This window comes from Lagopus muta, chromosome 7, assembly GCF_023343835.1.
Source record: "Lagopus muta isolate bLagMut1 chromosome 7, bLagMut1 primary, whole genome shotgun sequence".
Lineage (NCBI taxonomy): Eukaryota > Metazoa > Chordata > Aves > Galliformes > Phasianidae > Lagopus > Lagopus muta.
The window spans coordinates 23203889-24347315 of NC_064439.1; the positions used below are offsets into that span (position 1 = coordinate 23203889).

General features: G+C 40.9%; 16 protein-coding genes and 8 long non-coding RNA genes across 54 annotated transcripts; 12 read left to right on the plus strand and 12 right to left on the minus strand.

The window, feature by feature from the left end:
* Positions 1-10426: 10426 nt before the first annotated feature.
* Positions 10427-16023, minus strand: TFPI2 (tissue factor pathway inhibitor 2). Of its 2 annotated transcripts, none has more exons than XM_048951800.1 (5): positions 15818-16023; positions 15556-15735; positions 15003-15182; positions 13609-13782; positions 10427-11261 (listed from the first exon to the last, which is right to left on the minus strand). In XM_048951800.1, the coding sequence occupies exons 1-5, from the start codon at positions 15897-15899 to the stop codon at positions 11161-11163; spliced, it is 717 nt and encodes a 238-aa protein (XP_048807757.1). In that variant the 5' UTR covers positions 15900-16023; the 3' UTR covers positions 10427-11160. The 2 variants fall into 2 exon arrangements, with proteins under 2 accessions (XP_048807757.1, XP_048807756.1); XM_048951799.1 differs by having other exon boundaries at positions 10427-11264; positions 15818-16012.
* A 2125-nt stretch (positions 16024-18148) lies between these two features.
* LOC125695895 (guanine nucleotide-binding protein G(I)/G(S)/G(O) subunit gamma-11) lies at positions 18149-21079 on the plus strand. 2 transcript variants are annotated; one of them, XM_048950943.1, is made up of 3 exons: positions 18149-18280; positions 18685-18788; positions 20907-21079. In XM_048950943.1, the coding sequence occupies exons 2-3, from the start codon at positions 18693-18695 to the stop codon at positions 21030-21032; spliced, it is 222 nt and encodes a 73-aa protein (XP_048806900.1). In that variant the 5' UTR covers positions 18149-18280; positions 18685-18692; the 3' UTR covers positions 21033-21079. The 2 variants fall into 2 exon arrangements, with proteins under 2 accessions (XP_048806900.1, XP_048806901.1); XM_048950944.1 differs by lacking the exon at positions 18149-18280 and adding an exon at positions 18321-18539.
* Positions 21080-21244: 165 nt separating this feature from the next.
* LOC125695741 (probable acyl-CoA dehydrogenase 6) lies at positions 21245-100192 on the plus strand. 2 transcript variants are annotated; one of them, XM_048950618.1, is made up of 10 exons: positions 21533-21674; positions 34529-34649; positions 59868-59954; positions 66019-66148; positions 73157-73263; positions 78379-78546; positions 84470-84643; positions 91363-91524; positions 91658-91808; positions 99219-100192. In XM_048950618.1, the coding sequence occupies exons 3-10, from the start codon at positions 59912-59914 to the stop codon at positions 99307-99309; spliced, it is 1026 nt and encodes a 341-aa protein (XP_048806575.1). In that variant the 5' UTR covers positions 21533-21674; positions 34529-34649; positions 59868-59911; the 3' UTR covers positions 99310-100192. The 2 variants fall into 2 exon arrangements, with proteins under 2 accessions (XP_048806574.1, XP_048806575.1); XM_048950617.1 differs by lacking the exons at positions 21533-21674; positions 59868-59954 and adding an exon at positions 21245-21389.
* On the minus strand, positions 84650-106488 carry BET1 (Bet1 golgi vesicular membrane trafficking protein). Of its 3 annotated transcripts, none has more exons than XM_048950622.1 (5): positions 106310-106488; positions 103239-103354; positions 102728-102784; positions 93780-93846; positions 84650-84861 (listed from the first exon to the last, which is right to left on the minus strand). In XM_048950622.1, exons 1-4 carry the CDS (start codon positions 106326-106328, stop codon positions 93814-93816), a joined length of 225 nt encoding a protein of 74 aa, XP_048806579.1. In that variant the 5' UTR covers positions 106329-106488; the 3' UTR covers positions 84650-84861; positions 93780-93813. The 3 variants fall into 3 exon arrangements, with proteins under 3 accessions (XP_048806579.1, XP_048806578.1, XP_048806576.1); XM_048950621.1 differs by lacking the exon at positions 84650-84861 and adding an exon at positions 86646-88268; XM_048950619.1 differs by lacking the exons at positions 84650-84861; positions 93780-93846 and adding an exon at positions 102142-102541.
* A 27041-nt stretch (positions 106489-133529) lies between these two features.
* LOC125696342 (uncharacterized) lies at positions 133530-140489 on the minus strand. Its single transcript, XR_007378293.1, has 2 exons — positions 140433-140489; positions 133530-137167 (listed from the first exon to the last, which is right to left on the minus strand). It is a non-coding gene; the product is annotated as an uncharacterized LOC125696342 (long non-coding RNA).
* A 73352-nt stretch (positions 140490-213841) lies between these two features.
* On the plus strand, positions 213842-218853 carry LOC125696316 (uncharacterized). Its single transcript, XR_007378275.1, has 3 exons — positions 213842-214006; positions 216679-216867; positions 218740-218853. It is a non-coding gene; the product is annotated as an uncharacterized LOC125696316 (long non-coding RNA).
* Positions 218854-259015: 40162 nt separating this feature from the next.
* Positions 259016-297634, plus strand: COL1A2 (collagen type I alpha 2 chain). Its single transcript, XM_048950955.1, has 52 exons — positions 259016-259306; positions 261140-261150; positions 261757-261774; positions 262425-262460; positions 264051-264134; positions 265435-265491; positions 267469-267513; positions 267614-267667; positions 267958-268011; positions 268370-268423; positions 268895-268948; positions 269153-269206; positions 270831-270875; positions 271109-271162; positions 271272-271316; positions 273550-273603; positions 274828-274926; positions 275015-275059; positions 275180-275278; positions 275809-275862; positions 275963-276070; positions 276913-276966; positions 277070-277168; positions 277938-277991; positions 278335-278433; positions 279143-279196; positions 279910-279963; positions 280053-280106; positions 280210-280263; positions 281094-281138; positions 282744-282842; positions 283453-283560; positions 284982-285035; positions 285588-285641; positions 286122-286175; positions 286281-286334; positions 286440-286547; positions 287480-287533; positions 287627-287680; positions 288516-288677; positions 289664-289771; positions 290203-290310; positions 291553-291606; positions 291709-291816; positions 292027-292080; positions 292405-292512; positions 293084-293137; positions 293271-293378; positions 293781-294027; positions 294425-294615; positions 295726-295968; positions 296474-297634. The coding sequence occupies exons 1-52, from the start codon at positions 259237-259239 to the stop codon at positions 296618-296620; spliced, it is 4092 nt and encodes a 1363-aa protein (XP_048806912.1). The 5' UTR covers positions 259016-259236; the 3' UTR covers positions 296621-297634.
* Positions 297635-304727: 7093 nt separating this feature from the next.
* On the plus strand, positions 304728-333229 carry CASD1 (CAS1 domain containing 1). 4 transcript variants are annotated; one of them, XM_048950345.1, is made up of 18 exons: positions 304728-308286; positions 315357-315453; positions 315882-316002; positions 317418-317462; positions 318570-318632; positions 319218-319262; positions 319711-319834; positions 321409-321623; positions 322428-322853; positions 323257-323346; positions 323891-324010; positions 325557-325713; positions 327024-327103; positions 328029-328130; positions 329471-329611; positions 330133-330210; positions 330444-330536; positions 331798-333229. In XM_048950345.1, the coding sequence occupies exons 1-18, from the start codon at positions 308154-308156 to the stop codon at positions 332062-332064; spliced, it is 2397 nt and encodes a 798-aa protein (XP_048806302.1). In that variant the 5' UTR covers positions 304728-308153; the 3' UTR covers positions 332065-333229. The 4 variants fall into 4 exon arrangements, with proteins under 4 accessions (XP_048806302.1, XP_048806303.1, XP_048806304.1 ...); XM_048950346.1 differs by lacking the exon at positions 304728-308286 and adding an exon at positions 308399-308557; XM_048950347.1 differs by lacking the exon at positions 304728-308286 and adding an exon at positions 313762-314048.
* Positions 333230-334684: 1455 nt separating this feature from the next.
* SGCE (sarcoglycan epsilon) lies at positions 334685-364046 on the minus strand. Of its 6 annotated transcripts, XM_048950350.1 has the most exons (13): positions 363885-364046; positions 357135-357239; positions 353048-353170; positions 350149-350306; positions 347872-347944; positions 347030-347228; positions 345756-345918; positions 342263-342474; positions 341538-341564; positions 340596-340784; positions 338822-338865; positions 337713-337747; positions 334685-336760 (listed from the first exon to the last, which is right to left on the minus strand). In XM_048950350.1, exons 1-13 carry the CDS (start codon positions 364003-364005, stop codon positions 336710-336712), a joined length of 1500 nt encoding a protein of 499 aa, XP_048806307.1. In that variant the 5' UTR covers positions 364006-364046; the 3' UTR covers positions 334685-336709. The 6 variants fall into 6 exon arrangements, with proteins under 6 accessions (XP_048806307.1, XP_048806310.1, XP_048806311.1 ...); XM_048950353.1 differs by lacking the exon at positions 357135-357239; XM_048950354.1 differs by lacking the exon at positions 353048-353170.
* Positions 364047-364088: 42 nt separating this feature from the next.
* LOC125695647 (uncharacterized) lies at positions 364089-395388 on the plus strand. Of its 3 annotated transcripts, none has more exons than XR_007378031.1 (4): positions 364089-364212; positions 368275-368396; positions 385990-386114; positions 388557-395388. It is a non-coding gene; the product is annotated as an uncharacterized LOC125695647 (long non-coding RNA). The 3 variants fall into 3 exon arrangements; XR_007378032.1 differs by having other exon boundaries at positions 364105-364212; positions 368278-368396; XR_007378033.1 differs by having other exon boundaries at positions 364131-364233.
* Positions 395389-400898: 5510 nt separating this feature from the next.
* PPP1R9A (protein phosphatase 1 regulatory subunit 9A) lies at positions 400899-534010 on the plus strand. Of its 5 annotated transcripts, none has more exons than XM_048950577.1 (20): positions 400899-401010; positions 402381-404032; positions 470639-470771; positions 471274-471394; positions 476096-476200; positions 489878-490013; positions 497172-497327; positions 502765-502818; positions 505185-505414; positions 506685-506781; positions 506905-507076; positions 512847-513004; positions 513564-513864; positions 518472-518559; positions 518653-518730; positions 521529-521727; positions 524068-524187; positions 526014-526037; positions 527200-527382; positions 528337-534010. In XM_048950577.1, the coding sequence occupies exons 2-20, from the start codon at positions 402572-402574 to the stop codon at positions 528547-528549; spliced, it is 4029 nt and encodes a 1342-aa protein (XP_048806534.1). In that variant the 5' UTR covers positions 400899-401010; positions 402381-402571; the 3' UTR covers positions 528550-534010. The 5 variants fall into 5 exon arrangements, with proteins under 5 accessions (XP_048806534.1, XP_048806533.1, XP_048806535.1 ...); XM_048950576.1 differs by lacking the exon at positions 400899-401010 and adding an exon at positions 401180-401398; XM_048950578.1 differs by lacking the exons at positions 400899-401010; positions 526014-526037 and adding an exon at positions 401180-401398.
* LOC125695723 (serum paraoxonase/arylesterase 2) lies at positions 533796-548952 on the minus strand. Its single transcript, XM_048950583.1, has 10 exons — positions 548819-548952; positions 544474-544544; positions 541205-541260; positions 539893-540058; positions 538743-538869; positions 537749-537949; positions 537039-537120; positions 536363-536491; positions 535330-535496; positions 533796-534174 (listed from the first exon to the last, which is right to left on the minus strand). Exons 1-9 carry the CDS (start codon positions 548890-548892, stop codon positions 535338-535340), a joined length of 1065 nt encoding a protein of 354 aa, XP_048806540.1. The 5' UTR covers positions 548893-548952; the 3' UTR covers positions 533796-534174; positions 535330-535337.
* A 27-nt stretch (positions 548953-548979) lies between these two features.
* On the plus strand, positions 548980-575472 carry ASB4 (ankyrin repeat and SOCS box containing 4). Of its 2 annotated transcripts, none has more exons than XM_048950581.1 (6): positions 548980-549090; positions 564042-564329; positions 567411-567710; positions 570493-570983; positions 572192-572305; positions 572513-575472. In XM_048950581.1, exons 2-6 carry the CDS (start codon positions 564116-564118, stop codon positions 572699-572701), a joined length of 1308 nt encoding a protein of 435 aa, XP_048806538.1. In that variant the 5' UTR covers positions 548980-549090; positions 564042-564115; the 3' UTR covers positions 572702-575472. The 2 variants fall into 2 exon arrangements, with proteins under 2 accessions (XP_048806538.1, XP_048806539.1); XM_048950582.1 differs by having other exon boundaries at positions 549057-549090; positions 564095-564329.
* A 4354-nt stretch (positions 575473-579826) lies between these two features.
* On the plus strand, positions 579827-584321 carry LOC125695930 (uncharacterized). 2 transcript variants are annotated; one of them, XR_007378107.1, is made up of 3 exons: positions 579827-579873; positions 581784-581898; positions 582302-584321. It is a non-coding gene; the product is annotated as an uncharacterized LOC125695930 (long non-coding RNA). The 2 variants fall into 2 exon arrangements; XR_007378108.1 differs by having other exon boundaries at positions 582429-584321.
* A 2861-nt stretch (positions 584322-587182) lies between these two features.
* Positions 587183-596797, minus strand: PDK4 (pyruvate dehydrogenase kinase 4). The gene is made up of 11 exons (XM_048951165.1): positions 596542-596797; positions 595888-596029; positions 594855-594926; positions 594083-594267; positions 593548-593637; positions 592964-593041; positions 592309-592385; positions 591569-591667; positions 591165-591275; positions 590448-590561; positions 587183-589715 (listed from the first exon to the last, which is right to left on the minus strand). The coding sequence occupies exons 1-11, from the start codon at positions 596696-596698 to the stop codon at positions 589584-589586; spliced, it is 1257 nt and encodes a 418-aa protein (XP_048807122.1). The 5' UTR covers positions 596699-596797; the 3' UTR covers positions 587183-589583.
* Positions 596798-616075: 19278 nt separating this feature from the next.
* DYNC1I1 (dynein cytoplasmic 1 intermediate chain 1) lies at positions 616076-804899 on the plus strand. 6 transcript variants are annotated; one of them, XM_048952226.1, is made up of 17 exons: positions 616076-616180; positions 638496-638613; positions 640452-640566; positions 643273-643363; positions 660393-660452; positions 664807-664922; positions 720573-720662; positions 728382-728544; positions 729573-729672; positions 734149-734274; positions 754073-754219; positions 758385-758498; positions 761244-761377; positions 763416-763560; positions 778144-778284; positions 783856-783981; positions 803987-804899. In XM_048952226.1, the coding sequence occupies exons 1-17, from the start codon at positions 616170-616172 to the stop codon at positions 804095-804097; spliced, it is 1908 nt and encodes a 635-aa protein (XP_048808183.1). In that variant the 5' UTR covers positions 616076-616169; the 3' UTR covers positions 804098-804899. The 6 variants fall into 6 exon arrangements, with proteins under 6 accessions (XP_048808183.1, XP_048808184.1, XP_048808185.1 ...); XM_048952227.1 differs by having other exon boundaries at positions 643306-643363; XM_048952223.1 differs by lacking the exon at positions 616076-616180 and adding an exon at positions 623290-623508 and having other exon boundaries at positions 643222-643363.
* A 4682-nt stretch (positions 804900-809581) lies between these two features.
* Positions 809582-902387, minus strand: SLC25A13 (solute carrier family 25 member 13). Of its 3 annotated transcripts, none has more exons than XM_048952221.1 (19): positions 902267-902352; positions 900250-900264; positions 881701-881754; positions 877891-878033; positions 871009-871124; positions 857807-857946; positions 851531-851677; positions 849634-849772; positions 848714-848807; positions 848453-848537; positions 846501-846585; positions 845892-846050; positions 839816-839868; positions 838738-838818; positions 826387-826527; positions 815641-815779; positions 811829-811987; positions 811630-811720; positions 809582-810800 (listed from the first exon to the last, which is right to left on the minus strand). In XM_048952221.1, the coding sequence occupies exons 1-19, from the start codon at positions 902276-902278 to the stop codon at positions 810611-810613; spliced, it is 2043 nt and encodes a 680-aa protein (XP_048808178.1). In that variant the 5' UTR covers positions 902279-902352; the 3' UTR covers positions 809582-810610. The 3 variants fall into 3 exon arrangements, with proteins under 3 accessions (XP_048808178.1, XP_048808177.1, XP_048808179.1); XM_048952220.1 differs by lacking the exons at positions 900250-900264; positions 902267-902352 and adding exons at positions 896642-896656; positions 896812-896871; XM_048952222.1 differs by lacking the exon at positions 900250-900264 and having other exon boundaries at positions 902267-902387.
* A 51392-nt stretch (positions 902388-953779) lies between these two features.
* On the minus strand, positions 953780-959776 carry LOC125696490 (uncharacterized). Its single transcript, XR_007378360.1, has 3 exons — positions 959645-959776; positions 957414-957541; positions 953780-953928 (listed from the first exon to the last, which is right to left on the minus strand). It is a non-coding gene; the product is annotated as an uncharacterized LOC125696490 (long non-coding RNA).
* A 13988-nt stretch (positions 959777-973764) lies between these two features.
* On the minus strand, positions 973765-978848 carry LOC125696489 (uncharacterized). Its single transcript, XR_007378359.1, has 3 exons — positions 978738-978848; positions 977719-977898; positions 973765-973952 (listed from the first exon to the last, which is right to left on the minus strand). It is a non-coding gene; the product is annotated as an uncharacterized LOC125696489 (long non-coding RNA).
* Positions 978849-1002445: 23597 nt separating this feature from the next.
* Positions 1002446-1008174, minus strand: LOC125695908 (uncharacterized). Its single transcript, XR_007378093.1, has 3 exons — positions 1008016-1008174; positions 1004146-1004239; positions 1002446-1002633 (listed from the first exon to the last, which is right to left on the minus strand). It is a non-coding gene; the product is annotated as an uncharacterized LOC125695908 (long non-coding RNA).
* LOC125695909 (uncharacterized) lies at positions 1004246-1052141 on the plus strand. Its single transcript, XR_007378094.1, has 5 exons — positions 1004246-1007874; positions 1025197-1025365; positions 1032974-1033011; positions 1037667-1037914; positions 1051847-1052141. It is a non-coding gene; the product is annotated as an uncharacterized LOC125695909 (long non-coding RNA).
* Positions 1052142-1090102: 37961 nt separating this feature from the next.
* Positions 1090103-1126578, minus strand: LOC125695907 (uncharacterized). Of its 3 annotated transcripts, none has more exons than XR_007378092.1 (2): positions 1126464-1126578; positions 1090103-1090737 (listed from the first exon to the last, which is right to left on the minus strand). XR_007378092.1 is itself a non-coding variant. In XM_048950957.1 (2 exons), exons 1-2 carry the CDS (start codon positions 1119050-1119052, stop codon positions 1090611-1090613), a joined length of 777 nt encoding a protein of 258 aa, XP_048806914.1. In that variant the 5' UTR covers positions 1119053-1119445; the 3' UTR covers positions 1090103-1090610. The 3 variants fall into 3 exon arrangements, 1 of the variants encoding a protein (XP_048806914.1); XR_007378091.1 differs by lacking the exon at positions 1126464-1126578 and adding an exon at positions 1120019-1121198; XM_048950957.1 differs by lacking the exon at positions 1126464-1126578 and adding an exon at positions 1118403-1119445.
* On the plus strand, positions 1121354-1124770 carry DLX6 (distal-less homeobox 6). Its single transcript, XM_048950956.1, has 3 exons — positions 1121354-1121790; positions 1122229-1122422; positions 1123776-1124770. Exons 1-3 carry the CDS (start codon positions 1121433-1121435, stop codon positions 1124025-1124027), a joined length of 804 nt encoding a protein of 267 aa, XP_048806913.1. The 5' UTR covers positions 1121354-1121432; the 3' UTR covers positions 1124028-1124770.
* A 3077-nt stretch (positions 1126579-1129655) lies between the features above and the next one.
* Positions 1129656-1132035, minus strand: DLX5 (distal-less homeobox 5). Its single transcript, XM_048951164.1, is given in 4 exon segments — positions 1129656-1130103; positions 1130105-1130340; positions 1130457-1130641; positions 1131551-1132035. Coding segments are annotated over 4 exon segments (861 nt in total). The 5' UTR covers positions 1131903-1132035; the 3' UTR covers positions 1129656-1130015.
* Between the last annotated feature and the right edge of the window lie 11392 nt (positions 1132036-1143427).

Below are 1143427 nucleotides of genomic sequence, written 5' to 3' on the forward strand. Positions count from 1 at the left end.
TCATTCATAGAGGAGCATAATAAGATTCAAGAACCCTCATCTGGGAGACTGTGCCTTCAAGTTTTGATAAGATTTCTTAGCTCAGTTGCAGTGTCAAGCAAATGCAGCTTTATAGTTGTTTCAAAGTCATTTCAGGCCAGAAGTATCCTTGGTGCATTTGCGCAGAGCTTTTTGGGCTGGTATTTGGTTGTAAGACATTCTTTGTCTGTACTGCTCCATTATTCACTGAATCTCTGCCTCAAAATGGAAAACTCATTTGAAGATTAAGCATCACAAACTACTACACTGAATTTACATCCTGAAAGGACTCCTAGGCTTTGTAGAACTTCAAATGATGTAACATCTGTTTGTGTCTGTATTTTTTCATGGTCTTCTCAGTCAAATACTCATACTGATTTTTCACCTGCCAGGATTCCAGTATTTCTCATTGATGTGATAAGTACAGATGAACAAGATATACATGAAGTGTCTGACTAGGCTTGGCCACACAGTTACAAAAGGAAAAACCTTTCTGTTGGGGAATATCAGTCTGACTGAGGCTGCTTTGTGAGAACATGTTTCTGTCAACAGCATTAGAGGAGAAAAGAGGAAAGCATTTTTCTGACATCCATCATATTTTGTTTTGACTTGAATACTCTTATACTTTTTTTGGTAAAAATGATACATTTGAAATGTAATTAAATCTTACAAAAGTAGTTTTTCATTATAAGTCTGATATTTCTACTTTTTTTTTTTTCCTTTTGCTCCAGACCAACAATGGAGGAAAATATTTGAAATTCAAAAGAACTTCAAACTTTACAGAGGACAGAAATTCTGTTTTTGACAGACAGTGGTGCTTATTAGGCCTACACTTCACATTTTCTGAGTGCACTGGTTGATTTCAGACTGAATTCTTGGAAGTTCTTAAGGGTGGCATTTGTAGGGTGGCATTCGTAGGATGAATTCTGCCAGTCTGTGGTTTACTCTTAGGTTGATCACTGGCAAATGTCAGTGTACCCATTAACCTTCCTGCTCCTTTATTTGCATGACTGCATCCACATGAACCCAAATCTCTGGCCTTTCCCACCATCTGCTACAAAGCCACCCCAAAAAGGCCTTCTGATTCAGCTTATACAAAAGGAACTAGTGCAAGAACCATTACACAACATGTAAGGTATATATGTATTTTCCCATGTCAATCTCCACCCATCTAAGCCACTGACCAAGTATTAGGTGTACCAAAAGACATCTTGTTAGACTCAGGTCAATGTGGTAGTCATTTGCCTTACTTGTCTTCATCTTCACATTTACAACTTCCTCCTTTTCTCGGCAGTTAATTAATTGAGTTCTCAGAAACTGGCTGAGTTCCCTAGAGATTTCCAGGATAAAGATGGTAATGAACAGCATAGCTAGCACTTAATTCTCTTTTGGGTTAAACTTTGAAAGATGATTGAGAAATATTTTCCAGTAATATTATAATTTGTCCCCCAAAAAATGTTTGTAAAAAATCAGGAAGTCAGTAACAGAAAATAAAGTCTTCCTTGTTGGATGACATCAAGGATGAATTAGGTGCTGTATCAACTCCATTAGCAGAAAGGACAGAGACCTTGACAGCTACCGCATCCTCACAGAAATCTCATTTTATGACATGACAATATAGACATAAACATGGAAAAAAAAAAAAAGTAAAAGTACTTAAAAATGAAAGGCTAAAAACCTACAAGCCTGTTTATTGTGGTTGCATTTCCTGAATCATTTAAAGCTAATTGTATCATTAAGAATAGAAGAGCAATATTTTGCTGGGTACTTTTTTCTGGATTGGCTTCTAATTGGATGATAGGTATACATGACTTTCAGCTTCAGTCTGCTGCACATCACCACCCTTTCTTTATACTTTGTGACCTCTTGCCACAGCATAGCATTCATAACAGAGCTAAGAGACTTCTCTTTGCATTCTTCGCTGGTCAGTCTACTTCTTCAGACCTTCTCTTTAGTGTATAAAGATGTATCTATATGCATGAGCTGTTGAAATTTGGTTGACTTTTAGTGCTTATGAAAAGGCCAAAAGATAACTCCCAGGTCTTTAAAAATCTTCCTATTTCCTAAACAGCTTAGGATTGCTGGTTAGAAGCACTTGTAATTTCAGTTTTCTCCAAATGATGAGACCTATTCTGTGTGACCTGGCATTGGAGATGAGTACATTCCATGTCCTGCATCCAGTAATGTTTGAGTGGAGAAGCATTTTGGCCAGGGTCTTACAGGAACTGGAAGCATCAAGTGAAAGGCCGTGTATCTCAGGAATCTGAGCTATTCAGTATGTCAACACCATTTGAAGAGCCACGTGTGCGTCATGTTCTTGTTTGCAAGCTAATTAGATTACTTGTTTTGAAAGATGGATTAATGAATTAATCACAGGGTGCGGTGGATGTTTTTTTCTTAATGTTCTGAAACCAGTTTAATATGAGCACTTTTTTTTTTTTTCCCTATGTATGATTCATCTCTGGACTGGGGAACACAGAAAGTGGAAATGGGAAAATGATAACCATGTTAGAAAATTACAATGGTAACCACAGCCATCTTTGGCAGAGCAAATTTTCTTTCATGTTATCTGGAACTGTAGTTAGTACCAGCAACCATGGAGGGAGGGAATGATATGAGAGCTTTTTAGTCAATAAATCAGAGCCAAATGGAATAGGGTGTGGTTTTGATTGCTCAAAATGTCAGACAGGTTTCTGGTTTGCAAAACTGAGACCACAGGTGGTTCATGTCTTGATATCTACTCATACTGCAGCATTTAAGGAAATTTAAGGATATATTTTTGTCTTTATTTAAATCAGTTATGCTTTGGAGAAAATTTTAATAGCAGAAAATTCACCAACTTCAGTTCATTCATTCAAAGGCAGAAGGAACCAGCAGGGAGTAGGGTCTGGTCCAGGACTCTGCTGGTCACCTAAGCAGCTACACTAAGTCAAGCATTTATATGTCCATGTATATTTTCATCTATTTTCTTGGTTTTCATTTTTCTACTTCCAGGCAGTTGCCCATCAGTGGGTCGAATTGTGCATGTCCTCTAACCCATTCAGCTGAGTGTCGTGGGATCCTGGCAGCTGGCACACAAGTAGGGAAGGAGTATGAATGCTGGGCCACACCAACGTGCGCAGTACGGAGCAGGACAATTGAATGAGCCACAAACAACCTGGTATTCAGAAAATGAAAGGTGTAGCCAGATTTTTGAAGCTATTTGCCTCAATAAATAGAGATAGAAATATATGTCTAGGGGCAGAGATAAGGTGCCCTAGACGTTTTTTGAAGTGTCTGGGAAATTCCCACTCTATCAATTGGAGTTGGGTAGCTACGTACCAATAACCAAACACTTCTGTAAATGTGGTCTTTGTTTCCCAATCCTTTCTAGTTCCAATTTTTCCAACTTCAGCGTGGCCAGCACTCTCTGCAGATACAGCATGCACAGCTGCTTTCCTTGTGACCTTCAGTTGGTTCTCCCTTATCACTAAAACCAAGGAAATGACAGCTTTGCTGGTGAAGGGGACATTGTAGAGACTAAATATGTTCCATTAAGGTCTCTCTGAGACAAAACAGTTTTCAGAGTTGTTGAGTTGCTGGTTATGAAAATAACCTTTTTTATTCCTGCAAATTGAATGACTGCTAAATGGAAACTTAATGACCAAAGCAAACAGAAAAATTGAGTCCAAATCATCTTTTGGAGCATGACTATCCAAGAGTCTGAAAGAAAATATGAACAGGATTTAAAGCAGCAAATGAATGCTAGTCATAATGCATCCTATTCCTGGGTATTTCATGTATTTACTTTTGCATTACAACTTCTCTTTACATGTGCTTAGTTCAAATGCCATAATAGAGGAAGAGCTGTCACAATCATTCAGCAGTAGAGAAAGTATGGAAGTTGCACTTTGCTGTGCTTTATGGGCATTCGCTCCAGTGCTACTGAGACATTTCATCAGCTAGAAAACCAAATATTCTTTATTTTTAATGATTTTGGATTAAATAAAAAAGAGAAAAGTTGGAGAAAAGTGTTACTCTTAGGCTGCTGCTGACAACAGTGATGTTCGAAGGTCTGTTAATAGTATGTGATCCACCTGAGAGGACAGAGAGCTGTTTCCATTTCCTATTTCTTTTTGCTGTCTGTATATGAGCTGATGCATAGTAGTGCTGTAATATTGCTGTGTGGCCAAAAAGGTCATCTTGTAATGCTGAAGGATGTAAGTACATCCTGGTCCTCAGGCTCTCTCTCTGCCCACAGTCATTTCCCTATTCCAGCCTGGAGTGATTACACCAGCACTGTCCCTGCCCAGCTGGGATTTGCTACCCAGCTGTGCCCAGCACTGGCTCCAGCATCCTCCCCAAACCCAGTAAGGTCTGTGACTCATGCTGGGAACAGGGATTTCCCCCAACAGTGGTGATGGGAAGAACCCTGATACCTAGACTCAGCTTGGTCCCTAATTTCTTGGCTGTGCCCTCAGAGAATTGATTTGCATTTCTGTTACTATGTTACTCTTCACTTAAGATAAATTCAAACTCCACATATCATCTGCTCCAACCCAGCTAATTCCCACAGAACAAGATGCCAGGTGCTGCATTCAGGAGCACTGCAGCAGGAACTGCCACTGTACAGCAGGAGAAGCCTGCTGAGCCACTCCAGTCCCTCACTTCTCTTTCCCAGATGAAGATTTACCAGCAAAGGCACCAGCATCAGCACACCACACACCTCTAGACATCTCTTGAGCCTGTAAGAGTCGTGATAGTTTTATATTCTGCTCATTTACCTTTTACAAGTGTTGGAAACATGCCCTGCCTCTCTTTTGGAGCCCTCTGAGCTGCTTTCCATGGGGTTCTGCAATTTGCCATGGATAAAATCTCAATTCTGAATGCTGTTAGGTGCTTGCTATCACATTTAAAGGCACAATTCTGTCTGCTGGCAATGGGACCATTAAGTACAGGTGTCTGCTCGAAACCAAGGCAGTAAGAGTTTGACAATGCTTTGCCAGCTCCATTTCAATAGGTTTACAAAGATCTGCTTTGTTGTATATCTGGAGATGAGAGCAGCTTTCCATCAGCATAACCACAGAGTGCAGTCTGTAATCTTTTTGCCAGTCTCAGTTTGAAAAAGATTCAAAATTCACAAAACAAACAAACAAACAAACAAACAAACAAACAAAAACACCAACAAAAACAAAAACAAAACAAAAAACAAAAAACAAAAACAACAAAAAAAAAACAGGTTTTACTTCACCGCTGCTTTTACATTTTCCAGGTGCTGCAACTTTAAATAGTTCTGTGGAAATTAGAATTTATTCTAATTCACACTGTACAGTTTTCTTTCATCACAGTTTAGTCTAGTTAACAATAAAAGGATGCAAAAATGCCATAAGATCAGTTAAGGAGCACAGTTTAATTGCCAGTATGAAAATGACATGTGGATTAGGTTTACAGTAGCACTTAATACGTCTGAAGGAAGAACATCTAAGCTAACCAATGACTCTAAGTCTAACTAAGAAGATTTTAAAATTTCTTCTTCAAGATAAATCAGTCTCACTTTACCTCATTATCACTTTATATTTTGACAGAAGAGGGTCTTGAAAATGATACTGAAGTCCAGTTCTTTCAAAGTTGCAAAGAACAACTCCTAATAAAACCTAGTCAAATCAATGCCTTTAATATTAGGACAGATATTTTTTAATGTTTTCCTATAATAGGCTTCAGAGAAATTTCAATGCTTATCTTATGTGGAGACACACTGAAGTAAAGCAATGAATTAGTGAGTACTTTCCCAAAGGAGAGAGACCTATTGCTTCACCAGAGCACACAGTCACTGATATCAAGCATCCAACACTAGTGTGGGCACTGAAATAAAAGTAGGGAACATTTTTGCTGGGATTTTTGCTCATTGGCTTGCACCGAGGGATAAGAATTGAAGAAGAACACAGGTAAAGTGCCTCATGATGGTCCCACACCACATCCTTATCTCTAAATAGGAGAGACATGAGTTTGAAGGGTGGACTATTTGGTGGGTAAGGAATTGGTTGGACGGCCACAGCCAGAGTGTTGTTTCCAACAGCTGCATGTCCAGGTGGAGGCTGGTGATGTGTGGTGCACCCCACACCACCTGTCTTGGCACTGTTACTCTTTTACATCTTTATCAGTGACATAGGCAATGGGATCTGGTGCATTCTCAGCAAGTTTGCAGATGACACCAAGCTGAGTTGTGCAGCTGATAAAACTGCTGATAAATCTGATAAAAAGAAGGAAAGGGTGCCATTCACAGGGACCTAGACATGCTTGAAAAATGGGCCCATGTGAATTTAATGAGGTTCAGCAAGGCCAAGTGCGAGGTTTTGCACTTGGGTTAAGGTGATCCCAGATATGTATACATAATGGGAAAAGAACTGAAAGAGAGCAGCCCTGCCAAGAAGGACGTGGGGAAATTTAGGTCAGTTAATAGGAAGAAATTCTTTACTCAGAGAGTGATGAGGCACTGGCACTGCTGCCCAGAGAGACTGTGGATTCCCCATCCCTGGCCGTGCTCAAGAACAGGTTGTATGGGACCCTGGGGAGCCTGATTTTGTGAGCAGCAACACTGCGCACAGCAAGGGGTTGGAACTGGATAATCTAAGTAAGATAATCTTAAAATAATCTTGAGATAAACCCAAGTCTTTCTGTGATTATATGATCCTAAAACAGGTACACCTGCTGCTGCAGTTCAGAGAACACTGCTCAGTGCTAGACCACTGTCCTGAAGCTGAAGGAGGTTGTTGCAATGCTTGGACTCTCCTCAGGTCCTGTTGAAATCATGGGAGTGTCCCTCTGGCTGGCAGAGTGGGAGCTGTGCAGACTCCTTGTACTCCAGCATGGCAGCTCATGTCCCGGGGAGAGCAATAAATACCATTTGTCATCACTGTTTTTCTCATCTGACTTCTTCCTGCTTTCAGAGAGAAAAAAAATGAGAAAATGTCTTGCTAGAAAAAAAGAAAAAACTCAGAAGCTCTTGCTAGTCTTGCTGCTTTCTTCTGGATGCATTTTTATACAGTACGTTTTTTTTTGACACTGCTAAAAAAAATCAAGATTTCTGCTTATTGAAAACTACTACAATAATAGGAAGCTCTATAACGAGGTATATTTTTCACACTTGCTCTCTTGACTATTTAAGTAGCTTTTATTAGTACAATTTATCCTCTTTATCTGGCTTCCCACACTCAGAAAAAAATATCCCAGAGAGAGTAGCACTCATAAGCATTTGTAAGTTGCTATGAGTTTTAGTACTATGCTCCGTATTAAGCTTTAAAAAATCTAAATTGGGCACTGGCCTCATAGAAAAGCTGCTGCACTTCACTAAGTGAGCAATACCTCACCACGCAGAAAGCTCACCAAGCAAAAAAGTTGTAACTCTGCTGCCAGCTCTGTGAGAGAATTTTACCCATAGTTAATGTAGTAAGGCCTTCATTGAGGATTGAGCATGAGAAAAAATAAGGGTTAATATTGCTGTATACTCACAAGCTTGACGACCACAGCTTATGATCACATCAGTTGCCTAACATCACGAGCAACACACTTTCAGACTTCTTGTTTACTTGGATTTTTTAATATCACAGCTGTTCATTAGGCTTTATATATTATGATTAATACATCTCATAATTAAGTAATTTATTAGATGATAGATGTTACTATACAGGACCTCCATAAAAAATGAGGTTTGCTTCAACAGAAGCAAGTATCTCTGAGCTAATTACCAACAGTGATAGTTATGCATAATAATACAAAGCTTTCTAGAAAGATAATGAGGTAGATTTTGCTTTCAGTAACATTAATGTAAATACCCAATAATTCTGGCACACTTGTGTTGTGGTTCTTGCAGTTTTGCACAACAGCTGCAGTACATTTATGTAATGCAACAGATTTCTGGTCACTGCTTGGATAACAGAGAGTTGCTCTCAGCATATGGCTGACCTTAAGCTTAGGGATCAAATCTGTCACCTGTGATTGAGATGCAAGTTCACAGATTTATTTTTTTTGGCCCATTGTGTGTAGTGAACAACTGTTCATTAAAACATTCCACATTTTCCATCTCCTCAGCTGAAGGATCAATAGAGGAATGGAGACATTTCTGGCAGTAGGAAATCCAATTCCAGCAACATGGCAACTGACTGCCATTTTGATCTTGATGTATTTACTGTGATGTATTGTGAGAAAGTCATTTATTAGGGCTGTCACTGTCAAAATGAGACATACTGAAATTTAGGCTGCCATCATTCAGCCTATCAGTAAAAAAAACTATTTCCACATGGATTTTTTTTCTCTTTTTGACATTTAAAGTTCTACTGACATACAAAGATGAAGAGACTCCTCTCCTCCTGGAATACTTTTCAAAGCCATTCCCTGAGTGTTGCCACAGACTAAGGATAAAGAATCAATGCAAATTTTCTTTTTTATGGAATTTTGATGCACTTCTTCACAAGATACCACTAAGAAAAGAACCAGAATTGTGGATTGCAAAGGAAAGTTAAAGATCAGTGATCATATTTGCAATGGCATTTAGTCAAATCAGCTTATTTCAGCAGCTGCTGTTAAGCAGCAGGTATGACTGTCCCAAGTAAATCATTAGTCATGAGCTTCCATGGAAGTCTACCTGCGCAAGACAAGATGAACCCAACTGATTATAATCACTGCTTCCCTCCTCTGCAGCAGAAATTTGCGCTGTGACACACTATAGCAGCTGCTGGACACTGGCTACTATAATAAAAGTTAATTTGCAGGATGGTGTGAGCAGCATTAATTTTCAACGTGGCAAAATGCTAACAGTTGACCCAACCTTGGGCCATTGTTGTTTCATCAGCAAGCTGAAAAAGGAAGTAAATCATGAGTCATATAAAATGCTGCAGATAATAGGGAATTATTTAGGTTAGTCAAAGGCACAGCAGGAGGCTGGAGGGATACCAGAGTAACTTAAGCACATCAAACAAGGCAGCACATTGGCAGCTGAAATTCTTGAAATTCTTAAAAAAAAAAAAAAAAGAGAGAGAGAGAGAGAGAGTTTAAGGCATTTACCTGAAAAGAAAGTACAATTTTTATTAGGTAGAATAGTAGAAGAGAGGCTGAAAGAAATTTACACAGCCGTTATCTTGCGCTATTAGGGAACCTTGCAAGAATAAAAAATGATTTGATTAAAATATTTGGTAGTAGGTAGGTAGGAGATTCAAACCTAAGCCTCTGATATTTCATGGAGTAGCCTAGAAACAGGCCCTTGGACTTTGAATGTTTCCTGCATGAAAAGAAAGAGCACAGGGAGATCTATACTGCAGAGGCAGTTAAACTGAATTACAACTTCTGAAATGAGCTTCTTTTTCCAACTCAGTCTGCAAGCCATAACAAATGCAGCTGGGGCCTGGTACCGGGCATTCAGAGGGACACTGAGCTGCCTGTGCCAGAAGCAGCCAAAATTCACAATCTGAGGAAAGGGATGGGGGCAGTGTCCATTGGACAGTGTGTTTCATCTTGCCTAGGGAGCTGTAATAACTCCCTAGGCCAGAGCAGCTCCAGTTGAAATCCTGGCAGTGCCAGCACACCCCAGATTCACCTCAGCTCAGGTTTGAGTCACAGGAGATGGCTAGGATGAAAGATCCACTGGAATAGGTGGTTTCTTTTGAGACTAAGTAGCAGAAATGGTGTGGTAGGAAGACTACAGCAAGCAGTTTACTGCTTCAGTTGCAAGCACAGGGGTGAGAGAAAAATCAGAATGAAAAAAAATCTTGGCTAGTTTTCCTACCACATTCCTTCACTGAAATGGAGATAAAGCAGGCACCTGAAACCTTCTAGCTGGAACAAAAAGGAATTTTACATGTCAGCCCACCATCCTTACAAACACTAATCGGGCAGCATAGCATCAGACAGGACAGCCAGCAGCAGTCATCTGAGACAGGCAGCCCTTCCTTCCACACCAGCTCCTAATGGAGCCAACTGAGCCATAAAAGCTCACAAATGAATGACATCAGTGCAGTCTGATGGCTTTCTTCACATGAAGACTTCAGCATAAGGAAATAATATAAGAAACAAGTAAACTCTACTAGTCATAATTAGTAGATAATAGGCTCCATAACACATATTGGTGCATGCAAGTCATTCAGGGTAATTAACAGAATCACATGAAAGAAAACAAGCTGTTCTTCAAAAAAATTTATTGATATTGCATATCAATCCATATTAGAAAACGTTGTAGGTGAAATGAATTGAAATTCAGACATGGCTCAAACACAAAACATAAAAGTGCAATAATATTGCCACAGGCATAATCTAAAATAAGAAATACAACAGTGCCTCAGATTATGTGAGATTTGCAGAAGCTTCTGGTTTTTTTTTTAGCACATCCCACAGACATTACTATCAAGACCCTCAACAGATATCTTCAGTGTATTTAATTAAAAAAAAAAAAAAAAAGAAAAATGCTGATTTCTGTCACAAGAGAATCTGGAGCATGACTTTGTCATGGTGTTCGAAATTTCAACTAAGTAACATCTACATTTTTCTTTTAATACTCAAGCAGGTTACTCATTGTTTTTGTCGGAGTATTTGGCATAATATCCCTAATCCCAATTCTCTTTTGTGGGATGAACCAGATTTATGTTTATATTTCTTGTTACAAAGGCTGAAAGGTTTTGACTATCAGTGCGACTGTAAAGGGTAAAGACTGTAAAGACAGTGTCAAAATATGTGAAATGGCAGAGCTATGAACCTCTGAACACACTTCTCTTCACACATCTTCTTTAGCAAGCAGAAGATGTATAAACAGAAAAAGTTCCATTGCAGAGACTTTGCTTTGTATTCTCCTTAGTGTAACTAAGACAACTTTTTTCAAGTCTTAACTGATTTTAACAGCTGAAATATTCTCCCAAGGCAGTAGTAATATTCCCCCATAAAAACATGGAAATCTAAATGTCTGGCAAAGTATTACTGTGAATACAACAGAGTAGAAGAACCATAATTAGGTTCATTCTGCTTCTATTAAACGCAGTCCTTTATAAAAAGTAAGTTGGAAAACAAGCAGTTCTGAAAGACAGAACTATATGTCAACGTATAAATCTGTGGAAACTATAATACAAAAAAAAAAAAAAAAAAAGAGTCAAAGTGTTTCAAACACTCAAAGGCACATTAGATTTAAGACTTCAGGTTATGTGTCTGAGGCTTTTTGATCAGTTTTCTCATCATTTTTCTGCGGAGTAGATTTCTTGGCTTGTTGATAGTTGGTTTCTGACTCCCTGCTAAGAAAGTAAAGGAAGTAGTCAGAAAAGCAGAATGACAAAGTTATTATTACTCTTCACTGTTTGGAATTTTTTTTATTATTTATTATGATGTTAAACCAGTTGAACCCAATAATAACAGCCATGTCAGAAACTGTAAAATGAGTTCTGGACACTCTATTCTCACATACAGTAAGGTTTCTAGTACATCCACTATGGCACTGTTCTCTGTTTTTGCTGTTTGTTCTTTTTCTGAGAAAGAATGCAAGACTATTCTAGCTGCCCCACAGGAGCACCAGAATGGAAGTACACTCTACACTACTTGCAAAAGAAAAAAGAAAACTATTGCTTCATTTCTTTGATCAACAAAAGGGCAAAATCTAATTATAACCAGTGCCTGTGGGAGATGGAAAAAAGGTAAAATTATCTGGGTTCCTGCAGAGAACAGGCTTTCCATAAGATGCTGCAGAATGCTCCAAGGCAGCAGTCAGGGTTATTTCCAGAAGAGCTTACAAAAGCCACACGAAGCATGTGAGTATAGTCCTGAAAGCCAGTACTTGACAATGCCGACTGAGAAATCTTTGCTGCTGCACTGCCTGTTTATCTGCACAGAGTCCTGCATCCAGCTTCCTGTTCATCTGCTTTGACTGCAACTGTTTTCTACTCTAGTTTTTTAAAATGAAATTATTCAGGTACCTTGTCATTTCAAGAGCTACAGATCAAGTTAAATAGCAGTTGCATATATACATACGAGAAGTTAACTGATCACAACTTCAGACTCCAAAAGGTTACAGGAAAGATACTAGGGAGGGGAACTCAGGAAGGGGAGAATAGTAGATTAAGTTGCCTTAAAGATTTACTTAATGTTGCTGTACACTCCCTAGCTATACAAATGTATATGTACGTTAATTAACACTAATTATGCCCTTAACTATGAGCTTCAGTTGACCACACCTTACTGAATTTTGAAATGCACAAGTTATAACCAATCCTTTGAGTTTTCCTATCTGTTGCACTAATAACAAGACATAACTTTTCTTCATGCCTTTCTTCCCTGTGAAGAGGGAGTAGAGGAGAGCCCCCAGAGTGGATGTGGCTGAGTGTATGCAGGGGCAGAAGGCAAGATGCTGAACAGGTGATTTCCTTCCTCCTCTCTTTTTGCATGGTTAGGCTGGAGCCTGTCCCTACCACTTCCAGAGAGTAATAGATGCAAATTAGGTAATCATAGGCATCTCTGATAGACTTAGCACACCATTAGTATCTCCCTTATAATGCCAGAATGGCAGAGACACAGTCAGAGTGGTATGCCACAGAAATAGTACTGCCATGAGTAACTGGCAGGCAATATTTTTACTTCCAAAGACAGTAGTCACACACAGTAGCTCTTCAACTACCAGCTTCAACAGCCATGGACTTCAAGCCCAGAACTGGATAATCCTCTACTGACTTAAGCCTTCCACACACCTTAAATATAGCTGTACTTGGGCACTATAAATGTTTCATGTTTAAAACAGAGATGGGCTTTGGTGTTCTGTTGTTTTGTTGTTGTTTTTGTTTTTTTCGAATGTGAAGTATATGTTAGACAGCCCTAATTTTTCCCCCTTAGGATAACTTTTTTTTTAAATTTTTTTTTTTTTTTAAGTTTTGTGCTATGTCTGCTTCCTGACTGTTCTGGGAATTTACATTAATTATGCTTCTCTCTCTCATAGATTTACATATCAAATCAATCACAGTATTAGATCTGTAATAGTGGGTATGGACATACTACTGCAGCTAACAGCACAACAAGTTTTGAATTACAAGCACAAGAAGCTGGTTCATTATTCATTATATCAAATCATTAAGAAAAAAAACATCCCAACCCTTCCCCCCATGGCCTCAGATTCAACACAAGTGATGAGGCAGAAATCTTTAGCAATGGGAATGGGAAATGGGAACAGGCAGCAGAGAATCAAGAGAGGATGTTAGCTGCTAAAAATGCTAAAGAAAAAAGTAAATTGATTTCACAACTTGCTTTAATCTCACTTTAAAGTATCTGGAAGAAAGTAAAACCTTAATTAGTGTTTAGAACCGTTTAAATACTGATTCCTTGTGGGCCCTACTAAATTAATGTCTTTTCGTGTGCCTTTCTCCACATTTCATTTAAAAATTAAAAATTGTATAACCACCACACATTACTCTTTTCTTGTATGAACAATTTAGCATTGCATCTCAGTTTTCCCTTCCTTTGAGAATACTGAGTCCAAACTGTAGAAAGCATACATTTATACAAAAAATGGTGAGTAAAAGAACACACTGGACACCTAGTACTGGTATATGGATTGGTTTATCTGCTTTTGACTGACAAAATACCAAGGAATCTTACCTTTTCTACAGACATTGTAGCAATCTACTTCAGTAACGAAGTTGTTGGCATTTCCACCACAGCCAGTGTACTTGAACTCCTTGCATGATTTACTTGTGGTGTCATAGTAATAACGGGGCACAGAAGAGGAGCACAATCCTTCATCTTTTGGGCTATAGCATAACAAGGGGCCAGCTTGAAAAAGAAAAAGGAGATGATTTATATAATCTCTATGCCTACCATATTAAAACTCTGCAACCAGTTTGGTTGTTAAACACCTATTACTCCCATTGAACTGACATGAGTGCTACCAATGACTTCAGAGAGTTACTGCATCCTATTCCTATGAGTTATACATTGGAGAAAGCAGCAGGCAGCCCCAGAAAACAAGCTTAGTTCACAAGTGAAATTCATCCTCATTTCCCAAAGGCAGTGCTGTTTTTGGAAGCGCAGAAATGTTCATGGGAGATAGACAGCAGTCTGATTCCATGTTTATAGGAACACAATAGCAATTCCAGTGGAATTACCTCTGTAGGTGAGAAAAGTACCATTTACTCTGTCCTTGCTACAATTTTGCTAATAAATCCTACCCACTTGCTGCAAGAAGTACAAAACCTCACCATATTTCTTACTAGAATGTTTAACAAAATCTTACTTCTGTTGCTATAGACTTTTTACTAACAGAAATTAAAAATAATTTTCTGTTTGCTTAAGGAAATGGTGACAATCTCTCATCAACCAAAAATAACTCTCATTGAGCGCTAATAAAGCACAGGCAGCAACACTATTCTGGTATTTCTCTGTTCTTCAAAGGCACTGTCCTGCAATAGGTATTAACCAGATAGTGTTTATGAAAACATTCGTCTACAGTCACATCCTCATAATTACCCTCTCTCCTCTTAAAAGTTGGTATGGAGAGGCAGGGAAGAGCCACACCAGATGAGGCAAAAAGTCTTCCATCGATAGTTGAATTAGGTGGTGTGGAGCTTTCAGCACTCCCAACAGCATCCCTCAGGCTTGAATTCATAAAAGGACCTCTGCATACATCTGGATATCACCTTCCTGACCATGACAGCCGCAGCACCCTAGACATCTGCCCCAGCACAGGTCTCCCACCTCACTGCCCTTCATTTAACAGGTGCACAGTTCACTAGAAGGCAAGAGTCTGGCTGGGTGTAGCTGTGCTCAAATTTGAAGTCACCATATCAGAGTAATAGTGTGCTCTCGGTAAAAGGCAGGTGAGAGCAGCCACACACCACAACCTGAAGACAATAATAAGCATCTATGCTACAGAAACATACTGTGCTTAAAAAAAAACCACTGTGCAGGTATCTAGAGCAAAATACCAAATAAAGTATCATCTTCATATCGCTTTCAAACCATCTAGTTTATTAAGGATTTGGAACAACCGTTACTTTTCTCTGGAAGACAGTGATCCACACAGGACTGCAGGTCCTTGAAGTTGTTGCCGTTCCCGTAGCAGCCCCCGTAGACGAACTCCTCACACTTCATTGAACTCAAGTTGAAGGCATATCTTCTTATGTGTCCTCGGCAGGGCCCTGTGTCAGCCTCCATCCGGCACAGTTTAGGCACCTCTGCAACAAAAACAGTTCCACAGTCAGTCAAACCACCCCTACATGCCCTCATTCCAACAGCACAGCATTGCATCCTCAGTAAAACCAACCCTTTGTGCCCTTGTCCCCACAGCACAGCGCTGCACACTGAGTGTGGGTGCGCCGGCTGTAGCAAGACCCAGCTTGTCCCAGCACCTGCACTCCACAGAAACGTGGGACAAGCTTTACAGGAGGAATCCGATGCATCAAATAGATGCTTGTTATAATACTAAGATTCTAAGGAAGGTCGTACATCCCGTGCACTCCAATCTGACACAGCTCCCGGCATACAGGCTGGTGCAGCTCCCCAGGCACGCCCCCCACACCCCGGGGGCTCTCGGTGCTCCGGACTCACTCTTGATGGTCCAGCAGCTCTTCTCGCAGTCGTCGTAGCTGAGGAAATTGTTGGCGTTGCCGTGGCAGCCGCCGTAGCTGAACTCCTGGCAGCTCTGCGTGTACCTGTCGTAGTACCAGCGCGGCACCAGGGCGCGGCACGGCCCGTCGTCGGGGGGCAGCAGGCAGGCGCGCTGCTTCTCTGCGGAGACACAAGGCCGGGGCTGAGGGCACCCTCGCGGCGGCGGCCCCGGCCCCGAGCGCCGCCCGCGCCCCGCTCCTACCTGTGAGGCCGCGCGGCGCCAAGGCGGCACAGGCCAGCGGCAGCAGCAGCGCGGGTAGCGGGAGGCGGCGGCCAGCGGCCATGTCGCGGTGGCGGGCGGGAGGGACGGCTGGCAGCAAGGTCCCGGGAACGGTCAGCGCTGCCCGGCCCGACGGCAGCGCTTTATATGCGCCGACACGGCTTCCCCGGGCCGCCTCCCTCCTTGCGCGTGTGGTGGGAGGGGAAGGGGTGATTCACGGGGCAGCAGGTCGGCGGCGGGGCGCGCGCCTGCGTGAGCCCCGGGGTCGGGGGGGGAGGGGGGGGGGGGCTTAGCCGGGGCCGCGGGGGGCTTGGCGGGGCTCCACGGCCGTGTTACGGGACGGTGCCAGAACAGAATTTCCCGTTAATGACGGATCCGGGACGCGTACGGCGGAGCCCGAGACGGGCGCGGGGCGGCAGCAGCCGGCGAGGCTCCGCCATACCGCCTTACAGCCGGCCGCCTTCAGCTGCCCCGGCACCAGGGGCACTAGAGAACGAGCCGGCGTCGGGGCCTGGAAGCGCCGAGAGCTGAAGGGATGAAACCTCTGGATGGGTCTCAGGAGGCATCATGGCTTGGTTTATCCTGAAGATAACCCCAGCAGGCATGCAGGCCCCGAGGGAAACTGTGTTCCACGTACCGTGCATGATTGCTGCCTGCTTCTGACAGGATTTTGCTTTCTACAAAGGCAAGAAAGAGGAGCAAATTCAACCCCCCCAAAACCTTTATGATTTCTCTTGTTTCTCTTCAAAAATCTCCCAGTTGCTCAAGAATAAGAAGCTGCTTTAGTTAAAACACAGAAACATACAAAAACACACGCAAAACTACACCAACAACCGAACAGAATCCTGGTTCAATGTGAGGCATCGCCATGGGACACATCTGCTATATTTCAGGATCTTATTACTGTGGCCGTTAATAGCATGCCCTCATTTTTGGGTAAACTTGTGAAACACAGTGATTGTAATAAAGCTTCGGTTCCTCTAGTAGGAAAAAAACAACCACCAGATTTTCTATTTCCAGGAGAAAAAAAAAAAAAAAAAAAAAGGCCATCTTTCTCACAGATGATTTTTATACAATCGGACTGATGGCCTTTAGCTTTCATTGGATTTTGTTGGAATTGCACAGGAAGCCATTGAAATGCCACTTCAAACAATAGCAGCAAAATGAGTGCTGTCACACTAATACCATTTTCCATTTCCTCTGTGCATGCACACATACAAAACAAAGTTTGGATTAAACCTGTCTATCCATCAACCCTGCAGCACGGTGTGGCATTTACTCAGCTGCTCCTCTGCTGTAACAGCAACAAAGTTCACTTAGATTAGGTGGGTGTTTGTAAAAACATACGAACCTGAGGAGCAACTAACAGCGAGTGGTGAGAGCCTTCATTAGCTACAGTCAGCAGAAGTAGTCATATCTGCAGGTGGCTGCTGCAGGTTTTCCATTGCTGGGCTATGATGCCCTGCTCCCACTGGCAGCCCTCAGCTCTGGCCCCCCTGTGCCCACCATTCTCTATACCCACTCCATGCTTCCAGCAAGGGCTATGCTGCCCAGCCAGCAGCTCCTTGGCACTGCTCTGAGCAGCAGGGGCATGGGGATGACAGCATAGGTTGTAGGGATTAGGAACTGCACATGGATAGTAGCCAAAGGGATGGAGGGGAAGAGGAGCTGATTTTAGTGAACTGAAATAAATCTGATTAGCAAACCCTGTTTGTTAACACAAACAAACCCTGTTTGTTTTAAACCCTGTGAACACTTATTGGAGCAGTGGCAGAGGAAGGAGGTGTAAATCGTGGCATCTTGCTGTACTGCTTACATCCGGTGGGTGGGAGAGGGGCAGGTAGTGTCCTTGTGGCTATAGCCAGAGATGGAAGGAGGAAGGGGGATGACTGCCTACAGGGGCGTTTCAGGTTCTGAAAACCAAATGGGTTCATACACTCCCACTCAAAGGACTGCACATAGGCCTGCAGCTTTTCTTGGTGTGAAGGGCTGCGGCTGTGCTGATCCCATATCTGCTAGCGTCATATGAAAGCAGCTGCCAAGAGCAGAGATGCCAGGGCGCAAACAGGGTGAAGGGACACTTGTTGCAGAGAGTGAGACCTCTGCTCAGGGTCTGGACCTCAGCAGTGTATGTATGCAAGCACACAGGGCTTTCATAAGTCCTTCTTGTGCTTTCTTAACCCACCACTCTGAGTGTACCCCATCCCCAGCACCCAGCACAGCTGCAGGACCCTACATGCTCTGTGCAGTGCTGTGGCATGCAGAGCTATGTGTCCCACTGACAGCCTGACCTGACAGCTGTTCTTTCTCCTCTCTGCCTTTCAGTCTGATCTGCCTGTAGTTTTAACACAGAACTTTTGGGGGGAATGAGCCCAAGAGAAACACCTGCTGCGACCAGCTCACCTCTCTCAGCACGCCAGCGGCACACGACCACGCAGCACTGAGGTACACGAGGAGAGGGCTGAGCACTGGGCAGCCCCGAGCCGCCTCTGCCCCACGGGGCGAGGAGGGGAGCAGGTCCCGGCAGCCGTCCGGGTGCGGGGTGCTGAGGCCCCGCAGTGTGAAGGTCCCGAGCGCGGAGCCGGGAGGGCCGTAATCCGATTAGAGGGGATTATCCCGGAGTTTAAAGGCCGGGCGGCGCGGGGCAGGGTGCCCGGCGTGGTGGGGAGGAAGCGGTCGCCGCGGAGCAGCCCGGCGGCACCGGGTGAGTGAGGCCGGGGGCGGGCCGGGGGCGGCCGCCCCGCCGTCCCACCGCCCTACCGGGGGCTCCGGGCCCGACGGCCTCGCTGCCCAGCGGTAACACTTTGTCCTCTCTCCCTCCTCCCCTCCCTCTCTCCGCGCTCTGGCAGCGCACACCATGCCGGCGATCAACATTGAGGATCTGAGCGAGAAGGACAAACTGAAAATGGAAGTGGAGCAGCTCCGGAAAGAAGTGAAGCTGGAGAGGCAGCCGGTGAGCGAGGGGCCGCCGGAGGGGCCAGGGGCTGGGGCAGGGGCGGGGGGCGGCCGGGCAGCCCCGGCGCGGTGCCGTCGGGCGGCGGCGGGGCCGGGCGGGCAGCCCCGTGCGGAGCCCGGCGGGGCGGAGCGGGAGGGCTCCGTCCCGGAGCAGCGCGGGGGTGCTGGGGGCCCCGCCGCGGGAAGAGGAGCGCTGTGCTCTCCCCGACGGCTCTTGCCCAGATCCCCCTCCGAGCGGCCGTGCCGGGAGAGGCAGAATTCCCCTCCTATGTGAAAGGCACCGGGGCGTGGGGGGGTGCCGTGGCCGGCGGGACACCCCCGGGAGAGGGGTAGAAGCTGAGGGGCCGGTGCCCCAGAGCCCAGCTCCATCCTGCTGCATTCAGTGGGAGCACTATACTTTCTGTCACACTGGTAATTTCTTTCCACAGGTGAATAGTTTCTGGTGGTTTTTATTGCTGTTGTATTATTGCACGTTTTCTGTAAATGGAAGAACACAATTGATCTTGCTCCATTTATATTTCTATTAATTCTATATGCCAGCAGGAAAAAAAAATACATCTAGATAAACTATTTCAGACTAAAAGTGAGTTTATATTAGGGGATCAGTGGAATTGTTTCTGTGTGTTAGATCTAGGTACATAACCAACAAAATAAGAAAGCCACAGTTATAACAGACTCATTGAATGAATGAGGACTTGGCTTGTAAGGGACCTTGAAGTCCACACAGTTATAACCCCCTGCTGAGGGCTCGTGTCCACCCACCACATCAGACTGCCCAGCGTCCCATCCAGATCGGCCTTGCATGCCTCCAGGGATGGCGCACCCGCAGCTTCTCTGAGCAGCAGTGCCAATGCCTCATTGCATTTTATGTGTCAGTTAAATGTCAGTGGTTGTAGATGTTATGGTTGTGGATCCAGAAGTATTAAGGACTGCACATCTGAATACTACAGGCACCTGGATCATTCCTCAGAGTATTCCCAAGCTCCTGAAGTACTCTGTAGAATGCATAGATTTTGATTTTCTTAAAAAGAGTTTGAAACTCTTTATGTAAATAAATATATATTTAAATATTCTGAATAGTCCAAATATTCTAATACTTAGTCAATATATTCTAGTATTCTAATAAACCAAAAGACTGGGGAAATGGGTATTTTGAAACCATCTGCAGAAAAGCACAGTCAACATCCTCAATTTCACCTCTGCACTGTACCAAAGCTTCACAGTGAGAATGGAGTCTGTGTTGTAGGTCATAGCTGTACCACAGCTAGAGGTAGTTAGGCCTTATTCTGCACACCCTGTGGTTGAGGATTAACCCTGAGCTACTTCTGATGGCTCAGAGGCTGTGACACAGCGGGTAAATTCACCATCTCACTTGGCATAACTTTACCTATGGAGTAAGATATAATTATGGAGGAAAGCAGTGAGCCTTAAATTAGAAATAATGGCCCCTGTCGGCCTGGCAGCAGCTGGATTCTGTTGCTGACTGCGCTCTTGTGTCTGTGGGTTGGCAGGCACAGAGCAGGGAGCTGTGCTTAGAGGCGTCCCTTATCCAGGCACCTGAGGACAGCGTCTGTTCCACAGGAAGGGAAGTGAGAGGTGTGTGCGGTCAGGGCACAGAGCAGCCCCGGTCCTCCTCCAGGGCAGGTTCCTGTGGGGGCCCTCTGTGTGGGGCCGTCATGCAAGGAGGCCTGTGGGTTGTGTTCCCGCTTCATGCGGTGTTTTATTAGCTGTTGTTTGGCATAATGCCACGTGCCAGTTAGTAAATGATTTCCTAGGTGACTGTCATTGAAGACGGGTGGCTTCTGCTATAGAACTTGGGATGGGGATTTGTATCATCACTGAAAAACCATTATGGAGTGTTTTGTTTGGGAAAAAAGTGTGAAGTGATGGATGTGTTGTAGACAGATAGCATGTTGTGGAGCTGAAATGTTGATCCTGAGGGTATTGACTATAAGTCACTTCGGGAAAGATGTGCTTAATACAACAGTGTAGCAGCCAATGGGCTGAGTGCTGGCCTGTGGTACCCAATGGGCGGGCAAACAGGGAAAGGTGCGAGCTCAGCACCTCGCTGCTGAGGAATGTGTGAGCTCTGGCAACACGTGTGTCCTCCCCGCAGGTGTCCAAGTGCTCCGAGGAGATCAAGAACTACATCGAGGAGCGCTCAGGAGAGGACCCGCTGGTGAAGGGCGTCCCAGAGGACAAGAACCCCTTCAAGGAGAAGGGCGGCTGTGTCATCGCCTAAAGAAGACCCCAGCCTGCTGGGCCTGCGCCGGCAGTGCAGGAGCAAATTTTGTCTTTTTTTTTTTTTTTTTTTTTTCTTTTTTTTTTTCTTAAATAAATAGATGAATCTGAAAGCAGGGTCTCATCGCTTCGCCGCTCTCCTCACCTGTTCGCCGCTCGCTCCGACCGGTAACCCGAGAGGGCACGGCGGCCCGGGACGGAGGGCGGAGCGGAGCGGCCGACGGCAGCCATGGCGCTGCGGGGCGGAGGGCGCTGGGCGCTGCGGGCCTCGGCACTGCGCGGCGGCGGCGGGCGGCGGGACATAGGGCGCGTAGCCGACGCGCCGCAACACGGCGCATTGCGGGCGGCCCTCAGGAAGGTACCGCGGGGACAGCCCAGCAGCGTGCGCGGCCTGCCCGCTGTGCTGCCCCGGCTGCTGCGTGCGGCGTGTTGGAACTGCGTGGCTCCCCGTTTCGCTTTAAAAGTCGGGTGGTGGGACTGTGGGGATTTCTGCGAGTGGGGCCAAGCTGCCGTGCTGCCTGTGCGTGGAGAGGGAGCACAAGCGGGGTGTTGGTGGAACTTGGGCTGCCCGAGTGCGACGTGAAGGACCGGGGCACAGAGCGGGGGAGCGCTCAGTTCCCTCCCAGCTCCTGCAGAGCGCAGGGTAAGGGTTGGTTTACACCGAGTGTAAGGCAGGCGGAACAGAGTCCATCTGTTACGGTGGTGTTTCTAGAAGGGCCGTAACAGGAGGTTCCTTTAAAACAGAATGATAAACCGAGAGAAAGATACACTTTGGGTAAGGTCAAATGGAAGTTGAATGCCATTCTGTGAATAATGATGGCAGTGGGGAATTATCTGTGTTCCCAGCAGTGAGATCAGTGTCACCTGCAAAAAACTGTGGTATAATTAAGCAACACCTGTCAAAGTTGGATAATTAGTTTTTTTTAAGTTAGAAAACTCTGGTGTGGAACCCACTGGCAGGGATGGTCTGGGGCCAGTGGGTGGAACAGGATGGAGTGGAGTTAATGGGGTGGGATGAGAGGAGAAGGGATGGGATGAAATGATACAGAACAGAACCAGGCGAGCTGGGATAGGATAAGGCAAGGTGAGACAAGCTGCATGTGTGAGAAATCTGTCTCTAAATTGTGATGTGCTCAAGTTCATCTGCGTGCAGGGTGTGCATTCTGAGATGGGCATGATGGAGTGTGAGGTACTGCCCCTGATTTGCCTATAAGTGAATGCTCAGCTCCTGGCTGGTGCTGCACTGTAGTTTTTTTTAAAAGCAGTGCACTCTGGGTGTCCTAGTGTTAGATCATTTATATGACCTTGGAGCTATAATGTCCAGAATTTGATAGAAGCTTTTAAAAATGACTTGAAGAATCTTACACTTTTATGGATAATTACCCTTTTTCCAAATTTCTTCTCTTTCCACACTTAATGTGGAAAGAGGATATTGGGGCTACTTCTGATTTAGACAGTTCTTCAGGTTTTTGGGTTTTTTTGTTTGTTTGTTTGTTTTGGAATTAGCTTTCATACTTCCAGGGTTAAAGCAGGATATTGCAAAGGCCATTTAATTCATCAAGTTCTCTATGGCGAAAGTTAGGCCTCTTATCCTTTAACATTTGCAGTAGTGTATTCATTTTCTTTGTTATACAAAGAAACCTGTGCTTGACCAACTTCCTTATAAGTTAGTTTCATTCATTTAAATTCCTGGACATTCTTCAAAGCAGGAATGAGCTGGCAGGGAAAGGATCAGTAAAAGAGTTGAAGATGATTCCTCTTCTGTCACTCAGGTGAATAATACAGGATTGTTTTGCTTGTATTGCAGTAACAGGCCTGCATGTCTGCAGAATCACCTGCCTTGCTCTGTCCTCTAGACTGTCCTGGGCTGTCCGTTACTCCTAGAATTTAAAAAATACTTATGTAACTATTATTTCAGTTTCTGATCATACAGAAAAAATAATCTTCACCAGTTTACATCAGATCCAGTCTAGTGTTGTTTACTCCAAATCTTCCATCAGTCAGTATTTATTTTGGCCTAAGTTAAACTGACCCCAGTGAATTCAAGACAAACTGAAAAGTAAACACTATGGCAGAGAATGACCACTGAGTATCTGGAATGCATTTTAAATGTAATGATTATTTAATTTGGGGCACTTTTTCACTAGGCTAATCCAGGTGCAGTTGCCAGTGAAATCAGAGAAGAAAATGGTGTAATTCCATTAGTGAGAACTGTTATATTTTTGTCTGCATTCCTTTTATTTTTAATCTGTTAAATTAATATATTTTAAATGATCTGTACTTCTCCAATTGTTCTGAGCAGGATGAGGAAGAGACTCCTGTAATTCCAGGAGCTGTTTTTAGCAAGGCATTGAAATAACCTTATGAGTGGTTTCCTTTACTACTTCATAGGTCACCACCCTTCCTCTTGGAAATCGAAAAACATAACTTTTCTTTACCTTGTTAACAATACTTACAGTGCACTGGTATCCTGCAGTTTGATGCAGTAATTATATTATAGTATAGGCTTGAAGGGAAAGAGGGTTTAAGCTACTTTATGTGCATGTGTAACTATGCATATACATATATGATATGTACTTTAGCATGTCCCTATTTGTATACGTCAGGCAGTAGTAGTAAGAAGCTTTGGGAAATACATTTGAGAAGGATTGGCATATATTTTGATGGAGTTGCATCTAATATAAAAAAGTTTCGTTTTACGCATGGTGATGGCTTGGACTGATTACACAGTGTTACATCTCTGTAGAATAAGGGGGATTCCTGTAAGAATGGACTGTACAAAAGAACACCACTGTTTATTGCCACTCCTGGCTTGTATGTCTGGCTTCAATTATTAACAGTGTCACAAATTTCTGTTCATTAATATATATGTATTCATGGAGGAATTAGAGCCTCTTTGTATTAGAGCATAAAAGAGCTGGATTAAATACTAATTTTCACTATAAATATCCATTAAAATTGTTGTAATCTGTCAAAATAATACAGCTATTTTGGATAGTCTGCTGATTATTACTGAACTATAACTACTGTTACTGCTGGCGCACTGTAGTTGGAGTTGTTTTGTCAATCTTTTATAGCAAATCTCAAAAAAACAGTATTGAAACAGCAAAGTCATTGGCTGTTGGTGCTACAAATAAATAAAATACTTTCTTACTAAATTGAAAGAGAAAATGGGAAAGGAAAGACAACAGAAGTTGCAAAAGATGTGACTTGGATCTCTGAAACAGTATTTGTCATGCATTTGAGGTAGAAGTTTGAGAAGGGAGACAGTTAAAAAATATGACGTTAGTAAACCTCACAGCTTTTGTACAGACAAGTAAGGCAAACAAAATTCCTAGATTCTGGGATATTTGCAGTAGCTTTGTCATCTTGTGTCTAACAGAAACACTGTATAACATTTTGAGGCCAGATCCCTTTCTGGTGTAGACGAATACAGAAATATCCTTTCCTACTGCATAGAATTTTGGGCAGTAATTTAACAGAGGGAAAGTGTTCACAGTTGATTTTTGTTGTTATCAGGGCAGCTGGGATATAGTACTGTAATAAGAAATACCACTTAAGACATTCAGTAGTACTTTATCATTGTCACACCTGATTGGAGTAGGCAGTGCAGCTATGAACTAGATACAATTTAAATTGTATCTACATAAGCGGCTTGTGACAGAGAGAATGCCTGTGATATACACAGGTTGTGCCATGGCCGTTCAGGAAATGTAGCTTTCTCCAAATCGTTTTAGGTCCTAGTAGTGTGAAAATGTGTGAGTAATCTTTACTTCTGCTCCACGGGCACACTGATGAACATGGCAGCTCCCAGCTGGGTGTCGTTGTGCTCTGAAAGCTGTTCTTTCAACTTGTTCTGAATGGTTTTTTTCTTTTTTCTTTTTTTTTTCTTTAGCCTCAAAGGTAACAAGAAAGCCTAGGTCAGGTTTGACAGATGAGCGCTGGTGGGTTGCTGCAAGGAGACTTCTGAGATTCTTGGTGTACTACTTAAAATTATTTTCTGTCCTACAGCCAGACTTGTGTGCCTAGTCAACAACTGTTGTATTATCAACATTGTTTAGGAGCAGAAGGTCCCAGGTCTCTTGCCCTTATAGCACCACCAGAGGTGTGTCCTTCCTCAGGTGGTTCAGTGGTTAGTTTATAGCTTGTCATAAAAAATTAGAGCCTTGGTTTGTCTGTAGCAGTAAGGCAGGCCAAGCTTATCTGCAATCTGCCATTTTATGGGCTTTAGCCTTCAAAATATGCTGAGTTAGCTTGAGACAGGGAAAACTAGTATGGGTGTTATGCTACGCTGTTTGAGAATGAAGCTGCTCCTCAGGCAGACTTGGGAGGGTCACAAGTATTGTAGTTAGAAATTTGCAGTGGGATAAGCAGAAGGATGTGTGTCATAATTGCATTTTCAAAGACAGAAGTGGAGACTAGGAATGTCTCCTTTACCCTGGAAAAGAAACCAGCCCTTTCCCAGGGGAAGCTAATAAAATTCTGTTGATCACCTCATCCAAAGAGAAATGTGGAACATTTTATTTCAGCTTAGCTTTATCCCAGCCACGAAAAAGGAAAACGAAAGAACAGAAAATAGATGGAACAAGAGCATGCTGAATAAAAATGTTTCCCATGATGCGGGAGCAATGTGGTAAGTAGATTCTGTGTAAGCTTCTTGTGGTTGAGATGACAGTCCAAATCTTTAGTTGCTGATTCAGCATTCAGGACTAGCAGTCCTTCAGTGAGGTCAGCTATTTGGATCTGTGAGGATACCCCAGGCTTACTAGGCACTCAGCTGATGTGGAGATGAGCGTAGTTTAAGTGCTAGGACGTACATAAAATGGCATAAGTTGTGAGTCTCTGGTGGGTTCCATCATTTGCCTTTACTGTTTGGCATGTACAGAGCCATTCTTTTAGTAGCTCCAGAGAATTATTTATCCTTTCAGTGACACAAGATAAAGAAAAGGTGAAGGCACCAGTGAGGTTAAAGCCAGTTCTTAGGACTGAATATTTTCCATTTCATCTGAAGGATTCAGTCACGATGTGGGCCACAATGTCTGAAAATGGCCCCCTGGTGCTCTGGGAAGTGCTAGAGTACTACAGGAGATGCTTGTTGCCACTTGTTGACTGTTAAAAAAGCACCATGTATGTCTGGAAGCTCTCCTAATTGAAATCTCTTGAAGAAGGATGTCTGTCAACCTGGACAAACCAGCCCAGGCACCGCTTCATAACGCATTGCTCAAAACAGCCAATATCTCCAACGGTACCCAGATTTCAGGCTGCACTTCAACCTAGTAATAGCATGAAGTGCTGAGCTCTGTCGTGAGTAACAGTGTGTAGGTGGCAAAGATGGGCAAAATCCGGGGGCATTTGCCTTTCATGTTGGATCCCATCATTATTTCATGACATCCTAATGACTTGCAGTGGAAAGGAGGCCTGGAATGGCCACAGTGAGATAAATTGCTTTGTTCGCACAGGGATATAATCCAGAACCAAATATGAATAATCATAGTTCCTAAGAATATAATTTGTGGTCACTGTGGCCAAGTCTGAACTTAGTAAAGTTGTTGGGAGGTGGAAAAGGGAGGTTTTTTTTAATCTAGTTTTTTGCCATAATAATACCATGTGTGCACTAAATGTCCTACTGACTAACAGAGGGAAAGAAAACAAGTTTTGTGCATTAGCAGCTTTGTAAGTCACAGGGATGGCACATTTTTTGAATGAGTAGCTAGATAGATCAAAGTTCTGATATTTTAAGTATTATTCCCAAATCATTTTGTGTTTCCTGACCCATTCTGTTTCCACTAAATGCTGTTTTGTTTCCTAAAGTTAAAGAGATTCAGGGGAGCCTGATGTGTGCAGAGGCATTGGGTAAATACTGTCAGTAATGAGGGAAAAAAACTTATTTTCTGCCCCAATATAAATTGTATTTTTAATATATCTCTCCTTGGATGGTATCCACTGGTTACATTTTTGTTTTTGGGGTATATATATATCCATGAATACCATGGAACCATAAGCGTGAATGTATTTTCTATATCCCCAAGAGATTAGTTCACGGTTTTTGCAAAAATATCATGGTAAAAGGAACAGAATTTCTTGTCCAAGAAGGACATGGAGCCCAGCATGGCTTAAACCCTGTTGTGTTGAGTATCAAGGGTGAGAAATGCTCATCTGATAGCATATTGCTTTGCCCGTTGTGGTGTGGTTGAATGGAGGATGTAGCAGATGCCATCAATGAGACGGAGGAATAAATAAATACAGTGTGTGGTCAAAGGAAAGAAATTGAGAAATTCCCTGGAACCAAACATAAACACTTAAATGATTGCCTGATCCTGGGGGGCTTTGCAAACATATTCCTTTCCTGCTTTTTCTGGAGAAATGGTTTTGGTATGGTATTTGCAACTCTTGGAGTCTTGGAGTGAGAAGCAATTTTGGGACCCTCCCATTTTCAGTTGTGTTCATATATTGGGGCTGTTGAAGGAGTGGCTGGGAGTGAGCAGGGACTACAAAAGCTCCCAAGTGTGCAAGGGGTTTGTGTTTGTATCCCTTTGGGCAGGGAGGAGAATGCCAGAAAGGAGGAGGGTCAGCTGGGATTACGTCTCCCCAGCTAGAGCTGGTCTTTCAGCATCTTCTTCCTCAGGAAAGGTTAAGCTGGGCTCAGCTCCCACATCCTGGTCTGGACCTTTTGTTTTCTTCATCAGGTGATGATACGTGCCAGAGTGACAAATGCCACCTTCTGCTCCACACAGGCAGAGGGACAGCACATGCTTCTGCCCAGCCCTGCACAACCTATAGGACTTGTAGGTTTTTAAGTTCCAGGCAAGCAGTGACAAAAGCTTTGTGGTTGATTCAGATACATATTTTTTTCCTCCAAAGTAAAAATTGTAGCCAGATGTATGGGAATAAAGGATTTGCAATACTTAAATTTCTGAAGCAATAATCAGCTCTGCTTTATGTATTATGTATATGGCAGAGAACTGTGTCTCTGACAGGAAAGAAACACAATGATTTAAACAGAAGCATGTCCAATTATGGCCAAATGTATAGAGCAGAAGAAATGGCATTATACTTGTAATGTGCGTGCTTTTTGGCTGAAAAGAAAATGGATGAGGACAGGTATGTTTTGTTATATATTGAGATGCTGCCAAACCTTACTTATTGGTTTTTTTTCCCTGTGGTTTTTTTTTTTTTTTTTTTTTTTTTTTTTTTTTTTTTTTTCCTTCCCCTTTAGGAAAGGGAAAATTTAATTTAGTAACGATTTGTTCTTGTGTTTGCTGATCTCGCAGTCTTTGGTAGCCAGTGCTGTAGCACACTGCGTGAGTCCTTTGTTGCCTGTGGCACAGCATAATTGAAGGTACAAAAAGGAATTGTGGTGTTATAATTAATACATTTTAAACACATCTTCCCATTTTAGACATTTATTTTTGAGCACTCCGGGAATTTTTCCATTTTCATCTTCTATAAACCTAATGAGTATTGCTTTTAAATCCACTGTCAGCTTCTCTGGAAGCTCAGCTCTGGTCACAGCTGTCTAAAGGCAGTGGAGAAAGGCGGACATGAGCCGGGTCTGTTCACTCTCACTGTGCAGTAATGGACAAAAAAATAGAAGCAGTATCCTAACATCTTGAGGTGCTAGCAATGATGTGTTATCAGTCTCCTTTCAGCCACCTTCACAGCACTAAACTGGATTGGCTTTTTCTCCTGAACTTTTAACGTACTGCCTATTGGGAGAGGGAAAAGGGGAAAGCTGAATGACCTCAAATCTTCATGTTTTATGTCTAAGTTTGCCCACGTGCACAGGAGGGGGTATATGTAGCATACCTGATGAATGTGGTTGATGTGCCACTATTTATTCTGTCAAGCACAGTTCAAACTTGTATTATTGTGGAAAGTATTCTCTCAGTTTGTTCCCAGCAGTCTGATGACCGCTCAGAGCAAAGTTTCCAAATTGTGTACTCAAGTAGGACAAACTCTTCTGCAGGTTCACATGTTACAATGTACGTTTAGCTGCCTTAAGTGAATACAGAGTAAACTCTGTAGATTGAATTTGAATGCCCAATCTTCCACGTGAACACGAGAGAGTCTTGCCTTCCTCATGCAAGGAGACAGAAGTATTAGAGCAACCTCTAGGATATGTCCCACGTTGATAAGACCCTTGTGTAGTGGTGAGTTGTTTTCACATAGGTTTCCTAGGTGAGTCCTGAGATATGCCAATAAAAATGTCTATGTTTTAAAAGATAGTGAGGGAAGGAACCAATAGTTTTGGGTTGCTAGCACCTTTACAGCAATTAGTATTAAAAGAAACAATACTCAGATGAAGGGCATGCAAAACTGCTTGGAAAATCTATGGTGAATCACTCTGTACTGCTTGATTGGTACTGGAAGAGGAAACAGAGGGTTGTAGCCTTGCTGTCAAGATCGCTTCAATGCTGGATTTTGTTTGCCAGAAGGAAGCTCGCTAGGTAACTTGGTGGCATAAGCAAACAAGGTTTACACTCAGGGAATCATTTCTGTGGCTGTGCAGTTAAGTCATCTTTGTGTGATGGGATTATTTGTAGCTCTTGTGGTCCATGATGTCCTACGCTGCCTCCGCTTCTGCTTGTGATCTCATCAGACCCAAGCCATGGCCTCTTCCTTCTGGGTGCCAACCATTGCAGGCCTGGGCTCATCACTGCCATGCTTGTCAGGGCCAGGCTGAGTTGGGTGATGTAGCCCCCAACAGCTCGTGGCTCCTGCTGCATTCAGGAAGAAGGCTAACAGGATATTCAGATGGAAAGCATGTTCTGGTGCTGCTGGTGCATCCCATGGTGATTCCTATGGGCTCGTTTTGGTAGCACATATGGGCAAGGCAATGGATTTGGCCACCTTGACTCTTTCAGTTCTTAGCCTTGGGAAAGCACTGCCTGTCCTTAGCACCAGTGCCTGCACTGTGCAATGTTGTTTGCACTCATTGCTGCCAGAGGTTATGAATTCAATTACAAGGAGAAATGTCGTACTATGAGCTGTTCATTATTCTCTTTAATTATGGCTGGTATCAAAGGCAAAGGGCTCTGTAGTCTGTTGCCTCCTTTCTTTCAAGTCAGCGTTCTGCTAATTGTCATGATATAATCAAGGAAGAAATGTTGTTAGTGGTTTGTTGCTTATTTACTCGTTCCTTATATTACTTTAAAGATTTAATCATTATCTCACCTTGATTTAAAACAAAAATACTCCTCTGACCCTGGTATGATATGGCACCTCTAAATCACAGAATTGCAGGGGTTGGAAGGGACCTCTGGAGAACATCTAGTCCTGCCCTCTGCTAAAGCAATTTCACAACAGTAGTTGCACAGGAAAATGTCCACAGGAAAGTGGGTCTGGAATATCTCCAGAAAAGGAGACTTCACAACCTTTCTGAGCAGCCTGTTCCAGTGCTCTGTCACCCTCGAAGCAAATAAGTTTTTCCTCATTTTTGTATGGAATTTTCTATGTTTCAGTTTGTCCCTTGTTCTGTGGCTGGGCGCCTCTGAAAAGACCATTGCCGTTTTGGACCCTGCTCCCTCAACTCCTTCAGTTTAAAGCCCACCTCAGAAGGTTGGCCAGCCTGCTGCCAAAGATTGCCCTGTCTCTTCTAGACAGGTGAATCTCATCCCTACCTAATGTTATAATCTTCATAGAAAGTCCCATTGTTATAAAAAACAAACTCAAAATCCATATAATTTTCTAAATACAAAGGTATGTTTTTTGTCAGACATTTTCTCTTGCTTTTCTAGTAAGTTAGCCTAATCTCAGGTGTAACTCACAGGACATTTTAGTAAAAGTTTCTTTTTGTAGGAATGCATATTAATGTATTTTTTCTTTTTTGTTGTTGTTTTTTGTAAGACTCAAGGTTATACATCATCCTACTTATTGTGTGCTGAAATATTGTACTACCACTGTACAGTATTGTAGGAGACAGATATGAGATATTGTGTGTTGAATGTTATTTTTAATTTCAGACTTGAATTGTTTGCTAAACGGTAAACTTGATGGTGAATAATGGAAAGAAGTCTTTAGTGGTTGTAAAGAATATCTGTAGACACTCTCAGTACCCAAAATGATTTAATTACAGTTACCACTAGGAATAGGGTATTTGTTTTAGATTACAGTAAGAATTAAATGACAATCTCTAATGCTTCTGCTGGTACAATGTCAGCAGAAAATACTGAGCACCATGCAAAGGAAAATCCTCATGTGTGTGGTTTTGTCTCTTACTCATTTAAACAGTACAATAACTTCCAGGGGAAAATAAGAAAAACATGCAACTATCTGGCAATGTTCTGGGGAGATATTTCTCATTCTCCCTTCTAGATGGAGATTAAAATAATCCATAACAACAACAACAACAAAAAAAGTGTATTTCAGTCTTTCTCCTCCCCTTACTCCCCTGCTCAATTTTCTCTTTCCTGAGCAGAAAGTTACAGGTTCTGTTTTCACAACACTTTGTAAAGACTACTTGAAATATAAAGCACTTTTATTTTTCTTACTACCATTGAACATGAGATGAGTGTGTTGCCTTAATCATTTTCTGACTGGACATGCGCACACAGTGTTTTTAAAAATAATTCATGGCTTATACCAACCGTGACAGTCTGCATCACTGAGATATAGACTGAGCCAAGTCTGTCTCCAGAGTTGAGTCCTTTAGTTTTATGTTTTTATGGGCTGTTGAAGCAGCCTGAAAAACCTCTGTTCCTGCACACAAGACTTAACCATGTCCTCACTGCCAGGACAAGAGCAGAATTCTGCTGTGGCTTACTCTATCAGTAGGCAGAAAAGCTATAGGGCTCCCAAATAGGCATTAGATCCCAAATACCTGCTGAGAGGTGTTTTAGTTCTTACTGTAGTCACTATCCTAGTGGTGTATGTCTGAATGTTACCAGCTACGATTTCCACATTCTTTTCCGTGATAAAGCCTGTAAAAATAAACAAAACTGCTTCTTGGCTACTGCTAAAAGCTTTTTTCTGTGTAATTACCATATGTGGCAGGTATCCCTTATGATTTAGCTCAAGGTGCCTGCAGTGCTTAGTGTTTGCTTCTGAAAGCTGTGTGCACTATGAAAATGTAAGTTAATTCAAAATTAATTACTTACCATATAAATTGATTGAAGCTTGATGTAATTCTCTGGGATCACACATTACATTTTGGCAAAAAACAAAGGAAAGGGCAAATGAAACATACAGCAAACTTGATCTGCTTCCAAATACATCTGTCTTTAGCAATGTTTAAAGTACAAGTTCTGTACGTGTGCAAATTCCTTTGGTAATTGATTATTTTGTTCACAGAGAATGTCTCTTTCTGTCAGCTTTTGCATGAAAGGGTGATAATATCCAATGATCAGTATTAAAGCATCAGCTGGTTGACCAGCACCACAGTTCTCTAGCATGTTTGTATGTGGTAGCAAAAGGAGAGGGGTTCCTCCAGGTGCTCTCTCCAACTGGTGCTGCCTGTAGTCTGATTGACCCATAACTTTTTCCTCCCCCTTTGATTCTGTGCAAATTACCTAAAGTCTTATTTTCATGAATAATACTTCTGAAGGAATTACTTCTCTTGTTTGAAAGTAGGTTAATTTGTTTAGAGTCTTATTTACGATTGCGAATCGTAAACACAGTTTAAAGTGGATGGCCCAGGAGCTAAGAAATAACTGGATATTGATATCTGGACTGTGATGTTCATTTTTTCTTGACTGTGGAAACAAACTCTAGTGCAGTTTTTGCAGCGAGGCTGTCCTTTTTTTTTTTTTTTTTTTTTTTTTTTTTTGTGTGTGTGTGTGTGTGTGTGTGTCATGCCAGGTAGATCTTGCTTTACTGGACATGACAAATTTCACCTGCTAGTTTTTAAACTTTGGTTCTGTCAAGCAGCTTGAGCTCTGCTCAAAAGTGCAGAAGGAAGCAGGTTATAATATGCAGGAATTATGTAAAGAACTTCTTGAATGCCTCCGTCATTCTTCTGACTTTGTTGAACTTCAAAGGTAGTTTCTTATGTGAAACACTTGGCTTGATACCAGCCATAACAAATACAGAATTGTGTTAGTATGTTCACATCAAACTTTTGCCAAGATCTGTCAAAACACCAGGTTGGCCTTCCGTATAGGCTTCATAATCGCTTTCAGGCACTTCCCTGGGTGTTTTCAGATCAGCATTAGCACGTGTTACAAAAAGTACAATCCAGAACATGCTTCACGTCCTGTTACTCAGCATGAAGGGCACACATGCTGCTGTCTGAGCATTGTGGATATGGCAATACAAATAGTTAAATGTAGGCTGTCCTAGTGTCCTGGTGAGTATTTTGTTAGTGTTGGCCATGAGGTCTATGTCAGGTAGTATAAGAGAAGGAGAGAGAGATGGTAATTACTGAGTGAGATGAACATTGAGCTTGTGTATTTCTCAGAATTTAGTAGGAGAATAGAAAAAGTAATTATCTGTAGCCAACAGTGAAGTATCTGTATTTCTGTGACCAGCGGGGAAGCAGAAAGCAACCGTATATGGTCTGAAATTCTCTGAAGAATGTGCAATAAATAGACAGCTGAGAAGAACACTCTACAGGGTCTCATGAGCACGGCACTTCAAGAGGAAAAGAGATCTATTTCCAGCTTAAGGAACAGTTAGCACTACAGGGCTTGTTTATTTAGCGTGGAGAAAAGACTAAGAGAAGTTCTTAAAATAATAAATTCTCTCTGTGTAGAATGGTGTAACAGTAAAATTGTGGTCATGAACTAGGGACATTAGATTGAGAAATGGTACTTGTTCTGGTGTGGTTTGGTGGCTTTTTTGCTTTACTATTGAATGCTCTTGTGTGTGCTGACTCAGTTGCACGAGGCACTTGGAGGCCCAGCAGAAGCATGTGCCAGCACCCAGCTTGGCTTGTGGAGCTAGAAAGAGGTGGACGCCATATCATAGACACTTTTTGAAAGCTATTTGAAACCATCTGCCTCATGAAAGGTCAGTGGGCATGGGAACCAACACCACAGTGCAGGGGACTGAGGCATGGTGCTGGCTCTGTTGAGCAGTTCTTCAGAACTCAGCTGCGGAAATGCGGATTGCCAATCTGCTCCCTTTTCATGGCCATGAAAATCTGAGGCTTTGTAGGATGAGCAAAGAGAAGGGAGATGAAGCCCCTTTTACTTGCTTGTCTTGTGTGCTGTGTGTGGTCATCATGAATAGGCCATCATCCATCCTTGGCTGTGTCCCTCTGAGGACAATTCAGATTTCTCTTTGTGTTGCTTTCTAGAAATAGTACCCAAGAAGATAATAATTGATGATGGGGAATTGCAATTTTCCTGGGCTTAAACCAGTCCTGCTGAATTCCTGTTGCATTAGTTGCAATTGCTAAAAGAATTTACCCCATTGCAGCTGTTGTAGTTGTGAGTGGGTGCTTTCAAAATTTTCCCTGTGTATTTCTTTTCCTTTTTTAATTATTTAGACAAAAATAGTCAGTGTTGTTTCAGTAAGAATGTCTCTGTCAGTAACTTTAAATTTATTTTTCAAATCTAGATCATCGACAAGGAGATTAACCCCTTTGTGGACAAATGGGAAGAAGAAGGACAGTTCCCAGCACATAAAGTGTTTAAAACCCTGGGCCAAGCTGGATTCCTTGGTGTGGATAAGCCAACAGGTAGGAGAGTGTGCAGCTCCTGATTATTGATGGAGACAGTGAACCATACCATTTCATATAGCATTTGCCCCAGATCAAAACCTGCTTCTGAATTCAGTGTGAAGATAACTTTAATTCCTGAGTCATAGGCATGCTGCCTACCAACTGTGCAGATATAGAAGATGATGGTGTTTCTAAGTGATCAAGTTGATATTCTCCTAAATATAAATGTAAAAAAAATTAGTGATTGTCATTTTAAAGCCAGTGAAATAAATGTCACTTCAATTCTCAATGTACAGGCCATCTAGTGACTTTTCTTTCTTCTGGATCTGGTCACCATTAAGGAAATCACAGTTTGAATGCATTGAAAGCACTGTAAGATTTGGCCTATTATATGTATTTAACCTGTACCTCTGCAGCACTGTAATGCACTGTGTCTCATCATTTGGAGGGGATGCCTGTGTGGGCTTTGGGTCACTGTATTCTAGACTGTCCTTGAACTATTCTGACACTATTTGAGCCAGAAAGATGTGCAGAACAAATCATCAACGAAACAATCAGGTACATGTTTTCTTGTATTTGTGAGAAAACATCTAGAAGCCCAGAGGTGTAGGAGGTATTTCAACTCTTCAGCTAAAATGCGTGTTCCAAGTATTTTTCATTTGCATTCAATGTAATAGATACTTCTTTTTAAATACTACTGTTACATATTCCTGTCAGAATTCTGTTTCTTTTCTCCCATTTTCTTATTCGTGGTTTAGAAGTATAAAACAAAAGCAAGTTTGCATAGGCAAACATTGAGCAATCTTATCAAATTCAAAGCAACCTGAAGTGACGTTTGAACAGTTAACTGCAAATAATCATCTATATAGAGCAGCTCGCACAACCTTAGCTATGCCACACCACATCTTTATGTTGCTAAGGGACAGGGTTTGAACTGTATCTTTTTACCAGTTATTTTCAGAGGAAAGTTTTCTTGAAATGAACTTTCGTATTTTTCTACGTTCCCACTTGGAAGATTTTCCTTCAGCTAGGGCTTGCAGAACTGGTTAGCTGTCGTTTTCTGACAAATCCAATTAGATCTGAGCTGGTATTTCTTTACAGAACTGCTGACGGATTGAGATTACACTTAAGATTTGCTTAAAGGACAAAAAGGATTATTGGAGGAATGAGGAAAAAAAAACAACACCTCCACTTTCTGCCATAACTGTTTGATAGGCAGATCTGAAGTATGTCATGGCGTGGTCTACTTCAGACGGCTAACGCTCGTGTTAATTGTAGTAATGGTGCCTTTCACTGCTTCCATATTATAGCTCTGACTTTGTTGTATACATTTTAGGATGTGCAGAGGCCTCCACTGGGGTAAGGAACCTCAGTGCCAAGCATGCCATGCATGAATATTGTGGAGGTGGGAACTTTGTATAATACTCACAAAGTAGTTAGAAAAGGAGATGAATGAACTATAGTGAAGAATGGGCTCGGAGAGGCAAAGATGGGTGCAGAAAGCTGCATGCACTGACTGCATTTGCTGTACTTGTAGTTAAGAGTATTTTATCCTTGGCTTTGACACTTGTATCTATCTAGCTGTTAGTCTAATTTGTTGGAGCTCTGCAGCTGCATTTTACAAAAGCTTTAAAGAACTGGAAAAATTCCTCAGTGCTACTTTGTCACTCTCATCTGATTTTCTGGAGCAAGATGTTAGCTACAGAAAGAGAAACAGCTCCTGCAAGATTTCTTTACCATTGTAATGATACAATAACATCAGGCAAATTCTGAAATTATGGAATGGGATGGGATGATCGGTGAAACAGTCCAATGGGTAATATCATGTTCTCAACAGAACTTATTTTGGCAAAGCATGAAATTCTTCATCTTTTTTTTTTTTTTTTTTTTTTTAATTTTTTTTTTTAATTACCGCTACCATTACACACTGGTTACATAGCAAGCATAAGTACTCTTAAAAAAATAAAAAAAAATTAAAAAAAAAAAAAGTGAAGAAAAAGATGAGAGCTGTACCTTTTATACTCTGCCCAGCCACTTCTATTATTTAACTGCTGTGTACCAAGGAAGAGGTACTTGAAGACCTGAAGAGAAATGAGGAAGTCAAGAGCAGCCAGAAGTTTGGGGGGTGTTGGGAGAGGTCTGGAGAGGAGAGGTTGATTGGTTTGATTGGTTGGAGAGCATTTGAGACGTGGAGCTGTGTGAGTAGGAATCTGCCCTACTTTCCTTTTCCAGAACAGACCAAAATTACAATTTTCCTTTTATTCCTCCAAACCTGGATCATGAAGCATTTGTAAAGAAGACCAATTTTTTTTTTTTCCTCAAAAGAATTGATTCTAGCAGCTGCAGTTTTGAAATAAAAGTTTTTCTGATTTTATTTTCCAAGGTCATTCTGTTGAGTATTTTTTTTTTCCCCTCAGTAGAATTAATTTTGAAGCTTTCTGATTGGGCAAAAGCAATTTGCAAACTTGTTTTAAACTTGTTTTGCTTTGATAGAAGGAAACATCTGCTGGACTTCCCGTTTGCTGAAACTGGACTTCTTCCTGTGTAAACACTGTTCCATTTGTGAACAATGAGCTGCTAGATGGGAGACAGGCCTTTCCCTTTTTTTTTTTTTTTAAGGGAACATGCCCTAAATGTGTCACTTATCACTGGAAACTTTCTCTGTATGAAGAACTGATTTAGGGCACTGTTTGCATTGCAAAGGTTCCACCAATTCCCACCATCTGCAGTTGTGGGCTACAAACTTGTCAATATTTTTCCTGGATGCTTTTTTTGCAGTTGTTTATGCTTGTAGTGATATTTGCTGCAGTACAATAGTTCAAGATGTTAGTTGCAGGGGTTATGTAAACACTGGGCAAGGCCAAGCCATACACATGTATAATTGGAGAATGCTGAGGATGATCAGTGCATTTAACCTACTGCGCTCTCTGGTCAGTCCTCTGCCAGGGAATGATGTTTTTCTTTAAATCATTATTCTGCTCTGCTATTCCTTGAGGGTGGGGGGAAGGGGGGGAGTGTGTGTTATTCTCTTTTATTAGGAAATTCTTTCTACTGGTAAAATAAATGGTGAAAAAGTAAATGTTAATTGTGAATAAAAAGTACCACTTTGCTATGTGCAATATGTGTTTTACAGAATCACTCCATTCAGCCTGAAGTATTTAGTTTGAGGGGAAAAAAGACAGCATCTCCAAATACTTATTACACTTCATTTATGTTTACTGTGTGTTTCTCCTCAAATTATAAAGTTTCTGGGCTTTTGAGGTATTGACAGTCCCAAAACTAAAGACATAAAATATTAGGGTAGGCAGCAAAAATATTTTAAACAGCCTTGATAATTGGCCATTGGAGATTCCATAAGGGAAGTGGGCAAGACATATTTTTTGGAGCATTTTATGTGCAGATTAGATGAGATATTGGAGTAAAAGCTGAAAACATCCATGTGGTCTTTTATAATCTTGTGGTTTGTAAATCAAAGCCTTGGCTGTTAGTAAATTTTAGGATGTGTTGCCAAAGACACAGGCCCCAAATATGCTGTTAGATGCCTGTAAAGCTCTGCATGTCAATGCAGATGACTGAAGCTTGTTTTTATCAGATGATGAAGTACAGGAATCCTACTGTAAAGGCTCAGGGAAAGCAAAGGGGAGGAAAAAAGGCTTGCAGGAGGGCTGCGTCTTCTGTTGTGTGTGTGCATACAGCAGTGCTGTGAGACATGAGCAATGACATTGCCTGTGCTGGGTATTTCTCTAGCAGTTCTCTAGCAGTTTCACTGGCAGTCCTGTAGGAATTCTGAACAGAATGCATTTACATGCACTAATGATTATGATGGTATGTCCAGACAGTAGCTTTAATTTAATCCTGTCAAACAGTTTGCAGTGCTCTTGCAGAAATACGTTCCTAAACACATGAGAAGAATCAGGAGAGTGTGTTGTAAGGCTTCCCATACATGGGAAAGGATAGATTTACATTATCTCCTTCCCATAGCACTGGGATGTATGCCAGATTTCAGACTGGATAAAGTAATAAGCAGTGTGTTCTTGTCACCTGAAATAGATGAGCATCTGATGCAACAAAACAAGCTTCAAATGATGGATTGCAGTGCACTTGGAAAAGCCTGCTTTTTGTATGTGCCTGTGTACTGAATGTGAGAATACAAACCTGCACCATCCTTTGAAGTTAGTTCTGTTGTTTTCTTCACAGGTTATGTTTCTCTTGTTAGAGGAGACCTTGTGAGCGCTTGGTACTGGGAACACACTTTTAAAGTGTGCGTGGGGGGCTGTCTCTTTCTTTCCTTTCTGTAATACTAAGCCTTATTGTTTGGAATTAACAAAAGGACATTGGAGAAGTCTGCCACTACAAAGGGATTTTTTCCATGGTATGGATTAGGTGGAGTTGTGTGGTTTTCAGTGACTAACTGTAACGAACTTTTTAAGGTGTATCTATGGATTGAAACAAAAAGGGATATAGTTGCCAATAGAGAATTCGTTTTCCTCCCATCATTCTGTATGTCAGGAGTGGACCGACTACAGTTCTTTTGAGTTTAAGCATAGCCAGCTGTGCTCCAGATGTTTGGGAGGAGAGCATTGTGCTGTGTATTAAGGTACCAGTGAACAATAAATCAGCAGTTAGGAGGTGCACTTGTTTTACAATCAACAGATAGCCTTGAAATAGCCTTTGAAGAACAATAAGCCCCAACTAGTCATTGCTTTATTTGAAGTGAATTGCTGACAAAATTCGTGATGGATGGCAGTGGTGTGGACATCTCAGTCAAACAAATTAAGAAATTTTAGGTGATTGTCTGACCTTCTTAATGCCAAGGAAAACATTATTGTGTGTGTATATGAAAGTTCTGTGTGGGTGATTCTTTTCTCTCTTGTGGAATGGGAAAGTGCAGGATGAAATTTCTGCTCCTGGTCAGACAAGGAAATGGATGCTTGAGTTTTGAGTTGTTTTTTTTTTTTTTTTTTGATACTCCACATGATTGGGAAGCATGGGTGCTTCATTCTTTATATCTGGTTAGGAACTGCAGTGGAACCTCTGGGAATAGCTTGTTTGGCTATTGAGCAGCAGAGAACAGACTTGCTGAAGGACAGTGAGTCTTTGTGGAAGAGATAATCTTCCTTTAAAGTTGTTGTTGATAGAGGGATCAGATTAGTTCCTGGGATTCCACTTTTGTATTTGAGATGAAGCAAATCCTCACACCTGGGCTTGTAATGGAGGACCAGACAGTAATTTGTTCATTTCAGATATGCATATACCAGTACTTCTGGGGCAGACTAGGAATTTATGAAAGCTGATACCTGTACCCCGTACTGGGGGGAAAAATAAATAATAAAAAAACCCAACAACTTAATTCCTGAAAGAAGTTAGAGGTGTCTGCAATTAAGTACGTGAGCTCTTGGTGCTCCATGACATACCTGCTATGCCGAATTCTCTTCTGCATCTCTCATGCTTCACACAGCTGACAGACCCAAGTGGTGTCTGGAATCCAGCTCACAGCACTTTGCCTTGCCTGTTTCTGAGGGACAGCTGGCAGCACCTGTGCCCACGGTATGGTCCCCCCTTCCCAGCCAGGTGTCTGAGGGCAGCTGTGACATTGTTTGAAGGTTACATGAGATGGAGCACTGGGATGAGATCCTTGATTTCCAGAAGCAGAGCTGTGGTCTTATCTACTGCCTAACTGGTTCTGCCTTTTTTTCTGTGCTGATGCTTCAAGCTTCTGAAGAGAGGAATCCTCTCTAGCCAGAGTTCTGTCTGTTCCCTGGTGCTAAAACTGCAGCAATCATGTTTTTTGTATTCAGTGAAGAGGACCTGCATGTTGCTCTGAGGTCTAGATACTGAGCCATTAGCCCAATATAACCTGTGGGACAGAACCAATTGGGCTAATTGGCACTGAACTGAATAAAAAAACTGGGTGGTATTTCTCACTGTAACATCATGAAAAAAAAACAGTGGAATCAGGATTCCTGGTAGTATCTTGTGACCATTTATATGGAGATGGACCTGTTTCAAAAGCTGTAGTTGAACAATTCTATTAAATTTTGTAGCTTTTAATATTTTATCTGTATGTGAGGTGCTCATTTTTTCATTTTCTCCCTGTTCCCTTACTTTTAAAGATCAATCTATGTACCTATGGTTAGAATTTCTTTCAGTTTCATAGAGAAATGCTGAGTTTGTTTTTGAAGAGGTATATCTGCTAAAATCTGATGTTCTTAGTTTTATGACTGTGAATAGAAAAAGAATGTGCATCAGGGAGAGGAGCTGAATGAATTAAAGAAATAAGAAATATTACAACACCTTCAATATAGGGATCAAGACAGTATCAACTAAGATATTCTTTTTGGAAGATTCAGTTAAAATAATTGAATTTATCTGTGTGCTTCTCTGGATCAAATGGCAAGGCTGTCACTTGGCAAAGATCGGGCCAACGAATGTTTTGTATTGAAAACCCTTGGTATTAGAAGTCTCTTTAGCTTACAGTTAACTGTTAACAGAAACTGTCATAGTTTCCTAAGTGTGACTCTAGATTCTTGACACCTGTCATATACCTAGATGGCATAATGAGAATGCTTTCTGAAAAGTATAAATGCACACTTAATGCACTTAGATGTGTCAATACACTGAGTGTGGGAAAATAAACTTTGTGCAGTATAGCTTTCATTTGCGTTTGCGTTATGCTGGGACTGAAGGTTGATTCCATTCCTGGGACCAGAATAGAGAAAAATATTGTGAAACAGTCATTCTGAGGTTGACACAGAAATTGTTGAGGAGCTATTAACTTGTCAACATTTGCAGATCCTATAGGTCAATAACAAGATCACAAATTTTGAATGACAGCTGGCCTGAGGAGAGTGTGTTGTTCCTAGGTTAGTGCTTCTATGCCCAATACTTGAGCAATACAAGAAGCTGGTGTCCTGCATAAACCAGAACATGTGTAGCTGTATAAGAGGAAATGAGAAAGAGGAAAAAAAAAAAAGAAAAAAAAATGAATCAGTTTATGTTGATCTAGTCTATAATGATCTAATTTTTCTAATTGCTACTGACCCAATTAATGCAAAATCATTATTACATCATTATTAGGTATCATTAATAATCTAATCCATGCTGATATTGCATAAGCCCTTAATCATCCCACTGCTGGTAAGGGAGATCAGAGTTCCCCATACCAGTGAAGTGTCTTTAAATAGAAGTGAAAAATGGATCTTGGCAGTATCTTTCTCCTCTTCTGACAGGTAGCTAACACTGCAGCCACCTTTGTGAATTTTGTCCTTATCCTTGCCAGACAGTGCTAGGACTTCTCCTGCTGTAAACTGGGCTTGTGGAGAAAGTGGTAATCGTTTCTGGAATTATCCCAGAGAGAAGGACAGTCTGAGGCACTGGCCCAGTCTTTATGGTTTTATGTGTGTCTGACAACCTGAGTACAGAAGTATGCACGCAACACTTCATATCATTTGCTACATGGTAAAGAAGAAAAAAAAAGAAAAGAAAAAATAATGCTGATACGAAGAGTGAAGCTCCTTTGTGCTTAATATGTAGATTTATACACTTGCAGCTTTCTAATTTGATGGAGTGCAACAAGTGAATTTTGAATTAATGATGCAGAGAACTGAGATTGCAGTATTTTTAATCATGCTGTGTTGTGTGACATAGATATCACCATTTCACAATAAACCTGGAAGCGAACACATCTTCTGTGATGTTATGTGACGTGGGTCTTATGCTTGTGTTCTGCTTTTAGGTCTATTGTGATTTCATTGTTTACCTTCACGTAGTACTGATAGGCACACCAGAGATTGTGTGATACCCTCTAGCAAATGAAGTAAGAAATGAAAAAAAAAAAAAAAAGTTTTCTTCTTCTGAAATGTTTCTAAAAGCTATTAAAAGGTGTGAGGCATATTGTAACATGCGCTCTGATGAAGTGGTGCAACCATACTGAAAATCTTTCACAGGTTTAGACTAAATACTGCACTGATTTGTACATGTGTGGTCAGTCCAAAGAATCGATCCATTCTCCTTCAGAGTCTTTGTTAATTAATCAAATTTTAAAATCACATGATTTATTTATTTATTTATTTTTAAGTCGGGGTACACTGGAGATAGTAATGAGTGATTCTTTAAAACTTCAAAAGTAGCTCTTTTGAGCAGTCTGACCACTGCAAGACAATGGTTTGGTTCATTTCTGGGGAGGCAAGCAGGGATTTTGTGCCATTACAACTTGTGTAGCATTATCAGCTGTGTGTCTTGCAGTTCTGAGGGTTCTGTGAATTCCTCATTGGGGTGGGTAAGCAACAAGACTCTCAGGCATGTGCAAATGCTCTGTCCAGCTGTAATACGTATCCAATGTGGAGAAGTAATATTCTGTACTGAATAGTACTTTGTAGTGATAAGCATGACTGTATATATATATGTTATACATTTATATGACATACTGCGGTTAAGTTATGTTTCATGTTATACATTGATTTTTATAGGTAGAGAAGGATTTTTAAATTATTTTTGTTGTTTTAAAGTCTCTGTAAAACTTGAGACAATGAAATATCCATTTAGTCAGCTTGGCCAGTTGTTTGGTTTTAAATTATTTCAAAGTCCTGTCTCCATTTGCTATGTAAGGTTCATATTTCAAATCTTACTGTTGAAAATAACAGCACTGTAACATAACATGTAGCTCAATGCTAAGATACCATAATTTGTAGCAGTAGGAAGGCAGTAAGAAATCTTTGTGAAGATTTTTGTTTCTATCACATAACCAAAATTGCTGTGGGGACTCCTGATGGGAAATGCATCTGAATGCACTGAAACCTGCAGCTGGCTTTGGGGTCACTTGGAGGTTAGAGCTGCCCCCACATGGTTACCTTGTGGTCAGCTTCCAATCCAGCTGCAAACTGAGCCAACTGAGCACCATGCCCCAGGTGCACTGTCTTCACCTCAATGGTTGGCAGTCACAGCCTACTTGTCCTGCTCCTTTTTTTGGGCACTTTGGTCTCTTAGCTGATCAGACTGGAGTAGTAACCAGTACTGGCTGATTTTTCTTGTTATTTCCTAGGTTCATTTTTTTTCAACATCTTTTCTCCAGAGAAATAGTGCCACGTTATGCCTCCACTGAATGAAGAGTGAGCTGTGGATGAGTGTTTAGAAGCATGCCTATGTGATTGCTGTCCATACTGCCTGCCTATAGCATCTGAGAGCAGTGCATACGCACAGCAGAGGAGCACTGTGTCCTCTTCTCCTGTGCTGCCCTTACAAGAAATGACATCCCATCGCCCAGCGCCGTGCTGAAATTTGTTATGAGCACCAGAATTCAGCTCAGTAACATTTCCCAGGGACTGAGGGGCCAGCCTCTCTCTAGGCTGGCTGTGTCCCAGGCTGAGCTGTGACCTGCTGTATTCCACATGAGATAGAAGTCATATGTCTGGCTGACCTGCTCTTTCTTCCAGCCCGTGGTCAGGGATCTTGCCTGACATAAATTTATTTAATCTGTCGTCTTCTGTTCACTGCTAAATGAATAATCATTATTCTGGTTTATTTTCACATGAAAGAAAGGATTATTCATGTTTCAGAGTATTTTACAATTAGGTTTGTCACCCATTTCCTAGAAACTTAAAATGATCTGCCAAATAGATGGCTTGAACTGAATAAACACTTAAACTTTATACTTTAAGGACACATGATTTGAGTGTGCTTTGCTAAAACAATTAAATTTAGAATACACAGGTATACAATCTTTTTACGTCTGTCATAAGAGAAATGTATGGACTCTCACATAGGCAACGCTGTCTGGGCAGCTGTCTTACGGGGTTGACTAGAAAACCTGGTGCTCCTCAGCCTGCCAGGTACCCCTCAAACTTTTGATCATGCAACGTGAGATAACCTTTAGCTCTTCTAAGTGTGTGCTTACATACATTGTTCACTCTTATTGCTTTGGTTCCTCAGGTCTTGGCTGCAAACTACTTGATGTGAGGAACTCACACTTTAGCTGTTTTTTTTCCTAATATAATCTATAACATCCAAGGAAAACAAAAACAAATGTTTCCTGCAAGCTGCAAACCCATATAAAGAAGATAGTGATAAGATATGAGGGACTGATAGCTATTCTCTGAATTTTGCGTAATAGCAAGAGGAAATGATTTGATTTGTTGTTGATTCTTTTTTCTTTTTGGATGCACATGACATAAAAAATGAATATAAGGAAATGTGCCATTTTAAAGCTTTTTTGTTGTTGTTTTAAGTCCTACTTAGATAAGATGTTTACTTTAAAGCAGAAGCTTAATGTAGTATGTTGCATTGCCTCCTAAGTAGTAGCATTGATAGGTGATGTTTGTCTGGTTTCATGCTTGCTTTAAAAGAACAATCTATAAAGGGAAGTGCACACAGTTTACTTTCAGGGCAAAATGGATCAAGTGTCTCAGCAACCTGCACAGGGGCTGGTGTACAATGGAATATGAAAACCAAAGATGGAAAAATAACATAACCTCAAGGCTATGCTAAAGAATGTAAGTCTTTAGGGGTGAAAGGAGCACAGAGCAGGACTTATGGGTTAGGTGTGCTGGGCAGGACACTTTATTGCAGTCTTGCTCCTGCCTTGTGGTGTTTCAGGTGTTTTGCAGCTGATGTTGTTGGTAGAGACCTTGGGAGGATATACATCCGAAATTCATTGGGACAGAAGTTGGGAGTAGGCGTTGGATAATGGGTGTGAGAAGGAAACAAAAGGCAGGCGCCACGAGAGTGTGTGATTTGTTTAACGCTTTTTTTTTTTTTTTTTTTTTTTTTTCGGAGGCATTTGGTTTTGTGTTGCCATTACAAAACCGCAGTCATCTGAAGGCTTCAACTTCATACTGTTTGAAGAGCAGAAAACAACAGCAACAAAACTGTTTGGTGATTTAAAAAAAAAAAAAAAGCAGAAAAAGAAAGCTGAATTAAAACCTCTAAAAATATATATAATTATCCATCTATCCATTCAAGAACCCCTTTAGGTGCCTTAATCTTCTATTTTTTGTGGTGTTTTTATTTTTTGTTGTTGTTTGTTTGTTTGTTTTCCAACAACATAAAGAACGCTTTTAGAACGCTTAATTGTTAAGACAGAGCTATTCAGGTGTTTAAGTTGTCCAACTGGGAAGGATAAGGGATAAGGGAAGCATTCTTCTAACCACCAGAATTATTTGCACACCAAAATTAAGTTTAATACCATTTTCTGTTTTACAGATTTGTTTTTGAAATTGGACTTTATGTCATTTTTTAATTTTTTATTTTAATGAAGTACAGTTCCTCTCAGCTGCTAATGCATCCAGAGAAGTGAATGAAGCCAGGGGTTTCTAACCCTGGCTAAAGTGCTGGGTTAGCTCTGTAACAGCAGCTAGAACTGGAGCAAACTAATACTTTGAGCAGTGTGTAGGAAAACTGGTACAGAGCCTGTTTCAGCTGTCTGTCTAGCTTCTTCATGGTGAAATGGCTGAGCTCTGCTATCTGCTGGCTGTATGTCAATATCCATTTCAGTGACAGAAATTTTTTTGGTGATGAGAGACATGTTTTGGTTAGAGTTTTTTTGACATGGGACCTTTAGCATGGTATATACACTTTCTGTTGGCCTGTGAAGCTAGCAGAAAATGTGCACTCCCTTAAAACCTCCTGCATTTACAAATTCTCTTCATTTGCTGAGCAGGTAAGCAAAGGGCAGAATTAATGGAAAGTTTCCTTGAGTGAGTATCACAGGGGCAGCTACTTGAGTTTTTTATAGCATCATTAAATGGTTTAAAAATCTGTGAAGGTGACTTTAGTCAGCGTTTCTTTGGCTCCCTGTTCTATACGTCAGAGGAAATGATTGAGATTGTGACGCTCACCCTCCCTTTATTATTCAATAGTGGGGTCTCTTGGTGGAGTGGAAGTTCAGTGAGTAATAGGGCAACAAAAAGAATTCTTTATTTTTTCTTTTTACGTTATGCATAAGCCATGAAAGTTGTGCCAAAAAATCCTAGGAAGCAAAGTTTAATAGGAATCCAGAAGCTGTTATATACATTTATAGATGGCGGGACCATTCACATCTGCTTTAGGGTGAGCAATTGTATTTCAAATCACCCAAGATCTCTACCAGCAGTCAGCTGCAAAATACCTGAAACACCACAGGGCAGGAGCAAGACTGTAATAAACTGTCCTGCCCTGCACACATAACCCAGAAATCCTGCTCTGTGCTCCCCAACACAGGAGACGAAACACATTATTTTTGCATTTTTCTCCTCCTTTGCATATTGGAATTACTATGATTATAATTCTACAATCATTGCTACCCATATTTGTTTTTTAAATCCTAACAGTTGTTTTCGGCCACCTATGTGATTTCCTACTGAATGTCTTCTCTCTTTTTTGCTGTTTTTCTTTCTTAAGGGAACTCAGGTTGGTTCATGTGTGACCTCTCCAACAACTGCAGTTTGCCACTTCCAATTTCCTTTGAGAGGAGTGTAATGTGTGTATATATTTATGTACGATGAAAAACTGATGAAGTTCTGGGCATAAAAATGTTCTTTTAATATCAGGTACTGTTAGTATTACTGGAAACCTTAAGGTCCTGAAAGCTGAGGAAATTGAAGTTTGTTTTTATGTCATCTACTTGTTACGAATTTACTCTGCAAAGCCCAGTGCCATTTCAGAAAAGTTCAGACAGATGGACTTTGCTTCATTGGGAAAGCTTATTAAGAATTAAATTGCATATTTTTTTCCTTAAGCTAGTTACTCACTGTGCTTCTTTTACCTTTTTTCTTTTTTTTCTTTTGTTTGTTCTTGCTCTGTAACCTTTTCAGGAGTTTCACTCTGGAAGATAAATACAGTATCTCACTTCAGCATTCTAATAGGGATTTGCTTTCTCTAGTCTCTTGTAGCTGAGCAGTTCAGGCTAAGCCCAGCTACCATGGAAGCCCTTGTTTACAACAGATTTTTGGAGTTGTTTTGCTTGTTTATTTGTTTTAGGTAGAACACTGAACTTCTGCCCCTTTTCTTTTAAAGGAATGCAGCTGAACAAGCAGCTCAGTTTGCTCTTCTGTGGCAAACAGAAAAAAGCCATTAACTCGTGGCAAATCAGGAAATTCTTTCCCGTATGTCCAGATGCTTCCTGACACCGCGCTGGTGTCATACTTGGCGCATGATTAAAAACAAATAAAGTCACCCTCTGGCTGCATTTATTTTATGTTAAGCCCAGTCCTCTGGCACCGTGGAGGGGGATAGCCTCACTGCCTGGCCAGTGCTGCTGTGCTTGGGTTGTTTTGAAGAACAAAAAGGGGCTGCAGAAAATGTGATCATTTCTAGCAGCTGAAAGCTTCCCTTGGTTTTCAACCTTCTCCATGCCGCCTGTATGCTGACCTCCTTGAAACAACACACTCCTCTATTTTGCACGTGCCAAGCTCTGTGTTACTGAAAAGCTGAGTTAAGTGCTGAGGTTGGCAGCGGTGCTGTGTTTGGAGGGGGCAGTAGGTGTTGGCATCTTTGTGTTCTGTGCTGGGTTTAAGTTGAACCCAATACATCCTCTGAGCGCTAAAGACTGCATTGCTTGGTTGTGTAAACTGTACGTCTTGGTTTATGCTTGTAAAACCTGTGGGCTCTTAGACCTGTAAAAGAAACCAGGATGTGTGTGTTGCATTTGGGCAGGTTTCTTCTGGCCTCTCCAGTCATCACACTGAGGAGATATTAGGATAAGCCTGATAACACTCCAAAGCAAAAGTGGTTATCTGTGCTCTCTTCTTATCTTCCAAACACAGTTTTGTGAATCCTGTCCTCTGTCTCTGCCCTAGTTGTGGTTGGATTATCATCAAGTCCCATAGTTCCAGGGCAGGATGTGGAGCCAGAAGAATGCAGGATGAAACAAATACCAGGAGGAAAGTGCTTAAAGGAAAAGTCATTTCAAAAGGAAATGTTCTGTTCCATCCAGCAAACTTACTTTGAAACTATACTCCAAATGCTCCTTGCTTTTTTTTCTCTGATTTATTCTTTTCTGCTGAGGATCCAGTTTCTTCTTTCCTAGAATATTGTCTGAGGCGTGTAGGTACTGGTCTTTGAAAACTTTGCAACTGCAAAATGCTTGAAAGGTGTTCTGAGTTCTTCTGGGGGCTTCTTGTGAAACTGAAGAAACACTCCATTTTGGAGATGCCCACTGGACATGCCCATGCACACTCATGTGCAGAGCTGCCCCAACCCGTGGGGTCACTGTTCTGTGTAACCCCTGTGCAACACGATTTCAGGGTTGTGTCTGTCTGTGATAAATCATAATTTGGTCCTCTGTGTGGTTTGTATGGTGCTGCCCTCTGAACTAGGGAAAGGAGTGAGAAATCTTTCCATTTTCTGTTTTGGGAGGGAATTGGGTAGAGTGGAATGACATGCACTAGACTTTCTCCAGAGGTAATTTTCAAGCAGATATCTTTCATGTAATATATATAAATGTACAGAATTCCAGAATCTTCTGGCTCTGATCTTGCTAAAGCTTTAAGAGGTTTTAATTGTTAAAGCAAGCAACTTGAAGAAGTCTAAGATCCCAAACTCAAATCAAATGATTGTTAAACTTGTAAATTTTTACCACTGCACTGAGCATCACCTAGGTCCATTCCATGCACTACTTGTGTTTTGACATGGCTGATGGTTCTGCATTGCCCACTGCCCCTTGCCTGCTACACTATGCGTGTCTACAAGGTGAGATGGAGAAAACCAGAGGTGGAAACTTGCAGTGTCCTGTTCTGTAGGTAAAGCAGTACATGTGGAAGATGGTGGTCTACCTATGGTCATCCCATCTGCTGTCTTTTGAGTGAAAATGCTAGTAGTGTTGAAAGGGGACAATGAGCTGAGATTTAAAATAATTCTCCTTTCAGTATTTTATGGATTCAGTGGATTATAATGAGCTGTGCTCTATAAATGTCTCCACATGCTGAATGATCTCATTTTCCATGTGGGAGTACAGAATAAACTTCAGAACACAAAAGATTACATGAAAAACTGGCATTAATTATACAAAATTACCATCAAAAGGCAGATTCTTATATAGAACATTCTTTTTGACATTGTGAAGCAGCTTTTAATTTAATAATAAGTTTAATCTGCCAGTTCTCAAAATTAACCACAAATCTTTGCTGTTCAATTTCTGACAAGGAAGTATCCTTAAAGTTAGTTATTGAAGCCTACTAATGTTTTTTGAGGGAAAGAAATCAAAATCAGAGATTTGGTGACTAATTATAAAGAAGTGCTTAATAGAAACCAGTTTAGAGCATCTTTAGAGCCACAGAAAAGGGGTGTGGAGAAGAGCTTACATCCAGCATCTGCCCATACCCTGCCCAGCTTCCCCTCTCCCTCCCTGTCTTTGTCTGTGGTATTCTTCAGTCAAGTTTTTTTTTTTGTTGGGAGGGTGGTTAATTTTGGTGAGGGGGGCATGCTTTCAAAACATATTACAGATGTTCTTACTGCTCAGGCATCAGGCTGTGAAATCACTTGGCAGCGCTATCCTTATTTCATTCATTTCTGGCCCTGGGGAATCTGAAGGATACCACAAATGCATCTTTAATGATCGGATGCAATTGCACTCATAAGTAACAAATCACGAGTGATCCGATCATTTAGGGCGAAAAAAAGCTCAATGATAGGAAGTCACTCTGAAGTGCAGGACTTGATGAAAACATCCATGTTTGACATGGGTGATAAAAGCCAAATGAAAGTGCTGGGTTAGGCTGGGTGAGACATGTCACAGCTTGCTGCTTGGGGGACGCAGCCTCCAGTGGTTATTGTTAAGCTTGTTTTGAAGAAGATGTGTCAGCATTGTAGGTTGTTCTTGTGGCAGTGCTTTAAACCCTGAGACTGCAGGCTGAGGCTCTCAGATAGCAGCAGAGGGCTTCCCAGCTTCTCACCTGAGCCTTCCTATCTGCTTATGGGCAAATATCACCTTTATATAAGTAACCTCGGGCAAGATAAACTTCCCTAGGTGCTGGTAACTGTGCTTTTCCCATTGAACGTTCTATGTAATACATCATTATATATGTAATACATATGTATTACATATCTATACATCTATATGTAATACAAATAATAATCTTTTAATATTTTTTGAGAGAGGTGAGGCACATGTATTTGCAGTTTCAATTTTTTGAAAATTGCCCTTGTAGTTCCATAAAGGAAGTGCTGTGATAAACACTGTGGTTCCTCTCTGGTGTCTTCCTTAGCACATCTTTGCTTGCAGGTTCCTACCAAGCCTTTAGCTACTCCATGCAGCCTTAAGCCAAGCAACAAGATCAGTTGGACCCCAAGTGTTTAGATGCTGAAGGTCTGCCCTGTCTCCCAAGACAGTAATGCTTGTGCTGAGCAGAGCAGGAAAGGACAGGATAGGGTGAATCCTGCTCCCAGGGATTTAATGGCAGCATCTTTGTTGACTTTAACAAGCTCTGGACTGACAGGCAGGAAACACGTCTCATATAGCTGCCTTTTGGACAGGATTTCCCTTGGTATGCTGGCAAGAGATACCACAGTGTAATTCTTTTAGATTTGGAATGCAGAATTTAACTATTGCTCATCATTGATGCTATAAATTTTTACAGAAAAGATTTTCACCCCTTTTCCACTTTCAGTGGTGGTTTTATCCTCTGTGTTTCAGTGATCACTGTCAAGTTACCCATCTGATTCATTTTTCATGAAATATGCTTCTCACTTTATATTTCTGGGCTACTGTAATACTGCATATATTGATTATTGGGTGAAGAATAATTGTATTACTCTTTGGAGGAATGCTTTTTTTCTACATATTGCACACGTTGTTCACACAGTGTTTCAGTATTGCTTTCAGATTGTATGCTATTATTGCTGAATGTACTTTTTCTGTGTTAGTTACACCACAGTGAAGCTTTTCTGACATTTTAGAAAAGGTTTAGCTGCAGTTGTGTTTCCTAAGGAAATCTTTATGCGGATATTTTCAGTAGCAGTGCCTTATACATTATTCATGTATTTATACATATTTTACACTGCCCAGATATATTAAAGAAAACTTAAGGGTAAAGGAGGAGCCCACTGAACCAATTAATGCATTCCAGCAAATGCCCTTAAATCCTTTGAGCAATGGGAGTGGGGCATAGAGAAACCTCCCCTTATACTTATTTCCACTTGTTGCTTCAGTATTTAATTAGCATGGCTTCGTTGCTGTAATTCTCCGTGAGTTTTTAAAAGACTTAATTTGAAACTAATTGGACTAATGCTCCGCCTGCTAATTACCCAGAACTGCAGATGGCTGACGGTGGGAAGCCGCTCTCTGTAGAGACCCAGGGTGCGATGCAGGTTGGGGCTGGAGCTGAGGTGTGGGCTGAGGTCAGGCACAGCTCTCACTTTCCTTTAGGTCCCCTAGTTGTCATCTGCAGAGCAGAGAAAGGTGGGTGGCACAGCAGTGTCCTGCCAGGAGCACCAAGGGAGTCTTCAGTGCTGCTGTTCTGTGATGGTGTTTGTAACATGAGTGAGAGAGACTTAGAGATGGGTAATATGTATAGCATGTTTGGGTGGTTCTGTGTGGAGCCAGGAGTTGGAATCAGTGATCCTTGTGGGTCTCTTCCAAGTCGGGATATTCTATGATAAAAATATTGTCTTAAGACACATGTACATATATTGTCCAGGCTTTAACTAAGTACTATTGGACATTTTTGTTTGTGTTTTTTTTTTTTTTAAATGTGAGTTTTAAATGGAAAGGCAATTGCATTGCCTGTCGGGCATCAAATCTTTTTTCTGAGGCCCTTTCCTAGTCAAGTTTCCAGGTGTGAGTGGCCAGTGAGGAAGGCCTATTTGTGACAGGGTTAGGGTGCCTTTTCCTTGGCTGTGAAGGTACTGCTGGTTGGAGAAGCGTTTGCAAGAAGTTTATCAGCTTGTGAAACTTCAGTGAAGAATTACACACTCTTAAAGTCTGCATTCTCACTGCTGGGCAGCTGGAAATTACTGTACATTTGCAATAAGTGTGTCATAGTGAAATTTGGGAACTTGCCAGATTGGTTACAGTGAGGAAACTTACTCATGCTCTGTAGTTGTTGCAGTTCTGTGCAAGCTTTTGCTAAGTAATCTCAGAGAGCATTACATTAAGAACATGCACTGGAGACTCTTGGTGTGCTCAGAAGATGATGAGAAGGGGAGGGCTAAGATCTCTCACATTCAGAAGGAAAAGCAAAATACTGATTTTTTTTCCAAAATAATGCTGTGGGTTTTGTTTGTTTGTTTGTTTGTTTGTTTGTTTGTTTCCTGCTGATTGCTTGGTTCCTGCCTGTGGTGTTAGTCTGAAGACTTCTTTATTGATAAGAGGTCATTTGTTGGTGAAGAGACTGCAGGCACAGGAGGTGTTGCTGCAGCATGCTCGAAGGGTTTGTTCTCGCTCCTAACCTCAGAGCTGGAGCTGTTCCACATTTGTCTCTCAACATCACACTGTAATGCTTTCCCCATGAAGGAAGCAGAACTGTCCCCTGAAACACGTGGGAGACCAAGGGTGGCTGTTGGCATCTTTCTTGGAGGAGCTTTTCCTGGCACACGCTGTGCTTAGTGCAATAAAAGGAACTTAGGTCTGGTTTCATTCATTTAGCTCAGTCAGCTTTATTTCTTATGTTGCTTTCAGTTTGCACAAATAAAAAATACCAAAAATACTGACTTTTTATTTCGCTTTGCTAGAGTTAATTTTTTTTTTAAATAGTGAGCTTGATTTCAATTTTTTTTTAGTAAGCCATCTTTTGATCTGCAGAAGTTATATTTTGGAATGCTGCTTTTGTTTGGCTGTTGGAAAGCTTTGCTGCGATGCAGGAGTGCCTCTGCCATTAGAAGATCTCTGAGCTCAGTAACCAGCACTAATCCGCTCTCTGCTGTCAGAAGTCTATCACTGTCCTTTTATGCAAGCAAGAGCAGAATTTCATTCCCTCTTTATTTTCATTTTTCTCTTTGCTACAAGACTGCTGCCTGCAGCTCTGCGCCGCACTTATTGCAAGAGCCATCACCGTGATCGCTAGTGAATGCCTGAAAAAGAGGAAGCCTATTTTTCCTGTGCTTAAGGGAATTTGCATCTACAAAAGAACTCAAGTTCAAAATTAACAGTTTATTTTACTGACACTGAATGAAACTGGGATAGCACCTCTTGTTTGGGCATGTCTTGGCCTGAAAGTTTCTGGCAAACTGTAATGAGTTCAGGGAAGAAATGCAGAAAGATCAAAGAGCTGATTTGTAGGAGCAATTAGAGAGCTCCATTGCTGAGGTAGGGAGTGATTAAAGGCGTGGGTGATTCCTGTGCATGTCAGGCATAGACGAGAGAAGGACGAACTGCTTATGACAGAGGAAGAAAAACTGCCAGCAGATCGTTTATGCACCCTCCCTGGAGACACTCAGGGCCAGGCTGGATGAGGCTTTGAGCAAGCTGGTCTAGAGGGAAGTGTCCCTGCCTATGGCAAGGGAATTGGAACTAGATGGTCTTAAAGGTCCCTTCCAACTCAAACCATACTATGATTCTATGGTTCTAGGCAAAACTGTGAGATTTTCACATATTCATTAAAAGCTGGAAAACTTACTGCTAGAGACATACCACTTGTATTAAATGCCAGGAGAATATAAGCTCTTCTAGAGGGATTCTTTAATTCCTTTGACTTTTAATTCAGATTCAATGGCAAGCAGGGAGCTGCTTGAATATGTCATTCACCTTCAGTTTTAATGTAGATAATAAAGTTCCATGCAGAAATCAAATAATCAAATCTGGTACTTGTGGATAAATTAGAGAAGCAGGTTTTGGCCTTTGCCCTTTGGATCTCTATGGATCATATCCAAGATGCGTGCAAAAAGTTGGTGAAGAATAACAAACTTCTTGGCTATACATTTGGATAATTACTAGGAAAAAAAAATCAGTGTGTCAGGGTTAAAAAAAACAATGGAAAGCAGTTGAAATGTTGTATATGTCTAAGTGCTTTAAAAGGTACCACACTGGAAGTTATGTAGGGGAATGGCTGGCATGCTAAGGCATGCAATGTGGCAAGATTATTGTAGTGGTTAGCTGTTACCTAGCCTCCCTGTTGAAAATCTGTGTCATATGTCAAGACCTAGTTTTTTTATTTTCATCTTCTGGCTGCTGGGCTATGTATTATCTACCTTCTTCTGAATCATGACTTCAGTCATGGAGTGAAGGTAATAGGAGGAATGACCAAAAGCCACTCTACTAATATCAAAAAGTACCATACCAATACATATATGTTGAGAAGTGTTTGAAGGAGTGCCATCATCAGCAGACTTCGAGCAGCACCATTCACTTTTAGAGCTGGTGCAGAGTGCTAACTTTACAGTGTGGCCTTTCCAAGGTGACAGAAATGTGTTCAGAATCAGCTGCATTTGTGACTTCTTGTCCTTAAGGCTGCAACTGTCAGTGATGCTTTTTATGTTGTAAAACTATCTAATCTGTTATGATTTTTTTCCTTTTTTTTTTTTTTGTTCTGATTTTTAATATTTTTTTTTCCATGAAACTTAGAAATTACTGTAAAGGTTCTGTCTTTAAAATAACAGTGAAATAGCAATGCAATGAGTCATTTCAAATCAAGTTTTCATAACTTAGTTTAGGAAAGGCAGTAAGGATAAAAACATATTGTCAACATTACTACTTGAGAACTATATAGCTACAAATTCAAGAAATTAATATTCTTTAATCTACATGCACTAATTTTGTATTTAACATATCTGTAGAGTTTCTTGGCTTTATTTCTCTTGTTCTCAAGTCTGTCTTCCTGTTTTGTAATCAACAGCAAAAACATTTTCCTTTGTAGTTGGATACAGACACAAATAAAAATCTCTTCTCAGTGGACAGTGTCACTTTTCACAGTGGATAATGAAAAGTGAATGTCAGGTTGTTAATGACAGCAGATAATTTGTCTTCGTTATCTCCATTCTTTGTTTAGAGAAAGTGTTTATTAAACAATTTCACATGTATGTTTAGGAACTTGTTCTCAATTAGCAGGCATGTAGAAAGACAGTCAATTTATGGCTGAATTATTTCCAGTAATTTTTTTATAAATTGAATTATTTGCAATATATTTTAAATAATTTTTAAGTTCTGGAATAAATATTCAGTGAATTCTTTTGTGAATTTCTTTAAAACATTTAGAACTTGACTTTTTAAAAAATATTATTTTAAAAGAAATCTTTCTTGGGGTGTTACTGAAAGTAGTGGAAGATGTGAAGCCATTTATCACAAGAATAATGAGAAGTAATCTCAAGTATAAACAGAAAAAAAGATAAGAGATCAGCCTTATGGTCATTTCCTCATGTGGTTTTTCATGTGTCACCATGTGACAGCTCGTTCAGCCACAATTAAGTTAGACTGTCTATGGGATCAGAAGACTTAAAGTGCACTTTATGGAACAACCACCAACACCCCTAAAAGTGGCTTTTCTCTCAGGAAGGCTCAGGTAGCAGTCTAGAAGACTTCTTAGTAGCAGATATTTCCTAGCTTTTGCAGGCACAATGCAGATATTGTGACTCTGTGCTGTGGGAAGGAGAAGTAACAGGAGGTAAAACATAGAATCATAGAATCATTAATGTTGGAAAAGACCATGAAGATCACCCAGTCCAACCACCAACCCATCCCCACCATGCTCACTGACCATGTCCCTCAGTGCCACATATACATGGTTCTTGAACACTTCCAGGGATGGTGACTCCATCACATCCCTGTGCAGCCTATTCCGGTGCCTCACTGCTCTTTCTGAGAAGTTTTTCCTAATATCCAACCTAAATGATGTTTGAGCAGGAACAGCGGCACTGATGCTGAGAGCAGGATGGAGTGACCATCACCTCTGTGCCAGGAGTAAGAAATTCTTTTCCTGATGACTTCTGCTTTCAGAAGGGGCAGCAGTTCATCTATGCTAAGGGTTTCCTTTACCCAGAGGAATCTCCAGTTACAGCACATACCATATTGCCCAGGAGGATTCGTATTTCCTTCCATTCCTTGATTCTCCTAATTAAGGTTAAAAATAAAATACAACGGCCAGGACACTTCCTTCCTTGTACTTCTCTGTGATGGAGAGCATCACTCCACCCATCTGTCTGCCTTCCTTCCCCGTGTACTTCTCTGAAATTACTCCTCCATTGTTTGCCTTAAATAATTACCTTCTTCCCAGATTCAGGTTTGTTGGGTTTTTTTTTTTAGATCTTGTGTCTTTTTCAAGTTTGTGGCAAAACCTTGTCATTCCTCTATTAAGAGACTTACTTATCACACCTCTGTAAGTCTTGCAGCATCTACCATTCTGTAGAGACCGTAACCTACACAGTAATTTAAATGACAGAAGTAATTTTTTTGAATTACCTTCTCCTTCCATGCCATCCACTTCTATGCCGTTTTGTCAGCTTTATGGATCGTGATGTAATCGCTAAAGGTTGTTTTCTAAGTACTAAGATGTGATGGTATGCTGGCTTCCACAGAATTGCCTCACTGGCCATTTATTGAAAAGATGTGCAAAAGGCCACTCTGCTTATGCAAGGAGATGAAAAATGAAGGTGGATGATCATGTAAACAAGGGTGAGAGGTAGGGGTGTTTTCTCCCTTTTGTTTAAACACAATTTTGTCATCATAAACCATCTGCTGTTAGGCGCACCCTGCATTTGCAAGGTGAGGGCTCCATACTCAGCATTACCCAGTGCTGGGCCCTCCCTTCCTTCCTTCCTCCCTCCCTTCCTTCCTTCCTCCCTCCCACCTCCCCTCCCTCCCTCTTTTCCCTCTTTTACTTTCTTTTTTACTTTCATTTTCTTTCATTTTCTTTCTCTTTCATTCTCTTTTTCTCTCTTTCTTCTCTTATTTTGTTTTCTTTGGTGTTTTTTTTTCTTTCTTTAAGACAATATTCCTAACACATAAGAAGAAATGTCACAATAAGAAAATGGATCTGATTCTTTTACGTAAACCTTAAAATGCTGAAAATAGTGCCTCAGTTTGTTTGAAAGTGTAATTGATAAGGTCGATGTTTTAGCCTACTCTTTAGGTAAGCTTGTATTTGGTGCATTTTTCATGTCATGCTTTAATTAATTAATTCTCAATTTAGTCTATTCTTTATCAATATTACTCTAAAATTCAGAAATAAGCATTAGCTACAGTCAGAACGTGAGAAGGTTTCCAAACAAGAAATAAAAGACTCTTCACCAGTATGCAGTGTAGTAATAAAAACAAGAAGTCTGTAGTTTTGTTATTACAGTTGGCATTACCATGTTGGCATACTTTAAGCAAAAAATAAATACTTAAAAAGAGCCAGTATTTTATTTTGTTTCTTAATTTTCTGAAATAAGAAAATGTGCTTTAATTCCTGTTTGATTTGTTTTATGTCTCCTGACCCGATGTGATCAGACTGTAGCCTAGGAGGGACTGTGATCTTTTTCAGACAGAAAAAAAATTGTCCTACTTTAATTTAAATATACTTTAATTTTCTATTATTTTATTTTATTTTTTTTATAATGGAAAGGGAATTTCAGCTTCACATTAGAGGAATAGTTCTTATAACTCTCCTGCTGTTTCAGTGAAGGATAACATAATCTCAAACCTTACTGATAATTTTAAAGCCTTTCAGCCTTCAAAGAACAGTGGTTTTGTTCTATCCTCAACCACTTGGAATGTACAAGGAGAGCTGAGTGTAAATTAATGGTTTGGGTGTAGAATTTCTCATACTTCATGATTCAGGATAATTACATAGCTGAGAGAAAGGAGGCACAACCACTGCTTCTCTGCTCACTGTTAGTTTTGAGTAAAAACAAGGTGATGGAAAATACTTTTTAAACTGAAATAGTGTCTAGAAGACCATGGGGGAGAAATAAAGGCTGCACAGCAGCCTTAGTGGAGGAGCTGCACGGTGAGCTGTGCAATGACAACGAACTGTACCTGTGTGATGCAGTCCTGCACTGCTCCCATTGCTGCTGCCCTGCTGTGCTCAGTGAGGGCATGGGCTGCAGCAGCCAGTGGTGTCAGAGCTGGCTGGAGGCAGCTGGGAGAGCACAGAAACTCTCCTGTGGCTGTTGGATGTGTTTCCAAAATAATGCCTCTGAAAATGTTGGCGTGGAGAGCTTGTGAGATGGAAAGAGAGATGTAACTCTCAAACACCTGCCAAAAAGCCTTCATGTGCTAATGTTATAATTGTGGGTTCTGTTTCTGGAGATTCCTACACCTACATACCCACAAGTTGACCCTGTCTTTGTGGTTTCAGATGTTTCATTTACTCAGTTACAGACTGCACACATGACAGTGCCATAAACCCTTGCTGCCTGCTGGATGACTGCCAAGCCTGTCGTGTTTTTCATGTTGTTTTGCAATGAGCTAGAGCTAGTGGGAAGTGCATGGTACAACACAAACTTAAAAGCCAGTAGTTTTAGTATGTAGTTTTTACAAGAGCGTTTTCCATCATGAGCAAGCCCTCCTCCGTCATCCCCAGTTTCCATCTACCAGTAGATGTGTGAGAGCGATGTGGGAAGGCTGGTGATGGCTCCAGCCCCACTGGTACTTCTCCTGTGATGTGAAAGGAAGGTGTGTTACCGGTGAGATCATGGAGCCATGAAGGTAACTGCTCAGGTATTTGGCAGCACTTCTAAGACAGGTTTTCCAACACCTCCTCCAATGATTTCCTAGTTTTGGGGAATTTCTTCTATACCTACAAGCTCTTTTTGTTGCTTTTATTTTTGAATGTGAGTGCTTTAAAGCTTGGTTTCAGAATCATCCCATAAGTAGAGATATATGCAGTGCAACGTGTGTTTTGATTTAATATGCTTCACTAGAATTATTCAGCATATGCAATAAAATTTAATTTCTTTGCAAATGTACCATGTGACTACATAGTCACGGCATTGTTTTCCTGAAGAATACATTTATTGCTGTTACTCCAGTGTGATATTTTAACAATGTGAATTTAAGAGAAGATTTATTGTGTAGCTACTTTAAAAAAAAGTAAGATTGAAATTAATAGGTGGTCTCTGATGTTCTTAGAGCTCCTGAGTGGCAGCTGCATGCATGCTGAACATCCCTGCTCAAGTTCCTGTGTAAGTTTTACAGAGTATTCACAATTAGGACAGGTTTGACTTTAGCTGCAAGCATTTAAACATTCAGAACTGCAGATGCAATTTCCTACAGAGTTAAATTTCCTACAGGCTAAATCAATGTTCTTTTTCCATTGTAAAAAATTACATTTAAACTATGTACTAAAAAGGTACTTATACAAGATAGGCTTTTCTGTGGATGTGGCTTTTTTAAAAACTCATCCCATTTTTCTACAGAAAAGAACAGAGAAGTTCCTTCTGTCACAGAGCATTCGGTATATATGTTACAGACCTCATTGTGTCAGTTGGAACATTATCTCTTAGGTATGTAATAGCTTGACATGTCTTTTCTTTAAAAAACCGTGCTACAGCTTTATCTGCTCTGCAGCTGGTGCTGTCATTCCCACTTGGAATGCCTTGCTTTTCCTGGCTGTAACTGCCTTCAATGCTGATTGTCACTGACTTAAGAACCAATTCAAAAAGAATAGACAGATAATCTGAATATTTTTTTTTTATTTTGTAGTATAGCACCAAAGATGATGGACTGCTTGTAGAAATTATGTAATATTTTGAGTAGAAAGTTCTTTTGAAGAAAATAGTATTAGATGGAGGATTTGATTTCTGGCATGCTTTGAGCTGTACTGGAAGTCCTTTCACCTGTGGTAAGTGTCTCCTATAAGACATGCCCTCCAATTTCAAGGTACATAAAAGAAAATAGTGAGATAATATATTTGAGATAATATATTTCCCATTGGAGATTGCAGTTCAGATTAGAATTCTGTTGTGTTAGCTTTTTTACAAATGGAGAAGGATGATCTATTTTACTATATAACAGGGAAAGGATGTACACAACATCAGAGGTAGAAATGAGAACAGGTATTTTGAGTTCTAGATTAGTGCTTAAAGTGTTTGTCCACACTCCTTGAGACAAAGTTTTTAATTAATTTTTTTCCATTAAAATTACTGAGCATAGATCAAGTAGGGAAATGTCACTTATCAAAATGTTGATTTTGTTGGCGAAAAGGAAGAAATGCTCTGTTGCAATGACAGTGCAAAATCTTCCATTTTCATCCCAGATTTTTTTTAAAATTATTATTTCTTTTATATTTTACTTCAGAAAAACAAGCAAACAAATGAACTGAAATGGGAATGGAATTTCATGTCATAAAGAAATCGTTCATTTTTCTTGTGTTTTTTTTTTTTTTTTTACAGTCTTTTTACAGTTTTTTTTTTACAGTTCATACTCATGATGTTTTCTGGAAAACTGAAAATGTGATCAGAAATAGGGATGTTTTTGTGTTGTTTTCCTTTACCTAATGACAGAGGGACATCAGTTCATAGTTGTCTGTGACTATGCTAAGAATGTGTTGATCTACAGTGTGACAGGTGTTCTGGGAAGGCATAGTAGGGTTTGGTATCTGGGCACAGCTCATCATGGACTTTGGGAATCAGCCACTGGAATATCACTTGGTCCTGCACATCCTGCACTAATCGAAGTCCTGTGGAAGCTTCCTGTGGTGGGTTTTTGTTTTGAATCCTGTGCTGCTGAAATAAACCTCATTTGCTGGCTTTGCTGTCTCCAGAAGATATCCGAACTTCATTGTTTTATTCACTACACACATTCCTAAAGCCTTTTTCTGCTGGAGTTTTTTCAAAGCCGGCATTTCTCAAATTTCTCTACACACCCTTTCAGTCTATAGTACCTTGTGGAGATTGAAAGTTTTGGAATGTGATCTAGTAAAAAATTATGTCTTCGTACGCGACCACGCGAACTGACTGGTTAACATTCTCCTTATCAGACAAATATGAGTTCCCAAAAAGCTACTTATCAGCTTGAATTCAAATAAAAGCTTTTGTAGGAAAGAACATTAAATGCAATTTTGAGCTAGTAAATAGTCAGCCTTCATGTTGAGTCTTGGCATAGAAATGTTAATATGTAGTAAATTTAATAAACGTTTAATCCCTGGCTCACATAATATTGCTTCTCAGGTCAATTATTTATGTAGAACACAGCCCAGAATGAGCTCTGGATGCTTTGAATACTGCCTGTGTGTCCTGCAGCCTTGCAGAAATGGAAATAATTAGCCTGCTTTTTGGTCAGAGGGTATGCAACAAAACTGCATGCAATTTCTTCTGCTTTCCGATCTTGACACCATTTCAGAAAGCACCCAAAAAGTCCTCACAAATATATGTGCTTGTAACTGGAGTTCTTTGGGCTCTGTCTGCTATCTGCTGTTTAATCGATTCCTGTTTGCTTTGACCTTTTCACTTATAGCATATTGTGTGTCTGTACTTCACTGTACTTTATTGCAGGTTCCTTAAAATATCTATTTATGTTTTCACACTTCTTCAGATCCTCATGGAGGAAGATGTGCTCCAATGCACAGTAATGTGATAGTGTTATACTTCTTTTTGTGAGAGGAAGAGTCCTGTGTAGCATACCAGCAGTGCATAAAGATGCTGTACCTGCACTACTCTTGTTGAGTGAGATTATTTGTAATGTTAATATTAATCAATTAATGTTCAGTTCAGGATGAATGTAGGCATTTGAAAGAAGGTGGCTGAGACCTGTGCAGTTACTCTCTTGGAAGGGCAAGCACATTGTATGTGGGATAACAGATTACCTGAAAGCAAACCTTAGGACCTGGGAGAACTCATGGTGCTGTGAGGAGGACTGGGTTGGCACGTGCCCTGCTGAAGAATGCTGGTGTGACATGTGCCTGCTTGGCAGGAGGGAGGCAACCTTCAAACTGGAGAAGAGCAAAGGGAATAAAGCTCAAATCCATAACTTATCGATCTGCAAACTTAACCTGATGTTTGATCTCATTTTTGGATGGTCTTGTGTGGAGCCAAGAGTTGGACTGGATGATCCTTTTGGATTCTTTCCAACTTGGGATATTGTATGATTCTATGAACTTAAGCTGGGTGCAAATGCAGCAGATTGAAGTAATGTGTGTGCTCAGTGTGTGAAAGGGCTCTGGCAGCTCATGCTGGTGGACTGGCTGCAAGCAGCAGGGAGGCTGCAGAGTTGATATTCTTGAAACCAAGGCTATGCCTTGTTTATGAGCTCGCTCAAATAGAAATCACATGAGAAGTTGCATGACTTTGCCATCAAAGCTCAGGAGATGTGATATTCAGCCAATATACCTCCTGATTTCATTTTTCCATGTGACTGTTTCCTATTTTCTTCATGCTGTGGTATTCAGTTGGACTGACGTATTTAAAGATATAATAACTGGGATCTGTGCTTTTTAACCTCAAAGAAGAAAAAAAAAAAAGAAAGAAACTGCAGGAGAGTTTAAGTAGGTGTTTGTGAAGTTGGTGTTAGGTTGGTTCTGAAGGGGAAAAATAATCATCTTAAAAGTAGGCAAAAAAGACTGAGGGGTCTTTGAGCAGTGATTGCATGAAGTTACTCTGAGTTGGAGCTGATGCATCAGTTGGTGCTTAGGGCAGCACGCAATCTTGGATTTTCATTTTTCTTTTGCGTCTGCTGCATCTTTTCACACAGTTACTGTTCCCTGTGCTTCTTTCTTTTTTGCTGTCAGTATTTTGCAGCTTAGCCTTCCCTTCCCTGTAATGATGTTTACATACAGTTTAGGTTTTCGTTGTGATTTCTAGAGAGCTCTGCTATCTTGAGTTTGAAGATACATGCAGATGGTACACTGCTAGTTAGTTGTATTACATGTTCATGACTATTTAGAAAATAAGGCTGGCTTACAGGTTTGTGAGGGAGTCTTTGGTCCTCAGAGGGTAACTGGTGCAACTGCTATGAGCCACTGGTTTAAAATACATTGCTCAGGCACTCTAAAGCAGTGTCATAGACCCTCTTTAAACATGTTCATGCCTCTAGCAAGGCCCACACCCATGTGGTGCATTTCGCTGCTGTTCCACTTTTGTTTGTATAGATTTTCCTATTTTCACATGATGAGAAAAATGTCTACTGTATTTACCAGTGTAGCACATTGTTGACATAAAGGCAGAGAGATTGCTCACCAGTTACCATCATTGTTGAAGCAGATTTGGATTAGGAAAAATAAATTTAATTAATTGACAATTAAAATAGATTTGTATAGCGAAGGGGAAAAAAAAAATAGACAAAACAGACAAAACATCACATTCTTTTCCAAAGTTCAAACTTCACTCCTTTGCCAGCTCCTGTATCTCCTCCCCCAGCTCTAAATAGCACAAGGCCAGTGGATGTGGGGGCTGCAGTCAGTCCATAGCAACCCGTCTATCACTCCTACCCTCTTACATGTCTCCTCAGTTCCAGCGCGGGTCCCTCCCATGGACTGCAGTGTAGAACTTCTGTTTATGTGCATGTTCACATGTGCTTAGTTTGAGTTTTATAATTTGATTTCCTTATGTAAGTACCTGAAGTCAAACAGTGGACAAGATAGCGTATGAATCTGTTTAACAGCTGGAAGTTGTGCTATTGTCAGCAAAATAGCAACAATTTGAATATAGCAGAGTTGCATTGTTCTACCTGTTTTGAATTATATATATGTTGGTGCATTAGACTTTCTGCCTGATTTTGCTTCACTTTGTTATTTCAATATTTCTTGCAAATTAAAAATGGAAATATAGCCAAACAGTTCTCTCAACATCAATCAGCTCAATTTAAATGAAATATTTACCCTAGAAATGTTTGACGTGGTCATATTTACATATAGTAAAACCAATCAAAGCTGGAATTGGTTTGATTGCTAAAGCAATCATGGATTTTTCACCAAAAATGATATTGGGCACAATATTTGCTTTTCTGAACAAAAATTATATCAACCTAGTAGCATTGCAGCACTGGATAGATAACTGTAGAAAGTATCATTTTGTATATGGAACTGATGAATATAACCCTCCTGCCCACCAACAGAAAAAATTCTGTTTTCAGAATTAAGCATTTACTTTGTACAGCGTTCACTATTATCTCTTCAGGAGGTGGAAATGAGAAGATCTAGCTGTTCTGTTTGGTGTGAGGTGAGTGCTTGTTCTGAAGGAAGCTGTGGGCTGCCATGGGCTACCTCAGTGATGGTGAATGTGGTGTGGATGTGTGGTGGAGCACCTTGGGTGGTGAGGATGTCTACCTTCCTCCCAAGATACTGTCTTCTCACTGTACTGCAGAAGCTCCTAGTAGGAATTTAAATTTTGCCTATGTTTTTAAGAAACTTGCTTTATTTTCAGATAAAAATTTTGAAAGGTAACTATTATGTAATGCTGATAATCCAGACTATTCAGACTGAAAATTAAACTTCACATTTAGTCTTTTCCACTTACCATTTTCCTTCTCTCTGTAGAAAAGGATACGCAAAGGCACTCTCTGTGAGATTAGGAAATAGATGATAGAATACAAAGTACTGTTTGTGTGCACTGTGATGTTTTTGATTTTAATTAATGGTGTTTTTTGAAAATGTCTAAGATCAGAAGAGAAGTGAGTTCAGATAGTACTGGGGAGGGAAATTGTATATCTGTTTATTTGACGTTTTCTTATCTGGCCTTCAAATGAGTAAAAAAGATTAAAAAGGAGGAAAACTATGCAACCAGAACTACTCAGTCAACTAATGACGTCCAACAGTCAGCTCTTTCACTCAGTATTTCCTCTGGAATAAAAGCTATTTAGTGCAGATAGAAATTACTTCATCCGTCATAGAAGCATAGAACTGTTCTGTTACTCTGTGTGGGGGCTTATCAGTGCTGGGCCGGGGAAGGAGATGAAGAATAATATCCTCTTTAATTGAATTTGCAGAATGGAATGCAGGGAGGAAGAACACCCTGGGCCCTGGGCCATCAACCTTGTATTAATGAAAAATGCTTTAATGACAGCAATGACCAGGTGCCAGGATATGAAGTATGCCTGTTTGGTGTTGTGCTTCTGTTTAACATTGAGTTTTGAGCTACAGAGGCAACTTCACATGTGGACACCATCTGCACACGGTCTTGCATTCTGTTAACTTGGTTGCTCAGTGGGAGAAAGATGGTTCCACTGGAGTGCAATGGGGGATGAGAGCAAATATAATATAAGCACATCTTTGTGGAAATTTCTTCATTAGAAAAAGTGATTTTTCCTATTGATGTCATTTTCAGCAGCAATTACTGTTTTCTGCCCTTTCCAGTAAAAGTATGATATGTAACATATCCAGAGGTGACCGGATACAGAATTTTAAGTTTAGGGTTTATAAAGAAAACTGTGACATCACTTTTCTGAAATGAAGTCTGATAAAATCAAATACTTACAAGTTAGCAGTAAATTGCAGTTGGCAAGTTTTTGCAGTAGCAGTATTTTTTTTCTTGTCATTTATGCCTATGTGGAACATCACTGTGACAGATGTTTTTTTTTTTTTTCCATGGAATATATAACATCAGTGTGATAGATTTTATTTTTTTTTCCCCCCAGAATATGGTGGAATGGGCTTGGACTTCTCCTATAGCATTGCAGTGGCAGAGGAGCTAGGAAGTATCCGGTGTGGAGGTATCCCTATGGCTATTGGGGTGCAAGTTGGCATGGCCACTCCTGCGCTAACAAGGTAATTTTCAAAATGTTTAGTTTAACCTAAAGCTCAAACTGTTGTGTGTTTAAGCTTAAAAAAACATCCAACCACATGTTTTAGAGTAGGAGGAAACATTACTGCCCAGATTATGTTGTAGTTGCTCTTTAGTAAGGCTTCAGAAATGGACATTCTTTCTACCTGTCTTTCACACAGGTTAATTTAGGGGAGAGAATGCACATTTTTAATTTTAGAGTATTATATAATAAAGGTAGGCCTTGTTTAATAGTAAGTTATCTGTTTCCAAACACAGAACCTTGGTGCTAGAATCAGTCATGATTCCAGAATCCATGTTAACGCTTTTTTTTCTTACCTGGATATCCCAGTGCAGTCATACTAAGGTCACATTTAGTAGTAATTATTAGAATGAGTCTAATTGTGTTTTAACATTTATTTGCTTTTTCCCAGTATTTCAAGGTGTTCTTTGCCAGCTCTGACTTTTTGGAAATAATTATCAGGATTGGTGTAAATCCTGCTAAAATGTTAGCACATATTATGCTGCCTGAACACTCCCATTCGAGTCAATTACTCATCATACTTTTTTTCATGAGCTCATGTCAGTGTTCATCTTTTATCACTTTATTTCACTCAAGCTCCTACAGTCTTTTTTTTCCTTCCCCCAGTAAGAAGCAGTTGCCTGCTTCTCCATCTTGACCTTCACAGACATTCTGCCTCAAAACAACAGTCTGCAAAACTAGAGGGAAGTGACACATGACAAACTGCTCCAGCAGTTTGCCCCTGGAATATGAGTTCATCTAAAAGCTCTGGAAGGTGGTGGTGGTGGGAATTAACTTCAAATAATGATTATGAAGCCAGATTTTTTTCATTACTAAACAGATATACAAGAGAGTACTTGCACAGAAAAGCTTTTCAGTGTTGGTTAGTTTTGTTTGTTCATTCTATTAGAGAAAATATTTCTAAATCCAACTGGAATTTGGACTCTCTTCCCAGTCATCCACCCATCCATTCATCCGTCTATTCTTCTACTAGCTATGTGTGACTTTGGAGATCTTAACCATAGAATATCTTTTTAGAAATTCTGTTCTCCTTTGTGTAATGCACCAAAATCTTGCTGAAAGTGTGGAGGTCATTATGTCTGTTGCAACAGACTTATTTATAGTCTAGTGGAGGAAAAAAAATACAACACTAAACCACTGATATTTTAAAAGATCTTGCCTCCTTGATAGCCTTTTATTCTCAAAGTTTTAGGAAAATCTGCAGGTGAAAGAAGATAGAATTTTCTGCCTCTGCAGTTTTTTTGGCTTTATGTTGCTCTGTTCTGGTACAGCAATGAAATTACATACATTTGTGTCAGATCCTAAAGAGGATGTTCACAGAATCACAGAATCACCCGGGTTGGAAGGGACCTCAAGGATCATGTAGTTCTAACCCCCCTGCCTAGCAGGGCCACCAAACATACACATTTAGATCAGGTTGCCCAGGACGCATTGCCCATGTTCACAGAAAGTGAATTTGGAATTTTTGAATTTGAATTTTTTAGCTAAGTTTTGTTATAGATGATGCACCGATGATGCACAAAGTAAGCTAATACAGAAATCAAACATCATACCCTGAAAAATAATTTAAAAGAAGACTGAAAGCCATTTGTTGACTTTCCCAAATTTGGGTTTCGTTAAGCAGGTTTTGAAAATGTTACTCATACCTGCTTGCCTGTTCATGGTCTTTCCACCTTTCACTTCTTTGTTGTTTTTTTTTACTGACAACCTTCAGAAGACTATATGCATGATCGCACTTGGAAGCAACCCTGCAGATTTTGAATTATGTGCACTTCTATTGTGCAGACAATTACTGAAGAAAATAACTGTGCTTTACTGAAAGAAGCCCAGACTGACTGCTCTGTTATTTTCAGATGCCTCTAAGTGAAGCAGTAGCATTTCTAAATTTGAGAACAAAATACATAATGTTCTGTCAACAGTGACCTGGCCTGTGATGTGTCTGGTTCTGAACATAACTCTCTGTCAGATCTTTCAAATTCATTCTGGATAAAGTGCCTCTCTTGCTTTCATGCTTACAAGCAGAGCGGAGGAAGCAGCTTTCAGCTGAAGCAGTGAATGAAATGCTGTTTCCTGGGCTTGTAAAAAAACCTATAATGTGACACATCCATAACCACATCAGCATAAAGCTCTTTTATCTCATCAACAGACACTAAACTTTATAGGAAGACAGTAAGAATAGTGAGGATTTTTCAGTGGGAAGGCTGCTTTTCTATTTCATTGACTTTCTCTGTGCTGAACAGTGGCTGAGAATTAGTGTCAAAAGCACGAAGATGTTACTGTCTCTGTTCCTGTTTGCTGTAAGGGAAATAAGTTACAGCTGACAGTAAGAATAGTGGTTCTGGAATGCTGGATTGTCTGCTGAATCATCTGGAGAAATGGTGAAAATGGGAAGAGGTGATCTGACAGCTGCGTGGCTTGCCCTCAAGCTCAGCTTAGGAGAAACTCGGTTTTGTGCTCCTTCAGCAACCCTGTGTAGTCCATGTCATTTGGCACTGAATTTGTTTGCATGCTGGGCTTGTCCTGAGCCATCACAGAGACTGCTGCAGAGTAAGTGAGGAGAAACAGAAAAGTTATCTGAGAAGCCTGACTTCTGAGATCTAAAATATTTCTACCACCAGTGCTCATTGTCCTATTTTTCCAAGTCTCCTTTGTGCCCTTCTGGGGTGCAGGAGCTGTAAGCCAATTCCTCCCAAGCCTGGAGCTGGCACAGACCAGAAGCAGTGTGCCCACACTGGGTAGAGCAGCCTGTGCTGGTAACTCCTGTGGAAAGTTAGAGGTTGTCCACATCTGGGTGCAGACATGGTAGAAGAGCTTCCACGACCACAGTGATATGGGTACTCTGGGGCAGTGTGAAGCCAAGCAGCTGCTTCCTAACTATCCTCTCTGGAAGCAGTCACACTGCTGTCCTTATCTCTGAGAGTGCTGCAGGCTATGGTGACAGCTGGCCATTCTGCAGCCTATCTGGTGGGGGGGAGCAGCAGGACACCAGTGATGCTAAAAACCGCATTCTCTGAAGAAGGTAATCTTTAATTTGACTCCTCTTTCACAATGTCTGCACTTCAGTGCAAAACTAAATAAGTAGTTCAGTGCATTCCTAAATAAATAGAAGATTGACGGAGTCATTCTTTACCAGAACCCTTGGAATAGTCAGAAGGGGCTCCTGGGTTTCCCATCTGTTTTCTTTTCAGAATCTCTCTGCAGCTCAAGCTGAGCAATTTATTTCATATAGTCTTCAAATAATTCAAGCTTAAAACCTTGATAAAAACTGGGAGCCAGAGTATATTTTTCTTATTTTTTTTTTCCTTATGCTGCCTTTTACGATAAGTAAATAAATGTTGTAAACGTGGGTGTTTTTAAACTTGCATGTCTTCTTATCTCAACTGAAATACAGACTTACAGAAAGAAAGCTGATTGCAGCATGGATTCTTTTAAAGCCTTTGAAAGCCAAATTGCTGATCCTAAGGAGGCTTTCCCACTGCTTGAGGGAGCTTGATGCTGTTCCCCATGCATTTCTTTCCCTGCCTGTAAGGAAAATTTATTGCCTTTCATCTTCTCTTGCTTCTTTCCGTGTACATTGAGGACCCAAGGAATACTGCTGAGCTGGGACTAGACTTAGATGGTAGGAAGCCTGTGCAGGATACACAGAAATCATGCAAAAGCATGGCACGTGGCAAATGTATTCTTAATAGTTTGAGTATGGGAACAGAATAGAGAGGGAACTGGATGAAATTCACCTGTTGCTATTAAGTGATCATAGGTCAGAGTGACCTTCTTTGGGTGAAGGAAATCTTTCTATTCCTGGAAAGTCCACGAGTGAATTCCTGTGTCATCTTTGACATAATATAGAATAATGCATAGATCACCTGAAAGCTTTTTTTGCTTTATTTTGCTTTGATGTTGAATAATTCTTTTGAAGTTGCTGCACCATTAATGCCTACCTTCAGCCCTGTTGAATATGTGAATGTGCATCAGGATCAATGTTGTCTCTCACAACTGTTCTTGAAATGACTGGTTAGAAAATCTCTTGCATTCAGGGGGAGTATTATATTCCCTTTCAAGAGGTCCAGAGGCCCATGTGAGAATTTGGAGTAGGCTATATTTCTCAAATGTTTAAGCTCCAGCAAGAAAGCTTCATTGATCTCAGCAAGAAATGCTGAGAGCTGTGCTAGAGCTGCCTGCAAGTTGTTCATATTCAAAATTTCAGTTTGCACTTAATCATGAATCAAACAGTGTCAGTTCTACTCAAAACCTCCTATGCTTAATTAATTAATTCAATTCAGCTTAGCATTTTTTCTAGGAAGAATAAGAAACAAAAGTGAATGAGATCTGCAGCTCTAACAAGGTGATTATCGACCCAATTAAGTCAGAACAGTGATGTGCAATAGATATATTTTCATTCAATATAGCAATCAAACCTGTCAGAAACAGTATTTTTTATATATTTGAGATTAACAAAACTGGCTTCCATTTTCTAATTTGCAGAGCACGTAAACAAAACTGGGTGGATCAAGAATACATTCTAACATCTGTATTTCATCATAATTCTTTCACCTTTTCCCACCATTTATAAGGTTGTTTATCACTGTCATTTTTGTGTCTATATTCATGACATTCAACTAATATTACTCACAAAGTGTGGACTATTTTCATGTAGTTCTTCATGTATTAGAATTTCACATGTGGAACTTCTGGATTACCCAGTGTCAGTAAGGAGCTCTAATTAATTGCCCATGGACTCTGTGTGTGTATCTATAGGTACATACCTGCATAAAAATGACTTTGAGATGGATGTTAATGCTTCATAGTTAATGATGTGGGACCCTATGCTTGAGGGTATGATCTCAGCCCAGAAGGGAGACATAATCTGGTCTGTCTTGAGTCAGAGCAAGTCTCGTTGCATAGTTTTCTCATGCTGGAGCTGTTAAACTGGAAAGAAGTGAACACTGCATTTATGCAAACCTGATACCTTTCCAGGATGTATTTAAGGTGGGTAGAATTTAACAGAAGCAATATACTTCTAACACAATAGCTGGCCATTTGCTGGGCTGCACATCCTTCCTGCAGAGCATGATCTTCTGAAGGTAACACTGGCAGACTACTTTTTTAATTACAAAATAACTTCTACTCCAGCCTCATTTTCGGGAAGAGCTGAACTTTTTTCTGGAATTTAAAACAAGCAAACAAAGCTGTCAAATCCCAAACATTTTCTTTCTGAGGAAAGTTCTTGCCATGGAAATCCTCTATTCAAATAACTAAAGGTTGGCAAAGTTTTAAGCATCAGTAAGCATTGCCAGAACACCCTAATAGGCAGTGCTGCCAGTTCGTCTTATAATCTAATTTTTTATGTTGTTTTTGGTTTGGTTTTTGTTTTGTTTAAAGAGTGCTCTCAGTTGGCCACACACAATCATGTTCTATGGAAAAAACAACTACACTGCATAACAGACCAGGGGATTGAACACTGCAAGCTTACTTCTTGTATTTATTTGGGACTGCAGCTGTGATTGTTATGGGCCAGGACAGCACTAGGAGCTGAGCTCCTTGCGTGCACAAAGGGAGAGTGTCTGCCAGCTCCCACTCTGGTCTCTGGCTTCCTGTGGTCTCTGACTGCTTTGTGGCAGAAAGCAGAGAGAAAGGGTCAGCCTTGGAAGTATGGTGCCAGTATTGTAGAAGAGCCCAGCTAGCTGCAGCTTGCTTAGGCAGCTGGCAAGCCAAAGATCAGTTGAAACACTGACCTGAGAAGCCTCTTAGCTAGGAGGGCACATTATCACTAATTGTAAAACATCTATTTCCTGGCTGTTACGGATTTCTGCTCACAGAGGAGAGGTCTCACAATCCAAGGACTTCTGTTTTTGGGACAGGAGAGGTTTAAGAACAAGAGTGTGAGCTAACCATTCAGGCTCCAAGGCCAAACTTGAAAGTTGGTTAAGAAAAAAATCAACCATGAAACCACATTTTGAATGGGTAAAAGCAGCTAAATTTAGGGAAAAAAAAAATCTCTTTCAGTGAAGGAGAAGGAGTCACTGTTTCTTGGAGCCTTAATAAAAAAGGCACTGTTACACAAGAGCCCTCAAGCTCCTTTGCCGACATCCTACAGGGGAAGAGGGACATTTCTGGGGAGAGCTGGTTGACCCTCAGCAGCCTTTCTGCCTTTTGAAGGGGAAAGGACAAAGGAGAGACAGGCATTGCTTCACTACTGGATGCAACACAACTGTCCTTCTGCAGACTGTTCATCCTTGTTTTTCCTCCTCCCTGTCCAAGAGTGCTTCTTAATTTCTCCCAGGGACTGGGACTCAGCAGCTCCCTTCTGTCCCCAGGTGTGCCTTTGGTTCTTCTACCATCTTGTTGAAGAAGTAGCAACCCTGCTCTACTAAAGCTCGTGGTGTCACAAAAAGAGGTTTGGTCCTCCTCGTGTGGGTGTACAGGGCAGGCAGCTGGTAGCCCAGAGCACTGAGTTTAGGTGTTTTGTGAGATTAGGTTCCTAGGAAGCTAAGATTAGGTTCCTGAGGGGAAAGGTTTTATCACATGCACATATTGTTTCTTTTTCATCAGCTGGCAGATTTAGCTGCTGTCTTGGTCACTGTTTTGACAAGAAGCATGACTTCTTAGTCACTACTAAAACCTAGCAAAGAGATGGTACAGAAACCAGAAGGTATGCAGAGAGAGGAGCCAACATTTCTTTATGTTTGATAGCTCTCAATGCAGCAGTCATAAAGATAAGATTTGGAGCATTAGAACCACAAATTTCCTTCGAAGTAAGATGTTTGTATAAGCCTTGTTTAAAATGGTTGTGGCTGCGCTTCCAGTGAAGATTGATTCATAGCTTTGCACAAAGTCCCTTCTCTTTTTTACTTCAGGATAGATTTTACCTAGTCACAAATTGATCACTGAGTAAAAGAAAATTTGTGAGTAGCCTGTAAATAAAGTTTACCTTGAAAAGCTTTTAATATCCCGACTTTTTATTATGTTGCAGATTTGGTTCTGATGAGTTGAAAAAACAGTTCCTCGCACCAACTATATCTGGAGATCTTGTGGCATGTTTGGGAATCAGTGAACCTGGAGCTGGATCAGACGTTGCAAGTAAGTTAACCTAGCAAACTACCAATTTCAGACCGCTTGGTATTTCAGGGGAAGGAATCTGGCTTCATTGATGCCTGCTCTTATTGTCAGCATTTATAAGAAATACAAAAGAAAGTTTGAAATAGTGAAAAAAGTTAAAAGTAATATTCTAGGAGCAGTAATACATAGAATCAAAGAACTGTAAAATGGTTTGGGTTTGAAGGGACGTTTAAGATCATCTAATTCCAACCCCCTGCTATAGGCAGGGACACCTCCCTCTAGACCAGGTTGCTCAAAGTCCCATCCAGTCTGGCCCTGAATGCTTCTAGAGAGGGGGCATCCACCACCTTACTGGGCAAGCTGATCCAGTGTCTCACCACCCTCACAGTAAAGAATTTCTTCCTCATATCTAGTCTGAATCTACCCTCTTCCAGTTTAAAGCCATTTCCCCTTGTTCTGTTGCTACATGCCCTTATAAAAAGTCCTTCCCCAGCTTTCCTATGGTCCCCCTTCAGGTACGGGGAGGCTGTTACAAGGTTCCCCTGAAGCCTTCTGTTCTCTAGGCTGATGAACCCTAACTCTCAGTTTGTCCTCGTAGGAGAGGTGCTCCAGCTCTCTGATCATCTTTGTGGCCCTCCTCTGGACCCTCTCCAACAGTTCCATGTCCTTTTTGTGTTGGCATCCCCACAAACATCTGATTCATTCAAAAGCAAATAAATTGAATGTGTTTGTCAGTGAATAAATAGATGTAGGCTGAGCAGAACAGGTCAGTATTCAGCTGTTAGGCTGACCCTGGATTTCTCTAGTGTTTTTGTCCTTCTGCTGTCTGGCCTGTTCTGTCCAAGCTCCCGATTGGTGTACTCCAGTTGCACTGTCACCATTAGTTGTGCAAACCTACAGGAGTATGTGATACAGTTTTGCCCTGTTCAAATGGACAAGGCTTGCACTTCCTTAATACAGACCTCCCCACTGAATGTGGACAGATTGCAGAGCTAGTCCCTTCTGAAACTGATGGCATCACACTTTTGCAATAAGTTCCTCTACCTCATTCTTACCTCACCCCGTCCAGTCATTTCTGTCTCTGAATGGGTAATTATTTTATTTAGGAATAATGAAGAACTTGCCATATCAAATGTATGAGCTTTGTGATTTAGTTACTTTGCATGAAACTGTTTTTCTTGTTTGAGTACGAGAATATGTTTAAAAACATCAACAAGTCAACCTACCATTCTGAAGTGCCTGAGACAGTAGATAATTAAATTACAGCAGATTTTATAGTAGGAGATGTCTCACCTGATTGTGGAATGTGTGCTTAAAGGAAAAGAGAATGACAAGAAACCACTGTATACATCTTGCTATTTTGAATGGCTAAGTTGAACATACTGTGCTCTTACAAATTATAGAGATTACTACTTCTACAAAAATCAACAAATTTAACAGAAGTTTTTGGTCAGCAAAACCAATGCCTATGACCATCTACTCATTCCAGATCACACTGTTTTTTTCAAGACAGATAACTGATTATTAAGTATTACAGCAAAGAGGTGCAACAAGTGCCTTTTCCAAAGGGAGTTAATGGGGCGTAGCAGAAATGCTAAGAAATGCTAAGTCAGGGCTTTAACCAGTGATTGGTGGGAAGGGGCCAGGGGAGCTCAGGTGCAAGCAATGCTTCTGAGTGACAGGAAGGGGTGCAGCCAGGATCCTCCCCTTCTCAGATCTCATTTAAGAGTTGGCAGTGGAGGCAAGGGTATCTTATTGGAGATTCCTGTGTACCTGGGGCCTTCTGAAGGTAAATAAATTTCTTTGTTTCTGTGTCCATGGCTGTCATATTTGAGCATGTTCTTACTTGCTGCAACCTAGGACTTTGCTACTATGGTGTCATTGCTGTGTTTTCTATTGTGTTGCAGCATTACATGGAGGAAGTTAAATGAAGGGGCTATGAATCTCCTTGCATGATCCAGAGCCATCTTCCCTTCTTGCTAATTAACATTGTTAATAAGAAAAATCCTTAAATTTATAGGTTTGTTTTTTGTAAAATAGTTTGAAATTTATATTTCTCTCTTGTAGGAAACATATCACTTAATTTAGCTAATGCTTCTGTAGTTAAATTACCTGATTATCAAGACTTTCCAAATATGGTTGTAATTTCTGGATGTAGTCTTCCAGACAACAAAAAACAAATACTTTTTCAGTTGCGTGTTGCTTATGATTTAAATTGGTACAGTTGGATTAATGAAATTGAAGAAATATTTGAAGTATGCTCAGGCTTATCATATGAAACCAGGTTGTCAGTGTCACAGTTAAAAAGACTGCAGGATGACAAGTGATATTTTTTCACCTGCCACTAAAGATTTTTATCCTTGAAATAAATCTGGAAACTACTCTATGGTGTTCTTAAAGGGTAACTAAATGGGTCACTTAGTCATGAGTACCACTAGTAATTTTTTGGCTTGTGATTTGTGTTAACTGTGGTGATCATTATCTTTACTAATTTTCCACTGAAATATTGGAAGATAACAGCAGTAATTCTTATTAGTTGCACCTACTTGCCATGTTGACTTTGGAAAACTCAGAATCATCCTTTTTTTTTTTTCCTGGGTAACACCTGAGTTATCTGTTAGTGATGTCTCCCAGGTTTGTCCCACCAATACATTTCACAGATGTATTCCTGCTCTTCTTCTGAAGGTCATCACTGGAAACATGCAATCAGTTTCAATCAAAGACTGATGTCCGAAGAGAAGCTCCATAATATCCTCCCTGCATGTCACACTTTATTAATGCAACCTTATGTTATTTCATATTGCCAAGTTCCTTACCCTCATTTCTGCTTTAGTCCTGATTTTTTACTTAAAAAAAAAAAAAAAAAAAAAAAAAAACCACAAACTTTTTCCTGTGCTGATGATGAAAATTCTACATGTGTGCTCTTAATTTATTACATAAATGGTTATCTGTGATCATAAGATTGACTTTCAGAGTTGAAGACAACCTTGCCTTGACTTGAGTCAAGAGCACCCTGGAAAAGAAAGCTTAAGTCTCTTGCTGTGATTTGAACGGTGAAATAAATTGCCCTGGTTATTTATTTGGCACAAGCTGTTCCACATGTTTAAATGTTGTACTGAGGGACATGGTTTAGTGGGAGCTATTGGTAGTAGGTAGGCAATTGGATTGGATGATCTGGTAGGTCTTTTCCAACCTTGATGATTCTCTGATTCTATAGGCTGTTGAAATATAAACACCATAGGGTCAGTGATGTAGACATGCCAAAACTTAGTGACTGAAGTAGCCTTTTCCCGTAGCCATGCTTTATTGGGGAGAATAATTACAGTGAAAAATGCCAAACAGCCATATCTCTCAGATCCTCTTAACTCTAGTAAATTGTTAAGCAGGTTTTCAAATTGTGTTGTAGATTAAGTGTTAAATCTACTTATTGGCTTGATAATATTGTAATGAAAATCTACATTCTTCATAAGTTGATTTTAAACAGTCACTTTTCAAGTACTTGAGACAAACTGTTGGTTGTCACACTTGAGACTACTTGTATGTTCCTATTAGTCAGGCATTTCTTTTTTAATCTGTATTTGGAAAGTCAGTCTTGCAAATACTGTTTATATCTGTGATAGCATTATAGTCCTCAGTGTTCCTTTGCAGACCTTCCAGGCAACTTCAATCTAATCTTCTTAGTAGTTGTTCCATAACAAAGGGTTGTGTGATGTAAATCACTGTGTATTTTCCCATCCTTTTTACGCTACTTGTACCATGTCTCGTCACAGCTGTTTTGCATCCTTCACATGTTGTTCAGTCTCCTTGTATGACTGCCAAATGTCTGTTCACATTATTACTGTAATCAGTGGATTCCTTCACTTTGTTGGCCTTCGTTATTATTCAGAATCTACGATATGTCCTTTGGGCAGATTTGGCATAGATTGCTGCTGTTTTTATCCACAGTAGTACTATCTCTTGCTGTTCAGTGTTACACTTCAGCTAGTTTATTTATCCACAGCTATATCCACAAGTTCCTTGTCTTACGTCATTACACAATTTTCAGCTGCTTTTTTTTCCCTATTTTTACATTAACAAATCTTTTCAGTCATGCAGACTATATCTCCAGGTAGTCATTAGTTTGATCCTGTAAATGAAGAGTAGGTGCCTGTTATCAATTTGTTTTGAGGTTAGGACATTTGGGAAGAAGGTTCACGTGCAGATCAGGGTGGGTGTGCATCAAAGTCACCAACTGACTTAAATGTGGCTGCTCATTATGCTTTTTGCCTGACTCTTACACTCCACATTTACTGCCTACCTCACTATATAGCCTCTTATGCACTTTATAGTCTCATAATACAAGTGCTATTAGGAAAGTACTTGGGTTCTTTTTTTTTACAATCAGCAACTTGCAGCTGGATATCTGTTGCAGAGCCTTCTTTGGTTGGGATTTCAGTGGAAGAAATTTGAGTTCAGGGAAGATAGCTCTTTGGAAATTCTGCTGGAGCATAACCAGTAACTGATGATTCAGTCTTGCTGTTGCATTTGGGGCTGCTTGCAGTGATGTGAGTGCTCATAAGTGAAAATGATGTTTTTTCTGCATCATGGGGTAGCAGGTGTTTAGAACTCCTTGTTGTACAGACGGTCTTAACGTTTCAACTTCACCTTTTAAAGACCTACTAACTTTGAATTTATTACGCCATTCTGACCTAGAACACACAGGAAGTGCGTGTGTGTGTATATATCCTTAGGCATACACAGATATTGAACCTTATGTTTGTTTAAGTTGGGACTCTGAAATTAATGGCCTTCTCAGTGACTAATGTACACAGTGACAGACGTGTAATAGATCATCCCAGCCTAAAATATTTCTGTCCTGAGTTTTCTGTAACTGAATTTAGTTATGGAAAGCTTTCTGCTTTTATCCCCTGGGATGAAGATTCCAACTAACAGAGGGTGAGAGAAGTGGTCTGCTTTCCCTGGGACACCTTCAAGGAGACTCATCCACGTGGGCCTGCCTTTTGCAGCCTAGATGGCAGTGAAGTCAGGAGTGAATATTGGTTGTCTGAGAGCAAGAGAATCACCTGGCCAGTCACACAGAAACCAGCTTATTCTTCTTTCACAAGATTAACTCTTCATTTCCTTTGCTTTGAATAGGTATCAAGACAACAGCCGTGAGAAAAGGTGATGAATATGTCATAAATGGTGGTAAAATGTGGACTACATCTGGGTGCCAAGCAGACTGGATGTGCCTGCTGGCAAATACAAGTGAAGGGCATCCTCATCGAAATAAATCTCTCATATGTCTGCCGATGAATCTACCTGGTAATGACATGCAAATCTTTTCCTTCTGAGCTGATTTTATTGGTGCTTTTGTTTGTGCATGTTACAAGAAGGAAAGGTGTTTCAGATAAGAGACAACACCCATTAATGCTCTTTTAAATTAAGTGTTTCATTGTCATACAAAGACAACTCTGAAATGCGTTTGTACTCGTGCTCCCACAGAAAAGGAAGAGAGTGAACAAATGAGAAGGAAATTGAATATTTTGCAGACTTCAGCTTGGGACTCCCAAACCAAATTATGTGGAAAATTCTTTTTGACCAAAATAAATCTAGAAAAGCTTTTCAGATGCATTAGCAGGGGAGTATTTCATAACATTTTCTGAGAATGGATAGATTAAGTTACTGCCAAGGAGAAAATTAATGCTTTAAAGAAATCATTAAAAATAGAGCCAATCTTTTTTTTTTTTTTTTCTTTGAGAATAACAACATCCACAGAACTTTTATCTTGGTTTTCTGTTCAGAAAAGACTTGGAGATGCAGTCCTTGGAGAAACAGTCCTCAAAATAACGTATTTTCAATTTTCTATCCATTGAAATTTAATTTTGAGCAGTTATTACCTTTCAAAGGTTTCAAATAATTTTTGTTCCTACACATTCCTAAAGAATCCAGAACAAAACTTTCATTGAATTAAACAAATTCTCTCTCTTTTAAAAAAAGACCTGGTGTTTTTTAGGAAGTTCAAATCTTTAAACTGGCATTGCAGGTATGAGGATGGTGGTAAGAAAACATTCAAATGTGTGGCATTTTTGTTCATTCAATTTGCAATATTTTATTGTGAAATGTATCATTATCAGCTTTTAATGTGTAGAAAAAGCACAATGGCAGTGAAACAAATATCCATATGTTTATTTCTGGGTTCAGACTGAGAACGAAATTCTGGGTCTCCAGTGTTACAAAAGACAGTGGTGGGGACATCTTAACATAACTTCTTATAAGTGAATTTAAATATGGAGTAAGTCAGAGTAAGCAAATTGCTTTAGGACTGAAGCTAGTGGGTTGTGACTTTCTAAACCATTTTTCATGCAAAGCTGGCTTGGAATGAGAACAGGAGGTTGACCTGAGCTGATTCACTTGTTGACTTTTTGCCTTATCAATAAGTGATTAATGAATGTGGTAACTCACAGCCAGAATCTCCCTGAATTTCCAGATGACCTTACTTGTCAGCCATCTGCATAAAGTCCTCATGATTTTTCATGAAAGAGTCAGAGTACATACGTGATACTGCTTCTCTGAATTCAATACCAACATACTGTTACAGGTGGATCAAATATTCAGAAATTGTCTTGGTTTTCCGGTACTTTACTTATTCCAGAAAGACGTGAGTTATTGTAGCTTTATGAGGTTGTTTTTAGACACACTACCTATACACAGAGTTGCTTTACCTTGGGTAAACAGATTTTGAGGAGAAAAATTGAAAGTCAGCTGAAAGTGGTGTTCAGAGATATAGAAATCATCAGAAATGAAATATGGGTGGGATATGAAGAGGAAAAGTATGAACAAGGCTGCCAGTTGACACAGATGTGAGGAGGAAGCTCCAGCTGCTTTGATACATCCTAAGGATGTGTATCTGCCAAAGATCATTATCTTTAGAGGGCAACAGACCAAGACTGTACAGGAAGTGTCTGGATGACATCAGAAAGATGCATTATCATGCTTCTGTAGACATATGTATGACAACACTCAAGAGTGACCACAGTGGAGAACAAGCGTATTATGTCTGACTAACTGCTGCAGTCACCAGGATGTGTGGCAGGGGAAAGACAAGGTTCAGGGCACAGAAGTAACTTGTTCCGTGCTTGCTGTTGGTAGGAGATAGGAGTCCCGTGTTTTTCATAAAAAACAAAGTTGTTTCATACATACCGTGATGTAAGGAAAAAAAAATCTGAAATGAATCATTAGCTTCAACAACTGGAAGTTACAGGAGATACGAAATGGGGTTAACTTCTAGTTGTAGGTTTGTGCAGTGTCTGTTGTGCGCTGAAGAAAATCATGGCCTAAATTTGACAAACATTGCTGAAAACCTCTCATAAAGGGAATTTGGGTAACTGGTGTGGATTCACAGTAGGTACTTGCATTAGGCAGGTAAATACTCCTCATACTAGCAAGTATGAATTCTTTTTCATGTGATGGAAAAGAGACTCTACCAAAGTATAAATTGTCCATGTTAGGTATATAGACAAATGGCTAGCAGCCCTCATCTGGGATGTAGTTGTGCACTGGTTTCTCCTGTGGGTCATCAGATAGCACTTTGTAGATTGCACAGAGGATAATAAAGAAGAAAACATCCAGGAAAGGGGGAAAGAGCATGTTTCTCAAGTTGCAATTTAAAATGTCTCTTTCTATTTGTAACAGCACTAAATGTTGGCAGGAGACAATGACTACTTTCTGTTAAGATAGACTAAAAGAAATTTAAAAAAAGATTGTCAGAAGGCTGGAGAAGTGAGAGAATATGAAAAATCAAAGACACTTAGAAAGAACTGTCCCAGGAAGAGAGAGAGCAATCCATCTCAGTCATACTGGTGCAGGAAGCACAAATAGGTTTGTTAGAGTGATTTTTGGGAAGGCAAGCACTTGGCCTTGAAATGTGTGTTTTCAGATAGCCTGTGATTTATTTAATACAGACATGTTCTGGGGATTATTTGGGCAGATGATTGCTGCTGCTGCTGGTAATTTTTATTATATAGTACTTTTGAAGAGAATGAAAATAAATAAAGGAACAAAGTGTCCATTTCATAGGTAGAGAGATGATTATATGTTGGTGTCTTTGAGGAGAAAATGTAAAGCATATGCTAGCAACAGAGAGGGTGCTACATGGGTTTGATGAAGCTTGGCTTCTATCTGAAGGAGATTCATGAAATAATCTAAGAGCAAGTGAAACTGGGAAGGCACAACAAACAAGAAATGCTGCTGGATTCAGGAAGGATGAACACACAATCCAATTGGTAAGAAGTGTGAGTGGAAGTTGTTAATACATCTAACTCCTCTAACCAAACCTGAGTTTTCTTCATGTATGAGTTTCCTTCAATAGCTGTTACCTTATGTGGGCATTGGGCAGCACTGAGTTGGATTCATTTAGCAATACAGAGAACTGCCAGCAGTTGCATTTTTTCCAGCAGAGTCTTTAATAAACATCCCAGTAACAAGAGCACTAAGTGCATCTTCATAGGGGAGGGAGCATATGGCTGGAAGTGGACCAAAACATCTGAGACTCTCAAAGAAAGCAAGTAGTAATGTTCCAGCAGGAAAAGATGTTCCAGAAATCATTTTGGCCTATAGATGGTTTCAGAGTGTGTTTGTGTAGCTCTGATTTTAATACAGGAACAAAGCTGCTTTGAAAACAGATGCTTTTCTGGCATGAGTAGATGCAAATTGCTGGGTAGTTTTCAGTGTGAGAGTCAAGGAGTTTTATAGAGCTGCCCTGATTTTCTTCCTCCATTGAACACCTATCAAAGCAAATATTCCTGACACATAATCTGTTTTTAGATTGGCCAATGGAGTCACCTTGGGCAGAAGGTATGAAGTATATCTGGACATTCTTCTGAGAGCAGGCTTGGCACTTTGAAATAGTGTCAGTATCCCATCTCTGCTTTGCTGAGAGATTAAACTTCCCATAATCTTATTCAGTGCTCCTGGAGAGAATGAATTTGAAATAAATGACTGCCAATTTCTTCTGCCTGGAAGACTAAAGGTCTCCTGTCAGTAGGAGCTGAGAGATCTGTTCTATTTCAGAAAGAGATGCTCAGTAGAAGTCATAGAATCATAGAATGGCTTGGATTGGAAAGGACTCAAGGATCATCAAGCTCCAAACCCCCTGTGGCTCCATGGCTGCCAACCTCCGTGTTTAATTCTAGACCAGGCTGCCCAGGGCTCCATCCAACCTGTCTTTGAACACTTGCAGGGACAGGGCATCCATGACCTGTCTGGGCAGCCTGTTCCAGCACCTCTCTACTCTCATAGTAAAGACCTTTCCCCTGATATCCAACCTAAGTCTTCCCTCCCTCAACTTAAAACCATTTCCCCTTGTCCTGCTGTTATATGCCCTTTCAAAGAATTGATTCACCTTCTGTTTATAGGCTCCCTTTAGGTACTGAAATGCTGCAGTGAGGTTTCCCTGCAGCCTCCTTTTCTCCGGGCTGAACAAGCCCAGCTCTCTCAGCCTGTCTTTGTAGGGGAGGTGCTCCAGCCCTCTGATCATCTTTGCGACCCTTCTCTGGACCCTCTCCAACAGCTCCCTGTCATTCTTGTATTGGGGGCCCCAGACCTGGGCACCCAGGTGGGGCTCATGAGGACAGAGTAGAGAGGGACAATCACCTCCCTGTCCCTGATGGCCACCCCTCTTCTGATGGAGCCTAGGATACCATTTGCTTTCCGAGCTAAGTGAACGCACTGAAGTCATGAAAGATAACAGGGTACGAATATGTACAGAAGGAGACCACAGCAGTTTGTGTGGTGAATAATTCCTACCAAGCCGCTTCAGAGACCAGGAGAGGATTATAAAAAATAATAGGGAAAAAAAAGAAGAAAAAACAAAAAAAAAACAAAAAAAAACAAACCCACAGAATTTCACCTCACTACAAAACTGGTTAGAATACCATGTCTGTGGATAGTTAAATGTTTGCTTTCTTGCAGAAGGCACATATGTTGAAAGAATGTTTTTTTTCTACATATATTGACCTGGCAAATGTAGTTGACGCTCCCTGCAGAAATCCTTATATCTGATTGTTGGCTTCAGTTTACCATGAAGCATTGTTGATCTCTATGCAGAATTTTTGCATGTTAACTCCGGGAACACAAGGAGGTAAAGGTGGAAGATTTCAAGGGCTATAACATAAAAATCCATGGAAGACTGTCTAACTGTCATGGTACAGTGGTAAGCCATGCTTGCATCTGAGCAAAAGCAAGGAAGAACCTGTGGGGGAAAGAAAAATCTTGATGGGGAAAAAAGACAACCAGGGAGGAGTACCTCTTGGTGGGAGTACATAGCTGAAGTCTTATTGGCCAAACCTGAAGCAATTTTGAGATCTGAATGGAGATAACAACAAATTTTCCTACAGGAGTCACGTTCATCTTCAGTAGGCAGCTGTACATTGGGTCAGAGTCTGTGCCGTACAGGGAGGTCAGTGGAGAAGCAAGCCCTCTTCACAAAGGATGTCCATGTGGAAACTCAAACAAGTGAATCATGATCTTTGTAAACCTTCTTTGACTATTTAAATGGACTAGATAGTAATTACAGGCCATCATGAAATATATAGGCTTAACAAAACTTGTAGTTGATACAGAACTGTTGGATGTTTGTGTTTATAAATTGGAGTCTAACCTTCTTATTACTGGGCACAAGTGAGATCATGTGATTATAAACTCTTCTGTAAGTACAAGGGAAGGTCAAAATAGGCTTGAAAGTGAAGGATAAATGTATAAATGTGGTGGAAAGAGAGAGTATAGAAATTCTCTAGTAACAGTTCAACACAATTCTGCTGTCGTTATTAAATATTTTTTTGCGGTTTCACTGTAGTACAGGGACTCAGAAAATACTACTACACTGAATTTGAACACTTTATTGCAGTGCACAAAAAGTCAAACATAACAGATAAATAAAGCACTTCATGCACGATTTGAAGATGTGCCTGAAGTGAGATTATTACTACTGGTAAATGATTATTATTTGGGGATATAATTAAAAGATCCTTAAGGTTGCAATTTCTGATTTTCTAGTCAAAATCGAGAAAACTCTTAGAAATGGGATGTGATCTATTTTATTTTTGCCTCCCAGAATACTATAATGTTTTCCCAGAGATAGGTTTTGCTATATCCTTGCTGAACTTCACTTTTTAAAAACACTATTTTTGTACATCTCGCTTTATCTTTCTTGTAGCCTTTCTAATACTCTTTTATTTTTTTTCTTCAGGCATTCACATTACTAAGAAAATAGACAAACTGGGCATGAGGTCATCGGACACAGCTCAGATCTTTTTTGAAGACGTAAGAGTCCCTAGCAAAAACCTAATTGGTGAGGAAGGAATGGGTTTTACATACCAGATGTTGCAATTCCAAGAAGAGCGGCTGTGGGGAGTAGCCACTGGTAAGTCATCGGTTGTGCTGCAGGGGTCTGGCAGGGACACGTGGGTCACCTTACTGCATGACTAATAGCACTTTCCTTTATTCTAAATTATGACCTCTGTTTCTGAAATGTCACAGCGTGGCTACAATCTTCCCTTTCTACAGGAAAACTTGAAACACAAAGAAAATATTTCCTGAGGCAGAGGCTAGCAGAGATTTTCTTCCTTTTCTCAGTGCATTCTGCTGATAAGAAAAAACAGCATCATGTTATGTCAGCTATAAATATAGTGCAAAGGCTATCAAAATACAAACGTGAAATAAGATTGTGACTTTTCCTCTAGTACAGTAAACTAAGATGTTTACCTTTACCCTAGATTGTAGAAAATGTAGTGCTGTGTAAAGACAGTATTACAACTTTGTTTATGCATGTTTTACCTCAATATACACTGAATGTAACAGTGTAAAACCAAATGCTTTTCCCCAAAGTTCTGCTATCGTAGAATTTCTGTTATTCTAATTATTGGTATGTTATTGGCCATACCCAAATCCATATGTTTGAGATTCAAAGATTTTGGATATTTTAGATAACCGTATCCAAACTTTCCCCCTTGTCCCATGCATCTGCACATTTAACTTAACATAAATACTGTTTCATTTTAAAAAGATTGAAGATGTAAGAAGGTTATGTAAGTAACCTCTGTACCCTGTTAGTGCCTGTGTGTGGCTGAGGAATTGGCAACTGTACAAAGTGATATTTTGATTCAGTGACCAGATTAAAAAAAAATGACTCCCTGTTGTGGACTGATCCCAGACCAAATAATTTGGAGCTCAGATGCTTAAAACATCTTTGGTTTGGGCAAAACCTCTTAGTTCAGCCTGAGACAGATAGTAAATATGAGGGTAGTTCTAGCAAAGAGCGGGAGGTCAGACCTGGACGTGATGATGCTGCAGACACTAGCAAGGAGTCCTGTAGTGGCCCTGCTTTTGCACATTGTTCAGGACATTTATGGGATGGGAGTGAAGCTGTGTTCCAATCCATGCAATAGGAACTCTTTATGCGTATTATTAAAAGCATAAATTGGGGTTTGCTGTAACAAGGACTGTGCTATAACCGAGGGCTCCATGGTGTTTTGAAAGCAGTCAGGCTCTCTTCTTCTACTTGGTTGTAAAAGGTGAATATTCCCTGTTTCACCACTTCTCGATGTTGTTTTTCTGTTGTTACTGTCGTTTTTCCTCCCCGTGTTTAATTTGGGCTGATTCCAGATCTTTAGGCATCACCTGCGAACAGCCACCGCAGGCACACAGATCAGCTCCCTGGTACCGCTGCAATGGCCTCTGCAGGTCGGGCCATCTCAGGTCTGCAGCACTGTGCTGAACGCCTGGCACCTGTGCCAAGGCCACTTGCTCAGAACAGCTGTGGTTCTAGCTTGGATGCTGTATGTCCAGGTGTGTGCTCAGATAGTGATCATGGAGATCTACAGGATTCCAGCTGGAAGGGGCTTCTGGGGGGTTGGACTCGATGATCTTTGGAGGTCCCTTCCAACCCCTACAATTCTGTGATTCTGTGATTCTGGAGGTCCTCTCATCGACAAGGCACTTCAAAGCCACATGAGTTTCTTCAGGGCCTTGAACAGGCAAGTTTTGGTAGTCCCTAGTAAAAGAGTATTCCTGCTGAGGCAGACATGTGACAGATCTGGTACAGAGAGCGGCTTAAGTCAGTTTTCTATCTTTGTAAGCAGATGGTACTGTAATAGCCTTGGTTTAGAGCTGTGCTTATGCCTCATAGGTGGCTATTCTTCATTTCTGGTGGCCGCCATCAAAGTATCTCAATTATCTGACTTCATGTTTCTTTGCTTATCACAGACATGTGTTCTACAAAGTTTGGAATGAATCTGAAAGAATCAGAAGATCAGGCAAAATCAAGCCTTTTGGTAGGAGGCAGTTTTTCTGCAGATGTATTTTCTGTCTCATTTGTCTATAAGCGTCATCCTAAAAAGAAATCTTTCACTATTTAATGACAGTGCTATTAAACAGCAGTTACTGTGCCACCTTAGGAGAACTTAGAACCGTTTTGCACACTGAAATCTTGTCAAGATTTGTTTTGATTTATACAGTTCTGCACCTTGTGCTCTTCTTATCTTTGGTAACTGCATTTGACCACTCCCCATTTGCATGACTGGTCAGCGTAAGCACTGCCTCACCAAAGGAATAAGAAGGAGTTCTCCTCCAAGCAAAAAGAACACTGCCTGAAAGATTGCCTTCTGAAATGTAGCCAAGATATATGTGGACTGTATGGACTTAATTATGCACTTTTATGCTCAGTTTGGAGGTTAAGCTAGAACAATGAGAAGCTCTAGGCTGCAGAGACATTCCCCAGGCAGCAGAGCGGCCAGCAGCATTAGTCATGTTCCAGGCAGAGTGACGAGTAGTGACAGCATCAAAACACAAAGTCCAGCAGGTGAGATCACTCATGTCTGAAACCACCAGCAGCTTGGTACTGTCCAGCTTTGCACAACAGCCTGGCAACCAGCACAGTCTTTCAGGAAGTGGGACAGCAGGTCTCAATTCTCCTTTTTTCCAGAATGATGATGATGAACAATCTGGGAAGGGAATCTTTGGTCCCTGCTGCGACCAAGAGAGATGGAGCTCCATCCCACAGTGTCTTTGCTAGGAGGGAACCAGGACTTACTGTGCCCCAAGTTGATTTTGCATTTATCCACAGACAATCTGATGTAAAATGGGTGAAGAGCTCTGGGAGTGAGGACAAAGCCCACCTCTTGTGTCAAATTGCAAATTTCAGAGATAATCAGTTGTGGTAAATGAGAGAAAAAGTGTTCATCAGAGCCGGTTGCCTGATGAATGTGGTTTGTTACACCACAACTTTACAGGCATTGCAAGCTTTCAGTCCTGCAGATAGTTTTACAACCACAAGCATTTTGCTGAAGGCTCTGATATTTCCAGACTATGTGCATGCCTTCAGTAATTTTGTATTTAGGTCGGCACATGTTCATTCTTTTCTGGCCCTCAGATGGACGTTTCTTCTCATTCTCTATTCATGGCTATTCATATGACAATAAAAAGCATTGGTTGCGTTTAAGCACTTGAGGGACTGATCCTGGCATGCTTGCTTTGACTGCTCCCTAAAATTTGGCAGAGGCAGTTTGCTGCAATTCTTTTTTTTCTTTCTTTGTTGTTACCACTTTAGAGAGTTGTTTTTCTTTTTATAAAATATTTTAGTATAAAATATAGCATGAGATATAATGTGCTTCAATCTTATTAGTTATCTTCCTCATGGCCAAATACTAGAATGTGTGTGGGGTGTTTCCTTCCTTCTCTTTTTTTTTTTTAACCTTTTAAAATAAATTTTCAGGGAAACAAATTTAAAACATAAATGGAAAATGAATTACCTATTTTTTATTTTTCTTTCTGTTTTTATCAAGTTTTTCAAGAATGTTACTTTGCAAAACTGGGTCACAAGTGCGATCTTTTCTTCCAAGTGGCACATTGTCAGAGGCATTGGTAAAAGTCACGATGTTTCCTGCTTCATTGAGGAGGACGAGCTGCCACGTATCTGCCCCATGTTGTGACATTCAGCAAACACCGTCACTTTGAGGACCTGTCACACCGACCACAGGAAGGGAATGTCACTATGGTGAAAAAGCAAACAGTTTTCTTGTGAATTGCTTAACTTGGAGGAAAAGAGGGAGTTCAGTGAGTGTATGAGAGAGCAGAATGGCACTTCTCTAATGAATTCTCTCTGCTCCTATAGCCTCAGTTTTATGAGCACCATTGAGTCACGGCCAGTAAGCAGCATGACAGATCCTTTTGCATGGGCAACCAGCGTCCGTAAGAGACAGATGTTCAGCTTGGAGCTTGCTCTACACCAGAGAGGGATCAGCAGTTGCCTGAGAAAAATGTATTCATTTTGTTGTGCTTTGGGTGGAGACATAACAAATCGAAGTGTGTTTCTAATGACCGAAAGTTTCAAGTAGGGTAACAGAAATTGAATGGAAGTAGGAGGAAAAGATTGACAGCTGCAGAACAACTGTGAGTGCTTTCACAATGCTCCACTGCCTGCTAGACCACACAGTCCCTGTGCTGTCCTGGGATGATGTTCCTTGCATGTGCTGTCAGCACAAACCCTTGGGACCAAGTTTGCCCGAGGATGTGAAGAATACTGTATGACAAAAGAGAAAACAAATGCATGCAAACAGATGAAAGTTCAGAGAGAAAACAGGTTCCACTGTTGACAGTGGCATTTCTTCGTACTTACTGGTAAAGTATTGTGAGCTGTTACATTGTACGGAGTTGCTGTCAGTCCTGATTATTCATTACATGCTGTGTTGCTTTAGTGTTTGCTTCACAGTCGATCTTTGCCATTTTAGAGCTATGGTGATAGCTCTAAATACCTGTCCTGAGGAAATCTCCTCTTTAATTTGTTTGCAGTTTGGTTTACCTCCCAGCAGCTCAGGCTCAGCTGTATGCTGCCCAGCTTGAGGTAAGGAACAAGAGGTGCTAAGACACTTCTTGCTCTTTCTGTAGCATCTCTGCAGCTGGAGACCACAGCAAGCAAAAAAGCTATTAGTGTCTTACATTTTACAGTATTGTTTTATCATCCTTTAAGAAAACAGGGGTGTTCCTTCCATACAAGAAACATACCTGAAAAGAGCAATTAGTTCCTGTCCAGAAAACAAATGTTAGAGCAGCAGCGTAGAATTAGCACAGAAGAAATCAAGATATTTTTAAAAGTATGCTTTGGCAAAGTAAGTATTCAGGCTAGTTTTTTTTAGTAAGGAGGGGAAAATATTAAAGGAATAAGAAAAGCTAATCACCTTATGCAACATGGTGGGGACAGGATGCAAAAAGCAATGCTCTGTGGGGGAGCTGATGAATGATGGCGGTGAGGGGCTGATGGTGGGAGCCCAAGGCTGCATATAAGAACGGTGTAGGGATGTATATGAAAATGTGTGAGAGCAGTATAGGGATGAAGTTTTAGGTAGAAGTGTTTTTGAAATTCATGCAAAATGGAGTACTGAAGCACGCCATGCTCCTGTGAGGAAGTTGTGTGCAGAGCCATGGCAGGTGGGGAAAGGGATTTTATAGTACTACAAGGCTTGGTTAAATTTTATATTGCATTTTGTATTCAGATTTTTGTGTCTCAGGTTTTAAATGAGGGTGAATGTAGATTGACTATTTTCAAAAGAGACAATGCAACACTTCTCATAACAATGTATTTGTGAGCTCATTCCACTCTTACCCTCCCTACTGTTAGTCACAATTACATGGGCCCACATTTTCCAAACCAAATTCCCCACAAACTCAGCAGCTGTTAAGAGCTTATCCGAGCTAAGCTGCAAGAGACTGAGCCTATCCCTTCACTGACTGCTGGTTTGCCTTGTAAAATGTCTCTCTTTTCTTGTTTAAAGCAGGGTTGCACTAAGGTAACTAAAAAAAATTGCAGCAAACTAATTCTCTTACTTCAGAGTAGTTTCTCCCATTTCTGACCTGTCTTCAGGCAGTGTACTCTCTTGATTCTGTTTTCATTAGAAGCACAGCTCAGGATTCACTCAAAGTTGCTATGAAGATTCATACTTTTCCCTCTCATTCTTCGATGAGATTAGATCACAGAATGCAATCGTATTCTGATCATGTTCCGTGATCTCTGAATACATTTCTGCCTACTCCCTGAAAGCTTTCTTGAATTTCCATTTCTACCATTGCTCAAGTGTGCACACTGTCTGCCTTCAGATTTTCTTTTGGGATTGTATCTGCTCTTCAGGACACAGGTAGCATGGAAAGCAGGAGTTGTCACAAGGTTGTGATAAAAGCTCCAAATGACTCATGAAGGATAAGGTTTACATACGTCACACTGTGCTCTCTCTGACTTTGCTGCACTCCTCACACCTCCTTTCACTTTCGTCTGAGTTTGGGGCTCAAGTATAACGAGGATAAGAAATCTGTCATCAAGGTACAAGGGAATGCCAGTTTTAAGAATTGAAACTACACCCCAGATTGAGCATATGGAGTGGTTTACTTTAGAAAAAATAACATTTTGAAAAATGTTTGTATTGAAAGAAAACTAATGTCATTTTCAACAAGAAGAAAATGAAAATGGGTTGCATTAAGAGAAGCGTGACCAGCAGGTCCAGGGAGGTGATTCTGCTGCACTACTTTGCTCTTGTGAGACCTCCACCTGGAGTACTGCATCCAGTCCTGGGGCTCCCAACACAAGAAGGACGTGGAGTTGTTGGAGCAGGTCCAGTGGAGGACCATAAAGATGAACAGAAGGCTGGAGCACCTCCCCTGTAGGGACAGACTAGGAGAGCTGGGGCTTTTCAGCCTGGAGGAGAGAAGGCTCCAGGGGAACTTATAGCTGCTTTCCAGTACCTGAAGGAGGCCTACAGGAAAGCTGGGGAGAGACTTTTTATAAGGGCATGTAACAACAGAACAAGGGGAAATGACTTTAAACTGGAAAAGATTTAGACTAGATACTAGGAAGGAATTATTTACTGCGAGGGTGGTGAGACACTGGAACAGGTTGCCCAGTAAGGTTGTGGATGTCCCCTCCCTGGAAGCATTCAAGGTCAGGCTGGATGGGGCTTTGAACAACCTGGTCTAGAGGGAGGTGTCCCTGCCTATAGCAGGGGGTTGGAATTAGATGATCTTAAACGTCCCTTCCAACCCAAACCACTTTGTGATCTGAAGAAAACAATGTCTTTTTCTGTGTTTTGATTCTTAAAGTCTTGACACCACTGGAAACTATAATACAAGAAACCATTGACTACACTCGCCAGCGGAAAGTTTTTGGTCAGCCCGTGCTGCAGAACCAGGCCGTACATTTCCGCCTGGCAGAGCTGGCAACCGAAGTGGAGCTGCTTCGCTCGCTGCTGTACCGTACCATTGGTGAGTTCCCATGTCTGCCTCCTCAGATGTGCTTTTTGCAATGCCAAAACAGTGTCAGGCTGAAGGAATATGGGCAGATGGTTGCCAGACTGTGGTCAGTGACCGTGTGTATGTAATCTTTTTTCTTTTTTAGCTCTCTACGTGGAAGGCAATGATGTGACCAAATTTGCTTCCATGGCTAAGCTAAAGGCAGGTCGCCTGGCCCGTGAAGTCACTGACAGCTGCCTCCAGTTTTGGGGAGGAATGGGATTCACCAGTGAGGTTCTGGTGAGCAGATTTTACAGGTAAGCAAGTAAATGGTGGAACCAGGATGTTTCTTTACTCAGATTTGTCCTCTTAGATATTCTGCTAAAAGATCACTCAATCAAAGGGCCAGCAGTCCCTGGCTTACATGAATAGTATTGTTCCACAGAACAGCGTGTCACTGATTAATATTAGGGCTCAGACTGCAATCGTTGACCACACCATGCAAGTGCTGACTGTTCTTTTGCCAAATGTTGGCCATATTATAACAATGTGGTTTGAACTACCCACAGGTTAGCTTGAATTTCAGGTAAAGGAAATAAAGTCTGTGTTTTCCCTAGTGAATCTCTGGCACCTGCCAGGCAATTGGACTAGGAAAAAAAGGCAAAGTCTATGAATGAGATTTTTTTTTTCTTTTGCTCTTTTCTTGTAATCTTGATTACAGGAAGAGAGCTAAAATAAAACAGCAGTAGTTTTCCTAACTGTGAGGGACCACTGAAAATCAGTTTCATTTTTTTCTTCACACCTCCACTCCAAATATGTATTTGAAAGTGGAGTTCAGCACTGGGCTCCTGCAGTAAGCTTCACTCCACGAAGAGACGCAACTGGCCCTGCCTACAGGCCTGTGGTAGTCATTCCTGATAGCAGTCTCCATGTAGTTAGTCATACCAGGTACCATGTGAGACATCTGAGAGCTGTGACTGCTTCCAGAAAGTCATTAGATCATTAAAACAGTCTTTTTGCAAAGGCCCATGCTAGGCCTTTGAAATTTTGCAGTGTATCTACTTCTGTGGCAAAATTCCCTCAAAGCAAACTATTTTTCTGGCTGCTGTTAGCAAAATTCTGGCCCCATCCAATATTGCGCCAGGGGACCAAGATGGAACTTAATTTTTCTTCCAAAAGTATATTTCAGTTCAGCCCTTGTAACACAGTACCTCATTAATGGTTGGCAAAGTAGTGGTTCTGTTGGTAAATGCTGTATTTGTGTAAAGTGAGAAAAGATCATGTTAAATAAACCAGTAAAAAGCTTAATTCTTTATAATAGATTGTTTTTTTAATATATATGTATATATATATTTTTTATTATTATTATTATTATTTTTTTTTTTTTTTTTGGAGTAATGAGGGCTATTTGAAAGAAGTAGAAACAGCATGTGAAAAAGAGTGATGTAAACTTATCAGAGACTTCATGTCAAGTCTCTTCTGTTGAAACCAGTACAGAAGAGAGAGAAGAGGCATGCCTTCTGCTGTTTAGCTCCTGTCCTTGGTTGAGGAGATAGAGGTGGGAGAGCTCTACACCAAACACCCAAGTCATGCTTTGATGCCAAGCATATACTACATAGGTAACAGGGTCTAACAGCATAGGTAATACAGACACTTTCTCTTCCAGCAAACGGAGCAGCTAAACTCTCTGTTCTTGAGTGTGCCTTTCTGCAGTGACCACCCTGCCATCAATGGCAGAGTAGCAGAACACAGTAGGAGTTACTCTTTCTGCCTTTAAGAGCATTTTATGAACATGGAATGCCTTTGTGGTAAATCAGAGACTTTTTCAACTTGTGGATTCCTGAAAGGTACAGTCTGCTGTATGGTGGTGATTTCAAGCGAGTTGTCAGTAGGAAGTTTTTTCTTATTTGCCTTTGTCATCACCTCTTTATTAGTAGCAAGTGGTCCTCAGTGAAGCAGATGCTGAAAGCTACTGTGGTAGGCACTTTGAATATAATGAATGCTTGTCTCAAAGCACTTTCTACCAATGTAGTCATGTATAGACACTAAGTCATATACATTTGTATGGCTTTGACTTGTCTTTAGATTTCCTACCCCAGGCAGGTTTTTCCATGTGAATTGCAGAATAGTTTCTAAGCACCTCAGTACAGTCACATTTTCCCTGAGAAGAAATCCAGACTATTTCCTATTAGTATCAACTGTGTCTGCTGGCTAAAGAAATGTATCTTTCTGCTTCTAAAAAAAAACAAAACACTTATAAATAAGGCCAAAAGTAGCGTGATACTTACACCCTAACATTTTCTGTGAATCAGTAAAATTCCCTCATTGAGTAACCAGGGAGAAGTAGAGTATTACCTAAATAAACAATTACAGGTTCAAGTTAGAATCCTGTTAATCTGTAACGATAAGCAAAGCAGCAACTTTCCTAAAGCCGTTGTGTTTTTTGTACAGCAGTCTGAGTAACCACTCACGTCACTGTGATATTTGTAAAGTAGCACGCAGGGCTTACAATAACTGCTCAGCATGACAGCCTGTCATAATGTACAAGGATTTTTCTGCACAATACTAACTAAAGTTCCAAGGAAATGTTAGTCTCTAACACGTCAGGCTGTTAATCTTCAAATAGTGCACAGCATAATGCAGGGTTAGTGCATTAAGTCTTTGAATTTTGGTCAATGGTGTTACTGGGGAGATACTAAACAGACCCAGCACAACAGCCTGCCTAAAGGCTTTATTCACAGCTGTCAGTTTTAGTAGCTAATAGTTTGCAGATCAAGTGTCTTTTCTAAAGTATTGTATTCTCTAAAAGGCGTAGCTGAAGGTACCTCTTTAACCATGTAGGAGCCTATACTGGGCTGATTTAATATACTTAAATGTTTCATTTTCAGTTGTAGGGATTCTGAGGAGAATGACTTGGAAAAGATGGAACTGAGCCCAAAGACCAAAAGTTTAATAGAAACACATAAATTAGAAAATGAAGCCTAGGATCTCCACTCTTCAGCTTACTAGTATGATTCTGGAGAAGGGAGACAGACTGGAGTTGTGTTTGTCTGCTTTTCTCTCTCTGACATCAAATGCCTCAAAGATCCCATGACTTAGGAAAAATCAGTTATTGAACAAAGTTCCCATCTATATGAAAGCCCAGGCTGAGATAGACCAGAGAGAGGGAAAAATTCAGAAGCAAGTCTGTTGCAAGTTCTCAGATTTCATAACTTCTAAAAAAATTCAGTTAGTGAATGTTCCAGTAGTAATTGAATCATAGAACTGTAGAATGGCCTGAGTTGAAAGGGGCCTTAATGATCATCAAGTTTCCACCCCCCTGCTACATGCAGGGTCATCAACCACCAGACCAGGTTGTCCAGAGCCACATCCAGCCTGGCCTTGACTGCCTCCAGGGATGGGGCATCCACAGCCTCCTTGGGCAAGCTGTTCCAGTGCGTCACCACCCTGTATAACTTCAAACACTTCTGTTGAAGTGGGAAAAGCTTGTTGACTTTAAAAAAGTGGGGATTTTTCTTTGTTTGTTTGTTTGTTTTTTCCCCAACCTTAATAAGTCTGTGATTGTATTATAATTTTAAAGTATTAAACAATGTCTGCAGTGGCTGTCAGTTCTTACAGGTTTTACTCTTGTGGGAATGATGGGGAGAATACTGACTTTTTTCCTTGGTGCACTGTGAAAGACTCAAGAAAGCAATACTAAAAATTCTTGATGGATTGTTCAAGTGGAATAGATAAAGCATACATAGCTGCAGAAGAAATGATTTCTTTCTCCATCTGCCATCTAGGTGTTGCAAGTCTTATTTGTAATTAAGGATGGCTAAAATCTAACTGTAGAGTATCTCTGAATAAGGAATGAATGCATTTCCTTCTAAATTATTTTTTTATTTGTATCTTCCCCAAATTAAAAAAAAAAAAAAAAAAAAAACATTTGCAATATTTTAATTAGTTTCATTCATTATTTTATCTTTATCTATTTTTTCATTCTTTATAAAACATGTCTAAACTAGAATGAGCCCAGTTCATTGGTTTATTCTTTAGTCAGTCTGTGCAATTATAACCATTTGTTCGTGTGAAACAAAACAAAGCCCATCCACGTGTGCTGACAAAAAAATCTACTTTGCAGTCAGCAGCTAACTGTTGGGGCAAGAATAATAACTACTGCTCAGTGATCCGTGAAAACAAATACGTGTTTTCAAGCTTTTTCTACACAGCTCTTGTAAGAGTCTGAAGATGGAAGAGATCACACGATATTAAACTTGGGGATACATCTGTAAATTTTGTGGAGAAAAATCTTGGCAGAAGTGCAATTTTAACATAATGGTGATGGGGAAAAAAAAGCTGTTGACCCTTTGAATCAAGTGCAATTTGTGCTGGCAGGAAGCACCATTAAAATAGCCTTCTTGGAATCCGTGATGCTCTGAATCACATAGATCTTAAGGATTTGGCAAGGTGCAGTACCAGTGCTTTCCTAGCAAAGCAGGGAGCAGCATCCCTGAGGGAATCACTGCTATGAAGTCAGGCTGACAGGGAAAACAGAACGAAAGTAACCAAAACCCCTGCTCTCAAGAGTGCTCACTTTTTCACGTAAAAATGGCAGTGATAACTCCCACAGCCTCAGCTAAAAAAGGGAAAGAGAAAGACTTATTTTATTTTCTCAGAGTTTAAGTTATGTGAAGACATCTGCACTGACGATCCTGCAGGTTTGTTCAGGAGTTTTGAACAGTAAGAACTTCTTAGATCCTGTTGTTATATGGCTTTCAAGAGGAAAATGTAATTCAGAGGCCCCCCTCAGTGGGCAAAGCCTCTTAGCTGCAGGCAGTAAATGGTGGTAGGACGCACAACTACAACACACTCTACAGTTTTATTGGCTTGGTGCTAGACATAGATTTTGTGTGCAGTGGTAGTTGCAGCTTTAGTGCCTGTGAAGCATGTTACAAGTGCAAAAGCTGCCCTCGTGTTCACTGTGAGATCAATTGGTACCTGTCCTTCATTTTCCCAGCCTGAAAAACAGCCCTGGTGATGAGCACAGCTTGATTTGTGCAAACACCAGCCAAAAATGAAAATTAAAACTGAACAACTGCACTGAGACTCTGCAACTTAGTAAGACACTCAGGCTGTAAATTAGAGGGTCCCTCACATTTCTGCAGGAGGTTCTATGTTAGCTAACTATGAAAATAGAAAACGTCATTTGGTGATGTGGAGGGTCCTTTCTGTCCTGTTTGCCTACTAACTATAAAGTATTAGTAATGTGGAGTGAGGTTGGTAGGCGGCAAGGGCTCCTCACCCTCCCTCATAAGTTTTTTAAGTCAGCATTGAAGAAATGGTTATTTATTTTTTCATCCATCAAAAAATGGATTTTTTTTTCAGATGCGTGGGATGCCTCGATATGAGAGGAAACTCCCTGTGCAGAGCATTGCGGTTTGGGTTTGTTTGGGTTCTTTTGAGTTGAGGGGCAGTGAATGCAATGGTTATCTTTTCCCCAGGCAAATTGCTTTGGCCTTCTGATCCTTCCAGTCTCCAAGGAAAACAGCATTCAGCATTATCTCTTAAAATTACACCTCTTGTACCTGTTGAGTGCATTTGGGGCTGGTTCCTTACTGTCCTTGATAGGAGTGATGCCACTACATATCAGTGCTCTTCTCCCCAGAGTTCCAGGTAGTTGAGGGGCTGCAGTTCTGCACTGGAGGCCACAGAAAGGCAATGTGGGAATCGGAAAGCAAGGTGTTGCTGTTCAAAAGCATTCCAGGGGCAGCCTGCCTAACACCATAACTGTCTAATATTTATATATATTAAAATATTTATATACTGTGTTAATATATCACTGATATTAACAATCAAACTATTTACTTATAATGGCTTATATGCAAGTTTACTATATAATCTTCCGCAGCATTCTCACAGTGTTCCTGGGAGGACAGTTTGTCCCATGGTTTTGTTTTCTTATATTAAAAGCAAGTCTTATTTTTAGAAGGAGGGCTAGTAGATTAACAGCATTTGAATCCTTTGTCACCTCAGTCCTTCTAAACCAGGTAATATCTTCTGTCCTGTCTCACAGGAGAGGGATCAACATTAGTTGATGCCTACAGTTTGTTTCTGGAGGAAATATTCCTCAAAACAGAGACAAAAATATAATCACCAGCAATTCTGAAGGACAGACTGACAGACACACACACACAGGTGAAATACTCCTCTTTTTAAAAGCATTTGCATAATGGCTATCTAATAATTTGAAATACCTGTTATAACTTTATATAAACAAGCCACAAGTCCTGAGATTTCTGCTGCAAATGGAAGATTTTTATCTGCACCACAGAGTAGTTTTGTGGAGGCATTGTCAGAGGCTTTCTGGCTTCAAAAAGCAGCACCAAAGCACAAAGAAGTAACCTACCGTTGTTCCAATTCTGTTGCCTTCCACAAAACCTGTATGAAGGTGTGAAATTTTCATGCTATTGAATTAAGAAGAGGCAGTTTAGCAGAACTGTTTTTCATTCATTTTTTCCTCTTCCCCAAAGAGGAACAGAAACTTGCTCAGAAAATTGCTTGAAGTGCAGTAGTTAGCATTCTAGCTAGCCAAGGGAATTGAAGCAATACTGTGAAGGATGATTTAGCAATATAAATGGTGGGTTTTAAATAAGTTGAGTTAGAAAGATCATATCAAAAGTAAATAAGCTTGGAGCAGCTGTTCATTTTTAAATCAGAGAAACTAATGCATGTTTAAACTAGAGTTGTGCTAGATATTCATATAGCCATTAGGGAGACCAGGGTGCTTTTTTTGGTTGAAGAACACACTGTATAAAAAAAGTACCTTCTCCATGCAGTTCTGCAGTACCTATGTATTGATTGACTAATACTTCTTTTACCAGAGACAAGCAAACTTAAATGCTTCAGCATGTTTTGCTGTTGCCCCCTAAAATCTTCTTCATCTCCTACAATTCATAGAATCATAGAATTGCTCAGGCTGGAAAAGGCCTTAAAGATAATCGAGTCCAACCACAACCTAACCATAGCACCCTAACTCTAACAGCCCACTGCTAAATCATGTCCCTGAGCACCACATCCAAACAGTTTTTAAACACATCTGGTGATGGCGACTCAGCCACCTCCCTGGGGAGCCTATTGCAGTGCTTAACAACCCTTTCTGTGAAAAAGTTTCTCCTGAAAGTTGTTGAATGATAGCAACATACAGCTTTGGCAGAGGAGCAGTGGCAACACTGCAGGACCTAGCGCAGACTGACTCACGAGGAGGAGGCAGTGGATGTGGCATTCTGCAGCCAGCTGGCAGACATTCGGTGCACAGGTAACTAGGAAGAGCCAGCTGACACTTTTACATGGCAGGCCAGGGATGGGACCTATCCAGCAGTCTCCTCAGAAGCTGCAGGAGCTCTGGCCAGGCTTACATGGGCATTTGTATACTAGGAGAAATTGTAGCTTACTTGAAGAGTAAAAATACAGTGTTCTGCCAAGTTAAGGTTACTTTTGAAAGAATGTAACCACTGGTCAAACTAAATTGTATCTCCTCACCTTCAACCATCAACACCATTGTCAACAGAAGGGTATTCACAGTACTGGCACACAGCTATCCACATCGTGCACACACCAATAAGCTAGGGATTTAAATGCAGTAAAAACAGCTCCATAAAGAATGCATAGAGGAATAAATGAGTATGTGCAATGGTTCTATCAGTACAGTATGCAAATATTTATATCTGCTCTTTGTATTTCTACAGGGATTTGAGACTGGTGTCAATAGGTGGTGGTACAGATGAAATCATGCTTTCTATTATATGCAAACACATGGAAACGCTTCCAAGGAAATAACACATCTGCACTCTTCCTCAGAAACTTAAGCAAGCAAGAGCATGGTTATTACTGCATCCTGAAGGTAACAGGCAACATGATTTGAGCGTGGAAGAAATAGGAATGGTATTTATAAAATATCAGTAAATTTTCCAGGAAAACACTTGTCAGAGTGTTTCACCAATATCATGATGCATATTCTCCAATATCAAATTAATGTTATTGCCTGCAAGATTTTTTCCATTTTTAGTGATTTACAGCTTTGAGGGCTCTGGTGATCCCAGCTAAAGAAATCTTGTCTTCTTCAATCAAGGTACAGCTGCATTTTAGCTCATCTATGCAACCAAATAAGAAACATAACTTCCACATGGGTCTAGGATAATTTCAGTAGTAACATGATCTAATTTCACTTAACTTCACTTTCAAGTCACAAAATATTTATTCCATATCCACTTGATATTCAAGACCCAGCAGTGGCTTTGTTCTCAGTTCCCAGTATCTTCCATATCTCTCACGTTTAGCAAGTAAACATCAAAATTAGTTACTTCAGCAAAACCAAGTCAAAAATCACAATCCCCACAGTCCAGTCACCATCATTACCTTCTCATTCTTGTGCTGCACTCTGACACAGATGTTTGCTGGTAGGACTGGAGGCAGATTTTTAATTTTAGAATACTCCAAACAATACCTTACTTGTACTTTTTTGGAGTACTTGAAATTTTTGGAGGCCTGAATTTCAGCAGTAAGGTTTCACATTTTATGTGCAATTATGAATGAAAAATATTAAAGTGCAAACGTGAACATTGTAATCAGTTAAATGAGACCATAAAATGTGCATGCCACAATCAAGTTGAAACAGAAGTGTACTAAATATTAAAGTAAATAAAACTAAGTATTTTCAATATTTTATTGAGATCTGTTCAATAAAGTCTCACTGAAATACACATCTACTACGAAGCATCAGTTCTCCCTTTGCACTTCCTAAAATCTCATTCTTTACACTTCACTGCTTATCAGCCATACCTTCAGAAACACTGGCAACTCTCCTTAAAAGGCAGAAGAGACAGCATGTCTTATTGAAAAAGAAAAAAGCTTCATTGGAGTTCTTGAAAAACAAAGAAAGGAAGACACAAGCTCATTTTTTTTTCCTCCTATTCCTTCTCCCCCAATCTCACCACATCACTGAAGAAAAGAAAGAAAAGGAGGGAGAGGGATCCTAATCTGTACGATTTACCTTTGATCTGGTCTGACTTTTAAAACAAAATTCCTGTTGGTTTTACACATGAACTGAAGGACAAGTAAGAGGCTTTTTACCCATATGCTGTGGCAAGGGAAAGCACAGCATATTGTTCAGAACAAATATGGGAAATGTCTCAGCTGTGTAACTAGTTGCACCTATTTTCTACTCTATATTATGCTGATAAATACTACTTCCATTTATTGGTAAGTAAGAAAGAAATATCCAGAAATTGCTCAGACACCACGTGAGACAAAGATTGTTTTCTAAACGATGACCAAATATCAAGGGAGTGTGGATGTCAAAGTTACATCAATAATTATTGCCCTGAATGCTAGGCACCCTTACATTCTCTCAGTTGGGATGGCAAATCATAACCTATTGACTACTGACTTGAATACTGTGTTTGTTTAGCAAGCCTAGCAATTCTCATATAAATATCGGGATAATAAATCTTATACATTCTGATATTTGTAGACCTTTTAACAGTCCAGAATTAAATGGGCTAGAAACAATTGCATTTCAGTTACTTTTATAAAAGACATCCTACAGAATGTGCGATTTAGACATAATATTCCTGTTATATATGAAAGTGAACATGAAAAGTGTAAAAGGTATCCATGTATTTGAACAGAGTTCACCATCACACAAGTCTAGTTGCTTAAGTGCAGCACCATTTCAAAAAAACAATGGTATTCTACAGCAGGAAAGTATGCATACAAACAACAAGAATACTCCAGGACATTTTATTTGTCAGCTCATAATTAACTTATTAATGGTATGCTATACAGTATTTCTAAAAAAATTATTTTAAAAATGTAGATACAATTTCAAGGTCTAGAAAACAATATTTTTCTGTCGAACCCAGTGATGTGATACTTTCAACTATTAGAAACTACTTTGTGAGTTAAAGCTAAGTGTTAGAAGTACCAACCTTAATATGCTACCACCTCCAACAGGTGCTTCATAATATTTACAGTTATCAATATAAAATCTAAAATATTCAACCTCATATTCAAACATCATGCAGAGTAGATTCAGGGTTCTCAGAGAATGAAACATAAATGAGCTAATGGTACAAGTTCCAGTGATTCAATGGAATCATTAAGTTTTGAGTACTTTAAATGTAAAGGAAACATTTGCATTGTGTCCAAATTTGTTGAACCAAATGATCAAAGGCATTTGCTTAACAGAACAGACACGCAAGCATCATTTGTCACATTTAAAAGGAAGATCCAGTTTTAAGTAACTTCTCCCCCAAACAAAACGTTTAAGCTACTTAAACATGCAGACCATTAGACCCATCAATCTAGGCATCACAAAAATCACTTTTGGGGGGTACCACCATTACATTTGTTACCCTCAAGCCAGCCTTTCAAAAATCTACAGATAAAACCAATTTTGAAAGACCCAACTGTTGGTCATGCTTCTGAAACCCAGAAGTTCTGAAACCTAGGGAGCTCTAATTTAGAGCATGGCTCAGATTGAAAAGCAAAATGAAAGCGAAGGCCTCGTAGTTCTGCAATTATTTCATATCTGAACAACCTTTGGTTTTGGGGCAGTTCTTTGATTCCTCTTGTATTTTTTTTAACCAGTTCTGTAAACTCTTTTATTCTAAAAAAAGCAACTTAAGAGTGCCAGCAGTTTCTGTGTACTTATAAATAATCCCCCCAAAACAGGGGACAGTGGGAGAAATTCCAATACATCAAGAAAGCTGTATATAACACTGCATTAAGTACTAATGCAATTTACAATACTTTCATTGTGTTTTATCAACAGAATATGGCAGTTTAAATCAACGTTGTCATTAATTAAGACTGATGGTTGAAATTACACAATTTAAACTTAAGACAACATGCATCACCTGAGTTTAATAATCCAGTATGTTACAAAAAAAACAAATAATGCAAAGAGCATCATGTAGCATAATATTTTTGTCTGGCTCCCTCTGGACAGCCTTCTTAGTCTGCCCATAGTCGCACCTAGAAGTCCAGTTGCAGAGTCAAAATCATTATCCTGTGTTTCAATGAAACAGAACAGGAGAGAAGAGAGGGGAAAACAAACAAAAACATTACATATATAGTCAGCAAGAAGCTGTCAACATATTTATACAAACGTTCAAACTACATAGAAGAATGTTCTACATTACTAACTTCACCATCCTGCCCCACATTTAAAGAAAATTAGTGAAAACGCACTTACCATTTCTGATAACAATTTGTTTTGATTTTTAACTTCTGTTCCAATCTCAATAGAAAGCTATTAAAAAAAAAAAAAAAAAGAGGTTTAAATAGGAGTCATCAGCTATACATAAATTAGAAAAGTTGCTCTAAAATATATGATATTACTAGTGCTTTCTTGGGTGAAATGTGAAAGAAATATCTGGCATCTTTGAAAAACAGAAACTTAAGTTATAAAAACAAGTGCAGCATTCTGTCAGCAATCCTCAGGGGAGGAAATAAATACTTATTTCAAAAACTGAAGATCCAGTCAAGTCTGAGTAGCAACTACTCATTTCCTTGAACTGTTAGAACTCCTGACTGTGAAGCAAGGACAAGGCCTCCACAGCCACAGTGCTTTCCATTAGCCACAACCTCTACATTTTTGTGGCACAACCTCACGACTTCTTACTGCTGCTGCTTTTCACCACCATCTATAAACAAGTCACAAGTCCACCTATTTTAATTAAATGTGGCTATAATTAAGTACTTACTGATTTTATTGCACTGACTTTGGTGCGCAGACTTTCTGTTAACCTTTCATTTTCTTCTTCATATACACTGTACCCACTGTTAGTATAGCCATAGTTACCAGCTGGCGCCCCATCACCTGTAAGCAAAAAAGCCAGTAGTTACAGACAGAAAATATAATTGGAGTAAGTGTTCTTCACTCATGGGAAAACACTCTGCATTTAAAAATGCATTTCCTTAACAGAAATCAGGCATCTGAAAAGAGGTGTTGCATGTTGCAAGAGACATAGATTCAACCTTTTTCAAACACTGAAGTAATCTTGCAAATCAAAGTAGGTAAAGATTGAGGAATGTTGGCAATTAAATGCTATATTTTTCCTGAGAGGGTGTTTTCAGATGGTTTTTATGGAAATCAATCTAAATATTGCATGAAGTTGTGAAAGCAGCGCTGAGGTTGCTACACAGAGCAGTAAGCCTGATTCAAATAAGAAAGAAGAGCAACAAGTAACATTTGGCTACACCTGCCTTTGAAGGAGAGAGCATACTCATCCTTACACGTCTCTCTACAAACAGGACCTTAGACCAGAGGCCAAGCCTGCAAGCAGAAGAGCACACTGCTCTTTCTGTCAGCATCCTGCAGTTCTACTCTCCTGCCTTTGCCTTTTGGGTGATGGGCTGCAGGACTGCTTTCCAGAGAACTGATCCTGCAAAGAGAGTAAGCAGAGCAGAAGAGAACTGGAGCTGGTTTCCTCAGCTCCAAATACACACTGTCCCCAGCACCTACTGGATCCCCTACTGACAGCAACTGGGCAGCAGCACTGGGGTAGGAGAAAGAAGGCTGAGTACAGCCTAGACAGAAATCAGCCTAAGACCCCAAATGTAACATTTGAAACCAAAGAAGCAAATCCAAAACAAGAAAAGCAAATAGAAAATATCCTACTAGATTGATTCTACTAACAATCCAGTTGTAACACTAATGAGTATTTACATGGCAAGTTGGAATGCCACACTAGTGTCTCAATGCCACGCTTTACATGCTTTACAAAGTGCAGTGTTTGGGTATTTTCCTTTTTGAGGAAAAAGTGAGAGAATAGACACAATGACATTCATAGATAAATCCATATCTCAGTTTCACTGTGTGCTTTGCATACATACTTGTAAAAGAACTATAGTGCTACTTCGATAATAGATGTCATTTTATCTCAAGCCATAAAGCCATTGCTAAGTGTACATAATGATAATTTTTCAAGGATTCAAAATTTAGAAGTTTGCACTTGTAAAATGGTTTTTAAATTTTATTCTGTAAGTTAAACTAATGACAAATACACACAGTAAGACAGAGTGAAAAGCATCTTTTCACTTCATCAGAGGGAGAGCTCAGGGTTGTTTCCTCTTGAAATCAGAACTACTGATGCCAATGTTAGCTAAAAAATTATGCTATTTAATGGAGTCAGGATTGTTCTTATTGTTTTTCTTTACAAAAACATCTAACTACAGTACCTCCTACTAAGTAACAAGCAATTTTGAATGCTTGTAAGTTAAAACTCATAGCAGGAGACTTGTAACTAAATGGTCTTCAAGGTCCCTCCCAACCCAAGCCATTCTGGGATTCTACGGTTCCAGAGAGGAAATGGGAGGCTCTGTGTAGAGCCTGGCTACTGCCACTTAAAGGAAGGCTAGAAACTCCTACATGGCACGTCTACAGGCTGCCTTGTAACACCACTAATTGCCAGGACACGCCCATAGACATAACCATAATATCATCTCAGGCTAAACAGGAGGTACCAGGTAGCTGGAAACAAAAGCAGACATACTGGTGTGCAGCTTGTACTTCCAGCCCATGGAATAAAAAGGTTGGACTAACAGCTGACATATGAAGATAAACCAGCAAATTTCACTGCAGCTGATAACGGTCCTAAGAGACATCTAAATCATCTGTTCAACTTCTCAGCAGGTGTTTCAAGAAGTACCTTCTGGATGCCCCTTATAGCACTAATTGTAAGAGCCTTGCCAAGAAAAGGCCAGCTCCAGCTTGTTCCTTCCATAGCCACCCATCCCCTCACTCCTTTAAAAGCATCAAAAGAGGGGTAGCCAGCAGGACAAGGGAGATTACTGTTCCTCTCTACTTTGCCCTCATAAGGCCTCATCTGGAGGACTGCATCTGGGCCTAGGCCCTCACCTCAGAGAAGATGTGGAATGCTTTGAGGAGTCTAGAGAAGGGCCACAAGGATTATCAGAGTGCTGGGAGCACCTCTCCTATGAAGACAGGCTGAGGGAGCTGGACTTGTTGAGCCTGGAGAAGAGAAGGCTGTGGGGAGACTTGATAGCGACCTTCCAGTTCTTAAAGGGAGCTTATAAACAGGAGGGAAATCAACTTTTTGCATGAGTAGATAGTGACAGGATAAGAAGGAATGGTTTTATACAAAAAGAGGAGAAGGTCGTATGTCAGGAAGAAATTATTTACTCAGAGATTGATAAGGCACTGGCACTGCTGCCCAGAGAAGCTGTGGGTGCCCTATCCCTTGAGGTATTCAAAGCCAGGTTGGATGGGGCCTTGGGCAGACTGATCTGGCAGCTGGCAACTCTGCCCATAGCAGGGCATTGGAACTAGATAAGTCTTGAGAACCCCTCCAACCCAAGCCCCCAACGATCCACTGGAGATGCCTGCTCTCAGGAATACACACTCAGCCATCCCCTCACCACACCACCTGTGTGTATGGGGACGTGACAGCACTTCGAGGTCCCAGAAAACAACACACGAGGTCAAAGTTTCCTTCCAGTCATCAACATGGCTGCTGGGTGAAGGGGCAGCCCCGGGACTCCAAGCACACCCCGCAGAGACCCCGGCCTTTCCCCCAGACTCTACCAGCGCTAAACTGAAAGTAGATCCGCCTTCTTTTTAACCCAAACGTAGCAGGAAAGCATACAGAACGACTGAAATTAAATAAAACACGAACAAAACTGGCAGGACGCCCTTCCCACCCAAGCCCCGACCCACGGTCGTGCCGTGCCCATCGCATCGCATCTATCTTACAGCACCGATCGGCGCGACGGCCCGCAGGCCCCTCGGGCCCCCACGCAGGACGGCTCTTACCCAGCCCCGCGCGCCGCATGGCTGTGCCCGGAGCCGCCGAAGAGGGTCGGGAGGAGGAGGGTGAGGAGCGGGACGGCCGCACCAAAAGAAGCGGGAGCGGAGCTCGGCCTGGCCGCCGCTGCTCCGCCCGCCTCGTTCACCGGCAGCGCCACGACAGCGCCGCGCCGCACGGCCTGCTGGGAGCCGCGGTGCGCGGGGACCGATGGGAAGTGTAGTCCCGAGCCGCGGGAGGGCGGGAGGCGCTGCGCTGCCGAGGGGAGGGCCAGCCGGTCAGAGAGCACCGCTGCGGTGCCTCGCTGTGCTGAGTGCGAGTGCCGCTCGTAAACAGCAATTCAGCGCTTCGCAGCAAAGCGTGGAAATGGTACTGGCGCTATTAATGTTTCCAATACAGTTTTATTATATTGAATTTCTGCTGGTTTTTTTCTTTTATGCACTGGATCACAGTCACAAGTGGTCACAAGTGCTTTTGAGATGCCCGATCAACATATTTTTTGAATCAAAGGCAACATGTAGGAAGAAAAAGCAAATAAGAAAATTAAGCCTTAAGCAGTCTGCAAACTGATCTGTCCTAACTGTGTTTTTGTGAGCAGCCTGTATAGGTGTATCATAGAATCACAGAATCACCTAGGTTGGAAAAGATCTCTAAGATCATCCAGTCCAACCATCCAGCTATCACCAAATTTCCCACTAAACCACATCCCTCAGTACAACATCTAAATGTTTCTTGAACACCTCCAGGGATGGTGACTCCACCACCTCCCTGGGCAGCCCATACCAGCACATGACCAATCTCTCTCCTTTCCCCAAAATATTGATCAACAATTGCGCTCTTTCCATTTTTTCTTTATAAAAGGGATGTTCTACATATCTTTCCAACAGGAGCCATTTCTTATTGCTCTTATCTGTTGGTTATATTTACTGGCTCCAGTTCGACTAGAAGAATAAATTTACATAGCAAACAGTTTATTAGTAGATTACTCCAGGACTCTATTGCAAAAACAATAGTGAGGGGAAAAAAAAAAAAAAAAAAAAAAAAAAAAAGAGAACAACAACAAAAAGAAGCTGTGTGAACAGATACCATATAATCAAACTTCCAGTATACAAAGTACAGCAAAGGAGTCTTATTAATGCGATAATGATAATGGCAGTATTATCATTGAATTATTTAATGACCAACCAGACTGACATTATTCTTACATGTTTGATAAACAGGTTTTCACAGTCAGCATGATTACCACTACTTTGAGCACTGACAGGCTGTGAAAACAACCCAGCAAGTTACAGTCATCATTTGAGAGCTGAAAAGCTCATAGGGCATTATGTTAGTACCAAATACTTCAACTGCTGTTTTCTGAAGTAATAAGCTGCAATTTTTCAAAATAATAAAACAAAGGTAGTTCAAGTTTGATCCATTGCATAATTAAATAAAAGCTGATGAGACATTTCCGAATAAAATCATTGCACTTACCATGTAGAATCTGGACTAGATCACAAAATAATTAAGATTTGGTGCCTTCAAAAAGGAATAAAGAACATCTTTCAGCATCCTTCATCAGTATCCTTTTTACTTATTATCCTAATTTACTATAATGCCATTTAGCAATTAAGAATCCTCAAAATGCTTCTGTTGAAAGAAGTCAGTCCAGTCGATCGGGTGCCTCCTCCCATAACACTGACAGTGAACTTAGTATATCATCAATGTTATTCTTCCTGGTTGTACTCTCCAAGTACTGCAATCAAGAAGACAAGGTGATGCTATGTAAAACCATGCCTTCTTAAGACAATGAATGTTTGAAGGAGGCTCATCATGGCTGCTGTTGTTAATATTTAGACTGTCAAGCAAGGAATTAATCATGTAGAATCAAGCAGAATAGTTTGTACATTCATTATTGATATTCTTTAATTAGGCGAACATAAGTAAATCACTGCAAGTACAGACAAACCTCTCAGTTTCACCCATCACAGTGATTCAACATTTTATTAAATACTGTCAAAAAGAAACGAGACTGTTTCAGGTCTTAATGTGTTTCCATCAAAGATTACAATTTCTTTCTGGTATAAGCCTCCAGTTTTGTGTGTATTATATACATTCAAAGCTGTAATCCATATCACATTGTTTTCTTGTTACTGAATTCAGTATTTCTCTTTTTTTTCCCAATCCTAGCAGAAGATTATCCTCAGGGAATCCTCAAGAAGATGGCAATTTGGACACTTCAGCAGTGACACAGCTGAGGGAAGGAGAAGCAAGAGGTTAGGCAGCATCAGCAGAAAGCAGCTGTAATTGAAGATTTTTGAAGAAAGAAAATGCAGACTTTCCACTTTCACGACCCATTTCTTTACTCACAATGAAGGCTTCTTTCTCCTCATTTTGAGCTATGTTTGGGAAGTAATGAGCTTTATCTTCCCTTGTGGATAATAACATTTAAATATGTTTATTATTTACTTACTTGTTTCTGCTAAACACTGTGATTCTTCTTATTCTTTCCTTTCATTACTTTTTGGTAGTATAAACTGCTCCAACTCTTGTTTGATTCTGTGGGGAACGCTCCCACACACCTCTGCTGCACTTTTATAGATTTTTTGTCAGTGCTGTTAAATTGCATCAGAGTAGAGAAGGAAGGCTGTGGGCCCAACTAATAGTCTCCCTCCTAAATTTCATTACAGAGGGTTAGAATCAAAATTTACTGAAGTCATGGAGAATTTTTGTATTGACTTTGGATCGAGTTATAAATTTTTATTAAAAAAAAACACAGCTCCACTGATTCTCTATCTCCCAAGCAGTGTGTGCTGTGCAATCTATGAATAATTCCAGTCATGACTTCTTTCTCTCATATTAAGGTACCATTTCTGATGTCAGCATTGACGGGGCAATAATATCAGCTGAATGAGTGATAAGAATTCAAAGCCATTGCAGTAGCTTGAACATTAATAACTGTAATGTCTAAAGAGGAGCACTAATACATTTAAAATAAGAAGTGGAAGTGGAAGTAATATTTTTCATTTCAGTAAAACAAATGTATGGGATGACTGGAGCACACAGTTCCAATGCTTCATAAGATGCAATTAAGCAATAATTTGATTATTTGAGTTCTGTTTGTTTTGACCTTTCAGACACGTAGGAAAGGTTTTTACCAGTCAAAGCAGAGAATTCATTAAAAGCAGAGACTTTAAGCACAGTGAATTTCAGGGAGGGGAGAGCTGCTTTGCAGACATGTATCTGGGCAGAGCATTTTCCTGCAGCACACTTCTGAAGACAAATGAGTCGGCATCCTTTGTTGTCCAGAAAGGAAAAAGTGAGAATGCAAATCAAGATTCCTGATTCTGAGCTAGTTTTGTGCTAGCTTTGTGCTTAGCCACTGCGGAGTCACTTGAAAAATAAAAACATCATGTACTTCCTTAATTCTCATTAGTTTTCTGACAGGTCAACAAATCATGCACAAAACAATTAGTTTGATGACTAATTAGAGAGACTAATGCCTGAACATAAATCTGCAAAAGATCTTGCAAGTCCCTTGTTCTCCAGAAAGACCATGTCAATTAAATTATCCATTCAAAGCACCTTTATAAGGTTTGTTTTCTTGGAATGTTGCAAGGAGCACAGCAGCAGAGCTGGTTGCCCGTAGTGGAGCATGGTGTAAATGGACGCTAAGCCTTCCTGCACTTCTGGTGGCTCTTTTGGAGTTTAGCTATGGATTTCTGCATAGCTTTATGTTAAGCCACAAGAACTAGTACTGGATAATTTCTACAATTGTATTATTTGACAGATGGGAAGAGAATATAACATTGTAATCCATAAAGATGAATCAATGCGTTTCTAAGGAAAAAAAAAACTTAATTTTATTGAAAATTTCAGAACATCATGTGGCTTTTAATGAAGCCAGTGGCAATTTTTTAGAAGTTTTTATGGCATGGAATCAAAACTGAAGTAACTACAGTGCAAAAAGGAACATTAATTACTGTGTAGAAAGGATTGTTTTATTTCAGAATTGAAAGCTATAGGTTCTTTTCATGACTTTCTGTAAATCTAGTTAAAAGCAAACATAGATCATGCTTTGTGGTACACCATGAAGAACTATTTCTGCCTCCACAGCATTTTCACTAACAGAAGTAATTCTATTCACTTGAAAATAACAATAAAATCATTAGCGTAGTTGTACAGGCAAATAAATGCATGATCAGTGAGTTAAAATTCAATAACAATCTACAAATGTGTCCCACCACATACAAACACTCACTGTATAGTTGTTACAAGCTAGACACCTAACATTTTTAATTGGACAATAACAAGAATCTTTTTTTCCCCTTAGGAATCATGTTAGGCAAAAGGTCTGCAAGGCTGCCTACAGGATAAAAAGGTTCACACAGTTCCCTTTACCCACAGTTCAAGCACCATGCCTGCACCTTTTTGTGGATGTCTCGAGGTCCAGCAGTTCATGCCCAAGGGCAAGCTGCTCCCTGGTTCAAGGCCCACCAGCACTGCTGTCATGGACTGTGTCCTGACTAACGGCTCAAAGCCCAGCAGGCTGCCCATACGTTTTTCCTCTCTGTCAGTTGGCCTGCTGTATCCTGCTGTTTGACTTGTGGCAAATTAAGCAGTGATCTTATCCAGCACATTTTCTTTACCTTTTATGTGCTGCTGAGGAGGTTTTTTTCAGCTTATCCACCCTAGCAGTTACCATTTTGTTCCCTGCTACTCCAATAATCGCCATCTCCTTATACAATTGCTGTCTTTGTTTCTGCATAGCCAAGCAAAGATGATTTGGTGTTTTTGAGACCCTTTCCCGAGGAAATCTAATGATTCAACTGAACCCTCTGACCCAAATCTCTTTCTTGAGATGCCAGAAGAGGGGAGAATATCAGGTTGATGCTTTACACAGAGCAACTTTCCTCTGAATTATTTGGAAGTCTGAAGATAACGTTATACACAGACTAGTTCTTCTCACAGTGATGCTCTTGAGTTGAATCCATATGCTACATGATAATTCTTTCAATTGTACCTTTGTTGGAAACTCATAAAGTTAAAATGCAAATGTTCATTTACTACAGGAACACTGAGTTCATATACCCCACTGATGGAAAAGAAAATGTACATGTGCATGTCTGAATTTCATGAATCTTCATTTATAAAGAACATTTTCCTTTAAATAAGATTATTAGGATAATCTCATCTATTAAAAATAAATGCTGCCATTTAAGTGATGCATTGAGTGCATATTTAACGGCTATGCCTTAGTAATCATGTTATCTATCTTCATGATCCTCTGCTGACATTTATGGTATTTCCCTAGAGCACTCTGTTTTAGCATCTCTAATATAACATAATTTCACACCAAAATTTAACCAGTATAGTCTAGCATAGATAAATTTTGTTAGTGCTTAGCCTGACTACCTTAATGTCTTCTTATAGTAAAATATGCTTTGGGGTGGCTGGCATTACCTAGAATGAAATCTTCTAAGATCAGGATATCCTGGCATTTGTCTATGGGAACTTGTCTGTAATCTCAGAAGTTGTACATACACTTTCATTTTGGGGTGCTCCAGAGACTTCCTCAATGGGACACTGCAGCCTGAAGGACTTCATATGCATTTACACAGCAGGTTCTTTAAATAGCCTAACCCAGTAACAACCTCTAGCTCTCGTTCTGCATTGTGCCATCTCCATGACTCACCTCACTGCCCACATGAGAGCATCATTTGCTTTTGACCTCTTGGCTTCTGCAGTCACATGCATATTCACTGAGAAGATTACCTACGTATTCCCAGCCATTTCCAACCACTGTACGGGAGCAGACTGGAAGGTGGAACAGAGGGATCTTGTGCTTGTGCTGGGTCTTCCCAGCATCTCTGTTCAGTATTGTAGGGGTGAATCAGGCTCAGGTGTGTTGCTGGTATACACCTCGGTATGATCCCACTAGCTTTACAGAACAACTTGAAGAAGCAGACCTGCTGCAAGTTTTTTGGCTGTGCATGTGGGACCTGAGCAGTGCCACACGTAAGATGACAGGGAGTTCTCTTTTCCTTAGGGCACTTCTTTGGAAGAGGCACAAAAGCTGTGGCACAAAGCTAACGTTAAGGGGAAACATTACAGGCTTGGTGGTATTCAGAAGGGACACCTCAGAATACAGGTCAGTACGCCCATGACCAGGCATTCTCCCGTCTTCTCCCTTCTGTATAAACAAAGTATTCTCCTAGGGCTCCAGAGCATACTCGTTTTTTGCAGGATTTGTGGTCATGGATCTGGTTTCAGGAGTTCCTCTGAAGGCTCCTTGCTGAGAAGTCTAGACCACTGTCTGCTGTGCAGACCACTCAGTGCTATAAACTGCAGACCACATTCCTCCTTCATGGATCATCGTTGACCACAGTAAGGGTGCAGATGATTCTGGACACAGTTCTGCTTTAGGAGATGAAATTTTCTGTGTCTGGACAAATCGTGACCAACTGCAATGTGAGTGACTCCACATTGCTTCAGGCTCTTTCTACAGATTCCAGTTCTTAATAAATTAATGCTAGAAAGAAGTCTAGAAAGGACAGCAAAAGTAGAGAGCAATGACAGCAGGTCTGAAGCACTTGGTTGTAGTGCCTGCAATGTGCTCAGCACTTGTAGATTAGCTCTTCCAGTGCCAAAGGTTGGAGCACAGAGCACTGGAGCTGCTGTGGGTATGCAGTCCTGATGCAAGTCTGATGTGTCCTGCCTGTGCTGTACATGTTCATGTACAACACACTTGTGTACATGACACACTGAATCTACCACTGTCAGATCTGAGTCATGCTTTATGAATCAAAGGAAACCTGAAAGACAGGAAGGATATCCTGAGCCAAATTTCAGAGAGAAATCTTAGTGACCTGCTAAGTGGGCAGGGCTGGATCTAGTTCTGCCTCTGTGCTCCAGACATGGTCCCAGGGAGCTAGGCATACAGCCTGCTACCTAGGCAGTGTTTTCTTATATCACTTGCAGCACACAGTGCAGATGTCAGCGCAGAAAATGTGGCTGTGAAGTGCAGGATGGAGAGTGGACTTTAAATGTGCAAAACAAATTAATGAAATGGAGCCAAATCTATAACATCTCTGTTCTTCTCTTTTCCCAAATCCACTAAAATGTGGATTTCTTGCCAAAGCCATAAAGAGGCTTATTTAATCATTTTTACTAACATGCTCTTAGATTGTGAAATGCAGAGTGCCTTGGGAAAGTATTATTAAAATTCCATGGAATAACATCTGCTATCTGCATTACAATAGAATCAAATGACCTGATCCATCATGTAAATTATACACTAAGATATGATACCTCCCCCAAAGTCAGTGGAGAGGACTTTGTTTTTTTGCATTACAATTCAGTCATATGATATGGTCTACCTTGAAAATTGCATATAAAGGCAATGATACCTCTCCCTGACATCTTATAACCCTTTTGAGTCCTGTAGCATAAATCATTTTGAGCATTATATTTTCTGCCAAACATTAGCAGTGAATTAAAAATGTTAAAGAAAAAAAAAAAAAGCAAAAACAATAAAAAATATATTAATATTTTAAAATGAATCAATTTATTCATTTTTGTAGAATAAAATGGAAAAACTTTTCCATTAAAAACATTTTGCATCTCGGTAAAAGAAGCTACATGTTATGGTGGACCTGCCTTGGATTTTCTGATTTTATGACTAAGCTTCAGAACGTGGAGACAAGTTTGCAAGTTCACTCATGTCACTGGGAAGCTATATAAAAAGAGCTTTCCTCTCAGTCTCTTCAAGGTTTTGACTTTCTGAGTGCTAAATAAACGTATCATAATCTATCCTAGTCTTATGGAGCAAAGTTCCCTATCAAATAATTCAGACATATTCAATACCCACCAGGCTTTCACAGATTCAGGGTATATATATACTTTTTTTTAATATAAAAAGAAAGACATTTTTCTTTGGAGGAAGTCTGACTGGGATATAGATATCTTCCCCATACAGTGAGGCAAGTCTCATCTGCTGAGGAAACGAGATAGGAAAGGGAAAGAAAGACCTACTTAGGCAGGAAGAAAATATGTGGAGAGGCTGAGATAGCTTAAAGCCTTGTATATGACCCATACAGTTACAAGAGGAAGGATTTGATGCTGTATGAGATTGCAAAGAGAGCTGTGATGCTCAGGTGTTCTGCCTATTGGAATTCTCAAAAAGAATCTGGCAGAATTGTCAGAAGACATTGCATCTTTGCTGGATACTCACAGAGTGCAATGGGTGTGAATATCATAGACAATTTAAAATGAGAATAAGATCCACTCTGATGCACTTTTGCCAACTATAAACTGAGGTGTTCATTATGACTTGGTACAACTTGACTTTGAGTTTCTTCAAAGTTTTCGTATAGAAAGGCACCAACTTTCAAAAGTATCACATGTGAACTGTGATACCAGAAAGTTCTAGCCAGGTTTCTAAAAAGAGTATGACTGTTCATCTTCAGTCTTTTAACAGCTTAAACTCTGGGGAGCACAAACTTAGAGTTAAATCAAATTGTGTATACTGTGAACAAACAGCAAAAGAGTTGAAACTCTGACAGAGAGACCATAACACACTGATGGATAGGGCTGTATTTCATGGAATACTAATGGGGATTTTAAATGACATTTAAGAAGGAAACATGAAACGATTGCTTTCTTCCCAGAGCTGAATTATTAGTAGATCTGTACAGAATTGCAGGATACTATTATTACTTTTACATCAGTAATACTTTTCTAACCTCAATTAGCAGGAGACCAAAAGCCACGCTATGCATCTCTCACTGAAATGCAGTTGTCAGCTATGTAAATGAATTCATAAATGTGTCCTGAAAATGGAATTGATTTATGCAAATTAACCTGAACCACAATTTGCAGGATAAGGAGTGTAAGAAATGATGGAATAATCTCGGTAGTGTTGGGAAGTATCACTGGATTCTAGCTGAAGGGAAGAGCACCACTTGGGGAATGAACTCCAAGTTCCTCCAGTAGAGGAAAGGAGCCCCAGCCGCTGACTTCAGAAGAACAAGAGGAGTGAAGTGTCCAGCTCACTCATTTCATTGATAAAAGCCACTTTTCCTTCTCAGACTGCTTTCTTCCATGTAAAAAGAAGTATAATTTAAATAGAAGCTGACCACCTGGAAAAGCTCTAGTGGAAATGAAAATATGTTTAAAATGAAAAGATCATTGTTTAGCACTCCTTATTGCTAGTTGGCTCTTAAAAATGCTTGAGAAGAAATATAGGAATCAATGAAACCATTCATTTTGAATTATTTGAGCACTGGTCACCTGAAAATAAATACATAAATATCATTCTTTCCTTCACAGGTCTCTAATATTTGCTAATACATTTGGCATTTTCTCCATTATATTAAAGACGCATGTGAGAGGAAGGAACAGGCTTGTTGTTATGCTCTATCAAATATCTCAGTTTCTGCTAGAACCTGTTCTTCCTTTCCAAAATAACTCTTTCTTTCCACTAGAAATCAGGCTGTCTCCGAACTATTGACTTTTAGTTCGAAAAGTCTGGAATAACTTGTCTGCACAGTGCACTGGAATATTAATGATTTTTTGCTTTTTGCAAAATCCTATGTTTAATTTCTGAAGAGCATCCTATTTTATCTTCTAGCAACACACAAAATCAGAAGGCTTTTCTGAGTGGACAAAGACACAGAGGTTTTGTCAAAGATTAATTAGTCCATGAACAGAACTGAGCCAAAAGAAAGCGTAACATTTTAATCCATCTTTCATAATTCATAGCAATGTCTATCCTTTTCCACATTGCTGAAGGGCAGAAACAATTAGTTTGCCAACACAGAACTGGGGTGAAATCATTGCAATGTAGGAAGAGAAGCGTCAGTCACATTTGAGGTTGCATTGGCATGGTCCACTTAGATCTTACGTTTAATATTTGCTTCCTATCGTGTTTCATTTGTGTCACTGGGAGAAATCCATTGGGGACAGTTTCACAGGGAATTACAGCTTTTTTATGAGATTTCAAATTATATTTCCAGTCTGGACACTTTATCAAACATGTAACAGTTTGCTGACAGTGTTCATGGCTTCAGTTCAAACACTCCACTTGTCACCTGGTTTCTGCTAGTGGCTTTCTCTGTCTGTTTCAAAAAGTTTAATCTGAGATACCCAGCAGCTTTCTTAGTAATGATTATATATAAGTCATTGTGCTGACAAATAATAAGCATCCACACTTCACTACATCAGGTAAATTCACAGATGAAAAATTAATTCAGCAGCCAATATTTCTAACATCATGAAGCAACACTGGCTTTAAGACAGCAGATTTCCTCACAGAGAATAAATAAATAATCCATAACACATGACTCTACTGTCAATTCTGGTATATGACTTTACTGAACTATATCTGTTGGGTTTATCACTGAATGGTGGCTCACTGGTGAGTGGGGCAAATCAGACTGCTAAGCTTTTTGTTTGTTATGTAGCACCAAATTAGACCACCTTTACTTTCAATACACAGTCACACTCGGTATGGGCTACATTCGCAGTTGTATGCAGATCTTCAAACTTGCACTAGTGTAGTGCTGTTCTCCCTTGTGTTTCTGTCACCCACAACTAAAAATCATCAGCTAGGTGCTACAGTCTGACTTACAGGGAGCAGAACGCAGAAGAGGGAGTGCAGCAGCAATGTCTCTGTATGGCAAAGGAGGCTCTGGGAGTAAATCCTGAGCACAGCATATTGCATAATAGGACTGCATATATACATGTACCTTGACCTACATGTTCAGCAGTATGTAGGCTGGCATGTGCACAGCTGTCTGTCCAGCAATTCAAAAGTATTTCTGATATTATTGTTCGTGACTCAAAACAAATTTAGTTTTGCAATTTAATTTTAAAAGAGTGCAAAAATTGAGCCTGCAGTTGCATAAGTGATTAGATTCCATTATTAGTTTTTTGCTATGGTTTCGTAAATGGTTAAGAGAGAATTAAAAGTAACTATAAAAATTTTTTTATTTTAGTACTGTGGAAGAGCAAGACAAGAATAATTGTGTTTATGAAGATGAGCACCTCAAGAAAGTACATGTGCTTATGGAAACAAATCCAAACAGTCAAGAGAGTGTGGAACTACCAAAGTACTAAGTGCTGTGAAACTACAGGCAGAGGAAGCAAATGGAAACTTAAATGAAAGAAGTGAGGAACAAGGATTAGTGAGAATGGTGCAGATAGGCTGATGGTTAGACTAGATGATCCCAGAGCTCTTTTTCAATCTTAATGCTTCTATGAGTAGCTAATCTCCCAATCTCTGGTGAATAAAGAAGTTTTTTACCACTACTTGCTGCAAAAGCAATTATTTTGTCTGTGAATATTTAGTACATTGTACATATTGGAGGTATGAACAGATGCATTATTTGAATCATCTAAATATTGGATTTCTGTGATCATTTCCTTTGTCTGGCTTTAAATGGCCATGCACTGACTGTCCAATAGATTCAAGATTCGTGGCTGGTTTATTGCTTGTTTCTGTTTACAGCCAAGGTTGCAAACCTCTCTCCTGTCATTGACAGAACCATTGCACTGTGCTTCTTACATTCAGTCTTCCATGCATAAGGACAAACAATGTTGTCCTTAGATGATCTAGAAAAGAATATGTATTTCATATATACCTGAATACCTAAATAAGTGTTCAGGAATTATTTTGTCAGACTGGCCACTACATTTCTTCAACAAAAAAGAATACCTCCCAGAGCTGGAAGAAGGTGGTGGAGATAAGGGCAGAATTGCCTTCTCCAGTACCATTCCATTTGACTGCAGCCAGCTCACTAGCAGAAGCATCAATGGCACAATTACTTACAAATATCCACCTTGTCATAAGGTTTATAATCAGGTATGAAAATAAGATAGAAAATTCCACCCTTATATATAGACCTCATTTCAATTTGATGTATGTACCAATAACTTCCAGTTCTGGTAGCTGCACAGAAGAGTATGACAAAGACTGGGTTTTCTGACTTGAATGTCTAAAGACTTCAGAGCCCACGTTTTATTCAAATACGTGCTATGTGGTGTACATATAACAATACCAATAAAGTTATATAGAATTGCTAGTCATATGATCAAACCCCAGAGTTTTAATGGGAAAAAAAAAAAAAAGGTGTTCATAATTAGGATCAATGTATCTTCACACAAAGTCAGAAATATTATATTCAGCAGAATTAATACATATTTTTGTCAGTCACTGGAGGATAGTAACTTTTCAATAATTTGGCAGAATTTGCCCATTTTGCTGCTTTTCCCACTTCCTACTAATAAAAAAATATTTCAAATTTGACAGCTTTCTCTATTACAATCTTGTGGCTGTTGATAAATTTGAAGTCAAGTTTGACTTAGACATTTTTTCTACAATAAGAGTATCTCTGGGTAAGAAAAGCTCTAAACGTATGACATTTACAAAGAACAAATAGGGGAAACAAATCCTAAAAAATCATTAATCGTGGCCATTTACAGCAGCTATGCATTCAAAATATCTGCTGTCTAGGCTACCATATGGATAACATTCATACTCAGAGCAAGTGTTAAGTTTCAGCAACAGAGAATAAAAGGTATTGGAAAACCATTTAGCTAGTGCTTTTGTTTTCTGTCAGCATCTAAATTGATGATAGCAGTGTAGAAACATCTTCCTATAGATCTAAGATGTTGTAGAAACACCATGCGGGAATAAGAGCTGATTTTTAATCTTTGAAGGACAAAAAATATGTTCATGTGATTCAAGTGAGAAACCATTTAAAATATATTGTAGCTGTTGGGAGCTTGGGGTGGGTGAGCAACTGTGTTCTATCAGTCTATAGAATAGTCCCTGCTTTTTCTTTGAGCATTATGGCCCACGTTCATGATTACTGAGCTTATTTACTTTCTAATCAATGTGCTAATCACTTCCAGGGTAAGGGCTAATAGCAAGCCATTATAAGCTAACAGCAAGTAAATTAAATAGATGGAAAGAGCCACATGGTTTCTCATTTGCTTGGAACAGGAGCTCTGCAGGGGAAAGGTGCAAGGCTCAAAGCAGCCCTGGTAATAAGTAATTTTGTGTAATGCTGGAGATGCTAAGTTTACTGTGTTGCCAAGCTTCTTTTGGGCTTCCTCAGCAGCTCAGAATAGTGATGTGTCATAGGTAGAAATGTGATTATGTGATGACTGTGCTGTGATCGCATTTCTTTTGCAACAATACTGCATGCAAAGCTAAGTGGTTTGCCTGCTGAATGTTTATGTCTAGGACTGATGCAGCAGCTTGTAGGTAGGGTTATTCAGGGATTGAGGAATTGAGAGAAAAACTACTCACAACTTTTTTTTTTTTTTTTTTTTTTCTCTCTCTCCTGGGAGTACTTCTTCCATCAGTACTAGCAGAAGAAATAAATGACGAATTATTGCCAAACTTCGTACTTCAGTATGGACTATGTTCAACTGTCTACTAGCTGCTCTCAGCTTTGGCTTTAGAGACAATTGCAAGCAAAAATCATACAAAATTAAAATAAGTGTTTTTAGTGCTTACCAATTTTTGTTTTTGTCTGAATAGGGGGCTTGGCTTATGGCTTTACAATATGATTAAGGTCTACTATATGTCTGAGTAGTGTGTTACCGAAATATCGTTGGCATTATCTGGCAGGTGTTCTGTGGATGCAATAAGCTAAGGCATGTAGGCTAGAATTACTTGTTCTGACCCATTTAGAATGTCACAGGGAAAAATAGAATCAAATTCAGAAATACTACATCCATTTTTATATTTATTTTTTTATCAAATAACCTGAATTGTCTGTGGTTAAGGAAGATAGTTGGAACTCTTGAAACAAATATTTCTTCCAGATTGCTTGAGTAGTGTGTGCACTGTCTTTAAACTACAAGAAGCTAATTGTTTGTGCCTCCATATCTGAAGATTTCAGTTAAAAAAAAAAAAAAAAAAAAAAAAAAGTGAAGTTGTTCAAATGAAAGTTTGCTAATAAGACATACTTGGAGTATTTTATTACTGCCTTTTCCCAAAGTCTCACTCTGGTTTTTAAAGGATTTAAATGATAATTGTCCTGTAACTTTCTTGACTGTAATATTATTAATAGTAATAATAAGAGTCAGAAAAGTACATTTTATTAAAACTCAAGTATGCAGAGGTGGACTTGCTCTTCAGCAAGCAAGTTGAAAAGATCCAATTGTCTCTGATCAGCGCTAGTTGTGAACCCACTGCTGGTTGGGGTCTAATTAGGGAACTGTTAATTGCCTCATTTGTTGAGGAGAAGCTAGTGATGTGTAAGAGAATCCTCTGTCAGCCATCTCAGTAAAAACTGTGAGTAATTCTTGACATCAGCAGTGTGGCCACAGCTGACTCAGCCCTATGCAATATCTATAAACCCATTAGCAAAGTGACAAGATGATGAAATAGTCAGGAGTGCTCAAGAGAAAAGCGATTATCATTTGTTGAGGCACAACAATAAGCGTGGTTTTACAACACTGATTTAGTGATCCTGGTAGACTGCAATTTTTCATTGAATACTATTCTCCTCCTCAACTCTTCTTCTGTGTTCAGCCCATAAGCCAGGTGCGTTATGACAGATCCATAGATGCTGACTGAGCACCAAGAGCTTCTTTACTGTCTTGCCAAAACAGGAACAAATTATCAAGTGGATGGGTCAACTGTGTACAAGAAACCAAATGAAAGGAAACTTATAGCTATGGAGAGCCCAGAATGTGTGGTAAAAGCTCACTTAGACTGGAATCTGGGATGGCACATGGGGTGGGTTAGGGGAGCAGAACTACTACCCCAGGTGGAAAATTGTTCATAAAATGTCCTTGAATACAGACCAGCATAGGGTAAAATCTCCCACACTGGTATCTGAGAAAGCAGAAACGACTTCATTATCAGGAGGGACAATTTCAATGACAATACCTTTGTCATTTTGGGGATAGGTTTTCCAGAACTGAGAGAGAGGAAATAAATGAGTTGGTCTCAAACAACAATGACACAATGTGATGCTTGACATTTCTAGCATGTTTCTACACAGACATTAAGTTGTAATTGTAGTATGGCTTATAACCAAATAACTGTTTGAAAAGGAGCTGCATTTTTGGTTTTGGAAATGTCCAAATTCATATGTTTGATCTCAAAAACTTCTGTTTGATTGTTACTTTACTGAAGTCAAGTATTTTCTTCAAAATACATAAGCTTTAATGGATACATTTTTCACTAGAAAAATAATACTTAAAATAAGGAATGATTTGGGATATTTTTATTCTCCAGATATGTCAAGATGCATTTGACTTATGAGGGACCATGCTGCTTTTTTCTATAGAAGTTATAGCGAATGCATGTTTTTCATGAATCAAGATGTGGTATACAGATGCTAATGTTCAAGTTATTGTGCATTTAGATCAGCTGACTTGTGTAATCTGCTGAAAATTAACTGCTCTAGCAACCTCACCATAATTTTTGTAGCTACAAAGCTATTGTATGCACCAGTGTTGGACAATATGGCCTTGGACAGCTGATAATTGGAATGAATTTTTTGACTGAAGGATGGTATGGTTTGTATGAGCTCATAAAAATGAACAAATGTAATGAGTCTTAATAGTCAGTCTTTACTAGTATTACTTTCAATTGTAAAAGAAAAATTTTTGTTTCTTCTGTTGTGATTTCTTCACAGTGAGCAGTGAACCAAAAAATTACAATTTCAGACTTCCTCCTGCAAGGTATTAATTTTCATAATATTTTAGGTTCTTTCAGAAACTGTGAAGTCTCATTATGAAGACTTGTAATTTACAATTCCTTCTAGCCAGAATCAGATAAATAATTACATCTTTAGTTATCAATTTCAGAGGCATACAAATGCATATACAACTTGCTTGTAGTAAAGAAATGTTTTTCTTACAGGTAGAATTAATCTGAAGAGTAACATTTGTGTTTTCAAGGCAAAAGTAGTTGTTGGTTTGTTTGTTTGTTTGTTTGCTGCGATATTCTACTGGAAGCTATATATAATTGCAGGATGGACTATTTATCTATGGCCCTTCTGGGGTGAGCTCTGATATCCACCCACAAGCAAAGCTGTCTCAGCTACTGTGCCAGGGACTGTCTTGCTGACCTAGACTGGTGTAGCTTGTGTAGTGTGCTTCAGCAACACACGTGTTAACTCTTTGACATATTTCAACTGGAGCCCATGTTTTAGAAAAGGAACACATGTATGTTTTGTATCTGTAAGTACTGGAGGGTTCTTGCCTGTAAGTCAGTTCAGTGTACCTCGAATGCTGCTAGTCCCTCTATATTTCCAGTCTAATCTTGCTTGGATTTAGTGTCTGCTCTCTGACTCACTTGTGTCTCCACTGAAGAGACGCATCTACTTCTCTAAATGTGTCCAAGCTACCTTTACTTAAATGAAATTACCTTCTAAGTATAACATATTGCCTTAAACCATCATTACTGTTTGTGTCTCCTCTTTGTTATAGATCAGCCATGGCTGCTACCAGCCTGCTTTTCTTTTTTTCTGTCTTTCTTTCTCTCTTTTCTTTCTGTCTTTTTTTCATTGATACATACCTTCATGTTGGCTATGCAATGAACAAAGCAGACAAATAGATTTAAGTTAAAAAGCTCTTCTTTTTGATATTAGCTATTAGCTTTTAACCAGACTGTAACAGTTCTCTCACTAAATACTCATACTGGACTGGGAGCAGGCAGGAGAACTTCCTTCAGATGCAGTAACAGCACAGAGCAGTGGGGAGATAACAGCACTACTCTGCTGCTAGAAGGTATGCTTTTTTTAGGCATGAAGACAGAGCAAGTTTTTCTGAACAAAATATGAACAGATCAAGGAACAAGAAATCCTAATGCAAGACTTCCCATGAGTTCATGTCAGAGCTAGACTAGCTGCACTTGCCTATTCTTTATTACCTTAAAGTCCGTTAACTCCCTTCTTGGGTCAAATAACTTCTTGCTTGAATGGTTATTGTCATGAGTTGTCATGTAATGGTTTTCCTACACTTTTCTTCTATTCTGAGATACGGATTTTTTTTTTAAGTCATCATCTGTGTTTTCTAGCTTTCTAAAGGTGCACTGATCAAAAGTTAGATCAAGGAAATACTTTTCATTATGCTTACTGTTTGGTAATGCATGTTATCTTTGACCAAATGTGTTGAGATGATTGTGCACTCAGCAGCTGTCTCATTTGAACTGCACTCTCCCAGAGATTATTCTCGAATTGATTCTAGCATCTGTGGGACACGGAAGAGAGTTCACACAATGATGCAGTTTGAATGCCAAAACATATTTCTGAAAGGCAATTAGACTTGATTATTTCCAGAGTTCAAAATTGTGCCACAGCCGGCAGGATGAAAAAGCTACTGAGCTTAATAATTTCCTCCATACTGAGCTGGATAAGCAATTTGAAAGTATCTGGAAAACAGTCCTTTCTGGTTGTCTGCTTTAATGAGCCTTTGAAACAATTACTCAAGTTTCTATTTTATACCACAGAAAGTCTTCAACTTTATTGCCAAGTGGGGAAAATCCAATAGCAGGGTTAAAGCACCCTTACGATTCTGTGCTGGCTTCTTGTTAGTGTCTGTTTAAGAGTAAACACCTAGGCTGTGGGTTTTTCCCCCCTCAAAATAAATAAATAATGAAAATTGCTAAACCCTGAAAGTATAACTAAAAGAGCTGGATGCTCAGAATCTTGGAATCTTGGAATGAATCTTGGAATGCTAAGACCATCAAAAGTGAAATGATTTTTTCAGTAACCACTGAATAGATGTGTTATACTGTGGTTTATAAAGAGAAGGTCTTGGTAGTCACAAAATTTCATCCTTCAAAAAGTTTTGAAGAACTCTGTGTTTAGTAAGTCAATCAAAAGATTAAAAGATGATGGACAGCAGGAAGGATGAGTACAGTTCTTTAGGAATAAGAAACAAGGACCTATACTACAGATCTGTGAGTACAAAAGTGCTCAGTTTCCTCACTGACGTCTCTAATTGTATGTATTCATCACCCAAGAAAGTCTTACTAAAGTGATAACATTTCTTTCTAAATCTACAAACTGCTTTATGTGAATGTTAGAAGGTAAGCTTGGCTAGCAGAGGTAGCCTAAAAAGAGAAATGTTTTCATGTAGCAACATTAGAAATAAATTCAAACTGATTCCCATCGTCATGTAACCACGAGCAGCATCAGCTGTGGCCCTTATTCAAATGTAGTGAGTTCTTTCCTGGGAAGGTTGTCCTTATTAGGGACTAGAATGATATCTGAAGTCACTGCTCTAGTGGCTAGGAGCCACATTTAATTCCCAGCTTGCTTGATTAGATCAATTCTTCCTGGAATCTGAGCAGCTACTTTCTATTTAGCTGTACTACAAAACAACAGATTAGGTATGATGGAAACTTTGAAGATGAACCAAAGCAGATTGTTTATACTGGAGTATTATCATAGTTGTAAACTCATCAGAACTCATTAAACAGGTGGAGTCCAAGATCCCTTAATATTCTGTTTTGATTACATCCTGGAGAAATTTCCTCTTGACTGATAAGAAAAGTCTTAATTATTCTCATTCTCATCTTCATTCATGTGGTACAGGGGTCAGACAGTGGATTATGGTGAACATCCTTGATAGTTTGTGATGGATACCAAATGAGGCATCTTAGAAATAGTAAGCCAGAAAAGAATATTTTATGTCTTCAGGCAAACCATTCATTTATCTAGAAAATCATGCATCCTGCACATCTGAGTGCCTCTTGTGTAGGAATGCGTTTGCATAATATCTGCCTATGGCCTTTTTCTGTCTTCTCAGCACCTGGAAGAAAGTTAATTCAGCTCATTTCTTTAACTGCAGAGTGCACTCTGTAGCTTTTGCCCATTTGACTAAATATGTCTGTTAATAAAAGACTAGATTTTTCAATAGCATTTTATGTATTAGGTAATATAGTTCCAATTTTTAATACTTCCTCTAGCAGTTTTTAAGAAGCTAATTTCCAGTTTAATTAGAAACTTAAACAAACAAACAAAAAAAACAATTAAAAACAACAACAAACAAACAAAAGAATCAGAGATGCAGGTTCTACAACCACTGAGGAGTCTTGGCTCTTTGTGAGGACCTTTTGTCAACCCTCAGAACATCAATACCCTCTGCATCTATGCTGCATTAGCACTTTACTATATGTACTCCCATCTGGCCTACTGAAGTCTGTTGTTTCCAGGCAATGAAAACATCAGCCTACAATTTTCTTGAAGTCCATACAAATGGACTGATGAGTTGATCTGGAAAATAGTAGTCCACACAAAGTATATCTTCCATAAAGTAGAATGCAACTATCAGTTATGAAGAAGATGAAGTTTGGTACTGCATATGTCTTGCTTCAGGAGAAAACTTTAAGAATGTTAATTATAATTTTTCCCAACATGTGCATTTTCAAATGAAATAAAATCAGGTTTCAAGCATTCAAAGAGAAGTCCAACTTCACGCACAGACTGGGAAAGTCCTGAGATTGTTCCGTGGTCTGTCTCATTATTTCTTAGCTGTATAGAGTCCATCTGTATTTTTTTTTCTTCATTTCTTATCTTAGAGGTATTAGCACCTTTTGCAATGTGGTTATTTTCTGGAAATGTCTTTTAAATCCTGTGCTTGTAAGCTTTCTGAGAAATCTCTGAATCAAGGGTCTTCTCATCATATGTCACTGTGTTCTCAAAAGATTCCCATGGTTCAGCATAATCTCTCAGAAGACATCATTATAATGCACATATGTGAGGTATTTTAGTTGGAAATGATAGAGATTATTAATGTTTCCACATCTCCATTAAGCCTCAGTCTCCATAAAACACTGGTTTTATGTAAAGCTGAACTAAAGGAAATGAGTCTACGTAAGGACTCTTTCTCACAGAGAAATTCCCTTTAAGTTCACTGTTGACTGAGGCTTCTTGCCAGCGCATTAAGCTGTGTTGCAATGCAGTGGAATACAAAATACATCTGTGGCTGTATGACGTTGTTCTGGCTTGCTTCTTTCCACAGAATTGTTTTGAGGAAAGGGAATGTAAGAGGAAACTAATTAGCACAAAGAAATGCTAGAGATTGGCTTCCCTGGTCTGTTAAGACACAGTTTTCCAAGTCGTGGAAAGCTGCTCCCACTACAGGAAGCATTTCCATCCAGCAGCTGTTTGCAGAGAAAGGTAACAGATGTCTATGCACCTGGCTCGGTTGCAGTGTTTTATCTTCACAGGTGCTTTACCATACAGGCAGCAGTGAGAAACTAGCTCCCACAAGAGCCAACTGCTTGCTGTCTGTAGTAATGTGCAAAACAGATTTAATTCCATATCTGAAAAGCCTTGCTGATGTGATTCTTTTTTACAGATCTTAGTTAAGGGTTCCAAATTGTGAACTATGTGGGACATACATGGGAAGGTTGTTTTGGAGGCTTGAGGTGGAGGAATATTTGATGCCATGTTATATGAGGCAGAGAAACATATAGGAAAGAGCTGCTTATTGCTCTGAAGCAGAATAACTCAACTTGCAGGTACCCGCCTTCACAGGATAGATTTTTATTTATTTATTTATTTATTTTTGCCTCTTTTGCCAAATGGTTCAAAAATGCTGGGCTCTCCAAAGTGCAATTTTTGTCCTTTTGTGATGATAGGAAACCTACTATGTGATCTTGGTAGCAGTTATTTACATAAAGACTTAGAACAAGTGAAAGGGCAGGATTTCTGACAGCTTACAGTAAATTCAGAGAACTGGATGCTTATGTTCCCCCAGAGGTCTCATACAATTCATCTTAGGAAGCATAAATTTGTTATTTTGAAATGTGTTGCTTCTGTTGTATCCAGCCAGATTTCTGTGTATCACTGGGGAGTACAAAAATGTTGGCATTTTTTTTATACCAAATAAATTCTTGGCACTGTAAAACTGACAAATAGGGAAGATGAAATAACATAGACTTAATGGAGAGTAGAACTTATTTTAGACACTGCACTTAATTTGTTACTGGGTCTTATTTTAAAGTTGCTTCCTGGATGTTTTTTTTTTTTTATATTGCCAGTGAAATTTATTCTGTCTAGAATTTTGGTTTATACCACAAAATTCTAAGAATATTTTTTAACCTTCATGTTAATGCTTCATTGCTGTCAGTTGAAAGCCACCTTCCAGTGGAAAACATTTAGTTGTAACAATTCAAGATCAAATCCTAAATCATTAGAGGAGGCTTAGACAGTGTACACCTGGAATGTGAACATCTCTTCCACGTTCTGAAATTCATGGAGGTGGAATGAGAAGCCAGAAAGCTGTTGCCCACTGCTCATCAGCCGCAGCACCCGGTGGGTCCTAGGCTCATTGGGAACCTTGGGTTTGCTGCCTGAATTATCTGTTGGCAAACAGATGGCACTTCTGGCAAAGTAAGTAATTGGAGACTACAACTGCTCTTCCTACCAGATTTGTACTACTTAAATACTGGAGACTAGTAGTTTTCTTCTGTGCCCTAGTAAAACAAAGTGTTCCTGTGCTTGATTTGGGTATTTCAATTTCTTGCATTCTCTACCACTGAACAACACAATAAAAAGTTAACAATGCTTACCACATAAGGGGAAAAATGGCTTTTATGTGTGTGGAGACAAGTCTTGACACAAGCCACTGTTGCCATTTTTTTAAGTGGGAATCAATAAAACATTTTGATACACCAGCTAAACATTTTTCAGAAAATTAAGTTTTCTAGTTCAAGAAAAAATTCTGAATACTGATTTAAAATAAATTTGTTACAATAATAGTAAAATTTATCTTGAATATTACCATCCTACTTCACTTTGCTGCTTTTTAGTTGAGTTGAACCATCCCAAATAAACAACTACTAATAAAAGGGACTGAAATGTGACCCAAACTACTCCACAGAGCACTACTGGCTTTGCCCTACTGGGAGAGCAGCTTTCATCCATCCACGTATCATGGAGATGAGTCCTATGCCTTCCTGAGTAGCTGGGCCTCACATAGCCTATTGAGATAACGTGTACACATTTCAGGCAGATTATAACATTGTGCCTCTAGAGCTGCTGACTTCAGCCAGTGATAAAACTTTAACTTGAACACAGTTGAAGTTATACATTTGTCTACACTGGATTTAAATTACTTGTTTTCCTTGGCACCTGTAATTGAACTACATGCTAAAATGAAGAGGAAATAATTGTGTTGGCTTTTGTTTTTTCAGTTCTCTTTTTCAGTTCATTTGTTAAATGAAACAAATTACGTCGCAAAAATCTTTCTGCAATGAAAGCTATCATAGCAGCTAGTATTTCAACTATTTATTATCTAATTACTATTAAATGTCAATATGCCATTGTTACACCTGAGCAACACTCCATGTTGATATATTACGATGTTGTACCCACGCCTTATTTATTCTTTTCACCAGCTGGAGTCCAGCTTGGAATGGAAGTTTTAATTTTGTATTCCAGCAAAACAGTCCACATCCCACCATCAACCTGACTTACTCTCATCTTCTCGCAAGTGCTTGAGTAGATGAAGATTTGCCCGCTATTTTCAGTCTGAGTCAGAGAACGCAATTCCTTATTATAATTGCTGACCCAGGAGATTATGACACAAAAATGAAAAAATAGCTAGATCTGATCCAGTCAGCCTTGAACCTGGTCATGCAAAATCAATCAGATTGTCTTTTATATAGCTTAGAAAATGAATGTTTTCAGACTAGCTGCTGAGGTATCCTTGCCAATATTATATTTGTGATTAATTAAACCTTAATTAAATCCCTACTCCTGTCTGATAAACCCTACAACAAGTAGGATGGGGGGAAAAACTGCAATCCACCGCAAAGGTCTCACAGGGAATCTAGTCCACCTCCAAAACAACAGCACTCCTGAAACAGAACAGTTGTAAATCAGCTGCAATTTAAAATCAAGGACAGAAACATGAACTGATTTTGTTCAGTGTGAAGTCCATCAGCAGGATATGTCCATTCCAGCTAAAAGTAGTCAAATAAAGAATCTCAACAACAAACCATTGTGAGTGGGGTAAAATTTTCAAGGCTGTAGGCAGAGAAGCCTTTGAGTCCAGAGCAGATGTAGCCCATGCTAATAGACAGTGGGAGGAGATCTCCCTGCTCCATTTCATCTTTCTCTTATTGGAAAAATGGTTATGTACACTTCCTCCATGTATTCAGACTTCCTTTAAACGCTACTTCTTGGATCTCAACTTATTTTGTCAAAAATTGCCTCGTGATAGTATCAAAGACGAGCCTCCTGTGTATGGAGTTTACAAAGACAACCATTTAGCACGTAACATAGCCTCTCAGGTGGTAGTTTTAGATGTAACGTGGCAAGATGGTGCCTTGAAACTTATTGTATTCTTCATTGGTGCTACACTCTCCCCAAGGCGCAGTTTTCTCTTTCAAGTTTAAAATGCAATAATCAGATTATGAGTATTGTTTCCATCCTTAATTAATTTAATTTAACCAGTTTATCATAGGTCTGGATCAGGAGCTGCAGTGCTTTCTCTGCTGTGCTTCATTTAGCTATATCTAGTGCAATCTCTGTATTTCCTTGGATGCTAAATAAGCCTGCAGCCAAGAAAATCAAAAGCAGTGCAGAGAGTTATCTCAGGCTCTGTGTTTTCAGATGGTTTGAAACATGCTTTACACCTGCTATTTTCTTCTCCATTTCTCCATCATACTGCATGACCCCCTAACCTGGTAGCAGGAAAGCAATGCAATTTAAAATTCAGAAAAGTTTCTTATTCTCTGCACAGTTAATATGCTGGCCTGGTACCTGGTTTTGCTATCTTACCTTTCTATTCACCGCTTCTTCCTGTCTAGACTTTCTACAGCATTCCAAAGTTTATTTTAATTGAAGTCTTTAGTGTTATTTGAGATATCTTTGGAGGCATACACGTAACTGAGCACCTCTGCAGATGTCTCCAAACGGTAGTCTCCAAACAATTCTTCCTAGAAATGTCCAGCTCATCAGTTTTCTTTCAATTCTGCAGGGTAAGTGGAATTCTACTATTGGCAATAAGTTGCTTTATCTATTAACGCTGCTATGACTCAATTTCCCGTGCAAAGAAAGGTAGTTTCCATATGCTGGATTCTATTATACTGTTTCCTAGGATGCTCTTACAGAAATCCAAAGGTCTTTCAGCAAAAGAAGTCCTGCTGATTGCCTACAGGTAGGGACGAAGGGGCAGATAGCTACAAATTTCAGCTGAAAACAGTGACAGGAAAAAAACTGATGTAGAAATTTGCACCCATTTCTTATTCCATATCTATTGTTTGCTCTTATTTGCTTTTTTTTTTTTTTTACTGCATCTCAAGAGACATAGAAGATATGGGTCAATGCCACGCCCTGACACTCTTCTACATGATGCATAGCTGAGCTGGAGATGGTCAGCTTTTTGATGCTTCGTGGTTAAGAGGTAATCCAGAGTGAGCAAGCCCTGAAGGAAATAAGTAAAGGACGATGTTCCTAAAACTTCCTTACTTCACTGGAACAGTAATTCTGCATTAAACAATGTTGTGAAACCTCTTCTTTCCTGCTGTACAGGAGAATTGGCCAGTGAGTGAAGGAAGATTATGCTGACAGACAGTGTCGCCTCATAAACCGCATTGAAGGACTTCTTTGCCTTAACTTCATCAGTAAAGTTGAGATAAATAATGTTGTTGAGAGGAGCTAAGAAACAAGTGCCTACATTCCTCCTAGTTTTTTCCACTAAATCCCTGCAAAGAGATTACCTCCCCATACCACACCCCTGTGACAGAAGTGTCTGAAATGACCAAGAATTACGTCAGGGTTCACTGCTGTACACACTGCAGGGAAAGAGGATCACTGTGAATGAGATGCCTCAGAAGCAAAGAAATTACTGGATGAACAAATTAACATTTCTTCAAAAACATGGAAGTTCATGAGCATGAGTGAGGTCTGAAGGCTAATAGGGAGAGTAACTGGAGGTGAAGAGAGAATATAGATCTTGCTGTGACATACACTTGGAGACCTAAATTCCATTTGTTTTGGGGAAAAGCTGTATTCCTAATATGTCTCATGTGTAACTGTCGTCTGCTTTTACAGGTAGGTTTGAGTCAGGAGAGGAAGTCATCAAGGGATTAAGTAAGAATCTTGTCAAAAACATGTTCCTCTCAATGTTTGTGTAGCAGTACAAGGACATTTTGTCCAAGTTTCAATTAGCGTAACTCTGTAATAAAACATTTCACCCAAGGATGTCAAAAGAGTTCATAAGATTATCCTTACAGTCTTTCTGTGATGTGATCTAGGGAATTAAAGCCAATTAAAAATGTTCCAATGATATTAATTTCTATTGGATTATGTACACTTTGCAGCATTAGAAAGTTTCCTCTTATTTTGTCTCAGGAGCCCAAATTGCTTTCAGAGAGAAAGCTGCCATGTGGTGTGGAGCCAACCTTCAGCATTCACGGCATAACCCTTTGCAAAGCAGGAAGTCTAAAATGGCAGCCAAAGGGAACTGAACAAGACTGCCAAGTCTGAAAGAGTTCTTGGTTGCACAGAAGGAAACCTAGTGACAGAGTCCCCGGGAAAGAGAGTTCACTGTCATTCTGAAAGGCTGAAATAAATCTGCAATTCTCATTCTGTGATGATAGAGTACAACAGTGTTTCTGATGAAAAGCTTTTCTCTGTTCATTCCAGGTTAGCCTCCTCCTTTCTTCTCACAATGGGCAAAAGAAAGCATCACCAACATCTTTAACTTTTCCAAAACCTCATGAGAAACACGGGATATAGCTAGCAATAAAAACTTAATATAAAAAAATAATATCAGCTGAAATTATTTCTTTGATGACTAGAGTACAACCCATGGCACCTTCATTTTTAAAAGGCCACCTTTCTTTTACAATGTGCTAAAAAAAAATTCTTTTAGTAAGTAAATAAGATTCATCATTAATGATTCTTGAATTAAATTGCCCTTGGACTAAAAAATGACAATCTTTTCCACTGGGCTTTATTGTAGGAATGGAGACTTTTGGTTTACTAATAGGTGATTAAAAAAAACAAAACAAAACCGACAGGTTCTTAGAACTCCAGTTTCCAAGAGTCATATTCAAATCATAACGTGCTCAGGTATAAAGAACCTTCTCCAAAGAGACATTGTATAATTCTGTCTTCTTCAGCCTTGATAAATTTGCTCGTATCTTTACATCAACTCCAATTTTATTTTTTTTCTTTTTGCCTCAATGTATGCTTTACTACTCTGCTGTAATTAATAGTATTAACACTAATTACAACACATAAACCTGATAATTTCTACTAGAAGCAAGGAACAGTCACATATGTGACAGCAACTATGCTTTGACATATATTAATTATGCTTTATATTCATATTTAACAGCATTAAAATCTCACTAATCTGTAATTTTAAAATGCTAATCATCTTACTTTTGCGTAAGACAGATCAAGGCAAAGTTATAGCTGACTATTTGCAGGTGGCTGGAATCTCTAATAATTATAAGGAACCAGAGTGACAAGTCCTGCTTTTAGAAATCAAGTCAAAATAATTGCAAAATAAGAAAAAAAATATGACTTTGAGAATTGTTGCTTGTAATACTAGTTCTGGAAGCATAATTTGCTGCTAAAGTGATAAGGTAGACTCATGGATATACTGCATGATATATGGCTGTGCTGAAGTAAATATTTGGAAATTATCATTTTTTTCTATTGTTTCTTTTGGGAAGAGAAGTTACCCAAATAATCTTTTAAACTAAGAAAATATTTCGTTGATTCTTTTTTAGTTTAGGAACCAAAGCATTGTGACTGAATACTCTTTCTCACTCTTTAAAGGCTTCTACGCTCTCGAAAGAAAACTTTTTCTGCCTCGTATCTGAGAAAAGATTAAAAAAAAAAAAAAAAAAAAACCTGAAAAGAGTTTACAAGTGTCGGAACTACGTCACAGAAGTACAGAGGCAATAGTCAGCACACTGGTGCAATCATTCTTAAATATATGTAGTTAAATTAATTGGATTAGAATCAAATGTGGTCCATAGAGTGAACTTGGAATGAGTAAAGGAATTCCTCAACTTTTTGTACTGTTTTTACTGAAAAAGAAGTCCAATTCTCCAAAAACCAGGCTCAGAAAAGGAAATGCTCTGAGCATTATCTGGCATGCAACAATGGATGTGATCCAGCAGTAGGGTTATGGAACATGCATTTGTTTCAGATTTCTACAAAGCTCTGAAAACTGCTCAAGAAGTTGCAATGGAAACTAAGAGCATTTAACAAAAGAAATCAAAAAGACAAAAAATGCTTAATAGCATAAATCATTTTTAAATACAACAGAGTACTTCATCACTCAATCATCTGTCCCCAGACTCACAAAGTAGCCTAATGACCTTTTACAAAGAATGTACAGTGAATATTGTTATTAAAATATACAGTAATGACCTCAGCATAGTCATGGGAATATATTAGCATTAGACTGATGATTTAAAGGTGAAAGGAACTTCAAAAAATACATTTGGATGTTAAAGAACAAGATAAGGGGAACGTGTAGTAAAGTGCTAGAACGATAATCTGAACCATATTAAATTTAGGCTTATGCAGACACACAATCTAAGAAGGTAAATTGCAGTTCATTCACTGACAAATGTTCAGATGAGAAATTTTTTGGAAAGAAGGGCACCCAGCTTAGATGTTTGGAAGAGATCATTTTATCAGGCTCTAGAGTCTTTAATCATTTATTTTATATGTGCAGTGTGTAGAATTGTGAACTCATGTTTGTTTTTATATTGAAAATACTCCCTTATCTGTTCTGTTCTTAACACACTTCTCAGCTGTTAGATCCATTTGAGTTTTTGTAATTTTTCTGTTCTTTTTGAGCTGCTAAGAGGAGAATTTCCTCTCTGCATTTGCTTTGATTGATTTTTTTATTAAGAAATGTAATCAGAGTGGTTTGGATGCGTACCAGAAAGTTAGTTTATAAGAACTCAAGAACTGATGAGGACCTGCTTTCAATAAATAATGATAACAACCAATGGTCATGATCCAATCCTTGTGCTCTGAAACTAGCATTGGTATTTGTCTCTTCCAGATACAATGTTTGAGCATTGAGCTATTTGCTTTAAGACTCATTTTTATTCAAGGAGCAGAGGCATAACTGGACCACATTGCAACAGAACTCATCTGGCACATACTGTGTAATGAGAGAAGTTGGGCCTTCCACTCCTCTAGTGAGGAGCTTGTACTCTGTATTCTGCTTCCTGGTGTCTGTTAGCTATTCAGTTCATTTCCACATAGACAGATGAGTCATTTTCATTTATGTCACCAAGTAGCAGTAGACCTGTCCCCATGTCCAAATTTAAGCTCTAATGAATGAGTCAGTAAGATAGTTGTCTCTGTCTGATGCCCTCCATAATCCTGCAGTATCATATGTGAATATTTGCATTGCTTGAGGACAGGGTTGAAGAAAAGAGCCCACTTTCTGACAGAAGGGTGACAGGAAGATGGATAGTCTGGATCTCCCTGGTATTTGCTGTGAGACTAAAGAGCTACACACAAACAGCACTATGTCATCTTTCTGAAGCATGCCTGGATTGTAATCTGAGCGTATCAATAGGATGTCAGGAGGATCATTGGACCAAAGATGAAGGCTCTGACAACAGTCAAATGTATCCTAGATGCGTCCTTCTGTGCCCTTGACAGAAACATTTAAACTGAGCTGCTCTCATTTCCTGTGAGACATTCTAGGCAGCTTTGACACGTGTTGATTATTGTTTAATTCAGTTTTATTTTACTGTGCTGTCTACCAAAGTGTATTTTTGTGGCTCTTTTGTCATTATCTTTTTGTTATAAGGAATTCTATATCTACTTTTTCTTTAGCTGGACAGTTTTTTCTGTTTTTAAAGATGCACTGTGTTTGGCATTCACACAGTCAATGAAGAAAACCTGGAACATAACATAAGCTGCATAGTGGGTTTTGTTTGGCATTCTAAGTATGCCACTTGGAAAGTTTGCTCTATAAGATCACAGCAGAACACAGCAACCTTCTGTATAACTTCGTTTATAAGACTTATTCTTCTCTATACCAGCACATCTGGAAAAATGATAGAATTGATGTGGTTTAAGATTGAATGATGTTCTCACACATGTTGGGCCCATTATAGACATAAATTCCCTTCTCTATCAAACTAAGAAGACATGAATAATTAGTTGAGAAGAAAAAAAAATGGCTGCTTGTTTTTTAGAAGAGAGACTGAAAAAGCAAATACTCAATATAGGTTAAGTACACCAGAATGTCAAGACTTGCAGTACTTCAGTACTGATATGAGTGCAGCAAAAGAACATATATGGAGAGTAGAAGTAATAATATTTGATTACCATGCAGCTAAATACCATGGATTGTAAGAGAAAAATCTCTGTAAGGTTTATGGAAGTATGGGAAGATAATATCACCTCTGATTACTTTACATTTAAAAAAAAAAAAACAAACAAACAAACCAAAAACTTAGAGAATGCACCTTTAACAGACTCATAAATAGAGCAACCAAAGACAAGCCATACTTGATTACCAGATTAGTAACCTAACTCTGCAATTTTAAAGAAAATGATTTCTGGGTTACTGATAGCAGTGAGTTTGAAGTATTCTGTAATCAAACACAGAACGTATTTTAAGAATTTGTTGTCAGTGCCTGCTGGGCAGAAATACTCCTCTTCAGAAAAACTGTACGCAGACTTATTGCAAAGATTAGAACTGAAAGACAAAGTAAACGCCAAGCAAGTGTTTTGTCTACTCAAGTCCTCAACCACTCCATCTCTAGTTGCTGGAGCACACTTTTAGTTCTGCAGACTCTACTTTGAAGGAAAAAGTCATAAATGATAACTCAAGTTACTTAACTGCAGATTTTACAGTCATGAAGGACCTTAATGACAAATGCTTCTTGATTCCTATTTTGTCATACCTACAGCTGAAAGCAGTTTGATTTCTCACTTTAATTCCCCACAGCACATCATTTGCACTAACTCATCACCCTAAATACATGGGCTGATTATATTGCTAATCAAATAAAACCTATTTCCCATCTTGGAGATCTGATTCTTCTTGTGTACAGTTCTGATACCTTGAGTTTCTTTGGGAAGAACTCTTCCATTTCTTTCTATCTTTGCTAGCACTGATGTTATTCTCTTCCTCCTCCTATTTCTCTAGAGAAACAGATCAATAAAAGCACATTTCTCTCAACTAAACCCATATCCATTGCTTGTATTTGCAATTTCCCATTCACCAATGTGTTGACAACACTTTTTCCTGGTGTTTTCCTTCTTGTTGGTTTCATTTTCCACACAGAATTTCTAAATAGCTTGTAACTATTCTGTTGATTGCCTGAGGCTTGGACTTGCATCCCGAGTGACTCAAAAGTAGCCTTATACAAGAATTCTAAGCAGGTATTTTCCCAGTCATAGCAGGTTTGTTTTTTCTTGAGTGCTGCTCCACCTGTTCACTTTTTATTATGGAAAAAAAAAAATTGTCCTTTTAAATGTCTTGCACTTTGTTAGTAATTAAACCTTACCATAACATTGATGCCATTTCTCCAACAGGCTGTTGGCTTTATGTTAGCACTCGAGGTGAGAAACAGTGACATTACACATTATGCTTCATGCTGATTGCATCTCTTGAACGTGTGAAGTGCCTCTTGCAGGCAGTTCAACTCTAACAGTTCTGCAGTGAAGACATTAATGCCAGACTAGACTTTTTCCTTCAGCTTTTCTAGGAAGTCTTTCCATTCTGCAGTTGTGCCTCTTTACTTTTTATGCTGATTTGGCTGTGGCTGCAGCTCTACAGCTGTCTGCTTCTTATTCCCTTCCTTCTCCAGGTTTAACTTCAGGCACAGTATTTGAATCTTGCAAGTAGCTTTACTTCTTGCTCCAAGAATCCTGAATGTCACTTTGCGCCTAGAATAATGAATAGCAACATTCTCTAGTGTCTGCTTCTGGGTAGCTAATTTTGTGCTTCCCAGTCCTTGTCTATCTGAGCCAAGAGGCTCTGCTCAGAGCAAGCTAAAAAAGCCTTTCCAGTGAGATTTTGAGAATCCGCCTTCATCTGTTAATATGCTGCTCCCTTCAGTGGCAGAATCCAGAAAGTATATTTCTGATGTGAGGATGTTCTTGCGTTCTATGCATCCCATTCTTTTGACTTTTTAATGGCAAATTACTGATGGAATGAGAATGCACATCTCATGCTTGTTCAGTACAGTGTTATACATACCTACAATTAGCTGTTACAGATAATTTACATTCATTGTAGGTAATATAATCACTCTTAATACCTGGGGCAGCACTGATATCCAGTACCTGTTACTGAAAGTTCTCCGTAGCAGAGACCTTTTCCTGTTACACATCCAAGGTCATGCAAGTCCTTGTTGACCTCACAGCCTCTCTAACAAAAACACTATGGAACAGAGATAAGAATCTTTACTGCTTGCTGAACACAGTTTGGCATTGATTTTATAGCTCATCCTTGCTACCTTCATATTAGGAACAAACCAACTCATCTATTTTTTCTATTATGTTATCATTCAGCAGCTTCTCATATTTGTGCTATTTGCACAGGTTCTCATCATTAATCTTTGCTTTTCTGTGATGACTCACTGCCATCTTGTGTTTGTTTTGCCATTAAATAAACTTTAATACACTCGATAAATATATGAAATATTCTGAAATGAATTTTAAAAAAGACCAGTCATACAAAGATTCCCTGAAAGTATATAGAATGGTGATGTGAAGTAACTTATTGAATCCTCACATTTTCTTGTAAAGACTTTTTTGTCCTTAGGAAAGTCCTTTATGCCACCTTTACAGAAGGCTCGATTTCCTTCACCTGGAGAAATGTTACTTTTTCATGTTTCTTGAGCCCACTGATCTGCTGTTGTTCTCTAGAGATCAGACAGAAATTTTCCAATAGTTCTGCACTAAGCTCAGTCTGTTTCCATAGTATCCATAAGAACAAAAGATATGTAAATGTGTCATAATTTTAAAAAGAAAAATGATCCTAGATATTGGATGAACTTTGTATTTTCATCTGATAAGTCACAACAGACCGTAGAAAATCCTTCTTATTATTATCTAGGCAGTAGCCATTCTCCAGTTTAAAAAGGTTTATAGTTCTGAGGAAATACTTTGCCTTGCTCATAGAAATAATAAGTGGTTGAGGTTCAGGAGCCACCCACTGGCTTAAGTTACCTATATGTACATTTCAGAGATCAGGGTTGAGAAATATATCATTTATTCATCGCCGAGAAAAGGACCAAAATGAATTCATAGTGTCCATTGTCTATAATTAATTAGATCCTTCACTTCATACCTTGAGATAAGCTGCCTTAATTCTCAGTCAGAAAGCCTGAAGCAAGTCTATTTTTCATACACAGACAACTCATATATTAAAGTGTTTGTAGGCAGGACCTTGGCAAGACAGGTATTGGCTTGTGTTCAGGTTTTCTTTGTTTTGTGTCTTACGTGTAGGTGGCTGATTACAGCAATCTCATACAGGAGTTCTATCATTTTTGTATCTACACACAGCAAGTGGCAGGAAGGCACGTTCATCCCTGAGCTCTCAGTAGGGAATTCTTCGTATGCATAATTTTCTAAGTCCACAGATGGCTGTGCAGTAGTATTAGCAAAGTGCCACTTCTCTGCAACAAGTCATGTAGGAGAGCCTGAGCTAAACATACTGATGCTCTTTCTGTCATGAAGTTTCTATTAAACCTGTTGGCTGCAACACTGTTATGTGACTTGAAGTACCTCCAAAGCTCCTTCATTTGAGAGTCTGCATTCTTTGAAAAACTTAAAACGAATACGTATTTCTAGAGTTGCATTTCTGTCCATTTCACTGTAATTAGCAAATACATATGAATCTAACATGCATGAGTGAAATATTTATTTATTAAAAACACGCAACAAAGTATTAAGAGTATTTCTTTCAGCTAGCTACTGTACAATAAAACAGAAGTCAATATGCTCTCTCCTGAGCTCCCTCAGACCTGACCACAATAGACAGCCCTTTCAGTGTATTTGCTGTCTATTTATCAGTCACATTTCCCTGGAACCTGAGGGCAGTCTCACTTTTGCATTGTAACAGATTGTATAACTTCAGTATTTACTGGGCATGCCAAAACGTGTTTCTCCTTTTCAGAAATAAATACTTCATTTCTTCCGCAACAATGAGTGCAAATGTGATTATAGAAATGCTGATACAGTTCGATACAGTTCTGAGAATGCCCAGAGTAACAGCCTCTTGTAATAAGAGCAGTTCCTTGCTGAACTACCAAGCAGATGCTGGGGTTTAGGCAGATAGATTGCTATACATTAATCAATATAGGTGTGTATATCTCTGGGAGCTAGAATTTAGTGCTCACTTGGAATTAATTTCCTGCAATACCTTGAGTGAAAGAACTCAATTTTTTTTCTTTCTACATCACTGATTGCTCTTGGAGATGGTGTACATTCACTTCTAAGGTGAAAATAAATATCACTTCCACACATGCCTTGCCCAATATGCTGGCAATAGTAGGCTGCATGGCTATAAGTACAGTGTCAGCACAGCAGAGGGAAAGCAATGCCCATCCATTTGTATGATAACTGAGAACAGCAAAGGCTTCCATATAAATAACATCAAAACCAGCATTAAAAATGTTGTGTTGTCTTTGCCATACTTGCATAAGAGGAACAAAAGACAAGAGGGAGGTAACAGCAAAACTCCAAAAAATGTCTCTGTCATGACGGCAAGGCTCTTTCAGCATGCTGATGGGCCTCTAAGCTGACCATTTTCTGTCTCCAATTGTTACTACCACCTGTTTTGTTCTTGCAAATATTGGCGCAACTCTTAACCTCTAGTAGTCGGAAAAAGAAAAATCACAACATGTCAATGTAATAAGAAAGCATACCTGCTTCTCTAATGCCTCTTTAAATAATGTGATAGCAAGTCTAATAAGTAGACTTGCTATCTGCCATTTTTGATTAACAGATCTTAATCAATCTGAGGGTTTTTTGGAAATAGGCAGCAGAAAGTCAGCATAACGGTATAATGTAATGGAAGTACAGCCATAACAGCAGGGTGGTAAAGTCTTTGGCTGCAGCAAATAAGGACCAGCCCAAATACAGCAGCTGTAGATGCAGAAACAAAGGAGAAAAACAAACAAACAAGCCAAAAAAAAACCCTTACCTTTGAAAGGCATCAGATACACAGGAATCTCAAGCAAAATACCCTTGCCTCCACTGCCAATTCTTAAATGAGGTCTGGGAAGGGGAGGATCCTGGCTGCACCCCTTTCAGTCACTCAGAAGCATTGCTTGCACCTGAGCTCCTTTGGGTTGGCCCTGCCTACCCACCAGGTGTTCAATCACTGGTTCAAGCCCTGACTTAGCATTTCTGCTGTAGTCAGATACCTGGATGAATGAAAGGGGTGAAGGGGGGAGATCTACATTGAGAAAACTTCTTGGGAATGTTTTTGTTGAAAATAAGAATAATCTTAGTCATAAGTTAAAACCAAGGGAGCTGATCTGCAATGAATCTAAGATCATGGAAGCACTTTCTGGTGATTGCACAATCGTACACAATTGTGAGCCTTTGATGGTAGAAGAACCTCAGAGAATCTTTTAAAATATGTAATATTTAAAGTCATATATTTTCTGAATAAGAAATTCCTTTTAATGAAACATGTCATCAGACCCTCCTCACGTTAGATTTCAAGTAGAATCTTTCAGAAATTGCAAGCTCTGGGATGAGCCTGTCCATCTGAGTGGTGGTCAGTATGCCCTTTTGGAAGAGGCCTCCATTCAAATTGTTCCCTCTGACTTGCGTCTTCCCAGTGTTCTGCCTGTTTTGAGCTGTATGTATCAGCTGAGATCACTATCCTAGAACTGAGAAACCCTCTTAAGGGAAATGTCAGTGAACTCTGTTCTTATAACCAAATATTTAATTATGAAGAATTGCTATTTGCTGCCCAAATTCTCACAGCTTTAATCAGTTTCACTCTCAGAATAGCTGAATTCAGCTCCCATTTGCATTATCAATTGGTATTTCTCCAGGAAAACTCAGGCATATGGCAAAGCTCCTGCCACCTGTAAGGTGGCATGAGCCACCATGACTACTTCTCAGCTGCTTCCTGCCCTCATGCCTCAGTGCATGGCTCTGGCTATAGCTCAGAGCTCGCTTTCTCTGATCAAACCACACACCATGGTGCTGCTGGCTTTGCCTTTCAGAAATTAACTTTTCAATCCCCCAGCAAGTTGCAGAGCTGAGTCATGAGGAATGTACTTTCCTAAGGATGATGCTATGCAGGCACATTGCTCTTGGTGGAATACTGAAATACTCAGCTGGTTTAGAAATGTAGCTTCTGACAAGAGTTTCATATTCTTTCTCTAAGGTTTGCAGCAGTTTACAGCTGGCACTCATTTCTCACTACCAGCTAAACACAAACCTGGGCAGGCTTCTGTGCCATGCTCTGCTGGAGAGGGACCTGAGTTTTAGAATGCTCTGTATGTCAGTACAGCTTAGAACCAAAACACAGACCTGTTCACATTTGAGATCCAAATATTATTTTACACAAAGTAAAACCAGCCTTTGTGGCTTTCCATACTGCAAAGATAACTGATTTCTCTTGTTCAAATGAGAGAGCAAGAAGAGAAACTGTAGGAAAGCAGACAGAGATTAGGTTTTGGTCATTCGTTGAAGGATTTTAAACACATTATGTGAGAAAGTAAGGAGGAAATTTACACTAAACGTTACCAAAAAGAAAAAAAAAGGGTGCATGTGCAATAAGCTATCAGACATAGACTTGTAGAATCATGGAAGAACTCAAGTTGGTAGGGATCTTAAGGTCCACCCAGCTCCCACCCCCTGCCATGATCAGGCTGTACAGTCAACCTGGCCTTGAATGCCTCCAGGAATGGGGTATTCACAGCCTTCTCTGGGCAGCCTGTGCCAGTGTCAGATCACCCTTTCTGTGTAAAGTATTTCTTCCTAACATCCAATGTAAATCTCTATTCTTTTAGTTTAAAGAATTCTCCTTTGTCCAACCACTATCAGACCATGTAAAAGTCATTCTCATCTACCATAGCTCTCTCTTCCACCCTCCTTCCATCACCTACCACTTTCTGGCTGAGCTGAGAGGCTGGGCCAGCTCTGAGCAGAGCAGACATGTACTACACAGGCCAGGGTTTATCAGCAGATGAGAAGGTGCTGCTGAGAGCATCTCGGTTGGCTGGGGCTGTGAGCTGTGTAGGAGGACAGCTCTTCCCAGGAGCTCATCAGCATGATGCATCCTGAAGTTCCCACAGCTGGAACAGGGGACCAGCTCCAAGACCCTAAGCAAATGAAGCTTCATTGAGACCTAGCTTTGTCCCAGTGCAGTCTGCCAAGATTGTGCTGTTAAGATGTGGACTATCACTGCTCTTGTGGAACTCTTTACCTTCATTCAGCTGCAGGAGGTTTTTTGCAGAATTTTCTGGGGAAAATGCCAAAATGCAATGTTTGTACCTTTCCTCACTGCATTTCGATGTGACATCTGCAAGAACATTTTTCCAAGGCATTCATGCCTGTTTGCTAAACTATAATCCTGGCTTTAATTCTTTCTTCTTTTCCTCAGTCATTAGTTCAAGTCTGAAAGCGCATCTGTCCTTGTTCACGTTAGTCATCCTCCACTCACAGTCCAAACTTTGGGTTGTGTGTGTGGAGATGAGAACACAAAGCGGCATTGTCTATATACTTGCTAATAATAGTCCAAACGACAGATCCCCTGACATGCTCATCTGCCCAGTCTGCACCCCTATGCCCCACTACAGCAACAGTAAAAATCAATCCCTTCAGCTTTGCTGTCCGAAGATATTCATGTCCTATGATATTTAATGTGCTCACCTTGTTTTATCCTTACCTTCATCATCTTCTTTAACTGCGTTCAGCTAAAACCATGACTTCATGAGCACAGACCCCATGATACAAGCTGGATTTGAAGTGTAGGAGTTGGGGTCAGACACAGAGAGCCAGCCCTGCCTGCCCCAACACTGGTATCCTACCTAGATAGGGCAGAACAGGACTGATAAAGAGAAAAATTGACTCCGCTCTCATTTTGATAAATTTGTCTTTTATTGTCTTTGCTAACACAGTCTATCTCTGTCCTTACAGCATCACTGTGAGTGTGTTTATATGCTGCCTCTAATTTGTTCCCATTTATCACTGAAAATCCACCTCAATATTCAGTTCAACCAACATGAATCACATCATATCCTATGGCAGATATTACTGGATCTGGCTGCAGCAAAATACTGTTTTTGGAAGAATACAAAAGAATGAATTTATAAAGTATGTCTGTGTTTTATCTGTGTTGATGTGGAAAGATTGAGTATTCAGTACCAAAAATTTCTGCAGTCACTTAACCTCAAAACACTTCTATCTTCCCACTGCATTGAAGGTATCCTCTATATAGAAAGTGATTTTTAACTATATTGATGTATTTTGACATTAGAGATCCAAAGAAAAATTAATTAAAAAAGATAAAAACCAAAACTCAATCTCTAAGATTCCCAGATATGAATGACATTAAGTTTCACATTGGCAGAAAAAAATATAAACAGGTAGAGTTCATAGACAGCTTGTGAAATTTGTTGTCTCAAAGTATATGAAGGGCCATTTAAATAGCTTAGTGAAAAGGAATTTCTGCAGCAGGTTAGATGTAGACCCAGGAAAGGACTGTTGTTATATGCAGCAGCCTTGTGAACTTCATGTTAAGTTAACCAGGAAATGTCCAGGCCCATGAACAATGACACGACAGCTTACAGGGAATTAGGCAGATACAGGGCAGCCAGGTTGCATTTTTTGCACTGCCACTTGAGGCCTTGGAGTAAGAATGGAAACCTTCCACAGAGCAACAGCAACGCAGATTAAATTGAAAGTCCTTAATCTCACGAACAAGTGAAAAGAAGTTTCATTTAGGTAACATGTTAATCTAGTTATTCATATGTACTTCTATAAAAAAGGGAACTGGGGACACAATGAATATCTCTACAATGCAATGTGTGTCATTTTTATTTCACACAAAACTCATGCCTGAGTTTGTCACTAGTTACTCTATCTACATACACAACACAGAAGGAACCTTTTAGACTTAAAACATAGGCAAAGGCCAGTCCTGGACTTAGATACTTAGGACTTAGTTCTGGACACCTACTTGTGTGACCTGGTGTAGGGAACCTGCTTTGGCAGGGGGGTTGGACTTGATGATCTCTGGAGGTCCCTTCCAACCCCTACGATTCTGTGATTCTGTGATTCTGTGATATCCATTATCTAAGATAAGGCTCTTCAGCTGCTTTCACAACTTGCCTCAGACTAAGTTGATGTGCTGGAAATTTCTGAGGGATGGTAGTACTGGTACAAAGAATACGACAAACAGCATCCTATTAGGACAGACAAATCAGTGTGTAGAAAAAAACTTGACTAATATATCCATTATAATGTGAAAGCCATTTTGAGAAGTAAAATTAATCGTAAACATTTGGCTTTAATGGCAATGTGCATTAACATTTTGAACACTAAGTTAGTTTAAAGTAAGGTCTTAAGTTTTAAGAAATAGCTTTGAGGGTTCCCTTGATTATATGTGAACATAAGCTGGTAATTTTATCACACAAAAGAATTTCTGTGTTTTTTTATTGCACAAATAAGGGCATGATGTATGGGAACTGCTGAATCACGTCCTGAACCTCTGATTGATCATGTGAGAATAAATTAGAGAAAAGGGGAAAGAGTAAGGAAGGGTAGAAGGAAGGAACCAAGGAAGGAAGCAAACCTCAAGTTTCTAAACCTCTGAATGATGTATGGTTTGGCCACTGATTAGAGCGCAAGAAGCTGGTGGGAAGGTGCATGTACATTCTTGTGCTGTGATCACTTCCAGGCATTCCCTCTGGCCATTTGTACTGGTGTCACTTGCTGTCTGCAGTGTTGCTTAGGGATTCTTCTGGCAAAGTCTAGCTGGGGCACATAATAGGGAAATGATCTTCAAACCAATAAACATTCGTAGTGGAAATCTAACATTTATCCAGAAATAAAATAAAAGCTTGAATGGAGTGTAGCTTGGAAACAAACCAGGGCTTTGGATATCTGACAGAGGCCTAGAAATTATACATTCATATGAGCTACTGCGTGACTATTTCTGAAAATGAATGCTTCAGAACATTGCAGCCTACAACACATACATAGAGATTAAACTCCACAGTAAATGACTTATTGTGCATTATTCACCCAGAATTTCAAAGCAGCAGTTTAGAACTGTTTATAAAAGAAAATGCATACACAAACACTTATATAATCTCTTTAAATCCCATGAGAGCAGAGAAAGTTGCAGCTATATTAATATTGTATATTCATCAAATGGGAAGACAGGACTGACAGCCCTAGAGACAAATATTTGAAATGAATAATTCTGGAAGAAGTAAATGTGCAAATTAGATCAATTAAAGTATGAGCCACTCAGACATATTTCAAGGCTAAAAGTTAATGCCCCGTGGGAATAGGAACAGATTGTTTTACTGAGGGTGCAAAAAGTTTTACTTCTGTTTCAGTTTGTGCACCGCATAGCTACAGCCTAAAGCTGCTGTACATGACATTATCTCCCTTCCATAAGTCTATGCGTCCCAATGAGGTGCAATCCAGAGCCTTGAGGAAACTGACTGATGTAGATGCCAAGCCATTCTCAGTGATAATAGAAAAGTCCCAGCAGTCAAGTGAAGTCCCTGGTGACTGGAAAAAAAGGCGATATTGCACCCACTTTTAATAAGGGTAGAAAGGATGACCTAGGGAACTACTGACCTGTCAGTCTCACCTCTGTGCTGGGAAAGATCATGAAGCAGATCCTCCTGGAAGCTATGCTAGGATATGGAAGAAAAGGAGGTAATGTGGGAGAACCAGCATGGCTTCACCAAGGGCTGTTCCTGCCTGACTAAGCTAACAGCTTTCTATGATGGTGTGACTGCATCAATGGACAAGAGAAGAGCCACTGATGTCATCTATCTAGGCTTCAGTAAGGCCTTTGGCACAGTACCCCACAGTATTCTTCTCTCCAAACTGGAGGACATAGATTTGATAGGTGGACTATTCTAAGCTTTGTTTCCTGGATGTTCATCAAGTCAATTGTCAGTCTTTGCCTTGCTTAAATTTTTTTCTTGTCTACTTTTGACAGTCAGCTCTTACAGTCTCCAAATTCCCTTTCCCCTTATTATCTATGCAGCCAACGCCATAAAATAAAGCAGTTAAGTGGGTGCTGTGTCATAGTATGGTTGAAGCACACAGGTTCCTCATCGCAGTGAAGAGCTAGATCTGCTGTGGAAGAAGCTGGAAATAAAAGGGCTGTACCACCTGATTCATTTTTTCATAAGCAAATACAAACAGCTTAAAAGTGATGAAAAGTGCACACAAAAATACAAAAAAGTGGACATTGAACTTATGAAGATGCAGCTAGGACAAGCTGCCCAGGGAATCTATGGGTGCCCAGTATCTGGATGCTCTCAAGGCCAGGTTGTGTGGAGCTGTGAGAGCCTGTTGTGGTGGGTGGCAGCTTTACCCATGGAACCGGATGGGCTTTAATGTCTCATCCCATCCAAGCCATTCTGTGATTCTGTGATTTCATGATTCTGTAATTCAAAGATTCTATGAGATGCTCGCACTGAAACTTCCTTAAATGAAGCCACACCTAGCATTACTGGTTAAAATATATATTGAAGCCAAGCTATTTAGGTAAAGGCCATGGTGACCTCAGTGACATAGGATTAATTAAAATCTTTAGTGGTACTAGCAACAAGTAATTAGTATGAGTGTATTATAATATTGTGCTTTCTGCCTTTCTGATTTTTCTGATTTCTGTCCTCATTATTTGTATCTTTGTGGAGAGAAAATAGGGTGTAACAGATGGAATAATAATTTCAGATTTTTTATACCTTTTTTGGATGCTCCATTACATTTTGCTTGGAAAGAACGTACCATGCTCTGCTTTGGCTCAGAGAAATAGGACTGCCAGTAATTTTATATTTCATTGTAGCAGCGGTTTACCTGACCAGTAGAGCAATATGTAGCAAAATGAAAACCATACAAGAGCAAAAGTTTTAGATTCACAGATGGAAAATTGCTAGGCAGTTAAAGAACTGAGAAGTTCTAGAAGTTCAACTAGAAGATGACGTCTTCAGAATCACAATTTTTAGAAGTGTTCTCTTAAAAATCAGGTTTTCCTGCCTATTTTTATTACACACACTTCGCTGCCGATATAAACAACACAAGGAGCTGTAAAGGTCAATCGTTACACTAGGAAGCATCAGTGATCTTTTGCTTTACAATTTTTCCAATGGCTTTACAATGTACGGGTGCTAAAACAAAGAACAGGAGCCATTATAAATACTGTGCAATCCAGGACATCATAGGTATTTCGAATCTGATCGGTGGAAAGACTAAGCCAGCAGCCTGTATGTCCTGTCAGAACACGGTGATTTCAGCGGCCTTTGGATTAAAACCATGCAAACAGGTTGTTTTGGGTAAAACACAAGACTGTTTTCTTCCTAGTCCACATCTGAGTGCAGAGACCATCCTCCTCCCATTTATGTCGTGTGTTTTGACTGCATATTCCTTGCAGACCCAATTCCATCATTATTAGCTTCTAATTTTCAACATCCACTTCTTTTCTACCTTTTTTTTCCAGCCAGCCTTCTGTTTTTAAAGCACACATCATCACTTCACTGGCTCTGCTACAAACTCCTCTCTTGATACTTCCTGATACCATATTTGATTTGTTCATTCTGTGCACGTTTATGACTGCTGGTCATCTTTTGATAAATTCCTGCATCTTCTGCTATATTTATTGTTTCCGACTAACAAGCTTTTCCTGCTTTCAGCAAAAATCTTACTAATTCTTAAATTCATGGTCACATGTAGCATTGCTACATTTAATTTCATTTAATTTTTTTGTCCTCTGGGTCATGTAGTTCTTGCAGGAGGGCACTCTGATCTTCTATGTTCCCCATATCTTCCACTTTGTGCTGTCAGCTGATCTTATCCCCTCACTGACAGCACCAGGGTCATTACTGAAAACAGTAGATGTACAAGTTTCTATAGGTTTCTGTATCACAGAGATGTTGTAGATGAGCTCTTCTTCTACCAGTCTTGATACTTTTTCTCCTGCTATGCTTAATTCCTTTAGGAACACCGATAGTGACTTCCCCCAGTTCACACAATGTACTTTCTTTCTGTGAGTGGAACTGGCTGAAGGTGTCATAGCTGTGGCTGGAGTACTCTACCAGATCTGGATAGCACTGGCACAAAATAGATGGTTTGATCTGGTTCTCATAAGCTCTACATTTTTAATTTAAGCCAAAGAAAATTTGTTCCTAGCATACCTGCTTATTTGCTATTCCTTGCTTCTGATACTAAATGATACCAGTCCTTTTTCTTTCTGACAATCACAGGCACTGCTTCATACAGAGATTGACCTTTACTTCATTACCAATGATGAACAAGATCTGAGTGCGTATTTGCTGAGCTCACAGATGCCCACAGGGACCTTACACAGAAATAGATTGTGGCTCTGCATATTGCTCAGGAAGAAATGAAAAGCCTTACTCAAGGTGTTTTAATTTCACTTGCTAATCTCCAGGGGGAGGAACCCCTCTCATCTCTTCTGAATGGAGAATTAAAGACAGTTCTTCATTTCATATGTGAGAAGGTCATAAGAGCTGATTAACCCTGTGAAAAAGCTCTAAAATATTCAGGAAAAAAATATATTAAGGCTGAGTTGGGCTTAACAAAGCACTTCAAAATGAAAAATACATTTATATTTTGAAACATGTCAGTTTTGACGAAATTAATTTGACTGAAAACAAAAGAAGATACTTCTCAATTGCTCTAGGTTTTACCATTCCAGAAGCTTTTAATTTTTTTATTTTATTTTTAATATATATCATAATATCTCAACTACCTATTTTTAATTGGTTTTGCAGTTTATTTCAGTTCGGGAAGAATTGATTTTTTAAATTTTTTTTTTGTTGTTGGCTTTTGTTGGCAAAAGTTGGCTTTCACTGGCCAACTTTTCAGATCTGCCACTATGTTCATAAGCAGTCCCTAACCTGGCACCACAAGAAGCTGCATTAGTGCACACCTCTCCTGAACTGCCTTCCAGCTGTGTTGTTGAACACCAGTTAATACATCTGCTCCTTAGGGTGAAGCTTCAGAGTTCTCTGTGCAAAGCACAAAGTTGCTGCCTGATGACACTGTGAACAGTAGAAAGTGTGTACAGCCACAGCTGGAGGAATTCAATTACAAATTGACTTGCAGCAACCTTCTATGCAGGGGTAGAAAAGAGGCTGTTAGCAGAAGGGACAGGATGGAGGTGATAAAGTCAAGCAAAAGGAGAAGTGGTTTAGATGGAATCAAAATGTATGGGCATTGCAGCACCGGAATTCATAAGAGGCAATCGCTTCTTTCTGAGACTACTGTAAGGAGGCACCTTGCAATGCACAATGGCCATGCTGAATTCTGTGCTGCTCTGTCTTATCTTGCTCAAAACATGCATCCTTCTGCTTATTCTCAGTTTAAACAGGAATTTCATCTCAGATATGCCTAACTGGTCAGAATTATTTGATGAGAAGATTTAAGATCTGGGATCCTAACATTTTAACCTTTATCAGAAAGGGAAATCAAGTTCTTGTGGTATTACATGTTTATTTTTTTTTTTTTTTTTTAATTTTAATTTTAAAGCATAGTTTTGGAATGTGGCAAAGTCCATGTTGGATTTATGTAGCTTGCACTGCGCAGGAATCATAGAATCATAGACTTTCAGAATGGCCTGGGTTGAAAAGGACCACAGTGATCATCTATTTTTACCCCCCTTCTATATGCGCAGGGTCGCCAGCCGCTAGACCAGGCTGCCCAGAGCCACATCCAGCCTGGCCTCGAATGCCTCCGGGGGTGGAAGTCGGGTTAGGCGATCAAAACGGTCGCTTTGGAGCTGCGGGACGCCTCACAACTGCGATTGAGAGTTACTCTACAGTGCCATCTAATGACGAGACTGGATCATACGGGATCCTCTGTCAACGATTGTCAGAGTAGGTGAAGATCTGCAATACCTAAAATTACTTCACAGTTTTTACAGATTTATGCACTTTTTTTTTTTTTTTTTTTTTTTAGAGAAGAAGCACTTTTAAATGTGCTTCTTCTCTAAAGCTAATGAAATTGTGACCTTTGCATCAGATAATGTTTGAAAATACAATCAAAACATATGTGAAAAATGAAACGTGTATTTGATGCATGCATGCTAAATGTAAGCTATTAGCACTGCACTTTTCAGTTGCATCCTGCAAAGATATGCAAATTCTTCAGCAACAAGGAAAACAGAAAATTGCATCAAAATACAAATCACATGTTAGTATACGGAAAACAAGTCTTATAATTAAAAAATGGTGAGAATTCTCTGTCTGCAGGGAAAAGAGGCAAGTGTTTTGTAACCTTTCTCAGGGATGCAGAGTCAGCTGTGTTCTGAGCCTTTCTGCTAAAACTCCATAAGCCCTGGGCATGCTTAAGTTAACCCTACTGGGGAATGTGTGAGAGCACTCAGATACTATTTTGGGGCTGTAGTGTCTAACCACTCTTATGTTTCAGATATTTGTGTTTGGTTCAGTACAGCATCAACTCTCAGCATCACACAAGGAATCTGATGTGAAAATGGGTAGCTGTGTACTAGGGTTCTTCCAGAGCAGCTTGTTCAGTGCAAGTTAGTCCAGTTATAGCATGACCTGAAGAGCCCCTGTGCTGCACTCCATGCAGATAGTGAGGTGCTTATGATAGCATTCTGCTCACATAATTAGATACCACCTTGAAAACTCCAGAGAGCGAGGTATTCTCTGCCAGCTAGTCATCTGATTTAACTGGAATTGTTAAACAATTAGGTTATGAGCACTTAGAATATCATGAGGTGATATATCAAGAGCTTAAATGAGTTTCTCAAAAGCAAGCCCCATTAAACCAGTTTCCTTTTCATGAGTCAAATAGCTTTGCAGGAAAGCTGGAAGTATCAGACCTTATGCATTTGGACCCAGATGGAGGTGCTGACAATGCAGTAAAATGGTCTGAATTGAGCAGTCACAAAACAGGTGCACAGAGAGCAGTGAGTAGCTGAGATGGATGTCAGATCAGAAGTGTCTCAGGTGGGGTTCCACAAAGGTCCACCTGGGACTGGTCACAATCAGTTGATATTTTCATCAGCAAACTGGATAAGAGAATGCAGAGTGTGGCTTCATAAGTGAAAGGCTTGGAGAACAGACTCAAAAGCCATGCAACGAGACGCAGCTCAAAAGCAGAGAGATGAAATCTAGTAAAGATGCACCTAAGGTATTGCACTGAAAAACATACTGCAGATGAAAATCAGATGTATGGATGAATGCATAGTTATCTGAAATCAGGATAACTCTACTCTTTTCAATTAGAAAACATTTCCAGCTCTTCATTAATAAAGTGGTGACTACTGGAGCTGGTTCCTGACAGTGTCAGATGCGTTTACACATACTAAAAGCCTGTTAATTTGAAAATGAAGTAAGTTGAAATCTAGCCTGCTCAGCTGGCAACACAGACTGGCTAAGGACTGGGCAGGGTTGAAAGAAGATAGTGCTTGAATTCTTGGACAGACACGCATGAGCAGTATTTCATATTCCTTCAGATGTAGAAGACAACAGTAAAATACTTGTTCTCTGTGAAGAATGAGGCACATAGCCTATGTTGAGATACCCTTCCAGTATTTTGTTCAGTCACTTTTGACTGAATCTATGTGAGACTCTAAGTCAAACATCTCAGCTGCGCTAATTTCTTTTTGCCATAGTTGCTGGAACAATAAATGTTATTCAATTTATCAGTCTGATAATTGCTATAAAGGAAAATAAAGAAGAATTAAAGCAAACGGATCTGTAGTCCTTTTTCCTGTGTTTAATTTCCTTCTTTCTTTCTTTTTTAATTGCTGTTCCATCAGTTCAAAATCTCACTGAAAGTGATTATATAAGGGCCATAATTTGTTGTTCAACAGTTTGGTCATTAATGATCTTAAAGTTAGCTCTTTCTTTGTCACTTACAATGGAGGATGAGCAGAACTTGTTACTTCAGGTTTGTCAGCAGCAGTGTGTCCCATGTGCCAATCATTTCCATAGGCTCAGTACTTACTGGAAGCATAAACATTACAGTTTCAATAACATCTAAGCAAAATCAAAGGTTTTGAAGACTGAATTAATTTCACAATTTTTAGGTGCTCACCATGCATGTGCCTTTGGCTGAACTGGAAAAGAGAAAATGAGAAAATTCATCCTAGATTGGACATGCTGCCTAGGATAAGGAGCACTGCACGTTTGACTCCAGTGAGACTGGTTTAATCCATGCTGGCTGTAAAGGGATTCCAAGATCTTTAGATCAGATGTAGGGGCTTGATGCTGAAGCCAGGCAGACCTGGATTGTACATTAAAATGTCAGAACTCTATCTGAATTTTCAGGATCAAGCAGCAGAATATTGAGCCATAAATGAACCCAGTTTTTAATGAAAATAATTTAGAAACATTAAAGACCATTCCTATACATAAACTTACATGCCAGCACAAACACAACATTACAAAGATGCTATCATGAGTAGCATAGCATCATTTCAAGTAAGTCATATATTAGCTGACATTTTCATACATACTTTACTGGCTAAAATTGCCAGGAAACTCCAGCATACAGTAACAGGTACTATATAACTATAGTGCTACTTCAGAATTTTAACACATGCTACAGTTCTCCCACAGAGACAAGTGAAATGGTAGTGCTATGAGGGTGTGATTAAGTTCAGCATAGAAAATCATTACACACGAAAGAGCTGTTGTCAAGTATTCCCTTTTCAAATAGAAACAGCTCTTTTCCAGCTCTCCATTAAGAGAATGGAACTCTACTGGAACTGTCTCCTGATAGTCTCAGGATCAGACATGTTGGGTTGGAATTCAGTTAAATGAAAGCAATAATAAGTGGCTGAGAAGGGGACCTCGAAGGGAAGATTCAACCTTCAAAGGAAGTTTAAACACCTGCTGCTATACCAACATCCATTTCTGATATCATAGGCCAACGTAATGAAATAGCAGCCCCCATACAATCTTTATTGTTGTGCTTGGCTCTCTCTTGGAAAACAATAAGATGCAATATGAGGTTATTGAAATCTTTTTTTTTTGATACATTAGAGGACCTAAACTCAAAGAGAGAGGAGTCTAGCGGAGCTGTATCACTCAGTACATAAACAAGGTCAGGGCCAAATTCTTTTAAGATCTTTTCTGAAAAGATATCGTTCTGAAAGGACTCAAAAAGTCTCATCATCCACCTAGCTAAACTTTTGTTTTAACTCAGTCATCCAACACTATTAATATAAATACTATGCCACAGAGTGACAATAATTAAAATAAGCAATCACAATTTTCGATTGTTGCAGTTGGAATTTTGGAACTCTGGAAATTGTATTGCTGCAGCACAACTTCCTAATTCAATTGAAATTACTATGATTTATGGATTTCATTTTGGAATTATTCAAAGTGAGTGCTGAGATTTATGCCTTTTTACTTAATGAACTCAGGTAGCTTAAAACTCACTGAGTTCAAACCTGAGTTATTTGTAATTGCATGCTCTCCAGGATATGGAAATGCTCATAGTGATTTCATTGGGCTCACAAGAGAAGAACAGAGGATAAGACGAAGCTACCTTTGCCTGGGAAATGGGACTGAATTCTCAGTAGGCAGAAGCTGTATTCTTGTCTGTAAGCTTTTGGTGTAGGACCTACATTATCCCATTCCCTTCTGGAGTCAGATCAACATCATTACCAGCACCACAAAATAAATGATCTGAAACAAATTGCAAAGAGACATTTTTAATGGGAAAGCAAGAGGTCTAAAAAAATTTTAGTAAGATCATCACCGTTATGAATCACACTCCACAAAGCAAAAATAATTAAAGTGATGTTCTTAAAGTCCTACCATTTATTTGTATTTCCTTCCAGTAAAGGATGAAATACCAGGGCACAGATATTTCTGCAATACTTTTGTCTTCACCCAGAAGGTATAGAAAGTTCAGTATAAGTTCAGAAATACAGGAAATGGATTACCTAAAAAATCTGTGCATATCACATATAATAGAGGGGTCCAGACATTGAAAAGTTTAAAAAGTAGAAGTTCTCTAGCTAGAAAAGGACTGTGAGTGTAGACATCATTAAATGATTTTGATCACACAGCTTCAGACTTGGAGGAAGCCACCAGAAAGGTTATTTCTATTGCTGTTCTGACACAGCCAGAAACAGGGAAGATCTCCCAAGAAGTGTTTATCTTGGAGACTTTCCCTCAGAATAGGGAGAGAATGCAGTCTGATAAATCAGTTGTTTTTAGACTGTGCACTTTAGGCTTTTTTTTCAACTTCATAAATCTGTTTCATGTCCTGCTTTGTTTCTAATTTAGGATTGGTGAACATGTTGTTGATTTGCATTTTTAAGATTTATTTTCCACATAACAACATGCAAAAGTACAAACACACAGAATGGTACCTGACCACAGCAGCACAGTGGTCATGACTGTCTTTCCAGAAATTTAGCTCTTCTTGAAAGCCACTTTCATGACATAGTTTAACATACAGCAGATAAGCAAATTTCCTGGCTTTCCTGTGATGGATAGTGGCTGCTTTGCTTATAGGGCAGTCAGATTGTTTTGCACATTCAGGAACTGTTTGCCTTGTTCTTGCCCTCAGAACAGAAGGCTGTGATCATCAATTGAATGCAGAACTGCATCTCACCAGAAAGAACCTCATAAACCATGGCAGGAGAAACAGGCAAAGGCCTCAATTATGGAGATCTCACTCAGACAGCAGATCACAAAGGCAAAACAATGGAAATTAGGCACTGGTAGAATTTGAAGCCATTTGTGTAACTTACATCACTCTAAAGCTTATTGCCAAAAATGAAAATACTGCCTGTCAGTACTCCATTGCATTTTGCTGCCCTGTGACAGATGACAGCAGAGGGGCAGTCTGACAGAATGACGTCTGACATGGGAGTGCATATGAAACAAAGATGTGGAATTGAATCCTTCTGTGCAAAAAAAATGACACGTATTGATATTCATTGGTATTTGCTGAATGATTATGGAGGCCAAACTGTGGATGTGAGCACAGTGAAACATTTTCCTAGCAAAAATGCTGTCATAGCAGCTGTGAAACAGTGGGTCACCTCTGCTGGTTTTATGAGTGTGACATGTAGGCTCTTATTTGTTTCTGGAAAAAATGCATAACCAGTGGTGGTAACTATGTTAATATGAAGCATTTTATAGCTGAGAATTTTCTCAATTAAGTAGTGTTACTGTTCTTTTTGTATCCATTGTAGTTTCCATGGAAATAAATAGGAGGCATTACTTTCAGAGTAGCCAGCATAACTTCTTATGCCTACACAATCCCTTGGCACTAAATGGAGGACATCTTCCACAAAAGATATAAGAGCTGTTTCCTGTAGCTGCAGAAGATTCTGGTGCCACAGAATGGTATGTTGACGTAAGGCTTATGGAGTTTGCAACACTGCCTATGGCAGAAGTCAGGGGAAGAAGCCAGCCCTTCTAGAATATATCCAATTGAAATATTTGAACAAGCCTTCAACAAGGTGAGGCAATTGATCTGTAGGCAAGTTGGTTTTAAACAATAGTCAACTTTAACTGTCAGCTATCATCCATATTAATTACAGCAGCATTTCAAATGAAGAAGCTGAAGATATCAGCTGTCATGGAAGAACTATAAATAAGAGCAACTTCAGCAGCCATATTGCTAAGAAACAAAGGACCACTTTTGAGTACATAAGCACAGGAAGCAAAAATGCCCTTCTGGACTTCCCGGCGATAAAACTGCCTGTATACAAAATAAGCACTGTGCTGAAAGCAGAGGTGATCACCACATGACTGGTTACCAGGAATGCCAAAGAAAATTACACAGCAGATCAATAATGCTAACAGAAAATAATTCTTTTTTTTTTTTAAACTTCTTGTTTTTTAACCTCTGTACATCTTAACATGTGCATGACTGTTCAGATCCTTACTTTGGTTGTAATTGATGTACATGAAATTAAAGTAATAGCATGGTAAATGAGACAAATAAGTATCAGAAGACAAAGCTCCATGCCAGTTCTTACTTGCCAGTCTATAGCTGATCAGCAAAAGAGATCAATATTATGCAGCTTGATTGCCTGCTTCATTTTCCATTTTAATGACAAGTTGGATTATCAATAATTTATTAAATAGAACCATACTACGTGTTAACATTTACTGTCCTTAAAACCATAATACTGTAGTAAATAATGTCTTGCTTAAATCTATTTTAAAATACACCTTTTGTGACTCTTTATTACAAAAATAAGCCGCTCTGGATTATTAAAAAAATGTACTTTTTGAAACTGTTTCAGTTTGCAAGAGAGATCTTGGGAAGGATTAACAATATTAAACCAGCCCGGTTCTCTGCAGGTGGCACTGAAATATAAAATTAAGCTGACAAAGGCTAAAGGAATTCTTTTGAAATCTTCCTGGACCTCAGGAAATAATATTAGAAAGAAAACTGGCTATACTTATTGTATTTTTGAAAATAGAGTGTCTGGAAAATTATGTTTAACTAACTTCCTAAGCACCAGCTCTTCCTATGCATGTAAGGTCATTTTAATGAAGGGTCAATAATTAATGATTAGGCACTAAAGGCTTTAATAATGTAAAAATCCAAGAAGAATCACTGCATTATTAATTCAAAGTAAAAAAATTAACTGTGAATCATAGAAAGATGGTTCTGGAATCATAGAAATGGCTTCTGGCAATTCAGTGCCTGTTTGATGTTTTTATAATTCTCCTTTCCTTCCTGTCCTTGTTTCTATTTCTCATACATTCTCCTTCAGCACTTCATATAAAACTTCGTATTTAACTTAGAAGCCTTCTATCAAAATTAGCATTCTTTTAGCATGACCTTGTGGTCCATTTCTGAGCTCTCAGAAAGTTTTCTCTCCATTTCTTTCCAAGTAACAATCTTTATTACAGCTTCTTAGTTTACTTACCTATGCACTAAATCACTTGGAACTAGATCCTGGTAACTTCAAGTAGGTATAATTCACATGAATGGATTTAATTATTTTGCAAATGATACAGTTATAATGTTAGTAAGCTTCTAACATAAAATGATACTTTAATAGCCCTGTAACTTTTTGATTTTTTTTTTAGTTTCCCACAGCAGCTTAATACTTACCACCAAGCAAATAATTCATTATGTCAGTGGTCTACAATGGGAAAATAAAGCAATAAAAATATTTCTAGTACTGCCTTTCTATACTTACTTATAATTAGAAATTTCGTGCTGTTCTCTTATTTTCTGGACTGCAACCCAGCAGAAAATGTAATCAGGCAGATACTAGATCAGATAAAAATCCATAAGATATAACCAGCATGAAATGGACGGAAATGGAAATTGTCCATTTGGTCAAGTACCTCAAACATGCACAGCTGTTACTGATGAAGCAAATCTGCTCCAATACTAAGGTAAACACACATGAAGATAATCTCCTCTCATTAATTGTCTTCTATCTTCCATCAGTGTATGTCCAGAGTAACTACATTATAAAACTGATGCCATTAAGTGTAGAAATATTCAGAGTATATTTAAAAGATGGTGGGTTTTGTTTCTTTGTGGTTTTTTTTTCTGTTGTTGTTGTTTTCTTTTGTTTTCTAATGCCAGTACTTACTTTCGCCAATTTAGAATATTGTGCATCAAAACTACAAAGTTTTAGCCTCAATAAAACAGATATAATCCATTATATAACAATTTTAAAGTCTATACATCATACTCATGACTTTCTTAAGGCTATGCACACTCTTAACACTAAGCATAGCATGAATTCTACAAGGATTCTGGCTTAGATAAGTCAGAACCAGGAAACAGGATCTTCTTGTCAAGAAATACACAACAGTCTATAGATATGTGGCAGTGACATTACATCAGAAAACTCTTTCAGGTATTCATATGCGATGCGGTGTACAACTACTGTAGTAAGATTAATTTATTATGTCTTGAGGCATAACAGCTTGTACTGTAGGGAAATAAGATTCCTGAGCTTTCTTCCTGTACCCTAAAATGATTATTATTTTTTTTTAAGAGGGGCTTTAATTCAGTCCAAGTTTTGCTTTTCATCTGAGCGACAGTATTTGTTGCATATTACCTTCAGTTGCAGATTATATCTGGTCACGGAGAAGCCTATGAATATGTTGAAATTTTCATCTCAAGAAAATCAAAATAAGGCTTTGATGTGACAAACTTGTTTGGTGTCTATAGAACTCACATTCTTATGGCTTTCTGAAGCTAGAAATACTAGCTTGATTTTTCAAAATTATATCAGTTCTGCAGCATAGACCTGTGTTTTTATATCCTGGCATCCTTTATCAAGACAAGAGCTCTTGCCTCACCCACTTATGTTTGAAAATTTACAGGCATAGACGTATTTCATAGAATCATGGAATCATAGAATCAGATTTCTTCCAGAATATAACATCTTAACTTCCCTTCTGCCACATGTGGCTTAGCCTCTATTTAAAGCCAGGGTTTGCTTCAGCAGTAATTTAAAGGATGTGCAGTCACAGTATGCTGACTGAATTATACTCAATTCTGCCTTTGCTATGTGAGACATTGCTAATAGGGAACTGCAGCTTTCCTAACTGCAGTGAGTTCATTCTTGTGTACTCCAAATAAAAACCACCTTGAACAAATCATTAAGGTGTTTTTTTTTTCATTTGTATCCAGTGCTGAGATGTATAGTATTTATTTGTTAGAAAACAAAATAGGTAAGATTGCTAAAATGTGAAGGAGTGAAATGATGTGCAGCAAAACCACGAGATCAAGCATGTGCTAAGTATGAAATAGAGAAGAGCAGGCTTCACAAAGCATGTGATAACCCTTCTAGAAGACTGAGGCAAAATTTTTCATGTAAGTGAATCAGAAGAAACAAATCAAATCCTATTCACCATTCTAAGGAAAACAGATAATTCTCATACTTGTCCAGTGGTAATCCACTCCACAATGGTCCACATTTCTGTTGACATTTATTAGGTACTAAATGCCAAGTGTTGCTTAAGTTGTGTCACATTTTAGAAGATCTGACATCTCCACAGTAATTTTATCCTCCTCTGTCAAATTAATAAGATTTCCAAGAAAGACTAGGCTCTAGAGTGGTATTTACAGCAGGAGAGTCAAAAGTTAAATGTTAACAATTAGTCATGAATATTTAATACAAGTGCTTGTAAAATAATTTTTAATGATTGAATTCATTAAGGCATGAGGCTAAGAGACCTTTTAATGATTGAAGGCCATAATTTAACTATTGCTTTTTTTGGATAGCAAAAGGGGAGCCAACTGGGACAAATCTTTTCTGTATTCTACATCTGCCAGAGGGAAAAAACTTAGATAGTCCATGTGCCTGCTGCTTCCCAAAGATTGGAACCCCCACTCCAAAGTTAAAACACCAACTAGTTAGTAATGCTATTTCCAGCTGTGCCTTAGAGGTTACTCTTCTGAATGCTGTCAATTCTGCCAGTCTGAATATTCTTACAGTGGAAGAACTAAGGAAGATGTATGCAAATGACGTGTAAGCTTTAATTAAAGCAGAATAAAAAAGTAAAACTAAGACTTTAACGTGTTCTTACAGAACTGTAGCAAATTATGAAACATGAAGCAGTTTTTAAATATTTCTTAATATTTAAAATGCTTCCACAAGTCTTTTTCAGTAAGGAAGAAAATGAACGTGTTTTGACCTGGCTGCAGTTTTTAAATAGCTATTCTTCCTTTTTCAGTTGCCCAAAGTGTGAAAAAGCAAAACATGAAAAACAAGAGAAAATAAAAAAAAGATTTTTTGCCCATTTTTACTGAAAGTGACTTTTATATTTAAGGAAACATGAAGATTTGATCAGATAAAGTAATGTTTCTTTCAAGCCCACAGATTTTGTAAACTTTCTGAAAATAAAAGACATTACGGGTCCATTTTTTGCACATACTTCATGGTGTTTTTCTTATCTTTTCTTATACAGAGGTATATAGAAGGCATATCTCTGCTTTGCAAGATACATGGCGCTTTTTAAAGCACACCTTTTATACCTGCGGTAACCAATGATGATTTAAAGAGTAGATCAAAGGAGGCACTGAAGATTAACTCTGTACTGCATGCATGGAGTATGTCCAATGGAAGCTAACAAGGTAATTAGTTGGAGCATGTGACATATGAGAAGAGACTGAGATAAATAGTTTCAGGCTTAAAAGAAGAATAAAAGAAAATCTTTCTTATGTCCTTAACGCTTACTGTGTGGTGACAAAGAAACTGAAACCAGGCTCCCCTGAGAAACGCCCAGCAGGAGAACAAGAGGCCTGAGACTTCAAGCTAAGTGTGTCACTGACACTGGGCTTTCCACTGGCACTTGGTTATAAAGAGTCTTGAAAATCTATTGACTTTCCATTAAGGCTTCTTACAAACTGCACAGTTCATGTGGAAGGTGCAGGTAGGAAACTGCGTGGTCTAACTGCATGGTCAGTCTCTTTGGGTCTCAGGAGTGGCAAAGAGGTCGCTAGTTTTTCTGTAAATACTCAAAGTTTCTCCTTTTCCCAGTGTCTACGATCCTACTAGCAAACTATGAATCTGAATATGCAAATGTCTGTCTACAGTGTGCTTAGAGATAGTGCTATTCTTAGCCCTGCTTTGTCAAAATTGATTGAATACTGAGAAAAAAATACCCACATCTATTTATTCAAACCAAAATGCAAATTTGATTTCACACTTAGAAAACTCTTTGTTCTTGTTTTTATTCATGCCAGTTAATAGCTGTTTGCATAAATGTTTCCAAAGGGGTGGTGAATATTCATTTCTCTATAAGGCACTTGAAAGTTCTTGGGAGGTTGGGAGAGGAGAATGAATATCGATCCTTGAAAATAAAATCATGTGACTCTGACAATAAGTCATAGCCTTATACCACCTTATAAAATGGTGGTAGGTGTTTGGGAAGGTGAGCACTTCAATATGTCACCCATTAGTATAAGAAATATGAAGTTTCTGTAGTCATAAACAAAGATATTGTCTAAGTTAAATCAATAAGCTCCCAGTAACAAAAAGTTTTCTTGCTATTTTCTCAGTTAATTGGAATCACAGAATCATACAATCACAGAACAATTTGGTTGGAAAGGATATCAAAGATCACCTATTTCCAACCCTGCTGCCATGGGCAGGGTTACCACTCACCTGTTGTTAACCATTCTAATTCCATTCATTAATTTAATATAACCTAACATTTGGAAGCTGTTACCATATTCTGGTATTTCTGCAGTTATTTATTATCTCCGTCGCTTGACAGAACAGTCTACAACATCACTGAACATTAACTCAGATGAAAACCGTTGAACATGCAATCTCCTGACTGTAATGTCCAGGATATATCTTGAACTTAGAATTATTAGCACTACTTTTTTCTCTATGTCTGAAAGTTTAGAGCTTCCTGTTGAAAAACACATTCCAGTGGCAATTTTCTTTCTATAAGCGTTGTAGCTGGATCTAATCATATTCCAGAAAAGATACCTCATATGTCCTTTGGAGATCTTCCTTAATAATCCTTCCCTAAGTTGATTTCAACACACAAACACACAAAATGTTTATCTACATAATAACTTTTTCTAATAACTATATAATAATTCACACATATTAAAGTGCATGTCTGTCTATTTTTCTAAGGCATACCTGTTACGATCCATCATGGTAAGTTTGGATATTAAAGATTTATTTGAAATATATATATTGCAAAACAGCCTTAACTGGTGCAGTGGTCACAGTTTAAAAAGAAAAAAGAAAAAAAGAAAAAAAAAGTCAAAATGTCTCAGAAGGCATCTTCCAAATGTGTCTTCAGAGCAATATTCATACTCCTGTTGCAGAGATTTATTTTATATTTTCCTTTCAAAGAGGCCAGTTTAATTTTGTAGCAGGGGAAAAAAAAAATAATAACAGGATTGTATGCTGTTAACTTTTTCTGTGAAGTGTTGATGGGTTTCAACCAGTTCAATTTTCTTCACAAATTTATTTTCTGCTAGATTAGTGAAAATGCTAGAAAACTAAAGCTATAAATATAAAAAGAGATTTTACAACAACCAAAAACTCCAGTATTCTAATGTTTTCCTAGTGAACATATTTGAATTGGAAATAAACAGCTTCTGAAATAGACTACTTACTTTTTTTTACTATGAATTAAAAAGAGAGAGAGAGAAAGAGATTTTCATATTAGCATTTTTTTATTTTGGGAAAAAGATGAAGTTAAATGTCATTATATGAATTTTCCCTAAATTCTCATTGGGAAAATTTAAAACCTACTTCTATGTAAAACTTTTCTCTAGGGAGGATTTTTAACACTTTGAAGTTTATTGATCAGACATATCGTGGCAGGGAGGAAAAAAGGGATACAAGAACTCCTTCTGTTCTTGTTGTGCATGACTTTCAACTGCTCACAAATTGAGCCTGCGCTGAAAAAAGAGAAAAGCTGGATATGATACTTTTTCACTTCCCGTACAAACAGATCTAAAAGGAAGAGGTCAATAAACAAAATCCATGAGTTGGTTTGTTGCTGAACATGTATGGACTGTAAGATATAGTCTTCTATCAGTGTTTATCCTTTGGATATAGAAGCCATCACATTCAAGAATAGTCTCTGTACTTTAGGTATTTTTTTTCTTAATTTTCTCCATTATTGACTTGGAGTAACACATTAGAAAATTCATCTTAATTTGTCCTAAATTATTATTCTCTCCCTAATGAAATTATTATTCTCAACCTAATGAAAGAGATGATGCTTTTTCTTTCTGAGCACATTTTCCTTGGTTGATAGCAAGGAATTCTGCTATCTAACTGAAGTCCTGTGGAATACAGGGAAGCACTAACATGATCAAGGACTATGAGCAATGTTGGCGTATTACCTTTTAGTTTATGAATAAAATTGATAACAGCAATTTTGTCTCCTTTCGCTTTTTCTTTCTTGTTTTTTGTTTGTTTTCTTCCATGTGTGTGAGAGAGCTAATGTAGAATGTAAAAAAGTCCTTTTCTTAATCCATATTTCATGGGGTGTAAAGAAGATTTCTCAGTATCTCCAGAATCCAGGCATCAGGAAATACCTGAGTTGGAGACAGCAGGACTGCGTAGGGCTTGGCTGGCTTGGAATATGCTCTGGAACTGCAAGTATAAAGTGTGTGGCTTTCAAGTAGGCTAGATCCAGATGCGGATCTAGCTGTTAGGATTTTGGGATGTGGGCTGAAGGAAGTAGAACAAAGCACAAGTTTATTCTATCCCATGAGATTTAGAGCAGAGCAGCATGAAGCTTCAATGCTGATTCTAACTCTCTCATAGTAGTTTGCTTATGCACAGTCTAATGCACTTTATAAATGAGATTTGTAGAAGGATCCTATTGTTGTATGGCAGAACAGAAATGCTGAGGTAGCAGGCCTGCAACAGCACACAAATTTCCTGGCTCCTAGCATTTTGATCCCAGGTTTTGATTAAGAGCTTGGAACATGACACTAAAAACAAAGAGAAACTGCTAAACTCTAAGTTTGGATGTCTTGCCCTAGGCCATTCTGAAATTATAATAGTGGCCTGATGAAAACTTGAGTGCAGTGACAGTAAAATCCTGAAGGGTGATTAAAATGAGAAAAACAGTTGGTTAAATATCTGCAATATATCATAGCCCTGCAGTGTGGGACAGTACAAAAGATGGCATCGATTTGTGTGAATTTTCACTGAACACAGTAAAAAGTAAACAAATTACCTGTCTTACTGATTACTGTGCCTTAGGGAGGGCATAGCCAGTTGTACCACACGAAGTGGGGCTTTCTGTGCTTGATGGAAGGCTGACATTTACATTTCCAGCAGCTTGAAAGCATTGCACTCATAGGTACAGCTTATGAAGCTGTAGAATCCAACTGAACTTGTTACTGCAGCAGTACAGGTTAATAGCCAGGGCCCATCAGTGCCTGGAGGGAGAAAGCTCATGTGGTGAGAATGCAATTATTCATCTTCCTTGCACAAGCTCCAAACTGAAGTTTTTCCAGGATTCCACAAACCTTCTGATGCTGTTAACGTTAGAAGGGACAGAATTTATCCTCACCTACACAGAGAGGAAGCAGCAATCTGTTTTTTCCATATCCTGTGTTCCTGGTAAGCTAAAAAAGACAAAGAAGAAAGACCAGCTCTCTGGCTCTGAGGGGTTGTCATCTCTTTGTTCCATGATGTCTTGAGTTTTCTTCAGTTATGTTATTCCTGATGTCCTTCCTTAGCTGTCAATTTGACATAACCTGAAGATGAGCCTTTTACTACTGATTTGCTTTAGAGCTGGTGAAGAATAGGTTCTGAAGACCATAAAAAAGTAAGGACTTTAACTCCAGTTAGAGCACAAAGCCAAGAACAACAAGGCTTAGATTTTTCCCTTTCCCTTTGCTTTCAGAATAGTTTTGAATTTTCATAAAAAATTTTAAAGCTGAGATCAGTGGTTTTATAAGCTTACACAACTGGTAGTTTGCAAAGGCTTATTTGCCTCTGAGAGGAAGGTTACTGATAATATCCAGAGGATATTACAGTAATTATTCAGTTATTATAAAAGCAGCAGTCTCTTAGGTATATTCATTGCCATGGCCACTCCTTGCTCTCACAAATATTTTGGGACTTAGTTCAGTTAAATACTTCTTATCTTATGCAGTCTACTTACATATCACTGTTTTTAAACTGTAATTAATCATCAGGTGATGCCTTATGAGTACATGAAAATGAAGGGAAAAAAAATTTGAGTCTGATACAATGGTTTTGAATTGTCTGTTCTTCAATTTTCCAGTCTTAAATTAGTAAAATGTTTCTTTCCCCACAAGGACATAATTTAGAAAAAAAGTTGAGGTATCTCAGTCATTATGTTGCATTCAGACATTATGATTTGATAATGCTATATTCTATCAAAAGTGTCTTTTAATTAAAAAAAAAATCAGTCTATACTGGTTTTTGGTGGGATAGCTGGGTGGCTAGCAAATATTGTAAGACAATAAAACAATCAAGGGAAAACAGACTGAACTTTCTACAGAAATGAAATGATTTTAAATTTCAGTAATACAGGATGGGTTTTACAGTTTAAAGGACATCCACGGATGCAATCAATAAAGATGTTAGCATTTTTTATATAAACATCACTGTAATAATGAATGAAAGCTGAACAGATCATATTGTTCAGTAATTAAAAAAAAAAAGAAAGGAAAAATATTGTTTCAACTGCAATTTAGAAAGACACTGACAGTACAACTGTGGAAATAGCACTGCAAGTTCTTGGCTGTAGGAGAGCAGAGAGCAAATCAGTAAAAAGAAGAGCTTAGCATGGAGCTACTGATTTGGTGAAATCTCCGTTCAGTACAAACAGCAGGTTAATGCAATTGTCTGCAGATGCAGGTAACAATATTATGAAGAACTACTGAAGATTTCAGATGGACCGATTTAATATCCATTTCAAATCATCAGATCAACCAATTAGTCTTGGTCCTGCAATTAAAGTATCAAATGTTGTTGAATCATTAAGTAGTCATTAGAATAATCAACTGATACATTCTAATAATATCACCATCTATTTCATTATAAATTTCAACTTCATCAACGTCAACTGCATCCTAAGTTGGAAGAAAATGATGTAGCTTAGCTCTTAGAACTCTATCACTGTTTAGACTCAGAGCTATTTCTGCAGACTTCTTGAAACCAAATTCCAAAATACACATTTTTAAAATGGCTTCCAATCAAAGTATGTGTTTACATGCCTGGTTGGAGCTGTGTGCACAGTGAGAGGCTGCAGCAGAGATATGCCCCACTGCAAGGAGCTTCTCTGGATAAGGATGCCATGTGAGGCCACGTAGCTGCCTCTCCTCTGTGGGTCCCTTCCAAAGCATACATCTCCAGCATAATTCTGCCTGTAGGCACTTGTCTCTCATGCCCTAATAACTCTCGTTTGGCAATCAACAAAGCAATTAAATTGTGGGTAGGAACAGAATGCAACTTCAAAATAACTGTTTCTCAGCATTTATGAACCAGAAGATACAGGAGAAACTCTAAGGATTCTCAATATTCCAATATAAAATACAGAACAAGGTATCTTCCTGGGTCAAAAGTAACACAAGATCACACATATTTTAAAGTACTCTGACCACATATTAAAAAAAAAAAAGTTTTAAAATAAGCTTTGTAAGTATATAAGCTTAATAAAGTATTAGTTTGTGCGTTTTGAGTACTGCAGAGGTTGTGTTGTATCAGTTCCAGATATTACATACATTCAATCTGAGAAGCCTGAAAGAACTAAACTGACTCTGTACGTGCAGATATGAAAAGCTTGAAATAAGAACATGGTAGTTATTTGGGGAAGAAAAAAAAAAAGAACATCAGTCAGTCACTTGGTATTTTTCACTGTTAATGGTAAATATTAGATTTATTGTCTTTTTCAGCATCTTCAGACATCTAGCCTTCTGGGAAGTGAGGCAAGTACTATGACCTTTCTCCTTTGGAGTCCTATCAGATAACTTATCTTTCAAAGTGTTCATGTTGATAAGAGTCAGGGAGGAACCTTATTTTGACATGCCCTAACCAAAATGTTCAGCTGTGAATCCAGCTTGGGATCTGACTCATGAGCGTTCCTGGGAACGAAGCACCTGTCGTATGGATGCAGGAGGCTTAGGCCACAGGGATTAGATCTAGTACCAAAGATCTGTGGATGACAAAGATGCCTGAAATGCATGAAAAATGACAGGAGGTAAAATTGTTTCAAATAATGGATTTGGATATGGAACAGAAGATCTGAGTGGGATTGTTTAGATGGAATAGGAATACACTCTCTGCAAAGGATCTTATTAAAAGTGTAATTTTACTTATGTATGGCTTCCAAACAATATCTGAAAGCTTCAGGAGGAAGCATCTTCCATTTCAAAAGACTTTACCAAAGGATAGGTCAGGCTAAACTTCTGGGGGTTTGTGTTCTTCCACAGAAGACTTCAGTCATAGAACATTTCATTCCAATTAAGGATGATATTTTGCAAACACTCAATGCAAGCCCTGCATTGTTAAGCACAAAAAAGTTGAGAACAAACTCAAATAGTTCAGCAAAACATCTAAGAGTCAATGTAGCATCCATTACATCCACATCTGCATCTATTCTCCTCAGAGGGATAAATAATTTCCAGGACAGAAAAACAAAATTAAAAATCATTATTTCAAAATAAATTGTTTCCGTTATATTTGTTATGTGTTGCTCATATTCAGTATTTGCTTGTTACTGTGATTAAATGTTTACATTTAAGTTCAACTGACATATTTTATGAAGTTGCTAGCATTGACATTTTAAAAGTGTTCAGAAGTATTTGCCAGAGGAAATACAGCTATTTTAATGAACCGATGTGCTTGCTGCAGAAAAGAAGCATCCCAGCACCTCTCCAACATTTCTTCAAAACTAATTAGAGCCATTTCCTGCAGAGTCCTGGGCATGCTTGACTTTCTTGGTAGCCAATTAGACACAGAGGTTTTTCGGATGTATAAGTGGGAAATCGATGGGAGCTTCTGACCTAATTATCTTCCAAGTTGTAGACCGGAGAGTTTTCTGGTTGGTCCCTGACAGGATGTTCATTCTTTGTTTACCACGTGCTGGATGCCAGTTAGAGGGACAACACTTCCATTTACAAACTGCAGCTACTTCAGAACGGTGATCTTTCATCCCTCTTTCGTTCTTATCAGACTTCCCTTGCCCATCTCCCCCACTGTTTTTCTCACTTTTTTGCTGAGTTATTAAAATGTTTCCAACTCCAGAAAGCCACAGTCATAAATGACTTGCATCCTTATCACAACAGGTTAGAAAGAAGCTTTATGAAAAAAATAATCAAAGTGGAAATATTGAATGATAGTAAAAGTAGCATCTGACACTTATGCTCATTTATGACAAAATTTGTTGTTTTTATTTAAAATATATTTTGGGTATGATACCTAATTCATCTCCTTAGGGCTTGCTGTAACCTTCTCAAAGCTTTTTACAGTCTGCTTGACTTCTATGGCAAGCCAAGCTGAACCCATCACTATGACTCCTACAGAGCAGGAATTACTATTGGAAAGAGATATTTGCAGCTGTTTGAGGACTGCTGCAGAAAGTCTACACAGATCTCCACACCAGCAGGGTCTGGAACCACAAAGGTATTACCAACATGACAGCCTGCAGTGACCCTTCACAATCCTTATGTCACTGAATCACTGAACCTCATTGGAAAATACTGCTGAGTTCCTGGAGGAAAAGGGAAGAGAAAACTGATCTCTCTTTGTTTCTTTTGCCGCCATTCCAGTCCACAAACTGCAACAAAAGTAACAATGTTGAATCAAAAACAAAATAAAGGAGGAAAGAGAAGATAAGATGAGGAAATGGCATGGCATGGCAGTTTTTTGTTGTTGTTGACTTTTTTTTTTTCCAAATAAAAGACTCTTATATCAAAAGTAAATAGATTTTCATGAAGAAAGATTTGACTTTTCTCCAGTTCAGGTCTGGCTTTGAGTGCTGTGACTTCATGACTATACTTAGATCACTACAGATTCTCATTCCTCAGGCTAATGAAAGAATCTATGAGACGAAATCTTTAAATGCAACCAAGCCATTACACTGTATCAAATTAATCCTGTGGTTTATTTCTTCTGGACAGCTTAACCAACTTTCTGCCAAGTGACTCTTGAAACTGCTTTGCCCTAAGAAGCATAGCAGTCTTTGGGTACGTGCTCCTCATCTGTGCCTATGCACAGCACAGGCTGGTACTTGGCCATAAGCTTATAAACATGTGACTCCTGAAATTTATTGCATTAAAAGCAGATGACAGCATGTAAACTAATAGCCAGTTGTTAGTGATTAGGTTGCCTTCAGAATAAATTTTTGGGGTTTGGAAATATTTTCTATTCATTTGACATTAAGTGCATAACTGAAAACTGTAGCATTCAAAATATTTTTGGGGTAAATAATTTCAATAAAAATAATGGATAGAGGGCAAGGATGATTGCTAAGTTGCCTTGGGCTTCAACTCCATTCAACTATGAATGATAAATGATGTGTGTAGATGTTAAAATCTATTGGATTACAACAGAATCTAAGAACCACCACTGGGGGTGGAAATTCAGCTGATCTCAAAAAGCTGACTTGCTCCACCCTCCATCCTGTTTGCTACAGTTTTGAACATCTGCGGGGAAGAAGCAAAGTATAAAAGACCATCCAGTTACTCACTGCTTATAAATGTCTCCTCAGCAAATGCATCACTGATGGTAACAAAAAAAAAAAAAGTGATTTTAAACATCAGTATTTTAATTTCCAATATTAACAGCCAGTAATAATTGCCAAAAGGACACAGAAGCTCTAAAAGATGGCTGGTCTTCTGGTTTAAGTGTAAATGTTCTTGTTTCCATGAGCATGTATTTGAGAACAAGTACACATTCTGATCTAACACTGTAATTAGTTACCAGAAAGCAGAGGGCAAAATCTTCCCTTTATTGCCTGCATTTGGTCTTGGTTCAGAGCAGCCTGTTCAGTACCAGTTATTCCTTTGCATGGGCAGAACCTGCCTCCCTTCTCTTTCTCTCTACCATTGAGTCTGAACAAAACTGTTTAAAAAACTAACTAAATAAATAAACCACGGTTGCAAATCCTTTAGCAGAGTTGGTCACTGAAGTACCCTCCTGGAAGATAATGTAATATATCAGGCAACAGATTTGCTGCTCCCTGACCTTTTTTCTTTTTTTTCTTTCCTTTTTTTTTTTTTTTTTTTTTTTTTTTTTTTTTTTTTTTTTCTGTTGTTGCTTTTAATCTTATAGTGGTTCCATGAAGACAGGAACTGCACTTCTTGCTTGACTGCTGCTCTAATCTGTTAGTTCTTACTGTCAATCTCCAGCCTTCTGTCCAAATTACAGGCAATTTAGGATGAATTTTTTGTTGGATAAGAGCAAGTTCTCCTCAGCCAGGAAGTTAAGGAGTGTCTAAACTAGATAGAGAACAAAGGACTTGTTTGCCAATTGTCTAACATTTCTAGAACATGTTTCTGCAGTCATACAGCAGTGTGTGGATTCACTCCCTGGTGCAGCTATCAGTTATGGCCCACAGTTATCCTGACCATGGCCTGAGCAGAACATCGAGAATCACTTCTCACCGTACAGGTTTCCTTCCAGTGGAAGAGTAGAGGGAAAGAAAGAGGGAAACTCTACACACCTCTACTCAACACTCTGTGGGGTACAGGGGGGTTTGGATCATCACTTCAGAAACTCTGAGCAACTTAATGACTTAGAGAGAAATTGCTTTTATGCATTTGATCAGAAAGCTGCAAAGTATATGCTTTTCTTTCAGTTGTTGACAACATTCTGCAAATGTTCTGCAAGAACCTACAGGCTCTTATAATTTAATTGAAGGACAAGGATCATAAAGGAGTATTAATGTGGAAACAATTGCAGTTTGATAACAATTTCTTGGCATATCAGTATCTCAACATTGCAGAAAAAAAACAACTGTATCGATTATCTTTTCTTCTGTTGCAAATAAATTCCTTTGATGGAAGACTGATCTTTTTTAGCATCCTACTCATCTTTCCTATTGGTTTGTACATTTCAAAAGTATCATATTCTTACAGAAAAATAGTTATCACATATTTCCCTCTTTAGTTGCTATGGATATCATTTTTATTCCTTTTTTATTTTATTTTTTTCTCAGTAGGCTCAGCTCTGAAAGGCTTCAATTTTGAAAGACTGAGTCAGAGATGCTGAATCCAGTTTCTCTTAATAAAGAGCAACTAAAATGACAAAGTAATATGATTTCTTTCCAGAGATATCCTGAATGGAAAGCCAAGCTCCTGCAGTTGAATGATGTATTAATTTTGCAAAAGACTACGGGAACCTACTTTAACATTCTGTCATTAGTTTTATCTATGGGATATTTGGCTCAAATACATGTGAAACATATACAAGATGTGAAAACACTGGAATGCAAACAACCTGTCTGTGTAAGACATAGCAGTCTCCCAGTGGGATAAAGATGAACTAGCTGTTTAAAACTGCATTCTAGTGTATAGGAACTATTGAATCACAACCTGAACTGATTGATCACATGAGGCAAGGACTGAGTCAGCCATGGGAGAACAGGTAAAGGCAATTCAGCTGTGTGACCGGAAAGGGTGGAGGCTGGCTGCATCTCTCCTTGACCCATTTAAGAGCTGACTGCCACTGAGAAATGATCTCTTCCTGGAGACTGCTCCTCTTGGAGTTTTTTTCTGCAAGCCCAGGATATGGGTAAGCTTTCCATTCATTTCTGATTATTCCTCTCTAATGTGATAATCTTTCTAGCCTATCTTCTTTGTATAGTTATTGATTATACATCTGTATATTTGTTGATTATATATCTACCAATCCCTGTATTCAGGTTTGGTGAGCCTAGACTTCACATCCAGTTACATTCCTTTTCTGTCCTTCAAATTATTATTTTTTTTAATGGGAAGAAAACAAAACAAAAAAAAAAAAAAAAAAAAAAAAGATTCATTTCACAACACAGAGACCATTCTTGGTGAATTTTAATATGCTGAGAAAACAAAACATTCAAACTTGGATTAAGCTAAACCAAAATTATTTTGATTTCAAAAGTTGTGAGCTGAAAAAGCAGCTATTGGTTAGATCTTTTTATAAATGAATAAAATGACTCAAGTAATATGGTAGCAATTCTTGACTTCAAACATCCTACTTTTCAAGGAAAACTCCAGTATGTAATTACTAAAAACTCTTGCTATTTTGGTATTGTACGTCTTTTGTCACTGCACATCTATCACACATTGTGAGAAAACAGTTGCAGTGTCACCAAAATGAAATGCCAGTACCTCTTGTGAAGGTATCACTTTTCTTTCAAGTATGTTATTCTATGAATAAACAGGCCCAAAGACAACTGCTGAAGAGGGGAATAGAAACTATTTTAATCAAGAAATATTTGTGTGGATGATGGCAGAAGCATGTCTTCATGCGCTAAGCTCAGGCAAGATACTGTAATTATATCTATGCAGTACAACTCTCTCAGAAGTTACGTCTTTTCTGGGAGAGGGAAAAAAAAAAAAAAAAGGAGAAACCAAACTGAGTTCTGAAGTACTCAAAATAGTAGAGCCATGCTTCTGTATGCTGCCAAACCACCACTGAGAAGAGATTATCTCCTCAGGAGATCTTTGTGTTTTCACAGAATCTACTTCATTTAATCAAAGAACACAGAAACACTTCCTCTGAAGGCATCAACTACAGCAACTGATTATGAGGACAATTACCTCATTAAATAACCACACCCCCAGGAAGCAAATTGCCTATAGGAACAAGGGAATGCTGCTAATTGGTTTGCCTTTCACTTTGTGTCTTCAGGTTAACAGTGGTGATTATCACACTAAGAAAAACACAGGGAGTGCTCTGGCAGATTGTGAAGGGTTTCCGAGGTGAACGTCAGCAGTTATTGCTGTGTTCTGCAGTTGTGTTATGTTAGTCGCACTAGTCTTCATTTCACACTGTTATGTGTGTGATTGGGTATGGGCCATGAAGGCTTGTTTCTTCAGACACTGTTTTCTTATTACTGAACTGCTCTCATTGAGTATGCTTAAAGGAGTTCCTTTATTTTCCATTCCCTTTTCCTATCTGCAACAACGCTTTCCTCCCTGCAGGCGATTTCTTACCAGTTACTGCTATAAAGATATCACTGTGACCTTGTTGTTGGCCAAAAGCTAATCAGACTTTCTCAGTGACCAGAAAGACACTACAGCATTTTTGCTGGAACGAAACATGATGATATGGGTGGATAGAACGGTAAATAACACTGAACCATTTGGTCAATGGGCCACTGTCAGACGCATTTATTATAGCCAAAGTCATGCTGCTGTAATTATGCATAGCGGCTGTGAAAAGTGGTGTGCAAACATGTTTCGTGTAAGCAGTTGGTTCAATGCTGTGATTAAGAAAGCTGAGTCACCAGGATGCACAAACAGCTGGAATCTAACTGGTGCTGCTGACAAAGACTGCAAAATCCTGCCTGAGAAATATGGCGTGTCTGGAACACTGTTCTAATCAGTAGCCGCCAACAAAGTCTGGTGCACGCACCTGTCTTCTAATTGCTGGAAATGTGCAGAGAACTTTGCTATTCTGTTTGCGGAAGAGTAAAGGTCACTATGGAGCACTATTGACAAGAATATTCAGCCTCTGTAAGGCACAACTTGGCAATGTTTCAGGAAAATGCAAGATGCTGAAGAGACAGACACTTGGGTTGCTGTTTAAAATGGAGGTCAGGGCTATCACAGTTAGAAGGTAACAGCCATCCACAAAATGAGTTTCTGGTTTTATTTCACTTTAAAAACAGGGTTTTACTGCTACCTGACTTTTTGATAGTTTGAGCAGAGAGATAGTTTGGCCATGGCTGACTTTGAGAAGCAGTTGAAGCATCCTTGTTCATCAGTTCTGGACTAAATTAATTACATAAAATTGAAAAGGGTGACAGAGATTAAAATGAATTGAAAACTGCTCTGTTCCTGGAGTTTTGGCTTCATAAGTGATATTGATTACTTTCAAAGGATCTCATTATAAGTGTTAAACTTCTTACAGAATTTCATAGATGTTGAATACAGCATTTAAAGGGAGAAATAAGCTTATTGACTGCTTTTGCTTAGTGATGGATGAAATGCTTAACTAAAGTCTTCTAGTTTATTGTGATTAAACAAAAAATAATTTTTAAATGTTCCTGAACAGCTGAAAACAAAAACCAGGAACAAATTTTGATGATTAAAGTGAGCTTTTGGTCAGATTGTATGTAGAAATGTCTTTGTAGCCAAAACCTATGATACTTCATTTGGCAAATCTTATACTGGTATTAGTCAGCATTTACTTGAAGAAAACCTGATGTATTCGTCTACTGGTATTTTGAGATGGAGATACAATCACTAATCAAGCAGAAACCAGCTGACTCATCTCAGTGATATGGTTGTTCTGGTCTCTGTTCTGGGAGGAAAAGAACAAATCCTTGGCAAATAGTAAACATACTGTATAAAGTAATTTGTCACTGGCTTGGAAAATTACTGCTTTTTCTGGAGGCATATGCATTTTAAACCAGTTCCTCACATTACACAAAACACAAATCTCTATAATTTAGAAAAGGAAACAAATTCATTTTCTAATAATTGTCCTTAACAAGTTCAATACAAGGTTGTCCTAAAAGATTTTAAAGAGATTTTGTGCCTGAAACATCAGATTCATTCTATGGAGACAGTTTTGTTGGAGGCAGCTTTGTCAGAGCCTTTTTTGTGACAACAGCAGAGGTGAAAGCTAAAGACTGTTTTAGATGGGCAGTTGATGGAAGCTGATTAGTAAGTAGTTTATAGACAGCTGCCCAAGAGAGGAAAAAGTCCATTTCAATGACCTAGCCCTGTAAGAAACTTGTAGGTTTTTCTTTTCCCTTATAATCAATTTTCAGTTCCCTTATTGTGCCTTATTATGGCACAGTTCTGCAGAATTAAACAGTGCCACTGATAGGGGCATCTCTAATAGATGCCTTTCATGGAAGACTTATAACTGCAGTCTTAACAAGCACATAGCAGAGGAGAAACCTAGAGTAAAAAAGATACTGCAGGGAGACTGAAGATATTTATTTCAGATACTGCCAAAGGGTATTTTATTACCCACTCTTTCTAAAATGTAGCTTCATTCAGTCAAAAGATTTATCTTAAAATGTATTCCAGTGCCTGAAACGTGGTTTTGGCTCATTTAGAAGGCACAGCCCAAAGCTGAATTTTATTCAGCAGAGTGATAACTGTTACTGACAGAGAAATGGAAATGGGGATAGCACAACACTTATTAATGTTATGCTATACATTTGCTGAAAGCTATATCTGTTTCCAAAATAGTTACCTACATCACACAGCAGTACAGTGATTTAAACTTTAAGTCTACCTTTATTCTTACTTCACCCAAAAGGAGCGAGGCTCAAATCACAGAACATATGACTAACGATGCATGTAAGCAGCATGTTTTCACAATGAAATGGAGTGCACATTGAGCACAGACCTTGCTGTAGTGTATTTGCATTGTGCAGTGATGTAACCACTATGTTTTGTGTTGATACTTCATAGTGAATGCAGCACCAGTGCGGAAGCTGGGAGATGAAAACCCTTGAAGCACAGCAGGCTTCTGAATTTGCTGCAGAAACCCGGTGTAGGTACTGATGGTTCTCCTCAGGGATGGAAAAAAATTTGTCATCCTTTAATTTAAATGGGAAGGAACATCAGGTCAACATCTGAGACAGGATTCCTACAGTACTTCTTTACTTTTTATAATAGTGTGCTCCTCCAGGGAAAAATATTAGGAAAATAGAATAGGAACTGAATAGAAGAGAGTAGGAAACAATGAGTTGGAAATCCCTGATTTTATACAGAATATGTAACAATGTAGTGTTTCCCTGTTGCTGAAAGACAGTACATGGTGGTTGCTACTGGCCAAGCCTATGCTTTTATAGAATCAGAGTTGGAAAAGAGCACTATCATCAACTCCAACCATCAAAACGCCCCCACCATGCTTCCTAACCCATGTTCTCCAGTGCTGCATCTATAAGTTTCTTAACACCTCTAGGGACAGTGACTCCACCATGTCACTGAGTAGCCTGTGCCAGTGCTTCACCTTGAGGCCACTTCCTCTCTTTTTATGAACGTTACCAGGGAGAAGAAGCTGACACCCACCTGGCCACTATTTTTTTTAGAAGTAACAGTAGAGAGAAATAAGGGCTCCCCTGAGCTTCCTCTTCTCCAGATGGAACAATCCCAGTTCCCTCAGCTGCTTCCCAAAGAGGTGTGTGCTGTTGCCCTTGTTTGGACAACTCTTTAGTAAGCTGTTTCTATAAAAAAGTGAGTTGAGAGAAAAAAAACTTCTCTAACTCAATTTTTCATACATACTATCAAATACTATTTATTCATATCTGATTACTTTCTGTCCCAAAAGTTTTCACTGTAGATGTAGAGTATCTGTGCATTTTTCTGATGAGCGGTGAATAGGACTTCCTAACCAAAACAGGGCTGGTCTTCCTGTGCAGTCATGGTATGCCTCTAAAAGCCTGAAATGGCTGGGCATTCCTGTGGGACAGCCCTGTACTTAAGTGTCACAAAGCTGCACAAAGCCATTCCCCACTGACATCCCTTGTCCTTGAAATGGGAATTGAGGGACAGACAAACTGCTGTCAAGAGCAATAGAGCTGTTAGCGGGTAGGATGTCAGTGAGATCAAAAACAATTTTGTAATCGCCATTTATTTTGCTTCCTTTCACTTTGTTGGTATTAAATTAACTTTATAGATTTCTTCCGAGACTGTTCTCATGTATTTCTTCTGATGTGAAAGAAAAAACATGTCTAATTTTCTCTCTTGAGGGATGAAGTTTACTATCAATATTCAAACCACCGCCTGTTTTAGTACTAGTAATTACTTCAGAAGTCATGAATACTCTGAGCAGCAAAGTAATCTGCTATAAAATTTCCAGTTCAGACCTGAAAGAAAATTTTTCATGCATTTGCACAAAGAAAAAGAAATCCTTCTTCTGAAGTTATTACCAAAGTATCTTAACAATGTGGAATTCCAAATGAATCATCTGAAATAATCAAACATTTATTTAGTCTCTTGACAACAATGTTTGGCATGAATACTGTCAGCATGACTTATGATTTTTTTTGTTTTTTATAATTTTTACATCTTACAATGCACTGAATATAAACAGAAAGGATATATACAAAGCACAAAGATCAAGTGAATGTGTTATTGTAAAATCCTGTTAAGACTGAGTAGCTTGACTTATTTCCCCCTTTTTCAGAAAAGCTCATTTTCACTTTCTTATGCAATAGCTTAAAATGTTTCAAAACATTTGCAGCATTTATTAGACAAAGTATTGAAGAACTCAACCTTAGAGAGTGAGACTCTTGAAACAGTGAAAAACAGGGGAAAAAAAAAAAAAAGGGAAGGAAGGATGAAACCAACCAGTAGAAATTGAGATTTTCCAGTTCTGACTGTTAAATAAGAAAATGATGGAGTAACTCAGTGATTCTGAGTTCATTAATTTCTCATCCTCTTCTGTCCAGCAAAGACTTCTATTAACGATTGCTTTATAGAACAGATCTTTACTTCATTTATCCAAGTGAAGTATGATCAGCTTTCTTTTAGAGTATAAGTTACGCAGACAAATTGTGAAGCATATATGAATTTTAGAAGATGCTAGAACCACACTACCCTTTCTAAATCACTGAGTATTTTATTAATGCCTTCTAGTGGGCCTCTGCACATAAAGATGAAGTAGACAAGCAGAGGGGGGGGGAAAAAAAGGTAACTTCAACATTAAAAAACAAAAAAAAAAAAGATAAAACAGAGTCCAGCCTATGGTCAGAGACCTGCCACACACAATGACCTCAGCAGAACAACTGTAAAAGTTGTTAGATTGACTGATTCTTACAGTTTTTGCGTTCCTCATTCCAAAGTACGCCTTAAACAAACAGCTTATTCTCCATGATGCTTTCTTCCTTTTTATTCACACATTAAGTCTCATGGTTACTGGGAAATATACACCACCACCAAGCTATTTGAGTCCAATAGCACTAAATGCAAGATATCATGTTTCCTTTGGAATAGTCCTTTTGGTACTGGATGTTGTTGTTTCAACATTAGAATCTCCTGAATAACTTATTTACATGATTGCACCTATGTGGCACAGAGAAGGTAAAATTATGTCAGTGCAAATGTCATAATGAGGATACCTACAAGAAATTCTTGAAGTGAGGATAACAAAAAGACAAACAGTAAGAAACACTAACAAGTTTACAACAGAATACTTATAACAAAATACCCCAGTTTTTCCTCCATCACTAACATAATCCAGACCTACATGACAATTAACACTCCTAGAGGGAAGTTGCGCTTAGCACAGCACCTCACCAATGTGATAAAAGAGTACGAGTGAAGAACCATCTCACAGAAATTATGAACCTCAATAGTGATTTACTGTAGTTACAGTCTGCATATGTTCTTGACATTTTTCAAGTAAGCTTAAGGTAAAACTTCAAAGTGGAATGAATTTAAAAAAAAAAAAAAAAAAAAAAGCATGTTATCATAAAGAGAATAAGATGATTAAGCTAGATCTTTGAAAGAAATACCCTGCAGTTCACAAGTGAAATCTTGCTGTTTTATTGCACACTAAACCACCATTCTTCAACTCCATTGCAGGAGAATGACAGAAGGTGAAAGGCTGTAACACTTCATCATTATAATTGAGTAGCCCTTATTATTGTCATCACTTTTCATCTTTCTAATGGAAATAATAAAATGGTTACGCTATGGAGAAATGCAGCAAGTATTCTATTAAGGATCAAATTAGCAAGTATTCACTTACATCTCTAAAGCACAGAAGAACTCCCAAGACATCTGAATTAGTTCAATAGAGTATTTTTGAATTGAATCAACAGATAACTGTACTCTTATTATCAAATTCAGAATGACAAAGTCATTCAGTAAGAATGGATGCTTGTTGCTGTTAATGCACAACGATTCCAGAATAAAAAAATATATATGTATATATATATTTAACAAATTGTGTCTTACTGCACTTTGCTAGAAGTTATTTCCTTCAGAAAATCTATAAATATTACTATGGTTAGTCAGCAGTTAACTATTTGCTGTCACCTTCTCTACAGGCTTCTAACTTAGACTTTGGTGTCAAAGAATATTTTGCATACTAGTAGAACTGCTTGTAATTTAATTTGTATCCTTGCCTCCTCATAATACTGAGATAACCTTCACTAATCCCTATAAAGTATTCAAATTAACATCACCTTATCCTGAAAAATCGTCAATGCCTCAAAGCCATCATAAAAAAAAAAAGCTCTGATTAGCTACATCAAGAAAAGTAGGGAGATTAAGCAAAAGGTTAAGCTGTATGTAAACTGAGAAATTACACAACACCAATTATAATGAATAATTTGATACTTTGAGCATTTAATGTTTACAATTTCCTTTGCAAAATGGTGCCCGTACACAATATTTACTTGTATTGGGCATAAAATATGTTAATAACAAGAATTATCCTATTGGATTTTAATGATATAAATAACAAGTGAATTCAAAAAAGAACTTCCTGTATCCAGACCTGTGCATCATTCCTTTGTGCACTAGAGAACCTAAAGCTATTTGTGCTTATAAATCCAATATGATGCGTGTTTACCAAAGAAAGGCCAGAAGAGAACTAACAGCTATTCCAACCTTCCATTGCTCTCTCGCACCCAGGGAAGGAAGATTAACACATAAACAATTTACTTTGAAGACATTGCATTTTACTCCCTCACACAAAGTGCAGTCTCAGTATATTTTTTCTACATGTGTTATAAGATATAGGCTCTGAAATACTGAGCATTGTATGACCAGTTTCTCCCAGATTTTTAAGAAAGTTACTTGAAAAGAGACGTTTGTTTTTAAGCCTAACAAATAATATCAAGTTGCTTTATTCTGCTTTTTCATACCATTTAAAAAAAAAAAAAAATGCTGGCACATGATTTATTTTCTGTATTGACAGAACTCTTACCACTGTCATTCACTAGGACTTCTTTGTGTACAGTATTTCTGTAAAAATGCCTCCTAGGAACCAAAAATATTTTATACACCATGCTTCAGAAGGCAATTTTAAAGTGCAAACCCATGATTATAGTATTGTCATAACCCTAAAGAAAACACATGGGGTTTTTTTCCTGTCTTTCTTTTCTTTAATCTGCTAGAGAAATGAACACGCAAATTTTATAACCTGTTTCGTGTCGATGTTTACAGGCTAGGGAACAGTGCTGTGCCCTCTGCAGAGCTGGGGAACTCTCTCTGTAGGAGTACATAATGTTCCCACAGCTGACGCAATGGGACCAGAAGAGCCCAGCTTGCCACAGTCTGGTGACAAACAGTCCTTGTAAAAACGTCAGAGAGAAACCCACGCTGGGAAAGAAAGCCACAGCACATAATGCTTCTACATACTGGTACCACTATGTGTGGGATGCACTTTTCTTACAGCACAGGAAGAGGTTGCCCAGAACACCTATTAATGCTGAAATTCCATATGTGTCTCTAGATAACCATTACTCCAAATGTCCCTAGTGCAGGACATTGTAAAACCATCCAGCAACATTTCAGAATTAGCTGGGATGCATAGGATATAAAGACTCAACAGATGAATAAATGGGTAAATCTCTTAAAAATATGCACCGCTTGTAACTGGATATATATTAGGAGAAACACTGCTGTTTCTTAACTCATACTAAGCAAAGCAACTTCTGTTTGTAAGCTACAGAGCTACTAGATGTCCCACACTTACATGACACCTTATTATTAGAAGACTCACCTGGTCTGGAAGCAGCAAAAATTAAAAAGGTTCTTTGTGCGCATGTGTGGGATGAGGACAACAAACCAGGGGAAGCACATCTTCTGTTAGATTGTCTCCTACTCATCATGCATGACATCAGTTTTAATGGCCATTAGGGGAAAGTTATGCCTGGGTCATGCAAGGATGAGTAACAGAAACATCAAATTAGGCAACACATTCAGAAGTATTGTTACTCTGTCCTCTAAATCAACAATATACCTTATAACTGTCTTCTGGCAGCTGCATCAACACACCTGGAAGTATTTTGGCTGATTCTTTTCTTCTTTAGCATGTTTGTTTTGCCTTTTTTTTTTTTTTTTCTTCATTCCAGGGTTACTCCTCTGATTGTCAGAATTACCTGCTTAACATAGATGTGAGAGTAGATGCCAGTCCCTTAAATCTGAATTTAATTTACTTGAGCTTCAGTGGTGTGCCATTTCACTTGAGGTATGGAAGAATCAGTCAAGCTCCATATATGATATAACTGAAAGAAACAGCTGAATGAAGCGGGAAAGGTTTTGTAGTCAATTATTTTATCTTTTGGAATCTCTCTTTTCAAAGTGCTCTGCATTACCCCTGAGATCAAAGTGCCATCAGTATCCATCAGTCACAGAAGGTGTAAACATATATTGCAGCCTTTGTCATGCAACCTTTCCTGCAGAGAGCAATGGGAACACAACCAGCACCTACAACAACAGTATTTTTCCATAAAGAGACAGACCTTTAGTCACTGGCCAGTTTGCGAGCAGTGAGCCACACAGCACAGTACTTATGGCGAGTTCATCAAGCACACTGGAATCTAATGATTTTTCCTGTGGCTGTGACGACTTCCAAGATCAAGGAAGACAACTCTCTAACTCCAGTGTAGTGTTAGAAATCAGCATGCCTTTATTCCTCACAACAGCACCCGGTGACAGGACAAGAAAGTGTATCCTCTCAGAGTTCAGGTTCTACATTTGAACGGTTAAGACATACATATGCAGTACTTTTGCATACATACTCATTCTGGGCATGCTCACTAGTATCTAAGGCGGTCGAGTGCCCACCTATTTCTTCCCCATTTTCTACCATGAGCTTAATCACTGACTTTCACTTGCGTTTCTTCAATTTGGAAAATTTCCATTGCTTATCAGGCCATAATGAGCAACTATTAAAACAATCTATGTCAAATCTGAGGAAGATGTCTTTGCACCTGCTGAGGCAAAGAATGAAAGTGCTCTATTATGACCCCTGTGCTTATTGCGAGGCTAAATCACTGAGGCAAAAAAAATATTGTATTATGTCACTAGTGCAAAATTAGTGAGGAAAACTTGACTATTCACCCACTAAAGTTGAAATGGAAAGTTTTAGAACTATCACTTGTGGATTCTTTTTGCTGAACTAACGCACTGGTTCTTACACTAATGTACTACTGCCTATTTCTAAACAAACCAACATATGTTGCTGAGAAACCAACTGCTAGCTCACCACTATATTCAGGGAAGCATTCTGATGGCTGAGCTGTGTTGGTGCAAGGTAGTATATAGGGTATATTGATCACCTATTCAAATATGATCAGCTTTCTGCAAAAAACAATCACAGAATCACAGAATTGTAGGGGTTGGAAGGGACCTCTAGAGACCATCAAGTCTAAACCCCCCTGACAAAATGGGCTCCCTACAGCAGATTGAACAGGTAGGCATCTAGGCGTGTCTTGAATATCTCCAGAGAAAGACTCCACAACCTCTCTGAGCAGCCTTGCCAGTGCTCTGTCAACACTTTGTGAAGAAGTTCTTTTGCATATTGATGCGGAACTTCCTATGCTCCAGTTTATGGCCATTTCCCCTTCTCCTGTCCCCACAAACCACTGAAAAGAGGTTGGCTACATCCCCTTGACTCCAACACTTAAGGTATTTATAAACATTAATAAGATCCCCCAGATCCACAATGCCTCAATATGGAACAGCAATGACACTTCTGAAATTTATCTGCCAGTTGGCACTGCAGCCATAAAATTCATGCATTATGGAATGACAAAAAGAGTTCATGGTGAAGGTAAACAGTAAAGGCTAGAAAGCTAACCTCTTCTTCATTAGTTTTTCATACTGGGAAAATAACAGAAAGGATATTTTTAAAGATGACCACAAGATTTAAAGATGCAGCTTTGCTCAACCAGCAATAGGAACGTTTCTCTCAGAAGGTAGGCTTCAGTGTTGAAAATTTGCTATTACAGTTTTCACATTTCTGTTCTGCATAATAGTATCATTAATGTCTACATTTTGTCTTTTCACAGTTATGCCTTGATAGAGATATAAGGAATCTGTTTTCATTTCTGTTTTAGTGCAGCTAAGGGAAAAAGAATGTCACTGTCTGCTCTGCTTAATGCAAATGAAATGCTCATTCTATGCATAATGTCAACTATAGATCAAGCGTTTGCTGGCAGTCATTGCAGGAAAGCCATCAGATTTCATCTATCATATTTAAGAAAGGAAAGAAATATTCAGAAAGGACTCGATGAGTAGATAATGCATAATTCTCCACCCAAACATGCCAGAGACAGACAGATCAAATCTCTAGGTAAGGAGAAAAATTTCACCCTTTGACAGTCAAGGGAAAGGACTGAAAACAGTAGAGCAAAAAGAATCAGACAGCACCCAATTCAACAGAAAATGAGACCAAAACTGAAGATGGATGCAGCAGCTGTGAGAGGCATTTTCTTTGCCTGGGGTCTGAAAGTAGCGATTTCTACAATAAAGTGATATCTACCAACAGGCAGAGATGCAATTGGAAATCATGGCAGAGCTCAGACAGAGGTTTTTGAGTGATGGAAAAGAACAAACAACCCAAAAGTTGTTGATCCCCAGAATGCTTTTTTTTTTTCCTGAATAATGAGACGATCTATAGAACATCTCATTCTGAAGAGAGATTTAAGTATAGTATAATTATGTGACATTCAGCAAACAAGATACCATACCTTATTGCAGAGCTATAGGAATAGTATTTAAGGAAACATTATTAATGAACAATAGATTGCACTTTGTACTTCATTAATAAAAAGATTTGTGTATAGTCTAAGATGGTCAGAAAACTTAGCACCACAAATACATTATTTAAGACAGAAAGACTGAAATTTAGCTGTTTTTGGAGAATTCAGAGCTTTTTGTGGAAGTTTCAGTTCTTTTAGATGGTGCTTTCCAAGCAAGAAATTCCAGCCACTAGTGGACATGATTACAAACTAAGATTCTGCTAAAGGTGAATAATTGTACGGTTCCATCCAAATTAGTATATTGGCATAATTTCAGAATAAAACTCTCACCCTCCAGAAGAACAATAATTCAGTCTGTTGTCTCAAGATGTTAAAAAAGGCCTTTACTCTGTCTTAAACCAAAGGTAGTAATTGATTATAACATTTGCACTCCTGAATCATTCAATCAAAAGGATGGGTTTTGACCTTTTATTTTGTACAGTGGTACAATGAAAAAGAGGCTAATTTCTGACTTCTGGGACCTGGTTTTAAACTGTGAATAAGAGTCCAAATCATGATTTCATACTGCAAATAATTGGTGATAGGAATTACAGGAAAAAAAAAAAGCTGCTTCATTTGTTGCTACATCCTTCAACTAAGCCGAGGTATTGCTATTAATGAAAAGATAGATGTACAATTATAATAAACAAACACTCATTCTTTATTATAGGGATTATAAGAATTTTCATTTGGAGTTAATAGTGTTGGTACTTCATTGAACATCATGTTACCATTTTATAGATCTTTGAAAAATAACATTTTGCTAAAAGAAGAACAAACTTCACCTTTGAGATTGACATTTTTTTTCCCCACTCAGACTTGCATTATTTCACAAATGTCTTGTAAAAATTCAATAAAGAAAGAAAAGGTAACTGAAGAGCTTATTTGAAGAGCAGTCTGCAAGTTTAATTCTTAATAAAAATCATAATGAAAATAAATTCATTGATAATGACTTTAAAACTTACTCTCATAACATTAATTCTTTAGCAGTATTTCAGCATGGGAAAGAAAACAGACGTAAGAAATGAAGACTTGGAATTTGAGCAAATTTGATGCCTGGGAAAGACAGTGGAAACAGAGCAGCCATGCTGTGATACTTCACAGAGATAGACTCCTAACATCTACCAGCTCTAAAGTACAGGTGACATCACTGCATTTAATAGTCCTTGGTGGAATTTTATTCTGCTAACACCTATAGTTTTTAACTCAAAATCTGGAATTCACAAGGTGACCTACAGCTTATATATTCTAGTTGCATATTTTCACCCATCTTGAAGGAGGCCAAAACGTGGTGTCTCAGAATGCACTCTCCTATACAGTGAAGTCAAAGTGTTCTCAGAAGAGCGTTCCAATCTCCAGGAGAGATCATGAAAATCTATCAGACTGAAGGAAATAAAACCTGTATCCCACTAATTAAGGCCTCAGGCTCTTATTGTCTGCCTGCTGAGATGCACCTGGCTGATGGAGGCATCCTGGGGAAAGGCATCCGATGCGCCAGTTCAGTAAACCTGCACTGTGTCTCCAGCATTTCCTTAAGCATTGCTGCTGCTGCCATCTAATCTAAAGGTCAGCTAGTACCCAAGGTACACCAGATGTAAAACTACTGTTTGCTATACTATCTTCCATATAAATTTAGCAGGATACAGTACAGCAGATATGACAGTTGTCTAGGAATGGACTGAAAATAAATCTAGAGATTGTCAAATTATTTTTTATTAAGGACCTGAGTACTGCAGTTCTCATTCAACTTCCAGCACTTTTATTTGGAAGAATACTGTGAAGCCTCTATATCTACCATCTGAAGGTCATGACTTCTCCCTGCTAATACTCACAGCAGTTCTGGCACCTTCCTACCAGACTACTTCATTTTTACAAAGTAGCTGGAATAATATTATCATGAAATAAACAGAAATACATTTATTTTTACTTTTTCATCAAAATAAATTGGTTGGGTCTGCCAGGGAAAAAAAAAAAAAAAAAAAAAAAAGAACATATAAATACTACAAGCTGTCAAAATTGAATCTCACTGATTACTAAAAATATGAAAGAAAAAAAAAAAATCTTTTGTTGGACCAAAAGAACAAATGTGTAATTCGTAAGAACTTTACATGAGATTTTGTGTAAATTAATGAAATTGGATGAATTTTGTGGATCCAAGAAGATATTTAAACAGACACATGATGCAGAAGGTTGCATTCTAGTGTTCGTTAATTATGGCTTCATATGCTTGACATGTTTTGTAAAGAGAAGTGCACTAAGAGCATCCAAAGCTTGAAGTGATAATGCAACAGGGAGATGCATAAGAAAAATATAAGCCTTTTTCAGATATGTAGTATGCTTGTAATGGATACATTTCTTAATTATTTACAGTATTTTTCTCTTCATGTCAAATACCTGATTTTAGAAAAACCTAAGGTCTTGCAAATTCATCTGATAGAGTTTTGTATTCTTATATTGCAGTGGAACAGCTGGCAACCACTTCTGGGGCAAATTTGTAGCATTTTCAGTAGCTTTGCAATCAGTCTTACATAGATCTTATGCCTGCTGGAAGATGTAGGTTTAGTTCATTTCGGTCTAGAATAAAGAAGCTGGGGAGAATAAACAGGGAAACAGGGCAGAGCTTTTACCTGTAGAAATAAAATGAGCAGAGTGACTCAAAATTTTGCATGGAATTAGCACTTCAGGTGAAAAGAGACCGAATAATGAGAAATAACCTTACATTTCTTAGGATTTACATCTCTTTTAAAGCTCAACAGTAGTTCAGTATTCACTTACTAATGGACAAGTTTGCTAAATCTCACACAGGTTGATACAATCTAGCCAAGAACTTGCTTCTCAGTGGGAGGCTCCCTGTTTTGCCTATCCTCATACAAAAGAGGGCAACCTCTACTTGCAACCTCATAGACTCTTGCAATTTATGATCACATATGATGAGGCTCTATTTTGTTTGTCCCTGTACTCATTTCCAAGACATCCCATCTTGAACCTGACCTTCCAATTGCTGCTGTGAAGTTTCCCAGCCATTGCTCTCACACTGCATTCCAAAAACATATTTCCCAATGATTTGTGTGTGCTTAGTGTTTTATCTACACTCCCTCGTTATGGGTTCTATTTATCCTCCACTCTATTTTCATGTCAGCATGAGAACAGCCTTTGCTTTTATTCACCTTTTCCTATATTCCTGCATTTCTTTTTCCCCTTCCCACCAGCACTGCAGCCATTACAAATTTTTGAACTAGTTTTCAAACCTGTATAGAAAAAGGAACTCTACTGCTACTCAGAAATTGACTTCTATTCCAGTGAACCTCTAGTGAAAAAAGTATTTTATACTTTCTCAAGTAGAAACTGCAGTAACAATGAGCTCTTGAGTGAACTGATTTTTCCCCTAGGACATCATTTAAAATTTAGAGAGTTGATCTTGACAATTTATGTATTTTTACTTGTTTTACTTGCAGGCTGAGTGTAGGAAAGATCTACATGTAAGACACCTTCTTTATTTGAGTATCTTTTGATCTAAAGAGAGAAAATGGCTCATCAGCTATTTAATATCAGTCATGAACAGCAGCTAACAAGATCTTATTAATATTACTGTTGTTAAGATAGGTTTGTCTTAACATGTGTTTCACCACAAAACAACTCTAGAGAACAATGACAAACAAAATAGACTTCTACAAATGAGAGCAAGTGAAGTTCATCTCATATGAATTCCTTTCCTAACCCACTCAATAGCTACCACTTACACAGATTGAGGCATGTACAAGAAAGATGCCATTACATCCTTGTCTACATCACTTCAGAACTTCCAAATTAGTCCATAAGAATGGAATGTTTTCACCATCATCTAGTAGGAAACGTGCCAAAATTTAAGGTCTGATTGATTATGGCTCTTTTCCTCTAAGCACATAAAACTGAAACAGTCTGACATGAAAACTCTAGTTTATTATTGAAGGCAGTGTCTTTCCTGTGGCATATTAGCAGTCACTTAAGTAAAAATTAAAAAAAAAAAAAATTAAAAACAAAGTAAAAACAAAGGTAGAAGTAAGAATAAAAATAAATTAAGCAAACAAGCAGAAAGAAAGAAATGAAGATAACAATTGCAAATTGGTAAATATAATTTTTTTCCCCAGTTAGCTTATTAACAGCAGTGTTTAAAGATGTGTTCCCAAGACTGAAAATGAAATGTTTTTCATGAAATTTTAGAGATATCTGATATCTGGATAGGAAGACTGAACTGTGGTTTGATCTTTCCTCCATCACATGATACGATGCGTATGCCATACCAGTGACAGACAGCAGCGGCCTTTTTTAGATATTACACATTACTTTCTCTGATATTTTCCCATAGATATGTGGAATTTATTGAAGTTTTCCTCCCCAGAAGCTTAGAATCACAGAATCACCAAGGTTGGAAAAGACCTTTAAGATCATGTAGCCAGTTGTCCACACCTTGAACCAGCCAAGACTTTTTGCTGGAGGAAATTTCCAGTTGCAGGTAGCAAAGAAGGAAAATATAATCGATCGTCCATTAGACAGGACTTCATCCTTTGTGCTTCTGGTTTGACACAAACTACACAACAGCATCCACTGGAAAACACCTACTAACAAGCAAATATCAACTGCTGAAAAAGTTTATTTGGAGTGTTTGGAAATTATTGTTCTATTATTCTCTGTTGTGAGATACAATTTAAAAAAAATATATAATCATGAGAATAATTAGGGATAGGAAGAGAATGGCCAGAGAAAAATTGAAATCTCCCTCACAGGAAATACAAAATACTTGGGTTAAGGGGACACCAGATAAACTAACCTAAGGGCAACAGCTGTACCTAAGAGGAGCTAATGGAGCAGAGGGCAGAACACCTAGGTGGATGTCTCAGCTGAGGTTGATCAAGTCTCAGGGTCTTCACAGGTTGTGTGATTCCGCAGCATATGACATTCTTAATAAGAACCCATACTTTCAATTCCACATAATACATCATTAAAAAATGCTATTTTTAAAAAGGGTTGCTGCATTTTTCTTTAACCTTGAAAAATAGAAAAAAATCATATAGAAATGCGTGCAATTAATAAGCATACAGAGGTTAGGCTTAGTAAGATAGTCATGATGGAAAGATAATCAGAACAAATGGAAACGCTCACCAGTGTTGTAGGCTAGCAGTAAGCTCCACAAGGAGTAATCTCCAGAGAGAGAGCCCTTAAATGGGGTCTAGGAGAGGTGGAGCCAGGCTGAATTGCCTTCACCTTTTCTCCCATGACTGACTCGGTGGGTGGTCAATCAGAGGTTCAAGCCATGATCCAACAGTTCCCCTACAAAATGCATGAATGATACTCCTCATTTTGGTGGTGTTTGACTCCCTCAGTTTGGTAGATTCCCTCAGTTGAATTTTGATTATATCCCTCTAGTTAAGCCCTGTGCAGCAAGTTCTAGTGTTTCTTTTGGAGGAAGGGAAAGGACATCTGCAGTCTGTCTTGATGCATCCCTCCCAGCTTTATGTATCTAGGCAGGATACAAAAGTTGTAAATCTAACAACCTCCATAGTTCACAGAAAGGGAAATGCATGTCTAAAGGGTGTTTCAGCCAACCTTAAATCTGGATGACCCAACAGAAACTTGACACACAGATACATGAGATCTAAGATATATGTTCCATGTGGATTTCTATATTTTTGTTTATGATACTAATTCTTAACATTTAAACAGAGAAAAACAGGTGGTTAGCAAAATTGTTAGTGCGTTATACAATGCACCTGATAAATAAATAGAGAAGGATACCAGCTGTCTTAATTATATCCTTAGCTGCAGCTAAGGAATTCTAACTTGTAAACAATCCCTTCTTGGTATTCCTTAGTATATTCCGCTCTGAATAGCCATAAGGAAACATCTGGCTGCTAAATTATTTGTACCTGTTTCTGCAGTCGTTTAACTTCTAAAGTACACCGGTGCTTCAGTAGACTAAGGACTGGGTGTTGCCAATAGCAAAACTACTTAGCAGAGAATTCAGGAAAGCCGCCAAAAAATGCACAAGGAGCAATCTCCAAACAGAACACGGGTAACCAACTCTTAAATGCAGTCCAATTTATATGAAGTAGCTAAGCACAAGTTGTGTTGAATCTATCCTAAAGTCAATCTGTGGGCAAGAAAGGGCCTCAGATTTAAGGTCTGTCAAGTTAAGTGCAAACTGCTTTAGAAGTTAAGAACCAGCTTGTTTCCTCTACGCAGCATACCTTACTAACATGACATTCCTAATGGCAAAAAAAAAAAAAAAAAAAGCAGGGTGCTGCTCTTCCTCATTTAAATGGAATAAGTCTGGTCACCCTAAACAATGTCTAGGGCTGATATCTAGGGTTGTTTTTCCAATGACAGTCTGGAGCCTAAAGAACATACATACTGTGGAAAGCATTTTTGATACCTCAAAAGTATCTTCGTGTATCTAAAAGTATTGGTCTTAGTATTGGTATTATAAAATTTATTATTGCCAGTAAGTTTTAAGATATTTAGGAAAAGTCAGTCAAGAAGCTCAGATAATATGCAATTCAAATTATTTCTCAAGTTTCTTAGCTTTCTCTTGCATGTTTTGAAAGCCCTCAAGCAAGTTTCTCATATACAGTGAGTGGGTGAGTGCATTGTGTGGGCTGTCACTGTGCTGATTTTTCTTCAGGCAGATGTTGCCTAGAAGCAGTAGACAAGAAAGCATTGGTGGATAACATTGAAGCTACTTAGCTGGAGAAGACAGCCCACACATTTTAACTTCAGACCAAGAAGATTCCAATACCCAGGCAGATAAAAACAAAGCTGAGAAAAAACAGCTTAATGGACAACAGGTGTTTTTCTCATTTATTGATGATAAAATAACATGAAGTTTCCATGTATGAGTTTAGAAAGCCCAGAACTTAGGAAACCATTGCAAATATTTGAGTGGTGCTACAGAAACCACAATAAAGCAGAAAAAATACTTAGCATTCAGTGCAAGGCAGTTCCTATTTCCACCCAGATGCTGTTACACTCTGCATTGAGTTCTGCACTGGCTAAAAATCGTGGAACATATTCTAACTCCAGCTTTGTCACTGAAGTGGCAATGGCTCTCTAAACTACACACTACACGTGTAACAGCCTCACACACATGTAGCAAGGCTTGCTGCTCTATGCAGAGGGCTGCCCTGCTTCAAATAGTCCTGAGGCTGCCACACATGTCTACAGGGATGTTTAGTCACTTTTTTCTCAGCTTTTCTTAGTAAGGCAAATTGTTCTCAGGGTACCTAGCCCCCTGAACTGGAAAAGTGTAACAGGGAGTAGATGAAGTCCCTATAATATAATGGAAAACTGTCAGCAACATCCTGCACATTTTGGACATTCAAAGTCTATGGAATCAGACAGGTTTCCTCAAAGGATACTGAAGTAGCTGGTGAGAGTGATCACTGAGCCACTTTCAATAATTCACCAGCAGTCCCGGCTAACTGGGGAAGTCACAATATACTGGAGATTTGCGAGTGTGACTAATAAGGCTGCCTAGGTTGAGTCTCTGTCCCTAGAGGTATTTAAGGAATGTGTGGAGGTGGTACTAATGGGACTTGGTGGGTCAGGTTAAGGGTTGCACTTGGAGATCTTGAAGATCTTTTCCAGTCTAGGTGATTCTATGACAAATCTTAGCATCATCCTTTGTGTGACTTATAAAAATACAACTTCTCCTTCTCATTTCTGATCTGAAAATTTTGCTGTCCTAAAAACAGGATTTTCTCATTTTTCATACCCTAATATTTTCATTTGTTTGAAATCTCCTTTCAGCCCTATCTTTATCTGAAAATCATTGTGCTTGTGAGCCAGCACACCCTGCTGGTAGACCTAGAGAACATGACCGTTATAGCAAAAATAAGTAAATAAACAATTCAAAAATAAATCATGACACGCAATTAAAAAACAATCAGTTGTATCTCATGAGAAAAGGAAACAAACCCCAGTCTTCTTGCATAGTGGAATTTGTTAATAGTTTTATTCATCTAACTATATTCAGATGGATTTTATTCATTGTATCAAAACTTATGTTTTTCCATTTGTCTCAGAAGAAACACATTAGACATGAGGTAATTAGACCACAGTGTGCAAAGCTCCAATACATCCAGATTCACCTACCATCTTTTTAAGCTTGAAAAATGAGGAAAGAGCTTGACGTAGAACTTCAACCCCACTCCCTGAATGTACGAAACTGTAAGCAGAGAGAAACCCCTTGAATCCAAGGCTGACTCTGGGGCTCTAGTTCTGATCTCTAAAAAGAAGTTTCGAAAGCTGATTACCACCTTTGTTTCTTATGTTCTTTGTTTAATTGCTGAGGAAAACAGCTCTACAGGTTTTAGCACCAGCTGTTGCCCAGCTTCATAAGGAAGAGCTAAGCACCCTCAATTTACCATATAGACAGTTGCTACCTAATGCATTCTCTCTGATATTGCACAATTCTGAATTGCTCTTAAGAGTTTATAACTAGCTTTGCTGTGTCACGAAAAAGCCCCTAAATCCAATATATTTTGGTCTTTTTTTTTTTTTTTTCCCTGCTTTTATGTTCATATCAGAGATCACACTTATTTTAGATAACCTCAGTGACATTAATCTATGTAGAAAAGGGCTTTGGAAGAAACAATAATAGAAAACAAGAGCAATAACTGGGAGAACAAGTTACGTATTTGTTGCAGATATTCATAAATACTTCTTATATATGCTGTTTTATATTTTGAAACCTCTTTGCAATGTTATGTATAGGGCAAAGCAAGTTGTCCCATATACACCATGGATCCAACAGAACAAAGTCATTTCTGTATGTGTCTCACATCTCTGCAAAAACCCTTACCACTACAGCATCTTTCCTCCCTACCCACTTTCTCTATGCCCAACACAGCAAGTCATATTTCTCATATTGCTTCACAATTGAACTGATCAAGTGGTGGTTTCTACGGTTGCTGATCCCAAAAGATGCATTGCTGCTTGATTAGGCAGTGACTGGCATGGTGACAGGCCAGCCCTAGGCTAAATGCAGCAAATCTGGTAAGTTTACGGGGTTACTACAGCGTAACAAGAAACATTAATATTCACAAAACCTTTAGAAACATGATTATCTTTCATCCTGCTCTCACAGTTAGATGAAATTTACCATCAGGCTCAAAAGGTTTTTTTTAAAAAAAAAAAATTGCAGGGACTCCTGAACACACAAATTAAGGAACACTCAGATCAATTAAGTTAGTAGAAAAGGAATGTTTCGTTTCTTTTCTATAATTGATGTAATCCAATAGACATTGCTTTTCCAATTATTCAGTTATCATATAAGCTAACTTGTAACTATCAGAAGAAATTGTTGTACCTGTTTAGAGAAAGTTACATCTGTATCCTTGATTTTATGTGCAACAACCAGTTCCCTATATAGCAATAATTTTCAATTACATTTGGTGTAAAGTCGGTCATTTTGCCATTAGTGAGGTAGATCTGCCTTGGTTTAGTTTCAATGAACCTGCAGAAGTTCTGCCTCTTGGGAAGATCTCATTTATTCATCACCTGTATCCTAAATTTATTACCCTAGTTTTGGAAGATCCAGCAAATCTGCCAGCCTCTTTGCCCTCTTGCTGCTGTTTCTCATATTAAACTTTGCATTCCTCAAGGGCTTCCCTATTAAAAACTGCTGCATGCAGCATATCTGAAAGTAAACCCAGTCTTCTAAATCCTTCAGACTCTTGAGGTCACATATGCTCTATGCATCCTCTAGAACAAGGAATCTTCTGTATCTAATGAATTTTGCCAAATGGTTTCAACAGCCTTCAGCAGCTGGTCCACATAGTCTGTGTGGTGACAGCAAAGATACATTGAAGCTTAATCACTCCTGCTAGGAGCAGCTTGTTTTTGAAAGTTACAGCCTCCTGCCTCTTCAACACAAAGGAGTACATGGCATTAAAGCTCAAGAAAAGTGCAGGAAAGAGGTTTTATCTCCACCCCCCTTATGTACATGAAAGATCCTGTAGTGCTAATTGTATTTACATACACCTCAGATACAGCTGTATTCCATGAACCAGAAAACAGATGGTCAAGGAGGTAATTATTGAGAACATACTCCACTTTAAATACACCACTTACAATATCAACTACGATATCTTGGATTAGAAAAATGATTGAATGTGAGAGTTTATGAAGGCAGAAAAACAAAAACAGACTTTTACACTTCAACTAATAAAAGCAGGAAGACATTTTCCCAGAACCCTTGCACAGAAGCTTAATTTGGATCTGTAACTTGTTGGAAAGCACAGGAGAACAGCAAGGTTCCAAGCTACAGCAAGGAAAGGTTTACTCAAACGTGACAGCCACACGTACAGAAGAAGAAAAAACAAACACACAGAAGCTGCTTACCTTCAGAAGACCTTCAATATGCAGGAATCTCTAGCAAAATATCCTTGCCTCCACTGCCAACCCTTACATGAGTTGAGTGATGGGTGGAGCCAGGATTCATTACTTGCACCTGAGCTCCTCTAGGTTGGCCCTGCCTTTCCACCAGGTGCTCAATCACTGCTTCAAGCTCTGACTTAGCATTTCTGCTACAGAGTCCAATCTGTTTAGTAGCAAGACAAAAACAAACAAAAACAACAAAAACTAATAGAAAAGACTAAGTCAGACATAAAATTCTCTGAAAATGTAAGAGAAAAGATCTACTTTTATACTTCTACTTCACTTTCTTTTTCAGTAAGGAGTGGGAAGATAAGGATACAACAGAAAGAGAAACAAGGGGGAATAGTCTCCTGCTACTTGAACCATGCTGCACTGCACACAAAGAAACAAAAAGTTGTATATCAAACACTGATTTTCAAGATAACTTTGCACCAACTATGTCCCAATAAATGGGATCTTTCTTCTCAGTTTTATCGGAGATGACGGGTACTGAAATCCACAGCAAGTGAATTAAATTGACAGAGTATGTGAATTATATTGCAGATTTGGTTCTTCCAGAATAAAGTAAAGGCAATTGACAGAGGAGAAAGAAGCCTGAGTTAATATAATTCATTTTATTTTATATGTGAAGGCCTTCTCTTTCCAATACTCTAAATTCTAATCCTTTCATTTCAGTGATATGTTTATTTAGAAATCATTTAAGTTTTATTGCAAACGCTTACTTCTTTGAAGTCAGTACTCACTTCATTTATGTAGATTCCAGTACAGTAAATTATGGCATGTACACAGCAAAGTGAACTCACATAGCATTTAACCAAATGGAAGTGACTCTTCCTGAGTAGTACCTGTGAAAATGACATCACTGTAGATTATGCAATAGTCAGATGATCATTTTATTGACAGCTTTGCATCCTCACTGTCAGTTCTTGAAATCTCAAACCTGATTCTGTCAGACTCCAGATTGGTACAAAGATTTGACATTTACATTCATTACCTTCTCTTCTTCCAGTTCACCAGTTCTCTTCACCTGCTAACCCTCTGCACTGCAGCTTAAATTTAATTAGCCATGAAATCTTTTCTAAGATAATGGTAAGTCTTGAATCTGACACGTTGTATAGTCTTGAACAGAAGTCCCTGCTCCCACTCTAATCTAATGTGCAATTAGCATATGCTGCTCTTCATCAACATGCTGGAAAGTGTCCCAGCCTGCATCCTAGTACTAATATTCCTACATTATAATCTGGTACAGTCTATTTGCCTCTGTCTTTTAATTTATTTCATAAAATGATAATGGGTCATATTTTAATATGGTGGTTATGTAATTGTCTCTGGATGTGACTAGCAATTTTTCAACTATGATTTCTTTTCCTAAGAAAATGTACTTTTTCTGGAATCTAAACCATTCATGAGAATCCTGCAACCTAGAAAAGTGGGGGAAACGTCAGAATACAATGTACTGACCCTCTTTAAAAGGAAAATGTTCATTTTCCAACTCAGAATGATCTATTTATGCAGCAGAACAGAATTATAGTAAAAAGTTACAATTTAAAATCCATTGCAATTAAAACAAGATGCTTTGATGTGCTTAAATTAATCATTTTACTTGTATCCTTTTTTTGTTCAACAGTTTTTGTTTTTTTTTTTATGACTGAACAATATTCATCTTCAGAATATTCTCTTTGAGAAATGTCTTAGAGATTTTCACTTCTTTATGTCAGCTGAGGATGGATGATACATTGGAAATGTTGATGAATGGGGAACTTTTTCTTTCCAGACACTGTATTTCAAGATTTATATTGCAAGTCTTCTTTGGTGTGTTTAACGTCACCCTTTAAGAAAATCTCATTATTTTGCTTTCCACTGTCTGACTGTCTCCTGGTAGCCCACCCCTCACTGTGACTGTCCTTGCTGAACGTGTAGGTTTAACTCTTGGAAACACTGAAGTGGGCATTTGGTTGACATTCTGTTAATGTTTCAGGGTGAGTTGATTAAAAAAAAAACCCTAATTTCCCAGAGAATCAGAGCCATTCACAAGATCTACGTTCCCTAATGCAATAGCTAATCCTTCCTAAAGCTAATAACTGTACTATTAGCTGCTGCATGTATTTAATTTAAAATTTCCATTAAGAACTGCCTACAGCATGACCCCTATGTCCCTGCAATAAAAGCTGTAGGCACAATTTGCAGAAACTTCCAAGTCTGAAATTGCTTGCTGTCTCCTGAGGACACATGTGAATGCTAGTTGATCTGAAGAATAAAGGACAAAATGCCATTAGTAGACAGATGACTCCCATTTCATAGTCAAAATCCATTGTTTTACAATGTGCTTATATTTCTAGATAGGTGATTTACTTCAGTAAGGAACTGCTGTTTCAGCAGTTAGGAGAATTTAAAGCTGCTAAATGACCTGCTGCTTTTAATTTCACCATTTGAAATTGCTGCTTACGGAAAGTATTTTTCTATTTGTAAACTCACTGCAAACCTCTCACTACAATGTCAGTGTGACAGGAGTCTGTCTGATCACATGAGGGGAAAAGTATGCAGGACTGGGCTGCAGATGGAATCCCTTTCAATGAGGGAGTCTCACTGGTAGACAAGTCACCTTTGAACATGTGGTGCTGTAGGTTGTTTTCTTCCCAAGCATGAGATGCTATGAGTCTGTAGCTGCAGGGACAGCAGCTCCATCACAATACCAGTGTAATAACAAACATGAGCCTGCACAAAACGTATTTGATCTGAGTCACTTGTACAGTGTCAGTGCTCTGCAGTCATCAGAGCAGCTGAGAGACATCCATGCGTCCAGCTAAGTGACCCAAGACAATGGAAGAGCTTTCTGAAACAGCAGCTGGAGGCCAGAGTACCCTAGTGCATTGTAAATGGTACTAGAAATACTTTTTCAAAGTATTGAGCTTCCTATCTCCTACGGATTGACCTTCCTCCTTAGCATACCAAACATGGAAAGTCTGCTGTATTTGATTATTTGCTCATGTACACAGATTCCAAAAACAGATATTGGCAACCCCAGCGAATCCATGTGGTTAGGGTTCTCATAGGGTGCAATTTCCATCTGTCAGAATAAAAACAGTGTGTGGTGTTAATTATTTGTGTGCAATTAAGGATCATCACCACTCTGCTTATCAAGGTAGTGCCTTCAGCTGCAAGGAGAGAGGTACTCAGTCAGGTGATTTCCACAGTATCCATGTCCTCCCCATGCCGTCAGCAGCCAGAAACTCCCTCAACTCCCACTGGCAATGTCACCTGTTCTAAACTCGTGAGCAGGTCCAACACCTGTGCAAGATCCCAGAACATCAGCCCCTGCAGACAGGACAGCAAGGCCTGGGCTTCACCAGCTCCCTGTAGGGCTGTTTATATGCAGAAGTCAGCGGCAAGAGGCAAAGCTCCAAAACCCCCTCCTGTTTTACAGCATCTCTCTGACTTTACAAATAAAGTCCCACCACTGCTCACAGAGGCTTTTCTGGTTCTCTGAAACTCCTATTTATTGATCCTTGAAGCTAAAATACGCTGCAAGGTTGTCTCCCCCTTCAGCTATTTAAAACATATCCTAACAACTTCAGGGAGGAGAGCTAAAAGCAAAAAGCCTCAAGAAACATGGGTCTCTGAAGAAGTTCAGCTATATCATCTAACTACTGCAAATTGTGACAGGAACAATATGTGCAAGTGAAAGGAACAGGGATTTTATAGTAGAAACATTATGTAGGCAAGGATGCCAGGCATGAGGATGGTCAAGTTGGATGGAGATTAATAAAATGAAACATGATTGTTCTGAGGCGTACAGTCAGAAAAATCCATCAGGAAATTCAATACAAAATTAACCTCACAAGTGAAATAAGGAAAAGCAAGAACCACTGTTTAATATTGAAAGTCAATCAAAAAGATCTTCTGAAGTCCTCAGAAAAGGTGATAAATAGTCATGGGAACTCCTTTCCTGCTTCACAGCAAAGGTATCCTGATTTTTCTACAGCACTGTTCGTCAACCATGATGTGAACAACAAGCCAGACAGGCTGAATGTGCAGCAAGCTGCATGGGACAGCAGCCAGCCCTCAACTGTGGAGGAGCTATGGAGCATGGCCTAGTAGACATGGGCACTGGTCCCACAAAGAAGAGCCAGGATGGACAGAACAGTCAGGCAGGTGTGCTAGCACATAGCTACACACAGCAGAGCAGAGGGCAATCTATAGCAGGGGAAAAACACCTGAAAGTCTAAGCACTAGCAAGATGCCAAGGCTGAGTAAATTGGATGACTGTCACGCAAGCTCAGCCTAGCCTACAGAGCTCCTGCTGTGTTCATGTTAGAGAAACAAAAACCAACAGAGAGTGCTGCTCCCAAAGTACCTTAAATTAAAAAAAATTCCCCACAGATGCAAAGCACGGATGCGATTTTCGACATTTGAGTCAGAACAACACAGCATAACAGCTGTCATGATGGGAATTTTTTTGGCATGACATTTATTTGTCACAGAATCACAGAATTGTAGGGGCTGGAAGGGACTGCTGGAGATCATTCAGTTCACCCCTCTGCTAGAGATGGTTCCCTACAATAGGTTGCACAAGGAAGTGTACAGGTGTGTTTAAAATATCCCTGGAGAAGGAAACTCCACAATCTCCCTGGGCAGCCTGCTCCAGTGCTCATAAAAATTAAAGTTAAAAATGCTTTTTCTCATGTTTGTATGGAACTTATGTTCCAAGTTGTGCCCATTGCCCCTTCTTCTGTAACTGGGCACTGCTGAAAAGAACCTAGCTCAATCCGCTTGACTCCCACCCTTTAGATATTTATAAGTGTTCACAAGTATCTCCCTGTTTTTTCTTCTCCAGGCTGAACAGTCCCAGGTCTCTCAACTTTTCTTCAGAAGGGAGATGCTCCCTCATCATCTTTGCAGCCCTCCACTGGACTCTCTCTAGAATTTCCCTGTCTTTTTTAAACTGGAGAGTCCAGAACTGGACACAGTACTCCAGATATGGCCTCACCAGAGCAAAGAAGAGTGGATGGAGAACCTCCATTGAACTACTGGCCACATACTTTTTAATGCACCCCAGGATACCATTGGCCTCCTTGGACACAAGGGCACACTGCCGGCTCATTGCCAACCTGATGTCTACCAGGATACCTTGGTAAAGAACTCCTCCCCAGCAGATCAGCCCCAAACCTGTACTGATGCATGTTGCTATTTCTCCCTAATATAGAATTCTGCACTTGCCCTTGTAGAACCTCATAATCTTCCTCTCCACCCAGCTCTTGCTTGTTGAACAGAAGCACAGGCTTCCGGTGTGTCAGCCACTCCTCCTGGCTTCATATCATCAGCAAACCTGCTGTGGGTGGACTTTATCCCCTCATCCAGGTCACAGAAGAAGATGCTAAACAAGACCAAATCCAGTACCAACCCTTACGGAACACGGCTAGCTACAGGCCTCCAGCTCGACTCTGCACTGCTGATCATAACATTCTGAGCTCTGTCAGCCAGTTCTCAATCCACCTCACTGTTCACAATATTGTTGTCCCTCTATATAGCAAATGCATTAAAAAAAGTACAAGAGCTTTTACTCCTCCTGGTTTGAATTGTCCCTATTTTGTTACTTGAAAATGACAAACTATTGACTAGAGAAGATAACAATTTAATAACATCGTGCTGAAGGCCATAGCTTTTTGTACTTCTTCACATTCAGAGTAGTCCTGCAGGCACTTTTCAGTTTTAGAATGAGTATCTGTTACATAAAAAGTGCTCTTTTATGTGTTAATCATCATTTCAGATGCTCACAGCATACAGTCTGACTTGTTGCTCGGTGCATTACCTGTTTTGTTGCTAGGAAACTTGAACATAAGCCAATTTGCCATTCAGCTTTTTGCTGCATGTGTGGTTGCATAGAAGAGAACCTAAACTGATGATTATCTTAAGCATTGATCTCTAGTTCTTGCATAACACTGCCAGAAGCAGGAGATATGGATGCTATGGTACAGGTGCTACAGACTGGTTCTGTGTATGATGGAGACCTTCAAAAGTTCAAGAAGACAGGATCCATATTCAGCTTGGATTCTTTCACAGAGAGTTCATTCATCTGGAAATGAAAATTCACCTGTACTGTGCTTAGCTGGTCCATCTGGGCCGCACTGTACACTTTACATTTTCAGTATTTGTACAATAACACATATGTTTCCAGCCAGAATCCCCACTCCATTGTCAGACTGAGCCCTTGCTTTGAAGAATTTATATTGCGCTGGCACCATTATTTTAATCAAGAAATTATGACCTGTGACACTTTTTGCAGACCTACTGAACAGGACAGGACAGTTAAATAGGAAAGGCAATAAAACTTTGTTAACAGGGAGACTGCAACACTCTGGAGACGGCAGTGTGATTTCCCTATGATGTTGCCACAGTGTTTTCCAGGCTCAGTCAACTCACCAGGAGTGGAATCTGATACCCTAGATTCACATTGGAGTGGCAGTCACAAAGACCCTTTTTCCTAACCACGGTCACTGAGAAAACTGATAGTTTTGTGTTGATGCCCGCCCACATAAATTCACAGTGATAATTAATGAGTGGTTAGTTTTACTCCTTCAGAAAGGAACAGTTCCCAATGCAGCTAATTTTGAGCAGATGTCTTGTGCTATGAAATAACTTCCTTTCAAAAACAGAGCAATATCTCTCAAAGTTTGCTTATGCAGTGATGGTCCAAAAGCTGTAACGGTGACCTGGTAACATTTCATTCTGTATGCTGCACTTCAGCAAAGGGAAGCATGAGGAGTTAATAAAAGCAGGCTTGTCTGCTCCACAAATGTGTGCAGGTTCCAGCACATACACACACATTTGCACACACACCCCTAAATGAAAAGAGGAAAAGTTTACCATCAAACAATTCATGAAGACTTTACCTCTGTGAAGTTTATATGAGCTCAATAAGTTCAGTGTCACAGAATGCTGTGACCTTTCAGCCTGAAGATTTGGGTAAAACCTCCTAACACTGCCACAGAGCTCTTCTTTCTAGAACAAGACTTTAAACAGGTCTCTAGACTTAGTGAAGCTGAATGAGCTGTAAAGAAATGCATGAGAGCACGGAAAACCCATGGATAATATTGGCTGCAAGAGACTATTCGTCTTAGGGCAAATTTAGATTAATTTTTTTCTGTCCACTGACCCTTTTTCCTATCTGTTCTAGGTTTTCAGTTTCATTTATCTGTGTGCTATTTCATCGCATGCCCTTCAAGGTGCAGTTTAGAAAATCCAGGCTTCTCAATATCTGTCCTGAGTTACTCACAAATCCTCACAGATTCTCAAAAAATTTGAGGCTACAACAATTGTCGTCTATTGATGGATTTATTGAATTATTTTCTTTCTTTTTCTCTCTTTCTCATTCTTTCTTTCACATAATCATGATCATGACAACAATGTGCACCAGACATACATTTTGAAATCTACAAGAATACGTTTCTTTCATGTTTACTATCTCATTTTATATAGCTAAAATTCTTCTGAAACAGATGTTTCTGAATATTTTGTGATTTATATTTGTGCTTAAATACGTTGCATCATGCTTTGCATTTGGCAAGATCTGTACATGTCTCCCTCTCAGGGAGTACAGTATTCTATTATTTTAATACATAATAATAATATATTACCATTATAGCAAACAGCTTCCTAGCAACATAACTTTTCCTCATGCTTTTTAAAGTGGTAGTTTTTACCATAAAAACCTTTCAGGCAATGTAAGATAATGCAAAGGAAAGGGGGAATAAAAGAGAAGCACTAAATAGATAGCAAGTAAAGGCTGAAATCTGGTATTCTAGAGTTACTTCCAAGGCCAGAGGATGAACATTAGCCAAAGGATGTTGATTGCATTTCATACCAACTTTTCAAAAACATCTTTTGTTATGCATTGAATTTAGAACAGGAAAAAAATGTTTTGGAGGAAAATATATTTGGAAATATAAAATTAAACATTTTGTGGATGTGACAATCTGACAGTAAAGAACAGATTGTGAAAGTATATATGTATTGCAAATGTTTTGCATTCACTAGTCACCCCAACTAGGCCCAGTAAAGACAGGTCAGTAGAAGTAGAAATGTCTACACGTAATCATAGAAGTATCGAACAGACAAAATCTTACTCGATTCATACATGTACCTGAAGCAGGACTATTGCTAACATAAGATCAGATGTGGCTTAATCTAGACCACCGATGAAACCTTCCAAAGACAGAGATCCCATAACCTCCCTGAGCAACTTCTTCCTGTCATGCACCAGTCACCTAGAGTAAATGTTTCACTAATACCCTCATGAACCTCCCAGGCTCAATATATGACTGATATTCCTTGCTATGGCATGAAGGGACACTACAGTAATGCTGAAGAGGGACTTTTTGTAAGGGCATATAGCAACAGAACAATGGGAAATGGCTTTAAAATGGAAGAGGGTAGATTTAGACTGGATATTAGGAAGAAATTCCTTACTTTGAGGGTGGCGAGACACGGTAACAGGTTGCCCAGCAAGGTCGTGGATACCCCCTCCCTGGAAGCATTCAAGGTCAGGCTGGAGAGGGCTTTGAGCAACCTGGTCTAGAGGGAGGTGTCCCTGCCTACAGCAGGGGGTTGGAATTAGATGATCTTAAAGGTCCCTTCCAACCCAAACCATTCTGTGATTTTATGATCTGGCATGAACTGGAGGAATTTAGCTCCATTATCTTTGTGAAGGCTATTTCAGAAGTTATAGGTATCTGATAACTCACCTGTTTGCTTCTCATCACAAGGCACAGATCTCCCAGCCCTTCCTCACAAGTCTGTGCTCATTTGTTGCAGGCTTCTTCTGCTTCATCACTTCGTTATTGAATTAAGCACCCAAAACCAGACAAAGATGTGGCCCTACCACACTGAGGAGATGGAATGATCACTTTCTTCATTCTGCTGGTCACAATTTTCCTAAGTAATCCATACATGTGCATGAGTACTTCCTAAAGGGTCTTTAACCTTGGTTATCTCTGCTGCAAATGAGCACCTTCAGGGCCCAAACCATTCACCACACCTTTAAGTTCCTCTGTTCTTGGTTTCCTTTTTCTTCAGTTTTCTTCTGAGTAGCAAACAGCATTTGCTATGTTACATTTTGATAATTTGATTATTACAAATGAAGGCAAATTTTCTGTGTTAGGGAAAAACCATAAGGGATATGATCATAGATGTTCCAGGCAGTTTCATTACAGAAGTCATTGCTTTAAATCACTGTGATTACAGTGATTAATTTATTCTCTCATATATGAAACATTTTATTAAATATAACACCCTTATTTGCTCATTGCTTGTCATAAAGTAGAGCTGATGGTTCCTGCATTGTATCTTTCAGTTTAACAAGCCCTATAATTTTCTCAGTAACAGGTATAGTTAGCGTAGCTTGGTTTAGTCTTGTTCTGAAGGATGACCAATTGAATCACACCAGGCACAAAAGAAAAAAAACTTCTTAGAGAATGCTCTGTATACACCTTGCTTTAAATAAAAATAATATGGGGCTTTTGTGATTTTGGGATACCTAAGAGTGCAAGAAACCTAAATCCAGTATAAGCTGGAATTTCAAATATGATACATACAGGAGACTTTTCCATATGTCATTCTAACAGAATAAATCTAAACTTCCAGGCTCCACTCATTTGAAACAGAGAATAAGTGAGTTCCACTGTGAAAAGTCTTAGCACATTACTTTCATAAGTACGTCAGGAAAGAAAAGGACAACCAAAGACTGGCAGGAAAAACTGATGCTTTACAAAGCCACCCCACAAGATTAGGTGAAAACACAGGTGAGGCATGCTCACTGCATAGGTTCAGATTAGGTTGCTGTGCCATATAAAAGCAGAATGTCCCTGCTTCTGCAGTGGGCCTTCTTAAGCGTGCCTATTTGTACAGACAAAATGTTTGTCACCTCAGATACTTCAGTAGTTCTCATTGTTAGTGGGAAGATCTGCAGCAGAAAAAGAAGTGAGCTTCAACCACTCATATAAAAGCCTTAAAATTTCTGCACAGGCAACTGAAAGCATCGCATGAGAGCAGCCCTCACTACATAACCTCTGAAAAGAAAGTTGCTTAATTAGGGCCTACATGGATGCTACAAGTTGAAGGATGCAATTAACTTGTCTCGCTTCCCTCAATCTGAGTAACTTGTTTCTTTCATATTAAAATTTCTTACGCATTTCATCTAATGACATATAAAAGTAATCTGTTGTTGGTTTGGTGGATTTTTTTCTCCTACTCCAGATTGGTAAGGACTTGCAATTCCTGTTAAAATAAAGTGCTTCACATCTCACAGAATGAAACCAGTAAAACTTTGGTGCTTCTCACAGGGCATGTCTGGGCTGCAAGCAAAATATTTCTGCATGAAAAGCAGAGAAAGCCCAAATCAGTAATCAGTGGCTTTTCCAATGTAAACATGTATGTTAGTAATACTTACATAACATATCATTTTCAGAAGAAAAAAAACACATGCAAAAAAAAAAACCACCCAGAAAACAAACCAGACACACAAAGACACACACACACACAAAAAAGTATTCCAAACAACTATGAATGATCAAGTAGAATAAATAAGTTAGAATATAATGCTACCATGTAACATAATGAGCTCATTTGACTACATGTTGAATGTCTGCTATGAAATTCCTTAGGATGTATGTCCAAACTTGAAGCTAACTTAGGAAAAAGTTAACATTTGAGTTAATAGAATTTATTCCATCACACTTCTGGGATAAGGGCAAGTGATGAGACCCAAAACATACAAGAGCTAAAAACAATACTTCAAAAGAAATTAAAAGTAGTAACGCAGCCTGGACCCTGACAAGGTCCTCATGATGCTGCACTGACAAGACTGAAAAATTAAGTAAAAATTAGGAAATGTTCAAGAGTAACATCTCAATTATAATTTCAAAACATGAAGCTTACTTTTGAATGTTGAATGCTTCATATTTTCTTATTCAGTATCACATATAACAATTAATGACTATGATTTGTCTTTTTTTAATATCTGGCATCCATTGCAGCTTTTGCATACTGGCCTCAATAGTTCTCTTTACAAATACAAAAAGATTGAAGTGAATAATTTGAGAGCTATGCATGCTGAAAGAGATATGGCACATTAGCTAATCTACTATAAGGTGTTACAAGTCTGAAGTGGTTCTGGAAGTAATATATCCCATATGAAAATTACTTAAGAGAGAATGGAGCCTAGAACCCTCTAGGAGTTGGATTTAACACACCAGATCTCAGATAGGCAGTTAAGCTGTAGGCAAGTGACAAACGAATGTGCACAGAGAAGGCAGCCCTTCATCCTGAGGGACAAATCATCATCTCAAGGCCAGAACCATTGAACTAAAGTAGCTGAGGAGAAACAAAGATGGGCCACAGAGCAGCTCTACCACACCTCAATTCATCACACAGGATCCTGGGGAGCAACAGCATATTCTGCAAAGAAAGAATCAAAATGGACAAAGGACAGACAGCACTGTAGAGAGTGTTTTCTTCCTTCCCTCAGATGATAAAGACCTTTTGCAATAAGAGCACTCTTTCAAAACCTGTAATCACAGATGACAGAAAAACACAGCAGTGGTGGCAGAAGATTCAGTTTTCCATAGCTAAATATGTGATGCTTGAGGATTTGACTGTGCAATAAGGAAGCTGTGGACTTCCTGAGTTAAACTCTAGAGCCTCTTGCGACAAAGATGTTTGTCAGGGCCTATGTGGGCTGCAATGGCAAAGGACTAGAGGGTATGAGGTCCTTGAGCCAAAGCATAAGCCCTGCAGTAGGGACTGAAGACAGCACACCAATGACAACATCCATGAAACACGCCTACAGCCAGATGCAAGACCAGACAATGGACAGATGAAGTACAATCCCAGTGTATGGTTAAGAAGGCAATCTGGGAAAACAGTTAAGGAACTGGAAAACAGTGTGGGTATGCTTTGCATATGCAGCTAAAGCAAAACTGTCTGAGCACCAAGGTATGACAGGACTGAATGATACCAACCTGCTAACTGGGATTACATTAAATTCTTCCAAATACAGCCATTTTTTAGTTTGGCTTGTCAAGTTTAAACTACTGGACTAGTTCACCTGGATGTTTTTTTAATTGTGACAGTCTTCATTCTGTGACATTTTCTAGACTTCAGTGTCCCTATTTTTAGTTTATTGTGACTCAGACTGAGCACTTTCTGTAAATGGAAGCTCTGAAAAAAAAATCTTCTCAGCATAAGGAAGGCAGTTAAATGTTAAAGGTTTCAAAAAACTACACATAAGTTACACCTAAGTAACTGTAGAATTTGATTTCTTGAGTGAGGTGAGTTGGAGCATTGCATCAGGAATAGGAGACTTCCACTAACTACATTGCAGTCCCCTAGGATCCTGAGAGATCTGTTGCTTATAAGCAAAATGATGCTCTTCAGCCGCATATTTTAAAAATCTGAGTTTGTTAAATGCTTCATATCTTCAAATACGTCCAATTTAAAATACAAATGGTTAGCCACTATAGTGGCACCAGTGAGCAACGACTTTGTGATTTTGAAAGTGCTTTACTCCTCAGAGCATTACTTTAAACTTCTGGGAAGGCTGCTGCCACCAGGGTGTGCCCTCTTTCTACTCAAGCCCTGTGAAGGACCCAAGCAAAACTCCCAACACCGTGTTTACAAAAAATACACAGTACAGTATACACTTTAGAATACATAGTGAATACATACTTTAGAAAAAACAGTGATACCATCTAAGCAGAAGTGTCAGAGAAAATTTAATAGAATGAGAAATGAAAATCCCCTGCTATTATTTTGCAACCGTGCTGTTTTAGATAGAACTTCCATTAAATTCAACAGTGTAGAAGCAATATGAGATTATGGAAATGATATTATTCTTAACATAGTGTGAGATATACCAGGCAGAAAATTTTACAGCAGGTTACTTCAACTCTAAAATGTTTATCTGTGAGATGCTATTGCCATGAAGAAAAGCTAGAGTACATATAATGCATAGAAAAATCAGGACATGTAAGCCATCAGCATGTGCTTTTTATAAGCACTGTACTACATTTGTTTTGTTTTGTTTTTCATATCACTGTCATTCTTATATGTTACAAATAGATACATTTTGTATGCTATGCTACTGGAAACAGATCAAGCCAAAAAAACTCGAAGCTGGATGATAGATTTGTGGTGAATATTGACACCGCAGAAGCCAAGGCCTTTCATTCCATTGCTCAGTACTTCAGGCTCCTCATCCAAACATAGATAGGGCATTTCAGCCTGAAGAGAATGGCCTGCATTTTTTTTTAATTTGAAATATTTGTGCTCCTTCTCTGAAGCACTTAGATTCAGCGGATCATGCCCCTGGCAGTTGTGGCTGTTTGATTTCACAAAAAGTGCCTGATGGTCTTGCTGCACTGCAGGATATATAACTACTTCAAATAATAGAGCCTGCTAAATAGAGCCTTCAGGTTTCCAGTCTCAGTTCAGATATAAACAAGTATCTGAAATTATCTTTGAAGTAGTCAGGACCCATTCATTTCCGGCCATAACCATCACAGAAATGTCTGCTCCTTGCTACTGCCAGGGTGACCCAGAAACTGGTACTATTTACATATCAAGTCTGCCAATGGCCCACAGGAATCTGTCATGGAAAGAGAAGATAACATTTATCACTGAACAATTTTGATGTGTCTTTTGCTTCCCAACAGACACCACTAAGAATAGGACTGTTGTTTTTACTGAGCAGTTCCCTGCAGGAAAGAGACGGGCACTATAGATCATTTGTTCAGGACAGGCTTGTACAGCATCAGCAGGCTGGTACAACTTTGGTGGCTCCTTCTTAGCAGTGAAGGATGGATCTGGGACTACCACAGCTTGGAGGAGATTTTCTGGCCTCAGTGGTACTTCATGAATGCGGCTCCCAGTCATGCTGTTATTCCAGATTCCTCAAATCACAAATGCCAGCACTAGCTGGATAGTTTTTTTTGTGGTGTGGAGGGAAGGAACGTCTTTAAATCCATTTTGATAGTGCTATGCTTCAACGTGGGATTTGTCACTACTGCCTTGGGTAAAACTAATAAACTGTATGCTGCAGCATGGGATTTGTCACTATTGCCTTGGGTAAAATTGTAATAAACTGTGCACTTTGAGCTAATCATAAGCAGTGGGATTTAGGAACAGCTTCAAATGTTGTTAGCAATATTTCCATGAACCTTCAGGCAACCACAGTTCTTCTTTAATACCTGCAGAGTTCGGAAGTTGGTTATGGCATACAGCTGTTGTCCTCACCAACCTCTGCAGTCAGACAATGCATTGTTACTTGCTGTAGTGGACATGGTGCTGGGACAAGGGCTTTCTCCTTTGTTTCAACTACTAAAAATAGTTTAAAGAATGAAAGTTCCCTTATAAAGATAATTAGAATATTATAGAGAGAACTTTGAAGCTTGACCATTGCATTTTTTTTTTAGTTGAGCTTTACCTTCAGTGTAAAAAAAGGAAAAGGATGATTCTGTAAGTCCACTGAAACAGAAAATACTGAGTTCAGGAAAATTAAAAAAAAAAATCAGTGAGAAGTATCAGAAGATGCTGCATTAAAATCTTATTTCTGTGACTTCTTGTCTTATCGCTTATGCATTCTTCCTAAGCACTTCTCAAAAGTGACATGGAGTCAGCTGCAGAGCCAGGTAATCTTTGAAGCCCCTGCTCACACATGTCTTCCCATAATCCTAAATTCTTATCCCTTGACTGTTTCTTGTAATATACTTATTAGAAAGCAGAAAATGTTTTAATTGCTTTCACTACTTGTAATAATTACACTTCCTTCCTCTTTCCCACTGTTCAAGTGTAGTCAGGTTCCCAGCAAAACAGTATTTTTTTAAAAATGGGTGATATTTCATATGGCTTCTTTTCCTTTGCACTACAGACACCATGTGGTGCTCCGGATAACTACACGGTCTCTGGCTGCACTTCTCTATTAGGAATACTATACAGTAGGATTAAAGATTGTGAAGTTGTGCATGCACATTTTCTGTACATTTCTGCATGTAAGGAAGAGGACTCCTTCCATCCTTTCAGCAACCATGTAAGCCTTGAAAGAGAATTAAAGGTAGGAAGCATTGCATTTGCCAAGAGCATACAATTACAGTACTTTCAAGGTTATTGTAAATTTCACAAGTTATCTGGTCTGTAAAAGGGTTACAAATTCAGACATGCTCAATCAGTCACGAATGCAGAGTATCACCCAGTGAGTACCTTAAAATCTTTACACAAATCAGCCAAGTTTATATTTTGTACAGCATGGAGAGACCATACCTGTGCAAATCAGTTGGTCTGCTACACAAAACTCCATGTAGAACTTCTTGGTTTTCAGCAAATTATGCATTAGTTAGCTGTTTTAATAAAGACTTTGTTTTTCTAATATACTAAATAGGAATAGGGTGGTGTTACCACAAGAACTGTGTTTTTGAATCACACATTTCCGTATTTTTACCATTCTCTTGCATGATGTTTATGTGAAGCCTGAACAAAATTTGAAGCTGTATAATTTAGTGCACTACTTAGTTGTTAAACAAGTGATTATAACTGTTCATTAATAAAAGACTTAAAGTGCAGTGATATTTTTTTGTTCGCCAAGTACTCTCACTTGTCACAGATGAAGGCAATGTATTTTTATAATGAAAGAGTAACATGTATTTTTCATTACTGCAAATCAGTAGTCACTGTTCTAGACACTGGTTTGGCCTAGTTTTATAACTAATGGGGCAGAGGTATCCACAGACCACGTTTCATTCTTAATGCTGGACAACATCTAGATCTTCATAATATAAGTTAAAATCTGAAATAGCTCCAGTGATTTGCACTATATCATTCATGCCTGGAGATATCATTGTACCTGTGGTTTTCATCATAATGAGATTGCTTATTTAATTCCCTATGATTTTCATGGGTGTATTACCTGTGAGACTGTTGCTTTGAACTTTACTTTTGTTGGTATCCTGCATATAAAAGGAAAAAACATGTGATGTGTTCTCAATTTGCATAATTTGACATGATGAAAAGAAAAATAGCAAATTTCTGATAAAAAGCAGAAAACCAAACATTAATGCAGGCCATTACACACATTTAATGCATAATGACTCTCCTTGAGGAGAGACAAACAGACTGCTTGCCTTTGAAGATGTATTAAGCTGCAAGTAGTCACAGCTACAAAACACTGCAGGTGTTTCTAAAAGCACAGCTTAGACTGCATACACAGCAGCTTTGCTGGCAGGACAGAAGGGTGTTTTGAAGTAGTTTGGGCTTCAATTCCATTAAAATCTGATGACATTCAAATTAAAAATAGACAAGCTGTTTCAGATCTCTGCTAGCAAATGCTTACTAGCCCCATTGCTTCAAACCTGGCCTCTGTGAGTTGGTTGACATGAAAAATACAGGGCCACAGGAAGTTCTGGAGGGCAGATTTCTGTATATTTATTATCCTGCTAATAAAAAGGCCTCCGCTTTTCTGTGGTGAGCACTTTCAGAGGCCAAAAGGCGCTGCTACAATTCCCTTCATGAGTACCTCACAACTGAGCATTTCTGGCGTAAAACGCAATTGCAGCAAAACTATTCATAGGCAGGGGGAGCTGTATGCAAACTCCTCTTGGCAGAGCTTCCTGACTCTTAGAATGCGCATACCCCTTTATTCCTCTTCTTGCAGCCCAGGCTTTTTCTGAAGAACTGTTAAAATAGTTTGGTATGAACGAGGTCTCTGGACTTAATAGTCAGCCAGTGGCCAAAGCTGCTCCTTGTGCTGTGCTATAAAAGAATCAGACATTTTCTTCTGGCAGAGCAAGCCAGATGTAGGTCAAATGGCTCTTTCACAGTGAGCAGGCAAATAGAGAGGCTTGAGCAGCTAGCCCAGCAGATAATCATCTGTCTTTCAGCTTGCTCAGCCTACAGTGTTGTTCACATGAGCCACTTCAGTGCTGGTGTCAGCAGAGATAAGGAGAATCACCGAATCGCAGAATCATGGAACGGCAGGGGTTGAAAGGGACTTCCAGAGTCCAACTGCCCAGCTAAAGCAGGTGCCCTTCTATATGTCACACAGGTAGGAGTCCAGATGGATCTTGAATATCGCCACAAAAGGAGACTCCAAAACCTTTCCGGGCAACTGTACTAGTGCCCCATCACCCTTACCATAAAGAAGTTCCGCATGTTAGTATGGAACTTCCTTTGTACAAGTTTTAGGCCATTACTCCATGTCCTATCATTGCACATCACCAAGAAGATGAGGGAAGATCTCCTTTTTGGGCAAAGACCAAATTTACACCAGACAAAAGCATTCATGGGATCTAGACATCAAGTACCTCAACACCTGCAGTGTGCTTATCCTTACTGTATGGTAACCATATTTTCATTGAATCAAAGACTTGTGCAAATACCTTTCTATGCATCACAATGTACCTTTCCCTCCACCCCCAATTAAATTAAAAACAGATAAATAAGCTCCATCAGATCTGATGGAGCAGCAAATACCTCAAAGAGATGGTTCCTCGAAACACTAAAAAAAGCCTCTGAAGGGAAAAGGGAGACCAGAATGAATTCCTTTGTGGAGGCAGTTGCAGCAGGAGCATCACTTGGCATGTGCTAGCTAATCCTGAATGCATGGAGGACCAGTTTGCTTCTTACCCAACTGACAATGTGGAGCCAGACTTACAGAAGTGTTGGAAGTGGGTGGAGATGGGAGTGGTTTGTTGGGTGAGCAGAGCACACTCACAGCTGTCTTAATAGCATGGCTGATCACATCACTGGAAAACCAGCAGCACTTGGCCTCTCTTTGTCAAGAAAATAAAAACTTGAAGCTATAAGTTCAGAAATAAAGTAACACTAGGAAGAAAGTAATTTGTTGCAAAATAATTCATCAGAGCAATAATTCTGAAGGCTTGAACATTACTCTCCCAATAAATTCACTATTCATTCCAAGGATAAGCATTTTACTGAAGCGCTTTCAGTTTTTTCTTTTTTTTTTTTTTTCCTATAGCATGCCTGAAAATAATTGCTAGTTTCCCCTAGTTTATCTTTCACATAGAGAACTCTCAAGTTTTTTCTCTCAGCCCACACGTAACTAACAAGGTCTCAACCATTTCTGCATTGCAATTAAAGAACAAAATCCATGGCTTGTTAAATGCATGTGGTGGAAAGATTGGCAGTTACCTACAGTAAAACTACATAATATCTTACATACTTTTAAGTTTGCTCCTATACATTATCCTGCTGGAAAGGTGATTATGGAACACAAGCATTTTGACTTGGAATGAAAGCTCTCTCTTGATCTCAATTAATCAAAGTGAGTTTCCCAGCTCAGGATCGTGTACTTGCATGATGAATGTTCAAAAATGTTCTATTTCACAAAATCAAAAGAAAGTTTTTTTGAACTTTCTTATCACTTTTTAACCCTTCTGATGCATACTGATTAAAACTATTCCTTGCACTGCTTGTTCCATCCCATACAGCACCAAGGCAATGCCTTGCTGTTCCAGTGGATGGATCAGAGACTCTTTCAAAGTAAATCACAGATTTTTTCCAGCCTTTGTCCCTTCCATGATCTATGTGTCAGAAACTTAAATTCAGTCTTGGAAGCTACGCTATATGTATGGGTATGTAAGATGAAAAGTACTACACAGAATTCCTCTTGATTTGGACAAATGTTTGAAATAATATGAAAAAAAAACTTTTTTTTTTTCTTTTTTTTTTTTTTTTTTACATTTTTAAAATTTTAAATGAGAAAACTATGAGGTAAAGTTTGAAATACATTTCATCTGGATAAACTAAGTGATTTTTTTTTCCTCTTTTTCAGAACTTTTACCAGCTTTCTTCCTTTTTTGTCAGGCTGAACCATTTGGTAAAAACAAAAGTATTTCACAATCTGCAAAAATCTGTTGTGATCATGCAAAGCCTTCTTGTTTCAGGGAAGAAAATCATCCAGATGAAACTCTGTGCAGCAGAATGTACATTAATAAGTCTTGTAGGGAGTACAATCTGAAGCGAGTTTTTTCCTCCTTCCTTCCCTCCTCCCCCCCTCCCTTTGTTGCTTCTAGATGTTCCTTAGAGGAATCTGTCTGCAAACTAAGATGTAGTCAAGCCCAAAGTTTCCTTAAGGCTCTCCTCCTCTTTTATTTTTGTTTTGAAGTGAGATGAAATAGCCCTGGGATTCTGACAAGTTAGCACAATTTAATGAAACCTCCTGTCCCATTTACCTTTTCAATTGTAGATATAATCAGGAATGTCCAAACAGAGCAAGAAAGCGTCCTGCACTTCTGCCCGGGATCAAACTACAAAGGTTGACTGCATTCTTAGAAGAGCTACTCTCCCCAAACACACGGCCCTCTGCAGAACCTGACCCTCTGAGGAGGCAGGTTTCTAACCGCAAAGAAGAGAGCAGGAGGAGAAAGGCAGTGCACTTTGGAGGCACCCTGGCCATGATTCCCCATTACAGATGCGTGGCTGGGGATGAAGTACATGGCAAGCACAGCCTTGACACCCCCAGCCCCGCCTCACAGCTTCACTTTCCCACCCTCATTTTCCCTTTCTTGGGCTTCTGCCACCCAAGCTTTGGCTGGAACCCAGCCTGCAGCCCTGCTATGCTCCCCTTGACTCCTCCAGCACGCTGCAAACCCCCTCTCACTTCCACCCTCCTCCACTGACGTGAGGGCATCCTAACTCTGCATCTTCAGCTCCTAAATCCCTTGGTGACCCCACCCCTCCCTTCTCACCCTGCAGCTCCTGGTTTTCCAGCTGCTAGCTCCAGGCACTGAAGGTGAGTAGAAGCATGGGCTGCTGCCCACAGAGCGATGGGCATGGGGTGATCTCAGAGACGCATGAAGAGATCAATAAAAATGGAAACTTTGGGCCCTTTGAGGTGAAAAGCATACTCTTTGTGAGTATGTTGATAAGCACAGCTTTGGAGCAGGATACTGAAAAAGACAGCTCAAAATACTTTTATTGTTTTGTCAGTCAGAATAGCTGAAAAATGGTTCTGCTGACCCATAGTATTCAGCAGGATTTTCTTTCTTTCTCTGATGTGCATTTTAAGTCCCAAAGGGAAAAAAAAAAAGAAGAGGAAGGAATGATACTTAACTCAGAAGAGTGCAGAGCAATGTCTAACTGCCGTACTAGACAGAAGGCATGGCTGCTGTGCAGTGTGCAGGCTAGGGACACTAGAGGGTCCCTGTGATCCAGTTTTGCACTCCTTTCATTGCTGCAGCCAAGTACAATTATGGTACATCCTTGCAGACAGGGGAAAAAAAACAATGTTGGCAATCTAAAGTTACCACCCAGAACCACATTAAGAACTGCACAAGTAACCATGATGGTTTTCTCAGTGTTTAAAACTAGCAAGCGACGTGGCACTCTCAGTCTCATAAACGGAGCAGATCAGTCCTTTGGAAAGTTCCTTAAAAACAATTGGCCAGAAGCTTTCCTCTGAATTTGGATACACCCTGTAATACAGAGTGGTTGCTATACTGAAAAAGACCAGATGAAAAAGAAAGTTAAAAATACAGTAGTGAGGTTTTGAAAAAAATGGTATATAATTTTTTTCACTCTGAATAAGTTTGAGGGTGTGCTGCACAAATGGAGCATTTATTAAAGAAAGTAGCCATCCCTCATCTTAGTTTGAGAATTAAAAGTCTGGTATTCATGAAATAGTCAATTAAGCCTAATTTATTATGCAAACAGTCCTCTAGCCATGTTTTCAAGTCAGATTAATTTGTGGATGTTTCACTCAACATTTAGAACACTTTTTTTGCTGATATTAGTGGGCAATATTGGTGGTAAGTGGATGGTTGGACTAGATGATCTTAGAGGTCTCTTCCAACCTGATTCTATGATTCTGTATTATTGGTTTTCACTGTGAGAAGATTGCTATTTTTCAAAGCTACAGTCCTCATAATAATTAGATACATTTTGTTTCAAAGTTATGCTCCAACTTTGTTGCATTATACATTTGAAGCCATATTAAATGGCTTAAAAGGGTTAATGAGGAATAGGTATCCTAATTCAACCCTTGTGGAAGCTTTCTGGATGTGCCAAAGTGGATCTTGTCAAAGCTAAATGGGTCACCACTGAAATTAAAGGAAAAATGTCAAACAGGAGGAGCCTGGAAAAGAGGTGGAAAATCCTGCTGCCTTGCTACTGGAGAAACAGAAGAGCAAGATGCTGTAAATTACACAGGAATCCATCTGATGTTATCAGTAAGCGAAATTTTGCTATAAAAGTAAGCCCACCCTCAGCTTCTGTGGGAGTCAAAAAATAAAGTGAAATACTTTCCGAGCATTGAGAGCACCAATACATTGGAGCTGAATGAACATGTAGTGTCCACCTCCCTTTCTTTCCCGCCTCTCTCTCTGCTTGCTACCAAACCAGTTCCCCACACCAGGGACACATTGGTTCTACTCCATCTGAGCTGAAGGAGGGCTGGGCAACAGCCAGCAAAGCCAGCTCAGAAATTTTAGATCTCCTTGGTGCCAGAGGTGGCCAACATGGGTAAGTTTGACCAGAGGCAGAGAAGAGCATCACCTGAAATGGCTATTGAGAAGGTGCTTTATAAACTGTCTGCTCTTACTCAATACAGAAATTTCAGGTGGGGCAGGACAATATGCTCCAGCTGAAGATCAGGTGGTGCATAGCCTTTCAGAAGGAACATGGAAGCCAAAGTCAAACCATCATTTTTATTTTTTATATTTTTATAATTGCAGGAATTCACTTATTCGTGTCAAGCCTTTATACTCTGCTTACATTTTGTGTGTACGTGCACTGCTATTTGTAGCTTTTTAGGAGACACAAGCATTAGCATGCAAATGCAATTTCACAGAATCATAGAATCATGTAGAAATATTAAGGTTGGAAAAGACAGTAAGGTCATCTAATCCAACCATCAGCCCCACCATGCCAATTGGCCCATCTCACTCAGTGCCATACCTGCATGTTTTATGAACACCTGCAGCGATGGTGACTCCACCACTTCCCTGGGCAGCCTGTGCCAGTGCCTCACCACTCTTTGTGAGCATAAATTTTTCCTAACATTCAACCTTAATCTCCCTGGCACAACTTAATGCTACTTCCTCTCACTCTCTCACTGTTTCCTGTTACCAGACCCCAGGAGACACAAAGCTGCATCCCTGTGTTGCAGTGCCCTATCCTATTCTGATTTTCTTTGTCAGGTCTCATTATGTATTTGGAAAATGTATGGAAGTTTAATAAAAATTGGATGAATATTGAAAGGTGTAGTGGTTATAGTACTTGTAACAGTTGCAGAGTGCTATCCCACCCTTCAGAAGACCCGGAACACTATGCCACTGTGCACTATTTGAAGGACTGCCTTATAATATGGTGTCCAAATTATTAAGTGATATGTCTACTAATGAATTTTGGCCAAATTAGAAATAAGTCAGAAAATTACTGCAAGAATCAATTGTTCTTGTTTTACAGGTAAAGAAAAGTGAGATACAGAGGATTCTGGTGCTTGCCATGATGTTCATAACAGCAGAGAAGCACTGATCTTCAACAGTGTTTGCAGCATGGAACACATGCCTACACGCTCTGCATCTTCCTACCAGTGTGTGTTCTTCAGCTAATCTGCTCATTCACATGATACAGGAATTTCTTCAGGCCTCACAGGTAAAAATCCAGCTGAAGTCAGCAGGATCTTCTAAGGAAGCACAGCAGTGAAGTTTAGAGCTGCAAATGAATCATAGAATCATAGAACAGTTTGAATTGGAAGAGACCTTTAAGGTCATTTACTTCAAAATCCCCTGCAGGAACAATTCTAGACGATGTTCTTCAAAGTCCCATCCAGCCTTGCTTTCAATGCTTTCATGGGGAGAGGATGGGGGGAGGAGAGGGAGGAGGCATTCACAACCTTGCAGGGCAACCCATTCCTGTATCTCACCACTGTCACATTAAAGAATGGCTTCAAATGTCTTCCTAATATCTAGTCTAAATCTACCCTCTTCCAGTTTAAAACCATTTCCCCTTGTCCTGTCACTACATTCCTTTATAAAAAGTCCCTCCCCAGCTTTCCTGTAGGCCCTCTTTAGGTACTGGAAATAGACTTACATGATCCCTTGTGCCTCCTAAACCTCTGAAAAAAAAATAAAATTTGGAATTAGGGTTATTCCTAGAAAAGTAAAAAGGAGAGTTTTAGAAAGTAGCTGTTCTCTTTGTACATTACTGAGGCACAAAGTACAGAATGCTACAAATTATTTGGGGTTAACAAAAGCCATGAGGTTTACAGGGAGGAAGATGGAACTCTCTGAATGTCCATCCAATAACTTCCCTTCTGGCATTGTCTAGGGGAACAGATTTGATGATACCTAATGATATTTGTGTCCCATACAACTGGTAAAGCTCATAAAGTGGATGCCGTGTAAGGCCTTGAGACTGTTTTTTAGTCAGAGAGATGAAGACTCCTACAGAGATACTCTGGCTGACTTCCCAGGAGCAACTCTGCAATGTAGCTGATCTCCCCCAATACTGGCCTCCGCATTTTTCCAGCATTTTCTCTTCCCTTCCTTTCCACCGCCTACTCTCCTCGGTTTGGGTTCTGTTATCTCTATTATGTGCTCTCTCACTTTCTTGCTTTCCTCAAATGTTTACTGAGTACAGTCTGTATTTATCAGCTGCCCAGCCTTCTCTTTCCTTTCTTCATAGCAGCCTCAGGTGAGTGAGGACCTCTGCGAGGACTGGGTCCATCTGGCACAGGTCTCCCTTTCCCATTGTGGGAAGGATCAGCCACTCCGTATGTGAGTGCTCCCCGAGGTGGTTTACCCCAGGATATGGATGGAGGAGCAGCTGCAGGAGGATTCTGAAGCACACAGCTCTCATAATTCCCCACATCACAAGAGGAATTTTTAAGAAAACCGGGGGTCCTAAGACAATTTTATGAGCCCATGGCTCCACCTGCTAAAGAGATTTATGGCAGCAGATGGGGCATTATGAATCCCATAAGGCTACAAGGGACCTTCAGAAATGGGTCTCAAGGCTCTTGTCATTTTCTTAAATTACTGAAAATCCCTATTTTGTGGCTTAGGGAATAGACGTAATTCAGCTGGTCCTACGTGTTCCCCTGACACATCCATTGGCCCAGGCATAGGGAAAGTTTTGGTACTTTTGTTCCTGTTTCAGTGTATTTGATCAATTGATTGTCTAATGATAACCAAACACACTTCAACCTGAGCTGAAAGAGCATTACAGGATGATGAGCAGCTTAGGAAGATGTTACAGAGTAGGTCTATGACTCCCAAAATGCAAACAGAAGATGGAGATTATCAAATGTCAACTCAGGAGCAGAGTGCTCTGTAAAGCAATCATTGGGTCATACACATTCATATTTGTTTTTCAAGTTAATAGAGCTCAAGTAACAAAGAAAAACATTGGTAAACATAACTGAGTGGCCTAAATCTAAAACTCACTTCTGTTTGAGAGGAATATCCTTATAGTAGAACAAAGTGAGACCCTGATGGAGGTGTCCTCTTGGCTTTATCTTCCCAGCTAGAAAAAATAAAACAAAGCTGCTATAGAAGATGACTGACTGCTGTGCGCAAGAACTTCTTTACGGTGAGGGTGACGGAGCGCTGGAACAGGCTGCCCAGGGAGGTGGTGGAGTCTCCTCTGGAGATGTTCAAGACCTGCCTGGATGCCTACCTGTGCGACCTGCTGTAGGGAACCTGCTTTGGCAGGGAGTTGGACTCGATGATCTCTGGAGGTCCCTTCCAACCCCTACAATTCTGTGATTCTGTGATTCTGATTTCAGTGCTATAGAAATACAGTACAGGGACAGAGAGAATTTTGTTTTGAGACAATTTTCCTGCCTTCTACCTGATTTTGCCCTTTCCCACAATTTCTGAGAAAATTCCACTGTTATTTAGTAACCTTTTCTTTTTTCTAGAGCCTGATCATAATCTCAGAGATGTGCCAGAAGACCCCTGCATCTCATAGCACACTATCAGTTCTCCCTATGATACTCGACAAATCATTACTCGGTCCTTCCTTCTTGGCACCTTCTTAAATCCCTTAAGTATCCAACAAACCTCCTGAAGGTACTGACCCCATTCTAACAAATCCTCAGCAGTTCAGAGGGCTCCATGTTTCCACACTACACCAACGAACTCTAGGCATAGTCATGTATCCTTGCCACACAGTCATGCCCAGTCCACTCCCACTCTTCCTCCGCCCCTCCAAATGCAATTTTCAAGTGCCTTGATCTTCTTGTGTATGTTACACTTCAGCATGCAGCACATATATTTTTGGGTAATGAGCCCAAGTCAAGAGAAGAGACAATAACAACCAGAAGTGTTTGTAGTACAACATAACCTCTGCAAACAAACAAACAAACAAACAAATAAATAAAATTACAATTGTTTAAGTATCTTTATGATTAAGGGCCAGGTTGATTCTCAACGCATCTCAGCCAGGGTAAACTGGAGAGTGTCAAATTGTGTCTATTAATCAACAGGGCTTATCAGCACAGAGTTTCCCACAGATACAAAGGAATTAGAGGTTAAGGCAGAGATACAAAAGTGCTAAGAAAATGTTCCTGCCACATAGCCAAGCTGAAAATATTTGAGACTGAAGATATGGAAAATCACTGCAGCTCTTCTGCAACAAATGTTCATTTGAAGCTTTTATTCCTTAAATTCTCTCTCTTCCCCTGGTAAATGCTGAGCTATGAGATGAATTGCCAGAGCTGCTAGGTTTGTGAAAAGGGAGAGAGGTTCTGACGCTGAGGCATTCTTCTCTGCCCCTTGCCCTGGCTCTGCTCCATGCAGTGTCCACGTAGTCAGTGGGCTGTACACACACACAAAAAAAAGTTAAAACAGGAGGAGGAGCCTGACTTAGCTGTTACTGAGCTGCAGAACTCACCCCATTCTAAGGACAGTGAAACGCAGGAAAAGCTGTTTGAAAAAGGACTTATTTCCCTCCGTGGTCCCCACTGATGTCCAGGCAAAGTTTTTTTAGCAGTGGTTCAACACACAAACACGAGCATGGCGACAGCCCCTGTGTCCCAAGCTCAGGGGAGACATTCATATGGGTAGCTGGGAAAATAGCCCCATCTATATATCTGTCTGTCTGTCTGTCTGTCTATATATCTATCTATTGTGGAGCCTAATTTGTACCTTCTCCTCAGCCCCTTTCTGCTCTGGAAAAACATGGCAGTAGAGTAGCTCCTGCCTGAGATTCTCATCCACACTTTTCAGCACATCTACCTATGATGAGGAACACAGAGAGAGTGATGGCTTTTTTTCCATTACTAAACAAAAATAATAATAAAAGAGAATGCATGTTGCTACTGTGGCTAAGTTCTTCCACAGACTCACAGCCATGCCACCTATGCTACATGAAATAAAAAAAATTGAAGAAAATGAGCACAGAGATATAATTTAATGAGAAGCTGCAAAAGGGAAGATCTAGAGGAATTTCTCTCCCTGCTTCCTTAGCTGTGTGCTCACTTGCAAGGGGTTACAGGCTTGCAATAGAGAGGTGTTTTCATTGGGCAAATCCCAGCAGGCTGATTGGGCAGGCTGTTGCCCTCTGAATAAATGTTAAATCCAGCAGTCTAGTAAAGAGGAAATTTTTTAAAAGTCTGTCCTGTTACAAGCCTAAAACAACAAAAAGTGGAGTAGACACTGTGAAGAACCAGAACTGGTTGCGTTTAGAAGAGGAGGTAGTTGTAACCAAGACTTCCCTCACATCCTTGTCTGAAAGCTCTTCTTCTCTCTGAAGAAGAAGTCTGTGTCTTTTGCAGTCAGCAAAGCATTCCTCAGTTGAAAATGCAAGAAGCATAGGAAGCACATGTGGCCCCCTGTGCCCCTGTAGCCTTCCAGGCACTGCATGTGCCTCATGCAGCAATCTGCTCCCTGCTTCTTGCTAGGGAGTATGAAAGGAAAGCGTGAAAGGCTGAGCAAGCAGCAGCTGGGGAGTCTTGGAAAGAAAAAGACTGACCGTATATTGAAAATGTGGTAAATAGCAATAATAGGACACCAAATTGTATGGAATGTAATGCTTCTGGATTTTCTTATAGCACAGGGCATATTCTGGATGATCAACTGACCCGCTATTGGTGTGTTCATTACTTCAGCCTCCAAAAGCTTATTTAAACTATGTAGCCTTCCCGTTTCTAGCCCAGCCAATTAATTTTAGATGGGCAAGAAACCAGTTCACTGATCTTCCTGTGCTAGTTTAGTGTTTGCTATCAAAGATGATTTCTTTTCCCTCCATCTTTAAACAGTCACCTCTGGAAACGGGACTGCTCCATGTTCTATTCAGTGTGGACCAGAACAAAGCTGACATACACCCACAGAATTATGGGTATGGATACATATGTATTCATATGTCTGGGCAAATACTTAGGAAGTGCTTTCATAAAAAATGCATTTCTCAGTTTTTGTTCTTGGCTCTTCAGATAAGGATCTTCCTGACTGTAAGCATATACTTGTTGGAATAGGTGAAAATAAGATTAGAAAAATAATTGTCACACAGAATCTGCAGGTGAAATTCAAGGATGCCATGTATGTCATATGTCCTCATAGATTGAGTCCACGGTGTCACTGCTTGACTCATGATTGCCTTGAGGTTGACGTTGGTGCAAAGAAATTCATCCTTTGTACCAAAGGTGGTGAATCACCCAGGTCATATGTGGAAGAAGAAAAACTCAGAGCACATTTGCTTGGTTCTGATTTTAGTATAGTGGCATCGGATTATAAAAAGCAATAAGTTCTCAGAAGTAGACAGAGCTATGAATCTCTTTTTCACTTTTTGGATTCCCATTAATTTTAGTTTCTTTCTGCTACGGAAGCTGGAAGATAATACCTTGTTCTTAAAGTTTGCTTCAATTAGAATCAGCAGCTCCTTTCATCTCTTTTACTTTCTTGTTAATGTTCACAAAGCTTACATGAAATCTTCATTTTTAAGAATATATTTAAATTCTTTGAAATTATCATCCATATAGAGAGAATGGAAGGACAGTCTACTGAGCACCCTTAATTTTAATATTGATAAAAGGAGTGACGATGCCTTCTTTCTTCAGTGACTAGTTACCTGCTTTTAAATCACAAGAGGAAGCCCTGGTTTTGCTGCAGCAGTTGCACAACAGTCTGTATAAACTCTTGATTTGGACTTGGCAAGTTCATGTGAGGTATGCACTGCACTGCCTGAAGAAAAATGGAGAAGTGGATTTCCTTACGTTTGCTGGTGAGCCAACCATGAGAGACTGAGTTTTCTGTTAGACACAACGCTGCACATGCATGCATCGTCCCAGCTTCTTGTGTGTGTGAAATGTACACGAAGATGGGTTGAGTGAGTGAAGCGGGATCCTTACCCAGACAGGAAAATGAGGAGTTGGAGCAAAAGGGAGCTCCCCACTCCTGCTGTGTTTCTGGTGATCCTAAATGTCGTGCCTTGCACTGTGGTTCAGTGAGCTCTGAGCGGATTGGCCATAGTCTATTTGGAATTCCCACTCTATCATTTAGAATAACTTTATTTGGCATGCTGAGGCTAAGGCTTGACCTCCTCTGGTTGATTCTAAATAACTATTGTTACTGACAGCCACGTCGCTCCTCTTACCTCAGCTTGCATTTTTTATTTTCAGATAATTCCCTATCATCTTCATCCCACAGATCGCTGCCTTACTTCAGCAAAGCACTAAGGAGAGATTTTCCACACAGCCCAGTTTGCACTGAATGAACGTCACTTCTCTAAATTAGATGTTAGTTTGATTTTGTGTTGGCATTGCCTTACAGGCACTGCAGTAACTTCTGTACTAAACAGCCCATAGTCTACACCAGGAGAGCACTGGGGGCAGCCAGTTCTAGAACTGCTATAGAATCAGAGAATGGTGTGAGTTGGAAGGGACGTTTAACAGTCATTCATTCCTGCTTCCTGCAATGAACAGGAACACCTACAGCCACATCAGGTTGCTCAGAGCCCATCCAGCCTGATCTATAGGAAGCACTGATATGCACAGTGAGTGTATATAGGACAGGAAAACAATCTTCTTAGGCTAAAATTAAAGTGCTTTAAAACTGTGAAATATGATGCTATTGTACAGACTTTCAAACCCTGATTCTTTGTGAAAGTCTGAACTCACAGTATAGTGAAGTTCACTATTCTGGCAGCATTACACTTTGTACGTTTCTGCCAATAGCTGAATTTGATTACTGTTGCTTTTGTGGAAATACTTACCTAACTGGAGGAGCTGCATATGAATTTCATCAGTTTCATATAAAATGAAGCAAATGCAAAGAGAAATACTGGCCTTCAGAGAGAACGCAGAGAAGTTTAAAACAGAGATTTCAAAATCATCTCTAGGTTTCATTTCTTTCCTTCTCTTTTCAAATGAATTTTAGCATGCCTAAAAAATGCAAGATTGTGACTGGGGAAAATAAACTTCTTTCTCTGTCTACAGTGAAGTCGGCAGTCCCATGCTGTAAGGGATGATGTCACACTAGGAGAAAGGATGGTGATGTTTTCAAAAGCAATGGGGGCAAAATGAATTCTCATTCTCACAATGCTCCCTCAAGCATTAGTTTTGCGCAAGCAGCATCTAGAGGAGGCATCTTGTTCATTCAGCCTTAATCCAAATACCAACCGCATCATTTCATTTCCTCTCCCTTCAGAAGGTGGAATGGTTTCTGCAGAGCTTCCTAGTATTAGTCCTGCCTTCTAAGAGAGAGAGACTCCTCACAATTTGTTTCTGTTAATGTCAGGTTTCTGTAGGCTCCATTTTGTTCTCTGTGCATCAGGCATAACTCTACAGTATGAAAGTATGTATATGTGCCTCAGTAGTATCATATTCTGGGGAGACATAGCAACCCTCACCATTTTATAATAGAGTGAATTTTAGTTCTCCATGGAATATCACTGCATAAAAGAGACATTGTGGCTTGAGTGACTGTATTTACCATTATTCTAGGTATTAAGTCAGTAGAAAAAGTGTCCAAACACTGATTTTAGCTGAATTTAAATCACACTTCAAAGCTAGGATAGCAAGTCACTCCCTCTAGCCCCAGTCCAGCAACATGTCAATATTTATCCTATGGGAAGCCTGGCAAAACCCCGATGCCCCATCCTTGGACGTGTTTAAGGCCAGGTTGGACGGGGTCCTGGGCAACCTGATCTGAATGTGTATGTTTGGTGGCCCTGCTAGGCAGGGGGGTTGGAACTACATGATCCTTGGGGTCCCTTCCAGCCCGGGTGATTCTGTGATTCTGTGTGATTCTGTGAAAACAGAAATATTATTTTTAGTGTAATGCTGCTATGGCATGTTTCTGTGAGCTCTTATTTAAAACTTGAACAAAACTATAGAAAAAGTTAGTGAGCACTATGACCAATAAAAAGTACTTTACAGCCACACAGGGTTAACAGATTCAAGATAGGCCTTCATCAACCCTTAGGAAAAGTTGTGGCTGGAAATGAATCTATATGAATGATGTTGCACAAGAAGTGTATAAGTACCATGGAAAATAAGATGTTAATCATTTTGTAGTGAGATTGAATGGCAAAATGCATGGGATGGGATTGTAAATGATGATACTGGCATGGAAGCAAAAATGAGAATTTTTGATTGATGAATTAGACACTAATTCACTAATGCGATCTCCAATGTGATTTGCTTAATAACTTACAATATGTAAGACAAAGCATAATTTGCAGCCTGGCAATCACTTTCCTTAGCTTCCAGAGATATGAATTAAAATGTTTCTCACTCCGTAATAGTGAACAAATTCATATCTTGGGTATAACTTCATATATTCATTCCAATATGGTTGAATTTTAATGTGTGAAGCTTTACAAAAACTATCATTAAAGAAAACAGCTTCTTAGATCACTGCAGTCACTTAAGCAGCCTACCAGTGATTATAATTCGCTTTTTCCTTGCCTGTTTCTCTCTAAATCAACCAAAACCAAATTAGTGTCATTTCCATAAGCTAATTTTAGCATAATAACAATGTTGTTGTAACTGAGGATGCAATAAGCATAAGGGTTCTTGACAGAGGAACAAGTCATTGTTAGATTAATTCATGTATCAGATGTAGAGAACAATGCTTTGGGCACATAGAAAAACCATAATTCCAATCACATTGCATTTTATGTGATCAGATAACGAAGATGAGCATCAGAGGGATGGATTTACTATTTAACCCTGTAAACAATTTAAACACGTGAAAAAATAGGTTTAAATTATTTGTTAATAAGTTCGAGGTGGAAATTATCAGGCTTGTAACCATCAGGATAATCAAATTCAACAGAACAAATGGGACAAGAAATGTAAATAATTTAAGAAAGTTTTTACAAAAGTAAATGTAGTCAATGTAATAGCAGCAGACAGCATGCAGTAATCAGGAGTCCATTTAAAGACACTTCCTTTATGAAAACCCTTTGGTTTCCTTTCTAATTTTGTTTTCTCATGTATGTTTTCATCCAGAGTTTCAAACAGGGATTTCTCTAATTGGTCTTGTCCCACCGAGTAAATCAAAGGTGAAAAGTATGGTGGCATCTGGGCAGAACCTGGAGGAATAAATCATATATACATTAGCAGCACTCTAAAAAGGAAATTAAAAAGTAAAACTGCAAAACCTAATCCAGACTACAGTCCAGTGAACGCCAACATATATGATATGATTTGGTGAGACAGACTTCTGTTTAAACTTATTGTTATCACATGAACTGAAATGCCTTCACTTTTACAGTAGAAGAAAGATTGAAACAATTTTTCTAAACCCTGGAGAGAAGCTTTGTAAGTCAATGGCCTATAGGAGTTTGGGTGGACATGGCATCCCCCCTGCATATATGAAATACCAATTTTACTTTCATGGATTACATGTCTTAGAATTAACTTGTTAACTTTGATGTAGTTGAAGCACACAGTGCGTTTGTTGCTGTATGAAAGTAACATCATAATAAGTAACATCACATTTTACTTAACATTAATGGCATCATGCAGCAGAAAGTCGAGGTAATTTGAGTTTTAAAAAGAGATTTGTTTATTCTTCCTCCAATTTCCTTACATGCAGAACCGGAAGACTAGCCCAATGCTAAGCAATGAATGGCAAGTCTAAATAGTTGCAGTTTTGCAGACTGAGACACTATGTCTAAAAAACTTAATGCAAAAAACTGACTCTGAAATCAAATTGTCTTCCTTGCGGAATGTTCGGTAGAGCTATTTCAGAGTAGCAGGTACAGCTCTCCATTTTCTAAGCAAACCAGAAGATTTATAACAGAAATATCCCTCATCATCACGCAGTAACAACCACTGAAGAAGTTGATAGCAATTACCATGGGATGGGTTACCTTTACACTTAAGGCAAGTTAAGTGATGCTGTAAAAGCTGTTGGACCAAACTCACAAGAAATTTGTGCTAAGAAAGAATCATTTATAGAACAATCAATGCTCTTCATTAGCCCTAGTTGCTAACAGCTAGAGAAATTATTCACTTTGATGGACAGACATCTAAGATAACCTCTCCTAAAAGGTGCCAATTTAAGAAGTAAGTTTAGATGTGCATATTTGAATTCCTTGATTTGTTTATCTGGTATTTTTGATCTCAGTACTAAAAAGTACTGATACTTGCACCCCATCAAAGAACTGTATTTGTAGCATGATGCTATGTATCCTGTATACCCTCAGTCAGGACGATGCATCTGTTTCAGTTTTACGTGAATGTCAGCAATGAAACACCGATTCACAGCAAAGCAGCCATCTTTCATGAATTTGTTACTAGTACTCAAAATGCAGAGGAGGAGACGAACTCACACCTGCAGTCCTTGCTACAACACTGCTATCACTGCTTTTCAGTGATGTATAAGCACAAGTCTGATGTTTCTTCTGAAACTCATGTACCTGTTTCCAGAGCTTTTAGATGCATACTTAAGGATTCAATGTTCTTTCCTTGCAGATTGCATCCCAGCTTGCTAACATGCTTTCTTCATCATTGCTCCTCTTGAGGAGATAAAATGTTTATTCAACAATGCATGTTCAGCATCAGAAAACCAGATCATATTCCTTTTACTTTTGTGCAACCAGGAAAATATTCCCAGCTTTAAATACCAGGGCTTGAGTGACACGTCAGCATTCTCAGGAGACTTCACTAAAGACGTATTTTCAGCACTGCTTTTTAAAGTGAGAGAGAGAAAGAGTGAGTTTAGGGCGGAAAGGTCTGAGACAGCTGCTGGACTAGTTTCAGACTGGCAGTACAGAAACAGAAAAAAAACAACCAGAAGTCACAGAATCTAGGGAAGGAAGAATGTAAAAGAGAAAAGAAAACAAGCAGGGAAGACTTTATATTTGTTACCAAGGTGCTTTTTTTCATAAAGCTCTCAGTAGCACTGAAATCACAGTGTAAGTAGAGGAAAAATATATTTACCTTAGAGTTTTGTTTTCTTAGGAGTGACAGGGAGTTTTGCAGACATCACACCTATTACTGTTCTGGTTCCCAACTGATTACTGAGGCACTAAAGTGTAAAAGGTCTCTCAAATAAGTGAGCACTACTTACTGCATCATCATTTTGACAGAATTTTTCTTATGCAGAAGGGACTTAATTCCCTTTCACCAGGAAGGAATCAGGTTGCCATGAGTCCAGCTGTACAAGACAGACAAGCACACAGAAGTATTACAATGGAAAAGTGAAGCCTACCTTTCCAAGGTCACAGAAAACCGACTTGTATTTCACAACAGAATGTAATGAAGGCCATGAGGTTGCCTGGAGCCATCTGAACACATCCAGTGCCTACAGTGCATAACCTCATTGCAATAAATCTTGTGCTAATCAGCTGCAATGGAGGAAACTCAGGATAATTTTGATGTTTCTATTTTTTCAGTGTTTTTACTACTCTAAATTTTAAATGAGGGGTGACATTTCCATTCTAATTCTTTAAGAATTGGAGGCTTGCTATGCAGCCATTTACAAACAAAACTTTATGGAGGACCTAATAAACAAAACATAGCATAAATTATGGTGTAACAGACATTTATTTCGGGAACATTTGAAGAACACCCACTCCACATGACCCTGATACAGAAAGCAAGTCTTGCACTGAGTTGTCAGGTTGGTTTTTTTTGTTTTGTTTTCTGTTCTTGTTTTTCTTTTTGTTTTTTGTTTTTTTTTGGTTTTTTTTTTTTTTGCATTATCTCTGATAAAAAAGAATAGACTTTCTTTCAGTGATAGTACTGACAAGGATATATGCATTAAGAGAAAAAAACAATTCTGATTGTATTCGGGTTATTTTTCAGCACTAAAATGTGAGATTTGTTCAAATGGCAGTTCCAGTGGGAGTTCAAATGGCAGTTCCACTTGAACTGTGATTCTATGACACAAATTATGGTACTGAAAGAAGACAGTAGTTTTTTGAGACTTCTTTATTGTAACCTTGTCAATCCATTTTCAGCAGTTTCTTCAGTTATGTTGCATGGAGTTTCACAGATGCTACAGATCTACACAAGTCTCACTGTAATAACATGTTCCAGGTAATTGTTGGTTTCTTGGAATGCATTTGCCCCTACTTCATGCCATAATTAAAGGAATCACATAAACTTTGGAACAATCTTTGGAATTCTGAAAATAGGAGTTTAATTTACAAATGCTAGGGTGGAATAGGAAATGAGCGAGCCAAAATCAGCACATAGCCACGCTCATTTGCAGTGCACTGAACAAGGCATCCCTTTTGTTTTGGCCACCAAGACTTACCCAAGGCATCTTTTATATATATTGTATAGTGAGAACAACACCAGGTCCTCTCCAAAAGAGCAAAGTATATTTATTATCAAGACAGGAAGGTATTACTTGAAACTAAATGAAAGGCTTCCTTCAAAGTTCAAGAGGGAACATAGCCATAGGGAAAACAACTTATTAGAAATGAGGCCTTCTCTTATAGCTGTTGAACACTATTGCTCAGAGTAGGTGCTGAAGTCCACAGTAAAAGCCAGGCTCAGGTGGTGTTTTGTTTCAAACAAACAGATGCCCCTAGGGGTGTGAAAGGATTATGCTGCAGTAAGAGTTCACAGAAAAAAATCTGAATGATGCACATGTACAGGGGCCCAAAGGGGAGTGAGAGAGATTTGTCAGGAATATAGTTCCGTTGGTGACTGTTGAACTTGACATGTGATTGAAATCCAGAGGTCTGCAAGCCCTAAGCTGCTAACTCTTTATAGCAGGAGAAGGACTAGTGTGCACATCTGTTCTCACATTCCTGTTGAGGCATCTCTGTCAGTTGTATCTGACTTTCAGATGTTCCTTCGGTCCAACACAATGCAGGTGTATGCTCCTCTGATGACTCCATCAAGGTCAACTGCGGGGTGCTCTCATAATGTTTCTGTTGTGTTTTCCATTTGTACACCTCCTTTGCATTAAGAGACTGATTTTTGGACAAAAAAAAAAAAAAAAACAACTCTCAAAATTTCATTGTAGAACCCATGGTTAAACCCAGGTTGCAGCTTATCAGATATATCATTTTTATAAAACATTTCTATAGCTTTCCCAACAGTGGCAACTCTGATAAGTAAGTCTCAGCAAAGACTTTCTGAAGGTTCCTGTTATTTCCATTGAAACACAGAAAATAATACCATTTTCTATAACCCTTTGAGCCCAACTTGTCAGCCAGTTGTTCACCCATCGCATTATGTTTTTGTCAATCTGTGCTGGACATTTTGTGCAGAAGGATACCATGAGAGCTTTGCTGAAACTGAAAAAGATTACATCAAGTAGCTTCCTTTTGGGTAACTGTCATAAAAGGAAATTATATTCATTAAACTGGACATTTTGCTCAAGAAAGTCCCTTCTTTATTTCTTGTTCCCTGTGACAGAGTGGAAGATGAATGGCTGAACACCAGCTTGCAGTTTACATACCTCTCCCTGAGGAACTGGATGACTCTGTTCAAATGTAAGGAATCCATATAATCATTTGTTTATCAGATTACCAATATCTGATTATGAGGGTTGGGATGATATCAGGAAGGGAATTCACACGAAACAAGATGGTTTTTTATTTACTTAGAATGTATTCCATTTCCTTTGGGAAAAGTCAAAGCACTAAGAATTAGGAAATAAATGGTGTTACATTAATAATCTTTCTAGGCCTATCATTTATATTTATTGTTTGCTCTGCCTCCTTTGGGTATGCTGACAGAAATACATGAATTTCACAGAGAATTCCACCAGTATGGGTAATAAAAGAGATGTCAGATGAGAAGAAGGAGTGAAAGAGAAATTTGTAATAAAGCAATCCTCAAGTGCATTCAGTGTGCATCAGCAACAAACTGGGAAATGCTTACAGTTTTCTCCTAAAACTCAGAAGCCCACATCCACCTCAGGCTGAAAAAGTTCTCCTGTTTCAGTATCTGGAAAACCTATCAGTTCTGTCCACTGTACTCCAGGGCTGATGCTCGCTGCTGCTCTGAGAGATTTTGCCAAAGAATTGAAACCAGGTATTCCTAATCATTCTTTGGATAACTTAATCTGATCAGAATAATGACAGTTAATGTCCACTTGCACACGATGATCTTTGTCATGGGAGAGGCACCTCTGTCAATGATTTCCAGCTGCAGTCCCAAGTTTGTTTGTGTGTCTCATGGGTGAACAAAAGTACACAGCAGTGACAGAAAACATAAATCTTGCACTGCACAGAATGCATTAATGAGCTGACAACAAGCCTGACTTCTTGACTATATTGTGATTACTGTATTATAATGCTCCAGGATTTTGTGTGGAATAAATTTCTCCTGTTCCCAATTCCTCAGTGTTTTCTATAGAACAGAGTATCACAGCATGCTGATGTTCATCTTGCCTTGCACATTTTATGAAGCCTCTGGGTTCCACCATTCCAGATCCACACTTCTAGCCACACAAAGATTTTTTCTTGCATCCATAATTTGCTGCAGATCTGACTCCCATTAATTTACCTGAAATAAAGACTGAGCACCCACATTGCTGCCCCTACTGACAGATCAACCTCATCTCTGCCTGAGAGCTTAACATTTTGTGTTTTACTTATGTGAGTATCTTTACTGATTACAATTGTGTTACTCATGGAAGAGAGAAGTCAATTATTATGCATATAGAAGAGCATCTGGAGTCAGTCCTATGTGGTCAAAGTTTCTTCCCACCTTTTTAGGACTGTCATATTGTTTTACCTTTCACTCCTCTTCCAGTTTGACTTCTTTCACTTGTTTGTGCCCTTTGTGAGGGGAACGCAACAGAAAAAGACTCTTATAAGCTTTTTTCCCAGTGCTATTGTAGGCTGCATTTATTCTTCCATTACATCTGCACCTGGCCTCACAGAAATTCAACTTAGCCCCAGATGATCCATTTTTAATGGTGCTTGTAGCAGGAAGCAATAGTTTGACAGTTGATCCACTGGCCCCACTGCAGTTTCCGAACAAAACTAAGAGTTGCCAAAGCAAAAGAAAATATTAGGGGAGGATAATGAGACTATACTATAAGCATCTCCAAAGTTCAAATAAGAAAACAAGTTGGGGGCTATTAAATAAAGGAGGTTATTGAGGCACGCATCTTAGGCTACAAAAATAAATCTTGAGATCTCAAGGCCAAAATAATGCATAGTATAATTCCTTTTAGCAACACTTCTGTGTGCTAAGGCAGTGGGAAGCAAAAAACACACCTGTTTCTGTAACATGAAATGCTACACAAAGTCCACATATCCAGTTTTCCCATAAGCTTTGGGGAGATGCAGGTGCAAGGAGCCAGAGGAAACAGTCATCTGTGCTGAGGCAACCCTCATGGCTCACCTCTGTGTGCTCACATGGGCTGTGGTGGCCATGGAGTAAGGCACATGCTGCTGTCTGCACTGATGACCAAAGCTTCATACCCTTCTTCACTTCCTAGGACTCCTGCCAGGTGAAATGGCAGAAATGGAACACGAACACACGATCTCCTTAACTTTATTTTTCCAGTACATGACTTTATGATGCTAGAGGGCACAGAAAAATGAATTTTAGCATAAAAAACATGAAACTATGCTGGGTACAAAAAGGTGAGTTTCAGCTGCACAGCTAAACCTGTACATATTTGTTCATGATTAAAGGTCTGCAAACATTTGTGTGTGTGTCCAAGGAAAGGGTCAAATCTACAGTGCAATCCAGCAGCACAATGTAGTCACTATCGACACCCATCAATATAATGGTTCTTCCAAGTTAGCACTGTTTTTCATCTCTTAGGTGCAAGAACACTAAGAATAGCATACAAATAATATCTCTCATTTTACAGAGAAAGAAAACAGAGCATCACAAACTTGCAAGCACAGCACACTAGCAGTGGAATGCTGTATAAATGCAGTATAAGCAGGTATGAAAATGTAAAGTGAGAAGTTTCAACATCTTCATGGTCTTTGCATGTATCAGGAACAGCGTTCATTAATTCAGAAAACAACATTATGTTTATGGTGAAGATGAAATGCTACCAGTGGTTGTTTTTTTTTTGTATGATTTTGTATGATGCTTTTCATCTTTTATTTCAGTTGAGAAAAATTCATTCTCAGATTTTTGACTGCAGCTGATTCTGACTTTATAACAGAATAGATTTCATACTACAGAGTTACAAATGGAATGAGAAAAAAAATCAGAATGATAAAGGATTGATTTTTCAGACTTTTGCATTACCAGATGTATGAAGAAGGATGTCCTATGAATCACAGAATCATAGAATGGCTAAGATTGGAAGGCACCTGAAGGATCATCAAGTTCCAACCCTTCCTCCCTCCCTCTTCCAACAGGAAAGGTTGCCAGCCGCTAGATCAAGTACTAGATCAGTTTGCCCAGAGCCCCATCTAACACTGCATAGGTTGGAGGTATTTAAAAAAGGAGGACCTGGCATCACTGAGGTGGCAGTAATTACTGCACTCAAAGCATAAATTGGCAGGAGCTATTGGGAGGAGAGTGGCAGCCTAACCTATAGCACTGATAGCTGCAGCAGGAAAATGGCTACCCACAGACAAATAGATTTGTCAGTGGAAGAGGCTGCAGAAAGATAGACATGCATCTCTTATCCAATTTTTTGAATACTCCACAGCTTTAATATCAAATTATAACACTAAATCTTTCCATTGATTACTATGAAAAAAAAAAGAAGAAAAAAAAAGAAGAAAAAGCAAAGCAAAAGTAAAACCATGCAAACTCTCCCAAATAACGCAGGGAAATATATAAGGATGTGTGACAGGGGAGATTATTGAAGTTGCCTTCAGGAGGGGAATGAGGTGGCAAGAATTTTTTCTTGAATATTCATAAGAGTCCAGAGTTTTGTTTGATTGGTTTAAAGTTGTGTTTGATGGGCTTAGAAACTGTGAAAGAAAAAAAAAAAGAAGCAGAAATTCCATCCTGCTTTAATCACTGCCCCCTCCAAACTTCCCTAATGACTTCCAGATGCCTTCTTTTTATGCTATTGTTTTGGCACAGTTTCCAGACAACTTTTGGGTCTGTTAACACACACACACACACAGCCTCACTGCCCTCCTCTTTCTTCTAACAGAAAACATATTTCACTATGGTTATATAAACGCATAATGAGATGGAGAAATAAAAAGCCTGTTGCTGTCTCCCTTCAATCTTCAGGAATCTTTCTGACAGAAAATGGAGGAAATATATTCACATAAATTCCTTGACAGGAAAGAAGTGAAGGCATATTTCCTAAAATCTATTGGTGTTTAAAAAATGAAGCATAATGCTGAATATTAAAAAAACACAACAGATGACAAATGTATGACTACCCATAACAAAATGATTTTCACTGTGCTGTCTGTGCCATTGTTCTCCTGAGCCATCTAAAGCAAATCATCTTGCCCTGTAATGCTTCTGTTAACCCCTGCGAGATGGAGACAGGAATACTCGTCCACGCTATAAAAAGCTTTGAAGACCTTCAGATGTAAAGCAATCCTGTCTTCATAAAGGGCTGAAAGAGGAACCTAGGGAATTAGAGTCCTGACAGCATCACATCCCTGGGAAGCTGATGGAGCAGCTTAACCCAGAAATCATTCCCAGGCAAGTGAAGAAGAAAATCATCAGCAGTAGTCAGCATGGGTTCACCAAGGGAAAGTCATGACTGACCAATACGATAATTTGCTCAGTAGAAGAAAGAGTAGTAGATACTGCCTTCCTGGACTTCAGTAAAGGTGTTTGACACTGTCTCCTGTAAGATCCTTATAGGCAAGCTGTTGATGTTGTCAGCTAGTCCGAATGGCTGAGCCCAGACAGTCGTGATCAGTGAGAGATGCAAAGTCCAATTAAAGGCCAGCAACTAGCAGTGTAACCCATCAGTCACTAGTGGGTCCAGTCCTGTATAGCATCTGCATTAATGAGCCAGATGATGGGATAGAGTGTACCCTCAACAAGTTTGCAGACAACACAAAACTTGAAGGAGCTAAAGGGTCATGCTGCCATCGTCAAAAGGCTGAAGAAATGAGCTGACATGAATGACATGGAGTTTGGCAATAAGGAGTGTGAGGTCCTGCTCCTGGGGAAGAACAACCCCAGCACTGGAACATGTTGGTCCCAAAGACTTGTAATGGAATAATTTGTTTACACTGGTATGAGGTACCAAGACACCTGTCTTTCCTATGTATTTATCCCCCTTACCATTCAGCACACTGACAATACAAGAAAGTACAAGTGCAAGAAACCCTCAGCAGGATGCTAACATGTTTTATAAGGAAAGCAATTTTAATTTATTTTTTCTGCTTTGTCATTTAGTAAGTTTAGATAGATGAGCTCTATAAAAGGCCTTCATTAAACAAAACAATGAAATCACCTGGATTTCACTGCTCTGAGAGTATTTAACTTTATACAAATAACCTTACATATTCTTATATCTATATACATAAAGTTTCAGATGGCTTTGGGGCCTAAGTCAGATGTTTCATATCAGATAATACATACCATATCCCTTGATGTATAAAAGCAACAACAGGTTGAACAGGTGGTTCTGAGACTCCCTGGTCTTTGACAGGTTTTTAAGTTCTTGCTCACCAACATTTACATTGTCAGGAAAAGTTCCCAGCTTCTGCCAATGTTTCGTCAAGTGGAGCTCTTAGGTAGACACTGGAATTAACCTTTGAACAGAAAGTCCATTAAAAATCTAAGACCCTGAGTCTATTAAATCTGATAGAAATACAGAGCTGACAAGTTATATATGACCCAACTCATTGTATATTTATGCAATTGTTTCTTTTTCTTCCTGAAGCTATTTTACTTGTATTTGCTTTCATTGAACTTTACTTCGCTATTTTCTTCTTTTTCTCCAATCTGATAAGATCATAATGAGCCCTGAGAATATTGGATGGAAAAGAACTCCGCTATGGATTTCTTTTTTTCTTTTTTTCTTTTTTCTTTTTAATACAACAATGAAATGCCCTGAATCAAACATTTGTAATGAAAGATTTTTGATGGGCCACCTGAGTGACAATATTCTCTAGGCTGTTCCACTACAGGACTTCTTATCTTTATCTAACTTCTAAAACTCATCTCCAACCACCATTCTTATTCCTTCATGAAAATTTTAAGGTGATTTTCATGAACAAGTCTTTCCCCCTTCACAAAACTATAGGAATTAAGTGCAGTGACCTATTATCTGTAATGTAGGATACAGCTTCTGGTGACACAGCAGGAAACAAGGAATGCCCTTCCCATATGGACCTGTCATGAAGGAGACTACTTTATTTCATCCCATATTTTTGCAGAATTTCCTGCGAAGTTCTCTATGTGCAAGCTCCCTGTTCATTTGTCCCACACCTGACCCTTTGAAAGACTCTGATGAGAAATCTCAACACAGAAGGAAACAAAAATAACAGTGGCAGGAGATGAATTACCTCTTCATTCTACCTCACAACACATGAGCACGCCATAGCTGATGTGACACAGCATTTGCACCAATGTTGTTTCATGCATAAAGCTGAATTAACTGACTTCCAAACACCCTGACCAGAAGATATTTACGTGACTCTGTGCTTGCTATTGATGGGGAGAGGTTTTCCAGTTCTTTTCATGCAAACTTTATTTAAAAAAACAAACAAACAATTTCTTTCAAATCAGAAAATTTCCCTGAAGATTACTCTGCTTTATCGTAACCTTTTGTAAACTTTTCAGTAATGTTTTTAAGTGAAAGATTAAATAAAAATACTGTTTATCAGCCCCCATGTATCTTACTAACGACAGAAGTTCTTCTTAAAAAAAAAAAAATAGTATGGCAAAAAAAGAAAAAGTTTCATAGAAAAGCAGATTTAGTAAAAATGTTGATCACTTGAACTAGCAGGAATTAAAAGGGAGAATGTAAAACTTTTCAGGCATTGTTAAATGCACATTTACAAAACCTTAAAAAAAAACATAGAAAAAGCCCTCAAAAGTCTTGAATCTTATTTTGCAGAACAATTTTCTCCTTCGTGCTTGGTGTCTCCTGTTCCTGAAATCTCAGTAACGTAAAGCTCTCCTTCATAGATATTGAGGATTCCTCTTTTGCATGACCATGAGCTGTGATATATTTACTCATGGAGATCCAGGGGGCAGTTTAGCAAAGGCTATTTTATGCTTTGCCCAGGCCTTGTGCTCAGCCCGAGTATGGTCTGTCATTTGCATCCTCCTGACACGTCACGAAGTGAAACAAGCCAGCTTCCCCTTGCAGAGCTGCTCCATGAGATTCTTTTAATCTGACCATGCATAGATGGTTCGAAGCCCTACCTCTATCCTGCATGTGTTTTCCAGATGACTTTTGCACTCTTTTGTTGCACAGCTATGTGAAACAGCTCAGATTAGGCTAAAAAAAAAATAATGCCACATACAGTGTTTATGTTGTGGCAAGGAGCAGGGAAACTTTTTCATGAGGGTGGGGAGCAGCAGGGAAGTTGAGACATTTGCTATTCATTAAAACTGCTCTTTCTAACACAGCTGAAGAGACTACTGCTCCTTCTCTGTGTGCTTTCCTAAAATAAAAACAAGTACCTTTCTGCTTAGCTGTAAATTCCTAGTTATTCACTTAGCTTGGTAACAAAATTATAATATTGAAGGTACAGCACAGAGAAGAGTCCTCTAGCTTTATCATGCTTCTTTGTGCTATTTAGAAACACCATAAAGCCACTGTCGTTTTGGATCTTACTTCCAAGTACTCTTATATTGAGGAATTTTATATTGAGGAATTTTATACTGAGGAATGGGAAGTCTCAGAGGTGGCAGAAATTTTCACTCAAGCATGTAAAGCACAGGCACAAAAAGAGGGGGCAAAATGTCTTTTTCCAAGGTGAAAAGGAAAATGCTAACTACCTTATTTTTCCAAACAAACCCCCAGGATATAGAAATGCGTGGGGAAACGAATGGGAAGTAGACATGTACTTGGAAGGAATGTTAGCAAAATGTATGCTTATGGGTTAAAGGCACAAGTGCTTGAATAGAGTGCAAGAAAACTTGCAGTTCAAAAAGCAGAGGATTCCCTTCCCCCCTGCTCTGCCTGCATATTTCTTCCAGGGATTTGAGAGCTGCAGGATGACGTGGAAGGGGGTCATAAAACCCTGAAAGGCTCCGGGTGTTCCACAGCCTGGCCCCGCTAACAGCAGCTCCAAACTCTTAAAATTAAAAGTCCCAGGGATGGGTGAGTCATCCTGCCTCCAGCTTCTCCCCTTTCAGAGGGATCAGGCAAGAGAGGCTGAAAGATTTCCCCTACATATTTCTCGATTTGCAAGCTGTAGTCAAACTCTAACAGCCATTTCTTTAACATTACTGAGAAACTGTAACAAAGGCAATAAAAGTCTGGCATCCTGAAATCTAACTGTTCGCAGTCTCTGAGCATTGGGTTGTGCCACTACCAAATTTTTCCTATGGAAAAAAAAAAAATAAAGATCTTTTTTTTCCTTTTTTTTTTTCCTTCTTTTTTTTTTTTTTTTTTTTTTTTTTTTCTCAATTGTATGTGTGTATGCTGCATGGCTCTTAACTTGGAATTATTGACTCTCCCTCTCCCCTTGCCCTGACCATCACCAAGGGCATTCAGCATGCGTACCGTACCATTGGGAAGCCGCGCTGGGAGCTGCCACGTCTCTAGCGCTGCAGCACACAAAAGGAGGCGGAGGTAGAAGCAATACCTTCTAGCTGACAAATTTGGAAATTCTAGTGCCACATCAGCAGAAGCCTATCCCAACACAGTGCTGTTCAGTCTGTAGAGAAGTGAAAACCTACAGTAAAAGAATTTCAAGGCAGAAAACTCTTGCTAAATGCCTACTTATTTCTGCTCTTCTTTCCCTTGTATCTCAGTCAGGCTTGAAAGGTAACATTTCTGACACACAATTAAATCTGCACCGTTTAAAACAAAATACATGATTCCATTTAGGAAACTAGGAGCATACTACCTATGTATCTAGAAGACTCGCAATCCAGAAAGTTTTCTGTAGACTGGAAAATAACTGAGGTATGGGGATACTGAGGGTATATCTACACCACATTGTACAATCCCATGTGCAAATACCTGAGCTAATTTGGGAATCAAAGCATGACAGATACAGCCACCCAATGCTGCTCCTACACTCATGCAAATAGCCACAAGTCCCCACTGCTGCTAGTACAAGAACTGATTCAGTTATGTCACTGCAACTCCCATGTGGATATAAATTTCATTTTTAGCTAGCTTAGGTAGCACTAAGTTCACATTCTGAGTACCCACCATGAATGAAATATTCATATTTATCTAGATGCTAGAAAAGGCATTTTGAACCACATGCATGATGCATTTCCTGGGTTTGGGCAATAAGGAGAGGTAAATGCAGAAAATGAAAGAGATAAGTAAGTTCTTCCCAGAAGTCATGTTTCATATACATAGGAGCAAGCTGATATGGACATGTAAAAGCAGATATTGAAGTATCCATTTACTTCAAGTATTTTAGAAAAGTTCAAAGAAAACATAAACATAATCATTCAAATGATTGTTGGATCACCTAGAAAATAAATGCAAGTATAGAATTGCCTCAATTAATGACCAGTGTTAAGTCATCTCTCTTGCCTGTCCCTATGTGCCCTTCTAAATCACCTCAACCTGAACTCCTGATGCGGGGAACAGAGGCAGAATGGAAAAATCTGATTAGTTCACATGTTATTTACTGTATACATTCTGTGATTGAGTGAAGTATCAAATAAAATGTGTTCACAAGACTCTTTGATGTCAAACCATCTTCTTCAAGTATCCTTGTGAATGTGCTGAACGCTAATACAAATTTAACACCTGTAACTCTAATGCCTATTTTAATGTAAAAAATTGAAGAGAGATGAAGTGGCTGAAGTGGCATGGAAGGACTGTTTGCCATTCAACCCTTTAATGCCAGGCTGGGGTAAGTATTTATTTTTCTGAAACAACATCTGGCTCCTTAATGAACTTGAAAGGTAGCTACGTTGGTGGTTTCTCATCTCTCATGTGGTTAGAGCTGTGTGTGGACAGCTTAAGAAGCCCATCATGTCAATGACTGATTCATTCAGCCTGAAGTATTTTTGTTGGACTTGGTGAGACTGTGGGATCTGTATAACCTCGCTCAGGCCTCTCCTGAAGTAGGTGCTTAAAAGCATCTACGGTTCAGACCGGAAAACAGGACGGTATGTTTGTGTACATAAAGCTTAGCACAGCCAACCTGCCACCTAAACAGTCTTTCTGAAACAGTTTATCCAATTTATAATATAAATAGGAATTAAAATACATGAAGGTCTAAATTAAAAGAACATTTTAGAGTCAAGCAACCAAATATAAAAAAATTAAAGAATTAAAGATTTCTGTGTGGAAAGGAAGTGTTCAGAATCAAGAAAAGGAGTAAAAGGTATAGCTTATTCTTTTCTTATCAAAACTATTTTGGACACCTAACACATCACTCAGCGAGAATGTTTATGATGGCTGTAATTTTCTATTGAAAATTAATATTTTGATTCATCAATGTGGTATGTCCTCAAACTATTGTTAGTGCTCCTTCATAATAAATCATTCTTAGCAATGCATCTGTTCACGCTCTCTGCAAATCCTGGTGTTTTTCTGTTTTCCAGTATTTTACCTGTTCAGTGTGGAAGATAATGGGTATTAATAATTACATCAAGATAGCAGAGGTCAGAGGATGAGGTTTGGGCTCCACCTGGTCCAGTTTGGCCCAGGCAAAATGGTCAAAAAGGCTTTCACAGAGACAGCAACCAGCAGATCTTGTGCAGATGGAAAATCCCTATGAAGTAGGAGGTAGGAGATGGATCAAATCTAAGCCAGATCCTGGCCTCCTGGGAAGAAGAGACTTAGCTTCCAGCTCAGTTACAAAAAATAAACAAACAAACAAACCAGAAGTGAGAAAAAAAAGCAAGCCATTAAATGTGTAGCAAAATAAATGAAGTCTAATTTCCTCCGCCTCTGCTCAGTTACCTGGTGTCCACTAACGTGGCTGTACTGTTATTGTCACTCTCCCAAAGCAGGATGTAGAAGTTTTAATTCTTCAGCATCCTGTTTACATCAAACTTTTAAGAGCTTAATACTTCTGAGATCTCTAACCCTCTCTCAAGTGTAGTTACAAATGACCATGAAATTAAAACATTATTAGAATAGGAACAGAAAGAAAATGCCACTATTTAAGACTTCTTACTTTAAAAAATTGGTCAAAAAATAAAAAGCATTGAAGAATCACTGCCTCACATCCAGCTTTTACCTGATATGTTAGTGTGGGGAAAACTTTTAAATAAGCAGGAGAACATTTTTCTCTCCCTTCTGCTGACTCTCAGGTAAGTTATTCTCCAGTCCCATAAAGTGATAAGAGACAGGGGTCAGACTAGAATAACCTATATTCAGCATATGGGGCAAACAAGTTCTGGAAATCTGGAGCATGCACAGACTGCTTCAGAAAGAAAGGTAAAGTGGAGTCATACGTGCCTTGCCTACATGGATACACCTGTAAGACAGACTGCTCCATGACCCCTTACAAACAGAACACGGATTCCACCTGTACTTATCCCTAGCAAGCCCTCAAGGCCCTCCAAAGGAGACAATGGAGGAATGCAGCCAAGGATCCCACTCAATACAGACTATGTAGCCTGCCCTAACAAGGATTTAGTGGCAGCCATGATCCTACAGCACACTTCCAGCAGGTACATTGATTCCAGACTCCACCCTTTGAAGACCCATTTTTCCTGTAACAAGCCTATGACCACTGAATGAAACCACTGCACTTGAAAATCAAAACCCTCATTGCTACTGGTGAGTCAGTTTCTATTACGAGATCTGCTACTGAATATTTTACTTAGTGGGGATGATAAATTCCTGGGACTCTATCCTGACAAAAGTTCAGAATCTCTCCAGAGATTTGAGTCTGTACAAGGTGGGATACTTCTTACCCTGATGACCATAGATTTTGTTTGGTAAGGTATGATATGGTTCTAGGACAATTCATATTGTTTTTTGGATAAAGGCTCATATGGTGGATTTATCACCTGATGACTTCAGGATATGAATGCTAAAACAAACACCACTGGAGCAGACAATGCAGGGCTGGGAATCTGTGGTCTTCACACTTGCCAAAAAAGCAAGCCCTAGACTGGAGACAAAATACACTCAGGGTCCTTGGAGAGTGGCATAGTGGTCACATTTGCTCTGCTTTCCCGCAGACAGTTTGCCTGAGGAGGCCTGAACCTGTCTGCAGCCAATACTGTAGCTGCCCCTTCAGTTAGTGGGCTAACGGTTTCTCTTAAAAGTTTACAATGAGGTTGTTTTCCCTTCAGTGCAAACTGATAACAACAACCATAAAAGCAGTTGAAATATTTTTGTTTCTCTTTCTCACTCTCAGGTAAAGAATGGCAAAATAATAAATAATTTAATATATTTAATTTATAAATAAATAATGGCAGCATAATGACTTGCAAAAGGGAAATAAATCTTCCTGTTGAAAAAAAAAAAAAGAAAAGAAAAGCTTCAAGAAGGGAAGTTAAGCAGAGAGAGAGTATCACAGTCATTCTTTCCATAGCATTTTGTTTATACATTGAAATATTTCTTTCTGGCTGTGGCACTCAGTTGGCTACAATTTCTAGGTTAATGAGAAAGGCTTCGCACGAATTCCATCTCTGATGTGTGACTGCTGCTTTTATGGCAACAAAATGGGCATGAAGGGGGTCCCACGTTTATATTAACTCAACCGCAAGTTGCGCAATATCATTCATATATAAGGTGAAGCCACTTGTGACTGGCGAGCCAGTGTACTACAAAGCAACATGAAGTTTTATTTCTATAAGGATGGAGCTTTACCTTGAGTGAGCCCTTACAAATGCAGAGGACTTATCATTACAGATTCTGTAGTTTTGCTCTGAAGACAGACTCACTCCGAGACTCAGAGGCATCAACTGATAGATATGTACCCATCTGACAGCACCTGTGGGCCTGTCACCTCAATTCTAGTGACACATGCTTAACAACTGTCCATTCATGCTTCCTTTTGTCATCCAGACATGCTGATCTCTTTGGAAATAAGCTACAGGTTGGCAGGGAAAATTGACTCACCCAGACACTGGCTTGAATAGATATAAATAAATAGATCTATATGTAGATATAGATCTTAAACAAATAGATCTAGTGACATTGTTCTGAATTACTTGGATTCTGTAAGACTTCCTGTACTTCTCACTGAAGCATAATATTGAAGTTAACCTCACAGAACACAGAGATATATGTCATGGAATGACAGAGGTTCCATAACAAGCAGAAATACAGTGCAGTTTATTTCATGAGAATATAGCTGCACAGTGATTAATTTCACCAGAACACAAAGGATAATTTCTTTCCAATTCTGGGTGCCATGGGAGTCTTCAGTATGTGTGTTCACCTCTGTAGCCCATCCGAGATGTGATATCTAAGCAAATGAAGTTTTAATTCCCTACATATGACCACTTTGCTTGTTTACAGAAGCCTCCTCACTTTCTTATTCAACTGAAATAAAATATTTTGAGACATAACACTGCTGTGTTCAAGCCTGGAACCTGCCACTCTGGTTTTATTCATTTTTACTTTTCTTCTTCATCTACTTTCATCAGAAATGATGTAGAGAGAGTCTAATAAATGTCTCCAGGATGGTAGGACTGCAGCACAGCAGGTAGAGCCAGGTGCAGGTAGGGGGTTCCACTGACAGTCAGAGACACAGCAAGGGACAAGCCAGAGCCCAGTAGTGGGTTCAAACAAAGTTGCACTGTGAGACCATGATGTTTACAACAAAAGTGGGGAAAAGACTGGTGGCCCCAGGCTGTCCTGAAATGGGGCTCATCAACCTGCAGATGGTGGTGAAGGTGCTGGAGTGAGACTGATCACCAGTAAGGCTCATTGCTGGTTTCAGTGTCCTGACCCTTCTTTAAGGGCGGTATCTTCTAAACTAGGGAAGATGACATGGATAATGCCACTATCTTTAATATACTTTGTCACTTTGTCCATTGGAAAGCCATCATCCTGACCTCTCCAGGTGTATAGCTGTGAAGAGTGCTTCTCATTTTTACATGCATCATTAACTTTTAGAATTGGAGAGGAAATCTGGAGAAGGCTTTGAGGATACCTCATTGCAGCTTCCCAGTATTTAAAGGGAACTTACAAACAGGAAGGAGACCTACTTTTTATGAGGGCATATAGTGATATGACAAAGGAAAATGGTTTTAAACTAAAAGATGAGACATTTTGATTAGATATTAGGAGGTTATTTTTTATTCAGAGAATGGTGAGGCGCTGGCATAGGCTGCCCAGAGAGCTGGGGTGTCCCATCCCTGAAGTAGCTCAAGCCCAGGTTGGATGGTAGCAGCCCTGCCCTGGAACAGGATGGTCTTTAAGGTCCCTTCCAACTCAAGCCATTCTATGGTTCTACGACTCTGTTATTCTATGATTCCATGATTCCGTGGTACCAGTCACCCTATCTTATTAGCTTTGAAAAAACCAACAAGAATCAGGATAATTATTTTAGCCTTCCCACAGTATATGCTATACACGTCATCTCTGCAGAATGCTACATTCTTCAGGTAACTTTTCTGAAACTGAGGCATTCTTCTTTTATTTTGCATAAGATATTTTGAGTGAATGAATTTGAATGAATTTTTCTGATGCAAAAGCAGTTTGCAAGCCACCAATGAAACTCCTACACTCCCACAAGCACAGGGAGCCAACACAGTTTCTTCACATTCCTATGACCGTCACAGAGATTGGACATACGTGGCAGATGGGCCCTGTGCTGGTACTCTGCCCAGGAAATAAATTTCAGCTTCAAATGTCAGTTGCTAACTTCAGAGGCTGAAAATCTGACTCACAAGCTTAGTCCATTTGGTGTCCCCTGCAGAACTGTTCTTTAGCGGTGAGGAGAGGTGGAATAATGTAGAAGTTGACAGACGTGCAGCTCAAGGTTTTAATATTAAAGCTGGGATGCAAAGCTCACTGTAAACTGTGAGGGCTTACTCAGCAGGAAAGGAGCTATGGAAATTCTTGCAATGGGAAAACTGAACTTTCTTTCTCCAACTTCATTTCAGACTGCACAAACATCACAGGAAGAAAAAAAGAAACAAAAAGAAAATGAAAGAGAGCTTCTGAGTCTTCTTTAAATATTTGTCCTCTCACTCCTGCAATCTAAAGGGTAAATGTGACTGTCATTAAAAGAGAAATGTCCTTTCTTCTAGAAAAAAAATATATAAAAAAGAAAAAAAGGAAAATTGATAGTAGCCCTTGAATAAACATCTAATAGGATTTCAGAGTTAAGGCAAGACTATACAGTGATTTAGTCTTGATTTGCATGTTCATAAGGAACGAACCTTCCATTAAAAAGAGAATGAACCCATATCCAAAGGCAGCCATTTTTTTAGCTTTGGAATATCCTTTTTTTTTTATTATTTTTTATTTTTTTTTAACCAATGTACCTCCACCAATCTGTTGACTCCTATTGTTTTTTGTTTGATGTCAAGACAAAGTTCCTGGGGTAGGAGGCTGGAAAAGAAAATACAGTCTCTTCCTACAAACTGTTAGCAGACTCTTGCTTTGCTTTGCTCACTTTAAGTATTTTGCTTAGTTTGGCTCAATGCTCTGTTTTTTCTGGAAACCTCTCATTTTTCTTTCAGTCTGCCTTCCAAAACCACAGAGCACTGAAAAAGAATTTCTACTATGGCTCATCTCTACTTCAAGGAATGTTAACTTTATACACTCCTATGTACCTGTACCCTATATTTTCAAGACTACATTCTCACAAACAAATAATATTTATCACCCCGTGTTTTTATTTATTGAAAAGCAAAGGTTAGAAGTTTCAGCTAGCTAACAGGGGACGATCCAGCTGGCATCTCTAATGGAAATGATTACCACAAAAACATTTGTGATCACTTAAGCGTGGGCTCCCATGATGCTTAGCAGAAAAGGCTGAAAACAGTTCAAAATAGATGTAGCGCAATCTAAACAGGAAAGGCAGAAATGAATGACAATTTGCAGCAAACAGAAAAAAAGTCTTTCTCAAAGTCCGCTAGCTAGAAGATTTTAAAAGTTATTTCAGCAACTCTGTTACAGATACATGGAAAATTAACACGTCTGGAACCTACATATATTCTGCAGCTCAGCTGCAGTCAACCACATCTGTTTCTGGTTTAAGTTATACCTCGCTCTGGCATGGATTCAAAGAGCAGTAGTGGAAGTGAGTCTGGGTCTAACTTGGTGGAGTAAATGGATGCAGCTCTGCTGAGAGGTCTGAAGTGAAATCAGATCATAATGTGGTGCTACATTTCTAGCGAAATATATTTCTAGAGTTTTCCCTCCCTTTTACTCACTTTGTGATCAATCAACTCTTCTGCACAGCAAAAATAGACTCCATAGCTCAGATACAGGCTTGAGTGCTGTAACTTTATTTAAACTTCTTTGTAATGGTCTGCTGAAAAATAGAGTTTGAACGCTATTATATTCAGGAAGCAGTTTGTGTTCCTATCAGGACGCTCTCTCTTTTTTTTTTTTTTTTTTTTTTTTTTTTTTTTGCATTTAGAAGGGTTAGTCACATATTTAAAACATTATTTATAAAATTAAGATCTGAGAACATATACGTGTGTGCATTTGCACATATGTTTTGGTAACTCGTGAAGATTTTCTGTAGCCTATTTTTTATTATCTCAGCATCGTGCAGTGGTGTGGAAGTAATTAAGCACAAAGCAAACACAGAGCTACTGGTCATGAATGAGTTAAATTTTAAACGTTCATTAGAATTACAGGAATAATAGAGGGTTTTTTTGTGTGTTTCTTTAGTATATATTTTTAAAATTCAGTCCTGGCAATCAGTGATTTGCAGATAAAGATTTCTTTTCCTCCCTTTTGAAAGAAAAACACTGGGAAGATATGACTGCTGTATAAGCATGTCAATGCTGAGTGACCAGTCCAGTCCTGTATATTCCTGACACAACCAGAGTCACTTCAGAATGTGTTCATTAAAGGTTTTTATCAAGCTGTAGCATACAGAGAAACGAAGCACTGCTTTACTGTTTATGTTCAGTTTGTCTTGCCTATGCACAGGTTAAGGCACAGCCTCACTTACAGCTGTGTGACATAGTCCAGGACAAAGCACAGGCTGGCTCATCTCAGGCATCACTGCAGCCCTAGGAATGAGCAGGAATGGCTGGGATCAACCTGCACATCCATAGCACCTGCTGTGTCAGAAAAGGACAAGTCAGACATTCTCCTAGGGAGATAACACAGAAGGACTTGTTCAGAATATTATTTCAGTCCATGAATCCTAACAGTACTTAAGAGAAAAAAAAATTACATGAGCTTTCCCTGTCAGCCAGCATAGGAATCTCCCTTTCATCATCATGCAGAGTGCCACGAGCTCTCCCCGGGAACCAGCTCTCCCAGATCCCAAGGAACTCTGTCCCCCAGCCCAGACAGGCAGTGAAGCAGGACTTGTGCCTCCCAGGTGCTGCAGCAGCATGGCGGGGCTCACTGCCTGTGGGGGCTCAGCCAGAGGCTGCTGCTTGCTGAGCTTAACCAACAGTCTTTGCCTGCTTGGGGGAGTGTGCGAACACTGCCACATAGTATTTCATATTTCGTCTTCAGGCTGTTGGGGGAGGGCAGAAGGAGGCTCTTCTCATTTTTTTCTAAGAGCTGAACAGGCCATGCAGCCTCAGAAAAGAAACGTAATGATGAAAGAATCCTATTGCAGCAACAGCAGCAGTGCCACATGGATAGCGCTGGAACAGAGCTCTCTGCCTGAGACAGAAGCAAACGTGGCTCAGCAGTCAGTTCTCCAACCAAGACTCTGGCTCTCAGATAGAGCAATTTCAGGGAAACTTTGCCACAGTCCTGTCAGGATCAGTGGCCTTTATTATGAAAGCATATCCTGTTCATTTCTCCCCTTCCTTCATGCCTCCAAATCCCTTTGCTGAGGCACTGCCTGCCAAAGCTCTTCAGGGTCATGCTGACAGAAATTAGAAGAAACTTTTCAGACATCTGTACCACCAGGTCCATGGGCTACAAACAGGTGCTTCTGACCACTCTCCTCTTTAGAAATTGATGTCTTAATAAGGTTTATCAGCCTGTTTCGCGACTGAAAACTGTAGCTGACTCCAGAGAAATAAAAAATGAAAAGGAAACTGCATCTGATATACAATACAGTAAGAAGAGTACTGTAGGGAACCTGCTTTGGCAGGGGGGTTGGACTCAATGATCTCTGGAGGTCCCTTCCAACCCCTACAATTCTGTGATTCTGTGATTCTGTGAAGAGGAGGCCCATTCCAGTAGATGTTCCAAGCAACTTCCAATATCCCATCAGTCACTCCTCAGTAGCATTAAAAATCAATCTTCATGAGATAAAGTTATTTCCAGCCTTAGACAAGTGCTGAAGCCAATTTTCCAGTTAATTTCTGGGCTGGTTTTTTTTTTTTTCCTGTTTTTTTTTTTTTTTTTGTGTGTGTGTATGTGTGGAATTTTCTCATTTTTGATATTTCTATCAAAAAGATTTCCAGAGAAAGCTCATCACTTTTCTGATATTTTGCTAGAAAAAAATACATGTTTTATTTTCACACGCACCAGAGGGTTGGAGTCGTCAAAAATAGGATCTTTTTTAAGAAATGTCTGTAGCCAGCTGAAGTCACTTGGGCTGAGCCCAGCTTGAGCACAGAGGTCCTTCTGGGAGCAGCAAGGCAAGGAGGTTAAAAGGGTTAAAGTCCTGAAACACAATCCCTCTAGCAGTGACCCTACCCCAAGCTGTAGAAACAGAAGTAATCTGAACTGCCACTGAATCTTGGTCAGAACGATTGTTTATACTCCACGTGTGCAGAGGCACTTTACACTTTCATAATTTAATCCCAGTTCTAAAAATATTTTGTATTTTCCTTTAGCTGCATGTCCTGGAGTCAGGTGACTAAATACATATGTAAGATTTACATTTGAACAAAATCAAGTTCATCTGTAACATGTATGTTCAAAAAAACAGGGAATGAACAGAGGAGGCCAAGTGTGAACCTCACATTTCACGTCACGATTTTTAAATCAGTCTCGTGATGAGAGGAGGGGATACAAGACACTGAGCCAAGGATCACTTGTATTATCAGAAATGAGATCCCAAATCATCCCTCCATGGTGCCATTCACAGCATCTCACCCTGAACCAGGAGCCCTGGTAATCTTTTATTATAAGAACCTGTGGAGTGACTTTAAAATATATTCTAAAATAATAAAAAACAACTTGGGACAGAAAATGTATCTGTTGTGGACCTCTGGAACACACGTAGAGTAATGGCCATATATTTGTCTGTCAGTAGGAAGTTACACTAAGCTGAGAGATGATACTGCCCAAAAAGCACAGTGCACACGATGCAGTTAAGATGGCTGAATTGCCACTGGAGTCTAAAATGAAAATTTCACTCGATATTGTGTTTAAATAAGAGGAAGGTTGCTAGATGCCACAGACAGTTTAAAACTACAGTGCAAGCATTCCTTCCCAACTGCCTTTCCTAGGTATCTTAGCATTGTGGATATATTTAGTTCTTTAATGTGTCTGGTTAAAAAAGCCCTGAGCTGTGTGGATTTCATTGAAAGGTAAGTGGTCATTATGCTGACCAAAGGGTGTGCCCTTCTCTGAGCTTTCAATTTTGGGGTCCTTTCTTATACACCACAAGCTAGCTGCCTGTGAAATACTGCACAGCACTGATGAGAAATGGAGAAACAGGAAAACAGGTTTTGGTATCCAAAGGTGTTTCAAACAAAGCAGTTAACTCAGCCCTGTATTGTTCAGACCACTGTACTCTTCAGGTGAGCTAAAGCATACAGCTGTCCACTTCTGCTCAGGCTGCCATCTGAGACTAATGTCTCTTCTCTTCTGAAGGGATGCACAAAAGAGTGGCTTAAATATAATTATTTGCAGTCAACAACAATTGCCTCTCACATTTCTGTAACAGCCAGAGTTTCACTTCCATCTCCCTGCCCTCTGACTGCACTCCAGAATAAGGAGCATGCTCAGGATGGATTTGTTCTGCCTGGATACTGAAACTAAGGAGCTGCAAGCAGCTTTAGTGAGAGGAAGGAGGGGAGACGGTTGCAGCCATACAGAGCTTTCAGAGGGCTGGACAGATACTGTACTTCCCAACAGCTGCACTGCATCAAGGCAAACCACAAAATAGTTTTGCAGCTACTCCCCAGAGCACAGTGGAAACAAAAGTCAGACAAGGCTGTTAGGGGTGTTTCTTTTTAATGGTGGAAGGCAGGACACAGAAAGGAAGGAAAGAACAAAACACTGTGACAACACACCACTGTGTATAGGCTGCTGTAAACATATAGGTAGCTGGCAGGAACTTGTAATATCAGGTATTACCCATGTGCTGTGATTCATATGCTGAATTTACAGGATGGAATTAACGGAGCAGTCAGATACAGTACCAAGTTACCAATATGGGTGTCAGCAAATGTAAAGGAATATCTGAAGATACAAACAATGCTGATTATTCAAATTGGTGGCACTCTGGAAAAAAAATAAATAAATCATTGAATTTACTGGTTACTCCAGATTAAAACTAGTGTGCATGAGGGAGCCTTTTCTGTTACTTTTCAGAAAACTGACGTCAGTTATTTGCTATTTATTCTCTTTCACTTATAGTTTGTGAAAATACAGGTCCTGTAGTAAGAAAAATATGCCTTTCTGTGCTTTTAGCTATTCAGATGCTCAAGTACTAATGAGAGAGTTAAAAAAAATAACTCCTCCCCAAGACCTAAAAAACTGCAGCTGAAATGGTAAGAATGTCTGAACTGGTCCTGTCTCCCTCCCTGCCCCCATTCTTCAGACTGTACTTAACTTACATAAACTATTTGGGTTGGAAAACATTCCTTAGGTCTATTCTGACTCATGATTTCTCTGCTGCTTTAAGATCCTTAAAGCACCAAGCAAATCATCATGAGTTTCAATCTACCTAATCTGACAGAGAAAAAAAAAAGTAAAAGAGGCAGCTCCTCAGTTCCTCGAGCACAGAGAGCTCAGTCTGAAGCCACTGCGTTGGGTGATGGCTGCTGTTGCATTACGCAGGGGCCCATTCCTAGATTTCCAAGTTGCAAAGCTGGATGCAGAACATGGAACGCCCACTTCTCATTCCAACATTTTTTCTACTTTAAAAAAAAAAAAATACGTTGGAATCAGTACATCAAAATGTAGCCTTTGACCAGTGCAGAATAAAAAGACTGGTAGTTCCACATAAAAACCAAAAGGAAATTGATGGTGTAACAGAGAGCACTGCTCTGGTATTGACACTACAACAAAACTCTCATCTCTTTAAGATTAACACGTTTACTTACCAAACAGTTCCACAAAGAACAGATGTAGGTTCTCCTCTCAAAGATAGCACAGTGAACTTCGACAGTCATATGGATTTAGACAGAAACAGGTATAAACCCATGCATACAAATCAAATCAGTAGTTTAAGATATGGTTACACAGAAACTATTTATGGCATTGTCAATATGCACATGTTCAGTTCACATAAAATGCAAACTAATACAATTTACCTTATCCTTTAAAGGAATGGGAATCAAGTAATCTCATTTTCTTACGTTTGTCACAGATTTCTTAATCTCACTCAGAGATTGCAGCTCATGCCAGTGCCAGATCCCCTGTTAAACCACTGGTATGCATTACTTGTGATCTTGTTGTATGCAAAGACCGGAGAAGACTGATAGGGCTCCACATTTCATTTGCTGATTAGTGTGACCACTTCCCATCCTGGGCCAGCAGCTCTCAGTTATCCCATCTGCATGGGTATCTGACACAGAACAATCCAAACATCATGTGGGAAGTGATGTCCACTTCATGCCACATCTGTGTCCATGCACACAGAGCCAGCTGTCTGCTGGCACAGCCCCTGACACCTTGCTGCAGCATCTCCCACACAGCACACTTCTCCTGCTTTCTCTCACAGCTGGCACGCAGCTGCAGGTCCAGGCCCATCAGGAGAGAGGCAGATGTTCAGTGCAGGATGAACAGCAGCCATCTCACAAAGCTCACCTGGGTGAGCACATCCAGCATCAAGCTCACTACACACTGCTGCACAGTCCAGAAAGGATACAGGAATCCAAATCAGCTAGAATGCTATGGATTATGGAACAAGACATGGAACACTTATAAATTATGGGACAAGTCCAGTAACAATGAACTCTGCTCGTGTGCTGCTTTCTTGAAAGGTGGTGATCTGTAGAGCAGATGATGACTAAAGGATGGTTCTTGGAGTATTGAATATTTGGTGAGAAGTAATTACCACATGTAGTTAGAGCTGAGTGAATAAACTCAACACTGAAGGCTCTAACTGGTTTTAGAGCTCAGTGATAGCTTCTGCTTGTGCCAAAATATTAACATTTCTGTGTCAGTAGAAGGTAAGGCAGGGCTGTCTAGAGGAAGAATATTTAGCTCCATTGTTGAACTTCCTATCTTCAAAGTCCTTTGCCAGCATGAAGCTATTAGTATGCCTCACACATCTGTCAGTCATGTAAATGAAGGCTCTTACAGGCATCCTGGAGGGGAAGAAGCAGAGATCCAGGAGGTAAATTACCAGAGGTTTTCTGGTAAATTGGTGGCTTCACATGAAGCTAAATGCTTAAGTGTTGGTTTTATGGCCAATGCCATCGTGCTGCCTTTTTGTATTACTTGTTTGCAAATACTTCATTTGTTGCGTGAATTTAAGAAATTATCTGAAAGCTTAATGAACCTTTGAAATTAGGAGATTTGAGCTCTGTTAAATTGGCAAATAGGGTCTGTACCTAACTAATCTGAGTCCCTTGGCAATATTAATGACCTGAAATCTGAATATTGGGGCATGTGATAGGCTTATTTTGCAAATTATTAAACAAAATTCTGACCAAAATTTGATTAACTGCTAAGCAAAGCTGTGGAAAGTGAAATAACAACATGCGTTGAAAGCCAAGAGCAGAAAACTATGAAACTAATACCCCAGAGAGTGAATGTAAAGGTGCTCATTGCTTCATTCAGTCTAATTTTGGCAAAGATGTTGAAAATGAGAGCCAAATTCCTGTCATTTTTAGTAGTGTGATCCTTGCACCAATGAAACTCTCTGGTGTGCTGTGATAGATTTCCTCATCTGTAAATGCGATTGTTGTTTAGTTCTGGGTCTCTGACAGGTGAGCCTCTGCTCCTGTTCAGGCCTTAGTTTAGGAGCAATTGTTACTTTTGTGAAATAAGAACTGAGAAGCTACTGAATCTCACCTTCTGAGGCTATCCAGACTTTTGCAACCATCCAGTTTGCAACCCCAAATTATTCTAAGGAGGCATTGTGCTATGGAGAGCTTGAGTAGGGAATCCATGCAGCTCATGCACTTGAGCACTGCACCATAGCATTTCCTTATAATGCATGATCTTCTTTGCATAACCTGTGATCACCTCAGAGCAGTGCAACCTGCTTGTTAGTGCCATAGCCCAGCTCTTCACCACCACCTGTACTACAGGACAGCATGGCATCAGCTCCATTATGCTAGGTTCCCTACACTGTGTCAAACACAAAACCTGATAGCTTCCTGACGTGAATCCACTGAGATTTCCACTGTTTCAGAACTGGGGTCTGCATGCACACCAAGACACCCTACTTCTTAATCATTTTTTCTGTAATACGTAACACTATAAAAATGGACTAACTATATGTTAGCATATACAAGACAGCAGAAATATGAAAATGCATTTTTTATCTTGAGGTGTTCTGTGCAAATCTTATCCATACCCCCTAATGAGCATCTCATTTCATGTCATAAAACAAAAAGCACTTTAAAACGAAATAAGACATCCAAAAGTAATCAGCCCTCAGTTGATTTCCCATCCATTCCTACTTCAGGATGAGTTCTAGCCACACAAAAAGCACAACAGACGTCTGTCCATAGCTGCTGTAGGACATGCATTTCAGACACATGCAGAATGATTTTTTTCCTGTGAGATGACAAGAGGTGAAAAGTTTTGAATTCAGGGAAAAGCCTGGACTGACAGGGCTATGCAGTTTCTGAGTCTTGCTAAAACTGGTTGCCGCCTCAGCTTTCAAAGCAGGATTCAGATGTATCTGAAAACTACACCCAGTGCCTGTGGGAATTCAGCTGTCTCCAAAGTCAGCTTTAATGATGCGCACTGTCTGAAACAAGCCTTCACTTGCACTGCTTATGTTAGACTGTCAGCGTGCATACCAAGCTGTGTCCATACAGTGAAGGATCAGGGGAGGCATTTCCTTCACCAAGACAGATATTTTTCCATTGAAGTTGCATACTCTTTTTTGTAGCTGGAAATTGACATGGGAAACTACTATCTATTCATGCTTACTGAAACTCAGAACCTGAGGATAAAAAGACTGATTATTTTTCCATCAGCTATAAACAGTCTGATTGTGTTTTTTAAATTATTATTTATTTATCTAACTGTGCAGCAAACCTTTTCAATAGTTAATTTCAAGGCAAGGTGCCAATGTCTCCTGTAATGTTGCCTGTGTGATTTTGATTGCTATAATAAGCGTATCAAAGTGATAACTAGAGCTTTATCTGACACTCTCCAGAAACTTTTGTACAAATACATTTTACACCAAATACAGCCCATGATCCTGTTGCTTATTTTCAGCTACTCCACTGATCTCTCTCTTATATTTTCCAGTGCTTCTTTTATTCATGTACTTCTGAGTTCTAAACCTTATCACTTCCAAACCTGTCAAAAATATGAAGGAATGGACCTGTACACATCTGCTACAAGTTGTTTATTACATTTTCTTTTTCCTTTTTTCTGTCTACAATAGAAATTCTGAAAGTCCTCAGAATTTGAGTCCTCTGTTGCTGTCAGTTCACAGTGCTATGCCATAATGATGCAGTAGAACTTTTAAAATGCTATTATTTTACCTCCATTTAAGCAATGTGCTGTTTAACAACAGGACAAGCTTGACACCACATGAAAGACTTGCCAGCTTCTTTGGAACCTCATTAATATTTGTGTTTGTATAGGGAAAGTATTCTCACCAGCAGCACTTCAGATTGATTTTACTGGAATTCACTGCAACTGATCCTTTTTAAAGTACTGTCAGCCTCAATATTATTTTTTCTTCCTTCTGTTTTTTGATGAGAATCCTGTGTCCATACACCAAAATTCCTATAATGGAAAATGGAATCAGCCAACAAAAGCTGGTTACAGCAAACAAACAAACAAAAAGAAAGTTTATGATGCGTCTTAAATGCTTGTGACATTTTTCTGAGGCTTGCAGCTATAGTGATCAGTGGCCTTGCTCTGCTACTTCTGAAGTCAATGGGATTTTGTATTATATCATCCGACTGAAAACAGAATCAGAGCCAGTGTGGAGGGCCTTTTATAACAGCTGTGTAGACTTACCCTTGACTAAATGGAATGGAGGTGAAGACCAAATGTTCTTAAAATTGTTTTAAAATTAATTCTCAGTTGTAAATTAATCTAGTATTTAATTATCATATAACTTTACAGGATAATAGTTGGTGTTATAAACAAATAGACTGAGCTGACAATGATCTTACAAGTAGTTTATGTGTCCTGAATTCTCATAAGCCATAAATTGGTTTGGCTGTAGCAAAGATAAACTCAGTCTTCTATAAATATGTGGACTAAGCCTTTGTTTTGACCTCCTCACTTCCTAATTATGTAATCTTTGAGAAACAATAGAGAAAAAGAAAAAAAAGAATAAAGAAAGAAAAACTGTACACTCTTAATGAGTAAACAGAACTTAGGAAGCTCAATGACAGTGACTGCAGAAGTCATCCATTAGAGGCGGACAACAAGATATCCCAGTTTCAGTGAAGCAGCTTTGAGTAATACTCTTTTTTGTCTCGACTTAAGTTTAATTGAAAAAAATGTCAACTAAATTTGTCCAGTGATATCTTTAATAGCACTCCTGCATGGGCTGCTGAGGTGCAACTCTTCTGTCTGCCTACAAGCAGCTCCTTCCTGAGAATACAAGAGCATTGCTCCTACTGAGAGCAATGATGATGATTTAAGTGTTCACATCACCCAGGGAACAGGAACTAAAGGCAGCAGTTGCTATAGCTATTCATGTAGAACCTATTTATTTCTCATTAAAAGTCAATTTGATGGACTATTCTCCAAAGCCATTTTAGATGTTTCTGAAAGAACTCTCTTAGAATATCGAGGAAGTCAATGGCTATGGGCTATTTGCACAAAGAACAGCACTCCTGCTTTCATACCTTCAGGTGGCACTGTACAGGCTCCTTCTAAATGCTCGTCCATGTACAGGGCCAAATAATGACTGTGCCATGCTCTTAGATTTCTGTATATCCTCAGCTGCACAAGAGGATGGTGTCCTGCTTTGTTCCTCATCTTTTGTTGCCATGTAGTTGGGCTGTATCCATTATCTAAATGAATGTGTGAAGCTTTGTGTTGGAATAGATGCAAAGAAACTAAAAACTAATTGCACCACCCACAAACACTCTGGCTGTCCGTTCATCTCAGTCTGAGGAGAAGTGGGTTCTGAGACCATGCCAGACCCATCTACTCAGCCTGAGGTATGAGGTTTGGGGAAAGCCTAAAAAGATGCAGATTCTTTCTCTGAGCTCTGGCAGTGCTCTACGTGTTCTTGTAATATAAGTACTAGCCAAAGAGTATTAAACTGGATGGATGGATGGATGGATGGATGGATGGATGGATGGATGGATGGATGGATGGATGGATGGATGGATGGATGATGAATTTGTAAAGAGCACTAAGGGCAAAAGCTTCCCAGTGTATGTACTGAAAACAGTTTTAGCTTTCAGAATTTTAGGTCTACATTCTCATAAATTGTTCTAAATAATAAGAAACAAACCTGCTTTGACATTACCTGGAGAGTCATTTATTTCAAAGCTTGACTTCACAGAAAATTTTCCAAAGATAATTTTTTATTATAATTGATCTCAGCTTAAATTATGCCACAGGCATTACTGGCTTCACTGTGAAATAATTCCTTTAAATAAATATGATGCAAAGGGAAAAGGAGTTCTTAGATATTTCCTTGGTAAATTGGCTGATCAAATCCCTTTCTGTTACACTAATGGCTCCAAAAGCAGTAATATTACTTTTATTAATTCAGGAGTAGAGATAAAATGAGTTTCCTCTTTTCCCTTACTATTTTTTTCTTCAAAAATAAGAAAAAAAAATTATGGATATGTGTTAGATAAGAAAATGTCCAAATGGTCCATACCTTGTGAACAGCACCACTGTTATCAAAGCTGCCAGTCCTACAGAACTTCAGTTATGGTTTTTTCAGCATAGGAGACCTACAGTCATGGGGAAAGAGCCATACCACTGAATTATTCTTCTGTATCTCCAACTCCTTTTTTCTTTCTTCTAGGCAAGGGCATCCTTAACTACGTGCTCCAATCCTGAAATGGTTGTAGCACACCAAAAAATGCATCTTTTGAAGTCTGGGAAGCTGTAATGCACAATGTGCATTGCTGAGCTTTTGGTTATATCCCTCTCTCAGCCTTTTGCATTGTGGTAGGAGAATAATTGAAATTCCATGTCTTTGAGGGTTTTTTTTTTTCCGAGGTAGAGAGAGGGAGACATCTTTTCCGTGTGAAATTTGAGGATGGAGGGAAATGGTGGTTTACTTTGGTTTGATCAGGATACGTGGCCACGTTCCTGTAGCTCCAGAGAATTCCATTAGCAGAGAAGGGCTATTGTTTCTTGAAAATATGCATTTAAGTAGGCAAGCAGTAGTTACCTGACATTATATATACACCATTAGAACAGATTTTATCACAAAATGCTCTGAATCTCATTATAAGCAGGCAATGAGTGTCCTGCTGATGCAACAGCGAGAATTCGTTGGACCAAATGAAGAAAAACTGTGGCTATAGGGTTAGATGATTGATTTCAAGGGACAAGACTGAAAAAAACTGCTATTCACTGGAAATGGAGAAGTCAGGAAATAGTCATTCTTGGACTCAAGCTGCAGTCTAATTTCAATCATTATTTCAAGTTATCTGAAGCCTGCTAAGTAACTTTAGATTTACATGAGCTTTCAAGCAGCTCACTTTGCTGCCCAGCTTAGTTTTACATCCTATTTGATTTAAATTGTTACAATTCACACCGAGGAAACAGTCTGAAAGAGTTCTGTTCAAGCGGTACACATTTATTACAGCTTTTGTATCGCCACCCATGCTGTGCGCCCACTTTGCGGTCAGACATTCTTTGTTGGATTCCCTTTCGCTAGTGCTGCGTTTCAGCCTCCCCGCAGGGCTGCATTCAGCCGGGCAGCTCCCGGACGGGCTGCGGGACCAGCCCGTCCCCCCACAAGCACCGCGGCCGTTCGCGGCTCGCTGAAGCGTCTGAGCGAGATCCGCCCGCGCGGCGACCCGCACCCGCGAGGTGGGTCCACCCGGGGGGGGGGAAGCGGGCCGCCACGCCCTCCTCTCCCCCTCCGCCACGGAGAGGGGCCCGCGCCGATCCGGGACTCCCCTCAGCGCGCGGAGGGGCCGGCTGACCGCTTTGGCACCGGCGGGCACGGCACCACGTCAGCTCGCATGGGCTGCGAGGCCGGGATGGGCGACCCCAAGTGATGCAGCCCGCTGGCGACGGGGGAATGGGGGAGTCTGAGCGCAGTTCTTCCCGGCCTCCCTGAGAGCCGACGGGCGGCCTGTGCGGCTCCCCACCCCGGAAGGCAGAATCAGACGTGGCGAGATCCCCTCGGCTGACTGCCGGGCTCGCAGGGGGGCTGCGGGGTGCCTTCCCTCCTCCGACACCACAGTCACCACACGGCTCCCGGCTCGTGGGCAGGGTGCGCTGGGGACGGGGGACACCCGAGGCGGCCCCGTGCCGCACGCTCCGAGGCCGGGAGGGGGAATGCACGTCTCCGTGCCCGCAGGGACCTCCGTGAGGAGGGCGGACAGCCGCGACGGGAAGGGCTGAGCTGCGGCCCCGCGTCCGCCGTAGGGAGCGCGTGGCTCTGCCTTCGGTAGGGCGGTACGAGGGCTCGGGCAGGGGGTGCAGCCCTCCCCCGGCCGCTGCCCCAGGCCCTGGACAGCTCCCGCTCCGAGACCCCTCGGAGCGCGCTCCCGGCGCTGCCCATCGCCCGGCGAGGCCAACAAAGCAAGGCGAGGGGCGGGGAACGTCTGAAAAAAAAAAAAAAATCAGACGGCGAGTCAGATTTTCCTCCCGAAAGCCTCAAAGTGTCCACGTCCTCAAAGCATGGAACCAATTTAGCGCCGCCGCCTTCCTCTTCCCTCCCTCCCTCCCTCCCTCGCCCCCCCCTCCCGACCCCGCAGCCGAGCAGCGCGGGGATGGGGCCGGTGAGCACGTGACAGCGCTGGGAGCCGCGCGGGCCCCGCGGTCGCCGCGCGCCCATTGGCTGCAGCGCTGCCGGTGCCTCGCAGCCGCGGGACCCTCCTGCGGTATAAGTAGGACGGAACGGGGCTTGATTAATTTAGCATCCCGGGCAGCAGGTTTCTGCTAAGTTTGGAGTTACTCCTCGCGACTGTATGCCCGCGTCCTGCACGTAATAGCCAACCACGTCCGGGGGCTCTGCAACACAAGGAGTCTGCATGTCTAGCAAGTAGACATGCTCAGCTTTGTGGATACGCGGATTTTGTTGCTGCTCGCAGTAACTTCATACCTAGCAACAAGCCAACGTAAGTTCTTTCCGCTTGTTCGTGGCATGGGTGGCGGCAGGGGGTGGCTGTCCCGCTCTGCGCGCTCCGGAGACCCTCTCTAAAGCTGCCACCTCCGTCTCAGAGCGGCGCCTCTAGTTCAGAACTACCAACGGATGGCAAAAGGCCAACGAGATAACACTCCCCCTCCAAAAAAAAAAAAAAAAAGAAAGAAAGAAAAAAAGAAAGAAACAGAAGACGCGCTCGCATCCCAAGGAGCACGCAAAGCCCTCTTCCAGGTGCAGAGGCACAAAGTCCTGGAGCAGAGTGCTGGCCGGGATGCACCCACTCCGCTCTCCCCGGACCGGGGCGCGGCTCTTCCCGTCCCTCCGCCGCTTTGTGCCGCGTCGCCGCGCGCCATGGCGCCGCCTGCCGGTCGAGCGCGGAACGGCCGCGCAGCCAGTTCCCAAGAACGGGGGTCCTCGCTGTCCTCGGGGGTCTGCTGAGAGGGAAAGGCGTTACGAGGCAGGAGAGGAGAGGACGAGCAGGGATATCAGCTCCTGTTGGAGATTTTAAAGGGTTCCGCTCCCTGGCATAAGGATTTGGTTCTCCCGCGCTTTGCTGTGGGAGCAGCGCAGTCCCTCTGCACGTACATTGATAGGGAGTCTCCCCCACACGCGTGCCCGGGGGAGAAGCGCACTTTTCCCTTGCCTTTCGCCGTGCAGCACTCAGGGAAACGCTGCCCCAGCCTCCCCGCTTCGAAGAAACTGCTTTGCGGGGGGAGGGGGGAGGCTGGCTGCGTTACCCGACAAGGACCCGGCCGAGCTGCCCGTGGCCGACGCCCAAGAGCTGCGGCGAGATCGTGCCCGGCGGGGGGCCCCGGTTGAGGCCCAGCGGGCTGCGGGCCGCCCTCGGCCCCTCGCCTCCCCCTGGTGACGGGCGGCGGTCGGAGCGCCTCAGCCGGAGCTCTTTGGGTGGCTGAGGGGGCTCGGCTGGGAGTCCCACATACCCCCTGTGCCACCATCACCTGAAAGCAGCCACTTTTTGCTATAGGCAATCTGTAATCCACCGTACTTTAGCTTAGTGTTGTTCTGCGCTTCAGTATTGCCTTCTTTTGCTGCATGAACAGCTTACATTTATTGTAATAATTCATTGCTCAAGTGGCACTTTATAAGGGGGAGGAATGTCCAAAAGCCAGAAAGTAACGCATCAGGTTACTGGCACTGAACTGTAGTGTGAAGCATTTCAGCCAAAATAGATGATTTGCTGCTTTAAATTTGGAAAACAGACTTTGAAAATCATTTTCTCCAACTAATTAGCAAAAGCATTCTTTGTAGTAAATAGCATGCAAAGAAAATTGCCTTCCATTTGGTGGGTGACAGCTTCAGATAGTTCTCTGCTCTACACAAAGATGTTTTACAAGGAATACTGGAAATTGATGTTCTTTAACATTCTCCATAAGAGTACAAGGGGCCGCTTATATTAAAATTTGAAGTTACCCCTTCTAATTAATATCTTCATGTATGTCATATCTGGGTTTATTCAGCTGTTGCATGTACGTGTGAAAATATATATGTGGTTGTTTTGGGGTTTTTTTTTTAGATACGTATTTCTAAGCACATTTAAGGGAGGATTATAGAAAATATTGCTTTAATTTCATTTAAAGATCTGTTTTGATTTGGGAAAATATAACAGTCATAGCTGTAGGTTCACACAGCTTGAGATAACGGCATTAAGAGAAAGCAATTGCATTAAGAAAGTTGACAAAAATCACATTTTTATTCAAAAACATTGAAGCGTAAGCCTTTTAAAGTAATGGAATCCACATTCTAATTATCTCTTTTTTTTTTTTTCTTCTTTCCCTTCCTTCGGCAGATGTGAGTGAGGTCAGTATGATTCTTTTTTAATCTAGTATCTGATCTTCAACTTCCGTTAAGAAGCCAGACTACCTCGTCAGGGCAGTATTACGTAGTAACCTTAGTTCCCAAGGTGGCCCTGGGAAGATACCAGTCCTGAAGGGCTTGCCTGGAAATGTACCCACCCCAATTTCTGCAGTGGGCTGGCCTTTTTGAGGGACTGCCTTCATAGGTGTAAAGACCATGAGGAGAAGTAACAGAGCATTGGTGTTCGGGCATCATACCTGGCAGTTTGGGGTGGAGAAGGCCAGTCTTCTGGCTAAATTTCATTGCACGGAAGGATTATGAGAGAACTCAGGTGTGATTTTCGTTTATGTTATATTTGTAGGCTATAATAAGTATAAAATTGCCATCCTTCAACAGAAGTTTCTAATGTAGGTACATATATCTTTACTATATAATAAACTCTTAACCTTGCTGGTAATTTAAAAAGCATAGGGTATACTTAAATATAGGGTGCTGACAGAAATTGTAGGGTTGAAAGGAGATAAAATAGAGTACAAACTTAAATTCTTTTTTTTTTGAAAGGGATAATTTGTACCTTTTTTTTCTAATTCTCTGCCTTGTCTCTTCCAGGCATCTGCAGGGCGGAAGGTAAGCAGCTTCATTTTTCTTGTGTGGACCTGTAGATGACATCAAATATTCCTGAGCAAAGCAATATTTTGTGGAATGTTGGATGAAAAAATTGACCGAAGTCATTATTTCCCAGTGCTCACTGAGATGAGCAAGATGTAAAAAGGAGAACAGTGGGTGCAGTAACTTAGCAAAATGGTAAATGCAGGTTTTGGATTTAAACTGCTGTATCCAAGAGAAGAACTAAGCATACTAAGAATCCAACTGCATCAAGAAAGGATTCTTGTTCAGCAAGAGTTCTTTTGGAAGGGTTTCATGAATTGAGCAGTACAGCACTATCTGTACAGATCTGAAAGGCTAAGTAGATAACCATTTCATTTTGAAAAGTCTTGTTATTAAATAACAGACAGTTACTCAGTAGAGAAAAAAACAAACTGTGTCTGTACTTCTGTGCAGTGATACTTCAACTGATGTAGTGATGATAGTAACTAATCTGTTTCTAGTAGCATCTTGAGGTCAAAGATATACTATGGAAAATAAGCGTAGGACCTGTCTGTGCAGTTTTCTTTCCCTGTTTTCATGTACATCAATGATTCTTCATGTGTCTCTTTCCCGGTATTGTCCTGGAAAATTTCCGTGGTAACTGATAAAGTTCTATTTTCTTCCAACAGGGCCCTAGAGGAGACAAAGGGCCACAGGGAGAAAGGGTAAGGAAGTAGACTGACATTCAGTTATTTGTGGTAGTTATTGGAAGATCAGTAGGAAAAAGCTAAGTTTAGCTATTAGTGAGTTTAATGTTACTTTAGAGGCTTACATGTTCAATTTAATTAAAAAGAAATCAAATTGTCTATGTACCAATGCTATCCCTGGCAATATCTCACCAACCTTACTTACTAGTTATAACTTATAACACAATAACTTACTAGTTATTGTGCCTGATCAGATGTGATTCAGTTTGGAGAGCAACCTAGCATTCCAAGTGATGGTTTGAAAAGCTTTTTTCCAACTGCACCAGTGGAAATAGTGCATGAAAATGCAGAAGAGAAAGTTCTTGCATACAGATGCTGTCTTTGAACAGGATAGGATAAAGAGAAGCTCTTTACATAAAACCCAAATAGACAAAGATCATTCTTTGAGGATCATTCAATTCCAGTATCTCCACAGGTAGCTTGGAAAAGCTCTCCTCTTGATAACTATTAATGAAAACAGATGTTATACCGCTGAAGATTTTTGTAAATGTAGATGGAAGTGGTTGGATACTTTAATTGTAATGTCCGTTCATATTGCTAATACCTGCTTTTCTAATTTGCTTCTGCATCACTGCTACTTTTTGTGAAGTTGTATTCTGAAATTCATGTCCTTATCTGAGTAATGTGTGGTTATGTATTTTTTGGTATCATCTTCTGAAAATGAAAATGCCTGTTACTGATAGGAAGCTATTGTAAGTTTCTTAGGTCTTAGTATGCAGACAAACACAATGAGAGCTGCTAGGAAGAGTTTATCTATGTGGTCAGCTGGATATTTGCTTTGGACTACCACTGACTAAATCTGTTTAATGTGATGAGGTACATACTTTGTTCTGAAGATAGCAAGTCTAATTCTGTTTCTTTTGAAATCTGTAAGATTTTGAATATGGGTTTTAGCTAGTTCAACTCACATGCTTCATCTCAATTACTGTGATAGCGAACCTTGACCAGCTTTGTGCATTGAGAGTGATAGCGTGTAAAGGCAAATATTCAGGACCAAATATATATCATTTCAAGTTGTTGTAGGAGTGGTCATTACAATGATGGCAGAGTGGTATTGTCAAATCCAGTAGAAAGGCAGTATTTTGTTGTGGTTGGATTTGCAGTTTTAGCAGCAAGTAATCTGAACCGGCATTTGACTTGTTCTGGATCTTTGTTAGTTCATGCTTTTAGGGCTGACCTACCAGTGCTCAGTTTGTCAGGGAAATTTTTTAGCTCCCACTAACAGTGTCTGACAGGCTGTATGGGTCCACATGGGTAACCTGGTCTTCATGGCTCCAGGCTTTTGTTGCCTCTCAGTTTGGAGGTTATTAGTACAGATCCAATATTACCCTTATAAACCTTCTGAAAAATGGCACTATGGTGTATATCTGAAATGAGGAGCGGCAAGGCAATGTGAACTCAGGATATGCTTATTTTCAGATGTTAGCCATATATTGAGATTATGCATATAGCTACAGTGTGTGCCGTAGGTACCTGGTTGTCTTATCACTGCAGAGGCTTCATGAGCTACTTCTAATGCTCGCTTTATAATCCTCGTTTTGTCTCCAGGGTCCACCAGGTCCACCAGGCAGAGATGGTGAAGATGGTCCACCAGGTCCTCCAGGCCCCCCTGGTCCTCCAGGTCTTGGCGGAGTAAGACATCCAAACTTTTTATTACTGAAATTGATAATCTCTGCTTTGTGACAACTAAAGACTAAATGAATATTTACTGGGAAACATTGACATTGAACTGGAGAGTAGAGGAAGCAATCTTGTGTGATTAGCATGAGATTAGTGGTCTGAGTTCCAGTGGAACTCTTCTTAGGATCTGTATCTTCCTCAGCAACTTTGGATTCTATATTCAACAGTCTTATGCATAGAAGCAAATCAACCATGTTTATCAGCATTTAATTTGCTCCACCATAGTGTGTTATGAGTTAGGAGTCAACTCAAAGCCTCTGCTGTTACATGGAAGGGCTGTTATGTTCAAGAGAAAACAACTGTACGGGAATAAGCTGGAGAAAAGTACCCTTAAGCTATGAGTCCATCCTTAGAAGTCAGCACCTCTCTTCCTTTAGAATTTTTTGTATCTATCTGTATTAATACTGCAAACATTAAGTGGACAGGTGTATATACACCTTCTGCAAAAGTGTCTGTTGTGTATGCTCTGAAGAACGCTGGCTTTAACTCTTTGCTTGACATTAGGCAGAGAGCATGAAGACAGTGGTTTTTTTGAATGTTACAAATCCTCCTGCATGGAAGAATACACTTCCCTTCAGAGCGAATGGCTAAAATTTATTTTTGTATTAGCAGACCCCAACTGTTTTTATTAGTTTTTCTTATTTTAATATGCTAATAAAACAAGCAAGAAAAAGACTTTCAATTGTGTTGCATGTGACTTTTTTCCATTTTAGTGAAGAAGGCTAGATGTGTGTTTATCTATAAGATTAAAAAGTGAAAAATCCAGTGCAGTGTTTCTAAGCCTGCATGCTCTACAGATTTTATTGAAGCTGATCGGCCCTCTTCATCCAACACTCTGTCAGGGGTGGGCTGTAAATTTTACTTAAATAATGTGGGAAAAAAATACACATAACTTTTGTCATTGGAAATTACACAGAATTATTTAAGAGATTCAAGAATATTTTCAATTTTTTAATGGGCATTGTACCTACATACTTTATTTTTCAGTTCACACTATTTCAGGGCCTGTATGTCACTACTTGGTAGGTGGTTGAGGCCAATGTGTGAAAGGGCCTTCCTAATGAAATCAAGTCTTTCTGGAAACAGATGAATAGAAATGTATTTGTAATAGGGTCGTGTTTACTGAGTTTTAAATGTGTTGCTTCAACATACTGTCTAGCAAATGAGATGATGGATACATGTAGAATGGGGGTTATCAATGCTTTCAAAAGTAGAAATTGTAATTATTATTTCAAATTTCTGTCATCTACAGAATTTTGCTGCTCAATATGATCCATCTAAAGCGGCTGACTTTGGCCCCGGACCTATGGCAAGTATATGATTTAACACTTGGTAACTTGCATAAACACGTATTTAAGTCTACTCCAGCTGTGTTAACTCAAAGCATAGTTTTAAAACTAGTGTTTTGATCCCATATGTAGTCAGGTTGTAAACTTATCCCTAGATAGAGCACAACATGAATTGTCTGATAACAGTCTTAGGACTGTGTCCTCAACTTGAATATAGCACTACTATATTCTCATTGCAATTTCATGAATCAATAAGTATCAATCTGACGTCAGATAGCACATCTGCTGTGATACAGTGTACTTCATCTGTGCTGAGACAGGAGAATTCTGTTTTAGGAATGAGATCAATTGTGGAGACACTGACTACAGGAGACGTTTCTCTAGAAAGTAACTCAATATCTCAGATCCAGTCGGTGACCATTTTTTCTCCCAGAGGCAGGGAGACAGAGACAGGGGAGGTTTGGGTCAGATATTAGGAGGAAGTTTTTCACACAGAGGGAGGTGATGCACTGGAACAGGTTGCCCAAGGAGGCTGTGGATGCCCCATCCCTGGAGGCATTCAAGGCCAGGCTGGATGTGGCTCTGGGCAGCCTGGTCTGGTGGTTGGTGATTCTGTACATAGCAGGGGGTTGGAACTGGATCTTTGACATTCTTTTCAACCCAGGCCATTCTGTGGTTCTGTGATGGTTCTATGATGATTCTATGAATCTGTGATGATTCTATGATTCTGAGCCATTGAAAGCTAGCACTTGCTATCTAGAATCTATGATTCTATGGTTGTATGACTTGCTACTACAAGGCTATTCTGAGGAGGAATCTTTGCCAATTACTGTATATGATGTTGACATCTAAAGTGTGTACTACCTCCTTACACATATTTCTAACCCTTGATGATGTTAGCAAGAATTTTTCAGTGCATATAGACAGCAAAGCTATGGGTTAAGTTTGCCCATCTCAATAACAGTACAGACAGTGAGTCTGATGGGTGGGTGAATAGCATGATGAAAGCTGCCCAGGATTATTCTGGTCAAGTATCTATTACTATTCCCCAAAATATTATAATTAATTGTTGAAATTATGTTGACTTGCATTTAGATAATAACTATAGGAATACAGGATAATTTTTAATCAAGCTTGGCTTTTGATGTCTGACAGTAATATAGGTGACTATTTGGGGTGTAACAACTCTAAGATCTAATTTCTTTACTCAGTGAGGGTTCACCAACAGAAAAAGCAGTAAATTCTACCTCCTTGAGGGATTTTTTAACTTCCTGAAATCAAGTGAAAAATGTGAGAGAGGGAAAGCAGAAAAGAAAGGGAAGCAATTATGGAATGTACCCTGTGAACAGATTCAAAAGGCTTACACAGGATAGATCATTCAAACTGTCCAGAAACAAGTTTGGATTAGTTTCTTGACTAGAATTAGTGTATACTACTATAGCTGTAGCCCTTTACTGCATTAGCTTTCCAAAATGATGTGCAAGTCTCCCAGTTCCTAGTAACACTGACATTTATGCACATTTCTTTTCCTTTTTTTCTTCTCTACCTTTTTAATTATCCTTATTTCAGTATCTCTTCTTGAAAGTTGTGACGAAATTGACAGGCCCCAAAATACAGCCGTTCATAATATGTCATTATGACCTTTAAAGTCTGGAAGCTCATTCCTGAGAAAGCAATGAGTATACAGGAATGAGCCAGTGTGTGAAAGCATTTGTTAATGAGCTACAATAGAATGAGATGCCTGACCACAAGGTTCTCGGCCATAATGGCACATTCTGAATCATCTCGCAGGATTCACTGGCATCAGATCTATTTGTATTTGGACTGCCTTTGCAAATTCATGCAGATCTTTTAACTTCCTCAAATTTGATTTGAATGTTCCACACTGGAAATTACCATTTTTACCAGAATTTTAGGAACATCAGAACAGGTATTATAGATGAGTTTATGTAGTAGTGTTTGGGTTTTTTTTTTAATTATTTATCTTTCCTCCCTAGGGTTTAATGGGACCTAGAGGCCCACCTGGAGCATCTGGACCTCCTGTAAGTACAGTCAATATTAATCAGTATAAGGATTTTTTTCATACCTATCAAATCACAAAGTAGCTTGTTCAAACGCTAACAAATCTCCCTTCCTGTCTAGGGTCCTCCTGGGTTTCAAGGTGTTCCTGGTGAGCCTGGTGAACCTGGTCAAACAGTAAGTACAGATTTCACACAGACGCTATTAGCATTAGGAATAACAAGCAAAGATAGGCTTGTAATGCTTAGGCCTGCTACTCCCATCCACTTACTTGTTCTTGAATGTTTGAATTGGATATTTCTGTTACAGAAGCAGAGATGAACATTCATATTCACTCCTTACAAAGTGCAAAGGCAGTTAGTGTCTAAGGACATTGAGCTGGTTCAGTCTCCTATGTCTATACTAAAGTCAGAAACCAGGGAAGAAGCTCATCTTGCTTGACATAATGCTCAATCTATTTTTAACAGGGTCCCCAAGGTCCTCGTGGTCCCCCTGGTCCTCCAGGAAAGGCTGGTGAAGATGTAAGTCATTAAGTTTTTCATCTCTTTCAGGGCTGTGATTCAGTTCTAGCATTAAGTTGTTAAGCTAAGCATTCTATTGGCTATCACTTTTACATTGTTCTGTAATATTTGATAGAATAAATAAGCCCCTGAAATAATTCTTTATTGGTACATAAGATGCTGTCTGTTGGGGAAAAATGGATAAATTTAAAATCTCTCCAAATACATTGTTTCCTGAACATAGGGAAAGAGAAGCTCCCAAGTTCTCTGCTTACTGAAAAAAATCTTTCCTAATGTATTTTCTTTTTTAAAAAAGCTTTATGTTATTCTTTTATGAAATGAACTTTCCCTCTCAGTGTATTTTTACTCTACTTTTTAGGGTCACCCTGGCAAACCTGGAAGACCTGGTGAGAGGGGTGTTGCTGGTCCTCAAGTAAGTAGTGATCTACTGTCTGTTACATGAAATAGTACTCATATCAATTAAACTCTAATGGTATTTCTGAATTGCTCTCCATAAACAATCCATTAATATTCTTTACATGGATTAATCTCAGCATCTCTGTTTCATTTCTTATTTTCAAGGATATTGTGTAGTTATGTTTTTGTTTTGTTTCCTGCCCCCTCACCCCTCTTTACAAGTAACAGAGGTAAAATAGAATGCTAACATAGCTGTGATGTCACAGGTTAATTAATAAAATTTCTGGGATTCAGAACTTGGAAATGAAGGCGATTATTGTTAGAGCGGAACAGGTCTGATCCTGGGATGTTTGGGATTGCCCTGTCTCTCAATTGAGTGAGCAAGACCCCAATCTACTCGCTAACATTAATGAAAGACACGTGGTTTTTCTTTATTCTTTAACTGTGTAACATGAGAGACAATCCTTCGTGCTCTGTGTCTTTTTAGGGTGCTCGTGGCTTCCCTGGAACTCCTGGTCTGCCTGGCTTTAAGGGAATTAGGGTGAGTATGTGTGTACTTCTTCCCTGAATAGCACTTCAAGATACTGAAAACCCCGGAAGATCCCCTTGTAGTTAAAAGTATGTATTCTAAATGCATTAATATCTTTGAAGTTTTTAATATTTCCTATCAAAAGAGAATGACAGTTTGTGTATAGCATTTAGTCAGAAAGTATATACTTAACATTTAATTTTCTACTCAATATAGGGACACAATGGTCTGGATGGTCAAAAGGGACAACCTGGTACTCCTGGCACCAAGGTAAACTTAACATCTGAAAATGCAGGATGCATTTGTAGCTCTTTCTGAAGAAATATGTATGAAATCTTCTCCAATTGATCTTCAGCTTCAGATCACTGAATATTGCCCAGCTGCAATAATCTGGAAGTCAGCAGATCATGTGGACAAATAGATGCAACTCAAGATGAGAAGTCATGTTAGGGCCTTTTTCTTGAGTCCTCAGTCAAGTAATAACTGTTAATGAGTGAGAGCAGCAGAACTGGGTTCCTAATAATTGCCTTTATATAGACTGTAGTTGGAGTTCAGGTGTTTTCTCTAGAGCAAGTTAAAATGAGAATCTAATTTGTCTAGAAAGCTCTGCTGTGTGATACATACTTTAGTGTAAGGCTTTCTGCTAAAACTTTGGATAAATGCAGTGCTCTCACGAGTTAATGCTACTCGATTTTCAGACTTCTTCCTTTTTGTCTTCCTCAGCTTAGTATGTGTTAGAACACTGTGCTTAAGAAAGCTTTCCTTAAACGTGATCTAGAAACATTTAGTAAGCTCTTCCTCTCAATTTCTTTATCACTCCCATTTCAGTGCCTGTTAGCTGTGTTCTTAAAAAAACATTACTGCTTTTTTGGGTTGTAGGAAATTTTAATGTTGGTGATTCATTCACAGTAGGTCTGCATTCAAAAACTTTTAATGTAACAATGTAAGGGTCAAATTCTAATCCTCATTGTTGCTTGTTTACAAGAGCTTAGCACTACTTGCTTATAGTTATTAACTGTACCATGGTATTTTCCAATATCACTGCAACTTAAGCTCCAGAAAAAGTTTGGTAATGAGGTAGATACCAAGCACTCTGTCCAATCTTGGGAGACTAAAAGCAGATGAAGTAAATAATTAAATGAAGGAACAGTTATTAGGAACGCTAGTTGAAGTGAAAACACAAGTATGATGTTTGATTTAATTGTGATTAAGGCAAAAACTTCTACATTTTGCAGCATTTTAAGGCTTGGAGCTTTCAAATATGCTCAGGATTCTGGTGCCCTGGAACAGACTTTGTCACTATAGGCCAGTCTAGACAAACTGTGAGCTTACTGAGAACTCGTAATATTAAGGGAGATAAGTCATGTTCTAGTAATTTCACTCATATCAGTATGATTGGTCATAAGAATTTGACTCAGATACTGCTGTCTTATTTTTAGTCATTTGACAGCACAGATTAGGAATTTTGTCACCTTAACCTAAAGCAAAAGAAATTATTTTCTTTCTCTAGCTAAAAAAAAAAAGTTGCAGTTTGATCAGAATTGGTAGTTGACAGTTTTCTAGTCCTATCTCTTAGGTGTGTGCTACAGATATACAGATATAACAGAATGAAGAAAGGGAGTAAAGACAGCTGAGATTGGCAAGTGAATCAATTTGCTCCAAGCCTTCTCTTTTAGGAGGATTTCAACTGGCTTTGCTCCAGTGTATAATGGGACAGTCACAGCCTCTGCACCATTAGGAGCCCATGTGCCATTATTCTATACAGTGTATGAGTGCTACAGCAGACAAGAACAGTAGGATACAGCAACTGAATATTTCCTCTTTAGCTGGCTTTGTGCTGTCAGTCCAAGGAATCTTTTGAGTAACTTAAGCATGGTAATTTTTTCTTTCATAGGGAGAACCTGGTGCCCCTGGTGAAAATGGTACCCCAGGACAACCTGTAAGTATTTAGTGCTGCTGTGGAAAATCTGATAGGTGTGGCTTAGCCAGCATTTTGGCCAATTATTTTCATCAGTGGCAGTCCAGCTGGCTAGATGTTCTAATGTAATGATACATTAATATTTCAAACAGAATTGTTTGGTTGCAATCCACTTTGCATAGAGACTTAGCAAGTGAAATAACTCTGTATGTTTGTTTAGTAGACAGATCTAAATGAACTAATTTCTCTTTCAGGGCGCTCGCGGTCTCCCTGGTGAGAGAGGAAGAGTAGGCGCCCCCGGTCCAGCTGTAAGTGGCTTCCCAGCTGTCCATTGGTACCAAAGATCAGCACCTTACTGTGGCTTTCTCTGATCGTTGGCTGTTGCCTGTCTCTACTCACTGTGTTCTCTGCTTACAGGGTGCTCGTGGGAGTGATGGCAGCGCTGGCCCCACTGGACCTGCAGTAAGTTCCAGTCTTGATCTTTAACAGCTTAGCTCTGTTAGGCTTTATGCCCATCTTTCCATTTATAGAGAACTTTTCAGGCCTCAAAGAAGTTGATTGTGTGGGTATTTTGTTGCTTTATAGGTTGCCACAAAAAGCATTAAAAAACTGTAAGTTCTTTGCAGACAATGTGCTGTGATCCTTGGGATTTATTGTAAACCCATCTATATCTATAGCACAAAATATTCTCTTTTACACTGATGAATTCATCATAGTAAAAGAGCTGGTGAACAAAATCCTTATTTGCACCAGTCTAACAGAAGAATTCTCCCAAAATTAAAGATTATATCTTTTAAAAGGTAGCTTTAATGCATATGTTGCAAATGGCTAATATTGCATATATTCTGAAGCATTACATTCATTCTATGACATGAGTTTGCATCTGCAGTACAGATTTACCCTTTTTACAGGAGTTAGTGTTGCTGTTGCACACCACTGATTTTAGTAAACCTCGTTTATTTCAGTGGCATAAATGTGTGTACAAACATATAGTTTCAAAGCTGTAAAAAATAAAAAATAAAAAATAAAAAATCAGAAATAGGCCAGAATAGCTTTTCCTTCTAGCCTTCAAAATGTACATTAGTGATGCAGCCATACGTGATCCTGTCAACTTTACCAAAAGTTGATTCTAATGCTCCTCATCACAGCAAACATCTGCCATCCTTCAGCAGAATAGGAACGTTAGCCAAATTATGAATTTCACTCCAGTCCTGCTATATAGGGCATTCTAAAATATACATGATTGAGCATTTAAAATGCAGTCACATAGATACCTTAGCCCAGATCTGATGTTATACTCTGTAGAAGATCCAAACTGCTTTAGCTATGTTGAAGGTAAATGAAGTACCCTAGGAAAAATAATCTGATGCTGCTCTGATTGGACAGCAATAGAAACTTGTATTGGGTTTTGGTGTCCATACCATAAAGTTATTTTGCTTAGGTCTTCATGTTGCAAGCATTCTGTAAAGGATTTTTTCCTTTTAAGCAAGAACAAAAATACTGTTATTCTCCTTTGCCTCTGGGAATTTAAAATGTAAGAAGAGTCACCATAATAGAAATTCAGAACATTTATATTTTCATAGGTATTTTACAGAGCATTTAATCTTTTTTCTTTGCTTCTGCAAAACCAGTGAGAATGCCACGTACCCAGTTATTGAATGCCAGAAGCCAATTCCTCTTCACTTTGTAGGCTGACCTATTTTATTCCCTTGGATCCATCTAGCAGTTCTACAATAGGTATTAGCTCACAAAAGCAGATATCAATCCCCAGTAGCTATGAATGAGTTTCGTGTTTTATTAAACATCAAAGAAAAACTATCCCTTTGTAGTACTATGCATTAAAGGCTAACAGGCAGTGAATCCATTAATGTCTTTTCTCTGTTGGTGTCTGAGTACTGTATGCTAAGAAGCTTGTCCTATCATAAACATAAATCTCATAGCAATCACTAGATACAGTAGCCTTGGCAAGCTGAAATGCTGCTGCTTTTGCCATAGAAGAGGTTAAGCACACTAACTGCCTCAAACTGTATATTTCTGGGTATGAATCAAGATTTCTAATTCATTCATATTTTATAAGCAACCCCTATCTTCATTAGCTGTTAATTGATCCAATTTCTTGAATCCATGGACATTCTTAATGACCTTAATATAAGTTGGGTCAAGCACTGTCTTGCAAAGAGATGCAGAGATCTTACTAGTTCTCTTGTCTTGTGTGAAGAAGGAAAAACGCTATCTGCAAGAATGGACTCTTGCAATAGATCAGACCAATTACTGGTGTGAAAGTGCACACAGTCATCCCTATACTGTAAATGTGTTAGAAATGGCCACTCTAAAACCAGTGTTTGCAGGGTGCAGCACTCCTCCTCATTTGTTTTGGGACAGGACAGCAAGGCATCTTGTCTTGCAGATACCTGTCTGTCTAGGATGCCTATCCTGTGTTTATTCTTTCTCAGGTGTTTGGCTTCATTGCTTAATTCGTTTTTGCAGATACACTGCAAATGTTTTTTCTGCAGTGACCTTACTCTCAACAGTTTGTAGTGAACCAAACCTGTCAGTTTAGAGTTGCAAAAGGCAAATAATATTTCAGTGTGCAGAAATGTCTAAGTAAATGTGCTTTTTAAAAATTTGTTTATTTCAGCAAAATTCTTGTCATTATTGAAAGCCTTTGCTCAAATGCTTCCCTTTGGTTTCATAGGGCCCCATTGGTGCTGCTGGTCCTCCAGGCTTCCCAGGTGCTCCTGGTGCTAAGGTATGAATGTCTGCTTATGCAGCTGGATTTGACAGTTAATACAAAATGTGGTAACTAGCATTGTTAGGCAGCAGAAATCACATGATGTGGTAGTACCATCTTGTCAGCTACAGGTCAGAATGAGGGAGAATTCCAACAGTATTTGGAGGAATATTTATATGAATGCTGATATAGTTATTAGTTATTCCACAGCTGATACACACACACACACATTGAAGAGTTCACATGTTATTTAAAACCGTATAATATCACTGGAAGAAGTAACCTGCTTTGGGATCCAGGGTGTGATCTATTCCAGAAGTTGGCTGTATTGTACATCCAGAATACAAGACATCTTCATCTGTCACACATATAGAAAAGATCAGGAGGCCAGCATAGCCAGCAAATCATGTCTGGAAGCTATGATTGAGTTAGGAGAGAGCTGATTCAAATAATAGATGCTATGCAGGTGTAACCTAATTTTTCACATCTTACATGTTGTGGTTGTATACACCTTTGAAGGGTGATGTAGATCATGACAAATAAACAAAGTAGCAGTTTACTTCACTTGACATCAGAAGAGGAGGGTAAAGAAGCTTTAGTTGTGTATCAGGCTCCTTCCAACCTGAGTTCTTGAAATTGATGGAGAAATTAGATGCAGTGATGAAACTGTATTTAAGCTTTTCAGGTTTTGGGCAGTATCATTTCCTTCTTGTCTGATTCTTGGCTGATCTTCATGATTCAGTTCCATAATAGATTTGGTGAATGCAAGTTTCTGAGATTGGTATCAAGAATCTTTTTCCTGCTATTTACACCACTGTGAGCAGTAGCCTGCAGTTCTCTGACCAGGTGCAATTTGCATCCATGCAAACAACAGCTTATGTACAAGATAACTGTCAATTAGGGCTCCTACACATTGAAACATCTTATGCCACTGCTGGAGACTCATCATTGTAGAGAAGACTGGAATCTTAATTCTAATTTTGTAGGTTAGCTTTCTGTAATAATGCAGATATGTTGATCATCTGTTGTTCCATGTTGTCCATCAGCTTTGATGGGATCTACCTATTTTTACCAGCTTCAGTGCCTTTAAATTCCAGTAAAGGCTTTCAGCCTCTTGTTCACCTGGACTCTGAAACAGGAACCTATATTGGATTGTCTTACAATGTCAGGCTAATTAAATTACTTTGCAATTGCCCTAACACTCTGGATACTGATACAGAGCTTTACCCTTTTCTCAAACAGGGTGAAATTGGACCTGCTGGTAATGTTGGCCCTACTGGTCCTGCTGGTCCAAGAGGAGAGATTGGACTTCCTGGTTCCAGTGGTCCTGTTGGCCCTCCTGTGAGTATCTTGCCAGTCTTTATCTATTGTCAGATGGATGCATTTGAGACTTTGAATTAACCAGTATAATTTTTTTCTGCCTCAATAGGGCAACCCTGGTGCTAATGGTCTTCCTGGGGCTAAAGGTGCAGCTGTAAGTATAGCCATGTGCATACTTATTTGCTTTAGGAAAAAAAAAAAAAACACACGGCATTTCAGTTAATGCATCAGAAAAGATAATGAACTTACAATAAGTTTTCTCTGTGTTGAACAGGGTCTTCCTGGTGTTGCTGGTGCTCCTGGTCTGCCCGGTCCCCGTGGTATTCCTGGTCCTCCTGGCCCTGCTGGTCCAAGTGGTGCTAGGGGACTTGTTGTAAGTGACTGTCTCCTGCATGTCTTCATTTGAAAACTGGATACAGCATCCATCACTGTGAAGTATTTCTTCCAGATATGTCTCTACATCTAATGCAGACACTTCTCTTGCTTCAGTATAATTAAGCATCTTAGCTTGTTTCTGTCTCTCACTGGGACTGAAGAGGTTTACTTACTCACTTTGGCTGCAAGAACTGTTAAGGTCTGACCCTCTTGATGGTATCAACAGAGATGTAATAGCAGTCTCACAGTCAGACCCTCAAGAGGTATCCTTAGTACAGGAACCAGCCCAAAGTGTTTCTTAGTTCAAGTACTGTAATTTCTAAATAATCTTCAACGTGTTTGTTTTCATGCCCATTAAGCCTAAAGTACAGCTACATTAACTGACTATGTCAGAGTAGAGTCAGGCATGACACTGGGTGATTAAAGATATTTTTGATTCATGAAAATGTTGTACAGGTAAGATTTATAGATAGAGAGAATTTCAGAATGGTGCTTAATCCTAGGATCTCTTTTTATGTTGGACTCTAGGGTGAACCAGGCCCTGCTGGTGCCAAGGGAGAAAGTGGTAACAAGGGTGAGCCTGTAAGTATGGCAATTTGTGAGTGTTGTTTCAGTGAATAGAGTTTCATAGTACCTATAGCTCAGCATCTGATTTATTCTTTTTGTCTTTTGGCTGACATAGGGTGCTGCTGGCCCCCCTGGCCCTCCTGGTCCAAGTGGTGAGGAAGGCAAGAGAGGCAGCAACGGTGAACCTGGCTCTGCTGGTCCCCCTGGCCCTGCTGGTCTAAGAGTAAGTTTTCTTTTCATGTTCCAGAAGTAAAAGTAAAAAGGAAAGAAGAAATAAAGCTGTATTCACAAAAGGAAATTGAATAATTATAAATGACTAAATTTGTGTTAATGCAACTAGACAAAGGCCATTTTGCTATTCTGAGCCTTTTGATTTGTTGGGACCAACCCTATTTTTGCTTGCATTAATGCTATTTATTATCTTATCCCTGAATTAATTATAGGTTGCTTAATTTATCCATTGAGTTATCCATTGATTAATATTTAGAGAATTAACATTGATTTTGCTATAAAGCTTCATAATGAGATATAAGTGCTTGAAAGAAATAGTCAGCTCACTTGTAATGTGAGAGAAGTTTAAACCCGGTGTCTGTAGTATGCTTATCACTGGGCCAGGAAACAACACAATGGCTTTCAGGAGGCGCATAGCTTTGTGCAGGTCCCTTTTTCACTGGAAGAGGCTAGGAAAAAAGGCAATGCTTTCATCAGTTTTTTTTATGGTGGAAGTAAGAATTCATTATTGCACCTTGCATAGGTTGTACAGAGTCCAAGAGGAGCTAGTAACTCTACAGAGATGTGCAGTTGAAACACCTGCCAGGTTGGTGATCCCAGCTGTTGTCCAGACCTGCTGTTAAGATCGTGCTAAACACTGAAAATGCTCTCAAAGAAGCAGATTAGAGTTTAGAGAAATAGAAGGGAAATGAGAGGGATTTCTTTCACAATATGCATTTGCACTTTTATCATATTTAGCAGACTTTCTTGAAAAGCTGAAAGTTATCTGGCACTCCTCCTCACAGGAACATATTTTTCTTTCCCTTTTTAAATTCGATTTGTATTCACTTGTAGGGTGTGCCTGGATCTCGTGGTCTCCCTGGAGCTGATGGCAGAGCTGGTGTCATGGTAAGGCTTATCTGAGTCATTTCTAAACTGTCTTCTTTTACATACAAATGTGTGATACTTTTTGCTACCTCTTTGTACTTTTATTTACTTCTTCTGTTATTAGGGACCTGCTGGTAACCGTGGTGCTAGTGGTCCTGTTGGTGCTAAGGGTCCTAATGGTGATGCTGGCCGTCCTGGTGAGCCTGGTCTTATGGGTCCAAGAGTAAGTTTGAACTGTGCAAAAAGAAAACTACTTGCATTTTGTGGATAAAATTATTCAGAAATCCAATTGCAGGAAGTCTATTCATGCCACAATTAAACTATTTCTATCAGCCCACTGAAAAAACATCCGTGAAGAAATGATTAAGCAGCATCAAAATGTTTATTGAAATTCATTTCTTTAGTATGTGGTAGCATCTAATAGCCTTGGTTGTGGAGCTGCATTCTCTTGTACTGGATATTCCACTGACTTGTTCTGCTTGTTATTATTTACAGAATGGAACCATTAAGATCACAGTTGAGGTGTATATCTCCTCAGTGATATGAGATGACTGATCTCAATTATTTCAATTTATTTTGCTAATGATTTCACTGAAAACAGCCATCCACTTTAGTGGTTCTGGATCCACCTGGATTATGTACATGTCAATGACTTGCCCTTTTAATCTTTTTACCCTTTCTACCCATCTTTCCTGAAAAGAGTGTTTTCACTGAATTTGTGAGCTACTGAGTGTCTGCAAACTTTTTGCTAACGTAGAGCCTACATGAGTTTATCTAAGCAAAACACACTAACCTCATTTTTTGTGTGCGTGGAAGCACACACCACCAAATTAAACTTCAGTTTAGATGAGATGTAAACTTGATAGAACATACAGTCCCATTTATGTGCATGTAAGCACATGCATGAATTTGTTTAAAAAAAAAAAAAAAAGTGACTGAAATGTTTGCTGGTTTGATTGCCTTCTAAAAACATGAAACCTTTCCTTTCTCAGGGTCTCCCAGGTCAACCTGGAAGCCCAGGTCCTGCTGGCAAAGAAGGTCCTGTTGTAAGTACTCTGGTTTTAATTGTTTCCCCAGTGCATACAAAGCATCAATGAAGATTTAAGAAGCAGAAATCTGTACTCTAATACAGCTACTTAAAACCAGTGAGATTCTACTACTCAATTACTCAGATGTGTAAAAAGACTTTCCATTCATTTCTGTGGGTCTTAGAAGGGGTCTTTGTCCTGAAAGGGGAAGAAAAAATACAGAGCTCTGTAAAAAGAAGAAAAAGGGAGGAATGCAGGTGCATGTGATATATGATCAGTGCTTAAAAGTTAAATGACAGTGACTTTCTGTGAGTACACTTTTCTCCACTAGTCATTTCATAGGTGTGTTTTCTTTTTCTAGGGTTTCCCTGGAGCAGATGGTAGGGTTGGGCCCATCGGTCCAGCTGGTAATAGAGGTGAACCTGGCAACATTGGATTCCCTGGACCAAAAGGTCCCACTGTAAGTACAGTAGAGAAAGTTTCTGTTTCTATTTCCAGACTAAGTTGTAGGTCCCCAACTCTTAACAGCCAAATGCATCTGCATATTCCTGTACTATATTGAATGGCATTTGCTCACTTTCAAGAGTTCTTTCTTAAATTGCTTCCCAATTATCTAAAATACAGATAAACAGTAATACACTTAATTGGGAATGCTTGGACATTGAAGTGACAAGATTAATAATGTCTGTATTATCATTTCTTTGTGTCCATTTTTTCATTTCTGTATATACAATTCAGTAAAAGTTCCGTGGAAGTTGGACATGAAATCTTTGTCTTTGGAGCACAATCCAAATCTCGTTCACTTTAGAAGAAAAGCTACCATCAAGTTTCACTGAGGCTCTTGATATGACCCACAGATGAAACAGATAATAGTTTTCCCCAGATGTGTGGTGTTGCTGTGCACACATAGGTATTAGTGTATTACATACGAAACTGCACAGCATATCAGGAGCTTGCATTACTTTCTCAAAAATAATCAAACGGAGTTTGGAAAAGACAAAATACTTATTTGCATTATTGCTCTTCTCTGATTCAACAAGCCAGATGCAGTTTGTGGCTTTTTAAATTAATGTTACAATGAATCCTTCATCAGGGAAGTATCACCTTCTATCAGTAGTGTAATCTGATTAACTTCCTTTTTTTCTTTTTTTTTTCTCTTTGACCTTCAGGGTGAACCTGGCAAACCTGGTGAAAAAGGCAATGTTGGTCTTGCTGGCCCCCGGGTATGTGAATATGTCTTCTTTATCAACCTCCAGAGAGAAAAATGTAGATTTTCAAGGTCTCTTTTATAAGATAGCATTGTCTTGTAAAAGCATGAAGGGGTGACGAAACAGGAGAGTACTTTGGAATGCATTCACATAGCTTCATGTCAGTGGAGACTGTTACTTGAAGATTAATATTAGTGCAAATGAAAATTACTCTTGTTAGATATGGATTAAGTAATTAATTATTGGGTATTAGCTTCCTATAAAAAAAGGAATAAATAGCAATTCCTTTGTAAATTTTTGTGGAGAGTGTATAGCTTCTATCTTACTTTGTAAATTTTCAGCACTTTCCTACTGATAAATGGAAGATTTTGTAAATCTCAACTAAGGAATCAAATAACTGATCTGTTCTGGGAAAAAAATGCCACCTATTTGCCGGATTTCTGTATCTGTAATTCCAAAGGATTTTTTGTAAGGATAAATGCACTGCAATAACATAAAATTACCTATTGTAATTTAGTTTTGTAAGCATCTGTATTACCTTCTGATAGTGAAGCTCTTATGAGCAAATGGGTAAGTTGAAGAAGCATAGGGCTTCAACTTAAATGTAGCAGTGTGAGTACAAAATAAGCAGCCAGAGACCTTTGGTTTTGGCACAGAAGCACTTTAGACAGATACTACTCATAACAAATAAAAACTTTGATAACCGCTTTCTGCTTGAACATATTTAGGGTGCTCCTGGTCCTGAGGGAAACAACGGTGCTCAAGGTCCTCCTGGTGTCACCGTAAGTAACAGCCTCCACACAAATCCAATTTGTGATTTATTTTTCATCACTGTGACTTCTGATTTTCAAATTCATTTTCTTCTATCCAGGGCAACCAAGGTGCAAAGGGTGAAACAGGTCCTGCTGGCCCTCCAGGCTTCCAGGTAAGAAGCTATGTGCTCTGCCCTACTTTACCTATTTTTTTTTTACAAAGCATAAAGTTCTTCTGCCTTAACTTTATTTGCATCCTTGTTTCTTTACACTTAGGGTCTGCCAGGTCCCTCTGGTCCAGCTGGTGAAGCTGGCAAACCAGGCGAAAGGGTGAGTAGCAGATACAGTACTGCTCAAGTAAAGGCATGTATTGCATAAGCCTTTTGTTAACAACTGTGGTGAAGCAAGAGTCCATTGAATCCATTTGCCAAAATGGATCTGTGTTATATGCAGAGTTTAATAATCCCTTTTGGTAAAATTAGCCACAAATGGAGAAGGTCCTTTGGCACTTGGAGCATACTTCCTATTTTAAAAGTTCCTTTATGAAAAGGAAAAAAAGCAGTCCTTTGCTTTTGAGGCCATAAACAACAATAAAACATCCCCCATAAAAGACAAGCCAGCACATGAAGAACGTTGTATTCCAGATTTCCTTTGAAACAGGCAAGTTTCAATCTAACCAGCATTACTCCAGTTGCATGCCTTTGCTCATCTGCTGGAGTTCAGTGGGTTTACATGGCATACAATGGAGATAACTTGGTGATAATTCAGGCTCCTGATTCTGCACAGTAGTGTGTGATGGAACCTGCAAATTGTGCATCCTGTGCATCGTATCAGTCGTTCAAGTTGGTAGTTAATCATTCTGTGATTCACTGTGAAAGTTTGCACTGCATGTGCCTGACCAAAGAGCTTGAAATTGAGTAACTAACTCCCTTCAGATGAGAAGTGCATCTCTTAGCCTGTGTGCTTTGAGATTTTGTGCAGTTATATGAAAACAGTTTATGTATCTAAAAAACTGGTTTTAGTCTGAAGATTTTTCAACATACTGCTGAAATTTGAGAAGCATTTCTATTTACTGCTAATTAACAAAGTTCAAAAGTTCAATGTGAGCTATTAAGTCTGCTCTTGAAATAAACTTTATCAATCCATCTCTTCTCTTCTAGGGTCTCCATGGTGAATTTGGTGTCCCTGGTCCTGCTGGCCCACGGGTGAGTGACTCATCTGAAATCTAGTAGACACTTGTCTTCATGCAGTGTTTAGAATTAGTATGAACTGTATGCACTTACAAGTTTCTCAAGACAAGCTACTTTTCTCAAGTACAGAATATCATGTATTGCAGTGGACTGCCTGGAAGCAGAATTTTTTATGCTCTTTCTGCTTGTCAGGATATACCTGTCACACCATACAATAGTTGCCACTGTTAATAAACTTCTGGATAAGGAATACAAGTACTGCACAAGTAATGATGTCCTGATGATCTGGTTAAATACGTTTTTTATGTTAACTTAGCAGCGGGAATATGGGTGACAAAAAAAACAGTCCTACAGTGTTGCAGTGAGGCTTAGTGCATATGAGAATTTTAACTCCATTGTCATCTACCCAAAGGGGTAGATTTATGAGCCTCACCAATTTTGTTATACCACCCTTGCTAGCCAGCTTCTGCCTCCCATGTGGTGGTGTTGTGAATGAAAGGTAGGCTGAGTCCAGAGCCTGGAATAGTCATTAGAAAATACTGCCCTCAGCTCTCTTCACTCCTGAACTGTGAAAAAAGGGCTGTGGAGAGCCTCCACAGAGCAATAGGGAGTCAGCTCTCACATTCCAGTTTATAGAATGCTCAATTATTTATTTGCTTTCTGAATCTTTATAAAAAGTTGATATTTAAACTATTCTTCCTCTTTTCTCTCACTATAAGCATTCTGCCTTCCTGACTGAATGTACTTGTGAGTGACAAATACTCCCATTCATTCTTACATCAGTCAGCTGTGAGGCTGTTAGTAACCATGTCTTCTTTAAAATTTCATTTTGCTAATCTATCCAGCCCAAGCTCCCTTCATCATTGTAGCAGCAGTTAACTGTCTTTGCTCTAGCTTGATGTTAAGCATCGTGTACTCATCTGATTGTATTTCATTCAGTATTCCAAATTAGGTCTTAGCAATGTTCAGTATAACAGAATTAACACTTCCTAAAAATTCCACAGTGCTTGCATGAGGTCTCACTGGTGCTTTTCAGAGTGTGCCATCTCTCCTTGAGTCAGTTATTTGATCACATTACAGTTGTTGCTCTAACCCCCACATTCTCTAATGTAACTGAAAATTTCCATTATGCCCTATCAGATTACTCACTGCTTTTCAGCTTGATTACGCTGGGATAATCCAAGATTTCTTTGTTAGTGAAAATCATATAACTACATTTGATAATCTACTGAATCTGAGCCCAGTTTCTGGCTATTTCCAGTTAATATCTTCTTTGAAATGTATCCTTATTCCTGTTAGAATGTTCAGGTCACATTAGTAGTTTTTAGCTGTCACCTTTATTTCCTGGTGGCACTTGCCACTGTAAAACCAATTATTTGCCAATTTCTGTGGCCCTCATTTCTCTAGGATCCATTGTCTGACCTGATTGGTACTTTGCTTTATTTGTGTCAAAAGCTAAAGCCAGTTTTTCCCACCAATTTAATGTGCATAATTCTGATATTAATAATGGTTTGTTCAGCTAAAAATGCATCATAGTGTCTCTGCTACCAGTTGGTGCTTTTGAACCTTCAACCTACAGAACAATTAAAGGAAAAACTCAAATCAAACTGTCTCTCACAGGGTGAGCGTGGTCTTCCTGGTGAAAGTGGTGCTGTTGGTCCTGCTGGTCCTATTGGAAGCCGTGGTCCATCTGGCCCACCAGGCCCTGATGGTAACAAGGTATGTCTTCTCCAGCTACCACTGCCTCACTACTGAATTGCAAATGAGGGCAGTCAGAAACCTTCTTTACTCAGTGTAACTGGTTGCTGCTAACAGGTAATCCACACACATCATAGGTACTGGGCCCTTTCTTCAAGTAGTAAATCCCTGTAACAGCTACTCCACACTAATATGGATCTTTTTTGTTTTATCACTGATGAGAGGGAATATGTTACTCTGAGATTTTGGCTAAAATTCATACTAGCCTGTTTATACCCTCCTGGGGAATGACATTCTTGTGTCTGGTAAGCAGTATTTTCCCAAAAGCATTAGCATGATCTTCTGCATGGTCTTCTGCACACATTAAGTGTGGGGCTCCATTTAGAAGATCTTCATATGCAGTCTTGCCATGAAGGTTTAGTTTGGAATATGGGACCACAAATCAGAGAGTTCATGTCCAGCGTCTTCACTGAAAAGTTACAGATGCACAATAGCTAGAGACCAAGTGCTACTACTCAGTATATTCACAAGCCAATAGAATATGGGCTTATAAGTAACGGAAAAATTGTGTTCCATATTGCAGTATTGTTCCGTATTTCACCATTCTTACACAATAACCTGTTGGTGCTAGGGTGAGCCTGGTAACGTCGGTCCTGCTGGTGCTCCTGGTCCTGCTGGGCCTGGTGGAATCCCAGGAGAGAGAGGTGTTGCAGGTATTCCAGGAGGCAAGGGTGAGAAGGTAAGGCTGATGCTCTCTGTGTTATATATACACAGGTCTGGGAGATGCTTGAATTTCACTAACTGAAAAAAATGCAGGTTACCCAAATACAATTTCTGTTTGCTGTGAAATTGTATTTCATGGTGTCTCATTAGTTCTCAGTAAGTAAAGGTTTTGTTGGTCCAACAGAGTGGCAATATTTTGAGGTACAAAGACTGCATTTTGATCTTTGCTCAGCATTTGGAATTGGTTTAAGTGGCAGGTAGGGCCTCACAGGGTTGAGTAACAATGAGCTTACCTTTATAAAAGCAGTGTTAAATCTGAATACAGGCTTTACAGCAGGAATGGGCTTATGGATCATGAAGAACTGAGTGTCATCTGCTCAGATCCGTAATAGCTCTACTCTGATCTCTGATGCAGTACGTAAGATATATAAATAAATGGCTTAGTGAGAAGTGTTGGTGGTAGGTGGGCAGTTGGACTGGATGATGTCGTAGTTCTTTTCCAACCTTGGCAATTCTATGAAATTACAAAAAATTTTTGATTGTATTGGATGCATGTAATAAAAGCAGAAAACTTCAGCCAGTGCAAGCACTCGCACGGAACCAGACTTCACAGTTTTGTGTAAATCCTGCTGCAAACTCTGATTTGCTCATATAATTATCTATAAAATGGATTTTTACCTTGTTAGGTACACTTTGTTCCAAGTTCTCCTCAGTTCATTATTTAAACTCTGAACTGAGATTTCCATACCTTTAATTGTTTAGACTAAAAAATCTACAACTGCATTTATGCTACATGACTATAAGGAAATTAAGATGAAAATTGCTTGCAACTTTTAATAAAAACTGTGTACAGGCATGCAGATTAATGCAGAAGAGTAGGATTTCTTCAAAAAGAAGAGAGAACAGAGTGCTAGTCTGAATTATTGACACTACCAATGACCTAGATACTATTTTTGTTATATAAAACATGGCCTTTTACATGACCACTCATGACCTCATTTTTTTTATCATTTCTTTTCTTGCTTCAAATAGAAGACATAACATAAATCCCTAGGAAGATTTTTACATTTGGTTCTTTTTGTGACCAAAAGAAAAGGGGTTTTGAGGTAGTATTTACGTTCACCATTTGGAACAGACATCTTAATTTTGAATTTTTAATTCTTGTTACCTGGAAGAAAATTAATAGGTTTATATATAGAATAAAGTAATAATTCTGTCAAGTCACACCAGTCCTTTTTGTCTACATGTTTTGTCTTTGTGAGTAGGTACATATTCAGCAATAAGAATTAGATAAGTCAAAGTCCATTCCCAAACCAAAACCAGTATAGGTATCTCTGTAGAATGTGTGCATTCAGAAAACAGCTCAGGCCTTCTTTCTGAGAAACTGTTTTGTACATTACTGAGATAATGCTTGCTTCCTCTATGTATTCATTTTAGGGTGCCCCAGGTCTGAGAGGTGATGCTGGTGCAACAGGAAGAGATGGTGCCCGCGTAAGTATCTTTTGCTTCTACTTGAGTTTACTTGGATGCACCTGACTACATAAGTGATTAAAAATGATATTTATGGCTTTTATTTTCCAGCGTATTCCATTTCCTCTAACAACTGCTTGCTTTTGATGCAAGTCAGTATGACTCTGTAGTCCCTTGTTCAGGGGTGTTTGAATTTGAGGAGTGAGAGAGAAGCAATCACTCTTCATGCATGAAAGCAGAGAGATGACATTGGCAGAGATCACTATTTCATAGACAGTTGTCAGTGTGACGTCCTCTGGAACTTTATGGGCCCAGCCTATAGAGCTAATTGTAAAGGCAGCCTGCAAAGCCACACAACATTAATTTGGCATTTTGGCTGTTTGTGCTGGATTTCATACTTTGGGAGGAAAGTAACAACATAGAATTTCAAGGACACCAGGTTATGTAAAATATATTAAGAGTAACTGAGATAAAGTCACATGCCTATCTCCTGGAAAAAAAAAAACAAAAAAATGTAATTGGTGACTCTTGCTTACATTTTGTTAGAAATGATGTCCTTCTCTTAACCTGTAGGGTCTCCCTGGTGCTATTGGTGCTCCTGGCCCTGCTGGTGGTGCTGGTGATCGGGTAAGTTTGCTCTTTGAATGAAGGTGTGTCTTTTTTAATAGTTTGCCCACAGTATGAATATTTAAGAGGAAGACTCTAGTCTACTAGAAAACAGTTGCATCTTGTTAGGGTGCACAAGTTTTGCAAGTTCTCACATTATGTGAAGCAAGTGTTATTGGGAGTTTTCCATTGTGCCCCATACCTTTTCTTAAAAGGGCAGGGAATGGATGTACATCTACATGGCAGTGGTTTTTACAGAAAATCTTCAGATTCGAGCTTTGTCTGAATTTTTTCTGATTGAGGCTATGATCCTCCTCACACTGGGAAGAAGTTCTGATATGGTGTCAAACAACAACACATTAGCTCCTAATGACTCGTCATCCTGTCCTTGGAAATTATTCTTAACATGGGGTAGATAGAGTGTATGCATCAATACCACAAGATCTGTTTTGGCATGTGTGGCCTTCCCCCATGTAATGTAATGTCTCCTGTCTGTTTCAGGGTGAAGGAGGTCCTGCTGGTCCCGCTGGTCCTGCTGGTGCCCGTGGTATTCCTGTAAGAAGCAATTCCTTCAATTATTTCATCATGTCAAAGACATGATATTCACAAAAATGCCCTTTTAAAGCCAATTCCAACTAGTCCTCATTGTCTTCTCTTTAGGGTGAACGTGGTGAGCCTGGTCCTGTAGGTCCTAGTGGATTTGCTGGACCTCCTGTGAGTACTGTTTTCACTTTCCTCTTATTGATGCCACACCATTCCTTTACTTTCTTAGCTTACTTTTTCAACTCCTTGTTCTTTGTGTTTCTTTTCTGTCTATAGGGTGCAGCTGGTCAGCCTGGTGCTAAAGGCGAGCGTGGCCCTAAGGGACCAAAGGGTGAAACTGGACCAACAGGTGCTATTGGGCCAATTGGTGCTTCTGGACCACCAGTAAGTGAACTGTATCTTGGTAAAATGGTTTTTAACTGTGCTATGCAAGCAAAATGCTAACCTGAAGGCCTTGAATTTTGAAAAGGTAATTAAAAGAAAACAAACAAACAAACAAAAAAACCCAGAAATTCAAATTAGGCTGTGAGGAAAGTCAACATCCTGATTTTTCACACATTATATGAACCTAATCAGTTTATTTGTGTGGGCTGAGATCATGAGTCTGGAACTGAAATGAAGAGAAAAAAATAAATAATTTTCAACTTGTGCTAAAGATCAGCAAAATCTGTCTGTCTTGAACCATTCAAGGGATATTTCTGGGTAAGTTCCTGAGCTGAGGGCCTTAGAGATAGAATGTTCTATTGCAGCCTGACTTTTAGATCCAGTTGTGCAGCTGTGTGTGTGCAAATTGGTGCACACTCTTGCAAATGAGCGTATAATACAGTCCAAAGGTTTCACATGCATGCAGCCCATTACTGGGGAATTGATGCAGAAAGAAAGGTCTTGGTATCTAAAATACTCTGAAATATTGCAAGGTAACATAGGCAGAGGGTCTTACCATACGCTTCTGTAAGACCAATACCAGATCTTGGAACTACATGGCTGCAGCAGGCATACTATACAAACAGGACTCCTGCTGTTCTTTGCCTTACTACACCTTTCACATTTTACTTCCAGATTTGCATAGATGCATGTAATATTGGCAAGGCAGATTCATTTGAATCGTGCATGCCTTATGCAACACTTCAATCCTTACCATATTGATTTAAGAAGTCAATGAGACCCCTAATATCATCACATTCTGTTTTGGGACCCCAAAATTCTTCAGTTAAAGTAAATAACAAAACTGTTTCTTTTTTGTAAGAGTGAGACTGGTCCCCTTTATAACAGGTCTTTGCTTGACTCATCTCTCTTTTTCTACCCTTCACACATAGGGTCCCATTGGTGCTGCTGGTCCTGCTGGCCCTCGTGGTGATGCTGGTCCTCCTGTAAGTCCTCAGGCTTTTACCATTCGCACTGTTGCTTTCCATGAAGTCATTGTTTTCTTTAAACTAAATTTTCCTTTTGACTTTTATTTTTAGGGCATGACTGGTTTCCCTGGTGCTGCTGGAAGAGTCGGTCCTCCAGGCCCTGCTGTAAGTGACTGATGGAGAAGTTTTAGTGGGAGACAAGTCTGAAATTGTACTAGTTAGGGATAATCCTCATTTTTGTTACATGACTCAAATTCTGACTATCCTGGAATCGCTTCAGATCTTTACAGGACTGAATAGGAAAGAAAATTCACTGACTGGGAATTATGTATTTAGGTTTGGTTTTTTTTTTTTTTCACAGGCTAAAAGGCATCTTTCTGCACCATTAAGTGCTTTGCCTGTTGTAAAAATCTGGCTTTTTTGTTTTTATTCACAGAAAGTAACTCCATAGATACTGGTTTTGAGTGAAATAAGGTCGTATCCTACCTCAAAAAGAATGTAGAGATTATCTCGTGTCAACACTTTCCAAAGTATCTGCAGTTCCAACTGCTGTTTGAAGCAGGGGAGCCTCTGATTATGTCTATGAATGTGACTTACTACTTTCTTTTTCAGCCCAAACTTGTTATTTCCAATTGACTTTCATAAAACTTCCTTCTAACAACAGTGTTCCAAGCCTTAGGAAGAGGTATTCCTTTCCTATATTTTAAATCCCACCATCCAAAGCTAAACAATCCTGTTTGTTTTTCTTTTCCCTGTAGGCTTTATAGTTGCAATTGATGTCTCTAGTATCAAACCTACATGCAAAATTTTGCCACATTCCCTAATTCAATAATTCTGCTGATTCCAGCTATGCACTGCTTAACAGAAGTAGTAACAGTTGCTGCTCTGTAGCAGCTGATAACCCGTTTATTGCAAAGCACCATTTTTGTAAATGGCATGGTACTTCTCCCTAGTTCTGGTCTGTGTTGTAATGATGACACTTTCATGCTTGATCCTCTAGGGCATCACTGGTCCCCCTGGTCCTCCTGGCCCAGCTGGCAAAGATGGTCCTAGAGGTCTGCGTGGTGATGTTGGTCCAGTTGGCCGTACTGGTGAACAGGGTATTGCTGGCCCACCTGGTTTTGCTGGTGAGAAAGGTCCATCTGGAGAGGCTGGTGCTGCTGTAAGTAACTGAGTATCACATCTCATCACAAGTGTCTCTCTGTGTAAATGTTACAGCTTCTAAGATACTTTTGGTACTTTTGAAGGGCATTTCTTCTTTACCAAATTTAGCAAAGTTTTTTAAGCAGTAGCTCCACTGAGATTAAGGAAACTTTTTATGCATGTTTGACCAACAGACCCTAAAAGTGAGCACTACCTCTGTGCTGGGTGTCTTACAGAAGTAACTATTTGTGTGAATTACCTCTCTCTACCTTCTCAATGTAAATATATTGAAGTTTCTTCCATAATCTGTAAAAGTTACAGATAAGAATACAATGGTCACTGTCACTGTTGGACATGTATGCTAAAAATTTGTAGGTGACTGTTGAATATTTACCCTGTAAGGTCTGGAATAAAGCAGTAAATCTTCTAGTTTTATATTGTAGTTGAACTAGAGGGTGTGACTGCAATTAGGAATAACAAAGTAATATTTCAGGATGACCACTTATGCCAAGTTTAGTAGCACATGCACGAATTTTAAGGAAATTGAAAAGTCTCTTAACTAAAGATACTTTGACTTTTCAAAGGATCAGTAATGAGCTCTAAGGCTTATAGGGAGATAGAAAGTACCTAGATGGTACATAATAAGGCTGTCACAGAATCAGATGGCTGGTTTTTCACTATGCAGTTCCCTCAGCACAGTCATCTTCTCCATTCTGAATACCCCAGTTTTCATGTACCACCCACTGTTAGAGAATGGGAAAAACGCAATAGGAGATCTTGTCCAGAAAGGAAAAGCAAATGTACTTACTGGGGTCAGAATATAATCAGCATTACTTTCTTAGAGACCTTTAGGTTCAGTCTTCCACCTTGGTTACAATTTTTTCCATTTGGAAACTGGCAATGACCCACATTGAGATCTTTGGAAAAGAGTTACAGAGCAAAATAAATGAGAAATACGGAGGGACTTTTTTACCCCCCCTGTTAATAGAATCTTTCTTCTCACAGGGTCCTCCTGGTACCCCAGGTCCTCAGGGTATTCTTGGTGCTCCTGGTATCCTTGGTCTGCCTGGCTCTCGGGGAGAACGTGGTCTTCCAGGCATTGCTGGAGCAACAGTGAGTATATGACTCGTTGACTGCACTAAACTACAAAGAAAAATGCTGAGGTCTCCTCTTAAGGAATAGTGGTGGACAGGAGGTATAGATTCTGTTATCATTTCTGCTGCAAACAGATCTTGGTTAAATGGAGCCTACAGGCTTGAGCAGTGGAAGAAATTATTGCTTGCTGCAGACAAACAAAACTTGTATCTGAAGGTGAACATACTTTTGAATGGCATCAGAAGCATCTGTTCTTAGCAAGACACAGAAAAGCTAGAAACTGAAATATTTTGCTCTAGTTAGATATGTTTCTCATTGTCTCCTGTTTCTGTTTCACTTCCAGAACTGACTGCAGAGAAATGTTTCTCTTAGATATAGGCTGACAGTTCTGTAAGACTGTTTTTTGATGTATTATATGTCACATTCTGTTTCCACTGTTCCTGTATTAGGGTGAACCTGGTCCCCTGGGTGTTTCTGGTCCTCCTGGTGCTCGTGGTCCCTCTGGTCCTGTGGGTTCTCCCGGTCCTAATGGTGCTCCTGGTGAAGCTGGTCGTGATGTAAGCTATGACTTCTTTCCTTTCCAAGATTGCTTTACTTTTGTTCTGAGCCAAAGACTAACACACAGAGAAACTGAATGCAATTGGATGCTGTTCTGCTAGCAAACTTGTACCTTCCAGTGTCTTCAGGGAAAATAGCAGGATCCCAATACACAAATCCCTTATTGGCAAGGTCTAAAACAGAGCAGTGGTACCAGGGAATCTCCTCATCGTGAAATGAATTTCAGTCCTTTTCCCCAACAGCTCTGACTAGGTGACAAATTCTTCAAGGCATAAATTGTATCTGAAGGATATGCTGGAGTCACAATCAGAATCTTTTGACTTTTGCTTAATTGCCAAAAAAGATTGAGTGAGAAGAAGCCTTCATTGCAGGAGCTGGTGAAAGCATTACATCCCATGCAACAAGCTTTTGGCTGTAGAGAGGGAAGCTACATCAGGGAAGCTGATTGTCTGTGATAATTTCTTTTAACGTCAGGTATATACACAGTGTTTCCTGACATGCATTCCTTCACCATGAGATGTAAAGGAGGCTAAAAACATGACAGAACAAACTCTGGCCTGTGTGGCAGGTACTGCTGATCTCCACAGATAAATATAGGCAGTGGAGGACTTGTATCCTATCTGGAAAGGGGTAGTGGAAGTACTGCAATGTAATAAATTGCCCCCTCCAATGCCCTACCTCATGGATGATTATTTGGTGGACTGGGCCCTGCAACCAGCTTTTCATAGAGCAGTGAATAAACTTATCCATTCAATGCAGCCATCCAGGTTAGTAGTTTACCTTGAAGGGTATCCATATAGTTTCTAGGTATTACTTATACTCTAAGAAAAGTAAAATATTCACACGTTATAGTTCTCCTTAAGGATTTAAGATATAAATTTTTCTCTGGGCATTATCAGAGAAGTTTGTGTGATAATCTGAGACACTGTTAGTACGGAACTCTTGTACTAACTTTTCATTTACAGAAATAGAACCAAAAGTCATGAATTTTCCTTATATTGGTATTGTAAAATCTAAAATATTCGAAGGCCACCCTATTTTTCAGAGAATGTTAATCTGTGTAAGGGACTTGAATGTGGGACTTATAACAAAGTTTGCCTTAAAGATTCATGCTATTCTATCTCAATGTCATGCTATTCTATCTCAATGTCTTCTAGATCTCATAAGGAGCAATTAGGCTGGGTCAAAGTTCTATGTGAGATATTGATAGACTTTAATGTTTTTAAATGGTACTTTAACAGGGCAATCCTGGAAATGATGGTCCTCCAGGCCGTGATGGTGCTCCTGGTTTCAAGGTGACTACTTCTTTCCTTTTATTCCATATTTATGAAAGAAATCTTCCAGTATGTATAAGTCAGTAGTAACACAGCATCACTCTTGCATTCCCTTGTGCTCAGGGTGAGCGTGGTGCTCCTGGTAACCCTGGTCCCAGTGGTGCTTTGGGTGCTCCTGGTCCTCATGGCCAAGTTGGTCCTTCTGGAAAGCCTGGAAACCGTGGTGATCCTGTAAGTTGATGAGATTTTACATTTCTTCTGATTGATACAGGACTAACATTTGTCCATTGTACATGCACATGTGCATTTTATATACATATATGCATCAAAACCCTATCATATGTGAATAATTACTTTGCCTTCTGTAGAGATATGCTTAGCATGGATCCTTTATTAGGTATGATATGCATCAGTGACATGCATTTTCTTTTCCTGTTCCAGGGTCCTGCTGGTGCTGTTGGGCCTGCTGGTGCTTTTGGCCCAAGAGGTCTCGCTGTAAGTCTTAATTTCTGTATACATTACTACATTGATACAAGAATTGAAAACATATGCTTAACATTAAGGGGCTACAACTGCATTCAAGCACAAAAAGTAGTGCTTAAGGAGCTGTAAATATTTATAAATCTAGGATCTTGATCATCTTCTCTCATGGGATTGAACCTGAAGCTTTTGGGATTAGCACTTTTCCTGGGCATCTTAACAGGATATACATAAATATATCAGGGGCAACCTGTGGCATAATGTAGAATGCTTATACTGAATTCATTCTGTCGGTAATATCTAATTCAGGCCTTCTTTAGCATGTATATCCTTTCCTAGGGCCCACAAGGTCCACGTGGTGAGAAAGGTGAACCTGGTGATAAGGGACATAGAGGTCTGCCTGGCCTGAAGGGACACAATGGATTGCAGGGTCTTCCTGGTCTTGCTGTAAGTAAATGATTTTCAATATTTTGACTTAGTTCACTCTGCATCATCTTTCTAAAGCCATATGATCCACTCAGTGCTTTCCACATAATAGGATGAATTTTAATAATGCTGCTGATAGCTGATTTTAGAACTGTACGATTTTTTTGCTCTGAAAACTACAAACTACATTTGGCTAGCACAGAATAAAAAAAGCTCTGCCTATGTTTAATTAGTATTTCTTCTTTTCTGGTCAGAAATTGTAAAGTTTCTGTATCAGAGAGAAGCGAGTCATTTACAGATTATCTTCCCTTTAAATTCTGGTATCGTCTTTGGGAATTCTGTCTCTTATTTTAAAGAGAAAAACCTAAGAAACAATATAGAGACTCCTGTAGGTTATCCTTTTAAACAACTATTTTCACTCTCTTTCCTTTTATACATTTTAAATCCCAACTGCAGTTGGGATACTAATGCCAGTTGCCCTAGATTTCCATTCTCTGAACCCAAATACATCTGCTGATCCCCTTTTGAATCATGTTAATACAATGTGTGGCATTGCACTTTTTAATGAATATGTATTTGTTTTTTCCAATAGGGTCAGCATGGTGATCAAGGTCCTCCTGGTAACAACGGTCCTGCTGGCCCAAGGGTATGTGAATTTAAGAGTATATGCAAATAATTCTCTCATTCTTTTTATGGAATATATTTCTATGCTCTAATTTGTATGAATCCCTATCTGTAGCATTCCCTACTGTCATTAAACTGTTCAAGTTTCTTTCTAGGGTCCTCCTGGTCCTTCTGGTCCTCCTGGTAAGGATGGTCGCAATGGTCTCCCTGGACCCATTGGCCCTGCTGGTGTACGTGGCTCTCATGGTAGCCAAGGCCCTGCTGTGAGTATAACTTATGTCTTGTTGATTTAACACATATAGGTAACAGTTAAATGAAAAACACTTTAAAATCTTAGTTTATAGAGAGATTTATTTCTACTTTAATAAGGGATTTTGAAATGTTGTTGTTTAACATCCAACATTTCCCTAATAGATTTAAACCTGAAGTCTTTCTTCACTCTTTATGGCCAGCCAGTATAAGCACAAAGGTGTGGTTGTCCTACACACTGTATCTTCTGCTTTAGTTCACAGGAGTTACCACAGAGCAGGTCCATAGGTCCTTCCTCAGATTATTGCTGAGGGTGCTAAGTCTTCAGTAGGACAATGAATGTGTGAAAATAGTCGTCTGAAATAATCATATTTGTAATAGAATACTTCTTGACTTTTGCTTTTGAAAAACTTTAGGGTCCTCCTGGTCCTCCTGGTCCCCCTGGTCCTCCTGGTCCCAATGGTGGTGGATACGAAGTTGGCTTTGATGCAGAATACTACCGGGCTGATCAGCCTTCTCTTAGACCCAAGGATTATGAAGTTGATGCCACTCTGAAAACATTGAACAACCAAATTGAGACCCTGCTGACCCCAGAAGGCTCCAAAAAGAACCCAGCTCGCACCTGCCGTGACCTCAGACTTAGCCACCCAGAATGGAGCAGCGGTACGTTAGTGCCAGATATTTGCCCCTTCTGGCTCAGCAAGTTATTTTCAACTTATTAGCTTTCTTTGAATGGTAACCCTGGTCAACCAGTGAGAATACTAAATGGCTAGTGAAGATGTTCTGTGCCTCCAGTGAAAATGCATATCTGTGAGGATATTTAGAGACATTCAAACATCTACTGTTGTGGAATTATTGCAGTCTTCTTTAAAAATAGTGCAAAAATGTCTAATCCTAGTTTTTGAGTACAGTTAATTTCTTACACATTGACAGTTTAAAAGGTGTATTTCTCCCAATTATCACTTCAATACTGTACTTAGCTGTGACATTTATGACCTCTCTGAATTTCTGTATCAAACCAATGAATATAAACTGAATGCAAGTGTTTCTTTCCTCAAAGGTTTCTACTGGATTGATCCTAACCAAGGCTGCACTGCAGATGCCATTAGAGCATACTGTGACTTTGCCACTGGTGAGACTTGCATCCATGCTAGCACTGAAGATATTCCAACTAAGACCTGGTATGTCAGCAAGAATCCCAAGGACAAAAAGCACATATGGTTCGGTGAAACTATCAATGGTGGTACTCAGGTATGTGATGCACTGGAGGATGATTGTTTCCTGCAGTGCTTTCTGAATAATTCCCTACCCGCTGACACTCAGTGAGCAAAACTCATTAATTAAACTCTTAGAGGAGAAATATGAAAAGGGGAACAGCTACGTTTTATCTCAAGGGACCAGGCTTCCAGTTCTGGCTTCAAACACAGTTTGCTAAAGAGATTTTTTTAGTATTGTTCTAATTTTTCTTAGTGTCTGCCAGTGATCAATTCAGCATGATTAGTGGCCATACCTAAGGGAATCCTGGCCTGGAATGTGCTACTGTAGTACAAAGACAGTCTGGAAACTGAGAAAGGAATAATAATAATTTTTGCTATTTTTTAAGTTGGGATTTATTTTTGACATATTGTGCTATTCTTGAAAAAATATTTGTATTACACATGACAGATCCTAAGTATATGCCATTGTAGCACTCAGAATTGCCATTAAGTAAAATCAAGAAATATATCTACCTGCATATCAGACATTGTACCAGCCAGCTGGAAAGTCCTTTTTGTACAATTAAGAATTAATTTCATAATTTTTAAATGAAATTGAATTAGTCTTATGATGAAATCCCAGTTTCCAAGTTCTTTAATACAAAATCAAAAAAGTTTATCACTGGGTCAGAACAAGGACCCATGGTGCTCTAGAGTCCTATTTCTCACATTGGCTGAAAGCAGTTGTTGTCAAAGAATATGAGGAAGCAAACATTCATAACATCCACAGACGCTACTCTATAAAACTAAAATAAGAAATAAAAACTCAGGGCTTTCTTGAGCCAGGCATTGTCTGTGTATTTGTGGAAACAATGGATTTCTCCTCTTTTGAATATGTCTGATCTCATCTTTAAATCCACATAAATGGCTAAAAACCACCATATCTTGCATCAGAGTTCTACAACTTAACTCCATCCACTACTTGTGCTCAGCTTTCACCTTACTTCCTGCTAGTTGTGTGGTGCTGTCTAGCTCTGCAGTTGAAATAGGCAACTGATCTCAAACATTTGTGCTCTTTAATTTTTTTTTCTATTCCTACAGAAAATACGTAAGCACTCACTTTTCCCCAGAAATTCAATTGAGTGGGTTTCTTTGTCTTTTTCAGTTTGAATACAATGGTGAAGGTGTGACCACAAAGGACATGGCCACCCAACTTGCCTTCATGCGTCTGCTGGCCAACCATGCCTCCCAGAACATCACCTACCACTGCAAGAACAGCATTGCCTACATGGATGAGGAGACTGGAAATCTTAAAAAGGCTGTTATACTCCAGGGATCCAATGATGTTGAACTACGAGCTGAAGGCAACAGCAGATTCACTTTCAGTGTTCTTGTGGATGGCTGCTCTGTAAGTAACACAGAAAGCATGGGCAGTATGATTGTATTAATGAGTTGTGCTTTGATTCAGAACTAGATTATCAGTCAGACCAGAAAAAATTTATCCAGTGAGGATAAATAGCCTATAGAACCACCTGTGCCAGGTCTTTAATAAGTGACAAAGACTGGGGTGCTTCCTGTACTGTGCAACGTGACAAAAAAAGCTTTTCTGAGGAACCAGACCCAAATTCTGTGGAAACTGAAGCATGCTGAGAAAGGTACAGGAGGGGCAGGGTTAAGTCTTCAAAAGATCAGGCAAGGGTCACTGAGTGTTTAATCAGCATGAATAATATGGAAAGGTTAAAGTAAATGTTTTCTCTGTATTAGAGTTCTAAATAATTGGATATGGGTATCTTATTTGCAAACAGTGGCAGTAAAATTTAAGTAAAATTATTTCAGAATTTATCCAGTTAGGTGAAACAATTCTCAATTCTATGAACAACGCAATAACAATTCTAATACATCTTCTCTTGCAGAGAAAGAACAACAAATGGGGCAAAACAATCATTGAGTACAGAACAAATAAGCCATCTCGCTTGCCCATCCTTGACATTGCACCTTTGGACATTGGTGGCGCTGACCAAGAATTCGGTTTGCACATTGGCCCAGTCTGTTTCAAATGAATGAACTAAAATTAACTTAACGGCCCCCCCCCAGAATTATTCTTTGTCATTTCTTTTTGTAATGAGAGCTGACTCCTTCCATTTTTTCTGTTCATCTACTTGCTTAAACTCTGGGCGAAAGAGAAGGAGAAGAATTGATTGGAGCATTGTGCAATGAAACTTAATACAGCCCCAAAAGGACTTGGAAGTCTTTCAAGATTTAACACCTTGCTTTGGGAAATGTCAACCTTTGTAAAGAAAAAAAAACCAAAAAAAAAAAAACCAAAAAAAATAAAATAAAAAATCATGAAAGTTTGCACCACTTGTGGCCTTTGACTATCTTCCACAGAGGAAGTTTAAAACCACAACTTCCAAAGGTTTAAACTACCTCATACACTAAACCAAGTGTGATCCACATCCTTTGTAGGCACTTCTCCTCCATATCATATGAGTTACTTTCAGTTCCACTCAGAATATAGTGGTGCTAATTTCATTATTCCAGAGTATGTTCCAATACTTGAATTTTGATGGTGCTAGCAGCAGTTAAAGCATTACTTCTCTGTTTCTTTGAAATCTATCTCATCCCCAGCTTAAGCACGTGGATCATTTTTCCTCATCTTTGTCCTCTTCCTCCAAAATCAGGTATTTCTGCTTACAAATCTCATCTTCATCTCTCCAATGGATAAAAAAGAATCATCATTTCTCAAAAGAAAAAAAAAGAAAATGTATTTTGTATATGTGAGATGTTTAAATAAATTGTGAAAAGAAAAAAAAATAAAGCATGTCCAGTGTTCCAAAAGAAGGTATCAAATGAGTAAAGTTACTTGCTTAGGTGCATCAGCAGAAATTCACTTTGAGTGAAGAAATATTTTATAGCATTAATTTAAGAAATAATGCAGCATTCAGAGACTGCCTACTGCTGTCTTCTGACTGTAATTGTCTACTTGACCCTTCAATTCAACATCCCCTTTTAATGAAGTCTGAGGGGAAAAGAAAAAAAAAGAAAAGAAAAAAAAAAAAAAGAAAGAAAAACCCATGCCTCATAGTATGCAAACTTCAAAAGTTGAAGAGATTCTTCATTTTATCTGAATTCTAAACAAAATTAATGACTAAAAGGATAACCATCTCACATAAAATAGACAGAAAATGAGGGCTCTGTCTTGTGAAAACTTACTGTGGGGAGAAGTCTGTTGGCTGATGCTCTGCTGCAATCTGTAGGCATGTATACTTCTGAAATAATGTGGAGGAAGAGTCAGAAGATCAGACTTCATTAGGCCTTTATACTTCATTCAGTTGTGTATGAAACAGATCTAGCTGCTGTTAACTTAAATAATTTACTGTCACAATGAACATGCTGAAAACCAAAGACATTTCTTGGCTGAGACCTTTTAAGATGATGCTATCATACAGTGCTTTTCTAAAAGCCTGAAATGAACAGCAGTTTCAATGGCTGTGTTTCGGCATTGGGAGGGTCTTGAGATGTGCTGGAGAGATATGCAAGAACATGAGGACAGCAGCTGGAGCAGGTAAGGGAAGAGATGAGATGAGCTTAATCAGCAGGAATCCGCAAAGAAAAGCCTGGAGAAAATAACCGGAAGAAGATCCTGTAACATGAACACAGCACCATCCCAATGCTGGCAGGTGAGTAGAGTCCAAAAGCTGCTCTGGACAATGAAAAAAGAAATAAGCACTATTTCTAAAGGAAGTTTTTCATTCTTGCATGCAATTAATTGCTTAACGGAGAAAGGACAAATAGGAAAACACAGCCTGGTGTGCAGCTGCTGTGTGCTCACAGCTAGTTGTGTGCTGCATACATAAAAGGGGTAACGTTTGCAGCACTGTGCTAGATTAACAATAGGGAAATTGCCATGATAAAATATAGCCTTTTTTCACTTAAATGAGTAAAATACAGTTTAATGTAACTACACAAATCATCATGGTCCAATGAATAACAGTGGGAAGTGTTAGCATTTCATTGTCTTAGCATTTAAAAATATATACTGCTGTTGTAAAGAAAAAGAAATATTGAAATATTAAGAGTTTTTTCACCTAGATTATCCAGAAGCCAGGAATTTTCTACTGGACTGCAAAGGTAGAATTACTTTCCTGAGTCCATGTAACTCACTAGGAAGTATGCAAGCATTATTGCCAGAGCTGATAGGTGAGCTATTGCTGCCCATACCTTTGTGAGAAGGGGAAAAAAAAGTTCAATACTTGTGATTTTGAAAGGAAAGGGCAAATATGCTCTCTTTGGTCATCTTCTGATTTCTCCTGTGCTCTGCCTGATCTATTTTATGGCACTTCCTTCCAGATGAAGAATGCTCCATTCTACTTCCACCAGCCCTTTAGTTGTACCCAAGGTCTGTGTCTTTTTTGCACCTTTGCCACTGAAGTGGGCTTAGTCAGAAATCAAACCAGAAGAGAAAAAACAGCCCCCACCTCACATTGGGTGTTATCACCTGGACAGTACTGTTTGGCTTTTGGGTTTTGAACTCATCAGAAATTACTGCACAATCAAGCATTATTCTCATGCTATGCACAGTGTTGCAGAGCTTCTTTCTTCTCCAAGGACCATAGCTGAAAATAAGTAAGGTGAGCTGCACACAGTGCAGGGAGTCTTCATACTGTCTCATTTCAGAAATATAATGTGTTGAATAAATTTTTGGTGAAGTTTGCTTACTTGTTTCTGGGAGTCATCTCCCACCCTGTGCAAATTATCTCTGCAGAATTTAATAACAAGCAGGTATGCATCAGCAGTAACATAAGTAGACCATCAGCACAGAGAAGCTAAAACAGTAGGGTTAAAACCACTGCCAAACCCAGGACTCAGCTGTGGTACAGCTGTAAATGGCAGTACTGGAGCATTTGGCCCAATCTGTGCTGCAGGTCCAAACACCCACCTGTGCGGTCAGTGGAAGTGTTCTGCCCATCTGCTCCTCTCAGCCTTCCTAGGAGACAGCAGAGGCTGAGATGCTCCTGTCAGTAAGTTGGCTGGAGCCTGATGTCTCCAGTGCAAATATACTTTACGGCATCCATGATGGTTACTCAGAACTTAGCAGAAGCGGGGCTTTCTGCAGCACGTGCCTTTGTAGGAACATGGCATAAGTAGGTGAAAAACAGAGGTGGGGAAAGTGAACGTGGTGAATTCAACCAATGCAGAGAGAGAAAAGAAATGCTAAATCTGGGAAAGAAGTTATGGAAGGGAAAATTGTAACTGTCCAGGTTTCTTCACTGGGGAGAAAAATCATGACCCACTGAGAATCATCTCAAAGATCTGCATAGACCATTTTGAAACATGAATACTGTGCTCAGGGCTATGAAAAGGCAAGTTATCTTCTGTTTCCATGATGCAGCTTTAAACTGCACCTTTTGATGTGATTTTTGGTTTGTTCCACTGTAGTGCTTGGAGGTTTCAGACAGGCTCTCCTAGAAGCTGTTATTCCGTAACCCACTCAATCTGGTTTTACAGTATTAGAATCGTGTATACTGATGCCAAACAATGCAAGAATAGCACATTCCAATAAAGCAGTTCTCAGACAAGCTATCAGAAGTAGCTTATAATTTATCTCCTTACATGCAGTCTTTGTTATTGGCTTATTAAAAAAGCATTATTTTTTCATATTGTTTCCATATACATATCAGAATCAGCCCTAATGTGCTCTGCAAAGCATATGCAAATATCTTCCACAGCTATGACCATTTCTATGCTCCTGGGCTGGAACACATTAGTCCGTTTTTGGACATTGAGTGGTTGGGTGCAGCTATTGCATGAAAAAAATTTTCTAGCCACAATTCCAGGCTTACGTATATTCTCTAGCTAATCATGAATTGATGGCTCTCATTAACCCAAACATAAGCATCCAAAGAAATACATTTGTCCTAAATACATTTTGATAGCAAGATTTTGAAATCTATGTAATTCATTACAATAATTATTTCAATGTAAAAATCATATTATAAATATATATATATATATGTATATATATATATATTTATATAAAATTTTCTCATGTTGCTTTTCAAGCTGCAGAAGTTGGTTCTTTGGGTGAAATCAAACAAGTTTTCCTGAACGCCAGTTCTTAAGACCATGAGTGAAATAGCAGGGTGATTCCACAAGTGCAGTGCACCACCTATTGACTCAGGCAGTCATTACTGGCCATTGAAGAGTTCTAGTGCAGCTGCTACCTGCCGTGGTTACTATCAAAATCTTTTGAGCTGTGTGGCCAGGAATATCCCAAAGGATATTTCAGCAAAATATCAGCTCCACAATTCTTCTACAAATAAACTGGCTTGCCAGAAGAACACCCATCCAACCCAGGAAAGACTCTGGCAGCAAAATGCAGCCCTATGTGGGGAATAGAAAAAAAAATAAATCAAGATGAGAATACTTATAATCTAGTTTTCAGTGACTATGAAACCAAAGCAGGAGAGGCAAACTCATCTGACTGATAGCCCCTCTGTCAATTCAGTGCTCATTCAGCTCCCATGCATGGGCCTCAGTCTTTGAGCATACTCTTTGCTTTCGGAGAAGAAGACCAAGTGGAGAAACTGAAGTTTCATTTCCATTTTGAAGCTGTTTTACATTTCTCTGAACTTTGAGGATGCAGAGAAGTCTTCTACAAAACAGGAGGTGTTTGTAAGGTTTGTGTCCTCTACGTAAAGTGGAAGCACTGTCAAAGGCAACAAGCCAGACCAAAGATCTCTGCTCTTTTTATTTGCTGCTCTTATGCACCTAGATCAAGGCCTGCATTTTTCCTTAGCTGTTGGTTCACCTCTTCAGCAGCAAAATATCTTCTTCCTTCTCCTGTATTTGAGAGTTTTTGCCTTCAGCTTTGAAATAGTTTTTAGATCCTTCTGCTTCAGCACTATACAAAGGATGACATCTCAAGAACATTAAATTCTGCCGTGTACCATGAAAATACGCAGATGAGCAATGCAGAGAGCCCTATCAATTTCTGCTGAGATAAGCTGACGTACGGCATTGCTGAGGATGCAGGCTTCAGTAGATTCACTTCATAAGAATTTGTTCAGGTTTTAGGCTTTAGGGAAAGTCATATTTTGTTACTGAAACATTTCAATACAAGTGTTTTCATAGCATAAGCAACGATATGGAATGAAAAAAATTAGATCCATATACTCCATAAACTCTCACTTGAGCGCTTATTGAAGTGTGTCATCCACAGGACATTTGAAGCTACAAGCAAACAATAACAGCTGCCTTGCAGGTTCCAGCTCACCAGGCTTTTATGAATATTTTATAGGAATGGCATAGCTACTCAGCTATCTCTTAATTCCCAGGCGATAAATCTTTGCTAAGTCTGAGGTGTGCAGATGATCCTTCTGCATGCATGTTTACATTTCAGCATCACAAAATTGCTTAGACCCAAGAGAGTTCACAGCAACCCAGCGGAGCACCACACAGACAAACAGATACAGCAGAGCAGTGTGAACCCGAAGGACCACTGTAATCTTCTGCTTAAATTAAATTCTTTCTTTGCAATTTCATCTTTAAAGAATGACTCATGGGAATATTCTATTCTGTTAATCTATTGCAAATACTTGAACAGTGTTTTACTGAGCCTGAAGCTAAAATAGAGATATTTTTTCCAATGTTATGATTATCATCCATATAAGAAGTTATTTTCCTTCCTAAAACATAATTACCTTCCTAAAAACGTTGGCTCCAAGTAGTACAGATCCCCTGCATTAGGTTCTATGAAGTTACAGACTGTTGCAAGATGAAAATAACTTCACAGTATGATAATTCATTCTGGTAGATTATTTTATATAGCATTATAGTATTTATACAGTATATCCCAGTCATTTCAGGTTTCAATGTAAAAGCCACTCAAAAGAACACTGCATATTCCAACAAAGAATTAGAATACAGAAGAATTAATTAATTAATTAATTCTTACTAGAGAGGTCAGATTGGCTGGCAGGATCTTCCTCTTCGTGGTGAGGAAAGAGTTCTCCTCCAAAGCCTTGATCCCTCTTGACCAAAATCAAAAGATGTTACGCATATTCCCACATGACCTCAGGCAAACACGCTCAGTTCCACCCGATTTTACTCATTAAAAGAAACCGGGGATAGTAGCCGTTACTCCATAGATGCATAGTTTCATCAAGTTCAGTGAGAAATGAATTTCTGGAGACATCCTTATAAAATTGACCTCTTCCATTTCTAAACAAGAGAATACATACCAGTTTTCTGGAAAAGGTAGAGCTGACAAGACACGAAATAATTTCAAGGAAGTGTTTTTGCAGTCCAAAACAGCCCATGACAATTTCCCATCCATGGTAAAGCTTCCTGTACTTGGAGTTTTCCATTTCAGCTTTTTCCCATAAGTAGTCAGACCTTCTCACTTTCACTTTTGTTTTTAAATTGTAAATTCACGGCAGGATCCACAGTGAAAGTATGCCAGTTTCACAGCCACAGTTTCACTGTCTGAACTACTGCCAGATAACCACATCCACCGAGAACATGGAGGGCACACTGTTGGAAGAAGACAGCTTAAACGTTGCCCAGTGGATCTGCTCATCCTCCATGGCCAGCTGAAGGAATGCTGTGAAGCCTCTCTCCAGCAGCATTAAATGATCTGGTCAAGTATTTGCTGAGCAATGTAGGTATATTTAGTATTTCATTTTCTGTTTCAGAGAGGTTCTGAAACACTGAACTACACAGAAATAGTCTCAGTCATACATCAGCAGAAAAGCTTGGTTATCTTTGGCACCTTCTGAAGTTCTTCATTCTTCCAAGCTTCTCACAGGCAGTAGGAGTTGCCACGTCATTCATCATTAACACTTACATTGTTCTTAATTTTTCTTTAACCAAACATCTTCTTTGAAGTCTGCCTCTGTTTGTTCTCAGGGATCACAGTTGTTTTTTTTTTATTGGCTATCTCAGCATCTCCGGCTTTACTGAAAGCAGAAACAGCTGCATTGCTTCTCTTCTTCTCTCAAAGAAAAGCTTTGCATTCTTGTTGCAGCTTTTCACCTACATTCAAAATGTCCTGCATTCACCTGCATTCAAAATGTCATTCCTTCTCTACACTGTTTTTATGCTTGTGAACATTGTTTCACAGGGAAATTCAGCTAACATCATTATATGAGCCTCTTAATGATGTTCTTTTGATCACATTCTAGGTTTTGTCTATTTTCCTGTCAATCATACCCTTTTCTTTGATGCCCTATATCAATTACTGACTGCATTACAGACTCCAGGCTTCTAAAACTAAAGTGATTCTTTAATAATTAAGAGAATTAGGAGAACTGTTTTACAGAGTTTTATCTTCAACTGTTATATCTTCAATTATCATTCATATCATGTGCAGGAAAATTTATTTCTTCCCAGATAACTTTTCTTCACTTTGTGCTATTTCTCAATTTACTTCTTCCATACCATCTTTTACTGCATTACCATATTTTATTATATTATTTTATGTCATTGCTGTATTCCCTAGTTAATACATTCTGTAAAGTTCTTCCTAGAATTGTCCAGCTTCTCAGCTTCATGTCAAGGATATCAGCACATGAAAATCCCCACTCCGGCCCACAGGCACCTGTCCCTTTATCGGAGTACAGTGATCTAACATCTGTGACAGCAGTGCCTGCTGTAGCTGGATACACTATAGCTGCACACCATGAGCTAACAGAGACTGTGATGAAGAACTCCTGGAACTCAAAGCTAAGCATTTCTTTTAATGGGCCAATATCACACAGACTACTAATGTATTGTACAGAATGTTAATGGCAATCAGTATGAATGATTTTTATTATAGATTATTACAGACTGATAGAGGTGGAAATTATTATGTTCTAAAGAGAATGTAATTACAGAATGATACTTGCATTGTCAGCAGCCAAAAGAAAATGCTCTAATGCTCCTCAAGCATGACACAGCTTGGACAGCAGCTGCATTGGCTTCCAAAGACTGCCTCGTGTATACAGAACTTTCAGTTTTAAAGGGGCAAATCTGGGACCATAAGGGGCGACCAGGAAAAGAAAACAATGAGAAAATGAAACTGACAAAAAGAGAACAGTTTGGCTTGACAGGGAGCTATCATTTTCTCTTACCTAAGAGTCAAAAAAAAAAAAAAAAAAAAAGAGAGAAAGAGAAAACAGAAAAAAAAGGCACCTACTAGTTAACAACCTACTGATAAAAGCTGAACATTCTGAACCCCTTATATTGTCGTATACAAGGCTTTGAGGGCAAGAATCTAAGCAGCTGAAAGAAAAATCGATTTGCATTGATGAGCTGTGCAGAGTCCCCATCTGACCTCAAGCCTACATGGCTGCATGGTGATGACATCCCATGGTGTAGAAAGGTGCATTCTCTTAATGGAAGAGGAGAGAACACTTAAACATTTGGATTTTGTCTATTTCCCATCCCTCCAACCCTTCCAACTCACTTATATTCCAGATCCATGGATACGTGAAATTAAAACAGTAATGTTCATGTTACAGAATTGCAGATACACTTATCTATTAGTGATAAAGCCAAATATATCCCTTATGCACATGGTTTCAAAACTACTTTTCTTAATATCAGCTTCCTTTTAGTGCAGACTATCGAGGAATATTATAACTCTTATAAAGTTAGAAATCTGTAAATGCAATAATCTGATAGAATTTCCAAGATCTCAGGAGCCTGCCTGAGATGGTAATCTGTTTGACTGAAGAAATCTTGTTGTTCTTTGTACTCTCCTTTCATTAACATAATTAAATATTTGCAATGGATGGTTACCACACACGCCTGCCACATGAAGACGTGATGCTTACAGAAAGACTGGTTGCCTTTCCGAGGCTGAACACTCAACAACCAAAATGTTTGATGTTGTTGTTTGGTGATTATACAAAGCTCCTGAAGGAAAACCTGCACTACTGACAGAATAGTTCTCTCCAGGAATCTGCTGGAAATACAGCTTTGTTTCTGGAATTACAGTATCTGGGTAGCAAACTGATAATGATGCACAAATTAAATTAAGATCTGATATGGTTTGGGGTATGGCAGATCCTACTTACTGATCATTCAACAAACTTAATCTATCACATAACACAGAGACTCATCCAGTCAGGAAATCACAAACAGTATGTTCCCAAAATAACACAAGAAATGTACATTTTAAACACATGTTGCAGTTTTTCTTTCAGCTTTGGTGTCTATATTCCTCATTATATAAATGTATGCAAAATTAATTTCACTCCTATAAGCATGTAAAAACTCCGAGGGGAAAACAGCACATGGGAAGGCCCTGACTGAGAACACATGTATACATAACCTCTCAGTAATAGATAATCATTGTCCCTGTTTTTCAGGCTTCAGGTCTTGGGACTGCCCTGTGACTTTGACTGAGGACAGTAGCTCTCTCTAGAAGCCACACTTGGCTGCAATGCTGAAATCAGCAGAACCAAGAGAATGAGGTCTCCTGGGAACTGAGCTTATCAGCAGACTCATAAGTGCATACCCATTACAACCTGCAGCACAGCGTTCTCCTCCCATTAACACTGAGCCTGCCAAGCAAAACAGGAAGCAGTAAAATAAGCATTATCTTACTTTAATTACATCTGTATAAATGCCATCTGTCCAGTTTAATTATCTAAATTCAACACAGGATTGCCATACCTAACAGTGAGTCTATCAACTGCATTCTTATCTATGAGTAAGCAACTGGTGCCTCTCTTCCACCGGTCCTACAGAGGAGTTCAGATAATGAATTTAAAATAAATAGACTTGTAAGTGGCTGGAGCTAGGTGCAGTGAACCCCATCTCTCCTGACCACTTTATTATTCTGACACTTTGGGGAAACAGCATGGTTGAAAACCACAGTAATATTTTCAGCTGTTTTATTTTCAGTGACCACACATAACATCACAGCGTCTTATCAAAATAATGAATTCAGTTAAGCCAGGGCTTTCCTTGTAGAGAACAGAAATGGGAAATCTCTCCTGTGGCTGTTCACTCTTCACAGCCATTACCCAATTTGCGAAGCACTCTCACACTTCCTCCCGCCTCAGATGAATTACTTGTCGCTGTGCTGAGCCTTTCTCCATGACTGCTCCAGACCTTCCCCTCCCACTTACTGCGCTGGATGCTTCCACCAGAACAAGCTGAAAGCCAGTGCCAAGCTCGAGCATTTGGAAAACAAAAACTGAGGTGTAATTACAGGAGAGCTAACGTACTTCTGGTTTACTTCCAGCACATTAAATTCATCAGCAGACAGGAACATAAAGTAGATATTTAATGGGAATTCCAAAGCTTCTTCTAGCTAATTCATGTTTGGAGTCTATTTCATGGGTAATCTCTAATTACCCTCTTGTATCAGGCCTTTCCCATATAATGTTTGTGGTGTAAATTATTCAGGTGTAGGCAATGATGTCAAATTCCATTAGCTTGTAAGAAGCAAGGAGGTACCCATATGAAAAGACTCTGCATGCGTGCAAAGCACTGCCTAGCTCATGGCACTGCAGCCACAACTTCCAAACGCAATGAAGGAGATCTCTTGTCAAACACCTGCACAACCTCTCCAAAGGAGCAATGAAGCAAAAGCAGACATTCTGCTTACATCCACTTCAATATTTAGTATACACAAGCAGTTAAACTTAATTAAGGTACTTAACTTTTAATAGTATCAGTATTCATCAGTAGAGATGTAAAATCCCAGAGACGTAATGCACAAGTAGGGTTCTGGGGCATCACTTAAGAGTAGGCTCAGTGTTTCAGGGCAAGTGAGGAGTGCCACTGGACATCCATGGATCAATCTGAAACAGCACTCAGAAGGCTGCGGGACAGAATGGCTACCCCTGCATGTTGTAATCCTCTGACATATCTATAAACAAATGTACATTTGTTTTGTTACCTTTCGGAGTTCTGCTCTCAGCTTCTCAAATGCTCTTCCAGTATAGCCAGTAAACTTAACACAGTTATACTGCTTAGGACACAGGCTGAAATCCATGTGTTCTGGTTGGATCAAAATCTGTTTATCAATAAATATTACGAAAACAAGTAAAGAAGAGTATCTGAGATCCTAAATGACTGCAGAAAAGATGCTCAAAGAACACTTATAACTCCAATCCTGTACATTTGCACGGTGCCTGAAGTTCTTCAGGTAAAACCTGAAAATAGAATTTGCAGCGTGTAGGTTTCCTGGCTTTGTTTTGACAATTTAATTTCAGTTTTAATCACGCTCTCTTTTCCATTTTTAACGCATTGTCAGATATGAACAGCCGCAGATCTTCCGGAAGATGACTTTTTTGGCTCACAGACAGACGGGAGGGTGGGGAAACAACAACCAGATGTTTCGGTGCTCCACATTCCGGTGTTCCACGAAGAGCCCAGCGCTACCGCGGCCGGCAACCCTGGAAAGAGGAGAGCGAGAAGGAGGAGGAAGGAGGCAGCTCCGCCCCGGCAGCGGGGGGCCGGGCTGCTTTCCGCCGCGCCGGTGGGGACGGTGGCAGCCGGCGGCGGGGGCTGCTTCGGCAGCCTGCGGGGACCCAGTGCTGCCCCGCTGCGCCCGCCCGCTCCGCCGCGCACTGTTGTCATGGAGGAGCCAAGATGGCGGGCCTGGCCTACACCCTGGGCAAGCGGGAGATCAACTACTACTTCAGCGTGAGGACCGCCAAGGCGCTGGCGCTGGGCGCCGTCCTGCTGCTCGCCGCCTGCCACGCCGCCTCCCGCCGCTACCGAGGTGAGCGGGGCCGCGGGAGGCGGAGCTGAGGGAGCGCGGGCGGCCGACGGCCCTCCGGCCGGGAAGCCGTGTGGGCCGGGCTGGGGCCGCCCAGGGCTCCCGGAGGCAGCTTGGGCAGGGGCTCAGCGGGAAGGCCGTGTTCGTTGTCCGAGCAGGCGGAAGCGCGGGGCCCTGTCCGCCTGTGTGCGAGCCGCCGCGCGGGTCGCGCGAGGGTTGGCAGCCGGCATCTGGCGGGCAGCGCCATTGCTGCCTGAATTGGCGGAAGGCTTTGGTATACTTTTCTTGTTTCATTTTATTTTTTTACCCTCTGTTCAACTGTTGGCTCAAAATTCAGTCCCTTGGGTTGATGCAGCAAAATGAGCAGCTGCTTGTTTCTGTGTGTGGTTGGTGGACGAGCACGGTGTTGCCCTATAAACAGCAGTGAGAGACACTGAAGGAAAGCCTTCTGCTATACTCTTGAATATGGAGCGTGTTTTTGTGTGTAAACCGTGAAGTTGATCCAAAGGCTGCGTGCTGCTGGACAAGGGGTGCCGTTGTGCACTGAAGCTCGTGACCTGCGCTCCAGGACGATGGGGATGAAGCACTCTATTGTGGAAGTGTGGAAGGGAATAGGGAGCCTTTGCAGATTCACCCTCCAGCTGACACGTCGGTAAATCTAACAGACTGAAGAGCAGTAAATTGCGAGGCATTGAGGTGTTTACTGCCTGCTAGAGGAGCTTGGATATGAAGTAACTGAGCTTGTTGTGCTGTGTAACCAGAGGCTGGAATCCATCTCAAAAGTAGATGGAAGGAAGCTGGAAAATGTGATGCTTTTTTTAAGAGAATGATTGCAAGGCTGGTCTGGGAAAGCAGGGACTTCCACATACAGCAAATGAGCAAGAAAGCACTCTGTGCATAAATAGGATGCACGATCAGAGAGCTGTTGGGGCTCTCTGTTGAGTCACAAATCACATTAAGGTAGGAGTCTATAGGCCTTTGTAGATGTTGGTTGAGTCAATATAGATTCTCATGAAGTTCTTTCACCTAAAGCTTTTAGTTTCTTTGAGCCACTTTAGGTTGAGTGAGGATTTCTCAGAAAATAGAAGCTTTATCCAGCTTGGTCTTCTTTGAGCAGGTAGCATTCAAAACACACAAATGGTTTGGAAAAGGAAGATGGAGCATTTATAGCAGATAGAAAGGTTTTGGGGATAGGCAAAAGCAGATGTTGCTGTGAGATCATTTTGCAGCTGTTCAGTGATCTTAAACATCTGGCGTTAAGCAAACTAAGGAAAAACATAAGATTTTACTGTGATACTGCAAAGTGAAGCTGAGTTGTGTCTTGCTTGTTGTCAGTAATGCTGATGAGTCCCTCTTGGCCATAAAATCCTCACACAGGGGTTGTAGAGGGAAGGGCATGGATCAGGTGTGGTCTGCAAACCTGCTGTAATTGGTAGAAGTGAGGTTCTCAAGGCCCAAAGCAGCAGGGTGGTGGGCATTGGGCTGTGCCAGAGGAGGGTGCGCTCTGTTGTGCTTTTTCACACTGTTTTCAGGCATCTGTCATTGGCCGCTGCAAGGAAGAGGGGAGCAGAAAAGGCAAACTGTCATGGGAACAGCAAAGTACCCATTCGTGTGGATACTGTCTATCTTTCGTAGATACATAGGAATGTGGAGGAAAAGGGGAGCTGCATATAAATAAAAAGTACATAAATAAAACCACTGTGGAAGGTTGTTTCTTATCCAATAAATTGGCTCTTTCCATAATGAGATTCTTCAGATACTAAAGCATGCATTAGTTTATACTATTATGCAAAAATGCTGGGCTGCAGTTGGGGTAGGTTAAATTCATATTCAGGGAGACTGGCATATTTAGAGATTGCCTAATTTTCTTGCAAAACTTCAAATGAGTGAAGTTAAGCTGTCTTTAGCTTTAGTAAAGTTTCTTCATAGACTTAATTGTACTATATATCTTTATAATATCCAGTAAAAATCAGTAAAAAGTTATCAGCACGTTTCAGTTATTAGCGTATTTCAAAGACTCAGTCTTACAGCTTGTTGGAAATAAGTTTCTATTTAATTTTATTATTATTATTATTTTCATTCTTAGAGTCTCCATCATTGAATGATCACATTCAGATCTAGATTTTAATCTTGAATAGTAGTGACTGCTTGGATTTCCATTTCTTTGAAATTCTTAGTGTTGATCTCATTAATGGTTAAGAAGGTGCATTTCCAGAGGTACCATCTTGTATGTAACTTCCAGTTTACTGTCTTAGCTGCTGTTTCCATCTTTATTGTTGTTGTTTCTTCCTCACTGTCCACTGTTGCATTGCCTTCTACAGTCCACCCCCTCTCCAAGCTTCTACTACTTTCTTTAAAAAAAAACAAAAAGCCTCAGGTGTAAGTAATGCTCCTAATGGATTTTAGGAGCTTTCTGTGTTGCTTATGGAAGTATTCAGAAAATCAGTATCTGGAGCTGGGGTAGAAAACGTATCTCCGTTCCCTAAAATATTATCTGTGTAGTTAAAATTAATGCAATTAATGTTTGGGATGCAATTTCAATAAATGCCCATAGGTTGGAGGATTTTTTTCATTTGTAAGCAGTGCCTGATGGAGTGCCATGAAATGCACAACTTCAAAGCTTTGGTTGTGAGCTCAAGGCATGAAACGTGCTCTACTCTGAAAAGGTGGTAAACAAAGATCATGAATTTCTTCAGTCTTGAAAAGAAATGATTTATGAAGGATTGATAGTGGTCTACAGGTTGTGATAAATACAAGAGGGATCTGTACAAGGCTTAGGGAGTGCAAGTAAAGCTGGTAGGAGCCGTATGTGAAGTAAAGGCAGGCAGCAGCTATGGATATGGAAAACTCCTGCAGAAAGATGCTGTGAGAGATTAAAAAAAAAACTGAGGAAAAGATTACATGATTTGGTGAGAAAGAAATCTGTTGGAGGTTCTGTAAAATACGAAGAAACCATGTCCAGCTCAGGAAGTCCTTGGACTTGGGATAATATTGGATGGGAATTGTACCAGGCTGATGTGACCACCAGTAACCATCTGTCTTCTGCATCTTTCTCAGCAAATTAATGGGTTTCAGAAGGAGCGTAGTGGTGAGTTTTCCTTTATATACTTTGCTCTTCTGTCACTTTGATGCATCATCATGTTTTCATCACCTGCAGAGCTGGGGTTTTTGTTTCCGTAACAATAACTGTAAGTCACCTATTACAAGCAGCGTGAGTTTGTTTTGTTTTGGTTTTCTTTTAGCAGTTTCATTTTTAAGCAACTTTCTAGAAGTGATGTGGTTTAAGTAGGTGCATACATTGAGAATTAAGGAAATTACGTTACTTGAAAGCCAGTACACAGAAACATTTGACATGATTAAGGAAAACTGAAACTATGGTTGTCGTGAGTTTCTGGTTTCTATTAAAGGTATCTGAGCAGCAAATCTGAGCTGTGCCAAGACAGTTAAAAAGTAGGCAAGGATCTGGCTTTGTATGTCACTTGCTGTGTTCTGAGCTACTGCTGCAGCAATTCTGGCAGCAGGATCAGCGCTGCTGTGTTAAGTGGGAACGGCTGGAAGAGAAGAAGAAAGGTGCTGATAAACTGCTTTGGGAAGACCTGTTCACAAACAGCACTGTGCTGACTACTGAAACAAGCACCAGCTGCAAGAAAAAGCTTGTACTGCTGACCTGTACTTGTTGAAGAACAGGGGAGTGACAGAGCCTGGCTTTGTGGAAATCCCTGAGGGCAGCCCGCACCTCAGTTTGGCACAGATGGTGCGTGTGCGCTGCGGTTAGATGGAGTGTCGGTGAGAGCTGTGGGAGCTCAAGGGTTTACTTGGGAGATTAGTGGTGAATTTGAGGGAATTCCTGAGCTGCCATGATTAGTAAACATGGCAGAAGTTTTTTATGGCAGAAGTAGGAGTTTATCACTGTCTGTGTATGTTTTATTTAAACGCATCTTTTTTCATGCATCAAAAGCTGCTTGACCCAGAGCTTATCATGCACGCTAGAAGCATTGTGTGTGTTGCTCCTGGAGAAGCAACCTCAGTTCGGAGCTATGACTCAGAGATGTTTATCAGGACTCTCTTTTCAGGACTGTTATAATTCCTCAGGTTGTTTCAGCTTTTATTTTAGTAGTCTGATGCAATTCATTTTATTTTAACAGTCTGATGCAAAAAGTCATTTTAGTAGTATGATGCAATAGCAGCGCTAAGTGGTTGAAGTTCCAGGAAAGTAAAAGGAGCCTGGTTATTACAATTACTTTTTGAAATGAAGGAATGGGGAGCCTAAGTTGCAAATTATAATAATTGATTCTGTTCCCATTGCTGGATTTGGTTGAATAAATGAGCTGAGGGGTAACAGGTGGGATACAGTCTGTTCTACATTCCCATTTCTGATTTTCATGGAAATAAGTAGGAGGAGTTTCCAGGAAGAAGGGAAGGACAGATAATGTCTTCAACTGCCAGTTCTTTCTTCTCCAAGCTAATTTTATGTCCTGCTCCAAGAAACACAAGTTGTGTTGTTTGTACTTCTGTATCTGACATGTTCTTGGTGAATCCTAAGTAAAAGTGTGCTGGAGTTCTGGGATAAGAGTTAATTCAGAGCTTTATCTGTCAGCTGTGCTTTAAACATGCATTTTATTTTTATTTTATTAACAATATTTTCCCAGTTTCATGGATAAGTCCCTTTTTATTTTCTGGGTGGACTCTGAAGTATCAGGCAGCTTAGGATTAGCTCACAAGTGATTGTCACCAGTGTTAATGGAAGAGTTATCTGGAAAGATCACTGCAGTCCCAGTTCTGTGTTATAGGAAGTACAGATATATTTCCATCATCCCCGTGTTCATTAATGCTGATTTGCCCTGTTGTGAGGGATTTATGTTGGCTGGCTATTAAGTCCCTTACAGGACACTTCAAAAGGGAGTGCCTTCTACCTTCAGTAACTGAGATAAAGAACAATAATACTGCTGAGGGAAGAAGAGGTCATTTGGTGACAGGATGCTGAGAAGCCAAGGCTGCAGCACTGCCTCCTTCACATTGCAGTTACTCCTGCAGGAGCAGTGAAAATGTCAGCGTTGCCATCTCCCACGTTTTCATGCTCCTCAGCAGCCCTGTGGGAACAGCTCACATATCCATAGGAGCTTAATCTTAATATATTTTTACTGGACTATTTTCATCGGGAAGCCTGGGTGGATTCGTGCCTTGTGCAGTACTTTTTGCATGCTGTAGAAAATAATCCAGTTCAAAACTTCAGGGACCAAGGTACTGGGCTGTCACTCTGAGGAATGTGAGCTGGAGCAGGGTCAGCAGCACTGTGCCAGTTCCCATTCTGACCAGCTTCAGACATCACCACGCCGAGTGCTCTGTATTGTCCTGCCCGATCCACAGATTGAGATAAAGCTTTAGATTGCCTCTTAATAATTGAAATATAACGCCTGCCTGTCTCGTCGTGTGTGGCTTCTAGCAGCTTAGAAAGGAAGCTGATAGAAAATACACCTTCTCTACAATTAGTGCAGATTTCTCTGTAGGAAAAGAGCAGATCGTAGCTGATTTACTGAACTCCAAGTTCCATGGCAGGCACTAGCTAGGGTTTGTGGCACACGGTTTCTGCACATGCCAGCACAGGTACTCACCGTTTCGTTCACCACCATTTTCTTGTTTGTTTGCCAGCTGTGACAAAAATGTTGGCAGGCAGCTCTTTGCCAGCACAGTATGGAGCTGCACTGAGTTTCTGGCAGCAGAAGCAGATGTGTTTGCTGGAAGATCAGTCACTGATTCCATATCAGGTATTTTATTTATATGAATTGAAAAAGTGACCTGAAACATCACCACTTGCAAAGTGATTAATTTTAATTAATGTAAAACTAATGGACTGGAAAATGGTAGGTACAATTCAGGATCATCAGTAAAATCTCAAATAAACATTTGTTGTTCTGCCCATTAACCCGGTGTGTAATATCAGCTGTTCCAAGGTGACAGCTGCATCTTAAACAGGGAAATGGAAAAAGATTTTTTTTTAAATCCCATTTTGAGCTTCATATTCTGTACAAGAAGCAGTGCCTGGTAATTCCATGTACATTATTTAACTCTTTTAGTTTGTTCTTGGATAGTAAATAGCACAGCAGATCAATATCTTCTAGTGGAAACACCATTCTAGGTCACAACTTTCCAGCAGCAGAAACGAGATCTCTAATGTTTTGTGAACATGTTGCTGAAAAGAACAGTATAGAAAGTGACAATTTGTAAACACTTGTGCAAAATGTTTTTACAGTTAAGTTAAACTTGGTTAATGCTATTGTTTGCTTTGATTCTTTTATGTCACAAATGCTCTGTGGAGAAAGATCTGTGGGTCCTGATGGATGACAGGTTGGCCGTGAGCCAGCAGCATGCCCTGTTGGCCGATAATGTCAAATGGGATCCTGGGGTGCATTAAGGAGTGTGGTCAGCAGGTCAGGGGAGGTGATCCTCCCCCTCTACTCTGCCCTGGTCAGGCCTCATCTGGAGTACTGTGTCCAGTTCTGGGCTCCCCAGTACAAAAAAGACAGGGATCTCCTGGAGAGGGTCCAGCAGAGGGCCAAAATGATAAAGGGCCCGGAGCATCTCCCCTGTGAGGAAAGGCTGAGTGAACTGGGTCTGTTCAGCCTTGAGAAAAGAAGACTGAGAGGAAATCTTATTAATGTTTATAAATATCTTAAGTGTGGGAGTCAAAGAGACGTGGCCATCATCTTTTCAAGGGTCTTTGGGGGCAGGACAAGGGGAAACAGCCATGAACTGGAGCATAGGGAGTTCTGCACTGTAATGCAGAGGAACTTCTTATCAGTGAGGGAGACAGAGCACTGGAACAGGCCGTTCAAGGGAACTTGTGGAGTCTCCTTCTCTGGAGATATTCAAGACCCATGTGGACACCGACTTGTACAGCCTGTTGTAAGGAGCCTGCTTTGCAGGGGGGTTGGACTCAGTGATCTCTAGAGGTCCCTTCCAACCCTACAATGCTGTGAAATGTTATCAGAGTTATTTATTTTTTTAACAGCAGTGAGGCTTTGAAAATAATTTTCATGTGTCTGATTTCTAATCATAATTTTACTGTTTTAAAGGTGATGATACGTGTGAGTATCTTTTGTCCAGCGGGAGATTTCTTGGAGAAAAAGTATGGCAGCCTCATAGTTGTATGATGCACAAGTATAAAAACAGGTATGCAAATCCTTCTGTTGTTCTTCTTCTGGGAAAGAAGATTAATTGTTGTCTGCTGCTGAAATTGCAGTCTCATCCATGTAACCGTTTCTGCCTCTGTATTAAAATACAAATAAATGCTGGTAGCAGTACTGGTGCTTGTCACGAGGAGCTACCAGGTAGTTCGGGAACTGCTTTCTTTGTAGCACTGTGGAATAGGAAAGCCTACTTTATCATTCCAGTAATCATATTAGCTGAAGAGTTGACTTTCATTTATAGGCAAATTATGCTAAACTCCTAATTATTTCAACACTGAAAAGATGTCCTGTTACTTTGCATTGCATGTAATACATACAATTACCTGTACTGATCTGTAGATTTCACTAAAGACTTTTCTCTAATATATTATAAACTTCCTGTAACACAAGTGTTGCTGTTTTGTTTTTCAGTGAAGCAAAAAATTGCCTCATAGACAAACATATTGTGTTTTTAGGAGATTCTAGAATTCGACAGCTGTTCTATTCATTTATAAAAATCATAAATCCTCAAGTCAAGGAAGAAGGAAATAAGGTGAGATGGTGTATTTTGATGATTTCTGTTTCCTTCTTTTCCAATTTACTTCATAACTCTTCTCTGAACTCATTTTGCACTGCTTACTGGGCCAGGAAGAAGAAGCACAAAAAGGAATAGCAAGATTAGACCAAGTTAATGAGAGTTTGAGAAATGAAGTAGGAAGCTTGAGAGCAAGCTCCCAGCAGTCTAAATAAACAAATGCAGCTGACTTCCCCCATAGCTTCTTAGGTGTCATACTTTCTTCTTGTTGAGAGAATGATTGTTCCATTCATGCTTTGCAATTTGGTATCTTATATGTCAGTTAGATTGCTGACCTAACCTGTCCTGAAAATCCTTGGGCAATGACAGGTTTCCAGGTTTAACTTGAGTCTGAAGCTGTAACTAAAACTGGCTTCTGATCTCAGCGTGCTTTTGATTGTTGCTGAAAGGTAGGTTTTTATAAGGTGGAGAACGTGAACTGCAGCTTACTGGGTGGAAGCAGAAAGAAAGGATTTAGCTGTAGACTATCAGTTTATTATGTGGCACTTCTTAGGTCTGATTCTTCATGGGTGCATATATGTATGTGAGGGAAAAGACACACTTCACTTCCAACTGCAAATGAGATCCGTCATAAGTACTTGTGTGGTTTAAAGGGCAAGCTAGCAGCTTATCTGATAGGAAGGATGCCGTCACTTAGGCTTGTCAAAACAAGGCATTTAATTGATGGAGTAACTTTCTTTTTTTTTTCCTAGTTATATCATATTTGCTGCCTAAAGGCGAGAGTACATTGAACAGCTGTGAGATGACAGGGTGCTATAACTAATTTTAAGCTGAGAGATATCTTCTGTCAAGTATTTATGAAATCCAGATCTGTTCATCGAAGATAAATATACTTTTTATGAGGATCAAAACTAACATTGTCTTAGTACTTAAAGGATTGTCAAGGATTTCTGGCTGCTTTCTTTCTAGTTTCTCACAATCTCACTCAGAAATGCAGTGATACCTTCCAGGCTTTGTTTCTTCCTGAGATTAATTTATTTGGATCTTTAATTAAAGCTGTTTCATTTGTTCTGTGCAAAGAAGATAGATGGATGAACAGGAAGGCTAGGGGAAAGGAAGTCAAAGAAAGAGGGAAAAAAAAATCTACAGGTTTCTCATTTGGGGAGGGAAAGCTTAGGAAATTATTTAATGAGACCTTTCTAAGAGAGTGAGCAGAAAGCATTTCAGATGTAATTCTACCAGGAAAAATAACCCTCTGTGAGAGTAGTTTGTTTTATCAAGAAAACAATACAAACACTTTGCATTGAAATACTGACTTGTTTATACAGGAAAATTCTGAAGGTAAACCTTTGGGTAAGAGTGAGTTAGCATAGCAGTTTTTTTCTTCTGAAGGTTATTTTACTTTGCTTTGATTGGTTTGTTTGTTTTGGCAGCATGGAAATATCCCTTTTGAAGATAAATCTGCTTCAATTAAAGTGGTAAGTTTTTATCTGGCATTAAATTGTATGCCATAATACTTTGTATCTTATTTCACACAGTGTAATCCAAGCTGCAGTCAGTTTGATTTTTTTCAGACTTCTGCATGTGCTGAAAAGTGAAACATAGTTTCAGAGCATTGACATTCTTTATAAATCTTGAACAAATTACATGAGAGTGTATCTTCAATGCATTATATTATATATCAGATACTTTGAGAGACTTCAGCTTGGAGTACACTCACAGATTCTACCGTTCCATGTACTTACATTATTCGAGAGAACTGCAAAATCTTTAGATCTGCAGTAGTGAAAGAGATCTCCTTTCTGCTGGGAGTATTTCTGCATTATGAAGTTTCCTTACAGTAATTTTTGCATATGTAGTCCTTGCAACTTCACTTGAATGTGTATTTGCAGTCCTTCTAATACTTCTGCAGAGTAACTGGGTAGTCTGATCTTAACTGGGAGATATAGTAGCATTAGCCAACATGTGGATTGTTTTTAGCTGAATGTTGGGCACTGCTCTTGACATCTAAAATAAAAAATGTAGTAGGTGGTGGATTTAACATCCGTGACACTGTTAAGCAGGTAGCAGTTTACAAAGTGGTAATGTAAAACGTTGGGATTTCTTTTTCTTTGAAAACTATAATTCCAAGCTTTCAGTCATATTAGTCTCTAAAGTTTCAGATTAAAAAAAAATCCATTGTTAAAAATTGGGAACTGAGGAAAAAATCAAGTCAGTATATACAGGTTATACGATGTGAGTTTGGTTTTAGCCATGATAGCATGGAAGGGAAACCTAAGGACATCCTATTTGGCAGAGTCTAAAAAGTTAGTTTCTTGATGAAATCTTGACTCTTGAACTGCATATTATTATTATTGTTATTTTAATGGAGAGAACTTGTGGTTTTGGTTTGGTTTCGTCTTCCTACCAGACTGCAATGTCAGACTTACCAGACTTGCTGCAAAGGAACTCTCACTTGGGCTTATGTGGTTTTCTTTTACACTTGAGCTAATGCTAATTAGTTTGTGTTTCTGTTTTGTTGGGTTTTTTTGTTAGTCTACTGCTTGTCTTAGTGCTTACAGATTAAATCTGCGTTTCTTTTAAAGGATTTCCTGTGGTATCCAGAAGTTAATGGCTCTATGAGGCAGCGTATCAAATCTTGGACTGAGGTTAGTGTTATACTGTTTGTTTTAGGAAAATGTTCTGACTTCTTCCTTTCATAAAGATGGCTATAAATACAAAAAGGTTAACAACTGCAGCATATCGCACTATCTGCAGTCAGTTGTGTAACAGAGGTCTGAAATCTGGCATCAGAATAATGAAAGGGAGCGTGTGTGTGAATATGTGCTTATTAGCATCTACTGTCTGCCAAGGATGCCTTTACTTGGGCCAAAAAAGGCCTCACTAGGAAAAAAAAACCAACAAAACCAAACACCTGCTTTCTAGGAGCAGGTTGATTCATCCCAGTAGGAACTGAAAGAATTTTTCATCTGATTTGGCAACGTTAAGTTCTCTTTAAAAGCTAAATCAACAGTGATTGTAAGTGCTTATCTGCTTTCATTCTTGCAGATTCTACGACATGAAAATTAGTATTTGTGATATATCTGCAGTCTGTTGTTATGTAACCACTAAATGGACAATTTTGAGCAACTGTTATTTCAAATGGAAGTCTTAGTTAACTTGATCAGTACATTAAATGATAACTATGGTTTCTGAATATTTTAAAACTAATTTCTTTCTACTTTGTCTCACAGGGGTCTGTGGCAAAACCTCATATAATTGTAGCAGGAGCTGCCACGGTAAGTTATGCATGTATGTGGCATCTAAGTAAAGGAGGAAGATTTAGTAGGGTAATTTTTATTCTTTCAAGTTAGTTATGAGATAAAGCTGTTAATCCCAGTTTATGATGAAAGTCCCAGTTATATATAAAAGTATACTCTCTGTGAAATTCCTGCTTACAGCAAGTAGTTAATTCTTAAGCATTAGGTTACAGCTACGTGATACGCATTACTTGGTTTAAAAGCAGTTTAGTTCAGAGACAGTTCAGGTGTTCTACCATTGTAGGAGATCCACATAAATCCATTGGGCTTTAGGAATCTGATTGAGGCTAGAATGCCTCTGCTCAGTCTTTCTACTGAATGAAACATGCTTCTTAAAATGTATGTAAAATACTGCAGGTATTTTAGCTGTGTAGATTTAGCTACTGGGAGTCATACAGGTTCTGAATCTTTTTATTTCATTCTCCAGTGGTCCATCAAGATTCACAATGGCAGCAATGAAGCCCTCACACAATATAAAATCAATATCACTTCAATTGCACCTCTTTTGGAAAAATTAGCAAAAAGTAGTGATGTTTACTGGATCTTACAAGGTAAAGTAATGAACAATAAGTAACAAGAATTCATATTGTCACTGTCAGTTGAACCAGTTGGTTATGAAGAACTTAGTCTGTACTGCTGATTTACAGAGTACATATGTTGGCTGAATTGCAGTGCAGCTTTTTGAGCAGTTGTAACTAGCTGGCTCCTAACTAGGTGTTAGTAGTGATGGAGATTTTCAAGTCTCTCTCAGTCTCTCTCAGACTCAGGATGCTAGGACTATTTTCTGTTTTCCTGTGTTTGTGTTCCACTAAGTTCTCAGATTACATGAATTGTGGAAGAGGTTCTATAAATGCAGCTTGTGCATGTCTAGAATTAACTCTGGAGAATATTGAGAATTTAGTTCTCTGAAGACAAACTTGCATCTGTACGCTAAGCATTGGTGAGTTCAGATCAGGAGCCAGAAATCGTGGCTCAAAATGAGTCTGTGAGGTTTCTATCATGGCACCAACCTTCTTTAGCTTTTCTTCAACAAAACTCTGGTATGACTTTGATGCTGAACGGTGAGCTGATAGGTAGAATTGTGTTTTCTGAGCCAGGAAATGTTTCAGGTAGTTGTCATCTCCGTGAGAAAGGTAAGCAGGTTTTGAGCCCTGATAGCAATATGTTCAGCTGTATCCTTAAAGTCGTATGTAAGTTCCTGTCAAAGATGGTTCTAGAGATTAACCTGGATCAACAGATTCATCTTTTCACATTACTTTCAAGACTAAACTTGTCTATTACAAAAGCAATTAACTGTCAGACACACTCCAACATTCTGCTGATAAAGATCCAGTCCATTTAAGTAATCTCTGAGCTCTTTATAGTTGTAATGGAACAAATAAGAGCAGAAACTGTACACAGAGCATAGTGTAAGTATGGTTTGTACGGACTTGGATTATCCAAAATAGTCAAGAGGCAGCTTGAGTAGAAAGCTTAAAGCTTTTAGTGTGTTTTACCAGTTAAGAACATCAGCAGCTTTTCATAGCGACTTGGTGATTTTTTGATCTGCAATCCTGTGTAGCTTAGTGTTAAGTTCCAAGTAATCCATGTAGCCTGCAGACAGCTAAGCACTGCTCCAACCTGCTGAAAAAACTAAGATTCTAACATCAGTTAAATTGGATCAGCAGGAACCAGAGGAAAATGCTTATGTAATGTGGCTTAGTGATGTGAGTAACTGGTTTCATCTGCAGCAGCTAGAGTTTTGAGATTATTCTTTTTCCCAATGTATCTGCTCTGCCTGTCTTCTACCATCTTGTGTTTGGAACCTTGGAGCATTCCATTTCTGAGAGAAGGCATAAGCAGCTCTACTCCAGCACTGTGCTTCACATGGAGCACAAAAGCATTCATGTCTGGCCAAAGCTTTTTTGATCTATTAGTACACTTGCATAACTGGGGAATAACGTTAAGAGTATTCCAGTATAAGCTACTCTGGTTGCAGTAATGGTCACTGATTCCTTACTGGTTTTGCTATGTCATTAAACAACTTTAAATACCAAAATGAAAGGAACCTCTGCAATCTGAGCTAACCAAATGTGTTTGTGATGTAGACTCTTCATGTACCCATTTTTTATCCTTTCAAATTCAGATCCTGTTAATGAAGATATGCTGAGTGAGAGTCGGAAAATGATCACTAATGAGAAAATAAATGCTTATAATGAAGCAGCTGTCCGTATTTTGAACAGCAGCTCCCGAAATTCAAAAGCTAAGGTTAAATTGTTCAGTGTATCAAAACTAATAGCACAAGAAACGATTATGAAGTCTTCAGATGGCTTGCATCTGCCTGAATCAAGCAGGGATACGGTAAGTATTTTTAGCACTGGTCGATGTTAAAAAGTAATAATAGTAAAATGGGATTGAGGGGAATGTTTTGAAACAGCAGACAATATGAATGTAGTGAAAACCTTCCCATCCTTCAGGAGATTTTGTTCAGAAGATCCCAGTAGTGGAATGTCAGGCAGTTTTGCTTATTTTTGTTTATCAAAGAGTGTGAAACGGGTGAGAAAACACACAGTATAGATTTTCTCCACTGTGTAGAGTGCCAGTGGCTTTAATTCTTTATTATCTTTACGCTATGAATGCATATGCATGTCATGAGCCTCTCTGAGTGTGGTCAGAGTGCCCTTTCTGTGACTGAACTCTCCTGCTGTATCAGCATTAGTTCCACTCCTTTGCAGGTTTCAGTTGCTTTTGAATATTGGATGAGCTAAGTATCATCTCACCAAGGTTTTAGTCTCACTGTCATGTTGTAGACATTTTCATTACCCTGCCCCTTGAGGACGCTAAATTTGTGAGCTATATTTTATGTATAGTCTATATATTTAGTTACAGCTCCTTTTAGAGCCAATAGAGAGAACCCTTCTGTTGTAAGAATTAGGCTTAAGTCATTCTGCTTACCTCAGGAAGCTAAAGATTGTAGTGTTTGGAGGAGGTGTTCTGATTCCCATGCTGAATGCAACGAGGATTATGGGGGTTCCTATGAAATTTTTCCTATATGATAAGGGGGAAGTGCATAGTTTTTCTGTCAATGCATGATCTAGTTGAAGAAAATTTTATGTGATGACAATATTTAGAGATTAATTGGAGAACTGTCTATTTCTTTGACAGAATGCAATGATTCTTATGAATGTCTACTGCAATAAGATAATGAAGCCCATTGACGGCTCCTGCTGCCAGCCTCAGCCTCCCCTCACTCTGATACAGAAATTAGCTTTCTGTTTCTTTACTTTGTCCATTGTTGGATATTTTGTTATCAGTTTAATTCATCGGAATAATTATCGAAAGAACAAATCATGCACTGATTTGGAAATTGGAGAGGAGAAGAAACCTACCAGCAATACTCCTAATGTTTCTACTTTAGAGATGCTGTTACACTGTTTCTGCAAACTTGGTCTAATCATGACCTATTTTTATCTATGTGACAGAGCAAATCTTTTCATGAAGGAAAATAAATTTTATACACACTCATCTTTCTTCATACCGATCGTCTATATCTTGGTTTTGGGGGTATTTTATACCGAAAATACAAAAGAGGTAATGATCAAGTTGACATCTTATTTCTGATGTAGTTTGACAGTTGGGGGGTAAATTTCAGATTGCTGATTATTGGAAGTAAACTTTTTAATGTCACTATAACTCAACTGCAGAAAATACATTTGCAAGCAATGCAGTGTTTGCATGGAATTAGATGTAGAATTTTCTTAAAAGCATGTGGGCATGAGTGTGTTTGTTCTTTGCTGCTGTCAGTTTTTAAGCAAGTGTAGGTCCAGTAGGTGAGAGTGTAGATCACATCAACGTGTCTGTTTGCAAGAGGGCTTTTACAGTTTAGACCTATTTGCCCATAAAGTGGTTTATTGTTTTGAACTTTTTCTCCTCGTTTTGTAGATGTTCGTTGTACTTTTTGGAATAGCAACACTCTTGTTTTGTTTTGCACTAGACTAAAGTGTTAAACAGAGAACAGACTGATGAATGGAAGGGCTGGATGCAGCTTGTTATTTTGATTTATCATATCTCTGGAGCAAGCACTGTAAGTGAATTTCAAGGTTTCTTTGGGGGAATGCAAATTGGGCAGAAAGCACAAATACTTAATAGAATTGAATAGACTGAATAATTCATACTGTTGTTCTGATAGTTTTAGAAATGATATTTGCAGAATTAGGGTATTTTTCGGTTTCCTTGATAAGAGCAAGTTATGCACAATTCACCCATATACACAATGTACTTGATTTCTTGATGCAGAAGACTGTGTTATTTTCACTTGTCAGCAAAACTTTATGTTCAGAGCTCAAAACTATTGAAGTTAAGCTTTCAGATATCCCTTCTTAACTCAGTCTTAACTGATTAAAGAATATGAAAAGTGCAGAATGATAATAATAAATAGAATCTGAATACAGTTCTTGTAATGATAAGGGAGAGATGGGGGCAACAAAAGAGCTTAGTAAGAAACAAGAAATGCAGCATGTTTCTTTTCCTTGCTAAACCTGATTTAGTGCAATGCAGAAAAACCAAAACAGGAAAACCAGAAGCATCTATGTAGTTATTTATAAAAGGTACATTATTTTTCCCCACAGTTTTTGCCTGTGTACATGCACATTCGAGTTCTGGTGGCTGCATATCTGTTCCAAACAGGTTATGGGCACTTCTCATATTTTTGGATAAAAGGGGACTTTGGTGTGTACAGAGTGTGTCAGGTAAGGATATATTTACTTACTCTTTATAGAAAGAATTTATTTTTCAGGAAATAGGGTATCTACAACACATCCATACTCCCTAAGTAGTGTGATGTTAGTGTACTTAACCAAAGTTTTCAGATCCAAAGTGGATATGGTTTCTGTGCAATCCAACACATTTAGTGTTTATTTGTTATTATTTTGCATATGCAATGTTGTCATCAATGTAAAAAATGCCTTAAAAAAAGAAATCATGTTGTTAAATATTTCGTAATGTATAGCAATGGAATTTCCATTGTGATGTGTGTATGAATATATATGTATGTATATATATAAAATGATCCAAGCTGGTATTTCTTAAAACTTTTTTTTTATATGAGTTGATAAATATTTGGTGAATTCAAGAGGCATTTGTGCATGGACTTTCTTTATTTGCCTTCCTCTGTGAATAAAGGTAATTGCCTATTGAGTTATTCAGCATATGGGTTTGCTTGCTCCCAGCACTGCAAGTCTTTAAGTAGATGGAACAAATGCTGTCTTGTGTCTGATTTAAATTAAAGCCATTTCCAAGTTGTAAAAGCTTTTAATTTTTGCATGCACTTTGAGTCTTTTCCTTATTGCTGGGGAAATGAAAACTCTTTGTTTGGTTTGTTGGGACCTTTAATGGTGTCCCAAAACACTTGCAGTATTTTTCTTTTTCTTTCCTTCAGATGAGTGATGTTTTGGATCTGTTGAAAAAACTTTCCACATTGCTATTTCATTAAGCATCCAACTGTTTTGTACTGAAGTAGATTACTAAAACAGGAACAAAAGGCATCACTGTAGCATTTGCTGCCTCTTTCAGAACTTAGCAAAGAAAGCATCCTCACATGCTCCGTATTAATTTTTGCACATTGCAGAATCTAAGCTGAATTTTTCTTCAGTCAGGACAGAGTACTGCATGGCAGCAGCTTGTTTAACCATTTGGTGTGTAGAATATCACACTCTCTAACATTTTTGTTTCAAAATAATGAAAATTTCACCAACTTATCAGGTGTAGCTGCTTCCTTGGGAGAAAAGGGAGGAATCAACTTATCTTTCGTTGTAGAATGTTTTGTTTTCCTGAAACCTTTTCACTTGAGGATTCAAAAATTTTTAGATCCAATGGCAAAATGGAGAAGAAGCAAACATTCTCCAAATGCTTACATTAATTCTCAGGGGGCTTTTTGGTTTATTTTGTAGGGTTGTTTTTTTGTTGTTGTTTTCCCCTCAAAAACACTATTGTTAGAGACTACAGCAGATGGGATGCTCACTCAGTTCCCAGGCTGGGAGCAGCTGTGTTGTACCCTGTTTTCATTGTTGTTGCTGCTGAAGTAGGCCAGGGTAGACTGGCCCCGTATCACATCATTAACCTTGAGTCTCATGTTGCTCTGCTGTTGTTCCTATGTTTCAACTGAAATACGATCGTCACGTGAGGTGATGTTTTCATGTAATGCTAAAGAAACATTCTCCCCTATCTCTGCCAGCTTTGCCTTCCAGTCTATTTGCTATTTAATGAGAATGCATTCTTTCCTCTGGCTCCCTTCAGGTATTATTTCGCCTCAATTTCTTGGTCGTGGTTCTGTGCATAGTGATGGACCGACCGTACCAGTTCTACTACTTTGTGCCACTTGTTACTGTCTGGTTTATGATCATTTATGCCACCTTGGCTATGTGGCCTCAGATAGTCCAGAAGAAAGCAAATGGTAAGATAATGCTCTTTTGCCCTTCTACTCTAAAACATGTACGTGTTCCTGCAGATGTTAATCATGCAGAAAGCTGCTGTTTGTAGACCTCAGTCTTTTTGTACAATAGTACAAACATGTTAAATGACTGCTCACAGAAGTAGGTTGTTACAGATGAATGATACGTCAGTTGAAAAAGTAAAATATCTCTGCTTATAGTCGTATAGGATTCTTTTTAATAGCTTTGACCATCAGAAATGTATTCTATCAAGAGCTGTACCACTGATAAATGGAAGCTAAAAACATAGATTGCACTGTCTTTGCTGGCTGAAATTACTGCCATCGTGTGAGGACGGTGCAGCGTGAGCAGTGAGCATCTGCACATTGCCATTCTGGATTGCCAACGTACTGATCCATCCAGAGCACTGATTCTGCCTCGTCCTGCCAAATAAGGACTTGGGGTTTATCTTTAGCTCCTTAGATTAAGGGAACTGTATAAAGTATTTCTTGGGATGTGAAAACTAGAAATAAAAATTGAAGCGAAATCCATGTTTTTTCATGGATTATACTTCTGAGAAGAGCTGTCACCTTGTGGTAAATGCCTGTTAATTAATTCACCTAAATTAGAACCTACAAACCAAGAGTCTTAAATCCCCTTTCCCAGTGTAGAGAGTAAAATGCAAGTTTTGCAGTCTGCAGATAGAAAAATGAAATGCATCAAACGCGTGCCAGGAACAGGTGTTGGAAGAGACTTGAGGTGTTGGAGTAACTTGAGTAGATTTTAGTATTAATTGACAGCTTCAAGGAACAGTTTCTCTGTCTTGTCTTAAGAAAGCACTTGTCCTTAATGTACTCCAGAGCTGGTACCCCTGAGTTTAGTGATATTTGTTCTTCTTATTTTACATAACAAAAGCTGATGGATACTGTTTTATTTATTTTTTGCTCAACTAGAGTAAGAGATGCCTGTGTTGAATATTTGGGAAAGCAGAGGCTTTAGAATATTATTCTTTTGAAGAAATTCTGTTTGAAGACATTCTGTTTCTTTCTGTGTGGATGCTGACTCTGTTTTTAGGTGTGAGGTTTAGTTTAGGATTATTAGATTGAAAATTACTACAATTGTTTATTTTAGTTACTTCAAGTAAAACATAAAATGTAAACATCTAGGCAGTGGTAAAGTATTGTTCATAATATTTGAGTATTTGAGTATATTGATTCTTTCTAGTACTGAGCATAGCCACACTAAATAGTTGGCAATTACAACAAAATGTTTCCTTGTATTCACTAGTGGAAAAATGAATGACCATATATCAATTAATTTCTTTTTTCCTCAGGGAACTGCTTATGGCACTTCGGTTTACTGCTTAAACTGATCTGCTTACTGGCCTGTATATATTTTCTCTCATATTCTCAGGTTTGTAAACTTCTCGTATCCTTATTGACTAACAATATTATTAACTGTCTCTGCATTTGACAACATAAGTAACTATTTCTACATTTTAGTGCTTGAGTATTTGCTTCTTTGTCACACGTGCAGAAGATAAACTGGAACCTTCTGTTTATTTTGGTTTTAAATTGGTGTAGTTGCTGGAAAATAAAAAAAGCACAGTTCAGTATCTTATTTCTTTGTAATGCTTGACGTGTTCATTACCCTACTACAGATGTAATAAATATGAAGGTGTATGGATGTTTTCTTTAGTTTAGTGATGGTTTTTTTGTGCACGTGGTTGGTTTTGGTTTTTGTGTTTTGTTTTTAATGTGTTCAGAGTTAGCAGGTTTTGTATCAGCAGATGGTGTTACAGACACCCGTCTTTCAGGGACCTGCTGTTGGCTTTGATGCTTTATCCTAAGAGTGAATCTCATGCTAAATTACCGTCCTCTTCCTTGCTATGAGTATGGATGACATAAATAAGGACAGCACCTGTCCCTCTAGAATTTACAGTGGCTTCTGTGTTTTTCAATCCTCTATTGGTTTTAAGCCTACCAAACTGTACTCTTTTGTGGAGCTTGCATTAGTTATCCCAACGTGTAAGTGATCTCTCCCTTTGAGTCTCCAATACAAATTGGAAGGAGTGCCAATACCTTTGTGGGGAGGCAGAAAAAGTATCTTTCTCATCTGAGCAAGTACTTTTGACTTCATTTGTTAATTAGCTTTGGCAGGAATAGGGAATGCTTCAGAGGAAGCCAATTATTTTGTAACACCACTTAGCTTTGAGTTTAGAGTATCTAAACCAGTGAAGCTGGAATGACATAAATCAGTTAGCTGTCTTTTGATATGAAATGTAGTAAATATGGTTAATGTCAATGTTAATGCTTTTGTGATGTTTGTTTTTTTACAGGGTGCATTTGAGAAGGTATTTTCTTTTTGGCCACTGTCCAAGTGCTTTGAACTGAATGGGAACGTCTATGAATGGTGGTTTAGGTGGAAGTTGGATCGTTATGTATGTGCCACTTACACATCTTTATACTGTACTTTTAAGTGGTGGGGTGTTTATTTCAATTTGGAGGGTGTGGGAGGGTTGGTTCCCCTTCCTCTAGAGAAAACAGGAGTTTGTCACGGTGGGTTGTTCACTTTAAGCCTAAGACACATCCACTTTAATTCTGCAAATGTCTGCAATGACCTTGCTTTAAAGAGGGTTGTTGGCTTGCTTACTGCTACATCCTGCTTACTTGCTTAAAAAATGATCGCATTTTTATCTTTCCTCTGAAATGTTATTCTGAAATAAAACAGAGAGACACAGTTATTTTTTTTTACCTTCTTGTAAAGGTAAATGGATTGTCTGAGGTGAAAGTGTTTACCTACTAACCTGATTCATAGCTGAATCGCCTGTGTGCTTTTCCCTCTGGCACTCTTAAGTGACTTAAATCTGCAGGGTTCCTGGGGCACTGCCTTGCAGCATTTCAGACGTAGAGCTCTGTTGGTTGTGAGCAGTGCATATTCTGTGATGTTGCTGACAAGGAAGTCCCAAATTAACACTGAAGACAAGCAACACATGGGACTGAAACAGCATCATGTTGCTAGCTAATGAGAAACTGGTGTAACTTCATAAAACACTCAGCTGAGGAATTCTCAGCTGGAACACTCAGCTGGAGACAGGACAAGGGGAAACGGCTGGAAACTGCAGCATAGGAAGTTCCGCACAAATGTGAGCAAGAACTTCTTTACAGTGAGGTGACGGAGCACTGGAACAGGCTGCCCAGGGAGGTGGTGGAGTCTCCTTCTCTGGAGATGTTCAAGACCTGCCTGGATGCCTACCTGTGCGACCTGCTGTAGGGAACCTGCTTTGGCAGGGGGGTTGGACTCGATGATCTCAGGAGGTCCCTTCCAACCCCTACAATTCTGTGATTCTGTGATTCTGTAATTGTGCCTGTGAGAGAGGAAAGCACTTGTAATGCTTCCTGAGTATTTTCACCTGCCAACCTGGGAGAAGGCCAGGGCCTCATGACTTTTCCCCAGAGAAAGCACATTTCAAGTGCTGGCACAGATTGCAGAGAGGATAGTGGGTACTTGAAAGCATCTTGAAACTTCATTGTCCTGAAATTTCATGTCTTTAACATCCTGGGAAGAATTAGTAAGAATGCTTTATCCTTAGTATTTCAGCTAAGTTTAAGAAAAAAAAGCAGCTTATGACAACCTGGTGTAGGAAGCCTATTTCTGTTAGTTTCAGTAAATCCCTGGGCTTTGGTGTTACAAGTGGATTATATGTAGCTTTTCTGTTGTTGAAGTTTGTGGCTGAAGTACATGTAAGCCATGAAATGCTCATTATGTTGTCTTTTGCAGGTGGTTTTTCATGGGATGCTGTTCGCTTTTATTTATCTGGCATTGCAGAAGCATCAGATGATTTCAGAAGGGAAGGGAGATCCACTTTTCTCCAGCAGAGTTTCAAATGTTCTATTATTTATTTCAATTGTATCCTTTTTGGTAGGTACCTCATTTACAGATTTACGAGGCTGATTATACTTGTTAAAGAATTCCTTCTGGTTTTGAAGTTCTCCTTTAGAGAATACACTGATTTAAAAATCACTTCTTGATCTGGGGATGCTTTGGCTGTGTATTTTCGCCCAGCCTGAACCATCTACTCACTCATGCAGTTTTCAGTCAACTGGAGGTGAGAACTTCATCGGTTTTTCACATCAATGCAAAAACTGTAAGAAAAACAGATAAATAATATGATAGATAATGGAGCTCTTACCTTCACCCTTGATCGATAGTCTAAATGTGGTTTAAAAAAGATAATTGTCAGCGCTGTGTTTTCATCTCGTGTGTGAGTAATTATGGTATTTGTCAGTTGCAAAAAGGGATTTGGGAGAAACACAAAAGGTGTTCTTCCTATTACTGCCCCACAGCCAAATACTGCTGAAACACTTCAAAATAGTCTGTCTGTTGTTTCATTTGTCAGTGTTACACACCACTGTTACTCAGCTGATATTTGTATCTTGCAGACCTATTCCATTTGGGCTAGTAGCTGTAAGAACAAAGCGGAGTGCAATGAACTGCATCCTTCTGTTTCAGTGGTGCAGGTAATGATGTTCCTTTTTCTTACAGTGATAAATCTACACTGGCAATCTGCAGACTGATTTTAATTATGAACTGTTCATAAAAATATATATTAAATGTGATGAATATGTGTATGTGATGCACCTGTGGTTTGGTTAAAGTGAATAAAGTTGTGTGTATGTGTGACCTACTTGTCATCCATAGTCACATCTTTAACTTTCTTTTCTTTTTCTTGTTTTCCTTTTTTTTCCTTAAGATTTTAGCTTTCATCCTCATCAGGAACATTCCTGGTTATGTCCGTTCCGTATATAGCTCTTTTTTTGCCTGGTTTGGTAAAATTTCTCTAGAGGTAAGTGTGATAACAGAGCTGCAGTGATCTTCAGCCTAGAAATGCAGGGTGCTTTTGTTACATAAATTGCAGCAGTATAAGATAAATATTGAAAGCATATTGTTTTATTTAATGCTGTTCTTTGACCTGTTTTATTGTAACTTCCATCCACACTAAAATATCACAGCTGAAATAGTAGTATCAGAGTAGCAGTCTTATTTCTTATGCTGTTCTGGGGGAGACTTGTAGACTGTGGGAGTTGAGGTGTTGTGCTGGGGTAAGTTGTAGTGTGTATGCAGTTGGAAGACAAAATGTGAGTCGTTTAAGGAATCAGCATTAACTGTACTGGCAGAGTAAGCACACTTATAAATCAGTTTGCCCTAAAAAGCTTTGCTGCATTAACAAAGAAATACAGCTTCACAAGCAGAACCCTTCTTTGTGCACATTTTCTTGTTCCACTGAGAGTATAATTTGAAAGAGTAGGAATTATCTTGCTTTCTATGTTGCTTGCTCTTTATTAATATTAGGTGTATAATTTTATTATTAAATACACCTTTTAAAAGAAAGGAGAGAAAAAACTTACAGGAGAATCTCAGTGTGATACAGTGGAGTCCATGATGAAATTTTTCCTTTAAGGATGACGTTTTCAGCATCCTGATCAGTGATGGATTTTAAGCTGCTGATCAGCTCCAGGGGCTTTTCCACTCACCAGCATTTAAAAGCATCACCTTTTGTTTGCAGGCACATTAGTAAACAGAGGGATGGTTACTGAGTGCAGGTGTATTCCTGATCTGTCCTGATAGAATGTAAATTGTTTGTGTCCAACCTGCTAATTCTGTGTTTTTGTTGTCCTCTTTTTTTTTCTTTTTTTTTTTAATGTTTTAAAACGAAGTATTTAAAAGATAAGACTTTTGTTACTTACATGCTTTAGCTGTAACTGTATCCCAGTTAACTATATGCAGCCCAAGACAATTCCTCTTCATTCAGTGTGTCCCAGGCAAGCCAAAAGGTTGGACACCCATGAAAGGATGCTTCTATATGCTTTGTTGGGTAAAGTCTAAGCAAAGTTAATTTGCTGTGTGCTCTCTCAGTTAAAAATAGTCTTCAAGGTCAGATACTGGGCCTTATCTAAGGGAGCTTATAGCAAAGATGTGTGGAATACACCTTCTCAAAGAATATTATTCAATCCTAGGTGTCTTATTTGAACGTTGCTTTGCTTGATGCAATAGTAGTAATGTGATTTTTATGTACACAGAAATATTTAAACATTCTTTTCTTCTAGCTTTTCATTTGCCAATACCACATCTGGCTGGCAGCAGACACAAAGGGGATCTTGGTGCTCATTCCTGGCTACCCGATGTTTAACGTTATCGTCAGCACTTTTATCTTTGTGTGTGTGGCACATGAGATTTCTCAGATCACTAACGATCTAGCACAGATTGTGGTTCCTAAAGATAACTCAACTCTGCTGAAAAGGTTACTGTGCATAGCTGGGTTTTTTTCTGGACTTCTCTTCTTCTCAGCAATGCAAGAGCAGTCAAGGCATTAATTTGAAAGAGTTCTTGGAAACTTTCTTCAGGTTTGCTTTGTGTCTGCCTGAATAAAAATTCTCAACTGGAGGTACAAGCAGACATTTACATGAGGTGAGTGGAAGATGTATATAGTGGAAATGTACATATTTCATGTGAAAATAACCTTCTCCAAGAAAGTGAGAAACAAGAATGCACTGTACAGAATTGCATGTGAAAACAGGTCTTTTTCTACTGGATATATGTTTCTGTTTACATATCTGTATAAACGTGGCAAAACAAAGTGAAGTGAAATGGAATGGCAGCGTCATGTGCGAATCATGGAATGGTCTGTTCCTTGGGTCCTCCAGATGGAGGGTGGATGCTACTGCACAGCGCGCAGAGTAACGCACGCTGTAGTCATTCTTATCAAGGAATGAGAGGAGAGCAGATTTGCCCTCCTGTGTTAATGGTCACCTTTAGCTGATGTGAAACATGAAGTTATTTCTCTGGTAAATCAGGGCATTTTTCTAAACCAAGTGGTAATTTGTTGTTCAGGTGAAAATAGTATCTGTCATGTGAAACCCTTTATACACAGAAATAAAAAGCACCACTTCAGTGACTTAAGATGATATGCAAGTTTACAAAACATTTTGTGTGTTTTTAAGACATTTCCAAGAAGTCTGGTGAATTATGAGGTGAAATCTTGTTAAATATATAGAATTGGTTTTTTCTCCCCTAAAGCTGTTTGCCTTGTTGCAAGTTTTCCACTAATTCATGTAACTACATGCAGTTCTTTCTGTTCAGTCCCCATGTTGAAGCTGTTGGAAAGATACTGAGCTGTTTCTTCATTGTGTGCATTATTTCCAATGTTTGGAAAGTTACCCTCCTTAATGAGAACGTGAATCACTGAAAGATGTGGTAAAGGTCAACACTGGTGGACAGGATGCATTGATTGCCATCTGTGCCAGTATTAGCAGTCATGGAGAACTTTGAACTTGAGGGGATGATGTTTGTTTCGTTCTTCACAAGCTGAGTGTTGTAGATATAATTTTATTTATCTGTTGTACAGATTTGGTTAAAAGATTTATTTTTAATGTTTGAAATAATGCACTTGTTTACTATTACTGTACGTGGGATAAATATATTTTCTTTTCATGTTACGTAATATGAAGTAATTTAAACATTAAATAAATGTGCTCTGGATGCTTATTTTTCTAATGGGAACAGCAGCGATGAAGTAGAAGTTTTTTTTATTGCTTGACTCCAGCTGGGCTGCAGCTCACTACCACACCTGTTGTAAATTGATGATTAGTATTGCAGCATTTCTCTGAAGTGATATTCTGGACACTGTTGCTGCACATTAAGGGGAGATGTTCACTTGCATAGCTGCATGTCTGCTTGACCCTGAGTGTAACGCCGGGGCTAAAGAAGCCCTGCCCGGTGGTCCTTGCAGAGCACACAGCTGGAGGTACAGCTCCAGCAGCCAGAATCGCTGCAGTGTGTGGGTGATGCTCCAAGGTACCATTGCTGGGGAGAGAGAGAATGTTTATAACCCCTTTGGGCTATAAACCAGAAGCTGTGGCAGATATTTCTGCATGTAATTCCTGATCATCAGTAAGATCAGGAAACCATCCTTAGTTTGTTTGGTTTAAGGAATTTAGCTTAATGTAGCTGCTCAGGTCCCATACAAAGTAGTTAACATAAGAGGGGCTGCTCAAATAAGGCATTCAGAGCATGCATTCCTCTCCCCGGGTGCGCAGGGAGGTGTGGGGCTGTTCTCTCTCACATGGGCACCTGAATGCAGTGGTGCAGATCCTCTCCCATCCTCGTGTTAAACAGAAACCCTGTGCAGTGGGCATCATTTCTTTCTTTAATTCTGAAGCACTGCCATCTGACTGACCCTAACTGTAAAAAAAATTGTTCAGGCATCATTATGTAATAAACAAGCAACGACATTGCTACTTAATAGTGGTCTTATTTATTAGATTTTACACTTCATATATTTACAGAGACACCTGTAGTGCTTTTTACTTGATTGTAGACAATCTGGTTACAATATCAGTTGTACTGTCATTGCACATTGCTAAAAGAGGCTGTAACTTTGCCATTCCATTTATCACCGGTTTTAACTATTATTAATTCTTTAACCATCAAGTGTCTTCAGTCAGCTTTATACATCTGTGCTTCTGTGGTAATTATTTTAATAAGTAAAAAATAAATCATTTCTTATTAAACTTACCTCCGCTGCCTGAAGATTTCAATCATAAAACAGTTCAGGAGTGCTTAACACCCATCAGCTGCATCATCAGTTTTGTTCAGAGGACGTGCAGCACCTGCTGCTACCACCTGATTCTTTGTGCATATATGTAACAGAGTAAGAGAGTTCCTTAAATAAATTGGCCCTCCTGTGTTTTAATGTAAATAAAATGGGAGCAGCTCAATTGGTATTTCAGTGATTGTCACGTCGTCCTAAGGTTATCAGAAATGATTGCGATCTGAGTTCAATACTATTTACAAAATGTCTTTAGGTGAATAACAAGTCATTATTTAAAATCTGTTCCATTCATTTCTGTTTCAGAGCACTGACAGCTCATACATTTGAAATTAGCAGCAGAAACCCAAAGGCTGATTTTATTCAACTTTTTTGCAGTGTGACGAAAAAAAAAAAAAAAGGTACATTTTTAATTTAGCATACATCTCAGTGTTCATTATCTGGTCTTTAATTCACTTTTCCCTGATAGCCATCCGTGCTGCTGGGAAAGCAGTGTTCTCATAGGAGAGTGAGTGATGAAATCTCCTGTAGGACATTTTGAATGATGTCAGAATGAGGCACGCCTCTTGGAAAGCAAGTAGGAATGGCTCTTTATTCCCCCTGTTGCACAAATTGACTTGGTTTTTCAGCTTAGACGATAGCTTGAGCCATCTTTTGTAGTATGTTAACCACTGCCAGTAATCCTGTGGCTAAGTGAGCTTGCTAGTAAAGTGGTCCTGGCATTTAGGGGCAGCTCTGCAAACTATGGGCATTAAGGCTGGACAACACAGGTACAGACAGCACGTTGGTTTGGTCCTGTTTGCAGTGCTCACCCATCCTGTCCTGAGCACCACTTATAGATACAGCTGCAGCCGTTACTTGTTGCACAAAATGTGTCTAGAAGGTATCTCAGGACTTCTTTCCTTTAATTAATTATTTGCCAAGGCGTTGCACTGAAGCCCGCGCCTTAAAACGGAGCGGCCTTTCTCAAACATGTTACTGTTTTCAAGGAACAGTGTCACGAGAAAGGGGAAAAGCCAGAGACTTCAGTGTTTCTGCAATCAGAGTAATGATTTTAAAATGTCTTCTTAGGCTCGGTCTCGAGTCCTTAAAGTGGTCACAGTTTCCCTTGGGAGAGACCTGGAAAACCTCAGCTACAGAAATATAGTCAAAATACAGCAATTTTAAAGCAGATTCTGCTTTTTGCTTAAAATGCCATGTTCCCACGAGCATAAAGCCTCTGAAAGAGGAATACTACAGAAAATAGGACACAACCAAAGCAAAGTGTCAGCTTCAAACAGTGACGCTTTGAGAGGCAACCACGCACAGCTGGATGGAGACCCTTCCATCCTGTGTTCCACTCTGATGCTTTAGAGAAGCAGCAGTAAAAAGTGCCAAAAATGCCACTTGAGATCAACGACCACCATCATTCAAAAAATAGGGAAACTTCCATTCAGATCCCTACCGTTACCAAGTTCCTACTGTTAAGCATCCTGTTGCATAGACAAATGCATCTCAAAAGTACCGACCTCCCAGGACATGCTGTACACAGTCTGCTCCTTATAAAACAGCTACAGTACAATTCCCAGTGTATGGGATGGGATGGCCAATTCTCTCACTTTTCTTTTTGCTCCAGACAACGAGGACGTAAAAGATGGATCACATTGGGAACGCCACCAAAAGCTTTTAAAGAATGTTTTTAAAGGCTTAAAGGTAAGCACACACATGCTAAGTAAAATGTACCCTCCTTTATTTGGAGACACTAATTTTTGCCTGCAGTGCTTTGTGAGAGTTTCCTCTAAAATAATCTGGTGAATGAATGGACAGATTTTAAATTTTATTGCTTAGAAGTCATCACAAGTTAAAGTCTGTAAAGTAACAAATCCAATTTTCAGCACGAGTAGTTAAGATTGGGGGTCATTTTGTTGTTTGATTTCCCCTCAAAAATAACTTCCTACATTCCAACCATCTCTACGAAATGAACAGCTAATAAATCTGGATGCTATTTCCGAGCCTCGTATTGCACCAGTTTCCATGCTTACACAGCCTTTTGGTGTGCAGACGTAAGGCAAAGGTACCATCCCATAGCACAGAGTCTAAAATCCTCTGAACCTTGTGCTTGTTTTCTGGTTCTGATTTCCCTGTTAAAACTTTCAGGAGAGATCATGAGACAGAAAAAACTTGGATATTTATTAATACATATATTTGAAATATTGTTTTCTTAATGTAACAAATATAAAAAGTTATCAGTGTTTACAAATTGTCAAAAATGTCCAAAGTACAAAAAGATACAGTACATTATTACGTGGAAGTGATTGTACTCTCTGGCACTGGAATCGGCTTAATACTGTGGGCATGCACAATAGACACCAGGAAAACTCATGCATCAATCAGAACAAATAAGGAAACAGGACATCTACTGCTTTCTCTGATCACAAATTCATTGCTTCTGTTAGTTTCCGTTCCTCAGGAATACCATTTACCTGTAAATAGACAAGAATTCTTAGAATCCATCACTGGCAGACGATGCCTTAACAACAATCAATCAGCTGCACAGCATGGAGGTACTGCTGATTCATCCTGGGAACAGATGGTTTAACTGGGAATACATCTTTCTACTTCAGACCTCACACTGCACTGGGAGACTGCAAAACTCCACATGGAAAACACTGAGTAGGCAACACGTGCACTATTCAATCTTTTGTATTATAGAAATATCTTACACCTTTGTTCACCTGGCCTTGGGATTCTTTGGTTTCTTTGGCCTTAAGCACTGTAGGTCTCTACATTTCTTAGTTGAGCAGACCAACAAAATGGACTGCTATCTTTGTACCAGTGCTACTCAGAATTTTAGGAGAGCCTGAGTTTTCCATTCAGCCTGACATTTTGACCACCTGAAAGTCTTCCTGGGACTCTTCTGTTCAGGAAGAGCAAACACTGCAACCAAAATTAAGTGCTTCAGAAAATACAGACACAGGAGGGCTTTTTTATGGCACTTCTTCAATGCAGTTTGTGAGTTAACCCACGTTAACTTAACAGTTCAGATCTTTTATAAAATTTCTCTCTGCTATCAACACACAGTGTGCTACCATGAGATTTTGCCTCTTTTCACTGCAAGACTGTTCTTATAGGAAAACTGTCATGATGGAGCAGCTGATATTTGTAATGGTTTTTTTCTGCCCTCTAAGTTCCTGCAGTAGTGAGCATTCAGAACTATGCTAACTTTCAGCTCAAACCAGTGCTGGAGGATACAGGTGGATACTTCCAGGGTCATCCACCATTTCCAGTATACATCTAATGAAGCACATAAATGGCAAAGCCAATAGCACAGCATTATGGTTGGGTTTGTTTGGTTTGTGTTTTCTTTGTTTGTTTTTGATTTAAAAAAAAACAAACAACAACAACAAAGTGCAGAAGCATCTTCCATATACTTGCCTCAAATCTTTGAAATGTTGTCATACGAAATTCTCCTTCAATCCCCGAAAGCAGTAATGAAGAAGAAGGATTTGAATGAAAACAAAGAGTAGCTTACATAGCCCCTAACTTAACACAAACCTTCCTCTCAGAGCTGTAGTTCACACATTATATTCTGTATATACATATTTACAATTTTGCCTAAATACCTCTTTGAATATTGAAAAACTCTACTCTGGGCTCTACATTTTCCTTATATCATCCTTATGGCCTTTCCCATGTGGAAGACTGCATCCTTCCAGTACCAAGAGGGGGAAAGACTGTTTATGTGGGTGGATAGTGATAGGACAAGGGAGAATGGTTTTAAACTGAGATGGGGAGGTTTAGGTTAGGTATTAGGAGGAAGTTTTTCACACAGAGAGAGGTGACACACTGGAACAGGTTGCCCAAGGAGGTTGTGGATGCCCCATCCCTGGAGGCATTCAAGGCCAGGCTGGATGTGGCTCTGGGCAGCCTGGTCTGGTGGCTGGTGACCCTGCACATAGCAGGGGGTTGAAACTGGGTGATCTTTGAGGTCCTTTTCAACCCAGGCCATTCTGTGATTCTGTGATCCTTCTCAGCACTGACACAGTAGCTAAAGTGAGCAGTCAGCCTTAGTCACAGCCTCAGTCAATACACACTGTGAGTTGACTAAAAGGTGTAAGAGTGAAGACTAAGACACTGGAGACCAGCATCTCTCAGCAGATTCACTATCAACTGTTCATGCCTGTTAACAGCAATAAAAAGCTCCTTCTTCAGTGCTTAACTAGTATTAGTAGCAATGAGAAATTTTGATTTTGTAGAGTTTTAGGGAATCTGAAAAATATTTGGGAATCTGGCCAGAGTTTGCTGTTGTAATAGAAAATAATTTATGTAAGGAGGTTTCTGTCATAGCAGTACCTAATTCCAGTATTTAAAATTGAGTCTACTTGTTCAACCAGTGCCATCTCAACATTTTCACTGAGGGATCCAAAAATGTCTGGAATTACAATGCTGTAATAATTATATTAAAAAATGTTTTCCACTGACTGTAGGTGTTTCGATTGCCCACTGATCATTTCATAGTCACAGTGCTTTTCTTTAGTACTGACCTGCACTCTGCTGCTGTGGAATCTGAGTCTGATGTGGCAGGTTCCTACAAAACACAATTGAATATCTTTAATGCTTCCGCACCAAGGCTGAAGTGTGTTATGCATAAAACCTCAGTAGGTCAATTTAAAAGTCGTGGGGTTTTGCTTACGAAGCAGTAATTGATTTTTTGCTTCACAAATACAGCTGTGAAGAGGTCACCCATGTCAACGGAAGGAAGAGTGAGTGAGTTTTAAGGGGTAGTTCCTATAATTTTACATAGCTTCTGGGCTCATTGGCTCAAATTTGGTGAAAGGCCAAATGTAGCAAGAGGTTTCCGATGTGATGCAAAGTTCAGTTTCCAGAAGTGACGAATATGGAAGAGGTGACAGTCTTTGCCAATTATTGACTGCAGATTGAACAAACATTCACTGCACAGCAGACAAGTTCACTTATTGAGGCAAAGTCAGATTCTGTGCCCTGCTTAAGTGTCTGGGACCAGATATTAAGGTTGCTTTTGCAGAAAGGCATGAGGGGCTGAAAAGCAGAAGTGGACAGGAACAGTATGTGCAACTGCAGAAAGCCTTTGGCTCCAGGACTCTACTTATAGGGTTATCCATACTTATCCATAGGGTTGACTTTCTTTGGAATTAATCAATTGAGTATAGGCAAATATACACAAAGTTTTACCATGCCATCGTCTGACATGCATCAAGTACAGAAGGGAAAAACCATCTGGAAATATAATTTTGGCTCTGTGTGATTTCTTAAACTTGTCTGCATCTACATCTTGTTAGACTTGTTTCTTTTACCTTCTGCTATTGTGCAGCAACAGAATAGAACACTTCACAGTACAAGGGATAAGTTATACGGCTATGCTTTCTGGAGATTTTTTGGGAGTAGAATTTAGTTTAGGAAGAAGGAGAAGAAAATACTCAGTGCATATCTACATTATAAAGGGAACACGTGGCAACCAAGCATGTATTAGGGCCAAGTTGGTCAGGCCCTGGACCAGACCACTGGACTGGTATCGTGAAGGTCATGCAGTTCCCATTCACATGCACCCATGAGATGAGCAGCTTCCAACCTGACTTTCTGTCTTCCCAGGCATTGAGTAATAATGCCAGTTGTATCCAAGGCCATTGTCTCAGCTCCACACATCTCAGTTGAACCCTTCCAGCAAATGTCTTTTTCCTGCACTACCTACTTGGCAACTGGTGAATGTGCAGAGCAGTAGATGACTCTGTCTCAATAGTTTAAGTTTTGATAAATTGAGGAATGGAATTGAATATCTTTCAGGTTTGTATCTTGGCAACAATGAAAATGGCTGAGCATTCTGAACATTTTCATTGTTAAGTCTCTATACATTATCTCTGTAAAGGAAAACTCTCCTCTGTTCCATCTTAACACTTCAAACACAAAGCATGAGTGACAGGTACATGACTAAATACTTACAAAGACTGGATTTTACGGGGCTGCTGTTATTTTTTATACCAGAACTCCTAAGAGGCAGGGTTTCTAAAATGGAACGGCCTTAATTGCTTCCTCTGTCAAAAGTAAGTTTCTCCAAAATATGAAGGAATGTGACTGTTCCCCATGAAGCCTCTTGCCATGTTTGCAGCCTGAAAATCCATTCATCTCATTTTATCACAGGCCTTCATTTCTGCTTGAATGGCAAACATCAGAGCAATCTCAAACTACCGAGCCATGCACCCCCATAATAAACACCTTTCAAATGATGAGCACTGTAACAATTTATGTAACAGAATAAGTTTGTTTTTTAATGGAAACACTTACTGTTGTGTTTGCATCAGTGGCATGCTAGTATTGTCGTAGCTGTCTGGGTGAAGGGGTGGCACGATCTCACCAGTCCCTGGGTGGAACACTGGCAGCGTTGAGAGAGGCCATGCTATCTCTCTGTTTTTAGACATGTCACGGAGCTCTTTGGTTGATTTCTGTATAGCACTATGGTGGACCAACTGGATGCTACATCAAAAGGAGATATAACAGTGAATGCAGGTTTTAAGTGCTCTGTCTAAATGCATCGATTTTTACAGCTATTTCTTTTAAAAAAATTTGAGGACTGATGCGTGCTACAGACTCAATAGTGCACCGATTACAAGAAACCTCTACACAGGTAATTGAATGAACATTGAATATATTTAACCTTGCAGGCAGTAATTACACCACTAGATTTTGCTGTCTGGATGAGTATTTTACGTAGGATCCACAATTGTGCAATTTACCTCTAGTATTCCATTTATTTGCTGCATTTAAAATAAGTTTAGGTAACTCCTGATTCTCACGGTAGGTACATAAAAACTCATAGAGAATTAATTCTCAAACATTCTATGCTGTAGCAATTGGAAACCTTCTGGGATACTCCTCCTGCCCCCCGCTTTAAAGATACAGACTGGGAGGTCTGATCATCAGAATATCTTTAAGGTCCCCTCCAACCTAAGCCATTCTATGACTCTATGAATAAATTATATTTTAAGATATTTATTTTAAGAGAACTAATTTATTTTGAATTCATAGTTATTAATTTCAAACCCTTTTTATTCTGATTCTTCTATCCTCACCAAGGCTCTGATTTAAAAGCAGCTTTCACATTTATGAATTAAACCGTGGGTTAGAGAGAATGACAGAAGATTATGATACACATGTATGAAGCGTGACAAGCTACTGAGAATGAAAATTAAATGACAAAAGAAAAATAACAGGAAAGAAGACACTTACTCTGGTGTTTGCATGTTTCTCTTTTCCCTAAAAACAAAACAAAATTTATGAATTAAATAATAGCATTGATAGTTGGAACATTAAGTCTATCTGATGATGGAAACAGTACGTGGTACAGAAATGCTGACAACGTTTCTGCTCAACGCAACTTGGCAGCATTTGCAGCTGGGTTTATGATGTGGCCTCGGTGAACGCACGTGTGGGGATGCTCTGATGACAGACACATACAGACACACACACGGAGAAATGGAAATGCAAGTTAAGGAACAAGCTTCTGGCTAAAATAAATTCTGTGACAAAATGAAACTGTAGTTTGAGTAAGAATGGCAGGAGTTTCGCTACTTGCTGCTTTCCGTTTAGGTTTTGCTCTTAGACATCTAAATTCAGTGCACATCCTCTGCCCGTTTATAAAAAATTAGCATTTAGAAATTATTTAATATTTTCCTGAACCAGTGATCCTTTATTAGTATTTTATTTGCTTGGGGGAGATAAATTTCACGTTTATGTGGGGATTTTTAACCCTTTCAACTCGAACCTTTAGAGTCCCTATATGCATCACTGTATGTGTTTAGCCAGCTCGGTATTTCAGAACAGATGTCCTTGGGCCTGTTCTGTTTTTTTTTTATTTTTAATGAACTGAGTGGAATCCTTCTAATAAATAGTCTCCTATGCATTTTAACCTTAGAAAAACCTGAAACTTCTTACTAGTGCATTAAAGTACTCACACTCCTTCCCGTCGGCAGCACATGATGTAGGCAAGAATCAGAAAAAGCACCAGTGCTACTGCCGAGGGCACCGCCAGTGTAATTAGGAAATCCGAGTAATAGTCTCTGCTTTTCAGTGTGTCAGAAGGCGGCTTGTACTCCCCGCCATCAGGCAGAATCCCCTCTCCACGAATCACTTCCTGAAAGGTGGAAACTTGCTTTGTATTGTCAACCTGACAGCCAGGGAAAGGAAAGAAAAAAAGAAAAAGACAATTATATCACAAAGGAAAAGAATGTAAAACCAAGCAGTACTTAATCGACAGGCACACAGAATAGAGCCTATGTTGCACAATGTTTATCAAATTTGATAACATTCTGTCCATTTTTTAAACAATAAATCCTTTCATTTTGTCAAAAGTTCTTGATAGAGGTGATTTCAAAATATTATTTTATTATAGTATTACTGTACTGACTTCTGTGTGATGAATACATTAATTTCTTACTCATCTTCCTAAATAACAATACTGCCCTCTGTTGTACGAAGGTGGTAGAGATGAAGAGTACCTCTCCTCTTGATGTCCTACTGAGCTTCATATAGAATCACCAAGGTTGGAAAAGATCTTTGGGATCATCCAGGCCAAGTGTCCACCTATCACTAATAGCTCTCACCAAACCGCGCTCCTCAGTGCAACATCTAAACATTTATTGAACACCTCCAAGGTCCGTGACCACCACCTCGCTGGGCAGCCCGCTCCAGCTGTTTCTGGACATGTAGCACCCAGAAGTGCAAGAAGCAGCAGCTGAGGGCTGAGCAGCTCTATGCCACCCCTCCCACCTGCCGCAGGAAGCGTGGGGTGCTCCTGAGATGAGCATTTTGCTTAACAAACCCAGACTTCCCAGGTTTTCCCACCTCCTCATTCAACTAACTTCCAGAAGGGTGCATTCCTTGCCACGTGCTTTTTTCTTTTAACATCTGTATCTAAACTTCCTGAAAATACAAGCTTTTTGGTTGCCAAATTTCATATTGCATTTAACTGATGGCCCTTCCCATAATCTACCTTCATCTACCTAATTGAAAAAAAACTGTATTTGCCTACCCGCTTATCCTTCTGCCTGTTTGTGAGAAATCTCGCAGTTGATGGGCATGCCTTTATCATTTGTAATTTAATTCACAAGAGGGCACATTAAAACTTGTGTGGAGGATGAAAAGGTTTCTGGGTAACACCAGAAGGAAAGTATTTTTAAAGTGCAAGACTCATTGATGTTCTGCAGAATATTTTACACTCAGTACATCAGTTCCACCTGGCTGCTTAGTAGAACCTCCAGACCTAGACAGCTGCAGTTTATGCACTTACTGATGTGAGAGGCAGACATCCGTGCAGGGAATGAGAACAAACTACCAGACAGCAGTGGAAGAAAGCAGCAGAGGAAGAAACTATTGTTGTCCATCTTTTCAGAATTTGGGTCCCACTAACTCTTTGATGTAGGTGATAATTGCCCAAGTCAGCTCATACAGTGGGAGGAAGAGGATGCAGTGGTTCTATGTTCACTCACTGGTCAGTGTTATGGTTACAGGAGATAGAGCTCAACTTTTCTAGTCCACAGATCTTGGAGGACTTTCTGCCCCTTGTCTTGCCTCAGGAAAAGCGGACTATGATCAGAGAAAGGCTTGGCTCTATTTTCTCTTTGAGGCACGATGTTATAGACTGCAGAAACAATGCTATTGGCAACAGCAAACACCCCTAAGACTGTCTAAATTCAGTCACAAGGGTACGCTGCCAGAGCAAGCGCCAAGTGCCAAATTTAAGAAGGTCGTGTAATTAACTGCTGTAGAAAATTATGCTTCTCATAGGGAGTCCATTCATTTTACACATCCAAGGTGACCTCTGCCTTTCTCAAGACAGCAGGACAACGTTGTTTCATGATTAGTTTATGAGCCATCGCTCCTGTCCCACCTTTTTCATGGAGAAGTAGTCCTAAACACTTGCTCTTCATTCTGCACTTGCAGAACTGATTATTTGTGCATTACTGTACAAATTCCTCTGCTTCTCCTTTTGAAAAGAAATTCGCTATTGTTTCCAAGGCTATTTCTCCACTGCCTCATGGTCTTCCTGAATTCTTCCTGGTCCTTCCATGCCCATGCAGTTCTTTTCAATTTCATGGGGCTTGCCAGCCTAATTTAATAAGCACATTCCATCATCCATCATATTAATGGAGAATGGCAGGGAATTATTAGTAATTCTGCTGCAATTATTCAGGCTATCCAACCAGTTCTCCACTAAGACCATAACAGTTTCATTTAGGTCATGTTTCCTCAGCTCACTTATAGGATGGTATCAAAAAACATTATCAAAAAGAAATGATGTCTGCTGCTGCACCTGTGTTCTATTTCTGCCTTGTAAAAGGAAATAAAAAACTTGACACAGTTTGCTCCTGTTAAAGGCTGATTGCCTTCTGTTTTTCAGGTGTTGCCAAAGTATTCCTGTGTACACATACCTTTGCAATTTCTCAACAGAAAGCCAATAAGCAGTAAGTAATCTGGATATTCTTTTGAAAACAAATATCATTTTCCAGCTTTCAATCAGCTTTCCTAATTCACAGTATATAGAAGGAAAGCATTGGAGGGTATCTAATGGACTTTGAGAGTGAATAAATTTCTCATCCTCAACAGTTTTTGTTTATATTGTACAAAATCCTCCCACATCTCCTTTTCATTTTCCTCTTGAGTAATATCTGAATGTTGCTCACCAATTATCCATTTTTATTTTATGTACCTACACCATCTTTGTTCAAACTTATTGCAAAGTCACCTTCGAATACTGGATCACTTCTTGATCTTCCTTACCAAAATTAAGTAAAAATAACAATAAAAACCTTTTTGTGGATTATAATCCTTGAATGGAAAATAAACCTGTTTTCAGTCACCGTTCTTATATTCATCTGCCCATAAGAAGAGAGTTCATGTTGTTTTGATTTCATTAGTCAAGACTATTCTCTATTTCAAATCTTTTTAACATGAAATAAGTTTAAACAATTTGGAAAGGTATTTTGACATCACAGAAATACTATAACTACTTGGTGCTGTAGACTCAATATTTGGGGGGAAAAAAAAAAGGTAGCAATACATCATTATATACTTTGTAGGAAAGCAAGTGTAACTAGCAGTATTAGCACACTGAATTAATGAGCTGTCTAAATAGTTCTCATTACTTTTAGCTCTGTAAGTCTATATAGTTCTTTGATCATCTATATAAATCAGTATTAGCAAAAACAAAGATGGCTGTTTCACTATCACTGTATTCTAACAGAATTCTGCCCACAGAGTAAAATCTTTTCACAACAAGGGTGCCACAAGAGTGGCTGCTAAATGGGAAACAACATGAATCAGTCACAATTAAGTGGAATTTAGAATGGTGGTCTGGCCAAGCTGGCAAAATTCTTACCTAGATGATGTCTAGAATGAAATACTGTACTTCAACAAATATCATTTTTATGCAATAATAAAACAACTCACCAGAGAGATTTTACACCAATCAATATGGAATTGAGTACGAAACTTTTTGTCGCACGTTATTGAAGGCTCCATTTCTTGACTGCATCTCAGTTGATTCTGTGGGTTTTCCACTTCCCGTAAGCATGATGAGAATGGAACATCTGCACCAACCATAACATACACACTGCAGAAGGAGATGAGTGACAGACTCACCAAACAATGCAAAACAAGGACTCTGAATCCAGAATCTTGTCTGCACATAGCCTGGATTTAGATGTACCAGCCTTTCTTATACATTACTTCACCAAAAATATCTTTCAATAAATAACAATATATACCAAAAGAAACCTTTGATTTTGCCAGAGAAAAGCACTGCCACAACCAGTACTTTGGAAAGACTGGATTATTTTATAAATGCAATATCATATTTCAGAACAGAATGTATGGTTATGAATCACGTCTGGAAATACTGGGACGGTTTGCCAGAGAGGATTTGGATGCCTCACCTTTGGAGACAATCAAGGTCAGGTTGGATATGGGACCCTGGGCAGACCGATCTAGTGGCTGGCAACCCTGCCCATGGCAGGGGGTTGGAACTAGATGGTCCTTAAGGTCCCCTCCAACCTAAGCCATTCCATGAGCATTTAGTGTTTAACAGTGTCACGTGTAGCTACAGTCTTTCTTGCTGAAATCCATGATCCCTAATTATGTGCTTCGGGAACATTGGACAGATGAAAGGTATAAACTTGAGGTATCTGAGGAGTTTAGATACTTGACTGTAAAGTGCAGGAATGTGCCTCGCCAGCTGTAAGTAAAACATTTCTTCCTAACATCTATCCTAAATCCACCCTCTTTCAGTTTAAAGCCACTTCTCTATCAGAAATAGAAGTGACTTTGTATCCTACGCTCCATACCATTCTGTTTCAAAAATTTTAATTTTGTAAACTGGAAACTATTGAATACTCAAAAACCATACTACACAATTTCTCAGTATTAATATTATACTTTCAAAATCATTTACTACTATTTTGTAACTAACAGAATTTGTTGTTGGACAGGTATTTGTTGGACTGTAAAAATCGATGGATAGGAACTGTTATTGTAAGTAGCACAATAAATCCATGGTATAATGGGGGCTTGGAACATTAGTAAACTTTTCATATCTCACACCAACCTGGATTTCCAAAATATAAAACAGCCATTTCAAAGTTTCTAGAGAACCTGAATAAAATACTAAGCCTTTCAGTAAGAAAAGAAGAGTAAAGCAAATCTAGCAGACTGATACGTGTGCTTACCCCTCCTTCATGTCATTAATAGGAAGTGGAACTCTCCCTCCCCTGTCTAGTGCTGAAGTAATGTTTATAGCATTCAAACGTTCTGGCTGCCATACATTTTTCACTGCTCCAAGAAAGTCTCCAAGAACTTCACTTGCTAACATCTCTTCTACATTCATATTCCTTATGAAGAATTCCGCTTGATATGGTAACGGAAAATCTAGTTGCAATGAAGAAGAAAGAGTTTGGCCTTAAAACAGTGACTTCATAACAAATCACTTAAAGCAACAGTTAGTGCAATACCCCTTTAAGATGGATAAGCCTTTCCAAAAATCTTGTATTTAAAGCACCCCGCTTTGAGCCTAAAATGGTTACATTTGATTAAATTAGTTATTACTGAAGCTAAAATCACGAGTCATTTATGGAGTTACCCTGAGAGGGAAGACGGAACTGGAGGGACAGATTCTCAGCTCCTGAAACTTCATTAAATGAAGTTACATTCGTGCTAACAGTGGGATCAAAACTGTTACCTTGCTACCAGAAAATCTGAATGCACAGTTTCAACTGCAGATTGCTGCAGGAAGTTCTGCTGTGCAGAAATATTTTATATTATGAAATTTGTTCTTTCAAAAAACATGAAGTACTTTAAAGCACCATGACATGGTTTTACCTGACAGAAATAATTTAGGTAAAAATAAAAAAATGAATCAAAAGAGGAAAACCTGTCTTACATCCCCTTTGTGCCCCTACATTTGGTTTGAAGCCCACACAACTATATGTTGTTCTTTATCTTAAAAGAACCGGGGTCCAAAAGTTTTTTGATTATTCAGTTCAAACCTCAACAAGCTACTTTCTGTACATACCTTCTGCTGACATTATATTAATGATCAAATTATGTCTTGCTGTCTCAAAAGTACGCCTGTTATATGCAGTGATCTAGAATAAAAAAGAAATTATTACAAAATGATGATGGAAATACCAAGATTAGGTAAAGGAAATACTGAAAATGAGCAACTTACAAAGACTTATCATCTTCTAAATGCTTTTTTTCCTGTTTGATACAGTTTAAGTCAGGACACCAAAATTCTCTCTATCAGTCTATAGACAAATACAGTAATCTATGGGATATATCCATAAGTAATATATTTTGGTCCAGATAAAAGTTTTCTGCCATACACGTATGTTCTTTCCTGTTACTTTTGATGTAAAAAGAACCACAAGCAAAGATGGGTTTCTTCATTTTCCATTCCAACCCACACCCCCAGTACTGAAATCTACATTCATTGATAGCCCTTAGGGATCTAAACTAACTAGATACATGAATAAAAGATTATTGGGAGCCAAGCAATTGCAGTCTTTGGGAACGGGATTTAGTTTTAGTTCTAGTCCCAGTGAGTTTTTATTCCATGAATGGATTCATAAGCATTCTAACACAAGTAGTTTTGAACAAATACTGAAATTTGTTACTGTAGACAAACTGAAAACTAGTAGATAGATGCAACTCTCATGCTTTTTTTTTTTTAGAAACTTAGGTACCCATTATCTAATTACACAAGGACACCAATCTTGTATTTTAAATATATGAGGTGCCTGAAATGTCACAAATGTCAAACAGAGTTCTCTGTGGTTACTGCATGAGTACTCAGAAACTGAACTACAATCATGCACTCATTCATAACAAATACAGAATGAGCTTGGATACCACTACTACTATTTTCTCTACTTTTTTATTTCTTGAAAGGTAATAAATCTTTCACAAAATAAATAAAACCCACCTTTCTCTTTAGATTCACAGTTCAGTTTGTTTTACTAAAAGAGGAGAGGTAGAGCAAATCTCTGGTTGTACAAAATCCACATATCAAAAGGAATACAGCCATTTTCAGTCTGCACTTCAGCAATGACGGTTGCTAGTCTGGACATCTGTATAGCTCTGGCTAGTAAAGCAGCAATGGTGGAAACTGCCCATGTGCTCAGTATCCATTCAAATAAAACTGTCATTACACAGCTTTCAAAGGAGCTAATCTCCTTTGTTATCCATTCTAAGCATGATATCAGGCCCTCCTAATTACAAGGTCTCGTCCAACTGATTTACCTACCCACGACATCACCTCAGGCATTACGGTATGATGAAATTAAGATTCAGGCCAAGAATATTCAACTGCCTTTCTCAGATTCTCAGATGGTAGTAGGAAGCTTTTCTACTAGAAGCAGAAAAAAATGCAACCTGCTCTCATCTCATTGTATGGAATTAATTCAAAAGCCACATATAAACATAGGTCCACAATGAAGTAATCTGTATGCTAGACAAGACTGAGTTCAAATATAGGCTTGTGCTCATTTGTGCAGTGTAGATCTTGATTTAGACCCTCGAATGTAAAAGCACAAGCCATTTTAAAACGGACAATTTAAAATAATGGTTTCCTCTACAGAAAGCTAACTGAAGTCTGCAAGTACTTTCGCACACGATTAATTTTGCAGATGTGATTAGTCATGCTGAAATCAAAAGTGAATTAGTGTGAGTAAAATTATCTGCCATATAACTTAACTTTTAGAGTTGTCATTCCTGAGGATGACAACTATATCAAACACAATTTAGAGAAAAAAATCTCATCAAAGGCTTAAGACAAAAGTACAGTTGAAGAAGCAAAATGGCTGAAGCAAGTTTAATTAGTAGATTTGCCTTGACACTATGAACTGCATTGGTGTCTCACTCATTCTGCTATGATATACATGACAAAGTATAGCAAATATATATATTTTTTTCCCTTTCAGTTGCTGCTCAGTGAATAATCAATGCTTTTAAACATTTGGATAGTTGACTGTCAAAAATAAAGTAGGGGACTGTCATTGCCACAACTTCAACAACTGAATTAGATACATGAAACTGCCAATTAAAATAAAAGCTGTCAGTAAATACAAATAATGAGCCAGAGAATATTTGATGAAAAACAATCTAATTTTAAAATAATTAAAACCTGTTTATTGATTGAATACAATATTTCCCAGTCTGGCCCATATTTAGGGTAGAACGCTACAAAGTTCAGAACTCAAATATCTGAATAAGTACAGTTATTTATAAGCTGTTTTTGTTTTGTTTTCACAAACCAAGAGGCAATACCTGTTGACAAACAAGAAAATACCTCAATGATGGTTGGCTTGCCCACATTTTCTACAGTTGGTGAACCATACAGCACTCCATCGCTGTACGGTGTCCTTTGTATATAGCGGAGCCATCCAGGTCGGTCAGGGTAACCCATTAAATTGGTATTAAATGTTATAGGATCATTGCTTATTTCACCTAGATAGGAAAAGCAATATTAGAATATTTATAACAAAAAGTTACATGCATTAATTTTGATATTTCAATTAGGAAAAATCTTATTCTGACTTCCAGCTATGTCTTCCAAACACATTCAAAGAGAAAAAAAAAATTGCCAATCTTTAATACATCAGAATTATTTGGTTTCTTGTTCAACATTTGTAAGAACCAAGAATTCATATTTAAAAAATATAACCAGCTACAAAGATGAACGTTCTTGTACTTCCTAGACTTTCAGCTAGCTCAGACCTACTGGGTCTGATTTTTCAGCTCTACCTAGGATCAAACCATCTAACCTCCCTACTGACAAAAGCACAAAGGTCTCAGTCCTTTAATTCCCAAACGTTTTCCTCTCTACTGAGCACTGGTGAGGCCACACCCTGAGTACTGTGTTCAGATTTGGGCCCCTCACTGCAGGAAAGACATTGAGGTCCTGGAGTGTGTGCAGAGAAGGGCAACAGAGCTGTGAGAGGTGTGGAACACAAGTGTGATGTGGAGTGGCTGAGGGAGCTGGGATTGTTCAGTCAGGAGAGGAGGCTCGGGAGTGACCTTATCACTCTCTACAACTGCCTGAAAGGAGGTTGTGATGGGGTGGGAGTCAGTCTCTTCTCCCATGAAACTAGAAGTAAGACTAGAGGGAATGGCTTCTGGTCATCTCAGGGGAGATTCAGACAAGACATAAGGAAAAACAACTCCAAGAGTGGTCAGGCATTGCAATGAGCTGCCCAGGGAGGTATGGATGGAAGACAGAGTCACCATCCCTGGAGTGTTCAAGAAAAGCTTAGATGTTGTACAGAGGGACATGGTTGGATGGGAAATATTGGTTATAGGTGGACGGTGGCACTGGATGATCTTAGAGATCTTTTCCAATCTTGGTGATTATATGAAAAAAGTTTCTTAGTTACTTTTGCTTATTTATTTCACTTTAACAATGTGCCTGGAAGGGCTTAGCACAAAGTGCAGCCATGTAACCATTGATGCTTGAAAGCTTCTGTTATCTAGACATAAAAACCTTCAGCACAAACAGCCTGACAGATGACTTTTTTTAAGATAATAAATTAATTCAAAAAGAGGAAGAGACGTGCTTGCAAAATGCATCCACAGTTGGCCACACTTGCCCATAGTTCAGATGCAGTCTCTGAGACCCCCTGAAACCAAACTGCAAGAGCAATTCTTGTGTTTCCTACTGGTACTCTTCCCAATGGCTGGTTTCAACTGCTTATTTTAGCTTTTGCAGATGAAATCAGCCATGGCTGAGGACCTGCAGATCCTCAGTGGCACAGAGCCAAGCAGAGCCATTCTGCACCTATTCACACACATGTGCACTGAAGCCCTCAAGCTCAGCCAAGAAGTGGCACCTGCAGTGATTGTCAGATGGTGACATCTGAAGCTGACAGCAGGCTGCCATTGAGGGAAGAAAAGTAGCCCAAGGAAGGAAGGAGGACTATCATCTCCATCCGAGGGACACATACAAAGAGCTGCCAAACAGTGACTAGCTTTCAGGCCAGCTTTTCCACATCTGGCTGTGGGTAAGAGGACCAGAACAGTAGGAAAGCCACACTAACCCACCACCAAGGTGCAATGTGACCTTCCTCTCAACTCCCTTGGGTTGTCACAGTGATCTTCTGGCATAGTAATTGAAGTTCAGCACCACAAATGATTTGGGGAATAAAATCTCAAAAGCATTGGTGATACATTCAGGTTTGCCATTGTCATATCAGTGGCACAGCACACCCTTGCAAGTGGCAGATATAAATACAGGGACTGTGCAAGCACAGTAGGCTTTGGTCTTACAGCCAGTTTCTGATATGATCACAGTCTGTCTGCTGGTCAGAAAATTCAAACCATGTGAACTCAAGCTAATGCTGCAGGCGAATGGTGCAGATTGAGGCTGTGGGGATTTGAAGGACAACCCATCAATCCATAACCAGTAAATGCTCAATCTTTTTCTCCTTTTTTTTTTTAATATAGGAGTAGAGCATGTGTTCGTACTACATTAAAAAAAATAATAATAATTTTAAAACCTATGCATATATTCATTCCCTTTCATTAATGTAGGACAAGATGTTCTCTCTTTCTCTTTTCCCCTCCTAAGCTTGTTTATTCATATTCTGCCCTGCCATTGATCAATCCTTTGGCTTTAACTTAGATGAGTGTCAAAACAACATATACAAGAAATAGCACTCTCTCTCTACAAGCTAACTGCCTAATAACATTAAACTCTGCCTAAATATAGAACTCAGTTTGAATCCAAAAAAAGGTTTTGTTTTCAATGAAAAAAAAAAAAAAAATCATTGCATAGCCTTATATTTATTTTCATCTTCTGTCTCAAGATCACTGTATACTTGAAAATGCCCCCTTCATCAAGCTCCTTCATATTACTTCTGGAAGACTGATCAAATAGAAGGCATGTCCATCAAATGATTATTACCCTTCCACCAATTCATACTGCATGGAAAGCAAAGAAAACGTATCCTCCTTAAGCTCTGATACACAGTTGTTATGCCTTTTCAAATTAAGTACATTTCTCAGAACATGGGTATATGCATCATTTCACAATTGATAACAAAACAGAAAACATTTGAAGATATCTCAGTAGAAACAAAAACTATCCTTTGCACATTACACATTTCACTGCAACACATTTTAAATATGTTTAAATCTTTAAAACATTTTTCTCAACATTTTCACGTAATATGCAAGATCTTAGCATCCCATACCAGGCTTTGGGTAAGGAGGAAATTCCCCCTTAAAGTACTCTCTCTCCAAAACATGAACAAAAAGAACTCCAGCAGAAGGGTATACATTCCGATCAGAGTGCACCTTAGACAGAATCGTGTACACTGAAAAGCAGAAGGAAAGAGAAGAGACAGAACAAAGCAAAAATGAGACATGCTCTAGATCATACTGCATGCATTTCAATAGCAACGCGGGCATCTGGGAAAAGGAAAGCAACACATATTAGATACCTGTTAATAAGTTTTTTAAAAGGCTGCATGGATTTAAGAACAGAATGCAGAGCAAACTCTCTTTCCCTCACAAGATCCCTTCCAAAGTTGCAATAAGCAAAACTGGCTGCATTAGGATTTTGTAAGTAGCACAACTTATTTATTTTTATTACAAGGAAAAAAAACAGAGGGAGCCCACTGTAATTTTTATACTTGGTTTATTTGCAATATTACACAAATAAAAGCATATTAAACAAGTGATACAATCACATTTCCTTAATGTTTTACAATACAAGTAAGGAATATGAGGAATTCAGAAGAATCTTAGCAATAAATGGCCCAGATTCCTCACTAAACAAAAAGCAGATTTTTCAGTTCTAGGGCAGAAAAAAGCAAAGCAATTCACTTCAGGTAAGGATTTATACAAGTCCTTACAGCTAGATTTTCTTGCACCAGTAGGGTCAAATATCCTACACATAAACATTTGCTTGGAGAGCTCATACCCAAAGATGTTCTGCTTGTATTGAAAATGGCATTGGTAATTATGGGTCAGTCAGGTGACACCGACTGCAAATAAACAAAAAAAAAACCACCAAAGCCACAACTTACAGGATTCAAAGCTAAAAAACTGAAGGAATCTCATTTTAGAACAATATGCCATTTTTGCGCAATTACAAACTTGTATGATGAAAGTATGTCTTCTTAGGTATATTTTAGAGAACTGGAAATGACACATTAAATGTATAAAATGCACTTGATTGGCAAGTTTCAATTTCAAGGATAGGTGGAGAATATAGCTCTAACAGATGTCTCACAGGATCTTAACAGGACTGACTCTTGGTCATCTTACTATTCCATATTATTATTCAAGGTCACTGACCTGCAAGAATCAATCACTGTGATAAACTTTGTACATTAAATGAGGATTACATAAGTGGTAAATAAAGATAAGCCACAGACACAGAGATACGCAGTGCCTGCCTTGCTTGCTAGTTGAAAGAAACTTTAGGAGAGGTTACATCTGGAGGCCATACTGCATGGCAATACTGTAAGAGTGATCCTCAAAGAGATTTTGGAGTTGTCGAAAAAACTTGTAGGAACAATCTCATAGCTCCTAGTAGATGAAAGAGATAATTTCAATGCTCGGATTAATGAGCAAGAAATACCAGAGGTTTGTATCAAGCTCAGTTTTCTAAACCTGCTAAAATTTCCTCAGACTCATCATTATACCAATCTTCTCGTTTCAGATCCACTTAAAAGAAACACTACTAATTAGGAATTAATCACAGATATTCCACCCCTCGTACCACGTACTCCTTGTGGAATCTATCTCACCTAATTTTAGATGCCTACAGAAACAACATCCACCACTGAGTCAGCCCGCTCCTTTTATAGTCAGCAAAGAGAAACAGACACTTCTAGGGGTTGATTAATGTGATTTCTCCTGTAGAATGAGATGAATCATGTCCTAGATTCCTCACTGCTCTCTCTAGATCTCCACTCAGTGCAGCCAAGAGAGCAAACATCTGTACTGCAGAGCTCTATGTTTAGTTGTATACATCCCAATCTTCTCAGGCTGATATTCAGAATTAAATGGTCTCAACCTCTCGATACACCATCGATCAAATTCCACAGCTAGACAATTTCCATTGAACATCACTGCCTCAGTAAGACACCATAAATAATGAATTCTCTTCTAAGGATTGATGACAGGATCTTTTTACTGTTAGGAAGTGTTAGATGCCTGGCTTGAAGTAAGAACCAGCTATTTTCCTACTAATTTATACAAAACTGGTTGGAAAATTATCAGCCGTACTCATGCTCCTTTGTTTATCTGTGTAATGATCTGCTTATTGGAGTTGTTCTTTCACAGTTTAAGAAGTTCCTTTTGACAGTACTGAATAGAATTGGCAGCAAGATTTTATCTTAAAGAAAATAATTAAATTTGACCTTGGAATTTAAATTTAGTTCAGAACAATTTTTTGGTTAATAAACCAGTTATCATAATTTTAGTTATGTAGACTTAAGTACAAAGTTTTGATGTGCAAAATTAAAGTTAATGATCCCAAACACTTCTGCATTTGCTTCTGTGAATAAGCCATAAATAGAACAAGCAAACTTCAGATGCTTTCAGAATACCTTCAAGAAAAGCTGGAAGGGTGCCTATGACATTAATGAGATTCTTCACAGAGCAGAAAAGCTGAGAAAAATACAGTGGCTGGTTGAAAATGTGATAAATCTCAAATGTATATATATATATATATATATATATATAATTTTTTTTTTCCAGTAATGGTTCTTGGACTCTACAGTGAAGATCAGTTCCAAACAGAAAGACCAGAGAAAAAACAATGTAGATCTTCTCCATAAATCATAGTTTTAGAAAGGAATGAAGTTAATAGTACCAGAAGTGACAGAAGTTGTCAATTTCAACAATGTATTTCTTATATCTGATAAGAAATCTATTGCCACCACTAACCACTCACATATCCCTAGCAATGAGTCACTCTCTCCTGCTAAGGTAAGCATACTAAGTATACTAAAATCCTTAGTGGATTTTCACTAACACCACTAATATAGGCATGAAAATAATGCTTCTTCAAAGGAAAAAAAACACATCTTACAATGACAGATACAGTGTAATGACACAACTCTGGAGGTTACGAACAAACTTCTTGCCCTCCTCCTTGTCTGTCAGAAAAGCTCACCTTTTTTTCCCCAGCAAACTTCCTTCAGAATCAGAAGGGACCTGATGTGCCTTCAGCTTACAACAGTAATCACAGCTTTCCAATAATGGAACACGTGGAATGCTGTTTTCTCCAGAGGCTTTTAGAACCCACAATTAATTTCATAAGATTGCCTCAGACTAAAGAGGAATGTGTAATCGTCCTAAACGATCCACGGATGAAGCTGAACACACAAAGCAATCTCTAGATGCTTATCTCATACAGCAACTGCCAAGCACGTGTTGGCTGGGCAAATTCTGGGGATTCTGAAAGATTTCAATAAAACTACAGAGGAGAAATCTAAATTTTTCACTACATGGGATCACAACAAAACATACACCATTTTCTGTGAACCATGTAGAGAAACTGTCCCAGCTGTCCTTCTTGTAGAGATGCTGAGCACGGGCACAGCCAGGAATTCAGCCAGGACTGTATCAGTCCAGAAGCTGTTAACAGCCACACAGCAGAGCTTGTACATCAGATACAAATGCCTCTAGCCCACAGAAATTTCGGAAGATTCACCATGTTTGTTAGAGTCTGTATATTGACAATTTTCAGGAAAAAAAAAAAAACAAACCCCACAGACTTTCTCTGTAAATTTCATTGAGCTCTTTCCCCCATTGCCTTTTAGCAGAAATCCTATAAATTCCTCGATTTAGGGGCAATTCAGACTGTCTACCTGGATGGGAAGTTAATGCAATGACAACTTTCTCGATAGTGTACCATGGCTACAATCATTCTATGCATATCATAAAAGACAATAAAATAGTCTTTTTAGGTATGCATACACAGGGATTCTTTTTAATCGTTTCAGAAAAGTTACTGTATTAAGCAAGCTGCAGAGATATTTCCAAGCAAACAGCAGCAGTAAGAAAATATGCAATATTAGGTGTACACACAGCCATTATTTCAAGCATAGCTATAGCTGCATCAGGAAAAGTTGGGGAGAACTCACATACACCCACAGGTCTGCAAATGCTTAAAAGACTGAAGAAATGCAAAATCTTCCAAATTACTTACCTTGAAATAGCACCTTATTCCTAAAACAAGGACATGACTGAAAAAGCAAGAGTAATATTAAAAGCATATTTGACTGAACCAACATGGGGCTTAAATTTATGACCTAAACTCACCATTCTTCTCAACAGCCTTTATTCTGCTGATAATATAACTGTTGGCTTGCTTAGTCTTCCAGTTAACAGTTCCATTACTGCCATCAGCAGAGCTTAACAAAAAAGCTTTTCAGAATAAAACAAATGAAAAAAAAAAATTAGTCAAATCAACAGACTTCCAGAAATTACATATCAGATGGGATCAGATGCCTTCTCAACCTGCTTTTGTATTTAGTCACACCTTATGAATCTCAGGTAAGAAAATGATGGTGTTTGACACGAATATTTATCAGTATATAATATTATTCCTGATGATCACATTTTGACATTCATTCTCCAAATAAGTGCAGTAAGTTTGCTCTAAATGCTTAAGCATCTGTAGACCCTTCTGCTGACATAATTATACTGGTAAGAAATAAAACGAGGCACTGTGATAAATATATTTGCACTGGTAAAATCTCAAATGCAGACAAAAAGACATGCTAGAAGTTACTTTTGCTAGCATAATATATTAGGACCAAAATAGGGAAAGTAATATAACCAAGAGCACAGCTTTGTTTATATGAGGACACCAGCACGTGGGGCTGAACGTCTTGCCTTGCAGCATAACCAATAATCTACACTGAGAAAAGAATCAGTCAAAAAGTAGTTCTCTTCATCCTTCATCTCTTCATCATTCAGCCAGAGAATTGCCTGAAACATTTCAATCAGAACAGCTAAGGGCACAAGGTTTAAATGTGGTGAAGAGCAAAGCACAAAGGAGAGTGAAAGCAGCAGCAGAGCTTTTTTTTGTCAGCTGTAGCAGAACCACCTGAAGAAGCTCCTTCTTCACCCGCAGCTTTTTGTTCTTTTGCTCCTTTTCCTCTGTGATGAATGATGCACCAGCTATTTGTATAGTTACAAGCAACTAAAAGTGCAGATATAGGGGACTGCAAGGGAGATGCTAGGAATGGGAGAATGGCCATAATAAATAGTGGGTTTTTTGACATACTTCAAGGAATACAAACTGCAGCCAGAAGTTGTTATCAGACTAACATCTTAACTTGCGTATAAAAATAGCTGTGTCAGAAACAAGGAGCAGTACTTTGTCTCAGATACATCTTTGTTGACAAACATGCATTCTAAATATGCAACTATCTCTTATACTAGAAGCTTAAAAATGTGTGGAAATTTCTGCTGGCATAGCTACTCCGGCCAGCCATTCCCTCACTGACACTGCATTGGATTTAGGAGGTCAACAGACCTTCAAGCACCAGTCAAGGTACACAAACACTGAATCTATGCACGTGGCTGAGACATTTATTAATGCTAATTTACCCCAAATACCTAAATTTAATTGAGGTTAAAGTGCAACAAAACCCCCTATGTACTGAATACTAGCCATACCAGTGCAGTAATGTTTCTAAATTCTGAATTCATTAAGGTTTTTATATTTTCAATATACACAAATGATCCATCAAAAAAAGCAGTATTCACATCCAATGTTTTACGTCTGCCTCACAGGACAGTTTCTCCCTGCTGAATTGAACCACCTTCCACGGACTGTCTTAAGATAACAGTCCTATGGGTTGTCCCACTCAATGCTGTCCATGACCTTTAGTGCAAATCTTTAGCAATACTAAGAATGCTCAAGAAATTTAAAAAAAAAAAAAAAAAGGAAAACTGAAGTTGTTCCAGTATTCCAAATGAATGAATGAATGAGGAAATTCGAGTGTTTTCAGCTACACACCAATCCCCAGCAAAACAATTAACACCAGTTTTGATTAATGAAGAATTAAATGGAGAAGAGTACTAATCACAAACAGGGGTTTAATGCATCTTTTCAAACTGATTCTTTTGATGAGCCCACAGATTTGTCTGATAAAGACAGTAATACCAACATGTCAGCCCTAGACATGCAGCAGATCACCCAGCACTGCAAGAAACCAAATGCTAAATCACTTGGGCAACTTTAAGCACAATAAGAATAATAAAAAAGACAGGTTCCAAGATGCATTTCTAACTAGAAGTGTCCACTGTCTTTGACTTGCCCACAAGTTTCCTATCCTTAGCAGTGGGTATGCTATGCAGCAGTCCACATGGGAGCTGGAAAAGTATGTCTGTTAATCAGATGCCACACTTTACAGTGTAATGTTTTAATATAAATATATATATTTATATATATATACACATATCACCATCTATTTGATTTTAAATGGAAGGTGTGAAATGGGACATACTGCCCATTCAACGGTTTTCACCATAAGGAACAGGAATCTCTAGCAAAAGAACTGGTCTGATGGGTATTCATTTGTTATATCAAATTTCTCACAAAAGTCTCACAATGTTTTGGCACTGGTCTTATGCTACTGGAATATTTAATTATAGATATATGACCTGAATATATGTATATACTGCTATGATTAGCAGATAAAAGCAAAGGCAGAGAGTTTAATAAGTACTGGAAATGGCAAGCCACTACACAGAACACTGAGCTGTTTGGTAGGTTTAAGGTGGTTGCATAAGCGCACCAAGGAGTAGCAGGGAGATTTCCTTGTTGTGTTTGACACAGATACAATCACCGTTCAAATGCTGTCTGGCATTTACACGGAGCCTTCAAGCAGCACAGTGACAACGTGAAGAAAGCTCAGGGAAGATCTGTGAATGTGATTAAAGGACAACAAAAGAGGCCTTATACTAAAGAGTGCAGGGGTTCGTACTCATTTTTATCAAAGAGAAATCCTAGAGATAAAGTGATCAGCCTTCTTCCCAGTGTGAGTGCAAGGTTAATGGTGTCAGACTCTTCAGTTTTCTACGTGTTACCAGCTGCCAAGACACGCACAGGAGCAACTGACAGCTCTGGGCATGGGACTTGATCTACAGGGCCCTTCTTCTTTAATTATATTTGCATAGGTTTTATATGAAGGCTTTAAATATGAATATTTAACAGCAGAATGTTAACCAGAAAAGATATCCCCAGCAAGTTCTGCCCACATCACAATCCGCAGAGGGCCTGAGCACCACAGACCAATTCACCTTCCCCACTGCTGTGCTGTCCTCTAACATTTGCCCACCATTCTGCACTACTCCCTGTCCTCCTTACTGCTTCCTTAGCAAGGATCTCTCCTCAGTCTCTCACATTACTAATGCAGCACACAGCTTCACTTCTCAAAACCCTGCATTTCCCCCCTCTTCCATAGTTCCATCCCTATAAATGTTCCTATAATTATCTGTGTTCAGTAGGTAATGGTTACCTGTTTCTGTTCCGTTCATTCACGACTGTAACATCTTCACATTTCAAGATCTTGAGAATCCTACCTTACTTCTTGGTTCTCTCTAATTTCCCATCTTCATGGCTTAGACAGCCACTAAAAATAATCTACATTAAAAAGACATTTTGATTGTTTGTGTTTCAATTGTAACAACATTTAGGCAGAGTCTCTACTATTTAGCTGGAAGGAAATGTCCAATGTAGCTACAGTCATGAACTGATGGACATGGAAAGTTGCCCTATTTTTACCAGTATTATTATTAGGTATTACAATTAAACAGTTACCAGACCTGAGTTCCTTCTTCACTACTGAGACAGCAGTGTGATAGGATATTGGTTATTCAGCAATGAAAGCATGTTCATTCCAAGACATTATGTTAATTTATCAATATCTACTTCAGAAGAATCCAAAAGTAGTGGCAAACTATATATTCTTGTCTTCTTTAAAATTTGTTCTTCTCAGTTTGATTGTTAAGAACCTCTCTTCTGAAGAGAGGGCTTTATCGTGGTGACTAATGTCTGAAGTTCTGTAAGGAACTCTTGGCCAAGTATAAATACATCATGAACAAAAATAGGCCTTTCTTTACATACTATAATCTACAACTAGAAGATAAATTCCTAACCTCTTGCAGTCTGGCTTTAGGATCTCTAAGACATCTCCTAAACTGTACTACCCATAAATAATGACCTTCTGTAATGAAAAGCATACTAATGGAATGACTCTTCCCTTCTACAATTATTTATTCAAGCAAGTACTCCCTGACAATAGATTTGATTTATAGATCTGCTCCAGACCAGTACAAAGACTTAATAGGCATCATCATCACTAGCTGATACTTAGAGCCCTATATGAGGATGAAATCTTTCTTTGTCCTTATGGTGCAGAGATTCACTCCTAAATCCTTGTCTCAATAGCCTGTGACTTCATAGCTGTTTCAAACTAGCATTTTCTAACAGCCCTGCTGAAGGAGGGGAATCCTAGCTCAACCTTGGCCATACAGCACACACACCAGCGCAAACAACCCTATAATGATCCTGAACAGTAAACAGATTACAGAGAACAATTTTTGCTTGTGTGTGGACTAGTTCTCAGCCAGATGACCCTATTCACTGGCACTGTACAAGTGATTGAGTGCCCAGAAGGGAAGTACTGGAACACACTAACCACAGAAGGGAAGGAAAGTATTTTCTGGCAGCTTCAGGCTAAATGAATGTGACTACATAATGACAGCTTTTGAAGTGAGAACTAATAAGCTCCTTCTTTATTTCGACCACCTTCATAGGGAAGGAGCAATATGACTCAGTTGCTCTACTGATCCCCATTACTGGCTCAAAACAGAGATTCCGGATCACCTACAACTAATCTTTCACTCAAGAAATACAAGGTAACTGCAAAATGGTCATCCTCACTCAACTAACTTTTTGATGACCACATATTCTTTACAAGCAGACAATGGGGACAATTCACAGGCCTGACAAACTCTAGTATGGCAGAATAGCTGTACTTTTCTCACATAAACTTCTACCATGTCATTTATTGTAACAGAAAAGAACAACTATCTAATTTGTATTAGAAAAGTTTAACCTTAACTGTCATTTACAACAATGTCAAGATCCATTTTTGCTAGCACTGGAGATGATCACCGGCTACTACTTGAGAGTCAGTTCCTTCAGTTTGAGAGCAATACTTGGGATCAAATGTGGGACTCTGAAATTGTTCTTTAAATTCTTGAAGTCTCTGGAAGTCCCTGAATTTTGAGTTAATGTTCTATGGGGGAAGGAAGAAGACAGAGTGGCCAAAAACCTGGACTTCTGGCAGCAAACCACCTCCTTCAAAAAGCTTCCAAGTATATATTTCATAGATCTTCAACAAGCACAAAAAACATAAGCCAGGTTTCTTCTGTGGTCAATTGCTACAAGAGAAACAGGTAAACCTGATCTCTATTAGTAAAAGAGAGCTCAAATCTAATCACGGGCCTTGTGGTTCTTCCCATGTTCAGTTTTTGTCTGTAAGATGTATTTTTGTGCTTAAGCAGTGCTGCAGTACTGCATCATCTACTAAAGAACAAAAGTGAAGAGGAAGGATTGTTATGCAGGGCTGTGGCTTTTCTTGAGGCCAGCAATCCTGGTTGGACATTCTCCCACATTGTCAGGTGGGGGTCAGGTTCTGGGAAAGCTGGGAGATGGGTTCAGCTGGAGGGCTGACATTGGAGAGGTATGATGAAAACGATATTACTTTTTTTGCTTACAGGAGAAAAAAAATCAAGCTAGCACTTGAGACAGTTAATATCATTTGAATTGCAAGTCTATGCAGGAGTTGAATTCAGTACAAATTGCAAAATCCTGTTCTGATGAAGATAAAATGTTATATAAGTATCACTAACAAAAATTTCATACTGTTCACATTTCCTTTTTTGTACCACTCTCAAGCAATCTATTCTGCTGTTTGAAGTTAAGAAAGTCTGACGTGGAAAATTAACCCTAAAGAAGTCCTCAAAACTTCTTCCTCTACTGGAGAGCCTGGTTTAAGCTCACAACACAGCTTCAAGAAGCTCATCTCAGTACAGCCTTTTCAAGACTTAGTATCTTAGCTGACAGAGTTCATCTCAGGACTGTAATAGTTTTCCCCTTGTTGCTACGCCACAGCTGCACTCTGTAGAGGGAGACAGGAGAGGCAGGACAAATTTCCACATTAGGAGAAAGCAGTATCTCGCAGTACCTTCTACCCAACAGATTCAGAGATCTATCCTTGCACACACCAGCTAACGCTTAGGTGCTAAATGCATCTGTACTATCTCTGGTGCCTCATGACACACCTGCTGTCAGTACCCTATGACAAGTACAGCCACACACATAAAGCATTCGATGATTATTCAAATGTTACCCAAGAAGATATTGAGCAAACTGTTGTTTTTCAGATGATACGGCACCGATCCCCCACATCACAAAACAACCTGCAGAAATAAACTTAGATCTAGCAGCAGATTTTGCTGCCCTGGCGTACACCAGAGCCCTGCCAGCACTGCCGGCTGCGGGCGAGCAGGAGCAGCTGGAAGTCTTTCATTCTGTGGAACCCTGCGGGTGCGAGACCGGAGCGTTACGTGACAGCCGTTATTTACACGACGAGGGAGCGAAAGGAAAACCTGCGCAACCCCAGCCCTGCCACAGCTGCACCAAGCGCTCGGGCTGGTAAATAGCTCCGACGGGCGGGGCGGGACGGGACGCGAAAGGCCGCTCTGTGCGCGGGGCAGGAGGGGGCCGAGCGCCCGTCCCAGCGCGAGGAGGCAGCGGCCCCACTCCCAGCACGGAGCCACCCGACCGCGCAGCGCCTCCGCGCCAGGGCCCGGCCCTCCGCGGGCACCGCCGAACCTCCCCCGGCCTCCACAGCGGCGGGGCGGGCGGGCCGCCCTCGGGGCGAACCGTAGCCGCGCCGACCCGCGGGGGAAGGAAGGCCGACGGAGCCGGAGCCGCCGCGCACTCCAGCCGGGCCCGCGCCCGCTCTCCGCGCCGCCGTGACCGACCTGTCAGCAGCAGCGTGGTCAGCGCGCCCCCGCCGCGCGGCCCGGGCCCCGCGCAGCACCGCATCGCCGCCCGTTCCTCCGCCTGCTGCTGCAGCTGCTGCAGCTGCTCCTGCCGCCGCATCCTCCTCCCGCCGCCGCCTCGCCCCGCGGCCGCAGCATCCTCCCGCCCCGCCCCGCCCGTCTCCAGGCAGCGCGGCGGCCCCGCGGGGCATGCCGGGAGGAGCCGCACACCGCCCCCGGGCCCGCCGCCATCTTGCGTGGGGGTGGCGCAGCGCGGGGTCAGCTGGGGGTGCCGATGTGGTGCCAACGAAGTCTTGCATATATTAAGGTTCCTATCGCAGTTTTACTTGTAAGCGCAGTGTGTGTTGGTTTTGTTTTTTGTTTTCTTTTCTTTAAACGTTCAGCAGCACTCCACCTAGCAGAGTGCTGGAGGGGGCAGTCGGAGACCCTTTCCGGGGTTGTGGTGTGAGTGGAGTTCACTGCTCCGCAGTGCTGCTGGCTCACAGAGTGAAGCCTTCGTGGAAGGATGCAGTCGGTTTGCCACATCAGGCCTCGTTATTCCGGGCTGAACAGGGCTGTGTGTGCTTTCTGGAATAGCTGCTGGTTCCTGACTGCTGTTTGTGTTGCAGCCCAAAAGGAATGACAGTGTTCACATCTTTGGTGGAAGCAAAGGAATGACAGCTTCACACCGTGGAAGCAAACGTCCCTGTGTGGGAGCTGCACGCTTCAGCTTCCTGTGTTGTATAGGCAGCGTAGTCCCTGTAGTGAAACTGCATACAGAAGTAGAACAGTGTCTGGTTTTATGTAATATCTAGTAAGCTTAACTTACTAGTTAAACTTGCATTACCTTAGGACAATTAGGCACAGGAGAGTAGATTTTTTTTTTGACACATCAAATGCTTTACAAACTTTTTCCTGCATATGGTAGCACAAGAGCCCTTTTTAAAAAGGGACAAGGTGGTTAGTCTTCCATTATCTATGCGGATAGCACTCCTTTGTTGTGCATAGAGAATTCTGATTTCATGGAATTCTATAAGTCTAAATGTCTTTGCAATAATAACAATATGCTCTTGAGGTTTGGTAATGAGAGAGAAAATCTGGCTTACTCAAAATACATTTGGACCTACTGAGCACTTTAGAAGCAGAGGAATAAAAGACAACTGTAAAAGATTTCACCCTGTCTGCTTTTAATCTTGCTACAGCTCCATATTTCCTATAATCCTTCTCAGGAAAAGGAGCCCTATGTAGTTAGAGGCTTTTTGGTATAGAAATTCTGCCTGACGTAGAGGTGCAAAATCCCCTGACATCCTACTCAGCCAGCTCATTGTCCCAAATAAGGGGTTTTTGGTTCTCTTTCCTGTGAGACTTTCTTTTAGAATGTATTCACATTTTTTATTTGACTGCACAGATATTTATGAGCAGAAATTACACTCTTTCATTTAGCACTGTCTAAAAGTACTCTTCTGTTTCGTGGTACTTTATATTCCAGTAGGCTTATTTCCACTCACCTGTTAATGTGATTTTTTTTTTTTTTTTTTTTTTTTTTATTCCTTTCCTTGTGGTGTTGTACAAAGTTGCACAGGTGCAGCTGTGCCATAACCACATCAGATAGCAAGGTCATTCAACAATAATTCTGATGCTAGTAAAAGGTCTGATGTTTGTAAACACACTTGTGCTGCCATCACCGTACTGATTACCATTTACCTTACAAGTCATGTAACATTGAGGTATTTTTCCTACTAATATATAAAACTGTCACCATCAAGGTTTTTCATGCAGTAGCAGCAGTTCATTGCTCTGCCAGTCTGCACAGAAAGAAGACTGCATTTATCTGAAATGTGTTTATGGGATTCAGTGTCCAAGAAGAAGTGGTTACATGCCATCAATCTGTAAGAAAATGCATCCAGAGCCTGCCTTGGCCTGTTGCTTCCTTCACTGGAGCCCTTGGGTGTGGATGCTTACGTAGGTATTCTTCGTTAGCCATGTCTTGAGGCTGCCACTTCTAAGTGTAGAGTATAGACTTCCTTTGGCTTATCTGAGAAACTTTGGGTAATGCTGTGTGAGCTTTAAGAGTTCCATCCTTACTCGCATTCATAACACAAAGTGATGTGATCAAAACAACTTGTTTATGTCCACCACCGATGAGTTGATACTGGTGAGAAATACTCCCTTTGGAAGTATTTCTTTCTCCTTGACCCAGAATTGAAAGGCTGGCTGTTACAGAAGTGAATGGAAAGGAATGCAGTGTTGGGACATTTTTATGGAAATTTGTTCATCTTCCAAATATAGTACATTTCTTTTGGCAAGTAGAAGAGCTGGCTTCTAACACTGTCCATGATATCTTTTAGGTAAAACTTTTAAATTCAAGAATACAAAGGCCTCATTTTTTTTTAATGGATGCAGTAGTCATAATTACTGTTTCCTCATGCATTCTGCAGCTTTGATTTACAGATTTATTTTCTTATTCAGGCATAGTTGGCAGTCAACTTCATGCAGAAAGAATGCAACCAGATCCATTTGCTTCTTTGTCTCTTGGAACATAGGTGCTTGTAGCTTGTTCTTTTTCTGAAACACTTGGAAGTGCTCAGTGCTGCTAGAAATCAGCCCCCCTAAGGAGAAAAAGATATAGTGTATATATATATTTTTTTCTTTTTAAGGCACTCTTGTAGAGAAATTAGTAGGTGTTATGTAAGATGATTAAGACTAACTGCAATTCTTGTTCCTGTTCACCATTTCTGAGGAATCTGTAACACTTTTCATTACTTTTTCAAGTACTTGTATTTCTTTCATACTTGTGTCTTTCTAGCAATGACTGGAAGCCTTTTGGCATGTTAATGTGGCAATTTGTGATTGCAGTGAAGTGCTGATTGTTATGCAAAGTTTAATTACGTTTGATATGCCAATACGGTACTAGAAACTACTTACAGCAGAAAAATCTTCAAAAGTTGAGCTTATAAGAGTTTTAGTATTATGTGAAATGCGCCCAACAGAATCTTATGAATACAAAGCCCATTATTCAAAATTATCTTTCAAAGTTGAAAAGAAACAGACTTTTGAACTCTGTTTTTAGCTGGAATTTGGAACTCTGGTTTTCCTGGAATTTGAAATGTGTAAAAGGAGCACAAAAGCCTGAGTTATGTAATGTCATAGTTTTCACTAGAATTTGGCATCTGTCTTGCAAAATACCGTGTGTTTGGAGAGAGAACGTTGCATATGCCCAAATATGGCAGTGATAAACAAAGACAATAGCAAAAAAAAAGGACTTCGAAGAGAACAGACACTCTTAAGTTAAAACAACTCACAGGCAACTGAGTTTGCTGAACTAGCACTTGTAGAGCCTGCAGCCCTGCATGCCAATGACTTCTACTTTGTTACAGAAATTACAGTTTCATGTGTCTGAATAGTTTTTGTGGCTTTTCAAACACTTTGCTCCACCTGAAATACTGGTTCCTATCAACAGCATAGAAGAGCTCTCACTTTCTTTACAAGCACAAATGGCCCAAATGGGGTGTTTACCCACCTCTCTCTCTGCCACAGGACAGCAGCAAGTGTGAAACAGTACTGAAATGTTCTTCTCACTGTGGAAGGTTTCTATTTCAAACATAAGTGTGACAGGGTACTCGCCGATAGCTCATACCTTAGTGTAAAAGAAAAAGCTATGGGCCCTGATTTCTGTCCTGCAGTTTTCCTCTGGTAAAAACTTTAAGGGAGTACATTGGTTCAAAGAACTAATATCTGAGTAAGATAACATAAAAATAGCCGTACAAACAGTAAGTTTTATGGTTTTTCTCCTTGCTCTGTGTTAGTTATGTTTTGTAGAATGTGGTGGAAAATAAATACTAAGTACGTATACTGGAGGAAAAAACAGTACAGAACCATTTTCTGAATTTATTAAAAGTTCTCTGTAATACTCAGACTAGTTGGCTATTTAGTCCAGCATTAAGGGCTTCAATGTTTTCCTCCTCTTTCTGTGAGCTCTGCTATTCTCAAACCTCCAGTTCTTAAATTTGGCTCAATTTCTTAAGTTCTGCAAAGATAATTTAGTGTGATGACTAAATTAGTTAAAAATTCTGAAGTGATTCTTCATTGTTCATTAAGTTGTAAGTTATCCTCAAAGATTTCTCGTTTCAGCCTTTGTTGCATTTCATATCAAGGAAAGCCTCCCACATCTGAGTGGGTGTCTCTTCAAAAGCATACGTGAAATACAGTTATCAGAGTAAATGGCTGAAAAATGAGAACTTCTAGCTCCTGTTAATATATGGCTGCCTAAAGCTATGCAGCTTTTATGGATAATTTAACTAAGAGTCCTCTGTACTTCAGAGGTCCTGCTTGTAGGAATAACAGAATACTTACACTTTGAATTAACCTTTATTTGTGTTTTTTGTTTCAGCAGAGCATATGTCCTGGAGTGCAGCTGCATGATGATACGCTCCCTGGGTGTACAGAGTTATTACAAAAGGAATTACGAGAGAAACAATGACTCAGATGGCCACAGTAGAAAATGCAAGCAGGGTGAGTGAATAGATCCTCATCTCTGTCTCTGGCAACAGGATTTTTCTGATTTTTCCATGCATTTATCTCTAAACTGTCAAATTCACCAAATAACCTGGAGTATTGTGTCCAGTCCTGGGCTCCCCAGTTCAAGACAGACAGGGAACTGCTGGAGAGAGTCAGCTCAGGGCCATGATGATGATGAGGGGACTGAAGCATTTCCCTTATGAGGAAAGGCTGAGAGATCTGGAATTGTTGAGTCTGGAGAAGAGGAGACTGGGGGGAGATCTTATCAGTGCTTATAAATATCTACAGGGCAGATGTCAAGTGGATGGGGCTGGGTTCTTTTTGGTGGCTCTCGGTGACAGGACAGTGGACAATGGGCACAAATTGGAGCACAGGAAGCTCCATATGAACAGAAGGAAGAACTTTCCTTTGTGGATGATAGAACACTGGAACAGGCTGCCCAGAGAGGTTGTGGCATCTCCTCCTCTGGAGATACTCAGAACCCGCCTGGATGCTTTGCTGCATAACATACTGTAGGGAACCTGCTTAGCAGAGGGTTGGGCTGGATTAATCCCTGGATTCCAACCTCTATAATTCCATGATTCTATAATCTATTACAAAATTTGGTGGAAGGATTGACATCATCCCAGAACCAGGATTTGTAACAGATGTAACTTAGTACCTCTGAAATGTGATCTAGACTTACGTTGCATATTCTTTTTGAAGCCTTCATGTGCGTTGACACACATGAGATTGTGTATGCCTGTGAGCTGAAATCCTTTATTTTCTTTGATGAAATAAATCAATGCTTCATTGGAGAGGTAGTTTTCATGTTCAGATAGAGTTTGTGAACAAACTGGTGGGTGGAGAACACCTGTCAAGAATCTTGCAGGTTCCAAACCTTGGGTCTTAGTGTTGTGTTGGCTGGAGTATGCAGCTACAGATCCAGCTTTGATATGAATTCTCAATCCAGAGACGTGGAAATAAGAGCAATGCTGAAAAAGGTATAGTTCCTTATATTAGGAGAGTAAATATCCAGAGCTTAGGGCAGAAACTTTGAAGAAAGAAATTTAATCGTACATCCCAGATGATGAATAGCAGTGTGTTGGATTTGTACCTGGAGTAAGTTCTTGCCAAGAGTGTGGGAGTTGCAGAAACACTCAAAGGAGCAGAGAAAAAGCTTGTGACGGATGTGAGTCTTATGGGCAGATTTGAGAAAATGGTTTGATGAAAAATTGAATGTTTGCAGCCTGAAGGCATGAAATTTGAAAGAGATGATAGGAAGAAGGGCCAAGGTTTTCAAGGAACAAAGAATAGGTTTTCTTTCTGTTCCAGAACAAGCTTTGCTTGAAGAAACAATGAAATACTTGTATATTTTCTTTAAAATAACTGTCACATGCTTTCCAGTGTTTTTGCGTGAGATTACCTTACGTGGATAGAGCCAGATTGAACATGGAAGTTTAAGACAAGCAGTTAAGAAAGACTAAATAAAAAGCATGTCAGAGTATAACAATTGTTTGCAGCAGTGACTGTGTGAAGGCTGAAAGAGTGGAATGCAGCTGTAGTTCCAGGATTGCTGGATGTGGGTCTGTCTAAACTGAGATCCAAAGGCGTGCCTTATCTAAACATATCTGAACTAGCTTTGATTAGCATGAAGTTCAAATTAAGGATCTTAGACTAGTTTTGTATTTGGTATAGATATGTCCTCATTAAATGTGTATGGTTTGCAAGCAACAAACATTGAAATTTGGTCCCCAGGGAGTAACTACCAAAGGAGACAGATGTGTTTGCTTTAGAGGAGAAATGCGGGTTAGAAACAAGATAGTGTTAGGTGACTCTGCTGTTTAACTCCCATGTCTTCTAACATCAAGTGCTTGTATCTTTTTGCAAGTAAGTCATATTTTGTTTAGGAGAAGCTTAACTTGTATTGCTGTGCTGAGGTGTTGTCTGTCTAGCAAGGTAAATATTTTGCAGATGCCAAATATGTCAGTTTAGGAAGTATCATAATTTATGAGGGGAAAAATGTAACATGAATAGCTGCTGGAATATAGAGTTTCAGCTGGAGAAGTGGAGGGCCAGGTGAAGGTGTGTGATCAAAGAAACTAGAAATGAATGTGGGAAGGAATGGCCTACAGAGGTCTTGTCCTTCACAGTACTCAATTTACTTCAACAGGAATTGAGAACCGAGCATTTCAATCTTGGGAGCCAGAGAGTGAAGAATTAGGGCAGTTTTTTTTTCCTCAGATATTCATGGTTCAAGATTTGTACTTATCAAATCTTGGGCAGGTTTGCTTTCTCTAGGTAAAGCTTTCATAGCTGCTGTTGATAAATTGTATGAGCACTAGATTGGCTAACACAGACAAACTGATACATTATTGCAGTATATATTATTGCTGTATACTGTAGTGAACGAGGGCATGGCCATTGTGAACTGGGCTTGCTGTCAGATCTAGGCCTGCTGTTGGAGAGCTGGAGAAGAGGTAATGTGTAACATGTCCTGTGATCTTCATATTCATAAGAGTTCTGTACAAATTTTGTTTTGCCAAACTCTTTTCATAGCCACGTGTCTGGATCCAGTCCTCTCCTCTCTGCAAGTGTTGTTGGCTTGTTCTGCTTAAGGTCTGAAGGAGACTCAGAATGTATCTTTTCAGCTACTTCTGCAAAAGCATAAGAAAGGTGTTTCATTACATTCTGGGTTTGTTCCTGTAATTGCCGTATGCAAATAAGCTACAGCTTGCTAGTGGGCCATTGATTTTGCCCTCCATGCACATGCAGAAGTTGTGGATCATGTGAACTCGTAATACAACGACCTTTCTGGATTTTTAATGCAACAAGTAGAATGTTGTAAATTCTCACAGCATCATCAGGTTAATACTATCTGACCACTAAGTGTCATTAGTACCTTACATTCCAGGTTTCACAAGAGTTGCCATGTAGTAGTGCCACATGAGACCTATAATGGATTCCTCAGGTTTTGATAATAATTCTTTTAAGCTTTTTCATACTGCTTTCTAATTGATTCTTGCTGCCTTTTAATTCAAAGTAACTTGCAAGAGATCGCAAGCACAGCGCTTATTAAAGATTTTTAAATCAAATTGTGATCTCTCATTTCACTAGCTTTTGCATTGCTAGCAAATAAGAATTGAAAATGAGGTTGAGTTTCATTGTTTAAGAGTAATGTTCTGCTCTGTAAAAATCTTGATCTGTGCCATTTGCACACACAAGGCATTCTATGCCAAACACAGACAATAGATACAAAGCTTCTTGATTTAACCTTACTTTGTTTTGGTTAACATTCTGAATATTTAACATTTTCACTGTAGAGTAAAACCTTCATTTCACACAGCATCTCTGAACTGCTTTGGAGGTTTAAGTCTCTCCAATCTGGTTTCAATTTCTACTTTTAAATCTTTCCATTTCTTCTTTTCAAGTATTCAAACCTAAATCTTAATTTACGCATCAAATTTTAAATCAGAAAAGTGTAAAAGAACACTCCAATTTGTGTGTATGGGGTTTTGTCCTTCTGATTCTTCTTTAACTGTACAGACAATACATTTCTGTAAATATAGTCTGCATTCTTTGACATGTTCTGTTCCTGCAGAAATGGCTTTGCTCTTTTGGGTACACATTTGCAAAAACTCCAGAAGAATATTTAGACTTCTCTGTTTTAATGTGTGCAAACTCTTGGGCTTTATTTTTATTTATTTATTTATTTATTCATTTATTCATTTTGCCACTAATCTTGTTCATTTGAGAGGAATGTCTTTGCTTTTGCTATGTGTTTCTCTGATTTGTGGTATGGTAATGTTGTCCACTGGAGGGAAGTCAGCGGTGCAGTAAAGCTTAATCTAGCTACATTCTAGAATGTGATGAATTCTTACAGTGTTTCCAAGTTGAAGTTTCTCTTTTGAGTACCCAGCACAGGGCAACACAACTAGAGTTAGCATAATAGGAACCTCAGTGCATAGTCTGAGCTGGACCACAGTGGCCACCCTTGATGTGCCTGATGGGTGAGCCTTACCAACACGAGTGCACCTGTAGTGTTTGAGCCTTCATAATTAATAGATCACAGGCAGAATTTGCTTGAGGGTGTCTCTCCCATGGGCAGAGGAGAGAAGCAGGAGCTGCTTTTTTCCTGGTATAAAATGATTTGCAGACCACACTCCACCACATCAGCCTGTCTTTCCTCTCTGTGAATGACCATTGCCTCCAGGCCACTTCTAGGAGTTTGATTTTTCTTTTTCCCTTGATCGTGCATTCCCCTCCTTCCTCTCTTGTATGTGGTAACCAAGTTGTCTTTACACATCAGCATTTCACTGGGGTCTCTCCAGCTTGTTGTGCTGTCATCTTGAGAATAGAGAATGTCTGTTGTTTCTTCAGTGAGTATCAATGTGTCTGTCATTTCTCAGTTGAAAAAAATACCACCCAGAAGCAGTACATATTAGCAGAAGGTGATGATAAAGGAAAAAAATGAGTTAGGAATAGTGACCACATTCCAAAATTGAGTTTTTAAACTTCTGTACAAGAACAGCATTTCCATAAATATATTTGCTATATAATTAAGCACAGGGCAACCTTCTCTGGGGAGTTTGGGTGCTGAGAGGAGGGTTATATGCCCTGAATGATGGTGAGAGGCATTAGTGCACAAGTTTTGAAGATCAGCCTTATTTGTCCCGGTGTTTTCCTTTCTCTGATATTTTCCCTTTCTCTACATTCTTGTGAATCCACGTGGCCGTTCTGGTTGTTCAGAGCTCTATAGCTTGTGTTCTTTGGTAATACTGAAGGTAGGAAGACATAAGATGAGATGCAAATGAGAGAGTTTGTTGGGGTGGGAAGATAATTGAAAATGTTTGGGTCTGAGAAGCAAATGAGAAGTGTTTGCAGTTCAATTGTAGATGCCCGAAAGGAGTTAAGTGAAGAAAAGCCTCAGATACCTTCTGTACTACAAGGTAAAATGCAGCTGTGTGTTTATTTACAATACTGAGAGTAACAGTCCTATTTATGTTAAAAGTTTTTAACCAGCTGACAGGCAATAACTTTGCCAATAAAAGAATGAGCTGTACATGACCTGCAGAATATTCTGGAACTCAAAGAAAACAATGATAGGAAAACTATTTTTGTTTTCTTTTCCAAGTTAGTAAGTGGAATCTTAAAAAATAAGAGTGTAAAGAGAATAGATTCTCTGAAGCAAATCAGTCATTTCTGCAAAGCCTAGCAGTTTGTTAAGTAGTCCAGTAACCATCTTTGTTAAAATCTAAGAGAGTCCACGATGTATGAAAATGGAGCACAAAGCTATTCAGTGATGTGACCCTTATAGACTTCCACTTGTAAGGCTCCAGACAGGGAGTAGAACTGAAGTATTTTAAACTCCAGTCCAGTTAGAAAGGCATCCTTTTGTAAACTGAACATATTTTCTTGCCACAAGCAGGCGAACACCCTTGCCTTCCCTGTATTCTAAAGCTGTTGGATCCTTGCCAGACTTGTAGTCATGAAGCATTGTCATACACAGATCAGTTTTGATTATTTTTTCAGTAAGGCACTCCTAGCATTGTTTAAAGTTAGGATACAAGAAAATAAAGCTTTCCTTTATTCTGAATGCAAATATATAGAAGCTAGACCACTTCAAATTCTCTATCTGAAGAAGAAATTCAAGTGTTTTCCCCATAAAAGTGTGGTTCCATATGCATAAGTATGTAACAGACCTTAAGTTGTAAAATTATTGCTACAAGCAAGGTAGCAGTTCAGGTCATTTAGTTTAGCTTTGGGGGAAAGAGAGGTAGAACGATTTGTATTTTTTGGGAAAAAAAAATAGGTAATGAGTTACTTGACTTTTAGAAGGAATAAATGTCTGATACATATGAACTGAAGACGTGCATGTTCTCAGCAAAATGTCAGAACAAAGGTAAAATCTCTGCATGAAAGAGCTTACTGTGTAAGAGGACCTTTATGCAGTAGATCAGCAGCACTAAGCTAGAAATTGCAATATTTAATTCTCTGTGATGTTGTAATGCGAGCCTGTCACACCAAAAGCTGTGTGCTGAAGTTCTTTCTGCCTGGCTGAGGAATACTCCAAAAACATTTTTCTTGGGTAAAAATGTTCCTAGAAGGATGCATGTAAAATAATGGAACGTGTGGTAGTGATGTGTTTTTGGGAAGGAGACTGGAAGTTTGCTGCAAGGGGTAGGAAGTGTAACCAATATCCATTGCAATGGGATATAGGATTGAAAGAACAATCAGGCATATCAGAAAGGATAGGATAAACAGAAGTGGAAATATTTGATTGCCAGGATGGAGGAAGGTAGTGAGGTGATTCATGATTTGGAAGAGGGATTGTTTTTATGGAAAGGGTTCGTAGCAGCTGTGGGTGTACTTAGTAGGAATTAGAAGAAGGGACAGAGGAGGTAAGCAGTAGCTTAGGAATTTCAGAAGAAAGACAATCAGAGCTCAGACAAAGGTTTCAGCCACAGGGAGTGAGAGAAGGGACTTGCTTATTTTTTGAGGACATTCTATTCTAAAGGAGGAATCAACAGGACTTGGCAGAATATTCAGAATGGTGGAGAGAAGAATGACTGCAAAATGATAGACGTGTTGTTCTGACACAAGGATGTTGGAGCTATAAGAGCATGGGAAGTTGCTTTTGAATGAGGAGCCATTGTAAACATTATAAACTGTGGTTGTAAGTATAGTTGAACAGAGCCAAATGTTCCCATTGAAATTTCCAAACTGAAGGTCCTGGTATTTAAGTAGGTGTGACATAGCAAATTGTAGCTTATGACTGGCATTTCTATGCCTTTCTCCCTTGTTTATACCTTGGAGCTAGGGAGGAAGGACTTTTAATAAGCATTTAACAAGAATGTTTAGCCTGTATAGGCCAAGTGCACAGCTCTTCTGAAAGCAGGAAGCAAAAAGAATTTGCGTAAGTGGGACAAGAAAGATGGTAGCTTGCAGTAAGAGCTCACTTACATGATCAAGTTACTGTTCAGTTAATGAATGCCTGACTTTCAATGTTGATAGAGTGACTGCCACAGTATGGCTGAGCTTTGTCTTACATCTTTATAAATATTGGCATGGGAATATTCACAAACTCTCTCTGAGATTCCACATAGACTTTTATACTTACTGAAGAAAGAAAAATGAGGAAAGTATGTTCAGTTTTGTTCGAATTGCCTACTTGGAGTTTAGCTAACTATTCATGAGAATATTTAGCATTTTTACCAGAGAAAAAAAGACTTCATTTCGCTACCTCCATTTTAATGTTAATGGCTTGAACTCTGTGACTAACAACACGAAATCTTGAACTGATGTTTATGTTTGAAGGGCTGATGTTTTTTTTCTCTACATTTATTTAAAAACAAATTGTATTCTTTTGTAACTAGGTACATGTTAGGATCACTAAGACTATTTATCAAGTAAAATCATGGTTAGGTATGAGACAAAGCTGAACCTAAATCCTGCCTGCTTCTTTTTCCATGCTTTTCCATCCATTCAAAGAATAATGAAGAGGTCCAACTTTTGTCGATGATGGAATTACATTTTCACAAACTTAAAAAGCAGACAAAGCTCCAAAATGAATTCTGTCTTCTTTGGGTAACTGTGGAGATGACTGCTGTAATTATCTGTGAAGGAGTTTTTGCACTGCTCCTACTGAAATACAAATGTAACACAAAGTACTGAGCCCTTGATCAAGATTTTGCACACTGTTGAGTGAGCAAAGTGACTCTTGGTGATTGTTTACAGGTGCTTCTTTTTTTCTGAAAGAATAGTAAACAGTTGTTGTCTCCCTGCATGGCTGAATTTCACAATGAAGAAACAAAACGTTCTCCCTCTAAATTCCTTCTATTTGATATTATTGGCAAATTGTGTGAGACACTGCACAGCCTTGGTCAGTTTGTTGAGGAAAAAATTTGTTTTTCACACTTCTGAATAGCTTAAGTTATATTGGAAAGGCAGGATGTTAATTGCTTGTCTGTGTTAATTCACTAGTATCATACTGTTGGAGGTGATTATTTAATATACCATAAATGTCATACATTATTACAGAGTTGATTATTTAATGCATCATAAATGTCATACGTTATTACTTCTAACAGTCTGTTCCCTTACCCAAACATAAAATGCTAATATACTGAATCCCATATACAGGAGCATTTACTTACCAGAAGTACTGAAGTTATCCTAACAGTACTTTCTGAGTCCTCAACAGAATTTTAGGTTATTGTGCTACTCCAATATGGCCTATGTTAATAGGAATTTGAATATCTTTTAGAAAAACCTAAGGCAGATCTTAAGCATGTTTATATGAAACTTGAACAGCTCAGTTGGCTTTTTGTGATTTGCAGCAGCTTTACAGTGATGAGAAAAATGCTTGTTGATTAAAACAAGTTCAGTGCACAAGGAGAAGTGGATGCATATGGGAATGTCCTCTCAGCTTCTGTCAAGGCAGACTGTGAGTAGTAAAGGATGATCTTACAACTAAATTGCATGAGCGACAGGTTGTTATATGAGATTTTATATGCCCTCCTGTTCTTCTTTGAGGAAAAAGAGAAATCCTATGGGATTTTGTCCAGACCATCTAAATCTAAATTTTCAAAGCTAGGCACTTACTGATAAGTGTTTGGATCCATGTCTAATCAAAAGGTTGTCTCTTTGTATAATATCAGGCAGCTAAATGTTAGGTGTCTGTGCTCCTTTCCTAATAAATGAGAAGAGCTAGGCAGTTCATGCAAGGCAGGGAAGTCTCTTGAGATAAGTGAGATGAATACATTACTAATGATGCTTATCTGTCTTTCTGTGAGCTCTCTGGCAGTTAGATGGCTAAACTTAAGTGAAGTGAATATCTTCTATGATGAAAACCTTCTTGAGCAAGTATCTAAAAATAAAAGTGATAGATAATGTACTTTTTCAAGCTCATGCCAACACATCAGTTTTACTACCGTTTGCTGTTACCATAGTATCCAGGCGCTCTAGGAATGCATAAGGTGCTTGAGGATATATAAACACAGAAAAACCAATCCTGACTACAGGAATTTACACTCTAAATATAAATCAAGAGGGCCAAAGAATACAGAAACACAGATGGGTTAAAAGAAGCAGTGAGATTGCCCTGGTCCATAGTGGTAGCAGCCCATCAACACCCCAGTAGTTGTCATCAAATTTTTCAGGCATCGTAGTAGAAGAACTTTACAGAGTGAATTGAAAGCTAGAACTTTTGAAGCATTGAGAATGTTTCAAAGGAATGCTGCTGAGAGCAGAGAGGTACAGAAACATGAACTTGGAAAGTAAATATGTGGCCACTGTGAACTGATGGTAATTTCAGACCCTAGTTTAAAGCAGGGTCACCGAGAGTTGGTTTCCCAGGCCATGACTTCAAGTATCTGAAAGTATAGAAGCTAGTGTTTGACCACCCTCACAGACAAAAAGTGTTTTCTTAAGTTCACGTGAAATTTCTTGTATTTCATCTGCTCTTGTTCTGTCCCTGGTCACCACTGTAAAGAGCCTGGCTCCTTCCTTGCCTACTTCTTACAGCTTTTGGCCTGACACAATCCAGAGAACTGAACTGAAGTATCAACACAGTGAATTTAGGATGGCATTATCCCCATATCATTTTTGTTCCAGTCTTCTTAGTCACTGACTATGACAGGCATACCCAGACAGATGTTAATTTCATCACTAGGGGGTGCATATGACTTCTGTGTAATATCTTTAAATGAAAATTTCACTGATGTCAAGTTCAACTCCTGCTGAAATTGATGAGCAGAACTGAACGTCATGAGTCTGGAAAGTAGCAAAGAGTTAATTTGGCAGTTGGTGGATCCTGAGCTGGGAAGAGGACATGTTGGTTTCAGGAGAGAAAAGCAGGCTGCCTGATGTCCTGCCTACTGCACTCTGGATGGGGAACAGCAAAGGTGGCACCTTCTCTGATGCATTGCAAGTTGCACAGCTGGGAGAGGCTGGGTGCAGGGTGGGATGGGCAAGGGAGAAACAAGGGTGGCAGCAGGCACTCTGTGGCAGGAAGGGGATTGGAAGACTCCTGAATAAGAATAAGCTTGTCTCCAAGGTCAGGAAGAGGAGACAGAAAGAAAATGGATGGAAGTGAAAGTGGAAAGCCCTTCTATATGCTTCCTTCAAGAAGCAGATGCAGCATTTACATGTAAGGCGCTGTGATTTGAGTTCCTTTGCACTGATCTGTAGTTATTTTGAGCATACCCAGGTGGTGTAAGTACTGACTACGAGAAAAGCACAGAAATTTCATCTGAAGTCTGATGCTCCAACTGATTAAAATTCTTCAAAGTAAAAACTACCTTTTTTTCAGCATAGGCAATTTGACTGATAAAAAAATGAAAGCTGCTGCAGTTTCTTGACCTCATGAAATAGCACTGCGTGGGAGCTACACACTGCACACACAGTGCCAAAAGATGGCAACCTTAGGCTTCCAAAGTAAGTCCCTCTGCTGAACAGCTCTGCAGCTCTAAACTGTTTTTAGTGGTGAACATTCTGGGTTCTGTGGTGAACTTCTGGGTTCTCCCAGACTGGTCTTATTTTTATCCATCTATCCTATTTTCCATGGTTTTTCTTCATTTAAAACTGAGCTTATGTGACTCAGTTAAAAAATGGGCAACTTCCCAAATGTATTTGTGTGCTTGAGGGAGGGAGAAGATAGGAAACCTTAGATCTGCTATCTCTGGGCTTCAGTCTTTGACTTCTGTTATTTACAGCAGTGAGGCTCTGCTGCCAATCTGTGCTAAAATGGTGTAAATACAAAGGGATGCTGAGGTTTGCTTCTGTGGCACAGCAATCAAGCACAGACAGTCCAGGAACTAAATAACTTGAACACTGTAATACATTTGCTGTTATCTTACTGAATTATTTATATTATTTATATGTATTTTATTACTTTATACACATACTGCATGGTCTTCTCCCTATCAGTAGTCTTAAAATGGAAATTACTGCTGTTTTGAAACCCTGTGTAGCTCTGAGTTGTATATGTTTTCAACTGAGACATAATAATGCACACAGACTCTTTGTATTCATTCTCATGTTTTCAAAAATCTGTCTTTTTTCCTGGTTATTACTTGTCTTCTGATTTGATCCCCATGTTCAGTTCCCACTTTGTTGTTGTTGCTGCTGGTTTTGTTCATGTATTTTATTTGTGAGTAGATATGGGCAGAAACTTCACACACCATTTCACTGAAAAACACTGTTATTTTGGAGTGTTTTGTCAAATTGTAGTTTTGACTGAAATTACAAAAATGGGAAATTCTGATGCTGCAGTTTAAATTCTCTGTTTTGATAACAAATGCTGCTTTTGTATTGTAGGATCTTTATTTGATAGAAAATGAAGCATCTTGCTTGTTTTCAGAAGTCATGTCTGGAGACCATGAGCTTTGAAATTCCATCTTGGTTTGGTTTAAAAGCAGATTTTGAAATCTCAGCATTTGTGAAGCAGAAATATCTTTCTCCAGGCATCTCTAGCAACAGGGTCACAATCTGAGCCCAACTCTGTTTTATGCCAGAGCTTTTCACTTTTGTGATCGTTCATCTGCTTCTTCCCTTCTGCCATCCAAGGATTAAAAAAATTGTATCTAATTTTGGTTGTTTCGGTTCCTTATGATTTTCCCTTCTTTCCTCATGCTGCAACACTGCAGGGAGGTAAGCACTGGCCTAGGCTGTCACTGTCTTTCCTTCACGTGAGAGCAGGACTAGCAGAGAATGCTGAGGGTGGTTCTGCTGCATTTTACTTTTGTGCAGAAAGCTTGTGGTTTTAGTGTAGCCTTTAGGGATATTTTCCTCCCGTAATGCTGGTAGCTCAGTCTTTAAAGGAGTGCAGTGCTCTAGTCATTTGGTATCATTTCGTGTTACTCTTTTCTCCTTAGTTATTTTTGCTGTCTGTATAGGTAAGGTTTCGGGTCACTGTCCTGTCCCTATCCAGTCTGTCCTGTGCCACAGGCCTTAAGTACATTTATCCCTGTCACACCTGTGGAATAGAGAGCTTATGGTCCATCTGCTTTTAGCAAATGGAAAACTTAGCTCTGCAGGGGTAGAAATCTAGATGAAGTAGAAGTGAAGAAATGGAAAATGGACTACTGCGCATAATTTTCAGGGGATGGAGCTCTGATTACTTCTGTTAAACATTTGGGGTGAAATATGTTACATATGGGGAATGGTGATCCGAAAGAATCGGCATCCTCAACAAGAAGCCTCTCTGAGGCAATTAGTGAACAGGGATGTCTCTGAAACCCTGCCTCCTTCTGCAGCTTTGGCATTTAGCTCTGTGTGGGCAACAGCACCTCCTTCATTGGCTCACTGCCGCTCCTGCTGGTGCATGCAATGCCTGTTCTCTGAGCTCCAGGCCATGCTTTTATCCTTCATTTTGTGAAGCACCCTGGGCTTTTGCTGTAGTTTTGCTATGTTCTCAGTGCAGGCATTATGTTCCTTAGGCGCCTGGGGCCTGGGGTCTCCAGTTAGGATAGGCAAGTGACACAGCTGCCGAGGTGCTTCATCTTGGGCTTGCACTGAAACAGATTTTTTAGAAAGCTTTCAGGTTTAACTGGAAAGTGCCCCTTGGAATAAGCACTTGCAATGGTCTGGTTTGCAGTTTAGGAGCTGCAATACAACTGTGGAGGTGTTTAGGGTCTCTGCTGTGTGTAGCCTTAAGCTGGCTTCCTTTAATTCTTGTCTGCGTAGGGCTGCCCGTGAGTGCCCATGCTCTTTCCCTGTTCCTTTGCCTATTCTATTTCTGAATCTACTAAGAAAAAATATATAAATACTGCTCGTCGTTATAACAGTTTCTATCAATCACCCAGCTTGTTTTAAATCTGCATAACTTCTTTCTGCAGAAGATAATTAGCTTTAATTTTGCATAGCATTCTGTATGAAGTACTGTCATTATTGAACCTAACTGCTTTTCATTCATCGAGGATCAGAATTTAATAGAGCTCTCCTACCTCCTACAAAATTTTGTATTTAAGTGAACAAATTTTTTTTTTCCTCCACACTTCTAAATGTACCCCCTTGGCTCTGTATTTTTCTCTTGAGGATGCTGGGCCACTTCCAACAATTATGCATTAATTCTTGCTTCATTACATTTCTGTAGAGTACAGGCTCAGCAAAACAGTCTCAGTGTTTCAGAGGAGACTGTAGAGGTACATCTGATGGCAGAATTTCACCCATAAAATGAGATATATGGTCTCTCATCAAACTGTCTACCAGTAGACTAATTTCAGGTATAGTCATTATTTTACACTTATTAAGTAAATCTCCGTTCAGAGAAAATACACTTCCTTATTCCGATACCTATTTTTTCCTAAAAATCTCCTGAACTCCTGAAATCAACGTGGCAAAATACTCATTTCTACATCTTTTGCTTGGCAAAAAAATGAAACTAGCAGATGATTTGCCATCCAAGGCCTGAAGAAAATTTCAAAATGACTTAAGATTTCCCCCTGCAGAAACTTAATTCTCTCCATTATTATCGGCATTTCTGCTGCGCACGTAGCCCCTCTCAAACTTCACTGGGGATAGTTTCCATGGGAACCAGAGAATGAGAACTGATGAGTCTCGAAACAGTCAAATAATAATCTTGCTTTTTACCAGTGGGCAAAGATTTACTTCTCCAGTGTTTAATGGAAGGCACTAGAGCTTATTATGTTTTGAAGGAGAGGGGAAAAAAAAGGCATCTGTCAGGAAGCCACGTCTGCATTGTATATCTTTAGGGTTTGTGCTAGCTGTAGTAAAAGGCAAACCAGTACATTCTCCTGTGCTTTTAGATTTCCTGAATGATGGATAGGGAAAGTCTTTTCCTCTGGTGAATCCAAGCACCTGTTGGCAGGGGGAGATGAGGAGGGAGCTGTGGTCACCGAGAGGGGAGCTGAGGAGATGTCTGCCAGAGGTACAGGGGCACTTCATGAACACGACACTACTGAATGATCCTGCAGGAATCTTGGGGACAACGTACAGATGCTACCTCTGACCTTCCTCCAGAAGAGAACCACCAGGCTTTTGCACTGTGCTGAGTGCACCTTACCATGGCCATGTATAGCCTACAGCCAGGCTGTTCGTTGCGGCTGTGGTTCCAGGGCAGGGAGCAGACTTCCCCAAGACTGATGTAGGCAGTGGATAAAGTCACACTGAATTCCAGGTGAGGTGCTCTGCTAAATTCCCCATTAGTTGACCAGCTGATTTCCAACATCTTGCTGAAGTACTGAGGATACCCATGAAGGTATCTCACAAAGATGAGAGCAGAGCTTCACTTTTATGGAGATATCACATGGAAAGGAAAAGATGTTTACCCTTCTTAAAATCTGTGATACCTGTTATGGAAGATGTTCTCAAAAAGGAAAAGGAATCACAAAACCTGTAGCAAAATTCACATTGTTCATCAGTGCTTACATATAGACCAGAACTGTATTCCTTTCAGAGACCTATTTGACTAATACTATGGAGTTTTAATGTAACATAATTCAAAACTTGAATTATAAGAGACTAAATGACAAGATACATTTTAAAAAATGTTTTCTCTTAAATTCATTTTCATATTCTTTTCCATCCTGTCATTTTCTGTTATTTTAGGGCCTGAATACTTAATATGCAGTTTTGTGTAATGATTTGATTTCTATTTCATAAACATAAAGAGAGATTAAAAAAAGAGAAGTACATACATAAAACATTATTACATTGTTTGGAAAAAAAACATATTTTTTCCAGCTAGTTGAAATGGTAGATCCTGAGGGAGAATTACTATTGTTGTTTCTGCTTCGTATATTGGATCAGACATAGATGTGATTAATGATTTAATCCAGTGTTTAAATTAAGAAATCCCATTTCTGTTACCAGTAATTAATATGTTTTAAACACTGAAGGCAATTACTGCATTTGAATTTGGGACAAAAAATGTGTTTTTTTTCTCAGCTTGTGGGTGGAGCTAAAATAAAACAACCCATTTGCCTTAAAAAAGTGTAGAGAGAATTTTTCTGTATTAAAGCAGCATTTTAATGGGCTTATGAGATAAAAACCCAATTGTATTACTAGCAATATCAAGGAACGGCAGATACAGGAGCAGGGTGAGGTGGCAGATGAAGTGCAGGTAAGGAAGGCGTGGACCTGGTGGAATTGTTATGCTGTGACTTTGTGTTGCTTCATTTGGGCACCCTTAAACATACAAAGAGACCTTTCGGGCAAGAGGAGGTACAGTTTAAAAGTGCAACATACTGCTAATTTCATTTTTGAGTTCTAGTACTGCATTTTATATTTTAACTCCTTTCCATGTTGAATTATTGCTCTGTACAGGTCTGATGATCGAAGGTTAGCACAAATGAAGTGTATTTCCCTGTTTTTCACATCTAACAGAGTTTATTCTCTGAGTCCTAGACTGGAACAAGCATTTGCCCGGTTCTTACATCTGCTGTGAGCCCCATAGTAGGGCCCAGCTGCCAGGAGCAGAGGATATCAGACTCTTGGTGTGGGTTGACCAGCTGACCCAACTGAAGCGATGCTGGGAAAGAAGCTGCTTCCTTTTCTGACAGCCTGTAAACAGGCATGTGGTTTTTTGGTCATGGATGCAGAGTGATAAGGAGCCAACAGACACTAGTATTGGTAGGCTACTTAATGCTGTGTTCCCTCCTGTTCTCTGAGCTAGATCCCTTAATTGCTGATCGCTCACTCTTAGGCATAATGATTATTGCAGGAGAAACCAAAGACTGTTGCCACTGATGAATCATAAGTCTTGAGAACTTTTTTTTTAAGATATCAGAACTGCTCCTTATCTTGAAGGTCTGGGTGGTGCACTGAGAAACAATGCAAAAATAATCATATAAAACCAGGAGAAATAGTGGTGTCTCCTTAACATCTGATAGAAGATAGATAGAGGAACAAAGGACAGGGCTGATACAGCTGACATTTCATCACAGCGTGCCCAAATCAAGCAGCACTGTTTCCTGGGAGATCAAACAATGCTGTGTACTTATTAATCACGAGAGGAGCTCTCTGCTGTTCTCACAAGTCCTCTGAAACCTGTCTAACTCAAGTGGGCGAGGATCAGCCCACCCGTGACAAACTGCTGCGGCTTTATCCTACACGCTGCATATTATAAAAATGTTATGTCTGCTCTGAACAAAATGTCCAACCGTGACAAATGTGGGCAGTGCTCCAAGGAAGTGATCGTGTCTTCGTGAGAAGATTGTACTTAAATTCAACCTTGAGGTTGGTTAATTCATTTTAATTAGACTAATCTGCAGACCTGCATGAGACACTCATTTTTTTTTTGAGCCCCTGTCGTGCTCACTGAAATAAACATTTCGTGCAGATTAATGTGCTGCTAACTAAGGTGGTCTGAAATCACATCTGAACTATACACTGTTCTTCTCTAGTAACTGTGGCTATGTGCTATGGTGTTCTTTACACTGACCCTGAGCTCCCACTGTTTGTTACAAAAATGTAGAAGCTCTAGGAAACCTTTCGCCAAAGTACCAGGACATCCTTTTCACCCAGAGAACTTCTATGACAGATGTACTTGTGCAGATCTGGCTTATTAATGCATGGCTTTATCGTTCTTACATTGCACATGATATGCCTCACTGCTGGAATGCATCCTATTTTGATACAGCACGAGTCAGAGTTAACAATGCAGCTCTCTTCATTGCTGAAAATGTTGATAAATGAATACTAATACAGAACTTGCTCTTTTGTGAAGTGTTGTATCTCAGTGGAAGGCAGAACTATCAGATATGTATTTTGTTTCTTATCCATCCAAGGAAGGGATGAATTCTCAGCAGGTAAACCAGAATCTAAAAGTCTTTGAAGAATTACAAGCATCAACAAATTTTATAATCACTAAAAATCTGTTTTCTATTTGCTTGCTCTCTGATACGACACTTGATTGTCAATCATATTTGTTTTAATATGTTTTACTATTTGAACTTCCTTACGAGATGAAAAGCTTTCAGGGGCTTTTGAAATGTAGGCTAGGTTAAAGAAAGGGCTGTGCAGAGCCTTGCGAGAGTCATTTAGAAGCAGCTTGTCACTGTGACATTCGTGTCTGATGTCTGTGGCAAGTTTTTAGCTGCAAGACTTACAGTGGTTATTTTAAATAAGAAAGTCAGATTCCCAGTGAACGGTAGAAATACTAAAGCAGAATTATTGCAATGAGCCAGACAGGTCTATCAGAGAAGTTGTACAATCAGTAGGTGTACAAAGGTTAGGCTGAGGAAGATTATCACGATGGAAAGATAATCAAAACAAATACAAATGCACAGCAGTATCATAAGCTTGCAGTAAAGTCCACAAGGAGCACAGTCTCCAGAAAGAGATCTTTCCTCAGTGGCAGTCAGCATTTAAATGGGTTCTAGGAGAGGTGCAGCCAGGCTGCACCCTTTCCAGTAGCACCACTGAATTGCCTTCACCTGTGCTCCCACGGCTGACTCGCTGCTTGCCTCAGGTATTCAATCAGGGGTTCAGGTTGTGATTAACAGTTCCCATACAGAAGTCTTGCGTACTTGTTTATGTCATCTTGTGTAAAACAATAATATTTCTATTGTTTGTTTAGATAATGCAATAAATGTGATATGTTGTCTCTTCCAATGATGCATGCCAGATATATTATACTCCACAGAAACCTTTGAGATGGCCATCAGAGAATTTGGCAAGAAATTGCTTCACGAGCATTAAGGAGTCTTTCACACAACATGTCCCTACTTGTGGAAGTTATTAAATCTATGAAATATAAACTTTAAAAAGGTAAGTAAGGTGAGATAAGAGGGGAAAATGAGTGGTTTTAGTGTTGATACAGTTTGACTCAAACTTTTAAAATTGTGGGAAACAGCTGAAGGATTACAACGGATCTGTCATCACTCCAGCTGCTGTTTAAACAGTTTTATTTCTTTTTGCTGTCTTTGGTAGATCTTGTAACGTGTATGACATAGTCCAGGATTATTTTAACTCCATAAGCATCAAATGATACCGTCTGTGTTTGGAAAAGCATCAGGTCCTCATCTTACTGTACCACTTACTGAGTTAAACTTCCTGAAGTCCCTTTTTTTACGGAAAGAAAGGAGTCTCAGACCAGAAGATCCTAAAGCAATGGGCAAGAAATTTTTTCAGGATCAAGGAAAAGCAGCGCCTGTGAAACAAATGTGATTCAGTATGTTGGAAGCATCACATTCCCCAGCTCTGATCTGTTCCTGATTTCACTGAAATTAAAGGCTGTCCTGTGTTCAGTTTCTGTCACAGAGGAGTTGGGCTCACAGGAGCTGAGCAGATGCCCTGGTGATCCGCTAGTTAAGCTGTTGCAGAATGACTCAAGTGACTGACGTGGCTGGAAGAGGATCTAGTCTAATAAGTAGGGTTGCATTTTTGTCCTTGGTAACATGGCTGTGTCTTACACAGCTGTCTGCTGGAGATTTATACTGTGCTCTTTTCGAACGTTCCCATCAGCACTCCCACTCAGGCACGAGGCAGACTGATTCTGTGGCTGTGTTGTGGGGGACTCGTACCATGGTGTTAGACTTCCTCGACCTCTCAAAACAAAGGCCCAGAGAAAAAAGTTCTGCAGGCTTCCCCTTCTTGTCTGCTTTTCCTGCAGTGGCTCTATGTACCTAACCCTGTTCTGTGTGCATGGGTAAAGAGAAAAGAACAATACTGAAAGCTTAGCTGCCCCTTGTTTGGGCAGGCAAAGCTGTAGATTCTTTGCTTAAGGGCCACAGAGATTACCTCCTCCTTCTTTTCTATATATAATCATGGCATCCTGATGTGGGATGTGGGAAGTGCAGACTCTTTCTCATGCTCCTCTGTTCTTTGTAACCTTGTTGTGTGTGTTGGGATAGGATGATGCCAGAGGAGGTGCTTAGTAGTTAGTATTCCCTGTGTGTTTACTGTGAGCAGTGGTTTTCTCAGCTAAAAGGTAGCAGGGGAAAGGGAGAGTTCCTATACTTATCTATTGTGAAACAGGTTATACTTTTTTTTTTTTTTTAATGGTGATTTTGGCACACTTTGGCATCTGTGTGGACATGGACCTGTGGCAGAAATCCTGATTTTGGTCTGTATCCATTTCCATTCAGTAAGTTTGAGAAGAGTGAAAATTTCACTTTGGGTTCTGGTGTGGACTTCATGACAGAATACAGACTTGACAACTGGAAAGGTTCACTATTCAAACATTTCATTTCCAGAAGTATTAAATAAGCAAATAGATAAATAAGTAAAAGGACCTGAGAATGGGCAAGGTTTATTATTTAAACATCTTTCCAGATCTGTCTGTGACCTTTCAACTTATGAACCTGTAATTGGTACTGCCGTTTTCATCGTCTGCACTGGGCCCTGCAGTAGGGTGCTGCTCCATCCTCTGCATGTGCCCTGTGAGAGCTGCAACTGGGGCAGGTTCCATCAGTGTGGCTGCTTTCAGCATGGCCTTTGCAGGGAATGGAGGAAGGAGGGCCCAAGGAGCCTGTCGCTCTGCTGCTTGTGGGTGCTGTGGTGGGCCAGCTGTAGAAGTGGGTGCTGTGTGAGATGGAGGAGCAGAAGTGGCAGCTGAGGTCTGCTGCATGGTGGCAGCAGAGAGGGGGCCATGGATGACACATCTCCCTCTGTGCTGCTGCAACAGGGTGGGTCTGGCAGGGCTGGAGCAGAGCCAGCATGGGCAGCAATGTTTTTCATGCAGTTGTGTGGTGAGGGGCCCGTGGGTACCACTGTCTCTGCCCTTCCCTCCTTTTCTATTGCCATCAGGCTCCTGTCTTGCCCAGCATCTGCTCCCCACTTGGGCTGGGCACCTGGGCTGCTCCTCAGGTGGCTCTCATTCAGGTCTCCATGCAGGGCAGGGGCAGCCACCTCTCATCTCTTCAGGGCAGCTCTTCTCTGGCAGTGTTTGAGCAGTTGTGGCTCATCTCTCTTGAGTGATATTAAAAGAATAACTAAAAGATGCAAAGGAGAAGAATTAGTTCCTATCCATTTGGGACTGAAAGACAGCAAGATACAGGAAGATTTTTAATTGCTAAAGACAAACAAGGATATCAAAAGGGTCTATTGGTCAGCTTAATCCTAGAGCTTAGGCTAACTAAAAAAAAAAGATATGTTGCAAATGTATTGAAATAAATAGATTCTTCATATCCTGATTTATTTATCTTTCATTCCTTGGGTTCAAATTTGGCTATAAGCTAAATCTGTTTCATCCATATTTCTACTATTCAGCAATGCTACCTCTAAAATACCTGGAAACAGAAGAAAGAAACGGAGATCAGAGCATCTACTGTCATCTTCATCTCCTCTACTACGAAGGCTTATTTTTTTGGAATCTTCATCCCCCCTCCCAGAATGTTGCGAGTTGGTTTGTGTGTGGAGCAACTGGCATACCTTTCTGTGAGCAGCAAATGCTTCTTCTGCTGGAAATTCAGAAACCGGAGGAGATCTTTTGCAGTTACGTTGTATTTTGGTGAATCCATGTAGATTAAGTTGACGAGTGAAGCTTTTCATGTTTTCAGTCCAAAAAGCTCTCCAAGGTTCTTTGCTTCACAGTACTTCAACTTTAAACATATCTTCATCAGTTACAACAGTTTCCACTATGACTCCTCCAAGTCATCTTAAATTGATCAATTTAAAACATTCACCAGTGTTTCTACAGAAAGCTGAAAACGCTGGCTTTGCTTTCCTTAGAAGAGGTAAACATTTGGTTTCCTGTTCATCAGAAGAAGTTAGCGAATCCTCTTCTTCCTTTATTTATGCTACAGCATAGATAAATTCAAGGAACATCTGGACAATGCTCTCAGCTATATGGTGTGATTTTTGGGTGGTCCTGTGTGGAGTTGGACTCGATTATCCTTGTAGGTCCTTTCCAACTTGGGATATTCTGTGATTTCAATGACTTGAAAATTAGCACCAGCTCTGTAATTTCCTACTGCTAGCTACTGATTAAATATACAAAATCATTTTGAAAAGTGTATTGAATATCTCCTTATAGAAGTAATTATAACATAGCCCAATGTTTCAGACTTCTGAATGTTTAAGAAAATATTATCTTCTGTTACTTGGTTACTTTGTACATTTCAGTTTGCACAGACTGGCCATAAGAGAATCCATTACATCTAAATAAGCTGTCTTAAATAAATGCATACAAAACTAATTCACTTCTCTAAAAGCAGTGAAGAGCCACCAGAAATGCATGAGATGTGAAACAGTTTCCAATTTAAGAACATTTTAAATCAGTGTAGTCTGCAACAATTACTTTAAAAAAGTGTCTGTTCTGTGATTAGTTATTGTCTGCTCTCAAAAGATGAAAAGTTAAGCTGATGTTTTCTTGATCAAACCCAAGATTACCATACTAATTTTAAAAACTTAATTCTCTTTTTTAATATACATTTTTCTTCTCTTGTTTTCTTCGATTTTGAGCCTTCCACGTGAAACAGACTGTTCTGTATGTGTCCTCTTTAAAATTTCATGTGCTACAGATGAATCAGTTAGTGAAGAATTCATGACTCATTCCTACAACAAAATGTCATGAACTTCCCCACCTATGTGGCCTGATCATCACACCCCTACTGATTTATCTCCTTGCAAACTTTCTGATTCCTTCTGTACAAAGTTCTTATTTTTCTTTCTGGTGTTGCATCCATGAGGACCTTATTATTGACTTTTTGCTGAAATGAAAGTCATGATAAAACTCAAGATTTCCAGGATTACAGTATCTAACTACAAGGATGGCTGGTATGTATCATGGGTCATCATATGTTCTGTTGTACAAGGTATTACAGGCAGTGTTAATCTGAGAAATAGTGTGTATCTCTGTAACTCTATTAAGAGCAGATGGTTGGGTATCTGATTTCAAGTTTAAGCTTTGCTTTTTTCTTATTTCATGCTTGTACTCACTAAAAATGAGATGGAGAAGGCTATAAATTAAACAAAGCTCAGTGATTTTCCACTGAGTTCTGAATGAAATGGCTTATATCTACCAGGACAGTCTGAGGAGGAAGGGAAAAGAGTGAAGTTAGGTAAGCAGTCGATCTTCTTGATGTGCAAAGTAGCTGAAATCATTCCTTCTTGCAGTAATGTGGGTTGAAAGAGCAAAGGCTTAAAGAAAGAAGTCAGGAAAGAAAAGTTTGGTCCCCAGCCTTGAGATTCTGCATCCCTGAAATTCCTACTAATGTTGGTTTCCAGGCCATAGATCAGACAGCAAAAGGATAAGCACCATGTACAAATAAATACGGTGGAAAACAGTGTAAATTTGTTTATATTGGAGTGCGATTACTTCGTGATCCTCAAGTGACTTATAATGATCAATAGACAGGATGTACAATGTTTCCTCTCTCATGGTTGATAGTTGCATGAGATACACACTATCCATTGGAGGATGTTTTACTTACCTTTAACTTACCTGAACCCCAGTTTTATTCAGAGTAGTATTCAAAGTCTAATTAGTAATGTATACATCTGTATTTCCTTAATAGAACATCTCCTTTGCCCCCTTCCCTATTTGAGATCAGAAAGCTGGCCCAAAAAGTAGTTGAGCCCTATGCAGGTGTTGTGCTTACTTCTACCTTTATAGTAGAGATTTCTAAAATCAGCTTTCTGACAATCCCATGCTCTCAGCAGTCAGGGACATATGCAGACATTTCCTTTTCATGTGACGAGGGTGGTTCAATACAGTCAGAAACACATTCTCCCTTCTGTTTACCCATCCACAGCACTACTGAATGTCCCACAGTTTTTAAACATAATGAATTAAAGAAAACTCCAGAGTAATTTGATGACTTAATCTTTACATTGATAAAAAGTAGAATTTAGTGCCTTGACACAACGTGAATCTTTACAGTAGTCAAGACAGCAGAATTTAACATTTTTTCTTTCCACATAAGGAAGTTGTTTTTTTTTTCTATACTTCTTTTTTTCCTCTGTTGTCACTGGTGTTCTTTTAAATTTCAAACAGCCAATACGCCAGGCCAACCTTGTGTGCCCTGTATTCTGACTTCAATGGTTTTTGTATTTAGAATTCATAAGAATTTTCTTGTTAGCAAATGCACCATCCATGATAATGCCATCATCCACTATCCAGGGAGGAGGGAGAAAATGAAAACCAGAAGAAAACCAAATCCCAAACTCCCTTACTTGGTGTAGGCTCCTTCCAGCAGTCCACAAATCTTACTTGGGCATCTGGCAGGGACTTGGCAGCTTTGCAGTTGTGGGAAGTGAAAAATGATCACGGTTAAACTTATGCCTAGCATTCTCTTCTTTTTACAAAGACAGTAAAATAGTAATGTGGTACCCATTTGCAGGCATGTGTCTATGTATAGCATTAGATGGCCTCTCCACAGCACTTACAAACTGCTCAGAACACCGTGCATGGGCGAACTGTAGTGCTGGGGAATTTAGGTTTGATCTCAACTCCCACTCTCTCAGCTGTTTCTGAAGACTTGGTGCACTGTGTTCTTTTTCCTTCTCTGAATGGCACTGTGCATTGCTAGTAGTAGCACCATGAGCTACTACTACCTCATACTATATTGAATATCCACTTACTTTTTTCTTACAGTGAAATAAGTAAGAGGAATTTTGTTACCTGGTCAGATGAGCTTCTTCAGTACCTCTAAATGGTCTTGTATTGCAGTTGTGCAAAGCTGACTCAAGAGACTCTCAAACACAGAGCAGGAGAGTGCTCTTTTCCCCTCTCTCTTTCCCAACTCAAGAGTTTGCTTGTTACCCTTATCCCATCCTCTGAGTAATCTAGGAGGAGCTCTGCCATACAAGCTAATTACTCCCTCATTGCGTGAGCCTTCTCTTTCCATGTACTCTTTAAAACCTTCTTTCCCTGTTCCAAGTATGAGGCAAGCTGGAGCTCTTCAAGTGCTAAGCAAAACTGTCTACCTACAGCACAATCTTTTTTCAGACTGATTGGATGGTATGGCTATGAAACAACCCTACCCAACTGCAGACAGTGGTTTCATACCTGGTGGAAAAGGCAGACACTGGAGAGAATACTGTGTTCTAGACGTAACTGCTACAGAGATATAAACACTGAACTTCATTCTTTATTTTTTATCAAAAATCTGTGTAATGTCAAGACATTTAACAGCTAGCACACCAGGCACTCCAGTACTTTGTTGTTCATTTGCCATTCCTTGCTGGCCTTGTTTGCACTGTGATAGTTAAGGTATTGGTATAAATCTGGAAGCCACCTGTGTGAAGGCATGAAAACATGCAGCTTCTTTATCTCCTTATTTCAGAGGTAACATCCCTCATCTAATCCATTTTATTCCTTATCTAAAAGCTAATTCCATTGCATCCTAAATAGATAAATAAAAAGGGCCAAGTTCTTTTGCTTCTCACACACTCCTTAAAACTTCTTTCATCTCAAATTTGAAAAGTTGTTGGCAGTTTTGTATCCAATGTATTTCCTTCTGCCTCCACCTCCTCACCATCTATTCCTAAACCATATTTTCTCTTTTACACGGCACAGCATGAAAACTAATACAGACTGCTGGATTGAGGGTCCATACAGGATGAAACCCCTGTAATCTCACTTTCCTTCTTTTGCCATTCAGTCCAGCCCTCCTTTCTCCCTTCCTCACAGCCATTTTTCTTAGATGACAACATAGATGTCTGAAGATGTTGGTCATTTGTAGGTGTATTACTTACAGCAATGCCATCACAATGCAGAGCAAAACAAACTCATGTGAACTCACTATAAAGAATTTCACCGTAACTCTTCAAATTACACAAAACTCTTGCTAAAACAGTTAAAATTCAGCATTTTTATTTTGTCTTGGTTCTGTATTTTCTCCTATTCACTTGCTTAAGGCTTTTGATTTTGGTATATTTGCTGTTTTGCATTCTTTTTGAAGTATCTACTTCTGCTGCCCAGGCAGTAGCACATACTTGTTTAACCCAGGCCCTGCTAGCAGCTTACTTACTGAGTTATAGTGCTAACATGCATATGACTTTGTGACTGAATGGATGAAAGTGTCACTTTTGATGGGGCCACTTGTCCTGAGTGCCATTCAGTAGATGTTTCCTGGAGCTCTTCCATCTCTTTGTCATTCTGCATTAAAGTTACAGATGACTGCATCAGATACAATTTGTTTCATGAAAAAACATAGGTGGGTTGAGTGTAAATGTACCTTTCTCTGGTAGCAAGAATCCTTGTAGCCTCTGTTTTAGACAGACATGTTTCCTCCTGCACAACCAAGGACCCACAGCCTAAATCCATTTTGCAGGCCTATTCCAATGCTTGCTGATGTAAATCATGGCTTTTCAAATTCCTCTAGAGATGGGTAGCTTCTCTTCCAGAGACTGTGTCTGCATTGTTGTTACTACAATATATATTGCATCAAATTAACCACAACTAGCCCCACATTCTAGAATGCGGCCCTTTTCTTGCTGAGAAGGAAGTGGAACTGCTCAAGATAATACATTTTCATTTTCCTGCTATTTTGTGCTCCTGCTAGCTTTTACCTACTCAGCATGTCCACTGAATTCTTAGTAAAGAAGCAAAATCACTTTATCATTGGTCTCACTTTTGGATTTATCCACTGACTCAACAGTGAAATGACAAGAGGTTCCCCTTGTCTCATGAAGCACTTTTATAATTATCATCAGATGGAACAAAACTCTTCAGAGCAGGAAAGGAGCTATACTTCACATTAATGTACTGGAACACATCTGCTACAAGCAAGGTGTTGCCCCTTCCATCCGATAGGGAGAGCCAAAGAGCTGCTCTCCACTTGCTATCAGGCGTGTAGAGCTGTGTTCTTTCTTTCTTCTGCCCTGCTGGTGGCTTGGTGATTTTGCTTGTGCAAAGCTGGCTACCTCGTATTTTTGTCTTGGGCAATGGCCTGGGTTCCTTGACGGCCTTGTCACTTTGGATTAGTGCAAAAGTTTGTTCTGTTTAATACAAATATTGAAATCATCCTATTCCTCTATGAAAGGATGTACTGATTAATGTAAGTGTTCTTACCTTTTATTAAAGATGTCATTGTAAAATTGTAGGCTTTGATTTGTTAATTTTTATGTTTTGTGTTTCAACATGATGGCAGTGTTGTCATTTTTCCTTTACTGGTGTGATGAACTGGTCACCCTTTTTGACTTCTTTTTCTCTCTTTACACAAGTGCTTTAGTGGTAGCCCAGAGCCAGTCTTTGCAGACAACTCTAACTGCTAACTTTTATTTCTTTCCAATTTCTTTACAGTGATTGCAGCACAGCGGTACTGTTTCTATGCTTTGGAGAAGAGCACAAAAATAATTGAATATTTTTAAGCTGGTTTACCTTTGTACAGCCATAGAGAACATAGTAATTAATACTGAATGCTCTTATGCAGTAAATTAAACTGATTACCAAGCGTAGCTTTGAGATTTTACTGAGGTTATATTAGCAAGACCTGTAAGGTAGGAAGAAATGTAATCCAAGTATGTGTCAGGTAGCTGAGGTATGGGAAATATATAATTTGTTGTACATTCTAGAAGTGACAGATCACTGTTTTCAGCTAAGCAGCTGTTTTTCTCATCTATATTTAATAACTAACGTTTTGCAGGAAAAATGAGAAATAAATTCCATTAGTGCAACCATGACAAGTCCAGGCCAATGTTACTATGACGGCTTGAGACAGGCTATTACAATGTAAGCCCACATACAGGCACGTTCATCAGTTTCAGGGTGGAGCAACCCAAACAAATATTTTTCCAGCTTGCCAATGGATTGCATACTGTGAGGCAGTACTTTTGGGCTGTATTTTGTGAACTCCAGCTTGCGTTTCTCCTTCCGAGAAGTCATGTGCTGCTATTTCCAGGATGGCAGAAGGCTCCAAAGTATCGCTAAATTTGAATGGTCAGTCAGATGGAAAAAGTCAAAGCCCAGATCGCTGTCTTTTCTTCATCATGGCACAAAACATTGTCTGATTAGGCATGGTAGTGATTACTGAACTCAGTAATCAGATTTGCTTGTGAGTTATTTAGCTTCAAGTACACTTGTAAGCTCTGAGCATCAGGTACACTTCCCCCTGTTCTCCCAATTTTCCTGTAGCTCACTGAGTGCTCTTTCTTTGCGAATAATAGGGGATATTTACTGTACAAGAAATACTTTGAGATAATGCCTTTTTTCTTTCTTTCTTTCTTTTTTTTTTTTTTTTTTTTTGCAGACTGACAAACCCCATTATTCCAGATTCTGACTGCCAAGAAAAACAATTCTTTTCATCAGGAAAAGGATTTTATTTTAATAAGGAAGTATTTCCATTAAGAAATAATAATGTAATTATTATAAGGCTCCCCACGGTCTGTAATTTGGGGAGGGGCTTTTTATTAGGGCATATTAGAAACAGGATGAGGGGAAATGGTTTTAAACTGGAAGAGGATAGCCTTAGACTAGGTATGAGGAAAACGTTCTTTACTGTGAGGATGGTGAGACACTGGAACAGGTTGCCCAGTGAGGCTGTGGATGCCCCCTCCCTGGGCATTCAAGGCCAGACTGGATGGGGCTGTGAGCAACTTGGTCTGCAGGGAGGTGTCCCTGCCTATAGGGCTGGAAGTAGGTGACCATTCTATGATTCTGTGATTCTATGATTCCATGACTTCTGTTTCAGATTAATCAATTGTGACATATATGAAAAGTGTAACTACCTTACTTAGAATCACAGAATTGCAGAATGATTTGGGTTGGAAGGAATCTTAAAGATCACCAAGTTCCTTGTCATGGACAAAGACACTTCCCACTAGATCAGGTTGCCCAAAACCCCCATGCAACCTGGCCCTGAACAGTTTTACAACATAAAAAGGAACGTGTCAGATGCAATCTTTGCTTTCCTGGCTTGGAACACTTCAAGCAAACAGTAACTTTTCCAGCTTCAGATTTTTCTTGCCGATGTTGCTACGGAGAAAGAGAGATCTCTCTACCATTAATCTGGTGGTACATATCATGTATATATGATACTTGTCTGATGCATCGAAGTATGTGACAGATACCATTCACCATATCAAAATAAGTATTTTACTCATTTTTTTTTCGTTTGTTTTTTGTAATGTTTCCTAATATTCCTCCACCTGAAGAGTCTAACATGAGTTATGAGTTTTGCCATGGTCTGACTCTTAGTAAACTCCTAGTAGACCAAACATTTAGTCGTTTCCTTTCCTGTGAGATCATGTATTTTCTGCAACTAGCTGGCATCATTCTAGCCAGGCTGGTAACTAATAGTTGTCTGTGCTGTGCTAAAAATTCAGAGCTCAGTTTTGAGGGCTTGTGTTAGGAGACTGCACAAAACACAGCTCTTTTGACCACTCTGAAGATTTCTAGCTTTTAGAGTTGACAAAATGACTATTTCAACTGTTGTATGCAGAATGTTGTTCATATCCTTCCCTTTCAAAAATTCTACCTTGTTTCCTACCCATGACTGCATTTCACAAATGATTTCAAAGTAGAATGTTGAAAAGTGGATGTGATAGTCTCCTCACTGCAACTGGAAAAAGGTTAATCTGAGTTTAGGCCCTCGCAGTGCTGATATTTGCCTTTCTGATAAGCTCCTAGAACAGGCAGTTTTGTTATCAATACCAGAGGTTTTCTTCAGCTCCTTCAGGATAAAGTTCTTTATTTTGACACTTCCAAACAGTTTGACATATTCTATGTAAGAACAGCACAAGCTTCTTCAGTTGTCAAATTAGCAATATTAACAAACTTCCATTTTTAACTATAAATGGTTTCCTATAGAAGAAATTACACTTTATGCAATCACTCCTTGCATATGTTTGAAACTGAAGATTATCAATTCCTTATTACTGTTACCATTAGTCTGGTGCTACTCTGGTACAGATGAGCTTTCTTTATCACCCAAAACATACATGTATTTTGTTTAAACAAGATTTTTTCCATGAAACTAGATTATGTAGTAAGAATTCATGGCTGAGCACTATAAAATAGATCTCAATTCTATTTATGCTGTGATACATAAGGGAGTAAAAAATCTGCCCCTGCAGTGATGTGGTGGGATGGCATGTAGGAGCTTTTTCTGTTAGACATCAGAATAGGTAAATAGTTTCCATTTGTTTGTTTGCATGCAGATATTATCTTTCAGGACTTTAAAGACATTGACAGGAGGCAGATGATGGCATGACTGTCTTCTTTTGCCTGAGCCCTGTGGAAAAACTTACATTGTTGCTCTACTGCATGAATAAATTGCTGTCTTGGAACCTGAGTGGCTTAGAAACACCAAAGTGGCTCAAAACAACTCATCAGAGACATCTCAACCATCATGTTTGTATGTAAATACAGCACACACCCAGAATGATCCAAAAATCAATTATTTTCAGTGTTAGAGGACTGCACAAAAATGGCTTGAACAGCTACTGAATACAATTTAAAGTGGTGCTGTCGGGTCAAACAACTGGGCTTTCTTTTCTTGCCATGTGTGCGAATTCAGATCACTTGAATTGAGTTGTTACTCTAGAGCAAGTTAACATGACAGCCATACTCAGCTGTACGCTAATACTGAACTGGGAAGCAGAGTAATTCTCTAACTTCATTGAAGTTACCCTGGATTTACACTAACATAAAATGAGGACCTTGGTCTCTAATCTTCCCTGAAGTATGCTGTATGCATTTTAGTGTTCCTTAGGAATTAACAGAAATGTCAGTCATGCTTTAGCAGAGCCTAAAAATGCCTCCTAGTTAAATGGATTGTCACAGAAATGCTCAAAATGTGAAAGGACGTGTAACTCCAATATTTATACTTAGGTGAATGGCCATGCTCGTACGTGAAGTCTCTCTTGAAAAGTGATGCCCTAATCAAAAGAAAACACAGTTTATCACCCTTGAGACTACAGCAGTGTTCTTTAACATAGACACTATGTAAATAAGGAAGATACTGAAAAACATTTTGTAAGCAATTTCTAAATTTGAATATCTTTGATGTCAGTGGCCAAAATCAGATCCCCTAAATAAGGTCCAAACTGTCTCTGACTGAGCAGGCAATACTGCCAGTAGTTTCTGCAAACCTTGACTGTTGTGCTATCGATGGAATGTAGAATTACTTAAGTAATTTTGCATTAGATTCTATGTCTGCTTGAACTGCTCTGCTGTATACACACAACATATATAAGATGAACAGAAATGTAATATATAATCTTTCTTATTGTGGAAAGCTTCAGATCTAGTGTGTTTCTTCTATCAGCATCAGCAAGTCCTCTTGTTTCCCTTTTTTCTATTGCAGTGTAATGCAGAGAGTCTGTACTATTCTGACATGGATCTCGATATGGATACGGATCTTTCATTGAGTACATTGCTTAAAATCTTTGTTAGGGGTGGAGAAGTGCCCATTTCGTTTGCAAAATTTCTATTAGAAAAAATGATTTGAATAGTATTTATGGATCTGGATATGTAGATATGGTAGTGGGTAACTTTAAATAATTAGGTGCTAATTAGTCTCTCTCTTTTAAATAGCTTCAATTGTTCCATCATTTATTTAGAGTTTGCACTTGTCCCTTGTTTTGCTTATGAATGTGAATTATCAGACTCCGTTCCAGAGATGCATCTAGCTCTTCAACCACTCTGCATGTAGCATACAAAGGAAAAGAAAATGATTGAATTGCTGCTCTATGACCCTATTCTTCTCCAAGGAGACTTGAAGTTCTCTCCAAGGGCCTGATGTTCTGTATTCACAAGCTAGGCAGTTCTCTTTGTGTTCTTACAGTCCTATTGCTACAAAACCACACTAATAGGAGGCTCCTGCCTCAGATCAGCCGTGCTGTGGGTGGTTAGGATTTCATAGGGACTGTCTTTGTGCCTGTAGGACTGTGGAACTTACTGTGCAATGTGACGCACTGAGACAGGCTTCTAGTTTATGGCCTTCCACACATGTACTTATTGAAAGGCTTTTACTGACACTCTGTTTTAAGAGACCTGATGCTTTCCTGCCACGATTAATGTAATTGGGTAGTTAAAATTTATTGAGGTTTTTTGAGCTGCATATCCTTGGTGCAAATGAGGTTGCCCAGATCCATACCAGTGAACGCTTAGAACTGTGTATAACACCTATGTTTTGATCTCATTAATGCTATAAATCAAGTTTGTAAAGTTCTGTATCTAATGTGTTTATTTTCTGTCACCTACACCTTGATTTTCTATGCTTGATAATTATTTTTCAAGCTTTGCAATGCACATCTCCAGGCTGTTTTCTGGATATTTTTGCAATTAGTTTAATGAACTTTGCTTAGGAGTTGCTATGTGATTAACAGCCATTACCTTCTTGGATTGCCAATTTTGCAAATCACCTAGAGATTTCATGTCCTGCAATTAAGATTTTTTATTCGCAGCATAAAGCCAAAACACTGTTTGTGGCAAATTCACGCAGCTAATGAACAATATGAGGGAGCTGGTTGTGGTTGTATGATGAAGAGAGATCCTGGCAAATCAGAGGGCCATCACCTACCACATGAAGTTCAACAAGAGCAGTGCAGGATTCTGGGATGGGGCAACCCTGGATAAGTGCACAGATTGGGGGACAAGGGGCAGGAAAGGAGCCCTGCAGATGCGTAAATTCTGGCTGACAGCAAGTTAAACATGAGCCAGCAGCGTGCCCCACATCCCAAAGGGACAACCAGACCCTGGGAGGGATCGGGCCCAGTATTGCCACCAGGTGAGGGGAAGGGTTGTCCTCCTCTACTCTCTGCTGGGTGGCCTCTCCTCCAGCACTGGGTGCAATTTGGGTGCCACAGTATAGAAAGAACATAACACTATTAGAGAAGATCCAAAGGAGGACTATGATGACAATGAAGTGACAGGAAGATAAAAATATGGGGAGCAGCTGAGGTCCTGTGGTTTGCTGAGCCCTGAGCAGATGAGCTGAGGGGAGCCCTCATGGCTGCTGCAGCTCCTCACAGGGAGCGGAGGGGCAGCGCTGAGCTCTGCTCTGTGTGACAGCGACAGGCAACGGCACGGAGCTGCATCAGGGGAGGGCAGCTGGGGGTCAGGGAAAGGGTCTGCACCAGAGGGCGGTGGGCATGGAACGGGCTGCACAGGGTCACAACTCCAAGCTGTCAGAGTTAAGGAGGGTTTGGACAGCGCTCTCAGCCATAGGCTTTCATTCTGAGTGGTGCTGTGTGGAGCCAGGAGTTGGACTTAAGTGATCTTTGTGGGTCCCTTCCAACTCGGGATGCTTTGTTATCCTGTGACACTGTCATGCTCCGTCCCTCTCAGCAGCTTCCAGAGCCAGTGATGTTACGGAGTTCCGTGGTTTGCCTGGATTTGTTGCCAGCGCATTACCCCTTCGTGTCGGCAGAGTTCAACGGCTCATTCTTAATAGCTGGAGAAGGAACGTGCCGCCACTCGACCCGCAGCGAATCTTTGCTGCCGCTCCCGCCAGCGGTTCCCACAGCGGCTGGAGGCGGCGGTTGCCGCCGCGCGCTGCAGGCACTGCGCCCTCCCGGCGGAGCCGGGCACACCGCTCGCCGGCCCGGCGCCCCGCTCCCCGGGCCGCAGGCTGAAACCGGCGCCCCAGGGGGCGGCGGGGCTCGGCGCTCCCGGTGGGGCCGCGGCGTGGCGGTGGCGTGCCGGCAACCTGCTGGCGGCCGAGCCCGGCCCCGCCGCTCGGCGGTAACCGCCCGGGGCCGGACTGCGGCGGGAGCGTGGCCGGCTGCCTCCCCGCCCCCGCGGCGGAGTGAACCACTGCGGCCCGTCCCGGAGGTGAGGCACCTGTCACCCGGCGGCGGCGGGCGGGCGGCGGCGACGGCGGCTCGTGGCGCGTCTCGTGGCGCGTCCCGCGGCGGGCGGGCGGGGGCCTCGCGGCGCAGCGCCGTGCCGTGCCGTGCCGTGCCGGGGAGGCGGAAGGCGGGCGGGAGCGCGGCTGCAGCGGGGTGCGGCGGCTCTCCTCCCCCGCGCTGCCGCCACGGGTGTGCGTGCGGAGCCGTGTCGGTGCCCCGGCCGCCGCCGCCGCCTGCAATGGCGTTGAGGCGCCGCGGCGGTCGCTGCCTCCTGTCGGGCGGGCGGCGGCAGCGCTCCTGCGGAGAGCCCGAGGAGCGGCGGGGGCAGCGCTGAGGCGGGCGCTGGCGGAGCCGCGGCGGCTCTTGGCCGGGTAAGGCGGCGTAGCGCGGGGTGGGCGACGCGGGGGATCCCGGCAGCGCGTTTTCGTTAACCGGGGCCCGGCCGGGCGAGGTGCTGCCGCCGGACCCGCGCCCTCGGTCCGCCCGCCCACGAGGAACTGCCGCGGGGCTCCGAGCCGTCCGCTCGGCTTAAGTTCCTTTCCATCGGCGTCGCCGCCGATAGCGGGTCGGTGCGCGCCCGCGCTGCGGGGCCTCCATCTGCTCCCGCGGCGATCCGCCACCCGCTCGGATCCGGGCAGCGGCGGCCGCCGTCCCGCAGCGCCCAAGACGGGCTGGCGCGCACGGGCGGCGGAGGCGCGAAGCGAGCTGCGGCGGGCGGGAAGCCCAGCGGGCCGGCAGCCCCCGGGTGCGAGCCGGGCTGCGCGGGGCCGGGCGGGGTGCCGCGGCGCTGCTCGGCACCGGGCAACTTTGTGCGAGGGGATCGCGTTTCCCCGAGCGCCGCTTCGGGCGAGGGCGCTAACGGCGGGTTCGCTCGGGCTGCCGGTTCTGCTTTGGAAGAGCCCCTGAGCGCGCGTTGAGTGTGATGGTATTTGTGCCTTTACGTTCCTCTGAAAGAGCGCGGATTGCGGACTGCCTCGGGGAGCAGAGCCATTTGCACGGATTGCTTTGCATTACTGTATATATATTGCTGTAGTTTTATGTGTGTAACTCAGACGTTTGCGATGTCTTACTTTTAGAAAAGCTCAATAACAGAAGTAGCGATGTTTCTCATAGTGTGTTGCCTTTCCCGTGCATGTGTGTTTGTGACACGATACTTCTTGGGAAATGACAATCCGCTCTCACACTATGGAACACCGAGTTTGCAGTGAGAAAGTTCTCGTATGTGTGTCATTAGGTTGTATTTTTTACGTTATTTTTAGTAAATACGTCAGATAACTAAAGGGAGATAATGGCTTAGATTAAAAGAGGAGCAAGTGCACGGCATGATTGAAAACACCCCACTTTCTTTTGCAGGTTGAGCCTGCCGCTGCTCTGGGAAGGCCTGGGCTGTGCTGCTGTGCCCGAGCTGGGTTAGCCCCTGCCTCCTGCCCTGCTGGGGATGGCCCTGCCAGGGGGCAGCACCGCCTGAGCCCGGGCTGGGACGGCTCACTTGAGTGCGGCTCTGTGGAAACTATGTGAGCTGGTTCTGCTCTCCTGAAGTAAACATGATGAAAACGGAGTCTTCGGGAGAAAGATCGACCCTCCGAAGTGCCTCTCCTCACAGGAATGCTTACAGAACTGAGTTCCAGGCACTGAAAAGCACCTTTGACAAACCGAAATCAGATGGAGACCCAAAAACGAAAGAGGAAGGAGAGGCCTCTCAGAGCAGGGGGAGGAAATATGGCTCAAATGTCAATAGGATTAAGAACTTATTCATGCAGATGGGCATGGAGCCCACTGAAGGTGTTGGAGCTGCCCCCAAAACCAGGGGGAAGGGTGGCCCTCCATCACCTCAGAGACGAAACAGGCCCAAAGAGTTTGTAGAGAAAGCAGATGGTTCAATTGTAAAATTGGAATCTTCTGTTTCAGAGAGGATTAGCAGGTTTGACACCATCCATGATGGCCCTTCTTACTCCAAGTTTACCGAAACGCGCAAGATGTTTGAGCGCAATGCTCATGATGTGGGACACTCCAATCGCTATTCCCCAAAGAAGGAGAGGGCGGTTTCCAGCGAGCTGGCAGAGGAGTGGTGCAGCTCCAAGTTGCACAGGGGCAGCACTGACTCCCTGGACAGCCTCAGCCCCAGGACGGAGACTGTCTCTCCAACTGTGAGTCAGCTCAGTGCGGTTTTTGAAAACGCCGACTCACACAACGTTGTTGTTTTGGAAAAGTCAGAGAACAATGAAGAATACTCCGTAACCGGTCACTACCCGCTCAACCTGTCATCCAGCGTCACTAACATCTCCTCCCCTGTTGCAAACCTTGAGGGCTTCAGTCCTTTGAAGGATGCCGGCACGTGGTCTCCACCAGCCAAGCAGGGATCCGGCACGATGTCTGCTGAGCACTCTCAGCATAACAGCACGCCTCCTGCACTGAGACAGAAGGCGACCACAGGCACTGTGTCGGGTTCAAAAACAGCTGAAGAAGTCAAGAAGAACACAGAACCAAGTGCTGATTCTGTTGAGAGCCCTGGGGTCAGTCAACAGGATCTGGTGCTTGACCGCGAAAAGTCTGCAGACAGTTCTGCGAGGAGTAAGGCAAAAACAGATGCAGAAATTTTGTTGCGACAGAAGGAACGTTCAGAAAATGCAGAGGGTATTGCTGATAGACCTGAAGCTGCAGAAATACAAAGAAATTTAGTTTCAGGGGGTGATTTGGCAGCAGATGCTGCTTCAGATGCTGCTGAGACCCATTATGATGAGGCAAGTGAGAAAGAAGTGCATGAAGATGGGAATCATTTCCAGAGTTCCCACGTGTACATGCATTCTGACTACAACGTGTATAGGGTACGATCGAGGTATAACTCTGACTGGGGAGAGACAGGGACAGAACAGGATGACCAGGATGACAGTGATGAGAATAACTGTTACGAACCTGATATGGAATACTCGGAGATTAATGGATTGCCAGATGAAGATGAAATCCCAGCCAACAGAAAAATACAGTTTAGCCGTGCTCCAATTAAGGTAAAGTTTCCTTCATTCTTTTCCAGCAGTTTGGTTCATTTCCAAAGACAACTTGTCTTGAAATACATTCTGACAATTGAACTTGTGCTGATTGTGGAGGATCTTTTGATAGCCTTTTTTTGCAGTCAGCCTGTGAGTATAATCCTAAATGAAGTAAGCAAGCTGAGCGCTGATTAGCTTGTGTCATTTCCTAGGCTGCTTGGTGGCTATCTGAGCTCGCTGAAATTGAGAATGGAGGTTCGGGAGTCTGGAGTCTGAGAATTGTAACATGCATATTTTGATGGACAACTGAACTGTAATCACATGGTGAGCATAGGAGAGGGTGTTTGGTGGCCTTTGTGCTGGTTGTTGTTTTTTTTTTTCTGTTGAAACTTCAGCTTCTTTAGATTGGATGGCTTTGCTTCAGCTCTCAGGTATTCCGAAGTCATTGTGTTTACACACTATGCCATGAAGTACAGTGTGCTGTAGTAGAGTGGCTCTGTCTCAGTAGCAGAGGGCAGTTACTGTTCTGCATCTGAATTAGTATCACCTTTTCTAGTAGCATTTTTACTTCTTAAAACCTTATTAAATCTTAATATGGGTATTTAGTGGATGTCAGTGTAAGTAAGAAGCTACAGAAAGGTGGAAGTCAGCTGCCTGTAACACCTAATGAAGGCAAAGTTTCTTGCAGAGTTCTTCCAGGTGTGTTCTTGAACACCTTGAAACTGCAGGCAAGAATGCAGACTATTTCGGGTATTTTCAGCTAGAAAGAAATAATTAGTCATGTTTTTGTAGCAGTATTTCACTGTGGAGTCCTGGAGTTATGTATAGAAGCACTTTATTTCCAAGTTATGTTTAATGAACATCCAGAAACAGTCATTTTTTTCAGAAAGGGCTCTTGAAAGGCTAAATGTGGTGAAGTACTTGAAGTGTGCACATTTTTAAATCAAAGATCTTTCACCAAAATGCATTTTATTGTTTCTGTGTGAGTTCAGTAATGAAAATTACAAAGTCAACTAAAAAAATGTTACTATTGAATGTGAAGTAATGTTGTTTACAAAATTTGTGTTTGCACCACCTGTGGTTTGTATTAGGGTAAGGTATGCATAGCTGTGCTAGGAAACCTCAATCTGAATGAAGCAAGCAAGTTTTGGCATCCATTAATTGTGGTATGGAGAAAGGGGAATGGCCGTGTGCTCTTCATGCTTGGAGGGGACCATTCTTCAGACTGAAACAAAATATTCAGTGCCAAAATAATGGATTTTTTGTTGTTGTTAGTATTTTATTCAGGCTGGTGTCATTCACCAAAAATTCCAGCAGTGTTTGTGCTCCCTCTGGATTATTCGTGTAATTAAGTGAGCTGAATTTCTTTAAAATTTTTTGGAGATGAAGCAGAGAAAACTTCTGTTACACAGGATTCTGGAAGGTGCCCCCTCCCTCTCCTTCCCCTCTTCTGGCTGCACTAGCACATAAGATGACTTCTCTGCCTTCTAGAAGCAGTGAACACAAATTGGCTGTATTATGTTTGTTATAGATAGGAAAGATAAGAATTTGGAAAGCAACCACAGTGATGTTACTCTGGATGGTAGGGTTTTCTGCCCTTGCTGCTTTGAAAGGGCTCAGAGGAACACTGACAGAGGTGCATTGCTGTGCTCTGTCTGAATTATTGTCAAATATTCTCTTGTTCTTTAGGTAAAACATTTTTCTGCTCAGGAGCTTCACGCTATGTTTATGTCATATTATATATTATCAAGTGATAATAAGAGTCCATCAGAAAAATGCTTGACTAATGAAAGAGTGTATCTATTATGGGTTTTGGAATAAGGCATCCTTGCTTGCCCAAAGTAAAAGAATCGTATCTTTAATTCTTTTAGCATCTTCACTGTAGCCAGGAGGAAAGCAGAATAAAAGTTGCATTGAGAGAAAGCAGTGCAGGAGGGGTGATGTGCTGTGTCCTGTGCCCCTCAAGCACATGCAACCTGTTGGCCACATGGGGAGGAAGAAGCGAGACCTCACAGGAGGAGGAAGTATAGCTAAGTCGTGGAGGACAGCAAGCTGCTTGCCTGCCCTTCCCTATGGCCTGCCTGGCTGTGCTGCTGCAGGCAGGGAGCTGGGATGGCAGCTGGGGACAGAAACTTGTCCCTGTGGGCTGCTGTGTGGCCTCTTTGATGGCCTTACTGATTCAGCATGCTGCAAGGAGGCTGAGAGCTGCCTTTGAGGAGCAGCTTCTATCCAGCAAATGCCTATCAGTGATCAGGGCACAGAGTCCTCCAGTCCCCTCTTGCATTTGTACCATACACATTCAGCAGGCAGGCCACTTCAGCTGTATGTTGCAGGGATGCCTGCTAGCAGAAAAGTGTTCCACTGTGTAAGAATTTTTCCAGTTTTGGCCATTTCATGCGTTAGAGAGAATATCTTCTTTCATTAATACTTATCTGAAACTTTGCCATGCACATACTGTGTCTGAGAGAGGAAAACACAAAGCAATTTAGGAGTATTTTCTGAACTGCTGAAAACTGTTAAGCCTTTATTAAAATGAAGCAATTTGTGCCTAAATGCTCTGGTAGGTAGCAGTTCCACCCAGTGCTGATTTCACAGTATCATACCTCCATTTTCCTACAGGTGAGCTTTGAAATAATAAAATCAGAGTGTGAATTTGTAACCTGTGAAATGATTGGTAGTATCCTAAAGTTGTTACTCGAGGGTCTCAGCAGCAGAAACATCTTTGAGTCAGTAATGGTTAAACCTTTTGTTCCGTGCAAATTTTCAGGGAGGTGTCTAAGAAATACATGAAAAGAATGCTAAGATGGAAGAGCAGAGATTCTGTCACCACTTAGGGAACTGCTTTGTTGCATTAGTGGAGATGCTTTGGAGTATGACAAACATTGAGATACACACAGAAAGGTGAACAGAAAGGTGAACAAATAAAACCTTATTCATCCAACTGAAGAAAGATTGAATTCTGCTTATCACCTGAGCAGGAAACTGGTTTGGAAGCTCGCTCTGGAAAGAAGCACACAGGACAGTGGATACGGGAAATTCCTCTGTTGCAGAGTGTGATTCACTGTCACCCATCCTATGCTCCATGGGACCTCACTGTAGGTCTGTGGGGTTATGCTGACCTCGGCTCTCCTGCAGTTGGTGGCTGCATGGGGACTGTCTCTGTCTGGGTGAGTTTCTTGGTTCTTGGAGCACTGCTTCCCTGCTCTGAGCAGGTGTGTGCTCTGTGCTGATCATAGAAACATTCCAAAGGGAGGCAAGAAGGAGCTCCTAGTGGGAGTGAGCATGAGTCTGCATGTTGCTGAACAGGGTTTGTGCACATTGATTGCATGTGGAGTGTCTGCGTAGCAATATGGAGGCCTTGGTCAGCCCTGGATTGTTCTTGTGAGGTGTTTAGTATCTGCTCAGTGGCAGAGCTGAAACTCCCAAGTGTAAGAAGTGAAAAAGTTCTGTAGGTGTGATGAGAAAGAAATGTAATCAAGTGATTTTCTCAGGGATGCTTTTCTACCAAAAAAAAAAAAGGAAAAGCATGGAATTTCTGTGGCTTGTTGGCCATTTGTTGAGTTTTGCTGGGTTGCCTGGGAGTTCAGTTATATGCTGCATCCCAGACATTATGGGATTATTAGGCAGGGCTGGCCAGCAGCATGATTCATTAACTCTTAATTTCCATTTGTTGAAGTGTGGAAAGTGTATGAATCGTCCACGTGTATCATAGACTTTTTTTACAAAGAACCATCTTTCCTCCATCTTGGATAGAATTAGGGTGGAAGGTTAATGCCTACCTCTCTTCCTCCTTTCAATTCTGGTGTACCAATAGCTGATGGTTGCATCTCCAGCAGATACCCTATTTCTTACACAAGGAATGTGATAAACCAGTCAAAGCTGCTTGCAGAAATTGATGTCTGCTGCAGGGACTGTGCCCAGCATGGCTGAGGGGCTGGAGGGTTGGGTAGGGAGCAGGCAGACCACCAGGTGGGTGGGAGGGAGCTCGGGGTGCAAGGATGGCGCCATGCAGTTTCAGGATTGCACAAAGCTTCCTCGGGGGACCTTGTATTGTAGGATCTATGGGAGAGGACTTAATGGGAGTGAAGCACGTTCAGTGGATGGGACATCCATACTGCATCTAATTTCAGACAGAAGAATTATAATCTCTGGTGTCCATGCTACATGGGCTGCTCCTCCCTCTTGTTCTTCAATGTAAGTACCGCGTTTCAGCTTTCCAGATTGTGTTTTGTTCCCATCGTCATCAGCAATCTGAATTTGTGCTTCACTCTTTTTTTCATGTGAGCCTCTGAAGAGGTTTTCCCAGAAGTGCTGTGACTGAAGATCAGTTTAAAAATAAATGACATTTATATCTCTAGTTGATTTTAAATTTCTTAGGAACTGCATGCTGTTTTTTTCTCAGTAAATAATCAATTCCAGGAGTACCTTTTTTTTTCTTTACTTACTCCTCTTTTTATCTCACTAACCCTTATTCAGGTTTCTAAATGCTGGTGAAGAGTGAATCTGAAACAGTTTGACACTACAGTGACTTTGGTAATTTTTGCTGTCCAAAATATTGACCAGTAAACATAAAAATAAAGTATACTTGCAATGTTGTCAAATTTTAGTGTTGAAAAAGGAAGTATTTCTTTGCTGATTCAATGTTTAGTGTGGCATTTATCCACTGTTAAAATTTTGATCAAGTGTTTTTTTGGTTCACAGCAGTCATGAGTGAAGGTTACTTTCCCACAAGCAATTATGGTCCCAGGTGCCCACCTTGCCAATGCTTCAATTGTGTTTTACTTGAGTGACTATGGAATTGGGTTTAGATGATCTCCATGTGTCCCTTCCAGCCTGTGAGCTCATGGTTCTGTAAATGAAGTGGTCCTGGTGCATCTTAGGCACTTCTTGAAGGCAGATGTCAAAGGAGAACTTGCAGAGGGATCCTCAGGCTATCTGATGTTTAAAATGAGTAGTTTGGTTTTGAATGGGTTATTTAGGAATCCTTACAGAGAAATATGGATGTGCAGCTTTCTTCTGAAGCCACTGGAAGAGTGTTTCCTCTCCTTAAATCTGCTTCTGCTGTGTCTGTTATTTGCTTACAACAGGCAGAATGGAAGGCAGCTTTGACTGTACTGAGGGACATGGTTTAGTGGGAAATACTGGTGGTAGGTGGATGGTTGGACTGGGTGATCTTAGGGGTCTTCTGCAGCCTTACTCATTCTATGACTCCATGAAACTAGGAATTAAGTGGGCTTAGATTCTGTTGCCAATTTCTGCGGTAATACTGAACGTGACACTGAACCTTTATGCAGATGTTTGAACTCCATAAAACAAGCAGAAAGTTGCTTAACAGCTCTGTTAATTTTCAGTTCTAAAATAGCTTGGGGTACTGAGCTCATGCTTAGGTAGCTTGAAACACACTGTGTAGAATGGCTTTATGCGTTTTTTCAGGTGCTACAAATTGTGGGAAAATCTACAGACTAAGTAGTAATAAAATGTGCTATATTGCAGAGATAATGATGCAAACTTTGACTATTTGTGAAAGTTAACAGCTTAAAACTAGCTTCTTTGTTCTGGTAGTAGAATATATGGAGTATTTCTGGGACCCAGCTCTATATTTCAGTTACGTTTGTTACAAGAAATCTTGGCAAAACATTTTGTATATTTTGTCAGGGAAGGGAACAAAAAATTGGCATTTTCCTGTAAAAAGGCTGGATGCTCTCAGGTAGAGAGCAGCAAGATGAAACATTACAGAGCAAGTTGCTATTTTAGACATTAAAAGGCAAGTCTCTTCTACATAGTTATCTCATGTGAAGTACGTTATTGAGCTGGAATTGTATGCTTTCACTGTCTGGGAGCCTTGGCACATTATAATTTTAAATGTGGAAGAGTTTTCTCATATTAAATATAGAGGAAATCATATTGGAGCACAGTGGATGGAATAAAGCTATTTGCCTATCACAGAGTGTTGTGGAGACTTGAATTGCACTGCTAGGGCCAGGGACCAGTTATTCCTGGCTGCTGTGTTCATACACAGATAGTGAACTAAACAGAAACACTGTTCCTTTGAACTTGGTTTTATAAGCACAGAGGACATTCTAGAAGAGCCATTTGTAGAAAAAGAGTTTGCACTGAGTGACTGATTGAATGAATCAGAGGTTTATGTGGTTCAAATTGAAAGGGTTTCCAATTAAAGGTTTTGAATTTCAGATATGCCGACTGAGAAGCTGTAGGGAAATGGATTGAAATGAGGTAAACCAGAGCACCAAGGGAGCTAACGGTGGGGTTCTTGGAGCCTCTCACATTCAGAATATGCATTCCAGAAAAAGGCAGAGTACATGAGCCGAAGAATTGCAGATCTGACTACAAGAGAAGTCAGCCAAAGAGAATAGCAGAAGCTAGCCAAGAATTTGCAAGGAGTGGCAAAAGTGGTTGTTGAAAAAATGGAAGTTGCCATAGAGTTCAGAAGTTCTAAAGCGTGAATAAGATGGTGCCAGAAGTCAAGCAGAGTTTGACCTTGTAAAGGAAAATAATCTGACTAGTGAAAAGCTGTTTATCCATTGAATATATAACAGGAGGGGAAGTGAGACATCACGCAGTAAGCGTGAGGTTATGGTTAGAGCTATCACTCTACAGTACACACAGTGTAATTGTGCCTTCTTGTTTAGTACAGTTGGTCAGGTGGAACATGGAGTCAGGGTTTCGAGTGAAATAAATGTGCAAGAAGAAACTCTTGCAGTGAAAGTTCTTGTGGTGAAATGAAGATGAACAGAAGTTCTAGCACTCAGGTTGGATGGTGGTTGGAAGGAAGAAGTTGTATTTCAGAAAGTCTTCTAAAATACATTTCAAAACAAACAACATACAGCAATTTAAAAATGGAGATGGGATTTAACTGTGAAAGAGCAAACACTGGCTGTTTCTCAAAACATACTGAAGAGATGCTTTTGGCAGCTTAATAATTATTAATCTCTTTTTCTGTCTTATAGCAAAGCAGTGAAAAAAAAACGAATAATCAAAGGCAGGGAGGCAAATGGAAAAATAGAATACATCTGGATGAATTTATGAGAGGTAGTGTATGTCAGGCTAAATTAGTGTCTGCCTTTGATAAGACAGAGCAATTGAGAAATTTCAGTAGTCCTGTCTTAGGAGGCTGGAGCATGCTAGCGGCAGTTGGTAATGTCAGCAAGTGGGAAGCCTTAGCATTGCGTAGAGGGATTGTGGTAAAATATGTGTGACTGCGAGGACTTGAGTTGTGGATATGGATTTATGGGCTGCGCAGTTAGACTGCAAACCAGTGACTGTTTTGTAGGGAGGGAGAATTAAGGAGAAAGCCACTCTGTGAATAGCTTGCACAGAACAACAGCGGCAACCCGCAGTGTGATGCAGCTGTGAGGAGGGGAAATGGAATCCTAGGTACTTGAAGCAACATGTTTTGGTAGCGGCAGGGAATTCTGGATGTCCTTTTGTAACTCAATAAGGAGACTTCATCAGGACTGTGGTGGATTTTACCTCAGATGCGTGACTTTGCAGGAGAGCTGCAGCAACTTGATGCTCTTAATCTTCCTTTTTCTTGTTAGTTCTATCGTAAAACAGGAGGCTTAATAAATTTGCCTTGCTCAATGAGGGATGGCAAAGTCTGAAAAAGAGCATAATAGCATCTCTGGTATATTCATAAAGAAAAACACTTGAGGACTAAGAGGCAGTGTTCCTCTTTTAAGGTGGAACTGAGTATTTTCCAGCTAAGATTAAAGAGTTGTAATAGCGAGCAATGGCACAGGCAATTTCCTTCTCTTTTCTTATGGTTCTAATAGGCCATTGTATTGTCTAGCAATGTCTATTAATTCTCCTCAGGTATGGAATTTCCTTCAGCACTATTGAACTTACAGGCCATGAATAATCTATTAAAAAAGTAGCTGCTATTCCTGCAGTTAAATGGTACAAAATGATACCTGTTGTTCTCAGGTGTCCTTTTTATATAGTGAGTATTCTAGTGAGAGCTGAAGCTAATTTTACTCACTAAATTGATTCAAGAGATCCGTGAGCTCCCTCGGATGTTTCCATACAGTAAAGTCAGTGGAAGGTGTGAATGCAGAATTCAGCTGTGTGCTCCGTGTGCTCTGTGTTAGCACACCTGCAGCAGTGCTTCTTACCCTGTGCACATCTGTAACTTTTTCATGTTCTTCTCTGCAGTTTCCATCCACCTGAGTATTCAGTGCGTAATCTCAGGGGTGTAAGATGCTGGTTCATGTTGAAAGGATATCTTTTTGTATTCACTCTATGCTGTATGTAGGCCTAGTGCCTTTAATTTCATAACGTGTCTTACTATTCATGTTATTTTTCAAAAGCAATAAAGCCACAGAGGCTCCTGAAAGTCATATTACCAAACTCCTGCCTAATTCAGCTAGGTGTCGTGGTCTTCATGGTAAACAAGCATAGCAACGTTTTGTCCGGGTTTTAATCATTTTTGCATCTTTTAAATTTGCAGTCATTTTTTAAGATGGACTGGCATATTTAGGTACTCACATATTTAATCAGAATGTCCATATCTAGAGATATTCAAGTATATATTCTCCTGTTAGCTCTGCCTACCTGGGAGTCCAAAGATTGTTGTTTGTTAGCACTGAACTCAGTAATGTAGTGTAGACTTCATGTGCCTGTACTTCCTAACTGGAATAATCAGAACATTTGAATACTCCAGTTTTTTTACAAGGGCAGACCAGGGTGAACTGATGATTCTGGAGATTTTTGAGCACCCTAGAAAAAATATAACAGTCATAAGCTGGGCATTTAGAAATTACATTTAGATGTTGTACTGAGGAACATGGTTTAGTGGGGAAACATTGGTGGAAGGTGGATGGTTGAACTGGATGATCTTGGAGGTCTTTTCCAACCTTGGTGATTCTGTGATCCTTTGAAATGTGGCAAAGTGCAATAATGAAACTGAGAACATTTCAGTATGGTGTTAAAGAGCATGAGACTACCAGAGCGCACATCTTTTTCTTCTTCTTTGCCCAGCAGTTTCCTCTGAAGTAGTAGCTCAGTTTTGTCTCACCTCTGTAATCTGGTAGACTGACTGAAAGCTGTATTCTTTATATTTTCACATTGCTTTCATGTCAATATTTTAAGGTGTGCAGAGGAGGAAATACCATTAAATTGTGTTGATTTTTTTTCTTCTTTTCTCCTTATTGCCAGTTAAACAGTTTCCAGTCTTTGTAGCAGTCGATCAAAAATGATTACATACTGTATTTAAGTACAAGAGCATGATACAGTCATTACCAGTAAGTTTTCTCCATTCAAAAGGAGAAGTCACACTCGACCCACCTGATAATCTTCTGCTATGAAATGACTGGCTGGGAGAATGAAGGGAGAGTGATAGGAATTTGTCTGCTTTCACTTCGGTGATGTCTCTGACAAAACAGCCTTATGGAGAAGCTGATGAAGTATGGCCTAGAAGAGCAGACAGTGAGGTAGCTTGAAAACTGACAGAACGGAGATGTCAGCTGATGGTAATAGGTACAGGAAGCACTTGGGCACTGCAGAGTCTGAGTCTGCATGGACCCGGAGCTCCTGCCTGCCTCAGCCATGCTAGGGTTAAGGCTTCATTTACCTCAGAAAATTAATTATGTTGCCAGTTGTGAACTCTGGTGAAGGAAGTTGCTGAATTACATCCAGAAGCAACTTTAATTTTGATATTGGTAAAATATAGAGTGAGCTCTTGTGTTGCTTATCAAATTGTGACATGGCTTAGTGATGGGATCAGTTTGATTTAGTGATATGTCTGATTGTTGTACTTGATGATCTCGATGGTCTTGATGGTCTTTTCCAACTTAATTGATTCTATGATTCTGTAACAACACGTGGTTCTGGAAATCCAAAGATGTTGCAGCAGTTCCCGTATGTTTTTCCCTGCATGTAGGATCATAGAATCATAGAATGGCTTGAGTTGGAAGGGATCACAAGGATCATCAAGTTCCAACCCCCCTGCCACAGGCAGGGCCACCAACCTCCAGATCTGGTACCAGACCAGGCTGCCCATGGCCCCATCCAACCTAGCCTTGAACACCTCCAGGGATGGGGCATCCGCAACCTCTCTGGGCAGCCTGTTCCAGCACCTCAGCACTCTCCTCACTACTCTCTCTGTAAGGAACTTCCCCCGATGTCCAGTCTAAACCTTCCCTCCTTGAGCTGATGTAGTAATTACTTTTGTTTAAAAACATTTATTATAACAAGACCTCATTGAATATGGCTTGAGTTGTTACTTGTAGTCGTGGTGGAGTGTGGTCAAATAAAGATTTCCAGGATCTAGAAGGTTTTTAAATGTTTTTTACTACTCCTAAAACACATAAACATTTAGGTAGGGAAATTCTGGCTTGTTTTTTGAATTGTGAAGCTCTGCCCTTTCCTTTTTTCTCAATGCCTATAATGTATTTTTAATTGCTAATTAGAGTCGTGGTGTTAAACACTGTAGAATGATATGACAGACCACGCTTCATTGTTCAACATGCTCACAATATTGAATTTTTCTGGACTTGAAACAATTACAGAGTATCTGCAGGGTGCTGCATTTTGCTGCCTTGAAAGAAAAGCAAAGGGAAGAACTGCAGCTGTGTTGGTGTGACGATGACTGGAGTGTCACCTTAATTGGTGACATGATTAATGACCTTTGCATGCATATATATATCCATTACCCCTGACAGACAGTAGGTTTAGATTAAGGATTGTTAGTAGCCTTTCAATGTTTCCTGTTAACAAGAACTTGAGCATAGCAATATTTCCTGTTTCTCAGTCAAAATAACTACCCAAAAAAGGGTTGAAGTTATTTTTGTATTGTTGTGCCATAGGATGAGCAGAATGACCTGAATTTACAAGCATTGTTGAACAACGCGAAAAGATTTAGGAAATCGTTAAAGAAGTGTTAGTTAAATATTTACCACCAAGAGGAGACATTAAAGATGACCTGAGCAAAAATAAAACAGTTAAGGGGTGGTGTGCATTTGCAACAAAGGCAAAGCCCACTGATATTTTACATGTGATAGTGGCCTCAGTATGTGTGTTCCTGTTTCTGTCCTTAGCTGCTTAAGCTCTGCTGGGAATTAAGAGTGTGAATGTTCAGATGTGGCCGTGTGGCTCAGTTGGTGACTAATTCTGTGTTGTGCTGTACAACTTCACTACAGTCTCAAAATTGCTTTGTAAAATGTCTGGAGTTAGTAATGTTTGCTAGCTTCTCTACAAAATCATTTCTATAATGAAGGAAAGAAGGCATTCAGCTAATTTCATAAAACTCAGCAACTCCCAGTAAGTTGGGATCGCTGGCATTTGATAATCCGTGGCATGCAGCGGTGCATCAGTAGTCCTGTGGTGCAGCGTTACCTGGAATTTACAATTGCACACTTTTCTTTGCCATTTTGCCTCAGTCAATTGCAAGATGTTATCTGAGCACTGTTATTTATGTATGTAGCAGGTCTACTCTCTGCTCGTCTGCTCTTTCAGGTTTTTGCCCTGTATTGATTGTGGATATTTGCCAGAGTGCCATTATTGTTGTTGATAGGCTGGGACATCATTTTGGTTTCTGTGCTCTGTTATCTTGTTCTCTAGGGCTATGTAATTGACATTTTGCATTACTTTAAACGTAGCGAAGAAAAAAAGAGAAGTATTTTATTTAAATTTTCAGTTTATGAGTTTTTGTCATTGTTTTACATACAGTCATCACTTGAAAGACTGAAGAATTTTCAATGGTTCGTTTTATGTTGTTCTTTTTTGCAGAGTTTATCTTGGTAAAGCATTCTCTGTGGGCTGTGTTTGTGATTTCTTTATTTTGTGCCATTGCTGCGTGGGCTTTCTTTCTCCATAAAAGTGGTTGTTAATCTGGAAAGATTCTTTTGTCTATTTCCATTTTGTTCAGGTTTTAACTGGAGTATTCTTTTGAATCAAGTAGGCCAGGCATCTGTTGTGGCTGTGCAGGTTCAGCAGTACAGCACTCTGCCCCCGTCTGTGCTACGCTGTTCAGGGCAGTTCTGGTGCACCCTCAGGAGCGCACTTCAACTGATGGATATCTGCTCATTTATCAACTGGAAGTTACTTTCTTTTGTGGGAGAATTTTAGTTCAAATGCTGCAGCTTGTGTAACTGCTGAAATTTTCCCTCAGTTATGCCCTATTTTTTGGTATGACATAAAACTGATGTGGATGAGTATGATGTCACATTTTAGAGGCTGAACTTTGTGAATGCAAAACAGTTTCATTTTGCTCAGGCCTTCATGAACTTTATTTCTTAATTTCACATCAGCATCACTCTTTATTTACCTCACTCATGACACTTTTTATGTAAAGCCCTTCTATGTTTTTATTTTGTTACAATTTTCTACCAAGATCTTAATTCATTCTCTTTAAAAGATTTAGCTCTAAATGATATATTATGTCAAAGTATATAATGTTTGAATACATAAAAATATCTCAGCAAGAAATAAATGATTTAGAGAGCAGTGGACATAAGAAATACATGGAATTTCCAGTTCATCATCTCATGCTAGTTTGTGAAAAAGCGTTAGGTCAGAGCAGCATCAGTAAGTTATATTGCCATTAGTGAGCAGATCTTACTATTAATTTAAATAGATGTACCAGGAAGTGAATTTGCCTCAAGCTTTCTGCATTTGCTTATGTATGCTTATGCATTTTCAAGTTTATCAGTTAAAATTTGTTTTAAAAAGTGTCTGTGAAATGTGTAGCTTCATATCCATGGCGGCTCCAAATGCTGTTCGTTCTGATTGCACTCTTTGCTCCACAGATCTAATCTCACTCTTCATTGCTTTTGATAGCCTGCCTCTTCACTGTGTCAGACACCAGAATTTAGGTGTGCCATATGTTCTGCTGCAGTTGTCCTTGAACCTGGTTAAGCTGTGGCTGACACTTAAGGGGAGAGGAAGCTCCATCTGCTCTGGGCTGTGTTGCAGGGAATGCCCCTTCACCTGGGCAGCTCGCCCAGGCAGATCTGCTGACGGCCCTTTTTAAAATACACATCTGCACACCCAGAAAAGTAAGAATTGGAAGAACGCATTTATTTGTGTATGCAGGTATTTGGCTAATAAAATGTTGTAGTAATTCATCAAAAGGTTTCGAAAGAGAAAATTTTGTCTTGAAAACTCTCTTAAATTCATCTTTGATAAACAGAATGGTCCCAAAGGTACTTGCTTTATATGCAAGAATTTTCACAGTGCAAGGCAAACCTGCTAGTAGTAAAAATGTCGATTAAGGGTAAGCATGGTGCAGTTTCTCTCTGGTACGTTTTGTTCTCTATTTAACAAGGCTGGTACTATAATAATGAAATACTAGATCAAATTCCTGGTCTTTTATACATGCTGGAATTCTAAGATACAGCTCCATTGATGACTCACTGAATACAAGCTGTCTTTTAATGGTTGGCTTGAATTGCTCTGAAAATGAAGGTCAACATTTTATCTTTTGTAGCAGAGAAGTGGGTCTGTCCCCTGCCCTCCTTTCAGTCCTCGTACAGTTGTAGTATAAACTAACTTTAAAATACCTTTATGTGAACCAACTGCTGGTACTGATATCCACATCTGTGTATTTGGTGCAGAACTCAGTGTTACCATCAGAAATAAGGTGTTACAGGTTTTTGGGACTCCCTGACATTGAGCAGCCCTTTGTCCAGGTTAGCTTACTGGTACTGAGAGCAGATTTCCAGTATTTACAACACTGGTACTGAGAGCAGCTTTTCAGTATTTACAACACTGGCTTTGGTTCAGTTCACTGAGCTTGTTGCGAGAACTGCCAAAGGCATGCAGTGGGGCATCAAACACGGGGTTGATGGAAGGGAGGAAATTCTGAGTTTATAGCAGCATTCACTGCCATGATGTATCTGGCCTAAAGCATCTGCAAACCAACACTGGCTGAGGACAGTGCTGGACAGTGTCATTACAATGCAGGCGAGTCCTGAGCCGGGGCTTCCACACCATTTGGTCAAGGCGTAAAGAATAGAAAATCAGGCATTACGTTAGCATGCATCTGTAACAGAGTAACCCTACAGACATAGTGATGAAAAAATAAAAAACCAAAACCTGAGGACTGTGGGGAGTACCGGTCTTTACTCTGCCCTGACTGTATTCCCATAGCAGCAGATGCTGGGAATTGCAGTCTGTTCTGCAAGGAACCTTAAGACAGTGCTGAGCAGAAGGTCTGCTGTCTGCTTACACTGAGTAATGGTGAGATGGTCCCTTCATGCATTATAGGAGTTGTATTGGAAAGCTTGCTCCAGGTAGATCTCCTTGTAACAACAGATGATGCTGTGTTGGAAACAGTTTCAAAAGCAAGTAGTGCTCAAGTAAATTCAAAGCTGCCTCAAAAAAAGAGCAAATGACATAAAGTTCCTAGCTTTTAGTACTTCTTATGTAGAACTAAAAAAATGCCATGCTTTTTTGGGGTGACAGCTTCTAACAAATGCCATCAGCTTCGTGAAAGAATGTAATGCATTCAGTTGAAAGCAGCTCTTGATGAGATTAATTAGTAGTCAGCAAGTCTCCTTTGTGTTATCACATCACATATCTAAGCTGATGAAGGAGATGCTAGGAAAACCTTTGTTACTGCTTAATGGAGTTTCTCAGTTTTGTGCTTAGTGATGGTGGAGTATATGAACTCTCTCTCATGAAGGCTGGCAACTTTTTCAGATCTGTTCCAAGTCTATAAATAATACTCATGGAAACTTTGGCTTGCCCAGGCTACTAGTAAAACAAATTGAAAGAATGCTAACCTCCTTTGGAGCATGTGTCTAGGAAGGAGAGTGGGGAATCAATTTTGTATGTGGGTTGATAGTGATAGGATAAGGGGGAACAGTTTTGAAGTAGAAGAGGGGAGTTTTAGTTTAGATATCGAGGGAAGAATTTTCACTGAGAGAATGGTGAGGTACTGGCACAGGCTGCCCAGAGAAGCAGTGGTGCCCCATCCCTGGAGGCATTCAAGGGCAGGTTGGATGGAGCTCTGGGGAACCTGATGTGATGGCAGGCTGCCCTGCCCATGGCAGGGGGGTTGGAACTGAGTGCTTCTTGAGGTCCCAAGCCATTCTGTGACTGAAACCTTCTTCATTTCTCAGGACAGCTTCTACCTCATTGTGAGGTAGGTTAAATTGTGTGCTCTTCCATTCTTTCTGTTGAACACAGAACCAAGAAACATCTCTAGAGAAAGAATTTGCAGCTGGAAGAGTTAGAGAGGCTGCAGAACACCATACGTTGGTTCCTGACTCGATGTGCTGGTCCTTGACTCTAGGGCAGGGCCATGACTGTTACTTATGCTTACTTACATGGTGCAGTACCCCTAAAATAATTTAATTTCCTGTGGGATTTTGTGGGAGTTTAAGGGCTCAGCTCCATATTTTTAATTCAGTCAACACAATAGTGTTGTATTTTGCTTTGACCAAATAAGATGACCATAAATACCTTACTGTGAGTAGTCTCTAGTTGGTGATAATAAACAGTGTTTGTTTCTCAAACCTCACTCCTTCCTGGATGGTTTTCCATGCTGTTTCCTTCCATCACAATGTCAATTGAAATCTGATTTCTCTTTTATGTTGTCTCTCCCATTATTTGCTTGAAGGTGGTGCCTGAAAGGTGAGAAAGGAATCCAAACCTGAAGCACATCCCAAGGAAAAAAAATATAGTTAGAACAGCACTGAATAGAGAAACTAGACTAATTTTAAATCCTGGATAACCAGAATAGACTTTCTTATTCATGTCCTGAAACAGCCTTGTTTTTGATATACAGTCAGGGCTTTATCGAGATATTCACTTTGTGACCAGAATGCCTCTTTGTCTGCATAGTGAGTATAAACAAGCCCAGTAGATAACACTGTAGGGCAAGAAACAGCCAGGGGAAGATGAAATAGTTCTCAGTTATGCAGCTGGATTTGGTGGAAGAGATAGGAGTGGAATAGAGAGCTTCAAATTTTAATGCTAAAAATAAAACTCAGATAACTGCTTTTTGGGAACCTTACGATGATGATGATGAATGTTGTTAGAAGAAACTCTTTACAGTGTATGCTTACTGATCTGCAGGTAAGGGAGGTACAGGTGAGATCTGTGGATAGAACCAGGAGTTGCAGCTGCATCTACTGAAGTGTTTAATCATTCCTGAACCATTTCTCCGTCCTTCACCGTTTGGATTCAGGAGAATTTCTGTGCAGTTTCCAATGCCTTCAAGATGTACTTCACTCGCTGTAATAGCTCCTTAGTGAACATGAAGCCATGGCTGTCAAGAGTGGGATTACTGGCAATGATATCTTTGGCAGAACTGAAACTGTAATTAATACAGAGGAGGTAAAAGAAAGCACCTTGAGTTCTTAGTGTTGTTATTAAAGTGCTGACTTTCTTCTCAGCAGCAATCCAACGTGACTAGATACTTGTTTGGAAATATTAGCTGTCATGGGTGTAATTATATGCTTGGCCAGTGGAAGGAGGAAACAAATTACAATTCTCTGAATCTGTACTTCTTTTCTTTGTATTGCGCTATCAAGCTATTTACAGGAAACAGAAAAGATTTAGGAGTGGGGGAGCATCGTGGGGAATGTGTGTATGTATTGCTGCAGGCAGCAGTACAAATTAGGTGTACCTGAATTAAAATTACACGAGGGAGGTTGGTACCAGAGGCAGTCTGGTTGTAGCTTTTGGTGCTCGGCAAAGACTAGTCTACCTTGTCATGTAGTCATATTCTTTGTCTTTTTTTCTAATATTATGTAAAATAAGCCAAATGAATTATCTGTAATTTGTCTGCCCAGATGTTAATTACTGATGGATTGATACAGAATTTACTAACAATTCTGTGGTTGACAAGAGACTGTAAACACCAGCTGAATTTTTTTTTTTTCCTGAGGAATGGAGAATGCACTTTGAGGTAGTGACACAGCATGGCTGGTTTCTGTAGAACTTATTTGATGGTTTCACAGTATTTTATTTATGGCAATTGAAGGACATGTTTAGAGAGCTTCCAATCAAAATTCAACATTTGTGGTTGAAATGAGCATGCACGATTGTGTGTGTGCAACTAAGTAAGTCTGTGTTCCCTTATACCACCAACCAAAGCTGGGGCTTGTTGCAAACCCCTGGTAAGCTGTTTTGAAGAATGCAATATTTAAAGGATCAGAGATTTTTCTCTTGTAGTTGCTGGGATTGACTGATTCATCTCTGTAGAGGCAGCTGTATGTTGTTTTACTTGTTTTAAAGATGGTGGCCTTTTTTTCTTTTTCCTGTGGTGTTTTAAGCATGTTTACACAGCAAGTACAGTGACTCTTCCTGTGTTAACTTATGAGTGAATGCTCTGGGAAGCTTGATGCAGAGACGTGGAGCTAAGCAAACAAACATTATTCCATCCCATTGAGAAGCTCTCTGAACTTCTGCAAGAAATACCCTACAGGATGAGAACTGCCTTTATTTTGTAGAGCTGTGAGCCTCAGACTTCAATTTGGTTTTTGGTTTGGTTTTGTTTCACTGTATAACAGGCAAATGTGGAATTGTGGTGGAGTCCTGCTGTTAGTGAGACCTAAACCAGTGCCTCCTCCAGTACCGTGGATCTTCCTTAGCCTAGCTGAAGCGACCTTTTTTCTTTCCATGGATATGTTAAGAAAATGTATTCCTTACTGTGTTCCTTAAGTAGTTCCAAAGTCATTATATAACCTGGAGGATTTTGTGTTTGAATCTGCACAGGATATTTTTGCTCAGTATGTTTATGCCAGGTTATCTTGGTGCTGTATCAAACTTCTTTCTGGTACTGCAAATTAGAAAATCAGTACACAAAATGCACATACCAGCATACAAGAATTGCGTGCGATACAGGAATATTTGCATTGAGCACAAGGCTTAGAAAGCTATTTCATTCAGCTTATATTCCTACTGAAGCCCCCTGAATTTTTGCAGTCGGTGATGCTGTTTCAAGCTTGAGAAGCAGCTTAGAGGATTGAGCTCAAAAAAGCATTTCAGATATTGTGAGCTGGTCTTTTCTTTCTCAGGTCCTTTCCAAAGCTTTCAGAAAAGCTATTTGGAGCACTGAAAAAAGAAAAGCAATATAGTTTCCCACAGTGTAGAGTAGCAGCAGTGAACTGGTGGCATCTGTCATGCCACGGTGCTGAGTTTATAACAAGTCAAGTGAAGTACCCAGGTTCGGTCTCGGCACAAAGGCAGGCTGTCCCCCAGGAGCCTGCCAAGCTGTGGCCATGGGCCTCAGTGGCACCTCAGCGTTCCTGTCCCGTTGATGAAAGAGTGGATTGTCCAGAAGGCCCCTCTTCCACCTCCACAGCAGAAAATGGTCTCCTCAGCCCTGTGCTCCCACTGGGAGCAGTCCAAGAGAGTGGCCGCTGCTGGGAGGGAATTTTTCTGACCTCCAGGTAGAGGTGCTTCAATGGGATCTCAGCCCATAAACCACCTCTGTGCAAAGCTTGCTTAGAAATGAAGCCACTGTGCATTGGGGACAGGGGCATTTGTGCTTAAGGCCAATTTATATTTTCTTTCATACTTTTTTAGACACAATTTCCCTTTTTGCTGACCGTTGCTCTTCAAAATTTCATTTCCTCTTTTGCACACACAATCTTTTTTTTGGTAACTGCATATATATACATGTCTTCAGTTAAAACAAACAAACAAACTTGTCTGCAAATAGATACTGGGATTTTTTGGCCTTGAACTTGAATTTCAATATGAATTGATACTGCAGATTGATATCTGCTATGCAACTTGTGCGAGAGGAAAGGTGAACAACACCTAAATGCCAGGATGTAAGGCCAGCAACTTGTATTTCTCATTTATGTTTTAACTGGCTCCAAAAGACTTTTTGTGGCTGAAATGCCACAGTTCTGGCCTTCCAGTCTGTACAGTCAATTGGGGTTAAACTCAGGGTTAAACATTTGCCCAAGCATGGCTTCTGGATCAAAAATTAGAACCTTTGAGTGTTGTCTTTAGTGATACTCACCTTTGTGTTGAAGGATTAAACGGTTAAATATGCAGAATGTTTTGCAATGCTCTTATCTAAGTGTATGTCTAAGAACTGCATTGCCTAGAGCTCTAAAACCTGAAAAACCATCATCAGGCTTTGGAAACCTGGGTTTGTTGGGTTCGTGTGTTTTCAGTGGCATTGTTGTGAAACTTCACCACAAACCTCCGAAGGCCTAAAACTCATTCTTCAGCTGTCTCTTCTGTTTTTAACACTCTTCTGTTGCTACCTAGCTCCATATCACTGATATGCCATACCTGATAGCACTGCAGCAGATACTTCGAGGGAGCTCGGGGTGCCCAAGTGCTGATGCTCACATGTCAGTGCTTTCATGCTGTCCCCACCAGCTGTGCGTCAGATTCTCGGGCACCGTTCCTGACCTTGCAGTTTAAACATTAGAAACACTGTTCAAAGTAATCCTACCCTGCTTTATGTAAAATAAGTAAATCTCAGGCTTATCTCAGGAGACAGTTCAATGACTTTTATTTCCACATAGTACCTTCCAAATTTTTTGAATCACTGATCACCCTGATGACTTCCCCATGCTTAGGCCAGTTACCTTGGAAACCAGTTTACCCACACATCTAATCTCTGAACTGATGAAATAGTATGTACTGATTGCAAATCAATTTGAAGAAAGCTTTCTCCTGTCTTAATTGAAGAATGTTAATCTCTTTGTTCCAGAAGTATCAGAATTTCAGAGCTTTTGTTTTAATTCAAGTAGCATTTTTTTCACGTTAGTGCTTGAAAACACAATAAGGAGGACTGATATTTCTTTATATTTTGAAAAAGATGCAGAACATCTCTCCTGACCAGCTACATGCAAAAAAATCCAGATAGGCACAAAGCTGTTTGCTGATGTCTGTGGTTCAATTATACTGCTTGGTAGTCGTAGTTCAGAAATGTCTGGTTGTGCGGGAGGGAACAGCTGTTGCACAGCGTCACCAAGAGAAGCTGAGCACAGCAGTACTGCCCTGGAGCTGATGGGGAGTTGGTCTGTGCAGCTCTTCTGGTATCCACATCTTTGTGATCTGTTCAGTGCCTTGGAGTAGGTGCTCCTGAGAGCTGTGTTCTTCTGTGAGATACAAAGAAAGGAATGATAAATACTGCTTGTTTCCCTTTAGCTTTTCCTTTTCTTTTAATTTTCAATAACTACTTGTTGGCCTTACGTTCATCTTCATGCTATTAAAATGTTGTTTTTTTACTTACGTAACAAATTAACGCTAAATATTGTCTCCATTTTCTCAGACCCAAAATAAAGAATGTGATTTTTCTCCTTATTTTCTGGTAGTTTATTCCAATGAAATCAGAATTTATTATATTAATGGGTGGAGGTTTTTTTCAGATTCTTTCTGGAATCACAGAAGTTGAATAATAGTTGTTCTGAAAACCAGAATGGCATTTTATTCTTAAAGTAAACTTAGTTGCCTTTCCTGAAAATGAATCTGTTGATAAGAAGAAGCTCTGCCTCCCTCTAGACTTCACAATGATGCTGGAGTTTGCAGGCAAAGCTATCAGTCCTTTCATCTTTGGGTGTATTTGAGATGATGGTTTATGACAGTCCACATAGCAAAATCATACATTGCGCATCACAGATGGTTTTCAAACAGCAATTAAGCAATTTTAAGCATTTGCTGGATTGTGGCAAAAATGATTTACAATGATACAGTAAAGAGTTGGGTTACTGTTTTCTCATTTATCTGTTTTTCAGTCCGGTCATTTGCTTCTCCCTCTTTCTGACATATTCAGGTCAGTGAAATGTTTCCTGGGGGTGGCCAGAACTATATGACTGCTAGATGTATTTATTACAGAATAAAGGTAACAAGGTTTCATCCTGAAATCTAGAGTCTAAAGAGTTTCTGGAATCTTCAGTGGGATTTTTTCCAGCAGCTTTGTCATGTTTAGAAACTGCTTAATTGGAAGGAAAATCATTTGAGAGCAGGATTTATCTACTTAGCTGAAGTAATGCAGTTTTTCTTGGTTGATTAATATACTTATGGTTACCTGCTAAGATTCTAATGATTAGAGACCAAAGATTTGGGGATAGGATTTAAGATGGAATTTTTATTGTTAAAGTTCATGAGAAATTTCTTGAAATGCTAAGATGGTGAAGGAAGCATGCATGGAATCTCTTTTTTTTTAATTATTTTTCTCTTACTTTTCCCCTTTGTGAATCTCATGTGACTAAACACAACTCAGGAAATGCTTTGTCACTGTAGGGTGACTGAGCACTGCCCAGATAGGCTGAGGAGTCTCCCACGTTTGAGATGTTTGCAAGCTGGCAGGACGTGGTCCTGGGCAGGTGGCTGCACACAGCCCTGCCTGGTGGATGGGTCACCTCCAGAGGTGCCTGCCAGCCTCAGCCATTCTGTGGTTCTGTGGAACGTATTTTAAGCATTTATGCAGCTTCAGTGTAAGTAGATAAGAGCTGTTTCGTTGCTGCTGATAGTATAGAGTTGTAAGGTGGGTAGCAAATTGGGTGTACGGGTCATGTCAGTGAGTAAGCGGGAAGCACAGCAGTCAGGTTAATGAGAAGTTGCTGGATAGATGGAAGAGTGTTTTCATTTGTGATGCTGATAAAGAAGAGCTACTGTGGGGATGGTTGACCATGTAAAATGTAAAAATCATCTGAACGTGAAGATTGCTGCAATAGATGTGAGATTAAGGTCGGTGAAAGTGTGAAGGTTGGCACATCTGGGTTGATGACTGATTCTTCCTGGAAATTCAGGAGACAGAAGGAAATACCATTAGCTGACCTATGTAGGACAGGTGCAATTAGTCTCTGTGTACTTAGCAAGTTCATTTTCAGCAGCTGTGTGTGAGAGGTGGGTCTTTGGAGATGTGTATGGAGGTTTTTCTAGAACAGTTAAGGAAGCCCTGGAAAACCTAGCCCAAGCAATGTGAACAGTTGTAGTGTTTTGCATTTGAGAAACTGGATTTGGGACTGGAATGGTAAGGTGAATAGAGCTGGCATTAAGTGCAACTAAGAGAGCCATGAAAGAATCCAGGGTGGAAAATAGAAGTCAGTTGTTAATACTTGACCAACGTTTTCTTTGTATGAGAAAACATATAAATAGTTTATAAGGTAGGCTCTGGTAAAAATTTGAAAGCAATTATCAGGTGTCCTGCAGTATCAGGGTTTGGTGCATGAATTAGAAGGGACCTCCCAGATTATGCCCATGTTATACCATCCCAACTGGAATCCCTTAGCTTCTCTCTGTGTGCTGAATCAAGATAGTGACAGAAGAAATTAACACTTGCAGATGCATGCTTTTCCACTCCATTTTGGCAGATTTATCACACGAGAGCTATGGATTTTTCTAACATGTTAGAGCTGACAATCTTGTCAGCTATAAAATGCCACTGATACCAAGCATAGTTCTGTTTGCATAGCTAAGCTCATTCTCTATGAAAAACTACAGCAGAGCTATCCTGCTTTCTGTCAAGGGAGTTAATTAAACTGAACTGAGAAACCTGGAACCTGAGACTTCTGGTGTGCCTGCAGCAAGGGATACCATGTAAAAGTGCAGGAGTAAGTTCTACAGAATGCAGCCAGGCACCTTGCCTTCCTTTGCTGTGCTCTTTTACCACATGAATTTCTAGGCAAAAATATATCACAACCCAGCTTTCCATCTTCAGTAGCTGATGTACTGTCTCTTCAGGTCGCAGAGAGCCTGAATATAGCGAAAAGAAAATCCTGTATGGTTTTTTTATTTTATTTTTCCATTGGTAGTTTGAATTTTTAGCATCATCATGAGCAGAGATGAGTGAAATATTTCCAGTTGGACATATTTGTCCATCTGGACAAAACATCTTAATTTTTGACTGAGGTCGTCAACCACACCACGTATTTTTTTTCATTCTGAACTGAAGTGCAGAAAACAGATACTGGTAAACAGTCTGAGTGCTACTTCAGTAGATGTGGGTAGAGTAGAAAAGAAGGTAAAAGCTGATATGAGGTAGTCACCTTAAGGTTTATAGTCAGTGACAGTCTAGTCAGTGTAGTCAGTGTAATTAGTGTCATCCCTCAAGGAGATGTCTGAAACAGCTGAATTGAATTCCAAGTGGCCCAGTTTCTTTTCTACTTGGCTGTGAAGTTAGCCCTAGCTAACCTAGCTAGTGCAGGCATTTGTATTTTTGCTATCTACAAAGGAAACTTTGGTAGATTTTGGGTATTTTAAACATTGTGTGTAAGCATCCATAACTCTGGTTTGCTTAAATCAAAATCTCTTGTATTGTTCATGATCTCTGTGTAAAGGATCTGCAGGGCTATTGCACCTGACTATGCCTTCTGCAGCTGATGATAGCTTGGCTTGATTTCATTGCTTTAGTAAGGAGTAACAAGGGCTCCCTGCACGGAGAAGTTGAATTAATCTGTAAAAATGTCACACTGTCAGTTTAGTTTTATTTAACTGTTAGTATTTTAATGCTGATTGCTGTGGACCCACGTAGCTGTCAGGGAACTTGACCTGGATCAGAGAAAACAAGGTTTGTCTCAGTCCCCAGCTTGTTCAGTATGCTGGGCAGGTCACCTGGGGCGGACTCTGCCTTTAATTGTGCATTTATGCTATTTTGTAAGCGTGACTTCAGATACACGAGGTTTGCATTTTCAGTAGCATTTGAAACTAAAATGAAATTGCAGTCTACAAAAACACCTTCTCCTTTTCTTTTTCCTCGGGTTTATTAGATTCGGTGTCTGGATACCTAAGAACTGAAGTTAAATTTGGACTTCTAAAAATAATTACATTAAAAAAGACAGTTTATCTTTCTAACTCATGGACCCTATGTATTAAAAACGCATGATCTTGTTGAATAAATATCTTCTAGTGTATGACCATATCATTAAGCTCTCAAATGCACTGTGAAGTGGAAGTCATGTTCTACTGACTAAGTGTTGAGTGCTTGTCAGGGCAATCGTAACTGCTGGATTATTGCGCCTAACATTTCATGTTGTAAACTTTAAAACTGCAGGGAATCAGAACTATTAATTGTTTTTATTTCAGTAAAACATCAACACGGTTGAACAGGAAGTTTATAGATATAGAATCTAGTATTTAGAAACAGCATTTGAGAAGACATAACAAAAAAAATCTGATGTTAAATCAGTGTTACAATTTGAGGATGTTTTTTTTTTTATGAAATATCTCACAAACCTTTCTCTTCCTCACTCTTCTGTAAGTTAATGTGGTTTTATTGTGCTTCAAAAACATCCCAAAGCCAAGTTGAAGAGTTTTTTTCTTACTGATATGTTCTATTCCATTACCACTTACTTGCATCCGTTTTTCTCCTCTTGCAAAGTGCTGTATGCCTGAATAAATCATGGTCTGTATCATAGGTGGTTCTGAGGTCAAACACAGTAAATACAGGTAGCACAGCCATCAGAATAAAATGGAAAAGCATAAGATGCATGAAAACATAGAGAAGATTGACTGTAAATCAAGTTCTTGTGTGCTCCAAAAGGCTGCAAGTTCTGGCATAAAAGCCAGAATACTTTCCAGGGTAAGACTAATGGTAGGATCTGTAGGCAGCCTGGAGTGGTCTGTAAATTGCTTTTAGATTTGTAAAGCATCCATGTCATGTTCCTTCAGTTTTGTCTTCTGGTGGATGTCAGATTAGGTCTGATAAAGCAGCACTTTTACTTACTGATAGCCTGAATTGGTGTTAGTTTTAAAACAATGGAGCGTTATTCTCAGAACAGTGAATCATCTTGGAAGTCCGTTGTTCTGAATTATGTTGATCTACTTTTAGACAATAGCATAAACACAACCAGTTAGTGTGTATTAAAGCATGAATAGTTTTGTGCTGTGAACTTGCCCTATTTATATTGTTCTTATGAAATAATTATTTGGCCAGTAGTATCTCCTGACTTCGGAAAAGGGTGACTGCATCCCCAAAATAAAATAATCTGCAATTCCTTAGTTTTACTGAAAATAACATGTAGCTGAAAAGAACTGTTGAGAGAGAATTTAAACATTTAGTTTTAATTTAAATTATCAGAATGTTGTATTTGTTCCAGTTAAGAAGTGTTTTGAATCAAATGGGCTTTAAATTAGCCTTTTCAGTTCCCCCAGGGAGCTGCAGTCAGGTGCTCCATGCCTTCATCTTCCCTTCTGTGCTATGCTACCCAGCTGGGCTGCATGCAGTCGCTGCTGCCACGGGGTTCCTGGCTTGGTTGTGGTGAATCAGCAAGTGGGAAGCCCAGGTATCATAGGATATCCCCTTCCGACAAGAAATAGCAATTGCACATGTAGTTTCTTTATTGTTAATTTTAATTACTTAGCGTAGTGGAAAATCAATATTTTTAGCTATACTTTGCATAATCTTCACTGAGGCAATTTTGCTAACTTTTCTCTTTCCTAATGCTCTAAATCTGGATATTCTGTCTAATAAGTAGTTAAAAAACTGATCTTACTGAGCAGTGTTACTCTGCTGGGGTAGCAGTGAGCTCGCTCTGGCTACGTGGATTTCAGGAATGGCCACTGAGAAGCCAAATTGTTTGAGAAGCCAAGGCAAACCCGGGTTCAGGAGACCTCAGTGATCCTTCCCTTGTAGCTTTGAATGCAACATCAGAAACCCTCAGGGTGCAGCGTGTGCCAAAATGGCTGTGTACCAACGTTCAGTGCCTCCAGTGCCTTTTAATGCAAGGATGTCTGGGGCAAACTGTCTTCCCCAGAGTCTTGCCTTTCCATGTTCATCCTGCCTGTACATGAAGAGACTCCTGTCTCCCACAATATAGATTTCTTTCCTATTCTTGTGTCAGTTTCATGAGGTCTGGGAGTGCTTCATATGTTGGTTTGAGTTGGATTCTTTATTTCTGTTTAAGCTACATATTACACTGACAACACAAACAGACCAACAGCCTAAGCAGAAATGACCTTACACAGTAAAAACAGTGTATTCTGTTCTTTCTGATGTAATCATAGGTGCAGGAATTCAAATGTGAACGTTTCATTGCTCTGGGTATTTTCTTTCCAGTCCTCTGAGGACAAAGGAGTCTTTAGCAGGAGACTCAGCTTGAATTCAGGTATCACCCTGGGAATAACCCTCTGCTCCTCTGGTTAACATGGAGTCCCTTAGCTGATGGTAACCTGCTTTTCTCTTACTGTAATTTTAGTTCATTTGTTCAGGCTTTTCGCAAGGACTTTTCCTAAAAAAATCAATCTCATTAAATTTAGTAAATAAGAGCTGTTTCTCTTGGCTGCATGCACCACTGGTTCAATTAAATAACCTATTAGGTGCACAAGGTGTTTCATAAAAAAAAATAATTACACTTTCTTAATTCCATAGCCCAAACTGTCTGGCAGTTTCTGTAGCAGTAGTGAAATAAAAGTAGCTCGAATCTCCAGGAAGACACTACGTTTGCTATGTAGTAGATTGCAATGGTTTTGTCAATGAAATATTTTGAAGTGGAGGATTCATAGGGATCATAATGTCTGCAGGTTATTTAATCTCTCTGCAGTTATTTGAAAGGAGCGTTCTCCTTTGCAATGAAAATTCTAGCCTCAACATTTTGTATTTTTGTCATTTTGCTAGTTTAAGCTTTTGTTTGGATCCTTTTACTGATGGATTAAGCTAGCAGCTGTTCTTTGATCACAGCATCTTTGTCCTTTATTTTGACTAGAAGTTTCAAAATGTGCCATTTCTGAAAGGTCTAAGCAAATGGATTTCTTTTGTTTGTCATGTTCAAAAGAAAGTAGTTTGAAGACTACTAAGAACATTATTTTACTACTGTCGGTGTTGGTACAGTTTAGGGTGCATCATTGTTTTCCACTAACAGTACATGAATTCAGGGAATTGGTGAGAGGTGCTGCTGCCTGAGAGAAATCGTTATTTAGATGTTCCTTAATGAAAAGGATTTGCAGTAATTTTGCTAGTTGAAATGCCAGTATAGATTGATTTGATCTCTAGCTGAGAGTGACAGAAGAGAAGGGCAAGTTGTGCTGATAACATTCTTTGGGCACTGACAGCAGAAACAAGAAGCAAAAGGAAAACGGCAGCCATCTACAGAGCAGCAGGTCCAGAGGGGCAATGAAAATGAAGAGTTTGTATGTCGACTGTTAGAATTTTAATTCTGCATGCCATTATTTTTATGTTTTTGTTGTTCTGTGCTTGTGTCCTATGTGGACACAGTTTATGGTTACCTAAAAACCTACCAAAAAAAGCATGCAAGAAACTTACTTGCTTCTGCTTCAGTTACACAATTCATCACCTCTCCATCCTTTCGTAAGAATTTTTTCTTGAACACCCCCCTGCATCTGCTGGGAATTGTGGCAAGGAGAAGGAAAGCTGAGCGCCTGGCATGGAGCAGCACGTTTACTTCTGCGTCCAGGCCTGGGGCCCCCAGTACAGCAAGGACATGGAGCTCTTAGAACGGGTCCAGAGGAGGGCCACTAAGGTGATCAGAGGGCTGGAGAACCTCTCTTATGAGGAAAGGTTGAGGGAACTGGGCTCGTTTTGCTTGGAAAAGAGAAGGCTCTGGGGAGACCTCATTTTGGACTTCCAGTACTTGAAGGGAGCATGTAAACAGGAGGGGGAATGGCTGTTTATGAGGGTGGATAGTGATACCTTGAGACAGGGGAGGTTTAGGTCAGATATTAGGAGGAAATTTTTCACACAGAGGGAGATGATGCACTGGAACAGGTTGCCCAAGGAGGTTGTGGATGCCCCATCCCTGGAGGCATTCAAGGCCAGGCTGGATGTGGCTCTGGGCAGCCTGGTCTGCTGGTTGGCAACCCTGCACATGGCAGGAGGTTGAAACTGGATGACCTTTGAGGTTCTTTTCAACCCAGGCCATTCTGTGATTCTAAGATTCAAGTGCTCTGTGGCAGCCTAGGCTGGGCCCAGCCTTTTATGACTTGCTAGAGCTTTCTGACTGGAAGCATCACTTGTGGCAAATGGCAGTGTGGCTGGGAGTATCAGGAGAAATAACTGTCGCTTCACTGCAGTAATATAAATGACCTAAATACCCAGTTCTACTGGAGTCTTATCATGTGTTAAGATAGATCTTTTGTAGAGCTGAAATTGCGCACAGAAGCGCACAGTGTGGAAATGTCACTGTAATAAAATACGCAACAATCTTTTAAGTGGCCCTATTAATCAGAAGTGTTCTCAAATCAACGGAAAGCCGTTTGTATTATTAATTTGCTGATGGTTAGTAGCATGTTGCCATCATGACCCCTTTGGAAGAATGTTGTTTTTCATCTTTTCAGCATGCTGGCACATCCCCAGGGCTATGAAAAATTGACTCTGTGAATGCAGGAATGATATGCATTTCAAAATGCTGCTTTTTCCCCTACGTTTTGTTTTGAGCCAATTTGTTGAGTGGGTTTTTTTGGTTATTTTTTTTCAGTTTCAAGACATTGCTTGTTTCACATTGTTTCTAAAATTGGACAGCAATTAGATCCCCTAATGTTAAGTGATTCAGTTTTAATATTTTTTTTTCCCTTGCGAAAGCACTGTGGAGGTTTGCAGAGTTGCTGAGCCCCCACCTCTTGTGCTGATTCCAGGGGGGAAGCGGCCATCTGGGATCAAAATAACTCAAGAAGTCTCCAGTGGAGGACTTAAAAGCAGTTGCTCCAAAAATCACAGCTCACTCCTGAAAACAGTTGCGTGTTCACAGTGTTCTGGATATGTTTTAGTTTCATTCTCACCCTGCTTCCTGTTACTTCTGGGGGAGTAGCTGTTTGGTTACCAAAAGGAGAGTTTTGGCAATGCAGATTGGGCCACACCTGTCTGCCAGGGCAGGGAGCAGCCAAACTCCAGGCTCTTCTCACCGCTTTTGAACAATTCTTACTGCATTTTCAATAATTGATTGTGCAGAAGAGCTACTGAGTGAGAGCATGCATTTGCAAATGTAGTTACTTTAGTACTTAAATAATACATTCAGGTTTCATTTGGAATAAAACATATGGTGAGTGCTGAAAAGGGAAAGGAGGAAAAGGAGCATCCTGAATGCAGAGGGCAGCACAGTGAGGTTAGGTAGGGGCCAGGCCAATACCAGGGCAGTTGGCCCCACATGTGTGGATCTGCAGTGGGGAGGCAGTGACAGGATACAGCGTCAGCGCTGTTTTCTCTTCACAGCTCTGCTGAGTCACAAACAAAAGGCTGAACATCTGTACATTTTGAATTAATGGGATCTGTATTCACTAAAACTCATTTTTGCCAGAAAGATTTCAAGTTAATTTTTTTCCTTTTTTTTTTTTTTAGCACATTTTAAAATACATTTTTGCATTCACATTTTGTATTGACTGATGCGTACCCTTTAACTTGCATTCAGAACCTCTTTCGATGCTTATCTGGGCATAGATTTTATGGAAATTCCTCTATCTCATTACTTATCTGGAGCGGTACACGTGCTGTGCTAGTGGGATTTTTAATTCTCATTTCCTCCAGCTTTGCTCAGCCAACCGTAATACTACAGAGAAATGTTCTGTCCTGAGGATGGGAATAAAATTTATGGAGATAAAATTGGTGTCTGAGGACCACTCTTGAAGGTCAGCTCTGCCTCCATCTGCCCTCTGCCTGCTGCTGTGTGGGGCTGTGTGTGTATGGAGGGGGCTGAGGCTGCCTGCTGGCAGGGCTTCCTGGGCTCACTGCTCAGCACGGGGATGTGACCATTGTGAAGGCGTGCTGAGCTGCGCCACTGAAAGTACAGGTCCCAGCTAACAATTATGCAAGGTAATTGCTCTTTCCTCAATTGTGAAAGGCTTATGTAAGGCTTTCTTTTTAAAACATGTATAATTGCCTTGAAGGAATAACTGCTGGTATTTGTGGAACACTGCGTGTAGTAGAAGTCAAGGAAAGGCTCTGCTCTGAAGCTTGCTCTCACTGCAGCGCTTTATCCCACATACCCAAAAGTCAAGTAATGAGGGGCAGTTCAGCTGCACTTGGAACTCGGCTGCATGATGAGGAATTTGTGCAGGGTCAAAGCCTTGCTTTTCCTTGGGATAAACCCTGCCATGCGAGCAGCTTGCTTGCTCGTTGCCTGCCTGCCCTGCAGTGATCGCTGTCACCGCACCGATGCTCCAAAGCTGGCCTGGCTGCTCAGCAGCAAGCAGATCATCGCTTCATTCCTGGCACGGCTGCAGTCAGTGAGATGCCCAGCATTTGGGGCATGGCAGTACCCATCCCAAGCCATGGAGCTGCAGGCCATGAGCCGACGGATGGTTTTTAAATCCAAGAGTTTTCAAATATATTGAAGTATTAATCTTCAACCAAGAATGGCACTGCTTCTGAGTTGGGAATATTCACAGAATCCATAGTAACTGTGGATGTTTAAAACATGGCTGCTGCAAGCATGTGTTTTATTATAAGTAGTTTAAAATACAGTTGTTTCCGGGCTCAGTTTTGGAAATGTAAAGTGTTTTTTCTTTTTTTTTTTTTTTAAAAAAAGCCACTAAATTCAGCAGAAAAGCAGTAATTATATTCCCTCTGGAGCCAAGCTGGTGTGTAACACAGCTCCTTTTGACTTTTACTATCTGTGGGTTTTAATGTAGGCGGAAAACTTGCCACAAAATGATAATCGGATAGTACTCGACATTTCTAAAAAATGTTTTTTTTCCCACCAGATTTGCAGCCTACACAGTGAAGTTATGCATTTGTACCATGAGAAATATAATTTAGGAAAGCAGGAACTCACTGAGTACAAAGTCTAAATGGCAGAAGGGAATACAGTTTCAGCACTAGGCTTTTATAAGAGGAGAAATGTTTATTAAAGCTGTGGCAGTGTCTTATTCATGCAGTTATGTTTTGATTGCTTACAGATTAATATAAAACAATGTACTGTGTGGATGCGTTTTTCAGTACAAAGCGGTAGGTATGAAATTCATAAGATAAAGCGGGATAGAAGGAAGAGCTTTCCTGATCTACGGAGAAAAAAAGTCCTCTTGACAACCACTGGTAATAAATAGGATGGGAGATGGCCAGCAGTATGAAATTGGCCTAATGTTACCGGCATGAAAAAAAATGCCTTCATTCCCTGCCTTTAACATTACTGCCTGCCATCATGGCCAGAAATGGGAGCAGGTGAGCTGATGTCAGTTGTGGTTTGGCTTGGAGAGGTGTTACTGTGGGAAGGGCTAAGAGAGAGAACTTCTCAATAGATCTGGAGTAACTCAGGAAAGGAGAGGTACGCTCACTGGCTCCAATCCGAAGTTATTATCTGCTTGTTAGCAGCATAGCAAGAGGGAATATCTCAGTACTGCAGTGGGCTCCGCTCCCTTATACTGCGGTAGATCGAGACCTTCCAAGAGAACTGCTTGTCAGGTATTGCAGTTTGTCCCCTTTTAAAGTCATGCTGCTGTTGGGGCTGCTGATGTCTGAGCATGCTGTCATGTAATTGCTGGTTTGAGTGCAAAACAATGGAAATGCACAGCCAGGGGAGAAAGAGGATGGCATTGTTGTGGAAGCAACATGAATTGCGGCAGAACCTCATCCAGTTGCAGCAGATCTTTGTCACTTTGCAGCAGATCTTCATCAAGCTCATCCTGAAGCATCACCTTAGCTTTAGGTTGGCTGCTGTAGGAAATCTGCGTTTTGTTGGCTGTCAAATGCCTGTAAATTTACAAAGAAAGGTCATTTCTTTAACAGGGAGGATTGTTTGTGAGAGATGAGGAACTCGTTGCTAGAAGTGTCTCATGGAATTTGCTGACAAAGCCAGCAAAAACAAGTTTTTGGTACATTATTTTACTTGCTATGAAGGTATTATGATACATTGTTTTAAAGAAACAAGGTGGTCCTCAGTCATACTTTCTATTAAAAAGGATAAGGTGTTTGCAGACAAGGACCAGAGAATTTTGGCTATCTGGGTCATTGTGGCTTGCAGGAGAGTTTAAAAAAAAAAAAAAAAAAAAAAAAAGAAAGAAAAGGAAGCACTGCGTGGAATGCAAAGCTAATGCCAAGGAACGGGGTTCAGCTGTCCATTTTACAGCCATTTTCAAGAGCAGTAATTGTGATACATTAAATAGAGGGTGCAGTGGTTTTTAACCATTTGAGAAGCATCCTTTTCAAGTAGTTCATCTAATAATGGAAAATGCTAAAAAGAGACCTGGTTGAATGTTTCTGTCCAAAATAGCCTTTTTCTCTCAAAATGAAAGCTTGATGTGTATTGTTCTTTCTCTAGGACAATTTCAGATAAATTCTAGCTGTATTCCAAAACAAGGAAGTAATACGAACTCTTAAATTTCTTTAGAAATATATTCAGTTTATTTGAGAACATATGGAATGACTCCTAATGTAAATCAGACGTGTTTCCCTGGGTTTTGCTATTGCACTGGTTCTTTGTACCTCCTGTAAGATACGGTAATGACACACCATCACCTTGGTTTTGATACTTCAAATGTGTTAAAAGGAAAAAATACTTTAAATGCTGTGGATAACACAGCAGTAAGGAGAAGAAACATATTTACTGGTATTTTTCCAAATAAGGACAAATGTGATATCAGTTTTTCCATGGATTCTGTTGAAAGGTACATTGGAGAGGTGCAAAATTCTATGTTATGGAAACTAGCATTAAAGGAAAGTTGCCCTGAAGTCCTTGAGGGGTGAGAGGAATTTGTGACAGAACAATTTCCAGCAATTACAGGGAGCAGTAAATTTCAATGCGTTACTATTGTGTGTTAGAAAAAAGAAAAGCTGCATAACTCTTAGAGGCCACCTGAAAGAACATTGCGTGTGACAGGAATTTTTCTTCTTTAATGTTGGAAGACTTTAATTGGAATGCTAAGAAATTCGGCATGGATGTATGTGCGTGCTTGTGCATGCACGTGGCTGTGTATTGTATATGAACACCTGGAGGCATCCTAGAGTGTGTATACAAAAATTTATTGAAGCATGAAGTGAAATTTATTTTTAAATAAGAGAACAATCTGTAATGGCATTCTTCGGGCAAATATATCTGCTATTAAAGGGCTGTCTACAGCTTACGCTTTAAAACAGCTGAAAAATATGATAACAGGACCTTTCTGGAATCTCTTTGTAGCTTTTGTGGAATTCTCTCCATTAATCTCAAGGCTGTAGATTTACTGCATTTTATGGTATTCAACCATGATGAAACCGGTATAAAAAGCTCCTGACCAATCTGCCCTTAATGACTTTGCAAGGGAGTGCATGGAGAGTAAATGTCTTCAGGCAAGCCCAATAACTATAGTTATTTAAATAAAGTGATCTTGCTTAAATTAAATGTGTGCTGTATAATCGAGACAAATAATTACATTACTGCAAGGGGATTTTTTATCGTTCTGGGGGGAGGGAGGTTGAAAAGAGAAGGATGTTCCTTTTGCCTAAACTTCTATTAACTTTCACATTGTCTAGTACAGGCAAAGAGAAAAATAGTTGTGTTTTTTCACCTTTTTTTTTTTTTTTTTGAATTCCAAGCAAGTTTTCTCTTAGAAGAATCAAAAGCATGTTGCTGGTGGTAAGAGGAACAGCGCTGTTAGCAGTCAGCAGTAGTTGAAGAGCTGCTTTCATATGGCAGTACCGTGCAGAACAGGATTTGGAAAACAGTGGACATTGAAAATAGAGTCAAACAGCACATCTGAGCAAAAGCCTTGCTGAAAGGCTCAGATGCTGAGAGAATTTCTCCTTGATGTTTATACTGTAGTTTACGTCAGTTTTCCATTTTAAGCTCTGTCCAGGAGCTATTAATTCAGGTGTGAGAACTTGCTTCAGGCTGCGATTTTTAATACAGGATGTCAAGACAGAAAACCTACAGAAATTGTTTCATCAGGTTTTGAGCTCCAGGAACCTTAGGAAAGCTGCTGAGATCAGTAAATCTATCAAAGTCTCATTGAAGCTCTGTCGAATCAGATATTAAGTGGATTTCAGCTCAAGCCTCTTCGAAATGAATAGATGAAAAATATTTTAAACTAAAAGGTAATATATTTCTTAATATTTCAGCTAAATCTTTGAAGCAGAGACCACTCTATGCAAAATCTATTCCAAGGTCAAAGCACAAGATGCTCCACTGCTTCTTCAGCATGTTCTGAAAGAAAGAAAAGTAGGAAGGAGTGATTACCTTCCTTTAGATTTCTTGTCTGAGAGTCTATGACAGCTCCTCCAGTCTGTTCTGATAGTGAGCTGGAAGGGTCTCAGTTGTGGTTCAGAACTCAGTTGAATATGAGTTGTTGTCTCTTGTGGTGGCTTTGTAATTGAGACTGTAAAGCAGCCTTTTAGCTTTTCCTGAACACATTTCTGACAGGTCACTTGTCATACAGGCCTGTGGGTTTTGGAGGAGCATATGTTAAGTCAGAACTATTTTATTTTGTTTTATTTGTTATTTATTTATTTAAATTTAAAAAAAAAAAAAAAAAGATGAATGATTTGTTTAGAAAGCATCATATTCTATGTCCTTGCCTGTGCAGATTTCCACTTTCTTTAATTGTGACTATAAGCAGTAATGTGCTTTTTGTCCTGCATTGAGTTACTGACAGAATAGTTTGATTTTCTTCTATTGGCCTTTTGGAAAAACTGGGAACATGTCCAACATATTAGAAATCACAAATCTTGGTTGCAGCCTCTGCTTGCAGTGTAGGCACCTACAGTCCCTTCCCTTAGTCCCACAGCTTTCCCTTGCTGCTGCGTCAGATCAATTTTAACCTGCAGGGGTTGGTCACCCCAGAGGCAACTGATGTAATGTCTGTCCTGTTCCGTGTCCCATCAACCACAGTTCTCACACTGGATGGAAAAACAAGTGCTTCTTCAACAGGACCCCATTTTGGGATGGAGAAGGGGTGATGATGCTGTTGGATATGTCCTTCATTTTGAAGGTTTTTGTGAGAGTTTTTTGTGTTGCCTTTTTTGATTCTATTTAGGAAGCAGATATAAATATTGCTCAGAGGGTAGGCTTGAAGAAAGGGAGATTGCCTGCCTGCCTTTGGGTTGCTGGGAGTGAGCAGCAGACACTGCTGGAGAGAGCAGGGAGTTGATGTTCCTCTCTGGATTTCTGTTCTAAGTTGAGGGCTGGATTCAGAGGTGAGATGCTACTCTTATTGCTTAAATAACAAAGCTAATTTGCGAGCCTGTAATTACATGGTGTATGCACTCCTTTCCTCATAATGTCACATGAGGAGAATAGGAAAATACAGCACAAAAGAGAAGAGCCAGGAGGACTTCAGCGGGGTGGAGGGTTGCAGAAACAACCAAAGCAGTGCAGGTGAAAGCAAATAAAAGATGAGTGCAGCAGAAGATAATCAAAGCAGTTTCAGCGAGTGCCTTTCTGTGGGTCTGTCCCACTAACAACCAAAGGCTTTTCAGAAGCCTTAGGTGGAACCTTGACTGTCAAAAATAGTGCTACCACCAGGTCACTGCTGGGATGTTTGAAAACACTTGCTGAGTTGAATACTCAGTTGTTATTAAACATCATCTTTAAACAGCCAAGGAAATTAATGCTTTACAAAGGGATTTATGTTGTAACAGAAGATGAAGGCGATGACCTTTGCTTGAACTCAGTAATTTAGTTTAATGCTGCTGTGTTCTCTCTTGATTGGGGTTTTGGAAGGTGCTGATTGTATCAAGTCACATAACTCAGTTTAACATCGTTTCTCTAATCCTGTTTACACAAAGGTTTGGAAATATGTGTCATCATCTCCACATTATCATCGTGTGCTTCAGAAACCAGGCATGGTTCTGACACATGCATACAGTTCCTGCTGCAACACAGACTCCATGGGTTGGTTTGTGCTGTGAGAAGCGTTCTCCCTGGCTCTCAGAGTAAGAGAAGTGGATACAGCATCTGGTCACCATTGTGCTCAGTGGTAGGGCTTGTCTGGAGCTCAGGGGTGATTTTAGCACTCCAACAAGTATGGCGAAAATAGCAGTGCTTATATTGGAGCTCAGGCTTCCTGGGGGTAGCCTGCAGCTCTGGAGGTACTACCCGGGCTGCTATGGCTTCCATGGGGTTTTGGTCCACCTCTGTTGGGCTTCAGCTGAGTGCCTTCCCCTTCCACTATAGGCCTGAGTCAGAGGAATAATTGGGATTAAAAGCAACCTCACAAAAGCTGCCTGTTGCAGACTCCTAGAGATCAGTTTACCTGGCACAAAGAAGCGAATTTCTAATCTCTCAGGCTTTTAGGTGGTACTTAACATCCCAAGCACAACTGCAGAAGTCAGGTGGCGGTTCTGCTCTATCTGCCGGAAACACCCAGGATCAGATGCTGCTGATATTAAAATCACAGTCCCTTTTCAGGAAATCTGACTCTGTATCTTCCCAGGCCAGCGACTGCTATTTAAAGCACAAGCAGACAGGAAAGAATGAAGCAAAATGCTGCAGAAATGAAAGGAAATACCCTGAGCTAAAAGCAAAGTTAGCAAACTTTAAGCTTGTTCCCGTGAAAGTAAGACAGTGATTGTGATTGCTGGGCTGGAATGCACTCCCTGCAGAAGTTCCTTTGGATTTATTTCTGTAGAGAGTTTCTTTCTAGTGAGATAGTTCTGCAGCTTTACGTTTCTGGGTTAAGTCCCCAAATGTAGAAGAGAAGTTAATCTGAAAGTCCAGCTGTTAGGGTAATTCCTCTCTGCAGAATTTCTGTCCGTCTAAGCAAGCCCATTCTGGATGTAGCTTTAATTGTTTTCATTATAACATTTCATTGCGTGACACCTATGGATTTAACAGAACTGTTAGGAAAGAGGAATGCTGAGTGCATCTACTGATGTTATCTAAAGGGAGAGTACGGCTTTGTTTTGCTTTTCTGAAATAGCTCCCGCTTCTCAAAACCATCAGAGCCAGCCAAATACAGGGTGTACAGGAAGCATAATTAAAGAGCTTCTCTTTGTTACGAATGTGTTTGCCTTCAGTAAGTTGTCACAAGCTTTCTGAGTTGCTTTTGAAACGAAATTTGACTGATCATAAAGCTTTAAACTTCAGAAGGTGACGTTTTAGAGTGTTGTGCAGCAATTAGTGTCTGGAAAGAAGACTTCAAGAAGAGCAGCACAGGTCATGGCACGTTCCTTCTGCATATACATTAAGGAAGAACAATCAAATACACACAGAATTTGTTTAATCTTTTCAAACTAGGAAAAAAAAAACACCTGTCTGCTTGGGAAAATATAAAGCTTGTGCATAGCCAAAATGATATATATAAGATTTTGAAGGTGAATTGTATGGAAACTATATCCTCCAAAGCAGTTACATCTGTTTTGACTTGGAAATTGGTTTTCTAAATTAGCCTACAAGCGTGCTGTTGTTACTTCATTGATGTAATGAGAGTTGAGAGATTTGCCTGCACTGAAGTACACACAGCTTAGAACTGTCAGTAATTTAGGAGTGGACTTAGCAGCCCCAAAACTGGTACATTAATTAAACATCTGAAAAGTAAAGGCTGTGCTGGTGAATGCTTTTGTAGTTTCACTTCTGAGTATCTACAGTGCTGACGTGATTGTTATAATTTAGTGACAGCTGTCACACAGAATTAATTACTATTTTTCTTTATTCACTATTTATAGTACGCAAGTTGCTTGGTTGTACTCCTGTTTGTGGATTCCACTTGCCTTCCTGCCAGAGCTTCAGTGGAATATTTGTTTTGGCAATAAATCCTTAGTCTTTCACTTTCTGTGTCTAAGTTTGTGCCTGATGGGTTTGTTGTCTTCGTGTCTCCTTAAGAACAAGTTTAGGTCATTGTTAAGGATTTTGAGGGGTCCCTTCTGTTTTGCTTCCTTCTGTTGTGCTCTATACTTCCTTGTTCTTTTTTTATCTCCCTTAACAGAACAGTTACATCCCTTCTCCTTCTCTGGCATATATTTCTGTTTTTGTGATTTTTTTTTAATGGCTGACAATAGAAGGAAAGAAAACGTAACCTAAACCAGCTGACCTGTAACGATTTCGGGAGCACTTATACTGTTACAAACTTGAGCTGCTTCTGTACATTTCAATATGCCTGTCAGCTTGCTGGTGGGATGTTTCCTGTGCAAGTGTACTGGCTCGAGCACGCATCTAGGACAAGGGTTAGGTGGGGGAAGCAGTGAGCAAAGCTAGGACATTTCTCATCTGTTTGAAGATGATGCTCGGCACAGCCTCTGGGCTTTGGTAAGCTGGAGCATTCTGCGGTTGCTGAGCTGCTTATAGAAAGTCAGAGCCGCGACAGGAACTCGGGTGGAACAAAAATAGCTCTTTTTCTGAGTTCAGATACTACTGATCATGGAAAGCTCTCAGTGGTGGTAACATTGATCCTGCTGGAGGGTGGGCAGGGTCACCAGCTGGATACGGGCTTATGGTAAAGCAGGTACATGCAAAATGTCACTTTGAACAGTGAGCGTTCTTTTTCTTTCAACATCACACTTAGTTTCTCCTGCTAAGATTAAGCAACATATTTATGCAGACCTGGGTTTTCAAAACGTACCCATACATACCTATGTGGTCTGATTTTTGAGTGGTGGTGTATGGAGCCAGGGATAGGACTCAACAATCCTTATGGGCTCCTTTCAAATCAGAGTATTCTGTGGTTCTGTGACTACACTGTGCATAAGACTGCTCTTACCTGGGAAGCTGTCACCCAGATCTGTCCTTGAAGCAGCAGCCCTGCTGCTGGGAGCCTTTTCCATGCACCAGTTTTCTTAGAGCAGACATAACTGATGGAAGTTTGCTGGGACACAGACTGTGGTTTGTTGCCTCCGGGTGGGTGTTCCTGGAGAAAGGCATTAATGGAGGGTAAATGGCCCAGAGAGTGATGTGCATTTTGCTGGATACCACTCTCAGGTTGTTTTGGTCAGGCATGGTTAATGTATGTAGCAAGAAAATGCTGTTTGCAAGATCTAGTGTCTCTGTACATGAGGGTTGATTGGTTTGAAGTGTGTATTTTAATAAATAGTAAACTGTCTTTCATTATATCTCAGAGACGAATGTCTGTTAGCAGACTCAAAGAGAAGCTTTTGGACTCCCCTCACTTCTCCAAACTCGGGATAAAAAAAATTCTCAAGCAGTGATCTGATTTAGAATAAGCAGATTCAAAAAGAAAAAGCAGACATGAAACAACCTCTCTGGTGCTGAGAAGTCTTGGAACGGGAGGTGTGCTGAATTCTTACCTCAGAGGAACACGTGCTTTTCAGGTGCCTTGTCTGTGTGCAGAATTCTATTCTGTACGGAGTTGTGGTGCCTCTCACAGCTGCCTGCCTGGGCACAGGGGCTCTGCGCTCCTCAGTGGCTTTGCCTGGAGCCAGGGCTCAGGGAGACAGATGTCCTGATATGTGACATAGATTGTAATGTGTGGGGGAGGTTGTTGGGGAAGTTTTGCTGTCGTTTTATTTGTGTGCTGTACACAGTAGAAGTAGTACTCCTATTTTTTACCACATATTGCTCCTGTTATTCTGAAAGTCATAACTGGCTATTGTCTTTGATTTCATTACAATGTGATTTCTCCATTTAAATACCTTGAATATTGTTTACTTCCGGACTGTGAGTGTTAGTTCTTATGTGTAGAACTAGCCATTGTCCCTTAGGAAGAGGAAATGAGAGCATGTGGGCTCTTCTTGCTTTTCATATGTTCAAGTAATCACAGAAGAGACACTTGTTGGCTGGATATAGCACTGTGGCACCTCCTTGAGCAGGAAGGATCTTTGCATTTGGACAAATATCATAGAAGTCCATATTAATTGCGTTTACTTCTTGTTGACATTATTAAAAAACTTCCTTGTTAAAGCACAAACTTGGTGTAAATGGGTCTGGCATAACCACCAGAGAAGCGATGATTTCCTCCAATCTAGGATTCACAACATTAGGATTATAGTTCTGGTTGGCATTCATTTACGTATTTGTTGGTGCTATGGTAGCTGCTTTTATTTTGTCACATGCAGTTTAGTTGCAAATCAGCTAGATGTTTTACTTCTGTCCACACTTAATTACAACGGGATTCATTTTAGATGAAATCATCACTGAGATGGTAGCTCCTGCGGTAAGAATTGAGCCAAGCGTGCTGATGCCAGTTTGCGAAGTTCTGCTATTGTGATGCATATAGTTGCCCTCCAGTTGTATTCAGTTTTGACCAAAGTTTGCAGTGTATCAAAGGTGTTTAATGGGAGCCATCAGGAGTTTATTTGAGTAAGTGCCCAGATGGTGTGCCAAGATAGAAATTAAATTAGAAGCTACCGGTTTACAGCAATCCATTTATTTTTTTTAATTTGTTTTGGTATTGTTCTCTTTTGATATGGCTGGCTTAAATTAAAACAAGTGTGCTGGGCTTCCATAAATATTGTTTCTTGCAACAAAGTCAGAGTAACAATACTACAGATACAGGAAAGGAAAAGAAAATTATCCAGCCATTTTCACATATTAAAGCATTCCTGGGAAAATAGAGCCTTGAGATGATGTTCTTCAAGCTCTTTCTAATGCTAGAGATTATGTATTTGGGGTTAAATTTAGAAGAAATTAGTTTAGCACTTTAAGAACTTGATGGAAATTCTAAATAGTGTCATTTTCTTGAATTATTTCAATATAACTATTTAGATGTCAAGGAATGTAGGTGCTTAACTCTGCTCATAATGAAAGTTGTTACCTATGGCCTTTAATTTTCTTCCAGACTCTTCTTCCTTGCTATGTGGACATGAAAATACATGTAAAATCAAATGCTTGAACAAATGCACATTTATTATATTTGCTTCCCTTAGCAGGTTTCAAATGCAATTTGAAAATGTAGTTTTAAAAGTTTTGCAAATAAAACATTTAGAAACATAAAGCATAAAAGAAACAAAGAGTCTGTGTTCTTTTTGACAATAACTACCTTGGGTCTGTGTGGGGAGCCATGACCTGACCACAGCCGCCCCCAGAGCAATGTGGCACTGCAGTCCCAGCACTGTAAGAGCGCCCTTGCTCGCTTTCCTGCGGGTCCATCATGCTTGGGATGTACTCATGGAACGCGGCAAGGAACGCGCATACTGTCTATGCTGGGGATTTCTGTGATAGTTTCGTCATGGTATCAGTTGATACCATGATGAGCTTTGCTAACTGTAGGCTTGAAAGACTGAACGATCTCATTCTGAATGAGGAAGAGATCATTGTCGTATTTGTCCTGCGACAATGAAAGTGTAGTTTGGGATTGTTTGTACATTTTAATAACTCAGGACATTGTATTGTTTGGTAATTTCAGTTTTGATGTCCATTAGGATTTTTCATGTAGGTCTGCTTTCTTCCTCCAAGATGAGTTTTCGAAGCCTTTCTCAACTGTTGGTGAGGCACAGTGGCCGGGCAGTCAGCACAGACTTGGGTGAAAGAAAGGGAGTTCAAAGAACAGCTATTAATTTCTGCAGTGAATAAAATCCTTTGTAAGCAGCATAACATTTGGAAAGGGAGCAAGTTCCTGCATACTCAACAGATCTGATTACCATGTGACAATTACAGTGAACCATTGTGGAGGGTGAAAAGGCCTTCAGAGACACAGAAGTGTATAACGATGTACTGGAAGTCTGTTTAGTTTATTGATGATATTCAATTCAAGGTTAGGTCTTACGGCACCTCTTCCTTCTGCATATGCTCAGCTTTTGTTTTTTCTTACAGTGCTAGCCTTTGTGAAGGTTAATTGTATTTGGTTTGACTTTCTGTTCTACCCATCCCTTTTTATTAAAAGAAGTTCTGATTAGACTCTCAGTATCTCTTCATTTCCCTTAAATGTCTGTGGCCTATTTGGTGTTACAGGAGTGTTTCTCTGCAAAGCTCTATATGTCCTGTGAGACCAAGCAGGGCTTGCACACAGCCACAGGCCCTGGCATGCAGCATTTTGTGCTTTAAAGTAGATGGTATTAGTTGCAATTTCCTAATACAGATACAGTCTGAAGTCTCAGCACTTTGAGAGTACTGATGCCAGGAGGGGCACAACAGACCCTGGGATATATCTGGTCATCAGCAGATATGACAGGGAAACCCCTACCTGCGCTCTGTGTGCCTGGCCTGTTCTTCTGACTCAGGATGGGGAGCTCATTGGAATGTTTAAGATCTGCTCTCAGTCTTCTGTTGCTACTTTGGCAATACGGGGGGACCATTGTAAGTATAAGGGATTTAGAATAAAATGTGAAGCTTCCACCTGGGGAAACACAGTTGTAATTACTGTCTCAGAAGTGCCACCGTAGTGGGTTAGCAGTGTGTCTGGATGAGCAAGAGTGATTTACCTTTCTCCATGTAATGTCAGTGATTTACCGTTCTCTGTGTTTGCATAGGATGGTAGGTTTTTTTCCCTCCCATAAGGAAAAAGGTACCTTTTATCCTTCTGAAATTGACTGTAGGTAGACAGTAAACTTTGACTTCCCTCTTTGTACAATGAGATATTTGAAAGAGATACTTTTACAATGTGACCAAAATAGCTAGGAACACTCCAAATAGGAGAATTGATAGGTGAGGACGTGGTTCTTTCAAAAGCCTGTGGCTGACTTTGTGCCCTCCTTGCTCATTTTGTAAGGAGTTGCTACAGTGAGTCCTGCATGAGAGGAGGTTTGCTCTGAGAGCTGACAGGTGAAAAAGCTTTGATGCTGTAAGGTGCAGAAATGCCATGCCAGGGCTTAGGGGACTCGCGCGTGAATGTACATGAACATTTAATCAGTGTGTGCAGCACAAAGGAGTTTTCCTATTGGAATAAATGCAGAGGTTTGGAAGATTGGTCTTTGCTCTTTTTGTGACGCTTCAAGCAGAGCAAGTATCTTGCATAGGCAACTTTTACATTACCAATCTATTTTTAAAAATGCCGTCCTGTGTTTTATTCTCTCTTGATTCAGTGTCCAATTTTTATTTCATTTCCTTGCCTTTCTATGTCTCTGTTTATTGCCCTACTCAGTGTAATAATCTCGTTCAATCTAGACAGCCTATTGCTAACATCTTGGTTTGCTACAGAACAGTATTCTGAACAACGCTGATAAATAGTCTAATGCTCCTATTTTTCTTTCCTGCTTCTTGGAGAAATTGCATCAGTGATGATGCAAAAGAAATGTTTTTGGAAACAGATTAGAATCTTATGTGAAACACTTGACCTCCTGGTGTCTCTGACGTCAAACTGTGATGGTAGTTGTCAGCACTGATGGCATTTGAAGAGACGTGATGTTTATGCAAGCAGTGATAGTGGAAAATGTACCTTGGTAGGCTGCAGAAGGATATGAAGGAATGCATCACACACACAGCCTGAAAAAATTGCTGTTCTTACAAAAAGAGGGAAGAGAGAAAGAGTATGTGCACTGTATGATGAAGAATTACAGGGTCTTGAATTGCAGTCTCTTACAAGGAGCATGAAATACCCTTGTATGTGTGTTCCATCCCAAACGATGGAACACCTCCCCAGTAAGAACAGGCTGAGAGAGCTGGGGCTGTTTAGCTTGGAGGAGGCACCAGGGAGATCTGGGAGCGGTATTTCATTGTCTAAAGGGTGACTGTAAGAAAAAATTGGACAGACTCTTTAGCAGGACAAGGGGAAATAGCTTCAAGCTAAGAGAAGGGAGATTTATACTGGGTGTAAGGCTGGAGTTTTTTCTAGTAAGTAATAGTCGTGAGGCGTTGGCACAGGTTGCCCAGAGGGGTGGTGGATGCCCTGTCCCTGGAGGCATTCAAAGTCAGGCTGGACAGGGCTCTGAGCAACTTGATGGAGCTGTAGGTGTCCCTGTTTGTTGCAGAGAGTTGGATTTCATGACCTTTAAGGGTCCTTTCCAACTCAAAAGATTCTGTGGTTATGTAAAACAGATCATGAACAAGTGAGGGAGATTCGTTCTTTGGTTGCCAGAAATTGAACTATAATTTGAATAACTTCTTAGGTGAACTTGCCATAAAGAAATCGTGCTAATTAATTATAAGCAATATTACACTGTGTGGTGTTTAAGTAAGGAAGGCAAAGCAAACAGTGTCTTTAGTCACTTTCTTCCGTTGAGCTTTTGGTTTTTAAAATTCTTGCAATCTGATCATCTGTTAATCTTTAGGGAATACTTCACAAATTGATAAGCCACCTCTTCCTTATTTCTGTATTTTGGATTACAGATCATTAGCAATCTTTGGATTCCAGAGCAGAGGGACACACAGTGAGAACTGCATGAAGACACAATACTTAATAATGCAGTTGTTGAAAGAACCAAGTTGTTAAGCCACTTAGGTACTCAACAAGCAGTGGAGACTAGGTTAAGCCTTTCCTGATATAACACAGCCCTTCACTGAATGTGCACTGGATCTGTTTATTGCTTATATTCTGATTAGATCACAGTAACCCACAAGGTACAAATATAAAGTGTTACAGGACTGATCTAATCAGTCTTCTACATAAATCATTTGGACAGTGTGCTGCCAGCAAGTTGAATGTTCTTTGCATGAAGTTATAATGCTTGTCTGTTTCAATACAAGATTTTTTCCCCTTTTTTCGTTGTAACATTCAATTAAATATACTTAATCCTACTACTCTCTAAAATTAGTATATTTTCACTCCAGCAATATCTATGCAGTAATTAAAAAGTAGTCTAAATGCTGCTATCATAGTAGATTTCCTAGAAAACTAACAATACAAAAGCAAAATTAATGTTCTTCTGCAAAGCTTGTGGAAAAAAATGGGAGATTTTCTTTTTGTAGGTAGTCCTGTTTCTGTCTCCTTGAAGTTAAAGGGGAGAAGCTAAATTCTTATGCACGTATGGCAGATATTTTAGAAATAAATAAGAAAATATTTTCTTAGATGGGGTTGTTTGCTACTGAGGAGTGTTCTTGACTCTTTTGTGAACTACATATTCCCTACAGAGTGCTATTTTAAAACAGCTAATCCAGAGAATTTCTATTATTATTTATGTTAAATTAAAAACGTAGTGTAACAATAAAGGATTGTCTGGCAGAGCTCGTGAGTAGAAAAAATGTGGCTGAAATAGGGAATTCCTTAACTAATTGATGAGTTCCACTCATTGCAGAATGAAATGTTGTTGACAGGTGGGCATTTGTAGCAGCTGTAGGACGTGGTCTCTGTCACTGAATGCAAAGTGAGAACTATGCGTGGTACTTGACACAGGTAGAGGGAGGAGAAAATAAATCACCTGAATAAGCATGGGGGTTCTTAAATGAGGGTTAGTAATGGCATTACTATTGCTGTGAACACTTGATGGTTGGCCAGAGAAGCATCCTGTTAGATAGAATCATAGAATGGTGTGGGTTGAAAAGGACCACAATGAGCATCGAGTTTCAACTCTCCTGCTATTTGCAAGGTTGCCAACTGCTAGACCAGGCTGCCCAGAGCCACATCCAGCCTGGCCTTGAATGGTCCAGAGTTGGGGCATCCACAAAATAGATTCATGGACAATGAAAAGTTTGCCACGTGCACCATGAAAGAGGATCTGCAGCTTTTACTTGGGGATTTATCTTCATCTCCACCACCAGTGCAGTGCTTGGTGTAATTTCCTGATGTGCAGACCCCAATTTTTGTCATCTGTGGAGGCACGGCCCGTGGGCTGGAAGGGGCCCTGGGGCCTCCCCTTGTGCAGGGCCGGTCAAAGCAGGACCTGGGCTGTGCCAGCCCAGCACTGCATCCCCTCAAAGACCAGGGGGCTCAACTTCTGTCATCCTTTCTTTCTAGGAATGATTTGTAGCAGATCTGAGGGCCCACTGAGCTGAAGAGCTGTGTGTAGCTTGGACTGGTTGTGGTGGTCTGCCTGGAATTCCAACAGGCATTCTAGGAACCTGTCCCAAACCCTGGAAAATCCACTGAGGAAGAATACAGCACCTTTTCTTTTATATGCGTTATTTACTTACTTGTATCTTATCTGTATTTTCCTTCACTTTGAAAGATAGCTATACTTTGTATGTGTCATATCTTTAAATACACATCATATAAATATATGAAAAAAAATCATATAAAACATAAAAATATTGCAATATATTAATATAGATTAATATCTAAAATCTATATTGTATTAATATATATTTGTTATGTATTTTATTACAAAAATTAGTTTTTGGAGGGGAAAGGTTTCTTTTTAAATTTAGCATGTTTAATGTTTGTTTCCTATTTTCATTTAATGACTGTACTACCTCATGGATCTTCACATGCAAGCTAACTCCCGAACGTAAAATCTCAAGCAAGGATCGGTAGATGCCATGGAACACTGACACAGTTTACTGTAGAATGCTCACTGATGAGCAGAGGTGATCTGCTGGCATTTAGCATGCCAAACAAATTAATCGGTGTCTTAGGAAGTAATAGGATTAGCTCGTGTTTGATGCCCTGGACAAGGATCCAGGTATTGCAGCTTTAACTTAATCTTGCAGCCCTTTCTACTTCAATAAAAATGTGTCTGTAGGGTTTATCCAGTGTTTAGTCTAGAAAAATATGTTGAGGGATGCATAACTAGACATCTAAATACTTTTCCCATATGAAGACTAAATTAATCTCCTATCCTTAACAGGAAATGTTGAGGTTATTTTTCCATAATGTATAAATGCATAATTTTTTTTTTGAAATGTCTCTCTTAAAAGCTAATAGAGAAAAAATGCAGTGCTATGATGTAGGAAATGTATCTTGCAGAGTGCTTGTGTTAATAGAGGTCGCTTCAGTGGTCAGTGTACTGTACAGCTATATGGTGTATTTTAAATAGGAGATTACCTCACTTACTACCTCCTAGCAAGTTTTTAAGATGTGTCAGTAAACAGTGGGAGTCAAAGGCTCAGAGAATGAAAGTTATTTGCTGGACAGCATTTATACTTTAGCTCTCTGAGCAACATTTGGAAATCAGTTTTTACTTGCCACTGTCAAGAGTACTGTTGCTGATTAGCTGACACATAAACTTTATTTCCCCTGAAATATGGAAAGACATATGTTATTGGAAGCATACAAGCACAGTAACTGAAACAATGATCTTGTAAAACAACTTTGTATTTAATTGTTTTTGAGAACCAGCACTATATTTACTATGCAAAATTTTGTTTGCAACATTCCTACCCAGCAGAGTGAGTAAAAGCAAAACAGCAACGTAGAGGAATTTGTGATGTAAAATATGCATTCTGTTCTCAGGGCACTGTATGCAGACATTACATTAAGGGATTATCTGGCTAACCAAAGAAAACTGAAAACATCTGTTCTAAAGTGCAAAAGACGTGTATTAAATTGTGATTCTTAAATCTTTAATGATAAAACATAAGAAGAAAATAGTGAGGAAAAGGAAACATTCATGTGTCAGATGCTAAAGGAAGAAGCCATGTGATACTTTACAAAGGGATAACGTTTTCCTCTTACTGTAAAAAGAAAGAGCAGCAGTGCAGCCCTATTACAGTTGCTTTTTGGTATAAAAATACAGAAAAAGATTTTGAGTTAGGAATTGCTGTTAGGTTGAGGAAAATGTTTTCATAATGGTCTGCTTGTGTGTTTGGGTTGGGAAGCAGGGCAGGGCAAAAAGGAATTGATCAAAATGTTTGTGCTGTTCCTGTTGATGTATGAACAGTCTTGCCTGCACTCAGCATCAGGTGTTTATAACATCATCTTTGCTTTTCATATAGTAGTAATTATGAAACAAGATTTGCACAGGATGACTTACTGTCTCACAGAGAAGCTTGATTTTACTTCAGAAGAGATGTTCTCTGAGTGCCTTACAGTACAGTCTAAGTGCCTTCAGAGTAGCTGTGATGTATTAACTGGTGCTGGGCCACTGGAAGAGCCCCAGAGCTTTCCAGTTCAGCCTATGCCTGTAATTCCTGAATGGCTGCAATCTCTAATGCTAGGGCAGCAGGCATTTTCAAACCACTGGATATTGGCCTGGTATTGATTGTGTTGAAAGAAATTAGAGATGTCTCTGTAGCTTGTATGGAAGGCAGTGCTGAGCATATTTAAACTTGTTGTGACGTTAATGGGTTTTTCAGGAGGTTCTGCTGGTTTGTGTGATTGCGTTGGTTGAGTGGCATGACAGTAGTTTGCATGGGGAGAGTGATGGTTTGAATTTCTCCCTACTTTCTCATTACTCTGTTACAAATTGCTGCACGTTTCATGGGAAGGAGAGACAGTGGCTTTTTAGACATACAAAATGCTGTCTTATGTTAGAAAAAAAACCCTAAAATTAGGAAAATGTTTTTTATAAGTTTTTTTAAGGGATGGCAAAAGGAAACAAGAAATACATTCATGTACCGTTATTGTAATAAATAACTTGATATGTAGACAGTTACAAACATTTATTCTGAAATGCTTCTCTACTGGCAGGGTGCTGGGCAAAGTGGTTTGTATCCTGTTTTAAATTGTGTTCCTCTGACTTTATTCTAGAGGAAGAAACATCCCAAATCGGTTCTGCTCTTGTGTGATCTGAACTCCTTTTCATGGGTTGGATAGACTGCAGTGCCTCAATCACAGTACTGGCTAATACAGTTAATAAAATATATATTTTTAAAATAGTGTATATATATATATTGCTTTTCTAAAACTTACTAGTTTTGAGCTGAACAGTTTGGATATAAAATACAAAATGCCATTGGTAACACTGTATCTTTGCATCAGTACATACTTACACCTTCCTGTCGTTGTTCGGGTGCAACCCTCAGCTTTTTCCAGCCAGACTGAAGTTAGCCAGGCATACATTATTTTTCTGTTCTTCTCTTTCTCTTAGAAGTACTTCTAAATCTCAGCAAAAAAAAATCTCCACTGCTGTTCCTCTTTTGAAGTTGTGATTTTGGCTTTCAGATCATGCACTTCATGCAGCAAATTGTGCCACTATAGCCCCTCCGGCGAGAAACGACTTCTGCAGCTGGGATTTCTCCTCTTCTCTGATGTTGAGCATTCATGCAAGCTGTACTAAATGCATACCTTCTACCTTTCTGTTAGCTGGTACCCAGGTGCTTGCTGAGTTGATATACTGGATCTTTCCTCTCTGTAATTTATGGTGTTGTCAGGAGAAGTTTGGACTCTGTATGGAACATTTCACAAAAGAACATTCCTAGCTGCTGGGGCACCTCATCCCACCTGGACGCCCAAACTGAGGTCAAAAAAGGTACTCAGACTGCAGAGTCACGCTGTAAGGTCTTCAGTGCTTATGAGGCCATTGTGAGAAAACCTTTCCTCTGTAGCAGATTGAATTTACCTCTTTACAAATATAATTTAAGACCTTATTGAAGACAGAGAAAATTGAGTGAGCCACCGGAGAGTGGTACCTCTTCTTACTGTGTGAGTCAGCATTTGCAAACCCCCAGATGTGAGGGCTCTTCTTCTTTTGGCTTTGTTGGTTCACTGAAGGTGGTGTGTCTTTTACTTTACCTTGTTAGTAAAAAATTACAAAGTAGTTAAACGATTGCTTGCTTTTACTACTTAGTGTCACACTGTTTGTTTTTCACAACCATCACTTGAGAAAAGCTTTCTCCAGTCTCAAAGGCTGTCTCCAGCACACAGGGGCTACACTGCGGCTGTCCTGATCTATTGCCCTCACCATGCTGCTTTAATTCCAGAGGGCAAGATTTGACCTGCTTCATCCTTGGGACAGTGCTCATGGTTTTGTGTTTCACCATGCTTTGGCAGAAACTGATATATGCTGTAAGACTTTGGTAGAATAAGTACAAAGGTTGAGTATGGAGAACCACTCTTGTATCCAAAATTAATATTGAGTGCACATAAAACCCATTTTGTGCATGTATTTTTCAAGCACTTGTCCTTGAAAGAGCTCATAAAATTATCTTGGATTAATCAAAGTTCTTTCCTAAATTGAGATATGATGGCTTTTCCATAAATCTCCTGTGTATTAGCTAGCTCTAATAGCATAAAGAGTAAGAATTACAGTTTGTATTTTTATTGTATCTTCTCTGTGGAGTTACAATATGACATTTCTTAGAGATAAAGCTTAGGGCATGGAAGATAGCATATCTTCTCCATTTGAAGGCAGTATGACAGCTGCCCTTCTGGTAGGACAGGCAGGCCTTCAGGCTAAATGAACGTAAAGTAAGATTACTTTAACACTGCTTTTAGAAGGCCTGCCTAATCAATGCAAATAGTTTTAAAAACTCGGGTCAGAGCAATATCTTGTACCTTTTATGATAATGGGCAAAAACAGGCATGGTAAGTTCATGTTGTGCTTGTTTCTAAGTTCTGTCACACAGCTTTCAGTTAATTGGTTTTTTTTTTAGTAAAATCTCCAGTTTTCTTCATCATTATCTGCACCAGCCGCGTATCATTGATGGTTCCTTTAGCAGCAAAACCATTCAGCCATTTGGATTAAAGTGTTATTTGGAAAGATAAAATGATGAATGCCATGCACTCTCCAGAGTTGCAGGTGCAATTTAAAACTTGAGTGCCGTCCCTTCTCCAGTATTTTCTGTGCGTTTGTTTTTCATTGTAGCATCTTGAGTTTATGGTACCTTTTGCAATGGAGGTACTCAGACTTCTAGGGATTTTTGAATTCCAGAGAGGTGAAATTTTGCCTTTCATTTTTAGAAAGGAGAAGGGAACCTGTGTTGGATTTGCAGGTTCCTGTCAAAACTGCATGTAGGTTGGAGGCAGGAGATCTGCACAGCCCACGTGTGGCTCTTCTGCATTGTGCGTGCTGCTAATTCTCTTGGTCTTCAGCAGTAAATGAATGCTTTTTTTTTTTTTTTTGGATGAATTTTTACTTTTGACAAACCTTTTTATTGTTTTGACTGTTGGATAATTTGTGAAAACATTTCTCCCCATTGAAACCAAGATGGTCGGTAGTATCTTTTAAACACTGAGGCTTCTATTATTTAAGTGTAAAGAATTGAAAGCTAAAACTCGAGCTGACCTATAGACAGGTCTGTGGTTGCAGTCATTCAGTTCAGTAGTACAACAGAAAAAGCTTTTTTCAAATAATTATTTATGTTACAGTTTCAAGCACTTTATTTGGAAGCAAATGGTCCTCTTATGTTGTCTCAAAATGTCAGTGTTTAATCAATAACAGTGAGGTTAAAATGAAACATTTCGAGATTAAAGTTTTACCAGCTTGGCAGGCTGCTCCAACATCCAACTACATCTTTATTTTCTCACAGTACCTGTATCTAAATCTCTCAACCAAAACAGTGGTTTTATTCACAGTTGTATCTGTAGGGGAGCAGAACAGCTCAGGCTTGCACACGCTTTGCACTGATTGTCTCTCTCATGCCCAGCTTGCCAGTGAATGTTAACTTCATCGCTTTTGGTTTTCTTGAGCTAGTGCTAATTTGGTTCAGGATGCTGAAGAAGGGCTTGCAAAGCTTGTTTTACATGGTTTGGTGGTTTTCTCTGCATTTGATCTATAAAAGAATTTTTTGATCAAAGAAAAAGGAGCCTTTCAGCGTTGATAGGTTTTCTCGAAACCATAACTGTAATACTAACGTAGCATTTTAGAAGATGTGCTCCTTAAAAACACAGATGTGAACTTTTTTTTATGCAGAGATTCATAAAAATCGCTAAGGTCTCATGTTTAAATGTATTTTAGCAAAGTTTTGTAAGATAAGTTTGCTGAGTTCCTCTGTTTGCTTACTCGCAGCTGATAGTTTAGGCACCAAACACACCTTTGCCTGTTTTTTTTAGGCAATAAAAATGGATTAACGTAACAATTTTTCAGTGCCCTAATTTTTTAGAGGTATTTGTGTATGTTCTCCTTATTCATTGTCTTGGGTTGGGGTAACTATGAAAAGCCTGCTAAGATTATTGAAAGGCTTACTGCACTGGGTTTAGAGCTGTCATGCACAGATTATACCCGTTCTGATTTGTTGCTTGGCACACATCCAGCTTCTGCTAAATGGTGTCTGCTTTACTTTAAAGAAAAGCATGCAGCTGTTTGCAGCCATAATACTGTGAGTTACTGTGAGTAACAGCAGTACCAGCTGTGTGGGAAATAACTGGTCAGCACTCCAGTGAATGCCTTGGCTTTGTTCTCTGCCCTGACATCATGGGGAGGGGCTCTGCGTTAGCTTCTGTCATTCTTCATTTCTGCAGATAATAAGCAGAGGTTTCTTCTCCCATCGCTTGGATGAACCTGGACAGAAAGCCGAACCTCGTAATTTATCTTCTCTCTCTAAGGTGGGATATTCGTCTTGAGCTTTAGTTATTTCCATCTGAAGCAGATCAAGAAGTTGCATCTGGAAGACAAAGAGCTTGGAGCAGTCAGGTCAGCTGGGAAGTTTGTTGGCTGCACACTTACTTCCATGGCCAGTATCAGGTGTGCCAGGGGCAGCAGGGGCTCACACTTAAGCTCATGTTTGTCTTTGTGCTCACTAAGAGATGTGTGTGGACAGGGTGCCCTCCTTCTGCTCTACTCATGTGTCTCCATGTGTGCTAGGATTGCTACAGACATGCACAAGGAGATGTTTGGCCAAGCCCAGAGCAGTAAAGCAAGGTGTTCTTGGAGAGAAAAACAAAGCGAACACCAAAACTGTACAGAATAAAGCAAAACAAAACGCATGCACATGCACAAGTGCATCCTCCCCATTTCCCACAATAGACAGGCTGAAATAGTTGTCTGTTCTGAGATGACAGAGCAAGAGGGACTTACTTCCCCACTCTTGGTTCTCTTCACAGCTGTAGCATTGCTGAGGCTGTGTTCCTGAGCATGGCAGAAGTCAGGATTGTTTCCACTCGCATCCAATGGGGAAGGTTCACTCTTGCTCTGTAGCACATGGAGGTAATGTCAATGAGGCCAACAGTTTTGTAGAAGCACAGCAGTAGCAGACCTGTAAAGCAGCACCTCAGAGCCCAACCTCTGTGTTGTTGCTGGAGAAGTGGGTAAGTCCATACTGGAAGCTTTGGTGCCAGCAGCCTGGGCTCCACAGAGCTCTACAAACTGACTGAAAGAATGGATGGCACTAGGTGCTGTGCTTTGCATTTGGCTCTGCAGAATTTTCAGTCCACCACAGACTGATAGGTAGGAAACATGTACAAAATCAATTCACACAGAAAATTTGAACACAGAGAGTAAAACTGTGTAAATACTTCATGTGAGCAGAACTCACTGCAGATTCATTGTAGTTTCCGTGCTCGTTTTGTTGCTTTCACGCTGTAAGGGGTGGAATGAAAAGCAATCATAGAATAGCCTCCCACCTCTTCCTCTTAAGGCTGATGATGTCAATTTGAATATTGATTTCAAGGTAGTAGTATCAGACTTCATGTTGATGTTGTAGCAAATCAAGTTGAAAATGTCCAAGAACAGTGTGGAATTGAGTCACTATAAATGTATTTATTTTGAATCCCCACTTTGTGGCATTATTGCTGTAGTCTCATCCAGAGCTAGCATTATTCATTAATACCAGCTTATCCCTGTGATCCTTCTTTCTCTTTGTCTATTTGTTCAACTATACTGTATGCACACATTTGCAACCTTCTGTTTCTCGCTCAGTTAATACCATTTTTTAAATTGCACTTACAGCTGGCATGTTTGAACCAGTTATGCAGCCAGACCAGGGAACCCTGTTCTTGGCTTCTGTCAGGGTCTCTTCTACCATGCATACAACATTAGGAGGCATTAGGGAGACTAAAATCCCCTGGAAATAAAAACTGTCTGATTTTTGAAGCATTGGTGTGATTAACTGTAATGTAATACACTCTATCTGAATGCTCAGTGGATAAACATTCTTTTGCTTACTTCAGGCAGTTTTGCATCTTACTAGGATGCAATTCATTGTGCTGAACAATGTGAATGTGAAACTATCATTAGAAGAAATGAAGCTAGCCAGAATGAATTCTGCCTGCAGGTGCAATTAAGGGATTGGTAAGTCCACCATGTGAAGTAATTGAGTAGTGATCTGGCACTGAGACTGCCTTGCACTTTACATTTAGAAGATATTTACAAAATACAGCAAACGTTTGGTGTATTACAGAGGCTTTTCCTTTAATCCTCTTAGCTTCTGCCTGTTTGTCCATTTTCATATACAAGCAATAGCATTAACTGGCTGAGCAGCTGGTTTTTGGTGGGAGCGGAAGCAACGTTCCAAACCACATCGATGCAACACTGCACTAGCTGATTTCTTGTTGTGTTGCATGGTAATGTTAATGTGAATATAACGATAGGGTAGCAAACGTTTTGTATTCCTTAGAATCACAAGCATTTTAGCCGAAGTACAGAAATACATGCCCTTATAGAATACCCTCTGTAACATGTCAACTTAAAGCAGGGGATTATGTTTACCCTGCACAGAAGGGCGGTTGAAGGGCTGCCTAATACCCACTGTCATACTCAAGCTATATTTCAACTCCTGAAGCCTCTACTTAAGTAATGAAAGTCTGTGCACTGGCTCTGTGCAAAGTTAGAGTGTAGCACATCTTTTTCAGTTTTTCTTAATACAGTATAACAGAATTTCTAGCATCCTTCCTATGCTGTGGGAATTTCTGCATGTTGCTAAGCCTATCTCAGCTAAAGATTTTGTTGAGTAAGAATTTCTAATAAAAAATACCCAAGCATTTTTTCTTTTCAGATTTTTATTTGAATATAGTTATTGTGAAAACCGATGATGAGAAAATGAGACAACATTAGAGATTCACAGAGGCTTTCACCAAGCATTTGCTTGCTGTGCCTTAGTCAGGCTAAGCTGTAAAGTCCTGTGCTGGTGGTGCTGGAGAGCCAATCTCCTTGGCTCATCCACTGTGCTGCATCTGCAGCAGTATCAGTATCAGTACTTAATGCGCTATCTTCCAGGAATGAGATATGGGTGCATATGGGAGAATTGTAACCTTCTGCGTAGCTGCAAATTTGCACTCTAAAAACCAGAATAGCATTTGTACAGATAGTATAAAATAGAGAAAATTGGCACCAAGTCAAACAGTTTCCACCTAATATGTTGCTCCCACCTCTGTTCTCTTCTCTGCCTGAAAGGGGTAGGTAGCCCTACTAACCTACACTAGTAGAAGTACTAGTACCATTGTGTTCATTCTTATTTAGCTTATGATATATCTCATAACTTCACAGGAAAGCTGCAGTTGGATGCATTGTCTGTCTTGTGTCTTTCAGAAAATCTTCTATTTTAATGTGCATGATTGCTTTTTTGCATAGATTTTATTCAAATTATTTTTTTAAAAGTTCTGAAATCTGCAAAGGAGTAAAATGAATCGCTTGTCAAATGTTATTTATGTAGACTTATTTTGGTGAATATGTGGATTACTGAATTTATCTCTTCTATAAGAATGTTCTATGAATATTCAGTGTTTTGTTTGAGTTGTTTGCCTTTGGGAGCATTTAGTGGCATTTGTACTGTGTTTGGATGCTGTGACTTCTTGACCGAGGGAGTGATGGCAGAAGAAATACTAAAGTGTTGATTCATGGTGACATTGCTAGTGTACAGCAGTCTGTACTAATTGGTACCAGAAACACTGTTTATTCTTGGCCAGCTCATGTGTTACGCTTGTAAAGGCAGAAGAAAAATAGCACCCTCAGTTACGATGTAAATTGGCATTGATGTAAGGATTTGGAAGAAATAGTGCAGCAGATTCAGGAATAAATGCTTAGCGAAAGAAATTGGAACTTCTCTTTGTGCTCTCCTGTCCTTTGAACTCATTCAGATGCAGAAGGTCTGGCTTGGAGGCTGTGTAGTGAGGGCTGTGCCATATTGTAATTAATTTGTCAGACTTGGTTCAGTACAGACATTTTCTTTTGCATACTTATTTTCACATTCAGAAATACATGGAGTTCTTGGACATATTAGTTTGTTACCTTGGCAATAGAAGGTCTTGCCAATGGAGTAATAAGTTATATCTACTATTGCACTTGCGATAAATTTTGTTCTTAAATATTCTTACTGATTTTTTAATGTTTTTTTATATAGTGTGGTTACAGATGTATGCTTGCAATTGCTTCTTCACTTCCCTGGGCAGAGAGATTCTCAAGGCCCAGACAAATGTTTTTACCTTGCCACAGAACAGGAGTGGAGCTGCAGTCAGACAGCACTCAGTCGAAGTTTACAGGTCAGCACCAGGCTGCTGTAGTCAGTAACTTGCTACATTGCTGTACCAAGATCTCTCATCTGCCCAGGATGTATAAAGGACATCTGGGCACCTGATCAAGCTGCATCTGTCCCATATCATTGCTGGGAAGTTGGACTAGATGACCTGTAAAGGTCCCTTCCAACTCAAACCATTCTGCAAGTGGAAGATTTGAACAACTGCAAAGTAAATGCTTGTTGGTAACTGTCAATAATACAGAGTGGACTTCAAGCAAGGACGAAAAAAGAAATTACATCTGAAACATATCTGTGAAGTATGTAAAACTACAAAAGTCTCCTTGTGATTCATTTATAATTGGTAAGATGCTGGGAAGTCACTTCATTCGTTATTTTTTCATCCCATTATACTGTTGCTTTCAATATGTTACGTTATAAAAAATAACTCATTACCCAACAGGTTTTAAATCTAAGGATCAAACAGAATTCATTGAAAATCATTCATTGTGCACCCTTAATATAAGAGAAAAACAGGACAGTACTGCAGTACTGGGATTTCCCATTTGCAATAATGTAATGACAGAAAAAATAGTGAGGAAAGAAAGAAAAATGAACAAAAAAAACCAACACAGAATTGCAGTCACTATATGCAAAAAAAAACAAACCAAAACAAAACAAAAAGCAAACAAACAAAAAAAACCCTGAATATTCAGATGAATATTGAGATATCTTTGTCAGCTGGAGGTTTCAGTGCACCGTGCTGTTTCACCATTACGAAGACAAGACTGAGGTGCAGTGACCTTAATAGCTATGGAAATAGTGAATTCCCTAAGCACAGTGTTTTAGGATCAGAGAACCTCTCTGAGTTTCATCAGGATGAACCTTGCAAAATGAGCAAGCCCAGTTCCTCAGTGTACCTTTTGGCAATAGATAAGGGTGTATAACCTATAGTTAGATGCTGAAAGCATGGAAAATGAGTTTAAAATAACACACACACACACACACAAAAAAAAGCAGAGAAATATTCTAAAAATGTCTTGTTTAAGTAATTCAATATTTGCCATAACAAGGGAACTGTTTGTTTTTTATAGGGGGGGTGCCATGGGAAAATAGCTGACATTTTTCCAGTATTGCTGTAGAGGCGTATTTGCCTGCAGCACCCTAAAGGCCATCCTTTACTGTGTGTGTAAAGGAGAAAGGAATGATTTACCACCTCTTTCTCTTGACATGCTGCATGTACTGTCCCCACTGTTCCACACAGGTAGGGCTGTGGTGGCCCCAGAAGCTCTCCCTGAGGGCGCAGGCAGGCCTGCCCTACAGCAGCCAGCCCCATCTCCTCTGTCACTGAGTGCTGTGTCAAGGTGGCAAACGAGGACCTGGTGACATATTCCTCAGATCTAGACTCCTCAAATCAGCATTGCATTTTTTATCGTGTGTGAAGTATCTGAGTATTAATTTGGTTTAAAAAGGACCTGATCTTGTCAGGTCCCTAAATACCCTAAAAACATGAGAAGTGTGTGACGCAGTGCTGCATTTGGAGTGGTTTTCCATGCGGTTTGGACCAAACCTAAGTGAGCACAGCATGGGAAACTTCATATTCTGCCACTGCAAGGTTTATTTTAAAGTTACAGCCTACAAGTTCTCTTTAGCAGAATTTCGCTTTCACCCAATTGGAGCAGCTCACTCTTGATGCCCCACTTCAGGACACGCTGCCCTTCCTCTCTTTTTCAGCCTCTACTTTTGAACTCCCTCACCAGCTGCTGTGGGGCAGGCTGCCTCTGTGCCTGTTTTGTTCTGTACAGTCATTCACTGCATTACTTGTCATTCTCAGACTGCCTGCCTTGAAGAGATCTCATGTTTCAAAGCCTCTGAAAAAGAGGACTGTTGCTTGGCAGTGAGCATGGCTGTAATTAGCAGAGGGCTGGAGATTATCGGTGTCAGGATTGCATTAGAGTGGGCCAGCGATACATGCTCTGTGTGGAAGAAAGAGGCAGAGGCTTTGGAAAGTGCATCACAGTAGAAAAAGATAGGTGAAGTCAGAGGGTATCTGTGCCCCTCAGGCTGCAGGCAGTGCTGCTGTTGGCCCAAGCTCTGCTGGCTCCTGAACAGAGTCCAGCAATAATTGCTATCTGAAGAGCTACACTTTCACAGGACTTGTTTTGTAGGAGTTTCAGAAAGGAGGGAGTCTCTTTATAAAGTATGAGGAAAGCACTTAGAAAAGAGCATCTTCTATCTCCTCACTGATCCTCCTTACAGTAATATACGCAATACATGATGTTCTTAGTTGAGTGGCTGCTATTAATTACTTAAAATTTTGACATTTTCATGGAATAGAATTGTAGAAAGCAGTAATGTCAAAACAGCATTTTCAGAAGATTGTATTCTCCTTTCTCGTAAAATATTCATTTGTAATGAATATATTAGCTTCATAATGATCAGGAAAATGTTTTAGGTTTATTCAGTATTACCATTCTGTAAGATTGAATCTGTATTAATTTTGGTTTTACCCATCAGCACCGGTGCTTACTTTTACCTCTTAATTATTATAATCTATCTTAATTAAAATTAACAGCATGAAGTTCTCACATGGGGCTCACATGTAATTTCCAACAGCAGTGATTTTGTATTTTTCTGCTGTGTGGACAGATAGTTATGTAAATGGTAATAAAATTAATACATCAGCAACATTTTATACCATAACTAGTATAAAATGAAAAATAATAAATAGCATGTTGAATGATTACATGAAATTACTTGATAAAAACAGCTATTTTAAAAAGAAATCACACTTTAAAGTGAGCCTCGAGTAGCAGTAAGGTGGGATAAAAATCCTATGTGATACATGGGATAAAATGGGATACAATGGGATAAAAACCTTCTATTTGTTTTAAAGGTGTTAAAAGTCCAAATTTTTGTGCTGTATCAAATTTGAGCTAGGTAGAATTTTGATTACATTCTAACACAGAAGAAGGTGGGGGCTGAGAAAACAGTCCATACTTTCTGCACAAGATGATCTTGGAGTAAGGGTTTGTGGCCTTTATACCTGAAAAAGAATTAATATATTGGAAGTTTGTTTAGATTTTGTTTTTAATTGCGTGATTTTATGAATGAAATTAATTATATAACTAGAAAATAGTGACTTTGTCAGTATTTGTTATGTTAGCATATGTTAATGTATTTTTATTTAATGCTGTAGTTCTGTGAAGTCATTTTGACATTTCTGAGTGTATAATATAGTTGTTACTGCTGGTTTTAGGTTACTGCCTGTATTGAGGAAAGCTTGACATGCTACAGATTTCACCTGAAATTAGAGCCAAGCAGAACTGTTTAAAGACTATCCCAGTTAAAATGTTGTGCAGTACAGTAGGAGGAGTTAGGGAACAGTTTTTCTGGGCACAAGCATTGCTTGTGCTGGGGTGCAGATCCAAGACAGCCATTCCTCTGCTGTCAGGGCAGGCACTGGTGGTAGCACGGTTCTGCTCTCCTGTTGGTGCTGTGCTGAACACGTGGCAGCTGTGCCTTCAGCAGGGCCAGAAGTGTGTCTCCTATGCACCTCTGATCCTCCACCCATGTGGAGTTTCTCTTTTGGAATGTGACTGCACAAACATATATGGTGAACACATCCTGCTTTTCTGTGCACAAATCCTGATGGATGTTACAGAAGAAGAGAAGCCATTAGTTCCTGGGGAGCAGGATTCCACCTTCTGGATTAGCCTCTGTAAGAGCATTAACTAAAACAAGTCATGCCTTTAGTAATAACCAGGAAATTTTCTGTCTTACAGATACAGGATAAAAATTAAAGTCAGTTTTGAATACTCTGTCTTAGGCCACTGAATAACTTGGAAGACTAGACTTGGCAGCCTGAGCTATTTAAGTATGTGAGAGACTGCAGGGAGCAGAAAAAGGAGAAAAAAAGAGTTTGGGGAGTGATTTGCTGAGCACATATAACCTTACAAGTATGGAATTGGAAGCCTGCTGGAAAGTAGGGAAAGCCAAAAGATTGCTAAGATGCTACAGGATTGCTCAGAGAAGCTGCTTGCCCTAATAGTAAAGCTAATAAGTGTTTTGCGTCGTTCACAATAAAGTCCCCACATTAAATATTTCCTTAAGAAAGATCTTTCCTTAAGAAGACTAGAGAAATTATATAAAATTTTATTAGAAGACATCATATATTATTGAAAAAATGAATGGTAATAAGCCAGTGGAAATAAAGTATATTTACCTCAAAATTGCAAATGAATGCCAATATGAAATTATCATACTATTAACCACAGAGTGAAATGTACTGCTTTGCCTCAGTAGCAGAGAACAAGAAGGTGGCAAGATAATATCAGTTTAGGAAAACAACTCTCTGTTTAAAGACAGAAAACCACAGGTTACTATTTCATGTACTGGGCGAATTCATAGAAGGAGCTTATTTGGAATGTGTGCTGACTGTTGTAATCATTTTGTAGGGGGATGTCATGGCACACAAATTCATTATAGTACTGTAAAGGCTTAAGCAGGATGACAGATAAGTGGAATCTGGTAGACGCTCTGATGTTTTTGTTTCAAAAAGACTTTCCCTACATCCTTATTGAGATGAAGAATATTAACCTATCACTGGATAAAATGGAAGGTCATTGCTTGGCATTGCAGGGTAGGAGATGAGAAGGGCTGGGGAAGGTTGTCACTTTTCATAATGAAGGAGGGTTACCAGTGTCACTGTGATGTAGTTGTTTCACGCTGTCTGGGCAGATGGTGAAAAAAATGCGGTCACAAAATTGGTGGTGATGGTCAATGTAGGAGAAGTCAAAACTTACTGAAGAGTTGCAGAACAATGTCAGTGAAATCAAATCTGTCTATAATAGAGCAGTAAGTGCTTTGTTAACAGTGACAATGTAACACAGCTGGTGTAATAAGAAGAGCTCTATTTGTATGCTCTGCTGGGCTTTTGCTAACTGCAAAGGCTAACAAAAGGGATCTGAAGATACGCTGGAGTTCAGTGAAAATGTGTGCACAGGACTCAGTAGTGGTCAGAAAGGTGAAAAGTATTAGGAAGTGCTGCTGTCATAAATCTAGCCAAGAGGAGACCTGGTCATGAACAGATGAGTGGTACTGCATGAAAGTGTTTGACAGATTTCTACCCACCTGTAAATAGTGCAAATGTTTCAAGTGCCACCATGTGAATATTTTAAAAGGCTGAGGTAAGGGATTTGGAGTGGAGTATCACTGCCTGATGCCAGCTGAGATGTAGGGCATTGCTCCCAGGCAGTGCCACGCTGGCTTTTCACTAGGCACTGTCCTTAGGACTGTGACGACAGCCAGGAGACTTGACAGTGAATGCTAGCCAGCTGTTAGAAGAATATCTGGACCTAATACATTCCAGCTGTGTGCCCACAAATTCAGGAGTTTGATTGTGCATGGCAGCAGTGGCTCCTGGCACTCTGTCATGTGTAAGAAGTGGTCCTTGTGGGGTTGAGACATCTGGGGCCCAGATACTTTTAGGATTTCAGAAAGTTAAATCTGCTGTATAGTTCTTTTTGCCAGTTTCAGGCAGCTTAGAACAGATCTTTACTCCTACAAAGCTTTCAGAGGGAAAGCCCAGACATAATTCTGGCGTCTGGTGACTCTCCATTTCTTTCAATGTTGTAACTGTCTGATTCCCATCTGTGTCTCATCCCTGCAATTGCTCCTTGGGAAGAGTTGTCTCCCTGGCGCTTCGCTTCAGATGCATGTGTGACAGCTGATGCCCATGTGGGCATTAGAGAGAGGGAAGCCAGGAAGGCAGAAAAAGCTCCTCACTGTCTGTCTCCATCTTGCTGCAAGAAAAAGACCGTGTCACATGAGAAAACATCCTTTAAATAATGTGGATAGTCACCTATTTGGGAATTTGTTAGAGCTTCCTTTCCCCTTTGGAGCTATGAGGTAGAGAGACTTCTGGGCAGTAGTTAACGGATGGTCTAGTTTAGTATATTCAAAACAAAATAGCAGCTGGTAGTAAAACAACTATGAAATGGTTTGTAACAACCCTGGAAACATACCTGTTCTCACAGATGGCAGGGAGATGCAATTGCTTGCTTTTGGAGACGTATAGACCTGAGAAAGGAGTATTGAGGGTGTCATCCACAGCTTGTACTGCTTTTCTGAATGTCCTATGGCCAAATGGTGTAGGTAATATTTCCTCATTTCTTCCTAACAGTTAAAATAGATCTCCTGTTCAGTCTCTGAAATTATACAGTCTGATGTTCTAGCTGGAACTGTAATTAACAATAATATTGCTCTTACACAAAATATTTTATGATTTCCATCCATGTCTACATTAAAGACAAGCCTTGGATTTTTATCTTTTCTCAGAGTTAATGAGGCCAGCAAAAGGAAATTGTTATTACTGTAGTTATAGTGAAGGTCTGCAGAGGATGCATCCACAGAGTCAGGCTGATTAGTTTCCTTTAGTGTTTATACCTTTCAGTTTTCCCAGTTTCAGTGCAAGGCAAACACATTCATTTACTTGCAGGAGAAAATCTGTACAGAAAGGATTAGAACTGGGGCTCCCTTAATATGGACACTGCACCAAGTTTCATTCCCTCCGCATGAAAGTCCTCTGTCATTATCTCTGTGGGATTTATGCTCTTATATGCCCTCCTGCCAAATACACAGCACACCCTGGGGACTTGTTATAAAAGACAAACTATACTGCATTTTTGTAATTATTCACCTTTCTATGTTGAATGTTTGCAAATAACGTTGCATGGCCAAAAGAAGACTGATGGAGCTCTGTGGTTATTTTTGTGCTAAAAGAATTGCTGATGACCCTTTCTGTGTCACATTAGTGAAGGTAGAAGTACGTTCTGTTAACTACAGCGTTTGAGAGAGCCAGCCAATTCTTCAGGGTCTGTTTGTGTTCACAGCACATGTAAATTTAGTGTCCCTTCAGTTTTCACCACTGTTGGTGGGTTTTGATTCTTGTGCTTTTGAGTGTTTGTGTAAATCCTTGTAAATGTCAAAGGTGAGTTCCTGGGAAACTTGCTGTTTCTAAATACTCTTAAGAGTTACAAGTGTAGATTAAGATGATGTATTAAATATTCCTTAGGTAAGCTTTCTTTAACTGACAGCTTAGTAGACTTCCCTGTGTGGCTACTTAAGCAGTGTGAGTGCAAAGCAGTGTGAGTGCTATTAAATCAAAGGATTTCCTGTAAATCTGCAGGCCTGTGCGCACTCTAGGAAATGCAGTGGTGACAGACTTGGTAAAATAGGCCTACTTAAGCTAAGTATACTTTGTGGGTGAAAATATTTAACATTTTTATTTTTAGCAAGCTAAAATCCAGAGTGACAGTTCTCATGTCTGCATAGAAGAAGCAGTTCATTAATGTGGTGGATAGATTGGTTCAGAAAGAAGAAGGATTTCCAACCACAAATTTCCTTTTCTTAATTTCAACACCTGGAAATTTGTTTAAAAGAATCAGTCATCCATTAATTGTGATCACACAAAATGAGGTAAATGACAACTGCCTCCTCCTTCGTCCTCCAGAAACACACATTTGGGGCAGCATGCAAGGTCGTATGACCTAAAAGATACGATGAGTTAATGCCAGGTAGGATAGATACACTGACTGTCTTACCCTGATGCTATCAGTAATCCTATAGTCTCCAATAAAGTGAGAGAGTGAGAGTGCTGTGATGTGTTTGAAGACAGTGATAACTGTATTCACCACTGCCACTATCATTAATTCTTCTTATTTATAAGTATTCTGCCAAAGTAAGCAAGATCCAAACCGCCAACAAATGGGGCCAGTTAACATGATGAAAGAAGATCCAGAAGTAAACATACTAGTTTTCTGATATGATTTTTCCCCATAATCCTTGTGTCCTGCAAGCAGTGTTTTCCTGCTCTTCTTGCCATCCTCCATCAGCTGGTGACTGCATCTCCATTTTCCTTGATAATACATCTTTGTTCCACAGAGTTCCTCATCGTGCTGATAAATCAGGAAACCCAAGCTATACTCTCCCAGTTGCAGTTTTTAATCTGTACTTGTTTTTGTGACTGTACAGCATTTCAGACCTAGACGCTACGTGGCCAATCCATGGTAGCTAGAGCTTGTTCATGATTCGTCCTCTAAGTGAGGAAGCAGCAGGCAGAGAGAGATAATATAACGAAGGCTTTACCTTGTGGAAAAGAGGTCTTTGAAAAGCGTAAAGTAACAAAAGACTTTTGAGAACTTCTCTCTCAGGCTGCTAAATTTACGCTCTCTCCTTTGTTTTTCCATTTTAACTGGCAGTTCTAATGCCTGACAGCAGGATGCCTTACTGCAGCATTCAGGGCATTTCCAATGTGCAATTTCGCTTACTGTGTGCAGGTTCATTTACTGTGTCCTTCCCTAGACATCTAGGGGAGGAGCTCAAGGTTATTGGTACGTGTTCAGTGGCTGGTTAGTTGCCCATCACTTGATCAGAAATTGCACATAGGTTTTGCAGGTTGTTTTAAACCAAATGGTTACATTTCCCAATGCTTGTTTCTGCAAGAGTATTTTCTCCAATCTGAAACATGTATGCTAAAGTAGAGCAGAATGTACAGCAGCATTGCACAGTGTTTAGTGTGTGACCTATTTTCTTTATCTTTTAGATATATTTATGAAGGCCTCTGAGGATTATCATTTAGTTAAAACAATTTTTCTTGCATCAGTATTGCTAGAAATCAATGCAAGATATGTTTATGAGTTCTTGTAAAATGTTTATTCATATGTTATTATATTATTCAGTATTCTTGGAAGAGGTAATTTTTTATTGTTTCCCATTGATCTAAAGTAGAGGAATTAAAATTTCCATACAGTACAAACATCTCTCCTATTTCAACAACTTTATGTAAAACTGGGAAGTTTTTTGCAGCAGCTTTGTGAGAAGTATAGTACAGTTACTATACTTACAGCAGACTTGAATAGTATTTTGTATTGCAATATTAGTACTTTACTATTTAAGATAAATTAATGTGCAGAAGTATCATTAAAACAGCTTTTCAATGAAGATTTTCTTGTGAACAACAGTTGTATGCAGCACTTACATGGTGGTCTTTTCCTCCATTCCCCTGCACTATTTGTAAGGTTTTCTTAGAACTCTTTTAGTTTTTAGGCGATGGAGGGTTCTGCCAAGCAAACCTGGGACAGATTTACCCTCTCTGAGACAGTGTCCTCTGGGCATACATTGCAAGCATAGCTTTGCCAAGACATCATTTAGAATTCAAAATACCCTCAAGCTTGTAGGCTTAAATGTGAGGTGGAAAGGCTTATTACTGGAAGAGGCATTTTCCAGACTCCACAGTGAATGTGAATCATTACTGTTTATTCTTTTCCTCTCGTTTGTCACAAAATATCAGACTTAGATGGAAAGCAGGATTATTTGGTTTTAATTTGCTTTCAAGTGTGCGTGAAGTGCATCTGGTTTCAGGAATGGAGCCAGTTGGTCACTGGGTAGCAGTGGTCACTGGCAGCAGGGTAGGAGAGGCTATAATCAATGATGGATGTAATCTACTGGCAGTTGGTTTTCTAAATTCATTTTTGCAGTCATTATTAGTGGAAGATGCTCAAAAGAAATCTTCAAAGTTGTTTTCATGTTGTTAACCATGATGTTTTACCTCTATTTTTCTGGACCGCAATCTAAGATGATTATTACTAGCTATCCATACACACTTAACTTTGATAGTAACATTTGATATTATTGATAGCATTTGATAGTAGCATTTGATAGTAACAGATTAAACAGCATTGTTCTTGAAATAGGTAGAAAGTTTGTATCAAAGGCCCGTGCTGCCTCAGGGAAGCAGCAGCAGGGCAGCAGGGATGCAGCTGAAGCCTGGCCTGGCTGCGGGCAGCGGACGCCTCTTGGCACCAGTGAGGTCAGAAAGGCCTCAGAGCAGCCATCAAGGTGTGGTGTTACAGTACCTTCTGTAAAGAAGGAAGAGGAGATAGGGAACATTATTTTCCTTTCCTTTCCTTTTTTTTTTTTTTTTTTTTTTTTTTTTTCCTGCATAACTTGATACAGACTAAAGTTCAATGCAATTATTGACGCTCAAAGTGAGGTTTCAAGTCTCATGACTGCCATCACTGGGCAGTTACATGAATGAGGTTGCAAACTCTGACACCTAAAGTATGAACATAACCTTTTGCTAGTTTAATATCCCTTTGGCCACTTTAGGTCAGCTGTATGAGATGCTGAAAAACTGAAATGTCCTTGGCTCTGCAGCAACTAAAACATCGATGTGTTATCAACACCTTTTTTCTCATGAAGCCAAAGGATAGATAAACTCTATGAAGAAAATCAACTCTGTCCCAGCTGAAAACAGGGCAGTGTTAAATTACTGCCTCAGAGCTGAACTAGAACTGTGAACATAGCTTGTTTTAAAAATACCCAGGACGGTGTACTTTGTTCTCCTAAAAGTTACTGCATATTATGGAGTATGGCGTGCAGTGGTACATGTAGGTGGTGTAACAGTAGATGGAGTCTTCAGGTCTAGCTTTGGTTAGATGAATGCAAACTGGAATTTTTTTTAGAAATAATAACTGAAACAGAGATTGTATACATATTTCAGTATATTTTGCTTTTTCGTGTCTGTGAATCATTAGTGATGATGCGTTCTTAATAAACTGAATTATGTGTTTTAAATATTGAGATGGAAAGACTAACTTATTCAAGATTACCTTCTGCATTTATAATTATGAACAATACAAAAAAATCATTTATACTCAAAATTGATCTTTGCAACTTTACTTGCACCCTGTGTAAAAAAAGCACAAATTTAAATGCGTGAAATTTTCATGAACAGGAGAAATTTGCCTTTACAATCCTTTCCAGACTCTGCAACATCACTGAAGAAAAGCAGTAGCTACTTTGCTCAGTTGGCACTCTTTCTGAGGTAGGCAGTTAAATGGTTTTTGATCTGTTTCCACAGGTTTTCAATACATACTCCAATGAAGACTATGACAGGAGAAATGATGAAGTTGACCCAGTGGCTGCATCAGCTGAATATGAACTTGAGAAGCGTGTGGAAAAGCTGGAGCTTTTCCCAGTTGAACTAGAAAAAGGTATGCAGTCTGTGTGCCCCTTCCAGTTCATATGAAATCGATCTACAAGTCTGAGATAATCCACAGGCTTACATATCCAGTCTGGAGTTTCCTTGAATCCCTAATGATCACCTTGGCTTTTTGGATTTCAGTAACTATTCAATGAGAAATTAAAAGAACAGTTGAAAAACATGCAGCTCTTTAGTTTCCTACAGTAATTGTTTTGTGTCCACTCCACTGACACATGATTTTATGATTTTATGCAGTGGTTTATGTGATATTTTCATTCTTCCCTGGAAAAATAAAAATCTTTGATTATTGTTCTGAGTTCCTCAGGAGGGCAAAGGTAATGTTTTTGTGCAAAACTAATGCAGTCAAATAACAAGATTTTTAAAAGAATCAAAAGGAATTGGCATTGTTTACATGGGAAATCAAGAGAAAACAAAGCATAGATGTTTACCTACCAAATAACTATATAAAATCAAATTTAATGAGTTTCTGCTTTCACTTTTCTTTTTCATAGATGAAGATGGACTTGGCATTAGCATTATTGGAATGGGAGTTGGAGCAGATGCAGGCCTTGAAAAACTGGGAATATTTGTCAAAACAGTAACAGAAGGTGGGGCAGCAGAAAGAGATGGCAGGTAAAGTAGACTCAGTATTTGGAAACTTTCCCAGTGTTAATTATCATGAATTATGATTTGCACAGGAAGGAGCTGTTAGCTAAATGTAGATCATGATAACGGAAAGCAGTAAAATTCTGAGGCTATTGGTAAGGTTCAAATACCTGAGGTGGTATATGAAAATACACCATTTTGGTGCAAGGGTTAAACTGTTAAAGAAGAGTAGATTTGCCACGGATCCAGGTTTGTGGCTACCTGAAGACTGATGTGCTATAGCATGAGTAAAGCTGGAGATTCCACGTTGTACATCACGACTGAAGGTAATTTTGAATGATTTTGAGCTTTCACATGCTCTCTTGGCTTCAAACCAGCTTTAATCAATTAGTGCTTATGAGGAACACTTCTGCTCAACATATGTTAGAAAAATAGTTCAGTGTTTCTGAGCTATTAACTTATTAAATACACCTCCTTTTAAGCTTAGTAGCACATAGTGTCACTTTGTATTTCTAAGTATGTGTAATCTTCAAAATGCGGTTTTTACCCTTAGAGGACCAAAACTACACTGCTCGATAGAAGTGGGATCAACAACATAAATCTTTCCATTAAATAAATGGGTTAGGTTTTACAGTGCTTGTGTAAAACCTGACTGCTTCTAAAATTGCTTATTTGGTATGTGCAATTCAAATAATTCCTTTTGACATATGAGGGCTGCTCCAGAAGTACTGCCTCCTATATTATGCTGACTCAGAACAGCAGAGGCAGGTGTTGATGGTATGGCAGTCAAGGTTGAACCTTCCCACAAGTATTCCCACTGCGTTTTGTTGCCACATGAAAGGTGGCAGTGGAGGGACAGTCTGACAGAATGGTATCTGACATGGAAATGTGTATGAAACAATGGTAAGGAATTGAATTCCTTCTTAATGATGAATGCCTGTAACTTGTCCTCCTGTGCAGACTTTGGAAGCAGTGTGTACTACTCATACTGCATATTTAAGAAGACCAGGTTTCTGCTGTGGAAACTCTGTAAAGATTAAATCAGCGCACTCTACCTGTCAGGAGTTTACAGAGTTTAATAACACTGCTCTGAAACCATTCAAGTATAGCCTCTTCCAGTCTGGGCTTTCAGTATCTCTACAAATTCTGGCAGCTTGAAGGCCAAGTAGTGATTTATCCCAGGCTTAAAAAATTAGGAAGGAAAGTAAAGATGCTGACATCTCTGGATGTCATGAATTCATTCATTACTTTAAATTTAAGTGAATGTTTATTCTGAAAAATATGCTTGAGCTCAGCCAAAAGGCATTAAGCTCACTGCTGGCATTCTGTGTGAAATTCTCTGGTCGAAAATCAGAGTAGCTCACACCTGGACTCTGATAATATGTATTTTCTGTCCTCTCATTATTCACATGTCTTGAGTGGGCTCCAGAAGTTAATGTTCAATTACAGGTCTCTTCTTTCTTTTCCCTAGATGGCATCTGAGAGGAGCTTGTCATCTGAGAAAAAAAATGATATGTTTCTTTGGCTATTCTAATAGTTGTGTTGGTGTCCAACTGTATGAATGTTCAGTCAGCTGAGAAATAGCCCTCTCATTTTCTCTTTGAGTGCCTGACCGATCATTCACTTGAGAAAGGGGTACATAATCCTCTCAGTCAGGAGCAGCCAGTTCTGTAATAAAGTGCATCAACTGTAAAAGGTCCTGTTAACTTCATCCCTTTGAAAAGCTTAGTTAATCATTAACACTGATAGCAAATCAAAGTCTCTGAACAGAAAATAAAACTGGTTTTCAGCAGTTGGATCAGATATTCTGAATAACTTCAGCTGAATAAATTCAACAGTCTTGAAGCAGGCTCTCTGAAGTTCTAATTTTAAGCATTACAATATCTGTAGGGTAATGCCTATCATTTATTGAAAGACCCATCAAGTCATGGCATAAAGTACCTGAAGACACAGAATCTGTACAGAAGTATATCTCAGTGTTTGAGCACCACTGGATTGATTCAAGTTGATATAAACAGGTAGCATTCAGCTGTCATATTGAAAGGCATTGTGTGGAAGTATTTAACCAAGGACAGTGCTTTGATAGAAATCCAAATGAAAGCACGCTAATAAGTAATGAGAGATTATTAACAGTGTGTAAAATATAAAATCAATCACTAGACTGAATAAGAAAAATAACATTCTTTCTTGGCCAATGTGATAGCTTTTTCTTTCAAATGATGATGGTGATGAGTCATCTTACAGTATCTTGATAACATCAAGAACAAGTGTTTTGAAACATTACACAGTTACTAACATGAAAAATACTCAGAACTTTGCCTCTGCATAGGTTATGCTTTTCAGTTCATCACACAGAGCAATAATTATGCAAGTATTTGACTTCGTTTGGTTCCATTTCATAGAACTGCTGCTTCACAAAGGCAGAGTTTTAAGTCATAGCCATTAGAAAATAATTGTCAGAAGAATTACCAATTTAGTTAATGATAAAAGCAGTTAAACCTTAATAATCTAGGCTTTGCCAACATGGGTCTAATTCTTCTTTCATGTTGGAAATTAGATTTGAGGGACAGAAAGCTCAGAGCTGCAGGTGGAGGGGGCTGCTGAGGGAATTTCCAACCAAAAAGGGAAGGCTGCCCAGAGAACAGTGCTCAGAGGACATTTTGGTCCACAGAGCGGCTGGGCTTGTCTGGCACTGACCCTGTGCAGAGGCTTAGGGCCAAGGTACGGATGCAGGAGAAGTCTGGAGCTGCAGGGGACGTGGGGCTGGAGAGTGTTTTAGTCTGGGCAGCGCTGAACGTACACGGCAACAGACAGGAAATTTCTTTTTGAATTACATGTAATTATACAATTGGATAATAATTATTTTAAATGTATGTTGTGTGATATATATGCATGTTTAGGTATAATTAAAATTTGTCTATGTATTGAAAAAGAGATTTTGAAGGCAATGGTCATAAAAGTAAAAGCTGGAATTGAATATAGGAGCTGAATAGACAAGGAGATACAAAACACACCCAAAGAACAAATGGAATCAGAGTCAATTGCAGTTGATCAACAAAACTGCAGACAACAGTTCTCTAAAATGATATTTCATCACTTGAAATGCTGTGCTCTGAATCTGTGAGCAATACTAGTGCACTGCGTCATGAAGTATGTAAAGCATGGGAGCTGAACTATCTTTACAAAGGAATCTGTTCCTCCGCTTTTTAGTTTTCAGGCAAGGGAGTGACAATTTTCTCCTCACTGAGCACCAACTTCTTAAATTTTCTTTCTTGGAGCACCTGCAAGCCATCTGACTGCAACTCACTGTGCTAAATTACAAGAAAAATATTAATTTTTATATAGTATCCAAATACAATAGGTACAAATATGATACATGTATTTATTAAATACATACACGATTTAAATCAGAATTCTGAGATCAAGATGCTATATGTGATTTTTAAGCTAGGAGTTTGCAGGCTGTTCCAAGGATCATTTTTTCAAGGTTTCATATGTACAGAAAGGAGATCCTGCTCAGAGCACACTGGTATTCTGTGATGTGAAGCCTCCAAAGCACAAATCTCTTAATTCTTACCTCATCAGCAGAGTCACAAGAACTGGAGGTACTGTTAGAACACATATAGGGCTGCAAAGCATTGCCTCAGATTTGACAGTGAAATTAGTTCATCAGGACACTTTCTCTTTCAAAGGCTCTGCTGTGAAAGTTTGTCTTTGAAGAGAAATCAAAGATATCCTGAGATGTTAAACAGTTTAGTTTAGTTATTTTCTTATTTTTTTTTCAAAGCTGTTTCTTGACAGTATAAACTGTACCATTTAGATGGTAACGTCTGTGTAAATAATTAAAAATTGCTCATTTTGATTACTTCTGGATGCAAGGTTTTGCTCTTACATTGTAATTATTTTTGAAACAAGAGGGGCGTATCACTAGAGGACAGTTTAACATAGCAATCCTTTTCTAAATGTTTTAATCCAGATAATTCTTATGCCAGCTCTAAGGGCTCCATACCAGTGCTTATTTCAGATAAAAGCAGCATTTTTTTAATTCCTCCTAACTTTTCTGCATCAAACAAAGTATCAGCTATAAACCAGTATTTCAAACAGATAGTCCTTGTTCAAAGAGTCCAAGGCCTTATTGTATTGTGCCCGGTGATTGGTCTTACACTGGGAATTCATCTTTTTGGAGCAAGATAGATGAAATATTTTAAGAGAGTAGGTCACAATTAGATCTGATGCACACGCTCTTTTCCCTACAGATGAGCAGGTTGTTTTAGTTAAATATCACAGTTTTTTCCATTAATGTGAAATACCAAAGCTATGTCTTATGCTGTTTTCCAAGATTGGCTTCGGAAAGAATGATATAAGAACAGTTCAAGTTTCTCATTTAATTTAAGTCATACGACAAAGGCAGGAATTGGTATTGCTGTATTTATACAAAAGGAAAACGATTGGATGATTGAAGCTGTAATGATAACGTTGAATCTGGACTTATGAGATATGCAAATGCAGTTTTTCATTGCTTCCTTGCTAACGTTTCCTATTATTTGCCAATATTTCAGATGGTACAGTCCCAAATCAGGAAGAAAGTCTTTTGAATTGTGTGATTATTTACCTCAGTCGTGTTATGATTGAGTTTTTGTTCAAAATCAAACTAAAATCTCTAAGTTTAGTTGAAAATATTCCAAGAACTCCTTAACTTATTTATATATTTGTGTTTTTTCCTGAAAGGATCCAAGTGAATGACCAAATTGTGGAAGTTGATGGCATCAGTCTGGTTGGCGTTACACAAAATTTTGCTGCAACTGTTCTTAGAAACACCAAAGGGAAGGTCAGGTGAGTATTGTAGAAGTGGGAAAAAAAAAAAAGGTGATGGAGTGCTTAAGGTTACCTGACTTCCCTCACAGGAGACTCAGTCTATTTAGGTAGAAGCAGAATTTTTTTGTCTCTTTGTCCCTTCTCTGCTGGCTGTGGCACTGCGCCAGGGCTGAAAAGTAAGGCAGTGAGAACATCGCTGCTCCCAGGTGCAAGCTTGGCAGGGAGAGGATGGTACTGGGGGCAGCAATCCTGAGAGCTGCTGGTGTGGGGAGAGTAACAGCCCTGTACTGATTCATTGTGTTGCCCCAGTCTCTGCACCATCTCTGAGCTTCTATCTCTGTGCTCCTATGCTGTGGTTAACTGAAAAGCATCACTGCAAGTGTCCGTAAAATGCTTAACAAGACAATGAATGTAAATGCAAGACCATAAGATGTTTGTAAATGTGTAAGAATGTTTCCTGAGAAATGAACTGTCGAGCCGTTTAAAAACATATTCTGTTACATAGATTTTCTGTTCAATAGCTTGTTAATTCCAGCAAACATTTAACTGTGCAAAATAATTCCAGAAATATCTTTGGCATATTGCAAATCAGCAGCCTTTCTAAAGCCACAATTTGGTTCTCTCTCCAAATCCTCTCTGATGAATACAGCCGAATTCTTCTGAGTTCATGCCTCACTTTTGAATAATGACTCAACTACTGGTTGCAATAGATGCAGCTCCCACAGCCTGTGGTGTTCTATGCTGCTGTGCAGATTTCCACAGAAATTCCATGGCTGTTCATTTACAACATTAAGGAATAATACTGAAATCTGAATTCTGTAAAGAATTGTGGAGGTGGTTGATCAAGGTTTTGCCAGAAGGAAATTATTTGGGAAAAAAATATTCAAAATTGTAGTGTAATTGCAGGCAAGTATATTTTTGTGTAACATTTACAGTTGTAGCTACATCAGTTTTATTTCTGCAAAGACAGAACACATGCTGTGAGTTTACCTACTGACTTGAATACAAAAATGAGTATCAACTGTATTAGGTTTCTGCAGAGTTGGGACTTCTGAACATAAAATTCTTATGACAGAAAATAATGTATTCCCATGTTTCAGTGCACAGAGCAAATGTTACTGTATTTTGTGTTTGATGTTTCAACTCAAAAAAAAAAAAAAAAAGAAAGAAAAAAGAAAAAGTTCTGACCTAATCAGCTCGGTCTGTGTAATTGTTATTGAATAAGTTACAGAACAGAATACTTTCCTTTACGGAAAAATAATGGATTTGGGGAAAAGAAGAACTGTAGAATGATTTTCATACAGAATGCTCCCAGAATCTTCTCATGGGATATAAATTGCAGTCAGACTGGTTGCAATCTAGGCCCCTCTGTCATAAAATACCATGCACTAAAAGTGTTTCTCCATGGTTGTTGAGCTCCTGTTGTAAAGCTCACTAGGTATCCTGTGCTCAGGGATCACTGGCTTCTGACAGGTCTCATTCATCAAGGAGAGATGTGTGAGTTTCTGCATCTTTCCTTGTGAGTAAGCTTTAGATATTGAGCTTTCACAGGAAAAATGTCTGCATGCATTAGTATCACAACTACATTTAAAAAAACACTTAAAAGCAAAAAGATTTTATAGATTATAACAAAAATATAACTGAAATAAGAATAATACTTAGACTATTAAATATTATTATAAATAAAACAGAAGTCAGAAGGATCTGTATGCATGCTGACATTCTTTATGGTTAGCAGCCTTTTACTAATTTATATATAATTAGACAAAAGAAACAAATTTGATGCTATTTCCTCTGGTTTTGTTTCATTTAAAATTTCATGGGGAAAGGAAAAAAAAGATTGTTCTGATTTACACAAGCTGGTTGAGAAGAACGTGCTTCTTTTTTCCTGGCTTACTATAAACTGGAAGTGAGACGGATGATACTGCTGAGCGTTCTGTGGCATCAGCATCCTTCCCACGTTCTGCTCAAGTACTGAGTGGCCATGCTCTCGGGTACTCTGCTGACACTGGAGGACTCTGGTGGGTTTAAGCTACTCAAAATTAGAAATATTTCCAGTCAGCTTTCCTTTTGGGAGATAGAGAATGCAGGATGGTTTGATGGTCTTGTCTTTACTATAGGTTTAAACATTTGCTTGTTAAGTAAGCTAGAACTAATACTAGTGAATTCAGATATGACCAAAATTGTGTATTTATGTCTTGGTAACTGTTTTTCATCTTCTGTATGATACAAGGGCTCTGCCTACTGTGTGTTTCGTGAAGAGAATGGTTGTTTTCTGTCAAATCCTCATTCCCAGGTACACCTGTGGAAGAGATGAGAGGGAAAAATTGTGTATCTCCACTGTCTGTGAACCAGAACCTTGGGAGCAGCATAGCAGAGTCTTTTGGGCAGAATCCCTCACATGCCACCAGTCTTTAGCTCCTGCCTGTCTGAAGTGTGAAGGGCAGTGCTACTGACCTTTGAATGCAGCCATTGCGTTAGTAGCTGCCATTAATGATCCATGTCACTGGGGGAAGCAGGAGTAGTGCAAAAGGTTGCTTGCTGAGCTATCTTTGGAAAAGAAGAGAGCAATAACCTGCTACGTAAATACCTGCTACATTTCCTTCTGCGGATGTTCCACCTGAACTACAAGTGTGCAGGCAATGTGCACTCACACACCCTAATTCACACAGCTTAATTCAAAACAAGGCAACTTCCTGAATCTGTCCTTCACAGGAAAAATCACACACATGCTTGTGTGCTATTTAACAGTGTCAGATTGATGGGTTTTACAGAATTGCTTTAATAAGCATAGTTATCTCAGTGATTATTGCATGAACTGCGTGTATCTTTCTTCCGCCTGGTATCCTGCACACAGTGCATTTCACTGGCATCACCTCCTGTTTATACCCCACCGTATTACTTACATGCAATCATATTACCCCGATTCTAAGCAGAATGCATGCTAGTTTTGGTAGGAAAGTTTATTATATGTGATCAGTTGCAAGGATGTTCATGAGAAGAATGACAATAAAGCTAGATCTTAATATTTCACAATCAATACCTCTTCAGAAAGCTTGCATAATACCAATACTTAGTGATTTGTTTTTCTCCTTTGATCCTTCAGAACATTTTGAACAATCCTGACAGTGGAAGTCATTGACCTAGAATAGATTTTGCAATGTTTCTGCCAGAAAAAATTATCCAAACTGTCTGTAGCTGACATAGTAAGGAATCTGTGAAAATGGAGACATGACTTTTACCTTTTGAACTGTTCTAGTTGAGGGGGATGGGGGAAATGAGCAAACACAAGCATCTATTATTATCTTATCCACTGTTTGGAGTACTGAACTATTTGGAAGGATTGTCATTCCACAACAGAAGACCATTGATCCTACCAATTTGGCTTCTCCAGTAACAGTTAATTCCTCGATTCTTTCTTACGGTGTTTTAAAGGAAGATAATCAGCACCCACCAGATGGACTCTGGTAACCTATGAAATGAAGAAAGGAGCGAGTTCTTCTGCAATCCCAGCTGGCAATCAGCTTCTGTGTTTAGGGCTGAGAATTAGTATCCCCGTGACTCTAATCTGGCAAATGCAACTATGAATGCTATTTTAATTCATGTAAATATCACATCTTCTCTATAATTTTGGTTAACTGTTTAGTTTACTAATATCTTAGAGTATTTCAGAATTTTGTTGTATAAAGGAGAGACTTTCTTTTGAAATTTGTGCTCTTTCTGATTCTGTTGAGTGTCGCCCCTGCTCTGAGATTGATGAAGCAGTCAGAGGGCAGCAGCAGACTGATACCACTAATTGTTCTGTGCATCTTCTGACCCATTTACGATCTAATCCTTCAACCTGAGGTTAGCTAGTGGTGCCTACTATAATACAATATGAAGAGGCATCTTGACAGTGGTTATCCTATCCTATAATGGTGATTCTCCAGCTTATTTTAGCTCCTAGCTTTCTTGTTCCTCATGGACTGTGGTGATGAGCAGCAGGTCTAAAGTTCTTCAAAGTTGCTTCTGAGGTCTTGAGTGTGTTCACTCTTCCCCCATTTTTAATCGTAATGCAAGGGTGCTGGGGACCCTGATGGCATTATCAGAAAAAATTCACATGGAAAGTTGTATGCTTCCAGGGAGACTTTTTCTTAAACACAGTGCCACAAGAAAGAAAACTTAGTTTTTTAACAGAGAAAACCATCTTTTTACCATAAGTACCTAGCGCCAGTCCTTCCTAGGACAAATGTGGAAGCTTTCAGTGGTATCCAGAAAAGAAAGGAACGATTAGTGATTGGGTGTGACTTCACTTTGCAGTCTCACAAAATGCAAAATTTCATGCCATCCAGCTGTGGGAGGCACAAGGTCACAAGAAGGGAGAGTGAGATGCTAGGAAGTATGACTGGATTGATAAGAAGAAAAGAGTATGATTCATCTGAAAATGCCAATTCTTCATATGCTGCTTGCATGCTTTTATTACTATTGCTTTCTTCTGAAACGTTTCTTTGAAGATAGTTAGCCAAATTGTTTGTTTTATTGGAGAGGAAAATTTTAGATTCTGTGAACCTCCTTCCGTATCCTTCCTTCTGAATGAGGTGAAGCATTCTCTCAGCCTCCAAACTGTTGCTAGGCACTGAGCAGATGCTCTCATGGCACTTTCTTAGTCAGCCCTTGAGTTTTTGGGGAACCCTGCATGCAGAACCTGTACAAAAGCTGTCACTTTTCTCTTGATTGGCACCACCTTGAAATTAATTATATTAATTCTAACCTACCAGCATATTTACCAAATTCTGCTTAATTAAACTCCTCTGAAATGCCTCAAAGTCTTCCAATATTAATAAAGAAACTAAATAATTAGTTAGCAAATTTTACCACCTTACTGTTTAATTAATCTTCTCAATTGGTGAAGAAGAGGTTCCAACAATAGCAGTGTAGCTGTCAAACCCTGAGGCTTTCTACAGTGAGCAATTCTCTATTCTCATACAGAATCATTTATTATCATTTTGTGTTTCTTCCTATCTGGACAATTTTAATTCAAAGCAGGATTTTGTTGCAACCCATATTCCCAGTTTATCACCTAATTTCTTTATCTCTTTCTGTAATACAAATGCAATCTGAAATGCCAGAATGAAGTTTTTACTTTTTATATAGCTCTTACACAAGGAGCAGTTAAATGAGAAAGTTGAAATACTCACATTTTAATCGATAACAATTTGAGAAATCATTTATTCTTGCTTCAGCAAATTCCTCCCTCCATGTTGAGCTGATTTCTTTCTGGAAAAAATACTGTCTCGAAAAAGAGTAATTTGCATGCCTGCTGTTAGTTTTGTTTAACATCACAACATCTGGAAAGGTAATTGAAATACTCGTGTCTTTGCAAGCAATCAGACAGTATAGAGGACAAATGAAGTCAACAGCAGGATCTAGCCAACAGCAGTATACCCCTCTGGGGAATTATATTTGCTCATGGTAACAGTGAGCAGCATTGCTTTATTTTTGTGAATCCTTCCCCCACGTAATCATCTTCTCTTCTTCCAGCATGCCTCCCTGCAGATTTTCTCTTGTTCTTTTTAAATTTTTCTGCTTGCCCTCTTGCCCTGTGAAACAACTGTGTCCAAACACTTGCTGGCACTGTACATCCTACATACAAATCCATGCAGTAGAAGAGACCGAAGAAATTTCTCTTTCTTCCCAGTCTTGGGCAGTGAGGCAGGAGCCAAAAGCAAAATATGCTGCCTCTGTATCAGATACAGAGGGCTGGACTATGTTGTCCTTTTTCCTGGCTGAAAGTGTTTTTGTTCTTCCTTTTCCTGCCAGTATCTGTTTCCTTTAATCCAATCCTGGAACCAAAAAGGGAGAAAGAGAATGAAACAAAAGTCTCTGCTCTGCAATTCTATCATGCTGGGACTTCATAAATGGTTGCTTAAGAAGCCGTTTGTGCTTAGTGCATGCTCTGATTCATGGACAGATTGATAAGTCTATGATAAACCTGAATCAGGGACTCAGTAGAAACTTCAGTTGTGGTGCCTTGGACCTAAACAGTGTAAATTTCTCCTATTTGTTCCAGTATGGCAACAAAAAAATTACATAATATGACCTACTTTCTTATTCCTGATCCTTGCAAAGAGCTATCAGCACTGGCAATCATTCTGCAAGACTACCAGACATAGCATGCTGCATTTAACATGAGAAACAACTCAAAGCACTGTGAACTCTTAGCACTGGTGAGGGATTCCTGGCTGTACTGCAGTGCTGTTTGTATTCCTTTGCTGTGCCTGTCCTAGCAGGTGCAGTGTGCCTGGGGCTGCCCCGGGGCACTGAAGCCAGCTGGCCTTGGAGCTGTCTTTGCTCATGCTGTTCAATGCTCTTACCTCGCAGAGCAGGGCATCTGTGTCCAAACTGCCTGCTGGAAGCAGCCAAGCCTTTGCTGACTCCTCATCTGTGGCTGAGTACAGTAGGGTAGAGTCCTTGTTAACTTGGGCCAAATTCTTCCAGAGACTGTCTCGTCAATTTAACTGTGCAGATGATCAATTACTAGCACTTAAGAGGATTTCCTGGCACTATTTATTTTACTAGCATTAAGATCACCCCTGTGCCTGAAGAGCTAGCTAATTTGAATTTTATGGCAAGTAATTTTGTGAAATATTAGCACATTTGGATAGGAAATGATATGTTTTACCATAAAATATATAAATAAACCATGCAGAAGTTTTTATTTTGCTAGGCACTCACAGCATTGTTTTAAAATACATTTAACATGAAATGGTAAGATTCAGTAGGGCTGGATTTCATATGGAGTGGGTTTTCTTTTGCTTTTCTGAAAAGAGGAGTAGCCTGACAGGGTCTGAATCTCTTTATCCTCAAGTCAGTTGAATCTAAACAAAAGCTCCTAACTCTGAAACTGAAATGCCACCATAAATGTTTATTTAGCTAATTTATTTGATCTTTCTAAGTGCAGTTTGCCATGGAAGTTCCTACCAAGCTTTGGTGCATCTTGGTTTTTGTGATACAACATTGTGACAGCTGGGCAGAAATAGCCAACACTCATCCTTGCAGGATAACTCAGCATGGCACAATACAGTGCTGTAGGAGCTACCCCTGAACTGTGCTGTGAGTGTGGCTCAGCATGGCTAGAATCTGGGTCATGTAATTACCTAGATTGAGGACGTGGTCAGAACTCAGCAGCTTACTTCATATGCATTGCCTTCCTGGATTTACTTCCCACAGATGCCAACACCAGTGAGAATGAGGCAAGGCAGATCAACTCAATGCAGTTAGGTTGTAAAACATTCCCAGATAGCGCTGGCACCTTTAGAACAGAGGCAGCATGTGTGTTTCTCTTATATTCAGGAATGTTAAAACATAGTAAGTATTTGTAAATACTTTTCTTCGAGGAGGCCGTTCCCATAAGGATTCGGTGGTGCTACAGAGAATACTGATCATCATGTATTCAAGAAAACTTCTAAGCAAGTATTGTATTGGGAAACTGTCAGGCTGACTGGAGGAGATGGAAGAGGTTCTCTCCCTGATTGTGCTCTGTGCAGAGCAGAATAAGAACCACAGCTTGGGAGAGTGCTAAAATGTTGAATCCATTGGCTAATTTTAAAGTGGTTTTGAGTAAAGATAATGTATCAGTGAGGCCCTGACCTAGAATTGATTTCTGTGGGAATAATTAATCTAAGTGCATCAACACTGGTGCATGGGTTTTCTACATGACTTTGTAGTTGTTTGGCTTTGATATCCTTTAGTGTTGATAGCAGTCTAGCTCATCAGGGGCTCATATCCAGGGTCCTGTGGAAGAGGCTGCTTAGGCTTTTCTGGGCCTTCGGCTGTTACTTTGCTAGAGCTGCTGAAGAATATCTTAACCATGTCACGGGGCTCTGGAGGCTACAGCAGACAACAGATTTTCTTCTCGATCATGCCAGTCAGATGGGACTGGATGCAGGTCAAGCCCAGGTTGTGCAACTGATGCTGCAGGGAGGGTATTGGCTTTTAAACCAACAGACAAAATGGAGCAAGATTGTGTTTGCCATCAGGCTCTATAACGTAGTCAGAATGGAAAATGACTCAGCTCTTGCTTTGAAATGAGTGACGTGTTTAGAAGTTACGGCTAGACACTTAAAGGGGACTCACAGTGCTCCAGCATCTGCTAGGATGGCAGCTTGTTTGAGTGCTGGTAATCCAGGAGAGTTTTGGAGTATATAAAAAACTTGACACAAATGTTCATTGAGACAATTAAGGGATGCAGTGTGCTAAATCTGTTACTCAAACTAGGGAAGAACTGCTCAGTTCTTCATTGAAGTTTGATGGCAGCTTTGACAGCATTAGCCATGCATACTAATCCCACGGGTTAATGCTCTGAAGGGTAAATGCACTCAAGAGACAAGAAGGGGTTCTTCAGGTATGTCAGCAGCAAAACAGGGAAACTGTGGATGCAGAAAAGTTGGGAGATAAATTATTGTCTGCTTTGTCTCAGTTTTTCCAAAGACTGGCTCTGTGGGTGAGGGGGCAGAAGATTTTGAGTTGGCTTTAACGAGGCTTTTGGTGTGATCTCCTCTAGTGTCATTATAACTGGTTGAATAGGTTGGGACTAGTTGGTGTCTGTGACGTGAGCGGAAAATCGACTGGACTTCTGGTTCCAAAGCATTATGATCAGTTTTTTCTTATGTGACCTTAGGTGACTTCATTCAGTCATTGCCTCTTTCATCCACTGGTGGTGATTACTTCTTCATGTTGTGTTGGGTGCTAATCTCCAGGCAGAGTTGTTTGCTTGTTTGTTCCCATTTTGAGTCACCACAATCCCTAATCTCCAGGCAAACCTTATTTACTTCCTTGTTTACCATTCAAACCTCGTTTCCCCTTTGTTACAGCTAATAGCTTCAGAAATCAGCGTATACGTGCTTGTCTCTGACTGGGGGGGAGGTGGTAAGTAGTGGCGTGGGTGGACATAAAACAGAAAGACCGAGAGGAAATTTGCAGGTGAGGTGGAGCTGGAGAGAGTGACTGAGAGGCAGAAAGGCAGCACTGTTGTGCAAAGGGGCCTGTGGAATTTTTCCATCCTTAGTGTGTTTAAAAACTGCTGAAGACCATAGGATAATAGAGAATACTCATAGAACCATAGAATGGCTTGGTTGGTAGGGACCTTAGAGACCTCCAGCCCCATGTGGTGGGGAGGGCTGCCACCCACCAGCTCAGGCTGCCAGGGTCCCATTCAACCTGGCCTTGAACACCTCCAGGGATGGGGCATCTACAGCTTCACTGGGCAGCTTTTGCCAGTGTCTCACCACCTTCCAAGTAATGAATTTCTTCCTGACATTCAACCTAGATTTCCCCTCTTTTAATTTAAAGTCATTTTTCCTTTTATTTGAGGAAGTGTAGTGACACCTCACAGTGAATTTCTTATGCCTGGTCCATGACCCCTGCATCTCATACTGCTGTTTTTTTCTTGTTTATGAAAAAGCATCGAGTTCCAGCTTGCTCTACTGTAACTAAATAAAACTGCCTTCTTACTGAGTTCATAACACTTGTAGCACTTTGGATTAATTATATGGTTATTATCCTAATGGAACCAGCCAGAGAAAGTAATTAAAGACATCTTGAAATAAGTTGGATAAATGGTAGCAGAAGCGTTGTGCTTTAAAGCTCAGAGAAAAACCATTTTTAAAACCTGTCTTAAAAAAAATCGGTTAAAATTCCCCAAATGCAGTGAAATAAACTATACATTTTTTATTGACCAAATGATATTTTAGTAAAGATTAGAAGATAAAATGTCAATGTGAATCCTATTGTAGTAAGAAGTCTCTTTATTTCTAAGAAAATCTTTTCTAAACTTTTCTTGCTTCTTAATTTTTGTTGTATTAAAGGAGTCAAAATTAAATTATTTTAACTGGGCATTTAAGGCTCAAAGTCTTTTTAGCAAAAACAGCGACTGAGAATCAGTCACTAAAAATCCATGCTGTGGAGCATCAGTTTTGTGTCACAGAGTTCATGCCTCCTTCCCTGTTTTTCTAGTACCAAAGTACATTTCCAAATCAAAATGCTGTTTAATTAAATTCTTACAATAATGCTTCTGTACCACATTTGGTTTTATATATACATATATTCACATATGTATGCTTATGTACTTTGTTATTTCAAGACGTGCAAGTCTGCAGATCCTCATTTAATAAAAGCTGGCAATATGCAGAAAGCCATATACAGTGTGCTTTAAAATCATTAAATGCTGAATGGCTTGCAGGAGATGTAGGTGTTGCCAATTTCAGTAGAATGCTTTTCTTAACCACCAGGAGCTTAATTTTCAGTTTCTCCAGATGTTATATTCTTCTACACTTCCTTACATCCGTGATAGGTTCAAGTAGTAATTATGTTCCTAGCTCTGTCCCTGTTTATTTTAACACCGTAACCACAGAGAATAATATTTCACAGCTGGTAATTCAGCTAGATCCTGTGCAGCTGTGAATATCGAGGTCAGCTCAAGCCTTCTTCTCAGTGCTGTTCTCTTCTTCCCTCTTCCAGTTTTATGGACATCAGGAATAGTCAGTAGTGGCCTGAGATTTAGTACAGTTGTGCTTATAGTACAGCTTCACAGATTGGCCTGGTTTTATTTTGCTTTTCTAGCTTTGATAATTAAGGGAAATATTGTCATGATGAGTATAAAGGTTTTCAAACCCTCATTTGTCTCATATCCAGAAACATAACCAGCTTCTTAAGGATATTATTGCTGATAGAATTTATAGGTCTTTGTTGTAATACTTGTGGCCCTTGAGACTAATTAATCAAGACTGAAATGCATGTGCTTAATTTTTGTGAGGCCGAGTGATGGGAAAAATATAATTACCCATTTCACTCAAGTGTGCAGATGATGGTTCAGTGACTAATTTTGTGGTCACTGAATCACAACCTTATGTCTCTTTCTCATATTTAAACACTTCAGATTATGATAGTTCTTATATCTAAAGCCTTTCTAGGCTTAAAGATCTATTCATGCTTAGAATTTTAATAGCGGCCTCTTTTATGCTTTTTTAAGAGAGAAATATTCTCTTTCACTTACAAATTTATAATGTACTAAGTACTTTAGTTATAGGTTAAACATAATTATTATATATAGTTTGATGTTCTTAAGGTTGTGGAATGCAGTGTGACAAAAGGCTTGATTTTGTGTGTAAAATTTGTAATTATTTGCCATGTCATGTTCCATTATACAGGTTTGCATTACAAGTTCCATTATACAAATTCTGACATCAGTCATAGATTTAATGCTTCTAAATGTTTACTTTCAGACACTTTGGAAATGTTTCACCTTAATGCAATAAATTATAGGAAAAGAAAAGGTTACTTGCATATTTTTTTTTTTTTGAAAACATTTGTTCTGTGCTTTGTCATTGCTCTGAGGCATTTATTCATGTATCATCAATAGCCTCAGGTATCATCTAGGAACTTCATTTTGACGTGATAAAAATCTTGAAAATTAAATCACTAAAATGAAAATGGCTGTTGGATGAGAAAAAAATTAGTAACTTGAAAAGTTCTTATTTCCTACCTAAACATCCATGTCTGTTTGAAAGCATTAATGCAAGGCAGCCATAGAATCATAGAATGGCCTGGGTTGGAAAGGACCACAGTGATCATCTGGTTTCAGCCCCCTGCTCTGTCCACCAGACCAGGCTGCCCAGAGCCACATCCAGCCTGGCCTTGAATGCCTCCAGGAATGGGGCATCCACAGCCTCCTTGGGCAACCTGTTCCAGTGTGTCACCATCCTCTGTGTGAAAAACTTCCTTCTGAGTCCAGAGTGCCTCTGCTGTCCACAGTGTCAAAAACATTCCTAATGTGGACATGGGAATTCTTCTGCTGGAAACCACAAAAATTTCCTTTTCAAGTATAAAAATTCCAAAATCTTTATGTGTTAGTCCCAAATAGTCAGGAGTTATCGTACTTCAGATTGATTATACGTTATCTGTCCTGGGTATTCAGCGTAGAAATTAATTTGTTTGAAGTAGAAGAGATAAATGCACAGCAAACATGGGTTGAATCCTTTTTTACTTCATGTAGCAATATTGAAAGTTCGTTGTTCCTCCCATGTGAGACTGAAAATATGGCTGTTTTGGTCTTTGTAATACTTGGCTATGAAATTAAAATTGAGGGGAACAGGATCTGACTGTGAGTCAGTGTGCAGAGCAGATGAAGGGGCCACAAAGAAACATCCTTTTCCTTTCAGCCCCAGGTCTTTATCATTGCTGTCATATTTTGTAATTGTAGCATATGAGTGCCAGACTGTGAGCTGCTTTGATTAAGATTAAAATGGTGGTGTTACTTGCTTTTAAGCTTTTTCCTATTTTCTGCTCTATTTTCTATTGATGTTTCTAAACTGAGACTTTATTGCAAATTATTTTCAGCGAATTGTCTCATTATTCTGCATAGAGTCATTCATTCTCACCTTTATCCTTTTGGAAGTAATTATTGACTCACATATTTTGATGTTGAAATAATCTCCAAATTGTGTTCCTTTCTGTAGTGCCTGACTTCATAGAGCCTGAAAAATTATTTGCCCTAGGAAATGGGTTCAGATTCATCCTCTCACAGAAACTTGACATTAATAGTGATAAACAGAACTAATCAAGATAATTCTCTTGCACAGGATATAATGCACTCTTCTACCTCTCATCCCAATAATCCATTAAATATGTCATTTTGAGCCAAATGTTGTGGAAACAGACAGTTTACCGTGCAGTATGTCAACTGATCATAACTTCTCTGCTCTGCACAATTCTTTTTTCATCTGTGATTGCCTAATTGTTTTTCTAGCCTGCTGAGAAAATACTCCTTGGCATCTTTCAATTGTGCGTTTGCTCAGGAGCTTACAGTGTTGGTAATGCATAATGAATGTTCATAATTAAAGCTACAGGTAGCAAAATATCTAACTATGGATAGGATGTTGTGCTGAAAAATAGTGTTACAATCAAAGCCAATCCTGGATTTCAGATGCAGAAAGCAGAATTGGAAAGCAGACGTGGAAATCTTAGCCAAGAAAGAGACGGTGCTGTTGTCTTTTGTTAAGCCAAAGAAGCACACACTTCCAGTGTTCAGAGCTAGCTAACAGTGGAGGAAAAAAAGCTCCCTAGCAACAGAAGTTTGTGAAATAAAAGATTTAAATGAACTTTAAAGTTAGGGGAATGGTATCTGTCAATTTAAAAATGTAGAAATCAATTCTCTGTCATAGCTGAAAGGCAAATCAAAGAGCTCAGAAATGTCTTCAGAGTGAAGATGGGGAAAAAAGTTTCTCCCATGCACGCTTCTTTCACTGCGAGCTGTCAGATGTTTGTGCTGTTGGTGTGCATCTGGACTTCCATAGGCTTCTGAGAAATGTCTTGCTTTTAAGGGAATGCAAGTGTTGATGCATTTTTTATTAACGGCCCTGCTATAGGTCTGTGTCTGTGGAGTTCCAACTCTGCAGATCTTTTTTTGCTAAATTTGGACTGCAGGCTGTAGTCATCACTGACACTTTTGTTTTTTTTCATGCTGTAAAATGGCAATGCTGGAATCAGTCTTGCACACAGTGCCCTTCTGGCAAATGGACTCTGCAGAACACATGTAAAACAGTTATAGCCATGTAGTTTTGCAAAAAAAAGGCCAGTCTCTATTCTAAACACAGGTAAAAATAAAGAACTTCTGTAAAACAATAGGAGTAATCATTTCTTCAATGGTGTCTTGTCTAGGTTTGTAATTGGCCGAGAAAAACCAGGCCAAGTGAGCGAGGTTGCACAGCTGATTAGCCAAACTCTGGAACAAGAACGCCGCCAGAGAGAGCTCCTGGAGCAGCATTATGCACAGTACGACGCAGATGATGATGAGGTAACTTTCCAGTGTTTCAATCTGCAGAGGGTTTCAATGCTCTGCTTTCTGTTTTCCTGGTTCCTGCTTTTTAAGTGTCACTCAGAGGTCAGCTTTGCACATCTCCATTATCCCTGCCACCGATCTTTAGATTTTGGTGATAAGCCCAATGTGAAGAACAAAGCTTTATAGCATGGATTTAAGGTATCTATTTTGTTCCATAAGAAACATACATAAATAGGGTTGATGTTTCTGTAAATTATTGCTCTTCCAAAGGCATCTGCTTTGTTTGAAATAAGGGAATAAGGCTGGTTTGCTTGTGCATGTTTTAAAACGTTCTTTTTCTGTGGACACTGGTAAAAGTCACCTTCCAACTGTTATTGGGAAGATTTAAACCTTATCTTTTTTCCTAGAAACATTAATGATGTTTGTGATTCAGAACATTAAGAAATGTTCTGAAAATTCCAAGTAAGACTTCTCCTTCTTTTTTTATTTATATGAACAGCTGTCCCACAGGATAAAGGATTATTCTTCCTTGTCAGAAGCATTTATTGATGTTCATGATCAGTGCTTGATGTCCCAATGCAAGGGTTCTGAAGCTATCAATTTTATTTAGTAAACTTTCCATATTTTTTCTGTTCTCTTAAAATTCCCAGCATGCCTGAATTCCAAGTTACTTAGAAGGACTGATGAGAGATCTTTCTCAGAGACTACTGTTTCACCCCTAAGTTAGCTGCTCGGTTACATTAAGGTAAAAGCAGTTGCTGTAGCAAAGCACTTTCACGTAGCCTGAGCATGCAACCTTCTTTTCACATTCTCTTCAACAACATTATTTGAAATTCCAGACTCCATGTATTAGTGAGTTTTTGCCCAGGCCAACATTTTTTTGTTTGTTTGGTTGGTGAAGAAGAACATCATAGAATATTTTGAGCTGGAAGGGACCCATATGGATCGTTGAGTTCAACTCCTGGCTCTACACAGGACCACCCAAAATCATCATAGAATCATAGAATCACAGAGTGGCTTGGCTTGGAAGTGACTCCATGGATCATCAAGTTCCAAAGATAGAGGAGAGACAGAGAATCTGTGTGACGCATTTAATTCAGATTAGTTCTCTTTCAGGTCCTGAGACTAGGCTTCTAAACAGAGAAACATGAGAAAAGTACTCTAAAGTAAAATAAGGATACATTTATTTTGACACACACTGTTAGTCTAGCAGGTAGCATCTGAAGTATCCCAGAAAACTTGGTAAAAATTGTCTGGCCCAATGATGCCTTCAGTCACTTCGATTTCCACTGATGTTAAAAATAGAATATTTGAATATGTATTAGATTAAATCCTACCATAGGTGCATATTTAACTCATATGAATACAAATTGTATGTACTTGGAATGCACATTTGTGTGTGGCTGTGTGAGGCCATAAAAGCTAGAAAATCCAAATCCTCTCTGTTTTCTCCCCAGCATATAAACATGCAAGTATTTTGACTCCTGTTTATTCTATATCTAAAATAAAGTTGCTGAATGATTTCTTGAAGGACAGCTAACATCAGAAATAGAGACAACTCTCTCTAGCTTTTGGAACAAGAACCTTCTTATCACAGCTCTGTACTGAGGATGGTGCCATGTCTGTGACCATGAGATGTACATTTTGGCCGTTAGCTTATGCAGTGCAAAAGGGACTTTTATGCATTATGTGAGGAAAAGAGGAGGAAGAAAGGAAAAGGGATCTACTAGTGGAGATCCAGAGTGTCATCAGAGATCTCTTTTGGAAGGAGAAGTAATTAGGCTTCTGAACAAATGTAGAAATGCATCAGTTCTCAAAAACAGCCTTGGGATCACTGAAGGTCATACCCATTTCCTCCATGACTGTATGGGTGGGAAGTGGTAAGCCTTATTCTTAGAATAGACAGATATAGTTTCTAAGGTATGCAGTGAGGCATATTTGCCTTCTGAACAGTATTATTAAGAAACCTGAAGCAGTCCTGAGTATGTTTCATTTTTTTACCTGAGTATGCCTTCCAGGTAAACTCGCATAACATGCACCCAAGCAATTCCCACATTGGGATCTGTACTGTAATGCATATTAGCCACAGTTCAAAGACATCTTTTGGTCACTACAAGCTCTTCTCCATTTGCTGTCAAATGCGAGCACTGGTACTTGAGCTCACCTTACTCTGTTCAGTCAAATGTGGCTGTATCTGTACTCCACTACCAGTTTTGTGTTCTTTGGCTCTGGAAAGCATGCCATCCCTTGGGCAAGAATATTTCAGCTTACACGGTCTGAATGAATAGGCATCCATGAATGTACCAAAAAAACCTACAATGTCAAGTCCATTTGCTCACAGTACTTGTGTTTCTGGCTGTGTGAAGCTCAGGAGTATTAGAATTTCCAGTGTAAGGAGTGTCTTGCTGGTATGAGATGGAATTATGCAAGAGTTGTTCACCCTCAGAGCTATCAAACCATCCTATTCATTTTCATACAGTATTTAAAATGAGGTGGCAGGGATTCCAGCTGCGCTGCCAAATAAATAAAGAGGAAAATTATCATTATTCAGCCCTCCACTGAGGCTGTCAAATTCTGAGCCTGCTTTACCACAAAGACAGCAATGTCTCATCAGGTTTCCTGAGCAGGAAATCAGCAATCTGAGTCTGAGTCCTAGAGATGCTGCATGTGACTATGGTTGGTAAAGCTATGAGCTGATGAAATCACAGGCAGAGAGCGTATTCCAGGCATGTTCAGGTCTGGGTATTTTATCTTGCTGGTTTATTAGCTGGTTGTCATTTCACTGATTTGAATATTAGTAGTCTTTATGGTAGCCCAAGCAGCACACAGTCATTCCAGAAGAATCAGAGCTCTTTAACATAGCAGCATTACTGAGAAAATTTTGACTTGTGTCAACCAGCATGGCATCAGTCAGGTACTGCTTTAGATAGATACTTGTTTGTGTGCTGTACCTTCTCATTCCTTCACCTTGCTGGAATGTTTCAAGTCAGTTAGAATCAGTAGTAATTTCTCAAGTACTGCTTAGGTGTGGCAGTGCTGGCAATACATACAGCAGGTCATGTTTCCTTATAAGCTTGTGCTACCTCAAATAAATATGAGAGAATATGTTGTTTCAGGTGCTGCCTGTGTATAGCCCGCTGCAGAATTTACTCATCACCAGTTCCTCTGGCTTTCTAAAACTCCACATACCTTTAATTTCTTGCATCCTGTCAGAAAACAAGCCTCTAAAGCGTTGAAGGAGGCACTGTCTTTGTATTTCCTACCTAGTATACTGAATTATCCTAAATCTGTATCCTTGACTGAAACCTTTAGACTTTGCTATGTTGATACCATGTACTCTGCATGCTGTAGTCAAATTCTGACATTTCTTGGAATTATAATTTGAACGTGGTACCATCTTCTTCATGTTCAGCAGTGAGGGGCAGATGTTAGATCAAGCAGATGACCAGCTCCCCCGAAAGCTGCCTATGGTAATGCAGGATGTGAGATTATTAATGTGGTGCAAAATTCTCTTCTCACTTTGTCCAAGTCAAGTGCAACGCAAGTGAAATCTTCATGTCTTTTAGTAACATAGATAGTTGTTTGTTTTTTTCATTTTTAATTCTTATTTATCAAGACATTCTGAGAGGAGAGCAACAGTAGGAACATTGAAGACAATCATAAGACACACAAAAAAACCAGAGCTTCGGTGTCTAAAATGCAAAGAATACATTGGTAAGACAAGATCTTTCAGGGAGTACAGTTTGTCTGACATTAATATGAATTAGTTCTATGAAAGCAATGATTGATCCTATAGAATACTTTTTCTTTGCTCCTTTCAAATAATTGAGTTTAAAGTGCAGAAAAATCAAATGAAGAGGTGGATTTGAGTTATTTTTATAGTTCTTCAAGTGGTATTCTCTGATGGTGGGACAGTTTCAGCACAAACACAAGATTTAGCTTGATGAACCCTTTGTTACTGTGATTGGGAAAGGTCTGTCTGCATTTTCTTGGCTGGTGCTGCTGGTGCTTCTTTGTGCTGGTGAGGGTTCTGCCTGTTTCAAAAATTTACAGCGCAGTTAAATGTGAGTACTGCCTTTTAAAATGAGAAGTTGCAGTTCATGTTTATAAAGATAATTTCATGCTGCTTGCTGTGATAGTGTATAGCAAAATTAAACAGCTACTAGTAGAAGCTGTTCCTCTGGCTGGGGAAACCTTGAGGTCTGTGTACTACTAAAATGATAAATAGGCTCACCCGTTGTGCATGAGTGAATTCTGCTCACCTGTAAAGACTGAAGAGACTGAGATTTTGCTTCAGGAGCATGTAAGTTTTCAGTTATTGTACAAAAATATTATTGTTGTCAACTAGGAAAACAAAATGAATTACTCAGAGCCGCAAGCAGTTACAGTAACAGCTGTTACTTTAAAAAGCTTTGTTATATTGGAATTAGGTGACCTTTGTCTGCTTCTAGCTGCTTCATGTAAAACACTAAATTCCTTGTTCTAATTTACTGGCACAAGGTCTGAACATCTTTTGGTAGGTTCATGTGATGTAAAAGCAGGAATAATTCATTCAGGGAAAGTATGTATTATGCAGTTTAAAACATCTGTTTCTTTAAAGCACACATTGGTTCTTTTGAACCTGTTATTTGTGCTTTGTGTGATTATAAGATGGGGACATTGTCTTTTGAAGACGAGCAAAAGCCCCATTTGTTTCTGTCCTGTCTAATGTTTCTGTATCATCCCACTGCCTTGTTTACTACAGCAAACTGCAGTGTTTTGCTTTGATGACAATTTTTTGTATTAACTGAAGCAAAAATAACCTTGTCTGCTGACGCTCAGTCAAACACTTCACAGCAAGGTTTTCCTTTATGTTTATTCTAATCTGCCTGATGTCCCTCTTCAAACACTGTGTCTCCTGAGGCCAGCAGAGCTCTTGAAATTTTCCCCAATATAACTCAGTTTGGTTTTTTTTTTTAATTATTTAAATCTTTGGAGCCATCAGTTGGACCAGTCAAGATGTGGCTTGTCCCTTCCCTTCCCTTCCCTTCCCTTCCCTTCCCACACAGAAGTGATAACTCTGCATCACCTTATAGATTTTTTAGGGATAATGACTGCAAATTTGAGAGTACGTGAACTGTGCTAATGTTTTGTTCCCACAGTAATTCATTGAATGTGGGAACGCCATTGAGATTTTGGAGTTCTGCTTCTTGCCTGTCTGGTAGTGTGTGAAGGTTCTGTTAGAGGAAAGAGCAGTATAATTTTCTGTTTAGACAGTAAATGCACATAGCAATGGAGGATTAAGTGAAAACAACAGTTATCACAAGTGTAGCATAACTGGAGATGTGTGTGTGAGATCTACAACAAATGATAAACTTGGTTTCAAATATCATTTAGCTGTAGTGCTAACATGCCTGAAAACTCCAGAGTGAGATGAATTGTGTGCTTTGCCTTAAATAAGGGGAAGAGAAACAAAAACGTCTGCTCATTTTTTTGTTGAAGACTAGTAAGATTTTTAATACATATAAAATGTGTAAAGTAAGTGATTATTGTATATTTGATTGCAGACTACATAGCTATTTTTGTATAGAAACAGAGTTAGCTCTCCTAAGAAACTGCTCACATTAAATGCTGAAAGTATGGCTGGGTCATACACGATGCCTTGCCTTCTTTATGGTAGTTCTTTTAACATCAGAAAACTTTACCAAATCATTTTGTATTTTCCATGCGCTACGAGTTTCTTTGCTTTTTAAAACTTTAGCAGTTCAAACAAAAAAGAAAAGAATGTTGATTTTTCATATGCTATTTATCCGAGAAATTGTGATGTTTATAATGCAAATGTGTCAGTCTGTTGTGGCTGCATACATACATACATCAATTCTGTCCGTGTGTGCATGCAAACTTGTGAATCTACACTTTGTGTGCTTCTGTGAACAAATTCTGAGATAGATTTATGTAAGCCTAAATGACAGTTGAGAAGCTAAATTAAGGTAGGAGGTTGAGAGTTGAACTGTTGTTCGGACATCTGAGTTCTCACCTTTGTTTTGAACAGTTCTTTTGAGAAAAGTGACACTAGAATAATTTGAGCTCTACTAGGAATAGAGTTGTAATAAAAGGATGATGTTCCTTCACATCAGGAACTGTCGTTAAGACTTGTATAGTACGGTCAAAATTTTGTTATAAGCATTACTGTATTTGAGAAGGAATTCATCCCTTCTCCCTCCTTTTTTTTGTTTTTTTTTCCTATGTGTTTATCTATTCCCATGCTTTATAAATCTAGAAGTGGTCCTGAAGGAAGTGTTTGCTTTCTGATATGTTTGCACGCTAATTGTGATTTGTGTGCAATATACTGTGGCTCACAGAGGGAGCACTGCTGAAGCAGAGAGGTATCCAGCCACCTTTGGCACTGGGAGAAGAGCACAGGTGTACGTGTGAACGGTTTTAATACTGCCAGCTTTTTCTTTTGAATAGTATTGTTTTTGTCTAATTTTGAGATACTGGTTGTGGCTTTTAGGTTTGTTAGAATTATGTTTTGTCAGCAAATGATTCATGTCTCATAGGTTATAAGCCCAAGAAACACCCATGTTTTTAAAACTGTCTAAACCAGCTCCCTATGCAGAGTAAACATTCAGTAAGCTCTAATTTGTTCCTAAAGGTATCTCTGATACTTGGTTTCTTTTTCCCACTGTAGGCTTTTTGTGGAGGTGGAACTTTTCTGTCATTAATTAGTACATAGAGAACTAAGCAGTGGATTTTCAAATTCAGTATGGAATATCACTGGAGAATTACTACCTCCACATGACTTAAAAAAGGCCAATCGATATCCTGTCCACCTATTTAGCTTACATCTCTTTTTGGAAGAGTTTCCTTGTTAATACTGAGATAAGTTGGGAGAGTTCTTCCTGTGGAAAGGAAAAATGTCTGTAGAAGGATGAAAACCACTCAGCTGTATAGTCTGTAATGCCAGCCCCTAGAAACCTGTACTGCCTAAGACACTCTTTTGTTCCATCTCTTAATGATCTGAAGTACTGTTGTGGAGTTATATTTTATCTTCTTAGATTATAGCAAAACAAAAATAGAACCTTTTATATGTCTGTGCAATATGCTGTATTTGCCCACTAGCTTAACTGCACTTTTAACAGTCTATGCCTAATAAGAGGATAACTGGAATTTCTTAAATGCTATAAAATTAAGACAGGGGAATATGCTACAGATGAAGAAGATGATGACATGGGACCTGTCCTTCCGGGAGGTGACTTGGCTATTGAAGTGTTTGATCTTCCTGAAAATGATGACATGTTCTCCCCAAGTGACGTGGACACCAGCAAGCTCGCTCACAAGTTCAAAGAGGTAAGTTAGAGAGCAGAAAACATTTCAAAAATATATGTTATGTTATTGGAGTTAGATTCTAGTAATCTCATTGCTCAGTGTTTGCCAATTCTCTTGAATACTAGAACTGATTGCTAAGTGTTTGTAGCATGGATACTTTCAAACAGCTGAAAACATTCTGCTTAAAAGCAGTGGAACTGTTCAGAGTTACTTTGACACCAACTTTCAAGCTGCTATTATACTGATGAAAGATAATTCATCACTTGATTTTTTAGCAAAAAAGTTATTCTGTTTCAGCACTTAGTTTGCATTAATAGTTAATTAATTATTAGCAGGTAGCTTTGTTTTTTTTTTTGTTTGTTTTTTTTAACCCAGTCAAAAGTGATCATAAAAAGCAAAACAAGTGCTGAATTTTAGTGAAAATTGGATTGTTTCCAGTTTCTGTAGCATTACACAGCATTCATCAATATACTTGCAGTGGTATGTTTTGCTGTGTGTTTAAAATAAACACTGTACTGGGGAAGCAAGCCTGTTTTGAGCTGGTGTTTTACAAAACTTCTATTTGGTAAAACAGAAGAGCTATAGAGTTTATTTAGCATCCACTGGTACTAACAAAACTTAGATCAGATGTTTATTGCAGTTATTGAGGTTGTATAACATACAAAAAAACAGAGAAACAGTCCTGTCTTTTCAGTTATGCTTTTGATGTGATTTATTCCTGAACTGTCCTGAATTCTCGTACAAGTCATGAAACAAGTGGATTTTTCTATCTCCAGAGCAATGGGCTTGGACACTAAAGAACATGTTTGTTTCTAAATGCAATGAAGACCAAAGGGCTGAAAGTAGCCAAAACATCAGAGATTTGAGCCTCTTGGCCCAGACAAGTTTTAAAAGAGGGACTCAGTGTCTATTTTTCTTCACCTGTCTTCTGTTTTTCCCTTTGTTCCATCAAACCAGGTGTTTTATTTTCCAGGGGGGTATAATGTATATTCTTACCATTCTCCAGACCAAGCAATATATAAAAAGTTATCAGTTTCTGAGGAAACAGTCTTTCATTTTTTTGGTGGTACAGTCTTCAGCCTCTGGATGCCTACAGTAATAAATACATTATTGTTTCCTGGTTTACTTAACTGATTAACTTCTTACTCCATATTTCAAGGTCCTGACTGTTACATTAATTAGAACATTGAGTTCGTTTTCTAATACCATGGATCATGCATAATGTTTATATACTTTCTCAGTGTGTTGGGAGGGTGCTGCCATTGTGCCAGTGCAACAAGGCTAGGTAAAGCACAGATGTAGTGATAAACAAGCCACGGACCTTTGAATAAATTACCTGTACCACTATGCCTGAATGTAATTTTAATCAATTTGGGCTATATGTATATTTCAGCATATCCAAACTGATTTTTGGCTAACTGTAGATCTGTAAGGTTGAATGGCCTTAAAATGTTGATGTAGGAAAGATCAGACTAAGGGTCTCTGGAATCCTCCAGGTTAAGAGCAGATAAGAACCCAAGAAGAAAACATGAAATGCTCCTATGGAAGAGTGGGCTCTTTTTCACTAACCCACGTAGTTATTGCTGTTAGGAGCATGCTACTTTTGTTCCACTGATTGCATTTAACAGTACACAGCTGCATTTTGTAGAGGCTCTGGCAGGGTGAGTGCATGCATTTTTCTTGGTATTTGCCCTGAATTCCTTCAACACTAGAGGACTTGTTCACTATCACGCTGCACAAGCCCACACAGTGTTTTCTGGAATTGTATTTAAAGAATAACTGTTCTTTCTTGTTCCTACTGTGGAGATTAATGAAAGTATTAAACAAGTAGGTTGGACCTAATCTTTAAACATAATAGTTTGACCTAATTAGTTGAATTTATTCTTTGCAAAGAAAAATGTGCTCAAATACCTTGAGAGCATTCTTACTTGAAATGCTTTGCACTTGGAATGGAAGTCAGAATAGAGGTGGGCATTCCTGGGTGAATCACTGTACTTCAGCATATTTTGTTTTCCTGGCTGTAAAACAGAAAAAAATGAAACCAATTTTCCTTGACTTCTTTGAGAGAAAGAACTAGAAGCTTTATTTTTTAGCTGTGATGACTGAAGAGAGACAGGATCTATAAAGAAAAGGAACACCTTGTGTAAGAATTAGGAACTGTATTTCACATCATAATGAAATCTATGAAAAACAAATGATATTGTATGTAAAAACATATAATGATATAAAAAAAAATCATTAATCTTATTAGATTTGATTGTTTCTTTCTCACTGTACTCCAGCAATTTAACATATACTAGCTTTTCATGACATTCCACCTTTTGCAGTCTTAGATGAATCCAAGCTATTTTCTCATAATACATATAAATATTTTAATTGTGTTGTTTTGAAGAAAATCAGTGTTTCAAAATATCCTTGAAAATGAAACTTGCCAAAAATTATTCAAAATACCTCTTGTTAAAATGAAGCCTTCACAGCTTTATGTTGACTTAGAAAACAGAAATATGAAGTAGTATCTGCCAAGAATTTGTCTGGCATTATATAGGACGTGGACTAATATATTTCTTCTTTCCTATTAGAAAATCTGCAGAGTCCAGATTTGCTTGTCAAATCATTTGCTTTGCCCATTGTTCAGTCTAACCCCTGCATGTGTTACCATTTCTCATCTATTCTGCAAGCATAATTAGTTCTGTTAAATTAAAAAAAAAGAAAAAAGGTAGTTGTCCAGCTTACACATTTGTCTGTCTGACAGGAAAGTGTCTTTTTTCTTCTGCCTCGGTGGGGTGTGCTGTACCATGCACTGAGCTAGTGATCTGACTGCGTGCTCAGTAGTCTTTGTAAAAGAAATTAATAACAGAGTGTAAAAATAACCGTTGAAACCATCTGTACCTGAGCAGATTGTCATTTATGCAACAATTTGGGGTTTCTGTGTATGTTATGATAAGCTGATAAAATGCTGCTTACCGGTTTGTGGGATTTTTAGAAGAAATGGCAATGGATCGCAAGCAGGTAGCCTGAGGTTCTGAGCCTTGGCCTTTTGATTTCATTATTATCTCTACAGAAGGCAAAGTCTAACTCATCCATCCTTGAGTTTACCTCACCCCAAAACAGTGAGGGTTTGGTTGCGAGATTCAATGACCTAAGTGATCACCTAAGCAAAGGTCTGGGCGTTTATTAAACATGATGAGGTTTTGAGATTACTCTTTCTTAATTTTTCCTCTTTGTCTTTCACTACTAAGAGAAACTATTTAAAGACTAGCTATTGATCTCTCTGAAAGCTGCAGATCAGAGGTTGGCTTTACTGAGCTCAAAAATTGCAAGCAACCTCTACCAAATATCTAACTAAAGTATCTCTTTAAAGTGTCCTGAACTATTTATGATTAAATTCCAAAAAATTACATAGGGTATATAGCCCATCAGGTACACCACCAGCACTAGCCACTTCTTGCCACCAATGCCAGCTGCAGGACTTGTGTGTTCCTGCTTCAGCTATGTAGGCACCTGTCTGTCCTGCCCTTCAGTAGCACTTGGTCAGGGACCCTGTGAGATCTCTGGGTTAGCTGCCTGCCTGGGGCTCTTGGAGTCTGGAGCCATGTATGCTCCACCAGCATGCCTGGTGGGCCTCCACATGTTCGAGTTTGTGCAAGCTGCTGCTGTTGGTCAGCGCTTTAGTTGGGAATGAGGTCTTGTACTGGCACTTGCTGAGGACTAGAACATCCAAAATCCGTTCTGGTGCAAAGTCAAAAGGTGAATTCACGTAACAATTTGGGGAAACTGGGGACTGGAAGTGCTTACAGTCTCCCCTGGAGACAGTAACCAAGACTGGTGGAAACACGAAGATTCCTAAACTGTTCCTCAGGTGGAACCGATTGCATCAGTGCATCCTTTATTCCTCCTGCCGTGTGTTTGCTCCTCCAGAGACAAGGCACTAGACAAGTTTGGGCCAGTTTGCAACCCAAACTGTGTCTGACTGCATTTCCTGTGCTGCCACAAGAAATGGGTTCAAGAAGTCCCATGAAAGTGGGATTTCCAAGGCAGCTAAGCTCTTCTCAAGAATGCTTGCACCGATTGGCTCGGAGGTAACTCCTGCTATCTTGAAAATTATTCCTCTTCTCCAAAATAACTTGCCTTTTGAATTGTCTGTACATTTTTTTTTACTAGCAGTCTGCCCTTCAAGAATGTAACCATAGCTTCACCTGAGGTGATAATTTCTGATTCAGCACAAGTCCCTTATGCACTCTATTAGCTCAACATAAACCATTCCCAAAGGCATCCTTCAGTCGTGTAACCACTATGTAGAACATAGTTTTCCATAACTATTCCTCGTATTCATAAATAATGAACTAAGGCTGTCTTCCCTGCAGAGTTTGCTCAAGCTGTAATTCAGCTTGCCCAGCACACACCAGTCACTGGTTCAGTGCTTTACATGTAAGGTTTGGGGCCTGTCAGAATTTGACCAAGCTGACTGCCTTAAGCAGTAAAGCAGCAGGGATGCGAGTGCAGCCTAGTATCAGGTGCATGTACATCATCATTTCCATTTGGATTGGGGTTTTGAAGCTGTTTAATTCGTACTTCAGACTGTTCTTGGAGCAGATGAATAGTAATTCTTTGGGGTGAAACCAAACTCAAAGGATTCAAAAGTGCAAATGAGGATTCACTCCGCCAGATCAGACTGATGTGGGCTAGTCCAAAACAAGTCCCTGAAAGCATGCAAATGGGAGCCAGGTCCTCAGAACCTACCCTTTCCCTGCTCTGGTCTGCTGTTATTGTGGCACAGTGCCTGATGATGTAAATACAACCTTTAACACAATGCCTAGGCTGTTAATCTCCTTGCAATCATTTTCTGTGCTCATATGCTGCTTCCTGTTTTTTATGGTTTCCCAGTGTTACTGCTCTCACTTGAGATTAGCTAGCTTGAGCAGAATAATTCAGGTTAATGATGGAGAAGGATAGCATCAGTTTACCTTTTTTTTTTTTTCATGTAGTAAACATGTAGAAATCTTCCCCTAAAGGGAAGATTCCTGGCTCCCTGAGTTGTTAAATCACTTGTTTCTGTATTTGCTCTTTTGTAACATGCCTGCTTTAATCAGTGTTGTGGGACTCTCTGACAGCACTGGGACATATTTCACATTCACATCAGAGGAGAGCAAAGCAAAGCCCAGCAGGATAGCATCTTTTTTTTCTTTTTTTTTTTTTTAAGCAGAAGACATTTGGTTTTGCTAAACAGATTGGATGTTCTGATTTGAAATTATGAGTGGTTAGATGGCATCCTATCTTTAATTAGATTGCACAGGCTGAGTCATTTTGCAAGCTAGACGTTTTAATTTACAATCTACTGCACTGCAGCACTCTTCAAGGCCTTCTGCTGTGTAATAAGGTATTCAACTTGCAGCACAGGCTTTAAAAATATTGGAGTACTCTGTGACTTCACTTGTTTATTTTATATTTTCAATTTTAGTTGCAAATCAAACATGCAGTTACAGAAGCTGAAATTCAGAAGCTGAAGACGAAGGTAAGATATCAATATGCAGATAATACATGCTGATTTTTTTTTTTTGCTTTCATGCAAAATCAGATCTGAAGACATGTATCTTTATGTGGGTGGAGAAATCAACGTCCTTATTAAAGGCTGATCAAGAAACACGGTGGCTCAGCTAAATCTTGTCTTAGTGTATGTTCTCTATTCAAAGTTTCAAGTAGAATCTAAGTGCTGCTATTAAGAGAAACTGCCAACTTGTGCAGCTTCAATTAAACATACATTTTAAGAGCTATCATAATGACTAAATGGCAGGTTCCCAGTTTTACAATTCCAGTACATTTTCTCAGGTTTTTAAATTGCATTTGGATTGAATATTCAAGTCTTAGTTATTAGATTTATTATTTATTAGTGATAAGAAGATGTCCTGTTTATGTTATTTTCTTACGTTTAGAAAAAATTAATTTATTTAAACATGTTTAACAGAAAATACTTTTTATATAGAGAAGAAAAAGAACACTTTCTTACTGTTGCATTTCTCTTTAAAAGATGCTCTAGAAAGGAAAATGTTTACCAGCTTAATGGAAAACATCTTGCAATTGGTTGCTAGTTATTAGATTGAATTTGCAATAGCAATAAAAAGAAATTGTATTTTTTGTACTAGGATAAGCTTTATGGGAAATCAGCTGATAATTCTGTTGTTGTGTATTAACAGGTTTTATAATGACATCCTTCATTTTGAGTTTGAGTACATTATAAAAAAAAATCAAAGGAAGACAAAGTAAAAATTGTACTTCAGACAAATATTTTTGATGATTATTTCTTTCTAGCAACTATTTGCACTTACCATGTATTTTGTGTTGTGTTTATCAAATTTGCATAAAGTGCTGTTAGAATCCAGTTCTGAATGCAGTTATTTTCTGTAATGACAATTTCTGTTATACTATTTTAGTTCAGAAAGTCAGAAATCTTTTCTGCTTTCCAATTCCAGTGCAGCAATCGGAGCTGCACGGTCAATCCCTGGGGATTGTGCCGAGACCTGCTGACTTCATAGCGTCGGTGTAAACATTCATCTGTGCAGATCCATCTACAAGATTAGGGTTAATGTATCTTCTTGTGTTGTACTTCATTACATGGTCTTTTGAATAGCACGGAAGAAATTATGGCTACTTCAGTTATATTACTACTAAAACTGCAAACAGCCTATTCTTGCTTTGCGTGCATCATCCATGGTGCCAGAATACTGCCTACAGCAAATAAAATAATATTGATAAGCAAACAATGTAAGATGTGCTTTCCTTCCATAAATTCTAGCAGCTAAAATATCCTACCTTGAACGCTACCCTCATTCCGTGCCAAACATTGAAACTTGCAGCTAGCTTTTGGAAAGTAAGAAATCTAAAAATAACAAAATCTAACAACAACAAAAAATAATAACATGGGAGCTAAGTGTTGTTATAAATTAAGCAGTGAAATTCAGGCTTCTCTGAGGTCACTTGGAAAAACTGGGCTTTACTGATGCCAAACTGGGCATAGAAACAGCAGTGATCAGAAAGCTAAGCAGCACTGATATTTGGCAGAATTAGCACCTTTAAGGGCAAAAATCTACAACAGCAAGGACATATTTTTGCTTTTAGTATTAGCTCCTTACAACTCACAACTCGGTAAGCAATTTTAAAGAAAACAAGAATAATATAACAGGTTTTCTTTGTCCTTGTAATAATTCTGGCATAGTTACGGTGTCATATGTAAAACTCCATTCCTGCTTAAATGAGAAATAGTCCTAGGTTATGACCTGATGTTAAATTTTCTATTCTACTCCCAGCTTCTTTTCTTTCTGGGTTTACTAGATTAAGCAAGATTATGACATTAAAAAAGCATGAAAAATGATAAGAATTCAATAGTTACTAATTTGAAGGAAAAACAGTTAAATTGGGCATAATTGGCATTTTTCCTGTTTGTATTCTCATTGTTCTTATATCAAATATAGAATCTGGAAAGCAGATTCCTCTCAAAGAAGAAATTTCTCATTTTATGGAAGTGTATGAAAGCTTTCTAACACCTCAGCCAGGTATATAGAGGTATATAGAGCAACCAGTGCTGGTTGATTGACGCTGCAGTTTACAGAAACACTCCGCTATTGACATTTTTAAATGTGTTCACATTCGGAGAGCAGTGGGACTGCATTGTAACAAAAAACAAAGGTTCTGCTTCATTTTATGCGGAAAAATAATGTATGTATCAGCAGATGTATTTGTCCTGGAATGCTCTTTTCTCTGCTGGCTCATTACTTCTGTAGTTTCTCCATGATTTTTCCTATTCACATTGACTGAACTCAAACTAAGCTATTAAGCTGCACTTTGCACCCCTCTACTAACTGGGCTCTCCACTGTTCTGTTCAGCTACAGGCTGCTGAGAATGAGAAGGTGAGGTGGGAACTGGAGAAGACCCAACTGCAGCAGAACATTGAGGAGAATAAGGAGAGGATGATGAAATTAGAGAGTTACTGGATTGAGGCCCAAACCCTGTGTCATACAGTGAACGAGCACCTCAAGGAGACACAAAGCCAGTATCAAGCTCTGGAGAAGAAATATAACAAGGCCAAGAAGTTAATCAAGGATTTTCAGCAAAAGTAAGTAGCTACACCAGGTTCAGGAAATGAATAAGTGCCCAGATAGGAAGCGTGTAAGATAAATTTTGAAATATGGAAACCTCTATTAAACAACTGTAAGGTAAACAGTATTTATCTTTTTTTTTTTATCGTGAAAACCACAAGTTCTTTGTTGCAGAAAAAATGGTAGTATTATTTGAGTATTAGTTTAGCAATGCTAAACTACTTATTATAACTAAACAAAGATTTAATCTGCCTTATTCTGCATTGAAATGTTTCAGGATTACAAGATAACTAAATGAGGTTGCGCACAGCCACAAGTAATCCTAGTAAAACATCTGATTTGAAATGTTTGCGGCAATTTATAGTGACATGTCAGTTGAATTCCCTCCTGCTGTATACTAATGTAACATCCAAAAGAAAATTGTTTTGTTTTCTTTCATATTCTATTTTTCTTCTTCTTGTAGATGCCAGGAATGTTTGAGCTGTTGAGCTGAGTGATGATTACTGGTCCTCTTTGTTTCATATGGTCCCTCCTCCTGATAGCTAGCAAGAATAGCACTCTACATAGCTACCTTTCTCAAAACTTTCTTCTTCTGCAGCATTTTTTAAATTAATGCTAAAATGTAGTCAGTTAAAAAAGAATACCCCAAAATGTGCGCCAGTGTTAAGCAAGAGCTGGGAGCGCCAAAGGGAATGTTGTTTCCCATTAAAAAGCATTTTAGAGAGTCAGTATGTTGTTACCTAGCTTGGAATTTCATGACTGCTCCATAGCTAATTGGCATCTCATTCACTTTCTATCATAAATATGATAGATTTTCGAAGGGGAAAAAATAGGGAAAATAGCTAGAATGAGTTTGCATGGCTTTTCTGTTGCTATTCTACTTTGTAGTAGTAAAAGATTTAGTCTGTTGTTTTAAAAATATCTCAGACTCCTAAAAAACACCTAATAGATTTCCTTTAAACTTAGCAGAAAATTAAATTTGTACCTGGAAACTCGTGGATTTCCTTTAAACAAAAGAGATCAGTCATATTCTCATAAAACACAGTCTATCCGATTTCCTGCAGCAGAACTCAGATTTTTATTTTTTTTCATTTTTGTGTTTTCAACTAGCACGTTCATATAGACTGATAAGTAATCATGTAGTTTCATAGTCATTTGTAGGTTAGGAACTAAACATTTGTTACAGACAGAATTTCCGGATGCATAGCCAAACACACAGTATACCATGTTTTCTGTTCAAATCTGATTGTTTTGATGACAGTAAATGCAATTTTTTTTTTCCCTAAGAGAACTTGACTTCCTCAAACGCCAGGAAGCTGAACGAAAGAAAATAGAAGATTTGGAGAAAGCACATCTTGCAGAGGTTCAAGGCTTACAGTCTCGTGTGAGTAATATGTACTCTTGTCTTTGGTGAATGAGATAATTCTGTCTGATAATCTGGGGGGAAAAAACAACAACATAGATGTGTATGTGTGCTAAAGGTAAAAATGGGTTTTATTTATTTCAGATACGAGACTTGGAAGCAGAAGTTTTCAGGCTACTGAAGCAAAATGGGAGCCAGGTTAACAATAACAACAATATATTTGAAAGGCAGACATCTTTTGGAGAAGTTTCTAGAGGAGATCCAGTGGAAAATCTAGATACTAAGCAAGTGTCCTGTCTGGATGGCTTAAGTCAAGGTTTGTGTGAACCTGTAACTCCTGTTAATGTGTGGATAAAAAATATCGTTATCATTTAGGATCTAAAGGAAACAGTAACAACAGGGATGTTGTTATTTTTCCAAAGTTCACAAATAATAATTATAAATGTAAAGGCCCAGGAACACTATACATTGTAAGTTCTTTAAGAAATAGAAGTAACTAGTCTGTGCTAACAAAGCAAAGATGGTTCCTGATTTCTTGAAGCTTAAATGAATTTTCAGTGACAGTCCTCCAACGCTCAGGATTAATTCCACGCTTCTGTTATCTTAATAAGGTAGAAGAAAATTGTGCTTTCTTGTGTTCTTAACTTTGTTCTTAATTATCCAAAAACCAAAGATTGAACAAGAACAAAATTACCAGAATGAGAAAAAACAGTTTTGAATCTAGCATTTTGAATGGAGCTCTGCATGTTTCTGATCCTACCTTGGTACTGACATCAAAAGCAATCACGTAGGTGGAGCTCATGATTTCTCAGTAGGGAGCACTTTGTGAGCAGAATGCAAATTCTTTACTAGCATATTCATTAAAATAATAGTCTTCTATAGCTCATACTGATTGATTTAAAACACAAGGACCTGTAAAACTTGGTTCTACATTACCAAAGCACCAAAAACCAATTCATGATAACACTAAGATGCTGTCAACAGGGTAACTGTAAGCTTTACTTGTTTTGCATAGAAAGGTAACTGCCTTTTTTTTTTTAAAGACTGTGTTAGTGAAAATATACAGATAATATCCATTCCTTTGGTTAGTGTTTTCAGTAACTTCTTCAGTGAGTGGTTCCTCACCCTTGAAGTATATGCAAAATTGAATCCAAGTTTAGATTCACAGCCTTGGGATGAAAATTGTTTCCTGCAGGAACAATACTTGCTGAATATTTAGTGACAGTCTGTGAAATCAGCACCAGGGTCCATTCCTAGCAATATATTCGTTTTAAATAAACTATAATATTATTTATTCCACTGGTGAAGAAAAATGCATTGCATTTCCAATTAAACTGATTACCAGCAATCACAGAGATGTTTTATTAGGGTTACTATTCTAGCAGTTATTGCATGCGTGGGTACAAATTGAATATTGCTCTGCAAACAAATCAATATAAATCATATATTAACATAATATATGTGCATAAAAAGGGTTTGTCCTTCTGAAACAGTGTATGTGTGATAGACAGAACTTGTGGAATTGGTTTCCACAAATCTCCACATACCTGCTTCTTTTTAGTAAGCGTTTATTACCCTGAGATCTCAGGACAGCACACAGGTTGACAGGGAAGTCCATAATTCTGCACTGAAACTCAGTAAATGTTACAGTAGATTGCATAAGTAAACTGTGCTTTACCTACCTGCCTTGGAGAAATCAGGTTTACGTATTTTAGCAGTGTCAGCACACGTCCATGGCTCAGGAGCTGAAATCCATTCATGAGCACCACCAAGAAATACATACTTTCTATTATTCAGTGAAACGCTCTGTTTAAACAAGACTGCAAAGCAAAATTCTGATATTACCTTTTTTTAAAATATATATATAGAACTTGAAATTTCTGCTTTTAAAAAAAAAATCTTGAAACATCTTTTAAAAGCACTAAAACTGTCAGTACTTCCAAACCAGATTTTTCAATTGATGTATTTGCATGATAATTTTCTAAGAGCTGCCATTTTTCTCTGGAAAAGCATTCCCTGGGGAAATGTTGACCAGTGTTTGGTACTTCTCATTTCTATTCTTCTTCAGCCTCAGCATTAAGTTTTTACAGTGGAGCTGGGCATACACAGCCACACACTATAATTTTTACTTTGAACTTTGCAGGTATGTCTTCCCTAACAATCAGTTTATATAAAAACTCTTATTTCAGATATCCTGATAATTAAAATGACACTAAAATGAGTTTTTGCTTCAGCGTGAACTGAGATCTTGATTATGTTTACGTGTGGTATTTATGTTTGGACCAACTGATGGGTGTTGACTGGCCTGTCATGAGAACAGGAGCATGGCAGCCCCTGCCTGCAAGCGGCCTGGGCGCTGCAACATCCCATCAGACAGCACGGCTCCTCTGGCTGCAACATAACCTCATGGTGGCAGGCTTCCAGGATCACCAGTGGAAGCTACAAGGAGAAAATCTAAACCATTACAGCCCAGAATCTTTCCTTTATTTTGCCTTGGAACGCCAGAAGACTGAGGGTTGTGTTTCTTTTACAAATATTTGATTAGGTCTGGGAGTACAGAAAAACAGATGAAGTGTAACGTTCAGTTGTAGTGGTCATGAGCTATGTCTGCAGTAGAGAAACAAACTGTCTGTGGATGTCCTGGAAGGACCCTGTGGTTTGAAATCAGTTGACAGTTCACCGTTGACGCCAGCTTGGCCAGTACTTGCTTATCTCTGTGCAAATGCCCCTTCAAGGCACTCTGCTGGCTGTGCTGAGTGTGTTGGGATGCCCAGGGGTGCATCAATTCACAGAAGAAGATTTTTAAATCCATCAGCGTGTATAATGGAAACTCAGTGGGTGGACAGGCAAGCTGTTTCCTACTGTGCAGTGGTATTGAAATAATGTAAAGGGAAGGCCCTTGGAGTCAAATGGTTTAAGGCCTGCCGAAAGAAAGTCTAATTAGAGTGTCTCCATGAGCAATGTTGAACCTGTTACAACTTTACTGTAAGATATTTATCCGGCTCGACAGTAGATTGGAAGACTCCTACAGTACTGCACTTGCTGATGCTATTGAGCAGTTTCTTTGCAACATGTTGGAGCAAGGCTAGGTCAAGAGGTGGCACTGAGAGGTAGTAGCCCAGCTCTGGTAAGCAGAGAGAGCAGCCTCTGGGCTCAGGTGGCATTTTGCTTGAATAAGGCCAGTGTGACCACTTACATGAATCAACATTCACAGTAGTATGTCAATGATTTGCCTTAGCTGAGCAACAAAAGGAAGGGTTGCATGGAAGCGTGCACCTGAAGGAAGAAATATAAGCGGTTCAAATTGTGATAACATGCAAATAATGGAAGAAATGGGCTGCACAGCAAGAGCTCTTTGTTTTGGTGGTGGTGGAAAGTCACTGAGATGTTTGCACCCCTGGTTGAATCAGGTCTTCTGAGAGTGAGGGTCAGGATACTGTGGAAAGCAAGGGGAAGATTTCTGCTTTCCTAAAGTTGGTGGATTCAGTGAGGCTAAGATGTCTCTGTTTCTTTGTTTTAAGCAAAAATGTCTGTAAGATTATCTTCCGATTAATTAGTGTGTTAGGAATAGAGTACTTAGACAAGTAAGTTAGCCTGACGGATAAATTGATTTCTACTTTGAGGATTGCCAAACAAAAAAGAAAGTTGAAACCATAAAAAAATTCCTTGTCTGGCTTAAAATGTGAGAACACCTTTCATAAATATGTTTTAGCTTACTTCAGCTTTATAAACTGTTGAATTTGCTGAAATATTCAAGTATCATTTCTGTGGATGATTGATTGCTAAGAAAGCAGCTGTTAGTCAGCTTGATGTGTAGAGGCAAGTCACTGATTAAGTGTTTAGTCTGCTCACAAGGCATTCTTGAATGGGATGACTGTGAAACTAGGAGATAAATTTGTTTCATAGTTCCATTGTTTTATATGAAATACTTCTGTAATTTTCATGCATCTCGTAACGATGTTGGAGCAGTAGATCAAAGTGTAAAGATGTAAAATTGCCTTCAGAACAGAAGAAACAAGAAACAGATTTGGCTGTTTATTCTAGCAGAAAGCTACATGAATGAAGACAACAGCAAATAGGTGTGAGAGCGACAGTGTCCAGCTTTTTCCTGATTATATATGAATTATTGTTTTTTTATCATTTTGATCTTTTAAAGCGTACATGGTAGAGTACAGCATCTCCTACACAAACTCCACTCATTCAGAAAGTACAGGAACTTTGTAAGGGTTAAGCAGTGTTATTGTAGAGTAAAGTTATTGTAGAGTACATCTCTCAGCCTTCACACAAGTCTTCCGATGACTGTCTTGTTTTTTGTTGGGATAATTATTGCTTGTTGCAGATCTCCCAGAGGCTTTCTGAGCTATTAGATCAGTGTATTAACAGATCTAACAGCCCATGTCCTGCTCCACACAGTATATAGTTGTTTTTCAAGTTAATCAAGTAGAACAGTGTCCCTTCTCTGTTGTACACATACAACACTTGGCCTTTCTATTCCTGTTCTGAATAGCTACAGTTCAGAATATTTTCATGGAGCTTCTAGGTGGAATAATTTCATTTCATTTTGAATGTCGTTACAAACTCTGTTGAACACCACTGGCAGTTGGTTGCAGTGAAAATTTATTTCAGCCCACTGAAGCTGTAAAACAAGCTCCCTAATGGTTTTGCCAAAACACACTGCTTGCTGTTCAATTGCTGAAACCAGTCAGCTGCAGTAGATTCTGGTAATCACAGTAATGATTGCAGCCTCTAGTCTCCTGCTAAGGAATAGAGCTTGGCAGAGAGCCTTATGTGATCTGAGTGCAAGTGAGATACAACTCCACTTGAGCTAGATCAGTCCTAGTAATTGGTTTGTATTAGAGATTGTGATGTATCACGGTCAGTGGTGTTTTACTTAAGTTTAGCGAAGTTTTCTTGCATTTTAGGAGTTTGAAGGAATTCTGAATACAGTAAAGAGGAATCTACAAGTACTGCAGCCCACTACTGTGGGCAGTGCAGTTAGGAGGAAATAACGAATGAGATTGCCAGGTACTAATAAAAAAGTGGTCTTGCTTGCAGAAGAATTGGAGCAAACAATTGGGGCACCTGATTTGTATTATCAATTTTAAACAACAGATGACCTCAGTGTCCAGAATAGGGTGAGATTCCTCTCTGCTGTCCCCTCCTAACATGGAGCACGTGGCATAGCCAGCAAGCAGTTTCACTGTAGGTCCTAAGGAATGAGTTTAGCACTTGTTTCATAATCCTGTGAGAGGCTGCCTGTAAATCAATCCAATTGAAAATCATTATCTGATTATCTAGATACTGGCTTTATCACTCTTTCTTTGCTACTGACTACAGACATTGTTTGTTTATAACTTGCACATACTATACCAAGGTTATTTTGGGGGATACCTGGTACAGGAGAGAGAGCAAAGTAGGTTCTTTAAATCTGTAAGGCGTTCCAGTTATAATAAAATGTAGAGCAGCCTGAGGATAGCTCTGTATATTTCTTTTGTAATTTGATGAGCAGCTTGCAGAACTGATGAAGTTATAAGGGAAACAGTGGGGCAGATGTTGAAGAAAGCAGCCATACAGTATGTCCTCTTTAGGTGACCAAAAAGGGCAGGATTGGAAATAAATGAATTGGCCCACTGTGTCTAAATTGAGATATTCATCCAGATGCTGGAAAATGTCTGCTGAAAAGTAAGGAGATGAGGATTCCTTTGCTTAATAGTGTGATGGAGGAGTGCTCTGTAGACCAAACACACGTTGGTAGGTCTGAGGGAGTCTGTGGACTTGTTTTCTGGGATAGGACAGTGTTTAACAGTTTTATTCTGGCGTGGTCCCATGTCACATTGGCAAACGTTTGCTGAATTTAAAAATCTCTGCAGTTGATTCTCCTCAATGCAGTTACTGGATATGGATCTGTTAATGGTTTAGACACATAATCACGTTTTTGCACGTGCTCTTTATTAATTCTGAATACAGGTGTGAGTAAACCATGCAAAGTTTGTGTGCTCTCAGTTGCAGGCCATATCTTCGGATAAGGCATTTAATTCCAAAATATATATATATTACAAATAACTTTAAATCATGTTTTCATACAGATTTCAATGAGGCAGTGCCAGAAACAGAGAGGCTGGACTCAAAAGCTCTGAAAACCCGAGCTCAACTTTCAGTGAAGAACAAGCGGCAGAGGCCAACCAGGACAAGGCTCTATGACAGCATCAGCTCAACTGATGGAGAGGACAGCCTTGAACGAAAGGTGAGAAGGACTCTGCCCTCTCTCAGGCTTCCTGTGGAATGCTAGGTTGCCCCTCTTTTTATCCTATGTCTTTCTCCTTGCATTGTAGCACAGGCAGTATGTATTCCTCTGTGGCCAGTATGCTGTGACTGCACTTGAGAGAAGTTTAAGTCTCCTTTGATTCAGCACACCTGGGTTTTTTGTTGGTTTTAGTTTTTTTTTACATTTTCTTTTAACAGGAATCCTGGGTTTTCTGAAATAAGTGTGCTCTGTGATGTACAGTGGGTCCTTAATACATGCAGGAGGTGAAAAGAACTTGAATGCTACTTTCCTTTATTTCTCAATTGTTATCACTATTGATATGATATTTACTCATTGTTTTATCTGATTCTGACTTCTGCTTGAAAGCAAATATCAATAAACACAGTGTGACATCGAAAGGTAATTACATGAATCACTAATGTGTTTCTTACAAATAAAAGAGTGAATAATGAATAAAAGAATTGCATGTTCATAGTAAACCTTGCTTATATCAGTTACTAAATGGTATAACCTGCTTTATAATCTCTTATGCCAACAGCCATCAAACAGTTACAGTAGTACCATGCACATTTCAAAATCACCACTGCCCTTATGCATGAGAGCATCCTCACCAGCATCAGATTCTGGTGCTTCCTCCCTCTCCCCAGTGGCTAGCAGTGCAGCAATCTCCCTTGACAACCTAACTGAGAATCAAGAAGAAGGACAGCACCACAGAGGAGGTGTCCTTTCCCTGTGTGCTCGGGGAGACACTCCACTTTCTTCTCCTTCAAAATCTGGGCACAGCTCTGAAGCATCTCCTTTGCATCACCCAGCTGGCAGGAATGTTTTGCAAGATCAAGGTACTACTACTTTTTACAATAAATTGGTGCATCCATTTGCTTACTTACATCTACATTATGAACTGTTGTGTAGTTAAACCATAGCAACTAGGTCATCTTCTCATAACTTCTTTTGTGTACCTGGACATCAGAAAATTACAGCTGACCTTGTATGGTGGTATAAGAAAAGGACAAAGTCAGAATGAGATCAGGAGCTGCTTTCTTTCTTTTTATTTCTTTCTTAGAGCTCACTGAAAAAAATAGGGGGAAGATTCCTTTAAGAAAATATTCTCTATTTTTTTCAAAACACAATATTATTGGGCCTCAGTCCATTTTTGTGTTACAAACATGATTAATAAATGCATTGTACTTATGAATTATGTGATTTTTGGCACTGCTAAGTGCTTTTTTTGGAAGTTTGGAAAGGAGCATAAAGCAAAAATAACAGATTGTAGTTTTTAATTGCTGAGAGCCATCAGACTCTTGGTTAAACAGGAGGTCGGTGGCTGGGGAGCTTGTATTTATAGGAGAAAAAAATAGTGGTTAGTTAGAAAGGTTGGCCACATCATTATTTATTTAGTAGAGATTATTTAAATGTAAACATGATAAGACATGATACAATCATACCTAGTTCAGGTTCATTTTTCAAATTCTTGTTTATTCAATGCATTCATAATGTGAGGCTTGCTTCAAAAGTACTGCCTCCTATTTTATGATGCTGCCCCATGACATCAGAGGCAGATGTTAGTATGGCAGTAGAGATTGAACCATCCCAGCAATATTCTGTTACAGTTTGTTGCCATGCAACAGATGGAGCAGAGGGGCAGTCTGACAAAATGGTTTCTGACGTGGAAGTGCATGTAAAGTAAAAGTGTGGAATTGAATTCCTCCGTGTGGAAGAAATGGCACCCACTGACGTTCATTGATGTTTGCTGAGCATTTATGGAGACCCAGCAGTGGACGTGAGCAAACTCAGGTGGTGGGTGATGCATTTCAGCAGTGATGACAGTGACAGTGGGTCTCCTCCACTGGCATAGATTGTTACAAGTGCAGCAGGCTGGCTTTTGTTCATCCCTGGTAAAAATGCACAGCTAATGGTGTTGACAGTATTGAAGAATAATGGTTTGTAGCTGACAACTAGCTCTATCAAATAATGTTACTATGCTCTTTGTGTCTGTTGTAGTTTGCATGTAAATAAGTAGGAGGCATTACTTTCAGAGCAACCTACGTGCACTAATGCACAGAATTTTGAGCCCTCCATTTCAAATGTCTTATGAAGTCAAAATTAGCAATTTAAAGCATTTTAGCATTCTTGTCCATGCATGGTGTGTTCTCTAACTGTAACTTAAGCTAATCTAGATGATAAAATCGCTTCTAAGGCTGCAGAAATAGGTTTGGATAGGTTCAGAACAAACTTTGGCTAAATGGAAATAACTGAAATAAAGCACAACTTGTTAAAGATTGTTCTCTACCTTTGTAAATGGAAAGACTTGCCATACATTTGCAACCTATTTTTCTTTATCATCATACAGGGCTTTCACAGCGATTCTTAAGACAGATTGATCAAGTTTTGTTGATTTTGACATAGGTTAATATATGCAGATGTTTATATATATAATGCAGTGTAATATATGCTGAATTCTAATATTCCTGATCTCATTACATAGTTGCTAATTGTACAGTTTTTAATGAATCAAAGTTAAGTTCAGAGCCTGAATTTTACAACTAAAAAATTAGGATGTGGACATAGGAACATGACTTGCTCAACTCTTATTTCAGCGTAGGCATGTGATTACTTTATCAATGAAATCTTAAATCCTGCTTTTACATCCGATGTATGAAAAATATCTTGATAAAAATTTGAAGGAGACTAGACCTTATATTTTAAGAAATAGGTTATTACATTCCACCCACCGTGCTCTTTCCTTCCCAACTTAGGTTTGAAAAATAATCTGTGTCTAAATAAGGAAGGGTGTCATGCTTTCCCGCTGTGACTGTTACGTAAACAGCCAATGCTTTTGGGTGTATTCTGATCCTAATGGGTACACGGAAGCTAAAATAGAGCAATTTGCTTTCAGATGAGGAATTTACATTTAATAAATTCTATGAAAAAGAAACATCCTAAAGGAGTTGTTCTGCGATAAGTGTGGTAGTGATACTATTTTTATTATCGTTGGGCTGTCAAACTCCTACATTGCAGAATATAAAAAGAACATAAAATGTTGTGTTTAGTTAGTTGGTTTTTTAGATAGAAGGAGATCACATACTTGTGCTCATGGGTCCATGGCTAGTCACTGATCAGCAAAAGTGAGCTTTAGCAAGTTCACTGTTTTTTTTTCTCATGATTGCTGTGGGAAGAGCTGAAATGGCAGGAGTTCCATTTCATTGAGAAATGGTGAGGAATTTTGCTGCTTTGTCTTCTGAGCATGACTTTTTCATATAGGAGCATGATTAAATTTCTTCAGTTCTGCTTGCTTTGTGCAACTTCATTTGACAAGGCAGTTGAGGTGATCTCTGTGGGCCATCTCTAGTTGGTGTAGGGATGGCTTCAGCTGTGCTGTGACCATGGGACAGAAAATTGGATTTGGACTCCTTTGCCACCCATCAGCTGCAGATTACTTACACCAAGTCTGGCAGGCTGAAAGTGATGGGTTAAATGGCTTCTGTGTCACTGATCCTCAGGAATCAGAATTCCCTCATCCTCTCAGAAGAACCTGAAGGAGGCAGAGAAGGTGCTCCTCTCCAGGGTGGTCAAATGTTCCTTCTGTCAAGGCAGGGACCTGCAGCCCTGGTTCATGGCTGCTGCTATGGGGTAAGCAGTACAGGCCTGCACCTATGCGAGCGCAGTAGATTGAAATCTCTACAGAAGTTGTTGCTGGAAACTAGCCCATCCATCTTCCCCAGTATCTCATGGCCAGCATGAGTGCTTTTCACAGCAAATCCTCGTTACCCAAAGTGCTCCAGCACGGCCCAGCTGCATGTGAGTGAGAACAAAGTAATACAAAAGCTTGGATGGAGTTTATACCTGCTATGTGCTCCTGCCAAGCTCTGCAGAGTACTACCACAGGAGCAAAACCTCCAGCTACTAAATATATTATTTGCCCACCACAAAGTTAATGTATCTGGTAGTTTCATTTGCTTTAAGATGTTTCTCAAAAAAGCCTTCTGCCCCCCAGCCACTTGCCTGTGAGTAACAAGTGTGAAAGGAAGCTTTGCAATCTTTAATTCTTCAAAGTAGTGCTTTTGACAGTGGTTAGATGAAAAGCATACATTAAAGATGAAAGAGGAGCCATAAGCAGATCTTTGAGGAGAAGAGAGAAGCGTGCGCAGTGTAGAGGTGATGCAAAGTATGCATTGCCTAAGGTTGCCTATTGCTTTTTTTGTTCCTCATGGGGATCTTCTGTATGTTTTCTTTTTTGACCTGAGGTTACTTGTCAGTAGGGCTGATGTTAGTAGAAGTAGGATGCATGTCCTTTAGAGTGTTAATATCTCAGGAGTCTTGTTTTCTTGCTTTTTCCACAATGATTCATGAGTCCTTTCCACACTGAACTTTCTACCTGAATGAAAACTTGGCCAAACAGTATCCACAGAGCAATGTACAGAGTTCCTCTGTGTGCATGGTTTACTGTCCTGTGGTATTGTGGGTTAATTCTGAGGGTTTAATCTTTGTCAGCCTCCTTAGGAGAAATCCACAAATACAGCAGTGCTTTTAACCAAAGCCACTGTAAATCTGAGGTCACGTTGTAAAGTCACCAAATTGCAAGTGATGTGAATGACTGACCTTCATTTGCTTCCTCTAGAAGATTTGGGGGCACTCTTTGCGTTGAAGAATCACAGAAACCGTGTCTGTGTTATTCATTTGGTGTGTGTTTTAGCTGCCATATAGATTTCACAGGGTGTTTTGGATACTTTGAGCTGTTATTTTGACTCCATAGGTTCTTGCAGCCTGTTCCCTCTTTAGCTGTTAACAGTTTATGTAGAAAGGATAAGAAATCAGTAGAGGACTAAAGACAAATGTATTAACTAAGATACTACTTTCAATTTTTTTTTCAAATTTTCTTAGTGGAAGTGGTTGGATTTCAAGTTAAATATTCATTTTAACCAAGATATTCAAGCTAAGCAGATAACTATTGTCTAGTTTGTCCGTCATAAAAGCACCTTCTGCTCCAAAGTTCAAGAAAGAGTTTCAGCAATCATTTTTGAAGGAAAGCATACATACCACGTGATTTCTGCAAAGGGAGAAATAAGCAGCCACTGCTGAGTTTAAAAAGGGGTTTGCTGTAATGTTTATCTTCTGTGTGTGTAAATCTTCTGTGTTGTTTTTCTTACTATATATTCACTGAAGCTCAACCAAGGTTAACTTTTGTCATTTACATTGATTAAAATAAGATTTCCCCATGTGTATTTTCAAGTTCTGAGACTGTTAATTTTTTATTGCTTTCTTCACCATCTTCTTAAAAATGAGAAGAATGCACCCAGTGAAACTGTGTACTTACAGATGTGTACATGTATGCATATCTAATCCTGAGCAGATACACAGACTGTTCTGGATGGATGGAAAGTGGAATAAGGATCAGTAGCAATTAAAAATAATAATGTACATTCTCCCGTGTACAAATGTATCCTAGATGGTGCCACATGTGCCCAGGCAGCAAGAACTACTCTTCCTACTATAGGGCATGCAGAAAAACTAAAGCGAAAACTTGCAGATCTTGGGTAAGCATTCGTTACTTAAAATACTAATTTTATATAAAGAATTAAGAATAAAATTTCAAGGACATTTTCTAATATTTTCCAATGTTGTTGTAGGGCTCCCTTGCGAAGGAGTTCAAACAAGGGCAAGAAGCGGAAAGAGAAAGAAGCTATTAGGGTGACCTGTGGCATTAGGTATGGTAAAAGATTGAGGATGCAAGAAATGGCAGAGCAGAAATGCTGAGAAAATGTAATACTCCTAAAACTTGAACTCTGCCAGTCCCACTGCTTTCATAGAAATAAATTTTAAGCCCTGAGGCAACCCGTTGAGCTTACAAACTTAGATTTCTTAACTAACGAATGGCTAACCGATAATCTAAAAATACTTGGAGATTTTCATCACTACTGCTATCACATCTACTGATCAGATTTGCGGAAATAGTTCATTAGAGCTGGCCTACAAGATGCATACACACAGATAAACACTAAGTTATTAATAGCCTTGATTCAGAAACCTTGACACAATTCCACATATTTTGGAGGAAAAGTCCCAAGAGCAGGGTTGAGCAGCAGATATTCCCCGCAGCTTCACTGTGCCCACTTCAGGAATGCTTTCAGAAGGTTTTGTTTCCAAAGATGAACATCATAAGTTGAAAGCAGATAGAAGAAATACAGACTGCATTGGTCATGTCATCAACTCAGGCAAGGAATTTTGAATTATCTGTGAGATTTGATGAGACCATCAGCATCTGGCCTCTGAATAAATAAATGAGCATTCAAAATGGCAGGAAACAGTCTTTTCTACAGAGGATGGTGTGGATTTTTAATGAAGGTCTCCTTGTGTTAGTGATGAATCTGACATAATCCCATCCAGAGGGGCCATATGTGGCTCCAGGTATGAGGGGCAAGCATTCAGGTAAACATCAGGAGTGCTAAGCAAACGTAATATATTCTGAAAGTCCTAAGGTTCTAGCAACTCTAATTTTTTCTAACATAAAATAATACAATAGAAAGCACATACGATAAAAGAGCTTGCTAAAGAAAGCAAAGTTCACATGCTGTTCCAAAAATATATGCATTTGAAAAACTGAGTAGCAGCTTGGAGAGTTTTGCTGACAGTCTGACACTTGTCCCAGGGACAAGTCTCTTCAAAATCACAGAAACAGAAGAAATGTTAGACTTCTGATATACCCCTTCAGGCATACTGTACTGAACTGCAAGTTTCCTGTTCTAACACAGCATACACTCACATTCTGCACCTATCTGGCAGGATCTTTGGTGATCTTATAGCAGTCAGCATCTCTGTGCTGGTGTCAGAACAAACTGTAACAGTCATTCTCTGCTTGCAGTGTGTCCTACAGTTAATGTTCATTGCTGTATTTCTGTACTGGAAGAGGGATTTGTTAACCAAACTCTGTGCACCTGTGCTTAGCTGTAAGGCAGCCAGTACCCTTAGCAAGGTATTAACACCAGGTGGCATTTAACTACCAGACAGGTTGGGAAGAAGGAAGGTATGCTTCTTTATAAGAAGCAGCCTCTATAGAAGTTATGTTCCTCATACCAGCATAAGATGATCAGTTGCTTATGAGACCCTCTGATAAATCAGCTATTTGCACTGTTTGTCACTGAATACTTCTGAGTTTGGATACGGTTGCTAAAAACAAAGTTGAGTACTATGAAACTCAAAATTCATGAGCATCTGTAATCCTTGCTGTGCTTCTGTAAACTGAAATGTTGTTGTTTCGGTGTAACTTTTTAAACACCAGTTGTCACTTCCTTTGTTAGTAACTCCAAAGAATTTGCCTGAGAAAAATCTGAGGATGTTTTCTTTACAGTCCAAAGCTGTATAAGCTCTTTGAAAGAAGGAAGATGATGATCAAAAGACAGCATCCTGTTATAATTATTTTTGTCTATTAGTGCATTAGAGATTGATGTAGAATTAATCACGCTGTCAGATCTATGTTGCAAGTGTTATTTTACCTTGTTAAAAAAAAAAAAAACACCACCAAGAAACAACTGAAGATGTGTAGAAGAAAATCTCGAATTATTTCTGAAGACTATCACTGATGTTAAACCTATAAACAAATTCCCCCCATTTAAGTAGAAAGCATATATTCTTACATTCCTTAGCCTGGAGCTATAGGTGATTTGGACAATGTCTTTCTTTCTGTCTTCTTTCAAGCAATATTGGAGCACAAGGAGGGAGCACAGGACTGTATCAGACACATCTTCATTTAAGAAGCCAAAGGGAGAGAGGATTCTGGTTCTGTCTTGCTGTCTGGGGGCTCTCTGGCAGCCTCCATTTCATCCATGCAGAAAAGTAGCTTCCCAATGCACAGAGCTAGTGATTATATCCATAATGATTTAGAACCTGACCATAAGTTAGAAGCTGAGGGAAGATTTATATACTGTTACTATGAAAAGGCGAGCTGATAATATCAAAAGTTTATTTCATTTTTTTCTATAGATGTATTTTTAATATTTAATTAAACAAACAAAAAAACAACAACAGGATGTCTCTCAGTATTTAGCTGTTGTAACAAAGACACATCTATGTGGGTGTGTGTAGACACACCTGGTTCCTTCTGCCTGTGCTCCAAATCCAAACCAGACCCAGGAAAGCAGAGCCTGCCTGGGTCAGTGCTGAGTCTGATCATGCTGAGATACCAAGCCCCAGTGGTACCAGCAGTGTGTGGCTTCTTGACTGGAGCTGGTTCACACCAAAACACAGGGACACAGGCATTTTGTGCAGGCATCTGTCTCCATTTGCTGCATGCGTGTTATCTGAATAACTGAAGTTAGAAAACAAATCAAAAGAACACACTTTTTCCTTTTGTTACAAGAGAGATCTCAAGACTGCTGTTACCAGCTGCATGCCACTGTGGTGATTAGTCACAGTTACATGGAATGTCGTATTTTTTTTTACAATTAACTACCTCTGTAGCATTTTTTTGTATTTTATGCTCTAACACAAATTCCTTTCTCTTACGCAGGACCACCAGAGAGATGCTGCAGAAATCAGCCAACAGTAAATCTTTAACAGAACGATCCTCCTCTCTCCCACACTGTGTACCATTCACATGGTATGGAGAGGGTGGCAAAGGATCCAATTCTTCTAGCAACCTGCCATCACCTACCAGCTCAACAGAACCTTCCTCTGAAAACATAAGCCCAGCTAAAAAAGGGTCAAAGGTAGAAAATAAGAACTACCTTATTCCCACTGTGTTGAGTGGCATAATTGGCTCCATGTTTCTGGAAGAAGAACGGGCCAATATGTTAACACTACAATAAACAGTGCATGGTGTTCATTGTACGGTAAAAGCTCATCTGAACAGAGCATCTCCATCATTGTACCATTCCACATTCTACCTTTCTATTCTGTCTTTCTCTTAATGTACATTAATTCAGTAAACTAACCGTGCTGTGCTGTACTGTAACAAACACAAATGGTGCCAGTGGAAGTTAGCATTTGGATCCACTGAACAAATGCTAGATTTGTGTATTCAGTTATAGATACGTTCTGCATTCTTCAGGACTGATTGCAGGAATACCTACATGTTCTTAACGTATTCAGATGAGATGTTTGCAAGTGAAGAAATGCTGTATGCCGTCAGTCATTTGCCTTTTTCTCCCCCAGTACTGAAATCTGCTCGTCATGCATGCATGGATGTTGGATTTAATTCTATATATGAAGATGCTCAAACTGTAAACAGGAACTACTGCAGTTTAATACAGCTGTGTGATTCCTTTCTGTGTGCATGAATGTTTCAGCATGATAACTCATTATATAACCCTTAGTTTTAGTACTGGCTTTTTCTTGTGTATTTTCACTTCTGGAAAGTATTTCTCTGCCTTTATCCTTTCTTGGATCCTCCATAACTTGTAACAGTTTACTTTTTGCATTGTCTGGTAAGAAGAAACCAGTTGAGATATAGTTCTCAACTTTATATACAGGAATTTGAATCAGCTGATCAGCTGCTCAGTTTCTTTTTATAAGAAAGATGAGGGTTAGATGTGTAAATCCTGTTTATGCTGTTAAACCAACACTGAGTAAAAATAATTTTGAAATGGGAAAAAGCATCGCTTCTTACAATTACTGTTAAGCTGTGAAAATTGTTTTGTTCTGTGTTCCTTTGTCCTGCTCTCCCATTATTGGTATCATCAGTAGGCTTTAGCTATCTTGTGTGTTTCCCTTAGACAGTGAAAAAAGCTAAAATTAATCATAAATGTGAAACTTACACAAAAGAGAGGTAAAATAAAAATCAGAATAGTTGAGTGGAAGAAGGTGTTCTTCACAGAGCAGGAGTTGGAGCTGTTGAACACCTGGCCTGAGGATGCCGTCGGGGCTCAAAGTGTTCAAATTTTCTTGTCTTCTGTAAGGAGATGAGAAAAGCAGGACATTTATTCTGAAAGTAGGTGTGAGAAAACTGAACAGCAGAGCTTTTTGATTGTTTCTTGTCCTCTCTTAAGTTTGCAAGCTCTTAAATTTCCAGTGCCTGTGCAGTTGGAATTCCAGCACACCTCATGAGGACCATCACTTGGTATTTTTAGAAGGCCTGTTGTTATCAGATAAAATACATCAGATTTTGGAGGGGGGGATAAAAAAATAATTTATGTTATTGTTCTTTTTGGTTTTGATGTTTGGATCCATTTTTTAAAATTGAATGACAGAGATGGATCAGGTTTGTTATTTATGTAGATGATAGAGGAAAAATTAGAGGTCTCAAAAGAGTTAACAAAGGTCACTGCATCATCAGCTGTCTATTCAATTGAAATGAAACTTCATGGTGACTTGTTTTAGGTTTTAGTTGTTGTGGTTCACAAATCCAACTTTCCCACTCTAAAATGTTAATTTTTGTATTCTTCTAATGATCACTTTGCTGCATTCCTGGAAAAAGGCACACAATCTTGCTATTGTTTGCTACAAGATGTGATGTTTGTTATTAATTTCTTAGGCAAAAAATGATCTTTGTTTTATGGTTATTACTTCAGCAATTAACATTCAGCATCCAAATGTATCTTTTGCTTTCAACTTGATTTTTTCAAGAAATATAGGCAAAGAGGGAGGAATCAGAACTGGGTTCACAAGATATTCTCCCTGCTGTTTTAATGGCAGTTTTCACTTCCCTCTGCTAATTAATCCTCTGGCCTACTCTTTCTACTACTGCTATGCTTGTCCTGACGATATGAAGGACAGCAGCATGTTACTGATTAACCAGCGGAAGCAATAACTTATCTCCACGATGATACCCAATTCCCTAAGTGCAAGTCTATGAACTGCTTTCAGACCACTTTGCTACTCACTGAGGCATTAAGCTGGCAGAGCAGTCTCTTGTACAGAGTGGTAAAGCATATAGCGTGTTCTATTCATCATTAGCAGTGCAAAAGCAGTGCTTCCTCATGTGTATTTTGACTGATTCGGTAAGCAATCACTTCTGAACTGTGCCAACCTGGAAGACAGAAAAGCAGTTTCCCTTTTAGATGCACATTTGAGATCATTTGTTTATTCTAAATCATCTTTTTTCCCTACAGAATTTCACGTTCAATGATGACTTCAGTCCCAGCAGCACAAGTTCAGCTGATCTGAGTGGTTTAGGAGCAGAACCCAAAACCCCAGGTTTCTCACACTCCTTAGCACTGTCGTCAGATGAGGTATGTTGCTGGAATTGTTTAAGGTGGGAAATGATTGTCTTCTTTCTCCTACAGCATTTCCCTTGATAATTACTCAAGCAGTGAAGGGATGGTTTTAGGCATATAAAGGGAGAAGAAAAGGAATTAATCTTGGTTTCAATATCTCAATTTTTCTTGTTCATGCAGTAATTATTTTAAACAATTGGCCTGTGGCCTATGGTATTATTGTAGGATCGTTGTGCAGTATTGTTAAATGCAGCTGGTTTCTTTAGAGCTGCTCTGTCCTCACACATTTCAATACACTGCTCCTGCGTTCTGTATGTGTACGTGTGGACCTAACTATACACTAAAGTAAACATAATTGAGACAGTTTTCAGATGATAAAGATGCAGTGTAATTGGATAAACATAGTTAAAATGTAAAGCACCTGCATCTAGACTATTTTTACCGTGATATATTAAAATAATAATGACCTGTACATGCAGTTATTGTGTATTCTGTACCTCAGTGTGTATATAGTGATTAGAGTGTGTATGTGTCAATCCAGTTTGCATTCTTTGTGCTTGCTTTGCACATACACAGTGGATTTTGAGTTTGATTCTTCAACTAGATGGCTTTTGACCTGTGAAAATGTGAAAAAGCGTTTCTGACCCTATAAATTGGTGACAGAATTGAGTGGAATGTAATATATTGAATGCACGTTTTTAAGATACTTGTTGTTTGGCTTGAGTCAGTGAAACTGCCCAGTTTGACAGCTCACTGTACATCCTGTGGACTCAGGAAACCCATGCATTTGTCCTCTTACAAACGCTGAGTAAGAACTTTGTGATTTTCACTTAAGGTTTGAGCCAAGGCTTTTTTTAGAGAGGAGGAACTTCAAGAATCTGTGGCTTCCTTTCTTTTCAATGACAAGCTTGTGTTATTACTGCTGTCATGTTTTGCACAGGTTTAAAGAATGAGAGCCGTTCTGTACCAACCCCGTTTGCCAAAATGGAAGTCTGCAAGGCCAGTCATTCTGTAGCACTTACCACAGATTAGAAAGGGTAAACATTTAGAAGAATCATAGGAGAGTAGTAGGTAGGAGACTGCATATACTGTGAATTACTGAAAACAATAAAGAGATCATTTATACTTTGTTTAGTATTAAATCTACCTTGATAATACTTTTCATGCTTTTATAATTTTCCTTCCCATTTTATCAAATATTTTATTGCAACAGTACCCTGTTCCCACTGAAACTTACCAGAACTAGTAGTTGGAAAATGCTTTCATTTGGCTTGTTTCTATTTGGATGCTTCTAAAATGCCATGTTTGAACTGGTCTGTAAAAATGAACAGGCTTTCTCTGTACCATGTATTGTACCAAGTTGTGCCCTGGCATGGTGAGGCTGCTGCTTGGACGTGATGTAGGGCATTGCTGCAGGTGCTCTCTTGCTCATGGTTCTTGGGCAGACTTCACATAATTAATTGAAGCAGAATGAGAGGAAAGGGTAGGGAGGGAACCCAGGTCCTGTGGTCTGTTGTCCTCTAAGTAGTTTTTGCTCTTGCAATTGGAGCCATCAGGCAAGGTCCCACTGGTTCCAGTGTGTCAAGACTATCAACTCATGGGGCTTCATTGGCACAATCTCTGGCATAGCTGCCAAATCGTGTGTGTGCTGAGCTTTCAACATAACCTCTCTGCTTCTGGAAGTAATTTTTTTTCAAAGAAATCTCTGTTTTTTGAGTAGCCTTATCTGTTTTGCAAATCTTGGTGCTACCCTTACCCAAACTTTTACATGCTGTTACATGTTCTGTATTTTGTTTCTATAATGCTTTTCTTTCCCATTTCTTTGTTGCTCCCTCACTCAGAGCCTGGATATGATTGATGATGAGGTGAGATACCAGTGTGCTGTTGTGGTGAATTGTGTGACCATCGCGTGGCAGTGTACTGTCTCATTTGCAGATTTGCTCTTCTTGTTTCCCTGTGTTGTGTGGCAAATGCCCTTGTTTGAGCACAACACACAGATGTCATTGGCTCCGCCTGCCTTGTCTTCAGCTCCCCTCTCTTTCCAAGGCCATGGCAAATTGCAGCTTTTGTGGTATGTTAGAAGGGGGAGGAGGGCCCGTGCCAGAGCACACCCACCAGGCCAAGCATCAGCTGCACTGAGGCTCTGCTGGCTGCCAGAAAAAGCTGTGCTTAAACTGTCATTTCCCCATCCCTGAGAAATGGATGGCCAGAGGCTGAAAGAACTCCCAGCATCATCTAACCCAGTGGTAAAGCTGTTCAAACAGGAGACAGCTGCAGCAGCCTGTAGCAGCTGCTGTGCCGGCTGAAGTTTCCACAGAGTGGCTTTTGTTTCAGACCCCACCAGCTTTCCCTTGGGTGGAAAGAAGTGGCAGAGAGGACACTCAGGGCTGAAGCAGCTGAAGGCCCACCTGCCCCTGCTGGTGCTGTTTGTGCTCTTCTCCTGGGCAGCACAATATGTGGAGAGCAGGGCGGAGGCTGTGGGATTGCTGTGTGTGCCTTACTGTTCCTGTGTCATTTCATAGTCTTCTGTAGGCAGCATTGGTCTCGCTGGCTGTTTGGTGTCACCACTTTGAACTTCAGAATGGTTTTTGTGAGGCTTTTTTTTTCCCCTAAATTTCTTGTTTTGCAGCTTAAACACACAATAAAGATGAATGAGTGTGCCTGGGAAGTGGATTGCAGAATACTCTGCATCCATTAGAAACCTTGTAACTTGAAGGATAAAGATCTTGTGAGGGAGTGGGAGCTGTACTTGCTTAGATCTGTGCCACCTGGCCATTTCAACCCCTTTGGATTAAAATGAATGCCAGTTCCTTTCTCCTGTTTATCGGTAGGAAAAGTTTAGGTACCTTGCATCAATTCTTAGATACCTGGTTAGATACAGGTGCAACACAGTGCAGATAATTTGTTGTTACAGTAGGATAAGGGTAGTAGGGGACCTGTGTTCTGACGCTGGTGGTTTGTGCAGAAAAATGCTACTGCTGGTCAGTGTTGCCCTTTTCATAACAAGGCGGCACATTTTTGTCACAGATCCTCGATGACGGACAGTCTCCAAAACACAGTCAGTGCCAGAACCGGGCTGTGCAAGAGTGGACTGTGCAGCAGGTTTCCCACTGGTTAATGAGCCTGAACCTTGAACAGTACGTTTCTGAATTCAGCGCCCAAAACATTAATGGGGAGCATCTCCTTCAGCTGGATGGGAGTAAGCTTAAGGTAACTGACTGAGCGGAATGCAAAGTTAACTGTATTTATTGTCACTTGAGATCGAGGAATTAAGAATTCTGTCAGAAAGCAGAGGGCTTCTGTGTGTGGAATCATGATAGACTTGAGCAATATGCATAGAGTAGAAAGCCACAGCAGCATTCAGAGAAATTCTCATGTGCACTTAGGTTCGGCAGCTTCAGAAACAGAGGGAATTGGCTTTGTGAGAACTCTGGGTAGGTATAGTGTACCAGTGTTTCCTGCATAAATCATAAGGGACCATATGTAAATGGTATTTGCGTGCACATAGTTCTCGTCCAGCTCTGTTTTACAACAGGGCAATGCATAGAAGATTGTAAATAAAAATGCATCTGAAGTAGCAACTGTAAAATGTGGTACTGGAGAGTCAAAAGCTGGACACCAATTGTACTATGTTGGAATTAAATACAGTTCTGATGTATAAGAATGCATTGGTTCATGCAGTGAAAATATGAGCTCAGTTTTATAAAAAATAAATATAGGAAGGCGTTGGGGGAGGCTCAGCATATCTGAAAGTCAAAATTCAGTGTTTCCTCCCTGAAACATCACCCAAAAAAGTTGGAAGACAGCAAGGGAACTTTTGACTAAGGAACAGCAGTGAGAATTGGGAAGTCTTGTTCTTTGTAGACTTAGATGACCTCAGGCAAATAGTTTAATATTTCCTTTCCTTCTTGCCTCAGTGAAATGAATATAGTAGAACTTTGGTTGCAGAGAAATCTCCTTTAATATTCTATAAGTGGAAGGATGGAAACTTTTTCAGAAGTATAAAATGCTATTAAAATTTGACTTTGGTAGTCAATATCACAAATTCGTTCAGTTGTGATCATCTTCTCTCTGAGAAGAGTTTTTACCAGGATATAAAAAATAGGGAAAAAATGGTGATAGAATAAACGATATGAAAATCTTTTTAAATTTTCCCTATCTCAGGCTCTTGGTATGACATCTTCCCAGGACAGGGCAATCGTTAAAAAAAAGCTAAAGGAAATGAAAGCGTCTCTGGAGAAAGCTCGCAAAGCCCAAGAGAAAATGGAAAAGCAAAGGGAAAAGCTTCGGAAGAAGGAACAAGAGCAACTGCAGAGGAAATCGAAGAAAACAGACAAGTCTTCGTCAGAAGCAACAGAGGGCACTAATGAGCAGTGACAAGCAGAAGTGCTGCTGCGTTGTAACTTGGAGGCACTTCGAGGGAAGAGAAACTCACACCTGCTTTGGTGCCCCTTCAGCTTTCTTGCCGCTCATTACACGAGTGTGTACAGAGAAATGGAGCTATACATAGAATGACCGGGAACTTTATCTTGTGTAGTTTTGTTTTCCTGCACATCCCCTTCTCGCTCGTTGTTGTTGCCATGTTAAACAACCCCAACCCCTCGGTTTGTTTTGTTGTTGTTGACAGCTAACAGGTTTCATATTTGTGTGGCAGTGTTTCCTTCCAAACTACTCTTTTCTTTTGAGCTCTGTGTGTTCGGTCACTTCAGTAACCAGCATGATGCTGAGGAGCATGGTCCACTGCTTCACCTCTTCTGAACACGATGGCCAGTCGAAGCGATTGGTGAACATTCATACATCTGAGTAAAAGGATTTTTCTCTGTCTGAAAGATGACTTACTTAACTTTCTAACTGGAATTTGCGCTTCTCTGCAGTGTTTTGATACTCAATTCTGTCTACTGGAGTAAGTTTCATCTTGCAACAGTACGTTGAAGTGACACTGCTCTGGAAACACAACTGTTCTGTGACTGCTTAATATACACTGGAGATAAAGACAGGAGAGTGGATATCCCCCCTGGGTGAAAGACAGGAGGTGGAACTCTTTCTGTTAACTGTACAGTAGTTAATCCAGGAAGGAGGCAAAGCCTTAAACGATTACGTGGGTTTACACAGAAATCTGAGGATAACATTTATCCTTTAGATATCTGAGCAAGGATGAATTTCTATCTAGAGCACAGCGTATAGATCTGTATAAATTTCTTTGTGCTCCCAGTGTGTAGGTAACTTTCTTATAGCACACTGTGCTTTCTTTTTCATGTATTTTGAACAGGAAACTGGGCTTGTTTTGTTTTGTTTTGTATTTTTTTTTCCAAGAAAAACACATCTTCAGATGCGTTCTCCAGTAAGCATTGGAAGTGTATGTTTTGTGCTGTGCTGTTATGAAGCTGTCATTGGAAACGATTATCAAAGTTGAGTCTGCTGAAGACTTTCAGTTTTTACAGAAGTGCACTTTAAGCAGAGGAAGAAGAGGGATTCTGGTTAGGATTGAATTCAGTACGTTGCTTCTAAGATCAGTGCTGCCTTGGAGGCGAAAGTTACTAAATCCAAAGCTGCCATGTATTAACTGTTTTGATTGATGTGTTGAAAGAATATCTCTACTAAAACCTGAATTTACAGGCATGGGCTGCAGAACAATTGGATGGTTTAACAGTCTTGTTACATATGCTAGAGGTTCCTGTTCTCCCAGCTTGTTAAGTCCATTGGCGAAGCCTGCTGAATACTTTTGACTGTGACAGAAGCAGAGCATAACTCGCACTGGGTGATGTTACTGCCTCTTAAGAGTGGTATTAAAATATTCAGCATTTCTTCAAAAGAATGAAAAGACAAGTGGCAAATATCCACCACAAGAAACAGGAGGTGTTACATTACTGCTTTTAATCAGAGCTAACTATGCAGCAGCATTTGTATTTGAGAAACATCACTTTCTGTTTGTGCATCCTGAAAGTTGCAGCCTTCATCTGGCCAGTCGTGCTACCATGGAAATTGTATAAGATGTTGATGCAAAGGTACAAACTTGAACTTCAAATTTGCCAACGTTGAATTCCTTGGAAGAAAATGTTTGTTTTAGTTTGGCTTGGCTTCTCTCTTGCTCTGTACTTTATGACATTCAGATTTGCCTGTCAAGTTCTCTGAAATTCAGATTTGAAACAGTTGGGGTGCAATGTTTAGAGTTAAATGTCTTTGATCATAATCATTTCTTTGATGTGTAGAATGGTCTGTACACTGACAGAGCCTACTGCATTCCAAGCTACTACACAGCATATCTACTTAGTCTTACCTTAGTTTTTGCTTCTAAATCCAATTTCTACAAGTTTCTGATGTATATTTTACTCAAACATAAGAACAAAACTAGCATCAGAGATACTTTCTAATATTTCTAATGGCTTCTGATATTTTTCTTGAGATAGACCACAGGCAAAAATAGACGTGCTAACAAGAATTCCACATTGGAGTGAATATTTGTGCACTCTCTGTTGGAAAAAAAAATACACAAAAGTTTTAACAGGCTGATAAAAGTAGCATTCTGTCATCTGAGCAGGTTATAAATTTGTACTCAAGTGAGAGAAGTTATCTGGAAGAAACTGGAAATTTCATATTTTAAATACAATGTTGATAAAATGCATTTGATGTCTTTAAGTTGTGTTTACATTATAGTAATGTTTAAGTGGTTGTATGCAGTAATCTGAGGTGGTGTCCCTGCTTTATGTTGTCTGTGTTCCTAGGAACCTGAGCAGGCTGCTTGGCATTATATGTTGAGTTTTCATTCTTGCAGCTTAGAAAAGTGCCTCGTTAATCTGTTTGTAAATCAGGTTCTTAGTCTGCAGAATAACTAATTTGACCTACTGAAATCCTTACAGTCTTTGTGTGTTTTTTATTGCTATGTGGTAATGGTACTTCGTTAGTCTCCGATTAAAAAAAAGAATTAAAAAGCAGTAGCTTAAAGTTAAAATAAAACCATAAAATGCATATTGATCAACACATGGAAACAGAACAAACCAAGCAATGTCAGGAGTTCGCTCCTCTTCCTGTGATAAAAGAGATTTATACGGTTCCTTTTATTATGATCACATTTTCGGGGCACAGACAAATGTGCTGGACTACAGACATAAAGAGCAGTGCAGTCTGAAACCTCTCTTGCTGTTCTATAGGATGTTTAAAGTTGTGTGGCGTTTCTTCCCCTTTTATTGTGTAACGGCATCTATGAAACAGAAGATGAAGTCTCATCATCGTGAATTTAAATTTCCTGTAAACCAATGCTAAGTCAGACTAATGGTTTTGTGTGTGTATGTAATAAGAAACGCAGAACTCCACCCTAAATGACTGCAGAGACTTTCTCTTGGCTCACCTGCAGGAGTATCTGTAGCCCATTTTTGCATCATTCTTGCAGTGCTGGATGTGCTGACAGAGCGCTGTGCAGGCAGCTCGGTGGTTCCATGCCTCTGCAATGCCTGCGCCTGCTCCATGCCCAGCTGCCCACAACTGGCAGAAAGTGACTGCTGCTGGGGCAGCACAGGGATGCTTCTGGGACCTCTGGTTTGCTCCTATTGCCATGGTGGTGCCCATCTGCCTGCATGCACACATCTGGCTTGTGGAAGAGTGCAGGCTTAGCCCACAAAGGAGAAGGGAGAGCTACTGGAGCTTGGAAAAGCAGAAAGTGCTTGCAGCATGGCAGGTTACTGGAGTCCTGAAGTCTTGCACTGAGGTTCTGGGGGAGCGCAGTGGCTCTTTGCTCTATCCAGGTCTCTGGATCTCTCTTCCAGCTTGTGTTTTCCCCTGTGTGACATGAGTTACAGCTCCCAGTGAGGTTTCCATCTGCCTGGGTGGACCAGGACCAGGCATGAGGAAGGAGCTCAGGCTGATATGTGCAGTGCACAGAGCACTGCTTGCCACTGCATGTACTTCACCCAGTGGTTCCAGCAGGAGTGGTGGTGCTCACTGTTGGTAGAGCCTATTCTACCTCATGGGCTACAGTTGTGTAGCAGACCAGCAGCCATTACTGAGAAGCTGAAAAGAATTAGGTGATGTTCGTATCTCAGTGTATGCAAATCTGGTTTAGTTTTGATTCCTTTTGCAAAGGCATCTGTTGTGCCATGACTCTGGTCTGCTGCAGGGATACTGCAAGGATCCAGGTTTTACAGGAATTACTGAGCAGGCAACTCTGAGGTTTGCCTGTCTTCCGCTCTCATTAGCATTCACCTAGCATCAGGATTTCTAACACTCCAGCTGCTTGCTTTCATCTAAGCCTCCTGCCTCTCAAGCTGCTCCACCTCTGAGCTGCTCGTGTGCTGGCAAGTAAGAGGTGGGTGACACTGTGTCACCCCAGCATTGAAAAGCAAAAGAAAAGCTTTGCATATAGCCAGCTGTGGGTCTTAGAAGGCTCTGCAGTGTGGTCTGTGCTGTTTCTCAGTGCTGAAGTTTAAGGGAAGTTTGCAGGAATTAAATCATGTATTAATTATTTAGCCACATGTTTACGGCGGAAAACTGCTGTCAGAAAGGAAAACCTGATTTTGTTTTTTTTGAGGCGTGGCCTCTTCCCCTGCAATGTCGTCCAAGTGGCAGAGAGGCTGGACCCTTTCTGTAGCAATTCCCTCCTCCCATGCTTCCCTCATTTAAAGCCTCAGGAAACCAAAGCTGTGAGCCAGAACACTGGGGAAAAAAAAATGATAAAAGCAGGCACACGCTTAATGAACTTGGAAGTCTTTACCAGCTGAGTGCAGGCGGCAATTGGATGGGTCCTTTCAGAGTTCGTTAACAACACAAAATAATGAAGTGGCTCAGAAATGAAGAGGCCAAGTGACTGGCTTGGGTCCTCTTGAAATGAACAGGCATGAGTCTGTGTGTGTCTGTGCACATGGATGTGTCTGTGCACATGGATGTGTCTGTGCACATGGATGTGTGCACCTCAGCAGCAGGTGGGCTGCTGCAGGCTGTGGGCATGGAGCCGGCACATCGGCTTTGCTCTGCTTGCGGGGCCTTGTGCATTTTGTGGCTCTCAAAGTGTTAAAAGTTCTGTTAAAACCTGGAGTGTTTTTCCGTAGGTCTTCCTGCGTGATGTCCTTGTGCTGGTTTTTAGGTGGGGGAAGGCTTGGCAGGGTTGGTGTACTGCATTGTTGGTATTCCGGGAAGAAAAGCCCATTCTTACACTTTATAAGCCTGATTTGTGCTGGAGCTCTTTGGGCAGCTCATTTCTGAGTGGGCTCTGAGTGACTTCCCCCAGGGTCACCACTGACCGTGGATCGCTCCTCTGCCCTTGGACTTCCCTGCACACATGTAGTGTCTGAATTGCTGCTTTTGTATCTTCCGACCACGCTGCAATGCTCACCCACCGGTGTATGTACTGCTAGAAGACCAGGCAGCTAAAAGACTAAAATGCACTGTGCTCACTGTAAAAATTGGCTTTGTAATGTTGTTCCTTTTTATATGGTTGAAGAGGTGGTTGCGCTTCACATTTTTTCCTTTTTTGGTTGTTTTTTTAAAGAGGTCAAACGTATATGAAGTGCATGTTTAACCCTGAGCTTTCTGTTTGTACATCTTGGTGTCGAATCATCTGCATGAAGGACGCGGTAGTGCCATGTCTGAGCTTGTCCCCTTGTGCTTTAGTCAATAGGAATTTCTCTAGATCGTTGAGTTTTCCCCCAGATGATTTTCTTTAATGTTTAGTTATTTGGAGACATCAAAACAAAACATCATGGTGGCCCTTTGTTTTCTTACAGTTTGAATATAAACAACAAAGCCTCGTGGTTTGAAGTTAATTTGTTAGTGTAAATAAATTTCTTGCCAATGAGTATTATTGTTGTTAGACAACGAATGCAATAAAATGAGAAATCCTGAATCTTTATTAGAATTTGTATCGAGTCCTCACTTTCCTGCCCATTCGTTGGTCATTCCAGAAGTAATAAATGGTAACACGGCATTTGTCCTCTCCTTCCTTCTGTGTTGTTCTGGTCCCAGCTGTTGGCCAAAGTGTGGCTCCTGGGCCTCAGACTGGATCTCATTTATGGTCTGCAGTGATGCAAAAAGAAGTAAATATAAATATATACAGGGTAAGGAAAGAGAATGACTTTTTTTCTCGGTCCTTTTTTCTTGGTAAGCAGATGGAACACAGCACAGTTTTGCTGCAGGCTGCTGTCCAGGTTGGCTGCTCTCACACTGATGCTGGTCAGCGTTTGTTGTTCTAAAAGCTGCTTTCATATTTTACATGGAAGTGTAGTTTAGCTGTAATGAGCGTTTCACACATTCAAAGCACAGCAGTTCACCTGCTCAACAGCGTAATCTATCTTTTTTCTTTATTGATTCTATATTAGTAAAGCATTAAATTAGGGAAGGGGACACACAGTGTCTGCTCTGTTGGTCTCTTGCTGGCTTCACCCCTGGCAGAACCCAGGCCAGGAGCTCAGCACAGGATGGGAAGCCTTGGGGCCTCAGCTGGGCTGCCCAGCAGCCACATCACTGATGCTTCCTTCCACTGACACAAACAACCCCTGCAGGGTGTAAGAGCAGCCCCAACCCATAAGCAAGAAGAACTTAATTAAAACAGATGCACTGAAGTGTTAAGTGTCTGGAAGTCCAAAACTGACATGTAAAATGTGTCTGCTCAGCAGCATCCTGAGACTGGAGGCATTACGCTCATGTCCTTGCTGTGCCTCTACCTGTAGGCAGGCTGCTACAAAAACCTGCTGCAAGGGAATAGTTAACAGCCATGAGAGAACACACTCATTTTGTGAATGGCCCAAAACAAAAGGATTGTGACAAGGCCCCAGCAATTTGTTGGTTTACACCTGGAGATGCTCCACACTGCTGGCAAAGGTGAAGTATATCTTTGATCAGCTGTTCGCAACAATGCTGAGGGAAATGCTGGCTGTTAGACAGCCACAAAGTAAATGCAGTCCCAGCACAGGGAGCGCTTCAGCTGTGTTAGCAGCTCTGGTTCAGGACGTGATCTCTTTATTACAAAGCACTTAATCTGCTGGAGAACAAATAGTGAGAACAAATAGTGACACAAGCCTCAAGTGGCACTGCTGCCCAGAGAGCTGTGGAAGCCCCATCCCTGGAGGTGCTCGAGGTCAGGTTGGATGGGGCCCTGGGCAGCCTGAGCTGGGGCTCACTTTGCAGTGTATTGCGGCAAAGTGCCCACCTGTGCTCCCTGTGAGGCCTTACCAGGACAGCTATAGCTCACAGTACAGGGCTCTGTGGAAGACGGTGCCAATGAGCAGTTTCCTCTTGTAGACTGTTGCCACCGAGGTCCCCTGCAGCACGGAGCCATTCTCAGCATAGACGCGCGTCACCGTGGGCTGCTCTGCCAGGATGTTCTGGATGCGCAGGACCTGCCAGGGACACAGATACTGAAACCTACTGTAGGCAGAGGGCACATCAGGATGGTAATTTAAACAAATGAGCATAATCTGCTGCTGCTACCCATGATGACTTCACCATGTGGCTCCTGTGATAGGACCACAGGTTCAGGGAAGCACGGTCTAGGAAGACCTGCTGTTTGGATTCAATGCAATAGAGAGGCTGCCCCAGCATGAGGAATGCGCCTATTTTCCTCCAGGCTAAAACACCTTCTACTCAACATCTTCTCATTTCCAATCTTTTTCAAGACAGAGTAAACAGCCGCCCACTATCATAAATCTACAGCTACGAACAAGGACCGTTTCGACTCGTGTCTCATGGGAAGCCTCGGACAACACAACAATCAGCCACCTGCACGCCCTGCTGCCAGCACCTCACCGATGCCAGGAGGAGGAAGCACGACATGTCACCTGCTGATGGACTGTGCCTGCAGACATCGTTCCAGATAAAGTGCTCCTGGCCCTGCTCTGCGCTCAGCGCTGCTTTCGTTTGGCTCAGGGGTGCTGGCTCAGTAATTAACGCAGTCCATCAAAATCTGATTGCTCAGCCACAGCTGCACAGAAAGCAGCCTAAGGAGCCTGGAATGACTGAACTCCTATGTGAGAATTATTCAGCTGTCTCTTAAGGATCCAAATAGGTGTTTGTAAACTGAGTACGTGCTACTCAGGTTTCCCACGTGAGAGCAGAAGCTCTCAGCTAGGAGCAAGCACAGTCTTTGCCTTCACAGAGGCTGTCCAGGCACTTTTCTCTGTAACCCATAGCTAAGCTACACAAGGATGGTTTGGACAATGGCACTTTCTGGCGCAGAGATAACCCAGAGACATCTCCCAAAAGGCACCTCAGAGGCAGGAGGGTTATCTGGGTCATCGAAGAATAGCTTCATCCCATTTGGATGACATCCTGTCCAGATATCCCCAGTGTCAGGATCAACAGACAAGTTATCGGCAAGAGTGTCCAGCTGCAGCGTCTGTCCAGCACAGAGAGAGAGTAAGAAAAAGAGAGATGTTAAAGCTGTCAGAAGCCCTGGAAGTTAAATATCAGACTGTCTCATTTTCAGTCATAAACAATAAACCTATCCAAGACTCTCATCTCACATAACCCAGCCTGACTGTATGTCATTATTTTCTCCCTCAACGATCTCTTCCTTCCCTGCCCACTTTATCCCCTCCTCCATGCCAGAAGCCTGCTCTGAGATTTTTCCACCTTCTACCATGCTCATGTTGGTTACTTCTGTTCTCTGAGGACACACCCAGGCTGCCTGGAGCAGACTTCCCCTGCCAGACCCTTCTCTGATGGTGGGACCTACTGGTAGGAGTCATACAGCTCTGCAAGGAGTAGGAGTCATAGAATCACAGAATTGCTCAAGTTGGAAAAGACCTTAAAGATCATCATGGCAAGAGCCGTTCCAACCAGAACGTCGTGCTTGAGCAGGTTAAAAGTGGAAGCATCATAGGGACTACTCTGTCCAAAATTCACATATGCTTCTTTTTTTCTCTGGAACTGCAGCACCTTACCTTCACATGGGTTAAATTCCAATCAGCATGCTTTTCCATAACATGGACATTATGATCAAATATATCTGCAATATAGATGTACCTTCAAAAGAAAGTGCCTCTTAGCAATGTGCACAAGTAAGCAAACACCAAAAACAGTCAGTTCCTCTTGTGTAAGCCCAGCTCTTCCTGCAAGGAATTTCACCTTACACTCCTTGTGTAGTAACAGAAATGTCAAGCAGGCCAGAGAGCACTGAGCCCGCTGAAACACTGCTCCACACTGTTCTTCTACTAAGCAGGCCTCGAAGGATCATATCTCCAAATCTTTTTTTTTTCCTTTTTAAATAAAGTTAGTCTAAACCACACGACTGGTTCAGACACGGGGGTTCAGACTGTAGGACTGTACAGCCTTCCTCACTTTCAGAAAGCCTGCCCCGTTAATCCTTGGAAACAACACACATGACTTTCTGTACCAGCTGGTTAGAATGCAACAGCCTTTGCTCTCATTGCGTATAAACCACCATACAGAAGAACAAACACTGCCTGCAGCTAAAGACAAAGACATGTGGCTTCTGTTCTACAAACCCATTGCATCACTTATGCTCTACAGGTAGCATCTTGCCTCTCATGAGCCAGGGCAGCCACTGACCACAGAGGGTCCTATGTGTCCACCTAGGACTTGGGGATTCTTATGTGTGGTTGAATAAAATCTGAGGCAAGAAGAAACTTACTTTTTGTCGGGTGAAATGTTAATTCCATTGGCTGAATAAAACCCAGCTGCCACTTCTTTAACTTCTTTTGGACTGTAGTAAACCACATTTGACCAAGTTAAACCCAAGTACATTTCCAAGAACATCAAGATGAAGTCAGAGAAGTAGTGGTCATTGGTAGCATAGAAGCTGTCAGGCCCCACAGCTACTACATCATTCACACTGAAAAAGAAAAGAGAAAGAAAGAAAAGAACGAAATGAGGGGTGTGAAGAAGCACTGTAAGACTGCACAGAATCCAGCGAGAACACAGACAATCCATGGTCACAAAGGGGCTGCAATTACAGCTTTCACATCAAATTACAACTTTGACAATCGCTGTGTTGTTTAGAGCCTCCCTTTTTAGTTCTATGTTCCTTTTTTATGCACCAGAATTATGCAGTGCTGAAAGCTGAACAGGATGGTACGACATAAACAGGAAATCTGGCTACCTGCTTACAAGACCATGGAAATTTTTCTCTTTTGATTACGTTCAGCTGGAAACCAGAAAACCAGTAGGAGTTGTGACAGCTTTATCTTTCAGGCTACCTTTATCTTACAGTCATTTTGTAGTAGTACAGACCAAGAAAATTCTGTAGGAAATGAGAGAAAAGAAAAAGCTAGAAGTATGGTTACTTTTACAAAATAACAATTCAGAATAAAAGAGTATCTGAGGATTCCTATCTGTGGGGAACTGAGAATGGGTTACATGAGAGAAGAAAAGGATGCCAAACTGAGCTAATTCACTGGCATCAATCACAGTGGAGCTTAAGACTGACTTAGTGATACAACTGTTAAAACTCTCACTACAGAAGAGACTGGAGGAATACCATTTTTAATGGCATGGATAAAAAGTCATTAAAAAGAGAAACCAGACATCTGGTTAAAGACAAATTAGCCTGTATTAATAACACCCTAACATCAAGAATATCCGACTTTGGATTTTACTAAAAAAGCTTGTTCTTTCAGCTCCAATACCTTGTCAGAAGGTCGTGTCGAATGGTTTTTAGATGTACAAGAGAATTGTCCTCTTCCATAAATTTGAACAATTCTACTGTGCTCTTCTGGTGTGGATGATTCACAACAAAGAGGTACACGGTGTCATCTTAAAAGAAGGAAAAGGAAAAAGCTGGATTGCACTAGATCTCTGCAACAGTAGTGTGGAACAATTTGGGATTTGGTGCATTTCCCTCCTGGTTCTTCGGAGGCAGAATGATTACCAAACTAATGCAGGATCCAATGCAACTGGATCCAGATCTCCATCTATCCACTGACATGGCTCAGGTACAGAGCATTGCCATGTAAACAAAACTTTTACTACCGTGTTTCTACCTTGTGGAAGTAAAATAAGGACTTTTTATGAGTGCCCAGGCCATTGGATTTCACAGCTTGATGCCTTACAGTGGCTGGTTGTATGGAATATAGCCACAGTCAGCTAGGAAGGAGGGGCAGAACCCCAGCAAATTCGGTCCCTTTGGTTTACTTACCATGTTTCCTGAGAAAGCTGCAGTCAAACCTTCGCTTTTACTCTGTAATACTGCAGTACCTTTACCCAGCTGTGTTGGTGAGACCCTAAATTGGCCATCAATTTCTCCAGTGGAACATCTCTTAAAGGGTGCCTGCCTTGGGAAGCCAGTGAAGCTGCAGGAATGGCTCTCTTTGAGCATATTCAGGACTTCTAATTGCCTTACTTGAAGCTCCAGTGAAACAACAGGGGAAAAGAGGGGAAGGACAGCACAGAGGGGTGGTCATGGACAGCCACTTGCTGCCTCCCCGCTGTCTGGCCACTGCTTATCAGTGAAGCACGTGTCTCCTGGAGACCCTTGAACCCAAGGATGACAGATGTAAACTGGCAAGATTAACTTCACGTGGCTTTTGCCTTTTCAAACATCTCCCATGCTTTCTTTCCTTTCAGTATAGAGTGCATCTTTCTGTCTTGGACAGTTTGAGACCTTTGATGTGCAAAAGCTTTTGGTTCAGCAGCCAGCCTTCAGAAAAGAACCCTCAAAAGACCAAGTGCCTGAAAAATGTTTTCTCTCCCACAGTATGTTGGTTACTCCCAGAGAGATTTCTGCTTGTAGCCCTTAGGGTGAGGTTTACTACCATCACGGGTTAAAGTTCTCCTCACCTTTGTCTATGTAAGTGCTGATCCCATGAGGGGTAAATGATCCTAAATCAAATCCACGGCTGATTCTCAGTTCAGATGCTTTTGGCTTTTTTTCATTCAAATCCATCAAAAAAATTTCACCTGTCTTGTCTGGTGCAAAGCTCTTCAATCCTGGGTATTTCAAACCCTGTAAAACCAAAACATAAGCAGATCATTTCTGGCTGAAAGGCAAGAGGAGCACAGCACGACTGTAAATGCAGGAGCCCTGTTGGGAGTCTGCAAGCACACACCAGATTTGCCTTCTGCTCCAGCCACCAGCTGCAGTGCAGCAGGGGGATAGGCTCTGCTGTCTCTGGTGAGCCCTGAGGCCATGGAACAGAGGGAACAAGCTGGGGTCCATGCTACATGGACAAGGCCTCCTACCCTGTGCTGGCTCACCTCCTGTACTTCCCAGGTGGGAACGGGACAGTTCTACTGCTGCTCCTCCAAGCTCCTCGCATCCTACAGCCACCATCAAGGTGCCACCAGCCCCACCATGGTGCCATAACACCATACCAAGCATCCCTGGCCAGGCCACGGTGTCTCCATGGGCCAGCACTGAGCAGAGCCCCATGTACAGGGCTTGGACTGCTGCACCAGGAGACGCCAAAGCCCAAGGCCTTCGCCCAACCACTCTGGGGCAGCACAGTTTATTCAGACTCTCCCTGTGCTTCAAACCACCCCATGCAAAGATGCTCTTGGGGGAATGAACTGGAAGACCAGCACAGCCAAACGCATCCAACAGAAACATGGTAAAGTCATGGTGAAGGGCAGGGCTGGGGCAGCTCACACTTCTGACACAGACATTCAGATGTGCCCAGAGCACACAAATGAAAAAAAAATCAGCTTCTGTTTTAGAAAATAATCTGTAGGCCTCTCTTCCTGATTACAAAGAGAAGTTTGAGAGAGAGCCTAGAAGCAAAAAAATCTCTCAACCGGAAACAACAAAATCACCACACAAAATCTGTGGTGTTGGTTTTGCTTTTATTTTAAGACAATAAGGAGTTAGCACACCTTTTCTGCAATGGAGAGGTTTTACATTTCAACATTTCAAGTAAGCAGCATGAAAGAAATTCAAGGTTACACAAGTGCAATGGGATACACGTGTGAGATTGGCAGCCACCACTGTTGTGTTGAGGAGTGCACTTGCTCAAGCAAGGAAACACTGGTGAACACAAGTCAGGTCTGGGCTGACATCCAGGCTCATAGGAACTAAAGAAACCATCTTGCAGGCTTCACCTATTGCCTCTGCAGATCAGGCAGAGCCTGCCCCTGCACAGAGAGGGATACTTACGGAGCTGATGAAAGCCAGTCCATTAGGAAGGATGTCAATGTCTTCTGAACCAGCTTCTGCAAAACAGAGATAAAACAGTTTCTGTCAAAAGACATAAAACATTCCCCACTGAAAAATCTCCTATTGAGCACAATTCCAGCTCACACAATGCCACTGTCTCATACAGCTGCTTGATAGATAAAGCCCAGCAGAAAAATTCAGCAGAGCACTAAAAGCAAGAGTAGCACTCTAGGTTAGGCAACAGCTCTGGAATCACTTCTTTTTGGAGGCTAACATGTCCCCCCAGCACCACATGCCCTGTGTGATGCAGAATGAGCCGCCTGCTTTTGGCAGCTCTGCTCTGCGCAGGCTCTGGATTAAGGGATTTCCAGGGCAGCACTTTAGGGATCACTCAGCCCCTATGTGCACATAAGCCAGCCCACTGAATTTCACACACTGGCTCCTGCACTCGAGCTGGGACACTTGGTTAAGTATTATAAGCAAATATTTAGTTAAAGCTCTTGAGTGATAGAGAGCCTGCTCCATCATTAACAGCTGAGGGCTGTCTCAGTCAGACCACGCTTTTAACTGTGGGTAATCACTTCCAGCATTGCCAGTTCTTGCTAGAAAAAAAGAAAGACCAGCTCACAGAACAGAGAGCTAATTGGAAATGGACAATTAGAAAGCACAAGTTTGGAGGACTTTCAGGAGGAATGAAGGGAGAGCAATGCCCTGAACTACTTACTACTGCTTAGAGGAAAACTGCAGAGCAAAGCAAATTCGGGCACTTCTCAGCCATCTCATGGCATATGTGAAAGAGGAGCATGGCAGGAAGAGCCAGGAAAGCTTGGCTTGTTTGGTGGTTCAGCTCCAGCAGGGAGAAGGGACCGTGGTGGGAGGGCTCTGTGTTCATTGGCATGATCAGCAAAAGAGAGAGGAACTGATTCATCATGCCTAATTGTGCCACACCAGAGGCTTATTCACCACATTATCTATATAGGTTTTAAAGAAAAGTTCAACAGACCTAGAAAGCTAGAAACATGATTTACTCTGCTCTTTATTTTATCTTAGTACAATGTCTTCTGCTGATGCAGTTGACAAAAGCCATATCTGGGTTTCGTGTCCAAAGGAAGTGAGTATCATGCCTATATCCCATGAATTTCTCCAAAATGCAAGTATTTCCAGAAGGTTCTGCAGCAACTTCTGGAACTTCAGCAATTGCTTCAGGACACACCATTAGTTTATTATGAACTAGTGATGTGATTAGACCCCACAGAATTCAGAAGGTAGCGCTGATTCTACAAACGTGGCCCTTTTCACATATTTGTGAGTGAAGTTTAAGATGACGTGCAGTTTTTTTGTTTGTTCCATGTTGCCTATATTGCACAATATTTGACAAGCAGAACAGCTCAAAGTCTTCAAAAAGAAAGAGAAAGGATGAAATTGTGCAGAAATAAAAAGGCCCGCTAGAGAATTCCATTTACTCTGGGTTTGCTTCCTTTAACACAGATGCATCGTTTTTAAAGCAATTATGACAGACTGCAGCAGCTGCCTGTTTTCATGTGCAGCTGAAGAACATTCTGCACCGAGCTGATCCAGCTCATCACCTGTTCCCCACTTACAAGGCCACAAGGAATATTTTAAATTAATATATTATTAATATTAATTAATATAATTAATATTTAAAAGAGTGACAGACTCTTTATTCAATGGTATCATCGCATTTTAAAGGGAAAAGGCCCAGGAGGACTGAGATGCACAGAAAAATACCTTTATGCAAAGTGTGAACAAACTCAGAGATATGAGTACAGCAAAAGCCCTGGTTTGAACAGCACTACCTATGCAGCACTTAGATGCTAGGGCTGCAGCTTATAGGGCTTAGCATCATAACTCTTCTGGAATGAATTTTGGAAGACATTTGCAAAATTGTTATTTCTATTTCTGCCAGAAATAGGCCAAGTTAGCTTCACATTTTGAATACTGCAACAGAAGGAAGCTGAGGTGAGGGGCAAGCTCAGTGCTCAGGGCCCAGTTCACAGAATCACTGAATCGTAGGAGCTGGAAGGGACCTCCACAGATCATCAAGCCCAACCCCACCTGCAAAGCAGCCCCCTACAGCAGGCTGCACAAGTAGGGGTCCAGGCAGGTCTTGAGTATCTCTAGAGAAGGAGAATCCACAACCTCCCTGAGCAGCCTGTGCCAGTGCTCCGTCATCCTCACTGTGAAAAAGTTCCTTTGCAGGAACAGAACTGAGGCTCTGTAAATAAATCTGCTGCAGCCTCCATGGAAAGCCAGGTGCTCAGAATTCACCTGATTGCCATGTAAACGTCAGGCACAGAAGTTAAGATACTGTTTGGAAATTGAACAAAGCTATAGCTGTGATTTCCAGCTCTTCTTTCCTCATCAGTGCGTTTTGCAAAAGTCCTGAAAGACTTCAACAGTAATAGTAAAGAGCAATATGCTTAAAAGAATTACTGAGGACTGATTCTTGTATGAATCATCACCAAGCGAGCACGACTGAGTCCTGCATGAGTAAATTGCAGCTCGGTCTTGAAGACTTGAAAAGATTTTTGCAAAGGCGATTTCTAATGACTTCTCCCACACATAACCTCAGGCGAAGGAACTCTGCACACAGCTATTCATTGCAGCAATTGGACTTTAGAGATGTTTGATTCTGACATGAGGATTTATGAAATGACACGGTGACTCAGCAAGCTCAAAGGCGAGGCTCTGCAGTCTCACCTGAAGACTCCTCACCCATGCAAAATCAATGCAATTTCAGTAGAATGTAACACTACAGGAGGGGAAAAAACCACCAATAAGCCTCTGCTAAGCTTAAACAGTGCGATCCAGGGGAAAGGGAGTCAGATTGTGTGTTTAAAGGTAATCGTTTGACACTCGGGTTATACTGAAGGAGGAAAAAAAAAGTAAGACAGAAGCATTCCCATGCACTAAACACAAGACCTAGAGTTCAAAGTCAACATTGCAGCCACTCAGTTGAACCTCTTCACAAACCGGACTGGGACGACAAGTATGACCCTTCAATACATACGTATATACTTACTGAAGCATTAAATACCAATGAAAAAAGAAGGGTGCCAAAGGAATTTTTCAGTATAATTTTCTTCCTGTGGCTTTTCTCCACCTGAAAGTCTGCTTGGCAAAATACGAAAGCATGCCAGCAAGCGAAATAACACATTGCCTTTGGGCTGAGGCTCAGAAGCTGCCTTTAGCAGTCAGTTTCAGAAGAGCAGACAGAAGCAGCAGACTCAGGGGCTCTGAGCACCTACCGATCCCTTTTATGAGCTGGCAGTTCGGGAGGGCTACAGGATCAACTTCTCGTGTAGCATTGAGTCTGTTCCTGCAAGAGGAAAGAGCAGGTTAACAGGTTAACACGCAACCGCTGCCGAGCAGGTAATGCTCCTGGCTGTCTCTGCTTTATTGCCTGCCATAACTCAGTCACGAATCAAACACTGAACAAGCAAAACTCAGAACTGGCACTGGTGCCCCAAACAGCCGGAATGGTTACGTGCTTCCCGAGATGAAGCTTTCGTGATTTCATGCCACCCACCCCAGGTAAAATGACAGCCACGCTCTCTTCAGGTTTCAGCCATTAAGTATAGCAGCATCCTGCAGCCAGGACCAGCACTGTGGGTGGGAAAGGGCAGCGTCCCACCCCAGCCCACAGCCATTCCCAGTGTGCCTGCACTTCTCCATTTATCATTCTGCATTAAAAAGCAGCAGCAGTGTTATTGCAAGGCACGACTGCTGACATCCTAACAACAAACAAAACTTGGCAGTACAGCTTTCAGGATTAATTTCCCTGTCCCTTCTCCTTTTCTTTCACCCACAGCACTCCCTGTCAGCCATTCTGATTTCGTAGTATCATGGCATCAGTTAGGTTGGAAAAGACCTCTAAGATCACCTACTCCAACCACCAGCCCACGCCACCATGCCCACTGACCACGTCCCTCAGTGCCACATCTACACCATTCCTGAAGACCTCCAAGGACAGTGACACCTACCTCCCTGGGCACCTTATGCCAGTCCCTTCACCACTCTTTCCGAGATGAAGTTATTCCTAATACGCAGCCTGAACCTCTACTGGCACAATTTATGGCCTCTCCAGTACACCTACAGATCCCCAGGTCATGCTTTACAGGATGAGGCACTGACAGACAGGCACTTAAACAGATTTCTGTCTCTTCCTCTCCACCACTGCACTACATCTACGTTAATACATGAAAGGCCCCTCACCACCAGGACTGCTGTCTTTCACCATGGTAGCATGCAGTGTCATAAGCATGCATGTTGAGTTCCTATGTAAAAATGTCAAACCGGTGTCCTAGATTTTATTTGCAAAAAAGAAAGCTTTTAAACTAACATTTACTCTTCCTTTGCATACAGTCTGTGCACACATGTTAATACTGTGCTCCACGTACAGGAAATTCCGAATGCAAAGATCTCATGGCAAAATCTATCCACATTTATATCATCGGTAGGTTGCTCTGAAAGTAATGCCTCTTATTTATTTTCATGGAAGCTACAACAGATTCAAAGAGCACAATAACACTATTTGATAGAACATGTTCTCAGCTACATAACACTGTTTGTCAACACAGTCACAGTCACACAGTCACAGTGACACCGCTAGCTCTACATTTTCATCAGCAATGAACAAGAGCCTGCATACTCATAAACATCTGCACCAGCAGCAATGACCCACTGTACCACAGCCACTGTGGTGGTGTCACTGCTAGGAAAATGTTGCCCACATTCCATCTTTCTCTGGCCCAGACAGACAGAAGTCAGAAGGCACCAGAACCAGACCATATGGTGCATGTGGTAGGACAGTCCAGCCAAGACTGGCAATGTGCCCCATGGTCTTCAAACTGAAACGGTGCATGGTGTTACTGCATTACAGGAGAATGATTGTTTTTTCTCTGGCCAGACTCTAGAAATTGGAGCCTTTAGCTTAGTCAGCATCACAATGCAGCAGTCAGAGCTGATGGTTTTCCAGGTTCCATGAAATCCAGAAGGATCGCCCCTTTCCTACCTCGAAAAAGAGTGCACATCATTTTAACCACTGAGGGCTGCAGCTTGAGTATTTTCTTTGATGGGAAATTCACATGTCGGCATTCCATGGCACACTTTTTGACTCCAGCTCAGTGGCTCACATCTCATCACTGGTAATGATGTGATCCAGAAAACTGTCACTTTTAGCCTTGTATTGGCTCAACAGATTCTGGCAAACTTATATGTTCTTTCTGTTCCTATGTGAGAATTCATGGGACCCACCTGGCACAAACTTTGGGATATTCCAACACTTGCACCAGCATTTCCAAAGCATTGAAACTAATATTCAGCTCCATATACTGTTCCTTGGTTGTTGTCAGCTGATTTGTGTGGATGAGATGACCAAGACAGTGTTCATTTTGTGGTGTGACAGCTGTGCATGGCTGTCTGGAATGTGGTTTGTCTTCCATGTTGCTGTTACCACTGCTGAAAGGCACCACCAAACACCTCATTGTGCTCACATTCACTGCTGGGGCTCCATAAACGCTCACCAAGTATCAGTGAATATCAGTGGGTGCCATTCCTTCTGCATGGAAGAAGTCAGTGTCACACCTTTACTTCATACACACTCCCACGTCAGACGCCATTGTGTCAGACTGCCCCTGTGCTGCCATCCGTCACACGGCAAGAACATGTAATAGCGTATTGGTGGGAAGGTTCAACCTCAGCTGCCAGACCACCAACATCCACCTCTGATGTCATGAGCCAATATAATGAAATAGGAAGCATCGCTGTCAGAACTGCCCTCGTTAGTTGTTCCCATCAGGCCAGGAGAAAGGACAAATAGGGCAGAGGAGTGCAAGGGAAAGGAGCCAAGAAAAGCTCTTGCAGGAGCTCTCCCAGCACCCAGGGGGGATCTCAGCCCCCAGCACAGCAAGACCCCAGCTTAGGGCAATCATGTCCTGTATTCATGCTGCTGCTTTCTTGGGATTTCTGCCTTCCCTGTTGCAGGAGCCCTTCCCCAGTGGCCTGCAAGCCTCGCAGTGCCAAAAGCACAGCGGGAGCGCAGCCAGCAGCCGAGGGGAGATGATGATATCCCGACGGCATTCCCAGGGAAACACTTTGTGAACTGGAATGAGAGTAATTCGAAAGGACACTGGTCACAAGCCTGCAGCATACACAGAGGCTTTTTCGAAATGTGTCAGTTTATCTAGCTCATGCAGCCTCAGCTACCGAGCCAGATGGCCTAGATAGCTGACCGGCCTTCCAAAAACATGTCGGACCCACAGATCAGGGGACACAGCTTCAGGAAAACAGGAGTCTGCCTCTTGGTGCAGCCCGGCGCCTGGCACCTCTCCTTGCTCCAGCTCCAGCCCCCCGCCTCCCGACCCACTTTGAGGCACACAGCAGCAATCCCTCTCCTGAGCAGCGACCCGTCGCATATTCAAAGCCCTCTCTTTCACTATTCCCTTTCTCTAGGCTAAGCAGCCCAAGAACTTTCCTTCCTACCTGACAGGACTGAAAATCCCCTCTAATTGTTGGGTTTGCTCCCAGTTCCCTCCAAACTGCCCGAGTCTTTCTGGCAGCGCGCTGCTGCTTCAGCACAGAGGCTGGGGGGTACACGGTACTGAGTTTCATGGCATGATAACACTGTGCGTGCATGCCAGTGAACAACAGATATCCTTTACATACATACTGTTTCTGTATACGCGTAGGAACACGGTGTGCGTATATGAACAAGTTACATATATTCTTCTGAGGAAAACAGTAACCCAGCACAACCCAGCTCAACTCCTGTTCAACTTTTACAAATTTGATCAGAGCTTTCTCTGGGGAACAGTTAGCAGCTGCAGCATGTCGGCAAGAGAATCTGTGTAACTTTAGACAGAAGCACACAATAACTTCTTTTTCTGCCACAGGAACTTTACTCAAGGCCTATTAGGGAGATAATAGCTGTATAAACAAACCTGATTTAAGAAGAATGAGGTCTGTAGGATCTGTAGCAATTCCTCAAGCCTGATCTTTGAAGCACTTCAGGGACTCCTGTACCATGGCACAATATACCAAACTCAACGCGCAGCAGAAGGCTGTGCTGGGTTCCTGCCTTCCAGCCAGGTGGTCCCAGGGATACCAGTAGCTCCCTGGTGGCCCTACAGATACTGCTGAGAGCTCAGCGTGCAGGAAACCCACCCGCAGGCGTCGGGGGATCCTGTTTTTAGTGGGAGACCTGCCTCTACCTGACTGCCAGCAGCTGCAGGGGTTGCAGACCTGTCAGGAGCTGGGTGCACGTCCTTCAGCATTTGGATCCTAATCATAATGATGCACCGGCGTGCAACGAAGTACTTCAGCACCCAGGTGAACTCGTTTCAGCGCTGGTGCCCAACTCAGAGGGCACAGCTAGCTTCCAAGTCGGGGTGCACCTCACAAGCACGCGGCCTATCAGCCAGAGCTCGGCCTCAGCAGGACGCAGCGCAGCAGCTGCTCGCAGCCCCGATTCCCACGTCCCGTTCGGCCAACGGGCAGCCCGCACACCCCGAGGCGGCGGACCCCTCGCGGGCACGCGGCACGAGGCGGCGCCCCGCGCCGCGGCTGCGCTCCCGCCGTTCCCGCCGCGCTCACCGGAACGCCAGCAGCCGCTCCACCGCCAGCGCCGCCGCTATCCCGACCAGAGCCGCCGCCAGCACCTTCCCCATGGCCGCTCCCGGCTCCGCGCTGCCCGCCGCCTCCCGCCCCGCCCCGGGCCGCGCCGCACGGGGGCGGGGAGCGCGCAGCTCCCGCGGGGACGACGTGGCCAGCTGCGGGGGCAGCCCTCAGTCGGGTCCACGTGCCAGTACGCCAGCGCCGAGCTCGAAGTTTCCCTCACGTCGAGGGACGTGTTTTCTAACGTACAGGTAGGACACCAAGAGCTGCAGACCAAGTGTGGCTGTGCTGGGTCGGACCCCGGACTGTTCAGCGGCAACGCGTGTACACAGAGGGTTAAGGAAGAGTAAGAAAATGAGGGGCAAGTTGAGTACTTCCCCTCAGTCATTGTCAGCTCAGTTGGAACAGCCTTAACTGTTCAGTAACAATAGGTGTCTTTCAAGTAGTCCCCTTTTGAAGCAAGTGGTGGTTTTAATTTATCATGCTCTTTGCTGATAGAACACCACCTAGACACCCTATGTGGGTGGGAAAACAGCTACTTTTAGGCAGTAATTCATCTGAAATGTACCTAAAACAGATAACCAGTCTTCTCTAAAGATTGGCTTTTACCCTGCATTCATTAGACAAGGAGACTTCAGGGACCAACTCAAGCTCAGAAATCCCCAACAGCACCCTGTGGGCTGGCCGAGCAGCTGCAGCACTGCCAGAAGCCCTGCTGCTCTTGCTCTGTCGCCATTTCCTCCAAGCTCATTGCCTCCAGGGCAGGCAGGAGAGGCCTGGGAGTAATCTTCTCCCATGTGATGTAGTGGCTGAAATCAGGAATGATCTGTGTGCACGTAACCAGGTGCTGGGTTTATGTCAAGGGAAAAATACTAGTGGAGAGAGAGAGCAGAGCAGGGTGGTGCGATGAGTTTTACACTGATTGAGCAGTTTGGAGAGACAAACAAAACAAGGAAAGAATAAGCATGTAAGCATGTCCAGGGGGATTCATTCCATCTGGAGCCACAATGGTAAGTCAGGTGAGCAGTATCCTGGGATGGCGGTCTTTCTCTGCTCATGATAAATGGATGTCAGCCAGCCTGATGAGAAGACGAAAGGGAGCGCTTATATGGCTAAGGGTAAAGGGAGTAGTTTCTACTGAAACTTTGGGAGTCCTAAGTATGTCATATGAGGAAGGTATGTCCTTTATGCCTGCTATCACATATCAGCTTATATTTTAATAGATAAGATATAGAAGCAGTGCCCAAACAAATTTGGATTTTGCAACAGACTATTTCCAAATGTATCATGTTTGAATCATTAATGAAACACAATCTGTTGCTGAACTGACTTTTAAAAAGCTGAAACTCTAACCCAGATTTTGGTCTCTCACATGCCAATGTTAACCTGAAGTAAGTTCACTGATAGCAGCGTTGCCAAAGTAGTTAGAATGGATTTACACTTGAGAATAAAGTTCAGAATGATTCTAGAGCACTCGAGTGGAGGCTGATCTGGCCGAGTCACTTCCTATACTGTGCTCAGTTTTGGGCCCCTCACTACAAGAAAGTCATAAAGGCCCTGCAGTGTGCCCAGAGCAACAGAGCTGTGAGGGGTCTGGAGCACAAGCCTTAGGGAGAGCGACTGAGGGAGCTGGGGTTGTTCAGTCTGGACAAGAGGAGACCCAGGGCAGACCTTATTGCTCTCTGTACCCGCCTGAAAGGAGTTTGCGGCGAGATGGGGGTTGATCTCTTCTCCCACATAACTAGTGATAGGATGAGAGGGAATGGCCTCAAGTAGAGTCAAGGGAGGTTTACTTTGGATATTAGGAAAAATTTATTCTCCAAAGGAGTGGTGAGGCACTGGGAATAGGCTGCCCAGGGAGACGGTGGAGTCGCCATTCCTGGAGGTGTTCAAGGAACGTTAGGATGTTGTACTGAGTGACATGGTTTAGTGGGGAGATACTGGTGGTAGGTGGAAGGTTGGACTGGATGATCTTGGAGGTCTTCTCTAACTTTGGTGATTCTATGATTCTAACTAGACACACCACAAATAACTAGTAATTTGGAAGGCTATTCAGGATGATGTCTTACTGTTATGTTGAAAATGCTTGCAAAATTTTTAGGAATACATCATTTTTGTGCTCAAGATAGGGAAGGCACTGAGGGCAAACCTAATCTTCAGGCAGAAACAAGTCAGACAGTGGTCACCCTTCAAGAGTTGCTTCACCAATACTAAACCAAATTCAAAGGAGGCCCTGTGGGTACGAAGACAAGGCAGGGCAGCCAGAAACCAACTTTGGTGCTGCTACAGCTTAACTGTAGAAACAAAGAGATGTCAGCACAGAGTGGAAAGTCTCAAAGAGAGACTGCTGAGATCTTAAACGAAACTCATCAGTATTGCTGAATTCAGATCTGTGGACTGGGTTAATGAGAACACATCCATCAGATTGCTGCTGACATGCAGGTGCTGCACCAGCTTCAGGTAAACATAAAACTTGGCAAGCAAGCAAAAAGGTTACCACAAAACCGGGCAGAAAGCACTAGCAAAGCCTTTGGCTTGAGTACTGAAAGATAAAGGTGAGGGAAAGAGTTTCAAAAGTTGCCTCACACAAAAATTAAAAAATCTTTGCAAAGGCTGTGGCTTAATACAGTTTTAACCCTGTTAGTTGACTGAAGGGAAATTGCAGATTGCTTACTCAAATTTCTTAAGCTCTGCATTCCTTGGTTCTGCCAGAGCTAAAAAAAGGTCCAGCCCTCTGCTCGGCTGCCCATTGAGGAGCAGGGAGCAGAGATTTTACGGCTGTTTTGAGCAGCTGCCATAGAGCAAGGCAAAGTCTTCGCTCACACCTCACCACTGTATCTAAATAAAATGTCACCAAACAGTTAGAAAACCAGAATTTATGATAATAACCTAATGAACAGATGGTGTCCCAAGGGTTCAAGTATACAGATTCTTAGTGCCTTTTGCAAAGAAGGTGAAAACATTCCTGTAAGTGAGACCAAGGTGTATCAATTTTCTCAACTGTTGAGAAAAATCCATGTCAAAATGACATCAGTGGGTTTGCTGGTTGTTGAACAGGCTTTTGTAGGAACAGTCTGGTTTTCAGCCTTGTCCTAGTTTGAGAAGAGCAGAGTCAAGGTCTGTACCTGGCATTTGTGGAGCTCACTACAGACTCCAGCGCTGTCAGCCACGAGCAGCCCAGAGGCAGCTGCATAAATTTGGATGTCCAAACAAGTTTGGGAACATATTTTGCTTATTTCATGATAGTGTGGGGTAATGCAAAGGTTCTCAGTGATGACAAGACGTCAAAACCTGTGACTGTCAAAAACAGCCCTAAGCAAGGCTACGTCCTAGCACAGCTCTTGTTTACTGTCTTTTATGCAGCAGTGCTTCTTGCTGCATCTGGAAGCAGCAGCAAAGGGAGCTGCTTTACTGATTTTATGGGTGGCAGAATTGCTAAACTGGAGAGATGCCAGGCTAAATAAAAAGTCAGAGAGGTTCTCCCAGGCAATCTGCCCTTTGCTGCTGACAGAACACTGGGTGGGCAGAATATTACTGATGGCTTTGATCGTGCTGCCATGGTTCAGCCTTATTGCAAGCATAAAGCAAATAGTGCTGTCTTTTTCCAGGCAGAAGTGTGCTGAGCTAGTAGCATGCCTTGCAATACAGAGCTGATGTCTTGCAGGTGAATCCTGCTTGTCTTGGCTGCAAACTGCCTCGAGCATCAGAACTGATGACAGTCATGCAAAGGAGGGAGAGGGTCATGCAGCTTTTGAAAGATTAAAGCAGTGTTGGAAATGCAGGAGGCTCTTGACTTCAAATACAAGTAAAGGTGAGCTGGGTTCCTGTCATCATCACTACTCTGCACATCAAGGGTCTCAGGCAACACAAAACTATTGCAGTGAAGTTATCATACCATTCTGTGTGCACTACTTTCAGGCTCTTGAAGATAAGTCAGGATAAATTCCTGAACACTGAGATTCGAAGCACTGCCACATATTAACCACTGCTGAAGTCTCTTGCATGCTTACTACGCTGGTGTGAGCACTGGTGCAAGCATCAGACAAAGCGTGGCGTAAAGCTGAGTTCTGTGATAGGAGAAGAGGTATGGATAATCCAACACAACCTCACCAGACACCTGATGTCGATTTTCGGTTGAGTTAGTTTCAGGAGGCAGGAAGCTCACTGCTGTCTGCTGTAGTACTGCATGTACAGATGATGAACTGATGCCATCACAGTCCCTCACTGAAGTGGAACAACCCAGTGACACAGAAAAGGAACAAGAGGGAAATGCCTAATTAAGCATTATTCCTCTGCTACCACTGCTTACTTACGCACTGCAAACAGGAACGTTTCTCAGGAAAGAAAATGCAAATGTTGAATTTTCAGGATATAATATCTAGGTGAAAAGAATGAGATTGAGAAATTCAACAGCTTTTAAAAAAATACCACAACAGAAAGAAAAAAAAGGAAATAGCCTTGACTCATGGATACTGTGACAATCAAGACTGTACACACTGTGCTGATATTTTGAGCTAAGATGAATGCTCTTTGGTGAAGAGTTTTAATATGCACAGATCATTTATAAAATGTTCTTAAACTCTATTGGCACCATGAAGCATAAATAAATGGAAATGTAGGCGAAACATAGTGCTGCTCATTTCTTCATGAACTATGATTGCTACACCTGGTTCCTCCCTTTCTGGACTGTCCCATGTGTTTACCGAAGCCTACTTTCAGATTTACATCAGTGTTAATCCAGTATAACACCACAAAGATTGATTTAACCTTAACTCACAGTTCCAAGCCCTGGGTGTTCTTGTATTACTGGAGTTGCTTCAGATGCATGAGTGTAGATGTCTAAGCTATACTGCCAGTAAGTCTGGAAGAGGCAGACAATTGTTGTGATACCTATAAATACAAGACAGTATGCCTATTTATTGATATTCTCTTACTTTTTAGCTCTAAGAATACTTTCATTCAGATATAGTGGCATATGGATACATACAGATACGTACTGTTGTAATGACATAATATGCATATAAAGATATCATTCATGTGGATTCATGAGCTCTTTTACTCTTCTTTAAGCATAAACTGTGAAGAGATAATGTGAAAAGGAATCTAGGATCCTATCCAAAACTTGCTGCAATCTCTGAGTTGCTACATCATAGCCTCTTGTCTGCAAATCTGTGCCAAGGAGCAAAGAACGCGGCCTTGGTAGATCCAGGGTGTTTGCATAGTCCAAAAACACCCATTATGCACTGTGCTTTTCTGGAGGACATGAAGTATGAGTGACAGGTTGAGAAGGCATCAAATGGGATGCCAGATGTGAACTTTGACTCTGCTCTCGACCTAATTCAGTTCAAGAGCAAGTGGTACATGAATTCCATCAGGCCATGATAGACCTTATAGTAAAGAAGCTTTTATTTTGTGTTATTTTATTAAATGTTCTAAAAATCAACTACTGGAGCTAATATTGATGGAAATGCTGCATTTGAAAAATGTCTGTAATTTACTTCTCAAAGAATTTTGGCAGTGTTTTTATAGGACTTGTGTTCATATTACATTTGTACCTGGAATTCCTAGTAATAAAATCCCTGTGCTGTTTGGCTAAGTTCTGCACATGAAGAGAAAAAGCAAACAACTGTTAAAACATTAGTGAGTTTTAAGAACTACATCTCTAGAAGAACTGTTATCAAGTTGTGCATCACCTATGTCTAGTAAAAATTTCCAGCTGAAGTTCTTTCTTGCGATATAAGGGAAGCAGAACCTGCTGTTTGAAAAATAGAAGGTTAATTCTGTTTTCCCACACAGTCTCCTTTGTTTGTAGAGCTGGCAAGAGCTAGTTTCTGCAGGTGAAAAAGCTTAACCAAAATAGAGATATTATATTCTTCTAATCTTTGTATCAATCAACTTTTTGCACACACATAGTTACACTGAGTGCAGCCTGTTTAGATTACTATTAACCTCACAAGAGTTGTTACTGCTATTAAGTCTTTCCCTGCTAGACAGGGTGCTTTCACAGTTGGCTTGCCTTTCCAGATTCAACCACTGAGGCTACCAGGTTGCTGTTTCCATTTACTCTACGCATAGAAAAGCATGCTACAGACATGGGAGGTTGTGGAATATTTGTTTCTGTGCCATTACCTACTCTCCTATACAGACTCTCTTGGATTATACGTGCTTCTGCCTTAGCTTTAGTACTCATCACTCGTATTTAATTGCCTGTGGCCCTTACAAGGTACCACTAATTTAGTTTACTCATTAACAGTCCAGATAATGTATTATTTGCTTATTCTTCTGGTGTACTCTCACATAGTTTCTCCCAGACCGTAAAGGTTAATACATTGTAGAAGCTTATCTGCACAGGATTTGTGCAGGTTAGGACAGCCCTGCTGTAGTACCTCAGATCTCCTAACACGGATAGTTGGTTGCGGTGTATCTGAACTTCAAGCAGAAGAGAAAACCGTCCATTATGTTGTCTGAATTTTAGACAGAATAAAACCAACTCTGGTGGTGAAGATAGCTCTCCTGATTAATTGGTGTAAGGAATTTACTCAGGTGACATAGATCTTTCCCATTTAGCCAGTAATGCCACTGATGCGAATTAGAAGGAGCCAAGATGACAGCCAGAGCCTCAGGCTGGTGTGGGCAAGTTCCAGCACCACCTGTGAGAGTGTGAAGATTGGAGAAAACCCATATCCTGGTTGAAGATGAGACCTTTCTCTTTCATCACCCAAAGGGCCGCTGTGACTGTTCTTACATCACTGTGAGGTCACCGTGGGGTTTGTGCTCCTCAGGGACCAGAGGCCTGGCAGCCCATGCCACACCAGCGCTTTGGCCAGGAGTAGAGCACCTGGCAGGCAGCGGGGCAGGCCCAGCGCTGGACACGGGGCACTGCCCTGGGGACAGACAGGGACATGGGCCTGCTGTGGGTCCCATTGGTGGGGCCTTTGGCACCATAGGGCTGTGGGGAGCTGGAGTCCAATTCTGCTGTGGTCTCACTGGGCAGAGCTGACAGCACCAGGGCTGACGTGGGGTCCTGTGCCTGGGTAGATAGGGATGCCTCAAGGGAGAAGGACAGATAGGGCTATTGGTGCCCTCAGGGCCCTGGCATGCATTTGATATCAGATTCTGCAGCAAAGATATCCTTTTCAGGAGTAGGTTGTTTTCAGCTTGCCTTATACTTCATGGAAGAAAATTAATATTCCCAGAATATGTCTTATCTGTTTTTACAATTTCAGACAGGTGGAGTTGCATCCTATAGACATCTCCACAACCTCCCAGAAGGTGATGTGGCGAATACAAGAGTCAGATGACTACGTGGTAGATATTTGGGCAATGGAGGGAAAAAACTTTCCTGTCTGATAAGAGCATTGTTCTGCTGCATAAGCCTCCTTATGTTTTATCAAGGTCACAGAAGTCTGATCTTGAGATGGTGATGGCAAAAAATGAATTTCTGCATCTTCTTCTGCTTACATACCATTGCCTCAGAAACATTCCCACTGCCTCTCCTAGTGGGAAAAATCTTACAGCAGCCTCATGAGGAGAGGATAGAGTGGTTCACAGGCTCCTTCATACTGTTATTCTTTGGGAGAAGATACATCTCAAGCAGGAATATAAACAACACTTCAAGTTACTGTTTCTCGAAGGGAAGTACATTATTGACAAGATTATGGCTGCGACTGGGTGATAAGTGGGTTGATATTGTTAATGGCTGGTTATAAAGTGCTTTCTTGAAATAGAAGGTTGTCCTCCAAGTGCTTTTCAATTTTAGATAGCTTTAGATGCAATTCACCAAACCTCTGACATGACTATTATACTGATACTAAAAGGCACCAGTCTCCCAAGGCTTTTGGTACTTCAGAACCTTTTCTAGATTATTGTGCTCTGTTGATGAGAGAAATCACAGAAACTGCAGCATTTTGTCTTTCTGGTTCTCACATAACTATTGAAAAGGAAGGGCCAAAGTCATAACCTTTGTTTTAAACTCAATCCAACCTCTTACTGACTTAATTTGTTAGAAAAAGACAGAACATAAGAATGAAAAAAATAGTTAAATGAGGGCTTGGCCAGCAGAAAGAAAATAAAAGCAAAGCAAAAATAAAGCCTGCATCCTATTCCTAGACAAGGCTACTGAGGAAATTGTGATTGGTCACTATGGCAACAGATTTCTAAATGGAAATAAAATTCTTTTAATATTGCAAGCACATTTTGCTATGCAGGTCTAGTAAATGTATTCAGACCTCATTAAAGTGAATTTAATTTTGCAATAGGCATTCCATATAATGTTATGGACAGCAACACATGAAGAATCAAAATATAAATGGTTCTAAGATGTGGATGGTTTTACCATGGTAGTGCTTCAAACAATCAGAGGCAAATGGTAACAGTTATTTTCTTTCCTCGGGAAATCTTTTAATAACTGGTGCAAATCAAGGGAACTTAAAGGAGAAATATTCACTTTTGTTTTCCTGGCTTTCATATTAATGGACTCAAGATGGATCAACATATTTGGATGTTTCTGTGCAATAGAAGAATTTGTTCATACAGCCTCCACTGTGATGATGGCCAGTGGCGTTGTAAGAATTCTTGCTCCCTTTGCTTTGCAGCTCTCACAACAGAGCCGAGGCTAAGCCAGCCTTGCATCATTCGTGAACAGTTCTCATACCTGTCAATAAGAGCCAGAAGTCCTGCAGTGTGAACAAGGTTTATTCAATAAAAACAGCATTTAATATGCATATGTTTTTAGGCTAACATTTCTATCCTATTAACTAATGATTTGGTCTGTCACATTCAGGGAAGGTAGATCTTAATACTAGAAAAGAGCAAGCTTAACAGCTTCTGTTGCTTAGAAATGCAGCAAACAAACCACTGTTTATCAGTGACTAATTTATCATGAAACAGTGGGAAACACAGGCAACAGGAGAGATTGAAAACATTCATCAAAGCCTCTGGCACATTCATATGAGTGAATGGTGATTACGAACCACCGCAGGCCTGCACTGTCCCTACCTGCATCCCAACTTCAAATAGCCTTGTTGTTTGTCACTAACACAGCAGTGCAGATCTCATCTTCCTTCTTCATACATACCACTCTTTTGTCAGATTATTCCACATGCTTTATTTCGACATCACTTCAAATTTAGTCCTTCAGAGTAGTAACAGTCTTATTCTGACTAGCAAACAGCTGGATGCTTGATGGCTGTTCAGAGCCTACTGCTTCTGCTGAATGTGTTAATATGCCTTCATGCCTCAGTGTTTGGACCCCAAAGGACTGGTGTTTCAGAGCATTGCTACGCTTGCAAAACTGGAAATGCTTCCACGCTTTGGCTGTTTGCCTGTCCTTAGACCTCAGTCACCTTATTTGCTACATACCTAGTATATAGGAAATATCTCGCCCACTCCAGCTGAACTCTGTGCAAGTGTGATTTCGGCAGGCAAGGCAGAAGTGGCTGGAACAGCCTGGTGAGAATGTCTCACCCACAGCCAGCAACTGTCAGAGTGCAGCAGCAGGGAGCCCGGCCAAGCCACAGTCTGGCCTGAAAGAGGGCAGGGGAGACACAGCCACCCGCGGGGCTCTTCCTCCATGCGATGAATTGGTTTTGTCTCACTGTTGTGAAGCAACACTTGTGTTTAAAGTATTGCTTTCTACAGACTTCATTTAAGCTTGTAGTTCATGCCCCTTTTCATCAGAATGAAGAAGTGCAAGAGACTTATGTCATATGTTTGCTTACAAAATCCCATTGCTTTAAATATTGTCAGATGCTACAATAAACAACTGAAAAATAGAAAAGAAGAATTTTCCAATAAATATACTTGGTAAGGTTTTGTTTTTTTTTCCCATTCATTGAAAATCCTGTTGATCTGATTTTATATGTACGTATCATGTTTACAATATTCATCTCCTAAAACCTAAGAGAACCTGCAAGTTTTTATGTGGATGAAGATGTAACTTAATTTTTTTGGAAAGGAAGTGGGTTTTGTGCAGCTTTTGAAAGACAACAGCTATTTAAGTAAACAATGCTAGGGGTCATTTTTGAGAAACGATTCCTTACTGTCTCATCCCAAACTAGACAGCTAAGACCGTAACACCAATAGGTAAGCCAACTCTAATAGCCTATAGCTTTTTGACAGCCTAATAAACACACTGATAGCAGAGGTTGGAATAATCTGCAAAAACAAAGAAAACAGATCCTTGGAGTTGAAGATGGAAATAGCATTCGTGAAAACCACAAAGAAATCCATGGAAAAATGAGCTACGCCTTTCTTACAAAGCTTTCAGTCCTGAAGGTCTGTGAGAACAAAATTCAGGACTCCTAGCATCCATCTTTGGTTTCATAATATATATTCCTTAAGATAAAGCATGCCCTTGATACATATTTCAAAATTATACTTGCTTTACTGAAGACAGAAGTAGAAGGCCCATACACTGGAAGGTTCCCAGCTCCTAGGATTGACTGCCAATATCTCAGAATTCTGATGTCTAAGTGCCTCTGAGGATCTGGGATTATGTTTTTTTCCCCCATCCATAGCAAATGAGAACAAGATTGAAACAATTCAACACAAAACAAGAGAAGGAATTCAAGATGATGACACATAGTTGGCTTCAAGTTAACCATCCACAGGGATGAGTTTACAGCAAGGATTTTTTTCAGAGGATAGCCCACAAGCCAAGCACCTAGAGAATAGCACCTAGAGAATACAGTTTGCACCTATTCTACTAAGAAATAAAGTAGGAAGTTCTACATAACCTTTGTAGCCAGCATTTTTGAAGAAGAAAATCTGATTAAACATATGTACAGTTAACAACTGTACAGTTAGAAGAGTGACATGGTTAGGATAGCATTTTACAGGTTAGAAAGATTATCATGATGGAAAGAGACAATAAAAAATGAAACACGCACCTGTGTCCTAGGCTTACAGTAGAAAACTCCAAAAGGAAGGATGTCCAGAAAGAGGCCCTTCCCCAGTGGCAGTCAGCGCTTAAATGGGGTCTAGGAGAGGTGCAGCCAGGCTCCACTCCTTCCGGTCACACAGCTGAATTGCCTTCACCTATGCTCCTGGCTGACCCAGTCCTTGCCTCAGGTGATCAATCAGTGGTTCAGGCCGTGACTCAACAGTTCCCATACAGTATAACACTGTCTAAAGCAGGCAGAAGTATATATACCGAGGAAAAAAGATCAATATAAATATTGGAAAAAGATTTGTGGTACAAGTGAGTAAAAGGACTGTGGTTAACTCTACTTGGGAACTGAGCATCCAAGGAGAAACAAGGGACCTGTGACAGTGTGGGAGGCAGAGTGGCAGAGTCTGCCTGATGCTCCTGGTGCTGTAAGTCACAGCAGGGTGAGGGTTGCCATCACTTCTGCAACAGCATTTTTGAGAACATGTACTGTGCAGAAGAGATGAAAGCATAGGATTAACTCAATGATCTGTTTCTTGCTCAGGGCCACAGACCTGGAAGTCAGTACGTTTCCTTCTTTAACATGCCAGGCTTCTGAGCAGTGCAGACCGTGTCACGTGGAGGCTGTATTATTCCTGCTTAAGTAACCCGCTTTAGCCAGCAACCTGCTGGGGGAAGGGCAGAGCTGAAGTCTCACCAGCTCACACTCTGCTGCCAGGCTCAGAGCTGCAGGCTGCATGCTGTGTTCCATGGTTCCCTCTGGCACCGCCACTGACCGGCAATGGGATCTGCCTGGTTCAGCTGTATTGCAGCTGAGAATGACTCCTCCACTTGCATCACAGCCATTCTTGTAGAGCTTTTTTCCTTTTGCTGTCTGTCTGCCTGCCTCAGCATTGGGTTCGGGATGTTGATCTTGACCTACAGATCTTCACAATCAGGGTCATTCCCAGTACCACTGGGAGGTGTGAGTTTTGTGGCTGCAGCCCATTGCTGCTCTGCATCCTCTGCAGAAGGGGCCTGGCTCCCCCAGCCTCCTCAGGAGACACACTTCACACAGCCTGCCAGTATGCTTTCTCCTTAAATCTATCTTTGTTTTTTATTACTGCATCGCTGGCTTTCATTTAAGCTCCTCATATCATCCTGATGCTCTTCATGCCCTCCCCTTTGGGCAGGTTTCCCTGGCTCAGCAGTGCTGCTCTGTGCCCAGCCTAATCGAACACATGGCCCACTGAGACCAGTGTAAATATTTCCTTTGATTTCAGTGGACTTTGGGCAAGCCTGCAATAACCCACCCTATTGGACAAAGAGGGGCCTCAGCAGCCCATCTGCAGTCAGTGATGGCACTCACATTGCCTGAAGTATACCCCAAAAGCATGGCCTTCCCTTCTCCTTGTGGCACCCCTTCACAGTGAGTTCTTCTGCCCTGCTGTAGTCACATAGGAGGTGCAGACCCAGCCAGCCCAATGAGATGCAGGCGTCTGTAAGCCTGTGGTTTGTCCTGTGAGGAGGGGTGCTGGGTGACTCCATGTTGCTGAAGGAAGGCCTGGGAGATGGGGGGTGGGAGCTGTCTTCCCTCTGAAAATGCACATCTGCGTTAGCTGTGTCATTTATATCACTGATTCTAAATACATCAACCATGTTTCTTAGTGGATATAGTGTGTGCGTCTGCACAGTGCCGTCACAGCAGCCTCAGCTCTAACCTATAAATAAAATTAATGCTGGTACCGTTATTTATATTAAACAAGTGATGAGCCATTGTTTCGCTGTGAGATGTTCAGAATATTTGGCAGCCCAGGAGCTTGAACAGCGTCAGTTTTAAATTTCAAAATCAAACTGCCACCTTGTGGCATGCTGGCGAGAAATCTGCAGGAAATCGTGTACAGCGGAAATAGAGATACATCATAAAAATTGGTCTCTTAGCCCCACCAATGGCTTGCCGTATTTACGTAGTCTTAAATGTAACTTTAATACACTTTGATGAAATAATATTATTTTTTTCTTCCATTAGAAAGTTCATCTGGTCTTTTGTTATTATTTGTCAGTCTAAATTACCAAACCAGTTACTTATTCTCATATGTAATTGTACTGAAATCACTAGTGTACTTATACAAATAGATATTCAAGGTTAGATTAAAATGCTTATAGGAGAGCCATAGATATAATGGCAATAGATATATATCATTGTTTCCTTTCTCTATTTTAAACTCATTTGTCTTGAGATTTTTATGAGAATCAGAGCATGGCCATACCAGATACTAAAGGTGAGCAAATAGTGGTGCATCTGAGATGCGCTCCCTGTGCATCCTCATGGGCCGTGACAAATGAGAGCTGATTGTAATCAGCTTTCTCTTTCGTTGCGGGCCTAGCTCTCACAAATTACTTCACCTTGGTTGTCAACCAAGAGCAAGCACAGTGGGCCAGCAGATGTGCAGCTTGTGCATCTCAGCCTTCAGGTGTCAGAGCTGCATGGAGATGCACTGCATGATCTTTTCTGCTGGCTGGAATGTGGCTGGAATGTGGCTGGAATGAATGTTCTCGTGACATCTAATGCTGCTCATGGTAGGCAGATTAAAAACTAGTCCCATTTCAAACCGAAAAGTGTAACTGAGGTCAACTATGTATCAGTGCTTGTGCATCCAAGACTTCTCAGGAACATAGTGGTTTAAAAAATAAAATAGTGTGAGTAACAAGAAGTCCATAGGATCTGGATTCACATTTGTCCCTCTGATCATGCCAGACAAGCATTAACACTTTTCTTAAAACATGGGGTGGAGTTATCTGCTGAGAAGAGCAAAGTAAGAGGGGGACAGGAGGGAGTGTAATCACATGGCAGGCGTGATGCTGACCCTTACTTAAGTAAGCCCAGAAAGACACAGACAAGTGGCATGCAGCCTATAGCACTGAGGCAAGACATTTTCCTTCCATTTTCTTTATTACAAGCCTGAGTGTAATACTTACAGAATACTAAATACAAAGTATTTTTTATATATAGACTCACAGATTTCTCAGTTCCTCATGAACTGCTGTCCTGTAATATCTCTGGTGAGCACTGGCTGTAGGAGAGAGCTAGTGAGCATCCCATGGTCAGGGATGCTGCAGGTGCTCATGGAGCTGCCTGAAGACCCCAGCCCCTGGAACACCTATACAGAGGCTGCCCTGACTTAGAGCATTATCCAGATTTCATGTCTCCATCAGTCTGCTTGGAAGCCAAACTCACAGGAAAAGTAGACACAAAGATTTCTTTTTCATGACTGTGTGCAGTCTGCCCAGCTGGGTTGTTTAAATCAAGTACGAAGATCATTCTGCTAGCTATGATCCCACCACATGGCCCAAGCAGATGCATATGTGAGCCACTTCTACATGAGGCTTCGTAACAGCTCATGTTGGCTGAGTCATGGGTTTGCATCCACACAGACCGGTGGTGACACAGGGACAGGGCTGGCACAATTAGAAAATAAAGGGAGGAGGTGTTCAGTGGTTGCTGGGATTGTGAGACAGAGGGTGGAGTGGCTGGGGGATACAGAGTATTTAAATGTATGTAGGGTGGGAGGACTAAACTGTCTATAGAGCTGTGTGGCCTCTTCAGCTTGCACAAGTTCATTTGCAGAAAGGCTCTGTGGTGTTTGATGGGGTGTTTGACCCCATCCCATCCATCATACACCTCTGCAGTATTTCTCCTTCTGGGGGCACTTCCACCTGCCACTGCTATGGTCTCTGAGCAAACTGAGGCACTCCTGCTGCTCAGGACGTTATAGAGGGGACCAGGCTGGATCAACACAGCCATGCTCAAGGCTTTACATACTAGGGCAGCTGTGAGCCCTGCATACTGGGGGCTCTAGTAGAGACCCGGTCTTATGGCCAGAGAAATGGAAGCAGGACCAACAGGACCAGTGTTGTCCTGAGAAAAGCAAGATGCTCCCACAGGAAGAGTGCCTTGGGAAGTGATTTTTTCTTTCTGAAATGCGTTAGAAAGCAGTGAGAGCATCACATCCTACTGCCATCAGTAAGTCACCAATAGTAACTATGAAAGGAAATGTGTATTTCTCCTGCTGAGAAACAGCACCCAGGACTAATGTCATTTAACATAACATGGCAGGAGCAGAGGTTAACCATGTGGTTAATGAAGCTTAATGTGTATAAAACCTGTAGAGAAATTGTTTTTTCTGATGTTATTGCTAGTAAGTCTGTCCTCACTTTCATAAAAAGAGTGTGGTGATATCTAAGAGTGGTATTTTGATGCCTGAAATGCTCTTCATATAAATAGAACAAGCAGATCAGCATGACCAAGTGATAAAATTACCTTCTGGTCTTCAGGAACTTCAGCATGTAACCGCACTATAGGGACCTCAGTGTACCCCTCTTCACAGCACAAACAGATACGTTTGGAAATGGAGGTGGAGGAGGCGTGTGAAAAAGGAGAGAATACTCAGGGGAAAATGACTCGAGCTGAAGCTGCAAAATTAGTGAAAAAGAACTTTCTGGAAGCCCTGAAGTCCAATGACTATGAAACACTGGAAGAGCTCTTGAACCAAAAGAAAATAGATGTGGACACAGTGTTTGAAGTGGAAGATGAGAATCTGATTCTGGCATCCTACAAACAAGGTAAATGTGACAGCATTGACAGGACAGGAAGTAGGTGGGCTTGGGGAGTTTTCCAGAAACTGTGGCCTTGTGTCCCTTCTAAAGCTGCAGCATAATGTGGCTCACAGGGAGCGGTGTCAGGAGGCTCATGTGGCCACACCACTGCCGGAGGAGAGCTTAGCTGTGCTGCCGGCCTTGGCGGAGGGCAGGCCAGAGAGCAGCACCAGGCTCTGCACCTCCCACAGCCCTGCAAAGAGGAGACCTTTGCTATTTCCTCGCAGAGGATTTGAGTGCAAAGCCCAGCACAGGCCCATGAAGTGAAGTATACAAATTTCTTGCATGTTCTCCATCACATTAACAGAACATTTAGAAACACAGAATATTTAATCTCTTCCTTTTTCAATTTTCAATAGTGCAATGAATTCTGCTTAGCTTAGGGGATCTAAAGAAATCCTGTGGGCTTGAATGTTGCTGCTGGGGAGAAGCTGTTCTTTTCAAGCTCACAGAAAGCAAAGATGTGCTAGTTCATCAAACCAGAGGAGTCATCTGGAGAAACAACATAACCAGGCAAGACTTCCCACCAGGTTTGGAATTTACCAAGTCCAAACCAGCTGTCAGATACAGAATTTCCGGAAACTTATAATTTAAAACAATGAAACAAATCTGCTTTCTGCTAAAATCAACGTACTTTGTTACCTACTTGATGAAAAGACTCCTCATGGGTATCTGGAAGACAGTAATGACCAGCTTTTGCCAGAAGCTAAGTGTGCATGGAGATGAATACCAGTCTTGGCAGCACGGCAAATATCCTTTTTTTTTTTCTGTGACATAACAGAGGAACAACATCCCTCCTCTTCTCTTTTCCTGTGTTTACCTGATATTTAATGATCAGTCTGGTCTTTTGATCACATAAGGGTGAGGATGATTCAGCCAGGAGTTCCCTTGGGGACAGCATCTGAACTAACCCACACAATGATGAATGTACCTTAAAATACATTTTCTTCTGTCCTCAGCTGGCTAAAATGCATTTTGGTTGTGGTTTGAAACTACAGAAGTAATGCTTGAATTTTTAATTGTGGATATTTCAGCAAGAAGTATTAACCTCTCTTTTGGACAAATCTCTCCTTTTTTCAAATGGTAAGGGATAAATGTACCCCATGGCCTAAATCACAGCAGTGTATCTGCAGAAGGCGTTCCATCAGCTATCGTGCAAATTTTGTTTTCTGGGAGGAGGATTTCCCTGAGGAGTGAATGCTGTTAAGCATTCAAACAGGTTGAGCTTTGCCACAGCCCCAAGATACGAAGGGGAAAGAAGCCACCAGTAGCAGAGGGGCTTTGCTACCTCTCTTACAAAAGGCCCCCCTTTTGGAGACTATGGCTTCTTTTCATCCCAACAAATAGGTGAGTTGAAAGACGCCCCCATATGGGCTGTTCCAGCTGCCTGCCCAGTGCCAGGTCTCATCCCTTTGGGATCAGGGATGTCTGTGGCTCTGGGCAGAGGACGTAGGAGATGCTCCTTCAGGATGTCTGGTGTGGAATGTGCACCACTCACTCACAACAGCACAAAGGAGATAAAGGGGGATCTCAGATAGGAAAACTAAGGCTGTGTGATGGGATAACTTAGCTTTTAAGGATCACTTTCCTACCATTACATATCATTTATGGCTCACATATGTATATTTTTGGCCCCCCCAGGCTGAACTCAGTGTAGGATCAGGTTGGTTACAAGGAGAAAAGCAAAATGTGAATCTAGGTGGGGAAATGACTTAAGAAACTTGCTATGCTGTGTGCGTAGACTCTGGGATATAGCACACCTACTTTGCACCAAGCTTGGGGGCATATGATGAAAAAGTTTTTCTCTCTGCCAACAGCAGTTTGTTTCTGTCTACCTTTTTCCTCTCTCCATCTCTCTTCCTATCTAATATAGTGCACATGAAACTGTAGATGTATCTGTCTGAAATGAAGGTGGAAAATATAGAGCTCAAGACTCAAAAATTAAGGTCTGAATTAATTTGGCCTCATTACACATCTGTAGTACTCTCTTTACTTTAAATTATTATTTAAAGTACTTTAAATAATAACAATGTTTACCAGAAACTTGCCCGAGGAGATAAATTAAACCGACAACATTTTATAGGCACATACTGGCTAAAAAGCAGCTGCTATACTTCAAAAATGAATATAGAAAAGGATAAAAATGAAGTTTTAGTCTTCTCCTGACCTTCTGCAGTACTATCATAGTTTTCTTTTTTAAAGCAACTGATCATAGTAATCATTTCAAAGACTGTCTCTATGCAGTCATGGACCATGTAGAAGTATCTTGGGAACAAATATTAAAGTGTTCTTTGATCTTACACATGTTTCTAAGTGTACTTACGCAGGTTTGTAAGAATACTGTGAAGTTTTCAGACAAAAATCTGAACATTTTGGAGCCAAATTTCATGCTGAACTGCCTCTGCTTCCATTTGGCTCTTTCACCTAAATCACACCAGCATCAGAACTCCTCACTCCGTGCCCCTCATGGGCAATAGCTGGCAGAAGGGCAGGGACACTTTGCCACATTGCCACATTGTTGGAGATCATCTTCATGCAGTGCATCACTGGGAGTACAAATCCAGCTCCCTGAACATGTGCTCTTGCACTGTCCCATGCAGAAACAGCAGGATGAGCTATTCATTGAGTCACAGCCCTAAGCAGATTCAACATTCTTATTCCAATACCACCTTTGTTCAGCTGTTGGCAGACTGAAGAGTCCGTTTCCAACATATTTTTGGGGTGATGGTATTTCAAATGTTCTGAGCTTTTTTTAAAGATTATTATTCAGTCTACAGAGGTCACTAGAAAAACAAAAGCTGCCTTCATTACATCTACATGGGAGTTATCACTCCAAAAGGCAGACTATTCAGCACACACAGTGGAAGTACCTAATGAAAGTGAAGTTATGCTTGAGAGAACTTTGTGTGCACTAAGCTCTAGCTGGTAAAATTACAGCAAATTAAACCAAAGCTCCGATCTTCCCTTCCTCCTCAATTATTCTCACTAGATGGATAATGCAAAGGAAAATCTTAGCCAAGGATGGTAACACTTCTTTGTTTTGTGCAGGATACTGGCTGCCTAGTTACAAATTAAAAATATCCTGGGCAACTGGACTTCATCTGGCTGTCATGTATGGGCATCTGGAGAGTCTTTCAGTCCTGCTCAATCACAAAGCGACGATCAACTGCCGGCCCAATGGGAAAGCTGCAATCCACATAGCGTGTGAAACAGCAAATGTTGAGTGTCTCAAGATCCTCTGCAACCACGGGGCCAAGCTGAACTGCTTTTCAATGAGTGGGCAGGCGCCCTTGCACTTCTGTACAACACTAACCTCCATTCCTTGTGCCCAGCAGCTGATTTGGAGAGGTAAGGGAAAGTTCTGGATGGTTTCTGTGGTCTTTCCTAGGAGGCATGTTTCCAAGTCCTTGTATATTTATCCTTCCCACCCACAGCTGACTTGCGTGTTCATCTCCGACTCCTTTTCCCCATCTCTTTGACCAGCTGAAGTTTCTTCTCTCTCTCCCTGTCCATGGCCACCAGCCCTTGCTCCAGGATTGGTTCCCATTCCAGCCCACTGCCTGATCAGTCCCCAGCAGCAGAGCTCCTCTGAATCAGGGAATTCTTTTTCTCTACTTTTTTTTTCTGTCTTTCTCATCTAGATTTACTACTGAAAGGCTCTCACATTGAAGTGCACCCCTAGCTTCTTCTTTCTTGCACAAATTTCCTTGTTCTCCATAAATTCTTCCACCCACTTGTGTTTTAAGACCTAGCCCTGATAAAAGAAGTGTAGTTTTTCATACTGTCTCTTAGTTTGCCAGCAGTCAAATTCTCACATCTCTGTAGGAAATATGGGAAAACGGCTATTATATAAGATTTTGTTTTCCTGAAGCTAGATATGTTATATCTCTGATTGGCTGTAGCAAATGAAGCTATGAATAGATGCAATTCACAGATAAATATATTGATGTCCCTTCTACTGTGTCCTTAACACAAGGAAGCTGACTCTGGACTTTTAAAGACAGATATAAAGGGTATAGCAAAGTCAGGCAGCTCCGAGTCCTGAGTTACAAATAGACAGATTCCCATATTTGTCACACTGTGCCACAACAAACACAAATACCTTTAGCTTTTTGCTACATATGTTGTTATTGAAAGCTTCTCTTGAGATGCAGAGACCAAGTATGATTTGTGGGCAAGGGGATTTGAAACCACAAATGAATAACCACATTCCATTACTTCTGCTGAGAAGATATATATTATTTTGTTTGTTAGAAAGGAAAATAAATGCTGCCAGTTATATCCTGCCCAAAGCAAAAAGGCCTGACAGCAGGAGCTGCTTTTGCTACCATGGAAAAGCTTAAAAGTCGAATGTACTGTTACAAAATGCAGCAAATGAAAGGATGTGTTCTGCAGGCTTTCTCCACCCACCTATCAGCAAGCAAATAACAGTGCTTTGCAAGCCACCCTCTTTTCCTAAGCACTCTGTAAACTTGAATTTCTATGTGAGCTAAAAGCAGGCAAACAAAAATGGGCACAGTCTGGAGCAAATCGTGGCAGGTATGTGCATGCAGCACCACCCAAAAGCTGTCAGCAGGTGTTTGCTGATGCCCTGAGCTGAGGTTTCCAGAGGTACCTCCCATCCCACCATCTGCACGCGGTGGTATCACACCAGGTCAGTTCAGGCAAAGGCAATTCAGCCCTTTCTGGCTTGGGCAACCAGCCAGGCAGGCAGAGCTCTTCCCAGATTTGTTTACCACCTCCGAGCTTATGTTGCTGATACACTCAGGGACATGTAACGTGAGTAACACCCAGCTGGGTTTAAAGGGATTAGCACGCAGCCCAGCGGTAATTTCTGACTCCTCTGTCTCCCTCTCAGTCATTACTCCTCAGTCTTAGTGTAGTTTGGCCATGTAAGGGCTACTTGTCTGGAGAGGAGCGGCCACACAGCTTGCTTTTGCTCTTGCATGAGCGCTTCATCAACTGCTCGCCAAAGCTCAGAGTTCGAGGAGCAGCTCTCAGCCACCCAGCTGCCAGCACTGACTTCCACACCTTCTACCACTGGAACAACCCCCTGCCTCCCCAGCCTGCTGGCTCTGCTGTACCCTGATACGTAGCAGTATGTATACACACAATGTGTACACTACAAATATATGTTTCATACTGCAGTTTTTCTTTGCTCCAGGGATTGGGTCTTGCCAACCTTTCCTCTGTTCTAATAAGCAGTGTTCAGTATTCTTTCCCTCAGTAATTTACATTTCTTTAGAGCAAATTGCTGATAGCTGGAAAGGACGAGGGAACGTCCTGCCGAGCGGGCGGGAGCCCAAAGGCCTGCGCTGCTTCGGCGGAAACCTCGCCAACTGCAGCTCGAGGCCCAGGCCTGTCCGCCCGTCTGTCCTGCGGCAGCTCTCGTGTTGAGCAGCAGATGGCGATGTTGCTTCAGCAACAGGGGTATAAATTAGGTGCAAGCAGACTTGTTACACTGCGGAGTCGAAGAATCATTAAGGCTGGAAAAGACCACTAAGATCATCTAGTCCAGCCCCAACCCACCCCACCATGCCCACTGACCGTGGCCCTCAGTGCCACATTCACACGCTTCTTGATCACCTCAAGGGACAGTGTCTTCACAACCTCCCTGGGCAACCTGTGCCAATGTACCATCACTCTTTCACAAAAATCTTTTCTAATATCCAACCTGAGCCCTGTTAGCAGCTCAGAAACAGGACTAGACCCTCAGATAGGGAATCCCTCCCTGCTTTCCTCCCTTCCTCCCTTCCTTCCTTTTTCAAATATCATTTATGGAATAGGAGTAGTGATCTCATTTTCCCCCTGGTTCTTTATAGCAGAAAGCACTTTAGAAATAGATTTGAACCTGAATGCTGCTCCAAAACTATGTTTAGGTAAGGTGTTTTATCAGCTCAGGGTCAATCTATGACACTGGGAAAGGGATCCAAGAATCTGAAGTTTTTGAGGGTTTCCCAGAGGCCTAAGAAATGCAGAATCCACATCTCTTACTATTTGCATTACTACAAGCATCTTTCAAGACAAACGTCCATCCGCACCATCTCCTTGGGTAGCACAGCTCTAGCACAGAGGTGTCTGAACCAGGATTTTGTTGCCTTGACTGTTTCCCATAATCTTTCCTTGTCAGGAGCCAACGTGAACATAAAAACCAACAACCAAGATGAGGAGACCCCTCTGCACACTGTTGCGCGTTTGGGTATCCCCGAGCTCGTGGCTTTCTATGTGGAACAAGGGGCGCAGGTCGATGCTCTCAATGCCCACATGGAGACCCCCCTGGCTTGTGCAGTCTACTGGGCCCTTCACTACAAGGACCAGACATACAGCCCCGACCACCACCTCATCTGCCGGATGCTCTTAGACTACAAAGCTGAAGTGAACACTCGTGATGAGGACTTCAAATCTCCACTCCACAAAGCTGCCTGGAACTGTGATCATGTACTGCTTCACATGCTGCTGGAAGCAGGAGCAGAAGCCAACATCATGGATGTCAATGGCTGTGCACCCCTACAGTATATCATAAAAGTGACATCTGTGAGGCCAGCTGCCCAGCCTGATGTCTGCTACCAGCTGCTACTGAATCATGGAGCAGCCAGGATATATCCCCTGCAGTTTCACAAGGTTAAAGATGGTTTTGTACAGAGCAAAGAGATGGAGAGAGAGGATGACTTGAACAGGAGAGAGACGAGAGAGCCAAACCTCAGAGTCTGATAATATTGGGATTTGCAGGAGTCCTATGAACTATAGTCCCAGAATGCCCAAAATCTTGTGAGATGACCTGTTGTAAGACTGGTATCATTGTTAATGACAGAAACTTGATGCAGATCCAATTTTCATTCCCAATCAGTCTGAAAATACAAAGTCTAAATGTTGGCTCAATTTTTCAGAACTGATTGACGTTACCATTTCAGAAAATCTACATGCTTTCATCAAACCTTGCTCCAAATATACTTAACTGGGTTGTAGGAAATGTATATTTTGTTGCCTCTATCAAAGACTGGAAAAAAGATAAGACAGTTCAGTTTGTCCATTCTGACCTTTAAAAATACAAATCCATTCAAACTGAGATGGATCTCAGTGATGTTTTGGCTTATTCCTGGGAATGAGAGAAATTGAGGGGAATTTCCAAATCTGAGCTCATAGCTGATGGGAAAAGAAACAATAATTGCAGGATCCCTCCCAAAGAATTTCTAAAGGTCTTCAATACCCAAAGCACTGTAGTTTCTTACACGAAGCAACAAAGTAAGCTTGCTGTGGTCAGGACTCATTCTCTCATCTCTGCCCTGAGCATAACTGTGCTTCTCCTCCATTGTAAGCACAACATTTCAACAAGCCAAGCAATCAGAAATCTTTGAAAAACTGCCAAAACTTTGGCTGTACCCTCCTGAGCCTAGACTGAGCTGCCCTGGTTCTGTAGCAAAATTTTTCTACAGTCTGCTTGAGAGCCAGACCTGGGGTCTCCATTTCCTGCCTCCATCTTTCCCCTATTGCATGGAGTGGGGCACTGATCCAATCTATAATTTGCTATCTGTACAATATGCAGCATGGTGTTTAACCCAGGGGGATGCTCTACAGCTTTGTTTGTGAAAGTCTGCCTATGGTCTATGTCAAAATTGTACATAGTATGGTGTGAATGCAAAGCATTACTCCATGAATGTGAGTGAGAACAAAGCAGTGAAGATGGGATTGTCTTTTCCAGCACCAACTGCATCCTACCCTAAGTTTTAAATATGTACATTTTAGTGTGTCCTTATGCTCTTCTCGCCAAGCAGACAGGCTGGCCCCAGGTTCTTGGTGGTACTTATGATCCCTGTACATCCTGCCTACAGGTGCTGCAAGCCTGTCATTCCTACCCCAGGGCTGTGGAGGTGGTCGTCAACACTTATGAACACATCAAATCAACATCAAAGTGGAAAGCGGCCATACCTGATGATGTCTTTGAGGTAAGCTCTTACTGGGTTGCAAAGGAGTAAAATCCAAGCTTGATATTTATTATCCTTATGTGGCCACAGGAAAATGAGTATGCTTTTGAAAGTGAGTAACATACCAGGGCAGCTCTATGGGCTTTTCCCTCCTGGTTAGATCTGTGTGTTGGGAGGTGGAGAGCAGCTCAGTGCCCTGAACCACTCATTTTGTTTTGCGTTTTACAGCGGCACCAGGATTTCTACGACTCCTTATTCAATGTGTGCAGCAATTCACCACGGTCCCTCATGCACTTATGCAGATGTGCTATTCGGATGACACTGTCAGAACGATGCCACCGAAGCGTCCCTTTGCTCTCCATCCCACTGTCCATGAAGAAGTACTTGCTGCTGGAACCAGAAGGAATAATCTACTGAGCCAGTGCCCTGCTGCTGCCTGCATCTTCATGGAGTTGCAGGCCCTGTGCTCACACAAACCTTCACTTCTGTGTGGCCTGAGGGCTGGCTGGCATTCACTGGCCCTCCTCAGAGCCTCCTTGGAGAAGCAGAGTTGGAAAGGCACAACCAAATGAACACATCCCTCAATGCTTTGTTGAGCCTAGCATGAACAACCCAAGCAATGATGCTTCCATTTCTATCAGTATTTATTCCACTGTCTGATATGGTTAGATTCAATCTGAGCAGCCCTTAGTACTGTTTCACTGCAGTTTTCTTTAGCTGTCATTTTAGGAGTAAGAGGATACTGTCAAAAAGTAGTGTGTTCATTAGTCATTGGAATGCTTTCCCAGAAAGAAATGGGCAAACTGATTTGTATCATGACCACAGTCAGGATTGCAGTAGTTTCCTATGGATCAGTACTGAATTTGGGATTAATACGTTGTTCACTACAGCTGTCTGTACCTTAAAGTTTTGTCATAATACTATTCTTTTTAATTGCAGTATTTTTTTCCATTATCCATCCTAGTATAGGAACGGGACTGAAATCTGCAGCACTGACAATTCTGTGTGTTCTTGTTCATGCCTTGCCTTGGTAGCTTTTAGAAGATGCTGTCTCTGTTTCCACTCTCATCGTGACCTGCATTAAATTCACATCCTGGTGTGGAAAAGGCAGATGCCCTGGACTTACCTGTGTCAGCTCACTCACATACACACATTCTTCAGGATGGTTGTGGGTGGGATCTGTGAAGAATACGCAAATTTCTGTCCATTGGTTACAAAAGGATACTAACCTATTAATGTGGACTAGATAGCTCATTTTTGAGCAGCTAAGCACAGGTGTAAAGAATTCCACCTTAACTGAAAGGTGTTTTCACATTGAGGAAACTGGGCTGAGCTGTTTCAGACTTGTCAGCTGCTTGGTGCCTTTGAACGTGCTGATGCTGTTTCCCACAAAACAGTTTGTCCTGGCAGAGCCATTGTCTCCAGTACAGGGGAAGAAATGCATGGTGCACTCTAGGTATCCTGCAGCAACAGCAATGTATAATTTGACCTATTGATAAAACCCATTTTTACTCCCTTTTTTTTAGTTTTATGCAGTCCATTTGCACTGTTCTTCATTTAGACTCCGATAACTCTCGGCTCTGATAGAAGGGAGGTGAGCTGGGCCCATCATCAGAAGCCAGCAGCCCCTGACTTCTCACTGCATCTTTGGCTGATGCAGTGGTTCCTTACTATCATTATTAACTCTCTGCAAGAGATCCCACATCTTGCTGGGCTTTTCCCACCTGTACAGGAGCAGCCAAGCTGTTCAGTGTCTCTGTGCTTTGCAAGGTGTCAAGAACAGCACCCAAAGAGATGCACAGAATATTTAGTATTATAAATCACTTTGCTGACAGAAAACACAGTGATAAGAGCTCTTACTATTATTAACAGGCCTAACAAGTGTTACATCTATATCAAAAGCAGTCCCACAGTCACTGGGGAGTCATAGGACCGCACAGGTTGGAAAAGACCTTCAAGATCATAAAGTCCAGCCACCAACCTGACCTGCTCAGTGCCATCACCACACCGTGTCCCTCAGTGCCAATCAAGCCCTGTACTTTACTAAAATGATGAAAGGTTTCTAAAGTGAATTTTGAGGGACTGGGAAAGCCTACATAATATAAAGCCACTGCTTTTTCTAAGCAATGCATCTGTGTAAGTCAGGAATGGAGAAAAGGACTTGCCAGCTGGACAAGGCAAGAAAATATTTGTTTCTTTCTGAACAGTCTGACAGCAGGACTAGCTGCACACTCCAGAAGAGGCAGATGGAGGTGCCTGGTTTTACTTTGCAGGCATACTCATGCTGGTGGCTTCAGGATGTGATATTCTGCATCTGGAAGAGGGACGTTTAAGGCAGAACAATAGCACTGTTTTTGACCTGTGGTAGTGAGGACTCTCTTGCTGAGAGAGAAGAAAAAAGACTGTCACCACTGTTCCTAAATTCCCCCTGATCCTCCCTCTTCACATTGAACAAGCTTAATTTTCATTCTGCAGGCACCCAGCCTCACTTCCAAGCTTTGTACCCAAGCAGGTGCCAGATTACAGCCATTGTGGGATGTGACAGAGAGCACAGTGGGATCAGGCTGATTATAGTCATAGGAATTTGCAAGCTGTTAAAACACTGGAGAACATCCCCACTGCAGAAAGAAAAAGACTAATTGATGCACTTTAATTGGTTCTGTTTGAGTTAGAAGAACAACAGTAAGCAAACCTTATTATTTGTTACCTTTTAACATTTCTTTCTTTTTAAATCTCACTGCAGTGACAGTAAGACTAAATACATCTAGTTTCTGTGCACTAGATGGAGCTGCCCAAGTGAGGCATGGGGGCACCTGATATTTGCTAAATTTACTGGGTGCACAGTCTTATTACTCTTAGTGCAGATTCATTGGAGATTAATGCTGTTATATAACTTCGGATCATGCCTGTATGTTTCCAAAGCTGCAACAAATTGGATGGCTGCAAATGGAAATAGAAAGAGACCAGGCTGCAACCCCTATGCTGTAAGTTTGAACCTAATCATGAGCTAAAATAACAGAAAATTAGTTTTAGCATTGCTTGGTGTTGCCTTGCCTTGCCTTCCTTTCCCTTCTCTTCATTATTTATTTGTGCTATTTGTCTTCTCAGTAAAAATGTAATCATGTCTGAGAAATTTTCACTGCATTTCACAGCCTGTTAGAATATTTAAAGCACACAGGAGCACAAACAATGAACTGTTGTTCCCACTGGCAGCCCTTTCCCACAGCTCCATTAGTGACTTGTCAATAAACAACCTGGTGATTTTTAGAAGGTGCATAAGAAGAGACGTTCTTAAGCCAAATACTTTGTTATTCCATCTACGAACATAGACGTAGAGACACTCCACATGTTTTTGTGGGCCAGTGCAGAGCCATAATCCAGTTTTTCACAGACATTCACTTTGTATACTGCTCTTATATTAATTTGAAACCTTCTTTATTTGATGTGTGACTTGTTCCAGCTTGACTCAAAACTCCACAGATTTATCCATGGAGAAAGCATGTAGGTGAAACCAAAATCAATCTAAAAGTGTTCAGGACTGTGTTTTCATTCAAAATCTTAAACAACTATTCACATTTTTCAGCCTTCAGAAACCAGGACAGTGAGCCTGAAACAGCGTGACTAGAGAAGCTCTACTGCACTGCTGCTGATCATGCCCATCTCGTGCCAAGGAGAGGAGCCAGAGACTGCAAAGTGGCAACTCGGGAAATTGCAAGAGGAAGCAGCTCATCTTACTCAGTTCCTTCTCAGCATGTAGCAAGTGAGTCACCCTTGAGACAGGCTACTTTTCCAATGTTGCTCCTAGATGGTAGGGAAAGCTGTTTTCTCTGTTGTCTCCCACTGTGTGCAGAGCTACCAAGACCTTGGGAGTTGCACAAGGCTTAAAAATGAGGCAAGTATGTTTTCTCTCTGCAGAGGTGACTTTGTATACAACTGTCTGCATATAGGATGGTCCTAGAGCACAATGTATTTCGTTACTCCGTACTGATACTTTAAAGCAATACTCAACAGTCCTGCTTTAAATACTCAACACTCAACAGTACAAAATCCTCCTTCAAACACAGGCTACCTGATAAGAGTCTATTGCTTGATTGAATGGCAGCAATAGTCAGTCTCAGGTCTTTAGCACAACTGGTGCTAATTTCACATCCCTCACTCCTCTGATAGCATGCATTAAGTACTCTAGTGCACTGAGACAAGCTTACATTATAAAGAAGAAAAGGTTCAAAGCCCAGATAATAAATATAGGGCTCTGGGACCACATGGAACAGGTAGCCAGGATCTCAGTCTCTTTCTGTCCTCAGTGCTTGACAAGCCAGCAACGGAAGGAGCCAAGCTGGCTGCAGCCCTTCCCATGCTCTTACATGGCCTTGGCACCAGGGCAGTGTGGAGGATGCTGCTGCTACCTGAATCATCTTGAAAAGTTTAGGACCAAAACTGCTGACTAGAAGAAAGCAGACTGTATGGTCTGTATGTGCATTGGCATGTGAGTTCATTCATAGAATCACCAAGGCTGGAAAAGACCTCCAAGATCATCTAGTCCAGCCATCTACAATATTCTCACACTAAAACGTGTCTCTTAGTACAACATCTAAAGGTTTCTTGATTACCTACAAGGAAAGCGACCTCACCACCTCCCTGGGTAGCCCATTCAAGCACCTGACCACTCTTTTGGAGAGGAAATTTTTCCTAACATCCAACCTGAATCTCTCCTGGTGCAACTTGAGACCATTCCCTCTAGTTCTATAGCTAATAGCACAGGAGAACAGGCCAGAATCCACCTTGCCACAACTTCCTTTCAAGTACTTGTAGAGTTCAGGCAGTTGACTCTTCATATGTAAAGAGACTTGGAGAGATATTCCAGTCAAATCTTTGCTCTAATTCAGAACAGAACTTTTCAACTCAAGTCAGGGTGTCAGGGCTGAAACCAATACTTTCTACAAGAATTTTGGCATTAGTGAAATTTTCTTTCTTCAAAATCACTTACCATCTTGAAAGATCACTTCTTTCCATGGGGCAATCTGTTACAGCCTATACTCCAGTTCTGACAGAATCAAATGCTGTGATTGTGAGTTTCTTTATATCTCCCAACCAGAGCAAGACTGACAACTATTTCTATAAAATGTCAGAAACACAATTATTAGAGGTAGGGGGAAGATTCTGGTCTGCCATGAAAGGCAGCAGCTTTACTTTTAGCTGAAAGTACTGCTGGGCCAATTAAAATGATCAGAGACTCTGCTCCTTCATATTATAGGAATGCCCTTTCAAAATGCACTACGACTTTTGGCAGTACATTTTGCCCGTGGGACAAATGCCTGTAAATCAAATATACAAGAGTTCAGTTTTCGAGATTGGAAGGAAGATTGAAATAGTCTGGGGTAGCCTGTGCTCTTATATACCTTTATTATACTTGGAAAAGCCAAGGAGGCATGCTAGCTTTTCAGCATGCTCCAAGCTTTGCAGGGCTCTTGATGGGCTGCTGCTGCTTTTCTGAAATGCTGCAAGATACAGATGGGTCAGACACAGCAATATTTCCATTTACTTTCAGGATATGGAAGTAGCATTTCCCTGTGCTCCCTAGGGTTTGCACTTCTACTAAATGACAGTGCAGAACATGCTATTAGCAGAGATGCCAAAGCCTAGCTAGTGCCTGACACCTTAACCTCCCTAAGGATTATATTAAAGTAGTGGAAAGATCTACCACGGTCTTTATTTGGGAACGGCAGGAACTTCTGCTACAGCAGATGAGTGAGTGGGTCAGAAAAGATTGCTATATACAGCAACTGTCAGATGAAATTTGTTGGCTGCTCCAAATTTTTTTTCCTGACCGTTTCTCCAGATGCACCTTAAGCTTCATAGCACATAAAGTGGAAAGGCGACTAAGACTACTATGCATTCCAATGACCTGTTTGATTTTAATATACAGTTAACATTTCCTTAGCCCTTTGCCTTGCACTGGCACCCCATGAAACACTGCTAAATTACAATTAAGGCATTTAAAACAAGGACAGAGAGGCACAGGATGATTTTTACACCACTGGTGAACTGCTGTGTTCTTTCCAACGAGGGCTAGCTAGGGATGCTGCTACCAGCCTTTTGCTTGGTACCAGAATACATCTGCACTTCAGCCTTTTATCAGTGCAATTGATATTGCTCCTAGGCTATTTACACTGCAATTAGCACTGGGTTAGATTATGTCAATAGTGACTGTCAACAGGGAGCTGCACTGGGTACAGCAATAAGCTTGCTGTCTATTTTTGGTAGATGGATGTTGAATGCAGACAAGTTTGATCAAGAAAAGAGATCTTCACCTGTTCCTGATAACCTCACAAAACCCTCCAGCTGGTGAGGGGCCAAGAACAGATAACTCTTAAGATCTGAGGAAAAACAAGCAGGAACAGAAGAGTAGCAAGCCTGCTTCAGAATAATGCCCCATAAAAGAGGAAAGAGAATAGTGGGACTTATAAATGCACGGACTCTGGCTCAAGCAGTGCAAAAACAGAGGTGCTGCAAAAGGGCAAGGCAGTGCGTTGGCAGGCCACAGGCACACAGCACACTGGAGATCCAGGCTGAGGAGATACTGCGATCAGTACAAAGCTGTTTTCTGACAGAAAGTAACAGAGGTATTTTAACATCCATGCAGAGAAAAATCACCCAATAGGGCCAACTACAGAGAAGTCCATTGAATTACACCTACATACTAAAGCTGAGCCAACACTTCTGTGAGTTGCTCCTGTTGTTTCCCAGTGTGCATGGCTCTCATGAACTCAAGGTCACGCTGTCTGCCTGGGTCAGCACTGAACAAATCTCTCACTGCCAGCAGCTCTGAGCTAGCCTCGCTGGAAATTCCAGCATGTCATTCAGGTCCATTTCTCCCATAGCCTTGCCTTTCCTTTATCATAAATCCAGAGAATTTCAGTGATAACTTTCTCTTTCACCTTTACAGTATTTTGGTAGCTTTTGCTTAGGGCAGCTTTTTTGCTACAGAGAAGAACAGCTAAAAATAATCTGAAATGAATTACACAGGCCCATGCACACACCAAGTCAGATTCTTCTCAACTGAAGGAATTTTGACCATCTGGAAAGAAGAACAATTAACTTTTATATTTACACCTGTTTGCTCATATATCAGGACACTGATTGTATAATTTGCAGCTGCTGTGTAGATGCAGTACAGTATGTGCTGCTGCATTTTCCCAGTCTTAAAGTTCCCTAATGCAATCAGGTATGCTGGGATCTGTGGGTTGTGTGATATTCCAGAATAAAACGGAGAGCCAGTTGCTTTACTATTTGGGTTGGATTGGCATTGAAATTATTTGGAGGGTTTAACACAATAGCATTTAGGTGTTCCCAGTCCTGTTGATAAGGCAGTGTATGGGAACTGCTGAGTCACGGCCTGAACCTCTGATTGACCACCTGAGGCGAGCCATGAGTGAGCCAGAGGAGCACAGGTGAAGGCAATTCTCCTGTGCTGCCGGAAGGGGTGGAGCCAGGCTCCTCCTAGACCTATTGAAGAGCTGGCTACCAGTGGGGAAGGATCTTGTCTGGAGATTCCGCCTTCTGGTGTTTTGTGGTGAGCCCAACTAAGGGTAAGCCTTCCATTTATTCTCTTCTGTTATCATAATCTACTTCGCCTAACTCTCTTGTTTATTTTGTGATTGTAACATCTTAATATCCATTGATTATATAGGCAGCATTTACAAAGTATTTCAATGTTTTTCTGAGTGTGTGCTCCAGCACTCGGGGGCTGAATTTTCTGGAGGATGCAAATGGGAGGGAGAGAGCTGTGTACCGTCACCTTGCTGTGTGTGTTAGCTGCTGCGCGTTTGGGTGTGACTTTTGGTACTTGCTGCTTTCAAACTGTGTTCCCTGCAGCATCATGCAGTCACCTGAAGCTCATATTTTTAAAACAAGTCTAGCAGTAATTTTTTTTCTCTGTAAAGAAAATGGATTGACCTAAGCACTCTGTGAATGTCAAAAACCCTGACACAGGGTGGCTCATGAACCCCAGATCTTCTCTGTATCTGCTCCCTCCTCTAGCAAGGGTGGAGGAAAGCCTGCTGGACTATGGGGCCTCTCAATCTCTTTGGCTCTGCAGGCCACAGGGCCTTGTTTACCCAGCCTCCTGAAACTAGGTCTGTCCAGCTAAATGTTCCTTACTGCTTGGGTGCACGGACAGACTGTGGGGGACAGGCAGCTTTCTCTCTTCTTCCCTTTCCAGTTGGTTGAAGCTCCACCAACACCTGACCATCACCATCTATGCGTCTTTCCATGCTGTAGGCCTTAGCCCAGCCTGGCCCAGGCTGTCATGGGGTTGCACATTCTGTGTCACCTTAACATCCTTGTCTTTCCCATATCCTCATAAGCTTTGGAGATGGCTGGGGACACATCGCCTGGCCATGCTGCTGGGTTTGCAGTTAGCCAGCATCAGGTCCTGCCTGGTGGCTGGCACCCACTTGAGCAGCTCTTTCCAACTTGGGGCAGGGAGAGAGGCAGTTCCTGCTATTTTTGGGGTGAGCTGGGTGTACTGGTTACAGTGGGGCAAGCGGCTCCACACTGTCAAGATCAAACTGCCAGCAGCACCTGCGCTTGCCTTGAGCGTGGGCCTGGACTTTGACGCTGCTCCTTTGAGCAGCCTTGAGAGGAAGAGACGGAGGGCGGTGGTGTGATCAGCCCAGTGGCCTCTTGCTGACTTGACACAAACATGTTTTCAAGTCCTCACTGTGGCTGGCAGGGTACATGCTGTCCTGTCATTTTGCTGCTTCTCTCTGGAGAATGTGAGAGCAGTGCCAAGAGAGGCCGCTGCTGCCTCCTGCGGCCCCTCTGTACACAGTGTTTTTGTTGGGGGGAAAAAAAAAGGATGGAAAGCTGAACAAAGCAGAACAAAGGAGCCAGCAGCTAACAGCTGAACAGCAGCCATGAGTTTCCTGAAGGTTGTTTTTAAGGTTTATAATCTTTCTCTCCTTGCTTGCAGCAGTGCTTTGTGTCATTTTATCTAGCACCAGCCACAAACTTGCCCTCTCCTTCAATCCACCCATTTGCTTCCAAGCATTTGGAGCTACACTGACTACAGGAGGCACGCTTAGCTTTTTTAGGCTCCCAGCCCCGAACAGCTGGAATCATCTTCTAACCTTATTGAAGCAGGTCCTCACATTGTTCATGTTTTGGACACTCTTAATCCTTTATTCTAAAAAAGTCTCAGCTGTATGAGATGAGCACCAGCTGTGGCTGGCCACTGCCATGTGCTGTGCCCTGTCCTTCTGAGTCCAGGTGCAGACAAAGCCCTTCTATCCCAGCAGAGCTCGTGGTGGCATGAACACAAAGACAAGCTCCTTGTTCTGCTGGACAGGGATGCTTTTGCCTCTCAGGGCGAGCAGCAGCTCTGCACCTAAGCTTCCTATTTTGTACAGTCCATAGGGAGATAACGCCATAAGACCGGACTCTTTCCTGAGGTTATGCTCTAGAGGACTTAGAAGTGAGTATGCTTCTTATCTTCTAGAGACCTTCAGGAACACCTATGTCTCCCTGCTGATTAGCAACTCAAGCTGTTTTTACTCTGTTCTTGATCTGCTGATGTCAACTGGAAACTTGCCATTGATTTCAGTGGCCATAGCGTGAGTGAGAAATTAATTGCCACTACTCTGTTGTTCAACATTTATCATTGGTTAGTGTGCTGATCACATTGTTATACTGAAGGTTGTAGCTGTATGTAGATCATGTTACATGAACAGAGTTCATTATGGAATCAACTGCTGTAGTCCACTATCATGTGATCGGGAAAGAGAGACGGGGGTGCGGTGTACGAGCGAGATCAGTTACAGAACAGAGTTCGACTGGGATAGGCACAGGGGAGTGTAGACAGAGATCATGTTGAGGAGATATTATCGATATTGTTAGCTAGTGAGTCGAATGGAGAACTAGGGGACGGCGGAGCTGGAAGGTATATATCTCTCTTAAAAAAGAAGTTTTATAAGTGAAAACAATATAACATACACAAATATACTTTGTTTATGCTAGAAATGTCTTAAGGAAAAAGGAAAAAAAAATTGCTGCATTAGCATAATTCAAAGAAAAAGTAAAGCAAAATCAACAGCTCTGCCTGAATCTCCTGTCCTCATGAAATGAACTGACTGCCCCCTGACAGTTCATGCTGCTGAAGACAGAACTCTCATTTCCTGTAGCAGTGGATATGTTCATTCCTGGAAGGAAATAGGAGGATCTGTGGTTCTTCTCTGATCTGTTTGACTGCAGTGGTGTAGATTTAAAGTCACGGCACATCCTCTCCCTTAGCATCAATACTACCAGGTGGAGAATATAATTCCATTGCAGAGCAAAGGAGAAGGCAACAAGAGGTCTTCAGAGAAGGATAAAAACATCTCTTTCAGTCAGCTCTGACTGCTAATCTCTGTAATATAATTTCTGCGGTCTGCCTGCAGCAGTTGGTGGCGATCCAGTGAATAGCTTTGCCATTTCTCCAGCAGCTTTAACATGGGTGGCCACAAGAGATAAGTGCACAGGGTGCAGGCTGGCACCCAAGCAGCAGTGGGGAGCACAGGGGAAGAGGAAGGCAGGACCCCCAAGGCCCTGCAGATGGAGTGATTTGGACCAGTGGTTGTTTCTGGGCAGCTCCACAAATGATACAAATTATGAGAACTTGAGTCTCCCCAGTCAGATTTTCAGACTGAAGCTTTCCTCATTGTGTACTCACGTAAAACCTGAAGTGAAGCTGATTAGAAACAAGGGAGAGCTGTCAAGTGAGTTCAGACGGTTTCATGTCAGCTCCTAACAAAGCACAAACAACCTCTTCTGCGTCAACAAAAAAACACTAAGTTTTATGCCTGAGCAAACAGCTTCCTATGGTCTGTGGAGCAATGACACGTACCCATTAATATCCAGAGAGGCATAAACTACCTGAACGACCCCATCACAAAGGCTGAATTCCTCCAATAACACCCTCTGCAAGCAGGGGAGTGGCTGCAGGCCACCAATACGCTTTGCAGTGCATGTTATGGACTGAAAGGTGTGCTACCCCAACGGAGGGAAGGGCAAGGAACCCTGCCAAGTATTCTGCCCACGTACCAGATAGTTTGTTAAAAATCAACCAGAAGTGTCATGGATTGCAGTGCTTCTAGAAAACGGGACCACAGGCACAATAATGAACACTCAAAGTGCATTCAGTGCGTCTAGTTTCTCGATAGTCTTAATTATCAGCATAAATTACAGCTAACTCCTAATTTTCTGTGAAGTCATGACAGTTATCAAGTAATTGGGTGTCCTAGGCAGAGGCAGCATGGCTCCAGCAGGCTGCAGAATCTTGGGCAGAGCTCTCAGGTGCTCACATTGCAAAAGCCTTACTGCCTGCTGCTGTTTGTGAGGCACTGCAGCCAGACAAACCCCCAGCTGACACAGCTCTGCAGTGCTCCTGCTGGCATCTGCTGCAGAATAAATATTGCCTGGGATTTTCCATCATCCAGCAATGACAGTGGTGACGCTGTTTAGAACTCTATGTATTTGCAGCCTCCCACAGCCATCCAGAATTAGCAGGGCAGTTTGACTCATTTACCTAAACAGATACATTTGCTGATACTTAAGAAAGCCAAGAGCATCCATACAAGGTATTTGCATGGGCCTGGCAGAGTTGACAAAGGATCTGGGACAGACTTCTCTTCTTCTAGAGCAACAGATGGGAGACAAGTGGATTGCACCAAATCTTGCATGGCACTGGTCTCTATTTTCAGGCAAATAAATGGGCTGGGAGTCAGCTCACAGCTGAAGCCATCTGAGAATAGGTGCCTGCGTATGCCCTGGGCACCAGGGATCCCATCACAGTTAATTGAGTTGTCTGAAGATGAGAGAATTATTCAGCTGGCTAATAGGTGTCTGCTCCAGGATGAGCTTTCTGAGGTCCTCGGGAAATATCAGCTCTGGTCACAGAATGGGAGCTTAGTTAGTCAGCTCCCACATATGTACATGCATACTTATGTAGGGCTGTGATAACACACTGTACTTGGTGTGCTTCTTCTGCCAAAGCTCTCGACTTTCAGGTCCTGTCAACTAAGGTAATACAGTACAGAAGGCTCAACTTGTAAACAAAAGGGGCTCGGAGCATCTCCTACATGAAGAAAGGCTGAGAGATCCAGGACAGTTCAACTTGGATGAGATAAGACTGAGGGGTTGATCTCATCATTGTTTGTTAAGTATGTAAAGTGCAGGAGTCAAGTAGATGGGGCCAGACTTTTTTCAGTGGTGCCCAGCAACAGAACAAGGGACAATGGACAAAATCCTGAAAGACAGAAAGTTACTACAATCAAGAGGAAGAACTTTTCTACGGTTCAGAGTGACAGGGCACTGGTACAGGCTGCCCAGATGTTGTGGAGTCTCTTTCTCCAGAGATATTCAAGCTGTCTGGACACTTCCCTGCATAACTTACAAAGGGAACTTATGCAGGGAACCTGCTTTAGCAGGGGGTTGGAATAGATGATCCCTAGAGGTCCCTGCAATCCAAAACTGCAGAGTCCCTCTCAGCTCCATGAGGATGCACTGCAGCCTGCAATGGTGGTTACTCCTCTTGCTGTATTTCAGAGTCACACGTTTGCCTGGGTTTTCAATGACATGACTCCCACAGGGCAGTGGGAGGTTCATTATTTGGGATGCTACTTCTCACACATGAAGTAGAGACGTGTAAACCTGTGCTAATTCTGCATGGGGCAATTCACTGCACCCTGATTAGTTGTTTATTCTTAAGGAATATAGAGAAGATGGGGTGAGGAGCAGCTTTGATAACTTATGCATATTTTTGTACTGGTATAAAAAAATGACATGAAGAAGCTTGAGAATATTCCAAAGACAGGACTGTGTTCCAGCCTTTTGTTGTGCCATCTGATGTTTGAGATGGCAAAAAAGAATTCAGACTCCCTGCAAGCATTTTCTGCCCTTCCTTCCCATAAGGTGAATGGAGAGATGTCCACCAGGATGCCCTGTTCTCTCTGTTGCATGAGAGGAGGGAGGAGCAGCATCTGGCCATGTGCTACATAATGTCATTCTGTCCTGAGCATGCATGCTAGCACAGCCACACACAACACCACTTTTTTTCCTGTAATACAGGATTGGGATACAGGAATTTGAGTTGTGTTGCCAACTTCTAGGAAGGGCAAAATCAGACATCAACGGAAAAGTCCCTTCCACTTTGCACTGCAATGACTCTCCAGTGCCTCCACCAATTAGCTGAGCCAAGAAATGACAAATGCCAGTCTCTACATTCTGTTTACCAAAAAGGACTTAATGGCGGAGAGTTATTGGGGTAATAACCTGATTACTCAGATCATCAGCACCACTACATGGAGAACAAGTTGTTTTTTGAGTCTGGTAGCTCTCCTTATCAAAGCTATCAAGGCCTATTTCATAATAAAGCTATGGAAGGGACATTACCACACACTGAGGGCAAAGTCTGGTGTATTTGAGAGCTTGGTGAAGTGATAGGAAAGAGATGATAATGAACAACCGCTTATCAGGCAACAGAGAAATTAAATTGGAGGAGTGCCCAAGGCACTAGCAACAGAATCAGTGTTAAGCATTTTATCTAACAGCCTGGAATAGAAAACACTGGATGTTTTGATGTTATTTCTGTTGACTTCAGGAACCTTTGTAATGTCCAGAGCAAGGGTAAAAGGCTGGGAAGCGCAACATCTGCTTATCTTGTGTGAAACCAGAATGTAATTCAGCCATGACTAAACTTACTGATTTCATTGCACCTCTGACATGCTGAAAGCAAGCCAATCACAGTACCTCCAAGGCTTGCTGAGTCAGGAGTTGGGTGCATGGCCACTTGCATTCAACAAGCTTATGTGCAGGAAGGAAAAAAACTTCTGACTACTGGAGCCTTCTAGACAACAGAACTGGGGGTAAAGCAAGTTGCCTGAGAACAGCATGAGGAAGATCATGCATTACCTGCTAGGGCCACATGCTTGCCAGGCTTGTTGTAGGCTGCCCACAGCTGCAGCTTGCCCAGCTCGCAGCTGCACAGCACACACCCTAAGGGTTAGGCCATCTTACTGAAATTCAGGCAAAGGGTGTATATTGCTGGGAAAACACAGGTCAGTGAAAGCACCAGGACTGCATAGGACTGTATTATTGCAGCAGACTGCTTTGACCAATAGCCATAGTTCCATTTTAAAGCAGCCCTTAAAACCCAGTTGTCCTATTGTTCCAGAGCTATACAACGTATGTTTCATGCAAGGAAGGAGACAGTCACCTAGATTTCCAGTGGGAAGCCTTTACATAAGTGCAGTTTTTAGGAACCTTCATTTGGCAGGGAAATAGTTTGATTTTCCCGCACAATTGCTGCACAGCAGCAGTGTTGGGAATGACAGACAAGAATCTTGTCACTTACCCATCTGGCTTCTGAAACCACTCATTTTGAGACTGTCACTGATTCATCTTATGCAAGTTGTTTGTTTCTTATTTTCTCCTCTATTAAGACTTCAAGATTACTTGCATACCTTATTCTGCAGCTAGGAGTCTGCAGAGGCAGGATGCATTTTTTGTAGGCAAGACATTAGTAATTAAGGCTGTAAAAACTGATTACAAAAAGAAAATCACATCAGACAAGACAAGGATTGGATCAGGAGTTAAAAATCAAATCCAAATAAATTGAAACAGATCAATATGATCACATTGAAAAGAATTCCTTAAGCAAGCAAATATGGTACACAATGACTTATGTGCCAGCAAACAAGAGGAAGTTTTCATGGTAACAAAATTGAAGCTTAAAACAGCTGTTTTAACTGCAGATTTCTTTACAACCTTAAGCTACATTACATACAGCATGTCTGATGTCTTTTGAAACTTCACATTGGTCTACACTTGCAGTGTACTTAACAGAAATAAAGATAGTAGACAATCATTAGAAAGATTTTATTACAAAATTATTTCAGTATCAACAAACACGTAAAAGGCTTAAAACTACAGCTCTATTTCCAGAAATACAAATTCAGTAAAGGCTGAAAGAGACAGCATTTTATTTAGGCAGATAGCCCTTAACAAGTTTTTAATACTAAAGGAGACTCCATAAGGTTTCCTAAAGTGCTACACACATCTGTCTTCATTGTATGTTCTGCATATACAACTTTGAGATTACACTTATCCAAAAAGCCCCTATTTGCAAGCACTATTACAGACATTCATTTACAGCACTCACATGCTTCAGATGCTTTTAAAAACAGACATTACAACTTCAAGCTGCAGTAGCTGAAGCTAAGTTACAAATCTACAGTCTATCACAACATCATAAATCACAGTCAAGCATAACTGAGTGCAAAGAGGTATTGTGTTTACTTAATAACTATCTAGGCATATTTTTGTGACCTTATATTCAATACAAGGTCAGAGTATTCAAGTACATTATGGCAGTGAAAGCAGTTTTTTCACATCTGTATTTTCTAGACAAAGATATTTCAGTTTTGTTATCCATTTCATTCACTGAGTGAGTGAAAATACTCCTGAAATGGTGACCTTTGGTGATCACAGCTTATTCACTGGGGTAAGAGTTGCCTCAATGCAGTATTTAAGTCAATATGCTCAGTAATTATCACCATTACTTCTAAACTTCCTATTTGAAATAAATGAACAGAATACTACTTTATTTTCCACTGAGAAATCTACCCCCAAAAAGCTTTTAGAACACAAAAGGTAGATCTAGCTTTCTCTTACTGCTACTTAAAAAGCATTTGCTATTCACAGTAGACTGTGGAGTAGATTTCTGCCCAACAAATGCAAATCTGCTTTAGAAAACTGTCACATCACTGAGCAGGATGCTTTAAATACTGTATTTGCAACTTCCTTCCAAGAAGGATTTACACTTAGGATATTGATGCTAGTTAGCCAATAACAATTCAAGTAACATTACACAGCCCTAGTGAACCTTGTTGACTGTCCAGTTGAGCAATTTGTTACTTTGAGTAAATTCCATTACTTTACTTACGAGGAGGGGAAAATCCACAGGGATGGGAAAGGTAACAGCTTACTAAGAATGGACCATTTTCTCAACAGCTCTCTCCCACTGGCACTCCTCCTGTGGCAACTCCCCTTTTGTTGTTCATAAAAACCATCATAAAAAGTTATCAGTGCTGTTGATATTTTCAGTCTCTTTTCCTAAGACCTTTCCACTACAAAGGACAGTGCTTAGAACAATTCTACTCCAACACCACTCTTCCTAAAAACCTAACAGATTTCAGCGTCCATCACAGCTCTCAAGGTGTCAAATCCCTGTATACTTTAGACAGCGTGGTCCAATACATAGTTGACAAAGATGGCAGTAGACAAATTTTGGCTTAGTGCACTGAACCCACTGGTTATCTTACAGACTGACAAAAAAGAATCACAGGATAACATTTTAAACACGCTGTTTCCCATGTCATGCCCATATAACAAAGCATCATCGAAACCTTTCATTTCAACTTGCACATCTGACTTCAGTTCCTGGAAAATCCTAACTAACTTCGCACATACTTTCACGAGCACTGAGATACAGGCAAGATGTAAGTTGGCCTCATAGCTGTTGATATCAAGTTGCTTCATTAAAATCTCTCTTCTTAGTTACCTTATGCACAGGAGCCTTGCTTCACTAGCTTTTCCATCAACAGCTTGAAGAAACACAAAATGAAGTGTAACTCAGAGCAAGGCATCACTTAATGATTACTGGAAAATCGGGTTGCTTCTTTTGTTAAGACAGGACTTCCTTACAAGTGGAAAAAACACTTCTTTCTTACCAGGGCTCCCTCCCTCTTTTCCAGTCAGGGTCTATTTGGATGATGTTTATAACATGGCAGTCTTACAGCAAGGTGAAAGAATATTTTCCAGATGTTCTAAATGCAGCTTTTAATACAGGTACTTCTATCTACCTGAGGATTTCTGTAAAATGAGCTGCTGATATCTACTCTAGGAGAAAAATATATACCAGCTTAACTGATGTATTTATCAGTATCAAAATTCAAGCATTAGACAGGACTCAAATTGCACACCTCCACCACAAAGTCTTTGATCATAACAAAAATAGCCTGAGTTTCCTCTATACACATATCCCTTCTTTAAAGGCATATGCACTTCTATTTTCTTCAGCCTGAAGTTCACAGCAAGATTTTGCATTTAATGTATACAGCCTAGGCTATAACATCTTTAGCTTCCTCTTCTGCCAGTCCTGCAACAGAAGAATTTGCCTGTTTGGAGGTAGATGAGTACTTCCAAACACTAGTCTCTAATAAGCCAGCTTGATCCCCTTGGATGCCTTTATAGCCACTTCCCTTCAGAGAGCTGCGGTCTGCTTTGGGCCTTTACTTGGGATGCACCAGTCATCTGCCTCTGAAGTTGCTTGGTAATGCTTGGAAGCAGATTTGTTAAAAACTGGAAGTTTTTCTACTGATTCTGTTGATAGGGCCTAAAAAGAAATAGAAATTACACTGAGAATATTCATGCAGTATACATCAAGGATTAATAAAGTGACACTACAAAATAAATTTACACAAACATTTCTGTAACAGTTGCAACAGTTAACCCACTCCAGTACCTAAGTTCGCAATCTAAGCTTTGCAGGACAAATGCATAACATCAGATCATGTTTATGCATTTGTATAGCCCTAAAAAGGTATTCTGTAGCCTGTTTTCAAAAAAACCCTGAAGGCACCAGAAAAGAAATACACAGAATTACAGAGAAACTTCAAGATGTGATGTTTTCCTAACTATGTATTCTGCAGCTAAGGGCTTATTCAGACTCTTTCATGATTAGTTTACATAGACTTTGTCTAGAGTTAAGAACTAACAGTGACAGAAACAGTATCTGCTACTCACATCTCATTTCCATTACTTCATTTTACCTTTGTACTTCCTATTCTATAAACCAGGAGACACCAAATCTATCTAACATAAGAATCTCTGAATTTCATTCCAAGCTCTCATCAGTAGAGACTCAAGATACAGCCAAGTATCTTGAACAACAAAAAGAAAGCAACAGCTTGTTTAAACATACTGGCATTTCTTTAAAAAAAAAAAAAAAAGTTTTCCTGCTCAGAGAATTAATTTGCCTTTAATATGATATTGAAGTAGTCACTTTACTGCATTAACAGTGGTTATCAGTGTTTATTTAGTTTTTACACAAAAACGTAAAACGTACCTTCAAGTAGATAATAGCATCTGTTCCATAGCCACATATGGAGTAAAGATTCAAGTCTCCTTGGAAGTATCTGGCATACAGACGGGAAATTGGCAAGCCATATCCAAAGCCAGCCTGAAGAGTACAGTACAGAAATGAATTGTGTTAGCTCTTATGACTTAGAAATAAATAGCCAGAAAATTTTCAGAAACTCTAGACTTCAGAAGTCCTTTGTACTTTCTCTTATTAGAAGATATCTCTAATCAGTTTCATATAAAAATTGAATACTTAAAAAAAAACCTCCATCACAGAGGGAAAACATAGATATACTCCAGTCTTACTTCCATGCATTACACTTCTGTGTTTTCCTTGTCCAGTTTTCACTAGTACAGCTTGATTAGTGTAAGTTTTTTACTAGTGGATATCTAAATGTATCCCATTGTACCTGCCTCTGTAAAGGCAGCACTTCTAGTAAGTTCGATGACTGAATGGGAGTGACGATTAATTATCGTCATTGGAGTAGAGGAAAAATCAGATTAGGTTGGAATATTTGTCTCTGTTTATACCTTTAAAGGCACATTCATTGAGCTAGATATTAAATTTATTTCATAGAATGATAGTTCTTATCTATGAGGCTCAATCTTTGCATACCCTACAAAGCAGCAGGGTAGACATAACATTCATTATTTATTATTAATCTGCCCAATCCTTATGGCAACTTCAGCATTGAAATCTTACAAGAGGAGTTTGTCGACCATCATCCGTCCTTGGTGTTGGTGCTGTGGAATACATGTAGCTAAACAGCTGCTCAATTTTCCTTACTGGAACACCACCTCCTCTGTCAGAGATCTGATTTAAAGAAAAATAAAGTTAACTAGGATCATGTACTAAACCCAGTATTTAAAGTACTGGTATTTAACAAATCCAACAATAACAAATGCTATTTGTTTCACAGAATATTACTTTTCAGTAATACTTTCAATTAGATAATTGCTCTAGATGTATGCTATCAACAGAAAGCTCATACGTATTATCTTTCATCTGTTGTCACAGAACTTGTGGAAGTTCTAATGGAATTTGCTGCAGCACATGCAATCATAAGGATTATGTTAAGGCCATATATTAGATGGCCAATGAGATACCTTAATGGCCAGGTCTTCTTGTCCTAGAACAACTGTTACTTCAACTGGAGGGAGGGAAGGACTGTTCTCTTGAAATTCAACTGTTGCCCTCATTGAATTCTATGGAAATGAAGGTTGCCATTATCAGTGTTGAATCTATGCATTAAAATCAAATTAATATTTCTGCTATGTCACAGAAGTTAAGTACAGTTACCACCAATTACTACCAGCTTTGAGAAACACTTTGCAACTTACGTAACATAAAGAGAGCAGGAGCTTTCACATGTAAGAGCACCTCTACGTTTTAAAAGATTACTTTTTTTGAAAGATGTGTTTTTCACCAATATCTAGCCAGGCAAATCTAAGTAAAATAAACTCACACCCTTTGGAGTCAGTATGCTTGTGGGGGGAAAACTGAGTTCAGTAGTCACTATAGACTGCTAGAACTCAGCATTCCATATTGGCAGGACATCAGTTCAGCCCTATTTACTACTTGAAGATGCATTACTTAACCCAGAGCAAAACTGCTCTATGGTTGTCACAACCCCATGTACCACTTACTCCCTCTCTACCATATCCTGTCCCACTTGCTACCACCATGTGAAAGTGTCCAAATATTTTCCTAGAAACTGCCACACACAGTAAGTTTTTATAAATCCCACTGTTCCATGCAAAAACCCTACTTCATTCAAGTCTAGCTAGAAAATAATGAAACTTCCACTCAGAAAAACAGAAGAAAGAAGCAACATATACTGACATACCTTAAAGAGTTCGAAAAGCATGTGAAAAAGATGAGATGGAACATAGACAATGTTAATTGGCTCTCCTGGAAGTTTTCCTAGAAGAAGAGAAAGACAAGTAAGACTTATGAGGGGGACAGTTCTGTTTGTCTTTGGTACTGCATCCAAATGTTACAATAAGCAAGTTATTCACTAAAAGAAACAAGAAAATATTTAAATTTTGAGTGTTTCCTCACAACTGAACAATTTTGTTCAGGTAATAATTATCACCAGCTTAGTAATTATTAATTCCATTCTACACACAAAGTATTTCAGAGGTTGACACATGCTCAAGATCCCACATTTGCAGCTTAGACTAGAACATGTGTTCTTCAGTCAGTAGACAGACTTCTTCCACCCAGATACAGAGCTCCTCTCAGCAACTTATTTTATTTTTAAGTACAAACTAGGCTTGTACTCAAGTCTGTAAATATAGCCTCAGGAAATCTCATGTTTAAGATGCAGTGACATCTGATACAGGAGCTTAAGTGAGGTGATTGTAACGAAGTGCAGAAGAAATACCACAAGACAGGTCAAATGATCTGTACCACCGTGGCTATAGAAATGAGAGCCTTTTGATTCATTAAAGGCATCGACTTAGCTACAATACAAAGTAAGACATAAGCCCTCTTCTTACCGTTTACTTGAGTAAGCTTCAGTTCTGGAGATGTTAAATAGTACTGGTCACATAGCATCTTGGAACTTTGAAAAGCATCTGAAATATTTAAATAAAGCGAGTGAAATGGAGCATTACATATTGTAGAACATTCTAATGCATGGCAACATAGAACATTTAACTGTGATAGCTGCTAAGGTGATACAGACTATAAATCTTTGCTTTACAGGGCATGATAATGCTGCATCCACTGTGTGCACTAAAAGTGAGACTAAACAGGACATCACAGCAGCACAGGCAAGTTTTCAGCACAATTTGGTGATGCATCTGGTGTATTATTTATGATTACGTAGTGCTGATTCCAACACTACAGATGATTTTCACTCCTGTCATATCTGACAATTGCTAGGCCTGCTACTTCTTTTTTTAACTGCTAATTTATATATTATATCCTATAAAAACTCATGCTTTGATAGACTGTTTTCAGCTATTTCAACCAAAAAAAAAAACAAAAAAAAAAACTCAACATCTTACGCTACACACACTGCCTATCCAAACTATCTGCAACCAAATGCTGATCATGTTAAAGACATCAGAACACTTACCATTCACTACCTCAACAACATCACAGCAAGGATCAATACTTCCAATGTGCCTCGGGTGACCTGATCTGGATTTATCATCGAAAAGAAGGGCTGTTTTGGATGAAAACAAATACTGTACTTAATCACACTTGCTATACTACAAAACAATTTCATATTGAGTATAATCTCAGTAGGCAATCATATCAGTACTGTTTATGCCCTTTTTAGATTTAGAAAGGCAATCTACTGTCAGATTTATGTGCAGTTCAAGATGTAAAGGCTTTTAAAATGCAAAAAAAGCACCTCATCTTCCACAAGAGACTTTACTTTCTAGACTACAGACTAGTTGTAAGTTCTCCCATTACTTTAAGTCAGACAGTCTAACTTTCCAGTGTCTCACAGAGTCATCTGAAACGGATCTCTCTCTGACAGCTCTGAGCTGTGCTTACATTCAGTTGTTTTTCATTTGGTTGAAGACAGGAGTTGGAACTAGAGGATCTTTAAGGTCCCTCCATGATTCTCTAAAGCCTTTCCACAGATAAGAACTCCTACTTACTGTGTTGGTTCATCAACATCCGGGTGGAAATGCGGCTCATGTAAAAACGATCCAAGAAGTACTGAATGTTTTGATTGGTGACAGGATCTACTTGAAACATATCTTTGTATTCAATTACTCCTTGTGCCATTGTAGAGACTACATCGTGATGTCTGTTTCGAACTCTAATTAACGTATCTATAAATCTAGATCAAAAAAGTTTTATTAGAACATCACTCTAAGACTACATGAAAGCAAGTATAAAGTTATTACCCAATCCAGCAGCACAGATAACTGGAAGAGTCTTAATATGGTTTCTTATTCCATTCTTTTTAAAATTAACTCCTCACTGACTTAGAATTCTGAGTTTGATATTTTAATATAATCTGCATAATCATTATCCACTTCAAATTTGTGGCATTTTTACTCATTCATAACAGTTTGCATAGAGGGGAATGCAGTTTGCATGAAGGGTTAAGAGACCCCTAGCTGAAATCATAGAAGGAAGCTGGGATTTGACATGAGATAATTTTCGTTGGTCTTTATGTCGTGACAGTTTGAGGGGCAGTGTGCCCAGAAACAAAGCTACGTAAGATCTTTTGAGAAGTATTGCTTCACTTAATCAGATACTTCTACCAATTTGCTCTGTGCTCAGCACTTCATACTAGATTATCAACTTCATCTCAGGACAGTGGTCATTCTGAAGTGACTACATTGTAAGAAATTCAGTGTATGTTCAGAAGGTCCAAAAAAGAAAAAAAAGAAAAAAAAACCCACAAAACTGAAAGCTTACTCAGATAAGACTTTTTGGTCATCTGGGCTTTTCTGATGGAACTCAACCAGCTCCATTAGACTTTGGATGTACCTATTGAAAACACAGAAGAAACATGCTATCAGTTGATTTTTATTAGTATGAACAAGATGATCAGTGTCTTGTTATAGTCATAACTCTTAACATGTTAGTTAGAAATCCAGAGTATCTCCAGAACAAAGCTCCACCTAAGTACAGGAACACAGTCACTTCTGCCTGAATCCTAGAAGTCACACAAGCCTTCTTGCACTTGCCACCCAGAAAGAAATTTAAAACATCACCATAGTAACATGTCAGTGTTATTCTCTTATAATTCAAGATGGTAAGACAGGCATTTCAAAATAAGATCATCATTAGGAAAGTACCCGAGCAAAAGTTTTTCCAGGTCTGATCAGCTTTGACAGAAACTAAGTACTTGATCCTCTTTGCTAATGGCATCTGACAGCCTTGACGCATATTGCAAAGGCACAACCGTAGTTTATTCGATTAAGAACAGTTTCTGGATCTTACTTTACTACTTCTGCTCTTTATGCAAGTGCTGCAATTGTGCCAGTAGAACAAGGTTAATTCTGATCTAATCACTGCCCTACAGAGTGGATGTTAACTGAATGATAAACACCTCACAGGTCAAGGCAATCTGTTACAGAATGGAAGTCCTGTTAGCAATCCCATCAGTGAGAGACCCAAACAAGCATACAGCCTGATCTTCCAGTTCCATATGCTCTGCTCTGTTTTCACATGGCATCCACACTCACTCTCTTCTTGCTTGCTAAGAAGTAGAAGCAAGTTTCCCTTGCTACATCAAGTTGTTAGCTGAAGAGACGCTTTTTTTTTTAATTTAACTTTTGCATGCTAGTCAAGGACAAGGTAAAACAGCTTGCAGTTCAGCTTTGATGAATAATCTGCATTCCTTCTGTACTTTATTACTGTCTTTCATTACTCAAACACATCCATGACAACTGATCTGTTGAAGCCGTGTTCGTTTGCAGGCTCAGTCCAGGCCATTTTCACTTACCAGCTTTTCACTAACCGCACTGATGGGGTGCTTAGCAATTTATCAGGAAGGAGCTCAATCTCTCTCAGTATGTTCGCAAACCTCACGGGGAGCTCTTGTCGCAAGAACGCAAAGGAAGTCCTTTCACATCCATTAGTCGAGCCTATGAAAGAAATCCAAGAAAAGCACGTTGGAACTATTTTTCTCCAATATACAAGTACAAACTGCCACCTGTCCCCAGACTTCAGGATCACACTGACTGCAAAGGAGCATGTGATCAGTGGCCAGTTCTCCTATGTGCGCACTGCTGCGTTTATGTGACAGTAAGACATAGCCCGCTCCATACTTGTGCATTTCCTATTTTGAAGGAGGGAAACGGTGACGCTGTAATCCTCCTGAAGCAGCTCTCCAGCCTTCGTAAACAATTCGGTCCGACCGTGCCACGTGAGCAGCACAGCTCACCGCTGCCAGCTCTGTAATCGGATTCGGGTACAGACTGTTCGCTCCCTCGGAACAAGCCTAATGACTCCTCCTTAATAACGTGCGCCGCGGAACGCGAAAACATCCATCAGCCCATTAACTGCTGCCTCCCACACCCCATTAACACCCCCAAATAGAGCCGCAGCCCCCCACCGCCCCAAGACCCGGGCTGACCGCCGGCCCCGGTGCTCTCACCGAAGTCCAGCAGCTGCTTGATGGAGAGCGGGGAGGGGGAGAAGCGGGAGAACTGCTCCACCTCCCGCGGCAAGCGGCTGCTGCGGACGCTGCCGGCCCCGGCCCCAGACCCGGCCAGGGGGACAGCGGTACGCAGGGCGATGCGGGCGGCCTTCATGGCTGCAGAGGTGGCGATCGGGGATGCTCGGTCGGTCGGCGATGCACCAAGTACCAACGGGGTTCTCGCTGCCCCTCCGCCTGTGGGAGCACCTTCACGTGCCGCCTCTATTTACACCCGCGGGGGGCGGCGCTCCGCAGGCCCCGCCCCGCCCCGCCGACGGAACGTTCCTCTCCAAGGAGCTCGTGACGGCCCCCCTTGCTCCCGTTGTACGTCCCGTCCCGTTCGCGGTGGCGCGTCGCCAGCCTCGCGGGGAAGTGACGGTGCCACCGGCTGCCCCGCGCCCTGGCGCCGCGCCGTGCCCGCTGACCTTGGTGGCAGGGCAATGTCAGCCCCGTGCGGCCTCGCTGAGGCCCGAGAGCTCCGCGCTGCCCGTTGCCCGCTCGGGGCGGCCCGTCGCGCCACCGTGGCCGCTGAGGGCCTGCCGAGCGTCCCCTGCCTGTGCCCTGCCTGGATGTGCTCCCTCGGGCTAAACGCGGGCCTTGTTACCGGCTCCAGCTGCACTGCCGACCCTGGAGCATGCCGGTGCTAACCGTTAGCCAAAAAGGAAAATACGGTAACGTTTGCAGGCTCTGCCTTGCGGTCAGCCTAGGGGATGCTAGCATGGAATTACAAAAAGTCTAGGATCGGTGCACTGAAGCTCAAAGGGAACAAAATTTGATCTTAACCCCATGATTCAGTGTTTGACGTGTAGGTCAGCATCGTGACCGGGATTAATAGTGGCCAAATCTCTGCAGACAGCTGCTTTGGTGACGCGCTGGTCCCAAAGCTCCACATAACCCTTACTTTTTCTAGAGCTGACCTGTTAATTGGTGGGCCAAACTGCTCTCTCACTGTTAGCCAATCTTTCAGGGTTGCAGATGGGCTGGGAAAAGTCTGCACGCCTCTTCAGTGATCTTTGATCTCCAACCTGGTCGGCATTTTCCTAAGTTAAGGCTACAACATTATAGGCAGTTTTAATAATGTAACCTTCAGCAGAAGAGTGCCTGGCACCCCAAATCTTAGCATGTAACGATGAAACAGCGATACAGCAATCTGGTTTTAATACTTGAATATAACTTAGTCCAATTTTTATATACAAACGTTTATATACACTTTTGTATACATCTATACACAAATATATATATACTTTTTCATGGGAAGGAAGATAATTTCCTAAAAAGAGCTCCATATACTTTAACATGCAGAAGAAAACACCTTATCATTTCTTGAACCTTTATCTCCTTTTTCTCTTTCTAGTCATTATGTCTATTATGCCTGCTTTCTCTTCTACCTGTTCTTTTATTATTTTATTGCTCCCCACGGGATAATTACTCTGTTATTTTTCCATCAGATGGATCAGATTTTTACCACAGTGACAGAATGTTGGCATATGAAAACGTGTAATGAAGCAAAATGAAGATATCTAATCAAGACAAACATAACCTTTTTGATTTTTCTGGTGTCTGCCAGAAGTTGAAAATTTGGCAAGGGACGTTGGGGTTTGCTTTTGTCTATTTAACTTCATTTACCTGCACGTTGCAGATGACTCATGGAATTGAAAATAACCTACAAAGTGGTTTCAGTTACAGAATATGAGTGTAACAGCTTTTGTTTTCTATTAGGCTCTTCCTGGAGCTACTAATGAAAGGGAAGCAAGAATTTCAAGGCTAACACTTTGCAATCAAATTTGAATCAAGAAAGTTCTTTGCACTTGGACGTTATTCTAATTTGTAAGGTCGCCGTTTCTGTTTCTATTGAGATAATTTATTTTAATCTGCTGGTGAGCTGGCTGTGGCTAATATAAATAACTTGAATTACCTCTATAAGTAGGCTTATTACAGATTCTATTCTGAATAGAAAAATGTTTACTGGAAACAATTTCTGTTTTTCACATTTTTTTCATTACAGAATGTTTTTTTTCCCCTCTTTTCCTTTTAGTCAAATGCAGGAAATATAGGAAACATTGCCTTCTCCAACTGTTGAGAGTGCAAGGCTCATTCAAAACTTGGGTGTTTCTCAAAACAGCACAGACTTCTACAAGAATTTTATATACTTGCAGCCCTTCTACTAACAGAGTTCTATTACTCTGGGAGAAGTGTGTCTCCTTTATAACACAAATTTGCTTTTTGCTCTTCATATGAGACATGATGCAACAAAGTGCCTTCTGAGCAACATGATTTTCCATTTGTGTAGACAGAAGTGAAGTATTTGGGACACAATTGTTAAGGATGCCCTGAATGCTGTCCAAGAAAGCTAATTTTTGTGTGAAAATGTAGCACTAAATCAGGATTCATTATCAGCCAAACTGCATGTGAATACCAGGCTGTGAAAATTAAACCACTTGAAGTAAATTCTCAAGCTGCCCTAACTACAATAAAGCCATTTCCCCCTCCTCTTGAAGCCCCAGTGCACACAGCAAAATGCTGATGTTAGAGAAAATGGTTTTGATAGTGAAGAACAGTGTCAGGATCTGAACTGCAGCATTTATCTGATACAATCTTATTTCTGTCATTTTGGTATCTTAATTTTCCTCTTCTGAACTACCCTGAGACATGTTTTGAAAAGGTAATGATAATGCTCTCAGCTGCTCAATCACAGTAATGTTTTGCAGGCTATCTTTAAGAAAATGGAGCTGTGTTAACATTTTATTATTATTACTTTGCACAACAGCAACGTCCATAACAGTCAAATGATGGAAGCCTGGGTTCCTGTCCATTTGTCCCCTAAATGTCATCCATCACAGTTAGCTATCTCTCCTTGATGTCACTAATGCCATCGTGGGTGCCAAAGACACAGTGTGCTTTATTTAGGTCAGAGCAGCTCTCCCAGCTAGCCAGAATACGTGACAGGAGCTGGTGTTGCTGAGATCTAGTAGAAACTATCTTGGCTGATTTAGACCTACCTTTCCTCTGTGGGAACACAAATGTAAGGCTGCCCTTCTTAACCCATCTGCCAATGAGCACTAGAGACATAATGTACTGCACTGGGGTGAGACCTCTCTCCTGACCAGACAGAACATAGGTGATGGCAACTGACAGGGTTGCTGCACTCTAGCAGAATGAATTTTGGCTGAATTTCACCTGCTCTTTCCTCAGCGCGGACCAAAACTTCAATCTCTCCTCCCTAAATCATCTGCCAGTTTGCACAAAGCTTGTGAGAAATTATCTATTCAAATTAGGCTGAAATGGGCCAGTAGTTAAGGTGGATGGCTTGGCAAATAGGTGAGCAGGCAATACTGAAGTTCTTTCCCTTAGGAAATCGGACTAACCTCCCCACACATCTACTAGGGACAAAGCCAACTTCTGATTCAACATTTCTAAGTAAGGGCAAACAGTGACCTAGAATGAGCAGTGCATCGGGCTGGAAATGAATAGTGCCACCAGGAAGTTTTGAACGTCAGTGGAAGGAACATCTGCTGACCGAAGGGCACGAGCAGCACTTGCCGTGCACCATGAAACTTCCAGCAGCGCCACAGACAAAGCACTCACCCTGCATGTGGGACTGCATTTACGCGGCCGGTTTGATACTTTAATCCAGGAACACATTTGTTTTCTAAATATTTACATGTTCCTTCGAGTGGAAAAAAAAAAAAAAAGAAGAAGAAGAAGAAAAAAGACAGAAATAGCCTTACAAACAAGGCTCATATCCTCCTGTTCTCATCTTTCTATCACCCACTGCTGCAGCTGCAGGAGCTGCCAAGGGCTCCCGGCGCGATCAAAATAGCAGAAGTAGGTGAAAGTTGGTGCAGCAGCACACAAACAGGCTGCTGGCTGCCCCTGCCGCCCGCGTTCACTGAGGGAAAGGTCGTGCTGCACTGCGCTTGCGCTGTTCTCGCTGGCTGCTCATATCTCCCAGGAGTCAAGAGTACAGTATTTGGATCATTTTACTGCTGGAGCTCTGGCCAGCAGCAGTCTGGGAGCTGGGAACATCCTTTAGCGTGCTCGTGGCAACTGAGCGGCCACGGTGGGAGATGCCTTCCTTTCTGCTTCTCTGCCTTTGAAATTCATGTTTGAAGTGTTGTGTTAACTGCCTTAAAATCAGGGAGAAGGGTGATGGTTTTGCTGGTTTCAGACCTTGCTTTTCCAAAATGTTTCTAGAGGTTTGCACAGCATTGAGTGTATTTGTTTTAAACCAGGAGGGTAGAGAGTGCAGAAAGAGGAAGAAAACAGTTCTGAAATATAGCTGTACCCTTCAGGAAAAAGGTTGGGACTCAAAGTTGTGGTAAGATATGCCTCACTCATACTGTTTATGTTGAAAAGTTTGTCACTGGGGCAGTAAGCTGCTTGTTCAATTCAGGAAGCTGCTAACTATGTCAGATAATAACAGTATTCAGTGTTGTTCAATATTCAGCCAAGAATCCCACTGCAGAAGGCAGGTGAACTGTCAGTATGGGTGGGAGCTGCCCTTAAGTGTGTATATAGCTGGGCGGATGGCCCTCTCTAGGCTTGGTTGCTACCTTAACAGTTCTTGTGGGAGTGAGTGTGTCATCCTCTGTGAGAGCTGCTGACACAGAGAAAGAAGAGGAGTGCCATTGGGACAGCTGCCACCGTGGGCTAGGGCTGCCTGTCCCCTGAACAGCCCTGCCCCACATAAGAGCTCCTGGAAAGAGGTGGGCAGCTTGAGCAGAGCCAGAACAAAATTGAAGGATAGTGGGACAATATAACTATTAAGTCCTGGATGTGTTTCAGCAGAATTAGGAAACAGTTTGTACATACACATATACACATACGTATACACATAGATGCACACATGCACACACATACAGTTCTGTGGGAATACAGGAAGTTAATAAAACAAGATGGTTCAATCCAAAAGCTTTGGATTAGCACTATGAGAAGGAGTTCTAGCTTCACCTGTGTCCCTTGCAGTTGTCTTGGGCCTTGAACTGATGCACTTACTGTTTTCTTTCTTCCCCCCCCCCCCCCCCCCCCCAGCTAGGATCACTCTGAGTGAAGATGCGTTGCTAATTCTTTTCTATCAGCTGTCCTTGATACTTTTGCCTATAGCAGGACACTTGGTGAAGTGGAGGTAATGGCTTGAATTTCTGCTCAGAGCAACTTTGAGCCACTACTCTAGGTTATTTTGTCTGAGGCTGATCTTAGAAAGCATTTTGTTTCCCCAGTTGGAAGATTTTGTTTTATTTAGTGCCTAGTATAGGGACTTGATAGAGAAATATAGTCTAGGAAGTACTGATTTAAGATGTGAGGCATCATCCAGAAGAGGAATCACTGTGGTGTAATCTCATCATCCTTACAGAAGAGATGCAGGGTGCCTGGGTACTACCAGAATGCCACTTGCTCCTGATGTTTCAGGTTACCCAAAGGAACTTAGTTGCTTATTTGCATCATTGTGACTGTTATTACTCAAGTGTGAACTCATAACTACTCAAATACTGAATTCCCATAACATACTGTGCAGAAGATATTCACGCAGCAAGCTAATGGAATTTTCTTATCTGATTAAATGCATAACTGCAGGCTAAGTCATAATGGCTGTAGTTACATGTAAAAATGAAGTATACCTGTTGGAACAGTCCTGGAAAAGAGACAGGACAAGAAAAAACCTCTGTGCTGCACAATTAAAATTTTGTCATTGTTTTTGTGTAATTACTGCAATATTTCTGTCACATAATGAACAAATATTTAAGCAGGAGTAAATCATCTACTCCAGTGTCGCTGGAATATCAAGAACAGCCTAAACAAGGGAAGCTTTTCTTTAATTGTGGAATTGTTTTATTCTTGCACATCAGACTAGCAAAATACACAGTTTCACTATGCAGTCCTTGTTTTCTTCTTGTAACCCCTTTAATTTTTCTTTGTTACTTTATCCACACTGACTTATTCAAATTAAATCTTTGGTGCAGTCCTCATCTAATAGTCACTGAAATGAAAGATAAAACAGTCAGAGCTGTGCTGCTATTTGATTTCCAAGATTTCAGGTAAAGTGATGTAAAAAAGAAACAACAAAATAACCAACCAACCAACCAACCAACCACCAGCCAGCCAAACCAACATCTAGTTTTATTTTTCTTGATTGCACTGGTTTAAATGATGCCAGCGCAATAAATGCCAGCACATATAAATTGTGGTAATGAAGTTTATGTGCAAGTATTCACAAACACGTGTTATTTAGTTTCTGCATGGGAGAAAAACTTTAGGCATTCAAAAACACTGGAAGATGAAAGTAGCATTTTAACTGATCTGTTCATCTATTTGTAAAATGTTCTTAATATGTGCAAATACAACCCTTCATTTGTCGGGGAACCAGAGCCTTAGTACAAACAAACAGTGGTTTATTTGCAGGCATTGATTTCCTAAAGTCATTTTTGAAATAAATAGTATTTTTGTGTACTAGCTGTAGCATCTGTGAAACAGGTGAATTTTTTTTTTAATCCCACAAGATCAATTGAATTATGAGATTAGATGTGGGGGTGGGGAGGGGGAAATAATATCAATATGGATTTTCACTGCACACAAAAAAATTATATTTGTTAGAAATGTGTAAGGTCTCCATTTACATCCTGATGGGAAACATTGCAGTTTCCCTTTATACAGTCACACAACTACTCCTGAAGTGTGATTTGTCAAGCATTCCTTTTCATGGCTACTCATTATTAAAATATATTTAAATAAATTTGAATACTGGGGATTTTCTCATTCCTAGAAAGATCATAAGCTTACTCCCTGGTTCATTCAATACTGGAGAAGAGTTATGAATTTTTCATAACCCTCTGTGTCCCATGCCAGACATTCTGTTGTAAAAGCTTCAGAACCTGATCCTTGTTTGCAGCTGCCCGTATGCTGAAACTCAAGAAACAGCAGAAAGGAAGCTATCAAGAAATGCATGTGTAGTTCCAGCAAGATCAGAGCAATAATTTGAGTAACATAGACGGATATTGGAACGGTGCTGCTACGCTGAAGTAAATGAGGGCAACTGTATTTATTTCTACAGGTGTTTTTGGCTGTCTTAGAGTAGAGCATGCACATAAAGTGATGTAAACGTGAATCTTCTCTCATGCATGGGAACATAGAATCTTTAAATTTTATGTATTAAATCAAAAAGTAAAATCCTTGCTGGATTAAAGAATCCTAGTTGGAATGTGACTTTATTGAAGGTGACTTTCTTGAACGGCTTGAAAACAATCAGGCTGTGTAACAGTGAACTAATGGAATCACTTCTATCATATTTCCCATTGAAAAAAATCTTAGTCAAACCCTCAGTACACTTTTTACTCTTGTGAAATACGATATATGTAGCATGAGCCCCGCACTTTCCACGAGAACAGCTCAAAACTGCATTTTCCAAAGCAGCCTGTAATTGTGTGTGACTCAGCTGTGGCTGCCTAACAAGGGCCATGAGACCCCGCAGCTCTAGAGTCTCGGGTCAGACTGCTGAATGCATTTCACCTTGGAAAATTATGTGCTAGGCTTGACCAACATCCTGAATTTCATTGCGTTTTGAAAACGTGGGATAAATTTCTACCCCAAGTCAAGTGTACAGATAAATTGCAGCATTCTGACTCCCAGTTCTCTTTTTCAAATAAAAAAAGGGGGATGTGCTCCATGTTTATCCATTCCTAGAGAAATCTGACTGATACTGTACTTTTGAAACATCCAGATAATTCCAGCCCTTTATAGTCAGTTCATGTTTCAAATCTTGTGCCAAATGCTTGAAGGCCTCGGAGTAGAGAAGACCCAGAGGGAACATATAAAATTATATAGGAAAGGCACCAATTCACTTTTGCAGAGCAGTAATTTGGTTTGGTTTAGTAACCTGTGAAGTGGTTCACTAAAATGATGAACTTTAAGGAAACTATAAAGAGTGTGATTATTGATATTGGCTGTAGGTGACCTTTATGTGCTGAAAAGATCATGAGGTAGTCAAGACAAAAAAATTACAGCTTCTCTTTCTTCTTCTCTTTAATGGTCTGAAATTGAAAAATTGGATCTATTGAACCCCAGTTAAAAGTTAGGACAGCCAAATAAAACAAGGCTACAACCTGCAACTTACAGTTTTCCAAGTATGTTATTTGTACACCTTAGAGACTAAATGCTCCTGCTCATGGGAGCCACAATTCACCACCCTCATCTGAACACAAATCACTTCAGGTTATTTCCATCCATCCACTCTGCCATTAACTTTCTCCTCTAGTGTAAAGAAACACATTCCATTATTTCAAAGGAATCAATAAAAGCAAGGGTACTGCTCATACAAAGCATTGTCTCTGGCTCTTTTCCTAGCACTGTGATAAGAACTTTTGCCTTGCTATCTTTTCTATGTCTTTCTGGATGCAATTTTTTTTTTTTACTGCTTTTATTAAAGTAATCTGAACACCTGTCAGCATTGTTAAATTTATTCTTGTATTGATCAGCTTGCAGGACATGGTTAACACTTCAGCATCATATATCCCAGCATCCCATCAGTACATAGCAGGTACCATTTCAGATGCATTAGCTATGCAGGTGACATTTGGACTCTCCTTAGGAGCTTCTCTCACAGTTGTACACAGTGAACATGCTGACTGCTGCAGCTTCGAGGGTGGCATTTTGAGTGTCTCTCATGATCTTGATAAGAGACCAAAAATGCGGTAGCATGCCTTTGGAAATACTCCATGACCCGACAGTGCCTCTGTGTCTTAGATGCTGGGAACTGGTGGAGAGAGTCCAGATCTGAGTTAGAAGAGCATCATCTTTCTTGATTTAAATAGCCCTGTAACAATTCCCCTGCAATCACGTCAGTTGAGTTATTTTTTCCACAGCTCCTATCTTGTCCTGTCCTACTATTTTGGTTTCAATAAACATGTTTTCCAGAAGTATGCTATGTAATTACCTTAGCTTTCCAATTCTTTCCATTAGGAAAGTGACTAGTTTGGACATTTTCAAAAATAAACTTTTATGTCTCATGTACAGTTTACAACACAGCCAAAAACTTGCATTTTCTGGTTCCAATAGAAATGTATGGAGAGTCTGATCCCAGCTGCTGTGTGCTTGTACTGCATAGCCTTGATGTAGCCTATAAGAAAATCTTAATGCTTATAGATTTGTTCTGACCAAAACTGCGCTGTCACCAGCAGTGTTCAACCCGGACTTACAAATTCTTTGCTGAGTACACAGGGACACCCGGCAGCTGTCTATCTGAAAATAAGTTAAGGAGAATTTATTTGCTGGAAAGGACAGGCTTGGTGTGCTCGCTATCTACTGCACTGCTGTGGAGCTGCTGCAATGTTCTGTACCAGTCGGAGTTCAGATAATGACTGACGCATTCATGTATGCGTAAAGCGTACGATTTTCAACTGGATGGCATGAAATCTTGCCAGCTGCAAATAGTATAAAGTATGACATATAGGCATTGCAACACGTTGTATCACAGGGGATCACTGGGACATCCCCGAAAAGATGGGTTATCATCTCAGCAAGAGGGAAGTTGTTTATCTGTTATTTCCAGTTACTAGGTGGTGCGTCAATGGCTGCGAATGAAGTCCTAACCCAAAGTTCACTGCATTCAGTGAAGTGTTTCCAGTTATTTCACCTGAAGTCTTCAGTATGAACTGGATCAAACGCCTCTTGAACCTGAGAGGGTAAAACAACTTGGGAAAGGAAAAAGAAAAAAAGCTAAGGCTTTGTTTTGTTTTGTTTTGTTTTATAAGAAAATTATTTTGGTATCTTATTTGCCTTTTGTTCAGCTTCATATATCACACATAGACCAATTCCATGAGTTGAAAATTATTTCCTTACCACTCTTTAACTTGAGGAAAGCAGTGACCTAGGCTGCCTTTACAGTGATAGAAAATAAGATAGGCATTTATGTGCTTGTTTTAAAATCCCTTTCTGTGCTTTGTTTTTCATGGCTAAAATAAGAAACCCTTTGGTTTTTTTTAATACTTTATTTAATAAGTCCAAAGATTCAAGTCCATGAAGGTATCTCTCTTTGTGAGAGCCACGTAAGAGGAAGCTCTGGACAAATAACCATTTCTGTTTGACTACTTGGATAGGCGGTAGTAGGGTGGCTTTGCATTTGAGTAAAGGTTAAGGGAAGTAAGGACTGGGCTTGGAAAGCACTGAAGGAATGTTTCATATGACCTGTGAGTCAGAGACTTTTGAGATCAAGCAGTCATAATCCAATTTTTTTCAGGAAGTGCAGCAAGTTGTGTTCTGAGGAGCATCTCCTAACGCTTCCGGGTACGAAGATAGCAGTGATACCTGTGGTATGGTCCCCATCTACAGCGTAGCTTTTGGGGTCAGGTCTTTCATAAAATCACAATTCCTAGTTCCAATATGGCTGGAAGAGTAAAGCTTCCACGCCAAGCACTGATCAACAGAAAAGCGATTTTACTACTCATGTTGCTGAGACCAACAAATTCAGTTTGTTCCCTAATATTACAGGACAAATAAGAGGGTTTTTTTTTTTGCACTGTTCAGAAGTTCAGAATTAAAATACTCCCTCTGCACCTCCTAAGCTTGCTGCTAGAGTGTATCTTTTTCATTTTCTTCAACTGATAGATTGAGTGCTTATCTTCCTTCATAACATTTTTCTGGGCTTAAAGATGATCTTCCAGTTGATTTTTACAGAGAAGCGTCTACAAATATGATTACAAGGAAGCTTCTGAACTGCTTTGGAAATGTCAGATTTGTGTCTGAAAATAACTTGTCCAAGGGGTGGGATGGGAAAGGGAAAGGCAAGGTGAAAGGCAAGGCAAAAGGCAAAGCAAGGAAAAGGCAAGGCAAGGAAAGGAAAAAGGAACGAAAAAAGGAAAGGATAAACGGAAATAGAGAATCATATGAGATCTTCCTTACATATTTGGTCTTGTTTAACTGAAGAATTGAGGAGAAAGTTCTTTTTAATACCGTGAATCTGGTTCAAAACCTTCCAGAGCTTAAAAAATAATTTAATAAATATTTACATGTGTTTTAATTTTGTTTGTTTTTCCATAAAAGAAGCAGTTAAAATGAAGGAGGTAAAATAATTATTTTTACTTATGCTCATTTTTCTTTCTACATCAGGAAGCCTTGTTTTAAAACACATTTTGAGTTACACTTTTTCCTCTTAATTCCACAAAAAAAGAAATCCTTTGTGTCATGATGAAACAGGTCTTATGGTTCTTCCTTGTCTGTTTTTTTCAGGATAAAAATATCTGTCTGAAATGTTGCATGTAGAGACACTGCTGAGGGTGAGTGTAATCTCCAGGGTGAGACATTGCTGCCACCTATGTTTATTTGCTCTCCAGCAGTTCCAGACCTTTCCTGAGTCTTCTTTCAGAGAAAATTTACCATCGCCTATTAATGTTACAGTAAGTGAAATTAAAAAATAATAATGCTAGCACACACAAAAAAGTTCTGCTATGGATCAGCAAGTATTTGCATGCAACCTGTTTGTCCATATCAGGTGAACAGAGAGGCTATTTCTTCTCCAAAAGAGTTACTGCTCTTGGAACAGGGAGCATCCTCCTGCCCAAGGAGTTGGTGGGGTCACTGACCCTGGAGGCGTTCAAGAAACATGTAAGTGTGGTACTGGGAGATCTGGGTTAGTGGGCACGGTGGGAATGGGTTGACTGATGGACTAAATGATCTTGGGGACCTTTTTCAATCTTAATGAGTCTATGTTTCTATATTTTGCCTCTACAAAGAACCTCAAACCAGCCAAGATCAAGCAAACCAACCCAGTAAGTCAACCACAAAATTTCAGCATTCTTTATACAGTACTTGTGTTGACTCCTCTAGCATGTCATATTCTTCCGGTGGCAGAGAAACAAACCATCTTTCTGATCTGGAGAACAAACGTTTTTGTGTCAGGAAAGGAAGATGACAAGCAAGTATATAAGACCTTTGTAATTGTGGTCAGATTTGAACCATGTGGGGTAAACATTGGATTTCTGATGATCTTTACAGAACAGTTTGGTAGGCTGCGCTATATTAACATATAACATATCATAACAAGCAGCATCTAGAAGAATAACCTAAACAAACAAAATCAAACTACAACAAACTCCCCTCAGATCTAGAAAGTTTTAGCTACTATAGGCTGTGAGCAAGCTTTGATACAGCCGGATAGTTTCTCCAGCTCAGGTTCTGTGCTGCTAAAAAAAGACAAATATGTTTCCCCACCTGTTCTGAGAACTGCAGTATTTCTGAAGATATCAGTTTTCTGCAAGTATTAAGCTCACAGAATATTGGTGTGAACTGACCCTAATTCTGTAAGGAACTTCATTGCAATTCTACACCAGCAATGCAATGTGGCTAGGACAATAAGCACAGTAGTATAGTACTGTCTAGTTTCCATGCAAACAGGCTGTGAGCGTTTGAACTAAATATAGGCTTCGTTAGAGCCTGGATTACATCTGCTGCATGACATAAACCCAAAGCTACTAGCTCAGATACATGGAAAGTATTTAGCTTGAGGACAGCACGAAAGAGAGAAACAAACAGTTCAGACAATCTGTTTCTGTTGGTAGCATGGTGGTTCTAGGTGTTAATCCTTTAAAAATGTCCTACTTAGGAAAAATCTGAATCTGTAAAACTTTGTTGCATTCCTAATTTACACTGAGAGAGATGGTGTTTAAATATTGCCCTGCAACTGAACACAACAAAATATGAAACATTCTTTACTAATATTTCAGGAACCTATCCCCCTCCCTATGCCTGATATCCTTGAGGATGCCTTGTTTTTCCCATTGGCACAGTGTCAGCATCTCCCTAACCCGGTACCCTTTTCCCACCTCAGAAAGAAGCAGTTCCCATATCTGTCAGGGAGCTTGGTGTGCCTGCATGTCACAGTGTCCCCATACAGCACAGCTTATTTTTTGTTTGGTGTTTATGCAGAGACGGTAAGAGAAAACATTACCTATGTGCACACCAACAGTTAATCATCTAGGATTTTAAGAAGTCATTGTGAGACCTAGTCCAGGCCTCTGGTCAAACTGTATCTTCTTTTCTCTTGTAAGAGAGTGAAATTCTATAACAGTTTGTGGGACAACGCTCTCTCCTGCATTGAAAATCAAAACTTCCATGGGAATTCAATATGATTCCTCTGAAATTATTCTGTGCATTTCCTACCTAAATTTTTCAAATCTGTGCCAGTTCTCACTAACTGTGAGTCTATCCCTTTGTTTAAACAGATACCAGCTAAGCATTTAGTAGGGGACAGTACTGCCACTAACCTCTGTGTAGGCACCTTATCCAAAAATAGAAGGTCGTGTTGTTAGAACTGACAAATACCTTCTATATGCCCAACTTTCTGGAAACATAACTTAAAGCATGTTAAACAAACAACTAATCCTGCTTTCAAAGTGTTGACTTCCAGAGTTAAATGAGCAATGAGACACTATCATAGACCCACATTTAGGGGGCTGAAAATACTTACTAGGGAAGCTGCTGCTTGTTCCTCTTGACCCAGAGCTTCTGCTAAGTGCATTTAAGTGGAAATCACTCCTGAAATGTGAAAAAACTTGGTGTGCACTCCGCAGGTATGGTGTGGCTGTTGCAGTCACGTGTGTGTTGTAGCCTTTCTTGGTAAATAATCAGGGAGAAAAGGTGGAATTTGGCTACCTCCTGAAGTGAAATTAGTTGCATTTTAATAAACAAAGAGGTAAAATGTTGAGGAAAACTATTGTACAGACAGAAAAAGGGTTTGAAACTGCAGTAAACAAATTCTATCTCCTATTCCACAAAACACCCCACACTCAGCCCTGTGTGGCAATGCATGATATCGTGACAGCTAACCCAGTTTTTGTGGAACTGCCTGAGTTCAGGTCTTTTCCTTGCTGAGATCCTTATAATTCTTTTTATTATGCTCACGCTTTATGTGCCTGGTTGCTTTCAGCCATACTAAACACCCTGCTTTCCAGATTTTGTTTGTATTTGTTTCCAGTGCTTATATTTGGTCACTGCAGTGTCCTTTGATGTTCACTAAAGAATTTATATATATTTTTTAAGTTTCTTGGAATTTTATTTACTGATTTCTAAGTAGAAATAACAAATAAATTTTCAGGAAAAGTCTTCAAGCTGCTTTAGTGGTCCCTTATTTTTCTAGTTTGTACATTCCTGCATTGTGTGTCACAAGATACACAAAAAGCAGCTTCTCATATCATTGTTATGTATGAACAAGAGGCAGTGTATGAGGAAGCTGTGACTTGCAGGTGATTTTATTTCAAATTCTAGAGAAAGAATCTTTCTTTTCTCTGATGATTTTGTCCAGTGCTTCTCTTATTAGTTGCAGACCAGCTCATGTTTCTGATGGTGGCAGCACTGATTTAAAATAAAACAAGAATCCTTCGCCCACATAATATTAAAAATATAGTAGAAGGGCTCCAGCTGCAAGTCCCTTCACCCACACCCAAAGAGGTATTAACTGTCAAGTAATTTGGCAAGTGGAATCTGAGATAGTTCTGGAGGTCAACAGACAGTAGGACAAAGTCAGATGGCAACATCTGCAAGATAATAATGAAAATAAATAGTTAGTATGTTAAATATCCATCTGTAGAAATCTTCTCTTAAATTCTAAAGATACAGTAAATTTTACATCCTTTTACTTGCTAGGAAGGTCACTTAGATGTTGTGCAGTGCATAGTCCCAGTGTATCCATGTGGTCAGTTTTCTTACATATAATAAAATAAATGGGAAAGTTTAGGAGACACATTTGGTACTCATTATGAGTAAATAGTACTTACTTTTGAAGAATTATAATCTAACAGACAGAGGCACTACATCATATAGATAGACTGGTGTATACATTAAGTTCTTCTCTTCTGTATTGTCAAAATACTATCAAATAGGCTTTTGAAAAAGCCTGCAAATTACCTATGACAAATACAGTCAAGTGTGCAGAATCATTACAGTATTCCTCAAAAGGTAGAAAATCACTAGACAGAATCACAGCATTTCAGCACGGCTGAGGTGGGCAGGAGCTCTGGGTCCATGTGGCTCACCCCCTGCTCAATAGGGACACCCCAAGCAGGGTGCCCAGGCCCATGTCCAGGTGGCTTCTGAAGGTCTCCGAGGAGATCCCACAGCCTTTGGTACCTGTGGGTACCCTCTGTGCACCCACACAGCACAGCACTGCTCCTGGTGTTCAGAGAGACCTCTTGTGTTCCACTTGGTGCCCAGTGCCTCCTGTCCCAGCACTGGGCACCAATGAACAGAGCCTGCCTCCGTCCTGTTTGCACCCTCCCCTCAGGTATTCATCACATCGGTCAGATTCCCCCAGAGCCTTTCCTTCCCCAGGCTGAACAGCTCCTGCTCTCTCGTTGTCTCCTCACAGTACAGATGTTCCAATCCCTGCACCATCCCTGCAGCCCTTCATTAGGACTCTCCAGTAAACCTTAATCTGCCTTGTACTGAGGAGCCCAGAACTAGACACAGCACTCTATGTGAGGTCCCACCAGTGCTGAATAGAATGATCACCTCCCTCAGTCTGCTGACAAAATTCCTCCCAAGGCAGCCCAGGGTACCATTAACCTTCTTTGCAGCAAGGACACACTGCTGGCTCACGTTGGACTCTATATCCATCAGCACCCCACATTTCTTTTTGCTCTCCAGCCCAGTGAGTCCTGATGCTGGGGTGGCTCCATCAGTCCATGTCTCAGACCTCCCAGGTCCCTCTGGGTGGCAGCACGGCCCTCTGGGTGTATCCCCATTTTTTCCAGTTCTGCCACCTTTGAACTTGGTGGAGGTCTGTCTTCCACATTGCTAATGAAGATGTTTAACAGGGCAAAACCCTCCTGCTAGGCCTCATACCATCAACCACCATCTGAACAAATTAGCTTAGCCAGTTTTAAATCTACCCCACTGGCCAACATGAGGCTCTTCTGGCAGATAGCATCAAAGAACTTACTGTAGTCCAGGTTGACAATACCCACTGCTCTCCCTCCATTTTATACTTTCTTTGCATGTAAATTTTCTAGGAAGCTCCTAAGTATGACTGACATGAACAAGTGTACAATTCTTACAGAATCATTTACAATTCCATCGCAGTTTTCAAAGGCTTGAAGAGACAAATGTAAGGCAGCAGACAGCACATCGTTCTGCCGCCTAGTGGCAGTATCTCACTATGGAGCAGTAATTGTTACACTTTCTTCTTGAGAATTCTCACACCTATTATTTTCTCTTAGTCATTTCTTTTTCATGCATTAGAACTTCTTTATAGTAAAAGATCAGTCGATGTCAGAGCCTTCTTGTATATACCAAGAAGTCTGAATGAATAGGAAAATCAAGAGTATTGAATAACTGTATTTTACTAGCAGTGCAGCAGTCCCATCAAATCAGCAGTATTTGAACACACGCTAATAAAAAGGTAAGGGGGAAAAAATACTGCTCCAGTGGTTTTGTAATCATTTATGGCTGGTTTTCTTATCTCCTGTTTTAGACACAAATCTCAGTTAAACAAGAATTTAAATTGACAAAGAATAAAAAATGACTGGTGACTGTTCCAATCCTTTTGATGCATCTTGTATATGCACTGTTCTGGAATATATCCATGCCGCTCACTGAAATTTTTCGCAGCCTGTTTCACAGCTCACCAGAGGTGTGGGGATAAGGATAGATACTTCCTGGATATGAAGCAAGCCCATAAAAATCAAAATGTGCACTATGAAAGAGCTGCCTCAGCATGCTTTGAAATTCATTGAAATGATGTTTACTGCATACACAGAGAGCCATTTCTTAGGCAAACAGGATATGAAGCCTATATTAATAAAGCAGAATATTAGCTGCCCTTTTTTAGGAGAGACATAAAGAAAGAACATGCATAGATGAACCAGTGGAAAGCAGAATATGTGGGCACCCCCAGAAGAGATTTTTATTTGCTGGAGAAAGATGAATGTATATTGTCTACTGACTAGTGGCGACTATGCAGGAGCAGGCTGGTAGAACTGAGGTGGGTAGAGGTGAATCTTTCACGACACGTATTTATGTGATCTTTTACAATAGACAGGTCGAGTTGATTTGCAGCTCATCTGATTAAAAGATGTCATCCGCATTTAGGCTACAGGCATCTCCCAGCACCAAGGACTGCACTCACTCATGCAGCAGCTATCCAGCTGCTCTGCTCACTCAGAGGGAGGCCTGGAGGCTCTGAAGGAGGCAAGTAGAGCTGGGCAGTGCTGCAGCCTCCCTGAGCTATTTGCCAAGGCCCCTCAGCCTCTCCCTCACGTACCATATCTGTGCCCATGCTGTTCTTCAACAGATGAGACCCTCATGTAACACAGGGTCCAGGAGATGCCAGCAGCACTGCACGGATGAAGGACAGCTGTGCTTCTAGGGACTGTTGGTCTCCAGTGCATTTGCAAACTTCAGTGTTCTTCAGCTTCCATGAGTGGAAGCAACTTGTCTTGGGAAAGGCTGGGGTAGGGTGGGCTCATAGTGAGGCACTTTGGGGAACAACGCAGCAGTGTCAGGACAGCACTGACAGATTTTGTGGCTGACACACAGTGTTTCATGGGCAACAAATCTGATCCTCAACTGAGGTTAAGAGATTGCCTCTCCCAGCTTTCCTAGGCTGACTGGCACCACACAGCCAATGAGACCCACAGCAACTCTGCACCAGCCCTGCTGGGTGATGCTGAATAGCCCTGCTGTAAGTAGGTCAGACATGCTCACATGGAATCAGCACTTGTCTTAGTCACTCTGAAGTAAGCCTTCTGCTCCCACCACTAGGATAAAACACTTTTTGGAGCGCAACAGCAAGGTGTGGGGCATCTGAGACAGCACAACCCTGACAAGAACTCCCTTTCCTCCTCTATAGTGGGCATTGTGAACAGATAGACTGAAGACTGTCACATTCCCTGCATTATGTTCATACTCCTGCAGGGAACGTGGGTTCATGGGGTTCCTGCTGTGCACTGGCACGGCATGAAACAAATAACTCAATACAATCAGACTGTACAGTTTTCCTTTCTCTGCATGCACTGTTGTCAGATGTCTCATGGGCCACATGGGAATATGGTCTGAGGATGGGCACTTCCTTGATTAGGCCATCAGGGAGCCTCACCACCCTCTAACTGTCCAAGAAGTAACAGAGTTACATATACAATCCTTCATGTCCCTAATACCCCTCCCTATTTTCCACTGTAGCCCATCTCTCCTAGCAAGCAGCTTTCTAGCAGAGAGAACTCTTCCTTAAAGATGACTTTTGTCTTAACTTTTCAATTAGCATTTCCAGCTTTGTTGTTTTCTGAAGTTGCCCAGTTGCTCCAGGAAACAGAGGCCAGCAGCTATTCTTCACAAAGCTGTGTGGGATCAATTTGACACTACAGAGCACTACTGCAACAGATATCTGTGACAGATATCTTTCTGTCCATCTCTCCAGGATTACTATCCTAGAATTCCCCCAGCAATAAACTTTGTTTACCTGTTGTGCAGAAGGAAAGCCCCTTCATAGTCCTGCTGCATTTGATGACCACAGTTCCAGAGGTAAGAGAAGCTGCCACCTCCTGGGGCCATGAATTTCATGCTGATATCTCCATTTTCTTGGGTGGAAACACAGATACAATTCTTTCCTCATTCTGTCACTGACTTGACATCATCTGGGCCGTGCTAGAGGGATGCCTCAACCTGAAATCACAACAGCTTCATCTTTGACTGTCACTGTCTCTCCTGTCACTGATCAGAGAATGATTGCACTGTGACTGCTGACATTTATTCACAGAACGATTGCTGTCTCTGCTGCTTCGGAGTGGCTTTTTCCAACCACAGTCAAAGGAGAAAAAGGAGGGTTACACCAATCCCTTTCACACCCTTCTCACTTTCTAGCCCTACTGTTCTTGGACCCTCGCATAAATCTTGCACAGCTACTTGTTCTGACTCTGTCCAGTCCTAAAGTTCATCTGAGGCCTTAACTCACCTTAATCCCTATTTACTTTAAAAAATATTAGCTTCATACCAATCTAGTGTATGATGTCCTAAACAACCCTGCTTCCTCCATCTCTTCTGTGGTGTTTGCAGACCTCTAGGCTAAGCAGAATGGAGCAGGAGTTTTTATTACCAGTGGACAAAATTCATTCTTGCCCCAAGAACATTATTCTAGAGATGCTTTTTTTGTTGCAGGCATAGCTGGGTTATGCTTGAGGGGGGTGGACAGGCAGCCCTTGAGAATGGCATCAGGCATGAAATGCCTACATCACAAGGGGTGGCTTAGAGGATAGTTGTCAGTTACATTCGTATACATGAGGGAAATATAGGCATCCCTCAGACCAAAAAATGTCTGAATCAAACTGCACACCAAGAACAGACATCTCAATGCAGGAGATGGATGTGCAGTACAATTGCGGGGAAGAAGTCAAGATTAAGAATTGCCATGTGCTACTGATGGAAACTACTGAATCACGGCCTGAACCTCTGATTGATCACCTGAGGTGAGCAACCAGTCAGCCACAGGAACACAGGTGAAGGCAATTCAGCTGTGCTGCACCTCTCCTCGACCCATTTAAGAGCTGACTACCAGTGGGGAAGGCTCTCTTCTGGAGGTCCTCTCTGCAGGAGTTTCATAGTGAGCCCAGGATATGGGATATGGGTAAGCATCCTATCTATTCTGCTTTGGTATAATAATTTTGTAGCTAAGCTCTCTGGTATATCTCATAATTATAACATCTGTATGTTTGTTGATTGTACAACTACAGTAACAGTGCTAGAAGCCTGCTGGCTTTCAGATCTGCAATTTGAGGGATCCCAAATCACCTCACCTTTTTATGCTGCTGACATGCAACTTTCTGCTTGGGTGTTTGTTATGACAGATAGGTTATTAATTTTGGCTACGTGAGCCAGCCACCAAATTCCAGCCTGATGTGCATAAGTGATTTGATCTTGCAAGGACCTGTAGTACATATGGTATAAAATGGTATGAAGGCTACTTGCTTGCTGAATGCTAATTTGCACTGTGTTGGTGGAACAACGTGTGCTGCCCTATATTTTCCCTGAGGCTCCCTTACTAAGATGGTTACTTTGTCTGAAAGCTCATCATATTCAGTAGTAATTTTCCTTAGCTCCTCCACTATTTATTTTTAGAATTAAGTAAGAAAAAAATACCCATCTACAATCCTAGATACTGACAGTTATTTGAGATCAGAAGCAATGTAGAAATAATCACGCTCACACACAGCAACGTTAAATTCCCTTAACCAAGCAGCAATTTAAAACAGCGCAGCAAACTCCACCCCAGAACTGTTTTATCATCCACCCGCTTTTAAGAAGATTAAATTGTTATATTTCTCTGCCGCTTTCATCTTCCCTCTGTGAGTGCCATCCAGGCCTCCAGGCAAACATAGCTGCTTATCCTCATCTGGAGACTTCAAGTCAGGGAAAACAAGAGAAAGCAAAAAAGGCAGACTTACTTGTCAACAAGCTACGGGTATGGATTAGAACAGCTATACAGAAAAGACATATTTTAATGCTATACATAGCAAAAACTCAGGGCACCTCTTGAAAATTTTGTCAGGCACTAAAATGTCGATAGCCAGTTCTAAAGAGATCCTGATCATCTCCGTAATAAGTCCCTATTATTGTCTCTGTAGATGGGATATTAAGCTAGAATTTCTGATTAACTTACATCAATAGTCAGTCCAACTCATGGTTAAAGCACAGTGGAGAGGCCAGCAATGTCTTAGGCAGAAGTACAAAAAATAACAAGTATTTCAAAGAGACATTTTAGATAAACACTTTTTTTTAGTATCTTCTCTCCAGTATGCATTTCTGCTTCCTTCAATCACAAGAATTATGTGCCATAAGTTTCAGTTTGTTGTCAAAAATACCATTTACCAGGTTACATCCTAATACATCTCCAAGATACGTTAAATTCATGGAGCACCTTATATGTACAGCAGATTTTAACTTGGACTGGTAAGGCTGAGCTTTAAGTTAATATTTAGTATATCTCTGGAATTGTGCACAGAAATGTCATCCCTTTTCATGTCTGTATCAAGCAAGCTATTGTTTTAATCAAATACAAAGGACTGGATTTTAAACTAGGTAGTGTGGGGAAATTAGATAGGATTTTGCAAAGAGAAGAGAACTGCTGTAGAGATCTATGAGTTGCTAATGTTTCTGTAAATTCAGCCATTTTTCCTCCTCCCTTTGACCAAGCTCTTGAGTCATAAGGAACTTGACACAGACCCTAGTGGACTCTCCCATTTAGTTCCTTGTTTTGGTTTGTGTTGTTTTTTGGGGCACTTCAGTCTATTTCTCTTCTGAGTCCTTTATACAAGCTCTAGAACTCTCCTTTTGCAGCTTCCTCAGCAATTCAGTGCACAAGCTGGAACAAAACACTGCAAAATCCTTCCAGACTCAAGTCCTTCTTCTAGAAGCCACTGAGTTCCACTCAGGAAAGTGTCTTTCAGAAACTCTCAGTTCCTTCCCAAAGTGCCTGGTTTACTGCTAAGTTTCCAAACTTTTCCCAGTGCACCAAAACTTTTCAAATGAAATGAACAATTTGCATTACGTGGCAAGCATTTGCAATTTAAAGAGGCAGTAGTTAAATTTCCAGACGTTTCTTCCTTGTGTACCATTTCCATGCCTCAGTTAAAAGTGCAAAAACAGAAGCCTGGGTAATGCTGTGTTTAAATAGGCAGAGCCTCAAACAGGAAGCCATGTCCATAATTCCTATTTCAGATGTGCTGTACTGCTCAGTTTTAAGATGACACGAAAAAGAATTTCTTGGAGAATTATGGTTATCTTTCATGGGAAGAGTAGGATTCCATAGGATTAATTTTACCTTGAGAACCAACTTTAATCCACAGTCATGCTGCTTGGCATCTCTGCTAAGTTTCCTTTCATTAATTTACAGAGATGTAGATCTAACTTCCAGTTAATTGCTGTTTTAGTTGGTGCTTATTATCACTTCACGTTTGTAGTACAGTTTACCAAGTCTTTTCAATCACAGTTGACAGATGAATCAACTAACCTCTCTATAGGCAGGTAGACTTTGGAATTTATAGTTTCATATAAAGAGCAAATATGGGGCGTATATCAATCACAGTGTATGGTTAACATTATGAATGCAGCCTGCTGTTCTATTTTTTGAAGGTAGGATGGAAAGAAGAGCACTCATGTGGATTGCTCTGTGAGAAATGCTGCTTTCTGTGCATAGGCATTTTCCCTTCCTGCAAGTGCCATTCTTTTTGCTCTTAGCTCTCCTTCATTTTCTGTTCTGTTGCTCGAAGAGCAGTAAGAATAAAATGATTTGTTGCAGCCTTACTACTCCTGCGCTAGACACCCAATGCATCTCATGCCTCGCTGCAATCAGGTTGATTTACAAATCCTGAAACCAGCACCTTATCTTCCAGGTCCCTCAGCTATGTGCATGTACAGATGGGTGCCCAAAGTCCAACTTTGTTGAAACTGTTATTATCTGTTCTTCTAACTAATCTCTTTGGTGACAGAGCTGCAGGAAAGTGAAGAACAAAATATGAAAAGAGGCTTAGAAAATATTCTGTCACAAAAATCATTGTTTCTAATCAATATGGAACTTGCTCATCTACCAGAGATATCCTTGTTCCTTCTACTTCTGTACCACATCTCACAATTTTGCCATTCCTTTCTGAGGGAAAATTTCTTCTTTTTAAGGTACTTAAGGTTTTTTCAGCTTTGCACATGTATTTGAGCAAAGATCTAGCAAATGGGAATCTATTAATTGCAAATCAATTGTTAGAGGAACAATTACTGACTTTGTGCCAGATATCTTTCAGATTCATTGTTTGGTACTAGAGCCTATTGTGAATATTCAGACTATCCCAGCTTGCAGAAATTTCAGCCCAAGACCCAGTGATGTGCCTGGAGAACTAGGTGCTTTTAGCAAACAGTTAAGAAAAGCTCACCAATGCTCGCTCTTTAAACTACTTTTTCATACTAACCAACTGCCCATGCATTTCTTGAAAGACCAGCAACCAGATCATCTGTGAAAAGAAGATTTCTAAAGCCATGTGTAATAGTGCCCTACAGAGACATTAGTGCCATAACAATAAACCTGACTTTAGAAGTGATATTCTTCATTTTTTTCTGAAGGGTGCTTTGATTTTTTTTTTTTCTGTCTTTTGATCCTTTGTTTAATCCATTGCCTTTGAAAAGCTGCAAGGCATTTTTTAACATCCTCAATTATCTGCAGAGGTCTATCATGCAAAGCATCTGAAAAGTAGTGGTAGCATCATTTGCATTAAGCCCTGAAAATGTTGGCTTTGAAATTAATTTTTAATCTTCCTGTGGCACAAATTTCCAAAAGGGTTTGCCTACTTCTGTTAGATTGTTACTGCACTTTGTGAAGGAGGAGTTGTTGGTGCCTAAGGGAGGGAAATACAATGCACTGATAATCATTTGTCTCACATTGCACCATAAATGGTTATTGGCTGTCACAGCAACTTAAGCCAATCTTCATTAGTAAATTGCACGTGAACATCTCTACATAAAGTGACTTCAAAACAAAATGGTGTCAACTTGCTTCCCTTAGACATTTCAAGTCTAGCAACCAAATATATTACACAAAATGTTCACAGAAACCTCTAAAATTGTGTTTCTGTAAGTTGGAAGAGGGGAGACAGGCAAATAATGTGCTTTGGGTATTTTAAGGATAGACTTTTTATCCCATGCAATTAGTAGGCTGTGATGAGCTCTGAACTTCCCCTTAATTTCCAATTTCTCTTTAGATGATGCCATGGTTAGTGTGTATGTGTACAACTGACCTTTGCTGAAGAGAAAGCTGCTTGTCAGATGTGCATAATTGCTAATTATTTTGCCCTCTGTTGATCTAATTATGTAGTTTGAAGCTAAAATACTACCTTATGAGTTCACAGAGCAAGAACTTAAGATTATTTTTAAAACTTTAAATTTAAACTTTGCCCTGCTGCACATTCACCTGGTAATTAAGCCCAATACATAATCACATAATGCCTGCTGGCAGCATAGAATGAGTTGGATAATATTATGGATTTGTGTTTGAGAAAACGTAAAATTAAGGCATGTCCTGTGGTGCACTGAAATGACTGAATGTTTTTCATGAAGCATTGTTAAAAAGGTGCCATTGATTATGACGACTTTTTGTTAAAAAAAAAAAAACTTTTAGAAATGTAAAGATCTTATCCCATTTTGTAAAATTAGTAACGATACAAATTACTTTAGAACAAGAAATAAACAAAAACGACAAGAGCTTATGCTGTGGAAAATTATGGAAGACAGTGGTGGGAATGAGGTCAAAGAGAACAGAGCATTGCTTGTAGGGAAATTAGATATTCCTTCAGATAATTATTTAATGGGACGAACTGCATATTTTTCTCATGTTCCCAAATTCTGCCAATTCTGGGATCACCTATTAAAAATACAGAGCTAGACTTGCTTCCCTCCAAATCTCCTCACAGTAGGTAATTTTGAAGAGAAGCTGTGTATTTTTTTTTCTTTGTGCTAATAGGGCCACTGACACTCTTTTGTACACGATCTCCCACCACTCAATGAGCTTTTGTCTGGACCTCTTGTGTTTCATAAGTGTTGGTTTGTTTTCACTTTTCCTTTGACATCACCATTTTGATGTTTCATTTCTATACTTGAAAAACAGTGGACCACCCCAGCAAATATTGCCACTTTTAATGAGTATCAAAACTGTGTCCCACTGGACAGGGTTTTACAGTGTGTTTTAAATAAATTCCTATGTGAGTTGTTAATAGAACATAAAATGCTATTACTTTGTAACAAAAACGTGGGACTCAACAGCTTTACAGACTTATTTATGATGTACAAATAGTGCTTAATAATACTATTTTAATGGCTACTAATAGCTACTATGGACATTTAATATGAAATAGTTGAGAAAATGCCACAACAGTGTAGGTTTTTGACCATCATAGTCAAAAGGGCAGAGTTAAGAGACGCTGTGCTCATTCACACTCGATAAATACTTGATATGTTCATATAGTATGATGGCATGCTGTACCATATGATGCCATGTTGTATGTATATGATACCAAGATATCTTTGTCACATATGTAAGATATCATGTTAACACAGTGAGTCCTCACCAGACCTCATCAGAAACCAATCTGATTTGTCAGCTCAGGAGTACTAAATGAATCCAAAGCCCTCTTAGAAACCAGACAGGAATAATTTAAATGACAGCTAAGTTTGAAGTGTATTTGCAAAAGACACACAATCCCCCAACAACCTCAGACATGTTTGAGATTGACGCTCAAGTTGAAACCAAGGCCAAGGCTTTTGTAAGTAACCAGCAGTTTCCAAATTTGTATTGAGTATCTGATTTTGGAAGGGCCTTACTTTCAGAAATGAATATGAACTGCCCCAAATGTGCACTTAAAAACAGAATTTTTCCACACGCCCCAGGCTGTACAAGCAGAAGATGATGTCTTAAAATTAATCTTACAGGAGAACAAGACACGAATCTTCTCTGCTTCAGTTCCAATTACACTGAGAAACAATTATTTCATCACCATGTCTTCATCCTCAGTGGATGCCATTGTTCTTCAAGGCTCTTCATTTCCTGGCCAGGTGCAGTCCATCTGGGTCTGACACAAACAAGATGAGATGCAAATCCTTGATAGTTTTCCACTAGTCTGGATCTACCACACACTTCTCAGAACAGGGCTGGACCTGGAATGACAATGGCTGGTGTTGGTACATCCTGCTAAAACAAACAAGTTGTGTCCCTCAGGGGTCAGTACTATGACCAATGCTTTTTAACATCTTTATCAATTACATTGACTGTGGGATCAAATGCATCCTCTGCAGTTTGCAGATGACATCAAGCTGTGTGGTACAGTTGACATGCCCAATGGATGGGATGCCATTCAGAGACCTAAACAGGCTGAGCAGCAGGCCCAGGTGAATCTCATGAGGTTCGTCAAATCCCAGTGCAAGTCTTACACCTGTGCTGTGGCAACCTGCACTATCAGTACAGTCCGGGGAATGTTAGGAGTTACCAGTGCAGCCCTGCTGAAAAGGACGTAGGGGTACTGATGGATGGCAGCTGGGTATGAGTCAGCGGTGTACCCTCGTAGCTCAGAAGGGCAAATGTGGAGCCCTGTCCCTGAAGACCTCTAAGATTAGGCTGTATGGGACTCTGAGAAACCTGATGAAGCTGTAGGTGTCCTCGTTTGCTGAAGGGGTGCTGGACTAGATGACCTTTAAGTGTGCCTTCCAACTCAAAGGTTTCTATGATTCTGTTGGTCTGGTCATAATGGGGTTGATAGCCAGGCCACCATGGAGCTGGTATGAAGGTGGTAGAGGAGGTGGTGAGTAAGCAGGCACGGTGTGATATTTAGATTGCTTTAAGGGTGATGAAAAAGATGTGGTAGAGCTGCTGGCTGAGTTGGTGTAAGGGAGATGTGAAGGAAGCTATGGGGGATGACAGCTGGACTGTGCAGGAGGTGATAGCAAGGCCCTTGCAGGGGTGATAACGAGGCTGCCACGGAGCTGGTGGCTGAGCTGTCACGGGCCGAAGGCTGCGCCCGTGTGGGAGGTGACAGTGAGGGGACCTCGGAGCAGCTGAGGGGGCTTCTAGAGCGGGGAGCGTCCGAGAGGGCCCTGGGCCCATGCCGCCACCTGCCCTGCGGCCCCGCCCCGCCCGCTCCTCCTTGCCGCCCCTGGGGACGCCGAACAGCGGCGGTGGGGGGTGTCGCTGCCGGGGGCGCGCGGGAGGAGGAAGAGGAGGAGGGGGCGGGAGGAGGAAGGCGGCAGCTCTCGGGAGGAGCCTGTCCAGCGTGAGACAGCACATTCAGCCGGCGGCGGCGGTCCTGCCGCAGGAACGGGCGGCACCGCGCACCGCCGCGGCGGCGGCGGCCATTTGGGCTGCGGGGTTCGGTGAGAGCTGCGCGGCGACGGGAGTCGCTCCGCATCGCTCGGGCGCCGACGGAGGTAAGGCACCGCGGGGCCCGGTGGGGGCCGCGCTGAGGCGGCGGTGCGCGGGGCTCCGCTGGCAGCCGGGGGATGCCGGGGTGCCGCCTTCCCGCCGGGTGCCGGGCCGGCGGGCAGCCGCTGCGGAACGCGCTCGGCCCCGGCGGAGGATGGGGGAGGTGGGGCCGGGGCAGCGGGCAGCAACCCCGACCCGCCGCACCTGCTCTGGTGAGGGCGGCCGCCGGGTGCCTGCTCTGAGCCTCAGCGCCGCGGAGGTTAACGCGGAGGGAGGAAAAACAAAGTTTTCCGTCTTTAATTTGTTTTTACCACTGCGTGAGCAACAGAGGGTTTGTTAAAGTCCGCAGCGATAGTAGATGGAGAATGAGATCTTTTCCAGGTGATTGGCAGGCAGGGCCAGAGGATGATCAGTGAGAGGCCTTTTTTGAGGCGGTCAACTATACAGTGTCAAAAGGGTGTGATTACGGTTATATCTCCTGGAATGCCCCGGGTCAGCAGATAGCCGAAGGCCCCACGGCATCTCCTAGACAAAGCCCCTCTCTCATTAATGGGAGCAGAGCAAGTTTCTGCAGTGATGTTGACATTAGCAAAAAGCGGGGGAACAAAATCAGCTGTGAATACACATAAAATAAAGCTTATAACCAGACTGAGGAATGCAACCTCCTAATACAGCAGGCATGAAATGCAAAGACCTGACGTGAAGTTGGCACATGGCTCTGGCACTGTGCCTCTTAATTCACCCTGACACGCTGGGTTTTGTTTGCTCCTCGCTTCCGCGTGAGGATGTTGAATTGCCTCTGAAATTACTCTAAATGTTATGAAGCACAGTACTGTAAAATCAGTTTCCAAATGGAAATGCAAAGCCCAGCACTGTGCATCTGTCTCCTGGTAGATGGTGTTGTCAGAGCCTCTGGGAGGAGTTTCACTGCTGTTTCTACCAATGTGCTTTGGTGAAGTGCCTCACTCGTTCTCGTTCTCGCTGTGTTAATGGGATGAAGTTACGTGTCTTCCTTTCAGATTCAATTATGTTCCTCTTATTACTTTCTTTTCACTTACGAGGACTTCTCTAGCAGGAGTCTCATGCTTGGAATGAATTTCATTCACTCTCACTGTGATTTCCTTATAATTCTTAGCAAAAATGTCTGTCTTTAGTGCAGCTGTATTCATTCCCTGCCCTGGGGGTGCACCCAGGTCTTTGCCTCCAGGAGCACTCAGTGTCATCATCATTACCTGCTCTGTAGTGTTAGTAATCTATGACAATGTGAAATGTATTGCCCCTTCTTCTGCTCCTCCTTCCCTGTACACAGACTGCTGTGAGCATTGTGGCTTGCTATCCCCTTCCTTGTTATTCAGAAGACTTTTGAAGACCTTGTGTTATAGCACAAGGAAGAGATTGCTTAGATTAACAGGATTGTTCTAGCTCTCCATGTCTCTTCCCAACCATAGCATACCTTTAAACAAGCATTACCTGTAGCTCTTCTATGTACAGTTCAAGAGAAGAATTGTCCTTCAAGGAGCAGCAGTAAGGCATGCCCTGCACATGCAGTGATTACCAGAAATCTGGTTACTCAAATAGCATTCAGGCACACTTTTTTGCATCCTGCAGGTTTTACAAATCTGATCTGCGAACTCTTTCTATAGAAGTAAATTTTCTACAGAATTAAGGGCAGCCTGGTGCATTTCATTGTGATAACCTTTCTGTAGTTGGTTGGTTGTTAGGCTCTTTTCATTGAAATACACTTATTTGTTTTCCAGTCTGTGTTTTTCCAGCTTCTGCTTCCTGTTGTGTCATCTCTCACAGATAAAAGCCTTGGTTGAGCAGGTGCCTTTTGTGTTGATATTCAAAGTGATGAACCAAGACCTCAGCTGCTTTGATGGAAGCCATGCAGAGCACCTTGGCGGAGCTCTCACTACTACAGTGTGCTGGGCAGTGGGTGGAGAAGGAGAAAGATAAGGGAGCAAAACTGAAAAGAAAAAAAAGAGCATAGAGGGAAAGGGTGTATGTGCCTTTTTTTGAAGCTTCACCAACTTACACTGACAACTCAAGTAATTATGCTCTAAAGAATATACTCTAGGACTGCTTGGGCTCATAAACTGATGCTGTGTCTCCAGAGCCTTGTTGAGTTCCTTCAGCATGGTCTGACTAACAGCAGAGATAGTAACTGGGAGTCTTTCATAGTCTTATGCCTGGTGCCAAAGCAAGCTGCTACTTGGAGGTGGTGGTGGTGGAATCTTCACCCTAAGGTCTTTGTATATCCCTGGGCTTTGACTTCCAGAGAAATTTAAAAGAAGTCCCCATTGAGGAAGTATTGGCCTCTGCAAAGGTATGGTCTCATGCTTTTTGCAGCCGCAGCCAGCCTTTATTGCCTTAGTGCATTGCTCATCTGACATTTTTGTATTTTCACAAAAAAAAGCCATAATGACCATAGATTTGCTTTGTATATATATAAACTTCTGTGTATATAAAAGGGATGTTTTCCAGGAAGAGTGCTAGTAGAGTGTGAGTGTGCTAGCCAAGTGCACCTTGTACAGCAAAACTGTGCTAAGATTAGCCAGTGTAGCTTACTTTAGTTCACTGGAGCAACACAAGTGATACAGGTGAATATATGCTCATATGTATGTAAGGGAGCTTGCTATCCAGATGGGCGATTGTGTGATCATCTGCATGGCTGACCTGTGTAGGCAGGAAGAAATGGTAATGGAGAAATGACATAGCTTAAAAACAGAAAATCTGAAAAATCTTAGGGAAAAAGTGTCTGCAAATCTGTGAAGGTTGCCTGAGGGAGACACCGGCTCTGTCTGAGTCTCATATAGACACAATATGTCCCTTTCACTATTTGGTAATTATCCATCTAAAACCATACAAGCTCTTTTTACTCAGACATGACATTGGAAGCTGTTGTTCGCTTGGCCATCTGTGAGCACTCAAAATAAGGCAGTATGCAGCATACATGAGCCTGCTCCTCCACACTGTTCATTTTAGGTGCCATAAGCTTGCCAACTTTTCTGAGAAATGGCTACTTCCAGGCAGATGGCAGGAAAGTCAGGAAGCTGGAAGCAGACTGACGTGTAGATCTCATGGAAACAGCATCGCTCACCGTGTTCAGCCCTTCTTGCTCACTGCTTTGAGGCAGAAGCATTGTGGTGATTGTGTGGCAGTGCTCTGCAGCAGCAGAAGGCACAGAGCTGGGGGTGTTCAGAGGACTGGTCCTATCAGGAGTACCTCTGTGATTATCCTGGGGGTGAGTCTGGCCTCCAGAATGAGGCCAGGAATCAGCAGTGCACCTTGTTTGAAGGCCATGAGGTATCTCCGTGCTCTTACTGAAGTCAGCAAGAGTGATTGCACTGGCTTAATGGTCTTTGGAAGAGTTCTCGTGTAACTGCTGCTTCCACCCGTGTGCAAATAACTGTGTTACCCAATGAATGGGCACTGCTCAGATGACTCTTGTGATTCTTGGCTGTTAATCTTAGAGTAAAAGGACATATGAATCTGCTTTCATATTTAACTTGCTGCCATGCCTGCGGTTCAGCTTGCCTGATTTCAGGAGTGTGGTATATTGTCTCAAGGAGCAAACATCCCTTACGGACCTGGTTCAATCTTGTGCTGCACCTTCCCTGGGAGCTGTCTGCCTGTCCCTGTTTGGCCCTAGAATAATTAATGAGTAATTCAGCAGAGGGAGAGGGCTCATTTACTGCCACTGAGCGGAAAACAATTACACAGGCAATCTCTGAAGGATATAGGTTTTCTTTTCCGTAGATATCTTCTCCTCTTCACATTTCTTTGCCCTCTTGCTAATACTGATTCCCTCCTCTCTGGTCTTCCCTTCTCTTTTGTCGCCTCTCCCTGTGAGAGAACTGGTTTTAGTTCCTTATCCTTTCTTCCTTCTTTCTATGGTGTAATGCAAGTAATTTCAAATCCCGCTCGTCAGTAATTTGTTTTTCAGTTCAGTCCAGCAGAAAGACATAGTGTGTTTTGTGCCCAAACAGTGGGGAGTTAAAGTACTGGAAAACAGCTCAATGATTAAATATATAAATAAGCATAAAGGAGGATATATTCATTATCTAAGTATCTCCATATCTTCAAGCCTGTTGTAATGCACACATGTAATATTTTCAGGCTGAATTTTAGAGCAAAATCTATCTCCCAAACTAACGCTATGTGACTATTGAGAATGACTCGCTGGAGGTCCTAGACCACCTGCTGGGAAAATATGGATCTCTTTGCTTTAAACTGTTTGGCCCTTCCTCTCTGTATCCATTAAGACAGGTCTTAGCTTTTAAAGTGCATAGAAAGCGGTATTAAATCCATACCATTCAAGGCATGTCCTTGTTTCATGTTTTGCACGTTAGGCCACCACTGTGAGGATCAGAGTGGTTACCAGGTCACTTGGTAATTGGGGCAAAGACATATCAAATGGTTGCAATTGTATTGTATTGTATTTAATTTTGAGAAAATTAAAATATGTAGCAAAATAGAGTCACAATAAAAAATAAGAAACCTGAGCTGTGGTGTGTCCCCTTGTATTCGGTAGTGTTCGTACTGCTTTAAAGACTGCCCCATTGACTGAGTGCTTAAAAGGTTTCCTCCTCTGATTCTCACAGCACAGACAAAGTTGGGGGATTATCTCAACTCATGTGACTAGCTTCATAATGTGTTTGTCTCTTGAAATAATACAAGAGAATCACCATTTTCATTAATCATGTTATTCAAAGTTGTATGACATTGTGGGTTTTTTTGTGAATTTGTTTCTCGTTACATTTTGAGCAGTTGCTGAACCAGAAAGTGTTTTGTATTATAATCCTGAAGGATTTCAGATCTCCGTTTGCCCCAAAACAAATTCCTTTTTCTTTGCCCTTTTTCAAGCTCAAGGTACCCATAGAGCTTTGTTACACGCATAGCAGTCTGTTACAGATTATCAGCTTCTGCCTGTCTTCATTGCTGGGGAAAACAAATTACTTCTGGAAAAATGTGTGGAAAGATATTTAATGTTCTGTGTGCGCATGGGTGCAAACTGTGGTGCATTAAACAATGAATGGCTTAAAAATCTATAACCTTTTGGAGTGAAGTAAGAAATCTGACCTAAATCATACCCCCTAGTGTGCAGTTGGCTATTCATGTACGTAATCTGCCGCGCTTGGCACAGCCTGTGAATGTTGTATTCCTGCCTTTCAGTATCTCCATAGTAGTAATAATAATACAAAAAAAATTGTGCTGGTGGGGTAGGAGGGTATTGTGCTGGAGACAAAAACAAAACAAAACAAAAACCTGAACAGTGATGCCATTCTCTGTTTGCACCAAAAGAGCCTGTGGGAAAACTGTCCCATTAGTTCCCACAATATTTTCCTTTTTCACAGGAAGTTGATTAATAGCAAAAAAAAAAAAAAAAAAAGGCAAGCCTGGTTTGTCAGCCTGCATGGGCTTCCTCAAATATATTAACAGTACCCTGTGCAAATTCAGTACTTTTTAGCCGATAATTATAAGATGCTGCTCTTCAGGTCTTTTCTCATACATTCAAAGTTAAAACTCAAAAGGCAGCAGTAGATTATATTCTCTAGAAGGGGCTAAGGTTAAAAAAAAAAAAAAGTCTTTGCAGCTTTACTGTTAATGTTCCCCGTGCCTTCCACAGCAGCCCTTTATGTGTGAGGCTGTTTGTTGTTTACTCGCATTGTATCAATTAATCAGAGGACAGGGAAGTAAAGACTATCAGGCAGTCAATGTGAAATATGAATCTTTTCGAACAAAGCTGTAATATAGTTTAATACTAGGGTTAGTCAATGCAGGTATTGACTTTAAAGTTGTCACCTTCTGATGTGGTAAGTCCAGGCATGGCAACCGGGCTGACTACAACTGCGCTGCACACCAGCAGTGGTTCTGTATTTTCAAAGCCATTAATAAAACTGGGTGTGTTTTCCAAAAATATCTACAGCACTGAGCTTCCTTTGAAGATAACTGGTGGCAACTGATGCATGGGAGAGAAGAGTTGATTTGCAGCCAGCCTTGCCTTGGTAGGAATCTTGGATTTAAGTGCAGGCATACAGTATCTTGAACCTGGGATTTTTACCTGACTTCCTCAAATTCAGAGTTGTTATGGTGCCTGACCACCAGGTAAATCAAGACTGACAAAATGGTGAAGAAACAAATTCCACACTGCAATCCTCAAAATTTCTGCTTAGATGTAGCTCTAGAAGTAGATGAAGTGTTTAATAACTCCTCAGAGTTCCTCTGCTGGATGTGTTCTTACCCTTGAACCCCCAGATTCTACAGCCTGAGTATCTGCTGTCTTCCTCTCGTTGACTCATTTCTTGAGCCCATTTATCAGACTGTGCTCCATGTGGAACTCCAGCCCATGGCACATGCTCCCTCTTTCAGTATGCCCTAGTTATAGGGAGATATACCCAAAGGAGTGTAAAGGAGTCTCAGGTAACTTTTGCTTTTGCTTAAAAGTGTTACCTACATCTGTCCTGTAATCAGCAAGCTATATGCCTTCTTCAGAAGGTGCTTTCTGAAGCTGCTCCATATTAATGTTAAAGATTATTTGGACCTGAGAACACCTGCAGGGAAAAAGAGAAGTGGCTCTTCACTTCCTTGCATCAAGCACCCAGCAAGAGAAGACTTGGCCTCCAGACACTAAATACAGTGTTGTACTTTAAACTAAACAGTCATTGGGTATAATATAAACTTACTCTGAAACAAAGACTAGGACCCAGGGGCCTCAGTTAGGGACTAGTATTTGCTGTCTTGTATCTGCTTCTCCTGCTGAAAATAAACTACTAGAAAGTATCTTCAGTGGCTGAGAAGGCACTCTCCATACCTGTAGTCTTTCTAATCTGTTGGCCTACAGCTGCCCTAGGGAGGTGGCTTTTGGTCTTCTCAAGGAAAACAAACAAGCAACAAAAGATGAATACTCCTGAAAATAAACTTTTCCTGCTTTTGGGCGGATTGCTGCAGTCGCTGAGAAGATACACTGAAGAGGTTGGCAGACTCTTTCTTGTCAATGTTTTCTAAAACAGAGGGGTAATCTTTCTCACCTTTGTGAAAGAAGCTTTTGTCTTCCGTGGGGAAGGGTTTGTGTACTGAGCATGCTGAGCATAGGCAGGTGTCCTCTGGCAGGGCTGTGTAACGAGGCATGGAGTGTCCAACCAGCTTCATGCTGCCAGGATAGCTTGCTCATCGAGATGGCTTCTCAGTCCAGGCCATCGTAGGAAGCTGGGGTGAAGAAAGGATCTTTATAGGATCAGATGCCCTGAAATGGCCTTGCTGAGCATTGTAGTAACAAGCCCTTGAGAGGCTTTAGCCCCTTGGCCTTAATTTGCCGTAGTTCTTCCTAGGTAAAACTGGAGTGACTCATCCTTCCTCCACCACACTCATTGAATTAAAACTTCCTCAGGACTAGAAGAGTCTCTTCTTATTTGTCTCTGTGATGCTGAGTGTAGCATTCTTCAACTTGGCCGAATCTTTTAAGCACTCCTATCATAGTGAATATCACAAAATAATATTTTTCTGGTTTAATATCGCATTGTATATTCTTTGGGTCAAATGTATTAAAATGCATTGACCATTTTCAGGTCTGAAGCTTAAATCTCAAAGTTTTCTTACTGTCAGTGACCTCAAAGAGGGTCTAAGCCTTCCCAGTGCTGGACTTGGTTCTCTTTGCAGTTCTTAAAAGTCTTTTGAAATATGCCATTAGATATCTGCATTTATACTCTCTTCTTTTTATCTTAGCCTGTCATTTTCCTGTGTACCAACAGGGATGACTGGCTAAGACTAACTCTGGTCATTCATGTTGCTTTGTTACTACTTTGTTGGAGGAGCGGCACTGGCAAGTACATGAAGAGTAGAGTGCTGTTCCTTCTACTTTTCTTCCCTAGAAATGATGACAAGTCATGTGAAATAGACTACGTATTTCTTACAGCCAGAGCTATTCCCTAAGTCTAAATCTTTCTAAAGATTCAGGTGTATTGCTTTCAGAGATTAAATTGGTGCATAGTATTTTTAACCTAATTATATACTCACAAACATCACCTGCAAAGCAAAGTGTTTTAAGAAAGAGCTGATACCTGGGTAAGTCTTCCAGAAAACCTGCATCCCTTCATCTTTGATATCTATCTGGTCGTTGTCATAACGGGGTCCAGGAGCAGAGACTAGAGTGTGTATTTTTCATGTCTGGGTAAATGGCTTTAAGTATCAGGTTGCTGGACATAAACCACTGGGATTATTTCAAGAGGAGGGTAGAAGTGTCAGAGAGATCACTTTTATTTCCATTTCTTGTTTCTGTTTTACTTCCATTGCCCAATAAGGAATAGAAGTATGTGTTTTAATATCTGAAATGTTTGCTGGAAGGAGAAAATGAATCATCGTTCTGCTCCAGGAGAGACTAACAGACATCCTGGGAGGCACGTTGGTACTGTTATGATGATTTGTGTAGAACCAAATATTCTATAGAGGTTGTGATAAAATGGAGAGGTATTAGCAGCCAATATCATTGAAATATGAGTATTATATAAAAAGACGCATAGAAATTACTACCATGAAATACGGGGCTGCTCTTCTTTTAAATCTAGGCAAGTGATCTTCAGCCTGTGGATGAGAATTTTGTCATCTCTTCATACATCTCTGAAATCATACCAATTTATCACTTGCATTTGGTTTTCTTCAAATATCAAGAAACTTCTTGAAGCACCTTGCCAAGTCTTCCAGTTTCTTTCTGAAGTTAGCTGGGAAATTGGTAAAAGATAGAATGGAACAGTTAACATACAGCCAAACAGTAGAAGATAACAGAAGCTGATAGAGGGGGAAATGACCAAAAATTCCCCCAAATCTTATATTCCACAATATCAAAATGTTGCCAAGCATGCAGCTGACGGTTTTATTTAAATCTTCATTCTTTGTAACTAGGGCTCTATTGCTGAGTTGGATTCTGGGAGGTATAAATCAGTGCATGTTGGATTATTGAGGGTTATTTCCCAGCACACCCGAGATTGTTGTAACTGTGCTCTTAATGTTTATTGAGGGAAGATAGAAGATGTTTTTTTTATAGTCTAGTTATCTTTGAGGTGGTACATCCAGTGAGTTCCATGGTACTCAGTGAAAAGGGAGGAAGTTTAGTGGCAGCTATGAAACCACTTTGTTACCTCCTTGTTAAGTGGGATTCTTTACAATTCTAGCTGGAATGCTGTGTGTTTCTTATGTACTTTCAGAAGGTTGTTGCCAGCAACAACTTCTCTTCGGCCTTGATGACTCTTCCATGGAACTGCGCTTGTTGGAATTGGAAAGGTCATGGTAAATTTAGGAGGATAAGGAGGCATGAGAGAAGGAGGTGATGAGCAGATGATGTTTCATTGCCACTAAGGCCTGTGCCTGAAGAATAGGCAATAGAAGAACTTTGCTTATATGCTGCTGTGTAGGGACCCCATAATTCTGCTGTAACTGAGTTTTTTTTGTAGAGGGGCCATTGTGGAAGAACAGGAGCAAGAAGATTAAATGGTAATAGATTATAAGGGAAGTGTAATTAAGCAGCTGTGGGCACATATCTTATACTCTGTCAGCCTTGAAATAAATAGGCTGGAGATACACTGACCTGTTGCATAGCAACCAGGAGGAAGCACGGTACCAAAGCTCTGGATGCTGTGATTGCAAGCCCTCACAGAACAAAGTACAAGACCTTTGCCCACCTGCTAGAAACCTGTGGAAAAGCTGAAGGATAAAAATGATATGTTCCCTGAAACCTAAGACTTTACAGCCACTTTTATTTATGGATAAATACACAGATATAGCACTAAAAGCCTGTAGTGTTTTTCCTCAAGGTTATGTAGAAAAAAAAATCTCCAGTTTTACTTAGAGTTTCTCTGGATTCATCATATGGGACACTTCTAAAAACACTGCCAGCACTGAGATTTTGCATCTGCAAATATTTGCCCATTGTTGTGATCTTGTAAACATTGGTACGTCTATCTAACAAAAATATTTGGGTTATGTGACTGATGTCAAGAAGAAACTGTAATGCATGATGAAATAGGTGCTCTTGTATTTACTTAAAAACTGCTGTCAGGAAAATATTTCCAGCCCCTCTTGCCCGTTTGAAGCATGAATACCATTGATTAGAATACATTTATGCTAGTGTAGCAGCTCCCTCTGGTTTCTTGCAGACCAAAGAAGCTGATCTGCTTTATACAATTTTATACTTTCAATACATGTTTTCCACTTTAAAAAGTCAGATTTAGATCCCATGGGAATGTCTTCTACTGTAAAAATGTATAATACTCATAACTGTAGGAAATGTGTTTGTTTCTACAGAAGAGAGATGAAAGTGGTCCATGCAGTGTAGAAATGAGTAATTTCTTCCAGTAGAAAACTCCATTTTTAATGGTTTCAATAGCAACTGTACTCCTACTCTACAAAGCTGCTCTTTAAAACCAAAAATTACAGGTTAATCAATCTTATTGTGCAACATACTTTATCTTTCATTTGATAGATATTCTGCAGTTTTGGACTCAAGAGTGACTGGCTTTTTATCAGGCATTTAGTGTGAAGCATCTACAGGTATTACAGCTTGCTTATTTATTTTAGAAAAGTGTGTTAACCAATCAGTTATGATGAGTTGTATGTGCTGACCAATGCCATATGTAACAATGTTTGATGAACCTCTTTGATAATCAGAATGGAGATAATTGCAAAGAGAAGAGACTTGGAGGCTCATGAGATGGTGAATGTAGTTCTGCAGTGCAGCCTGCTGAATGAGCAGTGTGTTAAAATCCTCTCAGTGCCAAATAGCAATAAAGTCTGTAGGCTTTTTCATCTCCTATTAGCTTGGGAAACTGAAGTTTCTTTTCAGATGAGCTTGGCAATGACATATAGGTGAGATGCTCTAGAAAAAAGGTACGGACTTTAAGAGAAGGGAGATGTAATACTTTTCTTTTTCTGCTGATAAAAATTTTCCCTGTCATCATCTTTGACTTCTTTTTCACTCCATTCATTGTGTTCTCTGTGCTTATTTGTTCTTACATTTGGTCCAAATCACAGACTGAGTATAGTTGACAAGTCCATGAGTTTGTTCCTCTGTAGCTTTGCGGGTCTTGCAAGTATTCATATGTTAGCTCTGCACTTATAGTAAACTTCTTCAGATCCTGTGGCTGTTCTTGCTGTTAAGTGTTCATAGAAACGGTTCATAAAACATACCTGCTCAAATACTATGATTAAAGATCATTAATAAAACCCTGCTGTTTGCTGTAGAGCTGTAATGGCTACTGGCTTGTACCCGTACAAGGCTTTACATGGCTTTTAGTCAGTTCAGGTATAGAACACTGTTATTTGCACCTTCCATGTTTACGTGCTTACTGCTGTCACAGAGGGAATAGTCATGAGATGTTACCACCTGTGTGAGAAGTGGATGGAGTCATTGTGTGTATGTTCTGTATAGCAGAGAAGTTTACAAAAACACCATTATTATTTAAGATTAAAGTAATTGGCCTTCAAAAGCTCTTATTTCATGTATGACAGGGTAACAAGAACTGCTGGGAGGATAGAAGGGACAGGATTCTTCTCATTCACTTTGAGACATTTACAATGGGGTTTTCTAGAACTTAACTACTAACCAAGGGCCCTTTATCATCAGTGGAGAGAATCTGTTGGCTTTTGGACCTCATTTAGACATCTGCTTTAGGCAAAGCAGAGTCACATTCTAGGATGCCTGGTTTCTCTTCTTCATCCCTGCGCTGATAGTAAGGATACCTCTTACATGCAGATGTAGCAAGAGGAGTATGGTGGTGGTGAAGGGCAAGAATGCTGTTCTCAAAGCCTCAGCATTGCATTTGCATGTGCCTGGGTGCTGTCCCAATGAGGGGTTGGGTGGCCCTGTCATATGTAAGTGCGATTGCCTTTATTTCCATGCCTGAGGGAAGACTCTGGGGCATACACGATGAATGTGTAAAAGGGCATTTTGAAATACAACAGCCAAGTTTCATTAAAAATCATAACAGGAGGAGCAGACTGCTTTATCCTGTGGCTCATAGAAAGGATAATTCCCTTTGGGTGTGGGAAGTGCAGGCAAGTGCTCTGTACAAGGCAGCTCACATCAGCCACAAATGTGTCTCAGCACTTGGTCTGTAAGCTGGTCTGGGCTGGTAGGACTCTGCTTTAGGAACTGTGTCACTTGACACAGTTACCTGAGTCACATAAAATAAAACTGGATCCAAGATTATGCGCTTCCCTCAAGGAGTGGAGCCCTGGGCTGCTGCACTGCTGTGAGAACTATTTCTACAGTTAATGCAGTGCTCGGATCCAATTCGATCCAACGTGTTCAGATAGATGGTTTAATGGCTTTGCTACAAAATGTGCTCCTTACCGTTTCCCTCTGACCAGCTGGGAAAGCTGAGGTCATCTGTAAGCCTGGGGTTGTGGTTTTGCACCACAGAGAATGTGAAAAGCAAATCCTTTTTTACTGCTTGCCTTTCTCTCTCTTCCTGTGACATGCCTTTTAGCACACAGAATGACAATTATTAGGAATTTATTCCTAGTAATGAATACAGAGTGCTAACTCTGTAGTTGATGCCAAGCGGAGCAATGAGTGTGTCGGCATGCTGCCTCTGTGCTAACTGCTGCCTTGCTGACATCTGAGAAAGGTGGTTCCATATGTGTGGTGCTCCATTTTGCTGAAACTGTACGTGGCAAGTTTGGAGGTTGATAAGCTGCTTGGGGCAGCTAAGGAATGGCTGCAGACAGGAAGAAAGTAACTTGAGATGAATTTCTTTCTATAACTCAAAACTGCAAACGTTTTTTGAAAGAAATGTAATACATCATCTTTGTTGTATGTAAGCTTTGTTTTGTTAAAAATAGGGCAAACTTATAATGGAATTTGATCACCCTGACTGGAGCATTGTAAAGAAGGGGCCAGGCATTAAGTAGCTGATGCCTAAATCAGGGGAAAAGCTAGCTTCCCTGACATTAGGGGAATGAATTTTTAAAAGCTATTCATTGATATCTGACAAACAGCTTGAAAGGGATGCCAAACCCTCTGGGTCTCTGCTAGGAGCTTTAAAATACATTTGCATATTTTCTGCATAGAAACAGGATTTCGTTCTCTGTTGCTAAACTGCAGAACTAAAAGGATGCGAAAACTCTATCTAGTCCAAAGGGCTCGGAGGGGAAACCTCATAATCAGAATTCAAATGTGCACAACAGATTAGGAAAATGACTTCAAATAGGATTTCAACAATATCCAGGAGACACCCATAAATCCTGAGCAGGCTGCTAGGCAAAATACTGCTTGTGCCATTATTAAGAAGCTCAGTTTCTTCTCCTGGCATTTCCCACCTGAAAAATAACTTGCTGATGTCAAATGATCAGATTAGAGTTAGTGAAGGTGCTGCCGCTTGGTTTTATCCATATCAAATACAAGTTTTCTGAGAATTTTGATCTCTCTTTCTCAGATTCGAAACAATGTCTGAAATATCATTGCAAATAGGCAAATAGGATCAGTGGTAGAGGAATAAAAAAATACAGTGGTCCTCTGTGTACAGCTAGTGCACCCAGTGTGCGTACAGCTAGAGCACTCCATGGTCCAGCTCATTGGTGCTTTGATGTTCATCTTGGCTGTGCCATTTACTGTGTTGTAGGTTGAACCAGAAGGCCCTGGGCTGGGAAAGGAAAGCAGGTCTCATGTGGGAATGAGCAGCAAACAGCAGTGGATGTAGAATCTGTGGTGACCCCTGGTAGGATGGGTGCGATTCTTGCTGATAGGCTTCAGTTGGGTGTTGGACTGTGGAGCAGTGTGTTTGGCACATGGTTAACCCTTTGGCATCCCTCACGCTGCTGTTATGCCTGCTGTTTGCATTCAGTGTTTTCCTCATTCCACATTTTATCTGTCTTTGCTGTAAGAGGAAAATACTTGTGAAGAGAACAAATCATTTGGGGCCAAGACTGTGCTTAAAATGCAGGTGGTGTTTTGTTGCCAATGTCCTTCATATCACAGGCTAATTATGCTTTTGTCATCTGAAGAGAAGGAAGCTTACAACTGCGGAGCAATTGATGACGAGTGAAAGTCCCACATCATTTTTACCGTATGGGTTTACTTTCTGGTTGTTATCCCACCCAGGCAGCAATGTGGATGAAGTTCTCATTAGTATTAATGGAAAGCTGCCATTTAATTTCCCATGCGTCCAGCAAGCAATAGGCTTCCATTACATATATGTGATATTGCCATCTACGTGATTGATTTTGAGTTGCAGTAGTGGATGTGGTCAAGGGAGGAGTTAACTCTTTCCATGAACGCCTGTAATAGTCAGGACTGTCTTTGAAGTAACTAAGAAGAAAATCAGTGTTGATACAGTTAGATGACAGCCTGTAATGATTATGATATAGAGCAGTTACATTATCTGTGATTCAGACTGTGAATTTTTGCAGCATCGGTGAGGCTCAAGGACTGTAGTAAAGGATTGGTATTGTATGTATCCCGTGGCTGCAAAGGGGCTAGTGGCCTGTGCCTGGCTGTACCATGGGACAGGAGGGAGTGCTGGGATGGCAGCCTCTCAAGACTTGTGCAGAAGCAAAGCTACCAGGTTTCCAATTTTTGCCAGTTAAATTCCTAGTTGTCTAAGATACACAGGGCTGCTTGGGGCAGAGATTGTTCAAGTACATCCTCTTCTACTGTGGATCTGTAACTTACGGTCTGGCAGAGATGCTGAAGCTGATGAAAGTTGAAGGGCATCAGTTTCAGTGCATTAGAAATATTAAAGCATTGTTTTGAACTGTGCTTCACAAAGGTGGCTCTCTAATAAAGACAATTTTGAAATATGTTCCGTGATTGGAGATATTCTGATCCAATTTCTTGAAGTTTAAAACAAATATCCTGCCTCTTCCAAGGGCAGCAATTATGTAGGAGTATATTTGTAGCAATTTTATAAGCATTATTTTTGATATCGTTGGGTTCTGTTTTCAGTAAATAGGGAAAACTTTTAATTCTCTTTTCAACTTGGTTTCCGTATTTTGTTTCCAGCAGAATCAAAATGTCGGACAAAAGTGATTTAAAAGCAGAACTTGAGCGCAAAAAGCAGCGCTTGGCTCAGATAAGAGAAGAAAAGAAACGGAAGGAAGAAGAAAGGAAGAAGAAAGAGGTAAATATGCAGGAGTGCCTTTTAAATAGCCCATGCCTGCGGAAGGGTCTCGCTGAGGTTTTGACATCTCAGTATTGTATACTCCAAGGTAACTGTCATGTGGGATGAGATCTCCAAAGCCACATCAATCTAACCTTAAAATCAAAATGCTTATTTTTAGCCAAGAAAGTTGGGGTGAGGGAATTGCTTTTAAAACTAACATGCTGTCAGATGACAACAATTTAGACAACATGATGTGTATGTGTGTGTAGAAAGAAAAATTGATTTGCCACAATGCTTTTTGCTGGGCTTTCCTTCAATGGAAAGGGAGTGGAGAGTGCAGAAAGACAGAAAAAGGTCTTGAGTTTTTTCGAGCTATTACAATCTAAATATGTATTTTCTTCTCTGAAGACCAGCTTGATTACTGGCTAAGGTAACAGATTTACAATTATTATTCTCCAGTAAAGTAAAACATAATTGCAATTGCATTTTCATCTTCTGGCATGGGTGCATCCTTCAGTTCTGTTAAAGTTTGATTGACATATTAGTTTATTTGTCCTTGACAATATGCATTAGATTTTTCATTAAGGGATTTGTACTTCTTTTTATTCATTCACTTAGTGGAACAGAGGTGAGAATTGACAGGGAGTGGATATTCATTTTCATGCAAAGTCAGAGAAGCATTAAGTGATTATGTTTCCTTTCCTTCAAATGTCAACACTTACTATTGTTTAAAGCACCTGTTATCCTTTACTAATAACTGGTTTCCTTTTAAACTGACACTTTAATATCGTACATGAATTTCACAGAATTACTGTGGAAATGTGATGTGATCCAAGAAATCCATGTTTCAGTTTTGGTCATCGTTTTTGTCTTTTTTCATCTGAGACATTTTTGTGCAATTACCAGCACATATCCCAGTGAGGCTCCTAGAGTCACTGCGTGAGTCCTCTGTAAGCAGAACTTTAGAAGTTAGTATTTTCAGTGTTCAGCACTAGCCTGTTAATGAATTAAAGAGATGGGAGGTAAGCCAGTGGCTAGAGGAAGCTACTGAGTTCTTTTCTTTGTTCCCTGCCTGATTTTACATCTTGTGGAGATCCTGTTGTGGTTGGAATGTTCCACTGACCCCAGTAGCCAGCTCTAGCCACTGAGTCTAACCCATGGAAGCTCCATGAAGTGTCCTGCACAGGTGCCTTCCAGCCAGTACCGTTCTGTGATTCTGTGAAGATGTAGTTGTCTAAGCAAAGAGGAAGACATCTGGTGGACTGTTAATTTTGGCTGTCAGTGTCAGGGGCTGCCAAAATACTGTTTTAAGTATTAGTCCTCTTCTTTGCTCCTGTTTGATGCTGAAGTTCTAAGACAGTATTTTTACTGCCTGCAAGTGCTTGGGACCTAATGTAGGCCCTCAGTCTACATCACCAAAGTCCAATGGAATTTTATTTCTTGATCCCTGAGGAAGTAGGGATGGGGTAATTTTTTAATCAGGTTCATGATATCTGTTATTCTATGGTCAGTGTCCATGTTCGCTGAATAAGTCAGCACACTGGCATTTTCAGTCTGTCAAGTTGTGGTATGTGGGGTCAGAAGAATGCTTTGGCTACCATTTTTCTACAGAGTAACTGCATCTGATATGTGAGAGGCAAAAGATGTCCATTAGCATTCCGTAAAAAAATATTTGCAAAGATCAGTTTTCTCATGTAGTCAGGCAAAAGTATTGTAACTGACATATAAACAGTATAAATTAGCTACCTAAATGTTCTAAGTGAATTTTGAAGTTTTCTTAATCAATGGTGAATATTCTTCACGCACTTAATTGTTAGAGCTGATTATATGTGGATGATTTTTTTTTTTTAATTGAGGCTGATCTACAGCAAAAGAAGGAGCCAGCTCAAGAAGATTCTGACCTGGACCGCAAGAGAAGAGAGACAGAAGCTTTGTTGCAGAGCATTGGCATATCCCCAGAACCACCTCTAGGTATTTAAGAGAAGCATACTGTAAAGCATTCGACTCTGCCACAATGAATGCATTCTTCTATTAAAGCATGCTTTGCTTTTTTTGATTTTTTTGGCTGTATTAGTGAAGTGAACTCTTCTGTTTGAATGCCTACCATATCATTCGCATACAATTCTGTGATTCTGTGATATACCAGCTCATGGCATTTTGAGTACTTACCATTGCCAAAAACATCTGTTTCATTTCTAGAAGAAATTTTTGCATTGCGGATTGATTTTTGCATACCAGTAATGATTTCTTTTCTGATGGACTATTAGATCTTCTCTTACACCTGATGATCCACAAGTAATATAATAAACGCTGCACTTCATTAGCCCCAATCTTTGTTTCATAAATACAAGCATTTGCTAAGGAAGGTGGAGCATAGTTATGTGGGGACTCCCATTTATTTCACTAAAATTCAAGCAAAATGGAGAGAGAAAATGAAATGGCAAATCACAGTGATCAGAAAGCTTATCAACAGATTATTTTTATGGTTTTTTGGACATGGCTGTTCTGGTATTTAAATTATAGAATCTAGAGTCCTCAGTTTAAGAAAAATACATGGGAAAATACTATCTGAAATACTTGATTAAGTTCTATCTGATGTATTAGTTGGCCCTGAAGTGAGAAATTTCCTTTCTTGCTTCCTTCCTTTTTCTCCCTTTTTCTCTCCTCCCTGCCTTGCCTTGCCCTGCCCCTCTTCCTCTCACTTTCTCATTCGTTCTCTTTCAAGTGTTTTCCTCTCCTTTGAATATAGAATCACTTTCATTGTTTTAGCAGAAATATTGGCACCTCTGGAGGTGTCATTACATTCTTTGGCATTGAGACTAGGATTTTACTCCTAAATACTCTTGCCTGTAATATTTAGGGAAAAGAAAGCAGAAGCCTTAGTTTCAGAAAGCACTTCCATAGTTCCTCATGAATGTAGATGGTGACATTCTGAATCATGAATTGAGGAATTCAGTCCCGACCTTGCATCAACCGACATTTTCTGGGACAAGTTACCATTTTAATAACTTATAATCTACTGACTGGAACTTTTAAATACCGCTTCTCAGAAAAAATGTCTGCTGAGTAACTGTTGGGTTATTTTAACGTATCATAAAATATGCTTTGTAAATAACCCAGTGGTGTATATACAAATACATCACTTCAATACATTTTTAATATTTATGCGTTTAGAATATTCATATTTATCTTAAAAAATGTGGATGCATTTCCTTATATAATAAATGAACACTTATTAATGTTGCAAAATAATAGTTCTTACCTTAGTTAACTATTTTCTTTGTGCTATCTGAAGAACATTAAAATTCACATGTATGTTGATCTTAATTAAGCAGTAGTATTCTGTCCTCCTTGATTCCCTTTTGTATACACTGACAATTAGTATACAAAGGAAAGCTTAATTCTGCCTTCACATATGATGCCCAGATCCCTCTGTGAACGTGGAATACATAAACTGCCATGCCATACCTGTAACCTGCCAAAGGGCTGTCATGAAGATGAATTCACTTTCCATGCTGCATTCATTTCTGTGACAGTCTCTAGTAAGAATCTGCCTGAAATGTTTGACCACATGGAAAATCCAAGTCTCTTGACAGGTCTGTCATTATACATTATAGAGCGTAACAAAATAGTTTAAAGTTTCACTCAGTTAAATCTATAAAAAGAAATGCACATGATTTAAACCAAATGGGAAACCTCACTGTTGCATTAGAACTCCTTTTTGTGTTTTATTCAGTGTGGCTGCTTTGAAGAATACTTGTGCTAAATCTTGACTGGAGCCATTCCTGCACTTTAAATATTTTTGAGTAACCATTTTAAAAGAAATCAGGATACTTCTACTTTTTTATTTGTTATTCCTTGCTGAAGAGCTTAAACTTGGGCTGACCTTGAGCTGTGATCTTCCTTTCCTGTTAAAGGAAACAAGGCTGGATTTGCATGAATATGCTTCAAAAGCCTCAGCAAACCAAAGAGAAAATCATTTCTAGAGAGCGCAAATAGAATCTAAGCCAAGGGAAATATTTCCTTGAGTGTGGAAATCGTATATCATCCAAAATGGCAATCTAATACATCTTAAATTATTTAAGAAAAGATGTTCGCTAAGCAAATTAGTGCGTATTCTCACCATCTTTGGGAAATGATTTTAACTTAGCTGGATTTCCTTATTTAACTTTTATTTTGGATGCCATTTCTGCACTGCAGTCTTAGAACATATCTAATGGGCAGCGGCTTTTAATTTAAACGGAAAATTTGAGAAACTTGCTTGCTGTTTTGCCTCTGTGGCTACCAGAAGAGTTCACTTAGATTTCTGACAAGACGAGCCCCTGGTATTTCTTCATACGTTTAAAATCTTTTGCAAGTCAGCTTTAAAATACAGCCAAGAAAAAACTTCTGTTTCTGCAGATATCTCCGCCACTGATTAGTTGTGGAATCACACTGGGCTTTTAGTCCTGTCTAAATTCATGTCAGTTTTAACATTTCCAGAAGACTTAAAATTCACTTGACTCTCTTCCTTTTCTTTTTCTTTCCTTTCCTTATTTGCTTTCACCATTTCAAACTCTCCTAATCATTCATCCACTGTCATTTTGGTCCATTGGTTTTGATTTGTCTGACACTGCTCTTCATCAGTGCAGTCGCTGCATGTGTTAACATGGGATACCTGTTATTTTCATTATTTAGTCCCAACCCCTATGTCTCCCTCTTCGAAATCAGTGAGCACACCCAGTGATGCAGGCAGCCAGGACTCTGGAGATCTGGGACCCATAGGAAGGTAAGACAGTGGTGTTGAATAAATGTGTTTGTTTGCTTCACTTTTACTTCCCCCATTTTTCTTTCCGCTTCCATAAATAAGAACGTGCTCTATCTGATGTGTGCTTTTGTGCATTTTCCACACCATCCAGTCAGACTGGTCTCAGACATGAGGTAGATAAGCATACACAGCAAGCTGGTGATAAATGATAGGTGCCAGAAGCTGTATACTGGAAGCAAGGACTGAACTGATGCATCTAAAGAAGCCCACAGAAATCTGTCATTCTTTGTGGATACATGCTAAAAATAGAGGAAGTGCCCAGTTGTAGACCCTGTTATTCATGTGAGTAATCTTTGTGCATACAACCAATCCCTTGTGAAGTTCTGTTAACTGTTCACATGTGACACCAAGCTGCCTTGGATTCTTGTACTGCTGCTCATTGTTGTGTGTGGCACTGACAGTGGTAGGGTAGAGCTTGTAAAGAAGCAGGCTGAAATTCCCCAGAACCTCCTGGCAATCCTCTCTTGGAAACTGTAGTTATCAGATTGTTTTGTGTAAGGTGGGAGGTAAGCAGCTCTCTTCTTGTTGAAAAGGGTGGTGTGTGTGTAAGGGATGGGCACAGGGGCAACCTTCTTATCTTGGTTTATATGACTGAAATTGGAAATGCAAGTGGCAATCTATGAGTAATTTCTAGTTTGGAGTAAAAAAGTAACGAGGCTGCTGCTAAAAAAGTAAGAAGGATGCTGGTGCTCACAGAGGAATATGTTCAAGTAAGAAGAGCTTGAAGCAACTATACTGTGTATTTTGAAAAATGTAAAACACGGGTCCTAGTAGCTCTTTCGTATTAAACTTTCTGAAAATAAAACCAGCTCGCCCAAATCTGTGAGCCAAAACCTCTGCTAATAGCATGAAAACTCACTGATTTCTCTCTGCAGTGTACAGTTTTCAGTACTATACTTTTACATGCATAGTCAGGTGCTGTACTTCTACATACATAACCAGTAATGTTACAGAGCTTGGATTACTAGATTTAATTCCACACCAGCTTTCTGGTTAAAAAAAAACCACAGTTCTGTAAGCTGGAAGTACATTGTATTCCCCTTCAGCCCGATGCAGACACTGTCCATTGAGATGAGGAAGTTGCACAACTGCTTCTAAAAGCTGCTCAGCCCTCTAGAAGGGATGGAGGTCGTTAAGCACGAAAGCTCTAGCCTATAAAATATGGCAGTTCAAAACATGTAAAATAATGTAATGCTACGTTTATAAACGAAAGCAGAGTTCAAAAGTTGTTTTTAAGCAAAGTGTAGACTGCTGTTCAGGATAAAGTAGCTGTGAAAATGCTAACTGGACATTTCTAAGTTCCTCATGATATGGTAATGGTGTAACTTTTTTGATGTTAAGACAATGAAATGTATTTTGAAGGAATTTATTTTAACATGTCCTACACTACCACTGCCATCAACAAGCAATGACAGCATATGATCACATTTCTCTAGAGAAGAGAATTGAATTTGTTCTCATATTCAAGGGTCGTGATGTACTTATGTTAAGAGCTATCCTTTGGATAATTGTCTGGATTGTTGTGGCCGTACTAGGAATTCAGTGTTCATCCCAGGGCCTTGGTTGCTGTTCATGGCTTTGCTTGCCATCCTTTCTGGTATTCAAAGTGCTGTGTTTTGCACCATGCCATGGGTATTTGCCTGGCGTGACTGACTTGTGATAATGGCAATTCCACAAGCTACTGTCCATGTCTCAGGGCATCTCTATCACTGGTGGACAGTAGTGGATGGTTGTTTGTCATTGGGTGCAGAAGATGTACTCAGTATGTGTTTGGGTTCATCAGTACACTCAGGCATGCGTGTGTGTTAGAGTTGCCCAACTTGAAGAGGAAAATATTAACAGAGCTGTCATCACAGGAGGTAAGCAGGATAAAATCACCTTTGCTGTATTCTGCCAGAGGAATGCCGAGACATTATTTCTGATTTATTTTGATTATGTGCAGATGCCTGTTTATCTGTATAAGGAAGGTTATTCTTCCTTTTATGTATCCCTCCATCTTGCTTTATGAAGAGGGTACATTGGCCATGTCATCTCTTATGCCTCAGTTATAGAGGAAATTCAAGTAGGATATTGGGAAAAATTTCTTTTTGGAAAGAGTGTTGTGGCACTGGAAGAGGCTGCCCAGTGAAATGGCAGGGTTGCTGTGCCTGGAGGTGTTCAAGAAGCATGTAGATGTTGCACTGAGGGACGTGGTTTAGTGGGAAGTATTGGTGGTACATGGACAGTTGGACTGGATGATCCTAGAAGTCTTTTCCAACATTAATGATTCTGTGGCTAAAAGATGGTTTAACACAAATAGCTACCCTAAATGAAGAATCACAACCAAACCATGAACTCCACCTTTCTCTAGTGTGATCAACCTCCCATGGAAGTGTGTATATTTGGAACTGAGGGTCGTGGTCAGTGGGCATGGTGGGGATTGGTTATAATTGGACTAGATAATCTTTGTGGTCTTTTCCAGCGTAAATTATTCTATGATTTTATGCATGTGAGATCTCCCCCTTTTTATCATTCTGCTGTAAACTGGCTGTGAAACTGTAGACTGAGCATAGACTCAGGAGGAGAGCAGATTAATTCTAGAACTGCTAATGCCCAGTCTCAGAGATCACAGCTCATCTGTTGCTGTTGCTGCTGACACTGCTGCAGGAAGAACTGGTGCATACAGGCTGGCAGAACAGAGCTACACAGGCTGAAGGCAGACTGATTATTTATTGATGAAGTGATTTCCAGAAGAAAATGTGGATATTTAAATAATAATAATAATAATAAAAAATCTGTAAAATCATAGGTTTTGGTTTGGTAAGAAGATAGTGCTTTTGAGAGAAGCTCTGCTGAGAGCTTTGAGGAAAGCTAGAGATGTTTTTATGGTCCCATGTGAGCACTGGTTTCTGGTGCAGAACTAGGCTGTGTTCATACTTTGATGGCACATGATAGTGAACAGACTGAATCTATTGGTCCTAGTATCACAAGTACACCTGAGGTTTGTTTTGATTGGCAAACACCTGTGATTTCTTACAGACCAGTGAGCATTGTGGAGCTAAACCTAGAAATCCAAATTTCTGACATCTGCTTTTTAGGAAGTTAGTTGATAAGTAGCGAGGGTTCGGGCAGATGGTGCGACGTAGTTTTTGTCCTGGTACCACAGATCTAATTCTACCCTAGTTAAGAAAATGAAAACTAGCTGGTAACTTGCTTTCTATGTATAGAAATTATATGAGGAGCAGAAGGGATCATGTAGACAGTGCTTAACAGACAGCGAATTGTTTGTCATTGGAGCTGGCCAAATATAAAACAAGGAAAACTGTAAAATTTTAATGACAAGACAAATTAATCACTAAAGCAATTTACTTAAATACTCTATTGGATGTTGTATCACTGGGCATTTCTCATTCAGGATAATGTGCCTGGCCGACGGGCAGATAATAGCTCCAACAGTAATTCATTCAGAAGAGCCGTACAGCTTTTTGTTGCACAGGGAGAAAAGCCGCGTGGTCACAATGGTCCCTTTTGGTATAAGATCTATACACTGGTAGTGCTGCCATCCAGCAGCACCATTGTCCATTATCTCTAACATAATAGCTAGAGCAGTGCTGCCTTTTCCCTGATGCCATTAAGCTTATTAGGATAACGTGTGGGGCGGGCTGTGTAATAACACTAAATTATGGAACCATTTCTGTCCTGTGTAGTACAGGTTTTTATGTGTTTTTTCTTTTTTTTTTTTTCTGCTTGATCTTCAGTACTACATGGCTATTTGTCATAGCCTTTTCACCAAGGATGATGTTAGGTTTCGGGAGTGTTCCAACTTCTGGTACGTGACAAGACATTATGATAGCAACAATAAGAATGTACAGATGTCAGATAAATGGTGCTTGAAACTGCTGGAAGTTTCATTTCCAAATGCTTCCATTTGGACAGGGCAGCCAATATTTTTGTTTATCATTTTTTGGTTGTGGTGGGGTTTAATTCCAAGCAGGCAGAAATGTGTTATAGAATCACAGAATATCCCAAGGTAGAGAGTAGCATCGAATCCAACTCCTGGCCTCGCACAGGAGCACCCCAGAATCAGACCGTATGTCTGAGAACATTGTCCAGATGCTTCTTGAAGTCCAACAAGCTCAGTGCCGTGACCAGTGCCCTGGGCAGCTCGTTCCATCCCCACCACCCTCTGGTGCAGAAGGCCCTTTCCCTAAGCCCCAGCTGTCCCTCCCCTGGCACAGCTCCATGCCGTTCCCTCAGGCCCTGTCACCAGAGAGCAGAGCTCAGCGCTGTGAGGAGCTACAGCTGCCATGAGGCTTCCACTCAGCTCCTCTGCTCTGGGCTGAGCAAACCCAGGGACCTCAGCTGCTCCTCATATGTCTTCCCCTCCAGACCCTTCACCATCATTGTACTTTTATTCTGGATCCATAACTGTAAAGCTTAAAAAATAGATTTTGCATGTGCTGCTCTTAGTTACTAGACTGCTCTGAACAATTCATCAGAGCCCAGTTGTTGCACAGAGAGCAGCTTGCCTGTTTCCACATGTTTGCGCAGGGTTGACTTTGTTGCTGTGATGCATAGATAGGAATATTGCATCACAGCCTCAACTCTGGATAGATAAGTTACTAATTCACGGGGCTTTCTGTTATGGCATGTTCAGACATGACTCATTTACCACAAGGCAGCATTGCAGGATCCCATTGAGATTCTGCTATAATACAGTATACTCTGCTTAGCATGTTCAGAGCGAGTATTTTGTTCAGTGACATTGATGTCCCACGTTCTTTTGCTAGTGGTCAGGTTATATAGCTGTGCATATCAGAAATGGAGATTTCGGCCAACTGAGGGCTGCTTTGACAGTGATGTTTCCTATTTCATTATGCTGTCCCACAACGTCAGAGGTGGATGTTGGTGGTTGGGCAGTAGAGGTTGTAGCTTCCCACCAATATCCCATTACATTTTGTTGCCATGTGAGGGATGGTAGCAGAGGGGCAGTCTGACACAATGGCATCTGATGGAAATGTATGTGAAGCAAAGGTGTGGTATTGAATTTCTCTATGCAGACAAAATGGCACCCAGTGACATTTGTTGATGCTTGCAGAATGTTTATGGACGCTAAATGTGTTGTGTGCTTCATGAACGTGAGCACAGTGAAGTGGTAGTTCACCTCCACTGGTGCAGACACCTATAAGTGCAGCACACAGGCCCTTGTTCATTTGCAAAATGCATAGCAAATGGTGGTGACTACACTGAAAAATAGTGTTTTGTAGCTGAGAATTTGCTCTTTCAGTTAGTGTTATTGTGCTGTTCATTGAACTTTTCATGGAAATAAATAGGAGGAATTACTTTTGGAGTGGCCTACATATGTATTCCTGTCACCTGCAGGGTGTGTGTGTGCTCACCATAGTGTACTGCACACGTGGATGAGTTCTATTTGTGGACCAAGGTGTGATTTAGCTGTGTGGTCCATTTTTCCTTCTCTCCTTCACTACTTCTGTGCACTGCCCAGTTGGATTCATTACCATACAATGGTAGGTTTGTACAGTAGCAGCAGCCCTCTTATTGTTGAACTGGGTTTTGTGTATGTGTACAAGTGCAGTGAAATTGCATGCATGTAACTCTTCCCCATGTACATTTTGCAATGAAACGTGAGAATCCCTTTAGGCTGTAAGGTTTCCCACCTTCCATCTGCTCAGTAAAATGCAAAAGGCTCAGCTGCCTGGGACATGTAAAGGTTAATGATTGCCTTTCTTTCTGCAACAACTTCGTCTGTGCTCTTTTGATTTCTAACTTGCATATATTGCTGTGAGTACATTTAGATGCCTGATTGTCTCCTGGGCTACAGTAAAGACAAAGATGACAGAAAGTATTCTTCGTCTTCTGGTAGTTGCTGTCAGAGACTGGTTATGTCAGCATGGTGTTTTGTCTGCTGTAATGTAGTGCAAGCATCCAGGTACATTATTTCATAGTATTTCTCTCTCAGTCCATTGGTTTTGGTATTTTTGTCTGGCTACAGCTACTCATACTGTTGGATTAAGGGACTCTATAACACTTAGTTTAAATGAGCCTTACCTGAATTATGCTATGGTTCCATTGATACCACAGTTTTCAAGATGTGTTTGATGGACTAAAGCTGTTCGGCTTCCATCAGTGAATGGATCTTATTTGAAATAAAGCTTTGCAGGGTCAGTCCTTATTTAGATAAAGCCATATGTGAATATTTAATGAAAGTTACTATGAAAATGAATTTTAAGTACAACATTAGATAGCAAAAGAAAGCAAAAATAGAAAGAAATCAGGTTTTTCAAAGAGATTTTGAAGCAGTAACATGGCATTTCTTGTAGAAGCTTGACTGCTATGGAATCTTGACTGCCTCGTCATTACTGCAGATTTTTATTTTTTAAGTAAAAAGTTGCAGCCATCCTAGAAATAGAACAGCTGTTGGTAATGCTGGATGACTTTTCTCTGAGGAGCAGTGTCTCCTTTGGTTTTGGCTGCTGGCATGTTTTTTGTCCACTCTGTCAGTTCATCTTGCAGTTTCTGTGACCTCTGAATGCTTTCCCAAGTTGAGTTCAGAGAACACTGTAGCAGCTGTCATATCAGCTTGGATGTTCTTACTGATAGTGAATCAGAAGCACATCTTCTGCTCTCTTACGCTCTTTGAAAGTTCAAAAAACATTTTTCTCCATTTGTGTACCTTTTCATCAGATGTGATTTTGAATTGTTTCCATCTGCTTTTGAGCCTTTGGGGTATAAAAACAAATTCACAATGATATGTTTTCTCCTATTGGGTTGATGTCCACACTCAGTTTGTATTTTCCCACTGCAGGGAGAGCAGAAGCTCTTCTGCTGTGTAATATGTTCACTCATTTTTGTATAGTTATTAGTTGATCTGCTTTTTATGCAGTGCCTCAGCATTAGACTTGTCCTACATTGTTTGAAATGCAGATATGAAGCACAAACTTTTTCTTTCTCACATAACACACTCAAAGGGAAAGGTGTAGCTCTGGAGCATCTGGGCACTGAGTCAGCGTGTGGCATTCAAGTAATGTATTTACCCTTTTACAGCTTTTACAGCTGTGTGTGTAAATCTTGCTCACTGTCTGTCAAGTCAAAAGAAGGTATATCCAGTTAAGAGATGTCTTCTTGACATGTAAGAATTAAAGCCTCTATTTGCTGATCTCTCATAGGTATATCCAAATGTCACTGAAGTCTTTATGTTCTGTGCATTCCAGGCTTTTTGCCTGAGAAAAAAAAAAAAATCAGACTTGGCAACTCAGCTGTTATTTCCACTATTTCATTTTTAAGCAGCACCTTACCTACACAATAACACACTGACAAGCAAAAGAAAGGGTATCAGAATTCCACCTTCCTTTTAAAATATCTCCTTTGCTGTTTAATTAAATGCATACAGAGGCAGAGGAGGAGGTTAGATCCTGCTCTCAATTTCAATTATACAGGAAGGTTAAATTATTGCAGTAGATCATCTCTTCCTGTCCATGCAGCGTATTTCCTACCCTCGCTTCAGGCAAAGGGAAGCACGGAGCAATGTAAAGACTCTAATAGAACTTCAGGAAAGACCAAGGAAAAATACATGCTTCTCTTGAATGGTGTTTTGTTCAGAAAGGAAGGATTTTAATCCTAGGGACTGCAGACACGAGTCTGTCACAGTGAGGAGTTGAGAGAAAGGTTTGCTTGGTGGCTGGAGGCATATAAAATAACCCTGGGGGGTGCTGAGCTTGCACCTCTGGTTCTGATGGGTTTGGGATGGTATGGTAAATCTCTCAGGCTTCCCATCTCCCACTCACTTACGGGATGGTGGGTCTGTGCATGAGGCTGGAGAAGGGTGGATTTCCCAGTCTGTTCCCTCCTTTTGTGCCTGCACAAGAGCAAACACGATTCTCCTCCTTTACATTCAGTGTATATTTAGCACAAGATATTTGAAGCTCCTTTGTGTCATACATATTTTTTTAGCCTCTAAACATAAGCAGACACCTTAGGGACTGATACTTGGCAGTTGCTTTCAAGTGTCTGTACATCTGACCTAGAAAGCAGGGAGTGTTTTTCAATGCGTGCCGATTACAAAGTCAGAATAGTCCATATTAATTAGAATCATCTGCAGTGCTTTTACCACGTGAGCCTGTGGCATCATTAAGGAGTTTTGTGCTTTCATTTCTAAAGGATGGATAGAGTTCAGTTCTCCATATCTTTGATTATTTTTCTCATTAGCAAGCATCTCCACGCTATAAATTAAAGGAAAGATTGCTATTCCCAAGGTACTTCATAAAATGCCTTGGAAACCTGAGCCACAGCTGCACCCTGAAGAAAATAACATTAATGCATAAAGCCCCTCTTAACCGTTTAGGTTATCAGCCCAGTTGTAGGTATTTTTCTGTATTTTTTTTCCAGACGTATCATGAATATATTTAGTCAGACAATGAGATGATTCGAGGTTTAAAACACCAGTGCTCTTAAAACAAATCAAATATGTTTATTCTCCTTTAAGAACAACTAACTTGGTAAGGGCAGCTCAGCTTAAAGAGAAGTTCTCTTGCATAGAATCTCTTCCTGATTTAATTAAATTTTGTGAGATCTCCTCTTATGTTGAACTGTTTAACATAGTTAAACTGATGCCATGTTTTTGCAAATAGACGTTTTCTGCCTCGCTTGAGTATTTTTCATAGGTACACTGTCACAAAATAAATTCTGTGTAGGAAGGACAGCATCAACTCTTCTCCCAGCTTGCAATTAGTGAATTGTTGCTCTGCCATGAATAAGTTGCTGGAAGCTTTCAGCTTTTTCTTCAGTTGTGAAGACAGTATTGCAGGTTCCAGCCTTGCTGTTATCAGTTTGACTCATTAGAAGGGCTATGGATTGCCTTTATGAGTCTTGACCAATAAATGTAGCCTTGTCTCTTATGGGACTCTTTCCAACCTTCCTTAAAGTTTGTGAGAAAATTGTTTTTTGGACATTAGATCAAAGTGTCCCGACATGAGTGCTGAAGTTCCTTCAAATTGTCTGCAGGACCTGATGACATTTTGGATCATCTGAATTCTCTTTTGCCACTCAGGCTTTCTCTTGGTTTAAAAAATACAAGATTAAAAATGTATTTCTTTAAAGAATTTTCAAACTGCTTCAAGGTTTCCTGTAAGAGCAAAGCAACTTTTGCCTCCCTCCTCCTGAACATGGTTTTTATTAATGCACTTTCAGGATGGCAGTTCACACTCTCCAGCACTTACAGTAAATCTGTGTGGATGCAGAGGCACAGCAGAAGCTTCTAACTGTGTTGACCCTCTGTCCTCTCAGTGACTGCCTGCTGTTCCCAGTGACCTTCTGGTAAACCAGCATAGATTTCCAGACTAAGATCCCTGTAGCTATGGCATATAAACTGTGAGAAGGGCAAGGTTCATTACATTGCCAGAAGGTCATGTTCTATGACGTAGACCTGAAATAAGGACAGCTTTATATATAAGAAATAAGTTCAGCAGATTGGATGTATTTTACTGCTGATTTACTTAGTGTAATTCTATGAATCAGTGAGGTGTTCATTCCATTATATATCAGTCCTATAAAAACCATGTCAAGAATTTTTCAGTCCAATTTAAATTTCAAATTGATTTTGAAAATTATTAAATACATTTGGCAACAGGGCCTTGATTTAAGAAAACTTTTGAATATACAATTTTTAAAATACTACCCTATGATTTTTAGAAATATACCTTTTAAAAGAAAAAAGAGTATTTTAAACTTATGCCTTTCTGAAAAATGCTATTATGGTTGCCAGGCATCTGAAAGACAGTGCTGTGCTCTGAGGGAGGTCATCACTGCTCTTTTTATTGGTGAAGACTGGAAGTCAGAGGTGTCAGCCTGCTTGGAAACGTAACTGCAACCCCAAGTATCCGGCTCTGCTCCAGCAGCGGTGCCAAACCACTTGTTCACTGAATGCTTTATGGCATTTTATTTTATGATTACCAGCCCAGCTCCAAAAACATCACCCACAGTGATGTCAGACTGTTCTGCTGCACAAGTGAGAGTCTTGTTGAGAGGCACAGATCCTCCCTAAAGGCTGATAACCGTCTTGCTTATAATGTGCTTCAGAAAACAAACAGCACAAGGAAGGTATTTTCTTTTTCGCCAATCCTTTCAAAGTGGAACAGATCTGCTAAACAGAGCACAGATGGCTCCTGAATAGTGGCTTAAATGCAAAGCACCAATTGAGACAAGTGATACTTTTCTGTCTTTGAGTAATGGCTTTGAATCTTCTTGATCTATTTTGTTTTGGAAACACATTTTAAATGTATGACCAATATCAGAAAGTGAAAATTGCAGAGGAGAAAATTAAGATTACAAAAATCTACAAAAAATGAACCACTTGTCTACACACACATATTTTTTCAGACGTCTGCTGTAACTTCTTGCAATTTCTATTTCAGATTTTCTAATTAATCAGTGTTAAAATAGGAGCGTTGGAGAAACTGATTTAGACTCAACAAATTAGATAGAACTCTTTAAAATTTTATAGCTAATCACCTGTGTAACCTTATGCTAATTCTGGCAATATTCAGCTCTTTAGGAAAAAAACCACCAAACAGCTAGATACGTGATAGATTACATATTAAACCACAATCCAGTAATATTTGCAAATTCAAGTGAAAATATTCGGGATCATTGAACAAATACTGTTAAACTTATCTAAACGCTTGTATTTTACTGGTGATATAAAAATCAAGTCTCACAGCTGTGGCACCCCATATTTTAGGATTGTACAACTTGGATGGAATCTGTACTTCTGTATGTTATCCATGTATATATGAACAGTTCTTAATGTGAGCAATTCTGAATCCTGTGGAAACTAACCTGGGCCAATTTTTAAGCATGCGGCTCATCTCTGCATCAAACTTAAAAATAAGAGTTCCTATTATTCTTTTCAGTTTAATGCTTTTATGTGACAGCACTTCTTTTTTTTTTTTTTTCTTTTTTGTCTGCTTTTTTCCTAATTCACTTTTTATGCAAGTCAGAATAAAAGCAAACCAGAACCAAATGGAGCATTGCAGGCTTTCAAGTAGCAGCTCTCCTGTCAGTACAGAGGCAGATAGCTCTGTACTGGCTTTGCATTGCAGAGAGATGGCTCTGCATTGTGGGGAGATGAAGGGAAGAGCAAGGAATCACACAACCACAGTGGCTGAGGTTGGAAGGTGCCATGGGAGTCTGTCTGGTTGAACCTCTCCACTCAAGAACACCTAGAACAAGTTGCTCAGGCCCTATCCAGTTGGGCTTTGACTATCTAAAATGAAGGATTGTTCCCTCACCACACTGAGGTGAGGCTGGCTGGCCTGCAGATGCCCAGACCCTCCTTTGAACACAAGTTAGATGTATTCACGGTGGTTTCTTGATAATAGATTGGCAGTCACACAGGCAACGTACCCAGACCTCTCCAGCGAGGGAGTGTAATGTAGATGATTGGATGGGTTGGTAACCCACCCAAGTTAGTTGATTTTTCCCCCAGAATTCTCAGTGGACAGCCACCTTTGACACCTATTCACAGCTGGAGACTAAGCTGGATACTGAGAACTCCTGTGTGGAGCTATCTCCTGTCTTCCTGTTCTAATGCAGAGAGCCAATGATGACTTGCTTCTGTACCAGAGCACTTCCAAGGTGCCTGAAGTTTGGCTGCTGCCTTGGACAGGAGAAGGGGCAATAGTCATTTTTTCCTAACATTTGTAGAATTTTAGAAGCGTTTTACTCTAGTGCAAAACAAAGGTTCTTTGAAGCTTTGTATGTTTTGTATGTTGTGTCTCCCTCTTCATTTATTCATTTATTTATTTATTTATTTTGGCAGTGGTTAAACTGCCTGTCTGTGTTCTGTGTTCTGTTTAATGGGATTGGCCTTTGAGCTCTGAAAACTTCAACACACTAAATCTGTGAAGTCATGGTACACTTCTTCACTGTATTTTTGGACCAGAAGAGCATCATTAGTTCCCACACAAAGGATAATTTTAGGATGTTTCTGTTGCCACAAGTGAAGATGCTGGATTTGGAGCATCAGGTTATTAAATTAGAGACACATACGAATAACTCTGTTCAGTGGATACCTCAGGACAGTGTCAGTGTGGTTTTCTCTTGGTCTGGAAAGCACAACAGCTTATGGTGACAGGAGATGACACAATGTAGTGTTTGCTTTCCTCCAGTTCTGCTTGAAAGAGTGATTTGCAAAGCAGCAGAGAGGTTTCTACCCTGCGAGAGGCCCCTTGGAAAAAAGCGGAGTTTGCTGTTATTTCTGCGAGTAGCCTTTTTCAAAGCATGAATTTTCAGGGCTGGTTGCTCTTGACCTGAGAAGGGAAAGTAGGGGAGAAAAGAAGTCATGCAGAACACATGTTCTGGAGCATCCGCAACAGATGAGGGAGGATTTGATTTTAGCTTCAAGGAAGAAGAGTTGAAACAAAGCCTCCAGCATGCTGGATTACGGCACTTAGCAGAGCTGAGCTGTGCCACAGCCTGACCATGATCCAGGATATTTAATATCCTTTTATGATGGTATTTTAGTAGGTACGTTTGTTGGCACTGGTTTCTAACTTGTTTTATGTGCTATCACTAAGGCCAGATTAAAAGTTTTCATTATTAGCTGAGAAGTCTTCATGAATTTCAGAGAGCTTTAGATGACAGAATTTATATTTCATTCATGCATTATGAGGCTGGGATTTTTCTAAAAGAGTTCAGATATTTTCTTTCATTTGTAGTTTGTTTATTTTAGGTTTTTTTTCTGCATTTTTAATTGATACAAACAGCATAATGCAATTAGAATAAAATCGTCTGGAAGTAAGTTTCTGCAGGGCACCGTAACACATGGCAGAGTGCCTGCTTTTCCTTTCTAATTATAGTACAAAAAGGGAATCCTTCTGTTTGAATTCCTTTTCTTCCTCCCTTAAATTTTGAAATAGTTCTTGTCCACTCGAAGTTCTGCTCTAAATATCTTTCCAATGGTGTGGATGCGAATTTAGAGTAGAAGATTTAACAAATTGCTTTACCATCTGATCTTTTCATAGATGTGTGACATCTTGGTCTCTTTTTCCCCTTGGATTCTATCTGCAGGTTATTTTCCTACTGGCTTGAGAGAAAGAAAATGCACTGTATGAAAATGAACTGGTGGTACCCTTACAGTACAGATGGCTGAAATAGCACCAGCATTGAAGAATGCTGTGCTAAACTCCTAAATTATTGAGATCATAGCACACAGCAAATAGGAATAGTTACAGAGAGGTATCTAAAGAAAAAGTATGAAAGCAGATCATTTTAAAGAGAGATGATAACTCTTGTACTTTGTCTACTTAGTGCAAGATTTACAAGTCCTCATTCCCTTTGTGCTGCTTTAGACCAATCTGTTAATTGGTGATAGTTTTTTTATCCTACAATCACTCAAGGGCAGCCGTTCTTCACCAGACGTGTATAAGGAAGATTGATAGCAGGGCTATTGTTTGTCTCTGTGTGGGAGACTTATATAGCAACCAACTTTGAAACAATGTTGGGTAGTTTCATTAAAAGAATGTCTGTGCTTTCTGGGTGATGGAACAGCCTGATCCGGCTTAGTCCTGACTGGATCTCATGCTCAGTGAGTTCCCATCTGTGGAGTTTCCAGAGACTCTTCCCATGCTGTGTGCACTCACTTCACCCGCAGGAGGCTCAACTCACATGGTGTGCAGGAGATTTGTGGAAAGACTGCAATGTGCAAGGGAGTACTGCTTTTTCCTCTCTGTCTGATGCTCAGAGGCTCTTTTCCCCGTTAAAGTGTTGTGACGACATGCTTTAGATTTCATTTACATGGATCTGTGCCAAAGCCTATTCAGGGGGGCTTTCCCCAATCTGCAGTCTCTGAAAAGTCCAGAATGAAAGCACCTGTGTGTGGCTGCTGAGCTACTGGTCACACAGGCCCACGTGCTTGTCTTTGGGGTCTGCTGCATTACTCCCTCTGTTCCTCTCCTTGGGTCTCTAGAAGTCCCAAAGCTAATTCCGGTTTTCTTTTATGAGGAAGGAAATCAAAAGTGGAACAACATGAAATGCTTTTCTTCATGAAGAAATCTCTTGGGAAAGAACTTGTGCACTAGATTTGAAAAAGATTGGCACTGATTTTTCACTGCGATCCAATGGCATTTCACAATCCCCTCTGAGAACTGGCTGCAGGAGAACAAGCATAATGGTAATGCTCATCCCAACAATCAGGGAATGTCATGCAGCATGTCTTCCCATCACTAACAGATTAGCTGTAATTTCCTAGTTTGGATGACAGAATAGGCTAGTCAACATCATCTTTCGATTACTAGTCCATTAAGAGTCTGTTTATTTCTTCTTCAGTTATTGCTGTGAGAGCTGGCTAAATTATTATGTTTTCACTGTTCACTCCCTTTTGTTTTGCTCTGCAGGCACTCTTCAGGTAGCAGGAAGAGGCAAAGGGCTAACCAGTATTGCCTTTGAAATGTGTAGTAGCTTCCTTTGCTCGCCACCCTCCCTGTTGTGTGTGTAGCTCTTTGCGTTGTGTCTCCTAGGGCAGGACTGGAGCCTGAAGATCTGCTACCTGCAGCCTTGTTGTCTGCAATAAACAGTGGCAAGCTGAGTTTGAGAATACAACACACCAGATTGCTCCCTTATGTATTTTTCAGGCCTTTGCAAGCAGTAGCACAGTGTTGCTGAGTAAACAATTACCATTTGGAGCACAAATCTAAGAATTTTTCTTTTACAGATGCACTCAAATTGCTGAAATACAGGTATATTCAGGAGACAAGCAGAATTGTCATTTAAAATATATATCAATATTATGAACATCTCCATGCCATAATCCAGATTATTAAATTGTAAGAGATGTTGCCTTCACTACATGTATGATCAGCATAAAACAAACAGTGGCTAAAAGGTGGCTGTGGGGTCAAATTAACTTTTTTACATGTAGAATTCCATCAAAAGGTATTGCTTTTCTCCTATTTTGGGGATTTGAGTGCTGATAGTGTAAGATCTCTAAATTTAGATAACCGGCTCAGTATGAGATAAATATGCTCTCTTGTAACTGGTCCGGATTCTCAGAACTGGAATATAAGGGTTCTAGCTCTTTAAAGACCTGTTGTTCCTGTTTTAATCACACGATAATAGAATTTTTCTTTTGGAATAGTCTTTACCTCTTGGGAAATTTTGTACGTTTGGAAATAAATGGAGAGGAAGAATAACTGAAATGAGTTATGTATGTTTTCTTGTAAGCGTTTTGAAAACCCAGATGTGCGTGTACAAGTAGCCCCTGGGTAGATATTACAGTGGAAATGGGCATATGCATAGCAAGTCCTCTTAGGCATTGCTGACCTTGGTTCCACTGTAAGTCATTCTCCCACAGATAGCCTTTTAATAGTGTATAGGTACTACGTTAACCACTGATGCTTTTGCCTTGTCTGCCTTCAGATCCCTGTGACCACTTTCATTTCCGTTGTACTTGAGCTACAATCAAGTAATGAGGAAAAAAAAAGTCTGTTCTTTCTTACTGTACTGTTTTATCTCTGATCATTTAATAATAGTGTTTCATTTTGGAGAACCTTTCTGTATCGCTGTAGTCTTTTGAGCCAATACACATCACTACAGATCAAAAGAACTTGAGGGGAATAAGCACCCTTGCATTGCATGGGAAAGCAGGTTCGCGTGAAAGTTCTTCATTCTTTTTGTACATGCAGGATGTCTAGAGAGATTTATCATTAACATTGGTAATAGTTTACTGAATATAAGACAGCGTAATTGTATGGCTTTAAGAAATCTATTTCTATTCTAATTAAATAACTTGTTAGTTTATGCAAATGATTCATTGTCAGAATTTGCTATTGTTGCAGAAAGGCTCTGTGTAAATTGAGCATGGTTGGATATGTGGCTGTTCTTGTCTGAGTGTGGTCAAAGTATATTCTCTGTATCCTCAAAACTTGCATTGAAAAGAAATGAGTGGAGTTTTAAATTTTGAGGACTGATGTTACCTAACGTGCCTGTATGATTTATTTGTTTTAAAGGACGAGCGCTTTCCTTTTCTTTAGCCTCTACTAGCGAGAACATTGCATAATTCAGTGCTCATATGAAAGGAAAAGGTGTTCAGGAGCCGAACTTGTACTTTTGATGCTGTCATGGATTCTGACAGCTCTCTTATCTATTAGATGTGGCTTCATTAGGGAGGAAGAATAAAGTAAAATCAAGAAATGGGCAGGCATTTTGAAAATGTTGATTTGAACATGTCAATTTTTGCATTTCTAAACCAGGGATTGGAAATATTTAATAGGGCTCCATAAAAGCCCCGTGAGTGTTTGCAGTGTTTGAGAGATGTAGCTTGACAAGTTGCACTGCATTGCAAGGAACAACATCTTCACTTGAGGCCGCATCTCTGGAGCACTCATATTATGTGTGTTAGATCCATGTGACAGTAGACTGTGACAACACTGTTAAAAGCAGATTTCCCCAGGTGTGCTGCTCCCCTCTTCTCCATAATTTTGATCTGGATTAAGAGGAATTTGTTGATTTGTCCCAAGTGCCTCCAGAATGTGGCAAAGCTGATGTCAGCATGTTCTTTGTTGTAGGATGTTTGTGCCCAGAGCACTTTTTCCAGGCCTAGGACTATAAGAAGGGCTAGACTGCTTACACTTCAGTGGAATTTATGGCAAATCCATCTTATCATACAAACATGATCACAGTTAATTTTGCAAATTGTAAAATTGTAAATTTGTAAACTGTGCATATTGAGTGCATCAATCACAGTTAGAGGGTTTTCAGGAAAAACAAAGTCATTAATCTATATCTGAGAGGAAACCCAGATCTCATTGTTTACTGATAATATGCAGTTTTAATAAGTTGCCCGCCCCGTTACAGGCTAACATCAGACCTTGCACTTAGAGATTGAATGTACGACATACGGCATGTAAGTAATGAGATGCGGTTTTGTTCATCCTTTCAGTTAATTCTGTGTGTTCTTTTTTCCCCCCTTGTGCTGCACGGCTGATTACCACCCTAGGACCTTGCAATGGGACACAGACCCCTCAGTGCTGCAGCTCCAGTCTGACTCTGAACTTGGGTATATGTCTGCTCTTTATGTTATTCATTTATCATTTCTTTGCAAGAGTTATGTTGCGAATGCTTCCCAGATGAGCTGTTTGTATGTGATTTTCATTTGCTTTGTTGACTCAGAAAGACCATAATTTAAGTTTCCTTTTTTCAGTTTCATCAGTAAGAAGCTTCAGCAAAGCCATCTTTGTGGAAAAAACTACTACTTAAAGAAGCTCGTAAAAGATAAGCTGCTATTTCTGTTGCCCGAAACACAATACAAATAACTATTTCATTACAGATGAAATGTTATTATTGTGGCACTTTAATGTGCATGTACAGCTACAGTGGTCTTGTTTGTACCTATTGATTCAGACTTCTCTTTCTGAATCATTTGCAAGGTACTTTCCCCCCTTCCTTCTTGTTTTTGTTGTAGTTATGTTGTTTCCACATGCAATAACCCACATGCAATAACAGTTTTCCCCTTTTCCTCAGGAGCTGTCTAGGCATTTATAATTGTATACTTAAATATGATCATAGTCCACTAATTGCCATTTAAGTTGAGTTCAGGTCAGTCGATCATTACCTAATTATAATAGGGCTAAAATTAATATTCACCAGTTTGACATGGAACTTCTCTATCTTAACCATCTGAAAAAGTTGTTTAGGTAGCAGAATATAACTAGTGTAATTAAGAAGAGTACCAAATATGTTTATATTTCAAAAGGTCACTGTATTAAGGAAAAGAAGTTCATGTTTGTCATGAATATAGTTTAGCATCATCAAGAGAGGTCTGACAGCATGAAGAGGTTCTCTCTTATCTCCTGCGAGCAATCAAGGAAAATCAGAAACAATGGCTTTTCTAAATAGTATCTCCAGATCTAACATCAGCACCGTGCTATTGCTGAAGCTCCAAGTACATAGCCACGGCTTGGTAACAACAACAAAAAAATGCTTTAATAAGTTACTGAATTCTTTGTGGTCATTGAAGTTATCAGAGTGCGTTGGCAAGTGAAAATGCTGCTCACTACCATCTCAGACTGAATTTTACAGTCTCTTCTAAATGAGAAAATTGGATGCTGTATTTTCAACATAAGAGGCAGCAAAAGAAGAGAAAATAAATAGTAAAGGAAAAATAGCAAGACCCGAAGACATGAAATGCCCACCTGCAGAGATATTTAGGATAAATTATTCCTCTGAAAAGGAAAGGTAACTGTCCTTCAAATTCTTCAGAACTTGACTCATAAGCAAAACCAAATCTCTGCACTGAATAAATTGTTCTGTCTATTAACAGATGGGCTTTCCTGTCTGAGTTTCCAAGCAAGTATCTTATTCTTCTGCAAGTTCTTTGTGTTTTCTCCCCAGCAATTCATGTGAAATTCATTCACCATTCTCTAGGCTTCAAGAAAAAAAAACAGTTTTCCTTTAACAATTAAGTGACAGTGCTCCCACCTGCAGTTAGAGATGTTAGTGCTGTTTACCAGGAAAGGAGAGTGTCCAGAGTGCTTTCTAAATAGGCTTTCTCCACATCCAGAATGGTTAGGAATGCATTTATTTCCACCTGAGTGTGATATCAGGTAGATCTAACTTCTACAACATCACCTGGGTCATACAAGAGGGGAAGAGTTTCTAAAGTGGTTTTGATGTGTTGGAAACCTTTTTGAAATCTCAGCTGCCCTCCCCAGAAGCTGGGATTGAAAGATGAGCACTCAGAAGCAAAGGTCCTCAAATGGCTGTGCAAGGCAAGATGGTTTGATTCTCATAAGGATAAGCCTGTGCATAGCTGCAAGTCTTCAGTCTTTCAGGAGCAGTAAAGTCAGAAAAGGAGAATGCCAATGAGTGAACCCATAAGTATGCTTCGTAAGTCCTTTGTCTTCTACAAGACAGAGTTAGACAGAGGACCATGTATTTCTCTGGTATATGGCTATGAGACTAGATAAAAACACCATCATGAAAGAAATCCTGCAGTCGGGATGCAAATGATGTGTGTAGCTGAACACTTGACATCTTTCTTCTCCTACAGACAGAGGAATCAATTTTAATGCATAGGCTTTAATTACTGTCTTCCTACTGACATCCCATACACAGTTTTGAAAGGAATCCATCAAAGTTTGTGTGCTCTATAAGCTGCATATCCAAGAAATTGTAAATGAAAAGAATTATGAGTGTCTTGGTATGTATGGGAAATGAAACATTTTAGTGCTGCCCTAAAAGGGATTAGACTAGATTATTATAGCCCATATTTGGCAGAGTCTGTGTACTGAAAGGATGTTCCAGTTGTTCTTAAGTGCTTGGGACCAAGGTTTAGGTTGGCTTTTCATCACATAAGGACCATTACAGGTTGATTAGTAGGGTCAAAAAAAGGAAGACCATATTCCTTCTAATGAAGACTTCACAGTCTGAATCGGTTAGAGTGACACTATGCATTTAGACAACCATCAGCAGTTCCTGAATAATAAATGTTTTAGGTGAAAAATTAAACACATCCAAGCACAGTGTTCTTGGTGGTAGCTCACTTCTTAGCAGTCTAGACAGGAGCTAGCCCAACAAGCAGTTAAATCCGCCTCTACATGAGGACCGATATTCTCCCATCCCTAACCAGTGAAAGAGATATGGAATGGCCTCAGGTGAAACTGTTGTTAGAATCAGGCGAGGTTCTGATTAGCTCTAGATTAGACACATGATTAATTAAAGCTGATACTTAACAGAAGCTCTTTCAATGAAGGAGGCTTAAGAATCTCAGTAGAAGGAATCAGATTGAGATGATTGAGGACTGATTGTGAAGGAAAATCTTTCAAACTTGATGTCAAAGGATGGAAAAGCATGTAAGATTTTTCTGGGGAAGATATTTATTAAAGCTTAAATTCATGCGTACTCTCATTTAAAGTAGCTATAAGTGTACTACTGACACTTTTGTTAGCTGTTACAGGTTCTTAAAGTGTATCACAAGCTACAGAAGTTTTTCTGCCTCCTAGAGAGTTTTCAGGGAATCCATGCTCTTATCCACGTTGGCAAAGTTAGAGGTGTTTGTGAGGATGGTGAAAAAAAGAGGTTCAGAGCTGTAACAACCATTACTGCTCCAGTGGTCTATTATTTAATGTGGCTGATTCATACTGATTACCCACTGAATTAAATTGCATTCAGCTTAATAAAAGCTCAGCCAGTAGACCAGATTAGAAAGATATATAGCTGATTCAGCCTTAACAAGCATAAGAGTTCAGTAGGTGTCATCCAATGATGACAATTTTTTTTCAATACTCATTTTCTTTCAGACATCAGTGTTAACTGAATACTTTAACTACTGTAAATGAATGAGATAAAAAATAAGTTTGACCTCTGTTCTTCCGACAGTCAGGAAGACAGAGAGGAAATGGATAATGCATATGAATTTTCTGCTTTTCCAAATTGCTCTCCTTAACAACGTGGCAGTTCAGAAACATTGTGTCTCTGAATTTATTTCCTGTAAATGTGTAAGCATACTTGCACATGTTGATTGAGGCACCTGGACTTATTTAGCTCATCCATTTATTATTTGCATATATATATTTGCTGCTGAAAGTTGGTGTTTTTTTTTCCAGTAAAAAAAAATTGACATCTTTGCTTATTTGCTTATTTTTCACTCACTACAGTCAAATAATATTCAGGAAACAAATTGATAATTTTTTTTCCCTCCTCTTTTGGGTGAACTGTGTACAACTAAAAGTGTTTGTAATCCTGCACAGCCATTTCTCTCCATTTTCCCTTACCCAGCTACAGTGTTGGTTGGCTCTACTGACTTAGTTCACATGGCTCATTTAAAGTTAGGGGCATAGTACAAAGAGAAGGTTCTGTCTGTTCCAGGTGTGTCTCAGGGCTCCACTTTAACCATTGCATTAGGACTCTAATGATCATGAACCTACAGCAAGTCCACTGCTATTAACCCCTGTGGAAAGGAGAATCTCTTTATGGAAATTATGCACCCTGCTCTCTTACAGTCCAGCATATTTTACACCCACTGTGGCTCTTCCACTGTTGATTATCTCAGGCTGAGGAATGAATCTCTTGAACAGGCTGAATGTTGTAGTAATAACTGTGTGAAGGAGGAGAAAGGTTTGTTGCGTGTTGTGAGGGACGCAAGCAGGTCGTACCTTGCTCCTATTTACAGTTCCTCTCAGCAGCATAACCTAGACCCAGAGAGGTTTTAGTAACTATTTTATTATGGCAAGTGATTCCTGGATTAATTTTCCTCACTGTAATTAGGCTCTTTTCATACATAGTGTGTTGTGTTTCATCTTAGCAAACATTGAAGTATTTTTTAATCCTGTTCATAAAAGCAAACACTTTTGCTCCTGCTACTGACTTACACCTAACTTAACTAACCTTTTATGTCCTGTGTTCCATCTTAGACGCAGACTGCACAAACTAGGGGTGTCAAAGATTACCCAGGTTGATTTCTTACCTCGGGAGGTGGTGTCATATTCCAAGGAGACCCAGACACCTCTTGCCACGCATCAATCTGAAGGTAAGATACCTTTTTTTCAAAAGCATTTTCATAGAAAATAAGTATTCAAGTAAGACTTTAAGAATGTAAGAAAATTAATGCTAAATCATAATATAACCACTTACCCACGTATTTTCTGCAAGCCAGGTATTGTTTATGTGATTAATGGCTGTTCTGGTGAGAATAATTATAATAATGACTTTAAATTCAGGTGGAACCAAATTGCTTGTGCCTCACAATGGATAGTATAATGAGAACATATTTTCAAATAAATCATTATGAATATAATTAAAACCATGCTTTATCCCAATTTTCCTGCTTTCTCAAGGAAGTTATTCATTCCATGCTTTGTAAAGAGGCAGTGATGGAAAGTTGCCCTTGTGTATTTGGCCAGCGTAATTGTGTCACCCTTCAGAAGATGAATCTTAGAAGTTAGTTTCACTTCGTGCACTGAAAAAGGAGGCTTACATACTTTCATGTGGACAGTCCCATTTTTTTTTCTGCTTACAGTTGTGTTATCTGTACTCATGGAGCTGTTTGTTAGCTGTTTGGCTTTCCTGTTGATAAACAAGCATGGAGGTGAGGGATGAGGAGAGCATTTATCTAACTGTACTTCACAACTAAACCTGCTAGGACTACTGAGAACTGATTGCGCATGAATTGAAACCATTTAAAGTGAATGTAAATAAATGAGCCTGATATAATTCTCACATTATTACTGTCAGGTAAAAGAAGAAAAACTGTTGGCAGTCTTGGTTATAATTTTTGCTTAAGTTAATAAGATAAGACACTGTAGTGATAAACATCTGCATCTGGATTGCCAGTTTTGCCTTTAAGATTCCTGAGCTATATAAAAATTGTACTTTTTCAGATCATGAGTTTACCTTAGTCATCTGTTGACTGATATGGTGCCTTCATGCATAAACAACACAGTTTGTTGGTTGCAGCTTGTTGAGCAGCATCTCATGACAGTTTTGCCTTATCAGAGGGAAAGGCTGTCTCAGAACCTCCCTTGTTCAGTTCAGCTCAGCTCATCTCTCCTTGTCAATCTGAGGGCTGCTGAAGGCTAGAGTGAGTGGGACTTACTAACTGAGGCCACGCTTTCCCGACTTGAGAAAAACAGATTCTCAACTCTGGGAGTCATTGGTAGATAAGATGGAGGTGATACCCTTCTTTCCTAATGCAGTACCTTTACCCTCAGCAAAAGCTTATGGGTACAGGGAGTTGAAGACATGTCTTTTGTACCTCTCCCAGGCCTAAATATCACCAAAGCAGAAAATATCATCAAAGCAAAAATATCACCCAAGCACTTCTCTCATGTGAGTGGGTGAGGAAGTAGAACTTATTTTCTTTTCAGTCTGCTGCTAGGGAGTTCTGCATGCATGAATTGGCATGAATATCATCATGCATTATTAAAGAAGAGTCAGGAAAGTTTGGTTATTCAGTTGAAATGCTACGTAATTGGAAATTTGCTAGAGGATAAATAAGCTCTGTGATTTTGGTCTACTTAGTCCAATGGAAATCAGTTCTTAGGTTTTCAGTCTCCTAAACCTCTTTATGAATGCTGAGCCCTACATGCTGTCGCTCTAAACCTGAACAGCAAACAGAGCAGTTCCTCAGCAGAGCAGTTTTGAGAAGTCTCTATGCTGTTGCTATGCATTCATGCGATAAAATATAGCCATTATCTTATCAAGAGAATGGTTCAGCCATTGCTGTAGTTACGTACTCAGTTATTTGGTATCTGAAGCCTTAAAGTTTGAAAAAGGAGAAAACAAGCCTCTTATTTACTTAGACAAGTCTGACTTCAGCTTTCAGAATTCACTCTTTTGCTGCCTATCTCGGACTCTGGAAATCACACTGTATTTTAGAATCAGTCATACATTTGATTCTGGCTTGAAAGAAGAGAACTAACAAAGGTACAGCTGGATGGAAAAATCTTGCCTGTATGGTAACTCACCAGGTTATTTTTCAAATGTTAATGTCAGGTTTTCTGCACCTTGTTTCTCAAAGAAAGAAAGAAACTCTAAAGTGTCTTAGACATACGTGGAGCTGAATGGATGTAGGCCTGTGTCACAATGGCTGCTCCTCTCCAATCTTTATGAAGCTGGTACAGGAAAGAAGGAAAGCTTCACTGTGATAAGTACAGTGTGGTGCCAGAGAGCCAGATGCTCTGAGCACTGTAGTCTCAGCTTGTCAGCTGCTAATTTTAGAAGAAATAATGTGGCATTATTCTTCACTGTGTAAAAACAGATTAACTCCTCTTTTCAGAACAGGTAATTTTCTTCATTTCTGAGGAATAATGACATGTCATTTCTCCCACCCACTCTATTATTTAGAGAGATGTGTATATGCATCATTCAACCCTTTGATCACAAGTACCTAATTCTTTTGCTTTATTTAGGTCACAGTAAGCTTCAGCCTTTTCTTTTCTTCCTTGTAGGATGACTTCAAAAACACCCAGATCTTGGCTCTGGAACCTAAGAAAAAAGCTCTCCTTACTTTTCTCCTCCTTCTTCTGTAATTGGATTTGAATTTAGGTATTTGTAGATGGAGACATTTCACTTGTGCTGCCTTTTCCATTCTGGAGTCAATTAAGATGTAGACTATGCCAAATATTTTCTGAGAGGTCTCTGGGACACGTTCCTTCACTCTGCAGAGATGTTCACATTGTGCCAGAATGGCAGCCTTCAATGGCTGGACCCTGCATATCACTGCAGAGCTACCCTTTGTGAGGGCACACCTGGAAGAAAGCAGCAACAGAAGAGTTGTGTTCTGACCACTGCCCAGGGTGAATCTCTCACTGGTGTGAGTGGGTGGAAGGAGATCTGTGTGTTTGCCTGGAAGCTAATTTTTCGGATAGTAAAACACCCCAGCTCTGCTGGGTGCCTGTCTCAGCTCCAACCCAATTTTCCTACTCTTTGATGAGCCAGGAAATGTATTCTCTGAGGGAAACTGCACTGTCCCCACATTGAGAGGTACTCCTCTCAGCTGCTTCCCATCTCAAAACAAGGTCTGGAAGCACAAAGATTTGGATAGCTGGCCAGTATCAGGAAAGCAGTTGTTCTTGTTTCAAGTTGTAACTACTTCTTCATCAACTAAATGGGATGGTTTCAATTTCCTGACTTCCCAGACTATCTATGAAAGTAGATTTGTCTGAAATGCATTTCTAGTAAAGGCTAGATCCCTTACAAAGAGGAATGAAATTTGAATTTCTAGTACAGTGGATCTCCTTTTTACTTCACATCTTTAACAAGTGCTTGTCCATGTGAGAAAAGCTGATGTGTTACCATACTCACTTCATGAGCAAGATTACCTTATCTTATGTCACAAATGCTTGCCCAGTTCTAGGAAAGAACACAATTCAGATCTTTGCTCCAGCTGTTTATCTGTTGTATTCAAATAATGAGAATATTTCAGTTGCAAGGGAAAAAATAAACTCTATTCTGTTTGAACACAGACCAGTAAGAAGTGTCAAAACAGGTGAAATTTCAGAGGCTGGGTTAGTTTCTGCATCTCTTTAACACTGTAATTTCCTGAACTTATGTTCCAGAAAGCTGTCCTTTTTAAAGCACTGAAGGAGGAGAAAGGGATTCTGCTCACAGTCTTAAGGTTCAAAGACTGAGACGTGTGAATTTAGATATTTATGTGGAAAAATGACTGGTAGGATGGAACCAAAGATCTCCTTAGAATCCAGTGACTGCTTTGACTAGGTCTTCACTGATGAGCATAATAGCGGAGAGCTACATGGAGCCATGTTAGTGTAGATTTCTCATTTCCACTCACTGTTGAATAAATTACATATCACTAGAAGTGTCATACAGTGACACTATATGAGGGCTGTGTCCTATTTAAAGTTTTGCAAATCAGACAAAGAATGACTTTGGACTAACATGCTCAGTGTCTGAAAAAATGAGTCTGGGAGTTGGGCTGAGATTCCCAGGTTTAAGTAGCATGGAACTTTGTCTGTGTCTGTCCCATAAGGCAATGTACAGCAGACTGTGTGCCATGCGTGCTGCACTAGTGACCAGCTCAGCTATAGCTTTGTGAATGCATGTTTTGCTTAAGAAGTGCTAGTCTCAGAACTGAACAAGATCATACCTGAGCCTCCCATGCCCATTCTTTCTGGAGCTCACAGATCAGCAGCTAGGGATTAAGTTAAAGAGGTTACTTTGGCTTTTCCCTTCTAGAGAATCTTACAGCTCAGTCCAGTCTGAAGAGTGCAAGGCAAGTCTTCACTCAAGAACAGCTTTGAACTCCAAATTTAATGTAAAATACAGACACGTTTCTGCATTGCCATACACGCAGCATGTGTGTCAGGATGGATGAAAATATGTGTAATGGAAAAGCACTGGATGTATCTGGGAGAAAATCAGAGACCCTCTGTAGTAAATAAGGGTATTGGAAAACAGAGCAGTACTGGGACAGAAATAACTACTTTAAAAAAAAAAAAAAGAAAGGAGACAACTTGAAAATGAATGAATGCTACAATTGAGTGTGTGGTTTTAAAGAGGCAGAACCTTATTATTGTACTAATTATTGTACTAATGGACACTGATTTTATAAAATATATATATATGTATGATCTATCCTGGGCCATACCATATATCACTGGTGGTTTCAGCTAAGTATTAACATCTAGTTTGCCTTTTCTTCTCAAACCTCAGTCCATCAGGGTCAAACTGTGGATCTCAATAGCTGACCTCAACTCCCTAATTCAAAACTGCTTTGTTTGATTAAATCAACAAAGCTTATTTTGTACAGTTGTACCAGACTGTACAAGATTGGCTGTGATTAAAAAGATGAAGATTTCAGGCATTGTGCTGTACAGCAGTCTTTCAGTTTCTCTTTCATTCTGTCAGGGCTGCATCCCCTTTTCTAGGCAATAAGATTTCAAAGGTGGGACTGGTTTTTTTTTTTTTTAGATTTAAATTAGTCATGAAGTCTTTCAAAGGCATTCAGGCAGCTCCCTCTGGTGGTGCAATGATGAACCAACGCACCGAGCCTGAGGGATGCTGGAGGGGAGGAAGGGGTACCAGTGTTGCTGGTGCAGAAAAAGCATCTGCCTTATCTTTGAGGCAAGAATTGTATTTATTAGAAGGTGCCTGAGTTGTGTGACTGAAAAGCTGTATGACTGTGAGTGATGATGAACAAAATGTGAGAAAAGACCAAATTACTGTATTGTATACAACAGCCAGGTTAGGTAGGACCTACCAGGTATGGTGGGTCTGTGTGCCACTCGGAGCGAACCACAGACAGTATGTGAATATCTGTAAAGCATTTATTCTACCAGCAGCTCAGCGGAATTTTCAGTAGTAGAGAAATAAGGTAGAGCTTGGCTTTGGAAAATGTTTCTATGTCTATTCCTGTGCAGAATAATATACTTGACACTGACAAAGATTTCTTCTGGGAGGAAGAATGAAGACGATGTGGTCATTCTCAGGCTTGGCATTTAGTAGCAAGAGAAAACAACAGATATTTAATCTCCTAAAATATTCAATACATGGGCTAAAATAGGATTTCGGTAAGACAATCCTAGCCCTTCTGTAAAAGCTGACCTGTTGCATGCATGGCCTATTGCTGTATTTCTTAGCGATAGTTGTGCAGTATTTGCACTCGTTCCCTGTATTTCTCCCCTGTCCTCTCTAAACACTTCTTGAGAAGGGTATTTCTCACACTCAGAGTGGTTTTCGGTAGAGAACCCTCTTAATGCTGAACTGTTTTGATCAGGCAGATTGGAGAATTTTTTAAGCATTAGTAATTCTCTGGGAGGGAGCTATCTAGTAAGAAGTGATTTAAAGAGACAAGATTGGTTCTGGCTACACACAGTAGGAGATTTGTGAAGGGAAAGCTTTTTTGGGGATCTAAGACTTCTTCCTGATCTAAGACTTCCATCATTTCACTGCATGGGGACACAAGGGTAATTTGGCTCTTTGCGACTCCTCCACAAAACCTGGAGTCAGGAAACAGTTGAGACGCTGTTACTTCTTCGGAGGGGACAGTTGTGTGACTGTAACACTGCATATGAAAGAAATACTGCTGCAAAGTCACTACAGATTGCATGGATCCTGCTCTGACACCCCTTCTTGCAGATCCTGCTTGATCTGAATGGATGATCCATGCTGTGTATGCTTTTGAGCAATTGGATCCCATTAAAAAAAAAGAGCTGGGAAGCTACTGTATCCTAGAATAAAACAAAAATACTGTAGTCAGTCCCCTTGTGCAGAACACAGTCTGCTCCTTTAGCTTCAGTGGAAAATGTGTAATTTAATGAGATTCTGGTACATCTGGCGTCACTTGGTGGAAAATGAGCTCTGCTTTTAGCAGTCTTGACCTCAAACTCTTTTAACTAGCTGAAAGTCATCTCTTTGTGCCTTTGACCCATCTTTTTGTCCTGACATCTGAAACTAGCAGTGATCCATGAATTCAGAGAGAAGCCCAGTAACACCTGTATGCAAATTGCATCTTTTGTTGGCTGAAAAGGAAAACTTTCCTGTAAGTCTCTCCTCTCTGGAAAAGATCCTGGCTGTGTTTTACATGTAAACAGCTGCTGATTTGTTAGGTGTTCTCCTCAAGCAACCAATTAGTTCTAAACTTATTTGCAAATATATAACTATCAATATATTAGAATTGAGAGCTCTAAACAGGAGAACAGAAGGAAACTATCCCACTAATGAACAGTACCAAGATTTGTGGAGTCAACAGTCAGTGAAAACACAGAAGACGTTTTTTCTCCATTGCCATTTTCACATGTTTCTAGTTCTCACTTTACCATATTTCTGATTTTAGTAGTATTAGACTATGCTTTAAATTAAATGTGTTTACTGTTGAGATTGTAAGTTATGTATATGGAAAATATAAAAGTGGGGGGAAAGTTGTGTTAATAGGGCTTCCAGTATAACAGTGAAGGCACAGGTTTTCATTTTCTTCAGAGACAAAGTGTGCTTATTTCTACCATCTCTATAATTCTTTCTTTAGCATACTGGATGATGGCTATTCAGTATATGCAAGGAAATTAATACTGGGCACCTTCTATTGCATGTTCAGTGGGCTTTGGCAAACCCTGGCTTTGTAACATGGACCAATTCCACTGGAATTAAAGACAAGATTAAGAAAAACGTGAATTGCAGAAGTAGCAGTTATTAATCCTCAGTGCTCTAATTAGCGCTTAATCTTTCTAATCCCATAAGTAGATACAAAATCATTGCTGAAATAGACACAGGCTGTAATGTAGAAAGCCCTTAATTAGTAGTGTAAAAAAGAGGTACAGAAAAAAAAAAGAGCACTGTTCTGTTACTTCACACTACTCAGTTTGTTTCTTGGCGCTGGTGACTCAAAGGAAAAAGATTCACGTGCCAAAATCCCCTCCTCTATTTTAACCCATGCTACTAATGCACTGGATCAAAAATTATGCAGCTGAAAATTCTCCTGTTCATCAGCTTTCCGTCTTCAATTCTATAGCCAAGCCACAGCTTAAAAAGCTGGCCAATTGTGCCCCTTTATAGTCCTCTTTAATTGGCTCATTTCCATAGGAGAGGCCACCTGCTCTGGATAGAATGTCAGCTGCTTGCTCTCAGACTAACCGGAGAGGGAGCCAAGTGGCTGGGTTGGATGAAATGAAGAGGGTTTGCCACGCGCTGCCTTAAAGATAAATGGGGATGCACTCCAAGCTGGGTTTTTGTTCACCAAGTGCATCTTCACACCTGGGTAGAACCCTCCCAGGGCAGCTCTGAGTCTCCCTTCTCTCTCCCAAAAACTTCTTCCAGGGCCATGCAAAGCCATGCTTTATTTACTGTGATGACAACTTGTGGATCTTTTCTGTAGTATTTGAGAATTCCTCCTTCAAAGTCAGCAGTAGCTGGATCCTTTCCTGAGAATCCTTTGACTTGCTCACATGCACTCTCAAGAGTTATTATGAAGACTGAAGAAACTTATAATGAAATGGATGTGTCAGTGAAGTAAAAGTCTCATTGTGAATTCTCACTGGTCACTGTTAATAGAGGATGGAATTCTCTTTTGCAGCAATACAATAGACTGTCTCCACAATGTCATTTTTTAGCCAGGCACTAGCTGCTGCTTCCCTATCTATCTTAAATAAACTTAACATAAATTCACATTAAGCCACAATTAATTCAGATGTATGTCCTAACCATTATCCTCCAAAAGAGTGCTTTCTTCTTCCTGCAATTTAGTTTCTACTGAAGACCCATAGAAAGTGAATAAATAATCATTATTTTTCTAAAATGCTTGGCATTCAAGCTATGAAGTTTCACAGTTATTTAAAGTCTACAATTGCATTGTTGCTGTGGATACTTTTTTCTTTTCTTCACCCCACACTTGCCATGTAATGCTTGCCACTTCAGAGCTCAAAATGCATTCAGTTCTTCTAAGCTTGGCAGGAGCAAATCCTTGCACTTATGAAAAGCACCACTGGTTGGGTTTTGAGGACTCTTGCAAATCTCATTACTTGATTTTGAGCTGAACACTTCTGAAGGTCTGGCCCCCAGCTGTAGATCTTGAAATTTTTTTAAATTTTATCCCTTTGTGATGGTTATTTCTTATTTCAGTTCTAGTTACCTCTATCCAGACATTCAGGTCCTACTCTTCCTCTCCTAGGCACCAGTTATTCAGCCATAACGTGCTTAAAACAACCACCCATCTGCTATGAAACTCAGAAGACACTGAAGATTTTGCCTTGTGGTCTTCGCTATGCTTTCTAGAGCTGGAAAATTTGGTGATAGATTCCATTCTTTGGAGGACTTGCATTTCTGAGGATGCTGAGAAGTAATAGAAGCTTGCTTGCATCTGTAGTAGCAGCTTGCCTTTTTATCAGATCAGCTACACAGGCCTTGTTTCTGGTGATCAGCCTCGAATTGGCTTGTGCCAAATGGTATGGACTGGGTTATTGCATCCCATATTAAAAGCTTAAAAACTTTTGGAGCAGTCACTTAATATTTCTCAGCAGGCAATCTAATCATCTTGTATAATGAACTCTTCGTGCAAGTGAGAGACATACTTGGTGGGATCATTTGGTTGGATGATTCGGGCCAAGAAGGGGGAGCCTAGCACAACTTTATGAGGCATGGCCTCAATCCAGACTGTCCTTCAATCTTTGCCCAGGTTTCTAGGCCAGTCAAACTACTTGGATTAGTTCGGATCTGAACTGGGCGGGGTATAATGAGTGCAATTCATAGTGGTCAAGAATAAGGGTTTATTCTTGTTTGCATTTTACCTTTTGCTAGATCAACTAACGTGAAAAGCTTGGATTTAGGGCTGAGCATTTCAGAACAGCTAGAATTCCTACAAATTAGGCACTGAAGTGTTTGCGTACATTTTAAGGATGTAGGAGTTTCTGCTTACACCAAGGTACAATAGATTTATGTCTGGGTCTTGATGCAGTCATGAAAAAATGGCCAGTGGAAAAAGTGAACTTACGTTTTCAAGGACCGAATTGCACTGTAGTGTGCAGGCATCAGTGCGTTGTTGACAGCGTGTGCTTGGGAGGCATCAATCATGTGATTCCTGGGTTAAAACATTGTGGAGTGAACAGGAGATGAATCAGGCAATCTTTGTCCTTTTATCTCTTTAGTTTATGGACTGAACAGTGTTAAAAAGTTAAAGATACATTCATGTAGTTATTTAAGTATTTACCAGTAGTTGTATCTACAGATCCAGTGCTTAGATTATCTTATCTATTTACCTGTATTATATCTATAGATGTACAGATACTTGATGATGGATTTAAAGGTGACCACTACAAGATCTCACCACTTGATAGTCTTGGGAAAAGTGCAATGCAGTAAATGTTAGGAGTCTTATATTTGTTACAATCCAGATGTGTAATTCAGATCAAATCACAAACAGAGTTACCATCACCAGAGAGACATACGTGCATCTCTGTATTTACCCGTAGCAGAAACCACTAACAATTTAAACATGAACAAAGTAAATTTGGGGCAGTTGAATTTATTGTGATGTTTTGCTATCGCAGAGCTACGTGATCTGGCAGCATGAGAGATACTCATACGCAAGCTAGCAGGTTACATTCCTTGTTGAGATATTGCTGTATTGCCGTGTAATCATATGTAATGGCTCCACCTTTAGGTGCCTGACCTATTTGTGTGGCAGGTCTGTGGTCAGAAGAGTGAGATAGACCCTTCTAGAAGGCCTTTATCCTAACAGCCATCATATTTACCATAACACTGAAAGAATTACCTTCCATTTTGTGATTTCTCCTTTGCTTACAGAAATTAGCCAATACATTTCAATTACAAGCTTCGTTTTTGGATGGCTGAAGTTAGACAGTTCGCACCATTTTGCGATGACAATGTGGACAAATGCATTATGCCATGTTTTTTATCAACTGCTGAAACAGTTCTGGGACTATTATTACTGTTATTTGTTTTCTTCATCTCCTTTGTCTCTTACCTTTGAAGTTGCTTGTATCTATGTGAAAGGGAGGTAGAAAAGCAGGCGTCTGATTTTCCTTTGAAACCTGTGTGATTGAGGGCAGTACTTCTATGGTTGATATTTAAGCAACTGGAATGAGAAAAAACAGAAAAATGACTTTGCTCTTCTGTTTCTTTGACTATGTAGTGCTTCATTACTAGTCGGAATTCTTTACTGTGTAGACTCAATACTTACTATAGCACATGCTATGCACTAACATTTTAGTCTACCGAGCTGGTATTTGTATTGTATAAAAGCTCAAATGCATCTTTCTGTCACATCTCGCTTGAGGCATATGTCTTACAGTAATGGTGGAACTAACGTCACTCAAATTCTTTGATCTAAAGAGCGTTGAACATCAAGTGGATACAAGTCTAAGACTTAACTAAGACCACAACTACAAAATGGACAAAAGAACTACAGGCCTGTTTGCTGAGGTGTAGGATGGAGAATATACACACAACTACTCTTTCCCTACTTTTGACAGTAATACGTATGTTGTGTTACTGCTCACGTGACCCATTATATTTCTTGTGTTTTGACAACGTACAAAAAATGCAGACCCTCCCTTAGGTATTAACTATGCAGTGAGCATGTTTTTGTAGCTAATTACTGAATTAGTTATTTCTGGTTTGCAGTTATCTTTAACATGTCTGGATGAGGAATGGTTAGTAAAAGTAACTTTGCAGTTTCACAGTTCATCAGCCTGAGATAATTTAATAACAAAGACTTGTGTTGCAATCGGGGAGAGGACTCCCACTGACTTCAGTGGTACCAGGACCAAAATGAAATGCTTGCCATGAGTCTAAATAGCTGACATTGTCACTGACTCATCATGTGAAGCCCTTCAGTACATTGTGGAATCATTTTATTTGGATTTGATTAAACATAAAAGTATTTTGCAAGGCTTTTCAGCTTTGAAAAACAAAGTCATTTACATAAGAGCTAAGCAACCACATAGCTATCCTCTTTTACCCTAGTTAATAGTCCTAATCCTGCAAATATTTATTCATGGTTTTAGTTCTGTACTCATGATTATTCCCTCTGGAATATATGATTTTCTGATAGGCACGTGTATGTTTGCAGGAGGAGGTCTGGTGCTGCAACATTCATTTGTTGTATATGGCTTTGGTGATAGACTGTAAACACTGAAGGACAGTGTAAATATATATGTGTGTATGTGCCTGTCTTTTAAGGGGAAAATATCTTTCTCACTTATGTTTTCAGGTTGATTCATTTTGCCAACTGCTAAAAATGTGCCTTTTATTATTAACACCTTTTATCAATCCAGTGAACAATAGAAACAGCAACTGTGCTCCAAGACCAGCCACATCTTGCAATAATTTATAAATGCTCCATATTAAAAATAATACACTTATTCAAACTTTTTCAAAATGTCCCAGTGTGAGTTAATGCTTTTGTATTATTATTAGTTTTGACAAACCTGATTGTGTGTTGGCCATTGTTAAAGGGATCTATCTGCTCCCACACCCACTGAGAGACAAAGAATTTTTAATGAATTTAATTAAAACTTTATGTGGTTTATGGTGTTCACCTCCAGCTGGTATGCCATTCTTCTCTGGTGAATGAAGTTTCCTCTAATGCGTAATGATGTGTTTTATATGAGGGATGTTTGAACCCCCTTCCTAGTAGCCCTGAGGTAGTTTCCATTGTATGACACAGTGGTGAAGTATTTAAAAGCAGGTCTCTTAAACTTAAGTGAATTATGTATATGGTTAAAATGCGCATGCATGAGTGCACAGATATGAATCTTAAAATAAGTTCCAGAATCTTTTTTTTTTTTTTTTTTTTTTCCCCCCAGAAATGGTCCTCATGGGCTAGCTTGCATGACCCATGCTGCTAAGCACTTGCCTGTACAAATGCCACATTGACATGAAAGGGTCTTGTTATTTGTCTGCTTGTTTTGGGAGTAGGAGATTTAATGAAGCGGTCCCCTTTTGTCAACACATTGAAAACTGACATCTGAACCAGGCACAAGGTCCTGCTGTTGATGGGCACTCTTGGTCTCATGTAATAAAAATGAGCAACAATAACATGATAGTCCTGTTAGCAAATATTTCAGTGCATTTTATGAGACATATCAAGACACTGCAACAAGCTGGGTCATTCCCATGGCAAGTTAAAGTTAGTGGGGGAATTTTAGTCTTCTGAACCTCTCATGCCGGTGGAAGTTTTGTGCAGGTGCTCTAAGAAAGGCAGTGACCTGCCAGCCTTCCTACAAGCTGTTCAATGTATTCTGCTGAGAGGCAAGGTCTTACTAAAGGAGGTACAATGCTGATTTGTTTTAGGCACTTGATTTTCAAAATCTTGAGTCTGGGTGTGGCCAATCTGAAATACAGATCTGTCTTTCTGTGGTTCTTTGGAGACTCAGATCTTAGTTGTGCAAGAATCTTGAACAAGTTCTCCAGGGAATGAATGAATGAAACAAGATGTCTGCAACTAAAGGACTTAAGAAAAACTCACACTTTACAGGGAGCAGCACGATCCCTGGAGAAGTCTCGTTATCTGTGTCTATAAACTTTCAGTGGTTTTGCTGGGACCGGAAAAGCTTGGATGATTATGAAAAGAAGTCTTCATAAGGGATGCTTCTTGTTCTCATGGTTGTGATGAATTTGACAGGAAGCTGGTTACAAAATCACCAAATGCCAGCGTCCTCCTTTTATATTGTTGACCAACTTGTTGAGGTGGGGGCAGTCCTCCATATGACCTCTCTGGAAGGTGATTAAGAAAGGCTTTCAGGGAGGTGAATCTTCAGTGTGTCAGCTGGAAAAACAATTATTAGTGATTGTCAAGAGATACAACCTGCTTCTTGCAGGAAGGAATTTCAGGTTTTGAATAAATCTAGGACATTTTATACAGTTTTCCAAGGACTACACGATAGTGATAAAAACTGTAAATCAGCACGTGTTCATCCAATTGATGAACAACCAAAATGATATAGAAGAGAACTAGTTGCAAGCTAAATCAGAAAAAAGCTTTGGAAAAAATAATAAAAAGGAGGACATTTGGCACTTAGAATGCCAAGGAGCTGAAGAGCTGCAGAAATATCATAAACTTAAAAAATAACTGCTGACTGTGGAGATGGAGTAAGAAATAAGGCAGGCGGGTGAATAATAGATTGTAAAGGATGGGGAAATAGCAAAAGGAAAGTAGAGGATGTGTTGAAAACCACAAAGAGGTTTTTGCATCCTATGAGCCAGCAGTGTGCCCTTGTGGCCAAGAAGGCCAATGGTATCTTGGTCCTGGGTTGCATTAGAAAGAACACTGCCAGAACCTTGAGTGAGGTTATCCTACCTCTCTATTCTGCCCTGGTGAGGCCTCGTATGGGGCTCTGGGTCCAATTCTGAGCTCTACAGTACAGAAAAGGTATGGAGCTACTGGAGCAAGTACAGTGAAGAGCTACTAAAATGATGAAGGGACTGAAGCATCTCTCCTCTCAGTAAAGGTTGAGAGAGCTGGGCCTGTTCAACTCATAAAAGAGATGGTTGGTTGTGGCGGGGATCTGATCAACATGTATGAATACCTGAAGGGAGGTTGTCAAGAGGATGGGGCCAAACTCAGTGAGCACAACCTGAAAGACAGAATTTCCAACTGAACATGAGGAACATATTCTGTACTGTGAGGATGACAGAGCACTGGAACAGGCTGCCCAGAAAGATTGTAGAATCTCCTTCCCTAGAGATAATCAAAAGCCACCTGGGCACAATCCTTAGTAATGTGTTTTAGGGTACCCTACTTGCGTGTGGGGATTGGAATAAATGATCTCCAGAGATCCTTTCCAACCTCAACCATTCTGTGATTCAGTATTTTCCTAAGAAATCAAGAGAATATTTCTGGAGGTGGCAGTGTGAAAGGATGTGAGAAGCTGACATCCTGCACTGTAAGAAGTCTGACCATGGACTAATGAGTCATTTTGTTGCATTGCTTCTGATTCCAGATGCTCTGATTGTCATCTCCACTGCAGTTTTAAAGTAAAGGAGTAGTAAACTTGACCTCATCAGCATACTCTTCAGAGGAGGTAAAGCTTCTGTCAGTCAACAGAGAGAGCTCTTGGACTGAATGAGCCAGCGGCTGAGCATGTGAAGATGTTCTGTCTTTAGGGGACTAATGAATGTATCAGGGTGGAGCTCATTTGGGTCCGTTGTCAGCTGCTGGATTAGACACTGTGCAGAGGCAGTGTACATCAAAGCAGCCCTGGTTTAAGCTGGGAGTGAAGATAGTTTCAGCAGAGCTGGATGAAAGGAAGGTCACACAGGTATAAGGTCAATAGGGAACATGGGGGGCGTGCACTTCACGTCACAGTCAGTGCAACAGAAGCTCTATAGCTCACCTCTTGGTAAATCAGTGCTTCTATTTGCCTTTGGTTAACATTATCAAGTGCTCAGGCTTTGGAGCTCCTATTATATTCCTTTTCTCTCCAACTCTAAAACAGTGCTATGTTTATCTAGAACATTTTGTTCATTGAGTTACTTTTGATAAGCAGTATTAGGAATGGAGTAAAAGAAAACATGAGATGTCCTTGTGCCCAGTTCTCCAAACTGCAACACAATACTCTTTCAAAGAAATCAGGGCACTGGGTGATGGAGCATGGAGGGAAGAAGTGTCTTGGCAGGTAGTCAGGGTGCAGCCACGGTACGCTCCCAGGGGTGTGCCACAGGGTGTCCTTTTGGGAGGACTCAGGTCTAAGTCTGGGTGACCTGAATGGGAAAACTGCATGATTTGGGCCGATGCTGGTATTTGGAAGCAAATCTGTACGTAGATTTATTCTGGAGACAGGACAAAACTGGGAAGTAGAGCAGGAAATGTGTGCAGCTCAGTCTCTTACCCAGTTTAGGGGGCTTTTGAAAGGCAAAGTGATTTAGTGCTAGATAGGGTGTTAGGAGGTATTTTACATGCCTGTCTGCATATAAAACTGCCAATTTATCTTTCTTTGCCTTTTTGTCATTTTGCAATTGAAATAGTGCGCAATCATTGGAAAAAGATATCTGTATGCATAGACATAGACTGACATGTCATTTTACTCTAATTTATGGTGCGTTTGATGAGAAGTAATTAGTAAGATATACTATCAATATCCCTTAAATATTCTTGGATTCTATTAAGAATAGAAAGAGAATTTTTATAAAGTTAGAAAATAATACAAATAACAGACTTTCAACAGTAATGAACATTTAAGAATTCTGTTTGTATTTTACTTTGTCTCTGACTTAAGGCCAGATTGTCCATGTGTGGAATGTCCTTAAAAGCATAAGGAAATTATACCACATTTTCTTCAGAAGAAATATGGTTTTGGCTTCTGTACCTTCCTTAAATACTTGAAAATACCTGGATCAAAGCCCACAGAATCTCTCCTGAGGAGAGATTTCAATGTGGACAATTATGTGGGAAACTATGAGTACTTTTATGTTTTAGCTTCATTTACTATTTAAGTAGAAGTTAAAATGAAATAAGTAGATGTATCATGTCTTATCTTGACAGAATTTTTTTCTTTGTTTTGAAATCCAATTTTTACACTGTCTCTGAAGACATACTGAAAAATTTTGCATAGAATCAGTTTAAATCTTTCCTCCAGTATTCTTCTGCATTGAAAAATATTCTCTTTGAAAAGAGAAACTTTATACAAAGCTTGCCAGTATTGTGCAAATGACACGCTTTTTGGTGACCTTTGCTGAATCTGCTTAAGTATTTCAGTCAGTTGTGGTTGGGTGTTTTTTCTGCTGTTTAGAACATGCTCTCCTATGTGATCAGCAAAACTCACAAGCACCTCCTTTTCCAACGGCAAATTTTCCTTTTCTAAATCCACCCAGCCACTTGAAAAGCAGTTTTCAGCTCTAAGCCGTTTGAGGCTTTTGGTCATTTCAGTGAAGGGGGACCACTCATGTTACTTGGGGCAGCAAGCTGTGTACAGCAGAGGATGTAATCCAGTTGTAGAGGGTATAAATCAATCAGCTGTGTAGGATGTGAGTCAATCACTGCTTTAGCAGTTCAGCGTGCTTCATCCATCGCTTTGCTTTGGATGGCACTTGCCATCTGACTAACCTTTTGTAGGCACGTGTGATGTACCAGCAGTAGCCATTCCCTCCTTGTGTTCTATGGCAGAAAGCTACTACAGAACCCTCACTGGCTAAGTGGGGTCAAGATTTTACCCCACAAAGGTTTTTCCCTCTATAGCCAGGTTGCTTTAGTGTTGTGTCAGACTATAAATCACATTCCCATTAGCTTTAACACCCTTTTGCACTCCCAGGACTGCATAAAACAGCTTCCTTGTACCTGTAAGTGAAACCAGAATAATTTGCATACATTTGAATGATTTGCCCTGCATTGATAGCCCTTTGAGCCATAGTGCTGTAGGAGGAAAGTCAGCAGCTGTGTCTAAGACCTGCTCTCCCTGCCCACCACAGCCCTGCTATCCCATTCCCAGGCAGGCTTAATTAGGTTCTGCTGTAAGAAGTCTAGCCCGCAGTTCCTTCGTGCTGGATATGGAGACAAAGAAAAGCACCCAGCCATACAGCTGAAGGACAGTTTGGTGGGCTCTCAGTCTGCACCATCCACTAGCAGCCTGAGATCAAACAGTTCATCAGCTTTCCTCCCCATAGCCACTGATTCAGCGCAGTGGTCATAATTTACAACGCAGATTAATGAAAAAAGGTAACGTTTGTGTACTGATTAAAGTGCTGATGGTTCTGCAGCCTGGGGCTGGCTCAGGAAACGTGCCCTGCTGCTGGGATCTCCCGCTTTATTGAGGTGGACATACGTGCACTGTGTATCATTAGTCGGTGGCGTGTTCAGTAGTTGTTATAAATATGCTTGTTTTGGGTCAGGATTTGAAGAAAAAAGCAGTCTCTGATTTGTTGTAATGACGGTGTGCTGTCTGCACTGTGTCATTTTCTTTACCCTCGTAGTGGGATAACGTACAATTAGGGACTGATGTCAGCCTGTAAAATTTTGGTGTAAAATTTTGGTCGCACCAGAATACCATACTTCTTAAGAAAGCTGGCAGACGTGTCCTTTGGCAGCAGCTGCTTGCCATGTGATTTAAAACTTCCTGTCACTATAATTGATGTGTTTTTATTCTTTCCACTTCCTGAAGCCTGATCAGAATTAAAATTGCTGTTGGAATTTCCTGTCAAAGCAACTCATTTATTCGCTGAGCGGTGCACTGACAGTACTTTGATTGGACATTGCCTTCAGCTATTCTCGGGCAGGGAGATTGCTGTGAATTATACTCCTCGCGCAGGTCTGACTTCCATGCACGCCACATCTGCGAATATATACAGATTGTCCATCATGTGGTAACCTTGTCCTAATGAAAACTCCACATGTAAAATGTTAATGATTTGAATATCAAACTTGGCCACCTGCTGGGGCCCTGGCTTTTGTGTTTATTTAGGAAACCCCACTGAGTTTTCAAAACTTTTGTGTAGCCTACCGAAAGCGGCTCAGCTGTATTTCTACACTAAGAAGAAGCTACATCCTTTTTTAGCTTTCCTTTAAGAAACCTAATGTTTGTTTGGGTTTTTCTTTTAGTTTCTGCTTCGGTATGCTATCTGCATTCCTTCCCAGAGATGGCTGTGTTATGCTGCCATACAGTTGTCCTCAGCCCTACTTTCCAGTTAGCCCAGTGCTTTGGGATTGCTCAGGATGAAAGATGCTCTATAGATGCACGTTGTTATTATTTGCAGCAGGACTGCGATGTGATGGTGATTCTGTCCATTAGGTGAATAAGCCATTAAATTCACCGATGGGTGAATTTTTCATTTACTCCATTTGTGATTTCATTTTCCTGTTAGAGTTGCTAGAGAATTATAGGTTATTTTGGGAAGCTGAATAATGGATAAGTATTGGATTGTTCTGCAGTTATAACTGACACAAAGTCATTGTCACCTCAGAGTAAAATAGATATAATGATACTTACTTAACTGCCTTTGTAAAGTGTTTTGATAACCGAGGTTGAAAGGTACTTACAACCTTGCAAAGTATTACTATTATTATTAGGGGCAAAGAATTATTGTTAAAGTTTTAACCTACGTTAGTTTGAGAAGGTGGCAGGAGTCTGAATATTCATGTGCAAACTCCTTTCTTCATCCAGATGGGGTGCATGTACTTGTCCAGTGTTTTAAGAAGAAAATTGTGGCTGCTTTATCTGATGGCTGGGGTGTGGGATGGTGTCTGAATGTGGTGCACAACTGTACTTGCAGCCTGTGGAGGCAAATCCCACTGGACAAGTCAGAGACTTAAGCTACAGTTGGGTATTTCTAAAATCTACCGTTTTCCCCACATTAAAAATGTTGCCCTGATAATTTACTTGCCTTATATTCATTATGTCATCTTTGTGGTCAGGAATGTGGACGTTTACCTAACACAGAGGCAAGCAAGCAGCATGTCCCCTCCAAGCCTCAGCAGAGCCTGCAGGAATAGAACAGCATCCCTGTGCTGTCCAGCTGAAGAAATGGGGACAGGAATACAGGTGTTTTTCTAGGAGATAGGAGACTGTGGTTACAAAACAGGAGATGTGGAAGGGAGTAGGTTATAGAGGAGCAGAGCCAGAATACTCGGAAGCCTGTATTTTACTGGAGGAAACCAAAAGTAAAATCCTATTTGGGGAAAAATATGGCATCTACTCTCAGGGTTAAGATGAGGCTAACGACTGCTGATGACTCATTTTAATGCAGGAGTTAAAGAAGACTCAAGCTATTTAAAGATTAGTCTTTGGGGAAGAACTGGATAGATGAACCCTCTCACTGAATTTACAATTACAGAGATCCACATCCATGCACTAGGAGTCAGGGCAGCAGGAGTTCTGCAGAGCAGTGCTTGAAGGAAGGAGGCAGAGCCAGGACATCTGAGCAAAGCAGGGGGTAACAGCACTTTGGAACAGTTTCAGTAAGTTGCTTGCTTACTCTGAGTGGCACCTCTTTCTGTTTGAGAAGCTACAGAAATGAGGCTGCACTTTGCAAGATGCTTGAGAAAAAAGGCTCATCACTGTGTGGTGTCCCATCTCCAGGGCATGGGGTGGACAGGCAGTAGTCAGAGTGAGTTTGCATCTTTTGAGCTGGGATGGGTCTGGTTATTTTGTTCAGGAGGAAGGCCAGGATCAAGAGTGAAGTAAAATATAAAATGCAAACAAATAAACTCAGTGTGCTGCTCCTTCAGCTGCCACGTCAGCCCAGCTGTAAATGCCCAGTGTAGGAACAAGCCAAACCAACAACGCCAAAGGCTCCAGGAAAGACATAATGCTGACATGACAGTAACCAGTTCCCAACTGATTTCAATCACTAGATAAGTATTGGTTTCAGCCCTAAATGATATTCTCAAGTAATTGTCCAATGCCCAGTTGAGCTGGAACGGTGCTCCTTTGGAACCAGCTCAGGCCAACTATTACTGCTTGGGAGCGTGTGGCCAAGAACAGGCTTATGTGCTGGAGCCTGAAATGCCATTAAACAGGCTGTAGTCAGGAGGACAAAATGCCTTGTGTGTTTAGTCTAATACACCATGGGACTTGTTTGCTACAGTTACAGTATTAAAGCTGTAATTATAGTCAGTGAACCGCAGATGTACTGTAGCCATAGGGTTTAAACAGGGTGTTATTGCAGTGGAAACCACCCCCAGTAGGTTATAAGTTCAAAGGGTCATTTCTCCTCTCTGTTTAATCAGATACTCAAGCCTGCAGACTTCTTCGTAATCATCAGGTATTTAACATCTCAACCTGTTTCTTTTTATTTTTTTTGTTTCTGTTTCAAAATAAATATAGCTTAATGCTTGCATATGACTTTGGTTTAAATATTTAGTATGAATATGACGTGGTGGTTAGATGGAGGTATGCCACCCTGCTGCAACACTGAGACATAGATCTCAGTAAATAATGGTGTAGATCTGTTTCCTTGAATGGAGATTGAAAATCATAGCAGAAAATGTGGATTTTGGTGCAGGAAAAAAAGAGAAGTAGTCTCTTTGAGACTGTAAGTACAGCATATTAGAAGATGGCATAAAACAATGCCTTTTTAAACCTTAAAGAAACTGAGGATGTCTGATCCTGCTGGCAACACTGCATGGTGGCAGTCTGTATAGAAACAGTCTGACATGAACACAAGTGCTGTGCTGGCAAGCATAGGTGTCAAGTATAGATTTGAAGTGACTGAGCAGAAATGTCAAAATTCATATTCCTTTTGCTCACTGTGCTTGACAGACATTGAACCTAGAAGAGATGATAACTGTATATTGATTTCCCATTTTAGAGTGAGCATAGCCTTTTTTTTTTCTTTTTTTTTTTTTTTGTCTGATTAAGCAGGACTGTAATGGTTACCATGTAGGAAAATATAGGTAATATTAACCTGAAATATGTCTGTCTAGGGATCCATTCATTTCCCCAAAATAGCCAGTTTCTATTTATATACGAATGTCTGTATGTTTATATATATTTAAATGCCCCATTTGCTACACTGGTTTTAGCTTCTTGTTAGCATCACTTCTTGTTAGCATGATGTTCTACAGCACGGGGCAGCTGGAAAAGTGAAACATGTGTTCAAGAATTTATGCAGTGTCTTTGCTTTCTTTCATTAAGAGAACTAACAATAATAGGTGCGTATTATAAGTTAGCAGTGTTAAGCAGTATGTTATAGCCATGTCTGACAGACGTGTTGTTTGCATTCATATTTTATATTGGTGAAACTGTAGCTTTTTTTATCAATGTGACATTTTTCAAATGTAATATTTATACCTCTTCTTCCATACAGAGGAAACTTAGTCATCTGAAAACACGTTAGGCTTTAAATCCACTTGTCTCCTTTTCAATAAGAAAATACTCCAAATTATTTCCCCAACAAAATGCTTAAGTCAGCATGTTCTTACTCCAGGCCCTCTATTAATTGACGAGAGAAAAATTTCTCACCTCGTGCTAACAATAACCCATCTTATTTTAACATGGCTGAAACCTCCTCTGTGGGATCCCATGCTTGTTGCCCTTAGCAGTTTCTTTCGGGCTGTGTATAGCCTCAGTTTGTGTGTGCTGTCTGTGCCAGCATCAGAGGGAGCTGGGCAGGCAGAACACTGTTTCCCCAGCAGAATATCCTTGCATAAATTGTCTGACTGTTACTTCTGTGGACCTTAATGATAGCTAGAACTGCAAAATCTTTTCTTACCTATGTGTACTGAAGAGATTGTGGTAATGAGCTCCCAAGTCTAATTACACTTCATGTGAAAGAAGTATATATGTAGCATGAGAAGACATCTCTGGTGCTGAAATAAATAAATGAACAAATAGGTAATAGATCAGCTGAAGATCATGCCCTCAAAGAAATACGTGTTGTATAGAATGATATCCTGCTGTAGTACGTGGTCGGCAGTGCAATATACAGGAGGTATTGGTAACATAAATGACAGTCTGCAGCAAGTTTGAGATCCGCCCAATGCAGCACCTTTATTTTCAGCAGCATCCAGGACCTGGTATTTCAGAGGAAGGTTTCGGAATCTCAGAGCAGCAAAGGTGGATAATGCCTCTCTCTTTTCATCACGCTGAGAAAAATCTGTTAGTAAGCTGAGACTGCTGTAAATGCTGAAGCATAAGGTTTCATTTTTGTTCCAATACTCTTGCTTTTAGCATTAACTATTCCAACCCTGGATATTACTGCTCTTTCAGTACATGCCTCCACTCTTGTAAGACCATAACCCCAGCAACATCCTGTCATAATGAGCTGCAAGGTCCAATTACACCATATTTGACAGTGGTATTTCCCCCTCTCAAGCTTGGATTTGCTGCTGTTCAGTTTCAGGCTATTTTCTTGCTCTTGTGTAGTGCAATAAGAGTTTAGAACTGAAGCTTGGCAGCTGTGTGTTGCTGGTGCATATACTCCAGTACTTCAAACTTGACCAGGTCTTCAGCTGGCCCTCCAAATGCTGTGAGCTTTTGTCATGCTCACCAGTTTACCAAATCCAAAACAGCAAGAGATGAAAAGCCTCATTTGTAAGTGAGAACAGTGATGCAGAGCATTCACTGATGAGTGGTTAGTTAGGTGAAGGCACTCTCCTGGCCTTGTGCTGTGTTCTTAGTGAAGGCTTGCACAGAAACCAGAGCCAGAGGTTTCTGCTCTGCTCTTTGCGGCTCCTTTGGGGTCTCCAGCTGCAGTCCCATCACTGAACACCTATCTGACCCAGCATCAGCTGTGAGGTGCTTCCTTTTGTCAGTTACTGCGGACATCTCGGGAGAGCAGCAACACGCACATCTAAGGTGGTATTAGCTGTCTTCAGGAGATGCCTGTTCCAGTCTCTTAATTGCTGTGAGAGCTCACACAGCTTAAAGTTAGGTAGGAGAACCCCTTCTCCCTGTATCACTGGTCTGTTAGAATGCAGTGGTGGTCGTTGACCCGCTGATACAGTCATGTATCACACACTGTCCGACGGGCTCAGCAGCAAAGTATTTGAAAGATGCTTTGGGAAAGAGAAGAAACACGGCCAAACAGATGACTATTTGCTTAGTAATCGATTTTCAGTGGTCAAAAGTTCTCTTCCACATTTAGATGATAAAAGTAACACTAGACAGCTCCCTGATTAATTCCTATTTCACACAACTGCAAGTTGCAGAACATTTCTTTTTGCTGTGCTTATGTTTCCTCCAGCTTTCAACGCAAGGTCGTAATACAGAAATAATTCCATGCATTTCAGACAGTCATTAGCGTGTAATTCTGAATCTATTTTAGAAGAATATACTTGTGCGTGCCTGATGATGAGCTGATGGGATAATTAGATTTCTTCTCTACATTGGCAAGTTTTCTGAAATATTAAAAGGGAAATCTGTGACTGTGTGTATTCCAGAATTCTGCTAAGTGCTTAAACAAAAAATTATTTGAAAATTACATGAAAAGATGCAAGCAATGCAAAATGCACAGTATAACTTGTCTTGTTTTTGTGTGGTCCAGGCAAGCCATGCATTATAATGGAAAAGGTATGAGCATGCAAACAGGTGGGGTAGACAGTTACGTTACCCTAAAGAAGGTAGATAAATACAATAGATCTGTGCAATAGCAGTAATTACTGCACTTGGAAAAAGAAAGAAAGATGAAAATTAGTGATCAGGCTCTAGCAAAAAAAAGAAAAAAGAAAAAAACCACAGACTCTGGTGGCGGTATAGCTTTATACACTGCTTGTGTCATACCCTTTTGGGTCTGCTTTGGAGTTATATTTTTCCATGCTGTGTTCTCTTCAATGCTGAACTAAATGCATAATCTGCCTTTCATCTGCTTTGCACATCTCATTTCAGCACAGGAATCTTTATCCCAGTGTTACACACCAGTTCTGGGTATGAAAAGGCATCAATAAATTAATCAAGCTAATTTTTCTCTTTGTGTTCAACCTGAAGAGAGTTTTGGGGCCTCAGTACAGAAGGGACATTGAGGTGCTGGAGCAAGTCCAGAGAAGGGCAACAAGGCCTGTGAAGGGCTTGGAGAATATGCCCCATTAGGAGAGACTAAAGGAACTGGGGCTGTTTAGCCTGGGGAAAAGGAGGCTGAGGGGAGACCTTATTGCTCTCTTCCAGTATCTGAAAGGTGCTTACAGCCAGAGCAGGGTTGGTCTCTTCTCACTGGTGACAGGTGACAGGACGAGGGGAAATGGCCTCAAATTGTGCCAGGGGAAGTTTAGGTTGGCTATTAGGAAGCACTTCTTTACAGAAAGGGTTGTAAAGCACTGGAATAGGCTCCCCAGGGAGGTGGTTGAGTCACCATCCCTGGATGCGTTTAAGATCCATTTGGATGTGGTGCTCAGGGACATGATTTAGCAGAGGGTTGTTAGAGTTAGGGTGGTATGGTTATGTTGTGGTTGGACTCAATGATCTTGAAGGTCTTTTCTAAACTGAGCGATTCTATGATTCTGAGCACGTTTAATCCTTATCACATCATCCCTATTCTTTCTAAGCCCTCTGTACTATTTTATCCAGTTTATTTTTCTTTGTTTGTTTGTTTTACCCTGCTGTTAGACCCTTATTCATAAGGGCACTGAGTGCATTTTTGTGGAGTTCAGCAGTCATCTCCCTTGTGTTGCTCACTTAGATCTATGGGATGTACGTTTATCCCAGTGACAGTGATGTGCAGTGTGGTTTCACGAAATGATAATGTGGTCTGATGGCTTTGACACAAGTGCATGCTGGAAGGGCTGCTCCTGGCACATGGCTCGGCCAGCAGCCCTTGCCATCTGAGCATTGCACCTGGCCAGGTGACAATGAAATATAATTGTCTGCTGAGAGCACGAAGCTAAAAAGGACACACAGGAGTCACCTAGTGCTCTACTGAATAATGTGTGGTTGTAGGAGTACCACAGATATGCAGAGTGTAGAAGAGGAAATAGGAAGAAAGCACCCTGGGAGGGGAACCCAGGGTTTGGCTGGCATCCTGCTAGGGCTTGGCAGATTTTGAGATGCGTAACACATGAAATGGGCACTGTGAATTCTACCTTTTGAATGTATAGGTTGATTGTAATCATTGTTTAAAAAAAAAAAAAAAGGAGAGTCCTCACCCATCCAACCTTATAAGTGTCTGCTCTGCTAATTAGGGCTGTTGGGAGTGGGGAGGGCCTTATGCCATGCTTGTACCCTGCAGCAAGAGCTCCAGGAGCTCAGCTTTGCACTGGGAAGGAATGCAGGGCTGGGAGAAAGTTATTTGCCGAGATGAATTGTTGTAGCTGTTTCCAGCCAGAACCTGGCCTTCTTTCCTGCCTGTAAAATAAAAACAGCTGAATTAGTTTTTGGATATGAATTCCTTAGGCACATTAAAAATCTTAGCCGTTGCAAGCCAGCCATTCTTCTGAGCCCATTATGGAGATACACCAGAGGAGAAGGTACAATAGATTGATGCTGCACTCCCCCGGCTAGTTCTTTGGGAGATACTATTAACTACAACAATTCAGCGCAGCCTGGGGCTCCTCTAAGCCACGAAACATTCCCACTGGTTGTGGGGCTTGGGAAGGAGGGAGGGCAGTTGAGTGATTGAAAGGTGTAGGAGCGCAGGCCTAGGACCTGAGCCAACATTACTGCAGCCAGGGGAAGTCTTTCCATTGACTTCAAAAGGTTTTGAATCAAGCCCTAAGGACGAAGGAATTGAAGTCTGACTGGTTAAATTATAATACCAAAAGGTTTTAGCTTCTCTGACAGGGGTAAATTTCATCCCTCCTTTGCTGTGAGACAGAAAGAAGTGTGTGAAATGTGGCAGCTGTACCAGAGATGCCATTCTGCTGAAACCACCAGCTGACAGGCTTTCCTACCTGTTATTCTGTGATACTGTATGTGATCATATACGCTTTTGTGCAAAGCGAAGTATTTTCATGAAGCAAACTCTTGTCTTGTTTTCTGGGAAAAAGAGAGCTTGGTAGTCTATTCATAGGTGTGATTGGGTGAATGTAATCTCTTGTAAATGCTGAAAAATAAACTTGCAATTGTGTTGAGAACTTGATAAAGGGAAGTTCAGCTTAGTGCCATTATGAAGAGTCAGAGTTTTGTGGAGATGGTATTGATTTGTTTTCATATATACTAAAAATTACAGCTGCATGTAAGAGCCAGTTTGACTTTCAGTGACCCTCGGGAATTGTCTCTTTCTCTGCAGAATAAAAGCCTGGAAGTCTCTTGCAATCATGTTGCCTCTTTTGTAGACTTCATAAGAGTTAGGTTGTATTTCTTTACTTGCAAGGAAAAAAAAAGAGTAAATCATGTTAAGTGAATTTGCATTAAAGAAATGGTATATTTAAGAAAATATCTCTGGATAAATATGAAAAGTATTTGTAGGATCTTTTGTAGTTGTTACTTTTCTTCTTCTCACTTAATAGCTAGGAAGTCCTTTTTTTTAACAGTCTTGTAAGTAATATGTACATCTACAAAGCAATGAGGTTTTGGTTTTTTTGAGTCGCAGAGAACTTAGTGTAGAGCTGTGATAAGCACAGCATTTATAAGGAAAAAATATCCTCGGTAGTGAAATACTACAATGAAATGCATAAAATGAAAGTTACAGATTTGTTTCAAACAGTTGCAGTGTTTTTGCATTAGGAGTTAGGATCTGTTTGGTGGGGTTTTTTTAGTAGATTAATTTATTGTAACCTGAGTGAAGAGTTTCTGGTGTATGACACTCAAGGATGTGTGATATATTTAAGTAAGCTATTTTTTTAACAGAAATTCTTTCTTAATTTACTGAATTGGTATATTTTGAGAAGAAAAACATGTTAAACCAGTTACATGCAACTGAATCGTGTGTACTGGGTGCTAACAGCAGAAACCTCACACAACACTGGGGCACTGGTTTAAATGTTTCTTGTGGGCTAACGCACAATTTGGCATGTTGGGCATATGCCTTCGAGATGGACTTTTCATCAGGGTGAGTGACATCCCATCTCTTTGTAATGTACTCCGTGCAAAATCAGCAAAATAGCAGTCTTCAGTTTCACCAGTTATATACTTTCCAGGCAAAATGGTGTATTTGCACAGAGACACAAAACTAAAGAACATAAAACCACAAACATCTTGATAAGTACACAGACATGCATTCTCCTGGGACTTGGCTAAAATGTAGAAGAATCTTGAACTACTGAGGTGGTATAAAAGCTGAAATTTAAACCTCTACCGTTGTATTTTATAGTAGCAACATTACTAATAGTCCGTGTCTGTGCCTTCAGGTGGTGAATAACAGTGTGTTTGCAGTAGCTAGTGTGCTTCTCCTTGCTTTTTTAAGTGGAAGCTGCAGTGCTGTAAGTCAAGTGAAGTAATATGAGCTGCTAGCAGAATTGTGCCCTCCAGTATCCTTTTTCCCATCCAGACCGTATTGTCTTTGGTTGTATTGCTGGAACAGTAAAACATACTGATTTGCAGTAATGCACATAGGTTTGTCTAGACAACTACAGGGAAGCAGCCAGTAGAGTGTGCTGCTCTCTTACGATGAAGTGAAAAAATCCCAAGTTGTTGTTTTGCCTAAAACTCCTCTAAATATATTTTCTTTTTGTTATTCCTTACTATAATCTTTTCATGTTAGAATTGATATCCCTTTACCCTTGCATTATCTGGAGAAGCATTCACAAAAGACCAGTACTTCGACATATAAAAGGCTGTGAACCCAAAGTCAGAGGTACAGTATACGACAGCAAAGGAGTCAAATTATCTCATTTTTCCTTCAGCCTGAAGTTCCTATTCTGAGTCCCATTCACAAAGTGTTTACGTTTCCTCTTTTCCAGCTGACCTTACCAGTTATCCTCTGACCCCGTGTTATGATCTCAAAGCATCTGTGAAACCCTGGCAACTTCAGCATCTGGGGAAGGATATGAAGGGGGGGATTGAGGTTGTACAGAATCTTTCATCGCCTTTTGCTTTGGTTACACAGACATCGCAGTATTTTCATGCCAGAGCTTGCATAAGAATATTTAAAGTAGCTTAATGAATTGTTTCTGAGAGGCTCTATGAAACTATTATATTATCTTTTATGATGTTGTCATAAGTTTGATTTTAGCTTTTTGACAAGTAATTCATTAGAAGCAGCTCTCGCCTATCTGTCAAAACTTTTCCCTACATGGCACTTTCCCACCAAGTGGGGACAGAAGTGATGAGCATCCTTTGCAGCTGCTGGATGCTGCTCTTGGCTGGGCGATCAGCTGGCACAGGATGTATTGTGACAGGATGACAAACGCTGTGCATTGGCAGATGAACCTGTGCCTTCCACCACGCATGCTGCTTTTGGGCAAGGAGTTCAAAAGGGAAAAAACCATGAGTCATGTTTCAGAATGGATGGGGCTTGCTGTTCACTATCAGAGAATCATAGAATCATAAAATGGCCTGGATTGAAAAGGACCTCAAAGAGCATCTAGTTTCAACCTCCCTGCCATGAGCAGGGTTGCCAACCACTGGACCAGGCTGCCCAGAGCCATGTCCAGCCTTGAAATGGCTATAAATGGAACAAGCCTCTATCTTGAATGCAGAGAATGGGAGAAAAGATTGGAATAGCTCCTAAGCTTTTTTTTTTTTTTTTTCTGATAAAAATCAATAAGCAAACCAGAGGAAGGCCCGTATCTTCCTATTTTCCATGTTACCCGCTTTGCAGTTCAGCTTGTTTCCAGACTTTAGTGCAATGAGAAAGGATCTCTTCAGATTATTATTTTGGCTTTGTACTGAAAAATACTGTCATTCAAAATAAGCCAGTACCATTCATACAATCTTAATTATCTAATTGGAGAAATTTGAAAAAATAAAACTCAATCTATCAGAAGAAATTTGATTTCAATTTTAATAAGTGAGATTTCTGGAGAAAGTGGCCTTAATGAAAAAGATGGACTCAACAGGTAAGACTTTGAGTGTGTGAGATCAAAAGAGAGTGGTACTGAGATGTAGGCAGCTCTCTGGCTTGTATAAACAAGTGTTCCTGTTGTTACTACCTCTGCTGCAGCTGCAGGCACCAAAACGATCACAGAAAACACTATGGAAAAGGGCAGGTTTAGCAAATGCTTGAGATGACTGAGGGAAGATCACAGCTCTCTTAATGACATTTGTTTAACTTTTACAAGCATATATTTAGCAAGATACAAGTAAACTGACTTAAGTTATGATGGGCCTGTAGGGACCTCGGTGCATCAGTGCCAGAGAGTGTCGCAGTGAGAGTCCATGCTGCGCATGTGGGTGCCATTACCAGTCATGTATGTCATCTGTGGCAAGTGCACCATGGACATGGAGGTGGGATTTCTTACTGCTTTTGTTTGGGATACGCTAAGAGTTGGCTACGTGATGCTTTTGCAGCGTTGCTGTGTGTGCGTAGGATAAGTTCATTGTGCTCAAAGTGTGTAGCGTTCAGGAGGCACAGTCAGCTGTGCCGTGCTTACAAATATTTAAGTTAATGGAAAATGTAAAGGAGCATAATCTGGTAACTGGCTAAATAAAGGTAGAGCGTAGTGCTGTAAGAATTAGTCAGAGAGAGCATCTCAAATCCTGGCATTATTCTGTGGAGAGGGAGGAAAAGTGAAGAAAATATGCTTTGTGTGCTTGTCCTTTGCCTGCCTGATGAAATTATGAGGCAAAAATGTAACAGTATAAGGCAAAACATGGCATGTCTGCAGTATGTACAGCCTACAGAAGTACAGTGGAGCTTCTGCTCCATCCTTCATGTCCTGCTGCAGCTCGTGCAGTAGGTGCCTGATTTTTAATAGTGGCACATCAGTTGCATAAAGACTTGGTTGTGCTGTAGTTATCAGCATGCTGCAGTTGTTGCTGTACTTCTTCAAAAGTTTGTGAGAACAGATGCTTCTGTGATCTGTGCTTCTAATAACTCCTGCTATCTTTTTCCCTTGGCACTTTGTCCTTCCCTTTCGTATGGCTTGCTCTTGTTTAAAAGCACAGTAGCTCTTCCGTTTGTTGCTAGAGCCTAGGGTTGCATCACACTGTCTGGGTGGCAGACAGAGCTTCCAGAGGATAATCCGAAGCATCAGCCTGATTATCCAGATGTTGACACAACAAGCCACCTATGACAGGCTGAGGAAGCATATCAAGTGCAGAGCGCTGCCCTTGCCAGAGCAGTGAGACTGAGCAAGCAGGAGCACTCCAGAACTGGGAGAGAGAAGGGCTGTGGCATGTGTTTGGCACATGGGAAAATGACTGAGCATTTTCACATGCTGGGGGCTCTGATTATCCAAAGTTGGCTCTGCTCCGTCCCCCTGCTGTCATGTCTGCATGGTCAGGTACAGCACATGTGTGGTTAATGTTGGATAGTCTTCAGCGTCAGCCCAAGACTCAAAGTCTGTGTCTCTGTGTGCACAGCAAAACACCTCAACCACACAGTTCTTGTAAACACCTCTTATTTATGCGCACACACATTTGCACACTCCCAATGCATAAGTTTTGTCTGTGTGAACCCCAGTATTTGCATGAGGGTTGATGTGCAAAAACTGTACCCACAGAATGGTGAGTGTCTAAACTGCACTGTCCTGGGTCTTTGTAAATGTATTTGCTGTTACAGAGCTGTATTTTATCCTCAGAAATAAGTGCAAAAATTTACATGATGGCAGTGGGATCAAGGTTTTCTAATAAGAGAATGCATTTTTTGACCCTCAGGAAAATTTAACCTGGACAGTTTTTGAAAAAAGTTTCAAGCTTGGTAAAAGAAGATTTCTGACAGCTACCCAGAAGGGTTTACCTCGGTTTTCCAGTGCAGACAATTTACATTTTAACTACCATGTGGTTATGGTTTTTTTTTTTTTCCCAGGTTTAATCATTAAACACAGAAAATCTTAATTTCATCAAATGCAATCAAAGAATTTTGTACAGTAGCAATTAAAAGTATAAAACTAGCTTTCGAGCTACAGCAAATTAAACAGCTGCATTGGAGTATTTTTAGAAGTCATCCCAATCAAAATGCACAAAGGGCTTTTATTTGTTGTTAGGAGTATCTCCCGGCTGTAGCTCTGGTTTCAGTAATTCAGCAGCCTTGCTAAATATACACATGTACTTCTAAAAAATCAGTTTCTGATAAGGAAGAAACTGTATATTTTCTACCAGGCAACTTAGGTGAAAAAGTTCAGAGGACTGGTGCTGGCTCAGTTACTTTTGCAGAAGGGGAGTTTTCAGTTATAGTTGAACTGTTTAAATAAGGAAACCAAGTGCTACTTTGTTGTTTCTGTTACTTTTACTGTACTACATGTGTGGCATTGAGTTTTCCATATTGTAAATGCCACACATGAAGTAGGAGGACCTTGTTTCTCATCATTTCTTCCTCCTGCCACTTTGTGGCAGTAGGTCTTTCTATTTATTTTATATATATATATATATATATTCTATAATGAAGTGCCCAAGCTTTTTTTTATTGGGGGGAGGAGGGGGTAAGTCAGCCAACAGGCCTACATAATCAGCTATATAATTAACCAAGTGATAGTTCTAAGCTTCAGGTACCAACATGTTCCACACCCCAACTCTGTTTAGAGATTGAAAGAAGAAATTTGGAGGAATTTTAGGAGCCATGCAGTTCTGAGCTACACTGTGGGAACTTGGCTCCATGAGATTTAAGAGCCCCCAGTCTTGTTATGCAACGCTACCTTGTGAGTAAGTCACAAGTTTGGATTTTTGCCTTGGCTCCCTGAAGCCTTTTGACCAGGTGTTTGAGGACAGACTGTAGGGAACAAACTCGCATGGGGACAGTGTGGCTCCAAGGCACTGCGCAGCTCTTTCCTGTAAGCATGAGCAGTGGAAGGAGTTTTGGAGTTGAAAGGAGGGGTGGGAAGTGCAGAGTGCACAAGTGGCTCCATCTGCATCTGTGCTCATGGACAAACTTGCCTCCCATAGCTTGCTGCAGCTGTGAGCTGGGATCCCAGTTGCTCTGCAACCTGAGCCTGGTCTCCAGAATTACCTTGCAACTGCTGTAGATCAAGCAAGACCATGTGAGCCATGATATGTGAAGTAGTCAGAAGCTGATTTAGTTTCATGTCCAGTTCTGTCTCTAGCTTCTTCATATATATTTTCCACAACCAACCAAACAAAAAAAAGAAAAAAAAAAAAAAAAAAAAAAAAGTAAAATAAGCAATTGTTTTAGACATCTGTTGGAATAGAGATCCTGATGTGTCTGCTTAACACTACGGGAACCTGGATCTGTGTGGGTTGTTCTTTTTTATTATTTTTTTTATTTTTTGTTTGTTTGTTTTGCTTGTTTTTTTTCTTTGTATCGTTGGTCCCATGCTCACAAACTGCATCCTCAGCCAATTCCTCTAGCTTCTTCTATCTTCCTCTCTTCCACACTTTTGTTCATCTGGCTTATGGGCATTCCTGGTGTTTTATAGATCATCTCCGGTTAAACAAAGCTATTAGCTATTCTTCCTCCCCTAGTGATTCAGTTTGTTGTCTCTCATGAAATGCTTTAACTTAGAGTTAATGAACTTTCACTAGCTCTCTGTCTTGTTACTTGCTGCCAGGAAGCATCAATCAGTATCACAACAGTAAGTGCTAGTTTAGTGTGGATGACATCCTTAGAAGGAGGGATTCAGCTGAGGAGGTGAAGGGAAGTGGCTATTTAGAGCTCAAGACAGCTATTAAATTACTCAGTGATAAAGTCACTGTCTTGTTCTCCAGTGATGTTCATGTCATGCTGCTGTGCAGGGAGGTGGTGATGCATCATTGCACTCTGGTGCTTTGTGATGGTGTATCAGTGCTGGAGATATTTTGGGATGGTGCCAGTATTCTCTTAGCTTTGCAGGCACGAGATGCTATAATAAACAAGAGAAATAATTACCAGAAGCCCCTCCCCCTGCACTGGGAGCCAGGGCTGGAACTCAAGCTTTCATTTAAGTGAGTTTCCCTAGGGGGGTTGGGGGCAACCTCATCACTGCTACCAGATCCGCGTGCTTCAGCTGGAGAACATGTTTTGTACATCTTTATGCCTCAGGAAGTGACATTATGTTTTTCATTGCACTTTTAAAAACCTCCCAGCCTCTGCTATAAATAAACAAATCTGGTGTTGCTTCTTGTTGTGAGCTGCTACTACCAAGCTGAGGGCCCTGGAGTTCTTGGTTTAAATCCCTGGCCTCTGACTTGAACAGAAGAGATGGGATGTCATTGGCAGCTTGTCTGAGAGGGTTCTGTAGAGGAAGTATTTTCTCAGAAGGTGTTTGGAAGCAGTAGTGAGTATCACAGAATTAGGGAAATACAGACATTCAAAACAGGGCGTAGCAATTTGAAGAAAGGATGGGCATGTGAGCTCCCAGTTTTCTTCACGAGCTGAGTTCCTCCATTCCCACTGTCTGGCATGGTAAGCCTAGAAATGTTAGCAAAGCTGCCCTTGCATGCCTTGCTAAGAAAAACATGTGTGTGCTGTCAGCCAGTCCTGGCCTGAGTGCCATATGATGTGTGGTGTTCACCTGAATTCACGTCACGAAACATTTGTATTGCACAAGGCTGATGTTGTTTTGCAGACTCATGCTTTCGGGAACTGTAGCATGCACTGAAAGCCATTTTGCTATTAACTGTTGGCATGAAAATACCTGCCTAAGCATATGAAATGTGTGATTGCAGCGGCATTAATTAAAAATACTTATCAGTCTAACCTGTTGCCAGTGCCTGAAGAGGTTTCTAAAGGATTTCACCAGCAGCACTGTAAATTATTTGTCAGTGAATGATGAAAACACTGGGTTGTTTATACTTCAGGGATATCCTCTTAATAAGTGACTGCCTGCCTGCCATCCCTGCTATGTTCTTCCCTTTCAGAAAGGTGTCCTGAGGTGGGGGTCCATTGCAGGAGTCATGGTATCATGTTTGTATTTCAGAAAGCAAGCCGAAAGCCTTCGACTTGGTCTCCAGCTGAGAGAAGCACACATTTGGGAATTACAGTACTGGTATTGGCTATCTGGAGCTTTAGGAAGTGGCTGAGAGCTGGCAGTCAATTAAAACTGGGCTGGAGTTCAATATCAGAGCTATGCTGCCTGTTTTTGTAGAACGTGTTTGAATTCTGGGCTATGCTGCAATATGGTTTTGATGTAGGAGTATGTGAAAAGGAAATGTAACCCTTAGGAAGCTGTCTGCATTTTCTGGTACAAACAGGTTGTACTATGTAACTCTGATTGAAGATTGTGTTTGGGCTGGAAAGTTGCACCCCACGTACTCTGATTCAGATTCTGATTCCACTTTTTCTGGTGTAAACATGGGATAAATCTGCTAACTTCACTTGTTTGAGCAAGGAGCTGCACAGTGTGAGTAGCAGCGTGTATCCCATCTCCCTGCCTCTAGAAGAGGGATGTGCTGCTCAGTGGCAGAAATAAGAGACCATACCTCTGTCAGACTAGGTAAGATGCAGTTCTTGTATTCTAGAAAGGAAAGTGCTGTGAAAGATCAAACCAATCATAGCAAACCTCTTTGCCCAGCATTTTTAAGAAGCTGGTTTGTACAGCTGAATTCACAGCTGCCTTTATATAAGGACCCTGACTTTTTCTTTTCCTGTGACACCTTTCAGAGGTTAGGATGTTATCCTTTAGCTGTGCAGATGAGAACGCTAAAAATAATTTGTCCTGTCTGTTCTCTATGAGTGAGTCACCCAGATTTATTCGTGCCATTGCATTTGGTATTTGCTGGAATCTTTTTGCTCCTGTCAGATAAAGTAGATTATATTCTTATTCCAGAGACACCTTTTTTTTCCTTTCCCTCTCTTTCTCTCTCTGTCCTTCTCTCCCATTCTCTCTCTCTGTCTCTCTCTTTTTTTTTTTTCCCCAGCGTGATTTGGGTCTCGTAATAAAAGCATTTGGGAGCATTTGTAGCACTGTTGTGTATGCATGAAAAATACCACCTCCTGGCCCCATGAGTTGGAGAACAAGTTTCGAAAAGGAATATTTGCCCTGAGGGCTTTCCCCAAAGACACTGAAACTAATTAAAAGGCTCCCATTAACTTCAAGAAGTTTTGGAAGCGATCGCCGGTGTTTTTGTTTTCTGAGAGCTGACTGTAACCACAGTTTTCAGACCACGGTGTGAGGCAGCTCGGCTCCGATGGCATTCCCAGCAACTGATGCCCCTTGGAACAGGCCGCAAATGTGTAAAACAGATTCATCTGTTTACAAAACGATCCTCAGATGAAACCACTTAAACTCGCTTTAAAAAGAAAGGAAATAATTGTTCCATTTGCTTGAAGGGTTAATTATACTGGTGAACTAGGCTATGTAATAAGGAAAGGATCCAGCGATCTTAGACCTAGAAGTGAAGTCATGCCCCTTACCAGTAGAGAAAAGAATGGTAATTGCCTGCTGTGAGTATGAACATATTTTGCTGGCTAGCAAAGAAATGGCATTGACAACTGGCAAATCAACTCTTCTGAGGAAAAATGTATTTTTGAGGCAGGCACCTAGCCAGCATTTTCATTCGGGAAGTCTCATAAGTGGAATCAAAACTCTTGCGGAGGTAACATGAAACTGTGCATTAGAAGGTTGTTTTTTTTAATCCCACATTTAATTCTGTCAACATTTCATGCTGGAATAGGAAAAATATTCCTTAGATTGGTTTTAGTCAATTCCCCTCATCTTCTTTTTTGTTTCCCCTCAGTTCCTTTCTCCACCCTCCCCTAGATTTCTTTCAGCAACGTACTTGTTTAGAAAGTGGTCTTTGGGAGGATGGCGATACGCTTTCCTCTCAGGCGTGCCCTGAGAGCAGAGCCACATGCTTTGAAATTGGCCCAGATTTGGAGATGAGTGTCCAAAAGACTCTGGGTTCATGGAGTTAGGATGTCCAGGTTTGTCCCAAATTCGGGGAAGAGTTGCACATTTGGTGCACCTCTGACACATGCATTATCTGCAGCCCTTCCAAGTCACACAGCGATAACAGCTTTGCACTGAAATAAGAATTGCTAAAACTGGTCCACTGTGATGGAGCAAGTCCTGTTTACTGCATCAACAGGCAGCAGGAGCAGTAGTAGGTTGTTCAATTACAATTATAAATAGAATGCTAGGGTCATCTCTGTTAATTCATTTATGCTTTTTTTTAGATCTAAGCAGTCTTTCGGCCGATTTTCTACAAGCCTCAGGGTGGCTGTAGTGAGACCTGTTTGGTATTGAGGTCTTCAGAATATCTTCTTTGCAACTTAGATGCATACCTAAATTTAACCTAATTAAAAATGGAGCAGTTCTGGAATATTAACCCTCAGCTTTTGTGCTTAAGGATTTACAAAGAACTTGTAATTCAGAGCATAAGCACTTAAACAAATAGCCTGGTAACCCAAAGTGCTGAGCATTCAGCCTTTCTAGTTGATTTTCTGGGGTTTGGCCTAAAAAAGGGCTGTAGAGCTGAGCTCCCATTCTTTCCTTTCCTCCCACACTTTTTAGTGGTTTAAGCTGTGTTCCTCTCTACAGTGCTTCACTTTGCAGTCGTGTCTGCTGTATTTCCTGTAGATCCCTTCCAAAAGAATCACTAAATGCTCACAGAGCCTGAAATCACAGGTGTCCTGATAAAGCTTCATTTTAGCAAAATTCATTGACAACCCAGCTTTCAGTTAAACTTCTGTTTCTCTTTTGCCTTTACTGGTGATGAAAGTGTGTATATGTATATCTCCAGTGTATATATAGCTTGCTGTTAGTGTATGCTTTTGATCTATTGCTGTTAGGCTAAAGTCATGTCCTTGTTTTGTATGCTATGGTGGACAGTTGTCAGTTAGCAATTCCTTCTTGAAAGTCCTTCATTAAACAGAATTTAATTCACTGAAAGGAAAGCTCCCTAAGATCCTTTCATTGTATCACACCTATCCCCAGTTGTTACTCTTCCTAATAACTTGAACAGTGGAATAAATGCTCTGTTGTTTTAAGATTTAGCTTGGAAGGTCCAATGTGTGCAGTCTTCTGATCTTCACTGATGTTGTTTGGTGTGGCTCTTTATCATGAAGAACCTAAATTTCAGGGAAATAAATATCTGAAGCCATAAATTTCTAACAAAGCATTCTTTTTCTGTGTGTGTGGTTTTAAGAAACTTTGCAAATGAGCATTCTTGTTGCCAGAAAATCAGTTTGTTCAGGCTTAGCTATTTGTTACCAAACAAGTAGCATGACAAAGTACAAATGTGCAACACAAACTTGTGTAAGAGTGGAAGAGCTTTTAGAACAGAAGCTATGGAAGTTATTGAGTAGCCTTATTTACGGGCGAGCTTTTTGAAAAGACCTGTAGGCAGGAAATACATGCTTTATTTTCTCTAGAAGTGCTCTGCTGTTGTTTTAGACACTTTTGTTCTGGCAATTTTCAAATGGCGCTGAAGTGGCAAAACAAAAAACAAAATCAAAATTCCCGAAATTCTTAGTGGAGTAAAAAAATCTCAGATGATTGTTATGTGCCTGGAAGAAAAATAATATTTTAGTAGTCTGTCTGAATTTCCTCTTAACAAAGATGAAAGTCATTTTAGATGGAACTCTGCTTCAAATGGATTGAGATTTCTTTGCCCTGCATTGTTTGATAGTACTGCCAACAGAGTGTACTTGATGGAAGTAAATGCTAAAGATAAAATATATTTGTCATTAACTCTGGGAAATATTTTTTGTCTTTTTACAAAAGCATCTATAATAACTGTAATGGGATTGAAAAGTCAGAGGCATACAGAAGTCTTCTATTGAGTAAGAGACACAGTGCACCTGCCCACCATTTTATTTGGCCTGAGTATAAATAGAAGGCTTTGGACCAGGTTGCCATTAATCTCTCATCTTTCATTATTATTCAGTAATTTAATCCACAAAATACTCTAAGTGGTATATTATGACCCTTTGATTTCTAAAAGATTTTCCTCGCAGATCTTTTACTCCCTTTTTAGTGCATTCCTGTGCACGTAGAAAGTCTGGGTCTGCTAGCGAGGCCAGAGCAAAGTTTTCTGAGCAGAAAACGGTTCGCTCTGACTTTTGAATTGCAAAGTACTTCTGAGGAGAAGCTGGGTCCTTTCAGACATCGGAGGAGAACTGAGAGTGAGCTGATTTGCAGGACTGAGACCTTCAGAAGCAAGGTTGGCTTTGTGCCTGAACTTACACTCACTGAATTGATGGGAGAGGTGTGAAGCAGAGCCTTATTCGTGGTGCTTAAAAACATCCTCTGAATGGAAATGAAATGTAGAAGGAGGTTTTAGATGTGTTTCATTATTGTAAGCTCTGGAAGATCTTGCAGCATTAAAAGAATAGCCCTTTCCACTCTCCCCTTACTAGATACAAACAGCTGCCACGCTGGTCAGAGGATGTTGGTCTGTTTAAAAAAAAAAGTGAGACAGAAACCTCGGCAAGAAACACCATGAGGTTAATTGTTTGTTCAGAAACGCGTTTAATGTTTTATTATTAAGTGCCAGTAATAGGAATGTTCAAATAAAAAATCCCACAGGTTCATCTTCTGTCCAAATTTCAAACAACTCATCTTTTTGAAGACCCAGTTAACTTCATTTTCAGTCAGTTTTCACAGAATTACAGAATGGTTGAGGTTGGATGAGAGCTCTGGAGGTCACCTCCTCATCATTTTCCTCCAATACTTTCTGGGTTTAAATGAAGCCATGAAACAAAAATGAGGGCAAACAGCAAAATGCTTTTTCTGACCTGAATGAAACCTGAATAATGTGGAAATATGAGAGTGACAAGGATAGGTTTTTTTGGTGAAATTTCCAGAAAAAAAAAAAACAAACAACAAAGAACATATTGGAATGGTTTCTCCTCTAAACTTGGGAGAAACATCTGAACTCTGGGATATTCATCAAAACCAGACGTAAAAGAAAAAAAAAAGGCATTAAAATGAAATGAATGTTTATGAAGAAGGCGAGATTGACATCTGTGGAGATCAAACATTACTGCTTATGCACAGAGCTGTTGGCTGTGTGGGTTCACACACAGGAGCCTGCCAACGCTCTCTGGTCCGAGCTGGACTGAGGCAGTGCTTTTCCTCAAGTGAACTGCACGCCTTGACTCCACAACCTCATAATTCTTCCATTCCACTGAAAGATCACTCCAAAAAAAATTCAGTATTCCCTTTATAAAGTGTTATAAATATCTCACTGGTGAGTTTTATCATTGTTATTAGCAATAGTTGTGATTTTGTTATCAATATCCATTCCCATTCACTTGTTCTTTCCCAAAATAGGTAATTGAGTATTATCGTGGTGTGATTTGTCCCTGAGTTCCAGTGGTACGATGCATTCAGTGGATGAATAAGTGAAACTCTCAGCATGACCTTTCATGATCTATACCCATGGCTACTTCTCAAATATATGGTAGATTCTTGAAGACACTTCAAAAATAACAGTCCCTACCAGTGAAAGCATATATGCATCTTAGCTTTTGTAGGGAAACCTTATTTCTAAGAGTTAGACTAATTCAAGACCTTATTGTCTTTGTGAGACAACCAACTCATGTGTCAGGTAGTGAAAACACCTGTCGCTTAGGCTTAAGAGAGACTAACTTCTTCATCCCATTTTATTGCAGGCCTATACTGAAAATAGATTACGGACCTCTTCAATAATTGCCTCCTTTTGTTTGTTTTTAGTTAATAGGAAAAAAAAAAAAAGCATTGTAAACTAAGTTCAAAGGGAACTTGGTCATCTCTATTTCCCCATCCAGGAGAAAAGGAGTAAAATCTGTTTTGAGTTCAGCTATCAACCTAGAAGTAAATTAAATTAAATACGAAAATGTTTGAAAGCCGAGTTGTATTTCATTCCAACTGCACTGCTGATTTAAATGGGGGTGGTGGAACAGGGACAGGGCTTAAATATTCAGCATTTTTATGATTAAGCATCCCTTGTGCCCCCACCACACCTCCTCTGGAAACAAAACACAAAGCATGTTCGGAACAGCTTGTTACTGCTTCACTTCAAGGCTCTGATGCCTGTTCTTTTAAAGAATAGCCCAAAGCAAAGTGAAATGCTGAGCTACATTGGTGCATGTTAGCACTGTGTGTTTGAATGTGCATGTGTATGCTTGCACATGCACAAGACATTGTACAGGCTTATCACGAGAGACAGAAATTATGCTTTATATAATTTGCAGTGGAGTTCCAAGGCAAAAGAAGGAAAAGAAAAAGAAGTTTCCTGAATTATGAAGTGACATTGGAAGAAAATGCTCTTTGGATGATCAGCAGGGAGAAGGAGAATAATGCCATTTAGAGTTTTCCAGGGATGGGGTAGAAAACTAAGTCTGGCCTTCCATGAGGGGGACAGGGAGGGAAATATATCTCTGGCATTTATTTCATGTTAGGACTTTTTACCCTGTAAGTGGTCTGTGTCATTTGTGCAGAATATTCTTTGGTTCTAATAGTGGTAGGCAGGCTCAGTGGGATGACTACTGCACTAGTTGGAATAGAAGAATGATAGTGATGAATCCATCTGTAGCAGAAAGAAATAGTATGAATGAATACGTTCATATTCAGAATACCCAGGCAGTCTGGCATTAAACAGCAAAGCTGCCGAGCTACCGCTGTCCTGGTGTAGTCTTCTAGCAGTGATACTGGTTCAAAACCTGGGAAATCTCTTTTTTGCTTCCTTTTGATTCCTGATCTTAAGACCTTGATTCTGTCAAACAACCTCCTGTGTAAGACATCAGATCAAAATACAGAGCCCAAGTTTCAGTTCTCATCTCTGACACTTGTGCTGTGTCTTTCTGTTGTCATGAAGATGCACAATTTGAGCCAGTACTCAAGCCTGAAAGCCTTGATTGTCCACACTGGTTAACTGTTAACTTGCAGTCTGACACAATTGAAGTGGAAATGGTGAACAAAAGCCAAATTAGGCTAAATACTGAGCTGTGAACTAATTTGTACCAGGGGTCCAGAGAGAGTGCAAAGACTGCAGAGGGAAACTAGAGCAGCAGGACTATTTATGTTCCATCACTGAATGTGCCATCTCTCTGATATTTGTAAAGAGCTCCTGAGAGCATTACCCAGTGAAAATGTCTGCTAGATTAACCTATACTGATTTTTCATCCATGTCTATGGAATGACATGTATTTTTACCACTGATCCTGCTGCATCTTTAAATGATACATATTTTACAATGTAATTAAGAAACCCTTCTTTTCGCAAATTGTCAGCTCGCGCTTTTTCCACTTTGCTAATGCCTTCAATGCACAAAAGCCATGAAGAAAATCTTTCCGTGACATGATGGCATTACCAGCTCTTTTCAAGTGGGAGGACTGTACTCCTACACAGCAGATTTTCCCTGTGTTGTGGTATTCATGCAGCAAAGAGCTGTACTTCTGAAGGGTTTCTTGTTTAAGCTCTTTCATGCTTCTTGCCTTGGAGACTTCTTTTAGACTTCTAGCCAAGAGGAGGTCAGGAAGTGCTCCGTGCTTCAGCTTCTTTTTCTGTATATGTTTCTATGTGGTTCTCCACAGATCCATGGAACACATTCCCCTCCATCTCTCTTCCTTTCAGAATAGTTTATATTTCATTATTTGCAGATGGAAAAATAACAACTTGACAAACAGAGGAGGATCTTTTTATTTAAATCTTCATCCTCTTTCAGGCTTTCATGTAATGTAGCACTGCGAAACTGAGAATGCTATAATCAATCAGATTTTATTTGTCCAGTACAGGAAAAAGGAACTTCTGTTCACACTGCTGTGTGAGATTATTTTTAGCTGTCAGTTCTGCTGATGGAATATGCCCATCTTCATGACTTTCAGATTTAGCCAAATGACTGATGCATTTGGGGGCATTGAGTTTGGCTTTAAAAAGTCTGTATTTTCATCTCTTTGGTACTTATTTATCATTGTGAAGCATACAGAGTAACAACCAGGGATAAATGAAATCTTGAAAAAACCACCAGGAATTCAGCAGCCCGAACCACCCCATCTAGCCCAAGACACACAAGCTCCGTTCCCCACTTGTGTTTATTTTTTCCTACCATGATTTACAGCCAAAACACACTAACTGTGCTTGCTCTTCATATCCTAGTCACAAAACCAGGAAAGACTCTTTGAACTGAGCAGCACTGTTAGGTTTTTTTCTCTTGCAGTTTCAGATTCAGATAATCCTGAGCATGAAGTTAATCAAGCTTCATGAAGATCTGGGTATGATCTCAGGCACATTAGTAGGAGCTCTGAAAAGTGGTGGAATTTGAGTGAAATGCCCTGCCCTCTGTTTGTGCTTTTTCTCTCATGCTTCTTCCCCTGTTATTCAATTTCAGCGTGGCAGGGAAAATGAAGCTCTGAGAGGCGCCATTAACCAGAAATGATTCAACGTCTGTCAGTGACAGATGTAAAACAAAGTGGTGGGGAAGGATGAGTTGAGGATGAGGATGAGCCTGCCTTGGAAGTGGCTCAGGGAACCAGGGTGCTGCAGCTGACATTTCACAGCCGTCCCTCTGTTCTTGCGACTCTTCTTCCAATGGGGCTGATCTGCCCATGTGCGAGAACAGTGCTTCCACTTTCTTTCCTGTGTGTGTGGCACCACTGGAGTGCTATCCAACTAAACTGACTTTTCTTCCTCTGCCTATATCCAGTCTGTCCTGTAATTCTGTAATCAAGAGCTGAATTTGTATTTGATAGCTGCATTGCAGCAGTGGGGTTGACAGACCGTACAGGCTATTAATTAAAGAGGATATTCTGCTGTTTTTCTGTACTACTGGCCCTTCATGATTCACTGCTGTGTTTTCTGTTTGTGTCCATAGCAGGAGATGTAGTGCACCCAGAGGTCTCTTGCAATATCCTGGTTTTGTAGCGTAGTGGCTGGGCTCTGATGTGACTTGCGTTTGCAAAAGCCAGCAGTAACTTCACAGCAGCACATGCTGTCATGAGGCTGTATTAAAAACCAGGAACAAACCCATAAAATTTGCTGTACCCTATGTTATTTGAATAGGTGCTTTTTCACAAGTTGATGTCATGGAATCAAAACAAAATGCTTCATTTTTGTCTGTTTTGCTCTGAATCGTTGTTACTGCAGTATAACAGAGTTGTGCTTCCACCTTCCATCTTCCACCTTCTCCCTCCAAAAATCAACCCATAAAAAACCTGTCTGGATTTTAGCCACCTGGTTATAGTTAGTTTCTTATTTTAAAATAGCTTTCAAAATAGATCAGATATTACACCGCTAAAAACAATTTTCCCTGTAGGTATTGAATATCAGACAGGGCTTGTAGTAATAACTGATAGGTATCTAGAATAATCTTCAGTACGGACTGAGACTACAAAGATCTGTCAATCACTGCATTTAACTTTAAACACAGATGATTTGAATTCATGTTAGCAGCATGAGGAAGTCAAAAAGATGGAATAGTGCTGTCAGAGAAAAGATGATAGGATTACCTCTGCTGTTAGCCTTTCCTGCTACTTGTTTGAGATACTAAATCAAGGTGAAGTTTATGAAAAAGGTTACGGCAGTGGTTTCTAACTCTTCGTTCCTGCTGGGATTTTCCTATTATAAATCTGCTGTCAAAAATAAGTGCTTTACTTGTGGCTTAATTTTATGCAGGCACAAACACCTTGGTTCAACACGTTTTGCCAGAGACAGTTTTGACTGTCTTAATGCAACAGAGTCCTCATTAACAGGACCTGTGAAAAAGAAAAATGCACACATGCTCTTTTGTCGTTGGTCATTCATGAACAGTCCGCTGAAAACTGAAATGAAACATAAATCCTGAGGTGGTGCAGAGCTGGTGTGGAGACATGAATGTTTGAATCGCACAGCTTATGTGAATTATCCTTCTCGAAGAACATTACACTCCACCTTTTGAATGAATTTTCATTAATGTGGTGGAAAAGCGCACAGTTTCTATTTGTTCTGCTGTGACTGTTGAATTTAGCGTTATCCTCAGTGTCTAACCCCAAAGCAAACACCTCCACTGTGCTGATTTTTCCTTTTTTATCCAGCTGTATAACAGTACAGCAACTAAAGCAATGGTTTCAGAGAAGCTTATCAGACTTTGACTTGCACAGGTGATTCTCCTTTCAACATGCAAGAGCCATAGGTACAGATTTGTGTTTGGTTGTACTTTGCTGGCTTCCTGATGCATTTGTCCTCTTCATTTGGAATTCTGCATTAAAAAAAAAAAAAAAAGGCAAGATCAGCCCTCAGAAGTGATAAATGCCCATTTGTACATTTCCTCCTAATTTTGGGAGGGTCTGATGTTTCATATGTGCTCCATGTAGATTTGTCAACTGTGTCAGTTATCATCTTCTCAGGAAAATGTGAATTTTGCTTGGAGCCACTTAGTCTTTTGGAACTTTGTCCAAAAGAAACAATCTCAATTTGCAGGAGAGGGAATCTCAGATCAGAGGAGAAGAGGCTCATCATAGTATTGGGTTCCCAGTGTGTGATTCTGAGTTGCTCTAATATCAGATCTAAAAAACCTAACTCACTATCACTTCGGTACCACTTGGAGCTGGGAATCCATTCTTCATGCAGCGTTATGAAATGTGACATTTCAAAATAGAATGTTGTTTCAGTTTGAAGGAGTATACTCAAACTCCACCTTCAATTAAATTTTGCCTTATTTTCCAGTCTGGTCAGTTGCACTGTGTTTTAACAAAAATGCTATCTCTTAATTTTGATTTCTTCATCTCATATTTTAAAATAAGCTCTAAGTACAAAGTGAGAAGTGCTTTTTAATGGAAAACCCCCAACATTTCATTCATAAACTGTCAAAACACACCATTTTGACACTTCTACCACTGTCTCTTCAGCTTACTTTTAATTTCTCCCCTTCTGTGAAGACAGTGGTTACATTTTGCAAAAGACTAAGGTTTTGTGAGTCTGCACCTTTTTGATTGCTGCAGCATTTCTGGCTTTCATGATAGGCTGTAGATAGAATAGTCAACTCATGAATTACAATCTGCTTTGAATTATCTCTGCCAAATGCTTCTCTTGTGGTGAATTCATTGGCATGTATGCACATTGTGTTTCCTCAGATGAGGATGACGACCTTGTTGCAGACTGGCTTGTGGGATCCCCACTTAACACATGTAAACTTTGCAGCTGTGATTTGTCTTGCAGCTGAAGGGACGTAGGAGCTGAATCCAGCTGCTTCTTTCTTTTGTTTGTTTTTTTTTCTTTCCTTTTTTTTTTTCCTTCCTAAGTGTATGCAGAGAAGCCTCTCTAAGTGAAGGACTATGAGGCAGTATAGCCCAGTTTACTATATTTAATTTATGGTTTGCATTTTGAGTAGTTCTGTGTGGTGGCAGGAGGTAGACTTGGTGGTCCTTCTGAATCACTTCCAATTCAGGATGTTCTTTGATTATCTCCATTTTCATGTGGTTCTCCTGGCTTAACACCCTTGTCTGTAGCTGGGTGCTCCTGCAAGCTGTCTTTACGTTGAGAGAAAAGGGAGTATTTTGCCTTAGAGGCAGCCTGTTGTACGGTACTTCAACAAATCCATTTTCTGGAGTGTGAAAGATATAGTAGCCACAGACATGACTTTCCTGGTGAATCGGAACTGGAAACTGGAGGCAAGGAAGCAAATTGCAGTGCCCAGCTGCAGTTTCATCTCGCCCTCATTTCAAGTGCAGATTTAGTCTGCCTGCTCAGTTCTGATAAAACTGAACACACACAGAAAAGCATCCCTGGCCCTCCAAGCTGAGGTGGCTTTTCTAACCATAGCAATCTGGGACTTGTGGGGGTTGGGAGCTTTTTTTTTGCATTTTTTAAATAAGCATAGTAAGACCCAAGTTCTCTAAAGACCTTGAAGTGTTCACTTGGGAATGCAAATCAGAAGGCATTTCTGTGTCAAGCAGGTACCTGCAGCTGGGGATGTCTGTCTTCACATGCCATCTGCGCAATTGCAAGTAGGGGATTTTTGATGCCAGTCTCAGGAAGATTGATAAGCTGGGGAGAGGCTGGGAGGAAGGAAAAGGCCTTCCTCTGTGGGGGCTGGAGGCTGTGAAGCATGAGCCCCAGCAGAAAGAGGGCTGGGAATGGCCAGAGCCACTGCCATGCTACAGAGGGGGGAGTGGGGAGGTAACTAAGGGTTGGGAGGGGGTGCAGCAGGCCCAGGGAGGCTGGCTGGGTGGTGGGCAGCTCTTTAACTGAGGGAGGCCCAGCAGCTTCCACAGCAGCTCTGATCACTCACCCCAGGGAGGTGGTGCCTGGCTAGGAGCTGGGAGACGAGGATTTTATTCTACTATCTGCAGCAGTTGTTTCAGGAGAGGCTCTGGGCACCCTGGTTTCCCCACTGCTGGAAGGTGTTGCCTGCTGACAGCCCTTGGTATCCCTGAAACTGAGATAGCAGGGGAGGAAGCCTCTGTGCTTCTGTGCACACAGAAAAGGTGAAATTAAAGCGTGGCAAGTTCAAAACTGTCAGATAGAATTCCTTTTTCACACAGGCTGAAGCAAATCAGGGCTAACACCGGTGACTAAGGTGAAACGGCATCAGTGGGAAACTGAATTAAGTGGAGGTTGCTTGATGCCTGTTGTAATAATAACACAAGTCACTGTGCCTTCACCCAGCTGCTCTTCTGTAGTTTAACTTTTTAATGAAAAAGATTTTTAAAGACAAATGTTGGAATGAACCTTTGCTCATGTAAAATGCTTTTGCCGTATGACTAATGGTTAGTTTTAAAGTGCTGAGCAAAATGTATGTGTGTGTGTGTGTGTGTGTGTGTCAGGGCAACAAAGAGGGAGTTCTTGTGTATTTGCTGTGGTAATAGTTTATGAATATAGTTGTTTTTTTCAGTTATCCTTGTAATACATCAACATTCTTGTCTCCACTTCTCTCTGTTGAGGTTTGTGTATAAATGCAAAGATTTGTGCTCTCAGATGTTGCAGTTACAGGAGAAAATTCTATACTTTAAGCGCTGATTTTTTTTTTAATTTGTTAAGTGCCTTAGAAAGGAGAAAGCAAGAGAGATGTGTGGAAAAGCTGAAGTAAAATCATGGCCATGCAAACTATGTAGCCATACAACTAATTTTAGGGTTTGGGGCCAAAATGTTACCTCATATCCTAACAAATAAAGGGAGAAGCTCTTAAAGGCCTACCCTGTTTGAGAGCCCATACCAATGCCTAGAGGAGAAGTTTAGCTCAGTGCCAGCTGGAGCATTTGACCTAACTTGTATTAGTGTGGCCTCACTGACCAAAGCAGAATATGGAAGCAGAGAATTAATTTACTCCACAATGGCAAGATTTTGTAATCCTGCTCAAGCAGAAGCATGATGGAAAATAGGAGAGATGACTTGCGGAGTCTATGAAGTCTTAGTCTCTGCGTCAGCAGTAAAAATCCCATAGGTTTCACTTGGTCTGCCATGTAGTTAAGGTTTTAAGCATCTAGTGTCCAGCTGAGGTAATGATCTTCTGTGACCGACCTGCAAATCAGGCACCGTGCGAATGCCAGATACATCATCTGCACGTGTGTGTTTGTGTAGTATGAAAGCGGCTTTTGTTCTACAGTTGCTGCTCGTGCCATAGGTTGTGGGGACTGGTTTTCATTAACATACTTATGCTTTTGTGCTTTAACACTATTACATGATCTGAGGGCTTGAAAATGACTTGAGCAGGCCCAATCCACAAGGTCTGCCACGTGTCTGGGTGCCCTTCCCAGGGCAGGAGTCCTTTCATGCTGCTAGCATGGCACGATTTCTGCCAGCAACACCCTGAGGAACAAACAACCTCCTACAGGTTTCAGAGGTTGTGAAAATCCGCATGATTTAGCAAATCCCTCTTTATCCACACAAATGAAGTGTCCCTATTGCTTTTTTTTTCTTCACGGATAATGCAACTGGAGCTATGCTCCAGTAGGATATTTTAAATTTATACTATTTGGTTTGGGAGCTAGCAGTCTGTAAATGCTGCTGTAAGCTTCTGCTGCTCCACCATTATTTCATGTTGGCATTTTTATTTGAAGACCCAACCATGGCCAAGAAAAGGAAACTTCTGTACTTTTCTTTTTGTGCTACATCTTCCAACTGGAATATTTTCAAGTGCAATAGAATTGAACGTGAACTTTGGGGAGGGAGGAAGAGGAAGAAAGCTTGAAGAGGTGATAACTCCAATGCTGCTCTCTGCAGTTTAGTTCTCTGGGGACTGAAAAATGCTTTCAGTCAGTGTGATGTTGCAACAGTCCAAAAGAGGAGAGAAAAATCCATGTCTGGTCTAGACCGACCAGAAACTAAAAACAAGGGACACTTTGAATTCTGGGACTTTCACCACAACTGAAAACTGTGAGCAGGCCAAGTAACTGGAAAATCAGTTCCTTGGTTTAGAAAAATGCTTCCCTGAAGAATCAGAGGCAGCTTTCCATTTTAATTAGAAAAGAAATGATTACGTTCTGAGGCACTGATTCTAATACTTGAACCAGTGTGAAGGTTTGCATTCAGAGATGTGAAGAGATTTGGATAGTTTACTATCAAGATTTGTGAAATGCTACAATAAAACAAAATTCTGTGACATTTCCTTGCCATTTGGCTGTGATAGTCTATCATTTGTCACAAAGTGGAAAAGTAAGATCTGTCTTTGCAACGTACCAAAAAGAAGTCTGACTGCAAACACAAGTCGGGAAGAGGCACAGGAGCTGGAGCTGAGTGGTGAAACCTTAGACCAGGAGATGGTTATGAGAAATCATATATGAGGAGACCTGAGAATTCCCCAACCAGGAGTAATTGAATGCAGTAATTGTTAAGGAAAGCTTTAAAAAGAAAGGTTGAGTAAAAACTACTTATGGAGTACTTGTTTTAAGAGGGAAGTGTAGTAAATTTCAGGACAAATTTTTAAGTGGCAACCATACAGACACAGCCTATGCTGTAGGCAAAATAAATTTTCTGAACTAAATTACTCCTCTCAGCCTGTCAGGGTATGGTGTTTGTTTTCTGTGTGAAATACATATTTCCTGCATTGCACTGGTACAAGAACAGCTGAAGCCTGAGAGGAGGACTCTAGGGAGCTGGTTGTAATGCCCAGTAGTATCACCTGCTTCTTATGGGACAGTGGGTGAGCCTTTGCAGAGATTGGCACTGCAGTAGAAGGGATGGGATCAGAAAACCCTTTTGGGATGTGGTAGACTGATACATAACTAGAATTTAATTTTGCAAGAGTCAGTAAGACTTAACAGTTTTTTCTATTAGTCCTGCACTTTTAAAACTGGTGTATTATGCCTAGTGTGCTAACAATAGAAGATGTTAGGCTAAATGTATTAATTCCAGAGAAAAAGAGTCCTCCGATCTTCTGCGTTACAGTGATATGTAAATGCCCAACATTATGAATTATATATATAATACGTATTTTGTGGTTACATTTTGATGCAGTGTTTTCTTCAAGGAGATTCAGTCAGTATGCTTGAATCTGGTAAAAGAATTATTACTCATACAGCCTGTACTTCATTAATGTATGCAGCCTCTCTTTTACAAAAAAAAAAAAAAGCAACATACCACAACAAGATGAAAGAAGATAATCAAGGGAGTTGGAAGATATTAACAAGTCCATATAGTGCTGTGATTTATTCTTGCTGTTGCAGAACTGTGATCAAAAAGGATACAGGTAGACCTTTCTTTTTCCAGACAATTAATGAACAGTACAGACGGAAACCAAAGGAGGGATGTCACATGCTTCTATTCATGTCCTTTAGGTTTCGTGGCAATACGGTCGTTCCAGACATACATTCATCCAGTCTTGCCCTTCTGAAATTCTCTTTTCGTATGGCAGATACAATGTCAACAGAAAACACGACTGTCTGTACTAGTTCATAAGGACAAGATAACATGTTGGGAGTGTGACACATTAGGGACAGGGAATTCTGAAAATAGACCTGGAACTTTATAATGTTCTTTTTATGCAGTTAGAAGTTTTTATGGAAACTGGGCAGAGATACCTTGCATGTGTATGATTTTTCATGCTTTGTGCTCACAAGCTCAGGCTCGCATGAAATTCTAATCGGAAATTTGTTGCATGTTGCACAGAGCTTGGGCTAAGATCTCTTCACCTCTGTTTTCTCAGTATTCATCAGTGAGTAATCTTCCTTGTTTTGGCTAACTGAAATACATTTTAGGAGGTAGCTGTCTGTTGCCAAGAAGAGCATGCGTGCAAGAATATTTCCATCTGGGATGACTAACATGTGCCCAGTGTACGTCCAGTCTCACATCCCACTCTGCAGACAGAATCCACTGATGAATTAATTCTCTTCGTGCTTCAAAGGGCAGTCAAAAGATGAAAGTGAAAAACTGGACATGTTTCAAAAAATCACATTATATTAAAATAGGCCATTCAGACAGATTGCAAATCATAGATTTTCAAAAATGTGAAATGTCAAGCAGTCCTATTTTTAAGAAGTATGTGTTTCCTTACTTGTTGCATGTTTTGCTAGTGTTGGAAAGTATGTCGTCAGTGAGGAAAGACAGTGTTTTAACTTTTCCTCAGGATAATGCCGATACATTCAACTTGTTTGATCCAGGCTTATGTCAATGTAAGCATGATGCATTTGTCCTTGCTCAGTGTAATTCTTTCATATCAGAAACAGCAAAGTGAATTTGAACTGCCATAAATATAAAAGTGATGCAACTTTTCTAGTATTTCACAGTTGCAAAATTAAGTCTGCTTCTTGTGAAGACACTTGATTTTATTGAATGTCTCATATTCACAACCAAGCCCTCTCATGCACTGAGGGAGTACTGATGCTGATGTAAAGCCCCATATAATAACCTGCTGACTTCTAATATATATGTGACTTAGACAATAGAATATATGATTGCGGTGCTAACTTAATTGCTATTTTGAAGATATACCTTTAGTAAAAGTCTTGTTTTTAAAAACAGAGCTATCACTCTAATTCACTATATCTGTCAATACTTAAAGCCATAAACAGAAGCTGCAACTTCTTAACAATCTCAGAGGTGCAGGTCTGAGGAGATAGAAGTCCTCACTCCAAGAAGAACGCACTGCATGCTTCTTGCTGTTTAAATGGTAGCGCATATATTAACAAAGCAGATGCTTGTAATTACAGAAATTCAGGGGGGGGGGGGGGGGGGGGGGAAGCTGTTTAGTAAACTGTTTGAGTAGAACCTGGACTAACTGCCTAAAAGTGGTAATCCGAAATTCAGGCAACCAACAAAGATAAAATGTGCACCCAAGGAAAACAATATTCATCTCAAGAATTAAACCCATAAGCCAATGTCATATGAAGTCTTAGATGTAATCACTGTATTCTAGCTTGCCTTGAACGTGCCTAGTATGTTTTTATAAGCTGTAAAAATAAATACAGTGATTTAAAACACTGGAAAGCCCAAGCAGTGATGAATCCAGCTCTGTATAAATGCGAGGCATGACTTCCTGAGATATCTGTGCTCTCTGTGAACATTTGGCCCAGTTCAGCACATCTGAGCTTTTCCTCTGCAGGTGCCAGTGAGTTAGCCACATGTTTGCAGGGCTTCCCCCTCCTTTTTATGGGGCTGCAAAATGGTGTTCCATCCTTGCGGAGGCCAAGCAAAAGACCAGACTCACTGAAGCTAGGCAGCATTTGAAAACTAGTAGTTTACAGGCAGATTAAACAAAACTAGGTTTGTAGAGAGAAGTCACGCTTTCTTATTAGAGCAGCTTCTATAGGTGGGAAAAACTTAAAGCTTTTAGACATGTGAGACCACCTTCTGGCCTGTAACAGAAGCAAGAACGTTCAAAGCTAAGTACAAGTTGAAAACAATTGCTCTGTTTTTACTTCATTATGTTAAACAGAGCACTGTTAGGACTAACTGGCCAGCTCCTAGAGCCCAGAGAGTCATCAGGCTCTGAGTTAGGAAGAAACGGTATTTGGTCCAGTGATGTCAGTCTGTATTAAACCCACATATGGCTCCACCAGTTTCAGCAGACAAACATTTTGTTTAACCGAAGCACTTAGTGATCATTTTGATTGAGAAATGGTTTATTTACAGTAAAAGGCAGGGTGGCCTTAGTGGGTAGGATTCTAAGCTGAAACTCTGAAGTCAGCCTTTCCTCTCCACCCAGCTGTTGGTTGACTGAGCGATCTACAGAGAGAGTGGGTCTATGCGTCAGCCTCAGCATGGTGAATGGGGATAATAAACTGGTCTCCTTGCAGAGTCCTTTGAGATCTACAAAGAAGTGTTACACAGCAGCCATACACTTCTTCATTACTAGCTCTTTTTCATGTGGTTCCTTTAATAGACATTTGGGTTCTGATTTAGATCATCTGAACAGAGTGTAGCACTACTGGTCTAAGTAGCAGCTCTGTTTGCCAAATATGACTGGAGACTCTTACTACTGCTATGTAAGCTGTTGAAAAGTCATTTCTCTGAACTTCCCCACGTCATATATGCTCTTACACAGTGAAAGGCTATTTGTATTCAGGAACAACAGAGCTGTCATCACCTCCCTGCACGTTTTCTGCTATGGCATATGCAGGCTAACTGGTGTATGTGGAAACAGATAAGCATGCAGACACTCACAGGCTCTTCAGTAAATGTACGCTCACTGTAATCTTTCTCTTATTAAGTAAAAGAGAGGAAAATGAATGCCAAACCTTTTCCCATTCTGTAAAGTATATGAATGTGCACAGTCATTTGCACATATGTCTGACTATCCTTATGCACAGTCACAAATGTATGTACTATGAACATGTACTACATGTTTTCTTCCACTCAGTGTTCTGGCCTCAGATCTCATGTCCAAATGTTACACTGAACACAGATAACATTGATTGCCTTCCAACATTTGTTTCTCTAGTGCACCCTGTACAGTATTACCGTAGTCATGCAAAAGTGCTGAAGCACAGAGAGAAGGGGCAAAAATGTCTGAATGACAACAATTAGTCAAAACAGAAAGTGAGAGATCTGGAAGTTGTGCATGCATAGCATTTCCATAGCACTTTCCATTCAAAGCACAGGCTCACTTGACTTCAGCTTCCCTTCATTTCAGACCCACGTGTCTCCTGTGAGCACCCAGAAAATGAGGCCAAGCACTGAAGAGGGAGGAAATTCCAGAATGATGTCATCATGCCTACACGTGGGGAGCTAATCGTGCCCAGGCAATCCAAATTCTGGCATTGCTAGCATTTTAGCACTTGGCTCACAACCATATCATTCTTTTAGCTGAATTTTTTCTTCTGAATATGCATGCATTTCTCCATAAATAAATAAGGACATCTGAACTGTATCAAACCTGCTATAAGCTCTTGCACAGTCTTCCCAGTAAAACTAATATATTGATGTGTGTGCTTTTGGACAAAAAGGCATGGCATGTGTTGTAATAACCTTTGGTTCTTCTTCCTGCTGCAATTAGATCTGGGGAAATCTAGGGAAACTTGGTTTAGATTGTTCCCAGAAGGGGAAGGAAGGGGAGTAATGGAGATCTACCTTAATAGGTGCTGAAGTATCACTACAGCCCCTGCTCCAGCTGTGCCATAGTCTTTAGTCCTCAGCTTTAGAAGTAGGAACAGCAATAGACAGGCAAACAATTTTGCACACAAAATCGGGGAGGTCAAGGACATCTGCGGGACAGGAATATATTTACTTCATAACAGTCTGAAAACTACAAAAGAGATTCTCGGGTTTCGCATTAGCGACACTGTCCCTATGCATTAGCAAGTTACAAGGCAAGTGTTGAAAAGCATAGCATGCTGCCTTAAAAATCACACGATTTTCAGTGAAGTCTTAGGGTTTTTTTGTTGTTTGCTTTCTGCATGTTTTCTCAAACCATTCACCTTTTGAAACTTCCCTGTGCAAGCAGACAGGTTAGAAACAGGTTAAAAATGGAAGCTGAAATCCATATATAAACAATTAGCCCCAAGAGCTGGTGCTCTAAGGAATGAAAACTTGTAAAGCAGGACTCACAAAACTCCTGTGGGAGTTGGCTTCATTAGGTATCTACCATAAGTGTGTCTGTATGCATATATCTGTACACCGTTCTGATCCTATCTGTGTGCATGTGTACCTGAGATTAGCACAGTATTCCCTTCTTGCTCTGCTGGTCCCTGCGCTCTCTTCTCACACCTCTCATCTGTTCTTTGAAACTGGGAATATCTCTCTCTCCTCTGTGCATCCTCATCTCTGCTAGGCTGAGAACAGATGGACCTTTTTACCTCTCTGTGTGTACTCACGGTGAAATACACTCTCCGACCCTCTGCTGGTGCTGTGGGATGCTAGCTGCCTTTCAGACAGTATGCAGAGCAGTGTTGACTTAAATGCCCTGGCTTGCTCACTAGAAACTCTTTCAAGGAATAGATAGGGTACCTAGAGAAACATGATTGCCAAGTGAGGCATCAAAGTGAGCGTACGTTCTACCTATTCCCTCCTTTTCTCTGAGCTTTCCATCTTTTCACTAGTGGTAGGGGGAGTGATGGCAGATCTTATGCCAAGATTTTATTATTTTCCCAAAAGGGGAAAGCATACTGCCCGTGCCGAGACACTTCCTTGGTTTTGTGGCTAAGTCATGCTATGTAGCTGAGATGTCAGCTAGCAGCCAGCACTCTGTAGGCTTCAGGGAGGAGTCTCCAGGTAGGCAGTGATGGGAATAGAATGGTGCCTATTAGGTTATTGAAAACAAAATGCAGCTGTGTGTTACTGTTGGCTGAATGCAACCTGTCAGCAGCAACATCGCTGTGAGAAGCTGGGGCTGATCATAATCAGCCTGCATAGGAGAAGGTGCCGGTAGCCGAGCAGTTCGAGCATCACAACAGCGTCCCTTGCTGCCGCCAGACACACTGCTGGTGTTAGAGCAGTGAGTGGGCCAGCAGAAGGTGGTGTCCTGATGGGCCATATGGTGACAAGTGGGTTGCTCAGAAAGCCCCAAAGGACCTACCACAATTTTGTTGATGGCCGGATGCCTCAGGCCAGGAGAACGTTTTTCTGTCATGTAGTGGACCCACCCAGTGCACCAGTATTTACTGTGCCTTGATGGTACGTCTTTGCTCCAGAACCCTTCTCTACACAGCCTAATTGTTAATTACTGTAACTCCCACTTTTAGTATCACCTCTATTGCCAGTGTTAGCAGTTCACTGGATCTGTGTTTGTACCCTCTGGACGATGTGAGTGGGTTGGATGCAGGGCCTGGGCTCTGGGGAGTGTATTGCATTGCTCCAGCTGGAGAGAAGTAAGGAGGTCTTGGTCTGTCTTTCCAGCTCTACTGCATTATGTTTTGGTTTGGGCAGTCAGAACTGCTGTAACTTCAGACAGGCATAAAGAAAGGAATGGTTTGCCCTTCTGAATAAAACAAGAACACATGAATGTGGGGAGAGGGAAGAAGGGAGAGAGGCATTTGCATAGGTCAGGAAAGGTCATTAAAACATCTGGCAGTACTAACTGACATGTGTCAAATTTTAGTGTTCATTAAATTTATATTAATGCAAGAATGGCTCTTAAGCTCCAAATGCTGCTTTTGGTTGCTGTGTTCCCCTCGTTGACGGTGATGACTTTTCAGAACTGTGCCATGCTTATTTGCTTACTAGTGGCATCTGACCTGAGGTCAGACTTCTATTTAACCCCTTCCTGTAGGTCAAAAGATAAATTAATCTGCTGAGAATTGAATTGGAAATGAGGTGTCTGGATAACAGGTGTCCCAACTTTGGAATAGCTGCCAGGCTGAAACATGTTTGCATCTGTTCTCATGCCATCTAAGAAGTCATCTCTGAGGTCAAGGAGATACTCAGATGTCATCTGAGATGGGAAGTTGCCACAGGGAGCACAAGTGGCAGGTGCCCTGGGTTAGGGGATTGTCTTGCAGTCTGGGGGTTTGTTTCCGAGAGGGACACTTTGAGTATAGTAAATGTTTTCACTTATGCTTTACCTCTATTTAGTAATAGATTATGATTTTTAAAAAGACAGATATATTATGTCCCTTTCCCCTTAAAGTGGAGAATCTCACAATTTTTTTTCATTGTTTTTTTCAGAGGATGAAGATGATGAAGAAATGGTGGAACCAAAAGCACAGGATGACGTGGAGACAGAAAATCAAGACCAGAAGCAGGAAACAAAAGAAGGTACTTTAACAAACAAAAATAATTTTGTTACAGTTTTAAAGGACTTGATCCAGCACGTAGTTATTCCACAGGTACTTCTGTTATAGTGAACGATGCAAGAGTGAAATGGTCACAAGTTCTTTTGATTCAGGGCTTCATTAATTGTATTAAAGCAAAACACTGCATCCCAGTGACACAGCATAAGATTTCTGCTGTTCAGAAGAAGCAACGTGTCCTCATAATTTGGAAACCAGAGATTTTTGGATTCCGGGACTGGTGCTTACTTGTCCTCTGGTTTCAAAAGCCTACTTAAGTGAAAGATTTAAAATGTGAATGCCGGGCATTCCAGCAGCTCCAGAGAGCTGGTTGATCTTCAAAGGTACTTAGAGCCCATAACTGTCTGTCTGCTTGAGAGGGGCAAAATTAAACCTGGTGGGGCCAGGCAACTTCCGGCAGAATGCCATTTCAATGGAAAATGTAGACTGTCAAAATATTTTGTGAGAGTTTTCCCCAGGGAATTTAAGGCCAAAACTGAAGCCAGGCACTCCCAGGTCTTCTATGTCTTTGGATTGAGACATTCTCAATTGTTACAAGGGACAGAAATTCAGGTTACAGCCTCTTTCTTGTACAAGCCTGTGTTAAAGTGGTTTATGTCAGCGCTGGACGCTCTAGATGCTCCTTCTGCCTCCCATTTACTTTGACCCATTCTAAGAGAAGGATGTGTCTTCCGTATCTGGGAATTTACTGGAGTATTGACTGTTTTGCATGGAATTTGGGAAAAGGTCTGAAATACCAGCAAATTCACTGTGAGAGGAAATCAGTTTCTTGTTCAACATTTCTTAGCTTTTTATTGCCAGGTTTGCTCATTGTACTGTACACCTTATTGAAAGGTAACTTACTTCCACAGGTAGGGCCTAAGTCACTTCATGCTGTAGTGATCATTATCAGGATGATTCTGTGACCTTGGTTTTGTTTTTCACAAGACAGACTCATTATAGAAAAAATGTGGAGTTAGTTTACAGAGAAGCCCATGAAATCTCTGACTGTGACTGTGAATAAGCAGTGGGTGCTTCTTTCTCATCCAGGGGAGTCTTCATGACTAATGTCAGTGTCAGAAAAACCAGAATCTGGGGTATAGTGACTGCTTTTTATGGTCCGCATACACGGGAGTGAGCTGCAGTAGTGGCCATACTGTTCTGATTATGAACTAATTTTTCTTCCGTCTTAAGAGCATCATGGAAATCATCTGCTCCTAAATCCTACAGTTCCCATTGTTCGTTTGGTTCTTGGAGAAAAGAGAAGGGAAGACCTCACTCCTTCCCCTTCACATCCTTCTGCTTCACACACTGCCCCCAGTCACCACTGGCACGGGCAGAAGAGAGCAGCAGTGACAGCAGAAACAGGAGTCACAGAAGAGTCTGCAGAGACATGAACAAGAGGCACAGCAGTAGAGAAAAAATGACTTTTTCAAAAAATTATCTTTCCTCCTAAAAGTGTGGGGTAAACTTACACATGAGTTCAAGCAATCAGTGGCCTAGCACAGTATCTCTTTTCCTAATGACAACAGGAAGCCATAAAAGCTTATATCACTGCAGTTATGCACTGTCCTTTGTTGCTGAATGGCCCTATATGATTCAGCTAACAATTGATCCCATCCCCATCTATTTCCACATAATAATAATGCTAGCTGAGAGAAAGCATGAATTCCTGTATGAAGAAAAGAAGAAAGAATCTAAATACACCACAGAATCGATTTGTTCTACTTTTTGCTGGACTTTCAAGCAAGTCTTTTTATGAACTTTGCTGACCAAGCACCATCTTCAACATCTTCTATTCCTTTTAGTCTTGGGGACATGCTCCCCTTCCCTACCTAGCAGACCATGGGAATGATAGCTGAGCAGAATTAGTTCAGCACCAGTCCCTCACACACAAACTGCAGAATGCAAAAGCAAGGCACGGCTTGTTTAGCAGAACCGGCTCTGTGAGGTGCTAACAATTGACTGAGTTCAAGGAAGAAGAAAAGATGTTCATTGCCTGATAGAAAGTGAACTTGACCCGCAGTATGTGTCATGACAGAGATTAAATAGTGGCACGTTGATAGCTAGCATTAAATGCTGTGAGTCAAATGAAGCAATCATCCCCAGTCGACAGCAAATGGAGTCCCATTTTTATTGTTTGGTGTAGCTCCTTCCCTTTTGGCTTCAGCCCTTTTGCCAACAAATTCCTGTTTTCCTCTCTGTTGTAATCGCCCTTCTCATGTTCTGAGCAACATTCAGAGTTTGAAGCCATCGTTTGTGTTTCATGGAAGTGATTAAAACCATGTTACAAGTCAAACAGGAGTTAAGAACATTTCCTGTCGGTAGTGCACTCTGTGCGCCTACTCAGAATTAATAGCTTTTCTGCAAATTAGCACATAATGGGTTAAAAGCATGTTTATGTTGGCATTAAGCACTCTGGCTTCTTTTCCTCTGCAAGGCAAGACAATATTTTGCAAACTTTTTAAAGAATCTCTAATAGATATTATAGTGGCGCCATTCACACTGCTATATAGTAGTTAAGGCTGTGTCAGCACTTCCATTATGAATCCTGTTTTTCAGGGATTTATAACCCAGCCGTAAAAATTTGCTCTGGGCTGAAATTTGGTTTCAGCTCAGGGAGCACATTTTTAACAGATTAAAAAAATCAGCATGGCCTTTTTTGAGTTATAGGAGTGTAAAAAAAAAAAAAAAAAAAAAAAAAAGCATGGGAGAGGGAAGTGTTCGGAGAGAGAAGCAGACAATTCTTTCGTGATCATAACTCAAAAATAGGTCGGTATGAAAAATAATGATTGGACCCAGTCCCTTTCCCCAAGCCAGCGGGACAGGAGTGCTCTATTTTTGTAATGGTATTTTAAGAGGAAATGTGATTTATTTTTTTTTCTCTCTGTGGCTTATAGGTAGTTTGATTTAATTCTACAGACGTTTATTACACAGTTAATTTCCTCATCTTTCCCCCGTGCTTCCCCAGAGTTGCTCTGCAGGGTTGGGTGGGACAGTGCAGCAGACCCCTGAGCAGGGCAGAGCGCAGCGCTGGACATGTCCCAGTGTTGCTGCAAGGCACACGAGACACCTACCCATCTGGCATGACCCCTCCATTACCCTGGGGAAGGAGGGTGGGCAGAGCAGTAGACCCACAGAGTAGGGGTGGGAGGTGGGAACCTGACTGCTGAGCTGCTGGAAGCATGTGAAGCCTGACGATCCCGCCGTGTTTCTTCCACGTGGCTGCCGGCTGTCACCCATGTCTCACGCTGTGCTGGGAAGAGCCAAGTGTGGGATACCTGCCGGGGAACTGGGCTGGGCCTTGCCTGTTCCCAGCCTCTCCTGACCACATAAACAAGAGCCTGGTCCCAAATTGTGGCATCGGGTGGGATGGGGCTTTCCACCACCAGAGAGCTCCGGAGCTCCACCTCAGGCGCCTCTTTGTGTCAGGAGAAACCACATGAACAGCAGGACGGGCTGGGTCTTGAAAGTGGGCCTCAACCTGCATTTATCTGAAGCCCTGGATATATCCACAGAAACCAGCATGAAAGGCTGTGAAGGGGGAAGCTGGGATCTGCAGCTTCAAAGACCCACCATGCCTTCCCTGGACGTGGGTACAGGACTGCGTATCTGTGGTGTTCTCATGGTGCAGGTGGGGAGACAGTCCAGCTCTCACTGAACCCAGCATCAGGAGGAGAGAGGCAGGACAGGCTGGTGGCTTGGTCCTGCAGTCTTACTGGTGTGTGCAAGAGCCTGCAATTCCACAGTTTCTCTGCCATCAATCCCACACCTAGGGCAGGGGCATCTGTCTTTCCTGGTAGCTCAGCTCAAGGACACAGGGCGTGCTCAAGGACGCAGACCCTCAAGCCCCTGCAGTGGGTGCAGCCCTGCCCAGCAGAGCTCTGAATTCAAGGCTCCAGACACCACTTTTCCAGCACTGAAAAATTCCAAATGCGCCTCAAAATCACCCATTCAGCAATTGCACTGTTCAGGGACTTGTGTTTTAAACCTAATATAACTAGCACATGGCATCCATCAAACTTGGACATGGCATATATCAAGTCTAACATGAAAGTGAGACACCAGAAAAACAGGAGGCTTGCAAGAAGACAGAGACCAAGAGCTGCAGAGAGCTGCTCAGCACCTCGCGGTTCTCACACCTTACATTTTTGCTGTGCTCAGTAGTCAGCACATCTGAAGTCTGCATGGATTTAAATGTGCACTGAAAGAAATAACGCAGCTCTTAAAAGGGTTTTGCTAATCTCCTTCTGTCTCTCGTTATATCTCTGTTCTCATAACGAGGCTGCTTCCTGCTGTACTGTTTTTATTAGTTCACCCTTTCTTTCATTCCCTTATGCTTGCTGGTCTTATTTTCTTTTTTGCTTTTAATGGATTTCACTTATTTTGCCAGGTTTTTACAATTGCTTACATTGCAGAAGAATATTCTACTATTGAGCTTATTTAAATATGGGTCTTTCTCTGGTTTTTAAATATCTTCTTGGTTCCCTCACAAGACTCAAACCGTCTTTTATAAATACTTCTGAATTTGATCCTGCACTGTTATCACAACTCTTTGTTTACCACTGTCCTGCTACTGTCAGATAAGTACAAGACTGGAGCATTTTTTACTTAGCAATGTAAGGAAACGCTTTTGTATCAGCTTTTTTTTCCAAGTGGGGGCTTCCTTTTTGGTAGCATTCCTTGCTCTTCAGGCAATGAGCGTGTAACTTCCAGCACTGGGAAGCAAAGTGTCGTGCTGGGCTTTGTTAGACGGGGAGGGTTAGATGTGGTGTGTTTGGTTTTAACTCCAGGCAGAGAAGATACTTGATAGAAAATGCTGAATTCTTCCCTAGAATTTCAGGAGATACTGTCGCATCACATAGGTCTCTGTAACAAAACAAAACAAGAAATACTTTGATCAGCTACTTATGTTTCTCGTAGTTTTCCTTGAAGAGAGTCTGTGTCTCTTGAAAGCTGAGATCAAAGTAACCAAAAGCCTCCAGATAGGAAGAGAAATTGCAGAAAATTACATAGATTCTTTTTATTTTATTCAGGGTAATGGACAGACAGGAACAAGGAGAAAATGGAAGCAGCTCTGTAAGATAAATGGTTAGAAAATCTTTAGAAAATCTTCATATTTGAGAGAACAAGCTTGTATGTTTTTTTTTGTTTTGTTTTGTTTTGTTTTTTGCTTCTACTCCATGTATTCACAGTAGTTCAGAAATGTTTTATAGTGGAAAAAGTAAAGATGTTAACATTCTTGCAAGGAGAGATTGCCTCAAATAAAACTTCAGAGGCAGACGAATGAAAGAAGAAAATAAGGTTAAAATATGAAGCTTAATATCGCCAGGGGGCATCTGGTGTGTCAGTCGGGTGGATGAGGTAAGCTGATTTATGCCCTACAAACTTTAGCCAAGGTGTTTCTGATGCCGAAGAGGGTTTAATAAATAGACTGCTGGCCTCCCACAGATCGCTGCTAACTGCAAGGGAGATTTTGCTGAGGTAGAACTGCAATCATTTGTGTCTCCATTGCTTGTGAACACCCCACAGCTCCCAGGCTGTTTAGTTTCTGCTTATCTCCTTTCTGTTGATCTTTTGTTGTATTTTCTTTGTCAGTCCACGTCGGCAAATGACCAAATAATAAATTTATATCTCCAACCTGTACAGACTGTTTGATTTAGCGAATAATCTTCAGCACTTGGAGCAGTTTAAAATGAGTTTTCTAGTTGCATTTGCAGTCATTTGCTCCCCCTTTAAGCCGTTTTGCTGAACTGTCATGCTTGTTGCCTTTGATTCTCGGAAAGCGATGCTTTAGTGGTGACAGTGGGATATTCCCTCATTACAGGCTTCCTTGCCAGATCAGTTCCCCTAGTGCCAATTACTATTTGGTAGTGGATGCTGCAATAGGTCAACCTGTACTTTTTGCTACTCATTCTCTTTTTTCACATGCATTGCTTCTGTCTAAAGCACTTAGAGGCAAATTGTGCTCCCGCCTTGGTAATAGTTGCTCTGCTGTGCAGGGGGACTGCAAGGAACAGAGATTGTCCCTGGATGTGTGGAGCTCTGCAGGGACCACAAACCTGGTGGCAGGAGGCAGAGGGCTGAGGCCATAGGAGACCATCGGGGCTCAAGTTTTAACTTCTTCGCTGCTTCATCTCCTGAGTGCGAAATTGGTTCTCTACCTTTCACATTTTTCTTTCCCTCTATATTTAGACTGAGATTTTGTCTTCTAGAGCAAAAGCTTTGAGCAGGTTAGGCAAACCTAATTGTGATGATAACAGCCTCTCCTGAGCACAGAGAGTGCTCTAAAAGCAAATACTTTGCAAATTGGGAAGCTGAGCACTGCACAATTGCTGGCCATGGTGTTTCCCCTGCCTTCTGTGCCTCCAGATCCATCCTTGCCCCAGGGGCTGGTGGTGGAGTTGTATCCAGGCAAACACCTGCAAATGCCTCTTTGGACAGCTGTCAGCAAAAAACCCAGCATGAGCCATGGGGCATGGACTGGTGAGCAAGGGCTACGTCCCTTTCTGTAACTCTGCAATAAAGCTGTCTGTTTGTGTCCATAATCATGAATTTGGAACAGTGTTCTCAGTTAGCATAACTCCTGTGGTGCCAACAGAGCTTTCCAAGCTGGGAATTTGACACAGTTGCAAAGTTGGTTTGGTGTAACTATACAGATGCTAATGGCATTTTTTGAAATATAAGTGATTCTGAAATACAACTAAAATGCTTGTTTAAAATCACATGCTGGCAAAGGCATAACTGACACAAAACTTTGCTATATTATCACTATGACCCTGCTGGTGTAATTGAGAACAGAATTTTGCACCGCAGCAATAACAGCATCCAACTTTCTTTCCTTAAATGCTCACATTTTAACTGTAATTTACCAACAGGTCATTAAACTGACAGAGAAGTGAAACTGGTGCTTCCTGAACTTTTCAGATGAAGGGTCATGCTGGGAATACCCTTCTGAAATGAAAGAGTTGGTATCTCTGCCAAAAGGAAAGGAGCAGCTCCATGTTCCAGGGACCAGGCTGTCCTGCCTGAGGTGACTCCCACCTGTCCCAGGCAGCCCTGGACAAACAGTGTCCACAGTGTATTTGTTGCTCTGGCTCTTAGGATTGCCTTGCAGGGAATAAATATGCTTGAGAGAAAATGGAGTTTGGTCAGTCACTTTAGATTTTGCTGCCTCAGAGAGCGTCTTCAGTGCTTCACAAAAGCCCGAAGACAAAATTTATCAGTGATACCAAGAAGAAATTGGAAGAAGGGAAGGGAGAGATTATGAGAGCCCTCTTAATACAAAGAACTGTACTATAAGTTGAGCAGATTATTTTATCTTTGGCTCCTCTGACAGATCCCCTGTTATATAAGCGTTCTGCTTTTTCAAGCTAGGTATTGCCTAAATGTCAGTCAGAGCAATTTCCTGAAATAGGAACACTGTGTTTATTTTATCTGAGGCTTTAAGTATTTTCCATTGCAGAATAATAAATATGTAAGATATAGGATCTCTTCTATGTAAGTGCTACTTTCTGGTAACACACAGGAGCATGTTTAGATGTGCTAAAGAATTCGTAGTCATGATTTTAAGAGTAGAGCTTTGATTTTTGCCCTGATGGTGCTACAGCAAGCTTTCATGTCTAAAGAAACTCAGTGAAGATGTTGATTCATTTGGAAAGGAGTGAAATGTCATACTTTTAACTGCATCTTTTAATTTTCCAAGCTCCTCCCAGAGAATTGACAGAAGAAGAAAAACAGCAAGTTCTCCATTCAGAAGAATTCCTAATATTTTTTGACCGGACAATACGTGTAATTGAGCGAGCTTTGGCTGAAGATTCAGACATATTCTTTGACTACAGTGGCAGAGACGTGGAAGAGAAAGATGGGTCAGTTTTGATTTGGTTACTTTTGTATAATAAGCTTATATAAAGAATACCAATGCCATTGGTATTCATTGGAAGCATTAATTTTGAAACTAAGCTAAATACTTATATAGTTAAGAAAGGGTTAAAACCTCCCCTTGAAGTCTTGGGTGAGTTTATTAGTCTAAATTATTTTGTAAAAGAGTTTCATACCTCATTGCTGTTTTTCTTGTTTTTTTTTTCCTTTAAAGTATTACCCAGATTGTTGTTGTTTTTTCAGTTTTTGGATGAGAGAATCATTGAGTAATAACTGAAATATAGAAACGTACACACAGATATGTAGATGTGCATGAGTACTTTAAAAGGCATACATCTGTATGCTTCAATCCTGGTATTTCTGCAAATACTGCTGCCTCGGTAACAGATTGCACTGTGCTGTGCACTGTGTGGCTGAAAATCACAGTCTCCCAAAGTATCTGCAGTCTAAACACGTAAGACAGAAGGTGGCACGCTGCATGTTCAGCAATGGATAAGGAGTGCAAGAAGCAATGCTTGCTAATGTGACGGGAAGTATTTAGGTTTCAGTGGCTGTGTATCCAGCACTGAACTTCAGCCAGTCACAGTGGTGCCAGAAGGCATCTGCCATCTCCATGACTGGGAGGAGATACTGTAACTTGAAGATTTTGGGAGTCAAAAAGAAGAGAGATTTGGTTGTAGCTTGGACATGAAGGTTCAGAAAAGGAGATGCTGAATGCCAGGATCAGACCTGGTCTTGAGAGAAAGGTGGTAGGGGTGTCCCAAAAAGAGCCAACTAGAGAAGGCAGGAAGGCAGTGGAAATTAAGAAATCTGGTTGGGTGAAATATGTATAAAATTTGTTCCATGGTGCAAAGTCTAAGTCTAGACTTTTTCAAGACTGTTGGTGAAAGCAATTAACTCAAGGTGGCAAACTGTTCCAGAGGTCTGAGAAAAAGTAGTTAGAAACTTCTGCACTGATTTTAAAAGCATTTGAACTCTGTTACTTCAAGAAGTGTCACTTTGTTTGAATTCACAGAGATGTTCAAGCAGGAGCCAACCTTTCTTTTAACCGTCAGTTCTATGATGAGCACTGGTCAAAGCATCGTGTTGTCACCTGTATGGATTGGTCTCTGCAGGTAAGATGTGAAGCTGGAAGATACAATTCTGTATGACTTCCAACTTCTCTCTAAAAAATATGGCCCGTATAATTTTTATAGAATGAGTAAATGAGTGTTTCTCCATAATGCAGATTAGCAGGCACCAGTGAATTTGTCCATTTATTTTTTCCTATATATGCTGCTTGATCTTCAAAGTCAGGATTCTGTATTAAAACTATAGGTTAAAAAACCTACCTACTCCCCTTTTTTTCTCCCCTCTCTAGTCCTTCATCACATGGAATTCCTTTTAGGACAAAAGCATTAAAATTATATTAATGAAAAAGAACAAAATAATTAACATTTCATTTTAATGAGCAGTTATAAATAATAATATGGAATCATAGATTCTATATATTAAAATGAAAATAAGAATACAAAATTTTTTTTGTTATTTTTTATTTTTATTTTTTTTAGTGTTCTAAAACTCAAAGTTTAAAAGTGTCTGAGCAATTTGAAAAGATCAAAAAGAGGTCTTTCTGAAAATTTTGGGTCTTCTCTTCAAGTTGTGAAAGAGGAGACTGCAGTTGCCCAGGGCACATGCTAAAGTAATGTGCCTGGAAGGTATCCAAGATATGTGCACCACAAAGCACTGTCATATTGCAAACTAAAACTGGCGGGAGAGCTGCTTCAGCTTCCCCAAACCAATACAGCCACATCAGCAGGGCAAAGAAACCAGGTTAATTAGTTACTCTGTTGGAGAGCTGGGATTAGTCTGTACACATCATCACAGGTCCTGTCAAATTTTTTGGTCCCAGTTTCACTCCAGCTGCCCTCATCCTCTATGCTTCAGCTCCTTTTAGCCTGATCCTAAGTGTCAGCCTGGAGTGGAGAAAAGCAGCCGGTTTTCTTGGGGAGGGAACCAGAGTCTGCTTCAGGGTCCGTGGTACAGATATAATGAAATTGCTCCAGGAGGACATAGAGTTGTTCCTGTGGTGTGTTTTTACTGGGGAGAGGATAAGTAGCACAAGGCACGGTGGTTCTTGCATCCCAGCCTATTGCCTTTCCCTCAACATGGCCACAGGGTCGCTTCCATCACTCTGGATGCTTCTCCAGGAGAGTGGCATATGCTGCACGAAGGCCATGCAGGCCTGACTGGGGCTAGGGCTGTGCTCACAGCAGCCCACTGCAACCTGCTCCATGTGTGCAAAGGCTGCTTCTGACACCCACCTCATGCCCTGTGTGCAAAATGAAGGATTTATCCCTTTGCTATTGTACAAAATGTCAGCTTAAGAGCAGGTACGCACTGGTGTGATGTGGGTGGCCTATAAGCACATATGGATTTCCACAGGAATCAAATATAAGCCTGAGGAAACACTTATCTTAGGTTGTTCACTTGTTCAGGGGCTGGAAATTACATGGAATTCTTATCTGATATTTTCCTAACAGGCAGCTCTGACTGTATTCCCAGGGCAGCAAGAAAAAAAAGCCGCCTCAGAAGAGCACTGCCAAATGTAATTGCTCAGCCCCTGGGGCGCACAGACATGTTCTGCTTCCCACCTCTTTGTTCCAGGGTGGCCCCTCCTGCCTTCCCCTATGTTAACTCCTCACGCTCAGCTCCCTGTCACCCTACTTCTGTGCTTCTGGGCTTCTGTGTGCCGAGGCTCCTCCACGCTGTCTGTGGCCTGGGAGGAGGCACCAGGTCTCGCTGACTTGCCCCGAGGTGTGCATTGCGGCTGGGGCTGGAGACAGCTGGAGACCTTTCACCTGACCACTAGCTCTGCTTCTCACACACACTGCAGGCCATGGTGGTGTCCAGTGTGCCAAAGGACAGCTCAGATAGTCATGAGAACTGCGGAGTACGTTGCTCAATGTTCGGTGATAGAAGTGTTGCTGCAAAACATCCTGGGGGTGAATAAAAGCTTAATCAAACAAAGGGACTTCATGCATTGATGAAACAAGTTATTCTGTTCCTAGTCACATGTAAAATACGGTCCTAAACGTGTGATCATTCATACCACCAGCTCCGTGATTCTCTTTGGAGCAAGGGGAAGATTGACTCAATCCTTCATCAAAGAACTGAGGGAAAAGCCCAGAAGAGTGAGTGTAAACAGAGCATGGGATCGCCTTGCTTTGTCTTTGAGGAGGTAACAACTTGCCCAAAGCCAAGAAAGCTACAGCCGCAGGGTTACTGCTGTGTCCTCTTGACTCTCAGGCTGCAGCCCTGAATGCTTTTTCACACTGCAGCATTTCCATGGGGGAATTTCCTGGGACAGATGGATGCCCAGTGAGGACTGAACAGCTGTAAATGCAAGTTGATGGAACAGTCTGATGGATTTATCGTGGTGCATTTGGCTCTATTCTTGCAGAATCAAAAAGTCTTTTCTTGGCACTGCTCATCTGGATGTGACTCTGGTGTGTATGCAAACCTGAAACTGTATTTCCAGACTGTTGCATAAACTTTGATTGCAAAACCTACGTATAGACCAGCAAGGCTTGAGTCAGTGTTTGTTTATGGCCAGATGCACTGTCAACCAGAACATGCTCAGTAACCTCTCCAGAAGCATGTACAAACCCTGTACTGGTACCCGTGACTGTTCATGTCCTGTCTCCTACTGGTGAAGAGCTTGGTGATTCTGCCTGCTGAGGTAACTGCCCCTTCAATAGCATGGGCTCAGCCGCTGGCCCAAATGATACCTGACCTGTTCAGTAAAAATGAGACATGCTGGCAAAAGCCTTTTGCACGTGCTGCTTCCTTGGACCCAGGCCAATATGGGATGAGAAGGTTCAAAGGAGAAGCTAAACTCACTGTTCAGCAGTGGTTATAATCTCTGTCATGAGAGAGAAAAGAGAGATCTCAGAAGGCATTTGAGCAGAGAAAGGCAGGCTGGTGCAGCTCCGTCCCTAGAGGCTGTGTGGGATCAAACCACATTTGGATGTCTGAGTTTTGGAGGAGGAAGAAGAGGTAGTTGCTCTGGTGCATGTTCTAAGTCTCATAGAAGAGGTTTGGGTGCCCTTACAAGCAGTGCCACCAGCCAGACTCTGGTGGAACATAGGTGCCCCCATCATCAGAGCCACCTTCATCCTAAAAGGGGAAGGGGCAGCTGTGGTGGCCACACACCACTGTAGGTCCTTCCACCCATGGTTCCAGGATCTGACTCAGATCTCTTACGTGGAATGATGGTTTGAATAGAACAATCATCAGCTCCATGATGTATTATCCATGGAAATGTACCCAAAGTGGGAAAGAAGAGTTGCTGATGACAGAAGTTACAGCAGTATGCATTATTTCTTCCAAATGGATTTTGAGATCAGAGGGCATCAAGCCACACTAGTAATGATAGAAAAGAGTGCTTGTAATTTTTAAAATGCCTGGTGTGGACCAAATTCATAGCTCCCAGCAGCATCACTGGCAGTTCCTTTGTCCCGCTTCCTTTATATCTACCAGCTGTGCTCTTCCCCTATGAAGTGGTGAATGGTTTGGCAGGAACTTACCTGGGAAAGACAGTGACAATGACTTGTAATTATCATTGGGAAATTTTGAGGGAAAGCATTCCTACTTTACAAGAGGAGGATGTGGGTCCAACAAACTGGGGCTGCCAGATCATTGGTCTGTCAGAATCTGTGTGTTCTTCTCCAGATGTGCCATAAGGTCTGTTACCCTACCTGGACTATTCAGAGGGAAGGACAGGGGTTACAGAGGCGCTGGATGTCAGAAATACAGGAAATATATGGTATTATGTATAGGTATGCATATATATATATATACACACACACATACAGGGCAAATACATATGTGTGTGGTGCATATCTACTTATATACATCAGTGGATAGTGCATACAGTAGAAAATATGAGTCTATTTCAGAGTGCTCTCTGGAATAGTCTTACTCAGTGGAATTGGATGTCACCCTGAGCTTTAGCAGATGACCTCACTGTCTTGCAAAAGTGAGCAAAATTTGTTTGCTATTTGAATAATCTGAAAGAGCTTTCAAGTTGTTTCTATGTATAAGTGAATAGGAAGAGTGCATACTGAAATTAGAAGGAATAGTTTTCTGAGATGTTTGAGGAATTGTTAGTTTCAAAATAAGTGCTATCCTCACACTGATTTTACTATCAAAATCAATTAAGGTGATGATTCTGAAGAAATGGTTAAGCAAATACATTATAATTGCTCAAACTTTCAGATTTTTCCTTTCAACTATATTCCTTGCTTTACTTCTCTTTATGAATATCCTGTTAGTTGTCTTTTCTGAGAATTATATGCAGAAAATAACATTGCCTTTGCGATATGTGAGAGTAATCAATGCAGAGCAAGGAGCAGGGGCTTTAAGGACATCAGGGACAAGTAAAATATAAAACCAAAATGTAGCTAAATACTGTGGTTGAACTAGCATGTATTATAATTAAAACCAGATATTCCATATGTAGAATGAGATTATTTCCCTCTCATCTGATTTCTCATGCCTTCTTCATCATCCAGTTTATTTCATTCTCTTTTTTTTTTTTTTTTTCCTAGTACCCTGAGTTGATGGTTGCATCTTATAACAATAATGAAGATGCTCCACATGAGCCTGATGGGGTAGCCCTGGTATGGAATATGAAGTTCAAGAAAACCACACCAGAATATGTTTTCCATTGTCAGGTAAGACAGAGGAAGCCATTGATTTCATGGTAGACAAAACAGAGTTTACTACATGATGCATCTGCTCGGTGTTTATATGAAGAAGTTGAGGTTAAAAATAAGCATTTTTGGAAAAAGTACAAGCAGCAGTCGAATGTTTTGAGAAGGAATCCAGCTTTCTTGAACAATACTGCTTGTCAGGGACTGCGTGTCATTCTTGGTCTATTTAAAACAGTTCCTAAGAGATTTAGTTTATAAAGCCCTTGCACTTATGAAGTAACTGTGGTGTACCACTTCCTCATCCAAACAGCAACATATGCTTTCCCACCCACGTTAGCTTCCTCGCATCCTCTGCACTCCAAGCTGCCTACCCTTGCCTTGGCTGTGCTCAGTATCATGTTCTGCCTTTAAAATTCTAAAGTACGCTGTGCATTTCTGGGCATGCGTCTTACAGCTTGATAAAAGCTTTCTTGATTACAAGGATTACTCCACCAATTTCCATTTGACGGTCCCTTATGCTGGCTAACCAGTATTTCACTTTACTCAACGCTACTTCATGACCCGCTGTTTTGGAAGTCTATGAGCAATTAAAAAATAGCTGGATGTTTTATTTCCATAGGTCTATTTACTCTTCTTTTGCCACTGCTTTTCTGTGTGAAGTGGCACCGCCTCATATTGACAGAAATGTCAATTGACATTGGCTCTCTCTCCATTAAACTGTCCAAATTGTGGAACAGGACTTGGGCCAAATTTCCAACCTTGTTATTAATATCCTTTTGTGGTAATTAAATACAGGACAGTGGTGTTCAGAAAGCCATATGGAAAAGTTTCAGCAAGTAAAACTTAACAATCAGAGATTAGTAAAATGCAGATTATTCTGCGGTAAAAATTGTTTTTCTTGGAAGGATATGTATTACCTGGCTAATTGTGTAAGCTAAGTGTCATTTTACATTCGAGGACCAAACATCTTTTTGAACTATGTTTCTGTTTGGACTTGGGTACATTATCAGATGCAGCATAGTGGGAGGGAGTTGCTGGAATTGAAGTTAGAGCTTCAACCCGATTAAGTAACCTTTAATTCTGGGCATGTTTTTCTAATTTGCTATACTGAAAAACAACTTCACAAGGAGTCCAGGCCTGCTCAGAAAATATGCCATACAGATTTATATGTATGTATTTGTATGTCTGTGTGTGTGTGTGTATTACCTTTGAAATGAGAACTTGCATTTTTCTGGATATCATATTCAGCAGACTGATGTGTTCTTTCAGAACGCTTGAGATCTTAGCTTAGATCCTGTACTCAAATTCTCCTAGGATGTACAGGCAGCTTGATGTTTTAAACAAAATATTCAAGAGAAGAGACTGCCCATTACAGTTTTGGGAAGAATAATCTTTGAACTAGGCTGATTTTGTGAGTTAATTGCTAGATTCAGAGTAGACCTACTGAGTGCACAAAGGAGAGATTGATTAGAGGCATAACAATGGTCTGTTAAAAAATGTGTATAGTTTTAAAAGTCAGTACTTGTAAGCAAGGGGAGGTATGACTCAATAATTTGAAAGCTCTGAGACAGGCTATATTTTCCATTAGAAAAACATACGTAGGCAAAGTAATTGCTGAAGATTGGCCTGGGTGGGCTTCTGTCTAATTCCCCCATTAAGTTGCATGTTTCACTTTTTAGCATGGGAGCCTTAAAGCCTGTGTACTTTGAGAAACACATGTGGTACTGTGCTTTCACATACATCCTGGATTAATCATATTTCAGTGAAATTAAATCAGCTCTTGTATTTGTGGAAAATACTTATTTTCTTGGTCAAACTGTCCATAGATAATTTGCATTATGCATTTGTTAGGAGTTGGAATCATGTTCGAATCACCATAATTAGGCTTCTGACATGTGGAATATCCTTTGCATCTCACATTGGACAAGGAGACCCACATTATATAAAGAGGGAAGCAAGAAGTATGAGACTTGTCTCTTGTACTGAGTCTTGTGCTAATTGAGATGGAAGATGAGAAAAAATATTTTCTTACCTCAAAGTCTGGAATTCAGTTATTCAGTAGCCCCATAACATTTATATTACTATTTTGCAAAAGAAACACTCCCTGATTCAGTCATTTATCTAGGTCTTCTGTGAGAGTGCTCAATTTTTCTTCAGCAACACATGGCCTTCAACCTGTTCATCCTGGCAGCTAGAGATGAACACACCTTGGGTTAGCAAGATATGACAAACATACATCACTTTGAGCTTATTTTCCCAGTAGATCTCTATTTACTTTTCCAAAGAGTTTCTATTGAAACGTGGTCTTGATACACACTATGTGATTGTGACTAATCTTTTGCCTTTCAATTTTTGAACTCAGAGTGAGATACAAACACGTAGAAACTCATTTCAGATGTGACAGTAGAGAAACTCCTGCAGGACCCTTTTTGAAGCTGTAGACATCAATGGTTTATGAAGCCATTTCTCGACAACAAATTCCACCTCAGCTGTTCTGGTGGAGTCAGTAGACATAGATATGTGAAACATCCCTGGACAGTTAAAGAGTTGTTTAAACTTCAATGGGTAGAACTTTCAATAATTTGACTCCTTTTGCACATTTAGTGAATTTCTGAAACTAAGTACCATGGGTTTTTTTTTGCCTTTCCTGGTATATTACAAAGATTTGAAAGAAATGATTGCCAAGGAATTTCTTCACTTTCTTCAAGGTAATCTTATGTAGAACATTATGTAGAATCACAGGAATTGTCACAGTCAGAACAAAGGGCAGTCTTTCCCAGTACAAAGGTCAAAAGTTGCCAGAAGCTATGGGCTTCAAGTGAAGTTATCTGTCAGTCATGGCAGGCAGCGATGCCAGAATCTACTGGTGATGAACTTTTTTTCCTAACTCCACTTGGAAAAGCATTTGATTTCAGTCCTTGAATGTGAGGGATGATGTATTCGCTAAATGTTTATCCCAGCTGTTGTCACAAATTATGTTACTGTTAAGAAATTCTTGCACGATTTAATCTCACATTAGGTTGTTGGCTCATTAATACAGCATTGGTGGTAGAAAATTTCAAAGCTTTACAGTATGCTATGCTACAAGAACTGGGTTCAGTTTTAGTTAATATGTATCAAGGGACCAATGGGACTTGTTTATCCTACTCACTAATTCACATGAATTGTCATATAAAATCCTATCAAATCCTTTCTACACAAAGCAATTCTACTGGTTTATGGAATTTATGGAATACTTCTTTTCTTCTAGTCATTTTGTTACTGCCCTTGTTTAGATTTTTGTATTTCTCTTTTACCCAGCGATGTGCTGTCAGTATTTTAGATGGGAGTCCAACGGATTTTTTCCTCTATAGCTCATCATACATCTCTTTACCACAAGACTAGAAATGGGAAAGCGAGGAAGAGTGAGGGATTGGCACTTTGTTCATTTGTTTTCCTATGCAAGCAAAAAAAAATGTCTCTGAAGCATAATCAAAGTGGAAGGGTGATATCATTTGCCAAAGGAATGAATTTCCAATGCTTTCCTTGGGTACTGAGGAATAAATTGAGTGCATCTTTAATACTGTAGTGTGCAGACTGGGAATTTCCTGGTAGGGAAACGTCAGGAATGTCCTCTTCCCCCATGCTGGAGCATCATAAACTCTTGGTGTAATGCAGTGCATTCCAAAGGCAAAAACCAAGACTTTCAGAAGTACTTTATGAGGCCTTGTGAATGAGTCAGCCCTTGTTGGGTTGGTTTGGCAGTATCCAGAGAGGGAATGTTTTCCAGCAAAGACATGGAAATCACATGGACTCTCCTCCAGTTTGGTGAGAGAATTTTAAGCTGTAGTTTACAGTGTTTCTCTCAGCTACTGTTAGTCTGCATTTAGATGGGGGTGAGAAAAATGAAAATAGTATGGTGAAGTTATTGATGATATGATATTGAGCACAACATGAGTTCAATCCTGTACTAATTTATGCTGTGCATGAGGCTGGCTTTGGATGTGATCATATCTGTACTATGAATAAGTGGAGGAGCATTGTATTATTTCTCAGTCTTATTCTCTTAGAAAATGCTTATATGTCTCTTATATGTCTTTTCTCTGAACAACAAGAAAAAAATCTACTTTACACTGCATTAATTATGAGGATTACCTGTAGTAAATTGCCCAGTTTTTATATAGTACAGTCATCTCTGCCCATAACATTGCTCATGTTTCCAGATCGGCTGATTTAAGCTTCCTAAGCCAAAGTAACTTAAAGAAATATCTGAAATTTTGCATCAACATCTCTGATGGAGTAAGGTAAATGAGAACTCCAATTGTCTTTGTTCTAAAAAGGCTACTTGAAGTCTGATCTTTTGTAGCTTCCCTCTTAGCAGAGACTATAAGCATATGTACAGTACTGCTTTTATACTATTTTCTAGCTTTTAGATTAGAGCTGTTTTGCAGGATGGAAGACAAAAAGGAAAGAAATAATCAGTGCCTAGGAGACTTGAGGATGCTACAAAATATTTCCTTTCTTGTGGAGCTGAAGTGAGGTTATTGAATTTGGCTGAGGTATCAGGATGTGAGTTTCAAACATCTGTTACTTCATGAAAAGAAAGGTAGAGAAATACAGCTATAGATGCTAGTGTTGTGCAAATAAACTGCTTTCAATCTTAGTCTCTGATTTGGAAGACTCTGCTTTGAGTTTGGAAGCTTTGATGACTTCTGCTTTCTTACCACAAAAGCAGCAGCAGCAACAACAATAAAAAAACAACTACATTGATTTGTTCTAGATTATTGGACAGTTGGACTAGATGATCTTGCAGGTCATTTCCAACCTTGCAATTCTATGATTCTACGATTTCCTCATACATTAATTTCCTCTTTCAAAATGTCTCAACAGGGCAGCGGAAAGTACAAAGCTGGCACTTAGAAGTAACTCCATCCAGTGTACTTTTAAGGAAGGAGAGCATATGTGAAGTAGCTTTTTCATTTGAGGAAACAGGAAGCATTTTTGAGTTCTACAAAGAAATCAGATCAACTTTTAGCATAATCACAAAAAGACTTCAGCAGTATATCTCTTTTAATAGCTGCTGCTATTTCTGTCCTCTTCCTAAAATGCCATGCAGTCAGATTTGCTTCGTTGGTTCCATCTCACTGCTAAGCTGTCAGGAGTTTTATTTTTTTTTAAATTTTGTGGGATATGGGGCTTGTGTTTTCTATTTTAATTTCAAGAAAAGCTGTCCATGCTTGGAAAATATTGGTGGATTGGTTACAAAAATCAGCCACTCAGCCGCACCGCAAAATGTTTCATTCTCCCCTATCTTTTTTGTAGTGGCTTCTATACGCTGTCATTAAGTTATGTGTTTGACCACTCTTCATTGCTTATGCTAGTGTGGTCTTTCCCTTTTAAACTGAATGGATGGAGTCAGAAATGTGTAGCTTAGAATTAGATGCACTGAGGTAAGTGAAGGGTTGTATTTAGTGGCAGATATTGGCCGGAGTTGCCTTTTTTTTTTCCTGATTTGGTTCCTTTGTTGTTGTCTGCTCTTTCAAAATCAACATAAAATTCTTCAGATGTCCTTTTTGCTCCAGCAGCCTGTCTCCTAAAGGTGCTGAGTGCCCAAATCCATGAGACTCATGTATGGAGAAAGCTGCAGTAACAGCATGTATGACTAATATCCTCCTTTTCCTCTTGTCCTTGAGTTTCCATCTCTCTGGAGGCCAAAACAGAGGTCAGTCCCTCCACAACTTTGAAGTAATAGAAGCATTACAAAAAATTTAGTTGTTAAGAAAATAAGGAAGACTTGAAAAAAAAAAGCAATTTTTGGTGATAATTGGTGTTTTTCCACATGGACTTCCTCATTTTGTTCCTGCTAAGTTTCACGTAGGATTCAATTCTTCAGAGACAAAAGAAACGATGTACCCTAGGCTCCCTTCAAGCCTTCCAGAGTTTCCCAAGTAAAATCAAGCAAGCCAAAGAAAACCAGCAGCATTTCCAGCCCCAGAGATGAGCAGCACAGTTCCTCAGTTTCTTATGAGAGAGGACCTATGTGGTCTGTCCTTAAAATGCTTCAAATCTCAAAGACATATGGCTCTGAGAATGCTGCAAATGTCTCTCTCCAAAAAAGGTCTACATAAGAGAGCTAGGTTTGTTGAATTACCACTGAAATTTGGTGCGCATTAGGAAAATGAGAAATAAAAGAGAGGTTCAGTCTCCAATTAAGGAAGAACTTTTTTCTCTGTGAGGAGAGTAAAGCATTGAAGCAAGCTGACCAAAGAGGTTGTGCAGCCCCCATCACTGTCATTTCAAGACAGGCTGGAAGAAGCCCTAAACAGTTTGGTCTGATTTCACAGTTATCCCTGCTTTGAGCAGGAGGTTGGACTAGGGATCTCCTGAGGTCTTATATAACCAAATTATCTTGTGATCCAAACATGAAGTTCTCTGATAAGTAGACCTCTGAATGTCTGATTGTGAAAATGTTGGGGCAGCTCTCATACTGGAAATGCTTTGAGGCTCAAGGACCCGAATTTGTTGGAGAATTTCTGCAGTACATATCAAAACACTGAAAAATGGAATCAGGCTTTTTCATAAACATAAAGATTGTTTTGTTTTCCAATTCCTGTTTCTTTCGTCTGTGCATCATTGGTAGGATGATCTTTGTAGAGCTGAGTAGAGCTCTTTGCCTGTTCTGCAGGACACAGAGTTGGTACTACACTCATGTTTATGTAGTCATTTGCACAATGTAATAATTCATGGAGATGCAAAGGTGCACAGTTTTATACATTTAAATTTGGGGGAATTTTTAACTGCTACTAGGGAAGAGCAGTTTCAAATATGGCTTGTGATAGAAGGATATGTTTACTCTTGTTCTTATTTTAAAACTTTTTTTTCCCACTATCCTGTCTCGTTTGTCCAGATTGGAACACAGAAACACAGCATATGGTTTGTGCTGTGAGGATTTCAGTAAACAAGAGCCCATGTCTTTCCTCTTAGGCTTTGTTTTTAGACTCTTCCGCCTTCCCTCAGTTGATTGGAGTTTGCGCCACTTCTAGCCTTTGGTGATTAAAAATAACTATTGTTTGGCCTAAGATTACTGCTCCAGTACTTGTGGAGAGATTGTGTGTGAGTCAGTAGAAGTTACACCCACGCATCCAGAAGATGAATGTAGTCTTTGGAAAATGCTTTTCACGCTTCTAGGTGAGAGGAGAGAGCTGTCTTCAGCAGTGATGTAGGAGGGACAAAGGATCAAATAGACAAGTGACAGTTTATTGGATGCTACTGAGCTCAGAGTCATCACTAGAGGAGGACAAAAAAAAAGGCAGTGGAAATGTGTAAATGTACCTTCTGGTTTGGGTGCCACAGTGTCTTATCCAGTCCTGAAATCACCAGTAACAAATGCCTCATCCTACTTTATTGCAAAAATGCCACAGCTGTTAACGTGGTTGCCAGCATCTGCAGCTCAAGAAAAAGTATGCCATGTGTTTTTCACACAGCCTTTTAATTCAAATCTGTACTAAAACTGACTTTATTTTCACGCAAAACCAAATCATGATACTTTTCATAGTGAGGGTGAGGAGAAGTTAACCATCAGTGTTTAGACAGAAGGGATGCAAACTGGATGCACGGTGTTGTGTGCATTCCCAGAAATTCACCTTTATCTTTCCTACCCCTTAGCAAAAGTGTTTTTTTTCCATGATGACTTTGATCTATTGTTATCTTGTGCATAACCCTGAAAAGCAACACTCCCATCAAAGCAAAGGCGTACATTATAACAGCATAATTGCATGCCGTATCCCATCGATCGGTGCCATGACTGCTCATACAAAAGGTGGGTGCAATTTCCCGATTAGTAATTAACATTCTGAATTACCTGAGAACTGTTTATGCATAGAATGTCTGCTAGCAACAGAATGTTCCCGTGCTTAGCAGAATCCTTACCACAGATTGTCTTCCTCATTTGAAACTAAGATTTGAATGATGAATCAAAGAATTAGGAAATTACACTTTTTTTTAATAGAAGATTTTAGGCAGTTCCTGCTTCTCAGTTTTTTTTGGAGAGTGTCATACAATTAAATTATATGCTGTCATTACTAGCTATAGCGTTATGCTTTTGGTATATTTTAAAACAGTGATTTGTAATGTATCTGTATTTAAATATGCTGCTTCTTTTCTTGGAGTTCATGCATTCTTCCTTTCAGACCAAATATAAAGAACATGCTGGCCATTCTTGATACGACAGGTGCAGATTTTTTATGTGTGTGATATGCAGGTTCTTGTTCATCACTGGTGAAAATGCATAGCTAATGGTGGTGACTGTCTTGAAAAATAGCTGTTTGTGGCTCAGTTTTTGCTCTAGCAAACAGTGTTATAGTGCTCATGGAATCTGTTGTAGTTTCCATGGAAACAAATAGGAGGCATTACTTTTGGAGTGACCCGTGCACCTTTCTGAATTACTGGTATGTAATATGCAATGTTCAATTTGCAGAAAACCTAACCTCTGGATTTGCAGTTAGACATGGAGTATTTTTAAACTTCAGCTAGCTAAGGAAGAAAAAAAAATCAGTCAGAAACTGTTTCATAAGAGAAAATTGTAGTGATATTGATGATTTGCCAAAACCTCAAGCAGTGACAAAATCCACAGTATCCTGAAAGAGATGCCTTTGCAAAACCATGCCTTTGCAGATGGCTTAGATTACTGATACTTCTAAACACATTACATTATTCATCCCACTTAAAATTTTGCGAAACTCTGTTGATAAAAAGTGCAAATTTGTCTTACTATCCCAAAATCACAGGAACAAAATATCACCAAATTCCCGCAGTTGTTCCTGAAGGTTTTTTATAGGCTAATAGCTGTTGACATGGTTACATCTTAACATGACCCTGCATAAAAAAGAAGAGAGGAAGGAAAAAAAACCCCATAACTTTCCTTTGTCGATGTGAGCATTACATTTTAAAGTTTTTCTCATATATCTGAAACTCCCAGCATTATAACAGTTTGGAGTGCAGAAGAAATGTAGGATCAGATGGGAAATCAGTAAGTCATAGGGATCCTTCCACATCATTTTTTTCATAAAGGATATAAAATAACATGCAATTCCCTGTTGGTGCTGAAAATGATACACAGCCGTCGGCATGGCTTTTCTGTTTCGGTTCTGCACCAGTTCGCAGTGCAAGCTACTTGCAGTGGAGAGTACATTTGGTCTGAATTCAAGAAAATGATTTCACCTCATGATTTTTTGTCTCTGTGGGAGCTCTGTGTGTGAGGAGTGAAGCCTCTTTCTCTGTTACCTGGCACAAAATATAAAACAGTCACTCTTTTAAAGTGCTGCAAAAGGCTCCACAAACCAACGAATCCATCATTTCAGCGTGGGATTTGACTGTCCTCTGCCTTAGGTCTAAAATCAAGCTTTCGCCCTCTGCCCCCAAGGCTGGGTGACTGACAAGTAGTTCCCTGAAAAGAACTTTTGTATTCAGGCAACATTGATTTAATGATGATTAACACTCCATGCTTCCCACAAAGGGAAAGTAAAAGCACGTGCTGACTGCCTGAGAGACTGATATTATCCTCGGAATACTTTTCATGTGGGGTAGAGAGTCTTCTGGAAACCAGCAAAAAGGGCAGTCTCTGTCGGCCCCCGTAATGATTCTTCTTTCATAAACACTACTCTGTATAATGATGCTATATTTGCTTTTGCTGTAATGATTATAAGAAGTGAACCTTTCTTAGCAACAAGTGCCTGTGTGAAGTAATTTTTTGTGATTTATTACATGGTTCAGCAAGATAGCAGGACTTTGCATGTGAGCAAAGTGGGATGTGAAATTTCAGGAAACTAAGGTTTGTTTGGAGAAAGTGGTATTACAAATAGGGTGTGTAATGGGAAGTAGTCTTTTATTTCTGCCTGATCTTAGCTGCTTCCTAATGCTCTATGACTGCAGAGCCATCCTCATATCAGAATCAGTACAGTAATATACCATAAGAGACAAAAAAAGTGCAAAAGCAACTGTTCTTGAATTGATTCTTAAATACAGGCTTGCCTATGGTTCTGCATTTCTACTAGATAGCTGTTTATCTGTACCTCTCCATCTCTCAATCCTCATATCTATGTGCAATGTTTAATTAATTTTCAATTATTTCCAATTATGTAGTGACACTACTTATAAATGATACAGAAGTGAAAGTGATGGATTTGGGCAAACATAATAGCCTGTCAGTCTTCACTAGAAGCTACAATTAAGTCAAAAAGATAAGAAGAGATTACTGTAATTATTTTGACAGTGAACTGATAGAAGTTTGCCCAAGTGACACAGACTACAGAGTACAAAATGCCAATTGCTTAGGAACTAGTAGTATAAGATATACTGTTGTCCCTTTGCTCCCTTACTACTTCCTGCTGAAGTTACCTCATAGTTTTATCCTGGGGAAAAAACATCAAGTGACCTATCTCCAGATCAGGTAAAGCTCTACTCAGTCAAAGAATTATGTCCTTAATAAGTAAGAAGAGTCCAGTAAACAGAGATTTGTTCAATTTTGGGCAAGAGAGACATGGACACACTGGAGCAAGTCCAGTAGATAGCTATTAAGATGATGAAGGGACAGGAGCATCTCTGATGTGAAGAGAGGCTGAGAGACCTGGGGCTGTTCAGCCTGGGGAAAGGAAGGCTTGGGGGAATCTGCTTAATTTGTCTGCCTGATGGGCAGAGTGAAGAGGATGGCTCTTCTCAGTGGTACCCAGTGCCAGAACAAGAGGCAGGAGGCACAACTCAAAATAAAGGAAATTGCGTTAAGAAAAATCTCCTTTACTGTAAGGGTGATTGAGCACAGGCACAGATTGTCTGGAGAGGTCATGGAGTCTCCATTCACCTGAAGCCTGAGCAACCTGCACTAGGTGATCCTGCTCTGAGCAAGGGTTTGGGCTAGACAATTTCCAGAGATGCCCTCCAGCCTTTGCAGTCAAGTGATTTTGTCTCTGATATTTTAATGCTCCCTTTCCCTTCTGTGTAACTGACATTGTGCAGAAATCAGTTGGGCCTTGACTGTCTCTAATTCTACAGATTCTTCTAGGATCAGGTGAATGTGAGGGCCTCCTTCCTCCCTTCTGAAGGGAGGTCAGTAGCTCTGTGAAGTCCTTAATCAAGAAAGGCTGTTCAGGAAAGCACTTACTTATTTGCTTGGCTATGAGTGGACTCTTGAGTCACTGAAGTCACGAGATATTTGAAGTGTTGTCTACAATTAATTTCATGAATAAACATCCTTCTGATACAAGATGGACTTAAACAAACTTATTTCTTCACCTGGGGCCCTGAAGTTTTCTTAGTCTGCTGTGTTCAACCTTCTGACTATGCTCATGTCCTGTTCTGTATCAAGGGTGGGGAGGGCAGTTGGACTGAGTGCTACTCTTGAGATTAATTTGCAACTCTCTTAAAAGCAGCTGTGACTACGATGCCCAGCTTCATAGGCTGAGTTGTAGATAATTGTTCTTGCAACACTTGTTCTAGCTTCTAATTCATCTCTGGCTGTGCGTAGTTTGATTGATTGAATGCGTGGTTTGGGGAACTGCTGCCATAGAAACACCAAGTTGACATCACAGCTCAAGAACAACTCATTTTTCTATTGCTGTTCTCTGTGGCTGGAATTTGCTGTCTCTGCATGCTCTGTAAAGCCCAACTCTGGTATTTCCAGAACTTGCCATCAAGTGATCGCTTGTTTTGCTTTCTTTGTGAGGAAGAGAGTCCAGAATAAGTTAAGGTATGATGTGACAGACATCAATAAATATTTTCTTTGCTACAGTTGTATGAGAGGTCAGTGACTTAAGATACAGTCTGGTCCCCAGGAAGATGGGTGAATCTTTCCATTTTGTATTATTTTTTCTTTTAATAAAAATTACAGTAGGCCAGATATTGGAAGATGTTTGAAGCGTCTTTATCCATTCTGGTAGGTAGACATACGAGATGGACTTGAATAAGTTATACGAGCAAGTGTTCTTCAGGCAAAACAATGCCAACATAGGGCTGAACCTAGCCTACTTAAGCCATCCATGGTTCTGAGATTATGGCATAGCAGAGGAATAGATGACACTTATCCAGTGACACCTAATTTTTATCTAGTGGAATTTCTGGAAATGGGCATTCTGGCATTCTGGTACACACATGTCTGCAGGACAACAGGATGCCAGGCAAACTGTGCCCATGTTCTTCTCAAGCCCTTCTTTAATTTTGTAGTATTGAAAATACTGTCCCACTGCAACGCCTCTGGAATGCAAAGGGCTATGATGATGAGTATTGATCAAATCATGCTGAACTGAACTCTTCCTTTTTTTTTCTTTTTTTACAGTGGACTCTTTTTTAATCATCTCTATTCTGCCATCCACATGCATGAATAATAATGAATGGAAATGTAAACCATCCTTTAAAGTATGCAGATGGAGATGGTTTTTGAAAACTTATCCTATACTAAATACACTGCCTTTTTCAGAACCTTCTGGCACTGAATGTTGCAATTGTTGCCCTGCTTGCCAAAAGAAGTTCTAAAGAGAATGAAAAAGGATCTGGGAAGTATTTGTTTTCTTTCCTTATTATATTATCAACATGTACTTACAGTAGATTTAATATGTACACAACATACTGTGCATAAGTTATAGTTTTCAAGGCAGTGCATAGCATTAGGAGTATTTGCCACAGTAGTTGCTGGTGCTGTAATAGAACTATCTATAACATTCTCAAAAATCATGTCCTTAAGCATATTTGACTCTGGGGGGAATGGAGAATTAAGCATTTCAATGGAGTTGAAAATGAAATTTTCAAAAAATGAAATTTTGTTTCTCAGTTATTGTCCCTTTATGGATTATTGCAGACAGTTCATTATAACTTCTTGTACTGATTTTCTGAACCCAGATGAAATCTGAAGCCAACTAAACTAACTTGCGGATGTCATTGACACATCCATGGGAGGCTGGTCACAATAGAGAAAGGTGGAATTTGTGGTTTGGTCGTGATTCTTCATTTAGGGTAGCTATTTGTGTTAAACAGTCCTTTAGTATCGAATCATAGAATCATTGATGTTGCAAAAGACTTCTAGGATCGTCCAGTCCAGCTGTCCATGTACCACCAATATTGCCCACTAACTCATGTCCCCCAGTGTAACATCCACATGCTTCTTGAACACCTCCAGGGATGGTGACTCCCCCACCTCCCTGGGCAGCCTGTTCTAGTGTCTGAATAATATTCAGCATCTAGTCCAATAAGCCTGTTACTGATAAAAGAGGACTAGCAATTGCAATTGATCTTACTTCCCGTTGAAAGGAAAACCAACAGGATTTGCCAGGGTACTTTGCACCATGTAAGTACCTTCATCTCATCAACAATCTGGTAAGCGGATGGACGCATTTTGTGTCTGAAATGCTTTATCAAACAAAAGTCAAAGTGAGTAAGAACACATGTATGCAGAACATTGAGGGGTTTTCATTGCTATGAAATTATTCAAGCTGCAATTCAGCAAAGATTTTGTTTTTAAAATCTCTTGGCATTTCCCACGGTATAAAAATTTCTGTTCTGTTTGTCTCACATACATGATTACTTATTTCTAAAGAATCTCATAGTGGAGGGGAAAATTCTGCTACCAGTCCCATATTTTCAGACATTGAACATTCTTTCGAATCTACTTTAAATCTACTTCTTATCAAATGGCATTTCAGACCTGTGTGCCAAGAAAATTTTTTCACATAATATTATCATATGGTAGATTCCTGAGACCTTAGCTAGGTTGGGATGACTCTGAAATAAATTTGTTACAAACTCTTCCTAACAAAGCAATCACAGACTTTTCACTTAAGGCTTGCGAATAATTTCATCAAAACAATTAAGAGTCAAAATATCATGACCTAAGTGGAACAGGCAAGCCAAGGAAGTGATTTCTTCTCCATTTAATGTGCGAGCATACAGATGTTAAGGATTTGACCCAGCATTTTTGATAAGCAGAAAGGTTCTAGTCAGAGAAAACACCCAGGTTTGGATACTTAGCATGTAAGCAGTTGGATCAAAAGAAAACTTGATTTTGATGAGCTCTTGTTATGAAACTGCTTGTCATTTCCCCTGGGTTTAATTCTTTCATCCTCGGTCTAACGAAGTGTGATATTCTGCAAGGACTGTGTTCTCAGGCTTTCATGTCTGTAGTAATTCAGGATTTCCATACTGATCTGTGATTACAGTCATGGATAAATGCAGGCAGAATCTTCTGATATCACACTTGAGAAGCGTCATACTTATCTACATTTTCAGTACAGCGAAGAGTTTTACTGCTTTTCTGAGTCATCACAAAACCACTGAATGAATAGTGTTAGCAAATACACTCTCCAAAAGAGCTGAAGGAGAGTTTCCCTTCTGGCAAGGAAGCTTGTGGACTTTATTCTAATTATTTTATTCTTGTAGTGACACGGACTGAACTTGCAGTTACAAAGATGAAAGTAAAAGGTTGAGCTTTCTGCACTGCTCTAAGGCAAGCATGAGGCTGGATGCTGCCTTCCTGCAGACTTGAGCAGAGTGCTCTTACTCTGCTGCAATGCTGAGATGTCAGCACTGAGGTTAGATGTCAGACTTACCTACCCTGTAAACTCAACTAAGAAGGAGCTGTGTTTCCTGACATAACTTTTCCTTCTTTTTAAGGACTTAGTACTTTTTCAATAAAAATAAATTTAATTTGTGGCTACATTTCAGCTCCATTGGTTTGATGGCATAAGTGGAGCAATACCAGCTTTGGATTTAGAGCAGTCGTGTGGCTGCGTCTCTCTCTGAAGCTTTCATGTGGTTGGGTGAGACATTCTTAGAATCCCCAAACATTTTTGAAGATCCTAAGCTGGAGACATTCACAATTCTTCCCTCCCTTTCTACCATTAATCCTTCATGTTTTAACAAGCACTGAAGTTAATACAGCCTACACTCTTTCCTGTCACACTGGGCCCCTCTCCCTCCTTTCTTTCCCTTGAATAAAGCAATCTGTTCTTTCCAGTCCATACTCTTGTAAATCAAAGGGATAGATGTCAACACACACCATAACCAAGTATAAACTTCCTTTTTTTAATTAAACAGGATTGTGACATTTGGTTTCAAGAAGTGTTTCTTTGGTTTTATTTATTTATTTTTTTAATATGTGAGGGATGTCAACTGCTTTTATTTTATTTTCAGTAGAAGCTGAATTTGGAATGGTACCATAGATAATCTCTTGCACAAAATCTTTCAGATGCTATTTTGTGGTTCAGTAGGAAATAATAGGAAAATAATACAGAATGTATTGTAGTTTAGGAGCTTTATGGTTTAGGGCTAATATTTTTGCTGTAGGTTTCCATACACGGAAATCATCTTCTAGGTACTATTTCAGACTTAATTGTGAAAAACAGTATTTTTGTTGTTACACTCTCTGCCATTTATTTACTATCTCATAACTACTAATTATACTTAGACATTTGTGTGAAACAGAAATATCCAGAATTATATCTGCTAACACTAACAACAAACAAGATGCTTGGAAGGAACGTAGTATCTACTCTCAGTGTACAAATCCACATATCTTAGCAGCCAGGGCAAAGTCAACAAGTGGAACCAGTGTTCTGATCTGATACCCCTGCTTTTCCATGCTGATTCTCAGCCATTAATCTGACAAGAATAAAGGACTTTATTTAGTATCTCAGTTCTCTTTCACATGTATTTGCTTAGCTAGAAAATATACACAGGAGTTTCCTGAGTGCCTGCTGCAGTATAACAGTATTTTGGAGGCTAGAAATGCCTGTGAACTCCTCCGATCACTTCTTCCCACTGACAGAGTATTGTTTGGAGATCCATCTGGTGTCAAGTGCAGGCATATGGCACCAGTATGGCAATGCTGCCTACGGGGGTGGTTTCCTGCAGAAGAGGTCTCGCTGTTGTTGGCTATTTAAAGTCATTATTGTTTAGCACCCAGGTCTTTGTGAACTTGTTCAACTGGTGGCTGGGCAGAGAGCCATCTGAATCTATGGACATGAGCACAGACAGCTGAGTCTCTGGGGCCTTGCACACATCAGATGTGGGTACTGAGGTCAGGCTTCTCAGTAAGGAAAATCTAAATGAGTGTCTGTCCTAAGCTTGTGTATCTGTGGTTGAAGGGGTATGCCATCATTAATTCAAATCTGGGCTGGATTAAGCTTCTAAAATAAAAAACAGCTCTGCCAACCACTTGAAGAGGGCTTGGGGCCTGTTTAAATTGAGTGCATTGGCACGGAGGGAGGGGATGATGGCGGCTGAACAAAGCCACTACCCTGTCCCCTCTACAGCACTTCTTTCCACACGGGGCAAGACAGCCATGAGCACAGGTCACCAGAACTGCAGGCATCTTGAGGGGCTGGACAACATTTATTTTTCTCTTTTCCGAGACAGGAGCAGAGCCGTGTTTTCTTTGTTTTCGAAATTACAGTTTCAAACCTCAGTGTGATTCACAGCACAGAGAATTTGGAAAGATGCAGGTGACCAATGCTTATCTCCTAAAGGTGCTGACACCTTGCACGCACACGTGTTCTGTGGTGCCTAGGAAAAGATGACGCTGTTTGCCCCCTATTCTACACTGTAGTACAGAACTCACCAGGAAATTTCCTTCTGACATAAAATTTATCTGTGCACTGTGGCCATATACTGTGAAATTACCTGCTTCTGTCCTCTGTGCATAAAGCACAAAGCAGGTAAAATATAGCCAATGGAAAGACTGGGAGACTTTACCATCATTACTGGAAAGGGCTGTGAGATTTCCCTATAAAGATGTAGGAGAAGCACAAAGAAAGATATGCAGTTGTTTTAAAACCCACCTATGTGCTGGTTCCTGCCCCTTTGAAGTCAGTGGCAAAACTCTATTTTAAGCAATCAAGACTACTTGAATTTGCAACCAAGATTCAGCCCAGAGGCAGAAGAGGCTTACAGGGAATGGTTTCTGTTGCTCTCCTTGAGCACAGAGCTGTTCAGACAGACTGGAGACCTGTCCGCTGCTTTCTCCCATTAAGGCTAAGAAATTAATGCTTTTAAAGTTCTTAAATGAATGGGCTGGATCTTACAGCCCTTACTCATCCGAGTACTGACATTAACTTTAAGAAAATAATCACTTTATTAAGTGCTGTGGAGTCCTGAAATTGTTAAATTCTAATATTTTACAGCAGTTCTTCCTCAGTAGAAAAATAATATTGACATAATTAAAAGAATGTGAATATTTCATCAGTTGAAGAATGCAAGTTACTTTGGAATGACACGTAAAACTTGGAGCAGCGCAGAGGGCCCACGTCCATGTCATGTCTGTAGGTTATTTTTGAACTTTATGAAAAACACGCTTTAGCAGTTTATATCCTGACCATTCAGCTGTATTCTGGGATTCTGAACTCAAAAACATTCTAACCATGAAAACATGGCATTTAAAAATACTGTTCACTTGGCTTCTTCGCCCTGCTTCAGAGTCTTCCAGGTTTGTTTCAGACAAACTGAGAACTTTGTTGTGGATTGACTGTTTGAATTGGGGTTTCTTAAAATACATGTGGAGCCTTGTAGCTGCTGTGGGGTGTACACAGCGGTGTAGCTGTACTATTTTAAAATCATCTGGGTATTTGACTTCATGTAAGAATATCTGTCAGCTTAGTTATAAGGAGTGAGCAGGGTTGATTAAAACAACTCATGAAGCCATTAAACAAAGAGATAAAATGTAGAACATGTGCTGCAGGGTCATTTTAATTATAACGTATGGGGGATCTGTGGAAACCGGATGGCAGCTGCATTGTAGCTGAGTTTTAAATCCCTCTTAGCAGTACCAAAGCACTCAAAGGTGTTTTTTTCTTATCTACAACATACATCTTTTGGAAATGATACTTGGGAACTAGCATTCTTATGACCATAGCGTTATTACTGTCCTTAAGTGCTTAGATAAGTAAGGACTGAAATAAACAATTATGTCTGGTCACTAGATATTAGATTATATAACATCACATAAATGTATGAAAAGCTTTAGTAGAGAAAGGGAACAGAGATGCTAAATGAATACCCCTGAAAATTCAGAGAGAATAGGAAAGAAAAAGGTAGTAGGAACTTCTTTCATCATCCTCTCAATTTTATTATTTTTGGCCTTATTGGGTCAAAAATACAGGGTTGAATATATTGCTGTATGATGTAAGTATTTCTACTAGGTTATTTTAGCAAAAAAATCTGGCTTGAAACAACGGATATCAGCCAGCCACATGAATTCAGTAAAAGCTATTTAAACAGCACATTTTCCTTTATTCCTATTAACCTAGTTACAAACATCAAGAGTTGGCATAATTAATTCCAATCCTATTGGAAAGGTTATTAAATCTCCAGTGTATGAGCTGAAACCAGTCTCTAGCTGCTAGAAATCATGACAAGGCATAGTAAGGAAAAATGACCACACATCTGCCCACGTCAAAGTTTTTATAATTCCAGCCACCCCTGCCAGAGACAGAGTCCTCAGCTAGGTAGGCACTGGGTCTAGTTCAGTTTGGCAGCTCCTGCATTCTCAGTTCAACAAAGTTTACTTAAATGCCTGCAATGTTTTTTTTATGCAGCTGAACTATATTAATATTGGTAACCCTTTGTCACTGAATTCAATGGATTCACATATAGGCATATCACCATTTCAAAAGGTCTAGTCATTAAACTACAACAAAGGTTGTTACCAAAACTGGTTGGAAATGATTGGAAAATGAGGTTTTAAGAATATGCCCATTAACAGCAAAGTTAATTTTCTGCAATTGCAGTAGAAGTTAAAATCTTGCTCTGTGGTTTGTAAGCATCGCTAAAACTGCCATGGAAAAATGACATTTGCTTCTGTTTGCAAACTGCCTTTATTAGTATGTGAATTCTCAAGAAATCATGCAAATACTGTAACTTCTGCTTTCCAGTTTGCATGAAACAGAGAAAACATCCAGGATCAATTACATAAAAATGGGAAATAATTTCTTGAAAAGAGAACGGAGGACCTGAAGGAGTTACAGATTGTTGCTCTTGGCTGTAGCTCATTGGTAATTAAAGGTTCTGGAGATTGTTCCCTTGAGAACTTCAGTTGTTGTATGTTATTTTAAAGAGACTTGAAGGAGGCAATTGAGGTAGATGCTCATCTCCATGCTGGCCTGTGGAGTACTCTCCCAGATGGCCAAGACAAGTGTTACGCCAGTCTGGCTCCTCAGCATCCCCAGTTTAAAGAAAATGTACAAACACAACCCAGCTGTCATCTCAAAGATGAAGAACTGCTTCTGCTCAAACTGTGTAAAGCAAAGTGTGAGTCCCTCTGCTATCAAAAGAAGACCTTTCTGTGGCAGGGAAGTCAGTCATTGATCCAAGAAGACACTGCTCATCAGGCAATGTTCTTGCAGCAGCACACTTTTTATGGTAAGCTTCGTATGGCCTCTCACAAACTCATCTGAAATTATCCAAGAGTTAAATGTTAGAAGAGCAATATGGGAAGCAGTATCCCTGCTGGGAAGTAATGGGCCAGGAGCCTTTGTTGGATTGACAACTGTTTGCTTGAAGTCCTCGTTTTTGAAAAGGAAATGTAGCACTTTCACATCATTGTCATGGAGAGGTTCTTAGCATCGTTCTAAGATTTACCTTATGGTTCGTATTTTCCTTAGGACCAACAGAATTACTCATTTTAGGATCAGAATCAGCTCCTTGCATGTGTTCTATTGGCTTTATCAGAAGTACTGATGTTCAGGGAATGTGAATAAGGGTCATGCACTGATTCTAAAATTCAAAATACTAATTGCAGCAGGAGGAAAACTGAACGTGACTCGTGAAAATAACCTCTCACTCTTCTTCTCTATCTGTTTTACTCCAGTCCTCTGTGATGTCTGTCTGTTTTGCCCGCTTTCACCCAAACCTGGTTGTTGGTGGAACATACTCTGGCCAAATTGTCTTGTGGGATAATCGCAGCCACAGACGAACTCCTGTTCAAAGAACTCCCTTATCTGCTGCTGCTCACACGGTAAGGACAAAAATCACTTCTTCGTTTTCCTTAGAAAAAATAGTCAGCAGAGAAATGAAGCTGTCTGGTTGTGTCTGCAGTGCTGGTTGCTACACAGATAAAACATAAGTGTGGCCCTTGAAAAGAAAGAAGTGGATGACAGAGGTGTACAACCACCTCCTGTGTTAAGCCATTCCACTTGATGTGGGCAGGTCAGGTGATTGTGCTCCTTTATGATGAAGACAGGAGCAGTTAAAACACTCAAATGAGGCACGTATGTGATTCTTGCTCTCAGTTGCCTGTACAAGAGTCAGGTTACTGTAGGGACTATGTGTCTGCCAGTCAAACATGCAGGCAATTTGAATCATTTATTGTTGACTACTTGTGCAAGAGTTTGTCTCTTGAAACAGATTAAGCACCTGCAATGATCTAACAGAGTTCTGATAAATAGATGCTTGTGCTTTTAAGAGTGTGGGGCAACTGCTTCTGTTTTACTACAGAGAAATATTTAAATCCCTTTTCTGGCCTCCTATTCCAGACAAGACCATAGAGCAGAGCTTGTAGACTGAGGAGGAGTTTGTTTCAACAGGATGCTATGCAAAATGCATTTCAATGACACACAAAGGTATCTGCAGATATAATGATGATTGCACTGGGCTCTGGTGATGTCTAGGAGATAAATAGGCAGAATAGTACAAAATATTTGAAAAGGAAGAGAGTTTCTCCATACTCTAAGGATTATGTCTGTGGTAAAAGATGTTCTTATATTGCAAAGTACCCATATTGTGCTAGAGGAAGAGACGAGCCTGGACTGCCTACAATCTGTAATAGGGCTGACCTTCACTCCACCCTGCTCTGAGATGCTGAGCATCCTTGAGCTCTCCTCCTGGAGAGTTTAGGGTCAGATAGCCTCTTCATATGAGCTGGAAGTTTTACTCTGTGGCTAGTAAGGGTAATTCGTCTTGGGACTGAGTTTGGGGCCGTTCCTGAGTGGGAAGTGGAAAACAGACACTTAAAAGAGGAGAAAGATGTAATAAAATAAGAGTACAGAAAAATTTGCAAGATTTCCTGAAACATAAGAAACTGAACTACACAAAGCAGTCCGAAAGATACTAATCTTGTTCTAGCAAAAAGAGGGATCAGAAAACATGATTGGCCATTTGCACCTCCACCATCTTCAGTTCTGTGATTCTTGTCTTTGGAATTTACAGATCAAGATTCAGCTTTTATTTGACTGTGACAACATAATCCCTGGAGTTAAAAGACAATGTCTAAAGGCCATGTCATATGAATTAAAGATTCAGCACAGGGACAGTATTATGAAGGCACGTCTCTCATATTAAGAAATGACACGTGTGCACAGACATGCTTGGTGGGCCAGGCAGTACAAATATTGTTCCTTAAATTTCCACTATCATGAATGTTGATGTAATAATTTAATGATCTGTGCCATGGGTTGCAACTTCAATATTGCTTTTCATTTCCCTAATGTTTTTGCTCATTTTATCACCAGTAGTGGTGTTCAATTTGCATGAAAGGGAACAGTCTCTCCTGGAAGTGCAATTTAGAGATGTAGTAGACCAGAAAACTAATGGCAAGAAACTGACTATCACTGAAAATTGAACAACTGGGACTCAAAATCTAGTGGAAAAGAAAAGATTACTGGGAAGTAATTTGTTTACATTCAAAAATGTCTAAGACAAAATTGTACCTCCTGGAATCATATATTAAAATTGTTTTATTATATAGAACAATATATGAAGTTTTGCTTCTGACAAATAAAAATAAATGACTTTTTGTTGTGGATGTGCACTTTATGTGCTTTTGCAGATTGGTATAAATTAGTGGTTATACAGTCTAGCATGAGGAAGCATTATGTTTTTAAGGAATTATCAGATTTTACAATAAATGAGTACTTAATTTTTGTTCCTATTTATGAATCACTTACCTAAACTGTAAATGAAGTCTTGGCTGCAAGAGTCTGGCTTGAAAGGTTTAACTCAACTCTAGTGTGGCAGTATTATTTTGTGCACTGCTAGCTAAGTGAGTTAAATAGTCAGTTTTAATTTGAACTTACGCAATATGTGGGGAAAAAAAAAGGGTTTTTTTCTTTTTGTTCCCTCACTTTGCTTATTTGAAACAAAGAAAGTATGTTGTCATCACCAACTTAAACCTTCCTTAAGTTTAGTCTCACTGATTGCTGCTTGGATTCACCAGGAAAGAGAGTTCTACCCGCAGCTTATTCACTAATTTCCTTTCACACCCACCACACATCTGCACTTGGGACAACAGGAAATTTTAATTAGGACAAAACCCTTTTGCATGATGATTTCATTTCCAAAATAAATAAAAGCAAGCTGGCAGCAACTCTTTGAAAGAAAGGAGCCTGTATAGACTTTCTGTTGTGTATAGTTGGTTGTCTTTTCCATCCGTTTTCCTTAGGTCTTTTCATTTCTGCTGTGAGTTTTATTATGCATGAAATTGATGGTTGGCAACCCTGATTAAAGCCAGATCTGGCACACGGAGGTGCTGCTGGAAGGACATGGTTGCCTCTCTCCCTTCCCCTAAATATTGTAGCTACTCCACTGGCTGCATTAGCTCCCTGCCACCTCTGTCCTCATCCCTTTGGCCTACTGGAGGTCAAACACCCATTAAAAAATAGGACTGTGTTTATTTTGCACGTCTTTATGTGCTAATCGTATTTAGCAATGTGGTAATTAGCTCACCACTGGGGAGCATGAAGGTCCATTGCAAGAGGGTAATAGCATGAGAAACATGCTAGGGATAGACTGGGGTCCTGCACATTGTCTGATGTCCGTTCGATGATTCGGGGGGGAAACAGCTCCTGTGACAGTCTTGAGAGAGAGAGAAATCAGCATCAGAGCAGACCTTGCAATTTAGGGCTCTCTGATGTGTACAGGTGGCCTGTAAGCAAAAGCACCGTTTTGGGAGCAGTTTCTAATGAGTTCATCTTTGGTGCTGTGTGCACGCACTGTATGTTCAAATTCCACCCTGTTTGCAATTACAGCTGGGGCATTTACTGGGCCTGCTGTGCTATCAAACCTGAGAGCTAGCCAGTGCTAGTTCTGCCTTTCACTGCTCACTACATAGGTGAAACTGCAGCTGGATCATCAAGGAATCTAAAATAACTGCCAGTTCTGTCATTCATTTCAGTAGGAGAAAATGCTAGGTTCTAACGCTATCTGGAGTTGGATTAGAAGCTGTAAGGCTTCTCTTCTAAGCTTTGTCCTGATTTTCATTGAATAAGGAAATGATTTGTGAAAAGTAATTTTTCTTCTTAGAGATACAAGTTTCGTCTGTGCAACAGGCAGGGAATTACAGTTTGTCTTTGGTTGACTCGTGTGTATGTCTTACTCTAATTAAGCAGTATCACTTGCAGTGGTCAAAGAAAATTAAATCTCATTGCTCGGTCTGATTGATTATTCTCTGTGGAGATTGCTGAACTTGAGCCATCCCTCATATGTCACCATCACATATCAGATGACACTTCAGGCTGAAAACATTAGCAGGTTTCTTGGAAAATGAACAGATTGAATTTCATTACTGTATGCTAAGTGGAATTCAGCCTTCATGGACTGACCATGCCATGAGGAACTAGGTGTAACACCCTGAATTTAGTCACTCCACAATTATAATGACAAATCTAAAAAGGTGTATTAGCCAATAATGGAGAACAATGACGGACTAGTTTTCATTTTTATGTTGAAGTACATTTGCAAATATTTAGCATGCAAGCCAAATTCTGGAAGAGTTCAAGTTTTACACAGCTGTTTTCTTCAATAAAGTTTTCATTTTGATTCCATTTGGATGATTTGCCTCTTTCTGCCAGTTATTTTCAGTGCTGAAAGCCATCAGTAGAATGATACATGTCCCTGTGGGTGAAATCTCATCCACATAATTCAATATTTTCACAGCATTACCCAGCTGAGTTGTTTTATGATGAGGAAAATGAAGCATTGAAAACACTTCCATGTCCATAACACGATGCTTAGAATTGAAATTTAAAAAAAAAAGTTAAAGTCCTATATGGCAAAAGCTTGGTCCTGTATTTTCCAGACATTACATGACTACTTAATCATTCTTTACAGTAAGATATGAGATATTAGAAATGTGTTTTGAATATGTGAGAATGTCTCTCTGACTTCCAGTGTTAATGTGTTTCCAGCATCCGGTGTATTGTGTCAATGTAGTTGGAACACAGAATGCACACAATCTCATCACTGTCTCCACAGATGGCAAAATGTGCTCCTGGAGCCTCGACATGCTCTCAACTCCACAGGTGGGTTTGTTTTCACCCATACAGGAGAAAATCACCTTCAGTACAGGAGGATACCTGCTTAATGGAACATAGCTCCTAAAAGCCAAAACCTCACATCTTATACAAACTAAAACCAGTGGATGCGCTTGAAAGAATACAGCTTGCTTCCAGCAGTCTCTGCTAAAAGCCAAAACCCATTTCCTTTACCACAAATCATATAATTATTATAATACGTTAATACATAGGTCAGTTTCAAGTGAAAATGAAATAATCCATTTTAAAGCATGGTAATTACAGAAGTTGCCTGTGGTATAAATTGTACTTACTCTACAGTGTTGTTTAACAAATATGGACTAGATTGCACTGCTGCTGAACACACCCTAGGCGCTATGGGTTTCCAAGGCACAAAGTCTGAAAGCTTACTTTGTTGCCTGCTTTCAGTATTTAAAAGAAAAAAAACCAACAATGCAAATCAAAAGTTTTAGAGCCAACTCCCCCCCCTCTGGAATGTTTGTTGCTATTGTTTTCCCTTCCCCCCCCCTCCTACCCCCTCTTTGTATCAGAAATGAAAGGAAGTCCAGGGAAATTGTCCAAACCACTTGTGATTATAATAATGGAAACTAAACAAAGATTCTGGTGCTGAAGAGGCCCTATGGAAAGTGTTATCTTTCAGAGGAGTAGTACATTTGTACATTTTCTGTTCCAGCATATCACTATTTTTTATAAATATCATAGGATCTGATCTTATTTGAAAATGCTGAGTAGGGACTCCTTGTAATGATTCCATTAATCATCCATTAATTATGCATTAATGTGCAATTACTCTTGAGTTATTTGCTTTTCAGTGTTGACACAAGACGTGGGACTCCTCCTTAGCCATCTAAAGGTCCATGTCAAGTGCAAGCTAGTCATTTGGGTTCCTTTTACAATTAATGTAGAGAGAGACCAGCACTTCTAGAGGACAACTCATCCCATCCTAGTGTGAAATATCACTTTAGATATTCTAGGGTACAGAACTGTACTTACATCTTAGGATGTAAGTTGCATCCGGACCTCATCCCATCTAATCTGCTATCTAGACTGATGCCAACTTCAAAGTTTGATCATGTTCCTCGTGCTCCTCATAGACATTATTGGTCTGTTATTTATGTCCTGGGACTATGAAAAACTGCTGCAGTTCTGGAAAAGAAGAGGCATCTAAAATGCTGCAGACATCTGTGTTTAGAAACTTGAATCCTTTGCCCCATTTCTCACTTAAATGTAGAGAAGAGAAATCCTTGTATGTTTACATATACTGGAATACTGAATTTTCAGGCAGAGGTTTGTGAACATTTTAGTTTCAGAACTTCATCATTCAGATGGAATTTCCCAGATTCAAATCTAGCTTTCAGCAAGGATGGGAACACATTCCATGTTACACTAAAATTCGGTGCATGGCTCACAGTGATCTTGAAAAGAAGGACTTGATATCAAGCTGCACACCTTAGCTTTACATTGAGAGGAGCAGTGTTGCTGATTTGCATTGGTTTGAAACTTTCCAAAGAGATAGATCCAGAGCACTCATGTACAGCCATGGTGTAGGCTTTGGAGGAGATTCCACCGCAATATCTCACCATACCTAAAGACACTAAACAGTGATCTTACCCCAGAAGATTTTGTAGAAATATATGGTCCGCAGGTGCTCTGCCAATGCATTTTCCAGGTCTTGTTTTTCCCTTTTAATAGAAGCAAATATATGTGGAAGTAAAATATAAATCAAGCAAATGTATTTCTCTATGGGTTTGCAGCCCTCTCCTCCCATAAGGACGCCCAATTTCTTCAGCTACAGCAAAAATCCCTCCTGATGAAAATGCTGTAATCTTTAGCTCTAGAAGAATAGCTGTTTAGGCATTTAAATGTAGAAAGCACACACACTTATACAGATGAAAATGAAAATTACTAAATCATTCAGGCCCTTTGTGGGTTTCTTGGGTTACACCATTTAGGCTGCACAACCAAAAAGTTTAGAGTTGTGCAAGATGTGCTCAAAGCATACACATCTTGCAGCCACCGCAAACTGCTCATGCTGGTTGTATTGAAATATACAAAAATGAGTATGTTGATTTACTTTGAAATATGGCTAGAAAATGAAATTATGCTTGCAGGTTTGTAGCGTGATGGTGGAATCCAGAGAAAATATTTATGATTAGCTTAGAAAATCTCTCAAGAACACTGTTTTAGAATAGCAGTAGTGACATGACGCTGACTTCTGAATTTTGTTCTGCAGAGGGACAAGTGTCACTGTCTGATAAATGCCTCAGGTGCATGAGATATTACATGTGTTTCCTGACAAACAACTGATTTTTAAAAATGTTTCTAAGTAGAAGGGTATTTTTTATTAGAGCCTGGGGCTGGCAAGTATAGCCATTAAGGTATTATCTTTAGTTTCTGCACCATTAGATTTTAAATTCTCACCTGTCATCTCTGCCTGATTTAAGATGATGTTCCAGATACCAGTGCCTTGCAGCCGCTCTGAAACATCTGACACAGCATCAGGGATGGCAGGAGCAGTGCATCCTGGTTGTGACATTGCATCTTCTTCCATTGTCCATCACAAAACCCTAAATTCTATGACTGGATCAGATGATTCCTTCTTCCTTTCTTAGTACTCTGTGTAACATTTAGAAATGAATTAGTGAAAAACAAAACAAAACAAAACAAACAAAAAAAAAACCAAGCCAAACAAAAGAACTACTGCAGAGTAATAACAAAGACTTGTTTTGATAGGAGAGCATGGAGTTGGTGTACAACAAGTCCAAACCAGTGGCAGTTACAGGAATGGCTTTCCCAACAGGAGATGTCAATAACTTTGTTGTTGGCAGTGAAGAGGGAACAGTCTACACAGCCTGTCGTCATGGAAGGTGATTTTAAGCTTTTTGTACTTCTGTAACATTGTCTGTGCTGGCATGAGGTAGCCATGTGTGTGGAATGTGTTTATTTTTTTTCTCTTGGATGAGCAGGATCTGTGCTGGGACAGGACTAGGATGGGAGCTGCCCAGCTTCATGCGTCTGTGTTACTGCCACGCACTGTGTGCTTGGCCCACTTGCCTGTGTAGTCTGTGGGGAGCACTAACTGCTGGAAGGGTTGACTTCTTTTGCCTTTTTCAGACATCTGCTTGAAAGAGAGATGACTGGCACCTTGGAAATGCCTCTTTCTCAGCCATGATTATAACGGAAGCCTAGAGTGCTGACTGAGGAGTAGATGTGTCAAGGCAGGTTGTATCAGGCCCTAGGAGACAGTTTTGTTGCAGGGTAATCAAACTTAAACCACTTGTAAGAAATGGTAGTCTCCTTTATTTTTTACCATTTTCAGCTTCATCTTCAATCTCCACAGGCAGATAGCAAAGAAAAGAAAGACGCCACAGATATGTCTGTGTGTGAGAAGGAGAGCGTACGAAGCCCCGATGCATGGGGAGAGCTTGTCTGACTTGCCCAGGCAGGCCATTAGTACAAGACCTGATAAAATGACCTGGGAAAAGCTTAGTTGGACAAATACTTTGAAGTAGCATTTGGAAGGATAGTTGAAATACTGTTTTTCCAAGCATAAGATGCACCTCCTAATGACAAGGGTCTGAGCGCTATGTGGCTAAACACTGATCTTTCCACTTCTAAAGCTAGGAAAATGCAAATTCACTTCCATAATTTAAACAAGTTCCATATTTTGCACCCTCTAAACTTTCTAAGGCTGCAGTTAAGAGCAAGAAACTCTCACCGCAGGCCTCTGCAGAGATCAATTCCTTGTGTTTGCTACAGTAATCTGCAGGGTGCTTGTGTGCTCCCAGCTTCTGGTAGCAGTTTCATCCTCAGGGATGCCTGAGTGGCTTCTGTAAAGAGCAGGCTATTTCAGTGATAGATCTGAAGCTGACCTCCCACTTCAGTAGTCTTCAAATTCATGTTATCACGGTCCGTGTTTCAGGGACAAAATAGACATTGACAATGGTTTAACAGTGGTTTAAGATTGTAAGGCTTCTATTACACATTCTTAATATTGTACAGTCACAGTTTTACATATATTTTCTTCAAAATGATTTTTATTTAAAATATTTTTTTTTAAATAGCTTTTTTTTAAAATAACTTTACCCTGCTGACAGCATTGCAATACTATTTAGGCATTATGCTGGTAGGCTGTGTGATGGCTGCTGGTCTGAATTAGTTTTTGGCTGCTGGGATAAATGGAGCATGCCCAAGGGCATTTCTCACTTCTGATATTTCAAATGTGCCTGGTTTGTTCCTCACAAAAGAAGGACAACTGATTTGGCATCATTTGCTTACAGGATGAGCAAAGCTGCCCACTTTCTTTCTTATCCAGATTTGTAGTTTTCCTTCCTATTCTGGCCTCACTCTGATGAAATGCACATCTTCCCACATTCAGAATAATGACTGCAATACCTGCTCGTGTGAGCAGTCCCTTCACCTTTTGTGAAAAAGGATTTGCTTCCTTAGGGACATGACTGACTGCTGTGCAAAGTTATTTTAAATATTTGAGAGAAAAAGAATTGCAAATGATATGTCATTAGCAACTTTGCATTTTCATTTTAATGGTTATTCCTTGTAATAATAGTGTACTCAGATGTATAAGATGTAGTATAATTATAATTTCTAATTACTTTATAATTATACATACGTGTTATTTCAAGCTATAGTAGTAGACAGTGTATGTAGAAGTCAGTAATGCAGGTCTTCAGAAGGAAAAGGAGCTGTCTCCCTGTGCTGGATCCTGAGCACTAAGTGTGCCCACAGCAGTGAGCTGCTGCAGGCAAAGGCCTTGCTGAAGGGAGAGAACTTTGCAGGTTAAATGGAGCTTTAGAAGGAAACAGAATTCTAAGAGTAAAAGAAAATGATGTTAAAACAGCACATGTTAACTCACATTCTGAATGTAAATGTCCCCTCTTCCTGCAGTAAAGCCGGCATTGGTGAAATTTTTGAAGGCCACCAAGGACCTGTCACAGGAATCAATTGCCACATGGCAGTGGGCTCAATTGACTTTTCCCATCTCTTTGTCACATCATCATTTGACTGGACAGTGAAGCTGTGGACCACAAAGGTGAGAAAATCGAGCTGGGACGTGATGGGTAACGCTGCTTGTGAAAATGCTATTGTCAGAAATGTTTCACTTGGAACTGATTCACTGAAAGTCTGTGCTTAGAAAAAGTGTAGCATTAAAATTGTAAGTGAAATGCATACCCAGTGTAATTATGTCAGCCATCTTTGTCATGGAGCCTACACTATAAAGGTAGTTTCAGCTGGCTTGCTCTTCAGTATTAACCCCAGTGTTGAGCAGTTTCACTGAGAAGGGAGAATGGGATGTATTGTAGTAGCAGTCATCAAACAATTCATCTAGCACTCCTTGTGCAGGCTGAATTGCAAGACTAATACTGTGCTCCATGACAGCACAACAGCAGGAACACTTTCTTCTGATGAAGCAACAGGGAGGCACATGTACGACAGTGCAATCAATATCCTTCAAGAAAATCATTGCTGTAGGAGGCTGGGGTAGCCAGAAAGTATAACTCATCTCTGTGACATTAGACACCAATGGCTGGGAGCAGAGAGGAAATACATGCTGGTACATTCATGACTTTTGTGAATCTCTTGCTGACTGCTCTGTGGATGCGTCTGTGTCACCTCTTACCTGGACAGCACTGTGAACAATGGAAATGAGTGCACAGGCCTGTGGGGCTTTGAATACTCACACCTGTCTAAGTATGTGTAAATATAGGCTAATGACAGAGCGACTAAAAACTGCAGGACAGTTTAAACAGACCAACCTCATTGTGCAGGCTGAGTGGAATAAGATAAGTAAAATACCTAACATTTAAGTCATGTAAACAGTTATTTTTGTCATACATCAGAACAGAGAACTGCATTTCAAACACTAGGCTTCTGTCTTCATCATTTCTTTATGTCTGCATTTGGTTCGCATCTTGAGCTGTATCCAACAGAGCTCCAGTGCTGGAAATTGACCCCAATCAGGAAATATCTCTGTGTGTGTTCCTCAAAGGCATCAGGGCTTCGAGATGCTGCGACAGATGCACAGCAAATGTAAACACAAAAGTGATCAGAAGGAATCATGTGGCTGCCTTGTTCTGAAAACAGAAGCATGGTTACCTAGATAATAACTTAAATCAGCCTCTGTGGTAGCTTCATAATGCATTTGTTAATAGCTTGATGTAATATGTATGCTAATTAATAGGTATGTTTGCATGATGAGCAATGACCACAGCTGACAGTTTTGTTTGAGCATTACAGGTTTTGAGCATTGCGTACTTGGTAGGAGGAGGGTACGTGATTTACCTTATTCTCACCAGAAATAGCAGTGAATCCAGCCTTAACCGATGCAAAAGTGATAGAGGAGGCTGGTTGTGGGCAGGCTGGAATGAATCTGGGGTCAGTCCTAGGTAGTAAATATTAGAGAGGGCTGCAGGATAACCCAGTGACAGAGAGCTGGCTCAGGCTGATGAGTCTGAGATGAGGGTGTGCTGTGCAGTGGCACTGGTGGCAAGAGAGTATCAGATGGCTGAAGCTGAAGTTAAGTAAGAGGAAAAGAATTTGTGGGTACTGGGTAGAAAATGAAATGTAGGTACTGAAATACCTGCATTCCAAATATATATGTCCAGAAAAGTTTGGCATAAGTATCTGACCCTCAGCTTGAGGCTGAATATTGCATTAAGGGTCTCATCCTTCTGCAGCGTAAAGGAAATTATATTAAGGAATGAGAAGGCATGGTTTTTTATTTTGAGTGCCTGGGTTTTTGGAAGTTCGTGGCAACACTAACAGCATATTTTGGACACAAAGACACTGCAGTTAGCAGTACATAGTAATCCTTGTGGAATACTTCATTGCCAAAACGGTTAGGTCAGATGCTGTTCAATTCAGTCGGTTTTCAAAGATCCAAGCAATTTAAATTTTTAATACCTCATCTGGCAAGATGGACTTCCTGAGAAAGCTACTTGACCTAGCTGATGGGAGCAGGGATGTGCATGTGACACTCTGAGGCACAGCTATGAGCTGGAAACAGTATTGCTATACTGGATCCATTGGTTTCTTCTGGAGCAGATCTGAGCAGCAGTAGCAACTCTAGGCTGCTGCACTGCTAGCCTCTGTGTTGTGCAGAACTACTCTGAGGTTCTGGACAAGTTCGTGAAATGCACTGTTTTCGTTTTCTTCCTATCTGTCTACTGCAGAAATTTCTTTCTGTATTACCTCTTGGCTGGAGTGGGTACATATTTTGGGCTCTCCTTGTTCCATTGCCATAGACAGGAGCCAGTCCATCACTAGATATTGAACAAACCCCTCAACATTTTTGATTACCTGAAAAAAATAGCCTGTTAATATGAAAAAAAAAATATGAGTGATATGGCTGGTTTATGAGAGTTTACTCAGACTTCTTTATTATTATTATTATGCCTTTGATTTCTTGTTTGCAAATTTAATCCCTCTATCAGCATTCAAAGCTGTATCGCTTTCTGGCTCCTACCAGCGATGTCTACCTAATCCTGTGCACATTATCCTCTTTCATCGTGAAACTCAATTCCTTTCTGTTTCACAGGTTCAGAGTCAATGTCCAATTGAAAAGTGAACCATAAAAGCTCTGTGTTTATATTGCCTATTGATGTGGTGTAGCACCCTGGGGTGCTTACAAGAGAGGCACTTTCATAGCAGGCATTTGACTGACAGATCGAAAGCCCTCCCTTAAAAACTCTGGATTGACATTTTATAATCTGTTTGTGCAGTTAACACATTTTCCATCCCAACACCGTTCAACCAGGTGACTGAGAGTAAGGTTTTCACTGAAGAATGAAGGTCTTGTAGATAACACTAATAAAAGGTTCCCATTATCACTCATCATATTAGCCAATAATTAGATCCTTGGGTGAATAGTAAGCAACCAGAAGCAGTAGAAAAAACAAAAACGTAATTTGCAAATATAATCACTTGATAGCTGGGGCATTACCTGGTTCCTGATGAGGTCAATAGGACTTTCAGTTTTAATTCATGCTACACTACATAAGCAAGTCTTGATGCAGAGCTGTCAAAGGAAAGTCCTGATGGGAAATGTCTGTGGAGCTCTGCCACTACAATGCTTTGAAGAGGTAAAGTGCTAAGTGGAAATGTTAAGTGTTGCTAATTAATTAAGCACTAATCCTCATGAACGAATAGCATGAGGTTAAATAATGAAATGTAAGTATTGTTATTATTACAGCAATTGCTGTGCAGAGTGGGAATTTTTAGATATTGTGTCAAGGGACAGGAGGTAGCTTGGAACTGTTAAAGCATAGCAAAACAAGAAGTTTCAGCTAATGTTTAGAAAATGGCACATTTGCTACTGAGAGAGTTAAATAACAGTCCAGTTAAAGAGATAGCTTGTGCTAATTTTTCCATCCTTCACATGTCTCTTTTATCCTTCCATTGATGGTAGATACTAATGACTGGGTTTTTCTCCTCTCACATCTAATATCTAAGCCATGCTCAGATGGACAGCTACTAAAAGACAGGTTGGAATAACAGTAACAGTACTGCTGTATCCCCATCCAAGCTTCTCTCTTTCTTGCCTAATATTAAGAAATGATGGTGAGTGCCATAAACAGGCAGATAGAGATGAGCAGACTGCTAATAGAACCACTGCATAACCACCAGCAAAGACTAGTTGAGTCAGAGGGCTTGTGTGCCTTCCTATAGACTATCTACTTTTGTGTCCCTTCTCAATTGTGCCTTACTGGCATGTGCATCAGTGGTAGCTCCTTTCCTAGTCCCTCCCCTTTGTCTTCTCATTCTTAAGTTCCTCTCTTCTGGTATCCTCTGTCCCAGTCTGCAGTCTGTTGTGCTTTTTGAAAAACCATATTTTTGAGAAACAAAATTAATGTTTCTGGTCCATGTACTTTATGTAAATTTCTGTATCTTCACTAACTTTGCTGTTCGCTCATCGTGGTATGAATCAGTTCTCCTCACACTTGGAGTAAATGATTCTAACTTGTACTTTCATACCTTCCTACCAGCGTCAGGCTTCAAATACCATTGGTCTTAATTTGATTGTTTAACACCATCTCCTTGGAGATCAAGCAGAAACCTCTCACTAGAATATGAAGAAGCAAGTGTGATGTTGTTGTGAAAGATAAGTAGGAATTTTACCTCTCACTCCTAAACTTTCCCCCAAAAGCCTGGCTAATAGGAACTGTTGGGATCGGCTTGATAGAACTTACTGCGACAATCAATAGTGCAGCAGAATGAATCAGCGCATAAAATGACTGTGTGGATTAGTCACTAAGAAAACAGTTCACTCACAAACAGGCAATTTTTGAGCTTTACGGGTCAAGTTGTCACTTTTTGAAGATTAAGAGTTACTATTTTTTGCTTTACAAATACCACATATCAAGATATCTGGATATTGGATCAGATATTTTCTAGTATACTTTCAATCACATTCAGTGTGCAAGTTTAGTGTTACAGATAGCACTGCCTGAAGTTAAAGATCCATGTAGAGATATCATCAAATACTATTCATGATAAAAGGACAGTAAACTTAGTGAACTATTGCAACAACTTGGTATATTCTTCCTCATGAAAACTGTTTTAACTGTAATTGGAAATGGTGGAATTAATGACTTGATACAGTCAAGTTCCATGGCAGGTGATTAGAATGGATCACTGATTAGAGGCACTAATGTCAGTGGTTAACAGTAAGGGTTATTTCCTCGTCTTACGGAAGATGCTCCTCTTCCACTGAATGTGCAATTATTTACAAAGAGCTTCATGAGAATGTTCTGTAAGACCGTGGTTTGGCACCAAGCCATGCTGCAAAGGACTGCCTGAGTAAGGTTGAACATGTGCCTTCCCTAAGGGAAGGAAGTGCTGTGATGATCTTCCCATTTTGCTCAGAGCTGTATCTTGTGTCTACGAACAACTTTGGATTCATTGAAAGTAGGATCTTCTTGGACTAAAGCTTTGATTTTAATGTGCTGACGCTTCCTGATGAAAACCAGTTCTGTTCAGTTGGGGCCAGCCCTGCTTCTTCAGTTTGTAACAGGAGCAGACTGGTCTCTGCCAGCAGGATGGACTGGTGAAATGCAGAGGTTTCATAAAGGACCCATTTGGTGGCCTTAAAGTGGGTGCTCCTATGAAGAACTAGGAAAGGCTGAGGGAGGATGGAAGCATGCTTGAATAGAACTCTTATGTTCCAGTCTCTTAATTCATATTCTTTGCTTAATCCAAAGCAAAAATATTTTTTACGTTCTTTCAGACATTATTCACATATCTTATCTTGTTAACACTTAAGTGCAGTTTTGAGATGGACCTGGTAAAATTTATAAAGTATTATTACTTTCAGTCTTGAAGGCATTCGCTCTAAACTTTCCTAAATTTGTTGGGCTCTGTTTAGTCTTCTCACATTAGCGCATGAGGCACGTTAGATCTATCTTACTGCATATGAAGTTGGATCCTCTTGGATCCATTGCTACTTAGAGCTTCCATACTTTGGTTTCTCATTTAGCAGTGCAGAGTTTAGATACCTCTCATGGAAGTACTACAACTTCTCTCTACAGAGAAGCCAAGGTCTGGTAGTTATAGATGACCAACATGTGGAGCTTTTGATGGCTTTCTTGCATTTGGACAGCTTCGGGTCTTATTTAAACTGCAGAATTTGTCTTCTTAGTTTCTCACAAACCACCATCAGGAGGGAATCAGCCTCTTTATCCCTTCCCACACAGGCATAACTACACGTTAATTCTGCAGTCAGAAAAGCTAAGATGCAAGCTGAAGAAAGCCAGGGTATGCTCTGATAAGATGCTAAACCAAACTACAGGACTATTATCACCTCTGGCTTTCTGCACCTTTCACTTTGCTGAATCTGGATGTAATCTAAATCTCTCTTTGGTGCCATCTCTCTCATTTGGTCCATCCCAAAAGGACCCAAAGAATTTAGGGTGGCATATAACTAATGTCAAGAAAAAAAAGAGGAAAAGAAATAGTGCACTAAAACCTTAGTCTATTCTTGGAATAGGTAGACTGAATAGAGTCTTCTCCCTTTTACTCCTCCCACTCTCCCACTTGTTTTATGTGAGGCTCAAATGTTTAGCTCAGTGGACTCTTTAGCCCCTCTTATTTTGGACACGTGGCTGGAACAGTCCCCCACATGCTGGATTACAACTTGGTGCTTCTTCTTGAATGTGCTCATAAGGCCATCACCTGCCTTTGACAACACTACATTTCCAGTGCAGGCTTTTCTCTTTGATAAAAGCAATTAAAATGACTAATTTGATTAATCACAGTCCAAATGCTAATTTTATCTGATTAGAGGGGGAAACAAAGGGTAATAAAATAGCATGCTGAATTTCATGGCAATGGTCTCTCTGCGGTGTGAGTTCAGAATTTTGAGTTTTGTCCAAAAACAAGGCAATGAATGAATTTGCTTCAGAGCTCGCTTTCTGTCAAAAGGCCAAGCTGACTTGGGGAAGAGGGTGGGGTTGCCTGTTCAGACAAGATTTTTTTAGTTTTTGCCCTTTACCTCTGGAGCCAGAGGTCTGGCTCCCATCCAGCTGCTGCACAAAAAAAGATTATGGTCTTTTCTAGGTAATTTTACAGAGTAAAACCAAAGTGAAGTCAGGTGGTTTGAAATCAGCCCCAGTTCTTCACATTAAATTCTTCTCATGATTTTGGTATTCAGTGTAGCCATATTTGAAAAGTGATAGGAAAATACTCTTCAGCTGGCTGACATATTTCATTTGCTCATGCCAGCCATGCTTCTTCTTTGTGAAACATTCTGTGATGAATGGCACACACACAAAAAAGTCATCTAAAATACCAAGGCTGTTTTTCCTGGGCTAAGCTTTATTTCAGAAAGCCCTAACATAAATCCAGCTGCAGCCAGTGAAAGCATTATTTGCAAATGGAAAGTAGAATTTGATTTCAGGAGTTCATATAATCTGTACAAAACAAAGTCGTGATTTCTTTTTCCCTGAAATCAAAATGCAAGCCTCCCACTGACTGTTCTGTTGCAGAATTATATTGAAGGATCAGGCTCACATGCAGCAGCAAACCATTTCAGGAGAATTATCAACATATAAAAGCCAGAATTTCTTCACTAATGGAAATTTTCTCCCACCTGCTTCATGCAGCAGTCCTTTCTCTGCTATGTGAGAGACTTTTGTTATCAGGAAAAAAGGGAACTGTATTCAAAATCTACAACATGGAGTTCTCTTCAATAACAATTAGCCTCAAAATCATTGCTTGCTGACCCAAGAAAGCTCTGCAGGCATTGTGGTGGTGGCAGCCACAAATACTAATCTGGACTGTTCGGCAGACGGTGCTGTCACTTCAGGCCACGTTGGCTGCTCTGCAGTATTCCCCCTGCTCCTGCATGTTTTTCCCGGCAGCTGGAACACTGAAATTAAAACAACAGGGTTGCTTGGAAGCTTAACGATTCTGAGTCCACATGCAATGCTAGGTCAGGTACCCTACGATGGAGCAGCATTTTCCATTAAAAAGAAAAATTGAATTTTCCAGGGCCTTGTACTGAAGGTTTCGGTCAGATTCACGGGGGTTGGATCACAGCAGTAACAATCCCCTGGAAATGCAGCTCCATCATCCCACTCTATTCCTTGCCCTTATCACAAAGCCACTTTCCTGTGCCCGGCTGGAGCGGCGGTAACGCTGCAGCATAGGCCAGGCTGTGAGCATGGTGGAGGAGCAGGGGCTGCAAACTGAGCAGGCAGACAGCCAACACAGCACAGTGCCACTGCTGAAAAGCCTGTTTAGCCCCGTAGTTTAACCAGGGAAGACAGTGGGAGCAGAGAAATGGAAGGAGAAGGATCTCAAGATGTCGTGTTTCTAAATGCTGCGTGAGAGATCTACCTAGTTTAACATCAGTAACCTGAGGCCTGGAGCAGAGAGACAAGTGCTTCACTGAAAAAAATCCAGAAAATATGTTTAGTAATATAAGGGCAGGAGTAGAAGCTCCAGAAGCTGTGAATCAGTTTGCCAGGCAGGGACAGTAACACCTTTTTTAGTGCTTAGAGCTTCTTAAAAGAAGAAACTGAGCTGTCTTCTAAGTAGGTAGAAATCCCAACACAAATGATACTTTTGAAGTAGTCTGGTGATGGAAATGCATAGTTAGTAGCATTAGATGAAGTGCTGGCTTGCTTAAAGCATGTTTTAAATAAAAGGTGGAAAACTTGATTAACATTTAGTGATGAAGTCAGCAGCCTGAGGAAACACAGGCAAATGGCAAATACCTGTACAGGTTTCTCCACTGTTTTTATCCACACAGCACCCAGCTTGAAGTGAGCAAGTGGAGCGGGAGGTATTCACCTCAAGCACTGGAAGGCTGTAGGCACAGTTTTTGCAAGTGTGGATGGAGTCAAGGGGGCTCCAGACTGGGAATAAAGCTGGGTTTCTAAAATGCAGAAACAAGCATACACCAGCCTAGCCAGTAAGATCTTGTGAGAAAAGTGAGCTGGGCAGCACTGTCCTCCACGGTGCCTCGCCATAACCCAATCTGCTTATTACCCTCTTCGTACAAATTACCCTCTTCTTTTCTCAGCATTGCAAAGTTTATCTGTGGCAAGCTGGTTATCAATTCATTTAATTTTACATTAGACATCTACTAATACACCTATATATCAAGTTCTCTGAGAGTAGTTCCTCAGCTAATGGTATAGAGGAATACCATACTTCATGCTTGCTTTCTTGAGAAAATAAAAAGGTCTTTTTCCATTGAGTAAGTGGAAAAGCAGGACAGAAGACAGCTAGGAGACTGGAGGGAACTGTTGTCTAGCAGCATGGCCTGAATGCACTGCGTTTCTGCAGAGAACTTTATTCAGGAGGATTAACCAAATAAGCAGTTTACCGGTCAGTGTAACTTCCAGGCTATCTCCACAGCTGAAAGCTCTTCTATCTGGCTTTCTGTTTCTCCTGCAAATCAGGTGATATCTGGCTTTCCAAGTTGTTTTATGCTTTTTCTCCATGCCACAGTATTAAACGTTAAGATCGGTTCTCATTAAAACCGCCTGTGCCAATCATCAAAACTTTCTTCTTTTGCTTCCTTCTTGTATGCTCACCCGTGACACTTTGACTTTGAAGGAAACCACAAAAATGTAATCATCATGGTATCTCCAGACTTGGTCTGCTCTCTTACTCCCTTCCCTTTCAGTCTCACTCTTGTCCCCTCCTCCATCTATAATAACTTCCACATGTTTATGCAAAAATATTGGAGTTTTTTTTATCATTTACAATTAAGAGAGTCAACAGTTTCAGCATCTCTGCAAGAATAACAATTTCTGAATGTGAAGTGTTCCACCTTAAGTGTCATCATCTTTTAGCACTAGCACTACAGTACTTAAAACAGAGCTCAGAAGAGTGTAGTGATTGTTCCCACAGTTGTTTCTTCCCCACCCTTTAACACTGCTGAATCTAAAAACGAAACCTGTTCCTTAGTCCAGAAGTGCAGTTTAGACTTGATTTAGTGACCTCTGACAGTGAGATGGCGCTGGGTGAGGCTGTGTAAATGGCGCAGGTGCCACCATCTCAGAAATGGAAGAAAAGCAGCATACACAGGGAGTCAGTCTTGCAAGGCAGTGGTTAGCTCTCATCCCCCCTGCTCTCATTGGGAGGTCAGGATTTTGAAGAATTTTCTTCCTTACATTGTAAACATGAGAAGTGCAGTGCTTCTAACAGCAAAATTTGCAGACCTGAGGAGTAATAGCACAGTAAATGGCTGTGTTTCCATTTAGTTCAACAGGGCCAGGAAACCAATCCCATCTTGAAGAGTAATTATTTTACTAACCACGGACTTTGCATTCAGCATCATTAATCAAAGCAAAGGGAACTTCATTGTTCAACAACTTGCCTTAAAGGTACTGAATCATAAGATTTAAAAATACTTAGTGGTAGTATCTCTCGAGCACAGCACACCAATCTTTGTCCTTACCTACTGGAAGACACTAAGCTACGGATCACACATGACAATACTGAATGTACATAGCTCACAACCCAGAGGAGTGACCAGAGAGCCTCAGAGGCTCAAATGTAATTCAGGACTGCTGACTGCTGACTGCTGACAGGAATTTAACAAAAGGTAAAGGAGAAATTACTCATGTAGCTCAGTTTTAGTGCACCTCAGTTGAACAGTAAAATTGAGTGGCTAAAGCTGAAAAGCATAAACATTCCCTATTTTCTTCTCCATTGTTGTCCTTGAAGGTCTGGCTCTGCCTGGAAAAGGTGGGGCAAGACTGCAAGTTGTGAGTTGTATAGTGTTGGGGTCTGTGGGATAATGATAGCCGCTGGGGAGAATGCAGACAGTGCTGAGCCATCAGGGATGTACCTGTAACTAGCAACTCTGATTTATGGCTTCTAGTGCTAGCTCTTCTAAAGCAATTTAACAGTTCCTGGGAATACTGAATCTTCTAGAAGGTAGCACAGTCTGAACTAAATCAAGTCCCATAAGTGTCCTGTGAAAACAGCAGCTATTGTATTGACCGAAATTATCATTAACTGTCAGAAAACAGATTTGGGAGAAACATGGCAGCCCAGAACAGGCAAAATTCCCATCAAGATCAATCAGTCAGAATAAAAATTGTAGCCTCTGACTCCGTGGTGAATCAAATGGGCTTTCAGGAGTAGCAGAGCCTTACACTCAACTGAGGACTTACTCCCCCATCACAAGATGTATACACAAGTAATCCCAAACTCCTAGCAGCTGGGGACCTGGGAAGGAGACTGCTGATACAGGAAAGGTCAAAGCCAGGGTACAGCTGTTTCAAGGAGTGTTCACCTCAAAATTCCCAGCACCTTTTAGTTATCACTTATTCTGTCTGCATCTTTTGGGTTGGGCTGGCTAACCGGCAGCATCAGAAGGAAAAGATGAGCCTGGATTTGGCAGAGTAGTAGGGTGTCTCCCTCAGGACAGAAAGGATTGGGCTTAGAACTTTACGTCTATGAAAAGCATGGAAGAGCTCAGATTCTAACCTGAGTAGAAGTCCACCGCCTGTGCCTATCTTCATTCCTTTTGTATCTAGTCAGTTTGGCACCTTAACGCTTACTTTAAATAAGGACAGCAGAGCTTCACTTCCCAATATGAAGGCTCCAGGGAGACCTTACTACAGCCTTTCAGTACTTAAAAGGTTCTTATAAGAAAGATGGAGAGAAACTTTTTACAAGGCCATTTATTGATATGACAAGGGGGAATGGCTTTAGACTAAAAGAAAAGAGAGTGGACATTCAGAGGAAGGTGAGGCACTGGCACTGCTGCCTGGAAAGCTGCGCCCCATCCCTGGGGGTGCTTAGGGCAGGGTTGGATGGGGCCCTGAGCAGCTGAGCTGCTGAGCTGAGCTCCCTTTCAACTCAAGCCCTTCTTTGATTCTAATGTGTCACCTATGCTGTGAGAGATGTCTTCTCTTAACACCATTTTGTAGGTTTTTGTTTAGTTGTTTTCTTTTTCAGTGAACAAATGCTAGTAATACAAGTTGCCACCCATACGGCCATAAGGTTTGTTATGGGGGGGCATAACAGGGAGGCAGCCTCTCTGCTCAGGAACACTCTGGGACTGCTTCTTCCAAGTGCCCATAAGCCAGAGTTTGAGCCTTAAAAGCACCAAGCCACCTGTTTTAGAAAGTCTCTGTGCAAGCACTCATGATTCTGTCATGTTTGCTGCACATGTAGAAAAATCAAATTTGCTTATATCAGCTTGCAAGACTGCACCACATTTGTGGCTTAGTTAATCAGTGTAGAGCAGAACTAAGGATTTTGCCTAAACAGGAGAAAAATTGAGTGAGAATTAAAATGGGAGACAGTGCTCAGTATGGTGTTACCACAGATCTGTAGCACTGAAGGTACAGTTAGAGAAGTACCTTTAGGTGGAGCTGACACCCATAGAAATTGTGCCAATGTGTAAAATGCTGCTTTCATGAAGCAGGCAAAGCTAATTGCTCTTTCCATGGCTTTTTAAGAAGTCAGATGCTAGTTAAAATCCGTGAATATGTATACATTCCTTTATATGGATAATTAGCTACTTTATGTGTGGCGCCTCCTGGATTAAAGAAAATTCTTGTATGCAAATAAGTAATAGAACAAAGTGGTCAAATTTGAACATGGAAAAAAATATCTCCGTTATATAAATATCTATTATTTATTTAAGCAAGTTTCTCATTTCTTAGACAAGTGCTAATTCCAAGACAGCTCCCATGTATTTAAGATGTTCCCTCCTAATTGTTCTTTTCAACAATGCCTGTATACAAACACTGAAGATGAACAATAGATTTTGACTATTTGCTTAAAGAAACGAGATAAAAACACGCTTTAGAAATGGCTTTTTCTACTAAATGCTCAATTCCCATCCTATTGAAATTGATGGCAAATCTGCACTGATTCAGGAGGGGCCACATTTTCACTCCAAACTCACTAACGAATAGATTTGATGCTAGTTACTCTGAAGATACTGCTTTAAACAATTTCTTCTGTTCCATGGAGTAACAGATTGGGTTGATATTTAAGAATGAAAGCTCATCAAGTTTAAATTCCAGTTGTTTTATAATAATAGCCATATGTTAGTTAAAGATTATGTAAGTCTGAAGTTTTGGTAATTTAAAACTGCTTTAAAGTGACCTTTACATAGTTCCACATTTCAGCATTTTCTAGAAGTGGTTGGTATCAGTCCTTATTCATAAATCCTTACATTAAAGGAATTTGCAGGCCTGGGCCCTTCGTTAGCAGGCTTACAGTACGGAAGTCCTGCAAACATTTATATGCACGCTTAATCTTACACATCGAGTCTTCACATTGAAATTGACGTAACTGCTCTCAGTGGGCAAAATCAGGCAGGATGAAATATTAGTTTTTAAGAAAGGTCACTCTGGTTTTAATTATTGAGGACGGGATGCTAAGCAAGAGGGACCTCCAGCCTGGCCCAATGCAGTTGTTCTTATGTTCTTCTTTATCTACAGGAAGGCATTTGATATGAGAAATATTTTTTTCCCACTGGATAGGCTGAGAGGGCACACGTGGTGGCATTGTGAAGGCTGTATGCAGCCCAGCTTCATGCATTACCACTGCTTGCTGGTGCCATCCAATGACATTAAATTGCTGTACGTGCAGCACATTTTCCATGTCTAACAAAAATATCAGCCACCTAGCAGCTGGCTGTAGAGATTCACTCTGAAACTTCCCATGAAATACCTCTGCCCCTTCAAAAGCTTCGTCTTCATGTGGCCCTCAGCCCTGCAAATGCGTTGCTACAGCCCTGCAAATGCGTTGCTACAGGCATGCAAGTAATCCCATTTACACGTGTAAGGAACTGGGTTGGCACTGGTAATGCACTAAGCAGATACACGTGTGGGAATCGGAGCTTGTTTAGGTAACAAAGTATTCCTGTGATTTATTTATTTTTCTTTCTTTTCCAAAACCCAGCTTTGGAAAAGAGGTTCAAGCGTTACGTAAATATGAGGTAATGACCTCGAGCTCTAATTCTCTTTATCGTCACCTAAAACAAAACGTTTGGTACTCTTAGGAAGCGCATAAAAACCATCAGGCCGGCTACAAAAACGTGGGGCCTGATCCTCTCATCGTTCGAAACGTCTTCCGTTAATTCGCGTGTCAGAAAAAACCGCCCTGTGGAAGGAAGCCAATCCCTGCTCCGAACGCGTCGCTGCACTGCGCGGGACCGACACAAAACCGGCAGCCTATAGCCGCAGACCGAACCGATTTGTTGTTTGCAATTAACGATAGGCGAAAGAAAAGCAATATAATAATTAGAGCCAGGCGCTTCACTTTCGGGGAAAAAGTACAGCAGTGGGAAAAAATACCGCGCAGTGCAGTCGTGCCTCCGTGCTACTTATTGTTTTCTGCGTGCAAGGACGGAGGCGAGTGGCGGAAGGGCCGCGTGGAGCCGGGAGGTGCGCGCCGCTCCCGCTGGCAGAGCCGCCCCGAGGCGCTGCCTGCCGTGAGCCGGAGCTGGGGGACCTCAGCGAGGGAAGCCCCGTTGTTTGCATTTCTGTCGCGAACGCCGAGAACACTCGATTTCTTTTATCTCTCGAGCTTTCATTATCATTTAAATTTCATTTTCCATTAATTGATCAGGGATTAGCGAAGCCATTAGGCGAGAACGAGACGAGCCAGACGCGATGAATAATTCATGACGGACGATTGCATTTTATTCCCGCCGTACTTTCCAACTTCCCTCCGGCTCGCGGGCAGCCGGACTCCGCACGGCGCCCCGGCTCCGGGCCGCGGCCCCACGCCGCCACCACCGCCGCTAGGTGGCAGCATTCGCCCACGGAGCGCGGATGGCCGCGGCGCCCGGCGGTCTCCCGATGCTTATCGCCGCGGCCGGGAGCGCGGTCGGCACGGGATGTTGCTGCTGCCGGCTGCTGCCGCCTCCCGCCGCCCTCGTTCGCCCACCCCCCGGGTAGCGCGGCCCGCAGCGGGCGCTTCCCCCCTGACCGGCGGCCCGCGCCGGGCATCTCATTTATCCCAGCGGACAGTGGTTGCCCCATTAAAGCGCGGTCCCGCCCTTCGCGAGGAGCTTTAATCTGGGGAAGTTTTATGACACTTTGTAAATGTGCAAAGTTTTTAATTAGACTCGCCAGACAGCCCGGGGCGGCACTAGCGCCACGAAGTCTTCATGCTTCTCTCTGCTTTACAGCACAACAAGCCGCTCTACTCCTTTGAAGACAATGCCGACTATGTCTACGATGTCATGTGGTCGCCAGTGCATCCCGCGCTCTTCGCCTGCGTGGACGGGATGGGGCGCCTGGATCTGTGGAACCTGAATAACGACACCGAGGTGAGGGCCGGGGGCGGCGGGGCGGGCTCTCACCCGCGCGGGGCGACGGCGCCGCCGAGCAGCCGCGGGCACCCCGGGCCCCGGGGCGACCGGCAGGACCGGGCACGGCAGGGCGAGGCAGGGCCCCCGCCCCCCCAGCCGCGAGGCTGCCCCGCTACCTGCGGGCTGGGGGAGGGCCGGCGGCGGCGGGCGGCGCGCGGCTGGGGAGGGCTCTGCCTCGCTGGGGAGGGCGCTTCCCCCAGCGCCGCCGGGACCGCGGCCGCGGAGCGCCCCGCCTCGTCCCCAACGCCCCGCGGAGCGCGGGGGAACGCCCGCGGCTTCCTGCCCTTCACCTGCTTTCTTGTGCAAAGTTTGCAACGTTTGCCGTGAAACCGAAGCGCGCAGACGCAAACGAAAACGCAGGTTTTCTTACTGTCGCTGCTGACTGCAGAGCGGGGGAAAGAATGTCACACCTTCACCTTTCTCTGATGAGAAGGGGTTCGTCGCACGGCTGTTGGCAGAGGCAGAACGGCCGGTCCCGTACTGTTCTTTGCAAAGAGACTACCAAGTCTCGTATTTTCACTAAGTCGTTTCCTAGCTGTGCTGAAGACCCATCCCCACGTCCTCTTGTTATTTCAGATCAAAAACAAACAAACAAAATGCTACAGGTGTGTATTGAGAATATTTGGTGTGGATCTCCCTGTTCCCTTAAGACGGTTGTGAAAAGAGCCACTGTGTCATATCACGGACACTTTAGATGACCATCAGTTGTATTCAGAACAAGAGGGGACATATTTTTTCAGAGCTGGAGTCTTATGTACTTGTAATTTAATGGCATGTAAGAACTGAGGGACCTTACTTATTGTTCAACAGTTCTTTCCTTTCCAAAAGAGAGAAGAAGAGAAGCCTGGAATCAGCTGGCAGTGTTTCATGACACGTACCCTGTTTTCTATAATATTTCTTTCTCTCTTTGTGTGCTTTTAAGATTAGTTTGTTCATTAATCCATCTTTCATATAAACATGATATACATTTCCACCAGAGCAAAGAACAGGCGGAGTTTATGGCTCCCAGTGACTGGCGCTCGCCATAAATAAGCACGGACAGGTAAGAGGAACCAGCACTGCTCCATCGAGGGGAGCAGCAAGGCCTTTTGAAGTGCTCGAGCAGGAAGCAGCACAGCCTCCTTAATTAGAGCGCATACAGCTGGAGGACATACAGGAGGAGTCTCCTCAGAATTTATTTTGGGAAGGGAGGGACGTATCCTTCAGGTGTTCTCATTAATGCAGGCTTAAACACAGAGCATAAAACCAAGTATTTTAAAAAGAAAAAAAAACACCAAACCTTTCCCCCCAAATGCTCTGCTTGAAATCAACTGATGTTTTGCCATTTAATTCAACGAGACCATAATTTTTATTTTTTTTTAAAAGCACAGACCGCTTGATCCCATTCCCATCAATAATAAGGTTGTATGTAGAAAACTGCTGGTGTGTTTTCAGCGTGTTTACATATAAATATATAGAAACATCAGCAAAGAAATAAAAATTAACTTCAAGCTCTATCCTGCTTCTCTTCTGTTTGCAAGGCTACCCCTGAGTCCACAAGCAGTTTCTACTGTGAGGCTGAAATCAGCTTTCCTGTGAGGATCAGGCTGAAATTATTTCTCTGGATTCAGAGCTTTGTGTTTTTATGAGAACTGAATTTGTGCCTCTGGAGAAAGAGATGCCACTGGGTTTCCTCACTGAGCACTGGTGAAGCAAATTAAAGAATCTCTTGAAATGATAACAGTGGCAGAACGTGAATAGGTGTGAGGTTTTGTTCTGCAGAGGAACAGTGCCAGGCAACTGCAAGCGGTTCTCTAAACATCGTAACTGAAAGTGATCACTGCTTGCTTTTACCTCTATCTGGTGGGTCATCATAATTAGTTTATAATATTCAAGGTTTCTCTGATCGATGATGCAGTGTCACTGTGCTCTGCTGTTGATGAGAAGAACCCCGTCAGCACTTTTGTATCAGGAAACACCTATTTTTGAGCTTGTTCCTACTTTTAGATGCCAGACCTGTAATGTCAAAGCGTTTGTGAAGACGGTAGGAAATGAGAGCTGTAATAATGTGTTTAGCTGCTAACCATCGATAAAAATCTCTTTGTAAGAATGAGATACGATTGTTATTAGTGGTACCTCATTTTGTTTAATTTGGGAAATACGCCACATTATTATTTAGGTGTTATTTTTTAAGGCAATTAAGGAAATACCTGGGTTTGGTTACGATATGTTACCTTCATGGTTTTGATCTGTAATGCAGCTTAACACTAGTGTTGCTCCCCAGATTTATTAAGAACTTTTCTCCCACAAACTAGATGCATCTGATCAAAATAAATGTGAATGTGCTGCAAATCTAATCAATCCTGTTGTTCTCAAAATCGCAGTTGAGAATAGCCGGGATATTCGCATGCTGCCTTTTTAATCTGCAGATACCAGAAATGATTTTTGGAGCAGCAATGCAAATCACCACATTTGATTTATATTTGACGAATTAATATAAAAGACTTTAAAAGAAAATTAAAAAAAAAAAAGCTTTGTATCTTCGTTCTTTTGCGAACTGGATAATGCCATTTCAGGGATCGGAATGCAAGGTTTTCAGATAGCTTCAGATAGTAAATGTTGTTGTCCTACCTATATGTCCATACCATTTCTTTTTTTTTTTTTATCAAGGATGGAGAAGGTCTCTAGGCTGCTGATGAGTCTTGTTTGCTTATAAACTGGTATTAAATTGATCTATAGAATTGCTTAGTTCTGTTATATTACTTTCAAATGCATTCTTGCATGCCATACTTTAGCTTTGAAAGTGTGAAGATGGTGTCTATTTCTAGAAGCAGATGGGAGATATATTTACAAGCAGGTTTTGATGTTATATAAGCAATATATATATTTTTTTTAAGTACATTCTTAGAATGCAGGTTCCCCTGACCGTATCTTTCTTGATCTGCTACCTGTTAAATTCTTGCCTCAAAATTGTTAAAAATCTGACAAGGATCAGCTTTACAGAATTTATGAAGTATTTTAAATGTGACTTCAGAAACACAGTGCAGTCATAAAATAAATTCATACCTTTAGAATCTAAAATAGGCACGTGCAATTTAACCTATCACTATTAACTATTTTAAGATACGATGGCTCAACTGTATTTCTCTCTATCACTGGGGAAGAGGATTTTTTATTTAGATTTTTGAAGACTATTTCATGATTGCTTCTTATTTTTGTCGGATAGCTCTGTAGAATATTAATAGGACTTCACAGCACCATCAGATTTGATTAAAAAAAGAAAAAGAAAAAAAAACCCAACAACCCATGGGTTGTGTCTTGTGTCTGTGGTATGCACACTGCTTCTTTTTATGTGGAACGCTGGAAGAATGCTGCATTAACAGGAACAGAGCCGTCCTAGAGCCATAGAGCTCAGCCCCCTGAAAGATTTTGTTAAAAAAGCAGCGTCCTAAATGCACGCTGTGTAGTTAGTTCACTTGAAAGCAAGATCTTTGATCTGCAGTTTTCTGAGAAATGTAGCCGGCTGTTGGATTTGCGCTCTCAAAACGTGGTGTTTTGTCGTCGTTGGAAGAAACCCATTTCCAAATGATGCAGAATTAATTTTGGCTGGAATTATCTGAGCTTGTTTGTTGTTTTTTGTAGAAATCAGCGATGGCAGAGCAAAACATGCTTGTTTTAAATGTGATTTTGTTCCAGATTGCACGCTGCCGGTGCCCGTGGCAGGGCTGCTTGGGCTGGGCCCGGCCACGCTGCAGGGAGAGCAGGCTGGCAGCGTGCTTTGCATCTGAACACTGTATGTTTTCTCATTGTTGTCCAGCACTATTTCTACATCATCCTACAAACAAGATCCTTTTTCATTCCTGACACAGAGCTTTGCAGCTCTTCATGGGGCAGGCGGCTGAGCTGAGAGGCACTGTGAGGTTCTGCAGGCCTTGGTCAGCTTGGTGAGGAGGAGGAGGAGCAGGGTCTCAGGGTGTAAAGGCACAAGATGAGCTGCATGCCAGTGTCCTGCTGCTGCTGTGCAGGGAGCGTGTGGCCTCAGCAGAGCTTAAGGGAACTCGCAGAGGCTCAGCTTCCGGCCTTCCCTCAGCTTAAGTCACACTGAAGGTGTTGGAGCTGCAGAAGGGAGACTGGCAAGGAAGCCCAACAGTGTTTGTTTTAAAATCATTTTTCATGTGGATCACTGGACCTGTCTCACAACTGCAGTACAAAAACTACAGCCCAGAAACTGAGATGAAGTCAAGAAATCTAATTTTATTTTTTGTTAACATTGTTGGTTTCTCAATTTTCAAGCATGTTTTAATGCCACCCTCAGTCTGCTCACTTCCCTCATGTGCAGCCACCTGCCCATGATAAAGACCCTTCTGGTCCCTTCTGGCTCCTGTCCAGCTGCCTCTGCTTGCTTGGACTGTTCTTCAGCTCCACTTGCAGGTCCCATGGCATGCCCTTGTCCCTGTCCCCACAGATTGATCTGCTGGAGCAGCCACTCGTGCAGCTGCTGTCCTGTCCCATTTGCTCTGACCTAAAAAGTGTAAAAGTCAGAAAGCATTGCTCAGAGGCTGCCATGGTAAGCTGCAGGCTCCTTGCTCAGGCAGGTTCTCTTAAAAGAGCTGGATGGAGCATTAGGCTTGCAGGTCATTGTCATTCATCTTTTGAGGTGACCTAAATCAATGGAATGATCTACCTACGTAGGACTAACACCCACACAGTTCCTTCCTCCTGCAGCTCCTTTTGATGCTCTCATTCCAGAGTAGATTACAAATACTTCTCCTAAGATGTTGCTTTATTCATCCCACATTAACCAGAATCGTTATGTATACTTGTAGATCACCTGTGCAGTTTGTTGGTTGACTTGGGGAAGGGAGGGAATTTAGAAATTAAGCAGCATCCTTCCAGGTGTATTTAAACCAGAAGGCGGCTCCTGGGAATATAGGGATGTAAAAGAGGATTGTGGGAATATGTCGTAGGAGTTCCTAAATGTCAGCTCAGCTGTTCTTAGCCTCTGTTGTGTCCTCACCCTGCAGTGATTAGCTCAGGACTCTTAACTAGTTCCTGAGCTGTGGCCTCAGCACCTATCTATCTGCATGCACTCAAAGGGTGCGTTAGCGTGAGTGCCGGGATTTGTCGGTGGCAGTCAGGGTATTCGGGCCATGCTGAATCAGAGTGGGACTGAAGCCAAGTCCTGCCCCCTGTTGATTCTTGATCATAAGTCAGTGAATTTAGAGAAAGAAAGAGAAAGAAGCAGACGCAGTTTTGCATGTCTCCTAAGTTAAGGGGAAAAAAATTGTTTCATATACTTCCCTTTACAGTGGAAAAGTCTTCCCTACTCATTCCTAGCAATTCCTTATTCCTTACTCTTTTTTTGTTTGTTTGTTTTTAGGCACATGTGATTGAAGAAACAATGAACTCTTTTTTCTTTTTTTTTTTTCTTTTTCCTTCCCTTGACAAAGGATTTGTGACTCACCCAAATAAATGGGATATTAAAAACTGACCCCTGGGTTTGCAGGCAGAGTGATTTTATTGTCCTTTCTGTTCCTATTGTTTCAACAGGTTCCCACAGCAAGTGTGACAATAGAAGGAGCTTCTGCCCTCAACCGTGTCCGCTGGGCCCAGGCTGGGAAGGAGGTAGCAGTTGGTGATTCAGAAGGCCGCATATGGATCTATGATGTTGGAGAGGTACTAATTTTATTGTTTATAATGCTCAGCTTCTGCAGTGTACCACATCCAAGTCTGAGAAAAGATCTTGCATTGTTAGGGGCGTAGGCTGTCTCCAAAGAATTTGCCACCGGACTTTCAGTGGAATCCTGTTAGTTCTGCACTGCCAACAGTGTGTTAGTTGTAAAACAGCCTCGCTACCTTCACTAGTATCAACTAGTGAAACTATCAAGAAGCTATCAAGAGTGAAGTCTTTTTTTTTTTAAATCTTCAGTATTTTTAATGTATATATATTTTAAATGTATAATTAGAAAAAGAAATGAAGAGGAGAATACAGGTGCAGACGGAATCTCTGTTGTTCTGAAGTTAGCTCTGTAGGGTTTACCTTTTATTTTCCAGCATGTCTTATCTCGTGATTGACTTACTGTTGGAGGCTTTTCTCAGCATGACATGCACAGATTTAGTCTGTTGTTTTAGTACTGAGTAATGCTGTATATGTCTGAATATCTGCAAAGGTACTAATAGGGAAAATGAGAGGTGTCGTTGTGGAGGCCGATAGCTGCATGTGTGTTGAGTGTAGGTGCTGAGAAATAGTAAGAAGTGTATTCTGTGTCTAAGGCTGCTCTCAGTTCACCCTACTACATATTATAAAAGCCATCTAAACTGCAGAATGTTTGGCACTGATGGAATCTACCTGTGTTTTGATGAATAAGGTATAAAGTGTTCTGTCAGCATTACAATTCCTTGGAACAGTTAAGGGTGAATCTCTGAGCAGTCGGCTTTTATGTAGAGAATTTGTTTTCCGTCATTATCTGTGATAGGATACTAAGATAGCCATCTCTACACAGTAGGGAAACATTATGGAATACATACAGAATTATCTGTAACTCTCATAAAGTGATTTTATGGCCCATAGCAAAATTGCTTGTGCATGACTCATATTTTTGGATTGCATTCGCTTGTGAGGGAGTTGCCTTTCCTCACAAATGTTTGCTGAAACTTATTGCTGTATTAGCATAATTTTTAAATTGTCTATGGTTACTGCATTCAGACTTCCACTACAGCACTGGCAGGTCAGGCTGTTTTTATTTATTTTTCACTGTGCGTGACTGTTCTGAAAAGGTATTTTTTTCTGTCTTTCAAGTGCTACAACAGGCTATGGAAATGTCTCTGATGACAGCGCAATCTGATCTTGTCTGAGAGTCTAGACGGGCTGCAGAAATATCTTTTTTTGCATATCATACACCAAAGCATTTGTAGAGTTGTTTATCCCCTCAAGCTCACCCAGGAGAAAATGGATTTACTGTTATTTACTGTGCAGAAGAAGTAATATTTAAGTTTTTGGCCTTTTCCTCTGTATAATCAGAATTCAGCTTGCAAAATGAGTCACAGTGACCAAGCTCAGATCAAAAAGAAGGACAGCTTTTTGTTACCTGAAAAGGAAAAAGAAAATAGCGTGAGCCTAGATCAGCGTTAGAGTAATGTGTTCTGCTTTATGGATCTTGCATGCTCTGCCAATGTGGAGCCCCAGAGTCTCCATCTCAGCTCCATATATATTCATACAAATGGATGGATGTCCATCCACGTAGCAGGTCATGGGCCAGTGTCAGTCCTCCTTTTTTTGAAATGAAGTATTCATTAATTTGTTGCGTGTTTCGCTTTGGCAGTATCAGTGTGCAGTAATTCCTGCTTCAGATGCTACCAGGGCTGTTGTGTTGTTAGTGACTTTTTCTGGTTTTAAAAAGAAGGGTGCTCAGCTATTCTCCCACATAACTCTTGTTGCTATAAAGCCTTAAGTAAGGTGCAGAAATATTTTGCAGCTTGGAAGTGTGGAACTGAGGGCTCTTACACTGAATAGAAGCCTCTTTACTTATTTAACTCTCTGTGTGAGTTCATAAAGAGCTCTGATGAGTTATTTTATGGTTAGCTGTCATCAGCCAGAAGCAAGTGAATTCATAACGTCTTGTACTTTTGGCAATGTCTGACAGAAATATGACAGCCATATAAGCTCCTGTTTTACTTCATTGTGCAGGCACCGGCCAGTTTCTTCACTCAGGTGTCATCCTCCTTTGGCTTCTTTTTTGTACAAGTTTGATTCAGATACGAATGTGCTGGTCCAATAGCTAAGAAGAGGCAGCCCTACTCCTCTTGCCAGCCAGTCATCCTTAGCATATCCTGTGCTGGTAGTAGTAATATTTGTGAGCCCACATAGTTATGAGGTAGCTAAATTAGCAGAGAAAAGTGGATTTGTGGTGTTCTGTTGAGGTGTTTTGTTCTGTGTACTGACTAATATGAGAGCACATAAAGCATCAGTGATAGTACAAGGGAAGTGATGCAAGCATGTGGCTGGGAGCTGGACTGTCCAGTGCCTGGCAGTGCTGAGATCTCATGTTTGGCTTGGTATTATATTATATGTGCCTCAGCTGGGGCAGCTGACCTTTCAGCTCTAGTGTTTGACCTATGTCCTCCAGCACTGACTTTTGAAAAGACCTCATCTGTGAAAAAACTAATCCTTGCCTGGCTGATAATTCAGTGGCATCCAGTTATTTGAAGGTGTGTGTTGCATTGCCTCCAACAGGTGTGTTCAGATTTAGGAAGGTGAAGGTGAGTGTAGTTACTTGCATTAGAAAGTCAGCAGGTCACTTTACAAAAGACCCCAAATACTCTCACCAAAACCATTAATGCTCCATTTCTACGGCACATTTTTAAAACTCTTACCTTGGCTGATCCAAATACCACATCAGATGAACTATCAGTTCATAAAACTTTGGCTCTATCAAAAAGATCTGGATAGATAAGTTACTGTGTTTTATTATAATACAACCTCTTTGAATTTCACATTACTATATGAGCAGATTTTCTTACTCGCTTGAGCAGAGTTGACTCAAGGTATTTTAATCCAAACAGAAAACGTCAGGCTATTGTATCATTAAGGAACAAATTTAAATGATAGGAATTTTTACTTTGATAAAGTCATCACAGTTTTAAAGACCTAGAGAACAGTAAATTACCACTATTAACATGGTGCAAAGTAAAACAAACCTCATATGGCCTAAAGTGAAAATGTAAGACTCAAAGCCTAACTTTGCATCGTTTGTGGAGGCAAGGACTTTGAGATCAGGGCTGTTTTGCTTTGATTGTGTAGGATTTGGCCCCTTTTTAACGTGTTACGTGGTTAGAGTCTTCATGACACAAGAAATGGCAGACATGAAGACCGTGGCAGAGTCCATGATCGGGGAGTTAGAAATAATGGTGACATTTTCAGTTAGGCTATATATGTTATCTCCTTAGAGTATGTACTTTTAGTTGTTTGATTTCGGCATCGTGTCTGACAATAACTGAACACATTTATTTTCTCAGTGAGGGGTCTATTTTCTCCTCAATGCGTGCGCTTTATGCCCATTAGCATTAATGGGAGTTATACACACGCTTCCAGGGGAGAAGAGACTTAAATAGTCCATATAGATGTGCTCTTGTGGATCAGTAACCACTGATTTAAAGACACTGAATTATAAAATAAAAGCCAAAACGAACAACAAAAAAAATATAATTCTTTCACTGTGATATGATCTTAAACCTGAAAAACAAGAGAGTGTAACCAGTTACTGTTAATGCACTTTACTCTCTGACAGATCTAAATGTACAAACCTTTGCTGTTCTAGAAGCTGAGATGCTATTATGAGTTAGTATGTAAAATGTATTTTGGCTTATTTGGTCTTTTGGCTTATTTTCTGGGCAGCCAGCAAGTAAAAGTTGATTTTCACAGAACATGGGCCACTGACTGTAGATTTATTCACGTGTCTGGATGATTGATAGTTAGAGCTAACTACTGTCTCTTCTGTACATATATTTTCTAGACAGCTTGCTCCTGTTTTGCATGCTTCAGTGATGTTACACAGTTGCCGCTGTCATAAATATTCTCTAACAACCATGTTTGTTGCTTACCTGGCTTACTGAGAATACCATTTGCACCTTGGATTGTGAAAGAAGTGGCTTCTTATTCACTCTCCATTCTTTCTTGTTTTTCCCATTAATCTCTTACAGGTTGTATTTTGTTTGCCTTGTGAATGAATAGATAAAAACTGTAAATCAGTGATTTATTATTTGATTGTAATAGAATATGAAGTAAGTTTTCAGCACAGTATTGGAGAGTCTAAAACTGTAATCAACAGGAGTTTATTACTGTACATTATTCTGTTAAATTATTTGCAGGACAAACTTGCCTCTGTTCCGCAGTGTTTCAGACAGTTCGTTTCAGTCATGCTTTTAAAGGATGATGAGTATGGTGAAATGAGAGAAAAATTTTGATTAAAAAAAGGTCTTTCTCGGGACCATCCAGGAAAGCTGGTTCTGCCAAAGAAAGCAGTTAAGTGGGACTGTCCCAACAGTTATCACCTCTGATGTTTCTTGCAGTGAAATCGGCGTTGTATTGACCTGACTCCGTTACCTGACTGTCAGGTTTCACAGTTCCTGTCTCCCTAAGCCCCATTAGGGCTGTTTGCACACCTCCCTGTTTGCTCTATAACAGATGTTAGTTCCGTATCTCCTTTTCAAAAGACATGACCAGGGAAGGAGGAGCTGGCAACTGCCTAAAAGGCTGATGCAGTGGTGCCGTAAGGAATATCCTGTTGGTTCTTGTAAAATAATTTCTTTGATTTTAGCTGCCTTCAGCAGCTGTTCTGGGATTCTGACGGTTCAAGACAGAAAGAAATGCACATTCATGACCAACTGGCATATTTCAGAATGGCTATTTAGTCAATTATTTCTCTGACTAGAGTAAGGAAGGGTTGGCACTGTGTAGTCCTATCTTCAGATACTTCGCTATAGATTTTGTACAGAAAACATACCCAGTGTCTCTTTCATGCAGTTAAACTGCTGTAGCCTGGAGAGGGAAATATGAAACTGGGTTTTCTGTCATGTACTTATCCAGGTAGATTTTCCAGTAGGTTTACTTTTGCCATTCTTAAAGCTCTTGTAGAGTGTGTATCGAGTTAGGAAATGTTTTCAGCACGAAAGCAAAGCTGAGACTTGACATAAAATGTTTTATTTCAAAATCTGTGTTGAGTTACAAGTATTCTTGGAACACGGAGAAACAGCTCACGTATACAACATGAAGGCAAATTTGAGCAATAATAAGGGGTTGTGCTTACAACCAACTACTTCTCAAAAGCATACAAAGATCAAGATACAATAGTTAAAACAACACAATCCAGGCATAAGGGGTGATTAAATAGATTTTGAGGCAGAGCCTGAATTTCACCGTTGATATTTTTGCTATAAAGACTGCAACATTGGCCTCAGAGGATTTTAAAAGCATGTTTTAACAAAGCAGAATCTCTTAGGAGTTGTTGGAAAATACGGAGAACCAGGGTTTTGATTTGCTTCCCCACTACCCCTAGTTTTATAATGTTCAACCTTGAGAGACTTTTAAAACTGGAAGCTTATACAGATGACATGGAAAAAGGCAATGAGAGCATATTAGAAACTCCAGCTTTTTACCTAAATAGTAACTGAAATATTGAAAGAACAAGCTCTTTGGTCCTCATCAGCTGAATTTAGACTGATACAGCCAGTATTCACAAAGGGATTTTTGAAGTAGGTTAAATAAGAACTGCCTAATGAAAAAAATGCACTAGTTTGAAATCAGTCAATTTAATTACTGTGTTTTATGAAGGCCATTACCCATTGCTGATTACTAGGGTGATAAAATCTTTAAGCTTTGGTAGCCTCCATAGGGGGTGAGCCGATCTAAGTAGAGCAAAGTCCAGTCATTATCACCCTAAATACTTGTGTTTCTCATTACAATATTCATTACTTCAGGTTACTGTGAATGCTTTGAGGTCTTTATGTAAGCACTGGTTTCTTCTCCCGTAGAAAAATAATGTTGTACTGATAAGTTTAAATCAAACATTTAAATACTGGTACAGTAAAAAGAAAGTCTATATCCCAGTATATAAATGCATACATTTATGGCTGTGAGTACCTGTGTATATTCATCTTCATGACTGTATGCTTATTTCTGTAGTCTACTGCTAGTTGGATAGGAAATGGAGACAGATATCTGTTGTCTTGTTTTTTTTCAGTCTGTTTTGGTACTTAAATGAGCTTCTTCACAGCAGACTGGAATGGGGCTTAACATCCCTACTCACAGTCTGTTATTAGGGAAGTGTTTTTCAAGAGGAAATTTGAGCTATGAAGTAACTGAACTGACTTACCCAAGACCAGCAGATGAGGGCTGCAGCTGTTTGTCTCCATGCCAGCCTTGGGCCTCTAGCTTTCCTTTCCCTGCTGCCATTTGCTGGTCTTGGTGTGTTGCTGCACCTCTAAATCATCTTTGTTGTGGCCTCCTGGCTGACAAAGCAGCTTCATGAAACCAGTGCTACTCTGAAGAGTACTTCAACATTGTTTCCCCTCTGCTTTACAAATACCTGTATTTTAAAAGACCATCTGAAACGTACCCATCAGTGAGAGGTGTGGGTCTGGTCTGCTGGGAGGTGAGGCCAGCCTGCAGAAGGAGGCTGAAGAGCTTGGTGTAGCTACCTGTGGAGCTCAGAGCCTGGAGAAATACGTGTGGTTCTTGTATTTCTGGGAGCCAGAGATTACTGCCAGAAAGTGAGAACTTGTGAAGCTGAGAGCAGGGCTGTCACTGGAGCACATAACTGCAGGTTGGCCACGTCTTAAGTCTATTAAGAATATTTCAAACTACCGTGAGGATAAAGTTCCAAATAAGCAGTGATCTGACAGTGGGAACAGACAGCTTCGCAGTGCTTTTATGTGATTTAGCAGTAGGTCAAACCTGGCATACAGGATCACTTTGCCTGCCTGATGTACGCTTGCTTTTAGTAAAGACAGTGTTTTCTTCCGGTTTGCTGTAAATGAGTTGTAAATAAATGAGTATGGAGTTTCACCTTCATTTTAGTACTGGAAGATTACTCCTTAAAACTGAAGAAGGAAGTCCAAGATTTTTACCAAAGATACCATCTGTCTCATTTGTTGATTACACAGTAGGGTTAAGCAGGCAGGAGTGAATACAGCTGAAAAAAGGGTCTAGATATTCACCCTAAAACTTAAATTGATTCTATATCTGTACCTTAAGATAATACCTTACCTCAGAGGATTTCACAGGGTGAAAAGATATAAATTTCCAATATGGTACAGATATCTTTTATAAGAATTCCTCCAGCCCTTGTCACACGAAGTGAAAAGCTTAAAATCAACCAACCAACAAAAATCTGGCTCCAGTCCTTTTTATTCATCTGCACACTACTTTTAAAGGCAGCGTATGTTTCCTTTTCCCTTGCAAAGGCCCAGATTCTCCCCCTGCAGAGAGGATCAGAGAGAACAAGCCACATGTGACAGTAGTTAATCATGTAGCTTAATGCACTATTAGAAGGCACTCGGATAACGAAGCGATGAGAGCAGCAGAAGAAAAGCTGTGAGAGATCATTCCCTTTGCACAGAAAGCCTGCAGGAATAGGAGAAGGAGGGTGGTATGTAATCTTCCTACAGGTATTTTCCTGCTGGAAAACAGAGTAGAGGACAAGAGAAAGAAGAAAAGGATCTATCTGATTGTATGAATCTGTCCACTGCACATTAGTGGGGGCTTCACTAGTAGCTCCTCGGTTATTGCTTCTTCTGAAAACCTTTGAATAAGCTCAGTGGAAAAGATAATCAGGGCCCAGGTTTTTTGTGGTAGATGTCCATGAGGCAGTGCAGACAGTGAATGCCTATGCTACTCTGCCTTGTTCTGGACCTGCACCCTGGAAAGCTGATGGGGAACAGAGCTGAAGAAAATGCATGCCAGTAGTTTCATGGAATGTTTATTTTTAAATATCTATTTAGTCGTTTGTGTAATATTTTCTCTGAAAGTTCTTACCCCCCTTTCTGATATGAGTCTGGAAAATACTCATAGCTTCAAGTAACGTGGAGTGTGGAAGGGAAAAAGTAACAAATGCAAAATTCAGTTTAAACTCAGTCTGCCTTCTGCAATTTGCAAGTTTAATTGAAATGCATGTGCTATCATTGTGTTGTTAAACACTTCTGAAACAAGAGCCATTTCTAGAATTAATTTTCTTTATGATTTTTCTGTGGTTTCAACCATTCACATCCAATAGCAGATTTCGTTTTGGGAATCCTTAATTATGTCTTTAATTTTTTTTATGGTTTGCAAAATGGTACGTGTTTAAAACATGGAAAAACTATGTAATTAATGACTTGAAAGGTAATGGTTACACAAAAATACCGAGTGAGGGAAGCTGTTCACTAATACATTGTATTCAGTAGCTAAAATTCCATATGCAGTTTTTAATTTCAATGTAAAATATATCTTTGAGTGGTTATGTCTGAAATGAAGAAAAAACAGTGCCATTTCATGGATGAGCTTCTGCAGGTAATGGAATGCATGCAAAACAGAAGGGAAAGCAGCAATCCTCATGGAAACAAACAGTAACAAAAAAAATAGAGCAGTTCATACTGCTCTTCAGGTGGGAGTTCTTTGGCCGTCTGGGAGCCAAAAAGCAGTGGAAACAAAACTAAGCTGAAGATACTGTGGTGTTTCCACTCAGAGGCAGTGCTCCTTCATTCAGCTGGGCCTCCATGCAACGCCTTTGCCAGTGCAGTTACCTGACAGGCTGACGCTCTTGTAGTTCAAGTAAAAATGATCAATATAGTTGTCAGTCAAAAAAAAACAACAATGTGGATATTGGAAAGAACAACAGATTGAAAACTCTCTACATTCCAGTTTTGATCCATTTGGCATTTTTACATTTTGTAATGCCGTGGTAAGAACAGATTGTAGAATCTTAGAATGCTTTGGATTGGAGGAGACCTTTAAGATCATCTGGCTCTAACCTCCCTCTAGACCAGGTTGCTCAGAGCCCCATCCAGCCTGGCTTGAATGATTCCAGGGTGGTGGCATCCACAACCTTGCTGGGCAACCTGTTCCAGTGTCTCACCACCCTCACAGTAAAGAATTTCTTCCTAATATCTACTCTAAATCTATCCTTTTCCAGTTTAAAGCCATTTCCCCTCATCCTGTCATACATGCCCTTATGAAAAGTCCCTCCCCAGCTTTTCTGTAGGCCCCCTTCAGGTACTGGAAGGCTGCTATAAGGTCACCCCATAGCGTTCTCTTCTCCAGGCTGAAGAGCCCCAGTACTCTCAGCCTGACCCCCTAGGAGAGGTGCTCCAGCTCTCTGATGATCTTTGTTGCCCTCCTCTGGACCTGCTCCAACAGCTCCACGTCCTTCTTGTGCTGGGGGCCCCAGAACTGAACACAGTACTCCAGGTGGGGTCTCATGAGAGCAGAGTGGTGGAGCAGAATCCCTTCCCTTGACGTGCTGGTCATGCTTCTCTTCATGTAACCCAGGTACGGCTGGCCTTCTGGGCTGCAAGCCCGTCAAATCCATTGTTCTCCAGTTTGGCGATTAGGATGTTGTGCTGGGCTGTGCCAAATGCTTTGCACAAGTCCAGGTAGCTGATGTAAGTTGCTCTTCCTTTATCCACTGATACTGTAACTGTAAATCATAAAAGGCCACCAAGTTTGTGGGTCATTATTTGCCCTTAGTGAAGCCATGTTTGTACCACCAGTCGCCTCATCCTTATTTTCCACGCACATCAGTAGGTCCTTCTGAGGGTTTCTGCTCCATGATCCTGCCAGGGACAGAGGTGAGACTAACCGTCTTGTAGTCTCCTGGATCTTCTTTTTTTTTCCCCCTCTTGAAAATGAGGTCCCCTTCTCCAGTCAGTGGGAATAATATAGCTCTGGTCTCTTTTAACCCAAGATAATATACTTTGGTAGAGCAGGGATTATGTGATCATTTAATTCAAGACTCAGGCAAAAAAAAAAAAAATTACAGGAGTTTTCCATGACTTTTCTCTGACTTCCATATCTCAAGACTAGGATCCTTATGGGAGGTGAATGATGGGATGTGTACCTCCTTCTCTTAACTCTGAATGTTACTGCTGCTTAGGACACCGCCTCTTTCATAGAAAAATGGTTAGGTGTTCTGAAGCACAGCAGATGCTCTTTCTTCTCTTGTAGCCATCGAATTATGCTAAATCTCTCTTCTTTCCAAGGATCTAAAGAGGTCAGTAGTTGCTGCCATTGGAAATATCACAAGGAGATCCATAGGAGAGGACCACCACAAAATGCCTGGGAAAGGTGCTGAAGTATTGCATGGAAATGCTTATGGCTTAAGAATAGTCTATAAACTGATAGTTTAAAGTTTCTTATTTTAAAACTACAAGGTGATCTAGGGAAACAAAAACAGCTGACATTTCACCGTTGTCATCTCTTTCAAGAATCTTGTGGTTACTCAGTGTTTTGTCTTCTGTAGTCAATACCAAATGCAGCTTGTTGATACACTAATTGAGGGGAGAGAAATCTGTTTTATTGTTTGGATATCTGTCTTCCTAGTTAGTTTGGGAGAGTCTGAGCCAACTCTGATATTACAGGCTGAAATGTGGTGTTGTCTACAATTAAAGATACTTCCCACTTTCTTGCTTTCTTTCTCATAAGCCCTATCAAGTTCTAATCCTTCAGGCTGAAACCAGGCTGAAATGTTCTGAAATTGCTGTTTGCTTCCAGCACAAGTTCTGTGGGTTGTTTTTTTAAAAAAAACTTTTTTTTTTTTTTGAGAAAGATTAAAGACAGTTGTCATAAAGCAAAATGAATAACATGCTTAAATCAAGGGAGTCAAGCCTAACTCTTGACATTTCCTATCTTTGAAGTGTTAGGAGTCTGCAGTCATAATGTTCTGTTAACATGCATTTGTGTGTCATGTATGTATAATTTACAGACTGCATTTTAGTCTGTTCTCCCGGTAGCCTGGCATCAAGATGACTGCTAGAGACAAAGAGGACCGACTTTAGAGAAGAATTAATAGGCATTCAAACACTTGAATTCGTATGTAGAAACTTTATACAGTGCATCTTTTCTCATTACATGTAAGTTATTAAAATAACACCATTGTTTGTTTTGTATTTGAAACAGAGTTTACCATTAAATATGAAACAATTTAGCAGCTGCTGTTCTCCTTGGAAGGAAAACTTGAATTTTGCTGAAAATCTGTTCTGTTTCTGTTAGAAATTAAGCTCTTTTTTTTTTTTTTCCCCCATATAAACTAATATTTTGTCTTTTTACTCTGGCAGTACTAGTTAAATCAGACTCTGGTGAATTGCAAAGAAATAAATCACAACAGACATTAATCTAGATGAGGGCTAAGTAATTAACTCCATAGAAGCTCGGTGTATACTGTGTCTGTGACACTAGACTAACTGCTGTGCATAGAATAAATGCAGTATTTAGGCTGCCTATGGGATTCCACCCCTTCAATTAAGTAAACAAATATATATAGAGCTACTCTGGAGTGTATCCTTTGTGGTCTAAACACTGTATCTTATTAAAATCATCTGCATGCAGTATGTGGGGTTTGAGTTCCTGCCAGTGGTTTCATCCATTGTTAACAGTGATGCTCGGCTCTCCCAAGAGTTAAATACAGTGGTACCATAGTTATGTGAAAAGGGTGCTCTTGGTTACTTTGGTGGCCATTTCCTTGCACATTACCTCCCACTTTGTTTCCATCCATGTGTGTGGCATAGGGTGTTGCCTGGAAAAATATAGGCTTTTTCAGGAAAAAAGAAATCCATATAGGTTGAGAAAAACATCAGAGACATTCTGGAATGGATTCTGTGGGGCAAGAGCAGGGCCAGAATAGGTGCGTGCCTGCTGACTTTGTGTGCGTGCCTATCGAGGTTCTTCACATTTACATTATGTATGTTTTCACTTCAGTGTCAGTGATAAAATATCTGCTGAACTCTGGAAGATCAATCACTTGTTTAAAGGAGAACTGCTATTCCTGTTTCTGATCTGTAAGCATGATGATCCTCATCCTGCAGGTCCTTACGTTTACCCAGAGAGTTAGACTGATCATCTGTCCTGCTTTGCAGAAAAGACCAAGCTACAGCTATTTCAGTAGTTGTATCTTACCATCATACAAACATTTTTACCTACAGTGTCATAAATACATCCAGACATGGTTAATCCACTGCACAAAGTGTTCGCAACAGATTTCTTTTCAATCCAGTGTGTAATTTTAGAGGGTGATATGGATGATACAGGCTGACAAAATTCTGCCTAGGGAAAATGGCAAGAATGATATTCTCCTGAAGCTGCATTTATTTGATGGCGCTATTAAAGTGAGAGAATATAAAAATGGTGATAAGCCACACACAGAGATAAATTAGTGTGAATTTTAAGATTTCAGTCATTAAAATTAATTTACTCGCTAGAAAACTTGCTGTTTTTCACAAACTCAATATTCTCATGTTTTAATTAGCTAGCTCTTCAAAGAGTGATTAAACAGCCTTTGTCAAAAAATATAATAGTAACAGAACATTTCAGAGATGAGAGGAGCATTAATTTTCATATAGTTTTTGTTCTCCTCGTTTAACATAAGATTTTCTTGCTCATGCAGCTTTGCCAAAGTGGAGACGAGTGAATAGGATTCTCTGTAAGGCCAGCCTTTACCTCCAAAGAGCAGAAAGCATGAATGCAGTGAATGAAGGATACATGTTAATCAGAAAGCTCCTGATCTCTAGGAGCACAGTGACGAGCTATAAAAACCTGTCATGTAACTTAGGTCAGAAAAGGGTTTTCTAGATGCAAAACCAAGAAAATGAAGCACTGTACTTATATAAAACATTGGAATGGGTCACAGATTTTTGACTTGGGAGCCTCTATCACCCTTGAAGTGTTGCTTGGACCACCGTGCAGGCTCGTCTGCAAGCGTCTAATTGAAAACAGTGTGTGGCTGCAGACCACATACATTTGGCAGATTGCTCCGAGTCGTGGTGTAACGGTTCATTTTCAGATTCTCCTTTTACACCTGTGTTCGCGAAACGTGTGTGTTAGAGGTGATTATAGATCGTTTGGGTTGGAAAAATGCACTCCTCCAAATTAACCCAGGAGTCAGAGACATTGTTTAGAAAGGTCTTCCCACTGCTATTTTTCCTTTGAGCTATCAGAACTCCAGGTAAAGGTGAAAAAAAAATGTAATTATTAACCTGGTGCTCTGGATTGCACAATACTTTCACCCGTAATCAGCACTGCGGTTTGTGAACCGGTATCACAATGACAGGTAAATTGACCGTGAGGTACAGTCATTAAAAAGAAATACAATAGGTTGAATATGGGCTACTGTGCTCCCTTTGAGGGTTTGGGAAGCTGGCTTCTCCAAAGTGAGGCTGCTGCTCTTGAAATTGCTGTTGCATTTTCCCCTTCTCAGGAGAGCGCGCAGCCCTCACAGAACAGTGGTGCTGGACAAGAGCATGGAAGGATGAAGGCAGAGAGAGTTGTCCATTCCCATACCAAAGATTTAGAGGCTCCAGGAAATGCACTCAGCCAGGAATAAAGTGAAATATCCTCAATGAATAATTCATGCCCTGGAAAGTGGTTTTTCAGGGAAACTGAAGCTATACCGAGATTTGGACAAATTGAGCTGAAACACTTTCAGCAATAAAAAAGATGGATAGGAGGGGAGTACACTGAAAAACTTGAAATATCTTATTTCAACTTCCTGGATATTCAGGGTTGGATTTTTTTTTTGTTTGGTCTAGAAAAAAATATATATATATTTTTAATAGACAAAAATTAAAAGAGAAGATGTTACCAGAAAGTATTTAATGATCAGAAAATGAAATTAAATTTATGCTGATCTGTGTCTTTAGGCACTGTATTTCTGTTGTTTTTCTGCTTGCCTGGGGAGCTTAGCACTAGCAAGCACAGCTGGCAGTGTCAACAGGTGTCTCTTCTTGAGCACAAATAACCCCTCCCCAAGTTCTGCATTAAGATTTTAAGGGTAGTAATGCTCAGGGAAGTTCCTAAAAGCACGGTTTCTGTAGAAACATAGGGACATGCAGCTCGTATTTGGATGATGTCTGTTGTAGGGATTGGAAGCTCTGCAATCTGAGGATATCTCTGCCTTGACAAGAAGGTAGAGAAGGCTGTTCCTGGTGACACCCCTGTTTGTGCTGCTCCCTGTGACTAGCTTGCCTTGGGAGCCTTAGGAAGAGAGAGAACTCCCATGTTCTCTTATCAGAATGCAAGTATGCCATCTTCTTGGTCAGTACTAGTTTCAAGGAGAGCACGTTTATGATTCAGGGCTGGAGAACTGGCAGGTAAGTGATGTGCTTGGCTGGAGCTCAGGTAGCACAGAATGGCCTCAGAAGTTTCATATATCCAAAGGTTCCTGCCCTTCCACTCCCTGTAAGGAGCTGTAGGCTCCCATGAGGCCTCTCCTCTGCCTCTTCTTCTCTGAGCTGAACAAACCAAGAGACCTCAGTCTCTCTTCGTATGCCTTGCTTGCCTAGATCCTGCACTATCTTCATAACTTCCTTTAGATGATCTTTACTATAAAGTTTTATGTCCTTGTATTGCGGTGCCCAAAACTGTAGACAGTTGCTTCTAAGCATTGTTGCTTCTAAGCATTGTTGCTTCTAAGCATTGTTGCTTCTAAGCATTGTTGCTTCTAAGCATTGTTGCTTCTAAGCATTGTTGCTTCTAAGCATTGTTGCTTCTAAGCCTGCTATAACTACGTGGCTCTGAAAAGGTGAGTAGAAAAAAATCAACCTTCTGCAGCTGGCCTGTGTGACCCAACCAGATAAATCCCATCAGCTCAACACGTTATCACCAAAATTGAAGAGGTTGAGATTAAAGTTAGAGACCAGAGGCTTCTGACTTTCCAGAATGCAGCAACCTCTGGCTGTTGGGAAGGAGACAAATGAGAATGGGGAGATCTCCTTATATACTTGTATAAGCCTTATGTCACTGCATCCCATCATCTCACTTTCTAAGCACTTTTTATTCTATTCTGTCCAGTCAGTGGTTGCCTTCCTATAGTACCTGTGCGTGTGGCAGACCCAGCGAAGCACAAGCTGGGTAAGGTTCACATGGGTATGATGTTATTCGTCCCTAATAAGATAACCTGGTAACTGTAGCACGTCACAAGAATAGTTAGGAGTCACTTGGTGTTACTGTCTGGAACAGAGCCTGAGCTTGGTGAAATTGCCAGTCCACCACTCCAGTATTTGGCAGTAGCTGTGGCTGCTGCATACTGGTCCTTGTGTGCAGTGCAAGGGGCTGCACTGAGCTCACTTTGCTTAGGAGTCTCAGGTTGCTGGTTGGGAGGTGCTGCCCAGGGCGTGCTTCCTTTTCAGAAGCTTTACTGACACTTTTTCTCACCAGAATGTGTGTATCTAAAATCATAGTAATGGAGGCGGTGGACAAATTAATTCTGAGAGTTTGCATGACATAAATCAGCTTTTGAATATCATCGAGTAGCAGTTTGTGAACTAGTTGAAATGACGAAATGTTATGTGTGTATGATGTTTAGTATGTTACAGGTCACTGATCACTTATCAAACAGTTACAGATACCCGTTTCATAGATACTGAAGTGCTTTTGGAAGATATTTCATGGATTTTAATTGAGGGTTCTCACAAGATTAGAGTGATAGAAAGAAAATGTTGATTGTTGAGAATGAAAGAACCTCAGATGTCCCAAGTTAAGTGGCTTCACCCAATAAAAAAATGAATCATCATTTCAGCATCTTGCTAAAATGTTTTCTTGCATTACCTGTAACCAGCTGAGCACACGTAACTTCACAAGCAGGAGCAGGTTTGTGTGGCTGCATAAACTTGTAGTCACACTTGCAGCCTGAACTCTTTTGATATTTTAAAAGCTGGATAGAAGACTGAACAACTCCTAACATGTGAACAGACAAAGTTTGGCTTAAGTCACCACGCTGCTTTGGTAATACTGGTTTTCCTCATTAGAATTGCTATCTGATGCAACCTAAATACACTGTGGTATTTAAGCTAAAGTGGTGTGAGTAATTCAGTTAATTAATTAGCTGCAGGTAGCGCTTACGTTCCCTTGTGAAGGGATCAAAGGAGAACACTAAATAACATTTATTTTCTTGTTCTGCTCCATAGCAGTCAGTTCATTCAAATAACCTTATGACCCAAATGTTAATATAACTTATTATATTACCTTATGCTTTGGTGAACATTTCCACTCTGCGTAGTGATTATGACTGCTGGAACTCAACACATGCTGCTTTGGAGTAACTGAAAGTGGACAGAGAAATGGCATATGAGTAAGAAACGCCTAAACAGCTCTAAGTCCCCATCCTCCTACAAATTTATTTTCTTCCACCCTTGCCCTGGGATTTGCAGTACAGCTACTGCATCAGGAAAGCTGAAATGAGGAGTTTGGTCCACAGAGGGACACGGGCCTTCAGCATTTATCAGTGTGAGCATGCCCAGCTGAAGGAACTTTAATTGACAGCGACTGGGAGCATTAATTCATACAAGAATTTGGATTGGAGTTTGTGGATGCTTTTGTTTTTGTTTGTGGTCTTTTGCCTTATAACTTGCGTGGTTCAGCATTAGGGACTTCTTAGAAAGAAGAATAAAAGTCTGTTTTCCCTTGACTTGACTCTGCATCCCTGAGGGATTTAGATTAGAGAGGTTTGTTCCACTACCAGACTATTAGCAGAACTCTCCCTTTGTTGAAGGCATGATGCAGTGTGTGAGATTAAATGAGGTAAAATAAAACGAAGATCTAAGTAATCAGATTGCATGTGGACACTGAATGTTTTCATCTGTGTGCTAACGGTCTTCACTTAAATCACTGTTTTGTGATTTGAGGCATTAAAAAAGGCCTGAGTCCTTCTGAAGCTGTTAGTTAGCCATACTGCATATCTACGTTTGCAGGGAGGAGGTTCAGTTTTCAGTCTGTTGTCATTTGGGCTTTGATTTATTTGTCTGTGGCCGTGCTGTGGTGTAAAGGGAATTAAATTATCGCATTGTAATAAATACATTCTTTTTTTTTTTCCTTTTGATGTATTATCATCTTGAGCCACTTAATACAATGTAAAGCCATTTGGGATTTAAAGACAACAAGAAATGAGGCTTTATTAAATTCACGGAATCCTTTGCCTAATATATTGTTCCACTTTAACGATTTCACTACTCGACATGACTGAGGCTTATTTCATGTTTTCATTCAGTTTGACAAATGACAGTGCTATGCACATCATGAGAAAGAAAGTCTTTTAGAACACCAGCAGTGGTAACATAGAATTTGATGCACAGATGGCTTGGGCTTCATCTGTAATGGAAGGATCTTCACATCGTCTCTCAGCTTACTCTGCAGGCGTTTGTATAGGCATGTGTGTGTGACCAAACCTTTGCTATGGGTGCTTGTGTGTTGGTGAAGTGACCTTCATCTTGATGTTAATGTTTCCTTCTGTTTAATGTTCTTCAAAGAACAGAGCTTTCTTTCAACTGAAGGCCACAGCAGATCCACGTGTGTGTGTGTGTGTGTGTGTGTGTGTGTGTGTGTGTGAAAGGCCTGTCAGCCTGACATCAGTGCCAGGGAAGGTCATGGCACAAATCCTCCTGGGAGAGATCACACGGCTCGTGCGCAACGTCCACGGGATCAGGCCCAGCCAGCATGGGTTCATGAAAGGCAGGTCGTGTTTGACCAACCTCATCTCCTTCTATGACTGGGTGACCAGACAGGTAGATGAGGGAAAGGCTGTTGATGTAGTCTACCTAGACTTCAGCAAAGCCTTTGACATGGTCTCTCACAGTATCCTTCTGCAGAAACTGGCTGCCCGTGGCTTGGACGGTTTTACCCTCCGTTGGATGAGGAACTGGCTGGAGGGCCGTGGTCAATGGGTGGTGGTCAATGGAGTGAAGTCTGTTTCAAGTGGTGTCCCCCAGGGGTCGGTGCTGGAGCCCATCCTGTTTAATATCTTCATTGATGACTTAGATGAAGGGATTGAGTGTACCCTGAGTAAGTTTGCAGATGACACCAAGCTGGGAGGTGGTGTCGATCTCCCTGAGGGCAGGCAGGCCCTGCAGAGGGATCTGGATAAGCTGGATTGTGGGGCTGAGGTGAATGGGATGAGGTTCAACAAGGCCAAGTGTCGGGTCCTGCACTTTGGCCACAACAACCTTATGCAGTGTTACAGGCTTGGGGATGAGTGGTTGGATGACTGTGAAGAGGAAAGGGACCTGGGGGTGTTGGTTGATGCTCGGCTGAACATGAGCCAGCAGTGTGCCCAGGTGGCCAAGAGGGCCAATGGCATCCTGGCCTGCATTAGAAATAGTGTGGCCAGCAGGAGCAGGGAGGTGATCATCCCCCTCTACTCAGCACTGGTGAGGCCGCACCTTGAGTACTGTGTTCAGTTTTGGGCCCCTCACTACAAGAAGGACATTGAGGCCCTGGAACGTGTTCAAAGGAGGGCAACAAAACTGGTGAGGGGTCTGGAGCACAAGTCTTATGAGGAGCGGCTGAGGGAGCTGGGAATGTTCAGCCTGGAGAAGAGGAGGCTCAGGGGAGACCTCATTGCACTCTACAACTTCCTGAAGGGAGGCTGTGGTGCAAAAGGGTCTGGCCTCTTCTCCCAGGCAAATAGTAGGACCCGAGGAAATGGCAAGAAGTTATACCAGAGGAGGTTTAGGTTGGACATTAGGAGAAACTTTTTCTCTCAGAGGGTGGTCAGGCACTGGAATGGCTGCCCAGGGAGGTGGTGGAGTCGCCGTCCCTGGCAGTGTTCAAGAGGCGCCTGGATGAGGAGCTACGAGATGTGGTTTAGTAGCTTGTGGTACTAATAGGAATGGGAGGGTGGTTGGACTGGATGATCTTGCAGGTCGTTTCCAACCTTGCGATTCTGTGATTCAGTGAAAGGGATGGCTGGCTCCCATGGTTTGCTCCTGGAACTGTGGTCTCCATTCCCGAAGTTAAAGAGAAAAATGCAAAAGTGGAAGGTGGAGGTACATTAAGGGCTGGTAGCTTTCACACAGATTTTTTTGAGTCAAAAAACACAGGTGTTTTTTGGTCTGCAACATCAGTAAATATTGAGCTGTATTATATTCAATATTTCAGTAGGCAAAACAAAGCTACTGTATGCCTGACCTTCATATAACATGGCTGAGTCATTGGTATGTGTCCTATGTGTGGGAAACTTTAAAACATATGCTAGATCGTTGCCTGTAATATTGGCTGTAGAGGCAAAACTAGATGCATAGCAGTTGAAAATCTCATTGACTTCATTGAGATACAAGGAGGTATTGCAAATACCCATCCATGCAGTCAACTCTGAACTTGCAGCAGTGTACACACAGGGTTAACATTAGGCTTTTATGCAAGTTCTTGCCCAAATCGGGCTTCCCAGTTTGTGTAAATCACTTTTGCTCAGTCTCCAGCCATATAGACCACTGTAGGGAAGGAAGGGGGTGAGAACGATTTGCTTGTATTCCAGTGTGGACCATCTCAGTTTGTGCTGTCTTCAAGAAATTGCAGTGTTGGATCCAGCTAGAAATGACTGCTATTTTGTCATATCACTACTGCGTTTTATCAGGAAGTTCCGCTGTGGGTTACAGGCTCCTCTTGAAGCCTGATGTTCAAGAGCTCTTCACCAGAAACATCAGTGCTATTGAATGGAAACGGATCTTACGAGTCAATTTCAAAACAGATGCTGGCGGGGCAGTTTCCAGTTGGTTTTACGTTCCCCTTAGAGCACGCTTCCTCATGGTAAATTCCTTAACGTAGAGGAGGGTAACTAAGATAGCAGAATATATTTATTTTAATAAGAGCTTTAATGAACTTCAGGAACATGGTTTCAGTACAGCATTGTAAAAGCACTGTTACCTTGTACACACTGACCTCGGTCCTGCAAACAATTACTCTTGGCCATGTGTGTGCTGTGAAACGCATATGGATGTGTCACAGAGAGCGAGCTTGGGGTAGTTTGGAAAATCAGAAAGGTTAACAGAGGGGTTCTGCGACAATGCTTAAACAAAGCACTCCTCCCCAGAACCCTGCAGAGAGAGAAGCTTTTCTCTCTGCCACCGGAGCTGGATGGGAGAAGAGTGGCTTTGTGCCGGGATGGGGCAGCGCTGCGGGCCGACATGGCCGGCCACGGGCTGTCATCCCTGTGCTGTCTCTCCGCAGCTGGCGGTGCCGCACAACGACGAATGGACGCGCTTCGCTCGGACCCTGGTGGAGATCCGCGCCAACCGGGCGGACAGCGAGGAGGAGGGGGCGGTGGAGCTGGCGGCATAGAGGAAGAGGAGGAGCGGCCTTCCCTGCCGACTGTCGTGCTGTGGCTGCCGATGCCAGCGTGCGTGCCAGTACTGCTCAGAGCATTCCATGCTAATCACACGGCTTTACACGGGGCTGAAAAAATCCAGAGCATTTTCATACTTTATATTTCTGTCTGAAAGGTAAGAAAGAAAAGACAAATCAACCCTTTATGGGTTTAGTTGTTGCCTTTTAACTACTTAGTAGCCGTATTTAATGGGTAGGAACCCCTGGTTAAACTTGTGCTCACATTGCCCTTCTGGCGTAGTCCTATTAAATCCATATGAAGCCAGATATGATTATGTGCAGATGTGGTGTGCTTCACTGTATGGGACTGGGCCAAAGGCTTTAGATGTGGTGTTTCACATGGTGACTTACATTATGAATGGATGTACTATACGAAAGTTGCTGCTCCTTATTTATTGCGGTGTGCTGCATGGAACATATTTATTTGAAAGCATTAAAATAAACGATCCTAAAGCATGTGCATAATGAGAGAACTGCATTGTCTGTGTGCTGCTGTAGAGGTTACATTAAAGTCCACGTAACAATTACAGTACATCAGTTGTGCTTAAGATGTAAGATCTATAAAGGTTGGCTTGAGTGGATGGAGTGCGTTTCCTTTCCTCTTTTTAAGATGCCCATTATTTCTAGGCACTTTAACAATATTTCAAATACAGTTGGTCACTGATACTTGTCATGCAAGTTAACACTAACAGTCTGACAAAGGGTTGTGGTTCCCGAGTATGACACTAGCGTTGCCAATAAAATGTATCCAGCCTGTTCTGTTGCAGTGTGGTTAATCCTTCCCTGCCAGCAGCGCTCAGCACATTCATTACTGGGCACTGGGAAACGGGGCTTTGCCTGCTTGCAGAGCACTACTGCAGCTGCTGTGTGAGCACACGGAGGTGCAGGACTGGCCAGCCATGGCCTTGGTGCAACAGATTCTCTGCAGCTGTTACAGAACAAACTAATCCATGCCAGCTTCTAGGTTTGGTTTCCTCCCCAACCCTACTGTGCATGGTTACCTGCACACATAACAGCATTGTGCTGCTGTATGAACGAGAAGAAAAGGAATAAGGAAAAAAGGTCTTCAGAGTCAGTTTGTGGTAGGAGACAAACATTCTACTTTACAAGGAATTCACGGCCGGAGCAAGGCAGCAGGGCACAGGCTGAGGGATGTGGCAGGCTGCTGGCAGCACAGCATTGCAGTGTCCCCTGGGCAGACAGGTGAGCCATCACAGCAGGAAGCACTGGAAGTCAGGCAGTAACAATTCTGTGCGTTCCTAGGGAAGCACATCTCCATGCAGTTTAGGACTGTATTGGCTAATGCCATCCAGGGCCAATCACATTCTGAACCATGGGCTGGGTTCCTCAGATTGGGATGTCGCATCCCTATGCCTGCAGACACAGGACCTGAAACAATGCACAGTGGTGTCAGCTATCAGAGTCAGCCCTATGGAGGCACACACACGCATGCACATGTCCATCAGAGCCTGTTACAGGCCAAGGGCGCTCTGCCCATCACCCTTGCACAGCAAACCCACACCCAAGTGTGTGTACCTGTATGGGAACTGCTGGGTCATGGTCTGAACCTCTGATTGAGCACCTGAAGAGAGCGCTGAGTCAGCCAGAGGAGCACAGGTGAAGGCAATTCTCCTGTGCTGCCGGAAGGGGTGGAGCCAGGCTGCATCTCTCCTAGATCCATTTAAGAGCTGGCTAGCAGTGGGGAAGGATCTCGTCTGGAGATCTGCTCTGCTGGAGTTCCATAAGTGAGCCCAGGATACAGGTAAGCTTTCTACCCATTTTCTTTTTGTTACTATAATCTGCTTTGCCTAACTCTCTTGTTTATTTTGTAATTATAACAACTTAATATCCATCGATTATACAGTACCCAACATGGGTGCAGTGGGAAAGGGCTCAACCCCACTCTGTTTCCTGTGCATTATAAGCTGTGCACTTACAGCAGTAACTTTGCTTCTTTGTTTCCACATTACCTTCAGTTTTTGGAATCAAAGTGAGGGGAAGTTCCATAATACCATGCAGAAGAACTTCCTTACGGTAAGGGTGATGCAGACTGGAACAGGCTGTCCAGCTGCGGAGCCCCCTTCTATGTTGATATTCAAGACCCACCTGGATGCCTACCTGTGCGACCTATTGTAGGGTACCAGCCTGAGTTGGATCATTGAGTTGGACTCAATGATCTCCAGAGGTCCCTTCCAACCCCACGACTCTATGAAGTACTCACTGCCCACACTGCCTCTGTGCATTCTTAGCTCATAAAGTGGCCTCAAGATGTGCCTCAGAAGCGCTGCACATTTCCACAGAGCAAAGCCCAAAGGGCTGACACCGCGTGCAGCAGAGGCTTGGACAACCTTGAGCATGAGAAGCATCCAAGGCCTGAGTATCACAGCAGCGCTGGTGTGGCCACATCGTGTGCTGCAGAGGCACTGAGTCTCACACCATGCTGGGGCACGGCGCTGTGCTCAGCCATTGCCCGGTGCACAGCAGAGGTGGCCCAGGTGGCCCTGTCTCCTAAGTCAGACGCAGAGCAGTTTGTCAGATACCCCATTTTTAGCACGTTGAGAGAAACCTGCCCAAGTTATTTAGGAAGCCTGTGGTACGTATGGTCGTGAAAGCATCCCCACTGTCAGTCTTAAGGAACTTAAGCCAAACCCCCTTTCTTAGGGACAGGCAGAAAATCCCTCAGCTCCTGCTGGGCACACAAACAGGAACAGAGGTGGCTGCCTGAGATGCCCCCAGTAGGGAACATCATCAGTATTAGAGCAGCTCTCTTTTTGGCTGACTCAGTGGGATGTGGCTGGGCTGCAGGAAGCAAACAAGGTTACTTTTTATCCTATTCTTTCCAACACTTTGCTAAACTCACCTAGAAACTCAAAGACAACAGACATCTCAATATCCCTGGGGCCTTATGTTCGTAAGGCAATCTGACAATTTCTTGGCCTGTAAGCTTTTCAGAACTTTTGCATCCTTTTGTGTTTGGAGGAAGCTGACAGCACACAGCCAGAGGATCTCTGGACAGAACTGCTCTGAGTATCATGAGCTGGGCCACGCATCGGAGAGGCCATCACAGACTCTTCACCATTCTGTCCCTGCTAACAGAGATGTGTCCTGGCTGCAACAGTCCAAGACATCCCATCCCATTCCCAGACCACGTCAGAAGCGAGTGGCTGCCACCTGGATGTGCACACCTAGGCAGGCACTGACCCAAAAGCACAAAAGAACAGCTCAGCACTCAGATGTCTTCTGAGAGCTGCTGCTTTCCCGTGGAAATTCTTGACAAGGTAAGTCAGGCAAAAGCAAGCGATTAATTGGAAAAACAACTCCTAAATTGCCTAAAAATCTCCAGTGTCAAACGCAAGCAGCTCCCAGAGAAAAAGTTTAACTTTTGTGACAAGACTTAACAAAAAACCATGTCAGTTAACTTTGGAGAAATACCAAAGCAGCAGGCTTTTTACCCATTTTCGAAACAAAGGAGCTGTCATTTTGGAAGACTTGAATAGATGAGGCCGAGAGGGTTGCAGCCAACAGCTGCCCTGTGCTCTCTGCACACTACAGCCCAACTCGGAGGTACAGCTGCTGGTAAGTATCATTTCCCCTCACCTTCAGGTGTGCAAGCACTGCAGGCTGCTATTCTCATGCCTTATTTCACTGATAATTTTGAAATACAATTTAGTTGAAGTAAATAATTTTGATGACGACCCAAACACAAATGCAATACAGCAATTTCAGTATTTCAACAAATAGCAATAAAACAACACAGTATTACCCACCTACTTCTTCTGCAAAGATACTGCATCCAGGCATATTCTCAGTTTACAATCTGTGCTGAAGCCAACACTTCCCATCTTCCAAAAGAAGAAAAGCATTCTTCTGTAAACACTAAATTCTTGTCTTAAGAGGTAGCACAGAGGATACCCAACAATAACTTCTATTGGCCAGGTACTCCGAATAACACAGGTCTAGTGGCTTCTATGACAGGGTTATAGCATTGGTGGAAAAGAGAAGAGCAACTGACATCATCTATCTGGACTTGTGCAAAGAAAGCATTTGATACTGTATTGCACAACATCCTTGTCTCTAAATTGAAGATATGTGGCTCTGACGGATCACCTGGTAGGTAAGGAATGTGCTGGATGGTCGCACTCAGAGCTGTGGTCACTGGCTCAACGTTCAGGTGGAGACCAGTGATCAGTGGCGTTCCTCAGGGGTTGGTATTGGGATCTGCACGGTTTAACATCTGTGTCTGTGACACAACAGCAGGATTGAGTGCACCTGCAGCGAGTTAGCAGATGACAGCAAGCTGCATGGTGCAGCTGACAGGCTGGAGGGAAAGAATACTATCCAGATGCACCTGGACCGGCTTGAGAAGTGGGCGTGTGCAAACCTCATGAAGTTCAACAAGGCTCAGTGCAAAGTCCTACACCTGAGTTGCATCAATCCCAAACACGAATTCAGGCTGGGAGGAGAATGGATTGAGAGAAGCCAGGAGAAGGTTAGAGGTTTTGGCTGATAAGAAGCTCAACATGACCTGGCAATGTGCACTTACCAGCCCAGAAAGCCAACCACATCCTGGGATGCATCAAAAGAAGCGTAACTATCAGGGCAAGAGAAGTGAGTGTCACCTGTGTGCTCCACTCTTGCACGGCCTCACAGCACTGCGTTCAGCTCTGAGGCCATAGCTACAGACGTGGAGCTGCTGGACAGAACTTCTTGAGGAGGTCAGGAGAACGATCAGAGGGCTGGAGCAGCTCACCTATGGAGACAGGCTGAGGGAGCTGGTCTTGTTCAGCTTGGAGAAGAGGTTCTGAGGAGACCTCACTGTAGCTTTCCAGTACTTAAAGGGGGCCTACAGAAAAGCTAAAGAAAGACTATTTTATAAGGGCCTGAAGTAATAGGACAAGGAATGACAACTTTAAATGGAAAGAAGGGAGATTGAGATAGATGTTAGGAAGTAATTCTTCCCTCGGAGGGTGGTGAGGTGCTGGCACAGACTGCCCAGAGAAGCTGTGGATACTCCATACCTGGAAGCATTCAGGGCCAGAGACTGGATGGGGCCCTGAGCAGCCTGATTTAGAGGAAGGCGTCCCTGGCCACGATGGGAGAAGGTTGGAACTAGGCGATCATTAAGATCCCTTCCAGCTCAGTCCAAGCCAGTCTGTGATTCTATGACTATAAAAAGAAAAAAAACAGAAAAAGCAAGCAGAAAGGCCTACTTCAATCCTGCTTTTTGACTGAAGAAAAATTTCTTTTTTTTACGACATCTACACCAATGTGTGTCTTTTCTACGCACACGGACACAGGTAATTTCGTTCTCAAACTGCAGATGTTTTTATAGCCCAAACACCTGAATATCAGCTTTATCTTTAACTTAAATTTATAAATGAAGTTGAATAAGCCTTTGGATGTACTATCCCATTTCCATAACAGAATACCACATGTGCATCTGTTTGAAAGGTTTATTACTATCTTCATAAATACATAATTTTCTAAACACTGTGCAAGGCACCAAAAAATTAAGTAAAATCTTTTCTTTTAGAGTATTTTAATCTCTGTGGACTCAATGAAGTAAATAAGAATCTGAAACCACCTATTTGCCAATTACAAGCCAGCAGTTAAGGCAGGTACCATTGATACAGTGCATGAATTTTCTATTGCAGCTATTTAAACAAGCAGCGTTTTACTAGAGTGCATATACAAACTGAATTCCAAACACCAGCAACCCAAGATAGGCACCTAGTTATGAAATTTCCTTGTACGTGTAGTAGAATGCCAAAAGTACTGCCATAAAGTGCAAAGACTATGGACAATAACACTTTCTTTTGAGCATTTTGATACTAGTAACATAATACAACGGCTAAACATTTATAAATGTGGTTTCCATTACAAAAACATGTTCCACATAAAAGCTTCATAACACAATCCAGAAACAGAACTTGTGCGTGTACATATTTAAAAAGTCAAAGCTGTACTGGCAGAGTTAGGTACCAGGGGTGTATTTGCTGACCTCTACAGACACGCACTAAGTTGAGAACCAATTCACAGGTGCACTCAAACTCATTCTGCTTTGAGCACCGTGATATCCACTGAGTTTTTCTGCCATTTGACTGACAGTGTGTGACATCCACCCTGGGAATCTGCAACTGAGCACTGTCTGTAAGATGATCTGGCTCACAGCTCTCACCCAACCCTCCCCAATAAATGGAACCTAAAATTAGTGTCTTCCCAACACAAGCTCATGTCAGATGTGGACAGATACATTCATGGTCCCAAACTTAAAACGACTGGTAAGAATCTCACAGTGATCTGGTTAAGGAAGCACAAAGACAAATGATTACGTTTAAGATGAGAACTGCCTTAAAACTCAAATGAAGCCAAACTGTTATACGATGTGAAGCTAAAGGAACAAAAGTATTAACCAATTAGAAAAGTGGCTCTTTCCCAACTAATAACAAAAAGCCTACAGCAATAAGCTTAGGGTCCTACTGCTGCAGCAGCCTTTGAGGTAGGTGGTGATGGCTTAAACCGAGGTAGGTAAAGTCCAAACTTGTTTTCGATCCCTGCAAAAGTGGCAACTGCCAATTTGTAACCACCAACATGGTCAGGGTTAGGAGCAGGGAGCGTGATCCTGGATTTAGGAACTGGCTCCGATCCAGCTGGTTTTCTGCAAAACAATAATAATAAAAAAATAATAATTTCCATAGCATGAAAGCAGTATTCACAAAACTACTCCGTAAAGACAGCTGAGGGAGGGACCTGAGAGCACCTCCTACTGAGTAACTCAATTAAATGCCACAACCTTCCAGAACAGCCAAGAGTCTTTGCATTCACTGAGATGGAGGATGGTCAAATCTTTCAATGCACTGATTAAAACAAAGTTCAGAAGTCTCTCCTACAGCATACAACCAATCCAGTAACTCAGCAGAGTTTAAATAACTTCTTTGGTAGTCTTCTATTGCCCCCAGAGCTTCATAAGCATCTGCAGCTGCATCTGGTAATCATGTTAAAACAGCAATATGCACACCCCTATGTACTATGTCCTCAAAGGAGGCAGAGCTGAGACTCCAACAAACAGTATTTGGACCTGGTGACACCTGTAGACCCTTCTGTATGTCAAATCCCTCCTTAATAAGGGATACAGCTCCTTCAGCACACTAATGAGGACTAATGAAGAGTGCATCCTGACTCAGTAAGCATTACACATCCCCTGCAGTTCTACCCCCACCCTGTTATTCAGCCTTTTGCTGTCTCCGTTTATACCAACACATGTCCCCAGATCAAAATGATGACCTGAAATGTGGTAATGTCTTGCTGTGATACAGGTGGTGTATCATCATCTTATCCTCCACCAGACGTAACGTGGCTTAACCAACATTAACAAAACCTTTGCAGTATCTTCTACACAATGCTAAGACCCCTATTCTGCCCAAAGACACATGGAGATCCCAGAGCAGCTGTGGGGTCCCAGGCACATTCACACACCACATACTTACACTCCCCCGAAGTCCACGTAAAACCATCTCTGCAGTAGTTCATAAGTCACAAGAGTTACACCAAACTGGGGAGATGATCGAAACACACGAGCTTGAAAGGAAACAAAACAGTCCTTAAGTGACACAAAACCAAAGCAAAGCAAAACAAAACAAAACAAAACAAAACAAAACAAATAGTAATCAAAGCTGTTTTCCACACCTCCTGCTCCTTTCCACAGAGCCTTTGGACCTTCCTCTCGAAGGATCTTCACAAAGCAATCTACAACCCCGCTGTAAGTGGTCTGCCCTGCCCGGGCTGCTACCTGTAGCCTTGTTTTGATGACATCTGCAGGAGTCACCAGAGAGGCCGCAGGCATACCTGGAGACAGAAAAACCTTTGGGTTGGTATTGCTGACTTATTACATATGCTACAAACTGCAGTTCCCCAGGGGTAACCGTGCCCTTCATCCTTACATTAGCAGAACCCAGCACACAAGGTTTGAGCAGAAGTTGGAAAACAAGCAACAGGAGGCAGCGTTGTGGACGTGGCTTCACCCAGAGAAAGCTTCTCTTAGAGGAAAAATCGTATCACAGGCTTCCTGTCAAGCTGGGAGGCACAGCCTGGATTTTTCAGTGCTAACCAGAAACTTGCATAGTCAATAAGCACAATGTTTTTGGAGGTGAGGTCGATCTTTCCCTTTCCTCTTCACGCCTCGCTGTGGTTCCTGGCACTCTGGCTGCACGCTGTGCTAGAAGAGCCTGCACACACACACTGCCCTTATCCCCACACAGCAGCTTTACCAAGAACTGATAATGCTGTGCACGCTCAGCAAGGCACAAGAGCTAAGTTTAAAGAAAGGTTCATTTTTCTCATTAGGAACGGCAGATTGCTCAGCTGCAAAGTCACAGCTGACATCCCCAGCAGAACGCTTGGAGGAAGATTTAAATTTACCCTGGCAGACAATCAACTGAAAGTAAAAAACACCAAATTACCAACAGGCAATATCTCTGAAATCATTCCTGTCCAAAGGAGACTGCCCATGTTTAGAATTAAGAAAAAAAAGAAAGAAAGAAAAAATAGGGATCGAGACTGTACCCAGGAGACAGTGTCTCTTATGGTTTTATTACTTTTCCATTCCGCATCTGTTCCAAACCAACTTGGTCAGATGTAGATGCATAAATCTCCTTTGCTTTGGTTTTTTTTTAGGCTTAATAATTCTGTAACAATTTTTGTCCAAACCAGCATGGTCTGGCTTCAGGCACCACAGCATCCTTCTGCACGCTGCTTCAGAGAGATGGAAGCTGGTACATATCACCAAAAGAATTCCTCCTCCTCTCCTGGACCCCCCAAAATAACACACACACTGAACTTGCACAGTGGTCAGTCTGGCAGGCAAATGCAACAACTCAGTAAAGGTTTCTGAACTTTGGAGAGGCTGAAATTCCTCCTTGCTTACCCTTACCCACACCAGGATATTGGTTTGTCTTCAATTTAAAGCTGGACTTTTGTTCTTCAAAAGCCAGCCAGTGTTTTCAAGGAAAACCAAAGGACATACTTAGAAGCAATTCTGCTTACTACACATTGACTGCCATCTCCTTATTCCTCACTCCTTATTGCTATTTTGTATAAAACGAGTTTTATTGATTTTCTGGTTTTTTTGGTTTCTTTTTTAATCCTGTTTTCAGAGCTATGTATAAAGCACAGAAGACTTCACAGACAAATAAAAATTCACAGGCCACTGTCCTGAGGAGCATACGATCAGAATGAGACAAATGACTCAGCAGGAGATGACAGTAAAAAAGAGGAGCACGGGAAGAGAAGGAAGCTCATAGGAGCAGTAAGCAGATGGAGCAAATTAAAGAGCTATCCTGTTGTTGATAATGGCATCACCTCCTCAGAAAATGCCATGGCACAACAGGTTGATCGGGTGAACAGTGAAAACAGCAGCAGATCCAACTAGATGATGTGCGTGTTGTGCTGCATGTGTCCCTAATGACAACAAAAAGGAAGAAAACACAGACAGCAGACACAACACCCATTGGCAAAGGGTGCGGGTGTGCATCCAAGCAGGCCAGCTTGTAGCAGAGGGCCCTGCACATTTAGAGTTGGAGCCAGTGCTGGAGGTGTGGGGTTCTTGTTGAGGCCTCCCCTCAGCCTTCTCGTGGCAAAGCAGGGCTGACATGCACGCCCCACCATACTTTATCTGTACCCAATAGAGAAATTCCTTGGTTTTGTAAGCTGTATAATGAATGGTGGATCTTTAATACTGTAATTTGCTCATGAGAGTTAACTTTAAGAGGACTTCACAGGAAACCCTGGATAAAATTCACAACACAGCTAGTTTGGTAAGCTGTATCAGCAACAATAAAGACTGCTTCTGTGCCTGGACTTCAAAGGACAGTTATCTCAGTCTGCAATCAACTGACAATGGCTAGAAAGAGAAAAAGAGGAAAAACCAAGAAATGACTTGGCTTTAAAATGCCAACTGATGTTTGAAGTCTATAAATAAGAACTGAAGTTCAAAAATGGTTTTGTTCCACTAAATTGGGTGAGAAGTAAGTTGGATGTAAGCTCCTGTTGAAAGGTTTGGAGATTGGTTGTTCTGGGGTATGGGGATGGGAGAGGACAGGGTTTGTAAGCACCAGTCACTATAACACAGTTGGTTTTCTTGGTGCCAGGTTGATTCCTCTGCACTACAGATGACTGAATGCCAACATAAGGAGTTGAAGCCATATGCTTTCAGCAAGGCAGGCTAGTTGATCTGCACTGGCCTTGGCCACATCCAGCAATCAGTTACTGTCTTTAAAAGGTCCTTACTCTTTAAGAAACACAGCCCCACATATAATCCTGACCAAAAACAACTCCCCCAGGAAGAAGAAACCTTAAAAATCAAACAAGAAAAAAGATGAACTACTTATCTGTGCTGGACTCATGTGTCTCCGTCATTTTTCTAGCCTGCCAGGCTGCAGCAGCCTGCCAGCTGGCCAGAACTTGGGTACAGCTTTGAGAAGCCAAGCAGCCCATGATTAACATGATGAAAACATCTGCTTTGTGAGTGCTGATGGGAACATCCTGCTTGTTACCCACTCCCCTACTGCCATGTTGCACAAGCTTTTGAGCCCACTTGTTCCCTTAGAGAACTTCTAAGGAATGGATGTGGCAGGAATAGGCTCCCAGGCTGCACGAGGCAGTGAGCCCCTTTGGGTATAGGAGCTGTGCATCGTGTCAGGGACCACCTACACAGCTGACACAAAGGTAAATTGAGTCTGCAAAGTGTCTCTGTCTCCCCCTAGGCTCTGGCACACTCAAACTGAATACATCTGTGGAAACTGCTTGGCTATCCTACACACTATGCAGCAGACTAGAACAAGCAAGTGCTCAAGATGACACTCAGCACCTCTTAGGTATCTGGGTAGTCAGGAATCCACAACTTATGGCACACAAGACAACAAGCAACTCCTTATGCTTTCTACCACACAAGTGCCTGTTGCAACAGGCAAGACAATGGAATACAGCCCAGTTCAGAAACTGTTCTGATAAGGGTGAAGTCCTCACAAAGCCATGTAACTGCACAGGAGACAGTGGGTAGCAAGTAATTTTCATCATTTTGTCACATGTTTTACCAACGTTTTCTGCAAGCACGGTTGTTGGATTCCACACACCAATATTCAAGATTCCTTTGATCACAAAATTTCATAAATGCCATGATTTTATTTTCAGTGATTTCATTTATAAACCATTTCAACAAAAACCTTTACCAGTTATTCAGCCAGCCAAAGCCAACAGCACAGTAACGTCACAAGTAAAGATGATGCATGACGACAAAACATCAGAACTTCAATCTTTCCTTTCTTTTTTTCCCTAAACATTATGAATATACCCCAAACTTGCAGGATCTTTATTTTTAACTTCAGGTCATTTCTCTAGCATAGCAGCTTTATGTTATTTTGGCACAATGCTGCAAAATGTGCTCTAACTACTGCACTGCCGGTGTAACACAAACACACATAGAGAGCAGTTTGGGCACTTACCAGCTATTGACCCAGCCAAGAGCAGATTTCCAGGACTGACTCTTCCATCTTCATTGGCAAATGAAGCTTTCAAATGAGCATAACAGGGGAAGTAAATAGCAGAGAAGGGGATGTCACGCAAAAAACACGCCTTAGCGCCCTGCATTGAAAAAGAGAACAGGTTTTGAGAACGAGCAAATTTAACACGATGAACAACGGACACTGGAGAACAGAGCAACATCATAATTTTTGTTTTGTCACTAAGAGCTTACAGGAAAAGCAGTTGCTCTTCTCAAAATAAGATAGATGTATTTCACTCTGCTGAGTAGCATGTGAGTATTGCTTTTTGGCTCAGCAATTTCTATCATTATATTTATCTTGTCTACTTGTTCTCCCTCACTCCTTAATAGCGTAGACATTTATTGGTAATAGAGAAAATGTTGTGTGTTGGCATAAACTCTGGTAACACCTTTGCAGAATAGTAAGTAGTTGACATTTGAGCCATATGCCTGCAGAAGAAGTTCAGAGTATGTTTGAAGAAGAGTCACAGGACAAGTCTGTTCCTTCTCATTCCCACTTAACAATAACTACTTCAAAGATAATAGTGCTTCCTCCATATATCCATACAGACATTGCAATTGATAATGCAACACATATCAGAGGAAAGAGGGGAAAGCAGGGCTGTAACACCAACCCTTGCACAGAGCGGTAATGGAGAGACTGATTTGTGATTTCTGAAGTACGCATGATTTGGGATACAGTTTGTTTTCAGGTGAGTTTCAGCTCTTGTGACCAGTTTGCTTCAGTGGTACAAACAACCAATGCAGTTACCGGTACAATGGCTTCCAATTTAAGAGGACAGTAAAAAGGCAAGAAAAACTGTGGGGCAAGAAAGGCAAGAAAAATTTTTTTCTAGCAAGAGAAAATGCAAAAAGCCACTACAGTAGGTCAAAGAAAATGAAATACCAAATATCATCCATGCTCTGATAGCAAAGGGACCTGCAGTCTGCCTTTCCTCAGCCTCGGTACCCAGGACACCAGAGTCTGAGCGCATAAGGACTGAGTGTGGCAGGCAGACACAAAGAGAAGGTGCCTTTGGAAAAATGGTGAAGTCTTTCAAGCTTCTGAAAGAACTGCTTCATGGATGAGGCTAAGCCTGCTTGCTTTGAAACTAGGGCAGAGTCACAGTGAAACTCCTTGAGGTTTCTCAGTAAGCCCTCCTGAGGTGCCCTGGTTGCTACAGCTCTCTGGTGTACAGCCCTACTGGAGCATGGCTCAGCACCAGGCATTTCACAGGTGACATGCTAATATGCACAGAATTTAATTAAATCTAATTATATGCTTGGACATATCGGTAAGTTTAGCTCATACGGTAACGGCAATGAAAATAGAGTGCTGAAGTAAGCTGGATGCTGGTTATCCAGCAAACACGCAAGAGTTGCAAGGTGTCAGAAAGGCTGAAAAGATGCCTTTTGGCAAGGTGAGGCAGAAGGAATTACTGTAAAAACAGATCCTGTCAGCCCGTTCACAGGAGATGCTAAGAAGCATAGTTTGACCTCTGAGAAAATGAAGATTTTATCTAAAACCAGCCATTAGATCTACTCGTCAGATGTTCTGCATGGCACGGGTGTAGTTGCCAAGTGCAGCGAGCAAAACAAACTGCTGGAGCCCCTTTCTGTCCCTGATCCTCTCTCAGCTTATCTCCTGACAGACCAACAACTGACCATTTTACCTGACAGTCCATTGTAAGGTTAATTACTCTTGCTTCTAAGGTTTGCCTTGTTGTGTACTTGGATCTGATCTGATTAATGCTTGCAGTCACTGGTTCTTGTTAGGCCTTCCTAAGGTACACTGAATAAGACTTAAAGAAAATGTCACATCGGTCCTCAAAGCACTGCCATTGCACAGCCACAGGCTGAACCGAGATACCAGGCACAAAACAAAGTCAGTGCTGGGCTGGGCTCTCAGAATTACAGCCTGTACACCTCACCAACAGGGTAAGAAGGTGGATCTTTTGCAGTTCACATTCTGCAGGAGTTCTGGCCTTCCAACAGAAGCCTGTTTTACAGTTTACCTTTAAGCCTTACATTAAAAAAAAAAAAAAAAAAAAAGACTAGGGCTTTACCCAGCTCTGCATGAGAAAACAACTTTTTAATGATCAAATGTCTGCACTGTATTCATCTCACAGAAAAATTACGAAATTCACTAATGAAACATTCTCAGACCAAGACGGTTTCTTCAGGATTTATTTTTAGAGCATACTTCTCCTCAGAGCAAATCTCCTCGCTGCCTTTACCCTCAGGGCACATTACTTTTATTTTCCTTGCAATGCTGCCATTAAACACTGTGCACATTTTCCTCCGCATTTTTTTCATACTCTGAAATATCTCTACATAGCTGAAATAACGTATGGAAATCCACGAACTCCGACTGCAAGCAACTCTCAGCGGAATCAGACTGCTAATATTCTTCCCCCTTCATTAAAAGGCCCTTTTTCACAGGACAGAAATGGCGTGTTGCTCATATCACTAATAACGCACACTCAGGTACGCAGAGAGAGGATGTCCATCAACTTAGCTGGCTGAGTGTAAACAAACCCTGGATCAAAACTTGGATCCACTTTAATAATGACCCGATTTGGCCCTGTTCCAATATCACAACAGTCTAAAGTTTCCCCCCATCGTTCTGTTTAAAGTCTGGGAAAGCATGTTTAAAAGCAGGCCTCATTTAACTTCAAGTTAATCATCCGCAACCAGCCTAGGCCAATTAGGAAGGCTTAGGGAGATTGGCTGCAGTATCTTGAAAAGCAAAAGCAACATTTATTTTACTTCTCGCACCTATTTGATGTGGACAACGTGCTGAAAGCCAAAAGGGGTTTTAATCAGTCCCCAGAAAGCTGTAAGGATCATCCGCTCGCGTTTATTCTGGCAGCCAAGGTGCAGAGCTGCCAGGCATGAAATTGTTGGGAGATCTTACACACCATAACATGTGCCTCACCAATGCAACAGCGGCTTGGCTCCCATCTTCCAGCTCTTTAATAACCTGAAAGCTCTTAATCTTGGATGCTATCTCACGGAATAAACCTATGGAGGTTAAAAACAAACAAAAACAAAAAAAAACAAACCAAACAAAAAACAACACACAAAACCAAGCTCTGATTGTCAAAGATTCTGATAAATAAGCCCAAGTCAGTGCCGGGGCAGGTTCTTTAGCATGCTAATTCCTGCTTATACCAGCTCTACCTGCAAATAAGGCTCTAAACAAACTATTTCTACTACAAGGGGAGGGTAATTATACTGACAAAGGCACCTCTGTGTCGGGCTGGGCACAAGGAGCCGGCAGGTCTGGGAGACGCAGGCTTACCCGAGTCTCCTGCAGTGAATGCACATTGTCTGGTGCAGGGGAAAAATGCCAGACTGGGGGACCTAGCAGCATTCAAGACAACAGTGGTGCACCTTGTCTGAGAGGGTTATTTAATGCTTCTGGCACCTGTACTTACAGCCACCCCCTCTTTTTCTCCTTTACAGGTTTAGAATTTATTTGGCATGTATAATTGTTATTTTGATCCTATAGCTACAAACAATAGGCAGCATGTCATTTCTTGATCATTTTGCATTCTTCTTGGGTTTTACTACAGACTTAACCCTTTGGAATCGGAGCTCTAACAGCACCTAACAGGTTTTGTAGCGTTCACAAACACCACAGGCATTTGCTTTCAAGGGCCGTAATGTCTTCTGCTGTAAAATGACATTGCCTTAAGAGCCACTAACTGCTTCTATTCACATGTTTACTCCAACCAGTACATGAAACTGATTCAGCACATCAGCTGAGAGGAATAAAACACATTCCAAATACTGCGGCAGCAATTCAGATACATTTTGCAGGCAAGAGTGGCAAAACTTCTCAGGTAAAGGGCTTCTTTTGGAACTAAACCTTGCGACCAGCGAACAGCAGGTACTCACGTAGGAGAACGCAGTCACAAATGAGCGTGCTGGATGCAAGTTAATATAACTCAACTCTTTTCCTACTCAGTTTCACGTTTATCTCCCTGCTGTAAACCTACAACAGGAAGAGCTGGAATATCTCAGATGTTACCAAAAGGTACCAGGTGAGAGCTTGGTATGTATTGCCAACTGAGATGACATCTTCCAGGTCAACATACAGCCTGTTTATTAAGTTATTATTATTTAATTTAAAAAAAAAAGAAAGAAAGAAAGAAAGAGAAAGGACTCATTGAAAGGTTTTCTGACTAGTTTTGGATATGCAGGCTGTGCTGGCATTATCAGCCAAGGCACAAATTTGAGATAAATCCCTTCTAGGAATTCTAATCATAAACATTACCACAACTGAAGTGTCATTTCCTCAAAGGATCATTTACTAAACTCTTCTTGTTTACCACTTCTTTGGCATCACAGAAATAGCTTGCACAAAATCAGGGAGTGGCACTGCACGTTATAAAGAAAAGCACTATCCACCAGAGTGATTACTTGTAAAAGTAGTTGGACTTGATGATCCCTATGGGTCTCTTCCAAATCAAGATATTTTATGACTCTAGCATTTTAATAAAAATCCCATTTAAATATTTTATGGATACGAGTTTCTAAGCAGTACAAAATAAGTGTATTTAAATGAGCAATTGAAATATGTCCTTGGAAACCAAGAAAATATAAGTTCAACTGACTTTACCAGGACCTTATGCATGTTACTGTGATAGACAGGCGTAAGACAAAACATTACCTCATCTTGCACAATCACTTCAGTATTCTATTGTGATCAGAAATTACATGAGATGTATTAAAAATACTGAAAATCAGAAATGTATTCTTTCTCATTTCTGCCAACACAAATGGTATTCTGAGCTAGGGATAGATGATACTTTCCCTGACTGGGATACACAGTCTTTATACTTCTAAGAACAGTTGCCATCTACAGAACATCTGCAGCTAAATAAGAATTTACCACCCCTGAACTTCCATGCCCTGGTGCTTTCACAGCAACAAATAAAAGCAGAAATAAGATAAACAGAGGAGAGAAATGCCTTCTGCAGAAGCTGAGTGACCTGAAATACTTTCTTACACATGCAGTTCTGAATTTGAGATAAAGGCAGAAAACAACAAAAATAGTTGCTTTCTACCTTTGAAGAACTCTGGGGATTCAACCCAGCAGTTAACCTAACAAGTCGTATGTGTCAAGTCTTACTGTTGCAATTATGGATAAAATGAATACCATGGACAAATGAGGAACTCATGAGTGAGCTCAGATGCAGAAGGTAAAAAAAGAAAAGCAAACTGGGTCTTCTACCTTGGAGAAATGCAGAAGCACTGCTTGGGCATGCAACAGTGGAGTCAGAATAGTCAGGGGTCAGCTGGTGCTGGACCCAGTGAGTTGCAAATGCTTTTGTGAGCATATCAGCAGCTCAGGACAACTAAGGGAACTGTGAGGCTGTTGCTCAGTGGGGCAAGACACTTGGTGACTAGGGGCATGGAAAAGGAAGAGAAATTACTTACTTGCCTCACTTCTTACTAGTAAAATCTGCTTTCAGGCTTCTCATTTCCATAAGCATATTAGAAAAGTCTGCAGAAGCATACCATCACCTACAGTAGACAGAGCACTTAAGCCCTCTGCACACAGACAGTCCATGAGAGCAGATGATGCATCTCCAGTGGTGCTGAGATAGCTGGTTGATGTTCCTGTGAGTTGGCTATTGCCTTCCAAAACTCAAATCAGTCAAGGGGGTTTGTACAATTGGGAAAAAAAGACAAATACTACACCCATCTTGAAGAAGAGCAAGAAGGAAGATCTGAAAAACTACAGCTGCTTGGATACACCTCAGTCCCTGGGAAATTTATAAAGCAAACTATCCTGGAAGCTGTTTCCAGGCACATAAAGGACAAGGGAGATGTTGTCAACAGCTAATAAGGATGTTCCAGATAATGGCTGATGAACCTAATTGCCAGACTTGTAGACAAGCTGGCAGAAAGGGAAGTTGTAAGTTGTGACTATGGGCAAAGTTTTGAAATGATCTGCTGTAGATTCGTCATAGCCGCATCAGTGGAATATGGGCTGCACTCTCGGCAGATTAGTGGATGATACTGAATTGGAGGAGTAGGCTGCTATTCACAGGGACCTTCACAGCATGGAGAAACAGGCTGCCAAGAACATCATGAAGTTCAGAACAGCAATTGCAAAGTCCTGTATTTGGACTGGAACAGCGCCCTGCAGCAGTACAGGCTGAGTCTGAGTAGCCAGAAAGCTGGTTTGCAAAAAAAGTCCAGGGGTGCCGGTGGACAAGTAAAAAACAGGTCAGCAATGCCTCTGTGCAGTAAAAATGGACAGTCACACGCTGTGCAAGGATGCAAGGGAACTGATATTCCCTTTCCACTCAGCACTGGTGAGATTGCATCTGGAACCCAGTGTCCAGTTCTGGGCTCCCAAGTACAAGAAGGACATTCCCACACCAGAAAAAAGTCCAGTGCAGGGCTGTCAAGGTGGGCAGGAAGCCCATGGTGTGTGAGGAAGGAGAGGCTGAAGGAACTCAGTGTGCCAAACTCTGAGAACAGTAGGTAAAGGAGAGATTTACTGCTTTCTTGCCTAAAGGGAAGGTGTAGGGAAAGCAACTCTTGTAGGAAAGTTTTGGGTTGTGTTTTTAAAATCTACGAAGGTGGTCAAACACTATGTCTGCTTGCCCTGATGTCCTGCAGACTGGTTTTCCACACAAATTGATCAGATTCTAACATCAAAACTACAAAGTACATCAGTACACAGAGCAGAGATCTCAACAGAGTGCTACTGTGAATTGTTTTGTCGCTAGCATAGTAGAGCCCCACGTTAACACAACAAGGAATCATCTGGAAGAATATTAATCTCCTGAGTACAGAAGGACATCAGTGATCATCAAATGCAATTTGTCTAGACTAGAATACTATGATAATTAGGATTATAATCAATGAAATATTCACTCAGCCAGGTGCAAAGAAGTTATACATAACATTTCCTTTGTTAATTCATTGACACGAAACCTAAGATTTATTTATCTGTGCATCGGTTTTCTTTGCTAAGGAAAGACAGGAACACTGAAATTACCTGTATCAGGGAAGTTTGAGAGTTTTAATCTACAAAATGCATTTCCTAGTTAGAAATTAAGGCAAAACATACTAATTCAAACAATAAACAGCAGACCTTGTTGAGACGTGCAAGCATTTGCCTCACAAAGCTAGGACTGACTTGCATAACTCCTTGCATCTTCTGGCTGCAGTTGTAGTTAATGGAAGTACATTCTTCCATATTGACTACTATATAGGACATAATGATTTTTCACCTACATTTTAGCATAGATTTTAGCAAGATTCATAGGGTCTAAGCAGAAAGTGCTGGACTGATTTGTTATGGTCAGAACTGCTTTCAAGTTGATGTATTTCTGAACTGGGAAAACAATTTTTAAAGCAGTCCATGCAACGTAGTAAACAAAGCAGCACCAAAGCAGAGAGAGAAACAGAGAAGTCAGTGTGCAGCAGACTGGATGAAATCACTCCTGATTTAAGAGGTTTGTAGCTTTTCAATACAGAAGTAATCTCACATTGACAAGCAGTGGAAACACTTCTGCTGTGCTAGGAACTGATGAACTTGACTGGTAAAGCTCTCATTCATCACAGAAAAATATTAAAAAATGCCTGTGTTCCTATTGTAAACAATTATCACACGATGGCAATATTAGTTCCAACTTAAGACCAGAACTTCTGGACTCCATCTTCCTATTAAGTATGTGCTATCCCGCCATTGATCTCACCACTCTAACAAGTCAATTTTTTCCACTGCTGGCAATACAGTAAAGTCAACAATTTTGGCTTTCTATGCATTTCAGCAGGCAACTATCAGGCTGAGAGAATCCCTTTCTGTTCCACCTCAAAGCAAGACCTTGAAAAAGATTCTGCAAGCAACAGAGGATCCTGTCTCTGCACAGCTTCTTGTACCATCCCATCCAATGGCCTCCTCTCGGGACTCAGCTCTACTGATGCTTGTTAATGGCCACCAATGCAGACATCAGAAGTGAATCGTTGGACAGTCACTTTCTCATGCTGACACTGAGCAGTGGTGGAAACTGCTGTAGAAAACTGCAGCCAACCCTTCTAAGGGCAGTTTTACAAGAATTTCTAACAGGTCAGATCCAAAAAGAACAGAATGCACTTGAAATAAACCAAGCTGATGGAATACTTAATTCTTGTTACTTTTGCTTTCTCTGCACCAATCACAGGGGAAAAAAAAAGAAAAAACAAAACAAAACAAAACAAACACAACCAGATTTATACCAAACAGAAAAAAAAGAAAAAAAAGGAAAAAAAAAATAGACAAAACCCTGTTATTGACCACTTACAATTAAATTTTGGACTATATTAAAAAAAAGAGAGAGAGACGTAATTAAAAAGCATCTGTTTCAAATGAAAAATCCTGAAATGAAAAGTCTAGAATTTGCTTTCAACACTTGCAAAACTAAGTGAATCAGTTGGTCCTAAATCACTACTAACATACAGAAGTGTTTAAACACCTGGAATATTTACACAAAGGCCCACACATAACAAAGTTCAAGACTCACAAAACAAACTATTTTGTAAAGCAGTTATCAGTTCTTGTCCTTCCACAGTAATAGCCATGGATGCTTCTTAAGTTTGACCAAAATAAATACATTTGAGGCATCAGACATCTTCACAAGGATGCAAAAGACAGAGCTACACTGAAAGCCCTATAATGCAAAAGAAAGTTCAGACTGCATTAAGAGTTCACATGAGAAGCAGTGAGACAGACACAAAACCCTCATTTCTGTTTCAGTCGTAAAGCTAACTGACTAGTTAACAGCACAAGCTTTCCAAATTTATCAATGTAATTCAGTTCTATTTCTCTTTTCTGTTTTTGTTTGCTCAGGCTGTTTTTTGGAGAAGACAAATACAGATCTCACGAACCACAAGGAACAGAGCTTGGGAAAGATTCAGAAACAGAGACAGAAGAGTGAAAAAGTGAAAACCTTTATGGGTTGCTATTTTTTTTTTTTTTTTAAGAGGAGGAGGTGAAGGGACTTAATGAACGACCCAGTGAAACCGTGTGGTTTGGGATTAAAGAACAGTGTCTGTCCCAGTGCACATCTGAGCTGTAACAGCTCACGTTCAGAAGATGCACTCCTTGCAAACAGTCCCAAAGTACGTACTTCAGAAATCACAAATAAGCCATAATACGATTTAAGACATTAATGCCGTTTAAAAGTGGAAAAAAAACAGCAAACGCTCCTGAGCAACCAATAGAAGGTTATCAGGAAAAACAAATGAATAAACACTAGCTGTAGTAAATCAGCTGCTCATTCTTTCTCACGTTGCATTTTATTTATAACAGTTCAAGCACAAGTCAGTAGCTGCCCTCCATTCCTGCACAGCCTCAGGGATGCAGACTGTTCAGTTGTAAATGCTCACCCGAATCAACACCATAATGTCATTTATTAGGCGTTTACACAATAGCATCAGCTTCAGTAAAACACCTAAAAAATTAGCAAGTCGATTTAAAGGGAAAAACGACTCCCCATTAAATCCTATTCAGATCTGCTACTTCTCACCAGGCCAAAGCATACATACATCTCCTCCCGGGCAGGCTTGCTCTTTGTAATGTTAAAAGAACGATTTAAAAGGATTGCGGGTGAAAAATGTGGGTGACATTTAAATATTGTTGAGGAGGGGGATGGGGCTCATTTGGTGTTATCGAAACATCTTCAGTTTACAGTTTCATTGCTGTAAATAAGAAATGGAAGAATACTGCCTGCTGCACTACAAAGACCGGGACAAAAAGACAGCATGAAGCTTTCTCCTGGAGAGCAGGCTACAAAATCTGAGGAAACACCATACGGTGCTCTGGTGTATGGAATTTAGTAATTTTTGTTCTGTATTTCAAAGTATTCCAAGACCTTTCATAGCCCTCCATATCTTGTCCACCTCATCTGAAGGTGGAGGGTAGTATGTCCGCCCTTTCGATTATTTGCAGCATACACCCTGTTAAGATTCAACAAAGATGTTTTTAACCCTTCTGCAGTCTGTGTGTGTGGTTGTGTGTGTGTATCAGTCTAACATTAAATACAACTTTATTTCTAGATATTTATGCATATATATGTGAGAACAGTAACGGAGAAAGCAGAAGAGTAGAGTTTGCACCATACAGTCACAGAAGTGTATTTTTACAGTATTACTCGTGGAAATGTGTTTCTAAAATAGCAAGGGGGAGTCTGCTGTAGGAGTTTACTTTCACACTGGGCTCACACCATCCATATTTCCTCACTAGTTATTCTGCTATAATTAATTCCCATCACCAGATTAACAATGGCAAAGTTAATTAAGTTAATTTAGCTGGGAAAGTTGCTGAATCAAACACAGAAAAGCAAAAGCACAGCTCCACAACTGTAAGCTCTCTGTAATGAAAGCAGATGAAAAATAACTATCTTTACACCAGGCAGAGTATCAGGAAACATAAACTAATCCTTAATCAACAATACTTACAGCCAGATCTGCTGAAAAGAGGAAAGAAATTTTAGTAAGATTCACAATGGCCACATACTTAAATCACAAGGTAGTGTCTCCCCTTAATCAGGAGCAAAAAATGAAGATATAATACCACATAATAAACAATGAAAAAGAAGTACAACTATGTTCATTCTCAAAAGTTTTTAAGAACAATGAAATAATCTTCTGATCTGAAATATTCACAATTTGCTTTTCATTTACGTATAAAAAAAGGTACCTTGTAGAGACCAAAGAAGCCTAAGTCCCGTAGTACAGTGAGGGCACTAACACGAGGGCCAGTAGTAATTTCTCCAGCCACCTGTAGTCGAATCTTGACAATTTCTAGTGGATTGGTAAAGATCACTTGAGAACCTCCAGCCTGAAATTAAAAGTAAAAGGCAGTATGTTAACTCGTTAAATTATTTGCAACATATGTCCTGCTACATATAAGAGAATATGTTTTTAATCTTGCTGCCGTCAGTTCAGCCATTAGCAGATGTGAATTTTAATATTAGTTAATAAGCTGCAGCTCCCAAGGCAAGAAATCTACCCCATGTGAGATGAATGGTCAGGAAACAGAAAGGAAGCAGGTCAGCCACTGCAGGACACTGCGGTACATCAAACACTCTGCCTCAACTCCTGCTGCAAGAACGTATTCACCAACATCAATTCACAAAATACTGACAAGCCAAGAGCATCATAAAGCAAGTAACAGAGCAAAAGAGTAACCAAGCAAAGAAATTGAGAAGATCACGCTGGTACTTTGTGAAAACATACTACTGAGGAGTAGAAGTCTGGCAGAAGCTTATTCAATTTTGGCACAAGTTCACAAAACAAAGAATGCATGGATTCCAGAAACCAGAACTGCAGATATCTTTTCCTCTTCTAAAGCCCCACTGAAATACTAGCTTCAGAGTCACTAAATGCTGCTTGATTCAAGAGTCTGAGCTCCACATCATTACTTGTGCACCAAGTAACAAAGGTCTAAAGCCTGAAGGATTCCATTCATCAGAACTGCTTAAGTGTCGGTCTGTATTTGTTGGTAAGGTACCACTGAACTCATCTTGTGAGCTAGTCAGATTTAAAACACAGTGGTAGCAAGCACTTTAGACTGCGCCAGTTCTATTGAAATTCATCTCATTCACAACAGGTGACACGAGGCATTACCATTTTGGCACACCAACAGATCCCAAGCTTAAATTTGAAACGAGAAAAAAAGGTTACATGACACAAGCTAAGTGAATTTAGAAATACTCATTTGAGCTCCATTTGGCCAAAATTCAACAGCGCCATTCCAACTTCTGTTAATTTCTTAATTACACAGCCCAGCAGCTACGCTCTTTTCGAGGCTCTGAAACGACAGACTATGCAAAGGACAACCCTCCCCACAACAAAACAATTTTTTTTCTAGAAGGCAATGACTAAAATAAATTGTATTTAAAAGCACTTCCATCTAGCCATGTCTACTATGTAAACATTATGTGCACATCTTTTTTAAATTATCCAAATGTTAAAAGAATTAATCATAGCTCAGATCAGCTATCATTCAAAATAAAAAATAGGCACAGTAATATGGTTTAAATAATGTGCTGAAGAAATGGCAAATCGCACGAACAACTATTCTTGTCTACCACTTAGACTGAGCATACACAGTGTGGTTACAAATTAAAGTCTTTACATAACCCCCCAAATATCCCAAATGTTTCCTATTTTGACCAGAAAAAGCATGCTCTTGTGTAACTCAACTGGTTTTGACTTTCAAATTGGCATAATTTAATTTAACTGCATTTACCAAACCAGAATCCTGGTACATATAAAATTGCTATTCCTATTGCCATCAGAAATCAGGATGATAAATTATTTGGCACGTACTCTGATTTCAGGTTTGCACTTAAAACATATTAAGTTAGCACTCAAAAAAAAAAAAAAAAAAAAAAGGAAAAAGAAAAGACATTCTCTTTTATTTGCGTACTCATCTAGCAAAGTCTCAAAATCAAAGCAAACACTGGATGGGTCTTTCTGATGAATTATAAATTCCTATGTGACAAACAGTTTGGTTTATTATTACAAACATTAAGTGTTCCCACACTGCCATCACACATTTTTCATTCTTAAAATGATAAAATCCCAATTGCAAGGTGCTAATATTCATTTGCAAGTTTGCTAGAATCATCCTCTAAAACACATTAATTTTAAAACTCATATTAACTGCTCTATGTTAGCACAAATAAACTGCTTTCTCTCAGTGTGATATTCTTGCATTACATTGTAGCATGACTCCATGGGAAGTGTTTCTTTAATTTTCACTACAGGAAAACCATATCAATACTCACAAGATGACAACAAAATTAAGTTTAATTGATGATTATTAATGTACCAAAACATTGAGTAATTTAAAAATCTATAAAATGTTTATAAGTGAATGCCATATTTAGAGAAAGGAAACTGAAACAGACCTGTTTTTAATAGAGAATAAAGGCAAATAATTTCTGAATTCTAACGAGTGGGAAGTATTTAAAGTGCTAGCACATACAAATGCTTACATTTGCACGTCCAGCCTGGCTGTGGCAATACTTGGGAGTGTTACATGTTTGTGGCTCTGGGTAAATCACACAAGACTCCCTCTGTTTCAGCTTGCTATCTGAAAAATGGGGATGCTATTACTTACCCACCTCATACAATCAGGCTCACTGTATTCAAATATTTAAAGCACTGAGACCTGTACGCACCAGGCATTACCAAAAACACTAAAACAGCTGATGTGAATTCTACTGGTTTTGTTGCCCAAGCAGTTCCTCTAACAAAAGACATAGGAAATTTCCATTGAAGTCCTTCTTCAAAACCATTTAGGTACGACTCCAGAACTCTTTGCACAACCTTTGTCATTCTCTGAATTTGATGGAAGATACACACCAAACATCAAATGATGAGTAATTGAAGGTGATAAGCCAGACAATACCTGACAGAAGGTCTTGGTAGGACCTATTGTAGTGGGTCTCAGCAGTACCCCACCACCTGCCTACCCTGCGATGGAAACGAAGGATGGTTTGATATCAGCCAGTGCACAGGCACTTCCAGTGGTAACAAGTACAGTCACCTCGTGGGGAGCTTTTATCACCCTGTTATTTAATCATCCGTGCAGGCAACTGCAGCTCCCTATTCTCAAAAGGGAGGGGAAGCAAACTGGAGATGGCTACTATATTGTCTAATGAAATGATTTCTTGCTTGTCTAGTACCGGTAACTCCTATTGCGTTATTCATCATCACAGTATGCAAGTGTCTCATAAATATTAATGGCTATTTCCTCCCAGTGCTCCTGTAAGGGAAGCACAAAGGCTCTAGTTTTACAAGAAGGGGATTTGAGGTAAGGAGGTTAATTGTATGCCCTGTGTGTGTGTCTCCCAAGCTCAAACAAGCAACTAGTAACAGTCTCCAGATACCCTGATCTCTAAATCAGTAGCTTGAATCACAATAGCATTGTTTCTGTCTTCTGAGTTTTTACATAGTGAATGTAATGAAAGAATCTCATTATTTATTTATTCGTTTATTTATTTATTTTCCCTCTTCAAGGTGCTGGTATAAACTGTTGTGGAAAAGACATACAAAACATGATCAGTGTTATCAGCCTGCTCATTTTATTTGGCAAAAAGTTGAAGAACATTAACTTCTTGTTTGGCACCTTTCATAGTTAAAAGTGCACCTCATTTAAAAATTATTGTAAAATATGTTCCCAAAGGTAAGAACTTGGAAACTATTTTCTTGGCCAGAATAAACACAGTTTAAGCTCAGGTTGCTCAAACCTAATGATTTCTCCATTAAGTGTCATAAAAATCATGATGGGATAACTTTTATAAACTCTTGAGTATAGATAGTTAGCAGTAACATCAATTTTTTTTACACTGAATACCCTCAACTCTGAATTCTTTATCTCCTCTTCCAATCATATTTCTTTTTTAAATAAATAAATGATCTGATTGGAAAAGCACATTTACTACTTTCCAGTTATTATGATGTGATTAAATAAAAACGAGAACGTTGGCTCATTTATAGGAGTGAATACCAAGAGCTTAATTATCTGAAAGGTCCCACAAAGGGCTCATATAATTCTGAAAGTATTTCTCATTTGACCTAATCACAAGCACTTACGGTTTTGTATGATATAAAGCAAGAAAATCAATACCTGCACCATCCATGAACTCCTCATGCACAGATCACTACAAATCGGCATGCCTACAAAATGCTTATTGTGTTTTAACACAAGGAGGGCTAGATGTGCACATGTGAATTTTTTTATTTTTTTTTTCTCCCCACTTTTGCAGTTGTTCAACTCTGCACTTGGTATATCACCCAGCACCTCTCGATGGCGGTATAGCCTTGTACAGTCATACAGTAATGCCTATCACATTCCTCCCTCTTCTTTCCTATTTTATAGAACAGCAGGGAGAAGCAGAAATAGTTGTGGTATTTTTTTTTCTGTCGATGGAGAAATACAATCCATTCTGTACAAAAAAAAATTTAATAACAGCTGCTAGCTTAACACTACTCCAGTTTAAGAAGTTGGAATGTTTTCTATTTCTTCACGTATTCAAATAATCTTGTAATAAACTTTACTGGCAAATAAACAGATTTTCACATCCTTCATTACAATAAGGCAAGGAATCCTAGTTCTTTTTCATCTAAGTGCATTCTGTGCCCTTATGAGACTAGATAAGAAAAGAGTACACCAGACCTAACTCTCCAAAGGCTTTCAAATCTGCATTTGAAAGCTTCAGTGTACATTCTGAAAAGAATACAGCTTGTAATTCACAAAGAAAATTCTGTATTTTCCATCCCAAAAGAAAGTATTAGGTTGTGATTCTTCTCTTTTCATCACTATTGATCATCAGCTCTTCCAGCACCTCTAATTAACCTTATTTACTAGCTTCAAGCCATTAGGTTTTTCCTGTTTTCAGCTAAGAGCGTTTAGGGTTATCCTAGATTTTCTGTACCTAACTCGTCACATATCAGCTTCTAAGCTTATGGATAAATAAAAGGATTACTACTGCTATTAGAGTGTTAATATTTCCAACAATATCACCCAGGGACAGCAATTATGGCAATTAATGGCAACCATTAAAATACATAAGCACAGTATTATGCAATTATCCAGAGTCAGCGTCTGCAAAAGAAATTGTCTGCAATGCTTTGCTTACTCATTTGATTTACAAGACAACCACGTGGTACAAGATTCAAAATTGGTAGTCAACTACGTACCATATTCAGTCATATGGGCTACTGCACTCAGTCCCAGGATATTACTCCTTGCCACCTGTTTCCCTGTGCATTTGCTAGTGTATACTAATCCTAATTTAAGTCAAAGCTCTGAAAGTACTAAGCATTGTACAAACTTTTTTTTGTAAAAAGTAAACAATATAAATCTAAAATGTACTAAAAGGATTGAAGAATGGAAGTATCACCACCCTCACTGTACAAGAGGCAAGTAATGCACATAAATATTAAATGATGTACCACAAAATCACATGTAGAAGAGCAATCCCATCAGAAGAACAAGATTTACAGAGTGCCACCATAGGGCTCCAAACTACCTGTGAGAGTCTTGGTGTTCATATGCCCTAAGGTCACAAAAGTGTGAGACGAATTGTGTTGAGTGGCTGCATATGTGGTTTCACTATGCAGTTCAGTGTTACCAGAAGAGATGCCGAGTAACAGACAGCTGTCCAAAGTGACTGTTTTTCTTATATATTTCAAAGGTGAAAACCTTAATTATGTGGCACTCTGTGTCAAGGGTAAATCACACTGGGTTCTCAAAAGGTTGGTTCTGTGTTACATTTCTTCAGATAAAGCCAGGCTTCAAAAACCCAGACAAGCCATCTTGTGCTATTTTGTGTCCTCTCATCTGCAGCCCTATCTATACAGAGTTCTGATAATGCTCTTTAGCAATGGGAGTTCATATAGTAAATACCTTTTCTTCAGATCATGAGGAGATTTCCTCAGCCCTCAATCATCTGCTTTTCACTACCCAGACCAGGATAGCACAGAAACAGCTTTCATGCTGCTCAGGCAGAACTGTGTTTTTCCCCAGCTAATCTTTGTCTTCCCAGGACAGACTTCTCTTGGCCTGGCTGAGGTCTAAGCTTGGACTGCACAAACAGCAAATAGAGCTGTAATCACCAAGTCTTGTTAATGGCCACATGTACATAAAATGCAAAGCAAGCCCCTTCAAATATTCACTTAAAATGCTCATAAATAGGATTGCAATTAGCCTGAACAGAAGTGCATCCCTGCTACTGCTTCATATAGATAAGCAAAATTCAGATACAACTTGTGAGAATTTCCAGAAATAGCTTATTAACAACCTGCCTACACAGAAACTAACAGGAGCATGGTTTCTTCATAAGCACAGACCAACTCTGCTCAGGGGAAAAAAAAAAAAAAATTGCAGATTCTATATTTTCTATGTTATAGGTAATTCAGTTCTTAGAAGCCTAGCCAAAAAAAATCAAAGTGGAGCCTTCTTGATTGGCATTATAAAAGCAATTAAGCTACAGACCTGTCAAATATGTTAACATTTGGCTCTGTCTGCTCTACTTGTCTATTTTGACTAGTTGTGGAATCATTTAATGATTTACAGACCTTTCAAGTCTTACAGCATGGTAGCTATATTAAAATTGTGACCCATTATTTCTTGGTCACATCATAAATTACTGTGACATCATAAATATCTTCCTTTTTCTCACAGAAAGCTAGACTTTAATTCCCAATTTAGTTTGAGGTTTTCTTTCTTTCTTTCTTTCTTTTTTTTTTTTTTTTTAACCTGCACAGTTAAACACTACAATATTTTACTGCTTTTAAAAGAGGTGATTACAGGAGAAATGAATGCCTCATAAAATACAATTATCAAAACAATAATGTTTTAAGCTAAAATGCATCTCCATGTAAACTTTTGGTCAATACTTCTAATACAGGAAAAAAAGAAAAAAAAAAGGAAAATATGTGGTATACTTCTTGTAAAAAATGGTCTTTTTAGTGGATAGAACTGAGCTGTTCTGCAATCTGACAGATATCAACACAAACCTACAAATTCCATCTAGTTTAAGAGTTTGTACAAATCCACTTCCATCCTTCATCCTGGTCCCTCTCTATTTTTATTTTCTTGAGGAAGAAGGGAAGTGAAAAGGAAGAGGAAGGGGGAAGGGAAAGAGGAAAGTACCTCTATTTTGTAATGGGAAAATAATCTTAGAAGAAAAATAAAATTAAATGAACTAATCTAAAAGGAAAATTCAGTGGAGTGAAATCACGTTCCATGCCACTTCTGACTGTTTTCAGGAAAAGCCAGTTTAAGCAGGTATGACTGGGGAAAAGATTCAGTAAAACTATTTTTAAAACATCCAAACCTGCAAGGAAATGTGGGGTGAGGTCACAGAAAAGCAGGAACCCTACACCAGGAACATTCCCACCCTTTGGTAAAAACCTCTTGGAAGGGTTATCGTGTTACCATAGGCTGCCTTCCCCAGCTTCACTGTAAGGCTCTAAAATAAAAATTAGCTGAAATTTAACTGCAGACACTTAAAACAGAGCAGTGTTGAAACAGAATGGGTTTGCAAAAGTGAAGTTATATTTAAGCCCATATTGAACTGCTCTATTTTTTTTTTTTTCAACCAGAAGTTTAACATCAGTCAGAACCAGTATGCTACAAACAACTGCAATTAGTAGCTTAGAGAAGAAAAGCGTACGTTTCAATATCTAATGAATTACACTATACTCAGTGTATTTTGTTCCATTACATTAATTAAATATACTTGAAATCTAATTCATTATTTAACAAAATAAATTCCATGTAGTAAGTTTTAATTTTCATCAAGAAAAAGAATAGTTTTTGGAGCCCTTTGAACCTTTCCATAGGCAAGAAATGTGACCGTTGGGCTTTTATACGTGTATGTACAACTGCCCTTTAAAGTGAAATGGAACTTATGGTCTCTGGCTACAGGGAGAATGGACTTCTTAGAGTAAATCTGCTAAGAATACAAGAAACATATGCCATTTGCTTTCAAAGCTAATATGAGCAATCATAAAGAAGACCATTATTACTTAACCATCTCAATAAAGTATACCAAAACTGGTCTCTGCAATAGCAGTTTGTAATCCTTTTTTTCAGATATACATACAGAGATTCCGCCCCCCTGCCTCCTTAACGCTCAGTTTCATTTTTATCCATAGCTCAGAGTCCCTTGCCAAATCGAAGAGAATTTTGTCAGATTTAGGTTTCTGAATAATGAAAAAAATGATTGATACCTTCAGACACAACTTAGCAATGTCTGAATTTCTGTAAGTGATCTGAGAATCACGGTCCATCTCTCTGCCTCTAGTAAAATTCGACAGAGAAAAACGCAGCTCAGATGTAGACTTATCTTTATTACTCTCTGAAACATAAAACAAATGCTGTGAATAGCTTAATAAAACTACTTGCACTGGACTGGTTATGCTACACAATTCATCTGGAATTTCACATCATATTCCTTTATAAAAATCAGTTCTGGACAGGTTTTTGCTCTTTCTAGATGAACCCCATCTTAATCATATCTAATTTTTATGTTCCATGGCAGAGTTGAGGTTGCCCAAGCAGATCCATTATGTTTCAACTTTATTGTGATTGCTATAAAGTCTCTAGAAATATGCCTATAATTGCCTTGACAGCTTAAATAAAAGCAGATCTGTACGGGGTCTGTAATTGTACTGTGCTACAGGACTTAAACTGGCTAATAGTGAGTGCACACTGAGCAGCTGGGAAGAAAAAGACTGTGCACTTGGAAAGAGGAGGGAGAGTAGGAGGAAAGGTTACAAAGCAAAATGTTTTTCCCTTTTCTTGTATAACATCAGGCCTCTGACTTACCTCTATAATTGTACTGCTATATGCAGACAAGTCCACATATACTGAAAAGCTGTTTCTTTTCAGCCGTGCTACAGTACTTCCTCCATCTTTCTTAATATTTTGTGTGTATTTTCTAAGCACTCTGTTTTGAATCTTCACATTTCTTCCACTGACAATTCCAGAGACAAACCATATTTTTCAGTTAAATGTGGAACTGCTTCATATTTATGGAAATAAGTAAAATTATTGTTTCATCTGAAAGCTTAGCAGTAACTAAGTGGCAGCAGTTAAAAAAACCCAAAATAATCTCTGTGCCACTTCTAAAGAGCTTTTAATCTGCTAATATAACCCCAAAATAGGAATAATAATCAGCACTGTATTAAAAAAAAAATCAGTTTGTTTTTAATGACATTTTTCAGGAAATTAGGTTTAAAAGAAGCAAGTAATAAAAAATCAGTAGGAGTGGTGATTATTCTTTACTTCAATATATAAATTAAAGATCATGGAAAACAAAGACTTATATAAACTACAAGATTATTGTCACTGTAAATGAAGAGATTTCAAGCTGAATTTAGTGATTCCTCAAACTCATCCTTTTTCCTGAAGGGAAGTTACAGCCAGTATCAGCTGAAATCAAACCTAACATATTTTTGCACATTTTCTTTTGAGAAGGCCAAGTCAGATTTGTAGTTTAGATGCTTAGCAGATCATAGCTCTATAATATCATTATGCTACATCTTAGTACTGGAGCTCTTCACTATTCTAGTAATGGTAAGAGCTATATAGGATTTGGATGAGTCCTAACTACACAGCAAAGGCCTGCGTTCATGGTAGGTGTCAGGCACTGAGCAAATCTTTCCATATATTTTCACAGGTAGCAAACAGTAGAGTCACTAAGACAAATTCCTACACTGAAGATGGAAATTTTGAAGCAACTATTTACACAGAAATCCTCCTTAAGATTCTGTATAAAAACACCAGGGTTGTATTTTTAATTGTATTCTTGGAGGTCTCAAAAAAAAAAAAACATTCAGACAATCTATCACTTTCATCTTCACATAATAAGCTAAGAAACACACTGCTTACTGAACTAAGTGCCACCAGGTCACAGAGTAAAAGATCTATTTTCTTCTTTTCTTCTTTTTTTTTTTTTTTTCCAGCAGAGAAAACAGTTTACAAAACAGAAAAAGACTTGTTCAATGAAACAATCAGCTTTAGTTACAAGTGCAAAAGTCAGCCATGTGTACTAATTCTCAGTAATTATGATGCAAAGCGAGCTCCTTAGGGACTTAAAAGTCAACGCCTGGCAATGGTTGGACGAACAGCAGAGTGGAGCTGCTCAGGTGATACTGACCCCTTCAAAGCCCTTTGTGTTACTGAACAGCCAGAAACACCCAAGAATCTGCTTGGTCCTCCCTTTCTTAGGTATTAATGCTGTAACGAACTCGTGGGGCTGGTATTTAAAGCACTGAAATCTACCACGATTTCCAGCACAAAACCCTCGCATAAGCAATGAATGGGCTCCAGGGAAATACAAGCACGGAGAAAGGAAAATGTAATCTCAGTGTTTGTAACACAATCACAGCTGAAAACTAAATGTGGAGAGTGGAAAGGTGGTAGGGCAGGTTTCTTTTCATACAACACCTCTTAGCTGGCTGCCCCTTTTTAGACTGTAACACATCATACTCTCCACTCTCCTTGCCTCCCTTATAAAGGATTGCTACGCTTTCAAACGAGGTAAAATCCAAGACCAAAAATTTTCAAAAGCATTCAGCGATGTCTTTGCTGCTTCCACTGAAAGCACAAGTTTCACACGAACTGAAACTGGGACAAAAGTTTGGGCCAGTCCAACATTCGAACTTGAAGGAGAGACCTGCCTTTGGCATTTCACATTTTATGCATATGTTTATATCATGAAAGGAAAACCCATCTCTTTTCCTCGAAAAGCTAGGCACCACTTGTAATGACAGTCTGTGTTACTAGGCTGAATTCGGTTTAAAATTACAAAAAAACAAAGACCACCTGCAGCTGAGACAAGTTGCAACCTATCTGCCTGGCACCAGACTATGCCCTTAAGTTAAAAGGAGCACTTCACAGTTAAAAGGAAACTCAGGGCATTCTGCCACCGCACGTCTGCTGCTAGAACCTCATGCAGCATCCCGTTCTTCATATGTGTTTTGAATTCCAAATGCAACGAGCCAACAGTTACAGCACGTTTAAAATACATCTCAAGCCACCTATCTCTGAAAGCAGATCCCTGGTTTATGATGAACTGCTGGCAAAAAGCTTGCCGGTGAATGACAGGTCTCTGTAAAGAGTGCTTTTTCTACTGCATTAAAAAATTCACAGCAGTCTGTAAAAATAAAAACTCCAGAATACATGACATTTTAAATGAAAATTTTGCTGAGTTTCTATGGCTGCTATGTTCATAAGATGTTTTATTAGTGTAAGGGGCAAATACTTTTTACTCTGCAAGTAGTTTATTGCATTTTCCCTTCACTTACAGCATGCTTTCTATTTAGGACTTCAGAGCCCCACATTCTTCTCCCCCCCCCCCTTCTTTTTTTTTTCTCCCCTGAATGCTACTAGAGTTACAGAACAAGGGGATCCTACCTGGCAGTCTACAACAGGTCAGTGATCAAACAGGGCGCAGTGAGACAGCAGCCAAATCCTGCCCCATCTCCTGAGAACTACAGAAAGCCAGAGCTTCTCAGCCCATGAGGCATCAAGCCACTGCACCCCAGGCTGAGATAATCCCTAGTATGCTCCCTATGAGCACACACAGAATGGATCTCTGCACCGACTGAGGCTGAGATGCACGAATTTGTTTTTAAGTTGCTGCTCAATGCAGTTTTCAACACGGGTAGAAGCTGCTTGAAAATGTGACCTCATCTGTCTTATGACAGCAGAAACAAAGATAGATTGAAAATATACCACCATTGCTATGCCCTGGTGATCAAAGCCAGTTTAAATAAACACTGTTCTTTATCTGGAAAGTGCACTGGTCTCTGAATAACGATTCCTTTTACTTAACGTATTTACATTTGCTAGAACAAAATCAATACACCAGGTAAAGTAAGCTGTAACATGAACAGACAGAACTAGACCAAAATGTGAAGTATAATCATTTACCCAGGAATATACCACTTGTTCATTAAGATACCACTCACTGCAAGGAAAACAATCTTAAAAACACAGTGGATTTTAAGTGCAGCCTACATTCAGGAACGCATTATGTACTGAGTTAACATTAGACAGCCTACGTCTGCTGTGAACTCAAGGAAGCATGAGTAGTTTTTGCCATTTCAAACAGCCAGTATTGCTGCAAAAAGTGAAAATTAGTGGGCGCAATAACACATCAAGAAAGAAGTGACGTGGCAGAGTGGGTGCCACAAAGTAGTAGCTAATTATTAATTTCTGGAAAGGTTAGCATGAATCCTCTTTAGGCCATAAGCTACAGCCAACACTCACAAAGACAGATTCTGTATTAAGGAAACAAACTAAGCTGTGAGAATTATACAGCGCAGTTACAGGCATGATGCACAGATACATTTACCCTTTCATCAAGAGTGGCTGGCCTATCTAGGAAAGAACTGAGATGCTCTAGTAGAGTCTGCTCTTGAACCGGATCTGTGGTTAAACAGAAGCCTTAGTCCACATAGGTCATCTTACACACCATACTTTCATGTAGCTCAAATTAAGGAAATTAAAGATACTTACACAGCCACCAGCAAGAATTTCTGCAGCCAGTGGGACGGAGCCATCTTTACTCATAAACTTATCTCTCACAAAATCATTAACCTTAAAAAACAAACATTGATGAAAGCCAATAAATCACAAGGTTGGGGAAAATGCTCTTTTTTTGCAACTAAAAATGCAAATACATCCATGCAGTTAAAAGATACTAAACAAATCTTAGATTTTATATGATATATTAAAATTGACTATTATTTTCTTCCCAACAAAGATTTGCAACATTCAGTTTTGAATCATCGGAGAAAAATGGTAACAATTGGTAATTAAATAAAATAATAATTATCAAAACTTAGCGATAAACTCATTTAAGATTTTAAAATATTCACAACATTTGCAAATTGAAGTATAGTTCTAAACAAATATCAGAACGTTCAGTAATAAGTTTTAATGCAATAGTAATTCACTTAACAGCAGTAAGTATCTTTCACGTTTTAAAATGCATTTTACTAGCTTTTGTGAATAACCATTGTATTAAGATCGGCCTATAATGAGAATTCTTCAGTGTTTTCAAATCATTCAAGAAATAACAAAATTACAGAAGACAGACATTTAGGAAAAAAGGCACGCAAACAAGTTCCTTTTTTATCAACACTTCACTCCATGTTCAAATTATCTCCTGTAGTGCAAAAATTAAACATACAGGAACTACGTGAAGAAACAGAAACAAAAGCCCTCCAATCTCAATAAATAATTACTCATTCTTGCTAAGAGGTGAAACCAAAGCCCTGCACTAGTTACAAACAAGCAGACAGATGAAGAAGTTGAATAAGCTTGTTATATTTTGGAGCCAATCCAAAAATAAGTTTTCAGTGAGATTCTTAAAATACGCTTAGAAACATGTGACTTGCATGCCACTTGCAGCATTCACAAGTGAGATATAAACAGTTGCTTTGTGCAATTAAGTTTCTATCAAGCAAAAACGATGGAATGCACTTTATCAACTAGCTGACACATAAAGAATAAAAATCCTTAACAAGCTAACTGTAATTAGATGGACTTTAAAATGTGAGGAAGTGCAAGAATAATCCATTTGCAAACTTACAGTAAGTTTTATGGCCTTCTCTGGTGCTACTCCTAATAGCTGTGGTAACAGACCTGCAAGGTAGAGAAAGAGAATTCAGTGCATCAGTAACTTGGTATTAACTAAACAAATCAACAAATGTATGTAGAGATCACCACCTAGAAGCGGGCAATTTTTACAGCAATTTTGTGTTATTATATTTAATGAGAGTACTTAAACATTCCATTTTGAGAACAAACTCTGCGCTACCACTTCAAGTCACAGTAACTTCCTACATATACTGTAGTTACTTTAGCTTTCTTAAATCCGTGATATTAGCTCACGTTACACTTAAGCACCAACACAGATCTGCCAACTATGTTTCAGTATCTGTCCTACGCTTACATTTATTTTCTGCATCTCCACACGAAAATGCGTGAAGACTTTCTAATAAATTCTGGAAGATACAAGCTATACCTTTTTCAAAAATCATGACCGCAGAACTTTTTTTTCTGGCAACAAAAACAATGGCGTTAGAAGGTAGAACCCAAGGGGACAGGAATCAAAATAATGTAAAACATTTGACCATGCACAACTGCATTCCTGAGCATACTGCCCAGCTAACTCACCAGTTCATAGAACAAATTATGCTACCTTCTTCCCAGGTATGGAATTTATTTTGTTGGAAGTGATGCAGTATAGAACTGAAAGCAAGAACCTAACTTCTCATTTCTCTTGCCTGAAGTGAACAGACAGTATCTTGTTTGGGCTACACAACCTCAAAACACACAGAGCTTTGCAAATAAGCCTGGGGCTAGAACAGTGTTGCAAGCGTTGCCAAGGGCACTCTTCAAATCACACAGGCTAGATGCAGACCCCATTGCTTTAGAATCCTAGACAGCACCTCTGGGTACTTTCTACAGAGTCTGACATTTACAGTTCTCCAAATATGTTGGAGAAAGAGACAACAACTAACATCCCACTTCCAAGAGCTCACTTGCAGAAAAGCATTTCCCCAAAGAGCTAAAAATCAGAATAAGAAAGAGATAAATGAACACGCAATGTTGTATTCTTCCATCCTGGTACCATTTATCAGCTGTATTGGCTATCAGTGATAATCTTAGCAAGTAAAAGATGGCAGAGGATAGCACCGTTTGGCTTGTGGTAGCCAAAAAGTCAGTCGTGTTTATAAACTAATGCCTTTAAAATTTTGCATTAGCAGTACTGGGATTTTTGTTTTTAAATTGTTGGAAAGAATGATTGATTTCTGGTATACGCATACACCTACAATTTATCCGAGATTCGTGGAAAACCATGATTGTAAGGCTAAGTACTTGAACAAAAGAATGCAGTAGTACTAAGTTTGTGTACAGTTCCTCAAAATAAGAGATTTTGCTTTACATTTCACAATTTGAATTTCTGAGTCAGTTTTAGCTGCATTAGGTGACTTCACTGAAAAAAACATTAAGTCAAAATTGTGTAATTAAATGTTACATTTTCTGCAGCACTACGAATAAAAGACTAGGATATACATTGTACAGGATATCTTTACAGCTTTAACTTTATGCAGACCAAATTATCTTTGTAAATCTTATATTAATCTAAATTTACATCTGTAGGACTTACGTGGCTTTATACAGACATTTTGTCTAATGAATTTATATCTTCAGTGATTAAAAAGATGCTTTTGCCAGCTGCATAGGGAGGAAGAGGGACTCTGCTTGCTTCTATACCTATGTAACAAAGCTATTTCAGAGTGGTACATTTGTGGTCCAATTATCCTAACTAAATTCTTGTTATTATTTACCCTTTTGACGGGAGCTCTGAAACACTGTTGAAAGAGTTCAGAGCATGATAAAGATGGTAAGTTTTGGAAGAAGGAAAGCATATCAAGCGACACACATGAAAACACTATTTTTCTCTTGGGGTTATCTTCACGTGCTGGGGATTTTTCAGTATTACTATGCATTAACAGCTCAGCAATATGACACATGCACAGATGTAGGACAGGGTTAGAATTATCTGACAGTGTCTTGAAGAATGTATGCTTTTATTACAGAATAACATTTTGCACATAGGCAGCCTGCTAGTATAGTATACAGCAAACAGATTATACAACCCATTTTCATATATCCAAAACTCTTGTGTAGCAATTACCACACACTACTTCATATCTGACACATCATCACACAGTGACTCTCTGGAAAGGTGAAGTTATGCGTGAGACAGAACATCAGAAACTGCATTCAGAGTTTGCAAGATCGTACAAGTTACTTTTTGAAAACAGCCTAAATACAGCCAAACAATACACACACAAAAGCTCATCCAACCCATTTGTGGTGACGGTACTGAGCAGAAATCTTACTTGGCCAAAGCATTCTTCAGTCTTCTAACAGTGAAACTTCAGTTTCACACTGTGTAATGGATGAGATTTTCCCATCACGTTAGAAAAACCCACTGTATGAAGGAGCTTCTCAGTGTAGGTTAAATATTTGAAACTATTTTGGCACGCAGTGTAGAAGTGTGAACGGAATAATGCCAAATTTTCCTATTACAGGATTCGTACAAGAAATTAGGCAATTAATTTCCAGTTGACATTTAAACACAGTTTAATGAGACTGCAAACTAGGTTTTTCTTTCAGGAATATTTTGTGCTGTGACAAAACATTACAATATTTGCTTGCACTTCCATTCTACACAAATGGTACTTCACTGCAAATTCCAAAGGAAAGTATTGCCACGGTCTTGTATTACTTCCATGAAAGTCCATCAATAATAATTAAATTGGATGATGAATGAATGAATGAATGAATTTTAAAATCTAAGATTAGAAGGCATCTGTAGTCAGTGCAGTGTTAGAAGCACCATCTGAAGAAATGAAACTAACACATTTCTCAATAGCTAATAACCATAGATAACAGAGTCTTCTACAGCCCTTTTCTCAGTCTCTAGGTAAAGTGCATTAACTAACATGCATGACTACTGAACAATTCAGTGAGCTGCATTTTATTGGTACTTAAATTTCCCATAGAAATTCCATCTAGAGTAGATGAAATAATCTCTTAATCTCACTGGTTCAGACTGTTAAACATTCTGTGACTCATTAGGGTGAACATGCAATTAAAATATTATTAAGAAATATAAATGATTTCATCAATTGGAAGAGATGTTGACTGATCAGAGATTCCAATCCTTTCTTATATTTGCATGTATATAAATACCTGTGAATTTCGGAGTACATATTCCAGATACAAGTGTAACCACAACATTAAATTATAGATATCTAAGGTGAGAATTGTTTTAAGCCATGCTAAGAAAGAGACAGACAAAAATTTTATCTCAGGAAAAAAAAAAAAGTGCCTAACAACACAGCATTCAAGTAGTAGATACTAAAAAATTAAAGACCCTACGGAGGTTTGTATCATATTTCCTTTTAAAATTGAAGCATCTTCTCAGTAGAAGTGGGTTGGTTATCCTTAGAATTCCATGCTCTCTTTACATCCACAAGATGGTGTAATTTATCCTTATCTGAGACAGTGGTTTAGAACATGGTGGTTTTGCCCTTTTCAAGTTTGGAATAAAATAGCAATATAAGGAAATACATCAGTTCACTTTATTGGATGGAACTACGCATCTTGTATTAAAAATATCCTTTGAAATGGCTCAGTTCAGAGAAGGATTTGTAACTCCTGCTTGCTTTCTTGCAGTGTGGTATGGCAAACAGACCACCACTACAAATCTTTACATGTTTTTTGTTGTTCTAAAATAAAGGTCTTGCATTACTGTTCTGTTAAGCAGTAGGAGAATTCTATCAGATACTGCTCCCTTCTCCAGCAGGATAAAAAAAAATAGAAAGTAACACCATGTAAGAAAGAGTACCAGTGAGCAGCAAGAGTGGTTTACTAGTTTGTCTTACCCAGCAAAACATTTAAGACCAGAATTAGATGACTCTTACCTTAACTTTACTGCATGACATTGGGTAAATACACTGATCTATCTATAAAATGTTTCTTTTAAATTTTCTTGCCCTTTCAAGCTTAATTGGAAACCTTCGTTCTGTACTTGCCTGCTCAACCTTCCCCAGTGTGATCTCCTCAAAAATCATGCAATGGAAATCAGGCAATTATGGGAATGCACAGAGAACGTGTCACATCTCTTAAGGCTCCTTCACCACTTTACTCTTTTAAAAGAGAAGTTAAATCAGGCTGCCCTGTAGGTAGCGAATGTGCACAAATGCAGGTCTCAGCTTCTGAAATGGTGTTCTTTTCTATTGCACAATTTCTCCTATATAATCCAGAAATGAGATTATTGCCCAAGGTTTAGAAGTTCAGCTGTACCAAACTGGTACTTGGTCTGGGATTTCACTATTCAGTACTCCTGAGAAGACTGAAAAGTAGTAAAGGGCACAGAGAATGGAAAGATCAGCAATGCAGATGGAAACTTCAAAAGTTGACTGAATTTGGCAATGAAAAATCATTTTAAAAATGTGACAAACAAATGGAGTCAAAATCCACATTTTGACATTTCTGATTTTTTTTTCCAGGCAAAAAGTCACTATACCTCAGAATTTATATATGACAGGAGTGAAGACTTGTGGAATTCTACATGTTTATTCTTTCAAGATAATGGAACATGGAATACATTTGCAGGGAATATATTCTGTTCTTTTGCTGTATTTTTTTTCTTTTATGATCACGACTGCTATAAACCCTTACAAAATAGAAACCCTGTCAATACTCCTTATTAAATTACTAAGCCTACTAAAAAAAACTGCCTTAATCACATTTAATAGTAACAGACTCTTCCTGTTTCCAGTTGTGCTAAAATAATCACAAAGTTTGTATTTCAAGTAGAAGCCAACTTACAGCAACTGAGATCATACGTCATAGAGTGTCAGTGCACCACAAGACATACTTTTAGTGTTGTTTTACACTTTGTCTTGTAAAACTGTTAGTGTTTTTTGTTGTTGTTACTGTTGCTTTTCAGGTACATGCAGCTTTGTCAGACCCTAATACATTTTACTGACATCTTCCACTCCTCATTCCTGACTCAACTGTTTTTAGAAATTTGTTTTCTTTATTATATACATCTTATTTTCAAAAGCCTAAAAGGAGTTTTTAAGCTAGATTGCTAAAAATGAAATAAATAATGCAAATTTCAAATCCACCCCAACAAACATCACAGATGGGAGAGAAACATCTTCAATAATTCAGATAGTAGAAGTATAAGTCAATTTATCTCTTTGACAGAGAAGAACTAGTCTTATGAAGTAGTTAATGATTCTTTTAACTACCTCTGACTTACATCATTGATGTCATAATTGTGACAAGGGGAAAATTAAAACAAACAAACAAACAACAAAAAAACAACAGTCATCTGACTGTAGGTACTTATTTAAAATGTCCAAAATGAGAATGATTTAGACCTCAGACAGAGCAAGTGAGCTTTCAGAACTTTGTCCATTTACAATAGAGGGAGAATGGAACAATTAATTTCACAGCTTGGGAGTAATGGTTACATATAGTAAGCTAAGTTGATCCCAGCTCATCTCTCTGGCTGACTCAACACTGACAAGCTTGGAAGAGGTATACATAAAACTTCATCAATTTCCAATGATCAGTGAAGCACATGGAAATGGTTTGGAGAGACCTGATTTGTCATATAAAATATCAAAAAGGAGATCTAGTTAATAACAAGGGACTATATTTTCTCTACAGATGCTTTTAATAGAAAGACAATAGATGAGAAAGGACATTAAAACAAAAACAAACAGAGGATGATTTGTCTTAACTTTTTACCAAACAAAATTTTCTTGGTGCTAAGGACTGCTAAGGAGATGAAAACTTGACTAAAGATATACTTTTTGCTACAGGAAATTGCAATTCTTTCCCTGTTGCAGATGGAAAGATCCCACAGAAGTGTTCTCATTACAGTGAGGTTTTAGTTATCAATAAGTTCACAACCGTTCAGCTAGAAAGGGAATGCAAATTAATGCAAGAGTATAAATAAAGAAAAAGTACAAATCAGACAAAACTGAAGTATTAACAAAAGTGGCTTAAAAATTCAGTTTTCCTGAATTCTTCACATACTAATAGTATATGCCACCTTCCAAACTTACCTCTATAAAGCCCAAAGAAACCTTCATAGCGAAGCACTTTCTTGAAGCAATCAAAGCTGTTTTTATACATAAGTTCTCCCACAAAAGATCCTGTAGAGCGCTGGTTTTGCATACGAGTTTTTACCAAGTCAATTGGGTAGACTGCAGTGGCTCCAACAGCTGCAAATAAAAATCAAGCTATATGAAAACAGTGATTTTGCATTTGTGGTGTTTGATTGCAACTATCATCTTCCACATATATATCTCAGTGCTCAGATGTATCTTTTTTCTCAATATCATGTTCTGGATACAACTAACTACCACATATAATTTCAACCAAAAAGCATTTCTTGACGCTATTTCATTATTAACCTGATTCTTCTGAAACTGCTTTGGTGACAAATTAAGTAGAAATACCACCACCAAACTCCAATTGCTCATAAATTCCAAAACTACTGTAGACCAGATGATCCCTTCCACTGCCATCTTATAGTCGTGACATTGATTAGAAAAGGGATTTCAAGGCAAAGATGGGAAAGTCTTCCACAAAGAAGGGGAAGTGGGAAAGGGGAAAATGTACAAAAGGAAAAACAGTGAAGATGAATACTCCTTTGCTCAGCCATGACTAACCTCCAGCAACTGAACCAAGGGCAAACCTGTACGCTGATTCTGCAATCTGGATGAGGACTGGTCGAGACACATCACCTGGAGCTTTCTGTCAAGACAGGATGAAAAATAAAAGGGAGGAAAAGTAAAATAATCAGAGTACTGCATTTCTTAAGAGAATATCTCAGGATCAGAAAGTCTATCAATACTTAGTAGAAATCCCAGAATGCACTGGAGAATTTGTCTTTATAATAAAATGTCTTATCCACGCATTTCCAAGCATCATATAGCATAGCCTCTTCAGTTTGGGATAGAAAAAACAAGAAAGACTGATGGTACAAGAAATTATACAACTCCAAAATCAAGAACTCAAATTCATACCTAACAGGGCACACATTATGCCTTATGTCATGAATTTTCTACAGCTACAAGCAGCTCCAGTTTGGAATTTCTTTCTAGCATGGATAAAATAGGTATCCCTATTATTTCTCAGGCTATCAAAGCACATATGCAAGCATTTGCTAAAGGACAGTGAGATTCCATAAAGCACTCCTACAATTTCATTTGCTCACAGTCCATGAGTTCAGATTCAACTTAAAGAAAAGCAAATTTCAGAAGTGCTTGAAATTTAAAATCACTAGGTAATGAAGGAAAATAATGAGTGTAACAAAATTATGCAGAGGCCTTACATCTCCTACAATAACAGTTTTATAATCCCACTTTATTATGATACTAAGAGACAGCGTCCCCAAAGCAAAAATGGAAGAAGTTTTCCCTTTCACAATTGCATTTTACTGCCACCTATTGTAACTTATGTTACTTGATATTCAGACCAAGCTTTTAAATCCTTTAGGAGTCTTCTAGGAATAGATGGTCAATTTTTACAAGTCTACTCATCTGAATTCACCCATTATAGTCAACATTTAGTCACCGCTCAAACTCACAAAAAACCGCCATGCTAGATACCGTCTTAGAGTCGCAGTGGGGTTGTCCAAGTGTAGGGGAAGGAGGAGAAGAAGAAAGAGAAGCAAAAGAGATGCATGTGTATACACATACACACACAGGCCTGGCTTACAGCCTGGTAGCCCTAAAAATGTAGCTTGCATCAACCCATTGTGGTCAAACTGGCGTCTCCACACAGACCCAGAGTAGGAAAAAAACCAACAAAAAAAACCCCACGGTTTCACAAGACACAAAGTCAAGACTGTCTTAAAATAGAGACAGAGAAAGAGAGAAACAGGGATGGTTAGTTTTAAATCTATCTGTATAGAAACTTGTATCATTAAAAAATATAACATATGCTACAATGACATGAAAACTAAAAGCTCAGTAAGTTTGATATTTAAAGAACATTCCTGTTTCATTTTGCCTCTAACAGAACAAAAGTTCATTTTGTTAGACCACCAGGAGAAAGTCAATATCCTTCGGGCTTTGGTTATATAGTGAATATTTATGATTTTACTTAAACTGATGGTATGCTAAACATAATCCCTCCTATTTTCATACTCAGCAGAGCATTGAGCAAAGCAGAGGATACTCTGAAACCTTGAACTGTGTGCATTTTCAGAACAAGGGTTGCCATTTAATATGCTAAATGCTGAATTTACTATCGATACTCAAGCAGGAAGTCTTTCCTCATTAAAAAGAACAGAGAGCAACAGAATCATGAAACATAAACAATTTAATTAGGTATACATCTAATATTTACTGAATGGCTGGATTACACTCATATATTTTTATCTTTCCAAAGTAAATTACATTTAACCAGTCAAAATGCATCCCAAGAGAAATGGACACAGAGATGAGAAAAAAAAGGCATGATGCACCTTAAAAACTGAATTCTAACAAGAAGATACACCTCACAGATACTGTAGAGTAACTCGGTAATCTGAGAACACAGAAGGATGTAGGCTCTCTCTCTAACACCGGAACCAGAACACAATACATAATAGTGTCTTACTGGTTTCTTTTCTTACCTGTCTCTGAGCCTCAGCCAGGTTGTAGGGCAACGTTCCTTCCTCCAGAGGAGCAATTCTTTCAATGTCAGCTAATGTCATACGCCTGAGGAAATGAATTCAGCTTAGCAACTGCTAAGAGATGTGTTTTTGGATCACAAGGAGTTATCTGCATTTGACCACTATACTACACCCATCTGTTCCCTACCACCACCTCCCCCTCCTTCAGAAAACATGAGAGGAGGAAGGGAAAAAGGGAAGGATAGACAATTCTTCACTTACCCCCGTGGCTCATATAAATCTGCTAACTGAAACAAGATGTCTACTTCCATGGGTGTAACCTGACCAAATTTCTGAGCTGCCAGAACAAACTCCTCTGCAAGAGAATAGAAATACAGAAGAGAAACAAAAATTGTCAAACCAGATACAAGTAATCCAGAGTACCTTACACTTACTTTGTATTAAGCAGAAGATGCTAATAGTGGAAAAGAAAAAGAGAAAGGGAAGGAAAAGAAGTGACCCACCATAAAAGGGTTCCTGCCACTATATAAATGTATGTTTGAAATGGTATATCCACCATGTAAACAAGTACTACTCTCTGGTCTTGAAGCTGAGTACTATCGGTAGGAGTGAGGATATTTGACATACGGTATCAATCAGTTGTGGGTCACGGGGAAAAAAAAGCAAAAGAAAAAAAATCAAGAGTTAAGAGATGTGGAACATTTTATGCATAGTCCCAGTAGGCCACATTAATGAAACTCTGGCACTGCACAGGGAATTCTCTATAAAGAGGTTAGATATAGCAGATAACATCTTGTTCCAAGCTTGTCGATCGGCTTACTGTGCTGCCAATACAAGTTTATGGAATTCTTCAACTACCCTTGAAGGTCACTTTAATAGGCAGCCAATTTGGCAGGAGTCCTAGGAAGTTTTCTTAAACTTTTAAATATCTTTACATACTTTCCTCACCCTGCCCCCACTGGCAGTTTACTGGGACCTTCTTCTGATTGAAACAAAATGAAAAACCTGGAGGGTGGACTCCAACAGGAGCGTACAAAACTGAATGGTGTGCCGAGGAATACTAACAAAGCAGGCTTTCTCTTCCTCCCATTGATTTAAAAGCATACAGAGGAGATCTTCCCCTCCACCCACCCAAAGCAAATGCCCACGGAAATTTCCAGATTGCAAACATTTATACAAACCCTTAGTGACTTCCACATCTTTTCTATTTCCAGCCAGAGTACTGTAGATCTTTCTAATGAGCTCCATGTTGTTAAGGAGAGAATTAAATCCATTAAAATAGGAAAAGCTGACCTGATGAGAAGTGGTACCACCAGCAGCCTACAATGCAGAAAGTAAAAGCAGAAAAGAGTGCTATTAAATTAAGAAAAATCTTAAAATAAAGATTTTCAAACAAAGTTATTTTTACAAGAGTGAGGGTATAAAAGGATTTTTTTTTTGAATGATGTAAAATAAAGAAAACTATGAAAGATTCTTATGTTACTGAAACTAATCATGACCAGAATGTAAAACTCTCCCCATCCTACAAACCTAAACAAATACATATGCAGGATTATAACAACATAACCAGTAGTAATTTACAAAGTTCAAGTTTCAGTGCTGTTTCAGTTGGAAATGTTTTATAAGTTGGCTTATTTCTAGTAATGAGGAAATCTACTTCTACATGTAAAGTATATTACTATATAGAAAATCTCAACAAAATCAAAACATATTTTGAAAGAGGTCAACTCAAACATTTAAATTCACATGCATTTCAAGTTGTGAAAAAATAGCAGTAAGCTCTCAGGCTTGTATCAGCAGTCAAACCAAATGGAAACAACAAGGTTTGCATAGCTGCTCATTCTCAAATGAGAACCGAACTTAAGCCTTTATTTTGAAGTGGTCTTGGGCCTACACACAGAAAAAGAAACTGGATCAGTTCACTAAGTACAAGATTGATGGACTACAAAATTTCTGAAAATAATGCTTAAGCTTGTCAAAATTTAATTGACCTTGAGGCAGAATCAAAAATCTCATATGACCCAGGAAAGCTGCTAACAAGATTGGAAACAGAAGAGAGGAAGAAGGTCTGAGAAATCATTGTCAGTCCACAAGTCTTCTGGCTATGCTTTTTACTGTATGCTTCTTCCAATATTCTGCCCAGTTTGCAGTTCTCATCACTTTACATATCTCCCTGGAATTCTCTCTTACAAATCAAAGAAGAAAAGACTTCTTTAAACCTGGATAAAGCCAGACTTCAGATTACTTGGAAAGACTTGCTACAAATTCCCAAGATTAGAAACTGTGGTCAAAACCAAATGTGCCTTTTTTTTTCCCCTTTAGCGAATAATATTTAAGTTGGCCTATCACGATGTATTAGAATGTGATAGTTGTAACAGAAGTTCATGCTCTCCGAGAAACAGAGTTCACGAAAGACAAATCTTATGTGTGCTGGAAGACCATTCTTAAAAACAAAACAAAACAAAAACCTAGAGATTTTATTTGGGAGAAATGGTAGAAAATTAATTACTAAAAATTACAGAAAAACAAAAACATTTTGCTTAATGGACAACAGAAATAGAATCATGTCTAGAAAACAAGAAAACATCCAATAAAAAATAAAATGCATTTCAAGCTGACAAAAGCATACATTAAAGTGTACCAACAATCAGTCAGTAGTGAATATCCTTGGGTGATGTTGCAGTTCTTACACTGCCACAGGTGTTTGGACACTCAGAACTGAAATTGCAATGCAAGTCCTTTGAGGATGACATCCCAATTGGGATGTAAAGGGTTGGTTGTTTTTAACCCAAAATATTTGACACAGCCCACTATGAAAGAATGACCAGAAATAGTCAGGTAAACTCCACATTTGTAGGCCCCACAACAGCCCATCTACTTGCTTTGTCTCATGTTTCAGGAAACCAGTGGAGCTGAGAAGTTATATTCTGTAATGAGGGATAACTTCTATACGCATAGATAATTTTTGCTGAGCTTAAAAAAATGCACTGTAACATGGATCAGTGGTCAAACTACATAAAAAATGGATCTCAATCTTGGATTCCATGATTTCCCAATGATGCTACCAGAGCTACTCACAGCAACTAGACATTCTTCAACAAATGGTGTCAGCATGTGTGGTCGGATAGTGACCATAATGTCCCTGAAGTCCATAGCTGTGACTCTTCCAGCCTGAGTATTGTCTCGCTGCACAAAAGCTTGTTTTGCATGTTCTAATTGTATCTCCTGAAAATATATGTTAAAAAAAAGTTAGCTTCAGAATTATTACCGTAACAGATTTATTTGATGCAATCCTACAAAATCCTACAAAATATCTCACACTTAAACCATGATTACATGTAATCCTTTCAATTGATACAGTATGTATAGCTCTCTGCCTTTTCCATTTGTAGCATAAATGGCCTCTGTCACTGAGCTCAGTACCAAAAACAACAGCCATGACTTCTCTGCTCTGTGGGCATTAAGTCATGCTGATCAAACTGAGAAACAGAGGGCATACATCAACAAACCAATAGAGGTAATCTCCCATGTGTGAACATTGAAGTGTTCCAGGATGTGCATTATCCAGTTTATTGTGTGTGTCATTACAAAACAAAATATGTTCTGTAAAACTCTTCACTGCTGGTAGAGTATGGTAAGAGATTTCTGCAATGACTTTCAATAATCCTGAAAGTACTCACTCAAAAAGCATTCTCATCTAAAATATTATTTACCTATTAAAGACAATCACTGTTTAATTTAACTCTTGATATCAAGACTGTGTAAAGATTGCTTCTCCATATTTCAACACTAGTAACAGACAGAGACCTAAAACAAGCATCATCTATTGCAACCACCTCATAACCTGTTTGTGATTCAGATGTAACGCTGAGAAATGAGAGGGCAGAAAAAAAGACTTTATATCTCCCAAAAATGTGTGTCTTTTTCTACTGTGGCCTTTGCCCTTTCTTCATAAATTACTATTAGAACACTTTGTTATCTTTTAATTAAAAGGAACAATCCTGCACAGATGGTAACTTAGTAATACATATCAATGTTTTGTCTAGTTCTACTAGCTCGCTAAAACCAGAATTACATGTTGGTCACGCAGTCTGACTTACCAATCAGTATTTCTCTACCAAGTGGGAGAAAACAAATCATTACCATGTCCCTCCTTCCAATTTCAAGCCTTGTAAAAGCTTCTTCACTGGAAACTCTGTGCTAAGTCTGAATGAATTTTAATAATCAGTTACTCAGGAAATGGAATCACTGCAGAAGTATGTCAGCAGTACTAGACCAAGTCTTGCAGTGGACAATGGCACTATCCTATTACTTTCACTCTATTTGCAAACACACACAAAGTCCTGTTAAGCCAAGACTTGCAGTAGTCAAGTACCAAAAGCATGATGTATTCACAGAATACAATCTCCTGAAAATTGGTATTTTTCTTACAGCAACATTTAGTGGAATTTAGAGAGAAAGACCAAAAGCCAATCCAACAAGCATAAGTCCACATCCACAGGACGTCTACAGCCACCGCTCAGCCTTACGCTCACTCACTCCAGTCTGCAGCCACCAACGCATGCTGCCATTCAAACCATTTTTTGTCTTTTCATTTCAGTCTCCTAGCTTCTCTAATTTCAGTCTTGACTCATAATTAAAACACTATTTATTGAAACAAAAGGTATGAAGAAAACTCCTAATAACTTAAGCAGAAGGTAAAAGGGAAGGGGAGAGACAGGAAAGGACTGATCAGTATTTCAACTGTGCACTTCATTCACAGAATTATTCAGAAATTTCTGCTTTTAATAAGAAATGCTTGTGAAGGTTATAATTCAAAGTGTTACAGTCTAAATTCTGTCATACTTCCTTTACATTACAGCCCCCTAGGTGTATGTGTTACAACTGAGCAATCCAGCTGGATGTAGCTATGTAAGCTCCTGTCTCATTGCAATTCTGACTACAGTTTCAACAGAGTTTGAAAGCAAGAAATTCTGGGAGGTTTACAGTGTGAAGAGCACTACCATGCAAAACAACTTGTTAGCTTAAGGCAGACAGCTAATTCAGGAGGCACAGAGCTCTGAAGAGGAGTTGTGTATTAACTTCCATTCCTAACTACCCACTACTTAGTGGATGGAAACAGAAAAATTGAACATAAATATGAACAAATTAACAAAAAAAAAAAAAGTCATCTAATGGTAGCATCACTAAAGAAAAATAAATTGAATCTACCAGAAGGACTACATGAGAAACTGAATTCTGCTTTCTTCTCTCTCTCTTTTTCTCTCTCATTCAATTTATGTTAACCACTGAAGTTGCTGGCAGTCCCACGCTGGCAGAATTCAGCACTAAAATGCAATAAAAACCCTGGCACACCACTTGCAGAACACAAGTCCAGCCTGCTACCACCTGTGCACATCAGCCTGCAAGCTGGGAGCTATGTCTCCCTGTTGGTAGGACCTGGGGTGGGGGTAATGTCATAGCCACAGAAGGAAAGCAGGGCTCACATTCCAGAGACACATGTGAAGGGCATGTTTGTTGTCATCACCCAGATAATTACAAAAAGGCCGTTAGTACTACAATCAAGTAGGAGTCAAACGATCTCATTCTTCCCTTGCTTATGCGATTTCTTTCCATCTTCTTGGTACATGTGGAACTAACTAGAGAGGATTATCCCACATGCTCAAAGTGATCCAGGACACAGTGCTTAGCTGCAAAAAGACAGCAAGACAAAGGTCTGAATAGGGTGAGGTCAGCCTTCCATAGTTCTCTATCCACATCTTCTTTTAGTTCAGAAATGAAATGGCTTAAGCAGACCGCAAATGGCTACTGAAGGCTCATCCCACCTTCATGGTAAGGTAGGCTCTCTTAGGCTACTTAGGTTGTTTTGAGCTGAGAAAAGCACTGTTTTGTTCCAGTTGCACACATAGAAGGAAGCATAAGGACCTTCTGTTATATAACATTCCCAAGAGGTGAACAACACACTGATGTACATGTGTGAGAACTTTTGGATTCATTATATGGAAACAAGACTCAGTCTCATAACTAAATATCTCATACAAAATCTGCCACAAAACAGGCAGATGTCACTCCTTTAATAACTAGATATTGTATACCAACACAATAAATTCCTTAAAGTGTTTAGCACAAAAGAAAGGCCATCTGTTCCATCTGACTCTGAAAGTTAAGACACTTCACAGCATGATTAACTGTGCTTCAAAATGAGGCTCAGCAGCTACTAGCAATTTATCAGGGAAATTTGATGAGATATTCTTAACTCTACCTATGCTGTGTACATGCAGTCATATAAAAAATGCCACCTTAAAATAAACCGAAAAAATAAAGCAAATCTGTAACATCTAGAGATGCTCCACAATCTCCAGAAACATTTGTTTCACCTATTTCTGTCCAATATTGCTTACCGAGACAGATCATGTTTAAAAAAGGATACAATCCTCATTGCTTTGCATTATGAATTACACATTCTAAAGAATTTTCTCTGACTAGATTTTTTGTAAACCTAGATATACTCAAGCAGTGCAGTTTCTCCTTTGATGATGCAAGTCCAAAATTCCCTCAGCTCGAATAAGACTGTGAAAAATTAATTTGCACATCATGGTAGGCATGCTGGCACCAGAACGTTAGTGAAATTATTTTCCATCTAGACATTTTATCTGAGCTTTCAGTTACAGCTCATTATAAACTTCATTACTTTCCAGTTAGATAGAAACTATGCTCGGGTTCCATTCCAATGGATCTACAAGGCATCAGATGCAGCACAGTCCTTTCTGTTGGAGTAGATCCTTGGGTGTCAATTATAAAGAGTACTACTTCATCAACTAATATGCTAGGCATGAATAAATTCCCAGATAATGTGGAAATTGAATTAGCAAGTCCACATAGAAGCATACATTAAAATCCATTCTGCAGAATAGATTTCACATGCTGGGAAAGGGGCCAATGTTACGCTTCATGAAGCAGACTTGTCATTTAAGTGATAATGGAACATGACTATATCCAAACAGATACAGATGTGACTGATATGTAGCAGAGATATCTGGGCTAATTTTAAGCTAGCAAAATTAGAAGCAGGGAAAAACAACACACCTTGAGCTCACAGTTGATGCAGATAGATTGTTAATGCGTATTCAAGCTAAGTACCTCAGAGGCTATACTTTTGGACACCTCACTGTTACTGTAGAAAAAAAAAGGGATGACTGGATATATATACCCAGAATCACAACCAAAAACCCTTCTTATTTAAAGCCAGAAGAGATCTGTGTTGCGCATGGATTAAATATAGTAATGTTACTTTCCAAGTAGTTTCAGCTTTGCCAGAAGTAATGATTAGCCCAAACATTACAACAGATAATGAATATGTAACAACTTTATGTGGCATAGTAGGATCCAACATGAATGAATTTGACTCTGTGTGCATCGTTTCGTTAGAAGTGGCAAATTACATTGTACTTACAAAGCAGTACCTGAAGTGCCTTACAGAACCATCTGGTCCACATTAAGAGCAATGTAAAGAGCATTCATAAATCAGGAATGCAGAGAGGTAATCTGCTATCCACTGTGTTCTCCTGCTGTCTAAGGTGCAAGGTCTAGACATCAGAACAAGGGGACTGACTGACTCATGCACACGCACAACGTCAGAAAGGCTGAGTACCAAAGGTTACATAACTTAAAGGGAGATTTATATATCTCTGTATATTAACTCTCCAATTTATGCTGAGAGTCATTTCTGTGCCCAAACTTCACTGTATAATATAATGCTGCAAAGCAAGAGTCAGTAAGCAAATGTGTTTCAAAGTTTCACAGTTCTAGAAAATTAGTAAACAGATGTACCCAATCTGTGACTGACTGAGCATCCTAACAAACTGTACAGATAACAGTCAGCTTTGTTTCAGCAGTTTTCAGACAATTAACTTGCTTGAAAGTCCCTGATGTCTGCATTAGTGCTGAGATCAACTTTGTAACCACCCACAGAACTTTTCCTCAACGCAACTCACCTCTCTATAGGATATCCAGAACTATCAATCTTTCTATCAATCTTACTCTCCATGTTTATGCTCATCCTTCCTCTTTCTGTCATATGGGGAACATGACCAACAGGTTTGTCTGGCTCAAGAGGACTGCTGTGTTCCAACACAGTGATGCATGTGTGTGTATGAGTTAAGGCTGATTGTAATTCATCAAAATCAAGATACGTACCCAGGGCTCATTATGTATGGAAGGAGGTACTGGAACACCAAATCATGAGATCACAGCATTACTTTTTTTTTTTTTAAGCAACATATTCACTCTTTTATCCCAAAGAGGTTCTAGGCTACTGTTCAGCCGCAGAATTGGTCTACCTCTTAGCTACTTTGGACTTGCAGCAGTCAATACAAAGCTTAAGGAAATACAACTTAATCATGTGATACCTGACGTCCTCTTCATACAAAATTAATTAGGCTCTGTTCTACAAAGTCAATTTGAAACATTTGTCTCAATAGCATTAGCTTAATTATTCCTCATCAAAATGATACCACCTCCTACTGTGAACTAACACACTTGTGTAAACAAGAAAAAAAGAAACCTTGCAGTCTTCAAGCAGTTTCCCATTTTAAAACTCTCCAGTGTAAATACTAATATAGGCATTAAGTATTCAGAAGGAATACAAATAAGAATCTCACGTCTTTCACCACTTCAAGAATCACTTTTCCTACTGCAGAGTATTTTTGACAGTAGTGCTGAAATGCAGATAAACTGTTTATTTTTTTACTAGCACAATATTTTGCTTTCTCTAACAGAGTACCACAGAGTGTGAATAGGCAAAAATTCCTTGTAAAAGAAAGACTGCATTTTATTCTTTATATACTTCAAGAAAAACTAGGTAGTATTTCCCTTCCTTCAATTCAAAATTTAGGAAAACAAGGAAACAAATGTGTGGAAAGGGCTTGCAGTAAAACATTATCTTATTGGACATCAACACTGAATTAAATACTAAATTAGTAAACATGCTATTTCCACATGCAAGTATTTCTTAATATCAGTCTTGTCAGTGGGTCTAAAATGTTCAATGCTGTTACATACCATACTTTGACTCATTCAATATAGGACGTTTTCAAAATCTGAGGTAGAAGTTTTTGATTTCATGTCTCCATCTACATGACTTTCTGCACGCTGACAATTAATAAAAAAAGAAAGAAACACCTGGCAAAAATCAGCTGTTTTACCATTACATTACCCTATTAATCAACAATATTAAAATCTGGCACTTCAATTGCAAAAGCCCACGTGGTCTTTCTTGCAGCTTTCCTAGCAGCACAGTATTTTGCAATCTTTGAATCATTTTAATTTTGACAAACTTTATTGTACAAGACCCACCAGTAAAAACTGGGTGAACTCTGGATACGTTAGGTGTCTTTTTCTATCCTTTCCAAAATGCAGCTGTACGAACTCTGAATTCCAGTTAAATGGAATGTGCTGATGAATCGTGGTCTGGCCAAAAACTTGCTTAGCATCCTCTGGGAAGAAAAGAAAAACGTTAATAATAAAATAGCAATAGAGATGAGCATATATTTATACAAGATAAACAATCACAATATTTTTTAACCTGAAAGCAATACTGTTTCATATGAATCAGTAACATCTTGCAAAGAAAACCTAGTTTTCTTTATTAACCAAAATCATGGTAAATGAAAAGTTTTGAAACCTTCATAAATACAATCTCTTGCATAGTCTTATTCGTGGAGTAGCCCAGTATATGATCAGAAGAGACTCAACTAAATATTCTAAAGTTTCAAAGTGAAGCAAGACAGGATTAAAAGATAATTTATAAAAAGTTGGCCAAAGCTAACTAATATTCAACATAATCTTTTCTAACTGGTAACAACAAATGATCTTTTGTATTATTCTAAGAGTTGTCCACATTCAAACAAAGCAGTTTACTACAACACCAGCATTCAAGATCCACTTTTCTGCAGTTATCTTACAGGAATAATCACATGTGGATCAGGGGATGAAGGGACATGGCAGATAGAACACAATCCTATCACAACCATCAACAAACAGACCCTGCTTTGTTAAGAGGTGCAGCGTGATAAAGTTTGTTAAACTACACCTTAATGCAAGGTTGATAGTTTAGCCTCGCAACCTAACTGAACTATCAGTTAGTATAGGCTTAACAGCTTTTCTGGTAGTACATTGCATTTTTGGTGAACAAATGCTGTTTGAAAGTCATCAATTTGTATAATCAGCTGTAAGGGCAGTATGTTGCTGGAATTGGACTGTACATATTTTAAGTCACAAAAACAGCAACAAGATCTGAGGAAGTACCTGCCTCTTAGACAGGTCTCTCCCACAGTGAAGCCCACTTCAATGCAAGAGCAGAAGTCATCTCAGCCAAAAACAAATGGCAAACACATCTGTCAAAGACAAGCTCAAAGGTTCCCAGCTGCTGAATACCTTCCTAATATCTGCATGAGCCCCCTAGCAAAGTCAGCCAGGAGCCAGCTCTCATCTCCTGCTTGCTCCTGCAGGCACGGAGAGCTGGTTCCCAGGAGACACTCCCTACCCACAGAGAGGGCCAGGAGGTGCCTTCCCGCTCCCTTCACACTTTGCAGAAGACCAGGAACCCAAACTCTCGGCTCCTGTCTGTCTGTGAACAGGAGAGCTGGATGCCAGTTCCCAGGCGTGACCAGGGCCTGGAGGCAAGGAAAGCAGCACGGCTTTGTGCAGGCCTGCCTGCAGAAGAAGCTGGAAGCTACCTCCTTGGAGCCAGCTCCCCTCAAGGCCTAGGAGCTGTCTTCCAGCTCACCTCAGCACCACAAGCAAAGTGGGAGCCAACTCCTTGGAGCCATGAGGTCTTGCCTCCTGCGAAGCATGAGTTCTGGCTCAGTCTGTGACAGTCAAGCACAACAGCTCTGCTGGCCTGGGGAAACCCAGCCAGGACAAAATTCCCCACTTTAAGCCAAAGAAGAGGTGAGAGCCAGGACAGAACGGCTCAGAAACATTAAGCTGTCAGAAAGTGTCTAAGTTAATGAAGGCCAGAGTTGCACAAAAAAAGTGTTTCTGAGGCTGTGAAAGAGGCAAGTGTCCTGCTGCAAAGGCCACACAGACCCAAACTCACTGTGGTTGGTACTACCTGCAATGATTGCTTCTTCTAAAGTGAGGAGGCTAGGAATCATGGAGAGAGCATAGGTGATACTGCAGACATCTTCACATCTCAATAAAGTCACCTGTTTCATTTTTAAGAAGAAATCATCCACTGAACCCTGGAATCAGTAGTTAAAGAACAAGTTGTATTTAACCTACAAACAGAAAAACTGACCCTTGTTAACCACAAATTGTTAAAATTCAAATCTTTGGGCCCTAAAATCTGATGAGAATTTTTTTCTGAGAAATTTTGTGCCCCCAGGACAGCATTGTTCATTCACGTCTTCAATATCCATTACAACAGGCTCGGATCTTGTCAGCCATCATTCTCCAAACACAAAATTCTGCTCTCAAGTCAACTGAGAGGAAAAGTCGTGCAGTTCAGAGTGAGGTACTGTCCCACTACTGAATGTCTTTTATTTAGGATGCTTCCTATTCATATAGCCTAAAGCACAAGTCACGTGTTGTTGGAGATTACCTTCCTGCTTTCTGTTGACCTTTTTCCACTATCATAACATATATATCATACCATAATCAAATAATAGGAAGTGAAAAAATGGTAATTCCCAATTAAGAAAAAAAAAAATATATTAATATTGGCACTAAAAGTAGCAAAAGGAACTTAAGCAAAGGAACTAAAAACCTGATCAAGTCTGATAAATCCCAGTGGAGATGAAAACAAAATGACTTTGACAGGCTTTGCAGTGAGTCCTATTTGACCACCTGAAACTACACTCTTCCACAAGGTTGAGTGCACCACCGAGTTCTGCAGGCTCTTCCCTCTGTTCCTACCCAGCCCAACAGCTGTAGGAGAAAGAACTGACAGAAGCCTCAAACTCCCCACATGGACACTTTTGTCTGCCCGCTCCTCTCGGCAACTCTGACCCACTGACTCTTTACAAGGCATGAACCTACCTTGTTGCTATGGGCTGGTGATAGCTGGACTCGTGGCTGAGCTTGGCCACTGCCAGCAGATCTGCTTTGCTCTCCTTACTCAGGCAGCATGAGACAGCGCCCCTCAGAACTGAGGTCTCTGCCTGGGCCTGTCTGCCCTCACGTCACCTTCCCTTTATTGAGGGCTCACAGCAAGCTGCCCTTGCTGCTCCTTGTAACAACAAAAAAAGTATGATGAACTTGTGAAAAACCATGTGTGTATACAGACAAGTTCATACAAAAAGGCTGCTCTGAAAGTCATGCCTCCTATTTTATTACATTGGCCTACGATGTCAGAGGCAGATGTTGGTATGGCAATAGAGGTTGAATCTTCCTACTGAAACTCTGCTACATTTTGTTGCTGTGCTACAGGTGGCAGCAGAGGGGCAGTCTGACTGAATACCTCCATGTGGAAAAAATGGTACCCACTGACATTCATCAACGTTTGTTGAACATTCATGGAGACCAAACAGTGGATGTGAGCACAGTGGTGCATTTCAGCAGTGGTGACAGCGGGTCATCTCAGCTGCAGCAGACTTTTATGAGCATGGCATGCAGGCTCTTGTTCATCTGGTGAAAATTTCACTGGTGAAAATGCATAGCTAATGGTTGTGACTATTGAAAAATAGTATTTTATAGCTGAGATTTTGCTTTATCAGATAGTGTTACCAAATAGCAATACTTTGTATTATCTTCTTATACTGAAATTGTTGATCCAAGGTTTGGGATAGTTGGGTTTTTTTCCCCTCTGACTTACTACATTGAACTTCAAACATGTAGCATAGAGTTTATTTCTATCCTTCCATGGTCTGGAACAAAGACTGGTCTATAAATATGATGTTTTATTTTGGAAAACATAAGATCACATCTTAACTGCTCAGCTAAGATGAAAAATAATGATTTCCTTATTGATAGTGCAAGTATTTGACTGAGTTGTCCATCCATACCCATTCACCCAGAAGAGTATAATACTCTGGAGGAACAAGCGTCATAATCACCTCCTTCATCCTGCCACTGCTTTGTCAAGAAAATAGGTTAGAATAGTTTTATAATTGGCATATTGCAAATAGTTTGGTTACTACAGATTGCAAAGGAAAAGTACTCATCCCTCCAACATCCCTTTGCAAAAAAAATAAGATCAGAACAGCTGTCACAGGCACCTTTTTGCACAGGTTTGAAACCCTGGAATAGTACAGTAACACTGTATTTTTCTGCCTCTTGATTCCTTGCAAAACATGGACTACAATCTATTCCATAATTCCAAATTAAAATAAAATTTAAAAGAGATTCTTTCCTTCTTAAAATACTACTAGAAACATATCTGGCAGAACTCTCAAGCTGAAGCTGGCACAATAGAAACCGAGCACATAATTTGAAGATAATGGGATTGTATTACATGACTCAAGAAGGATGGAGGGTTAATCTGAAAAAATACAGCAGCTTAGGTCAGTGCAATTTATCTGCACTCTGTCATGTAGTATGGCTCCTGTTTTAAAATAGATTCATTCAGAAGAGTGTAAAACCTTGCATTAACACAACCCATCTATTTAGACTAACATCAATTTCACCTGCATTTGAAAAGTGCAGCTATACATACACATTTGCGTATAAACAACTTTTTTTTTTATTATTTTTAAACACATCTGAGTTCACTTCTTTTGTTAAATTTGTGTGTTTGTATGCATATAGAATCACAGAACCATAGAATCACTTCAGTTTGAAGGGACTCTTTTAAAGGTCATCTAGTCCAACTGCCCTACAATGAACAGGGACACCTACAGCTAGATCAGGTTGCTCAGAGCCCATCCAGCCTGATCTTGAATGCCACCAGGGACAGGGCATCCACCACCAATCTGGGCAATCTGTGCCAGTGTTGCACCACCCTTAGTGTAAAAAAAACATCCTCCTTATAACCAATCTAAATCTCTCCTCTGTTAGTTTGAAACCATCTCTCCTGTGTGCTATCACCACAAACCCTGTTAAAGAGTCTTTCTCCTTCCTTCTTACAGCCTCCCTTTAGACACTGAGAGGTAAGTGGTAGCTTATTCTTTTTTAATAGAACTAGTTACTCCAAATTCAGAGAAAATCCCCAAAGACAAAACCAAACTAAAACAGTAAAATGACAGTATTAGCCAATTTAGCTATGTTGAGCTAGTACAGCTGTGGACTAGTGCTGAATTGTAATGGACAAGATGGGGTTTTGCTGCTTATGTTAAGTGCTGCTTATACGTAACCAAAGCTGTTGTATCAAATTCAATGTCCTTATTTCCACATGGTAAGTGAAATCATTATCTGGACTCATTTCTGTTACCCATGTCACTGAGATGTTAAAAGCACAGAACTTTCAGAATCCAGACTGACTCAACAGCTTTCTTGACACTTGGCAGAGCTGACTTTTCTGTAGTTTGTCCAGAAATACCAACTTACTTCAGAGTTCACATGATGTTTCAAACAGCAGTTTAATACACCAACCAAAGTGATAAAAGAAAACTCCTGGCTTGGAGAAATTACCCTAAAAGAGCATAGAAGTTATTACACTTTACACTCCAATACAGACATAAGAGATCTATTTCTTTAACAGCTATTTTGCTTAGATAGATGGTATTAAAAAAATCACTTTCTTGCAAAGCATTAACATACATTTTCCTCCACTTAAATACTTCAATTTCAAATGCACCACAAAATGTACTCCCACAACAGTACTGTATTAGTATAAAACTATTTTAGTTCAATTAAAATGTCTAACTATCTACCCCCAAACCTACCTAAACTGTAATTTTCACTTCGAGCACTTCCAACATGTTATCAGTTTTGTTTTCTTTTATCAGCTTATCATATTTTATCAGCATTATCATATGCACAGGTCCTGCATTCCAAATGTTGGAAAAAAATAGTTATTAACTGCTAGGTAACAGCAGATTTTCCAATTTAGAGAACTGAAGTACACACACTATGAAAGTATGTGTACTTTGCATTCTGAAATTTCGTATTAAAATTTGTAATAACAAAGTACCTTGCCAGCTCGTAAGGCCTGCCTGAGTTTTTGCCTTCTAATTTATAATGCTAGGGCGCTTTCAAAAGGAGGTGGAAAATAAATAAATAAAATCAAGCTCAAAATAGCACACTTACGCTGCCACAGCTTAAATATATTTTGGTGTGGGAGCTTCTGGTTTCTCTCCAAATGCTGCCTAGCAATCATTCTGGGCTTTTTTTTTTCTCCTCTACAGCCTATACAGATGTGTGAAAGATGGCTAACCCTCAGCTTACTGTTAACCAAAGAGTGACCTCATACAGCTGAGATTTACTCTCACACTGGCTTTTTCCCACCTTTTCCACACCTACTTTTTTCTTTTTAAGTAACACGAAGTAGCGTCAGAAAGCACGATGTTTTAGTCATTTGAGCATATACGAATTATCCCACCAACTGGAAGTGCTCTCTGTTACCTCTGTCTTTTAAAATTGAAGCCATTATAGTCAATTGTGCAAATCTACAGTTAGCCTTTCATAAAAAGTAGATTTTTGACCCACTGAACTGGAACAGTTTCTGAGTTCTTTTGTTTCTGAGAAGATACCATACAATCCATGCATGTCAATCTGATACTGGTGTGCTACTGCATTCAGAAAACGCTCCTCATAAGCAATTTTTAAAGTTCTGAAAAATCATGGTTGTTTTGGTTGTGTTTATTTGTTTGGAATGCAAGCTTGTCATTTGAAGAAGTGCAATAAATCTCCACATGTATCAAAAAGTGGTTACCTTCACAGTGATTTATCACCTCCAGGTTACAACAGATTGACATCCGGAGCAAATAATGGAAAGCAAAAGCTTACAGCAGATCCAAGGATTCTCTCATAAAATGAATTGGTTGACTCAGCAAATCTCCAGGTAGAAAGGACACTGTGCTATGACAGCATCTACTGGAGTGTCAGCACCCTTAGAGACATAACAGCAAGGAAGAAGAGCTGGAGGATGAAGTCCTTACTAAAGACTCAGATGAGAAACACACACTTTGTGTGGATTGAAGAAGCAACAAAGGCTTTACAGCACACGTGCATATGGATGAGATTAAAAACAGTAACCAAACGTCATTCAGATGTATCAGGCAGACTTTAAAGATGACAAAAAGCAAACCAACAAACAAGAAAATAAACCAGAAAAACTCAATGCCTGGTATAATTCTAATACAAATTTCAGCATCACTGCCTTTGAGAAGAGCCATACTAACTAGTGAAAAAAATGAATGGGTTATGATTTTGTTGCCCTACCCAAACTTTTCAACACAGGCAGAGCAATATTACAGATTAAATGTACTTTAATGAAAACATTATCATAGAGAACACACTGCTGTCTTTGTGATTCTTCCCCAGTCAAGAGATCCATGACAAACTTCAGGTTTCACCCCTCTGCTCAGTATGTGCTGAGTTTTTCATTTCTCCTCATAGCTATCCCTATTCCAACTGTTTACGCACATAACCTCAAAAACTATCAAAACACCTCTTCATGACATAGATATACATACATTTTCCAGTTCAGCTTGGCTGTGATTTTTGACTGAGATGAGCACATGTATTGCTCTGCTAAATACTGCAAATATCCCCAAAAGAGGCTCTTTTCAAGAGTACCATTACTCTCAGCAGTTAAGATTCTGGATCCAAGCATGTCTGCTTCTTCTGTCCTCCTTGGATGTCAAGGGGAAGTAACATGAATTTATACACAGACTATTACATATTTGGCTTACAGAAAAGTGTTTTTAACATTTTTTCAAGATGCAAACCATTAAAAATATTTCTGCTGGAGCTGTGGACATCCATAATTTCAACTTATTGGCAACAACATTACATTTCTTTGTTACCTTTCTTGGCATCCTTAGAAGTGAGTGACAAACTGCCAGAGCCCAAAGACCACAGGCTTGGAAAGCACTAAGCCCAAGAGGGCATAAAAACTAAACTTACTCCCTTTTGCCCTGAATAATAATAATTTAAAAAAGAAAAAACAGATCACTTCTACCAAGGTAAATGTAATATACTGAATAACTACAATAAAATATTATCTTATCTTTTCTATGAATTACAATCAGCAGGACAGTTGGGGATTAATGCACACAGTGTACAAAGACAAGCTGAAGGAATGGGGCTTTCTAAGCCTGATGGAGGGCAGGCTAAGAGAGGACCTCTTTTGTTTCTGAGAAGATACCATACAATCCATGCACGTCAATCTGATACTGGTGTGCTACTGCCTTCAGAAAACACTCCTCATAAGCAATAGCTCTCCACAGCTACATGAGATGAGGGTTTAGGGAAGGCCAAAAAACAATGGAAGCAAGCTGGAGCGTGGACGCTCCCAACTATGCATCATAAACTCTTTTTTCAACCATCATGATGGTCAAACACTGGAAGACGCTGGCTCATAGAAGCTGCAGGGTCTCTATTCTCAGAGATATTTAAAACCTCCACTGGACACAGCCATCAAAGCTAGTTGGTCTTGCTGGCCCTTGCAAAGAACTGTCACTTTCAACCTGAACTAGCTAGTGATTCTGTGACCATCCCTTGTTTTTTGCACATGAGATATGCTCAGTCTTCAATCAGCTATCTGTCAGTAGGCTATTTTAATTGAAAAAGACAAAATGCAAACAAGAAAGATTAAACCAAAATACAAAATATCAGTTATAGATGACTTAGAAAATTCATTTGTATCCCTAGACCCAATGAAACACTAATGCATGAAAAGATGGAACTTCCCCTAGTATTTAAAAAGACAGGTTCGCTTGGTAATATGCTTTGTTTTAACTGAAGATGCCTTTATGGAAGTCTGCCTAGTTACGTAACATGTTAGATAAAAGAAAACAAAATAAGAGAAACCTGCCAAGCTGACATACGTTTAGAAATTAAATTCTATGAAAATAGTGTTAAGTAGAGTTCAAAGGTTGCTCAGAAGAATACATATACTTGCAAACCTTCCCTAAATACTCTTTTTAGAAACAGACATATCTGTGCAAAACACAGTGGAAACAACAAAAGATATTAGAGACTAAACACAGTTTACACCTGTAACACTGCAGTAGGTAACACTGCTGTTGGGATCATCATATGTTGGCAACCATCAGTTATAAACCAACAGATGTTTCCTTGTGTAGTGTAAACTAGCCCATCATGAGCTACAGAACATTTCAAACTAATTTGAACCAGCAACAGAAACCTCACTGAGGATTACTGAATATTGCCATTCAACAAACGATCAAAATTTAGAGCCTCAGCAATTTACGCTGGTAGTTCAGATTTCACTTTTCTTTGCTTTACATGGTTTTGAGTGTACTGAGCTGGACACTGGCAAGCCAGGTATTGCATAAGCAATTATAAATCCCATAAGAAGAGCCAGGTCATATCAAGCAAAGCATAAATAATCCTCTGTAACAAGAGCAAGCAGGTTCACAAAATCTGAACCTAATCCTAGTTAGGAAAGCAACCATTAGACTCCTATAATAATTCTTAACATGTTGAAAGAGTCTGAGCATTATTACAGAGCAAAACCTCCGAAGATCATCAGAAGAGCTGTATACATAAACCTCAGTTAGGAGCTACATGTTTTTAGAGTTTACAAACAAGCGTTCAGGCAATTCAAGTAACATATGCAAACAGGAGTGCTTAGTGAGATGCATCATTAATTTATTCATTCCTCTAAGAAATGTGTACTGCTATAATTAATAACAGAAGCAGAGATACACAATAGCTGCTGTCTACACGTTAATAGAGTTCTGTTACGAGACAAAAACAGACACATTGCTCAGCTCCACAGTTGTTAAGATAAGCAACAATTTAGAGTTTGGGTTCTCTATTCCCTCTTTTTTTGCTGTTTGGGGTGGTTTCTGTTGCTTTTTCCATTTCAGTGAAAAGACCAACTTGTTTTAAGGCATATTCGTATTTCCCAAAGCAGCACCACACAGCATCCATTTTGAAACAGCTTCAGTTTGAATTAGAAAACTTAGAAAAATAAATAAATAAATTGGAAAACCACACACTGCACCACAGCTGCATTTCAAAAATTATGAGAGAGTAAGAATTTTTGCTTGGTGGGAAAATTTACTTCAAAACAAATCAATGAACATCTTTAACACAGGGTTTAGTGCTGGTTGTCAGCACAGTCTCAGGCAATCACTTTCGTTTTTCTACCTTTCCTTTCTCTATGAGAAAAACCAATGTGGACAATGTTCCTTTTGCTGTTCATTAGGGCTGTGAAAACCTGTATACGAGAAAGTTCCAGTCCACAGATATCACTTCTGTATTATTCACTGCTCAGAATTGTTACCTGTCATCATTTCATTTATCTACTCAAAATTAAAGATGAAGGTTAAGACAACTTAGTTTTTAAACACTGACATTTTTACCCAAGCTTCTCATGGTTCTTTTTAAATACCATCTAGTAAAGCATTTCAAAGGGCTCTCCTTCTTTAATGAGGCATTAAAATACAGTCATACGACAAAAAAGCAACTCTACTAAGTCTCTTAAACCCCTGGACTTATATTATCAGCTTTTATGTGCCTGTCAACACTCAACAGTAAGAAGCAATGGTTTGCTCTTTGCCTCAAATTTAAAAGCCAGCTAAACTTCCTCCCACTTTCCTGCTGAGAGCTTTAACTCCTTGCAAACTCTCAAAGCTTTGACACTTCAGCAGCAGATAAATCTACAATATGATGCAACAGCCAGGTGTAGACTGAGTCAGCCACTGGCTACTAATTTACTCTTGACCATTTCATTCATCTCACTGAAGTAATAAACTAGAAATACTTTCCAGCCTGCCCCACCTCTCCCACATATACATACTGCTTGCGGATCAGACCTCTGAAATAGATGCCAGCTCTGTCAAAAGAACTATATATAGTTAACTTGTAAGTTGAAACATTTGAAACATTTGAAATTGTACAGATGTCAACATATGGCTAGAATGCAAAGGAATTTCCAACTCGGAAGCTAAAGCAAGAATACAGTGTTTTTCAATAAGAGTATAATATACTAAATTGTAAAACTTCTTTACTCAGAACATTTCCCTAAATATCTACAGCCTGAATGTGGCAGTCAGTATAAAAGATCACTGATGCAAAACCCATTATTAATTTGTTTTACAAAGGTATCAAGCTAAGTGCACCTGTGAAAGAATACAAATTGGATGATTTGCCTAGCAAAGTTCACAGCCGGAAAGCCCTGCATTCCATCCAGTATAAGCTAAAATATTTACACCATTTTCTCAGTACACAGAAAAACAGCGACTGCAAAGATAAGCCATGCTGTTTCTTTACAGCAGTAAAATGAGATGCACACTAAGAATGGGATCCTTGAGATATTATACATCACAGAAGCAGTGAAAAATGATCCTCTCCCTTTTCTCCTTTTCCTTTCACACTGTAATTCCACAGTACATAAAACCCCTATTTAAGTCTCCTAACCTTGATAAGGACTTGATCCTACTCTCATTCAAGTTAATGGAAAAAGATCTCATAATTAACCTCAAAGGTGCATGACTGAGGTACTGAGCAGCAAAGTTAAAGGGCAGTATTGTAATTGTTCATTTGTGAAAATGTTAGCTTGTTTCATAATGGCGAGGAAAACAAAACAACTTCTTCCTTACAATAGCAAACATACACTAGCTTTATCTAAAGGTCAGTTGGTACTGCTGAGAACGAACAACATTGAGACAGCTCTTACATCCTTCTTCTAGGGCGGAAGCTACCCGATACTGTGCAGAAGTTACAGATACTTTTTATGATTTCACAGTGGGAGAGGAAGGAATTTAAAAAAAAAGGAAAAGAAAAAAAACATCTGAGGCTCTGCCAACGTTGGCATGCTTTCTTTTTCAAATACCTTAAATACAGCCTGGCATAAAAGTTTCTGTCATCACTAAAAAGACTTCAGCGAGTTTCAAATGCCAAACAAATCCCTTGACTCACTGTGTCTAACCCCAAGGGAAGCATTTACCAGCAGGAAAAATATGAAGAAGAATGCCAGAAGTTAAAAAGTTAAGTTGGACTGATTCAGCATTCAGATCAAAAAACTACAGTTCTTAGATTATTAACAAGTGCTTCAAGCAACTGGGGGCTCTGACACAGACAAGAACCTGCACATCACAGGCATTCCAGGAACACTGGTTTGTCTGCACTGGAACAAAACCATTACTAAATATGTGGACCCTCCTGATTTAAAAGCATGCTGTTTCTCGTCTCTCTGTTCATACACATGAATAATACTGTTAGGCACAAAATACTTCCTTCATCAAGGTTAGAAACAGCAGAATTCTTTTTCTGAAATTCTTTCAAATCCTTTAGCATTTACAGTCATGTTTTTAAGAGCTGTTCTAACAAGCAGTATTGTACACAGAACACACAGCTTCAACTAACTCAACAAAAAATCAAAATAATGAAAAATCAAAACAGACACAAGAAAAGACATCAAGTCTTTTCAACGGCCACAACTTCAAATGTAGATTTTTGGAGATGGTAGAAGGAAGAAAATGATGCTTCAAGGAACAGTAGTAGATCTTATCAGTTTAAATGATCTGAGAATATGCAATTGTTTTTTTTCTTTTTTTTTTTTTTTTTTTTAAACTAGGTATATGTGGGGCAATACCAGCAAAAGACAAAGGGCATGTGAACCATACAGGGGAATATGGGAAAGACAAGAGTCACCATCATCCAGCTACCTTTTATTTCAAGCTGTTTAATAAACAATTCAACAAACCTAAGGCAGATGGATAACTCTGTCCAAATGTAACAGATAAGAAGTAGAAATTTTATCCAACACAAGTATTTAGGGTCAAAAAAGTCTTCCATACTTTCTGAAAAGCAGTTCAATACCTGAAGTTATTTAAGAACAGTATTTTCTAATATTTCTTCCAGACAGCACCATCCTTCCTCCTAGGAGGCGGCAGATACCTCTGCAGATATCAGAAACTTCTCTGTGGTGTCTAAAATAAACAGCCTCTTACTCCTATTTTACACTGGCCTAAGTACATGTCACATTGTCTGTGCAAATACCACGCCTCCAATGCACAGCTGAGTTTACTGTAGGGTAGCAATGCATTTATTACTGAAAAGTCTCACAGACGAAAGTTTTAAGCCTTAAGAGGAAGACAGCTTGCAACACAGCCAATTTAAACAAAAAATAATTCACAGTAATTTCAGACTCAACATTCACCCATGTCCTCTGGCAACTTCTTTGTGGTTTTACAATCATTTCCTATAGCCACCTCTCACTGTTGTTCTGAAGACATGCACAAGCATGCTGGGGAAAAGAAGAAGTGACCAGTTCTCTAGAGAAAACCATGAAGAAGACCACGACCTTGAATTTGTAATATACACATGGATGTGATTTGTAGAAATTCAGCCAGAATCCTACTTGGCACAAGGATAGTTCTATTACCAATTGCTGTGTTTCCTATGGTAACAGAAGGTTAAACAGTTTGACATAAGTAGGAATTCCTAAATTGAGAGTGCACATTTAAGACCATTCTTACCAAAAGTAACTTCTCCTTTGCCAGTCTTGTCAAACAGCTGAAAGGCTACTATGAACAACGCATCTGGAGCACACAGGACTGATTCAAATGCCACAAACTCTTGGAAGGATATCAACCTAAAGGAGGAAGGAAAAAGCAAGAGCTATGAAACAACTTGCTTGCAGAGACCTGAAATGCAACGTAATATAGATTACGCAAAAGAATTAAGATCACAATGAGAATACATAGAAATTGTCATCAACAAGGATTAAAACTTATCCTAAAATGCCCCAATGCCAACACTGTTAGCAGCCCTAACATTACTAGATGGAAACAAATTGGTCAACAAGCAATTTCTGTGCTTTGCAAGTCACAACAGAACAAAAATAAGCCCATGTGCTCCATGTGGCAATGGGCCACAGCCTTCATGTCCAACTGAACTGCCCGCCTGGGAGTCCACCACATTTCATGGGCAAGATTTGAACAATCTCCCTTCAGATTCAGTGCTTCAGGCTTTCCAAAGGCAAATCCATTCAAGACCTACATACTGCCACTCACTTCTCAAGGAGCTGATCTGAATATGTTATGTTAACTAACTTATTAATCACCTCTCACAGCCCTCAAGTACTGCAAGTTGAGTCACAGATCTTCAAGCAGCAGTCTGCACATTCTTCCTCTGCCCAAGAGCACTTTATTCAAATTCATCATCATAGCCAGGCTCCCAATAAGCAAGTGCATTAGCAGAGCAGATAAAAGCAGAGGTGCCTTTCCTTAAGATTGTTAATAACTAGAAATATGTAATTAGACAACTTGGCATTGTTTCCAGCAGAAGACTTGATACAGCAAAGGCCTTGAGCAGTTCCAATTTCTCCGGGTTACACCCAGGAGTTTAAATGGAGCTCAAACTCCTTTTCTTAAAGGGACAAAAGCTAACCATCCTCCTGGTTTGCTACTTTTTTAATGATTAGGTTGCACAGTTTAAAACCATCTTCAAATGTGTGGCTGCAGGGCCTGCTGGCAGTCTGAGATGTTGAAGGTCGCCCTCTCTTTGTGCAGTTCTATGGCAGCGCAGTAAGTGTGTAGCTTTAGTGGCTTCACATGGCTGCATCTTGGGGATGAAGACTTATTTCTGAGATGCACAGAATTCCACATAACAAACGATGAGAAACTCACATAAGAAAAAGAACAAAATTTTTACTATTATTCTTTAGAAACTAACCGTAGCCTTGGGACTTCTACCCAAAATGATACTGCAGCTGGTTCAATGAGAACTTCCACTCAGTATGCAATAACAGGGAAGAACAAAGTGTTTGAAGAGGCTGGAAAAGACATCCATCCCACTGAGTCATCCTGACCCATGACTGTACTGCGATTTCCAGCCACCCTGTCTTAAGGGAATTATTCTTTTAAGTCACAGAGCAGTGTGCTTGCTGTCAGCAGCCACATATCCACAGGGTAACAAAAGCTGATTTCCATGAAGAACAGGAAAATATGAAAAGACGAATACTATCAAGTAGGTACTATTAAAAAAAGCACGATTAAGAAGTGGTCAATAAAGCTGTTCTACTTTACCCCCCTCAACATACAGACACCAAACAGGAGCGAAAGAAACAGAGTCAGAAATATTCTAACAAATAATTAACTTTGGGGAGTTGTCACCATGGATCATTATGCAGCAAGAAAAATAAAGAAGAAACCTCCTCAGGTTTTCTTGATATTACATTCACAACTAATGATGACAGCACACATACAAGCATGCCTTAAATTTTATCGGCAAAGAAGCCAATGACTTGCTACATAAGTGCACGTCATCACACAGGCAGGTTGCTAAGTCATGCAGACAATCTTCAAATGGCAAAAAACTTCCACCTCCCCCAGAGCCAAAGGGATTGGGAACAAAAAGAAGAAGAAAAAAAAATTAGTAATTTTTCATTCAAATTTAATCCTATACATCACAACCTACACATTTTTGCATTTACACACATTCGCTGCTACTATGAAACTTGGAGGTTATAAAAGCTCTTTATTATCCATTATTATTTGTTACATACCTGACAACTTCCACAACAGTAAACAAAGAACTGAGTGCTTCTGTCCCAAAGATTATGAACAAAATAGCAGGCAACAAGATTCTAGAAAAGGATTGTTTAGAATGTAAAGTACCTGCCAACATCGATTTGATAAAGCTGCTTTCTGTGTGAAACAACCACCAACGTATGTCCTTACTAACAGATCCCAGCACACACAGTGATCACAACACTGAAACACAGCACCTTTCCCAGCAGAATCCCAACAGAGCATATTCTATGCTGTTACACCTGGAACTGATTAACTCCAAGCGTTAACACAGCTACAAGGTTTTATACTGTTAGAAGCATTCTTTGTCAGCTCTTTCAAGTAATAAGCCCCCTCTAATAAGTCAGGGAGAGATGATGAGAATAACCTCATATTCATTTTTTAAAAGCAATTACTCATAGCCCTAGGAAGATTAAAAGTGTACAAATTGCGTGGTTCTTGCCCCACTATTAAAGAAGAGACATTAATATCTGCTGCGCCAGCTGAATTCAAATTAACCCAATTTTTACGTGTTAATTAAACCAGCTATTTTCTTCTTATTGTATTTTTGCTCTGTAAGTAGACTAGCCTGCTAGTGATTCCCAACAGATCTATTCTAACAACAATGACGTATTCATTTACTTCTATTATGACCATACAATACAGTAACTGAGCAGTAATTTTTCACAGTCAATTTCATCTGTGATTCTTAATGCTTAAAGATGCTGAAATAATGTGTACTACATAGCCATATGCTCACTTCTCTATACTGCACAAGGGTAGTTGCCTGGGTAACACATTTTCTCTCTGGTTTAGCATCACCCTTTTGGGTTTAGCATAACCCTTCACTGAATACCATTAGGTGTCATTAAACAGCACATACTAACATGGACTTCAATATACTACTTAAGAGTTATTTTACCTACATAAACAAGTGCTCATTTATGTTACAAAAGCAGAGAAAAGCCTAGTCATTTTAACAGTGCAAAGAGAGGAAGCCAAACTGTTTCCCAAATTTTTACTTCAGCACTGAAGATATCCTGCCCAACCAGTCAAGTCTTTCTTCACCTTCATGCTCTCATTAACAGTGCCAAGATTGCAATGTTTACTCGTGAAGACTGAAACACTGATGTTTTAGAACTTATCCACAGATGAGAGCAACGTGCCAAACACAACAGACGTGTTTGGTGTGACATCACTGCTATATACTACTCTCTCCTTTCTCCCAAACTTGTTTTGGTGCTCATGCCCACAGTATCTGGACACCACACAGATGTAATGCATTTCTACTAGAGAAAGTCCACATGCAGCCATACAAAGAAAAAAAAAAACAAAAAAAAAACATGACCTACTGCTCTAATACATACAAATGCAGTGATGAGATTTCTTCAGAAATCAATGCATATATTTCTACTGCATCAGCAATGTGAACATGATAACATAATAGGACACAAATTGAAGCTACACCTATTATTTTATGCTGCAACCTAGGTAAACTAAGTACAGCGTAAATGGGTGCATTAGGGGATAAATTTATATCCAGTAATAACGGTAAATGCTGGTATTTCCAAGTGTTACTTTTGAATAGTTTGTCCTTTCTAAAAATAAAGCACAGAGTATTTCTCAGTAAAGTGTTAGCACAGTCCAAACAGAGATAAGCAGTAAATACTTATTTTGTTAGACAGATGTTTAGAAGTACAACAAAAGATAGAAAACCAATACATACAGTAGGCAAGATGGCAAATGGCTCACCTGATGCTGATAGGCCTTGATAAAGCCACAGTATTTCAGGTAACTTTAAGGCCCAGATGAATCTTAATTAAGCTTTTTTTTTTTTTTTTTTTTTTTTTTTTTTTAGTAGGAATGAGAAACTCAAGACTACGAACCAGTCAAGGCTCTTAAATCTGTTTCATACAACCTACAGCCACGTGATAAATGGCTCTTTAAAAATCTGTGTGATTACTGACCCACTGCTTTGAAATGCTTCTCTGGCCATCAGCAAGAAAAGCACTTCCTTTCCTTAAGGAAAACCTTAAAAGACACCCCAGTAAAAGGCAAGAAGATAAGCCCACCTGCAAATATTTCTGCACCCTTAGATGGAGACAAAACTTGCTCCCATGGCAACAGATATTCACAGAATGTCAGAGTCTGCCTTTATAGGTCTTACTCTTTGTCACACCAACAGCAATTTCTGTGAAACTCTTTAATTTTTTGCCAGTGCAGGAATTGTGCTGGAGCTACACAAGAGATTTTGTCCATGGCAACCACAGTGAGATTGCATGTAAAAAAATCTGCACATTCTCTGCTTGCAATTTTCTCATTCTAGTTCAGGTCCCTGCAAAAAAAAAAAAAAAAAAAAAAAAAAAAAAAACCCACAAGAAGCAAATACCAATGTTGTGCCCACTTCATCTACCTACTCTGTTCTATTCCAATGCCACAGAATTTACAGTACCTACTAACTGCTAAAAATATGCTAAGTATAAGAAAAGTTCATTTTCATATCCACAGTTCGCACCATGGATTTCTTCAATTCTTCAAGGGGATAAGCAACCCCCTGCACGTCTATTAGCTCTGCTAATGAGTCAGTAGCTCTCATGCCGTCTGCCTGTCGCCTTTATCAGTTCCAGATTTCAGTATTTCTCACCGACACACTTGGTATCTATACATTACATCTCAGTAGAACTAAAAGAAATTAAAAAGCATTTTAGATACGTAGGTAGGAACAACCCTGGTGATTCTGGGCTCAGATTCTGCTGGGGGTTGCGTTCACCAATCTAAAGAACAGATGCTTCTTTAGAACAGAAGCAAAGATCCAATTTCTAGTAGCACATATCTTTCTAGAAATAACATAGCAGTAGAACAAAATTCACTTGCCACTGCTTTTGCAAGTCTCCTTTTTTTCTACCAAGAATAGACACAAATTATTAAGCAGACTTTCATGACCTTATCATCATCTCTAAAACACCGACAAGCCTAGTAAAATGAGAACAAACAAAAGCAGTTTTTCGCTCCGCTTTAAAACCAGAACCTCTGGACTGCCAAGCTGGAAAGCATTCAGCAAGAGAAGGCCAACAGGTCTTGTTGCCGTTCTGAGGGGATTTCATTCCAGCAATAAGAAACAAGTGCTCCTGCTTCAGATGATCACTCTAAGAATTACTTCATGTGCCACCAGCAAAAGATACAAATGCCTGGTCACATGGCAAAAAATGCTACAGGGCCAGATTAGCGAGACGAACACTAATCGCCTTCTGAACTTTCTCCACTTTTTTACACAGAAGTACAGCAGCTAAACAAGACGACAACCTGAATACTAAAAAAGAATCTCCAAAGTCACGATACGAACACGCAGCCAGCTATCACTGCAGCCTGGCCTGCAGAAACAATTCTTACCTGTGGCAGAAAGGAGCAATTAGAAGCTTCAACATTATACTGCAAAAATGCCCAACTCCTGCAAGATCACACGAAGTTACAAAATCCCAATCCATCAACAAGTTCACATACGCTACAGTTTTCTATTTTGCTCCCTCTGACATCAGCTTCTGCTTGTAAGGGAGGTCCAAATGAAGATAGAGATTATACTCACAGGCTTCTTATTACAAAATAGATCTGAATCTGTGCAAGCCAGAAAATGCAGTTTTACAGTCATCAAACCAAAGGAAGAAATCTGAGAAATGTTTAACGTTTTCAGACAAACACAATCTGAATTACCATCTTCTTGCTCCCGTTATGCCAATATAACCAAGGTGATTTCTTACAGAATTCTTTTATCAGGGATAACAGTCATTACATTAACTTGCCTACAAAGTTAAAGGAACCTAGCTGCCAGATACCTGATGCTGCCTAAACAGGAAAGAGAAAAAACTATCACCAAAGCCCTAAGTTATACATGCATCTGTTCTCTAAGCCTGCATTTTCTAGTCATACGTTATTTATCTCACATTTTACTCTCTGTAATCACTGATGTGAGTCGTGCCTGAAGTTTTCTGGTTTCTAAAAATGCCACAACTACAGACTTTAAGTCCACAGCTAATTATTTTGAAGTTTCTTCTTTAAAGATACGTTTAAGGCAGTGTTCAAAATACACATTCATATGGGTGAAGAGACAGCTTGCCTGGGCAAGTACCAGAAGCAAAAGCAAGGATTTCATTAAAAAAGTGGGGAGGAAGATAGAGGGGTAGCTAGTCTTGCCTACTGGCAGAGTCAGCCTTCCAAATGCAAACCATGTGCCACCAACCTCACTGCTGTCTTCCCAGGACTGAGGAGTGGCTCTCTAAATACCTCTGTTGCTCCTCCTCCCTCTTGAGGGAAAATGGAAAAAAACTTTTATTAATGCTGCAACAAATTTAAGGAGAGGCACTTTTTTGTACTCTTTCTTCCTACATGATCTAAACTTATTTTGGATTGCTATTTGAATGTGTTTGTGACAAATACATAGAGTAAACAGAGACAGAAAGACTCGTGGAAGGAAATGGAAACAAGACTTAGAGGAGCCAGCCAACAAACATGAAAGGTTCAATGAGTTAAAAATACATAGTAGAGAGAAAATGGTTTGCTCAGCTAAATGCTGCGTGAAGTCCAAAACATTGTTTCTACTCTTTCCACTTAAAAGATACTGTAATTCCATTATATATTTGCAGGCAAAACAAAAAAAATAAAAAAAATAAAAATAAAAATAAAAAAAAAAAAAAATCAACCCACAAACAAAAATCCAAACCAAACCAAAATAATCACCAGCCTTGTTTTCAAAGGAATGGCTTTGTGTTTTTTAAATGAACAACAATGAAAGAAAGAAAGAAAGAAAAAAAAAAAAAAAAAAAGAAGAAAAGAAAAAAACACCAGAAAACTTACCCATCTTTTGTCTGATCCACCACACCTGCAAGGAGCTGAACAGTGTTTGCATTTGGCAAACCATCCCCAATTATCTTCAGGTACCGTGTGACAAAGTCATTAGGAGACATGAAGAATTCCCCATTCTTCTCCACACTCGCATACTGTCAAATGAATGCAGTATTTAGTGTCACAACCCCATCTTGCTCCAGGTTCTCACTGCACAGGCATTATTCCCAACCCATAGCTTGTAACCCGGACCACGCTTACTGCAGGTAAGGACAGATCTGCTCTGAAGAAATTAAAACCTACAGTGAAACAGAGTAAGCAGCAAGTACTCAAACAGCTGAAGGCTTGGCTCCCTAGGCAGAATAGTGGCAGATACATGATTGTTTGCTCATTACAACAGCAATTCTCTACATTTTTTGTTTTGAAGTACAATAAGAAGCACACGTGCATTTGCAAATATGTATATGGCACTTCAGGACCACTGCAGCTTTAACAGTTATGGAATACTCCAGAGTATTATATTTATCTAGAATGACTCTGTGTAGCACCTCTACTTTGGCACAAGATGGGTTTACAGCCAAGAAACAACTTTGTTGTGCTCATGGAGTAAACGATCCCACAGGAGCATCCACGTGGGGGTGCTATCTTGGAGCAACTCCAGCGCAGAGGATTCAGCTGCAGGTGGCCCCTAAGTGAAGGAGAACCTACAGCTATTCCTCCACGGCTGAACCGAAGGAGTCAGAGAGCAGCAGTTAGCAGGAAACTGTAAGAAAAAGCAAGAACTTGGACATGGCAGTTTAGCACTACGCAGAAATAAGAAGAGGGGTACAAGACCTCACCACACACCTGTAATATATAGTAGCCTATGCTATACTGGCATTCTACTCCAGAAATAGCACTCAATATGCATACCTAAGTGTATTTGCTCCCAAGATACGCTTCCAGGAACAAATTACATATTCCTTTTTCTTGATATTAAATTATTTTGAAAATCATGAATAAATAAATAACACTGCCTTTTGCATCACCTTTACCCTGATTCCTTTTTCAGCCCTCAAATTTTGAAGCCCTCATTTTCGGCCGAAGGGTAAACTTCCAATCAACCCTAAATACTTTTCCCAGGATAGTGAACAAGCACCAAGAGCAGCAAAGGAATTTGCTCATTCCTTTAGCATTTTTAAGATAGGATAATAAACCATTGTTGAAGCTGCCCACAGAGCATTATCCATACTGATGATATTTCTAACTACATTAGAAGCCTATTGATATTTTGTAGCACACTTCAAAGACATGTTTTGTTTCATGTTTGCTCCTGAGCCTTTGCTAAGGGCAGGAACTGCCAGTTTTCATTTCAGAGCTGCACTGGTGCCTGCAGAGTACGGTATAGCTGCAGCAGGCATATCACTCTCAGAGGGATGCCAAAGTGTAACAGTAAGTAGATTATTTTCTTCTAGTGCTATATAAATACAGTCTTCAGGTACAACAATATCTTCAAGGATTCAGACTTCAGGGAAGCAAGCCCAAACAATACATAACTTGCTTTGGCATCTATATATCGGTTAGCATTTACAGACTCGTGTTTCAATAGACACTGTTTCTATCGCAAGCTTTCTAGTTGATATACTGCAAGGAATTTTCAATTGTATACTTTTATAAGAACTAGCAGATCAATTGATTTCAATGTAATCATTTGCAGGGAGACAGAATCTTTCAGAAACCCAGCCTCAAAAACTTTTAACACAGCTGCTATTGAGAAACAAATCAAATAAGTCAGACAGTCTATGCTTCTATATTTCATTTTTTTCTTCCAGGCTAACCCCCTGCTAGGGCACTCAATAACAGAAAACAGCACAAGGTTTCAGTGTCCCCCTGTTTCTTGTCATTGTGATTTACTCAAATGTATTTGAAATCCAATCACGTACTCTATACTACATATAGAAAATGACCTTGGAAAATGTCAGCTTGATCACTTTGACTAAAATCTAATCTCTTAGGGGTTATGGTAGAAGACTTAGAAAGAGTAGACTTACTGTTGGAAATTATCATAACAAAAAGAGAAAAACATCAATTCTATTGGTTTTGGAGGAGAGGCATTAGGAAATGGTTCTTTACATTGTATTTTTCCCCACTTTGGCAATTATACCCACAGAGAATTTGATATTATACAATAGTACTTAATGGCTTTTGGTAACTTATTTCCATACTTTTTAGATACTCAAGTATTAACCAGTTCAACTCCACCTTTAATAAGATCTGCAAACACTTTACAGGGGTTTTGATGTATTAAAAATGCTAAAAGTTCATTGTAATCAGCTGTATTATATCAGCTGTATTATATTGCTAGCCACATATAAATTTTCACACAACGGGCACCATTTCTATTTGGGAATCTTTTTTTTTTTTTTTTTAACTCTTTATTGAAGAAAGAAAAATGGATGTCAAGTTATTTTATAAGTGAAAGCCTCACAGTTTGCAGAAGCAACTGTATCGACCCCACCATTCATCTGAAACAGCTTAATTAACACTGGCCATGGCTTACCACACTCAACATACTGCACTCATTCATTCTTTTTTCCCCTCAGCAAGCAGCACTATTTCTGCACTACCATCTTCCTGAGCTGGAAGTCTATTCCATCTGCATTTTGGGTTGCCTTAGTCTTGCTCTTCAAGCACTGACCTATGAAAATCCCATTCTTTTTCGAGAGTCTTTTCAGTCTCCTGACAGATAGCAGTTCCAGGGCTTAATAAGTTAAATCTCAGCTTTCACAACTGCAATTCTCATTTCAGAGCTTTAAATACTGACAGTATATGATAAAACTATAAATACTGACTATATACATAGAGACACCTACACACATTATTAATAATAGATCACAAGGGCCAATGGAAAATATGCCAAGAAATGCAGGGAGTCTGGGGAACGACAGAGAGACGGAAGGAGGAGGGTGGAACTTAGAAAGGATTTAGCTCCCTTAGGCACTCGCCCCCTTCATAAAAATAATTCAGATACAAGAGGCTCCCTGTAGCACTGCGGGACTTACCTCACTAAATATTAATTTAGTGGCTGGTAGCCCAACCCACACCAGGAGGATTGGAACTAGGTGATCTTTAACGTCCCTTCCAACTCAAACTATTCTATGGTTCTATGATTTTTAACCCAATTTTAGTCTTCTTTTTTTTATATCAGAGTACCAATTTAGTGCAGACACTGTAGTAATAAAATCTTAGAAGGTTTGGTAAGATTTCTTTACATTTAGGTAATAGGCCAAAGAAAGCCACATACCAGCAAAACACTGTAATACACTTCTCCAAGCAGACAAAGCAAATGCACAAGTGATTTATAACAGGGCAACTCAACTCAAAAGGAATTTAAATTAGATAATAACTATATCCACCATTTCAAAAGGTGATATTCCCAACAGTTCTCCAAATTAAAGAAGCAGGAATAACCCTGATGGAAGGAAGACAGCAAGGATGGGAGAAGAAAGTTTACCAAATGGTCTAACAGCAAGGTGTCTGCACTAACATTTTACCATGTGTAGGAACAATACTGAAACTCCCACCCCATTCTCTGAACAATGTGGGTTTTTTTCTCTAAGATAGTAATACCTCATCTGAGTCAATACAATAATCACTCAGGAATGTATCTGACTTCTTGGTGAGCATTGTTCAATTCTGATAATGGTATTTAAGTCTAACATGGTAATAATACAGTGAATGATTAATGGTTGGAAAAACTATCAAGAGTTGTATGCTGCAATAAAGGAGCAAAAGATATGTAAAATTTAAGCAGAAAGAGTAAAATATTTACTTTATACATACCTTCAAAAATATTGTTTTCAACTCAGCTGGATCAGCTCTCTTGGTTAGAGCCACCTACAAGTAAACACAATTATATTAATATCCATAATTTATAAAAAAGATGTCAAAGTGTCATTAAAAAGAAAGAATTCAAATGGCAGAATGAGAGATGAAAACAACTGTTCACCTTTGATAAATCAGGTACTGCTTTAGATGGTCATATTTATTTTACTTTCCACATTTATACTAAGTTAATCAACATTTTTGTTCTAACTGCTTCCTTTATGCAACCCTGCAGTTCTTAAACAAGCACACCATAGTAAGTCATACAGATATTCAAGCATGAAATCTGTTCAGCATCCTTCTCTGTTGGGATTCGGCATTTACCACCTTCACCATATAGATTTTTATACCTCCAGCATTTTTCATCTAAGGATTTCAGAGTACCACATGCAGCCCCTAGCTGATAGATGACAGGAATGAAATACTCAGACTTACAAACTTGTCCAAGAATGCAGCTTCCTAAAAGACCAAATTCCAATGTAAGCATTTGGTTTATTGGTATTTCTACCTCGTATTTGCAACGCTTTAAAGTATTTAAACTTACTGTATAGCTTTTTGACATGGTAAAGCCAGCACAGGATCTAGATTTTTCTGCAGACTAAACAACCAGCTACTTATAACTAAAATCTAAGCTACACGTATCATCACAGACACAAAATAATTAGAAAGGTTTTGCTGTTGTGGTTTTTTTCCTCCACAAAATAAACCACTGAACTAAAGAATATTACATATTCACTTTGGCCAATAGCATTTTCTTCGCTTACATACCATGCCACCCATTTGCTCAATTTGGCATTAAGTGGACTGATCCCTTTTGTCTATGCCTGGTATAGTTTCCCATTCCTGACAGTCAATTCAGCACACTGATCTATTTGTAATCCAAGAAAAAAATTACTGTGAAAGCACCTGAATATTCGAAAACTTTGAAAATGTCTCTTTAATAAGGAACAAACAGCAAAAGGGCAAGACATAGACTGTTCTCCTCACCTAACAATTAAGCATCATACAATTTATCAATAAAACACACCTACCCACTTTCTTGGTTCTCCAAAACAATACTAAACTATAATGGTGGATGTATGAGGTAGACTGCAAGCGCATTTCTAGTACCACACTAGACCACTGCACAAAACAGCTAAGGGGTAAAAGGTAGTCTACAACATAATAACATAAAAAAGGGAAGAAAAAAATGCACCTGAAGTAACACTAGGACTCAGGTTAAAGTCCACAGCTGGACACCTGATTCTGTGTTTGCACAGAAATCTGTGTGGAGGCAGTTGCAAAAAATCAAAGTATAATGGTGAAGTTGGAATCTAAAAATCCATATTTTCCACGGCACAAGCTGTTCTAAATGTAATCCTTGTGTAGTAAGCAGAAATTTACTTTAACCCCATGAGTAGCTGAGAACTTTTTGAAGTGAAAAAAAAACAACATTTATATACTGCAGCACAGAATCTTACCATTATATGGGCAAATAAAACATGCCTCAACCATCTACATCCATTAAAAATACTATTAGGATCACAATTCATCTGTATCAAAGTTTAAGTTTTATACTGTCTCAGAAATCTGCACATAAAGAAACCAGGAATTAATAGAACAAAGAAAAAAGGTACACGCTGATAGCTATAATCCATTAATCTTTGTTTGATCTCACTGAAACTAACAACAATCTTAGGAAACCTGAGACACAGACACACTTATAGCCCTTGTGCCATTTTTCTCCTAGGTCTTCCCATTTGCAATACCGTTCAGCAAAGCAACAGAGGGTGCACAGAGAACAGAAAGCTCTTTACATGAGGGCCAGTAGCACACAAGTTGATCTCCACGCTGGAGCTGTTCATATCCTTAGATTCCTTTGCACCCTGATGTTAATTTAGCCCATTTTCTGCAGCCGAGCTCTTTTCTCCTTGCACTTGATTCACACTGATTTGTACTTTTGGTCTCACTTCCACCTCTAACAACAAATGAAAACAGAGTATTCCCACAAAAATGTAATTGTGAAACAGTGCAAGAAAACAGAATCCAGTGGAAATCGATTAAAATACATCGTTTCTAATCAATTCTGTTGATATATTTGTTGCACAAGACAGAAGGAGCAAGTTGTCAGATGGCATATCATATCAGAAGGTACAAAAGGACTGTGCTTCATGAAACAAGAACAAGATAAAGGGCAGCTGGAAAATCAGAGTTAATGCCAATACAGCATTAACATGATGGTAAACATACAAGCATTGGAACTTCCCAGCGCTACAGTAAAGATCACTTTAATGGCCACTGCCTGGATGTAAAAAAGTAACAGTTATGGGGATCCAGGAATACGAACACTTGTTCTAATAAACTTTCTATAGTATTATAGTGATTCACAAGTCCAAAGATCTTGAAGTTTATTAGAACAAGCCCAAAGATCTTGAAATTTGAGATATAGCTTTCTTTCCCACAGTTTAACCTCAGAACAGCTCAAGTGCAAAGGAAAAAGTTGAGGGAGGTGAAGATGCTCCGCTCTACCTCATTACTTTTAAAAATCCCTAACTCCGAGTTGATACGACACAGGTGATCAGTCCTTCAAGAACAGAACTGGGGAGCTCAGGTCATTTAATTCTAGAGCACACTATCTGTAAGAATGTTTATGTCTGATGAAAGGCCTAACAAGTAGTCACAAACTTGAATGATATCATGTTGAAATGAGGAGTATTTTTTAAAGTACATCCCTACTTAAATGTGACTGCAGATAGCAATGTACTTGGCACCACTGAAAGTCTTCCAGAGATGTTCTTTACTTTAGTATGAGCTGTTGAGTCCACCTGTAAGACTCGAACGCACATGGCCCAGCTTATGTAAGAGGTCAGAGCAGGTGACTGTAATGTTTCCTCCAATGGCTGAAAGTCTACAGATGTGCTCAAAACGTACAACTCCAAAGAAGATCTAGCCAGGGTTTGACTTAAGTTCTTGTTTAGATGAGTAAGCAGGATATTGGAAATGAGGTAAGATGCAGCGACTGGCCAAGTCTGAACAGACATAAGAACTCCATGAACAATGTGTACTACGGTACAACACCACTCAGGTTTGAGTTTTGATACAACGAACATGCTTATGCAGACAGGAATAACCCTTTTTTTCCATATTTACACTAACATTAACAAAAATACAAAAATTTTTCTATCCTCCTTGGTCAACTCTCCATCACCACGCAGCATCACAAGCAGCAGCTTCTGCACCATCTGTCAGGACACCATTCTCTATTTCAGCTCCCTCAGTCATCCTTTCCCATTAGCCCAACATGTTTCTGCATATTCTCACCTCAATAATAGCACTGTTGTTCCTTCTGCACAGAATCCAAGCAAAAGGTCTTGACTGTGAAAATACAACTAGACGGCATTTGGAATATCTACCTAAAGGCAGCTGATAACTACTGAGCAGGTACATCTATTACATTCAATCCAATGAGTCAAAGCATGGTTAGCCTTGAGAATTACAATTCAATGCAAGGTACTGCAACTACAGTGAAAAACTGAACCTGAAAATCAACTCTTTGTGAGAAAATAAATCTGTTTTCATGTCCAGGTTACTAAAAACATCTTTCATCCTCAGAATTGCACACACTGAGCTTACAATCACATTTTGCAGAGTGTAAGAAGTGTAACCAATGCACACATCAGTTACCATATCCCTTTGCCTAGTAACACCTAAGAGCTTGAGCATCAAGCTAAGGAAGAGAAATGCTATTAATGCTAATCAACAAAATCTTCTTGGATTCTACAGGCTGATTTAGTATGCAGAGCTACAGAATAAACACTGCTGAAACTAGAACTGTGCTGAGCCTACCTCCCATTACAGAGAAGCAAAAAAAAAAATATGCTAACTGATGGAGACGGCAAACCTCAAGACAAACTACTGTCATTCATCTTCAGTCTGTCACAATTACAAATCTCTGGACAATTCCCAGTCCAGTTTCTGCACCACGGTAAGTGGAAGCCTTGCTTCCCCCAAGCGCATCAAAGCTAAGAGATCTACTTTATTGGGCAATTACCTGATATCTTTGATCCTACTTTGAAAGCCCCAAGGCAAATACAGCTGGCTTGTTCATAAGCTGATTCTCACACAAGGACATTCCTAATAAACTGCGGTATTCTTGCATACAGACTGATCAGGGGACCAACACAGTTATGAACTACATACACACCAAAAAATGCCTGTCATCCTGAAAATAGATGATTTATCAGTTTGTCAAACACTTCTAAATAGGTACAGCAAAGAGGTGGAAGTAGTATCTACCTTAAAGAAAACTGATGTATTTCCAAAAATAGGAAATTCTTTCTACATAAAAAGACATTTAGACACTATAGTCCTATAGCTTTCTTACTTAAAGGCTTGAAAAGCACAAGGACTACTGCTAGCCCAACATTGAAGTAAAAATAGCTAGGCACTGTCATTGCACACCAAAGCTGTTTAGCAAGGGGAAAAAGCACCACACTGCAAACAGTGCTACCCACTACAAACTTAATGAACATACTAGAAGACAGTATCAGAGTTAGGAACAAACTCATCTGTTAGTAGGCAGTCAGCCTCTGGACTAGGACTAAGATGCAATTGTGGCAATCCTTACAATTCAATGCAAAACACTGCAACTACAGTGAAAAACTGAACCTGAAAAATGAACTCTTTGTGAAAAAATAAATCTGCTTTCCATGTCCAGGTTACTAAAAGAAGAAGCTCAGCCCTTCCATCGCTTTTGCCACCTATCACAAATAGCTATGCTCCTCTAACTACATCAGTTCATTTTATTTCTCAAAGCAGTATTTCCAATGGTCCCATATCTATTCTACAACATAATTTTACCCAGATGATCTTCAATATTGTTACCTAAAGATCCATAAACAAGCTACTTCATTACAGACACTATTTGCTATTAACATATGCCAATGAACATTAAAAACCTAGAGACAAATTTCCACACATGCAATAATCACACATAAGAAATATTAGGGATTCTTTAATAAAAACAACCACTTATTTCAAAATGAGAATAGTCAAGTGGCATTTTCAGCCACTGATGGGCATTTTTCTAAAATAACCTTCTAAATAACCCTCTTGCCCACAACAGACAGTTGGTATGATAGATGCTAAAACTATTACCTTACTCTCTCTTTTGCTTTCTTACACCATTCAGAAATGAAGACATACCTAAATACCACAAAAACCAACCTGCTAACATGACTTGGTAGCTCCCTCAGTGCAATTCATATAGACGTTACCTTTTGATTCTCTCAGGGCGTGTTGGCTTGCAGTAATGCTATTGCACAACCAGTGCATTGACCATAAACTCACGGCATCATCTCCCTCACATGCAACTTGCAAAACCAGTCAACTCAGTGCTAGCAATTCACTTTCTAGAATTGAAGTTCAGGCTTATGTCTAGCAGGGACAGAGCTACTTAACCCAAAGAACAAAAGGATAGCAAAATTCTCCAGTATGACAGCAAGACCAAAACTAGTTCCTGCAAGAAGCAGAAACGAGATATGAAACATTAACCATAAACTCCCTGAACAGTGTTAAAAAAGGTTTTTCTCCAGGTCTGTCAGTGCAGTGGAAGATATGCAGTGAGTAGGCAGAACAGTTTTACAGCAACAAGTGAGAACCTCCTGCCCTTTGAAGAAAACAAATCTGCAGTGGGCAGCAGCATCTTAGAGGGGTTCCAACACAAAATGCTCTGCTTCAGATAACCAGTAATTCTGTAATTATAAAGAAATAAGAAAATGTTCTATGGATGTGCCAAAAAACTTATGGAAAGGTCTGTCTCAGGGTGTTGCTAGAGTAACAGCCTTTATTTGTGACACCACACTCATGAATAAGCAACTGGAAGAACTGAGCTAGAGAAAAGTTCCTATGCATTGCATGTCTTGACTAATAATTGTGTGACAGGAGTTAGGTAGGAATAACTGACAGGTAAATGTATTTTGTTTCAGTGTTGTGTTTTCTTCTTTGAACACAGAAGTTCACTTTCCAAGATCCTATTTATAATCAAATCCATCTATTCAAGTCTATTCAAAATGCTACACCTCAGTAGCTCGGAGAACTGGGAAGGATGTGGGAGTGGGCATGAATCCCTATGTACGCATAGATCCAACTGCACAATCTTTAAAGAACAAAAGACAACTGCATAATGGAAACAGCATCATACGCACGAAGCGAACTTATTGAAGGCTAGAAATGATGGGACTCAAAGAAAATCTTTAGTCCTGCAGCCAGCAACCCTTCCTCTGTGCTAATAAAAATAGCAGCAGCATTTCAGCAGATACTTGCACAAATAATAACCCTGCGCTACTGAAATACGAATTATTTTAAGTATGAATTGTTTTGTTTTGTGTTTTTTTTTTAAGGGGAAAAGAAAAGCGTGGGGTCTTTAATTTTGCCCTTTCTTATCTGCACAGCATCCAGCACAGCGAAGCACGCCCACACTCCATGACAACTGGAAGGATGACAGCAGCTGCCCCCACCTTTCATGGGTAAACACAATTGAACCTCTGTACATGGGGAATCTGGACTTCAAATCACAAAAGCTCTCTCCTCTCTCCTACAGATTTCACCTGCAATCTAACGATACCTGTGCTACAGATGAGCATGCAGATACACTCTCCTCCTGCAAGCGCTGTGTCACCATTTGCCCAACTCGCATTGCACGGGCTTCAGTTTTCAGTTACAAGTTCACATCCCTGAACTCAGGGCAATTACAGAGCAGAGGAAGCTTAACACTTTCCTTTACAATTCTTATCTTCAGCATTAGCAATAAACAAATTCCTGCCGTTTAAATATTAGCAGATGACACAGCAGCTACAGGCCACTGTGGGAACACGACCTTCATTCTTGGTAAGAGCCTGAGCAGAAAGCTCAAGCTTCCAAAACGTGGACTTGGAACCAATCCCCCAGGTGGAAATATCAGATAACCCAATGAAGACCTAACTCAGTTATGTAAGGCAGTTACAGGCTGATCTGAACTCAGCCAAAACTATTAAAGAGTTCACAATAACTTCACAAAATTGGAAAAGTTGTAAGATACCTGACAACAATAATTAAAAACCTCTCATCTCCTTAAGAACCTGGGGAAACATTTCCAGCATTTTAATACATTTTAATTAGAATCAATTCTGATTTTAGCTTGAATGATTTGGCTTCTCCTTAGTGATTCTCTGTTATTACAGGCATTTGCATAAAGTAACAGCTGTTTCATTAAAACACCACATTTACTGGTGCTGCATAGTCATCACGGTGTTCATATGAGCTCATTTGGTTGCCACGGAAATGACGATGATGTCAAACTGAACATTCTGATTTAGAGGTAGGAACCAGAAGAAAAATGAAAAATTCTAAAATTACTTTCACAGAGGCATCTTTTGGAGGGAGAAAAACAGAATAAAATCAATTTGATTTGTCAAGAGAGATTTCCTTTTTCTTCGGGAGCACTGCAGCTACAGTCTAAAAACACAGGATGAGACAAACATGGAGGAGGATTTAAAATGCTAGACAAATTTCAGCACTATTGTTTCAACGTATCCAGGAGTTGTTCAGTTTTGCTCACTACACTCAGGACATCACGAAGGAAATTGAGCCGTGTGTCTGCTATCCCATAGCGCGCTGCTGCTATCAGCTCACAACGCAGCTCCCTTCTGTCAGTGACTACTGAAAACATATGGAAACTCCAAAAGCATCCTTCTTTCTGACCAGCTGATAGGAATGCAAAAACAACGCTTTGCCTCAGGGAAACTCAAGGCAATAAACCCATGGTTACTCCTCAAGACTTTCATAAACTGTGTCAACCTTCAAATAGTGAATAGAAACATCAAGTGAGCTTAGAGCAGTTTTTATTACAGATTCCTTTGTTTGCCGGAATATAAATTTATTTAAGCAAACTCTGGGTCACACAAAACAAAGTACTCTCATGTTTTCAAAGCCACAAAAGAACTGTAACTACTACTACACATAGAACTTCCTAAAAGAGAGAAAGAAAATATTTGAAAGCCTCTTCATGCATCCTTTGCTAAGCTACTCTCATCATCTCTGAAATTCCCCTTTCCCTTCTTCCTCCCCCCCCCAGCATATCCACAAGAAAAAGAGAAAAAAGCTGGTTTACCATCTTTGTCGATGGCACATAAGATAAGGAACTGTTAGGTGCTATATTAATTATAGAAGATTTGGGATTAATATTTACAGAACAGTATTTGGACTGAATACTTATGAGCAGGATTGTGCATGGCTTATTCTCCTAACAGATTCTGAATCAATAGGTTGCACATAACGAATCACCAAACGCCAACCATACGAGGTTACGGTCACTCTTGTTTTTTTTCACTGTGAGCAGAAAAGAGAAGTCCAAAAGTTTTGCAGTGCAATGTCACAGGGTAGAAAAAATCACTCCCACTGCTTCAATCCTGAAAGAAAAGATGCGGCTCGGGTAACAGATTTGGGCACGTGAGTGAAGTAAAAGCAACTGTATAAAGTTTGTTGTTGCCATGTTTTTCTTCCTTTTGAACAGCATCAACACAGAACTAATTCCCAATCTTTACGAAGCAGTTTCCAGTCAGACTGACACACAATGGCAAGCAGCATTAGACAGGTGAAGTGACAGGGAGGAGGAAGGCTGACTTGATGTCAGTGACAAAAACTATTTTAATGGAAATGTGAAATTATTCAAAAATTTCTTCCCCTAAACATGTGAAGATTTCTCAAGTCAGATCCAGACTGCACAATGGGCTGAGAGCAGGAATCAGCCAGAGTATTTCTACATACTGCTTTTTTTCTAATGGCTTTTCAGACTCAGTGCCTTACTTAAAGGTTTCCTCTGCCAAAGATCTGTTAAATCAGTGATGTCCCATCAAACAGTACCTGTCAAACACGATAAAGCCCTACAATAATAAAATACGTGACCAAGAGGTTTTAGTAGCCAGGGATTAAAGGAAAAGTAGAAACAGGCCATATTTGAAAAGAACAGAAAGATGATAATAACGACATTAATTTTCAGATCTCTTTTCTTCTGTCCTAAAATTAGACCTGTGTATGAGGTCATGCGATGGATGGATGCGACAGGAAAGTCACGTAGCAAAGGACAGATGACAACGCCTGACTCCTACTGCAGAACATGCCTTTCAATTAGCTCCTTCAACAGGCAACCTCCTGCTCTACCGACAGAAGACAACACCCCATCCTCTCTCTGTAACATCACACGCCAGCCCAGAGCTCAGCTGAGAAGCTGTCACAGGTATCTGGCATAAAAGAGCTGCAGGAAGAAAAAAAAAAGCAACGCAACATCACAAGTAGGCAGAGATGGGAAGAAACATTAAAACAGATGTTGTTTCTCAGTGCAGGAGGCCCAAGAGGACTGTTAGGGCTGCACTATGCATATACACACAATACATATTTATACACATATTCTGGTTTGGAGGTTTGTGGTAAAATGCACGGCAGCATGTACACATTTGAATACTGATCTCCAAATCAGATTTGCTTGCACAGATGTAGAATTTGTGTGTCATGATCCTGCTGACAGCTTTTTATGTTTTGGAGATGTTACCTGCATTTTGATTAACTGCAAAGCTATCAGTCTTTGATGAAAGATGCAGTCGGATGCAGCTCAAGCTACTCCAACACTGAATAATTTGCTCTAATTTATTCCTTACAAGAAGGATTGTACCTTACTGCTTTACTTAGATTAAATGGGCACATTTGCTAACTTCCCAGAATTAAATATCCGTTGACTGGAAAAAAAAAAACAGCCAAGAGTTCTATTGGCTGAGAGAGTTCAGAGAAGTTGGGATAAAATCCAGCAACTTAAGTAAGAAGACAATTACAATTTCTTCCTCCTACTGGCTGGATGATTGGCACCTGGCACAGGATCGTCCTTGTGAAAGCATCCTCCGCTGTTGACTAAGTGCACTTTTAGGCAGTATGCAAACACTATCAAGAAAAGGTAGAAAAACATGTGCCCTTCTATGACTCCGTATTCTCAAATCTCTAGACATTATTTTTCCCAGCACACCATGTCAGAAAGGAAAACAAAAGAACAAAGTGTGCTAGATGTTTTCTCTCCATACCTCCTTGCAAAACCAGCACTAAAAAAAGACTCCAACTGCCAAGGAACCTTCTTTGAACCTTCTATTTTGTGATAAGTTTAAACTTATCTTCTCAGATGGAAATGAAGCTCGGCTCCAAGAAAGAACATTTTAAAATCCTCAGTAAATAAAGATCAGGTAATATTCAGCAGCAGAAACTGAAGTATATGAAAAGATAAAATTGTGCACAAAGCTGGAAAAATGAGGGGTCAGCAGCACTTTATACACCAAATCTAAATTTCAGAATTTCAGTTATGAAGGAACTGTAACACATTTACAGTGTCAGAAACGTGGGGAAGAATAATTTGCATTTGGAGAAAAAATGGAATTCAAATACATCAGAGTGCTATCCTCATCCTCCTCCTGAAATTTTCAATTTAAGAAAAATCTGTTCAGATGTATCAGAAAAATTCAGATTTTGATTCCCTATGTTCTCATTCTGCAGTTTCACAACTGATCCGAGCTGATGAGATGCTACACTTTAAATTTCCTCGATGGCCATTTAGCTCAGCAGCCAACACTTCAATGCACAAGGACACTAACATAGAAGCATTCAGAGGAAGGGAATAAAAAATAGTAATAATAAAAAAGGCAGCTATCTATTTATAAGGTTGCCAAATAACTACAGTCATCCAGTCACCCAGCACTTTCTTTCATGTTTTAGCTTTGGAATTAAAGTTGCTCTTCATAATTCTTCCACTACCCTAATCATCAAGGATATAAAATTATGGTTGTAGAAAGCACGCATGTTGCCCTTCCAACAGGTCCCCATAAGTGCAAATGTAATCTTTAGAAGTATTTTATTGTTTCTACCTATTTTTAATCAAAGAGTAGTTAATTCAAAGAGTACTGAAATGGCTGAAAAGGCTACAGTAAACCTGCGATACTTTGTGGAGCAAGAAGTAACAGTCTCGAGAGTCATTATCTGTCCTGTTCATTGCATTAACAGAAAGAATATCAAACATCTAGACAGACTCAGGAGGTAAGTGAGGCTCATACAGAAGTCTGTAGCATCTTTTGGAAACAAGAGGCCACTTGGACACTGCTAGACTGAGACCATGGGTAAAAACCAAACCGTATCGCCTTCTCAGCTTCCATAGCTAACATTCAGGTGTAAGTTAGAGCTTTGTTTTAAGGAGGACAAGGTGATGGCAACCCCCAGATCCCTCCCAAAACCTACATCTAAATTCAACTCAACTGCCTGACAAGGAGCACAGACCGTTAGGCGTAAGTCTGCTGTGAGGACATCTCCATCCCACAGACAAGAGTCGTGGGGAACCAAGAAAAGGAAAGGAACCAGATTTTTGAATGACTAAAGCAATCATAACTTGCAGCAGCACCATTTATTGCAATAAACGCTGATTGTATTTAGTACAACAAACTCAGATCTCAGTCTGGAGATCTAAAACCAGCAACAAAACAAAAATACCTAACGAGAACCTAAGAAACTGGTAGTAGTTATGCCTCTAAATATCAGCTAGTAAGAGCAGAAAAAGTTTGTATTGCCAACCCAGCAATTCACAGTCCTAAATATCACAAGGAGAGCTGTGACTCCCATCAAAGCTCCCAAGCAGATACACAGTTCAGCACTGGCTTTTGAGATTGGGCCTCCTGCTGAAGGGATGAACATTAGTTATGCTAACATGGAATGGTAGGGAGTGAGACAAGAGTATACAAAGGTCAGTCACAAAGGCAACAGTAACCTAAAACTCAAAGGCATGAAGTTTTACCTATACACGTATGGATAATTCAGAAAAGGCCACAATGCCTACCAATCAAATGCATAACAGTATTTCAAAAACAAGCAAAATACAGAGTCTATTGCATCACATGGAAGGTTCAACCGTCTTCATCATTGGGATAAACCCCCTATCTCTCCTATGTTTCTGAAGTAATAAAAAAGCTTCAGATAACTAGGAATTCACCAGTTGCCTCACACCTAACTGGCTAAGATCGCAGTTGTCTTCTGTGTGCCATTTACTTCTATGCTGAGCTGAAACTCATCAACACCATCAGAAAAATGCACTGGAACTTGCTGGGCTAATCAAACGAAATGCAGGTATAAACTTGAATATTTAAATCAACCAATTGGAGATACATCCTTAAAAACAAGCAAACACAAGAAAAACAGAAACCACAACACTCCACCATCTGCAATGTCAGTCTTATTTCTTATTTCTGCTTCTAGGGAAAATTTCCATCAAAGTTTTCCTTTTAAACGCATTCCTGTGAGCGCAGTTACTGAGCTGTACAGAGAAAATGGGACAAAAGTCTCCCAAAGAGTCTGGTATAAAATTTAAGAGGAAAACAGTGTAAGAGAACAAATGACGACAAAGGTTTCTTGGTGTTTCAGTTCCATTTTTTTCTTCTAACCACGTAGTCTGCTGCTCACAAGCATTAAGATCAACAATAGCAGCATTAGTTGACCAAGTAGTTCCAGAACAGCCTCAGAAGTTTGCCCCTGCCAAATTTACTGTTACACCCCCAAGGCTATATTCTTGCACCATGTTAAGGGAAAAGGCCCTGGCATCTTCACAGTTATCCATCCCATTACAAGCAAAGCATGAAGGGCTGTCAACAACTGAATTGCCTGATCCATGGAGAACAGGACAGATATAATTTGCATTAAATAAAAAAAAAGAAGAAAAGAAAAAGAAACCAACCATTCCTTCTCATTTATATGCTGAGAGCTATATACATTACACTACGTCACTATGGAAGACGAACAGCACTGTTCTGTTTTACTGTGATCTGGCTTAAGGAAAACAAAAATCAAACAAAAAAAATCACCCAAACCCAAAGAAACAAATGAGCAAATTCAGTTTTCTTTCTGCCAAGTTATTTACCCACTCCAATTCACCACGGCACCATTACATTTCCCTAGTACTGCTGCTGCATGCTCAGTATGCCCAAGTTGAATCAATGTTTCAGGGTTACTGCTGGCTTTCAAAGCACAGTGATCAGGAGGTGCAGGAAGCACACAGTGTCTCCCCAAGCCAAAGGGCACCTCTGCAGCAGAACAATCTCTGCAATGGGCCAGGATCCAGGCCTAAGGCCGGGGCTGGCCCAGCTTGGGGCTCCAAACAAGAGCAGACAACCTCCGTTTCAGGAGGTAGAGAGTAGAGATGATACTTAGGAGATTTCAAAATTACTTTTGAAAGGCATGGCTGTCCGGTCAGAAGCTTACAAATCTCAATGCTCTCTCTACAAATACAATGCTTGTTTGTATAACTGCAAAATGCACTTTGTTCAGCCTCCCAGTGTCAGGCCCACAAGCACACTCACTATTCCAGTCACAGCATGATGCAAAATCTGTCCCTCAATGAGCAAAACCAGCACATGCGGCTTATGATTTTCAGGATTCCTGAAGTCCCAGCACCATCCAGCAGCACTGCAGGCTGACCAAGCAGCACAGCCATCTCAGACACCATTCAGAATCACCACTCCGGCCAGGAGCCATGCACAAACACACCCAGCGTGCACTGCAACCCCCCAAAGCGGGATGGGAGCTATCAGCCATGCAAAATGCATAAACGTGGAAACAGACAATGCAAATCTCCCCCTCTCACCTGAGAACCCTAATTGCCAGCAACTGAATGGGTTTCTTGTATTATTAACTGCACAGTACTCCTGCCTGACAGAGAGCTGCAAGGCCTGATGCAGGAAGATCTGCCAGAGACACCCTTATCTTTTGATTCCCCACAGGTTCACTTTGCCTGCTGCTCAGCATGCCAGCATAGCTACTGCAGATAGCTATTCCTGGACAACTCAGATAGGTTTCTTAATTCTACTTCCAAAGCCAAAAGGCTAAGAGTTAGGCATGGGGTGTTGATCTACAGAAAGCCAGAAGATGTTGTGCACCTACATTCCAGGCTCCAGTTTGCATGTGACCAAGAGTTACACCAACAAGCAAGGTAGAACTCCAGAGGAACCCCAAGAGTGCACTCGCTGGTCAGCAAAGAAACAGCTCTTGCGGGCTGCCTCAGACTGCAAGGCATCAGTGGCATGTGAATCCAGCACTTGAGGTTAAGCATCTCTTAGGTATCCAGTAAGAAGAGTTTGTTGTTGTCAGGCTTGTAACAAACTCTGTTTCTTCTGTTTCTTCTCTAAATGCATGTAGCTTGGTGTACATATGTGCACTTCTGCACTCTCTCAAATGCTTTTTTTTTTTCTCTTCACCTCTTTAAAGAAAAGAAAAATACCAACAACCCACTCCTTATGAGCAATTTCATCCTTTAACACACTGAGTTTTGCACAAGCCAAGTAACATTTTTGGTAAAGAATATAATTGCAATTGTATGTTTCTAAGGTATTGTAAATAGCATGAAATTATTTTAAAATGTTATGAAAATGCATTTGCAGTGTTCCTTTAAGTGTTTTAACAAAGCTTCTGTTGAAATTGCTTTATTCCAAAGCAATCGAAGATAGGGTCTCTTTATAAGGATCTCTTTATCTCCCTACAAATGGTTGAGATACAGATATTTCCAGAAAGAGAATGCACCAGAAAATATGCAATCTTACATTTTACAACTCATAGTCATCTAGCACCATAAAACATCAGCTGCTATGTTTCTGAAGACCACGCTGTAGCTCAAGTAAAACAGCAATATTACAGAAGCACCCAGAAGCCTTATACAAGCTCAGGTCTGGTGACATACAAATATGCAGGCTCTGTTCAGTACTGTCAAGCCATTCTATAGCCAAAGCAGAAGCAATTCAAGAGATCAAAAGCAAAAATGAAGCTAAACTTAAGCAATGCATTCATGCCATCTTCCAGGAAATACAGTATCACATACCTCCTTGTCACAATCCTTGGACAACATAGATAAATAAAATAGACATCGGCCTAAACAAGCTGGTCAGAAGACAGATCGTTATCATTCAGGGATGTAAGCTTGTCTACATTACAGCATCAGGAAGAATGCCTTATCATTTGAAGCACACTTTCAAGAGCATCTCTAACTACCTGGGACACAAAGCTGCATAGAGAGTGGAATTCATTTCCTGACATGATAAGATCCAGATAACTTAGAAACTTTTCAGCAGTATCACAATGGAAGAGATGCATGTGAGGATGTATGCATAACTCTCAGTCCAGTAACACTTTCCCAGGGCTATCCTGGAAGTCAGGTTACTCTGCAGTTGATCTTAAAGAGACACTATAAAGGAAAAGAGTAAGTTTCAGAAACATGCTAAGAACACTGATAATTTCAACACATGGTTCCATCTAACACATTAAAGACATAAATCCACAAAACAGCCCCCACCTTGAGAAAGAAAAGGGGGCAAGTACAGTAGTACCTATAAACACACAGGCACAACTAAGACCAAAAGGAACAGTGTAATAACACTCCTTTTCAGGGTAGCTGCTCCCCCAGTGCTCACTGCAGAACAGAGCTCTATGGAGTTTTCCAGCAGGTCACTTCCTGAGATTATTCTTACCAGTGGGCTTTGAAACTGGATGCACACCCTGTGGGATTAGGTGGTTCCCATAAATGTAAATGTGCAGGAAAAGAAACAAAGTGAAGCAAAGCATATGATAATGGTGGGTGGGAGGGGGAAGGAGAGTAAATCACTTGCTTCTTCCTAGGTATGAAGTTACCTAAACTCACATAAATTCTTGATCAGATAAACTCTGGCATCTTAAGAAGATAAGACATAGAAAAAGGTCATAGGCAGCAAAACAATACACGTTTTTCTCTGAGGAGGTGAAAAAAAGTCTTATGATAAACAAAAAAGCATTTCAGAATTTATAGGCTCATGCCCAGCTACACAACAGCAAGCACTTGCTAGACTCATACAGACCAGCAAGGTCAATTCCCCTTGGATCTTACACAATGCTATCACATCCAAAAAACATGACCACGATGCAGTTCAGTGTCAGGACACTATTAAGGAACAAACTGAGTGATGATTCAGGAAAACAGAGGTTCTCTCCTTACTCACCAGCCACTCGTTTCCCACAGTGTCGCTGGTGGTGTTGGGTGTCTGGAGCCTATCCATAAGGGACTGCACTCCCTTTGGGGACACAGAAGCCCATCACGATGCGAGGATCCCTCACCTGTTCACTTTTGAGGGCCAATGCAATGCAATGCAATGCAACTACTCTACCATATTGAAGGAGGAAGGTAAGAACAGCATTACCTAGGGCAAGAAGAGCTAATTTGGTCTGCATCCAGACACATCTCAATCTATTGCTAGAAAGGGGGAAAGGAGCATGGGAACAGGAGCTGAATGAAGGAGGTGTGATGCGGATGGATGATGCAGAAAAGGAGCATGCTGGCCATCCGTGATAGCAAAATAACACTTGTGGCATGGCTGCATCAGAATCTAATGGTTCTGGCATTGTCTGGAACCACATTCTCCTTGAATCTTATTGTCATGGTGTTCATATTTCAACCACTGCAAATCCAGACTCCATCAGTTCACATGGCACTGGGCCACCACTTGTGCACACAAAAAGGCCCAACAGAGCAAGGGCCAGCACTCCAGTGAACTCAGTCAGTGCAACGCATCTGGTGGGACTGGGGCCTTCACTGATAAATATCAGGCCACACTAACACCAAGGCATGCAGAAGTCTGGGCTGGGCACTAATAGCTTTCTTTAACAGTAAACGCTACCAGAAACAACATGTAACTCCACTGATACAGTTTCCAAGGCAGTTAAAAAATAAATATAAGCAAAAATAGAATAAAAAGTTGTTAAGCATACCCAAATCGTGTAACAAAGTTTATTTCCCAGGCATTAGAAACATCCTAAATATTGTCATGTAGGTAAGGGCAGCAACCTTACCTACTCATTAGTATATTTTGACAGTCAGGTTCTAGTTCTTAAAAAGATTGATGCATGCACTTAATTTTAAGCATGCAAACAGTCTCACTGGATACTGAAGTAAGGTTCATGGCTTTACTTGAACAGTTGTTTTGCAACTACTTTTTTAGCATATGACATTTACATCACACTTTGTTGATAAGGCAATCACTTTTAAACAAGCAATTTATGCATTCTGGGTAGTAGAAGTAGCCCAATGGATACAAGTTCACACATGCAAAACAATCACAGTAGAAAAAGACAGATAGACCACAGTATTTAAGGATCTTATCCTATGTTAGTGCTATGCAGCTAAATACAACTGTCAAAATTGATTCACATGCTACCCATAGCAGAGATGAAGTTCAATGGTGTACAACACTTCCATGCAAAGCCCACAGTTTTCACACAGCTTTCCACGTCTTAACGTGCCTACTGAAATCATCCAAGTTTGGAATTTGCTTTAATACAATTTCAACTCCTTTGAGGGCAGCCTAGTGGCTGTGAAGTATAAAGTAAAAAAAAAAATTACACGCACTTTCTGCTATTATAAATAACAGCTTCTGGCCTTGAGCTGAGGAGATAAAGTAGCAAAGTGGCAAAGGCAAAATCAGATACATGAGCAGGTTTCATTGGGAAGCACCTTAGAACTTCACATGGAAAAATAATCTTATATTTTACCAAGCAGTATGACTTTAAAAAGATATCAAGTCACACTTTGAACATGCATGATACAATCACTATGGCCAGAACTGTGTAATGGTTCATGGAGCAAGGGCAGCTTTACATTCACTCAGCAGCCACAGCCAATTTAGCTGTAAAACACACTCTGGGTGAATCACAGGTGGCATGAGCTAGATTGTGTAACGTGTCTCTCTAAAGGAATCTGACTAAAGGGCACACAAAGCACGGTGCCTGCACTGGTTAAACACTCAAAAATGAAGAAATAAAGCATGAGATGCTGTGTACAAGCCCATTACAGTACTATACATGCATTACCATAGTTTTTCCATAAAGCTTGTGTTTTCTGCAATTCAGAGAATGAAGCCAGCACTTATGAAGGTAATTTAGTTATCAGTAGGTTAAAATTCTACTGAAACATCTCATCTGTAATTTTCCTGGACGCATGTGCAAATATAATTTGCAACACAGTTTTCTCAAAACGCTCTCAGGAAACACTTCTGAAGACTCCAAACACACGTTTGTGTGTAACACAGGTGAAAACTTACACAGCATATAAACACTGTATAAGTAGTATGACACCGAGTAACAAACAGTGATGAAAACTCTATGGCCCCGTTATGGACACAAAAGCTTGCATGCATAAAAGGTCTGCCCATTTCTTGATCCCTGAGTGCTTAACCAGGCAACCTTGACAGCATCCCATTTGGGCTTTCCTTTTGAAAGACCAAATTCCTAGAGTCCGCTTAACATGTCAGCAATGGAAATCTTGCAAGTGAGGAACAATTACATTCAATTCCAAAGACTCGTATGCCTCAAATGGTGTAATTAAAAAAATTAAAGGAAGCGGTCATGCAGGATACTGGCAAGGAGAAGGGACTGAAGGAATTTTGAAAAAATCATTCAACTCACCAGTCCATTGTTTGGCTGAGGTGAAAAAGGCAAACATTACTGAGATGCATCAGTGAGGAAGTTAGAACACAAATCAAGGCCCACGCCTGCAAGCACATGTGAATAACTTAAGGCCCAGAAGCTCTTAATGTGGCAAAGTTATTCATGTGTGTGCTTGCAGAACCTGAGTTCACACGTTACCGTTAGGGCACAAAACGCTACTTACGTGTTGTTGCTGACTACAATAAAAGCAGAAAGTCATCTGAGTTTAACAGCAACTATTTCACCTCAAAATGATACAAACCCTTCAAGTCTCACAAGATAACAATAATTAATACAGTCGAGCTGCTCCCAGTTCTGCTGCTGTTTGGTTTTGTTGGGGTTTTTTTCGTGTTTTCTTTTTTAACCTAAGTCATTCAAGTCTGCACACAGCTCTCCTCTGAAGTTACCTCAGGGCAGTAAACCCTGGAGTAGTACAAAGTGCTGCGCCTCTGTCTTGCAATGCACCAAGGATGCTTACGACACTCATAACAAAGATGTATTCTTTTTATTAGGTATCTCATTGCCAAGTTCGGCGTAATCTGAAACATTCTGTATTCAGCCTAGTTTCTCCCCAAGCGTTGAGTCCTTCCCACGTATCCTACTAAAGATTTAGGTAATAAATAAAGCTAAAAGAAAAAGGCCACCATGCATATGCACAGCATAGAGCACATCTGTATATCCAATTAAGACAAACACTAGCTACTCATACAATATGTTTAAAGTATAATTGAATACCACGGATTCAAATGAACTGCAGACTGCTTCTCACGGTTTATAAATTCAATGAAATGAAGACCCAAGCCTGAGTTTCATAAGAAGTATCTAATATGCTGTCAGTATGGGCCAGCGGGCAATTAAAAAAAAGTTGAGGCAGCTAAGGTTTGTTAATCCTAATACTAAAGGATGACCGTTTAATATATTTTAGCAAATAAGGAGGAATCGTGCACTGCTCGATCCATTATAACTGTGGGTACTTCAGTTCCCAGTGAACTAGATGCTGACAGGAGCAGCTCCATCACAGCCTTACTGGCATAGAGGAGCATGGAACTCCAGCCAGAGCATCTGAGCACGTATATGTGTTTGCTTGGCTTTCTTAGTGGAAGTTTTACTATTTTTTCACATAGATGTGTCTGTCATTAGGAACGGAATACCCACTTTTAATATGGCCTTCCTTTGATAGACAGCCAGTTGTGGGGGGAGGTGAGGTGGAATCGTGTTATTGATAAAACTATTTATGTTAATTTATTACACTGAAACGGCACAAAAGCCTAGCAGAGCAGTACCCATCTGATGGGAGAGCTCAGAGAGAGGTGAAGCCGGTAGGAATTATAAGCAAAAGTGGAAACGGCAGGATTCCTCCACAGCTACAGTGCGAAAAGGGAAGAGAAGGCCGCAGAGGGCGGCCCGCAGGCCGGGCCCTAAGGGGGACAGGGCCGGCATCGCGCTCCGGGCCGGGCGCACCTGGCGCCTCGCAGCCCCGACCGCCGGCCTCTGCGCCGGGGCCCCGCCGCGCCGCCTCCTGCCGCCGAGGCTCCCCCACCGCCGCAGCCCGGCACGCGGCCGCCTGCAAACGGCCGGGCACGGTGGCGCTCGGCGGGGCCGGGGAGGGCCGCCCGAAGCGGGCCGCGCCGCGTCGGGCACGCGGCGCGTTCCGAGCGGAGGAGCGGGCCCGAGCCCCGCAGGTAAAAAAGTCCCCGCCGCGCAGCCTCTGCGCCCGCAGGCGGAAGGCCGGCACCTCGCTGAGCGCCGAGCGCGGGCCGGGCGGCCGTCCCCCCGACACGCCGAGCGGCCCGGCTGCCCTGCGGCGCCCCTTCCCCGGGGCCGGCGCTCCGCGGCCGCGCGGAGGAGGCGCCGCCCGCCCTTAAGTTTCGCCAAGGACGGGCCCGAGGTCACGGCCGGCACCCGCCCGCCTCCCCCCGCAGCCCCTTCCCCGCCGAGACCGCCGCCACCGGCCGCACGCCGCGGGCCCGCCGCCCGCCCGCCGGCGGGGACTTACCTTGGCAGCCATGCTGTGCCCGGCGCAGCCACCCCCTTCCCTCCCCTCCCTTCCCTTCCGACCGCGGCAGGCAGCTTCTCCGCCTGCGCACCAGCCCGCCAGCGCCGGCCGTCACCGCTCTCCAGGCGCGGACGGGGCGCGCGGCGCCGCCAGCCCATTGGCTGCACCGCCCGGCCCGGCACGGCCCGGCGCGGCCCGCGTGATCGCCCGGCACGGCGCTGCCTCGGGGCCGGCGGCCGGGGGAGCGATGCGGCGGGAGAGGCCTCGGGAGCCCGGGGGTGCCCGCAGCCTGGCCCCCCTCTTCGCTTTAATCCGCGGTCGGTGCCCTCAGAGCGCCTCCGTCGCCTCACGGCTGCCAAGGGGCAGTACCGAGGAGCTGTAGAGCCCATATTGACGCTGGAGAGCGGTCCGGCTAATGACCCGTTATTCACGGGAAGCTTCGGCCGTGCATTGAGGAAGGATGCCCGGACGAGCGGCTGCAAGATGCCCTCCACCCTCGCAGCGCTGTGGCAACCATGTTAGCGTTACCCCTCTCGGCAAAGCCCGCTCTCGTGCCCCAAGCTATTTTTTTGCCCATGAGTCAGACTGCTGTTTGCGGGATGCTTAACTGTTATATTTCAAGACTTTTGTCAGAGATAAATTAACCGAATTTTGATACACTTCTGGTGCCTGACTGACTGAACGTGACACGCAAGCACCCTGCTGGAACCAGCGGCTGCATCCAGAATGACCACAGGCACGGCCCCTCGGCCTCACAGACAGTTTGCAGACTGTCTGCAGCCAGCCTGTCTGGGCGTGTTTGGCAGCACACCACTTGGCACACAGGCCCATGGCAATCACTGGCCCTGCCGATGCCCGTGCTGGTGGCTTCGTGGCCTCTGGCTTCTGGGGGAACTTTAGGCTGGCCAGGGGCTGGCAACGCAGACAAGGAGCTAGTCACTTGTGGGTGGCTAAAGGTTGCTTGGAAGCATTTACGGAGTTGTTGCAAGTAGCTGTCAGGCAAGGTTTTGCTCTGCAATAGGGTTATGTTAGTCATAGCTTTGAGGTGGATCTTCCAGCACCTTCCCGAAAGTGAGCTTTGTAAGGATGCTAAGAAGGCTGAAAGCGATACTAAATCTCAAAACCAGATTGATTACAATGTTAACCATAGCAATTAACTATTTCTTGTCTTTAATTGTCCTAGAGTGAGATAGATGGTAGAGATCCCTCATGAAAGGGATTCATAAACTCATCTGCTCTTGCTCACTGTTTATCTTTGGAGGATGGATCATTTATTTCGTGTTTGCCTGTGATAAATTAATGACTTTTTGGTTTCTAGCAGACTGTACACAGTCTCCTTTGTGTGCCTCAGAAGTTTCTTCCATCACTCGTGAGGCCTGGCAGTGTATCTACATCCTTTGTTTCCCCACCCTTCCAGTTCTTCTTGCAATGAAACCACCCCACTTGCTCCCTTTTCTGCCCATCCTGCATCCTTGTGCTTGCTGCACATGCTCAGCTGTACACAGGAAAGCTTCACCTTTTCTTTTGTGCTAGTTCTGCCTGACTTGGAAAACAGCAGTTAGGACAAAACAGACTCAGAGCCTTCCTCCCAGTGCACCTTTTCAAATAAACACGCACACACGCACAAAATAGATTATGTATTGTCTATGTGCTAACAACTGGATAAATAAATACTGTCACCTTGTCACAAATGAATAGATAATAGCAGTCCATTTATAAACAACAAAACCAATCTCAGATTATTTTAATAATACCACTACAGAGAGAAAAATTACAGAGAGAAAATAGCATAACAATTGTCTTAGAATACAAATACAACATTCTGCAGATACACAGAAGCCAGGATATTTAGATGCGAGGCTGAAAGGCTGTCCTATTAAGCTTTATTTTTGTAAAAACAAGCTTCAATGTGATTATTTTTTTCCAAATTGAGACAGCTAGGAAAATTCCTACAGTTCTCACACTATGCTACCACATGGTCTTGAGCCTTATCAAAGAAAAACACAACCAACAAACCTGCATGTGTTTCAAGTAATCTGGCGGTAATATTCAGACATAAATAAAAACCAGTGACTCTGGAAAGCCTCTTTCAGCTGGTCCCTACATGTGACAGCGCATAAGCTCTTCTAGCACTTAATTTCTCAGCCTTTGAGAGCCTCAAGTGCCTGAAGCCTTGAGCAAGCCTTAAGCAGAGTCTTGGCCTTGACAAGGCTGGGAAGTCATTGCCTAGCTTATATGAAAACCTGAGTGCAATAATCAACCTCAAGTTGTCAGCCCAGCAGGTATCTGTCCACAACTAAAGCACATGTACAGGCCCAAACTCCTTATCTTCTCATAAGGAAGGAGACTGTTCACTTTTACAATGGCATGTGATATGTCTGTGGTAGATTACAGCATAATGCTTGGCTACGTAAGCAACTTGTTTTCAAAGTCCTCCACTGACTGAGGTTAGGTTCAGATCCATGTTTCATATTCCTTTCAGTATATTTTAACCACAAAGCCATAAACTGCTCTGGGGAACAGAGAAGGAACATTTTTCATTCTTTTCAGTGAAGCTGTCATTGTACGGAAGAGAATCCAAGACGAGTTAAACCTGGGAGAGGCATGATTCTTTTGTATGAGACAATGTGACGAGGATAGCAGTATGAGTCAGTTTTTCATCACAAAAGATGTAAGCATTTCCTGCATAAGTTAGGAGGTTCTTCTGATCAAATGGCTTTTTCTGTATTTAATTATAACAGTCACACGATCACACACAACAGGGCTCTTCTCTTCAGCAAGAAACTACCTGTAGTCATGCTCCTTCTTATTCCTTCTTCTGATACAGGGTACCCTAAATTTTGTTATATGTATGCGGACAAGTTCTGCAGGAGAGCTGTAGCTTGTTCCCAAAATAGTTCGCAATCTAGTATCTGGAAGCTGACCACGAGGTGAAAAATTTGTCTGTTTGTTCACATTTAGACGAGTGTGAAAGTGGATTCTCTACTTGGTGTTTCAGCTATTAGGTTATTATGTAGGAGGGCAACTGTATTGTAATAGACACAAGATTTTGCTGAGCTTATTAAAAGAAACACCGCAGAGACTGACAGCCTGGCACCCTTAGGGTTTTTAGTCTTGCTAAAGGACTGGTTTAAGCATATGGCATAGAATCAGCATTTTGTTACTGACTATTTACTGATTATAAGGCAGAGAACTAGCTGGTTTGAATCTCAGTCTGACATTCGTTATTCTTTCTATGATGTCTGTTACAGTGTCCTGAGTTTTGCACTGGCAGCTCAATGCTTAAGCTGAACACATTGAAATAGGTAGCCTGAAGGCAAGGAAATCTCTTCTTGGGTCTAGAAAAATCTGAGCACATCTGGAAAGTTCTGGGAATGATTGGATCTGCAAAGAGTCGATCTGGAAAAGCCCGAGTGCACCAATCAGCTCAGTGATTAAGACCGTGGTAAAGCAAAGACTGACCCAAGACCCTCGAGACCTGTGCTAGTATCATCATCACTGAGCTGTTTTCCTCAAGATACCTTCTTTCCGCCCCTCAACATAGTAGTTTTCTCCCAGATGGCTTTTTCTACATTATGTTATGCGTACAGTAGCACGAGGAGCATGCTGTACATTAACTTACCACAAAACTTGCATGAGGTACGTCTTCATGTAAGTATATCCTGCAATAGAAATAAACGGCACAGTGGCAAAGACTTCAACATTCAAATTAAACGACTGCAACTGATTCAAGCTTTTTCCTGAGCTTATTTTACTTAAATAGTTCTTAAAACTCAGCACTGATTCCTCTCCTTCACTGAGGCCTCAAGGAAAGACATGAAGCAGTATTCCCTTCCTTAGGTTAAGGGTTTGATTTTTTTTCCCCTTGGCTTCGGTTTCTTTGCATATTTTTTTGTGTTCGTTTTGTTTCCAGTAAAGGCTATCAGGCTGCTATGGGTTAGCAGTCTAGTGAACATCAGCCTAGTGAACCTTAGTCAAGATCTTGTGTTCACACAGTAGTCCTAACTCTGAGGATTTCTCTAATAAAATCCAGTATGATTCAGTCCGAATGAATCATTCACAATCCCTCTTTCTCTATTTGCGGAGTGTTCACAGCAGATCATTATTTCCTCAAATATATTGCTGTTCTTCAGGTTATTTTATACATTTGTCTGATGATTGTCAGTGTTTCTTTTTCGTTGCTGTTTTTTAATGTATCTCACATATTTGTAATTTAAACTGTGCTTTTTATCTGTGATCGCTGAGCAGGTCACCAAGCATGATATTTCCCATCCCTTAGAACTTAAGATTTTTAAATACTTTCACGTGTTTAAAATTCATTGTCCATCAGTTTTTCTGCCAGCGAAAACCCAAACTGATCATGTAAATAGTTCAATGAAGAGCGGGCATAGAGCAGCACACAGACGTACGGAGTCATTTAAAAATCCATACCACTGGCAGTGTGTTTTCATGGCATTCCCATCTCAGACTGTGACACTGTCCCCCCCTGAGTGCACTGCATCCACGTGGAATTCACAGAGCTGGGGAGCTATGGCTGTGACTCTGACTTATGGCTGATGACAGCATTGACACGTACAGTACTGTTAAAATTGAATATTTGAAAATGCTTTACCAAGGCTGTGTTCTAGAAATGCGTCTGAAATAACTGGAAAGGTAGGACCGTCGATCCTGATTACAAACGAGGGGTTAGTTCTGTTGGTGTAAATCAGCATAACCAATAGATTTGCGCTGGTTTATGTTGGTAAAGCCCAGAAAATAGAGCAGCTATATGACAAACAAAGGGTGCTATATTTATTTCATAAGTGAGAAATACTTCATAACTCAGGCACACCATTGGCATGAATAAGTTATGAAAAATCTTCACAGCCAAAAGAAGATAATCATCCTTCATGTATAACAGATTTGTTTATTCTGTAAAGATTCATTTCAGTTGATTAATTATCAGTATCTGCTGATGGTGGAGGTAACAAGCCATCTCTGATGAGAGAATCATTTTAGGACATGCTCAGAATATTTTATCACCTCACACAACTTGCATATGCCTAGAATATTTATCATACTCTGTACTAATACTATCCTGCTTTTTAAAGCTGAGTACGGAATGTAAATTATCTTATAGATGTAGGAGCTGCCTATGTTTTTCCTGGTGGTGATTTTTTTTTTCTCCATAAGAGGAATTTAAAAGAAATAGATTAGAACACAGTAACAGCATGTCAACTGCTGAACCGCGCTGCTTCATTAAATCATTGTTATTCTGAACCAGTAAAACATTTGCATAAGTGCAAATGCCATCTTCTGACAATACTATCAGAATTGTTTAATCTTACACCAAATCCAACTCGGTTCCAGTCACAGTATGCTTGGTGGCCAATATTACAGAGTGAGGTTTGTCAAAATTAGCTTCTTTCTCTTGTGATTTTAACAAATAAAGTTGTATCACCAAGTTAAAATAAAAATTAGAGATCAGATTTTCTCCATTCTGAAACATTTATAAAGAGGAGAAAATGATAATTAATAAGTCTATCACTGCGAAACAGAGCAAAAAGATCAGATTTTCAATGCATTTTATTAATTTGCTATTTAGAAAGTTACCTTAATCACCAAAATATCTAGAATTCAAGGCAGTGCTATATTATCCGTAAAAGATGGATTAAATATCTATTAATAAATTGCTTCACCGAAATGTTTATTGTATTTGAATAGCAACACTACTTTCAATGGGACTTTATTCACAAAAGGGACTGATTCATTTTACAGAATATGCGTACACTTATGATCTATATACATATTGGTACCTGCACACACTGCACGTTTCGTGCAGGAGAACAGCGGGATTTTAGTTGACCAAGAATCTGCAGAAAGCATTGGAACCACTACAGAGTTTTGTACGAAGCACCCAAGTTTCTCTCAGCTTTAACAAACTGAAAATATAACATTTGGTCATCTCAAAGTTGAATATATTCTTTCACTTTCCAGCCAAAAGACATTTGAAAAAATATATATATATTTTCCATGGCTATGCAGCATTTATTAATTATTAGTACACATTTCCAGAGTACCCATGAGTCTCACCTCAAGAAAGGTGTTCTAGCTCAAAGTCCATTAAAGCCAGCTTTATCTTTTCCACAAGTTTCAGTGCTTTATACAGATTCACCTACCTAGGTATTTACAGCTGTCCACTATCAGTGTATCTCAGCTTTTGGCACTTGTTTTGTTAAAATGGGCTGGATAGAGAATGTTCAAAAGGTTCTTAATTACTTAGAGAACTGGAAACATTGGTAGCGAATATGTCTACCTAGGGATGATGGTAACTTCTAATTATTTTGAGCACTTGTTTGTAATTCAATTACCAAAGAAAAGCAGTTTATTTGATCACATTTCTTTTGTATACATCTGGTCAGAAGTCAGCTTTTACCCAGTTTTAACCAGAGAGAAAAGCAGCAGTCTCAGAGGTATTAAATTCCTCTAGATTTTGTAAAAAGCAGCAGCCTGATAAAGAATAAAAACATCTTATTTCTTCCACTGAAGAATAGACTATATTGTAAGTTCATCTCTTAATAGACTCTAAAGAATCCATATCCAAGAAGAGACTACAAAAGTATAACCACAGGGGAATACGTCAGTTCAGACACCAATCTCTTTAAACTCCAGAAGAATCCATAGGAAATCAGACCGTCTTGGTTGCTCTGCTTCCCTGATGGATTGTTTCCTTTTTTAGCTTTGGTTGTTGTTTTCAGTATGGTTGGAATAGGCCTTGGAGAGGTGGGAAGAAACCATCTGGGTCTATGATTTCATGCCTCAGAAGCAGGCACGGTATTTCAGGATGAATTGTATGGTAAGTGGCAACTCAGTAAAAATGTGTCATGTATCTTTTGTGCTCAGTGTCTCAGAGCTTTCCCAGATGGAAGTTCACACTCTACATACCAAAAGAAGATGTTTGGGACTTTCAGCTGAGATCTTGAGTTGAACTGCAACAGATTTTGTTCGTGTCTAGCTCACTACTTCTGCTGGTAACAAGATTTAAACAACGAATAGAGAAAATTCATTTTTATGATTACTGAAATCAATAGGAAAAGTCCCGTTTGAGAATATGATTTATCTGGTATTAGCCTTTATGGATGGATAGCTCTTTTTCTCCACTACTTCTACTATAGCAGGGCTAATCAGTAACAGAGTGAGAGAGGGAAACGTGCAAAAGTAAAGAAACAATTTATGTCTACTGTAGTGAAGAAAACAACTTCCTTGTGTTCTGCTTTGCTTGTTTATATTAATACAAAGTGACTCAAAGTGTGCATCATTGAGCTGTTCATGGCCTGTTGAGGGAATCCATTAACTTAACCTTCTGTAGGAGTATTGGTGATGTAGTCATAACATGTACTCCAGTGCTTTGTACTTGCTTCTTGACCTATTGCCTTGTCTGTATAGAATACATAAAGTCACCATGACCCTCATTAATGGATTCAGCCAGGTAATGCAAAAAGGTGGACTACATTGATTGAGGGAATATGAGGAACTTTTGTTACTAGGATTTGAAGGCAATACTTTTCTTAAATTCCCAGCTCAGATGATAGGATGATAACCAGCATCACAGAGTTACAGATTGGTTGCTCTTCCATAAGTGTTTTCTTCTCCTGGCCTGCATTAGAAATAATGTGGCCAGCAGGAGCAGGGAGGAAATCAGCACTGGTGAGGTCACACCTCGAGTATTGTGTTCAGTTTTGTGCCCCTCACTACAAGACATCAAGGCGCTGGAATGTGTCCAGAGAAGGGCAACAAAACTGGTGAGGGGTTTGGAGCACAAATCTTTGAACAGTGGCTGAGGGAGCTGGGATTGTTCAGTGTGGGGAAGAGGAGGTTCAGAGGAGACCTCACTGCACTCTACAACTTCCTGAAGGGAGGTTGTGATGAGGAGAGGTTTGGCCTCTTCTCTCAGGCAACAAACAGGACCTGAGGAAATGGCCACAAGTTGTACCAGAGGACGTGTAGATTAGACATACTGAAGAACTTTTCTCTCAGAGGGTGGTCAGGCACTGGAATGGCTGCCCAGGGAGGTGGTGGAGGCGCCGTCCCTGGCAGTGTTCAAGAAGCGTCTGGATGAGGAGCTACGAGATGTGGTTTAGTAGCTTGTGGTAGCTGTGATAATGGGAAGACATTTGGACTAGATGATCTTGTAGGTAGCTCCTTTCCAATCATGTGATTCTATGCCATAGAAGCTGAACCTGAAGAACATCTGGTGTCTACTTAGTACTATGGCTTGTGGCAGGAATTACATCTTTACAAAACTCCTGACAGAGTTAAACTCCATAAGGCATTGTAGGTGAATTTTATAAGTTTAACTAATCAGATCTTTTGAGAATCTTATTATCCAAGTCACAGAATTCTCTGAAGCAGAAAAATATATTCCATGAGTTATTATGTAGAAACAAACTGGGCCTCAGCATTTAACATACCACTCTGTATTTCAGGGAGAAATTTTAGGTACTTAGATCAAGTATCACAACAGATGAGCTTTCAGTTTCTCTTCAGACACATCATCTGCAGTCTACTTACCTCAGAGTCACTGACTTCAAAATGTTCATGTAAATCATTAACTTGAACCATTTATTCTGACTACAGCTACATGGTCTAAAGTTGATGTCTGGAGTCTGTTAATCATTACTTGTCATCTGCTTGCTATGTATTAGAAGGGGATGCCAGACTCTCTTGCTGGTTATGCAGAGCTCAGCACCTCTGGCTCTTTACATAAGTAACTTGCATCCAAGTTCCCTTAAACAGCCTGAAATGCCTCATCAGGTCTATTTGCTTACCTTTCTATTGCTGCCTAAAGAGACATCCTAAATTCGCTGATTCAGATCTGCGAAAAGATGCTGAAGCAGTTGGGAATGTGATCCCAAAGCTGTATGGGGAGCATCATAGAAGCCTTGCTGCACAGTTCTGCAAGTGTCTGGGCAATGTTGTCACTCATGTCCTCACCAGACCCGTTCCTGTGTGAGCTGAAGAGCGTAGTTCATAGTTCAGCCAAAATCTTAAGGCCAGAAATTGGCATTCCTTTGCCCCAGACTTGATCCATGAGGGACTAAGGACACTGACCAGATTCTCAGACCAGTTTGCAGTGGAGTGCGTAACAGCCAATGAAATGTTCAGAAATACCTGCAGAAGGAGCTGGTGCTGCTGCTCAGCTGCTTGGTGGCTCCCAACCGGTGTTATTTCTGCCACATCTTGTTGCATAGAAAATGATTTGAGATCCTTGGACACATTACAATGTTACAGTTCTTGATAGATCCTTGTGCTTGTATCTTTAGATGCTTGGGGTTTTTTTCCCCCAGCAATACAAAGGTCCATACTGGTCTTTCACTTACTACCTCCTCATAGCGTGTTGTTTCAGTCTCTCATCATCCAATCTTCCTTCTTTTTATGTCTTGAGCTTTCCTCAGCTGCTCTCTGTCATCTGCTACTCATAAAACTCCTTCTCTTATTGATTGCCGTTTTCTCCTTGGTCTGTATTTCGTTCCCTCTACCACTGAGCATCCTTGCTTGCACTGTCTTATTTCTAATCCTAGTATTTGCAGCTTCATCCCTCTTCAGTTGTTCTGGTTTACTTCTTAGCCTGGTAATTGAAGTCTTTTGAGAAGTTCCTTCACATTTTTTTTCAATGACTCCTATTCCTTGGTCACTTCTTTCTTAGCTCCAGCTTTGTTACTGTTTCCCAACACAGACTTGTTTCTCTTGTACTCAGAGCCATTTTATCCCCTTTTGTGCTCTGGAAGCAGATGTTAGTTTGGAATTGAGTGCTGTGTTAGCCAGTAGCAAAGGGTTTCCATTCCATGGAAATGCAGAGAGCCTACAGACCTCAGCTGCTGGCCTCATTTAGTGCTAATATTTGAAGAATTTAGGTACCAACCCTGAGCAATTACTAAGCATTACTAAGAATTCACAGATTTCAAATTTTCCAAAGTTTTCATCTTGTCCGTGTCGTTTTAGTGGCATGAGGTAATTAAGAAACAAACAAACAAACAAACAAATAAATAAATAGATATTTTTTAAAACCCACATTCCTTATACAAGCATAAGTTGTCTGTTATTTTTTACCCGTCTGCTCCAAACTATGGTGGGCAGATGCAACAGTTAACATTCTGCAAATTTTTCTAGCATAAAAAAACCCAAACAAACAAAAACAAAAACACAAAACACTCACATTCTTTTTGTCTTTTTGTCTTTTTCTCCCAGATGTTTTCTAAAACATCACCAGAAGCCAGCCAGCTAGCATGGAAGATATCTGCCAAGAATGATGGGTTAATATGTCAGCAACTCAAAATAAGATCTTATGATTGAAAATATTGGAAGAAAACTATATTTTATCTAGGACTTAATAATGAATAACTGATTTGTATAATCCTTTTTTTTCTTCATTATGTTTAATTGCATTTTTTCTGGATGCATGAAATGTAGGAAGGTACAACTAGAAAAAATTCAACAGCAGAAAAATAAGAGATTATTTTCTACATTCAATTGAGAGATCCCACTTGCTTAAGAGAAACAAGTAAGTTACAGAACAGATAGGTTACAAAAAAACAGCTGGGAGGCAGCAATATCTTTGTCAGGATTAAACTGTTTTGTATGCTCAGTTTTCTAGAAGAGAAAATGACTGCACAGAATGGGCTTATAGATACTTGGCATTGCTTGTAGCAATCAGTGATAAGACAGAGCAAAGCCTCACATAGGTATATTGGTCCTTAGAGAATGATAGAAAGTTAGAACAGATACAAACGCTTTCTTTGGCAAGACAGAACCAGAGTTTCTGAAGCACATGATTTCTGACCCAGTTGTAAAAGTCATTGTGTAACAGCAAAAAAGCATTTTAACCAGAAATGGCATCTGCACTGAGCATCAAGAATTTCTTTGTTGTCTTTTGCTTCAGCAGGCATCCTGCTTTATTGTTGTAACTGTTCTGTAATTTGGAATTAATTGTGGATGTCTGCAGTCTACAGATTTTATTTTTGAAAGAAAAAGAAGTATAAATTCTATACTGGGTAAAATAAAAATATTTATTCAAATAAACTTCTGATGCTGAAGTTGCAATTCCAGACTGAACGACATAACCTAATAGAGCGCAGATCTTATGACAAACTTGGTGGTTTAACACAGCTCTGTAAAGGTATACTGCTTCGCTATGGTTTTCTCTGGAAAACCCTCTGTGCTGTTCTTCATGATGAGCAGTACCCTGAAGCACAAATAGTTTTGTGGTAGGAATGGTGCTGCTCTAGGATTTGGAAGTTAGGGTTAATGAGGATCTCAGATCCTATCTTTAGGTTTGCACAGTCCTGTGGCCTGAGTAAGTCAAGAAAAGATTGCATAGAAATGTGCTTCATGTATCTTTAGTGGGAAATGAAGTTTAGATGTGCTGTAGTGTATTTATTCTTACAGTTCCCTGGTTAAATATATGTAGTTGTCGTCTTCTGATGCCTGTGGGAAATACTCAGCTCAGACTGCAACAGTGCTGCTGGATGAGCTGGAAGGTGAGGGAAAAGGTGGTGAATAGATGCATGGAAAGAAGTGGGTAAAGGCTACTCTTGTTAAAGAATGCACTTCACCAAGAATAAACCAAAAGCTGAACAGAAAGAGGTAAATGGTTAATTATAAATTAATTAATTACAAATTGTATAATATTCATGACTCCTCAGGAAGTAAACCAATGCAGTGCTCTAATTTTAACCTGAAGTCTTCGCCATTAACTGTAAATTCTGGTATTCATTAATGCAAAGCAAATAAACACAAAGGTACTCATTCATTACGAAGAAATATATGTAGCTCTGAGAAATTCAGTCTATCTTCAATGTATCCAATTAGTAAAGGGCCTGTTTTTAAGATGAAGAATTCCAAAAACTCATCCTTTTCTCCTGAAAGTTTTTTTGCCATCTTTTCTGTAATGCTGTGATATTTTTAAGCTGCAGATCTCCAATGTTGTTTTCCAAGGGAAGCTATTTCTGTGGCCTAAGTGAGCAAACTGTGCAAAACAGGCCGCAGAGCAGGAAGGGAGAACGAGTGTCCGAGGGAAAACAACCACAACTACAAACAACAATTGCAGTGAACGGACCGGGAGGAGCCTGAGGTTTTGTGACTCTCTCAAACTAGCCTTTAGAAAGCAAAAGTAGATTCAGGTCACAAACATGTTTACTTGTTGGGACAGTTTTGCGATGTGTATTTTCCTTAAGGTCTCAAGCAGGCAATTTCTGCCAAAGGGTATGAAACAGCATAAGCAATGGCTTATAATTCAGAATACTACTAATGACACTTAGGCTAAGATTTTCTTAAGGAAAACTAATCACACTCTCCAGGAGCAGATCTGGTGGCCTTGATTTGTACAATGAGAATCCCTCTGAATTCAACAGAATTATTTGCCAGAGTGGAAAAGACTTAAGAGAAATAAGCCACTGATCCAAATCCTGTATACAGTCTACAGCATTTAGTAAAGTGGATTATTCACCCACACTGCATATTCTGGTATTGATAGCAGTCACCCCCTGGCTATGTGAGTGCAGACCCAGTGGTGTCATCACTCTCCCTCTTCACTTATGGACCTCCATAGTCTTAACAGACTCAGGGAGAAACTCACAGACATGCCTATTCAGCGGGGCAACTGTGGGCTCCTGCTCTGAATTTGCTTTGTGTACATGGGTCTGTATTCATATATAGGATCGCATCTGCTTGGCTACGAACTGTCTATTGTAAATTGCAGAAAGTGGAGGTAGCAATGAATATTTAAGCCATTTTCATCCATTAGACAGAACGTTCAATTCAGTGTGAGTCTTACTGATTTGGTCAGTCCAGCCTGAATTGATTCAGGTGTCACAGATTTCATCATTTTCCTTGAAACCTGTAAAAAATTCTGAGAATATTTGTATTATATCTGAATTTTCTTCTGCTTATGTCTGAATTTCTTTTGTTGGTTTCCAGTTATGGCTTGCAGGAACTTGGCATCTGTAGAGATTCCTTCTAAAGTTAGAATGACAAGGAGGTACATGAAAGGAAGGGTGAGGAAATCCCTTCAAAATTTGTGGGAAATTTTTTCTACAGGAAAAACAAACAAACAAACAAACCATTGATGAGGAAGGATGTATTTTAAACAGTGGCCTGGCTACTTTTTCTCTCTCCATATAGGCTGGCAAATACCACTGGCAAAGACTAAGGAAAAAGCAGAAAATTGTTGCAAAAGGATACTTGCTCCTTTTACCCCTTTCCATCTCACCTAGATTCCTTAGATTGTGTCATCATCCTACTCTAAACATCAAAGTCCACTGGGGAGAAAACAAAGCAAGACCAAACAACAAAGTAGTTTATTAAGACTGAAAGCAAATAATATAGCAGGTAATATAATGCAACTGGAATGACAGCATTAAATAGCTGGGACATTTCTGATATAGTTGCATTTGTGGGTATTTGACTGCAGATAACAGATTTTATTTCCATCACATTAATCTCAGAGCACTGATCAAGTGAAGCAAAACAGAAGAGGAGGTCATCGGTTATTAGAAGGTGGAGAAGAGTCTGAAGGGGAACTGGAAAAATAGAAGGTGTTGCCTTCACTAAGCAGATGGTAGTTATGTTGTAAGAAAAGGATTGCTCTAGACAATGAACCAGATTTGGAACTTTCTGCCCTCAAAAATGCAAGAACAGGAACTTATGGGCAGTAAATCTAGAACTGCAAAAAGAGTTGGCCTTTTCCACGATTACACTAAAGACACACCACTACGAAACGCTACTGCATTAATGCAGTCAGTAAAAGACTGCTGTGAAAGCAAAGAATTGTTGGGATTTTTTTGTCAAGAATACTAAGACTCTCATCCTGTTACGTGTACCATAATAAAACTGTGTTGAGCTCACAATTTTAATCTGAATTTTAGAAAATGTTGCTGGAGACAACAGAAGCTAAATAAATTTCAGGGATTTTTTTTTAAATTAATTAATTAGTTAGTTAGTTTGTTTGTTTTGTGTATGTGTGTGTATGTGTGTGCTATATTTTTTTGTTTTTGATGTTTTGTTTTTGGTTTTTGTGTTTTTTTTTTCCCCTAAGTTGTATGCTGTGGGTAAATTTCATTAGGATTCTAAATAATGACTGCTTTTGAGTAATGAGAATGTTGTGTTACCTTAGGTGGAAATACTCTACTGCTGTGCATGCATTTTGAAATGAGATGTTGTCTTTCTCTATTACTTTGTCATTTTTCCTTCTTTCGGATGGTTGGTTTATCAGCTTGTTATCTCTTTGAATTTTGATTTGATTTCAAACTTCTGCATTTCTCTGAAAGTGCTTTTAATTTTGCAGCAGTTTTGGTTCCATTTCTTCCTAGATTCTATGGGTTCCAGACTGGGCCTTCAGCCGTTCTCAGCTATTGGTCTTACTGTTCATGAGTTCTACATTAACAGCAGTAGCTCCAGTGAAGATTGGGCCTTCATACAATTAACCAGCAAGATTTTTAAATGCATTGTTTTTGTTTATATGTATGGCAAAATGCCAGGCTTGCATTGATGTTAGAGATCTGCTTTTCATTCTGTTTGTCTTTGAAAATCAGTCTGAGAATCTTTTCATGCAATGTTTGTTCCTTTGCCCATAGTTTTTGTTCTTTTTAGTTTGGGTTTAAGCCATGCTGTGGGGATTGGGATGTTGTAATGCTAGCATCAAAATTGGAAAATTTTATATGGCTTCTGATATCTGAGTTAGCTTGGTGAGAATGTGCAGGCATCTCTGCCTGGAAGTACATCATGCTGTGTAAGAATCACATTTGTGTCATACACTTGCTACATGAAAATACTATTTGCACTGATATATAAGTGATACCATTCTGTGGAATTGTCAATAGACAATTATCATCAGCCATATTCAGTAAGGAGGAACTGGCATGATATGCATGTTCGAGGCACACATTGGCCCTTCTGTCATCATTTCACTTCACAAGACATTTAAAGCCGTGTACCTCTGTAGTCCCCATTCTGTGGCCTCAAGAAACCTTTACTACTGCTTTTTATTCTGTATGCAAGTTGTCCATCTTTCGAAAGTGTTCATAATTATGAAATGCTGGACTCATATCACAGCAGAGTCCAGCTAGGCTTTCACACACAAGATTTTGAAGGCAATGACAAAATGATCTCCAGCATGACCACAAGAACCCATATATGTAGTCCACTGTGGTCTCTGAAGGTCATGCAGGGTTGCATCACTAAAAGACAGAGCTCTTTATATACTTCTGTTGTGGTTTAACCCAGCAAGAAGCTGAACACCACACAGCCTTTCACTCACTCCCCCACTCCCAGTGGGATGGAGGAGAGAATCAGAAAAAAAGTAGAACTTGTACGTTGAGATAAAAACTATTTACTAAGACAGAAAAGGAAGAGAGAAATAACTGTAATTATTATATATGTGTGTGTATGTGTACGCATATTTGTTTATCTACAAAACAAGTGATACGTAATAAAACTGCTCATCACCCACCAACCAGACCTCAAGAAGCATCAGTGCCCCCTGCCCCCTCCCAATTCCCCTCTGTTTTATACTTTATCCACATGATGCCATATGGTGTGGAATATCCCTTTGGTCAGTTTAGGTCAGCTGTCCTGGTTCTGTCCCCTCCCAGCTCCTGCTGCCCTCCAACCTCCTTGCTGCCAGGAGAGTATGAGAAGCTGAGAAATTGAAATGTCCTTGGCTCTGTGCAGCATTGCTCTCCAGCAACTAAAATGTCAATATGTTATCAACATTGTTTTTCTCCTAAAGCAAAAACATTGCATCATACCAGATGCTGTGAAGAATATCAGTGCTGTCCCAGCTGAAACCAGAATAACTTGAGAAAAAAGAATTATGATTTCCACCAGAAGACCCAGAAGGAACTTGAAATGTAAACTAACAGAAAGTATGTATGTAGCTGCCGTTTTAATGGGCTTGCTATTTTGAATATGAAGATAAAAAATGATGCTGTTCTTCCATTTTCCTATCTTCTAGACTTGCATTGATTACAGTGTAGTGAGTAGTAGACCAGACCCTTTTCTATGTACGGTGATGAACGTTCAAAGACCTACCACATGAAGTCTCAGTCTTGCAATCAATCATGTGGGAAGAGATTCCCATGTGTCCAAAGGCCCAATGCAGCCAAAAGAAACATCAAAGATCACTTTTGAAGGTACAAGCTCAGAAACCAAGACAGATTTACTACTGTATTTTTCTTCCATCAAGATGCAGACATATTTTACATTTCTTTTTTTCATTCATCTCTTTAATTTTTAATATTGTTGATTATCTAAAGAGTGCAAAGAGTTCAAAATATGACCTAGGAGAAATGATATAAAAATGTATTTTAATTCCTAATATAGAGGATTATAATTATGTGATTCTGTGATTCTTTTTTCCTTCCCTGATATTTTCCAGAATGCGCTATAAAAATAAAAACTTACCACTGTCTCCTGGCATGTGGTAACATGGTACTGGCTTGCTTTATTTTTCTTTTCCAGCCAAGTCAAAGTCACTATTTTGAAAAATCAAAGCCTTTTTCTTATTTATCTTCCTCTGGATCACTTTGTCCAGAATAAGGGTTCAATATCAACAAAGAAGAGATGTAGTAACTTAGCATGTCCCTTTGTTCCCCTGTGAAGAATGCCAGCTCTACGTCTTTGCTTCCATGGGTTGAATGACTGTCAGATATCAGCACATGGACATTTTTGGAACAACTCTTTCAAGTGCCATTCATATTTATACAGACTAATTTATGTGTAACTGTGGACTCTTACAATAAAGGGAGCAGAACTCCTGAATAAACCATCGTTTCCTCTACACCAGAAAGCTAGAAACAGAAGTTAGCAGAGGCCTTTAAAATAACTACTAACGTATAGAAAGCAACATAAAAATGAATCCAGCTGCTTGTTTCTTTTGATGCCTTCCTGCTGGCAAGCTGTGGGAAATCATGTAGTTTCACAATTAGGTCATTTTGGGAGCATTAAGAATACACATACATTATGATAAATAATTTCAAAAAATAAAGGAAAAAAATGCTGTGATTGGTCAGTGAAAAATGATATGGTACATACATATCATGCCTTGCAGTGTATGCTTCTATTGCAAATAGCTTACAGTGGTATGCAGCCTAGCTGAGACTCCTTAGAAGACAAGACCTTCATCTTGAGTGCCTACATGCTCTAGTCCTAAGGACTGTTCACATTACTGAGATATTCTAAGCACAGAGATCTGGGTGTGAGTGCAGCACAGTACACGTGCCCATTCCCAAAACTAGGCTCCTGTCCCATAGAACTTCCAGTGCCAGAAGGTCTTAATTTGCTGTCATCGAGAAGGCTTGAAATTGAAACACTTGATTAAGTGATTAGCAGTTATACAGTAAGAGGTTTTGTAGTAATCATAACACACAAATAAGCCTTTAGGCTTTAAGTTTATGTTGTTTTTATTATACTGTAACTGATTTGCTATTATGTTTCCATGTGACAGATTGTTTTCTTCCCTGAGGGACACAGTCACTGCTAATATTGCCATTATGCTAATATTACCAGAGGCAATTATTGATATTGACATCACAACCTTTTTGAAAAGAAAATAATAATAATAACAATACCCTTTAGGAATCCATGCCATTCATGTTCCTAGAACGAGTTAATTTTTTCACCAGTAACATGCCAATTACTTGAGTTTCCATTGATTAGCCCATGCCTGTGGATACTGCCTGTCATCGCTCCTGAACACTGATTATTATGCAAGAGGCTGTCATACTGCAGAATATTTTTGCAAAACCAAACTGGTTCGCTTCAGACACACAAGACCCAGGAATTCAAATGGCCAACCCCAGTCTCCAACAACTAAACAAACCACACAGCTGAGCTCAGATATGGAAAACCCTGTAAACCAAACAACTGACTCAGGACACACAGCAAGCCAAAAAATCTCCCAGATAGTCAGGACAGCCAGCTGAGAGTGGCTAACAGGAGGCAGGAGCTACACAAGATAGAGAAAAGTAGGCAAAAATATTGAAGACAAAGGGCTAAGTGATGATTTAGTCTGAATTACTTGCAGTACAAAATATTGTGCATTATCAAGCCACTGCTTTTTTTGCCCTCAGTGCTGTTGGAGCAGAAATGCAGTAGGAAGCATGCAAAGTTAGTGTGGGACAGCAAGAAGCCTCAGGTGAAGGTAAGAAGCTCAGAGGGTGAAGGCACCACAGGCATACACCAGTGCAGCCAGGTAAAGCCACGTTCCCCTGTTTACTGTTTCCCAGTTTCCCACTGTGCCTGGCCTGAAGCTCAGCTCCAGAATCATCTCATGGCATTCTCAGTTGTCATCCAGCACTAGAAAGCCTGGGGAGCAAATGAAAATGATGTCTAGCATGTGGGTGACTGCAGAAGAAGCCAAAAAGAGGGCGATTAAGCAGCGGATTAAGCACATTCCCCTTTACCTTGAAAAGCCTCTGAAAGAAATGGTTTCAGGGATTAAAAATTAATGTGATTATTCTAACAAATGTTGTTTTTGAGAGGAACAACAGGAATAAGTTCAAAGCGGAGCTATCTAAGGGACTGTGAAACAATCCCCAAGAAAAATGGTCCCCAAAGATCCTCTGTGGAGTGTTATTTTAAACTTCTTTACACAAAGCGTATACAGGTGGGGATGACATAATTCATGCAATATTGAAAGACATTTATTTCCTAGTAAAACCTAGAAAACAAAGCCAACTCACATCCAAGTGTGTTAGCTTGGAAAGAAACATTCAAAATTAAAGATCTCCTTTTTGGTGTGTGCCAGAGGTCAGTAACTGTTTACAGCAGTAGAATATTTGCAGTGCCTGTAGTCGTATCCTTGGAGCAGATTCTGCACACCAGCAGACGAAAAATAGAGTGTTTTCCTAAAACCTACAACGTGCATCATTTTTTGTGACCAGCAAATAACTCAGATGTCAAAAGACTCCTGCAAGCTCACTCTTTTTTGATATTGGTACTTGTTTGTTCTATTTTTATTTTTTATACATTTGATTTAATAGCTTAAGAAAAAAGGATATTTCAGAGATGAACTAGAATATTAAGGAGGCCATTTCATGACAATTCCAGACCTTATCACAGTCTAGTTTTAATTCCTAACTCTTCCTAGGGCTGTTCTACACTTAAAATTATTTTTAATATAAAATAGAATCTAACTAGAAATACTACAACCAGAGCTGATCTGACACTGCTTTCTAACAGTGCCTAGGATCTTCACGGTTTTTAAGGTACTTACCTATCATCTTGATTAGCAGAGAAGCACCTTAAAGTCCCTTCCACTGATGAGTTACTGAGGCCCAGAGATACTACAAGTGACTGCCAAAAACATGGAAGTTGCACCTTCCAGAGCAGGTTATGCATCCAAAGAACAGATCTCAGAATTTTCCAGGCTGTCAGCTCCTACTGAATGATGGGAGTTAGGCCTGGGAATATCTGAATGTAGTAACCTTGTTAACTGAAACTAGCTTACTAACTCAGAATGTCAACAGGGGCCCAGGTCCAGGACCATTGGGCCTTTCATTAGGTATTTATTTTCCATATATGCTGTTTAGGAAGTTTGGGTATCTTTACATCTTTTGCCTGTGCAGAACAGTACCTTTTGTCTCTGAAGCGTTTTAAGATGAAAATTTGTATGTTCTTTAGGTGCTTCTGAGGTTAAGCTGTAGTTGAGCAGGAATTGGCAGGATTGCAGTCTCGGTCACAGCTACTTAAAGACCTCCCTAAGTTCCATTTTAATCACATAAACCCTTTTATAGATCTAGGCTTAATGTCCAAATCCCTCTTGGAAATTTTATCCTAAGAGAATGTCCTGAGGTCACACAGAAAACTTATGAGAGAAGGAAATGAAGTTAGGTAATGTCTTCAGGTAGTGCTCTGCCTCTCTGACTGTTCTCCATAAAAATTACTTTGTGTTGTAAGAATGCAGCTTTTGGTGCTCTAAAATTGTTAGGAATCTGCCTATTTTGAGAGTAGACTCCGGATGGCTTTCAAAAAGGGGTACTTATATTACAATCAAAGGCTTTTAAAAAAAACCAAACAAACAAAAACGTGTAGAGAAGGCAGAAAGAAAGAAAACAATGCTGTCCAGATCGTTTAGAGCACATTTCCCTCTCATGAGAATCACTGTTAGAAAGTCAGGAGGCACCAGAAGCAGTGGGTTTGGTGTCAGAGTCACTGCGACATTCACAGAGCCCACTTGTGACTGTGAATAAAAGGAAGGTGAGAGCACTATCTGGAGCTGAACAGCAATATTAAGGACAAGGACTTCCATGGTGCACATAGCAAAGGGAGTATAGAGCAACATTGTTCTCCTTGCCCTGAAGACGAAGGATGGCTGAACACAGAGAATGAGCGAAGTCAGCTGCCTTAATTACAGAATATATTAGATGTGTTTTATGTCTTTCAACTAAATTAGTGTAGCATTTTCAATACTGTGTGCAAGAATATATAAACGATACAGTTCTTCACTGAGAACAATATAGAGATGGCACTTTGCAGTTTCACAAGTAAGCAAATTAGAAAGAAAACCCTGAAACTGCGCTGGCGTAAATTGTCCCTCCCTTAGTGAGGTCAATGAATGGTGACAGTTACAGTACTTGAAGATTTTCATTCTCTTTCTGAGGAGCATTTATGAAAACAAACATCTTAACACCATAAATCTGACAGTAGAAACCGCTGGCTATCCCACTTGAAACCAAGAAATTAGAATGTATTCATTGCAGTGCTGTGCCTGCATTAAGTTGGTTAGTCTTCTAGTTAAATGTCATTGTTTCTAACGCTTGTAATTCGATGCTGTATGTTCAGCTAATGTAGAAAATTCTATTACTGTATTTAGGTTTTTCCAAATCTTCATTAGGTTCACATGAAAGCTGATGCCAAGTGTTATATAAGCAAGGAAAAAAAACGTGGTAATAATTTGGTTTGAACAAAAAGGAGAGTGAATTGATTTTTATATTCTTTATTGAATAAAACCACCTTTAAATATATCCTGTGGTTTTTATACCTTTAATCTCTCTTCCTTGCATCATTTTCTTTCCAGTCCTGTACATGAAGCCATAAACACTCCTTTATTAGAGAGAAGGAAAAAAGTAAAAAAAAGGGTGCAGTTAAAGAAGCCTTTGCCTGCTGTTTTCTCTCAGATCTCTGAAAAGTAGCTTTTAAAATAAAGCAGAAAAGACGACTGTCTGACACGTACGGAAGATTTATCATTCTTCAGATGCATTTTAATGAATGTGAAGGGTTTTAAACTCTCTGTGCCTTGTACAGCTTGCTATTCCCTTTGAAAGCAGTTTAACTTCTGTAAGTGTGCAGTCTGCTGAGACTGCGAGACTGCTGAAACAATTACCAACATACCCCATCTTGTGATACTACAGGAGGAAAAAAAACTAATTTTATAAGGAAATCTGTTCCAGTATCTAGATTTTGTTTTCATTAGTTGCATATTGCATGAGATCACAGGTCAGTAGATGCAGAGACCAAAGTAAAGGCTCCCCATTCCACGGTTCGCCTGCTATAGTATTCGAAACTTCAAAAAGTTTCATGCTGGACACATCAAAGATTTTTTGTTTTAATACAGTGAAGGTACATAATAGAGCTTTTGTGTTTTCTCCCAGAAGCTAATAAGCATCCTGAACTTTTAACATAAACAAAATCTCGATATTAAATTGGTTGGGCAAATTGAGCAAACCCAATGTTGTGACACGAAATAATCTCTTGTTCTCATCAGATGGAAATGAATATCCTGGCATTTTAGGTTCAGGAGCCTGAAAAAGTCAGAGCAGTTTTTGCATGTGGAAATGCATTTGGAGGAAGTAGCATCATTGAAGAAAATCAGTGAACTGATCCATTGGTGCATTTCACCTTGCCTTTAGATATGCAGCAGTTCATGGACTATGCAGGCCCTCAACTGTGCATGCAAACATATCCCAGACTGTGCATGCAAAATCATCCAGGCCACTTAGGAATGGTGAAGAGTATCTTATTGCACCGCCTCAGATTCAGCAGTGAAACCTTATTACTCGGTTGACATGACGTGTCATCATATGTCATCATGACATAAGGTGTACATGACTTGATTGAGCAAATGTGAGGAGAATCCCCCGAGAGATGGAGGAAGTGCCACAGCTCAGCATCTGCCAGTCCTCCACTCCTCCTCTCAGTGACTGCAGCAAGGGCAGCTGAAAGCTCAGAGACTGATGAAAGACGGGGTTCATGCGGACGTTTGCACTGAAAATTGTGTGGTGTGAGGTCATGGGCTCTTGTGACATGAGAGAGCAGAACTGCCTCTGCTGATGCCTTGGCTAGCCTTTCAGTTTGAGGGGAGACATTTAACAAACGCTTCATGCAGAAGTTCATGGATACTCTGAGCTTGATTCTCCCGTACTATTCTGGCAATACTAGACAGCCTTGGAAATTATTGATTTGACATATGTTGGGCTAGAGCAAAAAGAACTGTCTCAGTACTGAACTTTGCAACAGGCAGTCCTGACCTTAGGACCAAGTCAGATATCTAATGGGACCACAATGACACAAATATACAGTAGACATCACATAAATGATACACTATGTCTTTCTTGGATGAAAGTAACTATATGAGCAATCAGAGAGATGAAAACTACCATGACACCTCAATAGAAATAATCCTTTTACATTTTGGAGCAAGAACTGTACAAGCCACTGTCAAGAATAACTGATAAGTCCACCAATGTAAGGAAGTTAAAAAAAAAATACACAACAGTTCAGGGAAATAATTAGTCCTCATTGACTGATGATCCACTACTACATCTTTGGGTCTTTCTCTTCCTGCAAGATGATGCAAGGAAGACACTGCAAAACCAAAGCCCCTTTCCCTCTGAGCCTGGCTGCTGCTTTTTTCATCTCCCATGAGTTTACAGGAGTTCTTGTAAAGCAGTGAACTGGGTAGTAGAACTGGTGGGTCAGGCCCAGCCATCTCTTGTAAGCAGTCAGCTTCAACCTGAGAAATTCTCAGCTTTTACTGCAAAAACAGGAGTTGGAAAGTGAATTTGCATCTCTGGGCAGATAAGGAAGAATTTCTCCTTTTACCTTCAAGTGCTACTGAAACATTGATAAAATTACTTTGATGACAAAAGTTAAGCAAGCAAGATTAAAACAAAACAAAACAAAAACTCAAGCAAACAAGGATTGGACAATACATGAACAATAGATCTAAGTAAATTGTAATAGCTTCAAAATATATTTTAAATGAGTAGTGAGAACTTCGGAATCCATCACCCTTTATATGCCATTGCATAAGCCATCCTTAACAAGAAAAAAGGAGAGGTGAGGTGCCTTAGGGACAAGCTATCCTATAAAAGCTTATTGGAAGGATTTGTGCATTTTCCTTTGAGTCAGCTGGTACTGGTCACTAATGCAGATCAAATCAGGTGATCTTGTATGGACATTCCACAATTTCTGTCTCCAAAACCTAGCTGCCATGGTTTTTATGGCAGCAGATGTTACACCGTGTGCTTTGATGAGCTGGAATTTTTCCATATGTGTATTCAAATCTTCACACGTTCAGTGTGCTTGAAACTTAGAATGTCTAAAGGTAAACATCTGGCAGGAATTTAAGGGTGAGTTCAGCAAGAAAGGCTGTGCCCACACTGTTAACAGGAAGGTAGTATAACCACCTTTTCTCCCTGTAAATGGAAATGTTGTGCCCCATAAAGTGCATGCACATCTCATCTCTCACTTACAGCCCAAAGCTTAGCTGTACTTCTCATCTTTGCTGATACTGAATTTTAACAAAGCATGTTTCCTTCCTTCCCACACCTCACCTATGTAGGTTGCTCCAAAAGAAACGCCTCCTATTTATTTCTGTGGAAACTAAACAGATATAAAAATGAAAAGAATGCCTCTGACATCATGGGCCAACATTATAAAGTAGGAGGCATTCGTTTTGGAGAATCTCTTGCAAAAATATATTCTTGTGACCCCAGAAGGAACTCTGACACACACAGATGTTAGGGGAAAACTTGACTGATACTGCTGGCAAATTTGGCAGAAATCTGGGTTTCCTGGGCTTGCTGCTGCAAATATTCACTGCTTCCTGATGGCCTCCATATGGAGATTTCTTTCTGAATTGTTTTATTAAGTAAAGAAAAAATGCCAACTATCAAAAGAGAGGGGGAAAAGGAAGGAAATTAAGAAGAAAATGCAGTATAGTGATAAAAGACAAAGCGCAAGCTTGAGCAGTGAAATTGTTAATTAGGAAACTGCTGCAAAGAGAGGTCTCTGTTATGTGAGTTCAAGAAAGATTTTTTTCTGAAGGATGAAATTAAGTTGTGTTAGACCACCACTTTGATTTTACCGATCTAACTAAGGGAGAGGTATTATTATTTTCATAGTAGGGGCCGATCTACTGAATTACACATTGCTGGTCTGTCACTCAAAATGACAACACAGACGGCATTTTCTTTGATCTCCAGCAGTTGATGTTCCAGACTGGAGTCCATAGGGAAGGCAAAGTTAATTTTTCAGACCCTAAACCTCAGAAAATCCATGGCATTGGGAAGAGGTTATTGTAGAGCATATTTGTAAGCCACTGCCAAGTGTTGTTGATTTGCTTCCTAATAGGCATTATGATAAGAATCTGGTAAAGCTTAGAAGCCAATTACCAGTTGCAGTACTACCATTACATCACAGTTTCACTGAATTTACAAACAGTTTAAAAATAAAGCAGTTAATTCTTCACGTAGGTTAGGATGGACAGCTCTCTAGCTCATTCACACCAAGGGCTGTGCTTTAAGTTCAGTGTAGTTATTCTGATTTACATGTGAGAATACAGCCCCCTAGTAGATCACCATACACATGCAGATGATAGCTGGAAAGATGGGGGTGTATTCAAAATTTGAAATAAACATTTCTACACAAACATTTGGATGATAAAGAGTAAATGAGATTGTTTGAAAATGATGCAGCAGATTTACCAAGGCAGTCCATCTAAAACAGCTGGCCAATTTAGCCTTGGACCCTGATTTAAAGCATCAGGAGTTACCATGTAGTTTTCCATTCCACTCGTATTTGCAAGTAAATATTTACAGGAGAGGCTCTTGAAGTGTGAAAGTGTTACTGACAGCACATAAAATCAAATAGAAGCTCTCTGAACTTTTGACAGTTTTTTTTTTTTTTTTGTCCAGTTAAATATGCAGAATATTTTTACCCTCTGGCATCTTAACTGTCAATTTGATTTCCATAATGTAAATAGCAAACAATGGAAGAAGCTGTGTTTCCACACAGGATATTTGTACCTGCTTATTCCCTGACTACTGACATTTCTGTTTACGTGTCAGTACAAATTAGTCATTGTAAGTATGTGCAATCACTCATACTTACATGTCAGTTTTAATAATTGCAATATCAATGCAAGTTTTCCTTAGCCCAACTTGTACTCACTGAGACTTTCAGCTACCTTTGGCTCCCAAAGTTGAACAGCTGAGACTAAGTCAATACAAAGTCCGTGTTTCCCCTTACATCATGTTGAACAATAGGAAAACAGTGTTTGGAAAACAGGAACATCTCCAAAATGACAAGGAGCAGCGTGACTTGGGCAGGGAAGATGTGGGAAAGGGACAGGCAGTGGTGCTGAGTTCATTTTGTGTGGAGCTCTCTTATTAAGCTGGGCTCTTCAGTGCATTTCTGCCAGGAACAGCACTTTGTGATGCACACTTGAGGGGCGTTGTGAAGCAAAGGTGATTCTGCTGAGAGGGGATTTGGAAGACAAGAAAGAGAAGGGGTAATCTGTGTAGTGCAAGAAGAGATGTTAAAAAAAGAAAAGAAAAGAAAAGAAAAGAAAAGAAAAGAAAAGAAAAGAAAAGAAAAGAAAAGAAAAGAAAAGAAAAGAAAAGAAAAGAAAAGAAAAGAAAAGAAAAGAAAAGAAAAGAAAAGAAAAGAAAAGAAAAGAAAAGAAAAGAAAAGAAAAGAAAAGAAAAGAAAAGAAAAGAAAAGAAGAGGCAATATAGGAAAATAATAGAAGAATGATGCATATTTTAGTGACCTTCCTATTTCCCCCTCCTTCTTCTACTACAAGACTGGAATGATATCATATTTTGAACCAAACAGTGTTACTAGTATGTGTTTGAGTAAATAAATGATCATGTTCTCTTAATTCCAGCACATGCATTGTTAAGTCATTGCTGCACACTTTCAGTGTGAGAAAGCTAAAACTTTGCACAAGCATACAAAGATCCTTTTAACACAAATCATGCCCTGATCATCTCAAAGAGTGGAGAAGCTTCAAAAGGACAAATTCTGTGTTCTCTGAGCTCCCACTGATGTGTGATTTCTGTCCAGTTCTGGGCTCCTTAGTTCAAGAAAGTGAGAGAACTTGGGGAGAGTCCAGCTGAAAGTCACAAAGATGATGAAGGGCCTGGGGCATCTTCCTCATGAAGGAAAGGCTGAGAGACCTGGGACTGTTCAGCCTGGAGAAGAGAAGACTGAGGGGGGATCTTAGCAATACTTATAAATGTATAAAGGGCAGGAATGAAGAAGATGGGGCTGAGCACTTTTTGGTGGTGCTCAGCAATTGGACAAGGGGCAACAGGCACAAACTTCACACATGCCGGAGAGATCTCTTAATAACTGGATGTGAAACATGTTTTGTTTTTTCTCTCCAAGGAGTTCAGTCTCAAATGCTCTGAGACAGCATTCACATTTCTTCTGAATTATGAGAAGGCTAAAAGGCAGTATTTACAGCTTCTGCCATGGAGACAGTAAAAGACATGAAAAAAATAAACAGTGTCTGTGGTGGGTGATGATGCCTTGACAGAGCCAGCCCATGGATGGGGTCAATCAACCAGCGGGTTTCTTCACCACTGTCCTGCTTTGCTGGAAGCCAGCTGGGAGGCCTTGGGCTGAGGCACGGCCAGCCAGGAGCAGGGACACACAGGTGAGGATAAAAAAAAACAACAAGCATTGCCTTGGTAATGGTGTGAAGAAGAAATAAGATAAAGTAGGTCAGAATAGTAAAGGGTGCTTTTGCAGAGGGAAGAAGCAGTGTAGAGCACTCTGCTTGCATAACAAATGTCTTTTACATCACGAGCATCTCTCTCCAACACTCTTTCTTGTGATGGGATTTTCAAAAGCACTCCGTTTTTGCTAATCCTTTTCCTTCAGATGCCAGTGAGATTTGCCCTTGCAACAGGAAGGTCTCACCTTTGCTTCTGTGGGAGAACTGCTCAACTAGCAGTGAATGCGAGTGCAGATCTCAGCCTGTTAGATTTTGATTTGGCAATGAAGAGACACAACTCTACTGAAACTGCCTGATCATTTTTCCTTACTCAGCAGGCTGATTGCTGTGAGAAGACTACCTGGGTTTGCATTGGTGGAAAAAAGGCAAAATGCACAGAGCAAGTAAAGTGATTTCTACTGTAACATTAAATAATAAAAAACAACGTGATAAACAGGATCTAAAACTCCTGACAGAGTTCATTTCCAGAATGGAAGGTAACATTCAATCTCCATAGTGACGCCCTATTTCTTTCACACAATAAAACCTGCTGTACTCTGTTTTTACCCACTACATCCAGCAGCAAATGCTTGAGGATTTTGAGTTAAATCCCCAAACAGTGTGAGATTTTTATTTACTCTGAGTTTGGAATCTTCTTTAAAAAATGAATCATGAAGTCTTGTGTTATCATTTGACTCCAGAGGTGGATGCTTTCTAAAATCTACGATAAAAGTGAAAGAATTTGTAACATTATTAGCCCTCTTTTAACATAAAGGCTTCTCTGCTGCTACATTAAAGGTATGCTTTTAGCTCTACTGTCCACATTTTTAAGCATTTTTTTAGTATGACCTTACATTTGTAATGCTTTACAGCTCTTCTTTTTGTAATGGGTTCCACCAAGGTCAAGCTAAATGACTTCTAATTTTTATATGCATTTTGGAAATATATGTGCTGGGATACCTTGCTGGGATTTGGGAGAATTTGAGGCATTTAGCAAAAGCAGTTCACTGTCCTAATCCAACAGTTCTGGCTTTTTTCTTCACCTGCCATGCTTTCTCAAATCTGGCATTGAGGTCTGATGAGATGTTCACTTCAATCCAGTGCTGCAGTGAAGTGACAGAAATCTGAGTGTTTTTTGTTGATATCCTCTGGTATATCCATTTAAAAGGTGAGATGGCAAGTCTTCCAGAGAGAGTCCCCAGCTCTGTAGTTCTCCTGTTGCTCTACCACCAGTCACTGCATGCTGCTGAACTTCAGAGTGTACTACAAGCACATGGTTTTGGGTCAACATAGTTGGAATTTGTAGCTCACTGATGACAAAGTTTCTATCAGTAGTAAAAGCACAAAATGATCTCGTACAGCCACACAGGCTGATTTATCTTTGCTTTCATTCAATGCCTACAGGCAATTATTAGATGAGCTAGGTCAAATGAAATCCTAATTTCATGTGGTGGCAGTACTCAGCAGTACCAATCTGCTAGCACCACGGTGGCCTGATTTCTAGAGGAGGTCAGAACAAGAAGTGTCAGGGAAGAGATGAAACAATGATATTGCACAGCACAGAAATAGCTGAGTTGTTGAAAGCAACAGATGAAAGAAAGAGAACATAAAAGAGCCTGTGTGGTGGTGGGCAATGCAGGCCTTCAGCAAGGAACCTGCTCACGGATGCAGAGAAAATCCGTAATGCTGGTAGGGCTCATGAAGAAGGTACAAGGACAATAAAAGAGCTAAGTGACCACTTTGTATGCTCCTCCTGTCTGTTAAAAAAAACTAAGCATTACCATAGCTTGCTCAGACTGCAAATTATCAGGATGGACGGAGGTTATGCTTTTTGAGGACTTGGAGTCAGGTAAACCATAGTCATGCTAAGCTTTGTAAGTTATTTGGCCAGTGGGGTGCGGAGTGATGACATGTTTACAGGAATGCTCCTGTAACGGATGTAGATGTGGCTCCAGCAGTGGAGTATGTTATTTCTCCTCCCGCAGATGCGATGTGCTGTGTTTTCCTCAGCCGAGCACAGTTTCTGCCATGTAGGGTGCCTTTTGAGTACGTAACCTCTGTGCTTGCATGGAGTTGCTGTCTTTTGAGGGTCCTCTGGGAAAATTCATAGTGGTCCCAGAAATTCTGAGTGGGGTTTGAGTCGGTGCTGTTCACTACTTTTTAAGAGGAGCCTTGTGACGTTCAAATCCCACTTTTTTTTTCCTACAGTGGTTGGCAGTTGGTTACAACTGAATAAATGAATAGAATTATATTTGATGAAATACAATATGACTTCTCATCACGAATTGATCTACTGTCCTTCTGAGTGTCTCTCTATGCATTTTTATAATCCCTGCACAGTGTTTAGACATTAGAGTGACAGACACTTCCGAAACATTTCTAGCTAAATCACAGCTGGGAGTCATGGCTCCATGGTTGTGCTTAATTAGGTACCTATTCTTATTCATGAGACTCTAGAGTTGAAAGCAGCAGATTATAAAAACCTTAGCTGGCACAATATCTACTGACCAAAAGTTTGCTTCTGAAAAAATCTTGTGACCCTGAGGCACCATTTCAGAAGAAACCTGCTTATTTTGGAAGATTTCATTGCGCTGTTTATGCACTCAAAGAGGTGCTAGAAAGTGAAAGAAGGACATTGAAAAGTCTTTTCTCAAAGATAAGTGCTGAAGCCTAGCAGTGCCCTGACTCTTGTCTGAGAGGAGTGCTGTGGAAAGTCAAGGCTGCCCTGGGGGTCACTCTCTTCTCTGGGACACTGCAGCCAGGTGATGTTCCGGTTACAAAATAATGAATACAAGTGACACCGAAATCCTTTCGGTTAGATGCCCAACAACTTGCTTAGGGAGCAATATTTGCATCCACTCTGAAGTATAACTTTGCTTTTGCATTTCTGGCTGATAACAGCAGGAATTAACACTACAGGCTTTAACCTGGAACAATCCTGAAAAGCTTGCTCAAACATGAATGAAATATAGCCAGCCGTAGGTATCACCTAAATATAGTGGATAGTTCTTCTCCAGTAGCACTGTGTGAGACTGCTTAGGAGAAGAAAAAGAAATTACTTCCCATTTTGGAAGCAAAGGTTGAATCATTTGAGGTAGGAAGAGTATAATTAACCAGTTTGGGCTATGGCCAAGGGTAGGTGTGTGCAGTGAGTGCCTGCACAGAAGAAACAGGGTAAACTGAAGCAGAAGAGGGAAAAAAAAAAAAAAAAAAAAAAAGAAGAAGGAAGAAAGTGCTGGCTGAAAACACTCATAGTGTTGTTTTCAAAATAATAAAGCAGCGATCAATCTGGTATACAAAATCGGAAGGATTTGGCAGCCAGAAGAGAATAAATTCTAACTCATAGGTGTAAAGTCAACTCCTCGCTTGCCTTCTGAGAAAAATCTTATGTAAGCTGAGCTCAGCACCTACAGTACTTGTTGCTGTTCCAGGGAAAACCAACTCTCTCTGCAAATATAAACCCTTTCTTTACTCAAACATCCAAAAATGCACTCATAATGCTGTTGCCAGGAAAACGCAGTGCTGCTACTACTTTAGCAGCTGGAGAAACCTTTATCCCCTACCACACATCAGCAGCATATAGCATATCTTTGTATTATCACATATTGGAGTCAAATTCATTAAATAGCACAGTCATTCAGAATGTGTGACAGCTGAGCCTGTTTAACAAATCCCACAGCCTGGCAGTTCTGCGCATGGCCAATGGCAGGATGCCACTGCATTCCCACAAAAGGAAAAGCAGCTATTTTTAAAATGTGTGAGATTAAAAACTACACATTTTAATCTTTGGTACCATTTCTTAAACATTATTTTTAAGTACAAAGAGTTCAACTGCGAGAAAATAATCTGTACTGAAAGGAAAAATATGAATGCATTTAAAACCTTTCTAGAATAAGATTCCTTGTGTATGCACAAACATATCCACACATACATAATATAAATGCATAAATAAAAGGAAGCAATTTGGGGGATTAAAGCAATTGAGGCAAAGATTCTACTTTCTTTATGTTGTTGTTAGTCACTTGAATTTTTTCATGGCAAAATACATTTCATGCAGCAAGAGTCTAATTAAGGTGTTACTAAACAAAAAGAACAGCTTTGCAAAGCCCATAGGGCCACAACTCACACTTACTTTGAACAGCAGAAGAGAACGTTAATAATTCTGACATTAAAGGGAATCAGTTCACGATTGGAAATCCCTTTGCTGACTTAGAGAGTGCTTTTTTTTAAGCCACCATTTCTCTTTCAGAATCAATGTGGCTGTGGTGAAGAATCTAACTCCAGTGCATTCCTGAAATATCCAGGAATGCAAATAGAGGAGGGTGAATGAGTGGCTGCAGTGTTACTCAGGGCGATGCTGAACCAGCACTGACTGAAGTTGCAAGCGTAGCAGCATGGCCTGTCTGTGAATGTAACCGTGTGTGGGCAGCTCAGAGGCTGGCAGTCCCGGCTCCAGGAAGCCCACAGTGGGGCAGCATCAGATGCTGAAGTCCTTCTGTTAAAAAGTAGCTCATATCATTATATTCTGTAGAAGATAAGAAAGGTAAATCTTAATACTCGTTGAGAAATGGACTCAGGCTGACCAGGAATATAAATATGGAAAAATGTTTATCTTTTTTTCATCTACAAGATACAGGCTGCCGTGCAGCCTGAATGAGTGTTTATTTTCAGATGTGCTACGAAACACAGGATTAAGCAATGCTGCTGTGTCACCTCCAACATAGGGCACCCACTGAAGGTGAATGCTGCAAGTCTCTCTTTGTCCTTCTACTGCCATCTAGGGCAGGATTCATGTGTCCAAGCCCAGCACCGGTGAGATGCTTTAAGGTACTCAATTCATCTGTGTGGGAAAACATAGGCAAATTTGCAGCAGTTTCCTACCAGTAGCTTGAAAATTCACACCGGCTTAAAAACAGAAGCCTAAGTCTAGTGAGCTTTTTTCCCATTGCTCCTAAGTGCGGTGGCACTCAGGACACCACATTTGTACACACAAATGTGTCTGTTCCACTTTGGCACCCTACTGCTGGCATACTGTGTATCATGAACATCTCTTTGAGCACAGTTCCTATCCTACATCTTCTGTACATCTGTTAAAGCTTTTCTAGCCCTTGATCTCAGACTAAAATGTTCTTCTTCATAAGGAGCAAAGCCTTACCAGTAACATCATTCACCAGCACTTTGCCACAAAAAGAGAAGGGAGAACTTGGGGGCAAGAGCCTGATTTTGAGGCTAGCTTACAGCTAGTGTGCTCCTGTACCTTGCAGTACAACTGCTTGGCCCAGCCCAACACAACACTTTCACAGAGCACAACAACTCTGCTCCTGCTCTACTGGCCACTGCAGACAGGTGAATCCCTTGTGTCCCACATGCCCTCTGAGACCACCAGCCCAAGGCCTTAATTGCCTTGCCTCCTCTGCTGCTACCAAGAGGCTTGGCTGGAGGTGAGCAGAGTCTGATGTTTGGCTGAGAACATGTCATCAGCCACCTGGCAAGAGAAGGGAGGACACTTCTGGGATGTATGGGAGGAGGGCCTTCTTTATAAGATAAGGTATGTCATCTTGATGAGAACCCAAAATAATTTTTTACTGGACTCAAAAACCTTTGGTTCACTGGTTCACTCAAAAACCAATCTAGTATATGAAGACCATTCTCCTGGCCAAGATAGGACTTGTGGAACATCTACTTGGCAAAGTCCAGCAGACAGATGGCTGAATTCCCTGCCTGTAGCACAGAAATTGAAGGAAGGCCATGGGCACACACATGAGGTTCTCCCTGAACATCATTCCTTAACTCTGCTCCAAGGAGTCACAGGCTTATGATATAAGCCTCCTGCCCTGGTAATCTTTCTCTGTACTTTATGAACAATGGACTGGGCTCCCTGTATGCCTGGTGTAACGAGCTGCTGATTAGTCCACTCCAGCTTGGAAATCTTGCAAGTCTGGATTCAATTAATGAGCGTGCTGATAAAAACCTCTAAGAGAAAAAAATAAACATTACTACTACTACCATCACCGACAACCACAAAGCAAAATGCAGCCACTACTTCCAAAGCAGTGAGAACAGGGGTGCCAGCAGTTCAGAATCAAAGACAAATTCAGAAATGTAAAAAGTAGATAAAGTGTTCAGAGAAACAACTTAGAGACAGAGGTGAAATATGGACTTAGTGTAACATTTCTGCAGAAACAAAATGTTCAAGAAAACAGTGAAAAATCCTCATTTGCACCAGGAACACCCTTGCAAATTACAGGAATAGAATTATTCTCTTGCTGTAGTAATGGATAAGTATTTCCAGAGGAGTATATCTTGTTTTGAAATAGCCACCCCAAATGACACAAAAGACCTCTCCATAAGGGAAATACTCTGAATAATGCTCTGTTATATGCTCTGTCAGAGACATTACTTACTGTGATTTCTGTTGACTGTGAATGTACTGACATACAGAAACCATATCCCAAGACACGCATGTTTCCATGGGGTTTTTATGAGCAGTTGTAAAATGGGGCTCTGAAATGCCATTTCACTGTGCAGCACAAAGTTCTGTATGCAGTCCAGGTGAGTGTGGAGTCGTTCTGTGCTTATGTCTGATATTAACTGATCTCTAACCCAGACCACGCTGTTCCCTAACACTGCAATCTCAGAAAGTCACAGACAGCTGGCAGAAAGATTGCTGTAGATTAAAGATCTAAAACTATAGCAGAGGGTTGATGCTCATGCTGCCTACCATCTTCAGCAGCTGGCAATGCTGGGGAAAAATACGGGGATCAACCCATCAGAAGGTGGTTTGACCAAAGGAACCGTGCCTTCAGCAGACTGTTGTTTGGGGAGAGGACAGCCCATGTTAGTGTGGCCAGACAGAAGTCTGTTGGAGAGCATAGCCTTGGACAGCTTACGTGGCCCTGAGTAGTGGCTAAGAAGTTTCAGAAAAGATTTTTCACTAAAGCAGAAATTTCATCTCATTCAAAGCCAGGGATCCACAAGAAGGATGTGACCCAGAAGACTGTGTAAGCCACTACAGTGCAAGATCATTGTAGCATTATGAATTATTTAATGCTGAGGCTGCTGCCAGGTTTAAGCCCTGTATGGAAGTGCAGTAAATAACAGATTCAGTCTCAAAGACCCTGCTATTGTCTGTCTTGTGTCTTAATGTGTGTGCAGTGGTTACCAGACAAATAAAACAGATTCGGTTTCAGGCTGAGGAAGTTTCTTTATTAGACACTGCGCACAGCATTAAGTCGTGCATCAGTGAAAGGCTGGGGTGGATAAAGGTTTCTGCAGATGCTGTGTATAGAGGTTACTTCATTCCTCTAGCTAGGCCTTTCCAAAAAGATAATCTGGGAAAACACTCAGACTGTAGGGCATCTGAGGCTGTCTTCATGCCTTCCGTTTTGGAGAATGCCTTCTGAAGAGATGAGAACTCAGGGAAGCATTTTTCCTTGAGAGGAAGGAAAAAAGGCTAGCGTTTGCTGACCCATCGGCCAATAAAATAGCCAGGCACTTGTGTTGCTACAAAGGTAACAGGTCAAGCTGTGACAGCAAACAGCTCCAAAAAAGAAAAGGAATTAACATTTTGGAAAAAAAATCCAAACTGTAAGGAAATTATTTTCTTTATTCCCATTAAATAAAATCCCATTGAAAGAATTTTTGATACATAAACGAGTTTCTAATATATTTTCCTGAAACCCACTTCCTTTAATATTCTCTAATGCTTAAAATCTCATAGATTTCTTCACAGGTATTAAGGGTATGTTATTGTCTAGGTTTGGGAAAGAAAATGCATTTTATTTTAAAAGACAGAATTTCATAAATGGTTATAACATTCTGGGCATGAAAATTACCTGCAGAGATGGTGTATTTTTATGGGAAAAAAATGCACATGTAAACCCAAAACAGAGGGTTTTCTAAGAAAGTGATTTGCTAAAACATGTGTCAAGTATTTTTAAAAACATGCTTAAACACTTTCTATTTCTCCTCAGAATTTTATCTTAGTAGGACACTTTTTCCTGGGAAGGCTTAACAGTCACATGCTGATTTCATCTATGCATAATGTTTTCTATACCAAAATACAAATATATTAAAATTGATCTAAGACTAAGAATGTATACAAACAACTGAAGAGTAAATAGCAAAATTGCAGATATACGAATTTTGTTTAAACTCCAAACATGCACACGGGAATTCACTGAAAAAATTCACACCTAGAAATAAATTCAAGCAACTCAAGATAGAAAAAATACTCAGGAAAGCTCCCAGAGAACTTGGACTCTCCTTATAGACACCTCATGTACACAGAACATTTTAGTGTTGATTGCTCCTGCTTCCATGATTTTGATTTTTAAGATACAATCCTTCAGAAAAACGTCCCACCTCCCTGATGCCTTCACTCTGTCATAAACACTGTATTCCCTGTAGGTTTAGACACACACATTTATAAACAATAACATATCCTATTCTTCTTCATTCCTCAAATAGAATTGCCACATGAAGTTAGTTTATTAAGTCCTTCACTATGAAGATTACAATTAGCTTTTACTACAGAAGAACCTCTTTGAAACCTAATAATGTCCTAATAGCTCTGGAAGGGAAGTAACAGAAGCTCAATTGTTTTAGGAGAAAAACCCACCCACAAGGTCGTATTTTTAGTGAACCTATTTTTAGCATTCTAAAATTAGCGTTAGAATAACAAAGTAGTAAAGCAAGGTCCTAGACTACTTCATTATCTTAGTTATTAGCCTGACAGCCTAAGTGACTCGATTAAACATCAATGACAGAAGAGCTGAAGGATTTAAAGGTCAATAAATACGGTGATAGGAATTCTTCCATGTAGTCTTTCTGGAGCTTAAATGTTGACAAGCTAATTACTCTTCTTCCCTAATTAAGCAAACCTTTCTTGATCAGCTGTTCATTGATGAGCTGATCACAATTGCTCATGTTGAAGTTCAATAGAGGTCTAACTACCTAAATTTAATTAGTAAACAACAGAAATGAAAGCCAGATCCCAACTAGTTGACATTCTTAATTGAACTGGTTTTGAAGAAAATGCTACTTCCAACCTGTAAAAGCAATAACGTTGTCAAGCCAAATTCTGGTCCTACGGGAATGAGCCACCCCACCTCGTATGTCTCCATCAAGGTGGATGAGTAGTGAGAGTATGAGGACTTACAATTGAGAGCACCAAAGGAAACAGACTGTGACTTTCTCAGTTTCTCCTTCATAATCTCTCTTCTCCCCATCTAGTGAAGACCTCTACAATTATACTGAAAGATATAATTTAAACCCTCCATGGATTCAGAGCGCTGCAGACAGAAGGGGACGGATAAAGGTGGCTCTACCATCTCCACGGTCAATGAATAACATATTAATTGGTGGGGTTAGGAAACACTGACTCTTACAGTGTTCTGCTTTGGCTACGGTGTACCAAAGAAATGAGTAGGATGGAAGAAATCTCCCAGTCCTCTCATCCCCTTCCTGTCAGGGAAGGATTTGAATAAAATCCTAAAAGCTTTCATGGGAAGTGTGAAGCCCCTCCAGTTCCCCACTAGCCTATTATTAACACTGTTTGTCTCCTGTTCTTGCCATTAATGACCTTGCAGCTACTGGTATCAAAAGGCAGTGTATTCTTTCATACAGATGTATGTCCTGTGGTGGCTTTTCAATAGCTCTGCTGGCCATTTGTGCTAGTTGCCCCTCTTTTGTATAAAGGGAATTTGAAATGATATTTACATACAAATAAGATAAGAAGTAGAAAATGCAGCATAAAAAGAAAATGAGGCACATGTAATGGAAAAAGAATTTTACTTTCATTTCTCTGAGCTATAAGGCTACATGGGAACCAGTAAGCACAGCAGAAATACAAAAGCAAAGAATATACTGTGCAGAGTGGGACAGGACATTCAGACACTGACAGTAAAGAAGGGATCCTGGTGATGCAAGGACAAAGGAAAGAGTAGGGTAAGATAAAAAATAGAGCAAACACTGGGCAGGAAGACTCTGGAAGAAAAGAGATGGGGAAGCTTTCACTGCAGTTTCAGCTAGAATTATTCCCTTCTCTTTTCAGTTTCTCTTCAAACTGTTCCTGTGTTTGTGTCCCACTTTCACCATGCCCTTGGGTGGTAGTTTGGGTGGAAGAGCTTCCAGCTGAGTGCTGCAAGGCAGAATTGGTCTCGAAAATGCCATATGTGCATGACAAGAGTCCAAGGAAGAGACTAGCCCCAAGGAAAGAAAAATTAGGGTGTTAGCTTTTCTGAAAGGGCTGGAGTACTCCACTGGGGCTGCTGAAAAATGGTTTCCTAATGGAGAAAGATCATAGAATCATACAATCTTTAGAGTTGGAAGGGACCTCAGAAGGCCATCTACTCCAACTCTCCCACAATGAACAGGGTCAACACAGCTAGACCAGGTTGCCCAGGGTCTTATCCAGCCTCACCTTGGAAGTCTCCAGGGATGGAGCATCAACCACATCACTGGGCAACCTGTTCCAGTGCCTCACCACCCTCACTGTAAAAGATTTTTTTCCTTATATCTAACCTAAATCTACCCTCTTTAGCTTGAAACCATTTCCCTTGTTCTAACATCACAGACCTTGCTAAAGGCTTTGTCCCCTTGTCTCCTGTAGCTCCCTTTTAGACAGAAATGTATGCTAGGTTTTGATGGCATTGTCATCAAAAGTTTCATACTAAACTGCACTCCCGTCATGAAGAATTCTCCCTTCTGTTGGTTAAAACTCATCGGTGAGAATTGTATGCTATAAAATAAATATCAGGTTGGGGATAATTTTGTTCCGCATTTTTCAACAGACTTAATTAATGAAATGGAATATCAGTCTTCTTGATATCACATGGATTTATTCCAAAACCTATGCAACAATAATCTAGTACTGGTGTGGGTGAGTGTAAGCATCAACTTGAATATTACAGACTCTGTCTCCACACCATGAAATGAACCAAGAATACTGATGACACGGCTGGGTGCCTGTAAGTAGCAACAGTTCTCTACTCACAGCTGATGAGCCCAAAGGAGAATAAAGCAAAATTACCCTGGGGTAGGGGACAGCAAAGTTGCAGCAACACTTCTGATCTCATTGTCCTTGTCTCCTCGCTGAGGGTGGGGTAGCTGACCATGCTCCTCCTTCATGGCTGCACTGCAGCTCCTTTCCTGGACTTGGCTGTTAGTCGAGTCAGACTGACTCTGTCTATGCTAACAAATTAAGTAGGACTTAAGAATGTTTCCAGGCACTAGAAATCAATCATTCATTCTTTTAAATGGTCTAAAGAGATGGACAGATTAGTAGTATGGACACAATCACCCCACACTAGCCAGCCTCAGAGCCAGAATAGCCTTGGGCACATTTCTAGAGATCCCTAGCCCCTGCTGCCTGGTGGACAAGCTGAAGCCAAAGCAGTGCTGGTGTGGATCCTGAGCACGGACATTATCCCAGCCCTTTTCTGCTGAACTGTGCTGCTGGGGTTCAGCTCCTGCCCAGTTTGGAATTATGTGAATAATCACAATGGTGTCCAATCTGCCACTCTTGGGATATTGATGTTTCAGTCAAAACCAATGAAACCTGCTCTGTTTGACATGCTCAAGCTGATGACTTTGCTCACTGAGTGATGATGGAAGAGGACTGCTGGCTTCTGGACCAGATTTGTTCTGAGGTAATTTCTCACTGCAAATGTAAGAGTATAGACAGGTCAAAATACCCATTTGTGAAGGAACATTTGGTAAAGGTCTGCTTTGGCTCATGTAAGAAAAGCTGGGTCTGGGTTGTAGGCCGGCCTAAGTTACAGTGAAACACTGGGCAACAACCCTACCTAAGCAGCTGCAAATACACTGGTAAGAAAGCATCCCTGAACACAGAGATCATTCTGATCATTTTCTGCAGTGTTTGGAGATGCAGATGTGCAAAGCTATCCCATCAGAAATAGCTTTTGCACCCCATTCGACAGCCCACAGGAGGGTGGTAAGGCACCCACCCTCCTATCAGGATGCCAATTGTGTAGCTGGACACAGCCTTGAGCATTGTTCCAGGTCTCAGATGCACAACTGGTGTCAGCACACTTCAGCAGCATAATTTTAGCGCTTTCTATTTGTTTTGCTCAAAAATAAGTGAATTTCTTTCTTTCCTCTCCTCGGACATGCAGCTGCTGCTGAGCTGCTCTTGCTGCGATTCCCCTGCGTGCGTTACTGTAACTCCTACTGCATAGCAGGAGCAATTACCGTACCCAAAGTTCCATCTCCCTCCACCTGGATATAGAGATGTTAAATACACGGCCAGAGGGGACCACCCCCAGCAAAGAGATTTTTCTAATCTGAATATCAGATGCCTAAAACTCATCCCCAGACACTTTTTAAAGTGTTTCAGTTTAAACTGAAAATCGAGATAAAAACAGCGGTACTGGCAGGAGCTTAGCTCCTGGTGATACTGTAATTACTTTTGCTGATCGTTTCCTTCACACATGGACTGTACTCAAGGACTACTCCCCTGGTGAAGACAGGAAAGATGGAACAAGTATCAACATCATCTCTGCAGAGAAGCTGCTTGAGGAAAGTCTAATCTGTTTCAACTGAATTCAGAGAGCCAGCAGCCCTCAGAGGGCTTGGCCGGCTTTTTCTGCTGCATGTTTATGGCAAAAACAATGAGTAAAGATACTAAACGTCCTTAAACTCCCACCGGTTCTGTAAAGAGAAAATAATGTTTTTGCCGCTGCAGCCACTGATTAGTTTAAGTTGCAAATGTTTAAGAGAAAAGAAAAATGGACCTTCTCACACGGAGGTTTTCAAGACGTATTGTCATTTGCAAAATCACAAAGTTGATAAAGAATCAGGTCCAGCACGCCAGATCTGTTTCTCTATGGCGGTTTTGGAAGCTGTACTTTGTAAGCAGCAAACTCCATTGTTCTGACAGCGTATGGACATCCTTTATACATTCTGTCATTGTTCAAACCAGGAGATTCAAGCTCTTTTTTTGGTTTGAAAGCGAATTGCCAGCCTAACCCAAAACGCAGTTGCACTGAGAGCAGTTAACCAGGCTGTGCTTTGCCTGCTGAAAGGGTATGAAAACTTTCAAGCAAAACATCACCTCATGTTCTCAAGCTGAATGTAAAAAAATCACTCAATTTAACTGCCTATAATCAAACAAAATCCCAGGCCATTTTCTCTGAGAGCTGTTGCAAAGGAGAATATGCAGCTGTACTAATAGTGACTAAAATTTTATTTGACAGCCAATACGGTAATTAGTAAATTAAAGCTTGTTTGTTTTGATGTTTGATTTATTTGAGTGACATGAGGATTTTTTCTCTCTAACTTAACTTTTTTACAATTTGTCACCACTGGATTTTTATCTTTCAAGTGTGATGCCCTGGAACAGAGCTCTGCTCCCTTTTGGTACAGGTGTAGCAAATGTAAATCAGATCTCAGTGGAGTTGTGGGTTTTTTTTTTCATTTCTCAAAGAAATCTTGTATTTGTCAGCTTGTTTAACATTAAAGACTTCAATGCAAACCTGACTACAACATGTCAAGGGAAAGTCTATTTATGGAGGAAGTAAAGTTACATAATCTCATTTTCAATTACGTTTCATTTAGGGCATATTCTCATCATCACCTACTATTAAATACAAAGATTCTTGACAAGGAACTCCTTGAGGAAAACATGTCATGATTTAAGATATATAGCACACGTTTTGTAAAGGACCAGAAATCTTGTTTAAAAAATCCTAACAGCTCAGTGCTTTAATTACCCTGGGAGGAGCTTCTATAAATCTATGACCTGCATGTAGCTCACATTAGGGACAGTCTGGTGATTACAGCTGGGATGAAAGCCGTGCTTTCATGCCATGTGCTAATGGCATCTTTAGGGCATGTGTTCAAAAATCAAACGTTGTTCTATTATATGACAGACACATTATACTTGAGATTAAATGGAAGAAGAGGACATTTTAGGCTAAACCGAATTCCTGATACTGTTTAAATATTACAGGTTAAGTTAGTGCAGTCCAGGGAGTTACGGATTGGATGAACCTGACGCTGTTTTGTATCACTTTGCACAGATGCATCCTTACAAGTGGAACAAGGAAAAAAGCTGCACTAAGCAGGCACCTACAGGCTGTCAGTTGGCTATTTAAAGTAAACCCAGCTTCCTTGAAAGAAGAATTATCTCAGAAAATCCCTTACTGAAATGAGGGACAGACTTTCCTGTTGGACTGCTCAGGCTGTAATCACAGGCACGCTGGCATCACACTTTCTCTGGAAGAGGACAGCTGAGGGAGAAATATAATTTAGTCAATACTGGTGATGCCTCATCTGGAGTGCTGGGTCCAGTTCTGGGCTTCCCAGCATGGGAGAGATCTGGACGCACCAGAAAAAGTCCAGTGAAGGGCCATGAAGATGATAAGGCAATGGAGGACCTCTGCCATGAGGAAAGGCTGAGAGAGCTGGGGCTGTTCAGCTTGGAGAAGGGAAGGCTTGGGGGGATCTTATACATGTATATGAATATTTGAAGTAGGGTGCAAAGGGTTTGGAGCCAGGCTCTTTTCAGTATTGCTCAGTGCCGGGACAAGAGGCACTGGTCACAAAGTGGAACACAGGAGATCCCTGTGAACATGACAAGAACTGCTGTGCAGTGCAAGTGCTGAAGCAGTGGCACAGGTACCCAGAGTCTATGGGGTCTCCTTGGAGACCTTCAGAAGCCACCTGGACATGGGCCTGGGCACCCTGGTCAGGGTGTCCCTGATGAGCAGGGAGTGGGCTGCATGGACCCAGAGCTCCTGCCCCCTTCAGCTGTGCTGAGATGCTGTGAAAGAGAATAAATCTGAAAAGAAAAAGCTTTCCACCATCTCCCCTGTGCTTTGGCAAAAGACCGCAGCAATGAGCCCTGCGGGGCAGAGGGGTGGGACTCAGCACCGTGGCACCAGGAGCTGCAGGAGATGGTGGTGGTGGCTGCGATGCAGATGAAGCACAGGGACAGTCCTGTGGTGTTGCCAGCAGGAAGACCAAACTGAAAAGTGTATAAATTAAGCACGATTTTTAAGCACTTTGGACTAAATTAGTCTCTGGTGGAACTTCGCTGGTGTTTGTGAAGTTACACCCTGGATGAATCGGGTTCTTTGGCATGAAAAATGAATGCTGCCTGACTTTAAATAGAGCATGAGTTGTTTGCCATTGAGCAGGCTTGTTTCCTCTTGGAAAAAGTTTTCCTTGCAACCTTTGTACCCAGCGACTTTGTGTCCTTATAAATGGGCTGACTGAATGAGACAAAAAGTAGCGGGGTACCACGCTGCATGTGTATGACAGGCAGACTAATTTAAAGTCCTAACTTATGAGCTGGGTTTTTCCAAGGCCATAGATTTTCATTAGCTATTTGCTGTGCTAATAAGAGACAACCACAGCAACAAGTGGTACAAATGTTAGCTTTGAAATACAGAGCACCTCTTAAACCAACAGAACTGGCAATAAATGGCGTGTGTATATTTGCTCATTTGGCAAAGGTAGAAGTTCAAATTATGTCTCACAGCCAGTTGACATATACAGGCCCAAATTCATCCCTAGGGTAAATCCACAAGCTTCAGAGCAGCTACTCAGGGAATGAATTTGTAATTTTTCTCTTAATGCAGCTTCATTCCAAGCATAATTATTTTTTCATGTGCTATTCAATACGCACCAGCTGATACGACGCAGAAATAGGGCTGCTAAAACCTGTATGTTGCTCCTGATTCTTCCTCTGTACCTCAGTCCCTATTCCTGATGCGTAGCTGTTTGCTCTGCACTCTTCCGGGGGAGCTGAAACTGTTTCTTTCTGTTTTTTCATACTGCACACAAAAGCAAGTTCTGACATCGTTAAAAATCTGTAAAATGTATCATACAAAAGACAGGAAGGCATGACCAGTGACTTTTTTCAAAAGGATAACAAGCCAATCTGAGAAACGGTCAGCAGAAGAAGTCCTGCCTGCTCTCTGTGCTGATTTTGCATGAGGCATTTTGACCACATTGCTGAGGCAACTGGTCTTTCTATGCCCATCTCACCATGCGGTCAATAACCACTAGGTGGTTCTACACTTGTGACTTTTTTTTTCGAGTTTTGCTTTCTTACATTAAAAATTTGAGTATATCTCAGCAGGCATGGCAATGTCCCATCTGGCTAAATCCTCCCTCATCCATTTTTTGTTTCGGTTTTGGCGTAAAATATATCAATCTGAACACGCAAATATAACCTTACTGTAATGCCTCAGGAGGACATTTAGTTATATGCAATCTCTTTGTTGATCATACTCTGCTGGGGGCTGGTAGATGACGCAGCTTCTTATGAGCAATGGGCAATTTGGAGAGCTGAGGCCCAGGAAGGAGGTGGCAGCTGAGACCCAAGCACCAGAGGAGAGCTCTCACAGCTGGTTTCCTGGCCCTGGTTTTCCCCACTAGTTGGACTGGGACAGGGAAGGAAGAGTTAGGTGTTTTTTCTTATCCACCTGTCCCAAAGGACATGTAAAAGTGGTACTGCAGTGATCCAGGCAGAACTACAGAGCTGCTAGTGAAACCACCACCGTCCACTTCAGATCTCACCTCAATCAAGAAAATCCGGTATCTGTTGATGCAATCAGCACAATCAGATAGACACAGAGATTGTGACTGAGGAACACCTTCCCTTTCTGGGAAGAGACTCTTCCTCCTCTCTTTGGGATAAAAAAAAGATCCAGCACAGCCGCAGCTGTGCAAATTCAGGTCATTCCTTAGTGCCTCACACTCTAGTGTCATAACACAACCTATTGCCTTTATGGCAGCACCACTTTTTAATTTAGGTCTTGCTTCATTTCTCCAGAACCAACCTCAGGTTTCTCAACTTCTGCCTCTTTTCCATCCCGGAGGACAACAGGGCTTTATCTCTTCCTCTCTCCCCATAGGCAGCTCTGGGTGCCCTGTCCCATCCCTGCCAGACCCAGCAGAGCCTTAGTACATCCATCATTTAAAATCTCTTAACTACCGGAGAATAAGAAAGTGGAATGTAGTGCTTGGAGCTGTCTGCTGGCTATATCATATGTGAGTCCTCTCTTTAAAAACTATTATACTCCTTTAAAAAAAATTAATTTCAATTAAAACAAATTTGGTGGTTGCTTTTTCCAAACCTCTGGTGTGTGGCATGTGGACGTGCTACCTGTAAAGGAGACTTGTATAACCTGCTGCAAATATGTGACAGACAGCTTGTCAGGAAACGATCAGGATAGGCAATGATTTGGGACTAATTTCATGGATGTTTTCCAGTTTCTATTTTCTCCACTGATCCTCCTTTCCCTTTCTCTGAACAAGAGGGCTTCTGAAATTTCCTGCTTAACATCTTTCACTTTGAATAAAGAATACGCTAAACATCCCCCCTGCAGCTGGTCCTGCTGAAATTGCTCCTCTGGAGGGACTCGCAGATGCTGCTGCCCTCTTTGAGAAGGCCCAGGCAGGAGGCTTAGCCCCCAGCCAGCCCACACTGAAGCCTGCAACCTGACACGCCGTGCCCCCGCCACTTCCACCCAACACACACACACTCCAAGCAAAGGCAGGGCTTTAAATGAACCCAGATGGCTGGCACACAGGGAGTAGGCATCCTGGAAAAGTGCCCCAGGGCTCTCTGGTTGCTGTCATCTTGGTCAACGAACCAAGTGCCTTCAAGATGTCTGTGTTGTTTCTTAATCTGAGATCACTCCCGTTTGGGCTTTTAGCCACTTCCTGTTGGGAAATGTCACTGAGGCATCAGAGAGATACACAAAGATTGATTTGACTGAAATCAAACATTGCCCTAACTCAGAGGTTGTAGATTATTATCCTTAATAAAGACCACATTGTAATAAAATCCAAATCAGATCCCAATTGATACACTGTACTTTCCCCTCTCCAGCGCCTGTGCTGCTGTCCGATTGAGTGATTTGAGTCTTGTGCAAAATAAAGTAATTGGGTACGAGTCACATGAAATGTGTGAAAGTGATGAATGCTGATAACCACTTTAAAATATTTCTTTTCCTTTTCCTTTTTTTTTGGGGGGGGGGGGGGGGGGGGGGGGAGGAAGGTGGTTCAATCACACTGAACACATGTTTCCCCTCTATATTTCTCTATAAAAATATGCAAACAATTACCTGGCTTTGGAGACATAATTACAAAGAGGTTCATCCCTAAAAGTTATTATTGATTTATAGAGTTATTTAGCTTAATGGAAGACAGACAGAAATGAAAAGAAACTTTCTTCTTCCCCAGAAATAACAGATGAGTTGCAAGGGAAATGTAAGATTTAGAAGTAATTTTTGCAAGGTGCACAAGCTGCGTGGTTCAGAGGGATGTTTCTTGTATGAGCATGAAGTTATTCAGAAACTACTGCAGCAAGGCTGGTGCAGGCACCCACCTTACTTACCCTCCTATGTAAGTAATTCAGGATGGAGCACTCTGCTGCCATGTCAGCATGGGCAGCATTGGATAGAGCATAGGGGATGGGCTGTAACACCATACCCGAGTTTGGAAGGTGAGGTTCAAGAGAAGGACTGTGTCCAAGGGAAAAACTGGTTGGTTTACTATTATTAGCTACCAGATAGAGGTTTTGGAGTGGTTTTTCAGTGAGTGCAAATTTATAAATAAGTCTTATTAAACAAATATAATGAGAAAGTCCAGCTTGCACTGGACTCAAAGAAGGAGCTTTGTGAGATTGGTGGGAATGGGACCACGTCCCATCCCAGGACAGTGCATTTTGTCTGTTTGAAACATGAGGTGCCAGGAACCCCTTAGAACAGGGGCTATTGCTTTGTCAGGAGAGTACCAAGGCGGCATGGCAAGCTGGGAACCTGGACCTGTTCCTTGGGTGGGCTGAGCCCTCCGCAGGCCTGAGATAGGTGTGGGTGCTACAGCAACACCGAACTACAAGACAGATTTAATTCTCAGTTTTCTCTAAGTATCTGGACAGAGTGAAGTCCCATTTATCTTATTTACCTGTGTACAGCACAATTCTGCTGCCTCTGCCTTGCAATTAGTACCGCCTGAGTCTGATAAGGCAGCCTGTAAACAAACCTGGTCTGAATCAATTTTAAAAGAGAAACAGAATAAATCAATAGCGCACCGTATGCGCTGTGGTTGTAATTGCACTTGATGGTTGTTCAGCTTCTTGTTCGTTGTTTCTCTGCCTATAAAATGGAAAATCTTGGAATAATGATCTTTTGTCCAGCAGCACTGCAGAGGGAATCAAGAGCTCCCATTTGGCTGCTGTGGACAGCCCTGGAGTGTGAGCAGCCTGAGCACACTGTTGGCTGGAGGATGCTGTTAGAATGCTTTCCAGGAGGCTGAATGGCTGTCATAGGTGAACACTGCCAGACTCAGCACAAGTGATGGAGCAAAGATCCAACACACAGTCACTATCTGCTAGTGCACAGGTTTAAGCATCCCTGCCTTAACCTCCTCTATAGATATAATTGCTTGTATAGTTCTCAAGAAAACACACTCCTTACTACTTGATGTATTTTGACAACAGTAAGCAACTGCTGCTACTGAAGCAAAATTTAACTGTGGGATTTAGAAAACAGAGCAACAGTGCAGGATTATGTTTCATTTTAGGCACAGTCTCGTAAGGAATCATAATATCCTCATGGAGATTTTGCAATATGGGAAAATAAGATAAGGAAGAAGCTTGTGTGAAGAACTGTCATCCCTTTACATATTGTATACATATACATATTATATTGAATCACTCTCCCACTTCTCATCTGGTGGTACTCATTTAATCATGATTCTCAAAGGCAATGGGCTTCCAGATCCTCCTGAAGGATGTAGAAGCCAATTAAATTGACAGTTCTTGACTAATATTTTGAGTACCTGACCCATGGGCAATAAAAGAGAAAGTTAGTTTTAAGTATATAATTCAGAAGATTCAGCTGTAAGAAGCAGGAAAAATAGCAAATTAAGGAAAAAAGATAACCTTCATTAGTTCCCAAGCCTTTTTTTTTTTTTTTTTTGGTCAGGTGCAACTTTAAAAGTATAAAGCCATCGGTCCATGAGCTCAGCCATATTCCACTGCTGGTAATAAAAGCACCGTTTGTTGTGATTGCTTAAACCAGGGAAAAAATGGCTACTTGAATGAATACCTACAGGATGTCTCACGGGGAGAAGTTAGAGACCTCAGAGTGGCCCACAGAGTCCTATTGTCTCAAACTAGATCTGAGCTGTGCTTCCTTTTATTGTACAGCCTTAATAGCAATCATTGATCATCACCACTAACATTTAATTTTATTTAGGTCTCATTTTCAGATGCGACTGTGGTTATTGCTTTGCAGTGGATTTGTCTTGCATTGCGTAGTAACAGAGGAAAGTAGCACAAAGGACAGGAGTGGTGAGACCCTGTAGTTTATGCAATAATGTGAATTAACAACAATAGCAGGCTCATAACAGCACATCAGTTGACAAAATGGGTGGTAGAAAGCATGGCATTTGCCTTCCAGAAACTTGGTGTATTGCTCCCATTTGTTCCTAAGGAAAGCAAGAGTGCTTCTTATCACTTGTGTGTGCTGAGAGAGCAGGCGTGGGGGGAACACAGCCAGTTTCCCTCCAAAGAACTGAGGAACCACTGTTCCCGATCAGCTTGCACTGAGAGGATGGTGGAGGAGGCCAGATCCTCTGTCAGGATAAGGAGAACCTGCGGGATCAGCCCCAGTATTTGTACAGGACAGCTTCTGCCGACAGTCTTTCCTCTGGTAAGTGGGTGCATCTAAAACTGCAGGAGAAATAATACAGACGAAAATAATGCCTCAACTATTTAACTCCTTCCTTAAATGGAAACGGTTCAAATACTTCCTTCATTTATCTGTCCCAGCGGCCTATGAGAAAAATGGCTGTGGGCTCTGCCTGGTGCCACAGGGATGAGGGGACGCACATGGCTCGCTGCTCCTCTCTAAGGATCCCTTTGTTCTGCCCAGTCCCTGGGGCACATGTCCCATGCGAGGCAATGACAGTTTTTGTTATCGCGCAGACCTATCAGTTTCAGTGACAATCACTCCCTTTTCAAAAAAACATTATTTCTCATGATTGTCTGCCTCTTGGAAAATGTGGCCTTTAAAGCCCAGGGGGGGATGAAGGATGAAGGGGAGACAACGAATGTCCTGGCGACACAGCCGCTAAATGGTGTGTTGTGGGACGATCAGTCACTCAGCGCGAGGGGCAGAACGCGGCGTATGGAAAGGAAGAGCAGTGCCTCCTGAGAGGGAGAGGGACCATCCCTCCATGTCTGGAGGAATAAAGGGAGCGGGGGGAGGTGGGGAACTCGCTAATAACAACGTGGGGTTTTTTCCTTCCTTCCGAACTTAGCAGCACATGTGACTTCATGAAGCCAACAAGTTATGGGCATCCGATGCAAAATTCCCCACAAAAATGCTCCTTAGCAAAGACCACTGGGTAAACCATGTCACCACTAATTTCTGCAAATGCCTTGATTTAAGGCAGGCGCAAGCCCTGAAATTCACACCAGCTCTTTGTGTGCCGGAGTCACGCAGATACCAGGCTTGGTGAGAAGAAACTGCATACTTCCTATTTTATTTCACCACGGCTCGACCTGCTTTTCCTCAGACTTAAAACCGTTTGCCAGGTCAAAATAAACTCTTCAGAATCCCAATGTGAAAAATGTACCTAACAATTCAATCCTTGTCAGTTGGGAATTGGAAGAGAAAGCGCAGTAGAGTCTAATTAAATTATATAATAAGCAGCTTAACTTGCGGTTCCACTTTGGTTTCTGTTATTCTTATTATCATAAGCAATATAGCAATATAGCTGGCAAGAAACTATTGAAATATGCAAAGCAGAGATGACAAACTGGAGGCTGTTTGGGTTTCTCAGAAGCTTGCCTGTCAGAGCTCGGTTTTGCAAAGTCAAATCCAGAAGGGAGGTCAAGCCAATTCCTATTTAATTCAAATTTTTCCTATGAGTTAGCAATAGGCTCTGTGTTTGACCTGTCTCCATTAGAGGCACAAATCAAAGGCTATATGGATTTGCAAATCCTCAACTGTCAGGTTCTTTTTTGTGAAATGAAAACCAGCACAGGCTCAGGTGTGAGTGAAGCTGATCACAGGATCATGGGGCAGCTTTGCATCTCTGGGAGTTCTATAACCTCACTAGATGCAGTTCTGAACACAGCACATCCTGGTGCAGATCCTCCTTCCTGCAGCTCCTTTGGACAAGCAGAGGACAGAACCTGATGGAGCCTTCAGGCAGACATCCACCTGCAGGATATTATCTGAGCAATAGCTTCTGCTTTGTCTAGCACAAATCTGTCAGTAGAAATGTACACCATGCTTTACCTGAGTAGTCAATAAAGCTGACTAGACTGTACATACTAAGGGGTTCCCTGATGATACAAATGCCCATAGAGTGATCAAACCTTCCTAGAAGTTTGGTGTAGGTGCTCAGCCTGCTACAGTAACAGGTTGCACTACACGCTGACATCTGAATCTGGATCTAGGGCTCTGGTTTGGCACTGTTTCTAGTTTTGAAAATTGTCTCATGCAAGCTCCAAAGAAGAATAATTTCAGTCTGTTTAGTGGTCTGTAAATTCAAGTACCCCAAGAAGAGATGAATCACTCTGTTCTCTGCCCCAGGGGTCTGACTATTACAAACAATGACTGAAGTCATCAGCAAAAGACGAGGTCACAGGCTGAAAGGGGAAAATATGCTTTTTCATTTCTAGCATAAAAAAATTGAATGCATTGTTTGGAAATGTCAGTGCATGAACTAGACTAAATGGAAGCAGGCTAAGTTGGACTCTGACATCCAGTGCTTCCTTCTCCACTCCTATTTTGTTTAATTTGACAGCTACCTACAACATACACAAGCTCCAAAATTCAAAATAAGCTGCTTAAGAACGTTACATTATCTATCTCTCTTTTACCTACTAGACAAATCAAGTGTGACTCTTGGATTTTAAATCCCAAAAGGACATGAAAAACATCATCTTGGACATACACATATTGTTTGCCAAACCTTCCTATTGTAACTCAAGGCCAAAGAAAGTGGAAATATATTTATTTTATTATTTATTTATTTATTTATTTTTATTTCTGTTTAATATGCAGTCCCCTAATACTAAATGCATTAGATGCCTTTAATTGAGGCTTTACCCCATAAATAGGCAAAATCTATTCACATTCATCGAGCTGCTACCCAAGACAAAATACTAGAGAACAGTCTGAAAATAAGCTTTAGATGCAACTTCAACCCCTCTGATGTGAATGCGTTTTGCCAGTGGAATTAACGGAGCCTGACCTGCTAAGATTTCCTCAACCCTAAGCTTCCCATTGGTGGCTCATGGGGAGCTCCCGTGTGCCATGGAAGAACAGGAACTGGAATCGACAAAGTAGTCTCCTTTCTCAGCTTCTCAGCAATCCCTTTTTAATAAATAACCAAATCTTTTTACCTCATCACTAGGGAAAATGCTTAAAAACAGGTGTTCACTAGGTATAATTACCTCCTGTAAATCCAAACATATAATAAAGAAAGCCTAAATCAAACATGTTCTACTCACAATGCTTTGTAAGTGAAACCCACCTTTAAAATACTTTCAATTAATGACAACTTTCACTTAAATGCCAAGAGTCTGAGCTTGTTCTGAAACACATTCTTCATCACACAGCTGATAATATGGATGCTGAGGCAAAATTCAGATTTACAAAGCACTTTGGACCTTACCTGATGTTCTCTATCAAACAAACCACCATGAAGCCAGAAGGTGTTTGAGGAGAACAAAGGATTAAAAAACCACCTCATCCTTATTTACAAGACTAAACTACAAACGAACATCATCCAAACAGTACTCACCTGACTGGGCTCATGATGCATAAATCAGAGCTTCATAATGAAAAGGAGAACAGACAAGATGAAAACAACAGCAAAACAACCAGAAGGAGTTGATACTCTAAAATCAGCTAGCTTCACCTGTGTTTGGTGTAGGTGCTCAGCCTGCTACAGTAACAGGTTGCACTGCACACTGACATCTGAATCTGGATCTAGGGCTCTGGTTTGGCACTGTTTCTAGTTTTGAAAATTGTCTCATGCAAGCTCCAAAGAAGAATAATTTCAGTCTGTTTAGTGGTCTGTAAATTCAAGTACCCCAAGAAGAGATGAACCACTCTGTTCTCTGCCCCAGGGGTCTTGGGGTCTAAAGTCAGCTAGCTTCATCCGCTGAGAAGCTTCCATTGCCTTCCGCAAATGCAAGAGCAGGTTGTCATGCTCTTGCTCTTGAGATTTGGGTGTATGCTTTTAAAAAGTGTGAAGTTCCACTACTCATTTGTTGCTAGAATCACACTGCTGGTCAAGCTTGACTGCAACTCTTACCAGCAATATTCCCTGCCTTTAGTTCATAAAAGAAAAAACCTTAGATGTGGAGGAGCCATAACATTTACCCTTAAAAGGAGACTGCAGCGTTTTTCCCTCCTCCATCTTTTTTCTTTAATAACTAGGACTATTGAAATCTTGCAGAGGAGAAGATAGAAGGAAGCTGAAGAACATTTCTACATAGGATAGAAATGCCAGCACTCACTTACAGAGTCGGTAGGCACAATTACAATCGAACGCCCATCCTGCGTATGTAGGCAATTGGCATGTTCCTTCCTGATGCTGCTCTGCTTACTAAAGAACTGCTCTTCTCTCAAAGGCGAAACATTCTGCACAAATTTCCTACTTTTGGTGAGAATCTGTTCTGAAACAAAAGAGAGAAAAATAAATCCCCCTACCTTTTACAACACAGCTTTTCGTTTTCCTGGAAATAACTTTTCATTACAAAGTTTTCATTGGAAGTTGCAACAGAAAATATTTATATAACAAAACACAGGAAAAAAAAAAAACAAAAAAAAAAAACCCTTGTTCTCTGAACTTTCCATTTCTGAGAAATCCTTTGGATTTTGTGCTATTCTGGAACAATTGTGTTTTTACATTTTGAAATTTTACCTCAAAATGGAAAATCTGGCTTTGTCTCGCCCTCTGCCTTTGTGCCTTGGCTGCTTATCCTACACCTTTAGGAGTCAGACTCTTTCAATGTGTATCAGCAGTTGAACTGTGGTTGGAGAAAAGACAGCTGCAGGTCTAGGGGGCAACCAATTGTGTCTGTGGTAAAAAGTCAGCCTTTGGAAGTTTTCTTCTTTGCTCAAGTTTACTAGGTAAGTGAAAACATGAGCAAGAAAGCATTTAGTTTTTCTGAGGTTCTTTTTAGGATCTGTACTGGAAGATTCTGGGAGAAAATAAAACACACACAAAAAAATAAAACACACACACACAAAAAAAGGGGCAGAAATGTTCTCTTTGGAAGTTCAGCTGAGCCCAGCATCTCATTATTAGGGGTAAATTTGGCCCATCCTGCTCGCCAGCTGTACCTGCTACACCTTGGAGCATGTATTAAACCTTTGATTTAGTATTTAAGTGATACCCATCCTGTTAAATGTAAATTGAATGCACGCTTACACTTTAAGACAATTTAAAGTGTCACCTTAGAGCTTTACTATGACATTTCATGAACTCACAGCCACGTTCCCACTGATAATGCCAAACTGAACTGACTGGGCTAAATCCAGCTGTGGGGTAACCAAGCACTACAAGCCTGCAGTCAGAGAAGTTATACCCATGTATGCTAGGGCTCATTCCAGGTTTTCATTATCTGGCATAATTTATTTGAAAAAGCAGCTGAGAATAGCAACATTTCAACTATTAAACACACTAAAGGCACAATGTTCCCTAGTAACGTATGTTGGCTCATCTCCTTTGACTACAATGGAAATACCTTGATTTGTGCTGGATGGGGACCCAGCCCTAGCTGAAAGCAAAGACAAAGAAACTCTCTTTAAACTGAATTGCTCTTGGAGACTGATGGCATAATTAATAGCAATTAATATGCTAACATATAATATACTGATGGTATAAGCTAACAACACAAAGCAAGGGTTTTGGGTTCAAAAAGACATCCTTAGAGAGAAATGACTGTTCTTTTGCTCATTTCCAAGCAAGGCTGAGCATGAAGCACTGATCCTTATTGGGCAGCTGGGCCTAGAGCCCATATTGCACGGTAGTTAGGAAAGATGCAGGTTGGTAATTATCTTACAGCTGTTATTTTTCTTGATGTCTTTGAATTGAAAAGGTGTCTGTGAGTATAGAACCCATTGTTAGGCAACAGGATGCCCGTGGAAATCAGACTCTGCAGTAATTCAGATAAGAACAAACCATCAGTGGTATCAACTATAATGGGAATAAACTATAAGCACAAGCAGGCAGTTCTCTGTGGAGCTCGTCTTCCGCTATGTGCAGTCTGCCCCCTCAGCAGCCCTCCCCGTGGCCTCCTCCTGCCACAGCTCACACTGCTCCTTGGAGGAATCAACAGCCCTGCTTGCAACCCCCAGCAGTCCCCCCACTGCAAAACAGGTGGCGTGTCTGGTTTTGTGAGCATCCATCATGCAGCGATGCCCACAGGGGGTAATCAGGAGGAAGGAGAAGTTTCAGATCTGCTTCCTTAGGTGCTGCCTCAAGTTACAGACTCTACTGATACAAGTATCATAGTACCCAAAGTAAGCTGTGCCCTTTCTTAGTTAATACACAGAATTGATCTGAAATATATTTGGGATAACATTTGCACCAGCATTTAATATTAGAAGTCAGCATGTATTATGAGGTTTTATTGTGTTAATTTCCCTCACCTTGGACTCCTTACAGTGAGGGAAGAAAAGGTGTTTTTCAATGTTGAGTGTTTTAAATAAAATGCATTCACTGTTGTCAACATCTAGAGCTGGTAAATTGACAAATTCATCATCTCATTATGATCCCTGCACCTGTTCCAGTTTGCAGGCTGCGGTGTGGTTTAGCTCATGTATGGTGTGTGCATCTGTTTAACAGGGACAGTTAGCTGGCAGAATTTGTTTATAAACCCAGTGAAGAGCTAAATGAGGTAAAATGCATTATCTTACATGTTAATTGTATTTCATTGCAGACAAACATTTATTAAAGATGCAGACGGCAAACCATACATTCTAATTGTGTTTGCACCCATTTCTGGTTTTATCCTGCTTTCCAGAATTTCTTTCCCCATCATATTTCAGCACTTCAAGATGCTGCCTGAGACATCCATCCCTACAGGAGCCCCTCCTGGCAGTGACCAGGCACACATGAACGTGTCTGCATGCAGGAGGAGGGCAAAGAGCTCACTGGAGCAATGTTGGAGGGATGTTGCCATGTCCTCCTGTCTTGCAAACATCCATGAAGAGATACAAATTTTTGGGAATCTGAGTATCACTTTGAAATGACTTCATGACATGTTTCTGGGCATCAGCTTCCCTGGGAGCAGTGCTGCCCAGCAGAACAACAGGAGCAGGACTCATGATACTCAGCAAAGTGTATCTATGGGCCCAATTCCCCACAAACAAAATTTGGTGGTGGCTGTTACTGCCAGACTATGTTTTCTCAGACCTTTAATGATCTGAAGATAAGGTGACAGAGGGACTCAGGAGCAGGAATCTGTACTGCCTGGTGGTTTGGAAGCCAAAAGCCTGAGCAGTGCTTGGGAAGCCTGAGGTCCAGTGAAGAATTAAGCCCAGCTCTTTTTTGTCCTTGTCCTGCTATGTAACACAGGAATCTCCTCCTTCCATTTATGTCCACCTGGGTGGGAATTTGGTCTCTGCAGGGTGTGTTATTACCTGATCCTAAGCTTGCTGTTATGGTAGAAGGATGGCTGGCTCTTCTGTATAGGAGAAATCCCTCCTTAGTCCCTTACCGCCTGAAACTTTTCCAGAGTCAAACCAACCTGCTGCCTGATCCTGAATTAGAAACAAAATATGACCTGCTTCAGGACAAGGGCTCAGTTTGGAGGATGGAAAAGTAAAGCAGAATGGACCTGCTGCAGAGGAGCTGCCAAAAACAAAGTAGCAAAATCCGTCCACATTCCCATTTTAAGAGGAAAGCAGCAACAACTTCAGATCTTGGCTGATTCCCCTGTGCTGCTGAAGAAGATACAACTGAATTGCTGGCTTTTCGTGGCCATGTTTCATAACCAAAAACACACAGGGAAATTTCAGAAGATGGAGCTGTGCAAATGACTCAATGATCGTTATGGGTCTCTTCCAACTTGGTACATTCTGATGCTATGAAATGTGTCTAAAGGCAGCAAAGCAGTCCCACTTCCTCATCAGAGGCACTGCTGGGGCTCACCTGCCAGTGACCAACCACTCCACATCGTTCCAGGAGGTGAAACCAAGTCCCAGCACGTCATAGGCACCAGAGATCAAATGTGAGATGAAAGGCCAGACCTCTGCGGAAGTGTGAGTATGGGTCAGCCTCTGAGGGGAAAGAAAAACAGCATTACTGGAGCAAGAAGGGTGCTGAGAATGAAAGATACTCTTGCCAGGGAGAGGACTGAAGAATAAATCTACCGGGCTGGGAAGCTATACAGCATGTGGCTCTCATCCGTTCTGCTCTTTGCCTCATGTACAAAAGAGGTTGCAGAATTAGATTCCCTAATCCAAATACTTTAGGACTCATTCTCTAATTTCCCTTAGAAATTCATTAGGTTTTGGTTTTTGTTTTTTTTTTTTAAAATGACTGGTAATGCTGCTTGCATTTTTTGGTTATGGGAAGATTAAATGAAGGAAATCTTTGCCTAGAATAATCATCCTTACTTAACCTAAATTTATTCCATTCCTGTGCAACTTTGAAAAAGAGCAGCTCTTTGGTCCCTGAAGCCACACTGGAGTAAAGCTCAACAGTTTTCTAAAATATTGCCATATGAGTAGAAATATTCAGCACTGAGGAACTGATGTAGTGCAGGAATAAAAGGTTGTTTGTGAGCACTGGCTGCCACCAGCAGTGCCACCGGCCTGACAAGAAACTGATAACAATGCTTTCTGAATGTCTTCCAAAGCTTGGCAGAGATGCTTAATGTTTTTTACGCTTAAGCTCTTGAAAGTTTACCAGAGAAACATGGCTTTACTGTTGGGCCAGTGTCCTCCACACAAGCACGCATCTACAGCAGGGGGAAACCTGATGCTGAACACAAGAAAATACTAACATTTAACATATGCATATTAAGAGCAAATGCTTGGGTACATGTTTCTGTTTTGCACTCCAATTTCTCACCTGTAACACGTAAATAACTTGAGTCATGAGTTGGACTTACACTCCAGGTTGCTCTGCAAATTTTAGTTATTTCTCAGTGTCAGTAAGATGAGATCATGATGCCTGCTCTTCCTTTTCCTTCCTTCCTTCCTTCCTTTCTTGTATATCCCCTCCCCTATTCTTCCTTCCCAGTTGTACAGTTTTAATTTTAATTCAGAGCTCAGAGAACTTTGGTTTCAATTCAATGCAATTCTCTACACAGTGTTACTGATCCTGCTGGGGCTTTTATGTCTTAAAATACAGCATCTCTGTTTGCTCAGCCTGGATATTAGGAAAAATTTCATCTCCAAAACAGTGGTGAGGATCTGGCACAGGCTGCCAGAGGAAGTGATGGAGACATGGTCCCTGGAGACATTCAAGAAATGTACAGATGTGGCACTGAGGGGTCATGGTGGAGATGAGTTGGTGGTTGGGCTAGGTGATCTTAATGGCCTTTTCCAACTGTAATGGTTCTATGATCTTATCATCTGAACACTCCAGACCCCCCAAAAGCTTGTTCATAAAAATTGAAAGAAAATACATGGAGGTAGGACCTGAACAAAGTCCTGTAACGTGTTTCAACCTGGACGTCTTGAAGTAAAAACCTACTGTAATCAGTAAGTCCCAACAATGTACTGTAATGGGCAAAACCCTACTTCTTAAAATGTTTTATTAAAATGGAGAATGAAATTCTGGCCATGTAGTGTCAGCAATAAAGCTCCTCTTGTTTTAGCTTGTCTTACTCTATGCATACATAGATCTACCTTATCCTCTATGGTATTTCCAGCCTACATGCAGTTCAGCACACACACAGTAGTAAATCTGATTTGATGTGGCTGCTGTTAGCACTCCCAGCTGCCTGGAAACACCAGCCAGACATGGGAGATAGTAAAAATCTGCCAAGGCACAATATCTGAATAGAAGAAGAAGTACTGGGGATGCCTTGAAGTATAATATAGATTCTCAAGCTGCTTGACTTTGTCTTTGTAGAGAGCCTCCCACCTTGGGCCTACTTATGGCTTACAGACGATTTAAGCATGGTGCTTTTTTTGAAGTAATGGCAGAAATGTGATGTATTGTAAAAATGCCCATATGTATCCTGTGAAGCAAACAACCCCCTTGATTCTAGCAAGTCCTCAATCCTGCCAAAATGTAGAGTGAAGTAACACCAGTCCTGCCTGATCAGAGGGACACTCCTCCTGCTTTGTTGAAATTGTCCAAAATTAATAAGCAGCATTACCCAGATCCAAAATCCAGGAGAAAAAAGATGAAGTGATTCCTTGTTTTACCTGATCAGGCATAGCTGCTGAGGAACCCAGGTGTGTCCATGTGGGATCTTAGCTTCGCACTTGCTGCTTTGAGGTCTGACTCTCACGCCTGGGGGACCTGTGAGCAGTGTGGTCACACAAGGCTGCTCCAGAAACAGGAGAAAGAGACCATAAGCAGCAGGAGCAGGCAAAGTTTGCTTTCTCCATCTGTTTTGTATTGAGAGAGCTATTACTGTGAGTAAAGTCAGCTGAGACATCCCAAGTCACTGCAGCCTGAATATTTAAGCTAGACTATAAATATCTGATTTTACTTTTTTTTTTTGTTTGTTTCTTTAATGGTGATTATTATTTATGCTTTCTTTCTCTTTACTCTCCTTTGATTTAGTAGCACGAGGAGGTTTGTATCTCTTCAGCATTGGAAGCAGCTGTTACCCCCACTGCAGATAGCTGCTCGTGGCTTAGGTACTTCGGGATTGCACTGTCCATCTCCCCTCTGCGCTGTGACCCCAGGTGGCTCTGAAGTACTTCAGGTCAAACTTATTATATACTATTCACCATCCCAATAAACAAGTAGCGTGTTGTCACATTTGGAGTGCTGCGTATTTTTCTAGTAATTATGCCTTATTATATATTTACCATTCAGAAAATGCAGGTGTGGGCTGTTGAACTGGGGCCAATAAGAATTCGCCGAACTGGCAGCAATTCCTCAGTGAGTCATGTTTCACTGTCTGTTGGTTTTATAACTGTTTTCACTACTAATTTAGCTCTGCGATGCAATATGCAATTAGTCCTATTATGGAAGCAGCTGTATTCAGTTTTACAATGGCACTTTCCCCTTTGGCTTGTACCAGAGCCTGTTGTGGTTCTGCTGATTTGATGACTGAAGTTGTAAAGTGGTATCTGGATGAGCCACAGTGAGCCATGAGCCTCATGCAAATATGATTCTTGCTTATACACCACTGCTCTAATGCTATTTCTTACAGCCCAATTAGAAATGCGGTCACAGAGAAAGCTGTTTCTTGCTACAGTAAGTAGTATTGTCATGCAGCGATTTGTTGCCACGCTGGTATCACCTCTGGAGTCTTGCAGCTTATTATAAATAACATTTGTCAGGCAGAATGTGCAAGCAATAAGCTTCTGCTTGGAAATTAGCTCTTGCAGGCTTCAAAAATCAGTTCCTGGGCCACAGTGCAGCCCCGAGGCTGAAAAGGGACCAAAAGAGAATAGACCTTGAGCCACCAGCTCCATTATTGCCTATGCCCAGCGCTTGGAGGAAGAATGCTGGCAAGCCTGTGTCTCCAAATCTGTAACAACTGAACAGCAGAGAAGTAAATAAAAATATCAGTCGTGCTAGCTAACTGTCTTTACTGTCAATGAGGATGTGAGGAATATCCAGTACATATTGTGCATTAGTCTAATCCATATTAAAGCAACTCTATTAAAAGAGCAGCATTTTGAGAAATTGCTGAGAACATTCACTGCATTTTTCTACTGTGTTATTACCCATTTTCACACCCCTACATATGTTATGGTTTTGTTGCGTGTCACACAAAATGGTAATTCGGTTGTGAAAAAATGAGAAATCATGACATTTCACATGTGTTTTCAGTAAAGCAACAATTTTCCTTGTAACGGGCCCCAGTTTTCTTCCTCAGAAATAGGGCTATTTACAATGAAAACGTTCCTGTTGTGGTGGAGTAATGACACGAAGAAAGGAACCAGGCTGAACACTGTGCAGAAAAGTTAAAATGCCTACATTTCAAGTGCTTTGAATTTCAGGTGAGCGTGTTGCAGCCTCTCAAACACTGCCCCGCTGACTGGAGCACACCGGCAAAGGAGCTGGCCCCAGCCAAGCCTGCCCACTTGCTAAGATTGTTCCTGATCACTGTTGCCTGCAGTTATCATTCTGGTCAGACTATTACAGTAGAAACTATTTTCCAGGAACTTTTCATGATGAGAAACAAAGGAGCTCTCTGCTCTGCAGAGAATAGCCATTTGGGAGAGCTGGACCGGCTGAGAGTTGGTCATTTGCCCAGACCTTATCATTTTCTATCCAGAGGCTGGCTTTATGCTAGAGTAAACAGCTGGAGCTACGCACCATATTTCATCCAAAGCATGTAAAACAATAATGAACTTTATGGTTCTATAAAGATTTGCAAAATTATTCCCAGGTCTAAAGTTTAATTGTTTAATGTCACCAAATGACTTTGCAATAACTGAGCACAGTGGAGTGGCAGAAGTTAATCACTTGACTGAAGTGAATTAAGATTTTCTAAAGCTACATTTATCACTGTAATTTCAGGCTAATTTCATTTTCCATTCATAAAATATGATTTCAGTTTCTGTATCTCTATGAGCTGTGGAAAAGGAACGTGGCTGTTTTGTAAAACATGTTTTTGTCAAACAATGTCAGAGGTGAAGTACATACTGATAACCGGAAAAGGCTAAGCTTATCTTGGCATCTTCAACTCGCATTGCACGTTCCTTAGCACTGAAGTCCAGGTGCTGTTGAAGGCTTCTCTTTTGAATCTCAATGGGCCAAATTTTCAGCATTAGCTTTGATTTATCTGTTTTTCCAGACCTCCTGTCAGGAGGCAAACATAACGTCAGCCATGCTAAAAGCAGGAGCCAGTTAGGACAGCATTGCTCAAAGCCAAGCCGGCGAACCAAAAGAGCTGTCCCCAAGGGCTGTCCACTTTCAGGTCCTTCAGACACCAGAGCAGGACAAGGGAGGCACAGCTGGCACAGTGTCCTCCTCAGACGTATCACACACCCAACGCTTGCCTATCAGGACAGGGAGCTCAGCTGGGTCCTGGTCTGCCTGAAGGGCTTGAGGAGAGTCTCCCAGAGCCAGGGTGAAGTTTCCAGGTGGACTAGAGGGAAGGAAAATACCCATTCCTTTCTCAAGTATGCTTCAAATTCACCATCAACATAGTTAGCTGCAGGTGGTCACACAGTGTCTGGCAACTTGGCAAATGGTGGCTTTTGACATTTATTCTTTGGACAAATGCATGAAGAATGAATGAATTAAAAATTTCTCCAATAGTGAACTGTACCAAACCCTGGACCAAAATCTGTAAAGCACTGAACCCTCTCCTCATGTTTTGATGTGGCTGAGCACTTAGCATCCACAGTCTTTTTCACCTTGCAGTGCTGACGTACAAATAGACAAAGCTGCCCACGATGACAACATCTCTGCAAAGTTTCCCAAACATCCAATAGCTCAGCTAAAACTGGGACCCATATAAAAGTAGGTATTTGGCATTTTTGTAATTTATATGGAAATGAGGCCATCTTCTGTCACCATTTTCTTTCTCTCCCTCTTGCATAAGCCCCTTTCCCTTGAAGAAGGCAAAATATATTGCTTACTGTTTTTTGTTAGTAACGAAGATCCAAATGGTTAGTTCTGCTATGGTTGCACCCATACAACAGCTTGCACACTCCCACTCATCAGAGTATGTACTCAGGCTGTGAACACATGCTGTCCTGGTCTGAAATTACTTCCAGGTTAGGCCATTGCTGCCTGCTCATTTCCCCTGCTTTCTCTCCTTCACATTATATAGGTTTGTTAAAAATTAGCCACCAATCCAGCCTAATTTTAGTGTCCTTTTTATTCATTTGTTCCAACTGTTGTACCCCCCTGAACTCTTCCTCTCATACAAGTACAATTTATTCCCACACATGGCAGGCGTGCTCATGAATTATTTATGTTGCTTTGATAACTTATACTTTGAAAATAATGAGAGAAGCAAATGTTTCCAGTGTAGGAGTCATAACAAGCAAGAAATCCAGCTAAGCTACCGGGCCAGAAAGTGGTAAAATGCCCCAAGTTAAATAAACATACCTTTTCAATGTCCAAAGAAACATCACAAAAGTCATTCAAAGCAATCACCTGTCCTCAGAAACAGTGCTATTCAGCTCAAATTAGGAGCCAGTATCTTGCAATGACCAAAGAAGCTCTCATTTCTCCAGTTTGCATCCTGCACATGGGAAAAGAATTTGGCAGACTGAGGGTGGAATACATGTTCAGCTGTCTCATCTATTGCATCTGACACACGTTCTGGACAAAGGTTGTGTGGGATAAACCAGTGACAGCTTTCCCATCCACTTGCAAGCAGTGAGAAACTTTCCACTTCCCCTCACAAACTAAAAAGACTGAGGTCTGTTAAGGAGGAATTGACTGTGTATACCAGGGGAAAACGCTGTGTGATACAGCTTCTGGGTGCTTTGGTCTTACATCACACTGAGAAAAAGAGTTAGGCTTTGCTTTTGCTTCCTGAATATAGTCCACCCCACAAAGCAGGGGATGCAATATCTAATGAAGTAGTTCATTTAGGCAGAAATTTGGTAAAAGTCTGAGAAAATTATTCAACCATTTTCAAGTATTAAAGAAAAAAGAAACGGGCAGGAAAGGATATGCTATCTCAGCAAAAGGGAGAGGAATGGAACAAAATAATGACTTGTTTTACACAGACTTCACCCCATGTTTGGGCAGAAGTGGCAGGAAGCAAAGCTTCATGAAGGCACTGTAATGTTAGCAGCCTGCAGTGTGAGGAATCAGCCATTTCACCCTGTGTACTGACTGCTGGGCTTTGAGCAAGGCAACCTGCCCGTGGGCCAATGTTCATGGCAGAAGGGGCCATGCGGCCTAGCATCAGTACCGCCTGCATGTACTGCCTGACAACATGTCTCATGTGACACTTTTGTCACCAGGGCTACTGAGCTGGATTAGATCAGTGCAGACGCACGTTCCAAGGGTTGTCATAGCAACAAGAAACTAGGCAGGTGGTAAATGGCTCCCACCTGTCTTCCCAGACTTCTTGGGGCTGTGTGGGAAGGAGCTGGGGGCTCAAGGCCTTTGAGGTCTGGCAGGTGAAGCCTGGAAGATGGCCCTGCCTGCGGGAGCCTGTGTGCCCCTGTGCCTGGGCAGCTCTGAATCCCAAGACCCAGAGGCCCTCCGGTCTCTTCCTCCTTTTCCTCAAAAGGTTTTCTCTGCTTTGTGATGGATGTGCAAGAAGAAAAAACACTGAAATACATCAGGAAACTGATTACTCTAAGGTTTCCGATGTAATTCAGAATGGTTGGCAAAGGTGATAGAAAAAAAGTAAGCTAAATATTCTAAAAGCATAATCCAATGGGGATTTGCAGTCCCTATGCTTTATTCACTAGGCTGCACAAAAAGAAAAGGAAACTCCATTCAAAATGAAAATTCCTAATTAGAGATTTTACTTTTTTCCTTGGCTCATTTTGACATTTTCTTTTTGCCGTCCTGCAGCAAAGTTCTTTGAGACAGCCTGGTCTCCCACCAAAGCCAATGAGAACTACCAAGCACTGTTTTTCCTGGAGCTGAGTGACATAATGCTCAGCTGCACTTCCTAGGCAGGCTGTATGGCCCAAAGACCCTCAGTCTTTTACTTGTTCTGTATCGATTTGACAGATTGTCTGTCCCAACCTACTCCTTTCTCCTTACATGTTTTCCAGAGCCAAATACTATATTGAACAGGTTTCCGTGCTGTTTAAAAAATTGTATTTTTCCACAAAATCAGTCCCTCCCAGTTTTAAAACCCCTCTGCCAAAAAATGTCACCCAAATATCTTAATATCATGTTTCTTCCTATTGCTGATTTTGGAAACTGTTGGATCCTTTGGCTGTAGTTAAGTATCCTCAAAGAAATCAGTTGGAGTCAGAGAAATGTCAGTTCAAATAGTTTAAGCTTGGCAAAATGATAAGCAAATGAAAACAGCCTTATTAAGTTTGAGAAGCCCAACACTTGTGTAGCTTGATATCCAAACTAGATCTTCCACTCATCTAAAGGAAAAACTGATAAGAATTTGGGAAATAAACTTTATATGCTTTTGCTAGAGTTAACGAAGAAAGACAGGAGCCCCCCCTCTACAGAAAGGAAAAGTCAAGTTACAGGAAAAGGGAATAGTTGCTGGAACAAACTCTTCAGTTATATAGTTGCATCAGTTTGGAGGTGTTCAAAACAAGGCTGATACAAAAGGTCACTGTAACTGTTCCTTACCAGGGTTTGGACTAGGTGACCTGAAAGGTCTTTGCCAAAGCTATTATCATTGGTACTGCGATACCTTTGTAAGATAGCTTTTGTACTCCAATAACTCAAAAATTGATGTTCTTTTTAGAATGACATTTCACAGCCTGTAAATCCTAAAATGGACTAATGGCTTTGACTTTTTGGGGTAGAAGATTGGTCTTAAAAGTAAAGGACTAGCTTGTGCTCAAAACTTTTGAGCCTTTATTTGTTGGGTGAGAAATGGTTCGCACACTTCCCCTATCAATAATGATGGTTCAGAAGATGTCATTAGAAGGTCAACAGTCTGTGAACCACAATTTAAGTAAATGGGCTTTGAGAGAAAGCCTTTGAGCCAGCCCATGCCATGGTGGTCTGACATTAACTAGATAGATACATTTCTTTGGAGATTTGAGGGATATTCAGATATTTTCTCACAAACAAACTTGAACTCATCTTGTGGATTATGGTATTTTTACAATTCTTTTTTTTTTTTAATGGAGGCTAACATTCACATATACAATTTCTTGGCTTCAAAGAGGATGTTTTTTTCTGCACAGAAGAGGATCAAAAAAGATAAGAGATGGTAAAAGTAAATATGATTGCAATCTCTCAATGTTACTTCTCCCTCTAGTGCTACTGGCTCTAATGTTGGTTTTAATTACATTTAAGACCAACTCCAGTACAGCTCTAATGTACGTCACTTGAGACAGCTCCTGAGTCTTACTCTGCAAGTCCCTTAGCAATTCCTCAGTGCTATTTCTTGAGAACACCTGAGAAAATGAAGTGTTGCTCAATGTCTCAATCATCATGTAGGTTGTATCAGAATAATGATATTTTTCTCTCATCATTACAAGTGATCAAATAAAGACAAGTCTGTACGATACTCATTTGTATACAGGCTGTAAAAAACAAGACAAGTTAAAAGAAAAAACAGGTGTGGGTTTAGTGTGCACACTGTACTTTAGCAGCAGCAAAATAGAGCCCCATCCAGCTCATGGTGGCATGTGGCCCACAGCAAATAGCAGCTGTACAAAATTTGTGTGTATTTTTTGTACAGTTCCTTTGACCTGAATATTTGTCCTGTGGAATTTCAGACAGAATCAAAAGCTGTATTTGCTGTCAAGGTAGGCATACCACGCGTACCCAAGTACCTAATCCTGCATTCCTTGTGCATTCCAGGCACCCACAAAGTCAATGAGAATTTGAGATGCAGAATGAATACAGGGCCAGGCACATCATTTGAATATTTTAAGGAATGTTCTTGGATTTTTACAGTTGATGTCATGTTTTCTACCCCATCAATATGGATTAACAATGGTCCAGAACAGCAGGAACTCATTTCTTATTCATATATGCTAATTGCATGGTGCTGGATAGCAGCGATTTCTTCCTAAACTTAAAGTTTGTGTGGGGATTTTTTTTTTCAGCTAACAGAATAGAGAAAGGATGTGACTATGAAGCAGAGAAGTGAAGAGGATTTAACACAAACACTGAAATATTCCATACCTCTAAACATGTACCCCATACTTTAAAAAGATCTTATACAATTCACATGGATATAATCCATCCTTCCTTAATCTGAACCCCAGCTGACTTTGAGGTAAGACCGTAAATCCCGTAGTGTATTTTTCTCTATTGTTTCAATACGTTATTTCATTTTTTCAATCTCTATGGAGGTAACTCATTAACAGTTTCCTAGTTTCATAGCACCACAGTATCCGGTATCTTAGAATAACGCATGAAGTAATATAACCACTTGGTGTGTGAGACAGAAGTGCGTATAAAACATGTCTTATCTTCTTAATAACAATTCTGGATCTAATGTTTCATATTAAAATACATTTATTTTGCAGAAGACCTGGTCCAAAGGTGTCCTGTCTTTGCAGTAAAAGATGGTATAGTGTGAGATGGCAGTCCTTCGCTTCTGCTAATCTTGGCTGGCTTCTGATGTGCTGGATAGGACTGCTAGCTCAGATGTAAATATTCTTGCTGATATTGCCTGGTTTTGAGAAAACAGATGGAAGTAGAGTTGTTTCAACTGGCATAGGCCTTCAGCAATGATGTTTTTAAAAAATTGCATTTTTTTCTAATGCTTTTTGATTTCCTGATTTGTCTGTCTCTATCCAACTGATCTACAGACTTAACGAAACTCAGGAGTCTATGGACAGATGAGCATGGAACAGTGTTATTTATGTTTTTAGGCAATGCACACAACAAATCTGTTTTTCTCTCCTAGTTACCAATGCCAACTAGAAACATCTATCATCATTTTATAGGTCATCACATCATCATATGGATATAGAATCTGTTTTTCACAAGCTCTTTGATTAGATTACTAGTATTAGATTAGGGGGGCTTTGCTGATGCTAAAAGCCTATTTACTTATAATTATGAAAATAGCACCAGCAAGCTACGACCTCTTTCCTCTTTTTCTCTGCATGCTGTGAATTCAAGGTGCTTTCTAGTCATCTGTTCATCTTTGAGTGCTGTTATATGACATCTATTGCCTTGGTGTCCAACCACCAGCATTCATAGCAGACACTGGAAATTTGGCAGCAGCTGTGGCCTGTGGGTATCTCAGCTGTAAGCAGGGATTACTAGGAAGGCGATTGCATTCGTATTGAAAATTCCCAATACATTTAAAGGCAGGCAGGGGACCTTGTTTTGAAAACCCAGTGAACCCATGGGGTCTGGGAAGAAATCCATCCTTCCACTTCACCACAGCTCTGCCATGCTGCACTCAGCAGAGCAGTGGCTCAGTGACTGGGGCACCCCGATCCTCTGCCTCATCCCACTCCATGTGGGAGGCAGCAGGAGTAATGAGATGAGCACTGGCCAGCCTTCTCCTGTATGCCTGGGAAATCTGCCACTGGAGGAAAATCCCCAGCAGGAGCCTGCCATGTATTGTCTGCTCGTGCAGTGCACGGCATGATGTTGGCACAGGAATCAAAGCAGGGTAGAAGGTCTGTCATAATACGTGATTTTAAAACTAGAAGAACAAGGGGATCGATGCTTTTTTAGTATACGTTTTGCCTTATAGATGGAGACAAAGAGGAGGGGAAAAGACAGCGTTTAAAAGGAAGAAAATGTGTTTATCTCTCACGTAAGAAACATCTCCTCATATAACAACAAGGAGAATAATATTACCTTTGTGCTCTACTAAATAATCAGAGCAACAATTGCAAACACAATTGGACTTTCAAGCAAGAATGAGATGAAAATGCCAAATCTACCACAGCAGCTCAACAGCACCAGCACCTGGTAACGCTGTCTCTTTCTGCTTGCAAATGAGCGTTTGTCTAGCTTTATGTAGAGCGTTTATATCTAATCCTGTCAATTTGGATTGTAGATACTGCATTTTCCTAGAATTAAAGCAACTCCCCTTATAACTTCTGAGAGATTATTAGGTGTGATTTTCAAAAATATCGAGCTTTTATAGTATAACTCCTTTTGACTTGACTGAGAGCTAAACTAGTTGAGGATCAGGCATATCTGAAAATCACATCCACCTTTTTGAAGAAACAAAGTGCATTTTGTATTGACATAATAGTACATCTCATTCCAAGTTTTTCACAAACGGTTGGAAGATAAGTTTCATATCATGCCTAAAATGCATGTATTTAGCATATTCAAGCAACAAAATAGTAATCCAGAAAAAAAAACGAATGTCTTTTCCCAACTCCGTGCTCTCTTCTGCCTTTACTTCACTCAGTCTGTCCAAGATTGTACATCCAATGACCTTCCTGTATCAAATATCTATAGCTTCTGTTCCCTCCTTAGTCGTCATTTAGCCTCTTCTGACACCACCTGACCCATACACTAAAAACCTTGTTCATTTTCTTCTCGTTCTTATCCTTTTGGTGCCTCCTTTTCTTTCAGGGTTTCATTCAGACCATGCAGCTTTTGCCCCTTATCATGGGCAGAATTTGCAGTCTTCTTCTTTCATTATACAAATTCAAATATTGATCTCGTTCTCCAGATCCATTTCAGTGAATGCAGTGCTCTTTAAAAGCAGCATTGTTAGTAAAGCATCTGTGTAACTTGAGTGCAAATCTTTCAATTTAAAATTAGAAAAAGCCCAGATAAATTGTTGGGAAAAGGATGTGAATTGCTTTGCTTATTTCAACTGCAAATATTTCAACTCAGAACATTGACATACAAAAAATATTATCATAGTTTTGTTTGCATCACATACAAAAGCATTTCTGAAAGCCTAGGAGACTCGGGGACTTTTTCTTCCTTGCCCAAGTGTCTGCATACTTGATATTTTAGGGGGAATAAAAGACCTTCCCAGATCTGTTATAAAAACATTTTGGCAGAATTTTTTTTTTCTTTTTTTCTTTTTTTTTTTCCATGGAATTTTGAAGTTTGCTGTTTGTGGCATTATATTTATATTCAAGATTTAGTTAGCCTTTAGCACTTAAAAATGTCAGCTGCCTTTCAAGTCTTCCTGTTCACAGATATTCTTTGTGGTACATCCTACAGGGGTACCTGCTGTGACTCTGGCTCTGAGAAGTCAACGCTGAGCGCTCCTAATCTCCTCTGCCCAGAGACAGAACCATTTCTGTCATGACAGAATGGCCCTGCTTCTGATTCATTATCAGCTTTTATAAAGGTTTGCAACTTGTTGGTGCTTCTACTGCATGGGCCTGAAGTCTCATCCTGTAGTCTTACTGGAGAACTGGCAAGAGAGGTCTTCTCTTTCTGTGCTTTCTGCAAGGAAATCTTCCTATGCTACTTCTTCTCAACAATGCAGGGGCTTTGAAGGTTTTTCCCAGAAGGAGCAACGTAAAGAGAGAAAAAAAAAAGATCAGGCTTCTTCTTGACCCCATATGGGCCAATATGCCCAGACACATAATCGGTCTCCATTTCTCTGTTGTCAGTTCCTGTTGTTAATGATACTTTCATTGCAATTCAGAAGTTTGCTTCTCAAGCACAAATGCCTCACGGTGGTCTTATGAACTGCAGTAAACTCTGACCTTTTGAATATAAAACAGCTTTATGAAGCAGGGAAGAGACTGCAGCCTCCATCTGCGGCAAAGCAACACTCCAACCCACAATGGGAACAAAGGACATGATATTTCCTCTGTGTATGTTCATAGTAGCAAGAAGGGCAGGTGGGCTATCAACCTGTACTTCTGCTCAGGAGGTTCAGTACGTGGAAGGGGGCATTTTCTGCCAAGTTTGAGTCTGTCAGGTAAGGAATTGGTGATGACCTTCAATTTCTGAAAGATCCTCTGGGCACCTATTATCCCTTGGAAACAACCTCACCACCCACTCCTTTAAGAGAAAATTAAAATGTTTTTTTGGATCCAGATGATTGCTTGACTCTTCTTTCTGATAAAAAAAAAGAATTAGGAGTACCCTAGAAAGAGATAGTAATACAAGGAGAAACCTGCTGCTTCTGCTGTGGGAACTTCTCTTTCATTTATCTGACAACAAAAACAAGAATGTCAGAAGTGGCTTTTCTTTAGAAAAATGTCCCAGTTCTTCCCAAAAGGGCAATTTACATCCAAAGGCCAGCTAGCCAGCCCTAAATATAATTTTACCAAACTGTTACATCTATTTTTAGACACAAATCCTTTGATGAGCTCAGTGCGGTTCTACATGAAGGAAAAGGTCCATTTATGGGAGTCTAATTATAAGAAAAGAGGCCTAACTTGAAAATACATCACCTGCCATCTCAATATAGTGTTGGATGGCTGGTGAAGTTTGGAAAGCAAGTTTTGTGGAACATCAGGACTAGCTTTTCAGATAATGACTCTCCATCTCCAGCTGACATCAGCTGGAATTCCTTGTTCTTGAGACTTCTGAGAAGTAGAGCCTTTACGCCTTGCTTTACATATCACACATTTCAGAATTGCTTCCCAGGGAAGCTGCGTGTTTTCTGTAAAAAAAAAAACTACTGCAACTTTTACTCAATTTCAATATTTGTCAAAAAAAAGTAGTCTTCTTTCTCCAAATAACTAAGTTAAAGTTTGCAGCCAAAGTTTGACATCTTGAATTTAATGTAGTCAGAGTGCACAGGAAAACTTGCACATAATTTAGACATCAAAAGCACTTGTTTAAAAAGGAAGAGCAAGTTTAATTGAGCATACAGCCATGTCAACTTGTCACTCCTGGAGCAGGTAGTGTCGGCAGACTGGGGCTGTAGATGTCTGACTAAATCCTGAATTTTCAGGGGAAAGGAACTAATCCAGCATTTTTCTGACACCTAATGACCCAATGGAAAATGGAGGACATTTGGGATTCACAGTATGTTCAAGCCTGGAGAGACATGAAGGAAGAAATTGTAAAGTTTTATCCCTTTGATTTCTTCAAACTGGAAAGTATTGGCTTAGATGAGTATAGGGAAGAGAAAGAAGCCCAGCTCGACTCAGTATTTTGACTTTTGTCAGAACTATGCAATTGGATTTCTGTAGGCTGACTTTCTGTAAGGTCATAGTTAACCTGGAAGCAATGGTTTACACTGTGCTAAACAAATATGGCTGAGCAGGACTGGCTGCAGAAATCAGAGCCTCAGTTAAAAGGCAAGGATCAAAAATACTTATCAAACACAGTATATGTTTTGGATGAATGGAGGATACTGGATTTCACAGTGACTCCCACTAGTACTATCTGAGGGATGTAAAGGATAGAGCATAGCTTTGCCAAAAAGACCTGGGTGGAGTGATGGATGACAGCTGGACGTGAGCCTGCAGTGTGCCCTCACATCCCAGAAAGCCAGCTGTATCCTGGCCTGTATCAAAAGAAGTGTGGCCAGCAGGTCAGGGAGCTGATCCTGCTCCTCTGCTCTGTTATGAGGCCTCACCTGGAGTACCGTGTCCAGACGTGGAGTCCTCAGTACAGGAGAGACATTGACCTGTTTGAGCACCTCCAGAGGAGGGTCACAAAAATGATCCAAGAGATGGAACACCTCTCCTACAAGGACAGGCTGAGAGAACTGGGACTGTTCAGCCTGGAGAAGAGAGGGCTCTGCAGAGACCCGAGCTGCGGCCTTTCAGTACCTAAAAGGGGGCTGTAAGAAAGAAGGGGACAGACTCTTTAACAGAGTCTGTTTTGATAGAACCAGGGGAAATGGTTTCAAGCTAAAAGAGGGAGACTGAGACTGCATACAAGGAGGAAGCATTTTTACAATAAAGGTGGCTGCCCAGAGAGGTGGTGGATGTCCTGTCTCTGGAGAAAGTCGAGGTCAGGCTGAATGGGCTGTGAGCTCAGCATTGAGCTGTAGGTGTCCCTGCTCCTTGTAGGGGAGCTGAACCAGATGACCTTTAATGGTCCCTTCCAACTCAAACAATTCTATGATTCTATAATTTGGTGATGATTTAATGAATATCTAAAACGGTGTAATGTACTTGTCAACATAATTGCATGATTGTATGATGATCCTGTTAAGCATTACAATTTACTTTTCCACTTTTTTCTTGTTGTTGTTTTGGGTAATGTTGGATTGTATTTTTAAGCAGCTATATGTGAATTACAAAGGAAAGAAACAGGTAAGAAAACTTATAACTCCAATACTGTCATGAACTGACTTTTTAGACGTAAGCAGCTATGATAACTTTACTCCTTCCTTATATCTCTTTATAAACAAGAATTCCTAATGGTAATGACAAAAGGAAGAGAAGCAAAATAGTCTCAAGAGAATTATGTGCATTTCTCAGTAAATTATGCAATGCAGACGGTTGAACGCAGCACCATAGCTGTTGGATTTTAAAAAAAGTGGGACCTCTTGGTCTTCCTGTAGTGAAAGATCAGCTAAACAAGGAAAAAGGAGCAATGAAAAGTCATAGAGAAGTGTGGTAGCTTGCTAAGACTGTTCAGTATAAGTCAGTAACAGAGCTGAAAAGAGAACCAAATAATTTTGACATTACAACTTAACATGGCAGGCTGTTCCTGCTTGCTGGCAGTGGCACACTGCTTCCTGGTGTGCTTCCTCATCAACACATTTACAGCCTGCTTACAAACCTTTTGTCCAGGAGGTACCCTATTCTCCAGCATCTTGTGATACAGCTGCTGCTGCTGAAGGTAACCATTGTTTCTTTTCTGTAGAAGGCTCTGACTTTCCTTTTTCAGTAATTTCTTAAGAGTCATATGCCACATGGGAGCACCATTCCCCAAAAAGGGACAGCTTAGTTTCATCATGCTCTTCCCACATGTTTCTTCCCACAGAGGCCAATGCAGATTCTCTGTGTGCCCCTGCCATGAGCTCCTGCATCCCTGGGGACAGCAGCAGTCTTGCAGGGAGTGGGTGGCAGTCCCAGGGCCCTGCCCTGTTCCCAGTCTGAAGGACACCTGGAAATGCAAAACAGCCCTACTGAGGACCTGCAGGGCAACATCCCTGAGAGTGGAGCCTCCATCCACTGTGGTGATATTACAAAACATTTCAGGCCTCGCCGTGCTGCATGCTTATGAGGATACAACCTTAACACCATCAAGCAGCAAGTCACTGGGAGGGCTGCACGTTGGTGTGATTGCTTCTGTGGTGTATTGCAAATACACAAGGTATGACATATTACCAGCAAAAATGAGTCAACTTGGAAATCCCACCTAGGATGGGCTTTTCTCAGTTCTATTAAAACATTTACATATTATTAAATACAATCACAAAATAACACACTAGTATTTTTACTGTCAAATAAATACCTTGTAAATACAAGGATTTCTTACCACCATCACCATTACATTTATCTTTTGCTTAAATCCTTCCTCTCTAGAAATAATACAAATCAAGCCTCTGGGGCCTGTTTATGTAATGGGGATTTATGTCATTTCAAGACAAATGGCATTTGCTAAGTTTCAGGGAAACACCTGTATTAATTGTATTTCCTGCTCATGTGTTGCTTTTGTTTGCAAAAAAAGAATTCATCTCAGGTGAGTTAACCTTGCTTTTAGAAAGGGCACCTGCAGTTATCTTAGTGCTTATTGTAAATCAAAACATGTTGAGCCTTTAAAGCAGTGAAATAAAGAGGTGCTGACAAGAGGGTATGCCAATAGGATTAGGAGCTTTTCTCACTGCTTGTATTATCAGGATGGAGAATTGAGTCATGTTAAATTACAGGGGGAAGAGATATTCCCAGAAATTCCACAGATCAGAGATTGACTCTCTCCTTCAGTAAGCCTATGGATAGGAGGGGCATTCTGTGCTTGGCGAGATTAAGAAGGAGGGAAAAAAAAAAAGAAGAAGAGAAAAAGACACCTCCCTTTTAGCCTTAGGCGTCTATAATTGACCAAGATTTTTCTGCTTGTGATTTGATCCATCCAAACCCTGTTAGAGGCACTTGCCCCCAACTGAGACCAAGGCTGAGGTGAATGAGAATTAGGTGACTCACTCATATGTACTATACGTGCATTCACATCTATTAGGATAAATGACATGTCATTCAATTTAAGCACAGGCAACTGGAGATTGTCATATTTTGAAAATGACAACTGTTATTTATTTATTGAGAATATTTATACAGGTTTTTCCTAGGTACGGAGAATGCATTTTTCAGCAGCGCAGAGACATGGGTGAATCAGGCAATTACACAAAAACCAGAGAGGAAGAGAAACAAAGCTGACAGTACCAGCCACAGGGGCTGGGTCAGCAGAGATGAATGGTGCTAAGCCACCAGAGTCATTAAGCTGACACTGCTCTGTGGTCATTTTAAAAGGACTGATCATGATGCTCTGGCCCCTGCTATATTAATACAGTATTGCAGCAAGCAGTATGTTAGATGGAAACAGGCAGCCATGATCTAGCCCAGTTTTCGAGAATGGAAAAACTGGGACTAGTCTGATGCTGATTTCCAGGATTTGGGGGCTAGGAGGAGATGGGAAGGTGAGGCTCACCTTCCCCTGCCCTCACCCCAATGCATCCTCCACCCTGCAGCAAAGCTATAGGCTAGGGCTTCCTCCTCACCGTTCCTGTTTAGATTAGGGTCATCTCTGCCTACCTCCATTGCTGGTCTGAGAGCTACTGCTTTAGAAAAACCATCATTGTTAGTGCCTTTGAAAAACACTACCAACAATGTTCTATCTCATTCTTAAATGCAGATAGCTCATCAAATAGAAAGATAAGTAGATAGATGGATAGATGTACAGACCAACAGATGAAAAAGAAACATCTATGTGATTATAAAGAGATGACATTAACAAGGTGGATATGAGTTTCCCACTTTTATATGGGTACAGAACTGTTACATTTATGTCCAGTCTTTGGGATGCCAAATTATCACTGCAGCTCAATGGGATGCTCTCTAGAGTGGACACAAGGGACTGAGTTTAGTATTGATTTTTTTTTCTCCTAGATGTGTTGGAAAACAAATATAATAAAGACATTATGACATAATGCTTCTATCTTTTGGAATTGTTTTCTTTTTTTTTTTCTTTATTGATTGGAAATCTTTTGGGGTTTATTCCTCCATAATTCTGACCTCCACGCATTACACAGGAAGCTGGAGCACCCTGTATCTTCTATAAGTTCTGCTAATACTTAACTTTGCGTCTGATGGTTCCATTATGCAATGAAATGATTTACTGTGCATCAAAAGATCGCAGTTGCCATAATCATCTTGTTTGGTGTTCTGAGTTAGCTCTATGTATTTTCAGAAGACTTGAGAGAAAGGTATGGCAGCAGTGAGAACTGCTGAGTGCCCTCAAATAGGAGCCAAGGCTGATCAGCTGTTTGGAGGAGGAAATCAAGCATTTACCTTGCAGCGTTAAACACGCTCTCCCCACTGAGAAGGCTGCCATCAAAGCACTGAGGCCGAAATTTTGTGCTGTGTGTTGACTGAAGTTAACTATCCAAACAAACAACCTATGCTTCTGCAACTCTTGCTAAGTCAAAGATGTGGACCCTCTGAAAATGAGTCAGGAGTTAGATGACCAAAGGTACCTCTGGAACGGCTGCCTGGCTCTTAAACATTGCCCCATCTGTTTTCATGCTTTACATAACTAATTTTCCTGAGGATGTACTTTGCCGGGTTTGGCACCAAAACAGATAAGAAAAAACAAACCCAAGACAAGGGGCTGATTGAACTCCAGCAAACCCGTTTTGTTTTCTCATATATTTTTCCAACCAAGTACTTCAGAGAATGATTGAAGAGAGGATGAAAAAACAAGAAGCTGGATGATCAACTTTTAGTTCTAAACAGGAGCAAGCCACAGGTAGCCGAGAAGGCAGCTCTGCTCCAGCTCACCAGGCAAAGAAGGAGCTGTGAAGGGGTCAGTATGGCAAGGACAGGGCTGCGGGCCAGCATAACCTCTCCCACATCAAGTCCCTCAGCACATGGCATGGTACAAAATCAGGGGAATACACAGCTAATCTCATCTGAATAACCTGCTTTTCTGGCTGGAGGCAGGATTTTTAATATTTTTCCAATTCAACTAGAACAATTTTTTTTCTTCAGTGGCAAAGATGTAGCTGAGATCCATGTAGCTTCATTCCACCTAAAATGAGGTATTTCTCAATATGTGGGAAGGTGTTTTTAGCCAAATTAGGAGAATTAATGACTTTAATTGATTAAATCCTTCAAGGGGTGTTTCATTTGAGAAGGTAAGAGCATTTCCTAGAGGGAAAGCCCCATTAGGTTTGGCTTTTCTAAATGGTTCTCTCTAGAGTTACAACAGGGAGGGAGGCTAGAATTAATCTGAAACTACAAAGATTTTCCTTCCCCTGACACTGCATTTTCCAGGGAATACACACACAGAGCAAGACCTGTTGGCTGCCTCCCTTTGGCCTGACAAAGAAATCCATGGAGGCTGTGTGCATGCACACTTTGGGAAAACAGCACCAGAGTGGAGCTTCTCACGCTGTTTCCAAAGGTTTCAGTAAGGATACTGCAATTAATGGAGTTAATATAAAAACAGTAGAAGTAGGCTGATGTTCGTCAATTGTGGGGCTAGCAGAAGTTATGTAGACTGTTCAAAAATCCAAAGTTCAATTGCTTGCAGCATTTACTGAAGATCAGCATCCTAAAATTATAAATTATCAGCACGCCCAGAAATACCAATTGCAACAGCAAAGGTGTTTCTGTTGAAGCAGGAGCCTCATTCACCAAGCGTAAAAGGCACTTACTTATGTGAACTCCAATTCCTTGTCCCATTCCTTATGTTTTTCTTCTTCATTAAATCCAATCATTGTCTTTTTTCAAGGGATGCTGGCCAAGGAAGGGATGCCATTTCACCAGCTCATTAAAAATTGTGTATTTCTTCTCTGATGTCCAAAAATCACACACAGTCTAGTTTGTCTCAGAAGCTGTGCTCAAAAGAAAAGTGAAACCTGTGGAAATTCTTTCAAGAACGAGTGTTTGAATCTTTTATATAGTCTTCAAGCAATAATTGATAAAGTGACCTTTAACGAATTATAGAATCGCCAAGGCTGGAAAAGACCTCTAAGATCACCCAGTCCAACTATTCACCTATGACCAATACTTCTCCACCAAACCATGGCCCTCAATAAAACACTGAGCATTTCTCGAACACCACCAGGGATGTGACTCCACCACCTCCCTGGGCAGCCTGTTCCAGTGCCATCCATTCCATGAATGTTTCAGGAAGCCATTCAAATTTAGTATCATTTCAGGATATTTTTTTGCCTTACCAGGAGGCTGAGGAATACCTATTCAATAGAATCCTGGAAAACCTATCATTATTTTATTCTATTATGAACAATGTTTGAACACATACATATATACTTCTAGAAGTCATTAATTTCTCAGTAATTCACATTTGTTGCTCAGGCCATAAACTATACTCCATCCCCAAATAAACTCAAAAAATTCTTAAAAATTGAACTTCTGCTTATCCTTAACTGAGTTGCTTAGGCATTAAATTCCTCCCATCCTAACTGTGTCTTTGTGAAGTGATTACCTTAGCACCACCCAACTGTAATAATATCACACATCAATAATATTTAATCATCAGAGAAGTTAGACAAAGTTCGCATTCATGAAGCTCTATCTAAAAAAGAACAAAATCCTGTGTATTAAAGGATACATAAAACTCCATAATAAAAGATTACATGTATGACATACACAGCTTCTTCTAGAAAAACCTGCTCTGATTTCTCTGTAGATCTTTTAGTAAAATCTATACCTTGGCTAATTAAAGACAGCAGCATCCTAGGTGGAGTCCAACAGGAGCGCAGCTGATCTTAAAACCTGATGCTCGGCACAAAGCAACCACCTGTCAATATTTCAATTACTGCCCTCCCCACCTGATCACACTTCAATTGTTTTCCAATAATTATTATAATCATCCACCACAAGGGCAACTGGTTGTTTCAGGGTTATAGGTGAGAGGCAAAGAAGAAAAAAGCACCCACCCTGCCGTTTGTATACCTATTTCCTCAGGGCAGCTCCTTATTTCAGCAGCTGCTGGTGAGGCACAAATCAGCCTTAGAGCCAAGCCTGGATGGCATGCATCCTGATTTCTGTTTTTTTGTTGGTATTGCTGTTGGTCTTAATTTGAGTCCTGCACATGACCAGCCGCTTTCTCTACTGGAAATAATTTCTCTAAATTAAAGGTTGCTGCAGTGTTTCAAGCCTGTCAAAGATCTCTTGTTGGACAGGCTCTTTTTTTTTTAAAAAAAAAAAAAAAAAAGGAGGCAGAGTCTCAAATCTTAGCCCTGAGAGCCAGATTTCACTTGATGAAAGGATTGGAAAATCCTTTTCCGATCAGGATAATTTTCTGTTAGATTTCACGGGAAGAAAAGATTTCAGTTTAGTTTTCATTTGAGGGGAATGAATGGCTTGGATCTATTGTTGTTTTTGTGACATTATTTTTAGGAGAGGGGAAAAAGAAAAGCATTGAAAATCCTGACCCACCCTACCACAAACACAAAACCTCTGTCGGTGCTCTTGCTGGGATGGAAGCTAGCGCACAGGAAGCAGGAAACACGGAATATTTTTTACTTCATCTCCAACATTTTTGCACTGACTTCATGCCTGTGTGAATGTACCTAAACAGAACTTCACCAAACCCATCTCTTTGAGCTGCTGTAAGTTTTGAAGCAATGTTACCAGGAACAAAATCCTGACAATTTGGATGAAGCCTGCTTGGTTTTCAGTGGAGTCAGGAGTTCACATTTAAGATAAAGATACTGTGGTGCTACATGTTGGATACTGCTAGTCAGCCCCAGTCATAACACTAATTGCTCTGCCTGGGGAAGGCAGTGAGATCATTATTCCATTATAAAATGCTATCATTTATAACTGAGTAGCAAAATAACACATGCTGGGATGGAAGGAAAGCAGAAAAAGTCTCTTCCACTTTGTAGCGCTTGCCCTGAATCTAGGGACCGCAGAAAGGGAGAAAGGCACCACTTCTGTCACCTCAGGAAAGGCTTCAGCTTCAGGTGTAGCTGCAGCCTGGAAGCAAATAAATGCTTTGCTGTAAAGGGAACATGAGCTCAGTTGTATGGAGGATGCTGCAGAAAAAGCAGTTACAACCAGCCCAGCATGGGTGGGTGGGTGAATCCCTGCATCCTCAGCCTTGGGGAGGGGGACCAGCCAAGGCAGGTGGTGAGCCAACACAGAAGAAAAAACCATCCAGAATAAGCAGATAAGATGATGATAAAATCAAAGTGATAATGTAACTCGTGGAGGAGAATCCAGGCAGCAGTTAATTAGCAGAGAAGAGAATGCAGCTCTTAAAAGGCTGTGGAAGGGAATCCTCCTGGGACCGAAGGTGCCAGAGCCATCATCTCTTCTTCCCTTCATTTCTTCCTGAAAGAGCTCTTTCCCTTCTGGTGAGGTTTAGGATAACCTCGTTGTTTTGGTTGAAGGGTTGAGGTTTTCTCATATGACAGCCTGTCCTCTCTGCCATGTATACTTTGCTCTCAGAGGCAGTAGTAAAATTCTTCAACCTGTCTTTCTCACCCTTACCTGGAGCTCAGCTTGTTTCTCTAGCTTGAACTTTGGCAACACAGATTTCTCTCCACTTTTCTCTCCTGTTATTTGTATCGTACCTTTCCATTACACAGGACCATAATCCAAACATGATTTGTTGTTTGACTCCAATACTTTGTGTGTTACAGGTGTTTAAAATCTGATGCCCCTTATTTTGGGGAGTTCAGTGCTTAGACCTAACAGCTGATGTCAGGGTCAAAGGAGAAACGGTTATCCCAGATTGATGAGAAATCTGAGCCATTGATAATCTAAAGTCAGGCATCCTAAAACTGCAGTGCCTGAACCTAAAGGAATTTTCTACGAATGTGTAAGTTGTTGTTTTTTTTTCTGAGAGGTGAGTGAGATCCCTCTGTAGACTCACTTTTCAGTAAGAATAAGGTGCTGGGATGCTTTGGAAAACTGAACTTAATCTCCCACCCTTCTGCAGTGTATGCCCAAAGTGATCAACTCTCTGAGCACAAGCAGTACTTTTTGGTAACATGTTGTCCATATAGATGAGTGGGAGCAGACCACCACTACAGTACTTTTAACGCACACCATCACTTAAAGTAGTCCTCCGTGTGTCAGCTGATAGCCTAAAACTGGCTCCTGGCTTTTACCAAGTGTTCTGCTTTATTTCTTTTGTAGGATTAGTCAACAAACACTGGCAAGTAGCAACATAATATTTTTAAATGAAACTACGTACAAATTCCTGTCCAGAAACATGTATAATTGATTGCTGAGGTCAGGACCTGCACGGATGGTGGCAGGCCACTGCAGAGCTGACTATAGGAAAAACAATTCCAAAGTTCTCTTGGCAGCACGCAAACAGCACGTGGTAACCTATCCACTTTTCTCTTGCTCAATTTACATTGTTCCTATTTTTAATGCATATCTCTGAAAAATACAATTATATCAATATTGTATTTATATCAGTTGACATGTGAAATCTGGGTTTCCTTACATAAATTGTGTAATTTTGTGAAGTGGTGCATTTATCAGAAGTTGTTTAAGGTAATACCATTAATTTGTGAAGTTAACGCACATCGCATGGTAAACACATTCCTGCCCTTGTTGATTCGCAGTGTGCAAATAGACCATCAGGAAGATTTACCATAATCCATTTGTCATTTACCATAATGGATGATAATTCTCTCCCATTGCCGCCCCTTTCCTGCTCTGCCGCCCCACGCTTCTCACCTGACCTCTGTTCGCCCACTGTTGTCTACTCTGAACCATTTGTAAGTTTTTCTCTACTTTTCTTCCGCTCATCTGAACTCCTGCTAAGTGACACTGTTCAACTGAGCCATCCTCGGAATTGTTCTCTCTTTGATCACTTCAAATTGGCCCACACTTTGCACCAGTTCTGGTTTAAAATTAGGCAGCAACTTAAGTGCTTTGCTGAACTTATTTGTCCTGTATGTAATTCTGTTTAATCTTCTCCCTGCCTTACGATCTCCTCTCACTGCTGTGCAGTGATTAGTGCTGTTATCTTCTCATACAGGCTCCTTCAGCAGTACCAGTTTTGAAGTTACTGTTCTTGAGCTGGTGGGAAGAAGTCATTAGCTTGTTGTCTACCATTTACTCCTGGTTGCCAATAAGCTGTTCCTACAAACCAAGGGTCAAAAGCTGCTCTAAAGTGCAGCTGCTAAACCCCAGCTCTGGCAACAGCAATCTGCACTTCCACCACACCACTGTGCCCAAATGCACACCCAGCCATGGGGTAATGGCACAGAGACACAGCTTCCAGTGAGATGAAGCTCCAAGGACTGAAACTAATAGCTATCATGAAAGCTAACAAAATTGTATCAAAGCCCAAAGCATTGCTCTTGCTGCTTAGGCCTTTCATCCCACACTCCCAGAATACATTAGAAACATCAAGCAAGACACTTTCCACAAATGTTGCTTCACACTCCAAGATTTCCACCTCTTACGCTACCCACCACTCCTACAGCTTTGACTTTTTCCCCTCGCTTTTTCCAGAACTCCATTTGTTCCAGAGCTTACACACACTCTCTCTATCCCTTTCCCTTTGCGTTACAAGTCGTGATTTTGGTCACTATCTCTTGGCTTCTTCTCTCCCCCATAGGTTCTTCACCATTGGCCATTTCCTTCAGCAGCCTTCTGGCCACTACTGCGCAGCTTGCACCACTGTTTGCATTACTCTTCCCACGTCCTCACTCTCCCCACAGGGCCAGGGCCTCACCCCGATGCTTCTCAACACTCACCCAGGGGGCTCCCATCCCATGGGGATGAGCAGGGGCTGAACATTTCCATTGCGGGCAACCCACTTAACTTCGCTCGCTATTAGGGCAAGCAAATTTCCCTGAATAGCGAAGGCGCTGAGATGCTGGTTCCTATAGCAACTGTATCCAGGTGAAAACTCCTGCAGCAGCTCCCCTTCCCCCTTCCTGCTCCCCATGTCTCCTTTCTTTTCAGTGGCTTTTCATGGCAGGGGGTGAGCGAGAAGGGATGCTAACCAGGCAATTTAACCGTCTCGGGTTACCCACACGTTAAGTGCTCGCGCTGGGGAGCACACCGTGTGCCCACGCATCCCTCGTTGGTGAGCCAGGTGTCAGTGACCGTGAATGATCAATAAATACGGACTGGGGGACACCTTCATTTTGTGAAAGGAGCATATCAATTGATTTTTAAAGCTTTGCGAAGATGTTCATCTGCCACCTTCCTTCTGTTGTACTCATCTTCCAGGTCTTGCTATGCATCCAATGGCCTTGTTGCAGAAATTGCCACCTCCTTCCGCAGCAAAATTATAATGGACTGCAAAGCGAGAGAGTTAAAAAGCTTTCCTGAATGCTAGAAGAATATTCTCCAGAATAAGTTACTACAGCATCCAAGAGGGAAAAATGTAGGCATCACCTCTCTGCTGTGAAGAGACTGTGCGTAGATCTTCACCTGGAAACCCGAAACAGCTCAAATGATGGGCATGTGGCCATGCACCGGGTTCCCCCTTCAGGTGTGCCCATCCTACAGCATGTGGGTGGACTGTGGGTTAGCCTGAGCTCAACCTGCAAAGTTGATAAGGTAAGCTTAGAGCAGCATCTTTAGCTAAGCAAGAGGACTTTGCTGGGGAGGCACTCTGAGAGTGTCCACTTTGGCACTGGAGCTAGGGTAGAGCATTCAGCCATGCAGCATGGCAACGGGCAGCTCTCAGGGTGGATCACAGAAAAATGACTTCACAGTAAAGTATCTATCTATAGCCAGCTGCACTCAACGTGATAGCATAACTCAGAAAGCACTGAGTAAAAAACAAAATCAAAGTAAGAAGGAGATAACTCATTGTTTAAAACAAATCTCCTTTGCCAGACTTTCCACATCAGTCATTGGAACTCAGGGTTTCCCCTGCATGAAGCTTATCTCTGCAGCGTAAGGGCTAAAAGTGTTCTTCATTCAGACAAAAAGCTGAAGCTATGAAATAGTAAAAGCATTAGAAGCTGGAAGTAGAGTGAAATTTTCCATAGCCTCAAAAATATATAGATTGACAACACCACATTTATTAACCCATCTAACTTGCCTTCTGATGGAATAAGTGAGAATCAACCTGTTGGTATCAAAACGTATCCTCTAAGTCCAGAAATTGCTGTTTCTTCCAGCAACAGCTGGTAACAGCTATGTGGTAATCTCAATTAGGGTGAGAGAAACCATAAGATGTTTGAGGTTACACAGTCCATAGTGGAGTATGTCTTCAAGGAAAGTGCCCAGTGGGATCTGGTGGCCTTAGCTTGGCATCAGAACTATAGCAGGAAGACGCAGTTGTCAATGAGGAAAGCTGGGACTGCACGCCAGCATGCACCTTCAGCACTGCATTGTGTTGCACACAGCAGGCTAAGTATTAAGACTACAATTTTATGCATGTTCCTGATTGCCTTCAGTGTCTCTGTGAGCTCACAGTTTTGATAGTAGGTTATAGCTCTTCTTGTGTGCATTACCCAGAGAGCATTTTCAGCTTGCAACATTACTGGCTTGAACAAAACTTTACTCCAGACCTTGACATCCTTATAACATTAATTGGCTTTCAAAGATTTCCTCAGGTCCCTCCTCCATCTGCACCTGGCTTTTCTATAACCTTTCTATAATTTTCTGTAATGCAACATTTTGCAGGTTCAATATTTTTCTGGATCTTCCATTTAAGCATTTTTAAAATCTGAGAGTGGAAAAGTAGAAAATTAGCTCAAAAGCATTGGAAGTGGCTTTAATCTCTTTGACTCTAAGTGTCCAGACACCTTTCCTTTGGAGTCCTACATCTAAAGTCCCATGCTCTAAGTCCACAGCTGGCCATTGCACATGGAAATGCAGAGTCCTCTTTTCCTGCTTGTAAGAAAAAATGGAGTTTTCTGCTCTTGGTTTAGACAACTAAAAGAGGAAAAATCTTGATCAGAGTCAGTAAAATACATAAGGGAGCTGCTGAAGGATCTTTAAAACTGTCTGAAGATAACTCAAAGCCTCTGCTGATCTGAACTGTGCTGTCAGCTCTCCCTGGGGACTGCCACCCTTGGGGTAATTACAATACATCATACCACTCGTGACATGCCTTGGAACATGAGCAGAACAGCAGACGAAGGCTGAGAGCAGAAACTCCAGGCACAAAGAAAGGAGGGTCCTATGGCTTTTCTCAGGATCCCAAAAATAACAGACAGAAAAATGATTCTGAAAACACCTGAAGAGCTGTGAAGAACCATAGCCTAGCAAGTCAGTACTTCTCCTGCCAATCTGCTCTGCTTCATTGCAGCCCACTGACAGCGTGACTGCTACTGGCCTCATTGCTTCAGATGTGTTATTTTCAATGCAAAAGATGCTGGCAGCAATGGAGGCACTGCGACAGAGCTGTGGCTGTCACACAGTGAGGGACAGCTTCCCGAATAAGCATGGTTTTACAAGCCAGTACATTCTGTAGACTCTTGACACCAGCTATGATCTGAGTGAAAACAAGAAGCAATCTCCAGGTGCAGCAGGAAAAATGACAAAGCAATAAGTGGATGGTGTGGGAATCTCAGTTTGTTATAACCATTGATATCTCAGACACGTGCCACCATTCACATGTGGCCTTCCACGTGAGCCAAACGCCCTGCCACGGCCAAAATCAGCACCTCAAAAAGGCAGACCTAAGAGAAGCGCCCTTTTCTCTGTAGGTTTATGACTAAAACAGAAATGAGAGACAGTGAATGTGTGTGTTTGGGAAGAAACGCAGTTCTGCTAGTGACAGAGCTGTGCAGTCCCCATCACCCTGGTTGGGGTAGGACTGAACATGCTGATCGATAGAGGGAAAAGTTGTAAGATCTATGCCCTGTTCTCGTGGCCATTCCCTATCTTGTCCAATATTCATTATTCTTAGAGGCTTTAGGAGAAAGCTTTAAATAGATTACATCTTTTTTTTCTTTTTTTTTTTTTTTTTCTGCCTAGAAAAGTATGCCAGCACCATTTTCTATTTATGAGGAACCAACATAGGGAGGGTTGCTGTGAGGGAAGAAGGGAGCTCTTGTGAAATGGAAAACAGCAGGAGAGCTGGATTTTCTTCGCTACGCTGTGATGCTATGCTAATAAAGTAACTGAACATGACTTTGAAACTGAGATGATAAATCCGATTCCTATTTCTTGGGAAGGCTCCTCTCTACCAACCTGACAATACATGCATGCATTACAGTGAAAACAAATTACTTGCTGCAAATGAGAATCTTGCTAATTCATTTTTATAACCTGCCTGCCTCCTTACCACTGACACGAAACTGTTTGACAATTGAATAATGCTCAGGGATTTGCAAATAAACTCAAATAGAAAAGGCCAAAACTCTCAAAATCGAGGCATTATTTCCATCTATTTATAAACCCCTACCCAAGCTGATGCCACAAGGTTCATCCCACACCATATCTCAGTGGTGGCCAGCAAATTTACATAGCAAGGAGAAGAAATTATCAGAGCCTGGATTGAACTGTGCCATGTACATTTGCTATGTGAACTCAGTGTGTGCCTGTGAGAGGAACAATGTATGGATTCAAGCTGGAAACCTGCCACAGCTTAGAGGAAGTGTGTGTAAAATGTCTAGAACCAAAAAAGAGCCTTTAATGTTCCTCAGTTTATCAGCATGTATTTTTGGCTTCAGAGTCATGTAACTTTATCAGCTCTAAAGAATATGCATAATCATTTTGATGCAGAGGGAGAGATTATCATAAGTAAAGCCAAACGCTTGCTTTTTCTGAGCACTTGGTCATGAACTCTCCCTAAACTACTGGGAACTGAACAGGGAGAAATTTTCCATAGTCCCCGTAGTGCAGATCCTGCCTAGGTGCTTTATGTTGGGAGCAAAAGTCCCACTGATTTTCAAGCCACAATGTATTTTATGTAGCATACATACAGGAGTAACAGAGATACCTACACTTCCAGAAGAAAGCCTCAGGTTCGTGGAGGACACATCTCTCTGTAGTCCCACTGTGCTTTTGTATTTGCTGGCCCTCATTCAGTACTGGTAGATCAGTAGTGTTTTTTAAACTTCCAGGTGTCTTTCAACAGCGCCATAATCTTTCTCATTCAATTCTCCTCCATCAAATCTACCTCCTCTGGATCAGAGATTCCCTTCTGCTGCACGCCTGTGCAATGCTTGCTGCAGGGAAAATCAGCGAGGCTGGTGATGAGATAGCTGCCGAGGCCATCAGTGACCGCTCCCAACTCACAAGTGAGTACAGATCAGATGAGTCAAAATTTCTCTTTGATTCCCATTCCCACTGAGGAAAACTACTGTTGCTTCAACTGTAAAAGGCAGATTTCTCTCTGACATGGCTCTCAGCCAGCCTCGTGGCTGCGTCTGGGAAGCTTCACACAGCCGGGATGCTGACAGTGCATACCACTGACTCGTGTTGACATCATGACCCATCTGAGGGCCTTCCCAGGAGAGGCTGGCTGGCTCAGCTGCATGACATGATTTTCCTTCATGGAAGATGGCAAGAACATGCTCTTCTCTTCTTCCTCAGAGGGCCCTGCCTTGCCTCTCCTATGGGAAGTGCTATAGAGTCAAGGTAGGCAAACTGTGGAGACCTGGCAGCGGTGCTTAGGGGTGAGTTCATCCTGCTCGGCAAACTTGGTGGCAAACATGGCAGCTGGGATCCAATGCTCTGTCTGTGGCTGACATGACCTCAGCTCAGAGTCTGTGACTCCAGGTGACACAAGCAGCTCCTGACCTGGGCACAGCTGTATGTCCCTCTGAGGCATCTGTGTGATTTTGGTTGTTTCGGTATACACCATGAATAGGTATCTTCAGAAGTGGCTGCCATGGTTTTCTGCTGATAACAGAGACCCGAGGAGCTGAAATGAAAGAAGTCAAAAATTTAACCATAATGTTTGAGTTGCACGTGGCACTTTTTTATTTTCATTTGCCTTTTTATCCTTAGTTTTTTCTGGCATTAGCAGTAGAAATGCCAAACATCACAAGACAAATTGTTCTCCTGGCAGTTCAAGTCCAGAGGGCAAGACAAAATGCTGAAAATAAGGCAAGGAAGTCTGCACTATGTCATATTCACAAATTAAGCATTCTCTAATCAAAACACTGTTTTCCCTCTGTTGTAGAAAAATCCTTTTTTTCCAGGGTTTTGACCCAGATCCAACACAAGTCGATGGAAAAAAAAAACAACCCACAGAACACAATGACTTATATCCAGTTCCAAAACACACTGTATCACATATTAATCAATTGACAGTCAGTAACTATTTGGCATGGAACCTTCAATTATTTTAAGAGAAAAATACCCTGATTTAAATAATTTATGAACATAAGAATGTGGAAGTAAGTGGTGTTTTCAGCAAGCATGAATATTTGGGGAGATTACCCAAGACAATATAGTCTCAAAGGTTTATTACTTGTCTTTTGTACTGAGAAGCCATGGTTATTTCTTACAAAAGACTGGAAATACAGTTATAAACAACCTGACAAGAAAAGCACAAAATTCTTGGAATAAAGTAGTATACATCAAAATGGTGGACATATTCTGTGGTTGCTCATGTTCATGGACTAAGTCTCTACAAACTACCAGGATGGTTCTTGGTTCAGAGAAAAGATTTATTAGTTATGAATAATGTAATAATTCTTGTGGACCTTCAAGGTCCTTGCTGGACACCAGTGCAAAAGTTTTATTGAGTCTTTCTTTCATCCCATGCTATAATTCAGGTTCACATTCATTGAAATTGTCTTTCTTTGCAAAAAACATGTTTTTATGGAGGCAAATAGACTTTTTATATGGAGTCACCCTTTACCTGTCAGATTAAACAGCAGTTCTACTCTTGAAGTGCATTCTGTAGATATTTGTACATATGGAAAAATAATTTCCCATGTCTATAACAAACTCCAGTGTGACAGAAAACTCAGACTACAGAAGGTAGAACCAGCCCTAGGATTATGGAAGTCTAACTACAGTTAGCTACTTGGCTTTTGGTTGAATAATAAGCAAAACAGCTTACAATTGTGTTTAGAAAGCAGCCTAAAAAAAGTTTTAGTCTTTCAAAACAATTTTGATGGAAACTGTTTTAATTATTCAAGAAATTAAATCAATAGAAATGAATTTTCTCTGCACTGGAGCTCATGCATTGTACAAAGTTATGCGGCTGTGGTTTTGATAAAGAATTACAGTAATGCAGTATGTTACAATATCTCTGAAAACTACTTGGAATACAAGGCATTGGAGTACTTGGTAAGTGGACGTATTCACTGCTCTTCATTTGAAATAGAAAAGCTATTTAGTGCTTTGTAAAACAGGTTAAATGAAGTTTGCTCTCTCTTGGAGATACAGCTATTTTTCCGTAGCTGTGTGCAGGTGGAATGTTTGAAAATTGCATGAGACAGGCAATTTTGGCACTTCAGCTTGGAGTACCAAATGTTAGCAAATCATCCCGAATGGATCTGAAGTTTAAGACTGCAATGTTATTCTGTATGACAATAGATGCGTTTCCATTTTTACCTATTTAAATATTCACAGTCACAAATGCACGGTAGTTGTGTAAAAAGGGTCTATTTAGGAGGAAAAGGCAGATACCATTTATGCAAGCTGTTAGTCAGAGTATATGTATACCATGAAATGTATAACATAGCTTTATGTAGAAGTGTTTGTAGCAGGTAGTGGATCTGGACAGGGGAGAGAGCCAAAAACAGGAACAGAGATGGGCATGCCTTCACCAGAGGTGCTGACCTCCTGCAAGTAATTATGTAGTAGAAAGCCACCTGCCATGAAGAAAGTGAAATAGTTCAGCGCTGTTTCTCAAACAGACCACACTTTATTTACTTAGGAAAGTAAAAATCCAGTTTGGTCAGCACGAAACTTCTTGTCCAGGGGTTGCTTTTTTCCATCCTACATCTCTGGGGAAGACCTGAAACCCAGGAAGGAGTCACAGTTGCTGTGACACTACAGCGTATGCAACAGAGGTCTTATTTTAGGTGGAGGGTAGTGACTGTCATTATTTCCCTCTCAGTGGTATTTCTGCTCTTGATTTCCCCACACAACCAGCTCTGCTGCTCTGGGGAACTTCCTGGTGCACAGCTGAATGAAATAGCCAAGCATTGCCCCAGAGGTGTGCAAAGAGGGCAGGTCTCCCCAGCTTGGTGGCTCAGGCATGAAATACAAAGCGAATTGAGGATAAAGTGACAGGATGGGATGAAAGTTATTTAGCTAAGTGCTTTAATGGGGGATTTTTTTTTTAATACAGGTTTCATTCTGCTACCAGTAAATGCCAGAGATGACAGCAGGAAGCACTTAACCATTCAAGAGTACTGCATCTCCAAATCAACTCCAAGCTACAGAGACCACCACAGCTATTCCACAATGACAGAATCAGCAACAGAAAGGGTATCACAACTTTGGGGTCAGAATCTAACTCCAAAAATGTCAAGAAGTGCTTTTGGTGGAGGCATTACTTGCGACTTGGATTGCTAATAAAAGGTCTGGTAAAGATCATTCCCAGAAGCAAACATGGCTACCTGTGTGTAGGATATCATCAGGCTTGTCTAATTAGCTCAACAATTTTGTTGTTGGCCTATGTATGGAAAAACTTCATTTCCCTGCTAGAAAAGTTCCTTCAGCACTGCTGCTCGCAGACCTTCATTCTGACTGAAGCTGGCACGGCTCACAGTCCCGGCTGAGGTCACAGATGGCTCACTCTTCTGGTTAAAATGACCTTGCCTGAGCAAAGTCTCAAGAGTTTTCTCTGAAGGCCATACTTAATATTGAGAGCGTTAAACAAATTGTTTTGTGTGCGCTGTGGAAGAAAAGGCATTTGAGTCTGAATGCAAAGGCCAGCTCTGGATAAAACCAGGGTCTCTGCTCCTACAGAGTAACATTTGTGATAATCAGAGCTGAAAGGAAAGATTTAACCTCCAGGGTTGATGGAGACCAAAAAGATGAAAGGATTTTTTAGATGTGAAAAGACGGATCAAGAATTTTACTAAATCCTGGGTCGAAGGGAAGGCTGAAAATTGCCTTTGCTCTGAATCTGGGACATTTCAGCCTGAAGCAGGTGTGCCTTACGTCTCAAACATGTCATGTGTTTCCATTTCATTTCCTCTGTTTTCAATTCCCATTCTCTCAGACTTTATTTACTTGTTTCTTCCAACAATACGATCGCAAAAACAGCCCAGATGCAAAGCTTGCCTCTAAATGCCTGATTTAAATAATGCATCCATTAATTTTTGCACCAATAGTGGTACAACATAAAACAGTACATTATTTTTTAGAATCTAATTCTGCAAATATTAGACCATTTGACTAAAATATTCCTGATGTATAAATAAAGTTACTCTTGTGCATTAGTGTTTTCAGGCTCAAAGCTTCAATGCACTATTTTAAAATACAAATATTTTCCAAGGTGCAAAATGTAAATGCAACCATATTTAAGTCTTCGCTGAAGTGAAGCATGAAAAAAAAATAGTGGCGAGGGCTTTTCTTCCTGCTGCTGGAAGATGGCTTTTATCAATTTAAAATGAATATCCTCAATTTGTATGTTGAATATCGTGTGTATAGTAGGTTGCTTCTCTGAAATTGAGTTGGCTGATTAAAATAGTTACACTAGGTTGGCACAGTAGTGTAGCTACATCATGGAAGTGCAGGATCAGCAGAAATCTGCCTGCTGGAGTATTGTGTTTGGTGGTTGGGAATTCCAGTTAATGAAGATGGCAGCTTTTTGACATCAGTTATGTTTTGTTTGAAAGTAAGACTCTTTTCCATGTTACCCTTTAAGCTAAAAATCCTTTTCAGTGAACTGAAATATTTCATTTTAGCTTTGTCAAATTCTATGGGATGGGGTTTTCTATGGCCTAAACCCAAGAGAAATCATTTGGAAGCATAGTAAAGAAATAGTGCTTTGCTTTCTGTGTAAAATAAGAAGATTTTAATACTGCCAGATTTTTGTGATCTAGACAGGGCACTGCACAAGGGAGAGGTTGACCCTCTGGGGGGCAAAGAGGTTTTGCAGAGAGCTCTTGATAAATCAGAGTGCTGGGCAATCACCAGCTGCATGAGGTTTAACAAGAAGTGCCAGATTCTGCACCTGAGATGGGCTAGCCGTGCATTTAGGTACAGACTGGCAGACAAAAGGCCAGAGAGCAGCCCTGGAGAAATGAATGAGAAGGTTCTGGCCAACAGCAAGCTGAACACGAGCCAGCAGTGTGCCCAGCAGCCAGAAGGGCAACTGTACCCTGGGGTGCAGCAGGCCTGACTCTGACACCAGGAGAGGGGGGGGGGTTGTGCCACTCCAGCACTGCGTGCAGTTCACCTGCTACAATGTGGGAAGGGCATAGAGCTATTAGAGGGTGTCCAAAGGAGGGCTATAAAGACACTGAAGGGACTGGAGGGCAAACGTATTAGGAGCAGCTGAGGTCCTGTGGTTTGCTGAGCCCTGAGCAGAGGAGCTGAGGGGAGCCCTCATGGCGGCTGCAGCTCCTCACAGGGAGCGGAGGGGCAGCGCTGAGCTCTGCTCTGTGTGACAGCGACAGGCAATGGCATGGAGCTGCGTCAGGGGAGGGCAGCTGGGGTCAGGGAAAGGGTCTGCACCAGAGGGCGGTGGGCATGGAACGGGCTGCACAGGGTCACAACTCCAAGCTGTCAGAGTTAAGGAGGGTTTGGACAGCGCTCTCAGACACAGGGCCTGAATTCTGGGTGCTCCTGTGAGGAGCCAGGAATTGGACTCAGTGATCATTGCGTGTCCCTTCCAGCCCAGGATATTAAGTGATTCTGTGGAAGCTGCACAAAGCTGCTTCCCACAGCACGACCCTCTGCAGTGTCCAGCACGGCTCATCAGCCACTGCTGAAGGCACTGTGACAGACCGCTGTCCTCCCAGTGGGGCTCCAGCTCTCCTGGGGACAGCGTGCTCCTCCACTGGGCCCAAGCCGCGCTCCCTGCCACATGCTGGCTATGGATCTCTGTGGGTGAGGGGGAGAAATGCCAGCATTCCATTGTGGGGGGCATCAAATGCTTTTAGCAAGCGATGACCACCCTTAATGATTTCCAAGAGAGGAAATGAACCTCCAATCAATTATGACACTTGATTAAGTTACTTCAATTGCTGAATCTCCAGCAAAATCAGCAGTGCCAACTCCCTGACACTGTGTGTGTGATTCGATGGCCCTTATAGTAATGCAGCTCTGCACACCTCCTGTTTTATGTACGTTCCCTCTGCTGTTGCTGAACTTCCATCTCATTACTGGGAGTGCAGGTTTCCACCTCGTCACTTCACAGCCTCGTTTGAGCAGCGCGCTGGCAATCACCCGGTGGTTTTTAGGAAGATTTTTTTTCCTTGAAATGCTAATGCAGTCCCTTTGAAAACAAACACATGGCTGTGATTGTAATATTGCTTGTGCTCATTTTTATTTCAAATGAAACAGAAAAGCAGCTTCAAAGCCCTCAAAGCAATGGGTGACTGTTGAAGAAAGCCACTGATAACATGGAAGGGCACTTTAATAGCAAGGCCTGATAGGAAATTATAGTGATCATTAATAGTATGTAAATCACTCATTTTTTAGTTATAAGAGAGTGTTTGGTAGCAGTTAAGTGGAATATTGAAAATAGTGCGCTATCCTGTCACAGCTCCAGTCCTGCCAGGCAGGCAGCAAGCTCTCCTCTTCCCAGCATCCATCTTTGCCCCCTCCAAAGAGGCAGTAAGAGGGAGGCCCACAGTTGTTCTCTGCTATACATTCCACACATCGAGAGTCTGTGGGTGACTACATCCCCTGACAGAGGTGTGCAGACAGATGGCAAACCAGAGAATGCAGGGTGCAAGGGGGATGTAACCAAGATGTAACCAAATACAGCTACATTTGGGCCAAATCCCAGAGAGGGTAGGGGCTGTATCAAGATTGAAGCTCTCCTGTGATCTGTATACCTGTCAAAAAACAGGTCTACAAATCTGAGCAGGGCTCTTTTGCTAGGATGAAACAAAAAACGAGATATCTTTCATGGGAAAACACAAATTTCAGATAGACATCATAGAATCATAGAATGAATCACAGAATGGTTTGGCTTAGATGGGAACTTAAAGATAATCCAATCTGAATCCCCCTGCCATGGGCAGGGTTGCCACACACCAGATCAGGCTGTCCAGGACCCATCCAACCTGACCCTGAATACCTCCAGGGATTGGACATCCACAGCTTCTCAGGACAATATGTGTTAGGTGATTGAAAACAATGAAAACTACACTGACAGAAATTCAATAATCTTTACCAGATAAAAAATAAACAACAAAGTCTGAAATAGTGAATTCCTTAAAATAGCAGAGATATTCCATAATAAAAGCAGTATAGGGTTCCCCCAAAACAGGAATTTGCATTTATTCCCATTCCCTTGGTAAGACAGACCCAGGAGCTGCTGAAAGTGATGAAGTGAGAGACCCAGCCACTCATACCCATCACATATGTGTTCCCCACTGGTGGGTGGCAGGTGGTGACATGGAAGGGACCTCCATCCACCCAGCTATTCCCTGCCCCTAAGTGAAGAGCCAGCCAGGAACATCCTCACAGCTTCCCACTCTCTTCCACTGCATAACTTGAAATGTTGTGCTCAAAGTGTGCATTCCTACAGAGATTTTTGGCTTCAATAACTAAATATTTTCTGAAATACACGTATTTCTGTCCAGAGACATTCCAGCAGAGTCTATGGAGTGTGTAGGGCTTGGGACATGCAACAGCTTACTATCACTTTATACAGTTGATATTTTTCTCTTTCCATATAGAGGAAGCACAGCACAGTGCCTGGAGCAAAGATGGTGTTCAAACACATGCAGAACCCTGGCACGGGGAGCCAGTGCAAGCCTTCATCTTGATGACCCACCCTGCTGAGGATCAACATATCCCTTACTTCTGAGGGAACATGTCTGCATTCTGCATTTCTCACCTCTTTTGCATTTCTGCATCTCCCTTGATAAATCTACCAAAAAAAAAATTAATTACATTTTTCTTTCCTCGTATGTTTTTCCAAACACACAAATGTGATGTTTAACTTAGCCCATCCCCTTCCTAACTAACCATGTATTATGTATTTGTTTTCAAGATTTTCCAGCAGTAGGCTGAAGAGGCTCCACTCTCCTTTCATGAATGCCGGGCAGTTTTTCCAATCACTTGAAGTCTCAGTAAGAGCAATCAGAGATGGCGATTAACAGCGCTCACTACAGAGCTGATGCTGAAGTGCCACAGACCATCAGGGCTTGTCGCTCATCGGAGCTAGAAAAGTCACCTGCCTGCACCACAGAGGCATCCTCCATGGATGTCCATCCCTCCTTCCCTCCCTCTTCCTGCTTCCGTTAGGTTCATGCTCTGCAATAAGCTTTAAAGAGCAGAAATTACTCTTGGACCAAAAAACAGCCCAGAAAAGGAGATTACCCCATTGCATGGTTAAGCAGTGGGTGGTTTTTTAATCATCAAGGACCAAAATTTTGCAAAAGCTGCATAGTGCATTAGTTGCAGAAGCATCCACTAAGGACCTCTGCAGTTCAAGGTGGGAAGACCTGCAGACACAAACGTCTGGAAACTGATGAGAATTTTCCAAAGGAGTATCAAAATATTTGTGTTCAGCCCCTACACATTCCCCATGTGTGGGAGTGGTACAGCAGAAACTCACATTGCATAGCCCTGAAGGCCAGCAAAAATTTCTGTAGTGCTGAGCAAAAGGAGAACAGGAAAGCAGTGGTGGGAAAGGACTGAAATGCTCACACACGTTTATCATACAGCCATGCTCCCATACTGCCATTCCTGCCTTGCACCTACACCTTCTTGCTCAGCCATCACAAAGCATCAAGAAGAAGCTTAATTGTGTTTACCAGGTCTGTGGGCACAGCCCAGTACTCAGGGAGAAATCTTTCAACAGTTCAATTCAGAACCTGCTATAAAAGTATACAGCCTGAATTTGTCTCACTTGAGTTCCAATGCCCCAGTTTCACTATGTCTTTACTGTGTGGTCAAAAGCCATCTCCATGTGGGACAATTTTCTTCTCCATAGAGGAACTTCAGAAGTGCAGTCAGAGCATCCCACAGCTGCCTCCTAGATGAGCCAGATGGACTAAGTTCCCTCTGCCTTCCAGATGTGCTGTCCATCAAGATAGGAAGAGAGCTTACTCCATATCAGCCTTTTCAATCCAGAGGCATCTTGGGACCCTGTGCATTTTATCTCCTGAATCTGAACCAGGGCACCCCTTTCTTCTTCCTAACCTCTTCTCTCAGGTGCCTCTCTCTTTTCCTCTGACTATTCCTTGGTGCTGTTTTACCAGCAACCACCACAGCCCACTCCATCCTCCCCTGCAGGGTCTTTGCGTGTTGTTTCCATCTCAGCCTCACTCAGCCTCAGGGCAGGGGGACACCTGTAATGTCATGTTTGTAAAAGCACCGTGCGTACCTGGTGTGACAGAAAGCTGCTGCTGAAGTGTCTATTTTCTCAACAAACAATGTAACCCGCAAGCCCCAAATATCTGTATAACATCAAAGTTATTTTTAAAAAGAACAGCCATTTCTAAATATGTCATTGCAACCACAGAAAGGAGCCTATTAATAACTGCAAAATATATATTCTATTTAAGATGAGTCACACACTTTCTGCAGCTTCGTCGAGTTGCAATCAAACCTCTTCCAATTGGCTTTATTATTACTCTAACCGTTGTGATACCTCCAGGGTTCAGCAGAAGACCCTCCATGCAGTACAGGCAGCACCTGGCCAGGGAACAGACAGCCCCTGGTAAGGCAGCCTTCAGCTCAGCACTGCCTAGAAACGATGTCCTGGGGAAGATGTGCAGTGCCAACATCATCTCACCAGTACTCCCAGCCCAGGAAATCCTTTCTTTTCTAATGGATACCAATGAGAAAAGGACAGAATACAGGGCACATTCTTACATTTCTCATCTCCTAATGAAGAGTAATACCTAGAGGCTGGGGGAAAGCCCAGCAGAAGCCAAGGCTGCTGTTAGACATCACCCTAAGCACCTTAAACCTTAAGGTGGATTATTTTCACTGTAATCTGCAACAGAGGAGCTCCAGGGTCTGGTGCTGTCTTAGTTTCCCAGTGTTCTGCTGGACTCCTTTCCATGGCAAACTGCCCAAAGAGCATGCCTAGGTCTCAGCTTGCAGGTTTGAGCATCAGCTTACTCATACCTGCACAGAAGGCCAGTGCTGCAATGGAAGAATAAGTTTTGATATCTGGAAAAATTTCTTCTCAGAAAGGGCAGTGATGCATTGGAACAGGCTGCCTGGGAAGGTGGTGGAGTCACTGTCCTTGGTGGTGTTCAAGCACTGAGAGACATGGCTAGTGGGCATGGCGGTGATGGGCTGATGGTTGCACTAGATGATATTAGGGTCTTTTCACAGAATCATAGAATGACCTGGGTTGAAAAGGATCATCGAGTTTCAACCCCCTGCTACGTGCAGAGTCGCCAACCACCAGACCAGGCTGCCCAGAGCCACATCCAGCCTGGCCTTGAATGCCTCCAGGGATGGGGCATCCACAACCTCCTTGGGCAACCTGTTCCAGTGTGTCACCTCCCTCTGTGTGAAAAACTTCCTCCTAATATCTGACCTAAACCTCCCCTGTCTCAGTTAAAACCATTCTCCCTTGTCCTATCACTATCCACCCTCACAAACAGCCATTCCCCCTCCTGTTTATACACTCCCTTCAAGTACGGAAGGCCACAATGAGGTCTCCTCAGAGCTTTTTCTTTTCCAGGTTAAACGAGCCCAGTTCCCTCAACCTTTCCTCACAGGAGAGGTGCTTCGGCCCTCGATTCCATCATAACAGACCCCACTGCTCCTCTCCAGCATTCCTCGTGTACCCTACAGCCCACCAGCCATCCCAGAAGCACAGTGCTTCTGTCGTGCTGGTGCAGGACCAGCCAAAGGATGAAAGCTGGAGTGTCGCAGGGTTATTTTGCACCCTGGGTGAGTCACGGAGCAGCTGTGCCTCCATCAGGTGCAATGCAAACCCAGCCCGGTGCCTGCTCCTTTTCATTAAGAGCCTTGAGATCACTGCAGAAAAGATGAAAAGGGCTGGTCATTACCCATTACATGTGACCCATTCACTTGCTGATGTACTGTTTTTCATCTCCTTGCTCTGCCTGTAGGCAAGCATCCCCCAATACCCTAATCTGCTTTTTTTATTCTCCACCATTTATTTTCCTGGGGGCCTTGTCAGTCGCGGCTCCGCCACTTCCCCGTGCCTTGCAGCGCCGCGGTTCCAGGAGCACTAAAAGGTTCCAGCTCACGCTAACAAATTCCAGAAAGGCCGATCGTTTATTATGAAGCCGGCTTGGGGCAGGTTTGGGAGAAACACGATGAAATGAGAGCTGAGGAGATGGGCAGCGCGGCTGCATCCCGGAGACGAGCAGAGGTGAGAGGAAGGGGAGGCGGGGAGCGCTTGGAAACCCATTAAATGAGGGCTTATCATCGGCGTTATGTAAATCACTTCAAATGCCTTCTTTTATTAAAAGTATTAAGCCGCATTACTGTCTGCATTCGGTCTCCCTAATTTGGTTGCTAATGCCTAAGACAACTGTTGAAATTAATTTGAAATTAATGTTCCTCTATAATTACTTAATGAATCTCACATTCACTGCCCTTAGCTCTCCATTGACAAAGGATCTCACCCACCGCATGGAAGAGGTTGGAACACTGACTGCGATTTTTAAATGGTTGCTAAATTATAGTTTGCAAATACTGCACGTTTATATCACACACTTCATCTTGAAGGATCTCAGTGTGTTTGAAATGTTATGTAACATTCATTCTTCAGTAAAATTCCATCACAAAAACTTTCTGGGCATCAATCTTCTTACTTCCCTGCACGCCTTGGAATTAAACCAAATTTAGCTGCATTATTATGCAAACACAAATTCATACCTGCATTAGAAGATTATTATTAGGGCTGTAAAGTCAAACACTTAAAGATGGGAAATGCTGGAACTGGGATTCTGTGCAGTATGAATTCCTTCTTCTATGCACACGTATACTCACTGTCCTCAGTTTTATAGGCGTATTTCCCACTCACCCCCTCCCCCTGGGACTTGTTAGTGCTCGAGAAAGAAACGGGAGAAGAAAAAAAACAAAAATCGAGAAAAAACGAGCAGAGGAAGTGAGAGACTTGTGGAGTCCTTGCCTCATTCATTACCAAAGCTGCAGAGGTCGTAATGCCTGCTCCTCCTTTTCTGGGTGGCTGACTTGATACCCCATAAATCCCGGTCGGCAGAAATGCTGAATGTGCACAGCAGCAACTGCAGCTAAGGAAACGTTTGTGCATACAGGGCATTTACTCGCTACCAAACCCTGTGAAACATGAGGTCCTGGGGTCTCACACTGAGCTCTTAAAATTAGCCTATGCTTCAAAGAGGGGAAAATACTTCTCCGTCTCCCAGGGATGGTGAAAAATGCCTTAGAACGTGGTTGACCCAACACTGCTTGCCTGTTGTGTGCAGCACAGCTCGGACATGGCCATAACCAGGGCAGGACACGCTGTGAGCCAGCAGCAGGCAGCAGCAATAGCAGATGCTCGTGCTGCTCCGAAACCTGGCAGGAGGAGGCAGTGGGAAAACAGCAAGGGCTTTTTGGAGACAAAAGAGCTGCATTTAAAGCTTTCCAGACAACCTGCATTCTGCCTTCTCGCCATTTGAAGTGCCTGCCTTAGTCCAAACTTTGTATTTCTTCTTAAGTGTGTGCAGTTCCTTGAGGATCAAGGTAAAGTCAGAGCCCAGCTCATTAGCAATCATGGACCTCGCAAGGCTTTACCCATGTTACCTGAACGGTGCTTTTCCTACGACATCCTCAGCATCTGGGCCAGAGCAATGCAACCTTCCCTGCTGCCAACACATCCCAGAGCTGCGTGCAGCAGAGAGCTGTAGATAACATGCGCACCACGTATTCGGCACGGTTCAAACACTGGCAACGGAATTGTGTCCAAAAGTCACAGCTCAACAAAGGACAGGCTGGCATGGGTGTTAGGTCCCCAGGCACAGTGCTACACCCACTTCACTGTGACCTGTCTCCTCCCAGCAGCTGGGAACTGGATCCCTGCAGCAATCCTCACCCCCGCAGTAATCTACTCCCACCCCACCTCCACACATTGGCCTACTTGCTCAACTAGAAAGTCCAATCTCTCCTGCACACGGATCTTTAGCAAACCTCCCTCTCCCCACCATATGCCCACCTGTGCCAGCATACAACCATCCTCCCCAAATGTCTTCTCTCACTGTGTCCTCCCCCACAGCATTCCCATCTCCCACACTACATGCATTACAACAGGTAAATTGGGGTGAATTGCTACAATGACATCTTAGACAGCTTTCCCTCTACAACACCAGAGCATTCAAAGGTAAAAGGAAAAACAGGCAAAGAACTCTAGCTCCAGTCTCAAAAAAACAACTGGATTCGAATATGTTTAGAAAGAAAAGCAGACCATCTGAAGAGAAAGGTTCCAAAGTCTTGAACCCGTGTGACCATCCAATAAACTTGAAAGGGAAAAGAATTTAAAAAAAAAAAGTGCCTGATTTTGCAGTACATTGCCATACCATTTTGTATGTGACTTGTTTATCTCTTCGTAATGAATTCTCTAATGCAGATAGCATTACACAACCACATCAGCAAACCCACCTTCAAAATAGATTGCTGGGTTTTACTTTTTAGCTGGGGATGGTGTTAGCAGGTTGTTATTGAAAGCCTAGACTTCCAATTCCACTTTTGTGAAGAAAGCAGAAAAGAGGCAACCGTGGCTCAGCAAAAACTAAGCAAGATTTCTTAAGGCAAAGATGCTTTTCTGTCTCAATGGCTTCCTCCTGCTGCTAGCAACTGATGGGATAGGGCTGCCTTAGCCAGGTTTCCAAATCCTATAATGGAAAGCAGCTGACCATACACAGAGATTGCTGCAGACATTCCCATAACTCATCTGTCATCTTCTTTTGGTCCACCTCATTACTCAACTCCCAGTATTAACACATCAATAGCACCAGCGATCCCAGAGTTGTACTCAATGTACATTCGCAACCCCCCACCTCTAATTGAAGGATGCTTGCATTGCTATTTGCTGCTCAATATACAGACTTCAGTTATCCAACAACACATGAACACCAGCACTTTGTATTCAGCAGAACTGGTGTGCACTGGCCATGCATTTCAATCCCCACCAGTCACCTACTCAAGCTCCCTTTCTTTTCTGAGGCAGTACAGAATTAGTACCATGTGAAACATTCAGATCTGCAGAATCATTTCTGTTGTAATGGAAGGCCTCAGTCTCTATAGAGCTACCTTGAGAAAGCAGTAAGAACCCCAGCCTAACCCCACCATAAATACAGCACCACTTAAATTGAAGGGGTGGGGAGGAGGACAGTTGCCTTTGTCATCTTCCTAGCATTTTGCATTAACAAACGCAGTTATAACAGAAGATACTGCTATTTAGTTAACAGGGTTAAAAAAACGCACTTAGTACCATTAGAACATGTCCATCATCCAGCACCTTTACTCTGAACGCCCACTTTAAAAAACAATCGTCTTCTCCCTTCTGCAAAGAATCGATGAAATAGCAAGCAGCTGATTTGCAGGTAAGCAGCGAAGTCCCAGGAGTGCACAGTTATATTTGTCTCCTGATAATAAAAAATATTTTTTTATTTGCAATCATGGCCTACGTTTCCAGGATTGCCTTATCTCCTCGTGTCTTTGTGTACGCCAGTTTTAACAGCTCCTTCGGGGAGGGTTCGTGGAATTGGTAATGGATTTTGTAATTTCCACCTTCTGTTTTCTAGTTCAGAGAGTAATCGAATCCAGTCACTACACCCGTATCTATCTGGCAACTATTTGTTGGCCCCCATGAAATGAGTTGGAAGTTTGATTTCCGTTCTCAGCAGGCATTTGTGTCATACAGATGAACTGCTCTAACCAGCAAATTGGAGGCAATTTCACCAGAGATTCCCAGGATTAAATAACCATGAGAACAGAACTTTCCTCACTTCCAGCAAGGACTCTTCTTTAACAGAGTTGAAAAATGACAAGATAAAATTGTCAATTTTGGACTTCTGCTATTGTAAGATGCACTCTAGAGTGGGTTTTATCTTCTGAGGCTATCAAACTGGTACCCACATTAAATTACTAAGAAAAAAACCAAGTCATTATGATCAAGTCCTAAAGCAAAATAAGTTTCATTACTTCCCCCAAATCTTTTCTACCTGTGCTGCATTTTAATTGGAATACAGGAGTGTTTTCTCTTTCATGAGTATTTTATTGATTTTACGCTCCACATCACTTATAACAGAAATGTTCCCCAGTTCTCACTCTGGTTGAGCATATTTGATTCCCCATCACTGGAGCTGGTGCAATGACATCAGCTACTGAATCTATGAGGATCTGTGAACTGTCACACAAGGCATCTAAGAGCCAAAAGACAAGTTACAGTTTAGCAGAGGCTGAACATATGACTCGGGCTAAGATTAAAAACTTTATTTTCCATACAAAACAATAATAAATTCAAGCAGATAATGAACTAAGCGTCTTCTCATTTTCCACCGTTTCTCAGTATAGTCTGTCCAAAGTTCAGTGTTACACCACTCCATATCAGCAAAAGCTATGAAGTTTCCATCTTGTATCCGTGTTTTTCTAGTTCAGCTCTGTGTAAAAGAAAATAAAGATGTGCACATTAAAATGCAAATATTTGTTCAAAATGCAAATTGCACAACATACAATCATTCTAGAAACAGTGAACGCTGCCTTCTCATTCACATCATCAACCTCTTCTTTACTTATGTAGTTCTTCATGTGAACGTCTCAGGATCACTAGAAGTATATCTCATACGAAAAATACAAATATTTGCTCTAACCACATTTACTTGTGCCCTGATCTGCTGTGGCTGGTTGAACTACATGGTGCAGAGCAGCACCAGTAAGCCAGCAGCAACCCATTAGAAAAAAACAAACACCACAGCATTGTCTCATACTGTGTATTCTCAACATTTCCTAAAACTCAATGAGCTCACCAATCTGAGTGATTTAAATGCATGTACTTAATACATTAATATCATGTTTAAATCTTGGTGCAATACAACAATTCCAAGGAAACATGATCACTTTGCTCACGTTAGTTATTGCTGGGACACCAGGTCAGCAACTGCCAAAGGTTACTTCTCCTCATCCATCTCCAGATAGCTTCTTATCTACCCATCTCCAACACATCAGCCAGAACTACGCCCTGGATAGTCTTATATCCTAGTCCTAGCATGTATGTATCTATACACAACAGTCTAAATCTCAGGTTAATTTACACAGCATTGGAATTCTAGAAGTGGAGGAGTGCACCACTTCCTTTCTGAAGACAAAATAAAAACATGCTGCAACAAAGCAACAATGCAAATTATCATTTTAGGGCCAGCGTGAGGATGCCAACACTACAGGCTATAATTAAGACATATATTGAAGGCCTGTCGAGATCAACTATGTTTGTTAAGAATTACACCACCCTTGTATTTCTCTGTGTGTCAGCATTACATTTCCAATATTACAATTTAACTACCTTCCAACCTTGTAAGCAAAGACTGTAACAAACTGGTTTCGTATCTGCCACACAAAGGGTCACTTTCTCCCTTTACCAAGGAGATCATCCCAGGAACCGTTTATCAGGCAGTACTGCAGACATTTACTCTGCATGCAACATAATGAAGGACTAATTATGAAATGTGAATTTGTGTTCACTCTTGAAACAATTTAAATGACAATTACACAAGTAAATCATTAACTGAAATGACAAGTGACCTAGAGGATTATACAAGTGGATTAGAGGTTCCCAAATTATTATCACTTTTTTAAAGCACATTATAAATATTTACTCTGCTACTGCTGCTCATCACCCAGAAGAAAGGAACTTGAACAAACATGGAAAAGTTTTCCAGCAATCACCTGTCTGTTTGGTCAAAGCACAGCAATGCTATTTTGAAGGTACAGATTTTAGCAATAACTTTGCTTACCGTACAGCACAGCACAGAGAATCTTGGCTCCCTTGCCATTAATCTCTGCAGTACAATTCAGACAACTCAGCAGATTTTCAAGTTTCTGATATTAATAACTGAACAGTGCAGTTTTAAACATTTATCCAGATTCTACAATACTAAGTTAAAAAATAAAATTACCTTAACTGATTGGAGAAATCATCTTCTACGTTGTCGTCATCCCAGTTGTCTTCCCAAACATGTGCATCTTCATCTTCATCTAAACCAGTCCAATCTAAAGACAGGAAGAGAAAGCTACATAGCAAATGTTGCACTGCTTTGGTACCACGTCTTAGTGACCTCTGGGTAAGGCAGACTTCAGATGATAAGGAATTTCTCACTTTTCTATTGAAGTTCAGATCATTCTCAAGTGTTCATGAGACCAAACAGCACAGTGAGATTTAAAAAAAAATAAATCAAACTCCTGATTTCTGATCAAAACACAACTTGGTACCCAAAGCACTGCACACCTCGCATCATGGCGTGAAGGTACTCATAAGGGCTATTCTGCATACAAATGGACAAGCTGTAGCACCACAGTACAAAAACCCATCATTGAGTATTTGATTCCTAGTTCAACAAAAGGCACCCAATTCCAGGTTTGTATTTAATATTTTTTCTTGTGATTAAAAAGATAAATGCATATTGAATGCTTCATCCAGAGCACACATACAGATGCTCAGTTGACTCACAGCAGATGTTGACAGTCTGTGGATGCCACAAACGTTATCCGCCATGCAGCAGCAAAGGCAAAAGATGCACCTGCCACCAACAGTTGCTACCAACAACCTTCTACTTCTCCCTTAGTCATCTGCCTGAGTTCAGGGAAAGCTTTGAGGACAAAGGGCCAAAGTAACATTAAACATGGACAGACATATGGAAAACACCTTGTAGGATAAAAGATGAAGAACTAGTTCATTTCCCTTACAAAAAGGAAAGTTGGTTTTCTTCTCCTTTTAATGCTGACAGGCAATAAAATTAGCACTTGAGATTCACCCAGAAAGTAAATCTATTTGTAACCAGTTAAAGACACAGATGCAGAAGGCATTACTTCTCAAATTATATAACGGAAAAGAGATGGAGGAACATAGAAATTCTACTGGTCTTAAAGAAAGGAAAGGAAAGAAATGGGGCAGATGAGGAAAAACTGCAGTATGAGAGAATGCATTATTTGAATTTAGTTGTACCGTTCACTGGCTAAAGGGAGGGATTTTATTTGATTACAATCTACAGTAAGCTTTGCCAATTTGTGTGCAATTGACATTTTTTTCCAGAACAAAAACTTAACCATTGATGACTATTTGGATTGATACAAAAAGCAAAGCTCAGAACAGCCTTAACCACTATCAAAGTCAAGTTCTACCTACTAATGTAAAATAGCTCAAAATGGTTTTCAAAAAACCACAGCAACTAGCATTCATCACAACAAATTCAGCTTCAATTACAGATGCTTTTTACAAGGGTGGATAGTGATAGGACAAGGGGGAATGGTTTTAACTGAGACAGGGGAGGTTTAGGTCAGATATTAGGAGGAAGTTTTTCACACAGAGGATGGTGACACACTGGAACAGGTTGCCCAAGGAGGTTGTGGATGCCCCATCCCTGGAGGCATTCAAGGCCAGGCTGGATGGGCTCTGGACAGCCTGATCTGCTGGTTGGCGACCCTGCACACAGCACAGGGTTGAAACTCGATGATTTTTGAGGTCCTTTTCAACCCAGACCATTCTGTGATTCCATGAAAGGAACATTGGAAGAATGCTTCAAACAACACTAAGTACAGAAGAGGCAAAAAGGCCCACACTGCCTTCCAGAGCAGAAAGGAGAAAGGGAGGGAGGGGAGAGAAAAGCAGAAGTAATGCTGAAATTACACTCTCCCTGCTGTAGCTACAAGATTCTACAATCTACAATTCTGCAGTCTGTGTGTTGACACCATAGCCCAGAATTACATACAGCTATTCCAGCTCTACTACATGCCTATAAGTAACAGCAAAAAAACAATAAATATAGCACTATCTGGGACTGGAAATGCAAAGAACATCTGAGAGCCTGCTACTACTATTAAGTACTGCTGCTACACACCAAAATCACAACATCCATTTTGATAAACTTGTCATTCCTTAAAAAATTATCTGGATATAATGCAACATCTCCCCATATTTTTCACTTGGGACAGGACAACAAAGTGCTCTTTAGAGTAGATAATAAAAACCAAAAATCCCACTATTTCACACATTACATTCAGAGCATCACTGTACAAGATGCTTTTAGCGACCAACTCACATGCATTTGAACGTATCACGCTGTATTTCTTAAGAACTGGACACTGAAACTTGCTTTGACACACTGTTTCAAGACAAAGCCCACACTGAAATAAAATTTCCCAAATGCCACAGTTTCTGTCCTTAACACAAGTCTGCATTATCTAACTTGCTTTGGATTGAAGGGAAGGGCAGTAATAAAATGTAGTTATTCTGCTGCATAGAAAAAGGTGTTTTAATTTGAAAGAGCAGTAACTTGGCATGAGTTTGATCAAATATTTATTATACTCTTTCCCAAGTAACTTTAGATAATTTTCCAGGCAGTTCAAACCTTCTTTATAACCTCTCAACGTCATTATCTCACTTGAAGATTTCATTGGGCCTCTTTAGCAAGGTACAGCAGCAGGAAGTCTGGCTGTGGCCACTCTTCAATAAAAGTCTGTTCCACCCAGAAGTGTGAAGAGCATCTCCAGTTACTCAGCTTTAGGATCACAGCTAGATGCAAGTAGAATTAATTTTACCTTGCTCGTTTTGTACACAGATGCACGTTGAGTCTAACAAGCAGTTAATTCAGTCTGATTTGCTGGTAGTATCATTTCCTCCAGTTTCAAACACAGTTTTATAGTTTAAACTTGACTGTACAAAGAACTTTTTCTCAGGGCAGTGAAAGGGGAATATGAAGGTAAGATCGTGAAAAAATTCTTTCTGTTGACAAGAAAAATTTCAAGGCACAAAATGTTGAGATGAATATCAAGATTCAAATTGTGAGCACTGAGCTGTGAACCTCACCACTCTGTAAAACAGATGAGCAACTCATGCAATGGCAGCTCAGTTTGCTGACCAATCCCAAGTTCACATGCATGCTTTAAGACTTCCTTCATCCTTACAGTCAATATTTATATTTAATGATAATAACTGTTTTCACCCTTTTAAGAAACATATAGAAAATAAAGCAAAGGGCTCATCTTCTCTGTTTATTTTAGGTCTAATCTCTGCTATGTGCAAACATAACGTTGGTACACGTACTGCAGTACTCTGCATCCCGATGGGCCATAAGGCCACTGAGAAATCACCTCTGAGGAACACTGGACAGAAAAACAACCCCAGACCTTCCACCCATGCTGCATATCACTTATCGCCACTCGCAGCTCAAGAGACCTGCCAGAACCGGGGGCAGAGAACCAAACAAGGTCTCTTCCAAGTCCGCAGCTGTGACAGGCCCTCGGGCTGCTTTGTAGAAGCACAGATTCCCGTAGCCCCCTCCCTCAATGCATTTTGCACCTACGAAAAACAAACCAACACACACCCGTGCCTGCAAGGACGATATTTAGAGCATCTACAGCGTGGGTTGCTCCCTTCCCACACGGGTTTCCACCTCGCAGCTCCCGCCGCCACCTATCCCCTCCCACCCGGACACGGCGGGGCCCCCGCGCTCCGCACCGCCCTCAGCGCTCCCACACGATGACACAGCACTGCCGGGCTGCGCGTCCCCTCCTGCCTGACCTGGCGCTCTCCGAGCAGCGAGGACCCGGGGACGCGGGCCGCTGATGCAGCGGGTACGGCCGTGTCCCCGCGGGGCTCTCGGAGGCACGGCACGGTACGGCACAGCAAGGTACGGCACGGCACAGCCCCGCCCGCCGCAGGCCGCGCTCTCTCCCCGGCCCGGCCCAGCGCGGCCTGCTGGCAGACGGCGCGGCCCACAGGCGCCCGCCGTTCCGTTTCTCCCTCCCGCCTCTCTCGGCCCACTCGGCACCTTCAGCCGGAAACTCCTCGAACTCGTCGTCTTCCTCCAGGAGCCCCAGGTCCACCGGCTGCTTTTTTTCCGACATGCTCGGCCCCGCTGCCCGCCGACACTGACGGGATGGCGGCACGGCGCTGCGCGGCCCCCACTGCGCCTGCGCCTCAGCGCCGCCCGCCCGCTTCTCAGCACCGCCTCTCGGCACCTCCCGCGCCGCTCTCACAGCGCCTCCCTCACAGCGCCCCCCCACAGCGGCACCCGTGGGGCCTCCCCGCGTCCTGCCTCGGGGGAGCGGCTCGGGGCTCCGCGGGTCGGGACCCTAAAACGGGACCCGAGGTGCTCGTTTCAGCCCCACTCCACGCTAAACGCGCGTCCTCGCTGTACTATTTCACTCTGTTTCTGTTTGGGCTGTGAGAATCGTGAAAACTCCAGTTTTGTTAATCAATGTATGGAATCTAGGCATTAATCTTGTTGTACGTTTAGCAAGCCATGCGGTTTGGACTATCAGATATCCTTCTCTATCCTTAGAGTACTAGGCTGTCAGGTACCAAAAGCTTGTAGAGGTCTGTGACCTTTCAGCTGCTGCCCTCTAGACTTTCCCTTACCCGGAGTTGACTTTGCAGCATGCTCAGGAGCATAAAGATGCTCGGCTGCACCTAGGTTATCTAAGAAAAAAGAATTGACTTGGAAAGCACTATCAACAAACAGATTCAAATAGCTGTGGAGCAGGAAGCAACTTTATTTGTTCTGGCAACTTTACCTACACGTCTGCTGTGCAGAAAAAAGATACTTATGCCTTCATAGTTATCTGTTTTACTTGTAAGATTGATTTAAAAGTGGATTAAAAACAAAAAAAAAAACAAAAAAAAAACCAAACCTTTAAATCTGTTGTTTAAAATCTAATACCACAGGCTTTGGAAACCTGGTTTTATTTGCCTTATTTTTATTGCCTTATTTGGCCTTTCTCCAGATGGCTTCATACCTCATTGTAATCCCACTAAACATTTAGCTCTCTGCTGGTAATGTATCTGCCATATCATGTCTGTCTTCTTAACATATACCTGTCCTATGCTACCTGAAGGACCTGATCTGCACAGCATTCTCCAAACCAGACCTTACAAGAAATGATCGTAAGAGTTGGATGATATGAGTGACATCCCGTATTCTGAACCACGAGACTGTACAGAAGACAAGCAGGAAGCACTTATCCTTCTGCAGCCAGGTGTTAGGAAAAAAAAAATAGTGATTTTATTGCCAGTCTTTTGCCTGTGATGTGGGGTCTTATGTCATATATTCTTAAGGTTTCTTACTGGTCACTTCCTATTCAGTCTATGGGCCTTATGTATTCCATACCCTTCCATCTCTAGGAAGCAAATAAAGAGTTTCCATGTCCTTGTGCATCAAGAAAAACTATCTCTGAATTCCATGAAGTGATGCAGTTTTAAGAGTCAGGTGCAATTTTTTAAAATATTTATATTTATATATATAAAGCACCTATCACCTGACTCAAGACTTTTGGTGGACCTAGCTCCACTGATGTCTCTGTATTCTTTAGAGAAAAGGATGTAAGGATTCAACTGTCCAGAATAAATTTTCCACTGTGAAAGCATATTTGAAAGGTTAGAGGAGAGTGCCTAAGACACAAGTACAATTGGCATTTGATGGTTTCTAGATGGACCATCAAGAGTAAGAGTTGCCTTTCAGCATCTACCCCGTGCAATCAGAGTGGAAAAAGGCCACTGATATCTAATCAGGACACACTGCCACTGTGTTTTTTTTTATCCTTCCCCACTTGCAGTCCTTGCAGTCACCAGGCTTGTATCCCATATGGACTGCAGACACAGAGCAAGGAATAGTTTTGATCAAGTTGGGAAGGCACTTCCTGCATTCCCAGAACAGAGTAAGAGAGCTGCTTTTCTGAAGCTTTAATCCCTGCACAGTAACTGGGTTGTACATTGAGTAGGACCAACAGCCTGACATTCCTGAGTGCTTCAGCAGAGAGGTCTACACTCTGTTCCATGGTAATTAAAAGAAAAACCTTTAACTTTCAGTGGTTCAGGATATGACCATCCCAATGAAAACCTTAACTTAAATATACCCTTAACTGGTAGCATGTTGGAATTGATTGAACAAGACAGTCCTGAGTAACTCATCAATCCTTCTATTATTTTTTTTTTTTCAAAACTGCACAGAAGCTATTTACTAACTATGATTTCTTTTATTTTTCTTTAATTTCCTTATATTCAACATGTTTTATGCATTAGCACTAGAAAAGCCTGTCTTTTTCTTGGCAAATGTTACTGCAAGTTGTCTAGCAGGGAGGTGAGATTATGTAGATTTATTTATTCAGAGTTTAATTTGCATACATGAAAAATGGAAGTAGAGCTTTTATTTTCTTCACAGTGAAACAAAAATGTGTGCAGTGCAATAGTTCAGACTTCTAAATTTTTTTCAGATGGACAAGTAATCATTTCAATGCTGGGGCCCATCTTCTTTGAATTGGATGTGCTAATGGCTGAGGGCATATTACGAGGAAAAGATTAAGAAGAGGAAATAGATCAGATTATTAATGAATTTGCTTATAAGCTGCCTTAGTTAAAAAATGTCCTGCTGAAAAGGAATCTCAGAGGCATATTAAGGACTTCAGACGCTCTGAGTAAACCATTGTCTTGGAGGTCTACATAGTCCCAGGCTATCAGACAGTACCTACTAAGAGAAACTTCGTACTGCAAGAGAATGCTCACTGTGTGCATCTGATCCAGCTGGTCTCATGGGCATAATGTGGAATCCATGTGCATGGGCACTGCCTAAAGGACCAGCTGAGCCTCTGGATGCAAGAGGTAGACACCTCTCTGGGCCTTACAGTGCATGCTGGTAGATATCAAGGAAAGCAGTCAGTTCCCCAAGACAATACAGAAGATCTTGCTACCAAATGCTTTTCATTCAAAATGCAAGAATTCACCATGCAATACAGAGTATCTATCCTGCATCACAAAGCGTATCCAGCAGCTCAAGCACTCGTTAGTTCATCCTCCAGAACTCATGTTTTCCATCTCAAGATAACACTGCAATTCATGCTATAACTTTTTGGAATAAATTGGGGAAGAAAAGCATATCCTACTTTCAGCAGATCTAGACATCAAGAATGGATTGCCTCACCTCTTTCAGTCTGACTCTGTGCAGATCTGGACTCATGGCACTGTTCCTGAGATCAGTGCCTTTGGTTTGCCACTATTTATTTGTTCATGTCTGCAGTGGTTCTCCTTTTCTCTACAGCTGCTCCATCATTCACTAGCATCTCCTGGTAGCCCACCCTGCTCCCACAGCCCATCTCTTCTCACAGTTGACCCTCGCTGAGGTCAGTGTGTGATTAGGTGGCTGGAGATCATAAGGAATATTAATCACAAGGAGCACTTAGATGTTGCTTTACAGACTTCCTTATGTGAAATACACTGGCAAGCTATCAGGTTACCGGTGGCTGAAAAAGAAACAGCTTTCTCTTTACCCTTGACAGTCGAAAGAAAGTTTGATTTATTTTCTCATTTTCAGTTAGTCCAAAGGCAGCTGGACAGTATTGCTGCAAAGCTCTAGCTGTGTGTCACTGTAATAGGGGCAATGTGTTTGTTCACTTCTGCTCTCTTCCTCTGTCTAATTGCTCTATTGTCTTTCAGTTTTCTCTCCACATTTGGGCTGACAAAATGTCTCCTTGGGTTTAGCCCTCTAGCCAAAACTTAACGGGCTCCTAATCAAGGACTAATACCACCAGCGGGCTATTTCCTGTCTTTGTTTATCATTCCTGGTATCATCTTTCTTCTCCTCTCAGTTCATCATTTAAAATTTTCACTGTTATTTTCCTTCAAATCTTCCTCCATTCAGAGTGCAGGAAGCTTCCTATACACCACTCCCCTTTAATTTTCTTGCCACTTGATCTCTGGGCTCCCAACTATACGTCCTGGAAGAGAACCAGATGCATTCAGAACCAGATTTCAAACAGCTTTGTAACCCTTGAATACTTGTAGCTATGTCAGCAAGATATTTATTACTGAGCCTCAGTGCAAATTGTATTGATGCTTTGAACATAGGACTAATTACTAGGTACTGTTCACCACGACTTGCATTCCCTGCAGATATCAAGACAGTCAGGGTACAATTCAGTTGCCTAAACAAAAATTTCTAATGTCATTTGAGATGCTCTAAAACACAGGACTGCATGATGTGTAATCTGGGAGACCTTGACCCTTTCCCATGGCAGCTGAAGATGAAACAAAATACCCCAGGTTTTCCACAGTGGTACCAGTTGCTTGTGTTTAAGGAGTTGAATTGCACTCTCACTGTATGATGGAATAACTGTTATTGGTGTTTAAGTGTCTTTTTCCTGTTATTACACAACTGCCTTTGTTTATCTTTGCCAAGACTGTCTTGAGAATACTGAACTCATATTGGCAATCTCAATCCAAACTAGATGCTGGATGGGTTAGTATGAATCATTAGGAATCAGGTGAACAGAGGAGGCCTTTTTTTTTCATATATAAATCATCCTTCTACCTTTACATATCTGCATAGTGGCAAAGGTATGGCCACGATCTATCTAGATGAATCTCGACCCAAATAAAATCAAATGTTGTAGCCAGGCAAGAATTGCCAAGTGTTATTTTTGATGTCTGATAGCTAAGCAGGGCTACTGCCCGTTAGCTGTACTGGCAAACAGAAAGACTTAACTGATACCTAGGTCAAATCAAGGGAAGGTATCAGTTCCTCATGATCTTACATAGCTTGCTTCCCCAGGAAGTCCCTGTGGACTTTCTGTTCAGAAAAGAGAGAAATGGGCACAAATGGGTGGAGATTCAGAGCACTTGGCTTAAGTATCAGTCCTAAAACATAATTTGAAGGGATCTGTTTCATTTCTGACTATGTTAGGAGCCAAGAATGATTTTCCCCATAGTTATTTGTGGAAGGTCAAGCATGTGTAAATAATCTCTGACAAGTTCATATTGTCCAACCCTTCCTCTCAGTCCCTTCAGTGAGGTAGTGGGCAGCACAGGCAGTTTGGGATAAGGCCCGGTGGTTTCTGCCTTCTGCCTCACTCCTTTTCCACTGCTTCTTACTCTATTGCTTCTCTGCCCCAGCATAGGTTGTCCACAGACTATAGTCCCTTAATTTATGTCCCAGCTATAGTTAGAAAAGCCACCCTTTCCAGAAGTGCTTCTTCAGTCATGTTGCCAACAATGTCTACTTCTACATGTCTTCAACAATATCTTCTACACTTGCTTTCTCAGTTTCCTTTTCCCCTTACAGCTACTGTTCTTTCTTGATCACCATGGGCTCTCCAGACTGGTAGAAGCTTTGGCAGGGGTGGAAGTGCTCACACCAATGCTGAAGCTGGCTGCAAGCAGCACAGCGCAGTTCCCTGGCCTCCTTCTAGCATGAGGCACCCTGCTCCACCATGACGGCCACCTCTAGCTCTTGTTGCGGTGGCGAATGCTGCAAGGCCACTCTAGCAGGAAAAGAAGGTTGCAGAGCACATGGTATGACCCAAAGCATTACTTTTTCAATGCAGAAGCCCGTAGAGACCCAAAGCCCTTCATACATTCTGCAAAGCTGAAGATATCTTCTTCCTCAAAGATCCTGTTCATTTGTCATGTGTTGTTCAATGCATCTAGGAGCTCTGATGAATCATCAAGTGGGTTTCCACCTAAATGAACTGCTGTCACTAGCAGAAGTGTCAGTTAATTTATCTTTAAAATGAGCATATTCCTGAGAACTTTCTGCTCTTCAGTGTGGCTTACCAAATAGACTAGATAAAGTATGCCAAATCAGAACCACAAGGAGCTATTGGGTCAAGTCCTCTTCCTCCTCTCAGTCAGGCTTATTTAACCCTTCCACATGAGTTCAGACCACAGCAGTTTCTGGGCCACTGCTCATATGACTGCACAAAATCAATAGTCTTTTTTTTTTTTTTTTTTTTTTTTTTTGTCTCTGCTGGGTAGGAGATTACTCTGAATGGAATTTTAAAGAAAATGCTTAAAAACAGACTCTGTTCCTGACATGCTTTCTGATACACATAAGTCTTTTATTAACTTTAACTCCTCGACCCTTAGTGAATACGATAGCAACAATGATAGTTGGAATGCTTATAAAAACAGCTTCAGAGTAAATGGTGAATATTAGTCAAATCAATCTACAAAACTAGTGGTTTAATGGGAATATATATAAAATCATTTTTCTGCATTGTATATTTGTCTATATTCATATATTTACACATACAGTACTTATTAAACTACAGCAAGTGAACTGTAAAATTAAGTGGGGTACTAATTATTAATCTAACATATGAGGTAAATTAAAAATAGGTAGGTTCACCCACAGCAGTGTGTTATAGCAAAAAATGTTGGTTTTAAGTGTGTTATTACTGAGGTTGGCTGAGAAAGAAAGTAAAAGACCTAACCTGATTGTCATGTGAAGTAGTGCTCTCTCAGTTTTACTGTTTCTAGCTGTGTCTTTTGTAATACACAATAGAGGAGCCTTTTCTCTGATTTGCTTTTAAGGCTTTAGCACAATCAAAAGCTGGAGGTATTGTGAAGAAAATCTGCAAATAGCATGAAAATGTCTTGTGGTGACATTTCTATTCAGGCTTTGGGCCTGATTTTGAAAGATCCTGAACACGCAGAGCTGGCGGTGCTAAGCACTTCTGCAGATCAGATCGTTGAGGTCTGAAAGATCGTTTTATAATTCATGCTCCTGCAAACCTATAAAGACAATTTTTTTCTCCAAACAGTAGCACAAGTTTTATTAAAACCATTCAGAACAGATCTGTGTGTTTTAAGGCCATGGTTTTGTGCTGGCAGCTGGAATACAGATCTTCAGGAAGCCGCTCCAAAAATAATGCCTCCTATTTCATTATGCTGGCCTGCAGCGTCAGAGGCGGATGCCAGTGGGTATGGCAGTAGAGGTTGAACCTTCTCACCAATATCCCATTACATCTTGTTGCTTTGCAACAGATGGCAGTGGAGGGGCAGGCTGACAGAATGGTATCTAACCTGAAGTGTGTATGAAGCAAAAGTGTGTCACTGAATTCCTCCATGTGGAAAAAATGGAACATATTGACATTCGTCAACATTTGCTGAACATTTATGGAGACCAAACGGTGGATGTGAGCAGTAGATGCTGACTGATGCATTTCAGCAGTGGTGACAGCGGCAATGCATCATTTCTGCTGGTACAGATTTTTATGATTGCAGCCTACAGACCCTAGTTCACTGCTGGCAAAAAAAAATGCATAAATAATGGTGGTTATTATGCTGAGCAATAGTGTTTTGTAGCTGAGAATTTGCCCTATCAAATGATGTTATTGTGTTCTCTGTATCAGTTGTACTATCCATGAAAATAAATAGGAGGCATTACTTTTGGAGCAACCTTTGTACTTAAATTTAAGAGAATGTTAATTATTTAAAAACAATGTCTTTGCAATACTGGAAATTGCAGATCCTTCCCATTGCGTTATTCTGCCTTACTATTGCACAATCTTCACAGAAGTCCTTGCACATTAATGGGGAAAAAAAAGTTTATAGGCCCTATATAATGTCAGCTCTTCAAAAAACTGATTCTATTCTTTGTCCTTCATTGTTTGGTCATTGGTAGAGAAAAGTCCATATCTGCCATCGTGCCTCTCCTCAGAAGTGGTTTGAGGTGGCTGCAGTCTGAAGTATAACTGTAACAAAACAGAAAAGTTTGAAATTGTATGTTCAGTGTTTATGCAGGCTACATGTAAGCCACAAGGCAAAACAAATTTAAACAAAACTCTGTAGATCTGAGAGATGCAACTGAAGCAATGGCTCCTCAAGTGCCCCAGAAATGACTAAATTTAGAATTTGATGTCCTGACCAGTTATGACACCCACGATTCATTGGCACAGTGTGGATGAATACATCCAAAAACAGTTTCTGATTTGTTTGAGTTCAAACCCAAAGCTAAGAGAGTTGCAAAAAATGACAGGCCCATCTTCTCTCCATTTTTGTTTGTTGTCAGAAATGCCCCTACAATGTAGTCATTTTTCTTCAGCATATAATATGCCAATTTGACTGACAGGTGTATGACCTCCTTTGTTTTAAAAAGAAAATCCAAGCTATTTGAAGAGCACTTCAGAGCAAACAAAAATTATGAATACAAATTTTCTAAAGCAATATGATTGGTAATCTTCAAAATAAAATGTAATCACTTTTTTTTAATATTCTCACAGGTAGGTGTTTATATTATATACATACATATTATGCTGATGGTCCTATGCAGATTTGTGTGAACTCATTTAAAAAGCACATTTGAATCATTCATTGCATAGAAATCTTGAACTGTACGTTATAAATAATGGTTTTCAAATGATAGTTTTAATTTTCTTTTATGGCTGTTGCAAATTTATATTAAAGCATTCCTGAATTGGACAATTTTTCAGTAGAGTTTACTTAATGTTAATCTATTCATTTGGGGGTAAACGAAGAGTTTAATGGTGAAGAGGTGTAACTAGAATATACGCTCAAGTGGGTGTTAGGTTTATCAATCAGTGAAAATTGTGCACTTGAGTGTAAGAGCACATGTCTATCCGTATGCTTCTTGCTAGCTCAGTTAATTGAAACCCTTTTTCCACCCTATTATCAATACTTGAAAAATAGCTCCAACCACATCTATTAACCAGTGTCTTAATAGATGCTTTATCAGCTCCATATAAATTGCATGTATTTTGCTAGAAAGCAATTTAACTAATACAGGAGCCAGTTCTATGGTTCACTGGAGATGTTCGGTCACTTCATGATGAGGCACATCTGGCTGGATAGATGGAGATGGATGGAGCTGTGGGCCTGGTCTTCAATCCACTGAAGCACAGTACAAGGCTGGAGGTCCAGTCTGAGTGACATTCTCAGTCTTGATTGATTTTAACAAAGGTAAATTATGCTCATGAGGAAAATGAGCTAGACATTGACATTTGTACTGGGAAATCTGAATCAGAATAGAAATATGTATTTTTAAATTTCCCATAAAATAGAATGTAAAAAATTAAATCTGGTTAAACTCAAGAGAGCAGAATTATGCATCGATACTGAGGTGTCACAGACATCTCTGAAATTAAAAGTTCTTCCTTCCAAAGCAAGTCCTCTAAGGCTTGCATTGATATTAACACATTTCCTCTCTCCTCTGAATTGAATGAAAAATAAAATAAATAAACTGGAAAATAAAAATAACTTGAATGAAAAATAAATACATATTTTTCTGAGCATATTTTCTGAGCTGAGCTGAATACATCCTGAGATCATGACAGTTCAGTTCTGTTTTACTATGCCTTAAGTAAGACACAGATACTTCCATCTCCTAAGCCGGAAATACGAAGCATGTTTCTGAGCATATTCAAGCCTAATTGTGCTTACAGGAAATCCTTCCACTCTCCAATCCTCCTTCTTCCTACTGCTTCCTTGCACTTCACAGACTCCTTCTAGTTCTTTCCTTTCCTATCAATTTTCATGCTTACTTTGGCTTTCTTGTACAATTGTTGACCTTATGAATCAAAGTAGAAGGAAAACGTAAGGGCTGAGAAAACAAAGAAGAGAAAGAGACGAAGCACTCGGTCGTTTCTAACCTAGTACCACTTAAAACACTATATAGGCACTTCTAATCAGTTAAGGCATTTTGGACACTTGAATCCATGGAGTTCCACCTCTGCTCAGAAATTTCCCACATAGAACAAACAGAGCTTTTGTTTCCGTACCCAACTTGGTTAATCAATCCCATCAGATGTGAAGATAAAATATAAAGAGTAGTTATGCAGGGTAATGCTTCTTCGTCTCAGAAGTGGTCCAATGACATGTTTGACTCTATACAGCACCTGTATCTTCCATTAACTTCATTGTTATCTTTCTAAGGTGATCTCCTTGCAAAGGTGACTTGTTACTTGTCATTCTTTTAAGGAGAAGAATGGGAGCAACCCTCAGCAGAGAAAAGGTGTTACTAGTTTGTTGTCTGCATACTCCTGGAAACATCGCTTTCCTGCCCCCCTCTCCCTACCTGCATTAGGCTTAATCTGGGAAATATTCTCTCTCAGTGATGTTCTGACACACAATTCTTTGGAGCAGTTTGCTGTCATCATGCAAGGCAGAGCTTTGCAGTGTTGAAGGATGTCTGCTAGGCAGTATACATATATTTTTTCTTGCTATTTTTTCTCTTGTAGACCTGTCTCTGTGATCTTCAGAAGTGATCAGTAGGCAAGCCAATGGATCTGTAACAATTAACTCCATAATGACCTATGCCTCATTGAATGAAGAGGTAATATATTGAAAGAATGTGCTTCACAGGTGAATAATTAGCTTTAAGTCATGAAGTACAGATTTATGGACTATATGCTACATAGGAAAGCAGAGCTGAAACCAGCACTACATTTATCAGGGCACATACAGTTTAGTGCTTATGGAACAAATATCTCTAGACAGGAAGTAAAATTCCCCAACAGAGCCATCAGATCCTAGCTATGGATTTGCGAATTGTCCAAAGCCAGTTTATGGCTCAGTGAGATTGTAACAAACCTATTTTGTTATGGGAGATTAAGGTGTGAAGTTTCAAAAAGAGGCACAAGAAAGACGGGCACTTTACCATATTTGCAAACATACTGTTTTATTGTCAAGACTTAAAATACATACTACATTGGGCAGACAGGGCAAAACCATAGCTGAAAGCTAACATAATCCTGTTATGCAACGAAGAACTTCCTTTTACAGTGCAGTATTTCTTCACTGAAAGCAGATCATTGCTATAAAGAGCAGCTATTTATCAATTTTCAAAGGTCTTGGCCCATCAAAGCTGGTGTTAGATTTGGAATTTCACTTTTGTTGCCAAGGTGACAAACACTTATAAATATACCACATCTTCTAATGTGCTTTTAACTTAGTATTTTTATGGCTTTTAAATCAGATACCATTAGCAAATATATTAGGTAATTTAGCTGAAAGACCATTTTCCACTAACACTTTTTGTTACATTTCCCCAGATACTTCAATAAATGTCTGTTGTGACATTGCAGTCCTGCCAGGCTTCTAGCATATAAGGATACATATGGTACATCTAGTAAAAATTAACGTGTTACCTTAGGATTTTCCATTTTTCTGTGTGTGTGTGTGTTGATAATTACAAAGTGTATAAAAAAAGACAAATAGTAAGAGTTAGATCCTATAGGTCATTGACTTCAGCAAGGACTGTGTTGATAATGGCTCCAGGACTGGCCTTTCTGTGTGCTGTTGCGCTTGGCTCCCAGGCCTTCTCTTTATAGCCTGGCAACGAAGCTGAAAGCACAAGGGAGAGCATAACAGCTCCACAGCAGTGCCTTTCCCCTGCTCCACAAAGCTAGCCAACAAACATGGAGAAGTGTCTTCCTGTTTCATTGGCCTGAAGGCTGGTGGAAACCTTTGCAGTCAGCTGGTGTGATATCCTCCAGGACATCCCAGGAGCTCCATCCTGCGCCAAGGATGAGATGAGAGGCCTGTGGTGTGGGCAGGCAGGATGGAGGGCTGGATGGTGCTGACAGAAAGCAGCAATCATTCCCAGATTCAATTTGAAAAAAAAAAAAAAAAAGACAAAGCTTGCCAACACTGAGGATTAAGCACAATTCATAAGCCAATTAATAAGCTTCCTACAATAGCAGCACGTTAGCTTGGGTGGAAAGATCTGATGGAGAAACATCCAGGAAATGTCTTTCAAGCCTGCATATTAAATTTAATCTGTCACCCCGTCCTTTAAGACTCTGCATTCATTTGCTGTGGTGAAAAAAAAATGTTGATCTGAAAGAAAAAGAACAAAAAATACCCCACTAGACTTGTACAGGATTTTGTTGGTAGAGTCTCGAGGAGAAATCCGTAGTGTGCTGATCACAAAGAGCCACCCTGCACGGCACAAGCCAGGTCTTTACATAGGCCACTCTCACCCCCAGACTGGCCCTGTCCCCTCAGCCCCTTCATTCAGCACAGCTATCTGTCATGAAGAATTTAAGTTTCATATTTTCATCTGTCATCTGCGAAAAGGCCTGTCAGCTGAAGCTTACACTACAGTTTGCCAAAAGGCCCATGGTCTATGATGACAATACGCTCTTACATTTGTGCTTCCAGGCTCCAGATAATCCCTCACTTTCCTCCTAGACATCCAGTTATGATAAGGCTTAAATTGCATATTTTGGGGGGTTTTAAATCTAGATTTTGCTGATAAATGCTATCAGCAGGAATGAAATGAAATACAGCAAGGTTTAGCTCTTATTACCGACATAAAGCTTACTGTGGCCATTTTGTGAGGGCTATAGAGACGGTATTCATATTAAACATGTTAATGTCTATACTTACAGGAACTAAACGTAGGAATGCTAATATCAGCTTTTATCTACTTTGTCTGTTTGCCACTCCTGAAAACTCACTAGGAAGAAAGCTACCCATCCTTCAAACATGACATTTTCCACTTTGTGTCTTTAATTTGATTTGGAAAGGAAAATAGGAAAAACAGCTCATTATAAATCTGCGCACGATTGTTTTAGTGCTCTGAGATGCCACAAAAGGAAGAAAATGCCTCAATCCTCAAAGTACACCTTCAAAAGCCAACACTTTTCCTGTAAAACAGTTTTAAAAATTACCACGGTAGAAAGACCATAGACAGAAATGAATCACTAGCCCATCTTGGTTGCATATGTGTGTCTGTATGAGGGTAAGAAAGGATACATGAAGTTAATCCTCATGCCTGTAACTTTAGGGCTGGACAGCTTTGATGTTGACAACTAAGTAAGAACACAGTGAAAAGTAAAATTGCTTCAAAAAGTCAATCTTGTCTGAGGATTGTCGGGTGGACACAGCACAGTAACCCAGGTTAAGCTTTAGCTGTCTTGTCTCTTAGAAATCAATTGTCTGACCATAATGCAACCACAAAGAAATCACATCTTTAACTCATTAAAGGCTTTTAAATTGTCTAATCAATTACGATTCGATTACATTTTTCTGAAGTCAATATTACATTATGTCCCAATGCCAAAACTACATTTTTTTTCCTTTGGTGAAACATCTATTTTCTCAGCAGTTTTATAAGGATCTAATATAATATACTAGTACCAGAAGCATTTCTGTTTCATTCTCTTGTTGCCCTGTATTGTCACTTGGAATTCAACTTCAGAACTGTGGTTTCAACCAGTGATCCGAGGCAAGGAAAGGAGAGAGGTATTACCGCAGGTAATACTACAAGAAGCACTAAAAAAAACAACTTTCTGATTAGCAGCTTTCAGCCTGCTTTGTAGGGTTCACTCTTCCCCTGGAAAATGTTTTCAGGTTTTCAGATTAAAAAAAGAAAAAAGATCGGGAATTATTTTCTTGGAATACTTTTTCCATAGCACTCAAAGTGGGGAGTTACTTATCCTCAGCAGAGATGTGTTCAAAAAATGAAGGCAGCTGCAAGGCAGTCTGCAGTCTCTCTCTGTATACACTTCTGCACATGCTTCACGCACTATCCCTGTGGCTGGGACAACTTGGGTAAGCAGAGCTGGGGTATCTCGTGGCCTCCAAATCAAGAACCAATAGTCATGACACTACTGAAAAAGCTTGAAATAAATAATGGGCATGAATCTTGGTGTTGGGATTCAGCTGTGGCAAATAATTCTTCTTCCAACAGGACTGAATTCCTACCTATAAAGCATCTGGATTTTTTTTGCCCCTGGTACTTAGATGTGTCCCACTGGTAGAGGGCAACCAAGAGAAGTGAAGCTGGAAGAGAGCACACTATCACTGTTTGCATTTTTGCTTTTACTCATTCACATAACTTCTTATTTGAATAGGGTTCTGTAAATAGATAACAATAACTGACAAAAAGACTGAGTTAGTAATAGTATTAACGTCAGCGATAATTATCAGACATCCAATAAATCTATTTTTCAGTAATGATAGTGAAATATTGTCAAGATAGCAGCAACAGCACATTGTTCAACACCTGGTTAAAAGCAGCAAGTACATCCTGCTTCAGCATGTTCCCACACAGCAACTTCTGGAAAAGGGTAGGAATTACGATGAACAAAGATCACCCTGAAAGGCATGGGAAAGAGAAACAGTAAAAGCTGCTGTAGCGTATAAATTGGCTCTTGGTGCATGTTGTGGTTGGATATGTCTGTGAAGATAATCGGTACTAAAGGATCATGACTTGTGTCACAACAGAAGGGCATTTGCTATATTTTTGTTCAAAGGATCGAAATATCCAAGGGACAAATGTTCTTGTTCTTGTATGTTTCACCTAGAGTATTCTGTTGACCATTTAACTTTTTTTTTTTTTAAATAGGATGAAAAGATTATAATGCATTTTCTTTCTGAGGAGCTGATGATTTGATTCCCAAACAAAAGACTTTTAGTGTTTGAGTTGCACTGTCTCAGGTTAAAAATTAAAAAAATAGCTTTACCTCACTGCAAAGCCAGATTCTGCTCCTGAATTCCTGGGAAGTTCCCACCCGAACTAACTGCCTTCTGTTTCCCTGCCTCCTGGTTCTTTTGTCTCTGTACTTACTCATTAGGAGCAGGCTCACTGCCTCATTTAAACAACAAACGAAGGAGGCACATCAACATTTCTTTCTGTGTTTCATTTTACCTATGGTTTGGGAACAGCTTCAGTTAAATCCAGGTTACCCTTCTCCACAGGCATGTACAAATTGGTATGTGGGTGTCCAGTGTAGTTGCAGACGAAGAAAGGATGGAAAATTGCCGTGATATAACATGTTCTCTTTGAAAGTTAGAAACACTAGCCTTTCTTATTAGTTTTGGTTAGGCAGTTCCCTCCTCCACATGCTGGCTTTTAAGACTTTTCATTCCTGGATGCTGAACAACTCATTTTAATTGCTTTAATTTTCTTGAGAAACTAAACTTCTGCATGGACCCCAAGCACATAGTCTGGGGTAATAAACTTCTGCAGGCAGCAGGATGCTTAACTGTCAGGCACGGCAAATACTCACCTCCCAAGCATCTTTCAGAGATCCCAGCCAACCCTTTCTTCCTTTTTTTGTGTTATACCTACTCTAATTACCCCACCATCTCATCGAAAGGATTGTTTGACTATAAGCTCCGTTCTTCTAGTTTAAGCAGCAGTGTTTGACTCCAGCACAGGCAGACGCCATAAAAAATCATTTCTGTCAGATGCAGAGATGTGGTGACGAGAGATCTCCTTAGCAGCTGGCACCAGCGTGGGAGCCGCTGGATGAAAGGCCCTGCCGCCCTCCTGCCGCCAGTGGCCGTGGTTCTGTCCTCTCCGTGGGAAGCTCCTCTGCAGGGCTTCTTGAGGGAGCAGGTCGGGCTCTGCAGTTTTGTTTAGTCAGCCTGGGACAAACACCAGTGTACTTCGTCCTGCCCTGATGACAGCTCAGCCTGCTTCCACTGAAGTCACTGGTGGAATTTCAACTTCTTTTTCAAGCAAGATGCATGTTTAGCTCTTTGAATATTTTACTTACATGCCAAAGACATTCCCTAGAAACTTCAACCTCCTTTTTGATCTTCGTATTTCGCTAGGGAGTAAGAAAGCCAGAGGGTAAGCATTTAAGTCAGGATTACATTAGTCTGTCTTCATGCTGAGTGCTAAAGTCATCATGATCAACTCTGGGGAGTCATCGCCCTTCTGACCATCGGAGTTCACACTGTTTTTTCTCTCTCATCACAGTTACAGACTTCCCTTTTTCCCCTACCTTCAGGATAGCACATACCTCTGAAAGCAGCCAGATGCCAGGTGAGGCACAGAGGCTGTCTGTGGGACCTGCACAGGAAGCAGTGCAAAAGCATTTGCTAGCCACAGTTTACCAGCTGCTTGCCCTTGTGCTCTGTGCAGCAGTCGTGTGTCCTCTGGCAGGCCAGGCTCCAGAAAAACAGTAAGAAAAAAGGACATTACTGCTTCCTTTTTGAGTTATAGTATGATAAAATCAACAGCCTAGAGATACTTGTCCCTCTCAGTGAAATAAATAAATGGAACTAAGAACAAATAACTCATCACAACTTTTGGTCTTCGATAGATCTTGGGTATTAAACAGAATAGAAAGGTAAACTGAGTATTCTCTTCAGTAGCCTGCAGCTGATGGAGCATAATGTGGATTGAAAGTAAATGAGGCTGTGGAGCCAGGAGGTTTCTGTTCACTATACGGTGCATCCACAGTCTTCTACTTCAAATTACTCACTCTGCGAGATATACAGAGGTGGGGAAAGCTACAGGCTCCAGCTGACACAAAGTGAAGAAATGGGCTCATTTTTCCCCTAGACTGTTTATTATGTTTCTCTTGCTTTGTTCTTTGAGTCAGTATTTCTTAACAGTTTTTAAACTATACATCTTTGTAAAAGTCAAATCTTCCCACAATGCTATTAATTTCAATTCAAGGGGATTGAAGGAGCAAGGGCACAATTAATTACACAGCATGAAATAGTTAGATTTAACAGGAGTCTACACAGCTTTATTTTTCAAATGTTTCTTAACATGAGAACTAAGTGAAAGTGTAAAGCACAAGACACTGGATTTTTTAAATGTCAAAGTAATTTTGGCCTGTCTCCGGCCTTTCCATTTGCCACATTAAGGCAGCTCTGTTATTCTGTAAGCTTCACAGTTTCAGTGAAAATACAACACTGCATTTGCCAGGGCCAGCTTTAGGGTTACACAGAGTAGGCTGCTGCCTACTAACAGGGAGCTAAATGAGGGAAAAGAAAAAAAGGGGAAAAAAGAAGAAAATAAAAAGAAAATTCACAAATACAAAAATACAAAACATTATTTTTTGCCAGTGGCATTTCCTTTTCAAACCGGCAAGGAACGGTAATATAATTCTTCTTGTATTTTATCACAGATCAAAAAAATCGGTGGAAAAGTCTCCTCCGTAAAATGGGTGAAGGCCGGCTAGGATTTCTGTGGCCTTTGTCAGAAGGCTCAGAGCAGATCTGCCAACCCAGCAGAGGGCAACCCACAGAAATGCATTCTGTTCCAGGAAGGGTTTGCCTCCACACACACAATCAAAAAATGTGCTTTTGGAATAACTTAAGAGGGTTTTGCTCAAAATAAGCCGCCTTGCAGTTGGGTGTTGGGGTTTTTTTTGTTGTTGTTCTTGCTTTTAAACACAGCCTAGTGTTATAGTTTGCATCACCTGCAAAATGGACTATTCTGACTGGTTTTAACTGATTTCTTTTATGTTTGCAGTTAGCATAACAGAGAGAAGCACTGGCATTTTATGTTTCCTGGCCGTCGTGCAAGCTGGAGTCTTTTAAATGGAAACCAAGAGTGTGATCACTGTGGTTCACAGGGAAAGAATGACTTTTGGGAGAAACTGCTCAAGTCTCTTAGGTCCGGATCAACCAAGCAAATCAAGGTAAAACCCAGAGGGGCAAATATTCTGCACAGATCGGTTTGGGAAGCATCCTTTTATAGAAACAAAAGTGGAAGTAAAACATGGTGCTTTAAAATTGCATTAAGGATACTTTATTCCCCAGCTCAGTTAATTCAAGCAATAAACTCACTGCTTTCACACGTGCTAAAGCTTCTTACAAATCTCACGACAGAGTTCCCCACCAAACCTCGGGGGAAGCTTTTATAACGATAACTCCCTTCCCCCACCTCCAGGCTGACCTGGAAACACTTTGAGAATTGTGCTTAGCAAAGCCCTGTCCTAAGACTTTTTTATTATTATCGCTAGTACCTGTGTTTTTCTCTGAACTGTGTATATAAAAGAGAGGGGATTTCCCCTTGCACCAATTAAAACCCACATCTCACCTCCCCTTTCTCTCCCCTCAACAAGAAGTTAACCCCTGCTGAGCTTCTTCCCCCAAGGCATCTATAAAGCCTCACAGGTGAGCTTGTTGCAGCATAATGAGAATGAATCAGTGCTGATCTTCCAACAGATAAACACAGATAAACTAGCCACCTGGCTCTGGTCTTATGAGGCAAGAAAATGTCTATGGTGTGGGTTAGTTGGATTTTCTCCCTTTTGTAATAGTCCTTCTTTTGTATTTTTCTTTCTTTAGTAAGCCCTCTAGAGAGAAAGGTGCTTTGAAACATCTTCAGGCTGTTTCAAGCTCGGATGTTTCTTACCCAAAATCTACGTTCTGCTACTTTTTGTTGGAGGAAATTACACTGTTTTGTGTATGGTAGGTCTACTAAAGTCTTTCAGTTACATAAGAACTATTCTTACCCAGAGTCCTTGAAATACAGACAAGTTCATCACACCTGGATAGAAATAATATGGAAATGTTTTCATTTAAGTACAGGTTTAATTATAGTTAAAGCTAGTTGTTGTACCTTGGGGAGAATAGAAAGATCTATGTGGTTGCGTAGGTAAATTTGTCTCATCTCCCTGTGGTTTTGACCATAAGAATATAGAGTCAGAAGTTGTAAGTAGTTCACTAAAATATTTTCTGTCCTAGACGTGCATTAATCATGTAATTGTTTGCTTAATGAAGCTCTTTAAGAATAACTGGAAGAAATGAAATGCATTAAGGAGTCTAACAGGAGAATGAGCCATTGTGCCAAATTATGGAGAATTTCAGTGATTGTTCTGAAGTAGAAAGTGAAGTGGGAGGATGAGAAGAGAATTCTCCAGTTCAATTTCTACCTCTTCACCCTTTTCATGATATAAATAAGTGTTTCACAGGACTGCCTTCAATTTATTGTCTGGTTCTGGCAGACAGTTACTGTTCTGTCTCCTACAAATTTCACTTTTCCCTATTACCTCATACACTTTGGGGAGAACGTCACCAAATAACTTTGGTCCTGTCTTCTTTAGTACTTCTTGAAATTATTTCCTCTTTCCTGGGCAGATACGTGTTTAAAACATCACGACTATAGACAAGACTGAGGTTTCCCATTGGCAAGACAGTGAATTTTTTGAAACAGAGTTTCTCCATAGGCAGGGCTGTCAGATCCTGTGCCTATCCCATACAGTTTGATAAGCAAATAATTTTCTATTTATGTAAAATTGGTAGCATAAATTCTGGGCTCTGCTGCTACCTGTGTTTTTTCTAAGTCTATCAGAGTGGAAGGATAAGGAGTCCATGTTCTGAGAAATCTAAATGCATGCCTTTTGTCTGCTATTTTTTTACTTTCTGCAAAAAAACAAATACAAAAAACAAACAAACAAGAAAACGACAACCAAAAAAGCAAATCTGCAAAAACTTTTATAATCAATTTTGTGCACAGTGGGGATATTTGTACCTGAGAGCAACAGAGTTATGTTGGGTCAGGTTCATTTAGGGTTATATTCTGGGCACGCCACAGAAGAACAAGACCTCCATTTAACTGTTGTTTTGTTTCTGCAAGGGAGGTTGTGCTGCTAAAACCCAAGCAGGGTAAATATTGCTTTGGAGGACCAAGATATTAGATTGGCTGCTAAGTTTATAATGGTTATTTGCTGGTTTTATGGCATCCCTTACAACTAAGGTGTACTTGGGTGCATTTCTTTGTGTTTGCAGAACTCTTTCTTCTCAAGAGCTCTTGTCCTGTTCAGTCACTGTCCACGGACAATTCAGTGCGAACAGAATGTTAATTGTGCTGGGGACAATAGATGCCAATGCTGATTTACATAAATAAACATTATTATTTTATGCATAAAGTATTTTTTTTAGAGTTATTTTCTTTCTTGTGGACTTGAAGAGAAATATTTTCTTGCTTGGTGGCTTAGGTAAGAGGAAATAATTTTTCTACATTGCATTTCATGAGGAAAGAGGGGACAGAGGAACAGCTGAGATAATTTATAATGAATGAGGATAGAAAGCAGAACAACAACAAGTGGGAGAACTGGTGATGGAATACAGAGCCTTTTCTCTCCCAGGTGTTCAGATGCTGGGTAATGGGCATGTCATAAATACCTCCGTGGCGAGTTTCAGTGAGGCCTGCGCAAAGGGGAGAAGGCAGGCAGTGACACGGGTGTTGCTCACAGGTTCAGGAGACCCTAAGACCTCTCGTGTAGGTCTCTGAGGAGGGACAGCCAGACCGTATGTCTGGGCCCAAGGCAGCCCCATCGCCAAGCACTGTATACTGCTTGCCACTGCTGTTTGCAGCAGATGTGGGGGGGATCTCATGGACAAGCACCTGCTTTGCTCGCTCTGGGTCTTCTACTGAGTTATCTCCACCACTGCATTGCATGTAGCTGCACGAGACAAGGATTCTCTGATGGGTTTGTCTGTAGGAAGAAGCAAATTGTGTATTTCATGCAAGAGATGTACACTAGACAATTGTGCTAACTCTGGTCTCACGCTGCAGCTCTTAGATGAGGAACAGAGCACAGGTATTGCCCCTTCAGAACTCATGCTCTGAATCTCGGAGCTCATGCTCATTCAGAAACATGGTTCTGCTTCTATCTAAAAATCATTACTTGGAAGAAATACTGCACTTGCTAACCATAATGTGTACTCTTCCTGACCTGCAGAGGTGTACCTCCTCTGTTTGAAGGCAAAGCAGCTCACAGGATCGATTGGAGCAAAGGCTGGATCTTTATTTAGCTGAAGATTCATATTAACATTCTTAGATGTTTAGCTTTTTGAGCCTTCTCTCTTGAAAGGAGAGGAAAACTTTGAGAGATGTGTCATTCCAGCACTGAAGAAAATTATTTCTTTTTTTAGTGTATAAGAAATACAGTCTGTGAGACCTCTTGGAAGAAAATCTAACACTTGGGGCTTAGCTGTGTATACTTCTAAGTATTTCTAATTGAGAGACACAAAGCATTGTTTTCTTTTGGAGAATCAGCCCCCCATTTGGATTTAGGAAAGAATGCAACACCGAGGTAATCTCACTTTTCCCATCATCATCCTTTCAGTCGTCTTTGTTCCCTTCCTCCCCAGACACAAGGTGACACATCCGAGTACTTGTCCTTCAACAGATTCTTCAGCAAGCAACAGAGCAGAAAGCCCTAATATCTATTCATTTGTAATCTGTCATTCTTAAAGTATTAAGGACAATTGACTTCACATGTCTTAGGTAATTAGAATAGTCATCCTTTGCTCCAGATTTTTAAAGTAAGTGTCTTAAACTCTTAATCAGTACATTTATTGATGTCTTTCAACATATCTGTTTCTTGTCAGGAGTGTGTTAGATTTGGGGGGAAAAAAATCCTTGCATACTGAATTTTGCATAAGAATTATACTGAAAATGTTTCAATATTGCTTTTGTAATCAAATAAAATATATTAGTGACAACATGGTATTTTGCACATTCAGATTATTCAATCTCTTTAATATGGAAAACTTCTGAAAAGCAAATTAATAAATGTCAGGAGTTACATTTACACAAATGTTTTACTACTTGTTTTCCCAAGTTTATATTTTCACATCAAGTGATATTAACTATGATAATAGCTAATACTATTTTATAAGCTCTGAGGGGCTCATAAAGAATGTCATTGGATTTCTTCAGCTGGTACTGATCTTAGTAGGAAAAAACAGGCATTCCTCACCTCCGAAACCTGAATCCTCATGTTGTTTGTCACCCATGCAGGTTTATGTGATTTGTTAGCTATAGATTTGGGAGATCTCCAAGGACAGACACCATTCTAAAGAGATAGAGCTCTGCAAGTCTGGCAGGTCTGATATTTTTCTGAGAAGAGCAATCATTACAATTAGCACCTTTACTTTATGACTAGATAGGCTTATGCACATTTTTGGGAGGGTTTTTTGTTTGTTTTGGTGCTGTTGTTTGGATTTGTAGGGTTATATTTGTTTTAGCCTTACTGTCGCATTGCTCATTTCAGAAAGTGCTTCCCCAGCATCCCATTAGCAACAAACTGGGAAGTCTCACAAAAGATACTGTTATTCATTTGGTCCCCAATCGCTTGGGAGCTCTGGTCACTCAAACCATCCTGCCAGCAAGTCTCCAGCTAACTTCATGTGCTGGATGTGAAGAAGACAATTTTTAACAGTTTTTATTGATCTGAAGTCAGAGCTGGGAAGCAGGCTGGACAGAAGGAGATGTGTGTTTCTGTCACTGCTGCAGTTTGCATTTCTTAGCCACACCACGTCAGAAAGCAGGAGAGGGCTCTACAGAAAGGCTAGGCAGCATGGAGGTGAGCAGGGATGGCAGGGTGCTAGGGCAGAAAAGATTGGTTCTCTCCATCCCTGTGCCAGTGTTGGCCCTTGTGCACCTCACTCTCTAAGATCCTGACACTTTCTGCTTTGTACATTCATTTGCCGTCCTACTCAGGGGTTGGTTTGGGGATTCAGACTGTCCCATGTTTATTTATAAGTTCAGTATTTTCCAATAAAGGGTTGAGGAGGAACACACTATGGTAAAACAAAAGCTTAGAGACGACTTGATGTTGCCACCATATCCTGGCTGTCCCCCAGCTGCAGGGTACTCCCAACTTCTCCTGGGGGGAATAAATGTTGTATGGAGGCTATGAACCACGTTCAGACATGCACATTACATCAGTGGATGTTTTGCAGAAATGTTTCATTTCCAGTTGTCGGAAGAAACGGGGATGTGCTCATGTGTCTCATTCTTTTATTGGCACTCCTTTTCTCCCATACATCCTCTTCTTCAGCTGCACAGACCATGGTCACAATAAATGAGAAACTTGAGCAGGTGCTGTGTAACCCAGTCTTAGCCTTAGGGCAGCCTCTGGCCTCCTGGGAAGGTTGGGTGCTCATTACAGAAGAGCTTTTTATACCTGAGAGCTCTTTGCACGACTCATTGTGGGGAACACAAAAGAAAATATTTGAGGTGTGCTTATGTAGATGTTCCATTTTCGGTGAATTTCTTCCCTCTTCCCTTCATTTAATTTCTCTTTGAGACCTGGGGTGGGTAAAAACAGAAAAGTGAGGATACAGAAAGAGAATTCTCTCCTGAGGAAGAATCTCACAAGACTATGGATGTTGTTTATGCCAGGACAGGGCAGAATCAATTCAATCGAATCCCATATTTCAGCAGAGCACAAGGTGCCTGGAGTGTAAGGCAGCTGGTGGTGTTAAAAGTGCTGTGAGCATGAGCAGTTTCAAAACATGGGGCTTTATTTGAATCTCTCCACTGAGCGATATAAATTGATTACTGATAGGGATTTGGCCTGTCCAGCCAACTTAGTGTTGTCATTTTGTGTGTGGTAATGACAGCTGTACAGATCCATTAAGCAGTTCTTCATATGAACAGCTATGTCCACCAGCCCAGGAGAGAGACTTCGGGATTTCCAAGTGTTGGGTTCCAAAGTGCTTCTGAATCATAGACTTTCAGTGGTTCACAATAGATGAATTCTCTGATTTACTTCTCCTTCAGAAATGAATTGATGCTACACACGCATAATACTTACTTATTTTTGTAATATATTACTCAACGTGGAATAATTAGGAATGCAAATGTTGCAGTGAACAGCAACAGTTGAATGCTTACCTCCCACTGAATCATTTCTGTCTCTTTAAAGGATTCATTTCCTGATTACTGAATTATTTCAAACATGATATTTAACCTTCACCTTCTTTAGTTTGTGTGCACATTAAGTAAGCTTGATAATTAAGGACTGTTGCTGCATTTGGGAAATTTGGAGCCCTGTTCAGAAAGCTATTGCCTTTATGAACTATCTCAGTAAAATAATTAATGCAAGAATAGCTGTGGTTTTAAAATGTAGATGATTGGATTTAGAATTTTGCCTTCATTCATTTCATTGGAAGATGATTTCTGACTGCTCTGGGATAATTTTACATAGGCATCTAAGCATGCACACAGTGATGTACTGTTATCACTGTATTATTCACTGAGAGCCACTTCAGCTGAGATTCAAATACAAAATCCTCCCATAGGACAGGTTAATTGGCTTGTGCTTTTGTAGTTTATGGTGTCACCAACCCCGTTAACACAATTCTAGCACTGTACTGAACAGACATTAATCTATTCTTCTTATTATTATTGACTTATTGTTGATGTAACACCTACCTATACTTCTCTTTCTCAAGAAGACAGTTAATAACTCAGTGAGGATGGTATCAACTTTTTTTTTCTGTATCAACTTGAGACATGGAAAAGTACTCCACAAAAAAGTACCACTTTAATGAAGTGCGTGTGGATTTTAGCTTTCTAGAACATATGGCATTGTATTGAGAAAAACATTGATACTGGCTTCATTCAAACTTCTACTTCAGGACTGTGACAAAAGAAACTTAGTTTCAAAAAAATGTCCAGTGCAATTTTATTGTTCATTGAAGGCCACGAAATATATCTAGATTTGCTGCTACACTATAAATTATACACTTTTTCAAAACGAAGGCTGTAAAGACAGGATCACTCTTTCTTCAATTACATAGCCACAGAAGTGACTTATCTCATGCACTGTGTTCTGTCAGAGTTAGAAGGATATTGTTCTGAATTCAAGAAATAGAAACTGGCCAAAGTGGAAGCCGAGGGCTAAGTCATGGCTTAGCTTTATCCCACTGTGGATCTATTGACTTACATGAATATCAACTCAAAACTTTAGAGCACGAAATCCATCTAAGGCAAAAGCTTTATCACAAGAAATTCAGGAAGGAGGTAAGATAGGAGTTTGAAACCTTCCTTGTTGGTGAGGGAGATGGATGAGTGTGAAGGGGAAAGGATGCTCTTCAGGCCTGGTCCAGAGGGCTGGATCTCCTTGGTGGAGATATAGGGGTGAGATTTTCACCCATGACCACAAAAATCCAAGGATGACAATTGCTGCCCTGACTTCCTTCCCTGTCAATGGGTGAGTACCTCTGAAGCACAGTCTGGAAGATTTTAAACTCCCAGGTCTCAGTCAGAGCTTTATTCGACTCAGACTGATTTTTTAGGCTAAGCTATAGCACTGGTCAAAATGGTATGGTAAAAATGAGTGGCCTTATGTTACAATACCTTTCCTGTTCCACTGGGACAGATCCAGCTAGAATGTCTAGAAAGCACAGAGCATATTGGAGCTGCAGCCACAACAAATAATGTGTGGGTTGGTGTGAACATTTTTATCTGCGATGTGTATTAATTGTTCTATACTTCCTGACAGGAGAAGACGAGTGCAGCTGAATAGCAAGGAGTGTTAAGGTATGCCTGGGGAAATGCGGGAAGCTGAAAGGCAAGGCCTGGTGCTCTTAATAACCATTATAATAAATTAGCATATGGTACAAATGATGCATCAGAAGAAAAAAAAGAAAAAAAAAGAGGAAAAAAAATGCTGTCTTGTAAAGCAGGACATAATTTTGCGACATGTCTTCTGTCTCCAGATAAAGGTTTTGAATGGTTTTCCCAAGAAGAAGCTTTATGCAAATGCATACTGTCATCTGAATCAGATGAAGGGAAGAAAGATTATTTATGCATGAAATCCAAACATGCTTCTGTGAAAAGGAGGGGAGAAATAAACCCTTTTTCTCACCACCATGCACATGCATGTGCAATGACTAAAAAGAAATGAATGTGTTGCCTCTATTGCTAACACTAAGTGATTTCCCACTAACAATTAGCATGAATCATAATGATAAAAATGAGATGGGAAAGACCTATTAGATGATGTATATCTCCTCCATCTCCTTGTAAATACGGGAATCTCCCTGGCATTTTCTGTATGGAGCAGTTCAGTGCCAGAGTCTGTATTTTCATTAGTGCTGCTTCTCATGGGCATTAGCTAAGAACCTTAAATAAAATGTTAACAACTTTAAATAAAATGGATTAGCTGTGCTTTCACGCACCACAGAAGATGTATTCAACAGCACCATAGAAAGTAAGAAAACTGAAATACCTGATTACAGTGAATGCCACAGAAGCATTTTGGGTAACCCTAAGCTGGTTTCAGTTAAGTGGAAGGTGCATATGGAGGTGTTCATGGCTACCGGATTTTCAGGTTTGTTCTGTGCCCCCTTCATCCCAAAGCCAGGCTAAACAACTTCGGGGTTGCAAAGGCTCCTCCCTCCCTGGATTGGCCCCCACAATAATTTGTTCCTGTTCCCTTTCCTTGCCCCTAGGCAGTGCGGGAGGAGATGGTGTGCACCTGGCTGCATTGGCACTATTCCCACCCAGGCTCCTGCAGGCTCTGGGCAGCTTTCAACCAGCAGCACAAGGTGCCAGGGATGCAGGCCATTGCCTTGTTCTCCATAACCAATGGCCCAAGCTTCAACAAGAACTTAGGATCAAGATTGGCACAAACCTCTTTACAAATAATCACAGCATCTCAGCACGGCTGAGATGGGTAGGAGCTCTGGGTCCATGCAGCCCACCTCCTTCCCAGCAGGGACACCCCGGGCACAGGCTGCCCAGGCCCATGTCCAGGCAGCTTCCGAAGGTCTCTGAGGAGACCTGCAGCCTTTGGGTACCTGTGCCTGTTCTCCAGCACTTGTACATTGAGAAGCATTTCCTGCTGCCTCCGGTGTTTCAGTTTGTGTTCGTAATAGAGATGTGCTCATAACAGCAATGCACTGCTAGAAACAGAACGGCCTGGAGTTGCTTTTGAAAAGAAAAAAAAAAGAGAGACTATGAAGGCAGCAGCCTTGTGTGGCAGCTGCTGCTGTCACAGGGAAGGGGAACAGTGCAGGATCATCATCTGCATGCCTTGTGAGATGCCTGTGACTGAAGTGTTAGAGTGCACGCAAGCTGGAACAAATGCGAAAGCTGATGAGATGAATCCAGGCAGATAAAGTTTTAAAGGATATTGTTCGTCTGCAATGCATCATTCTTCCCGATGTGAGCTAAAATAGTTTAGATCAAAACGATCCACTCACGATTCCTTCATAATGCTTGTATTTTTAAATGGATGTGTTTTCTTTCTCTCATTTCTTGTAGTGATTTCTCTGAATTACAATGATCTTTAAATACTATTCACAGCAGATGTTACATTTTGAGACAGAAAATCCACCTTTATTTAAAATAGATAACTGGCTTTTAAAAATAAGAGTTTTCTGGTCCTGGCATGGGCCCAGCCATGGGTGTCCTGGTGTGTAACTCAGCCCTGCTCACTTTAAAAACAAGAAGTTTGCTGAACAAATACAGGCTTCACAGAGCTAGCATGCCTGTCCCTGTGGACCAATGAACTTCCTTGTGACTCAAGATATTTTTAATTCTGCTCTGGACTTTCTCCAGGAAATCAGTAATAATTACTAATTGTATTTTTGTAAGCTAAATGAAAGGATGCATTCTTTCTTGAAATTCTCCTTTAGCTTTTGCAATTAATTATGTTGCTCTTTTGTGTGATTAATCCTTGTCTTTGTATTACAACTTCACTTAATCAAATAGTGGTGTGTAGCATGCCAAGGGCTCTTAAGTGTGAGATATTTTCTCCTGGCTTATTGTCACTTTTTCCTTTTTTTTCTGCTGCTTACATCTCTTCTAAACTTTGAGATGAACAGTGTTTTACTGAAGTACTAAAGCATTCTGAAACCATCAGAGTGAATTTGCATGAGAGCTGTTGTGACTTGGCAGAACTCCCCTGCCATGTGTGGAGCTACGGGCTGATTTTTACCAGCTGAGGATATGTCCTTATATCACCAGCACATACTAACATACTAACACCATTTTCTCTTAAATCTGTTTCAAGAGAAGGCCAGTCAAAACCCCTAAATGACCTCAGGTTTTCTTTCTAAATCTTTGCTGTATGAAATACATTAGAAGAGACTTACCTGGCCACCTTAAATTGTACATTAGAATTATTCTCTTGCAATATGCACATGCTGGAAATGTCAGGCAGAAAGAAGCTGGTTTTGAGTGGTTTAGAGACAATCTTAAACACTTAGGTTACTGTGCAATTTTGTGGCAAGCCTTACTTCTTCCTCTGCAGCCAGGAAAAGCTTTTTCTGTGCTGGAAGTGCAGCACGTCTGCCGTTCCAGTATAGCATGGCCGCAATATGGCCAGCTTTAAATGTTCAGAAGTCAGGGGAGTGCTTTACTTACTTCAAAATAAAGCATTTTCGTTTCTAGTTTCTTATCTTTTTAGGGTACTCTTGAGTCCTGTTTCCAAAGGCCCCTCTGTATTTTAAAATGAATAAGGAAGAACACAAACTCAACCAAGTTCAGTAGAGGTGGTAAACTCCTGGGGACCTTAAGAGCAAGGTCTTACCAGACTATTGCCATGGCCGCCCTGGGATCCTTGAGCAGAGCAGAGGACAGGCATCCTGGCTGTGCCCATTCAGGAAGGAGAGGTGGGCTGAGCCCAGGATGCTATCAGCATTGATTAGGAAGGCACTCAGAAGCTGCTTGCCGTTCATTAGGAATCAGTCTCACAGCTTGCTAATGAAATTATGGATGAAGGCAATAACAAAGAGTCCTGTGCCAGGGTAAATGTAAGCACCTAGTTAATAGATAAGATACGAAAAGACATTGATAAAATACCACTGCAATTCACTGAAGGACAAGCAAAACTTATTGCTAGTGAGCAATGCAGTGGATGCCTCTGAAGCTTTTACAGAATTCTAATTGCAAAAAGACTGAGCAGGCAGAGGAAGGAGTGCAAAAGTAGCATTTATGTATTTTATTAAGCACAAAATAAATACTGAAAAGTAGCTTACCAGATTCAGATGACTGGCCCCCATTAGCAGAGAATGGGCCTGCAGTTGTAACCTCTTGAAAATAAATAAAAAGTACTGCAGAGTTGCATGGCTCTGCTTGCATGAATACTGCCAGGGATCTGCTTCTTGAACCAGGTCCTTTATGCAAATAGTAAGTCACAAATGTGGTAAGGATTTATTTTATGTTGTTTCAAATGAAGATGGGTTGGCTGTATTCAGTATATTAAATCCTTCCTGCTGTTAAGCTTAAAGAAACTGATTCTCTTGTAACATATTTTGATTTGACTACTGTAGCTTCCAAGTGCTATAAAGCACTGGAGTAGTTTGCCTTGGCCTCACACCTAGTTACAGTAGTGCTAACTTTAAAATTGCTGAAGAAACCCACATCTGGAGTCAATTGAGTGAATTTTAACCAGCTTTGGTGGTAATATGCAAGTAATATTTCATCCTCGTGTGTATTTCACTCATCTTATAAAAAAGATGCCTCATTCCAAGGCTCCTAGACATATTTCTTTGCTGTCTCATATATCAAGAGTATCAGACTAAGCAGACTGCTTAAAACTGGATATGTCCAAACACTCTCTTATCCTAAACAACGGAGAATATTTTTGCCAACACTTCCATTTCCTGAAGTGGAAAAAAAAATATATAATCCCAAAACCTCGGCCAGATCCTGCTTCCCTTGAAATGCACGGCAAATTTGTCAACAAAACCCTCCCTGGCTCTGTGGCAGAGGGAGAAGTTGAACAGCTGGAATTAACCAGCAGGAATAATGCGAAGTGGGCTGAAGCTTCAGATTAGTTTTAGTCTAATGCTCGGGTTCAAGGCTGAGCTCGTGTTCCAGTCCGCCTGTGCCAAACTCATGGAAGCGACATCCAAAACCAGAACCAGAAAACAGAGCCTTTCAGCGCTGGGCCTGGCTCTGTGCCAGACCAAGGCTGTGGGCATCGGTCCAGGAACCCGGCTCCAAGGTACCCGCAGGCACCAATCCTAACCGTTTGAAATGCCCGTTTTCTACCATTGAAAATATTAGTCTGCTGCAAAGAAAGTACTTCCATTTACAAAAACGTTGTAAGTGTCAGCAATTAATGCCCATTTACGTGCGCTCCATATCTCTGACTGTTTGCAGGGGGATGTCCAGCCATATGGGAGACAGGCACTCCACGAAACAAGCTCCCAAATTGTTTTTATTCTGTTTTTTATCTGCAGGGACCACCACTGGTGCAAGGCTCATTTCTTGTCGTGCCTCAAAAAGCTATTAAAGGCAATTGTCGTGCTGGACAAACCAAGCGCTGCAATCCGGATGTGCCATCCTATTGGCGCGCCCGACATCGCCTCCTCCACCCCTCTCTGACATGAATTTAATGCAGGTGCAGACACAAGCCTCGCATAAGGGAGCAATTTTCTGATTCATTCATGTAAGACCCTGAGGGAGAGTTGGAACAAGATGTACAAAGGTAATGTGGCATTGTTAAAAAACTAATTTTGCTTCCATTTTCTGGAGCCGTAGTGCTGTGTTGCTTAGTTACATGAATCAGGAATTTAGCAGTAAACAAGGTATTTCACTCCTCAGTCCCTAGAGTTTTCAGCTCCATCTGAAAAGCAGCTAAAATGTGCATCTTTTGCGTATTGTTGGGTCACTTCTTGCTGCTGTTTGAAGCCTTTGAGCCTGCAGGAAGCCGGAGGTGGCGGTGCCACTGGTTGGAGCCATGCTGCCCCCCAATGCTGCCCTGGGCTGGAGGCGAGACAGACAGCTCTGATTTTTGTTTTGGGTTCTGTTTGTACAAATGCTGACTGCATGGGTGCAGTGTCGTGAGTCTGCCAGCTGGACTACTGAGTTATTCGAGCCGTTGGAAACGGGAAAGGGGCTAATTATCTGGGTATGTTATTACATCACTAGTGGAAATTCTTTTTTTTTTTTTTTTTTTTTGCCCTCAGGATCTACACTGCTGTGTCTGCTCAAAGCTGTTAAATATGACAAGGTCACTCACCCTGCTTTAGTAACAATGAGCACTAACAAATTTGGGGTTTACATGCATTGTCATTCCTTAATAGGGTCGTCCCTGCAACAGAAGCATGGCATGCGCTTCCTACCAAGCAAACCCCACAGTGAGTCAGATGTTGGATTGCATTGTACCCTATTGGGATCTGATTTTAAAAATGCCAGGACACACGAATTTCCTGCATATTTACATTCTAAACAAGATTAGAAAAATGACAAATATGGAGAAGATGGGGAGAGATAAATGATGGAGAGGGGCTAAGAAGCAGGGCTGAAAGTGTGAACAGAATGCACTAACTGATAAGGCAAACTTTCAAAATTCAGAGCCTTTCTCTTCTGGCTCTGCAGATGGCTGGGGAGAATCTGTCTTTTATAGCCCCATGTACAGAAGTAACATGCACTTCTGAAGTTTAGTTACCCACTAATTACTAGTCTTTCATTAACAGCAAAGCGACACAAGTGATGAAGTACTTGCTTATATCCCCTATTGTTGAGGCTTGAAAAAATAAATCATTAGCTACATGCTTGTTAAGCATGCTAAAACTGTTTATGTAAACTCCCCTGCTCTTATTTTGGCTCACACAGATGGTTAAGATACTTTAGCTAATATTTCTTATTTTAAAGAGAGAGCTAATTGCCTATATGTTAGATGTGCCAAGTATTGCTTGTGTTAGAGAGAATGGGAATTTAATTGTGCATGGCTTGTCCTAAGATGTAGGTTGCTGTTATAGATTTGATGTTTAGCTACTGATTTGTAAGAACATCATCACGGTTGAGGAAAACCTCTGTTGTAGCCACAGCCACTCAGGACTCTTGAATCTTCTGTTACTTGAGAACAGCCATGGGTTTTTCCACCGAAAGTGCTCTTCAAGGGAATATTTGAAGACTGAGTCAAACGTTAGTAAGCAGTACACTTGTTTGGTTAAGACTTCAGCCTTGACCTCCATCTTTAAGCCCTTGTTCGTTATTAATCACGTGTTTCCTGAATCAAAGAGAATATTTTTGGAGAGGGAAAATTGTTCTGGGACTGGAGTGTTGTACGCCAAACAGACTTGCCCAGATGACAAATAGCCTTTGCATGATAGCCAAGGTTCATCCAGCTGCTCGGCCCCATACCAAGTGATTGATGGTGTTGATGTTCTAAATAGGCTTAAGATATGCCAAATATCGGGGTTGTAACAAAGTCCTTCAGATATATACTGTAGATAGGCAAGAAAGCATGTTCCCAGCATATGGCAATTCTGAGAGTGGTGTCAGGATTATAAGTAACCTTACAGGGCTTGTCTGGTTTCTTTCGAAGTTAGACAAAAACAGTTTTCTGTTCCGGAATGAGCAGGGTCACATGAGGTCTGCATGAAGCTTCCAATTACCACCGATTTTCTCTGTAACTGGACACCCTTCGGAGTTATAACAACATTTGATTTCTTAGCAGAGATCAATAAACTGTTTTTCTTCCATGATTCTGAGGAGGAAAGAAGAATAGGATGTACTCAGAAGTTGCTGTCAAGGTTTTTTTGATGTCTTAAAGGAATGGGAAATTCACTCCTGAATAGTTTTATCTTGGAAACATGACAGTGCTGGTTCTTTATACTCACCCACAAAGGACTGTACATCGATATCCCACAAGATCAAGTAGCTGTGCTGCAGAAGCGACGGTTTCGTTGGTCATTCCTTTCCCCCAGAGAAACATCTTTTTTTGTGTGTTTTCCCTTTGCTGGAGAGCATTTCTCTGGAATGAGCCAGGAATTCCTTCTGTATGTGAGAGATTCTTGGGTGCTGTAGGACCTCTGCTCCTCAGCTCCAGCTGAGGGCCTCTTGGACTGGGTGAAGCCATGAGTAGTAACATTTTCCTCTGCTTGAAGTCAGCCTGACCCCTTCCTGGCATCTGCTGGGACCTCGTACCCCTTCCTGAAGGATACTCCCTGATGCACTCACCAGCTGGGCTGTCATCCTTTTAGCTGCCACCGAGTCCCTGTATGTCCATGGGCGAATGTGCTCCTGTCCCACTGAACCCTCCATGCAATGCTGTAATCTCACTTTCTAGGAGATTAACCCATCTTGTTTTAGTGCTTGAGTGCGAATGATTTTCTAAGAATGAAACTGAGGGCAGTGTATTTTGTGAAAGGGCCTTGATGGTGCAGGGTATTTCCTGGACCATCAGCAACTGAAAGATGAGTCAGGTTCACTTGTTCAAAGCCAGCTTCTCTGCTGAGTCACTCTGGTTTGAGCCAGCAGATCTCCGCTGGTTACCACCACATTAAGTGGCCAAGACAGCCTCTGCCATGCACCAGACCAGTAGAGCAAATTGGCCATGAAATAGAATCAAGTGACTGCAGAGCAATCAAATTTAGCCAGACAGTACCAGTAAACTCAGGACTGGCAATGCTCTGGTACACCAGCTGCATAACAAAGAATGGCATTTCGTAATAACCGGCTGAGTTTGGGGCCACAACATGGAGCGCTTGGCCCACGTTCCTTTTCCACCAGGCCTGGTTGTAACCAGCTTTGTAAGAGATCAGAGCTTTGAAAATTCCTCTTTTTGTCATCCCCACAGGCAGGCTGGAATCAGCTGAAGTCCCAGAGTCTGTAACTTTATTTGCTGCTGACTCACTTCTTGTTGGCAGGTTGCACGTTGTGTCGAGGCCCCGTGAGCCAACGGGCTGTCAGTGGTGATTAGCAATTAAGTCGTATGCCAGTCAGTGCTCCGCAGTGCCTCAAGTGACTCTGTTTGCATCCAGCTTTGGAGTGGAACAAGCCAGGTTTTAATTCAAATTGTAATTGAAGTGTGAGTCTGTGCATGGATGTGCTTATCTCTGCATGCTCTGCTTTAAGGGAGCTCAAACTTGGTCAAAGTCGCTGGAGCTAAATCAAAAGTGAGAGTTCTGGGAATGAATGTAAAGTGAGCAATCGCTCATAGCCTTGCTTTCAATCAATTGAGTGTATAAGTGAAACCAGAACTAGCTTTTCCACTGGGTTCCTTTTCCTGCATAACCCTCAGTGTGACACATCTAATGCTGCGAACACAGTGCTAAGAGTAGGGCTTGTCATTGTCCCTTCTTCGCTCTCATTTAATCTGATATTGAGGACGTTGAGGCTCTAGTAGGACACAACGGGTATGTAGTCTGACCTGCCTAGCACAAGTCGACAAACTTATCTAATAATACAGGCATTATGCTCTTATCTTTTGCTCAAATTACAGCCCATACTTTGGAAAGATGGGCAATCGTGACTTAAAGGCTGCAAGTGACTGAAGCTCTACCATGTACCTATTCAACTCCTAATCCAAGGATTAATTATCCTCTTTAAAAGAAGCCCTATTTTCTCCAAGTTGCATGTGTAACCTTCTTTGATGATATCAAACTGTGATATTCCTTACTTTTGCTGATTTTCAATTGTTAAGGGAAAAAAAAAATAGCATCCCTGACATTTCACTAATATTACCAACTAATTGCAGCTGGATCTTCCAGTTTATTGAACAATTTCAATACAATTATAGGATTAATTGAACCCAAGCTCAATTTTCACAGCTGCCTGAGAGGGTTATGACCTGCCTGTCCTTGGCACGGCTCTGACACAGTTGCCTTTTGTGTTTCTAGGTGGGGTTTCCAGCAGTTCTCTCTGCTGACACTGCTCTTTGCATGGGACATTGATGCATCACTTAATCATAAGGGGTGGCAGGTAAACACGTGTCATTAGGATGGTGGGGAAAATACTGACTCCAAAGGTAGAACAACTCATCTCAAATGAAAGATGTAAATATAAGTGTAGAAAGTAGATTAGATAAAATAAAGCTTCAATTGCTTTGGGATGCTGTAGCCTGGCAGATGAGGCGCTCTCCAACTATGGCTTCTGGAAAGAGAAGTATTGAACTCTGTTCTCCTTCGGAGTAGGAGCTGTTGGATGAAAAAGCTGGCTTCTCCCTTCCTGGGACTTCAGCCTGATGCTTTATATGCTGCTTTTACAAGTGGCCCAAAGGAACACTTCCTGTTGAGCAAAGCAAAATATTTTTTTATTTCATACAGAAGAATTAAACATTTTAAACTCTCATGTAAACTGTTCCTAAACATTTGTTCTTTTGTCTTCTAGTTCAGAGAATCAAAATAATCTAATAATTCCAGATGATGCTACCTTTTTAGGAAATGTTTGTGAATAATCCATGCACATGCTACCAGGTGACTTGCTTTTCCTAAAAGGTCTTTACTGTAAAGAAAATGTAAGTGATTTTGTCCGTTATCTTCCTGTCAGGTATACTGATGCAGTTGCAGTTACATGGGAGTAAAATTCATGTGATATAAGTTCAATAATTCTTTCTGCTATAACTTGCATGCTAGGACCCTGCATCAACAGCAGTTCATTGAGCCTCCTGAACCCTCTTTTAGTGATGGAAAAGCTGAAGACACAATGGAAACCTGGATGGAATCAGTCAATAAATCAGCCCTTATTTATTTCAATCCAGTTCCCTGACTACGCTTTCTCTTCTTGCTCCTTGTAAGGGAGAACATTTTGCAGCATTGCTATTACTGTAGCACTTCTATAATTCAAACCCTGTTACTCATTCCTCTGGCCTTGTGGATTAATGAGCTTAATTGGACCCTGCCTTCCTTACTGTATCTTTGGAGAGATTTTCTGGATCTCCTCTGCCCTTTGCTGGGGTGAATTTCCTTGCTCCCATAGGCCTTTCTCACACGGCACGTTACACGGATGCCTCATTCCTCCTGTTCTCCTGGGTTCTCTCCACAGCCACCATCATTCAGGAGTTCAGTGCCCATCTCGCCCTCCACTTGCTGCTACAGTGAAGTCCTTGGAGGTGTTCACACTGTGGAGTGCGTTTGAACTAGACTTCCAGAAATCAACTGCTGCGTTGGGCCATTGATATCACAAAGCTGGTTCTGGTTCTTGCCTACTCCCTTGGTTTTTGAAATGTATGTACTGAAACTGAGGCTTTGAATATACACTTCCTTTGAGTATTTGATCTGCTCTGCAGCTCTGAGTCTCCCAGTTATTTACAGCTGGCTATTTGTATACTCAATGAGCTCCAGTGTGTGAGGGAACTGTTCAAAAACTGTTTAAAAATACATTTTAAAGAGATGATTTCACTTCATGTGGTTTTTTGCCAGCAGTGTGGTTTTTAAGGACATTTTTTCAAACCATGTAGCGCACAACTATGAAGCTGTGCCTTAAAAGGTGAAGCAGAGCCCTTCACTTGGGGAGTATGTTCAAGGGAGCTGCTGTTGGAGCACATTGCGAGCCCTGTGCGCTGCTTGAAGCCTTGGTGTGAGTTTTGTTTCCCTGTGTAGGGAAAACAGTGATAAGGTTGTGCAGAAGAGGGAAAGGTTATTTAAAAATTGTTTCAATATGGCCCTTGGTATAACATTATCTGAATAGGCCTGGATATTTAAAAGGGAATTAGCCATAATGATCCTTCTCTGTCTCTTTTCCTCTTGTTTCTACTTTTCCCAAGGAAGGGGAAAAAAACAAAGAATAGACGTGGGGGCTCTCGTGTCAGACCCATCCTCCCGCTGCCTTGGGAAGGAACGTAAGACGAAAAGCCATGCCAACAGAATCCTTCTCATCTAATCCTACTGCCTTGATTAATGTCTTCTGCCTCCAAAGAGGTGAACTCTGGCATCCAGGCTCAGCTCCATGGGGGCTGAGCTGGCCAGCATGGGACGAATGCCTTGGCTTGTGGAAAGGGGCGGTGGTTTCCCTGCTGGATGCTTGCTATAGGAAAAGCAACGGTGCAGGGAGGCTTAAAGCTGTGAGGTTGCAGACAATCACCAGTGCTGGTCGCTCCTTGCTCCATCTCCAAAGTAGGAAGTGTATTGCATTCTGAAACAACAATAAATTTGATTTTATGTAATTTATTTTTTATCTATATCTGAATAAAGATAACTTCAATAAAACAATGAGCACATTTTCCCCTGTCTTAGGAATTAAAAAAAGTGTTCAGCTTGGAACAATATTTTGGTCATGAAGAAAAGTAAGATAGAAATGTGCATTGCCATGAGATGCTGTTGCAAAGCTAGGCAACAGACAGCAGTTGGTACAATTCCCAGCAGCAGGCCAGTATCTACAAGTTGTATGCATGCATACTTTGCATGCACAGCAGCAATAATTGGTGGCTGAGCCCCTTGTTTTCAAAGCATTTGCTAAAAGCAGCTTTTTGGCCACAAGCTGTAAGTAGCTGCAGTTATTTCACTTCATTTTGCAAGATTTCCTATTCTGCCAGGCATTTTCTGTACAATGCCATGACAGTAAATTCCCTAAAAGAAGCTGTAAGTGTCGGGAGGTTTCTCAAGAAAGGTAATATTTGTTATTTGACCAGATGCTAAGTCCAAAAGCAGTGATGCTTTTCAGCCAAATTTCTTGGCTTTAATTTGATTTGCATAAAATGTAGAAACAATATATCTGTTTGAAACATTCACAATGAATTCAAAGGCTTTCAAATATTCCTCTTAAGCCTGTGAGGGAAAAAAAAAATTGTTCTTAGTGGTTCCTTCTGAATTTTGTGTGCTTCACTCCGAGCAGAATTACTTCTGTTCTTTTTTCCCCATTGACTCCTTCCAAACAAAATCTTCAGCTTTGTGCTTGCAGTCCAAAACGCTTTTAGTCTTCTTCTTCCTTGCCTTAAAATTTCACAAGTATTAAATTCCACACTGAAAAAAATTGTCTTTGCACACTTCCACACAATTTGATACCAAAAATGTTTGGAAGGCAAAGTAACATTCCAAATGCTAGAAATCACCCCAAAAGGGAAAAGGAATCCAGCTATGGTGAGTAATTTTTATTTTAATGTTTTGAAAGAGAGAAAGAAAAAGAAGAAAGAAAGAAAGAAAGAAAGAAAGAAAGAAAGAAAGAAAGAAAGAAAGAAAGAAAGAAAGAAAGAAAGAAAGAAAGAAAGAAAGAAAGAAAGAAAGAAAGAAAGAAAGAAAGAAAGAAAGAAAGAAAGAAAGAAAGAAAGAAAGAAAGAAAGAAAGAAAGAAAGAAAACTCTCAAATACTTCTTAAACAAAAATTTGGATAAAAAATAAAGAAGGTGGAAGTGGCTGGAAAAGATCTTCTGAGGAGTGATTATTTTTTCCCCACTAGCAAAATAGGTATGGAAAATGTAAGTATGCACAGCTGTGTTTATTTCAATGATTAGACATTCTATTTCTCTGTGACCTCTCTGCATTGAGCTGGCAAGGCACCTGGGTATGCTTAGAAGTGTCTCATTCATACATTTACATTAATTCAACTAGGACCTTTCTTTCTCCCTCTTGTGCCCTTTTCTTCTCTAAAGAGACCACAGGAAAAAAAAAGGCAGAATCTGGTGCACTCCTTCCTGTCTTTTCTTCTTGTTCGCAAAGTGTCAGTTAAGACTCTGCACTATGCCTGTGCACATTTTAAATTAAAATATTAGCACTATTTTAGTCAAACAGTGAGCATAAAACTGTCCTTTTCAGGGAGGGAAGGGGCGGCTGAAGAGAATGGTGTGGTGTGACCACACATGCTGCACTAAGAGCACTGCAGAAGCTGAGCCCTGGCATCTCCATCTCCTGTGCTGTATATGTGCTTGCATTTTATTTGTACCATCTACATGTGTGCATATAACCTGGGGTGTCTTTGCACTACTGCCTGAATGTCCCAGGTGATAATGATTGATGCTTACTTGATATGAAGAAGTTTGTTAACCAAAAAAAAGAAGGCGGGCACAGAAATTTTGTAGTCCAGACTTGTTACTGGTATAGAAGTGAAGCAGAGAGGGGCTAAAGGGTTTCCTCACTGTCATCGAGGAGGTTTGGTACAGAGCTGAGATGTTCCATCAATCTTCATTCAAAGCTTTGCCCGTTTCTTCCCCTTCCTCTGCAGGCTTTGCAGGAAAGTCTGATCTGAGTGTCCAAACTCCAAAACTTTCTGAGCTGCATTTGTTTACTTCTGGTGTCATTGAAGGCAGAAGGGAATTCCTAATGATTAAAAGCAGCAAGATCCATTCCAAACTCGTTCCTTCAAGCTTGTTATGATCTCTCCCACTGCTCTTTTGCATATCTAGGTACTTCAGAGTACTAACTACTGACTGTTAACTGTAGAATAGGTTCTTTTAGTAACTCCACCATATCATATTCTTTGTTTCCTTAGTTATTATGAATTTAAACTGGAGAAATATGACTATACATAGATAGAATTAGAGTAAATTAAATGACAATGAGAAGCATCTGTGCATAAGGCACTCATTTTCCTTTCCTTTCAGGCTGTCTGAATTCATTAGTTGGTCTCCATACAGCGTACTGTGTACAATGCAATGTCTCATATCTCCTCAGCTCTGTCAAATTAGCTTTCTTCTTGTCTGCTTCAAAACCACTATTCAAAAATTAGGAGTTGCTATGGTCTATTAGTCCATTTGGTTTACTATTTTATTTTATTTTCCCCTTCTGCGCGTTGATTTATATTTTATATGTGATTAGGCTTTATTTATATGTCCCATGTCGGCCTTCTTTCCTAGGCATCGTGCCTGCATAGGGCAGAGTGTCCAAAGCTTTCCACTAGAAACTGAGGCACTGGTCCATGCTCAATACCCAGCCACAGTACCCTGCCCCTGCAGAATCAAGCTGAATCAGCTGAGGACGTATAATCTAAACATAATCTAAAGAGAAATACTGAGTGATTTCTTGTACCCTCACTCCACAGCAAAGTTAAAAAGTTCTGAAACTTGAACACAAGAAAAATCAGCATGATAACTCATTTCTTTGTATATCCCCCCGAGATCACCCTTCAGAAATAGGAAAATGCAGGCACGTTGAAAAGGCTTCACAGCAGGGCAATTCAGTAATTAGATTTGTAAGGAAGTGTAAAGAAAAGATTTAACTCTGAGATAAATGCTTTTCAGAGTATTGGTTTGCCTGCCTTTGGCTAGCCTGGTTTGCACTGAAATCTTCAGAGCCAGATCTGCCCAGCTTGGTTATGCAGAAGTGAGATAAGCAACTTTGGCAACAATAGTCATACACAGAAGCTGGAAGAAAATGAAGGGAATGAACCAGAAAGTGAGGCATAGAAGCAGCTAGGCTGGATAGAGAGGAAAAGAGAGCAGATTCCGTGATGCATGATGATTTCTTCTCCTTCTGGAATGGGGATGCATTAATGAAATCTTTTCTTCACACTTGCATTAGAAGAATCTTCACACAGGACATTGAGTATGAAGCCAGGCAAAGCACTACTTGATTTTGTGTTGCTGACCTTGAAGGGGTAAATGCATAGAGAAATTCCCTCCTGTGGCAAAGCCCAGCCCCTAATATTTTTAGAACTGAGATCATCTCACACATCCAGTTTTAATGTTGCTGTAAATAACTTGTCCTTCTGAGCATAAACAAAAGCAACCCAGCAGGGACAGTAAGCAGAGGTGCTGCCAACAGCCATGATAGAAGACACTGAAGGGAAAGATCCCCCGTGCCACCAGAGAAACCACATGCACTAGGTACCCTTGCTGCTCCGTAGGGATTTTCTTCTTCTGAGAGAGAAGGGATGGATCTGGGGGTTGGCTATTCAGATGCATCTGTGGCATTTTAGCACCAGTTCTTGCTGAAATGTAGTGATGTCCAAATCCCTTGTGGCTGCCCCTTATTGGATCCCGAGGAGAGCATCCGCTTTGTGACTACTGAGCCCAACCAGCTTGGGGAACCAATGTGATAAAGTCAGAGTTGAGACAGGACACCTGGGAAGCACCAGGAGACACATTTATGAGCTTTTTGGAGCTCAAAGCACGTTGTGAGGGCTGGAAAGTGGCTTCCCCAGTCCCTGGGGCTGGTGAGAGGCTGGAGGAAAGGGGTGGGAGCCAGCAGCCTCCATGCCCTGGCCCCAGGCAGAAGGTGCTACACTGAGCCTTCACCTCCCACCTTTCAGCCACATGAAAGCCCGATTATTCACGCTTGATGCCGGCAAGGTAGGGCCCTGCTACCCAGTGCTGCCGGATCCCTGTCTTGAGGGGCCCACTTAGCCCAGCACCATCAGGCCCTTGGCTGACATTGCTCCCTCAGCCTGTGAGGGCTGGCAGTGCCTTTTTGAGACACTGGGGCATAGCCATGGCTGGGACAAAATGGTAAAGGTGGAAATTACTTCTGCCCTCGCAGAAGCAGTGGCGCTCAATGAGCTGCTGATAGGCCAAAATGAGAGTTTGTTACAGCACTGTGTTTTCCTTCCCCTGGGCTTCCTGCTTCTGCCTCTCACCCTGCTGAGGGGATGCAGGCTACTGGGGGTGGCATTTTGGTCAGAACTGGTACTAGATGGGTTGTGTGGAAGCTCTGGTAGCTGCAACTCAGCAGTCAGTCTGGGGACCAGAAGGTGCAGAGTACAAGCAGAGATGCATCATTGCCCCAGAGAGCAGCAGGAGAATGGGGGGACAAACTGAAAATTCAAGAGGAAGGCAGAGGACTGAATTGACCCTTTTTTCCCCCCTTGCCATTCAGATGCTCAAAGATTTTATCAGGATTTTTAGCTGCAGGGCAAAAAGCTTCTTTATAGTTCCTTCCAAAGCTCGCTGCCAAATGCAGGCTGCGGTCTCAGCAGCTGTAACCCAGCCCCAAGGCTCACACATTCCGGTGCAAACAGCTCAGAGCAGCACTCAGGATTTTGCAGGGAGAAGGCTGAAGCATCCTCTAAGGCCTCTAAACAGGCAGTATTGAGCATGTTTCACACATGGCAAAACATGGCCACAGCAGCAGCTCTTCCTGCGGGTGAGGGGCACGGGGATCAGGTGGCACTGCCACCATTCCCCACTGCCCAGGGATTGCAGGCAAGTGAGACCAGAACTGAGCATTCTGCCCTCCCCCAGGGAGGAGGTGCAGGGCCTGGGGTCACTTTCTTGCAGGCAGAATTCAGTGTTTTTATGGCATGTCTGGAGCCAGTTTCTCATCTCTCTTTTTTTCTCCCCAGTGGAGACTTGCTCATTTGTAATAGGAAGGTTCATTGTTTTCCTGTCTGATATTTCTTTGATTACTTAAAAAGAAATCCCAGAGGCTTGTTTTCACAAAATAGTGATTGCATAATTGATGTGATTATGATGTATTTTGCTGTGTCACTGCTGCTGGGTTGATTATTTTGAGAAGCCCCGAGCTCTGTTAACGCTGCCATGTGCTGCGTGTGCATGGCCTGAGCCTCCCCCCCACACAAGAGCCCTTTGAGCACCATTGCCTTCCACTGGGACCTTGTGAGGCTGTGAGGCCTGCCTGGGTGCAAGGAGAGCAAGCTGACCCACAGGGAGAGGGCTGTGTGGGGACAGTAGGCCAAACCATGGGGCGAGGGCTGTTCAGGGAGCTACCACACATCTTGTGGGTGAATAACAACCCAACAGTGTGAATAATTCCCTAAAATCAGGGAGTGCGGCTGTAAAATCGTGGGGGCAAGTTCCAGGCTCTTTGCCTGGCTAAAAATGCACAGATAAAGCAATGCAGCCCAGTCAGGTGTGCTGGAAATAAAATTCTTCTGAACACAAAATAGCGCAGCAAATTAACGGTAATTATTCATCATAACTTGAAAGCGTACCAGCCCAGTGCAGATAGGAATATGTAATAGATCACCCAGGGAAACCATGTGAGAGAGGAAAGCCCTCCACATTTTGGCTGGAAATTGTTAATTATTTTCAGCTTGAGGCTAGAGGCTGTCCTAAGAGCACTTTCTTCCTCCTGGTGACATTCTTTTCCATTCCTTCACACTGTGTTCTCCTTTCCTTTCCTTTTTAATTCAGGGATGAAACATTGTTCTCAGGAAAACTTCTCGGCCAGATTTTCAGATTTCTGAACCTTTGTTTTTCTCAACATGTGTGCAATTTTGACTATTTTTGTCCAGCAGTGACCTTTGGAATTCCAGCATAATTTCCCTCTCCTTCCTGGTGCCCTCACATGACCCAGGAACACAAACATCTGAGAGACCTCTGGGCATCTTCACATCTGCTGGTATATAAGATCAGAGCCATTGTGTGATGTATTTTTAACAGCAGGTGTTGGGCTTGGAGAAGGGTGTGTTGGTTTTTGAGGGGCTGGGCAGAATCTGCACTTAATTCTTAGTTCCCAGGCTATTTAGGAACAGCTTAAAAACACACTTAATCTGTTTGTACAAATTTAACATTGTAAAACCACAATAAGGAATTGCTAATCAAGTGCAAGCCTGGATTTAGTTTCAGCTTTGCATCATTGCTGTCTTAAAAAAAGAAAAAAAAAGAAGGGAAGAAAAAAACACCCAAACAAAAAAAAAAAAAAAAACCCACCATCAAACTTTAAAGCCGAGTCCAAGATTCTGGTTTACAACTTATTTTCATGGAGTACGATTGATTGATTACTTGAAGCCTGTTAATTATTATTTAGTCATGGTTTTCAACACAAACTCCTTACAGCAGCAAAACAAACAGTGTGTTTGTTTTATCTTTTGCCAATTAACACAGTTTGAACATGACTTAAAATAGGCCTTTAGCTGAGGCTCTGATTCACAAATGCATCACTCCCATTTGTGCTTCTGTAATTCCATTGACTTCCATGGCATTGCAAACACTACATTGCAAAACGAAACACTTCTTAATTGACCCCACCACCACGTGCAAAGGAGCGCATGCTGCACCAAAGCCTGATGCATGAGACTCTTCCTTTGCCCATTAGCAGCAATTTAATATCTAAATTTAAGAAGTGCTCTAAGCAGAGTGTTTTCCCCAAAATATCATTGAAATCCTATTTTCACGGAAGTCTCTTTCAATTTTTTTTTATCAGAAAAATCTAAAATGGTGCTTAGTGTTCAGTTATCTGCCAGGTATAAATGGCATAAATGGATGATTACTTTAAATACATCTTCTCTGAGAAGGGAGTTATGGGACCTCACAAAAGCATCAAGCTGTGACTACTTTCAGGAAATCACCTGGAAATAAATAAGATGATAAAGGTTGCTTGCAAGTCTCTAGATTCTCGTTGCCTTTTTAGGCAGATAATTGAATTCAGTATGAGCTGTAATTCCTTTCTGGTATCACTAGAGAACAAATTCTTTATTATTTGGGAGAACAGACAGAGTGACCTCACAGGTCCTTTCAGTCACAGCACCTATGATTATAAATTCTCACAGCATCCATTGCACGGGTGTATCTGTCCTAAAATACAGAGGCAGATTTTAGCTTTGTTGAAGCGAGGAGATTTTTTGTTGGTGGTTTCAACCTAGTTTCACCTGTCCACATTTCTGGGCTCCATTTGAATGTTACCACGTGACCTATCAGGTCGTCTCTGGCTAGAGTCAGAATAGCTATTTCCAAGCACTTATTTTTAATAACATACCACGTGTGGGTTCTTCTTAAATGCAAGGCTCCTATTGTGGATCAACTGAATCTTCTCTGGATTTGTCCCATCTCTGGAGTGTTGAATTTGTATCCTACTCTATTCCAGATGTTGATACAGAAATGCATTAAGGAGATTTGAATCAAGCTGCCACTGCAGGAGCAACCCAACCCTGCCTCCTGCCTACTGCCTCCTGCAGCTGCAACGTGTCACATGCTGTCTTAGAGCCAAGTAAATAGCAGCCAAACATGACTACATGCAGTCAGCTTGTTGGACTGGTCAGAACTCATATCCTGCTCTCTCCTAACCCTCTTCCCCGCATCAGCCTTCTTCTTCCATCAGGTAAGATATGGGATACTTGTACCTTCTGGATCCTGCTACCATCCATCCAGGAAACCACACCTTCTGGTCAGGGAAGCAGCTTTCATATAATGAAATCACTGTTTCTTAAATGGTGGGATGCTTGTATATGAAACCTCTTTTCCTTTATTGTTGTCTTTTTGTTGTCATTTGTTTGTTTTTCTTTAAATTATTCCTAATCTATAGTTGAGGAAATGGCACTATTGACTTTCTTGGCATACGCCAAGGTCTCTTTGAACTTTGGGAGTTCATGGTGTGCAGTGCAGGGACATGTGGTCCCAGAACGACCAGGAATATTTCATAGAGCAGATCTGGTAATGGCTGGAGAAAATGGGACCTCTGAAGGAAGGGAGAAAGAATTAGAGTTTCTTAGAGTGAAAAAAATGCTAAGGGATGACAAAATTAGTCTTATTATGTTGAAAGCTGCTGCAAAGAGTAAGGGAAATATTTGCTCTGCATGCTTGTAGGGGATAAAGCAGGGCCTGAGATTTAGTGGGAAGGATTTATTAAGAGAAATGGTAACAAAGAATGAGAAAGGTGATTGTCCCTCAGTACTCAGTGCTGGTGAGGCTGCACCTTGAGTACTGTATTCAGTTTTGGGTCTCTCACTACAAGAAAGACTCTGAGGCAACAGAGAAGGGCAACAGAACTATGAAGGCTCTGGAGCATAAGTGTGATGAGGAGCAGCTGAGGGAACTGGAGTTGTTAACAGCAGGACAAGGGGAAATGGTTTTAAGTTGAGGGAGAGAAGATTTAGGTTGGATGTCAGAGGGAAGTTCTTTACAGAGAGAGTGGTGAGGTGCTGGAACAGGCTGCCCAGAGAGGTTGTGGATGCCCCGTCCCTGGAGGTGTTCAAGGCCAGATTGGATGGGGCTCTGGGCAGCCTGGTCTGGTATTAAATGGGGAGGTTGGTGGCCCTGCATATGGCAGGGGGGTTGGAGATTCATGATCCTTGAGGTCCCTACCAACCCTGCCCATTCTGTGATTCTGTGATTGTTCAGTCTGGAGAAGAGGAGGCTCAGAGAAGACCTCATTGCTCTCTACAATGACCTGAAAGGAGGAGAGATGTAGCGAGTTGGGAGTAAGCCTCTTTTCCCAGGTAACTAGTGGTAGAACGGGAGGTAATGGCTTTAAGTTGCACCAGGGCAGGTTCAGACCGGATATGAGGAAAAATTTCTTCTCAGAAAGAATGATGATGCACTGGAACAGGCTGCCCAGGGAAGTGGTGGTGTCACCATCCCTGGAGGTGTTCAATAAACGTGTAGTTGTGGCACTGGGGGACGTGGTCAGTGGGCATGATGGGGTTGGGTTGATGACTGGACTAGAAGATTGTAGTGATCTCTTCCAACCTAAATGATTCTTTGACTCTATGAAAACAGTGCAACATGTAGCCTGTGAAAACTGCGTACGTCTTTAATAAGAGGTTAGTGAGACTAGATGACAGTAACAGCCCGTTTTACTTTGGGTGCAGGTGTCTCCAGAGATCCCTATGAACCACATATTTATTTGGTAATTCCAAGACAATAAAAAAGGTAAGCAGAATCCATAATAAAGTAGGGGATGTTTCTCCCTCAGTAGAGGTATTACCAGTGGTGGTAGAGAATGGTTTGGGAAAGCTCTGTTTTAAGGTGGCTGGGATGAACAGCTATGGGACAGCTATTCCACAACAGTCAGGAATGGTCAGTAGGTACACAGGGCCCTTTCATCTGCTCTGTAATTTTTTAAGCTCATAGAGCCTTATTTCATTCCACTTAGAATACAATATGGGGTGGCCTCCAGACACTGAGGATGCTGCCAGACAGTACCCAGAAGCATACATGGCTGCGACATGAGTGACAGAGGAAATGTTTTTTCCTATTTCCAAGAGACTGGAGGCCAACCACCTCATTCTGTCCTCTGCCAGACTTCTGCATTTTTATAATAGTGCATGCCCAGTGTTCCTATGAATAACATTAGAGAGGTCCCCTGATGCTGAATCAGGTGGCTGAGATCTGAAATCTCTCTCACACTATCCTGATAAACAAGTGTCATACAAACACACAGTCCCATTCTGGGATGCTTGAAACTGGCTATGCGCTAGCTAAGGCCAGTGAGTGATTTCCTGAGAAGGTTCAAAAGTCATCTGGTGGAACTGAAGTAGTTTATAAGTATGCTAAAGCTGCTGTGCTGAAAAAAGGACCAACAGAAATAGCATGCTAAGTAGGCAGAAGGGCATGATGAGGAGATAGAAAAATATAAGTTTTGTCTATCAAAAAGTGTTCTCTGACATGTTCAAGCTGATAGACAGCAAAACCCATGTCTCCGAAGCAGCAAGTCATCAGGTTTGCACAGTCACTCTTTCAGAGAGGATAGAACCAGAGAAAGAGGGTGTCTCCTGCTTTGGTTCAGTAAATCCACAGCTAGCATTTCCACCTATACACTCTGCAGTTAATTTTTCTCCTACTCTTCTTCCCACTTCGCCCCACGAGTACCCCATCCACAGGAATATCTTCAAGAGAGGCCAACTGCAATGATGCGAGACCTGTAAGGCAGACAGGCCCCCCTCACTCAGAGGGGATCAATCCAATTTCACATGTGCTGTGTGGGCTCCCTGGCCATCACACCACCGAGATTCACCACCATTTTTCTCACTGAGTTTTGCATGCTGCCCGACCTGGAAGGCATGCTCTGGAAATGCATGTCAGGTCAGGCCTGGCAAGGGAGGGTAACACTTTGTTTGCAAACCTCAAGAGAGCTTAGATGTGAATTAGGTGCTTGAAGGCGCACACTGTTAAGATCTTGGCAAGTTCTTGGCCAATATTTAGGAATTTTTCTGGCAGGGAAATAGATACCTCCAGGCATATGCAGCAGCTCAGTGAGAGTGCAAATGGTGGTGCTGAGAGGTATGGCAGCAGGTAAGCAGTGCAGAGCGAGTAAACTTGTTGTGAATCTAATCCAAATCCACTGCATGTAGATAAGGACTCTGAGATAATGGAACGGTGAACTGAAGGAGGTGCAGGCTGGAAATGAAGGATGCTAATGAAACTAGTAGAAATCTGATGGAACAGAAAAAATGCATTTAATGACCTCATTCGGTGAGGGCTGTACAGCAATATTTAACCCTCTGTTAAAAAATCAGACCCTCAGCACTTGCAGCTTGCCTGGAATAAGAGGGAAGGGTGGCTACAACAGGACTGGCAGAATTGGTCATGTCCTGAGGGTGGGCTGAAACCTTAAACTGTGTTTATGGAAAAACAATGTGCTTCTTTACCTCCCTCCAACCTGGATGCACAGAACTGCTTTGAGTTGCAAGCAGTCTAATTAATCTGGTCTGCGCTTGCTTGTCAAAGCTTTCTTGTGGTGAGATCATTTCTTGCCATTTTAAGAGAAAACTGTTTGATTTTGGAGCAAATTGCTTTGAATTTCAATTTGGGGATATCCAGTAGCATTTTGGGTAGGGAAAAGGCATCCTGATGCTGCAGGCCACCTATTTGCAGGCCAGAAGTGGAGCCTGCCACACTCACTTGGTGTGGAGTGTACAGACAGATGGACACAACCACAGCACTGGGCGGTGGGAGCTCAGCACGGCTCAGCCCAGCCTTCACCCATCATCCTGCCTCTCTCACTCACCTCGCTGAGCTCAGGGCAGCCAAGCTGAGCCTTTCACAAGTGCCCTTGGAGCTTGAGCTGATGCGACCCACATCTATTTTCAGTATCTGCGGTAAAATTGTTACACTTTATATGGAGAGTTAGCAGAATCCAGACAAAATAATTTATCTTATGCTATCCGTTACTAAAAGCCGAGCTGCCTTTCTTGTTCTGAGCAAAACATGTTTTTCTTCTTGGCCTGTCTTTTCTTTTGTGTGGCATCTACATTTCGGTGTGAACCCTTTCAGCATGCAAATGTGCCTCACCTCAGCAGAACGGCTCCTGTTGGATGCAGCGTGTCTGCGTGGTGGTGTTCTGGAAGAAAGCAGATTTTCCTGTGATGTACAGATCAATTCACCTTAACCCAACAAAATGGGTGCTATTGTTGTTGCTTTTCTCTGCACGCTGCGGAAGAAACACAGCAGAAGAGCAGATGTGAAATAGATTTTTCAAACAAACCCCGAAGAGAACAATGGTTGAAATGAGTCTCTTTAAGGTTTCTGTGTCATCAAATGTTATTGTTGACACTGCGAATGTAGCAATAGTTGTTACACTAATTAGAGTGGTGTAGTTCTAGAAACAGGAACTGTGAAAAGACTGTGTCTGGAAGGTACTAATAATCTTCTGATACCTGTATTTTTGCCATTCTTTATTATTATAATGAGAGTGTTAATGTGCAGAGGAGAAATCATGTGTGCCCTTAATAAAGAACGAAGCAGCACAGTTGTTATCATCTTGAGTATCATATTCATTTAAAATCAAGTAGGCAACTCAAAGGTTAAGAGGTTTAATGTTCTTGAACTGTACAATTGAAGCACTGTAGTCCACATTATTGTTAGCAATTACTCAAAGTGCTTTGGGTTTTCATTAGAAACTTCATTTTCCGGAAGAAAGTCCCCTACAACTTTAGCCAGCACCAAAGCGTGACCATTTAAAGGCCAGACACTTTTGCATGAAGTGCATCACAAGATGTTGTCATGATATAATTTGCTCCCAGCTATTTACGTACTTCTAGATAACCATTCTCAGTCTTCAGCCTCTCGCAAGTTTTCATGCTACCATACAATTCCAGAGAGATGTAGGGTTTTTAAGAAGCTCTGTATTTAGAGAATAATGTGATATTCCTCACGCTTTCCTTCTATATCAGGAATATTTACTTGCAGCTTTTTCAAGCACAAGGAAGCACACATAGTTGTATCTAAAGCAGACTTTTCATAGCAGTATCCAACAGTCTTCTCCAACCCTTCCCATCCCTTGTAAAAAAAATGTCACCAGGACCTCCTTACAATTTTTGCTCTGCTGGGAGAGCTTAGGAGAATAAGTAAGATATGTGGCATAATTTTCTGATCAACCACCCAGGCACAGTGGTAAACAGACAGAAATGTCGGTCTGTCCTCCCACTTTTCAGCAGCACATGATGTCCTGTAGTCAAGCTTATTGTAGTGTCCTGTACTTGAAGCTTATTTGCTGTTAGACAATGAATAGCACTATCTGACACAGCAGAGATGCAGTTCCTTCAGGATGGATCAAATAAGTGCCAAAAAGAAAACAGGGTAAAGCTGAGATACAGAGAGACAGGAGTCACCTCTGCCAATATTTTTCCTAATTTGCAGCTGTGCAGATGCCCCAGCGATGAAGACATATAGGAACCGCTTAAAATAGGCTTCTGATCTGCGTGCAGAGACAATCCAGAAACCAGAGTGGCACCCCAAGCTCTGATCACCTCTTGCATAAAACTCCTACAGGGCTCTGGAAATGGCCCTGCTGAGGATGAGGCTTGGAGGCATCGGTTCCCAGCAGTCTCAGTGGTCCACAATGGCAGGGACTGTGGTGGGGACGACTTCGCTTTTCAGTGAATGTCACAAATCGCCAGCATAAAAAGAAATGAAAGAAAATCTGAAGGAGGAAATAGCTATCTTTCCTTCTTCAACTAGCTGGTTCCCTGTCCTCTGGCATAATCCCATCCTCCCCTGATTGACTCATAACCAGTTTGGTTTCATCCAAGCCACAGCTGCGTCAAGGCACAGTGAGAGCCAATCAACCCTACCAGCTTTGTCTGTGTTTCATGATAGTTTAATCACTGAAGACTGTCTCTGTGTTGAAATATTTCCCTTTGGGGTTTCGGATAGCAGTATTATATCAAAGCAAAAGGAACCAAAAAGTGAAAAGGCTCATGTCCTCATCCAAATCGTTTGGAGTCGATACAAAAACACCTCTCCCTCTGCCTTTGTAATGAGCACGCACACTTACAGCAAGCCCTCCGGCTTGTGCAGTCAGAGTGGCTCAGAATTCAGCTGCAATTTCTGCACGTTGCATTCTTCCTTTCATTGATGCCAGTGCTGATACCAGTCAGAGGATGCAGCCTGAAAAGATTGCCAGCCTCACATACTTGCTGAAAATTGGAAAAGGAAAAAAATAAGTTGAAACAGGAAAAAAGGGGATACTACTGTGGATTGATGGTAAATGCATTATTCCCTGGGCCAGGTTTCATCCTGGTGGCAGTCAGGAATTAGGGCTGAAGTACTCAGACTTCTCTCTAACCAGGCTGAACAACAGGATCAGAGGAAAAATTTCTATTCGACCAGCGCCAGTTCCAGGTTATAATTCTGAATACACACTGCCGTATTTTCCCTCAAATCATGTTTTTTTAGTAAGTGGCTGACATGACTCAAATTGCTGCATTGAGATTCAACCTCCCCCCCCCCCCCCACTCTCCCAGAAAAAGGCAAAATGGAGAGAGAATAGAACTGAGCAGTGCTGACATGGAACCTGAATACTATCATCGTTCCCCAGAACAAGCTTATTCACTCCTTTTGTTGAAAATGTCTAATCAAACAGATATTATTAACGTATACAAAAAATATCCAGTATACAAGTAACACTGCTGTAAGGAAAACATCTTTTTCAAGAAAGTTACAAAAATTATAGGTCCTTGCACCCACCGAAGTTATTTTAGCAGAGCCGTGTTGTTAGCACTGGAACTAAGCCATGTTTTCACAGTCAAATGATAGGCCTTTTCTAAGGTCATGCCCACCCAGTACAAAGCCCACTAAGTGCTTCATTGAAAAGGCTAAATGGAATTCACACTTCTCAGGCAATCGTTTCATTATGATCTGTATGAGTATTCACAATGTAACTTTTAAAATCTTGGAAATAAAGCAGGCCAGTATCTGAGAGCAATCATATTGCGTGTCACGTTGAAAAGCGTGTGATTTGGGTCTTTCACTTCCAATGTATAATATACCATACAATGAAATTAGCATTTGTTACCTCACTCTGTCCTTTCAATCACATGCTTCTGACTTACATTTTTGAAGAAAAAAATCCACTTAGAAATAATAGAAATCAAGATTTCACCTTTTCCTACTGAGACTTACTGAACACACATGTAACGTTTGTAAGTGGTGTGGAACCTTTAAGGAGGTGACAGCAGAAATGGCAGTGTGTGTCTTGGAAGTACAGCTAGAAAATTAAAGAGTATCACATTTATGCAATCCTTGGAGTCTTGTGGGCTGAGGTCACATATGGAGATGCTGATTTCACTTCTGAAGCTGGGTTGTATTTAACTGAATTTAGGATCCCTCTGAATTCACTGGCTGTTTGTTTTGCAATATCTGGCTTAGGTTAATCTCAACCAAAATGCAGTGAATGGATTCACAAAACCAGACTTCCATTATCCACCACAAATGGATCCTGTTAGTCTATTAACCTTATAAAAAGATAAGCCAGGGAAACATCTGCATGGTCTTGCAGCATTATTTTGCTCAACTTCAGTAAAGAATTTGTTGCTGCACAACAATCTTGTAAGCAGCCTATGGAGCAATTCCAGAGGGTGGATACGTAACTGACAGAGTACTGATATAACTAGAGCATGGAAAGTGATGGGGAAAGGGGAAGAGGGAAGGGGAAGGGGAAGTGGAGGTGGAGGGGGAAGAGGAAGGAAGAAAAAAGAAAAGAAAAGAAAAGAAAAGAAAAGAAAAGAAAAGAAAAGAAAAGAAAAGAAAAGAAAAGAAAAGAAAAGAAAAGAAAAGAAAAGAAAAGAAAAGAAAAGAAAAGAAAAGAAAAGAAAAGAAAAGAAAAGAAAAGAAAAGAAAAGAAAAGAAAAGAAAAGAAAAGAAAAGAAAAGAAAAGAAAAGAAAAGAAAAGAAAAGGAAAGAAAAGAAAAAGGAAAAAAGAAAGGAAAAGAAAAGAAAAAGGATGTATCAAACACACAAGTGCAACACGGAGAAAAACTAGTTAGGGAGCAGTGCTTTGGAAAAGGAGACTGGCATTATAATGGCTGAGTTAGTAATTCCATACGTCAGACTTCATGTTGGGTGTACTCATATGGGAGCATCTGCCGTCTTCCACGAAGCACTAGTCCAGCTGCAAGGATGCACTTCAGTTTGACTACTTCATATCAGGGAAGGGAGGAGTTCTGGGAGGCATCCTCAGGGTGAATGATCCAAGGTGTCCATTGAGGAGGGACTGGGGCAACATCAAAGGAATTGTGCTAGGGACACCAGGGAAGAACCATCTTCAAGTATGTAAAAGAAGAGGAACGAGTAACACCTAACCTGTATTTCTGCAGTGGCAAGAAGCAGCAACACTCTTTAATTGTACCGAGGGAGACGCAGGCTAAGTATTTCAGGAAATACCTTCCTAACAATACAGGCAGACAGTGAAGCACTGAGGTTTGCTGTCTGGAAAAAGTATTGAAACACTCAGTACTATAAATCTTGCAAACCACTGAGACAAATCTCTCAAGGACCACATGAACATGGTGAGTTGGCCTTCCAAGTCCCTTCCAGCCCTTTCTCTTTCAGTCCCTCTGCTTAGCTTAGATATAAAGCCTTTGCAGGGCAGCTTTTCAGGCTGTCCTAAAGAAGCAGCTGCAATCAATAGGCAGCAGGATTACTCTCTCAGGACAGCTGAGAGAGAGAAAAACACCTGTGAGGAAAGGGAGTCTTGCCATTCAGATGGGCTTTTAATTTGGTTCAACCTTCAGTCCTTGCCTGCCTCTGGAATTACAGGCCATCTTTTTAAAGAGCTTTTGTGCTATCACAAAAGAGCAACACCTCTCTGGTTTCCTTTTTATTATTTTTTTAACACTGTAAATTATCCATCCTGGTATTGCAATCCCCGGACTCAAATCGCATTGCATATATCACTGCCATTTCCAGATGAACATTTTTATCATGTAATTGCTCAAAACTGTGTAATAACAGTTGTGCCTGTTTGCATTAGTGCATGGCAGAGAAAGTGGAGGGGCAGAATTTGAAGGCTTTCCATTATTATTTATACAAATCTCAGGTTTCATGGCTGGGAAGTGTGGAATTCACGCAGATAAATGGTAATGAGCCACCACTAAAAGATGAAAACGTAGGTCCAGAGTCCCCAGTACTGAGCATTAAGTGCCAATAGTACATTAAGCCTGACCCAGGAGGGGAAAGTTGGAGTCTGCCTTCTCAAGAGGGCTTATGATGTTAAAAGAATCTCGCAATCTAAACAAGGTCTTTCCAGCTAGATATGCCATTTTTCATTCTTGTGCACACACAGATCAAGGGAAGGCCATGAGTCTGTGGCTCATAAAGCAGGTTTTTTTCAAAACTTCTTAATCTCCTTTGCTTTGGGAAGTGCTAAGATCTAGTCTCCTTTACGTTGCCTTCTTTTACTTATTTATGAACCTAAAGCCCGGATTTTTCAGAAAAGGGAGAAAATTGCTTTGAAGTTAATTTTAGATGTAGAAGCAAACCCTGACCACAAAAATGCTTTCAGAGGGTCACAGCACTGTCTGGAGATTGAGTTGTCCTGACACTTCCTAATATCGGGGATAAAGCACATTCCGTTCACCTTGATGTGAGACATTGAACTTACTCAGGTTAAAATATGGCATCCTACAAACTTTGAGAGGACTTTTTTTCCAGTATTTTTCTAAGTATTCCTAAATCCAGATCCTCCAAGGATGATTCTGAGCTTGAATTCACCACAGGTATATGTTTTTTCAACATAGACATCACAGAGATGGTTTCATCACCGTACACTGTACCCTTTTCCCGAGCAGTTTATTGTGCGGTCACAGATCTGAAAACAAGCTCACAGCTTAACTTTCCAAGAATGCTTTTCTTAAAGTCATCCACATTGACACATATCAGTTCCCTTACCTTACTAAGGATGACTGAAAGTGCCAAAAGTGTGCGTACGGAGGTCTGAGGAAATTCCCCAGAAAATACATGATAAAGGTAAGGATTTAACTGTACATCTTTTAAAGATTCTGGCTGAAAGTTTGCAACTATTTAAAAAACAGCCACTCTGTACTTGCTCTCTTGCTCTATTACACTATTAAACAAACACTGATTATCATAAATAGTATCTAATATCTGTATACCTTGTTTTCAGTTTTATCACAGAACCATAGGATGGCTTAGGTTGGAAAGGACCTCAAAGATTGTCTAGTTCTGACCCTCAAACACCACTCATTTTCAAACGTAGCATACCTCTCGTGGTCTTCAGTAGTTTTATAAAGTGAAAGAAATATTTTATATGTACGTATACTCAACCTTCACTACGATCAAAATATGCCAATGTATGACTAGTACACATCCATGTTTTGAACAGGTTCCTCTCTATTTCCAATGACCATGAAGCTCTGAGCTCTAAAAGCAGGGATTTTTTTGTTCTTTATACTGTTATGTCTTAAGCTCTGTCTCAGCTATTATATATACGTGGATATATATGCAGGTGTATAAATAACAAGAGGATTATTTGCAAAAGTATTGGCAATTTTGGATGCCAGGTCCTAATACACCAGGGGCACAAATGTCCCTGCAGAACCAGAAACTCCAAATTATCATTTGCTTCTTCAGGGCTTGATCATTATTATTTAATAAAAATATCTGAGTTTTTGCTTTAAAAAAATTAATTATTATTCTTATTAATTTACTTTTCATCATTTCAATTTCCATCTTTTGAAAACATCCATAATAGCTTTAGCTGTGATGCTATCAAATATTAAAACTAATCATACTTCTTATCATGGTTTAAAAAGAAAAATGCTTAATCATACCATGACAGAACATAAAGTCTAACAGGATTACTTCACATCACTGGCTCCAACTGACCTGACACAGCAGAGGAGAGCAGAGTTTCTCCCCTGACCATTTCTCTCTTACAAGGAGAAGAAAGAAAACTTCCAAAAGCTCCTTTAAACAAGGTTCTAAGCTTGCAAAAATCCTGTGAATAATTTCTGCTGAACAAGTTATTTATAAAACACACAGAAACCCATGCACCCTATGCTCCTGTTTGCTCCCTCCTGTAAGCCCCCCCTCTAAGTACTCCCATCCATAGGGCTCACATGAGCCACACTACAGCTTCTATCACACTACACCTACTAACTTCTTTCAAGGATATGCCCAAGAACATTTTGCAATTTATAGAAGTGTTTTTTGATTCTTCAGTCAGGCTCTCACAAGCTTGATGGGGCATTTTGGCTGCATAGGAAGGACAAAGCAGGAAAGGAAAAACAAGTTGGCTCAGACAGCTGTAGATGGGGAAGTTCTTGGCAGATGTTCCCATTATGAAGTGCATCCCATGTGGATGACCTTCCTCCTGGGGCTTCTCAGGCGCTATATGAAGCATCACTGCTTACACACAACTATCTTTGCATTGAGTAGGCAAGAATGCCAGGACAATGGCAGGATGAGAAATGCCCTATGGTGTGCCAGTGTCCAGGAGGAGAACTGTGGTCGGTGAAACTTCTGACGGACACCCTAAGGTGCCATGACACATTCTGAGAAAGACTCTGATGTGTTATGCTTTGGTTGCCTTTGGCATAGAAACCCATGTTACAGTGGTTCTGCATTTTCATTTGAAGGTACATTAAACCATTTTATTTTAAAGATCAATCAGATAAATGGAAGAGCAAGCCTTTGAGCATGCTGGTAATACATGCTTTAGGTTACTTTATCTTTGGGAATGGGCCAAAGTGGTTTCTGTCTGTGTGCGTGTGTCTATGTAATTAGCCCACAAATTCAAATGCAAATAAAACTAACTAGGCAATGCATGTAAATAACCATCAGCACCATGATGCGTATCACTCTCAAAATATGATTCCCATGCATTACAAAGACACGGGGACTGTAAAAGGACAAAGAAATCTCAATTTTCATTTCAGTCACTAGGAAGAGCTGTGGGGGAACCTGGATACTCCTGCACTTTGGTACCTGAAATAGGAAGCAAAGCAGTAGAGTAGAACCAGTTTTCATGCACAAGGAAGTGGCTAGGATGATAAAACCAGTAGCAGAGGGTGGTGTAGAATGGAGGCCATGACTTGCAGAGGTTCCTCGTTTGTAAGCTGCTTGCTGCCATGGTGCTCGCCAGCTGGGAGCTCAGGTGTCTGCATAGTACTCAGGACAAACTGAGTTTGCATCACCTGGAGATTTTCATGTGCCAAATCTCTGTCTGCAGGGGTGAGTATGGGGCCTCACTCCACACAGCCTTCCCTCTGGAGTGCCTCAAGGACAACCTCACCCTATGGGTCAGGCTTCAGGCCTGCACATGGGGCAGTGCCTGTGACACACGGACACACCTTCCTTTGGCCTCCAGCGACCTCCACCCAGCATTTTTGTCCTTCTCTGCAACAAGGCACAGTCATTGCCACAGGTTGTCCTGTGAGGCAAGGCTTATGTCAGCCAGCTTTCAGCCTTCCTGCTCCTCTGTCACCTGCCATGAACCAGGACTCACTGTGGCAGTGTAAGCTGCTATCAGCAGTAGCCTGTGTCACTGTCAGTGGAGCCATAGCAGCCTGGTAGGCAGCTCCCCAGATACTTCTACGGATGCTTTCCCAGAATAAGCAGTGGCTTCACAATATTCAGTGCTCTATTTCTCAACTGCCCTGATGGTGAGGCTCAGAGGAGCTGTTGCCAGCACTGCTGGCTCACATGGACAGTGTCACCTGCTGCTGGGAGAAGCAAGGGAAATACAAGAGAAATATGATGCTATCAAAGAGATCTTGGTCTGCAATGTTATGTTTGTGAAGTGGGGGGAAAAAAACATCAGAAGATACAAAATAAAACAGGAATGCATGGAAACTGTAAAGCTGTTTAAGGTCAACTTGTCCAAATTCTTGTTAAGTTTCATTGCAAAGAAGGATAAGCACCCCAGAACATATTTTGTTACTGGTTCTAGCTTTATCTTTGAGCAGGCTGGAGCCTGCCAGGGAGAAGGACACACCGTATCTTTCCTAGTTGCTTTTTTCTCCACTATTCTCATCCCCTCTGTTTTCTTTTGTGCTGGGAGATATGGCTTCTCTTTGCATCCCAACAAGGACACGAACTCTTTCTAGGCAGATCAGTATTAATTAGTATGATTGCAAATAAGGTGAAAGGGAGTTATAAATTCTTTTTGTTAAGTATTTCAGTAAGAAAGTAAATGCCATTACAGCTGAATATTCACCTTTTCCTTCTGGGCTGGAGCAGCCCTCCTACAAAGACATGCTGAGGGAACTGGGCTTGTTGAGTCTGGAAGAGAGAAGGCTCTCGGGAGACCTCATTGTGGCCTTTTAGTACTTACAGGGAGCTTAAAGACAGCAGGCAGAGCAACTTTTTACATGCACACAAAGTGATAGGACAAAGGGAAATGGCTTTAAACTAACAGGTGAGATTTAGGTTAGATGTTAAGATGAAATTTTTTACTCAGAGGGTGGCGAGGCACTGGTCTATGTTGCCCAGAGAAGCCCCATCCCTGGAGGTGCTCCAGGCCAGGTTAGACGCAGCCTGGGCAGAGAAGGTCATCATAGTGCTTCACATTTGCATTCAAGAAAAAGTGATAATAACACAAATATTTTGAAACTTTCTCTCTTCATCTGCTGGTATTGTGGTACCCTGTCATGGCCTCATGCTTGTCACTGGGCTCTGACTAATTGTTTTTTTGTCAAAAACTGCTTGGTTTTCCCACTAATGAACACCTATGAGCTCCAGCACTGAAGGGGAAGAAAGGCTGGAAAGAAGAAACGAGTTTGCCGTGTGTCCCCAGCCATGCCTGGCCCTGCCCTCTCCAGTGTCTGCTCTCCCTGAGGGCTGTGCAGGAATGTGTCACATCTTTTCATCTTTTGCATCAGGGAGACCCATATTTTGGAGCAGTCACCACATTTGAGGAAGACATTTCCAGCAGAAAGTACAAAAGGAACATAGGGGTGTACCTGGGATATTTGATTCCTGCAGTGCAGTGTATAGGCACACCTATAAAAGAAAATGAGAAACACAGAGATGTCACTACAGCCAAGGAATTGTTTTGCATCATCTGCAATGGCTTAACTATGACTGAAGACGTATGCAGACTTTATCTCCACTTGCAGGAGTCTTTCCAGCACATAAGTTAGAATGTTAAAGAGAAAAGGTGATCCCTCAATTAAAGCACTGGCCTAGATGACTGCTTGCAAGTGTAGGGGATAATTTATAGACAGATAGATTTTATACTAGGCTTTTAGTTTGTTAACAGTGCTATCAGCTTTGCTGACTATTCAAGAAGCTTTGGTGTGATATCTGAATAGCTGCTATCTGGTCATTTTAAATGCTAGATCAAATCTTTATATCATGGTAGAAAATTTTTTTCCGTGCATTAGAATTTAAATAACACCAAGACTTTACCTTCTTGTCTTCTAAATACTTTGAAGTACAAATATTGACAGAAGTTGAACTATATTCAAACACCACAAATTTACCCAAAGTATCTGTGTGCCATTCACACTGAATTTCACAGCTTCAGGTTGATTCCAAATCAGTGCTCTCACTCTATTTGCACCTGTGTCTGCAGAAGCCTTATTGACTAGTGGCTAAAGGAGATGAGGAAGTACTACTGAAATTTTACAAGTACTTGTTGAGATTTTATCTCAAATGCTATGTACCACTTTGATTTCCCCTTTTCATGTAGGACCTTGAAGCAGTACCTACTGCTGGGTTCTGTGGCCCTGGCAGATTCTTTCTCACTCTATTGTCCTGTGTGTCAAGTAGAATGCGAGAACAAGCTGAATTTATATATTAGATAATCTTTAAACATCCTTTCCAACTCAAATATTACATGATTCTATGATTTTCCATGACTGTTTAAGTAATTTCTGAAGCGCAATCTCACTTCAAAGCATATTCAAGCCCAGTTCTTAGCTGTGACTATAGCATATCACATTTGAGTTAAAGTCACTGACCAAGATGCAGGCAAGAACACAGCTGGGCTTCTGGACCCTGACACACTGGGTCTGTGCTGCTGGAGTCTCAGCGAGCTGATTTCTCAACTCTACTGAATCATAGGGAGTTTCACCATTTAGTGGTGCAAGATTATCACCTCCAGATTTACTTGAAATCAGTGGAGTTAGCCATATTTGCAATGACATCACAGAGATCAAAATCTGATTCTTGCCCTCTTTGTCAGTGAAGTAACAGATTTAGAAGCAAAGTCTTAAACTCTTCTAAAAGACTGTCAAACTCTCGTCTCCAGGCCCTTGTCTTCAGCACCACCCACTGCTCTGTGAAGCATCCCACTTCTCCCAGTGAAGATTTCATCTCCCTGCACCTCCAGTCCTGCTGCCCCAGATCCTGCCTGAAAGCACTCCTCCTGTCCATGCGGTGATCTGCAGTGGATCAAGCTGCCCTGTGCTGGCTGCTTTCTGGTAACTGCATGGAAAACTCTGCCTGCCTTGATTCATCACTGCACTGCGTGCCTCAAACTGCTGTGCATGTCCCCACACATTCACACAGCTCTTCTCCCTTTCACCTCCTCCCCTCAGGTCCAGATGCATCAGTGAGTCACTGCGGGAAGTGCACCTGATGATCTCAAGGACGCGGCACCAAACATCTCGCATCTCAAAGCTGCCCTGTGAGATAGCTTCAGACTGGGCCAGCCATAGCCAAGCTGCTCAGATATTTGTATCCGGGTTTTTTACTGCTTCTGTCTACATTTCCCGGTAGTTCTTTGCTTTAGGATTTCAATGTACATTTAACATTTGAAATTGTAAATGTTTACATCTGTGATGTACATGGCCTATCTGAGTGAACAGAAGGATTAAGGATTTGGAGATGTTATTTCTACTGTAGTCATTATACTTTAATCAATCTACAGATCTACCCAGCATCGACTGGAGCAGAGAAGTACATTATGATCACAGAACAGAAGCAAGAGTTTTTGCTACTGGTGCTCTTTGTGCACAATTAAAATGGACTGATAATCTCAGTAATTCAGGACTACTTATAGTGTCAGCAGTATTTCATGTACAGATGCATGCATCCAGGTGCATATGGGCTTCTGTGTTTCAGTAGGCAGTAGCAGGTGATCCATTTGCAAAGAACAGTCGTACTGAGCCTCACACACATTCACATCAGTGAATTTTGTGTGATCTTTATGTAAGGAATGACATCCATCTTATACCACTGCAAATGCAGCGAATCTCAGCTGAGTGCTTACCCTGGCATCATGTCTTTGTCCTCAGGATTCCCTCAAATGTTTTCTGAGGCAGGAAATCATTTCTTTTCATTTCTAAATATTTTAAAGAATGCTAGAAATGGTTTTAATATTACATATATGTTCCTGTTTGGGAGTAGAGCTCTCGTGAATGCAGTTGAGGGCAGTAAATCTTATTTTGAACCAAGGTGAACAGGTTCTGCAGGCTGAACGTGCCTGAAGGCAGCTGTATCCTACACACCCAATTTTTTACAAAACACAGCAAGACAGGTTCACGTCTGGTGTAATCCTTTTGCCTCCAGAACATTTTCAGCTTGGCAAATCTGCCTCAGAAGAAAGCAGCATGTTGCAGTTTCATAGTTGGGGGCCAGTTTTAATTCCATATACCCTAAACCACAACTTGTTGGGCTTGACCATTTTCTTCAGATGGGTAGATAGGTCAACTTTCGGCCATCCAAGCATAAAAATGGCACAAATCTTCCTTTAGTTGAGAACTGGTACAAAATCAGAGGTGGTCAGGACATCACACTATCAGAGCACAGACGCTGTTAACAGGCACTGGATGGAAGTGGTTTTGGCTGGAATCTCACAGCACAGCCATTTTTCTTGTGGCTTGGAGCTCCTGAGGCTTTCCACTCACACGGTGATCTCTTGTGTGCTGCAGGATGGTGCGAGCCAGACCTGGAGCCTTGCACTGCTTTAATGTGGCGGCCCCAGGCTTGGATTCAGTTTGGGATTCAGAGAAGCAGCTCCAACTTTATCCACATAAAACACGTCCCAGTGTCCCAGTGTCACAGCAGCGCTGGCTTGCTGCTTCTCCTCACTGCTGATACAGCCCTTCAAGTAATGCCTTGCACAGGAAACTGGCTGATCCAGGTAAATCCTCCTCTCACGCTGTCAACATGCAGCAATGAGGACAGAAACTGCTGCCTTCATGTTGCTCAATGCACTGGGAGTCTGAAAGGGCTTTTAGGTGAACGTGGAGCCAAAGTGTCTGTCTCCACCCACTCTGGTTTTGCCAAAGAGGCAAGAGGGAAAAAAAGCCCGCACTTCTGTTCTCTGATTTCAGTGTGCTGCAGCAGGGACGTGTGTGCGGCTGGCAGGGCTTCTGCTGCTGAACACCTCCCAGCTCGAGGGGAAGAGGTTCTCTTCCATATGCACAACTGACTCAGAGACTTGTTTGTCCTGCAGGAAGAGTTACAGGATTAAGTTTGAATACTTTGATATTCAGCGATGAAAAAGCACACACTGATATGGGGATTTTGGCAGGCTTCATGTGTTCTTCTTTCTCTCTTTTTATGCACCTAGAAGCTGGACATGATTGACAGATTACAATTTCGGTCCTGGAAGCAGTCTCTTGAGGCTTAATGACAACATAGACTTCATGAGACCCAGCTCTGCTGCTTGAAAAACCAAGCAGCTTCTGCAGGTGCCAGCTAAGACTCCAGCAAAGGTTCCAGGCTGCCCAGCACCCAACCAAAGCTCTCCAGGAGGGATGGGAGACTGAGTGGTAATGATACAATGGCCTAGGGTATGTTTCTGTCATACAGGCACAATGTTGATAAAAATATCTGCCTGTAAATCTTCTTTACATTGGCATTCTTGATACAAATAAATTATGATAATTACATACTAAATATTTCCTCCTGGAAACAGAGGAAAGAAACAAATTTGGAAAGCAGCTGTTGCCTACTGCTCTCTGAGATAGAGGTGGTTGTCAAACTATTTCTTCTCTGAGCCTTCCATAGGACATCCACACACCCCCACACACTTGCCATGAGACACCCCTGCCTCTGCATTGCCTCTGCAGGGTAGGGGTGAGAGGGGGACTCTCTGAGACCCACAGAAGAAAAACACCATGTACCATCTACTGCAAATTTAACAGCTTGTTTTCCCATTTTATATCTTAGTAATTCCCTCAGTTTGGCATTCAAAATCAAGGTATTTAACAGTCTGCCCTCAAGAAGTGCCCTTCTGTTTCTCAAGAATGCCAGTGTTCCTCCAGCTGTCACGTTTGTGGAAGACAAGGAATCCATCAAGTCTCAAGTGAGTTTCATTTCAGAGACAAATAGAGAGTGAGTTCTCACTTTCTATTGGAAGCATAGCATGATCATCTACAATGAGGCAAATATGCAGCACCATCTTACACTTCCTGGATAAACTGGAGTTTGTCCCGCTGTAGGCCCCCCCTTGGCTGAGATAGGACTGATTCTGTGAGTGGCCAAGGGCACACTGCAGTCCCACCAAGACCCAGAGATAGTAGACCTTCAAGAGCAACAAGAAGCCAAACAAGCCTGAGCCAGCTGATTATTAACATGCTTTCTTTAGAGTAGGAAGTGTTTTTAATGAGCTTCCATTTGAAAAATACTCTAGTGATTTTAAATTCTGCCTTGCGTTGCATCATTTCCATGAAGTCGATGTAACATCAATGACTTGTGGTGCAGGACGTGGCCATGCTGCGTTTGAATGCAGCAATGCTTAGGACGTTGTCTTTCCAGGGCTGTCTCCCTTCTGAGGAAAGCATTATTATCACATTTAAAAGGTAAATGCTAGTGGCAAAGTGAATTAATGGTATTGAATTTATGAAATTATGGACTAATTCAAGTGGACAGTGTTTTTTCACCAGGACTCCTATGGATGAAAAATGCAAATCTGGCAACACTGAAGCTTTCCAGGAAGGTCTCATTCCACTGACTTTTTCTCATACAAAACTGAGAAAAAAATTCCCTGTAAATCAAAATCTTCTGTGGTAAGATTTTTAAAATTAAAGATTCAGAGGAGATTTTTTTTTTTTTTTTTTTTTTTGCAAAACAAGTGTTTATTTTGAGATGCCTTTCCATTTTCTTTGAAATAAAATTGAAAACATTTTTTTAAATCTCAATTTCAAAATAGAACAGTTCATTTGGGGATCAAACAAAACATCTCATTTAAGTGGTCAGGAAGTTTTTTATTCTTTGGAGCTGCTGATGAATCAGAAAAACGCTTTCTTTCCACAACGCCGATACTAATGCTGTGTTGAAGCTGCTTTGATATTTGATATTTATTACCTTAATCTTATTTGTGCCTTAGCATTACCGGGTATAATGGCTTCATCTTTGCCTGATGTTAGAAGTTTAAATGCTCTGCTCCTGAACAGTGCTGGGATGCAAGACCACTTCAGGATCCCCAGTGTTGCTGGCATAAACCGAGCAATTATGAAGGGAAAACCCCATTGCCACGGTTGTTGATCTGGTGGATTAAAAATAAGAGAAAGAACGTTGGTCACTGAAAGTTAAAAAAAAGAGGATAAGTAGATGATATAATAATAGTGAAACTTAATTGGAAGAAACTCTGAAGGTAGGAGAAATATCAACTCAGAAATGTAGAGATCTTTTGGCATTCGGATTAACTTTGATTCTAGTTCAAATGACAACTGAGAGCATATGAGCAAGATGCCATGTTTTATATCACTAACTAAAGTGGTCTTAAGCCAGAACCTGTCTGATATTCCGTGTTTGCTTTCAGCAAAGTGCCTCCATTAATGCTTTGACTACAGCAAAGCCACCAATCCTCTCCATCTTACAAGTACATCTCTTTCTTAATGCAAACACTAGGGAATGTTGGTCTTTGAGTGACTGGTTTACCATACATTGAGAAAAGTATTTCTTTCTTTCTTTTATCTTTCTTTCTTTTTTTTTTTTTTTTCTTTTTTAATGAACCGTTTGCTGTCAAAACCCCAAAATTGTCACAATTAAGACCACACAGTTGGCTTCTCTGTGGAATTCAATCTTCAAGCAAGTAGCATGAATACAGAAAGTTACAGAGAAGGCTACATGCGTATGCACCAGCGATTTTGTTTATTAGGCTCTAATGTAGCAATCATTATCAAAGAAGTTGAGGTTCATGCAGATTTTACACTTGTTGCTCAGGCAAGCATTATCTCCCATTTTCACAGAGAAAACTGTGTTTATGTGGTGGAGAGTAACTTACCAACATCCAAATGTTAGGAAGAGAACCAAGGTCCTTGGTGTGCCATGACAGCAGCAAGTCTGTTCTTTCTGTCAAGGGCTGTTCTAGTGCTTTTGAGCTGGATATCTGCTTTTTCCTCTTGATTTCTTGGCTGTGGGCAAGACGAGGGCAGGGCAGTCCACAGGAGTGTCTAGTTCCAGCTTTGGATCTCGAAGCCGCCCTCATAAAGCTTCACAGTTTTCACAGTTTCAAGCATTTATTTCAGAGCTATTTGTATGTACACAATGAAACCTGAACACCTACCACCCGAGTCCTTGAACTGTATCCAATCTTCTTAGTGGTCTAGTCATCTTTCCATGGTAAATACACTAGATACAGCGTGATCACTATTACAGTAGCTTCAGCCAATGCCACGTGGAAAATATGTCATGGTATTGAGAAGGACAGTGTTTAGCTTCAGCAGGAAACATTTCTGGAAGCGACATTTAATTCTAGCTAAGAGAATATTATGAGCCTATGCTTCAAGTGGAAAAAAGCACCTGTAATCAGGTCCTAAAACTAGAATTTCACACTTAAGTGTCTACATGCTAATTCATACAGGCACCTGAACAAACAGCCTCATAGCAAACATCTACAATGGACAGAGAATATGAGAAAGAAGGAGAAATTTTTTTCAGTTCAGTACTCACATTTAGTTTCGCTATTCAAGTGGCCATGGCAAATTTCTATCCCTCTCCTTGTCCTGAGCGACCCCTAAGCTCAGAAGTTCTCCAAGTTTTTTTGGTTTGCCAAGGAGACCTCACAAGAGGCTCGACTCCCACAGGACAGAGGGCCATATTTTGGGTGTATCTTCATCTTGCACCTCTGCACTGCTCCACCCAAGCATGGAGGCATCCCACACTGCTCCTTGCAAGAGCTCTTGGTGCTGCTACAGCATGCTCAGGTGCATGCTTCAGAATGGCTAGACTTGTCAGGGAAGAAGAGCTACTGAGTCATCTAGGTAACTGCCAACAAAGGAGTTTTACCCACAGCAGTTGTGTTTGCAGCGCAAGCAGTTCTGCTCAGACACTCTGAGCAAGAGCGGGGATTCAGATGAAAGACTTCTGATTTGAAATTCTTGTAGAATTCCTCCCTATTGCTGTGAATGCGGCCTGTTTCAACTTATCTGGTAAATACTTTTGTCGTAGTGACTAATGACTTGCCAGAAGGAAAGGAAAAAAAAAAGACATACAAAATGGAGCAGTGTTTGGGGGAAGGTAGCCATGCTCTGCCCTTCCGGTTTCCTTACAGGCAAACTATGATGGCTCTCCTTTGTGAAGAAGCTCTTTGAAACTTCACATTCAAAATCTGACATTTTCTTTACAGTATTGTTTATACACGGTCATCTGGAAACAGTCTAAAGCTTTATTTGTGCCCAAGAAAAATAAGACAAGCTTTATTTTAAAATGCATCTTTTGATCAAGAACACAACCAGTATCATTAGTAGAAAAGAAAACAAAGTTCTGCTCTGAGTTTTTTCCTGAAAAGAAAACAGATCATATTCATAGCAGTCCATGAATGAAAGTACAAAGCTTTCCCAGGTAGATTCTTCAAGGTCCTTGCAGAGGATGTAGCTACTACAGAGCTAAACATTGAGACACAAAGAGACTTGCCAAGGTGGCAACAAGATCTAACTCTTTTGCAAGCCAGTCCACTGAGCAGTCTGCTGCGCTCTGCCTCACCTGCTTGAGGAGGAGCAAAGGAAATAAATGTTTCCCTGTGTCAAATCCAGCAGTTAAATTCTGTTCACTCTATTCTCTGGACATTATGTATGACTCATTACAAAGGTCTAGGGGGTTATCCAGAAGATGTGTGCATCCATATGGAGTCACTGCTTATATCTTTGCAGGGCTGCATGGCCCATGGTCCTTTTGGAAATGCAAACTTGCACTGTGGTTTTGCTACTATTATTTTTTTTTAATATGTCTCTTTTTTTTTCCCTCACAGGTTTCACAGCAATAATTGAGCCCCTTTGGTTTGTCTCTGAGGAGAGGGAACTCAATAACTGGTAATTACTTTGCCTACTATTTAATGAAATTCAAGGAGCACGGTAACATCCATAATCTCACTCTTTTAGCTTGTTAAGCCCCAGTTCTGCGTGTCTCGAAGTGTTAATATTCAGACATAAATGGAAAAAGGTTAAAAGGATTCAATGAATTTGTGACAAATGTGCCCTTTGTATATATGAATTCTGAGTCATTTCTACTGGACATGGTGCATTGGTTAATCTTGCTATGAATACCAGAATTACCTCCTTGTTAGCAGGACCCATTGCTGTTATTACTGTAGCCCAGAGGAAAGGGCGCAGACTTAGGTGCTAGGAGACTTCGTTTCTCATCACATCACTGCTGCTATCCTGACATTTGTCCTAAGACTAATTCCTGCATTTCTTTATCCCTGTGTTTCCTTCCCCAAGTTGTGCTGCCTTGAGTATCTGGAAGTGAAGCTGGGGGCAGAGAACTCCCCATACATTCAGCATCAGGTACAAGGAAGCCTTATCTCAGTTGAGTATTTTAGTCATAATGAAGTAGCAATAAATGCCAACCAGTTATAAGTTAACCAAAAAGAAATTACGTCTGAAATTGATGAATATACTCAAAATTGAACATATTCTATGGAAATTTTAAACCAGCTTTAACAACTGAAGTTTTGGCAGTCTTGATTTATCTGTGAAGGAGGTGCCACATTCTGCAACAGCTTCTTCTACATCTTAAATATGAAAGCCTTTAATAAATTTGTATTGAACAAAAGCCAACACAGCTGATCCCATGCCTTTTCAATTTTACCTCCCTTCAAGTTGTCCTGCTTTCATATCATCACTTTCCATGCACTGTGTGTTTTTGTGCTGAAAATTAAAACTCAGAGGGAGAAGTTATCATGAGGAAAGATTGAGAGGTGATCCCAGGTAATCAGGAGTGAAACCATATGAGTTCTGCAGCTGTATTGAGGGAAAGAGAGCGAGCAATAAGAAAAGCAAGAACGCAGAGAGTGGGGTAGAAGAGAGGCAGCATTTTATTTATTAAGTGCCATCAATGCTTAAGGCATAAGGCAGAAATTCCTGAACCAAGTAATTCATAGTTTAAGTGTTAAATTGTACTTTTAAGTGGAAAAAGCCCACACTGAGGCCAAGAAATCACTTACCAAGATTTCTCAGAATGTTTTCCAGGCACACTGGGGTCTGCCTTCTTCCCACCACTCTGGTGGGAAAGGAGGGTGCCTCAATAAATCACATCTCCCATAGAAGCCGGTGTCACCTGCACAGATATCCTCCATTCCTATGCTGATTCGTGCTTCACCACCAGAGCTTCGTCTCTGCTGCACTGCACACTCAAAAAAGAGCCATCAGTAAGCAAAATGAGGTAGGGCAGGGCACAGCCAGTCTAGTGAAGGAGTAAAGCCATGATGCCAAACCCCCTGATGAAAAGGACCATGGCTGGTTGGAAGCAAATAATGTTAACAAAAGGACTATTAAAGACTTCCCAGAATTTGTGGTGGCTAATCTGTCCCCTGTTCAGCTGAATGTGTCATGTCATCACTCACCTTTTCATCACAAGATACCCCCTATTTCCTGCTATATTGACCCTTGAGCATTATCACATCTATGGAGTTTCGTTGTGTTTATATGCCCATAGCCTGTAGTTTGCTCTCTGTTGGCTGGAGCTCAGGTATCTATGGCTAATTACAATAGTATGTATCTTACTTAATGCAGGGTAAAGACCTTCAGCCACTTGACCTTTCATGATTCCATTCTAGAGTGTGTGGATATCAACACTCTAAAAACTAAAAACAGCTCTAAAAACAGCAACTTGTGGGATGAGAAAAAAGAGTAAGAAATACCCTAGGTCCCAATCCACCCCACAGAGGCACAGCTTTGCTGTGAAGGACATAGTGCATGCAGTAGGCTGCTCTGCAACAGCACCTTGGCATCTACAATAAAAGAAAAAGAATCAAACATTAACAACAACAAACAGGGGAAGAGTTATGGTAATTCTAATTAAGGTGCCAGGGTGGAAACACATCATGGAAAATCCTCTGAAGCATTCCAGTTGTCATCCTTGACTGTGGAGCCTATGTGGGGCATACAACCTGAGCCTCTCCCTCTCTCCTTGCTGAGAATTTTCTTATGCTTTTTGTTATTGCACCTGTGTTTGTAATGAAAATCTGACTTTTGTCATCATCTAAAAGCACTATCATGCATTTCAAACAGAGAGAGAAAAGAAAAATGTGAACAAGTAAGCTGAGAAAGCTGCAGAAATGTAGTGAGTGCTCCAGACAGAGCTCTTAGAAGATTGTTCTCCTACCACAAAATGCAGATAAAATCTATCTGAGGACAACCAGCTTTGGCCTAATATAACCCCTACATTTAGAGTAAGGCTCAGAAAGAAATATGCAGCTTTGCAGGCAGAGAGAGGTATAAGGCACCCAACCTAGAACGGGCTATTAAGCTAAAAAAGCTGCTGATTGGAGGTGTTTGGTTTTTCTAACCATATTTTTCATGCCAGAAAATGTAAGACTTTTAAAAGAATTATTTCAAAAAATATCAAGGTTATAATGTCTACCATGCCAGAGTATGAAACAAAAAGAAAATGAGAATTTGCTTCTGGTTTACAGCTGTTGTCCCAATAGCTGTATGTGCACCAATGAAGTCTTACAATGGTCCAGAGAGACTCACAGGCCAAGCCACAAGTACTTCAGGCTCCAGAAATGAACAAGAGAGAAGAGAAATCAGTCCCGCTGGAACTGTGTTAAAAAAAAAAAAAAGAAAGAAAAAAGAAACCTCTTTAGCTCAGTTTGAAACCAAGTAGACTACTAACAATCTTATGATACCAAAAACATTGATTTCCCACCCCCAAACCATGACACGAAAGATATACGCACTAGATGTTTTTATTTGCATTCTACAAGCCCCAGCGTTCACACGCACAATCTTCTCGCTACAATCACCAGTGCTCAGAATTTTAATTTCTCACACAAGCTGAGATTGCCATGTCATTTAGTGACTCTGGGCACTGAGCTTTGAAAAATATATTTTTTACAGGATTTCTATCAAGTAGCGAAAGATGGAAGTAACGCAGTGAGGGGCGACAAGGGGCAGGGGAAACGGAGTGAAGCAGAAGTGTGCAGTGAGACTGGGGGCAGCCTTGCCTAATCCTAGGTGCAGAGGATCTGCCCCAGGGGCTCTGCAAGGAGGCAGTAAATGCCCTAAACTCCAGCCCCAGCCCTGTGCTGCTGTGCTGAGGCGCTCCGTCTGCAATTCCTTCGGGAAATCCCATTGAGATTTTTGGCCAAGGCTTCGGAACAACTGGAGAGGAAACTTCAGCAAGCCCTCCTCCGCCTGTTTGGAAAGCACTTCACAAGTTTATGCTGTGCTGACTGAACACTTCTGCAATGCAAATACGAGCCCTTGGACTCCTCGCTTAGTGTCACGGCCGCTGAGGCCTCCATAAGGGCTGCCGGTGACAGAGCTGGGAGCAAGGAGGGCCTGCCCAGCTGAGGGCAAGGTCTGATCCCAGGTCTGATTTTGGGGCCATTCCCCCATTCTGTGGATGCAGCTTGCAGCAGTTTCCTGACGGGTAGAAGGAATCTGTTGTTTTCTCTCAAGAGAGTTACTAATCTTTTCAGCTACATAAATACACTTCTATCATTGTCTGAGTAAATTGCCTTGGAAAACTGTTTCTTCAGGAAAAAGCTGAAATTTCTTAAAAGGAAAATGGCACGATATTTTTCATAATTATTCCTGTCCTTTTTTTTTTCTCCTACCATTGTTTATGGTAAAATCTTGATAGTTATGAACTAGCATATAACTGACATTATTCTATGACTCTATGATTATTGCATCTGCTTAAGGATCTGAGCTCACCAAAACCCAAGCAAAAAGAGAGTCTGGTGCACCTCAGTCCCCTTTGCTCCTCTCGGACAGATTTATCCCCAGGTCACTGCCTGCCTGCACCCACTTGTTATTTCATCATGACTGTCGCATGGTGAAAGTAGAGCGCTGAGAAGAAAAGGCTCACACAGCCCCGCCATCTGCGCTGCTCACATCCAACCTTTGCAGATTCCAGCTCAGCGAGGTGTTTATCCGAACGCCTGCTTATGCAATAGTCTGCATTCATTCAAACAGCAGGGTTTGCTCTGGCAGGAGGAGAGATGAGGCAGTGTCTGACCAACACGGATGTTCAGTGATCAGAAGCTCTCAGCGCTTTATTGAAGTGAGGGCAGGGATCTGCTCTGTTTTACGCACACCATTAGGTGCTTGCATGAAGCTCCACTGGCGTTACTGGATTTAATAACTTTCAATACTTGAAACCAGGCAGCCTTTTGAGACATTTCTCTTGTAAAAAATAAGGGAACTATGTAACATGCACTATCTAGTTGTAATTTCCAAACAAACCCTCACTGTGATCTCACCAGGAGGTCTGCAAGGGAAATGTAGGCAAACCCAGAGGACGTGTGCAGAGATGCCTCAGAGCGTTAGTAGAAACTGCCTTTACACCACAGAAAAATATTTGGTCAGAAAAGAGCCCATGCCTAAGCAGAGGACACTGGGGAAACTGCAGGCAAGTCCCTGCCTTACTCAAATCATTAATTCTAGGATCTGGACTCACACCTGAGGAGTAATGAGGGCATTCAATGAAGACAGTGAATCCATGCAATTTGGATCCATTCTCCAAGGATATATTTATTACAGGCTAATAACATCCGAATTCACATGGAATATCCCTACATTTAGTTGCAGTTACTGTAACAGTGGAAGAGGTTGCAATCATTTTTTTCATCTGATTCTAAAATTACCTGCCCAAACAGCACTTTTCATACCAGATCCCATCCACATCCAGAGGGCCACACTATCCCTGATAGGGTCATATATCTGCAGAACTGCAGCCAGATGTGAAGATGCCTATCAGACTGTGGGCCTGCTTATGCTGCAGCCCCGGACGTTTTGTCACTAGCCCTGGGATCACTTACCCTGCTGAAATCCAAGCTTCTGGCAGAAACACTCTGGCACAATATCAGCCTTCCTTTGTCTAATTTTTTGGAGGCTCAAATCTTCTGTTACAAAGAAAAGCTCAGCCATATAATCTTCTAGAGGCTTAAGAATCAGAAATAAGATCAAATACAGGCCCTGTTTCCTAGATCTCATGATTATCCTGGGGATCTCAGCACTGGATTTCCAATGCCTGGGACTGTGATGCCAACTGAGGGATTCCCAGCACCACCAAAGCACACTTCCCCAGGTGTCAGCGCAGCAGGTTTGGCCTGAAGCCAGTGACTTACTCATCTCACAGATCACTGGAAACGTTTCAGAGGGGACTGCACCTACTTATGATCCTTTTTTTTCACCTTTATAATCTTATTTCTTTGTTTCAGTACTTTTTTTACCTTGTAGTTTCAAATCTCACATAAAGCTGTCACCAAGCCATTTTGAACAAGCCGTGGAGTAGCAGCAGCAGAGCACACAGCGTACCACAACAGACATGCTCAGTTCACTCCAGCAGCCTCTGAGCACAGGGGTCTCACATCATCACAAGTATTTCTACTGCCTAGGCCTGTTGCTGAGCGTTTTGGCCACTGTGCAAGAGAGCAAAGTGCTCCGATGTGCACTGTTCCTGCAGGAGGACAGAGCCCCATCCCTCAGCAGCATGGGCACGGTGGGCAAGACCAGTGAAAGGCAGCACAAGATTCAGCCCTCCTGGCTTTCTTCCAAAAAAAACACTTGCAGAGAAACCTGGAATTACATGTAAGTAAAGTTGCCTTTTTGATATTACCACGTAATTTCCACTTCTGGCAAAGAGGTTTGTGCCCGGGCTAATTTGGACGCATTTTCCTGCACCGCGTTGGCACCGCAGTGTCGTTTCGATAGAAGTCACATTCATGGGGAGAGGCACGGCTGCCTGCTCGCCTCTCCTCTGCCCAACAGGCTGCTTGTTGAGCCTCTCGAAAGGCTGCGCAGACAGATAAACATGCTACACATGAAGTACATTAGGTGGAGGTGAAATACAGATGATTATATTTAAGGGCTTACAATAGTCGTTAAGAGCTTCTAACCACAGGCCCTGGCAGGGCTGGGTCTGGGCTCGCAGTGCATGTCTTGGCTGCATCCTCAACTGACTTTCTTTTTCTCCCCCTTGAAACAGTGCCAATCTTGTCAGTCTGGTGGCAATGAGAAAAAAAGATCGACCCTGTTAATAGGATTATAAGATTTGGGGAATATAATGTTGTTGCAGATCATTTATTTTGAAAGCTGATTTCGTTTTAGTGAAAACAAGCTCGGCCCTGCACGCTGGGGGTTTGCAGCCTTTATGCCAAACGCAATCATTGCTGGTTTGAAAGATGTGATTGCTTTTTAATGTGGAAATTTCACAAGGTTACAAAAGAGGAAAAAATTAAACTCCTTTCTTATAACAAAGTCACTCTGGGATATGAGCTACAATGCCCTGACAATGTCCAGATACTCTGACCACATTACACATCAGAAAGGTGGATGAGTGTGATTTACACCATTTCGCAATTGGTTTTTTTTCATGCAGCTGAAAAAGCCTCACAGTTCTGAGCAAAAATAAAAACAGTGCTTTGTAAAATGCATTCAGAATTGCACAAACACAGCCCAGGGGTCAAGGAAGTAGAGGGTGGATGAGGATAGAGTACAGAGGGATAAATAAGAGGATAACACGATCTCCCGCTTCGTGCCCAACAGTTTGGGTCACCCACTTGGCATAGTGAAAGCTAAGCTCACCCTTAGTGCTACAGACCATCTTTATATTTGTCAGACATCAGCATAAAAAAAACAATCATCAGCATCCGTGGCCTTTTCAATAGCAATCTCCCAGAGGGCTTAAATATATTCTAGCAATAATGGCTAAGCCCCACTTTTCTGGGTGTTAGAAGATGTTCTGTCACCATCTCAGAAGAACCATTGTTGTGACAAAAGCCTCATGGCACAGCCTGGACGGGGCTTAGCGGGAAAACAGGCACTAGCAGGAATGTCCCAGTCAGAGGAATTCATCAGGAGGCACCGAAAAGAATGAATTTTTCCAGAGCACTCTTAAAATAGCAATGAAGGGGGGGGACGAGGCTGGCCTTTTTTGGGTACAGAGGTGGCAAGGATTTGCAGGCTATCTTCTCCTTTGTATTGAAGATGCTGCTTTTGATCTGCAGCACAGGGACGGCTCTCCCCGAAGGCAGGGCGAGGGAGGGGTAAGGCTGCGGGGAAGCACAAAGGATGGAGCTGAAGCACTGCCTCGCAGCCTTGGATTGAAATGACATGTGCGCCGCGGAACCTTTTTCTTTTCAAAGCAATTTGCTATCATTATACTGCCCGTGCATTTCCAATACATGTCAGCCTGTTCTCTTTTAACTTGGCGGGAGGGGAAGGTGCTTTTATTGCAGGGCTCCTTGCAGAAGCTCGCCAGACATTGCTATTATTACATCTGCCGGGCACAGCACAGAATGATGCATGTTCATTAAAGGAATAGGGTTAGAGTAGAGCAAATTCGTTCAGTTCTTGTCAGAGACAGTTTTAGTGGGCTTTGAGATTTTTGTATACACAAGTACTCTGGATTTAACAAATAGAATGGACTCTAACCCTGTAACTTCAGTTCAGCTTCTGACTGGTGTCACTGAAATCATTTAGTATTGTTTGCCTGGATTCCGACAGTGGCGAAAATCCAGGAAGCTGCTAGGACATTATTAATTTCATAAAGTTGCAAATTGCAAGGTTTCTATTAACTCTTCATATTAGTATTTCTCTTCTGTTTTAACACATACACTCCTCCAGATACTATTTTACAGTGTGTGGTCGTATATCTGATGTTCTCTCATCCCCATGCCAAGAGATGGAGCTCATAATCTCTGTGTGTGCCTGGGCTTAGCACGGATAGGCAGCCCGCAGAGATGAAGTTAGGCTCTGTGTCTGCATTTCCAGCTATTAGTACCAGGAAAACTATGCAGAGCAGAACAATGTAATTTGGATTCCTCATCTACTTAATCCTGGTTTTGGTTCAGCCCCAGACTGAACTCTTCCTCCACACTTTTTTCCTTCTGTTCTTGTAGTGGGAAGTTAGTTGCTGGAAGGGCATTTTTGGTGGGAACGTGGCCAACCTCTGGCTGGAGAGCTTTTGAGTCATGATTCCTAACGAGATAGAGAGAATTTGCAAATTCTTCACTTTCTCTGTAGAATGGTGAACATGCCATCAGTCACCTCTCCAAGATGGCTACGGCCGCGGGAGAGCAGAGAAGTCCCATCCACTCACACCCACGACCAGAAATCAGAACAAAACACCAGAAGACTACACAGGGGCTACACAATGCAAATTCTTGATGCTATCCTGAAAAACGTAGTGAAGGAGTTGGCTCCCAAAAAATTAGGAACAAAAGCATAATGCTAATTGATGCCTCAGGGAATATGGGCTGCAGGATGGTAGCGATGCCAGCAATGCCTCCCTCTGCAACTACAGCCTCACAAAGCACTTGGTAAGGACTTTTGCAGCCAAACCTAGAATTGAGCTTGGGACATGAGGTTCATTTGGTCTCCTGCAGGAGTGCAGAACCATGGGGAGCCCATCCATTGCTTTGCACAGGAGCCCAACTAACAAAGCAAAAGGCACAGCTTAAGATGGGACCGCTGCATGCAGGTTTCCTCCTGGTATGACAGGCTATTGCAGTCCTAATGGCAGGCTGCTGGACTAGAAGCAGCCTTTCATTGAGTTTGTCTTACTGAGAGGAAAAACTGCTTTGTGTAATAACTTTATGGTAAATGTTGGCAAAAGATTTGCACTGCATACTGAAAGAGAGACATTTCTGACCACAGCTCATGAACCACATTTATTTACTCTGGCATTTGTCCATTATTTGTTCATAGGCTTTCTGTCTCTGCTAAATGTGTTCCAATTTTGGGAGCTAAATCGTTGCCAGTAGTTTCCAGGACATTCCGCTAGGCTAAGCAAAATTGCCCTAAGCAGTTGTCAGAAACCACTGGAGTAGTATTTTAAATGCAGAGTATTTGAAGAAAATAAAAGATACTGAGCGTCCTATCTGTCTGGATCCTGGATCTTGTGTGTTGTAAAAAGTTAGAAAACAGAAGCAGAGGACTTAAAGCAGTGCATGCCTTTCTTGAGCCATTTTCCATCATCTAATGAAACAACCTGATTCTAGAAGGAGGTCAGTAATTTTTAATATGCATATTTATCAGCAGCTCTCCAGACAGGAGTCATGCCCAGCCTTCAGCCTGGAAAATCCTAGTTATTTATGTCTTACTAAAAATGTATTACAAAATACAGGAGGAAAGCCGTGACTGTTAAAACTGACACTCAATTGCTATCAGATGGCCTTACAAAAGTGGATGTTTATAGCTTAGGCAGGATAATCACTTGAGAATTATCTTTCTGGAACAGCTCCCGGATTCATCTGCTCACTGTCCTGTACTTGAGAGGGTTCACAGTAACCAGAGGCATTACTTGCTCTGTCCACAGGCTAATGAAGATGTCCAAATAATCCCTAAGATGCTGAATGACCAATCTGAAGTATGAGCTTCCTTATTTTTCTCTATTACCATGACCGCATACAAACTTATTGTCCAAATGAAAGCTCATCTTCTTTGGACAGGGAAGAATTTGTGGCTGGAGCTTTCCCTTGGGGAAGCCAAGGGTCTGGCAGCAGCAGGAACATCCAAGGGGAGGGAGGCTCACCTTCCTGTGCTGCCGTGTTTGCTGCCTCCCACTTTCATCGCATCCACTCTTTGCTGTGTAGAAGAGATGTATGCTGACTCTTTCTTCTGCTTCTATCAGTAGATAGAACCATTACTAACCATTTCAAAGAGAAACAGTCCCAGCTTTCCAATTTCTCCACTAGTGAGTCAGAGCCATTTCTGAGCTCATCCCCAAACCCCTCTGCTTCTGCAGACAGAACCAGTCCCACAGTGCAGTGCCAGGGAAGCTGTGCTATCGATTTACATAACGGCATCCTGCTATCTTGTTCTTTATGCACCCTGATGTTTCATCCTAGGTTTTAATCTACAGCTTTACATTAACAGGGCATCCTCAGTGAGCTGCCAGATCAGATTTCTAGGACTGTCTTCTACAGCAGTATTTAAATTTAGGGGTCTTTGGGTGAGAAAAGAAAAAAAGTGTTGGTTTGGGGATCTTTTACTTTTTTTTTTCTTTCTTTTCAATATTTATATAGAATATTTTATCAACACTGAATTCCAGCTGTCTTTCCATCACTCATTAGTTTATTTGTAACCATGTGAATATCCTCAAAATGCTCTTCACAAAGAGTGAAAAAATAACGCTATGTCCTCTGCTTAATTTTCATCAGACTGCCCGCTTGTACAGTAGGCACAGTAGTAACAGTAATACAGTAATAGTAGTATAGTAGGTAGTGGCACTGATCCTAGTCAGTGGAGCATCTCAATGCTAAACCTTTCACTTTGTCAAAAGCTGGCCATTTAATCCCTGTGTGAGTAATTGTTTATTCACTAGGTATAAAGAGTACTTTGCTTCCCGTGTTCGAGCCAGTGTTTGATTGATGGAAAGATTCAGCTTAACTTGCACGATGGTTTGTTTTTTCCCAGCTCTGCGTGTGCATGTTGTCAGGGGCTGGAAGCATGGTGCCCAGTTTGCCTCTGCCCACAGCCATGGCCATGGGCAAATAATGAGAGAGATTAGAGAGGTAAACAAATCTATGCCAAACCTTATCTGCTCAAATATTCCTGATCCATTGCCATTTTAATGTACTTGCCCTTTGATGAATTTAATGGTAGCAGACAGGATTCGTGCTGGTCCATAAATTCCAGATCATCCTTGCTTTTTTAGATTCTGGTAGTGTAAGCATTATCCCAATGCTTTAAATATTATACATACTCTCTTCTACATTTTTTTCTATTCCTATCATTAATAAGGAATTCAATTTTTTTTTCTATCACTTGGCAGCAGTAGGTTTATAGTGCCTGGTAATTTACTGGTTTTTCATTTACCAGTTTCCTCCAGTGATACCTTTGTTTCACATTCTGTGTCATTATCCCTAAGACAGAAGAGAACTGATAACTTTCTAAAACCTCATCTAATTAAAATCTTTCTGCACTCACCCGAGTCCAAGCAGTGTTTTGATTCAAGTATCTGATATATTCAAATAAAACATTCTTATTCATTCTTCTTATTGAGATATTCAGCTACTTGGGCCTTTAAAAAGCGATCTTGACTTCCTAATTTTCCTCTTGCCGGTTCTCTGCTAAAAGGCAGCACTATTATCATTCACTTGTACATTAGAGTCTATTTTCCAACAAAAAAAAATAGAAGGACTACAGTGGGAAAGCAACGGCATCTGGAAAAATCAAACAGTGTGAATTAATACATTCTTTGCGGGCTAGGGGAAGCAATGGAGTCAAGGAAGGCCTTTGGATGCTGTGTTTTACAATACCTCTGGAGGCCCAAGCCCCACTGTAGGCTGTTTTCCTCCTGACTTTGGACAAGGCAAAATTAACTGGTAATAACACACAATTAAAAGCGCATGTGCGTGTCTATGACTGTGTGTGTGTCTTTGCTCTAATTCCTCTCATTCTGTGCATTTTAACTTTCAAAATTAGACAGCGGTGAGGAGGAGACAGACAGGTATACATAGCAGCCACATCAAACTCCTCGTGGGGCAGGGGGAACATTTGACACCTCCTTGTTCCAGTGCCCCCTGTCTGGTTTTAATTTCACTAAATTGCTCCCGTCTGGGGATTGTATATTTTCAGTGGCCTCTCCCAGCAATGCAGAGGTAGAGCAATAGTGTGCCAAACCCCAGCTATGCTCAAATGTGGGGCTGCAGCTTTATAGGAGAGCGAGGGGAGGCAGCTCTCAGGACCAGCTATTAGCCGACCGACTTCCATTTAAAAGCCATGCCAAGGAACCTCTCTTTCCCTTTTCCTTTTAGTGATGTCTTAGAAGGGAAGGAGTAGACAACCTGGGTAACAAATTGGTCAATAGATCATTTGCATCCCTGCTTTCAAAGTGTAATTATGATCTGTGTGTCTGAATGGTCCCTCATTAGTGAGCAGATACTGAACAGAAGGTGCTGCATGGGAAAACAAGATCTTTGTTGGCATGGGGGATGCAGAAAAAGAGATTGAGAGATTTGTTTGATTTTAAGAGTTAGGTGGGTCTGGTGCTGAGCACCTCTAGGGAAAGGGATGGCTTGGAAAGGCCATGGGAGGAGGGCTGCTCCAGGAAGATGTAGGCTCCTGCCCCACACCACTGAGGGCAGTTTGGCAGCACTGAATGCACAGGTAATCTTTGGAGGAGATGCCTGATAAAGTGAGCAGTAAGAAAGCAATAAAAAGCGAAAAATAAACTCCCTAGTCACCACGGCTGAGTGTTGCTGTCATAATGCATGAACTGCAGTCCTCCTTCTGTGGGCGTTTCACACAAGCACTGGACATTTCATAGGAATTTTGAGGAGTTAGTCCTGAACAGAAATCCTTCTTCATGCACGGAAGCCTGTCAAGAAGCAAAGCGTAGCCATTTCCCCCAGTTCTAGCTCCTGGCTGCTCACCCACCTGTGATGGGGGATGAGGCGTGGGACAAGGTGAGCGCAAAGCACTGGCCAGAGCCCAGATGTGAGGATGCTGAGGGCTGCAGGGCTCTGGACTGGGGCTGATGAACCCTCAGCACAGAGCCAGCTGAGGCACACTATGGATTCACTTGGGCCACTGGAGCTGCTCTTGCAACAAACAGGATTTGGAGCCAGTGACAGTGAGGTGGCGACAGGGCACTCACTCTGAGAAATGGCATTGTGCCTCTGTGTAGCCCTGAGGATGCAATGTGTGACCGACACAACTGGCTGCTGAGAGCGCAACGAGGTAAAGCACCAGAGCCTGCTCCACCAGGGCTTCAGTGCATGACAACCCATTGTTTTAAGGTCTCAAGGATCTCCCCCCACCCCACCCCCCCCCCCCGCCCTCACTGAGTTCTCTGTGAATTGAGCATTACAGTGGCTTTGACTGTAACCATTATAATCATTTTCCAGTGCTAATGTTGTGGTTTTAATGAAAGGAAACAGCAAATGGGGTATCGACTTATATACACAAATCTGCACTTCATTTGCACAAAATAGCTTCTGGATGGCTTTCCTCCATGTTTTTGGTCAACACCACTCTTTTTGAGAAATGATCAATGTCTACAACTGTTTGCTCTTCCACAGATAAAGCAGATGCTATTCATTACTGCCTTTGCCATGCATATATTGCTACTTTCCCCAGAGCAGCCGCAGTGGGTCATGTGTTTATTTTTCTTTAAATCCTTTTGTTCTTAAATCGCTACACTTTTGCTTTCAGGCTATGACGAATGATTAATACTGTAGTAGCAGCATTATTGAATTAGGAAAGTCACTGGCAGCTTCCAAAATTATTGAGACAACCAACAAATAAATACAAACCACTTCTTTAGAGTTAGACACAGCAGAACAGTGTGATGGTGTCGAGATAAGCAGAGGTGAGGCTGACGTGAGCGCTTTTAAAGCTGTAGGGCAGGCTTGCAGCTACTGGAATTTAAATCATAGCAGCACTGATAACAATGCGGATGTCTTGCACAGTCTTGTGTTGAAGACATAAAAACAACGTTAAGAAAGACTCAGAACTGATGTGGGCATTTGAAGAGAGTTATTTTCTCTAAGAAGTGATATGATCATAAAGAAACAATTATCGGTGGTTTTACGTTTTGAGTTTATTTAAAGAAAAGAGACTGGGAGTGGGATGCTGAAAGGGGGGTGTTCAGCACCTCCAGGTATTACAGCCAACTGTGAGAAAAGAGCTGTTTGGAAAGGAGAGAGATTAGGGACTGCAGAAGTAACCCTTTGTAGTCACCACTGGCAGGTGTGTGGCTGGCAGGCAGGGATCCTACTGCTCGTGATGCTATTGCAGAATGTATCATGGTAGGATTTCTGTTAGCTGCATGAAACTGGATAGCAGGATTAACTTTGTTCTCCTACATTTGTGCACAGAAGGTTCTCCCCAGGCTTCCTAATGAAGTCTGCCAGGCTTTCCATGTGGCCCTGTGCTTCACGTTTCTTCCCACCACCCTCATAGTGAGCAGAGTAGGAGAGAACAGGTCACTAATCCCAGAGCTTCAGGCCTCAGATTAAATGGATGTAGCACCTTATAGACACATGTACCAGCCCTGAATTTCCAGGTGACAACTGTCCTCTAGCTGCACCCTTCCCTCAAGGGCTACAGGCAGGGAAGAGCCAGCCTCAGCACCTCCAGCTGCCTGGGGTTGTGATCCAATGAGACAAACCTCATATCCAGTGGGATGTGGCACTGCATGTTGCTTGCCAGTAGGAAAAAACACAGCTTGCCTCACCTGGAGGTGCCCTGAGTGCACCACAATGCTCCATCCCTCACTAATACTTTTCCCTGAGGCTCTAGCTAGCATTTCTGTAGATATCACGAGACTCATATTGGTTACTTCAGTGTACTCCTGAAAACATAGGGCTCCTTTATTGAGTGCTATAGGGCTATACACTTCCCTGGCCTTAATTATTTTTCCTTTCTTCTTTTCTTTTTTTCTTTTTTCAACTGCCTACTCCTTACTAGAGCTGGGTAGGAAAATGGTTTACATACAGATCTCATGGCCTCAAGAAGGTCCCTGTTCTACTTCAGGTTACTACCAAAGCCTTTCAAATAAGTCTTCTTGTCTCCTCCTGCTCAGAGCAGTCACTGGAGATGCTGGAGAACTGGGTAAAAAAAAACCATTTCTCTGTAGAAACAAGAATAAAAGCCTGCTGCAGCCCAGGATCATCTCTGTGTGTTGGCAGAGGGCAGAGTTCACTTCCCTGGCTGAAGCTGTTCCACTGACAGAAGCGATAGCGTGTCAACCTGAGAAGAGATGTAGACTTCCTCCTGCTCCTCCCAGCACAATAATAATCTAATTCCTGGACTGCCAGCTCAGGCTCTTTCACTCTCTCGGCCAATGTTTTTGTCATTCTTTATATCAACTGGAGCATCTCCAGCAGGAGAAATTCTAATTTTGAAACAGTCAGCAGCCCAGAACCTACCAAGACTGAGGGGTGCTGGCTCTCATGTCCCTGGGTCAACTGAAAGAGGCTCTAAGCCAACAAGTGGTGCGCTGGTTTGGACCTGAACATCTTACACAGCAACTGCCCCAGTGCTGCAAACTGAGGTCTCTTATTAAGACCAGAGATTTACTGAACCAGTGCACATCTTCCCATTAAAAGTTCTGGCTTTGTCAAATAAGCATTTGCTGATTAGAGGACATTTTCTCAAAAAGCTTTCAATCACCTGTGTTCCCTCTCTATTACCTGCAGATCTTCAGAAGGTTCCTCCACTTGCAAGCCTTCATTTTCCTAAGAATACTCAAAGAAAAGTATAGGAGACAGCTTCAGCCTTGCTACAGCATCAGCTGTCCTTTTATTTTCACCAGACAAAGGGTCAGCTTGTAGCTGTGCTACCCTATTTGCAGCCCTAGGGAGATCCCTCTTCACTCCCAGCCGTCAGGAGGAAGCAAATTGCTGAAGCCCTTTATGGGTGCTGTACATATGTTGCTCCTCACCAGCTGAGCAGGGGAATCTGATGTAGTACAGGGAGAAACTGGAGGTCCCTTCCATCCGATCAAGTGAGTCCTAGACGCAGGCCAAGGGTAGGATCTATCATGGGAAGAGGTGATGGATGGTCCTACCCCATTCAAAACCACAAATCTGTAAGAGAATCAACCGAAATCTTGCCCCACTGCAAGCTCGTCCACTTTAATTTCCTCCCTTCATGTGGGAAAGCTTGCATTTGGAAATCTCTGCCCTTCTTGTGCTTGTGTCAGAACGAGGGAGGGGGAGCTGCCAGAGCAGGCATTGCTCAGCTCCATCCCCCCTCAGGCTCACTGCTGTTTTGATGCTCCAGCTGAAGAAAATCTCTGCGGATTTTTTTTGTGCTCAGAATGAAGCTTCCCACTGCTAGCTTTGGTAGATACAGCACATCCTGACTGGGCAAGAGCTCTTTATGGATATTTCTAGTGCTCAGAGGGAGAAGGGAAAAAAAAAGCAACAAATACAGCAAGTTTACAGTAATTGCTTTAATGAGGCAAAGCCCTTTAGAATGCAAACATGCTCAACAATACGCGCAGAAACAATCAAAAAGAAAGTGTTTTATACAGGCTGTTTTATAAGAAGGTAATAAAAACAATTGTATGGCACACACAGTTGCATAAACAGGCTCACCATGGAAGGTGTTTGTGTGAGAGCAGGAATATGAATACTTAATTGCTTCCATTATTCTTATTTTCAGTACAAAATACTGCAATCAAAACTTAATCTGCAGCTTGATTTTTAAATAAAAAGGTTATATTCCAGTTCCATTGTTGTAAATATAATAAAACACAGTCTTTCTGTAAACGCTGTTTCATTTCTTACTGCTTCTAAAGAGGAACAAGAATGATTAATATCTAAATCCCTGACAATTTCAAAACACTTTTCAAAGGCAGGATCATTATTCCTCTGCACAGGGAAGGCAGAAGACCAAAATGTTCAAAAGGTCTTCATTAATGACGTGACTAGAAGTCCTGGAAGCCTTGGTGAGGTCATTCTGTGGCTGCCAATCCTCTTTGAACCAAGCCCTACAAGCAACACAAAACTCAGGTTTATTTTTATCTTCTGACAAGCTCAAAGGTGCACACAAAGGAACAATATACAGAAATATGACTATGGGGACCTTAATGAGTTGCAAAGTATAAAACTGAAAAAATGCCACTTATTTTCCAGTACCTCTCAGCCAAATTACTCAGTGAACAGGCTCATATGAATTTGAATTCATTCTGGTGCATTTGGAATGTTGTACTACAGCTAACATGTTGGCTGCTGGGCTGTTGTTGTAGTTTTTTCCTAATATGTGCTGTTACATTCTGCTTTAGCAGCATCCAGACCAGAGTAATTTTCAAATTCTTATACATAAGAACTCCCGTTTTTTTTCCCCTCTGACTTTTCAATTCGGGAGGAGATAGAGACCTGTCAAAGACCTGTGGCATAAATTGAGTGGTGGGTCTGAAAAGATTTAGGGACCAAGACAAAAAAAGCTGGATCTGGATGAAAAAAAGCATGCTTATTAATGGTATTTGCTTTACAGACCGAACACATTGCTGTGAAATTACATAATACCTGAGTAACACCATAAAGATCAGAGGCATCCTTGTTGCAAACGGGATTCCCCAGGAAATAAATGATTTCAAACTAATGGAAAAATATAACCTGAAATGTAATAGCTGTTGCTTAGACACATTTTAATTTACATATTTAATTATAATAATCTTCTAACATAATAGATATTAAGATGTAGCTTTTTTCCAGTTCAGAAGGCTCATAATTCCTAACCTAGAATGTCGGACTTTCTGTCAATGCTACAAATCATCTGACAAATTGAAAACGTTTTTATTTTCACCTTTTTCATCATTCCATACAGTGCAATGCTATCCAGAATCAAGCAGCTGCCATCGTATGTTTCCAGCTCACAATTCCACCATCACAGTTTAATATTTTACATCACTAGTGACCAAAACCATTCACATGAAGCAAAAACAAAACAAAACAAAACAAAAACAACCTGATAAGACATGAGAATGAGAACATTCCTCCTGCCCCAGGAAAAATAATTACTTTTAACAGCCTTCCAACATAACAGTAGATCACTGCCTAAGAGATAGGAGGACATGTAACTAACCTGGCGAATGTTTCAGGTATAGACCTTCCTAGAGCCAACATTTGATCTTCTCAGAAGCCATGTGGCAAGATCAGACTTTCAGCTCACTTATCTTCAGAGCGTCCAGGAGACCAAGAACTCCCAAACAACACTTGTTGACCTTTCGGCAATGTACCCTACCCTGTTATTAGAGATCAAAACCAGATTGTTTGCTGGTGTTCATCAATCTTCAACAATTAAAGGCATGAAAATATACTGAAGAAAAACACTGTAGCTATGTATGTGAATGTGGATATCAGAAGGAATTTTGCATACATACAAGAAGGAATGAAAGTACAGAATATAGCCACATAATATATGAAAGGAACAAGTGTTAGGATGAATGCATACACGTATTTTAATAATACAATGTGTCAGTGTACATCTGCTGGACTAAAAAAGCTTTGATGTACTGAACAGTTTTTCTCAAACAAGGCAAATTACAATTTCTGACCTTCCAGTACATGTATCTCTTCACAAAAATAACAAATTGCCAGTCAAAGATGGTAAGGGTACCAGGGTTATTCAGTCCACTGAGCTAGATGAGTGTCTGAAGCATTCTGAATGTCATCTGCCAGAAACAGCCATGAAGATCAAGGAGTCTAGCTGTGGCAGACTGAAATGATTCCAGAGTTACTCATAAGCCAACATCTGCCAGGCAAGGATGAGTGAGCAGCCAGCAACTAGTAGTGAGGAACTTGCTGCAGAAGTGTGACAGGAACCAGCTCCCAAAACAAATCTGAGAGGCTTGATGAGATGCCACGGTGTGATTCTCTGACTATCCTGAATGCTTTGGCTCCAAGGTCCTAAAGTAGAAATTTTGTTGATGTTTGCTGTCGTAATTGATTTTTCATGTTTTTTTCCTCAACCCCTTGCCAAAGGTTGCTCACTATAGCAATCAGGCTACAGTGAAAGTAGTCCCAGATAAACCATCCACTCTTCCCTTGACCTCCTTCCCTGTGAAGGAGTTCCTCCTCTGTTCTCTCTACATCTGCAGGATATCCACCTCTGTCACTTAAAAATGCAATTACTTTGGAGAAGTAATGACCCGAGGAAGTGTTACTTGGGAGCCACCTGCAGTGATTTATACTTTTATTTAGGGCCTCAGAATGGCAAGGAACAGAATAGAGATCCTGGTACACTAGCTTGGTTTTGGTTTGCATTGCTGGTTCTGTATGTGGAGCAGTAGCTAAAATATAACTCTTTGGAAGGGGACTTGAAGTCAAACCAGGATGCCTGATCTGGCACTGTGCGATGCAGCATGACAACCACTACATCTCCATGCCAGGTAATAACAACTCCTCCTTCCTGAGATGATCAAGCTGTAGCAAGATCTTCACAAAGCACAGCAATCCAAGTATAGACAGTATAAACAGGCACAGTAGCTACGGTCAATCCTTATTTCCAACACCTAAGGCTATGTCTCCCTACCTCTGCTTTTATCATGCTTGCATAGGTAAAGACACTGAAGAAAAAAAACAGCCTGCTTCCTCAGAAGAATTGTTGCCCAAGAGCAGTTTACATCATTCACTATCTGGAAGCTATTCTGTAAAACATCGTAATAATTGCTTTTCCTGGACTCAGACACTTCTTAGTAGCAGCTAAAGTTAACAGATTGGAAGTCTGCCTGAAGATGATGGATGGGTTTTCTCAGATTGTAGATTTCTGGTCATTTTCCATGGCAGCTATAAATTTAAAAATAATATAAAATTAAGCAGTGATAGAGTAGAATTCACAAATATTACACAGCTACTGACTTGACCATTAATCATCCTAAATCAATGTTAAAGTGTTACATATGATGAGCCAGATTCTACCCTGAGGAGCATACAGAAGCTTCTCATTGATTACAAATGGGAAATGGCACATGTCTACAAACACAGAATTTAACCAGCTGCCTATTTTGCTGGATTTCTTTTTGTTACTATTTAAAGGTGGAGCCAGTTCCATTTTTTTTAAGAATTCCCTTTCATATTAGTGATCTGGAAGAAAATGATCTCTGTAGTCAATATCCCAACATTATCCCTAAGTATTTTCAAAGTTGATGTTGCCCTCCGGAGTTGAGGCATTGTTTGATCTGCCTAATGCCCAACTTTAGGTTGCTGCAGTCAAAAAGCCGTCTGTAACTCAACAAAGTGAAGATTTCGGTCTGGGCTAAAACAACATTTTCCCCCAGACTTTGTCTCAATTTACCCTGTTATTTCTTTTGTGGAATGATGTATCTAAGTGTACCTCAGCTGAATAACTACAGAGGAGCTGCCAGAGATATGTATGTAAAAAATAAAAATAAAAAAACTGTCACTCTTCTTCTCCAGCAAACCAAATCAGATTCAAATAAAGAAGTCTTGCACTTCTCATTTTCTGAGCAGAATCCAAGGGTAAGAAAAACTATAATCACTTTAGCAAGGTCATGGAGGTACAGACTTCTGCTCTGCGAGCACCTAATTCTTCCCAGCTCCTTTTGCACTCACTGAATACTTTTATACAGATTACACATTAACTGCACTGTATGTAGGCATATGTCACACATGCAGTTAGTATTAATACATGCTAGATACAAGATTGAGTTTTCCAGCATTACCAACTTAGTGTTGTATTTAATGTCTTTCATACTCTGTGTACGATACTATGCGGTAATTACTCTGAAAACAACTTATTTGGATGCCAGCTACAGAATATTGTTACCACCACATTTTCTCTGGGCCTATTTACTTCTGTCTATTCACAGCCTTTGGTAATAAATACATGTATTTTGGGGCTCTAGGTACGTTAAACATACTGAATAGTCAGCGCTTGTGGAAGCTAATTTCCCTGTCATTGCATTATAGTTAAATTGGTTATGCACGTCTCATTCAATTATGTAACTTGAAGAATACCAACAACATAGGTTCCTGATTTCAATAGTAGTTATGCTGGCTTTAGCACTTAGAGTGGATCAGCTTTTTGCATGAGACACTGTACTCATCATACTACGAAATCTGGAGCCACAATTTAAAATGTAGACATGCTTTTTGTGCCTGCTGTTAATGGCTTTTCTTTTTATACTTTCTGAATGTACGGTGTAAGATTTTGTTCAGATCAAGATGAAGACTGGAAGGTAATTTAGCAGGCTGCCCCTGAGGGATGGGTCCCATGGTACAGAACCATGTTGGAACAGTGCTTGAAGCGCTGCAGTCTGTGGGAAGCACACGCAGGATCGGTTTGGTGTCCCATGGGAGAGCCCACCCTGCAGCAAGGACAGGGAGCAAGTAGTGGATAGGCAGAGATGAAGAGTTACGGACTGACCACAGCCCCATTGCCTGAATCCCTGCACCGCTCGGGGGAGGAGTTAGAAGGGGGTGGACGGGGAAAAGGTGCTTGCAGTTTGCATTTAGTTCTCACTGCTCTAGTCTGTTATTAGTGGGCAATAAATCACCTTGATCTCCCTTAAGCTGAGTGATGGTAAATGGTGAGTGATCTGCCTGTTCTTATCTCAACCTATGAGGCTTTTTTCATCTTATTTTTTGCCCTGCTCTGTTGAGGAGAAAGAGAAAGCGACATGGTGGAGCTGAGCTGCCTGTCACAGCAGAACCACCACAATTCTACATGAAAAGAACTGATACTGCAGTAGTGCAGAAGGAACAAGGAGAAAGGAAGGGTTAAATTAATATCCACAGAAACTGACATAGTATTATGATATTAGCATTGTGCAATACCAATAAAGCACATATCAAATGGATTAAAAATGGGCTGACAGATCTAAAAAAACAAGCATCAGCAGGGAATTGAGATTGAATGAATGTTCCCAATGTTCCTTCGGGGTCTGTACAAGGCCTAATATTCTTTAGCAATTTCACCAATAATCGTATAAACATATCCTTAAATACAGTTTGTGAATGACATGAGTTTGGCAGGATGGTATACAGTGATGAAGACTGGGCAGTCGAACAGAAATTGAGAATTAATCAAAGGATAGTTCCCTGCAGTAACTATGAGAAAAAGTAAAAAGTTCCATATGTTGATTTTATCAGGGAGAAGATGGGAAGAGGCGAGTTTCATTCACAAGAGACTGACAGCGGAAAATTGCAAGTAAGGAAGAACTCTTCCATCTAGCAGGAGAATCACAGTCTGGAAACTTAAGACAGATAAGCTAGAACTGAACTTAAGGTGCCTTTTTAACTATAAAAGTTAAAACCAGAGATATACTGACTACATTTTATGATCTCTTAAAAACCAAGAGGAAGAGATACTTGAGCCAAAATAGCAGAGGGTCTTTTCTGTTTAGTATAACTGTGAAGGCATGTAAGCAGACATGTAAGCAGGCAAATCATATTCTATGGTCTACACACATGAGTACAGATCTACACAAATTTACCAGAGCCAGCATTTTCTCCTCTGCCTCTGGTATGAGGAATGAAAAATAATCACTGACTCTTGCATCTGTCTATATAAGTGTTCAAGCAAAACCCTGCAAGCTTATTTTACATTGGGAACCCAGACTTTATTTGTTTCTTAACACATCCTCTGTCTCTTATCAAGACAATTGCTTATCAACCATTGTCTTCTAAGGAGACGGATTATCACTGTTTAATCTTACCTCAAGGGATGTTATGAAAGAAAAAGTTAATCAGATATTTAGGATGTGTAACTAAGTCTGCAATAGAGCCTGACTTGCAGCACTACAAGCTGTTAGAGAGTCCTTATTTGTTAGCTACAAACCTGCAGTCAAACACAGGGAAGACATGCAACTAATTTTAGCTTCGGAAATACTATCAGACTGAACTGAAATACTACCATCACATATGCTTTGAGCATGATGGCATTACAGCATGCCTCAATGCTGATTTTAGAATAATTAGAATCACACTAGAACTCTGGCTATTTTCTACTCTATCTATAACAGTAATTAATAACTGCTAGGATCCCCCTCCTCTTCCATTTTGTAGTATATTTTTATCTCCTAGAAACTTGCTGAGCCAGTTACATTAGCAGAAGCAGAGGGTAAATCTATTCAAAACAGCGTGACTAAGAGCAGAATCTGTCTGTGTGTTTTTGCGTGATTTTAACAAAAGGTTTCATTGCTGCTATTACAGCTTGATAGCATTTCATAATGAATTCTGAAATTTTGGGGAAGTCAGATTGCAGTATTGGTTTGACATCAGACATTTTATTGTTCGGATGTAGGATCATGCCTATGTCCAGTCTGTGAAAACTGTAGTTTTTCTTTAGATATTCAAAAGACTGCTGAAATAATCCATAAAAAGCTTGGACCTCGGGAAAGAAGTCTAGAAGACAAACACTGTTAAAGCTTGGTCAGACACGATTATGTGGCTGACAATTACATATGATAACAATTAAAATTATCTGATTCCAGCCACATGGCATCTTAATACAGCAGATCTCCAAGCAAATAATGTGTCACATAATAGGTTTTGATTGATGTCGTCAGCAGCCTTTTGAACATTACAAATACCTTAGCTTCAGTGTCCCAGAAACTAGTGGAGACTACTGACCTCATCCAAACTGGAAGTATTTGCATGTACCTCCCTGGTTTAAAACGTTCTCTAACCTAAAGTTCTTGGTTTACTAGATGATTCGATACATGCATACATGGCACGCAGCTACTTACTTCCAGTTACAAATAGCTCAGCTAATGCATGCATTAGTGGTTTTAGCAAAAGCCCTGGATGTTTTCTGAGAGGCCTTTCAGTTACCTGCCAGGACAGCTCGGAGAAGATAAGTCTGATTACAAGCCAGCTGAAGCACTCCAAACAATTGCTGAAGTCCATGTATTGGTTGGCAAAGAGAACCTAACCAGAGTATGAGGAGCTGCCAAGGAGCTGCCACTGAGCAGCATGAGCCTACTCTACTGCCAACTTTAATTTGTGTTAAAAAAATAGGGATGAGTTAATGATTGCTAAACCAACAAATCATCCTCCCATTGGAGGAGCCCCAGAGGACATTCTGTCTCCAGTGGTGATATAACCAGTAAGCAAACACATTGTCACATTGCTTAGAATGGGCATACAAAAAGCAGAGGGGATCTGACCAGGAATTTGGAGCATTTTCGTGGTGCCAGTCCCCACACATGTTCTTGGCTTAGCCTTCTCCTTATTTTCCTCTAGACCAACATGAGGGCACAGCCCAAAAACTACTCTTCAGATCTGTGATGCAAGTTTTATTGTTTCCTTCTGTATACTGTTAAATAGGAAGAGAAACATAATGTCTTAAAAACGAATTGAGGAATAATACCATACATTTGTTAGAAGGGTAGTTTTGCTACCATTGTTGTTTTAAAAAACATCTTTTTCTGTTTTGGCAACTAAGTTACGATTGCAACATCTTAGCTGGAAGAACAGCTGTCTTCTAATCATGGCTGCAATGCACACAGTTGTCCCACTGTAGCCTGTAGAGACCTAGAGTGCATAAGAGCATGTTGAGAATGAAGGTTTAGTTAAGATATTGCAATAGCTTTTCAGTGCTGTTGATGGACAGCAAAAATCTTGTGTTGTTCACAGCAGTTTTATTGTTCTTTGTATCTGTTTTCCAGACACAAAGCAAGATCTTGACTATGTTTTAAATGTATGGCAGTTTATATCAAATGCATTGTAATTTGTTTCCATTCTTTATTGCAGAACAACTGAAGATGAAGAATTGTAACAGATCACACTAAAATTCAAGAGGTAACTGAAGCAATAATCCTCAGAGCCTGACACAGCAGATACCCACGGCACCTCAGTCATACATATGTTTCTGCTCTGAGTTCACAGTTCTGCAGTGCATGGCCCAGTCATATCAGAATGGCCTTTCCAGTAAAAAGTAGCAATTTGATGGCATGATGGATCATCTGAAGAAAATGTATTGGTTTTGTAACAGTAATGAGAGGAAATATCTAGTGTGTCCATATTTAATTGAAATCACATATTACTCCTCTGCAAGAAAAACTATGTTCATTGTATTTATGCATGAAAACTGGCTAGCATCACGGAAGAACAGATTTTCCAGAAGAGCAGTGAAGCATCAGCTCATTGCAACATACCACATGGGACAGAAACTCAGTATCAGTTTAGATCTAAACTTTCAGCACCAGTAAGACAACAACATCCCTTCTCCTGAATCGTGGATAATTCTGTCCAAAAATCAATGATTTTGATCAAGTCATCTGAGACTTTACAGAGATAAAATCTCAACTTTGTGCAATACATTAGACAGTGTTCAAGTCATCCATGGGTCATCAGTAGAGTGATCAATACAGCATGTAATCAAGTCAAATCTATATAAACAGAGATGTAGCCAGACATCTGCGGAGGTGTAACCATCACCATACTCTCCAAATAACTGAGTAAACAGTATGACAGAGCTAGTTCAGTTGATGTACAGCTTCCATCTCCGAAGTCCAACACTGTCAATTCAGAGGCTACTTTACAAGTAAAATGCACCTTTTCAATAGAAATTGTTTGTATTGCTGACCTCTTTGAGACAAGAAATGAAATTTCGCCAGTCATAAAAGAGTGGGCCTCAAGGAGAACATTGTGCCAGCACAGCCTGGATCTGCAGGCTGCCTGCTGCCTAGCAGTTCATGGCCCTTGGCTTGCTGCTGTGCAAGTTCTCCACAGCTATGTGAAGGTTTTTTTAGAGAGCATGGGAAAGAAGGAGAATAGTATAGGTTTCACACACTGGTCCTAATCAGATGGATGCAAATGGAATACTTCTGTTCCACATAGCACAGCAGAGACCTATCTTTCCTTGTGCTGTTGAAGATTAACAGAGGTGATTAGGGTGGGAGCAGGGCTTCTCACTTTCTTATTTAGATTCTAATACAGAGGGATTTTAATCTTTAGGGGGTGAAATAATGAAGATGATAACAACAGCAATAATGGGTACATACAGCAATGCTGAACCATGAACATCTCCACGAACATCTCCATTATAACACATAAATATTCAGTTGGCTATCAGAGAAGAAGAGCACGGGACCCTTTGGCTTCATCCTCCTCCTCCACAGCCAAAAGAACACACAAGAAATATATTTATTAACTGATAAATACTGTCTTTTCAAATTGACGTCATAAGAATTTGGAGTGTCAGGCTGCTCATTTATATCTGAGAATTTATATAATATTAGAAACAAAGAGAATATTTGAACTATGAAAGAATCTACAAAACCAGCCAGAACAGCAAAGACTGTATTTTAAAACAGGACAATAGAGATTGTGACACATCTCAGTACCCTGCAATGCTTTAAAAAGTGTAGCTTGTACCTACAAAACAATTTATGGCTGATTTGATCCTATGTATGACTTTTTTAGAATAAAAGAGAAATACCCAACCACTAAAGGATGAGTGGCCTCTTGGCCAACCCCCAAAAGCCAGATCAACTAATCCAGTCAATAGCCACACTTTGCTGCCAAGTCCTTCACTGATGTCCTCAGTCACAGGAAGGTGATGAATTTCAAACTGTTGAACTGGTGAAAGGTGGGCAGAATCTTGGTCTTAGTATTGTTTTTGCTCAGAGTTCTATGGCCTCTATGCCATCGCTAGATAGGAATTGCATCCATGCTAATTCAGACTTGCCTCTTCACATGTGATAAAAGTATGAGTGAACCTCAGGCTTGAGACAGGCACTGCTCAAGGAACTGCTTCACCTTCTCAACTATTCCCCAGATGAGCATTTTGAGAAGGAAGCACTTGCATTTTGCATTTCTAATGGATCATGTCAGAGGTGATAGCATATGAATTCCTCCGTAAAAGAAGACATCATCCCAACAAAAAGTCAACAAGCGACAGAAGGTATTTGGAGTAGATATTTATGGAGTAAACACAGTTATTATTTGTTGACAAATCCAATGCACCAGAACTTGGCTTTAGAGATATGAAATGAGACTGGTATTTTCTCGAGTATGAGGAGTGTCGTTCATGATTCATTCATGATAGTGAAAACATATCTGTGTTTCAGACGTATGCAGGAAAGGGGCAGCCTCGCTTGGGAAAGTCAAAAACATGTCCAGGGGATTTAAAACATTAAAAGGTCATCTGCAGTGAAATTTTCTGTACACACTCTAAGGGAAAGTAGAGCATGTTCAGGGAAATAATTCGGGGAAGCCAAAAAGTACCACTGGGGCTGCACGGAAGAAGCCAAATGTCTCTGTTATTTTCTGATCACAATGAATCAGTTGAATGCCAAACTCACTGAAAGTGAGGAGCCAGTTCTTCCAAGAGAGGTTGAAAGCAGGGAGGTGGGGCTGCTTGCATAGTCTTGCTTGGTATAGTTTTATTTTTCACAAAAATGTGGGGAAGTAACAATATCCCCAAACTCTTCCAAGCAGTTATTCTTTTTCTCACTTGGATTACAACACACACAAACAAGACTTTTGGTTCTGCAGGTCTAACAGTTCCACCGCCTAGTCTACCCATTTGGAGCTGGGATGGAGCTGTCCCACTCCGCATGTTGAAAAACTCTCCCCTTGAAAACACACTTGGGTTGATGCCTTGAAGCGACATTTGAAACCTGCCTGCGCTGTTTTGCTTTTTTTCTCCTCATTCTTGTTGTCAGACTCATCATGCTGAGTCATATCTGCAGCTAGATCATAATGATTATCCTGAAATGTCAGCAGCTGCTCCTTTCACCCCCATATGGTGCCAGACTTAGGATGAGGTTTCCCTAATGCATAAACAATGACAATAATTGCAGTTTTCGACAATCAAGGTATCACAGAGTTGTTATTCTATTGTAAAAAAAAAATGCATTTCCACAGCTGTAAAGAAGGGATGGGTCACGCTGACCCATATGCTTCTTTGTAGTTCACCCTGAAGAAAGCCTGTGACATAAGTGAATCCCCGTCAGCATCGTTGTTGGCCATAAGGTGTTGTCTGACAGGAGAAACAGCTAAAAGATTTGTCATTTAATATCTTCCTAAGTGTGTGAGAATCATCTGCCTAATTCCAGAGATGACTGATAGGCAGAAACCTGGCTTTAACTCCTATATTCTTAACTTCAGTGTAACTTCTTCGCAGCCCTCAGACAGTTCTGTCTTCTCACATAGCTCTCCTTCAAATTACCTGCTCTCTTTCAAGTCAACTAAAGATAGCTGAGGTATAAGAGAAATAGTAAATAAATAAGAAAACAAACAAACTAGCAGAAGCTGGCAAAAGTGATGAAAATAGAAGGCTCCATCTCCTCTTTCATTAAAAGATATGCACTGAGTGCATCTTCACTATCTAGCAACAGTGGAGAGAGATGATTGTGGAACTGTTGTCTTTGAGAGAGAAATCCAGTTCTAGAACCTCCATTCTGTATTTTAGTGCTGCGTAAAGCAATAGAGAAATAAATGGAAGATACACAAGTAGAAAAGCCTGTAAGGATAAAACCAGGGTGAATGTGTTGTATTATTGCTGGGGATTAGAGAAGAATCATTGAAGCTAAGGGAAGTAACAACCACACTTCATTTGAGATAACAGTCAGGGGAGATCTTTGATGAGGTACTATGGGTTTCCAAGATGAGACAAAAATGCACCCTAAATCTTGAATAATTGAGTTGAGATGGTACTGCTGGTTATCATGTTCTGTAAGGAAGTATTTGTGTGTATGCATGTACAAGAGAACAAGCCAGCTGAAACATTAAACACAGCAGCTAAAAGGAAGGTAGCTAGACATAAACGCTTAAAGGCAGAGATTATTAGAGATACTGGATGAAAAAGATGTGGTGCTATAAGCAAAGATACCATCTTTGGTGGTTTGATTACATCTGCAGTCAGAAAAACAGGACTTCTCATGTTCTTTGTAGATAGGTAGAGCTGCATGCAGGAAAGGCCTGATTCCATTGATGGCTTCAGCTTCCTAACCAGTACAAGATCTGTGGTCATTTGTGTCAAAGGAAGGAGCATTACAGGTAGTGAAACAGGCTAAAAGGACGACTGCAGGCAAACCTATGCTGTCCAGAGAAAGCTAAGGATGTTGCAGTGAGTTAAAATTCACTGTTATTAATTAAATTCACTATGTTGTAATGAATCAAAAGTGACATGTTCAGAAATTATTGCAGATGCAAAATGCTTTCAGATAGCAACACAACACTAGAGGAAACTCTTCTGAAGCTTAAGCCAGCCCTCCAAAATGAGCCTGAGAAGATGCCAGCGCTTTGTAGGACAAGAGGGGTTCAGGTCTGGTGAGCTCAAACAGAGATGTGAGCTCTAGAGCAGTGTCCTGTGAATACTGCCTCTGGACTCACAATGTAGATACCTAGGCCTTGTCCTTACCTGAGCTCTAATTAGGTCCCAAAGGTCCTATCCTCTCCCTCTCTGAAACAATCGATTAAACTGGATTTTACATACCTAGTGGTACACAAAATAGCGATGGGCCTATTTTGCTGCTTTCAACTCTTCCTGGACAAGCTCTATGTTGAAGCCCTCGGATGAGGTGAAAATTGTCTGGACACATGATGGCTGGCATGACCTCTGCCTGTAACTTGAGGTGAACACATTATTCTGCCATTGTAGCACCATGCAGCACACACTGCCTTCCTGGGTAGGCCTTCATTTGGATCTGTAGTGATAAAACCAAAGAGCCTTTCCATAGCTGAAACTGAACTCCAAGACTGTTCTGATTGGAAGATATCCTGATCCTTCAAAACCTAGGCACAGAAGAAAATCTGTAGGATGCCAAACACAGTCACAATTGGATTTTTTTCATATCTTTACCTTCATAGCTGTTCTGTAGATATTTGGTTTCATTCACTTGGATAAGAGTCATCTGCTTAGACCTAGCTGTCGAAGTGTCAGGCATCTAGGATAACTCAGTTTCCCAAGCTTCCTTTACAGTTATGGAGGTAGACATTGGCTTATTACATGAGCCAGCAGTGTGCTCTTGCAGTCTGAAAGGCCAACTGCATCCTGAGTGACATCAGAAGAGTCAGCAGGGTGAGGAAGGTGATTTTCCCCCTCTACTCTACCCTTGTAAGGCCCATGTGGACTAACTCCTTCAGCACAAGAAAGATGTGGAGCTGTTGGAGTGGGTCCAGGGGAAGGCCATGAAGATTATCAGAGGGCTGGAGTGCCTCTTTTATGAAGAAAGGCTGAGAGGGCTGGGCTTGCACAGCCCCCTTTGGGGAGATCTCATTGCAGAGTTCCATTATGTGAGGGGAACTTATAAACATGAGGGAGACCCAGCTTTTACATGGGCAGATAGCGATAGAACAAAGGTGAATGACTTTCAACTAGAACAGGAGATTTCATTTAATATTAGGAGGAAATTTTTTACTCAGAGGGTGTTGAGGCACTGGCACGGGCTGCCCAGAGAAGCTGTAGATGTTCCATCTCTGGAGGCATTCAAAGCCAAATTGGATGGGGCTCTGGGCAGCCTGATCTTGTTGGGGGCAGCCCTGCCCATGGCAAGGGGGTTGGAGGTATATGCTCTTTAAGGTCCCTTCCAACTCAAGCCATTCTGTGGTTCTATGAGTCTATGATTCTATGATTCTGTGTTCACTTCCAGAGAAAAAAAAAAAGGCCACTACATTCTCATAAATAAATCCAAGTTTGGTATTTCTGAAAAATAGTACAGTCCATATTTCTTCTTCCATTGACTGCAATGGGAGCTTGGACAACCAGTCTGTCTGAACACACTCCTTTGGGACAGTAGAAATGAAATGACAAAAATTCTATTTCTTGTATATTGAGACTTGATGTATTGTCAATCCTGAAAAGCACTTGTGGTATCATAGACATAACATTTCTTTGCCCTTCTGCCACCTTTTGCTTTTGCATTTGCATCTGTGTTATCACTGTCAGTGTGGAGTGTCATTGGTTTGGATGCTGTTTGTGTAACCTTCCTTGGGTGTGTCAGAAAAGATGTTGGCAAAGGGAGCAAGATTATGGCACCAAAACATCTTACTAAGAACTGTCTGAGGAAAGACACCCACTGGACAAGCCGCTGTGGTGTCTCATCTGGCAACCAAACCTTCTGTGGCTTCTTTCCATGAAGGAACACTACTTGCCATTCAGTAATCCTTCATCACAAAAAATTCTGTCTGGTGGAAAAAAAATGAGAATTCATGTCAAAAAGGCGTGGCTTAATCGGGAAGTTAGAGGTGAGCAACGTGGTCTGGAGGAGGAGAAGTAGGAAACCAGAGCATTTTGATCTGCCTGCCAGTCTGTAAGGGGTAATGCAAGGTTGTTTTATTGTTCCTCCAGCATAATGTATAAGGATGATTTGTAACCAGGGAGAATCTAGGGTAAATAGTTCTTGCTAGAACACTTTGCTTTCAGATATCTTAGAGGTAATCTGTGGCGGGTATGCTTGCTGTAAATCAGAGGCTATGTCTTTGCATTTGGAAGTCACTATTATTATGTTGAAGGGTGTGTGCTTACATAGTTCGAGTATGGCATTTGGAAAGAAGTAATTTCACCTCAGAGTGGAAGTTTCCCTGAGGCACAAATCCTCAACAGTGAAATTCTGTACGTGTACTTTGACATAAGCATGCCAGTGGGCATGTGCCAAATTATGCCTTTGAAGCCATGGAAGCTTGGCTGTGGGAACCTAGAACCTTGAAGAGTCCCTCAAGAGAGAGGAAACAGAGCCAGCTGGACTCATTTTCTATAGACAGAAATTTAATTGCTAGCTAGTAGCTACTATATAAGAAAAGCAATCATTTCAGGGGCCTGGAACATGCTGGTGTGGAGCTCTTGTAGGAGAAGTCAGGTGGCAGCCTGACTGTGACCCAGCTAGATCCCACTTTCTGCACATTGTTTTTATCTCCAATATTTACTGTCACGGTAAAGTATGATCATAATTATAAGAACCAACACATAGCTGTTATTAACCAGCACCTAAGAACAAACTGCAAATACTCTGCTTTCGAGTGCAAGCCAGCTGAGCAAAGAACAATTTGTCTAGAGCTAATGTCTATCAGTTCAGCTTACATACAGACAAGAAATTAAATCTTTGTAGTAAAATTGATGCACAGCTTCTTGTGCAATAAGTGGCTGCTCTTCCCTGCCCAGCAGTGGCTGGGCTCTGTCTTCCTCATTCTCTGGGGCCCTGCAGCCCCTGAGAGACTGACCGTCTCCTCTTTGTGGTAACAGATACCTGTCTTCTCCACCAGCTCTTTTCACTTCATCCTTCTGTGCTCACAATTTCAGCATCCTCTTTAACTCACAGAAACAATACATGTGTTATTTTGTCTGCCCACCAAAATAAAAAATTGGGCTAAAACATTGCCCTAAAAATCAGGAATTGTGTATAGTGCGCAATAATAACTTGATATTACTGTACTATTAAGATAATGTTTCTGTAGCAAAGTCATTACTTTATAAAAATAGCACTTATGACAGTAATAAAAAGTTCTACTGAGGGAAATTAACCTATGAAAGGGGACTCACGAGGGGCTGGATTATACCTTTATCACTACTCTGAGGTCAGAGCTAATTGGCATACAACAAAGCTTATGAACTCAGAGTTGATTGCTGCCTTCTGCTTTTCTCTGCTGACAGATGAGCGCACTGCTCCCTCAATTACTCCTGTGATTTATTTTTACTTGTAGGCAGATAAGATCAGTGCATCGTTATGTTGGACTCTGTACCAACATGGAGCAAGAGCACCTCCACTATACGGCTTACGATCTGGTCAGAAAATGGAGGTGGGTGTGAATGAAGGAAATATTTCTTCCTCCTCTTTTACATGGCAAACAAATGTTCTGATCCACAGAGATACGTAGGTGCTCTGCTGATTTGGATCTAACCTCTGTGAGGTCAGACTCACAACCATTTTAAAGTATCTTCAAGCAACAACTGATCTGCTGCATCCTGCACATCCTCTTACTGCATGGTACAGACAAGGCAACCAGACCACTTTCAATACAGGCTAAATTAGCATTGCTGTTGTATGCCCAACATTTTTTTCGCTCCCAGAATAACAGTTCCCGCAGAGAGACCTACACTGGGGAACTGATTAAGGTTAAATACAATCCAGCAAAAAAAGCAAAATGAAAAAAACCTTTCACATTTTAAACCAGATTATTTCTCCTATCAGGAATACAATCTCACAGCAGCAGAGCTGGTGGTACTGGCTTAATTTGCTGGTATATCTTCAATTTGGATCACATCAGCCTGTGTGTGCCCTGGGTAAGAGTGCACACAAGGACAGTCACTGCCGTTCAACTGAGACACAATGGCTTGTTAAATTGTCATAAACTGATCATAAGTCTGAGTCCCAAATGGCTTACCCGAGGTCACCCAGCCGTTTGAGACACACCCAGCGACTGAACAACATCTCCGGAGTCCTCCAGCCTAGCGTCAAATACAATGGCACTTTTCCTCTCTAATTGCAACCAATTGTCACTGTCTTCTGGTGGGTATAACCAGGAGAAAACGGATATGGGAATGAGCTAAGACTGTCCAGTCAGCCCTTCCAGCTTCAGCTGAAGCATTGTAGCAGGGTTTCATCAGGAAAACTGTGTGGTTCTACCAGGTCCTCCTTCTCCAAAGGCAGTGAGCAATTAGATATTGTTGGTTAACTCAGCAAAAAGTTCTTGTGATAGGGATAGGTGTTGCTGCCAAATAACAAATTTCATTGAGAGTGGTTATCAGTTGCAGAAATTAGAAGTGCTTTTTACTTTGTTCAACTCCTTCCCTCCTGTCCACATCGGAGTGGCTAAGCGGTTAGTGCTATGCAGGGCATGGTTTACTAGCATTCTATAAATGACCTGGGAGAAGTAAAAATGAAGTAACAGAGCAAAGGGATGCTGTGCTGGAGGAATGCTGCTTTCCACAAGCCATGTAAACTCTAATTAACAGATAAAGGGTTCTATTATTTTCTTGTGTTTAACTCCACCCCCATCTTCCTTTCTCTTTAACCATATGCCTTCTCACCCGCCAGTTTAAAGTCGTGTGTACACATGGCCTGATGAAAGCCTACACAAATCAATGCCAACACTCCCATTGACTTCAATGGGCTTTGTAAAAGAGAGAGAAGAGAATAGGTGATTATTTCTCCCTTCCAAATGGCAAGTCCCTCCTTAAATTAAACAATCCATACAGTAGTCATAACTGCTTTTTTCAGTGCATGGGCATAACTACTCCAATCCTCTAAGCAGTTGGTCTCTATAATGCTTAGAAAATTATTTTAAATAGACTTCACATCTACAAAAAAAGGATCTTTTTTTACGTCTAAGTACCTAGGGTTTGATCCCAGCAGTTGTTACCAGCATATCTGCACAGACCTCAATTTGCACATACAGAAGGACTGCCCAGAGCAGCACTTGCTGCATGGTCAAAATCATTTTGATATCCATGAGTAGTCCCCTCAAAGCCATAAATGTAGGGTCACGCTGCTGTTGATGTTCAGCCAGCTATCTAGGCGTGCTCTCAGTTAATGACTCGCCTGGCATTTCAGTACCATGTCCCTCAGATGAGTGTGCCAGCTCCCCACTCTGCAGCCGGGGAACTGAGCTGTGTGTTCTCAGAAGTACTGAGCTATCACCCTCTCAAATGGAGTAGCCTGAGTCGGTGAGGCCTAGGTGACTTCACAGCATCATATAAATTGAACATCTGTGTGCAACAAGACACCGAGTTCGAATATCAGTCTTGCCTGCAAACTTATGCTGACTATAACACCTTCATCTATCTTCCCTACCCTACAAGAGGGCATGAAAGGATTCCTCCACCCCTTCCTCTCGATGCACTGAAGTGTAAAAATCCCAAGGGAATTTAAAAAGTTATTTTCTTTTCCATCATGTCTGCCTCCGCATTTTGCCTGCTTAACAAAAGGCTAATCCATCGCTTAGACATGGAAAAGAAATCAATTGTTAATTTAGTGTGATAGTATGCTCTGGATATCCAAACATCTTCACTCCAAAAGGCTGATTACTCTTCTTTAACAGTACTTGCACAGAAATGATCCAACTAGATATAGAAGTGGAGGTGATACGTAAATTGTTCTTACACAAAATGGAACGCATGGAACACTGTTTTTCTAATCTTTCAACTAAAATATGATTTTTGGTTGTTCTTCAGAATGTCTGCCTGATTAAATATCCTTGAAAAAACATGTATGGGACTGCAATAAAGAAAAATAAAAAGGCTTCTTTTAATCAGTAATTACATAGCAATTATTACTATTTGTATCTAACGTGTAATATCTGTAGAAAGAACACATGTAATTTATCCTCCAAAAGCCAAAAAGATTTGGCTTAAGCAAAACCACCTTACACTTTCCCTCACATTTACAACAGAAAAGGAGACCGCAGATGGGGAGCTTGTGTGCCTCGGCCAAGGGCTGGGAACATTCAGCTCAGAGATAGGAGCTGCCCATGAAGCTTTCAGTCTGTCATCTGGAAGCGGGTGAAAACACCTCTACAGTCCGTGTGGTTTTCCTACTGTCTCCAGTAGAGGAGTCTTTCCTTTGAGCCAACTGATAAAATCCTTCAGGTTTTAACCTGAAGCATGAGCTCTCACTTTTGTGTAGGTGGCACAGTAACTGCGTCCTGTGTCGCAATGGGCTTTTGCACAATGCCCTCCGCGTGCATTTTGCAGTAGAAGGTTAAGAAAATCGATCAAATCATTTTCATGTGATGACTGGGGAGGGGAAGATTCTTCATTAACACACTGTGAAATATCACTTCGTTTACTATGCTACTTAGTAAATCGCAAGGGAAAAAAAAAAAAACATCATGAATTCCTTTAACTCTACAGTGTTTGAATACTTAGAAAATAATGGAGTTTGTACTGCCTAGAGTCAGCCAATCTGACTATATTTTGCCATAGATGCTTTCAGATAAAACTGTTACAAAATTTTATTTGGAGTCTAACCTTGATTATAGTCCATTTAAGCCATACGTGACTTGACTAAAAAAAATCAGTCTTTCCATACAGCTGATTAAAACTGAGTTGTGATCTGGTGACAGGTGGCTACAAAACTAGCTTAGAAACTTCTGGGGAAATCACTGAGTATAAGACAGAAACTCTCACAGACACCAGAAGCTTTTCCACTTGTGTAACAATGACAAAAGCATATGCAGGCCTATGGCAAAGTTGGCCTTGTGAATGTGGGTCAGGGAGAAGTCACAAGTGCACGTGGATGGATCAAGGATGTCCTTCAGGCTCTCCAGGCTGAACGTGTGCCCTGCCCTCATCCTGATGCCATGCTGGGGTACAAGTTGTTCTCCCAAGAGCTGCTGCCAGCTGGGGAAGAGCAGACCCAAAGGGAGCTCAGGAACTTCCAACCTGGATTGTGTCCCTACAAACTGGGGCCAGGAAAGCACTGCAGTAGGCACACAGTAGTCCTGCAATTCATGACCCACAAACATTTTAAAGTCGGAGATAGAAACCTCTCACAGTTCATGGGATCTATCAGCTAAAGACTTAATGGATTTCTCGTCCCTTGCGTGAACAATGTAAATCCATTTTAAAAAAGAAACGCTACTCAGCAGAAACCTTATGGTTTTAAACTGAAGTTGATGGGTTAGAGATGGAATGTACCATTAAAACCTACCCATTTTAAAGTGGTAATAAGGAGACAGATGCATATTTGAATGTTTCTCTTTAATTTTTCCAACACCTAATCTCTCGAATGAGAGCAATCAGAAAAGAGGCATTCTAATTCTCTTGTGGGATAGAGAAGGCGCCAGAGATCAAGTGATAACCACGCTGTGTCTCCAGCCATTCTCAGGAGACTTTTGGCTATGTGTGAACCCAAAACAGAGAAGAGAGTTTTAAGCACAGTGTCTGCCAGAACTTCAACAGCAGACGCGCTTCTGCTCTCATGGCATGAACCCAAACCGTGGACAATCTGTTTCAGAAGGCTTTGCAGAATGTCAGGCTTGCACATTCTGCTTTAGTTTACATAAAGATCTTTCTCACACACACATACCTCGAAGCTAAAAGAACAATGAGGTCTTGAAGTTAGTCACTCTAAAGGTAGAAAGTGCCAGACGTGAGGTTACATATGCAACCCAAATTTAGTTCCTCGTATGAGTTCATGATTAGACATGCTTTAATTACATGGCCACACAACTTTTTCCATAAGGACAGTGATAACCAAGGCCTGACTTACTAGGGAAGCACAGAAGTAATGAACACAGTGGGTATCACCACGTGCTGGACAGTCCTAATGAAGGACACTTTGACCAGTCTGCACAGTAAGAAAAGGACAGCACAGCACAGCTCTGTCCTGCACAGTGGAGACAGGAGGCCGAGGAACTTCCCCGTGCCATGTCAGCAGGCTCCTTCCCACCAAAAACTGCCTGCTGTAAGGGCATGAAAGGAGAAGAGCAGAGAGGGAAGGCAGCAGGCTGCAGCACAAAGCACGACATCAGGGGAATCGCCGACAAAAAGGGGCAGGCTGCAGCCAAGGTTGCTCTCTAGCCTATGACCTGCTTTGTTTCTGCAGCAATCTGGTTCACATTAGGAGTGCAGCACTGACAAAACTGGGGGGGTGGGGGGTGTTGTTGTGGGTTTTTTGGTTGTTTTGTTTGTTTGTTTGTTTGTTTGTTTGGGGGGAGGGGGGAAGGGCGGTGTCATTTGCTGGCAATTCCGTGGCTTTTCTCACCTCTTCTCTAAATATCTCTTTGTTCAGCCTCGTGCCTTTGAAACTTTACGCTCAGGTCTAGCTATCTTTGTATTTTCAGCCCTAAGAACAAAGTAGGCACGAACTCGAAAACAACCGTGGACTCATCAAGGCCTAAAGTTCTCCCCAGCACGAGGCCCCCCAATCATCTCCACGACCCCGAGCCGCCGCGGCGTTACCGAAACGCGGTCTGACTGCCGCGACCGCCTCAAGGAGCGGCTCGTGCTTCCCCGGCCCGCCTCAGCTCAGCAGGTGAGGGACGCCGCGGGAAGCTCGGCCGGAGGGCGCCCGGCTCCCCGGGGTTTTAAGGTCGCCTCTCAAGGCGCCGTTTTCTCCTCGCCGCGTCTTCAGCGAGACGCCCTGCGAGGGCGCCCGGAGCCCCGCCGGCCCGGGGGGACCGGCGTCTGCCGGGATCGCCCTTCAGGGATCGGGACGAGGCGAGCGCCGTTCTTCGCGGAGCTCGGCAAAAGCGGAGCGCCGAGGAGGCCCTCGCCAGCGGCGGCCGACCGCTGCGGGCGGCCCCGGCGGCAGGCAGGCCGCGGCGGGGCCGGGCCGGGCCAGGCGGCCGCGGCGAGGCGGGGCAGGCGGCCGAGGCGGGGCGGCGGCTCGCTCCCGCTTGGCGCGCCGCCGCCGCCCGCCAGGCGCCACGGCCGCGGGGCCGGGCAGCGCCCCCAGGTGCGCCTCGCTCCCCGCCGCTCCCCGGCAGCCCGGCCGGCTCCGCGCCGCCCGGCACCGCCTCCGCAGCGCGGCGGGAAGGGAGGGCCGGGAGGGCTCCGAGTCCGAGCCGGCCCCGCGCGCAGCCCCCCGTGGCCGGGAGCGCCGGGCACGCCGGAGCCCCGGGTCGCGGCGCCGAGCCCGATCCGATGGCGGCTGTGACCGGGGCTCGGTGTGATTTACGCGGTGTTCGCTGCCGAAGGGAGGTTTAAAGATCAGTAATGAAGTCGCACGCTCGGCTGCTCGGGCGTTTATGGAAAAGCGATTGGCCGGGTCCGATAAATCAATCCTGCTCCTCCGGCCTCTGTCCCACTGGTTTCAGCGCTCCAGAATTTTCTCCCTTGCGGAAGGAACCACATCTAACCGGGCGCCGCGTGGAAACGCACCGTGCCAGAAGCCAACGTGCTAATTAATTATAGATTAATGGCAGCTAAAACTCGGCCGGAACGACACAGAGAAAAAAAAAAAGATCCACGCTGACCAAACGTAGCGTGTCATCACATACATTACGGTCACTTGAAATTCTGTCTTCCGGGGGGCACCGCATAACGCCCTCGGCGCCCTGCCCAGCTGGCAGCGGGCTTTGCTGGGGGCTGAGGTCAAACCCACGGGAGTCCCGAGCTCTGCATCCCGCCCGGCCCTGCTGAGGGCGCCGGGAGAGGAGAGCTGAACAACCTGCCCGCGTTTCCTCTGCTTGGGTTTGAGCTGCTCGAGCCTTGAGTCACCGGCGGAGGAAGAGCGCGGTCACTCGTCAGTCTATTCGTTCCGACGTATAAAGAATGTTTCTGGCTTTGTTTTATTCAAAGCTTAATTTGAAACTGATTAAAAATTAGCCCTCGGACTGCGCACTGGATTGCAGCCAGACGCGGTGCTGCCGCTCCTCGGGACTCCGGAAATACCCGGCAGGACCGGGAGGGAAACCGAGGGCTCCCACTCGGCTGGTTGGGATGGAAGCGCGGTGCCACGGCTGCAGCCTTTCACATTTTAATTGTTCTGAACCGGCGGGGTATTTCGCCAGAACCGACACGTCAACGGTGGGAGCAATCACACCTACAGGAGGAGGATGTCGTGGTTTTTGATTTCCTCTTCGTCTCGCACACAAACACCGCATTTCTGGATCTGTCTGTGTACACACGCATAGAAAATTGTGGGTGGCTGCATACCGCACACACGCGTACATAAATTTCTCTAATATGTTTCCACGCTCAGGGGCCGGATCGGCGGCAAATAAACGTTCCCTGATTTAGAGCGCTCCTCAGGTGCTGCAAACACTGATGAACCAAAATCCGTACGCAGAAAATGAGCGCTTCCTTCGTACGCACACACATACACACACGGCCAGAGAGAGGGAGAAGGAGAGGGAGGAAAAGAAAGGAAAGGGGAACTCGATTTATTCTCATTTGTTTATCTCTAGATTTTCCCCCCTTTCTGCAAATTCATTTGAATAGCTTTCAAGCTGCAAAATGGAAATGTGGCTCCTGCCCTCTATTTCAGCAGCAGCGTCCTGGCAACAGAGCAATTTTCTATCATCAAGGATAAATGGCATCGAACAGAACATTCTGATAAAAAAGAAAAAAAGCTTTAGCCCGAGAAGCCCATGATTGCTGCCCTTCCTGTCTGTCATCCCTTTACAAAATCCTCTCCTCCAAACCTGAGCTGCATGCTGTCAGAGCTAATAACGTCTTCTGAAGAAAAGGGGAAGAAACGGCATTCATGCACAATGTTCCCATTTATTACATAGAGTGCTTATTTAAAAATCGCAAATATATTTGTTTGGTTCACCGCAAATTAAAACCGAGATATAGGAAGTTACGCGATGCAACAATTATTCGTGTCACAGCAGAGCATCAAACCCTCATATCTTGCTTTTCCATTGGTTAGTGCGTGTGCGCGCGTTGTGTATGTGTGTGTAACGCAGGGAATATCCCTTGTTATGAAAATAAAAAACCACTCCGATCCTCTGGGTAAGGCTGTGTTTTGTTGGTCTAGAGCTAAGGGGGAACAAAACGCACACTGATGTAGGCAGGCAGAGCCCGAGCGCGGGGGACCGAGCGCAGAGCCGCCCGCAGAGGCCGGCCGGTGTGCGGAGCTGCCGGGTGCGCGGGGCGAGGTGCGGCCGTCCCGGCCCCGCATACTGGCTTTGGCTGAGAGTGCGGAGTGCGCGCCTGCAGGGAGAGGGACTACGAGGCGTGGAGGAACCCCGTGGGGCTGTCCGAGCTCTCTCTCAGAGCAGGCCGAGGAGATGTGGAAAGACAAGGCCGGGAGGCGCTGCCGGAGTGCCGGGGAGCGGCGATGGCTCCGTGCGGAGCCCGCACCTGCGCCACCTCCCCCGGCCCGTTCCCACCGCCGCTCCGTGACGACGGGAAGATTAACGAGGCCTCTCGGCAGCACCTGTCTGTTTAAGCTGTCGACACAGACAATTAATACTTTTAATTACCCCTACCGGGAAACTAACCAGAGCCCCTCCGCTCTGGGTTGCCCGCTGCGCTTTCTCACCCGCAAAAAGAAGCAGCGCGGCGGAGGGAGGAGCGGCGTGGGGGGCGGGGGGGTTCTTCGTTGAAAGATTGGGAATTATTATAGGGGGTCGGGGGGGGGTGGGGGGGGGGGAAGATTTGAGTTTGGGTTTATTTACTCTGCTTCCCCCAGAACCCCGAGGAACGCACAGCGCTGGCCCTCATGAGGACTCCCTGAGACCATCCCGGCCCTGGCGGCCCACGGGCTCCCCGCACACACGGCTCCGGCCCGTCCTCGGGCACCGCTCCCTGTGCCCCAGCGCTATGAGGAGCCGGGAGCTCCCCTGTGGGAACCCCGCGCCTCTCTCGGGCCTCGCAGCTCTGTCATAGCCGCGGTGTCCCGCGTTAAAACAATGTAAATCCGCGACGGATCCTGAATGTGAATGAGGCATGGGTCGTGTGACTGCTGCTGAGCTGTGCCGCGCCGAATGTGGCTTTAATTAAATGTCTTCCGGCTCTAAAAGATTACACGTTGTGCAAAATATATCCTAGCATGAAATTCACTTCCACGATACGAAATTAGGTTACTTATAAATGTCTTCATTAAAAAAAAAAAAAAAAAAATCACTTCTCTCCGTTTTGCTTTCTGCTTTGTCGAATAGAGCGCTCCGGCGGGGAAGGAGGGCTGGGACCGTGTATTTATAGCGGCACGTGTAACAAAACCTGCCCGAGCGGGCGGACGAGGGCTGCTCGCTGCAATTCGCAGCACGGGAAAGTCAATCCCGAGCTGATTCGTTTCAGCCCCGCTGTCAGAGCCCGCTGCCTCCGCACCCCGTGCTGCGGAGCTCCCACCTCCTCCCCCCGCATCCCTCCGCGGCTGTGCAGGGCTGGGCGTGGGTCGGGCAGGTGGGGAGAGTCGGCCCGCTTCTCTCCCAAAATAAAATTAATTAAATCCTTAAAACTAATAAAAAAATAATTCTAGTCGGGAGGAGGGCAGCTCGCGGTGAGCCTCGGACCGCCGGCACAGAGCGGTTCCCTCGGTATGGGGGGACCGAAGCCGCCTCAGGCAGCGTTATGTTGGTCCCTTCTTTTTTACGCCCTGAGATCTGGGATCTCGCCTATAGATGGGTTTCTGTAGAGAGATCAGATAATGGATCGCTCCGGATTACCGTGCTAAATTAACTTCTAGATTTGTTTTTATAGTCCGTTGAGACCCTGACAAAAGGGGCAGTAGAGAGATAGAGATGCGAGATAAACCCATCGGGCAATCTCATTTCATGGCAATGAGCGAAGAGCCCTCCTCGCAATCGACTCGAGATAACGAGGCTGCCTGAAGGAACGAGCAAAGCCCGGATATTTACTTCTTTTCCTATTAAATAAACCTCAATAACTGCATTGACTTTGCGCGGTGTTTACTACATTTTCATTCAGCGCTTGGGTAAATGCATCCCTGAAGGTAGAGTAAATAATTGCACTGATCTCAACAAGGGAAACGTGTAGGCATCTGAAGCGTACTAAAAATAAACGAAGGCGATCAGACTGTAGGGAGAGGACCTCGCGCTCGTTGCCGCAGTTAAAGCCCCTCTCCCCCATCGGGGCCGCGCTGCTGGCGGTGCGCGGCTCTGTCTGGGAACAGGCGGCCGCTGCCGCAACAGAAATTGCAGTCCCTGCCCCGACTTGAAAGAGCCTCGGGTTTCCATCCACCTCTGAGCCCTTCCGAGATGGGCACTTGAGAGCGGTGGTTTTTCTTTTTTCTTTTTTTCTTTTTTTCTCTCTCTTTTTTTTTTTTTTTTTTTTTTTTAATTTTTATTGGATGGCGTCTTCTTCTGCTGACAGAAGAAGAGCTTCATTCTTGTTGTTGTTTTTTCTTTCAGTTGAAAAGAAAACAAACCAACACGAGTCCCCGCTAAAACCAACATCTCTGTTTCAGCAGTTCCCGCGCCGCCAGGGAAGCAGCCAAAGCGAAACCCCGCGGGCAGAGCTCCGCACACCAGCGGCTGCCCCGGGAGCTGCTCCCCCGCCCCGCAGCGGAAGGACCCCCGCGGGCCCCGTGTCCCGCAGGGAGGGGAGAGCCCTCCGCAGGGTCTCCCCAGGCCCCCCCGCTGCTTGGCCGCATACCTGGGCAGGTGCGGGAGGCGGACGGCCCTCTGCCCCGGCTCCGCGGGGTCCCGTCCCCCACCCGCAGCCCGGAGCCGAATTCCATTTCAAAGCAGATATCCGCCCCCATCCCACACCCCGTCGGGGGAGACAACCAACGACAACAGCAAAACAAAACATTAAGCAAACAAAAAGCCCCAACCCCCGGCTCTCCGCAGAGCCACACATTGAACGAATCTGGCTGTAAGGTTTTAATTACAGCGAAGCCTTCGCTACAAATCTGTACAAGAGACAGTGGCTGGTTCCCTCTGGATCTTTCCCCTTCTGCCTCCCATTATTTTGACCCACGCTCCGACATAGAAAGCGGCGTGTGGGATCCAGCTGCGAGGCCGGGCTTGGGGTTTACCCCTCCGCCCCCGCCACTTCCTTCACACTCGCGGTATGGAAAGCCATCGACGCCTGCCTGTCTGTTCCGATGGTAGCGGCTTGAAATCCAGAGCCTCTCCTTAAAATAGGTCGGGAGCATTCGCTCGCCGCAGGGCAAACGCTTCTGCGCGACCGCTTGGCGTGGCCCGAGGAGCGCTCCGAGAGCCGCGGCACGCGTGCGTGCGATTTTCAGTGTTCAAGAGTGTGCCATTTTCACGAGCGTGCGATTTTCGGGGGCGTGGAAGCCGTTCTGCAGCCGGGGAGAAATCCCGTCCCTCTGCGGTGGGAGCCGCTCCGCAAGAATGTGTCTGGAGCAGCTCGCTGCCAGCAGGAATATTCCTCTGCTTCCCACCTCTCCCCACCCGGTGCTTTTCGGAGACCCCAGCGCTCTGCCCTTTCCTTTGTTCATTCGATTCTGCTGTTAAAAAAGCGTAGGGTCAGGCACTGATCCTCGTCCTCTCACCAAACTTGAGCGTTTCTCTGTCCCTTTGAAAAACAGCATTGCGAGACTGGATTGCTTGTGGGTTCTCTAGGGGAAAAAAAACGCGCGCACGGATATCATTCCTGAAAGACGCTTCTTCCCTACTCGGGACGGGACAGAAAACACTCTCCATGGCCCTCATGTGAACTGGGGTGGGAGGATACGCGCAGCGCATCCCTCATCCCTTCAGCTACTCCTCACCAAACGAGCTCACTCCAGGGGAGCGCCATCAGCTGCCGCCCCCAGCAAACCACGCGCGGAACAACCCGGCACGGGATCCTGCCGCTCGCAGAGCCCACCCGCACAAAGCCTGCGAGGGGATGAGAAAGAAAAGGCGAATGTTTGTTTTCCCCTGTTGTTATTGTTGAACGCATGAATGAATGAATGAATGAATGAATGGAACAGAAGGTGCTCCGAGGCATATAGGAAACCTCTGGCCGTTTATATTAACTTCCTTTTATGCCCTAAAAATAGAACCCCGTTTCCTGTTGTTCGTCAGCTCCTTCTAAGCGTTGTGTCTTCTGTGACATCTTTCAATTCGCAAACGCAACTTTAAACCACGCTTTGGTCTTTTGAAAGCCTTGTTCACAAACATCATTAATGCGACGCGGCTTAACGTGACACAGGGCAGCGGCGGCACGAAGTCACCCCGTCCCTCTCACGGGCTGCCCGGTGCGCTCTGCCCGCTCTTCGCCCGTGACCGTGGGGACACGGAGGGCACCGAGGCCGCGCTGCTCCCCGGCTCGCAGCCGGTTCGGGGTGCGGAGGCCTCCGTGCCCCTGGGCGAGCGTGGGGGCTTGCGGGGAGCCCGACAGAGGGAAAGCAGACCAAGGCTCACCCCGGCTCACCCCTCTGCCTTCAAGTCCCGAGGTTTTATTTCTTCAACTCGTGGCTGGAGCGGGTTGGATCCCCGGTATCTCCGACATACTGGGGGCCGTATGAGAAGAAACACCCCCACATCTGCCGTCTCCCACACGACACCAAAGTGTGGTCCCTTCGAGCCAGAGGACACGAAGAAAGCAGAGGTTTGAGGGGGGAGAAAAAGAAAACAATAAATATTGACAAGCAGCGTGACTCCTTGCAGCCGTGTCATTAACATCGGCCAATCAACGGCAGCTCCATACCGGGAGATTTGCCTAATTAAATTGGGGGAAATGATCGGTGTGAGGCTGGATGGAGTCAGCTGTCCCGACGGCTCTGGAGGGTGGCTGAACGCTGCGGGGGGAGCAGCGCGGGGTGCCGGGGTGTCCCCGAGAGCTCCCGCTCCGCTGGCGCCCACCGACGGTTCCAGGGGCACCTGAGCCGGGCCCGGGTCCGGCCGGTCGCACTGCCGCCCTCCGAGGGGAGCAGCTCCGCGGGGCTCCCTCCCCTTCCCCTGTCCTTTCTGCTCCGCGGTGTCTGATTCAGACTCCTCGACCCTTTCTGCGAGGAGGCACCTCGATACTAAAGCAAAGCGTTCTGCATGCCCAGCCCGTCCCGATTCCCGGCTAGCATCCATTGTGCAGAGGGAATTATTTCGAAATAAGGAAGCGCCGTGTCGCAATCACTCCCCGGACCATTTTCTGACACCTTTTGTTACGCGTGCTCGGGCTGCTAGAGAAAATGCCAACGTGTGCACCTGCGGGAAAGTGCCTTGGTGATGTTAGCAGCGGGCTGAAGGGGATACAGCAGTAGTACTGCAGAATGGACCTGTGCCATGGAGCATGTCACCACAGCCACGCACACAGAGTCCCAGAAGGAACTCTCTCTCTCCTTTCTCTCCCCATTCTCTATATTTTTGTTCGCCGTGGGGGTATACGCGCCGGCTCAGGTTTCCCTTTCGCGTGTTCAAGTGGAACTCGTGTTAAAGCCGGGGAACAAGGCAGGACACTTCAGCCTCATTCAGAGTCACTGAACCGACTCCGAAAGCTCGAGAAGTGAAACACCGACGGGAGCTGTGGGGGGGGGCTGGGGGGAAATACGACCCCCTCCCAAAAGCCCCCCCCCCCCCCCCAAGCCCCCTGCAGCGCCCGAAGACGAACACCGGGCCCGGAGCTCCCGTGCCCGACTCCCGCAACCCCGCGGCCCCCGGCACCAGCGGCTGCACCCCCAGCAGCCGGGGCTGAGGACTGGGGGAGGCAAACAGCAAAAAGAAATGAAGAATAGGAAATCAGAAAAAAAAAAAATCAATCCGAAGTAACACTAACAATAATAATAACCTTCTGAATATTTCCGAGAGCGACGTGTTAAAAAAAAAAATAAATAAAGGAAACAAACAAAAAAATCTATGAAAGCGTCCTCTGGGACAGCCGCTGTGCCAGGCGGTGTCGGGACCTGCGCTGCTCCGGGGCTCTCCGGGCTGCGAGGGCTTCGCAAGCGGCCGCCGCCGGTGCCGGTGTTGGTTTTCAAAACCCGCAGCCTCCATCCAAGCAGCCCCTTCCCGCTGCGGAAACTTTCGGTTCTCGCTACGCCGTGTCCTTCCTACCTCAGTCCTCCGCGCTGGGGTCGGCTCTGGAGCTGTGCTGCCCGAGAGGAGAGTTCAGCGAGGGAAAGGGGAAAAGAGAGGGAGAGGGGAGAGAGGGGAGAGAGATCCTCCGCGGTGCCGGATCAAAGTTAATGTCTTTCCCCGGTCCATCTTTGAGAGAGAAGTGGTAGTACCACCTGGATGCTCGGATATAAATCCCCTTGCAAATAATAAATGGATTAATAATAACAAGGTATGAAGTTCTTTTTATAGAAAAAAAGGAGAGAATTGAAACTAAATGCGGCAGTTAGACAACCATTTTGATAAGAGGATAATTGAGGCGACACTGGTGTATAATTAGAGGATAATTTATGCTATATCCACTTTTATTCCACCTCCCAAAATAAACCCAGTCCATAATCATTACAGGCAAATTGTTCTGAATTTTATAGCAGCAATTTGAACAAAGTACTGCAGTTAATCATGGGAGATTTTTGTGTATTCCTGATTAGAAGTCTAATTGCCTCCTTCCAGAAAGTAAAAATAACTGTAAAACGACTCTATTTTTATCATTAACAATGTTGACAATAAAATAAAATCAACCGGAATTGTAATCTAAAGACAAATTTAGGGCGAAGGCGCTTTTCCTTGGGTCGTTTATATCCTAATCAAGCTTTGCCAAAACCGCTAACCGCACGTAGCCATTTGCATATATTTGAAAGCGATTACGGGAGCCGGCTGCTCGCAGGCGGAAAAAGAAATAATAATAATAATGCGGGGAAAAAAAAGGCGCGGGGAGCGCGCGCGCGGCCGGCGGCGGCGCGCAAGAGAGAAAATAGCGCGCAAATCGTGATTGAAGGGCGAGAGAAGGGGGAAGGGGGGGTTGAGGGCGCGCATCCCCTCGCCCCGCACCTCATCCCGCCCCGCGCAACGCGCGCTCCTCGTTCTGCGCGGGGTGGGGGGAGGCGGGGAGTTGCGCGCCCCCGCGGGCTGCGCGCGCGGTGGCGCGCCGGGGCGGTGACGTCAGGAGGCTGAGTGACCAATGGGGAAGCGCTGCCCTCCGGAGCCGAACCATTCGACTTGTGGCGTTCCTGCCCTTCACGCCGAAGGCGCGCCGGAGCCCAACTTTGGCAGAAGCCACCTTAAAACCTCCGCCCGGGACTCCGCCAGCCCCCAAAAACACCCGGCGGGGGGATGAGGAGCGGGGACAAAACGCGCCGGGAGTAGCCCTGCCCCCCCTTTCCCCCCCCCCCCCCCTCCGCACACAGCCCTCCCCTTCTCCTCCCCTCCCTCGGTTAACAAGGCCCCTCTCGCACTACGGGAGCCTTAAAAAAATAAACCCGCCGCCTCCAGCGGTGCCGCGGCGGTGGCCGGGCAGGGCGGCCGGGCGCGGGGGGCGAGCCGGAGAGCCTCGCTCTCTGCCTCCCCGCCGTCGATGATGACCATGACCACGATGGCTGACGGGTTGGACGCGCAGGACTCCTCCAAATCCGCCTTCATGGAGTTCGGGCAGCAGCAGCCGCCGCCGCAGCCGCCGCCGCCGCCCCACTCGCAGCAGAGCTCGCCGGCCATGGCCGGAGCGCACTACCCGCTGCACTGCCTGCACTCCGCCGCCGGCTCGCACCCGCACCACCAGCACCACCACCACAGCTCGCCCTACTCCGGCACCGGCGGCTCCTACAACCACCGCTCGCTCGCCGCCTACCCCTACGTGAGCCACTCGCAGCACAGCCCCTACCTGCAGTCCTACCACACCAGCGGCGCGCCCAGCCAGACGCGGCCGGACGACGCAGGTGAGCGGGGCCCGGAGCTCCGGCCTCCCCCCTCGCCTCTCCCCTTCGCCGTGCCCCCCCCCCTTTCCTCCCCCCGGGGCCGGCATCCCCCATCGCGCTGCGGGGCCGTCTCGTCGATATCCGCGCAACGCTGTTTTTCGCAGGGAGCCGATGTTTGCGTGCAGCGTGCGGAGGGGCGAGAGGGGGGGGGGGGGGGAGAAAGCATTGTTGCAGGTCTCGGGCTGCTGCCTCCCGAGAGCCGGGCGATGAGCTGTGTGCGGCCGCGAGGCCCTGGCTTCCAAACCTTCCGCTTTCGTTTTTTGTTTTACTCGTTATTTTTATTGTTAATTATTTTCCCCCGGGGGGGGCCGCACGATGTTATGTGGCGTCCGCGGCCCGGGGGGACGGCTGGGGGGCAATCTGCGGCGGAGCTCCCAGCTGCGGCTTTTCGCTTTGCAGATCAGCAGAAAACGACTGTGATCGAAAACGGCGAGATCAGATTCAACGGGAAAGGGAAAAAGATCCGGAAGCCCCGAACCATATACTCCAGCCTTCAGCTGCAGGCGTTAAACCACCGCTTCCAGCAGACTCAGTACCTGGCGCTCCCGGAGCGAGCCGAGCTGGCGGCCTCCCTCGGCCTGACCCAGACGCAGGTAATTGCGGCGGCCCCGCACCGCCCGCTGCCCCGGGCCCGGCCCCGCACCGCCGCGCTCGGATCTGTGCGCGCCGCGCAGCGCTCCGCCGCTGGAGGAGCCGAGCGGGGCCCTTCCCTCGGCCCTTCCGCCGCCACAATAAAGTGCTGGAGTTGCCTCTCTGTTCGGATGGGAGCGATCGCGGCGCCAGCGCTGCCCGGCTGCAGGAGAAGAACAAAGCAGAGGCGCTGGGCCCGGTGCGGGGCTGAGAGCGGGGCCACGCAGCGACCTATAGGCAGAGGGGAAGCGGGAACTCGTTAGGAGATACCTGTGAGCTCGATGGTTAATTGCGCCTGGATGGAGAACGCCAACGCAGTGCTCGCCGCCGGGCAAAATGTGCGGAGGTGATCAGAGATGCGGGGACCGGAGCGGCCGTGTGCGGAGCAGTGGCGCTGGGCCGGGCCGAACGCGGGTCACAGCCGGGCCGGGCCCATCTCGGCCTCGGGGAGAGGGACTGGAGGGCCCAGAGCAGGGGCTCAGCGAGAAAGCCGGGTGGATGGGTTTGGGCCGGGGGAGCTGTAGCGAGTAGAGTCCGTGCTTTGCCGTGACCAGTAATAGCAGCTGCTTCCAGACAGAGGGTTTAAAATACGCCTCAAACGTGAAGCACGGAGACAGAGCCGGTGGCTGCAGCGATGGGTGCGGTGCGCGCTGCTTCCCTTGCGCAGGTGTAAGGGCCCGAGCTGACGGTGCAGATAGACGTAGTCCTAACGGTACATCTGCCGAGTCCGTGAGGTCAGATTCACACAGGAAGCCACCTTTGTTCGATTTTGAGGCATATAGTTTCATATATACTTTAGCCTTCCCTTTTAGTAATTTCTGTAATAACTGTGAGTTCCGCAGCCCGACCCGGGTGCTGATCTCAGCCAGGGAGGTGGGACGGGGCCCGGAGCCGTTCCCACAGCCAGCAGTTCTCTGAGAAATGAGAATTTCCATTTCCTGATCAAGACCTGTGCCAATAAAGTCGCTGCCCGGCCCCGCTGTGCCTCTCCCCCCCCCTCCCCCCCAGGACCCGCGCACGCTTTGGGATGCGCGATGCGCGCACGGTGCCCTTTGTCCATTGGCTCCTAGCTCCTGGCACCAAACCAGGCAGATGCCCGCAGCTGACAACAGCCGCCAGGTGATGGAGTCACCCCAAAATTCGGAACGAGGCACTAGTAGAGCGCAATGACTCCCGCCCCATGCGTGCTGCACCCCATCCCCAGGCCGTCCCGGCGCTGCCTCCGCACCCATTGCCCCGGCGCTCACTCCACAGTCCCCGCAGCCCTCACAGCCCCGGTTCCCGCAGCCCTAACGCTCGCTGCCTTTCGCTTGCAGGTGAAGATCTGGTTCCAGAACAAGCGCTCCAAGTTCAAGAAGCTGCTGAAGCAGGGCAGCAACCCCCACGAGAGCGACCCTCTGCCCGGCTCCGCCGCGCTGTCCCCGCGCTCCCCGGCACTGCCGCCGGTTTGGGACGTTTCGGCGTCTGCCAAGGGCGTCAACATGCCCCCCAACAGCTACATGCCCGGCTATTCCCACTGGTACTCCTCTCCACACCAAGACACAATGCAGAGACCGCAGATGATGTGAACTGTCCGAGACAACCCACGGCCCGAGGACGCCCGGCGCGGCCCGGCCCGAGCGGAGCGGCGGTGCGGGGGGGGGTTGCCTTTCGTTTGTTTCATTTTTTTGAAGTAACCTCAGCGATCGCTCTCGGGCAGAACGAGCCACGTCCCACTGCGGCGCGGGGGAGACGCTTCTCTATGTTCACTCGGACCCCGGGGCACCGCCGCCTCTTTCTGTGCGGAGTGCGCGGACTTTTGGCTGACTTCGCCCTCGAGAAGGACCCGAACCGCAGCAGGGCTGTCTCTCTGCGTTCCGTGAGCTATGGACACTGCGCGGTGAGAGACTGCTCCGAGCTCCCTCATTGTCATACCCCGAATGCGGATGGGGAGAAAAAATTAAACAGGGAGAGAAAAGGAGGGGTAACGAAATGAAGAGGGAAAACAAATTAAATAAAAAGAACTGGTTGCGAATGAAAATGTACCGCGAGCTCGGAGCACGGCCACGCAGCGCGGACTGCACGCGTACGGGGAGCATCTGCAGCCCGACGGGAACCGCACGGAGAGCCGCCGGCAGCCCCGCACCCTGCAAACCCCGGCGGACCGACAGCCGGACGGACGGTTGGACTGACAGACATACAGCCGGACTGACAGACAGCCGGACCCGCGGAGCAGCCCGACACCCCGCTCCTGCTGCTGGACCTCCCTCCCGAGCGACCTTTCTGTATATATTGTTGAATTTTAGCTGTACATAATACTTTGTATGGTTTGGTCTCCTTTCATATCTAGAGTAAAAGCCACCAAGCGCCCGCCCGCCTCGCGTCTCTCTGCCCCGCAGCCCGGCCCCTGCCCCGCGCCGGGGAGGGGGAACGTCCGGGAGCCCCGCACAGCCGAATCCTGGGGCAGCTTGTCCCGTCCCGGTGCCGTCCCTCCGCCGTTCCCCGCGCAGAGCGTCGTGCCGCCCCGGCCCGGAACCCCCCGACGGCAGCACCCACCCCGCGGCGGGCAGAGCCCCGCAACCCCCGGCCCCGCAACGCCGGGACAACCGCTGCGGGAAGCGGCGGCCGCGGGGCCGACAGAGCCCGCGGAGCGCTCCGTCTAATGACAGCTACACACAGGCGTGCAAAGGACACTCACTGTAATTAGACACAAAGCAAAGACTACTTACCCAGAGACCCCGTTTGGGGGGTGGTGTGTTTTTTTTTGGGTTTGGTTTTTGTTTTTTTTTTTTTGCTTTGGTTTTTTTTTTTTTTTTTTTTTTTTGGATCGACATCCCCGCTCTGTCAGTCTTCGGAGTGCTTTAGAGCTGCTCGGTCCTGTCATTTCCTACCATTCGCATTGTTACAGTAAGAAAAAGGTTTTCTTTTCTTTTTTTCCCCTTCCCACTGTGAAACTTTGGGTTCAGAGCTCCCCAGGATCAGCCCCGAACAAAGCCTCCAGCTGCAGCGCCATCCAATTTGAGGCAGACATTGGGGACAATTTAAGGTTTTTATCCACAAGAAGGTTTTTTTTCCATTCTCTTAAATGCAGCCATAATTAGAGTAATTTTTCATGTAGCCCGCTGATTACAGCGTTTTTACCGTCAAAGATAATTACCTGTAATTTTCTTCCACTTTTAATACTAAAAAGCCATCTTTATTTAGATTCGGGAACAGGAAAGGCGAAACAAAAGAGGAAAATTATTCTGTTATTCATACACAAATTGCAGAGACGTAGGGCCTAAAATTGAAAATTAACCCAAATTATAATGCTGAAAAGAATGGAAGAGGCTTCGGCGGTACAGCTGCGAGCGGGGCTCCCCGCATTATTCAAATGACACCGGCGGCGGCCCCGAGTGCGGGCCGAGGGGGGAGCGCGGCCTTCGCGCCGGATGCGCTGAGCCGGGCCGGGCCGAACCGGGCCGGGCCGGCCAGTTGTGCAGAGTCGGTTTTAACCCTTCCGTCGCCGCCCCGAGCCGGCGCTGCGGGCCGCGGGGAAGCCTCCCCCCCGCACCCCTACAACCTCCCACGAGGGCAGGATCCGGGGAAAGCCAGACGGCCAAAGAGCAAAGGAGTGATAAAAAAGAGCCCGGTGAGAGTAACGCGGTAGGAGAAGCGGTGCGGGCAGGCCGCTCCGCCGGCGGGATGGGCGGCGAGTGACAGCGGGGGCAGAGCCGCGTCCCACCCGCGCGGCCGCCGACTCTCATGAAACAGCGGCATCTATGGACCGAGAGGCGGCACGCCCGCCCGCCCGCCCGCTCGCATCCCGGCCCCCGCTCGGCCGCCGCTCGCCGCAGGCGCTGCGCGGTGCCCCGCCACCGCCCTCCCGCCGGCCCTGCCGCCCCTGTGCGCGCTGTTCCCTCCGCGCACGGCTGCGGAGAGCGGAGGCGCGGCGCCGGGGGATCGCGCGGGGAGCGGCGGCGGAGCCCCGGGGGGAGGCGGGGAAGAGGCGCGGAGCGACCCCGAGCGCGGAGCCCCACACTTACCGTGCCCGGTGGGTCCGGCAAGGCGCGGGGCCGCGCGCGTACACTGAGCCCGAACGGTGCGGGGTATTTTTCTGCGGCTCAGGGCAGAAGCGCTTTCTCTATATTCGTGGTTGAGTGAGCACATCCAGGTGTGAAATTGTTTGCACACCCCGGCACCTCTTATATTGCCAGCAAAATTAGCTGTTATTACTGTCACTGTTTAGTGATGGTTAGCTTGATAAAAAAAACGGCTGTAATCAAGACCTGGCGCATCTTTGCAAATTACAGATAATTGTAAACGTCCAGATTATGATAATAGCATCCTAATCCAGCCCGCGATGTAATTATTACGGAGTGTTACATCTGAAACTGTCCAGTAGGGCTCATTCAGCCATTATTCAGACCCTATTTTTGCACTGCAAATGGGTTGCTGAGTTGAAAATGTACGATTGTAATTTCGCGGGGCACTCAATGAGTAATGGTATAGGGAGAGAGAAACACAAAAGTGAAACGCGAACGGGAGCGATCAAATCAAACTCCGAAGGACAAAAGAGTGTTTGATTCCGAGGGAACGAGAGGAGCGGGAATTAAGAAAGGAGCGAATCAGCGCTGCGCGGCGGTGCGGGGCCCGGGGGGAGCGGCGCGGGGCGCTGACGGGCGCTGGGGGGCGATGAGCGGGGCGACGCGGCGGGTCCCGGCCCCGCACTGCGGCTCTGCCCGCCGCCCGCGGCCGGCGGCGGGTACCGCGCATCCCCCGCCGAGGTGCGGAGCGGCCTTACGCGCTGCCCCGCACCCCTGCAGCAGCAGCAGGCAGAGATCCTTAGGGAAATTAGCGCGCAACCTGCTAATTGTCATTAATTAAGCTCAAAGAGCCCGACTAACAGGACTACCTGAGGCTCGCGGGGTTCGCGCGTGGGGGGGGGGGGGTTCCCTTTCGCCTCCTGATGCGCTTTTGTGAACCCCGGGGACGGTGGGCGCAGGGCCGCATGTGGCTGGAGGCTACAATGGGGACAGGGGAGCGGCGGCTCTTGCAGCTCGGGGCCTTCCTTCGCGCGGGGATGGATGGAAGCGGTGCTTAGGAAAGGAGAGATAAGGTCCACGGGCAGCGCGAGCCCTGCAAAGGCGCTGTGTGACGCGCATCGAGGAGAGAGCAGAAGTTTCCCGGAGTGGAGGGTGGCTCCGCTGCCTGACAGGAGCCGGGCAGGGGATGCAGCGCCCGGGGAGTCCGCGCTCAGGCAGCCCCACCAGGAAGAGCGACGGCAGCGGGCGGGCGGCTGCGGGCCCGCACCTGGGAGGGAAAGTACGAGGCCGGAATCTGAGAGTGGAGCGTGGCTCCCGTGGGTACGCAAATACCAGGGGAGGGCAGGGGCTCGGCCCTCGCCGCCGTGTGAGCGGACTTTGCGCGGAACAAAGGGCAGCATCGAGGATGGAACACAGGTTCTTCCTCACCCAAAAAAAAGCAGAGTGGAAGGGCGGCCCCGTGCGAGCTCTGCGGTTCCATTTCCACAGCCCCCGCCCGACCCCTCTGGCAGGTCATTGCCCCGCTGCGGGCGGCTGCTCCGAGCGCTGAGAGTAAGAAGGGGGGTTTCCCTTCCACCCCGACTTTACCGAAGCAACACATCTCCGTCCTACAGCCACCCCCACAACCACCTCAGTGTATCAATCGCGTGGCACGAATCACAGATATTTGTAATCGCTGCCACATGCACGGTGACCCCCGGGGCGGGCACGGAACGGGGATGGAGTGGACACGGAGTGGGCATGGATGGGGAGAGAAGGCGAGAAGTGTCCGCAGAGCCGCGCTGCGGGTGGGGGGACACGGGGTTGGGAGAGGGAAGCCGTTCTGTGCCAAGGGGAGCAGAGATGGTGGGGGAGCGCAGCAGGGATCCATGGGGGAGGGTTTTCCATGGTGCCCATGGCTGTGTGTGTGTGTGTGTCTGACTGTGTGTGTGTGTGTCTGTGCGTGTTTGTGTCAGGCCCTGCGGCTCAGCCCTGGAGCCGCTCGGCACCCACAGGAATGCGGCTCCTCTCGGATCCCCGAGCTGCCCCGGCTCCTCATGGAAGTGGCCGCCAGGAAAAGAGAAGGGCGGGGAAGAGAGAGCGAGGGGAAAAAGAAAGAAAAAGAAAAAAAAAAAAAAAGGAAAAAAAGAAAAAAAAATTAAGCAACAACAACAAAAAAACCAACCCTCCCGAGCCAGCAATCCGTCGTGCCCAAAGAGAGCGTCAGACAAAGGACACTTCATCCCATCCCGTCTCCCATCCCCTTCACGGTTTCTCTTCGGCCGCCGCCAGGCCCCGGGACAGGCGCCGGCACAGGGCACGGGGCACAGAGCACAGAGCACAGAGCACAGGGCACAGGGCACAGCACAGCGTCCCCACCGGCGCTGGGCTGCTCACCTCGCGGGCAGAGGGGCAGCGGCCGGGCGCGGTGCGACTCCCAGCCAGGGCCTCTGCCCGGGGCACAGTGCCGGCGCTCCCAGCGCTGCCGCCGCCCCCGGGCTCCCGGTGGGGGAGGGAAGGAGTGAGCGCGAAGGGACCGGCGGGGAGGGACCGAGCCGGGGCTGCCATCTCGGGGTCTGAGGGGAGAAATCTCGGCGAAAGGGGGAAGCTCCGGCTACAGGTCCCAAACGAACAGCAAAAATAAAAAGAATACTGCTTGACTAAAGCTAAACGAGGAGGAAGAAAATAAAAAAGTCGGGATTTTCTTTTTTCATTTAATTTGATTTTTGAAGGAGATGGAAGTTGGCCAAAGAGACCAACCGAGCAGCTCCGCGGTCGCTCCCTATAAATCCTAAAGCCGGGACCGCCCGCAGCGCCCCGGGCGTCCTGCTCGCGGTCCCCTGCCCCGCCGCAAGGCCGCCTTCCCGCTGCTCGCCTCGGCCCCGCTGCTCCCGGCATCGGGATGTCGCCGCGCATCCCGGCTGTCCTCCATTTTTCCGCCGCCGCCGTCCCACCCGCGGGGCCCGGGGATGTCCCGCCCCGTGCGCGCAGATGCAGCGGTGAGAATCCCTGCACCGGATGAACCCGCGGGAGCGTGGGGAGCGGGGCTTTGCCCTTCTCTCCTCTCCGGCCCGGCAAAACGCCTCTCCGTCTGCATCTGGGCTTTTTTTTTTTTTTTTTTTGTTTTTTTTTTTTTTGTTTTTTTTTTTTTTTTTTTTTTTTTTTTTTTTTTTTTCCAGAAGGGGTGATTTGGGAACGCTTCTCGTGGTCGAAATAATTTTATTTTATTCAGAATATACAGTTTAATTCCTCTATCTACAATTATTTACAAGGGTTAAAATAACATTGAAAAAAAGTCTCTGGAAAAGTTGAGGTCATAGATTTCAAGGCACCATTGACAGTGTCCACAGCTGAGCCGAAAAACGTCCGCACGGTATAAAAAAGGGTTCCTTTGAAATGCAATAAGTTACATGCACAAGCTTTACACATTTTAACCTTTTTGTTGTTGTTGTTGTCGTTTGTTTCGCTTCCCTTTAAAAATCCCCCATACGCATTCCTTTCGTTATTATTCCTTAACCGTAAAACACAGGAGTCCAGGGAGCGGAATACAAAAGAAGCAGAAGGCTTCGGCCCTCAGTAGATCGTCCCGGAGGGCAGCGCCAAAGGGTGCTGTAGGGAGCCGTGGGGCTGCAGGTGGGAGCCGAGGGGGCTGGCGGCGGGGGTACCAGGCGGAGGGGCTCTCCAGGTAGCTGCCGGGAGACGGATTGGCGGCGGGCGGGTGCCCGTGCCCGTGGTGGCCGAGGGAACGCGACGAGCCTTGAGGTTCCCACACCGCCGGCGACTGCGGGGAGTTGCAGGCCATGGGGTCGCTGGAGCTGGGGCTGTGCTCCGGGGGCATCTCCCCGTTCTTCATGATCTTCTTGATCTTGGACCTTTTGTTCTGGAACCAGATTTTCACCTGCGGGAGGGGGAGAGCGGAGGGAAACCCACACGGTCAGGGCCGGGCGCGGGCAACAGAGATCGCTGCGGGACCCCCCCTCCCCGCCCCGCCCCACAGCGCCCCGAGCCGCGTACCTGCGTCTGCGTGAGTCCCAGAGAGGCGGCCAGCTCGGCCCGCTCGGGCAGGGCGAGGTACTGGGTCTTCTGGAACCTCCTCTGCAACGCCGCCAGCTGAAAGCTGGAATAAATAGTCCGCGGTTTGCGCACTTTCTTTGGCTTGCCGTTCACCATCCTCACCTCGGGCTCCGCCACCTCCTTCTCTGCACGGGCGCAAGGGCGGGAGAGAGACACACACGCAGACGTTAAGGCGCGGGCCGGGCGGCGGCGCCGTCCCGACGGGCCCCCGCGGCTCCCCCCGGGCCGCCCGCGCCGGAGGCCGCTCCCTCCCTGCCCGCCGGGCTCCCCGCGGGGAGGGCGCTGCGGGAGCCCCACGCGCGGCTCCGGCTCCCCGTGTTCCGCGGGGAGGGGAGGGGAAAGGAAGGGAAGGGAAGGGAAGGGAAGGGAAGGGAAGGGAAGGGAAGGGAAGGGAAGGGAAGGGAAGGGAAGGGAAGGGAAGGGAAGGGAAGGGAAGGGAAGGGAAGGACCCGGCCCCGCAGGCACTCGCTCCTCCGCACCGCTCCGGCACCGCACCGCGTCCCGAGCTCCGCCGCGGTCCCTCTCGTTCTGAACCAAGCGCCGGGCGCTCGGCGTGCTCTCGTTATTTCCATACTTCTTTATCCCCACCTATCCTCCTTTGTATTTCTCAATATATCTTTTCTTACAAAGAAGCAACGCAGAGCGCTAAAATCGCGGCGCTCTCTGGCATAACCCCCCGATCCCGCTCCGCTCCCCCCCTCTCCGAGCAGGGACGGCAGCTCTCGTCGGCTCCGCGGTGCACCACGAGCCGGCCGTGCTCCCGTCCCGCGGATGGGGAAGGCAGCAGCGGGGCCCGGGTGAAGCTGACCGACGGCCGCCTCTCTCCGGAGCCCTTTCCGACGGGGTATGCGCTGGGAAAAGCGGACCCGGCGTTCCACTTTTTAAATTTGTTTTTCTTTCTTTCTTCCTTAATTTTCAAAGGTTTCTTTAATATGTTGTTCGTTTATTATTTTCTATCGTTAATTTATTATTATTTTTCTATTTTCCTCGCGGCCGCGGAAGCCCCGTCCCCGCGTCCCTCACCCCGCTCTCACCTGGCTGCCCCGCGGAGCTTTGCCCGCGGCCGTAGGCGCCTCCGTACTGGTGGTAGGGACTGCCGTAGCCGTAGTCCGCGTAGGCTTTGGCGGGGTAGCTGCCGGCGGAGCCGTTCATGCCGTATTGGTACTGGTAGGGGTTGAGCGCTTTGCCGTAGGAAGCCGAGGTAGGCGAGCAGTAGCCGTGCGGGGCCGCCCCCGTCGGGCTGTAGTAGTCGGAATCCGTAGCCGAGGACTCGGGTAAAGTGGGAGACTCCTGGGACGGGTGGTGCATGGCTGCGGCGCTCTGGAAAGGCGGCTGGAAGTCGGAGGACCTGATGTTGGGGACCCTTCTGTCAAACACTGCTGTCATAGCGCGGATCGCCGGGCTCAGGCGGACATGGCCGGGGGAGGCGGCTCGGCGCGGCGGCTGCGGCAGACTGCTGGCTGGGGCGCAGCATAGGCTTGGTTAAATCCTTAATTGCGCTCTTACGCACAGCAGGGTGGATCGGGTTCCATTGGCCAGAGCAATCGGGAGCAGCGACACCCTAACTCGTCCAACTAGTTTAGCACAACAAAGCTTTGGCTTAAAAAAAAAAAAAAAAAAAAAAAAAAAAAAAAGGGGGGGGGGTTGGGGGGGGGAAGTCCCATTCAAGCTCTTTTCAAGTGAATACCGACAGCAACGTCCTAACCGTACGGCAGTGACCGAACGGCTTCGAGATGGGGAACGACCCACGGAAGCCCCCGCCCCCCTCCCCCCCCCCACGAATGCCCCGGTCCCCTCGCAGCGCTATGCTCGGGGGCCTGGGGGGGTCCCATGAAGCTCCAGGAGCGTTTTCGTGTTTATGAAAGCTCCCAATTCGCACTGAAACACACGAAGAGGGGAAAGCGAGGGGGGGTATGGGGGGAAGCTGAACACTGTCATAAATTCCAGGGCACTGCACTCCGACACGTCCGGGCAGGACGGTGCCGTCTGAGCGCGGGGAGGAGAGGAGCTGGGATTTGGAATTTGGGGACTGGGACAGCAGCACCAAAACTTTGCTCTTGTTCTATTCCGAGTCAAAGCAGAGGAAAAAGAGTTCGATATTCAAGTAAAAAAAAAAGAAAACTCTTCCAGATATAACCCCCTCCCCCCAAATTATTTTTTAAGCATCCGCAGCCTCTGCAGTCCCATCGGAGACCACACAGACCCCCGTACTCGGGAGCTTTCAGCCCCCCACGCCTCCCGAACCCGATTTTCCTGACTTTCCGCTGTTTTTTTCCCCAGCGGTTTTTATTTAACACATCCGGTGGGGAGAGCGCGTTTTCAGCAACAGCCGGCCCCTGCTTTCCTCCCCACAATGCCCGCTTTGTTCCCGACACACGCTCCCCGAGCCGCGCCGGGGCCCCGCGCCCGCTGCGCCATTTCGGGCCGAGCCGGGCCGGGCCGGGCCGGGGGGCCCCGCGCTCACCCGCTCTCAGTCCCGGAGCGCAGCGCGGCTCGGCCGTGCCCGTGACAATAGCGCCACGCTGCGGCCGCGCGTGGGAGCGGCGCCGCGCTACCTGCGGCCCCCCCGCCCCGCCGCCGCCGCCCGTCCCCTCCGGGCCCAGACTGAGCGGCGGCGGCGGGCGCGGAGCCGGGCGGCCCCGCCAGCGCTGTCCCCGCAGGGCACGGAGAGCGGAGCGCGGGAGCCGCCGCCGGACAACGCGGCGATTGTTCCCGCCCGCGTCGGGGAGATGCCGCGGAGGCGGCGCGGGGGAAGGCCGGGAGCGGGGCGCCGGGCCCCGGACCCGAGTGGACGGCTCGGAGCCCACCGAGGGACGGGGCCGGGCTGCGGGCGCTGTCCCCCGGCACCGCCCTTCCCGTGGCGGCGTGGGAGTGCCCCGCGGCGCGGTGCCCCCCGCCTGGGAACCCGAAGGGTTCTCGGAGCGTTTCCGTCCCCGCGCCCCTCGGGGCTTTGTTTGCAGCCAACGAGCGAAATATTTCAGATGAAGCCTCTCAGACTTTTGGATGCAATCTTTCAATTGTTCAGAGAAAAATCTTTTACTTTCTGGAGAAAATATTCTAGCTCGGGCACAAAGTTTTTGCTGGAAACTGTATTTCCATGGAAATTGCTGGCAAAGAATGAAAGGAATTCCCTCCCCCCCCCCTTCCTTAAAAAAAAAAAAAAAAGAAAAAAAGAAAAAAAAAAGAAAAAAAAAACCCTCCACAGTGGAAACATGGATTAACTCATGTTTTACAGCAGTAGAAAATGGAGATTTCCCAAGAACTTGGACAACAGAGGGCTTCCTTCCAGCGCACTGCTCCAGGCTTCGCTCTCTGTACCCAGGGGCGGTTCCAAAGCAGGGGGCAAAGGGGTTGAACGTCCTCATGCCTGAGGCTGGAAACAAATGCGGTCTGCTTCAAAGCAAAAATCTCGCTGTGTTCAGTGCAGGGATGCACACGGTGATGAGGGGCAGTGAGTGCCCGAGAGTGTCACAGACCTGTGGTGAAAGGAGAGAATGCAGGAAAGGGTTTGGGGGTAAAAATAAAAGAGAACTGGGAGCAGGGAGGAGAAATAAACCTGGAAGAAAATCTGGTTTGAGTGTGGGACTTTCTGTTGGGGTTTCAGCAGCATTGCAGGGTCAGCAGGGAAGGGGCATTCCGGCACTCGTGGCGCTCTGGGGACAGGATCTGTTGGGTTCCTGTGTTCCCCTTCCCTGCCCTGAAGGCAGCTCATTTTCTGCCACCTGGGCATGGCTGCTGCTGTGTGTATGTGGTCTGGGCTCTCCGGGCTCCGCCTGCCCCAAACCTTAATGCTGCACAGAAAAACCGTGGCCTAGGAATTCCTAGTTCTGACGGAACTGGAATTTGCCCTTTAACAAACTCTGTGAAAGTTGTGTTTGTGACTGGCCCAAGAGCTGACATGAGGAGCACATGCTCCCACCTGCTTCCCCCAAATGGCAGTTCAGCTCAGCGCACACAGGCCCCTTTTTATAGGAAAGCAGACATTGTCTGGGCTGGGCGGCAAAGCAACGCCCATCCAGAGACCTCTTCCCACCTCCAGCCCTTGTCTCACACTGTGGGGTAAGGCTGCTCACCTCCCTGGGGCCATGGAGGCCAGCAGGGAAGCTCCCAAGATGATGCTGGCATTGGCTGCCTTTCCAGAGCTGCTGTGAGGCCGCTGGGGCTGCCCAACTTAGGTCTGGCATGGCCGTGAAGAGTGAGAGGATGAGCAGAGGGAGACTGAAGAGCTGCCTGCAGCTCAGAGGCCTGCAGGAGGAAGGACTCCAGGAAATCCGGCATCCTGCGGGGCTGGACAGCTGGGCTGGGTGACTGCAATGATCTTTTCAGGCCTGAAAATTTATTGCGGCAGCTTTCAGCTCCGGGCAGCCGCAGGCAGTTACCCCTTGAGGAGCTGATTCATCTCGCTCTGCTTATTCTCGCCGCCTGTCACTTCTCCTTCAGCCATAACTCACTCCTCGGCCTCAGACAGGAGCAGGGCTGCTGCTCTGTGGGACTTCAGATGGTTAGATAAATCCCTTTGCATCCCGGTGCCGTAGGAATGCTTTCCCAGGTCACTGACATGCCCGTTAAAAGATGACTGATCAAAGCACCCAAACTTCCCAGGGCTGCCATCCCTTTCGCTCTGCTGTCGGTGGAGCAGAGCAGGGCACATTTGCTGGCAAAAAGCTTTTGAAAGGCTCACAGCTCATGGATCTCCCCTTGAAACCTTGGGAGTGAAGCTTACTGTTGTCATTTTGCTCTTTTCATAAGTCTCTAATACCTTGTTATCCTGCAGAGGTCAACCAAACTTTTATAGTTTAGACCTGGACAGAACTGGGGATGATGGCAGTGCTTGGCAAAGCTCTCAGGATGTTTAGTGCTAGATTCAAAGGCAATCAGCACAAATCAGGTGGCATTAAAGCCTACAAATCGATGCAGTGATAAAACACAGCAGTGAGACTGCTCAGGAGGCCAGTGTGAGAAGTAGCATTCAACAAGGAGCCAGGACACCTTGCAGGTTAAAGATCAAAACAGCAAAATCACCCCTCTTTTTGTGCCTCTCCTACTCAAGTCTTTTTTTTTTTTTTTTTTTAAATAAGCGAATACATACAAGACTTTCCCTGAGATTGCAGTTTCAAGGCTACATTATTTCATTTCATCTCCTTCCATGACTTATCCATCCCTCACTGAAATGTGTGCTGCCATAATCTGAATGCTGGCTCTGCAGGCAGCACAGACAGCCTTCCCCTTTGCCTGCAGCTGGGAGCAGCCCTGCAGGGACACTGCCTGTCAGTGCGTTGCTCAGCGCAGTGCTCGTGCTGCCTGCTCCAGGGGCTCAGGGAGGGCACTGCCGTTGCCACAAGCACAGTGGAAAAGACTTTCCTTTCTCTGCTCTCCCTGCCTGAATTACATCTTTGTCCCTGCAAGAGGCCCTGCTGGAAGAAACATCAGGATGCTCTGCTTTAACACTCGTTTTACATTCTTGTGAAGATGTTCACTTATTGGAAAAATGGAGGTTATTTTCTTCTTCAGCTCAGATTTCTTCATCACGATGCTCTCTAGCTGGTGACTGAAAAATAGCTCTTGGGGCTGTGTCATTTGTGCTTCTGTGAGCCCTCTAGTTCTTTTATTATTAGGAAAATGCCTTGGCACGGGACAGAGAGATAAAGTGTTTTTCTTAAGAATCACACCCTATTTTAAGGGAGGCAAGTACTGTGCGGTAAAATACCACCTGGATGAACACCTACAGAAGAATTTTCATCAAAGACCTTTAGCTGAAAATGCATTTGGACAAGGAATAGGACACATTTTATCTTTTTTTTCTTTCTTCTTACTGAAAGGGTAAATCAACCTTTGGAAAAAACAAAGGGTTATGGTAGCTTCCTTCTGACACGTACTTTCTCATGGAGATGGACTGCCCCTCCAGGTCAGGTCTTTGGAGCAAGCACATAATGGAAGAACAACACAGAAATTAGTAGGTAAGGTTGTATGGCTTATTTAGAGCAAATGACTTCTATGCTCATTTCTGGCCTTCAAATCTGTATGGATTTTAGTAACATTTTCACCAGTTTTATTAAAAAATGCACTTTTTTTTTCTTTTTTTTCTCATATGCTGCCACAAGAGGCACGCATGGTTAATGTGACATAGCTCTGACTGCAGACTCCCTCAGTCACAATGGGCATGTGATGATGCCCGTGTTTGCTTTTGGGACTTGCCATCTCTTGAAGGGCTGTTGGTGAACACTAGGGCCCTTTACAAGAAGGTGTAAGGAAGGTGGGAACCTGCCTGGTGGTGAGAGTTACCTGTCACGACCCACAGAGCTCCTCCAAGTTCCATTAAAGCCGACAGGAGAATTGCTGTCTTCAGCAGGCCGTTTCTCCCAGGTTGTCCTGGGCTTTGCTGCTATGTTCCACAAGGGCCAGCAATTTCCCTTTCTGGCTTTGGAAGAGCAGTTAGATAGCATGCAGCAGTTATGAAGGGAGACAGTCATCTTACAACAATTCTGAGCAACACAATGAGGGTTCTGGGCCGAGTGAAAGGAGGGTGCAGCGTGATCCAAGATGTGCTGGAGCCAGTGTGAGCTTTCCCAGCCGCATTCAGCAGAACTTCAGGAGTCCTTTGTGTTTGCACAAATGTTGGTATAAAAACCGGACACTTTTAAGACCAGAGAATCACAGAATCACACAGAATCACACAGAATCACAGAATCACCCGGGTTGGAAGGGACCCCAAGGATCATGTAGTTCCAACCCCCCTGCCTAGCAGGGCCACCACATACATATTCAGATCAGGTTGCCCAGGACCCCGTCCAACCAGAGAGGCCAGGATGCCTTTAGCTTACTTTCCATAGAGTTTCAGGGCGGAGAGCTGTAGGGTTTTATGGGCAAAGTTTGCACTGAGGATCTCTAACAAAGCTTGGTGCTTCTTTTGGTGGGCTATTGGTGGTGGTGAATGGTTTTGAGGGCAGCAGAGCTCCTTGTTGGGTGTTCAGCATTAACTTCTGGAAGTAGAAATAAAAGCGACAATCACAGACTTCTGCACATTTTGTGCTTACAATCATAGAATGATAGAGTGGTGTGGGTTGGAGGGGACTATTAAGATCGTCTTGTTCCAACCTCCCACTAGACCAGGTTGCTCAAAGCCCCATCCAGCCTGGCCTTGAATGCTTCCAGGGAAGGAGCATCCACAACCTCGCTGAGCAACATGTTCCAATGTCTCTCCACCCTCACAGTAAAGAATTCTTCCTAATATCTATTCTAAATGATCATACTATGGTGCTGTTTACTCATCCAATAACAGCCCGGTGCTCTTGTCAAATACAATATTGTGTGCTCCGAATTCTTTGCAAAGCAGAATTTACACGCCACAGAAGAAAACACTTCAGCCCCATTTGAATAGGAAATAAAAGAGATTGCATTACTCTATTTCTTTGTAAGCTGAAAAAAATAAATAAAAGGCATTGTCCTCTTTCAGAGTTCAGATTTCATTTTCTTCAGATGAAGTCGTGGTGGCTAGATTTACAAAAACTCTATTCTTTTTTTTTTTTCTTTCTTTTTTTTTCACAGATCTGCAAATTTCCTATCTTTAAAGAGTTTGCACAGAGTCTGAGAGAAAACAATAGAAACAAAAATCTTCAAGCCAGAAGCTCCGAGCTGGCATGAAAGCGGCAGGAACAAGACTTGAACACTCCTTAATGCCAGCACAACCATCGGTTTATTTCTAAATTCCCTTTTCTCTGAAATTCCATGCTTTATTTATCATGGCAAAGCAGAGCGCAAAGCAGAAAACGCACTTCTGAAGATTTTCTTGGACTCTTTAGAGCTACATCTGAAGACACATAAACTATAATAGAAAACATACACAGAATTATTATTGTGTTTTACATTTTGGCATTTTTGCAAACTTCCATAATTATGTCATTTTACTACATTAAAACAAACAGCAAGGAAATAGAAAATACTTCTTCCACAGCTGTGTTTACTACCTTAAATGTGTTTTTTTTTCTCAACTAGGCAACCAGTCTGAGATAAGAGGTTTCCCTGCTGTGTACCACAGCATAATCAGGAGCACACACAGTACCCACCTGGAGTATTCCAACTACAAGAGCAGTGGAAAATTAAAGCAAGAGAATGGAATAGTCAATAGCTTTTTCCAGTGAGACACATTTGACATAGTAATAGACTTACTTTTTAAGTATATGAGTGTGCAGAAGACCTCTGAGCATTCATTTAAGTGAAAATCTTGTTTATAGAAGGAAAACCTATATTCAACCTTCCCTAAACAAATCCAGGTTTTAATTGAAAAGCTTTAAATGCATTTAGCCATAATGTGAAGCATTATTTTGCACTTTCTTTACTGCTTTTGGGAGCAAATTTCACACAAGTGAAAGCTTAATAATTTATTCCAGTCAAATGAATGTATTTTGTCAGAACTGCAAATATCTGAAAGATGTTATCTAGTCAAAATCCACACCGACCTCAAAGATTTCCTGAGGAGGCTTAATCTGCTGGAATGTCTTCTTAGGAATAAACTAAAGTTTTTCCCAGTACCATTTCTAGAGTGGAGTCAGGTTAAAAAAATCACTGTAGAGCAGGGTAGGGTTAAAAAATCACTGTAGAAAAATCACTTGAAATTATTGATGTGACTTTCGATTTTCAGCCATTGGTGATAAGGGGTCACTACTTTTAAAGCAGTCTGGGCAGTCTGAGTAGGGTTTTGTTTCTAAGGAAGGTCTAATGGATCTTTAAAAAACTTATTTGGCATGATCACTCAGTATTTATTCAGAGTTGCAGAATTTAGCAACAGTGATGGGCTTTTTAGATCATATAAAACATACGTTTTTCTTGAACTTAAGTGTTGTACTTCAGCTTTGACTTTTCTTTAAGGTCTTCAGTTCTGTATAAAGGAAATGTAAAACGCTTTATAATTGCAGAATGAAAACGTGTTTTGAAACATCAGTGTGCAGTTTTTAGACTTCCATATTGTTTTGTCTCATGAACAGTTGAAGAAAAATCCTCTCCAGTGAAGTCATGGAATTTCTTACAGTAACCAAGTTTACAGATTTTGTTAAAAGACAACTTTGTATGACAATAAGTCATCTAAGCCCACTTTGTTATTTAAACTTGGCACTGGAGAAGAGAGTGTGAGCCCCTAAAGCATATAGGAGCTTTCAGAAATTCCTCCCATCAACTGAAACATTAAGCATCCTATTTTTTTTTTTTGTTTTTGGGAAGGTTTGAACATCAGTGTAGGCTGTTACAGTGTTACAGCTTCTCAGTAAGTTTCATTAACATGGAGTGCAGCTCACCTAAATTTGTCACCCAAAAGTCAGGTCCCAACTTTGAGCACAGACCCTCTGCTCCCATGGCTGAGGTGGAGAAAGATGGATGTGTTGAGGGGAATCACAGTATCATAGAATCACCAAGGCTGGAAAAGACATCCAAGATCATCCAATCTAACTGTCCACCTACCACCAATAGTTCCCACTCACCATGTCCCTCAGTACAACATCTAAATGTTTCTTGCACACCTCCAGGGTCAGTGACTCCACCACCTTCTGGGCAGCTCATTCCAGTGCCTGACCACTGTTTTGGAGAAGCTTTTCCAAATGTCCAACCTGAATCTTCCCTGGCACTTGAGGCCATTCCTTCCTATCACTAGTTACATGGAAGAAGGACCAACCTCCATCTCACCACAACCTCCGTTCAGGCTCTTGCAGAAAGCTCTACGGTCTCATTCTCTAGACTAAATAATGCCAGCTCTCTCAGTCGCGCCTCATAAGGAAGACTTGTGCTTTCCTGGGAGAGGCATCATGAGGCAGCTGTGTATCTATTGCTGACACCAACAACGTTGTCAGCTGTTTAGGATGCCTGTGGATGCTGTTGTAAACACAGTCCGAGTGCTAACATTATGGCTGCATTCCTGCCAACTATTTAATTTGGATATGACCAGCTGCAAAATACAGATCCTTTCTCAAAGGGCGTTGGAGTTTTTTGGGACTTGTTACCACCATGAAGTAGAACAAGTAGACAGGGGGATGGATCTTAACTCTTTATCTGGGAGAGGGTGACAGCACTGTGGTGTGTGCTTCCTCAGGGAAGATCACCGAAGGAGGGATTTTCTTCTTCCTTCTCTCAAAGGGGCAATGCCCATTTCTTTAAGTGAACAACGAAACTATACTTCCTATTCCATTTTGGAAGAAATGTGGAGTTGTGACTACTTAAAAACTACTTTCTACCACACAAAGCACCGTTCTACTCACAGAGATATTTATAGAGGAAATTAACACAACTTCTCGATAAATCTGTTGGATTAAAAAGTGATGTGGCTGGCAAACGCAGGTTCCCTTTTAAGCTGTTTGAGCATTTCTGTCATAACAAACATTGTCCCCAAATGGTGGCACCCTTTCCTCTAGCAAATTTTTGAGCGATGCTGGAACACAGTCTGCTATGATTCCCTTTCATTTCTGACATCGTTATGTCATTTTGTGGATTTGCGCTGACAGCATTTCATTTCGACATCATTATAGCATCTCAGCTGACTTTGCACACTGAGCACACCATGAGAGTTTTGTGATGAGACTATACTAAGAACAGGTAGAATAAGTAGGTTATTAACTCTATTGAAAAAAATTACGCAGCTGAAAATAATTGTTACACATGAACACAAGTGGCTTTCCTGCTTAATTTTTTTGTGAAATTTGATTTTTTTTCTTTTTTTCTTTAATAGCCAAAAGATTGAGGATAAATTACAGCTAGCCATGAGCTGGGAAGTGCAGAGCATTCCATGACAGAGGGAAATAATGGGGGAAATACAAGAAAAGCTAACAAAAAAAGTTGTAAATGAATCCATCTCTTCTTACGCCTCCCTGTGCCATATCCTACAGATCCATCAACTCACAAGCCAGGGTGTGCAGTAAGTGCTCTGCACAAATGTTAGGAAGAATTTCTTCTCAGAATGTGTGGTAATTCATTGCAGTAGGCTGCTCAGGGAAGTGGTGGAGTCACCATTCCTGGACGTGTTCAAGAAACCTGTAGATGTGGCACTGAGTGTTCATTGGATGTGGTGGGGATGGGTTAATGTTTGGACTAGGTGATTTGAGTGGTCTTTTCCAACCTTAATTCTGTGATTCTATCTCTGAAGGATCACTGGGTGCCCAGGCCCCCCAGGTAATCATGCCAGTCCCACCTGAGATGTTCTTGAAGAGAAAATCTGGGCTGTACCAAAATGCTCCAAGTTCAGAAAGTATCTGTAAGATCACACTTCCATCAGGGATATGCTTTAATCATATTATTACATTTTAATTATATCATCACATACTAGAGGGTTTGTTTTTTTTTCTTTCTTTCTTTTTTTTTTTAAATTTGTGTTGGCGAGGACATCCAGGGCATGCTTAAGAAATAAAATAGGTCAGCAATATTATTCCATGCCATTTTAAATTAGTGATCCTGTGTTTGTTACTGCATTTGGTGCAACGAGTAAGGCCAGTCATTTCTTCAAGGCTTTTTTACAGGACTGCTCTAGTATCTGTATTGTGTAAGTACCATACCAATCTTGGTAACATTTTTCCTAGGGTGAAATGAGATAATGAATAGCGCTACCTCCCCTGTCTGAGATGAAAAGATGAGGCAGAGGAGACTTGCTGGAGGCCAGATGCACGTTGGCTCCTTGGGCTCCCACACCCATCCCACTGGGGCACTCACTGCTGTCTGCTCTTTGTGAGTGTCCTTGGGCAGAGAGAAAACATCTTTCCCTTTGGGTTTGAGTGTATGTTTGACATCTCCACACCGCAATGAAGTAGCAGGTTGCCAGAAAATAGTGTGTAACTGAAAATGGGAAAGTTGCTTATATGCTAGCCATGCCTGATGAGCGGGTCAAGGAGCAGCAGGGAGAGGACTTGGATGGAGGAGCAGGGAGCTGCAATACAGCCTTTCAGGGCTGTAGCTGCAAATTTCTTATTTCATATTTGGGAATCAGATGATATGAATCAAAAAAGTTACCTAAGAGCAATGCTGAATTGTCTCACTGAGATAAGAAACACTAACTAAATGTGTAGGTACACAGGGGCAGCACTGGAAGCCCTGTAGACCAAGCATAGGGCTTCTTCTGCATGTCTCAGCCAGCAAGCAGCAGCCATCCGTGACATGGATGTGGGAAATGGGAATGTCTCCTGCAGCTTGGCTGATGAGTAGTCACATACTTTGTCACAAGCGTCTTACTGCCTGAAGAAAGCGGCTGCAGAACCTCCAGGTCCTTTGGGAATCTTTCTGCACAACCAAGGGCAGTTTTGGTGTCAGGACAGCCAAAGGGCTGTCAGTTAGAGTGTGCTTTGCAGCCAGACTGCAAAAAGCTACAGTTCATCCCTGTTCAAAAATCTCCCAGGTCAGAAAGAGTTTTTGGTGTTTCCGTGAACAAGCAAGAGGGTGAACTGCGCTTCTTGTAGCTCCCTTAAGCGAGGGAAGAGTGGCCTTCATCACAGTAGTGTCCCAGGTTTTTCCTGAGATGGTAAAGCTGAAGCAGAGAGAGACCCCTAAGCCCCTGGGGTGCAGCTTGTCCTTTCCATCAGAGCACACTCCTCTTGGCTGCCTCACCCCAACACAGATGTGCTGCACCCGGCCTTCAGAAATTCATGATTCATAGCTTAGCTTCAGCCCACTGCCAACCAGCACAGGATTTCCATTGACTTCACTCCCTTCTGTGGCCGCCCTCAGGTTCTCAAATCACATTGCCAAAGGCCAGCTCTCCATTGGAGCTGTCAAGGATGTCCCATGTCACTGCAACTGGTGGCACATCGCCAGTTGCTGCCATTTTGGGCATGGAAGTCACAAGCTGACTTCACCTTCTGTTTGCCTTGTGCTTCTTTTAACCTGGAAAATGAGATTCTGTAATTGAGAATATAGCTTTTAGATATCAAAGGCAGTTTAAATTAATT

Bases quoted from the DNA above. Each gene is read 5' to 3' on its own strand.
- LOC125695907 (XM_048950957.1), bottom strand. From the start codon at position 1,119,052: ATGGATGCTAGCCGGGAATCGGGACGGGCTGGGCATGCAGAACGCTTT. The intron at 1,090,738-1,118,402 runs GTGAGCCGGGGT...TGTTGCTTGTAG, and splicing joins CGGGACTTGAAGGCAGAGGG to GGCTTGGTTCAAAGAGGATT.
- SGCE (XM_048950350.1), bottom strand. From the start codon at position 364,005: ATGCGGCGGCAGGAGCAGCTGCAGCAGCTGCAGCAGCAGGCGGAGGAA. The intron at 353,171-357,134 runs GTGAGTTTAGGT...TCTGCTTTTCAG, and splicing joins AAAGGCTGTTGAGAAGAATG to TGTACACGATTCTGTCTAAG. The intron at 340,785-341,537 runs GTAAGTGTCTTC...CTTTTGATGTAG, and splicing joins AGAAACATGCAAACACCAGA to CATCCAGTTGGTCCACCATA.
- TFPI2 (XM_048951799.1), bottom strand. From the start codon at position 15,899: ATGGCCGCTGGCCGCCGCCTCCCGCTACCCGCGCTGCTGCTGCCGCTG. The intron at 15,183-15,555 runs GTGAGTCCGGAG...TTTTTGTTGCAG, and splicing joins GAGCTGCTGGACCATCAAGA to AGGTGCCTAAACTGTGCCGG. The intron at 13,783-15,002 runs GTAACGGTTGTT...TTCTTTTTCAAG, and splicing joins TCACTGTCTTCCAGAGAAAA to CTGGCCCCTTGTTATGCTAT.
- PPP1R9A (XM_048950577.1), top strand. From the start codon at position 402,572: ATGATGAAAACGGAGTCTTCGGGAGAAAGATCGACCCTCCGAAGTGCC. The intron at 505,415-506,684 runs GTAAGTAGCTAC...TTTTTCCCTAAG, and splicing joins ATCAAGGATTTTCAGCAAAA to AGAACTTGACTTCCTCAAAC. The intron at 518,560-518,652 runs GTAAGCATTCGT...ATGTTGTTGTAG, and splicing joins CGAAAACTTGCAGATCTTGG to GGCTCCCTTGCGAAGGAGTT.
- LOC125695895 (XM_048950943.1), top strand. From the start codon at position 18,693: ATGCCGGCGATCAACATTGAGGATCTGAGCGAGAAGGACAAACTGAAA. The intron at 18,789-20,906 runs GTGAGCGAGGGG...TCCTCCCCGCAG, and splicing joins TGAAGCTGGAGAGGCAGCCG to GTGTCCAAGTGCTCCGAGGA.
- DYNC1I1 (XM_048952223.1), top strand. From the start codon at position 638,506: ATGTCGGACAAAAGTGATTTAAAAGCAGAACTTGAGCGCAAAAAGCAG. The intron at 640,567-643,221 runs GTATTTAAGAGA...GCTCTTCATCAG, and splicing joins ATCCCCAGAACCACCTCTAG to TGCAGTCGCTGCATGTGTTA. The intron at 729,673-734,148 runs GTAAGATGTGAA...TTTTTTTCCTAG, and splicing joins GTATGGATTGGTCTCTGCAG to TACCCTGAGTTGATGGTTGC.
- CASD1 (XM_048950345.1), top strand. From the start codon at position 308,154: ATGGCGGGCCTGGCCTACACCCTGGGCAAGCGGGAGATCAACTACTAC. The intron at 319,263-319,710 runs GTAAGTTATGCA...TTCATTCTCCAG, and splicing joins TTGTAGCAGGAGCTGCCACG to TGGTCCATCAAGATTCACAA. The intron at 328,131-329,470 runs GTATGTGCCACT...TGTCTTTTGCAG, and splicing joins GGTGGAAGTTGGATCGTTAT to GTGGTTTTTCATGGGATGCT.
- SLC25A13 (XM_048952220.1), bottom strand. From the start codon at position 896,856: ATGTCAGGAAATGAATTCCACTCTCTATGCAGCTTTGTGTCCCAG. The intron at 871,125-877,890 runs GTAAGTTTTCTG...TTCCTCCTTTAG, and splicing joins GTGGATCAGACAAAAGATGG to GTTGATATCCTTCCAAGAGT. The intron at 826,528-838,737 runs GTAAGTATCTTT...TTTTAATTTCAG, and splicing joins AAATTCTTGCTGGTGGCTGT to GCTGGAGGTTCTCAAGTGAT.
- LOC125695723 (XM_048950583.1), bottom strand. From the start codon at position 548,892: ATGGGGAAGGTGCTGGCGGCGGCTCTGGTCGGGATAGCGGCGGCGCTG. The intron at 537,950-538,742 runs GTATTGGAGCTG...TTTCTTTTTCAG, and splicing joins CGACACGACCTTCTGACAAG to TGTGAATGATGTAGTAGCTG. The intron at 536,492-537,038 runs GTAAGGTGCTGC...TGTGCTGGACAG, and splicing joins GGAATTTAACCCATGTGAAG to ACGCTGCAGCTGGACACTCT.
- ASB4 (XM_048950581.1), top strand. From the start codon at position 564,116: ATGGAGGTGGAGGAGGCGTGTGAAAAAGGAGAGAATACTCAGGGGAAA. The intron at 564,330-567,410 runs GTAAATGTGACA...TGTTTTGTGCAG, and splicing joins TCTGGCATCCTACAAACAAG to GATACTGGCTGCCTAGTTAC. The intron at 570,984-572,191 runs GTTAAAGATGGT...TCCTGCCTACAG, and splicing joins ATCCCCTGCAGTTTCACAAG to GTGCTGCAAGCCTGTCATTC.
- COL1A2 (XM_048950955.1), top strand. From the start codon at position 259,237: ATGCTCAGCTTTGTGGATACGCGGATTTTGTTGCTGCTCGCAGTAACT. The intron at 273,604-274,827 runs GTATGAATGTCT...TTTCTCAAACAG, and splicing joins CAGGTGCTCCTGGTGCTAAG to GGTGAAATTGGACCTGCTGG. The intron at 286,548-287,479 runs GTAAGTGAACTG...CTTCACACATAG, and splicing joins TTGGTGCTTCTGGACCACCA to GGTCCCATTGGTGCTGCTGG.
- LOC125695741 (XM_048950617.1), top strand. From the start codon at position 21,261: ATGGCGCTGCGGGGCGGAGGGCGCTGGGCGCTGCGGGCCTCGGCACTG. The intron at 73,264-78,378 runs GTAAGTTAACCT...TGCTTTGAATAG, and splicing joins AGCTGGATCAGACGTTGCAA to GTATCAAGACAACAGCCGTG. The intron at 91,809-99,218 runs GTAAGCAAGTAA...GTATTTCTACAG, and splicing joins CTGGTGAGCAGATTTTACAG to GGATTTGAGACTGGTGTCAA.
- PDK4 (XM_048951165.1), bottom strand. From the start codon at position 596,698: ATGAAGGCCGCCCGCATCGCCCTGCGTACCGCTGTCCCCCTGGCCGGG. The intron at 593,638-594,082 runs GTAAGTAGGAGT...CATCCAAAACAG, and splicing joins GATGTTGATGAACCAACACA to CCCTTCTTTTCGATGATAAA. The intron at 591,668-592,308 runs GTATGTCAGTAT...TCATTTCCATAG, and splicing joins TGCTTTTCGAACTCTTTAAG to AATTCAATGAGGGCAACAGT.
- BET1 (XM_048950619.1), bottom strand. The intron at 102,785-103,238 runs GTAAGTACTTAA...TTTTTTTAATAG, and splicing joins AAGTCAGTGCAATAAAATCA to CTTTCTATTGAGATTGGAAC. The intron at 102,542-102,727 runs GTAAGTGCGTTT...ATTGAAACACAG, and splicing joins ACAAATTGTTATCAGAAATG to GATAATGATTTTGACTCTGC.
- DLX6 (XM_048950956.1), top strand. From the start codon at position 1,121,433: ATGATGACCATGACCACGATGGCTGACGGGTTGGACGCGCAGGACTCC. The intron at 1,121,791-1,122,228 runs GTGAGCGGGGCC...TTCGCTTTGCAG, and splicing joins GACGCGGCCGGACGACGCAG to ATCAGCAGAAAACGACTGTG. The intron at 1,122,423-1,123,775 runs GTAATTGCGGCG...TTTCGCTTGCAG, and splicing joins TCGGCCTGACCCAGACGCAG to GTGAAGATCTGGTTCCAGAA.